This window comes from Schistocerca gregaria, chromosome 2 (assembly GCF_023897955.1).
Source record: "Schistocerca gregaria isolate iqSchGreg1 chromosome 2, iqSchGreg1.2, whole genome shotgun sequence".
In the NCBI taxonomy this organism is placed as follows: domain Eukaryota; kingdom Metazoa; phylum Arthropoda; class Insecta; order Orthoptera; family Acrididae; genus Schistocerca; species Schistocerca gregaria.
The window spans coordinates 79,723,195-80,876,627 of record NC_064921.1 but is presented as its reverse complement, the minus strand read 5'-3'; the positions used below and the strand labels follow the sequence as shown (position 1 = coordinate 80,876,627).

The following is a 1,153,433-nucleotide window of genomic DNA, read 5'->3' as shown; positions in this document are numbered from 1 at the left end:
TAAAAATCTAAATACACATCTCCGTCAACTACTTCCTTACCACTAATTACTCAGTTAGGCTCCTACACATGTTGTTTTGCGGTCTTCAGCCAACAGACTGGTTTGATACAGGTCTCCAAGCTACTCTATCTTGTGCAAGCTTCTTCATCTCCCAGTACCTACTGAAACCGACATCCTTCTGAATCTTCTTAGTGTATTGATCTCTTGGTCTCCCTCTACGACTTTTATCCTCCACGCTACCCTCCAATACTAAATTGGTGATCCCTTGATGCCGCAGAACATCTCCTACCAACCGATTCCTTCCGCTAGTCAAGTTGTGCCACAAATTTCTCTTCTCCCCGATTCTATTCAGTACCTCCTAATTAGTTATGTGATCTACCCATCTAATCTTCAGCATTCTGCTGTAGCACCACGTTTCGAAAGCTTCTATTCTCTTCTTGTCCAAACTATTTATCGTCCATGTTTGACTTCCATACATGGCTACACTCTATACGAATACTTTCAGAAACGACATCCTGACACTTAAATCTACACTCGATGTTAACAAATTTCGCTTCTTCAGAAACTCTTTCCTTGCCATTGCCAGTCTACATTTTATATCCTCTCTACTTCGACCGTCATCAGTTATTTTGCTCCCCAAATAGCAAAACTCCTTTACTACTTTAAGCGTCTCATTTCCTAATCTAATTCCCTCAGAATCATCCGATTTAATTCGACTACATTCCATTATCATCGTCTTGCTTTTGTTGATGTTCACCTTATATCCCTTTGAAGACACTGTCCATTCTGTTGAACTGCTCTTCCAAGTAGTTTGCTGTCTCTGACAGAATTGCAGCGTCATCAGCAAACCTCAAAGTTTTTATTTCTTCTCCATGGATTTTAATTCTTACTTCTTTCCTTTACTGCTTGCTCAATATACTGATTGAATAAGTTGTGGGGTAGGCTACAATCCTATCTCACTCCCTTCCCAACCACTGCTTCCCTTTGATGCCCCTCGACTTTTATAACTGCCATCTGATTTCTGTACAAATTGTAAATGGCCTTTCGCTCCCTGTATTTGACCCCAGCCACCTTCAGCATTTGAAAGAGAGTATTCCAGTCAACGTTGTCAAAAGCTTTCTTTAGTCTACAAATGCTAGTAATGTAGGTTTGCCTTTCATTAATCTATCTCCTAAGATAAGTCGTTGGGTCAGTATTGCCTCACGTGTTCCACATTTCTGCGGAATACAAACTGATCATCCCGGAGGTCGGCTTGTACCAGTTTTTCCATTCGTCTGTAGAGAATTCGTGTTAGTATTTTGTAGCCTTGACTTATTAAACTGATAGTTTTTTGCCTGCTCTTACACATAATGTTTAAAATAAGTGTCCCTTATTCTTCGAAGAGGTAGTATTGGTAAAAATTTGAAATAAACTTTGTATATAAACACAAGTCTCCGTAAATAAAGCTCCAGTTTCAAAACGCTGTAGAAAGAGAACCTTCGTGGAAAATGACGTCAAATTTGAACAGCATATCATTGGCGCAGGGGGAAAGGGCGTGAAGCATGAAAAAAATTAACTAATATGTGACCGACAGATGGCGCTGTAAGCGTCAAAGTAGTTACGCGAATAGAGGCGCGCCGCACGGCTGTTCCTCAGTTTCCGTCCGAGACGCCCAATACAATTGTTTGTATGAAGGAAGGCGCACTGCTGGTAAAGCTCTTCTGCGGGAACGGAGACCGGGCGCCAGTAGCCCTTCAGAAGTTCCGGACACTCAAGGGTATGAAAAACGACATTGGTCCGATGTTTGCTAAGGGTCTGGAGAAAATGGTTACAAAATTCGAGAAGACACGCTCTTTTGGGGTGAAATGTGTCAGAGGCAGGAAAGCTGTTGAGCCGACATCTATCAAAGAACTGACGACACCATTGCAAAAGAGGCCGTGGGGAGGTATGCAGACATGCAACGGGCGTGGAATTGTCTGAAAAACATGGTGCATAAATTCTACGAAACCTCGTGTGTTGGTATCCATACAAAATTACCTATGTTCAGGAGCTGCTTCCTGCCAGCAAGACAAGTGATCGCTCTGAAATTTCTTGCTCGCATAGAATGAGGTAATGAATGGCCATGGAACAATCTGTGGACAGATGAAACCCATGTCCTTCTCCAGGAGCATGTCAGTACGCAGAACTGCAGAATTTGGGCAACGGAAAATCCTCACGTCAACCGTTACCACATCATTCTGCAAAGGTGACTTTGTGGTGCGGGTTAACGGCATCGATTTTCGTAGCACCATTTTTTTACCTGTTACCTGCACGGTCACTGATAAACGTTATGAAAGTCTTTTGGGCGCATCAGTGTCATGCGAACTCTTCAACAGCTTAGATGTGTGGGCAGGATCATTTTCATTCAAAATGGCGCTACTCTGCACATGTCACAGCCAGTGAAGCGCTACCGCAGAAGCGTTTCGGAAATGTTAGAATTAATAGCTGCCATTTCCCTACAATCTGGCCGTCCAGATCACCTGATGTTAATCCGTGTGGCTTATGGCTGTGAAGTTAATTGAAAGATTTTGTGTTCAGAGCTCAAATTACGAACGCAGCTGAATTGAAGACACGCATTGCGCAAAGCATTCCGCACGTGACCCCCGAGACACTCTGATCTGCCATGGAACGTGCTCTTTCTCCATTTCACTAGAGGCAGGAAAGCGGTGGACAGGTCACTGAACATGTCTCACGTCAGTCTCACGAGTATCATTTTAGTTTTAAGAGGTTTTTGGCCCAAGGACTATTAAAAACCGAAGTAATTTTACTTTTCACGCGGTTTTTGGTCCCAGGACAATTAAAAGCCAATCTCATTTTGATTTTTCTGCGGCTTTTCGTTTCTCTTTCAAGAGATGGAGTCCCTCCACGCCCACACCGGCATGATACCCAACTCAAAAGGTATACTGCCATCTCTGCATAGGGTTAGTTGTCACTAAAGTGAGGTGTCGCAGGGTGTTGGTAATACGGTGTATGTGTAAGTCTGGTTAAGGTTAGCCATTAGTACGCGCTCATCTGGAGACAGAATGAGTCGAAAGTCGAACGAAGGTTAGCGGTTTGAAGGGCAGAGGAAAAAAAAGTGCCAAGGCGAGAGCTAAGGGAAAAAAACCTCTGCGATAGTTAGGTCGGGTAGTGAGAGCAGTAGCGGATGCCTTGCTGCCTGAAAGGGTAGGCTTTGTTAGTAGTGGGAATCATACATGTCGGTACCTTTGACGTTATGCGTTGCTGTTACTCGGCGGCTGCCGCTGGGTGCCGGTGTTGATCTCCGGTGAGCGTCAGCATACTTGCAACAGGATCATCATCGTTTTGTGTCCGATAGGTCATATATCAGATGCACAGTGTAGGGTGATGTTGGCGATTTGTTTGTGCGTCAGTGGGCGAGCTCGTCGGTTTGTCTGCTGTAGCCCGTTGGTCGAGTTTAGTAGCACCTGGTGTATCCAGTCAACGTTGCTGATATGCAGGGGCTTGCCGACGTTTTTCGCTTGTTGGTGTATGTTAGTTTACCATAGGTGGTTATGCCCTAGCTAGTAGTGTCTTTGGCCGCTTATACTTCCGCCTATGGTTGTGATCGTAGTTTCCCAGAGTAAGGATGAAAGGACTGTTCAAGCGTCTCGAGTTCCTGTATAGTCGTGTGGCGTGTTTGTTTAATACTTCCTTGAGGGCTTCAAGGCGGTATTCACTGTGAAGATCCACGGTGCGTGCGTTGAGCGTTGCTAATGACACGTAGAACTGTTCGGCAGGCGACGCAGGCGCGTAGGAGCTGCATATCCCCAGACGGGAGCTGCGTACGTCATCAGAGGTCTAATCAGTGTCACGAATGTGGACCTCGACACCCTCCTATTCAGTGTGGTTTCCCTGTTGAGCATTGGGCAGAGTTGTTTAGGCCTCGCGTGCGCTCTCTTTTTGGTCTCAGGACAATTAAAAATCGATTTTCCCCATCCTATGTGCAACGAACTTGCCGTGGGGGATGGAATTGCCTTACTAACAGCGCCGCAACGGTTGAATGTTCAAATGCGTGTGAAATCTTATGGGACTTAACTGCTAAGGTCATCAGTCCCTAAGCTTACACACTACTTAACCTAAATTATCCTAAGGACAGACACACACCCATGCCCGAGGGAGGACTCGAACCTCCGTGGGGACCAGCCGCACAGTCCATGACTGCAGCGCCTGAGACCGCTCGGCTAATCCCGCGCGGCGCAACAATTGACTACCGAACTTGTGCACTCATGCACACTGAACAGTGCAGATGGTGTAATGTGCAACTCAAACCATAGCCGTCTTATCGCCATTCATCTGTCTTTTGTAACCGACCCTATCTGCGGTAAGACGCCTGCAGCGCTATCTATTGTTTCTTTTTTTTTGTATGACTTTTTTTCTTGCGTCAGTAATACGCCGTATAAGTTTGACGACATTCTGAGGAGTCGTTCTCTTCCTACAACGTTTTAAAACTGTAACTTTTAACTACGTGCGCGCTGTTTATGACCAGAGACAAATACTTGTTGTCACGTGTGCCTTTCCGTCCTATGATGACGCTACAGGAGGCGCTCAGTGTGGTCACCACCTCCTGAAATGATCACGAACTCTTGCGGACACAACTGATTGTTCTCAGATTTGGTCACAAGCGCGAGACACAGGCTCCTGTGAAGTGTTCACGGTGTCGATGGGTGTGAGATACACCAGGGCCTTTAATCGTCTGCACGGTCAGAAGTTTAAGGTCAAGTGTTATGGCAGGTCACGCAGCAGGACCTCCTCGTCGCACCCGCCGCTTCATGAAATGTTCGTGTTAGACGAATGCTGCGTTGGCTAGTCGTTCTGCATATGTGCCCCAAAGTATAATGGATCCGCCGCCAGTTTGTCTCCGTCCCGCCGTACAGGTGTCAAGGGGCTGTTCCTTTGGAAGGTGACGGATTCGCACCCATCCATCGGCATGATGAAGAAGGTATCGGTGTTCATCAGACCATGCAAAGCAGGGACCGATGACCGTAGCAGTCTGGTCCCTTCAATCCCACAAACCGACCAACCAGCCATGCAACGCTCTGCCATTGCGCCAACGTCCACGGCCGATGGCCGATGTCGTGGTGTTAACAGAAGCATATGCATAGGACGTCGGCTGCGGAGGTCCGTCCTTAGGAGTGTTTGGTGCACTGTGTATTCAGGCACAACTGTACTCTGCTCAGCAGTTAAGTCTAATGATAGTTCCGATTAAGTTAGCCTCCTGTCCTGTTTACCAGACAGCCCAGCTTTCAGCGTCCGACATCTGCATTGAGGAGTGGCCGCCCAGACCCACGAAGGCTGGGCATCACCTTGGTATCGTCACCTGTTGAAGACACCACAGCACTCCTGGAAACGCGACAACTCGTGCAGTTCCAGAAATGCTCGTGCCGACCCTCCGGCTCATCACAATCTTCCTTCCCCATACTGCACACGGACAGCTCGTCCACTAATGCTTCAGTACTGGCCATTAAAATTGCTACACCAGGAAGAAATGCACATGATAAACGGATATTCATTGGACAAATATATTATACTAGAACTGACATGTGATTACATTTTCACGGAATTTGGGTGCATAGATCCTGAGAAATCAGTACCCAGAACAACCACCTCTGGCAGTAATAACGGCCTTGATACGCCTGGGCATTGAGTCAAACAGAGCTTGGATGGTGTGTACAGGTACAGCAGCCCATGCAGCTTCAACACGATACCACAGTTCATCAAGAGTAGTGACTGGCGTATTGTGAAGAGCCAATTGCTCGGCCACCATTGACCAGACGTTTTCAGTTGGTGAGAGGTCTGGAGAATGTGCTGGCCAGGGCAGCAGTCGAACATTTTCTGTATCCAGAAAGGCCCGTACAGGACCTGCAGCATGCAGTCGTCCATTATTCGGCTGAAATGTAGGGTTTTGCAGGGATCGAATGAAGGGTGGAGCCACGGGTCGTAACACATCTGAAATGTAACGTCCACTCTTGAAAGTGCCGTCAATGCGGACAAGAAGTGACCGAGACGTGTAACCAATGGCACCCCATACCATCACGCCGGTTGATAACGCCAGTATGGCGATGCCGAATACACGCTTCCAATGTGCGATCACCGAGATGTCGCCAAACACGGATGCGACCACCATGATGCTGTAAACAGAACCTGGATTCATCCGAAAAAATGACGTTTTGCCATTCGTGCATCCAGGTTCGTCGTTGAGTACACCATCGCAGACGCTCCTGTCTGTGATGCAGCGTCAAGGGTAACCGCAGCCACTGTCTCCGAGCCGATAGTCCATGCTGATGCAAACATCGTCGAACTGTTCGTGGAGATGGTTGTTGTCTTGCAAACGTCCCCATCTGTTGACTCAGGGATCGAGACGTGGCTGCACCAACCTTTACGGCCATGCGGATAAGATGCCTGTCATCTCGACTGCTAGTGATACGAAGCCGTTGGGATCCAGCACGGTGTTCCGTATTACCCTCCTGAATCCACCGATTCATATTCTGCTAAGACTCATTGGATCTCAACCAACGCAAGCAGCAATGTTGCGATACGATAAACCGCAATTGCGATGGGCTACAATGCGACCTTTATCAAAGTCAGCAACGTGGTGGTACGCATTTCTCCTCGTTACACGACGCATCACAACAAGGTTTCACCAGGCAACGCCAGTTTACTGCTGTTTCTGTATGAGAAATCGGTTGGAAACTTTGCTCATGTCAGCATGTTGAAGGTGTCGCCACCGGCGCCAACCTTGTGTGAATGCTCTGAAAAGCTAATCATTTGCATACCACAGCTTCTTCTTCCCGTCGGTTACGGTCTGTAGGACGTCATCTTCGTGATGTAGCAATTTTAATGGCCAGTAGTGTACATGCATCGTGCGTCTGTCTGACTAGCAGTCATTCCTCACCAGGTGACGCTGCTATCGCCTGGACGGAATTATATCGATATTAGGTCGGTGGTGACAATGTTCTGGCTAATCAGTGCAAATCTCACACTGTTCAACTTGATACCACATTTGTCAATTTCCCACTTTTCGTTTGAAAATTCGTGCAAAAATTCGTTGTGCAATTTCTAGGGTGTCTTGTTTTTGCTCCGCTCAGACATTTGACAAAAACCGCAGTCTCCCTCAGCTGTAAATATGTGCTGTAGCACGGGACTGCGGTGGCGTATCGCGGCACGCCCGGCACAAAAGCCGACTATCCGGGGTAGCGACGGGTTTCCAGGAACACTTCAGAGCGGAACGCGTTTCAGTGCTCGGTTACGAAATGAGCGGTCGGGCGATGAGCGACTGGCTTCAAAGCAACAAAGCGGAAGAGCGACGAGTGCCGCCGGCCACGGCAAAAGCGGCAGAGCGGTATTTTCCATCTCTTCACGTGAACTAGCTCTCCTCATTTTGAGTGAAACCAACTATTTTTGGAAACGTGAGTTATTGAAGGACAAGGGGAATCATGGAACTCATCCGATCAATAACTTTCGGAGTGTACCACCATTTGTTTCGTGATTTAAGAAATGACGAAATTATGTTTCTTGCTTATAGAAAAATGTCTACCGAACATTCGATTACACACTCCAGAAAGCAGCTCCTCGCTTTACGAAAAAAAGGACCGGACCTTGCACAGAAATGAAAGCAGAAGAAAGACACACTGAATGTGTAAAAAAAAAGCTTTTTAATAAATTACATTATTTAAAAATTGTGTAAAAATAAAAATTATAGAAATCGGTTACTTTCCAGTTTCAATTCAATATTTATTGTTTTTAAATTCGCCTTATTTTATAATATACATATACAGGGTGTTTCAAAACTCGACGGCAAAACTTCAGGAATGGATTCCTCATGTAACAAACAGCCTAGTATATATGAGCTCTAAAATGTAGCACTTAATCATCTTCGCTACTGTGAAACTCATCTCTCCTAGTCAACAAGTGCTCATAGTTATTGAGGTATGCATTTCGGAGCCCATGTTTACTATTTTTCTTCTTGTTATACAGGAAATCCATTCCTGAAGTTTTGCGGTCGAGTTTTGGAATACCCTGCATGATAGTTAACACGGAAAGTGCGGTGACCGAGCGGTTCCAGGCGCTTCAATCCGGAACTGCGCGACTGCTACGACCGCAGATTCGAAACCTGCCTCGGGCAAGGATGTGTGGTCCATAGATTGGTTCTAAGTTCTAGGGGACTGATGACCTCAGATGTTAAGTCTCATAGTACTAAGAGCCATTTGAACCATTTTGAACCAACATGGAAAGAAATCAATTTAATTTATTGAATCAGTGTACGAAATTTTCGTTTGATTCATGAATCTGATCGTTCCCGAAAGAGGTGTTTTCTGGTTCAGTATAACGACTGCCGGTTGACGATGACTCGCACCGTTAAAGATATTGCTCAAGTGCCTTCCTCGTTTCGTGTCAACTTAGCAGCCTCCAGTACGCAATTCTGAATTTTTAAGGGCGAAGCTGGAGCTTTTCTAGGTAGGGAGTAAACTTACAAAGAGATGATGGTCATATACTGTAGCATCAGTTGGTTTCCCCATATTTAAAATACCATTTTTTTCGCTCCAGTTTCATTATTCGCTTTTCCAGATTTTCATTTTTCCTTATGTTTTTCTTTGGAACAGTGGAAAACCTATCGCCATCTTCAGCGCAGGAAGGCATTGTGCGCTGCTAATCATTAAGTTCTATTATATTGGTCTCCGTGATTTCTCCATGCATGCAAGTGGCGTCTTCTTGTGGTTCTTCCACTGACGGAGGCGTAAGGCGTCCTGCCATCGGGCTCGAAGAACAACATACCGGGTGAACTCCATGGGAATAGCAAATTTCCACTTTTTGTGTGGGTGACTGGAGGCAGAACCAAATTTACATTGCGGTATTTGTGCATTCTCCCAGAACATATCATTCACGTTTTTCATTGATTTCTACATTCCACCCCCCCCCCTCCCCCTACCGAGAACAAAGAAAATTTATCTCTTAAAAACAAAAACAAAATTGTTAAAAAACTGTATCTAAGTGTACACTCAAGATAATACATTTCTGGTATTTTTAATTGATTATAAGGAAAAGACATAAACAAACAGAATTACGTATTTCCATTATAACTAACGTTATTTATGTCTGTTATTAATTTTAACTATATTAATTGCATTATTCCGTATGAGAACATTTTTTTTTCTTTTCTTTCAAGTTTTTGGCAACAGGGGCCGGTTTAGGCTATGGCATTTGAATTTAGACTTTGGAGATGTGCTGTTACCTTGATATTCATGATATGTGTTCAACTATTGTTTGGACCTTAAGGAAAGCCGCCACCCACAGAAGAACACCTTAAGAATTGAGCAGGAAACTGCTTTCTGTTATGGAAATTTCCGAACTGTATCGTATCTTCAGTCCGAAGACTTGTTCGATGCAGCATTCCACGCAACTCTATCCTGCATAAGGCTCTTCGTCTCGAAATAACTATTGCAACCAATATCCTTCTGAGTCTATTTACAGTATTCATCTCTTGGTGTCCGTCTATGATTTTTACTCCCTCCCCCCCTCCCCCACCCCCACCACACACACACACAAACACACTTCCTTCCAGTACTAAATTGGAGATCCCTTGACGTTTCAGCATGTGTCCTATGAACCAATCCCTTCTTCTAGTCAGGTTGTGCCACAACGTTCTTCCCCCCCCCCCAGCCCCCCCCCCCCTCATTAATTCCTAGACCTATCCATCTAATGTTCAGCATTCTACTGTATTACCACATTTCAAAAGCTTCTATTCTCTTTTTGTTTAAACTGTTTATTGTCCATGTTTAACTTCCATACATGGGGAAGATCAGTTTGGATTCCGTAGCAATATTGGAACACTTGAGGCAATACTGACCTTACAACTTATCTTAGAAGAAAGATTAAGGAAAGGCAAACCTACGTTCCCAGCATTTGTAGGCTTAGAGAAAGCTTTTGACAATGTTGACTGGAACACTCTGTTTCAAATTTAAAGGTGGCTGGGGTAAAATAAAATAAAAACTTTGAGGTTCGCCGATGACATTGTAATTCGGCCAGAGACAGCAAAGGACTTGGAAGAGCACTTCAACGGAATGGACAGTGTCATGAAAGGAGGATATAAGATGAACATCAACAAAAGCAAAACGAGGATAATGGAATGTAGTCGAATTAAGTCGGGTGATGCTGAGGGAATTAGATTAGGAAATGAGACACTTAAAGTAGTAAAGGAGTTTTGTAATTTGGGGAGCAAAATAACTGATGATCGTCGAAGTAGAGAGGATATAAAATGTAGACTGGAAATGGCAAGGAAAGAGTTTCTGAAGAAGCGAAATTTGTTAACATCGAGTGTAGATTTAAGTGTCAGGATGTCGTTTCTGAAAGTATTCGTATAGAGTGTAGCCATGTATGGAAGTCAAACATGGACGATAAATAGTTTGGACAAGAAGAGAATAGAAGCTTTCGAAATGTGGTGCTACAGAAGAATGCTGAAGATTAGATGGGTAGATCACATAACTAATGAGGACGTACTGAATAGAATTGGGGAGAAGAGGAGTTTGTGGCACAACTTGACTAGAAGAAGGGACCGGTTGCTAGGACATGTTCTGAGGCATCAAGGTATCACCAATTTAGTATTGGTGGGTAGCATCGAGGGTAAAAATCGTAGAGGGTGACCTTGAGATGAATACACTAAGCAGATTCAGAAGAATGTAGGTTGCAGTAGGTCCTGGGAGATGAAGACGTTGGCACAGGATAGAGTAGCATGGAAAACTGCATCATACCAGTCTCAGGACCGAAGACGACAACAACAACAACACACGGCTACATTCGGTACAAATGCTCTCACGAAAGACTTCCTAACACTTAAATCTATATTCGATGTTAACAAATTTCTCCTCTTCAGAAATGCTCTTCTTGCCATTTCCAGTCAACTTTTTAGATCCTATCTACTTCGTCCATCAGTTATTTTGCTGCCCAAATAGCAAAACTGATCTGCTACTTTGAGTGTGTTGTTTCCTAATGTAATTCTCTCAGCATCAACTAATTTAATTCGACTACACTCCATTTTCCTTGTTTTGCTTGTGCTGATGTTCATCTTATTTCCTCCTGTCAAGACACTGTCCATTCTGTTCAGCTGCACATCCAAGTCCTTTACTGCCTCTCACAGAATTACAGTGTCGTCGGAAAATCTCGCAGTTTTTATCTTTTTCTTTGGTTTCCTTACTGCTTGCTCAGTGTACCCTGTCTCAATCCCTTCTCTTTTATGCCCCTCGACTCTTATAAGTGCCGTCTGCTTCCTGTAAAAGCTGTTAATAGCCTTTCGCTTCCTATGTTTTAACCCTGCTACCTTCAGAAATTCAACGACTGCACTCTAGTCAACATTGTCAAAAGCTTTCTCTGAGTCTGCTAATGCTATAAACGTAGCTTCGTCTTTCCTTAACCGATATTCTAAGATAAGTCGAAGGGTCACTATTGCCTCTGCCGTGCCTATATTTCTCCAAAATCCATACTACTCTTCGCCGAGTTCGGCTTCTACCAAAGTTTTCCATTCTTCTGTGAAGAAGTCGTGTTAGTATTTTGCAAACAATTCTTATTAAACTGTTAGTTCTATGATAGTCACACCTGTCATCAATGGGCGCCATTATGAACTTAAATGTCCACCGCGTCATGGATCGACTTATTTCACCTATCTGAATCAGTTTTCTGTAGTTCTAACGGTGCTAAAAACGACGATAAAAAGTTTTTGGTTATTAATGTAGCGCTAGAAAAAAACCATGTGATGGGGAAATTTTTACGGCGAGCGAATTGTTTATACGGCTGGAGAACAACGAATGCAATGCACCTCCACACAAAATCTTACCATCTAGCAATATTGCAATACTAAACGTTCTTGTCAGAGATGAAGCTTTCTGTGGCCATTTCCAGAAAAGCGTATACCGGCACATAAAGAAAACTTCAATACTAAAATGTCAGAAGTAATGCAAACCATTGATTGTGCTTTCGGGATTTTTAGGACGACATGGCGATTTTTAGGAAGATGTGTAGATATACCGATGTGCCAAAAGTAAACAAGCTTTTAAAAACTGCGTATTCCACAACATTATCAGAGACAGGGATAGCGTTAACGATTTTAAAGTATCATTTCTCCGTACAGTGAGTGCGAATGAATTCAGGAGTCCACCGAATCCCGTTATCGATCATTAGTCAAGGCCAACTGGAGAAGGTTTAGAAATAGGGAATAAATTTCAAAATGGTTCAAATGGCTCTGAGCACTACGGCACTTAACTGCTGAGGTCATCTGTCCCCTAGAACTTAGAACTACTTAAACCTAACTAACCTAAGGACATCACACACATCCATGCCCGGGGCAGGATTCGAACCTGCGACCGTAGCAGTCGCACGGTTCCGGACTGCGCGCCTAGAACCGCGAGACCACCGCGGCCGGCTGGCGCACGAGGGATGGGACACAGTATCTCCGGGATAGCAATGAAGTGCGGATTTTGTCGTACGACCATTTCACGAATGTACCACTAATATTGGGAATCCGGTAAACCATCCAAGTCCCCAACATCGCTGCGGCCGCAAAAAGATCCTGCAAGACAGGGGCCATCGACGACTGAAAAGAATCGCTCAACGCGACAAAAGTGCACCCTTCCGCAGATTGCTGCAGATTTCAATGCTGAGCCATCAATAAATGTCAGTGTACGAACCATATATATGGGCTTTCGGAGCCGAAGGCCTGCTCGTGTGCCCTTGATGACCGCACTAGACAAAGCTCTACGCCTGATGACTGAAACATGTTACCTGCTCGGACGAGACTCGTTTCAAATTGTATCGAGCGGATAGACGTGTACCGGTATTGGAACAAGCTCAAGAACTCATGGACCGTGCATATCAGCAGGAGTATGTTTAACATGGTGGAGGCTCTGTAATGATGTGGGGCGCGTGTAGTTGGAGTGATACGGGATCCCTGATACGTCTAGGTATGACTCTGACAGGTGACACGTACGTAAGCATCCTATCTGATCACCTGCATCCATTCATGTCCGTTGTGGGCAATTTCAGCAGGACAATGCGACACCCCACACTTCTCGAATTGCTATAGAGTGCCTCCAGGAACACTCTTCTGAGTGCAAACACTTTCGCTGGCCACCAAACTCCCCCGACGTCAACATTATTGAGCATATCTCGGATGTCTTGCGACATGCTGTTCTGAAGAGATCTTCACCCCCTCGTACTCTTACAGATTGCAGGTTTCATGGTTCCCTCCAGCACGACTTCAGACATTAGTCGAGCGAATGCCACGTCGTGATGCGGCACTTTTGCCGTGTTCGCGGGGGCCTTACTTGATATTAGGCAAGCGTACCAGTTCCTCTGGCTCTTCAGTGTACGTATATACTGAACGTCCGATGGATTTTTCCCAATGCCTTTTGTCTAAGATAGGGGTGAGAAGTGAGGGGTTTGCTTACGTGTGTATGTGGGTAATAGTGCTGTGTTTTGTGTGAGATTCGGTGTGGTATTTTATGCACTGCAATGACGAGTGGTTTTTTTTTCCTTGTGTGTTTGTAACTGACATTAAGGGGATTGGTGAGTTTTCTGTTTTGTCGTAAAATGATTGCATACTGCGCTGTTTGGCGGTTATGATAGTTGGCCTGTTTGTGTCGTTGTGTATGTGTGTGTTTGGGACGACGTCTGTGATGATTCTTAAGGTTTGTTTCGCAGAACGTGTACTTTGTGGAGGTGAGTATCTGCTACCACACCCCAAGTATTACATCAATGAAGCACCGCTGGAAGTACCACCACTTCCAGATTAACAGTTTTTCTTTGGTGGTTAGGCCACTGCCCCTGAACAGAGGATGCAAGCGGTATAGTCTAGCTGAACCATGATTACAAAGGTCGATAATGTGCTATTTCAGGCCTAAATAATTTGCTGTGTGGCACCAGGGAGGGGGGGGGGGGGGGGAGGAACTGCCCGTCTGTAGGGAGTTGACGAGTAGGAGTTCTTCTTTTGATGGTGAACACAGCTACATTGCATTTGTCGGAGTTAATTCTGATTATCCATATGTTGCATCACTGAATAATTTCTTCAAGGTGCCTTTGAAGTCGAATGACTATGTAATTGGCTTTTGAATGACTGATGTAGACAGCAGTGTTGTCTGCAATGATGGCAAGATGAGTGTTGTTCGCTTTGATATGTCATTTGTGTATATGCTATAGATTACGGGCCCTGTTCTGAGCGGTGTGGGACCCCTGCCTCTATACGCTTAACGCTACTATCACTTTTATCTAACATAACAAAGAAATTCCTACTGTCTAAGAATGAAATATGCATTATCTTAACTATGTGGAGGGGATATTTATACTGATAGAGCGTGGATAGTATGCCGTCGTGGCAGACACGGTCGAAGGCCTTTCTGTAGCCAAGAAGACAGCACCCAATCTGTTCCCCTCTGCCCTGGCCTTGCACATCTGCTCAACCAGCTGGATGGTCAGGGTTGTGGTGCCAGCCTTGCGCGAAAGTCGAATTGAGCTGGGATGATAATTTGCTTATCAGCGAGGAAGTTATGCAGTGAGGTAAGGATTAAGCGTTCCAGGATCTAGCGTAGGAAGCTTAGCAGTCTATGGTTTTGAGGGAATAGGGGATTTTTGCTGGGCTTGGGGATGAGGATAACGTTGGCTGTTTTCCATGAAGTAGGGAAATAATTTTGTCCGAGACAGGAATTGTAGATGAAGAGCTCCAGAGGGCGCGCGGCCAACTTACACTATGTGATCAAAAATACCGGACACCTGGCTGAAAATGACTTACAAGTTTGTGGCTCCCGCCATTGGTAATGCTGGAATTCAGTATGGTGTTGGCTCCCCCTTAGCGTTGATGACAGCTTCCACTCGCAGACATGCGTTCAATCAAGTGCTGGAATGTTTCTTGGGGAATGGCAGCCCATTCTTCGCCTGCCCGAGGCAGGATTCGAACCTGCGACCGTGGCAGTCGCGCGTTTCCAGACTGAAGTGCCTAAAACCGCTTGGCCACGACAAATACCATCTCGCAACGTGTGATATCGAGAACACATCCGACAAGCAATTGTGCATTACTCTTTTGGTCTGGCACATTGTGACATACTTTGTTATTGATTGTAAATGAAGTCATTCGGGTAATTATTTATCGAGATTTGAGTTGGGATTTCGAAGCCAGTCCCTCGTCCTTGAAAATTTAACAACAAATAGTAAATAGTCAATAACTTTTTTTTTGTCATCAGTCTACTGACTGGTTTGATGCGGCCCGCCACGAATTCCTTTCCTGTGCTAACTTCTTCATCTCAGAGTAGCACTTGCAACCTACGTCCTCAATTATTTGCTCGAGGTATTCCAATCTCTGTTTTCCTCTGCAGTTTTTGCCCTCTACAGCTCCCTCTAGTACCATGGAAGTCATTCCCTCATGTCTTACCAGATGTCCTATCATCCTGTCCCTTCTCCTTATCAGTGTTTTCCACATATTCCTTTCCTCTCCGATTCTGCGTAGAACCTCCTCATTCCTTACCTTATCAGTCCACCTAATTTTCAACATTCGTCTATAGCACCACATCTCAAATGCTTCGATTCTCTTCTGTTCCGGTTTTCCCACAGTCCATGTTTCACTACCGTACAATGCTGTACTCCAGACGTACATCCTCAGAAACTTCTTCCTCAAATTAAGGCCGGTATTTGATATTAGTAGACTTCTCTTGGCCAGAAATGCCTGTTTTGCCGTAGCGAGTCTGCTTTTGATGTCCTCCTTGCTCCGTCCGTCATTGGTTATTTTACTGCCTAGGTAGTAGACCTCCCCCCATGAACCATGGACCTTGCCGTTGGTGGGGAGGCTTGCGTGCCTCAGCGATACAGATGGCCGTACCGTAGGTGCAACCACAACGGAGGGGTATCTGTTGAGAGGCCAGACAAACGTGTGGTTCCTGAAGAGGGGCAGCAGCCTTTTCAGTAGTTGCAGGGGCAACAGTCTGGATGATTGACTGATCTGGCCTTGCAACATTAACCAAAACGGCCTTGCTGTGCTGGTACTGCGAACGGCTGAAAGCAAGGGGAAACTACAGCCGTAATTTTTCCCGAGGACATGCAGCTTTACTGTATGATTAAATGATGATGGCATCCTCTTGGGTAAAATATTCCGGAGGTAAAATAGTCCCCCATTCGGATCTCCGAGCGGGGACTACTCAGGAGGATGTCGTTATCAGGAGAAAGAAAACTGGCGTTCTACGGATCGGAGCGTGGAATGTCAGATCCCTTAATCGGGCAGGTAGGTTAGAAAATTTAAAAAGGGAAATGGATAGGTTAAAGTTAGATATAGTGGGAATTAGTGAAGTTCGGTGGCAGGAGGAACAAGACTTCTGGTCAGGTGACTACAGGGTTATAAACACAACATCAAATAGGGGTAATGCAGGAGTAGGTTTAATAATGAATAGGAAAATAGGAATGCGGGTAAGCTACTACAAACAGCATAGTGAACGCATTATTGTGGCCAAGATAGATACGAAGCCCACACCTACTACAGTAGTACAAGTTTATATGCCAACTAGCTCTGCAGATGATGAAGAAATTGAAGAAATGTACGATGAAATAAAAGAAATTATTCAGATAGTGAAGGGAGACGAAAATTTAATAGTAATGGGTGACTGGAATTCGAGTGTAGGAAAAGGGAGAGAAGGAAACATAGTAGGTGAATATGGATTGGGGCTAAGAAATGAAAGAGGAAGCCGCCTAGTAGAATTTTGCACAGAGCACAACTTAATCATAGCTAACACTTGGTTTAAGAATCATGAAAGAAGGTTGTATACGTGGAAGAACCCTGGAGATACTAAAAGGTATCAGATAGATTATATAATGGTAAGACAGAGATTTAGGAACCAGGTTTTAAGTTGTAAGACATTTCCAGGGGCAGATGTGGACTCTGACCACAATCTATTGGTTATGACCTGTAGATTAAAACTGAAGAAACTTCAAAAATGTGGGAAATTAAGGAGATGGGACCTGGATAAACTGAAAGAACCAGAGGTTGTAGAGAGTTTCAGGGAGAGCATAAGGGAACAATTGACAGGAATGGAGGAAAGAAAAACAGTAGAAGAAGAATGGGGAGCTCTGAGGGATGTAGTAGTGAAGGCAGCAGAGGATAAAGTAGGTACAAAGACGAGGGCTGCTAGAAATCCGTGGGTAACAGAAGAAATATTGAATCTAATTGATGAAAGGAGAAAATATAAAAATGCAGTAAATGAAGCAGGCAAAAAGGAATACAAACGTCTCAAAAATGAGATCGACAGGAAGTGCAAAATGGCTAAACAGGGATGGCTAGAGGACAAATGTAAGGATGTAGAAGCTTATCTCACTAGGGGTAAGATAGATACTGCCTACAGGAAAATTAAAGAGACCTTTGGAGAGAAGAGAACCACGTGTATGAATATCAAGAGCTCAGATGGCAGCCCAGTTCTAAGCAAAGAAGGGAAGGCAGAAAGGTGGAAGGAGTATATAGAAGGTTTATACAAGGGCGATGTACTTGAGGACAATATTATGGAAATAGAAGAGGATGTAGATGAAGACGAAATGGGAGATACGATACTGCGTGAAGAGTTTGACAGAGCACTGAAAGACCTGAGTCGAAACAAGGCCCCCGGAGTAGACAACATTCCATTAGAACTACTGACGGCCTTGGGAGAGCCAGTCATGACAAAACTCTACCAGCTGGTGAACAAGATGTATGAGACAGGCGAAATACCCTCAGACTTCAAGAAGAATATAATAATTCCAATCCCAAAGAAAGCAGGTGCTGACAGATGTGAAAATTACCGAACTATCAGTTTAATAAGCCACGGCTGCAAAATACTAACGCGAATTCTTTACAGACGAATGGAAAAACTGGTAGATGCAGACCTCGGGGAGGATCAGTTTGGATTCCGTCGAAATGTTGGAACACGTGAGGCAATACTGACCTTACGACTTATCTTAGAAGAAAGATTAAGAAAAGGCAAACCTACGTTTCTAGCATTTGTAGACTTAGAGAAAGCTTTTGACAATGTTGACTGGAACACTCTTTTTCAAATTTTAAAGGTGGCAGGGGTAAAATACAGGGAGCGAAAGGCTATTTATAATTTGTACAGAAACCAGATGGCAGTAATAAGAGTCGAGGGGCATGAAAGGGAAGCAATGGTTGGGAAAGGAGTGAGACAGGGTTGTAGCCTCTCCCCGATGTTATTCAATCTGTATATTGAGCAAGCAGTAAAGGAAATAAAAGAAAAATTTGGAGTAGGTATTAAAATTCATGGAGACGAAGTAAAAACTTTGAGGTTCGCCGATGACATTGTAATTCTGTCAGAGACGGCAAAGGACTTGGAAGAGCAGTTGAACGGAATGGACAGTGTCTTGAAAGGAGGATATAAGATGAACATTAACAAAAGCAAAACGAGGATAATGGAATGTAGTCAAATTAAATCGGGTGATGCTGAGGGAATTAGATTAGGAAATGAGACACTTAAAGTAGTAAAGGAGTTTTGCTATTTAGGAAGTAAAATAACTGATGATGGTCGAAGTAGAGAGGATATAAAATGTAGACTGGCAATGGCAAGGAAAGCGTTTCTGAAGAAGAGAAATTTGTTAACATCGAATATAGATTTATGTATCAGGAAGTCGTTTCTGAAAGTATTTGTTTGGAGTGTAGCCATGTATGGAAGTCAAACATGGACGATAACTAGTTTGGACAAGAAGAGAATAGAAGCTTTCGAAATGTGGTGCTACAGAAGAATACTGAAGATAAGGTGGATAGATCACGTAACTAATGAGGAGGTATTGAATAGGATTGGGGAGAAGAGAAGTTTGTGGCACAACTTGACTAGAAGAAGGGATCGGTTGGTAGGACATGTTTTGAGGCATCAAGGGATCACAAATTTAGCATTGGAGGGCAGCGTGGAGGGTAAAAATCGTAGAGGGAGACCGAGAGATGAGTACACTAAGCAGATTCAGAAGGATGTAGGTTGCAGTAGGTACTGGGAGATGAAGCAGCTTGCACAGGATAGAGTAGCATGGAGAGCTGCATCAAACCAGTCTCAGGACTGAAGACAACAACAACAACATAGGTAGTAGAATTCCCTAACTTCATTGACTTCGTGACCATCAATCCTGATGTTAAGTTGGTCGCTGTTCTCATTTCTATTACTTCTCATTACCTTCGTCTTTCTCCGATTTACTCTCAAACCATACTGTGTACTCATTAGGCTGTTCATTCCTTCCAGCAGATCATTTAATTCTTCTTCACTTTCACTCAGGATAGCAATGTCGTCGGCGAATCGTGTCATTGACATCCTTTCACCTTGTATTTTAATTCCACTCCTGAACCTTTCTTTTTTTTCCATCATTGCTTCCTCGATGTACAGATTGAACAGTAGGGGCGAAAGGCTACAGCCTTGTCTTACTCCCTTCTTAATACAAGCACTTCGTTCTAGATCGTCCACTCTTATTATTGCCTCTTGGTTGTTGTACATATTGTATATGACCCGTCTCTCCCTATAGCTTACCCCTACTTGTTTCAGAATCTCGAACAGATTGCACCATTTTATATTGTCGAACGCTTTTTCCAGGTCGACAAATCCTATGAACGTGTCTTGATTTTTCTTTAGCCTTGCTTCCATTATTAGCCGAAACGTCAGAACTGCCTCTTTCGTGCCTTTACTTTTTCTAAAGCCAAACTGATCGTCACCTAGCGCATTCTCAATTTTGTTTTCCATTCTTCGTTGTATTATTTTTGTAAGCATCTTCGGTGCATGAGCTGTTAAGCTGATTGTGCGATAATTCTCGCACTTGTCAGCTCTTGCCGTCTTCGGAATTGTGTGGATGATGCTTTTCCGAAAGTCAGATGGTATGTCGCCAGACTCATATATTCTACACACCAACATGAATAGTCGTTTTGTTGCCACTTCCCCTAATGATTTTAGAAATTCTGATGGAATGTTATCTATCCCTTCTGCCTTATTTGACCGTAATTCCTCCAAAGCTCTTTTAATTTCCGATTCTAATACTGGATCCCCTATATCTTCTAAATCGACTCCTGTTTCTTCTTCTATCACATCAGACAAATCTTCACCCTCATAGAGGCTTTCAATGTATTCTTTCCACCTATCTGCTCTCTCCTCTGCATTTAACAGTGGAATTCCCGTTGCACTCTTAATGTTACCACCGTTGCTTTTAATGTCACCAAAGGTTATTTTGACTTTCCTGTATGCTGAGTCTGTCCTTCCGACAATCATATCTTTTTCGATGTCTTCACATTTTTCCTGCACCCATTTCGTCTTAGCTTCCCTGCACTTCCTATTTATTTCATTCCTCAGCGACTTGTATTTCTGTATTCTTGATTTTCCCGGAACATGTTTGTACTTCCTCCTTTCATTAATCAGCTGAAGTATTTCTTCTGTTACCCATGGTTTCTTCGCAGCTACCTTCTTTGTACCTACGTTTTCCTTCCCAACTTCTGTGATGGCCCTTTTTAGAGATGTCCATTCCTCTTCAACTGTACTGCCTACTGCGCTATTCCTTATAGCTGTATCTATAGCGTTAGAGAACGTCAAACGTATCTCGTCATTCCTTAGAACTTCCGTATCCCACTTCCTTGCGTGCTTGGTGTGACTGAGCGCTCGGCTTTTGCCGGCCCGGACAGCTGCCAAGGGACATTCACACTCCTCCAGTGCAGCCAGGCTACACTATTTCAGAAATTTTTTGGGCAAGGAAGAGTAGCCTTAGTCAAATTAGAAATCGGGGCTGATTTTGCCCCCACAATATCATTTCAACCATTTGTAGCAGCACAGTTATGTGTAAGACCTTTTTCGTTGGAATTTTTGTTCTGATTAATCTTACATAGGGCATAATTTTCTCTCACACCTCATACTTAACGACGTATTTTACAGAAACTATAGAAACCGAAAATGTTTTCCATCTTTCAACCCCTCACCCAAAATTTGATATGATAGGAGTGGCAATCTTTTACCGTATATTAAGAGGAGCCAAATAAAGAAATTGGTTCTCGGTAGAAACATTTTGTTTAATTATTTCGAAATAATCCTCATTTTTTCCGTACCACGCAGGGAAGTGTACTGAGGTCTAATGTGAGTCCTTCTAGCAATTAGCGTTAAGGAATGCAATTTTTATGTATTGAAACAAGATGTATTCATCGTCCACTCAAACAGATACTGTTTCTAAAATTCTCTACACAAAAATGCTGATTGTGATTGTTAGAAAAGCTATGACTTTTCAGACTTCATTAGTGAATCTTTTACAATTTTCAAGAGACATTTAGCCGATTTTGTGTCGTTTCCAGGGAACACCACGAGGTGGTAGTCTCTCTTCGTCCCGCATTATATTTATTTACAATATTTTACAATAGGGCTATCGGCGTGAACTGAACCCCCTTTCAATGTTTACAAGTGTTGCTGTAGCTTCAGCCATTTCCTTTTTATTGTAATTTCTGTGCATAAGGCACGCAAGTAAGAAATGATTTTATATTGCCGTCAACTTGGAGTCTTGTAAGGGTCTTAGAAACTATCTCATCTGTCTTAATTGTGGACTTCTTTCTTCTTTTCCCACCTAGATTTAAAACTAGTCGGTGCCCATGATATTCTGCGTCTTCTCTGAGAATTTTTACTAAGGAGTAAAAATTTGGATGAACCTTCGAAATTAATGTATTTATCCTTCGATTCCATCCTTCTCAAACATTGTTCGTGCAGTGACGCCTTCCTGCGGAGTTCCATATATCTCTTGGCATGTCTATCATCCAGCCATTGTTCAACAGAATAGTCGTAAAAATCCTGCAGTTTTTCATTATCTGGCGTGCTCTTCTGAATGCATAGCCACCCATCATCTAACATGTCCAGCGGTATGTGAGCCCTAGCGGAACACAATCTTATGTGAAAACGAATTTCTTCGTTTTCCTTGTAGACAGCAACAAGGTCGCAATTCTGCACTTGCCTCCACAAGCACTGATTGAAATGGTAGTTGCAACTATTAATCTTTACATCAGGAAACAAATGTGTTGCTGACTGGATGATTGCAGCTTCAAAATCCATCATGATAACTGGATCTGAGCACTATGGGACTTAACAGCTGAGGTCATCAGTCCCCTAGAACTTAGAACTACTTAAAGCTAACTAACCCATGGACATCACACACATCCATGCCCGAGGCAGGATTCGAACCTGCGACCGTAGCGATAGCGTGGTTCCAGACTAAGCGCCTAGAACAGCACGGCCACATCATGATAACTGTAGGATGCCATCCAGGTAAGTTGCTCTCAACAGTTGTGAGAAAGCCATCGTACGTGTCCCGCTTTTTAGTGGGCAGCAAGGCGTACACGGTTGGAACTTTGTTTGCTTTCTCCTCAGAACTAGAAATATCGGCATGAACAATAATTATCTGTCCAAACTGCTTGCTGGAGTTTTTGAACGTTCCATCTATAAAGAATGAATTGCAGTCTGTTAAACAGGATTTTCCCCTTTCGCTGGCGAACACCAATATCCTATCATTGGGTCTATCATTTGGGCATCTGCACTAAATATTTGCTCCCATCATTCATTAGTAAATGATGTTTTCGCAGAAATATTCCGGCAGCGTCGGTCGGATCTTGTGTAGATACCATGCTTTTTGCCTGATGCGTTGCAGCGATCATTTTGCACTCCTGCGTGACGGCAGTGATGTGACGATGCAGTACTGAACTGCGGTGTGCTACCTCTTTGGTGTCCCTGTATATCACCCGCTACCTGTTCGGCCGGGTCTTCTCACAAATGTCGCTCCTCACAACTGTCGCTCCTCACAAGTGTCGCAACCCCAGCTATATGGGGTGGAGCGCCATCCTGCAGAAGCATCGTACGTTCCAGCAGGTGTTTATCAGCCAGCCTGGGAATGATGCGATTCTGTAACATATCGGCGTATCTCTCACCCATCACGGTAGCAGCTACAAAACCAGAATCACGCATTTCCTAGAAGAAAAACGGCTCGATAACGGTAGATGTGGTAAATTCAACCCATACCGTGACTTTCTCGCCGTGCAATGGAGTTTCCACGACAGTTCTAGGATTTTCGGTAGCCCAAATTCTGCAGTTGTGGGTGTTGACAGACCCTCGGAGCGTGAAATGAGCTTCGCCGGTCCACAACACGTTACTCAACCAATCGTCATCTTCCGCCATGTTTTGAAAAGCCCACACCGCAAATGCCCTCCGCTTCACTAAACCGCCAGGTAACAGTTCATGATGCCGATGTATTTTGTACGGATAGCATCGGAGGGTACGCCTAAGTGCCAACCAAACAATAGTATATGGAATGCCGGTGCGACGTGCGAGTGCACAAGCGCTGACTTCCCCGTGCTTAGGCGAACCCGCTTGTCTCCATTTCTTCCTGAACTGTCTCAGCAGCATTACGCCTTGTGCTCGGTTGGCCACTACGGGGTCTATCGTCTAAACAACCCGTGACTTCAAACTTCGAAATCATTCTCGCCACAGCTGCATTTGTCAACGGACCTTTACCCGTTCGAGTCCCCTTCCTATGACGATAGGATCGTAACGCTGAACTAGCACATTCCCCATTCTGATAATACAGCTTCACTTAAAGCGCCTTTTCAGGTAACGTCAACATGCTGCGGCTGCTGGCGCATCTGATTCTCTCTCTTATTACAGCTCCTTTTATACACGAATGTCGTGCGCAGTCACTGACGTTTTGCTGTCCAGCGCCATCTGTCGGGCATTATGTGAACTTTGTTTTTTTTTGGGTTGTAATAAAACCCCATGTCATTCCAAGCATTTGTGTCAATTTTTACCTCTCTATCTACATTATTCCGTGGTTTATTAAGTTTTCAAATTTATACTGAATTTTTGATCACCCGGTATATAAATGACGTAGTAGATAGTGTCGGAAGTTCCATGCGGCTTTTCGCGGATGATGCTGTAGTACACAGAGAAGCTGCAGCATTAGAAAATTGCAGCGGAATGCAGGAAGATCTGTAGCGGATAGGCACTTGCTGCAGGGAGTGGCAACTGACCCTTAACATAGATAAATGTAATGTATTGCGAATACATAGAAAGAAGGATCCTTTATTGTATGATTATATGATAGCGAAACAAACACTGGTAGCAGTTACTTCTGTAAAATATCTGGGAGTATGCGTACGGAACGATTTGAAGTGGAATGATCATATAAAATTAATTGTTGGTGAGGCAGGTGCCAGGTTGAGATTCAGTGGGAGAGTCCTTAGAAAATGTAGTCCATCAACAAAGCAGGTGGCTTACAAAACACTCGTTCGACCTATACTTGAGTATTGCTCATCAGTGTGGGATCCGTACTAGGTCGGGTTGACAGAGGAGATAGAGAAGATCCAAACAAGAGCGGCGCGTTTCGTCACAGGGTTATTTGGTAAGCGTGATAGCGTTACGGAGATGTTTAGCAAACTCAAGTGGCAGACTCTGCAAGAGAGGAGCTCTGCATCGCGGTGTAGCTTGCTGTCCAGGTTTCGAGAGGGTGCGTTTCTGGATGAGGTATCGAATATATTGCTTCCCCCTACTTATACCTCTCGAGGAGATCACGAGTGTAAAATTAGAGAGATTCGAGCGCGCACGGAGGCTTTCCGGCGAACCATACGCGACTGGAACAGGAAAGGCAGGAAACGACAGTGAAACGTAAAGTGCCCTCCGCCACACACCGTTGGGTGGCTTGCGGAGGATAAATGTAGATGTAGATGCAGATCAGTTACATAATAGACGCGTAAAACTTCTCTTGCGATTTTCTAGGAATTGCCAGAGTAGTGCACCTTAATACCTGCACGTATGTTGTTTTTTTTAATGACGTACTAAAGGTGTGCAAAGTTTGAAGTAAATCCATGATCCCAAAGTCGTGAGTACACGCGCTTGTCTGTGTTGCGCACGTTGTTAGCTTGACGTCCCCAGTCGGTTCTACATGCCTCTCCCCAATTCCGCGAACCCACACCGCCCACAAGCCAGCTCTTCCATTGTCGGTAGTCAAACTGCACGGCGCGCAGACGTATGTACGAGGGTCGGTCAAAAAGTAATGCCTCCCATTTTTTTTCTACTTAAAAAAATTAAGTTAAGTGAAAAATTTGAATTTGGCGCCATTCCTCAAACCTTCTTCTGCAATCCACTGCAGTAGTAACTTTCTGTGTCAACAGGTGGCAGCACAGCAGAAGTTTGTAAGATGACCGACATCGATGTTCGTTTGAGACAGCGTTGTGTGATTGAATTCTTGAATGCAGAAGGTGAAACGCCCATACGCATTCATGAAAGACTGAAGAAGGTGTATGGTGTTGTGACAGTGGATGTCAGCACTGTTAGACGATGGGTTCGTCGTTGTAAGGAAGCTGAAGGGCAAACACCGTTGACTGACGAAAAGCGGAGCGGCAGGCCGGTGAGTGCAGTGACTCCACACAACATTCAGCAAGTTGATGACATCATTCGTGGTGACCGTCGGGTGACTGCAGATGAAGTGTGTCGCATTATTTCTCTTAGTAAAGGCAGTGTGATCACGATTATTAAACAATTGGGGTACTCAAAAGTTTGTGCACGGTGGGTTCCAAGAATGTTAACCGATCAGAATAAAGAGGCAAGGAAAACAATAGCCTCCCAACACTTTCAGCGCTTCCGTTTGGAGGGAGATGAGTTTCTGAAAAAAATTGTGACCGGGGACGAAACATGGGTGCATTTTTTTGAACCCGAATCAAAGAGGCAGTCAATGGAGTGGCGTCACACAAGCTCGCCGAGGAAGAAAAAATTCAAAACTGTGCGATCGGCAGGGAAAGTTATGGCAACAGTTTTCTGGGATACAGAGGGTGTGATTCTGGTTGATTTTTTGGAGCAGGGATGCACAATAAATTCTGTTCAATACGTCACAACCCTCAAAAAACTTAAACCACGTCTTCAGCGAGTTCGCCCAACAAAATCAATGGCAGATGTTCTTCTTTTGCATGACAATGCAAGACCACACACCAGTCGTCACACCTCTGACGAGATTGTCAAAATTGGATGGGAAGTTTTGCCTCATCCCCCATACAGCCCTGACTTGGCACCATCAGACTTCCATCTGTTCGGGCCACTAAAAGAAGCTCATCGTGGGATTCATTTTGAAGATGAGGAGGCCGTCAAAACATCCGTGCGTCAATGGCTTAGGAAGCAGAGCTGTGATTTTTACCGTGCTGGGATAGATGCCCTTGTTCAAAGATGGACCAAAACTGTAGAGATGGGCGGAGATTACATTGAAAAATGACAAAATGATCCTCAATGTTGTGGTTTTCAACCTATGTAATTGCATTTAAATTTCCTGACAATTAAACGTAGAAAAAAAATAGGAGGCATTACTTTTTGACTGACCCTCGTAGCTGTGACATGAAAGCACGCCGCGCGTCTCAGCTTGCGCTCGCTGTGACGTGAACGGAGCAGGGCAAGGCAGCGCCTGGAAAGAAGCTAGCGCTACACTGTTCGGGCGCGCACTGAAAAACAGTTTCTTAGCCAGTGCCGCCCTGAATTTCCATCTGAAGCAACGGCTGAAGATACTGAACTGAAAATTAGGCGTTGCGATCTGCCCTGCCCTATTCGTTTTTCTTCGTACTTACAAGACTTGGAGGTCACTAGCCCAGACGTAAGTTACTCGAAAAAAAAAAAGCATTTTACTAAGAAAAGATTTCCGAGCACTCATACAGTGAAGGCTTTCACGATCGGATGTTCCAGCTGCTCAGAATTCTTCCGCCGTGGTGGATCATGCTCTTCAGTCAGGTGATCATATAGTGAAATTTTCGGAAACACAAGTTTTATGTACTATGACGAACTATTATCCACGGCTATATAGAGAATCCATCGAAATATATAAACATCGGGATAATTTCAACAGAAAAGAAGAAGCCATGAAACTCAGCGACAGTGGCGCTACAGAATCGATGAGGATGTACTATGATCGGTAGTTATATTTTATCTCTGACAATGTTTATCTCTGCTATCACCTGAAATCCAGACCACGCCCACCTTCCACGGTATTTAGGCGACTCTTCGACGTCCGACTCGTCAGTCGGCAAGGCTCAGCACAACCAGGAGCACCTCCAATGATGTCCAATGTAGCTTTGGACGAAACGTCAGGGATAGAAGAGTTCCATGGACCACGGCCATACAACCCGGAAGAATTCTCGGCAGTTGATTTACGAGCACTGTTAATTAGAAAACATTTTGTAGTATATGAGACGAGTTTCTGGTCCTGCAGACATTCGATTATCTTTCATTCAATTAACAACTATATAACATAACTAATAATAAAGAATTTGAGTTTTAAGGTGATGAATGATTTCGTTCCAATTTCATTTAATTGAGCCGCGACAGATTAGCCGAGCAGTCTTGGGCGCAGCAGTCAAGGACTTTGCGGCTGGTGCCGGCGGAGGTTCGAGTCCTCCCTCGGGCATGGGTGTGTGTGTTTGTCCTTAGGATAATTTAGGTTAGGTAGTGTGTAATCTTAGGGAATGATGACCATAGCAGTTAAGTCCCATAAGATTTCACACACATTTGAAATTTTTTTTCATTTAATTGACAAATTTGAAAAAAGGTATACTTCTAAGAAGCTGGCTGAAAACGCCACAAAGTGCTGAGCGAATAGAGACGGGTAGAAGGCGAGGTTTGGAGGGAAAACGAATGCGCAGCAAAAAAGCTTTGTATTCATTTCTTCCCGATAGCGTTTTCTTTTTGCCTGTTTTATATATTCTGTATTTAGTAACAAGTAGAAATACCAGTTTACGAATATCGATCTGTAACATGTTAATAAAAGTTACATTTTAGTTTTTTAATCCATCATCACATGAAGATAGATTAAAATCTGATACAGCCACACGAAAGGCATTAATGTTAAATGAAAAAGTTACGCACATCAATAATACTGTTCAATCTATAGAAATAAAAAAAAATATTTTATATTTAATTATGTACATTTTGACACCCATTTTTTACATATATTCTCAATATTCATTTTTAATGCGGTTGGCAGTTACAAATAAAAAGATCCAGAATGAGATTTTCACTCTGCGGCGGAGTGTGCGCTGATATGAAACTTCCTGGCAGATTAAAACTGTGTGCCCGACCGAGACTCGAACTCGTTACCTTTGCCTTTCGAGGGCAAGTGCTCCACCATTTTTTTTCTTTTTATGATCTCATTTTGTTCGCGTTAGTTCGTTGCATCTGCTCGGGGCGGACGTCGTCAGACATTCGTTTAAGTTCGTTGTTGATCCATTAGCTCAGTATTTTTATTACAGAGGGCTACTAACCCTCTGACCGAACACACTGAGCTACCGTGCCGGCTGCCCATCTGAGCTACCCAAGCACGACTCACGTTCCGTTCTCACAGCTTTACTTCTACCAATACCTCGTCTCGTACCTTCCAAACTTTACAGAAGCTCTCCTGCGAACCTTACAGAACTAGCACTCCTGAAAGAAAGGATATTGCGAAGACATTGCTTAGCCACAACGTAGGGGATGTTTCGAGAGTGAGATTTTCACTCTCGCAGGAGAGCTTCTGTAAAGTTTGGAAGGTAGCAGACGAGGTACTGGCAGAAGTAAATCTGTGAGGACGGACCGTGAGTCGTGCTTGGGTAGCTGAGATGGTAGGGCACTTGCCCGCGAAAGGCAAAGGTCCCGAATTCGAGTCTCGGTCCGGCACACAGTTTTAATCTGCCAGGAAGTTTCAAATAAAAAGAAATTACTTTATTAAAAACTGTGTTTCAATATTTGCGGATTTCCATTTCCATTTGATAACAAGCATAGAATTTATAAACAAAAGTAAAACAAAACTATCTAGAAGAGAATTAAGGGCCTCGCGAATACAAGACTTATTCTGTACAGTAAGGTGAAAAAAGCCATGGGATAGGGATATACACATATACAGATGGTGATAGTAAGACGTACACAAGGTAGAAAAGTGCAGAAGTGCTGGCATTTGTTGGTTGGTTGAGTGGTTGGTTGATTTGGGGGAGGGGACGAAACAGCGAGATCATCGGTCCCATCGGATTACGGAAGGGTGGGGAATGAAGTCGCCCGAGCCCTTTGAAAGGAACCACCATGGCATTTGCCTGAAGCTATTTAGGGAAATCAAGAGGATGGCCGGACGAGGGTTTGAACAGTTGTCCTCCCGAATGCGAGTCCAGAGTGCTAACCAATGCGCCACCTCGCTCGGTCTGTCGTTTGTACCCAGGTGATTCATGTGAAAAGATTTTCGATGTGGTTATAGCTGAATGACTGGATTTTGAGTGCGGAATGGTAGTTTGAGCTAGAGCCATGGGACTTTCCATCGTTAGGGAATTCAGTATTCCGATATCTGCATTATCGAGACTGTGCCGAGAATGCCAAATTTCAGGCCGTTATCCCTCACCACGGACAACACAGTGGTCTACGACGTTCCCTTCACTACCGACAGTAGTAGCGTTTGCAAAGAGTTGTCAGTGCTGATAGGCAAGCAACAGTGCGTGAAATAATCGCTGAAATCACTGTTGGACGTACTACGAATGTATTTGTTAGGACAGTGTGGCGAATTTTGGTATTAATGGACTATGGCAGCAGACTACCGACGCGAATGCCATCTCCCACTTGACATCACGTGCAGTGCTCGTCACCGTGTCGCTTTGACCCTAGACAATTGGAAAACTGTGGATTTCCGGACGAGACCCGATTTCAGTTGATAAGAGCTGATGGAAGGGTTCGATTCTGGCGCAGACCTCACAGTCATGGACTCAGGTTGTCAACAAGGCATTATGCAAGCTGGTGGTGGCTCCACAAACGTATTTAAATGGATTGGTCTGGATCCTCTCGTTCAAATGAACCGACCATTGTCTGGAAATGGTAATGTTCGACTACTTGGACGTCATTTGCAGCCATTCATTGACTTCATCTTCCCAGACAATGATGTCATGCCACAATGGTTTGAAGATTGTTTGTGACCATTCAAGTGAATGATTTTGCCACCCATATAGTCCGACATCGAGAGGTCAGTTGGTGCACAAAATCCTGCATTGGCTACACTTTCGCAATTATGGACAGGTATAGAAGCAACATGGCTCAATATTTCTCTGCAGAGGACTTCCAACGACTTGTTGATTCTATGCCATGTCGAGTTACTGTTCTATGCCGAATGAAAGGGGGTGCGACACATTATTAAGAGGTATACCATGAGTTTTGTCACTTTGGTGTACATTCAGCTACCAGTGACCTTTTTACTGTGCTGTAAATGTTGTGTGTGTATCAGAGCTGAGGTATCTTCTAAACTTCAAACACGTTTTTTCAAGTTTTTTTAATAGCTTTTGGGAAACTGATGCCCAGACGATTAACCTTCAGATATATAAGTGTAGAGAAAATGAAAAAGGTGAGCGCAGTGAGCGAGGTCGTGTTAGTTCAGAGTCGGATTCTGATGAGAAGTCTTTGCTGGCATAAGCTGTCACCAGCACACCGGTCAGCAAAGACGAAGTGCGAAGATCGATTAGTAGGCGCTGGATCAAGCCCATCACGAGAGAGGCCAGAGACACACCCACAAGTAACAGGCCGCCAACGTCCTCTCACTAGCATGTATTTAGGCCGCCGCTGCTGTCGGAGGTCCTCAGTCACTCAGTTATCCAGTCTGGCGTCTGTCAGTTTACTTGCAGAGCAGGTACAATTCGTCACATTCTACGACAGTATATACCGACCAGATCAGTGACTGTGGCGGGACTAGTTTACCACAACCAGAATTGTACTTCGGATCAGTCTGTAGGAGGACTGTTAGTGATGAGCTTGTACCACGACACATGGACTCTATTCAAATTAAGGGAAGTTTTCAGTTCATGTAAATAAAGAACCATGTTAATCCACGTGTGCATTTGTATTGTAGAAATAGGATACCGGCCACCCATTACAACGTCCCCTCCCTTGCTTCCTTGCAGTACAAGACTCTACAAAAATAACTCATGTTGGTGTAGACACTACAAAACGGAAGAGATCTGAATGGAGGAACAAATACATGAACAAGAGGAAAAAACCATGCAAAATTCGCTTTGACCTCGGAGTTTTCTGATAAACTATTCAATAATTATTTACAGTCACTTACACTAGGTGCACGAGCTTCTAAGAGTCACAGTGATTGGTATCACACAAAATCACGTACAGATTAATTGCTTTAATAACCTGTTCCTCCATTTTCAATGCAAATTGCGTGACACTCAGGCAGCAAACTGTCTCTCGAACACTGCGCGTCGCAGGCGGAAGCAGGTGTTGCAATGTGCTGTCCTGCATCTCCGTTTGTGTTGTTTTATAGAAACAAAAAACTGTCACGAAAGTATGGAGTGCACTACCCTACTCTGCGCCTTCTGCACCTGGCGGTATGTCTGCAGAATTCATCAGACACACCAGGTCTACATCATGATGGCTCCCATCACGATTGTTCTAGCGCGAATCGGTAGAAACTAACGCTGCGTGACAGTCGTTTTTTATTAAAAGTTATCGCGCAGGCTCATAGTTTGCTACAGCATAATCATTTACTAATTTATATGTAATGGAGGACAGGCAAGGAAAGGAAAAGAATGGTAGGAAACTCGTGATTTCCGGCCACACAGGGCATTGTTGTAGAGCAATGGCGAAATTTGAAAATTTGTGTCGTACCAGAACTCGAGCCCGCACTCTCCGCTTCTCTAGAACGGTGCATCAGGACACGCTTTCCGTCCGAACGAAATGTTCAACTTATCACACGCAGCAGGAGTTCGGACATACCCGCACATGTACAAAGGTCTTGGCAACCGCTCTAGAGAAGGTCATGTCCGACGGAACAGACACAAGTGTATTCATTTATAATCACGCACAGGACGATCTACCATTGTCAGTGTAGTGGTAGGAATCAGTGGAGGGGGTAACACTACAGCAGATGGCCCGCGTGGGAATGTTGTTGCTGTCGTGGTCTTCAGTCCTGAGACTGGTTTGATGCAGCTCTCCATGCTACTCTATCCTGTGCAAGCCTCTTCATCTCCCAGTACCTACCGCAACCTACATCCTTCTGACTCTGTTTAGCGTAGTCATCTCTTGTTCTCCCTCTACGATTTTTACCCTAGACGCTGCCCTCCAATACTAAATTGGTGATCCCTTTATGCCTCAGAACGTGTCCTACTAGCCGATCCCTTCTTCTCGTCAAGTTGTGCCACTAACTCCTCTTCCCCCCAATCCTATTCAATACTTCCTCATTAGTTACGTGATCTACTCATATAATCCTCAGCATTCTTCTATAGCACCACATTTCAAAGGCTTCTATTCTCTTCTTGTCCAAACTATTTATCGTCCATGTTTCACTTCCATACATGGCTACACTCCTTACAAATACTTTCAGAAACGACTTCCTGACATTTAAACCTATACTCGATGTTAACAAATTTCTCTTCTTCATTGCCAGTCTACATTTTATATCCTCTCTACTTCGACCATCATCAGTTACTTGGCTCCCCAAATAGCAAAACTCCTTTACTACTTTAAGTGTCTCATTTCCTAATCTAATTCCCTCAGCATCGCCCGACTTAATTCGGTTACATTTCATTATCCTCGTTTTGCTTTTGTTGGTGTACGTTGAGAAAATCGAGCGCTGATCGTCGCGTATGCAATAGCTTCCGCCTCCGAACAGCTCACGCCACAAATATAATCATATTTAAAAACTGTGGTACCGATAGCAAAGATGCCACGGCGTATTATAGTTCTTAGGTTGATACTAGGACAGACACCGACGACACCGCCCTTAACCAGTGCTGTGGAGCTCTACGAGCTCCGCTCCAGATTCTTCCCATTTCATCAAGAGCAGACGGCCAGGACACTTCGCTTCAGCTTCGCACCTATACGTACAAAGTTATACATCCCCTGTACATATTCATGTACCAGTAAACCACTTTTACTTTCTTGCAGCATCGATGTGTATTACCTTTTCCTGCTCCTACTCACTTCCTTCGTCCGGCCCACATTTCAGTTTTCCGGAACAGATCCACGCGCCGCCTTCCAGACGGGATTAAAAAAAAAAAGTTCATAGTTTTGAAGACAAAGACTCGGGAAAAGTCTCAGACGCCACATTAGTATAGAAATAGATAATAAATACAGCTTATAGTAACAATAAGTACGAAACATATCGCGAACATCGATCACACACGAGAGTTTACGAAGATGCACAAAGTTCAGTGCAAAGTTATAATAACTCTGGTAAAGGACGTCTTGTCGTACAACATGAACTTCAAAGGTATTTGCATTGATAGGCCAAAGAAACTGGTTTACCTGCCTAATATCGTGCAGGGCCCCCGCTAGCGCGCAGAACTGCCTCAATACGACGCAGCATGCACTCGACTTATGTCTGAATTCACGCTGCAGGGAATTGACATCAGGAATCCTGCAGGGCTGTCTATAAACCCGTAAGAGTACGAAGGGGTGGGGATCTCTTCTAAACAGCACGTTGCAAGGCATTCCAGATATGCTCAATAATGTTCATATCTGGGGAGTTTCTTAGCCAGTGTTTAAACTCAGAAGAGCGTTCTTGGAGGCACTCTGTCGCAATTCTGGACGTGTGGAGTGTCGCATTGTCCTGGAATTGCCCAAGTCCGCCGGAATCATAATGGACGTGAATGGATGCAGGTGATGAGACAGGATTCTTACGTACGTGTCACCTGTCGGAGTCGTATCTAGACGTATCAGCGGTCCCACATCTCTCCAACTGCACACGCCCCACACCAATACAGAACCTCCATCAGCTTGAACAGTCCCCTGCTGATATGCCAGGGTTCATGGATCCATGAGGTGGTCTCCATACGCGTACACGTCCATCCGCTCGATACAATTTGAAACGAGACTCGTCCAACTGGGCAACTTGTTTCCAGTCATCAACAGTCCAATGTCGGTGCTGATGGACCCAGGTGAGGCGTAAAGCTTTGTCTCGTGCTGTTATAAGGGGTACACGTGTGGGCCTTCGGCTCCGAAAGCCCATATCGATGATGTTTCGTTGAATACTTCTCATGCTGACACTTGTTGATGGCCCAGCATTGAAATCTGCAGCAGTTTGCGGAAGGGCTGCACTTATGTCACGTTGAACGATTCTCTTCAGTCGTCGTTGATCTCGTTTTTGCAGGATCTTTTTCCGGCCGCAGCGATGTCGGAGATTTGATGTTTTACCGGATTACTCATATACAAGGTACACTCGTGAAATGGCCGTACGGGAAATTCCCCACTTCATCGCTACCTCAGTTATGCTGTGTCCCATCGCTCGTGGGCCGACTATAACACCACGTTGAAACTCACTTAAATCTTGATAACCTGCTGATATAGCAGTAGTAATCGATCTAACAACTGCGTCAGACACTTGTTGTCTTACAGAGACGTTGCCGGCGGAAGCGCCGTATTCCGCCTGTTTATATATGTCTGTATTTGAATACGCGTACTTATACCAGTTTCCAGAATAAGATTTTCACTCTGCAGTTTGTTTGGCAATTCAGTGTAGTTGGCAGACCGATAATCTGGCATCTGAGAAGAGGACAAACAACAAAAGTATGCATACCTATACGGATAATACAAGAACAGCTTGTGCACACTAACGCAAAAACGTAAGATTACGTACCACATGAAAGTTCGTCAGACGTTTTGCTACATGAAAAATCAAAATGTTGTCTAATACCGTGTTGTTAACACGAATAGTATCCAAGACTGGAGTCGTTTCTAGATTTTTGTCAGCGTCTGCTTGATAAAACGAAATAGCTCTCTCTAATATTGCAGCAATTTTAACACACCCCAAATAAGCGAGACTGTTTTGGCACAAATGGACATTTTTATGTACCTCATTTACAAAAATAACGTGACAGAATATAATTCACACTGTAGGAAATAGTTTCACATTTCATTCATACGATCTAGTTTCTCAAGTATCAGATCGAGAAGTGTAGTACGAAATTTGTATATAAATTTGGAATCGTCTTATTCTTGCATATAATTTGTGTAATATCCCAGTTCTCCTTCCTCGTTCTAAAGTCAAAACTTATTCTCAGGTTAACTTCGTTAACACTGCCAGAATCACCGCTTCAGTTATCCCGCATTTATTCTCTGGTTACGCGTTATTGCCTGTTCGTACAACGCGTTTTTCGCGCTATTCCAAGAACAGAATTTAAGCGGGTGCTAACCAGGTACTTTACAACTAGCAAAAATTGTGTAGTGTTCTGTCAAAATTTCATTTTCTTGGATGCACTGAGAAGATCATATGTAATCTTTCTTACCTGGTATACCTGTTAGTATCTTACTTCCACTCTGGTAGTCTGAATCTATGTATTTTTGTTATAACTATAACAATGCTTATCATTCACTTATTTAATCAACTTCGTAAACAGAGATTGGCATTCACCCGTTCGGGTTTATTTGGCTCAGCTCGTATAGCTCTATCCCTTTTTTTTGTGGAATAGCTTTTTATTTCTACGTCTGATGGGGATTCCCCTGGCAGAGACATCAAGTACAATGCGCACGTTTTCAAAAATCAATTTATGATTCGCTTAGAAACCAACTTAGAATGTGTTCAAAAATGTTCAAAAACTAACTGAGATGGGTTTCAAAATCATATGAATAATCGATAGACTAACGTGCGCTGGATGCTAGGCTGTTTGTGAAACAAGGCTTTTTTCTTCAAGAATTTGAATTTGGCGCCCCCTGAAATTGGCCCCCAGGGCAGATATCCCGATTTGCCCTCCCCCCCTCCCCTCCCCTAGATCCGGGCCTGGTCCGATCATACGGAAGAGGTTTCCATATAAGTCAGAGTCTTGAAACATCCTTAAGTAATAGAAACCAGTACGTCGTTTTCGACGGCGAGTGTTGATCAGAGACAAGAATATCGTCAGGAGTTCCCAAAGGAAGTGAGATAGGACTGCCTTTGTTTTCTATATACATAAATGATTTGACGGATAGGGTGCGCAGCAATCAGCGACTGTTTGCTGATGACGCTGTAGTATGCGAGAAAGTACGTCGTTGAGTGACGGCAGGATGATACAGGACGACTTCTACAGAATTTCTGTTTGGTGTCATGGACGGCAGCTTGTTCTAAATGAAGAAAAATATAAATGAAGAGGAGTAGAAACAACAATCTACCACAGTAACAGAGGTGTCTGCTTGACGAAGCCACGTCGAATAAATATCTAGGCGTAGCGTTGCAAGCAATATGAAATGGAACGAGCACCTAAAGGACGGTAGCAAGGAAAGCAATGGTAGACGTCGCTTTATTGGGAGAGTTTTGGGAAAGTGTAGCTGATCTACAAAGGAAACCACATATAGAACACTTGTGCGACAAGTTCTTGAGTGCTGCCCAAGTGATTGGGATCGCCACCAGGTCAGGTTGAAGTAAGATACAAAGCAATTCGGAAGCGTGCTGCTAGATTTGTTACCAATCACGCGAGTATTACGGGGATGCTTCGTGAACAGAAATGGGAATCCATGGATGGTAGACGACGCCCTTTTCGCGAAGCATTATTCAGGAAATTTAGAGTACAGGAACTTGCAGCTGAATGCAGGGCGATTCTACTGTATCCAACGTACATTTCGCCTAACAGGACCGCGAAGATAAGAGAAATTAGGACTCATATGGAGGATATAGACTGTCGTTTTCCGATCGCTCCGTTTACGAGTGGAGTAGCTGGGGAACTGACTAGTACAGGCACGTGTCATGTTCCGCCATACACCTTGTGGTTGCTTGCGGAGTCAGTGTGCAGCCCTACAAGGGGAGGAAACGATGTTGGGACCACAGACTTACTTAAAACGTTTCGCTCCTTTAGTAGGCCATTAAAACAACATAATGTGCACGTAGTAAGGTGCACTACTCTGGCAATTCCGAGAAAATAGCAAGAGAAGTTTTACACAGCTATTATGTGGCTTATGTATCTGTGCGTAGGTCCTGGACGTCAGAGATCATGGTTGTCAAGTGACTGGGAGACCTTCTCCCACCCAGCTTTAAGGTTGCTAAAATAGTCCTGATTCCCAAAAAGCCGGGACGTTTGCGTGTGGATCAGGTCAGCCCAATAACCCGCTTCAACTATGATAATAAAATAGTGGCGCGAGCGGTCAATAGCCGACTATCGGTATTGTTGAATACCATCATCGCGAGTCATAAAGTTGTCTTCTGGGTCGTACTCTCCTGACTCCCGTTGCTGAATGTCGAGACAATTTCGATTGCTTCCACCATTCCCGTGCCAAGCGCTTTGCTTTTCATTGATTTTCAGCAAGCGTTCGACAACGTCAGTCATGTATTCCTTATGCGAGTATTGACGACTGTTGGTTTTGACAATGCTGCCGACGGCTATTTAGCTCTCTAATCACTGGTATTCGGGCGTCCATTGACGTAAATGGCCGTCTTACTTCCCCCATCGCGGTGTGTCAGGGCGTCCTTCAAGGGAGTCCATAATCAATGTTGTTCTACGTGCTGCTTCTGGAACCATTATTGCGAACTATAGCTACTCGTTTGAGTATCAGGTCGCTGCTGGGAGAAAGGTTTACCATTCGTGCATATGCTGATGACGTTATGGTTCTTCTCCGTCCCCATGATGATATACCACTGTTGAAGGAAGTTTTGGATGCCTTTTGTCGTCTTACGGGAGCGCGGGTTAATTACCAGAAATGTCGTTTACTCAATTTATGAGGATTTGACGCTGTTGAAATCCCATGGGCTTCGAAGGTCACCCGATATCGATCGTTGGGTGTTATAATTGACAGACGTCTGCTAAAGATGGCTACGATAAACTGGAAGTCTGTCACGGATAACATTCAGGGTGCAATCTGAACACGAGCGTCGCTCCCTCTCACTTCTTCATAAGGTTCGGGCCATGGAAACGTATGTGTTAAGTAAGGCTTATTTTATTGCACAAGTCTTTCCCCTTCCTGCGATGATGTCCCGTAAGTTGCAAAGTTTAACTGGCAGGTTTATCTGGCGCCACTCTGCATTTCGCGTGAGTTATGGGGTCATGGCGCGGCCCCGTTTGCAGGGAGGTTTGGACCTCCCTGACATTCGGGCTAAGGCTTCCGCCTTATTCATCCGTCGCACCGTGTTAACGTGTCATCGCGCCCCCCACTCACTTACGGCTCGCCTTTATGACTGCATCCGACCGGCGAGGTCTAAGGTGTTGCAGTCATGGACTGTGCGGCTGGTCCCGGCGGAGGTTCGAGTCCTCCCTCGGGCATGGGTGTGTGTGTTTGTCCTTAGGATAATTTAGGTTAAGTAGTGTGTAAGCCTAGGGACTGATGACATTAGCAGTTAAGTCCCATAAGATTTTACACACATTTGAACTGACCGGCGAGTTTAACACCTCCAGTAGATATTGGTAGGATTAGTTATGGATTTTTTCTTGAGGTCAGTTATTTAGGAGTAAATATCTTTTCCCAAGTGAATCTCTCCCTAACAATGCTGATAAGCCGCTATGCAGCTCCTTATAGTCTTCCCTCTGTGGAAGCCCTGTCGCCAGAAACGAACTGGAAGATTGTTTGGTCTAATATCAGCCTCCCGATTTTCCCGATGGAAGTGGCGTCCTCGTGGTATCAAGTTGTTCATGATTTTATACCCACTAACGTGCGACTTTTTCGTATTGGCATCAGTGTAACGGATCGCTGCGATCGCTGCGATCGCTGCAATCGTTGCCATGAAACTGATACATTATCTCATCGGTTGATTTCCTGCTGTCATGACCATTAGAAATGGCTTCGCTCACAACTGGTGTTTCTCCTCAGGACGTCGGAGGCGGCTGTCTCGGGGGAGATTCTCGTGCGTGCCGATTCAACTTTCTTTCCTCGATCGAAGAACAATACCGTCATGTGGCTTGTTGGCTATTATGTCCACTACGTGATGGTGAGTGGATATGACGCAGATCCGAGTGCCTTTTTCCACTATATGGCCACCGCACATTGGACGTGGCTCCGGATGTCCCGTAATCGTGAGATTTTTTCTAATATGTTGTATCTTGTTTTTCATCGCAAAGGCGTTGGATGAGTTGCCATGCCCCTCTTTTTTCTTTTTGTGGACACTTCTATTGATTTAGATGTTCCACGATGTAGAAGTGGTGGAAGGAAGAATGTCTGTGCACGTTAAAATTGACGCCCCATTCCTTCCTATTTATTTTTCTGATTTCACCCTTTTGCTTTTGTCGAAATGACTTCTTTTATTTTAATTGATTGCCTTCAATAAATGTTTTGGAATAAACGAGAATATTTTCGTTTTTTGAAGGAATACACTGCCATTTGGGTGTATATTTCGGTGTGTTTCCCGTGTCAAAAAAAGTCGCGGAATCGGCAGCGTGATAGTTTGATGAATTATTGCATTTCATGGGTGACTGGTTGATAAAAAAATAAAAAAAACCTCCCTGGTGCCAATATTATTTCTCTTTATTTCACTTTATTAAAATTTTTGTCTCTGTCGTGGTATATATTTATAAAAAAAGAGGTAATAGTTGTGCATTCTGAACCTGTAGTCATGTGTCCACCTCTAACAATTTTTCTTTTTTTCACATTTCTGCTAAAAAACAAAAAAGAGTGGCTCAAATGGATAGAGCGTTAAAAAAAAAGTGGTCACGGTGCTGCAGTATAATCCGGACGAGTTGTGTTCGAAACTTCGTCCTGCCATTTTTTTTTAAACATTCTGAACTTCTCGTCCAGCCATTGAAATTTTTGTTCTCTCTCTAAAAATAAAAATAAGAGAAAAAAGTGATAGCGTTCGAGCTTCTGAAGTCGAACGTGTATGAGGCGACGGTTCGACTCCTTCACAGACTTAATTTTAAACAATTTTTTTCATCACTGGTCATGTTTATTTTATATGACACTCAAGAGGTAATATAATTTCAAAAAACACGTGTATTTACATGAAGTTCTACTGAATTTCATATTCTTTTACTACTTACTATTTTTAATTAAATTTAATTATTAGGACAAACATATTTATAACTGTCGTCATGTAAACGAAGAAACGCATCCTAATTTATACGATGACATCTTTACCGATAGCGCAGGGCTTCTAGCTTGCACAGTCAAACTCATACCCACAAAATGTACTCCGATTTGCTAACGATGCAACTTTTTTTTCTATATACAAGTAAAAAACTTCATCAAGCGCCTTCTGCAATGTGCATTTCTGATTGACAACAAACGAGAAATTGCTCCTCGTGAAGATGTTATTAAAATCTTTTCCATCGTACATCACCAATTGTCAGCACCTATATTTGCTAAAATGTTGCGTTACACATGGTTTGCGTCCACGCTGTCGGAAGGAAGTGATTTTTTTCAAAAAGTCGACAAGGTGTGGTTTCCTTAAGAAACTCTGAAAATTCCCTGCATTCATCCGATCTAGTAGATGCCGTTTCAATTTATGCTTTCCATTTTGATATGACAATGCCGTCCTGCAACGTGTGATGTCGAGAGCACATCTGACGAGTAACTGTACATTACTCTTTTGGTCTGGCACATTGTGACGTACTGGATTACTGATTGTGAATAACGTCATTTGCATCGTTATTTATTGAGATTTGACTTGGTCTTTCCAAGCCTGTCCCTCGTCCTTGAAAATTTAATTAAAAAAGTAAATAGTCAAATAACTACACTGCAATTTCATGAAAATCCATGTGGTTTTTTTCATTATATTACCTCTCATATGTCATAGAAATTAAATAATGTGACCAGTGATGAAAAAAATATAGAGTAAGAAAAATAAGTGCTAGCGGGATTCGAACCGTAGCCTCGTCCACGATTTCGTTATGCGGGAATGCTAATCACTTTTTTTTATCCTCACATTCCTGAAATTACCTAAAACTACAAAAAAAGGCAAGCTAATGCCACCGCACTGTTACCCTAAATTGTGAAGAGGAAGCCCCAAAAGGAAAGCTCCACCACTTCAGGCGTTGACACCTATCAAGAAAGACCCCAATAACTGCTGCAAGAAGAGAAAAAACAGGAAAGGAGCATACAAGGAAGGCCCTTTTTGTTTAATAATTTTTATTTGCTTTTTAGTTATTTATTGCCTTCGTTAACATGAATTAATCCACCTGCGTCGTACCAGTACGTCCTCGCAAAGACTGGCTATCGACTTCGACATCAGCGGGAAAGAAAGTCCCGCGTGGTTGCGAAACGTCAGTAGATCATCGATGCACGTCTCTTCGGAGGTGTGTATGAATAACTGATGAGGGGACAGAATCTGTGAAATAGGTCAGCTGCTCCTTGCAAGGATGATCCAAGAACGAGGTGGGCTGTGGAAAGCGCTCCGGAGAAATATTGTTGGTGCTTTGGGTTCTTGGCAACTGCACAATGTCGGTCGTTAAGGTACTGCCAGAAATCGAAGGCTGATACGTCACCATCACCAAACAGGTGGTGGACTGCGTGCCCACTAATCCAAGTCACTGAGAGGGCTTTGCACGCGGAAAGTAGTCCATGTCCGGAAAGAGAATCATTTGTGGGGTGATCCCGTCAGGAGTCGTGTGTGTAATAAATGCCAGCATCTGGCGGACCAAAAGACAAACATTACTTGACTCGCCACACACAAAGAGATGCACATTGTCATCTTGCACGCCGCATGTGGTACGTAATGGTGACGGCACTAGGTGGGCCACGTGCAGGCGTGAATGGCAGACCTGCTTCCCATTAACCGTCACCTACCAGGTGGATTGGACGTCCGGCGCAAGTGTAGGGGCGTGCACGTGGCATTCCACCGGTCGATGGAATGTTTCTCTTCAAGCACATTCGGCGGAAGCCGCGACTGCAGCGACGTATACTCAGTCTTGGCCGTCGGTAGACGCGAAGAGAGAAGCACATTTACATCTACGTGATTACTCTGCTATTCACAATAAAGTGCCTGGCAGAGATTCAATGAATCACCTTCAAGCTGTCTCTCTACCGTTCCACTCTCAAACGGCGCGCGGGAAAAACGAGCACTTAAATTTTTCTGTGCAAGCCCTGATTGCTCTTATTTTATCGTGATGATCATTTCTCCTTACGTAGGTGGGTGCCAGCAGAATGTTTTCGCAATCGGAGGAGAAAACTGGTGACTGAAATTTTATGAGAAGATCCCGTCGCAGCGAAAAATGCCTTTGTGTTAATGATTGCCACTCCAATTCACTTAACATGTCTGTGGCACTATCTCCCCTATTTCGCGATAGTACAAAACGAGCCGCTCTTCTTTGAACTTTTTCGATGTCATCCGTCAGTCCCAGCTGATGCGGATCCCCACACCGCGCAGCAATACTCCAGATTAGGGCAGACAAGCGCGGTGTAAGTAGTCTCTTTAGTAGACCTGTTGCACCTTGTAAGTGTTCTGCCAATGAATCGCAATTTTTTGTTTGCTCTACCCACAACATTAACTATGTGATTGTTCCAATTTAGAGTATCTGTAATTGCAATCCCTAAGAATTTAGTTGAATTTAAAGCCCTCAGATTTGTGTGACTTATCGCGTAATCGAAATTTATCTGATTTCCTTTAGTGCTCATGTGAATAACGTCACACTTTTCTTTATTCAGGGTCAACTGCCACTTTTCTCACCATACAGATATCTTATCTAAATCATTTTGCAAGTCGTTTTGATCATCTGATGACTTTACGAGACGGTAAATGACAGCATCATCTGCAAACAATCTAAGACGGCTACTTAGATTGTCTCCTATGTCGTTAATATACACTCCTGGAAATTGAAATAAGAACACCGTGAATTCATTGTCCCAGGAAGGGGAAACTTTATTGACACATTCCTGGGGTCAGATACATCACATGATCACACTGACAGAACCACAGGCACATAGACACAGGCAACAGAGCATGCACAATGTCGGCACTAGTACAGTGTATATCCACCTTTCGCAGCAATGCAGGCTGCTGTTCTCCCATGGAGACGATCGTAGAGATGCTGGATGTAGTCCTGTGGAACGGCTTGCCAAGCCATTTCCACCTGGCGCCTCAGTTGGACCAGCGTTCGTGCTGGACGTGCAGACCGCGTGAGACGACGCTTCATCCAGTCCCAAACATGCTCAATGGGGGACAGATCCGGAGATCTTGCTGGCCAGGGTAGTTGACTTACACCTTCTAGAGCACGTTGGGTGGCACGGGATACATGCGGACGTGCATTGTCCTGTTGGAACAGCAAGTTCCCTTGCCGGTCTAGGAATGGTAGAACGATGGGTTCGATGACGGTTTGGATGTACCGTGCACTATTCAGTGTCCCCTCGACGATCACCAGAGGTGTACGGCCAGTGTAGGAGATCGCTCCCCACACCATGATGCCGGGTGTTGGCCCTGTGTGCCTCGGTCATATGCAGTCCTGATTGTGGCGCTCACCTGCACGGCGCCAAACACGCATACGACCATCATTGGCACCAAGGCAGAAGCGACTCTCATCGCTGAAGACGACACGTCTCCATTCGTCCCTCCATTCACGCCTGTCGCGACACCACTGGAGGCGGGCTGCACGATTTTGGGGCGTGAGCGGAAGACGGCCTAACGGTGTGCGGGACCGTAGCCCAGCTTCATTGAGACGGTTGCGAATGGTCCTCGCCGATACCCCAGGAACAACAGTGTCCCTAATTTGCTGGGAAGTGGCGGTGCGGTCCCCTACGGCACTGCGTAGGATCCTACGGTCTTGGCGTGCATCCGTGCGTCGCTGCGGTCCGGTCCCAGGTCGACGGGCACGTGCACCTTCCGCCGACCACTGGCGACAACATCGATGTACTGTGGAGACCTCAAGCCCCACGTGTTGAGCAATTCGACGGTACGTCCACCCGGCCTCCCGCATGCCCACTATACGCCCTCGCTCAAAGTCCGTCAACTGCACATACGGTTCACGTCCACGCTGTCGCGGCATGCTACCAGTGTTAAAGACTGCGATGGAGCTCCGTATGCCACGGCAAACTGACTGACACTGACGGCGGCGGTGCACAAATGCTGCGCGCCTAGCGCCATTCGACGGCCAACACCGCGGTTCCTGGTGTGTCCGATGTGCCGTGCGTGTGATCATTGCTTGTACAGCCCTCTCGCAGTGTCCGGAGCAAGTATGGTGGGTCTGACACACCGGTGTCAATGTGTTCTTTTTTCCATTTCCAGGAGTGTAGATCAGGAACAATAGAGGGCCTATATCACTTCCTTGGGGAACGCCTCGATGACTTTCCGTCTATTACTACGAACTGTGATCTTTCTTACAGGAAATCACGGATCTAGTCGCACAACTGAGGCGATATTCCATAGGCACACAGTTTGGTTAGAAGACTCTTGTGAGGAACGGTGTCGAAAGCCTTCTGGAAATCTAAAACTATGGAATCAATTTGACATCCGCTGTCGATAGCACTCATTACTTGATGAGTATTAAGAATATATGTTTCGCAAGAACCATGTTTTCTGAATCTGTGCTGACTATGTGTTAATAAATCGTTTTCTTCGAGGTAATTCATAATGTTCGAACACAGTATGCGTTCCAAAACCCTTCTGCAAATCGACGTTAACGATATGGGCCTCTAATTCAGCGCGGATCACTCCCATTTCCCTTTTTGCGTATTAGTGTGACTTGAGCAATTTTCCAGTCTTTAGGTGTTGGACTTCCTGTGAGCGATCGGTTGTATATAACTGCTAAATAAGGAGCTATTGTATCAGCACACTCCGAAAGGAACCTGGCTGGTATACACTCTGGATCGGAGGCCTTGCCTTTATAAGTGATTTACGCTGTTTTGCTATACCGAAGATATCTTTGCAGTTGTTCTTGACTGGAATTCAGAAATATTTACTTCGCCTGCTTTGGTGAAGTAGTTTCGGAAAACCGTGTTTAATAACTCTGCTTTAGTGGCACTGTCATAAAGTGAAGGTATTGATTGCGTCTTGCCACTGGTGTGCTGTATGTATGACCAGAATCTCATTGGGTTTTCTGCCAGATAATGAGACAGAGTTTCGTTGTGGAATTTATTAAAAGCATTTCGCATTGAGGTACGCGCTATATTTCGAGAATCTGCAAAACTTTGCCAATGTTGGGGATTTTCCGTTCTTTTAAATTTGGCACGCTTTTTTCGTTGCTTTTGCAACAGCTATCTGACCCGTTTTATGTACCATATGGGATCAATGCCCCCACTTATTAATTTATGTGGTACATATCTCTGCCGGCCGAAGTGACCGAGCAGTTCTAGGCGCTACAGTCTGGAACAGCGCGACCGCTACGGTCGCAGGTTCGAATCCTGCCTCGGGCATGGATGTGTGTGATGTCCTTTAGTTAGTTAGGTTTAAGTAGTTCTAAGTTCTTGGGGGCTGAGGACCAAGCAGTTAAGTCCCATAGTGCTCAGAGCCATTTGAAGCATTTTGGTATATATCTCTCAATTGTCGTCGATACTATCCCTTTGAAATCATTCCACATCTTTTCTATGCTTACGTGATCATATCGGAAGGAGTGGAGACTGTCTCTTAAAAAGGCGTTCAAGAGCATTTTATCAGCTTTTTTAAATACGAAGGTCACTCCAAAAGAAATGCACACTATTTTTGTAAAAATAGTTTTCATTCTGCATGTGTGAAAGTTTTACAGTGTGTAGATACATCCTTCCCACTAGTTTTGAAACTTAGTTCAATCTGTTCCCGTGAGTGGCGCCATCACAGCATGTCTTCAAGATAGCTGATACACTTAACGTTCGTCAGAAGCAACGTGCTGTCATAGAATTCCTGTACTGTGAAAACGAGACAGTGGGAAACATTCACAAGAGGTTGAAAAAGGTGTATGGAGATGCTGCTGTCGATCGCAGTACAGTTAGTCGATGGGCAAGCAGGTTACATGATGAAAGCGGGCACGGCAATATTGAGGACTGTCCTCGCAGCGGCAGGCCTCGTACTGCACACACTCCAGACATTGTGCAGATAGTTAACGAATTGGTGACTGCTGACAGAAGCGTCACAGTGAACGAATTGTCACGCTAGTTTGGGATAGGGGAAGGAAGTGTTTGCAGACTGCTGAAAGTGTTAGCGTTAAAGAGATTTGTGTCAGGTGGGTTCCCAGGATGTTGACAGTGGCTCACAAAGAAACAAGAAAAACGGTATGCAGCGAACCTTTGGAACAGTATGAGAATGGTGGAGATGAATTTCTTGGAAGAATTGTGACAGGTGACGAAACATGGCTCCATCATTTTTCACCAGAGACGAAGAGGCAATCAATGGAGTGGCATCATGCAAATTCACAAAAAAAAAAAATCAAAACCACACTTTCTGCTGGAAAAGTTATGGCTACCATGTTTTTCGATTCCGAAGGACTCTTCCTTGTGGACATCATGCCAAGTGGAACCACCACAAATTCCGATGCGTATGTGACGACACTGAAGAAGCTTCAAGCTCGACAGAGTCGTGTTCGGCCACATCGGTAAAAGCAGGATGTTTTGCTGTTGCACGACAATGTACGGCCACATGTCAGTCAAAAAACCACGGAAGCGATCACAAAACTCGGATGGACATCACTGAAACACCTACCTTACAGTCTTGATCTGGCTCCATGTGACTATCATCTCTTTGGGAAACTGAAAGACTCTCTTTGTGGAACAAGGTTTGAAGATGACTCCCTTGTGCACACTGCCAAACAGTGGCTCCCACAGGTTGGTCCAGAATTTTACCGTGTGGATATACAGGCACTGGTTCCAAGATGGCGTAAGGCAGTTGAGAGGGATGGAAATTATGTGGAGAAATGAAAATATTGTTCCTAAAGTATGTATCTACACACTGTAAAACTTTCAAACATGTAGAATAAAAGATGGATTTAAAAAAAAGAAAGTAGTGCGCATTTCTTTTGGAGTGACCCTCGTAGATGTACTTCGCGTTTCTTTTTGATGATTGTAGGTGTTACTGTATTCAGCCTAACAGCAACTGCCCTGTGGTCGCTAATCCCTGTATTCGTCATGATACTCCCTATTTAGCAACAAATACTAAGAGGTCAAGTATGCTTTCGCAACCATTTAAGCTTCAATTGGTCCTGATGTAACTATATTCAAGAAAGAAATGGCTCAAGTAGATAAAGGGCGCTAGAACGTCTGCAGCGGTACTAGGCCAATGAGTCTTCTTGGGCTAGGTGCCCTCAGCAGTAGGTTGGTGAGGCAGGTAAGAGTGCGTCGCCACATCTTGACATACACGCTTACAAAGTAGGCTGTTGCTCATTGGTGGACGTGACAGAGACTGAGACCTCCTTTGTCTTTCGAGAGGGTGAGGGGCTCACAGCTGTCTTTAAATAACAGGCTTTGACTCACAAAGGAACCCATGCATCGAGCATGCGTTTGGCCACTGGCGGCAGGATGTGGAAAGTCTGGGTCATGTGCGGGATTTGCGACACGATGTAAATATTAGAAAAACAGATCCGTTACAGCATGTCCAGGGTTCGTAGTCGATGGTCACAGAGTTCTGATCTCATACGTCATAATAAGCGCCTACAGTTAAGGTTCAAAAGGCTCTGAGCACTATGCGACTTAACTTCTGAGGTCATCAGTCGCCTGGAGCTTAGAATAATTAAACCTAACTAACCTAAGGACATCACACACATCCATGCCCAACTCAGGATTCGAACCTGTGACCGTAGCGGTTGCTTGGCTCCAGACTGCAGTGCTTAGAACCGCACGGCCACTCCGTCCGGCTACAGTTAAGGGCCACTGATCTCCGCAAGTTGATCGTAATATCCTTACCCATACATCGTACCACGTCGCAGATCCGTAGAGGAGCGACACATTAACCAGACAGCACAGTGCCTACAGACAACGCGCGAGGTTTGCGAACATTAGGACTGCTGCCCGAAGCAGCGCCGTAGGACTCCACCTACTCCTGCACTGACTGAACATTGTTGCTGTTGCGCAGGATGAAGACCAAGTCTTCCGCATAGGCCTTGCAACAAAAAGTGTGTCCCCGAAGGATCTTGGATGTCATGCCCTGGAGTAGACGCATTATGACCTCCACAAAGCAACCTGGGACTCCCACATTCCGCATCACTGCTGTCAGATGGGAGTGGTCAACCCTATCAGAGGCCTGACCGAAATCAAGGGAGGCCAGGTCTGCTGTGATGCAATGCCGCACATGCGCGATCATGTCACAGTATCGACAAAGGGCAGCCCAGATGTTGAGACTGCCTCCTAAACAGGCCTGATTGTAGGACACTACATATCGGGCTACCCTCCTGAGATGTGCTGCCAGAAGCCAGGTAATGATCTTCATATCACATTTCAGGAATGATAGGGGACGATAGTCACTGACAGATCTCCCATCATTTAGCTTATGGACAGAAAGGAGAAATCCTTCGAGGAAGACACCAGGAAGCTGTACTTCAGTGGACATCAAGTCGCGGCATATGTCCACCCAGGCCGACGTCAGTAATAGGTGGTAGGTCCTGTAAAACTCTAATGGGAGTCCGTCAGGTCCTCGTGACTTGTTAGGTGCACCGACCAATATAGCTGCAGTGAACTCCTCAGTCACGTTATCAAGTAATATCTTTAACGAGTCCCAAGGTAGTGTGCCATACGTAAGGGAGAGATATCCTCAGTCGTGCCTGAGGGATGAGGATGTCCACATACAGCTGACTAAATGAGTATGGAGAGCATTTCCAACTGCACGTTGTGTTGTGACTGTCAGCTGAAGTTACAGCATGAATCAGCGCCCATGCCGACGCTGGCATTTCATGATACTGTGATATATCAAAAATCCTTTGTGGTCCATTCTATCCATGGTGCACACATGAACATTCATCTCTTTGGGGTGATGTCTTGTGACTGCTGTGACTTATGACGTCCATGTTGCTTCCACGAACTGTCAGCATTCAGGTGAATGTAGGTGTGGAACGTTCAATTTCCAGGGGCCTCGCCCATGCCATACCATCTGTCGGCCCAAGGTGACTGTGCATATATAGGCCTCATGGTCAGATAAAGCAATGGGCCATATTTTAGAGACCTGTGTAGCCTGAACAATGGTGCACAAGAGGTAGATGTGGTCTATATGACTGGAGGAGTGGCTAGTATATTGTGTGAAACCCGCACTATCGCCATGTACGTACTCCCATGTGTCAACGAGTTGAAGGTTGGCTATGATGGTGGAGTGCTCCGGACATAGAATGTACTGTGGCAGTTGGTCCTTCGGCACCTGAGTGGATTTACAATCCCCAGCAAAGATTACGGCATCCTGATGTACCATAAATAAGGGCATGACTGCATCTGCAAAGAAAGTGGACCATTCATGGCGTCATCCTGATCCGGAGGGTGCATAGATACTAAAAATTGTGACGTCATGCAGAGTGAGTGCCATGCCTCTTGCATCAGGGAGGAAAGCAACGTCTTCGGCAGTTAGGCCACCACAGAGAAGCATTACCACGCCACTGCCAGTGGCAGACACTTGTTAGACATGAGCAGTGTTCCCAAATGAAATCCTCAACATAGATCTCCTGCAAGAGGACAAAGTCTTGTAACATTGTCGGTTTATGATGCGTGCAGATGGTATTGATGTTGAGAGTCACCATTCAGTATTGTTTGGTCTCCACATCTGCCAGGAAGGTGGCGTCAATGTCGGCGGCGGCTGTTAGGGGCAAACCAGCTGCAGCATCCATCGCATTTTCAGTCACTGTGTCATAACTGTCCTGACACCTCCATCGGGACATGCCCTTCCGCAATACTGGCGAATAGCAGTGTCATCCTTGACATTAGCAGCCCAGGAGCTTGTCAGTACAGTTGTGGTGTCCCTCGACAGTTCGTCTGCTGTGCATGCAGGTGGAGTTGGCACAGCAGAAGTGGCAGCACCCAGAACACTTGCGGGAGGGTTCGGCGGCACCACATCACTGTGACATGAAGCTGTCATAGAGTGAGGTGATGGAACATTTTCGTCCAGCATCTACATGTCTGAGGACTTTACATCGTTGGACATGTCGTCGTCATCTTGTGGCCCCATTCTTTGAAGACAATTGTCTGATGATGCACGGGGCTACTTCCAACACTTCTGTGGGGCCTTTTGTTTACGTACATGCTGTTCTGTGGGAGTGGTTGTCCATCGCCTCCTTGCCATATGGAAGGAAGGCAGGAATTGGTACAACATCAGGCGTCAGACGTTAACTCTAGGGAGAAGGCCGTTCGCCGTTCGCAATACAGGATGATACAGCTAGTCATCAGTAGTGTAGCAGGGTATATATAAGCCAAAAATAATGATCTCATCTCAATGTGACTGATAAGAGAAGGGGGGTTACGCATCCAATCTCGGATTACATAAGTGGGCCACTTATATTGAAGGCCACACCCCTCCTCCCTGGGACACAACCAGGAACTGTCTAAGGTCACCCACTGAAACCTCAACCTCCTCCCATCCTTCCTCTCTACTCGAATTGGATTATTATTCATACATCAATTAGTGATCATTTAGATAATTTGGAACTGGTTGAGACTTGCTCATTTCAGTGTGGGTGACAGAGAAGTGCCTGGAGTCAGTGACCTGAGGAGAGAGGAATTATGGTATGAACGTAGAAATAGGGGAAGTGAGGACCTGAGAGTGTAGCTAACCATATGAGGATGTTAAAGGGAATACTGCACTGCCCTGTTGTCATAACACTGACACATCCGAATGAAGTGAGATAGGCCATAGCAGTTATTGAATCAAATTTAGCCAAACTAGCATTGGTAGAATCTTTTTTTTTTTTTTTTTTTTTTTTTTTTTTTTTTTTTTTTTTTTTGAGTAGTGGAAGCCGATTGTGTACAAGTGATGCATTTGAAGTCTCAAATAACGCTTTATTTGAGTAGGACGTGTGGTTTATATTGCATCAGAGAGAGTGAGCAGTTGGGTTAACAGATATACCAGTTACAGAATGAAGTCACTGCCATCTTGAAACCTACTGAGGAAATGCATGCTCCATATCAAGAAGAGAGTTTAGAAGCGAAGTGCTCAGAAACTACTGGAGAGGAAACTGAATATGGTAGTCTGGTTGGTAGCATAAATATTGATAGCCAAATGGACCCAAATGAGCAAATACTGAGGATGCAGTGATTTGTTTGTTAAGTTACCTAATCTTTTCCTTGGGTTTAGATTAGATTAGATTAGTACTTGTTCCATAGATCATGAATACCCCAGAATATGATGCCATACGAAAGCAGAAAATTAAAATAGGTGTGGTAAGCTAATTTACTAAGATGTATATCGCCAAAATTTGCAATGACCCTAATAGCATAAGTATCATCAGATTCTCAGTGTGTTTTTCCAGTTCAACCCCTCGTCAATGCATACATCTAGAAATTTGGAATATTCTACCTTAGCTACCGATTTCTGATCGAAGTCTATATTTATTAATGGTGTCATTCCATTTGCTGTGTGGAACTGTATATACTGTGTTTTGTCAAAGTTTAATGAGAGCCCATTTGCAAAGAACCACATAATGATTTTCTGAAAAACATCATTTGCAATTTCACTAGTTAATTGTTGTCTGTTGGGTGTGATAGCTATACTTGTATCATCAGCAAAAAGTACCAGCTTTGCATCTTCGTGAATATAGAATAGCAAGTCATTAATATACTGTATATTAAGAACAGCAGAGGACCCAAGACTGAACCTTGTGGCACCCCATTCTTGGTTGTTCCCCAGTTTGAGAAATCACCAGTTTTTTGCATATATTGGGTCACTACAAGAGAATAGAAAACTGTCAGTCAATACACTAGTGTAGGCTGAGTACCAACTATGGTTCCTAGTTGAGTTACAGGACCAAGGTGGAAATTATGGCTTGAGAGTTTTATAAATTGCTGAATCCAAAGTGTAAATGGTAGGTAATGGATTATGTTAATACAACTAGAGTGGCACAGTGTAGCATAACTGAATTTTGGGAGTATTTGTGTAGACATTGATACACCAGTAGGCATTATAAGAATTACTAGTGGGTACAACAAAATCGGGAGTTATGTTTGGGGGATCAGTTGCACAGTAGAGGTGTCACATTTACCAAGAGAGAAGCCGAGATTATCAACAATATTCTCAAAGCGTTAAGTCCAGAGGATAGGCGTAGGTTGCTGTTTATGGTAAGACCACAGTCATTTGCATATTTACCAGATGTACTATGGCAGATGAATGCTGTCTGTTATGCGGATATCTGTTATGTGGATATGAAGCGAACGGCAGAGACTGGTATACAGGATCTGAAGGCACCTGAGGGAAGTGGAAGGCCTTACAGATAATAGGACACTGTGTACATGTTTTAGATGTGGTAGACTTGACCATTTTAAACAAAACTGTCCAGGTATCCAGCCAAATAACAGGCAGAATTCTGATCAGGACAGGAATAAGGACAAGGTTAGAGTGAGTGGACCTATACTGTTTAATAGGATAGTGACTGCATCTATTCCTCCTGTTCCATCATTTGTATAAATGTGAACAGTCAAACAGTTGGTGCCCCACTTGACATGGGAAGCTTATGATTAGTTGATGAAGAGTGGTGTCACAAGTTCCATTAATCATGTCAATTTCCTCCATGGATTGCAGAAGCTGGTACCTGCAGGGTTTCCAACTCTGGTAAACTGTATGTGTTGGGGGAATTCACCATTAAACTGAAGATCCAGGTTTTCACTTGGAAGTTTAAGGCAAAGGTAACATCAGTGGCGGCTGTTGTGTAAGAGCACGTAAACACCCTAACTTTCGGCACCTTTCCAGTTTGTTGATTTTTTTTTTAATGCCATTCAACGTAATGTAGATGAGATGATCTTAAACACATGGGACTAAGTGTACTGTGGTATAATACATAGTTACTCTTCTAGACTCTGAGAATCTCAGCATCACAGTAGAAAGCACACCTTGGATTGCACACATTTTAAGGGGCTTTTGTGCATGCGCAACTGGCATGATGTAATAGCCTTATGGGTCAAATACTTACAGAATTGATCAACAACATCCACCGTTAATGGACTGCATTCATCTACAAGTTTATGTCAATGCCACCAGACTTATGTCTGCCTGGTATAAATCCCGCTATACGGCAATGCATTTCTCAAGTATGACAATTCTCTCACTATCTACTAAAATTAGTATATGTGATCTCCGCTATTGAGTTTTTCCCAAGTAAAACACAGATCGCTACTTCTGAGTTGTCAATATGAGAAAATTCAGTCCAAATTTGTATTTCCATTGCAAATGAGGGAAGAATTTGCAACATCATAGCAACTTCTATTTTTTGTTTCATATGATGTTGTACTCAGTATGTGTTATAGTTATACTGACAGAAAAACCTATTTTGTGGGGATTCTGAATGAGATATAGTATATTACGTTTTGGATTTTATCATACTGTAATCCATCTGAGGCACTGAGAACCTTAAAACACATCATTGTTGATTGTGAGACAGTAGCACTTATTTGTGCTTCTGGCATTAGTTGATCTTACGGTTGGTCAGATTTATCTGCGCTGTAGGCCAACATTGTGTATATGTACATTCGTGAAAAGCTGTCTCACTGGTTTCTCTGATATAACTTAAATGTTAGATCGATGACAGTGTGCTTTTAGCTCTTCTGGTTCTCAGTGCCTCATTTGTATTCTGGTCAAGTGACCATATTGCTAGATATTACTGTTTGAATTTAATCATTTCCACAAATGATACTTAGTGTTTGGAATTAGTTATTTACATTGCAGGAATCAACACTCGTGGGCAGTAGCAGCATGAATTGTGGTGAATGTGTTTTAAGTGCTAACATAAAAGAAAATTACTAGGAAGAGTTAGCCAAAAAGGAACTAGGGTCTCCAAGACAAGATCCACTGATTGAGAAAGTGACGAAATCAAATAACTGTGACTACAAGTGAACATTTAACAAACACATTTACAATAAATGGAAGTTACTGCATGAGTACAATGTCAAAATATCTGATTTTCAGCCTGGAAGTCAACTCTTTACCTAATACATGGGTTAGGCAACTTGCATACTTGTCCGAAAAAATAAAAAAGCATGAAAACTCCCACTTACACAAAAATATGAAACAGACAATAGTGAAGGCTTCAATATTATTTTGTTCTTGCCCTAAACTGTACTCATGTACAAAACAGTAGTTCCACAAAAACAATTCTTTCTTTCTTCAGACAAGTGATGCATATTATTACTATTACTGTTAGTATTATTATTGGCAGTGGCTGCAGATGTGTAAATGTGTTGATAAGCATAACTGTTATACAGAAAATGCTATTAATTTCACACTCTCATATTTATCTGAATCTAAAAATTTCTGAACAACCAGAAAGTATACTCATAAGCTGCCACTGGATAACATGTCTATTAGTTGTTCCTACAATTCTTGGTTCTGACTTTATGCCACATATCAGCCTTATTATTAATAGGAAAGAAGGGGAATTTTCATTCGGTTTTGCTATGGAGTGAACTTTTAAATTTTTTAACTTCTCTTATGAAACACTGGTGCCGGATGACACGGTCAGGAAACGCAGCAACAAGAGAGGGGTAATTTTAGTCATTTGCCATCCAAGGAGGTCAGGTAATTATGGCATACTAAGATGTACTTACCAGTACTTACTCAGCAGGAGTTGCTAGCACCTGAAACCGTGATATCACCTATTGAGAGGTTCTACATAGATTAGTAAGCCTATTCCGTGGTCGCGAGTTGGTTCTAGGTTCACACTGCTTTGTGTAGATGCCTTCACATGGATTTTGCTCACTATTCCTGATCAGTGATACAACCACTCAAAGGACAATTAATTGTTTACAGACCTTGTTTGGCACCTTTGGGAAACATGAATATTTAGTCTCTGATAAGCCCACAGCATTCATGTTGAGACTGTTTCAGGGTTTCAGTTTCGAAAGGGGGGATGATGCATACCGCACTTCCCTACTCTCTGAATGGGTCATCCACAGTTTGAATTCATCCCTCATTGCAGACCACCATCAAGATCATTCAAGTGGAACCAGTTGCTTTACTGGTTGGCTTTTACCCCTTCAGTTTGATTGACTGATTGATTGATTTCTTTATTAATCCATGTAACAATTTACATTTTGTAGATTTTGTCAGCAAAATCACATACAATACAATATACCTACAATTTATACACATAAAATTAATATTTACACAGATTTTTAAAGTATCTTAGATTAGTTTTATATCCTTATGTAATTTTCTTATAGTACTGTACAATTCTCGGTTTCATTTTATAATTATTTCCTCATGTATTACAATGCAGGCTACTGTAATTATGCTACATGTTTTAATTCAGATAGTCCATTACTACATAATAACTTTTATTTAATAAAAAAAATTTTTAGTTTTGTTTTGAACTGTACAATTGTGTCAATGTCTTTTATATTTTGGGGTTATTTAAGATATAATTTAACGGAATTGTACAACAAGCTCTGCTGAGTTTTAACTTTATTTTTCCTCTCTAGGTGCAGATTGTATTGGTTTCTAGTTTCTTAGCTGTGTACTAAAGAATTTTTAACGTAGCAGTCAATATTTTTTTTACATACATAATACTTTGAAAAATGTATTCACAGGGGACAGTTAGGATTTCCAGCTTTTCCAAATGTTCAAGGCAGTAAGCCCTGGTGCCACTCTTGGTTAGAATACAGATTGCCCTTTTCTGTAATTTGAAAACTATTTGAATATTTTTACTGTTGACTCCCCAAAATATTATTCCATAGGTAATAACAGAGTGGATATAAGAAAAATATACAGATCTGACACATGTAGTGTCACACAGTGCAGTCAGAATTCTAAGAGCATAGCATGCTGTAGCGATTCTGTTAGTAAGTATTTTAATATGTTCTTCCCACTTCAACTGACTGTCAACATGCATACAAAAAAATTTTGTGTAGTCTACACATTCTATAGTTTCATCGTTTAACTTAAAGTTGTTATAGTGTGGTTTTTTGCTGACATAGAAGTTAACAGCATTCTTTTTTAAATTTAGTGTTAGGTTATTACTGGATGCCCACTCACGTACACTGTTTAGTGTTTGTTCGGCTTTTTCTTTCAGTGCATCTGGTGATTTGTCACTGATTAGAACATTTGAGTCATCTGCAAACAATATTGTTTGTCCATGCTTGATGCTCTGTGGGAAGTCATTTCTGTAAATGAGGACTAGTATTGGGCCAAGGATTCTACCCTGTGGGACACCTATATTTACATAATTTAGGTCTGAAGTATACTTTACAATATAGTTTGAGCAACTTGAAATATGTGAGACTTCAGTTACTTGTCTTCTATTTTTTAGATATGACTGGAACCACTTTTTCACAAGTCCCCTTATTCCCAGTTCATCTAACTTGTTTAACAATATGTTGTGGTCTACTGTATCAAACACTTTAGTTAGATCAAGAAATATGCCTGTTGTGTAGTTCCCTTTATCTAATGCTTCTAGAATGAGTTTTGTGAGGTGTGCTGTTGCTGATTCTATGCTTTTCCCTGATCGAAATCCAAACTGGTATGGCATTGCATGCATCATACAGATTCTTGCTATGTTTGCATGAAAGCTCAACTTGCTACTAGCAAGTTTACAGTCATTCTATCAACTGTTACCTGAGGAAACTGATGCTTGGCATATCCAAGAAAACTGCAAGTGGGTGAGAACCAATATGAAACATAGTCATGACAGAGTAGACCTGATGTACAGCAAGGGAACATGTACTCACCTCAAACCAGGTGATTGGGTCTGGGTGCAGGACTTCAGGGCAGTCAGTAAAGCAAATGATAAAGTAATGAGTAAGCTGCTGCTAAAATTTATCAAGCCAGTACAAATTCCTCTGTGTGCGACTCTAGTCACTCTACTGGTCAAAAAACCAGAGAGAAGAAGAATTGCTCATGTTCATTTATCCCTTGTTAAACCTTATATTAATGATAAAAGTACTTTGAATTAGTTTAAGCCTATATAAACAAAAGGAATAGTTTCAGTAACCTGTTGTTAAAATTAGGGTGTCCAGTCGCCCTGATGCTATTGTGGACAAGTGTACTTGCCTTCTTATGTATATTAAATTTTCTGTTCTTAAGGAAGATACCCATAAGATATCTACACATGGTATCATTGAATTTAATTCTTAATTGGAGATAAAGACACGATAAAAGAAAGAGGACCTTCAGCAGTTTGTTGTAACTGTAGTTTTCCATGGAGTGGTGGCACCAATATTGTCTTGACTTCCCTAACCAGGAAGCTCCTACCACATGAAGATGTTTTGGGGGCATGAGGATGTACCACGGTGGACACAGCACCCTACTGCAGCTGCCAATAACACTCGAGGACAAGTGAAGACCACGCAGTGCAGAACAGTTAGCCATTCATGGACAGAATTACTTATGGTGCCAAACTCGTATGTTCAGTATTACATAGGCACTAATTGTTGCTGACAAAGCAACAGCCACCTCTGCAGATACTTACCAGATGTGGCAAGGTCCTTCCATGGAACATGTCAACGGGTTGTGGAGACAATTGTCAGCAGCAACCCAGGAGGAACTTGAAGAGGGCTACATTTTTCTAAAACAGGTGATGAAGGAAGCCTCTGTGTTTGTAAATGTAATAATTTAAATTCAAATTCTAAAAATTTTACTAATCGAAGAATAACCCTTGTGATCCTGCTCATGTTATAGTGTCATTTGGGCCTTTGTGGTTAAATTCAGTTTTACTCTTGGTAAATAAACTTTAACTAAATTGTTTTTATTCAACACACTGCAACTGAGAACTGTGTGGTTGTTGAGAATGAGTTGTTAACTTCACTTTTATTTCCGTAAATAAACTTAAGCTAAATTATTTTTGTTCAAAGCACTGGACCTGAAAATTATGTGGCCATTGGTAGTTAAATTCAGTTTATATTTTCATTAAATTTTAGTTCTATTTGTATTTTGTAAATCAACTTCAATTATTTTTATTTAAGGCACTGTACCTGAGAATTATTATTTGGTTTTTCAGTGTTAATAATAGTTTTTAAGAATAACCTAGACAATCAACCAGCCATTCACCTATCCCTACATGCTGACATACAATTTTAGGAGAATTTGTTTAGAGCAGTAGCTGTACGGTTTTAAATGATTTGCTCATCTCAACACTGTGGTAAGAGCACCTGTATAGTGAAGCATGTATCTACAATAGTAGTAAAACAAATGAAAAGCTACAAGAAAGTAAAGAAGTATCCAAATGAAAACCACCAATACAATGGGAGAAAAAAATGTGCTTTTTGGGCAAGTGTCGTTGACAGCTACCTACTACACTGCTGCCAGTTGATTAATTACTCTTTTTTGCCATACATGGTTATATATTCTGATAGATTCATTATAGTCCTGTTTTCAATTTAGCACATAAACAGAATTTCATTGTGTATTTGTGTAATGTATGTGTCCTTGTATCAGAAAATTTTATTCTAATGCTGCTTTACAACAAATATGTTTAGTCATAGTGGATTACATATTGTATATGTCATGCTCAGAACTCTAATACCATTAACAAGAGGACGTATTTCATTAAATCCTAGTAATATTTTACACCTGACAATTTCCTAACCTGCTTCAGCTAAAAGTCAAGAAGGTAGAAGCAACAGGTGTTAAAAATGGCAGTTACATGGTGATCAAATATTGAGAAGCCTTTACATTGGCAAATCTCACCGCTGTTATGTTTTGAAAAGATTTAACATGTAAAAGACCAATGAACACTAGAGAATATACACAGATGCAAATTACACCTCTAATACTGGAAATGGAAATGAGCATTTGGTGTCATTGGCCAGGAGGCCCTTATGGGGCAGGTCCGGCCACCTTCGTACAGGTATTATTACATTCGATACTACATCGGGTGACCTGCATGCCAGATGGGGATGAAATGATGATGAAGACAACACAACACCCAGTCCCTGAGCGGAGAAAATCCCCAACCCAGCCAGGAATCGAACCCGGGCCCCTTACAATGGCAGTCCGTCACGCTGACCATTCAACTATCACCGTTGCTACTCACCATATAGCGGAGATGCTGAGTCGCGATAGGCACAACAACTGTGGTTTCAGTTCTTTGAGACTGCATATGTGTGTGCAGGCTGAGTTTGCATGTGCGTGTGTATGCGTGTGTGTATGTGTGTCCACTGCTGACAAAGGCGTTAATGGTCGAAAGCTATAATGGTATGAATCTTTTTGTTGTGCCTATCGCGACTCAGCATCTCTGCTATATGGCGAGCAGCAACTTTCCTTCTCTGGTACTGTAAACATTGTGTTTGCGTGAAGAAAAACTTTGCTCATAATATTAACTGTAAGAATGTTTTTTCATACAATACCAGAGAAGGAAAGTTGCTACTCACCATATAGCAGAGATGCCGAGTCACGATAGGCACAACAAAAAGGTTAACACAATTATAGCTTTCAGCCATTAAGACCGTTGTCAGCAGTAGACACATATACACACATGCACACACACACTCATGCAAACGCAACTTGCACACACGTCTGCAGTCTCAGAGAACTGAAACCTTACTGCTAGCATCAGCACCAGCACATGATCGGAGTGGCGACTGGCTGGGGGTAAGGAGGAGGCTGGGGTGGGGAGGGGGAGGGATAGTATGGTGGGAGTGGCAGTCAGTGAAGTGTTTCAGTTTAAACAGAAGGCAGGGGAGCAGGTGCAGTGGGGGGGGGGGGGGGGGGGGGGTAAATATCGGAAAGGAGAGAAATAAAAAGAAATTAAAAGGTGGGAGTGGTGGTGAAATGACGGCTGTGTAGTGCTGGAATGGGAACAGGGAGGGGTCTGGATGGGTGAGGACAGTGACTAATGAAGGTTTGAAGGTTGAGGCCTGGAGGGTTATGGGAACGTATGATGTATTGCAGGGAAAGTTCACACCTGTGCAGTTCACAAAAGCTGGTGTTGTTGGGAAGGATCTATATGGCACAGGCTGTGCAGCAGTCATTGAGATGAGGAATATCATGTTTGGCAGCATGTTCAGCAGGATGGTCCACTTCTATTTTGGCCACAGTTTGTCAGTGACCATTCATACGGACAGACAGCTTGTTGGTTGTCATGCCTACATAGAATGCAGCACAGTGGTTGCAGCTTAGCTTGTAAATCACATGGCTGGTTTGACAGGTAGCCCTGCCTTTGATGGGATAGGTGATGTTAGTGACCAGACTGGAGTAGGTGGTGGTAGGTGGATCTATGGGACAGGTCTTGCACCTAGGTCTATTACAGGGGTATGAGCCATGAGGTAAGGGATTGGGAGCAGAGGTTGTGCAAGTATGGACATACTCCCACCTTCTACATGCTTCCTGAAGTCCATAAACCCAACCTCCCAGGACAATCCATTGTGGCCAATTACAGTGCCCCCTCTGAGAGAATATCTGCTCTTGTAGACCAACACCTTCAACCTATTACCCAGAACCTATCCTCCTATATAAAAGATACCAACCATTTCCTGTACCGACTCTCCACAGTTCCCGTCCCTTTACCACACAGTGCTGTGCTCTTCACTATTGATGCCTCCTCCATGTACACTACCATTCCTAATGCCCATGCCCTTACTGCTCTCTAACACTATCTTTCCAGATGCTCTATGGATTCCAGACCAACGACCTCCTTCCTAATCTCCATGACCATCTATACCCTCACCCACAATTACTTCTCCTTTGAAGGCATTACATACAAAAAAAATCTGTGGTACAGCTACGGGCACTCGCATGGCACCATCCTATGTTAACCTATTCGTGGGCTATCTAGGGGAATCCTTCTTAAACACCCAGAATCCTAAACCCCTCACCTGGTTCAGATTCATTGATGACATCTTTGCTATCTGTACGTGTTATTCACATTCCTCCAAAACCTCAACAACTTCTCCACCATTTGCTTCAGCTAGTCCTACTCAACCCAACAGGCCACCTTCCTAGATGTTGACCTCCACCTCGGAGATGGCTACATCAGTACCTCCATCCATATCAAAACTACTAACCACGAGCAATACTTCCACTTCGACAGATGCCACCCATTCCATACGAAGAAGTCCCTTCCATACAGCCTAGCCACCAGTGATTGTCACATCTGCAGTGATGAGCAGTCTCTCTCAAAATATACCAAGGGTCTCACTGAAGCCTTCACGTTTCCCACCACCTCCCAAAGTCCCACAGTCCAGCCACAAAGGAGCATTCCCCTCATAACTCAGTACCATCGGGACTGGAGCAACTGAATTACATTCTCTGCCAGGGTTTCAGTAGGCTCTCATCATGCCCTGAAATGAGAAATACCCTGCCCATTATCCTTCCCACCCCTCCTGCCTTCAGCCGTCCACCGAACCTACACAATATACTCGTCCATCCTTACACAATCCCTGCTCCTAGTCCCTTGCCTCATGGCTCATACCCCTGTAACAAGACATAGATGCAAGACCTGTCTCATACATCCTCCTACCACCACCTACTCCAGTCTGGTCACTAACATCACCTATCCTATCAAAGGTATGTTGATGTCCATGGTCAGCACATCAATCAGTACTTATAAGTGGACCCAGACAACCAACAGCAGGAGTCAGCAGTAATATGCGACATGGTCCTTTGCATGTAGTGGGAAAATGGTACATTTCTGGACATGAATTCTACCCTCTAAATACTTTCAAGAAATAAATAGCTTTGCTTAACAGTGAGTTTAGTATTCTTCAAACAACAGAACTGATACATTCTATGGTGGAATTTCGAGTATGTATTCTTATGCCTGACATATAGAAAAGCCCAACAAGAAATTTCTAGAAACTCAAATTTTCTAATTCAGAAGAAAAGTATATAGGTGTGGAAATGGAAGAATCAGGCTACAATACTAGGACAATGGATTTTTGAAAGGGTTACATTCTTATATATGAACATTCTGGTAACCAACAGTTTTGATTATTCATAACTTTTTAATTGCACACTTTTCAGAAAAAATATGTTCTTCAGAAAGAAGAAAATGGGGGCTTTCAGATAATGTAGGACAATTATAAAAAAAATCATTAACGGCATTCAATTTTCAAGTGCCTGTAGTTTTTTCAAATTGTAAATTTTAACTATTTCTTGAAATGAAATGTTTCCACACGTACTGTTTATACTCTTGTTACCTGCTACCTGAAAACTACACACTGAATAATAATAATAATAATAATAATAATAACAATAATAATAATGTTTTGAAAAATACAGCTTGAATAAGAAGTTGGATATTTCATACATGTTTACTACATATAAAACAGCTATGTTTGAAAGTAGACTTCATCAGGATATGTACTATTACAGGGACAATGTAACTTTGTCTTTAATAGTCCTTCTACACTCCTGCTTCTATAATCCCATAAAAGAAGCAAACATAAAGTTTCTCATCTGATGACACTGGTACAGGAAAGTACACAGCATACTGACATAGCCTAACTGCCTCCGGATACTGTGGTAGCAATATCACTTCACAAAAGCAGTTCCTTCCTGATTTGACAATCCAATTCAATGCAATTACATCTCAGACTAAAATTGATAAAGAACATTAGCTGCCTTCCTCTCAGCTGTCAACAGCCAATCAAACGGCAAATTTCACTTCTGCTCTTTTTATGGAGTCAAAGAGGCAGAAGCGAAGACAGTATACAAGAGTTGCAGTTGTGTTGCCCCAATTGTGTTACCTACTCTAATAGGCACCATTTGAACAGGGGCAAAAATGTTGGTTCATTATTTTACAACATGATACATTGAACAACTGAGAAGAATTTTATGGAAATGAGATTGAGTTATTTACCTCAATGTCTGCAGTGGCTAGAATTTCATATTTTACACCCAGGGAAAATGTATTACTTGTGACAGTTGCATGCCATTAGATTTTACAGTGACCATAAATACATACCATTGACCTTACCACTAATATATTTTATGCTTTGAAAAGAATAATTTCATTATTTTCCTTTAAGGACATTATCCAATTAACATAATTTGTTTGTAAATGGATTGCAATATCTTAAATCTGAAACACACCGCCCAAGAGAAGTTTTAGAAGATTTCACTCACATGTTGAAAGGACCATTGCTTTTTCTTTTGTGAATCCTTTTCATTGCAAAGGAAAGGAAAAGAGTTACTATATCTTCTATAATGAAGAAAACATGGACAAGTTGTATCATTTTATTCAAGCTATCAATTGCAGCAAAATAAAGGATATATTGGAAGAGGTCCCAGCCAGTAATGAATACAGCTTAGGAAAGGAGTATCTGAGTGGAAAAAAGACACACCACACACTTCTTTCTATACCTGTGTATGCAGTGGGCTGCATACAGTGTTGGAGCTGCTAATCTCCATTTGCCAGACATAGAGAATTGGAATGTGACAATGCTTTGTATATGAACTTATTTTATTGGAGAGAACTGGGCAAATGCCACATACTCTCTGACATACATGCTGGCACAGGTTTAAGCATGATGAAACACACTTCTCAGCATTGTACAGAATCTATATACGTATTCAAATTGAAGAAATGAATTATGAACGCTATAGAAGAAATACCCTCTCCTGGAATTTAAGTACAACATTTTATTCATTACAGAATTCTAACAAATTTCTAGAAATTATTGTCTGTGACTCTACTAAAATGCAGATTTAATACTGCCACATATGTAATCGATGTTTGCAATTCAAGTGTGGCCTCCACTGGCATAGAAAGGGGACAGAAGCTATGGCAGCTGAAATCCTAAGGACACTGAAATTGAGTACTGTTGCAGATGAGGTCAGGTCACATGCAGTTGAGGTCAGTTCTCCTATAGCAAATGTTGGATCTACCACAACAGAGGCCAGGTCAACATCTGATGAGGCTGGGACACATCCATCACATAACTTCACATTAGCTGTGAAGGATACCTCAGCGGCAGAGGGGAACACCTCTCCAGCGGTGGACGACACGTCACCAGTGGGGGGAGACACCTCACCAGTGGTGAGCCACAGCTCATCGGCAGTGAGCGACACCTCACTGGTGACATGCAACACCTATCTGGGGGCAGGGGACACTCCATCATCTGCTGTTAAGGATGCCAGTAGTGACTGTATGGTATCATGGAGCACTGGAGCAGGGATCTATAATGGGTTCTGATGATATTAACCATTTTAAGCTGGGTGGTCAGTTTTGTAGGAAGGGTGTCAAAAGTGGTGGAGTTTATATTTTCCTTAAATCTAAGGTGGAATATGAAAAAAGGTGTGAGGCACTATCTTCGAGAATTGAAAAATATTATGAAGCTGCTGCTGCACAACTGGGTGGGGAGCTAAGTAACATAATACTTATAGCAAACAATGGAAAATCAAGGATGAATTTTTGTGATACTTATAGCAGTTTACAGAGCATCTAGTAGGTATATAGAGACATTCACTAATAAATTGTAATCTCTGCTAGATATTATGTTTACTAAAAAAGTCACTATAATTGTCTGCAAACACTTCAATTAGACCTTGCACATGAGTCTGCATCTAGGAAGCTGTTTCTTAGTGTATTGTACAGCTTCTGCATGTTTCCTCTTATAAATATCCCCACTGGAATAACAAATAGAACAGGAAGTCTTATATACATCATACTTTCAAATAATAATACCACAGAGATATAAACGGCTAATACTGACTCCTCATCCTACAAATTCCAGCTATACCTGCAAAATAAAGGAATGTACTTCATCCCTAGAAAAGATTTTTTTCTGCAGAAAATTGTGCTAGATTTGTTGGTTGTCTAATTAATGAATCCTGGCCAGAATTGTTTTCACAGTCAAGTACTAACAATGATTATAATGTTTTCTCTTCAGCACTCAAGTCCAATTTTGAAATGTGTTTCCCTAATAAACTAGCTAGATTCCATTCATGTCAGATCCCTAAGTCTAGTTCCTGGATTAAGTCAGGCATTCAGATTCCCTGCAGAACTTAAAAAATGCCCAGTTCCAAATGATAACATCCACAGATTCCCTATTTATACAATATGTAAATGCTTATAGGAAAATATACTGAAGATAATTGCAAAGACAAAACTGCTTAGAAATGATAACATAATAAAATGCTGGGCAACATATCAAAATCTGTGTGGGATATTGTAAAAAGCAAACAAATAAAGATACATTAAGAGCAGGAATTTACTCTTACAAAACTGCTTAGAAATGATAACATAATAAAATGCTGGGCAACATATCAAAATCTGTGTAGGATATTGTAAAAAGCAAACAAATAAAGATACATTAAGAGCAGGAATTTACTCTTACAAATGCCATTGATATCAATATTGGCAAGAAGACCTGCTAAATTACATAAATGATTACTGTATAAATGCTTTCCAAAACTTACCTAATAATGTTTTGCACACCAGCATACAACAAGAAACTAGTTCCAACTTTTGAGCATGAAGTTGTAATGGCGATTAAAAGCCTCAAATGCAAAATGTTAGCTGGTGTAGATGATATGCAAGTGGCAGTTAGAACCCATATTGCTTTGTCCATTGCAAAGCCCTTAGCTCACATGGTAATTTAGAGGAAGTGGTACAAATATGGAATAGAGTAGTAATATGAAGTACTATGGTTTATCACCTTGTAAGTGCTGTTCTCCGCTGAGCTGCTTGAAACCAATGTACAGCATTTATAGGCTGCTTTGGGATGCATTTATATTGCAGTTGGCACCCATTGTGAGTGTTTAAAGCTGTTTTAACAAATTAACTAGGATGAATAATAATTGGAGGTTGGTGGTTTTCAGTTTCATTCTTGTGAAATACATTAATTATTAATATATTTTCTAAACAGACACTTATCTAATATCTTAAACTGTAAAATAGTGTGTTTGTTGCCTACTTAAATTTAATTTTAGAAGATGTCTATGTCCCTAATAAGGAATTCTAGTATTCCATATTTGTACCATGTTGTTGCTGTTGCTGTTGTTATCTTCAGTCCAAAGACTGTTTTAATGCAGCTCTCCATGTTACTCTATCGTGTGTGAGCCTCTTCATCCCTGAATAACTACTGCAACCTAGATCTTTCTGAATCTGCTTATTGTATTCATCTCTTGGCCTCCCTCTATGATTTTTACCCCCCCCCCCCCCCCCTCCCCACTCCCCTCCAGTCCTAAATTGGTGATCTGTTAATGTTGAGAACATGTCCTATTAACTTATCCCTTCTTTTGGTCAAGCCTTGCCACAAATTTCTTGTCTCTGCAACTCTATTCAGTACCTCCTCATTAGTTATGTGATCTACCTAACTAACCTCCAGCATTCTTCGATAGCACCACATTTCAAAAGCTTCTATTGTCCTCTTATCTAAATTGTTCATCATCCATGTTTCACTTGCATACATGGCTATACCTCATGCAAAGACTTTCAGAAAAATCTTCCTTGTACATAAATCTATACTTGATGTTAACAAATTTCTATTCTTCAGAAACAATTTTCTTGTCATTGCCAGTCTACATTTTATATCCCCTCCAACTCAGCCATCATGAGTTATTTTACTGACCAAATAGCAAAACTCATCTAATACTTTAAGTGCCTCATTTCCAAATGTAATTTCCTCAGCACCACCAGATTTAATTCGACTACATTCCATTACTCTTGTTTTGCTTTTGTTGATGTTCACCTCACATCCTCCTCTCAAGACACTGTCCATTCTGTTCAATTGCTCTTCCAAGTCCTTTGCTGTCTCTGACAAAATTACAATCTCATTGGCAAACCTTAAAGTTTTTATTTCATCTCCCTAGACTTTAATTCCTACTCCAAATTTTTCTTTTGTTTCCTTTATTGCTTGGTCAATGTACAGATTGAATGACATCAGAGATAGGCTTCAATCCTGTCTCACTCCCTTCTGAACTACTACTTCCTATTCATGCCCCCACACCTTACAAAGGCCATCTGCTTTCTGTACAAGCTGTAAATAGCATTTTGTTGCCTGTGTTTATGAAAATGTATTACAATTTAAAATCTGGTTCCAAAATCTCTGTTTGTCACTATATAATCAATCTGAAACCTGTGGGTGTCTCCAGGTCTCTTCCACATATACAATCTTCTTTGGTGATTCTTAAACCAAGTTTTAGTGATGATTTAATTATGCCCTGTGCAAAATTCTATCAGGCAGCTTCCTCTTTTGTTCCTTTTGCCCAGTACATGTTCACCTACAATTTTTACTTCTCTTGCTTTTCCTACTATCAAATTCCAGTCCCCTGTGACTATTAAATTTTCATCTTCCTTAACTATCTGAATAATTTCTTTTATGTGAGCATACATTTCTGTATCCTAGTATTCCATATTTGTATTGTACTTTCGCAACCTGTTTCATTTCTAGGTATTGCTTCAGAAATAACTTCAAGAGCTCAAAAGCAGTGGAGTAAGTCTGCTATGCAAACAGCAATTAAAAATGTTAGAGGAAAGAAGATTTAAGTTTCCAGAGCCACTCTATGTAGGCTAGTAAAATCAGAATTATTAACTGATTTAGCCACAAAGACCAATTTTGGCAGAAAACTACTTTTTCTCCCAAACAAGAACAACAGCTGATTGAATATAGCATGATAATGGAAAGTAAACTTTTTAGACTTATCCAAAAGCATCTCCAACAGATGGCATTTCAGTTTGCCAAAGCCAGTAATATGCAGAATTCATTTTTTGGGTGAACAGGCTGGAAGAGGGTGGTTACGCTTTTCCTGAAAGTGGCACAAGAAGGATATTTTGATTCAAAAACCACAGCAGCCTCATTTGACTGATCTCTGGGTTTCACAAGTGAAAATGCAGCAATATTTTTTTCTCTGCCTTCACAAGAGATGGAGGGTAACAGCTTTCCACTGGACAGAATATATGATGTCGATGAAACTGGTCTAAGCAATGTGCAGAGCAGAGTTCCCCATGTCGTTGCAAAAAAAGAGCATTATAGCCACTCCACACTCCAGATATCTGGATGTTATAAATCTCACATGCAAAAACTATTTCAGCATTATGTGTCTACCTCCTCATGCCTCGCACAAGATGCAACCACTGGGTAGAACTTCAAAAAGTGTTCAAATGTGTGTGAAATCTTATGGGACTTAACTGCTAAGGGCATCAGTCCATAAGCTTACACACTAAAGTATCCTAAGGACAAACACACACACCCATGCCCGAGGGAGGACTCGAACCTCCACCGCAACCAGCCACACAGGATAGAACTTTCATGAGTCATTCAAAATTGTATTACTCTGAGCAGGTAAATATATGGATGAGGGAAAATGTATATCCAATAACAAACACAGAGATCACTGAACTGTTTCAGAAGGACTACCTCAAGTGCCAGACAGAGGAGACAACAGTCAATGTGTAGTATGACAGGAATATACCATTAAACCCTCACATTTTCGTGGGCACAGATTTCATCAACAGCAATGAAGGGATAATTAAAGATTTACCCAATTATCCAGTCAATGAACAACCTGCAGGAGCTGTGGCTCATAAAAATAGCAAAGCTAATGTTGAAGTTGAGGCAGGAACATCTTATGCCACATCTGAAATTACACCTTGGCAAATCTTTCCACAAATAAAGAAGAGGCTAGTCACCAGGGGAAGAAAAGCAGTTTTTCAGCTGTCCTGACCTCATCTTCATACAAGAGATCTCGGCAGCAATAAATAAACTGTAGACAATGAAGCAAAGACTGCCAAAGCCAGTAAACAAGAATCATCTAATTCTGAGGACAATACTTTTAGTATGAGGTGATTTGTCCACCCTCAGAAGCATTCCGGACAACATTGTACCCACTAATGAAGATGCTGATTGACTCTTTTGCTCATATAAACTTTTGAAGGATGAGGCAGGGAAGAATGGGTAATGTGTCTAATGTGCAAAATGTGGGTACACACTGAATGTGCAGGTTACAATAAAGGACGATACATGGTTGACTTCTGCGAGTGGAATTGGTTAGAGTAAGGAATTTAATAACTGAAAATAGCATATTTCGTGTGATTTTCTATTGTGTTATTGTGTTGTCTGTGACAATGAATTATAGATTTGTTACTATTTGTTTTAACTTTAATAAACTTGAAGCAAATTGACTATTCTATATTTGTACCTCATAATCTGAAGAATCAAAAATGGCAAACTTTGTGTTAAGTCTATTTTAGAAACACATCTAATGTAGTGAGCATTCAAAAACATAGGAAGCATTGAAATATATTCCAAAGTATGTGCTACAGATATTTTGTTTGTTTAATGTGAAAAATTGAGGCATTTATGAACGAAAAACAGAATTGTATCCTACATTTGTACCACTTTCTCTATTGTTCACTGAGGGTGCGTCTTCTGAAAGATTAAAAATAAAAGTGATGCCTTTATTAAACTGTGGAAATAGGCATAAAATTGAAAATACCAACCCATGTTATTGCTCTCAGTATTCTCTAAAGTAAGTGAGAGATTAATGAATCAACAAATCACCAAGTACTCAGATGACCACAGGTTACTGAATAATAAGCAGCATGGCTTTTGAACTGGTAAAAGCACACCAACAGCGATAAATGACTACACTAATGAAATAGTCAATAATTTGGATAACAACAACAGTGTTGTCAGAGCTAATTTAGGTATTTCTAAAGCTTTTGATATATTTAGTCATGAGACCCTTTTAGATAAGATAGATGCAGTGGAGAGAGAACAAGTGGATTCATACTTGCAAAATAGATTACAGATTATTGTGCTCATGTCACCTTATGCTAATTGTAAAATAAGATTATTATTTGATGCAAGAAAAGACGAAACAGGTATACCTCATGGTAGTGTGTTAGGCCCCTTCTGTTCCTTATTTATATAAATTATATACACATCTCAGGCACTGTTGCCAAGGTCACGTTGTTTGCAGATACATGAGTGTGATAGTGAGTGATGTTAAGGAATCTCTGTCCACTACAACTGACAAAGTCCTTAAGTCCTTGCATTCACAGTTCAATGTCAGCAGGCTGACCTTAAATGAGAAGAAAACAAACTATATATAATTTGAGAAGACCAGTCAAAACCAACATCTCCATCCGGTGCTGGGCAGAAAAGAATTATAAAGGGTAAAATAAACAAACCTTTTAGGAATGCACATTGACCAAGACAAAAACTGGAAACCCATGTAACTACTCTCACTCAGAAGCCCAATTCTGCATGTTTTACTCTGAGAATTATTTCTAAAGTTTGCTCCCCAGATGTTGCTTACGGCCGCTTTTACCTTTTGGAATGCATTTATGGGGTAAAATTAGTAATTGATTAAATGAAATTTTTACATTACAGAAAAGTGCTATTCAAATCTTGCCATACAGCTAGGCTAGGGCTCACTACAAGCCCCTATTTAAAAAGTCATGTTTGCTTGCTTCTTTCTCCTTGTACATATACAAATTCATGTTGTTGAGAAGAGCTAGACTTGGAGATCTGCTAACCAATTCAGATTACCACAGTTATAATACTTGCAGCTGTGGGTCCCTCCATATAGAACAAATTAGAAAAACCTGTATTTAAAGACATGTGAGACATTTTGGTACCATTCTTTATAATGTGCTGTCAGTGTGCATAAAGAGGTTGGAGATCAGAGTTAAAATAATTTCTTCTTGAGAGGTCTTTGTACAATGTAAATGAATAGCTTATAGGATTACCACACCTTGATTCATTGAATTATTGTTGGGTTCTTCTGATTCTCTCAACTGATGTGTCATTGGTCCTGTGTTTGTCTTTGCAAAAAATGTGTCTGATGTTGGTCTTCTGTTTCCTTTGTTTTAGACATAGTGTGACACGCCGCTGTTGAGAAACGATCTGGTGATAGCCTAATTGTGATGGTTTTAATGTCAGCAGGTTTTCGTGTGCTCATGCTTCACACCTTTTAGCAGTGCGTCATAATGTGCTCTTGTGTTTTGTTTTTTGAAGGGCATTTTAAATAAAAGTTTCATGTTTTACCTACATCATGGTTTATGTATTGTGCATTTTGTACTTTTATATAGTGTTACATCATTTTTTCATGTGTTTTCACTTCATCAGCAGTGTTTTTATTTTCAAAATTTCTTTTCATTTGTTTATTTATTGTGTATGTTGCACTGATGAAGTAGACAATGTATTTTGTTATTTTTTGTTATTCCCCTTCCAATCATGTGTGGCGCAAGGTGGTTACTGGACTCGCAATAAGGTGGTGTGGGATTTAATCCCCATCCAGCCACCCTGGCTTGGGTTTTCCATCGTTTTCCCGTGTCACAAAGGTGAATGCTGAAATGGTTCCTTTGATTAGGCCATGGCTGATTTCCTGGCCTATACTCACCTACTCCTTCACTATTATGTAAATGTTTTCTGTGTATATATATTTCTGTTTGTTTCTGATATGCCTAATACTATTGTACCTAAGGGTCTATGGATGAAAATAAAATAAAATAAAGCTTGGGTGTTTTGGTTGTCACCCAATTCATGGGAAAGTATACTGATTCCTTAATGCAGTGGTGGTTTTGGCTCTGTTCTGCAAACAAGTGTAATCAAATCTTTACAAAACAGTATCGAAGTTATGATTTTAATCTCTTCTTTCCTGCTCCCTTATACTGTCCTTATCAAGATACAGAAAAGGACCAGTCCAGCACCATCGCCTTCAGGTAATGATACCAATTCCAAACACGTACTGAACTTGCCAGCATTATATATGCTGGACATGAGTCCCAAACTCCCATAAGGGTGCCCCCTCCCTTTGCTGCACTGTGTTTACTGTTTGTCTGTGGAAAAAGTAGACCTGTGGTCACTTGCTAATTCTACATTCATTGCTACATAGCAGAGCTATTGTAGTGAACTTTGTTAAATGCTGTCATGCTCTACTGTAGAGGCGTTTATCTATACTTAATTTATGGACTCCAATACATCAGCCAAATTAATAAAATTGCATTTTCTACCCTGAAAGAGGAGGAAAAATGATGAAATTCCAATATCTCAAGTCACTGTGGTATTTCCCACATTCACATTCAAATTTACACTGTCTTGTGAGCCCCTGCAAATCTGTCACCCATTGCCTGTATGTTTGACCTGGTTGTTTCTTGAGCCTAAAGAATTTAAATCTGGTAGCTGCCACATTGATCTTATTTCTCCAATGCTTGAATTAGCTCTGCATAAATAAGTACTTCTGACCCCGTAATAGGGAATAACTTTGCACGAATGCAGTAAATGACGACACTAATGGTGGACTGAAAAAAGACAGTATTTTTAATTTAGTGAGCGGTCAGGTTTGCTTCAAATTGTGGCAAATATTCTTAGCAGTCTTCCATTTTTTTTTTCAGATTCTCAAAACGGAGGCAGTAGGAAAGGGTGTGCTGGTTGTAGCAAAGTCTGATTCCAAATATCAGTTGCTGCCATCTGGGTTTCAATGAACCCTTCCCCTTCTACATCTACATCTATATACATACTCCGCAATCCACCATACAGTGTGTGGCGGAGGGTACCTCGTACCACAACTAGCATCTTCTCTCCCTGTTCCATTCCCAAACAGAACGAGGGAAAAATGACTGCCTATATGTCTCTGTACGAGCCCTAATTTCTCTTATCTTATCTTTGTGGTCTTTCCGCGAAATGTAAGTTGGCAGCAGTAAAATTGTACTGCAGTCAGCCTCAAATGCTGATTCTCTAAATTTACTCAGAAGCAATTCACGAAAAGAATGCCTCCTTTCCTCCAGAGGCTCCCACCCAAGTTCCTGAAGCATTTCCGTAAGACTCGTGTGATGATCAAACCTACCAGTAACAAATCTAGCAGCCTGCCTCTGAATTGCTTCTGTGTTCTCTCTCAATCCGACTTGATAGGGATCCCAAACGCTCGAGCAGTACTCAAGAATAGGTCGTATTAGCGTTTTATAAGTGGTCTCCTTTACAGATGAACTACATCTTCCCAAAATTCTATCAATTAACCGAAGACGACTATCTGCCTTCCCCACAACTGCCATTACATGCTTGTCCCACTTCATATCGCTCTGCAATGTTACGCCCAAATATTTAATCGATGTGACTGTGTCAAGCGCTACCCTACTAATGGAGACGTGACTGTGTCAAGCACTACCCTACTGATGGAGTATTCAAACATTACAGGATTCTTTTTCCTATTCATCTGCATTAATTTACATTTATCTATATTTAGAGTTAGCTGCCATTCTTTACATCAATCACAATTCCTGTCCATGTCATCTTGTATCCTCCTACAGTCACTCAACGATGACACTTTCCCGTACACCACAGCAGGATCAGCAAACAGCTCCGCATTGCTATTCACCCTATCCAAAACATCATTTATGTAGATAGAAAGCAACAGCAGACCTACCACACTTCCCTGGGGCACTCCAGATGACACCCTCACCTCCGATGAACACTCACGATCGAGGACACCATACTGGGTTCTATTACTTAAGAAGTCTTCGAGCCACTCACATACTTGGGAACCAATCCCATACGCTCGTACCTTAGTTAGGAGTCTGCAGTGGGGCACTGAGTCAAATGCTTTCCGGAAGTCAAGGAATATGGCATCCGTCTGACACCCTTCATCCATGGTTCACAAGATATCATGTGAAAAAAGGCTGAGTTGCATTTCGCAGGATCGATGCTTTCTACAGTCATGCTGATGCATGTACAGCAACTTCTCTGTCTCAAGGAAATTCATTATATTCAAACTGAGAATATGTTCGAGAATCCTGCAACAAACTGATGTTAAGGATATTCACAAAATATCTGTCCATCTACCCTTCTTATATACAGGCGTCACCTGTGCTTTTTTCCAGTTGCTCGGGACTTGACGTTGGGCAAGAGATTCGCAATAAATGCAAGCTAAGTAAGGAGCCAATGAAGTAGAGTACTCTCTGTAAAACCAAACTGGAATCCCATCAGGACCTGGCGATTCATTTATTTTCAATCCATTCTGCTGCTCCACAACCCCAGGGATGTCTATCACTATGTCCTCCATATGGGAATCTGTACGAGACTCAAACGGCGGTATGTTTCTAAGATCCTCCTGCGTGAAAGATTTCTCAAATGCTAAATTTAAACTTTCAGCTTTCGTTTTGCTGTCTTCCATTGCCAGGCCAGACTGATCAGTGAGTGACTGGATGGAAGCCTTCGACCCACTTACCAATTTTATGTAAGACCAGAATTTCCTTGGGTTTTCAGCAAGATCTTTTGCTAAGGTATGACGGTGGTAGTGGTTGAATGCTTCGTGCATCGCTCTTTTTACAGCAGCACGAGTCTCTACTAACTTTTGCCTGTCCTCATTCTCCTGATCTTCCTTGTACCATGAGTGCAACTGCCTTTGCTTCCTGAGCATTCTCCAAATTGCACTGTTAAACCACAGAGGGGCTTTTCCGTCCGTAACCCACATTTTCGGCTCATACTTGTCCAATGTGTTTAAAATTTGCCCATAATTCTTACACGTCCATCGTACCGGAAGTAAATAAAGTTGATTCATTTACTAAGTGGGATGTTAACAACTTCTTATCTGCTCTTTCTAGTAAGAATACCCTCCTAGCCTTCTTGACCAACTTTTTAACTTTTGTAACCATAGTCGTAATGTCAACATCATAATCACTAATCCCTGTCCCAACACTGACACCATCGATGCGGTCTGATCTGTTCATGGCTACCAGATCTAAAATATTTCCATTACGCATTGGCTGTCGATTTAGCTGCTCAAGACAGTTTTTGGATAATGTGTTCAAAAGTAATTCACACGATGGCTTGTCTGTACCACCTGTAATGAATCCATAGATATCCCAGTCTATACTAGGTAGGTTGAAGTCACCTCCGACTAATATAGCATGATCCAGGTACTTTTGTGATAGAGAATGTAGACTCCCTTTGAATGATTCTAAAACTGTCATGGTGGAACCTGATGGCTGGTAATAACACCCCACAATTAACTTTATTTCCCCTAGCCCTGTTAAACGTGTCCAGATAACTTCACAATCACACTCTACTTCAACCTCAGTAGACACAATATTTTTGTCAACTGCAATGAAGACACCACCTCCTACAGTGTCTAATCTGTCTTTCCAATACACATTCCAACCCACACTAAATATTTCAGAACTTCCTATCTCAGGGTTCAGCCAGGTCTCAGTCCTGAGAATAATTTGCAAGCCACACGCTTCCTGGAGGGCAGTAAATTCAGGAACTTTATTCCCAACACTCTGAAAATTTACTGCTAATATCTTGATACCTCAAGTGTCTTTACACTGAGCGCACCCTGATTTCCCTGCCTGCACATCGACTGGTGAGTGTTCATCAGGACACCTTGCACTACTGCCTAGCCTAAAAAGCCCCCATGTGCATGCCACAAGTACTCTGTTACCCGAGCAGCCGCTTCCTTTGTGTAGTGGACCCCTGACCTATATAGGGGCATCCTACAATTCCCCACCCAATAGCACAAGTCTATAAATCTGCAGCCAAGACCGTCACAGAGTCGATGAAGCCTCTGGTTGAGACTGTCCACTCGGCTCCAAACCAAAGGACCCCCATCCACTCTGGGAACGATGCTGCAAATAGAGAGCTCTGCTTGCACGTCGCGTGCGAGGCCAGCGGCCACCCCTTCATCAGTTCTGTAAGTTTGTTCATTGACTGCATCTGCAACTTAAGAAACTGATTTATATCAAGCAGTGGTGTCACAAGTTTTTGCATTTGTGGTGCCACTATCTGTGAAGCAGGCAAATTGAGGTGTATAGGGAAGGTGGGTCTGACACAGTAAACAAATTCTCATACAAACACATGAGAAATCCTAAAGCTAACATATGAACTATGACAGCACAGCAATTAAATAGCAAAAATGAAGAGCACCAACCTGTAATAGAAAATTTCCATAAGCACAAAAAGTTAAAAAAACAAGAAAGCAAGGAAAAGCAAGGTGACACAGGAAGTGATGCAGCACAATGAATTCACAGTTCTTGTCACCAGATGATGTGTACAGGTCATCTGGGTAGAACAGCTTGCATGCATCATGTTAGGTTTAAGTGCTCCAAATTGGACAGACGAACAGTGACAGTGCAAGCAAATTAGTGACACATAAATATACACTTTATTCTACTGCGATGCTTAAGTTGTACAGTAACTCGTTGTATGTGCTTGTGGACAGATACAGCTAAGCAGTGGCCTGTCAAGGCATGCGTTACCGAATACAATGTCAACAAGACTATGTCCATCCTGGGTGCCACACTGTCAATCATGTGGTACACACTTAGCCCTATGTGAAGGCTAAAGGTGACTCTACATGTAGATTAAGTCTCACAGGTTGCTCTCCACTACAACCTGTAGTTGTGAACTGCAACCCAGCAATTATGTACTAGAACTGTCATACGCCAGCGCCGAACATGAACTGTTTGTTGTGCCTGTTGCCACTGCTTATCACAACATGGAAGTCCATCTCACTGGCAGCAACACGAAGATTGCTGATTGGGCCATGCCTGTGGTTGACAGTGAACTTCAAAGCACCACCCCTGGGTACTGCCTCAGCGCACCAGCTCCGTTTGCATCCGCTGGTGAGGGCGCAACAAGCATGGTAACAATCCAGATGGGTTTACAGGTGCATAAAGAACATAGAAAACTCTAAGCTTTAGATGCCGCATCCTTTCTCTGAACAGTCTTCAGTACATGTTTCTTTGTCACAGAGCAATACTTGTAGAATTCAGGGGTGTCCACCCGGGCCTTGTCATAAGCTCTGCACAACACTTCAGAAAACAATCTTGTTGCCACCTTAAGATTGTTCCTAATGACTGCTCAATGTTCACTATCCCTGAAAGGTTCAGGTCTCCAAAACACACACAATTTTAAGCAGTTGGACATATTAGACCCTGCATACATTCCATATACATGATGGTTCCATTGTTAGCGGAAAATCTCATATAAAGATGTGAAACAATTACTAACAAAGAGATAGAGGGGCTGGCCAGTACTTACCTCAGCTCAGTACAGCCGATAGAAACACAAAAAAACAACCGAAAATTTAAGTTCCTAGCTTTCGGAATAAATGTTCCTTCATCAGGGAGGAGAGAGGGGAAAGAAAGGGAAGAAGGGAAAGTGGATTTAGTTACTCACAACCCAGGTTATGAAGCAAGCCCTGTTGCTTCATAACCTGGGTTGTGAGTAACTAAATCCACTTTCCCTTCTTCCCTTTCTTTCCCCTCTCTCCTCCCTGATGAAGGAACATTTATTCCGAAAGCTAGGAACTTAAATTTTCGGTTGTTTTTTTTTTTGTGTTTCTATCGGCTGTACTGAGCTGAGGTAAGTACTGGCCAGCCCCTCTATCTCTTTGTTAGTAATTGGTTCCATTGTTAGCTAATATACAGCACAGTAAAACAAACACCTGACTGTGAGATTTGAAAGATCACGAAGGAATCCATGTGAAGGCAGTGGCACGTAGCTCACATATGACAATGAGTAATATACAAACAAAATTAAATCTATAAAACAATGAAACAGTACTTTGCAATCCAAATGAACATTTTGTGAAGCCATCCTTGTTGCAATTAAGATTCTGTATGTGATGATATTACACCAAACAGGCTTTCTGGCTGATTTTAATATGACTTCTATTTGAACTTCAACAGCGTGGAAATGTGAAGAAGTTTACAAAGGACACAGTGTAGATGAGAAATTTAATTATTTCCCAAATATATTCTTAGAACGTTATGACTCCAATTTTTGTTTACAGTGGATCAGGGAAAAACACAGTGGATGCTGAGTAAAGTCATGGCATTACAAGCAGTATGTGTACCAAACAGAACATACATGCTCTGAGAGAAGTAAAGGTCGCTGAAGAACTAAAGACTCCTGAAGGAAGTTTTAAAAAAGAACTAGAACTCAAAACAACAAACTAAACATGGCCTAAACTGCAAATTGGCACTGTCTACTGACAGAATTGCAGCACTGAAGAGGCAGAAAGGATCAAATATGTGAACAATTTGTGGAAAAATGAGAGAATACTTCACAACTATGGTTTCAAATGCATACTGGTCTCTCCACCAAAATTAAAAAGCATACTTTGTCTTTTGAATGATAATCAATGACTTCAAAATCATATGCATATCACTTTTGTATGTGTCATGTCATATACTGTACAGACAAAAATAATTACTGAAAAAAGATTTAAAGAACGTAAACATTACATTTGACTTGAGCAGCCAATTAAATCAAATGTCACTGAAGACTGCCTCCTTTGAGAGCATAAAATGAAATACAATTAAATCAGCATTGTGGTGGATTATGGGTTAGGGTATTAAATGAAGCAACCAATGTTAGAATGGTGGATAATTTAATTAACACTGACAGAGGCTTTAGCTAAAGAAAAGCATAGGATCTGGAACTCAGTTTATTCAAATCCCATCAGAAAACATCTCAGCGCTCTTTCCTTATTCACAGATAATATCTGTCTAGTGGCATTTTAGTGAAGGGTTTCATCTTATGGCAGTTTCATTACTTAAACTTATTTACATTTTTGCATATCCCTTCTGATGGATTTGATGGACTCATTTATTGCTTAGTGGCCCCAGAAAACAATGGCTACACCAGTGCATAATGTGTATCATTTACAGTTTGATTGGAAACAATGAAACCTGAGGAAGACAACTTGAAAAGTTGAAGAGGAAGAGAAACTATGAGGATACTGAACAGGTAATTTCATAAAGCAACAGTATGGAATGGGACAGAAGAAAGAGTTATGGGAGAATATGGGATTGGTAGTAGGAATGAGAGAGGTGAAAGACTGAGTTCTGCAATAAATTTAAGCTAGTAATATGAAATACACTGTTCAAAAATCACAAGAAGAGGAAGTATACTCAGAAGTGACCTGGAGATACAAGAAGAGCTTCACTGGATTACATAATGGTTGGACACACAGTATGAAACCAGATATTTGATCATAAGGCACACTCTAGAGTAGTTATAGACTCAGACTACACTTTAGTAATGATCAAGAGTAGGTTGGAGTTTAAGAGACTCATCCAGAGGAATCAATGTGCAAATATGTGGGATACCAAAGCAATGAAAATGATGGGATAACATTTGAAGTTCTTTGAGAGTATAGATACTACAATAATGAATATCACAGTAGGCAGTTCAACTGAAGAGGAATGTACATCTCTGAAAAGGGCTATCACAGAAGGTTGACAGACAAAGATTGGTACTCGGAAGGCAATAGCAAAGGACCATGGACTAACATAGAAATACTTCAACTGATGGAAAGAAGAAGCAAGTACAAAAATGTTCTGGGAAATTCAGGAATACAGACATACAAGTCACAGGGATGAAATACATAGGAAGTGCAGGGAAGCCTAAATGAAATAGCTGCAGAAAAATGCGAAGCTGTTATACCTCATGTCAGAGTGTACCTACCAAACCCCAAACTGTAAATCACAAGCAGTGTAATTTACCAGGTATGCCTGCTACAGGTTTACACGAGACAATCTGGATTTCCACATATTCTGAAGGCTTCATGCTTATTGAGCAGATGACATTTTGAGAATTCTGCATGCAGCAAAATAGTTGTTCAGCATGATCTGCAATATTCTTGAAAACTAAATCTCAGCATGTATAAAAGTCAAACCACATTTCGTTAAATTAAAAGCAAGGGTGTTAACATTAACAGTGCAATAGGAATTCTGCTGTAAGGCACACTGGAGAGATCGGATACAAGGAAAGAGTACATTGAAAGCCCCTATAAGGGGAAGAACTGGTCTGATGATTTGATTAGGGAAGAAATGGAGGTTAATATGGAAGACAAAGGGGATCAAGTATTAAAATCTGAGTTTAATAGAGATTTGGAAGACTTTTGATTAAATAAGGTAGAAGGGATAGTTAAAATTTCTTTGGAATTTCTTAAGTCTTTGGGGGAAGTCACAATGAAATGACTATTCAAGTAGGTGTGTCGAATTTAGGAGTATGGAGACATTCTGCCAGAGTTTTAGAAAAGTATCATCTACATAATGCCAAAGATAGCAAGAGCAGATAAGTGGGAAAGCTGTCTCACAACCAACTTAACAGCCCATGCAGCAAAGCTGCTGACAAGAATACTATGTAGGAGAATGGAAACGTAAAGTGAGGCTCTGTTAGATGATGATCAGTTTGACTTTTCGAAAAGTAAGGACACCAAAAAGGCAGCTGTGGTGTTGCAACTGATAATGGAAGCTACACTTACAGAAAATTGACATATGGTCATAGGATTTATCCACCTGGGAAAAGTGTTCAGCGGTGTAAAATGGTGCAAGATGATTGAAATTCTGAGAAAAATAGGTGTAAGCTATAGGGGAAGACAGATAATACACCATATATACAAGAATTCAGAGAGTACAATGAGAATGAAAGACTACAATGAAGCGCTCAGATTAAAAAGGATGTAAGACATGGATGCTGTCTCTTTGTGCTAATGTTTAATATGCAAATTGAAGAATTAATGACATAAATTTAAAAAAAAAAGTTTCAAGGGTGTGATTAAAATTTAGGGTGAAAGGATATTGATCATCAGATTCATTTATGATGTTGATATTCTCAGTGAAAGTGAAAAAGAATTATATGACATGTTGAATGTAATGAACACTTTAATGAGTACAGAATATGAATTGAGAATCAATAAAAAAAGATGAAAGTAATGAAGGGTCATAGAAATGAATTTAGTGATACACGTAATATAAAAATGAGGACCATAAATTAAAGGAATTCCATTATGTTGGAAGTAATAAAAAACATGATGGATGAAGCAAGAGAACATAAACAGCAGATTAGTGTGATTAGTGCATACATTCCTGACCAAGAGAAGCCTGTTACCACCAACCATTGGCCATAGTCTGAGGAAAGAATTGCATGTTAGTGAATCATGGACTGTGAGAAAACTGGAAAAGAAGATAACGGAGATGGGGTGCTGTAGAAGGATACTGAAAATTAGGTGGATTGATAAGATAAGAAATGATGAGATTCTCCACAGAGTCGGCAAAGAGAGGAACATATGGTAAATACTGACAAGAAGAAGAGACAAGATGATGAGACATAGTGCTTGAGGGAGCTGTAAAAAGTAAAATCTCTACAGGAAGATACACATTGGAATACGTTCAACAAATAATTGAAGATGTAGGGTGCAAGTGGTACTCTGAAATGAACAGGCTGACACTAGAGACAATTCATTGTAGGAAGTGTTGAATCAGTCAGAAGACTGATGCCTCCAAAAGAAAAACCTTTTAATGCCTGCCAAAAAGCTAGAAATCTTTCTGGGCTTCAGGCAATATGCAAAAAAGATTACTGAAAGGAATAATTATTTCAATATGAATGTATTTTTAGTGGAGTATTTAACTGTAGTGACAGAAACCTACATAATTAGCATAATTTACTCAGTAACTCAAAGCATAGTTCTTCTGAGACTGAAATGTGCAGTAGCAAAACCCATTTATAAAAATATGCATCAGCAAACAGTGACTGATTATAAATTTATTAGCCACCTCTCACTTTGGCATCTGCAAGGGATTATCCACAAAGTAAGGTATATATAAGTAATTACCTGCAGGAGGCAGACTGTGTAGTACTGTCAGTCACGTCATACAAAAGTAAAAGTGACACAGTACCTAGCTTTAAGAGCTAACAGTTTCTTCATCAGGAAGGAGAGAAAATTAATTTGGGAAGGCTAAAAAGGAAGGATAGTCCGCTCAGACATGTGAAGAGACAGAAACACCTGTAGTGGTGACAAAGATAGAGGCTGTGATTCAGGCCCTTTGGGAAAATATTTTGCTAAGGGTCATGCAATAACAGTTGCAGCTGCAAGCAAAAATTTGGAATGCAACCTCAATATTACATCTATGGAAAACATCACGCACATTGCTGAGAATTCTCCCCAAACAAATTGGAAAATTGTACCATTCTCTGAGCAGTATGGAAACCTGTGGATAGCACAATCAATGGAACATATTAAAGCAGACCTCAGAGAATCACTCTTGAAAACTGGAGAATTCACACCTGACTATGTTGATTCCTTCACTACATATGCAGCACAGTGCTCATCTGAAAACTATGGATAAAAATTTACTTGCATGGCTAATTGTCAAAAGCAAAATGTCTGACAAAACAGAATCCATTCTATGCAAGAGGTTTCAGCATTGTAACTATGAGGTAAATGCTAGAGAAAGACAGAGCTACAGAGTATATACGGTTGCTCTTGAAACAACTACTAACATACAAAAATACTGCAGCCTGGATAAAACGGTGGAACAGAGAGGATATTTATTTAATGTCTTCCATCAAAGCATTAGCAGTCTAATAAATTAAAAACATTATGACCACTGCACACTGTGACATTAGATGCCACCTGGTGACACTGCGGGCACATAATGCGATATTTCCACCAAAAGAAAATCAATGACAGCTCTCTGCTTGGAACGCACCTCCATTAAAGACACTATTTTGAAGGCTATGTTTGGCAGCACAACCTATCACAATTTTATGTGCTTTGACAGAATGTGTAGTGAAACAGAATGTTGCAGGCAAGCACCAATATCCAAAGATGCCGTGACTCATGACTGGTGGCTTTCCAGGGCTATTTGTATATCCATGAAGAGCTGCTGCCTGGGGGATCCACCTAGTGAAGATATCAGTGGTAAGTGGGGAAATCCAGTAAGAAAAGCAAGTTTGACAAACGGCAGATTATTATTATGCAGAGCCTGTGAACAAGTATGTCAAAATCAGCAAAGCTGGTTGAATGTTCACGTACTACTGTCATGAGCATCTATGGAAAGAGTTAGGACAGTGAAACTACCACTAGATGCTAAATAATTGGACATCCATGACTCTTCACAGAATGTGGGGTTCAGAGGCTTGTCTGCTCTGTGGCATCTCTTCCAAAAGAGCACAATGCTCACGCATGCACAAGTGTTTTGGACCACATCATTCATCATAAAGTGTTGAACATGGAGCTCCATAGCAGAGCCGGCTGAAGTCGCCAAGCAGTTCTAGGCGCTATAGTCTGGAACCGCACGATCGCTACGGTCGCAGGTTCGAATCCTGCCTCGGGCATGGATGTGTGTGATGTCCTTAGGTTAGTTAGGTTTAAGTGGTTCTAAGTTCTAGGGGACTGATGACCTCAGAAGTTAAGTCTCATAGTGCTCAGAGCCATTTCAACCATATCAGACCACTCCTACACATTCACATGTTGACCCAGCATCAATTACAATTGCAGTGGGCATCAGACCACCAGGATTCAACCATTGATCAATTAAAATGTGTCAGCTCTTTTGATGAATCATATTTTTGGTACACTATGTTGATGGTTGTCTCCACAAGCACTGTCATCAAAGTGAACAGTGGCTCGAAACATGCAGTGTGCCATGAACACAAGTTGGTTGGAACAGTATTATGCCATGGGAGACATTCTCCTACACTTACATGACACCTGTGGTAATAATCAAAGATATGCTGATACCACCTGCACCCCCCCCCCCCCCCCCATACCTTATGTCTTCCCCAATGGCTATGTCATCTTTCAGCAGTACAATTGTCCATGTCTTGGAGCCAGAACCATGCTACAGTGGTTTGAGGAGCGTTATAGTGAACGCCACCCAATGTAAATCCTATGAAAACCATTTGGGTTGCTATCAGTGCCACCACCTCATACGCTAATCAGTGACTCATTATTTTCACAAATTAAATGACCTGTGCATAGGCATCTAGTGCCACATATCTCCACAAGCCTACCAAGAAACTGTTGTATCCCTGATGTGCAGAATCCCTGATATGCAGAATTGCTGATGTATTTCATTTCAATGATGGACAGACAAGCTATTAAGCAGGTAGCTATAATATTTTTGCTCATCAGTGCATGAATATGATTAAGCAAGTGGAATGCCAAAAGGTTTAGTATGTTTGCCAGAGCATCACTTGGAAATATCTGCAACGGGCTACAAAAATCTAGATGGATACAAACTGGGATCATATTAAATAGAGACAGAAAAAGCAAGAGAACAGTGTTAAAAGATGTATGTGATGATCAGAAGACCTGGAGAAAAAAGAGTAATATTACCTACTTTATAAGAATTTGCGATGATTTACTTCAGATAAATGGACAATTAAGTGGAGAGGAAGAAAAATTGAGCATGAGTATGACAAGACACTGAATAAGAAAGAAGAAATATGAAGGAGATGGAAAGAATATATGGAAGACTTATGTAGAGCAAAGGAGAAATCAGATCTAACCATTGAAATGGAAGACGAGATAGCATCAGAGGAAAAAAGAGCTTCAATTCTGATCTGTGAAGTATAAAAAGTGCTAAAGGAAATGAAGAGAGGTGAATCTGCTGGATTGAATGGCCTCCCTACAGAATTATTTCAATGTTTGGATGAAAGGGGAATGGCAAAAATGACAGCTTCATGCAATGTTCAAAAACAAAAGTGATACAGGATCTGAAGATTTCCTCAATATAGCAATGGTTCAAATCAACAAGAGAATTGTGTACCAAAAAATGTACAGAATACAGAACAAATAGTATGGCAGACTGGTTTGAACTAGTAAGAGGAGTTAGAGGGTTGTTATGTTTCACTGACTCTGTTTATCATATATATCAAAGATGTGATAATGAATATGCTAGAACTAGAAAAGGAAGGAGTAAGTTTAGGAGGCCAGAAGATCAATTGCATTGGATCTGCAAATGACGTAGTACTATATATCCCTCTTTCTACTGTTATTATTCACTAAGATTTCATAGGCAGTAATAGATGTGAGGCAGATATGATTTCTATTTATGTTTGAAGATAGTAAAATTCTCCATTCCACTGTTTACTTCACGGGATGGTTGATGATCAAAAATTTTCGTGGCCTCACACCTCACTCCTGTTTATGTCTTATTACAGCTGGATGAGGGATAGTGGAAGTCATTCCTCCTTCTAGTAATTTATTTATTAATGTTACTGTTGTTTTTGAATTTTCATTATTGTTGACAACAAATTTCATAAAGAAGTTAATGTTCTGTGAGGCTATTGTCAGCATGCTCAGCCAATTTTTAGATTTACCTGCAAGAGGTTCTCAGTTTATCTTACACTATTCACCTTCAAACATTTTTCCTGTTACTGGTATAAATATTTACCTATAAAGCTAAGAGACATGAGGTACCCAAAATTTAACGATGTTTACACCGGTGACACATTGTTACATACAATATGAAAACTATTCATGCCGGTACCTTTTAATCATCTAACAGTTACAAGTTAGTATGACAGTAATTAGTTAGAACTTTATGTTGCTTAAATCTGATTCCTCATACCCTTTTATCAAGTAGTATACTTTCTTCTTCAACCACTCTGCTAAAACAGTCTTAAATGTACTGTAGGGAACGAAATAGGCAGCATTTGGAAGTCTATTAAAAAATCTGGGGCCTAGATATTTGCAGTTGATGTGAACCTTATACAGCCCATTGTAGGGTACAGGTATATAACTTGATCATCCATTTCTTGTTCATGTACTAACATCCTAAGGTTAAAATCATTTATCTTTAACACTGAGAAGGCAACTATACATATAGAAGCTAGGGACTCTCATAAGATTGAGCTCTTTGAAGTGATCTTCACAAGAGTCTCTTGCAGTATGTTCTGGTATACATCTAATAGCTTTTTTTGCAATTTGAATACAATTTTTGAGCTGGGACATTTACCCCATAGAAGAGTTTCATAGGTAAGATGGGAGTGAAAAAATGCAAAATACCCGTACACTAGTTGTGATTTTGCTTATATTATTCCTCAGTTTTTATAATAGGTAAACCGCTCGAGACAGCACAGTTTTTCTGTGCGACTCATCCAGTTGAATTTCTGATCTGTATATAAACCTAACAGTTTAATTATGTGATCTTCATTGGAGACAGTTACATTGAAAACAGTGTCTTCAGTTTTTTTATTATTATTAATTATTAATAATTTGCCTGAAATCAACTGTGACTCAGTCCATTGCTATATTTACATTATGTCGCAGCTCCTCTAGATCATCAATTTGTGTGATTGGAGTCATATCGTCTGCATACAATACTGCCTTACACAGCAGGAACAATGGATCCAGTACCAAGCGCTGGGGAATGCCTTTTGTAAAAGGTAATGAGTCTGAACTTCGATTTTTTCTAGTTACTATGTGCTCTCTGTCCCTTAGATATGACTCAGTAAGGCAAAGAGCATGCTCTCCAACTGCATAGCATTGGGACCTTTTGTTAAATATACTATAAGAGACAGCAAAAAAGCTTTTCTCAAATCCAGAAGAGTTGCACATGTTTTCTTACTCCAAATGAATCATATTTTTGTGATGGTGGTCTCAACTGCTTCGACAGAATAAGGTCTGAAACCATACTATGAGGAACTAACTAGATTACTTTGCTCAAAGTGTTGATTCATACGTATTGCATGTGCAATATTCTATAATTTTTGATATGATTGGTGTGAGTGAGAGAGGATGATAATTATCATGGGATGTTTTATCATCTTTTTTATGTATAGGTATTACAATAGTAATTTTCATGCAATCTGGGTAGATTCCTTCATGTGGCAATCTGGGAACATTCCTTCATGTAGCATTTGGTTGATGATTTTTGTTAGTGCCAGTAGAATTCAATTCTATATATCTTTTAATATATGATTTGAAAGACCACAGAAATTTTCAGCTTCTCAGTTGCTAAGTTTGGCAGATGTTTTCATGTGGGTATTATCTAGAGCTGGGAGGAAAACTAGGTCTTTTTTTAATTTTCAGTGACACTTTTATTTGAACCATAACTGTTTAAGTGTGCATTTAAGGAGCTTGGTTAAACTGGAACGTTGTTGTACTTATTTTCAGAGCTTATCTCTGTTTCAATATCTTTCCATGCTGGTTTACACTTATTAGTCAAATTGTGTAAATAGTTGTCACTGGCTTTCCTCTTGGCTGCTCTAATTTCTGGTCTATATACCCTTCTTGTTGCCATATAAGATTTCTTTTCAGCTCAATTCTGTTGCATTCTGTCGTAGTGCACCATTAGTTTCTCCCTAAGTTTGCTCATATAGAGCATCTACCAGTTCCCCAGTTCTTGAGGTTTATTACACCAGTTCTGATTTGTGCATTTTTTTGTGATAATTGGGGCAACATGAGTCAAGATTTTCTACTAATAATTTAAAAATTTCTGTGTTGATTCATTGGCATACATATCATTAGTGAGTATTGTATTCTTCTTTATGTGGTGCAGATTGGTTTTTAACTAATTCCAGTTCACTGATTGGTCTGATAACCTTTCCTAGGTCAGTTGAAGGACTGTCTGTTTTGTTGTTTATAGGTTGCCCAAGCCACAGCCCTGCATGATCTGAAATCTTGAGGTTTACAGTGCCAAATTCAGTTTTATTATTACCCATAAATTGAATCTGGTGTGTTTGTCATTTGGATAGTTGAAGTTTACCATTCTTAATGTGTCTAATTGATGCTTCACATTTTTAGTCTTGTACCTACAATGTATATTAACATTGCCAGATACCAGAATTTTTATATTTTAAGAGCATTATTCTCAAATTTTCTGGATTTTTTAAAATAAATAGTTCTTCATTATTACTAGGGAAGTGATATACTGATACAGCTATTAGTTCTAGAGTGGATGCCACTTATTTATCTTTTCATGCTTTTGTGCAACCAACATTCTCTTCCTCCAAGACGAGTTAGCCCACAATATGATGCCATAAGACATATGTGGCTGAAGATAGAAAAAGTCAGTCAACTTTTTGACATTTTGATCTCTAAAATCTGTTAACATCCTCACACAAAAATTCCCCCATTTAGACATTTAGGATGTGTACCATATATAGGTGGACTGATAAGGTAAGAAATGAGGTTTTCAACAGAGTCGGCAAGGAAAGGAATATATGTAAAACAATGACAAAGAAGAAGGGACAGGATCACTGGACATCTGTTAAGGCACTAGGGAATAATTTCCATGGTACTAGAGGGAGCAGTAGGGGATAAAAACTGTTGAAGAAGACAGAGATTGGTATATTTCCAGTAAATAATTGAGGACGTTGGTTGAGATGAAAAGATTGGCACAGCAAGGGAATTCGAACTCCTAAGAATTTAGAATATTCACTTACATTTATTATATATTTTGTGTGGAGTGTGCTAATAAATATGAGACTTACCTGGTGGCCCCTTATTTTTGTTATTATTTCAGTCCTGAACAAGCTTGCCTATAGTTGCCTATTTCCAGCTTTGCATTAATTCTCGCTGTAACGTTTCTGGTATAAAGGTGTAAACTGAAGGTAGTACAACAAACTCTGACAAGCTGTTCTTAAACCAAAATACTTTCAGTGACTTGGATGCAAATTACATTAAACATCTTGGTCAGAAAATTTTACATAATAAAAATATTGTGTAATGGAACTGTAACTAGTAACAAGTAGTGGAGTTATGCAAAAGCAGTACCAGTAGGTGCAGTGGAAATGTAATTATGAAGCAAACTGCACTGTCGTTTGCTTTGTTGCTGAGCAGTGCTGTCATCATCTGTGTTTTATTGCACAATTTTCATTGTGATTTTTTCGAAAAAAAAAGAAGAAGAACATTCCGGGGTTATCTTCTACTTCAGTTTGGGAAAGAAAGCCAGGTACCATGACTTGTGGAAGCTCGAAACACAGGTTTTTATTGCCTGCACTGTGTTCTTATAGCACATTGAGGTGCAGCTTGTTGTCCCCCACCCCCTACAGCAAATCCTATGCACTCTCCCCTCTTCCCCACTACCAAGATGCCAAGTTACAGCTCATGAGTAATACTTGCTCAAGGTAGCAGTAAACATTGCACTTGCTAATAAACAAGCAAATAAAGAGGAATTAGATTAAAACGTCAGTGAAAGATTCTGTATATACGCATAAAGACGTAACAAAATTTTTACATCAATGACATGGGTAAACCTTCTGTCTGTGCATTAAAATGAAACCTCTGAGTTTTATAATTAGATGGTGACTCAACAAATCTATAAAAAACAGAGATTCTCAAATCAGCAAATTATAAATCCATTCCACTTGTTCCACTTCTGTTCAAAATATTTGGCAAAAGTTGTCTACAAGAGTATACTCACCCATTCTGTGAGACTCTGGTTAGCTGCTTCTCAATTTGGCTTTCATAATGGGTTCTCAACAGAGAAAAATATATGGCTTAACAAATTAAACATTGGCAGGCTTAAAACAACAAAAACTACCCAGCTAGTATGTTCCATTACCCCACCAAGCCCTATGATTAAGTGAAACAAAATCGTATTTGGTGCACAAAAACACACCATCCACTTTGCATGTATGTATAGAAGGTTACCACAAAACAGAATGCACAATGATAAAACTACAAGACAGAAATAAAACTTGTTTCAGAACAGGAGTGCATAAAATATAGAGTCCTATAAGATTCAGTGCTGAATCTGCTTGTGATCTAATCCTATACAAATTACCTAATAACTTCCAATGACCATTCAGAAATTTGTGATTGATAGCAAGCATGTTAATCAAGAGTCCAACTCAACCATACTGTACCCAGACCAGGCAATATATGAAGAGGCCTACATATGATTCACAGCAAACATTTAAAGCCCTAATCTCACAGAGACGCATACACAATTTTGAAACAATAAAAGCTAACCACCACTACCAAAAATAAAAAAAGACTGTTCGTTAAATGAAACACTTGGCTGATACTAAGCTGGAGTCACCACATAAATATGTTAATCAGCCACCTCAGTTCAGCATGTTTGCACTGACCAGTACATCTCACTGTATTTACTCAAAGACAAGAGTGTTGATGTATTTTAATTTTGCATACTTTCAGTCCTTGCAGTCTGGAGGTACAGCGTGTATTTGTAATGTATTCCAAACTGTATCTGTATCTGAAACATTTTTGTTATCTACTGCACAACATATTAGATTGCACTACTATATTAATGTATTGTATTTCAATGTACGATGTGTTTAAATTAATTATGTCATTGAATCAATGTTATTGTTACATAACATGTATTCCAAATTATGTACTAATGTGCAAGATAAATATAAATATGTTTTTTTAAGAATGGATGCTTAACAAATAAATAAATAAACAGACACAAAAACAAGCTACCAGAATCACTGGAAACATGAAAGTACAAGATTCATGTCATACTCTTTTCCCTACATAAAAAATACTGAACCTTCCATGTCCATACATACACAAAACAATAGTCTGAATCTCTAAACATTTACAGAACAGCTATGTGCATAATCGCAGAACAAGAAACTGCAGTAAAATTCATGTCCCCCGTGCCAGAACATCTTTCAGCAAAATGTCCTCCATAGTGGAACACAATCATATAATCACTTCCCTAAAACATCAGGTTGATGAAGAAAGCAAGCCTGTCCAAACAGGTTCTACTCTGTGAACCAATGCCTCACTACATGAAGTGGAATTGGTAACGTACAGTAATCAGTCATCCAGAAACCATAGATGATAACCTGTATTAATTACATAGTGTATAATATAATGTATTAACACAATCCTTTGTGTATACAGTCACACTTGTCCACAGCAATCACTTGTGGTTAATTGTATCAAAGTTATTATATACAATAAATCTTACCTCCTCTGTATTTGTTATTAACATGTCCTGTATATGAATGTCACAGGACCAAACTGAAATAAATAAGTGATGAAATTATATTCTGCGGTAAAAGCTACATTCGGCAACGCCAAGAAGTAACAGTATTGTTTGAAGCATATAACCATGTATCTTGATTAGGCCTCTTCAGAGACCTTGGAGTTCCTATACTTGCTTACCAGTATGTTTCCTATATAATGCTATGTTTATGCAATCACAATGCAAGATAAAAAGTTAATTTCCATGTAGACTTTACCCTGTTGTCACAATTTGGTATCGGTTCAATATTACAGTGCATGGGCCATCAACCTTGTGTTGTAAGTCATAATGGATGAATTCAGAATCCATACAAATTAAAATCCACCTCACTATGCACTCCTTCTACAATTTACCTCATCACTGAGCTTCATGTTTATTTATTTATGGTAGATATTCTGTATGTTTGAACATTACTGGGATGATACTTGCTTCTTTCAATTTCTTTTTATAAATGTGTTATAGATGTTGCAAGTGCAACAAAAACTGTTCCAAAGTTGTGTCTAGATTTTGTAAACATCAATAACTGCATGCAAACGTCAGATACAAATTCATTTTTCTATCGACTAACTCATGTTGCCATAAATTTTTTCTCACATGCACAGCATTAATTTCTAATTATTTAAAACATTTGATCTGTTAATTTGCTTTTGTGAAGTGAGATAAATCAGTTTGCACTGTTATGAAAAGGCAATAGCTACAGCTGAAGTCTACAATATTCTCATTTGGTACCAATTCTCCAAAGATCATAGAAACATAAAAGATAGCGTGGAAATTTTACAGCAATTCTTGAAAGACTTTATTCAATTATTACAAAAATGAGAATAATAAGATAAATATGGCTTATAAATGTCAATGACTGTGCAGCACCTCATACTCTTATTTGAATACACAGAATGTATTTTTATTATTTTCAAATAGATATTAAGCATGAAACTTTATAAAATTTGAAATGTCAACATTATGAACACATTTACCACAGTTAATGGAGGGAATAACTCTTGCTTTGGAATAACTCTTGCATTGTTCAGAAAATCACAAGGCTTGTGAGCATTCAAAGAAATAGCTAGCTTACAGAGTATTTTCACATTCTTTTAACATTAAGTTGAGAATGAACATAAAAATTACAGAAGTAAGAGACAGGGTTTTATCAGTTCCCCTGAGAAACCATTAAGAACATTTACACACAAGTATAGACTTTTGAACTTCTGAAATGCTTTACGTTAGGGGTTACTATTTATGCAAAACTCAATAACATTGGTTTTCAGTGACTCATCACTAGAATTAAGTAAAAGATAACATTTAAACAACTCAAATACACGTAGATTGTAATTACACTGTGATACAATTTTATCTTCAGTGAAAAAGTTATGATGAGTACTTTGCTGCTGATAACACTAAAATATCTTTTGTCACTGTAAAAAAAGTTCACAAAATTATTATAATGTTACATGAATTTTATCTACTTTTGTCAAACCATTCACTGAGCAATAACCAAGTACTCTACTACAAATCAGAAAACAATTTACATACAGCGTAAAATCGATTTTCTGAAGCTATATGTGTCAGAGTTTCTTTATTTACATTTTTGCAATTTTTTATGGCATGATATTCTGCACATTTTATGTTATTCAATTCACTCAGCTCTTTTAGCACTTTCTTGTCCTTTCTCCTGATTCTAGTAAACATACGTTCAATCAGTTTTAGAGTCTCTTGAACTTCTTTTCTTCCACTTTTTTGGGCGAAACGTAACGGCGTTTTTTTGCCAGTTTTGGTGCTTGCATTGTACACTGCACCATGTTGCAATAAGACGCATAATATTTCGTGATGCCCAAATTTTGCTGCATAATGTAGAGGAGTATTACCATTGCTGTTGCTCAAATTAATAGCCGCCCCATTTTTAAGCAAAACATTAACAACGCCTAAGTGTCCTTTCCAAGACGCATACGTAAGTGGTGTATCATACTTGACGCTTCTGCTGTTGACCGGTGCTCCTTCCTGAATACATCTTTCAACTTCAGCACACTTGGCTTTTCTCACAGCTTCGAACAGGTTTTCGATAGCAAGCAATAAAGCATTTACATCCTTGTTCCCTTTTATCGCGGCAATCTGCGAAACAGTCATGATACGAAAGTAGTATTTGGTTGTCACATCATAATATGCACCATTCTCTAATAAGCATCTAGCTACTACTGGATCGCCATACTTCACAGTTAGGTGCAGTGCGGTTTCACCTCTGCTACCCTTTGCATTTACATCTGCTCCGCTTTCAATGAGAACTTTCACGGTATTCAGTTTGGAATCCTGCGCACGAGCACACGAGTGTCCTGACAACGTAAAAGGGACGTCGTTGGAACCCTCATCTGCTGCAAAGTGAAGTGGCGTCCAGTTTTTGCGATCAGCTGCATTAACTTCGGATCCTTTTGCCAAAAGATATTTAACTACTTCGACACGCCAGTAATCTGCTGCGAAATGCAGGGGTGTAGCCCGTTTGCGTGTCCTCGCATCTACTTGAGCACCCCTGGCGGTAAGAATCTTTATGACGTCCACACTACCCACGTAAGCTGCGCTATGCAGTGGTGTCCACATTCGTAAGTCAGTGACATTAACGCCTGCTCTGTTTCTGATCAAGATGTTAACTACATCGGTGAAATTATTCTCTGCAGCAAGGTGCAAGGGTGTTCTTCCAGCTTTGTCCCTCGCATTCGTGTTAGCACCTTCCGCAATCAACAGCCTAGCGGTTTCAGCTGGGTATAAGCTGTATGCTGCGTTATGTAGAGGGGTCCATCTCTCAATATCTCTCACATTCACATCTGCTCCACTGTTTATCAGAATCCGACTTACTGCGGTTTGTCTGTTTTGTATGGACAAATGCAAAGGGGTGAAGCCTCCCACATGCTTTGCATTCATCGCGGCCTTGTTCTGGATCAACAGCTTTGTTACGTTAACATTTCCCTTTTCGGCTGCGAAATGCAACGGCGTATAACGGTACGAATTTTTCACATTTACAGCAGCTCCGTTTGCTACGAGAAATCTGGCCACGTCTTCAGAATTCTGCGCCACAGCAGAAAGTAAAGGGGTGACATTTTTGTCGTCCTCGGCATTCACGTCTGCACCAGCGGAAACTAACGCCTTCACTACGCACAGACGGCCGTTCTCTGCGGCAACATGCAGTGGAGCCACTCTCGAAGTAGTCTTGGCGTTCACGTTAGCGCCAGCAGTGATCAAACTGAACACGAGATTTGGGTCAGCGTGTTTGGCTGCTAAATGTAACGGCGTCATGCCCACCTCCCGTTTGCCCAACGGCGTAACGCAACACCCCTGTGCATCTACATTGCAGCCCCTTGCGATAAGCAAATTAAGAATGTCCAAATGGCCTTGTTCCGCAGCTATGTGGACCGGTCGTATCTTGAAATAATCTGCACCTTCGACGTCTGCTCCTTTTTCTAGCATTTCCGTCACACCTTGCAAATTGCCGGTTCTTACCGCAGCGTGGAGCGATCTTATGCTGTCGCTCGCGTACATGGTTCAGTGTCGCGAACACCAACGCGGAGAAAAACTGCACTCACACAGACGCGCACCTCTTACTGTACAACGCACCCACGACGAACTGCTACAAAACTGTACTGTTGCATCAACAACTGTTGAGACACAAACACCATACACAAGCGCATCCAGGTAATCCAACATGCGAGAAACTAATTCACGGTGCAATGAAGACAGAAAAAATTATCAGCATAAGTGGCTCCGCTGATACTACAGCAAAATAATGTCTTACTAAAATATTAACATTATTTGATAATAAAATCACGTTCTAATTCTTAGGCAGCCCTATTCAAAAGTGAACACTACTGCGTACCAGGTGAATCCCCTACGTGACGTCAACAGGCACGCCAAAAAGAAAAAAAAGTACTTTGTGCGATTAACAACCATGGTAAGTTCACTGTCGGTAAATGCGAGGAAACCATTATAACAAATCCGTAGGTGAACTGTTGAAATCCATACGAGCAAACTACCGGAAAGCTTTGCCAACTGTCGTGACGGAACTGTTTCCGGGCGTTCTCCACCAGATGTCACTCGCCGAACACGCTCCTTATCGCAGTGTACGATTTTAAGCAGAATTTTTAAGACCCGCGCCGGAGGCGACCAGATGTATAAGATAATTTTGTGATATTCTGGAGCCATGTGCTTACTGATAAATCGGAAAATGCGGAGACCCTCCATGAATACGATTGAAGTAGAAAATGGGGAGGCAATATCAGAGTGAACGGAATATGCCGAGTTAACAATTTCAGTAGATATATCTGCGTTTCCATGTCCATTCGCAAATAATTTCGTTTGATTATACTCTGCGGAATAAATCAATGTCTGAAAATTGCCGCCCTTAAAGGAAGCGCATACTTTGTTTGCATTTTGTGGAAGATTATTTGTGAACATTGACCACCGAAAAAATCTGTCAACTACGGATTACGATCCTGAACTGGAATCCTTTAGCGGGAGCGTAGCCTTTTGCGTTGAAATTCCGTTCCTTGACCGAGACTTGGCGACTCAGCAGTGGATTAAAATTGTGTTGTACGGTGTTTACCGCATTGCACAAAGACATTAGAGTACAGTACTAAAATTCGATTCACCCACTACGTGTGCTGCTCCAAAGTTTCGGTTGGTATGATCTGCTGGGTACATAAAAAAACAGTTCACGAAGAAATCTACTACGGCCGATTGACTTGTTAGTAATTGTACCTATAAACAGGTATACTCGGTTCACTTAAAAGCGCGTACCCATTATAGGGCAACGTAGGCTATCGATCGGCAGTTAACGGATTAGCGTTCGGCCTCTGATCCTCTCCAAGCCAAGTTGATGGAGCCAATGGATTCGGCCATGTGGTATCGCAGTTGGCCCTGATAACTCGTTCTGTTTACAGCATCATGATGGTTGCATTCGTCTTCGGCGACATCGCGGTGAGCGCACATTGGAAGCGTGTATTCTTCATCGCCATAATCACGTATCACCAGGGGTGATGCTACAGGGTGACATTGGTTACACGTCTCGGTCACCTCTTGTTCGCATTGCCGGCACTTTGAACAGTGGACGTTACATTTCAGATGTGTTACGACCCGTGGCTCTACCCATCATTTGATCCCTGCGAAACCCTACATTTCAGCAGGATAACGCACGACCGCATGTTGCAGGTCCTGTCCCGGCCTTTCTGGATACAGTAAATGTTTGACTGCTGCCCCGGCCAGCACATTCTCCAGATCTCTCACCAACTGAAAACGTCTGGTCTATGGTGGCCGAGCAACTGGCTCGTCACAAAACGCCTGTCACTATTCTTGATGAACTGTGGTATCGTGTTGAAGCTACATGGACAGCTGTTACCTGTACACGCCATCGAAGCTCTGCTTGTCTCAATGCCCAGGCGTATCAAGGCCGTTATTAAGGCCAGAGGTGGTTGTTCTGGGTACTGATTTCTCAGGATCTGTGCACCCAAATTGCGTGAAAATGTAATCACATGTCAGTTCTAGTATAATATATTTGTCCAATGAATACCTGTTTATCATCTGTATTACTTCTTGGTGTAGCAATTTTAATGGCCATTAGTGTAATAGAATTATTATAATACTTATTTACAATGAAAACATTACTGCACTGAAGTGGTGCAGAAGTTAGATTGTACTTACTTACACCCCCCCCCCCCCCCCCGCACACACACACACACACACACACACACAGATATATATATATATATATATATAAACACATTACTGCACTCAATTGTGCAGAAGTTATATTGTACACACACAAATCAAGGGAGTAGAAGGCGTTGACCACCAAAAAATCCTTTAGGCTTCTCTTAAAACTGAATTTGATTGGTTGTTCAGATTTTTATGGCTGCTGGCAAGTTATTGGAAATGTGTGTTACTGAATAATGCTCACCATTTTGTACAAGAGTAAGTGACTTTAAAGCCTCGTGAAGATTATTCTTATTTTTAGTATTGATTCCATGAATTGAACTTTTGGTTTGAAAAAGTGATATATTTTTAGTGACAAATTTCATTAAGGAATAAATATATTGGGAAGCAGTAGTTAGTATCCCTAGTTTCCTAAACAGGCTTCTGCAGGATGTTCTTGAGTTCAGACCACATATAACTCTTACTGCACATTTTTGTCCTCGGAAAACGTTAGCTTGGTTTGATAAAATACCCCAAAAAATAATCCCATATGACCATATGGAATGAAAGTAAGCTTAGTATGCCAGCTTTTTCATTTTTATATCCCCTACGTATGACGCAATTTGTATTCCAAATAGAGATTTGTTAAGACGCTTCAGGAGTTCTGTGGTGTGCTCCTCCCAGTTGAATACATTGTAAAGCTGTAATCCCAAGAATTTAACACGTTCCACTTCTTTTATCTGCTTGTCAACGTATGTTAAGCATATACTCGTGGGACACCCCTTACAAGTTCTGAACTGCATGTAGTGCATTTTTTCACAGTTTAGTGACAAAGAATTGGCTAGGAACTAGTGATTAATGTCCACAAATATTTTATTAGCCCATCTTTCTAATACTACACTTTATTTGCTATTTATTGCAATGTTTGTATCATCGGCAAACAAAACGAACTTGGCATCTGGTAATGTTACCGATGAAAGGTCATTGGTATACACAAGACAAAGTAAGGGCCCTAAAATGGAACCTTGTGGGATCCCACGTGTAATTAGTTCCCAGTTGGATGATGCCTGATAGCTTAATACATGTCTCTTTCCTAATAACACAGTTTGTTTCCTGCCAGAGATATAGGATTTGAACCATTTTGCAGCATTTCCTGTTACACCATAATATTCTAATTTACTTAAAAGGATATTGTGATTTACACAGTCAAATGCCTTTGACAGATCACAAAATATACCAGTTGCCTGCAATTTTTTGTTTAATGAATTAAGCACATTTTCACTGTAAGTGTAGATAGCCTTCTCAATATCAAAACCTTTTATACATCCGAACTGTGACTTTGACAGATAGTTATAAAGCCGATTGTACATTACTTTTTCTAAAAATATTGAGAATGGTGGCAAAAGTGAAATTGGATGGAAATTTGATGCTATTTCTTTATCTTCCTTCTTAAACAGTGGCATAACTTCAGCGTATTCAACAACTCAGGAAATATTCCATTGTTAAATGACTGGTTACACAAATAGCTTAATATTTTACTTAACTCAGAATCACATTCTTTAATTAACTTTGTTGATATTTCATCATACCCGTTAGATGTTTTTGATTTTAAAGATTTTATGATGGACATTATTTATGATGGGGTAGTAAGGGTCAAATTCATATTATGGAAGTTACTTGAAATGTCTGGTCTGAGGTATTCCATAGCAGCATCTACAGAACCTGACAACCCCATCTTTTCAGTAACAGTTATAAAATGTTTGTTAAAAAGTTCTGAAACACTATACACATCTGTCACCAATGTATCATTTACTCTTAATGCTGTTTGTCCCTTTCCATGTCTGCTTCTTTCTGTCTCCTCCTTCATTATATCCCATATTGTCTTTATTTTTTATCTGATGTGACTAACTTTTCCTTGTAATATATTTGCTTTGATGTCTGTATTACAGTCTTTAATATTTTGCAGTATTTCTTGTAATGTGCTATAGCATCAAAATCACTGTTTCGGATTGACAGATACAGTTTTCTTGTTGTTTTACAAGATACCCTTATTCCTTGCGTAATCCATGGCTTCTTTGTAGACTTTTCTCTAACCCTAGTTGGTTTACGGGGAAAACATAAAGTAAGCACTTTATTGGCAAATAAAGTAAGCACTTTATTAGCAAAAGTGTTACATTTTTCATTCATGCCATGAGCACTGTAAACATCAGTCCATTGAATGTTTCAGAGGAGTGCCCTGAAATAATCAATTTTTGGCTTATTGATTACCCTCTTGAGCCTAGATTTTACAGTTATATCTTGTTCGGTATTAACATTTCACAGAAGGAACTAAATGTCATGGTTTGAGAGGCCATTGACTATTGATTTTGTATTATAATTTTGTTCATTGGACTTTTCTATAAAGATTTTATCAATGGCTGTTTGTGAGCAATTGGCTACCCTAGTTGGGAACTTTGCAGTGGGAATTAAGTTGAATGATAGAGTTACTAACTCAAATAAGGTCTTATTGGGAGTGTCTTTAAGGAAATCTACATTGAAATCACCAGAAACCTGTATTTCTTTGTTCTGGTCGTTAAATGGGCCAGTACAGCGTCAAGGTGGTTTATGAACAGATTAAAGTTACCTGCAGGTGCTCGATATACACTTAATATTATGAAGGCTTTTTTGTGAAATTCTACTTGTGTTGCACATGCTTCCATATGCTGCTCTATGCAAAATTTATGAATGTCTATGTTCTTAAATTTATGACAGTTCATGATGAATGTGGCAACACTTCCTTTCTCTATTTCTGCTCTACAAAAGTGAGATGCTAACCTAAACCCTGTAATACTTAAAATCTTTATACCAGTGGTCACATGATGTTCAGCTGGGTTTATGTCAGCTGGGTTTGAAGGCTCTAACTCATCCATGCAGATAATTAATTCATTAATTTTATTTCTCAGTCCTCGAATATTTTGATGCAATAAAGATAGCAATAGCTGTTTATGGTGATGTAATAAGCTAGAATTATCTCCTTTGTGGACTGACTGCATTTTTCTAGTATCATACACTTCTGGCCATTAAAATTGCTACACCAAGAAGAAATTCAGATGATCAACGGCTATTCATTGGACAAATATATTATACTAGAACTGACATATGATTAAATTTTCACGCAATTTAGGTGCATAGATCCTGAGAAATCAGTACCCAGAACAACCACTTCTGACCGTAATAACGACCTTGATACGCCTGGGCACTGAGTCAGAGCTTGGATGGCGTGTACAGATACAGCTGCCATTGCAGCTTCAGGACGATACCATAGTTCATCAAGAGTAATGACTGACGTATTGTGACGAGCCAGTTGCTCGGCCACCATAGACCAGACGTTTTCAGTTGGTGAGAGATCTGGAGAATGTGCTGGCCAGGGCAGCAGTCGAACATTTTCTGTATCCAGAAAGGCCCGTACAGGACCTGCAACATACAGTCGTGCATTATCCTGCTGAAATGTAGTTTTTCACAGGGATCGAATGAAAGGTAGGGTCACATCTGAAATGTAATGTCCACTGTTTAAAGTGCCGGCAATGCGAACAAGAGGTGACCGAGACGTGTAACCAATGCCACCCCATACCATCACGCCGGGTGATACGCCAGAATGGCAATGACGAATACACGCTTCCAATGGGCGTTCACCGCGATGTCACCAAACGCAAATGTGACCATCATGATGCTGTAAGCAGAACCTGGATTCATCCGAAAAAATGTCGTTTTGCCATTCGTGCACCCTGGTTCGTCGTTGAGTGCACCATCGCAGGCGCTCCTGTCTGTGATGCAGCGTCAAGGGTAACCGGTTCCATGGTCTCCGAGCTGATAGTCGATGCTGCTGCAAACGTCGTCGAACTGTTCGTGCAGATGGTTGTTTTCTTGCAAACGTCCCCATCTGGTGACTCAGGGATAGAGACGTGGCTGCACGATCCGTTACAGCCATGCGGATAAGATGCCTGTCATCTCGACTCCTAGTGAGACGAGGCCGCTGGGATCCAGCAGGGCGTTCCGTATTACCCTCCTGAACCCACCTATTGATCTCGACCAACGCGAGCAGCAATGTCGCGATAAACCGCAATCGCGATAGGTTACAATCCGACCATTATCAAAGTCGGAAACGTGATTATACGCATTTCTCCTCTTTACACGAGGCATCACAACAACGTTTCACCAGGCAACGCCGGTCAACTGCTGTTCGTGTACGAGAAATCGGTTGGAAACTTTCCTCATGTCAGCTAGCTGTAGGTGTCGCCAACGGTGCCAACCTTGTGTGAATGCTCTGAAAAGCTAATCATTTGCATATCACAGCATCTTCTTCCTGTCGGTTAAGTTTCGCGTCTGTAGCTCGTCATCTTCGTGGTGTAGCAATTTTGATGGCTTGTAGTGTAATATAGTGTGTTGCTTCTCACCCTTGGACCTTTACCAGATAGGAATTGTCGGATAAGTAGAGACTATCCGTACAAATGCGCATTTCGCCAAGGGTCATTTATCAGCAATAATCACAGATACGTGTATCTGTCTCCTGGGACAGACGCTGCAAGAGAGGCATTGTGCATGGCGGTGCGGTTTTTCTGATAAATTCTTATTCGAGCTCATATGGAACCTTTCAACGGTCGTTCTTGTCGCGCTCCATTAGGGCCTGGAACAGAACAGAGATGAAATTACACCAACTACTGTCTACGATAAATTATAAAGTGGCTTGCGGGCCATAAATGTGGTTATGTTCCCCTACTTCTAGGTGCCAGTTTATCACTCTCACGTTTCAGTAGGATGTTTCGCGATACATTACATTTCTCCAGAATGGTAATGCTAACATGCTACATATCTGATAGATAGGTGGCAGAATAAGACCAAATAGTGTCAAGATGATAAAAGAATTTCCGTAAACGGGTACGATTTTACATCATCAGGGCCTTACTGATGTCATACTTCGTACATAGCAGAACTGGTAATCGCCCCCCCCCCTACCCCCCCCCCCCCACCCCCCACGGCCACCACCCCTCTCAATGAAACCACCTTGCCACAATTTTTCATAGGCAGTTGTAGCAAATTATGCAATTTTGCAAGTACCTTTAATAAAAGTTAGGCATTATTGACAAATACTGTTTAAATGTACTATTCTGGTGGAACGTTTGCTCATAACAAATTAAAGATATCATCGTAATAAATAAATTATAAATTCTATAAAATTTCTAAAGAAATTTAAAGTGAAACAAAATCTATATCTTATTGTTAATGGCTACCGTACATTTGTTTTAGTATGATGTACAATAAAGAAAATATTTGATTCTTGCCTCGTAAATTAATTACGATGCTTAAACTACTAATTTGAAATAAAGGTAAAACGTCTGCATCTAAGTGTTGTAAAATATCTATTTCCAAGAATTGTGTAGTTAATATAATTTCACTTTGCATGTACTTATTTTAACCTGAACAAACTCACAGATTATGTCATTCAAATCAATTCAGTTGCTGTGTTGCATTCTGTCACTCAGACGTCCTTTCGCTTATTTCGACTAAGTCGCGTACATACTAGGACGACGAAGACCAACGAGCAACAACCAACTGCTTCGTTGGCCGATATCTGCATACTTAGCACTCAAGTTGGCCAACTATCTCGTCGCTCACTCAGATCCAAGCAGCGCGCCACAGGCAATGTCGCCTAGCTTGTTCGGCGTTTGATGTCCTCAGAGGAAACGTAACTTTTGCTCACTTAATTTAAATTTATCACTTACGAAAATGGCACATTGTAACCGGCAACGAGCATTAGAACAAGTGGTAACTCGTAAACCCACACATGTCAGTGTATTACCGCATTTTAGCTTGAACGAAATGATTGGCTAACTTCAGGGCTAAGTAAGTCAGTAACGTTGCACGCATAGAATTTTTTTCTTAACAACGTTTCCCCTGCAGCACCCTTAACACCCTTACAATCTTTTCAGTCTGTTTCCGACCACCCTACAAGCATGTGCACGGTGACGTTTCTATAGGACTTTGTCAAAGGGAGGGGACGGGGGTGGAGGCAATTCGTTAAAGAACACCTTCAAAGGGCTCATGTTTTTCATTTTACGCTGAAAACTCACATATTTATTTATTAATTTTATGCAAACAATTTGCTTTCGGCAAGCCTTCATGTAAATAATGGTTGGTCTATAAAATTAAGTATGAAAAGGCTTTTTTTAAAAAAAACAAAAGTATTATATTTATTCTCACAAATGCGCTACTCTTTATCTGGAAAAGAATTAAAATTCTAATAAAAATTCTAATATACTGTATTGCCTCTTTGGTAACAAAATGCAGGTCACTCTTCCAACATGAGGTTGACCGTCACAGAGCAGAAGAACCATAACGTTGGGCTGAATAACTTATAAAGTTAAGGGAATCCAAATTTCTTTGATAATAGATACCTTTCTCCTACTACAATCTCACATTTAAATTTACGACGTATCTGATACCAACTCATAATTTCTCCAGCACATCAAAGCATACCAAGTTCCTCAATTCAGTCTCAAATTTTATTACACAAGCTTTCATTTTATTGCAATTTTTCAATTCCCTTAAGTGATTAAAACTTTTTAAAAAATTGTTAATTCAACAGCCAACCTCAACATAACAACCAAATTCATTTATAAAGCAAAACAGAATACGCAAATGCTGTGTGCTACAGTTTTGAGATCTCAACATTGACTCACACATTAATTGCAACTAGACTTCTAATGTATGCGACCTCATCTACATCTAAAATGGATACTCTGCAAAGTGTCCAGCAAAGGGTTCATCAAACCATCTCCACAATTCTCTGTTATTCCAACCTCGTAAAGTGCGCGGAAAGAACGAACACTTGTATCTTTCCGTACGAGCTCTGGTTTCCCTTATTTTATGGTGACGATCGGTTCTCCCTGTGTGGGTCAGCGTCAACAAAATATTTTCACATTCGGAGGAGAAAGTTGGTGATTGGAATTTCGTGAGAAGATTGTTTCGCTACAAAAAACGCCTTTGTTTAATGGTGTCCATCCCAAACCCTGTATCATTTCAGTGGCACTCTCTCCCCTATTCCGCGATAATACAAAACGTGCTGCTGCACTCCCTTGAATGTTTTCGATGTACTCCGTCAATCCTGTCTGGTAAGGATCCCACACCGCGCAGCAGTATTCTAAAAGAGGACGGACAAGCGTAGTGTAGCCAGTCTCCTTAGTAGATCTGTTACATTTACTAAGCGTCCTGCCAAAAAAACGCTGTCTTTGGTTAGCCTTCCCCACAACATTTTCTATGTTCCTTCCAATTTAAGTTGTTCGTAACTGTAATTCCTAGGTATTTAGTTGAATTTAGGGCTTTTTGATTTGACTGATTTATCATGCAATCGAAGTTTAGCGGATTCCTTTAAGCACTCATGTGGATGACCTCACACTTTTCGTTATTTTGGTCAATTGCCAATTTCCGCACCATACAGATATATTTTCTAAATCGTTTCGCAATTTGTTGTGATCTTCTGGTGACTTTACGAGTCGATAAACGACAGTGTCATCTGCAAACAACTTAAGATGGCTGCTCAAATTGTCTCCCAAATCGTTTGTATAGATAAGGAACAGGAAAGAGCCTATAACACTACCTTGGGGAACACCAGAAATCACTTCTGTTTTACTCGATCACTTTCCGTAAGTTACTACAAACTGTTACCTCTCTGACAGGAAATCACGAATCCATTCAGGTAAGGGATACGATGTTCCATAAGCACACATTTTCGGTACAAGCCATTTGTGTGGTACAGTGTCAAAAGCCTTCCGGAAATTCAGAAATACGGAATCAATTAGAGATCCCTTGTCAATGACACTCAACACTTCGTGCGAGTAAACAGGTAGCTGTGTTTCAAAAGAACAATGTTTTCTACTAAACCTGTGTTGACTGTGTCTCAATAGACCGTTTCCTTCGAGGTAATTCATAACGTTCGAACACAATACATGTGTCAAAAGCCTGCTGCACCTCGACGTTATTGATATGGGCCTGAAATGTAGTGGGTTACTCCTACTACCTTTCTTGAATATTGATGTGACCCGTGCATCTTTCCAGTATTTGGGTGTGGATCTTCCGTCGAGTGAACTTTTGTATATCATTGTTAAGTATGGAACTATTGCGTCAACACACTCTGAAATAAACCCAGTTGGGATATAGTCTGGACCAGAAGACTTGCTTTTATTAAGTGATTTAAAATGCTTCACTACTCCGAGGATATCTACTTCTACCTTACTCTTGTTGGCAGCTGTTCTTGTTTCGAAATCTGGAATATTTTCTTCGTCTTCTTTTGTCAAGGCATTTAGGACGGCTGTGTTTAGTAACTCTTCTTTGGCAGCACTGTCTTCGATAGTATCTCCATTCCGAGCGATCTAAGGCTCTGCAGTCATGGACTGTGCAGCTGGTCAAGGCAGAGGTTCGAGTCCTCCCTCGGGCATGAGTGAGTGTTTGTCCTAAGGATAATTTAGGTTAAGTAGTGTGTAAGCTTAGGGACTGATGACCTTAGCAGTTAAGTCCCATAAGATTTCACACACATTGAACATTTTTGAGTATCTCCATTGCAATCCCCGTAGAGAACGCATTGACTGTGTCTTGCCACTAACATACTTCACGTGCGGTCTAAATCTCTTTGGATTTTCTACCAAGTTTCGAGACAAAGTTTCGTTGTGAAAACATTGAAGTCCGCGCTAAATTTAGAGCTTCTGTAAAAGAAAGCCAATCTTGAAGATTTTGCGTCTGTTTAAATTTTACATTATTTTTCATTGTTTCTGCAATAGTGTTCTGATCCGTTTTGTGTACCCAGGAGGATCAGCTCCGTCGTTTGTTAATTTCTTTGGTATAAATCTGTCAATTGCTGCCAATACTATTTCTTTGAATTCAAGCCACATCTAGTCTTCTCTTAGACTGTTAATTTTGAAGGAGTGGAGATTGTCTCTCAGGAAGAGAACAAGTGAATTTTTATCTGCTTTTTTGAAAAGGTATATTTTTCTTTTACTTTAGTAGGATTTAGGGTTACAATATTCAATTTCGCTACGAAACCGTTTTGATGCTCGTTATTAACTCTGCATTATTGGTTGCTAAGAGGTCAAGTGTGTTTTCACAACCGTATACTATCCGCATGGGTTCGTGAATTAACTACTCGTAATAATTTTCAGAGAATGCGTTTAGCACCGTTTTGGATGTTGCTTCTTGCGTACCTCATAAATGAGTTCGTATTTATCCATGATAAAATGGTTATACAGCACCTGATGCCAATAAACTCCCCTATGATGTAGGCCTACAACATAAATTGTCACCTATGTGACGTTTATTTACAAATACAATAGAGTTGTGAAGGTTGGACTCTCTGTTCCAAGGATAGTACGAATAAGGAATTCCACAGTAGAACATCGTTCTTGTAATAAATCTTGAAGACATCATATATTTACATTCCACAAGTGAGCGATCTCTACGAGCAAAAATATAGTACTAAATGACGATCGCTAGCAGGTAAGCACAGAGGCTGCACCGTGAAATTAATTGGAACCTCTCAGGCATATGCCTGAATTGAAAGTAGGAAACCACATCTGTTATTAAATGAGCCGGTCGCGGTGGTCGAGCGGTTCCAGGCGCTTCAGTCTGGAACCGCGCGACCGCTACAGCCGCAGGTTCGAATCCTGCCTCTGGCATGGATGTGTGTCATGTCCTTAGGTTAGTTAGGTTTAAGAAATTCTAAGTTCTAGGGGACTGATACCACAGATGTTAAGTCCCCTAGTGCTCAAAGCTATTTGAACCATGAACTTATATGAAAAGAAAATAATATACAGTTTACTTGGAGAAATGGTCTCGTGTACCAGTCGACATCAGAAAACTATTACTGCATTGAAATAATCTGCGCCTAGTTTGTAAATGACTGAATATTTCAAGTTCTAGCGGAAGAATCTCTGACGCCGTGAACGAGACATCGTCGTGCAGAATACGCGGACGAGTGTACAAGTCTTCGACAATTTAAAGCAATAACGTTTTTATACAGATTCTTTACATATTTTCAGTGTAAAGGTAGTAGATAAAAAATAATCAACAGTTACAGAAAAACACACCATTTTTATCATGAGAAATTCAAAGACAAATGTACAAAATTTTCAGAGGTTCCTTCTGTCTGCAACAATTGGAAAAAGACAAGTTTAAACACAAGTGCAGAGCTTAAACTCAGTTGCAGATTCATTAGAGCTTTTCTCACAGTAATTTCCCCGATTGTTGCAGGTATCTAAAGCACAACATTTTAAGAGCAAATGACGGTGAAAAACATTCATACTTTTTCCCATTTCGCATTGTCAAAAATATATTAGACGGAAAACCATTTTCAAGGTTGCCGACGGATGGATTCGAACCACCTCTCTAGAATCCGGGTATTACTAGCTCAGCGCCTCAAATTTTAAGATTTAATTGTATGGGGAATTCATAGGTTCAGTTGTTGTATTGTTGTTGTTGTTGTTGTGGTCTTAAGTCCTGAGACTGGTTGGTGCAGCTCTCCAATCTACTCTATCCTGTGCAAGCCTCTTCATCTCCCAGTATCTACTGCAACCTACATCCTTCTGAATCTGCTTAGTGTATTCGTCTCTTGGTCTCCCCTACGATTTTTATCCTCCACACTGCCCTCCAATACTAAACTGGTGGTCCCTTGATGCCTCAGAACATGTCCTACCAACCGATCCCTTCTTCTAGTCAAGCTGTGCCATAAACTTCTCTTCTCCCCAATCCTATTCAACACTTCCTTATTAGTTATGTGATCTACCCATCTAATCTTCAGCATTCTTCTCTAGCACCACATTTCGAAAGAGTCTATTCTCTTCTTGTCCAAAATACTTATCGTCCATGTTTCACTTCGATATATGGCTACACTCGATACAAATACTTTCAGAAACGGCTTCCTGACATTTAAATCACACTCGATGTTAAAAAATTTCTCTTCTTCAGAAACGCTTTCCCTGTCATTGCCGTACATTTTATATCCTCTCTACTTCGACCATCATCAGTTAATTTGCTCTCCAAATAGCAAAACTCCTTTACTACTTTAAGTGTTTCATTTCCTAATCTAATTCCCTCAGCATCACCCGATTTAATTTGACTACATTCCATTATCCTCGTTTTGCTTTTGTTGATGTTCATCTTATATCCTCCTTTGAAGGCACTATCCATTCCGTTCAACTGCTCTTCCAAGGTCTTTGTGTGTCTCTGACAGAATTACAATGTCATCGGCGAACCTCAAAGTTTTTATTTCTTCTTCATGGATTTTAATACCTACTTCGAATTTTTCTTTTGTTTCCTTTACTGCTTGCTCAATATACAGATTGAATAATATCGGGGAGAGGCTACAACCCTGTCTCACTCCCTTCCCAACCACAGCTTCCCTTTCATGTCCCTCGACTCTTATAAATGGAATCTGGTTTCTGTACAAATTGTAAATAGCTTTTCGCTCCCTGTATTTTACTCCTGCCACCTTCAGAATTTGAAAGAGAGTATTCCAGTCACATTGTCAAAAGCTTTCTCTAAGTCTACAAATGCTAGAAACGTAGGTTTGCCTTTCCTTAATCTAGCTACTGAGACAAGTCGTAGGGTCAGTATTGCCTCACGTGTTCCGATATTTCTACGAAATCCAAACTGATCTTCCCCGAGGTCGGCTTCTACTAGTTTTTCCATTCGTCTGTAAAGAATTCGCGTTAGTATTTTGCAGCCGTGACTTGCATTACAAGAGCGTAAATAGAATCGGGCGAAAGGGGTGAGTTGGTGCAGGGCTCGGCCGAATACAAGCAGCTCTCTATTATGCAGCAATCACTGTTTTGGTGAAATTTTTGTTTCATGGCGATACAGACAAATCCAAGTGTGTTTTAATGCACTATCTTAATTATTCGTAGAGCTTCCGCTACGCTGCAGTGTGAAAAAAAATGAAATATCCCAATGTTCTTCCTATCTCCAAATAATGACTCCAGTGGTAATATTTAAACTGCTATAAATAAGCTACCGTAGTAGTACGTACTTATTTTCAAGTTGTCATGACGTTAGTGGACGAGTCAAAATCGATTTTCCTCCTTTCTTCAAAAATGGCTCTGAGAACTATAGTACTTAACATCTGAGGCCATCAGTCCCCTAGAACTTAAGAACTAGTTAAACCTAATTAACCTAAGGACATCAAACACATCCATGCCCGAGGCAGGATTCGAACCTGCGGCCGTAGCGGTCGCGCGCTTCCAAACTGCAGCGCCTAAAACCGCTCGGCCTCACCGGCCGGCCCTCCTCTTTCTTGTTACAAGCTTATCCATAATTAGAAAGTATTACACAGAACAAAAACAATACACGGGTGTCCTTAACATTAAATCCAACTACAAGTATGAGCTGAGCTGAATAACAAAACAACTGAACACACGTAATGTAGGTAAATGGTCTTGGTTAAAGTCGGGATAGGCGATACACGATACATACCGACATATCGGTAGTTTAAATGTATCGGTGGTCTTGTTGACTACCGACAGTAAGTGTCCCTTTCTCGTCATATGAAGGGAAATCAAAATACCTATCGGTTTCACTCCACGGCAAAGAGGTCGTGAGTAATTGTATTTAGGTGTTTTGAGAGGGGGGGGGGGGGGAGGGGGCGAGGGGTTCCGGACCACGCACCCTTTTGGCTGCGGTATATCTGAAGCTACTTTTACACGAGAAGATTTTTAAGAATTAAGAATGACATGTCGTGTTCCGTTTTATAGGAGATCTTCACTCAAACCACACAGCTGGTCTGATATTTTGTTCGCTCGTATTTAGTTCGTGAGGTAATAGAGCTAAGTTGTAAGGAACGCACAGTCGTCCGAAATGGTAATTTTTTGTTATGGATAATGTCAGAGTTTGAAGATGAAAACGTAAAAAAAAAAGTTGACTTACTTGCCCTATTTTCATTCAGTAATGTCTTACCGCACAATATTCTCAGCTAAATCGTCACTAAGGGAAAAGATTCTTTGTAGCACTGAAGCGTGTAATAAGGACAAACATGAAAATATTTGACCACCTACCAACTACTATAAAGAGTTTACTGTTTAATAAAATTAACTTCAAGCTCAAGCTGAAATCATATCTCGTTAACAACTATTCGACAGAAGAACCCATGATGAGTGGTAGCAAGGTTGTGAAACGAAGAAAGAGTTGTGGATTTTCTGTCAAATCGGTAAAAGGTATTTTGACTTTTGAATTCGTTGTACGCTTCACGTACTGCTCTCCGGCGCCACATCCACACTGGTCGTGCCGCTCAAAACGAAGGAAAAGGATGAGCGCGTCCTGCGTGGGCGGCAAAAGGCGTTAAGCTGCGTATTGCCGAGCAACAACAAAGTTCCGGTAGTGTCGGTATGTCAAAGGAAATGGGTTGGTTCGTGCGCGCTGCATTTGGACGCAGTGTTGCCGCATCAGCCTTTTAGAGCTTACTCTGGCTTCTGTTTAATATCATTTAGCTGGCAAATAAGTGATTTAGCCGGAATCCGTTAATATGGCCTTCTTTACAATCATTGGCTTCTCTTCTCGCTTTTTTTCTTGACCATATGAAACCATTAAATTGTTGATTAAAGGCAAATTATTTGCATTGAACTACGATTTCAAAACAAGCTTCAGTATTCTATAAAAACGATTCTTATACTGAATTAAAATGCAGAGCAAGGCAAACTGAAGATGAGATGTATTCCGGACCTTTCGGCGCACACACAACGCAAGACCAAAAACGTAACTACCAAATTTAAACAGTTGACAGCGTTACTGAGAACACTGTTGCAGCATAGCTGTGAAATATCGCAACTTCTCAATAAAGAAGGAAGTTCTTCTAAGCAAAGCAACTTTGATTTATGCAGGACAACTCAGAAGCCATACGCTTCACATTTTTTAATAGACAATGCGCCAGCGATTGAATTGAGGAGAGTGGCAGCGAGTTGCTATTCAGAGTAGTAGTTTGCTAAGTGTGAGAAATAATGTAACATTACAAAGCAGATATTGTCAAACTAGTCCTGTAATACATAACAGAAACATTATTTATATTTTTATTGTGAAAAAAGGAAGAAATAAATCGGCGTGAAGATGTCTGTTTAAAATACATTTTTAGAAAAGAGGCTGATATTTTATATGCACATTATAGAAATAAAATGTCAAATTGCTAAACCTGCATTCGAAGTACAAATGCATCTAGAAATCATTTCTCTAACGAGATTCACCAGTTATGCCTCCAAGTTTTTATTCTTTTGTACTTTCCGGAATCTTTACATTTTTGCATGTCTAGGCTATACATTCTTCTCTCCAGCTATTAAAGTCATTAAAATTAAACATCGTACACGCATTCAAAATCTGATTAAAAATCCTGAATAACATAGCAAAGCTGAGTAAATTACTTTCAGAAACTTGATTACAAAATTTTAAAAAAAACATTAGATAACATAAGCATTGATTACATTTTGGTTTGCGTGTGTATAAAATTTAATCAAATTGTTCTTCATATAGTTGAAGTTATCTGACAATACCTACCCTACTGCATTTTCATATACGCCCCTGTCTCCCTTAAATACCTTATAATTATTGCAAAAAATAAAATTGCAGAATAATACACCTTATTGTATTTCAGCTTTTTCTGGGTGTTTATGTACACACATTAACGTATTACTCTGCAATTCACATTTGAGTGCTTGGCAGAGGGCTCATCGAACCACAATCATACTATCTCTCTACCATTCCACTCCCGTACAGCGCGCGGGAAAAACGAACACCTAAACCTTTCTGTTCGAGCTCTGATTTCTCTTATTTTATATTGATGATCTTTGCTACCTATGTAGGTTGGGCTCAACAAAATATTTTCGCATTCGGAAGAGAAAGTTGGTGTCTGAAATTTCGTAAAAAGATCTCGCCGCGACGAAAAGCGTCTTTACTGTAATGACTTCCATCCCAATTCGCGTAACATATCTGCCACACTCTCTCCCCTATTACGTGATAATACAAAACGAGCTGCTCTTTTTAGCACCCTTTCGATGTCCTCCGTCAATCCCACCTGGTAAGGATCCCACACCGCGCAGCAAAATTCTAACAGAGGACGAACGAGTGTAGTGTAAGCTGTCTCTTTAATGGACTTGTTGCATCTTCTAAGTGTCCTGCCAATGAAACGCAACCTTTGGTTCGCCTTCCCCACAATATTATCTATGTGGTCTTTCCAACTGAAGTAGTTCGTAATTTTAACACCCAGGTACTTAGTTGAATTGACAGCCTTGAGAATTGTACTATTTATCGAGTAATCGAATTCCAACGGATTTCTTTTGAAAATCATGTGGCTCACTTCACACTTTTCGTTATTTAGCGTCAACTGCCACCTGCCACACCATACAGCAATCTTTTCTAAATCGCTTTGCAACTGATACTGGTCTTCCGATGACCTTACTAGACGGTAAATTACAGCATCATCTGTGAACAACCTAAGAGAACTGCTCTGATTGTCACCCAGGTCATTTATATAGATCAGGAACAGCAGAGGTCCCAGGACGCTTCCCTGGGGAACACCTGATAACACTTCAGTTTTACTCGATGATTTGCCGTCTATTACTACTAACTGCGACCTTCCCGACAGGAAATCACGAATCCAGTCGCACAACTGAGACGATACCCCATAGGCCCGCAGCTTGATTAGAAATCGCTTGTGACTAACCTAAGGACATCACATTCATCAATGCCCGAGGCAGGATTCGAACCTGCGAATGTAGCGGTCGCTCGGCTCCAGACTGTAGCGCCTAGAACCGCACGGCCACTACCGCTAGCCTCAGTTTGCTGTCAGTCCATATTCTCCGATCAGTAAACGGTTCATTCCATTCACTATGCCCTGTCAGTCATTCAGACTTTTGCCAAAACCAACAGTGTGTTGTGGCTGGATGGGTCTCGGCAGGTGGCCCTGAGCTGGAGACCGCTCTGCCGGAAGCGGCGTTATCTCTTTGCAGCGGCTGCACTTTCTGTAGCAGAAGCTCTTTGCAACAGCCAACCGGGGCTCACGAGCGCATTGGCGGTGTGTTCCCACAAAGGGGAACGGACTGTGGCGAGACTGTAAAAGAATCCTGTAACCCTGCGGAACGAAATGCGCACTTCAAATATCGAGTCATCTGCTGTGCCTCTGTCAACATCGTTTTATCGAAAAGAAGCAATGCGACAACCCTCTATGTAGTTAGCTGCTCATTAAAACTATTCGCGCAAAAAATTAATAAGTTCTGTTTTCGGATTGACGTATGTTCTGCGCTATGCAACCTTTCTCATTCTGTTGTGAGGAAACAATTAAAAAAAGTTATTTTTACGCACCTTATAGTCTAATATCACAGCTTGATAATCAACTGAGTTCCTTTTCGTTATTGCCAATACGTTTTGTGATTTTTCAAAGTAAAGTAAAAGACACCACTTATTTTGAAGAGTTTGCAGTAAAAAAGTCGCTGGGCACCTTACGTTTGGTGCACGCATAATTCTATGTACGAGATGTAGCTAACATATCGAAATTGCTTTCAGCGATGGAAGGAGATCGATACTTCTCTCCAGTCCCGAAGAAATAAGTGATGTGTATTATCCGCCGGTCGCTGTGACCGAGCGGCTCTAGGTATTTCAGTCCGGAACCCCGCTTTTCGAATCCTACTTCAGGCATGCATGTGTGCAATGTCCTTAGGTTAGCTAGGTTTAATTAGTTCTAAGTCTAGGAGACTGATGACCCCGGATGTTACGTCCTATAGTGCTTAGAACCATTTTTGTATTAGCCGCAACGGACTAAGAGGCATCACATTCTAGGGATGGCCGCTCCCTATGCGGGGTTTTGCCTCGAGTTTCACTTTCGATGTGGTTTATGTAGACAGGCACAGTCATAACTTTAATGTTAACAGTGCAATAGGAATTATTTTTGTTTTAAACCTTAGATATAGACACTCGCAGACTCAGGGGCAGAGTTATCTATACGCCGCATGCCTCACTTGTCTGCACCGTTTTATTCACGAACCATTTAGAAACTTTTATTGTTAACAAAGTCTAAAAAGAGAGAAGCAAAGCCGAGCTAATAACAGTTTATCTTGCGGCTAAGTCACAAAAGAAATTCAAGACACGAAAGAAAATAATAGACTTTTCAATTTAGTAGAGTGACAAACATCCTTAGAAAGAAGACGGTTCGCTTCGTAGCCACAATAAGTGCATGCAAGCAGATTGAGTTTTGTTTGTCCCTCCTTTTTTTCGGCTGGTACTCAACGATGAATGCTCGATAGGTTGCAATAGTGGCGCACGTACGGTTGACAGTTTTGAAATAGAGAAAAATACACCGAAAGTACTGGGTGCATCCAGTAGCGGGTAGTCTGTTACTACAAGTCAATGTTTTTGGGTAACGAACTATTACCGAGCGAGGTGGCGCAGTGGTTAGCACACTGGACTCGCGTTGAGACGACGATTCAATCCCGCGTCCGGCCAATGTGATTTAGGTTTTCCGTGATTTCCCTAAATCACTCCAGGCAAATTCCGGAATGGTTCCTCTGAAAGGGCACGGCCGACTTCCTTCCCCATCCTTCCCTAATCCGATGAGACCGATGACCACGCTGTCTGGTCTCCTTCCCCAAGCAACCAACCAACGAACTATTACAAGATGAATGGAAATTTTGAACTACTTCGAAATGTGTTTTTCAAGCTTCAATGTTTTACACTCCACGCTTCGAAACGCATTACAGAAAAAAAGACACGAACAGGAGAATAGCTATACCTTCAATGGAAATGTTGGCTGTGACTTAACGGGAAATTCTAGTACACAAATATTTCGCCACTTGTGTGAGCCACCTGGAAAAAAAAGAACGAAACGGGAAATTACCGTCAACTTCGAAATAGTTATCATCATTAAATAATGACTAAGTATTGATCATAAGTTTTATATGTTTATGTCTTTGATTTTCGTTATTTGGCTAGTAGTGGTTGTTGCTTACTAGTTGGTTGTGCTGCACTGTACGAATGGTGGTGGTTAGTGTTTAACGTCCCGTCGACAACGAGGTCATTAGAGACGGAGCGCAAGCTCGAGTTAGGGAAGGATTGGGAAGGAAATCGGCCGTGCCCTTTCAAAGGAACCATCCCGGCATTTGCCTGAAACGATTTAGGGAAATCACGGAAAACCTAAATCAGGATGGCCGGAGACGGGATTGAACCGTCGTCCTCCCGAATGCGAGTCCAGTGTGCTAACCACTGCGCCACCTCACTTGGTCTGTACGAAGGGAATTAGCCAGTGACATAGCGAAAACAGTGACTGCTATTTGGGGGGACAAGCGTCTTCTTCAGCCAACAGAGGAGGCTATTGAAGAATGTAGCAAATGAATTTCAGACCTGTGAGAATTTCCCAAACCGCACACATATGGTTGGTGAAGTCTAAAACGAGTGGGTCGGATCGTTGCTTTACAATTATATGAACTTATTTTTCATTGTTCTTCCAGCAGTGGCCTACTGAGGATACAGATTTGTTTTTGTCGACTTGGCTTGTTTGGAAAAACTTGATACGGCATATTTTTTTAAAAAATCACGTTGTGGGACCAAAAGACGTTTATACACCAGAGCCCTCAGGCTTAACAAATGCCGTTCAGATAGTTACGCCGTATGCAGTTGTTGGTGAGGAAGCATTTGAGTTCTAAGAACGCGTAACTACGGTCACATGGAGATAAAATGTTGCACTTGAGAAGAAAATTTTCAGCTGCCGTTTATACTGTCAAACAAATGACGCGTGCTCTAGGGCTCAGTGAACGTGAAATTCAGTTTCACAGTTGGCTTAACAAAGCGTGTTGTTTTCCGCATAATTATACATGTAGGAGAGATGGACACCAAATTAAAGACACATAAACTATGAAAAGATTTGAGTCAGCCACAAACCTGAATGAGCAATATGAAACAGACATGTAATGCCTAATTGTTTTGCAAGTGAGTCTGGGACAGCAAAATTTGAACTGCTACATAAACTGGATAAGGCCAGTCATCTGCATTTTTCTTTATACGGGCAATTTTATATTGATTGTTATTGTCGGTAATTGTATCTGTAAGTATGATGAAGATATACTACTGTTGGTTCTTTCTCACCTTTTCCAGAAAACCGTTTTAGACTAGTGTTTACTGAAAGTGGAATGTTTAATGCTCTGTTTTTAGCAATGTATCAGTCTCTCAATAAGGTAATTATCCAAAGCCGTCCTATAGCTTAATTCATCAGATGCAAAGGGATCGATATCATTACCGCAGAGTCTTCACGAATCGAGTGTTGGAACGGTATTCTTTGCCACACCTTGTAAGAAATTTTAATGCATACTGTCATCCATGTTTCAATGTTATCGGTCATTCATTGCATTTGTTGTGCATGTTACAATAAAATAATTTACAAATTACATATTTATCTTTATACCAACAATAAGTAAGTCATGTTGCTCTGCATCCAATCATCGATCAATACCTCAGAAATCACATCATAGTGATTTTCATAAATATTTCAATGTATTGTTTTAACCACGTAATTTGATTCCATCATAATTGCAGCTGAATTATCATTTTTGCTAGACTGTGCCAAAAGAAAAGAAATAAAACTTGGTAACAATAAGAAAAATGTACTTTCTCAAAACTTGCCTCTGTTCACGAATTTCTGAATAAATATGGGTTGCCCGTTTCGGGAAACTACACCGCTAACTCTGTTGTAATTCCGATGTCTAGTTAACCAGAGTATTTTTATAACAGTGAAGAGACGGAAAGAAAAACCAACAGATTCTATCTGTCAACTTGCTTCTGCGAAATCTAGCAGTCATAGACAGCAAATACCGTGCCATGCCATATCTTTTTTTGCTTGTATCCTTGCATTCATTGTTCTATATGTCCGAAATAAAGGCTTCTTCTAGTCTCTATTATTAAAATATCTGTGTCGATTTTCTCAATAGCTACAGGACACAGTGTGGAAGACATTTGTAGCTACACACACACGCCACGGAGAATACAGCTGGTCACTCCGATCCGTTCCGGGCACTGACTGCCTGTTATAACACTCTGTTCATCATAAGAATAAACCTGATGTAAACATTAGACCATGTATTCTTCCGCGTTTGCTTGAATATCAGTGGAATTAGTTTCAGGTTGAGCGGAAGCCAAGCTGTGACCAGTACAGTCAAGTACAATCATATGGATACGTGGTGGTAAGGTCCTGTGGGAGCTCATCGGTCCCTATTCATACACACCACTGCCGGGATGGTTCCTTTGAAAGGGCACGGCCGATTTCCTTTCCAATCCTTCCCTAACCCGAGCTTGCGCTCCATCTCTAATGACCTTGTTGTCGAAGGGACGTTAAACACTAACCACCACCACCACACACCACTACTTAATTTAACTTAACCCAGATAGTCCTGAATTATTTGTTTTTCAAAATTGATTTATATCTTATCTACAATGATTCACAAGGTTGTAAGGAAGAAAGTAAAAACAATTTTGAGTATTTATTTTTATTTAGTATTTCCAAAAATGGGCGTCCTTCCAGAAGCACGTCAGGACAATAAGGGGACGTGTTTTTAAAGTATATGACATTGAACAATTAACTTGTTTTGTTTTTTTACTTTCAAATAAACATAAATAAATTTGAATTATGGGCTAAAACTGCTAATAAATACAAAAAACAAAGAAAATAACCTATACACATAATTTATGCACTAGTATGATAAGACAAGAAGCAACAAACATGAAGTGGTTCGTCACATTTTACGCACATAGCAACAGGTTTTTTTTGTGGCAACTTCGACATTTCAACTGCTCTTTTTTGTTGTCTCGTCCGTTGGTAAATCAACAACCTAATGTTCTCTTCCATCCAATCTAGAATCTAGTTTTGCCCTCTTACTACGACGTCCTCTGCTGGTAGTGACTCTTCTGTTACTTTCCAGAATTGCAGTCACAATTCGACGACCAAATGTCAGGTGATCTATGGGTTCTTCGTTGTGCGTGTAAAGATCCCAGGCATTTTGCTCTGCAATAACTATAAAATGTGCAATGATCGGGAAATACCACTTTTTCCCTTTCACAGAGCATCTATAAAAGGATACATTTTGGTCCGCTTGATCTATGCCTCCCATATGAATATTGTAGGAGTGTAATAAATTAGGTTGAGGCACGCTAATCCTTTTCTTTTGTTCTCTGGAAAATCTTGCTACATAGTGGTTGCACTCTGTCAAAGTCGGTGGCTACAGTAACAACATTGTTGTCATTCCAACGTACAATGGAAATCCCGGATACCGAGTCAGAACGAACTTCATATGATCCTCTACTTTCTTTTATTATTTTATCTACAGATGATAGAGTACAATTCTTAGCTGTTTCCTCTTATTGTTCCTGTTGCTTCCACGCCCCTCTCTTTTAGGTCATGTAGTAGTTCAACGCTGCTGAAGAGGTTATCAAAGTATATTCGATATGGAACATGTGGAAGTAACTGGTCAACATAATTCATTGCCACACTGTACCCCATACCTTTTGTTTCATAATCCTTACTACACGTGCCAGCGTTAGGTATTTCCTCATCTTTTGATTCTAACATGTCCAAATGTTCCATCAGTGTACATCATTTTCTGTGAATAAAAATGACAACATATTAGCCTAACGTCCTTCTGGAAGGACGGTTGAAAACATTATTGAATTACAACTAACGAAAACTTTCAATCGTAATGTAAACCTGTAAATAATATAGGTTAATTCTTGAAGATATTATATGACAAGTTTCAGAATTATTGATGCAATATGAAAGAAAATATACATACACATCGATTAGTTCGTCCATGGTAAAATAGACCCTATTATCAAGACACAGTTTCTCACTCGCTATGAACGACAGCGTCAAACTGACTGTCGCAGCGCGCAGCTGACTCGGCCTACTTCATATAACAATGCGTAACAGTCCGTTGCCACAATGCGTTATTCGCAAAAATAAATAATTTCAATAGTGAGTGACGCCGTCCTTCCAGAAGGACGTCAGGGTTATCTGTACATTCCAACGTACAATGGAAAACCCGGATACCGAGTCAGAACAAATTTCATATGATCCTCTATTTTCTTTTATTATTTTATCTACAGATGATAGCTAAGGACAACACACACACACACACATGCCCGAGGGAGGACTCCAACCTCCGACGGGCAGAGCCGCGCGAACCTTGACAAGCCGCCCCAGACCGTACGGTTACACCACGCGGGTAAGGATACAATTTATGCTGCGTTACACGCACATAGACTGAGTGACAATGCGGGACAACAGGTTTATCAGAGCACTAGCTGACCGGGCGAACTCTGTCCCGCCTTAAGCCAATAAATAATCAGATTTTAGATGTTAAGTTCAATTTTTTATTTGGAAATACAAATAAAAAATTAAGTATTTTAATGATTCTTTATTCTTTATCTTTTTTGGTGCATAGCTTCCACTCTTCAATTAAGTACCTTGTGATACACGACATTTTTTTTGTTTTATTCTCAGGCGCAGGAACAAACAACGCAGATGGTCTTCCGACCCGTGAACATGCCACATATAATTGACCATATGAATAACATGGATATTCCAGATTTAAACCACAAACTTTCAAGTACTGGCCTTGTGATTTGTTAATGGTCATGGCGAATGCAAGACGGATCGGCATATCGGTTGAGATCATCGGGATCCTCGGAATGAGAACTTCCTCACCGTCGAATTTTCCTTTGAGTATCATCGCGTAAATAACATTGTTCGTCAATTTACTTACCACCAAACGCGTACCGTTGCACAGTTTTGGTTGGTTTATGTTTCGAAGCATGATTACTACGGAGCCAACTTTTAGGCATAAATTGTGCGGTGGTAAGCCAGGCACATCCAAGGAGTTTAAAAATTCAATTGGAAAGTTGGTGGTTTCATCATTTGTTACACAGTCAATAGATTTGAATGAATGCATTTTACCAATGATCTCATTCTGAACTATGTAGTTAGGCCGCTGAAATTGCTCGCTCACTCAACCATTAATTATTTTTGTAGTTAGTAATGATGTTTGGGAATACTTTGTTGATACGTTCATCTTTCGACGAGACAAAGTTACAGAAATTATGAGGAAATGAAATCAATCCGCTTGATTCTTCGACAGGTACTCGACCATTACCGATAGTCAGCAACTGCTCAGAGAAATCTTCAGCAGACGTATAATTAAGCAATGCAACTCTCATGTTTGAAGTTTCTTCACATAGTGCAATAGATTCGATGATTTGAGGCAAGCATTTATTTTGTCTGCAGCCGTTGATCTTGGAAGTACTGGCTGGCACTGGCGGAAATCGCCAGACAGTAAAATCATTGCTCCTCCAAAACATCTCGAGTCATTGCGTAGAATGTTCGGTTAAGTGCCTCTAATGCACGTTTATGCGCCATTGTGCATTCGTCCCAGATGATGATCTTGGATGCTGATAAAACTTTGGCCATTGCTGATTTTTTTGTAGTATTACATGTTCGTTCTTCAATAGCCTGAAGATTTAACGGTAATTTTAATGCTGAATGAGCCGTAAGGCATCCTTCTTGGCCGCGGCATTGTTAATGATGATTCAAAGAAAATACAAATTATTTCCTTAAATTTTTAATTAATGATATATACTGATTCTTAACCAAGAAGTTTATCTGTCATTTGCGTTTTGTTATTCCATGTCATGCGATTTTGTTATACCATATATATATATATATATATATATATATATATATATATATATATATATATATATATATTAAACTTACACAGCACTGGCCAGCCAGCTGTCCAACTAACCTGCAATGATGTGAGCAGTTGCAGTTCAACGTAAAGAAGAAAAGAGCAAAGAAACAATATAGGTTCGAATGGTGACCAGACGGCAAGCATAAAGTGTGGGGTGTCCCATTGTCCTGCTGGAATTGCCCGAGTCCGTCGGATTGCACAATGGACATGAATGGATGCAGGTAATCAGACGGGATGCTTACGTACGTGTCACCTGTCAGAGTCATATCTAGACGTATCAGGGGTCCCGTATCACTCCAACTGCACACGCACCACACTATTACAGAGCCTCCACCTGCTTGAACAGTCCCCTGATATGCAGGGTCCATAGATTCATGAGGTTGTCTGCATACCTGTACTCGTCCATCCGCTCGACACAATTTGAAACGAGACTCGTCGAAAAAGGCATCGTGTTTCCAGTCATCAATAGTCCGGTGTCGGCGTTGACGGGCCCAGGCGAGGCGTAAATCTTTGTGTCGTGGAGTCATCAAGGGTACACCAGTGGGCCTTCGGCTCCGAAATGTTGTGTTGAATGGTTCGCACGCTGACACTTGTCAATGGCTCAGCGTTGAAAACTGTAGCAACTTGCGGTAAGGTTACACTTCTATCATGGACTGTGCGGCTGGTTCCAGTGGAGGTTCGAACCCTCCATCGGGCATGGGAGTGTCTGTTTGTCCTTAGGATAATTTAGGTTAAGTAGTGTGTAAGCTTAGGGACTGATGACCTTAGCAGTTAAGTCCCATAAGATTTCACACACATTTGAACATTTTTTACACTTCCGTCACGTTGAACGGTTCTCTTCAGTCATCGTTGGTCCCGTTCTTGCAGGATTCATTCCGTGTCGCAGCGATGTCGGAGTTTTGATTTTTTTACCGGATTAGTAACATTCACGGTACACTCGTGAAATGGTCGTACGGGAAAATCCTCACTTCATCGTTATGTCGGAGATGCTGTGTCCCATCGCTCGTGCGCCGACTATAACACAAAGTTCAGACTCACTCAGATCTTGATAACCGGCCATTGTAGCAGCAGTAACCGATCAAACGACTGCACCGCCGCCGCGCACATTTCAAGGAGGATGACGTCCTCTTCTGAGAGCCAAGTACTAGCGCACAAGGCGCTTCTCCTTCTTGCATGATGGTTTGGACAGCAATTCATGACTTTATCGGGTTTGCTTGAATTTTTTTTTTTTTTTTTTTTTTTTTTTGCGCCATACTTTTGTTGTCTTATATAGGCACTGCCGATTGCAGCGCCGTGTCCTGCCTGTTTACGTATGTGTATATTTGAATACGCATGCGTAGTTTCTTTGGCGCTTCAGTATATAAATGTATTTTTTTTTTGGGTTATCTGTCTACTGACTTGTTTGATGCGGCCCGCCACGAATTCCTTTCCTGTGCTAACCTCTTCATCTCAGAGTAGCACTTGCAACCTACGTCCTCAATTATTTGCTTGAGGTATTCCAATCTCTGTCTTCCTCTACAGTTTTTGCCTCTACAGCTCCTTCTAGTACTATGGAAGTCATTCCCTCATGTCTTAGCAGATGTCCTATCATCCTGTCCCTTCTTCTTATCAGTGTTTTCCACATATTCCTTTCCTCTCCGATTCTGCGTACAACCCCCTCATTCCTTACCTTATCAGTCCACCTAATTTTCAACATTCGTCTATAGCACCACACCTCAAATGCTTCGATTCTCTTCTGTTCCGGTTTTCCCACAGTCCATGTTTCACTACCATACAATGCTGTAGTCCAGACGTACATACTCAGAAATTTCTTCCTCAAATTAAGGCCGGTATTTGATATTAGTAGACTTCTCTTGGCCAGAAATGCCTTTTTTGCCATAGCGAGTCTGCTTTTGATGTCCTCCTTGCTCCGTCCATCATTGGTTATTTTACTGCCTAGGTAGCAGAATTCCTTAACTTCACTGACTTCGTGACCATCAATCCTGATGTTAAGTTTCTCGCTGTTCTCATTTCTACTACTTCTCATTACCTTCGTCTTTCTCCGATTTACTCTTAAACCATACTGTGTACTCATTAGACTGTTCATTCCGTTCAGCAGATCATTTAATGCTTCTTCACTTTTACTCAGGATAGCAATATCATCAGCGAATGGTATCATTGGTATCCTTTCACCTTGTATTTTAATTCCACTCCTGAACCTTTCTTTTATTTCCATCATTGCTTCCTCGATGTACAGATTGAAGAGTAGGGGCGAAAGGCTACAGCCTTGTGTTACTCCCTTCTTAACACGAGCACTTCGTTCTTGATCGTCCACTCTTATTATTCCCTCTTGGTTGTTGTACATATTGTATATGACCTGTCTCTCCCTATAGCTTATACCTACATTTTTCAGAAACTTGAACAGCTTGCACCATTTTATATTGTCGAACGCGTTTTCCAGGTCGACAAATCCTATGAACGTGTCTTGATTTTTCTTTAGCCTTGCTTCCACTATTAGCCGTAACGTCAGAATTGCCTCTCTCGTGCCTTTACTTTTCCTAAAGCCACACTGATCGTCACCTAGGGCATTCTCAATACTCTTTTCCATTCTTATGTATATTATTCTTGTAAGCAGCTTCGATGCATGAGCTGTCAAGCTGATTGTGCGATAATTCTCGCACTTGTCAGCTCTTGCCGTCTTCGGAATTGTGTGGATGATGCTTTTCCGAACGTCAGATGGTATGTCGCCAGACACATATATTCTAAACACCAACGTGAATAGTCGTTTTGTTGCCACTTCCCCTAATGATTTTAGAAATTCTGATGGAATGTTATCTATTTCTTCTGCCTTATTTGACCGTAAGTCCTGCAAAGCTCTTTTAAATTCCGATTCTAATACTGGATCCTCTATCTCTTCTAAATCGACTCCTGTTTCTTCTTCTATCACATCAGACAAATCTTCACCCTCATAGAGGCTTTCAATGTATTCTTTCCACCTGTCTGCTCTCTCCTCTGCATTTAACAGTGGAATTCCCGTTGCACTCTTAATGTTACCACCGTTGCTTTTAATGTCACCAAAAGTTGTTTTGACTTTCCTGTATGCTGAGTCTGTCCTTCCGACGATCATATCTTTTTCGATGTCTTCACATTTTTCCTGCAGCCATTTCGTCTTAGCTTCCCTGCACTTCCTATTTATTCCATTCCTCAGTGACTTGTATTTCTGTATTCCTGATTTTCCCGGAACATGTTTGTACTTCCTCCTTTCATCAATCAACTGAAGTATTTCTTCTGTTACCCATGGTTTCTTCGCAGCTACCTTCTTTGTACCTATGCTTTCCTTCCCAACTTCTGTGATGGCCCTTTTTAGAGACGTCCATTCCTCTTCAACTGTGTTGCCTACTGCGCTATTCCTTATTGCTGTATCTATAGCGTTAGAGAACTTCAAACGTATCTCGTCATTCCTTAGAACTTCCGTATCCCACTTCTTAGCGTATTGATTCTTCCTGACTAATGTCTTGAACTTCAGCCTACTCTTCATCACTACTATATTGTGATCTGAGTCTATGTCTGCTCCTGGGTACGCCTTACAATCCAGTATCTGACTTCGGAATCTCTGTCTGACCATGATGTAATGTAATTGAAATCTTCCCGTATCTCCCGGCCTTTTCCAAGTATACCTCCTCCTCTTGTGATTCTTGAACAGGGTATTCGCTATTACTAGCTGAAACTTGTTACAGAACTCAATTAGTCTTTCTCCTCTTTCATTTCTTGTCCCAAGCCCATATTCTCCTGTAACCTTTTCTTCTACTCCTTCCCCTACAACTGCATTCCAGTCGCCCATGACTATTAGATTTTCGTCCCCCTTTACATATTGCATTACCATTTCAATATCCTCATACACTTTCTCTATCTGTTCATCTTCAGCCTGCGACGTCGTCATGTATACCTGAACTATCGTTGTCGGTGCTGGTCTGCTGTCGATTCTGATTAGAACAACCCGATCACTGAACTGTTCACAGTAACAGACCCTCTGCCCTACCTTCCTATTCATAACGAATCCTACACCTGTTATACCATTTTCTGCTGCTGTTGATATTACCCGATACTCATCTGACCAGAAATCCTTGTCTTCCTTCCACTTCACTTCACTGATCCCTACTATATCTAGATTGAGCCTTAGCATTTCCCTTTTCAGATTTTGTAGTTTTCCTACCACCCAATGCTGATTATTTATCAAAATTTAGGCAGAGGCGGGGATCGAACCCGGGACCGAACACATTTTGATTATGAATCAAAGACGCTAACCCTATACCACAGGTACACTATATGTACAGAAAACTTATTGTCATCGTAATGTCGAAATGTCAATGGAATTGAGTTGTAATTATTTACAAATAATCACTCTTCTGATGGTTCGTTATATCGTGTTGTTACTTGAATGTAAGTCGCTTCAGGTGAGGCATGTGAAGAACTGCAGAGAAATGAGTGAGAATACTAGGAAGAGAATACTTGTTCCTGCTGGTACAGCATTTCTTCTTCAGCCATGATTGGGGTTATTTTAATTTTAACGTTCGCCTGCCTCTTGGGTGAAAATTCTTTCAGAATCTGGGCGTAGTCCTGAAAAATAATAACGGTGGCGTCCATAGTTTGTGCAGTTCTTTTACTTTTTAGATACACTAGAACAACGTCAACCGAGGACTTTTGTTGTGGTACGAGCTTTTCTGCTTTTGCCTCTTGCTATTATTTTTTTGTGATATTTCTTCAAACTCAGTATTTTCACTCTGAGAATGCGAAGATATGTCTTCAGGTGATTGTTCTTCATGTTGTTCGTCTTAAGTAAAATGTGTATCCAGTGAGTTATCCTGCTTATTATGGTTACTGTCTTCATAATCAATATTCGATACGGAATCGACAAAACCAAGAAACGGCCAAAATGTTTTCATGAATGGGGCTAACTGCCAGTTTGTGTAGTTCTAAAAATGGTTCGAATGGCTCTGAGCACTATGGGACTTAACTTCTGAGGTCATCAGTCCCCTAGAACTTAGAACTACTTAAACCTAAGTAACCCAAGGACATCACACACATCCATGCCCGAGGCAGGATTCGAACCTGCGACCGTAGCGGTCGCACGATTCCATACTGTAGCGCCTAGAACCACTCGGCCACCCTGTAGGACTGTGTAGTTCTTTTTGGCACTTTGACCTATTCTGTTCATTTTACTCCTCAAATACTTGTCATATGTGTCTCTTATATTCCTTCATTTATTTAAGCTGTTCACCTAAAAATATTGTTTTACGTATTTGGCCACTGGTGATTCCTACACGAGAATTGGACACAGCATTCGCATCAGCTCTTCAAAAGCAGGACTAGTTGTTTCAGGCGTTTTTAAAGCAATATGTAAGAGAACGCAGGAAATACCTACACCAACAGAGAAAATTTGGAAGACGTCTGTTGAAGAATATGAAGCAATGTGGGGGTTTCCAAATTGCATCGAAAGTATTCACGTAAAACATTTAACTATCAAATGCCCAAGTAACACTCGATCTAATTACTATTGCTGCTCAAAAAGGTATTCTACATTTCTTTTGGCAATCGTTGGAGCAGATTACATATTTTTGCGCGTTGACATGGAGATTACCGAAAAACAGTGGCAGTGGTAGTTTTGAAAATTCAAACGTGGGAAAAAGATCTGAAAGTTTCAAAATGAATGTGCCAAAAAGTAAAGGCCTTCCTGGACAAGACGATTTATGTCCTTGTTTCCTTATAGGTGATAGAGATTTTGCACTATAAGAGTATTTAATAGACAAGACAGAAGGAAAGAATTTTTAAGAAAAAATTATGCAAATCGACGAGAGTTGTAGAAAATGCCTTTGTGATTTTAGTTCAAAAGTAGAGAACATTTTACAGACCAACTGAACTTCCTGTCAGCAATGTCAAGTTAATTGTACATCTGCTTGCAGTCTCAAAACTATTTAGGAACTAAAGTTATTGAACATGAATGTTTTCAATCATTGGAGCTAATAGAGCATTTAAGAAATGCATTTCAAAATTTGGAACACCATCCACACATTCGGCGTTTGACGTACGCCAAAAAATTGATACTTACTTCAATCAATAATTTTCATAATTTTGGTCAATATATTTTAAAAATTGAATTGTATAAAACAAATTATTACTCGTTTTTAAAAACAATTATTTGAAAGTATAAAATGTATAAAAGCTGAAACTGAAAGTAGTCATGTTCCGATCATTTTCATTACACGACACATTTAACTCCGCCCGAACGGGCCATAAAGGCCTAGCTGCACCGACCGGCCGCCGTGTCATCCTCATCCACTGGCGTCACTGGATGCCGTTACGGAGGGGCGTGTGGTCAGCACACCGCTCTCCTGGGCGTACTTCAGTTTACGAGACAGGGGCCACTACTTCTCAATCAAGTAGCTCCTCAGTTTGCCTCACAAGGACTGAGTGCACCCCGCTTGCCAACAGCGCTCGTCGGACCAGGTGGTCACCCATCCAAGTGCTAGCTCAACCCAACCGCGCGTATCTTCGCTGACCTACCGGGAACGGTGTCACACTGCGGCAAAGCCATTGGCTCATCTTGGTCAAGCTCCTTCCCAGTGTCATCCCATGTTATATCCTTCCTGTTGTTCCTGTCATCCCCGTGACTCTGGTCATACAGAAGCGCGTACTGCTTGACGAGGGTGACGAGCATCTCGGTTTGCGACATAGATTTCGCGGGAAATGCCGTGCACGATCCGAACTGCGACTGCTACGTAGTTGGTTGCGGGTAATCCCGTGCGTGTCTGAACAGGATCATATCCCGTCATGTAAATACAGTGGGGGCTCGTAGATAAACATTTTGGGTGTTCACAGATTTTTGAAGTCAGATAAATATCAGAGTGCAAAATTAATAGCATCTGCTGTGTAACAGTTATGCTCATCAACATAGTTGTGCAAATTCAGCCGCTGTGAATGAGAACGAAATAATGTTTAAGCTTTCGCTAGTCTCCGTTCCGCATTATTGTGCAAATGGAAGTTTTCGTGCTTTTTTATTCTTTCGGACAAATGTACAAGATATCTAATTCATATAATAGTTAACAAATTAACTTCTGGGCTGAAAAACTGGCATTCTTACGTTGCACCCACATAACGACTTAACGCTTAAACGCACTTCTTTGTTAAATGTCCGCTTGTCGTCACACTTATTTGATTTCGTCACTTTCTCGAACAACGAATCTGGTCTCGAATACTTTAGTTTCTTTGCGGCAAACTTTTCGTGGTAATTTTCTTATCTATTAGCGCTTAATACAGATTCCCTAGAATTCATGTTGACACTCCACAGGAAAGCCGATTCCTGCACAGCAGACAACCAACTCCAAACAAAAACTGCCGTTTTTGAAAATGATTAAATTCAAGTGGTACTATTTACCAACAACGTCACTTGACTAGATTACAGGTGAGGCGCCGAGAGTTACGAGGGCCGTAGGCACATCATCTGCGACCCCTCCCCCCCCCCCCCCCCCCGCCCCCTTCTCACTTTTTAAGTGAATATCGCCAACTTTAGTACCTAACTAAACTGCAGAACGAAAGACTTTTCGAGGAACACTTTTTGTTTTAAAATAAAGAAAAATGTATGAAATTTAGTTTGTGTGTGTGTGTGTGTGTGTGTGTGGGTTTGGATGTGTTTTAGATGAATGACGATGGAATTCGTGGCGCACCACACGTGCTATTCGTAAGTTCCTTTCAGATAAGAAAGCGAGCTGTCGAAAGTGCGGGTAGGAACTTGTCACAAAACATACTCCCCCTGCATTACTCCTCTCCACTGCGGTACTTGCTTGATCTGCAACCAAGTTAAAATATGTGCACTATACTTAACGTTCGTTAACCGCTTGATTGTGCACTCCTTACTTCTGAGCTGGCAGAAACTGAAAGGCTACAGGCTGTTAATGCTTTGTGTCTGACCACAGCCACTAATAGTAATAGTAATGACAATAATAATAATATTAATAATAACAATAACATCACAAGCGGATGTACAATACTAGCAAATACAGAATACCCCAGGAGACATGACAATGGAGCAAAAATAATACATCAACAGCTTGCTTTACAACATAAACTTGTAAAAGAACACGTTCCCACATACAAGTACGCACCACAAAATGTACTGGAGGATGATGAATACAAATTATACTGGAATAGAACCATTATAACAGATAAAACAACACTGAATAACAAACCTGACATCATACTCACCAATAAAAAGAAGAAATTAACACAACTAATCGAAATATCCATACCAAATACAACAAATATACAAAAGAAAACGAGAAAAAATTGAAAAATACATCCAACTGGCTGAGGAAGTCAAGGACATGTGGCATCAGGATAAAGTTGACATTATACCAATTATACTATCAACTACAGGAGTCATATCACACAATATCCACCGGTACATCAATGCAATATAGCTACATCCAAATTTATATATACAACCACAGAAATCTGTAATTAATGATAAATGTTCAATTACCCGAAAGTTCCTAAATGCAATATAACATATACCGTACAGTTAAAAGGAAGTCACGCTTGATCAAGGTCCGTATCACTTTCTACTTTTGACCAGACATAACGTCTGAGATAAGAAAGAAATAATAATAATAATGTGTGGAGCACTATGGCCACTTTCTAAAAAGGGAGACATTGATAATGTTGACAATTTTAGACCTATTTCTATGCCATCGGTGTTTGCTAAAGTTATCGAGAAGGTTGTATATACAAGGTACTGGAGCATTTAAATTCACACAATTTGCTGTCAAATGTTCAATTTGGTTTTAGAAATGGTTTAACAACTGAAAATGCTATATTCTCTTTTCTCTGTGAGGTTTTGGATGGATTAAATAAAAGGTTGCGAACGCTAGGTGTTTTCTTTGATTTAATGAAGGCTTTTGACTGTGTTGACCACAAACTGTTACTGCAGAAGTTGGACCATTATGGAGTAAGGGGAGTAGCTTACAATTCGTTCGCCTCTTACTTTAAGAACAGAAAGCAAAAGGTAATTCTCCGCAATATTGAGAGTGGTAGTGATGTTCAGTCACAATGGGGCACTGTTGAGTGGGGCGTTCCCCAAGGGTCGCTGCTGGGGCCACTGCTGTTTCTTATTGATATAAATGATATGCCTTCTAGTATTACAGGTGATTCAAAAATATTTCTGTTTGCTAATGACACCAGCTTTATAGTGAAGGATCTTGTGTGTAACAATGAAACAGTATCAAACAAAGTAGTTCATGAAATAAGTTCATGGCTTGTGGAAAATAATTTGATGCTAAATCACAGTAAGACTCAGTTTTTACAGTTTCTAACTCACAATTCAACAAGAACCGATATTTTGATCAGACAGGATGGGCATATTATAAGCGAGACGGAACAGTTCAAGTTCCTAGGCGTTCGGATAGATAGTAAGCTGTTGTGGAAAGCCCATGTCCAGGATCTTGTTCAGAAACTAAATGCTGCTTTACTTACCGTTAGAACAGTATCTGAAAAAAGTGACACTTCAACACGAAAAGTAGTCTACTTCGCATATTTTCATACGCTTATGTCGTACGGTATTATTTTTGGGGGTAATTCTTCTGATTCAAAAAGGGTATTTTTGGCTCAAAAACGGGCTGTTCGAGCTATGTGTGGTGTAAGTTCGAGAACCTCTTGTCGACCCCTATTCAATAGTCTGGGAATTATGCCATTGCCCTCGCAGTATATATTTTCTTTAATGTCGTTTGTTGTTAGCAATATTAGCCTATTCCCAAGAGTTAGCAGCTTTCACTCAGTTAATACTACGCAGAAATCCAATCTGCATGTGGAATGCACTTCCTTGACTCTTGTGCAGAAAGGAGTGCAGTATCCTGCTGCATCCATTTTCAATAAGCTACCACAGGAAATCAAAAATCTTAGCAGTAGCCCAAACTCTTTTAAGTCTAAAGTGAAGAGTTTCCTCATGGCTCGCTCTTTCTATTCTGTCGAGGAGCTCCTGGAAGAGCTAAAAAATTAAGCAAATTCCAGTGTTACATTGTTGATTTTCTTTATTTAAACTAACAACATGTCACCTGAATATGTTTTTTTTATATTTCATTTTATCTGTTTCTAATATCGTGTTATAATTTCATGTATTGACTCGTTCCATGACCATGGAGACTTCTCCTTAATTTGGTCCCACAGAACAACAAATAAATAAACAAATATAGTAGTCCTTATGTAGTTACTGTTGTATCGTACTGTCTAGTTAATTCATTTATCTGTTTCGAAGTGAGTAGTGAAGCAATATCTGGACTACTGCAGGTACTATCTAAAATCTGGGGAAGACATTTTCTTGAGATATTTAGCATTCGTTACGTACATGTTTCACTTTTTATCATCAGCGATGTACGGGACATAGTACAACATACGTGTGTAGTGGGTGGTCTCTGTGAAGAACCTGCAACCTCCACTGCATTTATGCTTCTAGCTGATAAAAAGTAATTATTGATAACTTATATAATCAGTATTAGTCTTACAAAATTGTGATGATAGTAATGATATTTTGAAAACAATCCAGTTTCGTGACTAAAACGGGATCGAATCGTTTAGTATTTATCCCTCAGAAAATTTCATTTTACTCGTCATGTGGTAACTGTCCCCAGGTTGGGAACCACTGCCTTACAAGCTTACATTTATTAATCCGCCAAGGGATTATAGACCTTAGTATGTTACATGAATTTCAACTTTACATTTTACAGACCAACTGTACTTTCTGTCAACAATGCCAAGTTAATTGTACATCTGCTTCCATTCTCGTAACTATTTAAGACCAAAAGTTAGTGAAGATGAATATTTGCAATTATTGGAGATAGCAGAACATTCAAGATATGCATTTCAAAATTTGGAGCACGATCCAAGACGACTTTCCTGAGAAAAAGAGATTTTAGCAGTCGGTCAGACAGACGGACAACAAAGCGATAGCATAACGGTTCCGTTTTTATCGATTGAGCCCATGGAACCCTACTGAAAGCATCATACTTGTTCAACCTGAAAGTTTGTGTAACCCTTTTACTTTTACATATTGCCTCGCATAGAAACATTGATTCAGTACGAGTCTCCTGCACAGGTTACGCCGTTCTCCAATTGTAACTACAGCGTTCGCGGTTGTTTCCCACGGTTGACAAGCCGTATGGTGCATCAGCTGCAGCTGTCGCTAAGCGTCAGGTGCACACCATGGGGAAGTCTGCAGCGCGCAGTTGACGCAAGAGAAGCTGCGCAAGGTGACTTCCGTATCGTCTATGCGCCAAATTAGTTTATCGCTGAAGTATCGCTTTGAAACTACTGTGTAATACACGCCGTTTCATCTACATCTATGTCTACATGGTTACTCTGTAATCTACATTTAAGGGTCTGGCAGAGGGTTCATCGTACCATGTTCATACTACTTCTCTACCATTCCTCTTTCGAATGGCGTGTGGGAAAAAGGAACACCTAAATTTCTCCGTTCGAGCTCTGACTTCTCTTATTTTATTATGGTGTTCATTTCTCCCTAGGTAGGTGCTTGCCTCCAAAATATTTTCGCACTCGGAAGAGAAACCTTGTGATTGAAATTTCGTAAATAGATCTCGCCGCAAAGAATACCGCCTTTATTTCAGTGACTGCCATCCCAACTCGCGTATATCAGTGACACTCTCGCCCCTATTGCGCGATAACACGAAACGAACTGCCCTTCTTTGCACTTTTTCGATGTCCTCCGTCAATCGTACCTGGCAAGGATCCCACACCGCGCAGCAATATTCCAGCAGAGGACGGACAAGTGTAATGTAGGCTGTCTCTTTAGTGGGTCTGTCGCATCTTCTAAGTGTTCTGCCAACAAAGAGCAGTCTTTGTTTCGCCTTCCCCACAATATGATCTATGTGGTGTTTTCAAATTAAGTAGCTCGTAATTGTAATTCCTAGGTATTTAGTCGAATTATTCTGCGATTTATCGTTTACCCAAAATTTATCGGCTTTCCTTTAGTACCTATATGGATGACCTCGCACTTCTCTTTGTTTAGTGCCAATTCCCACTTTTAGTACGATACAGAAACTCTCTCTAGATCATTTTGTATTTGGAATTGATCGTTTGATGATTTTACTAGACGGTAAATTACAGCTTCACCTGCAAACAATCTAAGGGGGCTGCTCAGATTATCACCTAGATCATTTATGTAAATCGGTAACAGCAGAGGGCCTATGACACTACCTTGCGGAATGCAAGATATCACTTCTGTCCTACTCGATGATTTACCGTCTATCACTACGAACTGTGACCTCTCTGAGACGAAATCAGCAATCCAGTCACACAACTGAGACGATACTCCATATGCACGCAATTTGATTAATAGTCGCTTGTGAGGAACAGTTTCAAAAGCCTTCTGGAAATCTAGGAATATGAAATCGATCTGAGATCCCTTGTCGACAGCACTCATTACTTCATGGGAATAAAGAGCTAGCTGTGTTGCACAAGAACGGTGTTTTCTGAATCCGTGTTGGTTATGTATCAATAAATGATTTTCTTCGAGGTGATTCCTAATATTCGAGTACAGTAAATGCTTCAAAATTCTACAGCAAATTGAGGTCAGTGGTACGGGTCTGTAATTCAATGGGTTACTTCTATTTCCTTTCTTAAATATTGGTGTAACCTGTGCAACTTTCCAGTCTTTAGGAATAGGTGAGGACAACTCAAAAGAACTACAAAGAGTATGGACTTTCGTAAATAACGCTTCAACGTGAATCGACCTAATACATGCTTATGCCCAAATGAAGAGTTACGAGTTACCCGGTGATTATTTTGTGCCGAAAGTTTGTCAGTTGGCGGTCATAGAATGCGTGCACAAAGACCGTTTATTATTGTGGCTTAGTTTGGCGCAGTACTCCCGTTAGTCTAACCACTGCGAGTCTCTTCATCTCATGCATAATTGTTGCAATCTACATCTACTTAACCTTAAACACTGAAGTCAACCCAAATTTAACAACTCTTCATGTCTGGTTGTATGTTTTATCAACGGATCTCTTCTTTTAGATCAGTTTGCCATAAATTGTTTTTCTTCTCAATTCAATCAGTACCCATTCGTTAATTAACCGTCTCTCCACCCATTTGTTCTGTAGCATCACATTTCAATTCCTATGTGAACTATTTATCTTCCACGTTGCACTCCAGTAAAAGTCTACACACAAAAAGCTCCAGTAAACACTTCCGAACATTTAAATTATATTCAATACAAATACAGCCGCGGATTAAGAGGGGGCTGCCCGCCGCTGGCCTTTGATCCTATGGGGCCTCCAAATTTCGAGGGCCATTGCAAAATATAAACATAGGTACCCACTTCATTATCAAGTCATGACAATTGTCAATGTGTGTGTTGATAAGTTTTGTATAACGTTGAATGAAATTTACAAACTGTAGAATGATAATCAGCTCTCAGCTAGACGCAATTATTCTACGCGAAACGTTTTTTGATACCTATGCCATCTACATTGGTGTACTATAAGAACAGTTTAAAAATACAAGCATAAGTGCAGTGAAGAACTTACAAGTGATTCATTAATTTTTTAACTCAAGTATTACGTTCCAAAAATTACTTTTCAAAGGTTATACACAAACATTATGCAGCTTATTGTATGAAAATCCAACTAGATGAACAAGAAGATTCGTCACAAATATTCATCAGTAGCTGGAAAAAGATGAGCTGCTTACTATGTTATACAGGACTCAAGATTATGATGCTGTGTAAATGTTAGGTGAACGTGCGTGGGTACAACGAAAATATTCGGCAAGTCGATCCAAAAGCTGATCCGTCCCTGCGCTAATCATTCTTTAAATCAATCTGGAGTTAATGCATTCTCGTATTTTTGAACTGTAGGGAAGTTAAATTCTTTCTTTTCATCTTCTACATATAGTTAGGAATTACTGGTGCAGGAAAACTATTGTATGTTACTCGCTGGAGTGTTCATCACAATTCATTTAAAGCCTTCAAAGAAAACGCGGAAACAATTCTGAGCTCTTTGGAAGATATACAAGATCCATCCAAGACAAACCTTGATACTAGATCTGCAACAAGTTTGCTTCTTCCAGCTACACGTTTTACCTTCGTGATCTACATCAGTTTGTGCATACAATACCGGAGGAAGTAAATTTAGTTCAAAATGTTCAAGTATGTGTGAATTCCTACAGGACCAAACTGCTGAAGTTATCGGTCCCTAGACTTAAATGCAACTGAAACTAACTTACGCTAAGAATAACACACACACCCATGCCCGAAGGAGGACTCGAACCTCCGGCGGGAGGGGCCGCAAAATCCGTGAAATGGCGCCTCAAACCACGCGGCCACTCTGCGCGACGTAAATTTAGTTGAACAATATCTACAGTCTCCAAAACTGACTTAGTATAGAAGACTGTCCAAATCAAAAACAATGAGTGAGGTTTTAGGTACGGAATGAACAATTACAGGTAGTGTCGTTGCTTTTGGCACTAAAAAATTCAATGATACGTACATTAATGTTGACCGAGGAAGAAGAAGGAAGGGTAAATAAAACAATGCCGGGTGAACTCGCTAATGACGCTGGATTATCGATTCAAGAAGTAGTTCGTCAATCATGTTCGACTGCAATTATCGATTGTCACGACGATACATGGCCATGAATCAACAATTTTCCAAATTGTTGAAACGAAATTTATACTGGAAGCTTCAGATGACGCTGTCTATAGCATTGGAGAATCGCAGAAATTTACGATTAGTGCGGTAAGGAGCGGGTGCTGCAAGCAATAAAAAGGTGTCATAGGCATCTACGTGCAACTGATATCCTTCAAGTTATAATGGGATTTAAGTAAATCAGTACCATGAACATCACTTATAATCCAATACTTCTTGACCATTTGTGTCCCAGTCACTTCACGGGAGATAAGTTTTCCTAAACTAAAATTTAATTATCTTCGCTCTATGAGGAATCAAGAACATCCAATATGTCCGTTTTATCATCTGAAAGATAAGTTCCAAATGACACAGATCTCAGCGACGTTACGGCACTGAAAATTTCAGAAAAATTAAGATGCGAAGACATGCACTGCATTATAATATTATCAGTAAAAACTACTACCTCTTACTAAGCTTACGAAACTAAATGATATTTAATAGTACAAATTTGGTTTCCAGGCGTGTAAGATGAAAGGTGATTGTCTTATTCAATTCTTTATTGTTTCCGTTCATTGTACATGATGGTTGCTGTCCTAAATTCTGATTCGTATTCTAAGTTTCTCAGTATGTGTATTACAGTTACCAGAGCATAATGTACACACTTCACAATATTTTTTTTATTTTATTTATTTATATTTTTTTATGATCCATTACATCTATATTTCTAAGCCGGGCCTTCGACGGGCTAATTCACCACTCATTCGATGTTAACAAAATTATCTTTTCCAAAAATACTTTTCTTGTTACTGAAAGTCTGAACTTTACAGTGTCTCTATCTCGACCATTTCAGTTATTATCCTACACAAAGAGTAAAACACATTTACTACTTCTGGCGTTTCAATTCCTAAGCTAATTCCTTCGGCATCATTATGAATTAATTCGTCTACATTCAGTTACGCTTGTTTTGGATTTGTTGATGTTCATCTCTTTTCAAGACGCTATCCATTCCGTTCAACTTACCTTCCAAGTCCTTTGCCGTCTCTGACAGAATTATATTGTCATCGACAAACTTCGAAGTTTTTATTTCTTCTCCTTGCGCTTGAATTCCTTTTATAAATATCTCCTTGGCTCTCTTTACAGCTTGCTCAATGCACAGACTGAATAACACTGTGATTAGGTTACAAGTTCTTATAACCTTCTCTCAATCCCTTTTCCATTATTGATTCCCTTTGATGTCCTTGGACTTTTTTATAATTGCAATCTGGTTTCTTTACATATTGCAGGTTGTCTTTCTCTCCCTGTATGTACCTTCAGAATTTCGAAGAGTGTATTCCACTCAACACTGTCAAACGTTTTCACTAAATATAAAACTGCTATAAACGTAATTTGTCTTTGTTTAACAAATCTATCTTCTAAGCAAGATGTAGGGCAATTCTGCCTCGAGTGTTCCCACATTATTACTAAAACTAAACATCTTCTCCAAGACCAGTTTCTACCAGTATTTCCATTTTTCTGTAAATAATTCAAATTAGTATTTTGCACAGATGGCTTGTTAAACTGATGGTTCTGTAATATTGACGCCTGTTTCGGAATTTACGCGCGAAATGAATCACTGTGTTAATAAGCAGACACACGTACGCTCCCTTCATATTCCGCTAAATGAAAGCCAGTTGAAAATACGAGTGCCTCAGAAGTGAACATTAGTGTCCGTCATATCACAAATGACAGCGAACCAAATACGAGTGCCTCAGAAGTGAACATTAGTGTCCGTCATATCACAAATGACAGCGAACCAAATACGGGTCCCTGAAGTGCAAGCAAAATATACGACGACACTAAAATTGAAAGAATCAAGGAACGCTTGCAAGCTGTAAATACAACTAAGGAACTAGCCACTATATATATATCACAACCTTTTAGAAGTAAATGCATTTTTTAGTAATTTAGTGTGTAGTATATTTTTTCGTTCTTCGAATACTTAATGACTAGAGATACAGAAAATTAGTTACGACTGTTTGGCACACAGTTATTTCCTTTTTTATTTTTAATTTTCTGCCTATCGCCTATATTCCAGTCTTTCACGCTTCAACCTTAAAATACCTGTGTCGCACTTAATCTTTGTAAGTCTCCAAACGAATTTGACCCAAGTTATGTGCACAGGCACAACTGAAAGGGAAAAAGATTAGCTTTCTGAATATTTTCTGTAAGTTTACGAATGCTACACGCAGAAAAGGGACACTATAGCATCTGAAATTTGCAGTGTACATAGTAAAGTGATTCTAGCCCCAAAGCCGAAATATTTTTAACTCACTGTGCTTGTTTTGAGCTACAATGCCTATTATTCATTGTAGCAGTCTTATCAAGAAATAGCAAACAATATACTCATACCTCCATGTCAACAAGTACCACAATGTTTCAACATGCGGAAGTCGGCATTCGACTAATTTACTGCTACGACCATTGTTCACATCCGGCACAATAAAGAGACGAAGGCTAATATCCTGTTAAAGCCAAATGATCTTTAAGGACATACATGTTTGTATCGGATGATAACAGAAAAGCAAAATTAAAAGTCACATGTTGTAGAAATTGCACAATATTTCTGCTGCCATTCTCTGCAATGAATTGACGTATTGCATAGTAACTATACGTCTCTACCCCACACTCTCGGAATTTGAAATACAATTTTTTTATATGTAGTGTGAATAACTATCAATATTCTGAGATATAATAATTTTTCTGAGTCATCTGTAAAATTTAGTTCTAATGGCATGACGTATCGAAATCAACCTTCTTGTTTATATCAGTAATGGCAGTTTTAGAGATTTGCCTCCCTCCCTCCCCACTCGCCTTCACCCGGCCACCAACCACCTGGAAAAACTTCTGCGGACTTTGATTTCAGTAAACCTTCAGTCAAGCCCTATGCCTTAACTCTTTCTCTATATTTTTCATGTCTCGGATTTTGTTTCACTTAAGACGCTGTCCAACAGCCGAAAACGGCTATGATCCCATTTATCATTTCTCAGCCATGACTGAAATAAATCATCAACTTTAACTAAACTAGAACACAATATGTCAGCCCTTACAAATCCCTCATTTGTTCCATTGTTGCCTAAGTTAGATTTATGCAACAATGGCGGAACTTAGGAACTGTCTTACGATAATGCCCAGCGGGCAGAAAATACTCTTAACTCGTATCTGTTGATAAATACATTTGTTCATAGTTTGTGTTCCACCTCTGAACTTAATAATTACGCTTATCTCATGAGCTCTTGTCAAAATTTGCTAACTGTTACAGATAACGAACATGGAAATTTTTTAATTTTACTCGTAGCTCGGTGCTCTACTTCTACAAATTTTACCCTCCACCCCCCCCCCCCTCCCCCACCCCTCATGCTGCCTCATAATGTGGCTGTTATATGTAGCTACAATTATTTATGCACTTAAATAGCTTCTATGATTTTGTTCAGTTATGAGTTATAACGAAAAGAAATACGTGGCTTACAACAGACTTGTTCTAGAGTCACGGTGGATGGTTTCCGCGGAAAACGAGTTACAGAGGAGTTTTGAGCAATGACTGAACGAAAACAGGCGTATAAGCACTCCCCCGTGGGTCTTTCTCTGAAATCCACCACCAACAATTGATAATATTTAAGAAATACATATATCTGTAGTATCTTGTTTCTGTGAGAGACGTGCCCTAGCTATGGCAGCCGGGCAAGTGCTCTGGGCTCGTTTCCTTTCCTTAAGGACGTAGTTTTGTGGTGGGCAAAAAAAAATGAGGAAGGGGAAAAGAAAAGTGGAAGACGGAGGGCGAAAGAATGAGAAGGAAAATAATAGGATAGTGGATTGGCAGGCACTATAACACTGTATAATGGGAAGGGAGCAGAAATGTGTGAAAGGGATCTTGGGGATATTCGGATCGGACTGTGCTAACACTGTTATTAACTATAATGTTTATATGATACCTGCCTCTCCCTCATACACAGACGACTGTTTCTTATTTTCGTTTATTAGATGACGATACTCTCGTCATGACAAGTCAAGCAACGCTACGGAAGTGTAAAAAGTAAATCTTGCGATTGTTGTTTTGTTAGATATTGCATCGATTGGCAAAGAAACAATGAGAAAGGAATTGCCTTATTGTTGCAAGCAATGCGACTTTGGACAGTGTGTTTGACTTCGGTGTTTTGAAGTATGCCCATTAGAAATGGGCAAATTGAAAGATTCAACTGTTTCGAAACAAATGAAACAGTACAATGTAATGTTTCGATACGCTGTTTCGAAACAGTGAAACAGTTTGTGTTTTGTAATCTAATAAACCTACACATTTTATCATCTTGACTGTCTACTGTAAAAGTATGTCCATATATACACAAATGAGGTGCGAGAGCGCTAATCATACCGCAGAAAGTGTGAAACTGTCACTTGGGGCCGGTCGGTGTGGCCGAGCGGTTCTAGGCGCTACAATCTGGAACCGCGCGACCGCTACGGCCGCAGGTTCGAATCCTGCCTCGGGCATGGATGTGTGTGATGTCCTTAGGTTAGTTAAGTTTTGGTAGTTCTAAGATCTAGGGGACTGATGACCACAGCAGTTAAGTTACATAGTGCTCAGAGTCATTTGAACCATTCTTTATCACTTGGGCGTCTTGGCAGTTTCGTATTTCCTGCAGCAAATACGCTGCTTTCGTGTTGTCTGACTTTAATACTTTTCAATTGGCTGTGGACAGCCATAGCTGAAGACAGAAGAACCACCACGAACGGAACTCGAGGTAGGAGCAAACTGCAGAAACAACGGATATGCTAATGGGATTCCCACATTCCGTTAGTATAGGTAATATATCCATCCAGCTAAGGGAATCATTGTGGATAATAGGCACAGTGACTATAGCCTCAGAAATAACGCCAAATAATTCGAATAAATAACAAAATATAACAGAAAAAATTTTGTCTTTCAAGTTGTTCCGAACCATTACTATAAATTCACCATGCTTCCCAGCCCTTCCCGTTCACCATTACACTATCGGTGATATGTCAAACAGATTGCTTGCAATTATACCTACATCAAATTTATGTATATGTCTAATATTTGTCACTCTACGCCTTTTTTTATTCAAAATGTTGTAGGCTTACTTGCGTTTCTTAATACGATTACTGTACATGAAAAGAGAAGCGTGTGTTATAAAAAAAAGTGTAATTTAATCGAATGATTTTCACATATTTATTATTTTGAATGTGAATAGTATGCGTTGTTTTATTGTTTGGTTAGTGTTTATAAAGCAGATGTTACCCATTTCGTAATTGGACAGTCAGCTAGAAACGAAGCTTTATTTTCGGATATCTTAAGCTTCATGCTATTGCTTGCCAAAAAGATTTCGACACTCTTGAAAGTGTTTCATGAAGTGTTACGTTGTGTTTCAGTACCTGTGCCGAGCCTGACTCTCGTACGACACTGAGCGGAATGAAACATCACTGTTTCGGTACTATTAGTTCGTTCCAAGTACAGGTGGACTGAAACAGCCTTATTTTGAAACAACGATACAGTTTCTGTGTCTGGCTCGAGATCGAATCTGGTGCGGTTATCCGAGACGCGCGGAATGAAACACCACTGTTTCGAAACAGTGAACCACAGGCGTTCGAAACACCGAAACAGTTCCACGTATCGATACAATGTATCGAAACATAGAACCAGTGGCCAAGTCTAATGCCCATACGAAAAAAAGTGTAGAAATGTGTAACTTGAGAGGCCCCACACGCTGAATATTTAATGCGCAATACTCATTAATGTGCAATGATATTGACCTTCTAAGACCGGTATTGGTGATTTGTGCAATACATAGAGAGAGATTGCAGTGCTTTAAAATATTGACGCCCGTTCAGTGTATTGCGCAATACTCTCTACCGCGTAAGGTTGACGTTGTGCAATACACGGCAGTTTCTCCGAGACTTTGTGATTTGCCGACATGGAAACAACTGATGAAGCGACGCCACATGAATATGAATACATCGAGAACGTCAGATGATAGGAATCATCTACTAAAATGCATTCTGGGGGGGGGGGGGGAGTTTGATTATTTATTCAGTAGTTAACTGTAGAAACAATCGAAAAAAGCGTTTGTGTTCCCGGAAAAAAACACTGCAACTGTTTATTTGTTTGTTTTGGAACCTTGAATTGTTTATTGCAGAAATAGATAAACTGGACTACCTACCAATCCTCTACAATAATGTATCATACTATTTAATCGCTTCTAACATTGTGGAAAGTGAAATCCGACCAGTAAATTTACACAATATCATTGTTCACTAAACAATAAGCTTGTGAGAACCGCTTGTGTTTCATGAAGTGTTACGTTGTGTTTCAGTACCTGTGCCGAGCCTGACTCTCGTACGACACTGAGCGGAATGAAACATCACTGTTTCGGTACTATTAGTTCGTTCCAAGTACAGGTGGACTGAAACAGCCTTATTTTGAAACAACGATACAGTTTCTGTGTCTGGCTCGAGATCGAATCTGGTGCGGTTATCCGAGACGCGCGGAATGAAACACCACTGTTTCGAAACAGTGAACCACAGGTGTTCGAAACACCGAAACAGTTCCACGTATCGATACAATGTATCGAAACATAGAACCAGTGGCCAAGTCTAATGCCCATACGAAAAAAAGTGTAGAAATGTGTAACTTGAGAGGCCCCACACGCTGAATATTTAATGCGCAATACTCAGTAATGTGCAATGATATTGACCTTCTAAGACCGGTATTGGTGATTTGTGCAATACATAGAGAGAGATTGCAGTGCTTTAAAATATTGACGCCCGTTCAGTGTATTGCGCAATACTCTCTACCGCGTAAGGTTGACGTTGTGCAATACACGGCAGTTTCTCCGAGACTTTGTGATTTGCCGACATGGAAACAACTGATGAAGCGACGCCACATGAATATGAATACATCGAGAACGTCAGATGATAGGAATCATCTACTAAAATGCATTCTGGGGGGGGGGGGGGAGTTTGATTATTTATTCAGTAGTTAACTGTAGAAACAATCGAAAAAAGCGTTTGTGTTCCCGGAAAAAAACACTGCAACTGTTTATTTGTTTGTTTTGGAACCTTGAATTGTTTATTGCAGAAATAGATAAACTGGACTACCTACCAATCCTCTACAATAATGTATCATACTATTTAATCGCTTCTAACATTGTGGAAAGTGAAATCCGACCAGTAAATTTACACAATATCATTGTTCACTAAACAATAAGCTTGTGAGAACCGCTTAAAACATCGTAAAATCATGTTGCTTTCAATAAAGCAATACACATGCTCATACCCTGTTGATCACATTATGTACACATTACACCATGTACTCTTCCGCGTTTCCTTGAATCTCATCGGATTTCGTTTCACATGGAGCGGAAGCCAAACCTTATCCAGTACAGTCAAGTACGGTCATAACGATACCTTTTATGCAGTGTAGCACATAAGACTGGGCGATAATGCGGACAACAGCTCAAGCGACGCATTAAACGTGGACAGTACAGGGCAGCCAGCTGGTCCAACTAACCTGCAATTACGAGAGCTGTTGCAGTTCAGACGTAAAAAGAGATGAGCAGAGAAACGATATAGCTCCGAATGTCATTCAATTTTTAAAGAGAATGATATAATATTTTACAAAACTCTAGCACTACCGCACGCATCTTAGGTGACCAGACGGAAACCATAAAATGCTCTCGTTCCCACCTAACATGGTATTATAATACAAACAAGTGACGAAAATTCCTAACTTGAACATATGGTAATTTTTCTGTGCGAGGCATGTGTGATGCAAAAAGCATACTGCAGGGATTTCACCGTATTGTTGAATACTGAAGCCACCGAAGGTATTAATTACAGTCAGTACTCTGCTAAACTCTTAGCTCCTTCTTTTACCCTCAACCGGGCGCGCCGTTTTTCATAACACGAGCGGTCGCGCGTCGCACTTTGTACACATGAAAAGAATAGGTTTCCTTATGTTACCAAGGTAAGTCATGTATGATCAAATTCACAGTTTAATCTTACTTTATTTCAACAAGGAGAAAATAAACTTACACAATACGAGCTAATCTACTGTTTTATTAAAGAATTATGAAATAAATTTTCACTATAACTCTCCGTTGCCAAGCACAGATGTTAAAGAGACAGTAATAACGCATTCTAAGCATTAAGCAGTGCAGTTGCATCTGATCTCGGTCAGCTGCTTATTGGATCACTAATTATCTCGCAGACAACTGCCTCAATGTGGGATTATGTTGAAAGTTCGTAATTGGGGTCATTTTTTTGAACTGACCGTAAATTTTGTCTCGCCATGCTCGCTTTGTGTTTTATATTACTGCTGCTCCCTTGGACGTACGACAACGCAATTTATCGCTTTAATCTGTATATTGAGCAAGCAGTAAAGGAAACGAAAGAAAAATTTGGAGTAGGTATTAAAATCCATGGAGAAGAAATAAAAACCTTGAGGCTCGTCGATGACATCGTAGTTCTGTCAGAGACAGCAAAGGACTTGGAAGAGCAGTTGAACGAAATGGATAGTGTCTTGAAAGGAGGATATAAGATGAACATCAACAAAAGCAAAACGAGGATAATGGAATGTAGTCGAATTACGCCTGGCGATGCTGAGGGAATTAGATTAGGAAATGAGACACTTAAAGTAAAAATGGAGTTTTGCTATTTGGGGAGCAAAATAACTGATGATGGTCGAAGTAGAGAGGATATAAAACGTAGACTGGCAATGGCAAGGAAAGCGTTTCTGAAGAAGAGAAATCTGTTAACACCGAGTATAGATTTAAGTGTCAGGAAGTCATTTCTGAAAGTATTTGTATGGAGTGTAGCCATGTATGGAAGTGAAACATGGACGATAAATAGTTTGGACAAGAAGAGAATAGAAGCTTTCGAAATGTGGTGCTACAGAAGAATGCTGAAGATTAGATGGGTAGATCACATAACTAATGAGGAAGTATTGAATAGGATTGGGGAGAAGAGAAGTTTGTGGCACAACTTGACCAGAAGAAGGGATCGGTTGGTAGGACATGTTCTGAGGCATCAAGGGATAACCAATTTAGTATTGGAGGGCAGCGTATTGGGTAAAAATCGTAGAGGGAGACCAAGAGATGACTACACTAAGCAGATTCAGAAGGATGTGGGTTGCAGTGGGTTCTGGGAGATGAAGAAGCTTGCACAGGATAGAGTAGCATGAAGAGCTGCATCAAACCAGTCTCAGGACTGAAGACCACAACAACAACCTGAAGCAATAATGAAGGAATAGGTATGCACTTGTGAAACAAAAATGGAACTGCACAAAATCATTTTATTTTTGGTTGGCGCACTTTATAAACAGGCGCGCCCGCTCCAGGGTTAACCGAATCCGAGAAATACATTTCAGTTCTGGAACTGTTGATAACGAGTCAAACAACAACAGATTCCACGAAGCAACCCCATTTTTCTCCTTTTCTTTTATGACGTGCCTTTCTATACCCCGCCAGCTTTCGGCAGTGATATGTGAAAAAGCTGCGTGCGTACGTCTGGCAACTTAACAGTCTTTGGTATTTCTCGCGACAAATCCCTTAAGTTGGCTCAATATCAGTTCTGTTGGATTCATATTGTAATGGTACAGTGGCAAATGTAAAAATGCAGCATTTGTATCGGTAAGACTACGTCTGTGGTATCGAACAATGTGCATTGTCAAACAAAGAGTATTTGAATTTTAATTTTTGTCCTCAAAATTAAAATGTTATGTTTTCTTAGTTTAAGCAAACTGTGTTAATAAAATATCGATAATTAAGAATTTATATTTGAAATGAAAACTGTAATTTCGCATGCAATATGTAAGTAGAAACAAGAAGACGTGCATTATTCATAAAACATGATGGTGAATTTTACAATTACGAGATGTAGGTATGCAAAGAAAAAAAAAGACGGACGTGAGACTTGATCCAGGGATCCACGAACTGCATCCATTTATGAATCTACTACGCTTACAATTCCGCTATATATCGAAAGTGTATTTTTATCTCATCTGCATTAAAATAATATAGTCTCTCGAAAAACTTCTAAGCCGTTTTTTTCTGCAAATTTATGAAAAACATTAAGAACAACCTATTTCGCGGCGCTTCTGAACCGTGTTCCTCATGCGTGTTTCACTACGGACCAAGAAGCAGCCTCAGCCATTTTTATACTGCGTACCATCAGCTCGACAATGAGAACACAACAGTACAGACACTGTGACTGCACACGATTTTTTAAATAAAAGCTATGCAGCTAAAGCGTGATTAAGAAAAACGTTGACGCTGCCAATACATTACATTCTAACGATTAAAATATCTCAAAATTTCGTTTAATGCAACTATGTAATAAAATTTTCAATACATAAGTAGGACCTACTTCCAAGAGAGTAACAACGCCACTGGACTTGTGCTTCGGCTTCTGGCCAATCGTCGCGTTTGTGTTTGTTTACACAGATTTATTCTTATGATGAACAGAGTATATCAATGATGAAGATCAAACAATGGTGTGATGGTGCCAAGGGCAAGGTAGAGCTGAAGTTCACCCTCGGCGCAATACCTTAACTATAAGTGAGAGAGTATTTGTAAATATTCTGCAAGCCAAACACAACAAAGATACGAGCTATGCATCTATTGCACGGGCTAGAATGGGTATCAAGTGTTCTAGAGATACGACACAAGCTGTTTGAATGATGACTAAGCCGCACGTGTCTCATACTAGTGACGGCTCAAGTGGGCGGTACCAGGAATGCTGACGTCACAGTTCTTGAGCCGAGCTTGGCCGAGCAGCTGGCGACGTGCGACGCAGCAGGCAAATTAGCCTTGATTTGGCTTTGTCAATTTCGTACTGGCAGACTACGAGTATAATCAATTCATAACCGCCAGTCTTATACTGAAGGCAACGATAGGATCACGATTTGTAGGCAGCGTGAAATCTTACAAAATCTCCACCTCTTACTGCTGTTGCAATCAGTACAACGAGGCGACACTGGCAATTTTTAGAAAATGAAGCAAGAAGTAGTTAAAAATTAAATGATTTTATTGTTTTTCGATATATTCCTATTTAACGTCAAAACATTTTTGCATTCGATGAAAGCGGTCCTTCAAACAATGATGCCACTCTTCCTGCGGCATTTCAGAAACCAGGTTTTTATAAAATCCCACTGCTTCATCTTATGATGAAAAAGTGATTCTATACATTTTATCTTTAATTTTTGGAACCAAAAATAAATCAAACGGTGCTTGTTCAGGGCTGACCTTCAGCTAATTCGCTAAACTTTGAGAAGACCCACTGTATGCAGTTCAGAACCGATAAGAGATTTACTTCCAGTATGTGTGTAACATATGAAGACATGCAGATCGAGGAGGTTGACATTGTTAAATTTCCGAAATTACAAAAAATGGTTCAAATGGCTCTGAGCACTATGGGACTCAACTTCTGAGGTCATTAGTCCCGTAGAACTTCTCGCGGTTCCAGACCGCAGCGCCTAGAACCCCGAGATTACAACTCGATAATAAATTCAGTTGGGAAGGGCATACCACAGAACTGCTTAAGCGACTAAACAAGTCTGTATTTGCAGTGAGAATGACGTCAGATGTAGAAGATATAAGTATAAAAAAAACCTGCATACTTTGCTTACTCTCCTTCTGTTATGCCATACGGAATCATATTCTGGGGTAACTCATCAAACCGAGCAAAAGTTTTTAGGGTGCAAGAGTGTGTGATAAGAATCATTTGTCGTGTAAATTCAAGAACACCATGTGGGAACCTGTTCAAGGAACTTTGTATTCTAGCCACTGCTTCTCAGTATATTTATTCCTTAATGAAATTTGTTCCAAGTAATATATCTCCATTTCCAACCAATAGCTCAATACATGGTATCAATGCTAGGAATAAGAACATAAAGACCTAAAACCACTTACCTTGGACCAAAAAGGGTTCAAATATTCGGGGAGACGCATTTTCAATAAATTGCCAGCAACCATTAAAAACTTGGTTTCGGATTAAGCACGGTTGGAACAGAGTTTGAAAGACTTTTTGATAGTCGACTCCTTCTACTCTATAGATGAATATCTTAACAGTAGATGAATATCTTAACAGAGACTTTTAAGCTAGCTTAAGTAAAATGTCTGTTAGATTTCAGTTTTGACAGAACTTGGTCACAACAGTTAAGATTAGGTATTTTGTGTATGATAGGTGTGTTAATTCTGTGAATATTAGCTATTCCAGTTTACCGCATTGTATTCACCTATTTCGACAATCTCCTGACAAATGATCAGGGTAGTAAGTATTATATTCAAATGTTTTATTACTTCCTGACATGCTCCCGACCCACGAGAATCATCTCATTTTTTTGAGACTATGGAACGAAAAATGAATCTATCTACCTATCTATCCATTGGTTTTGGTCTAGCGTTAATGCGTTGTCATGATAGAAATTTTTTATGAACTTTTCCAAAAATATGCAGTAAATAGACATTTGTGGAACAATCAGCAGCAAAGGCAGGTCTGTGGTCTAATGCTATTGTAACAATATGACCCGTTTTAGAAAAAAAAAAAAAAAAAAAAAAGAGCAACCATCTTCTTGCCAGCATTTTGAATCCGTTCGGACTTTTGTAGGCATCGGCTCTGTTCAGAAGACCCAGACAGCCAATTGCCTTTTATTTTCACGATCATAATAATGGATCCAATAATCATCACCAGCAGCGATATTGCACCCCGAATCTGAAATGCAGTTTTGGAAGTTTTCCAGAGTTTTTCTGCAACAATCAATGTTTCTGATGGAGTGTCAGTTTACGATGAGCCCATCGACAACAAAGTTTGCTCGCGTCCAGTGTTCAGCGTCGCCCGATTATATACGCAAGATGTCTGTCGATCTTCTTCAACCGTTACTCGAACAGCGGCAGCGCTGATAACAACCACAACATTTCGTGGGCGTCCTTCGTGAAATTCGTCATTAAGAAAACGCCTATCACTTCTGAATTCGCTTAAGCTAAATTGTTACTGTAGATGGTAATTCTTTGTCAAATGCTATTTTAAGCCGATCTTCAGTTGGTTTAGGCGGTCATGGCGATTTAAAATCGTAAAATATCGTAGCCCGGAAATGTTCTGAGGTCAAGTTCATTTTTCGGTGCACTTAAAATATTTAAATGTCGTTAATTAAGAAAATATTAGAGCAAATCGAATAACTTACACAGGAATAAACCCGCAAAACATTGGAAAGTAGCTGTCAAATATAAACAAATTTCGTTGATTTGTAAAACCATGGCATTCTAAAAAAATTTTAGTCTTTCCCGTACACTAACAGCGCAACGCAAAACACTTGCAGCATGTGCCTTTGGTGCTATTTTATTCTTTTTATCGTCATTTAGGTAACCTTTTGACTGATTTTATACATTCGTTAATGATTGTCTTCTCTTTTTATCTGTTGACAGTCTCAAGATGATCACTGGTTAGTCGAAACATGTAACGGCATTGTGAAACGTAAATGTGATTGTGTCGCAAAAAATATAAAAAAATAATAATTAACCAAGCACCCAATCTACATGGACAGAACGCTATCTTCTCTACTAACCAATATATGGAGAAGGGATGGTAACGGCTGTGTCAAACCTACTCGGCATTTGCCAAATTCGATTTAGGGGAACTACAACAAACGTGAAAATGGATACTTCGACAAGGATTCGTACACAATGCGTCTTCAGTCACTGCCTTACCTCTGCGCCATAATTTAACAATGTATGTAAGGGCTTCGTATGTAAAATATTGGCGAGCAGATGTTAGGTTGTGAATAGGTATTCGGAAAGCGCTTCTTTGGAAGCTTCACCTCTAGGGTAACTGCGCAGTTGTTCACCTAGAAAATGAAGAACTCGAATGTAAACAGTACTAACTGACAGTCGATGAGAATTGGAGCTTTGAGTGAAAAACGTCATAGGTGATGTCCTTTATTCACATTAGCTGCTAGAAATTCCAGCTCTGTCTGTAGTTCCAGCTTCTCGCTAACTGGCATTACATATTTACAGGGCGCTTGAATGTGAACAGCGGTAAGCGCCAGGATCACAGCTACTAGAAATAGTAACGTCTGCGGTGTTTGTAACAGGAAAACGATTTTCAGGCAGCGATTCTTACGATACGGAGGATGGTGTGTGTGGCAAAGTCACAGATAAAGATCGTGAATATATTCCTGAATGCAAATGCACTTCAAAAGTTGTTGCTAATCAGATAAATATGAATATTTACTTAAGCTAACAAAGGATGTTTTGTCCCTTAGCATAATTTACGTGAATTTACATGACAATGTGATGGTAGAAATGCTAAGGGTCATCTTTAACATTATTTATGTGCCGTGGTACGGTGTTTACTAAAATTAATTTTTTACTGTACCGAATTAATGTTTCCTTAATTCGTCCAGCTAGTGAACGGTGTTAAGTCACTGCTAAACCATGTTCAGCGCATTCAGATTGCAAATAAATAACGTTAAGTAACCAATGACGAACTGTTATAAAGTTTTGGGTACAATTTGCCATTTCAAAAATATGTCGCTACTGTAAATGTGTTTGAAAAGAATGGCTTATCTGGATAAAAATAACACATTACATGTACCTGAAATTTCCTATTTTTGAGATTTAGTTGACAACTTACTGCGCAATTTCTCAAAATAACCAACTTGTCACTTTCCATTGTTTACAGCCGAGGTTTACAATTAGGCTTATGCATAATCTACATCTACATCTACATTCATACTCCGCAAGCCACCCAACGGTGTGTGACGGAGGGCACTTTACCTGCCACTGTCATTACCTCCCTTTTCTGTTCCAGTCGCGTATCGTTCGCGGGAAGAACGACTGTCTGAAAGCCTCCGTGCGCGCTCGAATCTCTCTAATTTTACATTCGTGATTTCCACGGGAGGTATAAGTAGGGGGAAGCAGTATATTCGATACCTCATCCAGAAACGCACCCTCTCGAAACCTGGCGAGCAAGTTACACCGCGATGCAGAGCGCCTCTCTTGCAGAGTCTGCCACTTGATTTGCTAAACATCTCCGTAACGCCATCACGGTTACCAAATAACCCTGTGACGAAACGCGCGGCTCTTCTTTGGATCTTCTCTATCTCCTCCGTCAACCCGATCTGGTACGGATCCCACACTGATTAGCAATACTCAAGTATAGGTCGAACGAGTGTTTTGTAAGCCATCTTCTTTGTTGATGGACTACATTTTCTAAGGACTCTCCCAATGAATCTCAACCTGGTACCCGCCTTACCAACAATTAAATTTTATATGATCATTGCATTTCAAATCGTTCCACACGCATACTCCCAGATATTTAACAGAAGTAACTGCTACCAGTGTTTGTTCCGCTATCATATAATCATACAATAAAGGATCCTTCTTTCTATGTATTCGCAATAAATTACATTTGTCTATGTTAAGCGTCAGTTGTCACTCCCTACACCAAGTGCCTATCTGCTGCAGATCTTCCTGCATTTCGCTACAATTTTCTAATGCTGCAACTTCTCTGTATACTACAGCATCATCCGCGAAAAGCCGCATGGAACTTCCGACACTATCTACTAGGTCATTTATATATATTGTGAAAAGCAATGGTCCCATAACACTCCCCTTGGCACGCCAGAGGTTACTTTAACGTCTGTAGACGTCTCTCCATTGATAACAACATGCTGTGTTCTGTGTGATAAAAACTCTTCAATCCAGCCACACAGCTGATCTGATATTCCGTAAGCTCTTACTTTGTTTATCAGGCGACAGTGCGGAACTGTATCGAACGCCTTCCGGAAGTCTAGGAAAATAGCATCTACCTGGGAGCCTGTATCTAATAATTTCTGGGTCTCATGAACAAATAAAGCGAGTTGGGTCTCACACGATCGCTGTTTCCGGAATCCATGTTGATTCTTACAGAGTAGATTCTGGGTTTCCAAAAACGACATGATACTCGAGCAAAAAACATGTTCTAAAATTCTACAACAGATCGACGTCAGAGATATAGGTCTATAGTTTTGCGCATCTGCTCGACGACCCTTTTTGAAGACTGGGACTACCTGTGCTCTTTTCCTCTAGAGACTTGCGGTACACGGCTGTTAGAAGGGGGGCAAGTTCTTTCGCGTACTCTGTGTAGAATCGAATTGGTATTCCGTCAGGTCCAGTGGACTTTCCTCTGTTGAGTGATTTCAGTTGCTTTTCTATTCCTTGGACCCTTATTTCGATGTCAGCCATTTTTTCATTTGTGCGAGGATTTAGAGAAGGAACTGCAGTGCGGTCTTCCTCTGTGAAACAGCTTTGGAAAAAGGTGTTTAGTACTTCAGCTTTACGCGTGTCATCCTCTGTTTCAAAGCCATTATCATCCCGGAGTGTCTGGATATGCTGTTTCGAGCCACTTACTGATTTAACGTAAGACCAGAACTTCCTAGGATTTTCTGTCAAGTCGGTACATAGAATTTTACTTTCGAATTCACTGAACGCTTCACACATAGACCTCCTTACGCTAACTTTGACATCGTTTAGGTTCTGTTTGTCTGAGAGGTTTTGGCTGCGTTTAAACTTGGAGTGAAGCTCTCTTTGCTTCCGCAGTAGTTTCCTAACTTTGTTGTTGAACCACGGTGGGTTTTTCCCGTCCCTCACAGTTTTACTCGGCACGTACCTGTCTAAAATGCATTTTACAATTGCCTTAAACTTTTTCCATAAACACTCAACATTGTCAGTCTCGGAACAGAAATTTTCGTTTTGATCTGTTAGGTAGTCTGAAATCTGCCTTCTATTACTCTTGCTAAACAGATAAACCTTCCTCCCTTTTTTTATATTCCTATTAACTTCCATATTCAGGGATGCTGCAACGGCCTTATGATCACTGATTCCCTGTTCTGCACTTACAGAGTCGAAAAGTTCGGGTCTGTTTGTTATGAGTAGGCCCAAGATGTTATCTCCACGAGTCGGTTCTCTGTTTAATTGCTCGAGGTAATTTTCGGATAGTACACTCAGTATAATGTCACTCGATGCTCTGCCCCTACAACCCGTCCTAAACATCTGAGTACCCCAGTCTATATCTGGTAAATTGAAATCTCCACCTAAGACTATAATATGCTGAGAAAATTTATGTGAAATGTATTCCAAATTTTCTCGCAGCTGTTCTGCCACTAATGCTGCTGAGTCGGGAGGTCGGTAAAAGGAGCCAATTATTAACCTAGCTCGATTGTTGAGTGTAACCTCCACCCATAATATTTCGCAGGAACTATCCACTTCTACTTCACTACAGGATAATCTACTACTAACAGCGACAAACATGCCACCACCGTGCACGCAATCTATCCTTTCTAAACACCGTCTGTGCCTTTGTAAAAATTTCGGCTGAATTTATCTCTGGATTCAGCCAGCTTTCTGTGCCTATAACGATTTCAGCTTGGTGCTTTCTATCAGCGCTTGAAGATCCGGTACTTTACCAATGCAGCTTCGACAGTTTACAATTACAATACCGATTGCTGCTTGGTCCCCGCATGTCCTGACTTTGCCCCGCACCCTTTGAAGCTGTTGCCCTTTCTGTACTTGCCCGAGGCCATCTAACTTAAAAAACCGCCCAGTCCGCACCACACAGCCCCTGCTACCCGTGTAGCCGCTTGCTGCGTGTAGAGGACCTATCCAGGGGAACCCGAAACCCCACCACCCTATGGCGCAAGCCGAGGAATCTGCAGTCCACACGGTCGCAGAACCGTCTCAGCCTCTGATTCAGAATCTCCACTCGGCTCTGTACCAAAGGTCCGCACTCAGTCCTGTCGACGATGCTGCAGATGGTGAGCTCTGCTTTCATCCCGCTAGCGAGACTGGCAGTCTTCACCAAATCAGGTAGCCGCCGGAAGCCAGAGAGGATTTCCTCCGATCCATAGCGACACACATCATTGGTGCCGACATGAGCGACCACCTGCAGATGGGTGCACCCTGTACCATTCATGGCAACCGGAAAGACCCTTTCCACTTCTGGAATGACTCCCCCCGGTATGCACATGGAGTGCACATTGGTTTTCTTGCCCTCTCTTGCTGCCATATCCCTAAGGGGCCCCATTACGCGCCTGACATTGGAGCTCCCAACTACCAGTAAGCCCACCCTGTGCGACTGCCCGGATCTTGCAGACTGAGGGGCAACCTCTGGAACAGGACAAGCAGACATCTCCGGCCGAACATCAGTATCAGCCGGAGACAGAGCCTGAAACCGGTTCGTCAGACAGACTGGAGAGGCCTTCCGTTCAGCCCTCCGGAATGTCTTTCGCCCCCTGCCACACCTCGAGACGACCTCCCACTCTACCACAGGTGAGGGATCAGCCTCAATGTGGGCAGTATCCCGGGCAGCCACAGTCGTAGTCCGATCGGGGGATGCGTGGGACGAGCTGGCCGTCCCCGACAAACCCCCATCCGGACCCCCACAGTGATTCCCATTGGCAACAGCCTCAAGCTGTGTGACCGAAGCCAACACTGCCTGAAGCTGGGAACGAAGGGATGCCAACTCAGCCTGCATCCGAACACAGCAGTTGCAGTCTCTATCCATGCTAAAACTGTTGTGCAAAGAACGTCTGAATTAATCTACAGAGAGCACAAACAATTCGACACAAAATTTAAACGGTTATTAAAATACAAGAGTGCCTAGTAAATGCAGTAATGCTGCTACTTGCGCACTGGTGACACACTGCTTGACGGCGGAAGGAGGCTACGCGATTTTATACTATTCAGGTACTAAAAACGCGATGCTACAACTCTCAATTATTATAATACGCCAGAAATTTATGAATTAAACAATGCAAGTACCAAAAACACGAAAAGAAATTAAGAATTAAACTATGTAACAAATGAGTGAGCTACGAGTATACGACTTGCTGCTGCAGCTGCTTATCCAACGGCGGCAGGGAGACCATTTATGTTTTTGTCAGAGCTGGGTGCTTGCAGAATTTAAGGAAAAAACTTATTTTACTATTTATAATTTATTCAAAAATAATGATAGTAACGTATTAATTATAAATGCGAACATTTTAGGTTAGGCTTTACCGTTATAGTAAACTTGTTGTTTCATTTAGTATTAATTACATATTATTTCAATTAATCAACATTAGGTTGCATTTGCAGACTCATTCTTTTTATATTTGTCGATGGAGGAAATCATTTTCAAAATGATGGGTCTAGTTTTTAAGTAGGAATGGAGCTTATCACATGATTTGTTGATGAAAGTGGCTCTCAAAACTTCGACACGTAACTGTGTTGTCTCAGTTGTTCATATCTTATTCATGGAGAAAAAAAACGATCAAAAATGGTTCAAATGGCTCAGAGCACTATGGGACTTAACATCTGAGCTCATCAGTCCCCTAGACTTAGAACTACTTAAACCTAGCTAACCTAAGCACATCACACACATCCATGCCCGAGGCAGGATTCGAACCTGCGACCGTAGCAGCAGCTTGGTTCCGGACTTATGCGCCTAGAACCGCTCTGCTAAAAACCGATCGACAGGTGCGTTACTTTCAGAAAGACATAAAACGTATTCAATAATTATACGAAATTTCGCATAGTTCCGATTGTTGTCATGGAAATGTGTGAACAACTCCACGCAACGGTTTTCAGTAGCAACATTTTTAGCGTTCCAACTTGAAATACGTATCTTGGTCGCTTCTGAGAAATCCTTGTGTAATCAAAAAATCTGTGACATTCTGTATTTCTTCCCACGTAGATATTTTTGTCGGAATTGCCGATTCAAACAATGATCCAAGTATTCTTTGTTTGTCTTATAAAATTCAGCCGCCGCCGTTTCCCCATTTTGAACGACAGCGTCAGTTTCTTGTAATTTTGTTATTAGATACGGACGGTGAGAGGAAGAAAAAGCGAACTCTCTTTATCTGACAAGTAATCTCAAAGACACTTAATTTCCTTTGTAGATTCTACAGCAGACACGCATTGTGCTTCAATTTTTTAACAGCGTTTGATGGGAAGTCGCTGCCTGCGCATGCAAAAAAGTATACCCGCAATTCGGAGGTGAGATATTCGAAAATTGTTTTTAAAATATTTGGGCATTTATCGGTGCTCAGAAAATAGCTTTTTAAGGGCTGAAATATTTTTCGAATTCTTTCAAGCGCCGGCATTAACGCGAGCTATCTGGTTTTGCTGTATCCGAACAGTTTCTAATTCTCTGTGTGACTCGAATCGCCGAACTCTTTGGGTACCTCACTCGAACACTTAAGACGTAGAAAAATGAGTAAATTTTCACCATGATACATTCTAAGCCCACAGGGAGAGAATCAATCTGAAGCTCTTCTGATTGCGTTGTCAACTATATAGGCCCACATCCAATCCCAATGAGTTGCCTTCCGAGTGGTAGGTTCAATTTTGCATAAACGTTATTACTCCTGTGGCAGTGATATTTTTCATGTCTGGTGCAAAGTGATATCAAAAGTGTGCGAGAGTTTTTTTTTGTCATGTGTTGTTTTTTATCTTTGCCGTAAGACTATAGAATCTCCTAGTTTTTGTTACTTCTCTGTTGTTTTTTTTAGTTTCTTTTCATTGTGAGTTTTCACGAATAAATATTTTTTCGTTAACTCATTATACCGCACGTCTATGCAATTATTTGTTGTAGGCAAGTCGCCTACATAATTGGTTACCCCCGATATAGGAACTTTAAATCTTTCGTTAGCTACGTAACTGCAAAAGCAGTGAACGACGACGGCAAACGATACGGTTCGATAACGGAAGAAATTCATAGGCTTCAGAATGAGATAGAAACTTTACAGTTGCTTATTTCGAAAGATACGAATTTAAAGCATATACCGAACAAAAGGAATGACGTTGGTTTAACAACCATGGCAGTACAACCACAGCAAGTAATAGCAATGGAAGTACCCGCTGGTTTCAACGCTTCACCAACTCAACGGTTACAATTACGGGCGCCCCCATTCATGCCTTGTCAGCCACACACATGGTTCGCAGTAATGGAAAATATATTTCTACAACAAAGAATAGTCAGTGATCACGAGAAGTTCACCTTGGTGATAAGTAATTTGGACCATCAGACCTCGGTTTTAATATCTGACATTATAGTGAACCCGCCTACAGAAGGAGCATACTGTAGACTGAAAGAAGAATTAATTTCTCGGTGTGTGAAGTCAGTCGACATCAGAGTCAAACAAGTACTGTACCAAGAGAAACGGGGAGATAGGACCCCGTCAGAATATTGGCGTCATTTACGCAGCCTGGTACATAGATCGACAGTCTCTGATAGACTGTTACTCCACGTACTGTATGGTAACAACAGCTACCAAGTAAGAACTACACTAGCTATATACGACGAAAGATCAGTCGACAAATTGCTCGCTGCAGACAGAATCTACAAGACGCACGAGCCTACTGCAACAGTCGCAATGACGTCGACAGATGCCACATACAGTAACTACCATTACCAGCAAGACCAAACTGACGATATAACAGTAAACTGTGCCACGGTCGCGACAAACAACAAAAAGTTCAAACGAAATTAGAGATTTAAAAACTACAATAGAGGATTTGCGAGCGCAACTACGCACTACAGCGACCACAAGTTATCTTTAAGCGCAAGAGAGACCGGGCTGGGCGTGAAACACAAAGTCAACAAGAGGACGAGCGTAAGGTGTGTTGGTACCATAAACGTTTTGGGAGAGATGCTACAAGATGTACATCACCGTGCGCCTAGTCAGGCAACCAAGGTATGTACAAAAATAGTGCAGTGTTTTCATGTCAGCGACAGCAATCGTCAATACATATGCCTCCTGCTTCGAAAAGATTGTATGTATCAGACGTACTTACAGGTACAAGGTTTTTGGTGAATACCGGATCAGACATTAGTTCGCTTCCTGTCAGCCATGCGCCACACAACGAAAGACATACAGCCACGTTTGAAGGCAGTGAATTACTCTGTGATTAACACGTACGGATGTAAAGTGTGCAAGATTGATGTGGGTTTTTCCTAACAGTTTACCTGGTCTTTTGTGATAGCTGGTATATCAGAACCTATTTTGGGCGCTGATTTTCTGGCACATTTCGAGTTGGCGGTCGACATACAAGGAAAACGTTTGTTATATCTGACGGACAACAGTGCCATATCAAGCACTAAAGGGCACTGAACTTGTGAGAAGCTACAGGCGATTGGCAACTCTGTAGCCGAAGAGCTACATGACGAACAGAAGAATCGGAGATGTTTTGACGGACAGACAAAATAAGTTAAACATCGTACCGTTCACTATATTCGTACCACGCCAGGACAACCAGTTTCACAACGAGCACGTTGAATCGCACCAGAGAGATTGACAGAAACAAAGGCGATATTCGAGGAAATGTTACAGGCGGGAATAATTCGCCGGTCAGACAGTAACTTAGTACGTAAGAAAGATGTATCATGGAGACCGTGTGGGGATTACCGAGCATTAAACTCAAGAACCATTCCAGATAGATACCCAGTACCTAATATACAGGACTTCGCATGTGCTTTGGCCGGCGCGAAAATTTTTAGCGTCCTCGATTGCAAGAAAACATACAACCAGATACCGGTGGCTCCAAGAGATGTTCAGAAGACAGCAGTGATTACACCATTTGGATTATTCGAGTTTTTATTTATGCCTTTTGGCCTTAAGAACGCAGCACAGACTTGGCAGCGTTTTGTCGACGAGGTGATAAAGGGATTATCATTTTGCTTTGCTTACCTTGATGACATCTTGGTTTTCTCTCCGGATAGTCAAACACATGAACAGCATCTGTGTCAACTTCGCAAGCGTCTATCTGACTACGGAGTCGTTTTAAACGAAAATAAATGCGTCATCCACAAGAACCAAGTCACTTTCCTCGGCCATACTGTGTCATCAGAAGGGATATTGCCTCTGCCAGAGAAGATCGCGGCGATACAGGCCCTTCCGAAACCGACAAACTACCAAGAGCTACGACGATACATGGGCTTAATAAATTTTTGTAGAGATCACCTGCCAACAACGGCTGCGGTGCAAGCACCACTCAGTGATGCACTCAAGGGACACGACGCGAAAGGTCGACGAATAGTTAAGTGGACACAAGAAATGGACAAAGCGTTTAATGATCTTCAAGCAAGCCTCAGCCAGGCAGTGTTGCTCGCTTACGCAGTTCACTACGCACAGGTAGCTATTGTTGTAGACGCGAGCCAGTGAGCAACAGGGGCGGCGCTGCACCAGCGTGTAGAAGCGCAATGGCAACCACTACGGTTTTTCCCTAAAAAGTTACAGACTGCACAACAGAAGTGGAGCGCGTATGACAGAGAATTGTTCGCGATCTACGAAGCAATTCCATACTTCCGCCCACAAATAGAGGCTAGACCAGTGACTGTGTTTACAGACCACAAACCCATAACATCGGCTTTTAAAAACACTAGATAAATGCTCTCCAACACAGTTCCGTTATATTGAGTTCACAAGTCAGTTCACGACAGATATACGCCATTTAAGAGGCGCAGAAAATTTAGTTGCTGGCTATTTTTCACGTATTTGCGGGTTTTCAGAAATTATAGACTATGATAAACTTACAGTGGAACAGACCATGGATGCAGAGCTACGACAGCTGTTAAACGACCCGTCTACAGGTCTGAAGTTCGAGCAAATTCTGGTGCCTAACTCCAAGCGGAAGCTGTGGTGCGACTTTTCTCAAGACAGACCAAGACCATTCATTTCAGAAATATTGCGCAAGACGGCATTCGACAGTGTCCACACACTATCGCACCCAGGAACCAACGCTACAATCAAGCTGCTGACAGACCGCTATGTGTGGCCTTCTATGAAAAGAGACGCGCGCCTTTGAGTACGTTCCTGCTTTCCTTGTCAACAAAGCAAAGTAGGACGACATGTGCGTGCTGATATTGAAGATTTTCAAGGTACCTCTGCTAGATTCGCACACGTTCACGTGGACCTGGTTGGAGCTCTCCCACAGTCTGAGGGTTACAGATATTTGTTACGGCCATAGATAGGGGCACAAGATGGGCAGAAGCAACTCCAATAGTCAGTAGTTCAGCCGAAACTACTGCTAAGACGTTTCTGTGTACGTGGGTTGCCCGTTTTGGATGCCACAACTGACCAAGGACGTCAGTACGAATCTACGTTGTTCCTCGAGCTATCCAAAATGTGCGGTTTCCAACGCCAACACACGACTGCCTATCACCCTGCCAGTAATGGTATGGTATGGTATGGTATGGTCGAACGATGGCACAGAACACTCAAAGCAGCATTGATGTGTCATCAAGAGAAATGGACGGAAGCATTACCATTAGTGTTGTTAGGCATGCGGACTGCTCACAAACCCGATATTGGTGCATCAGTTGCCGAGATGGTTTACGGCGAGCCGCTACGTATTCCTGCAGATTATTTAGTACCAACCTACTACCTGGATCAGAGGGCCTCACACACTTGGTGCAGCAGCTAAAACGTCACTGCACAAATATACGTTGCCCGCCACCTCGCCATGGCAACCGTAAGGTGTTTGTACACAAAGACCTGTACAATTGCTCTCACGTAATGTTGCGAACAGACTCAATCAAATCGCCTTTACAACCACCATATACAGACCCATTTCAGGTGCTGAGTAGAAATAAGCATACCGTGGACATAATGTACAATGGTGTTCCGACAAAGGTATCGATTGAACGTGTCAAGCCAGCATGGGTTTTACCTTCTCCGACCTCTGACACCACGCATGTGCATCAACACATGATGGACGCAGAGCATACCGAAACACCACTCAGTACATCGTCCGAGACAGGTGAATCACCACCACAAACAACAACGACACCGCCCCCGAGACACCGGACGCACACCAGAGCTGGACGTCACGTCGAATAAAAATCAAGTATCAAGATATCCCTGAGGCTCCGCACTTTATGGGGGGGGGGGGGGGGGGGGGGGCTGTGTGGCAGTGATATTTTTCATGACAGGTGCAAAGTGATATCAAAATGGCTGAGAGTTTTTTTTGGTCATGTGTTGTTTTTTTATCTTTCCCGTAAGGCTATAGAATCTCCTAGTTTTTGTTACTTCTCTATTTTTTTAGTTTCTTCTCATTGTGAGTTTTCACGAATAAATATTTTTTCGTTAACTCATTATACTGGACGGCTATGCAATTATTTGTTGTAGGCAAGTCGCATACACTCCCTTTTCTATTCTTTCTTCCGAAATTATAGTTAAGATTATCACCACAAAATGCCACAATTTTCGTATTTAAATCATTGCTGGATAATACCTCCTTCAAATAATCGACAACAGGTGTTTCACCAGGCTGCTCTCAAAAGTCTAAGATCTTGACTTTCACACCTTAATAAGGTAAAAGATACAGAATCTAAACAGGGAATAATTATATTAAGCTTATCCATAACGGATATTTTAGAACCCATGACTGTTAATGGAATGTAAATAAGTTACATAAAACTGCAACCAGTCATTTTATTGAATAATTATGATTTATTCCATGAACCGGGTTTGGAACCTTTTCAGATTCATCTTCAGAAACAATCTGGAAATGTAGGTTCGAAAACCGGTTCATGGAATAAAACATAATTATTCAAAAAAGTGACGAGAATAACTTTACTGGGCCATGATTAGAAGCATCTGTCAGTAAAATTACGCAGTGGGCTTCGCAAAGTTACTCTTTCAGTTCCTCCAATCACCGTAGGTGCTAGCACATTTTCAACAATAGCCTTTGGATTTTGTAAGAGCACATCTAATTTTTTTCGCAATACATGTTTGAAATAAATTGGAGGTACAGCCATCTGTGCGAAAGCCGTGGTTTTGTTGAACTGTGTGGTACCCCCCCCCCCCCCCCCCCCAGCGGCCGCTTTGACCGAGCGGTTCTAGGCCTTCAGTCTGGAAGCGCGCGACCGCTAAGGCAGCAGGTTCGAATCCTGCCTCGGGCATGGATGTGTGTGATGTCCTTAGGTTAGTTAGGTTTAAGTAGCACATCTAAATTTCTAGGGGACTGATGACCTCAGATGTTAAGTCCCATAGTGCTCAGTGCGATTTGAACCATTTTTGTGTCCGTCCGTCCCACCCCCCCCCCCCCCTCCCTTAAACGTTCTGCTGCAGCTACATCCAAATTCTTCGAAGTCGGCTCATCGGTTCTTTTGAATAAAAGCAAGCACTGACGAGCTGGTTGTAGCAGTTTCATAGTAAAGTCTGTGTTTATCCGTTTTTCAATATTTCTACGAGGGTCGGTCAAAAAGTAATGCCTCCCATTTTTTTCTACTTAAAAAAATTAAGTTAAGTGAAAAATTTGAATTTGGCGCCATTCCTCAAACCTTCTTCTGCAATCCATTGCAGTAGTAACTTTGTGTGTCAACAGGTGGCAGCACAGCAGAAGTTTGTAAGATGGCCGACATCGATGTTCGTTTGAGACAGCGTTGTGTGATTGAATTCTTGAATGCAGAAGGTGAAACGCCCATACGCATTCATGAAAGACTGAAGAAGGTGTATGGTGTTGTGACAGTGGATGTCAGCACTGTTAGACGATGGGTTCGTCGTTGTAAGGAAGCTGAAGGGCAAACACCGTTGACTGACGAAAAGCGGAGCGGCAGGCCGGTGAGTGCAGTGACTCCACACAACATTCAGCAAGTTGATGACATCATTCGTGGTGACCGTCGGGTGACTGCAGATGAAGTGTGTCGCATTATTTCTCTTAGTAAAGGCAGTGTGATCACGATTATTAAACAATTGGGGTACTCAAAAGTTTGTGCACGGTGGGTTCCAAGAATGTTAACCGATCAGAATAAAGAGGCAAGGAAAACAATAGCCTCCCAACACCTGCAGCGCTTCCGTTTGGAGGGAGATGAGTTTCTGAAAAAAATTGTGACCGGGGACGAAACATGGGTGCATTTTTTTGAACCCGAATCAAAGAGGCAGTCAATGGAGTGGCGTCACACAAGCTCGCCGAGGAAGAAAAAATTCAAAACTGTGCGATCGGCAGGGAAAGTTATGGCAACAGTTTTCTGGGATACAGAGGGTGTGATTCTGGTTGATTTTTTGGAGCAGGGATGCACAATAAATTCTGTTCAATACGTCACAACCCTCAAAAAACTTAAAGCACGTCTTCAGCGAGTTCGCCCAACAAAATCAATGGCAGATGTTCTTCTTTTGCATGACAATGCAAGACCACACACCAGTCGTCACACCTCTGACGAGATTGTCAAAATTGGATGGGAAGTTTTGCCTCATCCCCCATACAGCCCTGACCTGGCACCATCAGACTTTCATCTGTTCGGGCCACTAAAAGAAGCTCATCGTGGGATTCATTTTGAAGATGAGGAGGCCGTCAAAACATCCGTGCGTCAATGGCTTAGGAAGCAGAGCTGTGACTTTTACCGTGCTGGGATACATGCCCTTGTTCAAAGATGGACCAAAACTGTAGAGATGGGCGGAGATTACATTGAAAAATGACAAAATGATCCTCAATGTTGTGGTTTTCAACCTATGTAATTGCATTTAAATTTCCTGACAATTAAACGTAGAAAAAAAAATAGGAGGCATTACTTTTTGACTGACCCTCGTAAATATCGCTGGCTCCACCATGACCAACACTAAAATCAGTACGACAGTTTCTACACGTAACTTGTGATGCACCTCTCCTTTGTTTTATAAATGGATACTTATTTTGGAAAGCAATATTTAAGGTACACTAGCTTCAGGCATTTTTCTAATGTGTAACACACAAACACAAAACGTTGAATGAGTTATTTGATCGTACACGTGCGCCTGAACGTTCCAATACAAAATAAAATAAACTATGTTGCCGCAAGTGAAGTTCCCATTTGCACGATGTGATCGTTGGCTTTGTTGAGCGGCAGCATCTGTCTCGCTCTCGATGTTGCTCGCTCTGTCTTCTCCACGCCGCCGGCCGCTGTGGCCGAGCGGTTGTAGGCGCTTCAGTCTGTAACCGCGACCGCTACGGTCCACAGGTTCGAGTCGTGCCTCGGGCATGGTGTGTATGATGTCCTTAGGTTAGTTATGTTTAAGTAGTTCTAATTTCTAGGGGACTGATGACCACAGATGTTAAGTCTCATAGTGCTCAGAGCCATTTGAACCACTCCGCCTCCGTCACCCGCGCGTTTCGAATGTAATGAATACAGGTAGGTAGCGTCTACGTCTAATCAATTATCGTTTGGTCTGTTTGCAAAAGCGGAACATTTCTTTTCTATGAACTGATCGTATGGCACTCTTCGCTGAGAGTCCCAATGCGCAGGAGTTTCGTCGCCGTATTTCAAGTCCTTTTTAGTTGATGCCACTTTGGCGAATTGCGGGTCAATGATGATGAGGGACACACAACACCCAGTCCCCTGCCGGGAATCGAACCCGGGCCCCTTGTGTGATAGGCGGAAACGTTACCGCTACGCTACGGAGGCGGCCTTCTTTTTACGTGTCGTTTGGTCACGTTACTGCAGACATCCGCTGTAGTATTTACTTTGCGGATAAAAGGCGGAACCAGTGCGGATAGCCTCAATAACAATTCGTCTGTTGTTAAAAGTAGAAAGCAAGTGTCAATATTACGATTACCTGAAAACTGTTCTGAGCCACTACATCTCTAAGGCTAAGGAACGCAACAGTTTTACAGAAGTTAATATACGGTTTTCTTATCTCCTAACTACAGTTGGGAGTCAGACTTACTCCACACTGTTACATACTCGACGTTAACCGCACCGTACCACCAACGTCTTCAGACTAAGCTTTACTCAGTCTGCATGTGCATCGTCGAGACCCAACATATGTGTATTATGTGCTTTACAAAGTGCGTTTGACTCTACATCTGCGATTACGCGAGAAAAAATTGTTGAGCTTCATGCCTTAATTTATCTACGTGGGAAAAGATTTTGAGTTTTAATCATAACATAAGCTCTATAAACCTTTAAACCCTGTATTCGCCAGGAAGTAAGAACATCAGTCAAGAAGGTTCTTGGTAAAGATGAAGAGCAAACAGTATCAGGTGGATATATGGTGGCAACCAGAAAATATTGCTCTATATGTCCCTAGAAAGTGAGAAGGAAAACCTCTACAATATGCAGATGTTGTAATCGTCTAATCTGTCGAAACTGCTCATCACCTATCTGTCGTAATTATATATGACATAACATTTTTTTTAAAAAAAGAGAGTGCTATTTTACATATTTATGTATGACATAGAAGAATATTTATTACTTTCTAAGGAATGAATAAGTCAGTACTTCAAATTTCTCTGTGAAACTACATAATTTTATAACTCAAGGAACAGTTTCTATGTTGTATACACTGAAGAGCCAAAGGAACTGGTACACCTGCCTAATTTCGTGTAGGGCCCCCGCTAGAACTTTAAAGTCCCGCAGCGCGACATGACATGGTCTCGAATAATGTCTGAAACATTGATGGTAGGAACTGACATCATGAATCCTGCAGGGCTGTCCATAAATCCGTAAGAGTACGATGGGGAGGAGATCTCCGAACAGCACGTTGCAATGGAATGCCCGATATGTTCAATAATGTTCATGTCTGGGGAGTTTGGTGGTCAGGGGAAGTGTATAAACTCAGAAGAGTATTCCTGGTGCCACTCTGTAGCAGTTCTGGACTTGTGGGGTGTCGCATTGTCCTACTGAAATTGCCCAAGTCCGTCGGAATGCACAGTTGACATGAATGGATGCAGGTGATCAGACGAGATACTTACGTAGGTGTCACCTGTAAGAATCGTATCTACACGTATCAGTGATCCCACAACATTCCAACTGCACACGCCTCACCCAACTACAGAGCCTCCACCAGCTTGAGTAGTCCCCTGCTGACGTGTTGGGTCCATGGATTAATGAGGCTGTCTCCATACCTGCACATGTCCGTCCATTCGATACAATTTCAAACGAGACTCGTTCGACGAGGCAATATGTGTCTAGTCATCAAGGGTACAAGGTCGATGTTGACGGGTTCAGGCGAGGCGTAAAGCTTAGTGTCGTGCAGTCATCAAAGGCACATATCGATGATGTTTCGTTGGATGGTTTGCACGCTGACACTTGTTGAGGGCCTAACACTGAAATCTGCAACAATTTGCGGAAGGTGAAAGGTCTCTGTTGGATTCCTTTCATGTTAATTTCTTAAATCTGTTGCCATTTACGGCATAAATTCCTCTTTTAAATTTGCTGTGGTGTTTCTGACTATCTGGGAGGAGACTGAGCAGTGAAACGTGTTACTTTTACACATAAACAGGAACGATCTGTCACACTACTACACTTTAAAACATAGTTTATATGTAATTCATGTCACACAGTCTCATACGGAACCTACATCCGCTTTCTTTTATATACTGTAAATGATAAGATACTGTCATCCCCCTTCCCATCTGTGTGAGAGGATGAATGAGCAAATGTATTTCTAGTTACATGCTTGATGGTACCAGACAAGCCTGTCTGCTAGAGAACACTAGGACCAACGTCAGAACAGGTAGGTACGCTTTCTAAAAGCAGAGAGGTTTCTATTCTTAGTATGGTCCTGTCCGTCCCTTGTCATGTTGGTACAGGAAGCTGCTTCTCTAGTCATTCCGTTTATATCTGTTAAGAACGCTCGGCAGGAGCCCAGGCAGTCTGTCCGCGGCGAGCGTCTGAAGTGGTAAGATCTCCGGCTAAGCGCGTGTCTGCTCAGTCTGTAGGACAATGTATTTCTTAAGTTCAGCCTAACTGAAAATTTAATCACCTTTATTTCAGGTTTAGATCTAAAATATCTAATGTTATCTTAAATTGCAACGCAGTGTAATTCGAGTGTCAAGTTCAGAATATCTTCCAGTAGTTGCTTTGTCACTACTTTGTGAGTAAAGTAGAACCACGTGTGGATGATTCGTAACTTTAAGATCATCAGTCTTAAATGCGAATGTGCGTGAGATTATAACGTCTCGTCTTGACAATATGTTTCAATATAGCAACTTTTCTTTATGTTCAACCCATGTGGGGTGTACTTTGTGAGACCAGTACCACGTGCTTATACAATTGTTTGACCCACCAGGTTAATAGTAAGACGATAGTAACCAGTTCGAGATTTTTCTTTTGTAATTTGTGTTTCGATGTACTTTATTTTAATTATCAAAATTATTGTGGAGTTACACTCTTTGTGTAAACCAAGTTGACCACGTGAAGCATGTAGTGTAATCATCAAAGTAGCCCTCAGCTATTGCTTTCGGGAAGATTTCACAGAGAGTTAGTATGAATTTAGTATACCAGTGTGTGGTAATTTCATGACGGACAGGATTGCGTTACGAACGTAACTTCTTTGGATGAAAATGGAATCGGTTGGTTGTGGTTAATTTCCTCTTGCATATGTTTCAACGTTCTTCATGTGTTATTTTATGAATGCAGTGTTGTATGCAGTCTCCCAATCTTGGTTCGATATTTGATGTGTTCCGTAAGATTACGAACTTACATTTTCACAATCCTAAATAAGGCACCATTTAGTTATGAAGCAAGTTTAATATGCTGAAATTTTAACGGAACAATGATCAATGTTAAAATAAATGACCAAATACATAAACTTATTTATTTCTTTTTATTTAAATTGTCTTTTTACGTATAGATCACTGGCTATCGTAAGATTATAAGTAATGTTAGTCTGGTTGGGAATTTGGTAAGCTAGACTGGATACCTGGTGAAACAGTTGCTCAGTAATGCAAGGTTAACTTCCCCAGAAAGCTCACAGCTTTTAACCCGCTTTTATTGTCTTGAATATCAGCACAGCAATCAGAACAAATTAATGCAACAACATTACAAAGGGTAGCACTTCTTTCACGTCGAACGATTTTCTTCAGTCGTCGTTGGTCCCGTTCTTGCAGGATCTTTTTCCGGTCGCAACGATGTCGAGGATTTGATGTTTTACCGGATTCCTGGTAGTCACGGTACACTTGTGAAATGCTCGTACGGGAAAATCTCCACTTCATCGCTACCTCGGAAATGCTGTGTCCCATAGCTCGGTGCGCCGACTATGACACCACGTTCAAACTCATTTAAATATTGTTAACTTGCCATTGTAGCAGCAGTAACCGAACTAACAACTGCGCCGGACACGTGTTGTCTTGTATAGGAGTTCCCGACCGTAGCACCATATTCTGCCTGTTTACATACCTCTGTAATTGAATACGCATGCCTATACCAGTTTCCTTGCCGCTTCAGTGTAGATTCTTTACAGGACAACAAGGGAGCCATATACCCTACACAGACTCAGATTAAGAAGGCTGTGAAGATACTATTTTACTGCCTTATACACCATTAGATGCGAAGCAACCGCAAGCTATGGAATACGGCACACAGTATCAGCCGCGCCGAACATCATTACAGAACGACAAAACATAGATATGTTAACAACCACAGTTCAACAGAGGACTTGTACGACAACGCAATTCGCAGAGGCGAGAATAGTTCCACTGAAGACCAGAGTCACGTGTCTAAGGCCAAAGACCACTAAAATTTCCCAACGAGGATACCAAGATCGTTACCCGGTTCATCAACGCACGTGTGGAAGCTGTCTTACCAAACGTACTGGGCCTTATAAAAATCAGCCGTTCGATGTCGAATGACGACATATTGGCTTGCTACCGAGGCCTAGTATATGACACTTGGAATATCCAGATACCCCAGCAGTAGTCTATCTCGACTCTGAGAAAGCACACGACAGGACTGAATGCGGTTATCAGATCGCATGGCTTTGTTGAAGGCGTAATAAATGTCATCCGAACTCTCTCTACCGAACGACGAAAGTCCAAGTCAACAACTGTACACAGAAGCGGAATGCAGCGCAATCACACATCGTTGCCCCTTGTCTTCTTCACTTTAGGCCACAGGGACGGAGCCATTATTACAATAATTACAAAATGAACTTAGTGACGTCTGCACGTTCTCAATTAAAGAAGTTGTCCAGGCATATGCAGTTGATATAAGCACTGTGTTAGGTAGCATCGAAGATGCGTGAACACCAGAGGAAATAGTCACGGATTACCAGGAAACTGCTAGGACCGTCCTCAACAAAACAAATCTGTCGTACTCACCTTGGGTCCCGAAAAAGCAATTACCAAAGGCTGGCTACCACAAGAGACCGTCAGACTCCAACTGGGAATGAACCATATTGGCCCGATGATAAGCCGCACTTTTATCCAAATTTCACTCTCGGAAATTTAGGGCTGGGCATATATTTGCTAACTTGTCTTTTTTACACACCCTTGATATAAAAAAATATGCTCATTCACAACAATACAATTAGCGCCAGTAACCGAAACTGTGCGGCAAGACACTATAATACGCAACAATGCAAACTTTTACCAATATTTTATTGGCGTTGACATATGTAGCTCTACCTATATTGTTGGACACCGGAGCTTCCTGCCGCCGCTGGCTAAGCAGCATTCAGCAGCAAGTCATACTCTGAGCCCACTTATTTGTTTCATAGTTTAATTCTTAGTTTCTTTGCGTGTTTTTGGGTACTTGCATAGTTTAATTCACAAATTTCGGGCGTATTATAGTATTTGAGAGTTGTAGCACCGCGTTTTAGTACCTGTAGAGTGTAAATTCGCGTAGTCGTCAGTCATTTGTTTGTTTTGAAAGGCTTGTGAGATAAAAGAGAGGAAAAAATTGTTAGGGATGGATAGGGACTGCACCTGTTGTGTACGGATTCACGGGGAATTGGCCACTGTCCGTAAAAAGCTGGAAGCTGTGTTGGCCGTTGTCGACAGGCTCCAGGCTGTTGCCCTGGTCCGCGGTGACATGGGACACCCGAGGCGAGCGCTTTGGAGCCTTTGGAACCTGAAGCATCGCCTGGGATCTCTGATGTCACTACGCCCTCGGTTTCGGACGTCCCTGCCGGTCGACACTTGCCTGACGGTGATTGGCGAACCGTGGCGGGGTCGTGAATCCCTGGGCGGAAGGCGGAAGGTGGTGCTGGCGGCAAGGCTCTACCCTTACGCCTCCGTAACAGGTTTGAGGTACTGCCCACTGCTGAGAGTACTTCTGAAACAGCAAGGGGGGCCTCGCCTGTTACGGCAGTGGCCGGTCTGGCCGGTCTTCCTGAGAGATCCGGACGAGCGCAGAGGGTGGGATTGCTTGTCATTGGGAGCTCCAACGTTAGGTGGGTGATGGAGTCCCTTAGGGATATGGCAGCTAAGGACGGGAAGGAAGCCAATATGCACTCCGTGTGCATACCGGAGGGAGTCATCCAAGATGTGGAAAGGGTCCTTCCGGATGCCATAAAGGGTACAGGGTGCAGCCAGCTGCAGGTGGTGGCTCATGTCGGCACTAGTGACGTGTGTCGCTATGGATCGGAAGAGATTCTCTGTGGTTTCCGGCGGCTATCTGAGTTGGTGAAAACTGCCAGTCTTATTAGCGAGATGCAGAGCTCACCATCTGCAGCATCGTCGACAGTACCGATTGCGGACCTTTGGTACAGAGCCGAGTGGAGAGTCTGAATCAGAGGCTCAGACGGTTCTGCGACCGTGTAGGATGCAAATTCCTCGACTTGCGCCATAGGATGGTGGGGTTTCGGGTTCCGCTAAATAGGTCAGGTGTCCACTCCGTGCAAGTTAGCAAGGAGGCGGCTACACGGGTAGCAGGGGCTGTGTGGCGTGGACTGGGCGGTTTTTTAGGTCAGACTAGGGTGACCAAATTATTTTCGGTGAAAACCGGGACACATTCACCTGGGTGCCAATGGGCACCTCATTCCACATGTACCCAGGTTTCTTAATTTTAAATATTAATGTTTTGTTGATACATTTTGTTAACCCGATTATTATAATTAATAAGAGTATGCAAAAGATTGATACAATCCAGATAATCTGTATAATATAATTAATTAATAATATAATTAATGAAATTTAATAAACGTATACAGTAATGAAGAAATTTATTACGATTTTACAAAATTTTACAGCCATTCAACTTTTAATCAATTAATATTAACATGAGCTTTAATATTACTGAGCACTTGTAGATTATTATCCACTGCCTCCAGCCTTCTTGATCATGTCTTTGTTCTTTGAGACACAGTGATAAAACTCGGCACAATCCATTTTGTAGTTGTACAGGATCTGCAGGATTGCTTCAAGAGAGTCCACCTCCATTCTGTTCCATTCATCAGTCCACTGGGTATTCATGAACGAAAATATTCTTTCCACATTGGCATTATGGGCTGGGATTGCAAATAAATACCTTGCAATTATTATCAATACAGAGTAATGCCGAAGACAGTCACAGCTTTTAAAAAACTCACACACTTCTCATGACATTCCAATGGTGTTTTTTTCATCATTCCACTTGTGAAGACTTTCTTCAACAAAATTTGTCAGTATGCTGAACTGATCAGAGAGAATGGAAGCATCGAATTCAATCTCTTTACTCTTCAAATAAGAAACTCTCTCTTCAACACTTTTCCATTTTGGCACTCTCTTCAGTAACATCCAATCAAACACCGGCGATATAAAAATATGAGGCGTTCCACTTGCTGAGATATTCTACACAAGTGTTGTAAAACTTGTTAACTTGTTCTCTAAAACTCCTTTCCACTGCTTCTGATACTTCTGCTCTTTTAAGGACAGATTTAACATCAAAAGAAATGAACTGCTATTCTCTCCTCTTAGTAACAGTTTCCAGAGTATTTTTCAAAACATCATTTACCTCTGTTACACTTTTCGTGCTTCCCTCAATTTCCTCCATCCCATGCTGCAAAGTGCTAAGCTGTCTGTGAATGAACCATAAGCATGTTTCACTTGAAGGGTTACTGAAAAACTGAACCAATATTTTGGGGGCTTTGTCTTCATTTAGGAAAAATTTTTTTTACGATACAAACAGGTGGATTACTCTTTCAACTGCTGGAAACGGTGATAACCAGCGAGTTTTCGAGTGACACATTACATTCATATATTCAGTTCCCACATAATCACAAGACTCCTTAAGCCTCTCTGTTGTAACAGTATATATGTAAAAGTGTGAGTATAGCTTCATGACGATAGTTTCAACATCACAGCTTAAACTGTCAACAGATGTCTGCACGCTATTGTGTACAACATGTGCAGGGCACCCTATGCCTTCAAAGTTTTCATGCAATGTTGCCTTTAATTTGGTAAATACGTTGCATTTGCCTTGTCTTTTTAAACCACCAAAGTTTGTGTTGGTGTTGTCTCCACAAAATGTCACACGTTTATTTTTCTCGGGATCAAACATTTCGATAGTATTCATACAAAATCTTGAAATTTCGTCAGCTATTTCATTAGGTAGGGAACTCACCTTCAAAAGTTTCGTCTGAATTCCCTGATTAATATCGAAAAACTGAAGAACAAACGGAAATATTTTAGTGGACTTATGATTGCTGGCATCAGTGGATATCCCGTAGAAAGAAGACTTTTTGATGTATTCAAGGCTTTCCTTTACACTCTGGGGAGCAATAACTCCTTTCACTAAGGCTGACACTTTAGTTCTTGCTGAACTAAACTTTTTTGCAATGGAAGAATCATCAAACATAATGCTGTTAAGCTTATTAATACAATCACTAGGTCTATAAGTCTGGTGATGTTTTACAGTGTGGTGGGCTATGCACTAGCTCGCTGCTCGAACTTTCGTCTCTTCACTTGACTGATGTTTCACAAAATAATTTTGTAGAGTTTTACTGCAGCTCGGTGCACTGTATCTGTTAATGTGTTTCTTTGACCTGATGTGATCAATTATGTCGGAACGTCCACCATGACTTATACTAATAAAACAGTTACATACGGAACACTCTGTTTCGTAATCAAAACGACCTTTCTTAATGAAATTCCATTCCTTGGAATAACAGTCACTGAACTTTCAGGCACGTTTCGGCATTGCGTTTCACAGTACTGCAGCAATAATACCACTAATATGAGAAAAAAAACTATTGCAGTTTGTCTGACAAAACATCAACTACTACACTGTTCCGACAAGGAGTGTGTGAGTAAGTGGCGCAACAATCGGACGGTTTCATAGCTCTGTTACAATAATACAACTTACTACTTGTTGGCCAAAGTACTGCTCCAAGTAAATTGTTGCTCGAGTGTACCAATACTGATACTGTGATTACTAGTATGGGACAATACAGGTTTTGGACAAATAAGCTAAAATATATTAATTTCTTGTGTTGTATTTCCTTTAATATAGCAAAATCCCAAAAATTTGAGAAAGTTTCACGAACTGTATTTAAAAACTGAATTCCGGGACTTTTGCGCGTCCCGAAACACATTTTCGGGACACCGGAACAGAGGGAATGAAAACCGGGACAATGCCGGTTTTCCGGGACGTTTGGTCACCCTAGGTTAGACAGTCTCGGGAAAGATCAATAAGGACTCCAGTCTCAAAGGGTACAGGGCAAAGAAACGACAAGAATCGACCAAGGAACAGTCGGTATTGTAGTTGTAAATTGGCGTAACTGTGTTGGAGAAGTACCAGAGCTTCAAGCGCTGATAGAAAGCACTGAAGCTGAAATAGTTATAGGAACAGAAAGCTGGAAAAAGCCGAAATTCTGCCGAAATTTTTACAGAGGGGCAAACTGGGTTCAGAAAGGCTAGATTAAATAAAGTAGGTGGTGATGTGTTTGTGTCTGCTGGTAGTAGTTTATCTTGTAGTGAAGCTGAAACAGATAGTTCCTGCGAATTACTAGAGGTAGAGTGCATCATGAAGCAGTTCAAGAAGTGCTACATATCGAATGTGCTGGTTGGAAGCGGTGATGACGTGGCGTAGGAAGAGACGGGAGAAAATGTTGAGATTTAGAATGTGTGTCTTGAACTGAATAATACTTAAGAAGTGAACGATAGTGATGAGGGTGCATGAGGCAAAATACGGTACAAGTACCATTAGGTGACAATGTGTTGTATCATATATTAGAACAAATGTTTGCGCTACATAGCTACGTCTTATATGTAAGTACAATTAAAGTTAGGTAATTTTTTTCCTCTCAATGTGCGGCTTATTTTCGTGCAAAAAATATTTTGTTTCTTTCTTGCTCGAAATGTAGGGGTGCGGCTTATATGTGGGAGGCGACTTATTGTCGGGACAATACAATACATTGTGGCTTGCACACAAAACATGTGTAATAACCTGCGTTTTTTAATCGAGTCTAATCATACGCTTATCATTAACACGTTTTCACTATGGAAAATGAGGGGAAACCCGAACTATGAAACCCACCTGCGCACAATATCATGATCTATTTCAGGCAAACACACAGGATTCTAGAGACTGAAGAAAATAACCAGTAACAGTCTTCTAGTAACCACCTGCAGACGCTCTTTCACATATAGACATTAAAGCCCAGAGAATTGCGCCGTATTGCATCGGCAAATACTATGAGTCGAGCTACGTCCATACAAAGATTCTCAAATCATCCACAGATTTTCTGTGACATGCCCTAATAATGAACACTCTCAGATACCCCGTACCCGTCAAACATCCATGGACATCGTGAACACAAGTCTGGAGAAACATTCATGGGTCGGGGTTGCCCACAAACATCAGAGCCGTTTGGTGTGACATAGTCTCAGAAATACTCCAACGCCTGAAAGGAAATTTAAACTAAAATTGCCGCCGAGTCCATTTTGTAATTCCTGGAACCAGGTAGCCGACATTGCCTACTACTTTTTGACGAACACATTCGCATTTGGAGTTGTTTGAGGAAGAAGTTGGAAATGATAACAAGAGCGTCTTTTCAACAGGTTTGTATCACGACCATGCTGCAACAAGACTGGAAGTTATTTCCAACTGCGAAACACTGTAGCTACATTCGGATGGTCAATTGGTTGAGCACTGCGTGTATTACACTGTGAAGACAACATACCCTTGTATACTGGATCACCAGGACTACCTCCGTCAGCAACACTGTATACCGAGGGGTCGGTTTCGTGAGAAATGTTGCTTTCCAAAATTTATATGAAAAAAACCCTGGCAGATGTTTGACAAAGACTGTATATGAAAAATTTCTCAGTCTAATTTCCTAACGTCCTGAATGGGAGAAGACCCATAAACAAGGATTATATTTATTTTCGTTCATTTAGCCTTCTTTTATTCAAATCTTGTGTATGGCAATTTATTAACTTTGGTGACTTACTCTCACATTTTCCAAGGGCGAGGATAACGTCCATTGAAACACGACAGTCCCGTGTTTTCCTTGAATAAAAGAAAAAATAACAAATATACCTGTAAGACAAATAAACGGCACACCACGAAACAACTATCCGAATGGTACAGAAACTGGTAGATGTGATGTACATTTTTATTTTTATTTTTCAGCCATCAGTCTTCTGACCGGTTCGATTATTACTATTATTATTATTATTATTATTATTATTATTATTATTATTATTATCGTATGCATCAGTCAAAGTAATACACATTTAGCAAAACAAAGGAATATATAAAAAATGAACATGTGAAATTGTACACAGTACACTAGTTTTAAAACAGCTCAGACTACACTCGGATGTTGATGGACGCGATCCAGCGGAGTGCCTCGTGGGATGCTTGATGTAGCTTCTCATGCCACCAGGGAAGCGTCTGATTGGGCATTCATTCACAATAAGGCTCATTGTTTGGGTGTCATCGCAATCACACACACTGTCACTTGAAAGGCCTCACTTGTGCATGTTGTATTTGCACCTACCTTCTTCAGTCCGATATCTGTTTGACTGCACCCACGCCTACCTTGGTTGGTGAAAGCCTGGATCTGGAACTATTGAATTGTCTACAAGTTCGTGATTTCGGGTGCTTGTCGTTTGCCACTCACGTTTCCACTCTGTGTCCTGGTCGGAGACTGTGGATAGCATTTGGACTCCCATTTCATATTCTAGTCTTCTAGATTTGAGGCGTTTCCTGGGCAGTGATAGCAAATCGTCATGAAGAGAGATCGAGTTGTTTTCAGAAACTTGCTGACAGAGGATGTAAAGAGCAGCCTTTCGACGGAGGTCTGGTGGACAGATGTTTGGAAGCGCTGGTAGCCAGCAGGTAGGTGTAGACCGGACTGTACCACTAATTACTCTCGTAACTGAGTTCAGCTGGACGTCTACTTTCACTACGTGGGTGCTTCGGAGCCAAACTGGTGGACAGTATTCTGCTGCAGAGTATACCAGTGCAAGGGATGCTCCTCGGAGGAGTGATGTGGTTACTGCCCATGTACTGTCTGTCAGCTTTCTCACAAGATTCACTCGTGTTTGTATCTTCTTGGCAAAGTTGGAAAGGTGTTTTTTGTATGTTAAAGTTCTGTCCAGAGTGACTCCCAGGTATTTTGGGCTTTCGTTGTATCTTACTGCGCCAAGAGGGCCGAACTGTGGACTGATCTTTGCTGATGAAAGGCGATTAGAGAGGTGGAACAGGTTTACCTCGGTCTTACAAACATTTGGTCTCAGTCGCCATGTCTGGTTCGATGCGACCCGCCGCGAATTCCTCTCCTGTGCCAACCTCTTCATCTCAGAGAAGCACTTGCAACCTACGTCCTCAGTTTTTTCTGGAGGTATTCCAATCACGGTCTTCCTCTACAGAGTTTACCCTCTACAGCTCCCTCTAGTACCATGGAAATTGTTGACTGATGCCTTAACAGATACCATCCTGCCCCTTCCTCCTGTCAGTGTTTTCCACGTATTCCTTTCCTTGCCGAATCTGTGGAGGATCTCACCTCATCAGTACACCTTATTTTCAACGTCCTTCTGTAGCACCACTCTCAAATGCTTCGAGTCTCTTCTGTTACGGTTTTCCCAAGGTCCATGTTTCACTACCATAGAGTGCTGTGCTCCAAACGTATATTCTTAAAAATTTCTTCCTCAAATTAAGGCCTATGTTTGATATCAATAGACTTCTCATGGCCAGGAGTGCCCTTTTTGCCAGTACTAGTCTTCTTTTGACACCATCCATGCTCAGGTCCGTGATTGGTTATTTTGCTGCCTAGGTAGTAGAATTCCTTAAACTTCATCTACATCGTGAGTATGAATCCCGATCTTAAGTTTCTCGCTGCTCCCATTTCTGCTCCTTTTCATTACTTTCGTGTTTCTTCTATTTTCTCTCATTCCGTATTCTTTACTCATTAGAATGTTCATTCCATTCAGCAGACCCTGTAATTCTTCTTCATTTTCATTGGGGATACCACTGTCATCAGCGAATCTTGTCATTGATATCCTTTCACCTTAAATTTTAATTCCGCTTTCGAACCTTTCTTTTATCTCCGTCACCGCTTCTTCGACCCGTCTTACTCTACAGCTTACCCTATTTATTTTTCTCAGAATTTCGAGCATCTTGCATCAATTAACAGTCAAGCGCTTTCTCCAGGTCGATAAATCTTATGAACGTGTCTTGAGTGTCCTTTAGTCTTGCTTCCATTATCAACTGCAGCGTCTGAACTGCCTCTCTGGCGTCTTTACCATTCCTAAAGTCAAATGATCGTCATCTAACACGTCCTCAACTTTCTTTCCATTCTTCTGTATATTATTATTATTGTCAGCAATTTGGATGCATGAGTTGTTAAGCTGATTCTCCGATCGCACTTGTCAGCTCTTGCAATCTTCGGAATTGTGTAGATGATGTATTTTTTTTTTTTCTAAAGTAAGATGGTGTAGACGGTATGTCACCAGACTCATACATTCTACACACAAACGTGAATAGTCATTTTTTTGCCAATTCTGCCAATAATTTTATAAACTCTGATGAAATGTTATCAACTTAGAAGGTGCAACAGGTCTACTAAAGAGACTGCTTACACCACTCTTGTCTGCCCTATTCTGGAGTATTGCTGTGCGGTGTGGGATCCGCATCAGGTGGGACTGACATGACATCGAAAAAGTACAAAGAAGGGCATCTCGTTTTGTATTATCACGAAATAGGAAAGACAGTGTCACAGACATGATACGTGAATTGGAGTGGCAATCATTAAAACAAAGGCGTTTTTCGTTACGACGGGATCTTCTCATGAAATTTCAGTCACCAGTTTTCTCCTCCGATTGCGAAAATATTCTGGTGTCACCCACCTACATAGGGAGAAAGGATCATCACGATGAAATAAGAGAAACCAAGGCTCTCACAGAAAAATTTAAGTGCTCGTTTTTCCCGCGTGCCGCTCGAGAGTGGAACAGTAGAGAGACATCTTGGAGGTGGTTCACTGAACCCTCTGCCAGGGACTTTATTGTGAATAGCAGAGTAACCACGTAGAGTAGACGAATCCTTCTACCTTGTTAGATCTTCCAAACCTCTATTAAATTCAGATTCTAATACTGGGCACCCCATCATTTCTGTAACGACTCCTGATTCTTCTTCTATCACGTGATCAGACATGTCTTCCACCTCACAGAGACCTTCAGTGCACTCTTTCCACCTATCTGCTCTCTCCTCTGCATTTAACAGAGGAATCCGCATTGCACTCTTAATGTCACCACCCTTGCTTTTAATTTCACGGAAGACTGCTGAGTCAGTCCTTCCAACAATTACTACTCTTTCGATTTATTTACATTTTTCATGCACTTATTTCTCCTGAGCTTCACTGTACTTCTGATTTATTTTATATCTAAATGTTTTCTATTTGAGTACTCCAGAATTTTCTGGACCATTTTTGTACTTCCATCTTTCATCGATCGAGTGACTGATCGATGTACAGATACAGATAAACAAATGATTGCAATTTTATAAAAACTGGATGATTAATTCGAGAAAACGAGTTTCACAAATTGAGCAAGTCAGTAAAGAGCTTGTCCACCTCTGTCCCTGATGCAAGCAGTTCTTAGGTCTGCCGTTGAGGTATTGGATGTCCTCCTGAGGGATATAGTGCCACATTATGTCCAGTTGGCGCGTTAGATAGTAAAAATCCCCGCCCATGATGCTCGAAACATTCTCAACTGGAGAGAGATCCGGTGATCTTGACGGTCAAGGTAGAGTCCGGAATGCACGAAGACAAGAAGTAGAGACTCTAGCCGTTTGCGGGCGGGTATTATCTTGCTGAAATCTAAGCGCAGGACGGCTTGCCATGGAGGGCAACAAAATGGGGCGTAGAATATCGTCGTCGTACTGCTGTGCTGTAAGTATGCCGCGGATTTCTGCTATAAAAGGAAGGGCTCCCAGTACCACCATTCCTGGTTGTCGGGCCCTTTGGCGTGAGATAATCACTTTGGTATCCCACAGCTGTCTGGGGCGTCTCCAGACCGTTGGTCATCAGGGCTCAGTTCGAAGCAGTACACATCACTGAAGACAATTGTACCGTCATTGAAATTCCAGGCCGAAGACATCTGTGGAGACGCCTCGGACAGCAGTGGGATATCGTCCTGACAGTCGCTCGTCATGCAGCCCGACAACCGGCCACGATGGTCTGGGGTGTCATTTCATTTCAAAGCAGGACCCCTTTGGATGACGTCCGTAGTTCCCTTGCAGCTCAGCGGTACGACGGCGATATTCTTCGTCGCATTTTGTTACCCTTCATGGCGGACCATCCTGGGGTTACATTTCAGCAAGATGATGCCCGTTCGCATGCCGCTTCGTGCTTGCAAAATCCTACCTTGCCCAGCAAGGTCGCCTGATCTCTTCAAAGCTGATAATGTTTGGAGCATTATGGGCAGGGCCCTCCAACTGGTTAGAGATTCTGACAACTAACGTGCCGGTTGGGCAGAATTTGGCGCGATATCCCTCAGGAAGACATCCAACAACTCTGCCAGTCAGTGCCAAACTGAATAACTGCCTGCCTAAGGCCAGAGGTGGACCAACTCGTTGTTGAAAAAAATGGTTCGAGGAGCTTAACATCTGAGGTCATCAGTCCTCTGGACTTAGAACTACTTAAACCTAACTAACCTATACCCGGGCCGCTGAAACATTGCACTTGACGTTTGCGTATGAAGTTGGCAGCGTAACAGAGTAACAAGTGAAGAACGATAGGCGCTAGGCAGTGAGCACTGCTGTTACTCACGTGCTGTGACGTCAAAGTTCCCGCGTTGCCGGCTTGTTTAGTGAATGTGTATACAATGTGAGTTGTATGTTGTTTACCGCGTGTTTTCGTTGTAGTGTGTGCTATATCGTTGTGACTTTAGTTACGTTGTGAGTTTACGTACTTGGAAAATGCCACCGAAAAGACTTCGTTCACCTAGTGACAATCCTTTGCGTCGAGGGGTGCCGCTAAACAGCCAGGCACTGGAGTTGCTACGCAGAACTCGTGAGTTTTACGAGCAGGAGAAAAACTACGTAAGCATTCATGGACAGCCATCAATTCCTGCCGACAAAGTGATGGAACGTACGTCGAAAATTCTTGGTATTAGTGCAAGAACGGTAGTAAGTAAGGGAGTATTACTACAAAACTTGGAAGATACTGAAGTGAGCCGTAATGATTCCGAGCTGTCTGGATCAAATAATACATTTTTATCAACCCCGGGAAAGAAGAAAAAGCGGCGTAGTCCTATCACAGATTTAGATTCTTTCCAGACTGATGCAGTTCGTAGGCATGTTTATGCTTACTACAGCAGAAAAATCCGACTGTAGCTAAGTTATTAATCTCTTTAAAAGAAAGTGAACTCTTCAGGGGTGGTAAAACATCACTAAAAATTGTGCTAAAAAATATGGGTTTCCGTTACAAAACGCTAGACGGACGCAAAGTACTGTTAGAGAGAGCACCTATTGTTACCGCTCGTAGCATTTTCTTGCACAAAATTGTGGGCAGAGACATTCATTCCACAATTTGGCTAGACGAAACGTGGGTTAATGCCGTATAAGCTGTCAGTAAATGTTGGACGGATAACACACCCAGCAGTAGCGGCCATCAGCCGACGGGAAGAGGAGCTAGATTAATTGTGGTCCATGCAGGCTCCTCCAGTGGTTTTGTCCCTGACGCACTTTTAGTTTTTAGATCACAAAAGACTGGTGATTACCATGAAGATATGGATCACACACGATTTGTTGAGTGGTTCAGGAACTTTTTAAAACAATTTCCTGTCCCTACAACAACTGTAATGGACAATGCTCCATATCATTCGGTGATACAGAACAAAGCCCCAACTACAAATGATCGGAAAGAAGTTATGGTGCAGTGGTTACAGGCTCGAAATATTGCAGCGGATATGGGTATGACGAAGGTTCTGTTATATTCTCTTGTTAAAGAAAATAAGCCTACGACACCTACATACGTAGTAGACGAAATTGCCAAGGAGCAGGGTCATACTGTAATAAGGCTGCCACCATATCACTGCCATTTCAACCCTATTGAGTTAGTATGGAGTGACGTAAAAATGTATGTAAGGAACAACAACAAGTCCTTTACAACAGAGGTGGAAAAGCTGTTGCGTGAAGCTCTTGTGACTGTGGATGCAGCCTCATGGAGAAAAAAAGTAGAGCACGTCGAGAAGCTTATACGAGCAGCACAGACAATAGAAGGCATAATCAGTGGCCATGAACAATTAATGATTTGTCTTGCCGATGACGACGATGAAGACGGTTTTAGCGATGAATCGGAAAACAGTGACGATGGCGAGCTGGATGGGATTGCGCTATTACCGCTGTAAATTTGTGAATGAAAAAATTCTAATATTGGTTATTTATTGCAATCTCGGTTATTATTTATTTTGTAAACTACGTACATTATTGATTTTAAAGTACCTGTCGTCAGATGCTTGTTTTTGTATTTCTTTGCTCGTTATCGAAAGGGTGCGCATTGTTATGCTTTTACATGCATTATTATACGGTTGTTTTCTTCCTGTCATTGTAGTACAACTAAAAACGAGTTTTTATATACATTGTAATTGCTCAATCGCTTGCATTTAAGACACGGGACGGAAAACTGTATAGTCTGCTGTGTGTATAGAGGCTGCTGTTGCAACATCGCTATTACAGTATAGCGAATCTAACTAGACAAAAAGCGAACTGTCAAGTGCAATGTTTCGCCGGCGGGGGTATAAGGACAGCACAAAATCCATGCCCGAGGCAGGATTCGAAACTGCGACCGTAGCAGCTGCGCGATTTCGGACTGCGGCTAGAACCGCTCGGTCATAACGGCCGGCTCTCGTTGTTGACCTGACGGCCGGCTCTCGTTGTTGACCTGCGCAGTTTGTGAAGCTGTTTCTCTCGTATAAATCATCCATTTTTCTGAAATTGTAATCAATTATTTGGCTATACATGTACATCACATCTAGCGATTTGTGTCGGATTAGCATAATTCCCTCGTGCTGCGTCCTTTTCTGCCTTAGAGTGTATAAATCAACTTTGCTGACGAAGACATACTTGGCGAGCGTAAGGTGGGGCTATGAGGGGTGGATGGAAGCCTCCCGAATGTGAAAAAGACAGTAAAAATTTAAAAAAAGTAGCTCCGTTGCCAGCAGGTGTGACTGTTATGCGGAAGATCCAGGTTCGATTGTCGATACTGGCAGGGATTTTTCCGTACTTAGAGATATGGAGTTTTGATTTATCGCTCATTTAGAGACCTGTTGCCCTACATTTTGTAACATTTTGTTCATTTTACAGCTTTTCATGTAGATTGAAACACATATTCCGCATTGAAAAAAGCAATTATTGTTTTAAACAATTACAATGTAAGTAATAATAAATTAAAAATACATTAGAAATTGAAACAAAACACAAAAAATACTCAATTTTAAGATTTGATAATGGATGGCAGGAAAGACTTGTATAGAAAGAGAGAGAGAGAGAAATCTTACCCTATCTGAGCCAGCCTGGCCTGAAATCCTCGGAACTACACTACTGGTCATTAAAATTGCTACACCACGAAGATGACGTGCTACAGACACGAAATTTATCCGACAGGAAGAACATGCTGTGATATGCAAATGATTAGCTTTTCAGACCATCCACACAAGGTTGGTGCCGGTGGCGACACCTACAACGTGCTGACTTGAGGAAAGTTTCTAAACGATATCTCATTCACAAACAGCGGTTGACTGCGCGTTGCCTGGTGAAACGTTGCTGTGATGCCTCGTGTAAGGAGGAGAAATGCGTACCACCACGTTTCCGACTTTGATAAAGGTCGGATTGTAGCCTATCGCGACGACGTTTGCAACAGCATGGACTATCAGCTCGGAGACCGTGGCTGCGGTTACCCTTGACGCTGCACCACACGCAGGACCGCCTGCGATGGTGTACTCAACGACGAACCTGGTTGCACGAATGGCAAAACGTCATTTTTTCGGATGAGTCCACGTTCTGTTTACAGCATCATGACGGTCGCATCCGTGTTTGGCGACATCGCGGTGAACGCACATTGGAAGCGTGTATTCGTCATCGCCATCGCCATAGTGGCGTATCACCCGGCGTGATGGTGTGGGGTGCCATTGGTTACACGTCTCGGTCACCTCTTACTCGCATTGACGGCACTTTGAACAGTGGACGTTACACTTCAGATGGGTTACGACCCGTGGCTCTACCCTTCATTCGATGCCTGCGAAACCCTACATTTCAGCAGGATAATGCACGCCCGCATGTTGCAGGTCTTTTACGGGCCTTTCTGGAAACAGAAAATGTTCGACTGCTGCCCTGGCCAGCACATTCTCCAGATCTCTCACCAATTGAAAACGTCTGATCAATGGTGGCCGAGCAACTGGCTCGTCACAATACGCCAGGCACTACTCTTGATGAACTGTGGTATCGTGTTGAAGCTGCATGGGCAGCTGTATCCGTACATGCCATCCGAGCTCTGTTTGACTCAATGGCCAGACGTATGAAGGCCGTTATTACGGCCAGAGGTGGTTGTTCTGGGTACTGATTCCTCAGGATCAATGCACCCAAACTGCGTGAAAATGTAATCACATATCAGTTCTAGTATAATATATTTGCCCAGTGAATACCCGTTTATCATCTGCATTTCTTCTTGGTGTAGCAACTTTACTGACCAGTAGTGTACATCACATCTTCCGATTTCCGTCCCACTACCAGGAAGTCACCTGCATATGCTACCACCCTGTTCACACTGTTACCCCCATCCAGTTGATGTAGCAATGGTTCAAAGGCGATACCCCAACAGACAGGGCCATAGATTGATCCTTGCAGGCAACCTTTGATGATTCTTTTAGTCACTTTGTGACTTCCGTGCCATTCAGTCATACTGTTTCTGCAGTAGCCCGAAAGGCTATCGTAGAGGGCTTTAGGTAGGGGATAGTCTGATAAAACAGGGTAGTCTGATGAAACAGAGTATCGTACTTTTCTCGTCTGATATGTGCTGCCATCTCCCGGTAAACATAGTAACCTTTTTACCACTCGATGACCTTCATTCTTAGAGTAGCTGCAATTTATTGAAAGCAACTGCGAGTTCTCTTGGTGGAAAAACATATTTTTAGTGTTGTGTTGTAATATTCGACTGTGAATTGTGAGTTTCTATTTGAAAGACACTATTTTGAAGACTGTAAAGTAAGTATGATATAAGTTAAAGCCGGCCGATGTGGTCGAGCGGTCTAGGCACTTCAGTCTGGAACCGCGCTGCTGCTATGGTCGCTGGTTCGAATCCTGCCTCGGGCATGGCTGTGTGTGATGTCCTTAGATTAGTTATGTTTAAGTAATTCTAAGTTCTAGGGGACTGATGACCTCAGCTGTTAAATCCCATAGTGCTCAGAGCCATTTGAACCAGTTTCATATAAGTTAAACGTTGACTGCACTACAGATCGTTGAGTGTTTCAAAATGCTTGTCCTGCCTCAGGGCCGTTGCAATCAAGTTGTTCTTAGCATGGCGTTGTCCAATAAAACGGTGTCACTAAGTTTGATAAAACAGGGAAGTACTCCGTTTTATCGAACTGATTTAAAAATCGCTGTTTGCGATTTTCAAAGGGTTTATTTAGCTTGTTCAGTTAGAAAATTTATTATTATTATTATTATTATTCCCAGGACCTAACTTAAATTATGCCATAATTATGGCGCCTTATAAAAGGAAAACTGACAGAGAGTCATAGAGTCAAGAGTGTGTGAAAGAAGCTATAGCGGCAGTTTTGGCCCAAACAACGGGCTATTTGAAAGCATCAAAGTACTTCGGGGTGCCTCAGAGTACTCAGGAAGCACGTGTTAAAAAAGCCTGAAGTAGAATGTGTTTAGAGGATGCTACAAAGAAAGGTAGGCCTATTTACTATTTTAGACGAAATTAATTAAATTGTTGCAGTTATTATGGTTGTTGTTGTGTTAGGTCTAGGCTGCTAGCAGCCTGTATTTAATGAGGGGCAGGAAAATGAACTGGCTGAGTATATCCTGTTAATGGAAAGCAGATTATTTGGATTGACCATCGATGAGGTGTGGAGTCTTGCTTTCGAACTGGCAGAGAAAAATTACTTGCCGCATGACTTCAACAAGACTAAGAAGATGGCAGGTAAATGCTGGTTCTATTCGTTTTTGAAGAGGAATTCGGAAACAAGCCTGCATTCTTCCGAGCCAACATCTCTTGCCAGAGCAATGGGTTTTAAATGTGCAGTGGTGAAGCAGTTCTTTGGTTTGCTGTTAGTACCCTAAGTACAACTTCACAGCCGGTAGAGTCTATAATGTGGATGGATAACAACAGTCCATAATAAGCAATCAATTGTGTTTGCCTTGAGAGGAAAACGTCAAGTTGGCGGTTTGGTTTCTGCGGAGAGAGACATTTTAGTAACTGCTGGAGCCTGTATGAGCGCTTCTGGAATTTATATGCCCACAGTGTTTCTGTTCCCTAGATAAAGAGCCAAGCCTGAGGTATTGGATAATGCTGCCAGGATCTATTGCGGAGTATCACCCTAGTGGATGGATGCAGAAAGAAATTTTCATGAATTGGTTTCAACGATTTGTTGAATTTTGTAAACAAACTACACTTGGATGGTCACTCAACACACACACTGAGTATTGAACTTATTGATACGGCTGGAGAAAATCATGTTCATCTCTTATGCTTTCCCCCGCACTGCAACCACAGATTGCAGCTCCTGGATGTTGCATTCATGGCCCTGCCGAGTAATTATTACTCTCAAAAGGTTCGAAAATGGCTTCAGTGTCGTCCTGGACGAGTGATAACCATCAATCAAGTTGCAGGGCTGTATGGGACAACATTCATGAAAGTTGCTTCTATTGAGGCTGCTGTAAATGCATTCCATAAAACTGGAATCTTCCTACCGGATGCAGATATTTTTCCTGATTGGATGTATCAGCCTGCTGCACCAACAGACACTGACCCACCGTTGGAGAAAGGTGATGTCCTACCTTCGGAACCTACTTCAGAGTCATTAAACAGGGAAACATCTTTTCCAACCACACCATGGTCTTCCCAGTCGGATAGGCCTAAGTCTCAAGCTTGTCTCCCCAGAAGACATAAAAGCAGTGCCGATAGCTGAAAGAAAGGAACAAAAATCTGATAGAAGAAAGGAAAGACAGCTGTTCTAACAAGTTCACCTAATAAGGGGAAGACTCCCAAAGGGAAACTTCAAATGGGGCCACATTCTAACAGTTCTAGGCCTACTGAAGTCAGAAATGTTGGACAGAAGAAAGCAAAGAAGGTTGGGAAAGTACGGGAGTATAGCACATCGTCCGAAGATGAAGGAGAAGATAATAATACAGCTTGCATTAATTGTAATGAACTTTTCTCCAATCCTAAGTCTGAAGAAATCTGGGTGAAGTGTTACAAGTGTAGTGAATGGGGTCATGAACAGTGCGCCAGTATTAATGATGATGATGAACCATATAAATGTGATTTTTGTACATGAAGTGATTTTCAGTTTTTTTTAAAAATTTTCATTTTAAAGTAGTACCCTGTTTTATCCAACTAGTCTGATAAGATGGGGTAGTTGACACAAGTGTAAGAAATTCTCTGATGAGGCATTTTTTTAAAATGTATGTTTTTCATGCTCAATTGAAAGTAGATTGATTGGACAATTAGTCATTAAAAACTCAACAGATTGGTACACATAGTTAATTACATACGCCACTTTGTTTATTAAGTACACTGTTTTAACCGAGTCTCCCCTACCTGCACCTCTATGTATCTTGCAGGCCACCAGAGATTATCAAAGGCGCCCGAAATGTCTATAAGAATAGCAATTGCATATTTGCTTTCTAAGTTGTTTACAGTGAATAGTACCTTATTTAGTGCGTCATCTATAGGTTTTCCCACCCTGAAACCTAGGAGCTCCCTGTGTGATTTGCAAGCGATCGCACAGAAGTCGTTCCTGGACCTTGGTCAAGGTGTTAGTTACGCATATAGGTCTGTACGTGTTTGGATCTGTGGGATCCTTGTCCTCTGATCTTTTTATTATGAGGGCATTTGCTGTTTTTCAGACCACAGGTACCCGTCTCAGCCGTAACGCTTCGGTGAGTATATAAGTCAGGTATGGAACAATCTGTGGAATGGCAATTTTCAGTGTCTCGGACTGGATATCATCAGGCCCAAGAGCTTTTTTGTTCTTTAGTGCCGGCCGCTGTGGCCGAGCGGTTCTAGGCACGTCAGTCCGGAACCGCGCTGCTGCTACGGTCGCAGGTTCGAATCCTGCCTCAGGCATGGGTGTGTACTGTCCTTGGGTTAGTTCGGTTTAAGTAGTTCTAAGTCGATTTGTGACAACGATCGCAGCCTTCGCATTGCATGTACCTCTTATCATGATTTGTCTATGCTCAAAACCTACTTGTTTGCCGTTCCTGGCGTAGGATTCCTGCAAGCAGACCACGTCCGCATGCACTTCATCTACTGGTTTAGGTACCTCCATACTAACTAGTGTCTGGTTATTTGCATTCAGTTGTAAGAGTTTCATGGACGTCGGCTATATGCAAAACATTTAGATCCCTCTTCATTTTAATCGAAGTACTCTCCTCTGTGAGCCCTCGCAAGGTCTTGGTACACATTTTCTAGAATGAATTTTTCGCCCCTTCTAGTGCAGACTTTGTGTAGTAGTGCAGTCAGCTCTTAAATGTCTGTCGGTGTTTTAGCTGACTTCAGCAAAAGTCTATCAGTCTGCTCGGTCGTCGGATAGCAGATTGTTGGACCTTTTGAGTTGCCAGTTCTAGTCATAAGTCGCAGGGCTGTTTGGAAGGTGTCTTTTTTGTGGTAAGTTCCTATGGCACCGAACTGCTAAGGTCATCGGTCCCTAGGCTTACACACTATTTAATCTAACACTAACTTACACGAAGGACAACACACACGCCCATGACCGAGGGAAGACTCGAACCTCCGACTGAGGTAGCCGCGCGAACCGTGGCAAGGTGCCCAAAGACCGCACGGCTATCCCGCGCGCCCGAAGGTGTGTCTGTTTTCTAGCCTCGAAAGGCGTTTATTTTCTTCCAGCTTTAAAATGTCGTATGTTTCTCAAGTTCTGTGTTCTTTGTCTGGATTTAATCGTTCTCTCGCTGTCTGCCCGGACTGCGAGAGATTTGTGGGTTTCTGTATGTTCTTTTTGTGAAGCGGGCTCCACTCAGCCTCGTTGTGCGAATTGAGGATCTACGTGAGTGAGAAGTAGCGGCATCAAGATCAAGAAAGCCGACGATGGCTTGGTGAGCGGTGTGCTAACATCATGCCGCATCAATATCGTATCCAATGATGCCATTGGCAGAAGATGACATGTCGGTGGGCAGAATTCGGAGTTTTACTTACCTTTTATGACTTACAGAGGTATTTATTCTGCTGAATTATCATTAATAATGACTAAGGATCCCGGGCCATGCATCAGAATCTGGCATTTCAACATTGAGGGCATAAGCAGAGCAAAATGTCAAGTATTGCAGAGAATTTTACACGATAACGACATTGACCTGGTAGCCATACAGGAAACTCATGCTGAAAATAGAGCCCAACTTGAAGCTAGAGGAAGGATACTGGGATATGATCTACTTGGAGCCACGTATGACACTATGGTGTTGCGACATATGTGCGTGGGGACATAGAGGACGCCTTTCTAGTTGAAGCCTCCATTGCAAATGATATCCATGAAGTTGTCATCAAAATAGGAGAAGTTGCAGTAACTAACATCTATAAACCTCCTGCTACTACATGGTCGGCTGAAGTGATAAAGATCCACCCACACTCAAGCGTATACGTTGGGGACTATAATAGTCACCACGAAATGTGGAAATACAGTACGAATGATAGCAATGGAGACATGCTGGTCGATTGGTCCGAGGAACAAAATACATATCTGGTCTTCGATGCCAAGGACCGAGGGAAATTCAGATTAGCCACATGGAACTGCGACTTTAACCCGGATCTGTGCTTTGTTTCGAGGGATACAAACGATAAACCACTGGCAGCCTCTAGAAGGGTCCTGACGGACTTCTCTCATAGCTAGCACCGCCCTGTGCTTATTAATATCGATATATCCATCCCAATAATAAGGTATTACCCTCGACCAAGGTGGAATTTTACAAAAGCTGACTGGACAAAATTCTCTGAACAACTTGATTATACCTTGAGCTGGATCCCTCCAACCAGCAAGAGCTATGAGAGGTTTGTGGGGGCGGTCATTAGCTTTGCGAAAACAGCGATCCCAAGAGGACACCGCAAAAAATACATTCCCAATTGGACTGGGATATGTGATGACCTGTACGCGGAGTTCCTCAAGAATGGGGACCGGGAAACAGCGGATGAACTGTTACATAACATCGACTTTGTTAGAAATGGCAGAATACTGTTGAAAATCTAGACTTTTCAAAGTCAGGCCCACAAGCCTGGTCCCTACCGCGTAAACTTGGAGGCAAAATCCACATGAACATAGAAAGGACGAAATATCTCCCAACAAGGTTTCGTCTAGAGCCCCACGAAATAGAAAGCGCACAACAAAAGTGAAGAAGGACTTAAAAACATTAAAAAGGACCCGTGCAATAGACTCAGAATATTCATCAGATATTCGTATCGAGGTGGTTACCAATGCCCTGAAGAAGGTTAAACCAGGAAAAGCTGCGGGTTTCGATGGTATCCACCCTGAGTTCCTCATACATGTAGGGTTACCCTGGATAGGACACTAACATTCAAAGAACACCTGACGAAAACTGCAGAGAAACTGAAAACACGCAACAACATATTGCAGAAGCTCTGTGGCACCACTTGGGGCTCCACAGCATCTACCTTAAGAACATCCGCACTTGGCTTGGTGTATACAGTGGCAGAATACTGTGCCCCAGTGTGGCACAACAGCAAACACACACACACGTGGTAGATAGCCAACTTAATGCAACAATGCGTATTATATCAGGCACAATCAGGCCAACTCCTACAGTGTGGCTGCCCGTTCTCAGTAACATAGCCCCTCCTAACCTGCGCCGAGAACATGCTCTGATTAGAGAATTTCAAAAAATCATGAACAACCCTCAATTACAAATCCATGAAGATACTCACGACATCCAAAGAAACCGACTCCGGTCTAGGCATCCTCCACTAAAGACCGCACAGGCTTTAAAATAGGAATGGGAGTTCTGAACAGCAGTAAACTGCCACAGTATGCCATGGATCTTTAATAAACCAAAAGGATTAGATTGCCCTCGCAAAGTTTGGTCAACTCTTAATCGCATCAGAACCAACTGTGGGAGATGCGCCGACTCCTTACACAGATGGGGTAAACTTTCTTCGGCCTCTTGCGACTGTGGCGCTGAGAGACAGACGATCAAACACATCGTGCAGGAATGCCCACTAAGGGCATGTGAGGGCGACACACAGGATTTCCTAATGGCGACCCAAGAGGCAATCGACTATATATTATCTAAGCTGGACGTTTGCTTGTGATTGCTCCTCTGTGAGTGTAAACTTACAATTGGTGGTGTCCTTATATACGAACTGTTATTTATTGTTCTGTTTATACATACGTCATTTTTTTAAAATCGTGCTGTTTCTGTAATTTTTACTGTGATGTTATGAGCCATACGCTAAAATAAATAAATCATTAATTTATTATCCGTATTTAAGAGGGTTTACAGTTGCTGTCGATGCTATGAGATCGTTTAACATCCCGTCGCTATTCCAGGACATAAAGTATGATTATATTGGTTTGGAGTGTCGGTCCGGGATGTTAAACAACCCCAAATACTTGTGACACATTCTTGTTCACGTCTGGCCCATGCTCCGGGTTTCTAATGACCTTATCGTTGACGGGGCGTAAAATCGAAATCAAGATCCGATTAGTACATACCCGTAGCTTGCAGTACGTGTTGAAGACGACTACGTCAGTAACTGGAACATTTAGCCCATAAATTGAATCCGCGTCTGAACTGGACACCCAGAGCATCGTCTCGTGACAATAAATTATTTAGTTCAGAAGTACAAATTTTACTGCAGCTGATGTATGATAAAGACCCAGTCGGCACAGTTGCTGCTTTCACGGCAGCTAAATCGTCAGATAGTATTACTTAATACTGGTGTTTTTGTTGCTCTCCCGAACTGCTTGGCGGCATTCGGATTTTACATATTCCTTTTTCAGTCGTTTCTAAATCATACATTAGAAAATTAAGTTCAAAAATCTGTACTGCGGGAGATTCTTGTCAGTCAATCACGACATGCGCTGTTCCTCATTTAGACTAGGCAACAAAGAATTATCATGAGTTCAAATTCCATACGAAAATGGTAACGGCCACGTAAACAATCAAACTTCTCTCTCGAAGCAGCTATCACACTGTGAGTATCGTGTTGCGAAGTATTTTCAAGGTGCAACGCAGGATATAAACTTTAAACCGTAGAAATCTGCTCCACTTTCCAGGTATCTGAAAGTTACAAATAGTAGCCAGATACTTCACACTAGTTGTGAATGTCTCTCACAACACATGTTTGACAAACACATCAAGCAAAGCAGGCACTGCCAAATAATTTGTCAAACATATGAAGTCTGACAAAATGTTTTATGGTACATGGGGGCCTGTAGTCTTGAGTATAGTGGGGATCCTACGTACGTATATTGCCACGGGGAACTGCGGTACAACATAAACCCCCCCCCCCCCCCCTCTACAGCTGACGTAAAAGTGTGGAGTTGTTTGAGCATCTCATCGCTAGCAGAGTGAGCGAGAGACACCACCACTGCAGTAGACGAGAATCGTCTGATCCACGTAGCTGAAATTTGCTCACAAATAAAGGAAAGAAACTTACAAGAAACTCGTAAATAAAGTGACGCAGATGACGGTTCCCGTCTAAGGCCACTTGAGCTCATGATCTACGCTATTCCTAAGAGAACACATGTTTACGTAGCTGTTGAATAAGTCTTGAGAGACGTTGTGATCGGTTGTCCAACTGCATTCAGAATTTAAAACTTTACTATTCCGCAGCCCTGCACAATGGGCACAACACTGACTAGGTAGTTATGCGGTTCTGTTCGTGCATCAGTCAAATTTGTACAAGTAGTACGTTCGAAAATATGGAACTCTGAAAACTGTGCAGTAGCCCTGCAGTCACCGTCGGCTTGTGCAGCGAGCTTTTGCTACCGAAAGTGCAACCTCTGCAGAGAGATAGCGCGGGTTCCGGCTGACTGATTACGCCAGAGCGGTCTCCCGGCCTGATTCAGCCAAGCACACATAAAGCTCTTTCCGCACATAACCTTTGACGAGACTCTACAGCCAGTACCCGCACCAATGTTGTTAGGAAATCACTGCAAAAAGACCATTCAGCCAACAACAAAAGTATCGTACCATCACTGAAAAAAGTCAAAAATGGTTCAAATGGCTCTGAGCACTATGGGACTTACCTTCTGAGGTCATCAGTCCCCTAGAACTTAGAACTACTTGAACCGAACTAACCGAAGGACATCACACACATCCATGCCCAAGGCAGGATTCGAACCTGCGACCGTAGCGGCCGCGCGGTTCCAGACTGCAGCGCCTAGACCGAGCGGTCACTACGGCCGGCGAAAAAATCATACTTTTTTTTTTCTTCAAACTCTGGCCCCGCCCCCTTCTACCATCTCGGCCTGCGCTAATATTATAAAGTGGCTTATGTCCGATTCTTACAAAAACATTAAAACGATTTAATAATATATTATCTTTTCATGAGGAAATGAAATAGCATTTCATATAATAACCTTGCTTTCCTTCCTTTTCATAAGATTTTGTGTTATCTTGCACTGAAGAGCCAAAGAAACTGGTACACCTTTCTCATATTGTGCATGGCCCCAGCAAGTACGCAGAAGCACCGCAACAAGACGTGTCGTGGACTCGCCCAATGTCTGAAGTAGTGCCGGAGGGAATTGACACCTTGAATGCTGTACGGCTGTCCATAAATCCGTAAGAGTACGAGGCGATGAAGATCTCTTCTGAACAGCACATTGCAACGCATCCCAGGTATGCTCCATAATGTTCATGTCTGGGGAGTTTGGTGGGCAGCGGAAATGTTTAAACTCAGAAGAGTATTCCTGGAGCTACTCTGTATGTGTGAGGTGTCGCATTGCCCTGTTGGAATTGCCCAAGCCCTTTGGAATGCACAATGGCCATGAATGGATGCAGGTGATCAGATAGGATGCTTAGTACGTGTCACCTATCAGAGTCGTATCTAAACGTATCAGGGGTCTCATATCACTCTAACTACACATGCCCCATACCATTACTAATACAATAAATATAAAGGTAAGCGAATTGAAACAAAGCTGTTTTTATATGAGACCTTTTTTTTATTATCATGTGAGCTCCTGTATACATTTTCGTATTTAAGATCTGACCGAATAAAAGTAAGCTGCAATTTCTTAACAGTGTTTCTCTCACATTTTGCGTTGGCCGCCTTGGTGCATTAGTCAGTGACGAAGGTGAAGATTGATTTTCCTGTAAGATACGGTGTATTGCACCTTCAGACATGTGTAAAGTTCTGCTTTTCTTTTAAAAAAAGTTGTGCAACACTACAAATGTGAGCGTTACAAGTGCTGCTTTTTCTGGTGTGAACACCATTGGTTTCTGAAAAACTCTGAAAACAGATGTCATTATACCAAATGTACATTCAATTACAACTCTGAACGTGATAACAGCTGATTGAATATCCTCTACTGACTACCACTGGATGGTGTTCCAGGATAAGGCTTCATAATTCTGTCTGTTAATGCAAAGGCAGCGTCTGCTACAAAAACATAAGGAACTGGCAGATTTCGACCAGGAGGAGAAGTTGGTTGAGGGAGTATATCACTGCCCTGAAATATGCGGTAAAGCAAACTGTCATGGAAAACTCCACCGTCACGCATGCGACCATGGGTACCGATATCCGGAAATAGAAAGTTGTAGTCACTGTCAGCTAGATGTAGTAGTATTATGCTGAAAATAGTTTTATAATTAAAAAACTCTGATTCACTATTGATAAGAGCCTGTATTTTGACATGTTTGCCATTCAAAGCCTCCAAGCAATGTGGGAATTGCCAAATGCTTTCAAATCTTTGTGCTATAAGAAGCCATTCTTCACTGCATGCAGGCAACTGAAGGAGCAATGAACAAAAACAAATTAGTACTTTCACTATAGTAGTATAAATGATATTAATTTTAGGATACAGTTTCCAGCAACTAATACTGTGTGCTTCTTTCAGACTTTTTCTAGAGAAACAGACTGCACAGATTCAGTGGCAAAGCAATCGACAGAAACACCTGTCAATACCAAACGCCATAGACAGCCAGAAACCGATCATGCTAAAAGACAAATGGTCCGGGCTGTCTCAATTTTGAAGGCATTATCGGAAAGAAAAGGAGCTTGATGAGATAAATTTATACTTCCAACTGCTGGCAAAGAAAATTTAAAAAAATGGTGAACGAGAAAGGGAGAACATTGTGCATGCAATAGACAACTTCTTATAAGAAAAACGAGCAGTGAAAAACCAATACGTAACACTGGACCAAAGTTCGGGTGACAGACAGTATGTGCAACTGCCACAGAGCTCTGGGCTGGGGAAGAAACAGGTGGTGACTGCCCCCAAAGGCACAATAGAAAGGCCTTTATTATAGTGCAACACCAGTCGATGATTTTTCTTTTTAATTTGGTTCTGTGATAAAGTGTCCTTTCTTCTTCTTCTTCTTTCGTTTCACCCTCTTTGGGGTACGTTGGATCAATCATTTCTTTGTGCGTTGTTCTTTTTTTAGGGCTCAGTATTTCTTCATTCTTTCTGATCTTCTTCTCCTTTCTTCTTCCGAGATGAAGGGTTTGGACTTTTGTGTGGATTTGTCTTGGAACCTTATGTTTTCATCTTTAGTAATTAATTTAGCAGTTCGATCAATAAGTGAATTTTCTGAAATCTTTAATTCCACTAGGTCTTTCTCATTTTCTTTAAACCAGTTGGGCTTCGTTTTCGGTTACGGAAGAAGTCAAAGATTTGTTTAGTTAATCTGTTGGAATTCATTCTGAGAAGATGAGCATAAAAATTTATTCTCCTTTTTCGCATAAAATCTGAAAGTTTTTCAATTTTCGTGTAGAGAGTTTCATTTTTTATGCATATAATCTTATTGTCTTGAAATTTTGGCCCAATGATTTTTCTTAAAATTTTTCTTTCCTTTACATCAAGTTTCTCCATTTGGCCTTTGAAATTCATGTTAAGTATTTCTGCTGCATACAGTGCTTCTGGCTTAATCACTATCTTGTAATGTGTAATTTTGGACCCCCATGAAAGGGATTTTTTGTTGTATGTATTTTTTGTTAGTTGGAAGGCCAATTCAAGTTTATTTTTTCTGGATTCCATTGCTTTGCTTTCCCCAGCATTCCAACTAATCCATTCTCCGAGATATTTGAATTCTTTTACTATTTCAATCTTCTGTTCTTGAACGTTGAGGTATTTACATGAGTGTTTGATGTTTGTCAGTATCTTAGTTTTTTCAGAGGAGATGTGAAGACCAATTTTAGCTGCTTGTTTCTTTAGTTCAAGGATTTGCTCCCGTGCTTCTTCCATTGTTTCAGCAAACAGGGCCATATCATCTGCAAAAGCAATACAATTTACTTTAAGGTTTTTCTTTTTGCAACCCAGTCTTATACCACTCTTAATATTTGTGTTCCATTCTCTGACTACTTTCTCAAGCGCACAATTGAACAGCAACGGCGAGAGCCCATCGCCCTGTCGCACTCCCGTTTTTATTTCAAAGGTTTCCGATAGATCGCCCATAAATTTAACTTTCGAAAATGTATTTGTAAGGGTCGCTTTTATAATATTAGTTGTTTTCTTATCCAAACCCATTTCTTCCAGGACTGACAACAGATATTCTCTATCAATCGAATCATATGCTTTTTTGAAATCAGTGAAGGAGATTACGTACGTCTTTGCCCTTGATTTTTGGTATGCCATAATGTTTTTGAGATTTAGTATTTGTTCCGAACATGATCTGCCCTTTCTAAAACCTCCCTGGTATTCCCCGATTTGCAGATCCAATTGCGGCTCTGCCCTGTTCAAAAGGACTTTAGAAAGAATCTTGTACGATATATCCAGCAGTGATATTCCTCTGTAATTGTTGGGGTCTGTCTTCAAACCTTTCTTGTGGATAGGGTGGATGAGAGCTGTTCTCCATTCTGTGGGGATCTCTTCTTCTTTCCAGATTTGATCGAAAACACACTTTAGGGATGTAACTGCATTTTTGTCAGCCTTTTTCCATATTTCGGCCACTATTTGATTTTCTCCGGACGCCTTGTTGTTTTTAAGTTCTGAAATGACCTTCTGTAGTTCTTCAGTCGTCGGTGGTTCCGAATCCGGTTTCTCACGGTTGTATGGGATGGATTCAAATTTTTCAAGGATGGGTTCACAATTCAAGAGTTTCTCAAATTAGCCTGCTAGTATTTTGCAGTTTTCCGTGTTGTTGTGAGCGATGGTCCCATTTACATCCCGAAATTGGAGGGTGGGTGCTTTGTATCTTGATAACCTTTGTTTGAAAGTTCTGTAAAAGCTTCTTGTGTTGTTTTTAGCAAATTCTTCATCAATTTGGAGGAGAGTTTTGTTTTCATGTGTCTTCTTAATCGTTTTTATATTTTTATCTACCAGTTTTCTAACTGTAATGAAATTCAGTCTACTTTCTTCTGTTTTCTGTGATTGCCAATTTTGCCATGCCTGTTTTCTTGTTTCAATGAGGGCATCACATTCCAGTGACCACGAGGCATGTTTTTTACTTTTTTTGTTAGGTGCTATCCGCTCAGCTGTAGTAATGAGGTTTTCCTTGATATCCCCCCAGCTTTGTGTCTGAATGGTTTCTGTTGCTTTTGTGAATTCACCTGATTTTAATATCTTTTCTGTGCTATACTTCCGACCCTTAATTTGTTTCATGCTGCGTTTCCTGTTTGGGATGACTTTGAAATTAATTTTAGAGAGGTAGTGGTCTGAATCCAAGTTTGCACCCCTGAGTACCCTAACATTCATGATTTCTTTGCGACGAATCTTCTTGATTGCCACATGATCAAGTTGAAATTCCCCAAGGCTAGGATTTGGAGATACCCATGTCTTTCGTCTTCGTGGTAGTTTCTTGAAAGCTGTGGATTTAAGAATTAAATTGTGTGCTTGGCAAAGTTCTATTAGTCTCACACCATTTCTGTTTGTTCTCTTGTGTGCAGGATAGTTTCCAACTATTTTCTTATCCAATGGACAAATGTTTTTTCACTTACGTAAAGTCTGTACTTTACATTTTGCTTAAATTGTGAGGTGAAATTTTATGGTGTTTGAAACACTGACTTTGGAAACTTAAGGCATTATCAGTAAAATCGCTTGAGTGGGTATTTGCAAAGGGTAGGTAGGCTTTTCAAACGTAATGGTGTCTTTGACATACACACCGCGACTGAATGTAATTTTAAAAGTAGTCATTACCTTAACATTGTCTGTCAAGGCCTCACATACTGCTTTTCAAACTTCAGGGCATTAACAGTGGTATTACTTGAGTGGATATTTTAAACAGGAAATGCAGGCTTCTGGAACTGTCTCCTGTACCAAGAAATCGAAATGTCACTGCCAAACGAACTTTAGCACATTTAGCTCCCCTCAAAAACGCATCTGCTTCTTTTTATTATTTTGGGTTCAATCATTTGAAGATGTAGTTTGTCGTTGACATACGACAAAAGTTACCAAAATGCCCTGAGGGTTTGTGCATCAAATTGCCTAATAACTGACATGCGTCATACCTGGAACAATAATTACAAATAAAATCAAGCTGGAAGAATTTTTATTATGGTTACTGGCAGCTTACATCTCATTTAAGACATACTGATTTCGATATGTGTGAAGTGATATAGACCACTATCTCTTTTACGTGGCTTCTTTCTTTTGTTTTGTAATGAGAAAATGTAATTATTCCCGCTCAAAACGGCAAATGCTTCGGCCGCGATCTGTGCGTCAGGCATGTTGACCTTGGCCCATTCGAATTCAACTGAATGTTGGTTCCAATGTGTGGGCGTTGTCGCATAAATATTGGCCAATGTTTGCGCCAGAATTGACCCCGACGTGTGGCGCTCGGCCTTACATTGCTGCAAAGACAAAGATGCAACTTAACAAGTTTCATTGGGAATTACTGGGTCATCCACTATACAGCCCTGACTTAGCACAACCAGACTTTCATATGTTTCCGAAACAGGTGGAATTGCTTGTTGGAAAGCGTTTGGAAAATGATGACATGTTGAAAGCAACTGTTACTAACTGATTTAAGAGTCAGGCAGCAGGGTTCTTTGGTGCTGGGAACCAAAAGCTGGTGCCAGGACTTGACAAATGTTTTAAATGTTCGTGGTGACTTGATGGAAAAGTGAAGAACACATGCATATTGTAGTCTGTGATAAAATTTACGTTCATAAACAAAGTTTCTCTTATTGCATTGCAAATAGGTTCTTACTTTGAAAACGACCCTCGTACAAGCGGTAGTAGGAAGAGTAATGATTGACGCCACATTCGGTAAAACGTTATATGGGGAACTTTCACAGCAGAAAGACTAAATTATAGTACGTCTAGAACGAAAGGATGTTTAGTGTGGAGGATGGTGATCAAAATATGACGCAAGATCGTAAAAGGTACAGGAACGAAAGTTATTATGAACCGATGGCTTCCCGAAGCGGAACAATTAACGTCCGGTTCCAGAGAGGGTAGTAGTTGTAGCTGAGGAACAAAAACCAAGCTACGTCAGGGGCGGATCCAAGGGGGGTGGGGGGTGGGGGGACAATGGAGGCGTGACCGATCTTTTTTTTCCCTGCTTTAGGGGCTGATTACGTCGGCGTTTTACTTGAAGTCGAAGATGTAAACAATGGCACGCAGTTTGATGTAACAGTTCAAAAAGAGACCTTGAAGCCTCTTCCATTTAGCGAATAGACCACAGAAGAAACAACTATGCTTACGAATAAAATTATAATATTCGCTGAGGCATAAGCGATCTGTGTCCCTTTTTTAGCTCTTTCCCTGCAGTGCGTATGTAAGATTTTGTTTCTAGTGGCAATTTGCAAAGAGATGGTGTTGATAATTAAACGATGAACACCGAAGGAATAATTGAAAATATTTTCATTAGTTGCAAATAGTGAGAACCTTACGACAGTCCCCTTTATTATGCAATTGCACGTTTTCGATCTGGATGAACGCTTCTCCCCCATTTTGGCTTTCTTCTCACTTTTGATGCGGAATGTGAACAAACATTAATTAGCCAAATGTAATAATGTACACGAAAATGTCTGTGGATTCATTCACAATCCATTCTCTCATACAGTAAGAATATAAATGTTACGGTCAGCAGATTCAAACACATACTGAAATCTAGAAAACTCAGATTCATTTCTCTTTCTCCAAAGTGCAGAGGGCAACTCTGCCAAAGACTGAGGAAGATGCGTTTTCCTCATCAACACAATTTATTCTGAGGTACTAAGCGTATGCTTCTATCGCAATATACTGACATATTGGCTAGATGTGATAAGGATGCACACCCTATAATACATAAGCTTTTATTGGTCCTGGCAACGCTTCCAGTGAGAACTGCATCTGCTGAAAGACTGTTTTCGTCGTTGAACGGCGCCTGAAAACTTATTTAAGAACATCGATGAATGAAAACCGCCTCCTTGGTCGTAGACGTACACTCCTGGAAATGGAAAAAAGAACACATTGACACCGGTGTGTCAGACCCACCATACTTGCTCCGGACACTGCGAGAGGGCTGTACAAGCAATGATCACACGCACGGCACAGCGGACACACCAGGAACCACGGTGTTGGCCGTCGAATAGTGCTAGCTGCGCAGCATTTGTGCACCGCCGCCGTCAGTGTCAGCCAGTTTGCCGTGGCATACGGAGCTCCATCGCAGTCTTCAACACTGGTAGCATGCCGCGACAGCGTGGACATGAACCGTATGTGCAGTTGACGGACTTTGAGCGAGGGCGTATAGTGGTCATGCGGGAGGCCGGGTGGACGTACCGCCGAATTGCTCAACACGTGGGGCGTGAGGTCTCCACAGTACATCGATGTTGTCGCCAGTGGTCGGCGGAAGGTGCACGTGCCCGTCGACCTGGGACCGGACCGCAGCGACGCACGGATGCACGCCAAGACCGTAGGATCCTACGCAGTGCCGTAGGGGACCGCACCGCCACTTCCCAGCAAATTAGGGACACTGTTGCTCCTGGGGTATCGGCGAGAACCATTCGCAACCGTCTCCATGAAGCTGGGCTACGGTCCCGCACACCGTTAGGCCGTCTTCCGCTCACACCCCAACATCGTGCAGCCCGCCTCCAGTGGTGTCGCGACAGGCGTGAATGGAGGAACGAATGGAGACGTGTCGTCTTCAGCGATGAGAGTCGCTTCTGCCTTGGTACCAATGATGGTCGTATGCGTGTTTGGCGCCGTGCAGGTGAGCGCCACAATCAGGACTGCATACGACCGAGGCACACTGGGCCAACACCCGGCATCATGGTGTGGGGAGCGATCTCCTACACTGGCCGTACACCTCTGGTGATCGTCTAGGGAACACTGAATAGTGCACGGTACATCCAAACCGTCATCGAACCCATCGTTCTACCATTCCTAGACCGGCAAGGGAACTTGCTGTTCCAGCAGGACAATGCACGTCCGCATGTATCCCGTGCCACCCAACGTGCTCTAGAAGGTGTAAGTCAACTACCCTGGCCAGCAAGATCTCCGGATCTGTCCCCCACTGAGCATGTTTGGGACTGGATGAAGCGTCGTCTCACGCGGTCTGCACGCCCAGCACGAACGCTGGACCAACTGAGGCGCCAGGTGGAAATGGCATGGCAAGTCGTTCCACAGGACTACATCCAGCATCTCTACGATCGTCTCCATGGGAGAATAGCAGCCTGCATTGCTGCGAAAGGTGGATATAGACTGTACTAGTGCCGACATTGTGCATGCTCTGTTGCCTGTGTCTATGTGCCTGTGGTTCTGTCAAAGTGATCATGTGATGTATCTGACCCCAGGAATGTGGCAATAAAGTTTCCCCTTCCTGGGACAATGAATTCACGGTGTTCTTATTTCAATTTCCAGGAGTGTAGAAAAAGCAATTACAAGATTTTCAAAAAGTGGGCGTAGAAGGGGATTAGAATTTAATATTTAAGAGCAGTAATTTGAATATACATATTTAATATTAAATTTCATTTTATTTATACTTTGGCATTTTTATTTTATTTCTTATTTTTTTACAAGAAGAAAGAAAAAAAATTCTTATTGTTAATATTTACATTCATGACGAAACACAGCTTATTATGAGCATAAAATGACATAATTAACAATATAAGATGATTTCCTGAACACAGTCAAATACCCTATTATAACTTTTCGCAGTCGTATCGTCATTGCTGCGTATAAACACATACGCGAATTCGATGGTAACGTTCTGTCAAATGAAAGCTATTGGTGAACTAATTTCGAAGATTTAAGAATGGAAACAAATGAACATTACCATTTTTATAGATTATTTTACATTAGCCGACAAACACAGTTTTTCAAGTGCACGTGTCTATTTGAAGAATATTTTTTAGGTAATGCAATAAGTTATTTCATTAAACACACTTAATACATAGCGATCCACAATTAAACTAAAAACAGAATGTGTGTGTGTGTGTGTGTGTGTGTATGTGTGTGTATGTGTGTGTGTGTGTGTGTGTGTGTGTGTGTGTGTGCGTGTGTTACGCAGATATCAAATTACAAGAATGCCTTCTAAAACATAGGCAATTTCACAAGGGGAGGTCACGACGGCGGGGTCACGGATTTACTTCAAACTTTGTGCACCTTTAGTGGGCCACTAAAGTAATATAATGTGAAAGTAGTAAGGTGCACTACTCTGGCAATTCCGAGAAAATCGCAAGAGAAGTTTCACGCTTCTGTTTTGTCACCGATTGTGCGGAAGTGCCAGGTGGTAGAAGTCAGTGCGGTCAAGCGCTTCTCAGTGAATGGATCAACAATGAACTTCACCGGTTGTCAGAGGACGTCCGCCCCAGACAAATGCAACGAACAATAATAAACAAAAGGAGATTTTTAAAAAACCAGTTAGCGTCCGAGTGTAGAGTCAGGTCGTGGACGTGGCGACGCTTCGAATGCGGCTGCCACTTACTTTTTAATCTATATGTTTTTATCATTATATTATGTAGTTTATATGACATTTGAGAGATAATATAATGAAAGAAAATACCCCACATGCATTTTCATGAAGTTGTAGTGGGTTTCATATGTTATTTAACTATTTACTATTTTTTATTCACAACAGTAATACAGTAAGTCACAATGTGCCAGACCACAAGAGTAATGAACAACTGCTTGTCGGATGTACTTTCCACATCCCACGTTGCAGGGTGGTATTTGTCATACAGACATGGGAAACATAAATCGAAACTTCATGCAAATACACATGGGTTTTTTCGTTACATTACCTCTCAGATGTCATATAAATTAAATAATATGACCAGTGATGAAAAAAGTAGATTAACATTTAAGTTCGAGCGGCAGCCGAATCGTCGCCTCATACACATTCGTCTTATGAAGCTCGAACGCTAATCATTTGACCACCATGAACTGACTCCTACGCACAGAGTCATAAATCACATAACAGACGCATAAAACGTCCCTTGCGATTTTCTCGGAATTGCTAGTGCACTTGACTACTTGCACGACGGCCGGAGTGGCCGAGCGGTTCTAGGCGTTACAGTCTGGAACCGCGCGATCGCTGCGGTCGCAGGTTCGAATCCTGTCTCGGGCATGCATGTGTGTGATGTCCTAAGGTTAGTTAGGTTTAAGTAGTTCTAAGTTCTAGGGGATTGATGACCTCAGCAGTTAAGTCCCGTAGTGCTCAGAGCCATTTGAACCATTTTGAACTACTTGTACATTATGTTGTATCAATGGCCTACTAAAGGCGTACAAAGTTTGAAGTAAATCTGTAATCCCACAGACATGGCCTCCCCTTGTCAGACCTTCTCAGCTGAGAAAAAGGCTATACAACCAGTTACTTTTCCCAAGAGTTTTAGACACGTTTTGCGCAAATTCTGGACAGAACACCAGAAGGTAACGTTTGTAACTTCGCACATTGCTGGTGAAGCAGCACTGTGGGCTAGAGAGACAGTAGATAGCTGTGAAGCTTTAGAACAATTTGAAAAGGTATCCGTAACCAAATATTGGAGCACGTGCAGTCAAGAGCGATTGAAACGGGAGGCCAACAATCACATAATGTACAGCTCAAAATTTGGTAGCGTGCGTAAATATATTGAAAACTACACCAGTAAAACTCGTTATTGGGATGAGAAGTATTACGTATCCTTAAACCGAAACTGCATATTCCAGTGAGGGAAGAGCTAGTAAACATCTCTGAAGACGATTTAGAAAAATTCCTAGCCCCTGCAGATTCTCTCGACCTCATACAGGAACATCGAAAGAAGAATAACACAACGATAGTTATTCTCTGCCATAAGGGAACGGATACGACCACAGTCAACAAGGTGGCAACAAGAAGAGACTCGGAGACGTTATAGGGAACAATAATCCGAACTTTCAACAGTCAAAACCAAGTAGATACAATTCCGTTAAGTGGCCAAACCAAAGGGCAGGTCAACCAAATCCGATTTGGGGTTCATTTGGTGGGCCAATCAGTACCGGAATAACCCTGAGCACAGTAACGTGCAGGGCAAGAACGGTCACATGATGCGACAGCATCGAGACGAAAGAGTAAGAATTGTGGAAGTGGTAGATAATAACCAACACACAGAAACTAAAGTTGACCACCTCGTGCCTTCCGTAGTGGTCATGGAGAAAAGTCAAGGAACCTCTGTGGATGACATAAACACGTTGCGACAGAACGATGGCCAGAACATATGCAATGAATTATGCGCTGTTCCGGAAGTCTGTAGTCAGGCAGGTAAATCCATGGTGCGAGCTGCAGCGCACGTTAAAATAGGCAGGGTACCGATTACTGTGATTTCAGACATTGGAGGAAAGACAAGTGTGATGAGCTTCGCTTTATATAAAGAGTTATGTCAGGTATGTAAGATACCAGTTTTTCCAGTACAAGGTTGTAGGGTAATCGGTCTATTAGCATCAAATCACAGGTATTGAAAACATAGGTGCAGGTCGAACTTTTAATGGGGAATGGAGCCTTTAAGTGCACTTTCCTGGTGATAAAAAAATTATCAGAGGCCTGTATCCCGAGTTGGGATTTTATGAGAGAGAGAAGTGCAACGATTGACCTGGTATTTGTACTGTGGGCAATTTAGGACAAAGAATAGTTCTGGAATTGATCGCTACGGAAGAGGTACATAGCAAGTATAGCCAGAGTATTATGTATACCCGCCCTCAGTTGTTATACATAAACAGTAACTTATCCACTCGGGGATATTGTAGCTCACGACTTAATCAAAGAAATGATAACTGGCACTAAAGAACTAATTCAACAAAAGATTGCCGAGTCAGAGTACTTAGATATGCAGCAGATACAATTAATGGGTTTACTAAGCAATTATACAGAAGGCTTTTCTGAGAAGCCAGGAACCATAAAACGTTACGTTTATAACATGTTGATGTATCCACATGGGCCATATTGCCGCGCAACTTATTCCGCCCCTTGGACGAGAAAGGAAGCGGTAACCAGAGAAATCGGAAAGGTATTAGAATTGAATATTGTAGAGCTTTCCTATTCTCCCTACAGCAGTCCATTATTGTCTACAGCAAAGGCAGATAGAAGTGTGATCGTGTTGGATGCAGAGATATTAAAAAGGATAATTGGTATGTAACAGGCCGGGAAATCTGGAGAACAACGAGTTTAACAGATTCATACGAATCTACGGCCCTAAACAACATACGCTATTGGCAGACTATGTGGGTTAATTTCACCAAATATACAATAATTTGTCCCAGTCTTCCACTGGGTGTACTCCAGCGGAGATTATGTTAGCTGCTCAGGAAGAAACTGAGTTGATAAGCCCGATACCTAAGCTAGTCTGATCAGAAGTAACTCGTGGAGCAAAGATTAGTATACTTTAATGAAATTAACTCAAGAAGCACAGAAACGCAAAAGGAAGTATGATAAACTTGTAAAGACAATAAGAGAGAAGAACAATGGAGAATTAGTGCTCCTACGAATTTATAGACTAACTTGCAAAAGAAGTGTGAGACTTCCCTATATAATATTTGTTTTCTTTGTGTATCTATTGTTTTCCGTCATGTAAATATTCCCAGTATGTGAGTAGTGAGTAGTAGATTTTTATCTTATGTAATATTTTCAATGTAATTGTTAATCGGATGCCCGGGCCCAACTAAAGCAGTAATCACTCTAGACAAATAACGTCTACCGCATTTAACAACTGACATGAAAAAGCGTTTCAAACGTGTTAATTACGTCTCATGTATAATATTCTGAACAGGGATAGAACACCATTAAATGCTATTTACTTGAAATTAGATTTGCCGATGGTTATTCTATCTTTTAATTCAGATTCTATTCCTTAAAAGTTTCAAGGAGAATAGTTATTTTTTTAAGTTTTGTAAACATAGAACATAAGAATGTTAGAAGAATGTTAGGATAAGTTTCATTTTGCACACTCAATTAAACAATGATTCATTATTTACTTAAATGTCCTTGGGTGCCTTGACAAACATTACAAGATGCAGATGGATTATCAGAGGTTGCATTGCTCTGAGATTAAATTTTTCTTACCGGATCTAATGGCAGTTTTGTCGATTACTTTTCGCGTTTCTGACGTCCTGGCGACAATATTATTCGCAATTAGGCACCGGTAGCCTGCATTTCTGAGTAAACAGGAACATGCACTGGTGTCCTCTACACATGCAATTGTACTCTTAAATATGAAAAATGACACACTGGCCATTACTTCGTAAAAGTCAAGCCATAGCATTGGGTGGCAGAATCCAGACAGTCAACGGAACGTGGAGTGAAGGGATACATATGTATGCTTATTTGAGCACATTGTGTACCCAGAAAAAGTTATTTACACGTCGGAAACAGCATAGTGAACGCGTTATTGTGGCCAAGATAGATACGAAGCCCACACCTACTACAGTAGTACAAGTTTATATGCCAACTAGCTCTGCAGATGACGAAGAAATTGAAAAAATGTATGATGAAATAAAATAAAATAATCAGATAGTGAAGGGAGACGAAAATTTAATAGTTATGGGTGACTGGAATTCGAGTGTAGGAAAAGGGAGAGAAGGAAACGTAGTAGGTGAATATGGATTGGGGCTAAGAAGTGATAGAAGGAGCCGCCTGGTAGAATTTTGCACAGAGCACAACTTAATCATAGCTAACACTTGGTTTAAGAATCATGAAAGAAGGTTGTATACATGGAAGAAACCTGGAGATACTAAAAGGTATCAGATAGATTATATAATGGTAAGACAGATATTTAGGAACCACGTTTTAAATTGTAAGACATTTCCAGGGGCAGATGTAGACTCTGACCACAATCTATTATGACCTGTAGATTAAAACTGAAGAAACTGCAAAAATGTGGAAATTTAAGGAGATGGTGCCTGGATAAACTGACTAAACCAGAGTTTGTACAGAGTTTCAGGGAGAGCATAATGGAACAATTGACAGGAATGGGGCAAAAAAATACAGTAGAAGAAGAATGGGTAGCTTTGAGGGATGAAGTAGTGAAGGCAGCAGAGGAACAAGTAGGTAAAAAGACGAGGGCTAGTAGAAATCCTTGGGTAACAGAAGAAATATTGAATTTAATTTATGAAAGGAGAAAATATAAAAATGCAGTAAATGAAGCAGGCAAAAAGGAATACAAACGTCTCAAAAATGAGATAGACAGGAAGTGCAAAATGGCTAAGCAGGGATGGCTAGCGGACAAATGTAAGGATGTAGAGGCTTATCTCACTAGGGGTAAGATAGATACTGCCTACAGGAAAATTAAAGAGACCTTTGGAGAAAAGAGAGCCACTTGTATGAACAACAAGAGCTCAGATGGAAACCCAGTTCTAAGCAAAGAAGGGACAGCAGAAAGGTGGAAGGAGTATATAGAGGGTCTATATAAGGGCGATGTACTTGAGGACAATATTATGGAAATGGAAGAGGATCTAGATGAAGATGAAATGGGAGATACGATATTGCGTGAAGAACTTGACAGAGCACTGAAAGACCTGAGTGGAAACAAGCCCCCGGAGTAGACAACATTCCATTGGAACTACTGGCGGCCTTGGGAGAAACAGTCATCTGGCGAGCAAGATGTATGAAACAGGCGAAATACCCTCAGACTTAAAGGAGAATGTAATAATTCCAATCCCAAAGAAAGCAGGTGTTGACAGATGTGAAAATTAACGAACCATCAGTTTAATAAGCCACAGCTGCAAAATACTAACACGAATTCTTTACAGACGAATGGAAAAACTAGTAGAGGCCGACCTCGGGGAAGATCAGTTTGGATTCCGTAGAAATACTGGAACACGTGAGGCACTACTGACCTTACGACTTATCTTAGAAGCTAGATTAAGGAAAGGCAAACCTACGTTTCTAGCATTTGCAGACTTAGAGAAAGCTTTTGACAATGTTGACTAGAATACTCTCTTTCAAATTCTAAAGGTGGCAGGGGTAAAATACAGTGAGCGAAAGGCTATTTACACTTCGTACAGAAACCAGATGGCAGTTATAAGAGTCGAGGGGCATGAAAGGGAGGCAGTGGTTGGGAAGGGAGTGAGACAGGGTTGTAGCCTCTCCCCGATGTTATTCAATCTGTATATTGAGCAAGCAGTAATGGAAACAAAAGAAAATTTCGGAGTAGGTATTAAAGTCCATGGAGAAGAAGTAAAAACTTTAAAGTTCGCCGATGACATTGTAATTCTGTCAGAGACAGCAAAGGACTTGGAAGAGCAGTTGAATGGAATGGACAGTGTCTTGAAAGGAGGATATCAGATGAACATCAGCAAAAGCAAAACGAGGATAATGGAATGTAGTCGAATTAAGTCTGGCGATGCCGAGGGAATTAGATTAGGAAATGAGACACTTAAAGTAGTAAAGGAGTTTTGCTGTGTGGGGAGCAAAATAACTGATGATGGTCGAAGTAGAGAGGATATAAAATGTAGACTGGCAATGGCAAGGAAAGCGTTTCTGAAGAAGAGAAATTTGTTAACATCAAGTATTGATTTAAGTGTGAGGAAGTCATTTCTGAAAGTATTTGTATCGAGTGTGAAGTGAAACATGGACGATAAATAGTCTGGAAAAGAAGAGAATAGAAGCTTTCGAAATGTGGTGCTACAGAAGAATGCTGAAGATTAGATGGGTAGATCACATAACTAATGAGGAAGTACTGAATAGGATTGGGGAGAAGAGGAGTTTGTGGGTCAACTTGACCAGAAGAAGGGATCGGTTGGCAGGACATGTTCTGACGCATCAAGGGATAACCAGTTTAGTATTGGAGGGCAACGTGGAGGGTAAAAATCGTAGAGGGAGACTAAGAGATGAATACACTAAGCAGATTCAGAAGGATGTAGGTTGCAGTAGGTACTGGGAGATGAAGAGGCTTGCACAGGATAGAGTAGCATGGAGAGCTGCATCAAACCAGTCTCAGGATTGAAGACCACAACAACAACAACAATGTATGATTATAATATGCGACAATAATGTCAGATGATTAATAGACGTACATCTTGTAACCACGAACCGTATGTGAAAGGATGTCATAAGTGACGTAAGAAAAACTGATATATAAAGAAGTAACAGTGTTAACGTCAGTAACCTGTGAACAAACACAAAAGGATGTGAAATTTCCCGGCGAATGTGACGCATTAAAAGCTGCAGTGCAGCGAATGTGTCGAGACTTACGGGACAGACTGTTACAGTGACAGTACAACGGCGCTTCTTAAATGGCGTCTGGCTTTACGTTTAAGTGAAAATAAACATTTGTGCAGCCGGTAAGACAATCCAGATACTTGCAGCCGCCATCGTGTAGTTATTATGTGACCAGTTTTCATAGACACAGTGAAAACTGTTAAACTAATGATCAATGTGTTCACAGCAATAACGAATTTTAAATATCTGAGCGAACTCCATGAACAGAAACCAACTGGTGCGATATTTCTACAAAGAAACAAACGGAGGTGACAAACATTTTTGTGTGACACAAACAGTGTACTAATGTGTGTGAGATCTTCCCACCGGACATTTTATCGTAAAGAAATTCTGATGCCGCTTTGTAAATTTCCATGTCCACGGTTGCAGGTGAGCTGTTGCCAAGGTCAGCAGGAAGCAGTGGTGAGCTTCAGCAGCCAGTCCGGATGTTGTGTTCTTGCCCTCACACTCACCACAAGCGCCTACCCACTGTGCGTTTGCTAGCCAGGCGGACTATGGACCAACCCACCGGCAGCGCCAGACCACTACTTCCAGATCATCGACGCCGGATGCCTACGACACACGCCGACTTCAAGATTTGAGAACTTGCTATTAATGTATAAATATTGTGTATCTTGAACTTAGAACAACAAATTCTACAGATTGAGTCACTAACTATTGCCACCAAGAGTAATTCCGAAAAAAAATGATAGGAGCTGAAAAGCGTATAGGACAAAAGTTGCATGGGGCTACGGGGGCCATGCACAGAGGAAATATCTCTGGAGTGAGCATTGCGTTCTGCGCATGTCGTCAACATTAAACCAGGATTGTCACGCGTTGTCAGGACTTCGCTATGCGTATGTGCTTTCCGCAGCGTTTGAAGTTTATAATACCAAGAGCTTTTGTTGTGTTTCACAGTTCGTTGATAATGTAATAGCGACAGTGAATTACTGTTGTTGCTACGGATGCAAAGAAAAATATGTGAAAGGAGGGATTGTAACTTTTCATGGGTACATACCATGTAGCTCTAATTATAGTTATCATATTAGTAAGAGACACTGTATATGTTAAAAATTTCGAGACACATTATAATTAAGGCTTGATTCTGTAGACCTATTTTTCTCCGATTTTATGACTATATAATAGATATTACGTCTCGTACAAAAGCTTACAAACAATCGCTTCCTGTCCTAACTTTGCTAGTGGAACAGTAAAGGAAATGGTTAGTTGTTTCAGCAAATACTATCCTCCATGCATTTATCAGTCACTTGTCGATTATGTATATAGATTACTCAGTCTACTATTTATTTAATAAACTGGGAGCAAGTACGTAAAATAAAAACTTCAAAGTGTCGCCAGTAAGAAAAATTGTGTTTTAGGTCGCATAAACGAGAAAATAAATACGCAGAAATAGCAGGAAAAAAAGAACGAATTATCAGGGATATAATCAATAATGTGTGGCAAATTCGGTGTTTTTCGGACACTTGCAAAAGTACTAGCGTACTGTCAAGTCGTTTTGCAAGACTATTGGTGCAAAAATGTTCGCTAAGCTCTGTAATACTATAAAGTGCCGTGTCATACCGAAAACTGCCAAAAATCAAGTGCATGTCAACTGTGACACCTATTTCAAAGAAGCAGAATGCCATATCACTTGCCTTTAAAAGTTACGTAGCTGGTTTATTCCCGGTATCAAATGGATACTGTTAAAATGTCTGCACAACATATATAAATAATCCACGACAAGTACGAAAAGAATCCGTCTGTACTAGGGATGTAGTGGCATTCCAAATACACAGGGCATTATACCGACAAACACACGTCGTCCCGCGAACAAGTGACCAGGCCGGCAATGTATGTTGACAACACAAAATTTGTTCTGCGCATGTGAGTGCTCGCTCCAGAGATATTTACTCTATGGGGCCACAATATGACTTTTTTGTTGCTAGATGGGGTCACTTTAGAGATGTGAAGGTCAGCTTTCGCTTTTTTAAATGGGGTGCTATAGTTTGGTACTTACTTTCTGATAGCGGCTATCGAGACCAATCCAGTGCTGTGCAACAGTAAAGGTCTTTGAAGGTAAAAAAGGTGGCATGAAGGTGTTCGAAGGGATGACTATTGGTATCAATGCAGTGCTGCAATCTTCTTATCATGGATTGAGTGGTATTCCTTATCACATCGGCACTTATCGAAGCACATGCTCTGACCTGACAATTCTCTCTCGTATATACTTTAATAAAGTAAAGCATGTCTTTTTGCTTATTGCTTTACGCCTGTGTTGTATTTGTGACCAGGAAATTGACGAAAGTAGTATTTTACCCTCAATTTCTTGATCCCTGTATCCCCACCGAACTCCCCTTCTCCCTGATGCCCTTTTGTACTGAACATGATGACAGAATGTGGAATGTTCCGTGCCGCTTGTATCTGCTCTCTACCTATGCATTTCTGAAAAGATTAATTTTTATTTGTTTCTTTGTGGCAATGTTCAGCCTCTATCGAATTGTATACGCTCAACCGCTTTTCTATCGCTTGCTGGTGTCATCTGAAGGTTTGTAACTGCCTTTAGTTTTTCGAACGAAGCTGGAACGGTACATTCACACTCATCAGTAAGTGGAAGACTAGGTACGAGCTGGACCCACAGGGAAAATATAAAAAACAAAATTTCACCCCTTGACGATCATAGGAAAACAACAATGCTGTTCCACTTCCTAATAATTACATGCAAAGAATTACGTGACGAGATGGCCCGTAACAACATTCGTACTAGCGTAATTGCTTTTGTTCGTGCCACAGTTATAATAAGCTAGCTGTCGTTATTGTTACATTCGATGGCTCTTTTGTGGAGAGTCCGCACAAAATACGGTGGCCGATGTGCAGCGCTAATTTTCGTCCAAAGCGTTGGGCGAGTGCATTCGTTTGTTCCGAAGGGGTGGCCGACAGCGTTTGCCACCTTTAGGCAGCTCAGCAATGTCAGAAACGAGGTGCACGACCTTCAGTCTGTCTCAAATGATTTTGCAGCAACTATTCGGTAAAAGAAATAGTTTTTGCCTTACTTATAAAGTTATATGTCAGCTTCATAATGACGAGCCCAGCATTTCGTTAATATGTGAATGTAGGCTTTCCTGGTGTATACTGCTGATGAAATCTTCTCGGGCTTCCATCCGGGTAGCTGCGTCCAAAATCTGCGACGCTTCGATGAGTGTCGTTCTCATCATCTTCTGGTGATTTCATCAGCATTTCGTTAATGGTCATAGTTATTGTGATATTTGCATTTAAGTAAGAGACTGTGAGAAATTTGAAAACGTCTGCAATGCAAAATAGCGGTCGCTATGATTTGGTGCATAGTACATAAAACATTGCTGCGTTTGAAGTTCAGTTAACATATGGAACTCTTCTTTGGACTGGGGTGAGGTCTCTATCTGTCACCAACCTCGAGAAAATTAATCTGATGTAGTACGCTCATTTGCGATCGCGCGCGCCAGCGATAAAAACAGAATTACATATCCACAACATTCCTCATATTTTATAAACGATTTGAGATACCAAAAGGAGATTTTGGGAAATCGTGGCACACAAAGAGGAGAATATTTTCCCATGTATTACTGTAAAAAACGTCATTATCTACCACGTTATCCCACTAACTATAGGCTTTTACGATGAAAGAATGTAATTTTGAAGGGCCATCGATAGATGGTTAAATGACAAATGATGTGGGTTTTGGAACAGCGTAAGTGAAGGCATTTTACGTTTATTTTTGTAGCGAATATGTGCTTTTTCAAAAGCTACTGACCTTACTTTTCCTCAGTTCTTGACTTAATAAACTGAATAAAATCTCTCGCAATTGCGTCTGCACAACATTTTAGTGAGGTGATATTGTGTAAACTCCTCTCTGGTTTGGCAACGGAAGCAAATTTTAAGATAACAAATAAATCGTTGCTTTTTTTGCAGGACTTCTTGCAGAATTTAAACAAAAACTTCCATCTATGTTTATAAGGTTACTTGTTAGTTTACTTTCAACCGCTTCCTAATACCACTATCCCAGTAGCTGGAAGTGCATGTCAGAATTCCATAGGATGACAAGTTCCAAGGACAATGTTCTGCAATAGTGAATTTGCTCGAGTGTTGTAAGCGTATGTGACGCTTATGTTCAGTATACCTGTCCTTCACAGTCTTGATAGTCTAATCAATCACAACTGTAAGCAGTAGGGTAGACACCGACTCTATGCAAAACGAGATCGTCGTTTATGGAACCTAAAAGGATCCTAATCTTACACAGTGGTCGAAAAATACATTTTACAAAATAAGACCAATCCTGATGGGGATGTCCCATGTATAAGGCGAAAACACCGTACACTTTGGTGCTACCTCGGCATTATCATCAGTCACCCAGTGCACATTTGGTCGATAGCGCATCACACATCGATCTTTCACTTAACCATCCTCACGTAAAGTTCGTTAATTCAGCACCAAACCTAACCTCAATCAATGGTAACGAATCGCACAGAGGAACGCGAGTAAGGAGAGAGACCACAGCAAAACTTGCAGGAATATCAGTCATTCATCCGCAGTCCCTCCAACCGACGTAAGAAATCCACCTTGTTCTTAATGTGTTGCTCACACTGACGTACTATTGGGCTCGGCAACTGTGTGTTCAGTAAACAGTGCTATGAGCAGACACATGGATTTGAGTTGCGAAGCCCGTTGTCACCTATTAATACCAATTTGTTTATGAAAGACTTTGAGGAACGTGCCTTGGCGTCGCCGGCTTTGAAACCTGTTTTTTTTTTTTTTTTTTTTTTTTTTTTTTACAGATACGTAACGATACTTTTGTTTCGCTTCATGGCATTGAGAATTTGAACGACTTTTTAGAACACCTGGTTTCATTTACCCGAATATTTGTTTCGAAGGAAGGTGGAAAACGATGGCTACCATCCCTTCTTTGATGTGTTGGTCGGGAGGAAGGTTGATGGGATTTTGGGTCTTGCTGTTTATAGGAAACGTACACACACTGACTTGTATCTACAGGCTGATAGTTGCCACCATCCAGCTCAACGTCGTCTCGGACCCTGGTAGTTTTGTCAGCAGAGTTAGCCCGTCTTTAGGTCACTTTTAGTCAGATTGAGTAAGTGACAGGTAGGACAGACGTGTGTTGTGCGATAGACTAACTGTGCAATGAGTGAGTGTAGATAATACATTACGCAGGAAAGAGCTCCAACAACATTGGTTGTATTTTTCGAAAATACGTTTTACAACCAAGGATTCTTTCAGGTTTCGCAAAAGGATGATCTTGCTTTGCAAAAGGCGGGTGTCTACGTATTCCTTGCAACCGTGGCATGTCATATATTGGTAAGGCAATAAGAGCTGTCGAGGTTTGTTATTCATGCACGCTTGGCCCAAATGTGGAACACCGTTACCTGTGTGTTGCGCACAAAGAGAAACACTAACTGCGTCAATTATCACCGAGGGAACAAAGACTTGTCGATCGCCATAGCAATAAAAATAGTAAAAATAGGTAAGATGATGATCATCATTGGCATGTACGGTACATAATAATTCAGAAACTATTCCTTAGCAGATCGGAAGTGTTATGATAATTACTACAGACTTATTCATTTGAATCGGAGGCGCGACAGTACCCACTTCTTTTTTCTTCGTTCTTTGCGTATATGCTGACGTCTCCTACATGTGATAGTTACGCCAGTTGCACTACGCTCGACACACGCGTTGTTTATCCCATCTATTCGCCAACGGCATGTACGACGTCACCTTTCTTCCTTGACTAATGAAAGTGTCAAAGAAAAAAATTTTAACGACCCTGCCAGGATTCGAACCTGGAATCTTCTGATCCGTAGTCAGACGCGTTATCCGTTGCGCCACAGGGCCCACGAACGCTCAACGTGTTACACACTCGCAATAGTTACGTTGTGATACTGAAAAAAAAACACTATTAGTCTAATGTTCCATTGACGATGAGCACAATCACGTGCCAATAACAACGTTCAGTCATTGTTACGTCTGTCAGCATGAAATATAAATCACAGATGAATCTTTGGTCTCGCGAATAAATCAATATTTTCGGGTCAGAGGATGTACGATATTTATCCGTCGTTATAAACATTTGATCACATCGGCCTATATTTTCATATAAAAATCAAAACTCACTTGACAATTTTCATTTCCGTCGCAATTACAGCACTCGTCACAAACATGCTTTCAAACTTCCCTCTCATAATTTAAAACTTTACGCTCAAACACCATTGCACACGAGATTAAAAATTGGCAAGAAAATAAATCACACAAATCTGTTAAATACGGAGTTTGACTAACTAAAAGGATTATTACTTAATACACTAGTGAAAAAATGTTATTCAATTGAAGAATTTATGCAACAGTTTGGCAAATTGAGAAGAAAAGAACCGATAAAGATTATGTAGTGTATAATAAATTGTTAATATATTGTATAAATTGTATTGCAAGCTGCAAATGCCCACAAATGTTATATATGTTCTTGTTAAAATGTTCACGTCTAAAAATTCAGAAACGCCAACTTAAATATGTTAATTATTACAACCTTTCTTTTAAAGTAATTTGACGTGTCTCCAGAAAAAAAAAAAATTGATTTGTAACTGTACGTTATGAGACGAAATAACTACATTCCACACATTGTCCCATGTGGTATTACTCACTACAATACAAGATTCAAAATACATTTACAATGCTGGTAGTCAGCTCTATAACTGGAACTACTTGTCAGTATCAAAAAACAATGAAAGAATGACTCAGTTCACAGGGTACATGAATAGTTTTCAGTTGAATTAAATTTGAATTGATATTCAATACAATGGAAAGATTGTTTACTTATTAATGAGTGAGAATATTTAGCAGCAGTTAACGAGGAGAAAACAGGCTGCTTTCACACGACACAGTTTTCGAGGTTGCAGCGAATTGCTACGTGCCGTGGTTACTGTCCGTTATTTACACTGGACACTGCTAGGAAGAAAAGGAAAAACCCGTTTCTCTCATTTCGTTTTCCAAGCCGAGCGATTTTTCATAATGCAACGTTTTCTTAGACCGAAAGTTTACCATACATTTTTCGGTTAAACGCAGCAAAAGTTTTTGAAATTACCCATAAGTCTTCATTGGTTTTTGGAACGTGAAACTTAATTTTTTCCAGTTTTGCTCCGTATATCTTTTTAACCAATTTAGGTGTTCGGGAAGAGGTTTCGGAACTGAGTTCGTATCTAGCAGCGTGGTATGAAAATGTAGCCTCTTTAGCAGCGCCCTCCAGATTTACTCTGAAGCAGTAGCATTAATAGCACTCCTGTATTTAGCTGTTTTCACGTAGACTTTAATACCATACTTACTTTTGTGTGCAACAAAAAATTGTCCTATATATGGTGTACAACGAACACATTGTTACTGTCATTTCAAAAATCTGTATTCGCGTTACAGGTTACTGTTGCCCACTGCTCAACGCTAAGATGAACAGATACAAAATGATCAAAAACGAGTACACGAGCTACTTCACGCCAGGAAACAACATACAGCTAACGCCAAGGTCGGCTGAGAGAGGCACGGCCATAGAGAATGTAGATGCGAACTCGAGCAGACTGAGAAAAAAAAAAAAAAAAATCCTCACCAGTGACAAAATTCTCGAATCCCGAGCATTTCTGTAACCCCGAGCACCACTAAAAAATCAGAGCAGTCCAGGCTAATCCTCGACGTATGGTAAGCCTAAGCCCATTTAGGTCCCTTGGTTGTACCAATGGTACAGGACCTATCATGGCAAAACTTTCTTATAGCTAAACTGCAGAAACAACCTTTTAGAACAATTCTGGAATCAAAAGTCTATAACACAGAATTTATTATTTAACTGTATAAAATTTTACGACACACCCTATGATTTAATAAACTGATAAGGTTAAAAGAAATGAAAAGCATTCACACCATTAACGTATTCAACACGATTTATTAATATCGCTATAAATAACTGCTTCTTCTTACTTTATTTTACTTTTTCAAAAGGACAAAAAGTTGAGATTCATATCCACAAAGGAATTTATGAGGTTGCTTAGGAGAGAAAGCATCCTCTCCTCGAAAGTTCAAGGGGAAAAAACCTTAAAAACTACTGTTTTAATTTTTTTGTACTTAAAAAATTCTTGTTCATAACAGTTGCTTCCGGAGAATCTTTACAACATGATGTCCATGCCAATCTCTTCTCTCATTCTAATGATTCACAGAACACTCACTGCACAATCGGTGGTATACCTTTGGGCATGGGTCTTTTAGTATTATTCACAATGTAAATTTTAGCATTTATAATTTTCTTCTGCACAATTGTACATCCAATGTTGACAATTAAATTACATTTTAGAACTATATCTTCAACTATTTGGTACCGTCCCTTAAGAAAAAAATCCATTGTTTCAACGTGCCAGCATACTGAAGTAAATGTGTAGCATGTCAATATTACAGCTTCCTTGAAAGTAGTGAAAAGTTCAGCACTGGAAGTGGTACTGAAAGATAAGTTAAAAGAAACACCATTAAAATTATTCTCATCAGTCCAAAATTATGTTTTAAGATATTTGAATTAGGAAAATGAAGAAGGAATAGATGTTAAAATATCGTAACTAAACCTTCTTCTCTTGGTGATGAAACTGGAGTGCTTATCTCTAGTACAGGCAAACTTCAGTGCGCATGGAACAACTTAAAGGAGCTAGTTCAATTAATTAGAAAAGACAGTTACAATAATGACTGCTTGGACAGCAAAACAAATAAACACCAGAGTGCCTGGACTTCTCTTGAGAAACTAAACAGAGTTCTCTGAACAAAGCTTCCGAAGTGTTTGTTATGGAATGTTTACATTACGTGTGTATTCTGTATTTCCGGTTTCGACTTGTAACTTTTTTTTCGGTATTATTCGTTGCGTTTGGTTTGGGCGGACGTTACATGACATCCGTTCAGTTTGATCGTTGTTTTCTTTACTCAGTTTTCTATTATAGTGGACAACGAACACGCTGAGCTACCGTGCTGGTAGACCATTTGGCTATCTGAGCATGACCCACGGTCAGACACACACATATTTCGTCAACCACATGTCCACAAACATGCACTCGTAAATCAATTACATATATTACCGTGCAGGGGAGACATTTTTACTTGAAAGCTTGCCCGGTGTTTGCGGTTAAATACGATATTGCAGTGGCCGTGTCGTACCGAATTACGATGCAAAGTTCGAAGGCACTTTGCATCGTAATTCGGAATAACACAGGTTCTACAATATCGTACATACGGAGAAGGACAGGTTGCTAATCAGCGTAAAGATGACACGTTGAGTTGCTGACAGGTAACACGAAAATACTGTTAACGACTTAGCAAGGACACCAGACTGCCATCTATGGCAGCTCGGCCTATGGATGATACCTAAATCTTAACGATCTTTTCGTTGTGCCTTGCTGCAACTCAAGGTGTCATCTTTACGGTGAGTAGTAATCTATCCCTTTTATTGTACTGTTACAACAAATACGAAAAGGACGGGGATGGAACTTGCGGCCCAGCGATTTTATTATATACAGCATTATTTATGCACAACTTAAAAAATACTGTATTAGGAATATTACTATCAAAATTTAACATTTAAAAGTATAACACACACATTTTGCCTTTTGCTGCTCAGCATTTAGTAGCATTTCAGTCTTAACCGAACACTGTTGCGGTTCCATTGACATACAGTCTCGGCGGCATTGGTGCGCCCAAAGACAAAAACAGGAGCTTTGTTCCTTTTTTTTTCCTTCCGATTAAACCGCTTTTGGCTTGGAATAGTAATTACTTTCCTCCCATTACAAAACAACTTCAAACTTCCGACTGCTTAATGAGTAACTTAACGTAATGACTTGACATTGCTGTAGTCATCAATGTAAAGAGACTTCCAAAATAAAAATTTTATCGCCATTGATACAAATCCCGATTACTAGTTTCAGCAAAGCTGAACACTGATTATCATAGCTCTAGGCTCTGTGCTTATGTCAACATGTGTGTGTGTGTGTGTGTGTGTGTGTGTGTGTGTGTGTGTGTGTGTGTGTGTGTAAAATATTTGTTCAGTTTCATCCATTTCGGTTGTTTGACACTAATTCTTATTTTACTTATCTTCAAAGTGATGCAAGGATTAAATAGGGGAAATTATCTTGGGTTTTTCTTTCAAACACAGTAAAGCAATTCTGCTTTTGCTTCGCTGTCCTCAGTTTCAGTTTCTCTTTCATCCATGAGTGACTGCACACTAACTTTTCTACCAGAAAGAGAACCTATCTTCGAACATTAGTATCTAGCATGAAAATGAGTCACCTGCCTTCGATTCGCTAAAACGTGAAATGCAACTTCCTGGCACTAGGGCCTAATCATTTACATATTTTATCTTCTGTGGATGCGTGCAGGTCTTTGTACGGGAGTTGCTGCTTTGTTTGGACTAAACCATTCCTTTCTTTTCCCTATGTTAGCTGGAAGCCATTATTTCTCGTCGCTAGTAAAGATACAGGACAGGAATGGTCGATGTAGTTAACGAGTTATCTGATGACCAGTAAGGAGAAGATGCACATATGGCCACCCACTGATTTTTGTGATTCTGGCTTAGAGCGTAACGGTACCCTTATCACCCGATTTTTGAACCTTTTCCATTGTATGCAAATGTCGCAAAATGGTGCAATAATCACAGTTCATCACATCTGCCAGTTCTCGAGTACTGCCGTGGATCATTGTGGATTAACGCGTTTAAACGGTCTTCATCAAAACCCGAAGGTCTTCCTGAACGTGGAGTGTCGCTAGTGTCAAAACCATCCTCCTTAAAACGAGAAAATCATTTTCTTGTTGTCCGATGCCATTATCACGGCGATATTGCAGTGCTTGTGTTATAAGACAGACACTACAATATCGTAATGAATATCTCTTGCGAACAGAAACCAGACTGTCGCCGTGTTTTTTTAAATTGTCTGTCTACTATTTTCCCTGTCTGCTTCCTGTTTTTATTAGCGTCGCCAACACAATGTTTTATGATTTAACTTCCAGAATTTTCCAATTTAAATGGTTCAAATGGTTCCGAGCACTATGGGACTTAACATCTGAGGTCATCAGTCCCCTAGAACTTAGAAATACTTTAACCTAACTAACCTAAGGACATCACAGACATCCATGCCCGAGGCAGGATTCGAACCTGCAAACGTAGCAGTCACGTGGATCCGGACTGACGTGCCTAGAACCGCATGGCTACCGCGGCCGGCTTTACAATTTAAGTCACAGTTTTTATCGCCTGCTTCTATTGTTTATTATCCTCTTCTTCTGTTTTAAAAATCTGTAGGATGAACAGCGGCGTACTACGCAGCTTCCAGCCACCCCTTTTTTTGGGGGGGGGGGGGGGGAGGAATCGGTATTCAATAAAGGAAAAAAAAATCCTAATGATCGGCCGACACCGGACAAGCGATTTTAAAATAAAATGTCTCACCTGTACGGGAATATAAATAATGGATGGACGGGTACATGTCGTAGCCGCATAGTTGATGACATACTATGGAAGTTTGTGTCAGGCTGTGAGTCATGTATGGGTATTCAAATGGGAAGGCGACTGCTCGCGAGTAGCGGGAACTCCGGGATCGAGTAACGGTCCGGCACAAATTGTCATTGTCTTCATTCCATTCTACAGCTGATGGTCGTCCATATTCGAAATTATGAATACATTTAATAAATGGCATTATTCTCATACACGGCGAAAATATTTCTAACTGACTCTGCTGCTGCCACCCCTCTACTGACCTCAACCAGAGGAATATGTTGGAGATGTTCTGATTTCTCCACTCGGTGTCCATTTTCTGGTGTAAACAGCTATGCTCATTGTCTCCAAATAACAAAATATGAATTCAAATAGCGGCAGTGAACTACAAATAAAAAATTACAATCGATAAAGAAAGCCATGTTGTTGTTGTTGTGGTCTTCAGTCCTGAGATTGGTTTGATGCAGCTCTCCATGCTACTCTATCCTATGCAAGCTTCTTCATCTCCCAGTACCTACTGCAACCTACATCCTTCTGAATCTGCTGGGTGTATTCATCTCTTGGTCTCCCGATACGATTTCTACCCTCCACGCTGCCCTCCAATGCTAAATTGGTGATCCCTTGTTGCCTCAGAACATGTCCTACCAATCGATCCCTTCTTCTAGTCAAGTTGTGCCACAAACTTCTCTTCTCCCCAATCCTATTCAAAACCTCCTCATTAGTTATGTGATCTACCCATCTAATCTTCAGTATTCTTCTATAGCACCACATTTCGAAAGCTTCTATTCTCTTCTTGTCCAAACTATTTATCGTCCTTGTTTCACTTCCATACATGGATACAGTCCATACAAATACTTTCAGAAATGACTTCCTGACACTTAAATCCATACTTGATGTTAACAGATTTCTCTTCTTCAGAAACGCTTTCCTTGCCATTGCCAGTCTACATTTTATGTCCTCTCTACTTCGACCATCATCAGTTATTTTGCTCCCCAAATAGCAAAACTTCTTTACTACTTTAAGTGTCTCATTTCCTAATCTAATACCCTCAACATCTCCCGACTTAATTCGACTACATTCCATTATCCTCATTTTGCTTTTGTATATGTTCATCTTATATCCTCCTTTCAAGACGCTATCCATTCCATTCAACTGTTCTTCCAAGTCCTTTGCTGTCTCTGACAGAATTACAATGTCATCGGCGAACCTCAAAGTTTTTATTTCTTCTCCATGGATTTTAATACCTACCCCGAATTTTTCTTTTGTTTTCTTCACTGCTTGCTCAATATACATATTGAATAACATCGGGGAGACGCTACAACCCTGTCTCACTCACTTCCCAACCACTGCTTCCCTTTCATGCCCCTCAACTCTTATAACTGCCATTTGGTTTCTGTACAAATTGTAAATAGCCTTTCGTTCCCTGTATTTTACCCCTGCCACCTTCAGAATCTGAAAGAGAGTTTTCCAGTCAACATTGTCAAAAGCTTTCTCTAAGTCTACAAATGCTAGAAACGTAGGTTTGCCTTTCCTTAGTCTAGCTTCCAAGATAAGTTGTAGGGTCAGTATTGCGTCACGTGTTCCAATATTTCTACGGAATCCAAACTGATCTTCCCCAAGGTCGGCTTCTACTAGTTTTTCCATTCGTCTGTAGAGAATTCGCGTTAGTATTTTGCAGCCGTGACTTATTAAACTGATAGTTCGGTAATTTTCACATCTGTCAGCACCTGCTTTCTTTGGGATTGGAATTATTATATTCTTCTTGAAATCTGAGGGTATTTCGCCTGCTCACCAGATGGTAGAGTTTTTCCAGGATTGGCTCTCCCAAGGCCATCAGTAGTTCTGATGGAATGTTGTCTACTCCCGGGGCCTTGTTTCGACTCAGGTCTTTCAGTGCTCTGTCAAACTCTTCACGTAGTATCGTATCTCCCATTTCATCTTCATCTACATCCTCTTCCATTTCCATAATATTGTCCTCAAATACATCGCTCTTGTATAGACCCTCTATATACTCCTTCCACCTTTCTGCTTTCCCTTCTTTGCTTAGAACTGGGTTTCGATCTGAGCTCTTGATATTCATACAAGTGGCTCTTTTTTCTCCAAAGGTCTCTTTAATTTTCCTGTAGGCAGTATCTATCTTACTCCTAGTGAGATAAGCCTCTACATCCTTACATTTGTCCTCTAGCCATCCCTACTTAGCCATTTTACAATTCCTGTCGATCTCATTTTTGAGACGTTTGTATTCCTTTTTGCCTGCTTCATTTATTGCATTTTTATATTTTCTCCTTTCATCAATTAAATTCAATATTTCTTCTGTTACCCAAAGATTTCTACTAGCCATCGTCTTTTTACATACTTGGTCCTCTGCTGCCTTCACTATTTAATCCCTCAAAGCTACCCATTCTTCTTCTACTGTATTTCTTTCCCCCATTCCTGTCAATTGTTCCCTTATGCTCTCCCTGAATCTCTGAGCAACCTCTGGTTTAGTCAGTTTATCCAGGTCCCATCTCCTTAAATTCTCGCCTTTTTGCAATTTCTTCAGTTTTAATCTACAGTTCATAACCAATAGATTTTGGTCAGAGTCCACATCTGCCCATGGAAATGTCTTACAGTTTAAAACCTGGTTCCTAAATCTCTGTCTTACCATTATATAATGTATCTGAAACCTGTCAGTATCTCCAGGCTTCTTCCATGTATACAACCTTGTCTTATGATTCTTGAACAAAGTGTTAGCTATGATTAAGTTGTGCTCTGTGCAAAATTGTACCAGGCGGCTTCCTCTTTCATTTCTTACCCCCAATCCATATTCACCTACTGCGTTTCCCTCTCTCCCTTTTCCTACTACCGAATTCCAGTCACCCATGACTATTAAATTTTCGTCTCCCTTCACTATCTGAATAATTTCTTTTATTTCATCATACATTTCTTCGTCATCTGCCGAGCTAGTTGGGATATAAACTTGTACTACTGTGGTAGGCGTGGGCTTCGTGTCTATCTTGGCCACAATAATGCGTTCAGTATGCTGTTTGTAGTAGCGTACCCGCATTTCCTATTTTTTTATTCATTATTAAACCTACTCCTGCATTACCCCTATTTGACTTAGTATTTATAACCCTGTATTGGCCTGACCAAAAGTCTTATTCCTCCTGCCACCGAACTTCACTAATTCCCACTATATCTAACTTTAAACTATGCATTTCCCTTTTTAAATTTTCTAGCCTACCTGCCCGATTAAGGGATCTGACATTCCACGCTCCGATCCGTAGAACGCCAGTTTTATTTCTCCTGATAACGACGTCCTCTTGAGTAGTCCCCGCCCGGAGATCCGAATGGGGGACTATTTTACCTCCGGAATATTTTACTCAAGAGGACGCCATCATCATTAACCATACAGTAGAGCTGCATGCTCTCGAGAAAAATTACGGCTGTAGTTTCCCCTTGCTTTCAACCGTTCGCAGTACCACCACAGCATGGCAGCCATAACAACCGGAATACCATCACACCGTGCAAAACAAAAACGCTACGAACGTATGGTTAACTAATTAAACTCCGTCCGAACAGCTCTCGGAGGACCCAAACGGTTATGACTGACCGCCGTATCATCCTTAGCCCAGAGGCGTCACAGGGTGCAGAAAGCGAGGAGCGTGTGGTCAGCACACTGCTCTCTCGGGCGTTTTCAGTTTCCATGTCCGGAGGCACTACTTTTCAATTAAGTAGCTTCTCAAATTGCCTCATAAGGGCTGAGTCCACCCCGCTTACCAACGGCGCTCGGCAGACCGAACGGTCAACCATCCAAGCACTAGGCAAGCCTGTCGGCGCTTAACTTCGGTTATGTAGCGGGAAGCCCGTTGGCACGAACTAATGCACCAACTTAAAAATCAGCTAGATTTACGAAAAGCCGTCCATTTTCGCAAAATTTTACAGTAAAATGGGGCAGCCGTTTTAAGAACCATACCTAAATCTCACAGATTTGATCACGAGTATATCAAGAAATATTATTGTTATTGTTGTTGTGGTCTTGAGTCCAGAGATTGGTTTGATGCAGCTCTCCATGCTACTCTATCCTGTGCAAGCATCTTCATCTCCCAAGTAACTACTGCAACTTACATCCTTCTGGATCTGCTTAGTGTATACATCTCTTGGTCTCCTTCTACGATTTTACCCTCCACGCTACCCTCCAGTACTAAATTGGTGATGGCTTGATGCCTCAGAACATGTCATATTAACCGATCCCTTCTGCTAGTCAAGTTGTGCCACAAATTCCACTTCTCCCCAATTCTGTTCAGTACTTCCTCATTCGTTTCGTGGTCTACCCATCTAATCTTCAGCATTCTTCTGTAGCACCACATTGCGAAAGCTTCTATTCTCTTCTTGTGTTCGACTATTCATCGTCCATGTTTCCCTTCCATATACGGCTACACTCCACACAAATACTTTCAGAAAAGACTTCCTGACACTTAAATCTAAGATTTCTCTACATCAGAAAAGCTTTCCTTGCCATAGCCAGTCTACATTTCATATCCTCTCTACTTTGACCATCATCAGTTATTTTGCTCCCCAAATAGCAAAACTCCTTTACTACTTTAAGTGTCTCATTTCCTAATCTAATTCCCTCGGAACCACCTGATTTAATTAGACTACATTCCATTATCTCCGCCTTGCTTTTGTTGATGTTCACCTTATATCCTCCTTTCAAGATACTGTCCATTCCGTTCAACTTATTTTCCAGGTCCTTTGCTGCTTCTGACAGAGGTACAATGTCGCCGGCGAACCTCAAAGTTTCTCCATGGGTTTTTCTTCCTACTCCATATTTTTCATTTGTTTCCTTTACTGCTTGCTCACTATACAGATTGAATAACATCGGGGATAAGCTACAACCCTGTCTCACTCACTTCCTAACCACTGCTCCCCATTCATGCCCCTAAACTCTTATAACTGCCATCTGATTTCTGTAAAAATTGTAATGAGCCTTTCGCTCCCTGTATTTGACCCCTTCTGTCTTCAGAATTTGAAAGGGAGTATTCCGGTCAACATTTTCAAAAGCTTTCTCTAACGTAAGTCTACAAATGCTAGAAACGTAGGTTTGCCTTACCTTAATCTATTTTCTAAGATAAGTCGCAGGCTCAGTATTGCCTCACGTGGTCTGACATTTCTGCGGAATACAAATAGATCTTCTCCGAGGTCGGTTTCTACCAGTTTTTCCTTTCGTCTGTAAAGATTTTGTGTTAATATTTTGCAGCCGTGACTTATTAAACTGATAGTCGGTAATTTTCGCACCTGTCAAAACCTGCTTTCTTTTGGATTGGAATTATTATATTCTTCTAGAAGTCTGAGTATATTTTACCTTTCTCATACGTCTTGCTCGCTAGATGGTAGAGTTTTGTCATGGCTGGCCCTCCCAAGGCTGTCAGTAATTCTAATGGAATGTCGTCTACTCCCGGGGCCTTGTTTCGACTCAGGTCTTTCAGTGCTCTGTCAAATTCTTCAGGCAGTATCATATCTCCTATTTCATCTTCGCCTACGTTCTCTTCCATTTCCATAATATTGCCCTCAAATACATTCCCCTTGTATAGACCTATATACTCCTTCCACCTTTCTGCTTTCCCTACTTTACGGTGTACGATTCCAACGTGTCGACGATCTCAATCTAGAAAATAGATACATCACGTTCGAAGAAAAGTAGACAGCGGGTAGCGTTCTCTGATGGGCGAGAAAACTGAAAATTTAATAATATGCTGTCTTTGCATGCTAAAACTGTATTGTACTAGATGGATCCTGCAACTGAAGCAGCTAAGAATATAATAAAACATACGTCATGTTTGTATTTCCGTATTAAATGGGCATTTAACTCAGAGTGATGTGAATATTGTAGTTAGAAGTGCAGTGCATCACAGTTCTCAATTTGTGCAGCGTTCGCAATGTATTTCAAGTACCTTTTTCTGGTGTAAATGCCACTGCCTTTTGGAAATAAGGCCCTTCGAGATTTTCCTTTCACTGTTATAGGCCAGTAGGTTTAGAATCCAAACCTTTGCTACAAAATGTTTTATTAATGGCTCATTTGTGGTCCAATATCACTATCCTAGCCCCCCCCCCCCTCCCAACGGAGCTGTGCGTAGGTGGTGTTGGGTAAAAATGTACCCCTAAAAGGGGTATTATTACGATTGTATTTCGTGAAGGACACACAATACCGAAAACATGATTCTGTTAAAAATTGTAGGGAATTAAATTCTGTATTGAAAGAGACCAGACGCAAATTTTTTGGGCCATTCGTTGCAATACTAGTGCTCATCACAGTTGGACAAATTTTACATATTTATGAAAAATTTTCGTTTTAACTTATGCTTTTTGGTAATATCATCGAAACTAATCTATCAATAAAGTGGTCCTAAACAAAAGTTATAGACGAATAAATTCTGCATTCGATGAGACCAAAGAGAATTTTTTGGACCTTCTTTCCGTACAATTCGCATTTTAAGAGTTTGGCCAACTCACATGGATTTCGTGGGTTGTGAGGAACAATAGGGATCTCTTTTTATGAGCCTGTTTCATATTGAAATTAGGTAAAGGGTGAAACATACCACTATAGCATAACATAATACTAGTACTGCACCTAGTAAATATTGTAATATGTTATTTAACTAAAATTTTATATTAACATGTAATTTTGAAGCAGGCTGCAAACAAGCATATGTGCAAATGACTCATGTGTGTCCTGTGTGTGAAAAGACAATAGAAGAGAGTGTGTGACAGTGACTATGAAAGCAAGAGTAATCAGAACTTTGTAGGAGTGCCGTAAGATGAGACATGATGGAAAGGATGCTCTTTTTGAGATATGTGATAACCGTAAAACTTCATGTCTGGTGTCATAAATCTTACGCTAGGAAGGAAAATGTAGCTACTGCAGCATTTCCAAACAGCTGAGACTGAATGTCCACAGGTGGGTTGCTGTTAGTACCACAACCTTTACTCTCCACCTGGTTGTGTGGAAGAATGTCAAAGCAAAAGACATACTATTCCTGAGGTCATCTTTGCCGACTTAATGGTCGTAACTATGACTCAGGAGCAATTTTTTCCCAACAACCAAAAAAAAGGGTGTCACATTAGCATGGTTATTGAGAGGGTTGAAGTTGATGGCTTCTTAGTAAAGCTAGCTGATGAAGATGCAGACCACTTGATTGTTGCCATGGTTCTTGAGGTATCACAGGAGCATGAGAAGGTTGTGGCAGTTGATGTGGATACAGACCTTATCATGCTCAATGCCCTAGCCACACCATCAGCAAACATATATTTCTCAAAACCTGGAAGAGTAACGACCCCATCAAAAGTGTTTGGTCCGAAACAGCTTCAAAATGGCAGACATCAAAAGGCTATTCATATTTCTCCACACCATAAGTGAATGTGACACAACTTCAGCATTCTTCACAAGCAGGGCAACAAGATGATCAAGTTTTTGGCCAAAAATATCTTCTAGAACAAATCAAATCTTTCTTCAAGCATCACACTCAAGCTGAAGCTATTTCTGAAGCTGGTCTACGATTTTTAACAACCCTTATGGAGGTAGGGCAGGAGATACTTCAGACAAATTGCAATTGTACCTGTTTTCCCAACAGATTGAAAACTCTAAATTCAACCTGGCACCCCAGCCACTATCATTTGAAGCAACCTGCCAATACTGAACTACCTACAAGTACAGGGTGCGGCAAATAAAAGTGGCCTGGATGGGTCAACATGATTGGATGTGAATTTGTGCCAGCATTAATGGAGGAGGAAAAGTCCTAGAGTTACTTCCAACAGGATGGAGCAACTGCCCATACAGCCATCCAAACCGTGGGGCATATTAACACAATCTTCATGCCTGACAGAGATGCTAGCAGGCTCAGTCTGATCGCACCCATAGATGGCCACCCAGGTCATCTGATCTATCAGTGTGTGATTCTTTTGTGTGGGGTGTTTTGCAACAACCCTCATAGTCTTCAAGAACTGCAGCAGAACATTTCAGATAAGGCTGCAGCAATTCCAGCAGTCCAGCTTCGATCTGCCCTCAGCACCTTGCTGACAAGGGCCTGAATGTGCCAACAGATGAATGGTGCTCTCCTTCAACATCTGCTATAGTCAGGCTATTACTGTATTTCCTATTCTTTGCTAGTTTCTTTGTACACTAGAACTCTGTTCTCTGGCCTAAGTTAGGTATTGCCCCCTTTCCTACCTCCATGTTACCAGCTCCACAATTTTGTGCAAAGCCAACATGGGGTGTTCAAGTTGTGTGTATCAGAAGACTAGGATCAAGTGGGCATTGATTTGTGAAAGGGGAACTCCTGCACTAACTGTCTCCGACTGGGTGAAATTGATGAATCAGATGATGGTGAAACATACAATGCATATATGGGGAGGAGCCGAGTGATGGATTTTGAATTGGAAATTACAGACTTTGAGGAGCCATGTGGTCCAATGACAGTCAAACATCGACCTCTGTGAAATATGAGTACCTACCTACTTTTTTTCTCTTTTCATATATTTGGCTACAATTGTGTGGCTATGAAATAAAATAATCACTAATGTGTTTCAAGAATTCTGTTCCTTATTCTGCCTCCATCTTCATATCACTAGAATAGAGTTCATTACGTTCTATATGAAACCATTTTTAATATAATCTTCTTACATATTCTATAATTTTAGTATTATATTGTATTATTGTACTGACTAAATACAAGACTACTACACTGGAGTGCTACTGTATTATGTTTAATAAAAGTTTAAATAACACTTACTGAAGAACTGTAGTTTAAACAGTCTTGCCTGGGCTTCGGTGAGCAATAGTATTGATGCAGGTAGTCCAAAAAAATATGAGTCTGGTCTCCTTCAATGCAGTATTTAATGCTCTACTGTTTTTAATAGGACCATATTTTCCATACTGTGAGTCCTTTATGGGATATAACCATAAAACCACAGAAGTACCTCTTCTGGGGTACATTTTTACCTCCCCCTACCACTTAAACTCATCTCTGATGGAGGGGTGGGGGACACCTAGGATAATCATATTGGGCCACAAGTGAAACCATTAAAACAATAAAACCTTTTACAGCATTTATTTCTGATTCATCTACTTTTTTGATATTACACTACTGGCCTGTTAGTTTTGATGCAAAAGCTGGAACTCAAAAATTCCTGCCAATAGTGAATCCCATTTCTCCCACTCCTATTAGTTCATTGGGATATAACTGGACAGAACACAAGCAGCTCTACAAAGAGTAAAATAAATAAAACAGCAACACATCTACCTGTTATGCATATATACAAGGTAATTGATCTGATTAGAGGTATAGCAACCAATTTGAGATGCAGCAATGAACTAGCAAATGGAAATGAAAATTTAATTTGCACATTAACATATAAAAACAAATTAACTCCACAGTAACTGTTCAAAGTTATTTCTGTGAAACTCAGTGCACATACTACAACTTCATCCATTGAGAGAACTGTGATATGGGTCTGATGTCTTGCTCTCCTTGCGTGCATAAATCCTGTTCCACTATCTTCCAAAGCAGTAATGCATGCTGAAAATACTTATGATAACTTTTCATGATGCCACAAATTTATCATGGAAAATAAGCAATAAACACCAGCAAAATTGAGAGTATAGTATTCTCACTAAAAGGCATGGCTGGTGACCATTATGGCCAGGACTCAGAGAAATTTCTGAAATCCATCTTGACATCAAACTGATCTGAAATACTCGCTCAGATAACTTATGCTACAAACTATTTAGTGTATAAAATGCATGTTTTGCCATCAGCTGCTTTAATTTTAAACCCACCAAAATATCAACCGGTTTCAGTCATGGACCATATTCATGAATAAGGGTTAAAATGGTTTAAGCCACAACATTACATTTTTCATCACTTAAATAATGTGGAGAGCATGTCATGAATATCAACATACAACACAGGACTTTTAGAATTAACATGCTAATTCTACACCTACATAGAGCAGTACTGAAGGGAAGAGCCTGATCTCTTCAGTACTGCTCTGTGTACACCTGATATTAGTATGTTTGCTTCTAAAAGTCCTACATATTGATATGCAAAGTTGTGGCTTAAACATTTTTAAACATTATCTGTGAAGATGGTCCATAACTGAAACTAGTCAATACTTGGGTTTAAAATAAAAGGAACTGATGGTCATAAACATGCATTTTATACATTACTTGACAGCTGTTAATAGTCACCTTCCAAAAATGCTTTAAACTATTTAGTGTGTTGCACCTCATTAGAAAATTAAAAACCAGTTTCAGTGAAAACAGCAACTTCCTGCATACAGTGCAATGCCTTTTTCCACATGCACCTAAGCTGTGATATAATAATGTGGGGTAATTTGCCAGGCCCAGAGCATTTTTCTTTGGCAGAAAGATACATTGAAGGTCCCATACTTTCACACCTTCTGCAGGCCAGGATCAACTGGAATGAACTTGATGCAAAATCACATAACCACTCTCATTAAATCAAGGGCATGTAGGAAAACGTTTCTTTAGTAAATTATCAATGAGATGCAGCAGTTGAAAATTAATAAACTCAGAAAAGCAGTGGAATCCTGGTTGAAACAAATAAATTTCTACACTGTAAAAGAAATGTGACTGATCTATTAATTTCAATGTAAACATAAAGTTTCTGTTCGTGTTGTTCTTAAGAGTATGTGTCCAGTACAACAAAATTTAGCCTATGTGTCATATGTTAATTGAAAAGTGTCTTTGCCTTTATAAATATGTTATTACGTACGTGACAATACAACCAGTATTGAAATAGGTGCAATGTAAAGTTATGTAACTATGGAGGATGTCTTATGGAGCTAGAAAACTGTTTACAATCTACTAAATAAATGTTTTCCACAGTGTACACCTATTCTTCAAAGTGGGTGTTTCAGTCAAGTTGATGGGTGTTTTATTGTGAATCACCTTACACTTGTTCTAATGCCACTGACAGAACTACACTCAGGGGATCAAAGTCATTGGGCTCCACTAATTGCATATTTTAGTTCATGATAGGGATGTAAACAGTTCCATTAGTACTCACCACACATTTTTCTGCAAAGTGTCTTTCATGGTTACTCTGCTGAGTGGCACAAATATTGATGCAGCAGGCAATAGTTACAAAACATAAGCAGTTTACATAGACATGATTAATATTTATTGCTTATTCAACAGTTCATACTGTCGGAAGTTCATTTCATTTCATTTGCAAAATACTCATGCCAGTTTAGAACCTTCTACCATCTGTATAACTTACGTTGATAGCAACAGCAAAAACCTGTTAAATGCTGTGGTAAAGCATTATATATAATCAGTAGCAACCACTGACATCAGTGAAGTGTTAGGCATTAAACAACATACACGTCAGTCTAAAATCTTAAAAATTTTCTCATTTGAGAATGAGTTAACTCTAAAGATGATTGATTTTCCAGTGGACTCCTCAAAGAAAGTGAAGGGACCACCTCACTGTTTGCTTAGAGTATTATGAAAGCAGCACATATCCCTTCTGGAAGTACTGGAAAACACTGTCACTGTTTCCCATGGCACCACTTAGTTCACTAAAGAACATCATTACTACAGTATGAAAAAATAATGAAAATTCATTGCAATACAGGCAATGATGGCAGTAATTCAGTAGATGTACAAAAAATATGTTTCCAGTTTAATTTTAAACGTTCATTGATGAGGGTATAGGACAACTTTCTAAAACATTCCCCATAAACAAAAAGCCTATAGTAGGTTTATTTGCAGTGCTCACAATATTAAGACTAACTTATATAGTTACTGCATGATCCCCCCCCCCCCCCCTTTATCATTGGATTTGAACCCAGACTGAACATTCACGTTGCCTTTTCATCACTCCAGACACTGTTCCAAAAGCCAAAATGATCTGCACATAGCCTGAAGTTATTTAGTATCTTAAACACTCTTTTAATGCACACATTTTACACGATCTGTCCCCACTTGTCTGTTTCTTTCTGCAGAAATTTCTCTGAGAAACATACTTACCTAGCAATATGACCTGACTGTAGACTGTTAGGAAAACACTGTACTTATTACAAATGAAACCACTGTGTTAGTTGAAGAAAACTGACAATAACTCTTACCATGGAATAAAAGTACACTTTCACATGATACAATAAGAAATATTCTCTTCTGCTCAATGTACAACAGTTGATACTGTGTGGAAATAATAAATCATTCATCTGTTGTGCTAGAGTTTCAATGTTCTGCACAAATTATTAATTCTTTTTTACTAAAATCTAAAGGCACTGAACTTGAAATTCTTTGTCTGTCTTCACTGGCAATGAAAGGTAATGGCATAACGATGACGGACAACTGTGTATTCTCCAGATGAAGTGAAGCTCTATGTTTATGCTTATGTACATGTCAGACTTGGCAAGAAGGGAAATATGTGTATTACCTAATAGGCCTATACATTTACTTATCAAATGAGAACTCAATTAACAGTAACCAAAACATTCTTTATGCATACTTATGTAATAGAGGGAAACATGCCACATGGGAAAAATATATCTAAAAACAAAGATGATGTGACTTACCAAACAAAAGCGCTGGCAGGTCGATATAGACACACAAACAAACACAAACATACACACAAAATTCAAGCTTTCGCAACCATTTGTAAAGGCATACATTTGTAAAGGCAAGGAGTTTTGTTGACTTTACAAATGTCTGCTTGTGTCTGTGTATGTGCGGATGGATATGTGTGTGTGTGTGTGTGTGTGAGTGTATACCTGTCCTTTTTTCCCCCTAAGGTAAGTCTTTCCGCTCCTGGGATTGGAATGACTCCTTACCCTCTCCCTTAAAACCTACATCCTTTCGTCTTTCCCTCTCCTTCCCTCTTTCCTGAAGAAGCAACCGTTGGTTGCGAAAGCTTGAATTTTATGTGTATGTTAGTGTTTGTTTGTGTGTCTATCGACCTGCCAGCGGCTTTTGTTTGGGAAGTCACATCATCTTTGTTTTTATGCATACTTAGGTACAGTATAGGTGCAGTACTGCTAAAGATTGTTCAACATAACATGCATTTCTATCTGAAAGAATTATGTAATGCAACATGATAACAATATTATCAAAAGAACATATTGCTACTCACCATATAGGAAGATACCAAGTTGCAGACAGGCACAACAAAAAGACTGCCAAAAATGTGATCTTTTGGCCAAAAGATGTTCCGCTGAAGTAGAAAACGACACACACATCTGCATAAGGACAGCTCACACAAACATGACCACTGTCTCTGGCCACTGAGACTGGACTCAAATGTGATGATAACATGATAAAAAGGAAAACTAGCAGAACCAAGTGTGAATACACTTGTACAGCACATTAAAAATATTTAAGAATAACTTTCTGTCCTTGATACAAATTTCATTGAAACAGGAATAGGGAATGTTTCTGAGGCAAATCTTTGCACTCACACAGTCTGACATCCTGTTGATCAGTAAGTGCTTCCCCCTTTCTTTTTACACATCTAGTTTCACAGGACCAAACTGAGCAACAAATTTCCATGGTCATGGAATCAGTCACTATATGAAATTAATATCAGAAAAGTAGCAATAATAAATCAAATAAAATGTATGTGAATCCTACACAGACAGCAAGCCAGAAGTTCATATTAGTGTATCAATATGGTACAGCAATTACCTTTATTATTTTTCCAGGAACTCCCCAGGATAATGAGTGAACCACGAGCAGATTAGAAAGTGTGAGGATTACTGTGAGATTTTTACACTCTTTTGGCCTCTTTTTGAAAATGTATGCAGCAAACTATTGCACGCCTTTCTACACAAGGGTCAAGATGGTGCAATCCACATGTATATTGGATTTCTTTCTAGTATTAAGTGAATGAGGACTATTAATTCTTGGGAATAAGCTCATACTGTTGACAATAAATGACATTAAAGAAAACGGAGTTTGACAGGAGGTTTGTGATCTTACACGACATACTGCTCATTCTGAGGTAAAAATATCCTCTGTGAATGGAAAGAGCTACTCCAGAATATAATACCATTTGTCATATGTCACAAGCGAGTAAAAATAAGCAAAGTAAGCTAACTTTTGTGGTGGACTACCACTTGCTTCACTGTCCTAATGTTGAATATAGCAGCATTAAGTTTCCAAACAACATCCAGAATGAGCGTTTCCTGTGATGGCTTGCTCTCTACCTGTAACATCTATGAATTTAAATTGTTCAGACTCACTAATCATATGCCTATTCTGTGTACTCAAAATGACAGTTTAGTGGAATTGTGTGCTACAAACTGTAAAAACTGAGTCTTACTCAATTTAATTACTTAGCATAAATTTAATTTCTGCAAGCCATGAACTTATGTTTTGAACTGCACTGGTTGATATATAGTATAAGTTGCACACAACATCCTTCACTGCTACCAGGTTAGTGTCAACAGAAAATGAATTATTTTGGAATCTCTTTTCACATTAGAAGGCATATAAGAATCAGTAATGGTCCCTGCACTGATCTCTCAGGCACCACCCCACTGAACCGTGTCCCAGATGGACTCCACATCACAGACACCCCCAATACTGTGAAGAACGACGTTTTGCTGTCTGACCTTAAAGTACGAGAAACCAATTCTGAGCTACTCTCCTTATTCCATAATGTTCCAACTTCTGCAGTAATATTTTATGATCAACACTCAAATACCTCAGTTAAATCACAGAATATGCCTAGAATTCACAACTCTTAGTTTAATCCACCCAGTGCCTCATAGAAAAACGAAAATATAGAATTTCCAATTGTTAAACCATTTCTAAAACAAAACTATTCATTTGACAGCAAATTATGTGAACTGAAATGATCAATTACCCTTTATGTGAAGTCTTTTCAATAACTTTAGCAAACACAATGGTGCAGAAACAGTTCTAAAATTGTCTACATTATCATTTTCTCCTTCTTTCTAAAGCAGCTTCACTACAGAGTACATTAATCATTCAGGAAACAGACCATTCCCACAGGAAAAATTACAAATATGGCTAAGTGCTGGGCTAACAAAGGCAGCACAGAACTACAATACTCTGCTAGATAATCATAACCATGAGTCTTTAATTATTGACTCAATCTCCCCCCTTGTCAACATTATATCAGATAACAGTCTCAGAAACCTATTTTCGAAGAGAGTTATACACGATGATTCAACAATATCTTACACACTTTGTGGGTGTAATGTACGCATCAAAATAAGAAGAAAATCCTAAATAATGTTTTGCCTCAAATTATTTTATTTCAGTGTTATGTAGTGGAGTAAGGATCACTAGTGCAACACAAAACTAAGACTTCTCAGAAAGTAATGACACAAAGGGACCTGAAAATCAAAACAACTACGTACTGTACATTTACTCCAGAACATATTTAAAATTATGTAGACGTGGACACTTACTGCTTTCTGAATGTTGCAGTCTTCATTCATCTTAGTGATTGTCCAGTATATCGCACTAAATGTTCACTGCTAAATCATGTTGATATCCTTGTCTGTAGTCATACGAGGATTCACATACACACATGCATGCATGTTATGAGCATTCACAATACCTACACATGCCAAGAGGCTCTCATCCGTAAGCAGTACCTGTCTACTGAACAGTGGATCGGCAGCATGGCACTCAACTCATCACTGGCAAAAATTCTGACGTCTATGATAGCATACAAGTGTCTGCTTTTGTACCTTCTGGAGATGAAATGCATGGAATTGCTGTCTCTGAAATAGGTGCCATAAAATTGATTGAAAACCCCCTACTGTGACACATGCATTGTGGGTACTTATCATCATATCTTCATCTACCATTTCAAGTATGTTATCAACATCCACTCCATCCATTGAAACCGACCTAACTGTTGGCGCACCACAAAGGCCATATTCCATTAAATGCCTGTCCACAGCTGTGAAATTCTGATGGTGTGGTACTCATCTGTTTTGAAACATTTTGATATATTGTTGTCCTGATGCTTGTGCATTGCCCTCTGGTGCAATGTGAAGGAGGTACATGTCCACAAGTTCGCCGTTTGAGTACGCCATTGTTCCACACACAATGACTGGAGTCTATGAACTACCAACAGAATGGTGCACACTGTATGTCTAGTGCCACTACACCACTACTAAGCAGCATCAGTCGATATGCAAGGGAAAAAAGGACATGCCAAAATCCTGTACTGTCCCATGATGTAATGCCTACCACAAATGAAATTAAGTATCATAACTCAGAAATAAAGCAGTTTCAGACAAAACTGTATTTAAAATTTTGATATTATGTTTATGCATACATTACACACACTAAGTGTGGACAGTTACTTTTGACTCGCCCTGTATGATTTCTTCTAGAAACTAGTTTGTTAAAATTCACCTGCTATATTCAGAAAGTGGTTATTAAATAGTGTACATATATCTGATTTATCAGTAACAGAAACATTTTTACTACATACTGACTTTATATCATCAAACTTCTGCTGCTGACCAAACACTTCTTTCATGACTGACAATATGGCTTTAATGTTATCCTACGAATTAGCTTTTATTTATTTACATACCATACGGTTTTTCTTGCTAATAATATTTTAAGCACCTTACAGTATTGTTTATGATGGGCTACTGCACCTTGATTGTGACTATTTTATGTTTACTGTCGACATAACCAGGATTATAAACATCTGCCATTCTTGTTTCTTACTGAGGCTTAAAGAAATCAAATTATATTTAAAATTAATATTACAATCACCACATTTTTGGTAATTTATACAAAGTAAACCAAAAGCTTTCTCTTGAATGAACAGAAATCAGTGTTACGGGATCAGAACTTTAATTAATTGTTTTGTTTCACTAAATCAAACTACTCCTACGCATTCAAAGTCCTGTTCAGTGAAGTGCTTTAATATGTCTGTAGACTCAAATGGAACACTGTTTTTCACATACAAGGTCACTTCTACACTCCACACATACATGGCCACTCCTAAACTCCACAGGGAAAAATAGGCAGCAAATCTGCATCCTGATAAAGGAAACCTCTGAATTGTCACATTATTTAAATGGTGTTGTAATATACCAATAATGTCAGAGTCAACATCCTTAAGCAGTTCACAAACTTTACCTCCAATACATCTTATATTTTGATGAAATATGCTGATCCCTTCACTACTTAAGATACCTGATTGAAGGTGGTTTCTTTGTTAGCTGCTCAAAGCAAGGATACCTATCAGCAGACTTTAGTCCAAAAAAGTGACATCCCCAACTACTACACTTCTGAACTTTGCCAACCAGCCTTTCTACATTACATCATGTCCAGCAAGCCACATAATGGTATATGGGAAAGGTAATTGTGATACCACTAACTGATCCCCCGTCCTTGTTCCACTCACAAATGGCAGATAAGAAGAACGATTGTTGGTTGGTAAGCCCCTCTGTATTAACTCTAATTTTTCAATGTCACTTTGCGAAAAGTGCATTCGGGGGTGGGGGGGGGGGGGTGGGGGGAAGTAATGAGCTGTCCAACTCCTCATGGAAAGTGGTCTCTTGAAATTTTAGTATAGTGATGCACAATGCCTCTCTTGTAATGTCTTCCACTGGAGTTTGTTGAGCATATCTGCAACACTCTCACACCGACTAAACGATCCTGTGATGAAACGTGCTCCTCTTTGTTGGATCTTTTCTATCTCTTCTATCAGTCCTACCTGCTAAGGATCCAAGACTGATGGACTACACTCAAGATTTGATCAAACAAGTGCACTCTAAGCCACTTCCTACATAGATGAGATTCATTTCTTAAGAATCTCAGTTACATTTCTTAGGAATCTCAAGTCTGGTCTCTGCTTTTCTTACTATTGTTTTAATGTGGTCAATCCACTTAAGGTCACTCTGGATACTTACTCATAGTTATTTTACAGTAGATACTGTTTCCAGCAGTTTATCATCAATAGTGTAGTTATACAATGGTGGATTTAATTTCCTATGTATGCACAATATGTTACACTAATTTATGATCACCTGCACCTTTCCTGTGGGTCATTATGAAAATTGACACTGTCCTCTGGAGTTGCTCCTTTGTCATACAAAAAACATCTAGTCACCAACAGTTTGCAGGCGAACATACATATATGTAAGCAGGTTTTTGGAGCCAGTGGCTCCTTCTTCTGGCAGAGGAGTTGAATGGAAAAGAAGAAGGGTGAAGGAAAAGGACTGGTGAAATTAAAAACAGAACCCACACCAGGATTTTGAAATTGAAGAATAATAATAGGCTCTCTAAAGCATATTTCGTAACTGTAGTCTCTGCTGTTATTTTGTGTGGATGAAAGACAGTTGTGTGTAGGTACAACAGATAATGCAACACAGAAAATAAAGCCTTTTCATATATTTTCTAGCCCTTGATCACCTGTAATATGATACAATTCAGGAGTCCTAAGAAGCCAAGTAATCACAATATTGTTAACTTGGTTTTTCTATTACTCATGTCATAAATTTCCGACAAATGGAAGCTACAAAGGCCGTGCATAGATGATGAGCAAGTGTTATATACAGATCTACAAGAAACTACGAATATTTCTATTTATCGAATACTTACATGGTTTATACTTTTTCCTGATTTCTGGGTTCAGAAATGTATTGGAGTTTTAACATAACACTGTAATGCTATTTTATTTATATTTCCTCCAGACAACTCTGAAGAAAGTTTGTTACAAGGACTGCTGTAATATGCACCACGACTCGAAGGTTCTTATATCAGTTGTAAGATATAATTTTTTGGGGTGTTGGTAAAGCAAACCACCTCAGAGTGTTCAAGCTACAGACAAAAATCATCAGTGCTATGATGGAAACACATAATAGCCATGCAAACTTTTATCTGTAAGCCTTGCTCAATACGTTAATCATTTCGAATGAAATTGTTTTACACATATGAAGCCAGCCATAGATCAAACATGTTACCCTGTCATAGACTTACCTTGTTTGAAAATACCCCGTATTACATGGTTGTGAAGCGTAGCAAATAAAGTAAGGTCAAAGTTCAAGGACTGCAAACCACAGAACATTGAAAAAGTTAATGTTATTCCAGTGTGGAAGATTTTATAAATTAGGAAGACAACTAGCAGATATTAACTTTTTGTTTCTTTCTTTGTTTTTCTGCATAATAATCTCTGTCTTTGCTCTCTTTTAAATGGAGGCATGTGTTACTTTTTATATATAGACTAAAAACATAATCGAAAAGAAACAGTGTCGAAATATTTAAGAAAGAGGAAGAAATGTAACACACATTTAGTTTTTATATAGTAATATGCTTACATGTGCTTGTACTTACTGTCTTTAAACATATGTTGTTTTTATATACCACTACGTTGGCACACAACTGTATTTACTGATGAGGCACCAAAGTTTCAATGAAATATTTGTATATAACATCTCGTGTGATAATGAAGATATTACCGCTACCTCAGCAAAACTTAATCTTCCATCTAACATGCCAAGATGCCCTGTTGTTTGTACTCTGCGACGATCAGCCAAGGACAATGGAAATTACTTAAATAATTTGAGTGGGAGTACAGGAATACCAGTTTCATCAGAACTATATCTAGTACATCAGCATAGTGCTTCTGGTCAACGAGTATGAACTCTTGTACAAGGCTGTAGGAGACTCTCAGTATATTAGTGTATTTAAAAAGTTGTATTTTTGCACTTTCTTCTAATTTCTTCCTTGTAACAGCAGTGTATGATGATAATTTCAATTCATTAATGCAAAACTGGAAGCACTTCATATTTATCTGTTAATGAATTAACCCTACACCTCACAAAGGCCATATTTGCAATAAACATTGTGATGCGAAATTATTAACTGAACAAAGGATGGTACAAACTATGGAAGTTTTTCAGCTAATTATGGTATGTAAAAATGTTTCATTATGAACCTTCAGCTTTATTACAGAAAGGTTTGTACAAATCCTGATTCTATCACCAATTTCATATTAAGAAATGGAATTTGTATTGCATCACAAGATGAGTGACTACTATGAAATAATCCATGAATCAGATTTTCTTACATCTTTACACACTGTAGTATTCTTTTTACATGTAATTATAAATATCAACAGTAACTCAACAGTAAATACAAAATATTATCAGACCTGAGTCTCTGTGAACTATGGACAAAACTCTATAAAACATACAAATTTTTCCTGATATGCAATATAAAAGCAAAGTTTTACAAAATATGGGCAAGAATAACAAATACTGCAACAAACACACCTATCATATAGTTTTGAAAACATAAACACCGTGTGAAAAAATCAGTGCCAAACAACCAGAACAAAAATTATGTACACCCTAATGATGTAGAAGACAAGAGAACATACTATTAAAAATGCTAATTAATTTTACTTTATGAGCACAATATCAGTTGACCTTTAAAACACAAGCAAACTCAGTTATACATGTTCACACTTGAAAATAGATCCTGTATACCTCTGGGTACAACTTTTTAAATGATTGACTGTAGAGAAATTACAAAGGAAATATTTTGCTAAATATCTGTGGATGTAAATATAAAAATACAGCCAGCAGTATCAAAAACTAATTATGAATTAAATGTCATAATAACGGTTTGAATTATATCAACTCTGTAAATGGGAAAACTACCAATGAATTGAATAATATTACATAACATATATTGCAGTGACTATTTTGGTCAAACAAGACCCACTTTGAAAAAAAATAGCAAATAAAGTGATGTGGTATAACAATAAAAAGGAAAACATAATTATCTTCCATAGCTATGATCTCACTGCCCTTACTGCAGCTCTTACAGTAGTACAAAACCTACTGAAATATATTTTCTTCATACCTCAATTCTGAGAAGGAAATGTGTCTGTTTGGAATGTTATTACATCCACAGTTTAACGTAAATGCCCTAACTAACAACAAGCTGTAGGTGGTAATTGTGGCTCATCATATTGCTTTGAGAAAGAAGCTTTCACTTGCTGAGGCAGCAAAGTGTACTGAAATTCTGTATTCAGTTTGTAGATGCCAACAGGGGCAACAGAAGTTTATAGAAACTTTCACAAATCTTTTTACTTTAGTAAAAAGCTGCTGCAAGTATTTGTGACCCATAACAATATGCCAATGTATAAGCAATGCTTAGGAAATATGATAAGCATCCAAAATGTAAGGGAGAGTATTCAGTAGAAAATTTAATCCTGATGTACTGAAGTCATATATTACCATTGGAAAAAAAAAAAATTACAAGAAATATTAAAATGATGTACCAAGTACCCATTTAATTTGCCATTTACTAGTTATGTCTGCCCTGCTGTTCACACATGAAAAAATCAATAAACATTACGATATGTTAAACACTTTATACAGCCATATAACTTCAATTAGTCCCTGACTTTCTACTGTTAACACTCATACAGTACTGGAAGTATTCACCTTAAATCACTTTTGAAAACATCTGTATTAACACACAAAAATATTTATCATATTGACAATTAGGGTATGTCACACAAAACAATTCAAAACTTTGTGAAAATATTGGTCTTAGTTTTTCTTAAGCAATCTGACAACTTCAGTTGCTATTTCCTTATGTTGATTTTTAATTGCTACTTGCACCAGGGTGTCTCCTTCTTCATTGCGGCAGTTGGTAATTGCTGCAAATTCTGTACTCTTCTTTTCTTTCAAAGATTGCAATTCTTTCAAGTGTCCATTTTTACCTTTCTTGAATGCTTGAAAGAAATCAGTAACAGATTGCAATAGCTTGACGGTGTTACGATGAGCTCCATTGTCAGCAAAAGACAAGGGAGTTTCTTTGCTCTCACTTTTGATGTCATATGATGCTCCGTGTGAAAGCAGGGCACATACAATTTTGTAATAGCCCAATTTCGCTGCGTAATGCAACGGTGCCAGCAGAGTTTTTCCATGAATCATATTTACAGCAGCTCCATTATCAAGAAGAAAATTGACGATACGAATATGTCCTTCACAGATAGCGTGGATAAGTGGTGTTCCAAACTTGACACTTCTACAGTTTAGGACTGCCCCATTGTCCACACAGCTTTTCACATGGTCAACACTCCCTGCTTTGATAGCAGGAAATAATTTCTCCGTTACGTTTAAGACAACGATGAGAGGCAAGTTGAGCCGTATGGTGGTATAATCTTTCAGCGATAGGCTCTTACCGGATCCGAATGGAATGTTGACGTCTATGTATGCTCCACTGTCAAGCAGACGTTTTGTAATGGTAACATTGCCTGACCTGACTGCTATATGTACTGGCAACTCATCCTTTTCATTTCGAGCATTTACTAGTGCTCCGCTAGCTACAAGAGATTTCACTACGTCCACTCTGGAATGTATGTCGTTATCTTCGGAGTCGGTCAGCGGAACTCCAGTTTCGGCTACGAAATGTATAGGTGTCCACTTGGCTTCGTCAGCAGCATTTGTGTTTGCCCCTTTTTTCGTGAGGAACTCAACAACAGCAACATGTCCACATGCAGCGGCAAAATGAAGTGGGGTGCTGTTCCTAGCATCGGTGCAGTTCACAAGTGCTCCGTGAGAGACCAGTAACTTCACTATCTCCAAATCACCGTTTACAGCAGCCGTATGCAGAGGCGTTCTCCCGTTTTTGTCACACACATTAACATCAGGCTTGCCCAAAAGCAGGGCTCGAACTATATCTGGAGAACGGTTTTCGACAGCGGAATGCATGGGACTACTTCCGTCTGTCGCTATCTCATTCACACCCGCCCCATCTTTAATAAGCTGTTTAATCACATTGACTGATCGGTCGCATTTTATTGCCAAATGTAGTGCACTGTAACCGTCGTTAGTCTTGATGTTAACGTCTGCGCCGCGTTTTACCAAGATGTGTGTCACTAGGAAATGATTTCTGATAAGCGACACATGCAGCGGCGTTTGGCCAGTGAAAGACTTTGCATTAATTTTCGCTCCTCTATCTAGCAGATTCGTCACTACTACAACATTCCCACGTCCGCAAGCCATGTGCAGTGGCGTCAAACAGTTTGGACCTGCAACGTCGAACTGCGCTCCTGACCGGAGCAACAACAATGCACTGTCTGTCTGATCAGATTTTATAGCAAGGAACAGTGGCGTCATTTTCTGTGCGTCACAGGCATCTATATCTGCGCCAGCTCTTAGAAGTCTACTGACTACACTCGCTCCGCCGTCTACAGCAGCTACGTGAAGCGGTGTGACACCTAGAGATGTCGCATTATTAACTTTAGCTCCCGCATCAATCAGTGCACATATGATTACGAGATGATTTGTCTCGGCCGCGATGTGCAAAGGTGTCACATTAAATTCTATCTGAGAATGGTATGTCACACCTATCGATCCAGCATTTACATCGCATCCATATTTGACAAGTTCTTTGACAATATGAACATGGCCCCAGAAAACCGCGACGTGTAGCGGCCTTACCTTATGATCGTCTTCGACATCAATATTTCCACCTTTTCGAATCAAATGCACAAGCTTCTCCAACTCACCACTACCTGCAGCGAAATGAAGGGCACTGACGCTTTTGGCAGACATAGCGCAACACTTCACTCGTAACACCACTCACATACAGTTTACTAACGTCTTACTCCGCAACACGCGCACCAATAACTACCACAAAACCAGTGTTACAGTACCGGTAAAGTACAAGTTAACAGATCTCTATTGTGTCAGTACCTAACAGGCTAAGCAACACTGCGGCATGTAGAGAATTGGAATGTACTTGGCTGTAATTTAATATCTAAAATTGCAAAGCAACTAACTATTTGTCCTACAGCAAACTCATAATATACCACTCGAAAGAAAGTAATTGTTTTCAATGCCACTAATAAACGGCTATTACCTTATTGCAGAATTTCATGCATGTGAAATTTCGCGGTTCACATTACAGTGTTGGTACTCTGCAGACTTTCGTCGAAAACTTCAAGCTAGCTACGACGCGCAAGAACCCAAGATCGACTATGGGGAAACCCCGATACGAGAAACGACTGCAAGGCTTACACAGTATCGATATAGGATGCCTCTATCGCAAACTCGATAGGTTGCTGCCACAAACTGTAGCTGTGGTCGACGTTATGACACGCGAGAAATTTATGAAACGTACCAAGTATTTCGAACGTTGTTACTTGGTAAATGTCGGCCAAGGAAAAAGAAATACTATGTTTAGCAGCTGTGGGATTTGTTTTCCAATGCTTTTATTGGGAGATGTTGGCTGTTTACAGAGGAAGTGCGCGGACCTAAACTATCTGCTAATTTCTGAAATAGTAGGCTATGTAATTTTAGAACTATCTTTGACCAGCTAAATAATTAAGTAGTTTTCTGCATCTACAACAATCCTCTGCGAACTATTACGAAGTGCTGAGCAATTGCCATTCCATTCGCTGTGCTGGAAGACTGCTTTAATGCCTTGCGATGTAATTAATATAATCCTGTATGTTCAATATTATGGACATACCGTAAATGTTCATCAACTAATAATAATAATAATAATAATAATAATAATAATAATAATAATAATAATAATAATAATAATAATGATAATAATAATTTTTTATACCAGTGATAACTACATCGCTTTAGCAAAACTACAAAAAATTGCAATCGAGAGAAATAATGGTACATCATTTGATAAACACTTGTCCGAAAAATTGAGAAATACATTTGTTAAGCAATTGATTTACGAACTGCAACAGCAATAAACTCTCCAAGCATGCCATAATGTACACGATATAACATCAAAGTGTCCTCTTAACATATCAATTTTTCACGTATTAACACTATGGTTGGGAACACAGATCCTCAAACATATTACGGAAGTTTCCGATTCTACCCGTCTGCTTGTTACCCATAACGTCATCAATATGGCGGAAATGGCTATTCTAAGCGTCTCCAATATGGCGCCTATGATGTCACTACATACACACTGCAGCAAACACGAAAATACATATACATAAGACAATAGCATCTCCTTCCAAAAATACAATCAAACTAACGGGACAACTGCGGGAAATTGGGGACTTTTGGGTGGGGAAATGCTAAATATAAGAGTAAAATAACACACGACGATCCCAAAACACACAAAATTAAAACAGAACAAAAATCTACAGGAATCGTACAGTTCCCTTGACCTATAAAGGTCAACCACAGCTGACATTACTAAAACACCAAAACCTACAGAAAAATCTACGAAAATTGGAATTGGACATTTCCCTTGACCTAAATAGCTGAACCACAGCTGACAGTACCACAACACCAATACCTACAACTTAAACTACGAAAATTGGAATTGGTCATTTCTCTTGACCTATATAGGTCAACCATAAATATTGATACCAAAACGAAAATTCCTTCAACTATGAGATGAAAACCGAAACCACAACACCCCAAAAATTTATTAATTAAAACACATTCAATGCACAATAAATACACAAGGCATTACAACTCGAGAAAACTACACCCAGAAAAACGATTATTTACCACCAAGAAATTCTGGTGCTGAAGAGTAGGTTGGCCATACCAAACACACACACACACACACACACACACACACACACACACACACACACACACACACAAGGGTGCGTGCTGACACCGCCACAGGTACCCGAGATGATGGAACTCTTGGTCAACCTCATGTTCTCACGACAAATATTACACTTCACAATCTCAACGATTAGCCCAAGTAACTAGAGCTATTTAATAACGGACATCAAGTCCTCTTCCATCTCCAACCACAACATAGCACTGTTATATTTCATTGCCCTATCCATACCTAACAACAGAAGCCACACAATAAATTAAACATCTTACCGCACCACAGACACAAACCAATAATACCTAACGATTACACTGAACACATAAACAAAAAAAAAATAATTGTTAACCTCTGAAAACCTTACATTCTGAACAACAAACACTGCCGACGACTTCACACATCCAACACCAAGGCTCAAATAAACTCAATACAAAAGTTACATTCAGCACATACACACACACCACCAGAGGGCCTGGGTGGAATCGGATACTTCCATTGACCTGTAGCTGCAGGATGCCAACAGATAAGACGGCGGGGACAGAACCTCAAGCAAGCTATTGAAACATACCCTGTGCTGAACACAACTAGGTAGTAATTTCTAGAATTCCTTGCCATTTTCAAGATAATTAATTTTGGTTTTAGTTTATCCTTAGAAAGTTAAAACGAGAGATTTAGAAACGGATGGGTATCTAACTTGAGGACAATATTATGGAAATGGAAGAGATGCGATACTGCGTGAAGAGTTTGACAGAGCACTGAAAGACCTGAGTCGAAACAAGGCCCCGGGAGTAGACAACACTCTACCATCTGGTGAGCAAGATGTATGAGACAGGCGAAATACCCGCAGACTTCAAGAAGAATATAATAATTCCAATCCCAAAGAAAGCAGGTGTTGACAGATGTGAAAATTGCCGAACTATCAGTTTAATAAGTCACAGCTGCAAAATACTAACGCGAGTTCTTTACAGACGAATGGAAAAACTAGTAGAAGCCGACCTCGGGGAAGATCAGTTTGGATTCCGTAGAAATGGTGGAACACGTGAGGCAATACTGACCCTACGACTTATCTTAGAAGCTAGATTAAGGAAGGGCAAACCTACGTTTCTAGCATTTGTAGACTTAGAGAAAGCTTTTGACAATGTGACTGGAATACTCTCTTTCAAATTCTGAAGATGGCAGGGGTAAAATACAGGGAGCAATAGGCTATTTACAATTTGTACAGAAACCAGATGGCAGTTATAAGAGTCGAGGGACATGAAAGGGAAGCAGTGTTTGGGAAGGGAGTGAGACAGGGCTGTAGTCTATCCCCCATGTTATTCAATCTGTATATTGAGCAAGCAGTGAAGGAAACAAAAGAAAAATTCGAAGTAGGTATTAAAGTCCATGGAGAAGAAATAAAAACTTTGAGGTTCGCCAATGACATCGTAATTCTGTCAGAGACAGCAAAGGACTTGGAAGAGCAGTTGAACAGAATGGATAGTGCCTTGAAAGGAGGATATAAGATGACCATCAACAAAAGCAAAATGAGGATACTGGAATGTAGTCGAATTAAGTCGGATGATGCTGAGGGAATTAGATTAGGAAGTGAGACACTTAAAGTAGTAAAGGAGTTTTGCTATTTGGGGAGCAAAATAACTGATGATGGTCGAAGTAGAGAGGATATAAAATCTAGACTGGCAATGGCAAGGAAAGCGTTACTGAAGAAGAGAAGTTTGTTAACATTGAGTATAGATTTAAGTGTCAGGAAGTCATTTCTGAAAGTATTTGTATGGAGTGTAGCCATGTATGGAAGTGAATCATGGACGATAAATAGTTTGGACAAGAAGAGAATAGAAGCTTTCGAAATGTGGTGCTACAGAAGAGTATAGATTTAAGTGTCAGGAAGTCATTTCTGAAAGTATTTGTATGGAGTGTAGCCATGTATGGAAGTGAATCATGGACGATAAATAGTTTGCACAAGAAGAGAATAGAAGCTTTCGAAATGTGGTGCTACAGAAGAATGCTGAAGATTAGATGGGTAGATCACATAACTAATGAGGAAGTATTGAATCGGATTGGGGAGAAGAGAAGTTTTTGGCACAACTTGACCAGAAGAACGGATCGGTTGGTAGGACATGTTCTGAGGCATCAAGGGATCACCAATTTAGTATTGGAGGGCAGCGTGGAGGGTAAATATCGTAGAGGGAGACCAAGAGATGACTACACTAAGCAGATTCAAAAGGATGTAGGTTGCAGTAGGTACTGGGAGATGAAGAAGCTTGCACAGGATAGAGTAGCATGGAGAGCTGCATCAAACCAGTTTCAGGACTGAAGACCACAACAACAACGACAACGTGTATCAATCTATAAATAATTTTATTAAAATGTTCTGTAGAAGTGGGAGGAGGGTGTTCATGTTCCACATGACTCCACCCCCCTGACGCCTCCCCCCCCCCCCCCCCCCCCCCCCTACATATTGGATCCTCACCTACATGTTCCATTCATACTGCCAATTACTTCTATTTGGTAAGTGACCCAGAAAGTTTGCTACCCAGTGACAGTATATTCTTGGATGAGTCATACAAGGGTTTTGTGGGTAATCTTTGTAGACAGATTGCACTTACACAGCAGCTTTACATGTTTTACACACTACTGAGCCTATGTGGCCATTCCATTTCATATCACAAATTGTTAAACCCAGGTATTGATATGAGATGTCTGATTCCTTTTGTGACTCCCTGCCCAATAATGTAGTCACAGGTTACTGTGTTTTTGCATTTTGTTAAGTGCACAATTTTAGATTTTTAAACCTTCAAGCTACCAACATTTATACCTCTGTGATATTTTATCAACATCTGACTGAATATTTGCACATTTCTCTTTTAAAAAGCAGTACCTATTATTTCAGTAGAGGTAACTCCACCACCTGGAAAAACTCTGAATGTACTATTAATACTTTCTACCAGTTTTAATTAACATACAACTTGCACAACAAAGATATCAACACACTTTCCTGCAACAATCCAGGAGCTATTGCCACATCTGTCACTGATGCTCCACCCAAGATAACTTACTGTGGTGTCCCCACCAGTCACAAATTTAACTTGATATTCCATTTGATTCTTAAAGATTGCTGTTTCCTGTACTGGGTACCCAATAACTGTCAAATTATTTGACTACTGTTAGCAGAAGCAACCATGGAACTAGATTAATGCTATGCATCTGCCCTGCAACAAACCATATGATTTGGCTTTCATTAATAGGTGTTGTCATGGACCAAGTCAAATGCTCTTCTGGCGTTGGAAATTGTGCATCCACCTGATTCCTTTGACCTACAGCTTTCATGATGTGAGAGGAGGGCAAGCTGAGTTTTGCATAGTTTATATTTCCAGATCCATACTGAGTGGCATGAAAGTGATCATTATATTAGAACTGTATCATTACATTTATGCTGAATATATGTTCATTTATCCACCCAACTGTCATTTCACAATGATATAGAATTTGTCATCATAAAACAATGAAACTAAATAACTCAAATGTATGTACACATTAAATACTATACATTTTTACAAGAACAGGACAGGTGGTTAGCCATGGCCTTGCTGCAGAAATCATCATGGCATTTGCCTGAAATAACTTAGGAGAGCCACAGAAAATCTAAATCAAGATGATCTGGGAAAACAAACTCCATCCTCCCAAACAAGATATCAGTGTCTTAGCAACTTCACTGCCTTATCCAAATGGCCACTAGTGCACAATGTTTTATGGTTGTACACAACTTGCAGCACTACACACACTGTGGACACTTGTTGGTGCCTTCAGGTCCACATATGGACTGTTATGCCTCCTGCACTCTCTTTGGTCTGTTTGGAAAATATATTCCAGGTTTGCAAACATGCTACTATGCACTTTGCTTCTTTCTATGTCTTCCCTTCAGTCTGTCTGGAAAACAGAGTCAGCATCCACTCTACAATCAGTGAGATGGTGAGCTCAGTAAAAGCAGAGGGCATTGCTATCATCACTACAGATCCTGGCACATGATTTTCTTGTAAAAGCATTGCAGTGTGATCACCTATAATAATGTGACAGATTGATCTAGTTATCCCCTTTTGTATTTAATTCATACTTTGAGTCCTCTAAGCAATCTTTAATTGTGCAGTGTGAATTACTTATGAAGTTTGTTTTAGATGACTTTGTAAATAGATGCATTTTAGTAATCTACACCTACATCCACATTGTGCAAACTACTGTGAGGTGCATGGCAAGGGATACTTCGCACATTACCAGTTATTAAGGCTTATTCCTGTTCCATTTACGTATGGAGCAGGGGGAGAATAACAGTTTAAATGCCTCTCTGCACTTAGTTCTAAATCTAATCTTATCCTCAAATCCCTATGGCAGTATGTATGGGGCTGTAGTGCATTCCTAGCAGATTCGTAATTTAAAGCTGATTCTTGGAACTTTTTAAGCAGGCGTTTGTGGGGTAGTTTACATACAAGTCTCTGTCAGTTCATTTTCTTCAGCACCTGTGTGACACTCTTCCACATGTCAAACAAACCTCTGGTTTCTGTCCTTTTCTTTATACATTAAATAGCCCTTTTTAGCCCTGTATGGTACAGGTCCCACACATTTGGCCAATATTGTAGGATGGAACACACAAGTTTTTGTAAGCAATCTCCCTTGTAAACTGATTTCATTTGCCTAGTATTCTACCAATAAAATGAAGCCTGCCACCTGACTTACCCACGACTGAGTCTTTGTGATAATTCCATTTCATAACCCTACAAAGTGTCATGGGTATATGCAATTGCAAAAGCCATCATTACGATGGCTCCACGCAAAGAAAATGTAAATAAATAAATAAAAAGTTGACTGTGACTCATTACTATTATGGTCATAGAATACTACAATTTTTCATTTTATGAAGTGCACAGCATTAGATTTCTGAACATTTGAATCAGGTTGCCAGTCTTCGCACCATTTCGAAATCTTATCAAGGTGTGTGTGTGTGTGTGTGTGTGTGTGTGTGTGTGTGTGTGTGTGTCTTTGAGGTTTACGGGCGCTAAACAGCGTGGTCATCGGCGCCCAACGAAATCTTATCAAGATCCATCTGAATATCTGTGCAGCTTTTTCCAAGCAGTACTTCAGTATATACAGTCTGTGAACAGTCAGAGGTTATTAATATTAATATAGACTGCAGGTCATTAACATACAACATGAAAAGCAAGGGTCTCACTGTACTTCCTTGGGGCACACCTAAAGTTACTTCTACACCCATCTCTGACTCTCCATTGTAGATAACATGCTGCAGCCTTCCTATCAAGGAATCTTCAGTTCAGTCACATATTTCACTTGATACTCCATATGATCATACTTTTGATAACAAGTGTAGGTGAGATACTGAGTCAAATGCTTTTTGGAATTCATGAAATACCTCATATACCTGTGTGTTGATGCATGGCTTTCAGGATGTCATGTGGGAAAAATGAGAGCTAGGTTTCACGAGATTGATGTTTTTGGAATCCATGCTGGTTGGCATGGAGAAGATCAGTTTGTTGGAGACACCTCATTACATTGGAGCTTTGTTCAGTTTAGTGACTTCAGTTGTTTTTCAACACCATTGAAGCAACTGTTAATGCTACTTATCTTTTCAATGAACTGAGAATTAAATTACAGCAATACCCTTGGACTTTCCTTCTTAAAGGAACATTTGAAACAAGAATTCAGCATTTCTGCACCTAATTTGCAACCATCAATTTCAATCCCTGTTTCATTCTTAAGTGTCTGGACACTAGCTTTCATGCCATTACCATCTGTTACGTATGACCACAAATTCTTTGGGTTTCATGAAAGGTCTTTTGGTAACATTTTGCTATGGTAGTCATTGAAGGCTCCACACATTGCCCTCTTGACAGTCTACCACATTGTATTTAACACCCCCCTATCTGTAGACCTATGCTTTGTTTTACATATATAATACAGTAGTCTTTGTTTCTGTGTAAGTTTCTTTACAGTGTCTGTTTACCATGAAGCATTCCTCTTATCATCAAATTGTTCTGCTAGGTACATGGGTGTCAAGTGCAGCTATTCTTTTGTAACTGAGCCACAGTTCTTCTGCATTCTCCTCTCCAGAGCAAACGTTTCCTATTTTTTTTAGATACGACTGTATTGGATCTTTATCTAGTTTGGTGAACACATAAATCCATCTACTTGTTTTAGTGGCCCTTTGTACTTTGGTAGTCATATTTTCTACATGATCACTGATACTAGTCTCTATGTGGACATCCTCAAAGAGGTTAAATGTATTTGTTGCTGTTAGATCAAGTATGTTTCCACCATGACGAAGTTTCTGCACAATCTGTTCTACAAAGTTATCAGAGAATTCATTAAGTAATGTTTCACAGGAGTCTTGTCACATCTAGCAATTACAAAACTATAATTTTTACAGTTGACTGTAGGATGATTATTAAAGTGTCCTCCAGTGATGTCAGTATGATTGGGAACTTTCATTTCAGTAAACTTGTTTTCTCTAAAGTTTCTGGTTACATCTAGAGGTGAGTCTGCTGGTCGATAGGAGGGCCTGATTATCCATTTATGCCCATCCTTGATACTAACTCTTGCCTTGACAATCTCACATGCAGTTTCCTCAGTGGATTTGAGTTTCTTTTTTACTGTGAGAATGCACCAGTTCTACTTACCAAGGACTTCTTCTTTGGTATAAATGCAAAATTCCCCAAAAATCTCACTAGTATTAATTTAGAGTTTAGCCAGCTTTCTGCACCTAGTATTATCTGAGCTCCTTTATTTTTTAGGATCACTTCAAACTGTCACACTTTGTTGCTAATGATTTGGCAGTTAATCACTTTAATTTTAATACTCTCCCTTGTAGGAGGCATTTCTTTGGCTCTTATACAGCAGTTTAATGTCTCCTACAGCTACCATTTTCTGAACTGAATGGAGAGTTACATAATCTGAAAAGAAAGTGTGTACCCAACACACAGTCAGCTACCGGGGTAGCAGCCTCTGATGTGTAGTGTAGACCTGACCTTACAGTTCTCATCCCTATGGCACAAGTCTAGGAAGTCACAGCCTAGCTTGTCACAGAAACTCCAAAGTCTTTGGTTGTCTCCCAGAACTAGGTGGCCATGATCGCTTCTTAGTATAATGCTGCAAATTGTGAGGTTCACCGAAACTATGAGCTAGATTGGTCTTCTCAACTTTCTCTGCCAGTCTCTGGAATGATCCAAGTATGTCATCAGAGCCCAGATGACAGTCATCACTTGTTCCAATGCATGCCACTGGTCACATCTGGTTCCCTCAATTGCTGTGAGGACAGCCTTTACAACATGTTGAATGAGGCATCCAAGCATACACACTGAATGCACCTGCTATTCCTTCCTGTCCCTTGCTAACAGTTTCTAAGGGGTATTATTATTTGCCATATGTTTGAACGTTTCACCTACCCAGCATTTTCTTATTCATTCCCTGTTAGAAAATTCTGTTTTGAGTTTCTTTGTGTATGTATTGTGTGCTGAACCAGGGACCTAGAAAAGACAGAGAGGTTTCATCCTGCTGTAGCCCTCAGTGGTTCACAACCCCACAACAGGCCACAGCAGTTCACTCACCTCACTGCCATCCCATACCAAACCCAGTAAACTTGTGGTTTGGCTCCCAGTCCCCCCCCCCCCCCCTCCCTGCCCTCAACCCCCTAGAATGCTTCATTCCAGACAAGCATAGCCTCAATGTTTGCGTTGTGTACGCGAAAGTGGAGACAGTGTTTGTGCAGCAATCTCCAACATGGTGTAACTGAGGTGGAATAGGGAGAACCAATCTGCATTTGCCAAGCCAAATGGAGTATCATCTTAAAAACCATCCACAGGCTGGCTGGCACACTGAGCCTCGACACTAATCTGCCGGGCAGATTTGTAATGTGGACCAGCATGCCTTCTGTTCGGGAAAAAGTGTGTTAGACTGTGTGGCTAGCCGGGTGGGCTAAGTTTTTTGTTGGTTTTACCATGCTAAATGGAAGTCCATACTTGTTATTGCTCCATGAATATGCATAGCACTGTTAGTGAAATTTTCTAAGGTTTACAACAAATAGATATGAAAGATACTGGATGATGGGTTTGTGGATCACTTCTGCTTCCCTTCTTGTAGATGGGTTTCTGATTACTTTTTACTGTGTGTATTCCAAATAGTTCTTATTTTGTTGCTGGAGTAATTTAACTTTTATTGAAAAGTCTTATATTTTTTCTTGTAATATATTTTATTAGGCTTTTTTAATGCAATTTCTGATGTGATTGTGTTTTCTAATGTGAAATAAAGCATTCTCTTAGGGTGCTTGCTATTGTGTTTCTATTTGTAACCCAGGTTTAGGAACATTAATGTAGGGCTGCTTACAGTTTTAGGACTACTAATGTCAAAGCAGACTATGACCAAGTTCTTAGCACATAACATTTTTCATTAATCCTAGGTTTGTGTTATGCATCTTTACAGTTTATATTTTAGAAATATACCTGAAGGTTCTCACTTACATTGTTCTTTTTTTTCCCACATCCTGCCATCAGGGGTCCTCTTATACTCAGTGTGAATGGTCTCTCCCTCCTTCTCAACTTTCCAAAACCTATCCCTGTTTCCGCACTGATGAAGGAATGACAGTTCTGAAAGCTAAAAATATATCTTTTTATACTTCAAATGTGTCTCAGGCATTACTGGAATTTTGCTTGTTGGAGGTAAATACTGACCAGGCTTGAGCCTCCTCATGATTTTATGATTTATGAGTCTTTTAGCTTAATTAGAATTATTTACTCAATGGCTTTGCAGTCTTAGTGTGTCTACAAATATATGTTGTTGGGTCACGTAAATCTTTTTGAAAATTTTGCAAGAAGACTTACATGAAATGGCAAAGGACATAAGTGTAGCTGTAGCATAAACGTGATCCAAAAACATTAAATTAAAATCTTGTTCTAATATTCTGTTTACAAGGTAAAGTGTTTAGTAACATATCAAGTTCCATGACTAATTTAAAACCACCTGCTGGAGCCCTGTATTTCTACTTCTACTTCTACAGCAGAAGCTCCAAAATGATGATGACTGCAAAATCTCACAGTGTCGATGTTTTTCTATATGACTCCCTTATTGCTGTAAGTGGCAACACCTCCTTTTAGATACATAAAGACACAAAGATAATTTTTCTGGAATTCATGTTGCTAGTACATTGTACTAGAAAATTTTACTTTTTCACTGATAAGCGTCATCATGATATGGGCGACAAAGAAGTGCATTTGGATAAGAGATATGTGCAATCAAACACATATTAGGTTGTGTGGCAGGTATTGGGAACTGATGCTCACCTCTTCAGTAGGAACTCTTCAGTGACTTCATCATTCACCTACAAAAGCTGGTTGACCCTGCCTCCAAGAATGCTAGTCCAGCAAGTATGCAGGATAACTCCTGTAAAGTTGGTAAAAAGAAAAGGAGGGTGGCTATAAATGCAAAAATTGGAGTTAATTCCCAGGCCTCCAATGCACAGGTGTGGCGACAACTGTAGTACTGACTGTACTGCAGGAAGAATCGTAAGCTTTGTAAAGCAACTAGAAACCATTTTACTAAGTTTATGCAGACTTAACTGGTGAATCACTGTTTGCAGGGACTTAAGTGTTTCTTTTCTGTCTGATAGCAGTGATTAAGGCATATAGAGTTGTTAATGTTCAGCTTAGGATTATTTTCAAGAGTAAAATACCCAGTGACGATTGAAGGACATGGGAAACTCAGCTGCCCTTTTTTCATGTGATGTCCTGCGAACCACAGATGAAGAGCAACAGGCAGATACCATATTCCTAGATTTCCACGAAGTATTTGACACAGTGCTACACTGCCAACTTAATGAAGGTACAAGCATGCGGAATAGGTTCCCAGATATGTGAGTAGCTTGAAGATTTTGTAAGTAACGGAATCCAGTATATTGTCCTCAACTGTGAGTGTTCATCATAGACGAGGTTGTCGTCAGGAGTGCCCCAGGGAAGTGTGATAGGACCACCATTATTTTCTATGTACATAAATGGTCTGGCAGACAAGGTAAGCAGCAATCTGCAGCTGTTTTCTGATGATGCTGTGGTGTATGGGAGGGTGTCATTGTTGAGTGTCTTTAGGAGGATACGAGATGACTTACACAAACTTTCTAGTTGGTGTGATGAATGGCAGTTAGTGCCAAATGTAGAAAAATATAAGTTAATGCAGGTGAGCAGGAAAAGCAAATCTATAATGTTGAGTACAGTAGTAGCAGTGTGCTGCTTGACACAGTCAAAGCAATTAAATTCTAGTTGTAGCAATACGAAATGGAATAAACATGTACAGATTGTAGTAGGGGAGATGACTGGTCGACTCTGATTTACTGGGGGAATTTTAGGAAAATGTGTTTCATCTGTAAAGAATACTTTATATAGGACACTAATGTGACCCATTATTGAGTACTGTCAAATGTTTCTGATTTGCACCATGTCAGGTTAAAGGTAGGCTTTGAAGCAGTTCAGAGGCGGGCTGCTAGATTTGCTACTCGTAGGTTCGAACAACACAAGTATTACAGAGGTGTTTTGGGAACTCAAATGGGAACCATTGAAGGGAAGGTGACATTCTTTTTGAGGAGCACTATTGCAGAAATTTAGGTAATCTACATTTGAGGCTGACTGCAGAAAGATTCCGCTGCGGCCAACATAAATTCTGCATAATGACCATGAAGATAAGATTAGAGGGATTAGGCATATAGACAGTTGTTTTTCCGTCGCTCCATTTGTGAGTGGAACAGAGAAGGATATGACTAGTAGTGGTACAGGGTACTCTCTGACATGCACTATATGATGGCCCATGAAGTACGTATGTAGATGTAGAAGGACGTACTGAAACAGCTATTGACAGTTCGTGCAAAGAAAGCTTCCACGACCGGTTGTCTTACTTGCCAGTGAATCTTACGGGTTGTATGGTCATTATGCATGAAACTGTAGATGACACATCAGGAACAAAAAATTTCGTGGAAGTATGATCACACAATCCAGAAGATTTACTTACAACTATTGGCACTTTGTTTTCAGACCCAACAATTTGGAGGGATTTAGCTGTAAAACCAATAGTTGGAGGGTGTTTCTGGGCATGATAATCAAACGTTAATGATAAAATATCCTGACCAGTTAGGTACAGATACAGAATTAAAGTATTGCATTGCAGAATAATAATGGCTCAATCATAGTCTGTAGAGAAAAATTGTACGAAGAAAACTGGAGAGATATTTACAAAGCAGACAGTCTTGATGGAAAATTTAGCTTCATCTTCCCATGAAAATGGGGCAAAATCGATTAGAAACAATGATAAGGGATTGATAACTCATGGCAATGGTGCTCCATATAAACTGGGGGACAAAAGGGGTTGGGCATTGTTGTCATTGGGGGCACGGAACCCTTCATTTCAACGAGTGAGCAGGTAAGACCACCCCTCTCACCAAATCAACTTAGAGATGTACATGACCTACAGGCAGAGTCAGTACTAAAATTTTTGCTGCATGTCAGAAGATATGCTATTAGTATTTTGATTAACAATAATTTTTGTTTGCGACTGAAGGCAACTGTCACGTCTGTGGGCTACTATCTGCCAGACAGCATTAAAAATCTTATAACTCTAACTACATTCTGTGTTGCCCTTTTCCTTCTCTCTCCCTTCACCCCACTTCTCAGTGCACACCTCTTAATTCCCATAAAGTAAAGTGCTAATTGGAGCCAAGCTCTGTCAGCCTGGGATATATGAAACAACGAATGTGAAAAGAGGGGGAATTCAGGTTGCAGGAATGTAGCACTGTGAGAAAATGGAATATTGGTGAGTGACAGACAAAGACATAATGTGAGGACTTCAGTAACTCAGGCATGCAGAAAAGAAACTGATGAATCAATACAAGAAATAAAATCACTTAAGACGAGTAATTAAATTTCCTAAGGCGTGTGGCAGAATGCGAGGCAATGAAAATAATCTCAAGACTCAAAATAAAAACATCTAGTGGCTTGGATGTCATATCATCTACATTACTTAAAGAATGCACGAATGGATTAATAAAACCCTTAACACATCGAATAAACAATTCAATTGGCCAGGGGAACTTTTTTGACTTCTACAAAAATCACATAGTTATGGCTAGTGTATAAAAAGGGAGTAAGCACTGGCATAAATAATTAGATGTCAGTTTTGTTGACTTCAGTGCTTGGCCAGCTTCATGAAGAAGTATTTTTAGATCAAATGAAATCTTTTTTCTGTAAATACAACAACTACTAAATAAACTCACAGTATGGTTTACGAAGGCGAAACACAATAACAGCAGTAGCTACTTTTTTTTCAAATGGCTCTGAGCACATCTGAGGTCATCAGTCCCCTAGAACTTAGAACTACTTAAACCTAACTAACCTAAGGACATCACACATATCCATGCCCAAGGCAGGATTCGAACCTGTGACCGTAGCAGTTGAGCGGTTCCAGACTGAAGTGCCTACAACCGCTCGGCCACACTGGCTGGCTGCTACTTTTTTTCCCCATGAAATGGTAAACATACTGGATACAACAAATGAAACCAATGGAACATTTCTAGCTTTATCTAAAGCCATTGTTTTTTGAATCATTCACTACTTTCATCCAAACTAGAAATTTACTGTATAAGAGGCATGACACTAATTTTCTAAAGTAGCTATCTCCAAGACACAGGGAAATATTCTTGGGCCATTTTTGTTTCTTGTGTATGTCAATGACATAACACAGCAACAGATCTCAAAGCTAATAAACTATGCTGATGAAACATCATTTATTAGCTGGGAATGTACTTAATAGCTAGTAGTGCAAAACAGTAAAGACAACTTTTTCTGATCACAGAATATCTAATCATGAATAATCTTACATTCAATAAGGACAAGACAGTTATGATGAAGTTATTGTGGAATTATAACTAATCTCTTCTGGACATAATTATTGAATTGTTATCTATTGCTGAAAAAACTGGCAAACATAAATTTTTAGGCATTATGCTAATGAATGTCTTTCTTGGAAAGAGCACATGAGGTACATCTGTAAAGCAGTTAGCTGTAGCACATACTTATCAAAATGCATCACAAATACAATAATACCTCTTGTCATAAAACAACTATTTTATGGCTTGGTCCAGCTGCATGTAGATGTAGGTATGGGGATGAAATTTGGGGGGAGGGGGGAGGGGTATGGACACACCCATAGTCTACATGGATAGAATATTCAGGCTTCAGAAGAGAACAGTTAGAATAACTGTTAATTTAAGCAAATGCCAGTCCTGTAGTTATTATGTTTTCAAGTATAATTTACTTACTGTGTACTCATTGTATGTTCTTAAGTCAATTATGTATGTAGAAAGGAACAAAGGACTAAGTCTACTGAACAAATACATATATCATTACATTACATGAACCAAATGTAATTACCATAGGGTACTGAATAATAAAAGAATTACAGATGAGAGCCCACTTGCTGCTGGAAGACTTTTCTACAATAGGTAGCCAAATAGTATGGACTAACTTAGTGGAAATCTTTTTAAGGACAAGCTGAAACAGTTGTTAATTAAAAAAATGTTTGTACTCACTCAGAGATTTCTGAAATCCATTGTTGATATTGCTGTTTTTGTACATTGCAGTATGTTAATGATGATAAATATTTATGTAATTGTATCTAATGTGCTACTTGTATGTATTCGTATATTCATGGCATATCATTGTTGTTAATGTAAAAACAAAATGATGTTCAAGACTGTAAAGTTTTTATGAACAATTAAAGAAATCTATTGTTAATGTGTAAACATATGAACAGTAAATTGAATTTCCTTCTGCATTAGAATGATTGAGCTTCGACTAAAATTATCTAAAGCAATGATTACATTTTGAAGAGATACCAGTACTTGTTATATCCTTCATCTACATGATGCTTGGCAGGATCGGTTGGAGTACACACAGTAGACTTAAACAGGGACTGGTTTCATGCACAGTTCGAAATGCTGCAAACCTTTATGACTGGTGTACAGCCATGTAATTTATGTTCTATCGGATGACAAATTATTGATAAATGTAATAGGGATAATGAGTTAATGAACTACTTCAGGAAGTTATTTACCTCATCATTCTGATTACGACAGTTCCAGTAATGCCAGCATAGTCTGAGAGGTTATTCAGCACCTTGTGATGATTTAAAACTTGCCTCAGATCGATAATGACACATATGCACTTCTGACACCATCAACGTGTGTTGGATTTTTAGTATTATGAACACTGAATAAATTTTCTCAACTGCTGAGATCGCTACAATCATTTATTCATACAAGTGACTGGTTTCGGCAGTTCTCTGTTGCCACCTTTGGATCTGTAAAAGATGTGAGTAAAAATGCTAGGATACACCAACCAACATAACAGCACACACAATTATATCTGAAATATGCAGTACATGGAATAGCAAGAAATCTATCTTTATTTATTTATTTTATTTATTTACGTCCTGAATCTTTGTGGTACATATACCATACCTTAGATGTTGGACAAAATGACTTACATCATTACATAACCTTTGTGGTGTCACCACCAGACACCACACTTGCTAGGTGGTAGCCTTTAAATTGGCCGCGGTCCGGTAGTATACCTTCTTCTTCACTGCAGTAAGGGGTGCTATACAATATATGTAAATCTTGGTATCGTGAGCTACACTAGAAGGAAGCATGTTAGTTTTTAAATAACAGACATGTACATACATATTATTGTGTCAATCAAACCACTTTACAGCTGACAGATGCCAGCATAAACATTCTTAGTGATACATAAGTACATCAGATGGTGCAGAGGTAGTACAGATTGATATTATCATCTCACGTTAGATTAAGACATGGATCTACTATTCCATATAATTACATATGTTGAAATTATTATCATAACATATAAACCAAGTCAGTATTCTACATATTTAAAAAATGTCTGTAAAGCACATTCATAAAATGTAATTTATACATAAGTATTTTATATAATTTTAGAAAATCATTAAAAACATTTTATAAACATTCTTAATAATTCCTTACCAAATTTTCCCTTTACAAAATCACAACCAATACGACAACCTATAACATTAAAAGCTCTTTAAAGTACAGCCAATGGTCTCATATGTAGGTGGATTTCAGTATATGCAGGAATAAATATGATATTTCATCAAGAATACATTCAGGTACCAACAGTGGAACTGTTTAATGTTTGTGCTTTTTTGTCATTTAGAGTGTGTACATGAGTTTATCCAAGACAACATGTCACTTGAGGTCTAGGTGGAATATTGTCACCAGACGTCTATGTGCAATTTGATCACATGATATTTAGGTAAACATCTTCCACTGCTTAATATTACCAATGTAAAATTATTACACATTCTGGGTTGTAAACACTCATAAACTGAGTCCATGATCTAGCATTGCCAATTCACTCATACATATGCCTGTGCCAGACCAAATATGTTCACATTAAATTCATCTTAGGTGACTAATATCAAATTGCTATCATGTAATAGAATGTGGCCAGTGCCTATATCATCATACTTTTAAAAAAGATTTTCATTAATGTAGCATTTTTGTCTGTCTAATAATATCATCTTGATTAATTTTATTCCATCCAGAATTACTTGGAATAAAAGGCAAAAATCGCACAAAAAACACAACGTGGGCTATAAATAATATTTTACAATTTTTTTAACAAATACACAGTTTATGAGAGCTCATTTATGACAATCCATCATTTGACACCTAGGTGAGATCTCAACAACTAACATCTGATGTAATCATGTCACCGATGTCTAGGTGAATTCTCTTCCATTGTTTGACGTGAGATGTACTATTCTTTCATGTGAAATCACAATAGCTCTTATTGAGCCTGTGATCTATTTATTTTACTTATTTACCTTTTTAATGTGATGCATTCTTACTTATGACAATGCGTTGTATGACATCTAGGTGAGATCTTGGCACCCGACACCCATACACATTATCATATTCCGATGTCCAAGTAATTTAATTCCATTAGTTGATATAAACATGCAATTACAAATGCATCTAGTATTGTAACTGCTCTTAAACAAACAGAGGAAGGTGGCGCAGTGGTTTCCACACCGGACTCACATTCAGAAGGACGACAGTTCAAACCTGTATCTGGCCATCAGGATTTAGGTTTTCCAAGATTCACCTACAAGTACATCACTCCAGGGTAATGCCAGGATGTTTCCTTTGAAAAGGCACAGCTGATTTCCTTCCCAATCCTTGACACAGTCTGAGCTTGTGCTCCATCTCTAATGGCCTCAACACTGACGGGACATTAAACCCAGTCATCTTTCCTTCTTGCTGTTTGCTCTTAAACTAATCCATGACTTCATATTACTAAGCCTTCATGCATACACCATTACTGAACACGTGATACTCTGTTAGATGACTAACATCAAATGTGCTATTATGAAGTGCAGTATGGCTGATGGTTTGGTTGTTCTATCTCTGCTTTATGACACATTAAAAGGTCTAAGTAGATTGACAAGTATTTCTCTTAACCAGTGACACTTATAATTGAAAAAAAATCCAAGAATCCGCTGACATGATGCCTAAGTATGCATAGTTAAAATAAGACTTGCTGATACTGAGTAATTTGACACTACCATCATTTAATATTACAAACTTGTATATGAATATATCGATCAGGAATGTCTTGAAATTATTAAAAAAAAAAAAAAAAAAAAGCTCTTAACCCACCTAAAGTTATGTCAAGGAGAGATTGTGGAGCTCATGGAAAGGTTCTTATCTTATAATTATTTTCAGTTTAACAGTAAATACTATCATCAATTTGGAAGGCTAGCCATGGGCAATAGCTTGGTGAAAACAATGGCAGATATTTTTATAAACAATCTAGAAAATAATTTTTCCCAGTTGAATAGTGATTTGAAAGAAAAAGCAGTATCTTTTAGGCATTGTGTTGATGGCATCATTTCTATGATAAAAGGTGATGAAACCATAGTTGATTTACTATCAAGTATAAAAATACTCTATGTCATGATCTTGTTCTTAACATGTATTTGATCTACTGTGTAATTGGCAAAGGAACATTTCTCAGAAAGAAATTTGTTATGTTTGTATTATTTGAATGGTTCCATCTGTGGAACATGGAGAAAGTGGAATTTTATGTTGGAGATAGTTATTGGGACAGAAGTGTTTCTGATTCCCAAGAGTTGAAATTCACACAGTGTTATTTCCACATTATTTCTACTGCTTCAATGACCATTATGATCAACCATTGGTAGTCTTATTTAATTATTCTTTTGCCATCTTAGTACTATAAGATAAGGAAGATGTTTGGTACATGTCTGGTATCTGTGCATTCATGCTATCTCCTTAGTGTAGATATGAGGTGTTCTTTGTCACAATGTCTACACAAATCTGAAAGAAAACAGCTCAGCTATCAACTTCATGTGATACAAAATGTTTGAGTTAGGTACTGTTCAATACTGCTGTATGTTACAGCAAGTCAATGTTTTTCAATATGTATATGTAAATCGACAGGTTTTTAAGCATTGTAACTTGAGATTTCTATAGACAAATGTTAGCTTACAATCTAGTTCTTAGTGAAAACTGGTTAAATTTCTCCATTATCTTGTTGAAAATACTCTGATGACCACTAATGATTTAGATGTAATGAGTAGCAAAGGAAAAACTAAAGACTGAGGATTTGTATTCATGGTATAGTTGTGGTCCTTGCAGACATCTACTTTCATCTGAAGTCTAGTTGATTCATTAATACATAACTGATGAGGAAATATGTATTTATCATATCTTTAGAATGGCTGAACTAACCATTTATTCCTAATTTTGACCCATTCATATGTAACCAGTGGTACTTTACCCTTTTCCTTAACCTATGTTGCAATTTCCCTTACCTATGCCCAGTTTTCCGATCTGTCGAATCTGATGATCCTGCATTATGTCAAATGTGGTGATGATCAATGAGAAATCTATCAACTAGTTGTTGAGCAGTATATGTTCTGGAAGTAACCTGCTGATACTCAATTTACCAATATAAATTGAACTCTACAGTTACATGTGATCATGTTGACTCACAGTTACCACTGAAAAAGGGAGAAAATTTGGAACAACTGTATCAAAGCTATGAGAACACGATGCCTTTGACAGTTGTTGTGGGCAAATCCTTCTATTCATCCTTGTGGTTTCCTGACCTGAAATGATCATGTCAATTCGGTTACTCTGAAGTCTTAGTTCGACTTATAAATAAGTAATGATGTATTGTAACAGTTGAAAATTGACTTAATTTTTCCATGAAACTAGGTGTCTGAAAGACTAACAATTACTGTTTCTTGTAAGTTGCTTGACAACCACATTCATTTGATACGATGCATGCTATAGTCATTTTGTTTAATCTGATCTATCTAGACCTAATACAATGATATACTGTTACATGCAATACAATTCTTTTTAATCACCCATTGTCAATGTATTCTCAAGCTTACGAGAGTTTATCCTCACACACTGTTGCTTGTAATATCTTTCGCCTATTCTTAATACATTGATATACTGTTACATGCAACATGGGTCTCAGTAACCACTCATTATCAATGCTCTTATCCTTTTGAAAGAAGAATATTTGCATTAATTAGATCTATAACTTATGAGAACAAAGTTAGAACTAGCAATGTATTGACATATATTATACCATAATTTGCTGTCACATGCAACCTAATTCTCCGTACTCATTCATTGTCCAAGAGGTAAACTGCTTTCTTGTGGCATACAGCCCACCCCAGCTATTATTAACAGCAATATCATGATTATAATTAATTTATCACTCTGCTAATGACTGTTTATTCATACATACTACCACTTGAAGAACATACACTCCTGGAAATTGAAATAAGAACACTGTGAATTCATTGTCCCAGGAAGAGGAAACTTTATTGACACATTCCTGGGGTCAGATACATCACATGATCACACTGACAGAACCACAGGCACATAGACACAGGCAACAGAGCATGCACAATGTCGGCACTAGTACAGTGTATATCCACCTTTCGCAGCAATTCAGGCTGCTATTCTCCTATGGAGATGATCGTGGAGATGCTGGATGTAGTCCTGTGGAATGGCTTGCCATGCCATTTCCACGTGGCGCCTCAGTTGGACCAGCGTTCGTGCTGGACGTGCAGACCGCGTGAGACGACGCTTCATCCAGTCCCAAACATGCTCAATGGGGGACAGATCTGGAGATCTTGCTGGCCAGGGTAGTTGACTTACACCTTCTAGAGCACGTTGGGTGGCACGGGATACATGCGGACGTGCATTGTCCTGTTGGAACAGAAAGTTCCCTTGCCGGTCTAGAAATGGTAGAACCATGGGTTCGATGATGGTTTGGATGTACCATGCACTATTCAGTGTCCCCTCGACGATCACCAGAGGTGTACGGCTAGTGTAGGAGATCGCTCCCCACACCATGATGCCGGGTGTTGGCCCTGTGTGCCTCGGTCGTATGCAGTCCTGATTGTGGCGCTCACCTGCACGGCGCCAAACACACATACGACCATCATTGGCACCAAGGCAGAAGCGACTCTCATCGCTGAAGACGACACGTCTCCATTCGTCCCTCCATTCACGCCTGTCGCGACACCACTGGAGGCGGGCTGCACGATGTTGGGGCATGAGTGGAAGATGGCCTAACAGTGTGCGGGACCGTAGCCCAGCTTCATGGAGACGGTTGCGAATGGTCTTCGCTGATACCCCAGGAGCAACAGTGTCCCTAATTTGCTGGGAAGTGGCGGTGCGGTCCCCTACGGCACTGCGTAGGATCCTACGGTCTTGGCGTGCATCCGTGCATCGCTGCGGTCCGGTCCCAGGTCGACGGGCACGTGCACCTTCCGCCGACCACTGGCGACAACATCGATGTACTGTGGAGACCTCACACCCCACGTGTTGAGCAATTCAGTGGTATGTCCACCCGGCATCCCGCATGCCCACTATACGCCCTCGCTCAAAGTCCGTCAACTGCACATACGGTTCACGTCCACGCTGTCGCGGCATGCTACCAGTGTTAAAGACTGCGATGGAGCTCCGTATGCCACGGCAAACTGGCTGACACTGACGGTGGCAGTGCACAAATGCTGCGCAGCTAGCGCCATTCGACGGCCAACACCGCGGTTCCTGGTGTGTCCGCTGTGCCGTGTGTGTGATCATTGCTTGTACAGCCCTCTCGCAGTGTCCGGAGAAAGTATGGTGGGTCTGACACACCGGTGTTAATGTGTTCTTTTTTCCATTTCCAGGAGTGTATATATCTTTTAGCTTTGCTTTATATAAAATTTTGTAACATTATAAACACATGAAATATGTCCTTGAACTTAAAATAAGACTTATATATGCCTTGTCAATTGGAAAGGGAACTTATATATCACTTGGCTGAGATTCCAGTAACTTTAATTTTATATCTCAGAACTGCCTCGTGCTTAATTTTGAAAGTGTAACAAAAGTTTCTTTTGTCATTATCACACTTTACTTTGCAGTGTTAAGCAAATATATTGATGCATAAGAAAGTACTTCACATAATGTGAACATTGTAACACTTGGAGGATCTGCCCAATGAGGCAGTTGACTTTGTTTATTTATTGATATGCTGTAATTTGATGCATTTGGCTACTTTATTTCTGTATTTTCATGTTTATGTACTAGTTTATGTTTGAGCAGCAACAGATATCATTGGAACACAGTAATTCTGTACCTCACTTTAGTATTTTCATGTTTATCTCTCAGGTATGTCACAAGTTTCAATATTTTATGTTGATGTAACTGATTATGTTTGATCAAACCCAAATACTAGAGGGATTGCTTGTACGTCAGCTGGTAATATCTAGCATTTGTTACTTGAATTAACCAATACAGCATTATGTATGTAATTTACTCTGTTCTGCAGAATGCTAATTGTTCATCCTTCGTTGATCAGTCAATAGGAAGTGTTGGGGTTAATTTTTGGGGACTGGGAAGGTGAAGCTGTGGAAAGTCCATTCTGCAGGGAATGCCGAACACTCTTCTCCCTCCGGTGCCACATTGAAGTACTGGAACAGTTGGGGTCTTGGGTAGGGGGATTTGCTGTCTTTGGGGTCTGTCATCTTTTCTTCTTCAACTCCAACACTCCGAATCTTTTATTTCATTACTTCTCATTAGAGTACCAAGCTATTCTTCCCTCTGTCCACATGCATATGTCTCTATTGCTGAGACCCTTCTAATGTACTGTGTCAGCTTTATTAAGTGACTGAAGACTATTTTATAGGAGGATCCGAGGAACAAGCTAGCATTTCTGTGTTATTAGATGTAACTATGCTCTGCCATACTATATTATTTATCTATGTCTGACTTCATCGTGTATTGTCACCCAAATGTAATTTGTTTGCTTTTTAATTTTTGCTATATACTAGCACTCAAGGTTGTGAACATTTACTTATATGCAAATATGTTCTGTTATATAACAATATTATCATGAGGAATGGCTCACTTACACTACTCTCTATATTTATCTATGTCTAATTTTGTAGTGTGTATTTTTTTTCTTTTTCCTATTTTACTATATACCATCACTTGAATTTGTGAACACTTTCTTATATATAAAAACAAGAGGTGGAGCCCCTTCACACTCATACCATCATGATGGCCAACACAATAGGTCTACTGCCATCTCTGCATAAGGGTTAGTATTCACTAAAGTGGGGTGTTGCAGGATGTGGGTACTGCGATGTTTGCGTACGTCTGGGTAGGGTTAACCATTAATATGCACTTATCTGGAGATAGATTGGGTCAAAATAGAACGAAGGGTAGCGGTTTGAAGGGCAGAGGAAAAAAAGTGCCAAGGCAAGAGCCAAGGGAAAAAAAGCCTCTGTGATAGTTAGGTCAGGTGGTAAGAGCAGTAGCAGTTGTCTTGCTGCCTGCGATACGTTGTGCAAGGATAGGCTTTGTTAGTAGTGGGTATCATGCATGTCGATACCTTGACGTTGTGCGGGTGTGCTGCTAGGCGGATGGCGCTGGGTGCTGGTGCAGAGTCCTTGTTCAGCGTCAGCAACCTGCAACATTGTCGATCTTGTGTCCGATAGGTCATATACCAGAAGCACAGTGTGTCGGAATGTTGGCGGATTGTTTGTGTGTCTGTGGGCGAGCTCGTCGGTGTCCCTGCTGTGGCCTGTTGGACGGCTCTAATAGCAGCTGGTAGTTACCAGTCAGTGTTGCTGATATGCAGGGGCTTACTGACGTTTGTCGCTTGTTTGCGTATGTTAGTTTCCATAGGTGGCTATGCCCTAGCTAGCAGTGTCTTTCACCGCTTGTGCTTCCACCTGTGGTTGTGATCGTAGTTCCCCAGAGTGAGGATGGAAGGATTGTTCGAGTGTCTCAAGTTTCTGTACAGTCATGTGGCATGTTTTTTGAATACTTCCTTGAGGGTATCAAGGCGGTATTCATGGTGAAGATCCACGGTGCGTGTGTAGTGTGGAGCATTGCTAATGATTCATAGCACCTTGTTCTGTATGATCTTCAGGCAGCGCAGTCATGTAGGAGCTGCGTATCCCCAGAGGGGAGCTGCATATGTCATCAGAGGTCTAATCAGTGTCATGTATATGGACCTCGACACCCTCCTATTCAGTGTGCTTTCCCTGTTGAGCATTGGGTACAGCTGTTTGAGCCTCGCGTACGCTCTGTTGGCAACGTATTCGATGTGGTACCCCCAGCCAGACACGAAGGTATCTGACTTACTCTCTGAAACGTATTGGGCCTGTATGTAGTGTTATTAGTCTACAGTGTTGATGTTTGCGCAGTAGTTTCAGTCTGCGTGTGAACAGAACTGCTTCGCACTTGTCAACATTTACTTTAATACACCATCACTCCAACCAAAGCTCAGCTCTTCTGAGTGCTGTCTGTATTCGTGAATTGATGTTCGACGGTTTCCAGTCTTGCGCAAGGATGGCGGTGTCATCCGCGTAGATGGCTAACGTCGTATTTTGTGTTACTGGGAAGTCATTAATGTACAGGTTAAACAAGATGGGCCCTAGGATGCTTCCTTGGGGTACTCCAGCTTGGATACCGTGTTGTGTTGATTGTTTATCCTGCACGTTAGTGTTGAAACATCTGTTCATGAGATATGAGTGTATGAGACGTACAAGTCCGTCCGGGGAACCAGCTTCGCTTAGTTTGCATGTGAGTCCACTGTAGACGGTCGAAAGCCTTTTTGATGTCCAGGAACATGGCCCTTGTGGCTTTGTTCATGTTGTAGCCATGTCTTATGTGTTCGACTACACGGAGGAGTTGTTGTGTTGTCGAGTGGTGATTCCTAAAGCTGAATTGCTCCGGTCTTAAGGTGTCATTGGCGATGCAATGCCTAGTGATACGTTTTGATATTACCTTCTCAACAATCTTGCTGAGCAAACACAGCAGTCTGATGGGTCGGTAATTTTGTTGGAGGGAGTGGTCTTTCCCTGGCTTTCAGAACATCAGGACCTTGGCCGCCTTCCAAAAGTCAGGGAAGTGTTGGTGTTTCAGGATGGCATTCGTTAAGTGTGTCAGGTATTCTACGGCTTTATCCTTGAACTGGAATGGTTCGAATGGCTCTGAGCACTATGGGACTTAACATCTTAGGTCATTAGTCCCCTAGAACTTAGAACTACTTAAACCTAACTAACCTAAGGACATCACACACATCCATGCCCGAGGCAGGATTCGAACCTGCGACCGTAGCAGCCGCGCGGTTCCTGACTGAGCGCCTAGAACCGCTAGACCACCGCGGCCGGCCTTGAACTGGAGGACACGGTTTTGAATGCCATCAGGCCCAGGGGCTTTTCTACCGTTGGTGTGCTTGATAGCCCATGTGATTTCAGTTGTGCTAGTACGTCTGATTTCGTTGCGCAAGGGCTGGGCTACAAGTCGTGTAACCTCCTGGTCCGTTTCAAGTGTGAATACTGGGTCTGAGGGAACCAGATTCGGCATGAAAGACGCTGCAAGTGTTGAGGCCAGAAGCTCTGCCTTCTCCGTCGCGGAGTAGGCTGGGCCGTCTGGTCCTTGTAATGTGGAAATGTAATGTTTCTCCCTGGTGAAGTGTCTGGGCAGCTGCCACACGCCAGGACGTGTGGTATCCAGCCCAGCGAGTTTCTGTCCCCATGGCCCGCTACTTAATGTTTGTATTTTATGCCGTATTATGCCCTGGAGTATGTTGACGTGCAGTTTATAGAATGGGCGCCTGGTACCCTGCCAGTATCTCCTGAGGGGGTTCCTCATTGAGATAAGGCCCAGGATCTCCTGGGACAAGGTCGTCGAGTGTTGTCTTGGTGTTGTAAATGGAATGGCGTCAGTCATTGCGTCTTGGACGGCAGTTGTGAGAGCCTCCACAGCCTCATCGATTTGCTGTGTGTTGTTAATTTCGTGGGTGTCAGGAATGTGACTATCAAGCGTTTCCTTGAACAGTGTCCAGTTCGCGCCCTTGTACTTAAGCATCCTGCGTGGTTCGATGTTCTGCAGTGTTTCTTACATGTGCAGTATTACAGGCATGTTGTCTGAGTCCAGACCGTTTTCAACTGTAAGGTTGAGTGTGCATGTGATGCCCTTTATGAGGGCTATGTCTAACACGTCTGGCCTATGTTGAGCCTGTGTAGGCACGAACGTCAGGCCCAAGTATGGTGTAGTTTCGGCCTAGTGCGTGTTCGTACAGTTTCTTGCCATTGGAGGTTCGTATTCGTGAGTTCCAATCGACGTGTTTTGCGTTTAGGTCTCCAGCGGCGATTACTCGCGGTGCTATGTTGTGTACTGTGCTGATATCGCGTGTTACTGTGTTTTTAGGAGGATTGTATATCGATAGCAATGTGGTGTTGGCTCCGTTGAACTTGACCCTGACAGCCGTGGCCTCTAGTCTTTCAAGCGCAGGGAGCTCTATGTTTGTATGTTCTGTGTCTCTGTGTATGAGGATTGCCGTGCCGCCTCCCCTCCTGCCATCCGCTCGGTTGGTGCGATAGACGCAATACACTGGGTTAATTAGTTGTTTGCGAGGCATAAGCAGTGTTTCGTTCACAAGCGCTCCATGAACGCGGCCATTTCAGCTTTTTTTGCTTGTGATCCCGTTAGCATTCCAAAAAAGGATCCGTGAGTTTGTGTTAGCATCTGCGTTTCGGGGCTGGTGTGGCGTATTATCCATGTAGTAGTGTAACAAGCGGTGTGATGGTCTCTTGGAAGCTAGTCCAGTTGAGCGTGCTCGACATGAACTGCATGAAGAGTTGTGAGACACACCCCATAATCTTCGTGACTATTTCGGTGGTCGTGCGTCCGGGGAATAATGTTCCATTATTCTCTGGAATGTTGACATAATCTTGGTCATGTCAGCCTGTGTGTTGTTAGTCGTGTTAGCGGCCGTTTGTTCCTGTGTTGGCGTCTGGTGAGGGCTGGCCTGTGTGTCGGCTGTTCGTGTGACAGTTGTGAGCCCCTGTGTATTCTCTGTGATGAGTGGGGGTGTTGTGTGTGTTGTCGGTTGGTGTCCGGTATGTGTTCGTGAGTATTGGTGTCCTGTTGCCTGTGTACTTGTGGTGTGGTCGTGTTCCTCGTGCTGCGGCTGTTTCTCCTTCTCCTCCTCTGGCGCTGTGGTCGTCCCTGTGTAGGGGCGTTTTCTGTAGCCTGTGGTGGGCTGCAGTCCGCGATCTCAGGGGGTAGGGTGTTGTTGTTGCTGGTGTCATGTGGTGTGCCTGGTGCTGGTGTGGTTTTAGGTGTTTGTCTGTAGTGTGTCTGTTGCTGGGGGTGTTTGTTGTGCGTGTCCTGAGCTCTGGGGCTCCTCTGACCGTCCCGCACTGCTCGGGCTGCCAGCGACCACTCCAGCGAAGGATACTCCACTTCTTACTGGGTGCGGGGGCGGTTTCGGAACTGTGATGGCGGTAGGTTTAGCGTGTTTGGCTATTTTGCGCCTCAGAGCTGCTTTGTATACTGTGCACCCCTTGTAGTTTGTCGGATGGGCAGCACCACAGTTGGCGCACTTGCGAGGTGCTGTATGAGGGAGTTTGCAGTGTTGGGTCGTGTGACCGCCAGCACAAATGCGGCAGCAGGGTGCGAGACCACATCGGATACCCGCGTGCACAAAGCGCCGGCAGTTGTGGCATTGTTGGGGGTGCGCGGCGTGTTGTAGATCTCTACATTGACGACCATGTGAAGAAACAGCTTTAACTTCAACAGGTCGAGGGACTTGGCCATGTCGGCCAATTCCGCCATGTAGTTGTGAGACAGTTTTGCTATGCCGAACTCTGACATCCTATTTACCCGAATGCACTCCCACCTGAGAGCAGAGAGTTCTTCGTGTACTGTGTTGGTCCGGGTTCGTGAATCTATCCCCTTTATCACGTACTGCTTTGTCTTTTCAAGGACTGTTCTGTACGTGAAGTGCTCTACCTTCCTTTCTTTAAGAAAGTCCAGTGGATTCGAGTAATCCGATTTGTTCGCCACGTACAGTGCGGCGTGTTCCCCAGTGAGCTTAGAGTAGCATGTTGTGGGGTTGTGTTTCTTATTAAATTCCTTGTTTAGGAGACTGAGGTCTCCGTAGTTGTGTATGATGACTGGTGGGAAGCCAGTCGTGGTATTTTTTGGGTTCTGCATAGCTGCTTGTGTGTTTGTGGATGCTGCAGTCGCAGGGTTGTTCATGTTGGTCCCTGTGTTGCCGTTGTTGTTAATTTGTGATGTTGGAGTTGGCAACAGCACTCGGCCGTTGCCTCGTGAGTTTGTGGGCTCACTTGTTTGTGTATTTGGCGGCTCTGGCTCTGGTTCCGTCGGTGCCTGGGCCTCCAGAGGTGAAATAGAGGGCACGTCCTTCGATTTTTCAGCAGATGCCTGTTTGTGTGGTGTGGGTGTTGCTGTCTACATGTGTTCACTGCCCATCAGCTCTGTGATCAGCTCTCACTGTTCCTTAATCTGCTTGTCCTTCAAGGCAAGCTGCTCTTGGAAGGTGGACAGTGGGGCAGAAATTCTGGCGGGAGTAGCCGGCATTCCCGTCTCTTGGGCTGCAGCTTTGCTGCAGGTGAGTGGTGGGAAAGCACAGGAAAGATCAGACATCTTTGCTGCTTAGGGGAATTTTATTTGGATAGGGAAGGATGTGCGACAATTCTGCTCCTTTTACGAAACGACAAAATTTTCTTTTTCAGCGAAAGTGCAGAGTATCATGTCCCTACGGAAGAGGGGTTCCCTACGACCTATCTGCGCAGAGTGCAATGCACGGCGCAAGAGAGCGCGGGTAGAAGAGAGCGGCCTTACAGTGCTACAGTGCGCAGTGCTATCCGGCGTGAATGGGTCCCTGACACTGAGATTACCCTAGCAAGGAACGGAAGAGTCCCGCTGGGGAGATGTGCAACCGAAGTTGTGGGAAGTTGAGCCGAAACTCTTGCTGCTTAGCGCCTGGAAGTGTTAAGCGGCTTGCGCTGGTTTGTGTCGCTCAGAAGAGCATCACCGGCAGCTACACCAGTTGCAGCTTATTTGTGACCACTATCAGATGGGAAGCTACGCCAGGTGTAGAGAGCAGCATTCCACTCAGGTCGGCTGACTGCGAGTTGTGCCTATATATAAGTATGCTCTGTAATGTTTGTTAATTATCGTGAGGAATGAGTCACTTACTATATTCTGTACTACCGTGCAAAATGTTTATTAATTATCATTTGGAATGGCTCACTTACTATACTCTGTATTACCATACATAATGTTTTTAATTACTATGAGGATAGGTCACTTATACTGCTCTTATCACATAAATATATTTCATGACTGTTGGGGGGTATGATACCACTATATGTTAACACTTACTGTGAAGGAAGAGGCAATGATTGCAATTGCATAAATATCCATAACGATAATCATTATATGTTTTGTAACAATGGAAATGAACCATCAGAAGTGTCTTGATAAATGAAAAATGGGAAGATTGGACATTGGTCAGACATTTCATTCTATGCATGTAGGGTGAATTATGCTAACTGTTGAGGAGCTATACTCCAAGAATTTAATTGTACTATATGATTATAAGATATTTGATATTCAGTACTATATGTAAATTTCAATATAAATTGCTGAGAATAGTGCCATAGCACTTTAAAATTTTGCGCTAGTATGATTTTAGTGATATGTTATCAAAGAACAAGTTAAAATTGTAATATGAGAGTTAAGACAGGAAATGTTTCTTGGAATTTTGGTGAATTAAACTATTCTATTCAAAACAATCTATTACACAATATACGATTGTCATGAGGAGTGGAGTATGAACCACATTTCAGGTTTTTCCAATGAAGAACTTCCGACGAGCAGAGATCTACAGAGTACTTCAGTTCAGTGCTCTTCATTGCACATAGAGGACACTGAACACTTTGTTGGTCTAACACTAGGTGTACTTGCCAGCAATAGGAGGTGGCTAAATACAAACTAATATGGATTTTGAGTATTGTAGTATCAAATACTGGGGTGTACTCGCCCCTTGTGAGGCAAACTGAGGAGCTACTTGATTGAGAAATAGGTGGCTACGGTCTCGGAAACTGACATATGGCTGGGAGAGTGGTGTGCTAACCACATGCCCCTCCATATTCCCATCCAGTGACGCCTACAAGCTGAGGATGACATGGCGGCCGCTCATTTCCATTGGGCCTTCATGGCCTGTTTGGGAGGAGTTTTAGTTTAGTATGTGATACTAACGCTTGTTCCACAATGCATCACCAATATTGAGAAAGAGTTATGCACACCATTGTCTCTATTGCACTCAGCAGAACCTGGAGGCTCTAATAACAGACATAAATGCACAGAAACAAGGCCAATTCATCTAACTTCCAATAGATAACTTTTCCGACTGAAATAGATTTACCTCATATTCATGTTGTAATACAAGCTGCAGACAAATTCTGTGAATTAATTTGTTCTTTCTTTGTGCTGTTAATTAATATTTTGTTTAATCTAGTTGAATCTGATAAAAAGTAATTTATGATAATTTTACATATTTGGTTGCTCATATCTTTTGCATATTATTTATTCATCCAATTGATTGTAAAATTACTACTGTTACGTAGATCTGTCAGAAAAGGTGTTGTACAACATTCAGTTGCACAAATCCTTTTGGAGGTTGTTGAAATGTAACAGTCTAATTGAAACCCATTTAAACATGTAAATTTTAACCATAAACAGTAAATTCTGACATAGAGGTGTATGGAAATATGTACTTGTGGAAAAGTTACGAAGAAAATAATTGTGGAATCTTAATTATGCTAATGTGTAGAAGCTCTGTAAATGAAGGGAACATTTTCCATGAAGGAACCTCTAGTAATTAATAAAATATGAAAATGAATTCTTGTAATTTTGTATTCGAGAAGTTATACTCGAATAAAATAATGGACACAAACTAATATAGAATTGTATTTGCTATTCTGGAGCAAACATAAGTTTATATATGTATTTTAATTTTTATAAGTTAATTAAAAATCATTTTAAACAATTGCAAGGGTTGTTTGGGATTGTTAAGAAAGTATAAATAGTTACTGCCATATTGACATAGGAAGTCAGTATGGTTTTGGTTTTTGAGCAGTGAGCATGTAGCTGCTCCTTTTGTGTTGTAAGTATTGTTTGTCTTTGTAATAATACTTTAATTTTGTTTTGAAAGTATAATAAATATACTGAAACATAATACAAAATTGATTTTTAATTTTAATTTTTTCTGAAGTTAAATTTTTTGCAGTTTCTGAGAACTTAGGACTTTAGCTGCCACAGATCTTTAGAAAGTGTAAGTACAAATACACCCCAATATAAATCTTTAACCTAAGAATAGTTACATTTTAGTGTACATAAAATCCGAAAACACTTTCAATTACTTATTGCACAAGAACCAAACATTGTACAGATATCATACATATGTCATTTTGAAGAGAAACCTTTAAAGTTTTTTTTCATGTATACCGCCACAGCCTAGTTTGGTAATTTGCTGACAGTTAGTAATAGTCACAGACATGGAAGTTCAGGTGCCGAGTGAGCTTTCTGTGTGTTGGAGTTTGACAAAAACAAGTGTGCTACAGCTGTTCAACTGATGTTTAGAACCAAGTATGGTAAGAAGCCACCAACAAGGAAGGTCATTTACCACTGTCACAATAAGTTCGTTATGATAGGTTGCTTGCCCAGCAAAGAGAAGCAGATGTCCCAGTGTGAGTGAAGTGAATGTGGAGCGCATACAAGAGGCATTAATAAGGAGTCTAAAGAAATTAGTGCCTCGTGCATACCATGAACTTGAAATGGCTTCAACGATAGTATGTAAAGTCCTGCAACAGAAGCTGTCCATGAAACCATTCAGATTGGAGCTAGTGCAGAAGCTCAATGACAATGACAAAGACAGTCCTCCCCAATCACCATATCTCACTCCGTGTGACTTATTTCCGGGGGGGGGGGGGGGGGGGCACATTAAGATCTGGTGTATGTACCACCTCTACCACGTGATGTAGCATAGTTCTGGGAGCTGGGAGAGAATTTGGGAAGCGACTGCCACAGTCGACGATGCCATGCTGGGACGGGTACGGCAAGAATTCGATTACCATTTTGACATCTGCCGGGTCCACATATTGGGGAGGAGGGGGGGGGGGGGTAAATTTCAGAGTTACTCTTTAAAATGCAATATGTATGACAATATGTATCTGTACAACGTTTAGTTCTTGTGCAATAAGTAATTGAATTGGTGTCAGTGTCGTCGTAACTGCTGTCTGCTTCACATCTGCTGTACAGCGAGCTACCTTAATTTAAGTATTAACTGTATTTTTCTTACTTGTCACTTCTTCTTCCATGTGTTTTTGCTTTTAGGAAGCTTTAATTGTCTAGTGCTAGTAATAGTGTTCCATAGATTTTGTATTTGTTTTGAATACAGTCAGAGAGAGACCCTTTAGTCAACCATAGTGCCAGTAGTGCTAATGTTTGTTCTCAATACAGTCCAGAGACAGGTAATGCTATTTTCATTGTTTTCTACAAGAAGTGGCTAGCAACCACAGTTTAGTCAGCTGCCTTTAGTGAATTAGCAGTCTAGTTAAAAGTTGATTAACTCTCTACAGTAAATTGATTTCTTAGGATGGATAGGATGTGTGACTGCTGTGTATGGATGGAAGAGGAGCTGGCCACTGTTCGCAAACAGCTGAACGTGTTGATGGCCACAGTCAGCCATCTTCCGGCTGCTGCCTCGGAGTGTAGCGGCAGTGGGGAGTCCGGTGCGTCGCATGGTACACCCCAGGTGTTACATGCTTCACCCAGTGTCCCTGCTGTCGAGACATCTTCGCAGGTACCAGGTGCGGTTGGGCCACCCTGCCCAAAGGGGAGTGGCGGGTTCAGCGGCGTTCGCGGCGCATGAGGCGGAGGGTCAATGTGGAGGCTGGCCGTGTGGCATCGCCCGCTCTGCCTGTGAGTGGACATGTGGCCGCTCCTTCAGAAAGGTCTGAGCAGGCACATGGGGGGAGGGATTTATTACTTATTGGGAGCTCCAACGTTAGGCGGGTGATGGAGCCCCTTACGGAAATAGTGGAAAGGTCGGGCAAGAAGGCCAGTGTTCACTCTGTCTCCTTGCTGGGGGGTGTCATCCGAGATGTGAAGGGGCCCTGCCGGCGGCGATAGAGAGCACTGGGTGCACCTAACTGCAAATTGTTGCTCATGTCGGCGCCAATGACTCCTGCCATCTGGGTTCAGAGGTCATCTTCCGTTCGTACAGGCGGTTGGTAGAATTGGTGAAGGCGGAAAGCTTCGGTCGCGGGATGAATCAGAGCTTACTATTTGTAGTATTGCTCCCAGAACCAATTGCGGTCCTCTGGTTTGGAGCTGAGTGGAAGACTTAAACCAGAGGCTCAGATGATTCTGTGGAGATCTGGGGTCCAAATTTCTCGACCTCCGCTATCGGGTGGAGAAGTGTATGGTCCCCCTGAATAGATCAGGTGTGCACTACACGCTGGAAGCAGCTACAAGGGTAGCGGAGTACGTGTGGAGTGCACATGTGGGTTTTTTAGGTTAGAGAATTCCCTCCCTAGGCCCGACAAGACGCCTCCTGAGACGCGGCAAGGTAGGAGTAGGCAAAATGCAACAGGGAATAACAATATTAATTTGCTAATAGTAAACTGCAGGAGTGTCTATAGAAAGGTCCCAGAACTGCTCTCATTAATAAATGGTCACAATGCCCATATAGTACTAGGGACAGAAAATTGGCTGAAACCAGACGTAAACAGTAATGAAATCCTAAACTCAGATTGGAATGTATACTGCAGAGACAGGTTGGACAGTGAAGGGGGAGACGTGTTTATAGCGATAAGAAGAGCAATACTATTGAAGGAAATTGATGGAGATTCGAAATGTGAAATAATTTGGGTGAAGGTCACGGTTAAAGCAGGCCTAGACATGGTAATTGGATGCCTTTATAGGTCGCCTGGCTCAGCACCTGAAGGATAATTTGTATAATATTTCGAGTAGATTTCCCCACCAGGTTATAGTTCTGGGTGGAGATTTTAATTTGCCGGATACAGACTTGGAGACTCAAATGTTCACAACTGGTGGCAGGGACAAAGAATCCAGTGAAATTTTTTAAAGTGCTTTATCTGAAAACTACCTTGAGCAGTTAAACAGAGAACTGACTCATGGCAATAACATATTAGACCTTCTGGTGACAAACACACCCGAACTATTTGAAACAGTTAATGCAGAACAGGGAATCAGTGATCATAAAGCGGTTACTGTATCGATGATTTCAGCTGTAAATAGAAATATTAAAAAAGATAGGAAGATTTTTCTGTTTAGCAAAAGTGACAAAAGGCAGATTACAGTGTACCTAATGGCTCAACACAAAAGTTTGTCTCAAGTACAGATAGTGTTGAGGATCAGTGGACAAAGTTCAAAACCATTGTACAATGTGCGTTAGATGAGTATGTGCCAAGCAAGATCGTAAGAGATGGAAAAGAGCCACCATTCTACAACAACCGAGTTAGGAAACTGCTGCGGAAGCAAACATAAACATAGCCATAGCCTTGCAGACAAACAAAAATCACGCGAAGCGAAATGTAGTGTGAGGAGGGCTATGCGAGAGGCGTTCAATGAATTCAAAAGTAAAGTTCTATGTACTGACTTGGCAGAAAATCCTAAGAAATTTTGGTCCTATGTCAAAGTGATAGGTGGATCAAAACAAAATGTCCAGACACTCTGTGACCAAAATGATACTGAAACAGAGGATGACAGACTAAAGGCTGAAATACTAAATGTCTTCTTCCAAAGCTGTTTCACAGAGAAAGACTGCACTGTAGTTCCTTCTCTAGATTGTCGCACAGATGACAAAATGGTAGATATCGAAATAGACGACAGAGGGGTAGAGAAACAATTAAAATTCCTCAAAAGAGGAAAGGCCGTTGGACCTGATGGGATACCAGTTCGATTTTACACAGAGTACGCGAAGGAACTTGCCCCTCTTCTTGCAGCGGTGTACCGTAGGTCTCCAGAAGAGCGTAGCATTCCAAAGGATTGGAAAAGGGCACAGGTCATCCCCGTTTTCAAGAAGGGACGTTGAACAGATGTGCAGAACTATAGACCTATATCTCTAACGTCGATCAGTTGTAGAACTTTGGAACACATATTATGTTCGAGTATAATAACTTTTCTGGAGACTAAAAATCTACTCTGTATGAATCAGCATAGGTTTCAAAAAAGACGGTCGTGTGAAACCCAGCTCGCGCTATTCGTCCAAGAGACTCAGAGAGCCATAGACATGGCTTCACAGGTTGATGCCGTGTTTCTTGACTTCCGCAAGGCGTTCAATACGGTTCCCCACAGTCGTTTAATGAACAAAGTAAGAGCATATGGACTATCAGACCAATTGTGTGATTGGATTGAAGAGTTCCTAGACAACAGAACACAGCATGTCATTCTCAATGGAGAGAAGTCTTCCGAAGTAAGAGTGATTTCAGGTGTGCCGCAGGGGAGTGTTGTAGGACCGTTGCTACTCACAATATACATAAATTACCTTGTCGATGACTTTGGAAGTTCACTGGGGCTTTATGCGGATGATGCTGTGGTATATCAAGAGGTTGTAGCAATGGAAAATTGTGCTGAAATTCATTGGAAGAATCCTAAGGAAATGCAATCCGAAAATAAAGGAAGTTGGTTACAGTACGCTTGTTCGCCCACTGCTTGAGTACTGCCGAACAGTGTGGGATCTGTACTAGATAGGGTTGATAGAAGAGATAGAGAAGATCCAACGGAGAGCAGCGCACTTCATTACAGGATCGTTTAGTAATCGCGAAAGCGTTACGGAAATGATAGATAAGCTCCAGTGGAAGACGCTGCAGGAAAGACACTCAGTAGCTCAGTACAGGCTTTTGTTAAAGTTTCGAGAACATACCTTCACCGAAGAGCCAAGCAGTATATTGCTCCCTCCTACGTATATCTCGCGAAGAGACCATGAGGATAAAATCAGAGAGATTAGAGCCCACACAGAAGCATACCGACAATCCTCCTTTCCACGAACAATACGAGACTGGAATAGAAGGAAGAACCAATAGAGGTACTCAGGGTGCCCTACGCCACACACCGTCAGGTGGCTTGCGGAGTATGGACGTAGATGTAGATGTAGATGAAAGAGTTTCCGGACTTTATGTACACCCTGTACATGTTAACATTAACAGACAATACAGCAGGAAAAAAATCTTAAGATTTATTTGTGTGTTTGTGAGTGAGGGGCGCTCAGAGATTCTCTTAGTTGCTAAAACATTTACTCCTTCTTGATGTTTGCAGTTAATAACAATAGTCAGTTTGGAATGCACTGTGAAATTACAACCACAATGTTAATAGAGGAAAAATAACTTCCATATAGACTATGAGTCACTGTCTGGGATTCAAAAGGGGGTTTTATATTACAAAGTCTGTAATACATTTCCTATACACATCAGATAACACATGAATAAGAAATCCCCAGATATTGAAAACTAAAGTAAAAGAGTGTATTATTAATTACTCTTTCTGCAATCACCCTTTCTGTAGTTTGTCAGAATATTTTGACTGCCGTGTAAATACTGGGTCACACTAATTGTCATATTAAACAGGTTTTAACTATACCAGTATATATACAGCTAACAGTGTTCTTTGTTAAATTAGATAAATACTTAGCATAGAAGGTCAGATAAAATCAGCAGCTGAGTGTAGCTCAGTGGGTAGGTGTCAAAGTATCACTTTAAAGGTAAGGCTTTCAAACCTCCGTCAACCCTAGGAATATTTTTACTGATCACTTTGTTTACCCCTGGCAATGATTTGAATAAGTGAAAAATACTGAGGTGCATAGCAGTTCAGGCCCAGTAGGTCCCACTATAACTGACTGTGTAAGTTAGTTGAAAGGTTGGAGGAAAGCAACAGTGTACCATGTCTAATAGAACTGTGCCCAGTTAAGCACTGTGGTGTTCAAACAAACCTTCAGGCTTATGACAGCTTTATATCAGTAGGTGGGAAAGCAAGTAAAGCTTTTTCCCAGCTGCCTCCATGTTATAGAGACACAAGCAGTCACTGTCTGCTGTCAATGCCCAGGGCAATTTGGTGACATCAGAGCCTTTTGCGGAATCTCTTTAGAGTTGCTAAAGAAACCAGGTGCACTAAACGTACTATAGCATTGCATGTAGGGATGTGTGGTTTAGGTGCAGTGTAAAGTTAACGCTGAAGTTGAAATGAAGGTTTTTATGATTCTTGTCAGAGTATGCAGCCAACACAGACACATCTTTAAAAAAAATCCTGTGGCTTTTTGCAGACTGAGGTGATACTTTTTACTGATATTCACTCAGGAAAAGATCATTGAATGATAAAACACTATCCAACCATAACAGAGACTCCAATGGGAATGTTATGAGTGACTAATTTGGTTGGATGGACTGCATTTTTTCAGGGTGAAAGCAGGCACAGACACATTGAAGGCAGATATCCCACGTGCCCTCCATTCTACCAGATGAAAACTGTGTCCCTCAGCAAATAGAGTGAGTATTGGTGGTACAATGATGCTGTGTTACTCTGCATTCTACATTGGGGCCCAAATGTTATGTTTAGAATAAGAAAATTCTTGCTCATCCTAGATGGTGATCTTTGATATTGGCAGAACCTGCTGAAATTTGGAATACTGTCAAGCAGCTCAGATACATTAGACATTTTTGATTGTGATGGTGGTGATACCTGCATTATTTTCTGTATTTAGGAACTAAAGAATCCACTTAAGGGTGAGCTGACAAAATGAATTTTGCTGATGGAACTGTGATCTTAAATTCTCCATCACATTTTAATTCTGCGGAGAGTGTGGGCTCTGAAAGTCAACGATGAGGCAAGAACTTTTGATGTATTACTCCTTAGACAGTTTCTGTAAAGAATCTGATCACTTTCTATGTAAATGAATCATTTTGTTTAGAATATATTTAGTGGTCTAGAGAGCATGATTCCTTCTATTTTGCCAGCTGTCACACACGTTAAATGTATTTCAGGCACAGAGCTGTAATGGAAGAGTTGTTTCATGGGGTAAATATCCAGAGGAGCCTGCAGGTAAGAAGATGGTTAAAGTCACTGCTCTTTTCCATTCATTTTCAAGTCAAGTGATAGTACCAAGCATCTGAGCTGCCTCTGTAGAATGGGACACACCAGAGAGTTCCCACTGACATAACTTATGCCTATGAAATAGAATTGTGCATATCCCTGCAAGTAGCTGAAGAGCAATGGATACTTTGAAAATAACTGCTTTTCTGCTAATATACATTGCACACAGATGAGGAGGAGGAAACAAAATTAAACTTCACGGGTTGAGAGGGTTTGTGACGCTATTTCACTGATTACACAGTTGAATGAGATTTACAAGCCGTGATTGGAAGTTATGGCATGTAAAGTCAAATGGCTCCCCACACAACAACTCAAGGAGTAGCACCATTAAGCCCCTCCTTAACATTGGAAGTATGGCCCCTGTCCCAAAGTCACCACTATACTCGCTGACAAAAGTCTTTCAGCGAACTGCAGAACTGTGACTTATCACTCTACACCCCTCGTTGTGGCACCAGTCCAAAGGCAGCTGTTTGCATTGTGATGTTAACAGTGGCTTATGCATGGGGCGGTAATTCCATAGTATGGCTGCTGCTAGTCTCTGACCAGTGGTGCAGAATGACACAGATAGGTGCAAGGAGTCAGTTATTTGTTCTTGGATCACAGCTGGAGAAGTTAGGATGTGTATTGTGCAAAACAGAGTGATCCTCCCTTGTGGCGGTTAGGCATGCCCGACTGGAACCTTAACTGCTTTTGTGTATGCCCTCACATTCCCATTCAGTCCAACATTGTGCCACTGTCACATTGGAATGCCCCTAGAGTCTAAACACAGCATGATTCAACCTGTTGGACAAATGTAGAACAACAATGAGACTCCTTTCAACTTTCAGGTGCTGATAACACTGTCTCACATGAGTATGCAACATCTCTGCGTCCCTCACAGTAAACACTCACGTTCTGACACTGTTCTTGCCCCTTATATATATCTTATCAGGTCTTGTAATAACACTAAAATGGGCAGTACTAACAGACTCTGTTCACCATTATACTTGTCTCAAAAATTTGTAACTTTACATACCAACCAATAGTGTGTACACTAGTGGCCATTAAAATTGCTGCACCATGAAGATGATGTGCTACAGATGTGAAATTTAACCAACAGGAAGAAGATGCGGTGATATGCAAATATTAGCTTTTCAGAGTATTCACACAAGGTTGGCACCGGTGGCGACACCTACAATGTGCTGACATAAGGAAAGTTTCCGGCTGATTTCTCATACACAAACAGCAGTTGACAGTCATTGCCTGGTGAAACGCTTTTGTGATGTCTCTTGTAGGGAGGAGAAATGCGTACCATCACATTTGCAACTTTGATAAACATCGGATTATAGCCCATCGGGATTGCGGTTTATTGTAACGCGAGATTGCTGCTCGCATTGGTTGAGATCCAATGGCTGTTAGCAGAATATGGAACCAGTGGGTTCAGGAGTGTACTACGGAATGCTGTGCTGGATCCCAATGGCCTTGTATCACTAGCTCTCGAGATGACAAGCATCTTATCCGCATGGCTATAATGGATCATGCAGCCACATCTCGATCCCTGAGTCAACAGATGGGGACGTTTGCTAGACAACAAGCATCAACACGAACAGTTTGATGATGGTTACAGCAGCATGGACTATCAGCTCGGAGACCGTGGCTGTGGTTACCCATGACGCTGCATCACAGACAGGAGCGACTGCGATGGTGCACTCAATGTCGAACCTGGGTGCACGAATGTATTTCTTTCCCCCATTTCTGTCAATTGTTCCCTTATGTTCTCCTTGGTTCTTTCAGTTTATCCAGGTCCCACATCCTTAAATTCCCGCTTTTTTGCAGTTTCTTCAGTTTTAATCTACAGTTCATAACCAATAGATTGTGGTCACAGTCCACATCTGCCCCTGGAAATGTCTTACAATTTAGAACCCTTGTTCCTAAATCTCAGTCATACCATTATATGATCTATGTGAAACATGTCAGTATCTCCAGGCTTCTTCCATCTGTACAACCTTCTTTTATGATTCTTGAACCAAGAGTTAGCTATGATTAAGTTGTGCTCTGTGCAAAATTCTACCAGGCATCTTCCTCTTTCAGTTCTTAGCCCCAATCCATATTAACCTACTACATTTCCTTCTCTCCCTTTTCCTACTACCGAATTCCAGTCACCCATGACTATTAAATTTTCGTCTCCCTTCACTATCTGAATAATTTCTTTTATTTCATCATACATTTCTTCAATTTCTTCATCATCTGCAGAGCTAGTTGGCATATAAACTTGTACTACTGTGGTAGGCATGGGCTTCGTGTCTATCTTGGCCACAGTAATGCGTTCACTATGCTGTTTGTAGTAGCTTACCTGCACTCCTATTTTTTTTATTCATTATTAAACCTACTCCTGCCTTATCCCTATGTGATTTTGTATTTATGACCCTGTAGTCACCTGACCAAAAGTCTTGTTCCTCCTGCCACCAAACTTCACTAATTCCCACTATATCTAACTTTAACCTATCTATTTCCCTTTTTAAATTTTCTAACCTACCTGCCCGATTAAGGGATCTGACATTCCATGCTCTGATCCGTAGAACGCCAGTTTTCTTTCTCCTGATAACGATGTCCTCCTGAGTAGTCCCCACCCGGAGATCCGAATGGGGGACTATTTTACCTCCGGAATATTTTACCCAAGAGGACGTCATCATCATTTAGCCATACAGTAAAGCTGCATGCCCTCGGGAAAAATTACGGCCGTAGTTTCCCCTTGCTTTCAGCAGTTCGCAGTACCAGCACAGCAAGGCCGTTTTGGATAGTGTTACAAGGCCAGATCAGTCAATCATCCAGACTGTTGCCCCAGCAACTACTGAAAAGGCTGCTGCCCCTCTTCAGGAACCACACATTTGTCTGGCCTCTCAACAGATACACCTCCATTGTGGTTGCACCTACGGTAATGCTATCTGTATTGCTGAGGCACGCAAGCCTCCCCACCAATGGCAAGGTCCATGGTTCATGGGGGAGGGGGGGGGGGGGGGGGGGGAGGTCTCAGGATCTACGCACCCAAATTGTGTGAAAATGTAATCACATGTCAGTTCTAGCATAATATATTTGTGCAATGAATGCCCGTTTATCATCTGCATTTCTTCTTGGTGTGACAATTTTAATGGCCGGTAGTGTACTTGTACAAAATTACATTGACATCTGCCCACATCTACTGGATGCTTCACCTTTTTTGTGAGGCAATGTGTATCGTAGTGAAGTTATCTATCTGTTGTTCCAATGGTTATCAATATGAACGGAGTGAGTCGTTTCACAGTAACATATCTTTTTGATTGTCTGATGTATTATATCATTATGTTACAGAAGGTAAATTATATCCACAACAATTTTTTTAGTTAATTACCATTTGTGTCACAGATTTTATGGGCACTTACATTTACAATGCTAGTCCAGTTTTGTTTAATTTACCACGTCATTAATCATTTGTTAGTTGTTCATTTCTCTTACTACATAAAACTGTGGTTTGTAACAGACTTAGAAATTAATGTTATTTGTATTTTTTGTTATATAGAAGTTTATTTGTGCTGATTTTAACATGTTTTATCTCAATGCATGTTCCTTGTTATACACTCTGATGTTTGTGTAATGCATATTTTGCCTAAGAAACAAACAGTATCAAGGATATAATGAACTTTGATGTGGATGATAAATGCATGCATGATTCAGCATAGTCATGTGACAGTCAGATTAGTGCAAGTAATGATAAAACAATGTTGACTTCAGTACATCTAAAAGTGTATGATGAAATGACTGGATATTATATTTCGAGTCATTTAATTCATAAACAATAAGCCATAAGGCCATAATAGAGGACAGTAATAATCAGTTAGAACTAACAGGTCCAGCTCCCTCACTCATCTCCATCCAGGGAAAGTGTCTTGACAACACTAAAACATGCATCTGTCCTAATAATCAGCAATTTTCTGCCAGGTGGCAAACAACCAGAGTGCTCACACTCAATGTGCTAGTGGCCTTCTAGCTTAAAATCATAGCTACAAAACACTTATGTGACAAGGATAGGGCAGATGAACCCAGCAGAACTGAATTTTGACAATAGCAAATTACCTTTCAAACACAGAGAACTACTGAGATTCGGAATATATGAGATCTCACTTCTCAGAGCTGCTCAGTGCTCATAGCAGATTGGAATGACCACTGACCTAGTCTCTGGCACCCCATTATGCGCGATTCATTGCTCAACGCAATTCCACACCATTTACCAGCAGTCCATGCTTCCCAATCATGGAAGCACTACAAATGTGGCCATTTGTGTTGTGGTGTATCCCATGCATAGGTTGCTATGGGATAGTAAATTGCAAACAGCAACAGTCTTGGATGCAGATGAATGAGAGAGCTGTATTATCAATTCTAATTAATTATTGTACTGTTCTCTATTATGGTCCTTTGGCTTGTCTCTTAAAAATTTGTGTGAGAGGCCCTGGAGTCAGCTACTGGGGATGGTCCAGTGTATTAGCATGTTACATTGTAATCTTTGAGTTTGAGATACTTGCTAATTAGTACAAAGTGCTCCATTTTCAAGCCCAAATACCATGTTCTAACACTGTACAAATACATAGTTGCACAATGGAACTACTCTGTGGAACATTTTAGAGACTTGCAAAGATCTACAAAGTTGGCACCTTGTTCCAAGCAATACAGCAATGAATGGACAGGAATAAGAAGAGACAGGAAACCCAGTAAGAGCTCATATTATGGTGGGGAAAAGTGGAACTTCATCCAGAAATGTGACAAAATGTCTTCTTGTTTCTGCAGAGTATCTGCAGAGGTGAACCCAGATCTTAAGAGTGCATTCAGTAGAACAGATTTTTACTGCTGATTTTATTGCAAGTATTACTAATCTAGTACTCCTTTTACCGCAGTTGATGTTATTGCTATTACTGCTTCTGATCGTAGTCACTATTACTGTATACTCAGATTTTAGCAGAAGCAGGCAGTCAGAACATTTGAACTTCATGCTATACATTGGACCAGTCTGATAATCACAGGCAGATTTCACATGGTGTCCAGCCAGCTGGAACTCCTCTGTACTTGGTGGCCATCTAGAGTCAGCCACTGAGGATAGTCCAGTACACAATCATGTCACAATGTTATCTTTTTTAGGGTTGCAATATGCGCTAATTAGTCCAAATTGGTCCACTTTCAAGCCCAAATATCATATTCCAACACTGTATGAATATGTATTGTAATTTTAATGAGCCTTTGGGAGGGATTTAACAGATGAAGTTTGTATTTTAACATGAAAACTACTGTAAATATTATTTTCTATTACTGAATGTATCGTCAGGCATCTCTTGGATGGAGAATTTGTCGAGGCCATAGTATATGCTAAAATGTCAGGAGTAGGCTATCTTGCAGACCTGCTCTGGAAGAATATAGTACCAATACATGATGTCCATAGTTAAAGTTCTAGTTTCAAAATGCTGTAGAATGAGAACCACTGCTCAGAATGACATCAGATTTGAACAGTGTATTATTGAAGTAGGGGGAAAAATCACATCAGCAGACACATGTTGCTCCTCAGTTGCATCCAAGACATCCAACATGACTGTCTCCATGAAGGATCATGGGCTGTTTGTGAAGCTCTTTTACAATAATAGTGACAGGCCAGAAGCCCTGCAGAAGTTCTGGACACTGGAAGTGCTAGAATTATCAACCATCATTTTCCCACAGCCTGGCTGTTCAGATCACCTGATCTTAATCCATATGACTTCTGGCTGTGATGTCATTTGAAAGACACTGTGTTCACTGCTCCAATTATAAATGTAGCTGAATTGAAGACAGACATTGCACAACACGTCCTGAATGTGAACCCTGAGCCCCCGCCATATTGTGGAACATGCTGTTTTGTGATTTCAACTTGTGGCAGTAAACGACATACAGCATATTAAACATATCTTGTGCCAGTCTTGCAACAATCAGAAACTGGTACCATTTTGCTTTTTATGTGGTTTTCGGTCCCAGTACAATTAAAACCATTATCATTTTGCTTTTTATGTAGTTTTTGGCCTCAGGACAATTAAAACTGATGTTTCCCATCCAATGATGTGTGACATTGCTGTGGTGAATGGGCTTACCTAACTAACAATGCCACAGCTGTTGACCATTGATCTTGTGCAGCCATGCACATTGATTAGTATGGGTATTGCAATGAGCAACTCAAACTACAGCCGTTGTATTGCAATTCATCTGTCACTTGTAGCTGACCCCATTAATGTTAAGACCATTACAGCACCATCTGTTGTTAAAATTTTGATTAATTTTTTTTGTTTCATGATGTTTCCCCATGTGTCAAAAATGCTGTCAGATCTGATGTAACCCTGTGCAGTGATTCTCTTTCTGCACTGTTTTTAAAATATTAAAAACAAAGATTCCAAGACTTACCAAGCGGGAAAGTGCCGGCAGACAGGCACAATGAACAAAACACACAAACACACACACAGAATTACTAGCTTTCGCAACCGATGGTTGCTTCTTCAGGAAAGAGGGAAGGAGAGGGAAAGACGAAAGGATGTTGGTTTTAAGGGAGAGGGTAAGGAGTCATTCCAATCCCGGGAGTGGAAAGACTTACCTTAGGGGGAAAAAAGGACAGGTGTACACTCGCACACACACAAACATATACATCCGCACATACACAGACACAAGCAGACATTTGTAAAGGCAAAGAGTTCAGGCAGAGATGTCACCACCAAGAGTGTCTTTCCTCCGTCCACATAACCTTCGTAACCTCTTGGTTCATCCCTATGAAATCCCCAAACCACCTTCCTTACCCTCTGGCTCCTACCCTTGTAACCGCCCCCGGTGTCAAACCTGTCCTATGCACCCTCCCACCACCACCTACTCCAGTCCTGTAACCCGGAAGGTGTACACGATCAAAGGAAGAGCCACGTGTGCACCCACGAGATTTACCAACTGACCTGCCTACACTGTGATGCTTTCTATGTGGGAAAGACCAGCAACAAACTGTCCATTCGCATGAATGGACACAGGCAGACAGTGTTTGTTGGTAATGAGGATCACCCTGTGGCTAAACATGCCTTGGTGCACGGCCAGCACATCTTGGCACAGTGTTACACCGTCCGGGTTATCTGGATACTTCCCACCAACACAAACCTATCCGAACTCCAGAGATGGGAACTCACCCTTCAGTATATCCTCTCTTCTCGATATCCGCCAGGCCTCAACCTGCGCTAATTTCAAGTTGCCGCCGCTCATACCTCACCTGTCTTTCAACAACTTCTTTGCCTCTGTACTTCCGCCTCAACTGACATCTCTGCCCGAAATCTTTACCTTTACAAATGTCTGCTTGTGTCTGTGTATGTGCGGATGGATGTGTGTGTGTGCGAGTGTACACCTGTCCTTTTTTCCCCCTAAGGTAACTCTTTCCGCTCCCGGGATTGGAATGACTCCTTACCCTCTCCCTTAAAACCCACATCCTTTCGTCTTTCCCTCTCCTTCCCTCTTTCCTGAAGAAGCAACCGTTGCGAAAGCTAGAAATTTTGTGTGTGTTTGTGTGTTATTTTATTGTGCCTGTCTACCGGCGCTTTCCTGCTTGGTAAGTCTTGGATTCTTTGTTTTTAATATATGATCTGGATTCTGGGACAAGACACCCTATTGTCTTTCATTCCCAACCACAACACCTTCTCTCCCATCTGCTTCACATCATCTCCCTCAACCCAGCATGCCACCTTCCTAAATGTTGCCCTCCTCCTCTCTGATGACTCCATTCACCCCTCTGTCCACATTAAACCCACCTACCACCAACAGTACCTGCATTTTGACAATTGTCATCCCTTTCACACCAAGAAAGCTTTCACATATATCCTGGCTACCTGGGGATGGCGAATCTTCAGTACCAAACCTCCCTTGCTCAGTATGCTGAGCATATCATCAAGCCCTTCACATGCAGGCACTATCCCCCAGACCCAGTTCTCCTGTTCCATTTCCTGTCACACCCCTCACACACTTCCTATTCCAGTCCTGTCACAGGTTTATCCTATTGCATCAGGGGCTGGGCCACCTGTGAAAGCAGACATGTAATTTACCAACTCTGCTGAAATCATTGCAGAGCTTTTTATATTGGAATGACTACCAACCAGCTATCTACCAGGATGAATGGCCAGTGCCAAACTGTGGCCAAGAGCAAGGTAGATCACCCTGTGGCACAGCTTGCAGTGGAACAAAACACACTTGATTTCAGTGGCTGCTTCATTACCCAAGCCATCTGGATCCTTCCCTCCACCACCAGCTTTTCTTAACTGTGCAGATGGGAGTTACCCTTACAACACATTCTCTGCTCCCTTAATGATTCTGGCCTCAACCTACCATAACAAACTGTCCCCATACCCTATACCCAACGCTTTTCACTTCCTCTATTCTATCATTTTCTTCCCATTCTTATCTCCCACACTGTTTATTTTCAGCCCTCTGCCAATGCATCTGCCTATCTTTCCCCACTCCTCTCCTTTTTGCTTCTTTTCTTCCCCACCTCCCTGCCCCACAACCTCCTGATGCTGTGTCTGTTGGCAGTGTAGTCCGTGCACACTCCACCAGACACAACCATCCCTCTCCCTACCCATACACTACTATTCCTTCCCCTGCCCTTCCCCCTACCATTTCCAATTCCCTCGAGATTGCTGCTTGCATTCCAGATGAAATTGCATTCTGGCTCATGATTCTGCAGCTGGCAGCCATGTATGCATGAGGTGTGCTGGTATATATGTGTGAATGATGCATGTGTGTGTCTCTTACTGATGAAGGCTGTGGCTGACAGCTATGTGTGAGTGTCTTTTAATAGTGTCTGTCTACAACTTGACATGCCTTCTTTACAGTAAGTAGCAATCTGTCTTTTCCTACATTGTTGAATGATGGGAAACAAATTTTTACACCCTTTTAGAGGTTTCCAGTTCACTCAAGATTTATTGTTGCAACAATGCATATGGAGTACATGAAATGATTACAGTTACAGATCAATAGAAGATGCGGTTCTAGGGTACCAGGTATCGACCCAAGCTGAAGCACCCATATTAGTATGTGGTGTAGCCTCCACATGCAGCAGTGCAGATGCTGGCTCTGGCATCCAGTTGATTGTACAGTTGGTGAATACTTTTCTGTGATACATTGTGCCACACCTGTTCGATGTGTTCGTGAAGTTCTGTAAAAGTTGCTGGTTGACGAGTCGCACGAGACACTTCTCATCGTATCATATCTTACAATATCTTACAAATGATCACTGGGGACAAGTCTGGAGATTGTGGTGGCTGGGGAAGTTTCTACATGTCTTGCAGGGCAAGTTGTGTTTCATGGGCTTTGTGTGGACAAGCATTATCCTGTTGGAACAATACATCACCTTCCTTGCAAGAATGGCAAGGAACGGGTCTGTGTGGCAGTTCTCGGAAAGGACCATCCTGCATCTCGGAAGGCCACAGTTTTAACCTTCCAAACTCACTCTGTTGGCTGTAGGATGCGTGATAGTGTCTCCATGCCAGGGTCATCTGCCTGCTTCATATGTTTGCACAACACTGAGCTTCTGGCTGTGAGCACTCCTTATTAAAGGACAGACAAAGATAGTGTTCTGATAGCTATGCTACTAAGCTGTCTGTTGGCAGACAGTACTGAAACCATTATTAGTACATCTACTGTCTCGCAGGTGGCATTGCTGTCACCGGATCAAAATCAGTGTCGTATTTCCAGGTCTACTACTTTTTTTCTGGAGTGCAAAAGAGCTAGGGATGGTACGCTGCAGTCATAAATTATCTTGCACTACTGTAACATATTAATTTTGATCATTCAATTAAGTTTTATGCAGAAATATCTTTGATTTCAATGTAATGAGATCAATGAATTAATTTTGTTTTTCTTTTATGTGCAACAAATGATGTTCTTTAGACTTGCATTTTGTCATCTGTAATGTTACATGAAAGATTTCCATGGTGTTATGAAGCTAAATGTTAATAATAAACTTATTTTGCAATGCAGTGACTTACAAGGGTTGCTCATAAAGTAATGCACCACATTTATTTCTTCAACAATTCTTTATTGAACATAATGAGAGTTGCAAACATGAAAGAATTGTGTTTTATCTACACACCCTATTTTTCCACATAATCTCCATCCCATTCTATGGCTTTCCTCCAGTGCAAAACAAGGGTGTGTATGTCCTGTCAGTACCAATACTTCAGCACTTCACTGTTTGAATCCGAGACAAGAAGGCCTCCCCCTTAGCTTCAAAACATTGCAACAAATCAAGACAAATGTTTTTTCTGTGCGACTTGTGCTCCACAGTTAGACACTGGGGGACCCATCTCGCACACACTTTTGAATATGAAAGAGTGCAGATAATTGCCCCACACTTCCTTCACTGATTGCAGTTGCAGTGCCAATGGCCAGGTCATAATGCATATGTGCTCGTGAATGACATCAGCTCGCTGAAACATGTTAGGTGTGACAGCCATGGACGGTCTTCCTGACTGCTGCAAATCGGGGAGCCCCACCAAACTGCCATCTGATGACCTCATCCTCCATGACCAGCGACTCCCTGTACTTCTGTCAACAGCAGATACTCCACAGACTTTGCACGAGCGTTTGTGAATATTCCTCACTTTCTCTGCAGTGAGAAATTCAATGACAGCACATTGCTTGTGACGTACATCATCTACAGACACCATTTTGAAACTATCCTGCAGCTACGCTATCTGTCAGAAGTGATAGAAACTTGGCGCACTCACTCAGAAGACTTCAAATAATGCATACATAATGTTTCACATTTGTAGCATTGTTCTCGGCTGAGAAAAAAAATACCAGTGTGCTGCATTAATTTGTGGAGAAACCTTGTAATGTACATTGAATATTCCCATCGTATATCACTAATTGTCTGTTTAATTGTATTATATGTTTCAACAGCATAATTCCACTTGGAAGTATAAGTTCAGTGATGTCCTGGTAATGTACAATTCCTGTTCTATCATATGCATATTTTCATCATCGCTCATAGGACCTGCAGTCTAAATTGTTTGTTATTCAAAGTCTGACCATTCCTGTTGCTTAATATGACTTATTTAACTCATGGTACTACATTTTAACATGATCAAGCATCACCCAACTTATCACTTTACTACATTGATCTCTGTGTCTGACTTCAACACAATGAGAAAAATAATGTTAATACAAGCAGAGTCAGCTAAAATGGGAGTTTACTCAAATCATCTCATAATTCAAAGCTAAGTAGTGATTTCCACTCCTGTGCTCTTGCAATACATCCCAATTCCAAAAGGTTAACCGGCTACCTTATCTACCAGAACGATTACTAAGACTTAAGAAGGATGTATTACAACTGGCTACTAATAAGGACTGTCATAAATATTTTATATGTTCTGTGTGCCATTACATATTTTTGTAATCTGTCTATCATCATTGCATGCAAGAGTGATTAAGGCATAATGTTGTAGGAAAATGGTAATCGAAAGAACAACTGAGTATAAAAAGGAAAAATAATTGAATGGTAACCCACAACCATATTGGAACCACAAGGAAAATTATAGTATTGAAAGAAAAGGAATTGCTGACTGTGTTCAATGTAACAAATCAGGTAAGAACAATATTGTCTATTACAATGGAGTATGTATAGAGTGGTGCAGTTACAGTCAGTAGTCATTCAAAGATTTTGCTTGTCACAATTGAAACAAAGCAGCTAGGGCTTTCTGTAAAGTTTATTACCTGGGTTTCTCACTCAAGTTAATTAACTGAACAACTAATAGCATGTCAACAGCAATCTTAAGTATAGCCAAATATGGGAAATATTAATAATACTATACTTTGGGAACTGTGATCATTAAATAAATCTACACAATGTATTCCTTATACTTCAAGTAGACACTGTAATTGGTAGGCACGTTTAAAACCTTAACCTTCTCTTGATATTGCTAAAAATCTGCCACCATCATTGTTGATAATACATTTAAAATAGAAGCGATTTGAAAGTAATTAAGATCAGTACAATTCAGTTATAATCATTATTGATGATACATAGTTTAAAACTGATGTAATTCAAAGAAACAAAGAACAGAATCCAATTATATACAACTGTAACTATGTAATTACAAAATGTTATCCTGTCTGTCAGACTCAGTTTTGAAAAGACTGTTTTACTGAAATAGGGCATGTTTTTATTAATGCAAGGAAACATGCTAGGAAGAATTTCTATTCTATGTTTTATGAATAATCCCTTAAAATGTGATATGTATTATTATATTTATGTACCTGACTATTTTCATTGTGAATGAGAATGCTCTGTAACAAAATTCATATATCATGTAATGTTATTTCATTTTAAAATTTAATCATTATTATTCAGTGAACTGTTATCTGCCAAAAACCATAATTTTTTCATTTTTTGTTTTTAACAATCATGCCATGGTAGAAAAATGTGTATAAGACTCATGTGCAACCACTGTTGTATGTTGAGTTTAGCTTGAAGTATCAACCTGGCACCTGTACCAATCAGTTTAGTAAACATGTAATCGATTCTAGATGAAACACACTGTATCAACTTGGTACAGTTGTACTTTGAAATAAACAAGATATAAACTCAACACTATGTGTGGCATGAATTAATGTGGTCATCACTATCCACTTGGTCAATGTTTGTAACTCTAGAAGTTCTTGTTTTGTACAGTAATATCAGTGAGATCAACTCTTCAAAGCAGGGTTAAGCATTTGATCCCAGGTGAAGAATCTTTTATGGGAAACTTATCATCTGGTGGAGGAGATGGGATCAATGTAAACATCAAACTGGAGTACTAACACAGTTTTGAAGTTGCAGGTACATTTCAATGACATGTTTTGGACAGTCAAGATTTGAAATAGAATTTGGACAAAGAAGAGTATAAACACAGTTGAACAACTCTTCAGACAAAAATACGATGCAAAATTCAACTGCGAGTACAGTAAACTACATCATTCAATTGAGCCAGCACCAACATCATCATGTGCAATGAAGTATTTCCATAAAACTTTTTACTTCTTGTCAGAGTGATTGTGAGTGTAGGTTGTGAAGAACTTTTTGCTTAGGAATTAAGTTTTATTGTTGTTGTTGTTGGAGGAGGAGGAGGAGGATGAGGAGGAAGTAGAGCAAAATAATGATGAGGAGAGTCACAGTGGTGTAGAGTCCAAGGAGAGGGCAATAGGTCATGAAGTGAGTAGTGTATGTATGCTTTAACTTGGCTTTGGTAAGAGAGAAGGCATGAACAGTAGTAGTAGCAGGAATAGTCTGTTTGACAGATTATCGAGTTTAATAAATGAATAAAAAAACACAGAGTAAATAAGTCAGTGAAAGGTTTGATAAGCTAGAACGTAAGTTAAGAAGCAAGGAGAAGCTTTGAAGGTAGTGAAAAAAAGACTTAACTAAAACCACAGTAAGGTGAACAGTACAAAAAACAGAGGAGCATTAGAATAATATGGTTGGTTTAAAAGAAGTTTTCAGAAATTAACATCACAAAATGAGTAGCAGGATTGAGGGAGTGGAGGCTAGAACACAAAAGTTACTAACAATTCTATTTCATTAAACTGAAGTAATGATAAAAATTTCAAGACACCACATTCATTTATCAAAAATGAAATATAAATTGTAAATATGAAAGTAGATGAAGCAACTAAAAATTTTAATGGCAATGTTTCTGAAATGATAAGTGACGTTGATGCATGTATTGCCAATATTTCAAATGTAAAATCGAAAGTAGATGAACTTGAAGAGGGCACTGAAGCTAGAAATTTTTACAGCAATAATAATATTTAGAGTAATATTAACATCAAAAATTTCCCTGGTGATAATAGAATCCATACTGGAAATGTCATTTGTCAAGGCAAAGGCAATTTTTCCATGTCCAATAATTTTAGATGGCAAGGCAAACCAGATTATTAATCCAGATAGGACTTTTGTAGAATTTGAAAGATGTTTCGTGAACAAATTTTGGCCAGAAACTAAGCAATCTAAGTCAGGCTTTTAAAATGGACCTTTTAAGAATGGTAGTGGCAGAATGAAAATGTTTTGTGAAGAACAGATTAAAACATTAGTACACCTTTAAGAACCATTAGATGAAACAATTCAAACTGATGTATCTCCTCCATGTCCGAACAACATCGCTTTGGTTCAGTCTGAGACGCCTGGACATGTCCCTTGTTGATAGCCCTTCGTGGCACAAAGTAACAGTGTGGACACGATCAAACTGTGGTATTGACTGTCTGGGTATGGTTGAACTAGAGACAACACGAGCCATGTAGCTCCTTCCTTGTGGAATGACTGCAACTGATCAGCTGTTGGACCCCCTCTGTGTAATAGGCACTACTCATACATGGTTGTTTACATCTTTGTGTGGGTTTAGTGACATCAGGAGTTTTGGGAACCGGGGTGATGCAAAACTTTTTATGATTTGTGTAATTTGCTTTCACATATAAAACACACACACACACACACACACACACACACACACACACACACACACACACACACACACACTGAAGCATCAAAGAAACAGATATATGTAAACAGACAGAATATGGCACTGCAGCTGGTAATGCCCATATAAGACAACAAATGTGTGGCATGGTTGCTACAATGGCAAGTTATCAAAATTTTATGTGAGTCTGAACATGGTGCTATAGGTGGTGCATGAGCGATTGGACACAGCATCTCTGAGGTAGTGATAAAATGGGGTTTTCCTGTACAACCATTTCACGGGTGTACCGTGAATATCAGAAATCTGGTAAAACATCAAATCTTTGACATCGCTGCAGCTGGGAAAAGATTCTGCAAGAACAGGACCAACAACAACTGAAGAAACCATTCAGTGTGACAGAAGGGCAACCCTTCCGCAACCTGCTGCAGTCATCAACAAGTGTCAGTGTGCGAACCATTCAACAAAACATCATCAATATGGGCTTTTGGAGCCGAAGGCACACTCATGTACCCTTGATGACTGCATGACACAAAGCTTTATGCCTGTCCTGCTCCCATGTACACCGACACTGGACTGTTGATGGCTGTAAAAATGTTCCATGTGTGGATGAGTCTTGTTTCAAATTGAATCGAATGATGGATGTGTTCGGGTATGAAGACAACCTCATGAATCCATGGACGCTGCATGTCAGCAGTGGACTGTTCAAGCCGGTGGAGGCTCTGTAATGTTGTGGGGCATGTCAATTTGGATTGATACAGGACCCCTTATAGATCTAGATCTGACTCTGATAGGTGACACGTAAGTAAGCATCCTGTCTGATCACTTGCATCCATTCACGTTCGTTGCACATTCCAACGGACTTGGGCAATGCCAACAGGACAATGCAACATTCTGCACATCCCGAACTGTTACAGAGTGGCTCCAGGAACACTCTTCTGAGTTTAAACACTTACACTGGCCCAGACATGAGCATTATTGAGCATATCTTGGATGCCTTGTAACATGCTGTTCAGAAGAGAACTCCACCTCTTCATACTGTTATGGATTAGCACTACTCAGACATTAGTCAAGCCAAGCCACATCATGTTGCAGCACTTCTGCATACTCATGGGGGGCCTACACAATATTGGGCAGGTGTACCTGTTTCTTTGGCTCTTCAGTGTGTGATATATATACTGAAATGTTATGCTTTACACATTTTGTTGACCTAACATCTAAACAGCTGTCAATAGATGAAATATAATCTGACATGATGTACTTTTTTCTTGCTATGATCAGCTACAACTACAAAGTTTGGATAATACTGAAGTTAAAAGCAACAATATCCTTCCATGATTTTACTTACACTACATTATACATATTGTAACTTTGAAGAAACAATTACTTGTCAGGAAGAAGAAATGTTTTACTAATTATTATGTGGTGTGATAGGTGGAATCATGCATTTATTTATTTATACTATGATTATTATTATAGTCTGAGATATTTTTACTGCTGTGAGAGATAGCAGAATTATTAGTTTTTTTTTTTAATTGATGAATTTGGCCAGCTACGGACCGCATACAACTTAAGACTTATGGTGTTTCTTTTTCTTCCCAGTACTACTTCATTTTCTCGCCAACTGCTCACCTCCGCTCATCTGTCCATACTCTCTTGGGTCAAGGTCTTGGCTCATCTTCATAGTTTGCGTTTTCTATCAGTAGCCTGAAGTGATTCCTGTTACGTATTATTTATTCTGTAACACCTATTTTGTTGGCGTCTTTCTTTACTGCTTCTATCCATCCTACAGTTTTTTTCAGCTTACTAACACAATAAAAAATTTGCTTTGTAATCCGTGTTTCTTCCATTCTTTTTAAATGTCCATAAAATTTTAGCTGTCTCTTCCTCAATGTATCTGTGATATTTTCTGTATTTTTGTATAAGTCTTCATTTCTCCTTTTAATCCACCTATTTTCCTTGTTTTTCTCAGGACATAGAATTTTTCTCTCTATTTTTTTAGTTCTCTTAATTTGCTTTCTTATTCAATGTTAGGCACTCTGATCCATATGTTACTTTTGTCCTAATAACTGAATTATAATGTCTAATCTTAGCTTGTATGGATATTGATTTCTTATTGTAGTGGTTTTGTGTTAATTTATATGCAAATTCTAACTTTTTTTATTCAGACCATTGGCTTGGATCCACTCCCCCATGATTTGAATCTATCAACTCTTAATTTTTCCATACTTTGTTTTCATAAACTTTTCTGTATTGTTTGTGTTCTACATACTCAGTTTTTTCATAGGATATTTTTAGCCCAGTCTTTTCAACAATCTCACGTAACAGATCAAACATAACTGTTGCATCTGTTTGGTTCTCAGTTATCATTGCCATATCATCTGTGAAGGGTAAACATTTAACTTCAGATTTGTTTTTTCCTTGGCCCATGCTTATACCCTTTGTGCCTCTGTTTTTTAATGTGCTTTCCCATGTTTTTACTATTTTATCTAAAACCAAGTTAAAGAGAATTAGGGACAGTCTATCTCCTTGTCAAAAGCCTGTTATGATTTTGAATGTTTCAGAAATTTTGCCTTGAAACTTAATTCTTGATGTTGTATCTGTAAGTGTTTGTTCAACAAGTCTCCTGGTGGTTTCATCCATCCCTGATTCATAAAGTATCTGGAATAGTGTTTGTCCGTCCACTGAGTCATAAGTCTTCTTGAAGTCTACGAAAGTAACTACTGTATTTTTATTTTGTATAGCTCTGACTCTTAATATTGTTTTTAAATTAAGGTTCTGTTCTGCACATGGTCTACCTTTTCTAAATGCTGCTTGATAATCTCCTATGTTAGGTCCTGCTTATTCCTCTATTCTATTTAAAAGTGCTATAGAAAGTATTTGTATGTTCATGATTTGCTATGCAGACATAAAATTTGATAAGAAATGATTTCCCATGTTGCACTTAAAAATTTGATATGATACATGGAGAGAAGATTCATATATAGTAACTTTACATAACTGTGAGTGAAGACTGAAAATATTACATAGAGGAAAGTGTAACACAATTTGCATACACACTTTTAAAAACTTTACATTTACTCATGGAAATTGAATTACTTTGAGATTAATATTTCTTGTCTAAGCTGCAGATACACTCTGAAGCATAATTTTGATGATTTTTCTTAGCTAATACAAACTTGACTAAAACATGTCATGCACTTCTACATTTGTCATTACACCAGGAGAGCATAGATATATCAAAAGGAAAAGGTGAAACTTTTAGTGTTTTGCGTCTGTGCTGATTGAAATAGAGGATGATGTAAGTACAATGAAAGAACTTAAGTTTTATTTGACTTGAGCTATGTCTGACCAAAAATAATGATCATAATACAGAAGTTGGGACAGGTTTGAATTTTGCCAATGACAGGAAAAGTTTGCTTTATCTTTTTGTAAAAGATTTGAGTATGCAACAGCATCATTTTTGAAATAAGGATATATTAGAATCTAATGAGAGAAACTTCCCTGTTAAAGGATGTACATATTTACACTCTAGGAAAAGACAGATTATTACTTACTATAAAGAAGACATATTGAGTTGTAGATAGGCATAATTAAGTCACTTACATAAAGCTTTCAGCCACAGACTTCATCAGTAAAAGAGAAACACACACACCATTCACACATACAAGCAAGCACACATCATGCACACATGAACACCAACTCCTGCATCTCGGGCTAGAATGCAACTATCATGTGGGATGCAAGCAGCTGTTTGGAGGGAGTGGAGAAGGGGAATGAATATTCATGTACAGGTGGGGAGAGAGGCAAACACTGTCTGATAAAGTGTGCAGGGACTACACTGCCAACAGACACAGCATTGGGAGGTTGTGGGGCAAGGAGGTGGGAACAAAAGACGAGAGGAGTGGGGAAAGATGGGTAGGTGTGTTAGTGGAGGACTGCAAATAAACAGGGAGGGAAATGAGAATGTGGAAGAGAAGATAGGACAGAGGAGGTTGAAGCTGTTGAATGGAGAGTGTGGGGACAGTACCTTACCATAGATTGAGGTCAGGATAATTACAGAAGTGGAGAATGTGTTGTGAGGATAACTCCTATCTGTGCAGTTCAGAAAAGCTAGTGGTGGAGGGAGGTATCAAGACGGCTTGGATAATGAAGCATTTATTGAAATCAAGTGTGTTGTGTTCAGCTGAAAGCTGTGCCACAGGATGGTCTACTTGCCACAGTTGCTAGTGGCTGTTAATCATGATAGAAAGCTGGTTGGTAGACCAGTATAAAAAGCTCTGCAATGATTGCAGAATAACTGGTAAATGACATGGCTGCTTTTACAGGTGACCCAACCCCTGATGGGGTTGTGACAGGACTAGGAGGATTCCTCCCATCAACCCCAAGAACCAGCCACAAAGGAGTGTCCAATTCAGCACCCAGTACCACCCCAGAGTGGAACAACTGAACCACATTTTTTGTCAGGGCTTTGTTTACTTATCATCATGCCCTGAAATAAGGGACATCCTACCTGAGTACTTCCCATCCCTCCAAAAGTGGTGTTCTGTCACCCACCCAACCTCCACAACATCCTGGTCCATCCCTATGCCACACCCAGTCCCAATCCCTTGCCATAAGAATCATATCCCTTTGGAAGACCCAGGTGCAAAACCTGCCCAGTCCACCTACCCAGCACTTTCTATTCCAGTCCTCTCATAGGTTTATCCTACCCCACCAGGGACCCAGCCACTTGTGAAAGCAGCTATGCTGTAGTCATTGCACAGCTTTTTATATTGATACGACTACCAACCAGCTGTCCACCAGGATGAATGGTCACCGCCAAACTGTGGTCAAGAGCAAAGTAGACCACCCTGTGGCACAACAGGCAGGTGAACATATGCTTTACTACCTGAGCTATCTGGATCCTTCCCTCCATTACCAATTTTTCTGAACTATGCAGATGGAATTTATCCTTACAACACATTCTCCATTTCCGTAATTATCCTGGCCTCAACCTATGGTAACATATTGTCCCCACACCCTCCACCCAACAATTTCCCCTCCCCCCTTCCTATCTTCTCTTTCCCATTCTCATCTCCCACCCTGTTTATTTGGAGCCCTCTGTCAACACTTTTTTTCATCTTTCCCTGCTCCTCTCCTCATTTGCTCCCACTCCCTTCCCACAACCTCCTGAAGCAGCATCTGTTGGTGGTGTAGTCCCTGCACACTCAATCAGGCAGCGTTCGTTTCTCTCCCCCCTGTACATGACTATCCCTTTCCCTACCCTGCTCCCTCCAGAGTGCTGTTTTCAACCCATGTGACAGTGACAGTTGCATTCTGGCCTGAAGTGCTCGAGTTGGTGGTCATGCATGCATGAGGTGTGCTTGCTTGTGTGTGTGTGTGTGTGTGTGTGTGTGTGTGTGTGTGTGTGTGTGTGTGTGTCTTTTGCTGATGAAGGCAGTGGCCAAAAGCTTCTTGCAAGTGTCTTTTAATTATGCCTGTCTGCAACTTGACATATCTTCTTTACGGTAAGTAGCAATCTGAGTTTTCCTACACTGCTGATATTCCTACTTGGAATTTCCATTGTTTGATGTGTACATATTTAGTTTAATAACTGGACTTAAGAATATTGGTGTATGTTTCTTTTGTTTATGAGCCATATTTTGTAAATGAGAAATATACATCATAAATGTGTAAGCTAATGGTTTAGACACTTCATGAGTGAGAGACTTGATATTGTGATATAAAAATATAAATGGTTTTTGAAGTTGAGTTTTGCTTGGGATAGTCAAGTAGAGCCACTCTACCTGCCTCTCGAGCAAACAAAAATACATAATGAAAAATGAAAGAAAGAAAAAAAACTGCAGATAAAACAGTTGTGTATCTACATCTACATGACTACTCTGCAATTCACATTTAAGTGCGTGGCAGAGGGTTCATCGAATCACAATCATACTATATCTCTACCATTCCACTCCCGAACAGCGCGCGGGAAAAACTAACACCTGAACCTTTCAGTTCGAGCTCTGATTTCTCTTATTTTATTTTGATGATCATTCCTACCTATGTAGGTTGGGCTCAACAAAATATTTTCGCATTCAGAAGAGAAAGTTAGTGACTGAAATTTTGTAAATAGATCTCGCCGCGACGAAAAACATCTTTGCTTTAATGACTTCCATCCCAACTCGCGTATCATATCTGCCACACTCTCTCCTCTATTACACGATAATACAAAATGAACTGCCCTTTTTGCACCCTTTTGATGTCCTCAAGTAGTGTACGTTGTCTCTTTAGTGGACATGTTGCATCTTCTAAGTGTCCTGCCAATGAAACACAACGTTTGGCTCACCTTCCCCACAATATTATCTATGTGGTCTTTCCAACTGAAGTTGTTCGTAATTTTAACACACAGGTACTTAGTTGAATTGACAGCCTTGAGAATTGTACTATTTATCGAGTAAATGAATTCCAACAGATTTCTTTTGGAACTCATGTGGATCACCTCACACTTTTCGTTATTTAGTGTCAACTGCCACATGCCACACCATACAGCAATCTTTTCTAAATCGCTTTGCAACTGATACTGGTCTTCGGATGACCTTACTAGACGGTAAATTACAGCATCATCTACGAACAGCCTAAGAGAACTGCTCAGATTGTCACTCAGGTCATTTACATAGATCAGGAACAGCAGAGGTCCCAGGACGCTTCCCTGGGGAGCACCTGATATCACTTCAATTTTACTCAATGATTTGCCATCTATTACTACGAACTGCGACCTTCCTGACAGGAAATCACGAATCCAGTCACACAACTGAGATGATACCCCATAGGCCAGCAGCTTGATTAGAAGTTGCTTGTGAGGACTTGATTAGAAGTAGCTTGTGAGGAACGGTGTCAAAAGCTAGAAATCTAGAAAATCTAGAAATAGGGAATCAACTTGCGATCCCCTGTCGATAGTGGCCATTACTTCGTGCGAATAAAGACCTAGCTGCGTTGCACAAGAACGATGTTTTCTGAAACCATGCTGATTACATATCAATAGATTGTTCTCTTTGAGGTGATTCATAATGTTTGAATACAATATATGCTCCAAAACACTACTGCAAACCGACGTCAATAATATAGGTCTGTAGTTCAATGGATTACTCCTACTACCCTTCTTAAACAGTGGTGCAACCTGCATAATTTTCCAATCTGTAGGTACAGATCTATCAGTGAGCGAGTGCTTGTATATGATTGCTAAGTAGGGAGCTATTGTATCAGCGTAATCTGAAAGGAACCTAATCGGTATACAATCTGGACCTCAAGACTTGCCCGGACCAAGCGATTTGAGTTGCTTCGCAACCCATAAGGTATCTACTTCTAAGAAACTCATGCTAGCAGCTGTTCGTGTTTCAAATTCTGGAATATTCCATTTGTCTTCCCTGGTGAAAGAATTTTGGAAAACTGTGTTCAATAACTCCGCTTTAGCGGCACTGCGCAGCGAAGGTATTGACTGCATCTTGCCGCTTGTGTACTTTACATACGACCAGAATTTCTTCGGATTTTCTACCAAATTTCGAAACAGCATTCGGACCTGTTTTGTGTACCATGGGGTATCAGTTCCATCTCTTACCAATTTATGAGGTATGAATCTCTCAATTGCTATTACTACTGTATCTTTGAATTTGAGCCACATCTCGTCTACATTTGCATACTCAGTTCGGAAGGAATGGAAATTGTTTCTTAGGAAGGCTTCTAGTGACACTTTATCCGCTTTTTTAAATAAAATTATTTTGCGTTTGTTTCTGGTGGATTTGGAAGAAACAGTATTGAGCCTAGCTACAACGACCTTGTGATCACTAATCCCTGTATCAGTCACGATGCTCTCTATTAGCTCTCGATTGTTTGTGTCTATGAGGTCAAGTGTGTTTTTGCAACCATTTACAATTCGCGTGGGTTCGTGGACTAACTGCTCAAAATAATTTTTGGAGAAAGCGTTTAGGACAATCTCGGAAGATGTTTTCTGCCTACCACCTGTTTTGAACAAGTATTTTTGCCACAATATCGAGGGAAGGTTGAAGTCCCCACCAACTATAACCATATGAGTGGGATAGTTATTTGTTATGAGACTCAAATTTTCTCTGAATTGTTCAGCAACTATATCATCGGAGTCTGGGGGTTGGTAGACGGAGCCAATTATTAACTTAGTTCGGGTGTTAAGTATAACCTCCACCCATACCAATTTGCACGGAGTTTCTACTTCGACTTCACTACAAGATAAACCACTACTGACAGATACAAACACTCCACCACCAATTCTGCCTATTCTATCTTTCCTGAACACCGTCTGAGACTTCGTCAAAATTTCTACAGAACTTATTTCAGGCTGAAATATGTTACAAATGATCAGAGACTAAAGTCAAATTTAGAATTTCGCATCCTCCCTCCACAGACTCCAAAGATAAGGAGAAAAGAGAAATGACATTCCTTAGCTGCAGAAATTGAACTGTATCTGACATCTATATGTAAATAATATTAATTACTTGTGTTACAATATGTAAAGTACATTACTATAAATAATTCCAGGTTTCCATACTTTGTAATTAAAAGTCTAAGAGGCTGACCTTGCCTAGGGTATTGGATAGGTCACAGGTGGCAGACAGTGAACTTTTCATCAGATATGGTCAACAGGTGCGAATACAGAATAAGCAGTCCCCCCAGATCAATGCAAAACAAAATCAAATCCACTTTGGGTCTGTCTTGCAGCAAGCGGCAAAGTGATCAGCGTCTGTTCACCAGTGGTGCAGTTGAAATTTATATTCTGAAACTAACCCTTCCAGTCTTAACACACTGAGTTCACTCAATGAGTCTACTAAACCCCAACTGATTCCACGTACAGTCATCATAGAGCATTTTGATAATCACAATATTACCCCAAGTGGTCAATTCACTACCAGTATAACTGGCACAACTGGGCTTTCGGATTCTGGGAGGGGTGCGGTGGGGGGAGTCAGGTTAAAATGCAATGTGATTCAACTTAAAACCAAAACAAATACATTTTTTTGCAACACTTAACATGCAAACACATTTGCAGCGCAGTAAACTCCATAAATTGGGAAATATGTTAAAAGAACAGAACATTCAAATTTTGGCACTTCAAGGAAAACAAATGATGAACAATAACACTATTGATTTTGGCTCTTATCGTCTTTTAAAAAAGTAAAACTGATACAAGAATTCTTAATAATACACCACATCAGGGAGATGCTTTTGCAGTCACCAAAAATATTAGAAATTAGAAATATAATAGAATACAATAGAATATTATAAATTATAAAGATAGAAACTCAAAACTATGTGCTTTATGAATTAATGTGCGCATTGCTACTCATTTGGTGTGTTTGTAATACTAGGGCATCTGCTTATTCTTGTTTTTTAGCAGAAAGGTCATCTCTTTAAAGCAGATATCAAAGGTTAAGTATTTGATCCAGCTAAAGAATTTTTTGTGGGAAAACTTATCACAACAGACGAGAGAATTTCATTATCACATGGTTCAACAATAGTAAATGAAGTTCCATACTAGGTGACTAAATTCATGTTGTGGGAGCACACAGTGGCACAGTGATGTTCCACTCTCTTAGCTTAGCCATGCTCTGTTGCAAGAGCATTTTTTCTCAGTATGGTTACCTTTTTGGATCCTAAGTTAATCTGATTATGTAATATATGAGTGAATTCTGTCATATTGTATGTTATAGTAAAGATAGGAAAACTGAACACAATGGCATCAGCAACACAACAGGATGCTGAATCTATTGCTGATGAGGATGAGTTTGATCATGTAATTGCAGACACTATGAAGCTTCAGCGCACGAAGATGAATCACGAGCTGAAAGGGAAGCAGTTAATTCTACAGGTAATCTTTTGATTAATATTATGGCTAGCGCAACAACCAGCAATCAACAAATTCAAAGTAACATTAAACTTCACAATTTGGTCACTATATTAAAGCAAATGAATAATGAATTCTCAGTGGAAATGTGGAATGAAATATCCATTCTTAATAATAATAATAATGCGTCTTCCTTACATAGTGCAGTGTGCACTAAAAATGAATTATCCATATTCTGTAATCAAGTATGCACTTTATGTAAAGAGATACTAGCACAGAAAAATGAATTGTCCACTGGCTTTTCCAGTAAACTATCACCAAATGTGTCATCCAAATCTGATAAATTTTCTGCTAAGTCTTCAAATGAAATTTCTACCAAACATAATGACTTCACAAATCATGAGTCTGTCTGTGAACATCAAAATTAACATTACAGTGTGATACGCTCCCAGCTGATGTATCAAATTTGTCTCTGCAATGCACTACCATAAATTCTGAGATATCTGAATTAAAAGAGGCAAACAAAAATTTGCCTAACAAAATGAAACAATTATCTGAGGAGCATACACCTATAACAATATCTGTACATAAATTGTACTTGAAGTAGATAATTTCACTGGAGAACAACTGGATAATATTGAAACTTCCTGGCAGATTAAAATTGTGTCCCGGACTGAGACTCGAACTCGGGACCTTTGTCTTTCGCAGGCAAGTGCTCTACCAATTGAGCTACCCAAGCACGACTCACACCCTGTCCTCACAGCTTTGTTTCTGTCAGTACCTCGTCTCCTACCTCCCAAACTTTACAAAAGCTCTTCTGTGAACCTTGCAGAACTAGCACTCCTGAAAGAAAGGATATTGCGGAGACAGGCTCGCAGAAGAGCTTCTGTAAAGTTTGGAAGGTAGGAGACGAGGTACTGGCAGAAGCAAAGCTGTGAGGATGGGGTGTGAGTCATGCTTGAGTAGCTTAGTTGGCAGAGCACTTGCCCGCGAAAGGCAAAGGTCCCGAGTTCGAGTCTCGGTCTGGCACACAGTTATAATCTGCCAGGAAGTTTCATATCAGCGCACACTCTGCTGCAAAGTCAAAATATCATTCTGGAAACTGGATAATATTAAACTACAATTAGATTCACATCTAGGGAACTTCGGGAGTTGTTATTCTGAGTGGCATTCTAGTAAATATAAGTTTGTAAATGAATGTTTTGATTCTGTACATGGTTCAGAAATCTGTTAATGAGATATTATCAGAAGGAGATTGTCTAAGAGAATTTGTTAATACAGAATTTAAACAGAGACAACAGTGAACAAGGAATGTGACAGTACCAAGAGAATGTAGTGTCACAGGTCAAAGAGATTCAGCAACATTTAGTGAAGGGTAAGTGATGTGTCAGTGGCTCGTCACCCACTACTCTTAGAGCAGACTGATATATTAGTCCTAAGGGAATTAAAATGAATTGAATCACACTGGTATATTGCCTGATCATTTTTTGTATAGTATGGGGGAAGTGCTACAGTTGTAATCCATCTTACTGGACAAAAGCTTACTTAAACATAGGCAGTTTCAAGTATTCATTCCTGAAGAAAAAATATACATGCTGTCACATTCATTAAGGCTTTTTAAAATGTAATACCCATTCCATTGACTGACAAACAAAGAATTCAGTGCATCACAGTTTTTATCCAAGGAGAAGCCACCCTTTGGGCCACTGGGACAGCCCTTTAACAGCAAACAGGTTGGCCTCCTCAAGTATTTTGAAAAATATTAGGTTGGTGCATAAGTTTGTAGCGTTTTTCCATAAGTTAAATACATACAACACATGCACATAACAGAGACTTTAGTCATCAGTAATACATTCTCCTTCACTATTTACAACAGGCTGCCAATGTTGGGGTGACTTTTCAATTATGGGACGTTAGAAATCATATCATTTTGAGATGAAGAACTCACTGAGCCCTGTTCAGAGAGCATTTTTATCTAGGGAGCGCTAGTTCTGCAAGGTTCGCAGAAGAGCTTTTGTAAAGTTTGGAAGGTATGAGACGAGGAAGATCATTGAAGATATTTTGATACAGGATGAAAAATGTGAAAATCTGAGGGCACATGATTGGGTGAAGAAGGTGCATGTGGAATGATTTCCCAATCCTGCTCCTGTATGATGTTTTTAGTCAGTCTAGAGAATAGGGGTTGATGTTATTGTGGAGTGGCATCACTTCATGCAGTATTCTTGGTTGTGGTTCTTGGATTGTATCTGTAAGACATCTCTGTTACTAACAATAAATGTCAGTAGTGATGGTTACTCCTCAGGAAGAAATTCATATTACACTGTGCTGCCACTGTTCTACCAGATGCATAACATTACCTCTTGTGGGATGCACATAGGTCTTGTTGTGGGGGAATTGCTGCTTTGGTGGGGCCCAAACATTCCTTTTTTTTTCCTTATGCTAGTATAAAGGCACCATTTCTCATAACCAGTTATTAATCCAAGGTAGGAATGAGCTGATCGATGACGAGCAAGCAGAGATGCACATATGGCCACCTGCTGATTTTTGTGATTTTGGCTTTGAGAATGCGGTACCCATACACCCAATTTTTTAACATTCCCCATGCCAAGAAAATGTCACACAATGGTGGAATGATTAGATTCAATTAGATTTACTTTCATTCCAATTGATTCGTAGTGAGGATGTCCTCTAGGATGTAGAAAATGTCAGAAAAACAATACATGACAAATATTTACAACTAAAACAAATAAGCTAATGTACCATTCCACAGGTCCCAAATGGAATGATCATCATTTTTTAATGAACACTATATGAAAGATACATTTTACAAATACTAATGCACTGAATCTAAAATAAAAAGTTTATTTATTTATTTATAAGGTAATAAACATGCAATACAACTACTATAATACTTATTTACAATGAACACAATACTGCGCTGAAATGGTGCAAAGTTATAATATCACACACAAATTAGTTAGTTATACTGAGAAATTCATCACTGGAGTAGAAGGCGTTGGCCACCAATAAATCCTTTAGGCTTCTCTTAAACTGAATTTCATTGGTTGTTAAGCTTTTTATGGCTGCTGGCCAGTTATCGAAAATGTGCGTTCCTGAATAATGCACACCTTTTTGTACAAGACTAAGTGACTTTAAATCCTTGTGATCACAGTGCATCACATTTGCCAGTACTCGAGTACACTGATGTGGACCAATGTGAATTAATGCATCTAAACAATATTCATGAAACTCACAAAGGTCTTCCTGGAGGTGGAGAGTCACAAGTATCAAAATGATCCTCCTTAAAATGAGAAAACCATTTTCTTGCCATTCTCTGTCCAGTGGCATTGTCCCCATACACAGTGCAAGTGTTTCTGGCTGCCTCTGCTATCGGCCCCTCTATTGAACTAAAACAGAAGAATATGTTGGAAATGTTCTGATTTCTCCTCTTGGCACTCCATTGTCTAGTATCCACAGCTCCATTCAATATCTCCAAATGACAAAATAACTGTTGTTGTTGTTGTTGTCTTCAGTCCTGAGACTGCTTTGATGCAGCTCTCCATGCTACTCTATCCTGTGCAAGCTTCTTCATGTCCCAGTACTTACTGCAACCTACATCCTTCTAAATCTGCTTAGTGTATTCATCTCTTGGCCTCCCTCTACGATTTTTACCCTCCATGCTGCCCTCCAACACTAAATTTGTGATCCCTTGATACCTCAGAACATGTCCTACGAACCGGTCCCTTCTTCTTGTCAAGTTGTGCCACAAACTTCTCTTCTCCCCAATTCTATTCAATACCTACTCATTAGTTGTGATCTACCCATCTAATCCTCAACATTCTTCTGTAGCACCACATTTCAAAAGCTTCTATTCTCTTCTTGTCCAAACTATTTATCATCCATGTTTCACTTCCATACATGGCTACACTGTGTACAAATACTTTTAGAAACGACTTCCTGACACTTAAATCAATACTCGATGTTACAAAAATTTTTCTTCTTCAGAAACGCTTTCCTTGCCATTGCCAATCTACATTTTATATCCTCTCTACTTCGACCATCATCAGTTATTTGGCTCCCCAAATAGCAAAACCCCTTTACTACTTTAAGTGTCTCATTTCCTAATCTAATTCCCTCAGCATCACCCGACTTAATTCGACCACATTCCATTATCCTTGTTTTGCTTTTGTTGATGTTCATCTTATATCCTCCTTTGATGACACTGTCCATTCCATTCAACTGCTCTTCCACGTCCTTTGCTGTCTCTGACAGAATTACAATGTTATTTGCGAACCTCAAAGTTTTTATTTCTTCTCCATGGATTTTAATACCTTCTCCGAATTTTTATTTTGTTTCCTATCCTTTACTGCTTGCTCAATATACAGATTGAATAACATCGGGGACAGGCTACAACCCTGTCTCACTCCCTTCCCAACTACTGCTTCCCTTTCATGCCCCTTGACTCTTATAGCTGCCATCTGGTTTCTGTACAAATTGTAAATAGCCTTTTGCTCCCTGTATTTTACCCCTGCCACCTTTAGAATTTGAAAGAGAGTATTCCAGTCAGCATTGTCAAAAGCTTTCTCTAAGTCTATAAATGCTAGAAATGTAGGTTTGCCTTTCCTTAATCTATTTTCCAAGATAAGCTGAAGGGACAGTATTACCTCACGTGTTCCAAAATTTCTGCGGAATCCAAACTGATCCTTGCCGAGGTCAGCTTCTACCAGTTTTTCCATTCGTCTGTAAAAAATTCATTTTAGTATTTTGCAGCTCTGACTTAATAAACTGATGGTTTGGTAATTTTCACATCTGTCAGCACGTGCTTTCTTTGGAATTGGAATTATTATAGTCTTCTTGAAGTCTGAGGGTATTTCACCTCTCTCATACATCTTGCTCACCAGATGGTAGAGTTTTGTCAGGAATGACTCTCCCAAGGCTGTCAGTAGTTCCAATGGAATGTTGTCTACTCCCGGGGCCTTGTTTCGACTCAGGTCTTTCAGTGCTCTGTCAAACTCTTCACGCAGTATCATATCTCCCATTTCATCTTCATCTACATTCTCTTCGATTTGCATAATATTGTCCTCAATTACATTGCCCTTGTATAGGCCCTCTATATACTCCTTCCACCTTTCTGCTTACCCTTCTTTGCTTAGAACTGGGTTTCCATCAACACTCTTTTCTCCAAAGGTCTCTTTAATTTTCCTGTACGCAGTATCTATCATACCCCCAGTGAGATAAGCCTCTACATCCTTACATTTGTCCTCTAGCCATCCCTGCTCAGCCATTTTGCATTTCCTGTCGATCTCATTTTTGTGACATTTGCATTCCTTTTTGCCTGTTTCATTTACCACGTTTTTATATTTTCTCCATTCATCAATTAAATTCAATATTTCTTCTGTTACCCAAGGATTTCTACTAGCCCTCGTCTTTTTACCTACTTGATCCTCTGCTGCCTTCACTACTTCATCCCTCAGAGCTACCCATTCTTCTTCTACTGTATTTCTTTCCCCCATTCCTGTCAATTGTCCCCTTATGCTCTCCCTGAAACTCTGTAGAACCTCTGGTTTAGTCAGTTTATCCCATCTCCTTAAATTCCCACCTTTTTGCAGTTTCTTCTGTTTTAATCTACAGTTCATAACCAATAGATTGTGGTCAGAGTCCACATCTGCCCCTGGAAATGTCTTACAATTTAAATCTCTGTCTTACCATTATATAATCTATCTTATACCTTCTAGTATCTCCAGGATTCTTCCATGTATAAAACCTTCTTTTATGATTCTTGAACCAAGTGTTAGCTATGATTAAGTTATGCTCTGTGCAAAATTTTACCAAACGGCTTCCTCTTTCATTTCTCTCCCCCAATCCATATCGCCCACTATGTTTCCTTCTCTTCCTTTTCCTACCCCCAAATTCCAGTTACCCATGACTATTAAATTTTCATCTCCCTTCACTACCTGAATAATATCTTTTATCTCATCATACATTTCATCAATTTCTTCATCATCTGCAGAGCTAGTTGGCATATAAACTTGTACTACTGTAGTAGGCATGGGCTTCGTGTCTATCTTGGCCACAATAATGCGTTCACTATGCTGTCGGTAGTAGCTTACCCGCACTCCTATTTTTTTATTCATTATTAAACCTACTCCTGCATTACCCCTATTTGATTTTGTATTTATAAACCTGTATTCACCTGACCAAAAGTCTTGTTCCTCCTGCCACCGAACTTCACTAATTCCCACATGTAGACTACAATAGCAACAGTGAACTACAAATAAAACATGACAATCAATAAATAAACCCATAGCAAACCAGCAATGTTATGAACTTTTGCTCCAACCTAATATACAAACAAGAGCAAATACTGGAATGAGCCTCTTTCTAACTGTGACCTATTCAGAATTTTGATGGAAAAATTGCCAATGGCTCTATGGAATAAATTAATAAAAGTACTAAAAGAGGACTTGATCACTTCATGTCGGAGGGTATGACCAACATCAAACACACGATCATAATATTAGCAATAATAAGCATTAGGCGCCAGTACATAATTGTACTATTACAGGTGATTGGAAAACTCAACACTTAACAGTGAATATAAATGAAGTGGCAGATGAGCCATGCCCTTACAATACACGGTCAACAAACTAGATGTGGTCACATTAAGCTCTCAAATGTTCACCACGAGATCATGCGAGTGCAACGTAGAAAATTCTATAAGGGTACTATGTTACAATAGTGATAGCAACATCAGGGAACAGTTAGCCACAGGTCAGTTAAATGGAATGGGAAGGCCGAAGAAATTGTACCGTCTACCATGCAAGCAACAGTAGTAGGTGTACCAACTGATGTGATTGATATAGGCACTATGGTAAGTGTTATGTCAGTTAGTTTATACAACAAAATATGTTAGGTTCTGAAGATACCTGTGTGTCCTGGGCACTATTGACGTTAAATCGTGTAATGTTAGGATGTGAGCACAGGTAGATGTCAGGTTAGGAAATGGAGTGATAAGATGACCACTTTTAATCACAAATGGATTGATAGTGGCATGTATTTTGGCCCTAGATATTTTACAACAGAAGGACAAGAGATCTAGTAACTGCAAAAGAAAAGTAAGTTTAATGCACAACAACTTATTTCAAGTAATCACTACAGACAAAAATGGACTTGTAAATTAAGTTGGAGATGAAAATTTATTGTCATCGTCAAGAGCGAATGTGCTAAATACCAACGAGCCAACCCAGATCTGTGCCGAAGTGATAAGTGAATCGCTACAAAATGACTAACACAACGAATATTTGATTAACAACAAGCTGCTTGTGTTTTCAGACAGCCATGGCTGTGGACTTGCAACCAAATTAAAAGAAATAACTAATATTCACTCATGTGGTATAGTGAAATTGGGAGCTCAACTTGCTGAAGTTAAGAAGGTAATTACATCCACAGAAATAAAAAATCTAAGTGATTAAGACTTTGTTGTACTCGTGAGAGGCTCAAACGCTATCTACAAAAATGAAATGGTGAGCACTACGCGCGAACTTAAACAGTGTTTGGAAAACCTCACACATACGAATGTTGTATTTGTGTGTTCCACACTGTTACGATCTTATTAGTCAGTCATGTGTAAATACAGAAATACAAAGTGTCTATCAACTATTTCCTAAAATTTCTACCACACCTACAAAAGAATATATAGAAAAGCGCTTCTAACAGCAAAGAAGTCTCATAATGATAAAATTACAGATAAAACAGAAAACAAGACAAAAGCAGGCTGGAATGTCACCAAACAGGAGACAAATAGAAAATAGCCAAACAGGAAAACATCCTCTTACATCACAATGATATTATCAACCAAACCACAACAAAAATTTGACAAAAAAACAGCATGTACAATTACTAAATTATGTTCCAAACACAATGATGCTGCAACCCACCGCACAGAAGAAATAACCAACAGTGTTTGGAACCTAAAAAATAAAATCGCAACAGGTATAAATGAAGTGTGCCTATGTGTCTGCTTAAGGACTGTATAGAAAGTCACACAGAGCCTTTAGCACACCGCATAAATGAATCATTCATCACAGGTAACATCCCAGAGGCACTAAAATATGCAAAGATTTTTCCCATACTTAAGATAGGCAACCCAGAAAAGATAGAAAACTACAGACCTATATCTTTAGTGTCATCCTTTTCAAAAGTAATAGAAACCATAATGAAAAACAGACTAATGGGATATCTAACGAAGTACAATCTTCTGTGCAAAGAGCAGTTTGGTTTCAGGCCTACCAGAAGTACACACACTGCTATAGCTCAATTTACAAACATTGTTCATGAAGAACTAGATAAAGGAAACCAGGTAACAGGCATCTTCCTAGACTTCACCAAAGCTTTTGATACAATCATTCACACAATCCTGCTAAACAAACTGGATGCACTTGGCATAAAAGGAGTAGCAAACAGATGGTTTCATTCATACCTGAAAAACAGGGTGCAATGGGTAGAAATCTCTGAAACTAACAACAATCACACTATAAAATACCTCTCCAATCCAGAGTATATTAACATTGGAGTCCCTCAAGGAAGTGTGCTTGGTCCGATACTCTTTCTGATATATATCAACAATTTACCAAAGAGTATTAAACTTGGTGAAATGGTACTGTTTGCTGATGACACTAACATGCTACTCACTGATGCATCACAAAACATACTAAACAATAAATCTGAAGAAATACTTAAGCAAGTGTGCAACTAGATAGATAATAACAAACTTACTTTAAATGTAAACAAAACCAATAGTATCAGCTTCTACGCTAATAAAAAATCCAATAGTAACTCTATAAAAGTGAAAGATGAAAACATAGAATGTGTCTCAAAAACAAAATTTCTAGGGATGCATATTGACGCTCAACTAAAATGGACTGAACATATTAATGCTCTTGGAGAGTGAATAGCATCAGTGTGCTATGCCCTTGGAATAATAAAATTGGTGTGTTGTAACTCATCCACCAGAGCAACTTACTTTTCATATGAGCACTCAGTCATCTGTTACGGAATAATCTTTTGAGGAGCAAATACTTAGAATATGCAAACAATCTTCAAAATACAAAAAAGAGCCATCTGAATTATGACAAATATTAACAAGAGAATGCACTGCACTGAGTTGTTTAAATCTAAGGAAATCTTGACCGTTCTCTGTGAATACATTTTTCAAACAGTGATTAACATCAATCAGTAACTGAAGAACAGTTCCCTACATGAACATGAAACCAGATCCATTCACCACCTACATCTGAGCAGAAAAAACAAAATGAAAACACAGAGTAGTGTACTATATAATGGATGTAAACTATTCAACAAACTTCCACAGAATATAAAAGATAGTAGCAAAATACTTGCCTTCTGACATAGCCTAAAAAGTTATTTGTCAGAAAAGTGTTTGTATTCTGTCAAAGATTACCTGGAAAGTAGGTAAAAGTTTGTCGACAATGTGACTGAGTAAGTACTGTAACTAGGGGCTTCCTTTGGTATGTTCAATAACAGAGTGGTACATCATGTATAATCATGAAACACAGTAAGACAAATAATTGTAGCTTTTATTTAGAAAATGCAATTGTACTTTTATACACCCTTGTGTCTGTATCATATATATGTATTTGTTGACAACATCCATACAATCTATATTGTCTATGGATGGATAGAAAAAATAAAAATAAATACAATGATCGACTTTGCGATACTGGCCGCACATTCAAATACACGTGCTGCCAGTTATGATTCAGTGTTTCCTACAGCCACCACCATGGCATGAGGTCACTGCCACAAATGATTCTGTCACTGCCAAAGATATGCAAACATCCCTTCCCCGGAGCTCCAGTGCCAGGTGTACTTAAGTTCAAAAATTCACAAACTGAGCCCTTTTTGTGTGTTTGCCAGTTGAATAACATTTACAGACTTTCATAATGGTAATGGCTCAACATCTTCTGAATAGATATTGTATTGAAGGGTGACACATTGCTAAACCTTCTGTATCTACATAGACATATCTACATTCAAATCTATTGTTAGCAACTGATGCTGCAAATACAGCAATAAATCATGTATTAGTTTTACTATTTGATACTAGATGTAGACTAAATTAATATCTGAATTCTCTGTTCATGAACAGTATCTGTTCCTTGCTATTGTATCCGCTAATGAACCATGCAGCATACAAAGGAAGTCATAACAGACTGGCGATGAGGAAGAGGAAATGGAACAAAGAGCTTTGGGCACCAGGGCAGGACAATTTTTTTCTTTCTATTGAATTCGTTTTGTGTGTGTGTGTGTGTGTGTGTGTGTGTGTGTGTGTGTGTGTGTGCATGCATATATTAAGTAGAAATACATAAGTTGAAATATTCAAGTTGAGATATTTAAGGAATCATGAAAAACCAGGGAGAGCAACATCTAAGTGCTGAGCTGCTTCTAACATCCTTGTTCAGTTTCAGAGTCAACAGATAACAGAACTGGTGTCAGCGGTTTCTTGCCTTGTACAAGCACAAGCAGCCCAAAAACAAAAAACACCAGAAGCTAAATAAGGAATTTAGCTGCTGCCCCCCCCCCCAATCCTTCTGACAGTTTGATAAGAGGAAGGCAACATGAGAAGAATGCATAACACAGCTGCAACAACATTTCGACACCTACAGAACCACAGATGAAGTGCATTTTTCTTTTCATGTGCAGGAGTGTACACCTACTGCCTCCTAGTGAAATTCTTTTTTATTGATTCAAGGCAGATCACACAATCCATAGAGCATGACCAGTCGCTATGATTGCTAAAAATTTCACAAAGGTTGGTGGCACTCTCACAAATGCATTCCTTATGCCTTAGTGTGGAGATGCTTTGTGTACCACAATAGTTTTTCCCTTCTGATTGATGTGATTCTGCCTCACATGCCTAACGATCAGACGAGTGTGTTAATTCGTACCTTGCTACAACAACAGGTATTAAGTCTTGTACATAGAGGTCATTGGGGAACAGTTTACACAAAGCATCAGGCATGCCAACATTGTATGTGGCTTGATTTTAAAAGCAAGTAGAATGTGTGACAGTGCGAACATCTTTATGTAGACAATCAGGCTGCTCCGCACCAGTAATTTTTCTCCTGGCCACATTCTGATGCTCTATGGCAATGCCTCCATAAAGACTTTTCTCGCCCCTTTTGGCAAACACATTCGTTTATTATCACTCATGCCCACAGAAAATGCCCATTTGTTACGCCAGTCCGTTTTACAAGTGCTGCCAGCACTATCATGGTGCTCACTTCCATACTTACTGTCCAAGGCTTGCCACAAACAATTGTTTCTGACAATGGACCTCCTTTTTCTTCCAAGGAATTTCTACTATTTTGAAAACACAATGGACTACAGCATGTTAGGACTACACCATTCTTGCCACAGTCTAATGGCAAGGATGAAGGTTTCTTTCAAATGTTCAAGATGCAGATGTTAAAACTTCAAGTTTCAAATTCATTTGGAGATACCTTAATGCAGTTTCTGAGGTCTTTTTGTACTTTACCTCCTCCTGACATTTGGCTGGCAGGACATTTGCATGGGAGACGCCAGCAGACATTGCTTCATTTGCTTTGTCTTTACCGATTTGCTCCAGACTTCACCACGTAATTGCACCCAAATGACAGAGTTCAGTATCAAGCGTGTAAAGAGCCACATTTATGGGAATATGGCATTGTTCTCAGATCACCTGGCAGACCGCAGTATACTATTTGCAGCAATGTAGGCATGCATCATTGCTAGCAAAATCAGCTATGGCGCCTTGAATTCAGTGATCCTGCCATGGATCAGTCTGTTTAAAATTTCTTGAATGCCTGATGTACACCTGCCATGATACAGCCACATCCATCCACTACAGCACAACCTTTTATGCAGCTTACAAAGCAGGTGTCGCCAGCCATGGCTGTCTCACTGTTACAGTCCCTGCCTGCTCATCTGTGGTGCCTTTGCCACCAATGCCAGAGATTGCCACCCGTATGGACACTGATGCCAGCTAGTCCCTGGCACCCTCTGCACCACCCTCCATGCTTCTAGTGCTCAGGAGAGCCAATGTCGTGACATGGGTTGGTCTGCTCTGCCCCCAGCCAACAAACTACTCTCATCACTATCTATGGTACAGGCCTCCACATGTACCTTCCAAGCTGGGCGTGGAGGGGTGGGGTAATGGCCACTATCCAGTCAACCATGCTTTCAATTACACCCACCACCAGTTAACGCCACCATCTTTCCTACAGTTGCCACTGTGATGCTACCATGAAATGAATAATTTCGCTGCTGCCAATGAGAAACAAGCATCACCTCTCGAGAACTCCAGCAGCAGGTGTACTGAAGTTCAAACATTCATGTGCTGAGTCCTTATTATGTGTTTGCCAGTTGAATAACATTTACAGACTTTCATAGTGGTCAGGGATCAACATCTTGTGAATAAGCACTGTGTTGAAAAGTGACAGATTTATCAATCTTTTGTATCTGTTTATATTTCTACATTCAAATCTACTGTTAGCAACTGACACAGCAAATGCAGCAACAAAGTTATATATTACATTTCCTATCTGATATGATATTAAGACTAAATTAATATCTCAATTCTTTGTTCTGATCCTCCCTCCTATTTCTGCAAAAGAACCACACAGCATGCAAAGGAAGTCTTAACAGACTTCTCTAAGTGTAAATGTTATTTGAATGTCGATAGCCAAATCACCATAATAGGTTTGGTAAAGATGAGAGTAAACTATGACAATTACTGCCAAGGGCTATAAGTAAAGTTATTTAAAACCAAGGCAGCACTCACCAGTAACACATCTACAAAAATTAATGAAGCTGAAGATATCAAGAACCAGATAATGATTAAAGATGCAGGATACTTTTCTGGCTCAATATTATGTACAAATCAACACTTATTGCTTTCAAGCACTGTTTATAATGTATATGCTTTACAGATTTTTTTTATATTGGGTAGTGCAGCACACTTTCTAAACAAATTAGAAGTATTTTGAATATTTTTCAATGTGCTTAGGTTTATTAAAACAATTTACAAAGATATTGATGGAATTTTTTTTCCAAAATACTTCTTCAAATTCAGGTACCATTTACTCCAATGTTATACATTTGAAGGAGACCACATTTTTACCAGTTATGCATGACATGACGACTGAGGTACTAGAGGTGTTTAATTCTACCGATTATGTATATTAAATAAAATAGAAAGAAACTTCCACATGGGAAAAATATATTAAAAACAAAGATTCCAAAACTTACCAAGCAGGAAAGTACCGGTAGACAGGCACAATAAAATAACACACAAACACACACACAAAATTTTGTTTGTGTGTTATTTTATTGTGCCTGTCTACCAGCGCTTTCCCGCTTGGTAAGTCTTGGAATCTTTGTTTTTAATATATTATGTATATTATGAAGATAAAAAATCACATCTTACATTTTAATTTTTACAGTTTTTTTCCTAGTAAAAATGTTATTTTTTCTATAATTTAGTTGATTTTGCAATAAAGCTAAGGTCTAATACATTAGTATTGACTATTTCAAGTTATAGAAAAAAACAGAGCAATGCTTCATAAACTTCAGGAAATATTTGTATCTGAATTCTGAAAAATACAACTTGCAGGAAATTGCGAATGACGATATAAGTCCAATTAAACTGAGCCTCAGAACATCCCTGAAGCATAGTCTTCATCCTGCAGCATTTCTTCACCTTCAAGCTTCCTCTTGGCGTTCCTTTAAGCACTTCTTGCTACTTTCGTAACTTCAAGAGCAAATCTTTCAGCTTCATGCACCCGTTGTCTGTCACACGCAAGCAACTGATCTTCCATATTAAAGCCACATTTTATGCGTAAATTTCTCAGGACTTCCAACCTTCCTATCACTGCATCTATTACACCAACTTTTAATGTAGTTAGTGCTACAAAAACGTTCTTGGGTAACCTTTCCCATATGCAATGGTTGAAACTTTCATTTGAATTCTGAGTGCCTCCATGAAGACATTTACTAAGCAAAACAGGGTCACTCAAGTCTCTAAAAATTTGTTTTATTTCATTCATAACAGGCTCAGGAAGAGAATGCGTATGACGGTATTTTTGACCACTTTCTTTTGCTTTTTGGTAACCACACTAAGAATCTGCTCATTTCTACGTCTACATGGATACTCTGCAAATCACATTTAAGTGCCTGGCAGTGGATTCATTGAACCACCTTACAATTCTCTATTACTCCAATCTAGTATAGTGTGCAGAAAGAACGAACACCATATCTTTCTTTACGAGCTGTGATTTCCCTTATTTTATCATGGTGATCATTTCTCCCTATGTAGGTCGGTGTCACCAAAATATTTTCGCATTCGGAGGAGAAAGTTGGTGATTGGAATTTTGTGAGAAGAGTCCGTCACAACGAAAAACGCCTTTCTTTTAATGATGTCCAGCCCAAATCCTGTATCATTTTAATGATACTCTCTCCCATATTTGATAATAATACAAAAAGTGTTGCCCTTCTCTGAAACTTTTCGATATACTCCATCAGTCCTACCTGGTAAGGATCCCACACCATGCAGCAGTATTCTAAGAGGGGATGGACAAGCATAGTGTAGGCAGTCTCCTTAGTGGATTTGTTATACTTTCTAAGTGTCCTGCCAATAAAACGCAATATTTAGTTAGCCTTCCCCCACAACATTTTCTATGTGTTCCTTCCAATTTAAGTTGTTTGTAATTGTAATTCCTAGGTATTTAATTGAATTTACAGCCTTTTTATTTGACTGATTTATTGTGTAACTGAAGTTTAATGGATTCCTTTTAGCACTCATGTGGATGACCTCACACTTTTTGTTATTTAGTGTCAACTGCCAATTTTCACACCATTCTCATATCTTTTCTAAATTGTTTTTCAGTTTGTTTTGATCTACTGATGACTTTATTAGTTGACAAATGACAGTGTCATCCGCAAAGAATCTAAGACGGCTGCTCAGATTGTCTCCCAAATTGTTTATATACATAAGGAATAACAAAGGGCCTTTAACACTACCTGTGGGAATGCCAGAAATCACTTCTTTTTCACTTGACTTTCTCTCAATTACTACAAACTGTGACCTCTTTGGCAGGAAGTCACAAATCCAGTTACATAACTGAGATGATATTCCATTAGCACACAATTTCACTATAAGCCGCTTGTGTGGTACAGTGTCAAAGGACTTCTGAAAATCCAGAAATATGGATTCAGTCTGAAATCTCTTGTCGATAGCGCTCAACACTTCATGCAAATAAAGAGATAGTTGTGTTTCACAAGAACAATGTTTTCTAAACCCATGTTGCATGTGTGTCAATAGACAGTTTTCTTCAAGGTAATTCATCTTCTTTCCAGTCTTTGGGTGCAGCTCTTTGGTTGAGCAAATGGTTGTATACGATTGTTAAGTATGGGGCTATTGCATCAGCATACTCTGAAAGGAACCTAATTGGTATATTGTCTGGACCAGAAAACTCGCTTTTATTAAGTGATTTAAGTTGCTTCACTACTCCAAGATTATTTACTTCTATGTTACTCATGTTGGCAGCTGTTCTTGATTTGAATTCTGGAATATTTACTTCATCTTCTTTTGTGAAGGCATTTTGGAAGGCTGTGTTTAGTAACTCTGTGTTGGCAACACTGTCTTCAATAGTATCTCCATTGTTATCGCACGGAGAAGGCACTGATTGTTTCTTGCCACCAGAATTTCTTTGGATTTTCTGCCAGGTTTCAAGACAAAGCTTCATTGTGGAAACTGTTATAAGGATCTCACATTGAAGTCTATTCTAAATTTTGAGCTTGTGTAAAAGATCGCCAATCTTGGGGATTTTGCGTCTGTTTTAAATTTGGCATTTTTTTGTTATTTCTGCAACAGTGTTCTGACCCATTTCATGTAACAAGAAGGATCAACTCTGTTTGTTAATTTATTTGGTATAAATCTCTCAATTGCTCCCTGTAGTAACACGGTTCACGTTTTCCGTCGCACTTCAGAGTAGACCGGGAACTGTCTCATAGGCCTGCCTGATGGGAACTGATTGGGCACAGTCCGTGCTGCCTGAGTTGTTTTTGTTGTTGTTGTTGTTGTTGTTGTTGCTGGCAGAGGTCGCTGCTGAATTCTCGCGTGCCCTCGGGTGGACGGGACTCAATCTGCGGCAACTACCGTCCGTGACGTGCCGTGCCAATGTGCGCCTCCCGCGATCTTTCTGGTGGCTATTGCACTCCTCCTCCTTCAGGGGGTGTAGCCACTGTGATCCACTGTGTCGGAAGCTGGAGCGTCGTGCAGGAGTGATGACCTCCACGTCCATCGGAAGGCTGGAGTCGAGGGGATCTGCCAACCCTCGAGCCGGAACTTTCGAATATGGCTGGAAGTGACCCAGACGAAGAGGCCCCTCGTCGTCCCACTACCTGAGCCCGGGACAGAACAGGAGACAGGCCGTCGAACTCTGGATCCTGGTCCACTTCGGGAGGGGCAAGACCCAGTGGCAGGGACGATGGTGAAGGGATAATCACAGGTGAACCAGCCTCCTGAGAAACAGGGCCTGCGAGGGGGGCCTGCTCTCGCTGGGGCATCGCTAATGATGGCGATGCTGGTGCTGGTGCTGAAGCTACTGGAGGCTCCCAATGCTGAGAGCCATCGCAGTGCGGCAGAATCACAGGGGGGAAGGGTGTTAGCGTCCCCTGAGAAACCAACACAGGTGCCGGCAATGGGGAAGCCAGTGCCCGAGGGCTCGGAGGGTGGGTGCCCAAATGTGGATGTAGCCGGCAGCCATTTTGGCGCACGACCACGGCCAGTATCCATTGTGGATTGCGACCAAACCCACATGCCCAGGCTGACATACCCGGTGGAAAGTCAGGTACTCCATTTTGTGAAGACTGGCGAGGACTGGGCCGGAGGAGGTGCAGCGGAGTCCTAGGTTGGCACCCGTGGAGGGGCTCTGTGGGGCTGCATTTTCCCATAGGTGCGGTCTGGTATGCCGTCAGGAAAAACGTCAACGCCTCCTCCACAAGAAATTCGTGCACATACTTTTTCCCCATCTGCATCTTAAATGTGTGCACCATGCGCTTGGCTTCCCCATTCGATTGTGGATGAAAGGGGGGAGAGCAAACGTGCCGAATACCGAAGCGCCTACAAAAATCCTGGAAGGTCTGCGACAGAAACTGAGGTCCTTTGTCCGAGACCAGGGTGACTGGCAGACCTTCCACAGAGAAGATTTTTGCTAGTGCCTGGATTACAACTTCTGAAGTGGTTGAGGAGCAGCGAACCACACATGGAAATGGGGAATAAGCATCAATGACAATGAGCCAAAAGCCATTGAGAAACGGGCCAGCAAAATCGATGTGCACACATTCCCATGCTTGGGTTGCAGGTGGCCATGAAGAGAATGCTGACCTGGGAGATACCTGTTGGCGTGCACACTGGGAACAGGCAGCCACCAAGTGCTCAATTTCTCTGTCAGTACCGGGCCAGTACACATGTCGGCGAGCCAAGGTTTTAGTATGGGAAACACCCCAGTGCCCCTCATGTAATAACGTGTGGACTTCCCTTCGCAAACTTGCAGGAACAAACACGTGAGGAGCTGTATCAGCGGTAGCCAGAAGGAGAACTCCTTCCAAGATGGAGAGGCGGTCTCGTAGAACAAAATAATTACGAAGAGGGTCCGAGGCCTGGCCTGTAGGACAGGATGACCAAACCTGCTGAATGAGGTGAACTACTTGCCAGAGAACCGGGTCAGCTGCCGTTTCCCTGGCGACTCTAGAACTAGTGATTGGGAAGCCATCAACCACTTGGTGGACGCCACATCCAAATGAAAACACATAATCTCCTCTTGATCGAACTTAGGATCCGGGCCCACCAGAAGACGGGAAAGAGCGTCTGCGTTGGCATGCTATCTGGTAGGGCAAAAATGAATGTCATAATGGTACATAGAGAGGAACAAGGCCCAGTGCCGTAGTCTGTGGGCCGCCCTATCCGGAATCTGAGAGGCGGGGCCAAATAATGATATTAACCGCTTATGGTCAGTGATTAACTGAAACTTCATGCCATACAAGAAAGAGTGAAACTTCGTAACAGCGTAGACAATGGCCAAAGCCTCTTTTTCTACCTGGGAGTAATGGGCCTGTGCGGGACTAAGAGTTTTAGACGCAAATGCCAGTGGCTGCTCGGAACCATCTGCATTGCGATGGGCCAGGACTGCCCCCACCCCATACTGCGAAGCATCCATAACAAGGACCAATGGCTTATGGGGGTCAAAAGTAGTCAAACACAGCGCTGAAGTGAGGAGGCCTTTCAATGAGGTGAACGCTCGCTCGCATGCAGGCGACCAATCAGAAGGAACACCCTTGCGCAGAAGGCAGTACAGGGGGGAGAGCGATGGTGGAAGCCCTGGGAATGAACCGGTGGTAATAGGCAATCTTGACTAAAAAAGCTTGTAACTCCTTCAGCCAAGCGGGCCGCGGAAGGTCGATGATACCTTGGACCAAACTTCCTAGCGGCTGGACGCTGTGCTGAGAGATTGTGTAGCCCACATACTCAGTGGACGGTTGGAAGAAGTTTGACTTACGCAGGTTGCAACACAAGCTGACGGACCTGAATTTGAGAAAGAGGGTGCGAAGGTTTTGCAAGTGTTCCTTCATGCTGCAGCTGCAGCTGTCGTCCAGGTAATTAATACAATGAGGGATTGTCGACGTGACGTGCTCAAAATAACGCTGGAATATCGCCGGGGCACTGGATATTCCGAAGGCCAACCGCTGGTATTGGTAAAGGCCAAACCGCCAACCGTTTGGAGCCCTCATCAAGAGGTATCTGATCATAAGCCTCTGAAAGATCGATTTTCGAAAAATATTGGCCTCCCGCCACAGCGGAGAACAATTCATCAGCACGAGGCAAAAGATAGGTGTCCACCACCAACTGGGAATTAATGGTGGCCTTGAAATCGCCACAAAGACGTAATTTTCCCGAGGGTTTCCTGACAATAACGAGGGGCGAAGCCCACTCACTAGAAAAAATGGGAAGAACGACCCCTAGGGCTGTCAGCCGGTCTAGCTCTTCTTTTACCTGAGGGCGGAGAGCCAAGGGGATCTGCCTCGCGCGTAGAAAACACGGGTAAGCCAACGCTTTCAATGTTAAGTGAGCTTCAAAGTATGAAACACGCCCCAGTTGCTCCTCAAAGATATCCGGAAAGTCAGAGATCAAAGATTCTAATGATTGATAGGGAACATCTTCGGAGACCAACTGCATGGTGTCAGAGATAGAAAAACCGAAAGCTTGAAAGGCATCCAAGCCAAAAAGGTTAGTGGAGCTCGCATCACTGACAACAATAAAAGTAATAGGCCGAGTGACTGCTTTGTAAGTCACGTCGGTAGTGAATTGACGTAGTAGGGGAATGAACTGTTTACCATAACCACGTAGACGCCGGTAAACTGGCGCCAACGGGGGTCGGAGTGAGTTTGTGGATTCAACAAAGAAACTGCCGCGCCCGTATCTACTTGCACTTGTAATAGGCACGACCGAATCGACAGAGGTTGCTGCCAAATTCTCGCGTGCCCTCTTGTGGACGGGACTCTATTTGCGACAACTACCGTCCGTGATGCGGCGTGCCGATGTGAGGCTCCCGCGATCTTTTTGGTGGCTACTGCACTATTTCTTTGAATTCAAGCCACATCCGGTCAACACTTACATTGTTAATTTGGCGGGAGTGGTAATTGTCTCTTAGGAAAGCGTCAAGTGAATTTTGATCTGCTTTTTTGAATAGGTATATTTTTTGTTTATTTTTGGAGGATTTGGGTGTTAGAATATTCAGTCTTGCTATGACAACTCTATGTTCATTAACCCCTGTATCCATTTTTATGCTCATTTTTAACTCAGGATTATTTGTTCCTAACAGGTCAAGAGTGTTTTCACAGCAGTTTACTATTCGCGTGGGCTCATGAACTAACTGCTCAAAATAATTTTCAGAGAATGTATTTAGCACAATTTTAGATGATGTTTTATGCATACCTCCAGAATTTTACATGTATTTTTGAAACATATCGAGTGGAAATAAAGTCACCACCAACTATAATCGTATGAGTCGGGTATGTGTTTGAAATCAGACTCAAGTTTTCTTTGAACCTTAACTGCATCATTTGAATTGGGAGGTCAGTAAAAGGATCCAATTATTATTTTATTCTGGTTGCCAACAACGACATCTGCCCATACTAAGTCACAGGATTTATCTACTTCGATTTTGCAACAGGATAAACTACTTCTCACAGCAACAAACGCGCCACCACCAACCATGTTTAGTTATCCTTTCGGAACATCGTTTTGTTCTTCGCAAAAATTTCAGCTGAGTTTATCTCCAGCTTTAGCCAGCTTTCAGTGCCTACAACGATTTGAGCATAAGTGCTTTTTATTACTGCTTGGAGCGCTGGTACTTTCTCAACAAACCTACAACAATTTACAACTGTTATACTGATGGTCCCTGTATCTACGTTATTCCTGTGTTCGACCTGCACCCTTTGTTGTGAAGCCCTTCTTGTGTTTTCCTGAGACCATCTAACCTAAAAAAAACCACCTAGTCCATGTCAGGCAGCCCCTGCTACCCATGTAGCCACCTCCTGCGTATAGTGAACACCTGTTCTATTCAGCAGAACCCAAAACCCAACCACCCTTTGGCACAAGTTGAGGAATCTGCAACCTACAGAGTCGGAGAACCATATGAGCCTCTGATTCAGACCCTCCACTCCGCTCTGTACCAGATGTCCATAATTGGTCCTGTCTACTATGCTGCAAATGGTCAGCTCTACTTTCATCTTACAAGCAAGACTGGCAGCCTTTACCACTTCTGTTAGCTGCTTGAAACCAGAGAGAATCTCTTCTGATCCAAAGTGACACACATCACTGGTACCAATGTGAGCCACCACTTGCAGTTGGCTGCAGTCTTTCCTCTTCATCATGTCTGGGAGGGTCTGTTCCACATCTGGAATGACTCCACCCAGAATGCACATGGAGTGCACATTGATTTTCTTTCCCTTCTCGGCAGCCATGTCCCTAAGGGGCCCCATAACGTGCATAAGTTGGGGCTTCCAACTATCAATAATGCCACCCTCTGTGATTGTCTGGATCTTGCAGGCTGAGAGGTTTCCTCTGAAACAGGACAGGCGACAGCATCAGCCACAGGCAGCACCTGGAACCTGTTTGTCAGACAAACCAGGGAGGCCTTAAGTGTGGCCGCCTGGGAAGTCTTTCGCTGCCTGCTATGCCGCGGGGTGACCTCCCACTCAACCACAGGTGAGAGATCAACCTCTGTGTGAGCAGTAACTGGGCTGTCCATCGGTGAGGGCTGATTGGAAGACTCGGCCATGCTTGACATCCATTGGTTCCCACGGCCAACCCACAACAGTGGTGCCCATCCACTGCAGCCTCAAGCTGTGTAACCGAAGCCATCACAGCCTGAAGCTGAGAATGAAGTGTAACCAACTCAGCTTGCATCTGCACACAACAATCGCAGTCCCTGTCCATACGAAAGACAATGGAAAACCAAACTATGCAGATAAACGAACTATCAGCACGTGCTGTACAACTCTACTGTAGACCCTACGCAACTCTACTGTAGACCCTGATGAAAATTCAGGAACTGCATCTAATAAATTAGGTTAACATGCAGATATTCAAAAACCTAACTATTGAAGCACTCAGGTCAAACTAAATAATTTGTCCGATAAGGAACCTGTAATATGTCACAAAATCGATTTACTTTCCGAAGCAAATGAAAACACAAGTACTGTGGCTATTAGATATTAAATATACATGCAGACACACAAGAAACTAAACTGTTAAGGCACAATATTATAAAATTTTCTCCTGGTTAGGAACTTGTCACAGAATTAGTTACTTCCCTGTTTCCGCTAGTGTTGCGGTGGGCTACTGCTGCCTGACAAGTAGGGCAAAGTTCTTGAACAGGGTAATCACCTGTGGACAACTTATGAAAGTAGGTGGCCCATACAGCTTCTCTCATTGCTGTAACATCATTCAGAGGTGCAGTTCATCTAATGGCCAGTCCACAATAACTCTGAAGAAAGTCCATTTCAGTTTCTGTCAATCTTCTCGGCCAGACAGAGATTTTCCATCAGATAGCAAAGATAATCATTTACAGACACTAGAAATGTGCACTGTTACCAACATATACAATGTATCATATGTATAATTTTTGGAAACAGAAAGTTCACAGTTCTTTTCGAAATAATACTGGTTTCTGTAACAGAAATGAAGGGGGCACGGTGGCAAACTTGACCGTAACTTTAAAATTTGGTATATATAGGTCATTTTCCATTTGAAACCCTATAATGTATATATAAATGTAAGCAGGAAAGTCTACAGAAATTATTAAAGCCATAAAAAGTTTCGATTTTTCCACAATATATAAGTACCCTGTATCCTTACAGTAATGGAGTCTATCACTAATGATTCATCACAATGAAAAAATCTACAAAATATATTATTAAAGTACATACAAATATTTAGTTAAAACATCTGGTATCATAAACACTTATCTGTGTTATATGAAAGTCTGCCCCATGAGATTTATTGCTACAATATCTATTCCATCCCATGGTCTAAGAAAGCAGCAGTTAATAAGTAAATGAATCAAATGTTTGAATGGCATACAAGCCCACTGTTAGCTGTTAAAAATATGGTGGTGATGTTCACTTGGTTGTGGATGTGAGGTTTATGAACAAGATTATTGTCCTGTATGAACTCATCCAGATAATTCTGAAGAATGATTACAGAAATTTGTTGGGGTTAAATTTCTCACTTGTATTGAATTACAAAGTTCATACTAAGTAGTAAAACTTAATGAAGAACATAAGAAATACACAGCCCTTATTTTCAGTGGAAGAAGCTCTCAGTTCTGTGTACACCAATTGGCTTATGTATGATTTCAGAAGCATTTATCACTTCCCTGGATGCTGTCCCTGGACCTGGACTGCTTGACCAAGTTACACTGTATGTTGATGATGTACTAATAGCTACACAAATGGGAAGGACTCACAGAAGTATTAGAAAAAACACTGCACAAATTTGTCGAGATGGGAATACCAAAAAATTTGCAAAATTAAATTTAGCAGAGAGAGGTTTAAGTTTTTTGGACACATCATCACCACTACTGCAATAACACCTGACCCTGATAACATTAGTGCCATCAAAATTTTTCCATGCCCATATACTAAGACACAATGTAAAGCATTCTTGGGCTTATGCTTATTTTTTCCTTGATTTGTACCAACCACCTTTTAAACAGTTAACACTTGCTAAGTCTTTTGAAGAAAAATGCCCCACAGAAACAGAAAAATTGAGTGTGAAAATGACTTTAATACAATAAGAGAAGCTTTGGCGAAGTCCAACATTCTGCATCATCCTGATATGAGTGAAGATATCTGTTTAATTATTGATGCATCATTTTCTGGATCAGGATCTTGCTCATTTCAGATACATGAGTGTTGTATTGGCCGCCGCACAGCAGCCAAAACTCGGCATGGCGTGCTACAGCACGCGCGGCACACAGCGAGTACTGCTGGCGCCACCCATGACATCAGCAACTGGCGCAAGTGAATGCATCGTCGCGGGGTTAGCGGCAGCGTACACACCACTATCGATACCGATTACCCTGGCGGCGCTGCCCTTGCCACCAGAGTGAGCAACCGTATAAGGGCGCCATCTACCAACACTCTGATTGGCCGGACCTGCGGATTTAAGCGAGCTCCCTGAGCCCGTTTAACCAGTTCAATCTTCGCCGATGAGTGTGTTACTACCAGGCTGCTGGATTCACGACAACCGAACCGTACTGTGGCCTCCCTGGCTGGAAACTTGCGACGCGTCAGTATCGACTGGTTGGCAGTGGTTTGGACTTGAATTCTCTACTAGCGACTCTGATTTCTCATTGGTGCTACAGCCAGCGAAGTGTTGTTTAGTCGAACTTAAGTTTTGTTTTGAGTGACAGAAGGTCAAATAAATTTGGTTATCACAGAATATTTGTTGTGTTATAGTGCAGACATAACACAACAGAAATGGCGACGAAGGAGGTCTAACCAACAACGTTGGAAGCGCTTATTGTGCAACTGATAAATCAACAAGCCATAAATCAGTGCCACCTGATGAGCAAGTTGGAACCAATACTTACCAGTATTGCCCTCAACCAGCAGAAGCAGCAGATCCCTGCTTTTCCATCTTTCGACGAGTCGCTGGAAGAATGGGACTCCTACAAAACCAGACTGCGGGAACATTTCCAAGCGTTTCTGGTAAGCAACGCCAAGTTAATGAAATCTCTTTTCCTGTCTTGGTCCAAACCTGCAGTATACTGACTCTTGTGCAAGTTAGCTCCACTCATGACTCCTTCGAAACTCTCCTTCAAGAACATGTGTGACTTGCTAACGCAGTTTTATCAACGTCATTCTCATGTCATTACGTCCCGTGTTCAGTTTTACCAATGCAGGAAACAGCCCAATCAGTCTTATAGGGAGTGGGCAGTGGAACTACAGGGCCTCAGTCAGAAATGTCGTTTCGTTACCCCCCAGAACAAGGAGTCCTATGCCGAGGAAATGATTTGAGACATGATTATATGTGGTGCCTCTGATAAGGAATTCTGAAACAATGCTTTACAACTGGAAAACCTGACACTCGATAAGGTCCTAGAATTAGCCCAAACGTTTGAAGTGTCCAGTGCCGCAGGAAAACGGTTAGAAACTTGGGCCGATACCGCTGCAGTACATACTCCCATTTGCAGCCGCAAGACCGAGGAACTGCAATGCCATTTCTGCACAGAAGACGCAATAGATGTTGATGCTCTTCAGAAAGGCCGACCTCCTCCACGATCATGTCGCATGGTACAAAAAACTTTCTATAAGCGGCCGCCCCAGAAACTGCTTTCCTGCCCTGACTGTTTCAAACGACATGAGAGAGAGGACTGCCCTGACAGGTGGGCCTACTGTACAAACTGTTCACAAAATGGCCATCTTGCCACCGTCTGTCGGGCAGCAAATAAGCAGGAAAACCGATATATGGCGGAACAACCGATGGACGTAAACGTGGTAGCTTCCACTGAATTCCAAGGTCCAGCGAACAAACTGTACATATACATCAGCATTAGTAATCATCCGATAAAATTACAAGTGGATGTGAGGGCTGCCATTAGTCTGTTGAATTCAAAAATGTATGCTCGCCTCTGTGCCCCACCTCTCCAGGAACCCAACAGGTGGCTGGTAGCTTATAATAAGATGAACATTCCACTTCGAGGCCAAGTCGACCTGCAAACTACTTATCGTGGTGTGACACCCACCCTAACTTTTCTCATTGTACACAGTGATTCCACTGCCAACCTGATTTTCCATCAAAGACTCGGTTAACTTGATCTCCGATGAAGTACCTTACGCAGAATTGAACGACCTATGCACAGAATTTCAGGAATTATTCAAGCCAGAATGGGGAACAGCGAATAACTTTGAAGCTCACATCACCTTGAAAACTAATATGCAGCCCCGATTTTTTCGCGCTCGCCCAGTGCCTTTGGCACTATGCACTGAAGTGCAGGAAGAATTCGACCGTCTCACTTCCATGGGGGTTTTAGAAGCAATTTCATACAGTTCCTGGGCGACGCCCTTAGTCGTCATCAAGAAGCCTTCTGGGAAAATCAGATTGTGTGGTGATTTCAAAGTGACCATAAATGTTCATACAGAGATCGACACGTATCCACTGCCTCGCCCAGAAGAATTACTAAACAAACTCCAGCTTGGTAAATATTTTTCCAAAATTGACTTGGCAGAAGCATATCTACAATTGCCTTTGAATTCAGCATCACATAATTTTATGGTCATTAACAGGTCTCATGGCCTGTATCGACTTAAACGCCTCATGTACGGTATTGTCAGCACCCCAGCTATTTACCAGCGGTTCCTCAAACAACTGGTCACTGGCATTGACGGCTGTGTCAACTATCTGGACGATATCATTGTCACGGGATGCACACCTGCAGACCACCTACGCAACCTCCGCCACATGTTTCAAGTATTATATGATGCTGTTCTTCACTGCCATAAAGAGAAATGCTGTTGTTTCCAGCGGGAAATTGAATACCTCGGACACCGTATCTCCCAGGGCGGTGTCCAACCTTTGGACAAACACATCAAGGCTATCATTCAGCTTCCAAGATCGTCAACGCTCACTCAACTCCGCTCATTTTTAGGAAAAATTGCGTACTACAGGAAGTTTATACCGGATGCAGCTAGCAAAACTGCACCACTCTCTCATATATGCCAAAAGAATGTCCCATTTGTCTGGTCACCCACTTGTGAGCAGGCCTTCCAGTCCCCAAAAAGTCACCTTCTCATGGCGCCTTGTCTGGCACGGTTTGAGCCGGGCAGACAGGTAGTGTTAGCAACAGATGCATCGGACTTCAGCATTGATGCTGTCTTGGCTCAAAAATATCCTGATGGTTCCGAGCATCCTGTCACCTATGCTTTGAAAACTCTCACAGACGCTCAACACAGATATTCCACAAATTGAAAAAGAGGCATTGGTGATTATTCTCGCCCTCAAGAAGTTTCACGTTTTCTTGTATGGAATCAAGGTCCACTTAATTACTGACCACAAACCCTTAATAACCCTTTTCAATCTGGCGTCTAAAGTTCCGAACAGGACTGCGCATCACCTGCAACGGTGGGCGCTATTTCTAGCTCGCTACAATTATTAAATCCACTACCGTGAAACCTCAGAACATGCCACTGCTGATGCCCTGTCGCGACTTCCTTGTGGCCCAGATCAGGATTTCGACTCTGAAAAATTACTTTGCTTTCAGATCGATGAGGAGGTGCAGGCTGCTGTGGATGTTTTTCCTATCACCAGTTCCATTGTTGCAACGGCCACGGGCACCGATGAGGACCTTCAACTAGTCCGCAGGTTGTTTATCAGAGGTTGGCCAGAGTGGCCACCTCCACACTCTTCGCCTGCTTTCTGCCAATTTTTCTCTGTGAAACATCAGCTGCTCTTAACTGATGGAGTGGTTTTTCTGGCATCGGACAATGGTCATCCGCATGTTGTGGTTCCCAAATCCTTCCACCTGCAGGTGTTGAAATTACTTCATGTTGGCCACTGGGGCATAACAAGAACCAAACTCCTTGCTTGTCGTTTTGTCTACTGGCCGGGACTAACTACCGCCATCAAAGATTTGGTAAGCACCTGCCCCGCCTGCCAGGACCAGCACCCGGCGCCACAGCAGACATTTACCTCTTGGCCACCCTGCTCCCGGCCTTGGGAACGCGTGCACGCCGATTGTGCGGGACCTTTTTCCAACGGAATGTTTTTGGTACTTGTTGATGCTTACTCCAAGTTTCCGTTCATGGTCCGATGCAGCTCCACATCCACCTCTGCCGCTCTCGCGGCAATGGAGAAGATTTTTGCCATTGAAGGCTTGTTGGAAATACTTGTGACAGACAATGGCCCACAATTCCGCAGCTATGAGTTCTCTGACTTTTGCCTCCATCATGGCATCCGCCATGTCCCGACACCACTGTTTCACCGTCAATCTAATGGGGAGGCAGAATGCATGGTGCGAACCTTTAAGCAACAGATGAAGAAGTACGTGATGGAGAATAATACCGCTAATGCACTAACGCTGTTTCTTAGTTCTTATAGATCCATTCCCATGGGCGACAAGAGCCCAGTGGAGATGCTCCACAGCCGGCAGCCTCGGACACTGGTGAATCATCTGCTGCTGCCAGCCCCAAAGCCTGCGCCACCACCGCAGATGCCACGCTTCCACCCCGGCACACCTGTCTGGGCCTGGGGGTTCGGCAACCAATCTAACTAGGTGCCGGGCCACATCTTACAACAACATCAAAAGAAAGTGTACAAGGTTCAGCTCCAGGACCAGGAGGTGATGCGGCACTCTAATCAACTCCACCTCTGGTCCATGCACTCACAGACCACGGACGTCAAACAGTGGGAACTCCACACAGCTGTGTCCCAGCCACCTCACCTGCCTCCACCTATATCTGATCTCTTAGTTCCATCGGGTGGCCTTCAGACAACCTCAGAGAGTGAATTGCTGTCGCGGACATCCATTGCGCAGCCCTCAACCACTCCGCCAGTCTGCACATCTCCACAGTAAACACCCACCACCATTGACAGGCTCGTTTTGGCAGCGCTCAGGTGGCCTCGACCGCATCCAACACAGCCTCACGGTGACGGGAGAAGCCGAGGCCAGCCAGCTACCACTTCCCCCTGCAGTCGACCCGGCTCTTACACCGCCCCTCGCCGGACCTGCCCGCGTACAGCAGGAAGATCCTCCACATACATCTCTTCCATCCTCTGATGAGGAAATGCCATTACACTCACCTTGTTCCTTCATTCCTCCCCGACAACCACGAGCCCTCGGCACAAAAAAGGTCATTTCCGACCCTATTCCACAACCCACCCACATAGCTCCGATGAGGAACCAATGGATGTGTCATTCATACATTCTTGCTGTTTTACAGCTTCTAAAGGGGGGAGGAGTGTCATATCAGCCACCGCAAAGCAGCCGTGAACTCGGCGTGGCGTGCTACAACATGCGTGGCACACAGCGAGTACTGCTGGTGCCGCACACGATGTCAACAACTGGCGCAAGTGATGGCGTCGTCGCGGTGTTAGCGGCAGCGTACACACCACTATCGATATGGATTACCCTAGCGGCGCTGCCCTTGCCACCAGAGTGAGCAACCGTATAAGGGCGCCATCTACAAACACTCTGATTTGCCGGACCTGCGGATTTAAGTGAGCTCCTTGAGCCAGTTCAATCTTCACCGATGACTGTGTTACTACCCGGGTGCTGGATTCACGATGACCGAACCGTACTGTGGCCTCCCTGGCTGGAAACTTGTGACACGTTGGTATCAAATGGTTGGCAGTGGTTTGGACTTGTATTCTCTACTAGTGACTCTGATTTCTCTTTGGTGCTACAGCCAGCGAAGTGTTGTGTAGTCGAACTTAAGTTTTGTTTTGAGTGACAGAAGGTCAAATAAATTTGGTTATCATGGAATATTTGTTGTGTTATAGTGCAGACATAACAATGAGGAAGGTGGAAAATGAGAAATTAGAGTTTGCTAGCTGCTCCTTATCTGAATGTGAATACTCATACTCCACTGTTAAATTAGAAACTTTAGCAGTGGTTTGAGGATTTAGAAAATTCAATTATTACATTTATGGAAAGGAAATTAAAATTTTTTGTTGACCATCAGGCATTTGCCTACCTCATGTGATGTAAATTACTGCTGCCCCACTTAGCAGGCTGATTTTTGTTTCTTCAGGAACACATTTTTTAGGTCACATGCATATCTGACCCTTTACATATCCCAACATTATAGCAGATGTACCTGTCATGATCACCTCAACGCTTGTCCGAATACACTAAAATGATTGAAGAAACCACTGTAAATCAAGTACTGTTTATACAAGATTGTTTTTATTGACAGTATTACTTAAACATGTGTAGGAACATGGCTGATTGCAGATAATCATTGGCAGAAGATAAAAACATTACTTACACAAAATCTATTAGACAAACTGAACCAGCACTACATGATACAGAATGACATCCTATTCTATAGACAAAATCTTAAGTTATATGCTACAGAGTCAATAGCAGGAGCTTCAGTCATCAGGAGAATTATGATCCATTACAGCCCAACAATTAGCAAACCTGCCGTGCTGCAATCTGATAATGCTTGTCAAACTTGGAAAACATTTATGCATGACTGTGATATTAAACATATATTAATATCTTTTTTTTACCCAAAAGGAAATCCATGTGAATGTGACTCTAAGAGTTCAGTAGATTCATTAGGACATATGCACACACTCATCATACCAAATGGGTCAAGTATTTGCACTTCTTTGAACAGATGGTAAACAATCTAGTACATACAATTCACTCCAGTTAAAATGATAAGTAAATCCGAAAGTAGAAATAAATGGATGAATCCATTGCCGAGAGTATATAGAGAAGAGTGTTCCTGGGAGGAAAAGGTCAGGTAATTATTACACTCACGTGACAGGCACACTTATGTAAACTGTACTATGATAGGAAGCTATGACAAGTACAAAAATATGAGGTAGGAGATTACATTCTTTTAAGAACCCACCCAAAGTCATCACTTTTGTATAAGAAAAATTGTAAGTGATAAATTTAATATACTGTCCTTAAAGGCTTGTATAAACATCCCATCTCGGAAGTTATCTTCTGGCTGATCCTAAAAGTGATAAAATAAAGGGATTATAGTCCTGTCAGATTAAAAACGTATTTTCTATGTCATTTGAGAAGTGTCCTAGAATGGGAGAGCACAGTGGCCAGAAAAGGCATTTGCAGTGCAAACACTGCCAAGCAGGCGTCGTGGTTGGATACCATAAGGTAGGTCTGTGCTACGAGACTAAAGCTTTAGTTCCCCCTGAACCAACTTACCACTAGATGCAGGTTCACCTATGAATGCTGTTTATGGAAATACGATGCAGGCTAGAATGTTGTGTATCACAAAGGACTTAGAAAAACTATTTCACATTTATGTATGCTCTTGTGTCTACTTTTTTTGTGGTGACTTTGGATGTCTGCGCCAGATGTTGTTGGTGTGGTGCTAATGCTTGAATCTTTCTTATTCATTTGCAGGTGGTTCTGTTGTTCAGCGGTAATTGGCGCCAGCAGAGGAGTGTTCCAAAATGGAGTCTGATATGGAGATGCATATAAAACAGTGATGTGTGATTTAATTCTTTAGTGCTGAAGACTTGTTAAAAGTGCATGGAGATAATAAAATAGACTTGAGTGATGTGAGGTGATGGGTACAGCATTTTCAAGGTGTTGAAAAGGGTATGCATGACAAGTCATAGCCTGCTTGACCCTGCACAGCTTTCATCACTCACAATGAAGAGCATCCTGATCAACTCACCCATGCTGATTGGCAGATAACAACTAGAGAATTGTGTACAGAGCTGAATGTTGGCTGTAATGCCTTGGAAAAAATATTGGAACACTTTGGTTGTCACAAAGTCTGTGTGAGATGGGTTCCGAGGGTGCTTACAGAAGATTAAAAAATTCATCAAAAGGAAGTTTGTCAGTACCTGCTGGACCAATATGAAGATGAAGGAGACAATTTTCTGAATAGCATCATCAATGGAAATGAGATGTGTGTCACTTCTAAAATCAAGATTCCAAATGACAGTCCATGGAATCACGACGTACGAATTCTCCATCAAGGGAAAAGAGACAGTCATCCGCAGGCAAAGTGATGCGCAGACTTCTGGGATAGCCAGTGTGTGGTTCTTTTGGATACTCTGGAGCCTGGAGAAACTGTCAGTTCAACATGCTACAAGATGACACTGACTAAGCTGAAAGTCTCAGTTTCCAGGTAAGGCCAGAGAAGAAGACCAACTTTCACCTAATGCAAGACCCCACACTAGTTTTGCGACCACCCAACTCACTGCAGAATTCGGCTAGACTGTCTTACCACATCCACTGTACAGTCCAGATTTAGCATCTTCAGATTTCCATCTCTTTTGGCCTCTGAAAGATAGACTCTGTGGTGAACATCGCCAAGACTTGTATGTTGCTGTCAATGTTAGCTTCTGCTAACTAAAGTGGTTAGCCTCAGTTGGATCTGATTTTGACAAGTGTGGCATGCAGGCTCTGGTTCATCGTTGACAAAGAGCATAACAAATGGTGGTGACTATGTGGAAAAATGACAAGTCTGTTGCTGAAATACTGCTCTATTTAGCTGTTCTGTTGTGATTTGTGTATCTCCTGTAGTTTCCATGAATAAAAATAGCAGGCATTACTTTCAGAATGACCTTTGTAGATCTATATGAGCTGAAACAGAACAGATGTAAGTACAGTGGATGATATGGTAGAGCACACACTGGCCAATTGGGGACCCATTTCATCTGGTGTAGTGGAGACTTTGTCATAGACTGCATTCTTGAGCACTCCCCAGAGAAAAAAATAGAGTCAAATTGGGAGACCTTGCAGGCCATTTGACAACACAATATTGTCCTGTCCAGCATCCATGATAATTCTCATTCAGTATTTGCACTGCAGCACAGGTGGGTGAGCTGGACAATGGTTGTATTGTGGCCACATCCACTCTGTTGGATATCCTGTGGTACCTTTTCTAGAGGAGCCAGAAGAAAGTTTGTCAAAAAGTGTGTGTAAGTATATCCATTTAGAATGCCTGAGATGGAGTAATGTCTCACAATCTAATTTCCTATGTGGCTGCACCATATGTGTATGCTCCATGGCTATTGATGTTGCAACTCATGAAGCCAATGTAGAGTTTCAGCTGTCCAGTAGTGCATGTTATGCAAATTTATGTTGGCATGGTTAGTAAATGTTGCCTCACTGATAAAGAGCACTCCTTGGAAAAATGTCAGAACATCCCTCACTCAGTTGCTGAAGGGCTAACCAACAATATTCTATACAACATTCAAAATCAAGGCCTCCAAGAGCCTGATGTAGTGACAATGATAGAGATGGAAATTCTGTTGATGCAGAATGCAAATGACACACGTCTGGCTGAGTCCACATTCCTTGGCAATATAACTAGTACTATTGTGCAATTCATTAGTGTCATAGCCAGAACAGCTTCTTCATGTTCTCTGCCAGTTGCAGTCTTCTTTCTTGTCCTCTTTTTGATGTTCAAGCAGCCTGTCTAAACTAGCATCTTAATAATTTGTACAATATATCTAAAAACAAAGATGATGTGACTTACCAAACAAAAGTGCTGGCAGGTTAATAGACACACAAACAAACACAAACATACACACAAAATTCAAGCTTTCGCAACAAATGGTTGCTTCATCAGGAAAGAGGGAAGGAGAGGGAAAGATGAAAGGATGTGGGTTTTAAGGGAGAGGGTAAGGAGTCATTCCAATCGCGGGAGCGGAAAGACTTACCTTAGGCGGAAAAATGAACAGGTATACACTCGCATACACACACACATCCATCCGCACGTACACAGACATGAGCACACATTTGTAAAGGCTAGTGTGTGTATGCGAGTGTATACTTGTCCTTTTTTCCCCCTAAGTAAGTCTTTCCGCTCCCAGAATTGGAATGACTCCTTACCCTCTCCCTTAAAACCCACATCCTTTTGTCTTTCCCTCTTTCCTGATGAAGCAACTGTTGGTTGCAAAAGCTTGAACTTTGTGTGTATGTTTGTGTGTCTATCAACCTGCCAGCACTTTCGTTTGGTAAGTCACATCATCTTTGTTTTTAGATATTATAATCATTTCTTAAATATAGTAGAAAGTTAGGAATACAAAAAATTCAAGAGAAAAAAATCATAGCATTATGTTGAAAAAGTAACTCTCACAGAATTGAACCATATGAATGTATCACTAACTTCTCCGTCCCATATTAAGAAAATTGTATGTTCCCTCATTTGGGCTGTCGGTGTTCCCAGTAGAATACTAAAGGTTTGTTCCCACATACTAAGCCCAGTCTTATCTGTAATATGAAACTCATCACAACTCAAGGCACCTTTCCAGAGAGACTGAAATATGCTGTTGTCAAATCCCTATTTTTAAAAAAGTGGTACGAGAGATGTCAATAACTACCAATTTGTTTCACTGCTGACACAATTTTCCAAAATTTTTGAAAAGATGATGTAGAATAGTATCTTAATTAAGCAACAATAATATCCTCAGCAAACACTGTTTGGGTTTCAGAAGAGTTGCTCCACTGAGAATGCCATTTACTTGTTCACTTACCAAATTTTACAATTGTTGAATAATAAAAATAATGCCTGCTCGTATTTTTTGTGCCCCATCTAAGAAATTTGACTGCGTGAATAGTCACAGTATTCGCCTACATAAATTGAAATTTTACAGGACTGATGGTATAGCCAACCAATGGATAATGTCATGTCTAACAAAAAAATGTAGGAAGTTGTACTTAGTAACTCAACCAATATGATCTGAGGATGTGAATATGACTAGAGAGAAATCCCTATGGGGTTTCTCCAACTCAGGCTTATTTTTGTTCCTTATCTATGTAAATAATCATCTGTAAAACTACAAGAAGCTGAATTAGTTCATTTTGCAGATGACACCAGAATTGTAATCAATCCAAGTCTGCATAAATAAGTAGAAGAAATATCAGCAATGTAGGAAAAGACAGATTGCTACTTACAGTAAAGAAGACATGTCAAGTGGAAGATAGACAAAATTAAAAGACACTTACATACAATTTCTGGCCATAGCCTTCATCAGTAAGAGAGAGATTCACACACACAAGCAAGCACATGTCACACACACACGACTGCCAACTCCTGTAACTATCAAGTGGGATGCAAGCAGCAATCTGGAGGGGGTGGTGAAGGGGAAGGGATAGTAGTGTGTGGGTAGTGGAAGAGATGAATGCTGTCTGGTGAAGTGTGCAGGAACTAGAATGCCAACAGGAACAGCATCAGTAGTTTATGGGGCAGGGAGTTGTGGGAAAGAGGAGCAATACTGGAGAGGAGTGGGCAAAGACGGGCAGATGCATTGGCAGAGGGCTGCAGGTAAACAGGGTGGGTGATGAGTGGGAAGGAGATGATAGTACAGAGGGGGGTGGAAACCATTGAGTGGAGAGTGTGGAGACAGCACATTACTGTAGGTTGAGGCCAGGATAATTATGGGAGTGGAGAATGTGTTGTAAGGATAAATCTTATTTTATTTTTTTATTTACACATCAAGTTCCATAGGGCCACACTGAGGAGCAAATCTCCAAGGTCATGGAACGTGTCAGGACATGAAATTACAACATTAAAGTAATAAAAGATAAAAATTAATGTTTATGAACTCGAAAAAAGTCAGTCCATAAGATTTAGTAAATGCAGTCAACAATACAATAAGAATCAGCTTAAATTTTCAAGGAACTCGTCGACAGAATAGAAGGAGTGACCCATGAGGAAACTCTTCAGTTTTGATTTGAAAGCATTTGGATTACTGCTAAGATATCACAAATGGAGTGGTAGCTTAACGAAAATGGATGCAGCAGTACACTGCACACCTTTCTGCAAAAGAGTTAAGGAAGTCCGATCCAAATACAGGTTTGAATTCTGCTGAGTATTAACTGACTGAAAGCTGCTTATTCTTGGGCATAAGCTAATATTCTTAACAAGAAATGACAGTATATATATCTTTCCTGACGAAGCAACTGCCAGTTGCGAAAGCTCGTAATTCTGTGTGTGTGTTTGTGTGTTTTGTTCATGTGCCTGTCTGCCGGCGCTTTCCCGCTTGGTAAGTCTTGGAATCTTTGTTTTTAATATATTTTTCCCATGTGGAAGTTTCTTTCTGTTTTATTTACATCGTCATTAATTTGAACCCAACAATTACGTTTGTTATTGTCTCTGTTGCATTTCGAAATCTTCTCTATCGTCTTACTTTCTCTTTTCGTTTGTACAAGAAGTTTCACTTTGTATTCATCTTCCATTTTTCCGTAATCTACCATACATTTTATCCTGCCTAATTATACTCAATAATACGTAATTTACTTCCAAACCATAACCTAAAATTTTCAATGCTTTCAACATAACCGCTGCTATAAAATCCATTGTTCCAAGTTTACAAACATTTCGTGTAAACTCGTGAATACTATTTCACAGCTTCAGTTCCTTTCACCCATTACACAACCATCTCAGTTTTTTTCCAACAACTTTCGTTTTATTTCCATTCCCATTTTTCCCACAAAACCGATCATTTTTTAGCAGCTTCCCACAGGTTTACACGTTATTATTTCTTCATCAAACAATTGTTAGCCTCATTATCATAACCTGCCAGTACATAACCAGTCCTTTGAATACATTTACACACATATTCTTCGAGATTTTATTCGAAAATTTTTTTCGAATTTTATTTTTTCGCAAATTATTTTTTTGAAACTTTTTTCGAAAAAATTTTTTTGTCGAAATTTTCTTGAATTTCTCGAAATTTTCTTGAATTTCCCCACCCTTTAACGTGATCTGGAGACAACATAACTACCCAACCTTTGCACCCATTGTTGTTCACCAACCTAAGTTCAGCACATGATCAACATAGCTCATCTCAACCAACACTTTTTCGACTTTTTTCACACCTTTATCTCTCCCTATATAAATCTCTCTTTACTTTCACTTTAACCTCATATTACCCTTTCCACCTACCAATACCATGTCAACCTCACAACATCCCTACAACGACCCCATTAAATTTTATTTACATTCCCTCCGCAAACATGCCTTCACCCTAGCCAGATTACGCTCCCATATTTTATTTACTCAGGCTTGTCTGACATTTGGCATTACTCCCAAAGGCCTCACTCTTAAAGTTCCCATCTCTGGCTGCAATCCTTCTTTCCATCAGTCCTTATACCAGTTCCAAACAGCACAATCCATAGCCCTCACCCGCCTAATCCTTCACCTATACATCGACTCGGCCAATGAACACACCCGTCAACTCCTATCCCAAATCAAAGTCCTCAATCTTTCCTCTCCCACATCCACACCGGCTGTACATAGCATCCTCCTACAGGCCAACCGCAAATTAGAACAACATGCCACCCTCCACCTCAAAAAACTATCCAATCTCCTGGTTTCCCACCTCCGGAAAGGCAACTCACTCACCCTCCACAACCTTTCCAACAAACCTCAACCTCCTCTCATTGCACACAGACCCAGTCTCTCCCATCTACTCAATCTCCCACTTCCAGCTCCACTCCCCCCAACACCTCAAAATTCCAGTCAACACAATCTGGAACCACAACACCCCAATTCAGTAGTTAACCTTTCCTCCAAACCCCTCTCCCAATCTGAAACCTCTGTCCTATCCAAAGGCCTCACCTTCAGCCCCACTCCCAGGTTCAACCAAACTGCCCTTGTCAAGGATTTACTGTCCTACACTCGTAGTCTCTGCTGGAAATATCACTTTGCCACGAAGAAAAACAATCCTGATCCCACTCCTAATGATCCAACTCCCCAAGACACTATCCAAATTGAACCCTGCCTGCAACAGTTCCGTCCTCCATCACAGCGGGACCCACCTCCTCTTCCTCAAAATCACCCTCTCCAAACCTTCCAGGAATTTCTCACTTCCAGCCTTGCCTCTCAATCTTTCTTGAAAAACCTTAATCCTACTCCCAACATCACCACAGCCGAATCCCAGGCTATCCGTGATCTGAAAGCTGACCGATCCATCATCATTCTTCCGGCTGACAAGGGTTCCACGACTGTGGTACTTGATCGTCGGGAGTATGTGGCTGAGGGACTGCGTCAGCTTTCAGACAACTCTACATACAAAGTTTGCCGAAGTAATCCCATTCCTGATGTCCAGGCGGAGCTTCAAGGAATCCTCAGAACCTTAGGCCCCCTACAAAACCTTTCACCTGACTCCATCAAACTCCTCACCCCACCGTCACCTCGCACTCCTACCTTCTACCTACTTCCTAAAATTCACAAACCCAAACATCCTGGCCGCCCCATTGTAGCTGGTTACCAAGCCCCCACAGAACGTATCTCTGCCTACGTAGATCAACACCTTCAACCCATTACATGCAGTCTCCCATCCTTCATCAAAGACACCAACCACTTTCTCGAACGCCTGGAATCCGTACCCAGTCTGTTACCCCCAGAAACCATCCTGGTAACCATTGATGCCACTTCCCTATACACAAATATCCCGCACGTCCAGGGCCTCGCTGCAATGGAGCACTTCCTTTCACGCCGATCACCTGCCACCCTACCTAAAACCTCTTTCCTCGTCACCTTAGCCAGCTTCATCCTGACCCACAACTTCTTCACTTTTGAAGGCCAGACATACCAACAATTAAAGGGAACAGCCATGGGTACCAGGATGGCCCCCTCGTATGCCAACCTATTTATGGGTCGCTTAGAGGAAGCCTTTTTGGTTACCCAAGCCTGCCAACCCAAAGTTTGGTACAGATTTATTGATGACATCTTCATGATCTGGACTCACAGTGAAGAACAACTCCAGAATTTCCTCTCCAACCTCAACTCCTTTGGTTCCATCAGATTCACCTGGTCCTACTCCAAATCCCATGCCACTTTCCTAGATGTTGACCTCCATCTGTCCAATGGCCAGCTGCACACATCCGTCCACATCAAACCCACCAACAAGCAACAGTACCTCCATTATGACAGCTGCCACCCATTCCATATCAAACGGTCCCTTCCCTACAGCCTAGGCCTTCGTGGCAAACGAATCTGCTCCAGTCCTGAATCCCTCGACCATTACACCAAAAACCTGAAAACAGCTTTCGCATCCCGCAACTACCCTCCCAACCTGGTACAGAAGCAGATAACCAGAGCCACTTCCTCATCCCCTCAAACCCAGAACCTCTCACAGAAGAACCCCAAAAGTGCCCCACTTGTAACAGAATACTTCCCGGGACTGGATCAGACCTTGAATGTGGCTCTCCAGCAGGGATACGACTTCCTAAAATCCTGCCCCGAAATGAGATCCATCCTTCATGAAATCCTCCCCACTCCACCAAGAGTGTCTTTCCGCCGTCCACCTAACCTTCGTAACCTCTTGGTTCATCCCTATGAAATCCCCAAACCACCTCCCCTACCCTCTGGCTCCTACCCTTGCAACCGCCCCCGGTGTAAAACCTGTCCTATGCACCCTCCCACCACCACCTACTCCAGTCCTGTAACCCGGAAGGTGTACACAATCAAAGGGAGAGCCACATGTGAAAGCACCCACGTGATTTACCAACTGACCTGCCTGCACTGTGATGCTTTCTATGTGGGAATGACCAGCAACAAACTGTCCATTCACATGAATGGACACAGGCAGACAGTGTTTGTTGGTAATGAGGATCACCCTGTGGCTAAACATGCCTTGATGCACGGCCAGCACATCTTGGCACAGTGTTACACCGTCCGAGTTATCTGGATACTTCCCACCAACACCAACCTATCCGAACTCCGGAGATGGGAACTCGCCCTTCAGTATATCCTCTCTTCTCGATATCCGCCAGGCCTCAACCTCCGCTAATTTCAAGTTGCCGCCGCTCATACCTCACCTGTCTTTCAACACCTTCTTTGCCTCTGTACTTCCGCCTCGACTGACATCTCTGCCCTTAACTCTTTGCCTTTAAATATGTCTGCTTGTGTCTGTGTATGTGCGGATGGATATGTGTGTGTGTGTGTGCGAGTGTACACCTGTCCTTTTTTCCCCTAAGGGAAGTCTTTCCGCTCCCGGGATTGGAATGACTCCTTACCCTCTCCAAAAACCCACATCCTTTCATTTTTCCCTCTCCTTCCCTCTTTCCTGACGAAGCAACTGCCAGTTGCGAAAGCTCGTAATTCTGTGTGTGTGTTTGTGTGTTTTGTTCATGTGCCTGTCTGCCGGCGCTTTCCCGCTTGGTAAGTCTTGGAATCTATATATATATATATATATATATATATATATATATATATATACCAAGCGGGAAAGCGCCGGCAGACAGGCACATGAACAAAACACACAAACACAAACACAGAATTACGAGCTTTCGCAACTGGCAGTTGCTTCATCAGGAAAGAGGGAAGGAGAGGGAAAAATGAAAGGATGTGGGTTTTAAGGGAGAGGGTAAGGAGTCATTCCAATCCCGGGAGCGGAAAGACTTCCCTTAGGGGAAAAAAAGGACAGGTGTACACTCGCGCGCACACACACACACACACACATATCCATCCGCACATACACAGACAGTAGCGCAAAGACTTACCTTAGGGGGAAAAAAGGGTAGGTATATACTCGCACACGCACGCACGCACGCACGCACGCACGCACGCATGCACACAAAAATCCATCCATATATATATATATATATATATATATATATATATATATATATATATATATATATATTAAAAACAAAGATTCCAAGACTTACCAAGCGGGAAAGCGCCGGCAGACAGGCACATGAACAAAAACACACAAACACACACACAGAATTACTAGCTTTCGCAACCGATGGTTGCTTCTTCAGGAAGGAGAGGGAAAGACGAAAGGATGTGGGTTTTAAGGGAGAGGGTAAGGAGTCATTCCAATTCCGGGAGTGGAAAGACTTCCCTTAGGGGAAAAAAAGGACAGATGTACACTCGCACACACACACACACACACACACACACACACACACATATGTGTGCGGATGCATTAAGTCTTTGAACAAGATCCTGAATGTGGGCTTTCCACGGTAGCTTCCTATCTGTCTGAACACCTAGAAATTTGAACTCTTCAGTTTCACTAATCATATGCCCATTCAGTGAAATTAAAATGTCAAGTTTTGTTAAATTGTATGTTAGAAACTGAGTCTTACAGTCATTTAGCATTAGTTTATTTTCTGCAAGCCATGAACTTAGGTCATGTACAGCACTATTTGAAACCGAGCCAATGTTACACACAATATCCTTTATTACCAAGCTAGTGTCATCAACAAATAGAAATATTTTAGAGTTGCCCATAATACTAGAGGGCATATCATTTATATAAATAAGGAAGAGGGGTGGCCCCAACACTGATCCCTATGGCACCCCTCACTTGACAGTACCCCACTCACACTCCACATCACAGCCGCTATCAACATTGTGAATAATGACCTTTTGCTACCTTGCCTGTTGCTAAAGCAAGAGGTGAACCAATTGTGGGCTACTTCCCGTATTCCGTAATGGTCCAACTTCTGGAGCAATATTTTGTGATAAACACAGTCAAATGCATTAGTTAAATCAAAATATGCCACATATTTGAAACCTTTTGTTTAACCCATCCAATACCTCACAGAGAAAAGAGAATATAACATTTTCAGTTGTTAAATGACTTCTAAAGCCGAACTGTACATTTGATAGCAAATCTTATCTGTACAGTTTAGATAATCTGGTGGTGGGGAGATGGATCCAGATGGCTTCAGTAGTGAAGCAGCCATTGAAATCAAGTGTGTTATGTTCAGCTGTATGTTATGCCACAGAGGAGTCTACTTTGCTCTTGGCCACAATTTGGCGATGGCCATTCATCCTGGTGGAGAGCTGGTTGGTAGTCATACCAATGTAAAAAGCTGTGAAATGATTGCAGCAGAGCTGGTAAATGACATGGCTGCTTTCGCAGGTGGCCCAGGCCCTAATGGGGTTGGATAAAACTGAAACAGGACTGGAATAGGAAGTGCTGAGTGGGTGGATTGGGCAGATTTTGTACCTGGGGCTTCCACAGGTATATGATCCTTGTGCCAAAGGGTTGGGATTGGGAGTGGCATTTGGATGGACTAGGATGTTGTTGAGTTTGGATGCATGAAGGAACATCAGTTTAGGAAGTAGAAGAAATGATAGGCAATGTTCTTAAAAGTACCATTTCTGCAAATGGTTTCACTTTTGATTTTAAAAAGTTGCAACACATTTAGTTCTACACATCTAGGGGCACTACACCAATGATAAGTGTAATATACAATGAGGAAATAATAAATAGGGTTGAGGCTTCCAAATTCTTAGGCATCCATATTGATGAGAATTCAAAAGGGAAAAAGCACATTTTGGATCTCCTAAAACTACTTAATTAAGCTACATTTGCACTTAGAATCTTGGGGAGAAACAAATCAGTAAGTTGGCATATTTTGTTTATTTTCATTCAGTAATGTCATAATATGGAAAAACGTTCTGGGGTAGCTCATCTTTAAGAAAGACCCTCCTACCAGCTCTAAATCAACCGCACCTTTCCACCTCATTAGGGCTCCCTGTCCTTCCCCTCCATACAGGGTGTACATAAAACCCAGGAACACTTTCAAATTATTTACTGCACAAGAACAAAACATTGTACAGATGTCATACATATTACAATTTGAAGAGAAACTCTGAAAGTTTTTTTAGAAACATTCGATATGCCCCTTCTGTAGCAAGGCTCCATATTCAGGTGCCAGCGAACTTCAAGATGAAAATGGGGAGGACTTTCCACACTGTCATTGGAGCCATTTCGAGTTCACGGGATGCACGACGCACCAGTTTATTTGGACTCTATATGAATGCCTCTTGTACGTGCTCCACATTTACTTCACTCACACTGTGACGTCCGCTTTTCTTTGCCAGGCACAAACAACCCATTGTAACAAATTTGTTGTGCCAGTGGTAAATGGTCTTCCTTGTTGGTGGCTTTTTACTGTACTTAGTTCTAAACATCCATTGAACAGCTGTAGCACACTTGTTTTTGTCGAACTCCAACACACAGAGAGCTCTCTCCGCACCTGAACTCACCGTGTTCGCGACTAGTGCTGACTACCAGCAAATTACCAGACTATGTGTGGCATATGAAATAAGTTGTATCATACGTATGCAAATAAACATGGTTAAGACTAAAGAGATTAGGATGAACAGTAAGAACAAGAATGCGCTAGCCATGAAAGAAGAGGAGATCGAGCAGGTGGAGAGCTTTTGTTACCTGGGAAGAATTGTTTCCAAAAATAGAGGGGTGACAGAAAATGTCAGAAGTAGGATCAAAAGGGCAAAAGGGGCCTTTGCCCAGCTACGAGCAGTTTTGACATCTTGTGAAATACTGTTTAAGGTAAAGCTTAAGATCTTTGACTCAAATGTAAAATCTGTTCTCTTTCACGGGCATGAGATGTGGAAGGTGACAGCACAAATTAAAATAAGAGTACAAACCTTCACCAATAAATGTTATGCTGGCCAAATGTTATCTCAAACCAAGAATTATGGGAATGCACCCAACAATGGAAAGCTGAGATATCCGTAAAAGAAAGGAATGGAGATGGACTGGACACACCCTAAGAAGAGGCCCACAACATATTCCAAGGTAAGCTTTAGAACGGAACCCACAACGAGCAAGGAGGAGAAGCAGACCAAGGTTGACCTGGCACAGGACTGTTGAAGTTGAGGTGGCAGCCATTGGCCACTCCTGGAGTAACATCAAGAAGATGGCAACAAACAGGATCAGATGCAGAGCTCTAATATGTGTGCTATGCTCCACATCGAAGTAAAAGGAATTAAGTAAGTAATGATATCTGTACAACGTTGGGTTCTTGTGCAATAAATAACTGAAAGTGTTCCCGGACTTAATGTACACCCTATATATTTCCTTGCCACCCTGGTTTTCCACATGTCTTTTTTTCCCTGCCTCTTTCCCCATAAAATTATAGCCTCGCCAATAATCCCCTCTACTCCACCCACTCTTTTGTAGTGAAGGACACTCCTGCCCCATCAATAATATGCACCAGCCCTCAATCCTTATAGCATCACATTCTTACCCTCCTCATGACCACACTTTTCCTCTTGAACAGTAGACTTCCTATAACAGGGCAGTTCCTTCCAGTTTTAGTGCCAGGAAAGTGCTTCTTTTAAATATCAGTGTTTTGGCATTGTGTTTCAACTGTGTTTTTATTCCATTTCATTTTCCCTTCTCTTATTGCTGTTTTTAACCAAAATAAAAACTTTCGCTTTATTGTCATCTTCAAAAAGTTTTGAACTCATTGTAAATATCTAGGTTTTGTTATCAGTTGGCTGAAGAGTGATTTGACTGTACCATTGAAAGCTATGCCTCCACCCATATGGGGTGTGGGGGAGGGGGAAGGGGGGAGGAGAGAGAGAGAGAGAGAGAGAGAGAGAGAGAGAGAGAGAGAGAGAGAGAGAGAGAGAGCACTAAAGCCCACCAGTAAACCCAGAAGATGGCCACCATAACCATGGCCTAAATGTTTCTCCCGTAAACTTTTACGTCAATTTGTACTCCTCCGGACTTGCTGCATTGTACACATCATATAAGAACAATATGTAGTAACCTAAGAGACCAAGACACTGCTGTGCTCGATTATATAATTTATTACAATAGAACTTTATAGGCAGGAAGTATTTAGTTTGGTCTCATAGTATAATATATAACATTTGGCTCATATTATTTACTGTATTTCCAGTAACAAATAAATAGAATCACACAACGAAATATCCCATTAACTTTCAAAAATGGTTATGGAAATGCCAGAAAATGAAATACTTTGAAATAAAGTTCTGATGATAATAACGACATTGTTTACCCACTTTGAAAATGTTCCATTTTTTGAACAAAAGTTTGTAATAATTCTGTTCACATGGATTTTGGTAAGTTTTGTCACACTGCTGGCCTGCTACATGCTCTTTTCTTTTGCACAAAACTACCAATAGTGCTGTGAGCATCTGCATAGCAACATTGTCGGTGCAGTAGTAATTGCTGTTTACAGAAAAATGACTAAAGGGAAAGTGTAGGTAAGTTTTACTATATTTGACATTGGATAACAATATTATAGCTTCTAAGGGACGTATAAATACAATAATGATTGTGTGTGTGTGTGTGTGTGTGTGTGTGTGAGAGAGAGAGAGAGAGAGAGAGAGAGAGAGAGAGAGAGAGAGAGAGAGATTGTTCGTAACTCTTCTCAACAATGGGTTACAATGCATTATAACTGTGTTCCATTTTTGGAACAGTGGGATTGAATGGGTGCATGGAAATAACAGTAAAGCACTTCCGTTTTAGGTTGACTGTCGATGAAATTGTAGCACTATTGGAAGGGAATATTGATTTTTCTGATGCTGATTTATACATAAATTCCCCTGATGACCCATGGCGGTCAGATGAAGATTCAGGTGCCGAGTGTGAAAGTGGTATAAATCATCTAAGTGGCAACTAGCTAAGATCTGTTGTAGAAGCAGCAGTTACAAAATACTGTCAAGTGGGGATTGTTACCCAAGAGGTAAATATTAGACAATACTATGAATTGAAGATTTTTGTTAGGAAATATGCTTATTACAATTTTCTAAGTTATTTATCTGTAACTATATAAAATTATTTATGGTTTCTAGAAAGTTGATGTTTTATATTACAGACAGGTCCTAGGGAGTCTAATGAGCCATCATGTTCAACTTCTGGTGCTGCCCATATTGATAGCGTTCTCAGTCTGGAATGTTCTACATCAAATACTATTCCTGTTACCAACAGAATAAAGAGGGCTGATAGGAATTGGGCTCAGAATGATATAAATGAAGTGCAGATGAAGATATGGGCCCTTCCAGAATTTTTGACAGAAGAAATATCACCAGTACAGCTATTTGAACTGTTTTATGATGACATTATTGTGGAAATGCTAAACAATTACACAAGTATTTGCGCTCATCAGCAGGGAGATACAACATTCAATGTACAAATGTAGAAATAAGAGTATTATTGGCCATATTTCTTCTGACAGGCCACAACCCTTTACCAAGATATAGAATGCACTGGTAAATGAGGGAGGGTTGCCAGCTGTGCCAAAAGCAATGTCAAGAAGAAGATTTGAAAAAAATTATGAAATATATACATGCCTGTGATAACAACAGTTTATCCAAAGATGACAGATTTTCAAAAGTGAGACCCCTTTGGAAACTCTTGGATGATAGGTGGCTAAGAGCTTTTAATAACGAAAGACTGCTATGTATTGATGAAGCCATGATTCCATATTATGGCAGGCATGGAACAAAGCAACATATGGCAGGTAAACTGATTAGGTTTGATTATAAAGTCTGGTGTCTTTGCACAAGACTAGGGCACCTATTCCAAGCTAAAGCATACAATGGTGCTGCAAAAGGAAACACAAGACCTGAGATTGATGTAGGTGGTTCAGTTGTGTTAGACCTAGTATCAACACTCCCATTTGAGAATGAACAAACATGATTTCTTTTTTGATAACTTTTTACTTCATTGCCACTTTTGGATGCACTAAAAGAAAAGGGCTGCACTGGAACAGGAACAATTTGCTCAATTAGATCAGAGGGTGCTCCTCTGCTCTTCAAAAAATGATAAAAGTTCCAAGAGGAACATATGACCAAGTGACTGATAACAAATCTGGATTGACTCTGATTCGCCACCATAACAACAGCATTGTTACCATCACCTGAAATAGAAGTAGAGTTCAACCAACTGGACAATCCAAATGATACAGTAAGAGTGAGAGAAAGTTTACTGATATAATTACTCCTGCTGCAGTTCTTAGCTACAACACTTACATGGGAGGGGTGGGCAGACTTGATGAAAATATTGGGAAATATAGGATTAATTTCAGAACGAACAAATAGCACTACCAACTTCTTGCTTTTCCACTAGCTGCATCAATAAAGAATGCTTGGTTCATGTATAGACAAAGAATACTGTATAAGGGCAATCCACTCTATCTTCTTGGCTTCACAAGGTATGTGGTCAACTGCTAATTTCAAAAGTACAGCTCACGCCAGTCACCTACCCATCCAGTGCGAAATCCAAAAGCCTTATATAAAAGGGTGCTCAATTATGTAAGCTATGATGGACAAGATCATCTGATTGTACCATTAGGCAAACAACTAAGATGTGGCCAGTGCAAGAACACAACAAAACAATGGAAGAAGTATAAAATTCCTTTGCATGCAAATTGTTTTGCACTAGCTAAACACAGTGTAATCTGTTTATTCCTTTTTGGTTATATGTTCACATTTTTTAAAGTTCTGTAAATAAGCTATATAAAATGTGTAGTGAGAAAAACAAACGTAAACATGAAAAACTTACATTCGTACACTCCCGTTCCCACAGTTGCATTTTTTTGTACGAAATATATATTTATACAATCATGAATGTGGTATTTATCTATCTACTTTCCAAACATAAAATTTAAACAGGAATTCGTACAAGATTTGAATAGCAGACCTTCTGGATACAGCAGGTTAAGGATGCCAATGCCGTGTTGATCGCTAAGATGTGAATAAATGCCTTCAGACTACTGCGTAAAAGTGGATGCCTTTCACATCGTACGAAAGCCAATCTCATTCCTTATGAAACATAATGAGTTAATACTAAATGCGGCTATGAAACTATTATTTCCAGGTATTTGATGCCGCACATATTCCCTTTAAGAATTTTGTTTGATAAATTGAAGTTTGTAGTAATGCCAGAACCAAACACCATAATTATTTCATATGTTTTGTAACAGAATGGTAAATTCTGCTGTGAAAAGGAATTTGCAAATGCTGACATCATATGGTTTTATGTGTAACTGACGCCGTTACGTGGTAATACAACCTTACACACTCCCTAATACCAAACCATATTCAGTGTGGATTTGCTGTCTAAGATTAAAGGACCGAAAAATTACGGCCTTAACTGTCTTCATTACAAATGAGACCAAGTTTCGCGACAGTCGACACCACAACTGCAACGCTTCCAAGCGGAGATCGCTTCAACTCGTTGTTCTAGCGATACAAATGGAAATGTGCAATACAGCGGGAAATACGTATTGCCGCATGTCCACGACTTAGAGACGCGGCAGTGTGTTTTTAGTTACAAACTAGAAGAATAGACAGCCAAGGGCGGAAGCGCTTCCATTAGTCTGTAGTTTTGACACCAGCAAACGGACCATGCAACATAGAACCAAAAGACATCTGACGAGGAGTCACAGACAAGAAATAGCGAGCACCCAGTGAATACAATAAATGAAGAATGGAAAATGGAAGTTACATGCTCTTTACGTACTAGAGGTTACATGATCGATACCTGAGTGGGTAACGAATTTCATATATAGCGTTGCTGAGTACATCCTTTGTGTGGATCAGAGTGGCAGAATCAACAAACGTCAGATTTAAATTCGAAGTGTTATTAGTACGTCAAAATAAATTCCGATGCAATAATACACAACATGTGATGCGTAATTTCGCAATGACGATCAGATTCAAATGTTTGTTTGGATCTACATTCAGCATATCTGTGGAAGGCTTGGAGAAATTTAACCGGACTATATACGGATCTGAAGAATTGCATTGAGGGAGGGTCAATAGGAAGAGGATTCCATGTATCGAAAACGACTGATGCTACTATCAATACCAAAATTTCTGGGTCGCTAGCTCGAGTGTAAAAGCGTGATGACATTTATTTCAAATTTTAATCGATTAGTGTAAATATTTAGAATCGAATAATCCAAAGGAATTAACTTTAATTTACTGCGAATGTTTTCTGTAAATTAGCTGTCGTTTATTGACAGCACTCTTCACAACTTTGACGCTGAAGCAAGAGTACACATATTTTTGAATGTGAAAGATGCATAGCCCTTGACAATATATAGCTTTAATTTTAAGACATACTGAAAACGATGGCAACCCGTTACAACAGCAATGATACTGAAAAATTGTGATTTATATTTAGGTAACCACTCGTTGCAGTGTAGTAAGGTTTCACCCTAGTTTTACTACAGCTATAGCACTGCACAATCTGGGACGATATGCATCCTTCTTTTAACTACATACAGGGGCGCCAATATGTAAGTTGAGTTCGTCATGGAAGTCTCGATTCTCCGATGTCTATTCGATTCCATTAAAAGTTCTCGAGAAGAACAGACGATTAGCCAATGTCGAGAACAGAGTTATCGATTAGTCGAAGGTCTCGTTTTCGACTATATCTAATGTAAATTTCTATGTATGTTATCTAATACAGTGACTAAGTTAGTTTTTCATGTAACTTAATAACTCAGCTGCGTCTGGAAATGCCATATAAATTAATAAATAAAAATGGTTGTAAATAAAATACTCTGTGTTTCATATTAAAAGCACGGAAATTTATTTCGCATGCGGTTGGCTAGACTGATACCGTATGGCAGTTGTTATTGTTGTAGTTTGAAATGGCGGATGAAGGAGAAGCAATTGACAGAAGTGATGGTGACACTCAGAAACCGGATAAAATGTTTACGTTGAAAAAGTGGAATGCTGTTGCTATGTGGAGTTGGGATGTAGAATGTGATACTTGCGCAATTTGCCGCGTTCAAGTTATGGGTAAGTTCGGGGAATTATTGAAAATAATTCCATTGCATTGTGTATTCTCAAATAATTAAGATATCTTATAGTAATAGTATATTGTGTTTGTTTATCATTATCTTGTAACTTCGGATGTACATCAGATAAGGGTGTCGTCTTGCTGTTCATGTTGTATAGTAATCGTACTGACAATAATAACCACAAACTTACCGTAAAGATTCGCTTCACTAAACCTAAATACTGTCTGAAATAAGGTGCACAGACGCTCTGTTTCATTTGATAAGATTTCTGAATAGCCCCAATATTGACAACTGGATTTGAAGTTCAGAAATGTAAAACGCTGCATGTCACAAAACTTAGTTATATTAACCGCACGATCATTTCACTAGTAAGTCGCAGTTGGTATCAGATAACTCCTGCAAATACTCGGGTGTAACAACTTGTAGGTATGTGAAATGGAACGATAACAATGCTCAGTCGTAGGTAAAGCAGGTGGCAGACTTAGCTTCATTGGTAAAATGCTAGGGAAATGTAATCAGTCTACCAAAGAGATTGCATACAAACCATCGTGCAACCCATCATAGAATATTCCTCAAATGTTCCTGTTGACCCAATGTGAGTATTCAAGAGTGTAGGACCGCACCAAATAGCTGGAACAGGTGGTATGAATGGTCACATGTTTGTGTACCCTCTAGTGAGAGCATCACGCAATGGGAGAACTGAACTGGCAAACGCTTAAGACAGATACGAACTATTCCGTGAAACATACTTTCAAAAGTTCAATAACCAGCTCTAAGGCAGGAATCATACATAGTAATCAGAAATTCAGAATTCAGTAGTTTGTATATTGAAACTTAAATCCACAAGAACAGTTTCTTTTCTTCTGTTTGTTTATTAAGTGTTGTATTTCTTAGGTACTTATTGTCTCTGATATAACTAATTACTGTAGCCTCAAGCTGCTGTACCCTGTAAATACAAAATAAAATATGTTTTCATGAAATTAGTGTTCACTTTGAAGTAACAACTTCGGAATTAGAATCTTTATTGTTTATGCAAGGTCCTTCCTTGTGATGTGAGCACTCCAGAAAAGTGTTAACTGTGAATTACATTGATTTATTTTGCTTAGGGCTATGCTTTAATGATGAAGTAACTCCACATGTTCAACATACCATAAAAGATTTTCAAAAAGTGAACCCGTTTTATTATGTTTAGTTGCCAAGAGTAAGTACTGTAGCTGCCAGGATATGTTAGATTACGCCGTAAAACATTTTTTTTAGCTATCAGTTGTCATTGAGCATCAGTGCGCAAATCTAAAGATTTATTATACCCTTGTAAGTAAAAGGGTAAGCAGTTTCATTGGTTGGGAAAAGGTGGGAGTTTGCAACTCCCAGCAGAGCAGTGCCTAATAAAACTTTGTCAACAGTAGGTACGGGCTGCTTATTGGTATCTAAAGTGAAGTAAGCTTCAGCTTGAGAATTTTCTGTAGTGTGACTCAAAATCAACATGATTGTTGATCCAGTATTTTCTTCCTTCTAATTGTACTTTTTTGTAACACCTTGAGGCTGCATAAGGAAACCATATCATAATTGTATGTTGAACAGTAGTCACTGAGTACTGATGAGATGAGAAATTTACTTGTCTGCTGGTAGGACTAATATAGCCTAATCAGCCAATTTCTGCATTGCAAGTAACCACCGGTATAAATGTACATCTAGTTGAATTCTTCAGAAAATAATACTGAAACCAAAGGAATGTGCGTTCAGTTTGAGCATCCATACTGTGCAGAATCCGCAAATTCTGCAGAAATAAATTTAGTTTCATTTGGGGCTTGTTTGCAGATAATCTATTCTAAGCATCTCAAACATTTTTAATTAATCATGTGATTCTTGAATTTCTCCCGGCATATTTGATAGATAAAATATCCACGGTTGTACTGCCGGTCTACAGTGTCAAATGGGCACTGTAGACCAGCAGTACACCCGTTAATTAATTAATTAATCAATTTATGTAACAAACATTGGTAATATGTTATGAGTTGGGTAGAAAGCCACAACATGTTATGAAATTCTTCAAAAACAGTGATGGCTTTAAGAAAAACTGTTAGTTTTTATTACTTTCTGGTCAATAGAAATTTTATTTTTATGATAATTTTTCTGGGAGGGCACATCAAAACATTTTATTTATGGACCTAGTGGGTAAGAGCCTGAGGTTTGATCCTTAGTCAGTCATAGGACCTCTGGCAATGGTTTGTGCAAGTGAAAATGCAAATTTACTGTGGTACAGGATCCATTTTAAACTGTAGGTCCTCTTATGTCTGGTTGGGTCGGTCACTTCAAAGCTCACAGGCTGACAAAGGCATACCACCTCAAATAGGGCCATGCCTGGAAAAGCACTGCAATTCTCAAACTGACATTTGTTTGAAACTGCATGTTTTTCTAGTTCTTTACAACTTACAACCCTTGAATCTCTATATTTTTCCCCAGTTTATGTAGAAAATTTGGGTAGTGTTTCACCTCACTTTTATTGTTTGCTGTTGTGTTACTGCAGTGGACAAATTATTTGCTTTTATTAACGCACCTTCTCCCACTTTTTCGTGATGGAAGAGTAAGTGGTGGAGTTTTATTGGAAGACCAGTGTTAAAGGCCTGTTATCATCATCTTGATTTTGATTTATTTTTCTGTCTGAAGTAAATACATTGGCTAAATATTTCAGCCAGGTGCATTGGCGTTAGTCTGTGCAGCATTTTTATGTATTTATTTATTGATTTATTCATTTATCCAGGGATCACTTCACAATGATTTAATGAGATGAAAGTAAATGACTCAAAATGTATGTACAAACAGAATGTAGTGTGTGTATGTGGGGGTGGGAGGGGTTTCTGAAGCTAAGAGTTCAGCAGTCTTTTCATTGTCTGTCTGTGACTCAAAGCAATTCTGTGCATTGATTAATAGTCCATCCTTTTCATATTATTATTATTGCATACCAGGACCATCTATTGTTAAGATTTTTAAATAGTTCTTTACAACGAGCCTGATACACACTGCTTCTAGTTATTATTCTTATGACCCTTATCTACAGTTTAAAAATTATGTCCATGTTTTGTGCCTTTGGTCCCATGAAAAGAATCCCACACCTAAAAATTGAGTGTATGTAGGAATAGTATATCATTCCAAGACATTAACTGTTACATACTGATGATAGAAACCTAAAAGTATAACATTTTGATGACATTCATTCTTTTGCCAGTAGATTTTTGTGTTCATTCCATGTTAATTGAGTCATTATTAATCCCTAAAAGCTGTATTTCACATACTCTTTAGATTTAACATTTATGCTTAATAGTTGGTATGCTTGAAGGCCTGCAGGCCAATACGTAAGTAGAGAAATCCAAATCTCTGCATCTCTGCTATGTTTTTCCTTGATTTGTGATAGGCATATTTAGGCTACAGTGCCATTTTCTAGTTGCCTGCAAGTTATACATAGCTTCATTAACCTTAACCTCTATTTTTATGCATGACTATTAACAACATTCGGTGATTTTGCTATAGTATTTCCATCTAGCTGTTTTTCACAGCCATAAAACATTGATTTGTGCTGTCACTGTCTAATGATGTGGCTGGCTGGAGTGGCAGAGCGGTTCTAGGTGTTTCAGTCTGGAACCGTGCGACAGCTATGGTTGCAGGTTCAAATCCTGCTTCGGGCATTGATGTGTGTGACATATGTAGGTCAGTTAGGTTTAAGTAGTTCTAAGTTCTAGGAGACTGATGACCTCAGATGTTAAGTCCCATAGTGCTCAGAGCCGTCTAATGATTTGATTATACTGTTTTATAAGTGATGTGATTACATGATTGTGTCAGCAATTCTGACGTATCTCGAGTGTTCATGTTGTAGATGAGGGTGGTTGTTGTTTTTTCCCTACAGCCTTTTTGTTTTGTCTATTCTATTAGTTTTTGTATTTTTGACAGGTTTATTTGAGAGGACACCGGTGATGTTATATGGTTACACTTTTGTTTTAATTTATTACTCCATGATTTTCTATTTATTAGTGATTTGATATTTGCTGTTAATTTTATCTTTGCGTGTAAAATTTTTTGGCTGCGTATGCTTATCTATATTTGGGAGACAACAAAATTTTCCGATGTGTTCATTCACTATGCCCCGTGGGTAGTTAAATGCATGCATATAAATTTCTGTATCTTCCAAGATTTTCGTGGTTAGTCCCTTTGGTATTGTGTGTTATATTTAAATTGTGTGTTCTATCTGGCCTACTTGTGGTTTTCTACTTCCAAATGACTGAAGATAGTGGATAGATTTGTATCACTATTCCTGGTGTCTTCTCGATATCTAATTCAAAAATGGCTTCAAGTTTGCCCTGTATAAAATTTTGTTGCAATCTTGATACTTGATTTTTCATATGGCTGAATTTGTGTGGACTGGTAATTTCACTTATTGTATATGGGATACTGTAGATTATCTTTGTTCGATAGACTAATCTTAGTCTTTCATTTTTCAGTACTGCATTTAATTTGTCAGTTGTATTTCCTATGTATGTTGTAGGTACGTACAAGATTTTCTGTCTCACTGGTGATTCTTTCAGTAGCTTTATGCCCTTATGGATGCCACTGTGTGCTGATGTGGTGTTTTTTTTATAGAGTTAAGTGAATATGTTTCTTTTGTACTCATTTTGTTGTGCTACACGTTATAGAATTGCTAGTTCGTTTTGCATCACAGTTTATTCTAGTGGTAGGTTGGCTAGTCTGTTGATTATTCTATGGGAATGTGCGTTTTTATGTTCTTCAGAGTGACATTATATTGAATTTACAATGTTGTCCGTCATTGTGGGCTTTCTGAAAATTTTGAAGTTGTTTGTTGTTAATATTTTTGATTGTCAGTTCTAGAAAGTTTGTTTTATAAGTCTCAGGCTGCACTGTAAACTTCATTTCTGGATGTAATGCATTCAGTGCTTTGTATATTTCTTGACAGTGTGTGTTGCTTTTGTCTGTTAAGAGCAAAGTATCGTCAACACATCCAAACTAGTGTAAAAATTTATTTATTTATTTTTTCACTGGTGGGTTTTGTGGGTCTGAAAAACTTTAGAAGAAAAGTGTTTAAAAAGATGTGTGCCTGCAATGCAGCAACCCATGGCCACTCCTTCCTCATGAGTATAGATTTTGCTATTGAACTTGGAGTAATTTTGTGTCAGTGTTCATTTTAGCAGTTCCGTTGTCACATATACGCGTCATAGATGTAGTACTGTATTGGAGTATGTAGTGCCTTATTGTTCTTATGGTTTCCTGGACTATGGTATATTTGTGTAGAGGTTGATGATATCGAATGATCCAAATTTCCTGTTTGCTAAAATTTTTATATCCTTTATTTTCTTTGCCAGTGTTCATGAATTATTTAGTTTTTGTTATATGTATGATACTTCATAAAGAGGTTGTTCAATTTTTTTCCTTAATTATGTAGGTGTGGATCTCTATGCAGTTGTCTACTGGATTTATAGGAATAAATTCTTTGCGGGTCTTGGGTTGGCCATGTAGTTTTGTCGCTTTGGGTTCATAACCATATTTGTTCTTTTTTCATAATTTGTAAGTAATGTGTTGCAATTTCATTCTGTGCTGCAAGTCAAGTAGAGATTTAGAAATAGCTGCTAACCAAATTTTCACTGACATTAACAAATGGTTTAAAGCTAATGCGCTACTATTAAACTTTGAAGACCCACTATATGCAGTTCAGAACCTGTAAAAGATTTCCTTCGAGCATGTGTATAACATATGAAGACGTGCAGATCGAAGATGTTGGTGTTAAATTTCTGGGATTACAAATTGATAATAAATTCAGTTGGGAAGGGCATACTACGGAATTGCTGAAGCGTCTAAACAAGTCTGTATTTGCAGTGAGAATGTCAGTTATAAGAGATGTAAATATTAAAAAAAAAAAAAAAACTTGCATACTTTGCTTACTTTCATTCTATTGTCTTTCTGAGCTAACTCATCAAATCGAGCAAAAGTTTTAATGGGGCAAAAGTGTTTGATAAGAATAATTTGTGAGGTAAATTCAAGAACATCATGTAGAAACCTGTTAAGGGAACTTTGTATTTTAACGACTGCTTCTCAGTATATGTTTTTCCTGAATGAAATTCGTTGCAAGTAATACATCTCAATTTCTAATCAGTACCTCAATACATATTATCAATACTAGGAATAAGAACAATCTACATAAAGACTTAAAATAACTTACCTTGTTCCAAAAGGGGGTCTAATATTCAGGAACACACATCTTCAATAAATCCTGACAAATGGTCAGTGTAGTAAGGATTGTATTCAAATGTTTTATGTTTTTATGTTATGTTTTGTGACATGTTCCACACCCATGAGATTCTTTCTTTCTTTTCTTCTTCTTCTTCTTCTTTTTAATACAAAAGCTGAATCTAATCTAGTCTGTTAGTAGGCTCCCTGTTGATTTTTGTGGTACTATCATTTACATAACCAGAGTAATCTGTTTTGGTTAATTATAGTCAGACTGTTACTTTATCTGCCATTGTGGCCCTTGCACCATTTATGATGAGATTATGGTTTATTTAATTTAGTATAGTGTGGACTGTTTTCTTTTGTTGACTGTATGTCTGTTTATAGATTGTCTTTTTGCATTGTGCGTATAATACCCAGAGAGCATATTGAATGAACAAACTTATCTTGAACACCTTGGAAAATTTTACTGACATTCTAAATATAGATAAAAGATAAACATGCACACGCAAAACATTTTACAAGTAAAGATAAAATTAATAGCAATGATCAAATCACTAATACATAGAAAATTATCAATTAACAAATTAAAACAAAACTGTAATCATGTAACATTGCTGGTGTCCTGTCAAATAAATCTGTCAAAAGTACAAAAACTAGTAGACAGAAACAAAAGGCTGCAACAAAAAAAAGTTGTGTACAACACCAACACTCGAGCTATGGCAGTACAGCTGCTGTAATCACACAATCACACCACTTAAGTCATAATAATAAGATTGTTAGACATTGACACCACCAGTCTGTTTTATGAATGTCAAAAACAGCTAGACGTAATAAGTACTATTGTATACCCACCTAATATTGTCAATAGTATTACATAAGAACAGAAGTAAAGGTTAACGAAACCGTGTATAACTCGCAGGCAGCCAGAAAATGGCACTGTATCCCTAATAAACATATCACAAACCAAAAAATATAGCACTAAATACATCAAACATAGCAACAATTTTGAACTTATAATTGATGTTTTATATGACTGAGATGTTTTCTCTCTTTATGTTGAAGTGCGTACCATTTGTTTTCTTTAAGTTCAGTTTTAATTTGTTATATACTGCCCAATCGTAAACATCCTTAAGGGTTTCATTTGCTTTCTGTAATTGGAGTTCTGGTGCATGGTCATTGACTATAGCGTTAGTATTTTTATCTTTTAGTCACTTTCATGTATTCTGATGTTACTGAATAGCATTGTGTGTGTGTGTGTGTGTGTGTGTGTGTGTGTGTGTGTGTGAGGGAGAGAGAGAGAGAGAGAGAGAGAGAGAGAGAGAGAGAGAGAGAGAGAGAGAGAGAGGGAGGGAGAGAGAGAGGGAGATTGGTTTACAGGAAATGTGTTTGTCCAAATTTGTGTTTAGTAATCTTTGCAAGAGAAAATATTAAAACATCCCAGTGTCTCATGAGAATGTGATCAGACTTCCTGCTTGCATCTTGCCTGCAATATCCTACTGCATTGGCACATAACCCCAGGGACAGTGGGCAGATGTTCTGTGGGGTGTGACTGGTTCTTCAAGGAGGATGAAGTGGGATAATAGTTTAGATTATTCAGCTGCTTGTCAAGGCTTTTGTGATCTTCTGTAGTGTTCCACAAGGTCTCACTTTGAGTAGAACTACATTCCAATACATCCTAACCGAAGCCTTGAACCTTATTTTGAAAAGCAGCTGCTGAATGACACTGATAATGTTAATTATTCACTGTGGTTAGCTATTGCTCAGCAGTTTGGAATAAAATTGTGAGCCACATTTATGAACATTTTACATTGGTAAAGCAATGTGAGAATATTGTTGGTGAACTTAAAAGTGCATTAGATTTAGCAAACCTGTATTTGCATAACAGTTAACGTTTGGGAGTGATGGACCAAATGCTAATAAGAAATTAGTGAGACTGCTAAATGCCAAAGCTTATCTTGTAAGAAAAGGGAAGCTTATTGATGTAAGCTTCTGTAATATTCACCTCTTGCATAACGCTTCCTTAATAACTTCATCGGCTAAGAGAGGATGCTAATTAGCTAATCATGTCTTAAGACAACTTTTTCAGTGATTGGCTATCAAGAATGGAAGGGTTTTCAGACAGCATTCATTGGGATCAGGTAGGCTTCATTTCATAAAACAGTCCATCCATGTGGTTAACTGTGGAAACAACTGCAGAGAATGCTACAGCAGTGGTATGGTGTTAAAAAAATACTTCTTACATTTGATTCTAACAGAAGTGTCTGCTCTGGCATCTAACAGTGGATACGGACACATTGTCCTTTTTAAGAAAACATTGTGAGGGAGGTGAATATTACAGAAACCCACAATGAAATCTGCACAAATTTTTGACCAATTCACCGCAACATTCCAGAAAGAGGAGCTGTTGATACCTTCATGTCACAGTGAAATAAATACACAGGTGTTGCTAGGAGGAATTTGTAAACCATTAGTACTGAAGCCATATGAACTGTTAGAAGACATTTTACAGGGTCCCAATTTACTGCTTGCAGAAGACATGTTTTGTAGTAAGGATATTAGAGCGGGTACCCAAAAAGGACCACCTTTAATCCTTAGTGTGCATTTAGAAATATTTTACTGATACCTGTAAAAGATTGAACTTAAAGCCAATCTGTTGCAGCTTTTCTTCTCTCCTGGCTGCATACCCATCTGACTGAGCCCCCCTGACAAACATGGGTCACACTTTTGATACCTGAGTTGTCACTGCCTCGTGTATGCCTGGTGGGTGAGGTTTATTGTTGTTTTTTTTTGGGGGGGGGGGGGGAGGGAGATTAATGGATCTCCCAGCAATGACTATTGTACAAGGCAGCTCTTGCAGGGCAGCTGGTTGATGACAACAGTGTGATCCCCTGATCAGAGTGTGTGATATCAGGGTGGACATTTTCATCGTTTGCTGAATTGCCCAATCTATAAAAAGAAAAGCAAGATTCAGGAATTCGAAGCTCTAGACCCTCTATCCTTCTCTGAGGCTGGACAGAAATTCAATCATCTCCACCTGGTATCTTTAACATCCTCCTTTGTTTCTGTTGCATCCTTTCCCTCTCCTCCTTCCTCCTTACCTCTGTCCTGTCCCCTATCACTTTCCTTCTTTCTGGCAGTATGTATTCCCTCCCCTCATGGAACCACTCTTTTTTCTTGGCTGGAGAAGGAGCCTTCTTCTCAGGCAACCCCCGTCAATGGGACTGCCTTGACGAGCTCTTTTCCCGGTGTCTCCAGGACAGGGAGCATGTTACTTAGAGTTGGATGTGGGGCGCGTGCTCTGTGGACCTAAAGGTCGCTCGTTCTCTTTTGGAACCTCATATTGCTGTGACTTGTGCACTTCTTGAACTTTCCTCCTCTCACCTGCCAAGGAGAAAAGGAGGTGGGGTAAGTCTGGAGACAAGCCCCCCTCTGACATTGCAGGGGGGGTATCGCCCCCTATCTGAGAGTCCGATCTTACGTTCATGTATGTCACTCTGCACTCTGTCCTTACTGGTAATGGACACTGTTCGGCACAATGAATGATTCTGGCCTGTTCAACATCCATCTGATCTCTTACTCTCTCCCAATGAAACTGTAATTGTTATTTTTGTTACCTTCAAGAATTGCAGTCTCTTCTTTCTGTCTACTCTGTAGCTTGTTTTATTGGGAATCTCATTTTGTGGCAACTCGTTCACCAACTTTTCACTGTTTCCAAGCCTTCTGCTGGAACCATGTTGGCCCTTTGTGAGTGCCTGGTGGTGTCTATACATTGATCTGCAGATAGATCATTAGTTCTTTGGTTCCTCTTCTTATTGTGCTGTTAGTGGTGGCCATGTGGATCCATTTAGATTCTGTGGTAACAAAGGTAACAATATGCAATCTTTCTCTCCCCCCCCAGACTAGCCTCCTACACTTTCCGTGCATACCTGCTGACAAGTACTTAAGTTCTACCTCCTCAACCCTGGACCTCCCCCATACACACATACACTTTAATGTGGCACATGTCACATGGTACTTCTATTGGCCCTTGATCTTTCTGTCAGTAGCCATGGATTCCTTCCCTCCATTCAGTGCAGAGTTCATGCCGATTGGTGCGACAGCAGTCATTTTCTGATTGGTTTACCTTTCCTCCATCACTTGCCTGGGTGATCTCCTAAGTGGCCCTTAACTAATGTTCATAGGGTTATCTTTTCCTTGGTTACTATCCCAACCGTTCCACCACACAATGGCATTGATGAGTCTGTATGGAGTTTCACCAATGCCATACTCTTGACAGCTGCTTGGCGATTCCTTCTTTCTTAGGTTCTCCCCAGTGGAAGCCTGTCTCTTGGTGAACCCCTGAAATTGCTACGGCTATTAAAGACTGTTGTCATGCCCTCCAACACTACAAACAGCATTCTTCCCTTGGCCTTTAAACGACCCATTATCCTGTTGAATGCCAAAAACAGATTTGTTGGGAACAATGTGTTGCTCCCATAGGGCCACATATTCCCTCTTAACAGGTTTGAGCCCACGTCACGTTGGGATCCTGGGGAATGGAATCACTGATAGGCGGCGAAATCGGCTACCAGTAAGTCGGCTCTTGACATTGGTGTTATGGCACCAGACATCTGATCGGTATTATGGCATCAACTGCTAAGAATTTGGGATATGGAGTGGCATACTCTGACTTCACCAAACAAATCGCAGGCAATAAAGGAGACGACAAATTTGTGGATGTCTTCCATTGTCCTTTGCTCGCTCGACATCGTCCATACTTGCCTGACTCGAGGTCATTTCCTCTGCCGCGAGGATCCACCCCATTGTTGTGGTGGTGCCTGTTTGACAGTGGTCCTCATTTTGATGCACTGCCCTTGCATAATCACCTTGCGACATACCCTTAATATTCTTGAGTCGCTAACTCTGGTGTTAGCATACAATGCCTCAGCGGATGATCTGGTTTTGTGGTTTATTCGTGAAGAAAATTTTTATCAGCCTTTCTAAGGAAGAGCCTTGTCGGCTCTTTGAGGGGTTGGCAGGATGCCCTGTTGTCTCCTTTGCTCTGAAAAGGTAACGGCTGTCTATGCTTGGTGGTCTGCCCCCAGCTCTCAATCTACCTGTTCCTTTGTTCTTCTTCCTCCTCCTGATGTGTTATGTTTGACCTGGTGTTCTTCCTCTGTGATTCTCTCATCCTGTCCATGTCGCTAGTCTTATCTGGGTATATTTTGGTGGGCTGCTTTTGGGCTCTTCGGCTGCTCTCTGGATGGAGCAACTCGCCTGCCTTTTTTTTCCTTTCCTCACTTTTCTTTATTCTTCTTCCTTTCTCTAGGCTTTGTTGATGTTCACTTGACCTTGTGGTTTTCCTTCCTTGAGTTTCATGCTCTAGCACCTTCTTTGGTGTGTAGTTTTGTTGCCCTGCATGTTTCAGATAGGAGGGACTTACGACCCTGTAGTTTGGTCCCTGTAATCATTAAACCAGCCAACCATTGAAATTTGATATTCCCCTTATACAATGAAGAAAGAGGTGAAATAAGTATGAAGCAAGTTGCTTTCGACAGGTATTAGAATAAAGGTTAAACAAATTATTTCTTCATAATTGCCCTTTACAGTAGCGGATATTTTTCTATTCAAATCAATAATGTTATTTTTTAAATACATGTTACCACATCTTAAATGAAGTCACTTTTTTGCTAAATTTTTTGACTGTATGGCTTCCGTCACATCTTAAAAACATTGGCAGCCCTTCTTGTAGTGGCCGGAATGATGTTGATGTGTTTTAAGAATAGAATTGGAGCTAATACACTATGATGCCCTTAAAAAGGCATATGTTTGTGTGTTTTATGTTTGACAATTGTTTTACTAAAATTTATCATCAGGAGATGTGTGCATTATCCTACTTTGCACCCTGATGAGACTGGACTCACTTGTTTGTTATTGCTCTGACACTTTGTGCTTCCAACTTTTATATTTCACAGCCAGTAGTATAACAGCCATATACAAGTGTAAAATTATGCTAGTAATATGGTTATCAATGTCAAGAGCTTCAAATAACACTGTTCTGAACTCTGTAAATGGCCAATATTGTACTTCTCCCACTTTGGAAATCTGTATGTGCTTCATTAAAAAGATTTTGTTTATTCATGTAACTCATTAGTCTTTTGTGAATGATTAATTTATTTTTGAGAATCCAGGTAACAGTGAAACTGGCTTATAGTTTTCAATACTTACCCACATTATCTTTCTTTGGTAAGGAACATCATGTGTGCTTAAGGTACTCAGGAAAAATACACGAACTGGAGGACTCGCTTATTGTATTTGTTAGTAGGGCTTGTATACTGTTTATGGATGCCTTTAGAACAGAAACAGAAATCTCATTTACACCTGCTGTCTTCTGATTTTTTAATGTTGTATTGCCTTCTTGCCTTCAAGCTCTGTTGTAGAAATCATCATTATTGTTTGTGCTGTGTAAGTCATCGTTGACGCAACATGTCTTTTAGAAATATTTTGTTGCAACTTCTTTGCTATACCAGAGAAATATTGATTTATAAAGGTTGGCAGTTCATGAGGAGGATTTTTTAAATTATTATTATACCTCATCTGTTGTTTTTATGTTGTTATTTTTGCCTGTATTTTCCATGTTTTATTACTTCCCATACCACTTTGCTTACATTTTCTGCATTGTATGTTATTTTATCATTGAACGACTTTTTTGCAGTAAGCAGTACACTCCTGTATATTTATTATACCTATGATAGTAATCTAGGAACTGTGGGTTAGTAAAGAACTGAGAAATTTGTCTATTAGGGCTTTCTAATACTCGCAGTTACCCATCCTTTTTCCGGAGCCACTTCTTTCGATGTGGCTGTGTGTGGAAATGTCCCTTCAAAAATTAATTTAAACAATGTGTAAAATTTAGAGAACGTAGCATCAACATTGTTTTCAGTATAAACTTCATCCCAGGTTTGATTTACCATTGCCCTTGAAAATATGTAATTTGTTTAGAGTGTATTCTGTGGTAGACCTACAGTTTTTACCAAGTCTTTGACTTTGTTATTTGATTGTAATGATAAGCAAGACCAAGGTCCTTATATACTTTAACATTTTTCCTATGGATATCTGTAAGGATATGGTCTAAGACTGATAGTGAACTTTTCAGTGCCGTGGTAATTATGTTTACAATTTGTGCCTCCCAAGAAGTGTTACATATGTTTAGGAAGTTACTACAATAATATGAAAAGGGTGCTACTCAGCGGAGATGCCGCGTCACAGAAAGGCACAACAAAAAGTGTCATAAAATGAGCTTTCAGCCAACAAGGCCTTTCTCGAAAATAGGTAACCGCCCCCCCCCCCCCCCCCCATACACTCTCTCTCTCTCTCTCTCTCTCTCTCTCTCTCTCTCTCTCTCTCTCTCTCTCTCTCTCTCTCTCTCTCTCTCTCTGGCAGCTGAAACCAGACTATAAGCAGCAGAGCATGGTGGGAAAGGCAACTGGGTGGGGGTAAGGAGGAGGCTGGGGCGGGCAGGGATAGCAGGTTAGGGGTGGGGGACGATACGGTGCTGCTAGTGGAAGCATGCAGGGATGAGGTGGAGAGAGGGTAGGGTAGCTAGGTGCAGTCGGGAGGTAAGATGAAGGCCAGAGGAGAGAGGGGAGGTCAGTAGAAAAAGAGAGAAGTAAAAAGACTGGGTGTGTTGTTGGAACTGCTTGTTCACCAATAGATCTGTACCTACAAATTGGAAAATTGCACAGGTCACACCAGTGTTTGAGAAGGGTAGTAGGAGTAATTGATCGAACTACAGACCTTTATCATTGATGTCAGTTTGCAGTAGGGTTTTGGAGCATATACTGTATTCATACATTATGAATCACCTCAAAGGGAACGATCCATTGATACGTAATCAGCATTGTTTCAGAAAATGTCGTTCTTGTGCAACACAGCTAGCTCTTCATTCGCACGAAGTAATGGCCGCTATAGACAGGGGATCTCAGGTTGATTCTGTATTTCTGGATTTCCGGAAAGCTTTTTACATCGTTCCTCACAAGCGACTTCTAATCAAGCTGCGGGACTATAGGGTATGGTCTCAGTTGTGCGACTGGATTCGTGATTTCCTGTCAGGAAGGACGCAGTTCATAGTAATAGACGGCAAATCGAGTAAAACTGAAGTGATATCAGGTGTTCCCCAGGGAAGTGTCCTGGGACCTCTGCTGTTCCTGATCTATATAAATGATCTGGGTGGCAATCAGAGCAGTTCTCTTAGGTTGTTCGCAGATGATGCTGTAATTTACCGTCTAGTAAGGTGATCCGAAGACCGGTATCAGTTGCAAAGCGATTTAGAAAAGAATGCTGTGTGATGTGGCAGGTGACAGTTGACGCTAAATAACGAAAAGTATAAGGTGACCCATATGAGTTCCAAAAGAAATCGATTGGAATTCGATTACTCGATAAATAGTACAATTCTCAAGGCTGTCAATTCAACTAAGTACCTGGGTGTTAAAATTACGAACAACTTCAGTTGGAAAGACCACATAGATAATATTGTGGGAAAGGCGAGCCAAAGGTTGTGTTTCATTGGCAGGACACTTAGAAGATGCAACAAGTCCACTAAAGAGACAGCTTACACTACACTCGTTCATCCTCTGTTAGATTATTGCTGCGTGGTGTGGGATTGACGGAGGACATCAAATGAGTACAAAAAAAAGGGCAGCTCATTTTTTATTATCACGTGATAGGGGAGAGAGTGTGGCAGATATGATACGCCAGTTGTGATGGAAGTCATTAAAGCAAAGACGTTTTTTGTCGTGCCGAGATCTATTTACGAAATTTCAGCCACCAACTTTCTCTTCCGAATGCGAAAATATTTTGTTGAGCCCAACCTACAAGGTAGGAATGATCATCAAAATAAAGTAAGAGAAATCAGAGCTCGAACAGAAAGGTTTATGTGTTCGTTTTTCCTGCGCGCTGTTCGGGAGTATAATGGTAGAGAGATAGTATGATTGTGGTTTGATGAAGCCTCTGCCAAGCACTTAAATGTGAATTGCAGAGTAGTCATGTAGATGTAGAATACAGGGTTGTGTAGTGCTGGAATGGAAGCATGAAAGGAGCTAGATGGCTAAGGACAGTGGTTAAGGAAGTTATTACTAGTTTCACCCTCAGCATCTGTGTTAATGTTCAGGTCTCACCATATTAATATGTTACTTTATGGGACTGAGACTCTTTCTAGAACTTAAGTTAATTTGTTGAAGAAACTGTCCACATGATCTCCATATGAGAAGTACAAGCATAAAAGGACTATTTGTGGGTGTTTAACTTTGTTAGTTCAGCATCTGCTACTTCAAAATGTTTATGTACACTAATTGTGATCAAATCATCACTAGCTTTAAAATGTGCACCACCTTTCTGATCTAGATATGATCCCCAACCCTTCAAGGTAGTTCTCCAGTAGCAAACTGCACATTCATATGGTAGTAGCACTGTATGCTGTACTTGATTGACACTACACCATTGCTTTGTAATGCAGATCACCAATCTGCTCAAGTCTGTAGTCCAACTTCAAGTCGGAGAAGTTTTAAAAAACTTCACATTTTGATGATGGATGGATAATTCTGAACAAATTTATATTGTGTTAGTGCACTCGAGGTGGTACAGTCTGTCTTTCGTGTACATGTTGAAGACGTCTGTAAACTGTTTGAGACACTTTCATGGGAAGGTTCACCATGTATGGCCGCACGATGGCCACTATTGTCTCACTCATTAACTTCACCAACTTCCCGTTCCCAGTCCTTTCCTGATAGTCCCCAGGAGCTCCAGTCAGTCAGTCAGTGCCATCTCCAACTCCACATTGAGTCACCATACAGCACTGTCAAGATGAGGCTGATCATTCTGCTGGAACAGCTCAGCTGTGCTCACAGTGGTTTGACCAGTTAGGAAAGCTATCTTACTCGGGTCACAGGCTATGTTGTTTGCCCTGTTCCTGTCCATGCTCTACCTTGCCCCACTTACTGTAACTATCTGATTTCCTTCATAGCCAAGTGTCAGCAAATCTGTGTATGAGCCGATTCCAAGGGGAAATGTGGCAGTGCATGTCACTGTAAAGATCTGTCATAAAAAAGTGCTACATAGTATGCATTTGGTGAACTTGGGTGGCAATTTTCTACAGTTTTATACCATTACTGTGCATATATAGAAGCACCATGATTTTCAGTTTTGTATTCTGTTGTTGTTTTTTGCTACTTTCACATACCTCACAATATTATTGTTCGGGAATGCTGTGTCCCAGGTGTAAACTACCCAATGGAAAGTAGGAATTAATTACATCTTAGAAGATTTATTCAGAAAACAATGTGAAACATAACTCAGCGTAATCACTCGTGTCCATGTTTGTAGCCAAAGTACGTCTCCTGTATACACTATCACAGTAATAGTGTCATGACTGAGAGGAGATCTGCTCCGTACTCCAGGAGGCCCACCAGATGACTCTACTACCGGGCCGCGATGCTGCAACTTAATCCCGTGGGGCTGCAGCTTGATTGGCTCTGCTGATTCCAGCGATATGACTGGTGCATCTGTTGTGGCGTCCCAGTGGTGGCCGCCTCTTATGTGCGGTGACCACGCTGTACAAACACACGGCACATCAGAGTTACTGCTTGGCAATAATAAACATATATTTACATACCATCTACTTCAAGAATGGCATTCAGTGTGGCTGCTGGCCAAGTAATTTATTATTAGCAAGCAAACATACTCGGAGCTAGTTAAGCAACTATTGGCCCATTTTAAAACGCGAACACACAGACATTTTCAGAATGGTTCACTGATTTGCATGGTGTTGTAAGGGATTGCAATTTTATATGTGATCATGATGAGCAAGAGATTGCTTATACTAACAGATTGATCAGACGTCATTATACAGGATGTATACCATCCTGGGACATCCGGGAGTTTTTTCATCTGGGAGAAAACCGGAAAAAAACAAGAATTATTAGTAATTCCAGGAATTTTTCATGGTTTTAACTTTCAGTTAATTTTTTTTAAATTTTGGCTGATAAGAACCGATACTCTAACAAAGAATATTACTGTATCCCAATACCGCAGAATAATACTGCAGCAATAAAACATAAATGAGAGAAAAATACCAAAATAAGACTGTAGCTGCAAAGGAAATGCGCCATTGACAACAGCAAAACACCATGCACACACAACCGTCTGCCGAAAGCAAAATGTGTCAAAGGTGTAGGAAAGACTATGCAGTGCTTCATAACAACAAACTGCTGATGAGTGTGATATCACAACTGCTTAAGTTTGTTTGAGCAGTTGCCAGAGGGCTCATGCACGTGCACAGTTCTGTCGCATATAAACAGTACCTTCTCCCGCTTTTCTGGTTACTTGAAGCCCCATGCTAACCGGGAAAAAAAACATTTCTGGAGTGCCAGATTCGTGCATGCACAGAACAGTCTTGAGTTGTTATGGGGAGGGGGGTAATCTCCACATGATCCATGTTTATGTATAGCGATGTTGTTGTTTCCTCTTCATGTACAGCTCCCACATCAAATGAAAACAAAATGGATTTCTGTGATTGGGAGCTATCAAATGAATTAAAATACAGTCACATAATTACAGAAGGCTGAAATATATTATTAGTTTCAGTCTTCTGTTTTTATTTCATCTCCACGTTTTTGGCAGTCAAGCAATAATCACCTGGCAGAACAATGAAGTTATTTTTCCTGATATGCTAAAGAAGTTTGGTTTTTATTAATTTTTTGCTCCGAGTCAGTCAATTTATTCGAAATGAAGCATTTGATTCTACAGTATAGGCTAGTTCCTACTGTTCACTGAATTTCAAGTGCACATTTTCATCTTCTGACATGTATGGAATTGTGCCATAATGAAGAACCAAACATGAGATAGTACAGTACTGATACTCCAAGAAGATTTACAGCCCAAAAACCACACTGAAATCTTAATATCAGATTGGAGCCTACTTCATTGTGAATCTTGACACACAAATGTGTACTTCAAGCAGAATCATACAATTTAGTGTGGTTTATGAACTTCCAATCTTCTTGGCGTATCCTCTGACGTCTTTGTTTCTTTTATGATGTAACGTAAGATACCTTAATGATTTATATTTACAAATATACAGATTTCCTATGCAATCGTAGCTGTGCGAGTGCAGTAACACCTGTTTTCTGGCACACTCTGGCAACTGCTGAAACAAAGCTATTTCTAAGAGGTCTTGGAAAAAAATTGCAAGGAAAAAAATTGCAAATGGTGATTTGATAAGCATTAATTTCAAAGTAAATTTCCTTTTACATCATGTATGAGAATGTGCAATTAATTTCTTAAATCACAGAGCTGTTTGACTCTCATTTACAGCTTAACATTTTGAGGACCGGAGACCAGACATTTATTTCGTTATTTTAAATTTTACTGGAACATTTTTGTGATGATATTACATATGAAAGCTTAGCTTCTCTTGTAGCTTATTATTCTTCCAGATCAATATTATAAGTGAAAGCTTAGCTATTCTTGTAGCTACACTATGTATATTAATTGAAATCATTAAATTCTCTTATTTTTGTGTTCGCACTACTTAACAGCTGTTAGCTGAGTACACCACATGTCTTATGCCCTGAATATCTGCTGTCATCAGCTGTGGAGATCACGTGACATGAGCTTTGATTGACTTTACAAAAGGGCATCCCAATCTCGGTTTGAATGCTTAGAAAGCTAACGTGTTGTGTTTGGTGGAATTCGAATTTACACTTTTGTAATTACGAAAATATGCAGTGTATCGTAGTATGAAAAAATGCAGTGTAAATGTTGCTGCACATCATCAAAGATCTTTCCATCATCAAAGATCTTTCCAAAACTCTTATTTTTCTTTCTTTCTAAAGTGATAGCGGAAATTTTACGCTGGTGATCTATAAAACGTCAACTATTCAAAGGAATAGTAAGTTTTACAGTGCTGTGGGAAAGTACACTGTCACTTAACATGGAAAAAGTGTATGTTCACCTGGGAAAAGGATATTTTTTAAACCGGGAAATGTGGGAGTATTTTTCCTTGTCCACATATACACCCTGTTATAATGCACACTACTCATTTGTACTGTGTGGAATTTGGCTCTAAAATGTGGAGACAATGAAGTTTTAAAGATAGCTGAAGTGGGGAAGCTATGCAGTGAACTATGAAAACAATCAAGGGTGAAAGTATAGAAGATTCACATGAAATTTTTCACATGACTGGCCACTACAAATATAAAAGGCCACATATCATGGACCAGGAAAAAAACAGTGTGTTGCAAGTGGAGTCACATCAGCTGAAGAAATCTGGAGTAATGAAATTATCAACAGTGAAGATGCAGGAAGAATCTATATACCACAGGAAATCAGTGGCTGCACAATGACCTTGCTGCTGGATACAGGTGCCACTTCTTCACAAATAGACCTGGATGCTTAAGAATGGCTGGGATCACCAGAATACTTCTCTTCAAGTCTGATATTGAAAACAATCAATGGAGCCCCGATTAAGTTAAAGCAAAAAAATGATGGGAATGGTAAAATACAATGGAACAACCAAAAAGCCTCCATTAATGACTGTCAATTCATGAAAAGCAGCAAATCTCTGTGTCATGAACTGGTTCAATGCCATAAGTTTAAATATTAGTGAAAATAAGTAACTGATTGCAAACATTGTCAATCAAAATAGCTTTAAAGAAGCCGAGAAGAAAATACGCTGGGAGCATGAATCTATGTTCCCACATGGCTTAAGCACTGCAGATCAATTCTGAAATGGAAGTCAGGAGCAACCCAAAATTTTTCTAGTGCAGACCAGTGCCATTTGCTATGATGGATAAAGTTAGAGAAGAAATTGAAAGACTGACCAAAGAAAGATTCTGGAAGCCTTTCAGTGGGCTGACCCAATTGTGGCTGTACCAACTATAAATCCACAGCTGTAAATAGATTAGTATCTGATTCCAAGACTTGCAGAAAATCAGAAATTGCAAAACAGATTTATCAGACACAAATCTCCAGTTGAAACTGGATGAAGAATCCAAGGTGATGACAATTGTAAATACTCCACTTGGACTGTGAAAAGTGCTTTTCTTGTATATTGAAATATTTCAGTGAAAACTTTCTCTGTGAGCAATGACAAAAAGCATTCGAAATAATTTGAGACTTAACATAAATTAATAATGGTGACAAGAATGCAAATTCCAGTGGTGATACCCAACAATCTCTCTTGCAGATGCACTACATGGTGCAGGTAGGTAGATAATATGGAAATTAGAATTCATTAACATTTTGATATGCCATCGTCAGTGAAGCTGAAAATGAGATTGTATCAGGGCAGTTTTTGATGATGCATGACTGTTCATTTTGGAACAACTCTTATTCACGATAAAAAGATAGACAATTTTTTTGGGAGGGAGGGGGGGGGGTGAAAGTCTATTCTTTGCTGCTGTCCTTTATAGACATATTAGGAGCTTAGTTGTGGAAACTGTTTGGTTTACCAACTGTGGTTTTTAACCCTCTCTTTCTTTCATTTGGAACCCATTTATTCTTCTTTTGTCCTAAATATGAACTTCATTGTTCACTACTACTAATTCTCTTTTTATACCTTAGCAGTATTTTTCTTTAGTCTAATTGTAATTGATTTACAGTCCTAGAATAACTGTTAAATTTTTTAATTGGTCATGGAAATTATTTTTCTCTAGAGGCAGATAGTACAGTATAACCAGTAATAAAACACTGGTTCAGCGATATTTCATTCTGTGGTTTCCTTATTTGGGAAAGAGAAAGCTTCCTGTAGGACTGCTACAAATAATTTTGGTGATACAAAATCTTCTATTCTGACTTCTTTCGAGTTTGAATTTTTGAGTATCCTTCTGAAGCCTAATGGAAGTTGTCGAATTTGCCAATATGTTCTTCATTGTATGAACATAAAGTATACCTTGGTAGTTACATGGTGACCAGGCTACTGATATAAACAATCGGGATGATATTGTAAGTGGTACTTTACTGGGATTTATTAGTACTGTGTACATGACTTGTTCCCAGTCTGTCTCTTGATTCCTTTAATAGATATTCTTTTCTAGAACACAAAACTTGTTGCTGTACCTCTCTAAAGCACAGTTATTGCTGTATCTGAAGTAAAACTAAATATTTTCCATAGTAAAAGTAGTTCATAGTAAAGCTAACATGCAAAGAGAGATCAGTAACAAAGTGTCCAGCTTGTATCTGTTGTAATCTATTAAAACATGTACAATAATTTTTACTGTTTGCAAAAGTAGTACAAGCACATTTCTCTAAATTTTACAGTGCAATCCAATGTTTATATGTGATCACGGAACCTTAATGTAAACAACAGCTCTTGTATTGGAAGAGTGCTGTGTTAAGAGATAATTTTCAGATAACAGAATGTACAAATTTTAGTAAAAAAATTGATTGGCCATTAGATATAAGTTTCCATAACATTTTTATGTTAAGATGAAGTAATTGTATTCTCCTTTACGGTATGAAACTGTAAGCATTTGTTTTGGCGATAATGAGTTTCACATCCATACTTAGTGTACCAACTATCCCTTATCTCAGTGGAAGAGGATGGAACAGCAAACGTATTCAGTGGTTGTTGGCAGTGAGGGGGTGGGGTTGATGCAAACCTTAAGTAATCGTTGGGGAGCCGGGCAAGCAAACCTATTCATTGATTTTTGTCTATCATGAAGTAAATGTACATATTTCAGTATAACTGTTAAGAAAATGAGTGTCAATATTGCGGAAAGGTGTGTTAGGGAGGCTGTGTTGTGTTGTTGCTGTTGCTGCTGCTATCACTATTTGAGAAACACTGTGAATCCCATCTTGATGGAAAAAAGTCATCATTTCTTTGAAAAAGGAGTTATTTCTTTTGTTTCTTTTTGGACTTTAAAATTTTCATTATTTCCAAATGTACTTTTCCTTTCCACAATTTGGAAAACAGATTCATCTATGACATGAGTGAGATTAATTTATTCAGCCTTGTCACGCTAAACATGAAGGAACGGTAGATGTAAGAATCATGACTCTATCACTGTTGATCTGAGGCAAGTTTCAAGGTGTTTCCCGGTACTGAATGACCTCTCACAGGATGCTGGAACTGGGATCACCATAATTTGTGTTCTTTGTTGCCATGAGATAGTTGGGTCTTTGGAATAAGATTTGGCTGTCTCTAACAGCAATGGATCACAGTTTCTTGACCTTGCAGAGGGCTTGCAACTCTTTTGACAATTTGGGCTTAGCAACCACAGGACCCCAGCCTTTGCACCACTACTTCCTTTCTCTGCTGAAAGCCTATAATTCCACTTTCCTTTCCCCCTCTGCCTTTCCATGGGGGGGGGGGGGTCTTCCTGGTACAGACCCCGCTTGGATGTGATACATGATTTAAAATACATGCTCTCCATTATTGGGTTTGATCTGCTAACACTTTTTCAAATTTCCTGGAGGTATGGCTCATGCAGGGAAGGTCAACTGGTATGGTGAATGTTACACTTCGTGCCATTCCATTTTAGCAGCCTTCCTTTCCTGTAAGGTAGTATGCCCTAAATCCAGTATGGTAGCCATCCCTTTGTGTGGGTATGAGAGGGTCATCAACCACCTGCACAGTGGTAGCCCCCTGACCACACAGGGATCCCACTGTTTGTTTCTCAAGCTGAAAACTCTCCGTGTATGCTGAGAAGTATGTGCCTGTTACAACTAGGACATGGGGATTCTGAGCAATGGCTTGATGTCCAGTTAGCTCTTGCTGAGATTGTGTAGCTCTCTTGGGGAGAGTGCTCATTTGGAGTGGGTGTGCAGCTGAAAGGGACAAAGCTTTCTCCTGCTGTTGGTCATATGACCCCAGCAGGCTCTTCACAAGGAAAGAACTTGTTCAACACAGAGTGGTAGCAACCCCAAAAGTTTCCTTTCCTGGCTACACCATTGAAGGAATGTAGGACTAAGTGGCAAGCAGGGGAATATTCCCCCTAATGCCTGGTTTGTAAAAGGACAGATCTGGATTCATTTTTAGTCACAAAGACTTTGCAGGAAAATTTTGGGGAAGTTGCAACCATCTCCAAAATGAAGAGTTATTTTGATTAGAACAGCATCCCCTGCACAGTCATGAGCGTTACTAGCTTGTGACAAGCTGGGTGACATTTTGGTGACTATCACTCCCCATAATAATTCAAATATAGTTCAATGCATCATTTTCCATCGTGACCTCCCCTTGCAGTCTGACGATGAGCTATGTGCCAACTTGAACCGATGGAGTGTATGCTTTCTGTCATGTCTGTAGGGGGCCGGAGGACAATAGGGTTGCTACTGGGGTCTTAATCTTTGCCTTTGAGAACAAAGGGGATGTGAAACTAAGGCCACCTACCATCCCATTGACCTCGCATGAGGTGCACCAAATGTATGGGATTGTGGATGATTTTTGCATGCGAATGTCCCATGTGCCCCTCTCTCATTGTCTGCATAAACTATGGAGAGCACCATGAATCCTGCTCACCAGACTGCACTGTCTTTCAGAGAGAGGAAAAATACAGGGATGTAAGACTCTGGCTAGATTAATGTACAAAGAGTCCAAGAGAAAGTACGAATATGTACTTCTTGCATGTGTGACAGTGTCATATGCCACAGCTACGACAATATCACCCTCTCTGACGTTGATATTCTTGCCTTTTATGCCTCCTAAGGGCAATTAAACTGTGTGTGCCCCCTGCCCCATTGGTTAGGGGTTTCCTCCTACTGCTTCCCCAATACCCACTTTGGGAGCAATGGCTCACCACTTGAGGGGGGGCACCGATCCCCACACCCCAGCTGGAGACGCATCATCTCTGTTTGGCTTCTCACACCACTTTGACACTCCCCTCCCTGGTTTCTGCCAGACTGCAGCCAGATACCAGCCAGTGGATGAAGGAGCGATAGGCTGCTGGCCATAGGGCTTTGCAGTCTTCCTCTGTCCCTGGAATTAATTCAGGGAAGCTCTCGCAGTGATCTGAACCACCTAAGGAGAACAAAGAAATAAAAGGTCTTCAAAGATAAAGGAGATACCTATGGTCCTCATGCCACTGGATCCCACCTGTACCACTTCTGTGACTTGGCTGAAGTGCCGATCTCAGTGGCCCCTGAGGCTCCAGTTCACACCATACAACGTGTCTCAGAACCTGTGTGTGTTGATACCATAAACTGTCAACCAGTGGCATCAGTCGATCTCTTGGGCATAACCACCTTGGTTCCTTTATGCCATCACAGTATACTGTTAGCATGAATCTCCAGTAGCATTGTAGTGATTTTTTCCATCTGGCAGAGCTATGACAACTCTTAAGCTCCTCCCTGCTTTCTGCATTGCCATTGAAGAAACGTAGTTTCCAGCAAGGTGGATCCCTGCCCTGCGTGGCTGCTGGGAATATATTAAGAATTTTGGTATGATAGGGTGTTGGGTGGCATTTGGGTGTGCCTCTTGGTAAAGCTTTAGAGGCTGTGGCTGTTCGGGTAAGGGCATTTTAGGATTTTTCCATCTGCAATTTTTTATATCCCTCCCAATGGTGAAGTGCTTCAGAAAGTATTTTCTGCATTGATTTCACAGCCTCCTCCCCTTCCTAATCTTGGGTGACTTCAATGCCCAAAATCATTTGTGGGTTGGTACCACAGTCAATGGCCACGGTAAATATATCGAAAACTTACTGACAGATCTTGACCTCTGTCTTTTGAATACTAGTGCACCCATACAGTTCAGTGTGCCATACTGAAATTACTCGGTCATCAATTTCTGTATTTTCAGCCCTTGTCTTCTTCCACCCATCCATTGGAGAATCCATAATGACCTATATGGTAGTGACCACTTCACGATCTGCCTATCTCTTCCTCAGTGTCACTCCCCTGGGTGTCTGGCCAGATGGGCAGTCAGCATGGATGCTTTCACCTCCACTATCATTCTTAGTTCCCTACTGCAGAGAGGTAGTGACACAGCTGTCCAGAATGTAACTGAAGCCATTCTGCTGGTAGCAAACTTAGTGATCTCCTATTCTTCAGGATCTGCTTGTCGGAAGATACGACTTTGATGGACCTCAGAAAACGCCGAGGCTCTTAGAGATCCCAGGCCGGCTTTCCAGTGCCATAAGTGGCATCCGTCGATGGAGCACCTCATTCAAACTACTACTTGCTCAAGTCTGCCACCTAATAAAGCAATGGAAGCAAGAATATTTGGAATGGTACCCTTCAACCATTGGGCCATGTAAGCCTCCTTCACTGGTTTGGTTGGGGATCGGATACTTCTATGGATGCCAGTCCACTGCAGGTTTACCTGCTATTTCATTTAATGGTGCTGTCTTCACTGTTCCAGACACTGTTGTCAAACATTTTGCTCTGCATGTTGCTCAAGCCTCTGTGTCTGAGAACTATCAACTTGCCTTTCATATCCATAAACAGCAGGTGGAGTGAATGCACTTACCTTCCACTACATGCCACCTGGAGTCTTATAATACTTCATTCATTGAGTAGGAATTCTTCACTGCCCTAGCACTTTGCCCTGATACAACCCCAGGGCTGATACAGACCACATCCACAACTAAATGCTCAGATACGTAACAGTGGATTGTCAGCATCATCTTACTATCTTCAACCGTGTCTGGAGTAAGGGCGAGTTCCCATCTGAGTCGCGAGAAAGCATTATCATCTTGGTACTGAAACTGGGCAAGCGTCCACTAGAAATGGACAGCTATTTTCCAGTTAGTCTCATCAATGTTATCTGTAAGTTGCTCGAATGCATGGTGATCCATCTGCTGTGTTGGCTTGTTGAGTCTCAGGGCTTTCTGACTCTATTCCATGGCAGTTTTCGCCAGTGCCATTCCACTGCTGATAATTTAGTTGTTTCAGTATGCCAATGTTCTTGTATGCCAATGATTTTTGCTTTTTCTGTTGCTCCTCTGGCATAGATATTGCAGAACATTGACTACAGGGTGGCATTTGAAAGGTGTAGTCATGGGCCCTTATCCACATCTTTGTTTTCAGCCTCAAAGACTCACATCATGCACTTCTGTTGACATTGCACTGATCAGCTGCAACCAGAACCTTATCTTGATGAACAATTACTCAATGTGGTGGAGATTTATCACTTTTCGACGTGGCTTCCTCATCTTTACCAGTTTAAGCAGAAGTGCTGGCTACACCTTAGTACACTCGCTACCTCAGTAACACCAACAGAGGTGCAGACTGCACTACCAGTCTGCAGCTTTACAAATCCATGATGCTGTCCTATCATGATTATGGGAGTCTGGCATATTGTTTGGCATTGCGACCTTGCGATGCGATACACCACTGTAGGGTCCGTCTTACAAACTAACCCTGTGAACAGCCTACTCGCTGAGGCTAGGTTACCTCCAGTGTGGACCAGGAACCAACAGTGATTATACAATACATTTTCATGACTCCCCTAAGCACTGGAACTACTTTGTCCTTTTTCCTTGTAGGTAGATCCACTTCTCTCAATAGAGGCACAGAACTGGGATTGCAATTGCAGTTAGATTAGTGTCTTTGCTCCGAACTCCAACTGCCCCCACATGACCTGTTGTTTGGGAGCAATTGTGTGCACCCCCATGGCATGCACCCCAACCTCAGATTTGTCTCAATTTATCTTCTAGACCAAAGGATTCAGCTGATCCCGTGATTTTTGTCACCTGTTCCTGGCTGTTGTCAATACATTTGTTGGTTACAAAGTGGTATAAACTGAGGGCTCAACAATTGATAGACAAGGCATTTTTGCATCCTACATGAAAGGTCACAGTGAACTATGCTTCCCGCCAAATGGATGCAGTGTCTTCACTGTCAAATTGATGGCTGTCAAGTGAGCACTTAGGCATGCTCATTGCTTCTAACCTGCAGTGACTCCAAACAATCTTTGGGCTATAGATCAATGCTACCGTCGTCACTCATCCATCAACATCTACATAAACACTCCAAAAGCCGCCTAAGGTGAATGGCAGGCGGCACTCTGTACCACTATTTGTCATTTCCCCTTGTATTCCACTCACAAGTAGAGTGAGGGAAAAACTATTGTCTGTACGCCTCCGTATGAGCCCTAATTTCTCTTATCTTTGTGGTCCTTATATTTGATGTATGTTGGTGGCAGCAGGATCCTTCAGCAATCAGTTTCAAATTATGGTTCTTTAAATTTTGTCAGTAGTGTTTCCCAAAAGGAATGCCATCTTGCTTCCAGGAATTTCCATCTCAGTTCCCGAAGCATCTCCGTAGCACTTACATTTTGTTCAAATCTAACTGTAACAAATCTAGCAGCGTTCCTCTGAATTTCTTTGATGTCTTCCTTCAATCTGACCAGGTATAGATTTGAAACACTCGAGCAGTACTCAAGAATAGTTCGCACCAGTCTCCTTTACAGGTGAGTCACTCGTTTCTAAAATTCTTCCAGTAAACTGAAGTCAACCATTTGCCTTCCCTACCACAGTTTTCACATGCTCGTTCCAGCTCATAGCGCTTTGCAGTGTTATGACCAGATATTTAAACGACTTCACTGTGTCAAGCTGGATACTGGTAATACTGTATCCGAATATTACAGATTTGTCAAAGCTATCCAGGATCTTCTTTCGGAGCATCAAGCTGGACAGCTAGTTGTCTTTGTTTGGATTGCTGGACATATTGCGATCTTAGGGAATGAACAAACAGACTGGTTGGCAGAGTTGGCTGCCAGGATGCCTAATTTGGAAATGGGGGCCCAGAACAGGACCTTCACAAAGTAACTGAGGGAAATAGAGACCACTTCCATGTGGCAGTCTTCCCTTCACACTTTTCTCTTGCTCTCCTTTGTCGCCTACGCATTGGCGACATCTGGCTGAACCCCGGCCACAATTGCTGATGTGAGGACCAACCTTACTGCTGATGTGGTACCCATCTGATGGTGGCCCACGTCCTAAAAGACTGCTCAAATTGTTTGCTTTGCAGTGATATCTTCAAACTTTCTGACATGCTACCTCTGCTGCTAGCAGACATTGCCGAAGAGACTGACCTAGTTTTACATTTCACCTGTGAAGGTGGTTTCTATTCGTCACTGCGAAGTGAGGCACTATGGTCTCATTGACTGCCAGAGGAGCTGGAAGGCACCCTTAACCTGCTCCGGCCCAGGGAACTCATAGCGGCCCGCGTTTGGTGGCTATTACCCTTTGAACTTTTTTATTTTTCTTTCCTACTTATCCTTGCTTTTATTTCTGTCTTATTGTATCTTTTTTACAGTTGGGCTTCCCTGGATTTGCCTTTTGTATCCTTCCTCCATGGAATTATTCCTGGTTTTATGCATATAGGATGAAGAGACTGATGACATCACAGTTTGGTCCCTTTTACTCCAAAAAACCAACCAACAGCTTCTTGAAACATCTGAGCTCCAAACAGGGGTGACTGCAGTGGTTGTAACAGTTCTGTGGCTGGTCTTGAAAAAGATGCACCATTGAAACAGTGGGCATTTAGAGAAACTCAATTCCTAGTGATAGTATTAGTAGGCTGTATGTGATGGTGGTTGCCAGTGTTTATGCCCTACACAGTGGCAGACTGTATAAACCCTTGCAGCATGAGCCTGGATGAGCAATGGACACCATCGTCAAAAACCATTCATTTGCGGGAAACCGGTGAGATTTGCATTCAAACAGTGGAGCATGTACTAGTCCTAACAACTACTGCCTTTCGAATGAAAATATTCTAATTCCCCAGTTTGTAAGGATAATGGCAAGGGCATATTGTGCTCAGTCATCTACTGCTTCTTACCCAAAAATTTCTGGACATCCATCGTACCTGAAGACAACCATTTCACATGTTCCAGATGAGCCCAGGACTTCTTTAACAAGACAGGTGATAAAATACATGACATGAAAGAAAAAAAAGTGAAACTTGTAAGAAAAATGCAAGGAAGCAGTGCTCTGTGTGCATTGTAGGACTCCATAATGAATGCTTTGTTGTCTGGCACAAGAAGTAAAAGTAAATGTAAAAAGTGTGTGGCATGTGCCATGATCTTCATTTGGGTAGACTAAAATGTAACATTTATTTCAAGGTTATTTAATTTTTTCCCCGTTTCTTTTCCTAGTCTGTGTCAATCAGGCAACCGATAAATAAATGTAGATAGAAGAAAACTAACTTGGCAGTTAGCAGGTGAACTGACAAATTTGTCTTGGTAATGATGTGGCTGTTCACAAGGAATGTCATATTCAATTTTTCCAGGTTCCAGACCCTAACTTAAAAAAAAAAAGTGTGAGTAAAAGCCGACAATAATTAACGAAATTTCTGTTTTCTAAATGGTCACAAAATGCCCCCTGTTCCACCTCCTGGTAGTACTTGTTGCTGGAAGAGCATTGGTAATTATGCTAAGAATGTGCTAAATGATGTTTCCAAGTTCTGTACCCTACTTGCATATCAGTACTGCCTTAAAAATTATCCAGATCATGCAGCAGCTATTGCTGAAATAAGTTATATATTTGTCATATGTTTGATCTGGCAAAAATTTTTAACTTTCGCCATTGCATTACCACAATGCCTTGTGCAACGGGATGTCATGAATTCGCACCCTTCCCTTCCCTTCCCTTCCCTTTCTTTCTCCATTTTCTATTTCATATATTTGTATCTTTATTTCATATAAATATGAGTTAGATAAATAAATGTGTTCATGAATGTGGTTGCATGTGATTTTAGTTGAATTTCCATAGAAAATAGGGGTGGTGGTGGTGGTGGTGGTGGTGGTGGTGGTGGTGGTGGTGGACCTTTCTCTCCTGCGCTCCCATAAATAATTTTACCTCTTCATACCTCCCCCCCTCCCCACCCCCCCTCTCCCCTTAGAAGGAATAGTAAATTTATGGATGCATGTTTTTATGTGAGTGTTCACGAAGACTGGACTTTCCAATTTATTTGTACTGTTTACTGCAGTTCACTTCTTGTTTCATGTTGTAAGTAACAATTTCCTTACAGATTTTTCTTTTTCAGAGCCGCCTCTGCTATAACAGAATTTACAACAATGAAGAACTTCCTATATGTTTGTCAATTTTTTGCATAGATAATGTAATGTAAACAGAAAGTAAAGAAACTTTTTAGAGTAGTTCATGGCATGAGGTGTCACACGAAATTGACAAATAACTGTAAGGAAGGAACAACTACAGGCTTGTCATTGATAAGAAGGGGGATGCTTCAAGAAAATACTAAAATACATGGATATTTACTTTGTCACTCACAGTTTATCTCAATAATATTTATCCGTTCTGATTTTCATAGGAAAATTTTAAACTACACTTCTTAAGTCGACGCATCTGCATCACTGTGTAGAGTTCAAAAATTGTAAAAGCTTGTTATTGTACTGTGTTCAGAGTTGGAACTTGTTATGCATGTGAATATCATAGACTTTCTTGTAGTTGTTCCTGTGATTTTCAGTGTGTCAAGTTAAAGCTAAATCGCGAGGGAAGAAAAATGTTCACATTAAATGTTACTTTAATGAGTAATGAAAACCACCTCAGCTGTGTTACTGCACATTTATTGTACTACAACAGATTTAGTTCTTAAAATATCTTCAGGTTGCCATTCTTAAGTCTTTTCACTTGAACTGCGAGGGTTACTTGGTTTGCCTGGTGAAGAAGATAGGGAATAACATTCATCATGTTGAGTACCCTAACTGACACTAATTTTAATGATGGATTGAATTGAGCTGTGAAACTCAACATGAGTCAGATTTATTTCTTGTCTGCCTGACCAAGCGAAACGAGCAGCCCCTACAGTTCAATGAACAAGATTAAAACCGGCAACCTAATGATATTCTCAAACAAAGCGATTGTAGCACAGTAAATGTGTAATAATATAGCTGAGCTGGTTTTCATTAATCTTTAAAATTAGTGTCAGCTATGGTGCTCAACAATCGACATTATAATGTGTTTAGAAAAAATTAATGAAAGTGTACAGAAAGATAAAAGTTTAGAATTGTCATTGATGCACTGACATACCGCAAATAATACTGTTGCACAGAAGAGCATGGGGAGCCTGTTGTCATCCAGTTTCTTAGTCAAGGAATGTGTGAACAGATTTGTAACTTTCAGAAATTAGAGGTTCCGTCCTCAGGGAGAAAAGAGAGATTAGTCTGGAAATATTGGAAACCAGAGCAGGTTGCTCAGATCACAGGTTAATGGGGATTCATTTTCTGTGAAGACAAGGATCTTAGTTTTTATTAAGCCTTAATGTAAGGCAACATAAAGAAAATTAACGAGATTAAATGTTACAATCCTTTTTAGTCATAGGACTGGTAGTCTCAACAGCTACTGAGATGTAGCATGTAGTTAAGAAGACTCAAACTCCAATAAAGATCATAGTCACAGATGTGATGATGAAATTATTATTGAGTTATTGACACATCAAACAGCTAACAAAGTATGAACTAATAGCTACATGGAGTGAGACAAACATTGTCACTGGGCACTAGTGTCACAATTTCTCATCCTCGTGCTGTGCTGATGTTTCCCTTGAGAGTTCTGGATTGTGTTGCAACATTCTAGAGTAAGTCATGGGAATGATAAGTATTTTTTCACAGAGGTTGTGAAGACAAGAAAATGAAGATTGATTTGATGCACTACTTTATCTTTTCATAAGCACTGCAAGATACAGTTATTCGAACTTGGGCATACTGCAGTCAAACCTTGGTTTTCCTCTTACCTTCATTTAACATATTGATGGTGCCTCAGGATATAGTCTATCAGTCAGTCTCTTCTTTTAGTAAAGTTGTGCTATCATCATCGTCATTGGTGCAGTAACCCTAGGTGAGTATTGGCCTTCTGTAGAAGATTAATCTATTCTACCAGATCTAGTGCCAAACTCCTCCAATTCTAAATTCCAATTTTCCTTATATCTTCTCTGACACCTTCGTCCCACCTGAGCTTTGGTTTTCCAACTGTGTTTCTTGTTGGCACTGTGCTGAGTATCTTCTTAATCATTCTGTCATTAGCTCTCGGTACGTGTAGTAACAATATCTAGTTCACAATGTAGATTATATAATTCATAATTGAATCTCCCCCTCTGTACACCATTTTCTTCCTTTGACCTAAGGATTTGTCTCAAGATCTGTCTTCCAAATATGCCCCATTGCTTTTAATTAAATTTTATTAATGTCCAACTTCCAGCACCTTATGTTAGTGCCAGCCCTACTAAAACTTTATATGTTATGACTTTAGTTTTCCTGAATAGCAGTTTAGATTTCAGATGTTTTCTGTGTCCATGGTAGCACTTGTTGGTGGACAATATTTGTTTCTGGATTTCAGAGCTGACGTAGTTCTTACATTTTACTTCTGTGCAGCTACACACATCAAACTTAACTGAACCAATTTGTATGATTTGGGGGGCACATTTGGATAGTCTCCCTTAGTAACAGACATATATGTAATTTTCCCTTCATTTATCTGTAGGTTCATTTTTCTAGCGGCTCTTTCAAGACTTGTAAAGGTTTCTTTCATATGCCTGTACCTTAACAGATGACAATAGCAAGACTGCCAAAAGCAATGAAAGAAACCTGTACAAGTCTTGAAAGAGCTACTAGAAAGATGAACCTACAGATAAATGAAGGGAAAAGTTGTACTGCCCACAGCAATATTTCCTGAAGAAGCAAAGTGTAAAAGTTTGACCCCATTGTTAGCTATCATGTAGACTGTATTTTCCAATACAAATTGATATTCATATTCTTTTCCTCTTTTGGCATTAATGTTTCCAAAAATTGTCGTACAGTCTCCTCTCGGACATTCACATTCTGTGTATATTTCATCTTACTCATCATAAATAGCATCCTTCTCTTCTTCACTCTTCTCTTCAGTTGAGCTTGAGCACATATAAAACTATAGTTGAGTCTACACAATCCGTGTGGTTTCATGTGGGAGTGCATAATTAGATGCTTCTGCTTCTCTTCCACATTTCACTTCTGTGAGAGCTTACATTCCATACAGCTATCTTCGGAAAATGGTGTATAGCAGTTAAATTAGTATTCAGTGTCAGCAAGTTTCTCTTTGTGAGAAACACTTTTCATGGTATTGCAGATTTGCATTTTATGTCCTCTTTAATTCACACATTGCCAGTTATTTTACTGCCTGTATGGTAAAAATCATTTAGTACTTCGTGTCTTATTTCTGACTCCATTCCCTCAGCATTGCCTCATCTAATTAAATTGATATTGATCTGATAACCTCTTTTCAAAGACATCCTTCCCATGCAACTATCTTTTAAGTCCGTGCGACAAAGTACAGTGTCATCAGTAAACCTCAAAGCTTTGTCTTCTGAACTTCCATTCCCTTTCCAAATTTCTCTTTGATTTCCTGTATGACTTGCTCAGTGTACCTTTTCAGTAGCATTATTGGTAGGCTACAATCATGTGTCACTCCCTTCTCACCTGAAGTGGGGTTTGAACTGCTTGTTATGTTACTAGGCGTGGTCATATTGAATGTGATATGCCCTTGCCTCCTATGAACATTTGAAATAATTTACCAGTCCATTTACAAGGGGACCTGGAATTCAACTAGGGCTCTAAATCATGATGTAGGTGTACTAAAACATATTAAACTTTCCCTACTGCACAATTATTTAGTGGGTTTAAGATGGTGATAGGACAGTTACTGGTGGACATATGTGAAACAAAAGGAGAATGTGAAGCTTAGCAACATCTTTGTGCTGTTAGCTTTTTGTGTGTCTCATACTACCATATTCAGTTAAGAGTGCTTTGTTGCTGTTTCCCAATTTTTCAGTGTAGGCTAGTTGAGTTTCTTATAGCACTTACACTGCAAATTAAACAAGTGTTGGATATTTAACATGTTTCCTATGGTTATATAAACTTGGTTTCATTTTCATTCCTACTAACAAATTTTAGGTACACAGCAGCTTGCACTTAAAATTATGGATTGTAACTATAATTTAAAATACATGGAGGATGGATATTATTCATTTTGAGTGGAATTTGCATTTCTCTTTTGATGCACTTGTACTAAAAACAGCATCCCATAAAAAATTATAGTGTACTCTGTGTCTTCTAACAATCTGTTTGTAGTCTTAAGCTTACTCTAGTCCCTTCCACCTCTACCATTCATCTATCCCTGTTGATATTGTCATAGGAGCCTACATCCTTGGCATCCAATACAATTGTTAGTTGACATAAGGCTTATGCAATAACTGTCTACTGAGTTTGATATTTGAGTGGCTGAAACTTCCTGTCAAATGGAACCTGTGTCATATTAACATGTAATCCCTGGTGATTGCTTTCATAGGCAGTGCTGTTGGTGACTGAGGCACCGAGGCCTAACTGAAAGCTTTAATGTCCCAGCATCTTTCTTCTAATGGTGGATTTTTTTCCCCCATGTTCAAAGGATTGTATTTTTATTCAGATGCCTGTTTGTTTGCAGGGTGTGATTTGACAGATTTTGTGCATTAGCATTTAAGATCATGAATTGCACAGTGTAGTGTCTATAAGGTCTCACCTTTTTACAAAATTCTTTGCACTCTTTGAGTTAATGGGCATTACAATAAAACGAAGACTAGTTGACAGTGGTGATGATTTTCTGTTAATCATCCCCTTCATCTTGGGTGTACTGTTCACGTAGGTTGCAAACATTACCTTAGCTCTATTTTTGAGTCAGGCGATTTGGAATTCACTTCTCAATCTTGTCTCGTGCCATTTTATAAGGTTTTGGATGGCTGAATAAATGTGTACTTTCTAGTCTTCCTTTCAAGGCATTATGTCAGCAGGCTCATTCAGCATAGGATTGTATGAATTGGCAGATAAGTGCTGATAATCTGATTCTGGATGTTGGAAGAAAGTCTTATCTGCAATGAATAATCCTTGTCTCATTAAAGGTACTGACAAATACTGGGCAAGTGTCACTACTTATTCATACCTGGGGACGTTGTTGCTGTGTGTTAATGATAACTTCATAGCCCTTACAAATGCCCATTATATATCTTGTAATAGAAGCCAATGATGTACCTTGTTGTTGTTGTTGTGGTGGTGGTGGTGGTGGTGGTCAATCCGAAGACTGGTTTGATGCAGCTCTCCGTGCTAGTCTATTCTGTGTGAGCCTCTTCATCTTGTGAATCTGCTTACATTATTCTTCGCTTGGTCTCTCTCTCATTTTTACTGCCCACACTTCCCTCATATGCTAAATTTGTGATTGATGTCTCAAAATGGGTCCTATATACCGATTCCTTCTTTTGATCAAATTGTGCAACAAATTTATTGGCTCCCCAATTCTGTTCAGTGCCTCTTTATTGGTTACATGATCTACCCATCTAATCTTCAACGTTCTTCTGTAGCACCACATTTAGAAAACTTCTGTTCTCTTTTTCTGTCCAAACTGTTTTATCATCTGTGTTTCACTTCCATACATGGCTGCACTCCAGGCAAATACCTCCAAAAGGCTTACTAACATTTAAATCTATATTTGACGTTAACAAATTTCTCTTCTTCAGAAATGTTTTTCTTGCAATTAGCAGTCTACATTTTATATCATCTCTGCTTCAGCCATCATCAGTTATTTTGCTGTGCATATAACAGAACTTATCTACTACTTTAAGTGTCTTTTTCCTTATCTAATTCCCTGATCATCATGTGATGTAATTGAACTACAGTCCATTGTCCTTGTTTTGCATTTGTTCAAGACACTGTCCATTCCATTCACCTGCTCTTGCAAGTCCTTTGCTGTCTCTGACAGAATTACGTGTCATCGGCAAACTTCAAATTTTTGTTTGGTTTCTTTTATTCCTTGTTCAATGTACATATCGAATAACATTGGGAATAGGATACAACACTCTATCATTCCCTTCTGAACCACAGCTTCTCTTTCATGCCCCTTGACTCTTACGACAGTTGTTTCATTTCTGTACAAGTTGCAAACAGACTTTTGCTCCTTGTGTTCTGCTCAGCTGCTACCTTCAGAAATTCAAAGAGTATGTTCCAGTCAACATAGTAAAAAGCTTTCTGTAAATCTAAAATTGCTATAAGTATAGGTTTGCCTTTCCTTTACCTATCTTCTGAAAGAAATTATAAGGTCAGCATTGCCTTGCATATTCTTACATTTCTCCAGAACCCAAACTGATCTTCCCTCATGGTCGGCTTCTACCAGTTTTCCCATTCTTCTGTAAAGAATTTATTTTAGTATTTTTGCAACTATGACTTAGTAAACTGACAGTTCAGTAATTTTACATCTGCAGCAATTGCTTTTTTTGGGATTGGTGTTACTACATTCTTCGTGAAGTCTGAGTGTAATTTTGCCGGTCTCGTAAATCTTGCACATCAGATAGAAGAGTTTTGTCATGGCTAGCTGTCCCAAGGCCATCAGTAGTTCTGAAGGAATACTGTCTACTCACAGGGCCTTGTTTAGACTAGGATCTTTCAGAGCTCTGTACATTTCAGCCCTTATCACAGTATCACATCACCCAGCTCATAGTCATCTACATCCACTTCCCATTCTCTAATATTGCATTGGGTTGGGTTGTGTGGGGGAAGAGACCAAACAGCGAGGTCATTGGTCTCATCAGAAGGGTGGAGGAAGTCAGCAGTGCCCTTTCAAAGGGGCCATCCCGGCATTTGCCTGGAGCAATTTAGGGAAATCGCGGAAAACGTAAATCAGGATGGCCAGACGCGGGATTGAACCGTCGTCGTCCTGAATGCAAGTCCAGTGTGCTAAACACTGTGCCGCTTCGCTTGGTATATAATATTGCATTCAGGTTTGTATCTCTTCTATGGACCCAACTTTCAGCTTTTCCTACTTTGCTTACGACTGGTTTCCCATTAAAGCTTTTGATATTCATATAGCTGCTTCTCTTTCCCCAAAGTCCTCTTTAATTTTCCAATAGGTGCTGTCTGTCTTTCCTCTACTGAAATATGCTTCTAAATCCTCAAATTTGTCATGTAGCCATTCCTGCTTCCCCATTGTGCATTTCATGTCAATCTGATTTTTTAAATGTGTGTATTCCCTTTTGCCTGCTTCCGTTTCTGCATTTTTATATTTTCTCCTTTCATCAGTTAAATTCAATATATCCTGTATTATCCAAGGATTTCTACTAGGTCTGGTCGTTTTACCTATTTGATTCTCTGCTGCCTGCACTATTTCATTTTTTAGAGCTACGCATTTGTCTTCTGCTGTATTCCTTTCTTCTGTTCTAGTCAACCATTGCATAATGGTTTCTCTGAAACTCTCAACCACCTCTGGTTCTTTCAAGTTATCCAGGTCCCCTAACCTTACTTTCCTACCTTTTTCCAGTTTATTCAGTGCTAATCTACAGTTCAGAACCCATAAATTGAGGTCAGTCCACATCTGCACCAGGAAATGTCTTAAAATTTAGTGGTCTTACCATTATATAACCAATCTGAAGCCTTCTGGTGTCTTCAGATCTCTTCCATGTACACAACCTTTGCTCATAAATTTTAAGTCAAGTGTTAGTGATAATTAAATTACAATCTGTGCAGAATTCTACCAAGTGGCTTCCTCTTTTAGCCTCTCTCTGACTCCATATTCACTTACTGTTTTCCCTTCTCTTCCATTTAATACTATAGAATTCCATCTGCATCATAATTAAATTTTCATCTGCTTTATCCGAATAATTTATTTTATACCATCACACATTTCTACAATCTTTAATCTGCAGTGCTAGTTAGCATATAATCTTGTACTGCTGTGGTAGGCATTGACTTCATGTTTATCTTGGCTGTTGATAGTAGTGTTGTGGTTGGCAGGAGAGCCAACACCGTGTTACTAGAGGAGGCCAAAATGCACGCATTTTAGCTCACTGCAGGCTGGTGTGAGGCCTGGAACAGGACAAGGAAATTAGAATTTAGAAAAATGGACATAGCTGGTGGAATACTTAACTTTAATCCATTAATGGTGAACGTTGGTTTTGACGGTACATGATTCACAATATCAATAGTAACTGAATAAGGCGCCTTGCTAGGTCGTACCAAATGACGTAGCTGAAAGCTATGCCAAACTGTCGTCTCGGCAAATGAGAGCGTATTTTGTCAGTGAACCATCGCTAGCAAAGTCGGTTGTACAACTGGGCGAGTGCTAGGAAGTCTCTCTAGGCCTGCCGTGTGGCGACGCTCGGTCTGCAATCACTGATAGTGGCGACACATGGGTCCGACATATACTAAAGGACCGCGGCCGATTTAAAGGCTACCACCTCGCAAGTGTGGTGTCTGGCGGTGACACCGCAAGTAGCTTACCTGCATTACTATTTTCTGATTCATTATTAAACCCACTCCTGCATTACCCCTATTTGATATTGGATTTATTCACCTGACCAGAAGTCCTGCTCCTTCGGCCACTGAACTTAATTCTCACTGTATCTGACTTCAACCTACGCATTTCCCTTTTTAAATTTTGTAACTGAGCTGGCAGATTAAGGGATCTAATGTTTCACACTCCAATCTGTAGAATGTCGGTTTCGTTTCTCTTGACGACGACACACTCCCGAATGGGCCCTGCCCGTAGATCAGAATGTGACTGTATTTTACCTCACATCATTTAACCATTCAGTGGAGCTGCATGCCCTTGGCAAAAATTACAGCTGTAGTTCCCCCTTGCTTTCAGCTAATTTACTACCAGCACAGCAAGGCCGTTTTGGTTGATGTTACAAGGCCAGATCTGTCAATCATCCAGACTCTTGCTTCTGCAACTACTGAATAGGCTGGTGCCCCTCCTCTGGAACCACACTTTTGTTTGCCCTCTCAACAGATATCCCAACTGAGTGGTTGCATCTATGGTATGGCTGTTTGTGCCATTGAGGCATAAAAAAGCCACACCACTGATGGTGAGGTCCATGGTTCATTTGGGGGGGGGGGCAGTGATACAGGGTACAAAAAAGCTACTTCATCTAGACAGGGCATTCATCTCGACAGGGCAGACTATATTTTTGATCTTCATCTTATGCGCTCTTTTCAAGACATTGTCCATTGTGTCAAACTCATCTTCTAGGTCTTTTGCTGTAGAATTACAATGTCTTCTGCAAAGATCAAAGAAAATTATTATTTATGTTCCTTGGACTTTGGACTTCATTATACCCTAAAATTTCTCCTTGGTTTCCTTCATAGCTTGTTTAATTTGCAGATTTGGTAGCCTTAGGGATAGGCTGCAACCCTCTCTCACACCCTTCTCAACTATTGCTTCCCTTCATGTCCATTGACTGTTTGTAACAGCAGTCTGGTATCTCAGCAAGTTGTAACTAACTTTCCGCTCTCTGTGTTTTATCCTTGCCACCTCATAATTCTGTAGAGTATATTCCATTCAGTGTTGTCTAAAGCTATCTCTATATCTACAAATGCTTGTATATGGTTTGTAGTATCATTATTGCCTTGCTTGTTCCTATTTTTCCCAGAATCCAAATTGATCTTCCTACAGGTCAGTTTCTTCAGAGTTTCTCATAATAATAATTCATGTAAGTGTTTTGTAGCTATGACTTATTAGATTGACAGTTCAATAATATTGATGCCACCTGCCTTGTTTTGAATAGGACAGTATTTTATGTCTCTTGTATATCTTGAATATGTGACCACCTTCCCGTTCCCTGTGTGCCACTTCCCATATTAACTAGAGATGTTAGTTAAAATTCCCCTGCTATATTCCTCTTGATAGAAATAACCACTGTAATAATTAATCATGTATATTCATATACCAAAAGTACAGGATCGTATATGCATAGAAATGCTTTACTGTAAGCATGTGATTTTAGTGAATAATTAATTTGATGTGCTATCACACTACATTAGTGTTCTCTTACATCTGTGGTTAGAGACATGATATTCAAGCAGTCATGTATGTCCTTACTTTCAGATGATTCATAATTCACATGCTATCATTAATCTTTCCTCTTGAAATGTTGTTTTAAAACCTTTCATTAAAAAAATCATCTGGCAGTTTATGTATGTCTCTCTTTTGTTCCTACACACACCAGTGAGATAAAGATGTGATCATTGCAAGAGTCAGAGGTATTACTTCTTAGCTTACAGTTACTTACTTTGCTTGACATTTATTAGACGTACAATAACATTTCTCTCTAAACCTCTTGTTTAATGTATCCTTTTTAAAGTTTTATGTCCTTATTAGTCCATCTTCCTATGTAAAATCCTTTTATTTATGTGTTTATTTATCTGACTTTAACTATTATTTCCATTCCTCTCTCTCTCTCTCTCTCTCTCTCTCTCTCTCTCTCTCTCTCTCTCTCTCACACACACACACACACACACACACACACACACACACAGTGAAAATTGGGAATTTATTCTCAAATACTTTTGTACAGGTTTTTAATTCCTTTTATATGTACATTTTTGTCATTTTTTTCTCTTACCACTATCTTATCAGTGGAATGAAAATTTACTGCACTATGACTTGTTTAGCTACGGTAAAAATAAGAACAGTCTTTTAAATTTTCTGTGATAATAATGAACAGCATAAAATTTGTTAGTCAAAACATTCACTGTAACTGTGTTCCACTTTGTAACCCAAATCCTATGACTTAGCCTAGCTTACAGAAAAAATATTTTATGACTGCCACTTTTGTCCTGTTTGTTGTTTTGGCTATTGTGGTAGTCAGCACCGACACAAATGAGGGAGGAGAGAAGTTGCGATGGCCAGTAGCAGGAATCCCAAATGATGTGTACATACAATTGCAGATTAATAGAACTTCTTGCTTCCTGTGCCTCCTGCATACAATTACTTTACTCTCCCTATTACTACTCACAGAACACAGGCTAGGTATTGTCTTCCTATTACTCATTACTGATGCTGTGTCGATGACTGAACTGGGACGACCGGCGATGGGTTGCTGATTAAGTCAGCGTTGACAGGGAGTGCTGAACTCTGCCTGGAGATGTGGTGCTGCCCACTCTTTCCACTGGGGTTTGAGTCAGTGCCATTTCTGCAGCACTGCACTGGTCAGTGTTTTAGAAATGCACACTGTTCATTATTAAATTTAGCAAACTTGATTTCTTGAGACATCATCGAATATCTACGGAATTTATTCCAAAGTTTTGATTCCATACATTCACAGAAAAGATGACTAATTTTACTAAAAGAGTTCCTTGGAAAGGAATCCAATCATCAGTCTGAAACTCAGCCTGTCTGGCACTAAAGAGTATCCCTTATTACTTCCGTGGTAAATCACTTGAAATTGTACCTAACTCTCAGGGCAAAAATTATCCAATTCCACAAGGAGACGCCATTCTTTATGAAGGGGGCTCTGCAATGCAAAGTGCCAAATACTAGATAACAATTGAACATTCCTCAGATTTCAGCTACTCTTCTTCTGAGTCACTCTGAAATCCAGTAATGATTGGTCCAAAAATTACACTGCTCACATGGTAGTTAAAGTTTAGATTGAACTGTATTCCTTCCTTAGCCTCAGTCAAACTAGGTTACATTTTTCATGCTTTAAGTTACCCAAATTTCCCCATGATCCGAATATCATGCTATATATGTGTTGCTTGTTCTTTTGGGCAAGTCTGAAAGAACAGAAACCATATATAATTAAGACGAGGACAGCCAGTGATCCATTCATTGCAGATGCTCACCAGGCTTGAACCCTTACAGGAATAACTGGATACTGAGGATAATGGTCAAGGGGTACTAAATTAGTAGTGTGTGGATAAGTTGAGAATCTGGGTCTGATGGGAGGCATGTTAGGGTAGTCTGTGCTGTTGCAATGATGACCGTGACCAGATAATGCACTGGTCAACACATCTGCTTCGTAAGCAAAAGACTCAGGTTCAGATTCTGGTACGGAACAGATTTTCAACTTTCCCCATTGATTTAAAGCAGTGCTCGCTAGCAACTAATGCCTGTAATTTCTGTGAGTCTGAAGGAGTAATTGAAAGTAATGCCTAGCAACTGAGGTTATTGCTTCTGTAGCACAATTTTAAAGAGCACTGTGAAGTCAACTCATCCTTTAGGTGTTCATTGCTTCAATCAGTTTTAGACTGAAAGCTCAACTTTTCGTATGCTATGCTCGTATCTAAACACTGTGGTTCCATTTACAAGTGACAAAAGAATCAAATTTTCAGCACTTCTAACAAAAGTTCAGTTTTAGTGGATTTCTTTCATTGCATCTGTTGATGGCCAGTTTCATTACTGCATATGATGGCTGATGTCAAGGAACTTCTGTTCTGCTGTTGCATCTCAGTGTCTGCATTTTTGCAGCATCACATGTCTACTACACTTTTTTTCAAAATTTTGCAATTAAAACAAAAGTACATAAGCACAGGATCACACTAGCCAAAATAAATCACTTACCCCTGGTCTGTAATTGAGGTTGTGTGATGATCTTTTGTTGTGACAATGCTCTCTCTTCTTTGGAGTGCCACACCTGCCAGGTAGAGCAATTGAGTCATGACTGGCTCCCCCAAGGACCTCAATAATTCTGACATAACGTTATCTCCTCCAGGAGTCTTTGTTTGACTTCACTCTTTCAGTGCTCTCTCAAATTCTTCTCGCAGTATCCTATTGTTCGTCTCATTTTAATCTACTTCTATTTCTCTTTTTATAATCTTGTCTTCAATTTCATTTCCTTTGTGAAGGGAGATTGCTCTGCCTTTCATCTTTCCCTTTGTTACCCAGTAGAGGGTTGCCCTCTGAGATTTTAATATTCATTTGGATCCTCCTCTTTCCTCAATGTTCTCCATTGGTCATGGATGCTTCTGCAGCCTTGCATTTCTCATCTAGTTCCTCTAGTTTTGTCATTTTGGAGATTGCGTCAAATTCATTTTTTAACTGTATTCCCTCTGGCCTGCTTAATTTGCTGTGTTTTTATATATTCACCTTTCATCAGTACCTTATCAGTACCTCTTTTGTTATAAAAGGTTTTCTACTAGTTCTTGCTGTGTGACCTATTTGATCACTTTTCATCTCTCAAAGTTCCCCATTTGCCATTTACTATATTCATTTCGCTTGTTTCAGTCAATAGTTGCCTAATGCTCCCTTTGAAACATACAAAAACCTCTCATTGTTTCAGTTTATCTGGGTCCCATCTGCTTAGTGTCATATCTTTCTGCAGTTTCTTTAGCTTTAATTATCATTTCTTAAGCAGTAAATTATGGTCAATGTCACATCTGCCCCTTGAAACATATTACAGTTCAAAATCTGCTTCCAAAGTCTCCATCTTACCTTTATATAATCAGTCTGAAAATGAGTGTGTACAGGTCTCTTCCACATACATGACCTTCTTATGTGATTCTTAAACCAAATGTTAGCAATGATAAAGTCATGCTCTGTGCAAAATTCTACCAGGTGGCTTTCCACTTCTTTCCTCTCCACAGTCCATGCATTGCTATTTTTCCTTCTCAGGCTTTTCCTATTGTCAAATTCCAATTCCCTATTAACTACCTGAGAAATTCCTTTTATCTCACAACACATTTTTTCAGTCCCTTCATCTGCAGAGCTAGTTGGTATGTAAACGCATGCTACTGTGATTAGTGCTGGCCTCGTCTCTATCTTGGCTACGATAATCTGTTCATTATGCTGTGCCTAGTAGCTTACCCACATTCCTATTTTCTTATTCGCTATTACCTACTCCTGTATTAGCAGCCTCTCTTTGGCTTTGTTTTTGTAACCCTATACTCACCTGACAAGTAGTCTTGTTCATCATGCCACTGCACTTCAGTAATTCCTACTATATCTGACTTAAATTTATACATTTCCTTTTTTAACAGTCTAATCAACCTACTTGATTAAAGGATATAACATTCACACCCTGACCTGTACAATTTGCAGGGGTCCCACATGTGGATAAGTGTGTGGCACACAAGGGGTTCCAAGCTACTGCAGCTTCTCATCCTTCCGGGCTCCATTCCCTTCCCCATATCCACTCCTTCCCATACTAACTGCTCTCCCTCCTGCCCCCATCTGACTCCCTCAATATTTCCCTATTTCTATGACGTGGCTATCCCTTTGTTCTGATATTCTTTTAGGGTCTTGGCTCACATTTGCACTCCTCTCTCCCCTTTTCTTTTATCCAGCTTTTTCTGGTCCCCCTTGGGTCTGACCTCCCTTTGCGAATTATTTCTACAGTGTGAACCATGTGGAAAATAGCTCCAGCATGGCTTCCTCTTCCCTTCTCCTTCCTGGCTGTTGCCTCACTCCTGCCCCTTCCCACTAGGTCACCAGAATGGTAACCAGTCCATGTTTTGTGTGTTCCTTGGGGTTGTTGCTTACCCTTTTAGGACCTCAAAACTCCCAACAGTGACAGCTGTGCAAGGCAACCCTTTATGTGATTAGGTGGCACCCTTGGAGTGAGGCCCTGATCAGAGTGGGTAGTACCAGAGCAGACACTCTGCACATGCTGCGTGCTAAGCTCCACACTTCCAGCCATTCTTCTGTGGTCATCCCTTCAGATAAGAAAGTTCATCTCTCTGCTCCTCCTCCTGCTTCCTCAACCTTCCTATCCTCGGCCACTCCCTTGGAGGTCAGGTCTGCTGGCTTGTGATGAAATCCTTTCCCCATTCCTTGGTTTGTTCCAGGATTGATGGGGAAATTTTCACTGCCACCAGATAATTCTTTTGTTGCAGAACATACAGAAGATAGGTTTGGTGTAGTTCACTCCACATTTTGCCGGGCTGTCCTGACCTGACCACCCTGTGGCAGGCTTTTTAATGTTCCTGACTCGCTACCCTTGGTGTTAGCAGACAATGCCTCAGTGGGTGTCCTAGTTTTACGGTTTGTCCATGAAAGGGCTTTTTATCATTCTCTCCAAGGAAGGGTGCCTCACAGTTGTCGGCTCATTTGAGGGTTGGTAGAGCACAATGTTGACTCACTCTGCTCCAAACGGGCATGGCTGTCTGGGCTTGGTTGTCTGCTCCCAGCCCTTGCCTTACCTGTTCATTTGCTTTTTTCTCCCCTTCATGCCTGTAATTTTTGACTTGGTGTTCTTCCTCTGTTTCCCTATGGTTCTCTCGCCCTGTCCACGTCATTAGTCTTTTCTAGGTGATCTTGGGTGGGGCATGTCTGGTAAGTGGTGTGAGGTATGTCCTCCATTGTGGTTTCTGTCTTTGAGATCCCCACTGCTGCTCCCTGGATAGGGCACCTTGCCTGCCTTTCTACCTTTTCCTCATTTTTCTTTCTTGTTTCTTCCTCTATGTGCTGTTGAGCTTCAGTAGACCTTGGGGTTTTTTTTTTTTTTTCTCCTGGGTATTGTGCACCAAGCCCTTCTTTGGTGTGTGGTTTTGTTGCCTTGCCTGTTCCAGATAGGAGGGACTGACGACCTTGTAGTTTGGTTCCTTTAATCCTTAAACTAACCAGCAAACAATGCTAATTACATTCTTCCAGGTGACTTCATTTTACTGAGCAGTCCCCGCACAGAGATTGAAGTGGGAGACTATTGTATTTCGGGAATATTTGACCCGAGAAGATGCCTTTGTAATTAAATCATGAGGGAGAGCAAAATGCCATCTGGAAAAAATAAAAAGAAAATGGTAGTTTTCTCTTGCTGTTAGCCATTTGCATTACCAACATATCAAGGCCATGCTGGTTAATGTTAAAAACACTAGATTGGTCAGTCATCTTTTCCCTCTGCTACTAGTAAAATGGCTCTATCCCTTCTCAGGAACCTAATGTTTGTTTGCCCTCTGCACAGGTACCACTCTGACATGGTTGCACATATGATACAGCTGTATAAAAGTATGTTGTAGAGGTGTGCAACTCACCTCACCTTTTGACAAAGCCCAAGTTTTGTGTTTGTTTGTGTGTGTGTGCGTGTGGGGGGGGGGGGGGGGGGAGGGGGGGGGAAACAGAGTAATGTGCATTTCATCTGAAGAGATTTAGGCTATTGTTGCACAATGGGTCAGCATGTGAGGACCGCTACACGTCCACTAGCATTACAATGCTTTACTTAACCAGTCACTCTTGATTTGCAACTCTTACCTTTGCAAACTTAGTGTTTGAAGCTTGCACTCCTATCTCTTGTTCAGTTTGTGCTCTACACAGTATTTGTTTGTTTTTGCCCAACCAGTTGTTCACACATTTGAAGAAACCAGTTCTTAGATGAAGTTGTTCTGCTGAGAGAGATTCTGCTGGAGATAGGCTTTTATATTGTAGCTTTTTAATACCTTTCGGCTGTTTTGCTTGTCAGTGCCTCAGTGACATTGTTTATTACAAATCTACAGATGATGATACTGGTTTACCTTTGTTGCAGTATCCTTAATAACTTTTATAAATGACAGCAGTATTTATGTTTTTCTGTATTTGTAATATAGAGTTAAACATGTTATATAAATTATATTAAAAATTGTATTTTTGTATTCTATGGTTCTAATAAAAGGAATCGGAAACTGTCAATCTATGAATACTTTTGTTCAGTTTTTATCCTCCATCTTAGTCTGTGATTATACTAGCCATCCTGAGTGAACACTCTTAATAGAGCAAGACTTCAGTGAATAATCATTGCCCTTTAATTCCCTGTGTAGTTATAACTCCTAAATTATTTTTATTAAGTGATTAATGTGGAAAACTGACATTTATCAGGTATTAAACATTACCACATTGTATGGACTATAAGAAGCTACAGACTATAAGACACACCTTAATTTTTAAGCAATTTAAACAAATAACATTTTTACCAGTTTTCTTATTAGATTGCAAAGCCAGACTAAAAAAATAAAAAAAAATAAAAAACGGTTTTTAGTACCGAGCTGACCTTTAAAATCCCTGAAAATCATCATCTGAATCTTCTTCTTCTTCTTCTTCTTCTTCTTCCTCCTCCTCCTCCTCCTCCTCCTCCTCCTCCTCCTCGTCATCATCTTTATATACAAGACAGTCTTCACTGCCACTGAAAGCATTACTTACGCCACACCTCTGGAAATATTTAACAGTAACGTCTTCTCTCACTCTAAGATTTTTATCCACTGACACATGTGTTTGATTGTAGGCCGTTCTAATGCTCCCTTTGGCATGAATTCATGTTGGGTTTCAACCATCACGTGTTTGTTCCACTCCTCTCTCATATGCACTTTAAATGGTTTGTTTATTAAGACATAAATAGGTTTCAATTGTGAAGAAAGTCGTCCTAGAACAACAGCAAGCTCTGTATTTCCCTGTCTTAGATTCTCTTAACAGAATTTTTCAACTGACTACTAAACTGATCTAGTGCAAGAAGAGAACTCTCCTTCGGTAAAGCATCTTTCCTTCTATCTCACCCTCTGTTACTCCATAATTTCATACCAGCCTCATACCAACCCTTGCCATGTACACGAACAACGAACACTTGGCAGTATTTCAGAAGGTTTAGGCATTGTGAGACCTTAACTTTGCCCGGTGATTTGGACGTTCAAATAACTTACAGGTTTGCTGCCGAGTGACGTCGTCGAACAACCCAGCATTTCGACAGGAGCACACCCTGCGATTCTCAAGGGCGTGCTCCTGTCAAAATATCGGCAGTGGTAGACGACGTCACCCGGCAGCAAACCTGTAAGTTATTTGAACAGTTTAGGCATTGTTTTGTACTTGAAAATGATCATTGGATTATGTTTAGTACTGTTAGCACAACATGGAAGGACAACACTGTTGTGCATTTTCTGATGTCCACTTGTTTGTATAGTTATAGTTTAAGCACCTATCATGGCAACAGTTCTGTTACTCGGATCATCAGATGTCAGAGGAGTTCTGTCCATATTCGATATTTGGCTTAGTTCCACATTGGTTTTCTTTTGAGGTTGAGTAATAAAGTGGTGGAAAGATAAAATTTTCTCTTCATTCTCTTGTCACACATTCTGAGATATTTTTGTTTTTGTTCGCATGCTACGTCCATGATGATTCATAAACCTCAAGCACCAACCAACTCCACCCTTAAAAGTTTGTTAAGTTTAAGTTCCACAGTAGCACTAGCATGTGAGCATGTATTTGAATCATTTTTGTATTAATTCCAGTGCCATTTTGATGGTGTCCTCGAATCCATTTCTATAATTCGCCTTCTAGTTTTGGCTATTTTGTGGTCAGTGCTCTATTTGCTCGTTTAGTCTTCCCTCATTTTTTTTTTTTTTTTCAGTTGTTCTTTGCTAGGTCACAAATCGGGAATTGTTTTTTTTGTTGGTAGAGGGCTGAAATGCTGTTCAGCTGCTCTTTTTACATGTTCCTCAGCACATGCCATTACTTTCAATTTATAGCCCACATCATATGAATATCTTGTATTTTTATCCTTTATGAAACTAGCTACTAACAAAAATAATGTACTGTTACTAATAACACAATCACTTTCAATTCATATAATGGAAAATCCAGGAGGGAATGAAACAATACCAGAGAAGGAACGTTGCTATTTACCATATAGCGGGAATGCTGAGTTGCAATAGGCACAAAAAAAGATTCACACACTCATAGCTTTTGGCCATTAAACCTTTGTCACACACACACACACACACACACACACACACACACACACACACACACACACACACACACCTTTTTTTTGTGCCTATTGCAACTCAGCATTCCCGCTATATGGTAAGTAGCAACGTTCCTTCGAAAGCTATGAGTGTGTGAATCTTTTTATTGTGCCTATCGCAACTCAGCATCTCCGTTATATGGTGAGTAGCAACTTTCCTTTTCTGGTATTGTCACTTTCAATTCAAGTTCACTGGCACCGTAGTCAGCAATGTCGCATCAAAGAGTAGACGGTGTTCTGGGTTTGTGATGGCGGGGTGGGAGGTAGGCCGTGTTAGCAAACTTGTGAAACCCCGCAACTCATGTTCATCACATTGGTACACTGCTGCTGCTGCTAATTGAGTCTAATGTTGCCAGATAGAGGTAGGTTTAGTTATGATGATGATGATGATGACAATAATTTCTATTATTATTATTATTATTATTATTATTATTATTATTATTATTATTAGTAGTAGTAGTAGTAGTAGTAGTAGTAGTACTAATTGTTTGTTTCATTATTGTTTTGTGTACCTTTGCATTTACTGCCCTTTCACTGAAAGAAGAAAAAAGTGATTGTAACATATGGAATTGTTGAAAGCTTGAGATTTCATCGAAACATTGAGGTTATGTCCAAGGAGGCTGCTGCTATCAACACCGTATCATTGTCATTTATAGTCATCAGTTTGGTTGCGGAACTAGTATTGGATGTGGTTTTGTTGTGAGATTCCAGCAGTGCATTGCACCACACTTGTATAAGATATGTTCTCATCTAATCGGTTGCACGTCATTACTGGAGAGTGTTTGACATGTTTAAGAAGAATCATAACTTGTGTTTTGTTCTTAAATGTCGTTTTATTGGCTATGAAGATAATTTTACATTTGTTTATGACAGTGAAATTTCACCATTTTTTAACACATTTTGTACCAACACACAAAATTACAGTTGGTGTCAAAACTTATGTAACCAGGTGTTTTGGAATTGAGATTCCTAATTCTAGATCCAGGGGAAGGTCAATAAAATAGACACATTCCAAAGCTCAATGCATAGAGACTAAAAAGGAATTTGGAACCGGCTTCAGTAGCATTTGCCTGGGATAGAAAATTTAATTTATGCCTGCAGGTGGACTTAGCAGTAAAGTGATTCAGTAATATCAAAGAAATGTCCCAGAAATAGAGGCAGTTTACAGCAACAGCAGTGATAAATGTGTAGGTATGGCATTTTATTCACTATTCCAGCTGTAATTAATTATATATTCAGTATGTAAGTTTTGAATTGGTTAATACATCCATAAAGAATCATTTTTTAAGCATACAGTATCTTAAAAAATCAGGACAAGTTCATATAAATCATGGAGTACTCTTTTCTTACATTGTAAACTGAAATGGTAGTTTTCCTTCTAACTTAGAAGATAAACGCAAACTGTAATAAGGCATTAACAGCAGGGAGACAAGCTGGGTTCTCAAATGGTATGTGTGAAATTTGTTTGTTTATTTTTAAAGCACAGTGCAAAAGAGTGAGATGGTTAAAATCATTAGAAATGTTCCACAGTACCTAGCATCATGCTACAGAAATAAATATGTAATTTCCATGTTCCCTATATGAAGGCTTGAAAGCTAGTTTATGGGAATTAAAAAATTTCAAAAAGTGGCTGCTTTCAGTTTTCTGTATTTATATTTTGTGATAATACAGAGTTTGTAGTGTTCGAGAGGATGGGGTTGCAAAGTAATTGTGAAGGAAAATATGGCATTGTGAATAGTAAAGGTTGGATACCACTGTGCACCAGTAGTTCTCGTATGTTACATTGCATCTTGAGCTAATAAGTAAAGGATCTACTTTTTTACTGGGGAACTGGAAACACTTTTGAGCTATTTATGAATTAGATTAATACTTGTTCCATAGATCATGAATGCGGCACTTCGTAATGATGTGGAACATGTCAGGTGACTGAAAAGACCAAATGCAACGCATGCAGAAGCTTCCAAGGAATGTTTCTGTCTCTCTGTACTCTATTTAGGAATGCAGTGGTGGAAAAACAAAACTTGTATTGACTTATTGAGATTGTCATTGTTTTAATTCGGGAAGTTTTATACAGTAATTTAGCACTAATTTAATAAGAATGATCTTCACTATGGTCTTACTGGTGGCAGTGTCTTCCTGGAGTTTTAGTGATATAGAAGCAGTAGAATTGAAGTATCTGAGTATAGCCAAATCATTTCCCTGTCAATTACATGTCAACATATTAGGATGTCACGTTGCTGCACCCACACCTTACATACCTCATAAGATTTCAATTAGTAGACAGGATAGAGGGACAAATTCAAATAAACTAGGAGTTTTATATAAACCAAATTGTACCACATACACATGTGCATTCATTTCATTTTAATACTGTACAAAATAACACGTGTAGTACATACTTACACATACAGTGTACAATAAACGCACCAATGAAAATTTTACACTTCGTTTTGAAAAATAGTGAGCGATTTTATTTTGAGAGAGCGACTACGATCTAGTATAGTGTAGTGAATTCTGGATGATGATAAGAACCAAGAAGAAATCAAAGGGCAAAGGAGCATAGGTTATGGGTAGACAGCCTTGCCTCGCTCAGTGTGATGAGTTTGTGGTTATTCTAGTTACAATCCTCATCCTGAGAGGCAAACAATTCAGCTTTGGTTAGAACACCATGGACACCAGTGTCATTTTCAGCATGAACGAAATCCCCAAAAGGTTGGAAGTTCCCACCCTGTGTCTGGCAGGACTGAATTCATTAATTCACATGACTCCGATGGCTGTTCCGCATTTTGTTTTTGCATTACAAACCTGCACTTTCTGAATCAGTTATAGAATGTGGTATGGCTGACATTTTGCCAGGCGGTTGGAGCGGTTATATTATGTTCACCTTCTGATGTTTTTCAATGCTGTGTAGCAAAAGTAAAACAGTTTCACTGCTGTAAGGTGTTTTAGAATTTTGTTTTAAGCCCTGCTTCAGTGGCTGCAATTGTAGTGACATATTGAGTGGCAAAAAGGTTTCACGTGATCTAATGGTGCAGGTTGGGTATATACGATGCAGTTGGCCAAAACCAGTAAAATTTAGTATTTTCTCCATAATGTTGTTGACTGAGGTCAGCCATTCATTAAACAATTTTGGTGTCATTCATGATTTTTTTGTTTGAGTTATATGTTGTGGGAAGCGATTTTATTTTCTAGATGGAACATGATTTCCCAGATTTCTCTACTATGAGTGGTTTCAGCTTTTGAAATCTGTCCATGTTACTGGCTAGAAAGACAATTATTCTGTCCTTGATTGGTTTCCTCTGTGTCACTTTCCATTTAAAGTGATAGTTTGGGATGGAAAAGCCATTTCTAGAAAAAAAGTCAGTTTAGTCTGTGTTTAATATGTTACGTGGAGTGTAGCCATTCAAAAGTTGTTTTATTTCATCAATCAACTCAATACAAATGGAATTGCCCACACTGGCACTGTCACCAGAGATTTTCTAATGTGCTGTCATGATGTTTTCTTAAAATTTGAGCCATCCCTCACTTGTCGCAAATTCTTCATTCCCAGGAGGCTGAGCAAAAGACTTGGCTTTTTCCTTCAAAATGAAACCACCCAAGAGAATGTTTTGTTCTCTACACTGATTTATTCATTTGAGCAAGCACTCCTCAAGATAGGGTAATTTGACCTGACATAACCTTTTTTTGACCTGTGCTTGGTACACTTATGGTGACACAGTAATTATTTTTCAAACATCATTGATAATGTAGGTAGTAAAATAGTGAATTGTTATGCAACACCTGTTTTGTGACATTCCGCACTCTGCAGCTGTAATGACAAGCTTTTTGTCATTAACTCAAAGACATTTGTTCCCTCTATAGGTCAGTAGACTTAAAATCAAAATTGAAAAGAACTGCAAGAAAAGCTTTTGTTGCTTCAGTGGTTTCATGTACCCCCAAAAGTAATATCGTTGCAGTTTTACGTTATATCTCATAAAAGACTCAAAATATTGCAAACATGGTGCTATTAAAAGTTGTAGGGCATTAAATTCTGCAGTGAGACCCCATACACATTTTTTGGACAACACTTTCCCATGTTTGTGCTCATCAAAGTTGGACAGATTTTACATATCTATGAAAAATTTTAGTTTTAATTCCTGCTTTTTGATAATATCATCTAAACTAACTGAAAGTGACTTTTTTGGACCACCTGGAAACAATGCAGCTTCATCTTAAAGTTGAACAACTCACATTCATTGTGTAGGTTGTGGGAAAAGTAAGGGATTTTTGATTGCAGCTTAAAAAATTCTTCCTTTACGAGCAGACAGCATATCCCCTCTTTGATTGATGTGCCTGTGTCAGTGCTACATGACTTGTTCACACTGCCGAATGAGGTAAACTTGGAAGGAACAACATTTGTCATCAATGGTGGATTTGTTCTCCACCAGATTTTGGGAAAGAATGTGGAAACATTCCAATTAATCCTAACCAAATACATTGACTACCTAAAAAGACACTACAGTTCCAGTGCGACAAGTGTGGTGTTTGATGGCCACCCAGAAGACTTGTCCGCCAAAAGCATAAAATATGCTAAGGACCTCTGCCAAAGCAAAAGGCGCAGTACTCCTGACATGTTCTTTAGCGAGTTAATAGTGGTGGCCATAACTCTGGAGCAGTTCCTTTCGAGCGACAGAAACAAAGCATGTCTCATTAGGTTTCGTACTGAGAGGCTCGAAGGTGAAGGTTCCTCCTTAAAGCCAGTAAATGAAGACAAAGGTCAACTGATTGTTGCCACAGCCCTTGAGGTTTCACAGGAGCATGTGAAGGTTGTGGTAGTTGGTGAGGATGCAGACCTTCTCATCTTGCTCAATGATTTGTCTGCTTTTTTTTGGTTTCATAGTACTGGCCTGCTAGCCCTTAAGGTGTTTCAGAGTTCCATGAAACACAAATTGATTACAACACAGTATGAAAACAGACTCCAAAGTGAATAAGATATAAGTCGGAGAAACAAATTACAGGTGATCTGAGCGTGTATTGGGAATCAAAGAAATAGAGAAACTTCAATAATAATCACAGAAGTAGGGGATGCCAAATTGTAGGGAGCCCTGGCTTCAAATTTAAAGTGTTGTGATGAGGTGCCCTCACCACTTCAGCTTCAAATTACCTGGAGGAGAAAAACACATTGATTCTTTTTTCAATATTTTAAAGTATTTTTCATGGGAAAAATTTTGACCTGTCGGTAGTTTCAGCCTCATCGGCAGTTAGTTCTAGGCTTGTTGGTAGTTTCAACTGTATCTATTGTAAAAGCACTTAAAGTGCACTAATTCCTTAAACATCTCATATTTTAGGATGAGAACTGTAGGATTACAGTGCATGAATTCTTCAGACTTATTTTATTCTTAAAATTGATAAGTGATGTAGCACAAATTTTAAAGTAAAGTTCAGTACCAAGGACTGCTGTTGTGTCAAAAATACTAGAGCATAAATCTACATCTACGTATATACTTGGCAGGCCATCTGACAGGGTGGTACACCACCCGTTCCCCACTTTCTTGAATTTTCTTGTTGTGGACATTTTGCAGGACGTATGTTGGAGGAACTAATATCCAGGAACATACTCATTTGGAATTTCAATAGTAAACTTCCATAATACACAAAGTCCATCTTTAGGCATCTGCCACAGTACTTTGTTGAGCATCTTCACAATGCTCTTGCACTGACTCAATGATCCTTTGATGAAACATGTCACTCTTCATTGTGTCTTGTCTGTCTCTTCTATTAATCCTATCTAGTAAGGGTCTCAGACTGATAAGCAATACACAAGAACTAATCGCTCTTTCCTTCCAATTCTTAATATGAATCTGTCTGGCATCTGCCTTTCTGCTGAATTGTGCATTGTGTTTTATTCATCTCATTATTTATATTTGCAATCCATTTGGTTTGCGTACAGGAGACATGTCAAAAATTTATAAAACAATTACAATGATTTTTACATTAATAAATAATAGCACTATAATAAATAACAACACTATAAGGATAACACATTGTACCCAGCTCAGATTTCCAGTTTGTCCCGCATGAATTCATCCACTGAGTAATAACACTTCAGTGTCAGTACCTCATATAGCTTTATTTAAGTGAACCGAAATTCATCTGCATCAACTTGTTCCCTTTTAATTTATTACAAATTTTCATTCCCATGTATTGAGGTCCCTGGGCATACTGTCTGAGGCGGTGGGTGAGGAGCATAAAATTTTCTTTGTTTCTCGTATCATGTGTATGAACAAAATGGTTTCCCTCAAATAATTCATGTCTGATGTACAAAAATATAATAATCTCATATATGTATAAGGATGGCAGAGTTAATATTTTAAGTTTTTTAAATAATGGTCGACATGGTTCTCGGTGATTTGCAGTGCACATATGTTGTATGATTTTTTTCTGTATTTTTAGTACCCGCACTATGTTTGTCGAGTTACCCCAAAAAACAATACTATACCTAATAATGGATTCAAAGTAGCTTGTATATGCTACTTTTCGTGTGTCCATGTCAGTTGCAGTTGACAATATTTGCATTGCAGATGCAAAGGTGCTCAGTTTGTTTTAAAGTTATTCAATGTGTGCCTGCCAGCTCAAATTTTTATCTACATGTAAACCTAAGAATTTGACTGAGTCAACTTCTTCTATACCTTGGCTGTTGTGTACAATCTTAATCTGCTCACATTTGGTTCTGAACTGCATCACGTGAGTCTTAGATATGTTTAGATTCAACGCATTTAGCTGAAACCATGTTTCTAAGGTACTGATCACAGATTTGGGAATTTTTTCCGAGTCCTGATCTTCAACGAAGACAGAAATATCATCTGCAAACGGAACTGATGGGGAGCTGATATTTAATGATAAGTCATTAACATAAAAGAGAAATAGGACTGGGCCTAATATGGAGCCTTGTGGAACATCTAGTCAGAAAAATAATATGTGCCATTTGAAGAAATGCTAACACTTTGCTTTCTGTTGGATAAGTACGATTTAAGCCATGTAGGGCACTGTTGTTAATGCTATACTTTTCAAGTTTGTTAACAAGCAATGCATGGTTTATGGAATCGAACACCTTTGTGAGGTCGCAGAAAATTCCTGCCACCTTATTTCTCTTGTCTAATGATGTGCTATTTTCTCAATGGAACTGTTTATTGCATTGGTGGTGTTTTTACCCTGCAGAAAACCAAATTGATTGTTTAGAATAACAGTATATTTTGCAATGAAGTTTTGAATTTGTGCAACAGCAAGTTTTTCAAATATTTTAGATAGGACTGGGAGAATGGAGATAGGATGATAATTTCCCATGATCTCTCTTGATCTGTTCTTGAAGAGTGGTTTGTCTTCAGCATATTTCAGTACCTCTGGGAAACAGCCCTCTTCAAAACATTAATTTATTGGGGTTTGCAATTATATTGTGTACCACGTTAATAACGTTGGTGGGTATTCCATCCCAACCCGCATATTTTTTGTTTCTTAATGTTAGAATAGCATTTTCTACATCCTCCACCGAAACTTTTGAGAATTTTGTAAAGTTTTCAGAGTTTTCGCCTAGGCCAAAGGGATTTACTTTGCTGTGATAATCTGTTACATCTACATCAGACATTGCAACATTTATAAAGAATTAAAGTACTCTGGTATTTTGAGTTGGATTTACAATAGTATTTCCTTCAATGTCAACTTTTGAAATTTCTTGATTACACGCTTTAACACCTAACTCAGATTTAATGACAGACCACACAACCTTTGTCTTATTTTTATGATTTAAAATTAGTTTATTTGCCAGTTGTTTTGCTACCTTGACAACTCTTTTAAATGTGTTTTTATAGAGTCTAACATATTTCATGAAAACAATCTTTATATTTTAGTTCTCTGTGCAGTTGCCTTTTCATTACACTGGAAAACTATTCATTTTATGTGATTATTCCACTTGAGGTCACTCTGGGTTGTTACTTCTGGATATTTTAGAGCAGTTACTGTTTCCAGCAATTTATTACCAGTAGTGTAATTGTACAGTAGTGGAGTTCTCCTCCTGTGTGTACACAGTAGGTTACATTTATTTTAAGTTCAGGGTCTTATGTGTCAGTCCCAGCAGCATTCAACAGTCCTCTGTAGGTCTTCCTGCAGTTCCCTCCAATCTTCTAGCATCACTACCTTCTTGTAAAAAAAAAAAAAAACTGCATCATCTGCAAACAGCGGCATTTAGCTCCCAATATCCTGTAGATCGTTAGTGGATACCGTATTCAGCAGTGGTCTTATCATACTCCTTTGTGGTGCTCCTCAAATTACTTTTACATCTGTTGATTTTGTTCCGCTAAGTGCAATGTGTTAACTTATGTCCACAAGGAATCAATCATGCATCTGGTCTGATACTTGGAAAGTTAATATTTTATTTTCACTAAATGATAGTACAGGGTGATCAAAAAGTCAGTATAAATTCGAAAACTGAATAAATCACGGAATAATGTAGATAGAGAGGTACAAATTGACACACATGCTTGGTATGACATGGGGTTTTATTAGAACCAAAAAAATACAAAAGTTCAAAAAATGTACAACAGATGGCGCTTCATCTGATCAGAATAGCAATATTAGCATAACAAAGTAAGACAAAGGAAAGATGATGTCCTTTACAGGAAATGCTCAATATGTCCACCATCATTCCTCAACAATAGCTGTAGTCGAGGAATAATGTTGTTAACAGCACTGTAAAGCATGTCCGGAGTTGTGGTGAGGCATTGGCATCGGACATTGTCTTTCATCATCCCTAGAGATGTCGGTCGATCATGATACACTTGCGACTTCAGGTAACCCCAAAGCAAATAATCGCACAGACTGAGGTCTGGGGACCTGGGAGGCGAAGCACGACGAAAGTGGTGGCTGAGCACACGATCATCACCAAACGACGCGCGCAAGAGATCTTTCACGGGTCTAGCAATATGTTTTATAAAACCCCATGTCATTCCAAGCATGTGTGTCAAATTTTTACCCCTCTATCTACATTATTCCGTGGTTCATCAGGTTTTCAAATTTATACTGACTTTTTGATCACCCGGTATATGACCGTTTCAAATGCTTTTCTGAAGTCAACTAACATGCCATTGACCTGAGCATTGATATCTACAACATTACAGATCTTGTGAAAGAATTCAGAAACTTAGTTTTGCAAGATATCTGTTTGTGGAATCCATGTTTATTTTTATAGAGGAGATTTTCATTCTCCAAAACCGTCATTTGTGAGCATGTAATAGATTCCATATTCTAGAACAGATTAATGTCAGTGATTTTGACCTATAATTATGTTCGTCTGTCCTATGATCCATTTTGAAAATGGGAATGACCTGTACTTTCCAGCAGCTAGGTAGCCTTTGTTGCTCCTGTGACTGGTGCTAAACTGGTGCTAGAAGGGGAGCGATTTATTTTGTCCAATATCTGAAAAATCATACAGGTATCCTATCTGTTCCAGATGTCTTTCCTCTATGAAGGGAATGTAGTCCTTTCGGTTCTGTGGTAATTTACCTCAATACCTGCCATTTCAACACTCATTTGATAGTTGAAAGAAGGGACTGCATTATGATCTCCTGCAGTGAAACATTTCTGGAAGTCCACATTTCGTAATTTGGGCCTCTCTCTCATCTTCAGTTTCAGTGTCACTGTGGTCATTGAATGACTGAATAGATGATAATCCATTTGCTGATTTTATGCAAGACCAGACTTCATCATGGTTTTTAGTCAGATCAGTTGGCAAAATTTTACTTTTGAAGTCACTGAACATTTGTCTCATTGGACACAATTTTGCTTCATTCCACTTTTGTTATGTCAGCTAGGTCTTGTCTCCTCTTAAATCGGTGATGAAGTACTCTTTGTTTTCATAGCAGCTTTGTAATGTGGATGTCAAACAACAGTGTCTTTCCCACCACTTTAAACCTCAACACTTATATATGATATTGATTACTAAGGTGCTCTATAATTAGAATTCTTCACTCAAGTTAAGAAATAATTCCTAGCTTTCTTAAAATTCCTTGTAATATTGGTAGTTATAGTTGCTGTCATAGCCTTGTAATCACAGATATTTCCTTCTACCCTACCTGAGAGTTCAGGTCTGTCAGGTGCTAGGAGATATGTTACCTGCAAGAGCTGGTCCTCTAATTATCTATACAATGTAATTTTTGGACAAGAAATTCAGAATAATGACACACAAATCCCTGTCTTCTCACCATTTTTCATCACAGAACTCTCCCATTATGTAGCTGGGGAGTTGAAGTCTGCGCCCTATTACAATAGTGATCGTGAAACTTACTCATAAAATTCTGCAAGTTCTCTCTGAAGTGCCCTGCCACTCCACTTCCTCGCACAGGTGGTCTACAAAAGGATCTGATCAGAATTTTTGACCCACCTTGACACTTTACTACACCCAAATTATTTCACATCCGGAATCCGTAATAACATAACTAAATATCATTGAATTATTTATTAGAATAAATATTCCACTACCATTGGCGACTTACTTACCCTCACAATAATTATTCCAGTCTGTATTTAGTTTTCCAGTTTCCAGCAACTTTCTGTTCCTCGTACTACACTGCGGTGACAAGTCATGGTATAGTGATCTGCACATACACAGATGGCAGCAGTATCACTTACACTAGGTATAAAACAGCAATGCATTCATGGTGCTGTCATTTGCACTCAAGTGATGCATGCATGTGAGGTGGTTTCCAACATGATTATTTCCACACAATGGGAATCAAGAGTTGGAACATGGAATGGTAGTTGGAGCTAGACACATGGGACATTCTGTTTCGGAAATTTTTAGGGGATTCAGTATTCAGGGATCCACAGTGTCAAGAGCGTGCCGAGAATAATGAATTTGCGGTATTACCTATCACCACAGATAACTCAGTGGCCGACAGCCTTCACAATGACAGAGAGCAGCGGTGTTCGTGTAGAGTTGCCAGGGCTAACAGACAAGCAGCACTATGTGAAATAACTGCAGACATCAGTGTGGGACATATGATGAATGTACCTGTTAAGGCAGTGTGTCAAAATTTGACGTTAATGGTAGCAGACCACTGATGCAAGTGCCTTTGCTAATATGTCGATAGTGCCTGTTCTGGGCTCAAGACCATTTTGGTTGGACCCTAGACGACTCTAAAACTATGGCCTGGTCAGATGAGTGCGGATTTCAGTTGGTAAGAACTGATTGTAGGGTTAGTGTGTGCACAGATATCACAAATCCATGGACAAAAGTTGTCAACAGGGGTCTGTGCCAGACAGAGACTCAAACTCGGGACCTTTACCTTTCGCAGGAAAGTGCTCTACTGACTGAGCTACCCAAGCACAACTCATGACCCATTGCTACAGCTTTAATCCCACAATTACTTCGTCTCCTACCTTCCAAACTTCACAGAAGCTCTCTTGCAAACCTTGTGGAACTACCACTCCTGAAAGAAAGGATATTTCAGAGACATGGCTTAGCTTGAGTAGCTCAGTTGACACCAATTGGAGATTAGTTTTGAAGTATGATACATCACAGCAGGAGTGTAACTGTAATTAGAGCATACAAATATTTGGTATAAGGATCCGTGGCATTTGAAATGACATGTTAGTAAGGTAAGTATCTGGTTTCAGATTATTGGCTTGATAACTGAAAATATAACTTGACCTGGAAGATACTGCTTGCAAACTGCAAGCCCTACTTACTTTGAATTTTGTGTATATATGTAGGATCCACACCTGTTTTGACTAATAATCATTATAGAACGTACACCTTTCAGGTTAATGCACATTGTAATTGGCATCTAAAGATCTGACCCAAGAAAGGAAGGTATTGCCTTCCACTATCTTAAAACTGGACCTATTAAAATAACACAAATTTCTACCACAATGAAAACCATCATGGAGTGCAGCTGTAGGGAGACGTTACAGATTCACCACGTCTTTGGAGACTGTCCTGCCACCAAAGACCTGGGATGTAAAATGGAGCTACGACACCATAAATCAGAGATTCTAGCAGATGATGAAACAGCTATAAGCCTTGTGCGACGTCCTACGAAGGAGTGGATGTTACAAGATTTAAAGGCAACACTGTTATATGGGACTAAGGGGGTGGTGGTGGGAAAGTGGGCTTCTGGCCGTTCATTTAGCCCTGAGGTACCATGCAATTCATTGTTCGTACTGAACCCACCTTGGGTGGAAAAAATAGAGTATTTTAGTATCTGAATATAAGGTACTAACTACGTCTATCAGGCTGCCAATTTAACTTTTACACAATGATCTTAGTTTTATTTTTACAATAATATGAAAGGGTCAGGTTGTTACTCAGCACATAGACGAGGTGTTGAGATGTAGACACGTGTGTGCAACCCCCCCCCCCCCCCCCCAATTAGTGTGTTGTGTGTGTGTGTGTGTGTGTGTGTGGGGGGGGGGGGGTTATCTGTTTGGGAAGGTCTTTTTTGTCCGAAAGCTTAAATATTTGGCAGTCTGAACAATGTGTCTGTTTGCAGCTGGTGAGTAGCAACTTACCCGTTTCATATTGTTGTTGTTCTACCTCAGAATTTCCATTGCTTTATTTTAATTTTTGACAGATGAACCTTAGTAGGCTAGTTGCCCATTCATTTACCTAGTGAAAAACGTGTATTAGTTTCATTACTGTTAAACGAGAGAGTAAAAGAACCTTATACCTACATCTTCGGATACCAAGAGAGGATCAGGAGGCTACTAACCATGTAGTTGTGTTTCTTTATATTTACAGTCATTATAATCATGTTAGTATAGGTCAGGTCAGTCTATGTCGCAGGAATGTGGAACAATTGACGATAATATTGTGAGAATTTACCTATTCAAGTTTAATAACATAGGTAATCATTAAATACTTTTGATTAACTTTGCAATTTTCAACATGCAGTTAGTGCTGATTTTTTTACATTACCACAGTCATCATGATGAAAAAATTAGAAAAAATATGTAGCCACAACCGGTCATTTTCTGTTGTTGTTTTCGTGTATGGAAAGAAAGGTCACTTAACAGTACCATACAAGGAAAATTTCATCCATCGTGAACATAAATGATTTTCAGTATTCAGTCTAAATTTTATTTCCAGCTGCTTGTTATTTTGCTTGCATTGCTTTGAGTTACCTGCATTTTTTCACACTGCCATCATTCATTTGTATTCTGTAGGGCCAGTGGCTGCTGCTATACAAGTACTTCAGATTCTGAAGATATTTTGGATGTTCTGTCTGCCCGAGCATTTGCTTCATGTTCCACCATTTTTGTTTTTGTGTGTCTGATCTCTAATAGTCTTCATTTAAATGATATAGTTGTCAAACTTTACTGCAAAATTGTATGTTCACTATGGATCTATTCTTTCCTTTTTTCCTTCGTAAAATTGCTTGTGCTGTGGGCAGTAGTTAAATGGGTAATGTGAAAAAGTAACACCATTTGTGCTGACAGGGGTGTTGCCCGTGGTGACTTCAAATTTACTTTGATAATATACCTGTCACAGCATCAGTGTGTGTGGTTATAGCAATTTGCTTCCTATTTGTACAGCGTGCGATTATGATGAGAAACTTTTGACAGCTCAGTACTAATTTAATCGGTTTCCCTATTTCTGAAATTGACATGAGTGATGATCAGAGAAGCATGAAGGACAGGTCAAGTTATCCGTGCATTTGACATGTTCCCACGTTTTGCCGTTTTTCATTCTTATGGTACTGCCTGTAATGTTATGAAGTCTGATACTTCAGTAGGGACATGCATGTTTGTCATTAAGCAATAATGTTTGCCCAGTGATGGAATTTTAGAGGTGTAGGCTATTTGGTTGTAGAATTAAATCTTTTTTTTTGTTGTTGTTGTTGTTTGCTCTGTATGACTTCTAACAAATTATTTGTGTCTGGGCCTCCCTTTAAGACTGTGGATCCACCATTGCCCACTTGTTAAGTCTGAATACTATTATATCCTGTCTTGACTGAACAACACAATGGTATTTGTACAGCATGACAAATGAGTGTCAGAGGAAGAGGAACAGACAAAATATATATGGTATACATGTTTAACAGTCAGTAAATGTCACGAAATAATATCTGCCAGCTGACATTGCTTGAAGATATTGTAATAGCCATAGAATTTTATCCAGAGGGATCGTATGGAGACTTTAGGTTTTTTGATGTTCTGCAACCTGAAGAATGGGGATATTGATGTGCTTCATATTGCCAAGTGGTGTATGCAAGTACACAAGCATGGGATAACATTTCATTTTTCAGTACAAAGATAGGAGCATCTAGATAAATTAGTGCAGATGCAACAATCAAGGGAAAAAATTGTTCCATGCTAAAGTTAAGGAGTTTGCCATCTTCCAAAACAAATCCAGTTGTTTCAAAGAAGATAAAGCTCCAATCCAGGCTCCGCAGCTCGTGGTTTCGCAGTTGTGTTCTCGCTTCCCAAGCACGGGGTCCCGGGTTCGATTCTCGCCGGGGTCAGGGATTTTCACCAGCCTCAAGATGACTGGGTGGTGTTGTCGTCTTCATCACCATCATTCATCCCCATTACGGTCGGAGGAAGGCAATGGCAAACCACCTCCACTAGGACCTTGCCTAGTACGGCGGTGTGGGTCTCCCGCATCGTCCCCTACGCTCTGTTACGGAGTATGGGACTTCATCATCATCAAAGCTCCAGACTAGGTGTAGAAGTAAACCATTTTTAGTTTAAAGTTATGACATGTTCAGTTTGCTTATAATTTACCCTTTCTGTATAACTGTATTAACTGTTTCAGAGGGAGAAATTACTTTTTGAGTATTGTGAAATAAAATAAATGCTTTCTTGTGAAAAGGAAATATTCAGATATTGGTAGCCTCCCGACTTGTACAGCCAAAGAATTGTCATTTTGACTTTACTGAATAAGAACAGTTACAGATCTGCAGCCTTAAAATCTATGCCTAATGGAAAATATCCAGGTGCAGATGCAGTGAATGCAGAAATGATGAAAGGCAGGTGGCATCAAACACCTACACTGGCTTCATTGTGGTATGGAAAGACAGCAAGATGCCTGTAGACTGAAGTAGGGGTGTGAAATTCACTGTTCATGAAAGCAGCAGACATAATCCAACCAATTATCCTATTGTCACATGGATTGAAAATTCTAGAGAAGAACATAGAGTGAAGGTTGAGAATGAGCACAGAACTGCAACCGGAAAAGGAGCAGTATGGCTTCACAAGTAACAGATCTCAGTGGACCTAAGAAATATACTGTGAAAATGTGTTAATTGTATTCCTAGGTGTAAAAAAGGTGTATGTCGCTGTTGCAAGACTGATGATGCGGAATGTCCTAAGGAAAATGAATGGCTTTTGGACTGGTAACAAAAATCGCCTTTCTGTGAAAGGACTGTACTAGGCATGTGCAGGTTGGATAGGGACAACCTTCGTACCTTCAGATCATGAGTGGAGTTATGAAGGCAGTACACTGTCCCCACTGCTATTCGTAACTGATGCAGATGATTTAATAAAGAACATCAAGAAAAAGTGTTGGTGAACTTAACACAGTTGCCTTTTTTCTAAATGCTTGATGTAGGGTGAAACAGAAGGGGAAGTTCAGACATGACTCAGTGTATGGAATTCCCAGTTCCAGGAATACAGCACCCACGGTAGTAAGATAAAGATAGTTAAGATGGTAGTTAACAGAAATAGGTATCCTGCAAGTGTGGAACTAGGAGACCACCAGGTGGAGTGTGTAGACCGTTTTTAGTAGCTCGAAAGTGTAAATATCTGGGGATAACTTGATTAGATAGGAGACAATCAATAGAGTCCAAAAGTGTTCTGAATTCTACCAACAGGTGAGAACTTAACTGTGGGACCATGTGATTCCAGTACGAGCAAAACTACAAAGATTCATTTTCTTACATGCTTATATCCTCGCATTCTGTTAATGATAACAGCACATAAATTGACAATTACTTTCAGATTCTCTGTTAAAAATTAATGCCATTGACATCTCTCTTACAATTTCTGCACTTCCTGAAGTGAACGAGTAAAAACTATTTCATCCTGGGACCATATTTGACAGTTGGGTTGTACTTACCATGTATTTGTGTCTGTTAAACAGCATTGCACTCCATATCTCCAACAATTATTTGGCTTAGTTGCAGGGATGTGCTATTCACGGGTGCACTGGCTTGTTTTTCTTGCTCAGGAATAACTGTTGTTTCACGAAGATCTCCAGGGTATGGTGCTATGTTGCTAATGTTGTCCTGATTTTCGGGCCAACGAACTTCAGCAGACGTCATCAGTGGGAGTAAGTAGCTCTAGGTGGCTACACTTGATTTACATCTGAAGACCCCAGCCTAATTCGGTTGATTATCATCCATTTAGCGTAGGCCAGGCTAAAACCAGCTGCTGGTTTCATAGTAAGATGCAGCACTGCTGTTGCCATAATGTGAGATTCTGTGAACCTGGTGTAACATATTTCCTGCCCGTGCCTCTGTGCTAATGGTGTGGCTGCTGTGTATACCAGAGCTAGTTTCCATTCTCCAGGGAAGGGTCCTTTCAACAGTCTGAAGATGATACTTTGGTCTTTCCTAAATCCTCTTAAATGAGTGGTGAGGGAGACATAAGAGGCTAAGAGTGATTTTCTATTTGGGAGAAGTGTTTCCCAACACCTCTTGAAATCTATTTTTGGAAGGCCTCAGGAAACTACGTCTTGCAGTGTGAAAGGTAAATTACCAATGAAACTGCCTGCATGCGACTACTAAATCTGATTGCCTGGAAGGCCTGAATGTTAAAATAATTTCGTGAAGCGTTTTTGGAGCTCTGTAAATGGAGAGGTTGATCGGCAGTCAACCTGGGTGTCTGAGCTGGGTCTCTCTTGAGTGGAGGTGTTGACTAAAAGGTATTACTGGTCTCTGTTTTCGAAGATTTGGTGATCAATGAAGTATTTCTTCCAGACCACGATGTAATTTTTAAGGATAACAATGCGCCATGTTACTGGGCCGGAACTGTTCATGACTGGTCTGAAGAACATTGTGGACGATTCAAACTAAGTATTTGGCCACCCACTTGACGAGCGTTTCTCGTGCGTGCATCTGGAGTGCTCAACGAGTTTTTCATTAATGTAGGTTCGAGTTGACGTTTAGGGAGTGCACACGCTCAATAGGCCTCAAACTAATTTGGTTGTGGAGGCAAGTAGCTATCTGGACTAGACTCTACTTTTGTGACTCAGTGAGATTTAATAAAGTCAATAAATTAAATTTGTTTCCATGGAACTTTGAATGTGGAGTTTTATGTGACTTTTTCCCTATTAATTTCTAACTGTATTCCTGTTTTGTTGTAGTGATTTAACGGCGGTAGTATCTGGTAGCTAGTTGGTGGCTGTGTATGAACTGTTTAGGTGCTGTACAGTTTCCAGTACAGCGACCGAATCTCTGAATCTGCCTGAGAGTAGTTAGCTGTTGGACATTTAATTACTGGCTGGCTTCGTAGTAGTGGGAATATTAACCATGTATCGCAAGCCGAATTGAGGACGACGACGACTCGTACTTCGACCTACAAGTTAGCAGTGCAGAAAAGTAAACCTGGTCCGACAATAAATATTTTCGATTAAATGTATGGAGCAGAACGTCGCGTGATTTGTCCAGCGCGCAGCACATCGCTACGAGTGCGTGGATTCTGGAAGCGATAGCCAGCCACCCAATCGCTGAAGGATATGCTGCTTCTGTCTGAATGGGGCGCACGGGAAATACGGATCCCGCAACGAACTTGTAACGTCACACTAGTTGCTTTTCCCAGCATATATCGCGAACGCTCGACTTCATCCGAGACCAGGCAGGAAATCAGTATGCCAGTGGAAAGGTACCCATAAAGGCTTTAACTTTGTCGTATGGAGTGCATGTGTATATTTAAACGATCAGCTACGAAGTATTAAAGTGCTCTCAAATAGTAACTCGCACTGGAGACGGCCGCTATAACACGCAAGTCCTGTACTGTCACGTGCTGTGATGTACGTGGCAGGTCACTTACACTACGTGATCAAAAGTATTCGGACACATGACTGAAAATCACTTACAAGTTCGTGGCGACCTCCATCGGTAATGTTGGATTTCAGTATGGTTTTGGCCCACCCTTTGCCTTGATGACAGCTTCCACTCTCGCAGGTATACTTTCAATCATGTGCCGGAAGGTTTTTTTGGGGAATGGCAGCTCATTCTTCACGGTCGGTGAGGTCTGGCACGAAGTCGTGGTTCCAAAACATCCCAAAAGTGTTCTATAGGATTCAGGTCAGGACTCTGTGCTCGCCAGTCCATTACAGGGATGTTATTGTTGTGCAACCACTCCGCCACAGGCCGTGCAGTAGTAACAGGTGCTCGATCCTGTTGAAAGATGAAATCGCCATCCCCGAATTGTTCTTCACCAGTGGGAAGCAAAAAGGTGCTTAAAACATCAATCTAGGCCTGTGCTCTGACAGTGCCATGCAAAACATGGGGTGCAGACCCACTCCTTGAAAAACACGACCACACCGTAACACCACTGCCTCCGAATTTTACTTTTGGCGCTACACACGCTGGCAGATGGCGTTCATTGGGCATTCGCCATACCCACACCCTTCCATTGGATCGCCACATTGTGTACGGTGATTCGCCACTCTACACAACGTTTTTCCACTGTTCATTCGTCCAATGTTTACGCTCCTTATACCAAGCGAGGCGTCGTTTGGCATTTGCCGGAGTGATGTGTGGCTTATGAGCAGCCGCTCGGCCATGAAATCCAAATTTTCTCGCCTCCGGCCTGTCATACTACTTGCAGTGGATCCTGGCCCAGTTTGGAATTCCTGTGTGATGTTCTGGATAGATGACTGCCTATTACACATTAAGACCCTCTTCAACTGTCGGCGTTCTGTCAGTCAACATACTAGGTCGGCCTGTAGGCTTTTGTGCTGTACGTGTCCCTTCACGTTTCCATTTCACTATCACATCGGAAACAGTGGCCTATGGATGTTTAGGAGTGTAAAAATCTCGCGTACACCTGACCACGTTCGAAGTACGTGAGTTCTGCGGAGCGCCCCATTCTGCTATCTCACGATGTCTGACGACTACGAGGTCGCTGTAATAGAGTACCCGGCAGAAGGTGGCACCACAATGCACCTAATATGAGAATGTATGTTTTTGGGGGTGTCCGGATACTTCTGATCACATAGTGTAAATGCTGAGGCATTTATGCATATTATAGATCAATTGTAAGTGGCACTTAAACAAAATTAGCTGATATTTGGTGCTGAAAAAGGTGTTTTGCAACACTGATTGAAAAAGGTGGTTGAGAGTTAGTGAAGAGAGATGAGGGGAAACATAATTTATTGCATCTTTAATGAGGTAAATTCTTGGCGTAGTACATAGCAAAAAAAAAAAAAATCTCAAGTTTAAAAGTAATTTTTGAAATAAAGTATGTTCGTATGAAGTAGCTAGACCGTAGGTAGTATTTTTACTTATAGTACGCTACCGTAAAAAAAAAAATTAAAAAGTTGTTCTCAACCAGTTTCTTGATCTTCATAAGTTGAAGAATCATGAAGTTCCAATTCTTCCTCAGATTCTCCTGAATCTGATTCCTCCCTGATTAGGCTACCCAGCCCCTTTCCATTTTGTCTTTGCTTGGACTGCACTGTATGGATTTTTCCTTGGGATCAACAGGCTTAGGTCTTGTTCCTGCTCCTTTCATCAATTTGCAGTTGTAGCAGAGGTAGGTTAGTTTTTCAGTTGCCTCTGAGTATTTTTCTTTTTTTACTGTGGATAGATTCAAAAGTGCTGAAGGAATGCTCTTTAGAAACAAATGTAACTGGCGCGCCCAGAATTTTTATGACAGTTTCTGCCAATTCAGAAATTACTCCTAAACCTCAGCATCATAATAAAGTTTTTATACGATGATTATCTTCCTGAGGGAGATGATTCACTCCTTCCCACGTAAAATATTTGGACCAAAATCGTTGTTTGTCCCTATATCCAGTCAAGCTCTTTCTAACCTGAATAAAGTATAGCCCAGTGTTCTTTACTGTGCCACAAATGAAACTTACTGCTTCAAGCCTCTCGATAGGCTTCAGGTTATTATCTTGTACTGCTTGATCAAGAGGATTAGCTTCGATGAGACCTTCTTCCAACTTAATGAACATTCTGACTCTTTTTTTTTTTTTTTTTCCTTGGAACTCATTTAACTCTAAATCTGTAATCAAATGAACGATTGGGTTCATTAGCTCTATCATTTTCTCAGCTCTCATCCTGGAAATATGATCATCAAGAACTCTTTTCTGTATTTCTGGCTGCAGGTATGGCAGTGGCTTTTCGTTTACAACTAAGGTTTGTAAGACAACTTCGTTTGACTGCAGACTTTTAAGACAAAAAAGTACGGCTCCCCCATCTTGTCTTTCCTGGAAACATCAGCTAAATACTGTCTTTGAATTTTTTTCAGTTGCTATTTCATTGAACACTGCTCTAAAATGTGGTTGTGTTTTCTTGTTTTGACAACCTCTACCGCGTTTGTCTTGAAAGTTTCGATTGTTTAACAGCCTAAAATATCTGAGCACAAGTGTAGCAGGCCAGCTCGGCACCCAAATGGAACAATGTGAGGGAACTTATCGTTTACCATATTCAATGCATCTTTCATGTTTGCAGCATTGTCATCTGTCGCTATCAGAAACTTTTCCGGTCCATACTTCGGCGAAACATTTGTGATAAGCCGAGCAAGATACTAGACATTGTGGCTGTTGTTTTTATCATTGCAGACTCGACAAAAAGTGGTCCAGGCTTTGAAACGATGAAGTTAGTAAAGAATTCATTTTTGAGATTGCTCCAGCTGTCAAACTGCAGATGAAGATTTCTTGCCTTCTTTAGTTGTTTGTTTATATGACCTTGCATTTCTGTTTACTATGCATATAAGTAGAGGATAGCCCATATCGTGAAGGTAACTGGAAGCAAGGTCTGATCTTTTTGAAAAAAAATCTGTCAAAAGTGAATGTTCTGCCATGGGCAAGACAGATCCACTGAAGGAAAAAAATGCTATAAGACTGAATAAGTGTGTCAAGCTAAAACTAAAAAATACATAGCTAAAAATCATACAGTTCGCTAAAAATCTTGCCTTTACACCATCCCAAAAATAAAACTAAAATGTTACAGCTATCTGGAAATGAAGGTAAAAATTTCGGATTAAAAAAATGGCTAATTATTGTCTATTTAAAGAAAACTTCATGTTTTGCTTTAAACTCAAAAAAGCCTTTGGATGGGTAATAACAGCGGCCTCGTTTGTTTTTTTAAAGCCTCTACCCTAGCTTACCCAATTTTTGGTATTTTAAATATTTCTACTTACATTGCTTTTGGTACCCTTGAGGTCAACCTAGGACAAGATTCTGTCTGGAGTTGAGGGCGAAACAGGTTGTGGAAGCAGCTCAGTAGAGGAACTTGATTTAAATGATCCTGCTAAGCTCTGTCCATCCTGTTTCTGACTTGCTGAAATCTTCCATTTCACAGTACAAGGGTTTATAACGGCTTTTCCTTTGAATAGATTTCTTAAGCACTGTACCTAACTCTAACACTTTTTTCGAATTCTGAGGGCACCCGAAGCATTTTCTTATGCTTTTCATTTTGTTGGAATATGCCTGTTTACATTCCTTAAAACAATATTTACAGGTTAAGCCTTTTTCTTTTAAATTAAAAAAGTTCCAAACAGGTACTTTTTTCTAAACTATCTTACAACTTTTCAATATCCTATTGTCTATAACACTGTAAATAACACACGGACAAGGTTATGTTGCTTCTTACTCAATCACATATAAAAGGATGACTGTCAGATGGCCAGACAAGTGCTGCCAATTCCAATTAACAAAATAAGCCTCAGAATTGCATGAATTACCTGAAATTACCACCACTCACTCAAAATTTCATCTTCTAATTGCAGTAATACCAATAGTACTAATATTTTCTTAGAATAACTGGAATTAGAGTAAAAAAAGTTTATGCATAATGACTGTAGTTAGGGATGTGTTATGTACAGATTCCACAATGCCAAGAATAGCGGATTCCCTAGGAATAGACAAGTATCGAAATTAAATTCCAGCGTCTAGGGAATCGATCCTTTGTTGTTGAATTTATTTTTTTGGTTAGTGTTCCCATTTTATCTTCACAGCGCTGCAGTCATAGGAAAGTAGATAAAGAAAGGAGCTGGATAGAAAAGTATAGTCTGTTTCAAATTTCGCTACATCTAACAAAGCTGTTTTTTTTCACTGAAAACAGTTTAACATTTAAAAATACATTTATGATAAAGAAATACATGCGAGCTTTTTAATACATTCAGTAATAATTTTGTTATCAATAATCACTCTTGAATGATACCAGAGATTTGACATGGATTGTAAAGCGCGTTACATTACGAATGGTTCAAAGCACTATGGGACTTAACATCTGAGGTCATCAGCCCCCTAGAACTTAGAACTACTTACACCCAACTAACCTAAGGACATCACACACATCCATGCCCAAGGCAGGATTCGAACCTACGACCGTAGCGCCCGCGCGGTTCCAGACTGAAGCGCTCGGTCACAGCAGTCGGCGTTACATTACAAGTGATGACATAAGGACACTTTTTTATACCAGCTTATCACTACACAACTGTTCAACGCGGAGAATAGTAGAACTCGTAAAAATATAAAAAAAAAGAATAGAAATGATAAGCAGCTGTCAGCACCACGCGCCTTGCTTTGTTTCAGCAAGTTGGAATGGTAGTTAAATAAATAAATGCTCCTTTCTTCTTTCCTTTCATTCTTACCAAGAAAAGCAAGTGTAAACGTTTACTAACTTTTAATATCGGGAGTATCACCCCATCCCTTATTTTAATTTGTGAATTACTCATTCTAGTAATAAAAATTAAAAAAGTACTTTGTTATAAATGATATTTTGGGTATTTAGAACTGCTCTGGGCAAATTCAAAGTCAAATGCCTGTTTATAAATGTCCTGCTCACTGGGCACGTGCCCGGCCCACATGGCTACGTTCAGTATCCTCATACACTTTTGCTCTCTCTTCTCATCTTCTGTCTGCGACGTCGGCTTGTATGCCTGAACTATTGTTGTTGGTTTGCTGTCAATTCCGATGACAACAATCCTATGACTGAACTGTTCACAGTAACTCACTCTGTGTACTACCTTCCTATTCATAACAAATCCTTCTCCCATTATTCCGTTCTCCACAGCTGTTGATATTATCCTTTGCATATCAAACCAGAAATCTTTTTCTTCTTTCCATTTCACTTCACTGAGTGAGCGAGCCTTAGCATTTCCCTTTTCAGGTTTTCTAGCTTCCCACCCACGTTCAGACTTCTGACATTGCACATCCCGATTGGTAGAAACGTTACACTTTCGTTGGTTATTCAATCTCTTTCTCATGGCCACCTCCCCCTTGGCAGTCCCCTCTCCGAGATCTGAATGGGGGATCTATTCCGGAATCTTTTGCGAATGGAGAGATCATCATGACACTTTGCAATTACAGGCCACATGTCCTGTGGATACACGTTACGTGTCTTTAATGCAGTGGTTTCCATTGCCTTCTGCACCCTCATGCCGTTGATCATTGCTGATTCTTCCGCCATTAGGGGCCGTTTCCCACCGCTAGGACAAGAGTGTGTCCTGAACCTTTGTCCGCTCCTCCGCCCTCTTTGACACGGCCGTTGGCAGAATGAGGGTGACTTCTTTTGCCGGAAGTCGTCGGGCGCCAATGCTGATTATTAATCAAAATTTAAGCAGCGGCGGGATTGGAACCGGATCGAAGACGTTTAGATTATGAATCTAAGACGCTGTCCGTAGATCACGGGATGTTATTGTCGTGTAACCACTACGCCACAGGCCGTGCATTAGGAACAAGTGTTGGATCGTGTTGAAAGAGGCAATAGCCGTTCCCGAATTGCTCTTCAACAGTGGGAAGCAAGAAGGTGCTTAAAACATCAATGTAGGCCTGTGTTGTGATAGTACCACGAATACAACAGTACCACGAATACAACAAGGGGGTGGAAGCCCCCTTCGCCTACCGTTGTGGCCGAGCGGTTCTAGGCGCTTCAGTCCGGAACTGAACTGCTGCTGCTACGGTAGCAGGTTCGAATCCTGCCTTGGACATGGATGTATGTGATGTCCTTAGGTTAGTTAGGTTTAAGTAGTTGTAAGTCTAGGGGACTGATGACCTCAGGTGTTAAATCCCATAGTGCTTAGAGCCATTTGAACCATTTTCGAAAACCTTTTCACATGAATCTCCTGTGTACAAATGACTGCTACACGAATGCCGTACCTTTTTATAATTTGTGCACGCGATACTGCCGCCATCTGCGCATGTGCACATCGCTATCCCATGACTTTTGCCACCTCAATGTAGACCGCAAACATCATTTTTCCCCAACGAAGTTCATGCATGTCTTAATGTTCTGGAAGTTATTCATGCCACTACACTGATCATCCAAAGCATAATGACCATTGCCCACAGCGACGTTGGATCCCGCCTGAAGGTGTTGTGGGCACGGTAACGAAACTATGAAAGCACAGCAGACACGGACGGGAGATCATGCTGAAGCGGACTGCAAATAGGGAAATCCATTGAGATAAGCAACTTTCCAAAGGGCAAATTATTGTTAGGCAGAGCCTGTGATCGAGCTTCAAAACAGCGAAGTTGGTCGAATGTTTACGTGCTATTGTCGTGAGCGTCCACGAAAAGAGGTAGGACAGCGAAACTACCACTTGGCGCAAAATGGTTGGACGTCCATGACTCTTCACAGAATGTGGGGTTCAAAGGCTTGTTCGCTCTCTAAAGTAGGATAGGTGGTGATCTGTGCACCTCTGCCGAAAGAACGCAATGCTGGTGCACGCACAAGTGTTTCGGAGCACACCCTTCGTCCGTATATTGTTGAACATGGAGCTCCACAGTGGACCATACCTACGTGCTCACATATTCACGTATCGACATTGTCAATTCCGATTGCAGTGGGTATAGGACCATCGGGGTTCGTCCATCGATCAGTGGAAACGTGTTGGCTCTTAAGAGTGAGTCACATTTTTACTACACTGACCATATGCCCCTCCATATCCGCATCCAGTGACGCCTGTTGGTGAGGATGACACGGCGGCAGGTCGGTACCGTTTGGCTTTCATGGCCTGTTCGGGCGGAGTTCAGTTTGGTTAAGGTCGATGGTATTCTCCGTAAACGCCGTCATCGATATGAACGACTGCTCGAAACGTGCAGTGCGCCACGGATGCAGGCTGGTGGGAGCTATACCTTATGCTGTGGCAGACATTTTCCTGCGCTTGCATGGGATCTGTGGTAGTAACCGAAGACAGGCTGACAGCTACGAACCACCAGCATGATGTCTTCCCTGATGCTAATGTCATCTTTCAGCACTGTAATTGTCCGTGTCTCGGAGCCAGAACGGTGATACTGTGGTTTGAGAAGCATTACATGGAACTCATATTGATGTCTCGGCGACGAAATTCGGCTGATGTAAATCCTATGGAACCCATGTGTGCCACGCCATCACCGCATACGGAAATCAGCGGCCCGTTTTTTACGCGAATTCCGCGACCTTTGCGTAGACGTGTAATGGCCACATACCTCCACAAACCTACCAACAGACTGTCGGATCCCGGATACGCAGAATTAGTAATGTATTTCGTTACAAAGATGGACAAACAAGTTATTAAGCAGTTGGTCATATTGTTTTGGCTCATCAGTGTTGTTCCCTTGTTTTCACGACTGATTTCAATCGTAATGCTTATGTCTCAATTCAGAGCGTTTGTTTCTGTTGGGTATAATTTTACAAATCATCTTTTGTGCCTAGTGGTTGTAGTCAACGAAATTTTCTTGACAGTATTTTAAATTTAACTTACCTCATTGTTGTCCCGTCCCTGTTCGACGTACTGTTACTGCTACTAGCAGCTGCAGTGGTAATAGCAGTAATAGTGCCATAGATGTTGCACAACTGGCACCGTGCGCCCATGAGCTTTCATCGCGGACATTGTCGTGGCAGTAAAGTATATGTGCTTGTCAGTTGTGTATATTCAGCGCATTAAGTTGAGTTGATGTGTCTAAAGAGCAGAAAGGAGCTATACTGTTTGAACGTCCCATGACTTCTCCACGAATGACTATTTGTTATATCAATGTGGACTGTCCAAAGTGTCTACAAGGAACTGCGTGCTACTTGCAGCTATGTAACACGACATAAGAACAGTGGTCGCAAAAATGTCCCAACTGAGTGGCCAGAGATAAGGATCACGCCTTGTCAATGGCAGTTGACATCGAAGCTGACAAGAAATGCTGCTGTCACTGAATGGCGGTGTGTCTTAAACAGTTTCTGTGCAAAAGCTGTGAAGGAAACTGCATGCAGCGTGCATATGAGTGTGGAAATTGGCAAAAGCGGTTGCTGACAGGCTGCAAGTCTTTACTTTGCCAAACTAAAAAACTGGACATCAGCTGTTGCAAGACGTTTAGTGGACTGCAAAGAATCACAGATTCTGCCTCTTTTCAAAATTGTGCAAGGCGTTGACTGTATCGATTGTCTTTAAGATGTAGTGTGCAGAGGGTGCAATAGGCACTGGAGCACACTGGCTGGCCTGCTAAGTCACCCGATGGTTTTAACCCTCACAGAAAATGTCTGGGGCTATTTGGAACAGCAGACAAAATGTTATTATTCAACATAGTCACCGTTTAGCTGTAAGTGGATGTAGATTATGTGACGAAACTTGTGAACTCGCTCCCTCTCCCCACTGAAGCCAATATCAAGGCTAGAGGGTGTGTTGCAAGGTGTTAGCGTGATGTCACTTTGAGGTGCGTTATTTTTGTCCAGTGTGCTTACTGACAGTAATCTGCTACTGGATGGATTTGTTTTACCCCTTTCACACTTCAATGTTGATGAGATGTTAATCTGAATATTCCTTGCTTTTCCTTTTTATTGCATACCTCTGTGTGCATTCACTGTATGGGAGCCATCAAATTTAGACTTTTTTTGTACCTCTGTAGTCGAACTAACTGTTACTGTGGCTGCGTTCACATGCCAGTAGTTTTGTTATGATGAATGATGGTTAGTAAGTAAGCTATTGCATCTGCAATAACGTCAGCTGCCCTCACGTGTATTCCTGATTGGGTAAGCATAGCCATCCCCCACCCCCTTCCTCCCCCTAAGGCCTCAAAAGCATGACAGCGGCTCGCGCAATGTCGCAGCCGATCTGGGCATGCAAAGGGGCGTTGGAGGAACGTGCGTCTGTATGCATTGTACTGCTGAAGTAGCTACACGTTATGTAACAAAATAATTTTTTTCTGTATTCACTGATGTGAAAAAGGATGTTACATTCCTTACTTCACCCAGTTGGGCGTCAGATTCTGTTCTTTGTGTTGTAATTTGAACTCTCCTTACAAATACTGTACTGCAACGATAACCTTGTGAGAAAGTGACGCAAGTGGTTCTCAATGTTTGGTAGATATTACAGTTTTAATCATTTACGTAGTTCTCTTGGACATGTATATCAAGCTGGTGACGTTGTTCCTTGTCATGGAACAAATATTTCTTTTGATTACATTTCTCATGTCTTAAGTCTCCAATCTTTCTCAATCTGCAATCTGCATTCAACACTTCGTTTCTGCTTTCTGGATGAGCTTAAATATATCTCTAGAACAGCAGATACTGAAAAAGACTTTCACCAGTATCTGTGAAAGGCAGAGACTCACAAAAGTAAAACCTATAAGACCTTGTAAAATGTAAGCAAATATATGTTCCAACACATATTTACATTTCTTTTAATGGACGCCCCAGATTATTTCTTATGCAGTCAATAACATGAAAAATCACAAAAAGGATGGCCTTGGTTGCATCGCAATACATTAATACATCCCGAGAATTTGACGCATGAAATAAACAACATGCGCCGAGATGCAAACGTGATCCTCCACACACCTTTGTTTGTGGCAGGAAATCCTGTTATCACTTTAGGCCCTCGTGACACCACTGAAAGTAAGATTAAGTACGTCAATCGCGTCGCGGTTATGAGCAACGTGGGGTTCACCCTTACATCTCGAGATGTGCAATAACGGCGTGTCACAAGCTGTGGGCTTTCGGTTTTCTAAAGTTGCTACAGAAATTATTTAATAATTTACTTAAAAGAGTTAATAGTAAAGTCAGTCTTCTTTAGCGTTGCCTTCAATGCTAGTTATTTCAAGTCAGAATTTACAGAGATTTCTCACCTACTTAATGTAACTTCAATTCATTTAAAGAGTGGTGACAAAACACGAAAGCGTTACACGTTCCATAAGCCGTTTGTCCCTTTTCTCCGTACTGATCTTTCTCTTTCATAGCTTCCGAAATAACAGCTCTAGGCAGAATAGGTATCTTATTAGCTAATTTACTTAACTTGGCCATGTCCAGATAATACGCTGCGTTCTCAAACTACTGATTCAGGGCTGTGCGAAAGCTGCATTGAGGTTGGAAGGTGTAAATGCGAATTGAATACTACAGAGTGATGTGCAGACGATGGTCGCGAACAAGGTCTGTGCGGACGAACAGCGTGTATAGTGCCCTGTACTACTCACATCTGACGCTTGTGGCCTGGCGGGAAATTTGCATAACTTTGCGTGCGGTAGTGAACATGTTAAACGTGTCTCACTGCAGAATGTTTGCCTTTTCTATGGTCGACTGACCTCATTTTTTGCAAGTTAATGTTTTATTTTCTCTGTACGTTTTAGGTGGATTTCGTTGTCATTATGTTTAAATATATTTAATTTTTTCGTACATTATATGAAATATGATACAGTGTAGTGGTAATAATTTTTATAACGTTTTCTTCGTGGCGTGCATCCTTACACAGTTCAATGTAAAATTGTATGTGCCTAAAGTAAGTAATCCTAACTACTACTGAGAACAAAATAGTTTCCTTTCACGGCTTACGCGACAAAATTTCACTGATTGATTATTCTGTGGATTCGAACGTAACATTTGTACAGTTGACATTCAAGTATTAACATCAAAATAAAAAGAAAAGACCTGATTATGAAAAATATACAGCGAAGGTTTGACGATGCGAGCTGTGTCGACTTGTCACTAAACAAATGAACAGTAGGTGTTACACACGTAACAGTCTTCACTTTTTATGGAATGACCCTGACTTTATCTTCACTGTTTGAATTTTGTTGTCATTTTTCTTTTTAATGTCTCGGCATAACTTTCTATGCACCGCACATTTTCAGATTTTGTTTATCATTTGTTGTCTTTAAAAGCCATTAACTCTCAGAACACAACGTTTTCTTAGCAAACTGAACTCGTCTTTTCGTTATTCATTCGATGAATCTGTATTACCAGCAATCATTGCTGTTATTTTTTTGAATGTTTTACTGTGTAACGTTGGAAGGGAAGGTAATAACAGAAAACGTTAGCTTTTGAACCTGATTTGAATGGCGAAATGGCTTAGAGATTTCACGACAAATAGTTTGGGTACATTTGCTATTAGCCAGTATCTGCAATGTGGTCCACCTTTCTTCAAACTGATACTGAACTGATGCTTGTCTGTGTGGTGCGAAAAGACGAGAATTCATTTTGTGAAGATTATTTTTTCGATGGTGGTATGATGCTGTTTTCCTCCTGGGTACACCTGTGTGTGTGTGTGTGTGTGTGTGTGTGTGTGTGTGTGTGTGTGTGTGTGTGTGGCCTCGTTACACTATGTTTAATTCAGTTAATTGTCGAGAATTTGCAGCAGAATATCGACTAAAATTTATAGTGAGAATATTGAGTTTTTGTTTAGTACTGTAGGCAAGGGGACTCGGGGATATTTTGTAAAAGGAAACGCTTTTGTAAAAAAATAATATCTTTAATGATCTCAATCGCAGTAGGTCCTACTGGAATGCTTACAACTAAAATATCACATGGTAGTATCAATAATTAAAAAAAGACTGTGATACAATGTGTATCTTTTACATTGGAAGTCAAAGATTATACCATGGAAGTTACAGGTCATACCATAATTCCATAATATTGCTGCCTTCACGAAATAATGCGCAACAGAATGTTGCATATATCATAGAGTGGAATGTACTAGCACGCTGTGGAGTAAATTACTACCACAACAATTTAGAGGAACTAAATGCACTGGAAAACTTAAACTTCATCTTCAACTCCCAATAATATTTCAAGAATTTATAGTTACTCTGTACAATATTTACATTTCAATGACTATAGTGTGATGTTGTCTAATAAATATTTAACATTTTATTTTAGGTAACAGAAATGCCATGGTAATTTTACAAAAACCTTCCATTGACAATGCTGTCTGTCCATTTTTCTGTTAGCTTTGCAGGTACAAATGTGTAACATTACACTGTGTACATTTGGAATTAATACTTTTCGTATCATGATACACAGAAGCCTTCGATTTTGCCCTTGGGCTTACACAAAATTCTGATCCGTTTGTTTACAAAGCAGCATCACGGACACTTACGAAATTCAGTAATTTCGTTCTGGAAAAGAATACTTGGTCTGATTGTTAGGGGCGATTACCTAAATTCTGAATTTGATGTTGTTTTAATTTGATCTGAATTCCATAAACTCAAGCAGTTAAAATTTGGAGATCTAGAACGAAACAGGTGCGCTAGAGTTTCATCCCGTGCTGTGCACTCTGCTTGCAAGATGGCGATTTTACTACTTTTAAAGAGCGTGTATATAAGTTTGTCTTTCCAGACTGCGTGGCACAATACGAAACAGTAAAAGAAAAAAATAAATTTGATTTCTTGATGAATTATTTGTACAAAAATATCAAAACATTACTTCTACAAGTCAAAGATAGGTTTGCATATTTGGTTTGATTCTCATTTGGCTTCAGTATTTTGTGGCCCCATAATACATATATTTACAATGCATTGGCGCGGTGCAAGGGCTAAGGGGCGCCCTCTTGCTGCGCCAAACCTATGGTGATGACGTCGACGTTGCTCGTGATGGAAGATCGATGTTCGATGACCAACATGAAGTGAGTGGATGGCGATGACATTGATCATAAATACTCTTGGGGGGGTTTTCTTAACCCGAGATTCACCAAAGTCAACGGAAGTTTGATTTCAGTTCCTTTATTCCACGCCGGACTCGCGCGGCGAGCAGTCGTCGGCTCGCGACGGCTTGGAGAACATCATATACAGAGCCTTACAATTTCGTCAGACGGCCATCGGCATAGGCTTCAGGTTGGCGATCGAGCTCATTCGCCTGACAGGTCCGTTGAACTTCCTCTCGATGTCCTCGAGGCTCTTGCCCTGCGTCTCGGGAACGCAGAATTTCACGAAGATCAGCGAGAAGAAGCAGATGGTGGCGAAAATCCAGAACGCTCCGTACGGACCTACTGCTTCCTTGAGATCGCTGAAAGTCTTGGTGACGATGAAGGTGCACGCCCAGTTGAAAGCCGTGGCGACGGACGCTGCCGGCCCTCTAATCTTGGCTGTGGAAAGAGAGAAAATGGCGCTTTCAGTCGGGCTCTAGAGTATTGGAATCAGAGCATAGATTACTGACGTGGTTACTTATGAAATAAATCTCAGCGTCTTCTGTGGCTATATTACTGCGTGTGAACTGTTCTAAACTGGTTTCATACAGTGCCACGCCAGTGAAACAAAAGTAATGAATATCGTCTCGTATGCTGTGATTTCATGTTGAGACATTAAGCTAAAGCCAGATGACAGAAAGAATTTCGTAAACTTCGTGCTTCCTCCACTACAACAGGATCATACGGTCTTCATAACATCTACACGACCTCCGCAACTTGAGCAAAACTGCTCTTAACGCCAGTACAAGAAATCCCCAGCAAGCAGCACATGTGTATTTTTCTCTTGGCCACTCCCCGAAACACGTCAGTACGCCATATTGTAAGAGTGTGACAGTATTAGCTAAAGAGTGCCGTTACATTTTTATTGCTAAAAGTTAAAAAAAAAGGCAAATAGTTATATTAAATACCGTACGTGGAGGAAGGTAGACCAAAATTGTGTTAAAAAGAAAAAAAGGAGCTTCAGATAATAGTAATTTCTTGAATGATACTTGCTAAACTAGCGATTTTGAGTGTCAATTTTTTAATCTTCTCGTGCTGCGGAAACGTTTGGATCAGCCGATTGAAGCAAAGAGTTCAAACGCGATTGAAAACTGTCGCACGTATGTGTTGGTCTCTAAACTGCAGAGGACTCGTCTGGCTCTTAAAGCTGAAGGGCAAGTTGCGGAATTCGGTCGGCTTCGGCATTAGTGGATTCAACCTTGACTTTTTCGAAATTACGGAGTTTGTTTCCCCCACCCCGGCACACTCTTACTTCTCTCCTCATTGTCTCCAGCCCATTTGCAATAATAGGCACTACGGCTTTTGATACTATGTTAATGATACTACTACGACAAAAATGTTGATCCATCAGCTTACCTGGTAGGATCTCCCCCATCATGAGCCACGGGATGGGCCCGAATCCTAGCGAGAAGCCGATGACGAAGATGACGAAACTGGCCAGCGGCAGCCAGCCGTAGTCTTTCACGTCGTATCCCGTGTCTTTGAGGAAGAAGAACGCTCCCAGAGCGAGGAGGGACAGATTCATCGAGATGGCAGAGATGTACAGCAACACCTTGCGGCCGAGGCGGTCGATAAGCGCAGTCGCGATGAAAGTGGAGCCGAGGTTGACAATGCCCACGATGATGGTGCTGAGGTTTCCGTCGATCGTGCTGCCAGCATCCTGCGAGAATGAAGAATTGGTTTCCAACTTTAGACATCAGACGTAATGTGCGATTATCGGCAGGGAGTCTTCACTTCAGCTCAGTAAGAGAACAGTTAGCGAACTAGAGGCAATATTTACCCTGAAGATGTCGACGGTGTAAAAGATGACCGCGTTGATACCGCTAAGCTGCTGGAAGAACATGAGGCCTATGCTGACCATTATGGGCTTGATGTTGTTCCTGTTGAAGAGGTCGAGGGCAGACGCGGGCGCGTTCTTGATCGAGTCCAGGTGGTTCTTCTCGATCTCGTACAGCTCTGCCGTGACGTCTGCGTCCTTGCCTCTCAGCCACTGCAGTGCCTTGTGCGCTCTCTTGTTTTTGTCTGCAACAGAAAGGTAAAGGGCGACGTCAGATTGGTGCATCTCCGTACAAATGTGTTTGCAATATCGATGACAGTCTCATTATAACAACACAGTCTGGAGAACAGAAGCACTGTGGAGAGATATAGACCAATGCGGCTGCAAAATCGGAATTAGTGTCGACTTTATTCTAGTAATACCATTCTAGTGTGTGGCGTTGTGTAAAGAGATCTTCTCTGCTCGATGAATCCCTGTACTGTTTCTTTTTTCCTCGTTTTTATATTTATTGGGTAGTTTTATTGTATTATGCAACCTCTGCTCTCTCCTGTGACACTTAGTCAAATTTTTGCTGTGTGTTCCGCCTCTGACATTCCCCCCCCCCCCCCCCCCCTTCCTTGAAACCTATTTCGTAACTGTGCAACATCTTACTTTCCCATCGACCTGCGTGTATAGTTCAGGCTTTTGGTAAGACATACGTAACTGTGGTTCTGAGCGCACTCATTTCGGGAGCGAAGTATTATCTACACCTTTGCAGAAACTAGACTGCAGCTGTATGGTCGACGGACATGCAAAGGGGGCGATGGTTTAGAAGGTAGTGAGAGAGTGTAGCCTATCCCTCCCATGTTGTTTGGAGTCAGTGATTTATTAAACATTTGTTTGTTAACATTTTAATTTGATTGCAAATTTAGAATTCAGATAAAAGTAAAAAAACTTGGAATGCGAACGTTTTATTTAGACTTTATCATGATTTATGACTATGAACTGAACCTACAAATTACTATAACGCGTCACAGTTGGTGTCACTCGTGCTGAGTGAACCAGAACTCCACCGACAAAATTTCAGAATTTATTCAGGTTCATTTCCTCATTATTTTGGAGCTTTCTTTGTACGTAGAAAGTGAATTTCATTTGGTTTCTTACCCCCTTGTATCGGTATTGCACTGAAAATATCTAAACTGAGCAGACGACGGTACGCGTTTTTTGCCTTATTTGGAAACAGTTGTTCCAGACACTACTCACGCAACAGTTTTGGTCCTCAAGCATGCATTCAGCTATGTTGTGTTTTATCTCGGATTTGTTGTTCCGGCAGTGTTAGTTGTACGTTAACAGTGATATGCAGCAGTATGGTTAGATTTACTGTTAAAGAATCAGCCGATATGCATGTCGTCTGTGGGTTCACTGAACGCAATAAAAAAGCGGTACGACTACGTTACACGCAGCTGTTCCCCATTGCGACGGCAATCGTATCCCAGTAGTTTTGCATCTGAGCATAGGCGTCCCGAATAACCGGATACTTTCGTGTTACTACGTTTTGGTTATTGCGTTGTTGTCAAAAAATTTTCACAGAGCTAGATAATTCTGACGACAACGCCGAATATATCATAATTACGCTGTTAATCTGTAACGAGCCACAGTAAAGCACGGGCTCCTTGCAACAAAATACCCAAAAATACCCCTGAACAGTCTCCGCAGTTTTGTCGGCGTAGTTTTGATTAAACTTTTACAAATACAACTTCATCATATGGTGGATTTACAGACAGGTATTTTATGTGTGGCTTTTGGGGAGCTTGTGACATTGTGTGGTAGCATAAGACAGAACACTATTTTAGTCAAAGGCTTAAAGTTATGCTGAACGTCTGTGTGACTAGTTGGAGTAACTTGTAGATTGAATTGATCAGTTAAAAAAAAAGGCAACGGCTGCTTTGTTATGTAATTAAGATATTTTGTTATTCAGTGTCGATTTTTTTTTTTTCGAGTATTTGTGGGAAACACGTCTGGGCATCGACCTTCAAATTCTGCAGGATGTCTCAGAGGGGAATGGTCAGTATTCAGGGATATGACAGGAACGATCATTCGAAGTAAAAAAAATCCAGTTAACGTGAGCCATATAAATTGCGAACCCTAAGAGCAATGAGCATTTCATCGTCTTCGATACTGTGCAACAAGTCTGTTCTATTGCAAGCTCTTTGCTTTCCATATTTTGAGAGGTGGTAGTATGGACCAAAACAAGGAAAAAATATCCAGTAAACATGGGCTGCTAGAGTGCACACTTCAGAGATATGAGCACTTTCTCGTTTCCGCTACTGTGAAAACACATCTCTTCTACTGAACCAGTGCTCATAGCTCTTACGGTATGTGTTTGAGAGCCCGTGTTTACTAGACAATTTTGTTGTTGTTTTGGTCCGTACTACCACCTCCCAAAATACGGAGAGCAAAGAGGTTATAACACAAGGGATTTGTTTCACAGTATCGAAGATGAAGAAGTGCTCATAGCCATTGAGGTGTGCATTTTAGAGCCCATGTTTACTGGACTCTTTTGGTTCGAATGATCGTTTCTGTCATAAACTTGAATGTTGACCATTCGTTGTGGGACAGCGTGTGTAAGTATGGAGAAAGTCAGAGCGCCAACTGGTAAGGTGTGCGTATAAAATGTTGGATTTTGCGGAAGTGAGGTCAGAGAGACGATGAAATCAGTATATCCTGGGAGAGCTGTTGTGCAATGACATACTGGAGAAACTGGTAAACAAGATACTTTTTTTAAACAGTGTCTCAAATCTACGAAACAGTTAAAGGTTTTTTGTATGAGTAATGCTAGGGAGTGCAGTGCTGAGGATACTCACTCTTGGAGATGTACCATCTCGGCGTCTCCGGCACGAAGCACGTGCAGACGAGGAAGGGCACGGGCAGGCAGGCGCCGAAGAGCGCCAGCTTCCACCAGTTGAGGCAGTTGCCGATGGCGTAGCACAGCAGGATGCCCAGGTTGCCGAACGTGGTCGAGATGAGGCCGAGCATGCCGCGCACTTCGGCCTGCACCGTCTCGCCCATGTACACGGGCAGGCAGAGCGACGCGATGCCCACGCAGAAGCCGGCGATGGAGCGGCCCGCCAGGATCATGGGCACGTTCACGGCCAGCCCGATCAGCAGGAACGCTGCACGGCACACGGGCGAGAGGTGGCAGTTAGACACGGGCCGGAGGGGGGACAGCGCGGCGCGCCGTGACTGGCAGCAGGCAGCGGATACTTACAGATGATGAACGGAATGGCCGTGGCCAGGATCGTCGTCTTCCTGCCGATGGCTTCGATCAGAGGGCCGCCTGCGACGCCTCCCAGCAAGGCCGCCAGCGGCATCAGGCTGCCTATCCAGGATTCCTGCACACCGGCAGACAAACGCACTGGTCAGTCGACAGTTGGCGGACGTCGCAGTCTAATATTGTGTGTGTTCACTATGTGGCCCATTGGGTCCGCCAGTTTTGCTTATCTTTCGTACGACTGTATCGTGTACTTTAAATGGGCGAGGCTCTGTGCTTAAATACTACAAAGCCAAACGTCTGCTGTTACAGCCCCATTGAGTCTGAGAACTTTTATGCTATTGACATTGCTTTCTCCTCCGGCAGTATTGTCGAAATTGCCGAATTGCGCCGTGGTTTGAATCCACGTTTAACTGTAGGTCCTCCAATAAATGGTTGGATAGGTCAGTTTAAAGGTCCATGGCAGGAAGGCCATACGCCTACAATGGGACCACGTAGTAAACCACTGTTATGACGAATCGAACGGTTGATGACTGCTTTACCTACTCATATGTAACAGATGCAGCTCTTTTTTCTCATATTAAACCAAACCTATCGCTACAATAGTACTGATGTTCCGCAAGAAAAGAACAATAATAGTAATGGTAATAATTTTGGTAACATTCATAGCAAGGTAAAAAAGATATCGCGATGAAACCAACGTTTATTTATCGGTACATACATACGCGTATCGGCTACACCGGCTTCGAGTAATGTACACTTTTTGAGAGTGTCAATAGGGAAAAAGCTGTGTCCCGTATTAGTGGAGTGAACCAGTGTTGCCAGCTTTCGTACTCGATGTGTTGCAGAGCGCTTCATTTCCATAGTAGTAGTTGATAGTGGTAAGACAACAGCTCATACTGGTAACAAAACAAGTGTTCGGCATATTAGAAAGAAAAAAATTCGATACTAGCAGACTTCGTTTGTCACCTTAGCCGTTAGTGCTAACCCCTGCTCGAAAGCTGCCGCTGTGTAACGTGTTCAACTGGCTCCTAAAACTCTGAATACTATTTCCCGAAAAAGCTTGAGGAGCGCATTGTACCAGAGCAGCACCTTTTACGTCCAGGCATGTACTACAATCGTGTGAAAGATGAGCAAAATTGGTGACCGATAGCGTCAGTAATTACGTGCCAGACTATGGATACGAAGGCCTGGAGATCGATCTCCGGTGAGTCATAGGATCTTTGTGTCACTTTTCATCTCTGGGAATGTTTAACAATTGTGAAAAACGCAGAGTTGCACCGTGGTTTGGATTCTATGCTAAACTGAAGGTCCCCCTACAACTGGTTGGATAAATCGGTACAAAAGTCGGAGGGAGGCAAGGGCATACCACGCCCAATCGCCCTGTAAAGCACTGTACCGTCCAACCAACCTTTGAGCACAGTTGATGTCAGATTTAACCACTGTGCGGTCGCTCGATTACGCCCTACACACCAACCGCGTTTATCCCATGAGAACCAGCAAGGCGAAGGCTTTCTCATCGTTCCGTCTGTTCGAAGAAAACAGCCTTGCGAGCGACCGCCTTACATTGAAAAGGGCGGGTCGCCTGTTCGTCTAACCAGGCAACGCCTTTGCCGCGTTCCACCAGGCGGAGATGAGGTTTTCTGGGCCACGGTCGTTCACCACCTATCGCGTTGCAATGCTAATACAGGCACGGCGGCGCCGCACCACATTGTTTTTACGGCGACAGCGGGACGCAACTGGTGTGAGGCTGCTCCTGGAAAATCCCGCAGGAGTCTTCTGCCTTTAATGAGGAGCCCTTCATTTCCTTCTTGTGATGGCCCTTAATTTTCATAAATGCAGGAAACTTGTTTACATTACTCAGAGCATATAAATTATCTGAATACCAGTCCATAACAGTGTACTAACAATGTGTCCAGTGGAGTGTCACTTGGATTGATACATCTGAGGACGCATTTGATTAAACAAGAACTCCGCATTGTGGGACATAACTATTGCAACTTTGTTCACAAAAACGAAATTTTCATCTCTGGTTGTGTAAACTGCAAAAATTTTCCGTAGCGCCTTACTTCCTTAGGTCGGTTTATAGCTGTAAGTTTCTTGTAACTTTTATGACTTTTGTAGAATACACCTAGTGCGTACACCTAGCTGCAAAGTGAAATTCATTTTAGTAGGTGTCTTCGTTACAAATCCTGGTGTTCTGACAGTTGCCTTACTTCCGAGAACACCGTATCTTAATTATTACCAGGAACTGCGTGCAGTGGTTGGTTTCACATAAGACGGCACGGTTCTTACGATCCAGCGAAATACCGTAACAAACGTGGTATCGGCTCACTCTTGAATGTAGGTGCGATAAAGTAGACTCTTTGCTGGAAATCTTACCTGTTGTTTATCGACGGTGATCGTGCTGTTGGTGTCGGCTTTCATGGATGCAAGTGCTGGTGATGTGTAGGCGGACGAAAATCCAACCACGAGAGATCCTATGGACACGGACACAGATGCCAGCACCTGAAAACAGAAAACGCATATGCTTTTACCATTTGCTAACGTAACAGAAATTACTAAGCTATATGGCCGGCTCCTATGAAGAGCAATTCATCTGAAGAAACTTTCACGTTAACACTTGCGATGTAAGTCAAAATGTAATGGCCATTGTAGTGATTACGGAAGATTATAATATCTAGGTTTGGTTATTACTTTGACAATCGATTCGTGATCGTGATAATAATAACTGTGGCATCATCTGTCGTTGACGGAGTGCGTATCACCTTCCGGACTATTAGATCACCACCGTAATAAAGAGTATTCCCAATGGTGGTCACGTTAGCATAATAAGTCAGCGATTACGTGCCGTTGTTAGCACCTTTACCTATAGGGCTCGTTTTCTCAGTTGACGTCAAGCCGGATTACCGTTCACTCAAGAGTTCGTCGCCCGGTCGTTAAGATGGGCGTGGAGTTGGCCACTCGGCCGTATTTGGGCTCTGTATCCGCGGTTGTAATTGATGTCCTTACGGATTAGGCGCCTGTCGCCGGTCACGTAGGTTCCTAGTAAGGAGCAGCGGCCAGGATCTGCGTCGAACAAAGCGTGGTAAAGGGGAAGGGGGGGGGGGGGGGTCGCTTCGATAGTATGCTGTGACAGTATACCGGAAATCACATTGTGGTTGAGAATACAATAGCAGGGTATCTGCGCTGACATTTGAACCACCGTCGCCATATGTTGCCGTGGAAACAATATTGTTGGTGCAAATGACACAACAGACAATTTAGAAGGCTGCAATGCTGAAAGTTCTTAAACTATTTGTTCAGTTTGTAGCAGAATGATTTATCCCTATACAGCTGATTTCGAGCTGTGTTCCTGCTTCTCGACGAAGCGACAAGCGCACGGGCTGTGTCACTAACGAGTTGCCGGTGGTCTCAGTGTGATGATTGGGAAAGTTCCACCCGGAGTAATTTTTTTTTAACGAAACCGTGCTTTCCTAGAGTGTTTGCTTCATCTGTAATGGCCCGACTGCCGTATCGAGGCTGTACAGTCTCAGCCACAAAACAAGGCGCGCTCGTTAAGAGCGCAGCCGAATGAATTTCTAATCATCCAAGGGAGCTCTCCATTGTCGCTAGGCGCCGACAGCCGCTGGTTCTCTTCCCGTCACAGGAGTGTCTATTCCGTTGACAAAGTTTTTCTTTTCTTTTTCCCTTATTACCACCACTTCTCACACAGAATTCTAAAGGAACGCGAACTCGGCAAACATGAGCTACAATATTCTGATGACAGGTGCCTCATTTGGCCACCGAAGAAAGGGTCTCTTGTTAAAGTTCACTAAAAAAAAGTTGGCTGTATTTCGTGCATTGAAATCCGGAAATCTTGCGTAAAGGTGGGCATTTCGGTAATTATTAATACCCTACAGTTTTGTGACGAGTCAAATAAGATAAAAAGCACAGAACATACAGCGTTTGAAAGATATTACTCGTAAATTATTCAGTGCCACTAAAGTCCATGCGTTTTCCTAGACGTCACAAGGTACGTCCCAAAATTCCAGTCAGCGACACCGAGAATTTAAAGAAGGGGCAGAGCATTTTGATAAGTTATAAAACCCGTTTCCGTTGTGCGCAGTTAACTGCCTGTTTGGTTCGAAAGCTTTTTCGACTTATGGACAGGTACGTGCCACTTAGAATTGACGTTTGGTGGCATTTCTGTCACCTAGATAGGCTCGAAGCCATGCAGCTAATGCGGTAGGATACCAAGTGTACAGGCCCCAGGATAAAATTTCGCATCGCCATCAGGACTTCAAAAGAGTAACGCCTGGGCAATATTAAACTACTTAATTGAGTAAACACTATTATTAATAAACAAGCCAGCTAAGTAGCGAATCCCCACAAGTAGCCAAGAATTAGCACCTGAGATTCATACTATTTTGTTTCGAACATTATTTTGGCCGGTACGGACAAAATACTGCACGAAAATCTATGCATTTGCTAGGACAGCGCGTGGAATCGCGCCGTTCTGCTGTCAGAACAGTAAGATCTGATTTCAATAATCGATAATGCCTACGTGTTTCCAGGTGCACTGCAAGTGTCGAACAATTCACTGACGATTTACACCTTCTTATACCGGGTGGTTATAATTATAGTGCAGCTTATGGAGAACCAGTGTGGGTTGTAATTATCGTGTGGCAGTGAAACTAGGTACATATGCTAATGCGTTAATGCTGAACCTATTCTTTGACAAATTTAGTTCCAATTACCGTCAACAGTTGCAAATCTGGCGCTGTGGAGCATCTCTTCGTCGTTTCCAGTGCTGATATTGAACAAATTGTGTAAGCGGCGGATAATAATACAATCAACATTATGACTTTCTCACTTCTTTGACGTTTTCTTCCTACTTCCCGTTCCTAATACGTTACGTGTGGTAACATTTCTCTACGTCCTCCTTGCATTCACAGCGCCTGATTTGCACTACCTTTTTCCAGCGTAAATCAGTTCCGAGTTAAGGTATCAGAATATCTACAGACTTCGCTGACATACGATAATTACAAGTCCACACTGGACCTCTGTGAGTTGCTGCACTTTAATTATAACCATCTGGAGAGGAACCCAGCAATTAGTCGCAATCCCATTGCTTTTTATCATTCTTGCATATCTAGGTTTCGGCTGTCGATAGCCATCTTCAGTGCATTTGAGCTACAATCCGACAAACCCGCGGTGGTGCATGCCTCCATTAGATTTTACTGGTGTATAGGCAGAAGGAAAAACTGCCTATACGCCAGTAAGATCCTATGGTGACATCTACCACCGCGAGTTTGTTGGATTGTAACTCAAATGCACTGCAGATGGCTATTTATAGCGGAAATATAGACATGCAAGAGTAAAAAAAAAAATATGGATTCGTGACTGATTGCTGTGTCTCTTTCCTTATTGTCTACGATCACTGTGCACGACAGTTCCTTATGGAATCAAAGATGACCCAGTACTTACACATCCACTAAGCTTCCTTACTGGGTCTCTGTAACGTATAGTCCCACAGTTAAATTGAAAATAGTCATCATGACATCCGTTTCTAACCAAGGTTTTCGGGGGGTTTCCCACGATTTTAAGGCAATTCCCTTCTAATTATTCCCAGTTGGGAACCAGCTGGTATAAGGCTGGGCAGTGAGTGAGAGTATAGCATGAGATATTAGTCCAGAATACCTAGAGAAATCAGGTGTTACCTCAAATTATCGGACACTTAACTTCATATCCCCAATGCACTAGTCCTGAACATTTAAAAGCGAATTTTACGCCAGTGTCTTGAGTGATCTATTCCAAAGTCTACCGTAGATCGGTGTATAATCGCACATACTGAGGGTGGATTCATGCAGAGTAAACGGGTGGCGGCGTCTACCTGTGACCAGGTGCACTTCGGTTTCGGGCCGGTCTGCGGCACATTAATGTTAATGTGCGTGTCGGCCCGCATCAGCATCTTGACCATCTTGGCGCGTCGTTCGTTGTCGGCTGTTCCCCGGAGACGATAGGGCCGCTCGCCGGCTCCCGAGGAGCACACGCACTGTCCCAGGCGGGGTCGTCGGACGCGTTCCCGCAGCACTCGCGCAAGTGAGTTCGCAGCAACGGGCGGTGAGCGGCTGAGTCGCGAGACGCACTGAGGGTCGGCCGCCGCCCGGGCCACACTTATATTACCGCCGTCCCCGCTTAACTCGGCTCACCTTGCGTGCCGCCGCTTTTGTTTCAGACGCACGCATCGCATCGTATCGCTCCTCGCGTCCTGTCCTTCCTCCCTCCCTCCTTTCTTCCTTCCTGACCCGTGCGCTCCCCCTCCCCTCTTTCCCCTCCAATCATTGCCGACGTCGACTTCGACGTCGCCGCGACGTGCCCACAGCCAGGCTACTTTGCTGTCCAATTGTGACGCCCTTTTGTCCGAGCGCGTTTATTTCAATTGCCCCGTTGCGTCGTCTCGTGACTACGTCACCGCCCCCCCCCCCTTCGCCCCACCCCCTATCAATCAGAACGGGAGCTTCTCCTCCTCCCTCCCATCTACAGTTCCTCTTGTGTCCCCTCCTAGTCTCTCTCTGCTTTTTCATCATTTCTCGAAATTTTGTAATGATAGCTGTGACGCCTCAGGCTACCATGCCCTTTTGTCGTTCCACTGAGGTGACAAAAATCATGGGGTACCTCCTAATAACGTGTCGGACCTCCATTTACACGGCATAGTGCAGCAACTAGATGTCGCATGGACTCGACAAGTCGTTGGAAGACCCCCTGCAAAAATACTGAGCCACGCTGCCACTGTAACAGTCCACAATTGCAAAAATGTTACCGGTGCAGGATGATGTGCCCAAAGTGACCTCCCGACTATGCCCCTCGTGTCGGGCGACCTTGGTGGCCAAATCATCCGCTCAAATTGTCCAGAATGTTCTTCCAGGCAGTCGCCAACAATTTTGGCTCGGCGACATGGCACATTGCCGTCCATAAAAATTGTTTGGCTGCAAATGGTCTCGAAGTAGCAAAACATGACCATTTCCAGTCAATGGTCGGTTCAGCTGGGCGAGAGGACCCAGTCCATTTCATGTAAACACAGTCCACACCATGGTGGAACGGCCAGAAGCTTGCAAACTGCCTTGTTGACAGCTTGGGTCCATGGCTTCGTGGGGCCCGCGCCACACTCGAACCGAAGCATCAGCTCTTACCAACTGTAATCGGGTCTCGTCTGACTAGGCCACGGTTTCCCAGATGCCTAGTGTCCAATCGATAAGGCTAGGAGCCCAGGAAGGGTGCTGCAGGCGATGTCGTGATGTTAGAAAAAATCTCTTGCATCGGTCGGTTGCTGCCGCAGCCCATTAACTCCTAATTTCGCTGCAATCCTAACGGAAAAGGGTACGGCCGCGCGGAATTAGCCGAGCGGTCTCAGGCGCTGCAGTCATGGACTATGCGGCTGGTCCTGGTGGAGGTTCGAGTGCTCCCTCGGGGATGAGAATTATCCTTAGGATAATTTAGGTTAAGTAGTGTGTAAGCTTAGGGACTGATGACCATAGCAGTTAAGTCCCATAAGAATTCACACACATTTGAACACATTTTTGTAAACGGATACCTTCGTCGCATGCCCCACATTGTTTTCTGAGGTTGTTTCACGCAGTGTTGCTTGTCTGTCAGCACTGGCAACTACGCAAACGTTGCTGCTCTCGTTCCTAGATGAGAGTTAATGCGTGAAATTTGATATTCTCTGCACACTCTTGAGACTGTGGAACTCGGAATATTGAGTTCCGTGACGATTTCTGAAATGGAATGTCCCATGCGTCTAGCTCCAACTACCACACCGCAGTTAAAGTTGTTAATCCCGCCGTGCGGCCATATCAACTCGGAAAATGTTTCACGTGAATCTCGTGAGTACAAACAATGGCACCTTGTGTACGTGATACTACCGCCATTTGTATATATGCCTATCGGTATCCTATTACTTTTGTCACCTCAGCCTATACAGAATACAGTCGATAAAAGCATTGCATTGACGAAAATATGGATTTTATTGTGCCAGTTGAAGATAAAGTGCGAAATGCGGCCGGACACATGGGTGAAGTAAGGGATATGACTGAATTGCGCTTGAGCAGCAGCGCTGCAACACCTTATCTTGGCTAAAAACCCGCGCCCTTCGTTCAATGCGCCCCGCAGTACGGGAAGTTGAGGGTGTTCTACGAACGGTGACCACCAAAGGGCCTCGAGTAGCGCTTTGCTATTCGCCGCGTGACAGGCGCGACCACCTTGGCGGCGAAGGGTCGCCTGCATCGCACATGCGCGCTGCCACGCACGGAAGGCCGTGTACCGGTATATCACAGGGTCCGGTCACCAGAGAGAGAGAGAGAGAGAGAGAGAGGGGGAGGGGGGGTTAGAGCCTGCTTTTCTGCCCAGACCTTCCTACTTCTAGTGCCGTTCGGCCGAAAAAACTGCATTAGCATTTTTAACGGTTACGGCGGCGCGTTCACCTCTACCCACGCCAGTCGCCACACCGGAAGACGGCCCAGGAAGGACTCGTGTGCCACGTTCGACGAGCCTTTCGCCTTCCGCTCTTGTGTTGCCGAACGGCAGTTCGGTCGTGATAGAGACGGCGCATCAGCCAAAGTAGGCCGTGTGAGCCTGTTCCAGGTACTATATAGTGTCTTCCTCCGCTCCGTCCCGGAAGATTTCCACAGAGAGAGAGAGAGAGACACTAACCCAGTTGGATAACGAATCTGGAGTGACGTCAGAGGAACAGCTTCTGTCTTCACTTGAGATGGCTGAGAGATCCCGATCGTGCAATTTTTCCCCTAGTTAAAAGTATGTGAAGTTTCGAAATTGTGTGTGCTGTGGCCAGTGCACACGATCTCAAAGAAAAGCAAAAAGTTTAGAATTGGGATACCGGAGTGGTATGTTGTTTTTCGAATGTGGTCAATAATCACACATCAGAACAGAACCAGTTGTATATACTTTGTTAAGGGGTTATAAAACTCCCTCTCACAAAACTATTAATTGTCTGATGTGATTATTCAAAAAGTGAAGCAAATTTCTTGTTTCTGATGGGAAAGTGCTGATGCTAGATACGATGAGATGTAGTAGAGGGAACCGTGTAGTATGAGAGATGGCAGTCTCTCTGGCGATGGGGGATTTGACATCTGGAGGTTCAACAGCGAATTTAGTGCACGAGGCATAGAAGACACCGAATTCAGTAACCGGCTATGCCTAAGCGAACAGCGTGTGTGGGAGGGAGAGGAGAGGTGGGGGGAGACGCTAGTTCCGGCGATTGCAACAGACAGGTGTTAGTCAGGAGCACAACGACGGGCTGCCAGAGGAGCAGACCTGTCGCGCAGCTGGCCATTGTCACGCCAATCGTTGTTGACGCACTGCGCTCTAAGCTTCCTGCTGCCTGTCGCCATTCAGAGGCGAGCTCATCCATTGTCGCGCAGTCTTCCGGTCCCCATTGTGGTCGCCGCTCGCGTGCCCCGGGTCGAGATACCCCTACGTCAACACCAGACGCCGTGCGGGTTCCTGTATAGCGCTCTAAAAGCTGCCCGACTCCCCTGTTTCTTTGCGGGCGTCACAACATTTCGCCGAAAATGTTGACAAAAGAGGCGTTCCACTGAATTCTACCTGCTGTTCTGTTCTCCACTACGCTGACACCTGCTGGAGAGATAGAAAGCCGTAAAACGACAGTGGCGACGAAAGACACGGAGCGACAGGTTTCATTTGCGGGCAGTTGATACATACGCCGTTGATAGCAATGCGGCATATTCCTCCGCAAACCGGGCAATTCTGGTACGCCCCTGACACCCCTAAGCATCGGGTACTGCTACAATGTCCTAACCACTCCTATCACCCGAACTAACACGGAACGATCTGCTGGTAGCACCAGTGTAGTCTAGTCTGCCTAGATCTACTAAAATAGACATAACGGTATACTCTGGAATGAAAAAGTAAAAGAATACCTAGTATCACGAATAAAACTAGGACGAAAGGATGTGTCGAAGTAAACTGTCTGACATTTGTAGACGACTTTTCTGAACTCTCTGAAAATCTATCAGAAATGCAAATCGATCTGTTGGAACAGATTTCCAGTCGGGCACATTTAAGAATCTCTGCAGAAAGAGCCAAATTTATTACTAACATAAAAATCGTCAGAATTTTTATACACGCAGCCACTGATTCAACAGGAAAGGTCAAAAAGCTTAAGCAACAAGGAGAGGTCATTCAAAGAAATGGTTTAGGGACATTTGCCCATAAATGAACTGGTAGTACTGGTGCTAGGGAAGTCTTACTTCTTTTCGTTCGCTGTCAGGCTCCCGGTATCACACTAGTCGAATGTTTGGTGCGCGAGTTGGCTGGCACAAGATGCTCCGCTACTGGACAAGAGGGGACAGTTAAATTGCTAGGGGTAACTGTCCCGTTGCGACAGCGGTCTGCGGCGCAGTTGAATTCTCCTCCAATCAGTGCCTCCCGCCTCTTAAGTGGGCGTGGCTCCGAAGGCGCGGCCAACGATTGACCCCCAAGGCGGTCGCGAAATCTGCGACCGTGTCAGTCTTCGTCACGGAGCATCGGCGACTGCTTACGACGCCTGTTTACAGCGACTGGCAACGTGACTTCGAGCAGACAGCGCGTGTTTACCGCTTTTCTCTTGGTCCACCGCCCATAAAGCACTGTGTGTGTGTGTGTGTGTGTGTGTGTGTGTGTGTGTGTGAGAGAGAGAGAGAGAGAGAGAGAGAGAGAGAGAGAGAGAGAGAGAGAGAGAGAGAGAGAGAGAGATATTTGCCTCACTGATCGTTTGTGACAGAACGGAACTTTTAATGTAGTTTAATTCGAGAAGCATACTTTTCTTTGGATACCCCAGCAGGCTGTGATGGAGGCAAAGACACTGCATTCCAGTTGCTGAACCGTTTTGGCTAGAGGTGGTAGTACATTAGTGCTGTCGTGAAAGTAACCCAGTGGGGGCGATAAGTGTTAAGAGATCGGGAATTTGAGGCACCATCATTCCAACTGCACAGTTTCAGTTCGCAAAGTGAGCTGTAGTGTCTGCTGTAGTGGAATGAAGACAGCAAGCGCGAATATTTTACTTCGGATTAGCGACACAGTTATGTGTTGCATATTTTTAGTGCTCAAGATCTCTGCAACTAGACTTGTTATCGTATTATTGGAGCTAATTACACTGACGGAAATGGAAAGTGTTATACCATGAACACCAAACTTACTCCAGCAATTCCATGCCTGTGGGATATGGTGATTAAAATTTCATCCTTACGCGAGCGCTTTTTCAGTACTGAAGAATTCATAACTCCGGATGAAACATGGTGTGAGCATATGATGGCTAGAATTTTTCATGCCCAAAGAACATGCAGCTTATTGCTATCTTTCTGACTTCGAAAAAGGTCGAGTCATTGACTTGAGAGACACGGGAGTATCGTACCGACACATCAACTGCTGCAGTACAATTACTGTAGAACCGGTTGTATGAGATGGACCCATGGCAACAGTGGGGCAGAGCTGAATACAGGGGTCCCCCTATAAGAAGTGCACCACTACAAGACCGTCATTCTGTACGACTGGATCTGGCGAATAGGCGGATGGGAACATTGCGACTCAAAGCAGTAATTTGACATTTTTCTTACACATGGTACCTGTTTTTGACAGCCACACCTCCGCAGCGCTTCAGTCATGGTGTAGAAATGTACTGGATATGACAACATACGTGATTAGGAAAACCCTCGTTGACAAACCCTTCTTGGCCAATGAACTAAATGATGTATTTCAGCAGCTCACGCCACAAACGCCTTGAGTAATACACGTCCCTTTGTTTGACCTTCCCTATGCTTTGGTTTTAAAATGTCAGCAACGGGAAGGTAAGGATGTGTCCACTGGCAATTCATGAACTTACACAGCACGTGGTGCAGGAGTGGCATCCTGAAGACGACACTCGGAGGATGTCGGCTACAACTAGTGCAAGAGTGTATTCGTGTCTTTAGGATAACACCTGATGTTGATTACGGACATCGGTTCCGAAGTAACGCGACGAACTTCTCGACAGAGTTCGACAAATATCGGACTGATGCTTGACGGTGTAACACTTCGCACTTCCGTCGGTGTAAGTAAGGCGCAAAATGAGAATTTTACCCTACGGTGGGCAAGTCAACGACGCGCGTGCCGTCCGGTGAGGTGCGGAAGAGGCCGGAGAGCGCGGATGGTGAGGACCGGGGTGTGACCCTCAAGTCCGGCCACGGCGGCGGACCCTCAGCCGGCGGGGTCGGAGCTTCCGTCATGGCCGGGGGCGGCGGGGCGTCCGGCGGCGGTCGTCATTCGCGTCGTCCTCCGTCGACCGTCCACCTCCAGCCGATCGCCGTCGCCGAGCAACGACCCGAGGCCATTGTCACGGCCGCACGCTGTCTCGGCCGTACCTCTGAACACATGATCCCCCACTGCCCTATCGCTCGCATTTTAGGGCGAGAGCTTTTCTAGGTCAAGGCGTTCAAATAAGCCTCTCAGCTTCTCCACGATCTTCTCCATCATTTTACGAATATTTTCTGTGCGCATCCTAAATGGTCGGTCCTGGCAGTCTAGGGGAGAAATGCGTGTGTGGAAACCGAAAGGTCGCGTGATCGAATCCCGGTGGAAACACTCTGTCTTGAACGTAGTCTTCACCTCCACCACTCAGCTTTTTTCGATTTGGGCCTGTCGAATGTGCCGTGCACGCTTTTCTTCATACGGAGCATAAAGGCAAAGCCGAATGTCCGACAATAAAGTTGTAATCCCAACCACTTTGAGATATGCAATTTCTCACACACATTGGTCAGAAGCAAAAGTCACATGAAGCGATGACATAAAAGTGGAAAACAACCTGTCCGCTCTTGGAGGAGTTATCTGATAGTTTACCAACCATATCAGTCTCTGATAATTATCTGAACCTTATGTCACGAAACAGTCTTCGTGCTCAGGGGAGGGGGCGGTAATATTGGTGTAACCGCACGCTGATGCCACAGCAGTCAACCCTTAAAACTTGTCATATTGTGTTGCTATTGCAGTGAAACTATTAGAAATAATCATAGAAGCTGGGGTCGTTCACTTCTGCCTGGGGTCGTTCACTTATGAAAACACACACACACACACACACACACACACACACACACACACACACCACGGTATGGTACATAACCTGCTGCATGTAATCGAACGACACGCTGGTCTGTCTTAAATTGGTAAAGTCCACTGGAGTTACTTCGGTAACAAGGTTGTTATTTCTGATGAAGTCTCCTTAGAATCGTAACCAGTTAACTGTAAAATATTTGCCTAATGCAATCAAGAGATTATTTAAATTAAACTTTTTTTTACATTGCCACGTCGTGATAGCAGGGCAGCTGTTGTAGGACATGGTAGCGAATCGAGCAGCGCCATAGGGGCATCGTCAAAAGATAAATACACAGTCAGCTCAATTATATTAGGACGTGAATTTAAAACAGATCTGAAGATAGTCATTGCTGACCGAAACCAGTTGTCTGAGGACGTAACATTTTGTGATCATAGACGGAAATAAAGAAATTTATTCGTCCTTTTTATCCAAATGTCCTATCTAGCTGGGATTGAGGCAGATGGAATCCCAACTGGGAATGTTTGGGAGAGCATTTCCGGTCCCGGCATTCGCCTGATGACCAACGGAAACTTTCCTGAAAAGATTGGTCGAACTGTGGGGTTGCGACCATTTTGTTTCTGGGACATTGGTGTCTCAGACAAACTGAGAGCATAGATCATCGGTCACCAGTGGAACAGTACGCTCAACCTAGAGACTGACCAGCGTGTGGCGACTGGTGGGGAAGGCTGCGCCTCGCCTACCTGTGTCCAGAGGCGCCCGCGGCCCACCCTCGCGGGGACGTCACCATCCTCGACCGTGTCGATCTGCTTGGTGTCGACCAGCCCCGAAAGGCCAGACAGTCGGCTGCACGCGATCACGTGCGCCTCCTGCGACGCCGCCAGCTTCTTGTCCTCCTGCGACGCCACTGGCGCCAGTTCGGCCGCCAGCAGCAGGTTCAGTTCCCTCTGGGTCGCCATGCTCTCGTCCTTGTACTGTTGCCGTTTGCGTTCCTGTTGCTGCTGGAGCTCCAGCTGCTGCTGTTCTTGCTCTTGCTGCTGCTGCTGCTGCTGCTGTAGCTGATCTTGCTGCTGCTGCTGCTGCTGTTGTTGCGTCAGCTGCTGCAGTTCGTGCTGGTTGGGGCGCTGGTTCTTCTTCTGGCGCTGGTCGAGCGACACGATGCTGATGCCAGAGTTGGTAAGTACGGTCAGCCGCGATGAAGCCGCCGTCGATGGTGGGCTGCCGCCGCGCTTCAGGAGCGCCTCGGATGAGCTCTGAAACAAGACGGGACCCGTTAGTGGCGAGGCGATTCAGCAAACGTTTACGACACTTTGGCTCCCACCGGCTGCGTCACTGGAGGCGTCGTACCTGTAGACACCTTTGCGCGACAATCAATCACTTTCTTCCTGCCACGGCAGACAAACTGCATATCATACAATGAAGGCTTTCACTACCGGATGGTACTGTGGTTGATAATTCTTCCGGGTTATATGGCTGTGGTCCATGGAATACTTCTATTCTTGACGTTTCGTCCAATACTAGTTGGACATCCTTAGAGGTATGGCTGGTCCTGTTGAGTCGCTTCCAACGACTTGCTCCGTCTTCATCGCTGGGAATAACCTGGACTCCGTATTGTGTTTTATTTACTTAGCCGCATTTTGTCATCGAAGTTCTGTGGCTCCGCGACGTCTCCAGGACAAAAATCAGACCAACTAAATAAAGTACCACACAGCCTGCAGATTACTCCTAAGGATGAAGACGGAAGAAATCTTCGAAAGCTTAGAATCTCATAAAAATGTGATGAGGCAAGTTACTTGATATCCGTGAAGTATTTATCTAAGTCGCTGCGAAGATCTACGTTCACAAAGCGAATATCTACAAGACGGTATCACTACAGTATTTCTGTACTTGTAAGAAACAGCACAGTTGTCAAGACGAAGTGAAGATTATTAGGTAAGGTATCCGAATCATCTGATGACTTGCTAATACAGGGGGACCGGTAATTATCGTGTGTGACCGCTTGTGTGAACTGTAGCCGAAATGTACGAGTAATGTTTTCATCACGCTGACGGAATTGTTCGTCGTGCCTTATCTGTCGATATTCAACCCCGACCGTTCTAGAAGACCTTGTTTGTGCGCTAGTCCGCTGCTTATATCGCCATCACGGACGTAATGGTGTCATAAGGTCGTCGCGTGGCCAGCGGGCAGACAAGGGTTTGAAGTTTGTGACGCAAGTTCTTGTTGATTAATTGCCTATTTTTATCTGCGATAGTTTCCAGCCTCGTATTGACGTCATGTATGCTACTTTCAACATGCTTCATTTTTCTGTACTGCACGGTTTGCAAAGAACGAAATGTGTGCGTAGGTAAGCGTACCAACCTCCATTTTAAACAGAATGGCATAGCAGAATAGCGAAACGTATTCGCTAGTTACAAAAGCAGGAATCCTAATTAACAGCATTCTTGCTCTGCAAGCCGATGCCCCCTGTTATGGTTGCCTCAAATGGCTCTGAGCACTATGCGACTTAACTTGTGAGGTCATCAGTCGCCTAGAACTTAGAACTACTTAAACCTAACTAACCTAAGGACATCACACACGTCCATGCCCGAGGCAGGATTCGAACCTGCGACCGTAGCGGTCGCTCGGTTCCAGACTGCAGCGCCTAGACCCGCCCGTACGGCCATTCATTGCTGTACCGTACGTTTCGCCAGCTTACAACACACACACACACACACACACACACACACACACACACACACACACACACACACACACACAAAATAGTGTGTTTGCTTTCTGTGAATCTAAATGCATCTAAATAGTGTGTGTGTGTGTGTGTGTGTGTGTGTGTGTGTGTGTGTGTGAGCTGGCAAAGTGTGCAGTACTGGAATCAGGTTGTTATGGATATCCCCAGGCAGTGCAATCAGCACGATCTTAGTCCTTAGCCGCACATGGTTCGAGAATTAATGTTGCTGTAACACCTCAATCTGAGGGCCTGCAATGTCTCGGAAATTAGTTAAGGCTGCAATAAATCGTATAAAACTCAAAAGCCACAGGTAGCATTTCACATCTTCATTACTGGTCAATTTAATTCACAGTTGCAATTCGTCTACAGTGAACATAACTTGTCGTACTGTGCCTAGAAATCTGGCTTCGCGCTTCACGTTTCCGAATCAAAGAGATGGCGAAACAGAGAAAGAGATGCACAGAGGGACGTTACCTGCAATCAATGTTGCTAGAGGGCGGTTGCGGGCGCGACTAGACGCTCGCCGCGGCGCTGTAGTGGTAGCGTGGCGTGGTGTGCGGTGCGTTCGCTGTCTCAGCTGCTAGTGCAGACCCGGGCGCCTCGGGGCCCTTCTTGTACCCGCTGGCTTATCGCCTAACCCCGGAGACCTCCTACCGGCCTCCTCAGATGTGCGTAAACACTTGGCACTTGTTCTTTTTTTTTTGGTGTTCTCTAGGCTTTCCCTTGCAGTTATCGACTGTCGTGAGTAACTTTGTCTTCGAGATTTGTAAACGGCGCGAAATTTGAGGAGGGGGGAGGAGAGGGAGGCGCGTTTGCGTTATTGCAACCTGTTGGCGTGTGTGAGGACGTCAGGCGGGGGGCGTGATTTCAGGGATACATTTCCGCGGACGGCCGTAATCTTTGCTCGCCTACTGGAATGGCCGAGGCCGCCGCATGGAGGGTGCGTGATCGCAGTGACGCTTGTTTACCCCTGCAGCACTGTTGCTGCCAGTTTCGACAGGTTCTAGATGACGCACAAGGCAACTACGAGAGGAGCACGTGGCCGGAAAGTGACAGATGTCATCCTGTGGCGGTCCGAAAAAAAATGTGATAGACACACCTCAGGTGACTTAAGGCCAAGTATCCAGCCAACAAGTTGACTGGTCTTTTGATCGATTTTATTAAACTGTTCATTTGCTCGGTCTGTTTGCTGTCGCGTTGATTCGACATCGGTATATTTGTATACAGCATCTCTGGAAAGCCCACTCCCGAGGTATACTGGGTGATCAAAAAGTCAGTATAAATTTGAAAACTGAATAAATCACGGAATAATGTAGATAGAGAGGTACAAATTGACACACGTGCTTGGAATGACAGGGGGTTTTATTAGAACCAAAAATATACAAAAGTTCAAAAAATGTCTGACAGATGACGCATCATCTGATCAAAAAAGCAATAATTAGCATAACAGAGTAAGACAAAGCAAAGATGATGATCTTTACAGGAAATGCTCAGTATGTCCACCATCATTCCTCAACTATAGCTGTAGTCGAGGAATAATGTTGTGAAAGCACTGTAAAGCATGTTCGGAGTCATGGTGAGGCATTGGCGTCGGATGTTGTCTTATAGCACTCCTAGAGAGGTTAGTCGATCTCGATACACTTGCGACTTCAGGTAACACCAAAGCCAATAACCGCACGGACTGAGGTCTGGGGAACTGATAGGCCAAGCTTTACGTAAGTGGCGTTTGAGCACACGATCATGACCAAACGACGCGCGCAAGAGATCATTCACGCGTCTAGCAATATGGGATTTTTTTGTTCTAATAAAACTCCATGTCATTCCAAGCATGTGTGTCAATTTTTACCCCTCTATCTACATTATTAAGTTTTCAAATTTATACTGACTTTTTGATCACCCAGTACTTATCACTGTGACAACTTTCATCACCGTGTGCCTATACGGCAGGTGTGCTAATAATCGACTGCTTCGCCCTTCAGTACAAATAAACCAGTGAAAGTATTATGATAAAAGGATACCTTGAAACTAAACAGCTAATGAGTAAATCTGGAGTTTGAGTTCATAAAAAATGTCTCTATGTCGATTAGAAAGTCCATAAAGAAAATACTGATTTGTTTGGGCCATATTAACCATAAACAAACTTCCACCCCTATTCGCGCCACCTGGTGACAGCGCCCAGACACTACCATATGCCGATTTCGGAGACTTAACTACCCGCCTTTTCTGCAGCACCGAAAGCTCACACCATTCCCTAGCTGAATGAGTATTACCACGTCACCTAAGACCTTGGGTTCAGCCTCGACGGACAATGGTAAGATTCGATACCTCGTAGCGGTATCGATATCTGTGCTCTTACGAGCCCTGGTAATCGCTTCGATTCGGTCAGGAACAGTATCGACTTTCTTCAGGTATGCCATGTTCAGCACAAGCCAGTCATTGATCATTACATCCCACAGAACTACCAAATTGCGGACATGTTTACAGTTAAGTTTCACCCTTTGCTGGAGTATGACATTTTCTGTGGTATTAAGATCTGGTGATTTAGTGGACCACGTGTTGTCTTGGAAAACGGCAGTGCCCACAGTGGACACGTCATGAAGATGTATAAGAAAGAGCAACACTTGAGGTATACACCCTGTTTCATTTTCACGTTTACCTGAATGAGTGGAACAAAGTCGTATTACTGCAAAAACACCCTCGGCACGTCACAGAACCACCTCCAGCTTGAACTACAGCCTCTACGCAATGAGGGTTCAATCGCTCTTTGTAGCTTTCCTGTAGTGGGTGCTATCCTCAGTAAAAGCTATGAAGAGTATTGCTTCAAAAGCTGTGAAGGGCTTCATGCTGGCATCGTTGAAATACACATGTTAACAGCCTGAGTGTGCATGTAAATTATATTGTGCGTTTCGTGATGTGTGTCACGTGTAGTAACTTAACAGTTTATTGTTTGAAAGATCTCTGGAAGACGTTTGGGGAAGAAAATGTAATTAGAAAAGGGCATTACGTGGAAGGTAACACTGTATAACACTGCTGCTTGCAGTTAAGTATTATAAAATTGTCCTTCCTGTGAAAAACTCAAATCTCTGTAGAATTAGTACTTCAGAGACTGTTCACTAAAAATATGTTCATTGTACATCTTGTTATTAATTCTAGGGAACGTATGTAGAGTAACTGAAGTTTTTCCCACGGAGAAGGTTCGCCGAATCGAGACAAGTTATATTTGTTCAGTGGCAGGGAGACAGACACGGTCAAAGGGTTGTTTGGTTGTGTCCTGCTGGCGAGGCTCATGGCGTTGATCAGAAGTCCTTATCTAATGACAGGGGGGCGGTTTCCTTAGGAAACAGATATAACGTGTTTAGTTCAAAGCTTCTCCGCTTTATAACGTCGAATGTGTCTTCCCCTTCATCACTCTGTAAAATTACGGAATATTACGGCATTTTTCGTTCATTTTCATAATGCGGTTTACAATGGAAGGCGACTGTGGACAAATTGTACAAAAGCAGGCGTGCACAGAGGATAAATAAAGCGTTGATGATAAATGCGCCTCCTTATATTGCCGACCGTGCATGTGGAAGTAGAACTGTGGTTGATTGCCGCAGATCATAGAACCTTTAGAGGAGGTGCTCTTACGCATGTAGGCGAGTCCGTATTGGTTGGTCCAACTGAGTGTTGTTTTTCTGGAGAAGCCTCCCCCGTTCCTCAGTGTTGACCTTGCGGTGCGTGCGTAGCCGCCCGTCTATTTACGGTGGATAGCGGTGTGGCCACTGATTACCCTATAAATACCTGGCAGCCTTACCGTGACCTGCTGACTCACAGCTGATCAAAATATTCGATTTGTGTGCGAGGAGACAGTTCGCAAGCCGCTCGTGCGTAAATCATGACGTTTCACCCTGTGTCGCACAGTTCTCGATCGATAAAAGCCCGTTGTATGCATATTTTAAATTTTTTATGGTCGAAGGTTGACTTGATACGAATTTTTGTAAGTCAGTGTAGCTACGTGGCATAAAACTGTTTCGTGTGAGAAATCTGGAAAATATAGGCCCGCTTCTCCTACCGTATTGTACAAAAAAGTGCATCCGTCGTATACAAGAAGTGCATGCGTAAACTAGTAAAGTTGACTAGGGCTATAGTCGCTAAGTTCGTATGCAGGAAGAGCGAAATTAAAATATCCACCGAGGCGGCGATTATGATTTGGGTTGTTTACTGAGCTTGAGTATACCAAGTGAGTCCTCTGCCTACAATCTCAGTGTCAGCGAAACGTTAAACAATACCGTCTTTTTCTACACCTCTTTGCCTCACAATATTAAAACAACACATCCATGGGATTGGTGAAGGAGTGTCTGGCCGTATGAAAACCTGAACGACTTGTAAATCCATTCCCGTACCAGATGGCAGAGTTTTGTCGTAAACTTTTTTTTTGTAATTATTTAGTTTTACATGTACTCGGGGAGCTTTTACAGTATGTAGACTGACTAGACAGCGTATTTGAAGTTGTTTCAAGGGCGTCATTTTCGGCTGATAGCTGTAGAACTTTTTCTTTCCTTTTTTGAGAGCTAAACCATTGTCATGAATACATTAATGATACCTTCCAAGAAGAATACAATTACTTCTAATTCCAGATGTCCGGCGGTATACCGAAAATTTGCCGTGCGGGATTAGCCGAGCGGTCTCAGGCGCTCAGTCATGGACTGTGCGACTGGTCCTGGCGGAGGTTAGAGTCCTCCCTCGGGCGTGGGCGTGGGTGTGTGTGTGTTTTAGGTTAAGTAGTGTGTAAGTTTATGGACTGATGACCTTAGCAGTTAAGTCCCATAAGACTACACACACACACACACACACACACACACACACACACACACACACACCGAAAATGTATGCTTGGCAAGGGCGCAACTCGGAAACTGCAACAGTAGCGTGGCAACTTCTATAGACACAAGGGGAAAGTGATGAACTTTAAAAAAAATTCATGCTGGCTGCAGACTCGAGGTGCAAGCAGCATTTGGGGTTCTTGTTAAATGTGACTCTGGAAATGATCGTTTTCTGTCTTGTAGGAATGAGTTAATTCGCCATTCGTAGAGCGTATTTGATGGGGAAAACATTACCCTATCCACCCTTTCTCGTCAAGAGGTGCAAGCAATCAGTTATTGTAGAGTTTGTGATCGTTCGTTCTGCCGCGCGGTATCCGGGATGACGCGAGCGCGCGCGCATCTGCTGTTTTTCCCAAAAATCCCTGACGTCCGTCGGTATCGGCGTCGGGGTCAGCGGGTCATCTCTCGTGCACGGCGGAGCTGCGTGGTTGTGACGTCACACGCCAGCCGGCCAGTCTGCCCGGCGTCGTGCCGCCCGCTGACCTGCCTTACGTCACACGACACTGCTGCCACCTACCCGCGCGCGCCTTCACTTACTCGTGCCAAGGGGCGCGGGTGCAAAATACTGGACACCCCGCGTGAAATGTGAGCGAATGCTCCGTGTCGGAGGTAACTTGTACTGCTGCGAAGTAAGGCAAGTCATCTTTGCCCCTGCAGCACGGGAAACATTTTCCTTGTAGTCGTATTTAAATTTTAACGTTTTGAAAACTAGAGGGTTTCAGCAGCTCTTGTTTAAAAAAAAAAAAAAAAAAAAAAAAAAAAAAAAAAAAAAAAAAGCGATGCCGCCTGTAGATCACGGAGTCCAGGGTTCGATTTCCGGCCGGTTAGCTGATTTTCTTCGCTCGGGGACTGGGTGTTCCTGTTGTTCGAATGATTTCCTCGACGCGCAGGTCGCCGAGGTGGTATCAAATAGAAAGACTTGTTCTAAGCGACCGAACAACAACGACGCAGCCAACTCGCTCATTTCTCTTCAGCTAGTCGGTGGGATTGCTGCCGCCACTAGTCCACCAGTGTATTGCCACTGCAGCTGCGCAAAGCATTATGCCTGCCAATTATCAGCGAGTCGTTGCAGTAGGACGTTCGAAAAACGTTTGGTTTCGCGCTATAATGCGATTAAACTGGCCGAAAGTGGTGCGTCGGGGAGACACTATGCACGTCTACACCGTACGTGAATTTGAGAATTTTTGCGTAATTTTTGTAGGAGACGAAAACTTGAAATGTCTTACCTGTCAAGTCTTAAATGTTGACAAAAAAAGCCATCTTCCGAAGCTTATACATAAAGAACACAATTCGACACTTAACCTTGGAAAAGTCCTTCATTGACCGAATTGTTTTGATAATCAAAGAAGAAAAAGTGTTTTAGTGAGTTACGTAGTTGACGAGGCATGACTGCTTGCCGGATGGGGAAATTTCAACCGTTTAGCGAAGAAAATAACTTACTCAGACCCACACACTAAGGTGGTGTGTATTATACATTGATTTAAGGTTTTTACGTTACTTTTGTAGGAGATACTGACTTCAAAGCGACTTTATGTCGCCGCGGAGAGTTCTAGCGGCATCCCACACAGAATACTTGTAGCGACGATGACGCAACTTTGGACTTCAAACTATAGATGTCAAAAATCGGAATACAGGTTGTGTGGCTGCTACTCGTCCCGTGGCTGTTTCTCTATACAACCCCTCAAATTTTTCTTCTGGAAAGGAGTGATTACGGGCAGGACTGATCAACCTCATTAATTAGACGTTCGCCGTTAGTCTTTGTTCATGTTCATTTTATGACTTCTTTTTCAAGACACTATCCACGCGATGAAACTGCTCTTCCAAATCTTTCGTGCCTCTGACAGAATTACAATGACGTCGGCAAATGCAAAATATATTTCTTCCCTCTGAAATCTTTTTCCTGTCTTACATTTCCTTTTCTTTCCCTTACTGCTTGCTCAGTGTACAGACTGAGTAACGTCGGGAATAGGCAGAAAAGAAAGCTAACTGCTCGTCCAGTGCAAACGGCCCGATCTTGCCCCTGGGCGGTAGGCGACCCGGCAAGCAGACGCCGGCAGGGGTTGACGTGTCTGTCTAGTGGCAGCGGGTACTTTTCCTCTGTTGTCTCGCGCAGATGCTCCGTGATTAGCGTCAAGACTAATTTGGCCAGTATCGATTCTCCTCCTCTTCTGTGGATTCCCCGCATGCGAGGAGCCAGCTGACGAGCTTAACGGGGAGAGGACGACGACGATCGGCGAGCGCAGCTAATTAAAGCAGAAAGACGCCGGCACGCCATGTTGCTTATCTTCCTTTCCGGGGGTGGCCTGTCTGAACTGTGCGACCCGATGTAAGGAATCCTGTGCAGCTGGTTCCTTCGACTATCAAGGTTCTGTATTTCTAAGGCTGTTACCATACTGTCAACGAATGACAAGTAGTTTGTGTTTCTGGCAGTATGGCAACTCTTGACAAAATTAAACATCAGCTACCAAGCAGTAAAGCTATTTTCTTTTTTTGTTTACATCGCTGTGGCGTTTTCCAAACTGAAGCATTAAACTAAAGGCCGGGTGTAGTTCAAACAGGAACAACATATGTTAACGTCACGGGCATTGAATGTAAAGTATTCAGTCCAGTCGAACCATTCATCGATAAAAATCTTTAGTTGCGGATAGATGACGCTCAAATTTTATTATTTAGTCATGTTATTTTTAATTTCACCATACATTTTGCCAGGTCAAAGTCACTTTCTTTGAACTACCCCCACTACTACTATTACTACTACTACTACTACTACTACTACTACTACTACTATTGTAGTAGTAGCAGCAGCAGCAGCTATAGTCAATAACTTTTTTCTGGGTTTGTGAACGCACATTCAGTATGTAAAACTACCGACATTTCAGTAACTGCTGCAAGTGGAAAAGATCACCTGCAACAGTGACCGAAACGTCGGTAGTTTTACATATTCGCAACGCGGACAAAAACCCAAAAAATTATTTACTATGACAATGGCTGCGGAAGCCTACGCTTATAAATAATAGCTCTCATCAATAATCATATAAAGTAATTCGTCATTATAAACGTTAAATTTTCTGAACTCTTGCGTACATATGTTTCGTCGAGGAAACCACCTGGAAGATGTAGTATTGCTCATGAACTTTCTTGATTCAGTACCTTTTCCATGGCGTGTCAAGAACACCTCTTAATACATAGGTATTTCGTAGATAATATTCTTCCACATCTTTCTTTACTGTATTTTCATCTCTCTCTCTCTCTCTCTCTCTCTCTCTCTCTCTCTCTCTCTCTCTCTCTCTCTCTCTCTCCCCTCGTTATTTAATACCTCCCTAATATTCTAAAAACAGAAGTGGTATTTACGAAATGCGACATTTCGTATTACTTCTTGATTCATCACTTTTTCAAAGAGTATTGCGTTTGGCTGATTGCGTTCGTGGAAAGAGTAATCCACGTGGGACTCACCACTAAGTTCTAACTAGGATAACAGTGCAAGAATGTTCAGGATGCCGACTTACGGAAACTGCTGAAAGTGTTTCTATGAATTATACATTGAATTTCAGAGTGACTTCTTGCAGTCACTGCAAGTGCATTTTCATAACTACTTCAGATGCTCAAAAAGTTGAGTTTTCTCTTTAATATTAAGAAGAGTATTTTTGTGGCTTTTCCACGCAGAGCAGCAAAGTGTTTGTGCTAAAGTTTGGAACTGATGAGAAAGTAAACTGAAGCAGAAACAACTTTGTGTTTGACATCACAAGTTTGTGCTGATCTACAGTGTTGGAAAATTTCACTTTCGTTAAAGACATTAGTGTAAGCAATGATAATACATTGTTGCTCTAAAATTATATAAAATTAGACATGGCTTTCGTACTGCAGGTAAGTACGAAAGACTTAAGTTTTGCGGGGTACTGGAACACTAATGAATATGCTATTATTTGCTTTATTCTTCAAGAGGGCTGCAGGAATATGCTACCGTAATTATATGGGCTCTTCTTTTCAGATTCATTCCAGCGCATTCGAGATAATTGCACCGCCACGGAAACGACGTTCCGATCCAGTACCGTCCACAAGTGAGGCATTGCCCGGTAGATGGCTCTGGCGCTTGCGTTGCTGGTCCAGTTGACGTAACCGTTACTAGATAGCGCTGCTACCGCCCTCCCAGCAGCCGTCGCTCAGCGCCTCCGTTCAAACTCTCGGAACCGGCGAACAAATATTGCGCCGATATCAGTACGTAACTGAGTTTTCATTGGGAAAGAAAAGAATCTTAACTGCATTCTACAATTAGTTTTTAACCATGCTGATCGCGGTGGCGATCTTGCTATGGCGGTAGTTGATAAAGACGCTGTAGAATTCGGAAAGTGTGTTGCCTAACATATTGCTCTTACGAATCACTACTCTACCTGTGTATTCACAAGTCAACTGTGTTAGAGGTGGGCGTTAGAATGGGAGGGAAAAGATAATGCTGATACATTGATGTGTATTGTCGTAGTTTATCGCCATGGCAACTCTCTCAGCTGTAGCGCGAGCAGCACTTTGGCTGACAGCTGCGTGGAATTTTCTAGAGCGAGCACGCAGGGCGATAGATGCTCCTCCCATGGCTGCTGAGTATTCAGCGCATAACCGCACACACCTCTCATCTAGTGTGTACACACCCATTTACTTGTGTGTAACCTCGTAAGACATTCGTGTTTTCAGAAGGCAAACACACTTACGGTCTGCTGTCTTAGGAACCCGATGCCTCCGAGCCTCTCGCAGTGTTTGAGCTTTTAGCGATACGTGACAGGTATTCTGTATTTTGAAAACCGGAAAAAGATTTTTTTTAACTAATCCATCTACATGGCTGTCGTTAGCAGGACGCAGTGAGTTTGACAAGTTTGATATTTCTGGACAGTTCACAATACTGCCAGAAGGCATTTCGTTACGTGACAGTCAACCCTCGGAACTTGGGCCCATTGTGTCCTGGCCCTCGTGTTCCACAACCGCTTTGTAACTAAATTTCTTCCTGCTTCTTGAATAGTATTGCAAAGCATTGATACGAGTGTGGCAATTACATCCCTCGCTGCAATCGACGTAATGTCTTAACGTTCCATATGTTTCACTTTGCAAATCAGTTACAACTGCTATAATAGCTTGCAACCATTTACGAGATGCGAGAAAGTTATTTCATGCTAATGAACAGAACCAGCTTACGGAGAATGTGTGCATCAGTAGTTTTAGAATTTTCGGAACGCCTTATTCTTACTTTGCGCCCACAGGACTTCGTGTCTGTTTGCGTAACAGATTGTGATTGTGGCCAGACATGACAATGAGGACACTGCACAGGAATAAAAAAAATATTTACACGAAATATTTTTAAGACAGCCTGTCACAGTGCCATAATAAATTATTATTTTAATGCTGATAGATGACGACTGAGATTAAAGAGGAGTTAGACTGCTGTCGTTACTGTTTCTAATAATACCGTAGCAGACATTGAGGGGTGAGAGTACAGGGGAACAGCCTTGACTCTATCGGTACTATTAAGTACAGTAAAAAAAAAGCCTGAAATCTTAATATTTACGTAAGGACACAATGTAGACTAACTCACCGTATACGTCGTGAACCTCTGCTTCCGGGGCGAGGTGAATAGGCGCTGATAAAGGCTCTCCATGATGATTGTTGATGAAGTCCCAGACACAAGTAAAGTTCAAAAAAACAAGGTCCAATATCAAAAGAGGACAGAATAATCACACAGATGCCGATACGTCAACAACAGTAGTCCCCTGTTGTCTGCCACGGTAAACACATTGAATCAATGGCCCAATGACGAAAACCGTTTTATTTGGCGATCTTCTATGACTCTTCACTGACAGCTGCTAAGAATGCACTGCTGGTGGTAGTAACACTCTTTCGCGCAAAGATACTCCGCCAAGTACGAACTTGCGTCGGGTAGTAAGGTTGTGTTTATATATAGTACTCCTTTCGGTGCAACTCTTTCTCCTCGTTTTTTAGCCGCGGTCCCCCACCTCTCCCCGCCTCCCCGCCTCCTCGCCTCCCTCTCTCTCTCCCCCTCCCCTTTCCTTCTCCTTCTCTCTCTCTCCCTCTCCCCCCTCCCCCACCCCCACTCGCTTCTTCCGCCGCTTCCGACTGCGGGCGTCTACGAGCCGGCGTCGCCGATTGGACAATTAGCGACGTGCCAGCATTTTTTTTTCTTTTTCTTTGCGTCCCCTTTCTGTCCATTGTCTCGCTGCGTCCGAGAGGCGCGTCCCAGGACCCACGATTCAGCGATGGTTTCGCGAGGGCAAGAGCCACCGAGGCACACAATTGACCCCCGTAAGGGTTTGCTTATGTGACTGACCGCGCAGAAGCCGATCCGGGGTGCTCCCGCCCGCGAAGCCGTGTGACGTCGATTGGTCTCTGCCAATCGCGAGCCCGCTACCCCCTCCACGGGCGCACCGCCGCGTGCCCGTACCTGTGGTCATTCAGGTGAGAACCGTGCCAGGGAGCGGATGTGTTTCGTAGTACTCTCCCGCAGTCAACGGACTGGCCGTTGCACGCAATCCGCAGTTTTTCCCGGTCACTTCCCGACTCTCGTATTGTACACAGCAAACTTTGTGGCGTCTATTCCTGACGTTTACTGTCGGTTGCGTTGTTTCTCCTATGTAGCAAAGTTTTATATGGCGCGTGTAGGATGTGGCCAACAGTGAGTATTCCAAGTACTGGATTTATATACCACTTAATGATTTCTCCCCTCAGTATTCAGCAATTAACGGTTACGTTTCGCGTGGTTTTGGTGCCACATAACGCCAGTGTGTCACTGTTTTGACTGCATAAAGTTTTGTGTGTGTGTGTGTGTGTGTGTGTGTGTGTGTGTGTGTGTGTGAGAGAGAGAGAGAGAGAGAGAGAGAGAGAGAGAGAGATTTCCATGGTGTAGAACAACAAATTCTTTCGCGGCCTCTTTTACACCGAAATATGAGATGAAACAATCTTCAGTATTCTTTCCGCGACTTCTGTCGTTGAAGCAGTACAACTTGTTAATCCTCATCAGGAATGTAGCCGCTGTTACGCCGTGACAAGTATTACGAAAATGTGTGTGTGTGTGTGTGTGTGTGTGTGTGTGTGTGTGTGTGTGTGTGTGTGTGTGTTTCAACGTATATGAGAATGTATTTGTCAAATGATCTATTACCCCATTATTTAATAATCCCATATTGTCTTGCATCACACTCTGGGGAACGAATATCCATTGCCGAAGATGACTCTCTCTGCATTTATGTTGCAGTATATTATCCGTCTGCTTATTGGTATTGCAACGTTAAAACATTTTCAGTGCGTCTTTCTCCGATAATTCTCGATCCTGTAAGCCATCAGTGTACATGCTCCAAACTCGTCAGTAAATATTTTCATGTACTGGCAAGTTTTAAGAAATATATGCGCACGTTATTTTGTGAGTGTGTGTGTGTTGGGGGGGGGGGGGGGTGTTTAGATATAACTGCTTATTGATCCCATGTATCGGAGTGAAACCCACCAGCCGTGGCCGAGACCGGCGTCTAGAACCTTCCATGCCGCAGACTGCTGCCCCCCTCTCTTTAGAAACCAGTTTCTTGCCACGTACGTGCGTGCGATGCCTGGCAGGTCTCGCCAAATATTCGTTCGTAAATTACCCCTCTTTGCAGTTAAACTTACAGGTCAGGCTGTGTATCACACTAAAGTGCGACACACATTTTTCTCGTTGAATACCTTACAGGTTTGTAGCAGTAACCCATTGCTAAAAGGAAAAAGAAAACTGTGTCGTACTTTCAGTAGTAAGTGGCATTTCTTTTCTTTCTCTCCGTTTTTTCCATCGCGATCTCCCTAAAAGAGTAATGTTAACGGTGTTGACAGGTGGCAGTCGTTAGAAAAACAAAACTTCCTGAGGGTGTTTTAATTTTGCTTAAGGCCATGCTAATTCTGTATCTGCATATTTTTTTCGCAAATAATGAAGCCGAATCGAACTTAATAAGTTTTATCCGTGGCAGTCTATTGGGCAGATTTTCACACTGCGTGTTCGTGTCGACAGAGACGCCATGTCAGTCTTGGTAAAAGGTTTAGCTTTTGAGAACAGTCGATACTTAATCATGTTTTATGTTGTAGGGATCACTTTTTTTTTTAGCTGACACTTCAAAGATGTACGTACACCTCGCGCTTTATACCTTATCGAACAACTTGTCTATCGTTATAACACATTAACCAACTATGTAGAATGTGCTGACGGAACCTGTAGGAGTCCCTATGATGTCATACTCGATTGTCAAGGTAACTGTCACAAAATTACAAACGCTTCTGACAATGTTAAAATTTCGCTGTACTTCGTAAAAAGGTCCCCTTTTCCGCAGCACTTTTTAAAAATCTGAATTGGCTTTAAGTAATCACTCAATTTACACTTTAAGTATTGGCGAAATAGTAAGGTTACGTAGCAACTCCACTGGCCAAACTTTCTAGCGGTCCTGTTCTAGACTGTGTGGTTGCAAACGGGTCTTCCTTCTCCACGAATAACTTATTTGCTCCAGGGGTGCTGAAGTGGCTAAGATATCGCGTTGGAATCCTTAACCAGCCATTCTAATTTAGTTCCTTCCTATATTTCTTTTAACGAAACAGCGAATGTCAAAAAAGTTTGCTTAAGAGTGGCGTGATGTATTGCTTCGTCTATCCATCAACAAAGAGCCTAATCTTCTGTGTGTAGTATAATAGCTGTCACTTCGACGTTAATCAGAAACAACAGTTGAAATAAATAGGTTACTTGTTGCTTCGTATTACTTTGAAAGCAAGCCTATAATTTCTTATGGTGCTATTACTTTTGTCTGTGATGTTTGATTTCTTAATGTGAAAATACTAGTGTAGCGTCAATTGAGTCGGAAGCAGTTTGAGTCAAAAATTGTTCAGACATTCGGAGTGAATGAATACAGTTCGTGGAATTGTATGCGGTATATCTTTGGAGCGGGAAACAAATTTGAATGTGTTCCTGCAACGCATCTTAATGTAATAGTAACATCCCGTTCTTCTATTCTGAGTATTGCTGTCTATAGTGTGCAATGAGTTCATGAAAGCTTTAAAGTGTTGTCGGACCATAAGTAGAATCCATACGACGCAGCTGTGGTCAAGCCATTAGAGATTTACTCGCAAATATTGTAGCCCTGCGAAGGTTAGTTGCTGGCCCTACGAATGTCCTTTGGGGTTTTGTATGGTACCTGTATAGCCCATTTGGTGAGACAGTTATCCTCGAAATGAAGGAACTGGGTTGAAGTGCCGGTCTGGGAAATTAATCTGTTAACCTAAAAACGTTTTATTCCAATTTACTTTTCAACTAACGGGCACACTTCACTACTAAGATAGAATGCAGGCGTGAGTTACGTCGTTGGGTGTGTCTAGGCCAAGGCTGCTCGGCCTTTAGGCTTGAGATACTACGACACACAGCTTAGTCGATTTGGAGATCTACCGAATTAATTTTTAACAGTTGTTTAAACACGAAACACCACCGTAGCCAAAATTAACCATTTTAATTAAACCAAATACATAAAAGGTAATTTTCTGCCCACTAAACGTTGTTTGCGTTCTACTCGATTTTCAAGGTTCTTCACAAGTGAAAAAATTGAAAGATACACCATCGTAAATGTTGAAAAATTTTAGTGAGATAGTTGGCTTTACATGCCATAGGTAAGTTTGTTATATCTGGTGACTAATTTGTGAGAGCCAAACTTAACAGAGTCTGAACGATGAGCATCAGTCAGATTTTTTCGACACTTAGATTTCACAATTTTCATTGTTGAAAAGGGTGTCTCACGTAAATTGATCAAAAAAAAAAAAAAAAAAAAAAAGAAGATAACACAATGCCATCTGTATACAACGTAAGGGTAGGTTTTTACACTCACTAATTTCCAAAAGCTGTCTTCATTGTTTCCTGACTTCACGAAGATGTCATTCTCAAATCGATCTACTTCCTCCGTCGTGCACTTTATTGCTTCGTGGAAGCTCGAAAACGGAGGACTGTGTTGCCTACTGGGGCGGATCCCGCAGCACAACCTGAGAGCTCTACCCACAACTCTCGCTCTCAACGCGAATAGTAACCTCACCATGCAGGTGGAAAGACTGTTGCTTGGCGCGAGCGTTAAAGGTGGTGAAATGCAGATGGAGACAAAAGAGGCGGAGGCAGTGTTGTCAGATGTACCGCCTACAAACACCATGCGGAACACTCAGTCAACAAACTCGTATCTTACAGAAAAACTTATTTAAACAGATATCTGACAAAGATTTCGAAAGGTCGACTCTTAAAGCCATGACGATCGACGGGTTGAGCACACTTGATCAAGGACAAATCCATTGGTGATTGTCCGTCATCAGGATCATAAAAAAAGCCTTTTCATTTGTAGCGTATTCTACTCTGGAATTGGTAATTTTGCAGAACGGACATGGTCGAGATAAATGCTACCTTCTGACACGGGCTTTGTGGGGCTACTCCTTGTTTAGTGGTGACGGGCTTCGAACCTTGGCCTCATTTGAGTGCTGCAGTTCAAAGTATACTTCCCGGTCCTGCACATCACTGCGAAAGCTGTGTGGAAGCAATTTTATTTAATTTGTCTTCGCCAACTTGGCATTGCCTGTACACTTTCACTTGGTAGTTCAGTTTATTATATAATTACGTTCAATAAACGACGTAAAAAAATTCATTATAGAGGGTCGCCCATGTCGTTTCCCTGCCGGCCCTGGCACACATTCCGCCCTACTACATCAGTCCGTGGTTAGATAATTAACCGCGGGAATTACTCTGTTAAAAAATAAGAGGGGAAAGTATCATACGTGCCTATAAAGTGCTCCTATGTTCCATTCCATCTCGTACTGTTGGATTCCAGTGTCATAAATCGTTCCTATTTTGCCTTCTTAGACTAGCAAGAAGCCGCTCCTCCAGCCATACTTACAAATGCACATTGAGGGATTTTTCTGTAAAAATGTAAACGTGCGATATTTTGTGGTTAAATTTGTGTGATGACTATCGTTCCTGTTGTGTTCAGTAGTAGTTGACAGCGGGCGAGATCGATGAAGTTATGAGCCTTTTACCGCTTGGAGCATTACGGTAATGCAGCTGCGATTGCTGTGAATATCATGGGGTGCTGCTAGCACGTTTAGTCGCTTCAGTCATTTGTAGTCCGCAGCCGAGGGGGTAGAGTGCGGCGTAGCGATGGGATGAAATTTGATGTTGACCCTTTTGGTAAGTCAAGACATAAATGAAATAAAGACATTAGGTGCCAGAGGGCATTGATTTAAATCAGTGGGGCATGTTGAAAATTTGTGGCGGCCCGGGATTGAAACCAGAGTCTCCCGTCTACTAGGCAGATGCGCTGACTACTAAACCTTCCGGTTATCACAAGTGCACGGATCACCCTAGCACGCCTCTCGTCAGACGCAAATTCTCGTCTTAATCACACACTGCTGACGTAGTTCTCCTTGCCCATTATCCTCATTACTCCCGGCGTTTGGCCGATTCTCGTAAGAGTTAGAGCTTGGTGTACATCTGCTCTGGAGGGGTAATTAGCCGCCCTCACCTTTTGATAAGTGTTTTGCATGGCTTTCATAAACGCCACGTTGCTGCTACACGGCTTAGCAACTCCTTTTGATACTAATGGGAATGCTACGTATCTGAAAATCTGTCAAGATAATTTAATTGTTCACACTTTCTATCAACTTTTGAATTTAAAGTTGCATTTTGACGAGAAATTGATGGAGTCTTATTCCCGTGGTGTCGACAGTAATTGTCATTATGTGTGTAATAATGCTTAGTGCTGAGGACAAGTGATTAGTTCTCTGAAAGATAGAAAAAATTAAAAAACAACGTCTGGAGGATAGTGTTATAACTACGCCGCAGTTCACACTTTGCGCCTGACACACATTGCGTTAATTTGTGCGTAAATATCACGCTCGTTGGTTCTCCTCATAATGCAGGTAAATAATGGTGGCAGCGTTGTCAGGAGAAAAAGTGGTGATGTTTTCTTAGTGTTTCAACAGAATACCAAACTTAGAATGCTGCTTCAACTAGCTCCTGAATGACAGACACTATGCTTTGTGTTATCGAGAAGTTTTACAATTGTCTGCAGTGGTGAAGCTGGCTGTTGCCGAACGTTCACATTCAGCTCGAAGGTTCAGTTCCGTTGTCCATGCTGTTGTAAATTCTTGCGTCTATACTGTCCAGTAATATTGTGACAACCTGTCAAAAGCCTGGATAAGCATCTTTTGCCGCAAGGGCCGCTTTGAGACGTGCAGTAAGAGTGTCGACTCGTGTGCTGTGGCTAGCTGCGTTAGGTTTCCCCGCTGAGAATCCATAGCATGAACAGCCCCGATCGAGGTGGTCCAACAGATTCTCGATTGGATTTACATCCGGGGCGTTGGGAGGCCATGGGAGCATGGTAAACTCATGCTGGTGCTTTTCGAAACCAGGCACGCACCTAGTGAGCTGTGTGACACATTACATTGTCCTGCTGGTACCATCGTGCCGAGGAAAATTAAACTGCATATTGGGGTGGACATGGTCTCCAAGGATAGATGCATACTTGTGTTCTTCCATTGTGCCTAATAAATTGACAAAATCACCCAGAAAATGCCAAGAAAACAATTCCTAAACCATAAGGTTCCTTCCTTCGAGCCTGGACCCCTCCGACAGTTATTGCTGGGTGTTTGCCAATGGAACCTAAAACGTGATTTATCTGAAAAAACCACATGTGGCCACGCTGTGTACGTCCACTCGCGGTATTGGCGTGCAATTTCCAGCCTTCACTGCCAGTGGACAGCAGTTAGCATGGGTGTATGAAAGAAGCATCTGCAGTGGAGGCCCATATGCAGCAACGTTCGCTGAACGCTCGTGAACGTTCGCTGAACGCTCGTTGAACGTTCGCTGAACGCTCGTTGAACGTTCGCTGAACGCTCGTTGAACGTTCGCTGAACGCTCGTTGAACGTTCGCTGAACGCTCGTTGAACGTTCGCTGAACGCTCGTTGAACGTTCGCTGAACGCTCGTTGAACGTTCGCTGAACGCTCGTTGAACGTTCGCTGAACGCTCGTTGAACGTTCGCTGAACGCTCGTTGAACGTTCGCTGAACGCTCGTTGAACGTTCGCTGAACGCTCGTGAACGTTCGGTGATGAGACACTGTCGGCAGCCCATTGGCTCATTTGGATGGTCAGTTGCTCAACAGTTGCACGTCTGTGCACCCACATCTGTGCAACCTGCGCGGCTCTCCGACAATTCCACGGCTGCCTCCCGTGGTGAATCGCGCCGGAGACGCCGCTCACCCCGGCTTCCAATCGCGCCTGATGTTCCGCCCACCTCGCAGCGGCCGAAGGATCGTTCGAATCGCGCCAAGCGCCACAAATCGCCGTTGGATACCAGCCACACTGAGACAAAGTCTGTGGTGTGCCAAAGTTGCCTCCGCGTCGATTTTGGGTAGCGCCATTTTGCCTCTCGTGGTACACTTCATCCACAGCGGCATGCGACAGTTTACAAACTTAGCCGTTTCGGAAATGCTTCCACCCTTGGTCCGAAAGCCAATGAGCATGTCCGTTTGGTCGTCAGATAAATCGCCCCACACGATTTATACACCATCCACTGCTAATGCTGCCACTTACTGTCTGTGAGTAGATATTGCGGCTGACATGGAACATCACAGGAGGTCGTGTTAATGTGACTGGACCGTGTGTTATACGTATACACTTGGATTTTCATATATACGCTGTACGGGTTGTGATACTTCATATTGAGCCTAGCCCGACGAGCAAATGAGCGAACCACAAGTACACGTCACATTTTACGAGGAGATGGAGAAGTCTGCTGCGATGAACGCGAGCCTCTGGTGGCAAATTTCCAATTTCTCCCTTGACGCTTCTTATGCCTACTCGGTACGTGCCACTCCGAACGACCACGGCTGTCCTCGAAACAACTTTCGTATATTCATCTCAACTCCACCGCACTTTCTTCCTAGTCTGTTGGGGAAGTGAAAGTACTTGTGTGTTGATGTTTGCTTTTGTACACCCATTAGGGAAGAGACCTCACGACGTCAGATTCTTCAGACTCTGTTGTGACTTATACATTTTTCGCGACATTTGTAGTACAGTACAGTAACAGGTCCTTCAGGCGCAAAGGTACACCCAAACATGGAACGGCTTTCACTTCGTTATGTACCATTTCTTGCTCCGGGAAAAAAGTATAGTTATTTTCGTTATTCATGACGGGCTCCTCGTACCTAAAGCAGAGATTTGTGCGATGTCAAACGATGTCTTAAACTGCTGTTACTTGGCTGCAAGTTACCGACCTTTCCTTTATAATCATCATGTTTTTATCTTTTAATTTGTTCTATATTGCATACACATTCCTGTAATAAATAAGCTATTATTTCGTTTCTATTTTCACTGCCTGAACTGACTAATAAAGGTTTATAGCTGACGTAGGTCGTGAACATTAAGGTTTTCAGATTCATCGCTTCCTCCCAAGAGGCCGTGGTTTTATTAAATATTACTGCCACTGCCTTGCTCATTATTGGCACACTGGCCATACAGTTTGCGTGAGATCAGAGTTCCGTTACACTTTAGATAGACCTTACTGAGCTCGGCACTCTAGTGACGCAGCTTTTTGAACTTATCTGGTGGCTTATCTCGCCGCGGCTAATACCTGCCCTATCGTGCGATTCAACACATCTGTGCTTAATCTCCTTCCCCTTACACCCCCTCCCTCCCAACCTCCACCCCACCACCTTCCTCATCTATAGACACCCACACACGTAGTCCTGACAAACACGGTGATTTCGTGTGTTCGAGACATGCGTGGAGATACTACTTCGGAAACGGGAAGTGGTCGCCGTCTGACTTCAAGAGAAGTATCACCGGACAAGGTGACCGGGAGCAAATGTACTCATTAATAAACAGAGTTCGAATTTGAGTGGTGATCCATACGCGGCACCGGATAGTCGCCCAGACTTCGGCGGCTTGAAAACTTCTGCAATCTATGTGGTGTTTGCCACAGTGTGAAGCAAAGCATTATACAGGCAGATTCTTATTAATATTTAAAGAGCCCCGAAGCGACGTATATGAGGCTGAGGCAACTAATTTAACATAAGACACATGGGACCGCAAATTTTGGGGAAGTGCCCCAAAAGTGGCTGACAGATGTTGAAAGAGTGACGTCACCAGATGACGTAGCTCGCCTTACGTGCAACGATTGAGCTTGTCGATCCTACCCTCACCGCCAGGGGGCAGTAGCTACACATCGCTCCACTAGGCTACTGTTTTCGAACACCTTTCGTAAATGTGATCTGTTATAACGAAAAAGTTACAAAATTGCCCTCGCTGTAACCAAGCGATAATCTGTTATAATTTTGTGTTTCTTTCATTTTGTCCCCTTATTTTACAAACTTTATTTGGTAAAGCACACGTAGGTCATTTACTGATACCGATGCAATTCCGAAGCTTATACTTAACTGTGAGGCAGTACGTAAGGTTTCTGCAGTACTGTACTCTGCAATTAACCAGCGGAGATTGTTAGACCGATAAATAAAATAATTATTACCTCAGTGGAAACACTCAACTGTCAAACGCGATGCAAAAGAAAACACTGCCTGTCACACGCAAGGCTCGAACCTTGAGCCCCCATGCGCTGACGTCACGCACATAGGCACGGAGCCACACCTACGTGAATACTTGAGCTGGGTTGGGATGATCAGGTGCGATACACAGACAGGCTCCACAGCTGCACGTGCGTTTTTATGAAAGGCTACACAATTATAGACCTATATCGTTGACGTCAATGGAACATGTTTTATGCTCAAGAATTATGAATTTTTTGGAAAATCGACATTTCCTCCACAAAAATCAACATGGATTTCATAATTTGAGATCCTGCGAAACTCGTTTCGCAGCGCAGTGGACAACGGCGCTCAGATTGCTGCCGTGTTCCTTGATTTCAGTAAGGCATGTGACACCGTCCCGCGCTGCCGTTTAATGAAAAAAAAAAAAAACGAGCTTAAATAGTATCGGGGCTGACTTGCGATTGGATTCAAGACTTTCTTGCAGTTAGAGGTCGACACATCGCTCTTAACGGACCAAAATCGACAGATGTAAAGGCAATATCCAGAGTACCACAGGGATATGTGGTAGGACCGTCGCTATTTACAATTTGTGTAAATGATCAAGTAGAAAGCGTCGGATGCTCTTTAAGGCTATTCGCAGACGATGCAGTTGTCTATACCAAAGTAGCAACGCCAGAAGATGGTAAGAACTTGCATAACGACCTGCAGAGAATTAATGAATGGTACAGACTCTGGCGGTTGACCCTGAACGTACATAAGGGTAACATATTGCACATACACAGGAAAAGAAATCCACTACTGTACAGCTACACTATTGACGACAAACAGCTGGAGTCGGCGTCTGCCGTAAAATATCTAGGCGCAACATCCAGAGCGACCTTAAGTGGAATGACCACATAAAACAAGTAGTGGGAAAAGCAGATACCAGACTCAGATTCCTCGGAAGAATCTTAAGAAAATGTAACTCGCCCAGGAAAGAAGTGGCTTATAAGGCGCTTGTTCGCCCGATTCTTGAGTATTGTTCATCTATCTGGGATCCCCATCAGATCTGATACAGGAGGTAGAGAAGATCCAACGAAGAGCTGCGCGTTTTTTCACGGGATCGTTTAGCGGGCGAGAGAGCGTTACGGCGATGCTAAACACTCCACTGGCAGACGTTACAAGAGAGGCATTGTGCATTACGGAGAGATTTACTATTGAAATTTCGGAACAGCACTTTGCAGGAGTCGGACAACATATTACTTTCCCCCACACATATCTCGCGTGTTGACTGCGAGGAGAAAATTCGAGAAATTAGAGCCAGTACAGAGGCTTACCGACAATCATTCTTTTACCCAAGCACTATATGCGAGTGGAACAGGGTTGGAGGGTTCAGTTAGTGGTACCGAAAGTACCCTCCGCCACACACCATTACGGAGAATGATGCAGATGTAGTTGAGGCGAGGTACGCCATCTGGTGACGTCACATGTTTAACATTTGTCATCCAATTTGGAGGTATTTCCCGACATTTGCGGTCCCATGTGTCTTACATTAAATTACTTGTCTCAGCGTCATGCACGTCGCTTCGAGGTTTTTTAAACGTCACCAAGAATCACCCTGTATAACAGACAACTCTTAATTCATTGCTGCATCTTCCTAGTAAATATTTCCAGATTTGAGCCGCAGTTCTTACACTCGCTTAGATGCCACTCACAGAAACCGTCCTAATGTGGCAGGTTGTTCGACGGGGCGCCTCAGTAGACAAGTAGTTAGCTTTCTAGAAACACAGATCCTAGGTACAATTCCCACGGAGTACAATTTTCCGAAATAAGTTGCTCTACAGTGCGATCACGTGTTCCCATAAGGCATGCTGTGCAACAATTACCATCATCCGTCTTACGCCCTTCGCAGGCAATTCGCCGAAAGGGCTTCAGGTCGAAAGATTCGTACGTACCATGGCCTAGTTAAAGAAAGTACGATCCTGTTAAAACAACGGGCTGAGTGTGCCTTAGGTTCAAAAGAACAGAAAGACTCTATGATATCCATGGGCACGCCGTAGTTTCGTGATAGGTCGGGGTCGATAGGAGAGAATGGAAGGATTTTTTTTTTTACAGGTATAGGGAGATGCCCGCACACAGACATTTCCGAGTGTGGATGAGGTCACGATTCTTGATTAATAATTTTTTTTTTCTCAGTGAAACGGGGTTGGGTTTTCCCTCTCTTGCGGCGCCGAGGCGATCAAGTCTGCTGCAGCCTTTACTCGCGCGTAAGAATTTCCGGAGATGTATCAGCTGCGTGAATAATGCTTGATCAGGTGAAATCCACTCATCAGGTTTTCTCGGTGAGATTGGTTAATGTTGTGCTTGCAGTTGTTCAGCGGAACTGTTCATTCCAGTCCGTGCACAATAGTTCGACGACCGATCCAGTCACTTCTAGTGCTGTGGTGGTGTTATGCTCTACCGCGCTTTGTTGGAGTTTGGTTGGATTCCAGGCAACTAGTACGTATAACAACACATTTCACATCATTGGAAAAAGTAGACTGGAGTACCGTGCATAAAATGGAAACAACGCGGGAGGAGGGCGTCATGCACGTGTTTAAACACTTACCAACATTAGTGCTCAGAGCTGCCTGAAGGTAATTGTCTGTCTGTAGAAATACCACCCGTTTTGCTTCTGTTGCCTTTACGTCGAAATCGCGAGATTTCCGGTCGTTTTACGTGTAAACTTTTAAGCTTCTGCAGCTTGCAATAGATACAGAAAAAGGATTTTATAATCCGAGGATGAAGTTTCGGTGCTAAGATCTGCGTAACCTGTTGAGTCACTTTGTTTCCTATTCCTCAGCATATGGCACGCTCATTAACCGTGTTGCACTTTCGTCAATGAAGCGACCCGGCAGAATGGCGGCTGTTCTTATATGTAACTGAGATCGTAGGAAACCGCAGTTTGTCGTCATGTCGATCACCCCAAGTTTGGATTTTGTACAACTGTCTACATATATTCAAGAGGAACCCCGTTGGCCCAAATATTACCCTTACACAGCTCTAATCGTATAAACGCTTATTTACATTTTGGCAAAGTAGGTAATTTCAGATTCAGATTTGTAATTATTATCTACTCCCGTATTATGTAAGAAGACATCTATGTACCACTACCTTCTTGTCCCCACCCCCTCCTCCCTCCCTTCGTCCTCTTCTGTTCTATTCGCGAATGGTACGCAGAAAGAACGACTGTTGATCAGCTTTCATACGAACCCTATTTTTTCCTAATTTACTATCGTAACCATTTCGAAAGATGTATGTGGGAGGAAATACAACTCTTCTTGAAGCGCAAGCTCTCGGAGTTTTGTGGTGCACAACACTCTGATGTTTCTGTTCAGCGTCCAAAATTAGCAAATACAATCCACTCGGTAGGTAGAATTTTATTGTCGAATTCACCGAGCGCGCTACTCATTGTTCTCTGTCGGAGCATTCTGACTTTCTTTAGTTTGTTTGTCAACAAAGCTCTGTTGTTTTTCAACTGCTTCAGCGGTCGTTCATTACAATCCATTTCATCCGCCAAATATGTAGTATTCACCGTGCAGGGCAGTTTAATTTGAAACCTCTACGTACGTCTAACTGCCTGACGAGCTTACTCCACGAGTCTAATGCGAAGTTACAATGTTTTCAGACCGCATGTAACAGTCCCCGAAGCTGAGAGCACCAACCCGGCACAGACACTGTAATCTCGTTAAAATGAGATAAAGCCGCTTTATCGCATTTTCGGCGATCCCAGAGTTTGTTCTAGACCTGTAATAACCGGTACTTTTCCTTTCGGCTAGGGCCTCTTGAAAACTTATCTCGTTTTTTGTAGTTTTCCACTGTCGAAGTATAATCGGTCGCCGCTCTTCACCGCACGCGCTGTCGTACAAGACCTTGTTGGAGAGCGGATGACGCAATATTTATTTTAGAGCAGCTCTCCATTAACAACTGGCACCAGCCAGTTCATTTACAGAATAAATAAGCTGATGGAACGTTGAAAATTGAGGGCTGTCAAAAGGAGGACTAAGAATTTCGATCTCCTCTTAAGAAACCGTGACACAATTACCTTACCTGAACCATTTTGATCACTTCAGTCACTTCCCTGTCAGTATGCATCTCAGTTTTATCATCAGAGATGTTCAGGAATTGAGTAACGTGTGTAATGGATTGACTATGTGAGGAATCTGTAACCTCCATCGCATTAATGTTGCTGCTTGAGAAAAAGTAAATATTGCCAACATTTAATCTGTATTAGAGACTTAAAAATTGTGATAAAAGTAATGATCTTCTAAAAATAATTTAGTTTCGTGACCGAAACACAACCGAATCGTTTAGTTTTTACCCATCAGAAAATTTCATGTTACCCCTCTGGGGGTAATTACCCCAGGTTGGGAACTAATATCTTAAAGAATGCCAAAAACCTTTCTGATTAGACCGGCACACCTCTGACCTGTTTTGCCACCCGTTGTACCTTATTGACTGCTTTGTGATTGATTGTACTGCAGGATCCAAGACTACATAAGTTTTCGTACGTCGTGGAAATATTCTACAGTAAAGAGGATACTTCTCAGGTCTCTTTCGGAACCCCTTTCCCGAAACCTTCACAGACGTACGACGCAGAAGTTGCGAAAATCACTCTTTTTGTCTTGTAGCAGGTAACCACGCTGTACTCCAACGCGCCGTCGTTTATCTCGATACCTTGAGGGGTACGTACACAATAGCCGCCAGCTGCATGTTCCCAGACCTGACGTCTTTGACCTGTCCGTCATGTACCCTACCTGGCCGTGAGGCGGTGTGCAGTCAGTCCACGATTAGAACCGGTTTCCGCGCGTACAGAGAAGCGAGGTACTCGTGAGCGTTGTTTCGAAAACGCCTACGCTGTCATTTATTATTGTCGCAATCAAGTGCACGGTAATAAAAAAAAAATACATCCACCGATTTCACAAGACTATATCTTGTACATGAATGAAGACACAAAACTGCAGGTAAATGTGGGACTACACGTGTTTATTTCGAAAAGAACCATCCGATTTTACAAGGATATTTCTTTTACATGCATGTACGTACAACCTTGGGGTACTTTTTAGAATTACGTTTTTTTATTTACCTTCTACAAATGTACAGTGTCGCTCTATCGGACGTACGCCAACTATTCAGGCCTTTATGTTACTACTATTATGGCCTTCAGTCCAAAGACTGGTTTGATGTATGTCTCCATGCTACTTTACCCTGCACAAGCCTCTTGATTTCCGAATAACTATTGCAACCTACATCCTTCCAAAGCTGCTTACTGTACTACTCTCAACAATTTTTACCCCCTCCCCTACTTCCCTCCAACACTAAATTAGTGATCCGATCAGGCATCATAACGTGTCCTACCCACCGATTCCTTATTGTACTCTACATCTACATTTATACTTCGCAAGCCACCCAACGGTGTGTGGCGGAGGACACTTTACGTGCCACTGTCATTACCTCCCTTTTCTGTTCCAGTCGCGTATGGTTCGCGGGAAGAAAGACTGCCGGAAAGCCTCCGTGCGCGCTCGAATCTCTCTAATTTTACATTTGTGATCTCCTCTGGAGGTATAAGTAGGGGGAAGCAATACATTCGATACCTCACCCAGAAACGCACCCTCTCGAAACCTGGACAGCAAGCTACACCGCGATGCAGAGCGCCTCTCTTGCAGAGTCTGCCACTTGAGTTTGCTAAACATCTCCGTAACGCTGTCACGGTTACCAAATAACCCTGTGACGAAACGCGCCGCTCTTCTTTGGATCTTCCCTATCTCCTCCGTTAACCCGATCTGGTACGGATCCCACACTGATGAGCAATACTCAAGTATAGGTCGAACGAGTGTTTTGTAAGCTACCTCCTTTGTTGATGGACTACATTTTCTAAGGACTCTCCCAATGAATCTCAACCTGGTACCCGCCTTACCAACAATTAATTTTATATGATCATTCCACTTCAAATCGTTTCGCACGTATACTCCCAGATATTTTACAGAAGTAACTGCTACCAGTTCTTGTTCCGCTATCATATAATCATACAATAAAGGATACTTCTTTCTATGTATTCGCAATACATTACATTTGTCTATGTTAAGGGTCAGTTGCGACACTCTGCCCCAAGTGCCTATCCGTTGCAGATCTTCCTGCATTTCGCTACAATTTTCTAATGCTGCAACTTCTCTGTATACTACAGAATCATCCACGAAAAGCCGCATGGAACTTCGGACACTATCTACTAGGTCATTTATATATATTGTGAAAAGCAATGGTCCCATAACACTCCCCTGTGCCACGCCAGAGGTTACTTTAACGTCTGTAGACGTCTCTCCATTGATAACAACATGCTGTGTTCTGTTTGCTAAAAACTCTTCAATCCAGCCACACGGCTGGTCTGATATTCCGTAGGCTCTTACTTTGTTTATCAGGCGACAGTGCGGAAACTGTATCGAACGCCTTCAGGAAGTCTAGGAAAATAGCATCTACCTGGGAGCCTGTATCTAATAATTTCTGGGTCTCATGAACAAATAAAGCGAGTTGGGTCTCACACGATCGCTGTTTCCGGAATCCATGTTGATTCCTACAGAGTAGATTCTGGGTTTCCAAAAACGACATGATACGCGAACAAAAAACATGTTCTAAAATTCTACAACAGATCGACGTCAGAGATATAGGTCTATAGTTTTGCGCATCTGCTCGGCGACCCTTTCTGAAGACTGGGACTACCTGTGCTCTTTTCCAATCATTTGGAACCTTCCGTTCCTCTAGAGACTTGCGGTACACGGCTGTTAGAAGGGGGGCAAGTTCTTTCGCGTACTCTGTGTAGAATCGAATTGGTATCTCGTCAGGTCCAGTGGACTTTCCTCTCTTGAGTGATTTCAGTCGCTTTTCTATCTCAAGTTGTACCGCACATTTTCGCCTGTGTTTTTTCAGAATGAATATAAAAAAGAGCTCAGGGACGCTCAACCGCGTGGTTATCAGCGCCCATGCAAATACTGTAGGAAACGAATATGGATAAAAGGGCTAAAAATCTTGTCACACCATAGAAGTAAACTCACAAAATTAGTCCCACACTCCGGTTCTCTTCAGTACTTCCTCATTAATTACGGGATCTACCTATTTGATCTTCAGCATACTTCTGCAGCTCCATATTTCAAAAGTTTGTATTCTCATACAAGGCTACGCCTCAGGCGTTCAGACAAGACTTCTTACACTTAAATCTAGACTGAGGCGACTAGAGTCACAGAATATCTTCATTCATATAGAAGACTCTCTTGTGAGGGAGGATGTATCTTTCTGAAACACCGTGTAAAACTAAAGCACTATGAAATGGCTAAAGCAAATAACTACGCTGTATGAAAATTCCTTCAGCAGTGAAGGCTGCCACGAAATCTGATTGGCTTCTGGTTTCCCGCCTTACTCAGAGTACAGTGTTGTCATGCTGGAAGCAAGGAGAAGTACTGCATCTTCAACTGAATTTCAGGTTGCTCGAAAGACAATTAGAAACTGTTCAGCCGCTTTCAGTCGGTTCATGCCCAGGTGCGTGGCCATTTTTACCAGGAACAAAAGAAAAAAAGAAACAAAACAAAACAAAAAATAAAAACAACAAAAAAGAAAAAATACACCGGTTATCGCCCGAGCACCGAAGTTAAGCAAAAAAAAGAAATGGTTAGCGTTCAAGGCTCGTAATCGCAGGATCGAGTCCCGTTCGTCAGTTTTTTTTATATATTCCAAACACTGTCATTTTCTTTACTATTTATATTACAATTGATCTGATGGGAAAAATACGTGTAATCAGATGAACTTTTATTAAATTTACAATATCATTTGGCAGTCTGCAAATTTTTATTATCACAGTATAATATTCATAACTATCGACTAGTAAACGACCAGACGCATAAAGTGATACTAAGAATGTATGCTTTTTCGCGATTTGAGAAATCCCGTGTACCTGGAAGCAGCCCGAAACGACTTCTTACCTCCAAGTTTTGGCCGGCACAGAGGGTTTTCGAAAGATGTACAATTAATCGTCGCTTTCGACATTACAAGTTACAGGATGGTATTTTTCGTAAAAGCATGGAAAACATAAAAGTTATACGGCATAAATGCTATGTTTCCACATACGCAAGGTCTTTTGAGGTTTTCCGTGGAAAAAGAAACCTCGTTATTAACATTTTCAAAAACCTCTCTTTCAGCCGATAATTTGGAAGCAAACCATGCATAACACAGCATTTCCTTATATATCGGTGATGATAACTGGTCGTGCAGTATCGTGTGTATTCTAATAGCGTCTTCACGAGAAGCAATTTCTCGTTCTCTTTAGATTCAGTACGAACAATTTTGAAGACACGGAGAAGCACACATTTTCAGTATCGCTTTATGTGTTTGGTCGTTTACTAGTTATAGTTATGAATATTATATTATTTGTGATAATAAAAATTTGTAGACTGCCAAATAACATTGTAAATTTAATAAAAGTTTATCCGATTCATTAGATCAATTGTAATATAAATCGTAAAGAGACTGACGAACGGGACTCGATCCTGCGATCCAGCGATTACGGGGCTTGAACGCTAACCAGTTGGCTGCCGCCGCTTCGTGATAATAACGGCCACGCCCAGGTATATATTTGACGACCGAAATTCTTTTGCGATTTTGTCAGTAACGCTTGAAAAGTACGCGCTATTGCTTACACATTTCGTTGTCCTCGTGGAGTTCTACGAGTGTATGAAGTTTGCAGTAAATCCGCGTTCCAAACGTCGTGGCTTCCCATTGTTAGTCTAAGACTGCGTCTTGGGTATATCATGGCGTGAACTGATTCGTGACGAATGAATGTGACCTAATGTTAACACACACAACAGATTTCGCTGGCTGATAATGTTGGTAGCACAGTGTAGCAGTGGACGCATTGTTGTTATTGACATCTATCGTTTCTGGCCTCCCCCCCCCCCCCCCATATACCGTCGTCTCTCTCTCTCTCTCTCTCTCTCTCTCTCTCTCTCTCTCTCTCTCTCTCTAGTTTTCAGTGAGTTGTAGCCGTTTCCTCCTCCCCAAGGAGCCCCTCCGCTGTGCGCTGCGACCTTCACCGAAGACTTATGCGTCGCGAGGCCAGCCAGGCGTCGACAGGAGCAGCGAAGCGCCCCGAAAACACGTGTCACTTTGTCGTCGCTGCTCACGTAGCTCGTCTGATGAAGAGTCGCGGTTTCGGTTTTTAGCTGTACTGACATGGAAGGCACCGCTGGGCACTAAAAATTACAGCATTAGGAAGGATAGAAAATACCAGTATTTTACTTACTGTGTGTACGCGGTGTAGTAGGAAGAATACATGATTAAATTTGTAGGTAATGAGGGGCGTTCAGTACGTAAGGCAAGAAACACATTTTTCCTCGGCCAATCTCTGCTGACGGTTAAATGTTGAGCGAGGCGTCTGTCACCGTCCCAACAAGGTCGCGCAAACTTGACAGGTATTTCGCGTGCCGGCCGGCTGGACACAGGTGTGACTCTTTGTGTGTTGGAACGTGCGGACACTCTCATTCGTGGTGATCGATGGATGACACACACACACACACACACACACACACACACACACACACACACACACACACACACATCGACGCCCAAGTGCACATCTCTATTGGTAATGCTGACACAGTAGTCCACCAGTTGGGGTATGCAAATGGGTATGCCTGCTGGTTTGTTAGCCAGTCACCGCCTAACAAAGATCATGAAGAGCAACGAAGGGCCATCTGGACGGAATTGCTGGCGCGTTAAGCGGCTGATCCTAACAATTTTTCGTCGAACGTGACAGGCGACGAAACATGGCTTCATTGCTTCGAACCGGAAACAAAACGGCATTCCATGAGGTGGCGTCCCATCAGAATGTTTCAAATGGCTCTGAGCATTATGAGACTTAACTTCTAAGGTCATCAGTCGCCTAGAACTTAGAACTAATTGAACCTAACTAACCTAAGGGCGTCACACACATCCATGCCCGAGGCAGGATTCGAACCTCGGCTCCAGACTGTAGCGCCTAGAACCGCATGGCCACTCCGACCGGCTGGCGTCACATCACATCTCCTCCGAACAAAAAGTTCAAAGCCACACCCTCAGCCAGTAGCCATGGCGACGGACTGCCGGGACTCTGAAGGAGTTATTATTCTGTTTGCTGTCCTCCCTCATGGTGAGACGATCAACTCTGAAGTTGGAAAAGTGTCGAACTGAACTTGAATGGCCTGTGTGGGTACGCCATTCCATGCTGCTTCAACGCTTTACCAGAATTTATCAGTCGTAGTACTTGGCGAGTGGTGGTGTGGCAGTTGCTCAGCAGAACGTTGTAGCCAAGGCTACAGTTGAACATCGTCTGTGTAGAGTAAGGTCAGCACGGGTAACTTGAGGTCTTGCGTTATCTTGTTGACAGCCAACATTATGGTGACCTCGAGGACAGACGACAGACACTGGCCATAACACATCAGAAATGTAATGCCTGCTGTCCAAATTACAGGCTATGCCAGTCACAGGTGATAGTGCCATGGACCCAGTGTTACTCCATACCGTCAGGCCAGGTGTTGCTCCCGTCTGAGGACGACGAATACAGTCTGGCAATATTTGCTCATCTAGGTGCCTCAGTAAAGGGATACGTCGGTTTTGATACTATATCCAGGATCAGGTCTCGTCTGAACTGATATGTAATCGTTAGGCGCATTACTCTCTGCTACGTTGTCAAGGGAAGCTGCAACCGTGGGCATCGTGCTGACTGTCCATGGTGCTCCGGACGTCCTCAGACTGCTTGTGTGCATACGTATTTGTCTTACTGCACACAGACCTATTTAACTGAAGATACGTGGCGAGGCTGCACGGTCCTGCAAGGTCAAACAAATGGTGTGGTAATCCTCTCGGGTGCTAGTCGCGTGGGCCATTGAAATCCTGCATGAATTGAGTACGATCGTCGTGAGTGCATCAATTCATTTCCGTGTAACATTCCTCTGATCCCAACCAATATGAGCAGCAATTTTGTGGAACAGTAAACCACGACTCGATAGGCTACGATATTGGTATTGTTTAATTCGGATGCTGTTCGACATTTTTTCCTTCTTACACGAGGCATAACATGATCTTCTCAGAAACAAACAATATTCATGGGTGATTTCTGAATGGGAAACCTACTGCGTAATTTTTTCTTGTGCGGAGTATACAGAACTAGCGACATGCCCCAGCTTCGCACAGGTAGCACCAAGTGTCTACAGATGGACCACTTGTGTGCCATACTTACTCCTTGGCGCTACAGCCCATGCAGGGCCTCGGTCTCTCTCATGATCACAGTCCAATCCTGACCATTTTCTGCTCGTTTCCTTCACCTCCTGACTCCAATCGTTCTCAAATAATTTTCCACATCCTCAAGCCGTCGTTTCCGGGGTCTCCCTTTCTACATCTACATTTATATTCTGCAAACCACCCAATGGTGTGTAGCGGACGGCGCTTTATGTACCACTGTCACTACCTCCCTTTCCTGTTCCAGCCGCGTATGGTTCGCGGAAAGCCTCCGTCCACGCTCGAATCTCTCTAATTTTACATTTGTGATCTTCTCGGGATGTATAAGTAGGGGGAAGCAATAAATTCGATACCTCATCCAGAAACGCACCCTCTCGAAACCTGGACAGCAAGCAACACCACGATGCAGAGCGCCTCTCTTGCAGAGTCTCCCTTTGCTCCTTTTGCCACCTGGATTTCCTTTGTAAACCTTTTTGACAGCTCTATTGTCCGACATTCGCTCTACACGGCCCAGCCATCTCAATCTGTTACACTTAATTTCAGTTATCAAGTCAGTATATCTATAGTTATTCCAATTCCTTGTTTCTCCTTACCCTCGATTGCCCCGTCTCATACTTCTGTGCCATAGCGCTAGTAAATTATATACAAAAACTTTCCTCGTGTATCAGTCTGCCTGTTTATGAAACCAGAGGATCGGCTTCACATACAGGCATAAAAACTCGACGGTGGACTTAAATTCATAAAATGTGGGGTTGCACCGAAATTCTGTTTATTTGTATACCCAAGTATGTAGTTAACTTCATGAGATGCTTCCGTCCAAACTCGCGGAAGATTCAGTGGAAGTAGAGAGATTTTCAAGGAAGGCATTTACTAATTTTTCCGATTTTCAGACACATTTTTAAAATGTTATTGCCCGAAGAGTTGTATTTTTCGTGTGGTAACTAAAATAATAATAAACACAAGTACCAGTACTGGAATTATCTCTGTGTGGAATACGCAAACAGTCTTTAAGTAGCACTCTTGGGGGAGGAAGTAAAAACTAATATATTTACACTTCATATTTTTGGCGGGTCAGATTATTAACGATACTCTTTCACGTACAACATTAAAACTGATGAGTGTGAAGAGGTTCTTTTCTTAAAATGTGCTTGCTCCAGTTTGTCTGATCGCTTGAACGAAGGAGTAGCATATTACGTTAAATTTCCGATGGTTCAGTAACAAAAGACTGCTTTGATGAAGACGATATCAGCTTTGTTGCACAACCGACAGGTACGGTCAGCTGACAAAAATTGGTTTTCTTTGGGCAGTTGCGCTGTTTAGGCTTTTCACGAACAAACATTCCTCTCAAGACTGTGATGCTGCGATGCACGTCGCTATCCAGAGATTTGACTATACAGCTTAGCGAGAGTCCAGTCTTGTCGTTTCCGTGCTTCCTTGTAACGCGATGGCACTCCTGTGCGTGTAACCTAGCAGGAAATTTCCCCGAGGAGAACTTTCCAGTACCGAACGGGAGAAGGGGCGTTTTATGGAAGTGCCCTTGTTTCGCCACACACGACGCTAGAACTACGGGCTGAACGCGGAAACCACAGAGACTTCCGCAGCAGCATTTCGAGTGTCACGTCGACACTTGTTTTCTTCCGCAGTCTGATATCCGCGTCCGCGACAGCATTTCGGCAAAGATTTCGTGGCAGGTGGCATGTACGAAGTGCTACCCGAAACTTCCGAGAATTTGGATACTGCGCCCACACAATCAGCAGCACAAACTTCCGTCGCTAGGAGACTCGAGTTGTGTATTTCAGCTGTCAGTGAGCCACGTAGATTCAATTTGAGTGCCTCGTTGTAAAAGCTGATGCTGATTCCTGTTATACAGTGTTCTATTGCGTCTCCGAATTTCGAAATGGCTGAATCTGAAGGGGCAAAGGATGTGCGTTAAGTTTTAAGCTCCGCAAAACTGCAGCTGAAATGTACCACGTGCGAACGGTCGCGGTGGTAAGCAAGCTCTGAACAAAGCAAGAATATTTTAGTAGTTTAACCTATTTAAAGATGACCGAGAGTCCGTGAAATAAGACACACACGCTGGACGACCATCATCATATGCAGCTGCGGGAACCATCACGGAAGTGCGTGAAATGATCCGTAAGAACAGAATGCAAACAATTCATGATAGTGAAATCGTTAGAATTTCGTACGGGACATGTCAACGCAGTCTAGCTGATGAACTGGACATAAGATGAATGGCAGTGAAGTTGGTACCCCGTCGGATACAGATTTGCGCTAAAATGCAAACAACAGTTCGAGATGGTTCAGATTTTCTGCCTACTATCATAACTGCTGATGAATCGCGGTTATACGGTGATAACTCTGAAACAAAACAGCTGCCTTCGCAGTGGAAGAACCCCTGCGACCGAAAAGGCACCCCAAGTTCGCAGCATTAGCAAGCTAGTGCTAATGTGTTTATTTTTGACGTTAATGGAACTGTCCATAGATAATTTCTTCCAAGTGGTCAGCGGTCACAGGGAAGTTCTACTGCGATGTTTTGGGAAGACTGACGGAACATATTTGACTCAAAAGGCCTCAGTGATGGGAGAACAATGACTGCGTTGTGCATCATGACATTACACCCGCCCACATCTCGCTTATTGTGATGGAATTCCTGGCAATAAATAACATAAAGACAACTGTGACCTACTCACCCTGTTCGCGTGATGTAGCCCATTGCGATTTTTCTGCTTCTCAAAAATTAAACTGAAGTTAAAAGAGCGGGGATTCAAATGGAATCGCATCCAGTTTTGAACGAGATTCAGCTATCAGACTTCAACTACTGCTTGTAAGAACGAGAAAATTGCTGAAAGCGTTGCATGCGAGCACGAGGGAAGTATTTTACTTCTTCCTACATATGTCTCGCGGAAAGACAATGAAGATAAAAGATAGAGAGACTCTAGCCACATGGAGGCTTACCAGCAATCGTTCTTCCTGCGAACCCATTCACGACTGGAACAAGAAGAGGGCGAACCGACTTTGGTACACAAAACACCCTCCGCCACACACCGTGAGGTGGCTTGTTAAGTATAGATGTAGACGATGGAAAGTAAGATTAAGGCAAGTTTCTTGACGTCTGTTACGTGTGTATTCTCCGAAATTTTTGATTGCACCTCGTATCACATGGTTCAGATGCGTTAGAGGAACGAAATGGATGAGGGTTTTCTTGACGTCAGGGTTAACCAAAGGCGTACTCAGTGACGATCAGGGGAAGACAGCTACTCCACCATTAAAAAAAAAAGTATGATAGTGATCATGATATTAGTAATGAAGATGATTATTTTAAAGCCGAACTCGCATCCTGCCCAACCGTTGGTTGAACGTGTCAGTTCAATATCAGTTTGGATGGTGTTTGACAGCATGATGTTCATCCGAGTATTATGATGCAATATACGAACGCTGCCTTACACAATACTTCTTCTTTTACCGTCAAAGTTTATCAGCCACGGAGATGCGAAGCGTTTACATTCGGGTCGAGTGGTACCTAATCACCATGCGATAGTATCGTCTCTGGCAGAAAATAGAGAACGTAACCGGGAGATGAAGATACTGCGTCTGTGGGAAAGGTACGCAGAACAGAGGCGCTCTTGCTAATTCGAGTACCGAGCGACGTTACTTGAGATAAAGGAATTACTTCTACTCGGAAAGAACGATATTTGAAGGCCTGTCCGATCATCCTAACTGGACGGGTATCGGTTCAGGCAAAGCCTCAGCAATTGCTTTTACCATCCTCGTCCAATTTAGCGCGCTCACTAATTGTTCCGATGACGGTAGGCCGTGCACCCAAACGCAAGCAGTAGAACTATAGCACAGCATTACAGAAATGCTACAACAAAGAAAGTGAAGTGCCAGAGCAACCCCTAACAATGTGCCGTTAGGTGGCTGCGTTGTTTATACAACTAGTGCGCTGGCTACTCTTACCTATAGACATGAAAGTGTGTAACGTCGGGCTGAGGAGAAGTCTCGCTACTTGTTGCTGTATTCCGATGCCGAAGACTCAGTGGAGAGATTGCTGTCGCGAACCAAGAAGCACACTGTCCCTTTGGATGTTTGTTGTACCTGGTTATATAGCAGACGCTTCTCCCACAGACGCTGCGTAGTTGGACTACTGCAAGCTACGAAACCGGTAGTGAGGACACGTGGTACGCTCGCACTTCGTTCTGTTTACCAGCGACATGTGGCTGTTGGCGTGTACAGTGTTTTGCTCCGGGCGGAGTCTAGGATGCATTCGTGGCCTTGGCATTCACGTGCTACGGCACGCAGAAATGCAACGTCCGGTAAATAACGAGAGGATGGCTACTGCTGATTGGTGCGACTGAGCTCAGATCTATTGGTTTATTTGTTTTCACCTGTTTGTCAAGAATTCTTCTGGTGGATAAACAAGAGTTTCCGTACTGGACCTTTGTTTGTAAACACTGTACGGAAGCCAGAAGTACTTGTCTGAAGACGTACAGTCACTGTTACCTTGATTACGTCATGAAAACATGCCTTGCGACAAAGTGCAAAGGACACTGACAAGTCGTCAATACAACATCTTGTTCTTGTAGTTCTCGGGGGTTTAGTTTGTCATGTGAGAGCAGCAACCTTGTACAGACACTTGTTTCTTTTGGTCATCTCGTGACATTACGAATAAAATTTCGATTTCTTTTCTTGCTTCCCGTTTGTTATAGGACATTCTGGGTTAGACTGTGCGGCCGAATGAGTTGTCAACATCTCAATATCAAAATAATTTTACTGAGGTAAATTCGATTCTTATGGGTGAACTGATTGAGCGGAGTGAAAACAGGACTCCCTATAAATTACATAATGGAATTCTGTCCTGAATTTCATAGACGAACGAGAGGTGGGAAACGGACAAATGGGGTATCAAATTGACTAGTGTCATTTCTAGTTTGGTGAAAAAGATGTTTATTTGCTTAAGAGTAATCAGGATAGTTAGGAAAAAACTAAATAGTGATTTGAGGCAAAACTGAACTATTTCAAGTCAACTGGAAAGCAAATGAGGTTTCAATATCATCTTGTTTTCTGAACAAAACTTGAAAAATAAAGAAAAATAAACTGGAAAAAATGTTTAACGGAATGAGTGGTCTAAAAGTAAGAAGTTATATAGGTGGGACAAACATTTAACGCGTCCTTGGTGGTGCCCGAAATAATGTAAAGCAAATGAGGTGCTTCAAATGTTTCTCTAATATATTCCATTTCGTTCTCCTAGATACTTCTAGACGAAAAATTTGACATTTTTAAAATTTTTATAAGCGTATGTATACACTGTCCGTTCAACCACACAGGCACGCTTTACGAACTGAATTAAAGCCTCAACTTTGTGCTAAGTATTGCTCTGAAATACCAGAGAGATGGCATCCCCTCATCCTTTCGTGTTAGAACCCCCTCTACCCGAGATGAGACTGGTAAGAACTACCTAACAAAGCCAAGTGTCTGTAACTTCTCACAAATGTTCTAAATAAAGCCATTGGAGAACTGAAGTACTTTATTAAGAGAAACCCAAATTTCATTGGTTCAGTAGAAAATGAAAATTTAACTTCTGATTGGCTAACAGTTACTTGGTAATCAGCGTCTTTATAACTTTCGTTCTACAATTGCTTAGCACTTTTTAAATGCTGAAACTACGATTCTGTATTAGCTCTATATCTGTGGTCAAAAATTACAATTCGTTGTTCCAACAGAGACAAGAACTGCCTCCAGATTTCTAAGATTATAACATCTGACGTATTTGGAAACTTGTTGGGGGCACTTGGAAGCTACCTCTATAGACGAATCTGGTCTTCGCGAAATAGAAATAAAACTTAATCTTTGACAAAAGTTTATAGGCCTTTTTAACCACAGATTTAAATCTTTAACAAGAATCTGTGCGGAACTAGTTGGCATGGTAGTCCTCGAAGCTATGTTGACGAACAGCCGCTAGATAAAATAACAGGTATAGTTCGAGAACCACATGTCGTGCAACAGTCGAGAATCGGTTAAGTCACCTTCTTGGAAAGGGGGAAAGGATATATGGTTTTCTGTTGCAACAATGAAAATATGCATCCTTGCAAATATTTACTTCGGAGAAATGGGATGAAAAGTAGAGCTGTTCGTAACGTCTTACTACGTTTGACACTAAGTGTAGTGTATAAACGCCTCAGTTACAACATTTTTAATTTGGTTATCACCAAATTTTTAACGTCGGGAATGTAAACTTTACTAGCTGCATTATTTGTTGATTTATAGCCTGCGTATGAATTTCGCTTATGGAGACGAACCTCTCTACGCTGTTCCATATCTGACTCTAACCTCAAGACTAAGTTTCTCATTGGCATGAACGTACAGTGGACTGCGTTTGACAAGCCACTGAGCGGAAAGATACAGCCTCCTCGCTCGAGGACTCTTCTCCGGTTCTTTCTTGCTGTCAGTTATGCCTCAATTGGAACCCACTTGACTCTGCCGAGGGCACAACTGGACTGAATTGCACAAAGACATCGTGCTTCATCTTTGTTGCGCGCCAATTCGTCCACAGTTTTCACTCTCCACTGACGACTAGAAACCGCTGCACAATACTATGAAAACGTTCTTTCTATGATAAAATTGGCTTGTTAGTTACTGCTTGCACTTCGCGAGCTTGTTTCGTGCTTTGACATGGAAAGGTCTCTTTAAACAGTGATTGAGACATACGGTAAATTGCTGACATAAACCAGGCGGTGCTGGTGGCATGAGCTGGAGCAAAGGCTTTGATCAGTTTATAAGCTAATATTCAGAGATGTCCTGTTACTGCTCATTTGGCTCCCATAGACAACTGTGGGAACGTTAAATCATTCTTTTCTCCAGTAATACCCAGTCAGAAAAAAATGGAACATACTCAAGGACAAGGTGATTTTAAGCAGAAGTGAGGCGACAGGAAGTTCCTCATTGTAGGAGTGTACGATAAGTGCAGAAAAAATGCAACACACATGAGGGAGTAAAGGGTGCTCAAAGAAACACATCAATACGCAGTGTGACGCAGTTCGGGCTGCAGCTGATCAACGAGCGTAAGAACTCTACGGTGAGCCATGGTTGTATCCTAGAATGAAACGCTGTTCACTTCTCTACTCAGCTCAGTTACTGCCTGCAGAATCAAAACAGAGAGCTCACATATAGGCCTCCTGAGAGCCATCCGATCGCCGACGACCGTGACAGATGACTCACAAACACTACGACCACTCAGTTTGCTCACATTATGCCCTGGTGCCACTGAGCACAGACGTTGAGGGTGTTGCGTTTTTTTTATATTTTTTCCAGCAGAGTATACCGACTCAACATAATGCGGTTTTCCCTCGCTGCTCAACTGAAATCTGGAAGTGTCTTGGGATTTCAAATATTGTGTTTTTCAACCGCTACGGTTAACTGACCCGCAGTAACAAAATTGGCGAACGGTGCCCTTCCCTTGCAGCGGTTAACAATGACGTCGACAGGACAAATATAGCACAATTCTTATCCATCATCTATGAGAGATAATTGGAACAGCGGAAAGTTCCACGGGACTGGAAGGAGGTCCAGGTCATAGCAATCTATAAAAAGGGGAGAAAATCGGATGCACATAATTACCGGCCAATTTCACTGACATCGATTTGTTGTAGAATCATGGAACATATTTTTTGTTCAGACATAATGACCTTTCTAGACTCTGAGAAGCTCATCTGCCTAAACCAGCACGGTTTTAGGAAACAGCAGTCACGTGAGACACAGCTGGCCCTCTTTGTGCATGATATACAACGGCTCTAGATACCATATTTCTCGTCTTTCGAAAGGCGTTCGACTGAGTTCCGTACTGTCGCTTGCTCCAAAAAGTGCGAGCTTACGGTCTATCCGATGACATATGCGGGTGGGTAGAAAGTTTTCTAACAGACAGGGAGCAGTATGTCGTCCTGAACGGGGTAACTTCAACAGAAACAAGCGTAACTGCAGGTGTGCCCCAGGACAGCGTAATACGTCTTCTGCTTTTTACGATTTACATAAACAATCTGGTTGATGGTATTGACAGCTGCCTTAGACTGTTTGCTGATGATGCTGTGGTCTACAGGAAAGTAGTATCACACGAAAGTTGTGAACAAAGCAATGAGGATTTGCAGAAAATTGTGTGGTGGTGTAATGACTGACAGTTATCTCCCAATATTAGTAAGTGTAACCTACTGCGTATAACAAGGCGAAAATCCCCATTAGTGTACGAGTACAAACTAAATGCCCAGTCTTTGGAAGCGGTAACATCCGTCAAGTATCTGGGTGTGACTATTCGAAATGATCTCAAATAAAATGATCATATTTCACAAGTAAGGGGTAAGGCGAACTCTAGATTGCGATTTATTGGTAGGATCCTGAAGCGATGCTGTCCTTCAACAAAGGAAATAGCGTACAATACGTTAGTTAGTCCATTCTTGGAGTATTGTTGATCTGTATGGGGCACTAACCAGTTACTTGGGTCTGAATCAAGCGATTGAGAAGGTCCAAAGAAGAGCGGCAAGATTAGTGACGCGTACATTTAGCCACCGCGAGAGCGTTACATATCTCATAGAAAGTTTGAAGTGGGACGTACTTGCAGATAAGACGGCGCCCTAAACAGAAGGGGCTGCTCACTAAATTCCGAAATCCGATCTTTACCGAGGATGTAGAGCGTATATTATTACCACCAACTTTCAGATCGCGCAGTGATCACCATTCAGAGATAAGGGAAATCAGAGCTCGTACTGAGGCGTTCAGACAGTCGTCTTTCTCTCGCGCGATCCGCGAGTGGAACAGCGGGGGAGGAAATACAATTTTGGCGCGAATTATGCTCTCCGCCACACACCGCTTGGTGACCAGCGGAGTATATATGTAGATATGGACAGTTCCTGCTCCATTAGAGCAAGCGCCCGCGACCGTCCCTTCGAGAAGCAGTTTGAGCTGCGACTAGGAGAAGCATTTACCTGTAGCATTGTTGCCTTATTTGAGTATCAGGTTACAAATCCGAAAGTTCCAGACTCTGTCCCCGTTTGATCTCGCATTCGAGAGGAGGGAGATCAAATACTCACGTGACCGATCAGATTTAGGCTTCCCGTTTTTTGTCTGAAAAGGTTAGTGCAAATGCAGAAGTTATTCGTTTGAAAAGGACGTTGATTATTTCCTTTCGAATTCCCGCCCAGACGAAGCTTCTGCTTCATCCATGACGACATAGTTGGTGGGAGGTTGAACTCTTAATCTTTTTTTCATTCTCGATTGATCGTAGAATTTGTTCTTGATTTACCGGACATCAGCCACTTACGTAGACTCGTGTGAAGGGAAAAGTGCGAAATTGCAGTGTGTTTTGCTTTTCGCGTTAAAAAGTAGACAGTAAACTAGCTGACAGATGGGTGGAAGGCGAGTGCATGCCATTTGCACAAGAGAGATTTATATCTGACTACTCAATTTTACCTATGAGTGTTAATATCGACAGGTTATCGCTTCTGATTTAGGACGCATCTTGGCAGTAGTAAAAAATTAGCGAAGCTTCCGGAAGGTACGTTTTCATCTTCAGGGACGAGCACGTTGTTATGTCATTGATGGTCAGGTAAGAACTGGCCATTGCTTGCGTTTCGTAGGGAATATGATGTATACAAGGACACCTGTAGCGTTCGTGAAATAAATTTCCTTTCAGACTGATGGTCGGAGATATGCTATGAGGCGTATCTTTGTAACTGACTCGGATGAAGCATTGGTTGCGGATTGTGAGGATCCGGGACGCAGTTTAATCTGTCAGCTTGTCTCTTACATAAATCTGTCCTCAAACTAGGGTTTAACTTCACACCGCAAGGATTTACCAGACACGGTTATATTATATACCTGGTGATCAAAAGTCAGTATAAATTTGAATACTTAAGAAACCACGGAATACTAGAGATAGAGAGGTAAAAATTGACACACACGCTTGGAATGACATGGGGTATTAATAGAACAAAAAAAAGTGTTGCTAGACGCCTGTAAGATCCCTTGCGCGCGTCGTTTGGTCGTTTGCTGATAATCGTGTGCTCAGCCGCCAAGGTCCCCCAGACCTCAGTCCGTGGGGTTATTGGCTTTGGGGTTACCTGAAGTCGCAAGTGTATCGTGATCGACCGACATCTCTAGGGATGCTGAAAGACAACATCCTACGCCAAAGCCTCACCATAACTCCGGACATGCTTTACATTGCTGTTCACAACATTATTCCTCGACTACAGCTATTGTTGAGGAATGATGGTGGACATATTGAGCATTTCCTGTAAAGAACATCATCTTTGCTTTGTCTTACTTTGTTATGCTAATTATTGCTATTCTGGTCAGATGAAGCGCCATCTGTCGGACAATTTTTGAACGTTTGTATTTTATTTGGTTCTAATAAAACCCCATGTCATTTCAAGCATGTGTGTCAATTTGTACCTCTCTATCTACATTATTCCGTGATTTATTCAATTTTCAAATTTATACTGACTTCTTGATCAAGCGGTATATTGTGTGCCCTTCCTGTCATCTGGCCAGAGAACCAGCTCACCCAGTCGTTTAGATGGGGACCGACAGTTTAACGTGAAGTCCTAACCGCAGTCCAAATTGGCAAAGTGAAAATCATGAGATGCAACTGAGTCTCTGATTCGTCGTCTGATAATTACCAAGTCCATTGTACGAGATAGCACTGAAAAGTAACGCCTCCGAATTCTTTATTCCGTTCTCAATATTAGCTCAGGTAGTACATTTCGGTCGACTTGCCCGCTTCACAGGCGCAACTTGCAACAGTCTGCCGGTACAAGGCTGGGAATTATAGCGCGTAACATGGCAGTATGTAACCTAAGTATGTCAGCGCGTGAGAAAAGGAAAGTACGAATTCGAAGAGTCTGTGTACGTATGGAGCAGCCTCTCCTTGAGCATGACAATGCTAGACTACACACAAGCGTTGCGACACCCGCAACAATACGACCCCTTGGTTTGAACGTCATCGGTCATCTTCCATACAGTTCCGTCTTGGCCCAATCCGATTTTCATCTGTTTCCAATACATAAAGAACACTTTCGAGGACTTCATTTTGATAGTAATGAAGCGGTGCAGGCAGAGGTGAGTTTGGGGATTCGTGGGGAAAAAGAACCCACTAATCTGCAGTGATGGTATCAAAACACTCGTTTCTTTAAACTTCCTGGCAGATTAAAACTGTGTGCCGGACCGAGACTCGAACTCGGGAGCTTTGCCTTTCGCGGGCAAGTGCTCTACCAACTGAGCTACCCAAGCACGACTCACGTCCCGTCCTCGCAGCTTTACTTCCGCCAGTACATCGTGTCCTACCTTCCAAACTTTACAGAAGCTCTCCTGCGAACAATGCAGGACTAGCATTCCTGAAAGAAAGGTAGGGGGCGAGGTACTGGCAGAAGTAAAGCTGTGAGGACGGGGTGTGAGTCGTGCTTGGGTAGCTCGCTTGGTAGAGCACTTGCCCGCGAAAGGCAAAGGTCATGAGTTCCGGCACACAGTTTTAATGTGCCAGGGCGTTTCATATCAGCGCACACTTCGCTGCTGAGTGAATGAAAATCTCATTCTGGAAACTCGTCTCTTGTTGGGAGAAACGTGTTCGTTGCCAGGGAGAAGGTGAAACCCGGTGCCGACATACGGGATACTCGTCTCGAGTAACACCGTGAGGATCGCCAGATTAAACGTCCTCAACTCGACGGTGTCACACGACATTGGGGGTAATACTCAGGTTAGCTAGGCCGCAGCCGAACGTGTCTGTGTGAAGCGTCAGGCATCTCGGAGCGTGCTTTGTGCAAGTAGAGGCAGCCCGCAGCTGTGGGGGACCCTTCCCCCGGAGTTGGGTCAACAGTGATGAAGCCGACAGCGGCCAGACGGAGTGTCTGGTTCACGGCAGACGGCCCAACCGGTAGATTCCGGTTCGGCGGCACAGATGCAGGCGGCGGGGCCGTGCGCGCAGGTGCCTAGTCCAGGGGCGTAACCGGTCGGCCAGGAAGTGTTCAATGAGCACCGCCAGCGGCAGCGGGGGCGGAGGAGGCGGAGCCGGGAAAACTACCTGCTGCGGCGCACAGGTCAGGGTTGGCCCGCCTGGGTCACGGCGCAGACCAGTGCCCCCTGCCTCGGTTCTGTCGGTATGTGTGTCTGCCGCCTTCCGGCTCTTTAACTCTAAGGCTTCGAACATAGATACATACAGGCCGCGCACGCCCCCCGTCTCTGCCGCGTTGAGGTTTGAAAGCGACGTACAGGTCACGAGACGGAGAGCAAACAGCCCAGTTTTTGTCATTACACACTACATGAAATGGAGCTGACAGTTACAGTGCTCCAAATTCGTAGCTGAAATCAAATATTGATTATAGCAATTGAACTACTTGTTGCACACTTCCCAGTCACATTACGACAAACTGTAAAAAACCTGAATAATCACCTTTTGCAGGGCGGACTGCTTCGAGACGTGCAGCAAGGGAGTCAGTCAGGTTCTGCAAGGTACCGGCAGGGATGGAGAAATATGCCGACTCAAGTGCGTTGGTCAGCTGCACTAGCTTTATCATTTGAGGATCTACGGCGCGAACAGCCAGATCGAAATGGTGGAAATCGGGGGAGTCTGGTGGCCAGGGGAGTATGATTAATCCATTTTCGTGCTCTTCGAACCACGCACGTACACTGCAGAGTTGTATGACATGTTGCCCTGTTCTGCTGAAAGACACCACCGTGCCGAGGTTCCCAAGGTTCAAATGGCTCTGAGCACTATGGGACTTAACACATGAGGTCATCAGTCCCGTAGAACTTAGAACCACTTAAACCTAACTAACCTAAGGACATCACACACGTCCATGCCCGAGGCAGGATTCAAACCTGCGACCGTAGCGGTCGCTGGGTTCCAGAATGAAGCGCCTAGAACCGCTCGGCCACACACGGCCGGCTCGTGCCGAGAAAAAACGAATTGCATGTAGGGTGGAGATGGCCCTCAAGGACAGATGGATACTTCGGGTCTTCCTTTGTGCCTTCCATAATGACGAGATCATCGGGGGAACGTGAAGAAAACATTCCACGGGTCATAATACTCCGGTGGTTGTTGCAGGGTGTTTGTTTTTCGGAAGCTCCATGCCGTACGCGGAAACGGCCGTCTGTCCAGTGCAGCTTAAAATGTGATTTATCTTAAAAGGCCACCTGCCACCACTCGATGGCCATCCACTTGCGGTATTGGCAATCAAATTCCAGCCTTCGTCGCCGATAAACAGCAGTCGGATTGGGTGCACGGACCAGGCGCCTGCTGCAGAGGCTCATGCGCCGCTACGTTCGCCGAACAGGCCTTGAGGAAACACTGTGCGCAGGCCTTAGGTTCAACTGAGCGGTTAGTTGCTCAACAATTGTACGTCTATTCGCTGGTAGACTGTCCCCTATGGCCCGTGGTGGAACAGATTCGACTCGGCGCCGGGTTTGGATAATGGCATTTTGCCGTGTAAGATATACTTTAACTGTATCGGCACGCGAACAGTTTACAAACTTAGCCATTTCAGAATTGCTTCCACCCATGGTCTGAAAGCGAGTGATAATGGCCTTTTGACGTCATACGAATCTCACTGTTTCTCCATTACGACGACTGCTCTCTTTTCTACGTCTCCCCGACACGCTTTATGTCCCCTCCACTGCTAGTGCTACACCTGCCGTGTGACAGTTGTTATTCACGGTGACGTCGAACATGGGCGGTGATCTCATTAATGTGTGAATGTACCTTGTATTACAGTAGTATTGCAGTAGTATTACATACTGCGAAATTTTGCAGAAACAGATATTATGTCTGATAGGATAGCAGCAATCAATCATTTTACAATGTTACTTATAATCCGTCTAGATTGCAAAATGTTTATTCATATGACCGGTTTCGGTTCATCTAGAACCATCTTCAGATCTGATATTTCGGTCACAAGAGTAACCCGTCCCGTTACAGGAATAACCCAGCATGTGAAAGTTGCTGATTTGGACCGGTTACTCCTGTAACCGAAATATCAGATCTGAAGATGGTTCTAGATGAACCGAAACTGGTCATATGAATAAACATTTTGCAGTCTTGGCGGATTATAAGTAACATTGTAAAATACTGCGAAATTCCTGATATTAGGATGATGGTACTCGTTTTTACATTTGCCCAGGGGAAATGATAAGTAATAATTTAAAATATAAAACTGCCGGGTGTTAGTTTCTGAAAACGACTGAATTACAGTTATTGAGTGAAATTCTTTTATTTATGCGCCGAGTTTTTGTTGACAGCTTATGCAGTACTAGAACACCAAATACCAGTTTCGTAGGAAGCTTTATGTTTTCTGACGGCTCCTTAACAATACGTGTGCAATGTTTTACTGTGCTTTTATAAGACATGACATTAATTTCTGTCCTTAATGTCAGATTTTTACACAAAAATGTGATCCCCCCCAGGTGCTTCATTTGCACATATCTGGTAGTCGCGTTGAGAAGCATAGGACAGTAATGAACGACAGTTGCATGAGTCTTCACGTACATGGTCTGATGCTTCTTTGTGTGTATTTACATCACCTTGTGCCAATATGATATTTCGACCATTAACTTCAACTTTGTTAAAAATAGCAGCGTGGTTTCCGCAAGGGGAACTAACATTGTTTTAAGGATTAAGGACTCATTGGTGGTAGCATACAGATTCAGGGATGACAAATACTAGTCCTGCACTCCATTATCATAATATCACCATTGTCATCATTTGACTGTCGTCAGCTAGCTCCTCAGTTGAGTCTCCACAGCTGTGCCGGCTTCTGAACTCGAATCCGTCAACGGGCAGTCACATAAACTAACCACTTAGCCAAGGGGACGGATTAATAGAATTGCTGGTTACCCACAAGTGGACGTGACGAATATATTCGTCGGCGGCCATCTCTGTTTCAGTGTGTTCGACCAATATTAACGTCTAAAGCTCTCTGTTGCTTGTTGCCACTGGGAATGACGTATTGCAGGTCGGCAGTTGTATAATATTAACTAAGGCTTGCTACGTTAGCTGATACCTTACATTAGTCAAGATAATTTATCTGCAGCCAATTACAACAATTTTCAGTATGGCAGTCTTTATCCTAAAGAGAAAATAACTTCTCGGATTGTTTTAGAGCTTTACTCACGATTTTGACGGAAAGGTTTATTGTATTTATTTTTACAATTGGAAACTAGTCCAGATTTGCTGGACAAACCAACGTGGAAGAACACCGACGTTGTCGGTATAGAGTGGCAAGACAGAAAAATGAAGAACTGGAGAAGGGCAAATATGTAAAGATGTGCACGAACAAACAGAAATAGGACAAGAGAGACGTCTTGATTGTCAGAACGTTACATGACGGTACATTTCGAGAAGTGGATTCATCTGGCGCTGTTCATGCCTCTTATATACCCTACGCTGCCTGGTATCAGCACTGAACACGAACAACAGTAATGGACTCTGGTGACTCCACTGTATGTCACCAAGAGTACTACCGATCCTCTCATTTACATACCCGCCGTTGGTGTGTGCATGTACGAAGTTGCATTGACATAAGACCATGTCCTCTGGTTGCTACCTTACTTTCGTCAGGCACTGTAAATAACTAACTGGGCAGGAGATTAACACAGCACGCAAATAACCTATTATAAAAATGAGTGCACGCGGTTCCTTCTTCTTGCTGGTGGGCATGTACTGCGCGGCTGCTGTGGCTAAGCTTCTCGGAATTTGTAGTCATAGATTTCTGGCTGTCCGGTAAACTTGTTGAGACTTGCTGGTTGGGGGATTCCCAATTTGACAGTCGTATAAAGTTTTGCCTGTTGATTGGCGTAATGGAAGCAACCGATTAGTAGGTGGGGTAGATCTGCTACTGCTCGTGGGTGATGTTCCAAGACGGAGAGGTCGAAACTTTGACTCTGCAGTGATTTGCACTAAAGCACCCGTGGTCTATTTCGCATTCTTATGATAATGTATATCGTCATGAAAGTTATATCTGTAAATAGCCTAAACAGTAGTATCAGAAAATTGAGTCCACCTTGATGCAAAACACCTTGTTATTCGTTTTTTTTTTCTCCCAAACTAGTTTCGGCGACAAATATCACCATCATCAATGGGGTTTTTTAATCTCATTGCCGCGTGGGATTAGCCGAGCGGTCGGGGGCGCTGCAGTCATGCTTTGTACGGCTGGTCCCGGCGGAGGTTCGAGTCCTCCCTCGGGCATGTGTGTGTGTGTGTGTGTGTGTGTGTGTGTGTGTGTGTGTGTGTGTGTGTTTGTCCTTAGGATAATTTAGGTTAATTAGTGTGTAAGCTTAGGGACTGATGACCTTAGCAGTTAAGCCCCTTAAGATTTCACAACATTTGAACATTTTAAATCTTATTTATTGTATGTTACAGCATATTTTAAGCAATTATGTCGTTGTTTGCGACATATTTTCTGTGCGCTTTTTTCTGTTTCCGTTGTTTGCTAAATAAACATCCAACGAACATGACGTGGTGTTTGCCAAGTAAAAAACGGAAACAGAAAAAAAGCGCACAGAAAATATGTCGCAAACAGCGACAATAATTGCTTAAAACATGCTGTAACATACAATAAATAAGATTTTAAAAAAACCACTGATAGTGATATTTGTCGCCGAAACTAGTTTGGGAGAATAAAGAAATAAACGAATAACAAGGTGTTTCGCACCAAGGTGGACTGAATTTTCTGATATTACTGTTTTTCTAGGCAAACACGGACCAAATGGAAGACTTCCAAGATGAAAAAATTGTGTAAATAGCCTGTTTGACTGGATGATCGAATCCTCTGGGATGACGAAAGGGTAAAATTTGTCAAGGTCTCCCAGAATGTAACCATTCATGGAAAAGAAAGAATTACCGAGGTCTAATTGATTCAGATAGGTTGTTTCCGTGGAAATTTGAAACGACCGTGTTTTTTGTGTGACTTTTGACATATTTACTTCGAACTGCTGTCATGTTTACTTTTCTTTTTGGTGGAGATACTCCGTTGAAGTGGCTGGAAACCAGCTAAAGGCAGATGTATGAAAGAGGGAAAAATTACCAGTCAGCTATTTAATTGGGGTCATTCAAAAGTAAGGCACGAAAGAGAGAGAGAGAGAGAGAGAGAGAGAGAGAGAGAGAGAGACACTTGCTGCCAGCGACGACAGTAAATGAACCGGCGGTGCAGTCCTCAGTAGGTCGCTTGTCGCCGCCAGACGGTGGGAAAGTGTACAGAGAAGAGGCGGCGCGGTGGCCGGCGAGTCTGTATTTGGGAGGAACCCGGAGCCGGCGGCTCATGTTTGCCCATGGCGGACCCACAAGGCTGCGCCCGTGCCAGCGTCTGGCTCGGGTGTCTCCTAAGTAGATTACCTACGCGCTGCCGCCCACCGCGCCGCCACGTATAGCGTTTCGCCGCGATTCCCCACACGCCCGTGGGAGCCCGTAAGTGAAGCGCGTTTCACGGCGTACGCAGCCCTCGCGAAACGCTTACTATCTGATCAGAATAAGTTTGAGATCCCCCGTGGACAACACTCGCTGCTTCGTGTCAGTAAGGCGCCAGTTGTGTTTCACTAGAACGAGATTTTCTGCAACCGTACTGATTGTGTCTCAGTAGATCGTTTCCTTACAAGTATTTCGTAACGTTCGAATTTCGAAAAACCGCCTCCTGTCTTTCAGGTATGTTTGAACATCTTCAAGCGACCGAAAATTCACCAACATTCTTCGTAACTGACAATCGAGAAGTTGCAGAAACAAGCGGATGTCACGATTGAAAACTAATTGCCACCCCGAGCACTAAAAGGTACTTATGTAAGGGCGATCAGACGTTCTTGAATCAGGACAGCGAGACATTTCTGCCGTTTTGCGAGAATTACTTTTCTGAAGGCGCCGGAGCAGATGAATCGTGTTAGAGGCAATCGATTTCTCCTCTGCTCCGATTCTCTTAGTGCGTTACAATCATTGCAGAATCTGTACCCAACTGAGGAGATGGTCCAGCTGATATATGACCAACTGTACTGGCTCCAACGGCGGGGTAAGGAGGTGTCCTTCTGCTGGGTGCCTGGTCATGTAGGAATATGGGGCAATGGACAGGCCGATCGGGCTGCCAAGGAGGCCTGCAGAGAGCAGGATGTGGTCCAGTGTCCTATTCCCTTGCAGTCTGTCACTTCTGCACTCCACAAGAAGTGCATGGAGTTGTGGGAGGAAGAATGGCTGGCGGTGATGGCCAATAAATTGCGTTTGGTAAAGTCAACCACTAAACCGTGGCGTTCCTCCTGCCGGTCGCTCAAGCGGGAAGAAGTGACCCTCACGCGTCTTCGGATCGGGCACTGTCCTCTCACACATAGCTTTCTATTACGGCGGGAGGATCCCTCCTTTTGTGATGCTTGTGGTGTGCACATCAATGTCCGCAACATTTTAACAGACTACATTTTATACCGTGATGCAAGGGCAGAAGCACAAGTTGATGGGGATCTGCCCTGTGTTTTAGCTAATGATGAGACGTGTGTGTCTAGGGTTTTAAAGTTGTCTGGACTCTGGCCTAAACTTGTAGGCTGGAGGTTTTAGTGTATTGCAAATTGGCTGGCTCCTCCCTTTTTTCCTTGCGGTCAGTCGGCCACTTCCATCTGCTATATTGATTTAGCTCCTTCTACCACTTTCTTCCTGTGTTGTCCATGTTTTACTGCCGACGGCATGTACCACGTTTCGGTGTGGGTAGGCACCTATTTTTCCAAACTTGTTACCTGTTTTTTACGCTCTGTTTTATCTTACTTTTCTGAGTATTTTCTTGACACCCATCTCAATCTGTTACTGAGCGGGCGCGCATACAACCCCATCCATCCATCCATCCATCCATCCATCATCGTGGTAACTGCTGGTGAACTAGACAATGCATTGGCTGTGGAATATTTCCCAGGAACTTAATTACTTCTGGATCACGGAGTCCCGGGTTCGATTCCCGGCCGAGTTGGGGATTTTCTCTGCCCGGGGACTGGGTGTTTGTTTTGTCCTCATCATTCGTGAAAGTGGCTAGATTGGACTGTGCACAGATTGGGAATTTGTACGGACGCTGATGGCCGCGCAGTTGAGCGTCCCACAAACCAATCATCATCATCAGGAATTTTGTGTGAATTGCACTGTGACCAGTAGGTACTTTTTTTTCATTGTTATATCCCACTGTTTTCCAGATATGGTTTATCTTTCACGATAGAAACAATAGATCGAAGTTTGATTGCTCTAAAACTCAGTTAAGGCAACCTACATTTCTTCGCAGATTGATACGTTTTCGAATGAGCACAGACGCCACTTAAAAGGGCAAGTGGTACTAAGTTTCGCCGAGGTACTGGGAGACAGTAGTAAGTGTCGTGAAAACAGACCGAATGGTAACGGTGCTAACTGCAAAACGTTTCACTTACACAGTGCTCTGTATTTTCTTGTTCATTTTGGAAGCAGTTTTTGGTGTAAAATTTACCATAATTTGCGACGGTACCACAGTGTACGATTTGCACTCGATCGTTAGCAGTAAAGACACACGATGAGGATCGTTAGTCAGCGACAGTTCTTAGACAGGACACTGCCAGAAATTTGGCCCCATCCGCCAGCTGCGAAGAGCTATTCCGGCTAATCCCATGCGTCTAGGAAGTAGGAAGCCCTAGTGGAGAGAGCTGTAAGTGCTCAGAGGAGAATAGAGGAAATCATGTGCAACGCGCACAGATGTAGAGAGCTAATGTTCCCGCTGGGATTAGCGGAGCGTACCGTATAGCCGCAGCGAATCCTCGAGCACACCGAGAGCGCGTAATCCTGGAACGCGCAGCTGTGCCTCTCGGCTGGAGCAGCTGCCAACTGGCCCGCTTGCTCAGACGTCCTTCCTGATCGTTGTCGAGTTCTCATCCTTGGCCGCGGCGCCGTTTGCGCCCTTGCGGTAAGCAACTTACTGGCGACCCAGCGCTGCATGCGTCTGCATCACGGTCATGTCAGCGCGAAGAGGAGGCTGTCAATGTAAGACTCCCCTCTAGCTTGGCGGGCACAGAGGGCCATCTTAAGACTCCGTGTGTATATTGTCTAGTTAACACGCAAGGTCAATACACAACTGTGGTCTACACCTGTACTCCGCAAGCTGGTGTATGGTTGAGTACCCGTCGTGTTGTGCTTGTGCTCTGTCTTCAATGACCTTAAACGCCAGTCGTCCTTACTTCTACCTTCAATCCTTCCTCCCTGTGCTGAAAATCGGTATGTAGCGTGGCAACTTCACACGGTACATGCCGATTTTTAGCACAGGTACCTTGCGGTGCAAACGTAACGGCAGCACAGAAGCAACTATCGTAGTTGAGGCATGCTTCATAATTCTAGTCATCAAGAGCAGCTCGAGGATGGGTAACGGAAGGCTGCTACCAAGACAGCACTTGCCACAAATGGCGGTAACTGCTGCACGATGAATTTCGCGATGCCGACACCTTTAGTAACTGCAACGTAACGGGCTGAAGAGCTGCTCTCGGGACTAGTGAATCCTCGGTCGACGAACTACAGTGCCCTTGTAACCAACCTAACAAAAGTTGCTGTTCTGCCCAACTGGAGCGGCCAAGTTCTTGCCTTCAAGTTGGGGAACCCGAACTGACGCGGACTGCCAGACGCGGGAGACTTCGTACATCTCTGCTACCTCGTGGCTTAAAGGGCGATTCGAAATAACGTCGGGAAAACTAAGCTAGATTTCGCCATCTTGAGCGGGAACTGCCAATACTATCGTGCCCTCTCCAGCCGATGATCCTCTACGAAGGCATTACTCGGGCACTGTCTGCCGATTTGGCAAAATTAGTTTAGTAGCATTAAACGAGTAACTAAGACTGACGAGTTGTGTAGCAATTAACCAACCAGTCTGAGTATGATAACAATTTACTCGGAATTTTATTGGGGTTTTGATTTGCGGTAAAAATTAAAGGATTAATTTTATTACTTTCTCTTCCTTTGTGGCGGGGACTTGACGCGGTGGCCTCGGCACGTGGGTTATATGATTGACAAAGTTACTGCATTGCAGACTGCCAAAGAGAGACACATTTTGGTTGGTTTTTAGTTCATTAATTTTTGTATTTCCTGTAGTCCTTCTGTTTTAAAGGACTCTGAGCTCTCAGTCTTCCCCAGGAATAGCAACTACGGAAGTTCTCTCTTCACTAGTTTATAAATTTTGATCGTGTTGTTCTCGTGTGGGAAAATGTGGAAATCTAAGTTGTGTGAGAACTATTATCCCTAGGATCAAATGCAGTATTTTTTACCAGTAACGCTACATTTTTCTTCATTCCAAATTTGGAGGCACTACTGAACACGAACAAGATGTAAGGTAAGGTATCTGTGTAAAGTGCGTCAGCTAGGATATCAGTTTTATTTATATATGAGAAAAAGTACCACCACAGCTGTATCTTGAGAATGTCTTCATTGTATCACACGATTAGTTCCGGCGGCATGTTACCGCCATCCTCAGGTCCCATCACTGCCAAAAGAGTATTTGGTTTCCTTGGCACATTTATTGTGGGATCTTTGTTACTAGCACACGTGGGCTAGCTTTGATCATGAGGTGTCCCCATGTGACGCCGAAACTAGTCGTGTGACAGAATGAAGATATTCTCAAGATAACAGCTGTGGTGGTACTTTCTCTCATATATATCATCAGCTGAGGATTCTCGTCCGTGTAATAGGATGGATATCCATAAATATCGGTTTCGTTTCCGAATGGTTTACTTCTTCGTCGACAATTGTGAATTTAAATGGCAATTAATTATTAAAAACAGTTACTTAGTTACAATAAATTTTTCATTAGCTGTGCTAACGTGTTCAGGAAGTCTTAGAACAAAGAAAAGTGCAGTCATCAGCTAATACAATCAGGAGTTGGCTTTTTCATGTTAGCTTGCGCATGTTATTGATTGTTAGTAAATTTATTTTCAGACAATTATCTACTGTTACAGCGTACGTTTCGCCTATCAATTATGAATTTTCTTTCAGCGTTCGTATTTGTGCCCTTCGGTTAACTGTGTATCGGTTTGCCAGCGAAAGAGAAACTCGATATTGTTTGTTACTGTTGAACCTTCTCGAATAATATTAGTCGTCACCGCCTGTGTTTTAGGTTGAGATCTATTCAATGATTCTAATAAATAATACTCTGTAGGTCTCTCCATTCAGTGTGATGCATTAAATGTACCTGAGTCGTCCTGGACTTGGGTAGCGTCTCTCATGTACTACGGATACTTACTCGCGCCGCGAAAACTGCCACCTGAACGAGAGAGCGCATTTCGTAACTGGTCTTATCAGGTCCAGCTACAGATATCAGTATCTCAATTCATACAGGTGTAAGAGACACTCACTTTTGCATCAGACGGCATGATACGGATTAATATTAAGAAATATCTGGAACACTTTGTGATACGGACTGAATAAATTTGGCTGTGTTATACAACGAAGATTAGGAACGACATTCAGAAGCTGATAACAAGAAAGTAGCAGCAGTGTAATCAGCAGGCAAAAACACAATGACGATTGGAAATAAACATGACGGCTACAAGTGTTTGAGTGCAGACTCTTACCGTCTTAGTGAGTGGACCACTGTAACATTACCACGGCGTAGAGTTACTTGGCAATTGCCAAATTACTGCGACGTAGGATTTCCCGTTCTCTTCTACTCTTTCCACTCCCCGTTCCCCACCCCTTTGCCATTCTCTTTCGAGCGTCACGTTAAGTAGCGAGTAGTTAGTTGTTGTGGTCTGTCCGGCAGAAGTGTCTTCTGCTTAACGCTTACAATGTCGATGAACTTACAAAGCAGTTTTACGCCACAAATACAGGGTGTTTCAAAAATGACCGGTATATTTAAAACGGCAATACAAACTAAACGAGCAGCGATAGAAATACACCGTTTGTTGCAATATGCTTGGGACAACAGTACATTTTCAGGCAGACAAACTTTCGAAATTACAGTAGTTACAATTGTCAACAACAGATGGCGCTGCGGTCTGGGAAACTCTATAGTACTATATTTTCCACGTATCCACCATGCGTAGCAATAATATGGCGTATTCTCTGAATGAAATTACCCGAAACCTTTGACAACGTGTCTGGCGGAATGGCTTCACATGCAGATGAGATGTACTGCTTCAGCTGTTCAATTGATTCTGGATTCTGGCGGTACACCTGGTCTTCCAAGTGTCCCCACAGAAAGAAGTCACAGGGGTTTATGTCTGGCGAATAGGGAGGCCAATCCACGCTGCCTCCTGTATGTTTCGGATAGCCCAAAGCAATCACACGATCATCGAAATATTCATTCAGGAAATTAAAGACGTCGGCCGTGCGATGTGGCCGGGCACAATCTTGCCTAAACCACGAGGTCTTCGCAGTGTCGTCTAAGGCAGTTTCTACCGCCACAAATTCACGAAGAATGTCCAGATAGCGTGATGCAGTAATCGTTTCGGATCTGAAAAATGGGCCAATGATTCCTTTGGAAGAAATGGCGGCCCAGACCAGTACTTTTTGAGGATGCAGGGACGATGGGACTGCAACATGGGGCTCTTCGGTTCCCCATATGCGCCAGTTCTGTTTATTGACGAAGCCATCCAGGTAAAAATAAGCTTCGTCACTAAACCAAATGCTGCCCACGTGCATATCGCCGTCATCAATCCTGTGCACTATATCGTTAGCGAATGTCTCTCGTGCAGCAATGGTAGCGGCGCTGAGGGGTTGCCACGTTTGAATTTTGTATGGATAGAGGTGTAAACTCTGGCGCATGAGACGATACGTGGACGTTGGCGTCATTTGGACCGCAGCTGCAACACGGCGAACGGAAACCCGAGGCCGCTGTTGGATCACCTGCTGCACTAGGTGCGCGTTGCCCTCTGTGGTTGCCGTACGCGGTCGCCCTACCTTTCCAGCACGTTCATCCGTCACGTCCCCAGTCCGTTGAAATTTTTCAAACAGATCCTTTATTGTATCGCTTTTCGGTTCTTTGGTTACATTCAACCTCCGCTGAAAACTTCGTCTTGTTGCAACAACACTGTGTTCTAGGCGGTGGAATTCCAACACCAGAAAAATCCTCTGTTCTAAGGAATAAACCATGTTGTCCACAGCACACTTGTACGTTGTGAACAGCACACGCTTACAGCAGAAAGTTGACGTACAGAATGGCGCACCCACAGACTGCGTTGTCTTCTATATTTTTCACATAACTTGCAGCGCCATCTGTTGTTGAAAATTGTAACTACTGTAATTTCGAAAGTTTGTCCGCCTGAAAATGTACTGTTGTCCCAAGCATATTGCAACAAACGGTGTATTTCTATCGCTGCTCGTTTAGTTTTTATTGCCGTTTCAAATATACCGGTCATTTTTGAAACATCCTGTCGGTAAATTAGCACAATAGAGAGTTTTACTTAAATTGAAGGCAGAGGAAGGAGAGAAGCAGTCTCTCACCACGAATAGGCAAATTAGTGCAATATAGTGCTTTATGTAAATTGAAGGCAGAAGAAGGAGAGATGAAAGGAAAGTAACTGATAGCATCCGCTGCATTGGGACTTCACGCGGAATCAGCAGCGACGAGCGACAGTGCGTGCTGGACCGGGACTCGAACCCGGGCTCTCCTACTTAATAGGCACGTGTGTTAACAACTACGCCATCCGGACACACTGTTAATCGCCAATGTGACAGCTATTTCGGCATGCTCCTCCGGCGACTCATACTCTCACCTAGCGCCACCATTTATCTGCAGTCCCCAAACAAGTCCTCCGTACTCACAATTAACACAGTGTGCAGGTGTCGCTGTGGTTAACGCTACTGCGTAGTAAGCAGGAGATCCTGTGTTCGAGTCCCGACCAGGCACACATTTTCACTCGTCACCACTGCTTCCGCATGAACTCCCGTTGCAGCTGGTATCATCAGTTCTGTTTCCTTTTTCTCCGTTACCTTTCCTTTTTCTCCGTTACCTTTCCTTTTTCTCCGTTACCTTTCCTTTTTCTCCGTTACCTTTCCTTTTTCTCCGTTACCTTTCCTTTTTCTCCGTTACCTTTCCTTTTTCTTCGTTACCTTTCCTTTTTCTCCGTTTCCTATCCTTTTTCTCCGTTTCCTTTCCTTTTTCTTTTTCTCCGTTTCCTCTTTTCGTTTATTCCTTGTCCTTTCCCTTTCCCATCCCCCCCTCCACTTTCAATTTACATAATATACATCACAGAAGCGTATTCCGTGTAGTGTCTTTTCTTTCGCACATGTCATATGTGCAATACAGAGTCATGTAGCCTGTGGGCTGAAAGTCGTCCAAACATTTTGTTACTGCTACCAGTGTTTTCATCTAAACATCAATTTTTCAACACAGTGATATCGTCTATTCCAATTTTCTATCTGATTTCGTGTAGCTGTTCTTCACCGTTACTTTTAACCAGTGACGTAATCAGCGTACTTGGCGTCCAGAGCAATTTTTGACACTGAGCCACTCTCCTCTGGCAACATCACCCCTTTTTTTTGTTTAATCGTCATAACCGCTTTGTTGTGCACAACACGATTTTACAATGAAGTAAAAGATACCGACTGCAATACTCTTTTTTTTCGTATGTTTCAGTTCAAACGGCGGAACAACATGCGCTTACACGTCGTATTGCGATAGTATCGCAATTCGTTGTTTATTGTCTCACTGCTGTTCAGTGTAAAGATATAAAAAACTCACCAACGAACGCAAAATCTACTCTGTAAACTTTCTTTGAGTTCGCTCCCTTGCCATAGCGTGAGTAGCTTCCCGGTAGGAGACGAAAACGAAACAAACGGCTCCGTACCTGGGAGAGTTCGGTTTCATGGAACTGCCGTTCAGCACATTGAAGTCCGAACCTTCTAGTGATTTCCTTTCACACAATTCAGCTTCCTTCTCAGTTCGGTACTCTCCATTCAGTTCCCTCATTCGTTCCGCTTGTCGATGTTTAGTACGTATCCATGAAACACAATGGGTCGCGGATTGGGATGAGTCTGGAAAGGGTGGGGGCTGTGGTTTCCACGGTCTGATGGGCACGGCGGCGCCACAGGAAAAAGCGAATAGTGGGAGACAGCGAGAGTAGGCGATAAAGAGGGCGGAGGGAGGCTGGCGTGTGAACAACCTCGTCGCGCCTTGCCGGAAACGAACGTGGGCCAAGAAGCGCCGCTGCTTTCTTGTCAAGAATGTGTCTGCCGTCTTGGCCGGAAGAGGCCACGCCTGCTGGCGCGTCAGGGGCCTACACCGCTCGACCAGGCGAACGGAGTGCTCGGGGGAGTACAACGGAGCGTTTTCGGAATAAATGAGAACCAGAAAACCCAGCGGGTCATTTTTCTTTCACATCCTTCTCCGAACAAGAGTGTCATTTGGACTGAATAGCGTCATAGTTTCCTCAGCATTAATGACGTTCTTGGAATAACCTACCGCGACAAAACTATCCCACCTCCTCCTCCTCCTCCTCCTCCTCCTCCTCCTCCATGTTTGTGGCGTTTGCCTGTTACGTCCTTTCTTTCAGTGCTTCTGTTGTCTTTGATCAGATTTGTCCACCTCGTTCTTGGTCTGCCTACTGACCCATTGGCCGATAATTCATTATTGTTTACTTTTCATTCGTTTTTGTTATGTGATCCCTCTGTTTTTCTGTACTCTTTGCTGTTTTCATTTAGGCTTTTAGGTCCTAGGTTTGTCCGATTGTTATATTCCTTATATCACATAATACATAGTCAGCTTCTCTTCTTAAGAATCATAGCAGCTTGTATTCTTCGTTCATTTCCAGCTGTTATTGTCCAAGTCTCACTCCTATAAAATATGGATGGTATTCCGATTGTTTCGTGGAAATTTATTACGGTTTCTTTCCTCACCGTATTATTCCGTATTCTGTACAAGTTCTATTAATGTAATTCAATCTTTGTTTTTTTTATATCTTTTTCCTTTAAGAGATATATTATTCGTATAAGCGGCACTCGAGTGAAACCGAGAAAGATGAAAGAAACTGTTTATCGTTTCACAAATAATCGCCATGACTTTCAACACATTTACCTGTCTTTAAGACAAGACGGACAGTGCTTTCATGGAAAAATGTTTGCGGTTGCCTATGGAACCATGTTTGTAGCCAGCCGTGCACCTCTTCAACCGCAGCAAATCGACGGACACTAATGTCTTTCGTACATCCATATTTAAATTGGATAAAGGTGGGACACGGCTGGTATAATTTTTTTTATTAAAAATGAAACTCCTCCAGCTGTACTTAAGATTTTATATTTACTTGGCCACTAGTTCCGACGTTGCATCAGCGCCATCTTCAGGCCCATACACTTTGATGAAATCAATTGTGTGTGGCTCAGTACCGGAAGTCCGCGGTGAGACCAACACGTGCTACACATGGACGGCTGGCAGTAACTAGTTACTTCTGGTACTCAGCCACACACAATTGATTTCATCAAAGTGTACGTGCCTGAAGATGGCGTTGATGCAACGTCGAAACCAAGTAAATATAAAATCTTAAGTACAGCTGGACGAGTTTAGTTTTTTTATTAAAAATGAATGTCTTTCTTCTGGGCTCGTAAATTATGGAAATCGTATGTGGAGGGATCGGTACTACATGGAAGACATGTAAGGGCTTCTCAGCGAAACTTCTGCAGCATAGTCCAAACAAAATTCCCGGCCCCTTATTACCAAGGTTTTTTCGAGGACGCTGCAGAGGTTTTGCTGTGGAGACCTAACATGTATCCCCCACACAGTCCCTTTCACCCCCCATGCGATTCCCATATTTTTGGAGCCCTGAAGAAAGGCATTCGAGGGCGTCAATTTGTTTCGGACGAAGAGATACAGGTACACGCCTGGGTACAGCCCTGGTTCCGTAGGTAGGCGCTAACATTTTTTTTCCATGAAGGCATTGCCGATTACTTTTGAAACAAACATTTTATTTACTTCTCTCTCAACTGTCTCTTTTTCATTCGAAAAGTCCCTATATTTTGTTCTATTCGCTCAGTACAATTTAACATTTAAAAACCATTATTTTTTATGGTTAGGCGAGACATTTGAAATATGCCAGGGGTTCCCAACAATTTTCTCGAGGACCCCCCACCCCCCTCATCGAGCATTATTGGTACGTTGTCATATCACAGTATCAAGAACGTAAAAAAGCCAAATTAAGAGTCTTTTTATACGTTTTTTTATGTTTCAGTTGGCTCTAGGAAAACGCTAGACGCAGAAGTTAGCGTTCGCTATAGCTCTGCTCATGCAGGAAGCGGCCAAAACAAAAAAATCTGTTATCCTAAGAAATATATTTAAAATATATTTTTTCCTAATAGCATCTTGTTGACCCCTCTGGCATAGCTCGCGGATCCCTGGGGATCCGCAGACCACCTGTTGAGAAACACTGAAATAGGCGAAATACCCACAAACTTAAAGAATAATGCAAAAATTCCAATTCCAAAGAAGTCACGTAGTGACAGGTGTGAACATTACGGAACCGTCAGTTTAATAAGTCATGGCTGCAAAAAAACTAACATGAATTATTTTTAGGAGAACTGAAAAACTGGTACATGAACATCTCGGGGAAGAGCAGTTGAGTTCTGGATAAAAGTAGGAACATGCATGGCAATACTGACACTGCGAATTTTACATTCACCATCAGCAGCTGATGACTCTGCAAAACGTGTTTCAGATCTGTTCTAGGATTACGTTAATCACAAGCTGGGACAAGAGATACCTACCGTGCCGTATTATGAGATTGGTCTTTTAACGGACCTACTTACGTCCTATATAAAGACCTCATACTCTTCTTTAGTACAAACCGTACACGTTTACACTATAAAACTGGTCACTCGACGTTTGTATTCCGCATAGCTCTGATGTAGCACTATAAGCATTTTGTAACTGTCATGCCGACTCACATTTAGACTATGATTTTTTTGGAACCATCGCCTCGCCTTGTCTTCCCTCTTTAATTGCCGAAGTGTCAGCTTTACGTCCGCAGCGCCAAGCAGTTGAGCAAGCATAAAGACTTCTAAATATGTAGCCAGACGGTCCTTTTACGGTCTGCCGCTTCCATATACGAACTTCTCCCTTCCCACCCAAATTGTGACTGACCGGGACGATTTGAATTTTAGATTGCGAGTAATGTGTGGCGAGTTACTCTTTGCGTCTGCATATATCATAGAAGATGCCCACGGTTTCCCGAAGAAAAAGCAATGGACCTAGTGGCTTTAACCACTCGCGACAGTGTGGAAAGATAATTTCGATTAGAACCGAAACTTTATTAATAAGTAGCAATAGCAGACAGTAGATTTGTAAATGTTAACAAATAGACGGCTAACGGTTTAGCGAACCGTAATAGGTTAATAGATACCAAATTAACACATTACACACCTGGTATAAAATTTGGCGCTGTTCAGTTGCATGTTCTTAGTCAATAAAGAGTTTCTTATTCATAATATATGACCCAGTCATATTAATGTGAACTCCTTGTGGCGGTTCTACCTGCTTTTATCTATTCGTTGATTGATGATTGTTGTCCTTGGTGTCTACGTACTGCGTTGCTAGATTGGCTGAAAAAATATTGGTTGTGGATTCCGACACAGACTACTGTAAATAACGTAGCCGACAGGTGCAGAGTTGTGTGTAACAGTACTTTAATTTCACTATTCACAACCCCCTATAAAAAGCACTCCGTCTTCAGGTCACAAGTGGGCCATCGGAACCATCCGACCGCCGTGTCATCCTCAAAGAGGATGCAGATAGGAGGGGCGTGTGGTCAGCACACCGCTCTCCCGGTCGTTACGATGGTTTTCTTTGACCGGAGCCGCTACTATTCGGTCGATTAGCTTCTCAATTGGCATCACGAGGCTGAGTGCACCCTGAAAAATGGCAACAGTGCATGGCTGCCCGGATGGTCACCCATCCAAGTGCCGGCCACTCCCGACAGCGCTTAACTTCGGTGATCTGACGGGAACGGGTGTATCCACTGCAGCAAGGCCGGTGCCACAACCCCTCAATAAGACACAGTTATATGGCCAGTGCGCTATTGCTTAACTTGCGATAAGCCTCATTAATAGTTTGCAGGTGTAACTCCACATACTGCTACAATAGTTTACTGTTTAACATCTACGTGCAGTAAAAGCTAACCACAAAGTTCACAGTTATTGAAGAATAAACAGGTACGTATGGAACAGACACTGCCACTGTTTTTACACACGGCCTCATTGTTTAACACTTGTTCCACAGTTAGTTTGAAACATTGTTGTTGCTCTACCCAGCAGAGGTTACTCGTCTGGAACTCTGCCGTGGACTGACTGTCCCATTACCAAAAATCGGGCCCTTCTATATCCTCACAATAATAGGTGCTGAAACTACACACTGGTCGAAGTTTAATTTACAGAAATTACAATTAAAACTTAAGTCATTATATTAACTGAATATATCGGAAAATTAGTTCCTTTTTAGAGTTTCTTGTACTGCAAGAGTTAGGCTGAATTATTTGTTGAAGTGACGAAATTAACATACATGGTTATGTAAACAATAAGTTTGGCAAAACTGTTAATCACTTTGGAATTATTTCAGTGCTGGTTTTGCTAACATGTTTTCGGATAGAGCCAAATAGATACTTTAAGATTACTAGTATTTCGTCTTCCAAATGTTCACAATTAGTACCGAATTTATATTTGGTTATACGTCAACAATAGAATTTAAGTTTACGAAAAAATACTGATTTTGCCCCATAATCAAAGCTACTAAGTAGTAATAGTCAAAATAAATTAGAAAATCAATTACATACATAGATCTAAGCACAAAATTAGGTCTGGTGGTATTTACTTTAAAACTGAGGGCCAATCTTTCTTTTTTATGTAAATGCAGATTAAATTCACGTATGTTTATGATGATTAGTTAAAAGTAACAGAACGAGTTTAAGGAGACAGATGGCAAAACAAGAGAGGAATTAAAATCATCCCAGCTTGCTTCGTCACAGCCTGTCAGAAGCCTTTTGCAGCGAGAACTGCAGCCAGAGGTGCCGGAAGAGAGTAAATGAGGTTCTGCAAGGTACAGACAGGGATGTGGAACCACGCCTACTCTAGTGCCGATGCCAGCTACGCTTGATTTCTCGGTTGAGGATCCATAGCGTCAACATCGCGAGCGAGGTGATCTCACAGATTTTACACTGGTGAAAAATCCGGGGAGTGTGGTGACCAGAGGGGTACGGTAAACTTAGAACCGCGCAGTTACACCGCGAGCTGTGTGACATGTTGCATTGTCCTGCTGGTAGATGCCATCTTGCCGAGGAAAGAACATGGTGGGGTGGACGTGGTCCCCAAGGGTAGATGCCTATTGCTATTGATTCAGCCTTCCAGAATGACGAGGTCCTCCAGGGAATGCCACGAAAACATTCTCCATGCCAGAGTGCTCCCTCCTCCGACCTGGCCCCTTCTGATGATTGTTGGAGGGCCGCACAGGCCAATCGCCATCTGTCCGATAAAGCAAAAAACACGCATCATCTGGAAAGGACACCTGTAGCCACTCAGTGAATGTCCACTCGCGGTCTTCGCGCGCATGTTCCAGCAATCGTCTCCGATGAACGAATCAGCGTGGGTGCATAAATCAGACGCCTGCTGTGGAAGCCCATTCGCTGAACGGTAATCGAGGAGACACTGTTTGTTGTCCCTTGGTTATCTGGACGGTGAGTTGCTCAACAGTTGGACGTCTATAGGGCCGTCGTTCACCCGTCATCTATGATCCGGGGTGCATCACAGTTCTCTCGACGCCGCTTTTGGAGAGCGCCATATACTTGAACCACGGCGGCATGCGAACAGTTTATAACCTTGCCCGTTTCGGAAATGCTTCCACTCCTGGCTCTCTTGGACGTCAGTTAAATCGGTCCCTTTCCACATTACGACAACGACTGTACTGTTTTCCCCATCCTCCTTCCCCGCCCTCCCTGGCCCCATAGACACGCTCTATATACCCTCCAATGTTAGAGCTTCCACCTTCCACCTTCCACCTGCCATCAGTGAGCGGTTATTGAAGGATGACGTCGAACGTAGACAGTGGCCACATTAATGTGAGTGGACTGTGTATCATAGAAATCTGTTATGAAATGGACCTGAAGTAATTAATCTACTCGAATTTTAAGCAACGTTTATTGATACGTGGTAGAATCCAAAAATTTCGGGACTGGTGCTGCCATCTGGAAAGTAGTAGTAGTAGTAGTAGTAGTAGTAGTAGTAGTATATGTAGATCTTTCCACCGGTAGAGTATATGTAGATCTTTCCACCATTAGCGGCGAGAGCTGCATATCTGATGAGTCAGTGTGCGTAGTGGCATTCAGCTGGGAGGATGTGATGCTTGTCCACAGTGATTTCCGTAATACTCTGTTTGGTGTGTGACGATTTTACGATGGAGCCGCGAACTGAACAGCGCTTGTGTGTGAAATTCTGTGCGAATCTCGGGAAAAGTGCTACGGAGACTCTTGCGATTATTCAACATGTGTTTGGGGGACAGAGCATGAGCTGTAGGCGTGTGTTTGAGTGCCATGCTCGGTTCAGGGCTGGCGTACAGACGTCGAAGATGATGCTCACACTGGAAGGCCCGTCAGCTGCACAACGCCAGACATTGTTGTCAAACTTCAACAACTGGTTTGTGCGGATCGACGTCGAACCATTCGAGACGTTGCGGATGAAGTGTGTATTGGTTATGGGACATTCAATGGATGTTGGCTGATGAAGTGGGTTTGCATCGTGGCGCCGCAAAATTTGTGCCAAGGATCTTGACTGCCGATCAGAAGGCACAGCGTGTTGTGGTGTGCAAGGACCTTCGTCAGACCGCATCTGATGATCCAAAATTTTTGTCACGGTTATCACCAGCGACGAGAGGTGGATTTACAGTTAGGACCCAGAGACAAAGCAAGTATCGTCCCAGTGGAAGAGCCCGAACTGCCCAAGACCCAAAAAAGTGAGACAGGTGAAGAGCAAAGTGACGAGTATGGTCATCGTTTTCTTTGATACCAAGGGAATTGTGCCCAAAGAATTCACCCCACCCAGCCAAACAGTGAATTCCGCGTACTACTGTGACGTTTTGCGACGGCTCCGTGAAAACGTGCGGCGACGACGGCCCGAACTTTGGCGTCAAGGGAACTGGCTGCTGCATCACGACAACGCGCCCTGTCACACGTCCTTGCGCACCAGGAACTTTTAGGCAAAAAACATGGTTATATTAGAAAAGTTAGACGAATAGTGACGGAGGCCTTTGCTAGTGAAAATAAGTCTTTCTGCTCCCTTAATCTTCCGAGAAATTCAGTATCCCTTTTTCGAACCACGAAAGTGAAAACAAAAAAGAAGTACTCCGACCAAAACGAGGTTCAGATGTAGAAATGTGGGAGACACTCTAAACGAGGCAAGTACTCGATGACAGTCGCACTTGATGGGTGCGTGTCGCATTGTCATGAACGGAAAAATTGATAAGCCACCAAACGTATTTTCTGTGGGAAGGGACTGTGAACATTAACACACCCAACGGACATGGTACAAGTGTAGTTGTTCCAGCTTTGTACAAAAGCAGGAACAGGGCAATAATATTTACCAGTGAAACTATAGGGTATAATTTCAAACTCCTGATCCTTTGGTATATTTACCACTAGATGACTTAAAAACGTATACCGATAATAAATTAATACACTAATTTAGATTCCCAAAGAGTACATATAACCTCGAGTTTCGTTGTCAAGCTTTCACCCACCCACCTACGCGCGCACACACAAGATACTTTGTCACAGTTATGCCAGCTGTCCAATAGAATGGTGGCGGATGTCTGTTCGCACCGGAGAGATATCTTTGAAATAAACAAGCTATTCCCTTGTGTATGATAATGAGGGCTGACGAGCGCTCCGGTTGCCTTGCCGCCGCAATTTACGCGCTCGCTGAGGCCGAGGGGTGCGAAAGAGCAATGAACCGCCGCAGGCGGTAGCACGGGCGAGAACACACCTACATCTACATACATATTCCGGCAGCCAGTGGCGGAGGATAACACAGTGGCAAAAGCACGCACAGCTTCTCGTCCTCAAGGTCCATTAGTCTCTCTTCTTTTTTTTCGTCGGCCAATAACAGGGCAAAAAGAAAGAAAGAAGGCAGAGTGCAGTAACAGAGTAAACCGCGTCGACGGGACCCATTACGTGAGTCATTGGGAAATACGTACAGGTGTGGCGCCCGTGGCTGTTTGAGCAGGGAAAGCCCCTTTTCGAGATGACGAGTGGGAGATGTTGCCGGTACCATACGGGAACGAGTCCGTTTTGTCTATCTGAGGATTTGACTGCCATCAGCTGGACCACAAATGTGGTTCGTTCTCTCCCTTTCTGCAGACTTCACTGTGCCCACTGCCCCCCTCCCCTCCCCTCCCCTCCTATTCAACTGTCTCTGTCCGTGTGCGTGTGCTCATGCTCCCGTTATACCGCTGATTTATTATAAACAAGAGCTAGCTTCGAACACGCCCGTAGGTATTAAATGCGACCATGCTATGTGCTGATGTGACGTGGCTCAGAGCACTATGCGACTTAACATCTGAGGTCATAAGTCCCCTAGAACTACTTAAACCTAACTAACCTAAAGACATCACACAGATCCATGCCCGAGGCAGGATTCGACCCAGCGATCTCGCGGTTCCAGACTGAAGTGCCTAGAACCTGCTCGGTCACGCTGACCGGCGAGGTGATATAGAATAGTGATATGCACGTATACATATGGCGTTAGGATCGCGTGCACAGGTTTTTAAAAGGCAGTAAATTGTCGTAGCTGACGTTCGTACCCAGGCGATTCATGTGAAAAGTTGCCCGATTTGATTATGGCCGCACGACGGGAATTAAGAAACTTCCAACGGGAAATGGTAGTTGGAACTAGACGCATTTTGGAAATCGTTAGGGAATTCAGTACTTCGAGAACCACAGTGTCGAGAGTGTGCCGAGAATACCAAATTACAGACATTGACTCTCATCACGGACGACGTATTCGCGACGGTCTTCACTTGTCACCGGGAGCAGTGGCATTTGCGTTGACTTGTCAGTGCTAGCAGACAGCAACTGCGCATGAAACAATCGCAGAAATCAATGTGGAACGTTTCGAACAGGAACGACACCGCCTACAGCGCGTCTACTGGGCTCGTGACAATTTCAGTTGGACCCTAGACGGCTGGTAAACCGTGGTCCGATCAGATGAGTCGCGATTTCATTTAGTAAGAGCGGATGAGATAGTGTGGCGCAGACCCCACGAAGCCATGGATTCCAGTTGTCAGCAAGGCACTGTGCAGGCTGATGATGGCTTGATAATGGTGTAGGCTATGTTTACAAGGAACGGACTGAGCCCTCTGTTGCAACTGAACCAATCATCGGCTGGAAATTGGTATGTTCGGCTACATGTGGAGCATCTACAGTCGTTCATGGACTCCGTGTTTCCAAACAAGATTTTTATGGATGACACTGCGCCGTGTCACCAGGCCACAAGTGTTCGCGATTGGTTTGGATAACATTCTGGACAGTTGGGGTGAATGACTTGTCTATTCACATTACCGGACGTGAATCCCGTCGAACATTTATGGGACTTAGTCTAGAGGTCCGTTCGTGCACAAAGTCCTGCACCAGCAACACTTCCGCAGTTATGGTCGGCTGTAGAAGTAGCGTAGCTTAATGTTTCTGCTGGGGACTTCCAACGACTCGTTGAGTCCATGCCACGTCCAGTTGCTGCCCTACGTCGGCGAAAAGAAGGCCCGACACGATATCAGGTGGTATCCCACGACTTTCGTCACCTTAGTGCACGTTTCTTTCTTTCTTTCTTTCTTTTTTTTCCCTCTCCATACTCTGCAAGCCACCTGACTGTGTGTGGCGGAGGGTACCCTGAGTACCTCTATCGGTTCTCCCTTCTATTCCAGTCTCGTATTGTACGTGGAAAGAAGGATTGTCGGTATGCGTCTGTGTGCACTCTAATCTCTCTGATTTTATCCTCATGGTCTTTTCGCGAGATGTACGTAGGAGGGAGCAATATACTGCTTGACTCCTCGGTGAAGGTATTTTCTCGAAACTTTAACAAAAAGCCCGCACCGAGGTACTGAGCGTCTCTCCTGCAGAGTCTTCCACTGGAGTTTATCTGTCATCTCCGTAACGCTTTCGCGATTACTAAATGATCCTGTAACGAAGCGCGCTGCTCTCCGTTGGATCTTCTCTCTCTCTCTTCTATCAACACTATCTGGTACGGATCCCACACTGCTGAGCAGTATTCAAGCAGTGCGCGAATAAGCATAAAGTAACCTACTTTCTTTGTTTACGGATTGCATTTCCTTAGGATTCTTTCAATGAACCTCACTCTGGCATCTGCTTTACCGACGATTAATTTTATATGATCGTTCCGTTTTAAATCACTCCTAATGCCTACTCCCAGATAATTTATGGAATTAACTGCTTCCAGTTGCTGACCTGCTATATTGCAGCTAAATGATAAGGGATCTTTCTTTCTGTATATTCGCAGCACATTACACTTATCTAAATTGAGATTCAATTGCCATTCCCTGCACCATCCGTCAATTCGCTGCAGATCCCCCTGCATTTCAGTACAATTTTCCATTGTTACAGCCTCTCGATATACCACAGCATCATCCGCAAAAAGACTCAGTGAACTTCCGATGTTATCCACAAGATAATTCATGTATATTGTGAATAGCAACGGTCCTAAACGAGTGTGGGGACTGTATCAAACGCCTTGCGAAAGAAACACGGCATCTACCTGGGAACCCGTGTCTTTGGCCCTCTGAGTGTCGTGGACGAATAGTGCGAGCTGGGTTTCAGACGACCGTCTTTTTCGAAACCCATGCTGATTCCTACAGAGTAGATTTCTAGTCTCCAGAAAAGACATTATACTCGAACATAATACGTGTTCCAAAATTCTACAACTGATCGACGTTAGAGATATAGGTCTATAGTTTTGCACATCTGTTCGACGTCCCTGGGATGATCTGTGCCCTTTTCCAATCCTTTGGAACGCTACGCTCTTCTAGAGACATACAGTACACCGCTGCAAGAAGGTGGGGCATGTTCCTTCGCGTACTCTGTGTAAAATCGAACTGATATCCCATCAGGTCCAGCGGCCTTTCCTCTTTTGAGCGATTTTAATTGGTTTTCTATCCCTCTGTCGTCTATTTCGATATCTACCATCTAGGGAGAGAACTACAGTGCACTCTGTGAAACAGCTTAGCAAAAAGATATTTAGTATTTCGGCCTTTAGTCTGTCATCCTCTGTTTCAGTATCATTTTGGTCGCAGAGTGTCTGGATATTTTGTTTTGATCCACCTACCGCTTTGACGTAAGACCATGGTGGTGCTATGCGGGTGACTCTAGATCGGCCGTAGGGTGATCTTGAATGAGGAGATGGTCCGTCAAAACAAATTACTTGGATCCCGCGCTGGGCGCGGTGTACACAATGCATCGTACACCTCGACAGACTTCGACGACTGTCGGCCTGCGCCATACTTTTGCTAACGAGTCTAGCGAGGACAAGACCGGCCGTAAAGCTGCTACTGCGGAGGTGAGGCAACCTGCCGGCGTACGGCGCCGTCATTCAAAGCGTATACGGAGCAGGCGTGCCAGCCTTTTTGCTTTCGGGAGCAAAAGGAGAAGCGCGCCGGTGAGATCAGCGCGTGTTGTGCTGCAGCGCGGCCTTTGCTCGGCAGCCTGCATGTCTAATGGCGACAGCCACCGGCGAGGTGAGGCGTAATAGACGCCCGGCGCGCCGGCTAGGCTGGCCTTGGACCGTGCGTGGCCAGCAGGTGGGCGAGGAACGGTTCCGGCACTCTCCGGCCTCTGGTCTGTATCGCTCCTTGAGTTCCACCTGTACGCAGGAGGTCCCTCTTTCTCAGGGCGGGACGTGTGACAGCACCACGTGTCTGATGCACGGCTCGCCGGTGGCCACAGGCGAGCATCCGTGTCTCTTTTCGACGTACGATTCCTACCGACTCTGAACATGATCACTGCATTTGTAAAACTCACGTTGCCGGACCGGAAATGTGGTTTACATTTAATAAAATATTCCGGACTATTACGCCGCGGTATAATCAGTTTCTTGAAGAAACCGAACGTTTCGTCCCCGTCGGCGTAGGACATCAGCTATGGTGATTATAGCTTATTTCAAGGTCCGATGCACACCGTGTGTCGCTTCTGACTGAAGTAAAATTTTGTTTTCGCGGCCCCCGCTAGAGAGACGTGACATCGCAAATTTCTTCATAGTAAATCAGAATGAATTCAGATTGTTAAGGCCTGCCTGCGTTTGTATGTGTGAAATATACTCACCTAAAAAAGGACATAGTGATAACACTACGTATCAACCTTCCACAGGAAGGAATGTATATGAAGGCCTTCGTATATCAGCTTGTGACCCATTTCATTTCTCGTGAGTACTACATCTATTTACGAACAAACGTAATGTGTTGGATGTGATATCTTAGAAAAGAGATTAAGGAAAGGCAAACCTAAGTTTATAGCATTTGTAGACTTAGAGAAAGCTTTTGACAATGTTGGCTGGAATACTCTTTCAAATTCTGAAGGTGGCAGGGGTCAAATACAGGGAGCGAAAGGCTATTTACAATCTGTACAGAAGCCAGATGGCAGTCATAAGAGTCGAGGGGCATGAAAGGGAAGCAGTGGTTGGGAAAGGAGTGAGACAGGGTTGTAGCCTCTCCACGATGTTATTCAATCTGTATGTTGTGCAAGCAGTAAAGGAAACAAAAGAAAAATTTGGAGTTGGAACTGAAATCCATGGAGAAGAAATAAGAATTTTGAGGTTCGCCGATGACATTGTAATTCTGTTAGACACAGCAAAGGACCTGGAAGAGCAGCTGAACGGAATGGACATGACCTTGAAAGGATGATATAAGATGAACATCAACAACAGAAAAACGAGGATAATGGAATGTAGTCGAATTAAGTCGGGTGCCGCTGAGGAAATTAGATTAGGAAATAAGACACTTACAGTAGTAAATGGGTATTGCTATTTGGGGAGCAAAACAGCTGATGATGGTGGAAGTAGAGAGGATATAAAATGTAGACTGGCAATGGCAAGGAAAGTATTTCTGAAGAAGAAAAATTTGTTAAAATTGAGTATAGATTTAAGTGTCAGGAAGTCGTTTCTGAAAGTATTTGTTTGGAGTTTAGCCTTGTATGGAAGTGAAACATGGATGATAAGTAGTTTGGACAAGAAGAGAATAGAAGCTTTCGAAATGTGGTGCTACAGAAGAATGCTGAAGATTAGATGGGTAGATCACATAACGAATGAGGAGGTATTGAATAGAATTGGGGAGAAGAGGAGCTTGTGGCACAACTTGGCTAGAAGAAGGGATCGGTTGGTAGGACATGTTCTGAGGCATCAAGGGATCACCAATTTAGTGTTGAAGGGCAGCGTGGAGGGTTATAAATCGCAGAGGGAGACCAAGCGGGGAACACACTAAGCAGATTCAGAAGGATGTAGGGTGCAGTAAGTGCTGGGAAATGAAGAACCTTGCACAGGATAGAATAGCATGGAGAGCTGCATCAAACCAGTGTCCGGACTGAAGACCACCACAACAACATATATATAATATCATTGTTCCAGAAGCAATGTGTTCAACCAAGGAAGACATTTTTTCCACGTCAGACGTGACTAACGTCTGGCTGTCTCCTAAAGCGATCACATCCTACGCACATAGTCACATCTTTTAGACGATCTCTCCGTCAGTAACGACCATGATACAGACTCAATTTCAAACATACAGATTTGTTTTTGATAGTCTTGCCGTTCTTTTTTTCTTCCTTGGATATTTTGGTTCGTCACTTTGGCCGTACAACTCTGTGATGAAAGACATTAATATGGGCTGGCGGGGGGAGGGGAATTTTTCAATCCTTCACCTTTAGAATGGCTTTAACTCTGCTGGACACACATTCAGTGAAGTGGTGAAATGCCTGTGGAAGCACGTCAGCCCACTGCTCCACAAGAGCCGAAACCAGTGAAAGTAGGGAAGACTACAATGTCTCTGATGGATTTGCTGCTTAGGTGTCATCAATTAGGGCTATTAGTGCACTTTCGAAGTCACAGGGCTCTCCTAACCGACCCACTGTGTTGTTACTGCTTCTTTACTGTCCGGCATGGACATCTAGTGGTCAATTCCGTAGGGGTATCTGGGGGTACTTTTCGTTAGGCTGTGTACCTGCACCGTGAAGTTACATCGTACTATCCTCCTCAAAAAATTCCTTATCCCATACGTTGATTGGCTATTTGATTAAAGGGCTTTGTGAAATGCAGAAAATGAGTCGTCGTAACGCTGATTTTTTTTTGTGCTTACCATCACTTTCAAGCGCCCCATCGTGTATCTACATATTTTCCGTTGGACAGAAATTAGCAACAATGCCGCCTCTCTTTTTCCGTGAGCAAAATTACGCTTAAATTGGCACACATTCGCTACTGATAAGAAGCCGCGCTGTTAGTTTGAAGCGAGTAGCTACGAAAGTTAATGCTGACGCACTTCTACATCTACATCTGCGTGATTACTCTGCTATTCACAATAAAGTACCTTGCAGAGGGTTCAGTGAACCACCATCTCTACCGCTGCACACTCGAACGGCATGCGGGAAACACGAGCACTTAAATTTTTCTGTGCGAGCTCTGATTTCTCTTATTTTATCGTGATGATCTTTTCTCCCCATGTAGGTGGGTGCCAACAGAATGTTTTCGCAATCGGAGGAGAAACTGGTGTTTGAAATTTCGTGAGAAGATCCCGTCGCAACGAAAATCGCCTTTATTTTCATGATTGCCACTCCAATTGACGTATCATGTCTGTAGCACTATCTTCCCTACTTCACGATAATACGAAACGAGCTGCCCTTCTTTCTACTTTTTCCACGTCGTCCGTCAGTGCCACCCGATGCGGATCCCCCACCGTACATCAATACTCCAGAATACGGCGGACAAACGTAGTGTAAGCAGTCTCTCTAGTAGACCTGTTGCATCTGCTAAGTGTTGTGACAGTGAATCACAGTCTTCGGTTTGCTCTACCCACGATATTATCTTTGTGATCGTTCCAATTTAGGTTATTGGTATTTGTAATCCCTAAGTATTTGGTTGAAATTCAGCCTTCAGATTTGTGTGACTTATCGCGCAATCGAAATTTAGAAGACTTATTTTAGTACTCGTGTGAATAACTTCACATTTTTCTGTATTTAGGGCCAATTGCCACTTTTCGCATTTCGTGAAGTGCAGCTGAAATTTCACGCAAGTACTGCAGAAACAGAAGCCTTTTGTTGCCAGACGACTCAGGTAGATACGTACGAACTAAAGACGCAGAACAAATTGGTCACGGTACTTGTAATAAGTATAGAGTATCCAATTTTTTATTACTAAGGTTGTTTGTGGCAGGAAGTTGCATTTATTTGCAAAAAGGAATCTATATTGGGGTTTAACGTCCAGGCGACAACGAGGTCATTAGAAACAGAGCGGGAGTTCAAAATGGGGAAGGGTGGGGAAGGCAATCGATCGTACACTTTCAAAAGAACTGACTCAACATTTAGATTTAGCGATTTTAGGAAAAGTGCAGAAAACCTCAGTTTGGATGGCCGAAAGGGGATTTTAACCGTCGTCCTCGCGAAAACGAGCCCAGTTTGCTAACCTCTTCACCACCTAGATAGGATAGCAATATCTTGCAACCCACATTTCGTGCGTTGTTTACGCGAGGATGTGGACGTGGGAATATTTCGCGCAGAGTACGCTTCCAGACGCGTCGCTGTTAGTGCTACCGCAGTGGTGGCAGGCCATATAAAGTGGTCTGCCATCTTCGCCGAGGCCGGCCCTTGATATACGCTCGCGGTGCCTACTTCCGGATCCTGGTGCTCCAATGCTCGCTCTGTTCCGGCAGGTGGGAATTAGGCAGCGCCGCACAATGAGTCGCGTAGGGCGAGGTCGCCGGAACGAGTAACTGCAACAAAGCGATTATGACTGCAAAACCGTGCAAAAACTTGAGGTTTCCGACAACGCAGCGCGCGCGCGGGTGTGTGTGTGTGTGTGTGGGTGTGTGTGTGTGTGTGTGTGTGTGTGTGTGTGTGTGTGTGTGTGTGTGTGTGTGTGTGTGTGTGTGTGTGTGTGCGCGCGCGCGTGCAAATTTATATTCATGCTTGCCATGCCACTGGCAGGGAACTACAGCGAGCACATTTTCTTCTCACAGTAAATTTCCTTGTTGTCCAGTACTCGCATAAAAGCATTTGAATGGTTAAAGTGGTTAGTGGTTGCAGGTTCAAAGTAGTTTCAATAACCCCTGAATTATTCTTCGCCAAAAGCTGCGTCAAAATACGTACAGGGTCGCCATTTGTGTGAGGCCTGCTCCCCTTACACGATTAGTTATTATGGGCCATTGAAAGTTTCTGATAAGCGGAGACCGTTTCAACTACTGAAATATTGTGTGGGAGTGTCAGAGATTGCAGTAATTTTTATTTTAAAAAATCGTTGCATATTTGCTGATTAGAAACTTGCTGGGAGCAACTTTCTTTTGTACTTTTATTTAAATACTCTGTTAACGAATGCAAACGTTGCTTCACAAAACTGAGTTAACATATTTAACAAAAATGATATCGTTTTATTTTTAATTCTCAATCAATTGAAAATACAGGTATTTACAATAAATTTTAATTTGGCACAAGCACACGAGCCCTTAATCCTAGATTACTAAACCCTCGCAAAATTTGCAATCGAAGTTAGTACCAATCCGCAGTTCCCGCCAGTTTGACAATGCCAGTATAGGGTGTAAAACAAGACATCTTTCTACTTGCTTTGTATCTGACTCATCACTGGAGATTCTACAATTGTAATTAACTAGTGCATAGACTATAAATTATGACTTCCATTGAGAAACAGGGCATAGTAAAATTTACGATGGTTTAATAAGAATGTAACATTTTCCCCCATTTAGTCTTCTAGGGTTAAACAAAAAATAGAATACTGTTTTTCTTTCTTTTGACTGGACAGTATTACCTTCTACATATAGGTCTATATGCACCAGGAACTGAAGTCTCCAGCCGCTTTTTTGTATGTGAAGACTAATCTCAGCGGCTGCTTTAGGGATTTTCATAGGGTTTCCACTAAAAGACTCATTCACGTAGGAGGTTTTTGTACATCACTACGTACTAAGTAAGTCGTCCAGCCATAGAGACGTACTGCTGTCCGTTCAAAACCAGGCCGGATCGCTGGTTGATCTATAATTTTATTTAACAATTAGGCATCAATGTCTCTATCAAATATTAATTTTGATACGGCCACTAATTAATAATAAAAATGTTTTTTTAATGAAAACTTGTGATTCAATATTTGTTCATTAGTATTTCCATATCTTCATAAATTTGGAAATCAAAAGTAAAAGAAATTAGTACTAGCTAGATTGGAAACAGAGGCTTTTCATTTAAAAGACCTTTAGACATTCAGCTACTGGCGATTTCATTGATAAGGACGTACGCTTTATAGTTGACAGCGCTTTTCAATCTTCCAACCTTCAAAGTCGATGTTGTAGAGGTATTTTTTTTTTAAATTGTCTTACTGATTTACGCTATGTGTGTCCTGGCGGTGACCTACGAACACTTTAAGCACGAAAAAAATCGAAGTGAGCTCGTCGGTAGGGTTCCCTTGCTATGGTGACCTCGTGACGAATAAAGTTGTATTTAATATAATTGACTGGATTTTAGAAAAGCTGAGCAATCGCAAACAAACAGGTGCTAGTTGTTTTCCGGTACATTTATTCTATACGACATGTTTCGGACTCTACCAATCATCAAATTTCCATTTCATAGCATTAGCACCGAAACCACTATAACTGTACTATCTTTTTTTCAGTTTCTACAATGCGTGCAACAGACCGAAATGCACTGTAAACGCAGTGGAAAAGATAGACGTACGATGCACTGTGGCACCGGTCAACAGCTTTGGAGAAATCTATAAAATTCCTTTAAGCTTAGACCGTACGTCAGCAACAGGTTTCTAGCGTACTGCTGTAACACACTAGCGAAACATGTAAATCACCAGTCTGTGGTTGTCGACAGGTAGTATAAGTTTCCTTCCGACTCGCTCCCGACGTACGAGGGTCACTCCAAAAGAAATGCACACTTTTTTTTCAAATCCATCTTTTATTCTACATGTTTGAAAGTTTTACAGCGCGTAGATACATCCTTTAGGAACAATATTTTTATTTCTCCACATAATTTCCATCCCTCTCAACTGCCTTACGCCATCTTGGAACCAGCGCCTTTATACCCGGACGGCAAAATTCTGGACCAACCTGTTGGGGCCATTGTTTGGCAGTATGCACAAGGGTGTCATCATCTTCAAATTTTGTTTCACAAAGTGAGTCTTTCCCATAGAGATGATAGTCACATGGAGCCAGGTCGGGACTGTAAAACGGGTGTTTCAGTGTTGTCTATCCGAGTTTTGTGATCGCTTACATGGTTTTTTGACTGACATGTGGCCCTGCATTGTCGTGCAACAGCGGAACACCCTGCTTTTGCCGATGTAGTCGCACACGACTCAGTCGAGCTTGAAATTTCTTCGGTGTCGTCACATATGCATCAGAATTTATGGTGGTTCCACTTGGCATGATGTCCACAAGCAAGAGTCCTTCGGGATCGAAAAACTTCGTAGCCATAACTTTTCCAGCAGAAGGTGTGGTTTTGTATTTTTTTCCTTGGCTGAATTTGCATGATACCACTCCATTGATTGCCTCTTCGTCTGTTGTGGAAAATGATGGAGCCATGTGTCATCACCTGTCACAATTCTTCCAAGAAATTCATCTCCACCATTCTCGTACTGTTCCAAAAGTTCGCTGCAAACCGTTTTTCTTGTTTCTTTGTGAGCCACTGTCTAACATTCTGGGAACCCACCTGGCACAAACCTTTTTTAACGTTAACACTTTCAGTATTCTGCATACTCTTCCTTCGCCTATCCCAACGTAACGTGACAATTCGTTTGCTGTGTTGCGTCTGTCAACAGTCACCAATTCGATAACACTCTGCACATTGTCTGGAGTGTGTGCAGTACGAGGCCTGCCGCTGCGAGGACAATCCTCAATATTGCCGTGCCCGCTTTCATCAGGTAAACTGCTAGCCCACCGACTAACTGTACTGCGATCGACAGCAGCATCTATATACACCTTTTCCAACCTCTTATGGATGTTTCCCACTGTCTCGTTTTCACAGCGCAGGAATTCGATGCTTCTTGACGAACGTCAAGTGTAGCAGCCATCTTGAAGACATGCGGTGACGGCGCCACTCACGGGAGCAGGCTGAACTAAGTTTGAAAACAAGCGAGAAGGATGTATCTACACACTGTAAAACTTTCACACATGCAGACTGAAAACTGTATTTTTACAATAATAGTGTGCATATCTTTCGGAATGACCCTCGTAGTTATCGTGGAACAGGCCAGTGCCGATCACACTGACAGAGTCTGCGTGGCTCTGTCGGCCGTTGTTGGCGTGCACTTCGCTTCAGGCTGTTTGCGGTGCCCACCGCGCTCATTCTATCCGGCCGTGCGGCGAACGAGGCCGCGGGCCTGCGTGCTGTAATGAGCTCCGCTCAATGGGCTGTAAATTATTCGCATAGCTGGCGGCTGCCGGGGGTGGGGAGGTCCGGAGGCTGCCCTCCGTCTCACCAGCAGCCGACACCGTCGTCCTCGCCAGACCCTCATCCATCTTGCAGCCCCAAAGCCACTTCCGCGAGACCTGTGCCTCCATGTTCATCATCCTTGTCGTAACATCTGTTAGGCAGAGCCTAGACCCATTTGCGCTGCTTTCTCGACGTCCCTCTCTTTTTCTTCTCGACCCCTTCGTCGCTGTCCGCCATCTCTCTTTGTCCTTTGTAGTAGCCCTCCCCTCCCTCGTCGCTGCTACCGCCAATGCCGGATGGACTAGTCTGGGATCCCTGTTCTGTTGGCCTCCCTTCAACTGGCAACCATTCTCCCATACTCTTCTTTCTAACAAGGGAACCTCCCCATCGCACCCCCCTCAGATTTAGTTACAAGTTGGCACATTGTATAGGCCTCGACAAACTGAACGCAGATCAATCGAGAAAACAGGAAGAAGTTGTGTGGAACTTTGAAAAAATTAGCAAAATATACAAACTGAGTAGTCCATGCGAAAGATAGGCAACATTAAGGAGAATATGAGCTCAGGAGCGCCGTGGTTCCGTGGTTAGCGTGAGCAGCTGCGGAACGACAGGTCCTTGGTTCAAGTCTTCCCTCCAGTGAAAAATTTAACTTCTTTATCTTCTCAAAGTTATGATCTATCCGTTCGTTCGTTGACGTCTGTGCTCACTGTAATAAGTTTAGTGTCTGTGTTTTGCGACCGCACCGCGAAACCGTGCAATTAGTAGACGAAAGGACGTGCCTCTCCAATGGGAACCGAAAACATTTGATCGCAAGGTCATAGGTCAACCGATTCCTCCACAGGAAAACACGTCTGATATATTCTATACCACACTGGTGACGGCATGTGCGTCACAGGACAGGAATATGTTGTCGACCCACCTAACTTGTACACTTGGCGAAAGGGTAAAAAGATTCATCTACCGTGTCCCATTTAGGTTTTCTTGTGGATGTGATAATCACTCCGAAAAAGTGATGACGGACAGATAATAATCGTCTGAAAATAAAAATTAAATTTTTCAAAGAGTGATGACGGACAGATAATAATTGTCTGAAACTAAAAAGTTAAATTTTCACATGAGGGAAGACGTGAACCGAGGACCTTTCGTTCCACAGCTGCTCGCGCTAACCACGGGACCACAGCGCTTCTGAGCTCACATCAGCTTTGATATTGTATATCTTGCGCATAGACTACTCAGTTCGTATATTTTGTTTATTTTTTTTTCATAGTTCCACACAACTTCTTCCTGTTTTCTCGATTGACCTGTGTTCAGTTTTTCGAGGCCTATACACTGTGCCAACTTATAACTAAATCTGAAGAGGATGTGATGGGGACGTTCCCTTGTAAGTGGCTGTAGGAGGGTACAGGACGACTGGGACAGAATTTCCGTTCGGTTTGATGAACGACAACTTGCTCTGAATATCAGAAGAAAACTTTACATTAACGCAGATGAGTAGCAAAAACAATTCTGTAATGTTCAAATGCAGTGTCGGTAGTGTGTTGCATGATCAATAAATATAGTGTGGCTGTTATTCAACTATATGAAATAAAATCGACATTACTTCTGAACAGTTTTCGTTAGGACGTTCTAACTTCACGGTTGACCGCTGGGTATGATGGAAATTAGTGCGCGCACACGTGGTTTGGTTAGCGACGAAGCCCACTTTTAATTGGATGGGTTCGTCAGTGAGAAAAATTGGCGCATTTTGGGGCTGAAAATTCGCATTTCGCGATGGAGAAGTCTCTTCACCCTCCACGGGTGATTGTGTGGTTTGCAATGTCCAGTCACGGAATAATGGGTGCGATATTCCCTGATGGCACGGTGACCGCGGAATGGTACGCGAAGGTTTTGGGAGAAGATTTCATCCCCGTTATCCAAAGTGATCCTGATTTCGACAAGATGTGGTTAATGCAAGGCGGAGCTCGACCCCATCGAGGCAGGAGAGTGTTCGATGTCCTGGAAGGGCAATTTGGGGACCGCATTCTGGCTCTGGGGTACTTAACTTCTGAGGTCATCAGTCCCCTAGAACTTAGAACTACTTAAACCTAACTAACCTAAGGACATCACACACATCCATGTCCGAGGCAGGATTCGAACCTGCGACCGTAGCGGTCGTGCGGTTCCAGACTGTAGTGCCTAGAACCACTCGGCCACCCCCGCCGGCAGAAGCCACTGGTATGCGCCTCTATTGGCCGCCATATTCTTCGGCTCTGAACACATGCGAACCGTTTTTGCGAGGCTGTATTAAAGACACGTTGTACAGCAATAACCCCAAAACCATTGCTGAGCGGAAAATAGCCATCAGCATCGATGTTACGACACTTCGCGTCGTACAGAGTTTCTCTATTCGTTTGCGCCACATCGTCGCTAATGATGGCAGGCATATCGAACATGTCATAACCTAATTCTGATCATTTGTATTGAAGTTTGCATGTTGAATAAAGTGTGAGCACGTCGTAGTTTGTAACTAATTTACGTTTTTTTCCATATAGTTCGTTAATTATCATCCTGTATCTAGCCGTGACGTAGTCGACACACGGACCATGCTTTCGAATGTCAGAGCTGAGCGTGCTGAGTCCATGCTGCTGAACACTCAGAAACGATGCGACTAGTGTATACGATACGTGTGCCTGGCGTGATATAACTTAAGCGATCGCAGCGCGCTCCAGCGGCAGTTATCGGCTTTATTGGCTCGCAAATAACACTATTTACGAAATGGACGGGCGTAAAATTCCTACGTTAGCTATCTTAAAACGCACATTTTCTCCTGTGTCTGTGATATTCGTAAATGGAAATTTCAATATCCATGAACATGTTATACGGCAAAAAGGGAAGTAACATGTCGAGTAAATAAGGACACCGGCCTGTAAAAGTTGCATTACAAATACGAGGGTAATCCCAAAAGTAATGTCTCCTATTTCTTAAGAGTACATAGACCTGTTAATTTCTACAGTGGTTTACATCAGTTTACAGCTTGAACATTTAGCTATTTTCGATATAATCACCATTTCTGTCGATGTATTTTTGTAGACGCTGTGGCAGTTTTAGTATGCCCATTTCATACCAGCTCGCCGCCCTGTTTTTTAGAAAGTTATGAACCTCTTCTTTCACCTCGTCGTCAGAGCTGAACCGCTGGGACCACAATTAACGCTGACAGGTACTTTGAGACTCTGAAAAATCTCAAACGGGCAATTCAGAACCGGAGGAGAGGAATGTTGAGCAAGGGCGTACACATTCCCCATGACAACGCTCGCCCACACTTCGCTCGGCAAACCGTTGCTCTCCTGCAACAGTTTCAGTGGAACATAATCACCCCTACTCTAAAGTCCTGACTTGGCGCCCAGTGACTATTACCTGTTCCCTAGCTGAAAAGAACATTTGGCCGGAAAGCGATCAGCTCCGATGACGACGAAGTGAAAGAAGAGGTTCATAACTTTCTGAACAGCAGGGCGGCGAGCTGGTATGACATGGGCTTGCAGAAACTGCCACGGCGTCTACAAAAATGCATTGACGGAAATGGTGATTACGACGAAAACTAGCTAAATGTTCAAGCTGTAAACTGATGTAAACCATTGTAGAAATAAACAGATCTATATACTTATAAAAATAGACCTTACTTTTGGGATTACCCTCGTAGTATGACACAGTTCTCCACATAAGATAATAATTATTTACTCATTCTCACTTTTTACTAGTACCTGAATGTCATTCTTACTTGACCACTGTTTGCGTTCAGTACCAGAATATTTACAACTTGTGAAATAGAGAACTCGAAACGAGAAAGTACAAAATATCTTAACTTCAAGAAGTGCAAACTTTCGTGTAGATAAAGTCAATTGAACAAACTCAAACTCACTTCTCAGAAAGAGCGCACTTCGTCCAATATTATAGAATATTATTCTATTAAATTATCAGAACCGATTATAAAACGCGAAGTTTAGGAGAAAAAAAGGTCTTTGTATCTACTGAGATGTTACTCAGCAACACATCAAGTGTCAGGTCCCAATTCTGCTACGCTACTAATGACCATAAACGATTTCTGACCATCCTTTCCATCTTACAAATCTCCTGAAAGCTTTCATCGTAGATATAGTGTTAACTGATATTTAATTGCAGCAAACTGTACCAAGAAAAGCGCATTTTTATTGGTACAAATCATGCTATTAACGACGGGTTGTCGAGAGATCCTCAATCTGCAGGTGCTCAGAAACGACGTATATTTATATACATTTGCGCTTCTACTGTAAGCCAGTATAGTGCCTCGCGACTCTGTACTGAAGAGAGATGACGTCATGTCACGCACGTTCAGAATATCTACCATGATGGATATAGCTCTCTACGTTCGCAAAAACTGCCCAACCTCCTTTTGCCATGCATGACGTCAGGAACTCACCAGGCGGGCGAAGAACCGCATTTGTGATCTCCCGGCCAGTAATGCCATAAGATTATCTTTTTTTTTTTTTAACTTAGTCAAGACAGCAAGAAAGCGACAAGTTCTTTACATAAGTTCAAACAGAAAAAAATGGCTCAAATGGCTCTGAGCACTATGGGACTTAACATCTGAGGTCATCAGTCTCCTAGAACTTAGAACTACTTAAATCTAACTAACCTAAGGACATCACACATATCCATGACCGAGGCAGGATTCGAACCTGCTACGGTAGCGGTCGCGCGGGTTCCAGACTGAAGCGCCTAGAACCGCTCGGCCACAGGGGCTGGCTTCAAACTGAACTTTTATTCTTCTTACTGGTGGGGACGACTGCAAATTTTTCCAGTTAAATTATTCAGTTTTTGGCAGGCATCTCACGGCTTTGTCTGTGTTTACTGTGTAGTCAAAAGTTCGACGATTGACGCAAACAGGCAGCTGTCATTTGACGTGAGCACTGAAGTGCTTGGAAAGTTTTCCTTTTGCGTAACACAGGCGTGTCTCTTAGGTTAACTGTCGTAACCGGACTTTGCTTGGGGACTGCAGCTTGGAGGATCGATTGCCTGTTGACGTCTCTTGTTATAAATCATTGGGGGGCGTTGTCTCGCAGACCCCGTCGTCTGAGTACACACAGCTTTTATGTAACTGTCTCCGACTGTATGACTTCATCCCACCCCATTCGCCAACATTCGACTTAACAACATTATAAATCTAACAACAAAATCTTCTCGTAGGTGAAGAAACAAATAAAATGTTCGACTCTGCTATAAAACCTTTCTTTTTCTTGAATTTCAAGTGTTTGCTCATGGAAATATATTCATCATTTATATCTTGGAAAAAATAGTTTTTTTATATGCATGAAGTTTCGTGTAGAAGTATACGTATATAAAGTTGAATATCGGAATCTGACACGTGTGATCACGTGTCTTGGACTTACTCCTGGTATCCGTACCCAACTCGTGTGCGTCCACGTGCTTACAGGCAACGGGTGTAAACAAGTTTTGTTTCATCTTTATTTCACGTTTATTGCGGCCTTTCTACTTGTTTTTATTCACTCTTCTACAGAATGAGGAAGATTGTGAACATGAACTTCCGCAGGCGTGATAGTGAATTTGGCTTAGCGTACAACCAGTAAGCCACATACTATGCCTCAGTCTCTCCTGTGGAATGCTTTAATAAAAAATTGGGTCTTCGTGACACAATTTGCAATAAACTACGGTGGGACCACTCTGAAGCGCGTAATATACTATGAGATGCAAGACGAGACCGCTTTCTGTACCTGCAATAGTCTATGTGAGAGGGGCTTCAGTATACTGGATCTGACTCCGTGTTGTGTGCATTTTTCGTACAGTATCAGAGACAAGGATTAGCAGGATGTTACAGCGACACATCTAAATGAGTGGGAATCGCCTTGGCGGTATCCGGTTGGAAGCCTGAATCGTAGATACTCGGGCAGTAAGGAAAGATAATGACGTACACCACCTCATAATGAACTGATGCAGCCATGTGGTGGTTTATGTCCTATTCTTCGTGTGGTAATAGCTGTGACAGTCACAGTCATAACACTCTGAAGGATTATTATTTGATCTCAATGTTGTTGAACTCGGAACTGAGGGCGCTTCGATTGGCTTATCGTGATATTTCATGATGACACACTGGAACACTCGATTAGTAGATGTACGACTGTCTTGAAATTGTTCACAGTGCGATACGTTTTTGTTAGTCACCGCTGTTGATGTGTACTGTGTTTCCGATAAAGGCCACCCCAGGCGATGTGCAGTAAAGTCGTGGTCGGGTAGTAAGCTACGTACACGTACATCGGTTTCTTCCTCTGCCCTCGTGTGCCAATATTAAGTAGAATAATCGGCACAGTACGATTAAATACGGCCGGCTGCAGTGGCCGAGGGGTTATAGGCGCTACAGTCTGGAACCGCGCGACCGCTAAGGTCGCAGCTTCGAACTGCCTCGGGCATTTATGTGTGTGATGTTTTTAGGTTAGTTAGGATTAAGTAGTTCTAAGTGCTAGGAGATGATGACCTTAGAAGTCAAGTCGCATAGTGCTCAGAGCTATTTGAACAATTTTAATTTAATACGTGGCAAATAATCAGCAGGTGATGTATGACCGCTGTCGCTAACACCTTGTCAAGAGAACCTGTGAGACGTTAAGCTGTCACTACGTTTAATAATGAGAACAAGGATTCGATAAATTTCACCAAAGGTCTTTCCAGTTGCGAATTTTGGTGACATCGACAGCGCGATCTGGATCGTTATGGCTAGTTCTTTTTGAGAGATAGCTGATGATTTTTCTTTAAGTCGTGGTGTCATTTCGAGTTAAATACTGACTTAGTCATGATCGCAACCTAATTGGTGTGCATGCAACTGCAGATCACAGACATTCAGCAAACACGCACACTCATTATATCGTTTATTGTTCGTCGCCTCTTCACAGCGAGTTCCTTATAAATATTCAACGAAGATGGCCAATTTGGTTTAAGCACTGAACTCACATTCCTGAGGATGAGGTTTCTTAACTTCTTCGTCTGGCCATCCAGCTTTTCCCTGCTTGCCTAAGTGAATTTCAAGCGGATGCTGGAACAACTCTTTCGATCGGCCGCATCAATTTCCTGCTCATTGAGCGAGTCCGCCCTCTCGTGGTAACCTAGTCGTGTACATGAAGCTGAGCGTTAATATTCACTTTCTAGGGCTGCCCAACGTCTTCCATAAGAAAGAACTGCCGATGGTCTGCTGAAACTCCGACGAGTGTCCAGCACACATTGGGAGCGACGACATTTACACATACAGCGTGACAATTAGTGAAGTATATGAAACAAAATCGTCATAACTTCTGAACGGTTTGCGTTAGGAAGTTAAAACTGCACGGTTGGCCGAGGGGCATGATGGGAATTTGTATGCGCATGCACTGTTTAGTTTAGCGATGAAGCTTACTTTTATTTGGATGGTTTCGTCAATAAGCAAAATTGATGCATTTGGGGAACTGAGAATCCGCATTTCGCGATCGGGGGAAGTCTCTTCACCCTCAACGGGTGACTGTGTGGTGTGAAATGTCCAGTCACGGAATAATTGGTGCGATAGTCATTGATGCCACGGTGACTACCGAACGGTACGTGAATGTTTTGGAAGATGATTTCATCCCTGTTATCCGAAGTGACCCGGACTTCGACAAGATGTGGTTCATGCACCACATCGAAGCAAGAGAGTGTTGATGTCCTGGAGGACGACGATGGGGTCCGCATTCTGGCTCTGGAGTACCAGAGGCAACTGGCATGGGCCTTGACTGGCAGCCATATTCTCAGGATCTGAACACATGTGACTCCTTTTTGTGGGGTTATATTAAAGACAAGTTGTAGCCCGCCAGGGTACCCGAGAGCGCTAACGCGCTGCTTCCTGGACTCGGGTAGGCGCGCCGGCCCCGGATCGAATCCATCTGGCGGATTAACGACGACGGCCGGTGTGCCTGCCGGCCTGGATGTGGTTTTTAGGCAGTTTTCCACATCCCGTTAGGTGAATACCGGGCTGGTCCCCACGTTCCGCCTCAGTTACACGACTCGCAGATATCCTAACACGTTCGCACTATTCCATGACTTACACTAGACGCAGACAGCACGGGGGCTACGGGGTGGTAGCAGGAAGGACATCCGATCACCCTTTTCCACTAACCTTGCCATATCCGTTCCTAACAATGCCGACCCTGCGTCAGCGCGGGACATGGCACCAGTGAAAGAAAGAAAGAAAGAAATATTAAAGACAAATTGTACAGCAATAACCCCAAAACCATTGCTTAGCTGAAAATAATCATTCAGGAGGTCATCGACAGCATCGCTCTTCCGACACTTCAGCGGGTCATGCATAATTTCGCTATTCGTCTGCGCCACGTCATCGCCAATGATGGCAGGCATACCGAACATGTCATGACCTAAATTGGACTATCTGTAGTTGCGTTTACATGTTGACTAAAGTGTGTGCTCGCCGTAGTTTGTAACTAACAGAGATTTTTTTTTCCATATAGCTCAATAATTGTGACCGTGTATTGTCAGCTACCTGGACACTGTGGTAAGCAGACTGCTACAGTTTGCGACACTCGACGTGTCGCCAGCTTTTCGCCTTCACTCCTTTCCGAGGCGCGCAAAAGCTGTGCAGCACTTAGCGTCCGGGCCACAACAGGGCGGACAACGGCTGTCTTTTTCCCGCCGTGCTACGAGCCCAGCGTCACGTCGGCCACGTCCTCAGAGCAGGACGTCGCCTGCGCGGCGGAACGGGGTCGCAGCCCTCCGAGGCCCTCTCCGGCTTACGTAACTTCTCTCGTTTGTTGCTCCTCCTCTGCAGGTCCTCCCACGTTTTTCTATTCCCGTTTCCCTGCTTTACGTGTGCTATACGTGCGATCAGGCAACTGAGTTGCCTGCAGTGTCGGAGTTTACAAAGACACACACAGGACAAAACATTTAGTGGGCTTGGAGTTTTTGTGTAGAATTTTGCATTCCCAGCCACTTAACGTGGAGGTGACTACAGGAAATGTGTCGTTTAACGTGCCACGAAGTTACCTTTAGTGTCACAGGGTGATGACATGCCCACCAAACTAGCCTGTCTTGCAGATGTATAATGTGACTGCGCTTTCCGCTCGGTTGCTTCAGCGTAAAGTGCTTCCGTCTGTACCCGGACAAGCCTCTGTGGCTCGTAGCGGCGGCCACGGTCGACACATTCTAAACACACTTCCCATGCGTATCTCATCGCCAGACATGTCGCCTAGACGACCCTTCGCGTAGTGGCCACCGTATAACTCGGGCTTGCGCAAGCACAAATCTCTCGTGCAAACGAGAGTGCCATTTGGGAGATTCCGCTGTACAGCACACAGTGATGGTGCAGAAAAAGAACCAATATTTACACGAGCTGTCTCGGATCTCTTCTGCGTCGCGTCCCACACACCAGACGCCTGCTCGCAGGTAGTGTCCGCGCAGACGGCCCACAATATTGAAGACTAACTAAATGAATTATTTTCTACGATATTTTTTGCTACTCTGATTACCAATGAGTAATTCAGAAGTTATACGGGAGGTCCAGGTGAAGTAGCACGTCCTGTAATAAAAAAAAAAAATACTCGGAAGGACTCCGCAGTGTGCAATGCGACCCGAGTAGTGAAGCTGGGTGGTGCTGTAACGGTGTGAAATAAACGGAAGAGCTAAAGAAACTGGCGCATCTGCCTAATCTCGTGTAGGGCCCCGGGAGCATGCAGAAGTTTCGCAACACGACAACAGAACGTACCATGGACTCGACTAATATCTGAAGTAGTGCTCCAGAGAATTGACGTCATGAATCCTGCAGGACTGTCCATAAATCCGTAAGAGTACGAGGGGGTGGAGATCTCTTCCGAACAGCACGTTGCAAGGCATCCCAGAGCCTTCGGCTCCGAAGGCCCATATCGATGATATTTCGTTGAATAGTTCACACGCTGATTCTTGTTGATGGCCCAGCATTGAAATCTGCAGCAATTTGCGGAAGGGTTGCACTTCTGTCACGTTGAACAATTGTCTTCAGTCGTCGTTGGTCCCATTTTTGCAGGACCTTTTTTCGGCCGCAGCAATGGCGGGGCTTTGGTGTCTTATCGGACTCCTGACATTGACGGTAAACTCGTGAAATGGTCGTACGGGAAAATCCCCACTTCATTGTTACTTCGGAGATGCTGTGTCCCATCGCTCGTGCGCCGACTGTAACACCACATTCAAAATCACTTAATTCTAGATAACCCGCCATTGTGACGGCAGCAAACGATCTAGCAATTCCGCCAGACACTTATTGTCGTATATAGTCACTGGCGACCGCGGAGCCGTATTCTGGCTCTTTGCATATCTCTGTTATCTGAACACTCATGCCTGTACCAGTTTCTTTGGCGCTTCAGTGTAGTGTAGCACGCTCGTTCGCAGCATCCAACATTCCTATTAAGCCCGTATCGTCACAACTGAGACTTGATGACTGAATAATAAAATAAGTAGCGGATGTAATTTGATTTGAGTCTTTCCAGCGAACTTTTGACTCGTTCCTCTTGACAATTGATTTCTATGTATTTAACATGTAATGGCAAAATACTATCCGTACCAAGAATATAAAAAATCCACCGCTCTTATTCCGTGCATGGATACGTCACAATACTTGGTACCAAAGAATAACCAGTGCACTGAGCACATATTACAGTAACGGTGTGATACTAATATAATCTCTGGCTAATATCTCTGATCAGCCAGTGGCATTGCCAACATGTGTAATTATCACGGTTAATAGTTTGACGTAGACATACTGAAATTTAAGATCAAACAAGAAAAGGTGATACTATATAACCATTCGACAGAGATGAGATACTAAATCTACTGTCGAGCTTACGGTAGCGTTCCTTTGTAAAGAAGTTGTGTCCAGGGCAATATCCTACAGTGCATGAATGCTAGAAATGAAATTCATTTAGAGAATAAACCAGATGGTAAATAAAGAACGCGAACTTTGTATTCGGGGGAGTAATGTTCGCCTTGAACAGTCTCGAGACGAGAAGCTTAACGACGATAGAGATAAGTTCTTCACCTATTCCAATTCTGCATTTGTTTCCTGAACAGCCGAAGTTTCTAACAAGAGCTAGTGCGGAGGTGCTCCAGTCTTAGGTAACCACCTTGCATCCTGGTCGTACACCAACAACGGTTATGACCGATTCAAAACGGACGCTACCGAACGGAATGACAAATTGAACCTGTTTTCAAATGGCAGGACGTGACGCAATGGAACGTCAACTTCATATATTTTGGCCAGGAAGGTTTTGGATTTTATGTTGCGTAGCATCTGACAACATAGGCAGGTACGCGTACCTCCGGCGTTTCAGAAGACTCCAGCGCTAAAATTAAAAGATGTATGAGACAGGCGAAATACCCTCAGACTTCAAGAAGAATATAATAATTCCAGTCCCAAAGAAATCCGGTGTTGACAGATGTGAAAATTACCGAACTATCAGTTTAATAAGTCACATCTGCAAAATACTAACGCGAATTCTTTACAGACGAATGGAAAAACTGGTAGAAGCCGACCTCGGGGAAGATCAGTTTGGATGCGACAGCAGCCCGCTCTGCAAATCTGTTAATTGGGTTGCCTATCTGCGGGCGCCAATCGGTTCGATGTGGCAATACAAAGCGGATGATTTGTTTACGTGATCTGATGTCCGTGCTCCAACTGGAAGTACGCCACGGCGCGTATTACGAATCGAAACTTGAAGAGATGCTCTATCATATGTGTCATTTTTCTGAAAGTCTTCCATTTTTGCGCAATCGTCATATGAAACTCCAGAGATACCTGCGAATAAAGCTGTATTCTCGGCGTGCTCACTGCTACAGTAGTGTATTTACAGATGTTGTGTCTTTACTTTGTTTCCGTGATAAATTATGAGGCTTGGAAATTTTTTGTGTTCTTGCACAAAAGATGTGAGTAAGTTAAAGCGAAAAATGATTTAGGTTTTGCAGTATCTGGACGAAGGAGAAGCCTACACTGTGCTTTACTTAGAACATAAGTAGATTTCTGGTTTTAGACGTGGGAAAAATTTACCATACACACATCGTCAAGAATGTTGGTTATAAATTTTTCTTTGGTCATGAATAACTCTTGAGTACTTCATATTAGTGTTGATTTCTCATATCACTTTTACCATTCAGTACTGGCCTAAAGGGAATGGCATAGAGTTGGCGATTCGTTTAGTGTGAACACACCTCCATTTTGACATTGACGGGGCGTTGCGTTGTCGTTCAGAGTGAATTGAGCTTTCAGCGCGCAAGGGGAGGAAACGCCGTGGCGCATGAACAGACTATGCGGCAGTGTTGCAGGTCTCTCTGTAGGATCCCGTAGATTGAGGGCATGTAACATCGTCGATGCTGATGTCTCCTCCGTCGGTACTCCAAGCTAGATGACCCCTCGTTAAATTAGGAAGAGTGGGCTGTCTGATGGTACATGGTTGCGGCGTCAGCTTTCTCTCAATACTACGAACGCAACAAATCCAGAATCTAATCAATCATATGTACTAAATAGGCTAAAATTATGAAAATCTCTCACATCCAGAAGGTAAGTCTTAGCGTTCACCATCGAACAAAGCCTTTCCACTCAGACAACTAAACAGCTCTGCCAATAGCGCCTTCTGATTCCTTTTTGTGGAGAGTGCTGCACCCTAGCGCACCTGCGCCATTTGCGGTTTCATGGATTCTAAATAGTAATAATATCGTGTGGCCTACTATCCTGGAGGAATTCTTTGGTGTTCTGCGTTCCGCTGACCTACCCACTTACCCACCAGCGGAAAGGGGACCCACAGTTAAACGTGGAATCCGAACCACAGTGGGTTTTTTTTTGGGGGGGGGGGGGGGGAGGGGGGAAGACTCCTCACATCGTCGAGACGTGAAGGTTAGATTACAACGCAGACTGAAAAATTGACCGTCTTACGGGATTCGATCCCGTGACCTGTCAGTTTGATCAACCTCAAAAAAGCAAACCTCGAATTTTTTTTATCGTTCATTTTGAGGGTTCCAAAATGGGTTATCACGGCAAGGAGCTTAATAACATGTTATCAGTTTTCTGATTTCGGCTTCCCTGATTCCTGAGACCGGCACTGGCTGAAAGTTACGCACTGCCATTTGTATTTCTGCAGAGTTCGCCGATCTAACACGCCCGAGTATAATTTTTAATTTGAGGAAGAAATTTAATAGCGTAAATTTGCAGGACAGCAACGTATGGTAATGCAACAAGGACTGTGGGGAAACCCGGAACAGAAGAGAATCGGAACATTGAAGATTATTGAACATTGAAGATTGTTGAAAATTCTGTGGGCTGATGGCGAATGACTACGTTGTCCGCAGAATTCGTAACGAAAGGCCACATGAAAAGCAGTGGCATATAGAAGGGACGGCGTAATAGGAGATGCTACAGCAGGGAATAACTTGGTACCAGAGAGAGTAGGAAATAAAAGGGAAGACGTACTGGAATATATGCAACAAACCGTTGATAGGCGCAAGTGTTACGCTGGCATGAAGAGTTTGGTACCGAAAAGGCCGCATCAAACCAGTTTGATTACTCAGAAAAAAGGGGGAAAAAAACCAGTTACTTGAGCACTGCGCTATCGCTTTGCGAATCATTCCCAGACTGCTTTGTGAGAAGTACTGTGAGAGCGAAACGTAAGCAGGATTCTTAAGCGTACTTAAAGTGCAGACTGAAACGGTGCCAGGTGTTGCGCCAATGGGAAGGGAGAGGGGGTCTCCGCAGATGTACTTCGACCCCCCTGCGGTGGACAGGGCAATGGGCGGACACAATTGCGACAACGACGAACGAGTTGACTCCGATCGCGGCAGGGGTCAATCGGGAGTGGATCAAGCGGCGTTGCGGATAGCCGGGAGTGGAGAGGGATGAAGGAAACGACAGGCAAGAGAAGAGAAGACAGGGGAAGAGGAGAGAAGGGAAGGGGAACTGGCCTTGACCGCAGCCCACGCCTCACTTCCACTGGCTGGGCTGGTCTGGTCTGGCCGGGTGCGGGTCTGTGTGTACCTTGCGTACACTGAGCGAGCCGTGCTGTCGCGCACGTACCGGCGGTGCCTAAGCGCACCATGAAATTAGCCGCGTAACCGGCAGGTGTGCGGTCACCGAATTTGTACCAGCCGCCCGAGCTACTTTGGACGATGTTACCTTTAAGTTCGGAGTAGGAATTAAAATCCATGGAGAAGAAATAAAAACTTTGAGGTTCGCCGATGACATTGTAATTCTGTCAGAGACAGCAAAGGACTTGGAAGAGCAGTTGAACGGAATGGACAGTGTCTTGAAAGGAGGGTATAAGATGAACATCAACAAAAGCAAAACGAGGATAATGGAATGTAGTCGAATTAAGTCGGGTGATGCTGAGGGAATTAGATGAGGAAGTGAGACGCTTAAAGTAGTAAATGAGTATTGCTATTTGCGGAGCAAAATAACTGATGATGGTCGAAGTAGAGAGGATATAAAATGTAGATTGGCAATGGCAAGGAAAGCGTTTATGAAGAAGAAAAATTGGTTAACATCGAATATAGACTTAAGTGTTAGGAAGTCGTTTCGGAAAGTATTTGTATGGAGTGTAACCATGTATGGAAGTAAAACATGGACGATAAATAGTTGAGACAAGAAGAGAATAGAAGCTTTCGAAATGTGGTGCTACAGAAGAATGCTGAAGATTAGATGGGTAGATCACATAACTAATGAGGAGGTATTGAATAGAATTGGGGAGAAGAGGAGCTTGTGGCACAACTTGGCTAGAAGAAGGGATCGGTTGGTACAACATGTTATGAGACATCGAGGGATCACCAATTTAGTATTGTGGGGCAGCGTGGAAGGTAAAAATCGTAGAGGGAGACCAAGAGGTGAATACACTAAGCAGATTCAGAAGGATGTAGGTTGCAGTAGGTACTGGGAGATGATGAAGCTTGCACAGGATAGAGTAGCATGGAGAGCTGCATCAAACCAGTCTCAGGACTGAAGACCACAACAACAACAACCACCACCTTGAAGGCGTAAACGCAGAGCAACGGCTACATAATCATGTCTAGTGCTTTTCCCAAACAATCTGCGGCAATCTACAAATGAGTCTGTCATTTTTCACAGTCTCGCTCGCCCATCTTTCCTTTGCTCTACAATCTTTTTTCGCTTTTTTCTAATCTGTTGCATAAGCTTGGCTTCAGATGTGCCACACGAGTGCTGCGCAAACTTTCTAACAGCAGTCAGCATTTTTGGAATGCTGGAAAGTTTAATTCGTCCTTGAAACTATTAATTACTTGATGCAGATAGATCGGCGATTTAGTGCTACACCCCACTGCTGGTTTGCAGCTATATAGGGAAGCAAGTCTATTAATATCAAGAGGTCAGACGGCAAGTCAGTATTAAGTGAGAAAGGTATAGACAGAGGCCGGCCGCGGTGGCAGAGCGGTTCTAGACGCTTCAGTCCGCAACCGCGCGACTGCTGCGGTCGCAGGTTCGAATCCTGTCCCGGGCATGGATGTGTGTGATGCCCTGAAGTTAATTAGGTTTAAGTAGTTCTAAGTGACTGATGACTTCAGATGTTGAGTCCCATAGTGCTCAGAGCCATTTGAACCATTTTTCAACATCATAGAAAGGGAACTGGATGTAGAAAAACATGACACGGAAGATACGTCAGTCAACGCCCTGTCGAATTCTTCTCGCTGAATTATGAGGCCCGTGGAGTGGACGATATTCCCTCCGGATTATTGAAACCCGTAAGAGAGCTAGCATATACCACCGAACTATCAGTTTAAGTGATGCTTGCAAAATAATGACATAATGACATGAATTATTTGCCGAGGATTGGAAAACACATCTTAGGAGCCATCTGAAAGAAAGGCAAATATGTATTTATACACTGACTTGGAAAACTTACGGACGAAAGTAATTATCGCACTTGGAGCATACATAGAAAGAACGGCTACAGTATAGTGCAAAAGATAAATGAAAGTACGCAATGAGCCGAACAAAAATGACACGTTTATTCAAAGACAGAAAGTACAAGGAGTCACCGCGATTTGTGATGTTCCCTTGGACATTACGAAAGGCGTGACATAGTTAAGCACCACGGACCACAGAACATGCTCTGGAACGTGCTCTCATCTGGTTACCACGTTGATAAGTTCTTGTGGGGGGGGGGGGGGGGATGTTCCATTCCTCCAAGAGGGCGGTTGACCATTTGCTATGTGGTCGTTGGCGCATGTGTACGTGACGCAGTACTTCTCCCACAACGCGTTCCTCACGTGTTCGATGGCTCTGAATTCGAGGGAACGGCCAGGCCAGTCTATTTGCCAAATATCCTCTCGTCAGTTTGACGCGATCGCGCATTTTTATCTATAAAACTGGTAAGTCACTCAGGGGGAAGGAATACATTGACCAGGGAGAAGGCGTTAAAAAATCAGGAATTCATTACTTCCTTGCAACATGATGCCTCCCCAGACCATATAACCTGGACCACCGAAACGACCCTCTACGACTATTTCCTGGGTGCTTTACGTGTTCCCGCCTCTAGCCTTATGAAGGAACAGAGTTTTACTGCTTCAGCAGCAGTAAACATCACAATGGCGAAAGTACAGAGGATATAAAAGATAGACAGGTAGTAGGAAGAAAAATGGTCCGAGGAGAGAAATTTATTAACATTTAATATGAATTAAAGTGTTAGGAAGACTGTTGTGGCAGTATTTGTATGGAGTATAGCGTAATGTGGAAATGACCTATGGACGATTAACAGTTCAGGCAAGAAGAGAATAGTCGCGCTTGCAAAGTGGTGCTAGAGGAGAATGTCGGAGATTAGATGGGCAGATCGAATAACTAATGAGGGGGGGGGGGGGGGAGAGAAGAGAGATTTAAGATATAACGTTACAAAAAGAAGAGATCTGTGGATAGGACACATGCTGAGGCATCGAGGAATCGTCACTTTGGTAATGGAGGGAAGAGTGTGGGGGGGGGGGGGGGGATAAAAATTGTAGAGGGAGAGTAATGGATGAACATACACTCCTGGAAATGGAAAAAAGAACACATTGACACCGGTGTGTCAGACCCACCATACTTGCTCCGGACACTGCGAGAGGGCTGTACAACCAATGATCACACGCACGGCACAGCGGACACACCAGGAACCGCGGTGTTGGCCGTCGAATGGCGCTAGCTGCGCAGCATTTGTGCACTGCCGCCGTCAGTGTCAGCCAGTTTGCCGTGGCATACGGAGCTCCATCGCAGTCTTTAACACTGGTAGCATGCCGCGACAGCGTGGACGTGAACCGTATATGCAGTTGACGGACTTTGAGCGAGGGCGTATAGTGGGCATGCGGGAGGCCGGGTGGGCCCGTCGACCTGGAACCGGACCGCAGCGACGCACGGATGCACGCCAAGACCGTAGGATCCTACGCAGTGCCGTAGGGGACCGCACAGCCACTTCCAGCAAATTAGAGACACTGTTGCTCCTGGGGTATCGGCGAGGACCATTCGCAACCGTCTCCATGAAGCTGGGCTACGGTCCCGCACACCGTTAGGCCGTCTTCCGCTCACGCCCCAACATCGTGCAGCCCGCCTCCAGTGGTGTCGCGACAGGCGTGAATGGAGAGACGAATGGAGACGTGTCGTCTTCAGCGATGAGAGTCGCTTCTGCCTTGGTGCCAATGATGGTCGTATGCGAGTTTGGCGCCGTGCAGGTGAGCGCCACAATCAGGACTGCATACGACCGAGGCACACAGGGCCAACACCCGGCATCATGGTGTGGGGAGCGATCTCCTACACTGGCCGTACACCTCTGGTGATCGTCGAGGGGACACTGAATAGTGCACGGTACATCCAAACCGTCATCGAACCCATCGTTCTACCATTCCTAGACCGGCAAGGGAACTTGCTGTTCCAACAGGACAATGCACGTCCGCATGTATCCCGTGCCACCCAACGTGCTCTAGAAGGTGTAAGTCAACTGCCCTGGCCAGCAAGATCTCCGGATCTGTCCCCCATTGAGCATGTTTGGGACTGGATGAAGCGTCGTCTCACGCGGTCTGCACGTCCAGCACGAACGCTGGTCCAACTGAGGCGCCAGGTGGAAATGGCATGGCAAGCCGTTCCACAGGACTACATCCAGCATCTCTACGATCGTCTCCATGGGAGAATAGCAGCCTGCATTGCTGCGAAAGGTGGATATACACTGTACTAGTGCCGACATTGTGCTTGGTCTGTTGCCTGTGTCTATGTGCCTGTGGTTCTGTCAGTGTGAGCATGTGATGTATCGGACCCCAGGAATGTGTCAATAAAGTTTCCCCTTCCTGGGGCAATGAATTCACGGTGTTCTTATTTCAATTTCCAGGAGTGTAGTAAGTAGGTTCAAACGGATGTAGTTTGATGCAATCATCGAGAGCAGAGACGGAGTAGCTTCATCAGTAGACACCAGCGGCTTTGAACTGAACAAAAGAGTAATAATAATAATAATAATAATAATAATATAGATAAATCCTGACGTTTCGTTTCATATGCGGTTATGACCGCGTTTGAAAATAGTCTTGTTGAAGCTCAATGACAGGTGATAACACATGCAGCAAATTTTTTAAAAATATGTTCTCGATATAAAACGTAACGTTGATGTCAGATGCGTCATAAATATGTAACTTGCGATTCATTACACCAGATACTGTGCACGCAGGCGTGAAATCCTAGTGTGTTCGTTCTAATGTCACGCGCTTTTACCTGCCACAGTCGAGACCTTCACTTGCTCCGCAGAGCCAGCAACGCACTATGCAGCTTGCAGACGCCGTTACAGGTGAAAGCCGAGATGGGATGTTTCTAGCCTAGCCGCGTCCTCCTTTTCTTGCGGTTGACAGGCGGGGTGATCGAAAGCGACCTACGAGACTTTTCTACGATTGAGACTGTGCGGTCTGCGCCCACTTCTAAACAATTGGTTGCATGTCAGCATGGCAATGCTCGTCGCCAAACGGAAAGCTACAGTGCAAATTGCGGTAATTACCCACTGTGAAATGTGTTGTATAATTGATCGTGAATTTCAACGGGGTCACAAAGGTAAAACTCGTTGAATAATCGTAGCCTACTGCTTTCTTGAAATACTGAGTACTGGCGTAAACTTTCTTAGTAGTAGTCCATATGCCAGAAAGATGATATAGTATTCATTCACCGTAAGACAGTGCGCAGTGTTATACAATCTGCTGGTGGCGTACGTACACACACACACACACACACACACACACACACACACACACACACACACACACACACAATAATCAGCTTCTGCTCTTGAATGTCGCTAATTTCCACCCCTGGGATTCGAACCACCTACCTTCAAATCTAGCGCCTTCGTTGCGTAATGACCTCGACTGAGGAGTTGTGGCGACCGTAAGTTAAGACCGATGTTGATGACGTACGACAGAAAGATAATTTCCCCAGCTATGTTTTACGATCTTAAGGGCTGCATTTACCATAGGAGCTTCAGTGTTTGTGCTGGAGATATTAGCATTTCATAAATGTGGCTGCTGCCTCCTCTTTCAAGGTACCGTGTAGCATGCCTGGAACGATCATGATAGCAAAGACCCTGACACAGTGATGTGTCTGCTGGAGGACAGCGTTCGTGAAAGCGTTGAAGGATTAACTGCTGACCTAATTGTCTCCAGGTGAGCAGTCTGTAGCGTGAAGTAAAACCTGTTCCCACTCAAGTATTCGTTTTAGATATTCACAAGTAGACTGAGGTGAGAGCAACAGTTCGCGGAATACCTTGATATAACATTCATCTCAGAAATTCTACGAATTCATCACTTGGTGTGACGAAGAGCTCTGTGAGAGCGATTTAAGGAGTGTCCGTTTATCAGATCAGGGCTAAATAAATGTCTGACGTAAGCTCTTGTCTTCTCTCTCGGTAAGCCACACTATTTGTAGTCGTCAGACGTCGTAGTTCCATTCGGCAAGAAATTTGCGACTACGATTTCGTGTCTACTCACTGAGCTTGTCTAAAAGTTGTTTAGTGGCACAGAGATCATTCCTATAGCTAGAGACTGAGATTGCAGTTGCCTCTGCATTTCTTTGTTAATACCGTTGGGCTGGCAGGTGTGGCCGAGCGGTTCTAGGCGCTTCGGTCTGGAATCGCGTGACCGCCAAGGTCTCAGGTTCTAATCGTGCCTCGGGCGTGGATGTGTGTGATTTCCTTAGGTTAGTTAGGTTTAAGTAGTTCTAAGTTCTAGGGGACTGATGACCACCGATGTTAAGTCCCATAAGGCTCAGAACCATTTGAACTTCACTGATCAGTTCTTTTTCATCAACACTACAACCTGTATGTCGTACCTTCAGACTTCCTTCTGTTTGGCTCAATGAGGAATGCACCCCACGGGGTTATTCCTGCGGCGAAACGTTGACTCAGACGCCGAGCAGTAGAGGCGTACCATGCGTGCATACAGGGTCCTCCCAGTAAGGCGGCTTAAGGCCGTCGCATCGAACGAGGATTTTGTAGTTATATATATATATATATATATATATATATATATATATAACCTAGTAGATAGTGTCGGAAGTTCCATGCGGCTTTCCACGGATGATGCTGTAGTATACAGAGAAGTTGCAGCATTAGAAAATTGGAGCGAGATGCAGGGGGATCTGGAGCGGATAGGCACTTGGTGCAGGGAGTGGCAACTGACCCTCAACATAGACAAATGTAATGTATTGCGAATACATGGAAAGAAGAATCATTTATTGTATGATTATATGATAACGGAACAAACACTGGTAGCAGTTACTTCTGTAAAATATCTGGGAGTATGCGTACGGAATTATTTGAAGTGGAATGATCATATAAAATTAATTGTTGGTAAGGTGGGTGCCAGGTTGAGATTCATTGGGAGAGTCCTTAGAAAATGTAGTCCATCAACAAAGGAGGTGGCTTACAAAACCACTCGTTCGACCTATACTTGATTATTGCTGATCAGTGTGGGATCCGTACCAGGTCGAGTTGACCGAGGAGATAGAGAAGATTCAAAGAAGAGCGGCGCGTTTCGTCACAGGGTTATTTGGTAAACGTGATAGCGTTACGGAGAGGCTGAGCAAACTCAAGTGGCACAGACTGCAAGAGAGGCGCTCTGCATCGCGGTGTAGCTTGCTGTCCAGGTTTCGAGAGGGTGCGTTTCTGGATGAGGTATCGAATATATTGCTTCCCCCTACTTATACCTCCCGAGGAGATCACGAATGTAAAATTAGAGATATTCGAGCGCGCACGGAGGCTTGCAGACATTCTTCCCGCGAACCATACGACTGGAACAAAAAAGGGAGGTAATGACAGTGGCACTTAAAGTGCCCTCCGCCACACACTGTTGTTGGCTTGCGGTGTATAAATGTAGATGTGAGACTAATATGGTGTATTGGAATCCTGAATAAAGACAACCGGCTTACAAGAAAAAAAAATGCATTACTTATTGAATTCGTTCGTACCAGGTGCATCCGAAGATGAGGCTGGTAACCCCAAAATCGTTCATAAGACAATTTTGATCAGAAAAATCGACTCCCAGTCTCAACGAATGATACCTAAAGTCGACTCCCAGATTCAACGAATGATACCTAGACGTCTCTCTCTCTCTCTCTCTCTCTCTCTCTCTCTCTCTCTCTCTCTCTCTCTCTCTCTCTCTCTCTCTCTACGGTGGATCGTAGCGTTAACTGTTGCTTCGAAACGGTACGAAGGCAGTGGCCGAGCGGCGTTTGCCCATTGCGAAACTGGACGAGAAGGAGCGGAAGCCGGGCAGACGTCGCATATTCGCACCGGCGGGCAGTGGTCCGGTGGCCGCTGAAGGCTTGTCTGTCCGAGGCGAGGCCAGGCTGGGCGAGGGCTCCACACGTACAGGCGTTGACGCGAGGCGTCGTTGAGTACACGTGCGGGCACTCTGCCGGAACGGCGGCGGCCACCGCGTCTGCCTGCGTCTGATGCCGCCGCCACAGGTTCGTTCGCCCCGACCTCTCTTCTGCTGTGTCTGTCTTCCTTCCTTTTGTCTCTCTCACTCGTGTGTGTCTGTGTGTCTGTGTGTGTGTGTGTGTGTGTGTGTGTGTGTGTCTGTGTGTGTGTGTGTGTGTGTGTGTGTGTGTGTGTGTGTGTGTGTGTGTGTGTGTGTGTGTGTGTGTGTGTGCGTGTGTCTGTCTGTGTGTGTGTGTGCGCGCGCGCGCGTTCACGCGCACTCGTGGACACGTGGCAGTGTGGCAGTGTGGCACAGACATCCCCCGTGTTCTCCAGCTCTGGCCTTTCTGGCACGCACTCGAGACGTCTCATGTTGCACGTGCAATCTTTAGCAACGCGCCGGCAGAAAGACACAGTGTCTGCCGGGACACGTGACACTTCTCCGCGCGTCGTGCTCGGAACCGCCTGTGATTCAGGGCGGCGCATCACATTGCGGAAACTGCATTGAGAAAATACTGCCGGGGGGGGGGGGGGAATTCACGTGGCGATGCGTCTGACTACATGTTAAGTTAGACAGCGAGCTTCTAGAAGATTAGGCAGAGGAGGCTGACAAGACAAGCATACATTCAACTGGACACAGATTTTTCTTAGCATTTGCACGGTTCCACTGGGCAACATGCTAAGACCACCAGCTTAGGGCAAGCGCATTTTATATACTGGGTGATCAAAAAAGTCCGTATAAATTTGAAAACTGAATAAACCACGGCGTAATGTAGACAGACAATTTGACACACGTGCTTGGAATGACATAGGATTTTATTAGAACAAAAAAACTACAAAAGTTCAAAAAATGTCCGACAGACGGCGCTTCAGCTGATCAGAATAGCAATAATTAGCATAACAAAGTAAGCCAAAGCAAATATGATGTTCCTTACAGGAAATGCTCAATATATCCACCAACATTCCTCAACAATAGCTGCAATCGAGGAATAATGTTGAGAACAGCACTGTAAAGCATGTCCGGAGTTATGGTGAGGCATTGGCGTCGGTTGTTGTCTTTCAGCATCCCTAGAGATGTCGGTCGATCACGATACACTTGCGACTTCAGGTAACCCCAAGCAAATAATCGCACGGACTGAGGTCTGGGGACCTGGGAGGCCAAGCATGACGAAAGTGGCGGCTGAGCACACGATCATCACCTAAGACGCGCGCAAGAGATCTTTCACGCGTCTAGCAATATGGGGTGGTTCTAACAAAACCCCATGTCATTCCAAGCATGTGTGTCGTTTTTTACCTCTCCATCTACATTATTCCGTGGTTTATTAAGTTTTCAAATTTATACTGACTTTTTGATCACCCGGTATAAACAGGGCATTTCAGAAATGATGATCAGTTTACAGAGATGTGACGGGAATGATCATTCGAAACAAAAAAGTCAAGGTAACGTGGACTCTAAAGCGCATACCTTAACAGCTATGAGCAATTCTTGAAATTCGATAAAATGTAAATGTCGTGTGACTAGGGCCTCCCGTCGGGTAGACCGATCGCCGGGCGCAAGTCTTTCGATTTCACGCCACTTCGGCGACTTGCGCGACGATAGGGATGAACTGATGATAATTAGGACAACACAACACGCAGTCCCTGAGCGGAGAAAATCTCCGACCCAGCCGGGAACCAAACCCGACCCTTTAGGATTGACACACTGTCGCGCTGACCACTCAGCTACCGGGGGCGGACATGATATTCGACACTGTGAAAAAAGTCTTCTACTACAACCTCTTTGCTTTCCATATTTTGGACGGTTGTAAGAGGACCAAAACAATAAAAAAGACTAGTAAACATGAGACTCAAATGTATACCTTAAGAGTTATGAGCACTTGTTTACCTCCGCTACTTCGAAACACAAGTCTTCTAATGAGCAAGTGCTTATAACGTTTAGGTACACATTTCAGAGTACATGCTTACTAGAAATTTTTTCTTGTTTTGATCATAATACCACTACCCAAAATGTGGAAAGGAAAGAGCTTGCAGAGTGAAGACATTTATTTCACAGTATCGAATATCAACAATTGCTCATGGCTCTTACGCTGTGGGTTTTAGAGCCCATGTTTACTCGACTTTTTTGTTCCGAATGATCACTCCTGCCATATCCCTGAATATTGACCATCACTTGTGAAACACACTGTATGTTTGTCGTACGTGAAGTTCAGAATACGAATATCAACCAACAACACTCAAAAAAATTTCGAGACAATAGACTTCCTAATTTTCCAAGCGTCCTGAACGCCTTGCCAAACCTTTTAGTTCGACGAAATCCGTGCCCAAACGACACGAGCCGACGCTTGCGAAACGGCCCAGCGTGATGCAAGAAACAGTCGCCTTACAAGTCGACATGCGAGTACTTGTTACGTAGCTACACTTTTATTTATTTCACGTGCTGCTGCTGCTCTCTTGGACGTTGAGACTATTAATTCTTGTTCTTTTACTATTTAATACAACAAACATTTCGAAATGTGAACATAAACTTTTACAGTAAGCAATACTTTTATAGAAGATACAGTCTTCGTGGGCACCATCAGGCATGACTTCTTCGTGAGGAATGTAATTAGAAGACGAAATGCTCTCCTTGAACGAATTTCTAATGAAAATGCCTACAATTTTAAAAATAAATTAGTAGTTCTGCACGACATGGTAGTTATTTTTTAACCCGTCGGGTCGAGATGTTTTCGCAAATGAGCACAGTATTGCGATTGGAGTGAAAGAGATGTTTCACCTAGTGTGTTTTTCCCATCTTTTCGTCGTCTGGCAATTGGAAATTTTCTAATACCACTTCGTCTGCCATATTTACTCGTTAATCAACATTTGTTTCTCTTTTGTAATCGTGTGTTGTTTTTTTTGGATAATGTATATCTTCAATAGAGCCAAATCCGACACACACAAATGTTTGGCGCGACTTCGTTCTCTCGAGTGTGACTCGCGAGGTGTACGTTCGGGCCGGCCAGAGTGGCCGTGCGGTTCTACAGTCTGGAGCCGAGCGACCGCTACGGTTGCAGGCTCGAATCCTTCCTCGGACGTGGATGTGTGTGATGTCCTTAGGTTAGTTAGGTTTAATTCTAGGCGACTGATGACCTCAGAAGTTAAGTCGCATAGTGCTCACAGCCATTTGAACCATTTGTACGTTCGGTTCGCATTTGTTCCCATAAACCGTATTCGACAAGATATGGCTAGAGGTTAAAACACTAAAGCAAAGACGTCAACTAGACGGACTGTGTACCTCAGTGGTACAACGTTTGCCTGACACATGAGCGGACTAGGTTACATTCCCGACTGCCGTAAATTTTTGAACAAATGTGTTTGATCTACAAGCATTTCCATGGAGCGTGAGAGACAAGTAGATGACAAAAATTAATTTGTATTTTAATTCAGACAATTTATTAATATTTGCAGAAAGATTAGTAATTAAGAATTTATATTTTCAATGAAATGTAAATTATCTGCGATATGTAATTGGAAATAAGACTGCGTGCAGTTTTAATAAAATGATGACCAGATATGTGTTTATTAGCGTATGTTAGGGAATTTAAATGACGTAGTTATTTGAATGGAACGGAAAAAGAAACAAAACAAATGACCGAAACGAGGCTCGAACCAGTGATAGTCTCGAGCGCTACTGATTTTCATTCCATCTTCGTGTATTCTACATATAAGGAAGTGCTCGTAGAACGTTCACCTTCGTTTAAAAATTTGCATCGACCGGCGAATCGAACCTAGGCCACGCCACATGGCAGGTGAGCATTTTACCACAGACTCAATCTGCTTCTTGACAGAGAGAGAGAGAGAGAGAGAGAGAGAGAGAGAGAGAGAGAGAGAGAGAGAGGGGGGGGGGATGTAGAGAGGGAGGGACGGGCGGGGGGGGGGGGGGGGGGCGGGCTTGTTGTGGTGTATCAATACGCTCGGAACACTTCAAAGTCGATTTTCTCGAGCATTTTCGAGAGTTCTCTCTATCTCCTTTGAGTGATTGATGTTTGAGTTCTGAAATTCACGCACAATAAATAAAAAAAATTACAAAAAATCCAATTTTCGTGTGGCGCCCTCGTTAGATGTATCGATTACTGCTCCAGTACGATGAGCTTATCAAGCATATTCCTACTAAACGTTTTACGAGTCTGCTAAATATCATTTCATTTCATGAGATATACACTCCTGGAAATGGAAAAAAGAACACATTGACACCGGTGAGTCAGACCCATCATACTTGCTCCGGACACTGCGAGAGGGCTGTACAAGCAATGATCACACGCACGGCACAGCGGACACACCAGGAACCGCGGTGTTGGCCGTCGAATGGCGCTAGCTGCGCAGCATTTGTGCACCGCCGCCGTCAGTGTCAGCCAGTTTGCCGTGGCATACGGAGCTCCATCGCTGCCGCGACAGCGTGGACGTGAACCGTATGTGCAGTTGACGGACTTTGAGCGAGGGCGTATAGTGGGCATGCGGGAGGCCGGGTGGACGTACCGCCGAATTGCTCAACACGTGGGGCGTGAGGTCTCCACATTACATCGATGTTGTCGCCAGTGGTCGGCGGAAGGTGCACGTGCCCGTCGACCTGGGACCGGACCGCAGCGACGCACGGATGCATGCCAAGACCGTACGATCCTACGCAGTGCCGTAGGGGACCGCACCGCCACTTCCCAGCAAATTAGGGACATTGTTGCTCCTGGGGTATCGGCGAGGACCATTCGCAACCGTCTCCATGAAGCTAGGCTACGGTCCCGCACACCGTTAGGCCGTCTTTCGCTCACGCTTCTGCCTTAGTGCCAATGATGGTCGTATGCGTGTTTGGCGCCGTGCAGGTGAGCGCCACAATCAGGACTGCATACGACCGAGGCACACAGGGCCAACACCCGGCATCATGGTGTGGGGAGCGATCTCCTACACTGGCCGTACACCTCTGGTGATCGTCGAGGGGACACTGAATAGTGCACGGTGCATCCAAACCGTCATCGAGCCCATAGTTCTACCATTCCTAGACCGGCAAGGGAACTTGCTGTTCCAACAGGACAATGCACGTCCGCATGTATCCCGTGCCACCCAACGTGCTCTAGAAGGTGTAAGTCAACTACCCTGGCCAGCAAGATCTCCGGATCTGTCCCCCATTGAGCATGTTTGGAACTGGATGAAGCGTCGTCTCGCGCGGTCTGCACGTCCAGCACGAACGCTGGTCCAACTGAGGCGCCAGGTGGAAATGGCATGGCAAGCCGTTCCACAGGACTACATCCAGTATCTCTACGATCGTCTCCATGGGAGAATAGCAGCCAGCATTGCTGCGAAAGGTGGATATACACTGTACTAGTGTCGACATTGTGCATGCTCTGTTGCCTGTGTCTATGTGCCTGTGGTTCTGTCAGTGTGATCATGCGATGTATCTGACCCCAGGAATGTGTCAATAAAGTTTCCCCTTCCTGGGACAATGAATTCACGGTGTTCTTATTTCAATTTCCAGGAGTGTATTTGACACAATTCCACATCTCGAGACTTCCATGAATTCAGAATGTCTAAAACAAATTATAGTCCTAAATAACAAGCAAAAATGAGCCTAAAATTTATTAAAGTTATATAACGTTTCTTTTGAAACTACTCGTGAAAGCAGTAGTAAAAACTCAAATTTACGATGCAATAAATTGAGATATAATTGCTTTCAATCTCAGTGATCTTTTCAGTATGACCACTATGAAAACACATTTCACAGTTCCCTAGAATCACGTAGCAGAATCTCGCAGCTGACTGTTTCTTTGAACGCTGCGAGTGACTCCAGCAATGTACTTCCTACATTCGTAGACGTACCTTCGTGTACCACACCTTGTCTCTGTCTTGTAGTATCATCGGTGGTTTCATGCTAATAATAAAATGATGGTTTGAGGGAAAAACCGCTGGCACTCAAAGGGTTAAGAACCGGCCCCTGCGTGCCAAAATTTGTACTTAGGATGTACAAGGATTAATGGGGAAACAACCCTTATCCACGCTCACTAGATTTAAATTGGCTTTCAAAGGAGTAGCATTAATGTGTGATGGAGGGACGGAAGGAGGAAAGGGGAGAAAATAAATATGTCGTTTTTGTGGACCAGCGTGCTCCTTTCAAAGCTTCCCAGTTAAGTTCACTGAGTAGGTACCTCCTTAAGAACCACATGTTTTCAAAACATTACAACTGCGGTTTTTTCATTAATACATCGTTACCGTTAAACCGACTCTCGGCGGGGCGTGGCCATCATTCGGCACTGAACAATGGACCCCACGATAAGACTAAGTGCGTATTGTTTCTAGGGACGTCACGAAGCTTGGTTCATTAAGAATCCTCGCCCCCCCCCCCCCCCCTCACACACACACACACACACACACACACACACACACATACTCGCGTGTGCTGCCAACACAAACAGGCATTTTGAACGATATTTCCCACTTATTTAAACGTATGATTCATTTTTATCCTAATTACAACTTCTATTTCAACAATAATACATACGTGTAATATTGAAGGGAAGTATATATCTTCCCTGTAGTTAGCCAAGCCCGATATTACTTCATTTATTCACTAGCACTGAACATTTTTTAGGATAAAATTCAGTCATTAGGGACAACTAAATTTTTATCATGCTCTACCGGTTTCGACAAATTTGTCATCTTCAGAAGCGTACAAAATTAGGGATGATATAAATCTTTTGATCTTGGCTGTATTTATCTGAAGTATAACAAGTATTTTACAGAAACTTACATGTCATTTTTTTTTTAAATGACCACTTTGCCCTTTACCCCTTGGACCGCCGCAAATTTGCTCTTTATACATAATGAGAAACGTCCAACCGACAAATTTCTGAAATCTATACAGAATACAATGATGTCCGAATTTTTTCATTGGACATACAGGAAGGGCATTTAAGACCCGCTTTCTTGAGCACATGCTCAACAAAGGACTGAGAATTCATGTAAGTCAACTTTTGCAGAACATCTCAAAACACAGAAACACACACTTCCTCCTCCGTCTTTCCTTAACTTGGAAGTTTTACATATGGTTGACAAGTTCTATAAAATGAAACTTTTAGAAGAATTTGAAATTTATAAATACTCCCACCTAAATCCGAAAAGAGTTGTTGCATGGTCAACTTCCATGGTCAACTTTGATTGCGTATCATCTCCTATAAAATGTGAAAATTAGCTCTTTTATGTATTATAACTGTGCCATGTTTTTTCCAGATGTATTATATACAACTTCTTTATATACCTTGGTTATTTTTATACATGCTTTTATATATGTTCCTTGCTGCTAGCACAACAGATACATAGATATGATTCAGTTACTGTAATTGTCAATCAGTGTTCAATCACATACAATAGATACATTTCTGGACATAACAGCACGTTATGCTTCCATAAAAATATTGACACCTTCTAAACAAGTACTACGTACGTTTCTGTAATATATTTCTTAGACTGCACATGAATGTACAGCCGATGTCTAAATTAGATTTATAATATCCCTAGTTTTGTAGGCTTCTGAGGATGACAAATTAATTTTCGTAACCGGTGAAGCACAAAAAAATGTTAGCAACCGATGACGGAATTTCGTCGTAAAAAAAGTACTACAGTTGCTGAAAAATTACACTCATGAATGAAAAAGATGAACATTTTGTTATGGCAACGTCAACAGGCAACACGCACGGTGTGTTAAGATAGATCAAGTGCGTACTGTAATCAGAATAATTGCCCTACATGTCAAAGCTTCCTTCAGCTTTATCGCGAAGGAACGTTAACAAATAGTCTTCCTTTTTGCGTTAAACAGTCTTGCATGTCTCCTGTGTTTGTTTATGTTGATTAGCCAAAGTAAAACTTAACCTGAAAAGTATTTTCCCCATTCTTAATAACGTAATCCAAACAGTAAATAGAAAACTATCCGAAACCGGTCCGAACACACAGTTGTCTCATGTAACAGAAAGGCTGCGGAAATTTTAGACAAAATAGCGTCTGTTGTCTCTTCAAAGGCGGAATCGCAGAATCGATGTGTTGTAACGTTATTGTTATGGACCTATACCTTTGCCATTATAGATTTTCTATTGGACACGAGTAGAAGCTTTTAATCCAGTCGCCGCAAGTTCCAGTTTTTCCGATGGTTTCTTACTGAAGCAGTATAGGGAGATCTACATCCTCATTTTTGATTTGTAATGATGAGATACGGTTAAACCCTTATAAACCCCGCCTTTATGTGTCAGAAAATGCTCCTCAGTACGGAAAAGACTCGTTACTTAATGCTACGGCTAATTTCTATTTTGGTAACCTTATGTATGGAAGAAAGAGATTTATTTCGTCTTTACAGACAGTTTGATAAGGGCGGAGATGTTGTGCTTTGCTTTAGGTAGGCGTCGTCTGTGACCTTTCGCAGTGCTGTATATCACTGAAGGCATTCGTTACAGAGTGATTACAACAACGTAAGTTGAAGTGGTAACGTTTGAGAACGAAACGCAATGTAAGATTTTTTTATTCTTAAATTTTAGATACCTCAAAGTCATCACGATAAATGATGACCGCCAAAACAGTTTCAAGATACATATTTATTAAAATTATTGACCAAGGTTTCGTATATATAAATTTACCTTCATCAGAAGTAAAATATCCTAAACAAGAAGACACTTTCATTAGCAAAAACTTAGCATCGAAAATAATAAAGAAAAAACACTATAGCTTTAGTAACCGTAAAATTACCAGAGTATTACAGGCACAAAACTTTTAGTGACTTACTAAAATTACATCCTCCAATGGAGATTAATAAAATAATTATGCCAAAGGCGTCGTCAGTAGTTACGACATCATCTCCATTTATACAACACGATTGTGGACACAGGGTCGATGCGAACACAGTTTAGCATCAGTACTTTGCCTACGAACTATCGTGACGAGAGTGTGAAAGCTCTAGGGCAAATAGTTTCGCCGAGAGGGGGCACTTGTCGTATGTGCCAGACACTCACGTACATTAAAATCCATCGATACATACACATGCGCAACAAAATTATTAAAAAGTTGTGCTAATTCAAATCTTCTGTCATTAATAAATAAAACATATCAAAACTATATTAAAAACATCTATGTAAAATAGAAAATGTGCAACCAATTTACCTGTGTCCTAGTGTCAAGTAGATGAAGCTTGCCCTATGGAACGTATATAACAAGAGAGGGTACTTGTGTTATGCGCGAGAAACTCCCGTAACTTAAAAGATAAAATACATACTAGCTAAAACAGCCAAAATGATTTTAGTAAATCTTAGTCCTGCAACTGTTTTGGCTGTCATCATTTATCGTGAAGAATTTCAACAGTTGCTGTTTGAACCATGTTTATAATCTTGAAATACCTCAAAGTGTTATTACTATCTTCGTTCGTTAAATTCAGTATCTTGTTACTGGAAGCATTCACTTCTTTTGCCTGCTATTATCTTGAAATAGTCTTTCGTTTGGCAACAACTTTGTGCATCATCCAGTCTATAATGATGTTTCCCAGTTTTCCTGCTTTGTTTCTTCTCTAGAATCTTGTGCTCTAAAATGTTCTGAAGATAGTCTTTTGCCTTGAAATCTGTCGTATGAAAGATTATAATCGCCTTTCGGATGTTTTGCGGTGACGTACGTGTGCAAATGTTCGTTTCGGTACTGCTTCTGTACTATTTTTTTATGTGCAACTGGTTTACGTAATTATTCTCTATAATATCTCTTGTTGGTTCGAGGTGTTATGCACCCTCTTGTTAAACTGCTTTAAAGGTACTTCTAATAGTTCAGATGGGCAGTGGAAGATAACGGTGGCAACGCTATTGCCTCTCCAACGGGACTGACGATGATGGCACAAGAGGAGCTACTACCGTAGAGCAAATCAAAGTACATGATACAGTTAAGCGCTTTCCGTTACTTCTCGAGCACACCGCTAGCAAATTAGCACCTAACGTGCGCTCACTTGCGTGCGCACCACACACACACACACACACACACACACACACACACACACACACACACACACACACTCACACTTGCTGCCCAGGCGAGCAATGTGGAACATCCGCGAACACTTGACAGATCAAAGTACTTCGTCATCCGTCAGGGATGAAGCAGTAAAATGGGCGATGACCAGAGGCGAATGACGAAAACTGAGATGGTTCGGGTAATTCACGAAGATCCCCTAGCAAAATGAAACTGCTTGTAGTCTTTTTGCTGGACTGGACCACTAACTAACTAGAAAAGGCGTGAGTTGGTGTGTCGGTATGCTTGCAGGTGTGTGTCACCGTGAATCGTGACGTTGCTGTCAGAAAATGCTGGCCCTAAGACGGCTGCGTGTGACGCAGTAGAGATCCAATATCGTTCGTCTCGGCAGCTTGCTGTCCTCTGAGTAATGCCCGCACTGCGATGGAGGAGACTCTCGTCCTCGGGACGCTGATATTTTCTTGCTTGGCTGGCGTCTGGCGACCCAGACAGGGACGCTGTTGTCTTTATGATTCATAGAGTACGTGATACGCGGTTGAGTTTTTTTGTTTTGTTTAAGGTGATGAAATGCTTCCCGGTCCACCTAATTAACTGCAAACTCCAAAGGTCTAAGTAAACTCTGGACCCTTTAACCCTTTACTACCAGTCCTTTGTGGAACTTCTAAAATGGTATGTTCCAAATCTAAAATGACTGTTTTTTATACTCAGGCTACTATGTTTCCAATTTAAAAATCAAATTAACTGAATGATGATACTAATGGACGTCCGTAGAAGTTTACCTTGGGGAGTCAAGGCTCCAAAATAACCGTTTTTGATAGCAGTGACTTCGTAAATTTCGTGTCGGGTCGTGCCACTAGGACACTAGGTGACACGAAACGTATTACATACAGAGAATTGATGCTACCTCACTCATTGTTTATTATGGATACAATTCTTTGATACTTCAAAGATAAGCGCGACCGCTACAGTCGCAGGTTCGAATCCTGCCTCGGGCATGGATGTGTGTGATTTCCTTAGGTTAGTTAGGTTTAAGTAGTTAAAGGTTCTAGGGGACTTATGACCTCAGAAGTTAAGTCCCATAGTGCTCAGAGCCATTTTGAACCTTCCTTAATGCGATGAGACCGATGACCTCACTGTCTGGTCTCCTCCCCCAAACAAACAAACCGGTTATGGATGTGACACATTTTTAAGCGGATTATGTGGTGGAATGGGGGAGAGAATAAATTTTTGACACAACCTGACTAAAATAAGGGAACAGTTGACAGAGCACATTCTGAACCATCAAGGGATCACGAATTTAGTACTGGACGGAATTTTAGGGAGGCGGGGGGAATCGTAAACGGAGACCGGGAGATGAATATTGTAAGCAGATTGAGAGGCAGTAGTTACTCGGAGATGAAGCAGCTCGCACAGGATAGAGTAGCACGGACTGAAGACAACAACAACAGTCTGAATAAATATCCTTATGCGATCGAAACGGACATTTATCCAAAAGAAATAATAAGTTAAATAAAGCAATAAAATATTTTCGATGAACATTGTGACAGTCAAACACACACATGGCTCTGAGAACTATGAGACTTAACAGCTGTGGTCATCAGTCCCCTAGAACTTAGAACTATTTAAACCTAACTAACCTAAGGACATCACACACATCCATGCCCGAGGCAGGATTCGAACCTGCGACCGTAGCAGTCGCACGGTTCCGGACTGCGCGCCTAGAACCGCGAGACCACCGCGGCCGGCCACAGTCAAACAAACATAAGCTATACAGCAATTGCAGAAGCCAAAGTATTGTCGCATAGCCATCAGTAACGTAATGCTACAATTGCCTAAACTAGAGGTGTAATGGAATGACGGCAAATCACTTTTAGAAGTGAGTTAGAATTCTGTAATGAATGAAAACTACGTATTCCACATTTCAGGGAGAGGAGGCGTCAAATGCCCTTTCTTGCCGCCGCCCACTGATCTCCGACGACTTTGATGATACTTAAAACACATCTAAAACAATTTTCCTCTGGATCTTGGATAATTTGTGAAAAAACAAGTCATAAATTATATTATTTTAGATGACGCAGTACTAGAGCGAGTATCATGAATCAGAATTTTAGGTTGCCGAACTGGATATGATACAAATAAAAACAAATCTTGATTCAGAGCAGAGCAGATTCGAACGTGTATATTTCGTAAAGCTAGGACCGTTCCATTTCGTATTTATGGCGGCGATGTCTGAGCAGGGTAAAAAAATCAAACGCTGAGTATCGAACGAAATTTCTAAAAACTAAACTCTAGAACGAAACGTACACGAAATGGAAACAATGCAACAAATACTGCAACAACTGGTATGAAAACCAACGATGTGTGTCAGAAACATGCCAAGAGAAAATGGCCATAGTCGTATTCTTCTGCAAGAACAGCATCTACGAGTTGTCGACAATACATTTGGGCATACACCAATTGTTCCCGGGTAGCAACAGCAGTGGTAGAGCTGATGAGGTGCGTTATCGTTAAACTTTGGGTTTATTTTAAAACGTATTCTCGACAATGCAGGTGTGGGCGATGTAAATTAACTTTCTCTTTACGTAGATGTTCTCCTGACCATCTCCCCACCCCCCTTCTGGTTAGCTCCGAAAGATCATCAATAATCGGCATGAAGTATAGTCGGTAGATAAATCAGCTTGGTGTTACGTTACCTAAGGACCAAAAAATAGTCACAAGTGAGAAATCGAGCTCACAGAATAGTAATCTAGCTTCATAATATACTTCAGTAATGAGTAGTGGGTTCTATTAACAGTTCTAAATTAGTGCCTCTGTGGCGAATCATCAATGATGATTCATTCGCAAACATCTAACAGGCTGACTACAGGGTACAAGCTTCAACTTAATGACACCACTCAAATTAAAATGTTAAATATTATTTCAGAACTAATAATGTGCTACAAAATTAAAGGTTGAATGACAAGTACGCCACTTTTGTTCTAATTGGTTTTATGTCAAACTAGTTTTCGGCGTATTAGGCGATCCTCAAGAAGAGTTGTTTCCTTAAGATGTCGAAACTAGTTTTAAACAAACAAAAATCAGTTGAACATGAACAGTGTACTTGTTATTCAACCTTAAATATGGAAGTATTCGACGAAGCAGTGACGGAACAATCCATAAATAAGTACAATAGAATAGTAATCGTAATTCATATGTTTTAAGGACAAATGAGAGGCGGCTAAGCCGGCCTTTGTTGCCGAGCGGTTCTAGGCGCTTCAGTCTGGAGCCGCGACACCGCTACGGTCGCAGGTTCGAATCCTGCCTCGGACATGGATGTGTGTAATGCCCTTAGGTTAGTTAGGTTTAAGTAGTTGTAAGTTCCAGGAGACTGATGACCTCAGACGTTAAGTCCCATATTGCTCAGAGCCATTTGAACAATTTTTTGAGGCGGCTAAGCCACATTAGAGATAACGGATGTGCACTCTATGCACGTCTTGTGATAATGAAATAGTTGTATTTGCATTGAACTTTGAAAAGTCCCAGAAGAGTAAAATACCGTTCTATGAGGCATCACTACAAATCTTACTCCGTTGAGCCATTCGTATGTACGGAGACCACATATCAAATCTAAAATTTCTTATTTCTGACCTGATCGCTTAAGCTGAATGTAAATAAGTTGCTAGAATTCCAGCGACGTTTAAATATGGGTACAGCAGTGAAATTGTCTAAGATGTAAACGGGGGGAGGGGGCGTGGTTGCATGCGTTATGTCGTAAACGTCGGTGACCGAATTTTTTTTATCTGCCCTTTGCCATTGAATAACAGCGGTATCTCCAGGTAAGGCACTCGCATTCAAAGTCCACGACATTCCGTAATCTGCACCTTGCATCAGCCGCAGGCGTCGTGAGATCACACTCGCTTTTAGTTGGCTCAGGCGCCGTACGGAGCCGACGAAATCCCTCGAGCCGGGCTGTCATTGGTGTAATCTGTGACACGCCTCCGTCATGCGGCGTTAACGTCACTTCCCTGAATCCGCAAATCGCTTGTTTTTCTCGTGCTGATAGTGACTAATGCGTGCAAACTCATCGTTACGTTTCCCTGTCTTACGTTCTTTTTCGGTCGCTCTCCCCCCTCTACGTGTTACGCTAATTTTTCTACCCCCTACTCTCTGCCCAGTGCTCGTTCAATCTACTAGTCACACTTCCCCGTATTGGCTACGCTGCTTCGCACACCCACCAAGTAATGCCTAGCCAACCTTTCAAATTGCTCGATGTTATGTGGCTATTAAACTCAAATAAAGTTTTTAATGATTGCGCGACAAGAAAGTAAACAAAGAGCCGTTCACAGAATGTACGTCCCAGTCAATACGTTTCTCTGTAGGCTTCTCAAATGTTCTTTTGAGAACTGAAATCTTGCATTTCATTCACCGAGCTGTTTCAAGTCAAGTGACGTTATTTGATGAAAAGGTGTTGTTCGTGGTAGTCGTGCAGAAAAGTAGGTAAGGGCGTGAATGTAACAAAACTGTTGCGACTGTTCAGAACACGTAGGTGACTCACAGCTCAACACAACACGCCGATACAAGGCGAAAATTTCTGTTCTAATGGCACATCTTCGTGCACATTACATTACATGATTCAGCGTCTGCGACTGATTGTCAAATACACATCACAGTTTGCATCTTCTATGGTATCGCCTGGCTGTAACTTCCACCGCGCTTTCAAGTTTATCGAGGTTTCCCAACAGTCCCATGTTCACCAACATCCGTCCATTCTCATGAAAAACATACACGTTGTGTTGTGAGTTCAATGAAGATTCCCACTCATAATATGCAAACTGGTTACAGATTTTCCATAGTTATTCAAATGGTTCAAATGGCTCTGAGCACTAGGGGACTTGACATGTGAGGTCATCAGTTCCCTAGAACTTAGAACTACTTAAACCTAACTAACCTAAGGACATCACACACATCGATGCCCGAGGCAGGATTCGAACCTTCGACCGTAGCGGTCGCGCGCTTCCAGACTGAAGCGCCAAGAACCGCTCGGCCACATCGGGCGGCTCCATAGTTATTCTGATGCCGTAAATGTAAGACGATTTTCCTGGCAAGGCATCGCACCCCGCTGTAAACTCGCTTATTGAACTCAGAAGTTTAGTCCCGGGAGGATATTAAAAGTGAGGTGTTACTCAAAACTGAGATTTTCAGCAAACATACGAGGATTAATATATCTCGTCTGTGAATTTGGTATTCCGTACTATGACTCAAGTATACGATTTTCTAATTGCCTTTCCTCGCCTTGTTTTGTCTATTTTCGATCCTTCAACAGTACTAGAGGCAACATTGCTTAAAGGTTACTCTTTCTAAAATGTTTGCATCATTTTTGGTGGATAGGTAAGTATGTGTTAGCAACGATTTCTGTATCTTTCACGTCTTTAAATTAGGAACCTATTTTGCTAGTAGTTACAAAGTAGACCGTTACAAACATTCTAATGGTTATAAACGCAATACCGAACCCTTGAAAAATATGAACACGGTAGGAAGCAATTGTTTTGTGCTTATCGACATCTTTTGTATTATCAAGTCTTGAGAAACGTCAGGCTGAAAATTTCCCGTTTGTCGGATCAGGTCATTACCAACAGTTAAACCCAAGACACAAGCGCACTGAGCGAGGTGGTCCAGTGTTTAGCACACTGACTCGCATTCGGGAGGACGACGGTTCAGATCCGCTTCCGGCCATCCTGATTTAGGTTTTCCGTGATTTGCCTAAAATCGATTCAGGCAAATGCCGGGATGGTTCCCTTAAAAGGGCACGGCCGAATTCCTCCCCCATCCTTCCCTAATCCGATGGGACCGAGGACCTCGCTGTTTGGGTTCTGCGGAAATCAGCGGTTCTGTTCAGAGCATTTTTGCAGCATTTTCCCCGGCTATTTTGAGAGACCATGGATAAGCCGGGCCTATAAGTAAACGCTGTTGTCACAAATGGCAATGGAGCAACACCTGTAAATCAAATGACGAAGACACTCTCCAGAATGTTCTGAACAAGAGAATACTGTGTGCAAAGTTTGTCCCTCGCACCATGACTCCCGTCGGACAAAATGACACATCTGGTAAAAAGGCAGAACGCGGACAATTTTTTTCTGGAAGAAAATCATCAAGGATGACGACACTTGGTATTATCAGTGCGAGTCTGCTAGAGCCTGCTACCAAATAAACAAAGTGCAGAAATTCACCTAAGTGGTCAACACGTTGATGGCATAACCGACATTAAAGCCAATGTGTTGCGCGAGTTGAACGAATCCCAAAGAAAGGCTTTTCTGACAGATTCACGGTTGTATGAATATTTTGTGCGTTGCATTCATATGGTGGAGGGGACGAGGTGAAGGAGAGAGACATTGTAGCATAATAATAACCATCTTAAAGTTTCTCTGTTTCTTAATCTGGTGTGGAAACTTGCTGGACTCACGGGGCAATACTTATTTGCCAGATTCCGGAGTTCTGGACATGTAGGCATAACTGAGGAACGCAAGGAACATTATCAGCCAAATTTGGTGCGTATTTGACGCACTATCTGAAAAAGAAGTACCATTGGGATAAGACACTCCTGGCTCCAGTACAGGTGGGGTGCAGGTGTGCGAAGGGGCGACATGTAATAAGAGACGAAAATTATTGGTATTAGTTTCGAATCCATTAGCTTCTGGGTAGCTACGCTGATTGATTACAGTTCTGATGACATTTAATCTGCACTAGTAGGTATGAATGACAGGTATAGCGCAACAACAGCAATTTTAAGCATACTTGGTAAACACAGTGTTACTTTGTTAAAGCACAGATTAAGTACTACAAAAAAACATAAAAACAGCAAACAGCCACGGGTAACAATGCCAGTTATTAGAAACAAGTAGATCCGTTACCAGTGTAGGAATGATGCTGTAAATTATATTACGTTAGAGAGTAGGTAAAAGAACGACTGTAAAATAACCAAGACAAAAGTTTAGCTCTTCGCCAATGCAAGCTGTTTGAGAAATTTATTTACCCTCTTTATTGATGTATTTATGTTATTAACCCTTCTATTCCCGAAAATTTCGATACTGAGAGCAATATATATTAAAAATTTGGAGAATCTGTGTTATTAAGCGATTATCCTTGAACTCGTTTTCAGTTGCCTACCTAATTGCTCCAAGGGACAACACAAATTTGATTTTCAATATTGCGCGTAATTATTGGCTGACGTGGAAAATTTTAAAAAAGGAGACTTAATTTACTTGCTAACAGGTAAAATCTTGATGAGATTTTCACTCTACAGCGGAGTGTGCAGTGATATGAAACTTGCTGGCAGATTAAAACTGTGTGCCGCACCGAAACTCGAACTCGGGTCTCGGTCAGGAATAATCTTGTAACTCATGGCACGGGGATACCCGGACTTTGAGAATGAGAGCACTCAGCAAATTCCATCATACTTCACACAGTATTTCGAACTTCACTGACACCCACTACAAAATTGTGAAAGGTATAAAGTTTATCACCGCATTTTCACTGTTCCTGCAATCAGATTCCAGTATACGTCTGTAGTACTAACTCTATATGCAGCACGGTTTCCAGACAATAACTGAACGGAAATGCAAAATTATATTGTTGTACGACTCACAGTTCAGGAGATATTACATCATAAACATTGAGAAGGGTGAAAAACTTGCTTATGCTTGAATGGAACTTTCGTGATGAGAGAACTTACCGACTTCTACAAATTTTAAGCGTAATTTCGAACATTTTCTAAACTTTTTCTGGTTGAAATGCGTAATGTCAAATATGTAATACTTTAACCTATTTAGTCAACAGATATTTGAAGCTGTTTTATATACGGGAGGTAGATTCTTTGAAGAATGGGTGCTTTACTGGTGCATGAAATAATCGATCCATTGCTCCCCAAGCAGTTGCTTGGCCGTTAGCCTCTTTCGTTGAAGGGTGTTAACATTACGTGCACATGAGCAGCGACCGTAAATTTTCTTTTCACGATTTCTTGAAAAATAAGTGTTTGCGGCCTCCATAGATGATGATAAAAATTAGTCAGTTTTCAGTTAGAGTCGATTTCTTCGTATAAACTGTAGGAGTGCTTTTCTCAAAAATGGGAGGCAATGGGTTTGTTGTTGTTCTTGTTGTTGTCGTTGTTGTCTTCAGTCCTGAGACTGGTTTGATGCAGCTCTCCATGCTACTCTATCCTGTGCATACTTCTTCATCTCCCAGTACCTACTGCAACCTACATCCTTCTGAATCTGCTTAGTGTATTCATCTCTTGGTCTCCCTCTACGATTTTTACCCTCCACGCTGCCCTCCAGTACTAAATTGGTGATCCCTGGATGCCTCAGAACATGTCCTACCAACCGATCCCTTCTTCTAGTCAAGATGTGCCACAAACGTCTCTGCTCCCCAATCCTATTCAATACCTTCTCAGTAGTTATATGATCTAACCATCGAATCTTCAGCATTGTTCTGTAGCACCACATTTCGAAAGTTTCTATTCTCTTCTTGTCCAAACTAGTTATCGTCCATGTTTCACTTCCTTACATGGCTACGCCCAATACAAATACTTTCAGAAACGACTTCCTGACACTTAAATCTATACTCGATGTTAACAAGTTTCTCTTCTTCAGAATCGCTTTCCTTGCCATTGCCAGTCTATATTTTATATTCTCTCTACTTCGACCATCATCAGTTATTTTACTCCCCAAATAGCAAAACTCCTTTACTACTTTAAGTGTCGCATTTCCTAATCTAATTCCCTCAGCATCACCCGACTTAATTCAACTACATTCCATTACCCTTGTTTTGCTTTTGTTGATGTTCATCTTATATCCTCCTTTCAAGACACTATCCATTTCTTTCAATTGCTCTTCCATGTCCTTTGCTGTCTCTGACAGAATTACAGTGTCATCGGCGAACCGCAAAGTTTTTATTTCTTCTCCATGGATTTTAATACCTACTGCGAATTTTTATTTTGTTTCCTTTCCTTTACTGCTTGCTCAATATACAGATTAAATAACATTGGGGAGAGGCTAGAACCCTGTCTCACTCCCCTCCCAACCACTGCTTCCCTTCGTGCCCTTGACTCTTATAACTGCTATCTGGTTTCTGTACAAATTGTAAATAGCCTTTCGCTCCCTGTATTTTATCCCAGCCACCTTCAGAATTTGAAAGAGGGTATTCCAGTCAACAAAGTCAAAAGCTTTCTCTAAGTCTACAAATGCTACAAACGTAGGTTTGCCTTTCCTTAATCTTTCTTCTAAGATAAGTCGTAGGGTCAGTATTGCCTCACGTGTTCCAATATTTCTACGGAATCCAAACTGATCTTCCCCGAGGCCGGCTTCTACCAGTTTTTCCATTCGTCTGTAAAGAATTCACGTTAGTATTTTGCATCCGTGACTTATTATATTAAACTGATTGTTCGGTAATTTTCACATGGGTAGCGAGCTAAAATATCCTGTAGGCCTTAATTTCTAGGTGGTAAACTAACGATCTGCGAAACATGAACCGAATCGGTTGACCGTGTGTACGGTCTTTCCCTCGTGAGCTCAATACGTAGTCGATCTATTCGCTTCGGGAACTGATCTACATCTCCCTGGATACGAAAGCGTGACGCGTGCTGCGGTGCGTGTCAGGGCCGCAGCGGAGAGCAGGGAGCAGTGTGTGTGTGTGTGTGTGTGTGTGTGTGTGTGTGAGTTTGCCGCTGCGTGCGGCGAACGTGCGTGTCGGCACGGCGCTCTCCCTGGCGTTGCCCTCTGACGCACACGCAGTCCAGACGCCGGCGGGCCCGCCTTTGCACGGGCGGCGCCTCCAGGATTGCATCAGAAACGCGCGCCCGCCGCTATCTGCGCGACGTCGCCGCGGACCGCTTCCTTCCTCTCACAACAGCTGGCCGCCGGCTCTGTGTAGTGTCTACTGCACGCTTACGGCAGTAGGCACACGTTTTGCGATAAGCGAACGGCTGGGCGATAGTAACTCAGGAGATGGCGAACAGGCATGCAGTCCCTTTGGGGAGAGTAGTCATAAAGCCTCAGTTACACCTCGGAAAAAAAAGTTGAGAATTTTTTTAATTTTTTTTTTCCGGCGTACATTTCGCACTCCGGGTACTCAATGAAAAGCCTTCCGCACAGTATCGCAGCACGCTGCTAGACGATACGAAACAAAACGGCACAGACAGTTGATAGAGCTGCTACCTAAACGAATCATTGCTCTATCCACTTTATCAAAAGGCTATGCCACATTACTGACCAACAAAAAAAGTCAGTTGCGTAACTATATTTCGTGAACACAAAGCTTGGGGACTAATCTTCGTCCAAGGATTTCCAAGCCTCACGATAAGTTTGCTTCTCAGCTTTATTTCGTTCTTGTGGTCTTAAGCTATTATTTTGTCGTTCTTCCTCCTTGTGTTGCTAAAAATTCAAAATGGTCCACAGTAGAATGTTTTCGCCATGAAACAGAAATTAGGTCCGATTTAATGGGTGGAATGCTCTTTTGCAACGGTGATAGGATCCGTACCAGATCGGGTTGACAGAGGAGATAGAGAATATCCAAAGAAGAGCGGCGCTTTTCGTCACAGGGTTATTTGGTAAGCGTGATAGCGTTACGGAGATGTTTAGCAAACTCAAGTGGCAGACTCTGCAAGAGAGGTGCTCTGCATCGCGGTGTAGCTTGCTCGCCAGGTTTCGAGAGGGTGCGTTTCTGGGTGAGGTATCGAATGTACTGCTTCCCCCTACTTATACCTCCCGAGGAGATCACGAATGTAAAATTAGAGAGATTCGAGCGCCCACGGAGGCTTTCCGGCAGTCGTTCTTCCCGCGAACCATAGGCGACTGGAACAGGAGAGGGAGGTAATGACAGTGGCACGTAAAGTGCCCTCCGCCACACACCGTTGGGTGGCTTGCGGAGTATAAATGGAGATGTGGATGTAGGACCAGTGTAAATTCTGCGGTGCCAAATACAATTTTTGTCGTAAGCGACTATCAGTCAGAAGATTGTTTACAACACCACAACGTTGCAGGACCTATCCCCGTTACCTTCCTCCGACCTTTGAACTGACTTACGTAAACAGTTTTAGGGAGACGTACAGATTAACGCGGATTCGACAACTTCTCATTCCCCATCAGTAAACATTGCCGAAGGTGAATGAAGTGATAATTGAGATAAAATTGTTAGGGTTAACAGGGGATCGAACACAAGATCTTTGGATTTTTAGTTTAACATTCTACCACTGAGACACTGAACCACTAAACAAAAACTTGCTATTGTTTTTGGAAAAACATTTTGTCTATGGAGTGTGTGATCGATACTTTTGTAATTTTTTTGTTTATTTATAGACGCAATCACATGTTTGTGACACGGTCGTAACCGGTTTCGGCCGTACAATGATCATGTTCAGATGCTAAAGGCGGCATACACTGAACACAGGTTCATGTTTGACAACGCATGAATCTGTTTCCAGTGTGTGCCGCCTTTAGCATCTGAAGATCATCATTGTACGGCCGAAACCGGTTATGACTGTGTCATAAACATGTGATTGTGTCTATAAATAAACAAAACAAATTTACAAAAATTTGGTAATTCCAGTGAGCACTCAAAAAGAAACGGTTTTTAATACGACTTTTGTTCTAAATGTGGCGCTTTAGCGAGCGGTAGATGACACCTTTTTGGGAAAAAAAATAACACCCCTTCACATAATATGCTCCCTTTTCGACAGCCATGGACCAGGTAAATATAAAACTCGGAACTGGTGCACCCAGGGGCCCAGACTTGTTATGGACAAGTGCACAACATCAGGTTTATTAGTCCTCTGTGCGCTCTCATCATGTTGAAGCTAATCTCATTTTGTCCTGACTAATTGAATACCCTGAGTAGAAGACTGGTATTAGCTGTGATCACATGGCGGTAGCAGCTCCACCCATTTTAGATAAATACATTCGGTTTCAGTCACCGAGGCCACTTTCCAGTGGTTAGTGGCTATCGGCTTGTGTGGGTACACAGACGGAGCGTTAGGACGGGCCAGCAACCATCCGCCGACAGTGTGGTAACTTCCCGCGATCGGTTGCGGGCGGTCTGGGGTTAAACGGCGCCTGATTGCTCCTGATGGCGACATTTCTTCTCGCAGTCACATGATTGTCGCTCAGGTGCACACTACAAGGTATATTAATCCTCTGTACGCTGTCATGATGAAGAAGTAAACCTTATTTTTTCTTGCCCAATGTAGAAGACTGCTATTAGCTGTGATCACGTGGCAGTACCGCCTCCACTTTTGTTCTGGATAACTACATTCCGTTTCAGCCACCGAGGCCATTTTGCAGTGGTGTCTATCGTCTTGGGGGGTACACAGACGGAGTGTTAGGACGGGCCAACAACCATCCGGCAGCAGTGTGGTAACTTTCCGCGATCGGTTGCGGGCGGTCGGGGGTTAAACGGCGCCAGATTGGTCCTGATGGCGGCGTCACGTGACACGGGCAGCAGCTGCCGCGCTTGCGCAAGGCGACGCCTCTCGCGTTGCATCTCGCGCAGAGCCACGCCACCCGCCGCGTGACGTCACAGGCGGGCGACGGGAGGTGTGTCGCCCGCCGTCACGGCCGTGATCCGCCGCTGCCGCTGTTGGCGGAATAGGTCAAGGTGGCCGCGGGCTCGTGGGTCCACAGTGCACACGACCACACCTCATTACCACGTAGGCAGCGTGGTCCGTGTAGCTCACAGGGCAGCCTCCCCATCGCACCCCCCACAGACTTAGTTATAAGTTGGCACAGTATATAAACCTTGAAAAACTCAACACAGATCAATCGAGAAAACAGGAAGAAGTTGTGTGGAACTATGAAAAAAATAAACAAAATATACAAACTGAGTAGTCGATGCGCATGATAGGCAACATCGCCTCGTGATGACTGGATGTTGTGTGATGTCCTTACGTTAGTTAGTTTTAAGTAGTTCTAAGTTCTAGGGGACGGATGACCTCAGCTGTTAAGTCCCATAGTGCTCAGAGCCATTTCAACCATAGGCAACATCAAGGATAGCGTCAGTTCCGGAGCGCCGTGGCTCCGTGGTTAGCGTGGGCAGCTGCGGAACGATAGGTCCTTGATTCAAGTCTTCCCTCGAGTGAAAAGTTAAATTTTGTATTTTCAGACAATTATCAAAGTTCAGGCACTCACACATAATCAACTTCGCTCTCCAAAATTCCAGGACATGTTCAAATTTGCTTGGACATATGCAGGACTTGAAAACGTTTTAAACATATGTTTTGACAGAGCACAGGGAAAATTGAGCGACTGTGAAACTTTTACATTCATTTGTTGCAGTTTATGTGACAAACTCTTATGTTTTCGTCACTTTTTTGGGAGTGATTATCACATCCGCAAGAAAACCTAAAACGGGCAAGGTAGAAGAATCTTTCTACCCATTCGCCAAGTCAGTGCCTCAACATAACTCCGGACATGCTTTATTCAGCTTTATTCCTCGACTACAGCTATTGTTGAGGAATGATGGTGGACGTATTGAGCATTTCCTGCAAAGACCATCATCTTTGCTATGTCTTACTTTGTTATGCTAATTATTGCTATTCTTATCAGATGAAGTGCCATCTGTAGGACATTTTTTGAACTTTTGTATTTTTTTGGTTCTAATAAAACCCCGTGTCATTCCAAGCATGTGTGTCAATTTGTACCTCTCTATCTACATTATTCCGTGATTTATTCAGTTTTCAAATTTATACTGACTTTTTGATCACCCGGTACTTAAACCACGGTGACACTCGAACGGTTTACAAAAAATTTCAGTGTTTTGTAATAAACTTTCTTTTTGACTTAACCATTTTAGTAATCGGTACAATAATATTCAAAATTAACCACAAAGAACTGAGAGAGCTGACGCAGTGGTTAGCACACTGGACTCGCATTCGACAGGATGACCGTTCAATCCCGCGTCCTGCCGTCCTTATTTAGGTTTTCCGTGGTTTCCCTAAAGCGTTTGAGCTAAATGCCGGGATGGTTCCTTTGAAAGGGCACAGCCGACTTCCTTCCCTAATCCGATGAGACCGATGACCTCGCAGTTAGGTCTCTTCCCCCCAAATCAACCCAACCCAACCCCACACCTAACCACATAAAACACTTAGAAAACGTTGCTACAGTAATGCGGACTATTTCGCTGGTTTCAACGTACTATACGACCTACATGTAGCCTGTTAATTATAATCATCAGGTTTTGGAACTTTATCTGTTTGGGACTGGGACGTCGGAACTTCTTCACAATCAACAGTGTATCCCATCCCTTCTCGATGCCATCTTTTGGATACATCGACCGCTTCTGCTAGCGCCAATGGCTTTCACACAACAAAGGTAAAGTTAATAAAAACATGGACTACCTTACTCTTCATGTAGAACCACTCCCACGATTGCCTCGACGTTTTTTGTTATCCGTACAGGTAGCTGTGAGAAAAAAAGTTTTTCCCTGGGTACTTAAAATCTGGGGATATTTGCGGGCGTTTAACTAATAACGCCAATATTTTTCATTGTTTTGGATGTGTACGTTGCACCCTGCTTCCAAGTATTGGTGTGCCGCAGGGGAGTGTCATAGGATCGTTGCTATGCACAATATACATAAATGACCTTGTGGGTAACATGGGAAGTTCACTGACGCTTTTTGCGGATGGTGCTGTAGTATATCGAGAGATTGTAACAATGGAAAATTGTACTGAAATGCAGGGGGATCTGCAACGTATTGACGCACGGTGCAGGGAATGGCAATTGAATCACAATGTAGACAAGTGTAATGTGCTGCGAATACACAGAAAGAAAGATCCCTTATCATTTAGCTACAATATAGCAGGTCAGCAACTGGAAGCAGTTAATTCCATAAATTATCTGGGAGTAGGCATTAGGAGTGATTTAAAATGGAATGACCGTATAAAATTAATCGTCGGTAAAGCAGATGCCAGACTGAGATTCGTTGGAAGAATTCTAAGGAAATGCAGTCCGAAAACGAAAAAGTTACAGTTCACTTGTTCGACCACTGCTTGAGTACTGCTTACCGGTGTGAGATCCGTACCAGATAGGGTTGATAGAAGAGAGAGAGAAGATCCAACGGAGAGCAGCGCGCTTCGTTACAGGATCATTTAGTAATCGCGAAAGCGTTACGGACATAATACATAAACCCCAGTGGAAGGCTGCAAGAGAGGCGCTCAGTAGCTCGGTACGGGCTTTAGTTGAAGTTTCGAGTACATACCTTCACCGAGGAGTCAAGCAGTATATTGCTCCCTCCTACGTATATCTCGTTAAGTGACCATGAGGATAAAATCAGAGAGATTAGAGCCCACACAGAGGCATACCGACAATCTTTCTTTGCAAGAACAATACGAGACTGGAATAGAAGGGAGAATCGATAGAGGTACTCAAGGTAACCTCCGCCACACACCGTCAGGTAGCTTGCGGAGTATGGATTTAGATGTATAGAGAAGAAATGTAGCTGCGGTAAGGTGAAAACCGAAGTGAACTTTGCTATTGGGATAATTGGTCTTCTCTTCTCTGGGCACATTGGTACGCAGTACGCAAGCGAAAGAAGTCAGTTACACGCGGATGATCGCTTGGTAGTTAGTGGGAGAGATTTCTCTTTCAATAGCTTGCAGAAAATGTGTGTGTAAGTTTAATTAAAAGTGATTCTGAAGATACGGGTCACGAACATACAGTTAATTTTGCCACATCTGACAAATAACAAAAACTGTACAGTTTTCTCCTAATTAACTGATTAAAGAAGCATACGGTAGAAGTGCTGTCCTGGAAGCTGTTTATACAAAAAAAGAGTAGCCAAGATTAGTGTGTCCGGATGGTAATCCATTGGTTCAGCATTCGATCGCCCCAATTGGTCCGAAGATATTTTCTATTGCCGTGACTTTCACTTGTGATATTGTGCTATCTGGGTAAAAATGGCGGAGTCGCATCATGGCTCGACTTTACCACAAATCCGTAGATGGAAGCAAGGATAGTTAAGACTTGGTTATCTGGAAGTCAGTATACTCGTAGATGGCAAACACAGATAGGAATGTTTGGCTTACCGGTGTACGTTTTGTCAGATGTTACGCACGCTGCCGTCAAGGTAAATAATAACGAAGTGGTCAGGTCACTCCGAAACTGGAAGTAAAAGCCGCTTAAGGCGTCATCTCACTCTAAATCCACGTAAAGTCTAAAAGCTATGCAACTTACATCTCAAGACAGTTACAACCTGCGTTCAGCGATCGGCTGGAATAACCATGCTATCCTAAATAACGCCGCAAAATCGACCGCGATATATAATCTCAAATGTCAGTACTACGGTTGATGAGTCAGATGGTGAAGTAGATATGTCAGGCTCTGTCTGACACTTGTCATTCTAATAACGACTTGTAACAAAACTTAGAGAAGATTGATTGAAGTTTTCAGTTTGAAATTGTAGATAAAAATGCCAAAGCCTTGAATTCACCTGAATATATAGTTAATCATAATATTTGATGCGTTTGCTTTCCTCTTAACTAATGAGACAGCGCTACAGCTCATCTGTGACTATGGTAACGGCCACTAGATCTTCACCTGGTTGTTAAGATATTTTATAACAAAATATTTTCTATTTGTAATTATTTCTGTTTCAATCGTTGCACAACTGTTTATGACACAATTGTATTTACAGTTCACGAGGTACGTACAATTTTAGCTACTAGTTTGCAAAATCAAAAACTGTCGTACTTAAACAAAAACAGATCTCTTATTTTACTGTTATTACTGTTTATTTACCAGTAGTTGATAATCACAGTAGTAGTACACCGCCATGGCAAGGTAATGACAGGTTACACATTTGGGAATGAATGGCTGAGGCTAACATTTGTCTGCCGATACGGACTTGGCAGAGCATTCATTTTAAAGCTCTTCGTCATATTTTGGAAATTGATTTTAGGTGTGAACTTCAGCAGGATAGACAATGAAAAAGAGTATAAATCCTGTTCTTTGCTGTGGCGTGGCGTTCCTAGCGCTGTGATTTTCTAGCGGTCCTGTGGTTTTTAGTAGTAAGAAACAGTTTCCCAGTGAGGCATCGTTACGATGTTTGAGAAACCTCGAAGCCCTCACCTTAAGTTACAATGACCGTGTAACTACTTGTTACGTCTCAGTGTTGTAGGTAATATTGAAGTATGTTGGACTAAAGGTATTTCTCCAGTGTTTTCTCTCCGTTTCTTTTAGAATTTTTGATTTCTCTTTTTAATACCTTTTGCTAGTTCGACCACGTTTGGTTCCTTTTTTGACACTCGCTAGCCGCTGCAGTAAGAGGTGTACGATCCCCTTTTTTTGAATGAAAGTGTTGCATGCAACAGCTTTCACCATCAGTGTTTTACAATTTAGAATATTTCATTTACAAAGGGACCCCACAATATAAATAAATCTTAACTTGGATTAAAATATTATTTTAGTTTACCTAATTCATTACTGCAGAGTTTCCGCTTTGTAGCTATTTTCATATTTGAGGTACTTTAAGAACTTGACGGTACACTTGACCATACATTCTGAAAGTGCAGTTGGGTGGCTGTACTTTTCGTCGAATTTACTAAAGTCAGTGTGACCGATTTTTGTCTTTGAATACTATCTAGAGTTATTCCATTAGGCGTTAGGTAAACCGCTAACTGTACGCCGTACATCTCTTTCTTTCAGACATAGTAGTTCAACAAATTCTTCAGTTAAGTGGCAAAGCTGAAAAATACGTTACGTGAACTGAAGTTTTCTATCGTTTTGCGTCTGGAGGGCGGGGGGGGGGGGGGGACGTCTAGAACATTTAAAAATCCCTTCCGTCCGTACTTCAGAGCTACCGTAGCGTTGCTGGAGTTTATTTGTTAAAAGAAATAAGTTAAAATGAATAGTCGAGATCGCAATAATATTTCTTTATTGACAGGTTTCGGATTTTATACAAGCCGTCTCCGGAATTTTTTGGCCCCTATGGCTGCTGCTGGCGGCACATCCTATTTCTCGTTGTACCTCGAGAAATACGAGGAGCGTCCAGCACGAGCCAGAGGGAGCCAAAAAATTCTGAAGACGGGTTGTATAAAAGCCGAAACTGGTGAATAAAGAAATACTACTGCGTTCTCGACTGTTCATTTTAACTTAAATATAACATCAGGTCGCTGCTCTCTGTAGACTATTTTGCGAAAATTTATGTTTATATAAAACCTGCCAGTTTCCGCCTCTTTCACTAAAACACCACCGTCCTGCTAGGTACTTGCCTCCGCACCCTGAGTTAACGCACCTCTTTTCACAGTGCACTTGGATGCTCACTCAAAGAGAGCCGTCGCCTAGAAAGCCCGTAAATGGTTCGAGCTGAAGTCCGCGCCCGCGTACGGATTGTCTCTGCTTTGCGTACGCAAAGTACCAGCTCGGTTGATGCCGAAGAGTCACCCACTGTCAGCTTTTGCAGTACACTACGGAACCGGTGCGTCCGGCTCAGAGAGCGCAATACTTTTACAGATAAAGAGGTGTGCCGGTAGACTCCTTGATTTCGCTAACTCCAAACAGCACCACAAGTATATTTAACATGGGCCTCCCAGGGAGTCCGGATCAGGGGCAGAAAGTAGCACATTTTCTGCTCGTGGTAATACATCTTCTGTGGTATGTTGAATCGTGGCAGTACTTTCAGAAGTATCTCTGTCGGAACATAATCCCCATAATGGGAAATAATAAACATTTAAGCCAGCCGTGTGTGCTCCGCCCGCAACCAATGTACGAGAATTAGGAAAAGACCGGCCCACCATCTTCAGGCTGATAAAATCCTTCTTCCCCCAAAATCCAACACTGTAGTTAGCAATGACCACCTGAAGAGCATACCGCTGTCGGAAGGTAATGAAATGTTACACATTTGGGAGTGAATGGTTAAGGCTAAGATTCGTCTACCGATACGGACTAGCAAGAACAGGCATTTTTAAGCTCTCCTTCGTATTTCGGAAATTGACTTTAGGTTTGGTTCGCAGTTTGAGACAAAGCGCTGTGAACTTGAGCATGATTAATACACAGTCCAGCCGGCCCCTGTGGCCCAGCGGTTCTAGACGCTTCAGTCCGAAACCCCGCTGCTGCTACTGTCGCAGGTTCGAATTCTGCCTCGGGCATGGGTGTATGTGATGTCCTAAGTCTAGGGGACTGATGACTTCAGATGTTAATTACCATAGTGCTCAGAGCCATTTGAACCTTTTTTTAATATATATATACTGTCCAGTCACAGTGTGTCCATCTGTCAGGGCCACAAGGATAGATGCATACTTCTGTTGATCGATTATGCCTTCCAGAATGACGAGACCACACAGGAAATGCCAGCAGAACATTCCCCATACCTTAACGCTCCCTTCTGCGGCTTGGACCCTTCCGGCGATTGTTACAGAGCCAATGGGCGTATGTCCTACGGAGCGTAAAACGTTGACTCATCTGAAAAGGCCACCTGTCACCATTCAATGGACGTGCAGTTCCGGTTTTTGAGTCGTAATTGGAGTTACTGGCGTGTAAATTTCAGCCTTCGTCGCCGATGAACAGTGGTCAGCACAGGCGCAAGAACCAGGCGCCTAAACGGTCGTTGAGAAGACACTTTTGGCAGCTCCTTTGTTCGTCTGGGTGGTCAACTGCTAAACTGTTGCACCACAGTTGCCTCGGCACCGGTTTTGGACAGCGCCATTTTGCCGTGCACTGTCTACTCTAATAACCACAGCGACACGTGAGCAGTTTACAAACTTAGCCGTTTAGGAAATGCTTCAAACTTTGCTCCAAAAGTAAATCATCATGCCCTTTTGGGTGACGGACAAATCGCTCCATTTCCGCATTACGACAACGACTACACTATTATCGCGTCCCCCCGACACTGTTATACAGGGTGGTCCATTAAACGTGACCGGGCCAAATATCTCACGAAATAGGCATCAACCGAAAAAACTACGAAGAACGAAGCTCGTCTAGCTTGAAGGGGAAAACCAGATGGCGCTATGGTTGGCCCGCTAGATGGCGCTGCCCTAGGTCAAACGGATGTCAACTGCGTTTTTTTAAAAAATAGAAACCCCCATTTTTATTACATATTCGTGTAGTACGTAAAGAAATATGAATGTTTTAGTTGGACCACTTTTTTCGCTTTGTGGTAGATGGCGCTGTAATAGTCATAAACGTATAAGTACGTGGTGTCACGTAACACTCCGCCAGTGCGGACGGTATTTGCTTCGCGATACATTACCTGTGTTAAAATGGACCGTTTACCAATTGCGGAAAAGGTCGATATCGTGTTGATGTATGGCTATTGTGATCAAAATGCCCAACGAGCGTGTGTTATGTGTGCTCCTCGGTATCCTCGACGACATCATCCCCAGTGCCCGGACCTTTCGCCGGATAGTTAAGTTATTTAAGGAAACAGGAAGTGTTCAGCCTCATGTGAATCGTCAACCACGACCTGCAACAAATGATGATGCCCAAGTAGGTGTCTTAGATGTTGTTGCGGCTAATCTGCACATCAGTAGCAGACAAATTGCGCGAGAATCGAGAATCGGGAATCTCAAGAACGTCAGTGTTGAGAATGCTACATCAAAATCGATTGCACCCGTACCATATTTCTATGCACCAGGAATTGCATGGCGACGACTTTGAACGTCGTGTACAGTTCTGCCACTGGGCACAAGAGAAATTACGGGACGATGACAGATTTTTGGCACGCGTTCTATTTAGCGAAGAAGCGTCATTCGCCAACAGCGGTAACGGAAACCGGGATAATATGCACTATTGGGTAACGGACGTGGAGCATCAGCGACCTTGGCCGGTTAATGTATGGTGCGGCGTTATGGGAGGAAGGATAATTGGCTCCCATTTTATCGATGGCAATCTAACTGGTGCAATGTATGCTGATTTCGTACATAATTTTCTACCGATGTTACTACAAGATGTTTCACTGCATAACAGAATGGCGATGTACTTCCAACAAGATGGATGTGCAGCACATAGCTCGCTTGCGGTTGAAGCGGTATTGAATAGCATATTTCATGACAGGTGGAATGGTCGTCGAAGCACCATACCATGGCCCGCACGTTCACCGGATCTGACGTCCCCGGATTTCTTTCTGTGGGAAAAATTGAAAGATATTTGCTATTGTGATCCACCGACAATGCCTGACAACATGCCTCAGCGCATTGTCAATGCATGTGCGAACATTACGGAAGGCGAACTATCCGCTGTTGAGGGGAATGTCGTTACACGTATTGCCAAATGCATTGAGGTTGACGGACATCATTTTGAGCATTTAGTGCATTAATGTGGTATTTACAGGTAATCACGTTGTAACAGAATGCGTTCTCAGAAATGATAAGTTCACAAAGGTACATGTATCACATTGGAACAACTGAAATAAAAAGTTCAAACGTACCTACGTCCTGTATTTTAATTTTAAAAACCTTTCTATTACAAACTTTTCTTCCCGGGTTCGATTCCCGTCGGGGTCAGGGATTTTCTCTGCCTCGTGATGGCTGGGTGTTGTGTGTGTTGTCGTTAGGTTTAAGTAGTTCTACGTTCCAGGGGACTGATGGCCATAGATGTTAAGTCCCATAGTGCTCAGAGCCATTTGATGCCATTTGACTAACTTTTCGTCTAAAATTGTGAGCCATATGTTTGTGACAATTACCACGCCACCTTTTACATAGCGAAAAATGTGGCCCAAGTAAAACATTCATATTTCTTTACGTACTAGACGAATATGGTATAAAAATGGGGTTTCCTATTTTTAAAAAAACGCAGTTAATATCCGTTTGACCTATCGCAGCGCCATCTAACGCGTCAACCATAGCTCCATCTGGTTTCCCCCTTCAAGCTAGAGAAGTTTCGTTCTTTGTAGTTTTTTCGTTTGACGCTTATTTTGTGAGATATTTGGGTTGGTCACGATCAGTGGACCACCCTGTATACCCTTCACTGCCAGTGGTGGCACCTGGCGACTGTGAGTGGTTACTGCACTTAGATATCCAACGTAGGCGGCGTTCACATTGTGGTGAGTGGACTGTGGAGAACCTTAGCTCTGCCTAACTTTGATGAATGTTTTCCGAAGCTTAAAAAAAAACATAGCTCCAATTTGGTAAGACCATTCTTTCAGTGCCGAGGCGAAAACACGGCAATCTGGAACTGGTTGCGTGATTGACTGTTCGTGGAAACAGATGCGGCATGGTGGGTCCGTTGATAGCAGGCGCAATTCTGTTTCGCAACTGCGTCGCCGGCGCCGAAAAGTCAAATCGCGGATGGCTTCTGGGGGCGGGGCGGAGTCGAGCTTGCGTAACGCCCAGTACGGACGTCATCTGCCAACACTCGCGGCGGACAAATAAATTGGCAGCAATCAACGGCAGCATTTCGCGACGTCCTCGGACAAGTCGTTAAGAGTCGCGTGTGTCGTCTGCGTGAGAGCCTTGAACTGTCGTTGCCATTGAATTTCGCGAGTCCCCTTTGTGCTGTCGGCTTGTGTGAGCGGTTGGAGCTTCACGTCACAGACATCCCCCCCCCCCCCCACCTCTCTCCCTCCACCCCTACCAGCCACTCACAGCTCGTTATTTCTCTCTTCCTTTGTCCTCTGTCCAAACGGAACAATGGAGAAAAACGGAGAAAAAGAACGGTATCGTTTTAGATACATGGCCTCGCGAAAAGTTGTCCGGCGTGCAAGCGCCGCCGGGTAACGTTACGTAAGCTGCAGGTAAGCTAGTTACCGCCAGTGGAGGCAAAAACGATCAACGGGGTGGGCCGTAGCCTGCAGGTCCCCCCAAACACGGGCATAGTGTTTACAAGTGACTGGCGAAACGTTGAGCAAGAAGGCTCTGGTTTTTTTGGCAATGTCCAGTGTGAGAGGAACAGAAAAAAAGTTAACACTCGCTGTTGGCCGTTTCATTGGAGTTAATCTGCTTTTACGAATATAACTAAACTGAAATAAGTACGCCTGATCTACCGAGACAGAAAATTTGCCACGAAGTATTCTCGGGAACGCGGTGAAATTACTGAAGCGTTAAAACATCTTGAAGGAACTTTTCCAAAAAACCATAGGCGTAGGCTCGTCATTGCTGGTGCTACGTCTAGGTCTTCAGTATGCCCACAAAAGTACTTTCTGAAATGATGTAGTCGTTAACCAGTGCTGCAAAATTACACAACTGCGAGACTTCCCCTCCAGTGTCCTTTGGAGGCGAGATAAGAGTTTCAAAACTAGAGCTTCAGTTTGATTTTGTAGCGATACATTTAGACAGATCATCACGTGTTATTGAGGAATACCGCGTGATCTTAACAAGGGTTGCAAAATCAAAATGTATTTAATGACAACTTTGGGACTCTTAGTACCTTTGTTTTGTAACATCATGTAACTGATATAGTTAATCTGACATGGCTCGAGGTATTTCATCAGTCCACACGCCAAATATTCGGCATGTTAAAAACTGAAATGTACAGGATTATGTTTCGCAGTAATTGCATTACATTTCTTTGTGAACCTGCTTTTAGGCGTCTTGGCCTAGAGAGTCTAAAACAGGTTCACAACGAAATATAAATTAAACTTTATGGAACCTAAATACTGTGAAACAATTTCCATTGATTCGGTCAGTTTGTACTAATACTTGCTGGCCGCAAAGCGTCGTGCTAATATATATTAGTTAAATTGACAGACGCAGTGGAAATTATTTTGTAAATTTAGAACAGAGTTGTAGACCTGAACCAAATATGTATAATATAGAGAAATTTAATGTTATTTCTGTGTGTTCCTGTTTTTAATACGCCGACGAAATATTCTGTGAAATGTTAGACGATTTTCATCGAGGAGGAGGCTAATCTGAAGTTATGTCGTTATTCAACACTGCCGGGGAAATGGTCTGTTTGGAGATGATGTCAATCCACAGACACTTAAGACACTTTATATATAGTTCATTAATAAGTCAGCTTTGTATTGGAGCTCCTCATGAAGACGCACGAAGCGACATGACAGAAAGAGGTGCGCTATTAAACCAAAACAAGTCAGATGAGCAAATAGGTGGATGGAGTGATGGTGGTGGTGGTGGTATGATGTGGGGATGTGATTATGATAATAAGCAGTATCGTCAGCTCTAAAATACAGCCTAACGCTACAAAAAAAACGAAAGAAGGCGTCATAATTAAATACTTCTGTTAGTTTGTTTTTCAATTACTTGGCATCATCAATGCAGTCTGCACAATTACTATTTCTGGTGGCCAAGAGTAATTTTGACTACATCGTTGTAGAGACAGGTCGGTGTTCCTGTCTTGTGTGAGCCTAAATGAATATAAACGTTGTTCAATGTACAAGAGAGAACAACATGAAACGATCTAGACAAACAGCTAAAAAGATCCATGTCGTGTATAATTATACAGACTGATTTCGCAGTTATGTGCTGATCACTGAATTAGTAGAACTAGCGATGAAAATGTAATATTTCTATTATGTTTATCTCATAGGTTAGAATACGTGTTATCCGTTTTTTGGAACTGAATGTTTGTTTTGCACCAAACATGTTTCACTTATTGATATTAGGCAGCATCATTGTTTTTCCCCTCACTTTTTTAGCGTGTCTAGTGTTAATTGTGGAGGCACTAGGCGAACACACTAATTTTCCAGTTGAAGTAACATTTCTGATTACAGTGGCATGTTACTAGAGAGTGTAGCGTCTTTTAGCTAGTATCTCTCAGCGAAGATGACATTGGTTGTACTGTAGTCAGTTCAATAGGAAAAGTTTGCTGAAGGATTCCACCTAACGCGAAAATTAGTCTATATGCGGAAATGTAATACGCTGTTTTGTACGGCGATATCAAGACCATCAAGAGGAGAAAGAGAAAGTGGGTGCTGAGTCGCATTACCTACTGCCGCTGCTTTTTCCTCGGTTAATGTTCGACTGGGATGAAGTTTCTCTCTCGTTGTTTGGCCTCGCTCTCCAGTAGCCTCTCCCAAGTCGTGGCAAACTGCATCATTAGAACGGTCTGCGATTGCGCACTTCCTGCGATCAGATAAGCGTACAATGGCTGACGATGAAAGTTTGTCTGTCTGTTACGACCCCTCCCCCTCTCTTTTTTTTTCTTGATCGGAGTGGCATCAAGTTCAAATTTGAATCGCATACAAAGGTATATGGTCCCTTGGCAGAGTAAAAATATTCAGCTTCTAAGACAGTGAACTCGAAAGATACGGCCATTTACGTCACGTAAAGGGTGAAAATTATTGAACTGTATGGAAAAAAACTAAATTAGTTAAAAACTGCGGTGTGCACACACTTTATGCAACATGTAAACGTCACTACAGATATTCGGATTTAGGTTATGACATGTTCGATATGTCTGCTATCATTGGCGACGATGTGGCGCAGACGAATAGCGAAACTCTGCATGATCCGCTGAAGTGTTGGATCATCGACGCTGTCGATGACCTCTTGAGTGGCTCTTTTCAGCTCAGCAATGGTTTTGGGGTTATTGCTGTACACCTTGTCTTTAATATACCCCACAAAAATTAGTCGCATGTATTCAGATCCAGAGAATATGGCGGCCTATCGAGGCCTATGCCAGTGGCCTCTGGATGCCACAGAGCCAGAACGCGGTCCCCTAAGTGTTCGTCCAGTACAGCACTCTCCTGCTTCGTTGGGGTCGAGCTCACTCTTGCATCAATCATATCTTATTCGAAATCAGGGTCACTTTGGATAGTGGGGATGAAATCATTTTCCAAAACCTTCACGTACCATTCTGTAGTCACCCTGCCATCAAGGAATGTCGCACCGATTGTTCTGTGAATGGACATTTCACACCACACGGTCGCCCATTGAGGGTGAAGAGACTTCTCGATCGCGAAATGCGGATTCTCACTCCCTCAAATGTGCCAGTTTTACTTGTAGACGACCCCAGTCAAATGAAACTGGGCTTCGTCGCTAAACTAAACATACTAATTCCCATGATGCCTCGCGACCAACCGTGTAGTTCGAACGTCCTAACGCAATCCGTTCAGAAGTTACGACGATCTTATTTCACATAGTTCAATGATTGTCACCCCGTATTTTAATACTGAGTAATTCATTCATTAAAACCTAGACGGTACTTCCCCTTGGAGGTTTCACCGTACAAATAAGGAAAAGAATCAGAAAAATGTCGATTTTTAATTATAAAGGACGAAAACTACTTCTTTTGTCATTTGTTATCCGCCTTCAGACTTGAAATTAAAGCATCGAATTGCTCTGAGCAATATGGAACTAAACTTCTGAGGTCATCAGTCCCCTAGAACTTAGAACTACTTAAACCTAACTAACCTAAGGGCGCCACACACATCCATGCCCGAGGCTGGATTCGAACCTGCGACCGTAGCGGTCGCGCGGTTCCAGACTGCAGCGCCTAGAACCGCTCGGCCACAAGGGCCGACAATTAAAGCATCCTCGGAACTCTTAGACTCCTTGCCAGTATCATTGTCGATAACAGGCAGAAATCGAGATTCTTGAGTCTCGGAAAGGATGAACCTACCAGTATACATCATTAAGCGTGTACAGAATCTTCAGTGCCCTACTCGCTCCTGCCGAGTTTTTGCTTCTGTATTCACCAGAATAGTTCTGGTTTTGCTTCTGGGTTCAGACGTTTAAAAACTCGCAGGATTATCAGACTAATACTTGAACATACGTCTTGCCAAAAGAAAATTTAAATGTCTCGTGAAATGTGGAGAAAACGTAACTTAGATTGTATGTCGTTTTTTTCTGCCTTTCGTTGCCTTGTTTTTGACTCCTTTTTTCTTAAACGATCTTCTTTTTCTTGTGTTTCAGGTAAGTGGCCTAAACGACAAATCGGTCATCGGCTCCCGGGACTCCTTCTTTCGTGAAGGGCTTCGTGTCGTGGAAGAGTTTCGCAGAAATTCACCTGCCTTTGCTGACATTATTAGAGGACACGCTGGGCTCGGATGGAAGCGGCCAGTGAGCCTCGCGTTTCTGGTTATCGCGCCTTGTTCTTTCTTTCCTTAATAGCTGCAGATAAGAGCACAGTAAAGGCGCAAAGGTCACATCCATAAAGCGGCCCGTTAAGAAGTGGGTTTCTGCAGCAATGACGCAGGTGAGGATACAAGGACGTGGAATAAGTGTGGTGCGTGCATCAACCCTTACGGAACACCGTTATTACCATTTCCCTTCGTGTTGGCTACTTCATAGGCAGACAGTGAGAGTTGGAGGAACTGACGGGAACAAAGTGAGTCGGCGGGCACATACGTTCGTACCGAGTGATTTCGTCAGACTGCTGTTGTGCAACGGGAGAGGCAGTCGTACTCGTATCGGCGGCATAGTTTCGTTTTTGGAGCGGCGGCTGCGGTGGCGCCAGGGCGCCGACCAATGGGAGGCGCCGGCCGGCTCACGCCCTCGGCGCGGCGGCACGTCATTGGCTGGCGGCGGAGGCTCGCCTCGCCGCGCCGTTGCCGCCGGCGGCGTGGCGACTCCGTACCTGTCGGCGCCAGCCGCGCCGCTCCCCTTCCAAGGCCGGCGGGGCAGGGTAGGCTGTGTCTGGACTGGAGGGCCTTCACCTTTCCTCTCCCCCAGGCGTCTCCGTGTTGCTCCTCTCGCACACGGTCTGCTCTACAGCAGTCAGACCACTAGCTCTCACCGTATTTTGCTGTAGATACGGTCAAGGGACACAAGTGAACTACGCTGACGGAATGAAAATGGCAACACTTTGTAGTTGTGCGATACGAACGAAAGTTGGTACGCGTGTTTCTGTCCCTGAAACATAATCACTGTTCCGATTACGGGCCAGTCGCATCACCATGATAATAAGGATCGGGTTTGCTGTAAATGCACGCTGTATGCTCATGAGCGTACTTACAGTACTGGCCATTAAAATTGCTAAGCCTCGAAGATGAATTTAACCGACAGGAAGAAGATGCTGTGATATGCAATTGATTAACTTTTCAGAGCATTCACACAAGTTAGGCGCCGGTGGCGACACATACAACGTGCTGACATGACGGAAGTTTCCAACCGATTTCTCATACACAAACAGCAGTTGACCGGCGTTACCTGGTGAAAAGTTGTTGTGATGCCTCGTGTAATGAGCAGGAATGCGTACCATCACGTTTCCGACTTTGATAAACGTCGGATTGTAGCCTATCGCGATTGCGATTTATCGTATCGCGACATTGCTGCTGGTGTTGATCGCGATCCAATGACGATTAGTAGAATATGGAATCGGTGAGTTCAGGAGGGTAATACGGAACGCCGTGCTGGATCCCAACGGCCTCTTATCACTAGCAGTCGAGATGAAAGGCATCTTATCGGCATGGCTATAACGGATCGTGCAGCCACGTCTCTATCCCTGAGTCAGCAGATCGGGACGTTTGCAAGACAACAACCATCTGCACGAACAGTTCGACGACGTTTGCAGCAGCATGAGCTATCAGCTCGGAGACGGTGGCTGCGGTTACCCTTGACGCTGCATCACGGACAGAAGCGCCTGCGATGGTATACTCAACGAAGAACCTGGGTGCACGAATGGCAAAACGTTATTTTTTAAGATGAATCCAGGTTCTGTTTACAGCAGCATGATGATCGCATACGCGTTTGGCGACATCGGGGTGAACGCACATTGGAAGAGTGTATTCGTCATCGCCATACTGGGGTATCACCCGGCGTGATGGTATGGGGTGCCATTGGTTACACGTCTCGGTCACCTCTTGTTCGCATTGACGGCACTTTGAACAGTGGACGTTACATTTCAGATGTGTTAGGACCCATGGCTCTGCCCTTCATTCGATCCCTGCGAAACCCTACATTTCAGCAGGATAATGCACGACCGCATGTTGCAGGTGCTGTTCGGGTCGTTCTCGATACAGAAAATGTTCGACTACCCTGGCCAGCACATTCTCCAGATCTCTCACCAACTGAAAACGTCTGGTCAATGATTTCCGAACAACTGGCTCGTCACAATACGCCAGTCACTATTCTTAATGAACTGTGGTATCGTGTTGAAGCTGCATGGGCAGCTGTACCTGTAGACTCCATTCAAGCTCTGTTTGACTCAATGCTCAGGCGTATCAAGGCCGTTATTACTGCCAGAGGTGGTTGTTCTGGGTACTGATTTCTCAGGATCTATGCACCCAAATTGCGTGAAAATGTAATCACATGTCAGTTCTAGTATATTATATTAGTCCAATGAATACCCGTTTATCACATGCATTCCTTCTCGGTGTAGCAATTTTAATGGCCAATAGTGTACGTTTCAGACTGGTCGTGGGGAGTTGATGTTACTGAAGAATGACTTCAAGACGATAAAGACGCCATTGTCAGCATCTCACTGAGTTTCAACGAGGTCGTGTACTATGGCTACGAGAAGCTGGTTGTTTCTTCTGCGATATTGCAGAGGTCTTGGCAGGAATGTAGCCACTCTACAGGATAGCTGGCAGCGGTAGTCACGAGAATGTATGGTCGCAAGAAGACGGGGCTTCGGACAGTGCTGAAGCACTACCGACAGAGAAAACAGTCGTGTTCGACATACGGCTCTAGTGCATCGTACTGTATCTGCAGCGACCTGTTACAGATACGTTAGTTCAAGGACAACTCTGCGCCAGACGCCCTGTAGCGTGCATTCCACTGACCCCAAATCACCGCCATTTGCAACTTCAGTGGTGTCAAGCGAGAGCTCATTGAAGGGCAGATTGGAGGTCAGTTGTGTTTTCTGACTAAATTTGGTTCAGTCTCGTGCCAGTGATGATCGTGTGTTGGTCAGGGGGCGGCCGAATGAGGGCGTGCAGCTAGACTGCCCGCGTGCTGGACACACTGGAAGCACCACACCTGGAGTTAAGGTTTGGGGCTCGATTTTGTATCACAGCAGGAGCACTCTCGTGGTTATCCCACGCACCCTGTCTGCAAATTTGGAAATCAGTTTGGTGGTTCTAACTGTTTTGCTGCCATTCATGAACAGCATTCCAGGGGGTGCTTTCCTACAGGATAACGCTCGCCCACATACCGCTCTTGTAACCCAACACGATCTACAAAGTGTCGACATATTGCTTTGGTCTGCTCGATCACCAGATCTGACTCCAGTCGGGCACACCGATGGGACGTGATGGGACGACAGTTCCAGCATCATTCACAAATAGCGTTAACAGTCCGTGTATTGAGCGACCAAGTGCAACAGCCTTGGAACTCCATCCCACAGACTGACATACAGCACCTGTGTAACGCAGTTCCTGCACTTGTGCTTGTTTGCTTTCAACATTCGGGTAGTTACACGGGTACCAGCCTTTCACTTTTGCAATGGATTTTCTCGCGCTTACATTAACTTGTGATTTTGCAGTGTTAATCACTCAAATATGTTACCTAGACAGATGTATTCCCGAAATTTCATTAGTCTATATTAATTATTTTTTGCTGTTGTGTTTTTTTCCGCCAATGTACATTTAAACACTACAGCCTTCATTCGTAGCTAACAGCCGGCCGTCCTACGCAGGATGCGGCTTCGATCCCCGGTACAGTACCAGACCGAAAAAAATAGGCAATCTATGATCATGAAACTTCGTATTACTTAAAGGGGGTAGGACGTCAAACGGGCCGACTTGGAGCAGGAGAGGCACCACAGGACAGTTAATTTTCTACTGTCTATAGTTTTACAAATAAATTCATAAAACTTTGTTAGCTTGACCAGGAAGGATTCAGGATTCACACTCATAGCAGTGGGAGTGCAAAACCATAACAATTTTTTTTTCACTTAGTGTTTGCTGCATTTGTTGCTACAGCTACATTTTTCTTCACAAGTAAGAGAGAGTCTTTAATGAATTTTTCACAGCATGCAAACCATACTTAAAGGTGTGTGAAACTCTAGAATTTTCCAAATCTATAAAAAACTGTGGTAAAATTGAGTTAACTACAAAATTGTTTTTTTTCTAAACTTAAAGTTTAAAAAGTAACTGCTCATTCATTTTTTCATAAATTAAATAGATTCTAGAGTTTCAGAGACCTGTAATTATGGTTTGTACGCTTTGCAAAATTCATCGAACAGTCTCTCTTACTTATGAAGAAAAGTGTACCTATAGCAAGAAATGCAGCCAATAGTAATTGAAAAAATGATGAAATTTCACATGTAAAAAAAAATTATTTTGTTATGTTTTTTAACTTCCGCTGCTACCAGTGTTGAATCCTGAATCCTTTCTGGTCATTCTGACAAATTTTTATGAATGTACTTGTAGAAGTATAGACAGTGGAAATTAAAATGTACTGTGGTGCCTCTCCTGCTCCAAGCCGGCCCGTTTGACGTCCTACCCCCGCTTAAGGGAACGCAGCTGCGTGACGTTCACAACTGCCGATATTTCGACAGGTGCACACCCTGTCATTTTTCAAGGCAAAACTAACATACTGCACTGATGGTGTTAGTGCTTCTCAATGTGACACATTTTTTATAAACGGTGATTTGTTTTCGAGGAGATTTTAGTAGAACTCTGCATTTTGGTTGTTCAGCCAACATCGAAAATATCAGCTCTTTATCCTTATGGAAATGCTATGGATTCTTTTCGTTATCCTTCATCCACGGAAAGTGGACGACAGTCACGGGGTACCATTGTCACCCCAGGAGAACACCGGGTAGGGGGAGCGATCAGTTCAGTAGCCCAAAGAATAAGCATGTGGGGCTGAAACACACGAAAGGGGTGAAATGTCCACCTACACCCTTGAATTATTTACGAAGTAAGTTTGTAGCTGTTACCACAAGGAGTCTTTGAAGCTGTAGCGCAGTGTGGCCTGGTTTGAAACTTTCATGGCACCACAACAGTGTGCTAGACAGGATCTCGAAGTCGTAACTTTGCCTATCGTGGCAATGAGATGTTGAGGCCCTCACAAGTTCAGTTCAGTTTCTGATTTTATAACGCACGAAACGCCTTTTGCGTTTCTCACTGTACACCCTTTTTGCTCCAGACACATATCGCCTTTTATTTTAAAAAGCGTCTTCAGTTGACTTTCTAAGATACCAAATGGTAACTGGAAACAGTTCGCACTGTAAAGCTTCAGATGTCCATCTCGTCCAGAAAACTTGGAATGTTACTACGCGGTTGCTGTTCTGTAGTTAGTATTTTGTAAGAAATTGTAGCCATTTACGCATGTCATTTTGTGGCATCTTGCACCCGTGCCGGGCAGAACAACATCAGGAATGCTGTACTTACGCTTCACATTCAAATATTTTCACCATATTTGTAGAAAAACTGTTCATTTTTTCGATCCACTATTCTGTTTCTGTACTCTTTGATAATTTACGTTTTGTATTCCAAAAAAAGTACATTTTTTGAATAACCATTAGAGACCGTATTAAAATAGATCATCACAAGCAGTTTTGTTCTTAAATAAATCTACTTTTCAACACACACTAGACGTTCAGCTTACTGTGAACAAGCACGATATGTCAGATCCTGCGATAAATGGTCAATCCAAAAAACAAATTTAGAAGTATTAAAATTTGTTGTTGTTTATTGGCGGCTCCATGAAGTGCTGTGTGCACAACGACCATATACGTGAAATTAGAAGGAAGGTCAGCGTTGGCCGTAATACCGATGGTTTATTGACAGAAAAATCGATTTTCAATCGCATAGTGATGATCTTCAGTGCTGTGGTGTACAAATTGAACTCAGAGGCAATGGTGTGAAGTTATTATCAGTAACCAAAGCTTTGTTTACTGATAATAACTTGACACCATTGCCTATGAGTTCAATTTGTACACCACAGCACTGAAGATCATCACTATGCGATTGAAAATCGATTTTTCTGTCAATAAACCATCAATATTACGGCCAACGCTGACCTTCCTTCTAATTTCGTAGTTGTTGACGAACGGTTAACAAACACGTGCAACGGCTGTACTGTAGGAACTAGATAGATCCATATTAAAGAGATTCGGTGAGGAAATCAATGACTTTCTGACAAGACATCCTACGCCACGTTCATGATGTAGTGATGCAAGACTGCATATTTAAAAATAAACGTGATCCTTTCTGTTGTGATTTTGTGCCGTATAAACACTGTAAACGTCATTAGCTAAAAAGTAACACATTTTGAGTAATTTTAAATTCCTCTATAGAAGTTCGTCATTATAGTCGAATTGTGCAATTCTGCTCAAGGAAAGATAGGACTAGTGAAACAATGAGTTTGCTTCGAATTCCGGCTGTCGTGCTGTGATGCACATTACTAGTTGTTTCGCTAAGTCAGATTACGGAAAAGTTGGGGCAACCAAAACTGAGTCAGTTGCCCTCAGTGTGTTTCCCTGACTGTATGAGTCTTGTCCTTCAGAATTATACTCTGCTTACAGTAATTAGGAAAAAAACTCAAAAGAAAATTTTAACTCATTTCCAGGATATTGCAATACATAGTTTCGAGCGTTTAATTGAACATTCTTAGCGCTAACTGTGAATAAAATTCTAGGCGTTATAAACTACTAGTGTGTGAGTGGAAATGGTGGCCTGCCAGTGCGTTAAGCAGTTGCGAACTCTTTATATGTCGCTGGACGTGACAGGTGGCGCGTTGAGCAGGCGACTGCTACATTTTAAACAGTTAATCAGTATTCCGTTGCATAACGACAACGCTGTTGCCAAACTGACGTCTCGCTGACTTGACGCGCCAAGTGTGTGGGCTAAAGTCAAGTAATTTGCAAATGCACGTACCCGATGGCATATGCCCGAACCGAATTCGATTTCTATACTGAAGTAACGTTACTCTTTGAAGTAGTCTCATTTAGGTATCAGTCACGCCCAAATGGGAGACAAAGTAGGCGGTTCGGGTGTGGTCGTGCGTTTATGACGCTGGCTACCATTTAGTTTAAATTAACGCTGTATTGGTACTGTTGCTCGGCCTTCCAACATAGTTGACTTCTTTCCTTTGTTTACTTTAGTTCCAGTGGATAAAAAAAAGAAAGAAACTGAATAGTTATGGGTTGTATACAGACCGCGGGGTAATTCAGGCGACCCTACCTGTTTATTAAGCACAGCGAAAAAAAGAATGGTTCCTCTGATTTGTACTGCGAAAATTACCACTCTGTTGTACAGGCTATTTGCATATGTTTTATTACATTCCTTTCGCTACATTTTAGAATCGCTTATTTTGTCTCCATTTTCTGCTTCAAATGGAATACGGTCCCCCATTGCCGTTATGGCCGAAGAACGTGGACAATTGTAAGACTCACAAGTTGCGACATGGTCGCGAGTAGAACCATGATCCAGAAAATATGGAATTAATGTCTTTTATTTCCGTGTATGATCACAAAGTCGTTAGGTCCTTAGACTACCGGTTTCGGCCAGCGATGATCATCTTCAGATATATTTTAAAACGTGCCCTAATGGAATGAAGACAATGTCACTATGGCTTCACTATATTCGGATATGAAGATGATGATCGCTGGCTGAAATTGGTGTCTAAGGACCTAACAATTTTATGATCATAAACGGAAAGAAAAGAATTTTGTTCTGATGTTAAGACTGATTCAGCACGAGCCGGTGCCTTAACTGAAATGAAATGTCATTTTAGCTTACGGAAGGATGGCCAAGTTTAGCGTCTCATCGACATCGGCGTAGGTAACGATAGTTCACTAGGACGTCATTCGGAAAGAAATACTTCCACACTTTTGTTCAAGGAAGCACGCCGTCCATTCATAAAACTGACGTAAAAATTATACAACACTGATATCACGATGTGTGGTCGGGGATTCGAACCCCGCCTCTCCAGAAGACGAATCCTTCGTCAGCCGCCGCGCCTCTTCATTCGACACCATGACAGTGTCGGGATGACTCTGCAACCATTTAAAGAAAGAAAAAGGGCGGAAGATCATGAATTTATCTGATAGTTTATAAAATATATGAGGCCTAGTTGTCGCATCAAATATGAATCGTCCTCCATCCTCTTCGTCAGGAAAGTCGTGGCTGTTGTTGTGATCACATATTCAGGAATGTATGGAGCATCACCAGCAATCAATCTAAGAGGGCTGCCCAGATTGTCTCCTACGTCGTTTACCTAGATTACGAACAGCAGAGAGCATCTAACGCCCTTGGGGAACATCAGATATCACTTCTGTTTTACATGATGACTTTCCATCTGTTGCTACAAACCGTGACCTTCCTCATAGGAAATTGCGAAATGAGACGGTACTCCATGGGCACGTAATTTTATTAGCAGCCGCTTTTGAGAAACGGCATCGAAATATTTCTGAAAATCTGGAAATATGAAATCAGTTTGAAATCACCTATCGAATGAACTGATTATTCTCGCGAGTAAAGAGCTAGTTGTGTGGCAAAGAAAGACATTGTCTGAATCCGTACTGACTGTGTTCAAAATGTGTGTGAAATCTTATGGGACTTAACTGCTAAGGTCATCAGTCCCTAAGCTTACACACTACTTAACCTTAATTATCCTAAGAACAAACACACACACCAATGCCCGAGGGAGGACTCGAACCTCCGCCGGGATCAGCCGCAGAGACTGACTGCGTGTCAATAGCTAATCCATAATGTTCGATGATCCCAAAATCCCACTGCAACTCGACATCAGTGACACAGGCCTGTAATTCAGATGATTACTTTCAATTCCTTTTGAGTCTTGGTGTGAGCTATGCAATACGGATCTTTCTTCTCACGAGTGGCTGTATATGATTGGTAAGTGTGCTGCTGTTACGTCAGCATACTCTGAATCTAATTGGTATACAATATGGACGCGACGGCATCCCTTTATTCAGTGATCTGAGTTGCTTCGCTGCACCGAGGATATCAGGTTGCCGGCAGTTGTTGATACGGATTCTGGAATATTTACTTCGGCGTTTTTGGTGAATGAATTTCGGAAAACTGTGTTTAGTACCTACGCTTTAGGGGCGCTGTCATTAAAATCATCACCACTGTTATCGCGCAGTGAAGGTATTGTTGTGTCTTAACGCTGGTGCACTTTACATACGACCAGAATCTCTCTGGATTTTTTGCCAGGTTTTCTGTTACGGTCGCACTTGCTGATAGTGGGCGCACAGCACATGATGGAGTACTCCGCATGATAATAGAGGAAGGCTAGGTCTCAGGTGTCAGGTGATTGTCTATTGAAAGGTAGGTGTGTGTGTGTGTGTGTGTGTGTGTGTGTGTGTGAGAGAGAGAGAGAGAGAGAGCGTGAACCTGTCAGTGGAAAAGTACAAGAGTGGAGGACTGCAGTGTTCGTTGAGAACCGTGTGTCGAGGCCGAGCGAATTCCTGCGTTCTCAGCGACTGCCTGTTGCAAAACATGGCAGGAATCTAAAACACGGCATACTTCTTCTGTGGCGGCGACGGGCACGTTCGTACAGCGAAGCTTCGCGAACACACACACACACACACACACACACACACACACACACACACACACACACACCTCTGTTGCATCCTGGAAGTTGGTTCACGGTAAGGTAATAATGTTTTGTCGTAAACTTCATCTCCTTGTAAGCAGTCGTAACCTTCAACAGTTTCGTCGCGACGTGAAGTGGGTTGCTTTGTTCGAGAAAAGAATAGTACGAAGCCGTTGCGTAGCAGTGTGTTGTCGTAGGAGCAGCACTGTAGAGTACAGTTACCAGCGGTAGACACTTCCCTTTCCTGTTGCGATAAATGAGTTAAATCAGCTGTGTAATATTCAGGATGTCAGCGTTATCTCTTTAGGTCCCTTCCACGATTCTAGAACATTCGTCTGCAGATGGTGCTTGCGAAATATTCCACGCAGTAAACTGAACTACGGGATCCATCATATCCAGAGGTTAGCTCGTACACAAAATCCTACACCGGCAACACTTCGGCAGCTATAGACGGCTACAGTGACAAATGTCTGCAGGGGACTTCCAACGACTTCTTGAGATCCAGCCGCGTCGAGTTTCTGCACTACGCCCGGGCAAAAGAATGTCAGACCTGACATTGTATCCCATTACTTTCGTCACTTCATGGTAATACTACGCATTCACTTTAACTGATTTCTCAGGTCCTCTGCCGTCTTGGACAGAATTACAATGTCTGGGGTAAACCTCAAAGTTTTCATTTCTTCTCCTTGATTCTCTTTCGAAATTTCTCCTTTATTTACTTCATTAGTCGCTCAACGTAAATCTAGGAGTAAGATACAAACAGCTGCCGTGGAAACTGTGTATTAAATTAAGGGAGGTAGGACGTCAAACGAGCTGACTTCGAGAAGGAGAGGCACCACAGGACATTTTAATTTGCACTGTCTATACTTTTACAAATAAATACATAAAACTTTGTCAATGTGACCAGGAAGGATTCAGGATTCACACTGATATCAGTGGAAGTTCAAAAACATGAAGAAATAATATTTTTTTAAATGTGAAATTTCATGACTTTTTCTCTTACTGTTGGCTGTATTTGTTGCTATAGGTAGACTTTTCTTCGTAAGTAAGAGAGGTTCTTTGATGCATTTTGCACAGTTACAAACCAAACTTACAGGTGTATGAAACTCTAGAATTTATTTAATCTGTGGAAAAATGAATTGGTTGTTACGTTTTAAACTTAGTGTTTAGAGAAAACTCGAGTTTTATAGATAATTATCTCAATTTTTACCACAGTTTTTAATAGATTTGGGAAATTCTAGAGTTTCATACACCTGTAAGTATGGTTTGTATGATGTGCAAAATTCATCGAAGAATCTCTCTTACTTACGATGAAAAGTGTACCTACAGCAACAAATGCTGCCATTAGTACGTGAAAAAAATGATGAAATTTCACATGTAAAAAAAATTGTTTTGTGATGTTTTTGAACTTCCTCTGCTATGAATGTGAATCCTGAATCCTTCCTGGTCATGCTGACAAAGTTTTATGAATTTATTTGCAAAAGTATAGACAGCGCAAATTAAAATTTCCTGTTGTGCCTCTCCTGCTCCAAGTCGGCCCGTTTGGCGTGCTACCCGCCCTTGGGAAAACTCTGTCGATAGCTTGGAAGCGTAAGAGTAGGGATTGTGTTGCTGGGGCGCGTCGACCTGTGGAAGCGGTTTCGCGTTAGGCGAAGCCCTGGGAGCTGACGGAGTAGGCAGACAAGGTGAACGCTCTGCGGCCGTACCTGCCAAGCAAGGTGCGTGACGCAAGATTCGTCTCCAAAGGCAGCCACCGTCTGCCCGGCTCTCCACATATGCTTTCTCCTTCGTTCCTGTTTTACCTGCAACAGCTGCAAAAGGTTCGCGGAGTGCCGACTGTTCAGAAGCAGTTCATAGAGACTCTGAGTGTTGCACCACGGGACGAAAGACGTGTTCGTGGGCACGCTGTCACGTGCTGCGACGTGAGGATGCTGTTTCTGGCAACGTCTACATCTACATTTATACTCCGCAAACCACCCAACGGTGTGTGGCAGAGGGCACTTTACGTGCCACTGTCATTACCTCCCTTTCCTGTTCCAGTCGCGTATGGTTCGCGGGAAGAAAGACTGCCGGAAAGCCTCCGTGCGCGCTCGAATCTCTCTAATTTTACATTCGTGATCTCCTCTGGAGGTATAAGTAGGGGGAAGCAGTATATTCGATACCTCACCCAGAAACGCACCCTCTCGAAACCTGGCGAGCAAGCTACACCGCGATGCAGAGCACCTCTCTTGCAGAGTCTGCCACTTGAGTTTGCTAAACATCTCCGTAACGCTGTCACGGTTACCAAATAACCCTGTGACGAAACGCGCCGCTCTTCTTTGAATCTTCTCTATCTCCTCCGTTAACCCGATCTGGTACGGATCCCACACTGATGAGCAATACTCAAGTATAGGTCGAACGAGTGTTTTGTAAGCCACCTCCTTTGTTGATGGACTACATTTTCTAAGGACTGTCCCAATGAATCTCAACCTGGCACCCACCTTACCAACAATTATTTTATATGATAATTCCACTTCAAATCGTTCCGCACGCATACTCCCAGATATTTTACAGAAGTAACTACTACCAGTTCTTGTTCCGCTATCATATAATCATACAATAAAGGATCCTTCTTTTTATGTATTCGCAATACATTACATTTGTCTATGTTAAGGGTCAGTTGCGACACACTGCCCCAAGTGCCTATCCGTTGCAGATCTTCCTGCATTTCGCTACAATTTTCTAATGCTGCAACTTCTCTGTATACTACAGCGTCATCCGCGAAAACCCGCATTGATCTTCCGACACTATCTACTAGGTCGTTTATATATATTGTGAAAAGCAATGGTCCCATAACACTCCCCTGTGCCACGCCAGAGGTTACTTTAACGTCTGTAGACGTCTCTCCATTGATAACAACATGCTGTGTTGTGTTTGCTAAAAACTCTTCAATCCAGCCACACAGCTGGTCTGATGTTCCGTAGGCTCTTACATTATCAGGCGACAGTGCGGAACTGTATCGAACGCCTTCCGGAAGTCAAGGAAAATAGCATCTACCTCGGAGACAGTATCCAATATTTTCTGGGTCTCATGAACAAATAAATCGAGTTGGGTCTCACACGATCGCTGTTAACGGAATCCATGTTGCTGTCGAAATCTTCTGTCGATTTTCAAGTCACACTTCGCAGAATCCGCTAATCACAACCGACAAGAATAGAACTTCTTTCGAACCTACCCAGATTACGAAATTTCTCTTTGCTCGGGGCTGTTATTTCACCTTTTCCAACCAGTAACTACAAAGTAATTCCAAAAATGTTGCTAGCTCCATCCGCGGTTTCTCAGTACGACTAGCGAGACGTCCGTTGTTACATCCTACGCTTGGCGCCCTGCGTGTATGCCTCTCTTGGAGCACTCAACCAGGCGAACTGTACGTGGACCACGACGCCGCACTTTTTGCGATTATGGCATCAAGAAGCTGCCAATACGCTGGGTCAAGTGCGTTTCTGAATCATGCGATCACGCAGCAAAGTTATGTATACTTGGTTATACCGGGTGATCAAAAAGTCAGTATAAATATGAAAACTTAATTAACCACGGAATAATGTAGATATAGAGGTAAAAATTGACACACATGCTCGGAATGACATTGGGTTTAATTAGAACCAAAAAAAATCCCATATTGCTAGACGCGTGAAAGATCTCTCGCGCGCGATGCTTGGTGTTGATCGTGTGCTCAGCCGCCATTCGTCATGCTTGGCCTCCCAGGTCCCCAGACCTCAGTCCGTGCGATAATTGGCTTTGGGGTTACCTCAAGTCGCAAGCGTATCGTGATCGACCGACATCTCTAGGGATGCTGAAACACAACATCCGACGCCAATGCCTCACCATAACTCCGGACATGCTTGACAGTGCTGTTCACAACATTATTCCTGAACGACAGCTATTGTTGAAGAATGATGGTGGACATTGAGCATTTCCTGTCTTACTTTATTATGCTAATTATTGCTTTTCTGATCAGATGAAGCGCTATCTGTCGGACATTTTTGAACTTTTGTCTTTTTTTTGTTCTAATAAAACCCCATGTCATTCCAAGCATGTGTGTCAATTTGTACCTCTCTGTCTACACTATTCCGTGATTTATTCAGTTTTCAAATTTATAATGACTTTTTGATCATCCGCTGTATTACAGACGTTCTGATCGGGGGCCGTTCTGCAGATTCTGATACCTGAAGAAATACTCCAGAGCAATGATCGCTTATATATTATACGTTTATTTTGAATTGTAGAGAGGTGTGAACAGTACTTAGCTGTCATCTTTGAAAGAAGATGTAGATGAAAGCACAGTACTGTTGAAACCGGTCATCGATTTAAAACTCTCTTACATGCCGTCCACTCTGGTATGAACGTGAAATGTGATTTATCTCATGAGGTCGCTGTACTGAATGGAAAATAATCTGTGCCAAATGCTTCTTGCGTTGATCTTCGGTTTCTTGTGACTGTTTGAAGGGCAAAGCATTGAGTCGTTCACTAATATAAAGTGTTCAGAAGTAATTGTTTACCAGCAAGCAAAAGAACATTTTTTATTACAGTCACATGACCACGCAAGGTCTACATAATAACTACTCACAGCTATGCTTTTCCTCTATTCCGTAGTTCTGGTGTTACATTTAATTACCGGTTATATATATGTTGTAATGGACGACAGCACACACCACGAACTAAATCGGTGCCGCCCGCAGTGGCAGAGCGGTTCTAGGCGCTTCAGCCCGGAATCGAGCGACTGCTACTGTCGCAGGTTCGAAGCCTGCCTCGGGCGTGGATGTGTTCAAATCAAATGGCTCTGAGCACTATGGGACTTAACATCTGAGGTCATCAGGCCCCTTGAACTTAGAACTACTTAAACCTAAGGACATCACACACATCCATGCCCGAGGCAGGATTCGAACCTGCGACCGTAGCAGTCGCGCGGTTCCAGACTGAAGCGCCTAGAACCGCTCGGCCACCAGCGGCCGGCGTGGATGTGTGTGTGACGTCCTTAGGTTAGTTAGGTTTAAGTAGTTGTAAGTTCTGATGACCTCAGATGTGAAGCCCAATTGTGCTCAGAGCCATTGGAACATTTTTTTTAATAACTAAATCGGTGATTTGGTTCACACTCTGTCGCCATACAACTTTTGGCCCGATCTGAGTGTCTGACAGCAGGAGGTTTGGGTGGCGAGACGTGGGTACCAGCCCAGTATTCACATAGTGGGATGTGGGAATTGCCTAAAAACCACATATATACTGGGCGGCACATAGCCCTCGTCCTTACTCCACCGGGTGTCTTCCATCCGAGGCCTGCCCTCCTCCCCGAATCCCGGAAGGAGCGTGCTAACGCGCGCGGGTACCCAGGCGTGTCCCGATAAAGCCTGAGAGATCCGGAGCAAAATTTCATCATCACTGGGTCACGAGTCTCCGTCCGAATTTTGGCAACGCAACTTGCGAAGATAAAAGATTTGCTTGCCAATATACAGTGCATTGCGGGGGTCGGTGCCGGTCGAAAAGACAATTCGGGCAGTTTCACATGCTGCGCAGAACAGCCCGCGACCTGCGGCCACAGAGCAATTGTTCGCTAATCGCGTGGTGACGCAAATGCCAATAAAGGAGCGGACATTGGAACGCCGTGCCCCTTTTCTCGTGTTATCGGCCGTCGCTCTTGCATCAGATCGGCGACTGTCTGGGGCGAGCCCCGAGCCGCCGGCAGCTGATTGGCTGCGCGGCGCACACACCCCTGCCGCTTCCCCCCCCCCCCCCCCCACCCCCCGCCACTCGTGACGTAGCGTGCCGGCTTTCACAACAGGTCGGCCGGCGCGCTTACGTCCGCAGACTGGGGGCTCGTCCCTGCCCACCCACGGGTTTCCACGAAAAGGCGCCAGCCTGCGGTGATGAAAATAGCGGTTCGCGCCGGGGATTTCCGCCTGCAATAAGGCCGCTCCTCCGTTACTCCAGAACGCGGCGTTCCAGTGAAACCTGACGAGTCAACACACTGGCTGTGCGAACGTACACTTCAATATCTGCTTGCGCTGCGCACGGAGGTAGCGTTTCAAAAGAAGTTTCCACAAATTGCTTTTCAAAAGAAACCAACGAACTCTAACTTACCACAAACTGAACTTTAGTTTATTATATCTCGTCACAAGCTAAAATCAACTCATAAAATCCTTTGCGAACAAACTGATTCAACACCGAACTTTCTCTTTCAGAATTTTCAAAACATCCTGGCCCCAAAAGATATATCTATCCTCCTGCACATCTCTAAACAACAGCAATTTCACTCGTTTCAGACACATTTTGTTTCCTAAATTTCCATCATTTCCGACAGCATCATAACCCTAGCGTCTAGCTGCACGCAGTCCAGAAAATAAGCCGGCCGGGGCGGCAGAGCGGTTCTAGGCGCTACAGTCTGGAACCGCGCGACCGCGACGGTCGCAGGTTCGAATCCTGCCTCGGGCATGGGTGTGTGTGATGTCCTTAGGTTAGTTAGGTTTAAGTAGGGGACTGATGACCTCAGAAGTTAAGTCCCACAGTGAACCGGAAAATAATGTTCTTCGACGCTTCCATCCTATGATGAATCTGCAACAACTAAAAATTGTAAGGGGCTGTCGAATGAAACCGAGACAGGCGGGAAAAAGAATGACTGAACAATTATTGTATCCAGGCGGCCATCTCTTCGTCCGAAGGAATCCGTCGGCCACGAATGTCTTTCTTCAGGGCTCCAGAAACATGAAAATTGCAGACATGGGCGAGAGATCGGGGCTCTGTGGAGGCTGTGTATGGACTTCCGAGCGAAACTTCTGCCCCCTACAGAAGGTGTCTGGCCTCGTTATGGAGAGTTCAGCCGTGGTACACTGTTTGCTGCAGCAAAGGGCAACGCAAACAAGCTTGTGGGCCCGCCCACATGTTGCCAATATTATTTGGACTACGGTGCGTAAGTTTCGCCGGGAATCCCTCACACAAGTCTCCATACAGTCTCAATCTCTCCCCCATGAGATTTCCATATTTTTGGAGGCGTGAAGAACGACATTCGTGGCCGTCGATTTACTTCGTACGAAGACGAAGCGATGAGCGTTTCGTCAGTTCGCTTCTATCCTCGGGTATCTTACAGCATTACTGTCATATACTTGCGTTTCATATTGGCATAATAAAATGCGACCTGAATTATTTTCAAACTATCAGATCGCCACAGTGAAATGTAAGTAATGTGGATAAAATTAGGAAAATACCGTTTGACATTAAATTATTTTTAAATAGTAATTACTTTTTTCGTTTTTGGACCCATCTTGTCCTCAGTTGCTCTATTATTCAATATACTTTCAATAAGTAAATACTTTACATACCAATGAAATCAGGAGATGTTCAAGAAATTATCTTAGGAAATTAAACACTTAAAGTAGCACATGAGTTCTATTGTTTCGGCATAAAGTAGAGAGGATACATAATGCAGACGGGGAATAGCAAGAAAAGAGTTTCTAAAGAAAGGAAATTTGATGACTTCGAAACAAATTTAAAGGATAAGTAACTCTTTTCTTAAGGTATTTGCCTGTACTGTAGTATTGTACGAAGAGAAGCACAGGCAGTAAACATTTCAGACATCAAAAGTTTAGAAGATTTTGAAATGTGGAGCCGCAGAAGAATGCTGATCGTAAAATAGTAGATCATAAAACTATGTATTGAATCGAACTGGGGAGTAATGTATGCCACAACCTGAATAAAGGAAGGGAACATTTGAGAGGATAAATCTGTAGGCATCAAGCAGCCGTCAGTTCGGTAATTGATGGAAGTATGGATGATAAATTTTTTTAAGTGTTCCAAAATTTGTTTTTTTTTTTCAGTTTAAATTGTCATCACGGATGACACCCAACAATTTGTTTCCATCCTATTTATTATATCCTCACCGTGTGTTACACTTACTATTGGTGTAGTACCTCTAGAAGTGCAGAAATGAATGTGTTGTGTCTTTTTAAATTTGAGGGTGAGTCCATTTACCTTTAGGCTTTATTTGATCAAAATCGGACCACGAAAAAAAACCGTAATTTAAAGTTTTAAACCTACTGCAAGCACGTCCCGACTGAGCTTAGCAGTTCAGATGTTTACCTTAGTGATGGCGTAGCACACCAGATAATCAATAGATGGCGTCATTATTTCTTTATCTCAGTGCCAGAAGTATTTTCGGAAGTTTACGTCAGTCACAGAATTGAGCGACGCAATCTTATCTTTACGAATACAAGCAAGCTTGGCTAGCTTATACGGATTTACTGATTTCGCTCTGTGTATTAAAAAGTTAGCGAAACCGCCTTACTTCTTTCGATTGCCTTTATTTGTATTTGAGAGCTTGTCTAGGGAAAACGAAATTATTGATAAAGTGATCCTTACAAGGTTTCCGTTTTTACCGTCTGAGGTACGGAACCCTAAAAAGCGACGGTTCTTTATATTCTGTCGCGAAGCACGGGCGAATTGGTAGTTATCAATAAATTTAATAACTTCGACGCCATGTTTTCCGCGAAGACATTGCCACATTCCCGTCCGCGGTGAGACGCCAGTGGAAGTAGTAGAGAACGCAGGCCTCTCGACGTAAGACGTTGCTTAATCTGCAAAGGCAAGACCGTTGCAAACGTGACACGCAAATCAGCTGAGTGTCAGGCAAGCAAGACTGTTGCCGGAAAACAAAACTCTTGTGCCCAAGCAGTCTGCGCTCCAAGGCCAACAGCCCAGCCCAGTGCTGAATACCATATGATTGGGCAATGGCTATTTAAGTCTGATTTCCTTACAGATGAGTTAATGTGTTAAATGTTTGGCGTTAACGATGTAAAAAATGTTGTGGTTGAGGACGCAAAACGCCAGTTACGTTGGTTTTGTTAGATTCAGATTATAGAGCCATTGCGTAATGAAGAAGTCAAGCGAAAACTGGTAAACCAAAAAAGTGGTGACGCCCTTTGTTGTTCATGTGATACCTTTTTGGTAAATGGCGCGTAGTCGCAGGACTGTAGTACTCTCAGTCGTACTTGCTAGGTCGCAGTGTTGGCCAACTACAACGAAGCATGAGCAGGCCCTCCGCGTGACGGAAATGCATATGCTCCGATGGTCCCTTGGACTTCCTCAATTCGACCACGCAACAGATGTCGACGTTCGACGGCGGTACACGCATCTCAGACAAACTACGGAAAAGCAGGTTAAGATCGTACTGACACGTCATGTTCAGCAAAGCAGACTCGGTGGCAAGAGCAGCTATGCACCTGCACTTATATGGCCGACGAACTCGTGGCAGACCCAAGACACCATGGATGGATCTTCTTCGGTCCGGATGCACACGCATTGCCCGAACTCTTACGGGACTCGGTAAGATTGTCTGCCGCGAGTAACGAGTGTAGTGGGCGGGGGCACTACGAATGTAGTGTGTGGACATTAAGTTGGGAATGTGGGTCTCACGGGGAGAGTGCAAGCGATAAAGCCCTGCAGTCGCACTATCCTCTGTGCCCTCGGTGGCTCATATCAAGGAACCTGTAATTAATTTTTGTTTGTTTTATTAGTTTTAAACGTCAGTTGAAAATTATTTACTACTGTAGAATGTTATGATCAATAAATTGGAAAAAAAGATGGATAGAGCGTCTGCCATGTAAGCAGGAGATCCCCGGTTCGAATCCCGGGCGGAGCACACATTTTCAACTGTCCGCGCTGTATATCAACGCCTGTCGGCAGCTTAGCGTCTTGATTTAATTATCATTCCACGTCGGTCTGTATTTCGTAAATATTACATTTATTTTACTCCGCTAAGAAGCCAGAACTATTTGTGAGAGGAATAGGTGACTCAAACAATGTTGGTATCACATTAATACACATTACAATTTAGTGTGATATACAGAGGACAAGCTGTTTTATGTAAAACCTAATATAAATTAAGATAGTGCTACTCACGAGGCAGCTTACTTTTACTATGAAGTATATATTTATATTTCGTTTTTGTGACCTTACATCATCTAAAGCGGTAAGGAGAGGCAAGTATGTACGTAGAGACGGCATCAGCAACAGATCGTGTTAGTTTGGTGGTAAATGTCGAAATAGTTTTAAGTATTATTGATTAACGGCTCTGGGTACATCTGCTACTATCCCGCCGGAGGTTCGAGTCCTCCCTCGGCCATGGGGGTGTGTATCGTTCTTAGCATAACGTTTAAGTGATAAGTTCAAGGACCGATGACCTCAGCAGTTTCGTCCCTTAGGAATTTACACACATTTGTACATCTGCTACCAGTTAGAATCAATCAGTTTTAGCTCTGCTGAAACTTGATACAGAATTGATATGTCTGTCTGTTAGGCCGGGTGGGAAGCGAATTCGGTTGCTGAAGATATGTTTTTAGGGGAGGGGAGCATCTGCTCTGCTCTGCTCTGCTCTGCTGTGCCCTGCCCGTTATTATGTTTGCGTTTGGTTACCATAAGCACATCAAACAATTATTTTCGTTTCCACAAAATAGCAGAATAGTACGCTCACAGTTGCGACGATAATGTCAAACTATAACTTTAGAGTTAGATGGGGGAAGCGAGACCCCGTGAATTGCCTTTATTTTGGATTGTAGTGAGACCAGTGTGTGGTAGGGCATGCACAGCACTTGAAATTACGTAACAGCAGCAGTAACCAGGATTCCCAGCTGCCCAAATAAACAGCAGCCCGACCATATGAAGTCGCATCACCAGGGAGCGCTTGAAGCACTCGGATATTATCTCCTAGCGTTGCCAGTGCTGATGCCTGGCGGCTGGTAAGAGAACAGACGTGCCTCTTCGTCTTATCAGTGTCGCTTCCTGGTGGCAAGTTGGCGAAGCTGTTGTCGGTGTGTTCGTTATGGACCAAATGGTCGTACGTGAGTGTTTACGGATCCAAAAGCTTGGAGTTGCATCGCTATAGTCCCAGGCTTGCTTTCTGACTCTCAGTGCGCAACTGCTTTTGACAGTGCTTTATGTACTTTAAATAGTTGCACAGAAACTGATATACTATGTTGAATTGTAAGACCATTCATAACTCTTTAACATCTAGGTGGTCTACTTTATAGGTCCCACGAAGGTGGAACATAAAGTAGCCAGTAGGACCTTGCTTAATCAATCATTGTAATGTTCCAACATATCTTCCAGTTACGATTAGTCTCGTTTCTTGTTGGTGGTCTTGTTGTGGTTGTGGTCTTCAGTCCTGAGACTAGTTTGGTGCAACTCTCCTGTGCAAGCTCCTTCATCTCCCAGTACCTACTGCAACCTACATCCTTCTGAATCTGTTTAGTGTATTCATCTCTTGGTCTCCCTCTACGATTTTTACCCTCCACCCTGCCCTCCAATACTAAATTGGTGATCCCTTTATGCCTCAGAACATGTCCTACCAACCGATCCCTTCTTCTAGTCAAGTTGTGCCACAAACTCCTCGTCTCCACAATTCTGTTCAATACCTCCTCATTATTTATGTAATCTACCCATCTAATCTTCAGCATTGTTCTGTAGCACCACATTTCGAAAGCTTCTATTGTCTTCCTGTCCAAACTATTCATCGTCCATGTTTCACTTCCATACATGGCTACACTCCATACAAATACTTTCAGAAACGACTTCCTGACACTTAAATTTATACTCCATGTTAACAAATTTCTCTTCTTCAGAAACGCTTTCCTTTCCATTGCCAGTCTACATTTTATATCCTCACTACTTCGACCATCATCAGTAATTTTGATCCCCAAATAGCAAAACTCATTTACTACTTTAAATGTCTCATTTCGTAATCTGATTTCCTCAGCATAACCCGACTTAATTCGACTACATTCCATTATCCTCGTTTTGCTTTTGTTGAAGTTATATCCTCTTTTCAAGACACTGTCCATTCCGTTCAACTGCTCTCCCAGGTCCTTTGCTGTCTCCGACAGCCGGCCGCAGTGGCCGAGCGGTTCTAGACGCTATAGTCTGGAACCGCGAGACCCCTACGGTCGCAGGTTCGAATCCTGCCTCGGGCATGGATGTGTGTGATGTCCTTAGGTTAGTTATGTTTAAGTAGTTCTAAGTTCTAGGGGACTGATGACCTCAGAAGTTAAGTCCCATAGGCCTCAGAGCCATTTGAACCATTTTTGTCTCTGACAGAATTACAATGTCATCGGCGAACCTCAAAGTTTTTATTTCTACTCCATGGTTTTTAATACTTATGCCGGATTTTTCTTTTGCTTCCTTATTTCCCTGCTCAATATACAGATTGAAAACATCGGGGATAGGTCACAACCCTGTCTCACTCCCTTCTCAACCACTGCTTCTCTTTCAGGTCCCTCGGCTCTTGTAATTGCCATCTGGTTTCTGTACAAATTGTAAATAGCCTTTCATTCCCTGTATTTTATCCCTGCCACCTTCCGAATTTGAAAGAGAGTATTCTAGTCAACATTGTCAAAAGCTTTCTCTAAATCTACAAATGGTAGAAACGTAGGTTTGCCCTTCCTTAATCTAGCTTCTAAGATAAGTCGTAGGGTTAGTATTGCCTTACGTGTTCCAACATTTCTACGGAATTCTAACTGATCTTCCCCGAGGTCGGCTTCTACCAGTTTTTCCATTCGTCTGTAAAGAATTCGCATTAGTATTTTGCAGCTGTGACTTATTAAACTGCTTACTGTGGACTTGGAATTATTATATTCTTCTTGAAGTCTGACCGCATTTCTCCTGTCTCATACATCTTGCTCACCATCTTGTCATTTCATAATTCACCTAATGATTGAGAAGATGGGCTTACGTTGTGTGGCTATATTTATATACGTACGGTACTGACGATGTGAACAAATCTTGGGTCTGTGTAGTTATTTGAAATTCATGTTATCAGACGGGCGTAATGTGTCTCGTTGAAACACTGAATGTCGGCAAGGAATCCTTCTGAGAAGTGTGAATTGTGTACTGCTCTGGAATTCGTCGTGACACAATAGCATTGGTAGTTCGTGTGAAGTTACATTCACACAGAGCCACTAGGTGCAAAATTTCCCTGGTAGTATTAGCTTTGATGCGTTGGAAGCCACCTTTGACTTGTGTTGTTGGACTGACTGCACTGGTACTTGCATCCAGATAACACGTGGGGACTTTACACAATGTAATCATTTACTGTGCTTTACAGTTTTGGCTTTGAGAAGATAACCATTATCAAGTACCAGAAAAAAATGAGAAAAATAAGAGTAGAGATGGTAATAACTGATATGTAGGACCTGAGTGAAGACGTTATAACAGGATGGATAAATCATTCTACAGTAGCTTTGGGGACAATTCTGGTCATGGAAGTCTAGAAACAGAAATACCTTTATTTTAGAGTCTAGAAGGGATACTGGTCCTGTAGACAGGGCATTAATGCTATTGCAGAGAAAAACTTATATCTCCTGGCAATGATGATTATATAGACGCTCGTGGAAATACGACGGTGTCTTTACGCTGCCACTGGCTGGAAACCCGAGAGCTTTCATTAGTAGTATATGGCATGAAAGTCTACATTCCGACAATATTGCGCGTGCCTTCAAACGTATAAATAATTGAAATTAGCCTATCTAACGAAAGTGTCCTTGCCATAGCGCGTAAGTGTTTTGCCAGCTTCATCCTCACCTTTATTAGCCATCATGATGTCAGGCCTTCACTTTTCGACCTCAATCTGTCTTATATGCGAGCATTAGTGCGGTATTCATCAGCTGTATCAGTGAATTAAAGAAGCGGTCGAACGGCGAAAATACGCTACCGTCAATGGAAATTGCAACACCAAGAAGGAAACGCATGAATTAAATTAATTTAATACCACAGGTTAGGTACATGACAATTAACAAGTGATTACCTTTACAAATCTGTACATGTCCTTTGAGCCCTACTATTCAGTACGTCGTGTGGTCACCACGCACTGCAATTAGAGCTGCTATACGCCGTGGCATTGAATCAGTAAAGTTCTGAATACGTTTCCGAGGGATTTCCCTCCACGCAGTTAGTATCCGAGCCCACAAATCCGTCACACCAGTTACTGGAGGACCGTGACGCAGCAGGTGTCAACCAACCATATCCCAGACGTGTTCGATGGGCGACATGTCTGGCGTACTTGCAGGTCAAGGAAGCAATGGTGCTCCTCGAAGGAGGCCTGTACATTACTCGCAATATGTGGCCGGGAATTGTCCTGTTGAAATGTGGCCTGTGGAGATGCCTGATACAGGGGGAGTACCTCTGCCTCCACAACCTCCGTTAGGTACCGATTACTGTTCAAAGTGCCCGCAATACGTCCGAGGCGAGATCGGTTGTTGTAACCAATGGTGCCCTAAACCATAGCCCCTGGTGTTTGTCCGCTATGCCGCTCCACAGTGCAGCCCTCCACGTTGCGCTCACCACGGTACCGCCGGACACGTATACGGCCATCACTGTAGGACACGTTGAAGCGGGACTCATCCGAAAAGATTCCATGTTGCCGCTCAGCACCCCAGCGACGATGTTCACGTGCCCATCGCAGTCGGAGGAGATTGTGGTTTCTGGACAATGGAAGCCGACGTAATGGCATGCGTGCAACCAGTCCACCCTGCAGCAGACGGCGGCGAACCGTCGATGCAGACCACACCTGTCTCAATGCTCCAGCGACGAACCAACACTGTGGATGACGCCGTAAGGCCCGTAATGGCCATGCGGAAAATATGAGGCCGGCCGCGGTGGCCGAGCGGTTCTAGGCGCTTCAGTCCGGAACCGCGCGGCTGCTACGGTCGCAAGTTCGAATCCTGCCTCGGGCATGGATGTGTGTGATGTCCTTAGGTTAGTTAGGTTTAAGTAGTTCTAAATTCTAGGGGACTGATGACGTCAGATGTGACGTCCCATAGTGCTCAGACCCAAGATGAGGGTCATTCCGTGCTGTGGTCATGTTCTCCACTTTTCGCTCGTCGCTGCATACTGTCCTCTATCCACTGCTTGCACGTACGCATCAACGCCGTTTCCCGGAGACCGACCATTCTGTCCCGTTCGAACTCGCTCACATGGCGATATGCCTCCCTTTGACGCCGACGAGGCATACTGGCACTCAGTGTATTGTTTCCACCCTGTGTGACAGCTCTGCACCGACTACACTAGGCGCAACAACGACCCTGTCGGACCGACACGAGAGGGCTCTGCTCGGCCCACGTGTACCGTATCTTCCTGCAGAACGTAACACGTACTGCTTGCACACCCTTCGCCTCTTCCACCAAGTGTGGCGCTATTCGGGCAGTTCCTTCTCGGTGTTGCACTTTTCACAAACGGCATTGTCGTAGGGTGTAGTCTTAGCCAAAATGATGGAAAATCAGTGTGTAGATAACTTGAACGCGAATTAATCCGCACTCCAGCATTTTAAAAGGAGCAAGTTGCCACAGTAATGAACGGACTGCAGCAAGGTTATCGATATGTGGCAGTGATCAACATCCGCTCCATTCAGTGACTCCCAGCTGGATGACCTGTGCGTTCTCCGATCGGACTACGAAAGCAGATCCTTAAATTGGCACCACAGATGTATTGTAGGGGCGTATGTAGCAACAGCCGTCGCGTCGGCCAGAAGAGGGGCGTTGCGCGACGCCGCACTTGCCGTATGAGACAGCGCCGACGAGAGGCGAGTGAAGGAGCATGCGCGAGCTGCTACTCTGGGCACTGCGTGTTGCACCACGGCCGCAGTGCAACTGGCTGCCGCTGATTTAGGGAGCCCGTGGGCGACCTAAATCTGGTCACGTCCCGAGCTGCTGCCAACTGTCAGCTGACCGCCGCTTATGAAACGCTGTATCCCCATCGTGTTCCTGTCGGGGCTTCGTTCAGAGAGAAACAACGGCCTTGTTTACTTCCCGGGCTCTGACGTCTGACGTAACTGCTTTAGCTTAAAGCAGATGCTGCAACCAAAGGCATGCGCGGTCCTCAGTAGGTGCTTGGTCATATGTGGACTTATTCTTGCTTCAGCTGAAATTTCAAGAAATTAAGTTTCTCTTTTAAACCTATACAGAGGTGCAAATGGCTTCAGCATCGCGTACACGGAGTATAAAAGACCAATGCAGTGGCCGAGCTGTCGATTGTAAGCATGCGATTCATGTGAAAAGATTTCGCCGTAAGACGGAATTAACAGACTTTGGACGCGGAATGATAGAGCTACACGCATGGGACATTAATTTGCGAAATCGTTAAGAAATTCAATACTCAGAGATCCACAGTGTCAAGAATGTACCAGGCATTGCGTCTCGACACGGACAACGCAGTGGCCGACGGCGTCACTTAACGACCGAGAGCAGCGGCGTTTGCACAGAGTTGTCAGTGCTTACAGACAAGCAACACTGCGTGAAATAACCACATACTAGGGGCGTTTGAAAAGTCCGTGCTAAAATAAAAACTACTTACGTGTTTGGGGTAAACCTTTTTCATTTTTCGACGTAGTCTCCTAATACACTTCGTCCAGTGCTGTTCTAATCTTCGGAATAATAGGAAATATAGCTATTAGTTGCCGCAATCACTTCCTTGTTTGAATACATTTTCTGTCCCGCTAGCCATTTCTTCAAATCAGGGAACAAACAGTAGTCCGAGGGAGCCAAGTCTGGAGAACAGGCGGGATGCGAAAGGAGTTAGAATCCTATTTCCATTAATTTTGCGGCCACAACTGCTGAGATGTGCGCTGGTGCATTGTCGTGATGGAAAAGGACTTTTTTGCGGCCCAATCTCCGGCGTTTTTCTTGCAGCTCAGTTTTCAAAGGGCCCAATAACGTTGAATAATATGCACCTGTATTAGTTTTACCCTTTTCGAGATAGTCGATGAGCCGGCCGGAGTGGCCGAGCCGTTCTAGGCACTTCAGTCGGAAACCGCACGACCGCTACGGTCGCAGGTTCGAATCGTGCCTCGAACATGGATGTGTTTGATGTCCTTAGGTTAGTTAGGTTTAAGTAGTTCTAAGTTCCAGGGGACTGATGACCTCAGATGTTAAATCCCATAGTGCTTGGAGCCATTTCAATCATTTTGAACTCGAGCGGTGTCATTGAACTGCTGCAAATACGCACGTTTGATAACTTTAAAATTTGGTTCGAAAGCAGTGCAAATCACGGATAACGGTGGCAGGGAAACTATTAGAAGCAAAACACTTACATTAGACGGGCTAGGGACGACGATGATGATGAAATGAGAGCCTAATGCAAGCTGTTGTCTCATTGGGACCTCTTTGGCGGCTTAAATAACAAAAATTCACTTTTGATGAACACTTCATTGGCACGTTTCGCGCTTGGTTGTAGCCTACGAGATACATACACAGCCTGAAACGACTGGCAGATAGTCCACATGACGTCACGAAGTCGGTTCCCTGCCAGAGCGAGGTCTATGCGAAATTCCGTAGGGTACGGCCAAATCATAATCCCATAGGCTACGGTTGTGGGCTGAATACTTTCAGTAATTGTTCAACATTTGACCGAGGACCATCGACTGCGTCTGAGCTTTCTTACAGATGAACTTGTTTCTAGATTTGCTGTGAAAGGTATATTATACTTTTTTTTTGTTATAGATTTCTTGTATAATGGCGTGAGCTTCTTTATCTTGCTTTCGGAAAGCATATATCTATCTGTTATTTGGGCAAGGTAAATGACACGGGGACTACCTATAGTGTAGGACGTTGCACTGTACATTAGACTGCGTACAAGGAATGTACATGTAAAATAGAAACCTCTCAGAATGACGCAATTGTACTTCTGTGTATAAGAGGTTTCTTATCGCATTCTGTATTAATATTAATGGGTGTGATAAGTGTAAAACACTTATGGCCGATAGTGATGAGTTCATTAAATGTGGGATACTCAGTGACCTGAACTCACATTTTCTCAGCAGTGTCGTTGAAGGGTACCAACTGCTCGAAACACTTATGTCTGATTTTTTAGAATTTGGTTCGCAAGCAGCGCGATCACGAAGAACTGGTTAGACGTCTTCAGGGAATGACAGCTATGACTATACTTGCTCTTCTGAGCGATTTAAATCACTTGTGGAAAAGTTGTGAACGAAATCACTTCAAAAACGTTATATATTGAGGAATATTTTCGTATAAAATTGTAAATATACAACCGTTGTGTAATACACAGTGGATGGAAGTTAAATAAATTTATAGTAAAAATGCAGATTTCTATGTAGTCGTGAGTCTTTTCCTTACTAGTTTTCCGTACTGAATGTTACTTGTTCTGTACGACGAGATATAAAAGCTGTATTTTTGACATTAGAGCGAGATCTAAAGCTGCATATTTCACAAAAGATCGAAAATGGAGCCAGTAATCGCCTTGAAGGTAAGTTGTATTTAAAGTAATATTGAGGAAGTAGTTCATTTCCCCAGTTCAGTTGTGCTACAGTGTAATGTAATTTAAGTGAAACGCACAATGTATGACGAATCACACGCTTGCACCAATACTGGAAATCATAACGTGAACTGCTAGCGTAATCGGTCTTGTTCTTACGCTTCGGCATGGCCCGGTATCAGAATATCAGAAACAAACTCGATGCGATATTACAAGTGTCTTGGTGAGTAGTCGACGAAGATGTACAGCGCCGAACGCATTACGGAAATGTAGGATGATAGAAACAAGCTTATGGAGAACACTGACGTAATGACATATTGTGTATAGCTCTACAGTGATGCTTATTGATATTTCAGATGATGTGATCTGAGAAAATGGGTCAACAGTTGGATTTGATCATACAAGTTGGTTGTTGATGTTTACAGTTCGAAGTGTGATTTGAGTCAGCTGTCCAAGCTAGTTTAAATCATTAGCGCAAGCTGCATCCATTTGAATCTGCTTACTTTGTTCAAGCCGTGGAGTCCCTCCACAGTTTTTACCCTCCACACTTCCTTCCATTACCAATAAGATCTTGATACCTCAAGAAGTGTCCTATCAACCAGTCCCTTCTTTCAGTGAAGTTGTGCCATAAATTTCTTTTTTCTCCTGTTAGTTTCAGTACGTACTCATCTGTTGTTCTATCTGCACCTCTTAACCATCAGCGTTCATCTGTAGCAGCACGTTACAAAGGCCCTCCTCTTCTTCTTGTTTGAATTGTCTATCGTCCACGTTTCGCTTCCGTAAAAGGCTGCGCTCTACAGAGATACCTTCAGAAAAGACGTCTACAAATTGCTCTTTTTCACACAGTCTTTTTTTGCTGTTGTCAGTTGCATTTTATATACCTTCTCTACTTCGCCCACCGTCACTTACTTTACTGCCCCAAATAGCGGAACTCATCTACAAGTTTTAGTGTGTCATTCCCTTATCTAATTCCCTCAGATTACCCTGGTTTGATTCAATTGCATTCCATTACCCTTCTTCTGCTTTTGTTCATGTCATAAACTCTGTTCAAAAAATATCCATTCCGCTCAGCCGTTCTTCCAAATCCCTTGCAAAGAATGACGTAACCACAACGTCATCAGCAAACTTTAAAGTTTTCATTTCTTCTTCCTGAACTTGAATTCGCTTTCCTGATTTCTTTCACTTCCAGCTTAAAGTTCAGACAAATGACGCTGGGGATAGACTACAACCCCGGCTAATTCCATTCTCAAATGGCTCTGAGCACTACGGGACTTAACATCTGAGGTCATCAGTCCCCTGGAACTTAGAGCTACTTAAACCTAACCTAACCTGAGGACATCATACGCATCCATACCCGAGGCAGGATTCGAATCTGCGACCGTAGTAGTCGCGCGGTTCCGGACTGAAGCGCCTAGAACTGCTCGGCCACCGCGGCCGGCTTTTTCCATCCTCAGCTCGTTTATTGTCTTACAGTTGCAGTATACTTTATGTACGAGCTGTAATTAACCTTCCACTTCTTGTCTTTCATCCTTGCTCCCTGCTGAACCTCAAAGAGTGCAGTCGAGCTAACATTGTCAAAAGGTTTCTTTAAATCTACAATTGCTATAAAAGTGTGTTTGCCTTTGTTGGACCTGCGTTCTATGATAAATCGTAGGAACAGTATTTCTCGCATGTGCCTCAAACTGCTCTTCCCCCAGGTTGGCCTCTATCAGTTGTTCGATTCTACTGTAACCAACTCGTGTCAATATGTCGGAGCTGTGACTTACAAACTGATAGTTCGGTAATATTTACTCCTGTTAGCGCCTGAAATGAAATGATCGTACGGCATTGTTGGCCGGGAGACCCCATGCAGTGTGTTCGGCCGCCGAAATTGCAAGTCCATTTTAGCTGACGCCACTGCGGCGATTTGCGAGTCAATTATGATGAAAGACACCGACCATCCAGTCATCTCGAGGCAGAGAAAATGCCTGACCCCGCCGGGAATCGAACCCGGGACCCCGTGCGCGGGAAGCGAGAACGCTACCGCAAGACCACCAGCTGCGGACATGTTAGCGCCTGCCTTCGTACGATGAGAAATTAAAAACGAGGGGAAAGGCAGGAAATGATTAAGACAGATAGCGAAAAACAGATCTCGTAATGCATCATCCAGCAAGTGGCAAGATGCAGGAAACTGTCGGTCGGTTAGTCACCGGGTACAGTGTAGCGGCGGCGAGAACGGCAGAAGGAACGTAAACAAAACAAGCGGCGCTAGGTGAATGGAGCGCGGCGGTTTGAGGAAACGCCAGCAGGTGGGCCGTTCTTGCCTGTCTGTGGCGGGTGCAGCGGCACTGCCCACGGCCACTGAATCACGCCACCCAGGCAGGCGCGCGGCTGCTCTCGCCAAGAGCGCCCACAGCTAAAGCCCTGGCGCTTCACCAGGACACGGCAGGCACTGACGTGGGCGGCAGCTGGCGGCTCTGCCAGGGCCGGTGCGTCCGTCAGGCGGGCAATGGCTCGCCGGTGCACCGTCTCTGTCAGGGATTCCCTTCCCTACCGCCTCTGTGGTTTACTTGTAAGCGGTAGTGGCAAGCCGGCCGGGGTGGCCGAGCGGTTCTAGGCGCTACAGCCTGCAACCGCTCGACCGCTACGTTTGCAGGTTCGAATCCTGGCTCGGGCTGGGTGTGTGTGATGTCCTTAGGTTAGTTAGGTTTAAGTAGTTCGAAGTTCTAGGGGACTGGTGACCTCAGAAGTTAAGTCCCATAGTGCTCAGAGCCATTTGAACCATTTTGGTAGTAGCAACTGAGGTTGGAGGTCCTGGATTTGAACCCTAATAATAATAATCATACTTCGTCCTGAGAGCCGATGTGGAGTCGCTTGAAGTCCCATTCGCGGCCGCGTACAGAAACCCCGCACAGTGTGTGGCGAGTGGGGGTAAATTATGCAACGCACTAATACAAAATGCACACCGGTAATAGGGAGAAACCGTTTCTCAGAGACAGATTAATTCATTGGTTTAACTGAAACTTCATGGTAGATTAAAACTGTGCCGGACCGAGACTCGAACTCGGGACCTTTGCCTTTCCGCGGGCAAGTGATCGCGAAAGGCAAAGGTCCCGAGTTCGTGTCTCAGTCCGGCACACAGTTTTAATCTGCCAGGAAGTTTCATATCGGCGCACACTCCGCTGCAAAGTGAAAATCTCATTCCGGATAAATTTAACTGTTTGGATATTTTTTTAAGGTATTTGTCTAGAGTGCAGCCTTGTACAGAAGCAGTTCATACCAGAGACAAGAGAAGCTTTTTGGCATGAATTCTGAGGATCAGGTGTGTTGATCGAAAAACTAATCGAATTGGGGCGAAAAAGAAATTCTTGAGACAGGTGTACTGAAAGAAGGGATTAGTTGGTAGGACACATGAGGCATCAAGGAATAGTCAGTTAGGTAGTAGGGAGAAGTGTTTGAGGGGGAGGGGGCGACGGGGGCAAAAAAATAAAATAAAAGGAGGGTAGCCATAACTGTAATATGCAGGGTCGAAAGGAAATACGTTTCAGTACTTCCTCAAAGGATATACCAGTGAGGAGAATGGCAGCAATCGAGACTTTGTAATGAAGATACCAGCAACAGCAACTGCTATCTACTTACCTCACTACTTTCAGAAAGAGTACGAGATTCGACCTATGGACTGGGAACTGCTCGCCGCTAACAATTTATTCACCGCCTCGAACTCTATCCTAGCGAGGTCCACCAATAATCTCGCAAAAAAAAAAAAAAAAAAAAAAAAAAAAAAAAAAAAAAAAAAAAACAGGAAAACAGTTTAAAATCAATTAGGAGAAGTCACACAAAAACACCATGGTCAAATTTCTACGGATGCATATGGAATGGACTTCCGGATTTAAGTTAACTACTTTGTCCGGGATCACAAAACCACATTACATTCCTAGATGACCAGAAACCACTTCTGCGCTCTTGTGAGGGCTTCCGTGCTGACAGAACGACTTTACTGATCGTTGCGGGCGACTCATTCTGACTTTCGCACTCGAAATACTTAAAAACTCCATCTTCCCCCCACAGGGGCCACAGCTCCCTGCTCATAAAAGCCCTAGAGTTACCGGCGGAGTCCACGTGATTTCTGGCGCTCCAAACCCATCGACCAAATTATTTCATATTTCGACCTTTCAGCCAGTCCGAATCAGGAACAGACTCTTCGCATTTTCATTGTTCATCCCCTGCTCCCGCTAATGGCGTCCCTGAAAATGTCTGTGCCCGCCAGCACCTTACGGAATTCCTCCACCTCCACCGACCGTCACGGGGAAAATACTCGCCCGTTAAAATCACTGGTTTAGGAGGATTGGGGAAGGGCCGGTACATCATCTTCACGCCCTTCACTACAGGCCGAAAAAAAAAGAAAAAAGAAAACTCTTCCTTTATGACACGAGGTCGAGTATTGTCGTCCTTCAAAAATCAACTTTTCAATGCTCTCGCCGTATTGTGGCTGTTCGTCTATTAGTGTTCTGCTCAAAGCCCCCCCCCCCCCCCCCATCGCTTTCAATAACGAGGTCCAGTTATTGTTTCTGTCGATTTCAGACTCTTCTTGCGCCATGCCGGTCTTCGAAGTTAAAACCACCGTTCTTCGACGTTAAAATCACCTTTCTTGATGCGTTTGAACCATTCTCTCACTAATAGGTGTCGTGCCATAGGTCTTAGCGAGCATTTTGTGTGCTTTTCATGTTAAAGCAGAAAATCAAAACTTCCCAGAAATGAAAAGAATCGAGTATAACTTTATGATGCAATGGCAAATCGACAAATATTATGATGGCGTTGTGTCTGCAGATGCCTAAGCCTATTGTGTGACACGACCTACCACCTACACCGCGATTTGTCGCTACTGCCATCTATTGCAAAACGGCAGAAGCAAAGTTGTAGACCTAATATGTTACACCAAGAGTTCTAGTCCTCTGAATCATGCAGGACAGCTGCACGTTCAAAATAAGTGTCCAATGTCAGATCATTGCGTCACCTACCTCGCTCGTTGCTCAAGAAATAACACTTAACATGCAAGTTAGTCATTCTCGGTAGAGAAAGCTCGTCGGAAACGAACGGGACTGAAGAAATATATGCTTTATTTTTCTTTCTAAATTAACAATTCTACTTTTGTAATTACACGGTACGTAAGAGATTAAGACCTCACAGGAGGTATCTGTGCAGATCTCCACGTTCGCTGATGTTTTGGGAGAAACATGGGGCAGGTATTAATAGCAGATCACAGAATGTGCGGGGCAACTATGTTGTTTGTATCTAACGATAACTGTGTATTATATGTGGCCAAAATCTTAAAAAAATACAATAAAATCATTTTCTTTGCCAATGGGTTGTGGAAATCCACTTTGTTACTGAGCGTTTAGTATGTTGACTGCCATACGAAGGACTAGATTTCAAACCCCGGTTCTGCCGTTTTTTTTTTTTTTGTTTTTTTTTTGGGGGGGGGGGGTGGAAGAATTCGCAGAAGATACGAATTCCGGGTTGATTCTGGTCAGGCGGATATTTCGTTCAAAATTAATTTTCTGCTCAGTAGGTCAAAGTTTTGCTTGCTTTGGGAAGCGTCAAGCGGTGAGCCTGTGAAGCGAAATTGAGTTTCAAATCACTCTCTTCGAAAGAGGCTGTTTCTTTGCACTTTCTTTCAGTCTTGTTTCTTCTTAAGTGAACTACCATTTTTTTCTGCAGAGCCGATATCAATAGTGTTCGTAAACACAACTAGATGTAACCGAGCACGACTCGACAGAGTGCATCTCGCGTGGCCACCAGTATGAACTTACGTAACGCATTTGCTTGAAAACACAAATATTTGCGCTTGTGCCCTGCACGTTTTATGGCACGCGAACTGCGTTGAACGCAAGCAAATGGGAGTTGGAAATTCGCTCGGATTAGTGAATACTGACACACGCAAAATATGAGAGGGACAAACAATGATCATTTTTGGAAAGAAATTAATATTAACGTCTGAACACACATTTCCTCACTTGTGGTAAAGTAGTTACTTGCGTTAATATCATGTTAGTAAATTTGGCTGTTCTGTACTTCGCTGTTGGAAAAACTACGGTTGTTTGTGACGTTCGGAGTTCTGTTTTGGGTATGCCAACTGTATCTAAACTATGACATTATTTGTGTCAAATACCAAGCGGGAGTGTTTGAACGCTCAGGATTGGTAACACGTTCTCTTCAACCATTGAGTGTTGCGCATGCCTTCAACCAGATAATCGTCGGAGACGTGTTTGAAGGCAACCCGATCAGGCTGAACGCCTTAGGCACACTGTCTAGCGAGTGCACCAAGGTGGAGGTTCCCTGCTGTTTTGGGGTGGCATTATGTGGGGCCGACGTACGCCGCTGGTGGTCATGGAAGGCGCCGCAACGGCTGTAGGATACGTGAATGCTATCCTCCGAATGATAGTGCAACCATATCGGGAGCATATTGGCGAGGCATTCGTCTTCATGGACTTCAGTGCGCGCCCCCATCGTGCACATCTTGTGAATGCCTTCCTTCAGGATAACGGCATAGCTCGACTACAGTGGCTAGCATTTTCTCCGGACACGAATGCTATCGAGCATGCCTGGGATAGATTGAGAAGGGCTATTTATGGACGACGTGCCCCACCAACGACTCTGAGGGATCTGCGCCAAATCACCGTTGAGGAGAGGGACAATCTGGCCTGACAGTGCCTTAATGAATTTGTCGATAATATGCCACGACGAATACAGGCATGCATCAGTGAAAGAGGACGTGCTACTGGGTATTAGAGATACCGGTATGTACAGCAATCTGGACCACCACCTGTGAAGGTCTCGCTGTATGGTAGTACAACATGCAATGCGCGTTTTTCATGAGCAATAAAAAGGGCGGGAATGATGTGTATGTTGACCTCTCTTCCAATTTTCTATACAGGTTCCGGAACACTCGGTACCGAGGTGATACAAAACTTTTTTTGATGTGTGTATTTGGTTAGTTTTAACGTCCGTACTGTTACTGTAGAAGCTAAATATCTTAATACGCCTTTTCTTAAGAATTTATTATTTCTGGAATGATCATGGATCCAGGCTAGTATGCATCTTGCATTCCGTTGCAATGACCCGAAATATTTGTGCAGTCTCTGAATTAGTTATTTGAGGAAAACTTCCTATTTCCGTAAGTAGAGTATCGCCGATGCTGAATCCCTCGACTCCAAAGTCACCCAGATAAATTGTTACAACTTCTTGGAAATAGACACCAACTGCTACTTAACGTTAGCAATCTTTTATGTGTGTAACTGGACGAAATCTACATGTACATGCACACCTCACGGTGGATGGCTGAGGGTACCGCATACCACTGTTCTACTGTCAAATAGAACGATGGGAAAAACGTAAGCCGTATCAAGTCTGTAGATGGAAAATGTATGCCGGCAAAAAAGTCTATTTGCATAATGCCGCCATAAATTATCTGTAGTGCCTTGTTTATCGCTTGAAATTTATCTTCTAACGGTGTACTCAGCAGAAAAATTGTCTCTAATCCGCAGATAACTTGCCAACATTATATCGCTCTTCGCTAAATTACTCTTGGAGTGTTCGATATTAAGACTCAGTTTTGTTTTGCACTTACGCCTGTAAATTTTGTATGTTCGTTCGTACAGTTCTTCATTTTAATTTATTCACCTATATATAATACTTAGGATCAGTGTTAATAAAACGTCTACTACGGGCAATGACAGCACCTCTCGGACGGATCACTATGTAGTCCCGAAGGCCTTTCTGTTTGGATGCAACAGGAAGAAGGGAAGCTACTCTTGTGCTAGTGCAAAATAGCCAATAAAGTGCTACGGGTATGAGAAAGCAATTGGGACTGCAATCACGAAAGCAAAGTTGTTCCTCTTTGGGGCGATATCTTTTTCACGAAGATTCAATTACCAACTGTCTTCTCCGAATTCGAAAATTTTTTGTTGTTGTCCATACACGTACGGAGATGAAGTCTCTGCCGGACACTTAATTGTGAACTGGTGAGCAGCCATACAAATATACATCCTGCAAATAAATTACAGGATACGTATTTCCACAGCCGGCCGTTGTGGCCGAGTGGTTCTAAGCGCTTCAGTCCGGAACCGCGCTGCTGCTACGGTCGCAGGTTCAAATCTTGCTTCGGGCATGGATGTGTGTGATGTCCCTAGGTAGGTTTAAGTAGTTCTAAGTTCTAGGGGACTGATGACCTCAGATGTTAAGTCCCATAGTGCTCAGAGCCATTTTTGAACGTATTTCCACATTTTTTGTCATTCAGTGCTTGACAAGTAAATTTCAAAACCATAACCAGGTCAATATCCTGAATATAAAAACCAGTAATTGTATTCTCGACAGATATTAGGAAAATACTGATCTGTTTTACAAGAAGCAAAGATCCCAGTACTGGAACAATTCGTTCTACCTCGTGATATGCTATGGAGTCATCAGGGAGCAGGGCCTTGTCGGAATTCAGGACTTCTCAGTTTCAAATGTGGGTGCACTTAATTGATCAGATTCCCTTGGTCCCAATTTTTCGAACTAAATGTTTTAAACCACTGGGACGTTACTGTGTGGGCAGTCTTAGAATTATGTTAAGTGATACATATTACAGAATAATATGCGAACAAAAGTATTCTGCTTGCAGTGAAAATATGTGGGGAATCAAAGAAATCATGAAAACGTGTGGAACTAGTATAACACACGTGATTGCTGTTGGGTGTAACAAGCAGTTCTGAATTTTAATCTTTTCCTGAATATGTTGCCACATTATGCCCCTATAGAAATGGACGAAAGAGAAAAAACGTAAGTGTATTGCTTAGCTTGAGGCATGTTCTAGGTAACTTTCTTCGGGTATGAAGTGGATGTCCTTTGTTCGTGATAACAGAATAATGGAAGTTAATTTCACAGTACAAGATAACTCATGCCTTCTGCGCACCACTTAAGCGTACTGAGAAATTTCCAGGATCGGATAACTTGCAAGGGTTACTTGCGTTATCGTTATTCTTTTGGATGGTGGTTTGAAAACGGCAGTGCGGTTTTTCCAGACCTGGTGCGGTTTTTCCAGACCTGAACTTGTGCATATGGCCAGCGTACCAGGAAATCGAAACAAATAAACTTTTGTCGTCATTTATAGGTAAATGTATTAAACCCGAAACAACGTTAGACAAGTGAAAGACACTTTTTTTTTTCTAAATGAGAAATGGCTTCTTCGTCAAAAGGAAGCTGCTAGTGTAACAGGTTGTTTCGAATCTTTGTAAAGTCATTGTATTTTTGTAAGAGTGTGTTCTAGGTGCGTAAAAAATACGTATGGACAGATGTGGCTTTCTGACTTTTCTTCCGTTCTTAAAATGTCATTTTGTTGAGGTTTAGTAAATACACACATATTAACATAATCTTGGCTGAAACTTCCTGGCAGATTAAAACTGTGTGCCGGACGGGGACTTTGCCTTTCGGGGGCAAGTGCTCAACCACTGCCCTACCCAAGCACGACTCACACCCCGTCCTCACAGCTTTACTTCTGCCACTACCTCGCCTCCTATCTTGCCCGCGAAAGGCAAAGGTCCCGAGTTCGAGTCTCGGTCCGGCCCACAGTTTTGGTCTGCCACGAAGTTTCATATCAGGCACACTCCGCTTCAGAGTGAAAATCTCAGTCTGGATAATCCTGGCTGTTATGCTGTTGTCGGATGAATCTCTTGAAACCCAACGTTTCGTCTCCGTTTGCGGAAGGCGCGTTACAGCTTTTAGAAGCTTCGATGCACACCCTGGCTCGCTACTGAATGATACCAGGACGTACATCGGGCCTTCACAAAAGCTATAGTATAACCTGCTCTTGAAGATGCGTTCTACAGGCAGGGACAAAACGCTGGAAATCAGGAAGAAATTCATTCGACCACTACATAGTAGCCCAGAATATTTTAATAAACGTAAAATTTTGTACCGTGAATGTTTACCTTTTACAATTTGTAAACACAGCCATTAGTCCTGCTACAATTATTTTCTCATAATTGTGACGAGGGTAACGACAGCGTATGTATACTGAATTATATTCTACACAATCTCACATCAAGCTCAGGAGAGGTTTCCTCTGAATGACTTCAAGTGCGAAGGTAAGATCTTTTGATAAGTGTTAATGCAGGAAGACTGTTGAGTGAAGAAACGATTGAGTTACGTCTTATCCACTAACTACTATACAATGCTGCCTCTCAACAACTGAGAAAATGAACAAAAAAAAAAAAAAAAAAAAACTGCCATTCTCGAAGCAAGGGGGACAGAAAATACGTTTCAAAATACGCCTAGTTTTCACTTGCAAGATACTGCATATATACATAAGTAAGTACATACATTCATACAAAATATTTATTCGGCTAAACACGACAGTCTATAGGGTCACCCAAGCCTTAAGGACGAGCATGCGTGGCTGACGTGGTAACAACGTTCCTCGTTCCAGAGCACATTACTGGCCATTAGGAAAACAGGCGTTTCTTCTGCCTTATCCTTTCCAACCTGCCGTTGGGCAGAGTTATGACACGTTACCTCGTATCAAAGGAAATAACGCCAGCGTATGCAGGAAATATCGTAGTACCGGAACTGCTGGTGACCGATAACGGCGTGTCGCCGTTTACTTCCCGCTCAGGAACTCCATTGTCGAATTTCTGACTAGAACCCTCTGAGGTGCATACATTGTTAATAAAATAATGAAAGTATTAGGTAAGATGTTGATGTAACATGCAACTTCAGGCAACAATGTGATAAATGTAAAGAAGTGTTGTTAACTGATTTTTTTCCTTTCGATAGTTTGTGGCTACAATAACGTACCTGTCTGAGTGTGCTGTACATTTACGTGCATTGTAACAAGTTTGTTATTACCTTATGTATAAAAATATGTTGACTGTTTGACTTTTCCAATAGCTATGAAGACCATTTCACTCGGAATTGTCGAGAGATACATTAGAAAAAAAAAAAAGAATGTAATGTCTATCCGTGATTTATGTCTTGTTCTACATCATTGAGTATGTCCTCACTTGATCTATGGAATAGATCAGGCCATCTGCACTAAGGTGCATAAATGTTCAATAAAAATTGTCAATATGCCATGGTTTGATAACGCTCTCTGGAACATGCCTCTGCATTCTTGGCAGTATTCTATTTTTGGATTTTATGTGTGGTCCACAAACAGTAGAGCTATGATTAGCAAGTATAAGTAGTACGTGCACAGCCAAAGCGGAAACGTGTATTCATTTAACCAGCGTTTGGTGGCTGTGGACTCGTTTATTAAGAAAATAATTGAAGAGTGGAAATGTCTAACCTTCCAAGTGCCAATTTTCGCAACACATGTTTTCAGTGCTGATGTGTTGTCGGTACTCTGTTGCATTTCGCTGGACTTGTTCTAAATGCCCAATCGAGCAGAAAATGTTAGAAACATTCATTAGTAGATGGCGCCTTGTCTTTGTGCCGAATAGTGCGTAACTCGGGAGCTCCACGTTTTTGGTGAGTGGGTGCAGCTTTTTGAGCTGCGACAGATATTTTGAAATTATAGAGAAACGGAGAAAGTTAAGCAAGGCCTTTACTCCGCAAGATTTAGACAGGATTGTTGAATAGAGCCGTGACGTCATTCCACGTAATTCCAATACATGCGACTGACATCTCTGAGTTTAAACATGCTGCTTAAACATTGTAGTCAGTGGAGGCATGTAAGATCTCCTAATGCAATACGATCAATCTCATACTCATCGAACTGAAATCGCTATTAAAAATTTTTACTCTCAGACAGAAGACTTGAAAAATGTCAACGTATTTAAAAGAGGAAATACCATGGCATGATTTATATGACGCCGTACTTCATTTGAAATACTAGACGTCTTTATCAGTTAGAAAACAAAAAGACTTGTCGCCAATGTTCTCTTTTCTTCATCAACAGCGCAGTAAACTTCGCAGCATCTGCACGCAAGAAGGGAGTTGTGTAAGGAACTGAAGTCAATATTGAGAGATTATTTTCTTGAATTTAATTTTGTCAAAAATATAAAAGATACGAGGACTGGTTTTAGATCTTCACAGTTCGACTAGTTACAACATTACTGGTGTGTTTCTCTGCTTGAATTCTGACAAATAAAACGTAGTGCCTCAGTACTAGGACACTTGAAATAAAACCTGTCTTATTGGACCTTAGTACCATTTCCGGTATGGCACTTACAACCTTCTCAATAAATTATTTCTTTTCTAATTTTGTCGTTAGTTTTGACACTGATCTGGTGAGCAACATAATTCTGTGGTATCAGAATACTTACCTTCTTTTAATTAACTGGCTTTCGAGAACCACCCACATAACCGTCTCCGTAGTGGAATGTCAATTATGACGATAGGAACTTAATCACAGCACAATACCCATTCCGCGAACATAGAAAATCTCCGATCCGGCCGGGGATCGAACCTGAGCCGCTTCGGTTAGCAATCCGGCTGTGTTCATACAGCTCTCTTAATACATTTTTCCTTATCCTCCATTCCATGTTATTTTGATAATTTTTCTTTTCGTTTTTCTTTCCAATAGTAACAGTTTTTCATCATCTTTCTTTCTAAATAGTAACGCTTGACATCTGTATAATGGTACCGGCATCGTAGTCAGCTGATAAAAAGCGTATTTTGAAGTTAGTACTAAGGTATCTTTTTTGAGATTTTGATAAAACTAAAGGCTGTTTTGTTCGCTGTCGCTAGACGGGCATTTATTTCTATATCCTTCCTGTTGTTCGTACTAGAAAGACTCCCTAAGTACTTGAAGCAGTTGAAAGTGAATCCTTCTACAGCCAAAGGTGCATTACTGTAAATTTTCTTACCTATGACCAGATATTCCGTCTTTTCTTAACAGCTCATACTGTTTTCTATGCGATTTTGCAGTCATTTCACATCATTTCAACTGATAGTTAATGGCTGCAGAGAAGACATCACAGTTACAAAAAGTGCGCTTAAAGCAGTTAAGTTGGCCACTGACGCTCCGTATACATGGATCTTTATAACCGCTTCAGCATCAACTAAGGCCTGAAGATGGCACATTGAAGCGCTGAAACTGGTAGCTACACTATAAGTTAGATTATAAGGACGGATGTAGGCGCCTAATTTTCTCACACACACATAAGTTGTGTGCAAAGAGATACGTCAGTTTCTGATTCTACACTTAGAACATTTGACACTCTTCAGTCAGCTTGATAAACTACCACATTTGAAGAGAAGATCCTGTAGTCGCGACAGTAGTCGTCAGAGCAGTCCCTGTATGTCTATCTTTTCAGAGGTGGTTGCGGGACTCGGCTGTCAAATTAAACACCTTTCAGCCGTCTAGTTTCCAGACTTATTTTATTTGGCTACCAGTGTCGGCGCTAACGGCCTTGCCGCAGTGGCAACACCAGTTCCCGTCAGATCACCGAAGCACTTGGATGGGTGACCACCCGGTCTGCCGGGCGCTGTTGGCAAGCGGGGTGCACTCAGCCCTTGTGAGGCAAACTAAGGAGCTACTTAATTGAGAAGTAGCGGATCCGGTCTCGGAAACTGACATACGGCCTGGAGAACGGTGTGCTCCCCTTCATATCAGCATCCAGTGACGCCTATGGGCTAAGGATGACACGGCGGCCGGTCGGTACCGTTGGGAAATTATGGTCTGTTCGGGAGGAGTTTTTTTTAGCATTTTCGGCGATTTACTACGCCAACTTCAGATCCCTGAGCGACATGTAGGAAGATCCAGAACCGAAGTGAATCTTCTAGACGTCGGGGCCTGAAGATGGCGTAGTAAATCGCCGAACTGGCTCTTCCTATACGTCCGTGAGGGGCCTGAAGATGGCGCAGTATATTCTTGGAACACGTATTAGGTTCGAGTATAATGACTTTTCTGGAGACTAGAAATCTACTCTGTAGGAAGCAGCATGGGTTTCGAAAAAGACGATCGTGTGAAACCCAGCTCGCGCTATTCGTCCACGAGACACAGAGGGCCATAGACACGGGTTCACAGGTAGATGCAGTGTTTCTTGACTTCCGCAAGGCGTTTGACACAGTTCCCCACAGTCGTTTAATGAACAATGTAAGAGCATATGGACTATCAGACTAATTGTGTGATTGGATTGAAGAGTTCCTAGACAACAGAAAGCAGGATGTCATTCTCAATGGAGAGAAGTCTTCTGAAGTAAGAGTGATTTCAGGTGTGCCGCAGGGGAGTGTCATAGGACCGTTACTATTCACAATATATATAAATGACCTGGTGGATGACATCGGAAGTTCACTGAGGCTTTTTGCGGATGATGCTGTGGTATATCGAGAGGTTGTAACAATGGAAAACTGTACTGAAATGCAGGAGGATCTGCAGCGAATTGACGGAAGGTGCAGCGAATGGCAATTGAATCTCAGTGTAGACAAGTGTAATGTGCTGCGAATACATAGAAAGAAAGATCCCTTATCATTTAGCTACAATATAGCAAGTCAACAAGTGGAAGCAGTTAATCCCATAAATTATCCAGGAGTACGCATTAGGAGTGATTTAAAATGGAAAGATCATATAAAGTTGATCGTCGGTAAATCAGATGCCAGACTGAGATTCATTGGAAGAATCCTAAGGAAATGCAATCCGAAAACAAAGGAAGTAGGTTACAGTACGCTTGTTCGCCCACTGCTTGAATACTGCTCAGCAGTGTGGGATCCGTACCAGATAGGGTTGATAGAAGAGATAGAGAAGATCCAACGGAGAGCAGCGCGCTTCGTTACAGGATCATTTAGTAATCGCGAAAGCGTTACGGAGATGATAGATAAACTCCAGTGGAAGACTGCAGGAGAGACGCTCAGTAGCTCGGTACGGGCTTTTGTTGAAATTTCGAGAACATACCTTCACCGAGGATTCAAGCAGTATATTGCTCCCTTCTACATATATCTCTCGAAGAGACCATGAGGATGAAATCAGAGAGATTACGTCCCACACAGAGCCATACCGACAATCCTTCTTTCCACGAACAATACGAGACTAGAATAGAAGGGAGAACCGAGAGAGGTACTCAAGGTACCCTCCGCAACACATTCAGGTGGCTTGGGGAGTATGGATGTAGATGTAGATAAGGCCGGGAGATCTGTGTGCTACCCTCCATATCCGTATCCAGTGACGCCTATGGGCTGGGGATGAGATGGTAGTCGGTCGGTACCGTTGGCCTTCATGGCCTGTTCGGGAGGAGTTTTTTTTTAGCATTTTCGGCGATTTTCTGCGCCGACTTCAGGTCCCTAACCGACATGTATGAAGTTCCAGAACCGAAGTGAATCTTCTACACGTCGGTTAGGGGCCTGAAGGTGGCGCATTACATCGCTGAAACTGGTAGCGAAATAAAGCAAGTTTGGAAACTAGACGGCTGAAAGGTGTTTGACATCCTCATCCGAGAAGTGTCGGTATAACGAGCATTTCGCCGGTCTCGGCTGAGAGCAGAATGCGACGAAGAGCCAGAGAGAGGGACGGGCGTTGAGGTTTGCTTACCGGTGGTAGCTTGGTGGTGGTGCGTCCGCCTCCGACGAGGTGCTGCAGCAGGAGTGCCTGCTGCTCCTCCAGGTTGGCGGTGGCGGGCAGTGGCTCGGGCCTGGGTGCCATCTCGAGCGCTGCTGGTGCTGTCGTTGCTGGGTCGACTCGAGGTGTTGGGGTCCTGCTGAGCTCAGTCTGCGCGGCGCGGAGACTGCTTGGCTCTCAAAGGGGCAGGCTCGACCTGGGGTGCTCGCTGGCAGCTACGCGCTCGGGGTTCGCCGTGGTCCTACATGTGCCCGCGAGCCGGCGCCGCCGCCTTTTATCCCGCCGACCGCCCACCCGTCCACCTGTTCTCGTGACGCTCACGTGTCGCACGGGACCCTGCCGTCACGCGCGCACCAGCTGCTCGTCATCGCACTACACCCCCCACCCCACCCCCCTCCACTCTACCGCGGGCCCGCTTGCTAATTACAGGTAGTTAGAACGGTAGCAATGTACACAGAGTCATGTTGCCCCCCCCCCTCTCCCTTTTGTTCTCCCGGCCGCATCCGAGAGCTGTTTACATTTTTTCCGCATCGGGCCCCGTTGACGTAACTTATTTTCTCGCACGGTAGCGTTCGTGACCGGCACGATCACTTCTCGTGATAAGGCGCTCCTGCACGGAGCACCTCTCCGGTGCAAACTGTGGGTGCAGCTTGCGAAATTTACGCACTTGCAGAGGCGTGCCGTGTAATGGGCACCAAACTGGCGACGTTACGCTGTTGTCGAATGGGCCATTCTACAGGGAAAAGCGTCATTACAGGGGCTATTAAAGTGAGTTGGCGGAGACATCAACCAGGCACAATTGCTACTGTGAAAAGCCTTTACAGGTTTGTGTCTTCTTATTTGCACCGCCGTCCATACCCCGGAGTACAGCTTAGACTGCGTAGCGGATGCAACTCCTATTACGGCTAACATGTCGTCTGAATTCGCATTTACAGACATATATAGAAGAAAGTAATAGTTGCTCGACTTCTTTTCGTATGTGCGCACTCGGAATTCCAACGCAGATATCTTCGTGGCACATAACATGTATTTTGTACATCTACATCGATACTTTGCAAATCACATTTATCTGCCTGACAGAGGGTTCATCGAACCACCTTCACAATTCTCTATTACCCCAATCTCGTATAGCGTGCGGAAACAATGAACAGCTGAATCTTTCCGTACGAGCTCTGATTTCCCTTATTTCATCGTGGTGATCCTTCCGCCCTATGTAGGTCGGTGTCAACAAAATATTTTCGCATCGGGAGGAGAAGGTTGGTGATTGAAATTTCGTTAGAAGATTCCGTCGCAACGAAAAACGCCTTTCTTTTAATTATGTCCAGCCGAAATCATGTATCATTTCAGTGACACACTCTCCCCTATTTCGCGATAACATAAAACGTGCTGCCCTTCTTTGAACTTTTTCGATGATCTCCGTCAGTCCTATCCGGTGAGGATCCCACACTGCGCAGCAGTATTCTAAAAGAGGACGGACAAGCATAGTGTAGGCAGTCTTCTTAGTAGGTCTGTTACATTTTCTAAGTGTCCTGCCAGTGAAACACACCCTTTGGTTAGCCTTCCCCCACAACATTTTCTATGTGTTCTTTTCAATTTAAGTTGTTCGTGATTTTAATACCTAGGTATTTAGTTGAATTTACGGCTTTTAGATTACACTGATTTATCCTGTAACCGAAGTTTACCCAGTTACTTTTAGCACTCATGTGGATGACCTCACACTTTTCGTTATTTAGGGTCAACTGCCACTTTTTGCACCATACAAATATCTTTTCTAAATCGTTTTGCAGTTTGTTTTGATCTTCTGATGACTTTATTAGTCGATAAACGATAGCGTCATCTGCAAACAACCGAATCTGTTAAGCATAAATTTGTAGTTTTAATTACCCCCAGATAAATTTCACAAGGGTATTGGACATAATAGGTATTATAATTCATGAATAGCAAACATAATGTAATTCATTCAATAAAATTCTTCTGGGTTTGAGGCCGCATTTAGCAGTTAGCAATAAACTCTGAGGAAGACGCCTTGCAACAGCCGCCGAAACGTCGGAATTTTATGGTTGACAATGCGGCCTCAAACCCAGAAGACTTTATTGACTGTGACAACGGCCGCGGAAGCCTACGTTTACAGTGTAATTCATGTTTACAGCCACACACATACTAACAGATCTAGTTTGACAAGGCTGGGACAGGTACTCGGTTGTGGAATTGCAGTAGGAACCATCCAGACTTTTGCCTCAAGTAATTTCGAGAAACGACTGAGGTACGAAATCACGATGGCCGATGAAGATGGGAGCCATCACCTTCCCCAATATGTACCGAGCGAGGTGGCGAAGTGGCTAGCACACTGGACTCGCATTCGGGAGGACGACGGTTCAATCCCGCGTCTGGCCATACTGATTTAGGTTTTCCGTGATTTCCCTAAATCGCTCCAGGCAAATGCCGGGATGGTTCCTTTGAAAGGGCACGGCCGACTTCCTTCCCCGTCTTTCCCTAATCCGATGACCTCGCTGTCTGGTCGTCCCCAAACAACCCAACCCAACCTCCCCAATATAAGTTAAATTTTTCCCTAATACTCTCGCGCGGCCGGCCGATGTGACCGAGTGGTTCTAGGCGCTTCAGTCTGGAACCGCGCCACCGCTACGGTCGCAGGTTCGAATCCTGCCTCGGGCATGGATGTGAGTGATGTCCTTATGTCCCATAGTGCTCAGAGACTTTCTTTTTAGCATCCAGCCCTTACAACAGAACAACAACAAAGTTGACAGAACAATTAGAGGAGCTAAAGAAAGGTCACCTTTGTGTTTTCGGGAATAAAATCAAAAAAACATTCAAAAATCCAGTGTAGTTTGCAGTTGCGCAACTGGTGACAGCATGAACTCAACTCATTGATAACGATACTATGGTAAGTCTAAAAATTATGAGTGGATTGGTATCGTTAAACAATTTTACTGGCTTCCTTCCGTACGTCCAACAAAATTGTAGAAGGCGGTTTTTCATCCGCATGGTAACAGGTAACGCAAAGCAAGCGGCCACTTGCTGTCCCGTGTGATACTCCAGCTGACGTCACGAGGCTGTCAGCGGAGTTGCTCGTGATCTGTAGCTGCGCTACGCCCCACCCTGCTATCTGCCGGAGGTCTTCCGCAGTCACTCTGCAGCTCTGCTTCGTGCATCTTACATCCTCACCATTCAGAGTTCATAGTGGTGTACTGGAGGGTCTTTAAGGAGATAGGAGACTATGCGAAGACATGCTGTGCTCTTCTATAATATTTTCACGGGATGCGTTATGTACATAACATCCAGTCGCCTTTCAGAATGATACCGTCGGTTTCGTAATTGCATCAGTGTTGTTACAATGCTGACCAACGAAGATAAAAAGAAAGTATTGTCCTACGGCCTCCTTGGCCCGTCCAAAAATCTAAACGCAGGTAGCGACGATTCGCTTTTTCACACTTCGCAGTAAGCGCTGTTTCTCAGTGGCAGTACACAGAGAGACTATAAGTGCATGAAACACAGCTGATTGGCGCATGTGTTACTTGTTGTAATAAAAAAATAATAGTGAATTTTATTACGTTCACCAGTGATCTTAATAAACCTTCCTTTTTTGTTTTTATGAGTGCACGAAATTATTTTGTACAATCAGGACACAGATATCGCCTGAAACTGAACAAGATGTGCTAAACTTCAATTTTTATTATCTGTGTTTATAATCGTTAGTCGCGAAACTCAGAGCTTCGTAATTTGCCGTTGAGTAACATTGTGCAATTGTAGAAGCAAAGAATATTTCGTATTATACAAAGTATTTTCAGTTTTCTCGAGCTTATGTGCGTATTAGGTTTCAGATAATGCAGTTCTAACAATTATTCCTACGTCTACAAACACACCTATAATCCGCAAGTTAATTTGTGGTGCGTGCGGAGGGTACTTTATTTATCGGTAACGTTAACCCTCTTTGTGTTCTGTTCGCGAATGTCTGAAAAACTTAGATTTTTCGTCCTGAGCTGAAGTAAATTGGGGATGGGACCATAGATGAAAAACCACGGCCACAGACTTTGTCGCGAGACGACTTCGTCATATTAACTTTTCGTTATTGTAAGACAAGTGAAATTCATAAACGAATTTAATTTTTGGGCTGCGTGCGAATGTGAGAGAGAGCACTATTAAGCCATCATTTTTGCTGCGCACTTACTAAGATACCTTCGAAATAGAAAATTAGTGCTAAGTTAATTACCTGATAGTAATATACCGCTGAGGACCCAACAGTAATATTAAACAGTACTTCTAGCCCGAGAATGACGTGTGTTGTGTAAGTTCATGATGACTCGCTGTTAGCGTTTCGTCCGAGATTGACTCATAATAGAAAGAAACTGGTACGCTACAACCACTTTTACCTTCCGGTAAAGAGTTGTACCTTCTTGAATGTTAGAAGTTAAACTAGTCCTTTTTTGACTGGACAGATTTGTTCGGTCGCCGAATTATTGATTTTTCTCTCATTTGCAGCTTTGGCACTTCCTTACGTGTGTGATTTGTTTGAGTTGAGATTATTCTGTACAGCAGAGGAAATAGGTGGCTTTGCTCTTGGTGAAGTTGTAATGTGTATCTGAATACCTCGATGTGCTTCCGCAAGTTATGTATCCTGGCATCTCATTGTCTGCAACTTAGATGTACTATGTTGAAGTTATTTTTCGCGCTATTCTGGTAAAACAGTTCTGTGTCACTTTTAATAAGAATCTCTGGTCTTTTGAAGTATCAGTTAATGTTAACTTTCGAAAGGAATTGGCTTTCGCAGGACATATAATCAGCCAAATGGATCGTGAATGAACAAAGACAGTTGTTTGCTGGTTTTCCGTAGATAAAAAACAAAAGACAGGCGATAACAGAATGGACGGTGGGTAGATGGCACTGAGAAACCTCTTAGATCATTAGTAAGAGTGTCTTTGATTTCTAATTATGCATGCGAAGTATTCAGTAACGCTACATGTGTTGTTGTATACGGATGTATCTTTCTTGGAGAAATGTAGACCGTACACGCGATTGATTGCTGCCGTGACACTACTAAGTTCACGGACTGCGTACGCCAATTTATTTTATTTTGCTAACTGGATGAATTATGTTGAAGCACATTTTAGAAAGTCTTGGTTACAAGGGAAGGCGCCACGGAGTTTTTTTGTATCTTTATTTATATTTATAAGATTATTGTTGAGTAATTTTGATGACAGAGCTGCTCCTTCGAAAGGTGTCAGTTTTGGACTGTAAAAGATGTTTGAGCGTAAGTTTTAAAGCTGTTTAACGACCACGATCTCGCAACAATCACGAATAAATTCAAAGAGGGTTTGAATACCTGTTCTCTTACGTCAGTGTACGAGGGTCAGTCAAAAAGTAATGCCTCCTATTTTTTTTCTACGTTTAATTGTCAGGAAATTTAAATGCAATTACATAGGTTGAAAACCACAACATTGAGGATCATTTTGTCATTTTTCAATGTAATCTCCGCCCATCTCTACAGTTTTGGTCCATCTTTGAACAAGGGCATGTATCCCAGCACGGTAAAAATCACAGCTCTGCTTCCTAAGCCATTGACGCACGGATGTTTTGACGGCCTCCTCATCTTCAAAATGAATCCCACGATGAGCTTCTTTTAGTGGCCCGAACAGATGGAAGTCTGATGGTGCCAGGTCAGGGCTGTATGGGGGATGAGGCAAAACTACCCATCCAATTTTGACAATCTCGTCAGAGGTGTGACGACTGGTGTGTGGTCTTGCATTGTCATGCAAAAGAAGAACATCTGCCATTGATTTTGTTGGGCGAACTCGCTGAAGACGTGCTTTAAGTTTTTTGAGGGTTGTGACGTATTGAACAGAATTTATTGTGCATCCCTGCTCCAAAAAATCAACCAGAATCACACCCTCTGTATCCCAGAAAACTGTTGCCATAACTTTCCCTGCCGATCGCACAGTTTTGAATTTTTTCTTCCTCGGCGAGCTTGTGTGACGCCACTCCATTGACTGCCTCTTTGATTCGGGTTCAAAAAAATGCACCCATGTTTCGTCCCCGGTTACAATTTTTTTCAGAAACTCATCTCCCTCCAAACGGAAGCGCTGCAAGTGTTGGGAGCCTATTGTTTTCCTTGCCTCTTTATTCTGATCGGTTAACATTCTTGGAACCCACCGTGCACAAACTTTTGAGTACCCCAATTGTTTAATAATCGTGATCACACTGCCTTTACTAAGAGAAATAATGCGACACACTTCATCTGCAGTCACCCGACGGTCACCACGAATGATGTCATCAACTTGCTGAATGTTGTGTGGAGTCACTGCACTCACCGGCCTGCCGCTCCGCTTTTCGTCAGTCAACGGTGTTTGCCCTTCAGCTTCCTTACAACGACGAACCCATCGTCTAACAGTGCACACATCCACTGTCACAACACCATACACCTTCTTCAGTCTTTCATGAATGCGTATGGGCGTTTCACCTTCTGCATTCAAGAATTCAATCACACAACGCTGTCTCAAACGAACATCGATGTCGGCCATCTTACAAACTTCTGCTGTGCTGCCACCTGTTGACACAGAAAGTTACTACTGCAGTGGATTGCAGAAGAAGGTTTGAGGAATGGCGCCAAATTCAAATTTTTCACTTAACTTAATTTTTTTGAGTAGAAAAAAATGGGAGGCATTACTTTTTCACCGACCCTCGTAGAAGCTTCGTAAAGACTTTCACTGAACAGCTCGTCGTTTATTTACTACCAGCCAGGTGAGCCGTTTTTACATCTCGATACGTTCACTGCACTGTATCGTCAGTAAGAACAGACGCCGAACGATCGGTGACTCGGCGTATTCTTCCACGAAGCAACACCGGAACGCAATACGAATTTTTCCGCTCACAATAGCACTTGCAACAAGCGCCCTAAATTATTTGCTGAATGTACTCTAACATCTGGATTTGCCTACAGTTCCTACCCCTCTACAGCTCCCTCTAGTAGCATGGAAGTTATTCTCTCATGTCTTAACAGATGTACCATCATTCCGTCCCTTTTTGTTGTCAGCGTTGTCAGTACATTCCTTTCGTCGCCGATTCTGCGTATAATCTCCTCATTTCTTATTTTTTCAGTCTACCTAATCCTCAGCATTCTTCTGTCAGCATCACATCTCAAATGCTTCGATTCTCTTCTGTCCCGGTTTTCCCCACAGTCCATGATTCACTACCGTGCAGTTCTGTGCTCCAAACGCACATTCTCAGAAATTTCTTCTTCAAATTAAGGAGCGTGTTTAATACTAGTAGACATCTTTTAGCGAGTGTTGGTTGGCTTCTTATGTCCCTCTTGCTCCGTCCATCATGGATTATTTCGCTGCCTAAGTAGCAGAGTTCCTTAACTTCGTCTACATCGTGATATCCAACTCTGACATCAAGTTTCTCGTTGGTCTCATTTCTGCTACTTCTCATTATTTTCGTGTTTCTTCGGTTTATTCTCAGTGTTCATTAGACAATTCATTGAACGGACCCCTGTAATTCTTCTTCACTTTCACTGAGGATAGCAATCTCATAAGGGAATCTTATCATCGATATCCTTTCACCTCGAATTTTAATCCGGTTCTTGAGATACTTACTGGTGGAACTTATTCGTTAATTGTTGTATTTACAACTCATTTTCGGTTTTAAATTGAATACGGTTAAAGTATAATATCTAATATAAGTTCGGGAATGCATAGTATCCATATTCTTGATGTTGCATTGACTACCTTCACTCCGTAGTATCGTACTTCGACGCATTGATTTCAACATCGAGATTCGTTTGTGAATTTAATGAGAATGGAAGAGGAGATTTTTTTCTAAGCTGCTCACCACATGTTTACCAGCAAGACGCAAACATGAGACAATCCATAAAACCTAGAGGTACATAAGTTTATTTTGTACGAATTTGCATAATAACAAAAAATTGCGTAGTGTGTCTTGTGTTTGCTTTCTGATACTGACTGGCAGTCAGGTTAATATTTGCAGAAAGAACATTATTCACAATAAGTAATACTTCTATTAAATTAATAAGAAAGACCAAGAGTCTTTTAGAAAACAGGAGGTGGAAAAAAATGGAGGGAGCTGGACATGAGCCTTGTAACCTTTCTCTTTACTGCCCACGAGCCATCAAGTACGTCACGTCTTCGACGCAGTAGCTGCGTCTCAGTACCGATATATTACATCTATTGTGTGAAGACTGCCTCCACAAACCATTTTATTTTGTATTTAAGTTTGACGAAATATACCAAAACGATGCGGTTTCGAGTGGTCCTCAATTTCCCGATGCTTTCAAACAGCTTACATTCGTACAATGTGCGCTATAATTAAAAACAAATAAATCAATAAAAACGCATCAAATACGGAGTTAAATTCCATATGATATGGCGTTTCCTAACTTGCACTTGTGACGCGAAAACGATGTCGCAAATCACTGGCCATGTTCCTCTCCTCGAGGCAAAAACCTGACACGCCACATTATTCATTTCACACTTCTCAGTGCAGTCGAACGAAGAATTACACGACGTGACGTCACCAGCACCTCGTCTATGTGCTTTACACGCCCCGTAAGAGGACGGCCTCAACAACATGCGGGAAACCGTAGCACGATTTTTTCTGAAACCAGCCGCCGAAGAAAGGCCAACGGTTTCCGTGATAGTAAAACAGCAATGACGCGGTGTATCGAATTCACGTTGCGACTGAAGACGGTGATCGGAGCATTCAACGTGGTATCGGTGAGAGGTGGCATTAAATGAAAAAAAAACCTCATGTACTTGCTGTACAATTGTACTGTGGATTTCAGTTCGTAAAGGACCATATCTCGAGTGCAAAACTCGTATTCAAGCGACAATGCGACAGACGCTTCGTTTTTGCTATATGAATTGGTTTTTCTCCGAGGCACCTTATGCTGGTCACTGCAAAAATACTGTTGCTGACAAAAACATAAAAGATCAGTTTGTCAAATGAAAAAATACCGCTGGCCGGGACATAACTGTTATTACAAACATAAAAATGGTTCAAATGGCTCTGAGCACTATGGGACTTAACATCTGAGGTCATCAGTCCCCTAGACTTAGAACTGCTTAAACCTAACTAAAGTAAGGACATAACAAACACCCATGCCCGAGGCAGGATTCCAACCTGCGACCGTAGCAGCAGCGCGGTTCCGGACTGAAGCGCCTAGAACCGCTCGACCACAGCGGTCGTCTTCAAACATAAAGAAAATGATGGTTTTTTGCGAATCAATAAAGTGTATAAGTTCTTCGACAGGTAAGACATACTCTTACTAATAGCTTCTCAATCTTTTAATAAACAAAAAAGGGAAAGTCAATACATAAATTGTAACACAGGAACGCTTTAATTATCCTACATACAAGGAACCAAACCGTGATCGGTAGTACATGATTCATGTCGCTACGTGAATACTTACAGCATAGCATGGTCTATAATATGCTGAAACGTGAAGTATTGGAAGAATTAATCTCCGTTTCCGACGCCGGGTCAGTGCAGCGCAGTGATCAACTGTCATTCCAGCAAGCCACAGTGCATGAACACAGGTAAACTTACCGCGTGCAGCAGAACACTGGCGCAATTGTTCCTCCGATTTCTCCCACGCTCAATAGAATCTGAGTTTCCCTCGTCGTAGCTGGCGCATCGAAAGTTATTGAGAGTATGTGGATGTTTTACCAGGTTTCCAGTGCTGCTTTCGTGTAATAGATCGTATGCTGCTATCCCCACCTACTTTGGAGCTCTGTGATCAATCCACAGTGACAATATTGCTGTGCAACCCTGTATGTAGGAACAAACCAACAGCCTTTGATGCAAAGCATTTCCCTAATTACAATTTTGATTACTGTGAGCTGTTACTCCTTCGGGCGGATCGTCCAACAACTTTAAATTGGCGACTACCTTTATTCGTTTACTCCTGAACAGAAACAGTCAAGTAATAAATGAGCTATGACAAGCGACACGAGATATTTATTTTATTTCATGGACAAATTCGGCGTCGCTTTTTGTCACATTCATTATCGCTTTTTGCCACCTTCCGTGTCATTTTCTGTTAAAGTCGACGTTGTTTTAGCCAGATCTGGCGTTACTTATTAGCCCAGATCTGGCGTTTCTTTTTAGCCAAATCTGGCTTTTTCTTTTTAGCCAAATCTGGCTTTTTCTTTTTAGCCAAATTCGGTGTCACCTTTTAGTAAAATTCGATGGGTTTTTTGCCAGCTTGGGTGGTTAAGCCAGCTTGGGTGGTTTTTTTGCCAGCTTGGGTGTTTTTTTTTTGCCAGCTTGGGTGTTTTTTTTGCCAGCTTGGGTGTTTTTTGCCAGCTTGGGTGTTTTTTGCCAGCTTGGGTGTTTTTTGCCAGCTTGGGTGTTTTTCTTGCCAGCTTGGGTGTTTTTTTGCTACCTTGGGTGTTTTTTTGCCAGCTTGGGTGGTTTTTGCCAGCTTGGGTGGTTTTTGCCAGCTTGGGTGGTTTTTTGCCAGCTTGGGTGGTTTTTTGCCAGCTTGGGTGGTTTTTTGCCAGCTTGGGTGGTTTTTTTGCCAGCTTGGGTGGTTTTTTGCCAGCTTGGGTGGTTTTTTGCCAGATTGGGTGGTTTTTTTTGCCAGATTGGGTGGTTTTTTTGCCAGATTGGGTGGTTTTTTTTTGCCAGATTGGGTGGGTTTTTTTGCCAGATTGGGTGGTTTTTTTTGCCAGATTGGGTGGTTTTTTTTGCCAGATTGGGTGGTTTTTTTTGCCAGATTGGGTGGTTTTTTTTTGCCAGATTGGGTGGTTTTTTTTGCCAGATTGGGTGGTTTTTTTTGCCAGATTGGGTGGTTTTTTTTGCCAGATTGGGTGGTTTTTTTGCCAGATTGGGTGTTTTTTTTTGCCAGATTGGGTGGTTTTTTTTTGCCAGATTGGGTGGTTTTTTTTGCCAGATTGGGTGGTTTTTTTTGCCAGATTGGGTGGTTTTTTTTGCCAGATTGGGTGGTTTTTTTGCCAGAGTGGGTGTTTTTATTTTGCCAGAGTGGGTGTTTTTATTTTGCCAGAGTGGGTGTTTTTATTTTGCCAGAGTGGGTGTTTTTATTTTGCCAGAGTGGGTGTTTTTATTTTGCCAGAGTGGGTGTTTTTATTTTGCCAGAGTGGGTGTTTTTATTTTGCCAGAGTGGGTGTTTTTATTTTGCCAGAGTGGGTGTTTTTATTTTGCCAGAGTGGGTGTTTTTATTTTGCCAGAGTGGGTGTTTTTATTTTGCCAGAGTGGGTGTTTTTATTTTGCCAGAGTGGGTGTTTTTATTTTGCCAGAGTGGGTGTTTTTATTTTGCCAGAGTGGGTGTTTTTATTTTGCCAGATTGGGTGTTTTTATTTTGCCAGATTGGGTGGTTTTTTTGCCAGCTTGGGTGTTTTTTTTTGCCAGCTTGGGTGTTTTTTTTGCCAGCTTGGGTGTTTTTTTTGCCAGTTCAGGTATCAGTTTTTTGCAAATTGGGTGCTATTTTCGTCACGTCAAGTTCATACCCGTGAGATGATCTGTCAGTTTAAGATTATACACGGACTCCGACCTTGAGGAGACTAGAAGTCAAAATGCTGTTTTAACATTCCACAAATGTCACGTACGAATATTAGTAAACTACCGTCCTCAGATTCATAGCATCTTCATGCGTCAAAAATACAAATTTTGTGATAGCTCGTAAAAAAAATCCCATTTCCCGTTGTTTCCCTTAAAAGCGCTAATTTCACGTTAACATTTGAGAGAAATTTTAATTTTCCAACCATGGCTGTTAATTAACCGATTGTGACTGTTATAAAAACGATACAAGCTGCCTTTCAGGAACGGGCGAGGAGACTGTAGGAGCGGCCGTTGGAAGCTTCCCGAAGGCTCGCGCCGCCGACCACGCCCAGCAACGATCAGCTGTTGGCCGCCGCCGTCTATTTCTGCGGCGCCGCGAATGTTTATTTACAGCGTCTCGGCGCCGACGCCTGCACAGCCGCACCTACCCTGCACAGCACTGCACGGAATGGCCCCTGGTCCGGGAGAAGTCCAGCGCTCCGGCAAGACTCGGAGAACCAGTCGCCAACTCGCCGACAATTTACTGAGCCATCTAGAGCCCATATTACTGGCTGACGGAAAAGACGCATTTCGCACAACTTTATGCCCTCTTGTACGCGGAGACATGTGCTGTAACTAACCATGTGACACAATGGTAAAGAGAAGAGAAAGTAAAGTAGTTACAGTTGAAAAATAGTTCCTTTTTCCTCCTTGGCCGTATTATGATCATGGTCATCTATTTAGCGGTGCCCATTTTCGAGTGCTCACTAGTGTCGTCCTAATTTTACATTCATACTGTATGTTTCTATCAAATGTAACACTGTCAATTAAATATACGGAAAGACTGGTTCAGAAAATATTTCTAAGACTGACACGCAACTGACCCTTATTAATGCACAGGCGAACTGCCTATCACAGAAAATGCTGGAACCTGTGATTTCGATGCTCACACTTCTTTGTGCACGCGCACCTTCCTCATGCTCTGTCCTGAATACTTCCCTGTGCCACACGCGTGAGTGAGTAAGAGAGGAGCAGACGTGTTTAGTGAGCAGCTCAAAGAAACACAAAATAACTCTCACGATAAAACCGTGCGTGTTCGTTGTCGAGTGTGACGCGAAGTACAATTCCTGGATGCGGAACTTTTTGCGCAAGCGTTTAAGATTGGGAGAATTTCGGCTAAATCTCTAGCGAAGACTGGAAAGCGAAACGTGGTGGCAAAATGGTGAGAGGCGGGGTCTGTAGCGAATAAAACTATCCAAAAAGAATGTTAAGAACTGCCTTACATTACATAGCTGTAACGGTATATTGTATTATAGATGGTCGAGTTCGGTCTAGGATCAGACCATTATCCGGCGGAAAAACTATATCAGCAGATGCATCTGCCGAGATGGTTTTTGAGCCCGCTGATGGTGTGACCGTAGATCGAAAGGGATCGTCTGTAATAAAACATATCGCTTGCACCTGCGTATTACGTAGTGCAGTTCTTAAGATTCGTTAAAGCTGTACACCACCACGACCATAAAATATATCCGAAAAGATTTCGAAAATAATTGCAGATACACTCCTGGAAATGGAAAAAAGAACACATTGACACCGGTGTGTCAGACCCACCATACTTGCTCCAGACACTGCGAGAGGGCTGTACAAGCAATGATCACACGCACGGCACAGCTGACACATCAGGAACCGCGGTGTTGGCCGTCGAATGGCGCTAGCTGTGCAGCATTTGTGCACCGCCGCCGTCAGTGTCAGCCAGTTTTTCGTGGCATACGGAGCTCCATCGCAGTCTTTAACACTGGTAGCATGCCGCGACAGCGTGGACGTGAACCGTATGTGCAGTTGACGGACTTTGAGCGAGGGCGTATAGTTGGCATGCGGGAGGCCGGGTGGACGTACCGTCGAATTGCTCAACACGTGGGGCGTGAGGTCTCCACAGTACATCGATGTTGTCGCCAGTGGTCGGCGGAAGGTGCACGTGCCCGTCGACCCGGGAACGGACCGCAGCGACGCACGGATGCACGCCAAGACCGTAGGATCCTACGCAGTGCCGTAGGGGACCGCACCGCCACTTCCCAGCAAATTAGGGATACTGTTGCTCCCGGGGTATCGGCGAGGACCATTCGCAACCGTCTCCATGAAGCTGGGCTACGGTCCCGCACACCGTTAGGCCGTCTTCCGCTCACGCCCCAACATCGTGCAGCCCGCCTCCAGTGGTGTCGCGACAGGCGTGAATGGAGGGACGAATGGAGACGTGTCGTCTTCAGCGATGAGAGTCGCTTCTGCCTTGGTGTCAATGATGGTCGTATGAGTGTTTGGCGCCATGCAGGTGAGCGCCACAATCAGGACTGCATACGACCGAGGCACACAGGGCCAACACCCAGCATCATGGTGTGGGGAGCGATCTCCTACACTGGCCGTACACCTATGGTGATCGTCGAGGGGACACTGAATAGTGCACGGTACATTCAAACCGTCATCGAACCCATCGTTCTACCATTCCTAGACAGGCAAGGGAACTTGCTGTTCCAACAGGACAATGCACGTCCGCATGTATCCCGTGACACCCAACGTGCTCTAGAAGGTGTAAGTCAACTACCCTGGCCAGCAAGATCTCCGGATCTGTCCCCCATTGAGCATGTTTGGGACTGGATGAAGCGTCGTCTCACGCGGTCTGCACGTCCAGCACGAACGCTGGTCCAACTGAGGCGCCAGGTGGAAATGACATGGAAAGTCGTTCCACAGGAAAGTCGTTCCAGCATCTCTACGATCGTCTCCATGGGAGAATAGCAGCCTGCATTGCTGCGAAAGGTGGATATACACTGTACTAGTGCCGACATTGTGCATGCTCTGTTGCCTGTGTCTATGTGCCTGTGGTTCTGTCAGTGTGATCATGTGATGTATCTGACCCCAGGAATGTGTCAATAAAATTTCCCCTTCCTGGGACAATGAATTCACGGTGTTCTTATTTCAATTTCCAGGAGTGTATTTTCCGAGCCAGTTTTATCTTGCTCACCCTGTGTAACTGCTGACTTACAGACTCCAACGAGAACAACGTTTTATTTCTTTCTTTTTTTATTCTCCACTCCAAGGAGCAGAACGGGCTGTTAGAGACGCTGCCCATTTATGGGACGTGGTTCCCTTCAGCCTAAGATTCCAGCAGGCTGGAAATGGGGCAGGGAGGATGCGAAATGGGATTGGGGATTGTCCCCCTCCCAAACCCCAAAAGCGTGGTCAGACTGGGAGGTTCGCAACTATTTTATTACTGGGACAATGTTAACCATTCTTCCAAACAAAAATTAAAACTTTGTATGCGTCTACGTTTGAGTGTGTTGCAGGGTAGGTTTTTCCGAGAAATACTTGTTAAGAAAGAAATTCGATACGTTCCGCCATTTCCGCATTAATTGAAATTAGCCGACCAGGACGTAGCGCGTGCAAATTCAAACGGTATTTTAGATATGATTTCGCCAAATGTGAACTTCGTTCGGTTTTCCGAAAACGAACAAGAGAGCGATATAAAAATAAGACATGGGACGGTACTAAAGATCGAAACCGACTAAAAGGCTGAGCAGTCTCGTGCGCTATCCTCTAAGCTGTGGCAACAACTGACGCTAATTATATTTGGCGTGCAGCTTGTATTTACACGTGCAAGGGGCTGATTGGCTAAGTTTAGTCCTGTTTATATATGTTTGACTTGAGTCAACTGTTGGGAGCGATGCGAATTGTTATATTAATCTTAATGAATGGGTTTGCCAAGATCGCTTGTAAATCTTTTTATTGATTACGGGTTTCGAGAGATCTGTGCAGTTTGTAAAGACCATGAACCTCTGTTAATATGTTACAAGATCCAATAATGACGTCAGAGATCCGTCGAAGCTGGTAATCAATAAAAGATTTGTAACCTGTCTTCGTGAACCTTGTTTTCAAGAATAATATATCATTTCTACTTATTTCGGAAAAGGCGCAACGTACAGAATTTTTTTTTCTTAACGGATATTTCTCACCACAACCTACCCTACGATTCCCTTCCAAGTTTATCAAATTTTTTTAGACCACTCTGTATGTGTTTGTGAATGAATATTCGTGTACGACAACGTATGTACAGTATATAGTGTCGATGAACGCTTCACACACATCAAGTTTAATAACACTAAATCGTTCACGAGTTTAGAGTGCTGTCCTCTTTCGAGTGTAATGCTCCATCAGTCACTTATGCAAATGATAGACGTTCAATGTATACACCCACAGAGACGGTGAATCTGTAAAATTAAGAGGTTGTGAGTAAGCCCTTGTAAATGGCTGCATCACGATCACAGTCATTTATTTCACAGGATCAGCTGATTTCGGCGATGTGCCAAAGTGGAAATGGAAGGGTCTTTTAATAAATTTGTGGCTGTAGCATCCGATATGAAAAGACTTACGATCATAACTTATCATCTTTTTCTCCTGTGCTCCTAAGTCACAAGCTTTTCACGGCTTGAGTTAAGACGTCCATCTCAGAAGACAGGGACAAATGCAGGTGTGCAGTATTTTTGTAAAATAGGTTTGCTGTGCGGCTGCAGTCGTAATGTGCATTTACTCAGTATGCAACTCGGTCTCCGATGCTGTGATTTCCTCACGGAGCCGCGTTTCGGAATGGTGATGTGTAGAATGTGCAGTCACAGGGAATCCGGCGCTGATTCACCAGGTGTGACCGCCACTGCTAAACGCGCACAGCATCTGGTCTCAGTCAGTATCTGGTACCACCCCGCGCCGTCTCCGAGGTAGATACCACAGTGGCATTCACCAGACGGAGAACTAAAGTCCGAATTTGACCTCGGTTATATTCTGCCTACTTTCCCAGTGATTGTCTAAACTACCGGAGGTCGGTTATTTGTTTAGTAAATGAAATAGTAGTGAAAGAAAAGACTGCTTTTCTTCTCCATCCATCTCTAAACCTAGGTGCGAATATTAGTCTTATCTCTGAAACAACTCTGGGTAATAATTTACTGATTTAGTGTGGTACAGACCTTGAAATGGAAGGGATAAAAATCGGCGACGCGTAAGTAGTTGGGTTACGTTTAGTTAATGTCCCATTGCTACAGAGCACCCCACATAATTTTTTCTCCAGAAGAAAAAAAAAGCCAAGCGAATGTTCTTTATCCACCAGGAGCACATTAACCATCATATTAAATAAAAAAATTTTAAAGTAAACTTTTAATTCCTAGACCGTATTTTTCCTACCGCAGTTAAAGACCGGCACCCAGTTGCTATCTGCAGCCATATTCAGCTCATTCAAAATGTGAAAAATTGATGAATATGAATTGGAATGCATCATTAGCTGTAGTCATGCAATACCATACATTCGTAAATACCAGGATCATAACAGTACGTAGTTTAAAAACATCGCTGCAAGACAGGTTGTAGACGGCAATCTCGTGGGATGAGGATCATACAACAAAACGTCCAGTTGCATGAGTAAATGTTGCAAATAATGAGCTTTTGATGCAACTTTAACCCTTCCAGCTGGATATTTTCCCATATTACCGTCGTCCTGTATGATGACGGTCTACAAAAAAATGGTTCAGATGGCTCTGAGCACTATGGGACTGAACATTTGAGGTCATCAGTCCCCTAGAACTTGGAACTAGTTAAACCTAACTAACCTAAGGACATCACACACATCCATGCCCGAGGCACGATTCGAAACTGCGACCTTACCGGTCGCGCGGTTTCAGACTGAAGCGTCTAGAACCGCTCGACCACACCGGCCGGTACGGTCTACAACCTGGCTTGCTCACGGTGATGTTTTTAGATTTACGTACTGATATTACCTTGGTATTTAAGAGTGCATGTTATTGCATGACTACAGCTAATGATCTTTTCCAATGCATATTCACCACTTTTTCACATTTTGAACGGTCTGATATAGTTACAGATAGAAACCGAAACTAGTTATCGTACTGTAGTTGTGATAGGAAAATTGCTGCCTAGGCCTCAGTTTTTTTTTTTTTTACTTTAAAAGATTCTTATTTGGTAAACTATATGAAGACCGCCGTCTCCTCCCTGACAATGTCAGGCTTCACTGATTAACCAGCATGTTAGCCTTTCTTGTAAATTCGCTCGTTTCTCAAATATGAACAGCTGTATGTCCTTTTTCAAATAGCACCCTATATTTTTTATCCGTTAATGCACTTCCTCTCGTCCAAGCTTTTTTAAAACGTATCAGTGTACCACTATTAAAAAACCTAACACAAAACTGATTTTGACTATATATAGTTAAGGCGCACCGGCCCTTTGACCATCTTCTTCTGTGTGGATGCACAAACAGTGCCAGAACTCTTACGGGAATCGACAGCAAAGCCGCGAGTAATGAGTATGACGGGCAGGGGAGCTATGAATATAGTGCGGGACAATAAGTTGCGAATGTCGGTCTCACGGGAGGTGTGCCAGAGATAAGACCCTGCAGTCGCAGTATCCTATGTGCCCTCGGTGGTTCAGATGGAATAGCCGGCACGGTAGCTCAACGTGTTCAGTCAGAGAGTTGGTTGGCCTCCGTAATAAAAGATAGTGGAAGGATCAACAAACGAACTTGAACGGATGTCATGTGACGTCCACAACGACCAAAACACAACGGTCAACAACGAACAAAATGCAAAAAAAAAGTGGTTAGAGCGTCTGCCATGTAAACAGGAGATCCCGGGTTCGAGTCTCGGTCGGGGCACACATTTTTCAACTGTCCCCGTTGACTTATATCAACGCCTATTAGCAACTAAGGGTATTCATTTCATTGCGATTTTGCCTTTCCTGTAACAACACGCAGTGCACGTAGCCGGGGTGACGTAACTCGTCCACTTGCTGGAATTGACAGTAAACAAATGGAAACACAAGCAAAAAGTGCACCGGTCATTCGGCCTACCGTAATAAAAACTACTGATGATGTAGTCTTCAATTAAAGACTGTGCTGCGGTCGTAGGTTCGAATCCTGCGTCGGGCACGGATGTGTGTGATGTCCTTAGGTTAGTTAGGTTTAAGTGGTTCTAAGTTCTAGGGGACTGATAACCTCAGATGTTAAGTCCCATAGTGCTTAGAGCCATTTGAACCAATTAAGGACTGCCTTTACTGTGCATAACAACAGTACATACTATTTTTACGTATTTGAACACTCCTTTTGGAGGATACAATAAATCAACTTTGGTTTTGATTCTTTGTATTTACTTTCGTTTCTCCCAGACTTCCTTCATCCTTCGAAAGCGTAGTTCCTTGTCTTCCTACACCCAGTTTCTTCCTACTGAAAACCTATTTTTTTCTAAAATCCTGCCCTCTGTGTTGCTTCTTCAGAAAGTATTATCGTATCTATTATGTCTATTCTAATTAATGTGTTTTTGACATCTTTGTCAATTTCGGTGAATTACGTGGGATTTTTAGTTGTTTAGTAAATGGGAGATCTGCTTGTTTAGTCTGTTACTATCCATTCGGTATATAAGACAGTAAAATTGTAGTCTTCTTTTCCTCATTACACCAGTTAGCTTTTCAATTTTCGAATAGAGCTCTCTGTTTGATCTTAATTTGTATTCAACATTACTATTATTTCTAGACTTCTAGGTCCCAGTATTTTCCTTAGAATTGTTCTTTCAACTTTTTCGAGTTTTCCAGGATTCCCAAATCTTGTTATTTTATGCGTTCCTCCTACATACAGTGTGTCAGCCCTTACCACTGGTCGATAGTGTCGTAGTTTTGCGCACGAGAACAAAGTTGTTGTTGTTGTTGTTGTGTATGTTTAATGTCATTTGGAATGCCATTTCCATTTTATATATTTATAAGTTAAAAGTCCCCCTTCGTTATTGTTTTTTTTTCTGTCCGTGTGTGAAGGCTAATCTCAGGAACTACTGTAGGGATTTTGATAACATTTTTGCTAAAACTGATTCACGCGGTAGGTTTGTGTGTATAATTTCTAAAAATCGTGCAAATTTGCTGAAGTTTGGTGAAGTTTCTCGATTAGGTTGTGCGCGCTGAGAACTTTCCTGGCGTGTTCTTCTTAGATCGCTTAAGTTACACTAAAATTTGGAGTAATCTCCCTCGCACTGTTCTCAGAATTTTTAGTCATAACACTATGCAGTGGTCGGTAAACAGGACTAGAGAGGTACGTTAGATCAGTCGTCCGGCCGTACCTATTTAGCACTGTGGTGTGAAGAGCCAGGGTAGGTCGCTAGTGACGTTATCAGTGCAATACTATACTTTCTCTTCGTTGGTGTACATTGTACTCTTACAAACCTTCAAATGAAGACGGTTGACTGAAAGACCTACGTGCATTATCTGTGTTTCCTTTAGTTTACTCTCAACTCCAGCAAGTGGACGACTTCCGTTATGTAGGGTGTGACAGTACCGGAGACTCAGAGTTAATTTTTATGTTAAGTTTTTAATATCATCTTACTTACGTAAATGGTGCACAGTCAAACGTTTTTGAACAGTTTTTGAGAACAGTAAATCGACTACCAAATAAAAATTACTGTATCCTGTTTAAAAACACAATACTGTTGTTTACCTCTCCGTAGCACACAGAGCTACAGGGTAGCCAATCATGATGGTTGATGTCTGCTCCCGGTGGTTAAACATTATTTGCCTGATACATTTTTTTTTGTTGCTTCAGAACAAAAGAGGTTTTGGGATATCTAGATAAATGGGAGAACAGCCCCTCCCCCCCCCCCCCCCCCCGACCCCTCTCTATAACGGATGTCGTTGAATCAAGTGGAGCGCATTTAGTTGTCTAGAATAAACAATTGAAGAACTGGATTCACGGAAGGGAAACATACGTTTGACGTATTTTGAGGTACTGACACGTTTGTCAGTGAAAGGATACCAACGGCGCTAGTTTATCAGGAACAATGTAAGCGCAGGCCAACTTCTTTAGTTCACACCGCTGATAATGCGAGGTTCTTTACTGTAGCTCGAATGCGTTTTCATGTAGGCAGTAGAGAGCTGTAATATACTGAGGACAGTCAGATTTTTGGAAAACTGCGTTATGTGGAATATTAATGAATATAAAATGTGATGATAATGTTGACAAGCGCGGCAGAGAAAAATAATGAAATGAAGAATCTTAACTAATAATGCAGATGAAAAGCTGGTAATAAGGAATTATTAAAGAAGTCGTTTTAAAGTGGCCCAATTTGTTAAACAGTTGCGTGGGAATGGCACTAAATAGACAATTTAGTATACAATTTTAGATCCTAATTGCTGTAGTTTTCGTGAGAAACAATACAGACTGACAGTGACCGCTGTGGAAATGATATTCTATCAATAGTGATGAGGAAAATTTGAACTGGAACTGTTACGGCTGAAATGTCAAGGGTAGTAGGAACGTCGTCACATCTCGTAAATGTTCCGTGTTTAATTCTATGAGAATTCTCTCTCTCTCTCTCCTTCTCCATCTCCCTCTCAACTAAATAGATTTCTATTGCCTTAATTAAATTTTGCGTAGCTAATATCCACTGAAATGTTGGTAAGGTTTGGGGGTGAAAGCTTACAACAGGTGAGTGTCGTAATGGTTCTGTCGTTAACTAGAACCGATGTACGTATAAAAATAGATTCCACTCTTCAGACTTCAGTGAGTCCGTCCAGTTAACATCGATGCACTGTGTCGGCTGATGCCTCAACTTGTGGGAGCCTGACTTTCCGTTGCCATTGTACAATAACGCTCCTCGTTAGGTAGTACCAAGCATGGAAAAGCAGGAGTGCATTTTTCGTTCGATGTTCCGCCACTACTGAGTCGTGCTTGCGTTAGACTTTTTACAGGATGGAATCGTTAACATACTTTGATGTCACAATATGAGCTAGAATCCAGAATTTGTTTCACTCAGTTGATTATGCTGAATGTGCAATATCACAAGAGGGTTGCCACTTCTTGTTATAAAGTACGTGGTGAATAGTCGTGGCTCAAATTTTCCAGACCTAAGTATAACTCTTCCACATTCTATTTTGTCGTATATTTAACATATTGTGCTGAAAATAGATTGCTTTTGAGTGCTTACAAGTCTCAGACTCTGTGAGTTTAACTGATGCGAAATTGTGTGCTTGCCTACAGTAGATTACTACAACACACGACATGGCCTCCTATCTTGATTGTTTGTGCAGCGTAATTGACGGACCACGCCGGAGATTTACGACGCTTAAGTGGGAATGGCGCCGTAATTAATTCAGCATGGAACAGTCGGGAAACACCGAGACCGTGAGGAATGGAATACACGTAACACAATTTCTTTACCTTTTTTAAAAAAAAATCTATGCTGTGGAGAATAAAATTTCTACAGCCATAATTTACTTCGGCTTGCATGTTAAGAGCCTTCAACACTATCTTACATCCAAAGAGTTGTCCCTTTAGAAGTGACATTTACAAAAAGACATAGTGACAGTAGTGTTAGTAAAAAAAGAACCTACAATAATGAATGTAAGTTTACAGTACTGGCAGTTGCATTTAACACAGCTATAACAACATTTCTTGTATCATTGCGGTTTAGTCTCCCGCCCAAGACGTAAGCCAGTTTCAGTATTGTTCTCAGTGTTTTTAGAATCGAATATTTTGTCTAAATTTCCATTATCACTTAAGAAATAAGCTCTTGCAGCCTGTATTCAATACTTGCGAACAATGCAGTCACCTATTATAGCCTTATCAGTTATAACGTTTTATTACTGCGTACTGACATATTTATAATCCAGGTTGCGCATCCGTATGCAACGTGTGGCATGTGCGCATGAGAGAAAAAGTGGGAGAGTTGTGGAGGAAGGGGATGGGTGGGAGGGGGGGGGGGGGGGGAGGAAGGAAGGATAGGATCACACTATACAAGAATCCTACGGAGTAGGAAGAACGTAGAAGAATGACGCAGGGCCATAACTCTGTAGATAGAAAACAACAGCGGACCTACGACACTTCCCTGGGACACTCCAGATGATACCCTCACCTCCGATGAACACTCACCGTCGAGGACAACGTACTGGGTGCTCTATATTAGCTTTCAAGAAATGGCCAAGCTAGCATTCAGTACTACTATTTCCTGAGTATTATTGGTTGCGATCTTGTGACTGACTGCTACAGTTCTCGTATCCCAGGCGGCCTAAACAAATAGAGCCTGCCCTAGTTACCGGGCTAGAAAAATACTGATAGGACGTCCGGATCTCATGTTGTTGTTATACCCAGTAACAGACCGTTTAAAATGGTTCAAATGGCTCTGAGCACTATGGGACTTAACTGCTGAGGTCATCAGTCCCCTAGAACTTCGAACTACTTAAACCTAACTAGCCTAAGGACATCACACACATCCATGCCCGAGGCAGGATTCGAACCTGCGACCGTAGACGTCGTGCTGTTCCAGACTGTAGCGCCTAGAACCGCTCGGCCACTCTGGCCGGCTAACAGACCGTGACAAGGCATGGGCTACGATCCTACTTGAGGGGAGCCTGTGATTTAAACGGATAGTGGGGGAAATATTGTAGAAATCTCATGACAAATGGAAGATTTAAGAACCAACACAAAGATATTCCGAAATTACCACACAAAAACGTACTCTTAAATCAAGGCAGCCTCCACTGGCACACACATCTTCACAGGAGGACATACAGAAATAGGATTCACCTATAACTACAGAATTTTAACTGAGAACATTTGGGAGAGGGACTACTGAAACACGAGAAATACGTTTCAGCAACATGAAAAGGGTGGCGGTGGGAGGGTTGGGGGGGGGGATGTGGGGAAGCGGGGGGGGGGGGGGTGGATCGCAATGTATGACTGTTTCGTGATGATGCTTTGGTGTACGCGAAGGTGTCGTCGTTGAGTGACTGTAGGAGGATACAAGATGACTTGGACAGGATTTGTGATTGGTGTAAAGAATGGCAGCTAACTCTAAATATAGATTAATGTAGATTAATGTAAATTAATGCAGATGAATAGGAGAAAGAATCCCGTAATGTTTGAATACTCCATTAGTAGTGTAGCGCTTGACACAGTCACGTCTATTAAATATTTGGGCGTAACATTGCAGAGCGATATGAAGTGGGACAAGCATGTAATGGCAGTTGTGGGGAAGGCGGATAGTCGTCTACTGTTCATTGGTGGAATTTTGGGAAGGTGTGGTTCATCTGTAAAGGAGACCGCTTATAAAACACTAATACGATCTATTCTTGAGTACTGCTCGAGCGTTTGGGATCCCTATCAGGTCGGATTGAGGGAGGACATAGAAGCAATTCAGAGGCGGACTGCTAGATTTATTGCTGGTAGGTTTGATCATCACGCGAGTGTTACAGAAATGCTTAAGGATCTCGGGTGGGAGTCTCTGGGGGAAAGGAGACGGGCTCGTACAGAGGCATATAGGCAGTCATTTTTCCCTCCTTCTGTTTGGGAGTGGAACAGGGAGAGAAGATGCTAGTTGTGGTACGAGGTACCCTCCGCCACGCACCATATGGTGGATTGCGGAGTATGTATGTAGATGTAGATGTAGCACTCCCTCCCACGCCTAATTACGAGACATTTCAGTAAATTAGTAGTCAGACTGGAATTACAGATCAGACTGATAGCCGTAGCAAGGTTTACGTACCGACGAGATGACAAGTAGTCTGAGTTTTCTTTTATTTATTTATTTTGTGATTATTTTTATTAAAAAAATTCTGTCAGTCGCCTCAGTTGGAAAATTAGACAGAAGATAGCTGAGATGGAATCTGAAGCCTCGTTCTCCGACTTTCAAGTGCAGCCTTATAGCCACTGTGCCATCCAACTCCGTGACGGCGCTGTGTGGCAGCAGATACTGACGAGGACGGCAACGCAGCCACTTGCTGTCCGCGTTTAGCAGTAGCGCTCGCACCTGGTGACGCAGCTCTGGATTCCCTGTGACTACAGATTCTACACATTCGTATTCTGAAACGCGACTCCGTGAAGTGTCAGAGCATCACAGGAAGAGGTGCATACTGAGTAAATCTGAGTAAATACACGTTACGACCGCAGCGTCACAACAAATACGTTTCACAAAAATATTGCACCCTCTCATTGGGCTGTATCTTCTGCGATAGACATATTTACTCAAGGCGTGGCAGCTTGGGGTGTAGAAGCACAGCCGAAAAATAAAATAAAATTATAATTATTTGGAACACTGTTCCAGGAAAAACAGCTGTCTATTAATATTATAACTTATTAAAGTACACACACTCGTGATCGCATTTCAACAACTTCAATGCGATTACGACTACTTGTTTTGAAATACGTTAATTAACTATTTGCAGTAAGTTTTTGATGCCTGTGACTCTATCATGCCAATACATAATACGGAAATGATGGGTTTTGAATGACGTACTCATCACCAGGTGGGATATCAGCACCACGAGAGGACAGATATTCTTTTTTTTTTTCTGCTCGGTCCTGCAGGATCGCACAGCCATGCCGGGGAGCGGATCGAACCGTCCTACTTCGCTTATATCGGTCGATCGTCCGCTCCCAGCTGGATTATGGGAGCTTTGTATACTCCTCTGCACGGCCGTCCATCTTACGCCGCCTCAACTCCATGCAACATCGGGGTTTACGGCTTGCGATCGGAGCGTTTTATACTAGTCCCGTCGAGAGTCTTCATGCTGAAGCTGGTGAATTGCCACTCACCTACCGGCGCGATGTACTGCTTTGTCGGTATGCCTGTCGGATACTGTCAATGCCCGACGTATCGTTCCTTTTTTGACGACTCTCTCGACCGTCAATACGAGTTGTATGTCTCTGCCCTGCTACCCCCTGGAGTTCGCTTTCGTCGCCTCCTTCAACACCTTGATTTTTCACTCCCTGCAACCTTTAGAGCGGGCGAGAGACACACGCCACCTTGGCTCCAGGCTCAGGTTCGCGTTCACCTTGACCTCAGCTCGCTCCCAAAGGAGGTTACCCCCGGTTCGGTATACCACTCCCGTTTTGTCGAACTTCGTTCGAAGTTCATTAATATGACCTTCATTTATACAGATGGCTCTAAGACCAATGACGGGGTCGGGTGTTCTTTTATTGTCGGGGCACAAAGTTCCAAATACCGGCTCCATGGCCATTGTTCAGTCTTCACAGCTGAGCTATTTGCCTTCTACCAGGCTGTTCTTTACGTCTGCCGCCACCGACATTCTGCTTATGTCATCTGCTCCGATTCCCTGAGCGCCATCCAGAACCTCAGTGATCCTCATCCGGTTCACCCTCTCGTGCACCGGATCCAACGCTCTCTTCAGCAGCTGGTGGACGACGGTTCTCCAGTTAGCTTTATGTGGGTTCCTGGCCATGTCGGTATCCCTGGGAACGAAGCTGCAGATGCCGCGGCCAAGGCTGCGGTCCTCCAGCCTCGGACGGCTTCTTGTTGTGTCCCTTCATCAGATTGTAGCAGGATCATTTGTCGGCGCATTTTATCGCTGTGGCATGCCGATTGGGCTGCACTTAGGGACAACAAGCTTCGGGCCTTGAAACCTCTTCCCGCAGCTTGGACGTCCTCCTCACGTCCTTCTCGGCGGGAGGAGGTCGTTTTGGCTCGGTTACGAATTGGACACAGCCAGGTCAGCCATCGCCATCTGCTGACGGCAGCGCAGGCGCCGTTCTGTCCATGTGGGCAATTGCTGACGGTCCGCCACATTTTAACGTCCTGTCCGGATTTTACTACACTGCGTCGTGATCTTGGCCTGCCATGTACTCTGGATGCCATTTTAGAGGATGACCCAGGAGCTGCTGCTCGCGTTCTTCGTTTTATCAACTTGACACACCTGTCTAAGGACGTTTGATTATGCTGCTGTTTTTTAATCCTATGCATGTTAATACGTCTTTTATAGTGTTGACCCTTTTAGTTGCTGTTTTAACCTTGTGCCTCGCGGTGCATTCCTAACCTAGTCAGGGTGCTAATGACCATTGTAGTTGTGCGCCCTGAAACCACAACAAAAAAAAAAAAATACAGCCATGCCATGTACCATTAGGCAGGAATTGAGCTTGGTTGCAGAAAGGCAACTATGCACGCGGACGATCCGCCGTCGTCCGGAGCAACACATACTGTCAGGACGTTGACTACTGGTGCGGCTTTCCTTGAAGCGGCAGGAGAGGCTGCGCGTCCAACGACATCACTGTACAGAGCAGCGGCACCGCGGCGGCTCTTGAGAAGGGTGCTAGATCTGCGTACGGTAGACGTCTCCGGGTCTCGTAGCTCACAAGAGAACGAACACTGCCAGATTTTATTCTTCATCGTCAATTTGAATCTTGGCTTTGATCATATATGATTGGGAGGTGGATGATGTGCACCTTGTTCAACACAGTCCTCCACCGACCACAACTGATCATATGTGGACTCGCATATGAACCGCCTTGAAGGCAGTTCCTCAGGGTCACAGGATCACATCTAGGTCATCTTCACAGGGGCTTCACATCCTACAGCGAACAACGAAAGTTCCCACCATGAGTCCTCGATGTTGATCACTTCATAGTTTTCTCTACTAGCTGCAGCTCATGTTTGGGTAAACCTAGGACAGACCCATGCCATCGCTGACGGTTGGTTGGTTGCTATAGTTCAAGGGATATGACGTCATAAACACTGAGATAAGTGAAAAAATTCGCATCATAGGTGACATTTTAATACGTTTATTCCTTACTTCTAAGACACCATATACAATCGAGTCAAGAAAATGGGTGACACCTGAGAACACTTTTGGCAGCTTTGAACTCTGAAGCACCAAACCGCTATAGGTGAAAACGGCAGTTGTCTGTAGAACTATGAAGAGGCGTTACCAATGAGATATTTACAAAATCGCATTGCAGGCACGGGAAGCAGATGCTTCCAGCGTACAGAAACAGAGATCATGTTTATTAATTTGTGTGCCATACGTATTGCAACATCCCCTTAGTAAAAATTGTACATGACTGTGCTTAAACTGACATACATTTTTTTTTTGCGCAACGCAATCTGACTTTCAGTAATCCCTACAAGAGAATGGCCCTGACTAAATTAACCTCTACGTTTCACAAATCACTTACCTCATAAAAATCGTCGTTACTCAAACTACTGCAATACAGCGAGCGCCACTACTGCCAGCTAAATAAAAGATTCAAACTACGGAAGGCACTAACTACTGACAGGCATAGTTAGCAAATGAAAGATTTTGATCGAGAACAAACAATGTATTTACCTCAATAGTGTTCAAAAATCATAATGTATATAGCAGTTCGTGACATCCAGTCTTAAAAATTTCAAAACTCCGCCATCTCTCTCTCCACATCCACCACTGCTGGCGGCTCACCTCCAAATGTGCAACGCTACGCGCTGTTCACATCCATCTGCCCAACACTACAATGGAAGACAACAATGCAAACTACCCACAGACTGCGCACAGCACAGCCAGTGATTTTTCATACAGAGCGCTACATGGCGTTACCAATAAGAAAACCTAAACAGCCTACTTACATTATGCATATTTCTTTGTACGATTGTTCCATGATTTCAAAGGTGTTTTCACGAATACATGCAAATGTAAGATTTCGATATGTCACTACTAACACCTTTCATTTTCTGCTTTCGTTTCTAATATGTAATTGGCCACATGAATACCTAGGAAATGTCGGGTTTGTCAGCTAGTTATATAATAATGTACGATCAAGACGGAGATTATGATTAAAATCTCGTTTGTGTGTGTATTTCCAAACTATCACATTTCCAAGCAACCAATATTCGGTGTGTTGTCGAGCTGTGACACTTTGTTGTTGACAGTAATCAGGCCAGTACTGACTTGTTGAGTTTTGTGAAAATTTCTAGGATTGTACGTAATAGCGCTACATTCGTCGAGGAAATACAGAAACTATCGACATACGAGAAACAGTCAACGTAATCAATCAATCAGAACAGCAGAAGAATAAAGTCCCTGTGTCACTTCCTAAGACGCAGGATTTTCTCTCGTCTTCGTATTTAAAAGTATAGCCATGTGCCAAACAATACGCTTCAGGAATGAAAATTAAGTGATATTGCAGTCCGAATTGCATCGTAATTCGGAATAATACGGACAATGCAATATCGTATTTACCCCCTGAACCGGGCATTTGGCTTTCAAGCAAAATGTCTCCTATACGGGAATATACATCAATGGATGTACAAGTTGTAGACACATGGCTGACGACATAGGGAAGTTTGGACCTAACCATGAGTCGTGCACGGATAGTCAAATGGTAAGGCGACCTTTCGCTGTCCGGCACAAATTTTCACTGTCGCCAATCCATTATACAGCTGATGATTGTCCATATTCGCAAATGCGAATATATTTCTTGATAATTAAACAGTATTTCCTGAAAATATTCATTTGTTGGAGACACGTCACATTAAAAGTACGCAACTTAACTATATCGTAATCAGTGGCCTCTTCAATGTCTGTGCACCTTCCGTAGGGCCAGAATCGCTGTTGCAGGAGCTCTGGTGGCGTGCTATTCACGTCGCGGTGATGGATGCGCTGCCCACGTTTTGACGCCACGTCAGCCCTGAGTGGACCACGTGACGTCAGCTGCCTAAATGCACGAGCTGCCGCCTCGTAATACGCAATGTTGCTACTGGCAGCCGGCAAGTATCCGGATATTTCTGGATTCGGGAAGCTGCACTGGGATCACAGCCAAATCCGAGGCTGCTTGTCTGGAGATTAGCACCACGCTTTACAAACCGAGCGTAGATACACCCATCAGGGGAGTCTCGTACACACGCTTCCTGATGACACCGCCCTTACAGCGTGTGCAGTGTCGACTGTAGTTGAATGGATCACCATCTTACTCCGAACACAGAACAGGGTCAGGTGACAGACTGGGCCATTCTGGGCTGGAACCCCTCCTGAGAACTAAAGTCTTGCCACTGGTTAGTTAATGTCGCCAGTAGCATATCGTCCGGCAAATGACACAGATCGGTGTAGTTGATGGGCAGATTGGGGACGACAAAAAAATTATCAGAAGCATCCAAACTAAATGAAACTCACCAGCTAAGGAAGTTGTTCACAAGAATCCCTCTTCCGACCATTACCTGCGTACTACTGATTCGTGTGAGATCTTTACAAAGACAGCTGCGAGAAGCCTCATGAGTTTGTTCAGTCATTAACGGGAAAGGCAAGTAACTGGTCAACAGTGTCACGTGACAGCCGCGACAAACATGTTCTTACCTAAGAACGTCTCTCGAAACGCGTGACATCCGAGAATTGAGTAGAAAGGGGGTGGGGGGTGGGGGGAGAAATGAGTCTCGCAGGAGAGCTCCTGTAAAGTTTGGAAGGTAGGAGACGAGGTACTGGCAGAAGTAAAGCTGTGAGGACGGGGCGTGAGTCGTGCTTGGGTAGCTCAGTGCTTGGGTAGGGCAGTGGTAGAGCATTTGCCCGCGAAAGACAAAGTTCCCGAGTTTGAGTCTCGGTCCGGCACACAGTTTTAATCTGTCAGGAAGTTTCATATGAGCACACACTGCGCTGCAGAGTGAAAGTGTCATTCCAGTCTGATACCCCTTGAACCCACTATCACCCATCGCGTGGTGGGGCCGCGCGGAGTGGAAGCAAGGTTTAGGGCGCTATGTCACGGATTGCACCGCCGCTCCCGCCGGAGGTTCGAGTCATCCCTCGGGCATGGGTCTGTGTATATGTTGTTCTTAGTATAAGTTAGTTTAAGTGGCCTAAAGTCTATTGAACCATGACCTCTGCAGTTTGCTCTCTTAGGAATTGACGCACACGCGTAGTGGGTTGAGGAATACAAATCAGAATAACAAACCGACCGACACCTAATTCTTCTAAGCCAGCGAACATCACAATAACCAGCCAGAGAACGAGTATAGTCGCACTTTCGTTAGATCGCTCTGCGAACCAGGGCCGCTCAAGTGCTTCTTGTTAATCGTGTTCTTCGTGTGCTTCGTTTCTTGGTGGCGACTCTTTTTTATAATATGCAAAAGAACGTTTGTACTTAACAACTAAAGTGAGCTGGGAAATGATAAGGCTAATACGATCCTACAAGCCGATCTCAGTATTCCTCGTCGATGAAAACGTACGAAAGAATTCAATGCTGACTAAACAGCCGTAATGGGTATGCTACTAAAAACTGTCCTTTTCTGTGTCCCTTTCTTAAGCATTGCTAAGGATAATTCTGTTGGATGTATTATGGAGTGGTCTTACATGAGTCTGCAGACTAACTCACGAATACTGTTTCGTGGTACCACAATTTCACACGTTTCCAAAAGCAATGCCAAACTTACATACTGTTCAAAAAGTGCTTTTTGAGACAGTTTATTCAAAATACCTACACTACTGGCCATTAAAATTGCTACACCAACAAGTTGACGTCCTACAGACGCGAAATTTAACCGACAAGATGCAGATGCTGTGATGTGTAAAAAAAGAATAGCTTCTCAGAGCATTCACACAAGGTTGGCGCCGGTGGCGACACCTACAGCGTGCTGTCATGAGGAAAGTTTCCAACCGACTTCTCATATACAAACAGCAGTTGACCGGCGTTGTGTGGTGAAACGTTGTTGTGATGCCTCGCGTAAGGAGGAGAAATGCGTACCATCACGTTTCCGACTTTGATAAACGTCGGGTTGTAGCCTATCGCGATTGTGGTTTATCGTATCGCGACATTGCTGCTCGCGTTGCTTGAGATCCAATGACTGTTAGTAGAATATGGAATCGGTGAGTTCAGGAGGGTAATACGGAACGCCGTGCTGCATCCCAACGGCCTCGTATCACTAGCAGTCGAGATGACAGGCATCTTATTCGCATGGCTGTAACGGATCGTAGAGCCACGTCTCGATCCCCGAGTCAACAGATGGGGACGTTTGCAAGACAACAACCATCTGCACGAACAGTTCGACGTCGTTTGCAGCAGCATGGACTATCAGCTCGGGAGACCGCCACTGCGGTTACCCTTGACGCTGCATCACAGGCAGGAGTGCCTGCGGTGGTGTACTCAACGACGAACCTAGGTGCATGCATGGCAAAACGTCATTTTTCCGGATGAATCCAGGTTCTGTTTACAGCATCATGATGGTCGCATCTGTGTTTGGCGACATTGCGGTGAACGCACTTTGGAAGCGTGTATTCGTCATCGCCCGGCGTGATGGTAGGGGGTGCCATTGGTTACACGTCTCGGTCACCTCTTGTTCGTATTGACGGCACTTTGAACAGTGAACGCTACAGTTCAGATGTGTAACGACCCGTGGCTCTACCCTTCATTCGATCCCTGCGAAACGCTACATTTCAGCAGGATAATGCACGACCGCATGTTACAGGTGCTGTTCGGGTCGTTTTCGATACAGAAAATGTTCGACTGCTGTCCTGGCCACCACATTCTGCAGATCTCTCACTATATGAAAACGTCTGGTCAGTGGTGGCCTAGCAACTGGCTCGTCACAATACGCCAGTCACTACTCTTGATGAACTGTGGTGTCGTATTGAAGCTGCATGGGCAGCTGTACCTGTACACGCCATCCAAGCTCTGTTTGACTCAGTGCCCAGGCGTATCAAGGCCATTATTACGGCCAGAGGTGGTTGTTCTGGGTACTGATTTCTCAGGATCTATGCACCCAAACTGCGTGAAAATGTAATCTGATGTCAGTTCTAGTATAATATGTTTGTCCAATGAATAACCGTTTATCATCTGCATTTCTTCTTGGTGTACGAGTTTTAATGGCCAGTAGTGTATAATAAGCAAATAGTTTGCTTTGAGAATTGCCAGAACGTACGGAGAACACTGGCAAGAAGAAGGGACGGGATTGCAGAACACCTGTTAAAACACCAGAGAATAAATTCCTGGTTCTAGAGGGAGCTGTAGAGAGTAAAAACGATAGAGTATGACAGGTTGGAATACATCGAACAGTTAACTGAGGAGTGTTAGCTGCATATTTATCTATCATATACAAGCGTTTCGCTCTACGAAAGATCCGTTCTCAAAGACTGGATAGTTGCACAAGTCACGCCAATATTCAAGAAAGATAGTATGAGTAATCCTTTTAATTACAAACCCATATCGTTAACGTCGATATGCAGCAGGATTTTGGAACATATATTGTGTTCGAACATTATGAATTACCTCGAAGAAAAGGTCTATTGACACAGCCAACACGGGTTTAGAAAACATCGTTCTTGTGAAACACAACTAGCTCTTTATTCGCATGGAGTGTTGAGTGCTATTGACAAGGGATTTCACATCGATTCCTTATTTCTGGATTTCCGGAAGGCTTTTGACATTCTACCACACAAGCGGCCTGTAGTGAAATTGCGCGCTTATGAAAATATCGTCTCAGTTATGTGACTGGATTTGTGATTTCCTGTCACAGAGGTCACAGTTCGTCGTAACTGACGGAAAGTCATCGCGTAAAACAGAAGTGATTTCTGGCGTTCGTGAAGGTAGTGTTGTAGGCCTTTGCTGTTCCTTGTCTATATAAACGATTTTGGAGACAATCTGAGCAGCCGTCTTAGGTTGTTAGAAGACGCTGTCGTTTATCGACTAATAACGTCATCAGAAGATCAAAACAAATTGCAAAACGATTTAGAAAAGATATCTGAGTGGTGCGAAAGTTGGCAGTTGACCCTAAATAGCGAAAAGTGTGAGGTTATCCACGTGAGGACTTCGTTACACAACAAATCAGTCTAATCTAAACGCCGTAAATTCAAGTAAATTCCTAGGAATTACAATTAAGAGCAACTGAAATTGGAAGGAAGACGCAGAAAATGTTGTGGGGAAGTCTAACCAAAGTCTGCGTTTCACTGGCAGGACACTTACAAAATGTAGACCTACTAAGGAGACTGCTTACACTACGCTTGTCCGTCCTCGTTTAGAATACCGCTGCGCGGTGTGGGATCCTTACCAGGTAGGACTGACGGAGTACATCGAAAAAGTTCATAGAAGGGCAGCACGTTTTGTATGGGAGAGATTGTCACTGAAATGATGCAGGATTTGGGCTGGACATCATTAAAACAAAGGCGTTATTCGTTGCGACGGAATCTTCTCACGAAATTCCAGGCACCAACTTTCTCCTCCGAATGCGAAAATTTTTGTTGACACCGACCTACGTAGGGAGAAACGATCAGCACGGAAAAAAAGGGAAATCAGAGATCGTACGGTAAGATATAGGTGTTCATTCTTTCCGTGCTCTATACGAGTTTTGGAATAATGGTGAATCATCGTATAGTGGGTGCTTCCGTAACCAAGGTAGCAGAATGTATACCGCATACAGGGAGAGCGGAAAAACATCATCAGCAAAGTCGCAACGTGGATGAAAGTGTGTGTTGAGTGATCGAAAAGACTTGAACGTCACAGTCTGTCGGTACCAGAACAGCGCGAAGGGAGCTCTAGAATTGCAGGGCGGGCCGGAATTCCAAAACCAGCCATCAGTGATGCAGATGCCCGAAAAAGAAAACGTGGTGCCGAAGCCATAAAAGCTGGACTATCGAGTAATTGAAGAAAGTAATTGGGTCGGATGAGTCTTGTTTCGCACAGTTTGTGACTTCTGGTCCAGTTTACGTCCGAAGAGTGAAACAGGGGTGTGTTCGGTTACGATTTGAGCAGCCATATCGTGGTATTCCACAGACCCATGGTTACCCTGCTAAGTCGCATTAGTTCCAAGGATTATGTGACAAATTCGGCTCATCAGCTCCATCTTTTGGTTCAGTATTTGTTGACCGGTGTTGATGCTATGTTCCAACACGGCCGGGTCCGTGTTTACATAGCTCTCATCGTCCTGAAGTGGTTTTGTGAGGAAGAAGAGATGCATTTGAGCGACCGTCTCGTGTACCATTTATAACACGGCCGTTCGTCTAATGAACTTTATTGTAGAAAACCAACAACACTAAAGAAGCGAAGCTATGAATCACAATGCTGAGCAATCGTTGTGAACTTTCACCTGCCAACTCTGTTCAAGCTGCTGTACATCACAGAGTGTGTCAGGACTGATAGAGTCGAAGGTGACAGGTATTAATATTCTTACCGAAGTGTCGCTGTACTGTTATCACTGAATTTAAATACACAAAACTAAGTCAGGCACTTTTGAAAAAAATATCTGTTTATTGCTATAAACTAGTTTTAGATTCTTATCAGGCTATTTTGATTAGGGGCATGCAGAAGTTACATCTTTATTTTCGTCTCTTAGTGCTGAGTACTGCCTTCGAGCAGTGTGAGTAGGTTTGTTGGTAGATCCTCCTGGCAGCTTCTGTTTTAATAACCTACTGATTACAGGTTAATCACTTTTCACTATGAATATTGATTGTCACCACGAACCAGCCAGCTTCCAGCACGTGCTTTACAATTGGTGGACGCTAACTACAATGCCACTCATACTGCGGCAAGCCAGTATCCAGTGTTACGGGTTCGAATCCTGCCTCGGACATGGATGTGAGTGACGTCCTTAGGTTGGTGAGGTTTAAGTAGTTCTAATGTAGGGGACTGATGACCACAGAAGTTGTCCCATAGTACTCAGAGCCATTTGAACCATTTTGAACCAGTGTTACGAAATTAAGCAGGTAACTGATGCATTCCCCATCTGAAGATGAGCCTGGAAAAGCTCGAAAACGAGTTTCAGTGTATTTATACTGAATTAATACATCCAACTGTTGTAGAATAAACAAAATGGATACGCTTAATCTGTATCATTAATTTGTACGTATATTTGTGTACATTGTGTACTTACAGAACAGTTCTTTGTTTCCATCTTCGTTACCCTTTGTGATAAGGTGATGTGATCGACATCTCTCTTGTTTAACATTTGGACTTTAAATTAGCATATGGCCTGTTGGGAAACTGGTTCAGTCAAGTTAATGACATCCAGTCGCTGTTTTCATAGCCCGCGAGTTTCTTTTATCGGTGTATTCTGCGTGAACTGGTTATAAGCAGAAAAATAATGGACATCTAAGTACATTGACGTATCACAGAGTATTGATAGCATTCTCACCATGAGACAATTAACGTGTCAGAATAATCTACAGAACAACTGTCATGCTCTATTATAGACTGAAGAGAATGCGAATATACCGTCATGCTTGTGTTATCACTTTTCATTTTTTTCTGAATGTTGTTGTTGTTGTGGTCTTCAGTCCTGAGACTGGTTTGATGCAGCTCTCCATTCTACTCTATCCTGTGCAAGCTTCTTCATCTCCCAGTACCTACGGCAACCTACATACTTCTGAATCTGCTTAGTGTATTCATCTCTTGGCTTCCCTCTACGATTTTTACCCTCCGCGCTGCCCTCCAATGCAAAATTGTTGATCCCTTGATGCCTCAGAACATGTCCTACCAACCGATCCCTTCTTCTGGTCAAGTTGTGCCACAAACTTCTCTTCTCCCCAATCCTATTCAATACTTCCTCATTAGTTATGTGATCCACCCATCTAATCTTTCTGAATATGTTTCGAAAATACAGTATCATAATATTGATTCTTGCCATGTGAAGTGTTCTTATGACACCAGGTAGAGAGATCTCAGCAGTAGGTTCATCAACACACACTCAGATTTTTCAACCTAGGAACGCGAAGCGCATCAGGCTTGTGTCGACAAGGAGTTGGAAATGAATTCGCCGCTATATAGCTTATAACAGAATGTAAGGATCCACAGCCGCTGTGAATTTTTGAGGGAAGACATTTTTCTGCGTAGGCTGTTTTATTTTGAAATAACCCCGTTATTTCGTACAGCACTACATTTCATGTGTGGTACACAATGAGGAAGGAAATGAAAGATTTGCTCATGGCTTCTGGAAGTTATGGTAGAACAGCTTCTGCGGAATTGTTGGCTATTTGTGACAACAGACTACCCATAGACTACAGGTACAACAGCAAGAAGGTTTAATGCTCATGAAAGTGTTTCATTTATGCTTTGCAATTCCGCAGACATCGCCGTTTCTAACTTCCGCCCGCTGTGAACAAACGTTCCAGTTTCTCCTCGATAGAGATTTCACTGAACATTTTATCATAATCAGTAATTTCTCAGTAGTTAGTAGCTCTGCATCGAGATATTAGTATTATGTGGATTTCGTCGTCCTCTTAATGCAGTTTGTTTTAAGGAGATTTATATGATTTCGCAAGAGTGGATGAAGATAGTGACTGTGGGTACAATTTTAGCACAAGCATTGAAACTAAGCTTTTATTTTGGCATCCGACTCGTGTTGTTGCTGATACGACTCCCACGCTAGCTAGCTCGTTTGTTCATAACTTGTGTTGCTATGTACCAAAACTACAGTTCGATAGTTGGTCATTGACTATTTCATATCCTTGCAGAATATAAATTGCATTTATAAGTAAATAAAATGTCGTATGACTAGGGCCTCCCGCCGGTTAGACCGTTCGCCGGGTGCAAGTCTTTCGATTTGACGCCACTTCGGCGACTTGCGCATTGATGGGGATGAAATAATGATGATTAGGACAACACAACAGCCAGTCCCTGAGCGGAGAAAATCTCTGACCCAGCCGCGAATCGAACGCGGGCCCTTAAGATCGATATTCTGTCGCGCTGACCTCTCAGCTACTGCGGGCGGAAATTTAGAAGTAATGAAAATTATTTTATCGTGTAACTGTGCTTTCTTGCGTCTAAAGCAATTGCTTTGATGCAAGTGCAGTTTATAGGCACAAGCATAAAATATATAGCTACAAATTATTATTGTGTTCTCAATATAACGCACTTCGTCATGGTCAAAGGCAAGAGGTTCCCGTTATTATTGATAAATGCGGAAGTTGGAATTTGGTATTCTTCGCGCACTTTGACACTGTGCATTCCCAAACGATTTCCGAAATCGCGCATACGTCTAGTACCAACTACCATTCCCCGTTCAAAGTCTGTTAATTCCCGTCGCGGAACCATAATAACGTAGGAAATGTTTTTAACATGAATCACCTGAAAACAAATGACCGCTTCTCCTATGCAACGCACTTCTATACATTGTGTACGCCTTACTACCACCGTCCGTATATGTGCATATCATCTGAGTCAATAGTTTTGTAAAACAGCAGTGTTCTTTTAGAAATAAACTCTTCTAACCCTGTGCTTAAATTAAAATTATCTAGTTTCTACCTTCGTTCTTGGTGAAGGAAATGCAGCGTGATGGGGTATGTATTAGGACTTACCTTCTGGTGCATCGTGCTTCAAATCTTCGTCCGCTCAACCTGATATATGTTTCACGCGGTTTCCTCAAGTAGGTTGACGCGTCTCTAGACTTACACGTTCGTGAAATGTAATGCAGGCGCAATGGCACGTATGTTTTATATATTCGTGTACTACACGTGGAACCCAAGTGGTGAATCAAAAGTCACTTACAATCTCAATCATAAATTTTTCGAAGTCGCTTGTCAGTAAAGGAATAGCGACGAGTGATTAACTGGTTAAGTAAAGGATCTCACGGTCGCAATAAACAGATAAGTAATAAAAAAATGTGAAGAATTGGAAGAGTAACTTCGTCACCTGTCGCCCGCCGTCACTTCTCCTGAGGCGCATTTGCAGCGTTGCGCAAAAAGCGGCTGTAAATACGTAAACTAACTGCCATATTTTCACGCGCTTGTCATGTGCTCCAGGTGCAAATCCAGATCAAAAGTCATGGGCGATCGGTCTTGGGCACTGGAAATAGCGCTTCCGCAGGTCAGTTTTTTAGCACAATGGGCTGTTATTTAGAACTGTAAAATAAAGGTGGTCTTCAGACGTCTCTCTCTCTCTCTCTCTCTCTCTCTCTCTCTCTCTCTCTCTCTCTCTCTCTCTCACTCTCTCTCTCTCACACACACACACACACACACACACACACACACACACACAGAGAGAGAGAGAGAGAGAGAGAGAGAGAGAGAGAGAGAGAGAGAGAGAGATAATGTATGCATCTGGCATCATTGAGCAGAACAGTGTAACAGGGTATGATGATTCACGTATGTGTCTTAGACTTCAGAACCGAAATGTTTGAGATGTGCTGCTCTCAGCAGCACCGGCTAGGAAAGCAGCAGGTGGATAACGTTGACGAGAAGAAAGCACAGGATAATAGGACATGTCCCAAGACATCATGGAATACATCAACTCTCCCTCCCCCCTACCCCTCCCCCTCCCCCTCCCCACTACCCCTCCCCCCTCCCCTCCGTCCCCCATTAAAAAGAATATGTAAAACGGGCAGCCGGAAGAGAACACTTTTGTACAGAATATTTTCAGGACACATTCCTTATACCCAGAACAACAAAATATATAAAGCCTTGGGTCAGAAACGCTTTATTTCAATGTTAGAATTTTTTTTTTTTTTACAACTCTTCGCGGAACTTTAACTATGCGAAACACTCACATTTGAATTAGAGCAATGTTCAATTTTTGACCTATAAATCGAGCCATCAATCAGCAGTTTCTCAAGTTCAAAACTGCCCAAGATAGTTACCTTGTCCAGAGTCACAGGTCCTCGCGTTTTCTTTTCTTGTCTTTTGATGTTTCGTGTGATATTGAAGATTTAAAACCAAACCGTTAGTAGTGTGTAGTTGTTACTATTGTTATTAGCCGGCGTCACAAATGAGAACATGAGTCTGTTCCACATCAGTGTTCGTAGAATGTGTGTCCTGACATTTCTCCTGGAATTTTCGTACTTCGTTCGACGTCTCTGCAGACTACCTAAGGGTATAAATCTCCCTATAAGTTCTTATAACAATGTACATATTTTATCAATAATTTCTCTTTGTTCCTAAGTCTTTCTAAGAAAATATTTTTCACATGTCATAGACACGCAACGGTGTGTTCATAATCGTGAAGATTCAAACCGCTTACCCTTAAAATATATTTTAAAAATTATTTTTGCGGTCAACACCGCTTTTTCTTATAATTTCAGCCTAGTTCGCTGTGTTTCAAATAACGTTATCAATACCATTAACGTTATTCAGCTATCTAGACGCTCAAGAGGGAAAAGCGGTAAACTAGCCAATCTGAGGAACACTAAAATACTCTTTCTAGTGCAGTAGTAGCAGCAGCAGCAGCTTAAGAACCGTTGGAAAATCGGAGTAATAATAGAAAATAACATTTTTTGGAAAAAAGTGTACTGATTAAGATGCCCAGGAGCTAACTTTAGTTGGCTGGAAGTGGAAAACAGTGCTTGAAACTAGTATCACTGCAGCCATCGTGCTCAGCGACGCAAACTGTGGTAACTCATTGCCGCTGCGACGTTCTCTGGCGCCGCCCACTCGAACAATGGCGTTGGCGACTTTCATTATCCTGCAGTAAATTTCCAACTATCAGCCGCCTACTCCGCTGGATTAAAGTCCAGAAAGCCTGCTCAAGGTCAGTTTTGTTGTTTTCCTCCTGTCGCAACCCACGTGCTAAACGCGTAGCTAACTGACATTCTCCACTTTCTGAACATTCCTGTCTACGCAAGAATCACACGAAGTTGCTGACGAGAGCGGGTTAGTAGCTCCTGCCTACAGTTTGCTTTCGTCAGAGATTGCCGTTTCTCTCCAAATCTAGTTTTACACGCCCATTCTAATGTCACTCCAATTCCTTTTGGGTACGAAATTGGATTCGCATTCGAGAGGAATGTGACCGCTGTTCATATCTGACGACCTTGATTCGGTCTTTTCGTAATTTGTGTAGAAAAATGTCAGTTGCTGATCGCTTGAATCTCATTCCTCTCCCTCCCACCGAGAGGTTTGTATGTACGTATCGAAAGTCAACCATGACTAGTGACGTAATGGTATGGGTTGGGGCGTCATACCCGCATAAACGGAGAGAGCGGACTGAAACTTGACAATATACAGAGGGGTCCAAAAAAATGTATCCACTGTTTAAAAGTCCATAACTTGCAAACTAATTGACAGAATTGTCTCACTTTTGGTGGTGTAGCTGTAGGTGTTCCAAATGGTCACCACTAACATCCATACACAAACGATGCCGCCGAACTGCAGCACGAACTACTGACTGCAACGTCTTCAGTTGGATATTTGCATATGAATGTATGATGGATTCTCGAAGTTCATCCAGTGTGCATGGCTTTTGTCGATAAACGGCGTCCTTTAGTGTTCCCCACAGGTAAAAGTCCAGAGGAGTGAAGTCTGGGGAACGTGGTGGACACTCCACAGCACCTCTACGGCCTATCCATCTTCCTGGTAGATTTTCGTCGAGATACGCCCGAACAGAATTTCGGTAGTGGGCTGGGGCACCATCTTGTTGAAAGTAAACACTTCCGTCTCCATACAAGTCTCGAATGGCAGGTAAAATGGCTGTCTGAAGCTTCTGAAGGTACACCTCACTGGTAACTGTGCCGTCAAAGAAGAATGGCCCAATCAAGCCCCGGTAAGACAACCCACACCACACATGTACTCCTGACAAATTCACGGCTTTGTCTACGTGGACGTTCGGATTTTCGGCGGTCCAGTAGATGCAATTGTGGCGATTTACTGTGCCATTGAGTTTGAACTGTGTCTCATCAGACGACACAATCGTCTCTGGAAACTCTGCGCACTATGTTAGTAAACCACTCGCAGTACTCCATTCTACGATCTGGGTCATCCTCGTTCATTGCGTGTAGCAATCGTGGGGTGTAGCACTTCCACTTCGCTGTCTTCAAAATTCGCCGAACACTTCAGCGACTCACTTCAGTTTCACGGGCACACTGTCTCAGAGACTTCTGTGGTGAACGAGTGAATTGTTGCAACACACGACGGGAGTTAGCTGGACTTGTTACTGTTACATGTCGTTCAGACCGTTGTTTGTGTACATCTTTAACACAACCTTCGCCTTCAAAATTATCTCGAATGCGACGAATCGTTAAACGTTTCGGTGTCTCTGTTTGATACTCATTTCGCCATTGCCGCTGGACCTCATTAATGTTTTCGTACTTAAAATACCACTTCAAAACTGTCTTCCTTTCATCGAATGTAAGCCTTGCGCCAGCCATGTTTACTCGAGTAACTAGGTGCAACTAAGAACAAAACACGGCGACTATCATCTGACAAAACAAAACAACGCAATACAATGCTTGTGTGGCAATTGCCGGAACTACAAACTATTACACTACCAAAGATGAGACAACTCCTTCAGTTTGCCAGTTGTGGACTTTTAAACAGTGGACAATTTTTTTGACCCCTCTCTGTATACTGAACTTCTGTATTACTTTTTGGAATGAAGTTTGTGATGACAGTCAAATCTGTAATGTAGCGCACTTTCACGAAGCCAGCATATGTGATGCTCTCAGAACTTCTGTAATTCATAGTGGATAAACGTTTATGCCCGTCGTTTTCATTTCTCGTGGGTCAAAACCGACGGGTGGGACTCCCAGTTTCACCTCAGAAACAACTGAAACATGCAGAAGGGGATTTACGTCATTAGCTCGCGCAGACACCGGGCGCAACAACATGTTTACAGATTGCTGCCATGGGGAAAGATAACATAAAACGGGAGCAAACACTGTATGATCCTTTTATGGAGCAGTGATTTTACAGACAGTAACACAAGAAGCATTTAAACAAAAGAAAGTTAGATTTACTGTTCAAACGATTTGCTGGTCGTTTCGTGTGTGTGTGTGTGTGTGTGTGTGTGTGTGTGTGTGTGTGTGTGTGTGTGTGTGTGTGTGTGTGTGAGGAATGGGGGGTAGAGAGAGAGAGAGAGAGAGAGAGAGAGAGAGAGAGAGAGAGAGAGAGAGAGAGAGAGGGGGGGGGGGGGCGGTTGTCATCAGGCCTTCGATTTAATGCTGCCAACCACCTCTCCCTGACTTTTTATCTAATCAGTCCACTTATTTTTCAGCAGCCTTCTATAGTACCACATCTGAAACGCTTTGGTTTTCTTGTTTTCGGCTTTTCTCACTGTCCATGATTACTTCTATACATTGCTCTGCTCGAGACACATTTCTTTCTGAAATTAAGGCAGATGGAAGATGTGTGATACAAGTTGACTCCTTTTGGCCAGGAATGCGCATGTCGGTCGAGCTACTTTCCTTTTCATTTTGTTCTCCATAACTTATTTTGCTTCCAAGGGAGCAGAATTGCAGCAGTTCATCTTCTTCATTGTCACCAACTTTAGGGTATGTTAACACTTGCCTCATTTCTACTGCTCCTCATTACTTTCGTCTTTCTTCGATTTGCTCTCAGTCCATATTCTGTACTGATTAGACTGTTCATTCCGTTCAACAAATTTCTTAATTCTTCTTCACTTTCTCTGAGGATAGCTATGTTATCCGCGAATCTTATCACTGATATCCTTTCACCCTGAAATTAAATCCCACTCTTCAACCGTATTTGTATTTCCGTCCTTGCTTCATCAATGTGCAGATTGAATAGTAGAGGAAAAAGAGTGCATCCCTGTGTTACACCCTTTTTAATCCGGACACTTCGCTCTCTGTCTTCCATTGTTACTGTTTCTTTTTTATTCTTCTACATATTCTATATTGTGCGCGTTTCCTGTAGCTTACCCCTATTTTTCTGAGAATTTCAAACATCATCCATCATTTTATTTTATCGAACGCTTTTGTTTTAGGCTGATACGTCCCATGTGTGTCTTGATTTTTAAGTCTTGCTAACATTATCAAGCGCAACGTCAGAACTCTTTTTGGTGTTTCGCCTTTCCTAAAGCAAACCTGATATCTATCATCATCTCTATTTTATTCTGCGTTCATCTGTATATTACTTCTTTTTTCAGCAACTTGGATGCATGAGCTGTTACGTTGATTGTGCGATAATTCTCCCGCTTGTCAGCTGTTGCAATCTTCGGAGTCATGTGGGTGACACTTTCTGAAAGTCTGATGGTGTGTCTACAATCTAAAGTATCCTACAAACCAGTCTGAATATTCGTTAATAATTGGCAACCAATGCTGTACAATGCAATAAAGGCATGAGATGTTCAGGTGACTGACCAACCACGGCTGTTGGTCAGGAAGGAGTTGAAGTTTGTGATGTCTGAAGATGGGTGTAATCCCGAAACGCGTAACATGTTCTAATCAAAGAGTCAATTGAACATCTCATGACTTCATTGCGATTGTACAGCATTGGTTGCCAATTATTAACATAAAAATGATCGCAGGCCTCAGACAGGATTTTATGTCCTGTATATCCTGAATATTCGTTTCGTTGGCACTTCCTCCAGTGATTTTACAAATTCCGAAGGAATATTAGACATGTTCTCGGCCTTATTCGATCACAGATCTTCGAAACCTCTTTTAAAAGCTCTCATACTGGATGCTCTGTTTCTTCCATACCGACTCTTACCAGTTCCTCCGCCTTGTGAAGCGGTTTGGTGTTTACGAGATATCGGGGTCGGCCGGCAGCTCTCTTTACGCTGGAGTGGCAACTCATGGACACTCTGGGGCGGAAATCGTGTTGTAATGTGGTTATCATTTGGGGGGGAGTCGGGAGTCAGTCATCCTTCGTGATGAACGAGGTTACATTTGCGGCACAGAAAGATCATAAAACATTCGAAAATGCGTACGCGTGCACTGGCGTCGATTTCTGGTTAAACTTTTATGGTGCCCGCTGTGCCTTGGTAAGCGTGAACGTATTGGGTAGAAAGAGGCCTCAGGGCAGGGAGCGAGGAGTCAGTAGCTGGAGCCGATGTTTGGTGAAAGTGACGGCCTTGGGTGGGGTTAATTGGCATCAGTAAATTTGAAGAGGTCTCTTACATGATACCAGTTTGGCTTTAGGAAAGGTAAGGGCACCAGAGAGGCAGTTCTGACAATCCCCTTGATAATGGAAGCAAGACGGAAGAAAACTGGGACACGGTCATAGGAATTGCCGATATACGAGGGTGAGTCAAATGAAAACTTTAAATATTTTTTTAAATCTTATTTATTGTACGTAAGTGGTATAGAGCTGAATCTGTTTTCAACATAATCTCCCGCACGCTCAATGCAAGTTCTCCAGCTCTTACAAACTCCATAAATTCCTTTAGGAAAAAATTCTTTTGGTAGTCCGCGTGGCGTATCTCTTCATCAGAACGGAGCTTCTTTCCTCCCATTGCGTCTTTGGGCGGTCTAAACATATGGAAATCACTTGAGGCAAGGTCTGGTGAGTATGGTGGATGAGAAAGATACTCAAAATGCAGGTCTGTGATAGTTGCAGCTGTTGTACGGGGAGTGTGGGGCCTTGCATTGTCATGTTGCGAAAGGACACCTGCTGACAGCAATCCAGGTGGCTTTGATTTGATTGCAGGCCGCAGATGATTTTTTAGGAGATCTGTGTATGATGCACTGGTGACAGTGGTCCCTCTAGGCATGTAGTGCTCCAAAATGACGCCTTTTTTGTCCCAAAAGAGACTCGGCATAAGCTTCCCTGCTGATGGTTCTGTTCTAAACGTCTTTGGTTTTGCTGATGAGGAATGGCGCCATTCCTTGCTCGCTCTCTTCGTTTCCGGATGGTGGAAGTGAACCCAGGTTTCGTCCCCGGTAACGATTCTTGCAAGGAAGCTATCACTTTCGCGTTCAAAGCGCCGAAGTTCTTCACAAGCATCAACACCTTGTTCTCTCCTTTCAGGAGTCAGCTGCCGTGGCACCCATCTTGCAGACACTTTGTGAAACTGGAGCACATCACCCACAATGTGGTGTGCTGACCCATGACTAATCTGTAAACATGCTGCAATGTCATGCAGTGTCCCTCGGCGCTTTTCCTTCGCTATGGCTTCAACTGCTGCAATGTTCTGTGGAGTCACAACTCGTTGTGCGTGACCTGGGCGAGGAGCATCTTCCACTGAAGACACACCATTTGCGAACTTCGTACTCCATACGTAGACTTGATACTGTGACAAACATGCATCACTGTACTGAATTTCAATATGTTTCACACCTTCACTACACAAAAACCGAATAACAGAACGCTGTTTTTCCCTGATGCAAGCCGCAAATGGTGCGGCCATCTTATACTGATACTGCGACAGTGTGTGTCCATCTGCACTATGCTGTCTCCTACAGGCCATTCCGCACGCTGTTTGTAGCACGCTCACCAACTTGCAGGATAACGGCGCGAAATTTCGATTTGTTATTACAAATTTACGGTTTTCATTTGACTCACACTCGTAGAAAAAGCGTTTGGTAGTGTAAAATAGTGCAAGATGTTGAAAATTGCGAGATAGTTAGGAGTAACGAGCAGGAAAAGATGGATGAATCAGAATATGTACAAGAATCAAGACGAAACAGTAATATGGGAAGACCAAGATGGAAGTGCTCGGATTGAAAAGGATGTAAGGTAGAGATGCACAGCAAATATTGCGGAAAAGGATAGTACTGTTGATCTGTGGGTTTTCACATAACGGATTGCTCGTAATGTCAGCCAATCGACAAATTGTAATATAACTTGGAAAGTGTATCTTTTGTGCAGTATACACTTTTCTTTAAATGGGACAATGTGTATTGACATTAACAAACTAAACGTAGGGTAAAAAAGAATGTGAGTGAAGTTTGTTGCAGGATTCTAGTGTGAGTCGTTTACGGGATACAGTATTTCGAAAAGTTCCCACGCCGACACATGGGCAATACCTATGATAACACGCAGTAAAGAACAACAAAAGTGCATACACTAGTTATGTGGATTCTGATCAGTAATGAGACGACTGAGGATCACAGGTTGTGTTCAAAATGACCACCGGCAGCGCAACACACAATTCCAGACTTCTATTGAACTACTGCTGCACTCATGTTAGCATCTCAGAGGAGATATCAGAGCAGGCAGCGGTAATACATTGTTGCGTATCTACATCTACATATATACTCCACTAGCCACCAAGCGGCGTGTGGCGGAGGGCACAATTTGCGCCAAGGTCATATTCTCCCCCCCCCCCCCCCCCCCCCCGCCCCTCCCATCTGTTCCAGTCGCGGATCGCGCGAGGGAAAAACGATTGTCTGAACGCCTCGGTACGAGCTCTAATTTCCCTTATCTTTTAATGGAGATCATTGCGCAATTTGAAGGTTGGTGGTAATAATATATGCTCTACATCCTCGGTGAAGATCGGATTTCGGAATTTAGTGAGCAGCCCCTTCCGTTTAGCGCGCCGTCTGTCTGCGTGTCCCACAGCAAACTTTCTATGAGAATTGAAACGCTCTGCCGATGGATAAATGTACCAGTCACGATCTTGCCGCTCTTCTTCTGACATTCTCAATCTCTTGAATCAGACCCAACTGGTAAGGGTCCCATACACACGAACAATACTCCAAGACTGGACGAACTAACGTATTGTAAGCTATTTCCTTTGTTGAAGTACTGCATCGCTTCAGGATTCTACTAGTAAACCGCAATCTAGAGGTTTGCCTTGCCCGTTACTTGTGTAATTTGATCATTCAATTTGAGATCACTTCGAACAGGCACACCCAGATACTTGACGGACACTACCGCTTCCAAAGACAGGGCATTTATTTTGTACTCGAACATGAATGGGGATTTTCGCCTTGTTATACGCAGTAGGTTACTGCCAGTCACTGCACCACGAATTTATTTTCTGCAAATTTTCATTCATTCGTTCACAACTTTCGTGTGATACTACCTTCCTGAAGACTACAGTACCATCGGCAAACAGTCTAATGGCGCTGCCAATACCATCAACCAGATCGTTTATGTAAATCGAAGCAGTGGACTTATTAGCTGCCCTGGGGCACGTCTGAAGTTACGTTTGTTTCTGTTGAAGTCACCCCATTCAGGACGACATACTACTCTCTGTCTGTTAGAAAACTTCCTATCCGACCGCATATGTCATCGGATAGACCGTAAGCGCGCACTTTTTGGAGCAAGAGACAGTGCGGAACTGAGTCGAATGCCTTTCGAAAGTCGAGAAATATGGCACCAATTTGGCAGCCGGTATCTAGAGCCTGTTGTATATCATGCACATAGAGGGCCAGATGTGTCTCGCGTGGCTGCTGTTTCTTAAAACCGTGCTGGTTTTTGCAGATGAGCTTCTCAGAGTCTAGGAAGCTCATTATGTCTGAACACAAAATATGTTCCATGATTCTACAGCGAATCGATGTCAGTGAAATTGCGTATCATGTGTAGTCAGTATGTACTTGCAGATAGTGTCTTCCAACTTTCCCCACAGGAAAATGTCTACAGGTGTCGAATACGAGGGCCAGCCAAATCCTCTGCCTCAAATCCAACGATTTGGAAGCAAAACGTGAAGGCATGGTGTAGTACTTCGTGCACTATGGCCTAGACAGCCATTATGTTGGTACCACAGGTTCCTCCTAGACTGTAGAGGAACGTCTTCTAGCATCCATGGAAGGTTGTCTGTTAGGAGGCTGCCATACTAGTGCGTGTCTATGAAAACAGGCCTATGCGCTGACGGTTCACTATCCCACACCACACGCTTATACTCCACGGACGCTGACGTTCTACCTGACGAAGCCAATGGGGACTGTTAGCAGACGGATAGTGCATGTTTCGGCGCTTTACCTGGCCACGATTGGTAAATGGGGCTTCATCAGTAAACAAGACACACGGTACGTCTGGAGTAACCTGTCTTACAGCCCATGTGCAGAAGTTAATGCGATTCTGACAATCTTTGCGGAGGGAGATGTGCTAGGCGTGGAACAGCGATGGAAACTATGTCGCTGGAGAATGCGTAGGATACTTGCCTGAGTCATGCTGCTTCCCCAGTACACTGGAAACAAGCGAAAATAGTAATGCTCCCCAAACCATGGAAACCACCCAATAACCCAAGATCTTATCGGCCCATCACCCTGCTTCCGGCAATAGGAAAAGTTTTCGAAACAATAATCAAGAACAGACTAATCACCTTTGCGGATACAAACCACCTAATACCTGACTGCCAATCAGGTTTCAGAAAGAATCACGCCACCATAGTCCCAATAGTACAACTATGTAGCGGCGTCACAAGAAGCCTAAACCTCCTGGACTGCTCCGCTGCCATATTTCTAGACATTGAAAGGGCGTTCGACAACGTGTGGCACAATGGCCTATATTACAAATGGGAGTACAGGCGAAGATCACCACACTATTGTCGAACATCCTCGAAAATCGCCCATCCAAGGTCGTCGTCAACGATGCAGAATCAGACCCTTTTATGCCAAAAGCAGGAGTCCTACAGGAAGCCATCATACCTGTATCTCCCCTGCTATATACATTGTACACGGCAGACATCCCACTACCCAAGTGGACACTGTACGCTGACGACACAGCGTACTGGTGGCATACACCAACAACACAAGAAACCAACAGACAAACTCAAGGCTACCTGTCCCTCCTAGAAAGCTGGCTTAGCCAATGGAAAATCAAGCCTAACGCTACCAAGACACAACAGATTCTGTTAAAACACAAACGAGCCCGCACGCGCAAACAGAACCAAGAAGACTGCAGGTTACAACTATGGGGACAAACCATAAAAGCGAAAGACACGGCAAGATACCTGGGCATTACACTCGACAAATATATGTCATGGGAGGCACACTCAAGAGACATCACGATAAAAGCCAAAACAAGACTAAACCTACTCCGCCTACTCAGAGGCAGGACAAACGGTGCCAAAAGGGATACAACGATATACAGCTACAAAGCCTTTGTCCGCCTCATACTGGAATATACCGCTCCGGTTTGGATGGCGTGCAAAACAGTGACTCGGAGGATAATGGCAACAGAAAGGAAAATACTAAGGATAACAAGCCAGATGAACCCCAGGACACAAAATGAAGTAGTATATAGGAACGCACAAGTGCACCCCCTAAGGATAAGATGGCTTGAATTAACCGCTAAAATCGGCACCAACACATTGCGCAATAGAACAGCCACAACAGACATTCTACTAAGAAATTACACCGTACTGAGATACCCACAAACAAAATACCCCTATCCGCCTATAGTAATCAAAAGAAGTATAAAGGCAATAGATTCGAACTCAGCAACGAACTTCACTGACGATTGCATACAACAAGACATGATAAAACACCTACAGGACGAAGCATCGAAAGAGGAGACGACACATAAAACAAAAATGAAAATCACGACCACACACTAACAAGACAACAAAGAAGAGAAAACAACAAAACACAAGAAAGAGACGCTTCAACAAATCCTTGCTGAGGTTTTAGGGAGGTTTCCCTCAGCACTCGAGCGAATGCCAGGATCTCAATACCCTCCCACGTGACAGAAAGCGATAACTTATGAGACGAGAGTCAGAACAAGATTAGGAAACCCAAACCCCACTTCTCAAAATAAAAAGTGCCATCACAGCATACCTTAAGTTAATATAAGGCACCAAAGAGCAATAGGCTCTCCATGTGCCCGCCTCACTCCCTCAGGGTGAGGAATGGAAAAAAAAAAAAAAATGAAAAAAAGAAACCACTCGTGCGATTTCGTGCGGATCAATCATTTCCACTTCCTTTGTCACTTGTTTCTTTCTGTTACGTTGTTTAGGTGTTACACTACCACTTTCACGTAATGGGCTGAAGAGGGTGACAATTGCCGATATGGTTGACGTCTGTTGAGATTTTGGTCGCATACACAGGCCAAGAACGAACTCCATTCTTCCTACACTCTCCATACAACATGAGTATGTCGGCTTTTTCTGCATTGGTAAATATGATCGTCCACTCACTATTTACTGCTCGAACTGTCTCACACAGTGACTAGCGAGTCGCAGTGCACTCAAGGAACACACAATCTCACTGTTAGCAAACATAAAAACACCGTACGTAGCAACTGCGTAGGTTGAAAGGTACAAACAAGTGTCGGTGTGGAAACCTTGCACAATACTACTTCTCATAAACGGCTCCCGCTAGACTCCTGCAACAAACACATCTGACATTCTAATCTATCCTATTTTTAGTTTGTTAACGTCAATAGGCATTGTTCCATTTTTTAAAAAATGTGTGCTGCACAACATATATACTTACATTCTTAATATTACTTTTCAAGTACTGTTGGCTAACAGTACGAGCCCCTCCTGACAACAAATCCATTCAGCAAAAGCCGCACGTCAGTAGCACTTTCCATTTCCGCAATATTTGTGGTGAAAGTTTTAGGTGATTCATTCACTCTGTATACGACGAATTCGCGGATAATATGTAGAAGAACGACTGTCGGGATGCTTTCACGTAAGCCGAAATATTTGTATTTCCGCCCAAATATAGGCTGAATCCGAACACCGACAAAATTTCGGAGGCTATTCAGGGATATTTTCTTAGTATTTTCATATAAGGTGCATCGTATAAGGTGTCTGTTCTTTCAGATACGCCCGAGAACAGACATGTCCCACATAGACAAAACTCATGTCACGACTTTTTAAATAAGCCTTCGTTTGGTCACCAGCACCTTTTCTAACAAATAACGCAGCTTTCTTCTAATATTCTACGCTTTCTGCGAACATTTATGAGCGACCTCTTACGTGTATGAACAATAAGAACCAAAGGAGTCACCCACCCGCAAAGCAGAGTACTTTGATGCGAGTCTGCTCCTCATTAAAGACGATTGGCGGATTAACGACCAGGGCTTCAGTGCCGGCCTGCCTGGACGTAGTTTTTAGCCGTTTTCCAACATTTTGCTGAATTAAATACCGGACAGGTACCCACAACCCCGCCTCCGAAACACCTTTCGCAAACATTTAGAAAAAAAACTTTGACACCCTTGCAGAGGGCATTAATTCTAGACGCAGACAGATGGCGTACACAGTTGCCATCGTGGGAAGTGAATAAGTGATTGATGATATTAAGCCGGCCGAAGTGGCCGAGCGGTTCTAGGCGCTACAGTCTGGAACCACATGACTGATACGGTCGCAGGTTCGAATCCTGCTTCGGGCATGAATGTGTGTGATGTCCTTAGGTTAGCTAGGTTTAAGTAGTTCTAATTTTTAGGGAGCTGACCACCTCAGATGTTAAGTCCCATAGTGCTCAGAGCCATTTGGACCATTTTGATCAAACAGTTAGTATAAATTTGAAAGCTTAATAAACTACGGAATAAAGTAGATACAGAGGTAAAAATTGACACACATGCTTGGAATGACATGGAGTTTTACTATAACAAAAAAACACCCCATTTTGCTACTCGCGTGAAAGATCTCTTGCGCGCGTCGTTTTGTGATGATCGTGTGCTCAGCCGCCACTTTCGTCATGCTTGGCCTCCCAGGTCCCCAGACCTCAGTCCGTGCGATTATTGGCTTTGGGGTAACCTGAAGTCACAAGTGTATCGTGATCGACCGACATCTCTAGGGATGCTGAAAGACAGCATCCGACGGCAATGCCTCACCATAACTCCGGACATGCTTGACAGTGCTGTTCACAACATTATTCCTCGACTACAGCTATTGTTAAGGAATGATGGTGGACATATTGAGCATTTCCTATAAAGAACATCATCTTTGCTTTGTCTTACCATGTTATGCTAATTGTTGCTGTTCTGATCAGATGAAGCGCCATCTATCGGAAATTTTTTGAACGTTTGTATTTTTTTGGTTTTAATAAAACCCCATGTCATTCCAAGCATGTTTGTCAATTTATACCTCTCTATCTACATCATTCCGTGATTTATTCAGTTTTCAAATTTACACTGACTTTTTGATCACCCGGTAGTTCTAAGTTCTAGGGGACTGGTGACCTCAAAAGTTAAGTCCCATACTGCTCACAGCCATTTGTTCCAATTTTTCATGATATTAAATGTTTTCTTCCTTCAATCTCTTAATAAGCAACAACCGACGTAGGAGTGTTTATGGAATCTATGAACATTTGTCCTCCGCCGTCTTAAATTACGGCGAATAGGCGCTTCCAAGTATCAGATGATTTTAACCGAATTCAATGGTTAATCATCCACGGCGTGGTCGGATAATGTATGCTACTTTTCGGCTATTTACGCTCGTTATAGAGGAAATCAGTTCCAAATAACTCTGAAGTTAGCCGAATTGGGGGTCTGAAGGCAACGAATATGCTGGGGGAGGGGGGTGGGACAGAATAACAGGTGTGGATTACGTCTTAGCTGGAAGTTAGGAAGGGCAACAGTTCTGTGATGCTGCACTTGTAGTTGGGTGCCATTGGAGGGCGTGCGAATCTGGCGTCTCCCCTGAATTGAGCGGACGATGACCAGAGAGTCGAATGCCCGTTCTGAATGGACCGGTCTCTGATTACGGCAACACGCTAGACAGCAGTGTAGCTAGTCGGCTGAAGCGACGCCCAGACAACAAAGATGCAAACTGCTTCGTCACAGGTTTGACTTGTTGCGCCAATAGTCACGCACCCGCCGGCTAATAACCTCATCTTTGCAGTTGGTGTACCATTGTCAGCAATAGAGGTAACGCCCCCCCCCCCCCCCCCCCCCCTCACCACCAAGGGCTGTAGCGTGCCGATCGGCATGCCTCCTGTTTTTCTCGTACATTGCAAGCTGGGAAGCAAATGAGAACGCACACGTGCTGCTTGGTTCAAAAGGCCATTCACTTTGTGCACCACGCGCATGTGATCGTTTGGTGAAATGTTTTACCGTCATTTTTATGTTTTATGTCGTTTCTGAGTTGCTACTGTATTTCATTATTATTATTACCACCGCCTTGGAGATGTGGTCCGCTTTTGCAACTAAATAAAAGGCTGTTTATATGTCATCGTATTACTCCTCCTCATAATTATGAAGCAGCTCACTGGCCTGCAGTACATGATTGTTGTATGCGTATAAAAATTATGTTCTATAGTGTTTCCCGATGCAGAATGAATTTTTCGCTACACAGCGGATTGTGCGCTCATATGAAGCTTCCTGGTAGATTAAAACTGTGCGCTGGACCGACATTCGAACTGCCCATCTTTGCCTTTCGCAGAAATAAAGCTAGGTCGTGAGTCGTGGTCTGTGTCTCGCGGGTGAATATTCCTAGGTCCACTATAGGTTTGGGCAGCAGTATAACAGTCTCTATTTCTGTTAGAGTTCGTCGTGGATGCAAACGGTCGTCACATTCAGGAACGTTTGAACCTTGGTCGCAAACATGGCTCGAAATTAAGTAACGTTACTATCTCATGTAGAAATTAAAATGTCTTTCTTTCCTTGGTTTATTCTTTTCTTCTCTTACGCATGTCCTTACAAATGTTTCTACAAAGTTTTATTGCTCTACGATCACCAATTTTTCGTTGGTGCCCTCTCAAATAAGGAAACTTTCATTATAACGACCCTGTATATACTTCGGCTCATTCGCGAACGGCCCCTTGAAGCTTCCAACATTATCTGTGTCGTAATTTTATAAAATACCGTGAACAATAAAGGCCCGAAAAATGTGTCGATACTTCTTGGTGAAGAATACACTCATTTATGTACCTACGCTGACTTGCCCTATACCTCTCGTCTGATAGTGCACTCATATCTCATGGAAGAAATCACATCAAATGATCATAGTAATGATTTATTATACATTTATTGTTTCCGCAAAGTGTTCGTTGCATGGTTCAAATGGCTCTGAGCACTATGGGACTTAACATCTATGGTCATCAGTCCCCTAGAACTTAGAACTACTTAAACCTAACTAACCTAAGGACAGCACACAACAGCCAGTTCGCTGCATGACTCAGTTTCAAACAAAGAGATGCAGCGGCTGCACAAAAGCATGGAAACAATGCATTAACATGCCTAATACAGTGTACGAAAACATTTGGCACTCAAAATAGTTTCCAGTCGTCTAGGAATGGATAAATACAGGTCTTGGTTGGATTTCAAGGGAATCGTACAACATTCTTCCTGCAAAATGTTAGCAAGTTCGGGTAAGGCCGATGAGGATGGATAGCGATCACGGCACTCTTCTCTTCGAAGCAGACCACTAACGCCCAATGACATCGCCATCTGGTGGCTGTGGTGGACAGGGGAGATGCGATAATTCATCTTCGAGCTCGCAAAGCTGGTATTGGACGATGCGACCTATGTGAACAGAGGCCATCTCTTCTTGGAACACATCAGCACTATTGAGCAGCAAACATTGTACCATGGGACGCATCTGATCAACTAAAATGGTCACAATCTTTGGCAGTAATGCGGCCCTGTGGAGCATCTGCGGAGCCATGGAACGCCACAAAGTGGCTTCCCGTATCATCACTAAACCCACACCATGTTTCACTCTTGGGGAGAGTAAACTCGGCCAGAAGTTGGAAACTGTGAGACAAGACTGATCCGATCTAATCGCTTTCTTACATTGCTCCACAGTTCAGGTTTTGCTACTTCAGTGCCCAACTTTCTTGATACACGCATGTGCATCACTGATGAGAGGTCTTGGAATTTCAGTTCGCCCTGGAATTCCGCGCTTCAGGAGCTCCATCCGTGCTGTTTTTGTGCTGACAGAGCTGGCGAGTGAGACGTTCAGCTCTGCAGTGACCCCTGCAGCAGTCTTCCTCTTGTTTTTCGTCACAGTCCTCGCCACTGACCGTCCGTCACGATCACTCAACTCACACTTTCGCCCACGTTGTGACTTCGCGGATGATGCTTTTCCTCTTACCCTGTATGCGATATACACGGCTGATAATGTCAACATATTGAAGACATTGTTCAGGTGCTGTTTGTATACTCAACAAAATAAACTGAACTCCGTCCGAATAGGCCTTAGAATCCCGCTATGTCATCCTCAGCCCACAGGCGTCACTGGATGGGGATATGGGGTGGCATGTGGTCAGCACACCGCTCTCCCGGCCGTATGTCAGTTTACGAGACCGGAGCCGCTACTTCTCAACCAAGTAGCTCCTCAGTTTGTCTCACAAGGGCTGAGTGCACCCCTCAAGCCAACAGCGCTCGGCAGACCGAATGGTCACCCATCCAAGTGCAAGCCCAGCGCGACAGTGCTTAACTTCGGTGATCTGATGGGAGCCGGTGTTACCACTGCGGCAACGGCATTGGCGCTGATGCTGTTTTGTGGCCCAATATAATATCGCAAACTCGGGACGTACCTAGCATATGCATTAACATTCAAGCGTGCACATCACACGGTCTTAGCATGTGTTTGTCCATCTCCCTCAGAATAACATATTGGGCAACACAGTCAAGACAGTGAAGCAGATTAAACAACCGTCTGCCATGATTTGTTAAGTCAAAACAGCCCGCCCGGTTGGCTGTGCGGTCTAACGCACGGCTTTCCGGGCGGGAAGGAGCGCCTGGTCCCCGGGACGAATCCGCCCGGCGGATTTGTGTCGAGGTCCGGTGAACCGGCCAGTCTGTGCATGGTTTTTAGGCGGTTTTCCATCTGCCTCGGCGAATGCGGGCTGGTTCCCCTTGTTCCGCCTCAGCTACACTATGTCGGCGATTGCTGCGCAAACTAGTTCTCCACGTACACGTACATCACCATTACTCTACCACGCAAACATAATGGTTACACTCGTCTGGTGTGAGACGTTTCCTGGGGTGGAGGGGGGTGGGGGGGGGGGATCCACCGGGGGCCGAACCGCACAATAACCCTCGGTTCGGTGTGGGGCGGCGGAGGGGTGACGTAGACTGCGGTAGCCATCGTGGGGTTGTGGCGGGGGGGGGGGGGGGGGGGGACGGAGCCTCTCCGTCCTTTCTAGGCCCAGGGTTAACATACAATACAATACAATACAAGTCAAAACAAATAGCTATGGTATAGGATAGTGGTAGATAAAATGACGAGTACCTACGAAATAACATCAAACTGTTAATGTACAGAAATAAGAACAACAAACGAGATTACCCTTGATTATAGGTGACGAATACGTGATATAATACGCCTTCTTTCTCCAGTGACCTATACATAGATGATCGATTGTGTGAGATGCACAATGAGAAAACATTATTTGAATTGTTTAGGGCCACAGTTCTGGTGGTTCAGTACACCCTTTACTGTACATAAGATATATCCAGCACGGAAAAATACCAAAATCATCAGGAAATACGTGTTACCCACAGTTTCGCAGAACAGACTCTATAGCGAGAACAATTATAGATAAAGTTAGCTTTTATATAAGTTGTATGTAGCATTTGATTAAGTTTGTATTTCTATTTGAATTAAAATTGACTGGAAGAAATTCAGTGTTACTTGATCAAATACGAAAAGACCGTGTCATCAATACGACCGAATCCATCGAGACAGTCGAGTATGGGACGAAGTTGTTGGCTGGTTGTAAGTTTATGAAATTCATACGTAAGCCACAATTTAGCTAAACTGTCTCTGTCCTGAATCAGTTCATGATCTGCTTATTATACAGATGCAAATTTTGCAAAATGACTAGAAATGTTAAAAAGGATTCGAAGTTTGTTTCATACAATAAATAACATTTTTTTATTTGTATACATGGGGCACCCATTATAATTTAAATTTTTATTTTAATATTGATAACTATCCTCTCACAGGAAATTACAGGCCTTTCTCTCTGTAATTGTCAAGAAACTGAAACAGTTACATCATAATGCCCGCACAATAAGACATAATGCATCAGATCAGACCTTCCATCCAACAGCTGCGTTTTCAAAAAAAAAAAAAAAAAAAACCCTATGGCGTAATCATCCCGAAGTTTCGCAAATGTTACAAAGTATATACAAAATCCCAACAGCTGCGTTTTCAAAATTTTTTTTAAAAAACTTATGTTTTAATGGTCCTGAAGTTTCATAAATGTTACAAAAGTATATACGCAAGCCTTTTGTCAAGGTTCTACATCGCCACAAAACTCTGGAAATGGGACACACACTGAAATTGTGACGTAACACAAATAAACATTGACAGGCACTAGACATTTTACCATAAACTACATGCTCTGTTAGTTTCCTAGTTAGCACTGACTCAAGAGATAATCAGATTTCTTGGACACCCTGTACATTCTGTACCCGAATAGCTGTGCCCGTTTCTCTTTGAAACACAACGTCCCATACTGCCGCCCCCATTCGCGGTCACAAAAACGTCGGCTCGCCAGAGCTACAGCTACTGTATCTTGTGTCCTTGCTGCAGCCCCTCCGTCATTAAACTGCAGCGCAACGTGCTGTGTAGTTGATAAGGTGCTTTCAGGAGCGTCGCTTCTCCGTCCTTAACATTGCACAAGGCGCCCTTAGAGGTTAGCCCGTGCCTGCTATCAGCTGGTCTTGGCAGATTAGCTTATCAGGAGCCTGCTGCCTGCCTCCTTTCAGTTGTTATCACTATATAATTAAGTCTTACATCGTCCACAGTCGGCGGCGTAGCCGTGTCAGGGTCTTGTATGAATTTGTTAACAAGTGACTTTCTGTGGCACTGTGAATCGAAAGTGTATAGCCCCTCGTCATGATGTCTCACATTAACTCTGTTTTTACCCTCACGCAGACCACCAATTGATGGGTGGACCTACGTTTTGTGTGCCGGAACAACTTTCTCGGCAAGCGATTGTACAGAAATGACGGGTAATATTCGTGTCCTCTTTTTTTTTCAACCGTGGTATTTAAATATTTCGGTACTGGAGAGAGTGTAGAATATATTAGAAATAAGACTGGGCAAGGGTAGCGTACTGTTCGACAATTATACCCAGTCCTTGGGAGTAATAAGAGCGTACATAAAAAGGTTAAATACAAAAGAAAAGCAGAACGTGTGTTTGAATATATCGCTGCAGGCTGAGGAATAACAAACACAGAAAAATATAACTTCTTCGTCGTGGACGATGTCCTGAAGATTCAACATCGGACATCGAACATGAAGTCATCTGAAAAATTATGGAAATGCGAAAGAACATAAAGGAAGATTGAGAATTTACTGTTTTATGCTCATTTAGGACAAACCAGCAAATTTACGATTCTGTAAAGAATAAACCAGCTTCAAACGCCAAATTACTTTACAAATGAGTTAATGTTTTAAATACAGTCACATTAATATAACTATCGCGTCTGTTCGAAGTCAACGTACTATAACCACTCACAGACGAAATTTCTCAGCAGCTTCAATGGAGGGTATAAAAAGCGTGTTGGCGGGACGGAGGAAACAGTCCAGTCTTCGTCATAATGCGGGAACGCAGCGATTTATCTGACGTCGAAAAGGTCACCATCACTGCCTTTCAGGCCAAGGATGGGAGCTTTTCGACAGCTGCTATGTACTCTGAAGGAAGAAACCACAAGACCAAAAAATAATTAATCTAGAGCTATGAAATTTCGGAAATACATTTGTCTAAGTATCAAACTTCAGTGATTAACACTGCAAGATCGGAGGTTAATGTAAGTCCGAGGTAAGTCATTTGAAACGTGGGGCCGCGCGGGGTTAGCCGAGGCGCTGCAGTCATGGACTGTGCGGCTGGTCGCGGCTGAGGTTCGAGTCCTCCCTCGGGCATGGGTGTGTGTGTTTGTCCTTAGGATAATTTAGGTTAAGTAGTGTGTAAGCTTAGGGGCTGATGACCTTAGCAGTTACGTCCCATAAGATTTCACACACATTTGAACATATTTTTGAAACGTGGGGCTTAGGGAAAGCAGGTAAAGGTGTGAACTGGGCCTAATCAGTTACCGTTGGTTGCATAGTAAACACATTCACTTTACTTAAGGAAATATTTTTTTTAAACAATCATTTTTAAAAAATGCAGTCAATACACAAGCTACATTGACGGCTGAAGGCCTTATTAAGAATAATTCAAATTATTTGTCGGCTGAAGGCCACAGGCAATAGGAATAATTTAAACAAAATATTATTTTTAAACAATTGACGCAATCAGACCAAATAAAGAAAGGGGTGATCCACAGACAGTGCTCCAAGGATTGACCTGAGAAAAGCCCCTACAGCGAGACAGACAGCCAAGAGTTATGCTCACTTCACAGGATGACAGCTCAAACTACAGACAGCGTAAACGCCGATCAGCACACTCGCAAACTCCACATTAGATGCAATAACCAACACCACGATAACATCGTCCAATGACAAGCTTTTAATAACACAAGTTATCTCCACCACATCGTAGTACGCAGACAGGTTTAAGACGAACCTGACTGGAAGCACATTAAACCGCAAAAGACAATTCCACAGCCAAACAATGCTAAAACAGTCACTATACAGCAACAAGACAAATTGCACGTAGACATGAACGGTAAGAACACAGAAACGGTCGAAAGACCAGATACACGTCGCGCAATGAGACGACCGACCGAACAACCAACCATATGTCGATGCCAATCAAGTCAGGCAAGGGAAACGCCGGAGTATAAAACCGCCAACTGACAGCTTGATGGCATGAGGTCACTTCGATGCACGGACACACACACACACACACACACACACACACGTGAAAGTTGCACTACTCGAATATAACGATCCATTCAACTTAAACTCGCTGAATCCGGTCCTTGACGCGGTCGTGTGCTCTCACGACCACATCCTTCCGTCGGGCAGTGCATGTATGGCGCCAGCGGTCGGGCGACTATTGGCTGTGCGGACTTAAGTGCTCTCCGTCCCCGCCCCTAACTGAACCCCGACACACGACGACCCGGAAATACTGGAGGTCGCTCCAAAGATAATACCACAGTACTCGCTATCGATAACCGCCGCTGCAGCCACTCACGGACAGACAAAACGAGTAAAGGTAGTGGCGCCAGTAACGCACTAAGAAAACGAGGTCACACTCCGAATACACGACACCAACCTGTCAACGCCACAAACGCGAGTCGGAGCACGGCTCACCATTGCAAATTTGAAACGCTGGTACATCAATAGCCGATGTAACCGTCAGAATGTTGAATGCAGCATGCAATCTGGCATGCATTGTGCTGTACAGGTGCCGGGTGTCTACATGCCCGGTCAGTCCTTACAGGAACTGCTAATCCTGGTTGTGGATGACGCTAGAGTTATTGCCCGTTGATGTCTCACATGTGTTCGATTGGAGACACATCTGGTGATTGAGAAGGCCAAGGCCACATGTCAACACTCAGTAGAGCACGTTGGGTTAACACAACGGTATGTGGGCGAGCGTTATCCTCTTGGAAAACGCCGTCCGGAATGCTGTTCGTGAATGGCAGCACAGCAGGTCGAATCACCAGCTTTGAGTACAGATTTGCAGCCACGGTGCGTGGGATACCCACGGGAGTGCTCCTGCTCTCATACGAAATCGCATAACAGACCATAACTCCACTTGTAAGTTCGATTTGTTTATCACGCAGACAGGTTGATTGCAGCCACTCGACTGCCCACCTAACAAAAACACGGCCATCACTGCCACCGATACAGGACCAGTTGTTATCAGAAAACACGACAGACCTCCGCCTTGCCTTCCAATGACCTCTCGCTTCACACCACTGAAGTCGCAAATGACGGTGGTTTGGGATTAGTGGAATTGACGCTACAGCGTGTCTGTCTCTCGATTACCGATTTGTAACCGTTTTGTCACTGTGGTGCCAAATGCACCTCAAATTATAGCTGCAGATGCAGTACAATGCACCAGAGCCATAGACCGAACACGATGGTCTTCAATAACAATTTGTCCTGTTGAGCTCCGTGGCCTTGCATAATGATATTTCACTGTAAAAATACAGCAACCAGCCACTTTTTAATGCGTTTTATTTATGCCAATATGCATTTCGGGATTGCACCCATCTTCAGCTGGCAAATTACATGGATCTTCAGTTACTACAGTAGTACAATCCCGACAGCAGTATGGATGCTGCAGCAAGCATTCTCCTCTCCTTGTTTTTATAACATTTTGTCCATTTTATTTGGACTGTTGATCTCTGTGGCCGTGGATAATGATATTTCACTGTAAAAATACAGCAACCAGCCACAAGGAGAGGAGAATGCCTGTTGCAGCATCCAAACTGCTGTCGAGATTGTACTACTGTAGTAACTGAAGATCCATGTAATTTGCCAGCTGAAGATGGGTGCAAACCCGGAATGCATATTGGCATAAATAAAACGCATTAAAAAGTGGCTGGTTGCTGTATTTTTACAGTGAAATATCACGATGGTCTTCGCTCTCGGTAGTGCCACGTGATCGCCCGAAGTCAGGTCTTCTTGCGACCGTGTATTCTCGTGGCCACAGCTGCCAGGAATCATGTGCAACGATTACATTCCTGCCAAATCTCTCTCCAACACCGCAGAAGGAACAACCAAATTCTCGTAGCTCTGGTTACACTACCTGGTTCAAACTCGGTCAGGTGTTGATAATGACGTCTTTTTCCGCCTTAAAGGCATTCTCAACTAGCATCAGCTCACCACGTCCAATCTCAAAGATAGCTAACGTTGACGAGCGTTACAGAGTTAACGACATAGGAGACAATCTGAGTAGCCGTCTTAGACTGTTTGCAGATGATGCTGTTATTTGCCATCTTGTACAGTCATCAGATGATCAAAACGACTTGTAAGATAATTTAGATAAGGTATCTGTATGGTGCGAAAAGTGGCAATTGACCCTGGATAAGGAAAAGTGTAAAGTTATTCAAATGAGTACCAAAAAAAAAAAAAACAGCTAAGTTTCGATTACGCGATAAGTCACACAAATCTAAGGGCTGTAAATTCAACTAAATACTTAGGGATTCAATTACAAGTAACCTAAATTGGAACGATCACATAGAATATATTGGGGGGAGAGCAAAACAAAGACTGCGATTCATTGGCAGACAACTTAGACGGTGCAACAGATCTACAAAGAGACTGCTTACGCCACGCTTGTCCCCCCCCCCCCCCCCCCCCCCTCTTCTGGAGTATTGCTGTGCGGTGTGGGTTCCGCATTAGGTAGGACTGACGGATGACATCGAAAAAGTACAAAGAAGGCCAGCTCGTTTTGTATTATCGCGAAATAGGGGGGAGAGTGTCACATACATGATACGTGAATTGGAGTGGCAATCATTAAAACAAAGACGTTTTTCATTGCGACTGGATCTCCTCATGAAATTTCAATCGCCAGTTTTCTCCTCCAATTGAGAAAACATTCTGTTGGCACCCACCTACATAGGGAGAAGTGATCATCAGGATGAAATAAGAGAAATCAGGGCTTGCACAGAAAAATTTAAGTTCTCGTTTTTCCCGTGCGCCGTTCGAGAGTGGAACGGTAGAGAGACAGCTTGAAGGTAGTTCATTGTACCTTCTGCCAGGCACTTTATTGTGAATAGCAGAGTAATCACGTAGATGTAGATGTATTTAAAGCAAACCTGATTTTCATCCTCATAGTGTCGGTACTAACACTCTTAGGCGACTGAAGCGACATTCTGATGGACATCATCTTTCAGAGATAGGAACACATCTACCAGTTTTCTAATTATGTCGTACAACTCCTCCTCGGTGTTGCTGTTTTTTGTCCCTCACTGTATTAATTGATTGGGCAAGAGTAGCGTATTATTTGACAATTAAACGCAATGCTGTGGAGGAATAAGATCACAAAAAAAACAAAAAAGCAGTAAATATTGTGTGTATACGTCTCAGAAGTTTCAGAAATAAGAAAGAGAGAAAAAGATAAATTATTTCACGTGGACGAAGTTTCAGCTTTAGATATCAGAAAAATGATGGACGTGCAAGAGAATGTACTGGAAGCTACTGTGAGGAAGAAGTTAACCGTTTAGAACGAACCAGTATATTTCAGAGTCTTTAAAAAAAAAAACAGCTTCATACGTCTGATTACTTTACGAATGAGTTAATGGGTTGAATACATGGTCCAGTCACATTTATTAATAATTAAATTTATTGTACCAGATCTACGGATCACCGACGCCTGAGGTACAGGCAAGACTTCACCAGCACATCCAACACTGGTGTGCTATTCCAGTACAGGAGAACCTCCCAAATAGTGACTATCTGAGAAGTGGAAAATAAGCCGAAGATGTAAATTGAACTTCGTGTTAGGGAGGGCACTGGATTAGAGTAGTGTGTGCAGTTACATCAGCTGTAGCGCTGTGGTGGTTTAATACTTAACAACCTGCTTGATAAGCAAGGAAATCTGGGTTTAAGTCCTGGCAGTGGCACAAATTTTAATTAATTTCATCACCTTCCATCATTATTGTAGATGAAGATGAGACTCAAATGTCTCAAGGAAAATTTAATTATGTTATACAAACATTTACCAAGATCACTTACTTACAATTGAAATTATATCAGTTTTTAAAAAGATTCAAAAAATTTATTAATCGTTATCAGTGCAGGCCAAGTAACTTTTATTGAATTCTGCGTTGAACTTCAACGGCTGCTGTAGTACGGCTGCTATGGTATACGGGGCAGAGACATGGCCAGTCACTGTAGCCCAGGAAAGGAAGATGGAAGTGACGGAAATGAAGATGCTGAGGTGGATGTGTGGGGTAACAAGGAAGAACAGGATTAGAAATGAATTTGTTAGAGGAGCTGTGAAAGTGGGACCCATGGGGAAAAAGATACAAGAGAGCACACTAAGGTGGTACGGACACTTACAGAGGAGGAGTATATCGGAAACAGAGTTGAAGATATAAAGATTGAAGGAGCGAGAAGGAGAGGAACACCGAAGATGAGGTGGAAGGATAAGATATCCGGCTACCGAAGGTAGAAAGGATGGAAGAAGGAAGAGGCAATGGATAGAGTAGTATGGGGGAGAAGGATCTAGAAGAGCAACGCCGACCGTACATGACGTGGACAAGGCGACGATAAAGAAGAAGAAAGTGTAGTATGCCGACCAATGAACTGTAGCAGAGGTGAACATCATCGCAAAGAGTCGGTTGTGGCGACGCTCGGTTCAACGCCACAAGTATCGAGCGTCAAGGTAAGCAGTAAAACTTGAAGGGAAAGCGTGACGGCAAGTGTGCGTTACGCACTAGCAGTGGAAGAACAGAGGCGCACAATGTTTCTTCAGCGCGAGCGAGCCCTTTTGCGGCCGGCGATTTGTGAAATTGGTAGCAGTTCGCCGTTCTGCGAACGAGGTCAACGACGCGTCCTCAGCAAATGGCACGGGAGGCGCCGCGGAAGCGTCCGTGGCCCGGTTGCGGTTCGGCCAGCAGCCAGCGGGCTCAGCCGGGGGGCGGCGTGGCGCGCTCGCAGGGTCACCGGACCCGTCCGACGAGTCTGGCGCGGCGCGGCGGCCCGCTAGCCGCCGGCCAATAGCTGCCGCCGCCTCCGCCGCCGGTGCGTGTGGCTATTATTAGGTTCCCACCGCCGGCGGCGTCCGGGTTGCGTCACGCAGCGAGCGGCTGCTGCCGCCGCCGCTGCTGTAACCGCACGCTCTCCACGCCGACTTTCGCCTTCGCGAGGCGATCCTCTGTAGCTGTGGGACATGCCTTCACGTCCTCTGTTGGAACGGAAAATCATCTGCTGCCATCTACATGTGGGGTGAAACGTCCTGGCAGATTAAAACTGTGTACCGGACCGAGACTCGAACGCGGGACCTCTGCCTTTCGCGGGCAAGTGCTCTACCAACTGAGCTACCCAAGCACGGCTCACGCCCCGTCCTCACAGCTTTACTGCTCGCGAAAGCTTTACTTGAAGTAAAGCTGTGAGGACGGGGCGTGAGTCGTGCTTGGGTAGCTCAGTTGGTAGAGCACTTGCCCGCGAAAGGCAGAGGTCCCGCGTTCGATTCTCAGTCCGGTACACAGTTTTAATCTGCCAAGAAGTTTCATATCAGCGCACATTCCGCTGCAGAGTGAAAATCTCGTTCTGGAAACATCCCCCAGGCTGTGGCTAAGCCATGTCTCCGCAATATCCTTTCTTTCAGGAGTGCTAGTTCTGCAAGGTTCGCAGGAGAGTTTCTGTAAAGTTTGGAAGGAAGGAGGCGAGGTACTGGCGGAAGTAAAGCTGTGAGGACGGGGCGTGAGTCGTGCCTGGGTGGCTCAGTTGGTAGAGCACTTGCCCGCGAAAGGCAGAGGTCCCGCGTTCGATTCTCGGTCCGGTACACAGTTTTAATCTGCCAAGAAGTTTCATATCAGCGCACATTCCGCTGCAGAGTGAAAATCTCATTCTGGAAACATCCCCCAGGCTGTGGCTAAGTCATGTCTCCGCAATATCCTTTCTTTCAGGAGTGCTAGTTCTGCAAGGTTCGCAGGAGAGTTTCTGTAAAGTTTGGAAGGAAGGAGGCGAGGTACTGGCGGAAGTAAAGCTGTGAGGACGGGGCGTGAGTCGTGCCTGGGTGGCTCAGTTGGTAGAGCACTTGCCCGCGAAAGGCAAAGGTCCCGAGTTCGAGTCTCGGTCCGGCACACAGTTTTAATCTGCCAGGCAGTTTCATGTCAGCGCACACTCCACTGGAGAGTGAAAATCTCATTCTACATGAGGGGTGTTTACTGCGGAATTGATAGCAATTTCCCAGGCTCTTCTTACCTTTATTAAACAGCCCCAACACAACCGCGTTTTCTTATGTACGGACTCAATCAGTGGCCTTCTGGCTATTGAGCTGTGTTTTTCGCGCCATCCCTTGGTTTCTGCCATCCATGACCTTCTCGCTCACTGTGCTGCTTGTACCGTTGACTTCCTTTTGGTCCCTGGCCACGTGGGTATCGCAGGTCATGAGCTTGCTAATCGTTAAGCTGGGGGAGCAGTCACCCCCCCCCCCCCCCCCGTTTTCTATAACCCCTCCTGCAGCGGATTTACGGCTTCACATCAAATCCCACTTTGCACAAACATGGGCCAACTCTTAGGAGACTACCTCCCTGTCTAATAAACTTCGTGTGATTACGGTGACACTAGGCCTTTGGCGTTCCTGCTTTCGCCTCTCCCGAAAGGACTCGACCACCTTGTGTCGTCTCCGCATCGGCCAAACCAGGCTGAACCACGGTTTTCTTTTGCGTTATGAGCCACCCCCACTTTGTTGTTGTGGAGCCTTCCAGTCAGTAGCCCACATTTTGGTTGAATGCCCCCTTCTTGTGGCTCTGCGTGCTAAGTACAGACTCCCCTGCACTTTACCTTTGATGTTGGCTGACGATTCCCGGATGGTCGAACTGGTTCTTGGTTTCCTCCGGGAAAGTGGTTTTTATTCTCAGTTTTAAGGTTTTTAATCTCACTCTGGTGGGGGGGGGGGGGTCAGGGCGGTGAGCGTTGGGGTATCCCCCACTGTAAGCTGTGTTCGGAGATTCCCGACTCCCCTCCCTGGCCGAGATCCTCTTTTTTCCCCGTTTACTCTGTTTTTATCACTTCTTAGGATTGGTTAGTCTCCTTTTCCCATACGCACTTCTATGTTCTAGTGGTTGCACGCTTTTAAGTCGCAGGTGGTCTTGCCTCTGCTGCTTCAGATGTACGATATTTCCTGCCTCTAGCGTAGCGTTGGGGTCGCTCTCTTGCTGACTTACCTCATTTTGGTTTCACCATTTACGACATGACTGTACTTTTACGTTTTTTTAGCCTTTTTCCCTTTTATCGTTCTGTCTTTTCTGAGATGTCACTCTTTTAAAAAAATGTTACACATAAATACTCGGCTGAAGCCCACACACAAGAATTTGAGATAGAACAAACTTTCAAAATTTAGTTTTTAACAAATCAGTCTTCAAATTTTAATTTTAATCAGCTGAAGGTTTTATTTTAAAATTAAAACAAACCAAATTAATAGAAGGCTGAAGGCCTCGCACAGTAAGTCAGACTAAAATGAAAATCACAATCTGAAACCAACAGCACAGTGGTGCACAGAAGTGTTCCAAGGGTCGGCCACAGGTGGTAGCTATAATGTAAGGCCAGGTGAGACAGGCAGCCAAGAGTAAGGTTAAATAATCGGATGGAAACTGAATTACGTAACCATTGCAGCACCTCACCTCAGCCTCTCGGTACCAGCAATATTCTACTGTGTTTCTGTAAAATAGTTAACATATTTCTGTGACAACATTCAGATTTGATTTCATTAATGTAGAGGTGCTTTGATACATCAATATGTTTATATTGCAATGATATTATTCTTAAGTGTATTCTTTCTTTTGTCACTATGATCTTTGATGTACTTGTAACTCTGATTTTTGGGCGCGTAAGCGGTTATTAGAGAGTCAAGTTTTGATCATCATATTGAAAAGACGCAGATTCTAGTCAGTTTATCGTACTCCCCTAGCCAGCAAACTCCACGGATTTAGACCTAATCGGTAATCTGGGGGACTACCTTGATCGGACTGTTTGCGCCATGGATCCTCAACCGTGAAACCCAGGATGCTGTCCACAGCACCAGAGTCGGTATGGCTCCACATCCCTGTTGGTATATTCCAGAACCTCATCGACTCTCTTCCGCACATCTCGTAGTGGTCCGCAAAGCAAAATGTGGTTTACCCAGGCTTTTTACAGGTGACCGCATTAAAGTGATTGGACAGTGTAGCAGAGCAACGGTACAGTACTGATAGTAAGTTAATGCCAAGACATTGCACAATGCATTTCATATGGCGACATTCACACTGACTGCCAAGTGATGGAACGGGGCAACACGTCAGTGGGAGGTCTCCCGGGAAGAGGGAAGAATTTTTTACGTTTGTGTATGTGTGTGTGTGTGGGGGGGGGGGGGGGGGGAGGGTGAGGAGGATGTGCTAACGACAACTGACGAACTAACCTATTCTCGCCATGTTCGCTGATGGTACAGTGCTGGATTTCGTGCTTTTGTATTTTCTTAAAATCTGCTTTATCAGTCTTCGTTTGGTTTTGAAGTTTTAGCAGAAACTGTGTTTGCAGTTTAAGTTATGAGAACTCATTTCCGCCTGTTGTGCAGACAATTGTTGTTCAGAAATGTACAAACATATTGCAGCACATCTGCACCATCGTCAGTGGATACTTTCGTTCAGTTCTGTAAAGTACAAACTTGTTTTCGTTTTAATTACTCTTAACGATATTAGGCCTACAATCTTGTTTTCCGTTTTGTCGCGTTATGTAGGACCTTTACACTGTAACATACCAGTTGCTTGTGATCTGCAACTCAGTGGTGCTATTGTGACAAGCTTCACTATGCAACAACGTAAAGATGGTCCTACGAACCCAAAAGAAGTAGAAAATAAAGTAGCTAGAACAGAAGCAAACTATTTTAATGCGTAATTTCGTTAATTAACAGCAATAGCCATTGGTCGTAGAGGAGGCGTCTTTTGACCCAGGTTTCGGCACTGCTACAAGTGCCTTCATCAGAAATAAAGTTCTCAGATTGGCATGTCACATATTAAAGAAAAATTAAGCGATAAAGCTTTATTCACAAAATTTGTCAAACAGAAGACAAAAAATGCAGCCACTGTGGCCTGCTGACATGCGTCGAGCTACGGCAGCACCAGTGTCTTCTTTATCGCTTAATTTTTAGTTTAATACGTGACACGACAATTTGGGAGTTTTATTCCTGACGAAGGCACTCATAGCAATGTCGAAACCTGGGTCAAAAGACTACATTATTGCGACCGATGACTGCTATTGCTGTTAATTTTACTTTGTAAACGGTCGCTGACGACGCAGCCACCTTCAAAACTTTATAATTTCGTTAATAAAATGAGAATAAGCTGTCTCTTCCTAAGGGGCAAGTTCTCTATCTGGCTTACCCGTGGGTAGCCGTTTCGGTCTTTGCTACCTTGATGTTGCTTGCTCGTCCATTGGGACAACTGAAACGTCCCTTTCGTCTCCTAGTCGGACCAAACATGATCCCAGCCGGAATACACACACTTCTAGAGTAAGTTTACAATGAAGCTGGCTGCTATAAACGAGAAGACAGGCGACGCTAGGGTAGCGCCGAACAGTTGTAAACAGCGTTGCCATAGCGGTCATTATATTGGACCTTCGTAACTGAGCGGTGATACGAGATAAGTTCAAGAAGTAACGCAACACACTTGTTTCTCAGCCAATATCGATTGAAAAAATGCGGAATTTGTAATGGGACATCGTACAACACTCCCGCGTAAGTCCTCTATAGTTTCAAAAGCTGTGATAGGTGGCGGCGCTATGCGTAACCTTCAAAATGATGTCTGTAACGAAGGTGCGTTCCGAGCAGAGAGCTGTTATTCAGTTTCTTTTGACGAAAAACCCGAGCGTCGCAGATATCCATAGGCGCTAGCAGAATGTCTACGGAGTCCTGGCAATGAACAAAAGCACGACGACTCGTTGGGCGAGGTGTTTTTCATCATCGTAACAAGTTCGCGCAAACCTGTCACATCTCCCCCGTGGCGGCCGGTCGCGCACGGCTGTGACTCCTGCGACGTTGGGACGTGCGGACATTTCTCATTCGAGGTGATGCACGGATCAGAATCAAACACATCGTTAGTCAACTGGACGTCGCCATTGGTAGTACTGATACACTAGTCTACCAGATGAGGCATTCAAAAGGCGTGTGCCAGCTGGGAGCAACGAATGACCATCTGTGCGGAATTGCTTGCGCGCTATGAGGCTGATCGTGACAGTTTTTTTGTCGAGTATCGTCACAGGAGTTGAAACGTGGGTTCATCATGTCGAACCAGCCCTTGTACCACCTCTCCCCCGAAGAGCAGCACCCTCCGCCGGCAAAGTCACAGCGACAGTATTGCGGGGCTCTCAAGGTATTATTCTGTTTGCTGTCCTCCCTCACGGTGCAACGATCAACTCGGAAGTATATTGTGATAACCTCGGAAAGCTGAAAAAGTGACTTCAGCGTATCCGTCGCCACAAAAATGCGAACGAACTTCTTCCCTATGACAACGCAAGGTCTCACAGAAGCCTGCGCATCCGAGAAGAACTCTCAAAACTACACTGGACTGTTGTTCCTCATCCACGCTCCAGCTGGGATCTTGCACGTTCCATCAGTTTGGCCCAGTGAAAGATGCACTCCGCAGGAAGCAGTACGTGGATGATGGGGATGTTATCGATGCTTCAGAACTTTGGCTCCGGCGTCGACCAGTGGGGTGGTACCACGTGGGCATACAGGCCCTCAAAGTAAGGTCGCGCAAGGCGTTCGCATTGAACGGAAATTATATTCAAAAATAGGACTATGTATCCAAAACAGCGGGGAATAATATTGTGTATTGTGATCCTGAAAAAAACAACCTGCTTTCAGAAAAACAGTGTGTTGCATTACTTACTGAATGCCCCCCGTAATTCTGTTCGACAGCATCGGGCAGTAGCTGGTATACAGAGATCGGAAATTTTAATGACGAAGTGCTAGGCAGGCCTACTTTGCCCAAACATAAAGCCAAATACTATCATAATTATGAAATTAAATGATAGTTAAATTATAAACAATACGAATGTGAACGATGTTATTTTTACAGTACTGCAGGCGTATTCAACAGTTTCCTAAACTCGTGAAAGCCAGTTGTTTAAGTATTTTTGTCAGTATCTAATCTATGACTTCCATCAGGTTCTAAAAATCTGCGAAGCAGCTTCACAGCACTGAATAAAAAATCTTAGTTATATAACATTTTGACAAAATACTGGTCTGAGAAATTTGACAAATGAAGAAAGCCCAGGACTTAAATATTCCAACGTTGCTTTGTCTTCAGTAACCACTGACACTAAAATCTGTGAAGATGCAATTAGCACGAACGAGCACTTCTACCACTATGGGACGTTAGTTTAGCTGCTCTTGAGTACAGAGCCAGAATGAGCAAGGCAAATAATTCGGATAGGTTTCCATGCCCACTTTTTAAAGGTACGAAAATTCCAGCTATGTAAAACTGTGATATAATCTGATGTCACGTGCTATTTTTCTGAAATCTTCTACCTTGTACTCCCACTATCAGTGTTCATCAGCAAAGTGAAACTTCCTGCCTGGAAAACACGTGGTATCATTGGAAAGCGCTTTAGCCAACGTAGGATAGCCAGATGAGGGGCCGGCCGCTGTGGTGGAGCGGTTCTAGCCGCTTCAGTCCGGAACCACGCGGTTGCTGCCTCGGACATGGATGTGTGTGATGTCCTTAGGTTAGTTAGGTTTAAGTAGTTCCAAGTGTAGAGGACTGATGACCTTAGATAATAAGTCCCATAGTGCTTAGACCCATTTGGACCAGATGAGAACCCATATATCCATGTAGAAGGATTACGGTAACACCATGACCCCCCCCCCCCCCCCCCCCGAGAGAGATACCAGAAAGCAGCTCTAGCTAAAGATTAAACCCTTAAACCCTCAAGAGCGCGATCAGGAATGATACGTTACACTGTGTTTATCCGACCAGCTGCTCAATCGACCAATTTCATGACGGACGAAGACGTTAGTAAACGTTTATAACGTACGAGTAACGAGGCTGAATCTGGCCAACTGATACGTGGAACTCAGTAAAATTGATCGGACGTAGACGGTCCAAGTGGGCGACTGTTGCTGCTGGCAGCCGACTGTCTTTCGTATCTGATTAGCTGTCACAGACGCTGAATAACTTTAATACCTTCCAATACAAACGGGAGAAAAAAATCGCATCAAAATAATGCTCATATGCATAAGCGCGCGCGACACACACACACACACACACACACACACACACACGAGGCCATAGTGGCTACTCACAAAAAAGGGAAACGTATTTTCGTGTTTTTGTGTATCTGATGATGATGTCCCATACTCTGAGGAACGTAGGGAAAGATGCGAGAGACGCCGCGCCGCTTCTAGGCAAGGTCGTAGCGAAGGTGGTTTGCCATTGTCTTCCTCCGACCGTAATGGGGATGAATGATGATCGTAGCGGAGGTGGTTTGCCATGGTCTTCCTCCGATCGTAATGAGGATGAATGATGATGACGACGACGTCGACGACGACGACACAACAACACCCAGTCATCTCGAGGCAGGGAAAAATCTATGACCCCTCCGGGAATCGAACCCGGGACCCCGTGCGCGGGAAGCGAGGACGCTACCGCAAGACCACGAGCTCCGGACAAAAAAGTATTCTTTATTCATCAACGATAGTAATGTTGAAGTTAAATGGATGTGTTGCTTGACGAACAAGTCGCCTTCGTTTCCAATTCCAACCGGTTCCGCAAAGGGTTTACTGACTTTTTGTTATCGCTTTACACAATGACGCTACAATGCCAATTGGAAAACGGAGAACAAAGAAAATTATGTATATTTGCTATCGCTATACTCAGGGCGGATAAGTTTTTGCTGACACTGTCGAAAATGCAAGGGCATCTAAGGGTATCTTAATTTTAAACTCTCGCGAGCGTTCCTGCACCGATATTTGTATGCAAGGTTTCACACTGTTAGAATCAATGATTACTTGTTGTGAAATAATATCATTCAGTCGATTCTGATGGTATCGACTGATTTATTTGGTAATACACTGACGAGACAAAAATCGTGGGACAGCGATGGGCACATACACATGGCCGTAGATTTGCGTGCACAAGGTATAAAAGGGCAGTGCATTGGCGGAGCTGTCATTTCTACTCAGATGATTCACGTAAAAAGGTTTCCGACGTGATAATTTTATCTTGGAACTCTTCCATTTGGTCCGTGTTCGCATAGAAAAACAACAATATCAGAAACTGAGTCCGCCTTGGTGGAAAACACCTCGTTATTCGTTCATTTCTGTAACTAGTTTCTGCGACAAATATCACCATCATCAATTATTGTCGCTGTTTGCGAGATATTTTCTGTGCGCTTTTTTTTCTGTTGCCGTCTTTACTCAGCGAACATCATGTCATCTGCAATTTCTCTGGATGGTTTGTAGCTGATTCTATACACAGAAAAACAAAACTTTCGCACTTTGTATATGATCAACAATATTACCCCATCAGCAAGATGTTTTTCTGTGTATAGCATTATTTACATACCATTCAACGAACTTGCAGATGACATGATGTTCGCTGAGTAAAGACGGCAACAGAAAAAAAAAGCGCACAGAAAATATGTCGCAAACAGCGACAATAATTCTCAAATACATGCTGTAACATACAATAAATAAGATTTAAAAACCCACGGATGATGGTGATATTTGTCGCCGAAACTAGTTATGGAAATAAACTAATAACAAGGTGTTTTGCATCAAGACGGACTCAATTTATGATATTGTTGTTTCCGCCGTGATTATGGCCCCACGACGGGAATTAACAGACTTTGAATGCGGAATGCTAGTTGGCGCCAGACGCTTGGGATATTCCATTTCGGAAATCGTTAGGAAATTCGGTATTCCGATATCTACAGTGTCAAGAGTTTGCCGAGAGTACCAAGTTCAGGAATTATTTCTCACCACGAACAATGCAGTAACCGACGGCCTTCACTTAACGAGGTAGAGTTGTCAGTGCTAGAAGACAAGCAAAACCGCATGAAATAACCGCAGAAATCAGTGTAGGACGTACGACGAACCTATCCCTTAGGACAGTGCGGCGAAATTTGGCGTTAATGCGCTATGGCAACAGACGACCGACGCGAGTGCCTTTGCTAACAGCTCGACATCGCCTGCAGCGTCCCTAATGGGCTCCTAACTGTATCCATTGGACCTAGGGCGCCTGGAAAACCGTGGCGTGGTCAGATGAGTCCCTATTTCAGCTGGCAAGAGCTGATGAACTGGGTCATCTGGTCCAGCAGAACCGATCATTAGCTGGAAATGGTTATTTTCGGCTACTTGGAGACCGTTTGCAACCATTCATGGAATTCGTGTTAGCAAACAACAATGGAAGTTTCATGGTTGACAATACGCCATGTCACCCGGCCACAATTGTCCGCGATTGGCATAAAGAAGATTCTGGGGAATTCGAGAATGATTTGGACATTCAGATCGTCCGACATGAATACCATCATACATTTATGGGACATAATCGAGAGATTAGTTCGTGCACAAAATCCTGCACCATCAATACTTTCGCAATTATGGACGGCTATAGAGACAGCATAGCATGGACTTCCGATGTCGAATCCAAATCCCCTGGAGCTGCTACACTACGCCGGGCAAAATAAGGTTCGACACAATATTTAGAGATATCTTCATCTGCACCACTTCAGTCACGAGATCTGATTCGAATTCTGCTACGGAAGTACCCCTTGCCGTCTCATGTTCTGCGAGGTGTCTCATTTCACACTATCGAATTACAAAACACACGAATGTATCCGTGAACTTCGAGGTAGATGAAATCCATTCGATAGTCATATTTACTAGCGTCCACCGTTCTTCGTCGCTGATGTCCTTCGCCCCATTGCCAAGTGATAAAGTCATCAAAATGAATCGTGTCCTTGTATTGATTCCTACGGTCACAGGTTCGAATCCTGCCTCGGGCATGGATGTGTGTGATGTCCTTAGCTTAGTTAGGTTTCAGTATTTCTAAGTCTATGGGAATGATGTTAAGTCCCATAGTGCTTAGAGCCATTTGAACCTTCCCTTGATGAGACAATATCGCAGCGGACCTGTGCTCGCCATTGTATCGTTCTGGATATCTAACAAAGTCTGATGACCTTAAAATCTGCTAAGTTCAACGCCTTTACCTGCCCTCATCTCGAATACACACTTGTGGCCATTCTAGATCTGTAACGTCTGGACTTTCTCCTGTCAACATCAACCAGATGTGGATGACAGTTCCGCGAGCAGTGTCATCTTCGGCGATGAGGCGCATTTGCAACTGGGAGGCTACGTCAAGAAGCATGAGCGTGAGATTTAGGGCGACGGCAACCGTCTAATAGTACTTCCATAGTCGGTGCACGCATAAAGCGCCGTTACGAGGTATTGGTTTTGGACGGTTGCAGTAATTAGGCCTTTCTTTTTCGAGAATGCAGCAGTTGATAAATGCATTGGTCGTAAATCTAAATGTCGATATATCGGACGCTATTTTAATTGGTCTGTCCATCGATATCTAGGTAGCATAGATATTATATGGCGATATTATATGATATTATTATTCTCGTCATCTGATTAATAATAGAGAAAAAACTACTGTCCTTTCAGTATGGCAATATTTAAAACATAAGAACGGCATCTATAGTATCTTATTTCAAGTTTTAGAGATGTTTTAACTATTGTAAGCTGTGTTTTTCGTAACCTCCTCCAACTCGAAAGTAATGTTGGCAGAAGTAATGGAAATATGAGAGCTATAAAGAAAATAACTTTCGACATTGAAGACCCTTCTCCAGAATTAAGAGTATATTTACGAGTACCTCCCCTGGACCGTTAGGTGTAACTCATTCACATTCTGGAGGGGAATATTTCAACCGAGTTTCACTCTGTATCAAATCGCTACGAATTATTTACGTGATGACCTCAGTTCCAGCAGAAACGCTATTTTCAAAGGCTGCTGAAGTGATTTCTGCTTCAGAGTAGAACATGCCAACGATCTTTCGTCACCGCAGTGAAAGAACATTCAGTGTTGCTTGACGAAAAGTGCAATAATAGAGTTCTTGTTACCAGCACTAAACGCACTCACGAAGACAAATATCCTCGCGAATTTTCTGGGCAGTGCTAGCGCTGTGTAGTACATACAGAAAATTAATACATTTTATTTTCCATTATCTTTTGATGTCAGTTTGTTTCCACTTGGTATGACTAGGTCCTGTATATTAAACACGGAATTTGTTTGTTTGAAAGAGTGCACACGCAATTGAACTGCGCACACTCCCGGAGCACTGTACTCGCACCATGAAACTCACGGCAACAAGCAGAACGTGAAAAAATGCGCTTACGGTTCCGGTCATGACCCGTATAAACCTTCATTGTCCGCAGGCACGCGCCCGCACGAGGCAGCCTCGTATTGCACACGACTCGCCTAAACCGCACTCCACTCCAGTTGTTATGAGCGAGCGAAGTTTTGCCGTTTCGTTGTACGACTTTACACTGGAATCCAGTTGCTTGCAGAACAGTCCAGGGCCTCAGTTAAAGGAAAATGAAATGAAAAATGATTCCCAATAAGAACGCACAATTTAATTTTTGAATAAAACAAATTAGCTATTGAAAAAGTTGAATCATTTTTTAACTCGTCGGTATATAAATGCGGTACTGTATGGAACAGAATATCGGACCGCCAAAACTTTGATAACATACTTATCTTTTTGACACACATTTTCACACAATTCCAATTCGAATGCCGAAATGACGCACTCTAGTCTTTCAACTCAGGTATCGTTCTGTGTTCGCGTAAACACGTAACTTCACGTAACACCAAAGGAAGCTTTTCCAGGCGGCGTCATGCCGCAAGATCGTGGCTCCCGGATCTGCTCTCCTTGGCGTCAGATGACGCGAGTCGGAAAATTGTCTTGCAATAATGCGCGTGATTTGCGCACAGTGTGACTGTGGAAGGGGACAACGAAAGATGAAAATGGATATCCGATATAGCGAACACTGCCTACTGAATACTGTTCAAAATGTTCAAATGTGTGTGAAATCTTACGGGACTTAACTGCTAAGATCATCAGTCCCTAAGCTTACACACTAGTTAACCTAAATTATCCTAAGGACAAACACACACACCCATGCCCGAGGAAGGACCCGAACCTCCGCCGGGACCAGCCGCACAGTCCATGACTGCAACGCCCCAGACCGCTCGGCTAATCCCGCGCGGCTACTGAATACTGACATCAACGGTTAATGTAATGAAAGTAAGGACATTTAGATTTATCGGTGCCAAAAATTTTATTTTAAAATTCAGATTCATTATATTGCACGGACTATTAAAAGAAATGAGGAGTGGATTGTATGAATTAATAAAAACTTAAGCAAAACAAAATTTTAATTACACATTATTTCACATGTAAACATAGTTGTTCTACAGCATATGGAAAAATAGTCAGAAAAAATAAATCGAAGTGTAGATAATATAAATATAAAAAATATCCTTTCCAGAACATCTTTTCTAAAGAATTAAAAAAAAATAGTTTGTCGGAATGTTCTTCTTTCAGCCAGAAATTACTTCACCAGCTTCTGAAAATAGTTTTTTTGCTGGAAATGAAGTCCCTACAACAGGTAAATAATTCCCACAGAGCGAGACTAGATTGAGATATTTCCCTCCAGACTGTGAATGAGTTGCCTCCTAACTGGCCAGGGGAGTTATACGTAAGTATATCGATAATTCTTGAGAAGTGTCTTTTGTGTCGAGAGTTACTTTCTTTATAGCTTCCACATTTCCAATATTTCTGCCAAAATTAGTTTCGCGTGGGAGGAGGCTACGAGTATACGCAGCTGACAATAGTCAAAATGTCTCTAAGACTTCGAAGTATGAAACTGTAGGTTACGTTCTTATGTTGTAAGTATTTCAGTTTTGAAAAGAAAGTAGTTTTTTCTCTATTATGAATTAGATGACATAATAATTCTCTCTATTATGAATTTGATGACATAATAATAATAATAGTAATAGCTGTTGATACGGTCACGTGCGGCGCGGGGTAGACGCGCGGTCTGAGGCACCTTGCCACGCTTCGCGCGGCTACCCACGTGGAGGTTCGAGTCCTCCCTCGGGCATATGTGTGTGTGTGTGTGTGTGTGTGTGTGTGTGTGTGTGTGTGTGTGTTGTCCTTAGCGTAAGTTAGATTAAGTGTGTAAGCCTAGGGACCGATGACGTCAGCACTTTGATCCCATAGGAACTTACCAGAAATTTCCAAATGTGACCACATGGTATCGATGCTACCTAGCTATAGCTGAGCAGATCGATTAAAAATACCGCCTAATAGCGTCCGATGTATCGGCATTCCATACACTGCTGTCCGATGTACGAACCTTAGTGTGATTCTTGTTGGAAACATTTGTTTTTGAGGGCCATACCGTCCAATCGAAGTAATTGATAGATCTCGATGCCTTAACTATGGAAGTACTATTAGAACATTGTCGTCGCTCGTGCTTCTTGGCGTAGCCTTCCACTTGCAAATGCGGCTTATCGCCGAAGTTGATATTCCTCGCAAAACTGTCCTCCACATTTGCTGGTGGTGGTGTTTTGTTTTTGGGTCGCTCAACGGCGCGGTTATGAACGCCCGTACGAATTCCCAATCTTTCCACAGTCCTGTCTCACCATTCTCCGAATGACGATGGAATGATGAGGACAGTACAAACACCCAGTCCGTGATCGGGGAAAATCCCCGACCCGGGCAGGAATCGAAGCCGGGACCCCGTGATCCAGAGGCAGCAACGCTAGCCACTAGATCAGAATCTGCGGGCTGCACATTTGGTCGATGTTGGCAGGAGAAAGTTAAGACGTTGCAGATCCAGAATCGAGACAGTGTATATTCCAGACTAGGTCAGCTAAAGGCGGTAAACTTAGCAGGTTTTAAGGCCATCACACATTTGTTACATAACCAGAACGATTAAATAGCGAGCACGGGTCGGCTGCGATATTGTTTCATCGAGACAAGGACACGACCATTCCGAAGACTTTGTGCTACTCGCTTAATACTTGGCAGTCGGGCGAGGATAACAGTGACGAAAGATGTTTGACGCCAGCCGATATGAGTATCGAATCGATTTCATCTACCTCGGATTTCACGAATACGTTCTGGAGTGTCGCAATTCGATACGGTAAAATGAGACACCTCGTAGAACATGAGACGTGGCAAAGGTTACTTCCGTAGCAGCCTTCGAATCAGATCTCGTTAGTGAAGTGGCGCAGTTGAGGTAAATAGCTCGAAACAAGTAATCCATATTCCACGGCATGATGTTTACGCGTACAATTTAAGTGATACTGCTGGATAATTTTGCCGAGCTTGCTTCCTGTGCCAGATGTATCATTATTCTGTTCTGCGGTTGTAGGCAGTTCCTGTAGTCATATTGTTACTTTAAACAGAGACTGGAAGGAAAGTCTCTTACGCCCTCTATTTCGAGATCGTATGAAATCTTAAAATCTTACTTGTGTGTGTTCCCATGTTAACGCTTTTTTGTGTGTGTTGTGTTTATGGGGCCCATTCGCTTAGACGGATGTGACGTGAACAGCTAAAAAGTACATCTATGCTGCCCGTGTATTAGACTAGCAGTTTGGCTAACGTGTGCAACGCCTGCTTCACTCGTCGCTCGCTATAAATTTGACGTCCTGTGTAAAATGCTCTTGGTGATTAGACTGCCGTTTTTTTTCTCCCTTTTACAGACTCCGTATCGATCCACCCGTTGGGAAATTTTTGGGAAGTCAGTGTTTCAGATGGGCTAAAGGCCTACATTTTGTGCCCCGTTAGGACGATTGTCGACGGGGAAACTACAAATGAGATATTTCGGAGGCTTCGATTCAGGTTTAGCTTGCGGGGACTGAGGGTAGGGGACGTGCCACTGCGTTTCTTACTCTCTCGCCCTCCAAACCCCCACCCGTCATCCAATGTATAACTTGTCTATACCCTTACTTTTAACGGGCAACAGGTGCCTACAAATTGAATAATAATGATAAAATATTTGCAGTGTTTTACAGGGTGTAACAAAAAGCATCATACTATTTTTTTAATCATAACTATTATGTTTTTTGACACGTGCGTGAACAACGTACTGTTGGAGAGAAAACTCTAGAGTTTTTCATGGTTCCCGCGAGGTAGCAGCAGTGTGAGCCCACTTCAGTTCTAGTAGTGTCGGGACAAGAAAAAGCGTTTTGTGTTCTTCGTTTGGCGCAGTGCAGTCAGTAATAACTGCTCAGCGTGACTTTCGTACTAGGTAGCCTCTTACAGCACAGAGCATAAGGCGATGGCATGGACAATTCCGAGAAACGGCTTGTTTGTGTAAAGGCAAATCGCTAGGCCGTCCCCGAGTATCTGACACAGACGTCGAACGCCTCCGCCATAGTTTCACAAGGAGTCCGCAAACAATCCGTTCGCCGTACAGCTCGACAGCTCAACATGCCCCCAATGTCCGTCTGGCGTGTGTTGCGTCGACGTTTACACATGAACCCATACAAAATTCAGGCACTGCAAGCTCTTCGTGAAGACGATAAACAACTGCGAGTGGGAGTTAAGAATATTCGTTCTTGGCAAGATGGAGGATGGCAGTTTTCTTCCACGTTTAGTGTTTAGTGACGAGACAACATTCCATTTAAATGAACCGTCATGATATGAGAATATAGGGTATGGAACAACCACATGAAGCTGTACAGCATGAGAGAGAATCTCCAAAATTTAATGTTTTTTTGTGCAGTTTCGCGGGAAAAGGTGTATGGTCCATTTATCTTTGCCGAGAACTCTGTTGCAGGAAGTACATATCTCGATATGCTTGAGAACTTTCTTTTCCCACAGTTGGAGACTGATTCGAACGACTTCATTTGCCAACAGGATGGGACCCCGCCACACGGCATCTGGAATGTGGGAATTTTTAAATCAAAGGACCACTGAACGATGGATTGGTCGCTCTGAACCAAATGAGCCAGCCTTACATTACTGGCCTCCAAGATCATCGGCCCTTACTGTATGTGGTTATTTCTTGTGAGGGTTTATAAGAGACTCTGTCTATGTGCCACCGTTACCAACAACAATGAATGAACTGAGACGTCGCATAAGAACAGTTCGCAGTTTATTTAATAAGTGCAGTAGCAACAAACCCTCGCAACTTTTGAGAGCGTCAAAATTTACACGACGTAAAAAGGACGTGTGCACTCGCCAATGCAAGTATTTCAGTAAGCACTACGAATTTGAACATGTACAACCCTACAGATTATGGCTACACCAGCTTGCAAATAAGGGGAGAGCTGCGTAAGACTTTTTGCCCGACATTCAGGTTATTTATGTTTTTTATTCCTTAGTGGAGGATATTTCCCTTTCCGTCTTTCCTGACTCAGTTTCCTGCGGTTTTCCGTTTCTACCTGTGGACTTAGAATCCGTGTCGCATTCGTTGACAGCAGGTACAGTGAGCCTGTGGATGTGCAGCTGGTATACTACTGGTGAGGCCACAAGCCTATCAACTAGGGCAAGCACTAGCGCAAGCGAAGGAAGAGGATGTGTGTTAAACGCAGCTCATGATTTCTATAATTCCTCGTTGTTGTATTCACCAACCACTCTTAGCATTAAACATAAATGCGACAGGAAGACAACCTGCTATCGTCGAAAGTAGTTGCTGTTATGGAGGTGCACCGTTTGCCCGCAGCAACTATAGTCTCGTCTTAGGGCGAAATAGGTTTAGGCAAACTGTGACAGAAAGTAAGATACATATTGGCAACAGCTGACAGTAAGTTATGAGAAGAATTTATGAATTACCTATCCTGAGTGTGGAGAGGATGCCTGGCAATGCAGTTGAAAGTCGCCTGCAGTTGTCTGCCTTCGAAGTCTAGTGCTCAATCCAGTGAACGATGACTAACATAACTAATATAATGTCCAAATGGTTCAAATAGCTCCGAGCACTATGGTACTTAACATCTGAGGTCATCAGCCCCCTAAACTTACATCTACTTAGACCTAACTAACCTAAGGACATCACACACATCCATGCCCGAGGCAGGATTCGAACCTGCGACCGTAGCAGCAGCGCGGTTCCGGACTGAAGCGCCCAGGGTCACTTTCCAAGTATTTTGGACTGAAGCGCCTAGAATGTCTAGTTGGGCTTTTACGGGCAGCGACTATTGGTAGGTCCTGGTACTGTCTTGAGGTACGATGTTGAAACTGCCGATCTAATTTTTCACTGTCTGAATGGAACTGTACGTTCTTTTATATCTGCGTTTTACGGATTGACATTCTTTGGGTACTAACTGTTTGACGTAAGGCGGGAGCATAGTATAGTCCGCGTGGTGTGACCCCTTATTGTATCGAAGGCTCGTCTTGCCGGGTCTCTTGTCTCTGTTTCATATCGTCTGTCGCATGCATTATTCGAATCTATTAATTTTTATACCACTTTATTATCCGAAAGTTAATTGTGGAGACTAGTCGACATAATTGTCTTGAGAGATTCAGCATATATATATATATATATATATATATATATATATATATATATATATATATAAGGTAATTATAATGTACTGTTCCGTCTCAGCTGCGTATTTTTAATTGATTACGTGGTATTCATATGTAACTACACTCCTGGAAATGGAAAAAAGAACACATTGACACCGGTGTGTCAGACCCACCATACTTGCTCCGGACACTGCGAGAGGGCTGTACAAGCAATGATCACACGCACGGCACAGCGGACACACCAGGAACCGCGGTGTTGGCCGTCGAATGGCGCTATCTGCGCAGCATTTGTGCACCGCCGCCGTCAGTGTCAGCCAGTTTGCCGTGGCATACGGAGCTCCATCGCAATCTTTAACGCTGGTAGCATGCCGCGACAGCGTGGACGTGAACCGTATGTGCAGTTGACGGACTTTGAGCGAGGGCGTATAGTGGGCATGCGGGAGGCCGGGTGGACGTACCGCCGAATTGCTCAACACGTGGGGCGTGAGGTCTCCACAGTACATCGATGTTGTCGCCAGTGGTCGGCGGAAGGTGCACGTGCCCGTCGACCTGGGACCGGACCGCAGCGACGCACGGATGCACGCCAAGACTGTAGGATCCTACGCAGTGCCGTAGGGGACCGCACCGCCACTTCCCAGCAAATTAGGGACACTGTTGCTCCTGGGGTATCGGCGAGGACCAATCGCAACCGTCTCAATGAAGCTGGGCTACGGTCCCGCACACCGTTAGGCCGTCTTCCGCTCACGCCCCAACATCGTGCAGCCCGCCTCCAGTGGTGTCGCGACAGGCGTGAATGGAGGGACGAATGGAGACGTGTCGTCTTCAGCGATGAGAGTTGCTTCTGCCTTGGTGCCAATGATCGTCGTATGCGTGTTTGGCGCCGTGCAGGTGAGCGCCACAATCAGGACTGCATACGACCGAGGCACACAGGGCCAACACCCGGCATCATGGTGTGGGGAGCGATCTCCTACACTGGCCGTACACCTCTGGTGATCGTCGAGGGGACACTGAATAGTGCACGGTACATCCAAACCGTCATCGAACCCATCGTTCTACCATTCCTAGACCGGCAAGGGAACTTGCTGTTCCAACAGGACAATGCACGTCCGCATGTATCCCGTGCCAGCCAACGTGCTCTAGAAGGTGTAAGCCAACTACCCTGGCCAGCAAGATCTCCGGATCTGTCCCCCATTGAGCATGTTTGGGACTGGATGAAGCGTCGTCTCACGCGGTCTGCACGTCCAGCACGAACGCTGGTCCATCTGAGGCGCCAGGTGGAAATGGCATGGCAAGCCGTTCCACAGGACTACATCCAACATCTCTACGATCGTCTCCATGGGAGAATAGCAGCCTGCATTGCTGCGAAAGGTGGATATACACTGTACTAGTGCCGACATTGTGCATGCTTTGTTGCCTGTGTCTATGTGCCTGTGGTTCTGTCAGTGTGATCATGTGATGTATCTGACCCCAGGAATGTGTCAATCAAGTTTCCCCTTCCTGGGACAATGAATTCACGGTGTTCTTATTTCAATTTCCAGGAGTGTAGTTGCGTCACCGACCCGTCTTGTCTGCTCATAACCACATATCGGATGGAAATGTATTATGAGGTTGAATTACAAAGCACAGCAAACTAGAGCTGTGTTGGTATTAGTTCTGGGCTCGTCACCATACTCATACACAAGAATAGAAACATAATTGTGAATAATAAACAATTGCAACGCTGTTGTAGCATGACTGCCATCAGTAAAGTATTGCAACCTCACAATAACGAAGGATCTAACAATACATTTCGGTGCGTGATATGTGGTTCTGAGTAGATAAGATGGCTTGCTGAGGCGACTACGTATATCTGTAGATAATACGGATTTACCGAAATCTGTCATCTAATTTAAAAATGTGCAACTGAGACGGAACAGTAAATAAGAATTGTGAAATTCAGATTTTTTCTCTTTTTTGGGGTGGGAGGAGGGGGGCTGTTAGGGCAAACGTGGCCACGCTCCCCCCCTCCCAGTGGATCAGCGCCCAGACTATTTCGGTGTGTGGAACACGACTGTAGAATAATAGCAGTTTGGTTAAGTTTCCACTGACGCTATTGCAACATCGTCTTGGAAGATTACTATACAGGGTGGTCCATTGATCGTGGCACGGCCAAATATCTCACGAAATAAGTGTCAAACTAAAAAACTACAAAGATCGAAACCTGTCTAGCTTGATGGGGGAAGCCAGTTGGCGCTGTGGTTGGCCCGATAGATGGCGCTGCCGTAGGTCAAACGGATATAAACTGCGTTTTTTAAAATAGGTCCCCCAGTTTTCATTACATATTCGTGTAGTGCGTACAGAAATATGAATGTGTTAGGTGGGCCACTTTTTTCTCTTTGTGATAGATGGCGCTATAATAGTCACAAACATATGGCTCACAATTTTAAACGAAAAGTTGGTAACAGGTAGGTTTTTTTAAATTAAAATACAGAACGTAGGTACGTTTGAACATTTTATTTCGGTTGTTCCAATGTGATAAATGTACCTTTGTGAACTTATCATTTCTGAGAACACTTTCTGTTACAGCGTGATTACTTGTAAATACCACATTAATGCAATAAACGCTCAAAATGATGTCCGTCAACCTCAGTGCATTTGGAAATATGTGTAACGACATTCCTCTCAACAGCGAGTAGTTCGTCTTCCGTAATGTTCGCATAAGCATTGACAATGCGCTGACGCTTGTTGTCAAGTGTTGTCGGTGTTTCACGACAGCAAATATCCTTCAACATTCCCCACAGAATGAAATCCGGGGACGTCAGATCTGGTGAACGTGCGGGCCCTGGTATGGTACTTCGACGACCAATCCACCTGTCCTGAAATATGCTTTACAATACCGCTTCAACCGCGTGCAAGCTATGTGCCGGACATCCATCATGTTGGAAGTACATCGTCATTCTGTCATGCAGTGAAACATCTTGTAGTAACATAGGTAGAACATTACGTAGGAAATTAGCATACATTTAACGATTTAGATTGCCATCGATAAAATGGGGACCAATTACCCTTCCTCCCATAATGCAGCACCATGCATTAACCCGCCAAGGTCGCTGATGTTCCATTTGTCGCAGCCGTCGTGGATTTTCCGTTGCCCAGTAGTGCATATAATGCCGGTTTACGTTACAGATGTTGGTGAATGACTCTTCGTCGCTAAATAGAACACGTGCAAAAAATCTGTCATCGTCCCGTAATTTCTCTTGTGCCCAGTGGCAGAACTGTACACGACGTTCAAAGTCGTCGCCATGCAATTCCTGGTGCAAAGAAATAGGGTACGGGTGCAATCGATGTTGATGTAGCATTCTCAACACCGACGATTTTGAGATTCCCGATTCTCGTGCAATTTGTCTGCTACTGATGTGAGGATTAGCCGCGACAGCAGCTAAAACACCTACTTGGGCATCATAATTTGTTGCAGGTCGTGGTTGACGTTTCACATGTGGCTGAACACTTCTTGTTTCCTTAAATAACGTAGCTATCTGGTGAAAGTTTAAAGAACCTGGTAGCTACATATGGGCTAAATCTAAATTCTGATCAATGCACAAGAATTACAGCAACCTCTTCAACTTGTATAGATAATGTTGTTAGCAGTTATAATTACAGTGTAAAAGAAAAATTTATTCTAGATCTAGGAGTCTCAGACCATTCAGCACTATTTGTATCACTATCAAAACTAAACCCAGCCTGCCCAACAAAAAGATGTAGGAGCTTTAGTGATGGAAATGTAGAGGAATTTATTAAAAAACTAAACTCCACTGTGTGGTCAGTCAGCAAAGACACTTCCACAAATGAAAACTACAATAACTTTTTAACTGAATTCATGAGTGTATTCAATGAATGTTTCCCTGTTATAACAGTACAGACTAGGACTCTTAAAAATAGATCATGGATAACAAAAGGAATAAAAGTGTCTAGTGCTACAAAGAGGAAACTGCATATGGAGGCAAAAGTAAATCGAAGTCCTGAATTTCTCAAATACGTAAGCACATACAAAAAAATATTTGACAAAGTAGTTAAATTAGCAAAGCGTATTGCAAATAATAGCTATATCTCAAATGCTAAAAACAAATCAAAAGCTGTTTGGTCTGTTATAAGAAGTGAGGTCGGCAATGAAATGGAGAAAAAATGCCCCTCAAAACTAATGATAAATGGTAGAGCTGTTACAGATCCCAGTACCATTTGTGAATCCTTCAATGACTTCTTCATAAATTGTAATAAAACTAGTGATTATCCACCACCAAGTACAAAGGGTAGTGCTGCAGAGCAAAATTGCACGGGTTTTAAATTTTCCCATGTTTCCAGCTCTGATGTTATAAAAATCATAATGTCCCTAAAAAATTTAAACTCTGTGGGTTGGGATGAGGTCCCCACTAAAATAATAAAAATAGCCTGTCATAGTATTGCGCATCCACTCTCCCTCTTAATCAACCAGTCTTTTGATGAAGGATGTTTCCCAGACCGATTAAAATATGCAGAAGTAAGGCCAATTCATAAAAAAGGCAAACAAGATGAAATGGGAAACTATAGGCCTATCTCACTATTACCAATTTTTTCAAAAATATTTGAAAGAGCAGCATGTGATCAGATGCAAAATTACAATTCATCCCACAGCATTATTTTACACAATCAGTATGGTTTCAGGAAAGGCTGCAGCACAACTCGGGCAATAAACGAACTGGTCACAAAAGTTAGCAGATGTCTTGACGATAGACTGTGTGTATCGGGCATCTTCTGTGATCTAACCAAAGCTTTTGATACGGTAAATCATGACCTGCTTCTCCAAAAACTGACAAACTATGGTTTTCAAGGAAAATCTCTTAATTGGATGTCGTCATATTTGGCAAACAGGAAACAAAGAGTACTTGTAAACAACAGTAACAAAAAATTAGTCTCTGGCTGGAAACACACTCAGTTAGGCGTACCGCAAGGTTCTATATTAGGGCCTCTACTATTTTTGTATTATATTAATGATATGCCATGCCAGGTTCAGTCCGATACCATCCTCTACGCAGATGACTCAACAGCAATAGTATGCTGCAAAACTGATAAAGACTTAATCCATCGTATTGAGCAAACACTTGGGGAAGTGGAGAAATGGGTCAAAAATAACAGCTTGAAATTAAATCTTACAAAAACAGAAATTGTTCATTTCACCACAAAACAATCGGCTCAATGTATAAATGAAATAACATACAAAGACAAAAAATTGGACACTGCAAACTGTGTCAAATTCCTTGGGGTACTAGTGAATAAGGATATGCTGTGGGGTTACCATGTAGACAGCATACTAAGTCGACTGAACAGTCTCGTATATGCCATGAATGTCCTATATAGCATTACTGATTTAGCTGTAAAGAAAACTGTATATTATGCATATTTTGTATCAGTCATAAGGTATAGTATAATTTTTTGGGGGTCTGAGAAAACAAATCTGCTCAAAGCCTTTAGGCTACAAAAAAAGATAATCCGAGCCATGGTAGGAGCAAAAAGGAGACAACACTGCAAACCTATATTTGAGAAACTAGATCTAATGTCCATACCTAGCTTATATATATATGAGCTTCTCATATTCACAAAAAGGAACCCACAACTTTTTGAAGGCAACTGCTTCTTGCATCAGTATGAGACCAGGCATAGAGCAAGTTACATGTTACCTACCCATAGACTAACACTATATGAAAAAACTCCACATTATATGGGCATGAAATTTACAAATACTATCTGGAAGGGGAAATGTGACCCACCTCTAAAATATACTGAAGGAGACTTGGAAACATATCTAAAAAATAAATGCTACTATACGGTAGAAGAATGCTTGAATGATAACCATGTAAAAATAATTGTATAGATCACCACAATATGTATTATAACAAATGTGTAAAATACTTTATTATGACAAATGTGTAAAATACCTGTATAGCAACACATGTATTATAACCTAAAATTAAGTTTATTAGTCTGTATGTAGTATAAAAACTGACAAGTCACCTATGTCGCAATCCTTGATTGTATAAGGCATGTTACGTGATAATAAAATTTGATTGATTGATTGATTGATTGAACGGTCCGGACACTTGGAAGATGGCGTCCAGGATACCGAGCAGCATACATAGCACACGCCCGTTGGGCATTTCGATCATAATAGCCACACATCAACACTATATCGACCTTTTCCGCAATTGGTAAACGGTCCATTTTAACACGGGTAATGTATCACGAAGCAAATACCGTCCACACTGGTGGAATGTTCCGTGTTCCACGTACTTATACGTTTGTGACTATCACAGCGCCATCTATCACAAAGCGAAAAAAGTGGTCCAACTAAATCATCCATATTTCTTTACGTACTACACGAATATGTAATAAAAAATGGGGGCTCCTATTTAAAAAAACGCAGTTGATATCCGTTTGACCTATGGCAGCGCCATCTAGCGGGCCAACCATAGCGCCATCTGGTTTCCCCCTTCAAGCGAGACGAGTTTCGTTCTTTATAGTTTTTTCGTTTGATGCTTTTTTCGTGAGATATTTGGCCCGGTCCCTATCAATGGACCACCCTGTATAGAAGACTAACGATGAGATCGAAGAAATTTGTGTGTGCTGATCGAGAAGTTTGCTATCGATTGCTGGCCACATTCCGAATATTACGAAAATAAAAACTATTTCTGCCATCAAGAACGGAAAGCGGTGTACAATGCTGTGGCATTACTCCATTTAGCAACCTCGGAGGCGCGTGTCATTGTGTGTCAGTTTACGGAAATATTCGTCACATCTCGCTAACCAATTTCGTTACTGCGCTGTGACTGTACAGCAGGACACCAGCGGAAACAGTAGTCACTTGTGTCAGCGTGGGTCCTGCTGCGGTTTCCCCGCAGACCACAAGTCGTAGCTGCAATGGCGTGAACGCCGCGGCGACACCTTAGAAGTCGCAACCCGTTGGAGCGCAGAGTGGGAAAAGGTCGCTGAATCGCGTGTCACACCGTCGCGTCCGGCGATAAGCGAACCGATGTCGTCAGCCGTCTGGGACTACACTGTATGCACTTCGTGGACAAAGTGCAGAGCCGGTCACTGCCTTCCCCTCACCTCCCTTGCTTCAGCTACGTGCGTACGAGACTGATAAAAAAAAATGTACTTCTCAAACCATTTTACACCCTGTGGCCTCGGATACCAGTACTGTTTCCTTACTTTTTTGTTCTAATGGCGAATGATATGCAGTATGAACCACTGTCGTTAAATTCTCCATGTGAGCTCGAGTTGGTCTTATTTTAGCGGAATGGTCATTTTCTGAGATGCCCTGCTCTTACAGCTTAACGCGCTGACGTATGGGACGGAACGAGAGTCAGACCCGGATGGAATATGATTAAGGAGCATTGCTCTGGTACACTGTGTAGCGTAAACGACTAATTTGCCGCCCGCCATGAATTCCTCTCCATTGTCAACCTTGTCATCAATTATTTGCTGGATGTATTTACTCTCTACAGCTCCCTCTAGTACCAAGGAAGCTATTCTCTGATGTCCTATCATCCTGTCCCTTCTTCCTGCCAGCGTTTTCCATACGTTCCGTTCCTCACCCGCTCTGCGGAGAACTCCTCATTGCCTACCTTATCACCCCACCTAATTTTCAACGTTATTCTGTAGTACCACATCTCAAAGGCCTCGATTGTCTTCTGATCTAGTTTTCCTACAGTCCGTGCCTCACTGTCCTACAGTTCTCAGACATTTCTTTCTCAAATTAAGGCCTGTGTTTGATAATAGTATACATCTCTTGGCCAGGAATGCCCTTATTGCCGGTGTCTGCTTTTTATGTCCTCCTTGCTCCATCTGTCATAGGTTATTACGCTGATTAGGTTGCAGAAGTCCTAAACTTTATTTACTTCGTGATCAACAGTCCTGATGTTGAGTCTCTTGCTGTTCTCGTGTCTGCTACTTCTCATTACTTTCGTCTTTCTACACTTTACTGTCAGTCTACATTCTGTACTCATTAGACTTTTCATTCCATTCATCAGATTCTGTAATTATTCTCCATTTTGACTGAGGATATCAATGTCATCAGCGAATCTTAACATTGATATCCTTTCACCTTGAATTGCACTCCCACTCTTGAACCTCTCTTCTGTTTTTGTCATTGCCTCTTCGACGCATGGACTGAACAGCAGGTGCGAAGGCTTACATCCCTGTCCTATAACATTTTTAATCCGTCAGTCATTCCGGCAAAAATTTCTTTTTCTATTTCTTCACATTTGTCAGTGTTGCCATTTCGCCTTAGCTTCCCTGCACTTTCTATTTATTTCATTCGTAAGTGACTTTTATTTCTGTAGTCTTGAAATTCCCTGAATATTTTTACACCTCCTGTTTACGTCTATCAACTGAAGTTTTTTCTGCGTTGCCCATGGTTTCTTCGCAGTTACCTTCTTTGTACCTACGTTTTTCTCTCCTACTTCTGCCACTGCCCTTTTTAGCGATGCCCATACCTCTTCAATTGGACTGCCTGCTGGGATACTCATTATCGCAGTATAGGTAGCTTCAGAGAACTTCAAGCGTATCTCTTCATCCCTGAGTATTTTGGTATCCCACTTCTTTCCCCATTGATTTTTCTTGACCTGTCTGCTAAACTTCAGCGTACATCCCATCATTATGTCCATCTATTTGTGCCCCTGGGTACGCCTTGCGATCCAGTATCTGATTTCGGAATCTCTGTCTGACCATGATGTAATCTAACTGAAATCTTCCTGTATATCCCGCCGTTTTCCAAATGTACCACCTTCTCTTGTGATTCTTGAACAGAGCATTCGCTGTTACCATCTGAAATTTATTGCAGAACTCGGTTAGTTTTTCTCCTCTCTCATTCCTACAACAAAGCCCATATTCTCCGTTAACACTTTTTTCTACTACTTCCTCTATGACTGCATTCCAGTCCACATGATTATTAGATTGTCGTCTCCATATACGTACAGAATTACCCGTTTAATGTCCTCATATGCTCTCCATCTTCTGTTTTCGACGTTGGCGTGTATACCTGAATTATTGTTATCTTCCTATCAGCAGAATCGCGCGCGCGTGTGTGTGTGTGTGTGTGTGTGTGTGTGTGTGTGTGTGTGTGTTGTTTTCGACGTTGGCGTGTATACCTGAACTATTGTTATCTTCCTATCAGCAGAATCGTGTGTGTGTGTGTGTGTGTGTGTGTGTGTGTGTGTGTGTGTGTGTGTGTGTGTGTGTGTGTGTGTGTGTCGGGGGGAGCAGTCAAGCATAAACACTCAAATTTCTTGAACAATGGGAACCATTTGTGTTTCCGTTTCCGTTCAGTGGATGCTTACTTTATCTTCAGTGGCACGTAGTGATCAAGGTGATGACGTCTGTAGAAATGGAAAATCGGAAAGTCTCAGAGAATGTAAGTTTACTGCCACGGAAATTTTACGCATTTCTGTAAGACAGTGGATTGCCCGTGGGTTCTCCAGATTCGTCCGTTATTGCGACTGAGTGTAACTTGTTCATGAGAATTCATCACGTATCTGTGAATTCGTCATTTTAACAATGTCCATTGTTTGAACTGCGTCGTTGCTATCAGAGTATATTGAAGTTACATTCCAGCGACAACACTCCGAAATGTATTATTCCGAAGATTTCTAATACAGTGCAGGTCATCGCACACTGACATAGTATCGCATAGAATGCACCAAGAGGTTACAACTGTTGATAAAGCTGTAAATAAACTATTTCGACGTCTAGTTAATAATTTGGCCACAAACCTGCTCAGAAAATATAAGGTTTTCTGCTATGTTTTTAGGGTGTCATTAGGTTTGTCAGTCAGACTGAGAAAGGTCTGGAGCCGAATTAGGAGCAGTATCTACGTTACTCTCGTAAATTTGCCTCGTGTGGCTTTATTTATCACTGTGGCTGTATGTTTCCATGTGCTTATATCAACTTAATTTTGAAAATTGTTTATGCTTTCCGTTTGCCTCTGTTCCAACATTGAGTGTTGGCTGTGTCAATTTTCTTGGTTTTCTTCTGCTGTAAAACTAGCAGATTTATTCGCCGATAAATTTGCTGTCGGCAGCTTTACCTTTGCTTCATTTGGTATTGAAACATAACAAATTTACAGTATTCAGAACTGGTTAGGCACTCCTTGTGAGCTACACAAGCTCAAACTGCTGGTGCCTGTGTGGTAAAACAATGTTTTCTCAGTGTAAAAGAAGTTTATAATAAAATGTTGCGAAATATTACAACTGAACATCACTTCGTGGACAGCAATAAAGTGGTTAGTTTCGTAGGTTTTCAATCCTAGCTGCACTTGAAGTAATCATTAATAAGCGAAGTGGCACATAAAAAAAGAATTAATGCGGCTGTCACAGCTAGGAAGTAAAACTTGCTGTCACTTACAATAAAAAATTTCTGTAGGGAAATCTGACGCCATCGGATACCCTTTCCTCTTGCGACATCGTAATACACCGAACAGGTTCCTTTTCCAACAGTTTTGTGCCGTATTGTGCTTGTTTTAGTACTCATGGGAAACTTTTACGAGCGGAGTTGCTCTTGAATGATAATGTTCATACTGCTGAGTCGCTTAACATTACTGCACTGTCCTAAATCACGCCGTCAATATTATGGCACACGTTATCATCGTTGGTGGACGTGCTTCGGCGACCACATCGTTGCTTATCAGCCACATCTGCTGTGCCGCTATCGAACGATGTTCGCCATATTACAAGCGCACGTCGAAAACAGCCGTCTTGGTATCCTTGCAGACGAAGAAACCTAGTCACGTTACACACTTTCACGTTTTCCGCATTGTCGATAAACCACTTTTTTCTTATTTTTCACTGCCGTCTAATTATTTTGGGAATATGTGTGTGTGTGGGGGGGGGGGGGGGGGGGTGAAGGTGTGTGTTATCTGAAGCATCATACGTAGCACTACGAATCTGTGCTGAACCTGTGATCGTTTACTGATGCATCAGCGAGAATTCATAGAACTGAAGACCGCAGTCGTTCTTGTTGCGTAACTGTTTGAGTCACCATTGAATACCCTACCTGTCGCATTACGTTCATTACCGTACAGTTTTTTATCAGTATATTCTGCTGTTTATTCTATCTTCGAAATCTTCCACCGCAGTTCTGTGTATCCTTCGCTGCACATCCTACGGAGTCATACAACCCTCATTTGCCACCTAGACGTTACTGCTCTACTCTTTTTCGCCGTAGCTGTGAGAAAAACGGTTTTAATGCTATATAAGCAGCCATCGCTTTTACACCTGCACACCGCCAACAGATGATCATACTGATCAACTGCAAAGGTAGTGCATCAAATTCAGCTGTCTACAACAGCGTCGCACATCATTCCAATCCCGCCCGGGCCCCGGCTCCCTGAGATTTGCCGAAAGAGTCCTGCGAAAGTGTGAACCACACAAGTGACCGCGTACCGAACGATATGCCGCCCAGTTCTTTGGGACTGTTCTCAAATGGTTCAAATGTCTCTGAGCACTATGGGACTTTACATCTATGGTCATCAGTCCCCTAGAACTTAGAACAACTTAAACCTAACTAACCTAAGGACATCACACAACACCCAGCCATCACGAGGCAGAGAAAATCCCTGACCCCGCCGGGAATCGAACCCGGAAACCCGGGCGTGGGAAGCGAGAACGCTACCGCACGACCACGAGATGCGGGCGGACTGTTCTCAGGTCTGCGTTTATTAATGGTAGAGGTGGACATGATTTTAAAAAAAAGTGCTGCACGAATCAACACTGGTTTCTCCAGTCAGAATGAAGGCCTCTCGGAGTCCCTCAAGGAACTCCATTCGGGAAAAAGACCAGAAGAATAGCACTGTACTTTTGCATCGCGAAGAACCTTCTTGATAATTCCAACTTTCCGTGTGTCAATAAGAGTTGAGAAACATTGCTCTACGCTGTGCCAATTTGTGATAACTACAAATGTGATTTAATTAGATCCCTATAATTTACACCCGTTTTCCTGAGAAATTCAAACATTTGAGATAATTCTCTTTTATCATTTCATCTCAAGAGCATTTTGTAAAAAGCTTTACATGTTTCGATCTCTGTGGTCCATCTTCAGATCTGAACTTTATCTTAATGATGACCCAGTCACTGTAGTGGAGACGTATTGATTCTTACGACTGGTTTTTGATGCCCGATTGACTTGGCTACCTCACCTTTGTCAGCTTAAGCGGGAGTGCTGGTAGCAACTCAATGCTCTTTGCTGCCTGAGCAGCACCAACTGCGGTGCAGATCGTTCTATGCTGCTGCAGCCCTATAAATCCCTTGTTCAATCCGGCCTTGACTATGGGAGTCTGGTTTACGAATCGGCGGCGCGCTCAGCGTTGCGTTTATTCGACCCAGTGCACCACTGTGGCGTTCGCCTAGAGGCAGGAGCTTTTAGGACAAGTCCGGTGACCAGCGTCCTGGTGTAGGCCGGGTCCCTCCATTGCAGGTTAGGCGTGCACAACTGCTCGCCAGTTACGTTGCACACGTTCGTAGTTCTGCGCATCCGACTTACCGTCTCCTTTTCCCACCCGCGGCAGTCCATCTCCCGCATCGGCGGCCCAGTTCACGGCCCACGATTGCGGTTCGCGTGCGATCCTTTCTCTCCGAACTGGAGGCCTTCCCTTTACCACCTCTACTTCAGGTCCATTCACGTACACCTCCACGGTGTACGCGTCGGCCGAAGCTTCGTCTGGGCCTTTTTCATTTCCCTAAGGACTCCGTTAACCACGCCGCTCTCCGCTGTCACTTCCTCTCGATTCTTGACGTGTTCCAGGACTCTGAAGTTGTTTACACCGACGGCTCGATAGCTGATGGTAATGATGGCTTCGCCTATGTCCACAGAGGCCATATTGAGCAGCATTCCTTGCCCGCTGGCTGCAGTGTATTCACTGCAGAGCCTGTGGTCATGTCTCATGCCTTCAGTACATCCGTTCCTGTTCTGGTGAGTGGTTTCTTCTCTGTTCTGAGCGGCTTACAAGCTTTTGGTAGCGACCATCCAGGAATCCATATCTGCCCTGGAACGGTCCAGTCGTTCAGTGGTGTTTGTGTGGACGCCCGGACACGTCAGAATCCCAGGCAACGAACTTGCTGACATGCTGGCCAAACAGGCTACGCGGAAACCGCTCCTGGAGAAATTCTGAAACTGACCTGCGTTCTGTCTTACGCCGCAAGGTTTTTTGGCTTTGGGAGACGGAGTGGCATAACGCTATGCCCAAAACTGCGTGTCATTAATCAGAGTGGAAATGTGTGGGAGTCTTCCCTGCGGGCTTCTCGCAGGGAATCAGTTGCCCTTTGTCGGCTTCTCATTGGCCATACGTAGCCAACGCATGGTTACCTCCTCCGTCGCGAGGACCCACCTCAGTGTCGCTGTGGCTCGCAAACGACAGTCGTCCACCTCTTGCTGGGCTGCCCACTTTTAGCCGCTCCGCGACGGACTTTTAACTTTCCCTGCACCATACCTTCGATGTTAGCTTTAGTTTTACGTTTTATTCGTGAGGATGGGTTTTATAATTTTATCTGAGTTTTCCTGCCTGTCCCTCTGTGTCGTCCACCCAAGGGCTTTTAGGATGGAGGTTTTAATGTGTTGCAGAGTGACTGGCTTTTCCTTTTTTACTCTCATGGTCAGCCAGCCATGGTAATCTGTTTTCTTGTTTTTAATCTCTTCTCCCTGTTTCTTCGGTCTCTCTGTGGTCTTCTTGCCCTGTTTTGTCCATTTTAGTTTTTGTTGTCCATCTGTCGCTCAAAAAAAAAAAAAGGTTGAATAGGCTGTGAGCACTATGGGACTTATCTTCTAAGGTCATCAGTCCCCTAGAACTTAGAACCACTTAAACCTAACTAAGCTAAGGACATCACACACATCCATGCCCGGGGCAGGATTCTAACCTGCGACCGTAGCGGTTGCGCGGTTCCAGACTGAAGCGCCTAGAACCGTTCGGCCACACCGGCCGGCGAACTGTTGGTGACTGGAAACATGCTGCCTGGTCGGATAAGACTCGTTCTAAATTGTATGAAGCGGATGGACGTGTACGGGTATGGAGACAACCTCATGAATCCATTTACCCTGTGTGTCAGAAGGGGAACGTTCAAGCTGGTGGAGGCTCTGTAATGGTGTGGGCGTGTGCAGCTGGAGTGATATGAGTCTTTGATACATCTAGATACGACTCTGACAGGTGACACGTACGTAAGCATCCTGTCTGATAGAACACATCAAAACTGTCATTTTGATGTCTTTTCCGAAGGTCAAACTCATTTGCCATCTAACAGATCCTCAATTTTCTGTTCCATTCTTCTGTATACTCGTATTATTCTTGAAAGCTGGATCCATTAGGTATTAAGCTGACTCCGCGCATACATGCCCTTGTTTTATTTTGGATTTTGTGGATTATACTGTTCCGAAAGTCTGATGGTTTATCTCCAGACACACAGATTCTACACCATCCGATATGCAGAGATGTGACAACAACCATGGGATAGCGGTATGAACGTATACAGATGGCGGTAGTGCCGCGCACACAAAGTGTTAAGGGCAGTGCACTGGCGGAGTCATTTCGGAATGTCAGTTGAGTCTAAAAGGAGTGTTCTCAAGACTTTCAAGTAACTCTGAGCACCGGCAGGTTCACTTCCTCAAATCACTGTGTACAGCTCTGTAATACTAACTGAGGTCATTAGATAGTCAGATGGGTTTCACGTTTGTATTTTTAATTGAATAAATTGTGTTCATGTAAAACTTGTTTCTGTTAACACCTTCAATGAACATCTTTTCAATTATTATGCAATTCTCCTTTTTAGGATCCACAGCGAGGGCCATAAATTCTTCGCGTTAGTTAATCCGTTTGTACACATTAATTCAGCTTGGGTCTTAAAGGTGTGTCCAGCTCTTAATTAATTTTGTGAGTCATGGTAATCATCTGAAACACACGCAGAGTTTTTCGAGTTGGAGCAGTCGTCCTTCTGAAACCCCAAATGTAATTTTGAGTAATCTTCCTCCTTGGACTGGGAAACGAAACAGCGGAAAATAGAGCCTAAGAGGAAAAAAAGAGTCACAAATGAATTTTCCAAATGGGACGGAAATCGGTAGATCGGACGTAAGTGTATAGAGAAACAAATGATTGCAGTTTAAGAAAAATGGAATGATTTAATCAAGAGAAACACGACACAAACTCAGCAAGTGAGTAACGTGTTGGTTCACCTCTGGCCCTGATTGATGGGTTTGTTGTATCTCGTTCTGAGCGATATCGTGCCAAATTCTGTCCAGTTGGCGCGTTAGATCGCCAAAATACTCTGCTAGTTGGACCCTGCACATAAGCTCCGAACTCTCTCGTTTGGGGAGAGACCTTGTCATCTCACTGGCCAGGGCAGGCCTTTCACCAAGGCAAGCAGTAGAGACTCTCGCCGTGTGCTAGCGGGCGTTATCTTGCTGAAATACAAGCCCACGATGGCTTACCATGAAGGGCAACAAAACAGGGTGTAGAACGTTGTTGACGTGCCGCTCTACTGTAAGGATGCCATGTATGTCAACCAGGGGAGTCCTGATAATGAAATCAAATGGCACCTATTGGTGCTGTTAAAAGTCAGGTTGGTATCCCACTGCTGTCGGAGCATCTCCAGACGTGTCTCCGCTGCCCATTGAAATTCAATTCGAAGCAGGACTCACCACTGAAGACAATTCTACTCCTCAGTAGGATTCCAGGCCGAAGAGGTGTCTGGAGATGACCCGATCAGCAGTGAGAGACCAACCTGACTGTCATCTGTCATGCTGTCCGACAACCAGGAGTGATGGTCTGGGATGCCATTTCATTTATACCTGGAGCCCTTTGGTTGACATCTGCGGCACCCTTTGAGCAAAACGGTACGTTGGCGACGTTCTACGCCCCGTTTTCTTGTCCTTCATGGCCAGGTTTATACACTGGACAGCCCAAGAGACTGGTACACCTGGCTAATATAGTGTAGGGCTCCCGCGCAGAAGTGGCATGGGCTCGGTGATGTCTGAAGTAATGCTGGAGGGAACTGACACCATGAATCCTGCAGGGCTGTCCATAAATCCGTTAGAGTACGCGGGGGTGGAGATCTTTCCTGAACAGTACTTCTCAAGGCATCTCAGACACGATCAATATGTTCATGTCTGGGGAGTTTGGTGGCCAGCGGAAGTGTAGTTCCTGTGGCCCGTCTGTAGCAATTCTGGGCGTGTGGGGTGTCGCTTTATCCTACTGGAATTGCCAAAGTCCGTCGGAATACACAGTGGACCGAGAGGTTCTAGGCGCTTCAGTCCGGAACCGCGCTGCTGCTACGGTCGCAGGTTAGAACCCTGCCTTGGACATGGATGTGTGTGATGTCTTTAGGTGTACGTAGTTCTGAGTTCTAGGGGACTGATGACCTCAGATGTGAACTCCCATAGTGCTTAGAACCATTTGAACCATAAGCACAGTGGACCTGCATTCATGCAGGCGATGCTTAGGTACGTATCACCTATCAGAACCGTATCTAGACGTATCAGGGGACCCATATCACTGCAACTGCACACGCCCCACACCATTACAGAGCCTCCACCAGCTTGAACAGTTCCCTGCTGACATGCCGTACAATTTCAAACTCGTCCGACCAGGCAAGATGTTTCCAGTCATCAACAGTCCAATGTCGGTGTTGACCAGCCCTGGCGAGGCGTAAAGATTCGTGTTGTGCAGTTATAAAGGGTACACGACTGGGTCTTCGGCCCAAATCGATGATGTTTCGTTGAAAGATTCGCACGCTGAGACTTGTTGACGGCCTAGCATTGATATTTGCGGCCATATCCTGAAGGGTTACCGACTGCTTGTATTCACGGTACTCTTGTGAAATCATCGTACGGGAAAATCCCCACTTCATCTTTGCCTCGGAGATGCTGTGTCCCATCACTCGTCCGCCGACCGTAGCACCACGTTCGAACTCACTTAAATCTGAATAACCTGCCGTTGTAGCAGCTGTAACCGATCTAATAACTGCGCCAGACACTTTTAGGCGTTTCCGACGGCAACGCCGTCGTCTGGCTTTTTATATATCTCTGTATTTGAATACGCATTGCTATTCCAGCGTCTTCGGCGCCTCAGTATATTTCAGCAAGATAATGCCCGCTCGCACACAGCGAGAGTTCCTACTGCTTGTCTTCGTGCTCGGCAAACCCTACTAGGGCCAACAATGTCTTCGGATCTCTCCTAAAGTGAGAACGTACGGACCATTAGGGGCAGGTCCCTCCAACCAGCTCGAGATTTTAACGATGTGTCGCGCCAGCTGGACAGAATTTGGCACGATATCCCTCAAGAGCAGATACAAACGCTCGATCAATCAATGCAGAGCCAAATGACTGCTTGCATATGGGTCACACGTGAAACTAACGCCTTGTTGACTTGCTAAACTCGTGAAACTGTTTCTCTTGAACAAATCATCGATTTTTTCTAAAACTGTAATCGTTGTTTGTCCGGCAATGTACGTCATATCTACCATTTTCCGCCCCATTTGCGGGGCACGTCGTCTTTTTGTTTTTTCCTTTTTTTGTTAGAGTGTATTTCTTTTATTTTGTTACTTCTAAGAAATTTAATTACAATAACTATACATTAATGTCTTTCATTGAAGTCAGTGAAAGTGGCAACTTGGACGGGCCCTTCCTCCATCCTTCCGGCCCTCTTCTTCTACCCCTCCTTGGTCCCTCCCTCGCTTGTACCTTTGCTTGGAATTGTCCTGCGACTCCAAGTCGTGCGTGCCACCTGCCAGTCTTCGTCAACAATTCATGGCTCTTCTTGCCTCGTTTCGCGATGCAGATGTAGCCTGCACCGATGGTTCTGTGGTCGATGGACGCACTGGGTTTGCTTTCATCCACGGCGACTACGTTGGGCAGCGTCCCCTGCCTTGTGGGAGCAGTGTTTCCACTGCGGAGCTGGTTGCTCTTTATCGTGCACTCGCTCACCTTTCCTCCTGCCCTGGGGAGTCATTTGACATATGCAATGTCTCCCTGAGTGGATTGCAAGCACTCGACCAGTGTTTTTCTCGGGACCCTTTGGTGCGCGGTATTCAGGATGCTGTTTTTGCTCTCATCCAGTGTGGTCGTTCGGCGACGTTTGTGTGGACCCCGGGCCACATCGGCATTCCAGGAAACGAACGTGTCGATCGGTTGTCCAAGCAGGCCACCACTTCGCCACCCGTGGAGCTTGGTCTCGTAGAAAGAGACCTCCGGTCAGCCCTAAATCGCAAGGTCCGCGATGTCTGAATGGTCCGTATTGAACACGCCAAATAAGCTCCGCACGGTACAGTCGTCCACGACCGTGTGGAACTCATCCTTGGGGAGCATGCGTAGGGACTCAGTTGTTCTCTGCCGTCTCCGAATTGGACATACCCGGTTGACCCAGAGTTGTCTCCTTTCCGTGAGAACGCACCCAAGTGTCGTTGTGGTGCAGTGCTGACAGTGGTCCACCTTCTGATGGACTGCCCCCTTTTAGCCCCCTTGCGGCAGTCCTTTAATTTACCAGCTGCACTTCCTTTAATTCTCGGTGACGATGCGTCTCTAGCTGACTCAGTTTTACGTTTTATCGGTGCAGCTGGGTTTTATCACTCGCTCTAGTGTGTGCGCTTTCGCATGATTTCTCAGGCTACACCCACTCCAGCGACTTTTAATTGTGACGTGGATACCAAAATAGTGTCTTTTTATGGTAACAAGTTGTGTTGGTACCTCTATCAACGCTTTCCAGCCAGAGGTTCTTCGTTTGTCGTTGAGTGGTTGACCTTTTACCTGATGCATCAACCACTGTAGTCTGTTTTACTCTAGTCAACTATTTGCTCTGCTCCTTTTAAGTTTCCTCTATTTTGTGTTACTGCGGTGTTCATTTTAGCTCTCAACCCCTTGGTGTTCCCTCCCTCTGGGTGCAGAGGTTACGCTTTTAATGTATAGGCCTTTTACGAGTATGTTTGAAACTGGGGACTGATGACCTCGATGTTTAGCCCCCAACAAACCCTAAAACCAACCAACCACCCAACTCGGACGGGACGTGAAAGTCACTCCAAAAATCATTGAAGATCTCGCTTTCGTCGGGAAGTTAAGAGTTGTCGTTGGTGGAAAAGGATGGAAGACGTGCGGAGTGTCGGTGGCGACCGTTAGGTGTTCGCATTCCTACAGGAGCGCCCCCAGCCGCACGGAAGGCCGACGCCTGCGCCAAGGTCGGCGGACTCCGTGCCGTGCCGTGCCGTGCCGTGCCGCGTGGCGTCCTACCGTGGCTGGCTTACACGGCATTTGGCGCGCTCCGCCTGTAGCCCACTGTGAGCACTGACCCGGTCTGCTGCTGTTTTCACTACTGCGTCCGAATAATGCAGCCCAATTGGAAGGGGCGTGGTCGGCCCTGAGCGTGGCCTCCTGATCGCCCCCTTCAATACCACCACCACCACCACCACCACCACCACCACCACCATCACCACCATCATCATCATCATCTTGTTCTTCAACTTCTTCCCAAGGATTATGTGTTGTAATCACCTGTTACGGTCTCTATTATCCTTCTATCCATCCATATCTTACTAATGGGCCGATAATTTGGTACTCTTACCGTAGGTCATTTAAGAGCCAAGCTTCACCCAGTAAACGTCACAGAAAATTCGCGTCTGTTGTAACCGCGTAGGAACTTTACAGTTTCAGAAGAAAAGTCAAAGCAAGACAAACATTTTTTTTTTATGTTAAGAACTTATACTCCAGTGTTTCGGTTAAGGAAACTATAGAAATCATTAAGAGAAATTTCCTTAAATACGGTAAAATTTCAACACAAGAGACAATTGAATTTATTGAACTCCTACAGCTCGTTACAAGTTTTAATTTTTTACGTTTAATAACAAACTTTATATTCAGGGCGATGGGTTAGCCATGGGGTCCAGTATTTCAGGAACTATGGCGGACATTTTTATCAATGACCTTGAAGATAAAGTTCTAAATTCTGACGATAACATTATGGATAAAATTGTTTGTTACAAACTTTATGTAGACGACACTCTGTTACTTGTCGATGGTTCCCTTGAGGACATTGAGGAAATGGTAAAAAAGTTCAACGACGCACATAATAAAATAGAATTTACCGTGGAGTATGAAACTGACAATTGTTTACAGTTCCTGGTCCTGAATATAAAAAAGCAGGGCAACAAACATGCGTTCTCCGTTTATAGAAAACAAACTACGACTGATGCCGTGATCCCGAATGATTCATGCCATCCGCAGGCTTATAAAGAAGCTGCTTTCCGTAGTCTCGTGCATAGCGCAGTCAATATACCTACGAGAGAAAAAGATAGGGAGACTGAAATTAATACCGTTAAGAGAATTGCGATGAGAAACGGTTACAGAATAGATATGGTTAAAAAACTGTTACGGAAAAGTAATAAGCGCAAAAAGAATAAACCTGATGGAGAGAAAGTGAAAATTATCACGATGCCATACTACGGAATAGTCTCACAAAAGATAGCAAATATTTTTAAGCCATACGATGTCAAAATAGCTTTTCAGACTAATAACCTAGTTAGGTATAGCCTTAAGCACGATATTGGAGAGAAGAGAAATAAGTTTGAAAGATCGGGAGTTTATAAGATTCAGTGGAGAACTTGTGATGCAAAATATATAGGGCAGACAGGAACATCATTCGCGATCGGGTATAAAGAACATAAAGATGCGTTCAGGTTAGGAAATTATGACAAATCAGCTGTTGCGAACCATATATATGAAACAGGCCATCCCCTTAATAGCATAGAAGACAACGTAGAATTATTACATGTAGAAAAGAAAGGGAGGAAACATGATTTACTAGAGGAATTCGAGATAGCTATCCATGAAAAGAAACAAAGCAATATTCTAAATGCACAAGATAATTTTAAAGAAATTAGATTTTTTAGCGGGTTTTTAGAATTATCTTAGGACAAGTATGCGACTTTAAACTCGTACCATGTCACTGACGGAGTTGCGAGAGGCTAACGATGGCAGACCAATGCAATAAGGAAATCAGGCGCCCAATAGCATAGCATTACCGTCAAGCATACGGCTGTAACCACGCCACAACACCTAGGTACGTCAGTCCACAACAGCTCCCGAGCCAGCGCAGTGCGACAGCATATTTGGTAGCTATGGTACGGCCATCGACTTGTGTCAACAACTTCAATGTAAGACGAGGACCCACAGTCCAATATACTTTTAATTCTGTTTTACTCTATAGACTTCCCAACTATTCGTGATGGTATTTTGTCTTTTTAGTCCGTTTAATTTTATGACATAGACTTTGCAACCTGATGATGAGAGCATTGTCTCTTGAAATGCGTTGTTAAAATACATGTATAAGAATCGCGGTTGAATGCTAACAGTGATAACCAAGACAAACATTACCGTGAGCTTCTTTAATTATTATCAGCGCCTTTTGATATACAAATCAAAAAAAGTTTTGCATAACCTCGGTTCTGAGAGTCCCGGAATCTGTACAGAAAATTGGAATAGAGATCAACATAAACATCGTTTCCGCCCTTTTTATTGCTCATGAAAACCACACATTGCATGTTGTACAACCGTATAGCGAGACCTTCAGAGGTGGTGGTCCAGACTGCTGTACACACCGGTACCTCTAATACCCAGTAGCACGTCCTCTTGCATTGATGCATGCCTGTATTCGTCGTAGCATACTATCCACAAGTTCATCAAGGCGCTGTTGGTCCAGATTGTCCCACTCCTCGACGGCGATTCCGCGTAGACCCGTCAGAGTGGTTTGTGGCTCACGTCGTCCATAAAAATTCACTTTTCAGTCTATCCCATACATGTTCGATAGGATTAATGTATGGGGAATATGCTGGCCACTCCAGCCTCTCTGAGTAGCACTGTAGTGTAGTGGTTCTGACACAACTGTTGCATGGAGGGTCGTTAGTTCAAAACTCACCTGTACTGTACAATTTTAATTTCTATATTCGGTTTGAGTACATTCTAAAAGTATCCACAGATGTCGAGAATCATTGCGCCGGAATGTTCTGTAACTGCATATAAACTGTATGTGTTCTGGCCTTAGGCAGTTCGCTCCGCGTTCTTGTATGTTCTCCTCCGAATTACTAAAATATGTTGTTGACACCGACCTACATAGGGAGAAACGATTAACACGATAAAAGGGGAAATCAGAGCTCGTACGGAAAGATATAGGCCTTCTTTCCGCGCGTTATACAAGATTGGAATAATAGAGAATTGTGGAGGTGGTTCGATGAACCTTCTGCAAGGCACTTAAACGTGATTTGCAGAGTATCGATGTAGATGTAACCGAGCGATCTCGTTATTCTGGAGGAAGTCATTCACAAGATATGCACGACGGGGGCGCGAATCGTTTTCCATGAAGACGAATGCCTCGCCAATAGCTACCGATATGGTTGCACTATCGGTCGGAGGATGGCATTCACAATCGTACAGCCGTTACAGTTACGGCGCCTTCCGTGACCACCAGCGGCGTACGTCGGCCCCACATAATGCCACCCCAAAACATGAGGGATTCTCCGCCTTGCTGCACTCGCTGGACAGTGTGTCTAGGACGTTAAGCCTGACCGGATTGCCTCCAAAGACGTCTCCGCCGATCGTTTGGCTGAAGGCATACACGATAATCATCGGTGAAGACAACGTGATGCCAGTTCTGAGCGGACTGTTCGGCATGTTGTTGGGCCCATCTGTACGGCGCTGCATGGACCTCTCCATTGACGTCAGCAGTGAAGCTGCGCATCAGGCAGCCTATTGCGCACAGTTTGAGTCCTAACACGGCATCCTGTGGCTGCATGGAAAGCATTGTTCAACATGGTGGCGTTGATGTCAGTGTTCCTCCGAGAAATAATTCGCAGGTAGCGGTCATCCACTGTAAACCTCTGGCGGCCTGAGCAATGCATGTGATCGACAGTTCCTGTCTCTCTTTATCTCCTCCATCTCCGAACAACATCGCTTTGGTTCACTCCGAGACGCCTGGACACTTCCCTTGTTTAGAGCCCTTCCTGGCACAGAGTAACAATGTGGAAGCGATCGAACCGCGGTATTGACTGTCCAGGCACGATTTTAACTACTGACAACACGAGCCGTGTACCTCCTTCCTAGTGGAATGACTGGAACTGATCGGCCGTTGGAACGCCTCCGTCTAATAGCCGCCGGTCATGCATCGTTGTTTACATCTTTGGACGGGTTTAGTGACATCTCTGAACTGTCAGACGGACTGTGTCTGTGATACAACATCCACAGTCAACGTCTATCTCCAGCAGAACTGGGAACCGGTGTGATGCAAAAATTTGTTTTGAAGTGGTGATATTGGGTTAAAATGCTCACAATTCCGCGCCCTCATTGCTGATTGGGTAACATTTGTTGCCCATTTCTGTCCAGTGGTTATCAGCAAACCTTTGCTCGATTCAGGATCCCCTACCCTGACAACGTTATCGGATTGTTTTCCTTCACGTTATTACTCCACACCTATAAAGTAGAGTGTGCGGTCAAAGATACCTCGTTCACCTCACAGCTTGTGGGACAGCGGGTAGCGATATGTTTTGTTAATTGATGCCTTAGTCACTAGTTGCTTTAGTATCACTCTTCTCATATCAAATACCCATCGTCGTCGTCATTTTAGTGTAATAAAATATGCGGTACGTGCAGCATATTGGATGTATCTATGCTTTACAAATATTTTTCCACATCATCCTCCGTTTTAGACATACGTCTCTGGAACAAACCACCCTGTAATCAGCATCTAATGGGAAAAAAATTACACGCTGATTTCAATGGCAGATTAAACTTATCTGTTATCATCAGAGTAGCTTTTTTTTCGCGATATGTCTCCAACAGGCTTCCGTCCAACAGAGAACTAGTATCTCTGTCACGATGTCAGCATTGACGGTGACGGACGGGATATGGACGTTTTGAGCTGCGTAGCACTGAGAGCGCAGTGGTGGGAGAAGATAGTGTGTTCTCCACACAAGACGCCATTTCAGTTGCAGTGGAGCAGTAGAACTTGCGTCAACGTTTGTTGGCCTACGAATGTTTCGTTAGACGCGGTGAGTCTGTTACAGCTACTCAGCGAATGTTTCGTGAGCAATTCAATCTCGTCCGACACGGAGTTGTTCCGAGTTGTAACAAAATCCAGAGATGGGTGGAACACTACGTATAAAGTGGGACAATGATGGATAAGAAGCTTGTAGGCACGAGACGCAGTGTAACGGTGCCAGAAAATGTTCCAAGCGTAAGAGAATCGAAGCCCAGGACGGTTAGCTAGATGTCATGGTAGTGAGCTAGCAATCAATCGTTAAGCGTCTAGACCAATATCGTATACATTAAACCTTTCAGACCTGAATTTTTTCTTTATGTGTTAATGCTCTTAGGTGAATTTTTAATTATTTTAGGTGCAAGATTTATACAGAAATACATGTACCCCTTTTCAGAACACACTTTGTACTCTTGGCTTCATTTTATGTACTAAATAAAAAATAGTCTTTATTGTAATAAATGGTAATTACCAAGCAAAACAATAGAAACAATATTCAACTGCACAGTGGAATGTAGCGCACCAACCACATCTGTGTAATCCGGTGGTCACGAGCTGCTGCATACTGCTATACTGACTTGCCGATACTCTCCTAGTGATGCCCAACAGTTGGCAGCATTTTCGCGTGGTGAAAACGTTGCACATTCACAGATGTGCACCTCATGTTTTCATGGGAAAAAATACTTTTGTTGCAGCTAAGACATGGTATGAATGGGTTGAAATTGCATTCATACCAACTTCTTATTGTGCGACAACTGAAGTGAACTGATGTTGCCGTACACAAAGATTCCGAATGATACCGATTGATTTTATGACTTTACTGATTAGCGATGAAGCGCATTTATTTAAACGGGACTGTTAACAAACAAAACCTATGTTACTGGGATCCTGAGCAACCACATCTAAGTCACTATCGTCCTTCACAATCTAAAAAAGTCAGTCTAGTCTGCTGTTGGCTCTTTCGACATTATTGGACCGTATTTTTTCGAAGAAAGTGGGGCCACAGTCACTGTTCATTCGGCTCGATACATTCGCATGTTTGAAACATCCTTGAAACTAGAATTGAGAAGACGAAGGATCCATTTCAAATATGTCATGTCCGTGGATTCATGCGATTGTCTGCATATCCGTACACGTCCATCCGCTCGGTGCAATTTGAAACGAGACTCGTCCGACCAGGCAGCTTGTTTCTACTCATAAACAGTCCAATGTCGGTTTTGACGGGCCCTGGCGAGGCGCAAAGCTTTGTGTCGCGCAGTCGTCAGTAGTAGACTAAGGGCCTGTCGTCTCCGAAAGCCCGAATCGATGATGTTTGGGTGAATGGTTCGCTCGCTGGCACTTGTTGATGCCCAGCATTGAAATCTGCAGCAATTTGCGGAAGGGTTGCACTTCAATCACGTTGAACGATTCCCGTCAGCCGTCGTTGGTCCCGTTCTTGCAGGATGCTTTTCCGACCGTAGCAATGTCGGAGATCTGATGTTTTACGCGATTCCTGTTATTCACGGTGATTCGGGAAATAGTCGTACGGGAAAATCCCCACTTCATCGCATTGTAGGAGCAGTAACCGATCTAACAACTGCGCCAGACATTTGTCTTATATAGGCGTTGCCGACCGCAGTGACGTATTCTGTCTGTTTGCATATCTCTCTACTTGAATACACATGCCTATACCAGTTTCTTTGGCGTTTCAGTGTAGTAATAGATGTATGCGATGTACACTACAAAGAACCGGCTATGGCTTTGCTGAAGAGGAAGTGCTGCTCTGGTGCGATAAAAAGAAAAAAATCGAAAATTTCGTAATCATGAGATTCGAACAACGTTTTATTCCCTTCTCTTTACGAATACAGTATTTTGAATGTGACACGTACCATTCTGACGTGTGTGGGATCAGTGGTTAGAACTGTTGCTGTCGCCGCAGCAAGAAAAGGTATTTCTGAATTTATTGATTATTGCAAATTCGGAATAAAACAAGTGTATGAAAATTCATGTGAAGTGATTGAACAACAAGGCATTATTTGATAGTTTCCGTTATCAATATATTTCCTTGCTCAGTCAGTCATTTTATTGGAAAATATGAATGTAATTATCTTGTTAGCGAATGAACTAATGTGTGTGCAATGTTAAAGTGAAAACAGTATTATTTAGCAAACAGGTTATCAGTTCATGAAAAACCTTGTCACGAACAAAATTAATTTTATTATTCAGTGGTCATATGGTTGCTGAGGCGAAGAAATATTCATGGCTTCCCTCCTGTACGTGCGTTGAAGTCTCCGCATTGACGTGACTTCATTAGCATGCTTTTGGTAGAACTGCACTCATGATGAATGTGGCACATTCACAACAGGGACACGAAGTAGATGTTACTAGTTTTAAATATAGAGTACATAAATATTACGTATTTTTTCTTTATATTATTGTCACAGCGACGCGGAAACGCCACTATACCTATATGCTGCTGCAAACGTTTCAAAAAAAATTGTCATTCCAGGGGTATCCTTAAAGAAATGGCTCCAAGACAAAAATTCGTGAATTTTTCAGCGAACGGGACGCATCCTTGCGGTTGACTTCCCGTCACCAAATATCAAATATTACAGAATGCAGCACAGCTCACTAACATACCAACTGAAATAACGAGATAAAAGAGTAAAAAGACGGTCGCTCCTGCAAAAAATATTTATAAATACGGCAGTGAGTATTACCGGAGAGGGTAAATACGAAATTTCATGGACGATCAGACTTTATTTCGAGAGCATTTTACCAAAATTAGAAGACACATGAAAACACGCTTTCTACTAAGTCTTTCGAAACAACACAGACTGCCAGTGGTGAATTGAAATTGACGTTTTCTTTACAATAACAGCACTCAAGAACTATTGATTAATGTGTGAGTCGAAATTAATTTTATAAAATCATTAACAGTTGCAGAGATTTCCTTTACAAATTTCTGATATTCATATGTTCTAGCGTTTGTAATATTACAGATGTGGATCACGCTTTGATTGCAATAAACGATCGAGCCTACTAACTAAGGATTTTCAGAGTAACTGTTAAACTACGCTGTGGCGACTGCCTCATAGCAGTTTACTAGAGTTTAATTTACTGCATGGGCTGTTATATTCCAGTGCAGCTCGCATACATAACTGAATCGATCGTGTCAAATCGTCGCACAAACTCGATGACCGCATTGCATCAGTTGGAACTCTGAGAATCAGCTATAGACCACTATATTATAAAAGAAAACGTTCATTCTATACATGGAATTTCATGGACGAGAATGTCAGCAGTGATAACTACGCGGTCAAATGTTCAAATGGCTCTGAGCACTATGGGACTTAACATCTGAGGTCATCAGTCCCCTAGAACTTAGAACTACTTAAACCTAACTAACCTAAGGACATCACATACATCCATGCCCGAGTCAGGATTCGAACCTGCCACCGTACCGGTCGCACGGTTCCATAGTTCAGCGCCTAGAACCGCTCGGCCATTACGGCCGGGGCTTATCGGTGTCCCATGACGTCTGTTACCTCAGTGCATAGCACAGGACAGAAATACACTACTGGACATTAAAATTGCTACACCAAAAAGAAATGCAGATGATGAACGGGTATTCATTGGACAAATATATTGTACTAAAACTGACATGTGATTACATTTTCACGCAATATGGGTGCATAGATCCTGAGAAATCGGTGCCTAGAACAACCACTTCTGGCCCTAATAACGGCCTTGATAAGCCTGGGCATTGAGTCAGAGCTTGGATGGCGTGTACAGGTACAGCTGTCCATGCAGTTTCAACACAATACCACAGTTCAAGAGTAGTGACTGGCGTATTGTGACAAGCCAGTTGCTCGGCCATCATTGACCAGACGTTTTCAATTGGTGAGGGATCTGGAGAATGTGCTGCCCAGGGCAGCAGTCGAACTGTATCCAGAAAGGCCTGTACAGGACATACAACATGCGGTCGTGTGGGATTTCGCAGGGATCGAATGAAGGGTAGAGCCACGGATCGTAACACATCTGAAATGTAACGTTCACCGTTTAAAGTGCCGTCAATGCGAAGAAGAGGTGACCGAGACGTGTAACCAACGGCACTTCATACCATCACGCCGGGTGATACGCCAGTATGGCGATGACGAATAAACGCTTCCAATGTGTAGTCACCGCGATGTCGCCAAACACGGATGCGACCATTATGATGCTGTAAACAGAACCTGGATTCATCCGAAAAAATGCCATTCGTGGACCCAGGTATGTCGTTGAGTAAACCATCGCAGGCGCTCCTGTCTGTGATGCAGCGTCAAGGGTAACCGCAGCCACGGTCTCCGAGCTGATAGTCAATGCTGCTGCGAACGTCGTCGAACTGTTCGTGCAGGTGGTTATTGTCTTACAAACGTCCCTATCTCTTGACTCAGGATAGAGACGTGGCTGCACGATCCGTTACAGCCACGCGGATAAGATGCCTGTCATCTCGACTGCTAGTGATACGAGGCCGTTGGGATCCAGCACGGCGTTCAGTATTACCCTTCTGAACCCACCGATTACATATCCTGCTTACAGTCACTGGATCTCGACCAACGCTAGCAGCAGTGTCGCGATACGATAAACCGCAATCGCGATAGGCTACAATCCGACCTTTATCAAAGTCGGAAACGTGATGATACGCAATTCTCCTCCTTACACGAGGCATCAGAACAACGTTTCACCAGGCAACGCCTGTCAACTGCTGTTCGTGTATGAGAAATCGATTGGAAACTTTCTTCGTGTCAGCACGTTGTAGGTGTCGCCACCGGCGCCAACCTTGTGTGAATGCTCTGAAAAGCTAATAATTTGCATATCACAGCATGTCCGTCCTGTCGGTTAAATTTGGTGTCTGTAGCAAGTTATCTTCGTGGCGTAGAAACTTTAATGGCCAGTAGTGTATAACATGTTACGTGCGAGATCAAGTCCTTGATGGAAGAGGTGGTCAGTACCACGGTGACAGCATCGGCTTCGCCAGTCCTAAAGCTTTCTGTCACGTCCGGCGTGCCACATTTTTCTCCTTCTCCTCCACCTGCTGCTCCTCGCACGCCCGCTCCTTTTCCTCTTCCCACTCTGTCCGGCTATCCTTGCCAAGTCGCACGTACCCGGCCGCCACTGCGCACTCCCCGCCAGGGCGTCGATGCCCTCTCCCCCCCCCCCCCTACTCCACCCCACGCGTGGCCCCTCAGCCCTCCCCACCCTTGCCTCCACGGGCCAGAGTGACTTGCTGCGACGCAGAATGGCTGCCCCGCGGCCCGAGCTGGAGCCAGCGAATCTTGCGGCGGTGTCGCAAGCTGCCCGCCCGCCTGGCGCCGGCGACCTAGCGCCGTTTTCTCCCTCGCCGTGGCCCTTAGCGGCCCCATACTGCGCGACCGGTCGCCAACTCCCTGACAGACGGCCGTTCCAGTTGCGGATCGCCCAGCTTTCCACCTTTCCGCGACAGACTACTCTGCATCTCATCAACCGGCCTACACTTCCTAACGGAAGATTCGACTGGCACCGTGCAGGCTGTTTCGTTGACGACTCAGAAGTTCAGCACGAGAGCTTAGAGGTGGGGCAGGTGTATATTACCCCTAAAGAGGGTCTCGTAGTAGACTCTTCTCTACATGCTCGTTTCACAACCGATGGGGAGGCTACGGCAAGAGCCATCATCCAATTTCCCAGGAACTTCGATCAGTAGAAGAGGAATCAAAAGAAGCGAACCGGAGTCTCGGCTTTTCCGTTTCTGAAAAACAAAAGTAGTTTCGACTTCATTGTGTGCTCAGACGAATTCGTGGCTCAGTGTTCAGCGTCGTCGCTTGTTAATTTTGCACCCCGTGTTTTATTGCTTTCACTTATCTTCTCATGTCCACAAATCTTATGAAAATTGAAGATACAAGGTCTTTATATTAATTGTTAAATTACAACTGGATTTCGCAATCAGTATCACACATTTATTATTCGCTCAGGTGGGAAAGAAACTGGTATACCTGCCTAATATCATGTAGGTCCACCGCGAGCTTGCAGAAGTGGCGCAACACGACGTGGCACTGACGTCGGCTAATATCTGAAGTAGTGCTGGAAGGAACTGGCTGGCTCCATGAATTCCATAAATCAGTAAGAGTACAAGGGGGGGTGAAGATTTCTTCCGAACAGCGCATTGCGAAGCATCCCAGATATGCTCAATAATGTTCGAGTCTGGGGAGTTCGGTGGCCAACGGAAGTGTTTGAATTCAGAAGTGTGTTCCTCGAGCCACTCAGTAGCTATTCTGGACACGTGAGGTGCCGCAAGCTTCCTGCTGGAATTGCCCAAAACCGTCGGAATGCACAATGGACATGAATGGATGCAGGTGGTGAAGCATAATGCTTACGTACGTGTCACCTGTCAGAGTCGTATATATATACACCTATCAGTGGTCCCTTATCACGCCAGCTGCACACGCCCCAGACTATTACAGAGCCTCCACCAGCTCGAACAGTCCCCTACTGACTCGCAGGGTCCATGGATTCATAAGGTTGTCTCCATACCCGTACACGCCCATCCGCTCGATGCAATTTGGAACGAGATTCAACTGCCCAGGCAACACGTTTCCAGCCACAACCAGTCCAATGTTGGTGTTGACGGGCCCAGCCGAGGCGTAAAGCTTTGTGTCGTGCAGTCATCAAGGGGTACACAAGCGGGCCTTCGTTCCCGAAACCCCATTTCGATTATCTTCCGTTGAATAGTTCTCACGCTGACACTTTTTGATGGCTCAGCATTGAAATCTGCTACAATTTGCGGAAGGGTTGCACTTGTCACGTTGAACGAATCCCTTCAGTCGCCGTTGGTCCCGTTATTGCAGGATCATTTTCCGGCCGCACCGATGTCGGAGATTTGATGTTTTACCGGATTCGTGGTATTCGCGGTACACTCGCGATATGGTCGTACGGGAAAACACCCACTTCATCGCTACCTCGGAGATACTGCGTCCCATTGCTCGAGCGACGACTATGACACCACGTTCAAACTCACTCAAATCTTGATAACAAGGCATTGCAGCAGCAGTAACCGATCTAACAACTGCACCAGACGCTTAAATGGCGTTGCCGACCACACCGCCGTCACCTGCCTGCCTGCTTACATATCTGTATTTTAACACGCATGTCTGTACTAGTTTCTTTGGTGTTAAGGTGTATAATATATGTTTGTATGGTATGCTGAAGTTTAACAATATTTTTAAATTATCATTTTCTGATTTTTATAATGAAATGACAACCAACCAATTACATAAACGAAATTTAAATTCTTTACTATTTTCGGGCATTTACTGCCCTTCTTCGGAAGATTATGCTTATTGCGTTATTTGCGAGTGTCAACAATAAAGTGCATACAGCCAATTTCCATACAGCAAATTATACTGGAGCAATAAGTAATACAACACTGAATCCATTATTGTATTACGCATTGCCCCTGAATATTTTTAGGACCATGGCACTTTGTTGTATGCACTCATCGTTGACGCTCGCAAATAATATGATAAGCGTAACCTTCTGAAGAAGGGCACTAAGTGCCCGAAACCTGTAAAGAAATTAAATTTGTTTTATGCAACTGGTTGCTTATTATTTCATTATATACGACTACAGTTGCTGAGGATGTTAAAAATACTACAATTCTGATATTTAAATCTTATATCGATTCTTGTATTTTATTCTTCAGGAAGATTTGGTGCTTTGCCGTGGATGATACCGATCGTAGAAACATTCGAAACCCAGATATTCCGAACACCGCAAGAATCGCGCTAAGGCAGGTTTGCCACAGTGACGTTTCTTCATATGCATCTCACTACGGAAAGAAACGTCGTTGTATTGGTGAACATTTCGCGCGTCGGCAATAATTTCGTCGTAAAAATGCATACGGATCACTTTTTTTAAAACTGCCGCTTGTCGTTGATTACGATTCAAGACATCGGTATATAAATGAAAAACAAAAATACAAGTAATAATCGGGTTTTGAGCAGAGGGCGCAAAATTAAGGAGCCGCAACCACTTTACCATCATTTCGTCTAAGAATGCCCGCCGTAAAAGGCACTTAAAATACCTTGAAAATGCTTCGAAAACTTTGAACGTCGTTTCTTCTAAAACGGTCAGGTATCTACAGATCAACTGAGACAAGTGTTCGCTTATTTTGACACGTCTTCCACTGAGCCAAGTTCCGGGGAAATCGTGTTCTGGCACTTGCCATGTTCTGCTCCTAAGCTGCCGAGCCAGGCGGCGTCGTGGAACTGAATGCCGTCGTTGAAGCGTTTCCTCCATCTGTTGCGGTCTTCAGCTAGTTCCTTCCATATGTTGCCGTCAGTATTAAACACATTCATATTACGTTTTTCGCAGGTGATGCAATACCGTCTTCTGTAGTTGTTACTTTGTTGTATACAACCGCATCATCTACGAACAGTCTTAAAGACTTTCCAACACTTTCTACTAGATCATTTATATACATTATAAACTGTAATGTTCCTGTCGCACTTCCTCGAAGTACTCCGGAAATTACCTTTACATTTGTATATTCTTTTTCCGTTAAGATCGACATGTTAAATTCTATCTGCAAGGAAGTCCTGAGTCCAGTTGCAAATCCTGTTCGATGCTTGATAAGCTCGTATTTTTTTTTTTTCACTAACAGGCAGCGCGGGACGGCGTCCAAAATCCTCCAGAAGTAAAGGAATACGGCATCAGCCAGAGCGCCGTTGTCTACAGAGCTATGATCTCGTGAACGAACACAGCGAGCAAAGTTTGGCAAGAACGCTGTTTGCGGAATCCACACTCATTTTCATAGAGGAAATTTTTGTTCTCCAGAAACGTAATAATTCTTGAGTATCAACATGTCCCACAATTCTACAACAGATTGACGTCAACGATATGGGGCTATAATAATGTGCGTTCCTTGGTGGATGGGTTACAGTTCCTTAATATTCTTCCTACGGATCTGTCTGGCATCTGCTGCGATCCATCTTGGAAACGGGATTGACTGGCGCTTTATTTCAATCGCTAGGTACCTTCCGTTGCTCCAGCGATCTACGACAAACTTTCGCTCGATGGGGAGCAAGTTCTTTCGCAAAATCTTTGTAGTATCTTGTTGGTATCTCACCCGATGCCTTTCCACTACTAAGCGATTGTAGCTGCTTTTCTATTCCGAGTTCAGTTATCTCAATATCTGCGATTTCGACGGAAATACACTCCTGGAAATGGAAAAAAGAACACATTGACACCGGTGTGTCAGACCCACCATACTTGCTCCGGACACTGCAAGAGGGCTGTACAAGCAATGAAAACACGCACGGCACAGCGGACACACCAGGAACCGCGGTGTTGGCCGTCGAATGGCGCTAGCTGCGCAGCATTTGTGCACCACCGCCGTCAGTGTCAGCCAGTTTGCCGTGGCATACGGAGCTCCATCGCAGTCTTTAACACTGGTAGCATGCCGCGACAGCGTGGACGTGAACCGTATGTGCAGTTGACGGACTTTGAGCGAGGGCGTATAGTGGGCATGCGGGAGGCCGGGTGGACGTACCGCCGAATTGCTCAACACGTGGGGCGTGAGGTCTCCACAGTACATCGATGTTGTCGCCAGTGGTCGGCGGAAGGTGCACGTGCCCGTCGACCTGGGATTGGACCGCAGCGACGCACGGATGCACGCCAAGACCGTAGGATCCTACGCAGTGCCGTAGGGGACCACACTGCTACTTCCCAGCAAATTAGGGACACTGTTGCTCCTGGGGTATCGGCGAGGACCATTCACAACCGTCTCCATGAAGCTGGGCTACGGTCCCGCACACCGTTAGGCCGTCTTCCGCTCACGCCCCAACATCGTGCAGCCCGCCTCCAGTGGTGTCGCGACAGGCGTGAATGGAGGGACGAATGGAGACGTGTCGTCTTCAGCGATGAGAGTCGCTTCTGCCTTGGTGCCAATGATGGTCGTATGCGTGTTTGGCGCCGTGCAGGTGAGCGCCACAATCAGGACTGCATACGACCGAGGCACACAGGGCCAACACCCGGCATCATGGTGTGGGGAGCGATCTCCTACACTGGCCGTACACCTCTGGTGATCGTCGAGGGGACACTGAATAGTGCATGGTACATCCAAACCGCCATCGAACCCATCGTTCTACCATTCCTAGACCGGCAAGGGAACTTGCTGTTCCAACAGGACAATGCACGTCTGCATGTATCCCGTGCCACCCAACGTGCTCTAGAAGGTGTAAGTCAACTACCCTGGCGAGCAAGATCTCCGGATCTGTCCCCCATTGAGCATGTTTGGGACTGGATGAAGCGTCGTCTCACGCGGTCTGCACGTCCAGCACGAACGCTGGTCCAACTGAGGCGTCAGGTGGAAATGGCATGGCAAGCCGTTCCACAGGACTACATCCAGCATCTCTACGATCGTCTCCATGGGAGAATAGCAGCCTGCATTGCTGCGAAAGGTGGATATACACTGTACTAGTGCCGACATTGTGCATGCTCTGTTGCCTGTGTCTATGTGCCTGTGGTTCTGTCAGTGTGATCGTGTGATGTATCTGACCCCAGGAATGTGTCAATAAAGTTTCCCCTTCCTGGGACAATGAATTCACGGTGTTCTTATTTCAATTTCCAGGAGTGTATGATGATACAATGGAGAAACCGTAGTACGATTTTCCGCGGTGAAACAATTTGGAAAGACCGAACTGAATATTTCGGCCTTTTCTCTGTTCCGTTTCGCTGCCTTTATGGTCACTGAGTAGTCGACTTCGACCCACTTACTGATTTTACATAATGCCAAATCCTCTTTGGTTTTTTAGCCACATCAGTTGAGAAAAATTTGCTTTCAAAGTCATCGAACACTTGTCTTATTGATATCCTTACGCTCATTTTCGCTTCGTTCAGCTTCTACGTGTCTGCTTGGTTTGGACTTCCCTTGAATCTGTAATGCTCTGTTTGTTGACATAGCAGTTTCCTATCACGGCTGTTAAGCCATCGCGGTCTTTCTCGTCTCTTAAAGCCTTGCTCAGAGTACACTAGTCTAAGGCATGTTGAAAGGTGCTTTTAAATTTTTCCCATTTGTGTTCCACCTCAGTAGTTGCCGGCCGCTGTGGCCGAACGGTTCTAGGCACTTCAGTCTGGAACCGCGCTGCTGAAACGGTCGCAGATTCGAATCCTGCCTCGGGCATGGATGTGTGTAATGTCCTTAGGTTAGGTTACGTTTAAGTAGTTCAAGTCTAGGAGACTGATGACCTCAGATGTTAAGTTCCATAGTGCTCTGAGCCACTTGAACCATTTTGAACCTTCAGTAGTTAATATTTGTTGTTGACTACTCAGATACATTGCAATGTGTATCCTGTCACTGTTGCTAACCAAAAGTATTTTCCTACGTTTCGCAACATTCCTTGTAATAGGACGGGTTCGCGAGTGGAAAAAAAAAACTGTTACACGAAGGTAATCGTTTGATTGGACTGATTGCGGTTATGACTCGTAGATATTGTAGTCATAAAGAACTACGTTTTGGGCGTCTTGTGAAATGCATAATTTTACGTTTCCGATCATTTAAAACTAGTTGTCAGTTTTTGCACCACATTGAAATCTTATCAAGATCATTTTGCATAATTTTACGTTTCCGATCACTTAAAACTAGGTGCCAGTTTTTGCACCACATTGAAATCTTTTCAAGAGCTGAGTATTTGTGCGGCTGTTTACCGCAAACAATATTTCATGATAGGTAACTGCGACATCTGTAAAAAGCCTAATGTTTACTGCCAACGTTGTCTGCCACGACTTCAATACAAGATGAGCAGCAACGGTCCCTCAAAGCAACTGGTTTCCACAACACTACCACAACCCCAAGTATATATTGCTGATATACGAAGTTCACCTTATAGTATTTTGTCTGCTAACAGCCGCTCACATGGTTGCAGATGACATGATGTTCGCTAAGTAAAATACGGCAACAGAAAAAAGCGCACAGAAAATATGTCGAAGACAGCGACAGTAATTGCTTAAAACATGCTGTAACATATAATAAATAAGGTAATATAAAAGTGTCAATAGAAAACTATATTTCAAAAAACGAATAGTAAAAATGTAATAATGTGCTACTGTGTTTTTATAACCATGCTATTTCATGCGTATTTTAGATTTTAATAAAAGCCCACTGATGATGGTGATATCTGTCGCCGAAAACGAATAACAAGATGTTCTGCACCAAGGCGGACTCAATTTTCTGGTATTACTGTATTTATACGCCTTCCCGTATCAAGAAGGGTGTAAGACAAGGCTGTAGCCTTTCGCCCCTCCTCTTCAATCTGTACATCGAGGAAGCAATGATGGAAATAAAAGAAAGGTTCAGGAGTGGAATTAAAATACAAGGTGAAAGGATATCAATGATACGATCCGCTGATGACATTGCTATCCTAAGTGAAAGTGAAGAAGAGTTAAATGATCTGCTGAACGGAATGAACAGTCTAATGAGTGCACAGTATGGTTTGAGAGTAAATCTGAGAAAGACGAAGGTAATGAGAAGTAGTAGAAATGAGAACAGCGAGAAACTTAACATCAGGATTGATGGTCACGAAGTCAATGAAGTTAAGGAATTCTGCTACCTAGGCAGTAAAATAACCAATGACGGACGGAGCAAGGAGGACATCAAAAGCAGACTCGCTATGGCAAAAAGGCAAGATAAGTCTACTAATATCAAATACAGGCCTTAATTTGAGGAGGAAATTTCTGAGGATGTACGTCTGGAGTACAGCATTGTATGGTAGTGAAACATTGACTGTGGGAAAACTGGAACAGAAGAGAATCGAAGCATTTGAGATGTGGTGCTATAGACGAATGTTGAAAATTAGGTGGACTGATAAGGTAAGGAATGAGGAGGTTCTATGCAGAATCGGAGAGGAAAGGAATAAGTGGAAAACACTGATAAGGAGAAGGGACAGGATGATACGACATCTGCTAAGACATGAGGGAATGACTTCCATGGTACTAGAGGGAGCTGTAGAGGGCAAAAACTGTAGAGGAAGACAGAGATTGGAATACGTCAACCAAATAATTGAGGACGTAGGTTGCAAGTGCTACTCTGAGATGAAGAGGTTAGCACAGGAAAGGAATTCGTGGCGGGCCGCATCAAACCAGTCAGTAGACTGATGACAAAAAAAAAGGTCTTCCGATTCAGAATAGCATGCTGCGTTCCTCCCCACCAACAAATCCTCAATCCAATAACAGTATGGTTGTCGTATCTGCATTCTTGTTTAACAAGAAGTCTTCAATCACGATATTCTTGTGACAACTGTTGATGAATATACAGTAATCGCTTGGAACCAGCTGACGTCATCCTGTGGCTACGTGGGAATGCTTTCCCACGAGTTAGTATGCGTCTGCCGAGTCCCCTGCCTCATTGCAGACTACAATTTATTCTCCCTCAGCGCCCCCTATATGTGCATAGACAATATTTCCTCCTGCAGGAGCGCTATTGTTAGAACAATGGGGGTGTTGTAAATATTAATAGAAGCTTGCTGGCGCATAGTTCTCGAAAGCCATATAGTTGGCATCCATGGAACAAACCGATACTGTCCTGATTTAAAATTCAAATGGAAAACTTGTGTTCGGAATAGAGATACACCACCACTTAGAAAGCATAGCTACTACTGCTGCCGTGTTATTGTTCTTTTGTTGTTTTTATCGTTAGTTTCATTTAAATTCACAGATGTACTGAGGTGTATCTGACAGAATCGTGGGTTTAATGTCATTCAGCATCATACGTATGTCATCGTAAAATTGTTAGTAGATCAATGGCTGCTGTACTGTTCTCATTAGCAGAGTGACTTGCACATGCGCAGTCACTTTCAGGGACACCAGAAGACGATCGAAGGCAGTTATCTCGATCATGGTATCATGATTAGCTTTCCTTCGTCAGTTTTATATGCATCGATTATAGTGATCTTGTTTTCGCCTGATGTGGCGACCAGTTATTAATAGCTCGTTAACGGTTGCAGATGTGGAATGCAGATACATATTTCTTTTTCTTTTTTAATCGAATGATCGAGAGGGACACGTGTATTCAGGGGATTCTTTGATGACACTGATCATTATTTAATTTGCAGTGGAATTGGGATTGTGAGGCCGAAAGTGCAGGAGGGCAGGTCCATATGTAGGAGGATAAGAGTAGAGAAACTTCAGGATAAGGAAATCAGGTACAAGTACATAACATCGATCTCAGAAAGGTACCAGTTAGTTGAATGTAGTCAATTACAGTCATTGGAAAAGGAATGGACAAGGTACAGGGACACAGTACTAGAAGTGGCTAAAGAATGTCTTGGAACAGTAGTGTGTAAAAGTAGGATGAAGCAAACAGCTTGGTAGAATGACACAGTCAAGGCAGCCTGTAAAAGGAAAAAGAAGGCGTATCAAAAATGGCTACATACTAGAACTCAGGTAGACAGAGAAAGTTATGTTGAAGAAAGAAACAAAGCCAAACAGATAATTGCAGCATCCAAGAAGAAATCTTGGGAAGACTTTGGAAACAGGTTGGAGACTGTGGGTCAAGCTGCTGGAAAACCATTCTGGAGTGTAATTAGCAGTCTTCAAAAGGGAGGTAAGAATGAAATGACAAGTATTTTGGACAGGTCAGGAAAACTGTTGGTGAATCCTGTGGATGCCTTGGGCAGATGGAGGGAATATTTTGAAGAGTTGCTCAATGTAGGTGAAAATACGATCAGCAATGTTTCAGATTTCGAGGTAGAATGGGATAGGAATGATTATGGAAATAGGATCACATTTGAGGAAGTGGAGAAAATTGTCAATAGATTGCAGTGCAATAAAGTAGCTAGGATGGATGAAATTAAGTCAGAACTCATCAAATACAGTGGAACGTCAGGTCTTAAATGGCTACACAGGCTAATTGAAATGGCCTGGGAGTCAGGACATGTCCCATCAGACTGGACAAAAGCAGTAATCACACCAATCTTTAAACATGGAAACAGAAAAGATTGCAACAACTACAGAGGTATCTCTTTAATCAGCGTTGTGGGTAAAATCTTCTCAGGAAAGTGCGAGTATTAGTTGAGGACCAATTGGATGAAAATCAGTGTGGGTTTAGGCCTCTTAGAGGTTGTCAGGACCAGATCTTTAGCTTACGGCAAATAATGGAGAAGTGTTATGAGTGGAACAGGGAATTGTATCTATGCTTTATAGATCTAGAAAAGGCATATGACCGGGTTCTTAGGAGGAAGTTACTGTCTGTCCTACGAGATTATGGAATAGAAGGCAAACTTTTGCAAGAAATTAAAGGTCTTTACATGGATAGTGAGGCAGCAGTTACAGTTGACGGTAAATTGAGTTCATGGTTCAGAGTAGTTTCAGGGGTAAGACAAGGCTGCAACCTGTCGCCACTGTTGTTCATATTATTTATGGATCATATGTTGAAAACAATAGACTGGCTGGGTGAGATCAAGGTATGTGAACACAAAATAAGCAGTCTTGCATATGCGGATGACTTAGTTGTGATGGAAGATTCTATTGAAAGTTTGCAAAGTAGTATTTCAAAGCTAGATCAGAAATGTAAGGACTATGGTATGAATATTAGCATCTCCAAAACGAAAGTAATGTCAGTGGAAAAGAAATATAAACGGATTGAGTGTCAAATAGGAGGAACAAAGTTAGAACAGGTGGATGGTTTCAAGTACTTAATATGCATATTCTCACAGGATGGCAACATAGTGAAAGAACTGGATGCGAGGTGTAGCAAAGCTAATGCAGTGAGCGCTCAGCTACGATCTACTCTCTTCTGCAAGAAGGAAGTCAGTAGCAAGACTAAGTTACCTGTGCATCGTTCAGTCTTTCGACCAACTTTGTTGTATGGGAGCGGAAGCTGGGTGGATTCAGCTTACCTTATCAACAAGGTTGGGGTTACGGATATGAAAGTAACTAGGATGATTGTAGGTACTAGTAGATGGGAACAATGGCAGGAGGGTGTCCACAATGAGGAAATCAAAGGAAAACTGGGAATGAACTCTATAGATGTAGCAGTCAGGGCGAACAGGCTTAGATGGTGGGGTCATGTTACACGCATGGCAGAAGCAAGGTTACCCAAGAGACTCACGGGTTCAGCAGTAGAGGGTAGGAGGAGTTGGGGCAGACCAAGGAGAAGGTACCTGGATTCGGTTAAGAATGATTTTGAAGTAATAGGTTTAACGTCAGAAGCGACTCCAATGTTAGCACTGAATGGGGGATCATGGAGGAATTTTATAAGGGGGGCTATGCTCCAGACTGAACGCTGAAAGGCATAATCAGTCTTAAATGATGATGATGATGATGATGATGAATCGAATGACGAATTTTTTAACTTTCTTCATTCACGGATTCCTACAAATTGAAATGGACTGATGTAATGGATGTCAATCGTAATAGAAAAAAAGTCAGAGGTAATAGAAAAAAAGTGTAGGAAATTTTCTAAATGTAGGGCGGAAGGCGCACACACACACACACACACACACACACACACACACACACACACACCAAGAAAAAGTATTTCGTTTAATTAGTCGTCAAGTAAATCAGTAAAAGGTGTGAACCATGCAGAAAAACACCCCATTCCTTCATTGTCACTTCCCGAAACCATTTTCCCCAATTTCCTAACATCAGGATGCGTCAACTTTGTATGCAAAATACAGTATTTCGTTTGTTGCGCCGTGTGTATCTAAATATAACTTCTGTTATGTCTATGAATATGCAGTAGCCATTTATTTGAGATCTGCTCACTTGACTTCTTGTGGAGATCAAAGGCATCAACTTGTAAATTGTGTACTATTTCACGTTAATTCCCCCTCCCCCCCCCTCTCTCTCTCTCTCTCTCTCTCTCTCTCTCTCTCTCTCTCTCTCTCTCTCTCTCTGTGTCTGTCTCTCCGTTACACACACACACACACACACACACACACACACACACTTACTCACTCACTCACGCGTTGACTGCCACGTGGGATGAGATATCTAGTTCGTGTGTGGAGGACAACTCAGCCTAAGCGTCTAAGCCATTCCGGACGGCCTTGCAAGGTCGACAGTAGCTCGGTCAGCGAGCTTGCGCGGTCGTCAGAGGTCATTCGCACATCCCTGGCTGGCTGCCGCTACGTGGGGAATTTTCACGACCAGGAAAGACTTTTTCCTCATCGGTGTATAACACATTTTTAAGGAACGTAACACCGTTTTCAGGTCGCAACAGTGACGAAACTTTGAACTGCGTACCTATTTCAAGTACACTTCACGATAAATCACGATCTTAAATCTAAGCGCGGTCTTGACGAGCGTCTTTTTGGGCAAAATGGATTCCTCATGTAGAGTGTTCGCCAGTTACCGACCAAGTAACGAGTGGATCGGTGTCGTTAATCATCCGTTGATCGTGCCGAGTGCAGAGTTCTAAAATTTTACACAGAAGACTGCGCGTACGTCTGCGGCGACGTCAGCAAACATCGGAAATAAACTTAGTTTAGGCGTGCTCACTTACAATAATGTAGAAACCAAATTTTTGAGGGTAAAAAGTTATTTCTGTTATGAAGTACCTGCAAAAAGAAAGCATACATCAGTGAATAACGTTCTTTAATGCAAATTGCTTTAACAGTGATAAATATTGAAAAGGAGGAAGTTTTGGACGTTATTTGTCACTAAAAGAGAAAACAACACATTGAGCATAAAGTAAAAGGACGATATGTACTAACTTTTAAGTTGTGTTTCATGTGTTTGTATGTATTCTCTTTCTCGAGTATTTGGATGTTAATGTTTTGAAATGTGTAGACGATACTTTTCCTACTTTTTTTCAGTTCACAACAATATAGAGAATTTACGACAAGTTGTCAGGAACATCTCATCTGAATCTTTCTTTGGCCATTTGTAAACACTCTCATCATTGCTAGCTCTTTCTCTGTTATTACATTTCGACTTTTTGTGCGAAGGACCGCTACAACTGTTCAGATTCCTAGCAGTACAGCAGACAGCTCTCAAAATACCAGCAAATTTGGCGCCGACGTTTATACAAAGACGTCCGCACGTGACAGGCGAGGCTAAGTAAGTAAATAATAGCCGACCGCTGTAGCCGAGCGGTTCTAGGCGCTTTAGTCCGGAACCGCGCTGCTGCTACGGTCGCAGGTTCGAATCGTGCCTCGGGCATGGATGTGTGTGATGTCCTTAGGTTAGTTAGGTTTAAGTAGTTCTAAGTCTAGGGGACTGATAACCTCAGATGTTAAGTCTCGTGGTGCTGAGAGCCACATTTTTTTTGGCACGTTGAATATACCTTACATTTGAAACATTCACATCTACAATCCACAAGGCATCCTATGGTGTGTGAGGGAGGGACTTTGAGCAGCAAATTGAGAAAAGGCCATGGAGGCCCAATGGTACCGACCGGCCGCTGCGTCATCCTCGGCCCATAGCCGTCACTGGATGCGGATATGGAGGGACACGTGGTCAGTACACCGCTCTACCGGCTGTATGTCAGTTTCCGAGACCGGAGCCGCCACTTCTCTATCAAGTACATCTACATCTACATGACTACTCTGCAATTCACATTTAAGTGCTTCGCAGAGGGTTCATCGAACCACAATCATACCATCTCTCTACTATTCCACTCCCGAACAGCGAGCGGGAAAAACGAACACCTAAACCTTTCTGTTCGAGCTCTGATTTCTCTTATTTTATTTTGATGATCATTCCTACCTATGTATGTTGGGCTCAACAAAATATTTTCGCATTCGGAAGAGAAAGTTGGTGACTGAAATTTCGTAAGAAGGTCTCGCCGCGACGAATAACGTCTATGCTGTAATGACTTCCATCCCAACTCGTGTATCATATCTGCCACACTCTCTCCCCTATAACGCGATAATACAAAACGAGCTGCCCTTCTTTGCACCCTCTCGATGTCCTCCGTCAATCCCACCTGGTAAGGACCCCACACCGCGCAGCAATATTCTAACAGAGGACGAACGAGTGTAGTGTAAGCTGTCTCTTTAGTGGACTTGTTGCATCTGCTAAGTGTCCTGCCAATGAAACGCAACCTTTGGCTCGCCTTCCCGACAATATTATCTATGTGGTCCTTCCAACTGAAGTTGTTCGTAATTTTAACACCCAGGTACTTAGTTGAATTGGCAGCCTTGACAATTGTACTATTTATCGAGTAATCGAATTCCAACGGATTTCTTTTGGAACTCATGTGGATCATCTCACACTTTTCGTTATTTAGCGTCAACTGCCACCTGACACACCATAAAGCAATCTTTTCTAAATCGCTTTGCAGCTGATACTGGTCTTCGGATGACCTTACTAGACGGTAAATTACAGCATCATCTGCGAACAGTCTAAGAGAACTGCTCAGATTGTCACCCAGGTCATTTATATAGATCAGGAACAGCAGAGGTCCCAGGACGCTTCCCTGGGGAACACCTGATATCACTTCAGTTTTACTCGATGATTTGCCGTCTATTACTACGAACTGCGACCTTCCTGACAGGAAATCACGAATCCAGTCGCACAACTGAGACGATACCCCATAGCTCCGCAGCTTGATTAGAAGTCGCTTGTGAGGAACGGTGTCAAAAGCTTTCCGGAAATCTAGAAATACGGAATCAACTTGAGATCCCCTGTCGATAGCGGCCATTACTTCGTGCGAATAAAGAGCTAGCTCCGTTGCACAAGAGCGATGTTTTCTGAAGCCATGCTGATTACGTGTCAATAGATCGTTCCCTTCGAGGTGGTTCATAATGTTTGAATACAGTATATGCTCCAAAACCCTACTGCAAACCGACGTCAATGATATAGGTCTGTAGTTAAATGGATTACTCCTACTACCCTTCTTGAACACTGGTGCGACCTGCGCAATTTTCCAATCTGTAGGTACAGATCTATCAGTGAGCGAGCGGTTGTATATGAGTGCTAAGTAGGGAGCTATAGTATCAGCGTAATCTGAAAGGAACCTAATCGGTATACAATCTGAACCTGAAGACTTGCCCGTATTAAGCGATTTGAGTTGCTTCGCAACCCCTAAGGTATCTACTTCTAAGAAACTCATGCTAGCAGATGTTCGTGTTTCAAATTCTGGAATATTCCATTCGTCTTCCCTGGTGAAGGAATTTGCCTCACTAGGGCTGAGTGCACCCCGTTTGCCAACAGCGCTCGGCGGACCGGATGATCAGCCATCCAAGTGCTGGCCCAGCCCGTCAGCGCTTAACTTCGGTGATCTGACGTGAACCGGTGTTACCACTGCGGCAAGGCCATTGTCACTGCGGCGACTACACCGATTATGAAATCCATTAAATGTATTTGCAGTTGCGAATATGGACTACCATCAGCTGTGTAATGGAATGACGACATTGAAAATTTGTGCCGGAGCGGTTCTCGGACCCGGATTTCCAGCTTATAGCGAGCGGTCGCATTAACCGCTTCGGCTATCCGTGCACGATTCACGGCCAGACTCAGAACTTCCATATGTCGTCAACCATGTGTCGTCAACCATGTGTTTACAACCTGCACTTGTACATCTATTATGTATATTCCCGTACGGGAGAGACATTTTACTTGGAAGTCGCTTACCCGGTGTCGGCGGCTAAATACGATGTTGCACTGCCTGTGTTATTCCGAATTACGATGCAAAGTTCCCTCGGACATCGTTATTCGGAATAACACAGGCCTGCAACATCGTATTTATCCGCCGACACCGGACAAGTGACATTTCAGGTTAAATGTCTCCCCTGTATGGGAATATACATGAAGGATGTACGAGTAATGAGTCTGGCCGTGAATCGTGCATGGATAGCCAAATGGTAAGGTTTGCCATAAGCGGGAAATCCGGGTTCGAATTACGGTCCGACATAGATTTTCACTGTCGTCTTTTCATTCTACAGCTGATGGTAATCCATACTCGCAACTGTGAATACATTTAATGTATTTAGACGAAGGTGATAACAAAACAACAACGTTAGTAATACGAGGAACGGGGAAAAAAGTTCGCAAGGTTTTCCAGGGTAGCGAACTCGCAAGCTTTCAGTCCCTGACTGGCATGTGCAACCTGCCACGATCTGCTTCAGATGCTGCTCACCTTCGCGGAAGGTCGCTGGAAAAACCAAACCGGGCAAACATGCTCCGGCGCGCTTACACACACACACACACACACACACACACACACACACACTGCTCAGCACCGAAAAATGGCAGAGGCCCGCTAATAACAACAGCAAGCCGAAAAGTCTGTCACAAACTACTGATTTCACTTATACAGATAGTCATCAGCTACGTAAAATATTAAGATAATTTACTCAACACTTATGGAATATGATGTCGATTGTAAAATGCATTGTTACAAGGGAAGCTCCCCATCGGAACCCCCGAAGATTTAGTGGTGAGAGGACCCAGTGGACAGCCCATCAAAAACTGTACCCAGTTCCAGCATGAAAACAGGAAGAAAGTGTACGGAACTGTCGAAAAAGAAGCAAAATACAAACAGTGAACGGTCCGAGCTCACGGCCTCCTGGTTGTTATGTGGTCACGGTGTTGGATAATCTTCCTCGTGCTCTCTCTCTCTCTCTCTCTCTCTCTCTCTCTCTCTCTCTCTCTCTATATATATATATATATTCTTTAATTCCTTAGTTGTAACATTGCTCACACCCGTTTATTTGTTTTCATTTCTGTGAGAGGTGTATGCGGTATCTTGCCTGCTCTCACTATTCGTCACATTCACTTGCGACGGTACTATGTTCTTAAGACGTGACTCATATTTTATAACCAACGTACAGTATGACAACTGCCAAGAGTACAGAAGGAAAACAGACACGTCAATGACAGGACGGAAACTTGGTAATATCGTGAAAAAAAGGTCACAAGAGAGATTTGAACAAAGGTGTACCACTTGGCATACCGTCCACGCGATCACGATGCAGTGTTTGCTCCAACGCGTTCGATCTTCCACATTGTGAGCTTGTGGACCGTTCACTTTCCTATTTGGCTTCTTTTTTCACAGTTCAGTTCACCTTCTTCCTGTTTTCGTGCTTGATCTGTGTTCAGTTAATGAAGATCTATCGACTGGGCCATTTTACCACTATACCGGGTGCCCAGAAAGTCTAGCCTCGGCGTGCATAACGTAATCTGAGTGCTTGTTTTGGTAATCATATCCACTGATGGAAAATTATGTGGCATCGAAACTATAACGGTAAACACTGGTTATGGCTAAAAAAAAAAAGGCACTATCAAGAGAAGCTATCCAACGCGCTTCCTTCAAATACCGGTTGATCAAAAAGTCAGTATAAATTTGAAAACTGAATAAATTAATAGAATAATGTAGATAGAGAGGTACAAATTGACACACCTGCTTGGAATGACATGGGGTTTATTAGAACCAAAAAATACAAGCGTTCAAAAAATGTCCGACAGATGGCGCTTTATCTGATCAGAATAGCAACAATTAGCATAACATGGTAAGACAAAGCAAAGATGATGATCTTTACAGGAAATGCTCAATACGTCCACCATCATTCCTCAACAATAGCTGTATTCGAGGAATAATGTTGTGAGCAGCACTGTAAAGCATGTCCGGAGTTATGGTGAGGCATTGGCGTCGGATGTTGTCTTTCAGCATGCCTATAGATGTCGGTCGATCACGATACACTTGCGACTTCAGGTAACCCCAAAGCCAATAGTCACACGGACTGAGGTTTGGGGACCTGGGAGGCCTAGCATGACGAAAGTGGCGGCTGAGCACACGATTATCACCAAACGACGCGCGAGAGATCTTTCACGCCTCTAGCAATACTTTGTTTTTATTTTATTTTTTATTTTTTGTTCTAATAAAACTCCATGTCATCTCAAGCATGTGTGTCAAGTTTTACCTCTCTATCTACATTACTCCGTGGTTTATTAAGTTTTCAAATTTATACTGACTTTTTGATCACCCGGTATTTGAAGGCGGCGCGATGGATAGTTTCTCTTGATAGTGTTTTTGTAGCCATAACCAGTGTTTACCGTTATAGTTTCGATGCCACATAATTTTCCATCAGTGGATATGATTACCAAAACAAGTACTCAGATTACGTTACGCACGCCGAGGCTGGACTTCGACAAAATTTCGAATGTTGTTCATAGATATTTTTTGGTTATTTGGCTAAGGTTCCCTTGGCCTCCGATCGCTCGCTACAGAGTAATAATGTAATCATGTTATTTTCGGCTTGTTATATTGTCATATTATTCCCTCTTAACTTCTCTTTTTTGCCTAAATCGTTAATCTTTTCCATAGCGTTTAACCCCTCAGGTACTGGGTCTGTTATTTCAGGATTTGGCAAATTTTATTTTCGTATTTAAATTTGTATCTTGGCGCCCTTCCTGAGAACACAGTAATCAAGGTAATCCATGGGATGCAAGTCGTGTATGATATCTGCCTGTGGATCAAGTGAATTTCGTTATGTGTGTTACCGTACAGTATCTGTGTATAGTATTCTCTGAGGACGAATTTGGGGACGAGCCCAACATTCGCCTAAACGACAGTGGGAAACCGCCTAAAACTCACGCGGTCTGGCTGGTTACCGGCCTCGGTCGTTTACCTCCCTCAGTCTGGCTCACCTCCTACTCTGCCAATGTAGCGCACTGCGCATTACGCTAAACAAGCATGTCTGTGTAAGTAATTAATACTTTCTGTAATTCTTCTTCGCGCTTCTATAGCAGATAAAACCTTCCAAAATTCTTTTACTTTAAAAAGTTTTCGATCGCGTCAAGCCACAGTCATGCAATACTTTTTAAAAGAGTACACCACTGTTTGACTATTGTAATGGTACTTGAATTACGCAACCATTACGGCACCTCACCTGAACCTCTCCATACCAGTAATATTCTACTGTATTTCTGTTAACTACTTAACATATTTCTCAGACAACATTCAGATTTGATTTCATTTGTGATACATCGATATGTTTATATTGCAATGATATTAGTCTTATGAGTATTCTTTCTTTTTTCACTATGATCTTTGACGTACTTGTAACTCTGATTTTTGGGCGCGTAAGCGATAGTTAGTTAGTTGTTGACTTGTTAGAGAGTTAGACCTTGAGAAAGTCAAGTGTTGGACGTCATGTTGGAAAGATGCATAACGTAGTCCGCTTATAAAATGTGAACTTGAACAGTGACTGTGAGGAAGAAGTTTTCAACAAAAGTGTAATCTCCAAGAATGGTCTGTGAAGCGCATATACAAAACTTATGAATATAGTAGAATAAAACCGAGGCCTCTTTGCATCCGAGCTTGGAATCATAACCACCTAGATTTTCAACGATTGAGCCATGACTTTACGAGGAGACCAGCGCGGGAAACACAAAAAGATGGGTACCTAGTTTCTTTTCATTATTACATGAAATTACTATTAACTGTGCTCTAATGACACCTGCCACATAATATAACTGTTGTTGCCCGAAAACGCAGTATTTAGCAGCGTGAGCAACACCACAATCGTTATAAAATTTTGACCTTTGCTGTGGTAGGGTTGTTAGACTGTGTATATTATATTTGTCTTTGGTAATATCCAGATTTCGGCTTTTGTGCCACTATCAAGTATAATGCTCAGATTGTTAGACCATTACTAAGTCATATTTGTTAATGCTGTGCAAACGTGGTAAACAAGGCAAACATATGCCTTTATAGATGTAACTGTCATAACATACAGTTACATCTGAAAGACACGGGTCGGCCTTGTTTACCTGCTTTGGACTGCCTTAACAAATATGACTTAGTAAAGGTCTAACAACATTTAGCACTGTACTTGATATTGGCATAATGGCCGAAATATGCATAGTACAAAAGATAAAATACAATGATACAATCAAATAGCGATTTACTCATTTACTTTAGTTCAGTTGTGGGATGTAATCGTAGTTGTATCGTTTACACAAAGGATGCGTCAAAATTTGCCTTCGCTCATAACATCGCTGTTACATCGCGTAACACGATACATTCAGGCTTTCTGAGTCAATGTGCTGAAGTAATTTAATTTACAAAGCTTCCTTTGGTCTTGGGCGATTTGAAATCGCTGCGTTATTCAGGTGCCATTGAGATTTCTTATTTTCCTCATATACAGAAACTGACATATTTTACCCATCACTTTTACAGTTGATAGTCCACAGTACACATTAGAAAAAAGAAACACGATGTTACTCTGATGTGGCAGCTGACTTTGGAAGCATCACGCCTAAAGTCCCATGACACAGGAAAACACACTTGAGAATCGTTTCCCGAAACGCGTCGTGCGGAACATAAAGGATAATCGTGACTTGCTGCAGCACATGTGATTGTATGACAAATAAAATCGCTGTTTTATAGTCACACGCATTGACATACCATTCCTAATTTATCAATAAATTAACATTCCGGTTACCACCAGGACCCCAAAGCAACGTGTTTCTTTCTGAAAGCAGTTTGATGGAATTCAGGATTTCCTCCCCAATATTTTGGCTACAAAACCCTATTTTTCAATATAATCTGCGTTCAATGCGACGGCCTTACGCCACCTTACAAATATGGTCTGGGTACAACTATATGTCTTGCTGCATCAATAACCCCCCCCCCCCATCTTCCACGTACCGTTTCCCGGCGAGTACCTCCATCATTGGGCCAAACAGACGGAAGTACGAAGTTGGCGAGATCCAGGCTGTAGGGTAAATGAAGAAGAACAGTCCAATGGTTTTTTGAGCTACTCTCAGATGCTTATACTTGCGTGAGGTATTCGTCTTTTGGATGTGCAGCTCTTGTCCTTCCTTCTGTGTTTGCAGTTAAATTGTAGGATATAGGCTCCTCCTTTTCGGAAACACAGTTTTTTTTTCTTTTTATCCAAACATGTTTCAGCATCTTAGTGCCATCATCAGTGGCACTGAAAACGTGATTTTGCTTTGTATGGGTTTGCAGGACCAACTGTACGGTGTCCTCCACTGATAGCTTGTCATGTTTTGTTGTTACTGTTCGTTCTTTTGTGTTCTGAGAACACTGTGTCAGCAGCTCGTGGTCTTGCGGTAGCGTTTTCGCTTCCCGCGCACGGGGTCGCGTGTTCGATTCCCAGCGGGGTCAGGGATTTTCTCTGTCTCGTGATGACTGGGTGTTGTGTGTCCATCATCATTGGCTCGCAAGTCGCCGAAGTGGCGTCAGCTAAAAAGGACTAGCAATACGGCGGCCTCCCGGCCAACAATGCCATACGATCATCATCATGAGCACACTGTACACGCATATTAATGTACTTTATGTAATTTGGATTTATATAGATGCCTTTTTACTTCCCAAAACACTGTGAGTACTATGTTGTTGTCTTTCCTAACCCGGTCGGCGTTCATGCGTTTTCGTGGAAAAGGTCAAGTTCGTTATTTTTGTTGCAACGAACAAGATGATGTCATTTCTTCAATTTTCTGAGGGTAGCACAGTGCACTTCATAGAGTTGATCGTCTCTCCACGAGGAGGGGGGGGGGGGGGGAAACGCTTAGCGCAACGACTGTCTGTGGTTTTCTTCGCTGCCAGATCACCGTAGACATCCTGCAAGCGCCTAGGAAGATCAGCGATGTTGTGGTTCTCCGCCAAAAGAAACTCAGTGACAGCTTTCTGACGCACCACCGTTACAAACGCCAGTAGCTCCGCCACCTGTCGGGACTTTAGGAAACTATAGGGGCTGAAGCGGGAATCTTCATCATGTTCCACAACAAATTCCGCACTTTTTTCAAACAAAATTGGCCTAGGAATAAGAGTTGTATTTTTTGTTGAACGCCCTTGTATTTCAGGAGAGTGATTCGTGCAAGTTTCCTAGCGACGGCTAGTGTGGGTATGTTGTTGGCTGCTGTAGCAGTAATAGGGATGCCGAATGCAAACGTATGAACAAGAGGAAAAAAAAAGTAGAAAGGTCGAAGGTTGGCGCTGATTGTTTCGTAGCAGAATTGTGTGAAGAGGTAGGTGTGTACTATGACTGAGCCGCGTCATCCCATTCTGTGAACGGTCTTGCGGGGTCCTCGGGACGGCGCGGTGGGAAGACTCCTGCTCAGCAGGCGGTGTCCGTCCGGTCATCCTGGCGCGCCAGTTCGCGTTCCCTAATGCAATATTCATGCGGGGTCACCGAGTCCCACCGCTAGAAGACGAGGAGCCTTTTCTCCCGTCTTGGAAAACTCCCGCCAGTCTCCGGGGCTGTCGTTTTGTTCGCGCTGGAACGGTGCGAGGCAGAACGCCCGATGGGGCGCGGCCGTCCGTTAACTGGAGGAGACGAACGGGTGGAGCGGCGGAAAACGTGGGGATTTTCCATCGGCCGTCGCCTCACACGACCAGTTCTCCACTTCTCCCCTCTGACCGCGCTCTCCCTTCCCCCCCCCCCCCCTCCGACGACATTTCTCCTCCGAACAGCTCTCCCTCTCTCTCTCACCCTTCCCCGTTTGTGGTACCTGTTCCCTCCCCTCTACAACTTCGGTCAACCGAGCCACCTGTTGCGAGTGGGGTCGCTCCGCGAGCGGAACCCAACGGCCACTGGAAGCGCGAGTACCTGTCAGGCGAGGGCAACTACTGAAGCAGTCGCACTCGGGTCGGATGACTTAACGAGGTTGTTTTCACTTACCATTGTGACGTCTTCTGTGAACGCTCGCGAACAGGCCGCGACCGATGAGTAGGCTCGTGTTCGATCTCTCAGCACAGCAACTGCACGACGTTCCCGAAGAGAGACAGATCGCGTGGGTTCACTTGTCGGCCTTGCGGTGATGGAGCGCGAGACACGCCATCGCGGGTCTTTTATACGCGAATTCATGTCATCACTACATGACGAAATACCTATTTCCACGATTGGTGCTCTGCAGGAGAGGGGAAATGGAGCGGAGGGGGCAGGCAGAATGAAAACAAAGTATAAATAGTTGCGTCCACGGCCGCTGCAGTGATCGTTCGTCGCCGACTTTGTTTCCTTTTTTAGTTAGTGGTGGCTCGCAGGCGAGGAGGGGTAATGGTTCTGAACGGAGGAGAGGAAACAGGCCGGTGCAGAAGGGGCAGTGTGTGATTTCTGGAGAGCAGGAAGAACTGCGGTTTTCCGTTTTCATTAGAAGTGGCTATCGCTGTGACAATACAACCCTGAAGCGTGACTGGCGCATCAGCAGCGCGGCTGTTTGTGCTTTCCTATTTTCCGTACCGGTGTTCTCGGGTAGTTATATCGTGGCCTTGTGCGTTGTATCATACGACCATCAACAAGTGACATCACATTACCACGCGCTGTGTCAACAGTCGCGTGCAGGGATGCCGCGATTCTACAGCTGTCGCGAAATTACTGGACAATTTAAGTTGAGAGTGCATCTGTCTTAAGGATCGTAAGTTTTGAAGCCCTAACCATTTCCCGTTTGTGAGAAGAGGGCCTCGAGTGCAACTTCTGATGAATATCTACCCAAACCGTGTGTGAATCGAGACTGACTCTGTAATAGGCTACACCATAAACAGCTCTGTGTGTAGATGTCTTTTGCAGCTGGTCGTGAAGAGGTGATGCAATTCGACGATCATGCTGTACGCAATTAGGCACGGCACGCAGTTTTTGTACGACCAGACGACGACGACGACGACGACGACGACGACGGTGTATCCACACCCGTTATAGAATAATCTCTTGAAACTAGTAATGCTGAATAAACTACAGTTTTAAAATACAGCCCGGTAGAATGATCCCTTTCTTCAAAATTATTAACCATTTCAAATCTCATACCGTCGGCCCCTGTGGCCGAGCGGTTCTAGGCGCTTCAGTCTGGAACCGCGCGATCGCTACGCTCGCATGTCCGAATCCTGACTCGGGTATCGATGTGTGTGATGTCCTTAGGATGGTTAGGTTTGAGTAGCTCTGAGTTCTAGGGGACTGATGACCTCAGACGTTGAGTCCCATAGTGCTCAGAGCCGTTTGAACCATTTTGAAATCTCATACCAAAATGTTTAATTGTACGAAAGAAGAGAGAAATAATCTGGTTCTGTATAGAAAACTATTTTTTAATGCCAGAGAGTTGAAATCGAAGCGACGAGCAATTCGCCTATAGTATAAGTTTGTGTTTCCACTCTGAGCTGCTAAACGCTACGTTCTGATTCGAGACGAGGAGAGCTTTCTCAGCCACAACACGTTCGTGTCAAAGTGCAGACTACAATTCTTTCATTATATGTATTGTAAACCAGAACGCCGTTATATGCAAAGACTTTTTTATGATATTTTCTGATGCTATAAGCTTATTTCGGCTCCCTGGCCATTATGACGCTAACTGCAAACCTATGGAGCTGTTACTGCATGTAACTGTGTCTGTTCGTAACTAATAACGATGTTGTATATATGGTGTTCGTTTTAACTGAAGACATTGAAATACCTCGAAAACTACACACTGGATCAAAAAAGTTATAATTCCAATTTGTTTGTCTCTACTCAATAGCCCTTGAATATCCAATGGCACGTGGGATCCCGCCTCCATGCTGCAAATGTAGGACAGGACAGTTTTTCATAACTTCAAATTGAAATTCCATTCGGAACGTTAAATGTAAATGTCGTGTGGTTAGGGCCTCTCGTCGGGTATACCGTTCGCCGGGTGCAAGTATTTCGATTTGACGCCACTTCGGCGACTTGTGCGTCGATGGAGATGAAATGATGATGATTAGGACAACAAAAAAATGGTTCAAATGGCTCTGAGCACTATGCGACTTAACTTCTGAGGTCATCAGTCGCTTAGAACTTAGAACTAATTAAACTTAACTAACCTAAGGACATCACACACATCCATGCCCGAGGCAGGATTCGAACCTGCGACCGTAGCGGTCTCTCGGTTCCAGACTGTAGCGTTAGGACAACACCCAGTCCCTGAGCGGAGAAAATCTCCGTCCTAGCCGGGAATCGAACCCGGACCCTTAGGATTGAAATTCTGCCACGCTGACCACTTTTTTTCTCTCTTTCATTTTGTTCGATATAGTTCGTTGAATTTGGTCTGAGCGGACGTCACAAGACATCCGTTCAAGTCAATCGTTGATTCCTTGAATCAGTTTTTTTTTTATTATTAGAGAGCACACAGCCCTCTGACCGAACACGCTGAGCTACCGTGCCAGCTGACCACTCAGCTACTGGGGACGGACATTCGCAACGTGAGTCCCCACGATATATCGAAGAGGCGCCACCGTGGCCGTGAAGCGAACTACGGCGTATCATAACAAGCAGTACACTCTTACTGGAGCTAACGCATCGTACAGACGTAGAAGAGACATTACAAAACAAACATTACAATACTTGCGCAGTTTTTGCTCTCTACAGATCTACCTATGATTTGGAGAACAGAAGTGCAAGTGGACGATTAATATTGCAACCACAGAAGAAAAAACTTAAATGCTCCTGATTTACGGAGAACTCAGGAGAAACGTTGAGGCTGCTGTTGCTTTGTCTGCCGAGCGTTTTCAAGAGAACGCTCGCTCTCGTTCGGTGTTTTGCAAGGTTGTAAACGCCTTTATCTCTGGCGGCAGGGTACAGATCGGCAAAAGGAGACGAATCAAACTTGTTACAGGAGAAGCTAATGAAATAGCTGCACTAGTGGCGGTACACCACAACCCACGGATAAAAGCGCCCGCCAATTTTTCCACGATTCAGATATGTTAGTAGGTAGTATTCCACAATACCGCATCGTCATTAGTATCATCTATACCACGTGTCACTGCATCAAGAACTTCATGGAGCAGCTTTCCATAACCGAGTAGTGTTTTGTGAATGGGTATGTCAACAAATGCAAAGGACGTCCACGCTCTTTGCCGAGGTATTATTTTCCGATGAGGCTACGTTCACGAACCATGGTAGCGTTGAACGGCATAACACGCATTACTGGAGTGTAGACAATCCGTACACGTTACGCCAACTTGACCATCAACGTCCTTGGTCGGTTAACGTATGGTGTGGCATCTTGGGGAGCAAACTCATTGGTCCTGATTTTATCGACGGCACGATGAATGGACGCAAATGTCTAACTACTGCAGAATGTTGCCCTGGACTTTTAACAGCGTATGTTGCCCAGCGCATTACGCAGTGGTCGGTGGATCGGCGGAGGTGGCCCTATTAATTGGCCTGCTGTATTGCCGGATTTCTTTCTGCGGTTTTTTTTTTTTTTTTTTTTAAGGTAAGGTGTACCAGCAAATGCGAACAGGTAGTGTAGACATGGTCGACCGCATTAGAAGAGCCTGGGCTGACATTCCCGCAGGTATGCTTCTGCCCTGTGGACTGAAATTTGAAAAGCGGAGGTACTACCTCTGAACGTTTACCCTAATTGGAAAAGCAGAATAGCGTTCGTCTCGAGCCACACCCACAGTGCTCGAGTAGTCCCGTGTTCGATATGTCGGAGCAGTACAACGTTGCAAATGGGGTTTCCAATTAGAAGTTACGAAGAACTGGCCTGTCCTAACCTCGACGCATGGAGGTGGGGTTTCTTGTGCCATTGGATGTTCAAGGGCCATTGAGTAGCATGTCATCATTTACGGTTGTGTACCCATCTGTGGCGAAACGAAAAAAATGCTTCAGACCAAATATATGTAGAATAGTCTGCAATAAAAATGGCGTTTCCCATTGATGATTTCAAAGTTGCCCTCCGCCACCCACGCACGGAGTGGGGTGGGGTATGGAGTGTGTTCTCCTCCGAGACAAACAAATTGGAATTCTAATTATTTTTGGTCCGATATTTTTGATGATATATAAAATCTTTCCGGAAATAACATCACAATGAAGAAGACGACTTCAGCTGTATTTATTTACGATCCAACTAGTTTCGCGGCACTGAACAGGGACACACATTTATTTCATAATTTAGTTCAAGCAATAACCATTGGATGGTCAAACCTATTTTGTCCAGTTGCGATAACCGACGAGAGGTCGGGAGGGGAAAAAAAGACACTGATTTCCTGTATAGAGTCGGCAGGAGGAGGTAACATAACACTCATTTGCAATCTCGCGTAGAAGAAACTGTCTGGAGACGTGATAGAAGAAGAAATAGGAATCGCTATGTGGATGACATACGGGATCCAGTATTACAGTCTAACAGAGGTCTGGGAGATTCGCAATTAAATAAGGAGGAAGGTTTGTAGAACGTACGAAACCAGATACATACAACCAGGCTATAAGAATTATATTATTTACACTATCTAAAAAGATAGGAAGGGCAGATAAGTACGAGGACAACTACACAATCAGTTGAACACATCTTCATAGATTCTTGTTGCTGACAAAAATAATGGAAAATAAAACTGAAGATGTGTTAGATGATCATTTTGGCTGTAGGAAAGGTAAAAATTGTTCTGAGGTAGCGCTAGATAATAGAAAAAAGGCTTAATACAAATCAAAACATGTTCATGGAAATTTTAGATCTAGAGAAAGCTTTTAATAATCATGTTCAAAATTCTAAGAAAAGTTACAAGACATAGGAAAAGTTGGGCAAAATGCACAGAGTGCAAGAATCAAGAAGGAGGAGTAGAAGGCGAAGAACGAAGTGCTGGCATTAAAAATGTTACAAGACGGGTTTGTACCTGTACTGTTTGATCTGTACATCGAAGAAGAATGATGAAAATTAAAGGAAGTTTCAGGAATGGGATTAAAAGTCAGTGTAAGTCGGTAGCTATCGGATCCCTGTCCTCAGTGAAAGTGGGAAAGAACTGCAGCCCATGCGAAATGGAATGAACAATGTAATGAGTTATGGACTCGGAGGATTGTACCGACGGTGGGAGGTGGCGCAAAGGGTTAGCTCAGTGGACTACTAGTCGGGAGGACGTAGGTTCAAATGCCCGCCTACCCATCCAGGTTAATGTTTCCCGTGATTTCCCTGAATCGCTGAAAGTAAATGGTTAGCGGGCACGCAGTCCACTACCCGTTTGGTGGTGGTGACAAATCACCGCTCGATTTCTGGCAGTACCTTAACGACCGACATTGTCCAGTCGTCAAGAACCCAAAGTACCAACTGAATTTCTGGAACTTTCTCCCGAGCGCTTTCCACAACACCCCCTCGCAGCTGGATCATGCATACCAGGAGCAGCAGACATATGTCCCTTCCTCCATTTTACGGTTCTTCATACACACTTCCGAAAAGACCTCTTAGTGACGCGCGTGCTGTAAATGCGGGGACGTGAACTGTGGCGACGCTATGACCAAATGTGTCCAAACAGGACCAACGATTCGGGAGGACGACGGTTCAATCCTGCGTCCGGCCATCCTGATTAAAGTTTTCCGTGATTTCCCTAAATCACTGCAGGCAAATGCCGGGATAGTTCCTCTGAAAGGGCACGGCCGACTTCCTTCCCTAATCCGATGAGACCGATGACCAAGCTGTCTGGTCTCCTTCCCCAAACCAACCAACCAGCCAGGACCAACGTCCTGTTAGTCTTTTCTCGGCTACCCCGCTCGGCCTAACAGTTGGTCCTAAATGTAGAAAAATGTACGTTAATGCTAATGAGTAGGGAAAACAAACCGGTAATGTTAGAATATAACATTAATGGTGTGTTGTTAGACACAGTCAGCTCGATTAAGTATCTAGGCGTAACGTTGCAAAGCGATATGAAGTGGAACGAGCGCGTAAAGTCGCCAGTAGGAAAGGCGAATGTTCAGCTTACTGAGAGAATCTTATTGAAGTCAACCATTTACGAAGAAGACGGTGTGAAGAACTGCTAGACTACTACCCACCGGGTCGTATTAAAGGGAAATGAGCGTATGGCGTCATTGGCTGGGAGGCTTCTTTCGGGGCAGGTTCGGCTGCCTTGGTGCAGGTCTTATTACATTCGACGCCACACTGGGCGACCTGCGCGCCTGATGGGGATGGAATGATGATGAAGACAACACCACACCCAGTCCCTTAGTGGAGAAAGTCCCCGACCCAGCAGGGAATCAAACCCGGGTTCCTTAGCACGGCAGTCCGTCACGCTGACCATTCAGCTATCCGGGCGGACGGATTAAAGGAAGACATCGAAGCAATTCAGAGGCGTCTTGCAAGATTTGTTACCGTTAACTTCGATCAACACGCGAGCGGTACAGAAAACGCTTCTTGAACTCTAATGGGATTCCCTGGAGGGAAGACAACGTCCTTCTCGCGGAACACTATTGAGAAACTAAGAGAACCGGTATCTGCGGTTGACTGCAGAGTGGTTCTGCTGACTGCAAAACACTTTTCGCGTGAGAACGGTGCAGACGAGCTGACAAAGATTAATGTTCCTTTTGCAAGAGGATCAGAAAGGGGAAAGTCTACTGTGAGTAGAAATACTTGAAGGCACCCACCTCTACGCACCGTGTGGCTGCTTGCGGGTTATGTATGTACAGTGCGATGGATATAAACCTGAAATACTTTACTGAGTCGTTACATCTGAACTATTGATGGGACACTTTTGCAATTTTGGGAGATGATAATACACAATTGGAAGATAACTTTACATACATACATACGTACATACAAATTCCCCACAGCACGTGTCGGAAGCGCCCTCCACCAGAATCTATACAAAACTGTAGTCGTTTCACCACATTTTCACAGTATTTCGCGACGTACTATGAAGTATAGCTTCTCCAGCCTTGCTTATTTCGTTTGTAATGGTCTCACCGAGCTCTGTAGTTGTCCGTGATCTATTCTTCCAAGACACCCCCACAAGAAAAACCCGGGGTGTTGTAAGTCAGGTAATCGTGTGTGTGTATGGGGTGGGTGGGTGAGGGGAGCACAATATTTTTGACACTATTCGGTCACGAAAGAGGGGCGCATAATATTTTTTAGACTATTCGATCACGAAAGAAAATGTATTCAAGTTGCATAGAAGCGTTAGACATGTGACACGTTGCTCCATCTTGTTGGAAATACGAAGGTAATCCCAAAAGTAAGGTCTCCTATTTTTTTTATAAGTACGGAACTCTGTTTGTGTGGTAGTTGGTGATACTGTTTTTAAGAGTGCTTCACGCGCTGTGTGAAAACATGTGCAAGCCACGCTGAGGCGCTGTCTTGGCTTGGCAGCTGTTGAGAATGGAACTGCCGTTGGATGTTACCAGTAAGTGCGAATTGCGCGCAGTTATTCGGTTTTTGAACGCAAAGGGCACTGCGCCGATTGAAATCCATCGCCGGTTGACGGAAGTGTATCGTGAGTCGTGCACGGATGTCAAAAATGTTCGTAAGTGGTGTAGAGAGTTTGCAGCTGGTCGGACTGAAATTCACGACGAACAAAGGAGCGGGAGACTATCAATTTCTGAGGAGACAGTGTTGAAGGTTGAGCAAAGCATGCGTGAAGATCGGCGGATCACTCTGGATGATCTCTGCACGCTGGTTCCTGAGGCTTCCCGAAGCACCGCTCACAGAATTTTAACGGAAACATTGAACTACCGGAATGTGTGCGCAAGATGGGTGCCACGCATGCTGACTGAGGACCACATGCGGCAACGAGTTGATGCTTCCCGCGCATTTCTTACCGCCTTCCAGCCGAACGGGACAACTTTCTGGACTCAGTTGTCACGGGTGACAAAACCTGCGCATACCACTTTACACCTGAGACCAAGCAAGAATCACGCCAGTGACGGCATCCTTCTGCGTCAAAGCTTCGGAAATTCACACAAACACAGTCTGCCGGTAAAGTCACGACAACCGTTTTTAGGATCGGAAAGGGGTATTGTTGGTCGACTTCATTCCCACTGGGACCACAATTAACGCTGACAGGTGCTGTGAGACTCTGACAAAACTCAAACGGGCAATTCAGAACCGGAGAAGAGGAATGGTGAGCAAGAGCATACACATTCTCCATGACAACGTTCGCCCACACATCGCTCGGCAAACCGTTGCTCTGTTGCAACAGTTTCAGTGGAACATAATCACCCACCCATCCTATAGTCCTGAATTGGCGCCCAGTGAGTATCACCTGTTCCCTAGGTTAAGGGAACTTTTGGCCGGAAAGCGGTTCAGCTCCGACGACGAGGGGAAAGATGAGGTTCATAACTTTCTGAACAGCATGGCGGCGAGATGGTATGACATGGGCATACAAAAACTGCCGCATCGTCTACAAAACTGCATCGACAGAAATGGTGATTATGTCGAAAAATAGCTAAATGCTCAAGCTGTAAACTGATGTAAACCATTGTAGAAATTAATAGGTCTATTTACTTATTTTTAAAAAATAGGAGACCTTATTTTTGGGATTACCCTCGTAATATTTTGTAGTTCGACGTCATCCAGCTGCATCACAAATGTATTGAAGATGGCCGTTTGCACTGTAGTGTATATGGTCGTATCAAAGAAAACGGGACCAACAATTCTGGAAGCTGACATCGCGCACCACACTCCAACTTTCTCGTCATGCGATGATTTTCCGTAGACTACACGGAGATTAATACCAACCCAATATCTGTTGTTTTGTGTGTCTATGCAATCCGACAGATGGGATAATCCCTCGTCTATGAACTAAGTTGTGGAGAGAATTCCTGGACGTTGAATAAGAAACCCGCGAAACCGTCGACGGTAACGCATGATTTGTTGATTGGCGACTCCATAGAATGCTGTGTGCACAACGACCATATAAGTAAAATTAGAAGGCACATCAGCGTTGGCCGTAATTTTGATGGATTATTAACAACAAAATCGATTTTCGATCACATAATTATCATCTTCAGAGCTGGCAGTTGAAATTTTTCACATACCGATCAGTGAATAAGAAACAAAAGATCACAAATACACCTGAGTATAAACCAACTGTTGGCAAGAACATACCTTTAGCGTATAAATTAAAGCTCGTAGGCACTGCTGTCAAGCTGTCAGTAACAAAAGCTATGAAACGATCACAATAAGTGAAGCCACTGTTTACATTCAACTATACCGCAGACCTCGGTGAGACAGGGGCTTAGATTTGTTTCTTGCAATTCTTGAACCATGTGCACTCTGAATGGTCGCAATGCCGATTTCATCGCAGCTCTCTGACGTGTGCCACATGAAATGTCTGTCACCAAGCGTCTTACAACATTATCCGTGTCCTCTGCACTCAGTGATGGTCTACGTTTACCACTGTCACTGTTCCGTAGACCAGTTGTCTCCAGCTTCCTTAACTATCGATAAAACTGTTGCCTTTCTTGGAACGTCGCACACATTGAATTCTCTCCGGAATGTCAGTTGTACTGTAACCACTTAGTCTGCCGTCCAATATGTCTCCACAGTAAGAAACTTCTCTCGAGGTGTGTACTGGATGTTTCTGCTAGCGAAAGACTGCGAACTAATCGCTAATTTTCTCGTTGCTGTCACGCAACCCGAACTGAACACATACAGACTTCACAAACCGCTACCGTCGAGCGTACCAACGAACTAACACGAGCCGAGTATAAGTGCGGCATTGTACCGAACGAAGGACGTCATGCGCAGAAACAACAAAATGGTTCAAATGGCTCTGAGCATTATGGGACTCAACAGCTGAGGTCATCAGTCCCCTAGGACTTCGAACTACTTAAACCTAACTAACCTAAGGACATCACACACATCCATGCCCGAGGCAGGACTCGAACCTGCGACCGTAGCAGTCGCGCGGTTCCAGACTGAAGCGCCTAGAACCGCTCGCCTGCACCGCAGAAACAACAATGAGCTCCAACAGCGGGCAGTACTTCTGCTTCTCCCAGAGCTGTTGAGATCATTGTAACAATTTCCCCGTTTCTACCAGGTTTCGGAGGGAAATTGCGACCCACAGAAGTACACTGGTTTCCAAAATTAAAGCAATAAACGGAAATTTTGCAAGGTTGTGTTTATTTTGCCGCTAAACATTACAAACAGGTGATAGTAAAACAGAAACAATGTAAAGAATACATAACTAAAACAGCTGAAATATGCATAACGGTTGACAAAAATGTTCTTCTTTTCCCAACTTTACGGATTTGCACACACATTCCGACAACTGGTTGAAGTGCTCAGTATCGTGTGTGACCACCTCTGGCACCTAAAGAGCACCCCCAGACATGCTCTATGGGATTCAAGTCGGGAGAGCGACGCCATGCATGCAACATCTTCCGTTTCCAAGAAAACATCAACCACCCGTGCTCTATGAGGTCGATCATTATCGTCCATCAGTACAAAGTCTGGGACCGCACCACCTCGCAACAATCACACATGAGGATCCAAGATACCGTCACGATACCTGACAGCAGTTAAACCTCACCGATTCACCCGTACGATTTTATGAAGAGCTGTTCATGTGGTCAAAGTAATCGCTGCCCACAACATTAGGTATCCTCCTCCCTATCAGTTTCTTTCCATAACATTTGAGTCCCGAAATCGTGTTTCGCGTTCCCTGCAGATGCGAATGCGTCGAGAATCGCTCTCCAGACCAAATCAGGACTCATCTGTGGAAAGAACATTGGCCCACTGTTCGACCGCCCATGTGGCATGTTGACGACTGCAATCTAGACGTTTCCTTCTGTGAAGACGCATCAGTGGTAGACATACGGCAGGTCTGCAACAATAAAGGCCACTGTGCCGAAGCCTTTAGTACTCCTGTCCGCAGCTCATGGTCTCGCAGTCGCGTTCTCGCTTCACGAGCACGGGGTCCCGGGTTCGATTCCCGGTGGGATCAGGGATTTTCACCTGCCTCGAGATGACTTCGTGCTTGTGTTTTCCTTATCATTTCGTCATCATTCATGAAGGTGGCGAGATTGGGCTGAGCAAAGGTTGGGAATCTGTATGGGCGCTGATAACCGCGGAGTTGAGCACCCCACAAACCAAATATTATCATCGTCATCATTATCATCATCATCATTCTTCTGTATATCGTTTGTCTCCATTCAATACGTCCAGTTGATGCTGTGAGGTCAGATGCCATGGGCTGTGCAGTACTAAGGCGGTACTGTCTTGTCCTTACATCCAAATAAAGGTCTTTGGGGTACTGTTTCGCTCTCTATAAATACTACACCGTCGGAATACACAGCGACTGTGGATGTGGGACTAATGGGCAAACACTGTCCCGGTCGATAGGTGCCCGGACTGCTGGCGTGGTTGCCCGTTGACCGGACTGCCATTTTCCCGTGCAGAACTCGATTGTACGAACATCTGTTGACACTTTGCATGATCATACGGTGAATTACACACAAGGCGGTTCGTTACTTTAATTTTGGGCACAGAAGTAATATCCAGCGTTCCCCAAGGAAGAGTTACAGGCCCTCTATTGTTCGTGATCTATATTGACGACATAGGAGACAATCTGAGTAGCCCTGTCAGATTGTTTGCAGATAATGCTGTCATTTACCGTCTTGTAAAGTCATCAGATGATCAAAACGACTTGCAAAATGATTTAGATAAGATATCTGTATGGTGAAGTTATTCACATGAGTACTAAAAGAAATCAGCTGAATTTCGATTACGCGGTAAGTCACACAGATCTGAAGGCTGTAAATTCAGCTAGGGATTGCAGTTACGAATAGCCTAGATTAGAGCGATCACATAGCTAAAATTGCGGGTAGAACGAACCAAAGACTGCGATTCATTGGCAGAATACTTAGAAGGCACAACAGGTCTAGTAAAGAGATTGCTTACACCACGCTTGTCCGGCCTATTCTGGAGTATTGCTGTGCGGTGTGGGAACCGCATCAGGCGGGACTGACGGATGACATCGACAAAGTACAAAGAAGGGCAGCTCGCGGATGACATCGACAAAGTACAAAGAAGGGCAGCTCGTTTAGTACACTACTGGCCATTAAAATTACTACACCAGGAAGATGACGTGATACAGACGCGAAATTCAGAAGATGCTGTGATAAGCAAATGATTAGCTTTTCAGAGCATTCACACAATATTGGCTTCGGTGGAGACACCTACAACGTGCTGACATGAGGAATGTTTCCTACCGATTTATCATACACAAACAGTAGTTGACCAGCGTTGCCCGGTGAAACGTTGTTGTGATGCCTCGTATAAGGAGGAGAAATGCGTACCATCACGTTTCCGACTTTGATAAAGGTCGGATTGTAGCCTATCGCGATTGCGGTTTATCGTATCGCAACATTGCTGCTTGCGTTGATCGAGATCCAATGACTGTTAGCAGAATATGGAATCGGTGGGTTCAGGAGGGTAATACGGAACGCCGTGCTGGGTCCCAACGGCCTCGTATGACTAGCAGTCGAGATGACAGGCATCTTATCCGAATGGCTGTAACGGATCGTGCAGCCACGTCTCGATGGGGAAGTTTGCAAGACAACAATCATCTGCACGAACAGTTCGACGACGTTTGCAGCAGCATGGACTGTCAGCTCGGAGACCATGGCTGCGGTTAACCTCGACGCTGCACCACAGACAGGAGCGCCTGCGACGGTGTACTCAATGACGAACCTGGGTGCACGAATGGCAAAACGTCATTTTTTCGGATGAATCCAGGTTCTGTTTACAGCATCATGATCGTCGCATCCGTGTTTGGCGACATCGCGGTGAACGCACATTGGAAGCGTGTTTTGGTCTTCGCCATACTGGCGTATCACCCGGCGTGATGCTATGGGGTGCCATTGGTTAAACGTCTCGATCACCTCTTGTTCGCATTGACGGCACTTCGAACAATGGATGTTATATTTCAGATGTGATACGTCGCGTGGCTCTACCTTTCATTTGATCCCTGCGAAACCCTACATTTCAGCAGGATAATGCACGACAGCATGTGCAGGTCCTGTACGGGCCTTTCTGGATATATAAATTGTTCGTCTGCTGCTCTGGCCAGCGCATTCTCCAGATTCTCACCAGTTGTAAACGTCTGGTCAGTGGTGGCCGAGCAACTGGCTCATCACAATACGCCAGTCAGTACTCTCGATGAACTGTGGTATCGTGTTGATGCTGTACGGGCAGCTGTACCTGTACACGCCATCGAAGCTCTGTTTGACTCAATGCCCAGGCGTATCAAGGCCGTTATTACGGCCAGAGGTGGTTGTTCTCGGTACTGATTTCTCAGTATCTATGCACCCAAATTGCAAGAAAATGTAGTCACATGTCAGTCCTAGTATAATACATTTGTCCAATGGATACTCGTTTATCATCTGTATTTCTTCTTGGTGTAACAATTTTAATGGCCAGTAGTGTATTATCGCGAAGTAATGGATACAGTGCCACTGACAATTATACTTGAATTGGAGTGGCAATCATTAAAACAAAGGCGTTTTTCGTAGCGACGGGATCTCCTCATGAAATTTGTGCTCCGATTGCGAAAACATTCTGTTGTCACCGACTTACATAGGGAGAAATGATCATCACGATAAAATAAATCAGGCCTCGCACAGATAGATTTAAGTGCTCGTTTTGCCCGAGTGCCGTTCGAGAATGAAACGGTAGAGAGAGACAGCTTGAAGGTGGTTCATTGATCCCTCTGCCAGGCGCTTTGTTGTGAATAGCAGAGTAATCACGTAGATGCAGAATGTAGTTCGTGTTTATGCGGATCTCCTTGTACAATAAAACGGAAGTCTTTCTCGTAAGCCGGCCGGAGTGGCCGTGTAGTTCTAGGCGCTACAGTCTGGAGCCGAGCGACCGCTACGTCGCAGGTTGGAATCCTGCCTCGGGCATGGATGTGTGTGATGCCCCTAGTTCTAAGTTCTAGGCGACTGATGACCTCAGAAGTAAAGTCGCATAGTGCTGAGAGCCATTTGAACCATTTTTGATCGATCTTTCTCGTAAGGAGAGCGTAAGGTGTTTGACCGAATACGCGCCGGGCTTGCATCGTAGCGAGTGCAGTGGGAGAGCGCTGACGGGGGCGGTGGGGGGCGGAGTCGTATCAGCAGACGGCCGCGCGACACCCGACACACCCCTCGGTGGCTTGCTTCCGATCGGCCGTAGCTAGGTCAGCGGATCGGCCGGCGTCGTCTTGCGGCCGCCCGGCGCACAGGAAATGATCTTAGCACGACCGCCGCAGCCCTCGTCTGTCTGTCTGTCTGTCTGCTGTCGTCACACAGCGCTGGCGCGTGGCCGGCGCTCACCGCGGCTGACGTAGCAGCCGACACCTGACGCCGATGGAGGTAACAGTGGCGTCAGCCTAGGTATTTCCTTTCACCTCCGCCACACGTGAATCAGTCGCAACTTTGTGGACGCATACGTAATTTGCGTGTTGGTCCTAGGTGGTTTGGGAAAATGTCTTGTGTGTGTGCGTGGGGGGTGGGGGGGGGTGGGAGGGGGGGGAGGGGGGGAGGGGGGGGGGGAAGAAGACCTGTTGTGCTTGTTCACGGCTCCTGACTAAACAAGAAACCACAATCTCATTTTTACAGATGAAATGACACAGTTTCAGAGACTTAACTGGTTTCGTACGGATATGAATCAATACTCAAAGAAGTGGGATGCTGAAGTTTAGTAGTCTGTGTAGTTGACCACTGCCCTATTTGTTTCCTGTGCATGGGCAGACATACGCTTTTTCTATTAAGTTGTAGGGTACTACATTGCCTCCAGCAATGGGTACAGTCCTGCAATAATAGGGAAAGTAATCCAGACAGCAAAATTAAATCAATCAGCTACTGAACAACCACCCACGAACAATAAGACCACATTTATATGCCTGCATTTCCTAGGAAAGATTTCTCACCAAACTGCCAACCTCTTCAGGACATACAACATAAAAATAAGTTTCTTCGCCGGCCGCTGTGGTCGAGCGGTTCTAGGCGCTTCAGTGCAGAACCGCGCGCCTGCTACGGTCGCAGGTTCGAATCCTGCCTCGGGCATGGATGTGTGTGATGTCCTTAGGTTAGTTAGGTTTAAGTAGTTCTAAGTGTGGGGGACTGATGACCTCAGAAGTTAAGTCCCATAGTGCTCAGAACGATTTGAACCAAACTGGTAGAAGATTCACAACAAGATGTAAAGAACGCATAGATGCACTCAGTCTTTACAACCTGAATAAGTCCAGCTTTGCCTCAGATCTTGTCCAACACAATCACTGTGCAAACAAAATAGAGCAGAATTGGCAGATACTCCGTTTTGCCAACAAAGGCACAATATTTGACCTTCTTGAAGAAATTGAAATATTTATCTACACAAATACAGCACCTGACCACCGAATCAATGATCAGATTGAACTGAGAAACAAATCTTTCCTTCAGAACTTTGAGGCCTACTAGTTCAAAACAAGTAAATACTCAACGAACCCTACACCGCCGCCTCCTCCCCCCCCCCCCCCTCAACGACCTCTCCCCTCCAACGACCTCCCCCCTCCCTCTTCTTGCATCCGAACTACACTGGTGTCAATGCAATATCCTACCACAGAATACAAACTGTACTATATTTCTGAATGTTAAATCCCTCTACTGCTGACATAAATACATACTACTTCCAGCTGGAACAAACAGAAGCTGCCTTTACCAATATTCCAGATCACTTTAATGTAAGACTAAAAATAAATCAACAGTTATAAATATAAAGTGTACAGCCATACAAATAGCTTTAGTCCATTACAATCACTACAGCTTTTATACATATACCTTTACCTAAAATAAACAGAATCTACTCTTGCTAATACCCCACATCATGTTGACGTAACAGAAATAAGTTAACAGTTCATTTGAAGGTTTGTTATTAGCTTAAATGTAGAGGTCCTAGTCATACAGACAGCTGCATCTCACTGCAGATACAATATCTCTGTATCATTGATTCCTTGGTATTCACGTTACTGCCAATCATGATTAAAAAAAAACTGCTTGTATTATACCTAATATACAAATAGAAATAAGATATCAGATCACCTGAAGTTTGTTCTTGTAGTAATTTATTTTATTTTGTGCTCTCATGTTATTGCCAGTCTGATTTAAAATATTTGCCCTTATATCGACTTTAATACATGTAGAGAAGAGCAAATTACATCTATGTGCAAAGTAGGCCTACGCCATATCTTTCTGTCAAGATCTTTGTTACAAGCAACAGTTGTAAAGCACTTGCTGATGCTGGAAAAGTCTCGCTGTCAGAGTGATATAACAATGGACATCAAAATGGAGGCATACAGGTGGATACTAACCAAAAAAAGCCGCCTACACTGTCGCAGTAAGTAAAAAATTAAATTTACATCCATATCGACAGATAAGCTATAGTCATGGCGATACATTAAAGTGTGGTCCATCTTTTTGTCATAGAACCAGCACCCAGCGTTATACTTGCAATAATGATGTAACTTCCTGAAACCATCTGAAGATGAACCTGAAAATGTTCCAAAAACCGGTTCATGGAATAAAACATAATTATTCAAAAAAAGTGACTGGTTGCAGTTTTTTATATAACTTATTTAGAGTACCTTTTGTGATCGGACCTGATGCAATTTAACATCGCACTTTTACAGCAAATTCGGTAATATAATATGATGGCAGCATAAGACTGTTAAAATCGGTCATCTCGGTACAAGTTTCTATAGTGCGATGGCGGCGTACGAAGAGTGTTCTTCATTTCTATAAACATGTTCATCACAACTTTCCATTCTATGTATAGAAACCCATCTCTCTCATCGGATTTCCTCCACTGCGCTGACATGCAAGAACTTCGCCCGTGAAATTCACTGTGACTGCCGACAAGAATCCATTTGCGTTTCACCAGTAACACGTCAATCTCGTCCTTTAACTCGCCGATGTTTCGTTGGAGAACCGCTCATGGAGTAACTCAACTGTTTCGCCGGAATGGAACCTGGTGGCACCATCCTACTGAACCCCCCCCCCCCCCAGACACACACACACACACACACACACACACACACACACACACACACACACACACACACACTCACTGTAAAAAATCGTCGCTTGTTAGCAATGCATTCCTCTCTATTGAACCGTGCGCAAGGATTTCATGACGCGCAGATACTGCAGTTTTGTTTGGTGACAAATCTGTCTAATTGCAAGTGCGCCTCGCCACTAACAAAAGTCATCTTTTCTGATGATAGGCTTCTTTCATCTGCTTCGTCAACTAAATTCTCTAAGGGTGATGTCCACAACACGTGGTCTAGTGGTTAGCGCTATTGCCTGTAGATCGTGGGATCCCGTATTCGATTTATGACAGAGTCGGAGATACCTTCGCTTGCGGATTGGGTATTTGGGTTGTCCTAATCATTTTATCTCATCTTCGTCAACGCGCAAGTCGCCTAAGTGGCGTCAGAATCGACTTGGCCGGACTGACAGTCACACTGTCACGAACCACCGCAACGTTTTCCACTGATCAGCCAGAACAGGAGCGCCAAAAACGCTTTAATGTTCACTGTTGAACCCGTTTCATTTAACTAGGCAATAACTCTCCGAGCTGTTGATTCATTCCGTGCTTCATTGCGCTCTGGACTCGGGCGAAGGCGTCTCACAGTTGCTGCATAAGTTTCTGCATTCTGAAAAAATGTTTTCGTTATTTGGACATGAGATAATACAGATATTGATTACAGTGTCAGTTACCAAGTTTTAAAGGCACAGCAACATAGTTTTATGACCCCCGTTCTACTTGATTGGTTGCGAACGATGTAACGTTAGTTTACCTATACGTTCTGTACGGATGTCGTCATTTAAAAATGATTTTAGCGATGAAATAACCCATTGTGGCATTTACACTAATAAATTACGTTTTTTATGGTCTGAAGATAGCTCCTGTGTAGCTGAAACTAGTAATCAAAATAAAAATTTCTTTTCGATCTTGACATAGACAGTTTTTAAATTCTTAACTGTCGTGGTGGTGTAAGCAAATTTTCGCTAATATTGAATCCTTAATTAAAACATCATGGATACTATATTGGTTGACCTCATGGCGACAGAAAAACAGAATGGCCCGGCTCATTCTTGTTCTAAGAGCTTTCTCCGTATATGACTTTACATCCGCGTACTACCGAGTGTGCAATTACTACCCAACTGCAGCTTAAAACATATCTACGACTAAATTGGTACTTTAGCTACTGATTATGTCTAAGTAGAAGCAGCGCGTCGTATTGCGACATGCTCGTCTTTCTATACCTAGACGAACAGGTCAGCACTAATCTGCAGTTGTTAGCTGATGACTCTGTGATGTACGGGAAGGTGTCGTCGTTTAGAGACTCTTGGAGGATACGGGATGACGTAGACAAAATTTCTAATTGCTGTGATGGATGGCAGTTAGGTCTAAATGAAGTAATGTTCGGATTATATCATTTGTAGTATGCACTCAGCCCTTGTGAGGCAAATGGAGGCGCCACTTGATTGAGAAGCAGCGGCTCCGGTCTCGCAAATTGACATAACGGCCGGGAGAGCGGTGTGCTGACCACATGCCCCTCCATTTCCCCATCCATTGACGCCTGTGGGCTGAGGATGACACGGCGGCCGGTCGGTACCGTTTGGCCTTCCTAGGCCTGTTCGGACGGAGCTGTTTTAGTTTAGTGAGCTGCTTTACACAGGCACGTCATGTAAATATGTGGGCGTAATGAAGGGAACGAGCATGTAAGGGCGGTAGGAGCTAATGCGAATGATAGACTTCGGCTTACTGGGAGATATTTAGGAAAGTGTAGCTCATCTATAAAGGAACCCGAGTACAGAACGCCAATGGGACTCATCCTCAGCCCCGGTAGGATTGAAGGGAAACATCGAAGCTCTTAAGAGGTGGGCTGCTAGATTTGTTAACCGTAGGTTCGATCTCCATGTGAATAACACGGAGGTGCTTCTTGGCCTCAATGGTAAATACTGTTGGCAAACTTTTGAGAACTGACACTTCAAGCCGACTTGCAGAGCGATTCTACTGCCACCAACGTACATTTCGCGGAAGAACCGCGAAGATAAGAGAAGTTAGGGCTCATACCTAGGCACATAGACAGTAGTTTTTCCTCCGCTTCATTTACGAGAAGAACAGAAACGGAAATTGGTAGTAGTTGTACAAGGTAGCCTCCGCCACGCACCATACGGTGGCTTGCGGAGTATGTACGTAGACGTAGATCTCTAACAGGACAAGCACTTCACAACGCTAAAGCTGGCTTCTGCTCTAGACTAACGAGTGGAGACCACGACGTTGCCATCACAGATTAACTTCAAACTTTGTGCACCTTTAGTAGGCCGTTACAACACCATAATGTGAAAGCAATAAGGTGAACTACTCCAGCAATTCCGAGAAAATAAAAGGTGTACAACTTTGCTTCCGCCGTTTGCCGACAGGTGGCGACAATGGTAAGAAGCGGACGAAAGAAACAGATCGCAGACGTCAGGCAGTTGTCTTGGACCACGGTCAACATAACCTCATTAAAACAGTAGTCGATTTGTGTCCGCATCATAAAGTTGTTCTTGATTGAAAATGTCTGTTTACGAGTCTAACTCTCGTCATTTGCGGGAGGTGTTACTGTTTTGTTTCAATATGAAGAAAACAGCGGCTGAGTCTCATCGAATGCTCTCAAGTACATATAGTAAGGACGCTATTAGTGGAAGAACGTGTCGTGATTGGTTTCAACACCTCAAGAACGGTGGTTTTAACGTCGTAGACCGGCATAGTGGTGGAAGAGAGAATGTTCTCGAAGATGCAGAATTGGAGACATCGCTGAGTGAAGACTCGCGTCCAACTCGAGAAGAATTGGCGCGATTAGTGGGAGCGACACAGCAAGCCATTTGAAAACGTCTCAAGACTATGGGCATGATTCAGAAAGAAGGAACTTGGGTCCCGTGTGAGCGGAAACCAAGGGACGTGGAACGGCGTTTGTGTGTTGTGAACAGTTGCTTCAGAGGCAAAAACGGAAGGGATTTCTGCATTGCATTGTGATCGGGGACGAAAAGTGGTTTTACTACGATAACCCTAAATGCAAAAAACCATGGGGATGTCCCGCCCATGCTTCCACGTTGACGGCCAAACGGAGTATTCACGGCTCCAAGAACATACTCTGCATTTGGTGGGACTAGCTCGGAGTCCTGTACTATGACGTGTGAAAACCAAGTGAAACGATCACAGGTGCTCGTTATCGAATGCAATTAATGCGTTTGAGCAGAGCATTAAAAGACAAACTGCCACAATACAGCGAGAGGCACGATATTTTCCAGCACGACAATGCTCGACCCCACATTGCAAAAAGAGGTCAAAATGGTTCAAATGGCTCTGAGCACTATGGCGCTTAATTGCTGAGGTCTTCAGTCCTCTAGAACTTAGAACTACTTAAACCTATCGAACCTAAGGACATCATACACATCCATGCCCAAGGCAGGATTCGAACCTGCGACCGTAGCGCCTAGAACCGCTCGCCCACTCCGGACGGCGCAAAAGAGGTCAAAACGTACTGGGAAACGTTAAAATGAGAAGTCCTACTCCACCCGCCGTATTCTCCAGACATTGCTCCCTCTGACTATCACGTGTTTAGGTCAATGGTGCATGGCCTGGCTGACCAACACTTCCGATCTCATGATGTCACAAACGGGATCGATTCGTGGATCGTTTCAAATGATGAACAATTTTTTCGACGCGGGATTCGTACACTGCCCGAAAGATGGGAGAAAGTAGTGGCCAGCGATGGAAAATACTTTTGACTGATACATGTGTAACCAGTTTGTCTCATTAAAGCCTCAAATATTGGGGAAAGAACGGCGGAAGCAAAGTTGTACACCTTGTAGCAAGACAAGTTTTACGCTTCTGTTAAGTAATGGGTGTGTCTTGACTAGGTATTGGCTGTTAGAGTTCATGGCGGTCAAGGTCGCTCAGCGTGTTCGGTCAGAGCGTGAGCTGCCCTCAGTAATAAAAAAACTGAGTGAACGGATCAACGATGAACTTGAACAGGTGTCATAAGCGTTCGAGCTACGCAGAACGAACGTGTATAAGGCGACGGTTAGACTCCCAATCAAACTTAATTTTTAATCTATTTTTTTCGTCACTTGTCATATTATTTAGTTTATATGACATGTGAGAGGTAATGTAATTAAAAAAATACGTATATTTTCATGAAATGTTAGTGAATTTAGTGTTATTCGACTTCTTACTACATTGAATTAAATTTAATTAATAGAGCAAACATATTTATATCGAAAAATAACTGAAGAAACGCATAGAGTTTTCCTGAAAATGTATGCCTGTCGTGATTTGCAAAATCCCTTATACATGCAATGTGGTAGGTACCCAGAGACTACTTTGCACCTCGACGCTTCGAGCTGCAAACACAGAGGCAGGCCCCATTTGGCAGTTAACTTGCATAGCTATGAGACGTTGCTAATGTAGTAAGAACGAATAGTGTAGGTGCAAATTTTTTTGAATATCACGGAATTTACGCTTTTACTACAAAAATGAGGGTTTGGGCTGGAGTCAGAACGTCGCCTCATACACGTTCGCCTTTACGAAGATCGAACGGTAACTACTTTTGACCACATAGAGCTCAACCGTACGGCACCTACACACAGATACATCAGTTACGAGCTCAAACGTACGGCACCTACACACAGATACATCAGTTACATGATAGACGCGTAAAACTTATCTCGCTATTTTCTCGGAACTGCCAGCGTAGTGCACTTTACTGATTGCACAGTATGTTGTTTTAATGGCCTGCTAAAGAAGTACAAAGTGTGAAGTAAATCTTAGATCCCAATGTCGTGTCCTCCACTTGTAACATACGGCTCATCTCGCAACAACTGATTCGAAAAGGCGCAAAGTAAAAAGCGACTTCCGCATTGCGGCAGGAGTCACAGCCAGCTGTGAAGTGTCGCATTCCTTTCCCACGCGCACTGGGCAGATTTAGCGATACGGCCATGTTGCTGCTCGTACACGCCCAGTACTCACGGACACGCTTCTGGCGTACGTCCCGCCAATACTACGTCTGTCTGGAAAATCGTACGAGGTCATTTGATCGTGTCAACAAGCACAGCAGTTACAAAGAAAAGTAGCAAAATGATAGCAAAAATTCATTGAATGAATGCTTTGACTATCGGACGACATTTCTGCTGGTAAACCTTTCGCGGTATAAGGTCGTGGTCCATGAAGTTCTTTTGTTGCTAGCGTTTCTTCCAGAACTGCGCTGGACATCTTCAGAGGCGTTTCTCCTCCGTAGAGTCTCAATGAATGACTATATTCTGGCTTTTTGATTTCACTTGCGGTAAGTATCGGAAATAAAATCTAAACACACAAATACGGAAGATCGAGGGTCTTTCATTTTCTCGATGTGTCGCGCGAAACTATTATGGATTCGCTATAAAGAAATGAAACACATGCTTCATTTCTTGCATCTGTATTGCTACAAACCTCGCAGAAACGTGTGCAGTCTTCAGATTTCACCAGAAACTCTGTCTTTGATGTTTCATCCGCCTCACACCGTGTCATGTGCAGTGTGAGTCAAAAAGGGCTTTACAACTGTGGAATGGGTCAAAAAACGATTCAAATGGCTCTGAGCTGGGACTTAACATCTGAGGTCACCAGGCCCCTAGAGCTTAGAACTACTTAAACCTAACTAACCTAAGGACATCACACACATCCATGTCCGAGGCAGGACTCGAAGCTGCCACCGTAGCAGTCGCGCGATTCCAGACTGGCCAGCTGTAGTAAACAAACCTCAAGTTTCACATAAAAGTGTGTGTCATTTTTGTTCGATATGACTACCATTTACGATGCGGGGAACATCCCAGCGATTTGAATCTTGATGTTTTCCCGATGCACTGAATATTATGTAAGGTTTCGGGAAGACCATACACACATTCTTTAATGAAACCCTAGAGAAAGAAATCCAATGGTGTTAAGTCTGGGGAGCTACATGGCCATGCTATTGACCTCCATGACCGTTTCAACTGTGTACTACACTGGCGCTCCCAGTGGCGGAATGGGGTACTGATGCACTACGTAAATTAAACTTGACGTTGTTCGGTACAAAATGACAAATCTACCGATTCTGTAATTGTCTCAATACTTTTCGTTTTTTACTCACCCTGTAAATAAGAACTGCATTTAATGCCTGCACACAATAGAGAAAGACAAACTTTCGTCGCAATATTGGCACGACAGCACTACAGACAGCACAGTTCGTTCGGTGAAGAGGTAGGCCGGGGGGGGGGGGGGGGGGGGGGGACGTCTATCGGGTGGTCCTACCCGCCCGACATCTCGACAGGAGATGTTAATCACTTGGTCGGTCAAAACGCCTAACGTCCAATTTGTCGGTTGGTTTGTCGGTCGGTCGGTCGGTTGGTGCGTGTGGCCGTGGCTGCCGTCTCTAGAGTAGAGCTGCTGCCCGCAGACAGGATTTGCGGCATCCGTGCAATCTCCGATAGTGTCGTCCACGTGTTAAATGGCTGACGTTCCACTCCTACCACTGGCCGGACGGCACGTTCTTGCTAGCTGCAGCAGAGAACGCTTCCACACCATCCTTCCCAGGCACTTCCGCTTCCCGCTATCCTTCGTCACGACCAGTAGTTCTGTTTGGTGTGACAGCTTGACAAGATAGCCTTATTATGATTTTTCCAAGGAAACTATACAGGGTAGACCATTGATCGTGACCGGGCCAAATATCTCACGAAATAAGCGTCAAACGAAGAAACTGCAAAGAACGAAACTTGTCTAGCTTGAAAGGGATAACCAGATGCAGCTGTGGTTGGCCCGCTAGATGGTGCTTCAATAGGTCAAACAGATATCAACTGCGTTTTTTTAAATAGTAAGCCTCAATTTTTTATTACATATTCGTGTAGTACGTAAAGAAATATGAATGTTTAAGTTGGATCACTTCTTTCGCTTTGTGATAGATGGCGCTGTAATAGTCACAAACACATGAATCACAATTTTAGACGAACAGTACGTACGTTTGTACATTTTATTTCGGTTGCTCCAATGTGATATATGTACCTTTGTGAACTTATCAGTTCTGAGAACGCTTGCTGTTACAGCGTGATTACCTGTAAATACCACATTAATGCAATAAATGCTCAAAATGATGTCCGTCAACCTCAGTGCATTTGGCAATATGTGTAACGACATTCCTCTCAACAGTGAGTAGTTCGCCTTTCGTAATGTTCGCACATGCATTGACAGTGCGCTGACGCATGTTGTCAGGCGTTGTCGGTGGATCACAATGGCAAATATCCTTCAACTTTCCCCACAGAAAGAAATCCGGGGACGTCAGATCCGGCGAATGTGCGGGCCATGGTATGGTGCTTCGACGAGCAATCCACCTGTCACGAAATATGCTATTCAATGCCGCTTCAACCGCACGCGAGCTATGTGCCGTACATCCATCATGTTGAAAGTACATGGCCATTCTGTCATGCAGTGATATATCTTGTAGTAACATCGGTAGAACATTACGTTGGAAATCAGCATACATTGCACCATGTAGATTGCCATCGATAAAATAGGGACCAATTATCCTTCCTCCCACAATGCCGCACCATACATTAACCCGCCATGTTCGCTGATGTCCCACTTGTCGCAGCCATCGTGGATTTTGCGTTCATATTATGCCGGTTTACGTTACCGCTGTTGGTGAATTACACTTCGTCGCTAAATAGAACGTGTCCAAAAAGGTGTCATCGTCCAGTAATTTCTCTTGTGCCCAGTGGCAGAACTGTACACGTCGTTCAGAGTCGTCGCCATGCAATTCCTGGTGCATAGAATTAGATTACGGGTGCAATCGATTTTGATGTAGCATTCTCAACACCAACGTTTTTGAGATTCCCGATTGTCGCGCAATTTGTCTGCTATTGATGTGCGGATTAGCCGCGACAGCAGCTAAAACATCTACTTGGGCATCATCATTTTTTGCAGGTTGTGGTTGACGTTTCACATGTGGCTGAACACTTCCTATTTCCTTAAATAACGTAACTATGCGTCGAACGGTCCGGACACTTGGATGATGTCGTCCTGGATATCGAGCAGCATACATAGCACACGCCCGTTGCACATTTTGATCACAATAGCCATACATCAAAACGATATCGACCTTTTCCGCTATTGCTAAACGGTCCATTTTAACACTGGTAATGTATCACGAAGCAAATACCGTCTGCACTGGCGGAATGTTACATGATACCACGTACTTATACGTTTGTGACTATTACAGCGCCATCTATCACAAAGCGAAAAAAATGGTCCAACTAAAACATTCATATTTCTTTGCGTACTGCACGAATATGTAATAAAAAATGGGGCTCATATTTTTTAAAAAGCAGTTGATATCCGTCTGACCTATGGTAGCTCCATCCAGCGGGCGAACCATAACGCCACCTGGTTTCCCCTTTCAAGCTAGAAGGGTTTCGTTCTTTGTAGTTTTTTTCTTTTGACGCTTATTTCGTCAGATATTTGGCCCGGTTACGATCAATGCACTACCTGTACAAGGAGCTCATTGCGAGGATTGCTCAAACTATAATCAGTAGTAGTCAGTAAATGTACAGAGATTCATTTATGATAAAATACACTAAATCTCTACAGTCGCTAACCCCGTTAAAAAAATGAGTATGTCAGATCATTGGGGATGTGATGACAGTGCCGCACGGGCTGCATGGTTTATAAATTTCGTAGAAGATTAAAAGTGTGTGCTGGATCGGGACTCGATCCAGGAACCTTCGCCTTTCGTGGGCAGCTGCTCTGCCGACCAAACGACCCGAGCACGACTCACGACCTGCCCTCACAGCTACACTTCCGCCAGTATCTTTCTCCTACGCTCCTGACCTCTGCAGCGAGAACTCCGCTGCAGAGTTAAAATTAACTGTGGATCCTGAGTTAGGTTTTATGTAGTTTTGTTAAGTAGATGGAGGCAAATACGTGGATGCTTGCACGGACGAATTCCTCCCCTATCTTCGTCCTATACGAACTTAAGCCTGTAGAGATGTAATCGATTACGGGTCTTTCTTTCAGAAACAGTGTCGCATTACCGCCTTGAGGTGCTGATAAAATACATTATTTTCGTAATTCCTCATCAGTGTGGGATCCGTCCCAGGTCGGGTTGACAGAGGAGATAGAGAAGATTCAAAGAAGAGCGGCGCGTTTCGTCACAGCGTTATTTGGTAAGCGTGATAGCGCTACGGAGATGTTTAACAAACTCAAGTGGCAGACTCTGCAAGAGAGGCGCTCTTCATCGCGGTGTAGCCTGCTGTCCAGGTTTCGAGAGGGTGCGTTTCTGGATGAGGTATCGAATATATTGCTTCTCCCTACTTATACTTCCCGGGGAGGTCACGAATGTAAAATTAGAGAGATTGGGGCGCGCACGGAGGCTTTCCGGCAGTCGTTCTTCTAGCGAGCCATACGCCACTGGAAAAGGAAAGGGAGGTAATGACAGTAAAGTGCCCTCCGCCACCGTTGGGTGGCTTGCGGAGTATAAATGTAGATGTAGATGTAGATGCAACAGTTTCAAACGTTTGGCTATCATCAGGTTCATAAAAGTATTCCTATCGTCATGCAAGGCCAAATATAAAATCATTATCATTCGTAGATAAAACCGTGAATAATAAGCTGTTATATCGTAACATAATTTACATCGTCAGTCTATGAAGACTGTGCTTGCTAATGTTCTCATTCACGCTAAAACTGATCGGTGTTAACTTTGTGAAAAGATTTATATCACATAGAGGCCTAACGTGATGCTTTGAATACTTTCCTGTACGTGACTGAAACAGGTAGTGTAAATGAAGTACGTTACCAGCAACTCAAGGGAAAATACGAAATTTTTCAAATATGTATAACACAACTTGAAGATATATTTTCAAATTTTTGAGTCGTTAGTCTTCGGACTGTCTTAATGCGGCCCGCAAACGCATCTTCAGCAGTGTCAGTCTTCATTTCAGAGTAGCACTCCTCATCGTAGTCAGTATTCCAATCTCTGCCTTCTCCTGCAGTTTTTACCCTCTACAGTTCCTTCAGGTACCTTGGAAGTGATTCCTAGATGTCTTAACACAAGCCTTATGATGCTGCCTCTTTTTCTTATCAATTTTTTCCCATATTGAAACTCCCCATTCCTTGCCATAAAAGTTGACCTAATTTTCATATGGTTCTACAATATCACATCTTAAACGCTTTGGTTCTCTTCTTGTTCCGGTTTTCGCACAATCCATGATTAACTACCATACAATGCTGATGTGCAGACACGCATCTTCGGAAATTTCTTCCTTAGATTAAGGCCGAAGTTTGATAATAGCTGGCTTCTCTTGGCCAGGAATGCCTTCTTTCCCTGTATTTGTCCACTTTTTGTGTCGTCCTCGCCCTGTCCGTCGTGGGTTATTTCGCTGCCTAAGTAACAGAATTCCTTAACTTCATCAACTTCGAGACCACCAATTACAGTGTTAAGTTCCCCGCTGATCTCATTTCTACTACTTCTTATTACTTTTGTCGTTCGTTTTTCTCCCATTCCATATTCTGTACTCATTAGATTGTTCATTCCATTCAGTAGATGATGTAATTCTTCTTCATCTCATTCAGGATAGCAGTGTCATCAGCGATTCGTATCTTTGATATCCTTTCTTTTATTTCCATCATTGCTTCTTCGATGTACAGATTGAACAGTAGGTTCGAAAGACTACACTCCTATATTACATCCTTTTTAATACGAGCACTTAGTTCTTGGTCTTCCATTCGTATTTCTCCCTTTTGGTTCTTGTGCGTATTGTATATTAATCTGCCACCTAGCTGATTAGTCTGCCATGTGGAGTTGCCGAGTTCGATTTCCGGTACTGCCAAGGAATTTTCCGTGGTGGGAAGATTGATTATACGTGTTTGAATTCCTAAGGAACCAAACTGCTGAGGTCATCTGTGCCTAGACTTATACACAACTTAAACTAATTTATGCTAAGAACAACAGAAACACACATCCCCGAAGGTGGTTTTGAACCTCCGGCGGGAGGGGCTGCGCAATCTATGACATGGCGCCTCAAACCTGTGGATTCTTCTCAAAAGAGGACTGTTCAGTTTGGTAAGTTTGGAGTAGTATCTTTCTTTCCTAAGGTATTTTTAGGCATGATGTGATGCTCTTGTGAATATTGCAGAAACAAATCTTTATAACATGGTTGCTATAAGCGATTCATAAATATTGATGACATTCGCGGTCACTGCTCACTGTTGAATTCGAAGAGGACGCTCAAGTCACTTCGCAGAACTGCGCGTATTTCCTGCTGGTCATTCACACTGTGTGAGGTATTTGTTTTCATTTTTTTGGTTTTTTTTGTTTTTTTTTGTTTTTCCGAAGCTCACCCTTGGCATTACTAGTTGGTTTCTTTGCAACGCTGCTTTCAGGTAACACTCATCTTGCGTGACTTGTGTCTTTCAGTTGTCGTTTTATTTGACAGATTGTGTAACATGTACTGCGAAAAGCTGCCACGAAAAGACAGCCATTCGAAAGGCATAATTGGTCTTAGTGTGTGGTCATTCTGATTACGTGACTCAGTACCTTGGGAGAATACAAATTCACCGTGCAACAGAGTTCGTACATCATGTCATGGCTGACAGTATCGGTCTTGGGATACTCTTTTCACACAAGCGGCGTACTACGATACTACTACTGGTGGTGGTGGTGGTAGTAGTAATTGTAGTAGTAGTAGTAGTGGTAGTAGTGGTAGTAGTATAGAGACTTGGGGAACAAGGTTAATGTAAGGGCGATACGAAAGGCTGCAGAAGGGCGCGGTGCAGTTTTAGTGTAAAATGAGACTAGCGTGGGCATCTGCTCGATTAGCAGTACATATGGGCAGACAACGTATACTCAGATGCTGCCTTTCCCTATTATTTCGCCAGAACTTTCCTAGCGATTGGAAGGCTAATAACAGCACATTGTGAAAAGCACAATGTTTTACTGTGCGTTATCTTCACTGGGTATCGTTTCATTTATAGGAAATACCATACAAAAATTACGGTCGGTTTTCTGTTTGAAGTTTAAAATCTATATCACGCGTACAGATTTACATAAATGGGCCCTATTTGCAGAGGGCCGGTTTTTCAGCCTTACGAAAGTTGTATTTGTCTCCAAAATAACGTTCATTACCGAAAAGAGGTAGATGACTGTGCTGTCAGTTTTTGCTTTGCTGACGCCGAGTCAAATTTGTCCAACTTAGTATCGAATTTTTGAATCGAGGGTTTCCGGTATGAATTTACACCCTACAGTGGAGTTTGCACTGATTTGAAACTTCGTGGCATATTAATACTCTATGGCGGACTGCGACTCGAACTCAGGACCTTTGCCTGTCGTGGGCTAGTGCTCTGCCAACTGAGCTACCCAGGCGCGATCACAGTCCGTCCTCACAGCTTCACTTGCGCCAATTCCTCTCGCCTAACAAACACCACAGAAGTTCTCCTACATGTCGTGATGTGATGGTGGACCGTCAGACGTGGTGAGGTAGTTCGGTTGGCAGAGCACTTGCCCGCAAAAGGCAAAAGCCCCAGGTTCGAAACCCAGTTCGGCACACACATTTGATTTGTCAGAATTTTTCAAAGAAAATTCTAGCTGTAGAAAGAGAATCTTGTAGAATTTGAAGAGGATTATGCAGTCAACATAAAAGAATATATTATTCCCAGTGCTTCAGTAGAAGACAAGTGATGTTGCAACTTGGAAAGTGGCAGAACACCGTGTGCTGGCGTAAGCTGTCGCCAGCACACAAGGCGAAAAAGACGTTGCGAGAATATCGGCGGTAGGTGCAAGCAATGCGCCTGTCAGGAGAGAGACCAAAAACAAACTCGCAGGCAACTATTCGCCAACGCTCTCTCGACCGCCAGTATTTAGACTCATGCTCAAAAATTAAGGATAATGCTTACACATGGTGAAACAACGCTCTGGTGGGCGGTTTGCGAGTTAAAATCATCTCGGGGTACGACCATGTGGTGCATTTGACCTGCGGTCGTCGCACGGTGGCGCTGGCAGCAGTCCTCAAACGCAAAGGTGTGTCGGTCCATATCACAGTACGGTGCAGCGAGTAAGTGTGCAGACGTTTTCAGACGTGCTACTGGTGACTGTGTGTTGAAAATGTCTCAAAGAATACATATTGATGACGTTATGAGGGGTAGAATACTACCCCGCAGGCGGCCACAGAATACTGCAGGTAGCCTTGCTCGGGACCTTACCGCAGCCTTTGAAACAGTTGTCTCAAGGCACACAGTCTACAGACGACTGAACAGATATGGTTTATTCGCCTGGAGACCTGCAAGGTGCATTCTACTGACCCCTGACCACAGGAGAGCCCGTAAAGCGTGGTGCCAAGAACACAGTACATGGTCATTGGAACAGTTGTCCCAGGTTATGTTGACGGAAGAGTACAGGTGTAGTCTGAGCAGTGATTCTCGCCGGGTTTTCATCTGGCGTGAACCAGGAACCAGATACCAACCACTTAATGTCCTTGATAGGGACTTGTATGGAGGTCGTGGTTTGATGGTGTGGTGTGGGATTATGATTGGTGCACGTACACCCCTGCATGTCTTTGACAGAGGAACATTATCTGGTCAGGTGTATCGGGACGTCATTTTGCAGTAGTATGTCGGCCTTTTCAGGGGTGCAGTGGGTCCCATTGTCCTCCTGATGGATGATAACGCACGGCCCCACCGAGCTGCCATCGTCGAGGAGTATCTTGAAACAGAAGGTATGAGATGAATGGGGTGGCCTGCCTGTTCTCCAGACCTAAACTGCATCGAGTACGTCTGGAATTGCTCTCGGTGGACGTATCGCTGCACGTCTTCAAACCCCTAATACACTTCAGGAGCTCCGACAGGCACAGGTGAGAGAATGAGTGGCTATACCCCAGCACCTGTTCGATCACCTGAGCCAGAGTATGCCAAACAGTTGTGCGGGCTGTGTACGTGTTCATGGTGATCATATCACATACTGATGTCCGGGTACATGCGCAGGAAACAGTGGCGTTTTGTAGCACATGTGTTTCGGGACGGTTTTCTCAACTTATCACCAATACTGTGGACTTACAGATCTGTGTCGTGTGTGTTACCTATGTGCCTGTGCTGTTAGCCCCAGTTTTGTGTAGTGCCACGTTGTGTGGCAGCACATTCTGCAATTATCCTTAATTTATGAGCATGAGTGTAGATCACCGCTGCGGACCGGAGGGCCCAGTCAGTCAGTCATGAAGTGAGTCACCGAGTCGAGTCATCAGTCGCAGCCCAGTGGGAGTCGGAGTCGCAGTTAGCTCGGCCTCTAGCTCAAGAGTCAGTCAGTAGCTAGCGAACGGAGCAGTGTACATAGCGGGACTTGTACTTCACCAGAAGTGAAGCTAACGTGGACTATTATGGAAGAGCTTGTACCACAACAACTAAAGTGTCTTAAGTAACTTCTTGTTCTTCCGAATAAAGAACCCTGTTAATACCTGCGTATAGTTTGTGTTATAGAAGAGTATACTGGCCACCAAACAACATCCTCGCATTGCTTACTGTGGTAAAAACCTACAGCGCTTACTGTGGTAAAAACCTACAGCGACAGCGAGACGACAAAAAGGGCAGCATACAGAAAAAATGTGAAATCCGTAAGTGCGGTAGCGATAGAAGACTTGTAATTGTGTACCTGGCAGCACTGCATAATTTTTTCCACGAAATTTCCGTTAAGGGCATGGCGTTAAGCAAATGACAGTTTCTGTTCAAGCTAGCTCACTGCTATTTGTTTCTAGAGTTGACAGCTAGTGGTAAGAGATTTCGAAAACAATTTCGCATCTCCGGGGCAATAACTCGATAGTGAGACTGAAATTATTTATGTATTATGTAGCTGAACACAGAAGATTACAAAACAGGCATGAGCGATTTAAACGTGAGGCTGTTACATTTCAGCTGTTGCTTGCCAACCACCTGCTGGTGACACAGTAGTGTCGAGTTTGATACTTTCTTCAAAGTGGATATTGTCAAAGAATGTATGAAGTAAAGCGAGATGATTATTTTCCTGTTGCAGTCAGCAAATTTGAGACCTTACAGTAGTTTTGGGTAATACGATTGACCCGTGTCAGTGCGCTGGCGACGTGCACATTATTTATACGCAGACACACAGAGACCTTTTTTCTCCTGGCACTTGATATACTGTCGGCCAACTTAGACCCACTCTGGCGTCCCACTATTTTAGGTAAGATACACTTTTCATTCTATAAATCCATAGTGAGCAAATTCAATGCAAATCTTTGGAATACGTAGTGTCAATACGCTTTCACAACAGGTGAGCATTGGTTTTGATGTGGGACTTTTGATCGCAGTGGCAAGAGGTAATTATCTGAACCGGAAGGGCAAATTATCTACACAATTCTTACTTTATTTACTTTTATTTTCTCAGAAAAATGTAACTAAATTAAATAATCTGAACTAGTATATTCAACTTGAGCTTTGGGACGCCAGAGAAAACCTGCTGTCACAGATTAAGAGCGAGTTACGAGTAGTCTTTGAATTGGATACGTATGTCTCTGAGCTGAGCTCTTCTTGTGGTTGTCGACTGCAGACAGACATCAAGAACTGTCCGTCGTGAGTCGGCAGTTAGCGGCTCATTTTGCAGACGGGAGGCAATGTTACCTCGTATCATATGTAATTGCAATTGCGCCTTCTGTTCCGAAGTTAATGTTAAAAGTGTATGCTTTCATGAAGTGAAATTATAAGTGAGTTACAGAAGACGAAAATGCGTATCAGAAATCATTTGAAGTGGTGCCGCGAAAGAGACTTAGAGAAAAAGAACTCTGCAACAAGGAAACGAAGTGCATTTAACTTGCACGGCTACCGAACTTCTTCACAGGATCCGACGGACAATTCATACGTCGTCGCAACTTAAAATAACAAATGGTTCAAGTGGCTCTGAGCGCTATGGGACTTAACATCTGAGGTCATCAGTCCCCTAGACTTGGAACTACTTAAACCTAACTAACCTATGGACATCACACACATCCATGCCCGATGAAGCATTCGAACCTGCGACCGTAGCAGCACCGCTGTTCCAGACTGAAACCCCTAGAACCACTTGGCCACAGCTGCCGAATCAAAATAAGATAAAGGTACAGTCGTAAGTGATTAGCAATACTTATAACAACTGAGAACAATTCTGTATTTAAAAAATACCCTGTAGGATCCCGCTTTAATTATAATAGGATTGGGAAATAAATGATGGTATCGTAGGACTGTATCCACAGGTATTGTGGTGTCAACGCCAGACACCACACTTGCTAGGTGGGAGCCTTTAAATCGGCCGCGGTCCGTTAGTATACGTCGGACCCGCGTGTCGCCACTGTCAGTGATTGCAGACAGAGAGCCGCCACACGGCAGGTCTAGAGACACTTCCTAGCACTCGCCCCAGTTGTACAGCCGACTTTGCTAGCGATGGTTCACTGACAAAATACGCTCTCATTTGCAGAGACGACAGTTTAGGATAGCCTCCAGCTACATCATTTGCTACGACCTAGCAAGGCGCCATATTCAGTAATTAGAATGAATTCTGAACAGACAATATTGTGAATCATGTACCGTCATGAGCGACGTTCATCATTAAAGTATAAAACCAATTTTGTCCGCTTTCTGAATTCTCATTCCTTGTCATGTTCCAGACCTCACGTCAGTATAGTTCTTCCCTCCTCACGCCAGCCTGCGTGAGCTAAGACGCGTGCATTTCGGCCTCCAGTAGTAACAAGGTGTTTGCTCTTCTGCCAACACAACAAGTATCACAACTTCCGGTTCAACACACTTACGGATAGACTTACAGTCTCGTTTATAAAATTAAATAACATCTCTTTATTACTCATTCTTTTATAATGTAATTTTTTATTAGATCCTGCTACAGTTTCCTACATAGAAACGTCACTCAGATAAGATAAAGCAGTAAAGATTGATTTCTGGGAGATGAGAAGAGATGGAACCGTAGTTAGGATACGGTTGCGTAATAAAACACACACACACGCACACGCACAGAGAGAGAGAGAGAGAGAGAGAGAGAGAGAGAGAGAGAGAGAGAGAGAGAGAGAGAGAGATGATGATGATGATGGATCACGTCATGTGGACCAACTTTTGTTACAGACAAAATGTTCGCTGACTCTTATTGGCGATATTATTGGTTATGTTATGCCCCGGAGAGGTGGGCAGGGCGTAGGCACTGTTCTGCCTGCGTGTGTAACGCGTGTCGCCTTAAACCAACCGTCTCCTCTATGTGACAGGAAAACATTATGTACCTGCGTCGTTGCTAAAATATCTTGCTCCCTCTGGACACACTCGTTCTGAAATTTTTCTTGTCGAAAATCACACTATCGATTTACTGCGACACGCAGTGTACAGATGCAGCACACCTAGTTAGCAGATCCTGCTAGCTCGGTGAAACGACGCCTAGCTTCGCCGGGAAGCGTCAGCAAACGTGTGTCTAACAAAAGTTGTTCCCGAAGACGTGATTTATCGTTTCTAGACGTTTGACGCCGAGACTTCGAAACACCCTGTGTGTGGGAGGGGGGGGGGGGGGGGGGGGGGGCGGCGGCATATCGCTCATTACCTGAGAATCTCTGCAGTTTCAAACAATACCGATACCGCAGAAACTAGATTTCAACAACCTTATTTCTTCAAAGGGAGGTCGGAAGCAACTGTGAAATTCGTATCTGCAACCAATACGTAAGTCCGTTGTCTGACGACTGTCTCCTTACAACTAGGAGCGTGCAACAAAGGTGAGATTTACGCCGACAATTCTCTCGTAAAATCTTGATATTTACAATGTTTTTCCCTACAAAATTAAATTCATGTTAATCGTGGACATTGTCAATGGGTAGAGGAGTCCTGTAGTGTAGAAAAGAACCTGCGGATTGAGAAAAGCTTTAAATTAAGTCGTAACGACCACAGATTTTTTTGTCATCACTTACGTTGAGCTCTCCTTTCCGGTACCAGCCTCTTCATTTCAGAGCAGCGCTCACACCCGACGTCTCCATTATTTGTTGGACCCAATATGGAATATCGTCTCAGTTACGCGACTGGATATGTGACTTCCCGTCAGAGAGGTCACAGTTCGTAGTAAATGGCGGAAAATCATCGAGTAAAAAGCGTTCCCCAAGGTAGTGCTGTAGGCCCTTTGCTGTTCATGATCCATATAAACGATTTGGGAGCAGCCATCTTGTTGTTTTCAGATGACGTTGCCGTTTATCAACTAATAAAGTCATCAGAAGATCAAAACAAACTGCAAAACGATTTAGAAAAGATATCTGAATGGTGCGAAAATTAGCAGTTGACCCTAAATAGCGAAAAGTGTAATGTCGTCCACATGAGTGCTAAAAGGAATCCGTTGAACTTCGGTTACGCGATAAATCAGTCAAATATAAAGGCCGTAAATTTAACTAAATACCTAGGAATTACAATTACGAACTACTTGAATTGGAAGGAACACAGAGAAAATATTGTGTGGAAGGCTAAAAGTTCAAAGAAGGGCAGCACGTTTTGTGTTATCGCGAAATATGGGAGAGGGTGTCAGGATTTGGGCTGGACATTATTAAAAGAAAGGCGTTTTTCGTTGCGACGGAATCTTCTTACGAAATTCCAAGTGCCAACTTTCTCCTCCGAAAGCGAAAATATTTTGTTAACACCAACCTACATAGGGAGAAACTATCAACATGATAAAATAAGGGAAATCAGAGCTCGTACAGAAAGATACAGGTGTTCGTTCTTTCCTCGCGCTATACGAGATTAGAATAATAGAGAACTGTGAAGGTAGTTCGATGAACCCTCTGCCAGGCACTTAAATGTAGCATATAATCGCTGTCTTCTGCCTGTAGTTTTTGCTGTTTGCGGCTCCCTCTAGTACCAACGGAGTTACTCCCTTAACACATCCCATCATCATTATAATCATGTCCCTTTGTCTAATCCAGTCTTCTCCTCTGTGGAGAACCTCATTTAGTATTATATCAGCTTACATAATCTCATTAATTTTCAATATCCTTCAGTATTACAAGTTTGCCGACCGTGATGGCCACGGGGTTCTAGGCGCTGCAGTCCGGAACCGCGCGAGCGCTACGGTCGCAGGTTCGAATCCTGCCTCGGGCATGGATGTGTGTGACGTCCTTACGTTACTTAGGTTTAAGTAGTTCTATGTTCTAGGGGACTGATGACCTCAGATGTTAAGTCCCATAGTGCTCAGAGCCATTTGAACCATATTACAAGTTTAATACTATATATTTTAACCATTTACTGTGTTCAGTTTGCCCATTGCATAAAAACTTTATTTACAATGTAAAACACGCTTGTTTCTCGGTATAAGTTGCTAGTGCCCAGTTATGGCATCGTAACCATATATTCTATAATAATGTAAGATCACATATTCTAATCATTGTGTATAATGCTGTCAATTGCCTAGAGATTAGTTTACAACGTAAAAAACACGTTTGTTGCACAACATAAATGAAAAGTACTCGGTTTAATATTATTTCGTAAAAAATCCATTTAACCTATATTTCTCTGGAGTTTAATTATTTATTGCGCATAACATTGTTCGTTGTGTGAAGTGTAATCTCAATATTAAGAAACAAGTTTGATGCACAACACTCTACGAAGTGATAGTATATTCGCATATAATGTTTGCTTACCCAACAACCAGTGTTCCTTCCTGTCAGTTGTTTCCTGAAGATGGCCCAATAAGACGAAAACTAGTTCCAAATAAACAAAAATCACTAGAATAAAAACAGTTTACTTAATATTCTACCTTAATTAAGGAATTTTTCTACCAAGAAGTTTCGGAAGAATCCATAAATAAGATATCTTTTAATCGTAGAAGCAATATTAACCAACTGTTAAATCTTTATGCTGAACTAGGACTCTATCTCAGGTCCTACCTTCTGCATGCAGCACACTAGCAATTAAGTGGAGTTTCCTTTCTTTCCAAAATATGAAGCCTCTTCCACGGTGACTTGAGTCTGGCATCCCCTTCAGTTAGGGAGTCTGACGTACCCATAGCGTCGGTGTTGTTGGTGAGATGATTGTAAGAGTTAAGTTGAACCACTTTATAACATATGAATGGGAATACTGAAAAATCCTGCATGTCCAAAAAACTAAACTTTTCAGGACATACAAAAAACATCTCAGATGTTGATATTATGCTGAAATTCCGTTTTTTGTTCTCATGTTTTGTTAAAAATGAATGCCGAAGGGAGAAAACCAGTGGACTATATGCAATGGTCATACTTTTTCTTGACTTTAAGTTAAAATTTATTGTCCATATTTTGTAATACATTAGTGTATATCAGTACTTAACTCATACTTTATTGCTAATGCAGACAAAAATCAAACAAATTTTGTCTACTTTCCATTCTGTTTGGCATTATACCCCACACACGATTCACTTTGACACAAATTGGCCAATTGTGTATGTCAGAGTAGATGTTCTGGACAATTTCTTTTTTTTTTGGTAGGAATGGTAGAAATAGTCTGAGGCCCTGCATTTTCTTCTCATACTTACGCACATATAAGCCTGGCTTAGAGACCCTGATGGAATTACAGATGGGCCAGCCAGTTGGAATGTGTGCTCTTCTGCTCTGTCAATGAATGGCCTCACTTTGACAACACTAAGTCTTTCATGTGAACAGCAGAACTGCATGAATTGCATTACATGAAAGCGCTGTTTATTTCTTTCTGAAACCCGTCTGTCAGTTTCAACAGAAATAGCTTTCTTTCGTTAGAAGTTATGTCGCCATTCCTTAAAATTTAGCACCGACTCAATTTTTGGTATTTTCGTTTCAAAATTCATCTTTGTGCTGGACTCAGTTATTAATTCTGCATATTCTTTCAGCAATTGCATCATATCGGCCTCTCAGAGATTTCATCGTGATTAAACGAAAATCAATCACATGGAAAGTATGAGTGGCCTGATATGGGACAGTAATGAGTGATGAACTGAAGTCTTCCCTGTGCCACAAACATGAAACAAAATCTCACAGGTGCATGGTTCTTATTTTGGCCTTCACAAGAGTCGGAGAAGAAGCGAAGGCGTTTAACATGTTGCCCATTTTCATATGTATATTCAAAAAGAAATTAACGGACGTCATCGGGACTTTTTCGTTGTGTTCCTTCATGATAGACGTAAAACCTGTCTCTTTCAATCCATATTATGCACATTAAAGACATTTACTCAAAGCTGACGGAAGTAAAACGTGTCCTGTGTTGGTATCTGAGGCATCTGCACGTTCTGCATAAAATCAAACGAGAGGCCAGTTACGGTAAAATCTGTGTCAGTTTCTAGTTAACTGCAATGTAATTTCTTGAGGAATTTATAAGCACACACCTAGTTTAACTGTACTATTAACTTAGATGTCACTACCCTTTTAGCGGCATCATTCGTAGATGGACTTCCGATTTTTAAATCGTACTCTTCACATGTACAACACGTGTCCACTTGTCGTTGCTCAAATTTTAAATTCAAGTGTCCACGGAAAATGTTCAATTGATAGTCAACTTGAATAATCGGTTTAATGCTTTTGGACATCTGAGACACACTCTTCACTTTTAGTTTAGGCTCTGTTCAATTTAATTCTTCATTGGTAAAATTTTCTTTCTTCACAGAAAATCATGTTACGCGATTTTTTTTTTTTATTTCCGCTATCAAATACACTGGTTTTACATTTGTAGATGAGCATTTTCCCTTCTTCTCTTACCTTCTTTCAGCAAACTGCACAGGTGCCTTATTCGGTCACTGATGACACCCAAAACACTATGCAGTGCAGTTTTAAAAACCTGAAGCTTACGTGCAGTCCCAGACAACCAATAAATGGACGACCGCCCTTTGGATTTCCCGCTCCATACTTCATCACAACGCTTCTTTCCTGACACTGGTTCCGTGAGGCTTTGAAGTGATCTATTCTGTTAATTTTTTGTTTGGATGTCAATAAATTTAACGTATAATTCTATCGTTCTTTACCTTACTGGTCATGCATTGCATCCAGCAATTGGAAATATAATTATATACTCAATTGATTTTAATGTTGTCGTACATTCACTGTCGTAAATAAATCTTACTTTTGAAGCAGTGCTAATTTTCAGCTTTGAATGTACCTGCAGTCCTACCCATGATACTTTAGTTGAACTCTTCCACCTTTCAAATATGCTTCATTTTTCACTCTTGCTCGCTTTTATGGCTGTATGTTTCGGAAATTCTATTGTATTCTTTCTATTTTTCATTATTTCCTGACATTTGTCACTGTATGGCATTTTACCGTCCGTACCAATAGAAATCGATTAAACCGAAAAGTAAGAGAGAATATCGATTCTTCTCTTTTTCGTAACAGTGCTGACAATTTAATATTTTGAGAAAGCCGATATATTTCGCACATTAGGGATTTCTCTTCAGTTTAGGTGGTAAAATGGCTGCGTAACAGCGAAGAAAATGTCAGAACATAAGGGTTTTCTGTATATGATGGTCGGCCTGCATGTTCAAAGCACAAAATCATAGATAACACAATTTTGTCACAAAACCAACATGTGTGGTTTCTCGTTATTCCCATTCATATGTAATCATCGCAGCAAATTCTCTGCTTAGAGTGAGAGAAACTAATTCCCATCTTCGCTATAGTATGGTCATCTTCATCGGCAGCGGATTTAAACCATGTGACTACTATCCAAGGAGACAGTAATCTTGACATCTTGTTTGCTATCGCGTTAGCCGTTGCTAACAGTTCTGTGCCGCGGTGTGCACATGGAAACACGGCACTGTGTCGTGGGCATGCTTCGTGAAGAGCGTGCATTTCACGTGAGAACGTGCGTGGTACAGTCCTCGCCAAGTGTGTACCTTGCCGATGTGGAAGGGGACAAGTTTCACTAGTATACTTTTTCTTTTTTATTCTCTTTGGTTACTGTTACAGACCCTTTGGACTCCGTGTGCTTTAGTTTCCACCCCATTTTGCTTATCTTTACTCATACATCTTTCATTTTCTTGGTGTATTTTCTCTTTGCTCCGTCTGCAAATGTTTCGCTTTATCGCCCCGTTCCCTACAGTCCATGATTATTTCTATTTCAAATGTTTCTCTCCTGTGCAGCTTATCATCAGTCTCAACCCAATTACTTTTATCATTGAAGTTCTCAGCTCTTGTCAGGATATTCTTCCTTAGTCCGCTGAGTACGAGACCGAAGAATGTCTGTCGTTTCCCAGTTCGTTACGTGCTTCATCTTTCCTCCTGAGGCTTTCAATAAATCGTCAAATCCTCCTCCAGCCCTTCACGTTCACTGTTCGAAGTCACTGAACTCAAACCGAACGTTTCCGTTCTGTAGAGATCCTTTGTTCTTAAAAGTATCCAATAGTGTTGTAGCTTAACTCACCTTGATGATCCTGTTTCATTGGCCATATCCAACAGAAGTCTCCGTCTTGACTGACATTTATGTTAGTTATTCTCTGTAGATCAGAGCCTTGTTTCTTAAAGCGTAGCTACTCTTCCAAGTGTTGGAAAGTGTAAGATGTTTGAATATCTCCTGCAGTTCTTATCCTCATTGTGACACGCATAATGTTGTGTATGTACTTCACCTCTCCTTGCGTTGTTGTGGTCTTCAGTCCTGAGACTGGTTTGATGCAACTCTCCACGCTACTGTATACTGTGCAAGCCTGTTCATCTCCCAGTAGCTACTGCTACCTACATCCTTCTGGATCTGCTTAGTGTATTCATCTCTTGGTCTCCCTCTACGATTTTCACCCTCCACGCTGCCCTCAAATCCTAAATTGATGATCCATTGATGCAACAGAACATGTCCTACCAACCGATCCCTCCTTCTGGTCAAGTTGTGCCACAAATTCCTCTTCTCCCCAATTCTGTTCAGTACCTCCTCATTAGTTATGTGATCTACCCATCTAATCTTCAGCATTCTTCTATAACACTACATTTCAAAAGCTTCTCTTCTTGCCTAAGATATTTATCGTGCATGCTTCACTTCCATACTTGGGTACTCTCCCTACAAATACCTTCAGAAACGACTTCCTGACACTTAAATCTGTACTTGATGTTAGCAAATTTCTCTTATACAGAAACGCTTTTCTCGTCATTGCCAGTCTACATTTTATATTCTCTTTACTTGGACCATCATATTTGCTCTCAAAATAGCAAACCTCATCTACTAGTTGAAGTGTCTCATTTCCTAATCTGATTCCTTCAGCTTCACCCGATTTAATTCAACTACATCCCATTATCATCGTTTTGCTTTAGTTGTGGTTCATCTTATATCCTACTTTCAAGACACTGTCCATTCTGTTCTACTGCTCTTCCTTGTCCTTTGCTGTCCCTGACAGAATTACAGTGTCATCGGCAAACCTCAGAGTTTTTATTTCTTCTTCATGGATTTTAGTTTCAACTCCGAATTTTTCTTTTGTTTCCTTTACTGTTTGTTCAATATGCAGATTGAATAACATCACGGATAGGCTACAGCCCTATAACTGCCATCTGGTTTCTGTACAAATTGTAAATAGCCTTTCGCTTCCTGTCTTTTATCCCTGCCACCTTCAGAACTTGAAAGAGAGTATTCCAGTCAACACTGTCAAAAGCTTTCTCTAAGTCTATAACTGCTAGAATGTAAGTTTGCCTTTCCTTAATCTATCTTCTAAGATAAGTCGTAGGGTCAGTATTGCCTCACATGTTCCAACATTTCTACGGAATCCAAACTGATTTTCCCCGAAATCGGCTTCTACCAGTTTTTCCATTCGTCTGTAAAGAACTCGTATTAGTATTTTGCAGCCGTAGCTTATTAGACTGATAGTTCGGTAATTTTCACACCTGTCAACACTTGCTTTCTTTGGGATTTGAGTTATTATATTTTTCTTGAAGTCTGAGAGTATTTCGCCTGTCTCATACATTTTGCTCACCAGATGGTAGAGTTTTGTCACGGCTGCCTCTCTCAAGGCTATCAGTAGTGCTAATGGAGTGTTGTCTACTCTCGGGGCCTTTTTTCGACTTAGCTCTTTCAGTGATCTGTCAAACTCTTACGCAGTATCATATCTCCCATTTCACCTTCACCTACGTCATCTTCCATTTCCATAACATTATACTCAAGTACATCGCCCTTTTATAGACCCTCTCCATACTCTTTCCACCTTTCTGCTTTCCCTTCTTTGCTTATAACTGGGTTTCCATCTGAGCTCTTGATGTTCATACAAGTGGTTCTCGTTTCTCCAACGGCCTTTTCCCGTAGGAAGTATCTATTATAAATGCAAAAGTAACACGATTTCACGAGTAAACAGCCGAACCGATTTTGTTCAAATTTGGTATGGACGTAGCTTGAAGACTGAGGTAGAACATAGGCTGCTATAAAGGAAGTGTGTAGTATAAGATATTTAGTGATTTGAAGAATAAAATACGAAATGTGGAACATCATTGCTTGAAAAATCTATTTCCTCTTTGACTTTCGAACTTCATCATATTTGAGAATATGGCATTATTGTTTGATACGTCCTATATAATACGATTAAGCGTTATGAATAAAGTACTTACACCTGCCTCAACGTGTTCAATCGATGCTTGTAATATGTCACAAGCCCCTCGCATTTCAGTCACCGAGAGTCACGCGCCTGTTGTAGCTCCCGAGATGCTTGAAGACTCATAAAAGCGACGTCCTTTAAATGCTGTAGGACGAAAAAGGCATTTCTGGACAAGAGAAGTCTACTAATATCAAATACCGGCCATAATTTGAGGGAGAAATTTCTGAGGATGTACGTCTGGAGTACAGCATTGTATGGTAGTGAAACATGGACTGTGGGAAAACCGAAACAGAAGAGAATCGAATCATTTGAGATGTGGTGCTATAGACGAATGTTGAAAATTAGGTGGACTGATAAGGTAAGGAATGAGGAGGTTCTACGCAGAATCGGAGAGGAAAGGAGTATGTAGAAAACACTGATAAGGAGAATGGACAGGATGATAGGACATCTGCTAAGACATGAGGGAATGACTTCCATGGGACTAGAGGGAGCTGTAGAGGGCAAAAACTGTAGAGGAAGACAAGAGATTGGAATACGTCAAGCAAATAATTGAGGACGTAGGTTGCAAGTGCTGTTCTGAGATGAAGAGGTTAGCACAGGAAAGGAATTCGTGGCGGGCCGCATCAAATCAGTCAGTAGACTGATGACCAAAAAAAAAAGAAAAGGACAAACAGAGAGACGTCGTGCTTCCATATGCAGAAAGTGGGGGGGGGGGTCTTTGTTGAGGCTGCATTTGATGACGACATGCAAGCGCAGCCGCGGCAACAGGCACAAACGTGAGGGCACCAGATGTTACTGCACGTACGAATGTTATGAAATTCGCGCTACACCAGACTACAAACCATTTTCATTTTTCGTTAGTTTAACGGTATTTAATAATTTTAAGAAGGCCACGTTTTACTTTAGTACTGTGTCCATGTTTCATCGCAACAAAACTGGTTGTCTTTTCGCTTGCATTGCCAACCGTTGATCACGGGGTCCCATATGCATATGGATGCCAGTTGCTGCATTCAACAGTCTGATATACTATCCACATGTGATTAAATCCAGAGTATCCAGTGCATTATGAAATGAAGCTTAAAACATTAAAAAAATAATTTATTCATGCATCTACAATATTACTGGGGTTAAATAACAATCTAGATGGCAACAATATTTTATTAATCACAGGTTTAGACTTCTGCATGATATATTGAGAGAATAAGCACCGTAAGAACAAGAATAGCAGAGTTACAGAGAAAGTTTGATGAGTATGGCGTCAAAGAAAAGTATTTTTAGAATTTACCCACCTGTCTTGTGCCACCGTTATCATGACTACAGTCTGCGTCCCTGTATTTCTCTGATTTCTTAGTTGCGATCTTGGTCTGAGTGTTACCTTGACAACGGCGTCATTGGACTAAATACTATAGGGAATTGCTTATCCTTCATACGGCGATATCTACAGGGTGGACCATTGATACTGACCTGGCCAAATATCTCACGAAATAAGCATCAAACGAAAAAACTACAAAGAAAGAAACTCGTCTAGCTTGAAGGGGGAAACCAGATGGCGCTACTGTTGGCCCGCTAGATGGCGCTGCCATAGGTCAAACGGATATCAACTGCGTTTTTTTTTTTAAATAGAAACCCCAATTTTATATTACATATTCGTGTAGTACGTAAAGAAATATGAATGTTTTAGTAGGACCACTTTTTTCGCTATATGATAGATGGCGCTGTAATAGTCACAAACGTATAAGTACGTGGTATCACTTAACATTCCGCCAGTGCGGACGGTATTTGCTTCGTGATATATTACCCGTGTTAAAATGGACCGTTTACCAATAGCGGAAAAGGTCGATATCGTGTTGATGTATGGCTATCGTGATTGAAATGCCCAACGGCCGTGTGCAATGTATACTGATTTCCTACGTAATATTCTACCGATGTTACTACAACATGTTTCAAAAAAAAAAAAAAATGTGTGAAATCTTATGGGACTTAAATGCTAAGGTCATCATTCCCCAAGCTTACTCACTACTTAACCTAAAACACAAACACAAACACAATGCCCGAGGGAGGACTCGAACCTCCGCCGGGACCAGTCGAACAATCCATGACTGCAGCGCCTGAGACCGCTCGACTAATCCGGCGCGGAACAACATGTTTCACTGCATGACAGAATGGCGACGTACTTCCAACATGTTGGATGCCCGGCACATAGCTCGCGTGCAGTTGAATAGCGGTATTGAATAGCATATTTCATGACAGGTGAATTGGTCGTCGAAGCACCATACTACCATGGCCCGCACGTTCACCGGATCTGACGTCACCGCATTTCTTTCTGTGGGGAAAGTTGAAGGATATTTGCTATCGTGATCCACCGACAACGCCTGACAACATACGTGAGCTCATTGTCAATGCATGTACGAACATTGCGGAAGGCGAACTACTCGGTGTTGAGAGGAATGTCGTTACACATATTGCCAAATGCACTGAGGTTGACGGACATCATTTTGAGCATTTATTGCATTAATGTGGTATTTACAGGTAATCACGCTATAACAGCAAGCGTTCTCAGAACTGATAAGTTCACAAAGGTACATGTATCACATTGGAACAAGTGAAATAAAATGTTCAAACGCACCTACGTGCTGTAATTTAATTGAAAAAACCTACCTGTTACCAACTGTTCGTCTAAAATTGTGAGACATGTGTTAGTGACTATTACAGTGCCATCTATCACAAACCGAAAAAAGTGGTCCAACTGAAACATTCATATTTCTTTACGTACTACACGAATATGTAATAAAAAAGGGGGTTCCTATTATTTTTAAAACGCAGTTGATATCCGTTTGACCTATAGCAGCGCCATCTAGCGGGCCAACCATAGCGCCATCTGGTTTCCGCCTTCAAGCTAGACACCTTTCCTTCTTTGTAGTTTTTTCGTTTGATGCTTATTTCGTGAGATATTTGGCCCGTTTACGATCACTGGACCACCCTGTATATGTTTTAATATTTTCATCATTCAATGTAATTGGTTCAAATGGCTCTGAGCGCTATGGGACTTAACATCTGTGGTCATCAGTCCCCTAGAACTTAGAACTACTTAAACCTAACTAGCCTAAAGACATCACACACATCCATACCCGAGGCAGGATTCGAACCTGCAACCGTAGCGGTCACGCGGTTCCAGACTGAAGCGCATAGAACCGCACGGCCACACTGGCCTGCTTCAATGCCATTAATTGCTAGTTGCATGTGGAGTTATGCCAACACATATACAAAAAAAAATCTTAAAATGTTTTGTTCTTTCGCTTATATGCTGGAAACTATTAAGAACGACATATTTGTAACTCGGAGCAGTACGACTAGCTGGCACTTCGCGTTCTCTCTGTCTGTAAGCTCACTTATTTTAACGTAAATCAGGTTATTTGTCTGACGATCTGTAACTGTTACGTCTTTATATATTCGTTCATGGTTTACAATAACTTATTTTACAAATTCCACATAGCATCAGCATCTCATATTTTGTGAAGCGTTTACCATAGGCTGGGGCTGTCGTAAGCCGTTTTCGGCGCGAAGTTCGCACTCGGTTTAACTCGCGTCTCCTCAGCCATGAGTCAGCAGGTTACGGTATTGTTGCCATGTGAGCACCCGAGTAGCCGCCAGCAACAGCTTCACTAAACTTTCCTCTGACTTTCTGTAATTCTTCTTACAGTGCACTTTTTTTAAAGATGCCTTCTCCGTGAAGTCGAAACTTGCCATTGGTAAAACAATATTGCGATCTAGACTTGTTTTATCCAGTTTTCAGCACCGGATCGCTGTTCCTCCTCAGTACCATGTTATCCAAACACATTTACAACATTTGGTTGAAAACTAAAAATGAAAAATCAGAATTGGGGAAAAAATCAAAGTGATTGAGGAAATCGCGTCTGTAAGTGACAAAATGCCACATCAATACCCAGTAAAATGGAGAACCAGGAAATAAACTTTAAAAAAGGTTATTCAACTTTGATGACATCTGTGTGTCTTTGTTTATATTTTTTGTTAATGAATTTATTCTATTTTTTTAATGAGGTCTATTATAGTGTCGACTTTCACAACTAACGGTAAACAAAATGTGTTTTTTGGTTTGTTAGGTAAATTGTAGCCTAGGGCAAATATACGGCCAGACTAATGAGGGGAAACCTCCCAAAACGACACTCCAGTCGAATCAACTTTTAGTAGCCTCGCACTGCACCATGTCACTCATCATCTCTACAGTTTGTCACATCGCTGTGGCCGCATGTGGCGCTGGGTTGCACTCACAGACTTTGAGGTCCCAATCCTGGAGAGCGCATTTCTTTGCCTTAAAATTTCAAACTCTCTCTCTCTCTCTCTCTCTCTCTCTCTCTCTCTCTCTCTCACGTCTTGTTGTTGTTGTTGTTGTTGTTCTTCTTCTTCTTCTTCTTTTTCCTGCGAATTTTCTACGCCATGCGGGGTCTCTCGCATCCAGGTTTTCGTCTCCTTCTGTCTGCCAGTCCTCTCTGTGCATGACGCGGTCCTGCATCGCACGCCTCACTCCATCATTCCAGTGCAGCCGGAATCTCCCTGTTTTTCTGTGTCTTGGAAGTCTCCAGTGCCCTATTTTAGAGCGCCATCTTTTCATTGGAATTGTTCTAAGATATACCATGTTAGCCGTTTATTTTCAATTGTGCCTACAGTACCTTTGTAACTCCCATCTGTTCTTGTGACATTTCACGTCTTACCTTTTCTTTTCCTGTTACTTCGCAACTTCGTCTCCAAAACTCCATTTTCACTGCCTTTAATTTCTTCTCATTGACAGTGGAGATCTCCCACAGTTCAGCACCAGGCTGTCAGCTATAGTTTCGTATATGCTCCTTTTCAAATTTTGTACGTCATTTTATTCCGAATAACGGAGTGTAAATACTTAATTGACACATTTGCCATTCCTATTCCCTCTCCTCTAGTGCAAAAACTGGTATTTTCTCTTTCGAGTGATATGTGAAACTGCAGAACGAGGAAGCGACAGAAAACCATTGAAGATATTACTTAGGCGCGGTTCTGTATACATTCGTATCCATATTGACTGCTGATAAGCGCCGAAACCGCAGTAAGTACAAATTCTTCTAAATTTCGCCACTAACCTCACCAAAACAATCGATACCCAACTAAAAAGTCGCGTGTCTGTTATTGCAGTAAAAGTCAACGAAATGAAGCAACTCTCACACATTGACAACATCAATAGGAATGGCTTAATACTCACAAAAAATGCAATTGAAAATGCGAATCATTTCCTTAAGCGCGTCGTGCGAAAAGTAAAATAAAGCAAAATCGCAACTGCTGGCAGAAAAATTATTATTAAACAAACCTGTTGTTTTCACAGTAGCAGGCTGACAAAATCCGTTTATAATGGATCAAATGAGATAACGTTTTGCATCATCAACCGCAAATGTAATACATGCTTCACCCATTAAGTCATTCGTAAAGTAATCAGGCGTTTGAAGCTGTCACATCTGACAATTGGATTCCTTACAGAGTTGGGATTGAGGGATGCTTCATAGTGCATTGTTGAGTAATGTGTACAATAATTCTCCATAAATAGTTCCGTGACTGCTAAGCTGATACACTGGACACAGACTGCTGCAATACGTGAAATAATATTAACGCGCATTTCTGGCCTTATTTATGCATATTATTATTAATGTACTGAGCGTAAAGATACACTAAACGGTACACGCAGCTTCAATGCCAAGATCCTTTCGCAGATGGTTTGCAGTTACCTTCACAATCCGGTGACTATAAATTATACTGTACTTTTACATCTCTGCAAAGTGTGACGACAGAAATTTCACGCACGCTAGAATTCCAAGCAGCTACCTCCCAGTCGAGATGTGGACGCCGTCCGCTATGCAGAGTTGTGCGACACGCAGATCAAAACAGTTTCACTTCTGGGGTAAAGAAGGGCGGCACTTACTAACGCATTAAATCAAACCAAATCAGGTCACATTCTGACAAATATCGTAAACTGGCGGGCCAGAAAATAACTGCAAGGCATAGGATGAGTTTTCAGCTTTCCTTTTATGTCTTCTTTCTTCTCATTTTTCTGTTTTCATTTAACGTCGAACCGAAACGAGACCGGTAAATATGCAGTTCTAACTGAGTCGTAGAAGCATCTGTGAAGGAATGGCACTTGTTCTTACTGGAGAAACAATCCTAACGACGACCTGACGTGTTTACTACCCCTGCCGAGAGTGAAAATGAAGCTGTCTATGTGAGAATTTGTTTCTGCAATGTAATCTTCTAGTCCTGGATCTACATTTCTTTAGAAATTAAAAACCTATTTTTTTTCTCGACGATTGATTTGATGCGGCCCGCCACGAATTCCTCTCTTCTGCCAACTTTTTCATCTCTTCTGCCAACTTTTTCATCTCTGAGCAGCAATTGCAATCTACGTGCTCAGCTGTTTGCTGGATATATTCCAATCTCTGTCTTCCTCTACAGTTTTTACCCTCTACAGCTCCCTCCAGTACCTTAGAAGTCATTCCGCGATGTCTTAACAGATGTCCTGCCATCTTGTCCCTTCTGCTTGTCTGTCATCTTGTCCCTTCTTCTTGTCTGTGTCTTCCAATGTTCCTTTCCTCGCCGATTCTGCGGAGAACCTCCTCAATGCTTACCTTATCAGTCCACCTTATGTACAACATTATTCTGTAACACCGCGGCTCAGATGACTCGATTCTCTTCTGTAGCGGTTTTCCCACAGTCCACGTCTCACTGTCATACAATGCTGTGCTCTAGAAGTACATTCTCTGAAATTTCTTCCCCAAATTACGACCTACGTTGGATACTATCAGATGTCTCTGGACCAACAATGCCCCATTTGCTAATGCTACTCTGCCGTATATGGCCTCCTTTCCCCGTCCATCATGGTTATTTTGCTTCCAGGATAGCAGAATTCCTTAACTTTTGTCTACTTGTTAGCCCCAGTCCTAATGTTACATTTCTCGTTGTTCTCATTTATGCTAATACTCATTACTTTTGTCTTTCTTTGATTTTCTCTCAGTCCATATTTTGTGCTCATTAGACTGTTCATTCTACTCTGCAGGTCCTGTAATTCTTCTTCACTTTCACTAAGCCCAGCAATGGCATGATTAAATCTCCTCAGTGATACCCTTTTACCCTGTGTGTTAATCCCACTCTTAAAACAGTCCTTTATTTTAGTCATTGCTTCTTCCATGTGTAGCTTATACAGTAGGGGGCGAAAAACTACATCGTTATTTTACACCTCTTTAAAATCCGAGCACTTTGTTCTTGATCAGTTACTGTTCGTTCTTAGTTCCTTTACATATTGTACATAACCTTTCCTTCCCTATAGCTTACTGCTATTTTGCTCAAAATTTCCATGTCAGTAGTACTCAAGTTCAAATAAATAAAAAGGTAGAAGGAAAGGAGCACTCAGTTGCATTACCTATCATTTAACTAAATACGACGATGAGCTATTCGACAGTGTATCTAGACCGTCTTCCCTCACTCAGATGTTACCATCCTTCGTATAGAACCTGCAAAACAATTACAAATTATGAGAGATTATGGCAACGAGCGTCTCAATAGAGTTGCCAGAGGTTTCGGCAAGGCGCAATAAGCTCTCGAGTCCCTGAGCTTTCTAGGTTTCTCCAGTGACGTCTGAAGTAAAAAAGCGGTACTCAGAAGCTTCAGCTATAGATTCATTCTTTACGACTGCACATGAAAACTGAAAAAGAAAACGTCTAACGTAAAGGTCACCTACAGACGATTTAATATGCGTGACCAATGAGTGAGAAATTACTTTAAAAGGTCAGCGGTCAGGTTACACACAGGTTACAGTGGTCGTTTCCTCTTTCGATTATTCGCTTACTGCAGGGGATTTTTCCAGAAATAATTTCAGGGAGAGGAACTGTTGAATATGGACGGTGCTTTTGTATAGGCTATGGAACTATTTTTTTTCTTCTTTTTTGCACTTGCACCCTACGTCCTCAATTATTTGCTTCCCCTACAGTTTTTACCCTCTACAGATCCCTCTAGCACCATGGAAGCTACTTCCTGGTGTCTTAACAGCTGCTTCTTGTCAGTATTTTCCATATATTCCTTTCCTCGCCGATTCTGCAGAGACCCTCCCCATTCCCTACCGTATCAGTCCAACTAATTTTCAACATTCGTCTGTACTACCACATCTCACAAGCTTCGATTCTCTCCCGTTTCGATTTTCCCAAAGTCATTGTTTCACTGCGATACAGTGTTGTGCTCCGCACGTATGTTCTCATAAGTTTATTTCTCAAATTAAGGCAGACGCTTGATACTTTGTACTAACAGACTACTCTAAGACAGAAACGCTCTTTACGCCTGTGCTAGGATCCTGTGTGTCCTTGCTCCGTCCGTCGTGAGTTATTTTGCTGCCTAGGTAGCAAAATTCCTTAACTTCATCTACTTCGTGACTATCAATCCTAACGTTAAGTTTCTCTCTGTTCCCATTTCTGTTACTTCTCATTACTTCCCTCTACTCTAAATCCATTTTCTGTACTCATAGACTGTTCATTCCATTCAGCAGATCATGTAATTCTTTTTCACTTTCACTCAGAATAGCAATGTCATCACCGAATATTTATCGTTGATACCGACCACCTTGAATTTTAATGCCACTCGTCAATCTCCATTTTATTTTCACATTTGCTCCTAGGTTGAACAGTAGGGACGAAAGACTATGTCCCTCTCTTACACCTTTTTAATCCAAGCACTTCGTTCGTAGTGTTCCAGTCTTATTGTACCATCCTGGTTCTTGTACATATTGTATACACCTCGTCTTTCCCTATAGCTTACCCCTGTTTTTCTCAGAATTCCGAACATCTTGCACCGCTTGACATTATCGAACGATTTTTCTCCAGGTCTACAGGTCATATGAATGTGTCCTGATTTTTCTTCAGTCTTACCTCCACGATCAACAGCAAGTTCAGAACTGCCTCTCTGGTGCCTTTACCTTTCCTGAAGCGAACTGTTCTTCATTAAACAGATAAAAAAAATATTCAAATGGCTCTGAGCACTATGGGACTAAACATCTGAGGTCATCAGTCCCCTAGAACTTAGAACTACTTAAACCTAACCAACCTAAGGGCATCACACACATCCGTGCCCGAGGCAGGATTCGAACCTGCGACCGATCCAGACTGTAGCGCCTAGAACCGCTCGGCCACTCAAGCCGGCTCATTTAAAAGATCCTCAATTTTCTTTTTCATTTTTCTGTTTATTATTCTTGGCACCAGCTTAGACGTATGAGCTGTTAAGCTGGCTGGCTCTGAGCACTATGGGACTTAACATCTATGGTCAACAGTCCCCTAGAGCTTAGAACTACTTAAACCTAACTAACCTAAGGACAGCACACAACACCCAGTCATTACGAGGCAAAGAAAATCTCTGACCCCGCGGGAATCGAACCCGCGAACCCGGGCGCGGGAAGCGAGAACGCTACCGCACGACCACGAGCTGCGGACAAATCGCATGTTAAGCTGATTAAGAGGACTGTACACTTGTGGGCTCTTGCTGTCTTCTGTACTGTGTGGATGATGTTTGTCCGAAAGGCTGATGGTATATCGCTAGTCTCATACATTTTACACACCAACGCGTTCTGTGGCCATTTCCCCAATGATTTTCGAAATTCCGATGGAATGTTATATTCCTTCTGCCTTATTCGATGTTAAGTCGTCCGAAGCTCTTTTGTTCTGATCCTAATAGGGGATTCTCTCTCTCTCTCTCTCTCTCTCTCTCTCTCTCTCTCTCTCTCTCTCTCTCTCTCTATCTTCCCCATTCTGTATGCACACTGTCTTTAACAGTGTCGCTCTTTTGGGGTCTCTAATGGTTTCAGCTGCGTAGTGTATGGCTGAAACCGCACATCGCGTGTGGTGAGGACAATACAACGTCAACAAGTGGATTTTAACAAGGTTGCGTGTCGTAGCAGGAGGCTCAAGGGCAGCGGAATATCGGAGACGCGCCTGAGAAAGCCGTTCCGCTACGCAGTTTGGCGCGAAATTTGAATTCGTGGCGACTGCTGGAGCCCTTTAGCTCTTGCAAAATCATTTATGAAGTCAGATGATTCCATACCCCCACCTCCCTCTCCCTTTAACATCTTGAATGGAAGGTGGTGCGAGTCCTGTACTCCGCCTCTATCTGTTGGCCACACAATCTCTGTCCTCTGTGTTTCTGTATTTGAAGTGAGTGCATATTAGTTGATTATTATGACTGCCTTGAGTAGTCCGTTACGACTTCGTCTGCTTTGCCAGCCTCTTCATTCCCGTGTAGCACTTGCACCTTACGACGTAGGTATTGTACTTTCTCTAGTGTCTATCTCCTACAGTTTTGACCCTCTACGGCACTGTGATATTTTAAATAATGTCCTGTCATCGTGTCTGTTCATTGTTTTCCTCACGTTCTTTTCTTTGCCGGTTCTACGAAAAAAACTCCTCATTCTCTGCCACTCTCTTCTATCCCGATGTCAGCAGTATTACGAGAGCCGTTCCATAATAATTCAAGACACTCTTCTTTCTGAGACCAAGTTGGTTTTATTCAGCATTCTAATGAACCACATTATTCGCCACCCTATTGGCTACAAAACGCTAATTTTGAATATAAGCCATGACTCTGCAGTATCCTTTCTTCCAGTAGTGCTAGTTGCTGCAAGGTTCGCAGGAGAGCTTCTGTAAAGTTTGGAATGTAGGAGACGAGGTACTGGCAGAAGTAAAATTGTGAGGACGGGGCGTGAGTCGTGCTTGGGTAGCTCAGTTGGTAGAGCACTTGCCCGCGAAAGGCAAAGGTCCCGAGTTCGAGTCTCGGTCCGGCACACAGTTTTAATCTGCCAGGAAGTTTCAGTATAAGCTATGTGCAATGCGATGGCCATACGCCGCCTCACTGAGAGAGCCTTTGTGCCCACGCGGTGCCACTCCACTGCTCGACGTCAAAGCCATCGTCTTGCTGCATCCGTCACCTCACCCACGTACTGATTCCAGCGGAGTGTGTTCTCTTCATTGAGCCAGGCAGATGGAAGCGGGAAGATAGATCCGGTTTGCAGGGTGGATGTGGAAGAACAGTCCAAAAAAGTGTTACGAGCTACTCTCCGGTTAAAAAATAGTTTTGCCCTTAACGTGAATAAAACTGACACTTTCAGTCGACACTGGGTGTTGCAGTGAAGAAATGGTGGCTGCACACTGACTGTTTTGGTTTGTGAACATTATTCCTAATTATGATCTGTTTACATTGCGTGTACATGTCTGAGGATGATCTCTTGTTCGACCGAGACTGGTAGCTTTAGTGAAGAAGTTAGATACTGCTTGTAGCGGATCAGATCATTAAATGCAGGCCACAGACACTCATAATAATAGCTAACTGTATAAAGTAGCTAGCTAATCAGAACGCTGTAGATTGACAAGTGCGTCGCTGCCCTGCAGTATACTAAGTTTTCGACAAGCAAATGACGGTAACAGCTCCTGATATTTCTGTTACACGCTGTTAGTGTGACATTTACAAAGCCATTGTTTCAGAAGCTGCACAGAATAGTTTTGTACTATGTAAAGTTACTTAAGGAGGTGTTCCGCTACAAGCTAGTCTGTCACGTTTCTCATAACTGCAGCACCCAGGCACTACCAACTCTAGAACTCATTGGTGGCTTTCAAGCAACTGAGACAAGATTTGTGGGACTATTCCTGGGAGAGACAGATCACAAATGAGACCATTTGGAAGATTGTAGAAATTTCCGACTTAAAGGCAAAGATTAAGGAGTACTGAAAAGAATGGGAAAAACATACGAAATGAATGGGCAATGGACATATTTTAAAACAAATGCAACAGTATATCCTTGAAGGAGCCGGCCTGTGTGGCCGAGCGGTTCTACGCGCTTCAGTCTGGAACCGCGCTACCGCTACGGTCGCAGGTTCGAATCCTGCCTCGGGCATGGATGTTTGTGATGTCCTTAGGTTAGTTTGGTTTAAGTAGTCCTAAGTTCTAGGGGACTGATGACCTCAGATGTTAAGTCCCATAGTGTTCAGAGCCATCCTTAAAGGGAAAAGGAAAATAGATAGATCCAAGAGAAGACGGATGGACCAAAATTCGCAGTGACCCAACAGTAATTTACTGTTTCAGGGTGAAGAAGAGGAAGAAGTAGAAGAACAGTAGTACTAGTTTCCAGGAGTACTTCATGTTCGTGTTCACTGATTCAAGTGTAAAGACTCTCTCTCTCTCTTATCGACTCTTCAGGCGTTACAAGCATTACATTGTTACTTGACTGACGAATTTGTAATACGTGTCGAGTGAATTCGTGAAGCTCTTGCTGACCTTGAAGTGAACAAACACGTACTATCGGTAGCAACCTCGAGCGCCACGCAGTTTTGCCACTATCCACTGGGCGCTTTCGAAGTTGTCACCTGTCGCAGCAAAGTTTGCACAAAGTAGAAGATAAGTGAATTGCTGAGTTTACGCTAGCGCTCACCACTGACAGGACCTACAGTATCGCGTAAACGCAATATTATATTTCACACGTTTGTCAGTGCAGTGCCACACTGTGCCATGCCAAGTCTCTCTCTCTCCCTCTCTCCCCCTCTCGCGCTCCCTCCAAGATGTCCTTCACTTCAGACCCACTCTCTGAAGAGCAAGCAGTGTCGAAGCCAAATTCCCGTGACGGTTAGTGCGTATTAATATGCCAAGAGTCCCGCGTTGACACATCCATCTTTCATGTCACACTCCTTCGACAATCTCCTCTGACGTGACGGCTTTGACGATGCTCGTCGACAAATACTTTTGAACCTTTACAGGGCGTGCTGTGACTTTTTATTGGCGCGTTACTGTGATCTTCGGTGATGTTCTACACTCAAGTGCCAAAGAAATTTGTATAAAATGGCTCTGAGCACTATGGGACTAAACAGCTGTGGTTATCAGTCCCCTAGAACTTAGAACTACTTAAACCTAACTAACCTAAGGACATCACACACATCCATGCCCGAGGCAGGATTCGAACCTGCGACCGTAGTAGTCGCTCGGTGAATTGGTATAGACATACGTATTCAAATACAGAGATATGTAAACAGGCAGAATACGGCGCTGCGGTCGGTAACGTCTATATGACAACACGTGTCTGGTGCAGTTGTTACATCGGTTACTGATGACACAACGGCAGGTTATCGAGAGTTAATTGAGTTTGAACGTGGTGTTATAGAAGGCACACGAGCGATGTGGGATGCAACATGACCGAGGTAGCGATGAAGGGATTTTGTCGTACGACCATTTCACGAGTGTACCGTGGATATCAAAAAATCCGGTAAAACATCAAATCTCCGACACCGCAGCTCCCAGAAAAGGTACCTGCAAGAACGGGACGAAGAGAATTGTTCAGCGTGACTCCATACCCGTACACGTCCATCCGCTCGACACAATTTGAAACGAGGCTCCTCCGACCAGAAAACATGTTTCCAGTTGTCAACAGTCCAATGTTGATGTTGACGGGCACAGGCGAGGCGCAAAGCTTCGTGACGTGCAGTCATCAAGGGTACACAAGTGGACCTTCGGCTCCGAAGGCCCATATCGATAATTTTTGGTGGAATGGTTCGCACGCTGACACTTGTTGATGGCACAAAATTGAAATCTGCAGCAATTTGCGGAAGTGTTGCACTTCTGTCACGTTGAACGATTCTCTTCAGTCGTCGTTGGTCCCGTTCTTGCTGGATCTTTTTCCGGCCGGAGCAATTTGGTGTTCTACCGGATTGGTGATATTCACGGTAAATTGGTGAAATGGTCGTACAGGAAAATCGCGACTTCAACGCTACCTTGGAGATGCTGTGTCCTGCGCCGACTATAACACCACGTTCAAACTCACATCTTGATAACCTGCCATAGTAGCAGCAGTAACCGATCTAACAACTGCGCCAGACACGTGTTGTCTTATATAGGCGTTGCCGACCGCAGCGCCGTATTCTGCCTGTTTACGTATTTGAATAAGCATGCCTATACCAGTTTGTTTGTAGCTTCAGTCTATTATTGTTTACTGGCAGCTCAAGAGATACGTGCCTAGTCATCAGAATGGCTTGCGAGTTTGTGACACTCACTCACTTATCAGAACAAGGTGGTGGCCAAGCAGCGTGGTACAAACACGTGACCAAAATACAAAGAAATGACAAACTTTGTCTTCAGATGGAACTGAGAGAAGTGCGTCAAGAAGTAGTATATTGTCAGTAAATACAAACACACAACTTTCCAACCCTATGGGGATATTTCAGCCTGCAGTTCCTAGATTTGAATGTACAACCAGAACAAAATTGTCTTTGTACCATATAATTCTAAGTGATCGATAACAATACGGAAACACCGCAAGAAAGGCATGCTTGAACATAAATGCAAATGCTAGCCAGCCTGCAGCTTGCGTTTTTGTGTTTGACCACGATCGGCATTTGTGCAGTAACCTCAATAAGTTGCAAGTGTCAGAACAGGATAGTTGTGACTGCATTACATCGGATCTAATGACACGAACAAATTTTTGGTGCTCATATGGTGGGTGGTTCTGTAACCAAGATGCCCGAAGTGTTGGACAACCTTATACATTGATTTGCGTCTCTTAATTACTGGCGGTAACAAATTAACGCCACAAGTATCTTTGATATGGTCTGCAATTTGGCTTGACTGATTTTATTTATTCCAAAGCTAAGAGCACTTAGCCGTGGAGTCTCTTGAAACTTTATTGAAATTTATGTTTTCAGGTGCATGTTCAGAAACTTGCACAGCAATCAAATTTAATATATGACTTTCACATTCCGCAGCTCGTGGTCGTGCGGTAGCGTTCTCGCTTCCCGCGCCCGGGTTCCCGGGTTCGATTCCCGGCGGGGTCAGGGATTTTCTCTGCCTCGTGATGGCTGGGTGTTGTGTGATGTCCTTAGGTTAGTTAGGTTTAAGTAGTTCTAAGTCCTAGCGGACTGATGACCATAGTTGTTAAGTCTCATAGTGCTCAAAGCCATTTGAACCATATTTTGACTTTCACAGCCAATAACATGTTTTGTTCAGCAGTTTGAGTCCCATTTACTGATTTCAACTTGCTGATGCATTTATAAATTTTAAATCATCATACTCAGCACCATTTGACTAGTGGCTTCATGTACTCCAGTAATATGTTGGATCGGGAACAATGTAAAAGCCTTGCAAAAGTTTGTGCCATCGTCCACTGTAGTGCTTCATGCTTTTTGTGTATGTGATGATGTAACACCATCTTACTTATGTCCTTGGCCAGGGCATCGTATGTATGCCTTCCTTTTATCCGTTTACACGCCAATACTGCCAGTTTGGTTTTGAGTGTGAGTAGAGCAAGACAGTGACCAGCTGTTTCAATGGCGCTGCAAAACGCGATGACGTAATTTAATGCAAAATCAGTGAATGTGACCTTGAATACACAAGGAAAGCAACTGAGCACCTTATTTTAACCTCCACATTAATATATAAAATACAGTGAGTAAAAAAATAATAATGTAATTTAAAATAAGCGTTTATACATCGTTGGTAGTTGCCTCCACATCCGCCTCCTCAAGTTTACTTTACATTTGATTTTTCATTCTCTCAAATGCCTAACTTAAACTTTCGTATGATAATCTCATTACTGCTTTGTCAGCCATTCTTCGTGTTATATGTTGTGAAGTTGAAGGGTTCCTCCGAGAATTAAGTGTTGCTGGTCTTTAGGTTGGTGGTGTAATGGTACTGCTGTACATTCTTTTGTGCCTTGAGCTTTGTTTTCCTCAGTTTATGTAGGGGAACGTGGATGGTTGCTCTAAACGAAAGTGAAAATTGAGTATATTAGCGTTCTCTTATAGTTGTAAATTCTGAGTATATGACATGAGCCACACTTCCAGTTAAACACCTAACGCCAACGGTTCGTAGACATGTACACGTTTTCTTAAACTCACTGTGGAGCTTCTACTGCTTTAAATTCTTTTCTCACCCGCGCGCAGTTTGCAGCAAAAGGCATTAGTTAGCCCGTCCAGAGTCAGAAATTCAGACAGTTCATGGGCCAAGGCTTGCTTGTCTTTGTTTCCGTCTCCAAGTGCGAAACATGTGGAACATCGGAGTTTGCATGCTATTCACGTATGATTTGACACGTGACTGCAATATACTCATCGTGGCGTATATAACTGTCAAATAAAACAGTATTATGCACAAGTGATAGTACCTAATAAATAGGAGACAGGTTTTTGACACGCAACGTCAGGAAATAAAATATGGAGAAACACTTGCAGAAATAAAACGCTGACAAGGCGCGGCGGTGAGCTGGGCTGCGGGGATATCACCGGCGCCCTGGCGTACTCAAATGTTTACAGCAAGTATCAAACATTCTTGTTGAATAGACTTAATTTCGAAACAAATACCGGATTTCTTTCCTAAATAAAGGCCAATATTGTGCTGTTTTGAGATTCTCACAACTAAACGTGTTGCTGTGGTCTTCAGTGCAGAAACTGGTTTGATGCAGCTCTCCATGCTACTTTATCCTGTACGAGCCCCTTCATTTCCGAGTAACTATAGCAACTAATATGCCCCTTAATGAGCTTACTGTATTCATCTCTTGTCATATCTTGGTCCACCTCTCCGGTTTTTAACCCCTCCCCCCCTCCCCCCGCTTCCGGTACTAAATTTGTGATCCCTTGATGTCTCAGAACGTGTCCTACCAATCGATCCCTTTTTCTAGTCAAGTTGTGCCACAAATTCCTCTTCTCTCCAGTTCTACTCAGCACCTCCTCATTAGTTACGTCATCTACCCATCTAATCTTCAACATTCTTCTGTAGCTTTCTTTCGAAAGTTTCTATTCTCTTTTTGTCTAGATTGTTCATCTTTCATGTTTCACTTCCATACGTGGCTACAGCCCATACAAATACCTTCGGAAAGGACGTCATGGCACTTAAATCTATACTTCATCTTAACAAATTTCTCTTCTTCAGAATCGCTTTTCCCGCCATTGTCAGTCTATATTTTATGTCCTCCCTACTTCTACCATCATTAGTCATTTTGCTTCTCAAATAGTAAAACTCAACTACTACCTTAAGTGTCTCGTTTCCTAATCTAATTCCCTCAGCATCATCTGATTTAACTCGACTACGTTCCATTACCCTCGTTTTGCTTTTGTTGATGTTCATCTTATATCCTCCTTTCAAGACACACATGTTACGAACGATAAAAAAAGTAACAACTGTTGAAAGTAACGTAGTTATAGTTAAGGTTGCATCGTGGAAATTAATAACAACACCGTTACCGACCCTTACCTATGAAAAGTGACTGTTAATGGTAACGGCGTTAATAGCAACGGGCTACTCCCCAACTCTGCATTTGACCATGACTTCTGTGTTACCATCTCCTGAAGGTGACGCTTCCCGTCACTTTGTTACAACAAATCAAGCACTAACGGCAGATTTTCGAGAAATCATCACTTTGCTGATGTTTTGAAACTGCATAGCTTTTTGGAAGGGTAAACTGTAATATAAAACCCACCAAATACACTACTGGCTATTAAAATTGCTACACCACGAAGGTAAAAGCTACAGACTCGAAATTTAACCGACAGCAAGAAAATGCTGTGATATGCAAATGATTAGCTTTTCAGAGCATTCACACAAGGTTGGCGCCTGTGGCGACACCTACAATGTGTTGACATGAGGAAAGTTTTCAACCGATTTCTCATACGCAAATAGCAGTTGACCGGCGTTGCCTGGTGAAACGTTGGGTCGGATTGTAGCCTATCGCATCGCGACACTGCTGCTCGCATTGGTCGAGATGCAATGACTGTTAGCAGAATATGGAATCGGTGGGTTCAGGATGGTAATACGGAACGTCATGCTGGATCCCAACGGCCTCATATCACTAGCAGTCGAGATGACACGCATCTTATCCGCATGGCTGCAACGGATCGTGGAGCCACGTCTCGATCCCTGAGTCAACAGATAGGGACTTTTGCAAGACAACAACCACCTGCACGAACAGTTCGACGACGTTTGCAGCAGCATAGGCTATCAGCTCGGAAACCATGGCTGCGGTTACCGTTGACGCTGCATCACAGACAGGACCGCCTGCGATGGTGTACACAACGACGACCCTGGGTGTACGAACGGCAAAACGACATTTTTTCGGATGAATCCAGGTTCTGTTTACAGCATCATGATGGTCGTATCCATGTTTGGCGACATCGCGGTGAATGCAAATTGGAAGCGTGTATTCGTCATCGCCACACTTGCTTATCACCCGGCGTGATGGTATGGGGTGCCATTGGTTACACGTCTCGGTCACCTCTCGTTCGCATTGACGGCACTTTGAACAGTGGACGTTACATTTCAGATGTTACGACACGTGGGTCTACCCTTCATTCGATCCCTGCGAAACCCTACATTTCTTCAGGCTAATGCACGACCGCATGTAGCAGGTTCTGTACGAGCCTTTCTGGAGACAGGAAATGCTTGACTGCTGCCTTGGCCAGCACATTCTCCAGATCTCTCACCAATTGTAAACGTCTGGTCAGTGGTGGCCGAACAACTGGCTCGTCACAATACACCAGTCACTACTCCTGAAGAACTGTGGTATCGTGTTGAAGCTGCATGGGCAGCTGTACTTGTACACGCCATCCAAGCTCTGTTTGACCCAATGCCCAGGCGTATCAAGGCCCTTATTACGGCCAGCGCTGGTTGTTCTGTGTACTAATTTCTCAGGATCTATGCACCCAAATTTGATGAAAGCGTAATCACATGTCAGTTCTAGTATAATATATTTGTCCAATGAATACCCATTTGTCATCTGCATTTTTTGTTGGTGTAGCAATTTTAATGGTCAGTAGTGTATGTGCTCCACCTGAAAGCCAATTAGGCTTCTCCCGGCTCTGTACTGATGAGAGTGACCTGCGTGTGAAGTACGTAACGTTCTTTTTGATTCAGATGTCACCGTAAGGAAACGCATCAGTACTGCGTTCGTGCCACAAGCGTCTGCCGGGTGTAACCACATCTTGTGTGTAGTCTCCCCGCAGAGACACGGTAATGGCAAAGTGCCCTACTGGTGCCGTACCGCCTTTCCTGGAAGCTCTATTCGAGAGCTTCTGCCGTTGGCCATCCAAGGTCGCGTGTACTTATCTCTCTCACTGCCACTTCGTGTGACGTCATAGCGGCACGTGGACCGAGCAGCAGCAGCAGCTCATAACCTGCCACGTGAGAAACGTAGACAAGTACAGTTTTACTTCGTGGCTACGTCCCACATCTACCTTACTTTACGGACGATAAGACGACAACATTTTCTTCGAAAAGTTGCCTTTAAAATTCCCGCCAGTTTTAAATGGTTCAGATGGCTCCGAGCACTATGAGACTTAACTGCTGAGGTCGTCAGTCCTCTAGAACTTAGAACTAGTTAAACCTAACTAACCTAAGGACATCACAGACATCCATGCCTGAGGCAGGATTCGAACCTGCGACCGTAGTGGCCACGCGGTTCCAGACTTAAGCGTCCAACAGTTTTAAACATAGCCGTATATTCGATGCGCGGAAAGCATGTCTCCTTTTGGAAACATTGGTTTCAACTGCAGGAGCAGTGCACCCATTCGACGAATATGAGTTCGTTTGGTGTTGATCGTGTGCTCAGCCGCCGCTTTCGTCATGCTTGGCCTCCCCGGTCCCCAGACCTAAGTCCGTGCGGTTATTGGCTTTGGGGTTACCTGAAGTCGCAAGTGTATTGTGATCGACCGACATCTCTAGGGATGCTGAAAGACAACATTCGACGCCAGTGCCTCACCACAACTCCGGACATGCTTTACAGTGCTGTTCAGAACATTATTCCTCGACTACAGCTATTGTTGACGAATGATGGTGGACATATTGAGCATTTCCTGTAAAGAACATCATCTTTACTTTGTCTTACGTTGTTATGCTAATTATTGCTATTCTGATCAGATGAAGCGCCATCTGTCGGACATTTTTTGAACTTTTGTATTTTTTGGTTCTAATAAAACCCCATGTCATTCCAAGCATGTGTATCAACTTGTACCTCTGTATCTACATTATTCCGTAATTTATTCAGTTTTCAAATTTATACTGACTTTTTGATCACCCGGTATCTCTCCCTGCCGCCCGGCCGTCACAAACCCAAACAATCTCTAGCCTATACTGCGTCATTCCAGTCTACGGTGCCAGGGAACTTGAAATGCAAGTGATTTATGTTACTCGTACCAGTAAAATATTTTTGTTATTAGCTAGTATCGTAATGGACAAAAATATAAGGTATTCAGTAAGATGCGGGCTATAAATTGAGAGTAATAGCAGATGCAGAACAAAACTGAAACAGAGCAATTGAGCGATATTTCGGCCCCCCACCTACATGATGCAGTCATGGACTGTGCGGCTGGTCCCGGCGGAGGTTCGAGTCCTCCCTCGGGCATGGGTATGTGTGTTTTGTCCTTGTGATAATTTTGCTTAAGTAGTGTGTAAACTTAGGGACTCATGACCTTAGCAGGTAAGTCCCATAAGATTACACACACACACACACACACACACACACACACACACACACACACACACACACACACACACACATGGAAAAAAACCATTCGCTATTGGAGGGCTAGTAAACGAGACCCGAAAAATGTGGGGAAGATTAAATGTGCAAACAGAGGACTGAATGCAAAATTGACATAACTACATGATGATTTTCAGAGATTTTAAAGGTCAGTTTGGTTTTATAAACTAAGAATTTTTTTGTATGGTTCTAAAATCTAACGTAGTGGTGACAATGTTATTTAAAATAACAGCTTAAAATTAATGTGCGTCTTATAGTACGTAGCGCCTTACAGTCCGTAAAATACGGTATGTATTCACTGCGGAGAGTGTGACAGAGAATGCGTGTTATTCTACCATATATTGAGATTTCATTCAATTTCATTCGCGGATGGAACGTGGGAACAATGTAACAGACCTCCGTGTGAGTTGAGTTGCTGCTTGCCTAATTTCATCTGCGCGATCTCTATGGTGTCGTCACATAGAAGGACTGAAGAGCACTCGCATTTTCTGCCCTGAAATATGCATTAAAACGGCTACGTTTTGCTTATGAAACAACGCTAAAGAATATAATGTTACGACCGGGTGCTATCGTGTCACTAACACAACATCGACTGATACTGGATACAGTTTGGCTGTATACCGTTAATTTCGTGGCTACGTAAAGGTTCGCCTCATTGGAGGAAGGGCATGGTGAAGAAAGGAAAATTCTTTTCTATGGTCACATTCAGATACTGTCGTCAATAGAGTTACGTTATTTTCTCCGTCAAGGAAACAGATAATCAACAAAACCAGTGAAGGTAACACTCATTTCATAAGACTTTATGCAAATGTGGCGTAGTTATGACGTCAGGCACAATATTGACAACCGCAGGAACTGTTATCGACGTTCTTTAGCATTCAGTACTAGCCTCTCACAAGACTGCTCGCGTATGGTAGATACATAAAAACACGCGGTTCCTTGTACGGTTTGTTATAATTGTTAAACGTCACGTAATGATTCATCTCGGTTAATGCCTCCATATAAGAGTGCTCTTTCAGGAGAGGTTTGTTATCGTCAGTAATTAATGAATTAAGTATGAAACGCGCTTGTATTATAACTTGTAGTATGCCGTTTCTAGGTAACGGCTCATTGAAAATTTTTGACAAACGCGTCATTACCATCATCATTATTAAATGTCAGTTAATAACGCATCAACGATTTAAGCTTTCAAGAGACAGTATGAAAACCAAGACAGAAGACTAATACCAAATAACGTGCTACCGTAATGAATAACGTCGTGATTTTTAGATTTGAGGCACGTAGGTTCGTATCCTGCTACGTGCAAATATTTTCTTTTTCATCTTAGCTTTGTTAAAATATTTTGGGACTTTATTATGAATATAATACAAGTAAATTCTGCAATATTAGATGGTTTTTAAATTTTCGTCTGATTAGAGAACGAATAATGAAATAAATATTTGGTGATTTCCGAGAGTGTGGTAGGTAGGAACCTACGAGGACAACTAGAGTTGCTGCGAGTGAAACGAGAAACAGCGACACTCATATTCTTCCTTGTTACAAAGTGGAAAGCACTTCCTGCAGTTGTCGATATTGCATTTCACGTCACGTTTTCAGAAAGTCTTGTGAAATGAGTGTTACCTATACGGTGAAACATTTCTACACTAGCAGCTACACCAGAAATTAACATTTTCCAACCGTAGAATCGTTTCCTAGGTAATCCGAATGTAATATTTTCATCAACAAACTATTTGTATCCCTTTTCTGTCCTTAAAACGAAAACTACTCTTTTTCTAAATATTCGTTTCCGAAGCAGTATAAAAGGCAAAGATATACTTCTGACTTCTGTCCATTCTCAACGTAAACAACTTTTTTCATATGTGTCTAACCAGTTGGTTGAATGCATATTCAAAGGAACTTCTCATCGTTAAATCAGGCTAATACAGGCAATGCAATATCGTGTTTAACCGACGATGCCATGCAAGCGACTTCCAAGTAAAATGTCCCTCCCGTACGGGAACATAGCAGAGGATGTAAGAGTACAGGTTGTAGACACATGGTTGACGACATATGGAAGTTTGGCTCTGACCGTGAGTCGTGCTCGGATAGCCAAATGCTGATACGACCTCTCGCGATAAGCGGGAAATCTGAGTTCGAGTCCCGGCCCGGCACAAACTTTCACTGTCGAATTGCATTCTACAGCTGATGGTTGTTTGTATTCGCAACCGCGAATACATTTACTGTAATTGGTTAAAATTACGTAGTAAACGCAACGGAAATAATCATCTTCTTGCATTTATCAAGTAGTATAGATCAGTCAGGGACTATTGATTATTTTTCGTAAACACTTTAACTGCGTTTATTTTCACCAACGACATACAACGGTAGGCCACATAGTAAAGTCTTGACTGATTCCATAACAATGAACTTGATTCGGGAGTGTACAAGAGGAGGCTGAATACATAAAAAAAGATGTACGCAACATGGAATACTGATTCATCTGTGTAACTGGAAGATCATAGCCTCACCAGGAGATTATTCCTCCAGTGGTCGTCCGTCGACCAGCTAGCTATTGCATGCGGCAATGTGCTGACTCATACCGCGCAAACGGTCGCATTCTCGCTTCCCGAGCACGGGGTCCCGGGTTTGAATCCCGGCGGGTTCTGGGATTTTTCACCTGCCTCGAGATGACTGGGTGTTTGTGTTGTCCTCATCATTTCATCATCATTCATGGAAGTGGCGAGATTTGATTGAGCAACGGTTGGGAATTTGTAGGGGCGCTGATAACCGGGCAGTTGAGCACCCCATAAAACCAATCATCATCATTATAATGTAGGCGGTAAAGTCGTCTGTGATATTACGCTACTTCTGTCTTCTGTATCACTATAAATAAGGTGCTCAGGATTTTTTTAGTAGGCGCTTGCGAGGTGCACTTACAGAGCTTTGTATTTTAATGCCTATTAGTTAGGAGTTTTAAACATTTCTGCTACACGATTGTGCCACTCAGATGCGAACATGACCATTTTCACCGCCTTCGTTTGTAAACGTTCGATGTCCCCTTTTGGTTCGACATGATATGGAACCAATAGTTTGAATAATTGCTCAAGTGTGGACCATGTAGTATGTAGATGCAACAGATTCCCATTATCCTACCATTAGAAGTACTCGCAACTATGTGGTGATTGCACTTCTATACCTCTTTACACTGTTATGCCTAGAATTTTTTTGATCTGACTAGCTCTAGCTGTGACTCGCTAATCTTGTAGACAACGAGACAGCGATACCACGTTCAGTTTTAACTTGTTTTCATGAAATTAGCAATTAAAAAACACAAACATATTCTTTTTATCAAAAATTATGGTTCAGTATTTGTTAAGTTACATTTAGTAATAAATATGGGGTTTAACTAGAAGTTTCTGTCAATGATATTCGAACGAAGGACTTCACGATTATTAACCTTTCATGCAATACATTCAGTTAGCTGAAACTAGGTTAATAAGTTCGAAATGTTAAAATTTTTTTTGTAGTTAACAGCGGTCGGAAGTCTACTAGAGGCGATATTTCGACCCGTCCTCAGAGCTCCACTACTGTGAGATCTAGCCACGACACACGACCCGTTCACACACCTTCACTATGCCTCTTTGGTGAGGTTCAGGTACACCACCACCTGCCCTCACACCTTCACTACTGCCACTATTGTGAGTTCCATGCACAACGCAAGACCTGTCTTCACAGCTTCACTATTGCCACTACCATGAGGTCCAGGTACACCATCATGTGTCCTCACAGCTTCACTGTTACCCATTACTATGGACTAGGCACAACACAAGACCTGTCCTCAGAGCTTCACTACTGTCAGGTCCATTCCTGTGTTGTGCCTGGGCAGATCAATAGGTGTAAGCATTGCACGCAAATTGCAAGGTTTTGGGTTCGAGCCCTCGTTTAGCATACAATTTTCATCAGACACAAATTTTCTGAACTACAGGGTGATTCAAAAAGAATACCACAACTTTGAAAATGTTTATTTAATGAAAGAAACATAATACCTTCTGTTATACATCATTACAAAGAGTATTTACAAAGGTTTTTTTTCACTCAAAAACAAGTTCAGAGCTGTTCAATATGGCCCCCTCCAGACACTCGAACAATATCAACCCGATACTCCAACTCGTTCCACACTCTCTGTAGCATATCAGGCGTAACAGTTTGGATAGCTGCTGTTATTTCTCGTTTCAAATCATCAATGGTGGCTGGGAGAGGTGGCCGAAACGCCATATCCTTAACATACCCCCATAAGAAAAAATCGCAGGGGGTAAGATCAGGGCTTCTTGGAGGCCAGTGATGAAGTGCTCTGTCACGGGCTGCCTGGAGGCCGACCCATCGCCTTGGGTAGTTGACGTTCGGGTAGTTACGGACAGAAAAGTGCCAATGTGGTGGCGCTCCATCCTGCTGAAATATGAATTGTTGTGCTTCTTGTTCGAGCTGAGGGAACAGCCAATTCTCTAACATCTCCAGATACTGTAGTCCAGTTAGAGTAGCACCTTCGAAGAAAAAGGGACCAAAAACTTTATTGGCTGAAATGGCACAGTAAACGTTCACCTTAGGCGAGTCACGTTCATACTGAGTTGTTTCCCGCGGATTCTCAGTGCTCCATATACGGACATTGTGATGGTTGGCTTTCCCATTAGCGTGGAAAGTTGCTTAATCACTAAACACAATCTTTGAAACGAAAGATTCATCTGTTTCCATTTGAGCAAGGATAAAATCACAGAAATCGAATCTGTTAATCTTATCAGCTGCAGACAGTGCTTGAACCAATTTCAGACGATAAGGTTTCATAACTAACCTTTTTCGTAGGACTCTCCATACAGTCGATTGTGGAATTTGCAGCTCTCTGCTAGCTCTGCGAGTCGATTTTCCTGGGCTGCGAACAAATGCTTGCTGGATGCGTGCCACATTTTCATCACTCGTTCTCGGCCGTCCAGAACTTTTCCCTTTGCACAAACACCCATTCTCTGTAAACTGTTTATACCAACGTTTAATACACCACCTATCAGGAAGTTTAACACCATACTTCGTTCGAAATGCACGCTGGACAACTGTCGTCGATTCACTTCTGCCGTACTCAATAACACAAAAAGCTTTCTGTTGAGCGGTCGCCATCGTAGCATCAACTGACGCTGACGCCTAGTCAACAGCGTCTCAAGCGAACAAATGTACATCTAAATGAAACTTCATAGCTCCCTTAATTCGCCGACAGATAGTGCTTAGCTCTGCCTTTTGTCGTTGCAGAGTTTTAAATTCCTAAAGTTGTGGTATTCTTTTTGAATCACCCTGTATAATGGTCCCGTTAAACGTAGTTGGCACACACAATATTCTACTTTGGGTCTCTAGACGACTGTCCACTCAGGATAAGGTGATGCATCTCGTCTTTTGAGAAATTTTCAAGTCAGCTGCAGGTGTGGTTTATATACCGCAGCAGTATACACCAGTAGTCACAACGTCAAGATTTCAAAATAGTATCTAGGTGGATGACAGGCAGAAATTTAAAAACCAGATACTAAGGAACACATAAGAAACTGGAAATGAACGAAGATAGCTATCCTTTTTTTTTTTTTTTTTTTTTGCTGAATGCCGAATAATGCATGCGCGTGAATCAATTAACATGGAACGAGATATGAAAATGAACAATTACAATAGAAAAGTCCTAACACTGCAGGAGAAATGTCACGTAAAAAGAGCCCTTGGAATAAAAAAGTATTAAATGGCGATATCAGTGCAAGTAACAATTCACTGATAGTGTTAGCAACGCAAACAATAAGAAACTGAGATGTACGGCATAACCAGAGTAAATTAATAGCTTCACCTCCCACTGAAGACAGGCAATAAAAAAAATAATAATGAAAAAATCGTATTTGCAATTACCTCCACAGAGCAGCCTCACCAAATACAATAAAACAACGACACGCACAACAAATAACAAAATTAGAAATATCAAAGTGCCTGCAGTCACCACAACGCAAACCAAAGAAAAACGGGAAACGCTTAGCGACAGTTACAATACTGTATAGAGTAAAAACACACACAGTAAAAGTGTAGTGTTCAACTGAAATGTCTTCGAAAACGCCAAAAATTGGACGTCCTGGTGCGTGCACAGCTAAGTACGAATCTAGGACGATAAACATAGAATAATAAGATCACAAAATCGTAAGTAGGACAAAATAGTAATTCAAGCTTACGAAACCTGTCCTCCAAAAAGTTGTTACTACTTAAAAATGAGAGGGTAATAGAATACTGAATACAACAACTTACATAGAATCTCTTTTACTACACGTCTATGGTCACAAACTACCGGTTTCGGTCTATAATGACTATCTTCAGATCTGTTTTATAAAAACATGTCCTAATATACTGGAGACATAGTGGCAGATCTGAAGATGGTCATTGTAGACCGAAACTGGTAGTCCAATGACAAAAAATTTATGACCATAGACATGAAGTAAAGGAAACTTATTCTGTTTCGTGTCACTGTTCAATTCACGACCATGTCGCAGCTTGCTACGTAGAATCAATACATAACGCAGTTATTATGTGTATAAAACAAACATGTGTTACAGGTCGCCGAAGATGCTTCATAAATAAAGGAAATCGAACCTCATACGAGGCGAAACAAGCAGCCTGCTATTTAGTAGCATGGACACACTACGTCTCCAAGAATACAGCAGCGACTACGGAACAACGAAAAACAGAAAATGACGATTTATACTATTTTTCATCTCGATGGGATGTTAAGATTCTTGTAGCTTTTCTTTTGGGTTGTTCCGAGTAATAACTGGTGTACTGTCTTGTAGAATACATGGCGTATTACATAAAAAACTGTGTTTACCATTACAGTCCTATGTCATTATGTTAATCCAATTTTTAGTGCCGGCGTGGAAATTTTTGCTAGATGTAGTGTTGTACCATTTCTTCCTGTGCTCGTGGAAGTTAGCCATTATACGTCGCACGCCTGTGGGGAGTGGAAAATGAACTGACAAGAGGAGACCACGACGTACGGATCACGGATTTACTTCAAACTATGAACACCTGCTGGAAATCTAGAAAAACGGACTCAATTTGAAACCCCTTGTCACTAGCACTCACTCAACACTTCGTGTGAGTAAAGAGCTAGTTGTGTTTCACGAGAAAGGTATGTTCTAAATCCGTGCTGACTTTGTGTCAATGGAATGTTCTCTTCGAGGTAATTCGTAATGCTCGGACACAAATCATGTTCCAAAATCTTGCTGCACATCGACGTTAATGATATGAGCCGTGTGATTTAATGGATTACTCTTACCGCCTTTCTTGAACATTGGTGTGACCTGTCCAGCTTTCCAGTATTTGTGTAAGGATCTTCCGTCCAGCGAGTGGTTGTGTAAGATCAGTTGCATCAGCAACTTCTGAAAGCAACCTTACTGGTATACAGTACGGACTGGAAGACTTGGATATATTGAGTGAGTTACATTTTTTCACCACTCCGAGGATATCTACTTCTAAGTCACTCATGTTGGCAGCTGTTCTTGATTCGAATTCTGGAATATTTACTTTGTCTTTTTTAGTGAAGGAATTTCGGAAGAATGTGTTTAGTAACTCTGCTTTGCCAGCACTGTCATCTATAGTATTTACATTGCTATCGCTCAGAGACAGCATTGATTGTGTCTTGCGGTTATCTGGGACAAGGAGAGACGAGATTGGAAGCTCTGACTTATGACTGCTGGCTCAAGCTGCTTTCCTTCGTATGCGGTACGCTATGGCCTGCAGGTAACGAATGCCTCGTGAGTTACAGCTGACGGGGCTGATCCAGCGTTACCTTCTACTGTCCCTGGATGACTTGCAACGAATAGACTTAATACGCGCAGTTCCTTAAAGCACGTCGGAAATGCCTTTACCTCGCTCGCGCCTTCGACAGATACGTCATCTCTCGGAGGAGAATTACGCCCTTGACTAGCGCACAAAGCCCTCCTGTGTTTCAAAACAATGCCCTTTTATGTCGTATGCCCTATCACGCACTCAGTATTTCCTAACAAGGCGTTTCTTGTCTCTTGAGTCTTTGGCGACCTTTCCATGCACTTCCTGCGCGTGTGAGCTCTGTTCCATTACCAGGCGCCGTCTCAGTCATAACTCTCGACCCCGATGCCAACATGTTAATATCGAGGATGCGTTCAGGCATGTTTCTGCGCCACTATCGGATCAGCAACTTCAGTCTGTAATATATCAAAACAGCATGACGGCGGAGGTTACCTAAGAGCTACGCACTGGCAAAGACTGCCTTTAAGCTTCCCGAAACTGTAGGATCGAAAAGTTGTAGGGGACTCAAGGGTACAATACTTACGACCTTTGACTCTTAGCTGCGATTTTGTCCCTGTACTACTTGTAAACTTTCGCTCCCAGCTACCTTCGGAAAATCAAAGACTGTATTCCACTCAACCTTTCTCTAAATCTGCAAGTGCTACAAACGTGGTGCTGAAGTGCATTTTTGATATTTATAACACATGTTTATTGTCTCGCAGGGGGAGGCTACGACACAGAGATCACAGATTTACTTCAAACGTTGTACACTTTTAGTAGACCATTAAAACAACAAAGTCCAAGTAGTAAGATGCACCACTCTGGCAATTCCGAGAAAATCGCAAAAGACGTTGTACGCAGTTATTATGGGGCTTATTGAGACTACTGTCCATTAAAATTGCTACACCACGAAGATGACGTGCTACAGACACGAAATTTAACCGACAGGAAGAAGATGCTGTGATATGCAAATGATTAGCTTTTCAGAGAATTCACACAAGGTTGGCGCGGGTGACGACACCTACAACGTGTTGACACGAGGAAAGTTTCCAACCGATTTCTCATACACAAACAGCAGTTTCCCGTCGTTGCCTGGTCAAACGTTGTTGTGATGCCTCGTGTAAGGAAGAGAAGTGTGTACCATCACGTTTCCGACTTTGATAAAGGTCGAATTGTAACGTATCGCGACATTGCAGCTCGCGTTGGTCGAGATCCAATGACTGTTAGCAGAATACGGAAGCGGTGGGTTCAGGAGGGTAATACGGAACGCCGTGCTGGATCCCAACGGCCTCGTATCACTAGCAGTCGAGATGACAGGCATCTTATCCGCATGGCTGTAACGGATCGTGCAGCCACGTCTCGATCCCTGAGTCAACAGATGGGGACGTTTGCAAGACAACAACCATCTGCACGAACAGTTCGACGAGGTTTGCAGCAGCATACACTATCAGCTTGGAGACCATGGTTGCGGTTACCCTTGACGCTGCATCACAGACAGGAGCGCCTGCGATGGTGTACTCGACGACGAACCTGAGTGCACGAATGGCAAAACGTCATTTTTTCGGATGAACCCAGGTTCTGTTTACAGCATCATGATGGTCGCATCCGTGTTTGGCGACATCGCGGTGAACGCACATTAGAAGCGTGTATTCGTCATCGCCATGCTGGCGTATCACCCGGCGTGATGGTATGGGGTGCCATTGGTTACACGTCTCGGTCACCTCTTGATCACATTGACGGCACTTGCACTTTGAACAGTGGACGTTAAATTTCAGCTGTGTTACGACCCGTGGCTCTACCCTTCATTCGATCTATGCGAAACCCTACATTTCTGCAAGGTAATGCATGACCGCATGTTGCAGGTCCTGTACAGACCTTTCTGGATACAGAAAATCTTCGACTGCTGCCCTGGCCAACACATTCTCCAGATCTCTCACCAATTGAAAACGTCTTGTCAACGATGGCCGAGCAACTGGCTCGTCAGAATACTCCAGTCAGTACTCTTGATGAACTGTGGTATCGTGTTGAAGCTGCATGGGCAGCTGTACCTGTACACGCCATCCAAGCTCTCTTTGATTCAATGCCCAGGCGTATGAAGGCCGTTATTACGGCCAGAAGTGGTTGTTCTGGGTATTGATTTCTCAGGATCTATGCACCCAAATTGCGTGAAAATGTAATCACATGTCAGTCCTAGTATAATATATTTGTCCAATGAATACCCGTTTATCATCTGCATTTCTTCTTGGTGTAGCAATTTTAATGGCCAGTAGTGTATCTGTGCGTTGGTACCGGATGTCAGAATTGATGGTGGCCGGCACCGTAGCTCAGCGTGTTCGGTCAGAGGGTTAGCTGCCCTCTGCAATAGAAAACTGAGTCAACGGCTCAACACTGACTTGAACGGGTGTGATGGGATTTCCGCACCGAACAATATTGAAAACCCCTGCCCTCCTTACCGTGACAGACGGACGTAACCCTCGTGTCGCTCCCCGAAACGACCCTCCCCCGAACTACGTCCACAAATACACCCGCGCCGACGGGAATATCTACCGGGTCACCGTCAATACCCAGGTCGAAAGCCACCCTCTCACCTACCACTACCCTGATGACATCACCCATGAGAAGCCGGCACGATAGCTCAGCGTGTTCGATCGGAAGGTTAGCTACCCTCCGTAGTAAAAATAAATAAATAAATAAATAAATAAATAAAAAATAAATAAAAAACCTCAGTGAACGGATCAGCGAACAACCTGAACGGGTGTAATCGGACGTCCGTCCCGAACAAATTCAATGGAAAAAAAAGAAAAAAAAAGGTGGCTAGCATTCGAGCTTCGTAAGACAAACATGTATGAGGCGACAGTTCGACTCCTTCTCAAACTTAATTATTAATTTACTTTCTCCATCACTGGTCATATTATATAATTTATATGATATTTAGAGGTAAAACAATTAGAAAACCACAAGTGTTTACATAAAGTTTACATTTTTAATTAATTTAATTATTAGTACATACATATTTATAAGTATCGACAAGTAAACGAAGAAACGCATAAAGATTTTTCTGAAAACGTATGTCTCTCGTAATTTGCGGAATCCCAAATACATGCAATGTGTTAAGGTGCCCTGAACTACTTTGCATCTCGACGCGACGTAGAGAGAATTTTTTCTAATGTCAGCGAGGTGTGCATTCATTCTATGTAGTAGATGTCGTTCTGATTTATGTTTTCCATGTCTGTGTGACAAATACCATCTTACAACCTATGATGTCTAGAGCACATCCGACGAGTAATTGCATATTACTCTTGCTGACTAGCACACTGAGACTTACTGATTGGGAATAACGTTTTTGGCATCATTATTTATCAACGTTCGACTTAGGCTTTCCAAGCCTGTCCCTCGTCCTTGAAAATTTAATTAAAAATAATAAATAGTCAAATAACATGGAATTCACTTCAACTTCATGAAAATGCACGTGAGCGTTTCCCATTATATTACCCCTCAAATGTCATAAATAATGTGACCGGTGACGGAAAAAGAATATAGATTAAGAAATAAGTGTTAGCGGCCGTCCGCGACCCTCTTGCAAAGCGCAGACGCTTGACCACAATGACTTCTTGCGGCCGGCACATTCGCCAGATACTATACTTCGGTTACATGATGGACGCGTAAAACTTCTCTTACGATATTCTCGGCTTGTAGTCAAATTTCTTGCTTATGGAATGTCAAGTCATCAGAAGACAAAAAGAAATTGTAAAACGATTTAGAAAAGAAATTTATATGGTTCGAATATTGACAGTTGGCCGGAAATAATCAAAAGTGTGAGGTTATCCACATCAGTTCTAAAAGGAATCCGTTAGACTTCGATTATACAATAAATCAAACCCAAAGGACGTAAATTCAACTACATACCTAGGAATTACAACTACGAACAACTTAAATTGGAACACACAGAAAATGTTTTTGGGAAGGCTAACGAAAGACTGCGTTTTATTGGCAGGACACTTAGAAAATGTAAGACGTACTAAGGAGACCGCCTACACTACGCTTGTCCGTCCTCTTTTGGAGTACTGCTGCGCGATGTGGGATCCTTACCAGAAAGGAATAACGGAATATACCGAGAAAGTTCAAAGAATATCAGCACGTATTGTACTCGTATTATCGCGAAATAGCGGAGAAAGTGTTATTAACATGATCCATGACTTTCAGGTGTTCTTCGTTGCAGAGGGATCTACTCATGAAATTCCAGTCACCAACTGTCTCCTCCAAATGAGAAAATCCTTTGTTGACGCCAACCTACATAGGGAGAAACGGTCATAACAAAATAAGGGAAATGAGAGCTCGAATGGAAAGATGTATAGTGTAGTCGTTCGTTGATTTTTTTTTTTTTTTTTTTTTTTTCGCGCGCTGCGAGGCGAGTTACTTAAATATGATTTGCAGAGTATCCATATAAATGTAGATAGATTTAGAACTGCAAGTACTACATAAACGAGTTTTTTCACAGCTGATATTTCTAAATAACCGATTTAAGTCTTTACATAAAATTTTAATCTACAGGAGACTTTTCTTGGAAATACAACTCAGGTATATCACCATATGACATGGTGGAATCACGATTATTGCTAATAGTAAATCCACGTATAACTCCGTCAGAGTAGGTCAATGAGAGAGTGTTATTCTGCCTGCCAGTGCTATGAAGTTATACGAAACGTAGATGAATGATACGTAATCTCGCTTGAGAGGAATTCTAGGCGCTTCAGTCCGGAACTGCGCTGCTGCTACGGTAGCAGGTTCGAGTCCTACCTCGGGCAGGGATGTGTGTGATGTCCTTGGGTTAGTTGAGTTTAAATAGTTCTAAGTCTAGGGTACTGATGACCTCAGATTTTAAGTCCCATAGTGCTCAGAGCCATTTTTGAAGTACCAGTCTGTGAAATCACGTCGGGAACCCCAGTATGGCCGTGCGGCCATGGACACCTACATTCCCTGGGGTTAAATCGAAAGCGGACGATCGACCAGCCTATCCAAGCGATTTCGCACACAATGCTTGTCCGTAAAGATTACCGGATTCACTCTGGTCCGAATTACAGCTCTTTCTATCAGTTTTCTGCAAGGAAGCGCCCAGCTGGAAGACTGTCAGACGTATATATCTGACGCCCCATGAGAAAACCGGCTGCCCCCAAAACATAGAATTTTTTCACCTTTAGCCACGTTGAAAGTAAATCAGAATCCAGTTTTTTTTTTTTTCACTTGAAATACAGGCTGTCCATTCGAGTAGTGAGCGATGAAGATAGGAGGAGATGGAAAATCGGGAGGAAAGCAAATGCTAGGATCTGAAACTAACCCCGCCCTTCATTGCGCCGATCATTGCGCATTGTTATCATCTATAAATTCTCTAAATCGTTCTACGTTAATTGCTTTTCATTCCTCAAAGGAGGCTCCTTTTTGTCTGTAATTTCGGACCGAGTAATTGTCTATCGAGAGTACAGAATTTCTGTACCATTAGCGTCGTCAAAGCGTTACTGGGCATCAGAAGAGCGGTGAAAAAATCTGCCTCATTTCTGTTATGGTACCTTCCGCAGTTATTTCGCGAAGTATCTACTGGAGGCATAATTAATTTCCACGAATTTGAATTCCTGTCTGGTACTAAGCTGTTACTTTGTCTCAGAATGTTACAGCAACTGCAGCAATTCTTTAGTTTCGTAAATGTCTTACATTACTAAACTGCTCCGACGAACAAGAATTACACTTCGCCCCCCGCTAAACCAGTAATTGAACGACGCTGCGACGGGAGCGTTACACAAAAAATGGCTCTGAGCACTATGGGACTTAACATCTTAGGTCATCAGTCCCCTTGAACTTAGAACTACTTAAACCTAACTAACCTAAGGACATCAGACACATCCATTACCGAGGCAGGATTCGAACCTGTGACCGTAGCGGTTGCGCAGATCCAGACGGTAGCCCCTAGAACCGCTCGGCCATCCCGGCTGGTTCCTAATTTTAGTTGCGTTAAAATATAAAACGTTTGCAATGTAAAAGAATGCAGAGTATACAGAGAAACGCATAACACGCTAATATTAATCTGATCTACCTCAAAAAGTAATGACCTTTCCGTCAGATTTAGTCACGTTAGATGACAACCTCAGAGGATCTTACCGATGGAGGTTATGTCGTGATTACGGCCAGGTTCTCATTCAAATGACCAAAAAGAGGCAACGTTTGGATTTTTTTTTTTTTTGAGACAGTGGAAAGACTTACAAAGGATCTGTTTGGGTATTATGATTGATTATGCTTTGTATCTTATGTTAGATTTCCATCATACAGATAAATGACGCCCGTTATTATGGTTTGATGAAGACCTTAGAGATCGAGGTACACAGACGGCGTGCAGTTAGGCCCTCAGGGGTTATCTGGACCAAAAATGGATAACATCAGTCGATACTAAATTAAATTTATGGAAGCTTATGCCTAACAACAATGAAATAACCTTAACGATATCTTGCTAACTCGAACTTTGATGTTTGAGCGTTTGTTTCACTCTTCATGGCTGTACAAAAAAATAGTATTAACAAATTTCGTATGTTATTGGTATAAGCCCTCAGGGAAGTCTTTACTTTTCGGGGGGGGGGGGGGGGGGGGGGGTCAAAAGTGGAAGTTAATAGGTTGAGCTCTTTTTTATTTTATGTTGCACGCACTTTTGAAAAATAAGTTCTCGAGAAAAACCTGTTTAACGCTTAGGGAAGACTTTTATATGTATTATTAGTTTAATTTGCATAAAAGCTACATGTTATTATATATTTTTGATGTCGCTGAACACACATCTGACGTTAGATTTTCAAAATTCAAAATACTAATTGAATATGGTGGAGAAAAAATTATGTTTGGACAAATTTTGACCGAATTAAATGTTTTCGTTACTTACGTTTAGTCTGCAATTCGAGGTCCATTTATCAACGCTTCCTCTGACTCGGACTGTTCCTGGAGAGCAATTCCCCCGCTGTTCTTGGCGAGAAAAGTCGCTCTGGCTGAGCCGAATACGCTGCGTTCGGCAGCATTCACACGTTGTTTGTCAGCTTTTTCTGCGAATATGTTTGCATGCATACAGTAATATAAACGATTTTGTGACCGTGCGTCACCGCGCGAAAAGTTCCCTACCTGAGCTGGGTTTCTCCGGCTGAGAGCGCCACACCGCGGCCGTGACACTGCTTCGAACAATGGGCTGTAAAACTTTTGTAACGGACGTATTAAGAAACCTTCTCGTCCCAACATTCTAGACACATATACGTTTCAAAAAATGCACTTAAAAAAATTAAATTTTTCGTCCCTTTTGGATGAGAACCTGACCTTACGACACTAGACTTGTCCGCTTGAATTCAGCTTTAACAGAGATGGTAATCTGGTCATGTCGAATTGGTACATAGGAAAGAAAAAATAAACACGGTCGATTCTTCTCGGTTCCGTTGTAGCCTTCAGTCCGTAGACTTGTTTGATGCAGCTCTCCATATACTAGTCTATCCTTTTCATCTCTGCATAACTATCGCAACCTACATCCGTTTGAATCTTCTTCTTCTTCTTGCGTTACGGCCTCTGTAGGACCATGGGTAGCCCCTTCGTGCACTGCATTTTCCTCTTCTTCTCCCAGAACCTCTTCATTCTTTCTCTTCTCCTCTCCCGCTCTTCTTCCGAGATCTTCAGTTTCCGTTTCTCCCGGCGGCTCCACTGGTGACATTCTAATCTTTTCCTGTGTTCTTCTCTGTCATTGATCTCTGGCATATTTGTCGGTGTATATTTGTTCTTCCAGTTTTCCTTTCCTTCTACCTTGATCCCCAATTCCAACCAGTCCTTCCGAAGTTCAACAACCCACTTGGTTCCTGTGTTTCCCCTTGTCCTCCCTGTTGTTTCCCACACTCTCTTCGTCATTCTGTCCATACTCATCCTAACTACATGCCCAGCAGACCTTGCCCTTTTGAGTGTGATTTCCCCGGGTATTGTTCTCATGTTCCGGTACAATTCTTCCCTAGGTCTTCGCATCCACCTCTTTTGGAACCTCTACCTAGCTCTCCCTCTGCAGTTTTTACCTCCCAAAGTGTACTTCATTACCAAACAGGAAATAGCTTGCTGCCTCAGGATGTGTCAGCCAAGCCCTCCTTTTACCCAAGCTGTGCCATAAATTTATTCTCCCCCCAGAGGACTTCCTCATTTGTTATTTGATCTACTCCTCTAATCTTCAGCATTCTTCTATTGCAATACATTTCAAAACCTTGTATTCTCATCTTGTATGAACTGCTTATCGATCACGTTTCACTTCCGCTACAGAGAAATATCTCCGCAGAAAACTCCCCAACACTTTAATTGGTATGAGATGTTTACAACTTCCACTTTTTCAGAAATTCATTTCTTCATATAGCCAGTCTATTCCTTTCCACTTCGGCCATCATGAGTTATATTGCTGCCTAACTAGCAAAAGTCGTTTAATACTTTCGGAGTCTGATTTCCCAATCTCATTCCTTCTCCATCGACTGAAAAATTCGAGTACATTCCATTTCCCTGTTGTAATTTTGTTCATATTAATCTTATTACCTCTTCCCATCACAGCTACTCTTCCAAGTCCTTAGCTGTTTCTGAGAGAATTACAATGTCACTGGTAAATCTCAAATTTTTAATTTGCTCTCCCTGAACTTTAATTCTCGTTCCACGTTTCTCCTTGCTTTCCTCTATTGCTTGCTCATTGCACATAGTGAACAACATCGAGGATAGGCTGCAGCCGTGTCTCACTCCCTTCTCAACCCCTGTTTGCCTTTCGTGTCCTTCAACTCTTATAACTGCTTTCTGGTTTCTGTACCAGGTGTAAATAGCCTTTCGCTCCCTCTATTTTATCTCTGCTACCTTCAAAGTTTCGAAGAGTATAGTCCAGTCAACGTTATCAGCAGCTTTCTCCAAACCTGAAAATGCTATAAATGTTGGTTTGCCCTTCTTTAACTGTCTTCTAACATAAATCGTAATGTCAGTATTAGCTCGCGTGTCGCTGTATTGCTCCGGAACCCAAACTGATCTTCATAGAGTTCGGCGTCTTCAAGTTTCTCCGTTCTTTTGTAAATAGTTGGAGTTAATTTTGGCAGTGGCTTACTAAACTGATTGTTCAGCAGTATTCACACTTGTCAACACCTGCATTCTTGGAATTCAAGACGTCAGCATTTCGCTTGTCTCATCTCGTATGTTGTAAATATCAGGTGGAATAATTTTGTCATGGCAGGCTGTTCCAAGGGTGTCAATAATTCTGAGGATACGTCGCTTACTCCAGCGACCTTCTTCCCACTCAGCTCTATAAGTGCTCTGTCAAATTATGCTTGTAGTATCATCTGATCTTCACCAAATACCTTCTCGCTTTCTTTATTATTGTCCTCACGTTTGTTTCCACTATGTAGGTCCTATACATATTCCTTCTACTTCTTAGCGTTCCCATCTTCGCTTAGAACTGGTTTGCCATCTGAGCTCTTGATATCCAACAACTGCTTCTCTTTCTTTCCCAAAGGTCTCCTTAATTTTCCCATAGGCGGCATCTGTCTTTTCCTTACTTTTGCACGCTTGCATACCAACTTAGTTATTTTGCACTCTCTATCAGTACATTATTTTATTATTATTATTATTTTTTAAGACGTTCGTGTTTCCTTTAACCTGCTTCATTTGCTGTATTTTTATAGTTTCTCTTTTTGTCAACTAAACGACATATCTCCTGTGTAAATCAGAGATTTCTAGTAGGACTTTTATTTTTTCCTATGAGATCCTTTGCTGCGTTTACTATTTCGTCTCTCAGAGTTACCCATCCTCTGTTGTATTCCTTTCATCTGTTTGAGTCAAATGTTGCCTAATACTTCTAGTGCAATTTTGAATTATCCATATCCTATTTCCTTCGTTTTGCAATTTATTTTATTTTAATCTGGAGTTAATAATCAAGTTAGTCCACATCTGACCCTGAAACTATCTTCCATTTCAAGCTCTGGTTTCTAAATCGCTGTCCTACTGTTATACAATAATCAGTCAGGAACCTTTCAATGGCGGCCTCTTCCACGTTAACAATGTTATTCCACTACTCTTAAAACAAGTTTTTACAATAACTAAATTGTGCTCTGTTTAAAGTTGTACCAAGCTGTTTCGCCTTGCACTCCTTTACCTCAAACCATGTTCTACTATTATTTTTCCTTCTCTTCCTGCGCATACTATCGAATTCTAGTCCCCCATCAGAATTACATTTTATTCTCCTTTAACTGTCTGAATAATTTCCTTTATCTCATCATACATCCATTCAGTCTCTTCACAATCTACGATGTGCTAGTTGACGTATGAACTTAATCTAGTGTGGTGGCTGTTATCTTTGTTTCTGACTTGGTTACGATAATGCGTTCACTGTGTTCTGTTTTCTTACTCATTGTTGGACCTACTCCTGCATTACCCCTAATTCATTCTTTGTTGTTAACGCTGCACTGACCTATCCAGAAGCCCTTGTCTTCCTGCAACCGTACTTCACTAAGTGACATTATATCTGACTTCATCTTATTCTGTAGCGTACCTACTCGATTAAGGGATCTAAAATTCCATACTCTGAACCGGAGAGTGCTAGTTCAGGTTTCCCTGATTACACTATTCCGGGTTGTTATTGCCCGGATACACAAGAGACGGGTAGTGGTGAAATCTGTGGGGCGCAAAATTCTGGATAACACTGCCCCTCACCACCCCCCACCCCCCCACCCCCGCCGCTCCCGCTTTCTCTCTCTCTCTCTCTCTCTCTCTCTCTCTCTCTCTCTCTCTCTCTCTCTCTCTCCCCCCCTCTCTCTCTCTCTCTCTCCCCCCCCCCTCTCTCTCTCCCCCCCCCCCCTCTCTCTCTCTCTCTCTCTCTCTCTCTCTCTCTCTCTCACACTCACACACACACACACACACACACACACACACACACACACACACACACACACACTTTTTTAATTCCCTTTTTGCACGTTTCTCTCAGACGTGTAGGGGAAGCGCAGGCCATGTTATTTGTGCCCATGGTGGCCGACGCCGTGACCTCGGTTGTAGCGTTTAGCTAATTAAGTGGATTTGACCGTTGTACGTATCAGCGTGCGTAAATGAACCAGCGGAAAGTTATTTATCGCTGTAAAGTCTCCGCCGCTGTCTAATTCGCAGTGCCTGTGGCCGTAATTGAGAGAGGTGCTTGTTAAGGAATCGAGATTAGTGTTCGCGTGCCGCATCGAGCGTGGTCTCTGAGACGTGGGAAGGTTTGCGTCCTCTCTAGCAGCATGGCCTCAGTGTGGAAACCTGTGCGCCAAAGTTCAAAGCAACTTGGGCAACGGACGCTTCCTGGTATCGTACCACTGGCGAAAACCGGCCTGTGGTACCTCGTTTCAGTCGAAGTACGACCGCTGTGACGACAAATGTCGACGTGAGTGACTGCGGGATAGAAAATCATCTAAAATCTGGAAGGTGGCTGGATCCGATGGGATACCTACACGATTCTACATAGAGCGCCGAAAGAATTTCCTTCTCTTCCAGTGACATTGCAGGTCGCTAGAGGACTCAAGCGTTACAGGCAACTAAAAAAAAAAAGTATGGCGGAGGTCGTTCCAGTTTTTATGCATTTAGTGTTTCCTTAAGTACAATAAGGAGGCCACGTCCTAAACACGAAAAACACCCACATACGATAACACCACATCCTCCATAGCTCACTGTGAGCACTACAAGTGATAGCAAGTAGTGCCGTCCGGGCATTCGCTGGATCTGAATCGCTTCATTGGATTGCGAACGGCTACAACATCTACATCTACGTGATTATTCCGCTATTCACAATAAAGTGCCTGACAGCGGGTTCAATGAACCCCCTTCATGCTGTCTCTCTCTGCCGTTCCACTCTCGAACGGCACGCGGGAAAAACGAGCACTTAAATTTTTCTGTGCGAGCCCTGATTTCTCTTCTTTTATCCTCATGATCATTTCTCCCTATGTAGGTGGGTGCCAACATAATGTTTTCGCAATCGGAGGAGAAAACTGGTGATTCGAATTTCATGAGAAGATCCCGTCGCAACGAAAAAAGTCTTTGTTTTAATGATTGCCACTCCAATTCCCGTATCGAGTATATGGCACTATCTCCCATATTTCGCGACAACACAAAACGAGCTGTCCTTCTTTGTACTTTTTCGATATCATCCGTCAGTTCCACCCGATGCGGATCCCCCACCTCACAGCAATACTCCAGAATAGGGCGGACAAGCGTGGTGTAAGCAGTCTCTTTGGTAGACCTGTTGCACCTTCTAAGTTTTCTGCCAGTCAATCGCAGTCTTTGGTTTGCTCTACCCACAGTATTATCTATGTGATCGTTCCAGTTTAGGTTATTTGTAATTTTAATCCCTAAGTATTTAGTGAAAGTTACAGCCCTCAGATTTGTGTGACTTATCGCGAATCGAAATTTAGCTGTTATTTTTAGTAGTCATGTGAATAAATTCATACTTTTTTTTATTCAGGTTCTATTGCCACTTATCGCACCATACATATATCTTATCTAAATCATTTCGCAAGTCGTTTTGATCATCTGATGACTTTACAAGACGGTAAATGACAGCATCATCTGCAAGCAATGTAAGGCGGCTGCTCAGATTGCCTCCTATGTCGTTAATATAGATCAGGAACAATAGGGGGCCTATAACACACTTCCTTGGGGAACTCCGGATATTACTTCTGTTTTACTCGATGACTTTCCATCTATTACTACGAACTGTGATCTCTCTGACAGGAAATCACGAATCCAGTCGCACAACTGAGGCGATACTCCGTAGGCACGCAGTTTGGTTAGAAGATGCTTGTGAGGAACGGTGTCGACAGCATTCTGGAACTCTAAAAATATGGAATCAATTTGACATCCCCTGTCGATAGCACTTATTACTTCATGAGTATAAAGAGCTAGTTGTGTATCACAAGAACGATATTTTCTTAATCCGTGCTGACTATGTGTCAATAAAACGTTTTCTTCGGGGTACTTCATAATGTTCGAATACAGTACATGTTCCCAAACCTTACTGCAAATCGACGTTAGTGACATAGGCCTGTAATTCAGCGGATTACTCCTACTTCACTTTTTGGGTATTGGTGTGACTTCAGCAATTTTCCAGTCTTTAGGTACGGATCCTTCTGTGAGCGAGCGGTTGTACATAATTGCTAAATATAGAGCTATTTTATCGGCATACTCTGAGAGGAACCTGACTGGTATACAGTCTGGACCGGAGGCCTCGCCCATATTAAGTGATTTAAAGTGCTTTGTTACACCGATGATATCTACTACTATGTTTGTCATCTTGGCACACGTTCTTGATTGGAATTCAGGGATGTTTACTTCGTCTCCTTTGGTGAAGGAGTTTCGGAAAACCGTGTTTAATAACTCTGCTTTAGTGGCACTGTCATCAGTGACTTCACCGTTGTTATCGCGCATTGAAGGTATTGATTGCGTCTTGGCACAGGTGTGCTTTATGTATGACCAGAATCTCTTCGGGTTTTCTACCAGAACTTGATTCATCACTCTATATCACACGTTTCCAGTCATCAGTGTCCAGGGGCGTTGGTCTTTCCACCGTCTCAAGTGTCGCTTACCATTAACTAGAGAAGTATGTGGATTATATGCACAGTCACTGAGATAGCTGGATTGCTGAGAGCACTGGGCAACTCTTTCCGCTGTTTTCAGGTAATTTTTTTTTTTTACAACCACCCTCCACAATGTTCGACATTCCGTATCCGTCAGTACATAAGGTGTACCTGGCCTGGGTTTATCTCTGGCTGTTCCTTCGCATTTTCGCTTCACAATTACACCCTCAGCAGTCTGCATGGCACCCTTAGAAAGGTTCAGATGTCCCTGACGGATCGGTTACTCAGGTGACACCCAATGGCGCGTCCACGTTCGAAGTCGCTGAGCTCTCTTGACAGACCCATCCCGCTTCTTCTATACTGACAACACAATATTCCCCACCTCATTTAATACTGAAGGATTCTCAGGACATCTGTATATCTTGCGAAATTCGGCTTGCCTTTCTCTTACGTGTTAGCCTGCCAACTATGGATGAAGGGGCTACAGGCACAGTCCAGTTTCCTATATTCCCCGAAAACCACTTGTCACCGTGCTCCACTGCAGAATGTTAACGTAGCTACGTGGAAACGGAATAGATTCTCAGGTGTATGAGTGGTTCAAGGACTTGTTAAGTAATAGAACCCAGTGTGTTGTCCTCGACGGCTAGTGTTCATCGGAGGCAAAGCTATGGTCAGAAGTGTCTCAGGGAACTGATAGAACCGCTGTTATTTTCCATGTAAATTTATGATCTGGCAGGTAGGGTGTGCAGCAATGTGTTGCTGACGATCCTTTAGAGTACGGAAGGTACCGTTATTGAGTGACTGCAGGAAGAGACAAAATTTCTACTTGACGTGCTGAATGGCAAGTACCTCTGAATATGGAAAAATGGAAGTTAATGTGGACGAGTAGGAAGAACAAACCAGTAATGTTCCGATATAACATTAGTAGTGTCCTGATTGATGCCGTCAGGTGGTTTAAATGTCTGGGCGAAGCGTCGCAAAGCGATATGAAATGGAACGGGCATGTAAGGATCATAGTAGGGAAGGCGAATGGTCGACTTCGAGTTATTGGGACAATTTTGGGAAAGTGTGATTCACCCGTAAAAGAGACCGCATGTACGACGTACTGTTAAAGCCATATTGGGCTTCCATTTCAATAAGATAAAGCCCAGAGAAAGATTCTAATGTAAGGTCGCCAGATGTCTTCCCAATTGAGAACGAAAGGAGCATTACGGGCATCGCCCTCCAACCATCTCGGGAGTTTGACCAACTAACATGACAGTTGGACAGAACATGGCACGATATCCCTGGGAAGGGCCGGGCGCAGTGGCCGAGCGGTTCTAGGCGCTTCATTATGGAACCGCGCTATCGATACGGTCGCAGGTTCGAATCCTGCCTCGGGGATGGATGTGTGTGATGTCCTTAGGTTAGTTAGGTTTAAGTAGTTCTGAGTTCTAGGGGACTGATGACCTCAGATGTTAACTTCCATAGTTCTCAGAGCCATTTCATTTGAACCATTTGAACCCGCGGCAGGACATCCAACAACTGTACCAATGAATGCCAAGCCGAATAACTGCTTGCATAACGGCCAAAGTTGTGACGCTATTTCTTTTGAATAAACATCGAATTTTTCTGAAACTGTAATCATTTGTTTATCTCTACATCCATGCTCCGACTTCCGTCACATTCGGATAATTCCTTCGTTGTGCGTCTCTTTTTTTCTTTTTTTTACTTTTAGGTTGTATAATGTTCATTCACGATTATGACCAGTTTTGCCATTTCAGACTTTTCTGACATGACAATATCAAGGGTTGTCTAAGAGAACTGCTCTCACTAAGAATATCATCATTTTTTTGTTTTATATCCAAATTATATTAATCTACTATAACTGCCTTACACTCAATGTCGGCATAACTGCAAGGACACCCTTGTAACTCTTATTTTTGCTGTGTTGTTTTCTGCAGTATTGTTTGTTAAGCAAGGAACGCTTCGTATTTTCGTGTTCTTATGTTGTTTGTTACATCCACAGGTTTCGAGCATCAGTAATTGGTTCCGTGAAACTTGATTCCAGTCCTGGAGAGTCGCAATGAAGAGCTGTTGCTTGGCGCTCTAAGACGCGGTTATTATTTCCGTTTCAAATGTACTGAAGTCTCCGCAGTACTTAGAAGTACCCTCGGTAAAACCCGTTCTCCAGGTTCTTTACGGCGAGAGAAATGGCCGTTGCGGTATTTGTTACGTTGTAAAAGGTTGTCGCTTATGAAAATGTCTAACCTTTTTTGCTGGGTTCTATGTGTAAGCCCGTTGCCTCCCTTCCTTAGTTCCTTCCCCCTCCCCACTGAATCCTTCTGACAGATACACCGCACACTGGAGTACATTGCAAAACTATCCTTCATTGCGAATTTCACGATCTCCTTCTAAGGAACCGAAACTTGTAAGTTGTGTTATTCTCAGTGAGAGAAAGTGTTACACAGTATGTACCTACGCACTAGTGATTCCGAGTATTTGTGTAACTCCAACCGACACATCGTTCCCGTCCATTTTGTGACGATTTATCTTCTCTGAAGGTTTTTCATCACGTACAACTTGCTTTTGACCTGCTATTTCCTGTTTGTCAGTCGTTGAGTAATTTCAGTTTTTTCTTATAGTCTACATCGTGTTTCAAAAGGCTTCGTCCTATTCCACAATTCTATCTACTGGAGTGATTAGGAGTACAAGTTTTTAGCCTCAAAAGAACCGTCCGACGGTAGAAATCTTGTATATGCACACACAACAATCTTGGGTTAGGTTTCAGAATAACGTTTTCAACGCAACGACTCGGTGCCTCATAGTTTTTTGGTTAATTAATTCTTTAATTTTAAAGTAATTTCTTGTGTATGTATGTACTTTGTTAATTTGTCAGTATTCGCTATTAAAAAGTCTAAAGTAATTATGAAAAAAAGCTATTGGAAAAATAACATTGTGAAAACGTTTGTGGTAGAAACGCCGCCATAGTCAGGGACTCCAAAGAATTTGTTTAATAGTTCACAATAATATCGCTGGGCGCAACCGCGTGCTTAGCATCAGAGAGTGAGTTCCAAGGGTTCGCTGGTGAAGTGTAGACGCAAAGTGGCAGTGCTCAAGTACACTCCTGGAAATTGAAATAAAAACACCGTGAATTCATTGTCCCAGGAAGGGGAAACTTTATTGACACATTCGTGGGGTCTGATACATCACATGATCACACTGACAGAACCACAGGCACATAGACACAGGCAACAGAGCATGCACAATGTCGGCACTAGTACAGTGTATATCCACCTTTCGCAGCAATGCAGGCTGCTATTCTCCCATGGAGACGATCGTAGAGATGCGGGGTGTAGTCCTGTGTAACGGCTTGCCATGCCATTTCCACCTGGCGCCTCAGTTGGACCAGCGTTCGTGCCGGACGTGCAGACCGCGTGAGACGACGCTTCATCCAGTCCCAAACATGCTCAATGGGGGACAGATCCGGAGATCTTGCTGGCCAGGGTAGTTGACTCACACCTTCTAGAGCACGTTGGGTGGCACGGGATACATGCGGACGTGCATTGTCCTGTTGGAACAGCAAGTTCCCTTGCCGGTCTAGGAATGGTAGAACGATGGGTTCGATGACGGTTTGGATGTACCGTGCACTATTCAGTGTCCCCTCGACGATCACCAGAGGTGTACGGCCAGTGTAGAAGATCGCTCCCCACACAATGATGCCGGGTGTTGGCCCAGTGTGCCTCGGTCGTATGCAGTCCTGATTGTCGCTCTCACCTGCACGGCGCCAAACACGCATACGACCATCATTGGCACCAAGGCAGAAGCGACTCTCATCGCTGAAGACGACACGTCTCCATTCGTCCCTCCATTCACGCCTGTCGCGACACCACTGGAGGCGGGCTGCACGATGTTGGGGCGTGAGCGGAAGACGGCCTAACGCTGTGCGGGACCGTAGCCCAGATTCATGGAGACGGTTGCGAATGGTCCTCGCCGATACCCCAGGAGCAACAGTGTCCCTAATTTGCTGGGAAGTGGCGGTGCGGTCCCCTACGGCAGTGCGTAGGATCCTACGATCTTGGCGTGCATCCGTGCGTCGCTGCGGTCCGGTCCCAGGTCGACGGGCACGTGCACCTTCCGCCGACCACTGGCGACAACATCGATGTACTGTGGAGACCTCACGCCCCACGTGTTGAGCAATTCGGCGGTACGTCCACCCGGCCTCCCGCAGGCCCACTATACGCCCTCGCTCAAAGTCCGTCAACTGCACATACGGTTCACGTCCACGCTGTCGCGGCATGCTACCAGTGTTAAAGACTGCGATGGAGCTCCGTATGCCACGGCAAACTGGCTGACACTGACGGCGGCGGTGCACAAATGCTGCGCAGCTAGCGTCATTCGACGGCCAACACCGCGGTTCCTGGTGTGTCCGCTGTGCCGTGCGTGTGATCATTGCTTGTACAGCCCTCTCGCAGTGTCCGGAGGAAGTATGGTGGGTCTGACACACCGGTGTCAATGTGTTCTTTTTTCCATTTCCAGGAGTGTATATTACGGAGAGCGTTTTCGTGGTATTATTTTAAACATGGCAACGCATTGTGAATTGGTGGGCAACAAAGAGTGCAGCAGAATGCAAAATATCTTGTACTCTAGACATTTTTATAAATCCGTTTACTTCAGTTTTATGACTGAACCAATATTTTATCGTTAGACACTTAGGTGACATCACGGGATACCTTCGAGCCCAGGGTAGTGCTCCAGCTCGACGTAGCCTGAACTCAACAACTCTTTTGAGGACCCCTGCCGAAATATCGAACCATGCTGCTTCTATATCTGTCGATAATTGCAAAAGTGTTGTCGGTGTAGGATTTCGTGCACGAACTGACCTCGCATTTATTTCCCATAAATGTTCGATGGGATTCATGTCGGACAATTCTGGTAGCCAGTTCATTCGCTCGAATCGTTCAGAATGTTCTTCAAATCAGACGTGAAAAATTGTGATTCAGTGACATAGCGCATTGTCATCCATAACAATTTCATCGTTGTCTGAAAACAAGAAGTCCATGAATGGTTGCAAATAGTCTCCAGTTACCCAAACATAACCATTTTCGGCCAGAATCGGTTCATTTGGACAAGAGGGTCCAATCCATTCCATGTAAACACAGCCCACATCATTATGGAGTCACCACCAGCTTGCACAGTGCCTTGTTGACAGTTTGGGTCCATGGCTTCGTGAGGTCAGCGCTACACTCGTACCCTATCATCACCTCTTACCAACTGAAATCGGGACTCACTTGACCAGGACACGGTTTCCCATTCGTCTAGAGTCCAACACACATGGTCACGAGCCCAAGAGAGGCGCTACAGGCGTTGTCGTGCTGTTACTAAAGGCAGTCGCGTCGGTCGTCTGCTGCCGTAGACGTCAAATTCTTCCGCGCTTTTCTAACGGATACGTTCGTTTCACATCCCTCACTGATTTCTGCGGTTATTTCACGCAGTGTTGCTTGTCTTTCAGCACTGACAACTCGAAGCAAACTCGGCTGCTGTCGATTGTTAAGGGTACGCCGTCGGCCAATGCGTTGCTCGTGGTTAGAGGTAAAGCATGGAATGTGGCATTCTCGACACACTCATTGGTATGGTGGCTCGAGTCTCGCAATTTACTAACTTGCACAGTGTGGATTTCGAGGGCGCCGTTCTGCAGTTGACCCTCTCGTCACTTTGTCGTGAATGGTTTTCTGCGCAAATATCTTACTGTGGTCGTGTTTTTTGACTTGGAGAAAGCGTACGACACCTGCTGGAGAACTGGTATCTTCCGTACACTCTACTCGTGTGTTCTACTCGAATATTCTCTTCTAAATTTTAAAGGTAGTACGGGTAAAATGCAGGGAGCGAAAGGCTACTTACAACTTGGTCAGTAACCAGACGGCAGTTAGAAGAATCTTGGAGCATGAATGGAAAGCAGTGATAAGAAGGGAGTGAGAATGGTTTTTAACCTATCGCTAGTGTTACTCAATCTGCAGTTGAACAAGCTGTAAAGAAAACCAAAGAAAAATTTGGAGTTGCCATTAAAGATCAAGGGAAAGAAACGAAAATGTTGAGACAGCATGGTACTTGGAAGAGCAGTTGAATCGAATGGCCAGTGTCTGGATATTGAACAGCCGTAGTCACATACTCCAGACAGAAAATGGAGTTACATTCAGTATCTTGAAAAGATTATGTAAGATGAACAACAAAAAGAAAACAAGGATAATAGAATGTAGGTTAGTTAAATCAGGTGAAGCTGAGGGAATTAGATTAGGAAACGAGACACTTAAAATAGTAAATGAGTTTTGTTATTCGGGTAGCAGCACTCGTTCAAATGGTTCAAATGGCTCTGAGCACTATGGGACTTAACATCTATGGTCATCAGTCCCCTAGAACTTAGAACTACTTAAACCTAACTAACCTAAGGACATCACACAACACCCAGTCATCACGAGGCAGAGAAAATCCCTGACCCCGCCTGGAATCGAACCCGGGAACCCGGGCGCGAGCAGCACTCGTGATGGCCGAAGTAGAAAGAACAATAAATGTAGACTGGCAATGGCAAGTAAAACGTTTCTGAAGAAGAGGAATATGTTAAGATCGAATATATGTTTAATTTTTAGGAAGTGTTTTCCTGAAGGTATTTATATGAGAGTGAAAAATGGATGATAAACAGTTTGGACAAAAAGAGTTCGATGAGTGACATGTTAGGCGTACGTGCAGGACAGCGAAGCAGTGATACCCTTTGTTGTTCCACTGCTATTTCTCGTCACATATGACTGAGCATTGTCCTGCTGAAGTATGGTATGTGGCGCAGTGTCACGGGCTCTAAAGCGTCCAGATTGCTTTCTGCATGTAAAAGGGAGGTCAGATGTTACAACCAATTTCCGCACAGTTGTGTTCACCACGATGGCGACTAACACGTAGAAGGCCACCACGGTAGGACAACTTTCAGCGGGACTCCTTCGACAGTGCTACACTTTGCCAATCAGGACGCTACTGACATCGTTCGCATGCATACTGTAGCCCGAGACATAGGTGGTTTTTGGTAAACGGAAACGGACGCGATGGTATGCGTGCCAGCAGTTCAGCAAACGGCTTCAAACCATCAACGTAGTCGTGTCCACACACGCTGCAGTGCTGCAATATCGAGCCAACACTGTGGATGAAGTTGTTCTGTCGTTTGCTGCTATGCCTGTGTGCTGATCTAATTTCAGCTCGTGGCTATGTACGACGACCTTCTATCCACTGGCTGCACAAATGTGACAGCGTGCCTTTGCAAGCCTATTGTACGATATGACAAATCTGTTTCCGGGAGACCAGTCATTTTGCACTTGCTGATATTGCGTCCTTTGATATCGACGAGGCCTACAGGCAGCTGCACGTTTCCAGTTGGTTCAAGTGCTCTACACCGACTGAGCTTGGGGAAACGCTGATTTCAGGCCACAAAAAAAGAGGCTATTGTTATATCTACGTGCACGCCATATCTCTGCAGTCTTAATCACTTGTCATAGTTTAACTGCTGAACACACATACTCTGATTTTGGAGTGACTGAGGCCATTATTTTTCACAAAAAGCAGTGTAGTAAGCTGGATGTTGTACTGTCCAGCAACAGCTCTACAGTACAAGCACGAAGCTGTTGGCGTTCTGCGTTGCGTAAGTTGCTCTCACAGGGAGCTGACGAGAGCTCGGCCTATACAGAACAGAGTCCGCCGGTTGAGTGCGACTGTTGACAGCCGGTTTAACGACGGCGCGGAACGACTCTGACGCAGGTCGGCAGAAACTGCGCTTTCAGCCTGCGGGTCAGCACTCACTCACCTCCCAAGACGCCTGCGTACTTCGTGCACAGCCTGTCACGGGGATTATGCGTGTGCAAAATACACTACTGGCCATTAAAATCGCTACACCACGAAGACGACGTGCTACAGACGCGAAATGTAACCGACAGGGAGAAGATGCTGTGATGTGCAAATGACTAGCTTTTCAGAGCATTCACACAAGGTTGGCGCCGGTGGTGACACTTACAACGTGCTGACATGAGGAAAGTTTGCAACCGATTTCTCATACACAAACAGCAGTTGACCGGCGTTGCCTGGTGAAACGTTGTGATCCTCGTGTAAGGAGCAGAAATGCGTAGCATCACGTTTCCGACTTTGATGAAGGTCGCATTGTAGCCTATCGCGATTGCGGTTTATCGTATCGCGACGTTGCTGCTCGCGTTGGTCGAGATACAATGACTGTTAGCAGAATATGGAAGCGGTGGGTTCAGGAGGGTAATACGGAACGCCGTGCTGGATCCAAACGACCTCGTATCACTACCAGTCGAGATGACAGGCATCTTATCCGCATGGCTGTAACGGATCGTACAGCCACGTCTCGATCCCTGAGTCAACAGATGGGAACGTTATCAAGGCAACAACCATATGCACGAACAGTTCGACGACGTTTGCAGCAGCATGGACCAGCAGCTCGGAGACCATGGCTGCGGTGGTTACCCTTGACGCTGCATCCCAGACAGGGGCGCCTGCGATGGTGTACTCAGCGACGAACCTGGGTGCACGAATGGCAAACGTCATTTTTTCGGATGAATCCAGATTCTGTTTACAGCATCATGATGGTCGCGTCCGTGTTTGGCGACATCGCTGTGAACGCACATTGGAAGCGTGTATTCGTCATCGCCATACTGGCGTATCACCTGGTTACGCGTCGCGGTCACTTCTTGTTGGCATTGACGGCACTTTGAACAGTGGACGTTACATTTCAGATGTGTTACGACCATCACTGCGAAATCCTACATTTGAGCAGGATAATGCACGATTTGATGTTGGCAGGTCCTGTACGGGCCTTTCTGGATACAGAAAATGTTTGACTGCTGCCCTGGCCAGCACATTCTCCAGATCTCTCACTAACTGAAAACGTCTGGTCAATGGTGGCCGAACAACTGGCTCGTCACATAACGTCCGTCACTACTCTTGATAAACTGTGGTATCGTGTTGAAGCTGCATGGGCAGCTGTACCCGTCACGCCATCCAAGCTCTGTTTGACTCAATGCCCAGGAGTATCAAGATCGTTATTACAGCCAGAGGTTGTCGTTCTGGGTACTGATTTCTCAGGATCTATGCACCCAAGCTGCGTGAAAATGTAATCACATGTTAGTTCATAGATAATATATTTGTCCAATGAATACCCGTTTATCATGTGAATTTCTTCTTGGTGTAGCAATTTTAATGGCCAGCAGTGTATATGTTGAATTATGATACCTTTAAGTCGCGCTGTACACTGTAATGCGGATGGTCCGTGATTTGAGACATGAATGCTTCTGGACTGCAGACAAAACATGTTTTGTCACATGTCGACTAGGAAATGTTTGACGCAGTAACCTCAAGAGAAATTGCAGGCGCGTTTTCCAGTGGTTTGGATAATCGATGAGGGTGCAACATTCATCCTTCCAGATACATTAGTGCCCTCAGATGTTGACCGTAAGTTGGACGTTCAGTTCAATCGCACGAGAAACATTTATGAAGTTAATAGGCGAACTCTTCCTTAAAGGATACGTCAGCAAAAGCTTCCCTGTCAATCCTTGAAAAAGTGCGTAGCAAATACTGACATTTTAGGCCAAGTTTTGTATAAAAACTTGCCTCGGCTCGTTAGTAAACACAGAATAATTTTACATACGGTCATTTTTGTGGGAATGACAAGCTCACAGGTTATTGTAAGCGCGAGATAACCCATTGCCAATATGAAATAGATTAATAACCGGTGTAACCAACAGACTGTTGAATGCACGCACGCAAACGTGCATGCATTGTGTTGTAGAGGTTCGGGATGTCAGTTGGTGGGATGGAGTTGCATGTCTGTTGCCCTTGGGCGGTCATTACACTGGCGGTTAATGATGTTTGTGGAAGACGCTGGAGTTCCCTTCTTATGGTGTCCCATATATGCTCGATTGGAGACAAATCTCGTGGTCGAGGCAACATGTTGACACTGTAGAGCATATTGGGTTACAACTGGATATGTGGGTGAGCGTAATCCTGTTGGAAGACACCTCCTGGAATAATGTTCAGAATGGCAGTACAACAGGTCGAATCACCAGATTAATTCACAAAAGTGCAGTCAGGGTGAGTGCAATAACCAGGAGAGTGCGCCTGCTGTCATAAGAACTCGGTCCCCAGACGATAACAGCAGGTGTGCGTCCAGTGTGTCTAGCAAGCAGGTAGGTTGGTTACTGGTCTCAACCGGCCTCCATCTAACCAACACATGGCCATCACTGGCAGAAGCATCTTTCATCAGAAAACACAACAGACCTCCACTTTGCCCTCCGGTGAGCTCTCACTTGACACCACTGAAGTCGCAAACGGTGGTGGTTTGGGGTCAGAGGAAAGAACGCCACAGGGCGTCTAGGTAGGAACTGTCCTTGAAGTAATCAATTTGCAACAGGTCGTTGTGTCACTGTGGTGGCGACTGCTGCTCACATTGCTTCTGCAGATGCAGTGCGGTGCGCCAGAGCCACATGCCGAACACCATCGTCCACGCTCTCAGTAGTGACATTTTGCCGCCCAGGGCCCGGTCTTCTTGTGGCAACGGTGAGATCACCGAAGTTAAGCGCTGTCGGGTGTGGTCGTCACTTGGATGGGTGACCATACAGGCCGCCATGCGCTGTTGCCATTTTTCGGGGTGCACTCAGCCTCGTGATGTCAATTGAGGAGCTACTCGACCGAATAGTAGCGGCTTCGGTCAAGAATACCATCATAACGACCGGGAGAGCGGTGTGCTGACCCCACGTCCCTCCTATCCGCATCCTCGACTGAGGATGACACGGCGGTCGGATGGTCCCGGTAGGCCACTCGTGGCCTGGAGACAGAGAGAGAGAGAGAGAGAGAGAGAGAGAGAGAGAACTCGGTCTTCTTGCGACCGTACATTCCCGAACCGCTGCTGCTAGAAATCATGTACGGTGGATACATTCTTACCAAGTCGTACTGCAGTATCGCAGAAGGATCATCCAGCTTTCGTGGCCCTCTTGCATGACCTCGTTCAAACTCAGTGAGGTCTTGATAAGGGCGTCTTTGTCGCCTTAAAGGCATCAGCTCGCGACTTCCAAAGATAAACTAATGGTCACAAATGTTACAGCGTGTATTTAAAGTGTGGCCACTCTTATGAGACTAGTGCGAAATCTAAATAGACATCATCTTCCACATGTGGAAACACGCCCGCCGACTCTAGCTTATGTTGCACAACTCTTTGGTGTTGCGATTTTTTTCGCGTAGGAATGTTATGTTAGAACATGAATTTTATGACAGTCAGCGTTGGCGGTTGCAGCAGGGAACACCCTTGTCAACTATCTGGTTCTCTTTGGCCGTGTCCTCAAGCTTCGCTTTCCCAATATATCAATCGTGGACAATCCAAAACTGCATGTAATTATGAGAAACTGCTATACAAAACAGTGGTATCCGATGGCTCATTACAAGTTAGTAATGTAAACACAATACATTCGGTTCGTTACACCAGTTACGTCTGTTGCTGTGAACATACTTTCAGACTAGATAAAAATCCTTTAACGAGCAATCACCACGAAAGCGAGGGATTCGGTTTCCTGTTCACATACAAATATCACTGCAGGAAAAAAAAAAGAGTCCCGACACAGAACCACTCATTAGTGAATGAAAGGTTGATGGCGAAATGTAAAATAGACGTTACTGTTACCAACAGTAAGATAATGGGTCAAGTTTGTTGCCAAACAAGACACAAAGTGCATACCGTCGACTCTCGCACTGTGGTGCGTATATTTTCAGTGCATTACGGATTCAAAGATAAATGAGAGTAAGAAATCTAACCACGTTCATCAAAAAAAGTTTTGCATCACCTCGGTTCCGAGAGTTCCGGAACCTGTACAGAAAACTTGAATGGTGATCAGCGTAAACGTCATCACCGCCCTTTTTATTGCTCCTGAAAACCACACACTGCATGTTATACTACCATATAGCGAGACCTTCAGAATGTGGTGGCCCAGATTGCTGTACACACCGGTACCTCTAATGACCAGCACATCGTCTTGCACTGATGCATGCTTGCATTCGTCGTGACATACTATCCACAAGTTCAACAAGGCACTGTTGGTCCACATTGTCCCTATCCTCAACGGCGATTCGGCGTAGATCTCTCAGAGTGTTTGGTGGGTCATGTCGTCCATAAACAGCCCTTTTCAATCTATCCCAGGCATGTTCGATAGGGTTCGTGTCTAGAAAACATGCTGGCCACTCTAGTCGAGCGATGTCGTTATCCTGAGGGAAGTCAGTCACAAGATGTGCACGGTGGGAGGGCGAATTGTCGCCAATTTGCTGTCGATATGGTTGCACTATCGGTCGGACGATGACATTCACATATCGTACAGCCTTTACGGCGCCTTCCGTGACCACCAGCGGCGTTTGTCGGCCCCACATAACACCACCCCAATACAGCAGAGACAGGGTGTCTAAGGCGTTCAGCCTGAATGTGTTGCCTCCAAACACGTCTCCGATGATTGTCTGGTTGAAGGCATAAGCGACACTCATCGGTGAAGAGAACGTGATGCCAATCCTGAGCGGTCCATTCGGCATGTTTTTTGGGCCCATCTGTACTGTGCTGCATGGTGTCGTGGTTGCAAAGATGGACGTCGGGAGTTAAGTTGCGCATCATGCAGCCTATTTCGCACTGTTTCAGTCGTAACACGTTGTCCTGTGGCTGCACGAAAAGCATTATTCAACATGATGGCGTTGCTGTCAGGGTTCCTCCCAGCCATAATCCGTAATTAGTGGTTATCCACTGCAGTAGTGGCCCTTGAGTGGCCTGAGAGAGGCATGTCATCGACAGTTGGTGTCTCTCTCTATCTCCTCTATGTCCGAACAACATTACTTCGGTTGACTCCGAGGTGCCTGGACACTTCCCTTGTTGAGAGCCCTTCTCGGCAGAAAGTAACAATGCGGACGCGATGGAACCGCAGTATTGACCGTCTAGTCATGATTGAACTACAGACAACAGGAGCCGTGTATCTCCTTCCTGGTGTAATGACTGGATCTGATCTGTCGGACCCCATCCGTATAATAGGCGCTGGTCGTGCATGGTTGTTTACATCTTTAGGCGGGTTTAGTGACATCTCTGAAGAATCAAAGGGACTGTGTCTGTGAATCAATGTCCGCAGTCAACGTCTATCTTCAGGAGCTCTGGCAACCGGCGTGATGCAGAACTTTTTTTGATGTGTGTAAATGCAATTTGTAAGGGGCCTCTTCAGAAAATATGTCCCTTATATCAAAATAATAGGACAATATTCCTGAACAACCTCCGAAATTTTGTCGCAGTTGGTGTTCACTATGTATTTGTCTTCTTTTTCCGGAATTTTAATGAGTAGTGTTGAATGTAGTCATCCTACTTATACCTAGTAAAATATCGAAGACGGTATTTCATAAAATAGGTTGCCACTTTCAAGCATGGTGGGATGTCAAACTCCAATTTCTAACACTGAGTCGTGACATACTGGTATATAGTTCCCGATAGTTGCAATGCAAATACGTATGGTACTCTCCCGCTTCCACACACACCATGTGACCACGAGACATGGGGCTTACAACATGAAACCGTAGGGAAAGAAATCCAGTGTTGTCAGGACTGGGGATTGAGGTGGCCATGCGATTCGCCTTCGTGGTCATTTTGTGTACTACGCTAGCGCTCCTGGTGGCGGGATCGGGTACTGATGCACTACGTAAATCAAACTTGAGGTTGTTTGCTACAAAATGACGCATCGGCAGATTCTGTTAGGTTTTTTTGGGTCAACAGCCTTCTGACTGGTATGATGCGGCCCCGCCACGAATTCCTCTCCTGTGCTAACGTCTTCATTTCAGAGTAACTCCTACAACCTACGTCGTGAATTAGTTGCTGGACGTATTCCCGTCTCTGTCTTCCACTACAGTTTTTGCCCTCTACAGCTCCATCCAGTACCATAGAAGTTATTCCCTGACGTCTTAACAGATGTCCTATCATCCTGTCCCTTTTTCTTGTCAATGTTTTCCATGTTTTCCATGTGTTCCTTTCCTCCCCTGTTCTGCGCAGAACCACTTCGATCCTTACATTATCTGTCACCTAATTTTCTATGTTCTCTCTGTGCCTCCACATCTCAAATGCTTCGATTCTCTTCCGTTCCGGTTTTCCCACTGTCCGTTTGTCACTGCCATGCAGTGCTGTGCTCAAACATACATCCTCGGAAATGTCTCCCTCAAATTAAAACCTGTGTTTGATATCAGCTGACTACTCTTGGCCAGGAATGCTCTTTTGGCCAGTGCCTGTCCGCTTCTTATGTTCCCCTTGCTCTGTCTGTTATGGATTATTTTGCTTCCTAGGTAGGAGAACTCCGTCAATTCGTCTACTTCGTGATCCCCAATTCTGATATTTTCTCGTTGTTCTCATTTATGCTTCTTCTCATTTCTCAATTCATACTCTATACTCATTAGGCTGTTGATTCCATTCAACAGATCATGTAATACTAGCAGTGTCAACAGCGAATCGTAGCATTCATATGCTTGCACCATTAATTTTCATCTCAGTCTTGAACTCGTGCTTTTATATCCTTCATTGCTTCCTCGATGTATTGATTGAATAGTAGAGGCGAAAGACGATATCCTCTTTCTACTACGGACCACTTCGTTCTTGGTCTTCTTTTCTCGGTTCTTGAACATATTGTAAATATATGGGGGATCAGTGATCAGTTAAGAATGCAAAGCGTATTCCCAATGGTGTGCGGACATTTGCCACGCCGGACATTTGCCCCGGTTTTACCTGCTCCGAAGGGTTGGGTCCCTTGTCTCCTCCTCCTCCTCCTCCTCCTCCTCGCCGCTTACTGAGCCTTTCCGCTGGTTTACCTAACATAGAACCAGAATCTCTTTGAATTTTCCGCCACATTTCTAGAGAGAGTTTCGTTGTGGAAACTATTAAATGCATCTCGCATTGAAATCTGCACCAAATTTCGGGCCTCAGTAAAACTTCGCCAATCTGGGAGATTTTGCGTTCGTCTAAATTGTACTTGCCTTTTTCGGTGCTCCAGCAGCAGCTTTCTGTCGTGTTTTGTGTACCATGGGGGATCAGTTCCGTTTCTTATTAATTTATCTGGTATGAATCTCTCGAGTGCTGTTGATACTATTTCTTTGAACTTAAGCCACATATGGTCTTCACTTGCATAGTTTGGGAGGATTGGAGACTGTCTCTTACAAAGACGTCAACCGAATTTTTAGCTGCTTTTATAAATAGATATATTTCGCGTTTAGTTTTGGTGAATTTCTTTGTTACGGAATTGAGCCTCGCAACGACTGTGTTGTCACTAATCCCTGTATCCGTCGTGATGTTCAGGGTTATTTGTGGCTCAGAGGTCAAGTGTGTTTTCGTAAACATTTACAATCTGAATGGCCCCGTGAACTAATTCTTCAAAATAATTTTAGAAAAAGCATTTATAACAATTACGGAAGTTGTTTTCTATCTACAATATGGTCTGAAAATGTATTTTTGTCAAGATACGGAAGGTAGATTGAAGTCACTGCCAACTATAATTGTATGAGTAGGCTACATATTTGTGATGAGACTCAAGTTTTCTTCAAAATGTTCAGCAACTGTTTCATCTGAGACCAGGGGTCGGTAAAAGGAGCCAGTTATTTATTCCGGTTGTCGAATAAAACCTCTGCCCATACTAAGTCACAGGAACTATCTGCTTCAATGTCGCTTGTGAGCTGAAACACACATTACATTATTTTTCCTTAAGTTCTTGTTTCTGTTGTAGAGCAGATCATTAAAATTACGGCTTTCCCTCCAAAACCTAGGATGCTTTCTGTGTGACTCTGTAAATACCAGAGCTAAACAATGTAGAACAACAACGTACGTTACAAGCATAGCGTTCCTTATTACTTCATTTCCTTATTTCTAACATTTTAAAAATGTACGTCGACTTTAGATGACATTTCAGTCACAGATATTCTTATCTCTATTCAGCGAACGTATTTTCAGTCATGTTTTTAACATTGTCCCCCTACACTTTATTAACTAATGTTTCACCGCAGGGAATATCGCATTTTAGAGATTAAATTAATATGGAGTATGTCGTTCTTCTTTTCATTCACATACCGATTTCTACTTTCCTTATTGTCTTTTGGGCATGCAGTTTGAGTAATTAAAGTAGGCACAAATGCAGTGATCGAAAAGAAATGATTAGCGTACATTCTTTTTACATCGTTCCTTTCTTGTTGCTCCCATGGCGATGGACTGTTTCTATTGCAATCAGTAAGCATTAAAGGAAGGTACCGTGCAGACAGAGGAATCTATATTTATATTTGTCAGAACGCATTACATACTGATACAATCGTCGGTATTGCTTTCGTTTCCCAAAATTTATAAATATTTCGATTTCGGAAAAGAAGCGCTGTATTTGGCCGAGATGTCGAAGAAGAAGGTCCTTTACGTACTGGTTGTATCGAGTAAGATGTGGAGGCGGTTTGAAAGCGGACAGAAGTAGAACGAGGAAGGGCATCTCTTAAGCCATCGGCACACGGACCGTGCTGTCGAACGTTAACGCTGAGCGTGCAGAGTTCAACGTGCTCCTGAACGCTCAGGAAGGATGCGACTTGTGCATACGGTGCGTGGGCCCCAACGTGGTATACGCCATCGCAACGCACTCCAGCGGCAGTTGTGGGATGTTTCTAGTTCGTAAATCACACTGTTTACTCAACGGGATGCGTAAAATTCGCACGTTAGCTCTATTACAGCGCACATTTCCTCCATTGTTCATATCCTAGTCACGTTGTTCTATATGCAATATACACAAATTAAAACTTCAATAACGATGTACATGTTTTAACACAAAAAGGACAGTACCATCTCCAATCAATGTGGACACAAGCTCATAAAAGTTCCGTTACAAACAGTGGGACACAAATTTGCAATATTTCTCCACATAAGATAAACACTATTTTATCTTCCTCACATTTTAGTAAAACCCTATAGGCATTCTTAGTTGATCATTGTTTCTACCCAGTAGCGCAAATTTTACAACATGTAAATCACGAAACTCAAAAGAAAATGGAACAAAATATCTTTATACAAGTAGCGCAAGCTGTCCTGTAGATTAACCAATCGAACGAACTTACTCCTCAAAAAAAGGTGAAATTATATTTACATAACATCAATAATTGTAGAATATACCTACATTAAACTAACAATAAAGCATCAGAACCTACTATATACGCGGATATTATGAAAAAAAATATTAAGATTTAGCGAGATGCGCGCAATCGTCAGACCATGTATCTGCTCTTGGTTCATCAACGCTACTCACCATGCTACAGTGAGAACAATTCCTTTAGTCCCCTATTATGAGATCTTACTACTTGCTAAAAGCTTTAATCGTAGCTATGTTACTAACTGAAATTTAATTATAATAAATTGTACCAAGAACAATGTGTTTTTCGTGGATCCTCAGTGTGTCGCTACCTTCAAATGATATACTCTCATAATACGCAAGTTACAATAATTATTTTGCCACGAATATAATGTCTCTCATTATTTTATTGCAACGAATCACGCAGTTACCAACAGGTTTTCGAATGATTCTCCATTTTGCTGGTGCTCAGAAACGACATATATACGTCTAGGCTTGAACTGAATGCCAAAATGGCGCCTTACAGTTCTGTGCTGAAGGGAGAAGGTGTGCGTGTGACGTAGGTGGCGTTGTGCCATCTGATTGGTCAACGGTCAGACGCACGCTCGGGATATCTGACATGCTAGATATTGGTCTGCACGTTCGGAAAGGCTCCCGAACGTGCCATTCCACGCAATGACGTCAGAAACTCGCCACGCTCAACGCTCAACGTTCGGGTGCACGGTCCGTGTGCCGGCGGCTTTACCTGAGGGATCGATCGCTACCTGGCGAAGGGGCAAGTGTGGCAAATGTCCGGCATTCTTTCCAACTGGAGGCAATGTCTGCTGCTGCAGAATGAGGTCCGGGGAGAGGTTTGCGGCTGCACTCGGAAGGGCGGTGTAAGGCGGCTGGCAGTACGCACAGCGTTTAAGTCGTGACCGGCACCTCCTCCCCGACAGCTGGTCTTATCGCTGGTGTGATCTCTGGTCCAGAGCGTCGCGGTGCAGCAGTCCGCAGCCAGACGCGCCGACCGTTTTCTCAGATCGTGATCCGGCGCGCGCCGCGATACGTGATCGCCACTTCCTGGTAGGAGAGAGCTGGCTGGAAGGGGCTACCATCCTCTCTCTCACTCCGTCTGTACTCCCTGCCCCCTCACGCCCCCCCCCCCCCCCGCCGCCCCGCTCATCATCCCCCACTTTCCAATCTCCAGCGGACCGCGACTGCCCGACGCCGCTAGCACCTGCGTAGTTGCAATTGCGTCACGAGACCCGGTTTTCGAGGTGGTCGGGGATCCACTGTGTTCCAACGACTTTGCTGAGAGTTCGCGCAATCAGTGCAGCTGATGACGTGCGAGGCTCTTGGTTGTGTGCAGTACCAACTTTATTGGCTAATATTTTGACGTCATGTTGTTGTTGTTGTTGTTGTTGTTGTTGTGGTTGTGGTCTTCAGTCCAAAGACTGGTTTGATGCAGCTCTCCAAGCTACTCTATCCTGTGCAAGCTTTTTCATCTCCCAGTACCTACTAGAACCTACATCCTTCTGAATCTGTTTAGTGTATTCATCTCATGGTCTCCCTCTACAATTTTTACCCTCCACGCTGCCCTCCAATACTAAATTGGTGATTCCTTGATGCCAACCGATCCCTTCTCCTAGTCAAGTTGTGCCACAAATTTCTCTTCTCTCCAATTCCATTCAATACCTCCTCATTAGTTATGTGATCTACCCAACTAATCTTCAGCATTCTTCTGTAGCACCACATTTCGGAATATTCTGTTCTCTTCTTCTCTAAACTATTTATCGCCCACGTTTCATTTCCATACATCGCTACACTTCATACAAATACTTTCAGAAGCGACTTCCTGCACTTAAATCTGTACTCGATGTTAACCAATTTTTCTTCTTCAGAAATGCTTTCCTTGCCATTGCCAGAGTACATTTTATATCCTCCCTACTTCGACCATCGTCAGTTATTTTGCTCCCCAAATAACAAAACTCATTTACTACTGTAAGCGTCTCATTTCCTAATCTAATTCCCGCAGCATCGCCCGGTGTTGCCGAGCGGTTCTAGGCGCTACAGTCTCTAACCACACGACCGCTACGGTCGCAGGTTCGAATCCTGCCTCGGGCATGGATCTGTGTGATGTTCTTAGGTTAGTTAGGTTTAAATAGTTCTAAGTTCTAGGGGACCGATGACCACAGCAGTTAAGTCCCATAGTGCTCAGAGCCATTTGAACCATTTGAACAGCCCCATCAAATGCAGAAACAGAGCTCCATGATCAGCCACACTCGTTGGACATCATTGCCTCATCCACCCTACAGTCCACACCTGTCACTCTCAGACTTCCACCCGTTCGGGCCGCTTAAAGATTCTCTACGGAGAACACACTTTGAAGTTGACGAGAGTGTCAGTCATGCAATGAAAACTTGGCTACGCCTACAGGTCAAGAGCTTTTAATGGCAGGGAGTACATGCTCTCCTACAACGTTGGCTTATGGCCAAAGAACGTGATGGGGACTACGTAGAAAAATAGGACATGGACAAGACAGGTTGATATATATTGTCACCAAATTCTGACTCTTAAAAATAAATATTTTCTGAGAAAAAAATGTGGGGCATTACTTATTGAACGACTCTCGACAATAACGGGGATATCCATCCAGTTTGTTTCATTTGACCTTACGTCCTTCATGTTCGACAGTGATTTGAAAAGTGCGTCTGTTCATGACATTTGTTTATGCTTATCGTCAAAAGGCAGCCTGTGAACCAAAAGAAGACCTGCAGGTCTTCCAGCATTTCCTTACAATTTTCTACTTTTCAGTATACAACAGCACCCTCTGCGAACACTCCCGTGGGGCTTCCAACATTATTCGCTAGGTCAGTGATAAATACTTTATTATAGATCCAGTCACGGACCATACATGCTTACTAATGAGTTCATTAATTTCGGTCACCGACGACCATCTTCAGACCTAACCAAATGCAGTATATTACACAAACTGTGTCATTGCTTATGTTGATGTACATTCGCATTAATTAACCGACAAAATACGCTAGGACAATAATTGTGTACTGCACTGCATTCATTCAGATCTGGAGATGGTCATCGTTGAACGAAATTAATAACCTGATTAATATGTTGTCCTTGACTACATTTATAATAAAATTAGTAATTCCTCAAACAGTGGAGAACCTTACTGCGACTATGTCGCAACTCGTGAAATAAGATTCTGTGGATATAGTGAACCTTCACATCCACAGTTTCATCGGAGTTGTTTTCTTGGGAGTATAGTGCAAGGAATCGAAGGTCTCCAGCAGTTTCTTAATGAGATCTTCTTTTTCACAAGAGATTTTTCTACAGAGGTTGGACCAAGGCCTGTACTGCGAAACATCGCTTGCCCTCGCACACTTCCCGAGAGAAGTTCTTTTAATAATTCAAAGGTTCATGTGGTTGCGGTACGGTAGATTCCTTACGCTCCGCAGACTCGTCTGGAAAGTGCATCATGGAAACGATACCTCGCTCTGTGACTGAGCCATTTTTCTGCAGTATCCATTCTTCCAGGAGTGCTAGTTTCGCAAGACGTGCAGAACTTCAGAGAAGTTCGCAAGGTTCGGGAGAGGACCTTGCAGAAGTAAAGCTGTGAGGCGAGTCGTGTGTGGTGCGTGAATAGCTCAGCCTGTAGAGCATTTGTCTGTCAAAGTCAAAAGCGCCGGGTTCGAATGTCAGTTCAGCGCACAGCTTTAGCCAGCCGGAGGTTTCAGGTTCATTATATTTCGGCACTAATGAGTTTAAACGTGACCTATAAGGACAGGAATTCAAAGTTCTCTGGCTGTGATATTTGAGACCACCAAGCGCGAATCCTGTGAATAATTTGTGGTGTTCGACGATCGTAAAGTGAACGTGCACGAGGTACCTGGTGTCGGAGTCACCTAAAATAGCGTTCTTCACAAAAGCGTGGCATTTGAAAAACCCTGTGTGGAAGCATGGCGCGATTTCTGCGTTTTGACCGAAATTGGTTACGAATAAAATTTGACTACCGAATCTGGAAGTGATTTCGAGCCGACAGCATTCCATTTTGCACAGATTCGTGACCATGTACTTGGTCTATCATCACACTCCTGAGTGCAACCAACAAGAAGAAACATGAACATTGCTTTATGTGGCCTCGCAGTGGCGAAAGTGTATCATTTTTTGTGTTTCGAATTGGTTCCCTACTACAATACTCTCCTTTAATCCCAACTTATTTCAAATGGCTCTGAGCACTATGCGACTTAACTTCTGAGGTTATCAGTCGCCTAGAACTTAGAACTACTTAAACCTACCTAACCTAAGGACATCACACACGTCGATGACCGAGTCAGGATTCGAACCTGCGACCGTAGCGGCCGCGCAGTTCCAGACTGTAGCGCCTAGAACCGCAAGGCCACTCCGGCCGGCCCAACTTATTTAGTTCTATATAAACGTAGGCTTCAGCGGACATTGTCACGATCATTAAAATTTTTTATGGGTTTGTGACCGCATTGTCAATATGCAAAAGTACCGACGTTTCGGTTGCTGTTGCGAATGATCGAAACGTCCTTAGTTTTACATATCGACAATGCGGTCACGAACACAAAAAAATTATTTATTTCTATTCCCTTACGTAAAAGGAAGAAATATTCGCTGATAGGTGACGTTGCCGTTTCCATAATGAATTATTTTACACTTTTTTTTGTCAAGTGCTCCCTTCAACTAGATTAAAAAGCTGGTGCAACTCTTGAATTAAGGGACTGGTTTTCAATTAAACTGTCGAGGAATAACTGAGAGAGGAGTCTTTTATGCATTTCTTTTGTCTGACAGTGTACTGCTATAAGGCGCAAAGTGCTGAGAGAGTTCACCCGCATTGTGAGGGGCCGCTTTGGTGAACAGTTTGGTTCAGTATGAATTGGTACTCTATTGTTCTGTGGACGGAGTGATCATTAAATATTTCACGTATGGAATACTACTTCTTGGGTCAGGTGAGGACTAGACCCTGCATTGCTCTTGCTGTCCTGTACGGGCCTTTCTGGATACAGAAAATGTTCGACTGCTGCCCTGGCCAGCACATTCTCCAGATCTCTCACCAACTGAAAACGTCTAGTCAATGGTGGCCGAGCAACTGGCTCGTGACAATACGCCAGTCACTACTCTTGATGAACTGTGGTATCGTGTTGAAGCTGCATGGGCAGCTGTACCAGTACACGCCATCCAATCTCTGTTTGACTCATGGCCCAGGCGCATCAAGGCCATTATTAGGTGGTTGTTCTGGGTACTGATTTCTCAGGATCTATACACCCAAATTGCATGTGAGTTCTAGTATAATATATTTGTCCAATGAATACCCGTTTATCATGTGCATTTCTTCTTGCTGTAGCAATTTTAATGGCCAGTAGGGTAGAAGAATAGCCTGGCTTGGACATGTCGCCATAATGGATACTGGAAGAACAACTAAAAATATTTTTGAATGGAGGCCAACCGCCAGAGAGGAAGGCCGTGAAAACGGTGGATAGATTATGTTGAAGAAGATATAAATTTTCCGAGGATGGCAGAGAACAGCGCTGGAGAGGGCACAGTGGAGGAAAGTTGTTGATGAGGCTAAAACCCACAAAGGGTTGTAACGGCGTGAGAAGACGACGTTGTGGAGCAGTGCTGCCACCTCTGGAAACGGCAGCCACCTTGTGTGGAAGACGGCCGGTCGCTGCCGGCGCTACTTGGGTGTGTGCGGCTGCGGGCTGGCGACCCGCGGCGTGCAAAAAGAAGCAGAGAAGCCGGCGTCCTTGGCTCGGCTGCCTGCTGCTGGCTGTTGCCGGCTGATGCAACGGCTGGCTGGGAGCTGGTCGCTGGGGGCTGGCCGGAGGTGTGTCTTGACGTCAGGGCGGCCTTCCCCAGCCGCCGCTTCCACGAACCTGCCTGTCACTCACAGCGTCTCCTCCACCTTTGGACTCTGTGCCTAGGTGTGTTGCGGGACAGCCTGAGGCGCCAGTAGACGCATCATGTAGAATAACTGCGTCTAGCAGCCAATTGGTTATCATTCTACAGTTTTTACGTTCCACCCAACGTTTCACAAAAGTTCTAAATATTGTGAACAGACCCACTGACAACCGTCATGGCCTGACAGTAGGTAAATAGGTATCTATACTTCACAACTTTGGTATGATACAGAAATTTATTGAGATAACTCACAGACTGGGTAAATGTGTCATTTTGTAGCAAACAACCTCAAATTTGATGCACGTAGTGCATCGGTACCCCAATCCACCATCAAGACCGCCAGCGTAATGCACAGTTAAAGATGGCTGCGGCGTGTGCTCGCTGTGCAAGTTGGTCTCTGATAGTGTGAAGTGTGTACTTACTTCTCGTGAGTTGTGTTAGGGCACTGACGGATTAAGAGGGAGGGGGTAGGGGAGGGGCGGAGGCGGCAGCCCGTCTCAGCGTGCTATTCCTGGATGGGTGTCCAAACCTAGCCGGCCCGCAGTACCAAACTATTTTTGGTCAAATCCCAAACAAGACCAAAATGTGTTCAATAAATTAGGGGCAGTTGAGAGTTCGAGGCACTATACGTCTGAAAAATACGGCGAGAGTCAAAAAGTACTTTACAACTATGCAATGATATACTAGGTGATCATAAGTCAGTATAAATTTGAAAACTGAAAAAATCACGGAATAATGTAGGTAGAGAGGTACAAATTGACACACATGCTTGAAATGACACGGATTTTATTAGAACCAAAAAAATACAAAACATTCAGAAAATGTCCGACAGATGGCGCTTCATCTGATCAGAATAGCAATAATTAGGATAACAAAGTAAGACAAAGCAATGATGATGTTCTTTACAGGAAATGCTCAATATGTCCACCATCATTCCTGAACAATAGCTGTAGTCCAGGAATAATGTTGTGAACAGCACTGTAAAGCATGTCCGGAGTTATGGTGAGGCATTGGCGTCGGATGTTGTCTTTCAGCATGCCTAGAGATGTCGGTCGATCACGATACACTTGCGACTTCAGGTAACCCCAAAACCAATAGTCGCACGGACTGAGGTCTGGGGACCTGGGAGGCCAAGCATGATGAAAGTGGCGGCTGAGCACACGATCATCACCAAACGATGCGCGCAAGAGATCTTTCACGCGTCTAGCAATACTTCAAATACGTACAATACACTGAAGAACCAAAGAAACTGTTACACCTGCCTAATATCGTGTAGGGCCCCCACGAGCACGCAGAAGTGTCTCAACACGACGTGACATGGACTCGACTAATGTCTGAAGTAGTGCTGGAGGGAACTGATACCATGAATCCTGCAGGGCTGTTCATAAATGCGTAAGAGTACAAGGGGGGTTGAGATCCCTTCTTAACAGCACGTAGCAAGGCATTCCAGATATGCTCAATAATGTTCATGTCTGGGGACTTTTGTGGACAGCGGAAGTGTTTAAACGCAGAAGTGTTTTCCTGGAGCCAATCTGCAGCAGTTCTGGACGTGTGGGGTGTCGCATTGTCCTGCTGGAATTGCCCAAGTCCGCCGGAATGATCAATGGACATGAATGAATGCAGGATATCGGATAGGACGCTTACGTACGTGTCACCTGTCAGAGTCGTATTCAGACGTATCAGGGGTCCCAGATCACTCCAGCTGCACACGTCCCACACCATTGCAGAGCCTCCATCACCTTCAACAGTCCCCTGCAGAGTCCATGGATTCATGAGGTTGTTTCCATACGCGTACACGTCCATCCGCTCGATACAATTTGAAGCGAAAGTCGTCCAACCAGGCAGCATGTTTCCAGGTATCAACAGTGCACTGTCGGTGTTGACAGGCCCAGGTGAGGGGTAAAGCTCTGTGTTGTGCAGCCATCAAAGGGATACGAATGGGCCTTTGGCTCCGAAAGGCCATATCGATGATGTTTCGTTGAATGGTTCCCATGTTGACACTCTTCAACAGCATTGAAATCTGCAGCAATTTGTGGAGGGGTTGCACTTCTGTCACGCTGAACGATTCTCTTCAGTCGTCGTTGGTCCCGTTCGTGCAGGATGTTGTGTCCCAGTATTCTGCTCAGAACTCTTCTTCCAACTGTTTACTGATTTTCAGGATAATCAAATCTTGTTACATTTAGTGTTTCTGCCGCATACAGTTTTTGTTAAACATTTTTTCCCCATTTCTTTTTCCTGCTGCCTTAAAATCCTTCTAAATTTTGTGCTTTATTCTTAAAAAGGTTTCTTTCTGTTATTTCTTATTAAATGGTCCTCCTTTCTAGCTTTTTCTTATTTCTGTAACCATGCTGCTGTTGATTTCTTGTTCTAGCCATACAGGAATGTTTGTGTCGTTGACTTGTTTTAATTACTTCCATACAAGCGATCAAAGAATACTAATCATCGATATACCATTACGTTTCGTTTTTCCACTACATATCCGTAATATCCTCGTTATCTATTTTCCAGCCGTCTGTAATTCGTATTGCACCCTTTATGTTTCTCGTAATCCATTTTTCGACTACCTCTATTCTATCATACATACTGTTCATCATTGAGCACTTACATCCATATATACAATTCTAGTCTTATTGATGCAATGATTAGTTTTGTATTTCTATGTACGCATTTCTTGTTATAGTTTTTTTGTGAAACATGTGGTCTTCTTATTTCGTTAATTCTTACATCTGTTACAAACTTTACTGATCGCTTCTGCTGTATTGTTTCTCTAAGAAATTGCGGAAATCCTGAGGTGAAGGCAGGTGTTCCGATCTAAAGAGAGTCTTGAGTTTGTGAGGTTACAAGGGATACTGTAATAGTGTAAGTAATTTGCTGGATGTGGTAATGTTTACTGTGAAAGAACAGTTGGGGTGTAGCAAGCACAAGTCAATATATTTATGGAGTCACCTTCTTGATAAAGAGAGGAGGCAGCATATAACAGTTTCACATTGAATTACTTAGTTACATAATTTCCTATGCCTCAGTGCAGAACTTGGTACATATGTTAATAATGTAAGGTGTGTTTGCCTTGCTAATCGTTGGATTTGCTGGGTATCTAATCACTGAAACAGGAGTACTCCATAAATAAAAGAGGCCTTCAAAATAGTTCAAAACTCAAATTTAAAGCATAGTAGCATTAAAGAACATGTTTTACACAAAAATTAAGTTGTAAGGATATCTGAGAACCTCTGCATAATAAATTATTGTCTTTTATTGTAAAAGTAGTGTTCAGTTTTCGATCCATGTAGAGCAAAATGAGTATTTCGTATGCCACATCTTTTAGGCAAAGCTGTGATTAAACAAAAGAAGAGGGCTGAAACTGCCAAAAAGTGGAGTGCCCTTGAATATGTAAATAATCTGATGATTGTCTACAACCCACAAATAATATAAGGTATTTAGTTCTACGTATTTTAATATTGTAACATAGTAAATGCATGATGTCCATGTTTACAAATAATATATTTGACTAATGTAGTGTCATGTGACCGGACACAGGACAGAGGATAGGGTACAAAGGTCGTGGTCTTTTGATCGTGGTCCGTCGGTGCGGCTAAGAGCCGCCGACATAGTATCACGTGGCCACCAGTTTGTTTTGTGCATATGATTTAGTAAAATAAAAACGTTTTCATTCTAAACTGTTGTCGGTATAAATCATTTGTGAACGATTGTGATTTAGACAAATACTTGAATTCATTCACTGCTGTACTTAGGCTGGCTATTTACTCAATGTAAGGCACGAATGCAACTGTGCACAACCGAACCCATTTTGCAGACGGGTCAAGATAAAAGGTTGTGTACAAGCCCGAATGAAGTTGCAAGTTAACAGTTCCTGTTGCATACGAGTAACCATTTTATACTTGTTGTTGTTGTTTTTGTTGTTGTTGTTGTCTTCAGTCCTCAGACTGGTTTGATGCAGCTCTCCATGCTACTCTATCCTGTGCAAGCTTCTTCATCTCCCAGTACCTACTGCAACCTACCTCCTTCTGAATCTGCTTAGTGTATTCATCTCTTGGTCTCCCTCTACGATTTTTACCCTCCACGCTGCCCCCCAATACTAAATTAGTGATCCCTCGATGTCTCACAACATGTCCTAACAACCGGTCCCTTCTTCTAGTCAAGTTGTTCCACAAGCTCCTCTTCTCCCCAATTCTATTCAATACCTCCTCATTAGTTCTGTGATCTACCCATCTAATCTTCAGCATTCTTCTGTAGCACCACATTTCGATAGCTTCTATTCTCTTCTTGTCCAAACTATTTATCGTCCACGTTTCACTTCCATACATGGCTAAACTCCATACCAATACTTTCAGAAACGGCTTCCTGACATTTAAATCTATATTCGATGTTAACCAATTTTTCTTCTTCAGAAACGATTTCCTTGCCATTGCCAGTCTACATTTTATATCCTCTCTACTTCGACCATCATCAGTTATTTTGTTCCCCAAATAGCAAAACTCCTTTACTACTTTAAGTGTCTCATTTCCTAATCTAATTCCCTGAGCATCACCAGACTTAATTCGACTACATTCCATTATCCTCGTTTTGCTTTTGTTGATGTTCATCTTATACCCTCCTTTCAAGACGCTGTCCATTCCGTTCAACTGCTCTTCCAAGTCCTTTGCTGTCTCTGACAGAATTACAATGTCATTCGCGAGCTCAATGTTTTTATTCCTTACCCATGGGTTTTAATTCCAACTCCAAATTTTTCTTTTGTTTCCTTTACTGCTTGCTCAATGTACAGATTGAATAACATCGGGGATAGGCTACAACCCTGTCTCACTCCCTTCCCAACCACTGCTTCCCTTTCATGCCCCTCGAATCCTGTAACTGCCATCTGGTTTCTGTACAAATTGTAAATAGCCTTTCTCTCCCTGTATTTTACCCCTGCCATCTTCAGAATTTGAAAGAGAGTATTCCAGTCAACATTGTCAAAAGCTTTCTCTAAGTCTACAAATGCTAGAAACGTAGGTTTGCATTTCCTTAATCTTTCTTGTAAGATAAGTTGTAGAGTCAGTATTGCCTCATGTGTCCCAACATTCCTACGGAATCCAAACTGATCTTTCCCGATGTCGTCTCCTACCAGTTTTTGCATTCGTCTGTAAAGAATTCGTGTTAATGTTTTGTAGCTGTGACTTATTAAACTAATAGTTAGGTAATTTTCACATCTGTCAACACCTGCTTTCTTTGGAATTGGAATTATTATATTCTTCTTGAAGTCTGAGGGTATTTCGCCTCTGTTACATCTTGCTCACCAGATGGTAGAGTTTTGTCAGGACTGGGTCACCCAAGGCTGTCAGTAGTTCTAATGGAATGTTATCTACTCCGGGAGCCTTGCTTCGACTCACGTCTTTCAGTGCTCTGTGAAACTCTTGACGCAGTATCTTATTTCCCATTTCGTCTTCATCTACATCCTCTTCCATTTCCATAATATTGTCCTCAAGTACACCGCCCTTGTGTAGACATATTCTGTACAAATTAATATTTTGGAATCACTGATTTGTATATATGAAGTATTATGCAAGTGTAATTTTGCAAGAGTTGGATACGCTGCTGGAAGACAAAGGTGGCGGTCTTCCGCGGCTGTCACGTGGCGGATAGGCACAGACAGGACAAGTGGCTCAGCAGGTGCGGCCGTGGTGTGACGTAGCGCGCGCGCACAGCGGCCCGCCCGGCGCCGGGTCTTTCTTACCTGCGGCGCGGCTGGCGTGGCCGGGGGTGCGGCGCGCAGCGCGCTCTCCTATTGGCCGAGCCGAGGCGCTCGCGCGGACTTTGCACCGCGGCGCCTCGAGGCCGCCTGGAACGTGACCCAACAGGTGGCAGGTGGCGTCAGCAACAGGCTGCCGTCTCTGCACGTGCGTGCTGCCAACTGGCTACACAAAGTCCACTCTGTGTGTGTGTGAGGGGGGGGGGGGGGGGGGGGACAATATATTTAGGAGGTGGGCGTGTCTCGATGCGAGTAGAAAAAGAGGAAGGGACGCGGCTGAGGGAAGCTGAGGAAGGTCACACGAGCAGTTACGGAGAATTGCGGTGAAAGGAACTGTTTCGCAAGCTCTTTGTGTACTCGTGCACGTACGTGCAAGTCGGAAACAAATAATGTTAACGACCGCAAAAAAATCAGCGGGAGAACAAGGTTACGCCGGACTTCACATTCGCTACTACACCACAGTCGCGATTCTAAATCTCTCGTTCTTGTTCTACAACGCGTCAGCAGCGCACCAAACGGTCGAGAAGCTATACTGTTGAATACGATATCCGATGAATGCGAATTGTATCTTTCATATTGATTCCCGACATGCTTTGTAGAAAACAGAGCGTACATGGCATAATACTTTATCCCAGTAAGGAAAAGAAGACATCAAATTTCTTAAGGACAACAAGTGGTTCAGATGGTTCAGAGCGCTATGGGACTTGACATCTGCGGTCATCAGTCCCCTAGAACTTACAAGGGAACCTCCCCATCGCCCCCCCCCCCCTCTCAGATTTAGTTATACGTTGGCACAGTGGATAGGCCTTGAAAAACTGAACACAGATCAATCGAGAAAACAGGAAGAAGTTGTGTGGAACTATGAAAAAAAAGCAAAATATTCAAACTGAGTAGTCCATGGGCAAGATAGGCAACATCAAGGATAGTGTGAGCTCAGGAGCGCCGTGGTCCCGTGGTTAGCGTGAGCAGCTGCCGAACGAGAGGTCCTTGGTTCAAGTCTTCCCTCCAGTGAGAAGTTTAATTATTTTATTTTCAGACAATTATTTCCTGTGCGTTCGTCCGTCCGATGCGAGGTAACTGCGACGTAGAATGGGGACGCAACACACAAACAAACATCGAAACACACGACATGAGTCGACTACAGCGCACGGAAGAGAGTGTTGCTGCTAACGAGGCTCCCTGGCTGGCAGTTGACTGTTCGCTGCTTTGGACGAGAGTGCATTAAATACGTGAGATTTATTCCGTGGGCAATATGAATCCAGCAAATAAAGCTCGCGACTTCAATAACAATGTCAATGAATATTTTCCGAACTGTAAGGTTTTGCGGTGCGGTCGTAAAACACAGACACTAAACTTATTACAGTGAACAGAGACGTCAATAAACGAACGGACAGATCATAACTTTGCGAAAATAAAAAAAGTAAACTTTTCACTCGAGGGAAAACTTGAACCAAGGACCTCTCGTTCCGCAGCTGCTCACGCTAACCACGGGACCACGGCAATCCTAAACTCACACTATCCTTGATGTTGCATATCTTCCTCATGGACTACTCGGTTTGTATATTTTGCTTATTTTTTCGTAGTTCCACACAACTTCTTCCTGTTTTCTCCATTGATCTGTGTTCAGTTTTTCAAGGCCTATCCACTGTGTCAATCTATAACTAAATCTGAGGGGGGTGCGATGGGGAGGTTTCCTTGTTAGAACTACTTAAACCTAACTAACCTAAGGACATCACACACATCCATCCCCGAGGCAGGATTCGAACCTGCTACCGTAGCGGTCGCGCGGTGCCAGACTGAAGGGCCTAGAACCGCTCGAACACCATGGCCGGCACAAGTGGTATGAAGCAACACATAAGTGGAAACATCCCCCAGGCTGTCACTTATCAATGTCTCCGCAATATCCTTTCTTTCAAGAGTTGCTAGTTCTGCAAGTTTCGCAGAAGAGCTTCTGTAAAGTTTGGAAGGTAGGAGACGAGATACTGGCAGAAGTAAAGCTGCGAGGACGGAGCGTGAGTCGTGCTTGGGTGCTCAGATGGTAGAGCACTTGCCCGCGAAAGGCACAGGTCCCGCGTTCGAGTCTCGGTCCGGCACACAGTTTCCATCTGCCAGGAAGTTTCACATAAGAGGACCGTTACTACACCGTAGCCACAAAGGTAACAGTTTTTCAACACAGTCGTCTTTTGAAGAAGAAGAAGAAGAAGAAGAAGAAGAAAAAGAAGAAGAAGTAATTACATAGGGGAACACGTATATCAATGTCTCGTATGTCACATATATTTTGATACAGGCGTAAACTACGGTCTTTTTGCATGGAATGAGATGTTCGGTTCCAGTGTGTTCCATCTATCGGCTGGGTTGTGCAGTACGGTGTCAGGTGGCTCCTTACAAGGAAGTGAATACTTCTATCCCAGTGTTTTTTGTGAGGAACGCAGTAGCACTTGTGGACGTTGTATTCAATCAGGCACATGCAACGCGAAATCTTAATGCACTGCGAGTTGCAAATGCGGTCTCTTTGATCCAAAACGGATGAACTTCCGGTCGTGTTGCTGCAAATGCCGACTTCTCACCATCTCTCATCAATGCATTGTGGACATGCTGAGAGGAAAAGGTCAGCACACAAGAAGTGTATTTTGTCGCGAAATTGAAGTAGGTACTTCCTGTGAGTTAATGTGGGCAGAGGTCATTGTTGGCAACTGGAATAAAATAATAATTGGATCCTTTTACCGACTTCCCAATTCAGGTGATACAGTTGCTAAAAGGTTCAAGAAAACTTGAGTTCGATTTGAAACACGTACCCGACTCATACGATAATAGTTGGTGGTGACTTTAATTTACCCTCGATATGTTGGCAAAAATACATGTTCAGTTGCGGAGGTACGCATAAAATATCATCCTAAATTGTGCTAAACGAATTCTCTGAAAATTTTTTCGAGCAGTTAGTTCACTAGCCCACGCGAATAGTAAACGGTTGTGAAAACACACTTCACCTCTTAGCAACAAATAATCCTGAGTTAATAACGAGCATCAAAACCTATTCAGGGATAGTGAACATACGGTTGTCGTAGCGAGATTGAATACTGTAATCCCCAAATGCTCGAAAAATAAGCGAAAAATATATCTATTCTAAAAAGCAGATAAAAATTCACTTATCGCCTTCCTGATAGACAATCTCCACTCATTCCATATTATTAATTTATGTGTAGACCACATGTGGCTTAAATTCAAAGAAATTGTAACGGCAGCAGTTGAGAGATTTATACCAAATAAATTAACAAACGATGGAGCTGATCCACATTGGTACACAAAACGGATTAGAACACTGTTGTAGAAACAGCGAAACAAACATGCCATATTAAACAAACGCAAAATCCCCAACATTGGCGATCGTTTCCAAAAGCTCTAAATTTAGCGCGGACTTCAATGCAAGATACTTATAACAGCTCCCACAACGAAACTTTGTCTCGAAACCTGGTAGAAAATTCAGAGAGATTCTGGTCGTATGTAAAGTATGTTAGCGGCAAGAAACAATCAGTGCCTTCTCTGCGCGATAGCAGTGGAGGTACTATCGAAGACAGTGCTGCCAAAGCAGTTACTAAACACAACCTTCCGAAATGCCTTCACAAAAGAAGACGAAGTAAATATTCCAGAATTTGAATCGAGAACAGTTGCCAACATGAGTAACGCAGAAGTAAATATCCTCGGAGCAATGAAGCAACTTAAATCACTTAATGAAAGCAAGTCTTCTGGTCCAGACTGTATACCAGTTAGGTTGCTTTCGGAGTACACTGATGCATTAGCTCCATACTTAACATTGATGTACAACGGTTCGCTCGACGAAAGATCCATACCCAAAGACTGGAAAGTTGCACAGGTCACACCAATATTCAAGAAAGGTAGTAGGAGTAATCCATTAAATTACAGACCCATGTCGTTAACGTCGATATACAGCAGGAGTTTGGAACATATATCGTGTTCGAACATCGTGAATTTCCGCGAAGAAAACGGTCTATTTCATTCCTGTGAAACACAACTAGCTCTTTATTCACACGAAGTGTTGAGTGCTATTGACAAAGGATTTCAGATCGACTCTGTATTTCTGGATTTCCGGAAGGCTTTTGACACGGTACCACACAAGTGGCTCACAACGAAACTGAGTGCTTATGGAATATCGTCTCAGTTATGTTAATGGATTTGTGACTTCCTGTCAGAGAAATCACAGTTCGTAGTAACTGACGGAAAGTCATCGAGTAAAATAGAAGTGATTTCTGGCGCTCTCTAAGGTAGTTTTATTGGCCCATTTCTGTTCATGTATATAAACCATTTGCCGACAATCTGGGCAGCCATCTTATGTTGTTTCCAGATGACGCTGTCGTTTGTCGACTAATAAAGTCACCAGATCATCATAACAAACTGCAAACGATTTATAAAAGAAATGTTAATGGTGCGAACAGTGGCAGTTGACCCTAAACAACGAAAAGTGTGAGGTCATCCACATGAGTGCTAAAAGGAACTCGTTAAACTTCGGTTACACGATAAATCAGTTTAATCTAAAAGCCGTAAATTCAACTATATACCTAGGTATTACAATTACGAACAACTTAAATTGTAAGGAACACACAGAAAATGTTGTGGGGAAGGCTAACCAAAGACCGCGTTTTATTGGTTCAAAAAAAAAATGGTTCAAATGGCTCTGAGCACTATGGGACTCAACTGCTGTGGTCATCAGTCCCCTAGAACTTAGAACTAATTAAACCTAACTAACCTACGGACATCACACACATCCATGCCCGAGGCAGGACTCGAACCTGCGACCGCAGCAGCAGCGCGGCTCCGGACTGGAGCGCCTAGAACCGCATGACCACCGCGGCCGGCGCGTTTTATTGGCAGGACACTTAAAAAATGTAACAGATCTACTAAGGAGACTGCCTACACTACACTTGTCCGTCCTCTTTTAGAATACTGCTGCGCGGTGTGGGTTCCTTACCAGATAGGACTGACATAGTACATCGAAAAAGGTCAAAGAAAGGCCGTATGTTTTGTATTATTGCGAAATATGGGAGAGAGTGTCACAGAAATGATAGAGGATTTGAGCTGGACATCACTGAAAGAATGGCGTTTTTGGAATCTTCTCACGAAATTCCATTCACCAACTTTCTCCTCAGAATGCGAAAATGTTTTGTTGGCACCGACCTACATAGGTAGGAACGATCACCATTATAAAATAAGGGAAATCAGAGCTCTTACGGAAAGATATAGGTGTTCATTCTTTCCGCGCGCTATACGGGATTGGAATAGTAGAGAATTGTGAAGGTGGTTCGATGAACCCTCTGCCAGGCGCTTAAAAGTGATTTGCATTGTATCCATGTAGATGTAGATGTAGATGTGAGTTCCAGCGTTCTGCCACACTACTTTCAGAGTGACTGCATCCTTTCGCGAGAGAGAGATAAAGTGAGGGACAATATGGCCCAAAACACTTACAGGCGTGTCCGCTGTTAATTCATGGACTTATTGAGATGATGTATTTCTCGTACTTTGTATTGCTTCGTGTGGTTAGTATCAGATTTGAGACTGATTTGGCAAACTGTAAGACCAGCTGCACGGACACGGTGGAATACCTTACGGTTACTCTTGTGTTCCGAAATAGTTTTTGCTTAGCTCATGAATCAATTTCAGACTTTTTCTGCCAACAGTGAAAAAACAACTTTCCTTCCTATGTTTGTTTCATCTACAATTATTAGAGTCACAATTTTATTCATTGTGACATTCACACACAATTTCATATAAATTTTTACGCAGAAAAAGATCTGATCCTAGCGCTGGAGCGTGAAAAATCTTGATTGCTATGAACATAAGATAAAATGTAACCGTATTTTTTTAAATCTGAAAGCTGATCTTACGATCGAATTTCTATGAGCAAATTTAGTATTTTTACGTTATACCGTATGGTCCCGGCGGAGATTCGAGTCCTCCCTCGGGCGTGTGTGTGTGTGTGTGTGTGTGTGTGTGTGTGTGTGTGTGTGTGTGTGTGTGTGTGTGTGTGTGTGTGTGTGTCATTAAGATACTTTAGGTTAAGTAGTGTGTAAGCTTAAGGACTGATGACCTTAGCAGTTACGTCCCATAAGATTTGACACACATTTGAAAATTTTTGAACGTTATATCGTATCTCTACACTACGCTGATTTTATATGCGGTTGCAACAGTACGTGATAACACGATGGCCAAAGGAGTTGAAACTTGTCGGTAAAGAGATGAAAACAATGTTAACAAGCACCGCTGGAAACTTCAGTACGGGACATTGTGATATGTTTTTTGTTTAATCGCAGATGCCGCATTTATGAAACGCTATAGAGCATGTCCAGGACCTCAAAGCACGGAGGCCTGCAACAGACCGCCGAGGCTGTGGAATCATTGGCAGATCCGTGTTCCAAATAAGCTGCGAAAGCAGGAAAGCTCGACGAGGGCGAAAGAACTCGCTAACCACTTCTGCGACAAGTGAAAGCAGTCGACGTCATTTGGCGTCGCCCGCGTCACAGCGTACGTCTGCTGTCAGCGGTACTTCAGGCAGAAGTACCCATTAGCGGTTTACAGCCACGAGCCATTCCGTAGAGCGGCTCGAAATTGCTCCCCTCGTGCCACAGCCATGAACCTTTCCCGAGTCTCTCGTAGGGGACATGTTATACCGGACTGACAAGTTTTTAAGAAAATCTGTTGTCAGTGTGGCGTTTACCACTAATGATGCCACTAAGCTACTTTTTATGCATAAAGAAAGGACTATAAGCGACGAATACTCATATATGGGATATACAAAATTCAGTGCAATGTGTGCCACAGCTTTTACAGTGAAGAGCCAAAGAAACTCGTACACCTGCCTAATATGGTGTAGGGACCACGGGAGCACGCAGAAGTACCGCAACACGTCGTGGCATGGACTCGATTAATGTCTGAAGTAGTGCTGGAGGTAATTGACGAAGCCTGCAGGGCTCTCCCTAAACCAGTAAGAGTACGAGGGTGTGGGACAGCACGTTGCAAGACACCCCAGATATGCTCAATAATCCAGAATGAGATTATCACTGTGCAGCGGAGTGTGCGCTGATATGAAACTTTCTGGAAGATTAAAACTGTGTGCTGGACCTAGGCCTTTCGCGGGCAAGTAGAGCACTTGCCCGCGAAGGGCAAATGTCCCTAGTCCGAGTCTCGGTCCGGCACACAGTTTTATCTTACAGGAAGTTTCATGCTCAATGATGGTGATGCCTAGAGAGTTTGGTGCCCATTGGAAGTGTTAAAACTTACATGAGTGTTCCCAGAGCGACTATGTAACAATTCTGGACGAGTGGCGTGTGGCATTGTCCTGCTGGAATTGCCCAAGTCGGTCGGATTGCTCAATGGACATGAATGAATGCAGGTGATCAGACAGGATGCTTATGTACGTGTCACCTGTCGGAGTCGTATTTAGACGTATCAGGGGTCCCAAATCACTCCAACTGCAGATGCCCCACACCATTACAGAGCCTCCACCAACTAGAACCGTCACCAGCTGACATGCCGGGTCCATGGACTCATGATGTCTCCATACCCGCACATGCCCCGAATGAGACCTAAATTCTCGAATCTTATCTTCGCAGTCCTTACGCCCAATGTATTTTGGTGGTGGTAGAATCGCGTGCCCGTCAGCTTCCACTGCCATTTGAGTTCCCGAAGCATCTCCATAACATTTACATGTTACCTACCGGTAACAAATCTAGCAGCCCGCCTCTGCATTGCTTCGATGTCTTCCTTCAATCCGACCTAGTATGGGTCCCAAACACTCGAGCAGTACTCAAGAATAGGTCGCACCAGTGTCCTATATGGGGTCTCCTTTACAGGTGAACCACTCTTTCCGAAAATTCTCCCAATAAACCGAAGCCGACCATGCGACTTCGCTGCGAGGGTCTTCACATGCTCGTTCCAGCTGACTGTACGCATGAATCTTCCGGTATTGATGACTTGTTTGTATCAAGGGAAAGGTAAGCTCTTAGGTCTTTCTGCTCACCTTTGAGAAAAGGTCCTGAGTTTCCACGAAATTTTATCTTCTTCCTCCGTCATTCTATACTCATCGATACTGACACAGTTGCCGGCCGGAGTGGCCGAGTGGTTCTAGGCGCTACGGTCTGGAACCACGCGACCGCTACGGTCGCAGGTTCGAATCCTGCCTCGGGCATGGATGTGCGTGATGTCCTTAGGTTAGATAGGTTTAAGTAGTTCTAAGTTCTAGGCGACTGATGACCTCGGCAGTTAAGTCCCATAGTGCTCAGAGCCATTTGAACTGACACAGTTACAAGAGTTCACAATACCCCGCCTTACCCCCCCCCCCCCCTTCCCCTCGCCGCCCTCCCCACACCTACAAACAGAGAGAGAGAGAGAGAGAGAGAGAGAGAGAGAGAGAGAGAGAGAGAGAGAGGAGATGATTATTATGATGATGATGGAAGGTAGTTAACAGCAGAAACGTGTATACCGCAACAGTGCTTGGGTGATGATAGCTATACGTATACAACAACACGCGAAAGAAATTGTATTAGGGGTTTATCTTTCGCGACAGCAAATCCAGTAAAGACCGAGGACTTGATATTAAAGGTTTTGGATGTAAGAGTCAGAGCTACAGATCATAAAGCCATCATAAGATTCATTACAGTGTGGAAAATCTAAACCATTGCGATTTAGCTGAGATTCCGAGTATAGATCTACAGACGACGTGAAATGCGTTTTTGGTTGTTGTAGAAGAAAAGGGACGCTCTTTTCAGTTGATACTATCAATTTATACTATCAAAATTGTATTCTAAATTGCGAATACGATCAGACACCAGCTGCACAATGTGCTGGTGACAGTGAAAATTTGTGCAGACCGAGACTCGAACCAAATTTCCACGCGAGTGGTCGCCTTACCTGCCATTCGAATACGCCTCCAAGAAGGAAGGAAGATTGCGTTTAACGTCCCGTCGACATCGAGAGCATCAGACACGGAAATCGGCCGTGCCCTTTGAAAGGAACCGTCCCGGCATTTCCCTGGAGCGATTTAGGAAAATAACGGAAAACCTAAGTCTGGATGGACGAACACGGGTTTGAACCGTTGTCCTCCAGAATGCGAGTGCAGTGTGCTAATCATTGCGCCACCTAGCTCAGTCGCCTACAAGACCAACCCAAACTCCCGTATGTCACCGCGTGTCTACCTCCTCTACTCGCACAATTGCTGTGATTCCGGCAAAGAGAGAGACTTGCGATTACTCTCGCAGCCTTGTCTTGGGATGAAATGCTACGTTGAAGCACCTGTTTTTTTTCACGATATCCTGTGCACTGTCCTTCAGACATGCAAACATGTCTGAAGGACACAGGCAGAGTACATCGTAAAAACACAAGCACTGCAACGGAGTTAATTTGCAGTGTCCATTGTAACATGTTCCTTAACTTGTATCCATTACAAATGTTGCTGAGAGTCTATGTCAACACAGATTCAAAGGAATAAACTGTATGTACTGTTCCGCATTTTATCGCAACTGGCGCTCACATTCGCGACGTTGTACGACTCCTTCCGTACGCAGAAGTTCAACCACCTGACAGCCTCAATTAGTGGTAAAGCGACGTGAACGGTGCGTTGCGTGTGTCGTGTTTCTGCTTAAGGAAGAAGCCGTAACAACTTGCCAATACGAAGACCGCATTCCCCTAAAATACAGAGCAGCACATTACGCAGACATCATCTTCGAGAACTTATGATTCTGTAAGAACTTCAAAGTGGCAATACGGTATACTCTAAAGCACCGAAATGACTGTGGAGTAAAAATATGTAGTTTGGGACTGCGTAGCGTCATCTGATAGGCTCCGATATTTGAGAATTTTGAGCGTTTCCCTGTCTGTTCAAAAGGTTCAAATGGCTCTGAGCACTATGGGACTTAACATCTGATGTCATCAGTCCCCTAGAACTTAGAACTACTTAAACCTAACTAACCTAAGGACATCACACACATCCATGTCCGAGGCAGGATTCAAACCTGCGACCGTAGCGGGCGCGCGGTTCCAGACTGTAGCGCCTAGAACCGCTCAGTTCGTAGCAGGCGTCAGTACAGCAGTACGTTCCAGATGGAAGTACTAGGCTGCAGATGAACACGATAAGACTCGACACGCAGTGCTAGTATCACAGTCTAACATAATGACAGTCGAGGCAGTACTCTGAAAGTTGTTACCGTCTGACGGTGGAAAAAACATTGACGTTCACAGAGCCAAGGAAGCCATTCTTCGGATGTCCCGCAAGATTAAAGTTTGTTTTTAACTCGTTTTCTACCACATTTAGAACAGATATTATATTTATTGCGTCCCAAGTAAAATATCGAGAGACTTGAATACTCGTGAAATAAATGTACACAGAGCCAAATCTCACGATAGATACCACATAACCTACAATATAAACATGGGAAAAATACTCTCGAAATTTTACATAATTGCGAGTTATCCCACTGAAACTCAGAAAAACGCAGTATTTCATCCATAAGAGGCATGCATAATTTCTGTTGCTGACTGTTCTTATTACTGGTGTGTTCTTTTACACCCAATAATTTTGCACTATGTCCATTTGCTCGTTGTTGTACTTCAGTTTACCAATATTTGTTTAATACACTGCTCATTAGAATTAGGAGAACAGGCCTTTGGGCGTCTACCATACTCCACTGAGCAATAATTGAGGACTGGATATGTTATTAAATTATACCTTTATCTTTTAAAAATTAAGTACGCAACAAAGCATCATTAAATCGTTTACACAAAAATAAGTGAAATGTGCGACGCGTGTCGAAAACCAAGTGGAAACAACCGTTCGTTCTGTCATCCTGGGTGCTATTCACTGGACTTCGAGAGGTTCAGTAACGTGTATGGCCTCCGTGAGCGTTTCATCACTGCCTGACACCTACTTGGCTTTCTCTGAGTAAATCTAAGGACATTACCATGTGGTATGCCATGCCATTCTTCAACTCTCTCTTGGAGAGTTTGTACTGGAACAGGAAGACCATGAAAACGTCTGCCAGGCATGTCCCACACAGGACTGTTTATATTTTTAAAATGTCGGGAATGCGGTACATCGATATAAAAAAAAGTATCATTACACGCTCCCTATAAATAGAAGACACGTATCGATATATCGGCAGGAGAAAATACTGATGCACCAACCTATAACATATCAGCTGCACATTGCAAATATATTGCCGGTTTTAGAGCTGTTTATTTAAGTATTGACTTCTACATCTACATGGATACTCTGCAAACCACATTCAAGTGCCTGGCAGAGCGCTCATCGAACAACCTTCACAATTCTCTATTATCCCACTCTCATATAGCGCGCGGAAAGAACGAACACCCATATCTTTCCGTACAAGCTCTAGTTTCCCTTATTTTATCGTGGTAATCGTTCCTCCCCATGTAGGTCGGTGTCAACAAAATATTTTCGCATTCGGAGGAGAAAGTTGGTGATTGGAATTTCGTGAGAAGATTCCGTCGCAACAAAAAACGCCTTTCTTTAAATGATTTCCAGCCCAAATCCTATATCATTTCTGTGACACTCTCCCCCACGTTTCGCGATAGTACAAAACGTGCTGCCCTTTTTGGAACTTTATCGATATACTCGGTCAGTCCTATCTGGTAAGGATCCCACACCGCACAGCAGTATTCTAAAAAAGAGGACGGACAAGCGTAGTGTAAGCAGTCTCCTTAGTAGGCCAGTTACATTCTCCAAGTGTCCTGCCAAAAAAACGCATTTTTTGGTTAACCTTCCCTAGAACATTTTCTATGTGTTCCTTCCAATTTAAGTTGTTCGTAATTGTAATTCCTAGGTATTTAGTTGAATTTACGGCTTTTAGATTAGACTGATTTATCGTGTAACCGAAGTTTAACGAGTTCCTTTTAGCACTCACGTGGATGGTCTCACACTTCTCGTTATTTAGGGTCAACTGCCACCATTTAGATATCTTTTCTAAATCGTTTTGCAGTTTATTTTGATCTTCTGACGACTTAATTAGTCGATAAACAACACCATCATCTACAAACAACCGAAGACGGCTGCTCAGATTGTCTCCAAAATCGTTTATATAGATAATGAACAGCAGAGGGCCTGTAACACTACCTCGGGGAACGCCACAAATCACTTCTGTTTTACTCAATGACTTTCCGTCAATTACTACGAACTGTGACCTCTCTGGCATGAAATCAAAAATTCAGTCACATAACTGAGACGACATTCCATAAGCACGCAATTTCACTACGAGCCGCTTGTGTGGTACAGCGTCAAAACCCTTCCGAAAATCCAGAAATACATTATCGACCCTTGTCAGTAGCACTCAACAAATGGTTCAAATGGCTCCCCTAGAACTTAAACCTAACTAACCTAAGGACAGCAAACACCTCCATCCCCGTGGCAGGATTCGAACCTGCGACCATAGCAGTCGCTCGGTTCCGGACTGAAGCGCCTAGAACCGCTCGGCTACCACGCCGGCAGCACTCAACACTTCATGTGAATAAAGAGCTACTTGTGTTTCACAGGAACGATGTTTTCTAAACCGATGCTGACTGTGTGTCAATACATCGTTTTCTTCGAGGTAATTCATAATGTTCGAACACAATATATGTTCTAAAATCCTGCTGCATATCGACGTTAACGATATGGGCCTGTAATTTAATGGATTACTCCTACTAACTTTCTTGAATATTGATGTGACCTGTGCAACTTTCCAGTTTTTGGGTACGGATCTTTCACGAGCGAATGGTTGTATATGATTGTTAAGCATGGAGATAATGCATCAGCATACTCCGAAAGGAATCTAATTGGTATATTGTCTGGAGCAAAAGACTTGCTCTGTATTCCATAAGCCACCTTACAGCGTGTAACAAAGGATAGATAATCTTTTTTGTCTTCAGTCTAATAACAGTTTTGATGCGGCCCCCACGACTTCATTTGCTGTACGAACCTCTCCGTCTCAGAGTAGCACCTACATTCAGGATCCCCTCAGTTATTCCAGTCTTTTCTCCTCCTACAGTTTTTACCGTTTAGTACACATGCAAGTTATTCCCTGATGTGCTAACATGTGTCCTATAATTCTGTTCCTTCTTCTTGCCAGTGTATTTCACACATTTCTTTACTCGCCGATTCTGAAGGACACTACCATTTACGTCGTTTCCTGTTGCGTTCGCGAATAGTGCGTCAGAAGTACGACTATCGACAGACAGTTGCACGAATTTTTCTTTCCTGTTCTGGTTCTTTTATTAGATGTATGTTGGAGAAGGTGACCTCTTTCGAAATATTAACACGAAAGGTTTCTGTGGCTCTTTCAGCAGCGTCTTCCACGATGTGCATTATCGTGACGCTCTCGCGTTTACTAAACTAACCTGCTACGGAAGGCTCTTGCACTCAGTTGGATCCTTACCTTCTACCTGTAAGTAGAACTTTGAACAGTGGACGTTACATTTCGTATGTGTTGCGACCCGTGGCTCTACCCTTCATTCGATCCCTGCGAAACCCTACATTCCAAGAGGATAATGCACGACCGCATGTTGCGGGTCCTGTACCGGCCTTTCTGGATACAGGAAATGTTCGACTATTGCCCTGGCAAGCACATTCTCCAGATCTCTCCAATGAAAACGTCTGAGGGACGGTGCTCAATAGTGTGTCAAACGAGGATTTTGTGGACTGCCTTCTTCATGAATTACATTTCATTACTATTCGCCTAATCAAACATCATTCAGTATCGGCTTGTCTTACAGTATAATATTATGTCATCGTTTCACTTCCAGTCGCCCTGAACGCATGCTGTCGGGTTATTTAACGTTGTGACTGCATTCAGTGCTTGATTGCTAATTATGAAATTGAAGAGTAATGGGTATTTCTGCGCCTATTTAAGCCCAATGCCTTACATGTTGCATGCCTCCTACTCCTTTTTAAATTTAGTGCATATAGAGTACATAACTGGCATGACATCATTCTTAATGCCCTGAAAATATTTCCTGTAGTGAGCACCATAAATGAATGATAACGTGATTTGACTTTCAATCATGATGTATTCGAAGGTTGGAATGGCTTCCATAGTGCAACGATGACTATAGGGGAGGATATTGAACATTCTTTTAAGTAATGCTGTGCTGTTGCAGAGAGAATAAGTGTAGTAGAGATGTAGTCTTCAAATTGCATTCGTTATTGTCAGCATTTTTCAGGAGTACCGTGTCTCTCGAAGTTCTCAGCACATCAGACCCATCTTACACTTTCTCTAATATGCATGCAAAGAAGCAAATATATATGATCTGCTTGTGGCAGTGTATCTGAATAATGATTCCACTGAAGGTAGAACGTATTCAGTGCATTCAGCTCGCCTCAGCTACAACTTTATGAGGGGATAAGTAAGGATATGAGAACTGATCATGGAAGCATGGTAAATTGTAACTGGGTTAGGGATGAAAAAGAATTAAAGAGAATTCGAAAAGCGAAAAAAGGGGTCCAACTAAAAAATTCATATTTCTTTACGTGCTACAAGAATATGTAATAAAAATGGGGTTTCCTATTTAAAAAGACGCAGTTGATATCCGATTCACCTATGGCAGCGCCATCTAGCGGGCCAACCATAGCGCCATCTGGCTTCCCCCTTCAAGCTAGACAAGTTTCGTTCTTTGTAGTTTTTTCGTTTGACGCTTATTTCATGAGATATTTGGCCCAGTCACGATCAATGGATCACCTTTTATAAATAATAGCAGTGAGAGGGGAGTACTCAGTATGGGGGCTTCATTACAAAAAGAGATATGGGGAAAACTATTTAGTATGAACATTCTGTGTTAAAAAAGCACGAGTATGTTCACATGCCAAAATATTTTGCGAGGATTAATGAGAATTGAGGCACTCCTTTACAGAGGAGCTCCGACAGTAACAATTTTAATCTGTCTTTTAAGATATTTGATGCTGTCCACCATTCAGGCATCGGAACGGCCGTAGCAGCGTACAGCTATTCCTAGCCTCCGTGCAGCAACTGATAAGCCATGTGTAGAGGTCTGCGCGGATAAGAAAAGTGCAATCCGCACCGCATCATCATAATCCACAACCGCATGGATTTAAGTTTTAAATGAGTAATTAATAGTAATAGACAGCTGTACTTAGAATTATCGTATGTAATGACATAGTTATTGTCAGGGTGCCATTTCTGCGACAACTTAACTACTTTTGACTTCTTAAATCACAGGAAATGCTTTATACCTACTCTAAAGCAGGCGATTTCAAACAGGAAAGCATTGGCGCTCCGGAGCACACACAGTAGCGGCTCGGATCTCGTGTGATTGGAAACGCTACTTAAAAAAAATTAAATTCAATGTAATAGTATTAAATGATGACAGTACGTGTATAGAAACTATTATCTTTCGCTGCTCTAGTGCCAAGGCCGCGGTGGCCATGCGGTTCTAGGCGCATCAGTCCGGAACCGCGCGGCCGCTACGGTCGCAGGTTCGAATCCTGCCTCGGGCATGGACGTGTGTGTTCTCCTTAGGTTAGTTAGGTTTAAGTAGTTCCACGTTCTAGGGGACTGATGACCTCAGATGTTAAGTCCCATAGTGCTCAGAGCCATTTGAACCAAGCCATTCTTGTGCCAAGGCAGCTGAAAATGACGATGGTTTTAAACTGTTACTAGCATTTTGCATCATTTACCGACAGTTTTTTTGCACGTTGTCACTCGGTCACTACAAAGCGCTAACTGAAGGCAGCGGAAAATTGCAACGGGCACCTGTCTGGAAGACAGTGGGCAGGTTTGCCACCCAGAGAGCACTTCACAGGCCCCACAAGAGACATGGTCGCGGAAACGGATTAGGCGCAGGTCTCTTGGGTACAGCTACGTCGGTCGTAGCCAGGGGCTGAGGACAACAGACATCCGCTCTACCCGGGCGCTGCAAGATTCCAAGAATGTCAACACACTTGCAGTTTTCAACTAACATTGCAACATACGTACTGGGCAGATGCCCTGCCCATTATCCGCAGATGAGCCGCGGCTATCCGCGCCGGTCGCGATTTTATCCGCCAAGTAACAAATACCGCGGATATATCCGCATCCGCGCAGACCTCTAGCCATGTGAAACGTCCCCTTAGAAAAATTATACATGACTGTGTTTAAACTGACACACAATATTTTTAGCACAACGCAATCTGACTTTAAAAAATCCGTACAAAAGAATGGCCCTGACTAACAATAACCTATACGTTTCACAAATCACTTACCTCACAGAAATCTTGGTTACTCGAACTACTGCAATACAGCGAGCGCGGCCGGCCGCGGTGGCCGTGCGGTTCTACGCGCTTCAGCCTAGAACCGCGCGACCGCTACGGTCGCAGGTTCGAATCCTACCTCGGGCATGGATGTGTGTGATGTTAGGTTTACAAACTACGGAAGGCACTAACTGCTGATAGGCATAGTTAGCAAATGAAAGATTTTAATAGAGAACAAACAATGTATTTACCTTAATAGTCATAAAAAGTCATAATATATATAGCAGTTCATCACATCCAGTCTTACAAATTTCAAAACTCCGCCATTTCTCTCCCCACATCCACCACTGCTGGCGGCTCGCCTCCAACTGCGCAACGCTACGCACTGTTAACAGCCAACTGCCCAACACTACAAGGGCCAACAACAATGCAAACCAGCCACAGACTGCACACAGCACAGCCAGAGCGCTACGTGGCGTTACCAATATAAAAACCTAAACAGCCTACTTACACATGTTCTACTTCTCCGCGATTGCTGTCCATTGTGAGATATTTATACAAAGTGAATTCCTTCTCGGGCTATAACGTTGTGGGTATTCGAACTTTAAAATCTGTAGAACGAAGTGTTACTGGTCGTCTGGCTACTAAGTCTTGTTCTGTCTGTCGAAGAACTATCTCGACCAACTTTCTGTAGCAGATGTACCAACTCTAAACAACGATGGAGCAAACACCCTCCCTGAATGATTGACGCGCCCACTCTCGGGCATGTTATCAAGCTCACCACTCTGCCTATAGCTTTAAAAAAAGAGTTCTTAACGACATTTTATAGGAGTACAGCGAGCACAGGGTGGTTTTAACCGATGGATCAAAGCAAGGAAACAATGTCGGGTGTTGCGTTATCTTCTCTACGTACTATGCAGAGTTCTCTGGATGGCCAAGACGGCGCTGGAGCACATGACTTCTCGGTGGTGGAGAATTTCTTGTCTGCACGGACTCCCTTAGTGCTCTGGAGGCTTCCCAGCGAATGTTCCCAGCAGTTAGAATTGTTGAGTCGGACCCACTTCCTGCAGAGGCAGGACAGGTGTCCTTCTGCAGGATGCCTGTTCTTTCAGTGTTTATAGTTATGGCTCATTTGTCTGGTCTGAGCCGATGACGAAGTTTAGTTTATTAGTACATAATTTTGCTAATGAAGATGTTTTCGTCTTTGGTTTAGTTTACATGCGCTTGCTCAATGCAGGTGGAAACAGAGCCACTGGAGAGCTTAAAATCAAGATACGTTAAATTGTACAATTTTAGACTGAAATAATTTATCTGTCTAAATGTATATTTTGAGCTCTCATATTGGCTAAAGGGCGTTTAAAGAATAAAGAACACGTACACTGATGAGCCAAACATTTATGACCACCTGCTTAATAGCTTGTTTGTCCATCCTTGGACCGAAATGCATCACTGCTTCTGCGTATCAGGAACCCGATAGTTTGTTGGTAGGATTGTGAACGGTATGTGGCATTACATGTCTACGCACAGGTCAAGTAATTCGCGTACGCGGTGATGACATCCGAACCCAGGTGGGTTCCATAGGATTTACATAAGGCAATTAGGTTGCCGAGACATCGTGAATTCCCTGTAATGCTCTTCAAAGAACTGTAACACGGTTCTGGCTCCGAGACGCGGAAAACTATACTGCTGAAACATGCTGTCGGGGAAGACATCAAGCATGAAGGGATACATATGGTTCGTAGCTGTCAGCGCGTCTTGGATTACTATCACATGTCCCATGTAAGAGCCTCCCATAGCATAATACTGCACGTTTGAGCTGCTGCGCCGTTCACAACGATGACGGTGTTTGTGAAAACGACCAGCGACCTAGTGTAGCAAAAATGTGATTCACCCCAAGAGCCGACAGGTTTCCATTGATCGACGGTCGAATCCCGATGGTCCTGTGCCCACCGCTGTCGTAATCGACGATGACCTTGGGTTGACATGTGAACACGTAGGGACGGTCTGCTGTGGAGCTCCATGCTCAACAATGTACGATGAACGGTGTCGTCCGAAGCACTTATGCGTGCACCAGCATAGTGCTGTTTCGGCAAAGATACCACAGATCATCATCTGTGCTACTCCACAGAGCAGACAAACCTCAGAACCCCACGTTCTGTGAAGAGTCGTGGACGTCTAAACACATTAGCGCCTAATGGTAGGCCCGCATCTCGTGGTCGTGCGGTAGCGTTCTCGCTTCCCACGCCCGGGTGCCCGGGTTAGATTCCCGGCGGGGTCAGGGATTTTCTCTGCCTCGTGATTGCTGGCTGTTGTGTGATGTCCTTAGGTTAGTTAGGTTTAAGTAGTTCTTAGTTCTAGGGGACTGATGACCATAGATGTTAAGTCCTATAGTGCTCAGAGCCTAATGGTAGTTTCAGGGTCCCACTACCTCTTCCCGTATATGCTCACAACAAAAACACTCCAGCAACCGCGTCGTTTTGTAGATACCTGTTCACAGTCTCTTCGTAATGATAATCTGCCCTTTTGTCAAAGTCACTTATCTCAATGAATTTCCCCATTTGCAGCCCATATCTTTGTTTGGGTGATTCCACGTCCGTGTCTGCTTGCTTACGTACACTCATGCTCATAAATTAAGGATAATTGCAGAATGTGGTGCCACACGACGTGGCACTACACAAAACTGGCGCTAATAGCATATGCACATAGGGAACACACACGTCACAGACATGTAAGTCCACGGTATTGGTGCTAAGTTGAGAAAACCATCCCGAAACACTTGTACTACATAACGTCACTGTTTCCTGCGCATGTACCCGACATCAATATGGGATATGATCACCGTGCACAGGTACACAGGCCACACAACGGGTTGGCATTCTCTGAATCAGAGGGTCGAGCAGCTGCTGGGGTATAGCCTCCCATTCTTGCACCATTGCCTGTCGGACCTCCTGAAGTGTCCTAGGGGTGTGAAGATGTGCAGCGATACGTCGACCGAGAGCATCCCAGACGCGCTCGATGGGGTTTAGGTATGGAGAACAGACAGGCCACTCCGTTTTCCTGATATATTCTGTTTGAAGGTACTCCTCCACGATGGCAGCTAGGTGGGGCCGTGCGTTATCATCCATCGGGAGGAAGGTCAGACTCACTCCACCCCTCAAAAGGGGTCAAAGACATGCTGGTGTGTACGTGCACCAATCATAATCCCACCCCACACCATAAAACCACGACCTCCATACAGGTCACTTACAAGGACATTAAGGGGTTGGTGTCTGGTTCTTGGTTCACGTGAGACGAAAACCGGGCGAGAATCAATGTTCAGACTCGTCCGTGAACATAACCTGGGACCGCTGTTTCAATGACCAAGTACTGTGTTCTTGAAACCAGGCTTTACAGGCTCTCCTGTGGCCAGGAGCCAGTGGAATGCACCTTGCAGGTCTCCAGGCGAATAAACCATTTCTGTTCAGACGTCTGTAGACTGTGTGTCTGGAGAAAACTGTTCCAGGAGTTGCGAACAAAGTTACCTGCAGTACTCCGTGGCCGTCTGCGGCCACTGATGGCGAGATATCGGTCTCCTTGTGGTGTTGTACACTGTGGACGCCCCTTACTGTAGCGCCTGGACACGTTTCATGTCTGCTGGAATCGTTGCTACGTGCTACGACGTGCTGTGTTTGACCAACCTCCAGTCGCTCTAGTATTCTACCCCTCATAACGTCATAAATATGTGTTCTTTGAGCCATTTTCAACACACAGTCACAATCAGAATGTCTGAAAACATCTGCACACTTAATCGCTGCACCGTAGTCTGACTTGCACCAACACACCTCTGCGTATGTGGACTGCTGCCAGTGTTACCGTGCGATCACTGTAGGTCCAATGCACCTCATGGTCATACCCCGAGGTGATTTAAACCTACAAACCGCCCACCAGAGCGTTATAATAATAATAAAATAATAATAATAATAATGTTGTGTGACGAGGGCCTCCCGTCGGGTAGACCGCTCGCCTGGTGCAACTCTTTCGATTTGACGCCACCTCGGCGACTTGCGCGTCGATGGGGATGAAATGATGATGATTAGGAGAGCACAACACCCAGTCTCTGAGCGGAGAAAATTTCCGACCCTGCCGGGTATCGAATCGGGGCCCTTAGGATTGACAGTCTGTCGCGCTGATCACTCAGCCACCGGGGGCGGACACCAGAGCGTTGATTCACCGTGTATCAGCATTATCCTTAATTTATGAGCATGAGTGTAGTTTTGTTGCCGCGTTACGTGCTTGCAACGCCACCAGACAGTATCCAATGTCGGGGTGGGCAGGTGGTCATACTGTTTTGACTTATGAGCGTATGGTATTTATCAGCAAATGTCTTTTCCTGTACAGATGTCATTTGATTATAGTACGCAGCGCCTTCCCGTTCCCAGCTCCTCGCTAGCTACACTGTTTCAAAACCAGTCAGCCGGCTTCGGAAAAAGAAAGAAAAAGAAGAGAGAGAGAGAGAGAGAGAGAGAGAGAGAGAGAGAGAGAGAGAGAGAGAGAGACTTGGTATAATAAATGACTGTTTACCCTGGTAGCGACAGTAGCAGTTTGGTGAGAGCGGAGTGTAGTACATATCGGCGAGCTGGCCGTGGGAACGGCGGCGACCGAGAGAGGCAGGTCGCGGACCACCTGAGCCGGCCAACCACGCGCTGCGGTCAAGGCCGGCCTGCCACTAGGCGCGTTGCCACGGCAACTCCTGGAGGAGCGTCGCCCCAGCCCGACGCCCTGCTACCGCCTCCGGCTGGCAATGGCCGTGGAGCTGCGCCACCCAACGGAACCGCCGCTGACGCATTGATTGGCACCGATCTCACATTCCGACGTCTCTCTCTCTCTCTCTCTCTCTCTCTCTCTCTCTCTCTCTCTCTCACTACGTTCAGTATGTACCAAAAAAAAATGGCTCTGAGCATTATGGGACTCAACTGCTGTGGTGATCAGTCCCCTAGAACTTAGAACTACTTAAACCTAACTAACCTAAGGCCATCACACACATCCATGCCCGAGGCAGGATTCGAACCTGCGACCGTAGCAGCCGAACGGTTCCGGTCTGCGCGCCTAGAACCGCGAGACCACCGCGGCCGGCTCAGTATGTAGCAGTGTTTTTACTGCCCCGTAAAACATACTGGATGGCGCAGATAAAAGAAGCCCGTGTAAGTACAAAAGAAATGCAGTGAAATTACAGAAACGAAGAGCTGAACTGGACTTACCATTTACTTATAGTGAAAAATACAGTGAAAAAGAAGACCCACCTCAGTGGGTGCGGCGCCCGGTTGACAGTGGCCCATATTCTTCTGCAATGTCCTCCTTTGGCTGCCCTGCGACTTCATCTTCGGGTGCCGGACTCCTGATCATTGATTTTAACAGACAGCGCCTCATCCGCTGATTTGGTTTTACGTTTCATCCATGAGTGTGGGTTTTATTATTCGATCTGAGTTTTAGCGCCTGTCCTTTGTCCGTCTGTGTACTCCACCGTAGCGCTTTTCGGGTGAAGGTTTTAATGTGTTGCAGGGTGGCTGGCTTTTCCTTTTTATTTTCGTGGTCGGGCAGCCACTGTAATCTGCTACCTTGTTTTACTCTCTTCTGTTTCTTGTATCTCTCTGTTGTTCTCTTGTCCTCTTTTGTTTCTTACAGTGTTCGTTGCCTTTTCTTCGTTCTTGTGGTCTTTCCTTGCTTTCCGTTTTGTGTTATATGTCTCGTCTATTTTATTCTCACACTTGTGTCATTGTTGTATCAGGGACAAGGGACCAATGACCTCGTAGTTTAGTCACGTTCCCCCTCTTTGAAACCAACCAACCAACAATGAAAAATACTGCGCAAGGCACCGTACGGTGCGAGTTGAAGGGTACCGTGTTCCACTACTAGTCACTCCCTCCCCTGTTACACTCGCCGAATACACCGAGGGGAAAAACGACAACCCCTCCGAAATAGCCCTAATTTCTCGTATCTTATCTTCGTGGCCCTTACGCGCAGTGTATGTTGGCGGCAGTAGAATCGTTCGGCAGTCAGCTTCAAATGCCGGTTCTCTAAATTTTCTCAATAGTCTTTCTCGAAAAGAACGTCGTCTTCTCTCCAGGGATTCCCATTTGAGTTCCCGAAGCATCCCCGTAACACCTATGTGTTGTTCGAAGCCGGCCCGGGTGGCCGAGCGGTTCTAGGCGCTAGAGTTTGGAACCGCGCGACCGCTACGGTCGCAGGTTCGATTCCTGCCTCGGGCATGGGTGTGTCTGATGTCCTTAGGTTAGCTAGGTTTAATCAGTTCTGAGTTCTAGGGGACTGATGACCTTAGTGCTCAGAGCCATTTTTTTGTTGTTCGAACCAGCCGGTGAGAAACCTAGCAGTCCGACTCGGAATTGCTTCAATTCGACCTAGTACCGATCAGTGCTCAAGAATAGGTCGCACCAGGTCCTATAATTATAGCTGAAACACTGTCTCCTAAAATTCTCCCAGTAAACGGAAATCGGACACTCGCCTTTTCCACCACAGTCGTCACATTTCATATCGCTTTCCTACGTTACGCCCAGATATTTAAAAGACTTGACTGTCAAGCAGGACGCTAGTAATGCTGTAACCGTCCTTTAGAAGTATGCTCTTCCTTCTCATCCGCATTAACTTAAGTTTTTCAACGTTTAGAGCTAGCTGCCTTTCATCATACCAACTAGAAATTGTGCCTACATCGTCTTGTATCTTCCTACAGCTACCCAACTTCGCCGCCTTACCATACAGTACACTGCGAGGGGCGTTTGAAAAGTCCGTGCGAAGTCCGAGAGATGGCACCACTGGTGTGTATCGAGCTCATGTTTAGTTAGTAGCATCTTTGGAAAGAACGAACACAAAGTTTTAGCCATATTGGTCTATTTCTTTGTGTTTTTGGAATTCGTGTGAATCAAGGAAGTCGAGTGACTGTCAAAAACTGGACGAAAAAGCATTTCGTGTGGCGATTAAACATTCCTTTCGAAAGGCAAAACGTCTCAGGAGACTAAAGAGAAGCTTGATAAACATTACTGTGACTCTGCACCTTCGGTTAGAACAGTTTATAAGCGCTTTCAAAATTTTCGCAGTGGCCATATGGGAACAAATGGTGCTGAACGTTCTGGACGCCCTGAGGAGGTTACGACACCAGATATTATTGATAAAATACATGACATGGTGATGGATGACAGAAGAGTTAAGGTGCATGCGATTGCTAGTGCTGTGGGAATCTCTAATGAACGGGTACATAATAACCGCGCGGGATTAGCCGAGCGGTCTTAGGCGCTGCAGTCATGGACTATGCGGCTGGTCCCGGCGGAGGTTCGAGTCCTCCCTCGGGCATGGGTGTATGTGTTCGTCCTTAGGATAATTTAGGTTAAGTAGTGTGTAAGCTTTTGAAAGCTATCAGCAAGATGCGATTGCTCACACTTGGCCAAAAACTGAATGGTGTGAGGTGTTGCAAGGATGGTTTGCAACTGTTCAGGAAGAATCCACAGGACTTGGATGAAACGTGGATACATTACTATACTCCTGAGACCATTCCTTCGGCCGAAAAGGTTATTGCGACTGTCTTTTGGGATTGACAAGTGATAATACTCGTCCACTATCTGGAAAAGGGTAAACCTATTACAGGTGCATACTATTCATCGTTATTGGACCGTTTGAAAACCGAGCTGCTAGAAAAACGCCGGCGATTGTACCGCAAAAAAGTCCTTTTGCATCACGACAATGCAGCAGCACATATCTCAGCAGCTGTGGTCGCAAAATTAATGGGAATAGAATTCCAACTCGTTTCACATCCCCCCTATTCTCCAGACTTTGATCTCTCGAACTACTATTTGTTCCCCAATTTGAAGAAATGGCTGGGATAAAGATTTTATTGAAATGAGGTGGTGATTGCAGCAACTAATAGCTATTTTTCAGACTCGGACAATTCCTGTTATTCGGAAGGGATCAACATATTAGAACAGCGTTAGACGAAGTGTGTAAGTCTAAAAGGAGACTATGTCGAAAAATAAAAAAGGTTTGCCACAATTACGTAAGAAGTTTTTATTTTTGCACGGACTTTTCGAACGCCCCCCGTATACATTTATAGATGTTGAAAGTGACACTCTGTAATACGCCACACGCGAAGTTCGGATATCGATGGCGACAACTTCACGGCTGATTTTGTCTTTCAGTGCCTGTATTGTGTGTGGATTTGTTTCATAAACGTTGTTCTCCAAGTTTCCCCATGGAAAAAAGTCTTATAAGATCTGGCGAACGTGATGGCCATAAATGTTTGCTGACAGATCATTTTTCAGCCAAGACATATGGACTCGTTACCAGCGATATCTTAAACGTGTGCCATGTTGCCCCATATTGCTGGAAGGAGTAGTATTGTCTTTCATATTCAGGGAGTTGAGCACAAAATTTATCAAACATTTTCATATGTTGAACCGTTTGAGGGTAGTGTCAAAAATATCGGTCCTGTGATGCGCGTTCGTGTTACACCGCACCAGACGCCGATTTTTTCGCCATGGAGTGGTTGCTGACAAACAATGTTAAGAGTTCTCTGTTGCCCGGTACCTCGTGTTCTGTAAATTCACATGACCGGGAAGATAAAACCATGTTTCATAACTGGTGATGTAATGGAAAGGATCAAACAAACTATCGTTGATGTTACTCAAACGCCACGTGCAGTAAAGTACACGTTTACGACTGTCATTCTCCCGGAATTGATGCACGGCCGTCACACGATATGGCTTCAGATAAAGACTTTTCGAAATGCGCTTGCAACTCCCACTTCCATGCGCTTGTTGGTCTAGTTTATGCGTAGACTTCTTTGGGCTCTGAACAGTTCTTCGGCGAATGTCTGCAATAACTTATGGTGTGCTAACTGAAGGACTTCTTTGTCGTATTATATTCTGAATTGATGCGTAGGTGCGCCAGTTTTTATACAGTCTCTGAATTGCTCCATTACCTGAATACTTGATCTCAAAAATTTCGCGAGTTTCCTTAACCAACCTGTTCACACATATGCTTCCATAATTTCAGTTCTTTCTTGTATCAAGAAAGTCATTTTGCAGACCTCCAAAAGAACGTCTAATTTCACTGATGAATAAACTAAAATGTTGACGGAAGAATACTAACCATCGATTATTGCATAAAACTGCCCATTGTTGCAGTTGTTTACTCTGTTTCAAATGGTTCAAAACACTATGGGACTTAACATCTGAGGTCATGAGTCCCCTAGACTTAGAACTACTTAAACCTAACTAACCTAAGGACATCGCACACATCCATGCCCAAGGCCGGATTCGAACCTGCGACCGTAGCAGCAGCGCGGTTCCGGACTGAAGCGCCTAGAACCGCTCTGTCCCAGCGGCCGGCTTACTCTATTTCAGAAGTCGAAAAGTTGCATTCATATTCAAATGGGGGAGGACTACTTTTAACTGTGCCACTCTGTCATTCGAAATGTAAAGGTAGAATAATGAATTTCAGGCGCTTGATGAGTGAGGGAAGAAGGGCAGTAAGTGAGAAGAAAATCTTTTTCTGAATAAAATTTTGGGTGTCTCTCGGACTTACTCAGGTGCCCCATCAATTTATTAGAGAATTTCGTACGTCGATGTTCATTACATTTTATTTGGGTGACAAACGTGTTCTAACTTTTCCTATTTGTAACTTTCCATATGTGCATATCTATTGTTTTAGCATGTTTCGTTGTCGTTTTGATTCTTCCGAGCCACTTTTGCATATAATTGAAGTTCCAGATTGCAATACTGTAAAAACTGATGATACTCGTGTTATAACGATAGAAGACTTGGAAAACGTGTTAATGAAAACAAAAACAGAATGGCTGCTAATTCAGAAGAATGCTACTGAGATGTCGCATTCTGCATTTCATAAATGTTGTTTTCTTGGAAACAGGATACTGGAGAAATGGAGGCTAGGAAATATAATATCAATCTCCAGGAAATAAGATAGAAACAGCACAAAAAATTACAGACTCGTAAGTATTTTGAACACAGGAGACGAAATATACAGTACCAACCAGGAAAATTGTAAGGTATGTGCTAATTATCTTGATAGACTATTAAACTGTCCAGAATCCGCGATTAAATTCCAACCACAGCAAACTAATAAATCCAGCCCTAACTCTGTAGAACTAGATGAAATCGAAATAATTAAAAAAATTAAGTGACTTAAAAACAAAAAAGCATCCGGAGAAGACGGTATAATTGCAGAACTACTAAAATCAGCTGGCCCTAACACTATAAAAGAGATCACTGAGTAATAGGACATAACTGGCAAACTAAGAAAATACCTGAGGACTGAAAAACTGCCCTAATTCATCCATTGCATAAAAAAGGGGATAGAACCGACCTTAGTAATTACCGAGGAATCTCTCTTCTCACGGTCACATACAAAATTCTCTCGCAGGGTTTACTTGATCAAGCCAAAGAACAGTTAGATCCTAAAACTGCTGAATACCAAGCAGGCTTTAGACCAAACAGATCCTATCTGGAGCAAAGTATTAATATAAAACTAATCCTTAGGCACGAAAGTATTTCTGGTATCAATGTTGTATGTACATTTGTGTATTTTACAAAGGCCCACGACTCAGTTGATCGTGACTCTCTTTTCCAAGTTTTAAAGGAACAAGGGCTAGATAATAAAACTGACACTGATTAAGGAAACGTTAACCAACACTAGCTCTAAAGTTAAATTCATGGGAGAAATTTCTGAACCATTTGATGTAAAGGGAGATGAACCCGCCCTGTTACTGTTTAACTATGTTTTGGAAAAGGTAATTACAGAATGGTGAGAGCAAAAGTCGAATCACAATATAGATGAATCAATCAAGTTAGGTAGAAGTACTATTAGAGTAGATTGCCTCGCCTTTGCAAATGATCTGGCAGTTTTAACAAGGGATATTACCATAGCTCAAAAGCAGCTTTAAATTCTTAAACAAGTTACGGAAAAAGTAGGACTACAAATATCATTCGAAAAAACGGAATATATGACAAGCAACAAACAAGCACCAGAGTTTTTGAACACGAAATATGGAAAAGTAAGAAGGGTTTCTCATTTTAAATAGTTGGGGAAATCATACAAGAAAACAGTCTGGAAAAAACTGCAAACGAAGTTCGCTGTCAAACAATGGCAGTTGACATTCCGATTAACGCATAATATATATAATAAAAGAACACTTTCCAAATTAAATAAACTTAGATATTACAGCACTGTAATAAAACCTGACTGTCTTTGTGGGCTGCGCGGGATTAGCCGAGCGGTCTGAGGCGCTGCAGTCATGGACTGTGCGGATGGTCCCGGCGGAGGTTCGAGTCCTCCCTCGGGCATGGGTGTGTGTGTTTGTCCTTAGGGTAATTTAGGTTAAGTAGTGTGTAAGCTTAGGGACTGATGACCTTAGCAGTGAAGTCCCATAAGATTTCACACACATTTGAACTTTTTTTGTCTTTATGGAGCAGAAACTTTAATTTTAAGCAGAAAGAGGGATACTTAAGAAATTCGAAAGAAAGAAAGAAAGATTATAAGGGAATATTTGGCCCCAAAATTACTGGTGGAGGAACTTACGGGCTGGGTAGTAATAAGTAAATAGAAGAATACACATGGTGACATGAGAAAACGAAGACTTAAATTTTGAGACATTAAAAGAATGGCACCCACTAGGTTGACAAAACAAATAGCAAAATTCTACGAAAACATAAGTAAGGCCAAAACTGAGCCAATTAAATGGATCGATGCAATTAAGGAAAATCTTAAAGTAGCCGGTATAAATCAGGCAGACTTTACAGATAGAAAAACATTCAGACAATACGTATTTGATTGGAAATTTGGTCAGAGGGAAATCAGAAAACGGACTGGAACACCGTGATCTGATGAAAGAAAAGAGACTTCATTCTGAAAGGATGAAAGAAATTTGCATACAAAGGAAGGTCAACCGTCAAAAGTGACATTGATGGAATGTACCTCGCGTGGTCCTATTGGTCCCATAGATGAATAATAATAAATCTGTCACAGTTGCGTTCATAAATTTTGGCGACTAGTTTCGAACTGACTGGTTCATTCTCAAGACTGAGCTACTGAGGCTGCACTGAAAGTGCCTGATCTTACTGATAACCATCTGAAATTGGCAAGACATGCATTACACAGTGACGGTAGATAAATGTCACAATCGATTCCGACTAGTATAATGAGCATATGTAGGTTGCGACATTTATCTACCGTCACACAATTGTGAAAGGTTACTGCCTTAAGCTAATGGGCCACTCATTGCAAATTGGAGTAATTACCTAAGAGTGTCTTTGAATACGCTCAGCGCCGCTTAAGATATTTTTGTAAAGTGCCACTATTTTAGGACATGTTATAAAACAGATCTTAAGATCGTTGTTGCTGACCGAAACTGATAGTCTAAGGAACAAAAGTTTTGTGATCAAATCGTTGGCGGAAATAAAAGGAATAAATTCCATCAAAATTTAAACTGTCCACCTGTCGGTCTGTGTAGTCTCCTTAAGACTCCGGTGCCCCACACCCGCCACCTCGCGACGAGCGATACATCATGGGAAGATGGAACCGACTACAGACAGTCTCAGCTACTCAGAAGGCTTCACGATAACTATAGGGGTCATATCGTCTGGGGGCGTTAACAGTATCTTTTAACGATGATAGTTGTGAGTTATCCACCCCTAGTGTTCCCTGTGCAGGTTGGATTGTGCAGTATGAAACCTCCAGTAGTGGTGTTAATAATTGAAATAATAATAATAATAAAGAGTGGTGGAGGTGGTGAATTTAATGGCGTATCGAAACGAAAGTGGAGAGGGGACAGGAATCGGAAGCAGGCAATTTCAAGGAATTATTCTGCAGAGCACGGTGGCGCAGGTAAAGTAGCCCGTGCACGTATAAAGGAACTGCAGTGAAATTACAGAAACTAAGAGTTGAAACGGATTTGCCATTTTTTGCAATGAAAAATACATTTACAGAAGATGTTGAAATTGACCCCTAAAACATCAATAGACAGCTGTGTACGTCAAAGTACATTCAGGTACACGCGGCTTGAAGCTCGGATATCGGGTAGTGTTGTCTTTCGAATGGTTCAAATGGCTCTGAGCACTATGGGACTAAACATCTGTGGTCATCAGTCCCCTAGAACTTCTTAAACCTAACTAACCTAAGGACATCACACACATCCATGCCCGAGGCAGGATTCGAACCTGCGACCGTAGCAGTCGCGGTTGTCTTTCAGTTCCTGTTTTATTGTGCGTGGAGTTGGTTCGTAGATCTTGTTCCTTTAGTGTCCCCACAGGAGAAAATCACGTTGTTTGATCTGGCGAACGTGGTGGCCACAACTGTTTGCTGACAGTTCCTGCGGGATGTTGTCCCTCTCTTGCGAGAACGAGCATTGTTGTCTTTTATATTCAGTCAGTTGGGCACAAAATGTATCAAAAATTTCCATATACTCTCCCGTGTTGAGGGTAGAGTGAAAAAAATATCGATCCAATGATGCGCGTCCCTGTTACATCACACCAAGCGCCGATATATTTCATCATGGAGTGCTTACGGACACACAATGTTAATGGTTCTCCGTTGTCCAGTCTCGTTTTCTGTGATTTCACATGACCGGAAAGATGAAACCATGCTTCATCACATCATACATGGAAAGGGTCGAACAAGTCACCGTTGATGTTACTCAAAATCCGGGTATAGTAATCTACACGTTTCTGACCGTCACCCTCCCATAATTGCTGCACATTCGTCACCAATATGGCTTCAAACTGAGACTGTTTCAATATCCGCTTCCAACTCCTCCTACTTACATGTGTAGACTTCTTTGGGCGCTGAATAATTCTTCGTCGAATGTTTGCTATAACTTTTAGTGTGCGAACTGAAGGAATTCTTTGTTCTTTTACATTTTGCACAGGTCCGTAGGTGGGCCAAGTTTTATACAGACAGTGGTAGTCCTCTCTCCGGATACTTGACCCTGAAAATTTCGCGAGTTTCCTTAAATCGACTTGTTTTTACGTGTGCTTTCACAATTTCAATTCGTTCATTTTGCAGATCGCGAAAAGAAACGTCTATCTTCACTGATGAAATACACTGAAATGCTGACAGAACTACAGAGGAACAATCGATTGTTGCATAAAACTGTCCATTCTTGTAGCTGTTTAATTTCGGAAGTCGAAATACTGTTTTGCATTCGCATTCACGGGGGAGGCGGGATACTTTTAACTGCGCCATCGTATAGTTTAAATGAAATCCGCGAAATGCTGTTAGCTGAATCATTAGTCAAAGATGTGAAACGCCCCGGTGTAACTCTAACACGAGTCTGATGTTCAGACTAAAGTACCCGGACTGCTACTTTGTGTGTGTGTGTGTGTGTGTGTGTGTGTGTGTGTGTGTGAGAGAGAGAGAGAGAGAGAGAGAGAGAGAGAGAGAAGCACTACATTATGAGGCAGATAACAAGGCGTATTGTTAAATACGGAACATGGCCGCCTCCTCTTCCTAGTCCCAGAAGCCATCTCATCGCTGTTTGCACAGCTGTTTTATTCCCTAGTTGCCAGGCGAACTGTAGAGTGAACTTTGTGTCGTGTTTTCGTGGGTGGAGATAACGCAATTCGCTTTCTTTGCCTAGCTAACACAGCCTCGACATCTGAGGTTAGTTGTGAAGGTCACTTTAAGGAACAGATGAGGTTACTATTCTTACTTAGATATAATGTGATAATATTATATTTTTTTGCGACGATTCACGAAGATGATTTTGGAAAAATGGTTCGCGTACTCGAATGCTCGAAAGGCACTAATATGACTGCTGACACAAAGGATATTTCTTTCAAATAAGACCAACGTCAGAAATGGTACTATTTTTATATTTGGCCACTTCTACCTCAGTTTATAGAGTTACGGATACCACAGCATTTTAAGAAAGATTATTCGCTAAACCAATGTTGCACTCGATGCATTCTTATATTAAGTTGATTGGCGGCATACATTTTTCACTTTACAATTGTAAATAAGTAAATATTGTGTGGATCATGCGCTACAGCAAAGCCATTCCATCTGTTGCCACCAAGGCTATGTGCGGGTCCATTCGTTCTTATTCATTCACAACTCCCGAGTGGACAGCCTTACAAAGCTACCCACAAAATAGAAATTAAAAAATATATTGTCGTGGTCCCCAGAAATGGAACCAGGGACGTTGGCATTAGTAAAAACCATCGACGAACTAGGTCAAGATAAGATACTTTATTTACTTACCCAGCGGTCACCGGTCATGGAGACCGTTCGCTGCGTCAACTATGAGTCTCCACTACATCCTGTCTGTTGCTGTTTCCACCCAATAGCCTACATCGAAAACTTCAGCATCTTTCATTACCTTGCCTCCCTCCGGGCCTTTTTGTTTTAATGTGAGCAATGAATGTTTGGCGTATCAATGTGGGCAATGAAAGTTTGATTAGGATGTCGGGTCTGTAACATAGCGATTACGTGACCTGCACAGTAGAGAGGTCTGCTCTTTTGGTGTTTCTCTCCTAGTATCTCAGTCTCTAAACGGGCCTCAGATTATTTTCACCGCGTTTTTTTTAAATGTTACAAGCTTTTGCATCACCTTTTCAATTAGTGCCCAGCTTTCTGAACCACGGAGGAAGGTGGTAGATCTTCATTTTTGCAGCATGCGATATGGCCTTACACTTGAATTTAAAAAAAATAGTGTACCGTTTATAATTCCGATCACAAAGGTATCTCGGCAATAGAGTTCAGTAGGAGCGGACGTTTATTATCGGGACTGCGCGCGAAAGCTGGCCAGGTAAATGTACAGTTCTAGGCTGGCTTACCCATTCTCTGAAACAAAACTCACATTCAAAATGTAAATGTCTTAACCTAATAGCTACGTGAGAACAGTTAGGAATAGTTGCCTATAGCTCACTGCAGACTGGACTTGTGTCCACCATTTGCTTCTACACTCCTGGAAATGGAAGAAAGAACACATTGACACCGGTGTGTCAGAGCCACCATACTTGCTCCGGACACTGCGAGAGGGCTGTACAAGCAATGATCACACACACGGCACAGCGGACACACCAAGAACTGCGGTGTTGGCCGTCGAATGGCGCTAGCTGTGCAGCATTTGTGCACCGCCGCCGTCAGTGTCAGCCAGTTTGCCGTGGCATACGGAGCTCCATCGCAGTCTTTAACACTGGTAGCATGCCGCGACAGCGTGGACGTGAACCGTATGTGCAGTTGACGGACTTTGAGCGAGGGCGTATAGTGGGCATGCGGGAGGCCGGGTGGACGTACCGCCGAATTGCTCAACACGTGGGGCGTGAGGTCTCCACAGTACATCGATGTTGTCGCCAGTGGTCGGCGGAAGGTGCACGTGCCCGTCGACCTGGGACCGGACCGTAGCGACGCACGGATGCACGCCAAGACCGTAGGATCTTACGCAGTGCCGTACGGGACCGCACCGCCACTTCCCAGCAAATTAGGGACACTGTTGCTCCTGGGGTATCGGCGAGGACCATTCGCAACCGTCTCCATGAAGCTGGGCTATGGTCCCGCACACCGTTAGGCCGTCTTCCGCTCACGCCCCAACATCGTGCAGCCCGCCTCCAGTGGTGTCGCGACAGGCGTGAATGGAGGGACGAATGGAGACGTGTCGTCTTCAGCGATGAGAGTCGCTTCTGCCTTGGTGCCAATGATGGTCGTATGCGTGTTTAGCGCCGTGCAGGTGAGCGCCACAATCAGGACTGCATATGACCGAGGCACACAGGGCCAACACCCGGCATCATGGTGTGGGGAGCGATCTCCTACACTGGCCGTACACCTCTGGTGATCGTCGAGGGAACAGTGAATAGTGCACGGTACATCCAAACCGTCATCGAACCTATCGTTCTACCATTCCTAGACCGGCAAGGGAACTTGCTGTTCCAACAGGACAATGCACGTCCGCATGTATCCCGTGCCACCTAACGTGCTCTAGAAGGTGTAAGTCAACTACCCTGGCCAGCAAGATCTCCAGATCTGTCCCTCCCATTGAGCATGTTTGGGACTGGATGAAGCGTCGTCTCACGCAGTCTGCACGTCCAGCACGAACGCTGGTCCAACTGAGGCGCCAGGTGGAAATGGCATGCCAAGCCGTTCCACAGGACTACATCCAGCATCTCTACGATCGTCTCCATGGGAGAATAGCAGCCTGCATTGCTGCCAAAGGTGGATATACATTGTACTAGTGCCGACATTGTGTATGCTCTGTTGCCTGTGTCTATGTGCCTGTGGTTCTGTCAGTGTGATCATGTGATGTATCTGACCCCAGGAATGTGTCAATAAAGTTTCCCCTTCCTGGGACAATGAATTCACGGTGTTCGTATTTCAATTTCCAGGAGTGTATATCAATACTCCACAAGCTGACGGTGTGCGGCGGAGGGTATTTGTGGCACTAGTAACGGATCCCCCCTTTCCCTGTTCCGCCAGCCTTCGACATACTCCCAGGATTGAAATAATCCGTCCGCGGACGCGGCTTCCCTTCTCAAGAGTAGCTGTTTGCTGCAAATAATACCCCATTCGTTCAGCGGATGAACGGACATAATGACTGGAGAGCAAAGATTCAATAACCATGTCATTGAAAGACAGGGAGAGACCGTACTAAAATACGAAGCGTTTCTAAAATGTTCACCTGATTTCAAAGACTGTATCTTCTCCATGATTGAAGGTAGCAACTGAGGATTTATATTAACTTACTGCATGAAAACCAGAAAAAATTACAGCAACAAAATGCATTTTCAATGAAAAAAGCATTCTCAGCGTCCAGATCACTTAGTAAGGAAAGGGAAAAGAAGCTGTGAAGATAATGGAGTGCTGGCTGTGAAAGATGAACACTGTCATGGTAGACATGAAGCTCGTAGAAGCGAAGAAAATTTGGGTCTGGAGAAGGCTAACGATGATCACCACGAACAGAAATAACGTAGGAGTTAAACAAATATCGAATTTCTCAAGGAATGAAGAGGACAGCAGAAACCAGAGAAGGCGACTTGCAGCGCCATCGTTTCTTCTACCCTTTTGGGCATCGCACACTGATTACACTTCTCAGTTCTAATACCCAGCAATGTCTAAAGCTTTTAGAATTTGAGTGGTGCCAGAGCCGAGTATTGAAATCGGTGTGTCATGTCTGAAAGGGTGGAAGAAACCACGTAGAAACAATACCCAAGCTGGGTTGTGAACTATACTAATGTCAAAAAGGAACTGGGGTTCAGTGAGGTCTTGTCTCACTGGGCGTATTGCGAGATAAGTTCATTTTGTCGAGCTAAACTAACTATTTATCCAGACAAGTGGATGAACTTAAACCGGTAATTATGCCAATGGATGTAGTATGTAATCTGAGTTTATCGCATGCTATTCTGTGTTTGAATTGAATGATCCGCTTTTTCTCTGCTCATTACATCCCGTTATCTTATCAGACTACTCTCTTGTTTTTGACTCTTAACCGAAAGATATACTGCCTGTTGTTATTTTGTCGCGGTTCTTTTTTTCTGCGACGCTGTTTGCAAGGAAGCTGCTAATTCAGGCTGAAGAGATTACTGTGACGCTACGTTTGTATTTACCGTGTAAAATTGGGCTGTTGATCAGTTGATGCGCCGTTTTCTCTGCTTTCGCAAACGATGATTCCGGAGACGAGCACTGAAAGCATTTACCAACTTAAGATGTGTAAATGGCGCATTAGTATTCTTTAACGTCGGTATAGCAAAAGTGTTTACATGAACTGTGACACGATTGTGCAACGTGATCTCCAGGCCAACATCGATGCAAACCCACGATTAAAGTGGAAAAAGGATGAAGATAGCAAAGTAGTCATAAAATAAAACACACACACGAACCATTCAAATGAGTCAGTGATCAGACGTGATGTTAACTGTAACGAAACAGACATAGAGCTAAGCAGGACAGTTACCAGGTCAATAGACGATGAGTGGACCAAAGAAGTTCTTTGATGGATTCCAAGGGATAAGAAAATTCCAAGACGATGACGTCAGGGAAGGTTGGCAGATGACGTTAGAAGACCTGGAGGATCAAGATGAATGTGTGCAGTGGTAATGCATGCAAACGTGAAGAGGAGGGCTTTATCCAATAAAGGACGTCAAATGCTGATGGTGGTGATATGGATATGGTGGTAATGATGAAGACGAGACAATGGTGGCGATGAGATAATGGTGATTGTGATGATGATGATAGGGATGATTTAGTGACGATGATATAGTGATGGCAGTGATTAACTGGTGGTGGTGGTGATTTGTCATTATTTTGTGATGGTGTTGATAACAAGATGGTGGTTGTGGTGGTGGTGGTTGTGGTTGTGGTGGTGGTGGTGGTCGTCGTCGTCGTCGTCGTCGTCGTCGTCGTCGTCGTCGTCGTGGTGGATCACATAAGGACTTACATGAGGTAACATAACATTTAAAAGGGAAAAGAAATAGTATATCAAACTGATAATACGAAAGTTCTTGCCGAAACCGATTTGGGTGTAACACACGAAACGTTTGCTTGAAGGTGAAATCACCGTTATCATATTGGCAGTATTTACTTATCTTGGAGATAATACCTACTTGTATCAACCAGTCGAAGCAGCAAATTGTTTGCGTCGTGTATCCACCCACATGTTTTTGTTTCGAGATAGTGAACAAGATGACGTAGCGATTAGCAAAGTGGACTCGCATTTGAGGGGAGCTGGGTACCGTTTCCCGATTTTCCATCCGGATTTATATGTCCCATGGTTTCCCCAAATGAGATACGGCGACAGCTGGTATGGATCCACTGAAACGGCCACAGCCATTTCTGCATATGAAACGAGTGCCTCTCGTAGCGAAATGCGCGCTTCGTTGAAGAAAAGCAGCAAATTGAAACTTCATTCCAAACCGAGCCTCGAACGATGATAGGTGCTTCCCTACGTCGCCGTCGTCTTCCAATAGAGTCATACAGACAAGCTACTGTGATCGAATCGACTCTGAGTCAGCCTATCGCTATGGTGAGAAAAGAGAGGAAATACTTGAAACTGTGGGCCGTAACTGCGTGCCACAATTGTAACGCTACTACATGCGAAATTGTATATAGTGTCTTCAGCTCAGCTCTGGTTTGAGGAATCCAATCGCAAAAAAGGTTCACTTTCGTAAGTAATTGTTGCTTCAAGTTTTACTTACAAATCTCATGTTTCGAGTGCTACAACCTTAAAATTAAATTAAATTAAAGCAATGGCAGCCCTCGGTCGCAAAAAAGTGCCGAAACTTAGGTCAAAAGACTTCTTTTTTGCGACCGAGGGCTGCCATTGCTTTAATTTGACTTTGTAAACGTTCGCTGACAGCGCTGCCATGTTCAAAACTTTAAAAAAAGCTACAATTTTATTAGATCTATTGTCAGAAGCGTTGCAACCAGTAACAAGGACAACAGCAGCAAAGAAATTACAATAATCATCAAGTACAAAAGTATGTTTTTGTTTTAATTTGTGCGGCGGTCATTTTTTCTATGTACAATTGTGCTATTTGCAGATTTTTGCCTCTGCAAATAGCCGCGAGAGAGACCGTTTGTGGGTGCCTCCAAAGTTGCCCATTCCTAGCAACGTGGACGCTGATCAATATTTTCGAGAGCTGTTTGCTGCTAGGAGATAACTATATTTTACAAAAAGGAGAAAAAGGCGCCATATCAAAACAGTACGAGCCCTCATACTAGTGTTTAGCTGTTCTTCAACTGCAAAAGAATCGAAAGTTGCATATAATTATAATTGTGCTCGTAACTTTGCACGTATTTAATATTACTGTAATTTGATGTAATTTTTCACCTCAAAATGTAAATTTTGAGAATTATAATGTTACAAGAGATACTCCGAGGAGCCGAATACTTGTATTCGTAATTCATGGTCTTTGATTCTCCGCCATTTATTTACGTAACACAACCGTCGGCAGTAAGACAGGAACTGCGTGCCACAATCAGAGAATACCTGGAATTCCCAACAGTTTGGTTACGTAACCAAACAGCCATGAGAATGAATGAAAAATGGCAAATGTGGGACAATCGTGAACGATCAAATATTCCAAGTCATAACCGCAACAAGGCACGCGGGTGTTGTTGCAATTCTAAACACACGTGGAATTTTATAGGTGTATTATGAGAGAGAGAGAGAGAGAGAGAGAGAGCTAGCGCGCGCACACACACACACACGCACACACACACACACACGCACGCAAGCAAGCGCAACCGAGATACACCTCTCGACCTTGTTGACTACAATCGGGCGACTCTCTCGACAAATGCGAAGAGAGTCACAGTACGACTATCGGTCTCTTTACTCAATTTCTCAGTAAAGCTTTTACTTCTTGCATAAACAACTGAAAAACACGGTTTTCAGTTTCGGACGTGTTCTCTACTATGCAGTCTTTCTCATTCGATGCTAAGGAAATTATTTGGCAAAAAGCTGTTTTTTACACCTTAAGAGTCCCACATCGCAGCCTCATAATGAAATGGTTTTCTTTTCACTATTACTCATAGCTACTTTTTAAAATCTATTTTGCAAGTAAGCGATAGGGCGTTTTATAAAAATTTTGCTATGAGGAATGTAGTCGCTGGCGAGGTTCGTTTCTTGCGTTTTAGGTTATACATTGCTGTGTACGAAATGTAGCTAACATATCGGAATTGTTTTTACCCGTAAAAAGAGAGCCGTACATGTATCCATTCTCGATAAAATACGAGAAATACAGGGTGAGCACAAAGTCTTGCCCTGATTATAAAAATTTATACCAGAATAACCGTTTGGCATAATAAGTTACATTTGATGTTATTACATAGGTTAGTGTCTCAAGTTTAAGACCACTTCCGTCAGTAAACCTCAAAGTGTGCTTCCTTGGTAGCTCGGAGAAGGTCGAGGCGGTATTCCAGTTCCCAGCAGGTGTTTCGTAACATGTGTTCTGTCACAGTACCCTTGTATCCAAGCCTTCAGTTCGTCGACGTCAGCAACTGGTGGGACGAAGACTCTGTCCTTGATATAGCTCCAGAAAAAAAGGCAAGCGGCGTAATGTCTGGATACCGTTGTGGACAGGGTGTTGGACACTTCCTTCCAATCCACCGATCCGGACGTTACTCCCCTCTCCAGACATTACGTCTCTTGACTTTTTTTTCTGGGACTATATCAAGAACAGTGTCTTCGTCCCACCAGTTGCTGACGTCGACGAACCGAAGGCTTGGATACAAGGTGCTGTGGGTAGTGTGACAGAACACATGTTACGAAACCCGCGGCAGGAACAGGAATACCGCCTCGACATTCTCCAAGCTACCAAGGGAGTACACGTTGAGGTTTACTAACGTGAGTGGTCTTTAAAAAAATCTAGTAACACTAACCTGTGTAACGGCGTCAAATGTAACTTATTACTATGTCAAACGGCTATTCTGTAATAAATTGTTATAATAAGGGCAAGACTTTGTGCTCACCCTGTATATTGGTGGTTGTCTTCAGTGACTTTGGCAAGTGGGCTATTGCTGCCTGCAATGCGGGGCGCAGAGCTGCCTCGTGTTTCTCTTTTTCGTATCCTGCCGATGTAATCCGAAGCTTTAAAATTACAAAAATGAAAATATGACTAAAATCATCAGATGCTGATGCTAATTAGATGTATTTTCAATCTGGTACCTCAGCCGCGTGTGATTAGCCGAGCGGTCTGAGGCGCTGCAGTCATGGACTGTGCGACTGGTCCCAGCGGAGGTTCGAGTCCTCCCTTGGGCATGGGTGTATGTGTTTGTCTTTAGGATAATTTAAGTTAAGTAGTGTGTAAGCTTAGGGACTTACGACCTTAACAGTTAAGTTCCATAAGATTTCACACACTTTTTTTGAGTCTGGTACGTCACTCGGGAAACTTCGCACTTGGGTACAAGAGACCGAAAGCTAATTACCTGTCATCTCTGAAAGAGCAGCTGAACGAACCCAAGATTCATGAGCTTCTTCCATTTCTTCAAACACACTGTCTACCCCCACGCAGAGTTGACCTTCTGCTGCTGCACTATGAGTGGTGACTGATCTCACTTCTAATCCAGAAACGTTTCTACTGAATAATCCTAAAGTTGAATAATATAGGGGTTGCTTTGGTAAGTCTGGTAAATTTCTTTGGAAGAATCGGAACATTGTTGTTGCACCTTCGGGGTTGGTAATCTTCATCATTCCAAGGGTCGTATTAAGTACTTCAACAATGTACAGCATACGGTTCATTGTTCACAGCCGTCTGCATTGATCAGTGTGCTGTCTGCAATTGGAAATAGATAAAAACTGACTTTCGCGCTGTTATCAAACATTTTCATTTGAACGGTTGGACTACCGCACAAATCAAAACAAAATTTGATGAAGCTCACGCGGACTTTGCACCATCATTGAAAACTATATACTTTTGGATTAAGGACTTTAGAAGTGGTCGGACAAGCGCCGAATCTAAACGCGCTCCGGCCGTCCAGTTGAAATGAAGCCATTGATAAAAACCATGATATGGTAATGCAGGACTGATGAATGAAATTCGTGAGATCGCTGTAACAGTAGGCATCTAAGGCGAGCGAGTGCGTAATATCCTGCTCGAAGAATTGGCTGTGAAGAAGCCGTGTGCTATGTGGGTGCCGCGTTTGCCCACAGTTGACCAAAAGAGAATCCGGAACAACATTTTAACACAATGTCTGGCAGATTTTAATCTCAGTCTGCAAACCTTTTTGCGCCGATTTGTGACTGTTGATGAAACGTGGATCCATTATTATACATAAGACTGAAAATGATAATATCAGCAATGGACAAAGGCTACTGAAAGTACACTAAAGAATGCAAAGATCATTTTGTCAGCTGGTAAGGTGACGACCAGTGTTTTTTTATTCTCAAGGAATGATCCTCATAGATTACTTAGAAGAAGGTAGAACCATAACTAGACCCTATTATGCTTCATTAATGGGTGGTTTGAATTTTGGGTTGGTTAAAGAAAGACCAAGGTTCGCTTATAAAGTGCTTTCTCATCAGGATAATGCACCATCCCACACATCAGCGTTAATAAAGGTAAAAGTGTGTGAATTGGTTCGTCATTCACCCTACCAGACGTATGCCCAAGTGACTTCGTTCTTTTCCCTAACTTGAAACTTGATCTTGCTGGGAATAAATTTTCATCAAATGAGGACAGTTGTAGTGAGTGACCATTTGGCAGAGTTTAATAGAATTTGTTTTTCCGGTGAGATAAAAATGTTAGAGGATCGCGGGACCAAGTGTATTTCCTCAAAGGAGACTATGTCCAGAAGTAAGGTGAGTTGTTTACGGAACAAACATTTTTCCTTGTTTTTGCCAGGCTATCAAACCACTCTTGTACTACTTCGCGAAATTCAACTATTTTAGAAATACTATCGTAGCTTCATTCATTTGTAACCAATTTTATATATGCACCACATTGAATGAAGTACCATCCTCTGTGGTCTTACAATAAACTTTTCATAGTGTCACTTTTCATCATAGACTTGGCTGAAAGACGTTGTAAAGACAAGCGACTATTATAATCACCAGAATAGAAATGGCTTTAAAATGGCTGGTTGATAGCGCAATAATTTTCATAGGATATATCTCGACATTTATTTTTTCATTACGCGTTTCGGACACTGCCCGCCTTCAGATGACCTGGTATTATACAGGAAGGTGACCGGGCCAAGCGAAAAAACTACAAAGAACGAAACTTGTCTGGCTTGAAGGGGGAAACCAGATGACGCTATGGTTGGCTCGCTAGGTGGCGCTGCCTTAGGTGAAACGGATAACAACTGCGTTTTTTTAAAAAATAGGAACCCCCATTTTTTATTAAATATTCGTGTAGTACGTAAAGAAATATGAATGTGTTCGTTGGACCACTTTTTTCGCTTTGAGATAGATGGTGCTGTAATAGTCACAAACATATGGCTCACAATTTGAGACGAACAGTTGGTAACAGGTAGGTTTTTTAAAATTAAAATACAGAACTTAGGTACATATGAACATTTTATTTCTGTTGTTCGAATGTGATACATGTACCTTTGTCAATTTATCACTTGTGAGAATGCATGCTGTTACAGCGTGATTACCTGTAAATACCCCATTAATGCAATAAACGCTCAAAATGATGTCCGTCAACCTGAATGCATTTGGCAATACTTCTAACGACATTCCTCTCAACAGCGAGTAGTTCGCATACATTGCACCATTTAGATTGCCATCGATAAAATGGGGGCCAATTATACCTCCTCCCACAATGCCGCACCATACATTAACCCGCCCAAGTCGCTGATGTTCCACTTGCCGCAGCCATCGTGGATTTTCCGTTGCCGAATCGTGCATATTATGCTGGTTTACGTTACCGCTGTTGGTGAATGACGCTTCGTCGCTAAGTAGAACGCGTGCAAAAAATCAGTCATCGTCCCGTAATTTCTCTTGTGCTCGGTAGCAGAACCGTACACGACGTTCAAAGTCGTCGCCATGCAATTCCTGGTGCATAGAAATATGGTACGGGTGCAATCGATTTTGATGTAGCATTCTCAACACCGACGTTTTTTAGATTCCCGATTCTCGCGCAATTAGTCTACTACTGATGTGCGGATTAGCCGCGAAAGCAGCTAAAACACCTACTTGGGCATCATTATTTATTGCAGGTCGTGGTTGACGTTTCACATGTGGCTAAACACTTCCTGTTTCCTTAAATAACGTAACTATCCGGCGAACGGTCCGGACACTTGGATGATGTCCAGAATACCGTGCAGCATACATAGCACACGCCCGTTGGGAATTTTGATCACAATAGCCATACTTCAACACGATATCGACCCTTTTCCGCAATTGGTAAACGGTCCATTTTAACACGGGTAATGTATCACGGCGCAAATACCGTCCGCACTGGCGGAATGTTATGTGATACCACGTACTTACACGTTTGTGATTATTACAGCACCACCTATCACAAAGCGATAAAGTGGTCCAAATGAAACATTCACATTTCTTTACGTACTACACGAATATATAATAAAAATGGGGTTCCTATTTTAAAATAAGCGCAGTTGATATCCGTTTGACCTATGGCAGCGCCATCTAGTGGGCCAACCATAGCGCCATCTGGTCTCCCCCTACAAGCTAGACGAGTTTCGTTCTTTGTAGTTTCTTCGTTTGATGCTTATTTCGTGCGGTGTTTGGCCCGGTCACTGTCATTGGACCACCCTGTATAGTGGTTTAATATAGGTGCTCCATCTATACATGTGTGTAATTTTGCGTGATTTAAAATTATATATACGAAGAAATCACAAAGAAAATTAACTGAGTTTTATCTCCATTCTTACCGCTTAACGATACCGAGAAGACAACTGCTAATTAAATGAATATTAAATGAGTTGCAAAATCGAGCGAAGAGTAACTCTGAACAATTGTGTCAGAAAAACTACAGGGTGTTTAAAAAATGACCGGTATATTTGAAACGGCAATACAAACTAAACGAGCAGCGATAGAAATACACCGTTTGTTGCAATATGCTTGGGACAACAGTACATTTTCAGGCAGACAAACTTTCGAAATTACAGTTGTTACAATTGTCAACAACAGATGGCGCTGCGGTCTGGGAAACTATAGTACGATATTTTCCACATATCCACCATGCGTAGCAATAATATGGCGTAGTCTCTGAATGAAATTACCCGAAACCTTTGACAATGTGTCTGGCGGAATGGCTTCACATGGAGAAGAGATGTACTGCTTCAGCTGTTCAATTGTTTCTGGATTCTGGCGGTACACCTGGTCTTCCAAGTGTCCCCACAGCAATAAGTCACAGGGCTTCATGTCTGGCGAAGAGGGAGGCCAATCCATGCCACCTCCTGTATGTTTCGGATAGCCCAAAGCAATCACACGATCATCGAAATATTCATTCAGGAAATTAAAGACGTCGGCCGTGCGATGTGGCCGGGCACCATCTTGCCTAAACCACGAGGTGTTCGCAGTGTCGTCTAAGGCAGTTTGTACCGCCACAAATTCACGGAGAATGTCCAGATAGCGTGATGCAGTAATCGTTTCGGATCTGAAAAATGGGCCAATGATTCCTTTGGAAGAAATGGCGGTCCAGACCAGTACTTTTTGAGGATGCAGGGACGATGGGACTGCAACATGGGGCTCTTCGGTTCCCCATATGCGCCAGTTCTGTTTATTGACGAAGCCATCCAGGTAAAAATAAGCTTCGTCAGTAAACCAAATGCTGCCCACATGCATATCGCCGTCATCAATCCTCTGCACTATATCGTTAGCGAATGTCTCTCGTGCAGCAATGGTAGCGGCGCTGAGGGGTTGCCGCGTTTGAATTTTGTATGGATAGAGGTGTAAACTATGGCGCATGAGACGATACGTGGACGTTGGCGTCATTTGGACCGCAGCTGCAACACGGCGAACGGAAACCCGAGGCCGCTGTTGGATCACCTGCTGCACTAGCTGCGCTTTGCCCTCTGTGGTTGCCGTACGCGGTCGCCCTACCTTTCCAGCACGTTCATCCGTCACGTTTCCAGTCCGTTGAAATTTTTCAAACAGATCCTTTATTGTATCGCTTTTCGGTCCTTTGTTTAAATTATCCTCCGTTGAAAACTTCGTCTTGTTGCAACAACACTGTGTTCTAGGCGGTGGAATTCCAACACCAGAAAAATCCTCTGTTCTAAGGAATAAGCCATGTTGTCCACAGCACACTTGCACGTTGTGAACAGCACACGCTTACAGCAGAAAGACGACGTACAGAATGGCGCACCTACAGACTGCGTTGTCTTCTATATCTTTCACATCACTTGCAGCGCCATCTGTTGTTGAAAATTGTAACTACTGTAATTTCGAAAGTTTGTCCGCCTGAAAATGTACTGTTGTCCCAAGCATATTGCAACAAACGGTGTATTTCTATGGCTGCTCGTTTAGTTTTTATTGCCGTTTCAAATATACCGGTCATTTTTGAAACACCCTGTATCAACGTAAATTGAAATACGCGTAACTAATTAATATCGTGTTGTGCCACGTTATCTGTGTACCGATGAACCGTCAATCAATTGGCTCTGAGCACCATGGGGCTTAACATCTGAGGTCTTCAGTCCCCTAGAACTCAGAATTACTTAAACCTAACTATACTAAAGACATCACCCACGTCCATGCCCGAGGCAGGATTCGAACCTGCGACCATACCGGTCGCGCGGTTCCAGAATGCAGCGCCTAGAACCGCTCGGTCACAACAGCCAGCTGTACCGTCGTCAATCACGGATGTGTGTCCACTACGTTGTTCATGAGCTCTGTGCCACAGCTACGCCAGAAATATACTCAAACGTTTCCCCAACCGCCAGGAGAGCTACGAATTTGTCAAATTTCAGCACTTTTTTCATAGTTGCAGTGCTCCTTAGCATCTAAAATTTGGCCATTATGTTTCTTTCGGTGCATTCTTGCTGTATAAAAAATTTCAGGGCAGGTTTCGACATATCGATTGGACAGTTTCCTTGTCAGGTTTTGTCATCATCTTCATACTGAACAAAGTGAATGTGTACATGATAGATTAAAGCGCCCCACTAGTAAAGAAACGATTAATTCACATTCGGGAGGGCTACAATCAAGTCCCAATCCCGCCATTCGAATAAATTTTCACCTTGAATACCCAAACCAGTCCAGGAAAACAGGGTATTCAACAAAGGCACAGTTACTTTAATCCTCCACTGAGATTCATCTGATGTACTATCCCTTCTTCTACTGCAAATCTCGGTGCCACCGCTAATGTAAAACATAAATAAATAGAAAGTTCTCAACCATCATATTTTTTTGTTACTACCACCTTACCGACTGGCTACCACGTTACTCATTTCGTATGCTTTCCCTTCCTGCGTGATGCTCTTAACGACAGTGTGACATTGCCTGTACTGAAGAACTTCCACGGAAACAGCCGAAGCAAGGGACACGTGACGGAGGTCGTTTGAGTAGAGAGCACCGCGACCCACTGCGGATTGAGGTTACTAATTTGTGCCCCTTATGAAGCGATTCAGCCCGGCGCTTGCGGGGACCTTTGAGCAATTAAGACTGAATTTGTTTGGCCGTAGGTTAGCCTAACCTGACTGCTGTAACACGTAGCGTCTCTTACAAACGGTCTTGATTCGATATTGAAAGCCACGCCTCGAATTGATTTTGTTGAATAGTGATCGATCGCTTTGTGATCTAGTGGCATGACTCACCTAACAGAGTTCGAAACCTAAATAAAAGCAATAAGAAATTTTCAGGAAAAAAAATCAGTTGTGTCAGTATACTTCGTTGAGTATTAATAAGTTATTGTATTTTGTGAAGTTGGTGCCCCCAAGGTTCAAAAGAATATGAGAAACTTCATATTCCTACCGAAGTTTTAACATTGCCTTGTAAGCTGTTACAGGTTAAGATACTTCATGATGATCAAAGATCGAAATTGGTTGTGAATACGACGTTCCTATGTTACTGCCTTTGTTCCTGTGTTCAGTTAAGAATTTTTGTTAATTTTTACCTTTGCGCCCAGATAGTTGCATTATTCTTTGAAGGCGTTCAGGGTCTTCGCTTCCCTTATTTCGTTTATTATTTTGCTATATTGTATTCGTCACTCTGTCTTCGACGGCTAATGTCTTGGAAGTGTGTTAACAAAAGCTTATGAGATAAATATTAACAAATATAAAACAAGGAGTCTTCATTTGTGTGGCCATATTGTTCGTAGTTGCTTTAAAATTCCTGAGAGTATTTTCGTTCTGTCGTTGCAACTACAAGAAAATGTGTGTGTTTTTTTTCCACAGACACATTTCGCTTTGTTGAGGTGAAGCATCATCAGTGGTCTGTAATTACAGTTATTAACAATTTGATATGTTTTTAAAATCGAAAAATGGCTCTGAGTACTGTGGGACGTAACGTCTGAGGTCTTCAGTCCCCTAGAACATCGAGCTACGTAAACCTAACTAACCTACGAACATCACACACATCCATGCCCGAGGCAGGATTCGAACCTGCGACCGTAGCGGTCGCGCTGTTCCAGTCTGAAGCGCCTAGAACCGCTCGGCCACCTCGCCCGGCAGTTCGTTAACAATATGTTGCTTTTCACATATAGTGATTTAAAATCGTCTTAAGTAAAAAGCAACGTATTGTTAACGGACTGTTTTCCGATCTTAAAAACATCAAATTGTAAATATCTGCAATTAAAGACCACTGATGATGCTTTACCTCAATAAACCGAAACGTACACTTTCTTGTAGTTGCAACGACAGAACGAAAATAAACTCAGTAAAACAAGGATATCCGAATGTTGCCGACTTGTTGTTGTTGTTGTTGTTGTTGTTGTTGTTGTGGTCTTCAGTCCAGAGACTGATTTGATGACTTAAGACGAATAAATCAGGTTACGCTAGAGGAATTAATTAGAAAATGGGTCAGGAAAAAGTAGTAGAAGACTTCGTTGTTTCTTTTTTTGAGTCATCAGGCTTCTAACTGGTCTGATGCGGTCCGCCAAGAATTCCTCTTCTGTACCAACCTGTTCATCTCAGAGTAGCATTTGCACACTACGTCCTTAATTATTTGCCGGATGTATTCTATTCTCCGTCTTCCTCTACGGTTTTTGCCTTCTACAGCCCCTTATAGTACCACGGAAGTGGAAGATGTCCAGTCATCCTGTCCCTTCTCCTTGTCAGTGTTTTCCACATATTCCTTTCCTCTGCGATTCTGCGCAGAAGCTACTCATTCCTTTCCTTACATAATGAGTTTAAATGCTGAGAAAACTTTTCTGAAGGTGTGATTCTTCAACTTCTCACGGCGTATTTCTTGCTCGAATATTCCATCTGTGTACTGCCGGTCCATAGTGTCCAACGGGCACAATATTTCAGCGATCAGACATGTCGCCATCGTCAGGTGCGCTGGCGAACTGAGCTCCTGAGGGCGGGCGGCCATCCTGATTCCCCTTCCCCCGCGAGAAAACGAACGAGCGACCAGGGCGGGCGAGGCAGTTATACCGACGCCACCACAGGCGCCGACGCCAGCGTCTCAGCGACCGCCGACGCGCGGCGGGCGCGGACCGCTGAGAGAACGCCTCGGGGGGGGGGGGGGGGGGGGGGGGGAGGGGATTTAGGACGGCCGCCCGCACTCAGGAGCTCAGTTCGTCAGCGCACCTGACGATGGCGACATGTCTGATCGCCGAAATATTGTGCCCGTTGAACTATATGGACCGGCAGTACACCCATGGATTGGTCGAGCATTTTCTGGTGGTATTTCTATGGAGTGTAGCCACGTATGGAAATGAAACTTGGACGTAACGCACATCGTACACTGTCCAGTCACGTTAATGTATCTCTCAAAAGCCTCAGTAACCACCTTTTGCAGCTGGGACCACTGAGAGGAGAACAGGAAGAGTGTCAACGATGTTCTGGAAGGTACTGAGCCATGCCGACTCGACTACCATTGCCACTGCTCTTCGAACAACGCGCGTACGCTGCGAGCTGTGTGACACGTTGCATTGTCCTGCTGGTAGTTGCGACCACGGTCTTATCACGTTATCGACGAGCATGACGAGGATACCGTTTCACAGCTTTACGTGGCGCTGTGTGGGTTTTGCCGAGTTTGAAAGTGGCAACACTGAGACATTAAGATAATGCAGTGCATCACGTTTGTATTACTGCTTTTAAACTGAAAGATAATAGAAAACAGTGCTGAAGTTTTTGTTTGTAATTATATATATATATATCCGTGGACGTGAAATCCCGGACAGGCGACGACAACAAGATGAAAATATCCTTGAGAATTGTGGATTTAACAATCTGCTGATGAGTGTTCCCTTTTCGTAAACTAAACAACAAATAATAGTTCTCAAAGTCATAGCCGAACTCCCGTGGCCACGAAGCCAGTTCGAACGAAACGGTTCTTTTTCCTTCAATTCACTTACTTTATTTCTAAAAATTGGCATCAAAATTCTTCTTACCGCATCATCCCATGATTCTACGCTTCAGTAATACATTGCTGCGTCCAGAATCCCGACAAAAATTGATTTTATAGGAGAAAGGTTATTGTGAAGTTTTCAAACTCATTAAATATGGAAGCAACTGCGCTCGTTGGACTTGTAATTTCTCCTTATCTACGGATATGTGAAGAGTTTTTACGAGGGTTGGAACGTACATAGTGGCAACTATTTATTCACAACCGATACAAAAGAGTTACATGTTTGCACCTGTTACTGTCCTTCAGGGTAGTCAACAGCGTGTTGTGTAGAACCCGTTGCCAGCGATGTGGAAGACGTAGTATACCGTTAGTAGATCCTGTTCTGTTGATGACCTCACGATGTCGTGCTCAATGCATGGTATGTTGTTATTGAATGTGGATGTAGTTGTGATATGTAACACTAGCATGTTCTTTTCTTTATCCTACGTACTTGGGTTTACCGGGCCACATATTCGGACACTGATAAGTAATCATAGTTTTCTTTACAAAATTATACCCCTGGTATTCACCATAAAAATTTTAAAAAGTAAATTCTTAATGGGTTTAATAATTGTGACACTGCATTGTGTTTTTTCTTTCCTCTTAGTGAAAAATTGTACGTTATTTTTTGTCATGTGGAGTTTCTGCTAGAAAATGGGACATTGGTTGCAACTTTTCTTTGAGTATTTTTTTACTTTTATTTTTTATTTGCAAGCAAATGTTTTAAAACAAGCTGTGCCACACAACGTTAAGAGGATTTTACTCCGCCTATAAAACAGATTTGTACGCCACGTCAACTCCGCCTCTTACTGACGAAAAAAAAAGGCTATAAAAGTTTGTAAAGCCACTACAGACGTCTGAGCTAGAACAACTACTGCCTCAAATCATTTTTTAAATGTTTTTCTTTCGCTCGTTTGCGTATGCATGTGAGCTGTAACGCGTAGTAGTATTTATTAGTGAAAGAAAGATAATACTAATGTAAGTGTGAAGAAACCAGTACCAACATTAATTTATCGATGATCAAAAATGTGAACTGCAACGAAAGCAGAGAGTAGTGGAATCATTCAGCTATTATCAGTCTTCCTCTGAGACATTCTGTGTGGTGGGTAATGACCAATTAAAAATAACAATTCTTTGTGTTGTAAAGGTGTAATAAATGGCAGTGCAGATAGACTAAGAGTAATATTATGGGTGTAAAATTTATTTGTTACTGCAGAAGAGAAGCTAGTAGGAAATTTGCCATCACGAATTCGAACTGATACGTCGCAGTTTGCAGGAATAAGAATGGTTTTAAAAATTGGTGAGTAAGCAAACAAGACATCGTTTAGACGCTTTGGAAGGTTCACCTCCATAGCAGAGTGGTCGGTGCCCCTGACTGAGGCAGAGGAGCCCTGTCAAATTCCCGGCAGTGCTAGGGACGTTCCCTTGGCGGGAGGACTGGAACGGGACGCCCTCTGACTTGTGAGGCCAATACATGAGATACTAGCCTGAGATGGAGTGGCTCCAAAGTCTGGGGAACCTGACTATGGCCGGGAGAATATAGCGCATCCGAATAGTGTCTTTCGTATGGGATGACATGGCGGTCCGTCGGCGGGGCCGGGTCACCAAGTTCTTAAATGACTTCAAATGTTCTACTCATTCTTCACGTAATTTGGTGGGAAGAATAACCAAAATTTTATTAGGATACTTTAAAAACTGTGGTATTAAAATGACTGATAATTCTGTACGTAAATATTAGCGAAGTTAAACAATATTTTTATCCAATAACATGCTCCCTTTCTGCTGTCGCCTCCTTTCTCCAGAAGTAGTAAGGCAGAAAACAATACGATGCTATTTCCGACTATTATGCTGTCATTAGGCCACCGAGAGAGAGAGAGAGAGAGAGAGAGAGAGAGAGAGAGAGACAGAGACAGATTAGTGGTAAGAATGGGACGTGAATTCGAGACGTTCGGCAGTCCTTATCGCCATCTGGCCTCACAGCCAGGTTTCCTGGGGTTTCTCTAAATCATATCATGTAAATGGAAGATGGATGGGGGAAAACGAAAGAAAAGGGAAGACTAATGATATCAGCTGAATCAGAACTTTATGCGGAATCAGCGGTGACGAGTAAAAATGTATGCCGGGCTGGGATTTGAACCCGGGCAGCTGTTAACCCGGATATAGTGTTTATCGCAAATGCACGGACACTCATAGCATACTTCCCAGCAAACTCACATTCCCGCCCGGCGCCATCTATCTGCAGTCCTCATCCATGTTCTCCGTGCTCGCTAATTTTAGATTCCTGCTGGAGGCCGAACGATATTGTGCATCTGCACAATAGGTTTAGATTCATTTCCCATGTCCTAAAGAACACACACCATGCATAGATATAATAGGTTTGCCTCGATGAGCAATGAATCCACAACCTCCAGTGTCGGTGCACAAATCGTTCGGCCTCCAGTGGGAATCTAAAATTAACGAGTCTGGAGGCCATGACGGGGATTGCGGATAGGTGGTGCTGGATGGAAATACGAGTTGGCGGGGAATCGTGTCGAGATAGTCAGCGCGTTTGTGATAACACTGTGTCCACATGGCGCAGTGGTTGATGCAATTGCCTAGTAAGTAGGAGATCCTGGGTTCGAGTCCCAGTCTGGCACACATTTTCACTCTTCGCTGCTGATTCTGCATAAAGTTCCCATGCAGCTGATATCATCAGTTCCTCCCCTCCCCTCCCCTTTCCTTTCCTTTCCTTTCCTTTCCTTTCCTTTCCTTTCCTTTCCTTTCCCCCACTCCACTTTCCAATTACATAACGTGCATCCGTTCGAGGTGTTTGGAAGAACAGACACCAGACATTCATATAATTCTCTTAATCACTTGAGGTAAATGTCGTAATGATTTCTTTCAGAAGAACACAGCCTATTTGATTTCCTAATCCGAGTTTCTACTTCATTCCAAAATCTCTCGACGTGCAAAAAAATGCCTCTGAGCACTATGGGACTTAACTTCTGAGGTCATCAGTCCCCTAGAACTTAGAACTAGTTAAACCTAACTAACCTAAGGACATCACACACATCCTTGCTCGAGGCAGGATTCGAACCTACGACCGTAGCGGCCGCGCGGTTCCAAACTGTAGCACGTAGAACCGCTCGGCCACTCCGGCCGTCCTCGAAGTGCACAGGTCATTGATCTTCCTTCCTTCCTTCCTTCGTCCCTCTTGGCGCTATCAATAGCGATCATCATAACGCTGTCTTCTTATGCTGGTCTGCTAAAAGTGAAATTATACCTGATAGTCACGAATTTACTTTTCTAAGCGACATCTCTTAATTGAATACGCACAAATATGAAATAGACTTTCACTCTAACAAATGCTAGTCACTGAAACTTTTCTCGCAGGTCAATTTTGAGTAACAGAGTATAATTACCATATTAACATTGTTTGCGTCATATACTTTTTTACAATTTCGTATTACTGTTTCAATGTCAAGTTTCGAAAGAACCAGTTGGCTTTAAAGATTATTGATTAACATTCCATTCGTACCAATTAGTTGGCTGTATTTGATACTATAATCTAACACATCTAACATATACAGTCGTGACACCCAGTGCTGTGAAAATTGTTTTCATGTGATAGTTGGTGCGATGCTAGCGCCCCAAGCGGCGAGAATGCAGCTGTAAAATTGGAGTTCGTTATTCGTCCTTTTTCTAGTTAATTAGCGAAATAGTTACTTAATTTTTGCCTTCCGAAGATTAGATTATCGAGAGACATGAATTATCATGAAATACATGTACCGGGTGATCAAAAAGTCAGTATAAATTTGAAAAATTAATAAACCACGGAATAACGTAGATAGAGAGGTAAAAATTGACACACATGCTTGGAATGACATAGAGTTTTATTAGAACAAAAAAAAAAGTTCGCAAAATGTCCGACAGATGCGCGTCGTTTGGTGATGATCGTGTGCTTAGCCGCCACTTTCGTCATTCTTGGTTTCCCAAGTCCCTAGACCTCAGTCTGTGCGATTATTGGCTTTGGGGTTACCTGAAGTCGCAAGTGTATCGTGATCGACCGACATCTCTAGGGATGCTGAAAGACATCCGACGCCAATGCTTCACCATAACGCCGGACATGCTTTACAGTGCTGTTCGCAACATTATTCCTGGACTACAGCTATTATTAAGGAATGATGGTGGACATATTGAGCATTTCCTGTAAAGAACATCATCTTTGCTTTGTCTTACTTTGTTATCCTAATTATTGCTATTCTGATCAGATGAAGCGCCATCTGTGACATTTTTTGAACTTTTGTAATTTTTTGGTTCTAATAAAAACCCCATGTCATTCCAATCATGTGTGGCAATTTGTACCTCTCTATCTACATTATTCCGTGATTTATTCAGTTTTCCAATTTATACTGCTTTTTTGATTACCCGGTATAAACAGCCGGATGTCCTTGATTCAGCAACAAACTACTGCTTAATGATAACGAAATACTTTTGAATATGCATACAATTGCAGCTTACTCCACGAAAATGAGAGAGTATAAACGCGAATTTCGTGCATGAAAAAATATATTTCTTTTGTTGTTTGTTCTTATTATGACAGACACTTTCCTTTACATCTAACAACGTTTTAGAGAGCACAGTCTTACACTTCACAACACTTCCCAAGACACAAATATTTTTGTAAATGTAAATACTTCTGTTTCAAAAGCGAATGCGTTGAAGATTCTTGCCGTTTGTGGCTCAGGTGCAGGAACAATTGTGGAATTGGTTTCTTCTGTGTTGGGAAACAGTTTTATTGCTTGTGTTCTTTTATTATAATGTCCGTGTGGTTTTTCTTTAGCTGCAGTTATGGTAGCTTGTGTGCTACGTTCAATAATGTAGCTACTGCATTCCATAACGTTAGCTATGTTCCACATTCTCTGATATGACTAGAAGAGCGAATGACGCTTTACGTTTTTGATTAGATATATTAGCCTTTCAGCAAAAGGTCAGATCTTCTGCTGTTAACTAGCAATATTTTTCATTCTTAAAGAACGCGACAGTCTCCAGTAAATATCTGTAGATTATAAGAACATTGTAAGTAACCTCTTCTGTATGTAGTGGTTCACACCGCAAAAGGTCGTTAGGAAAAAAAAAAACCTGCAAATGTAGTGTCTTCTTCTTGTTTTTGGTGCAGTTAATTGCGCTACAAACGCTCCCGTTTGTAAAAACCATTTTTCTGACCAGTATAAACTATTACTATTCGCTTCGCTGTCACAAGATCTCGCAAAACTCAACGGTATAACTTCCTGGCCGCTTGGAGCGCTGCAATCACAGTGTGTAACAAAAAAGGAACGGAGTGTGGCGACTGTTATGTTAGGCTATGGGTGAAACCGTAGAATCACGGGGATAAATCTCATATAGGGATTCCCGGTGGCACTCCATGGAGCACAGCAAGTTAATCAGTCAACCATCTCACTTTCTTATTGGCTGATTTTTAGTCTTTCATGTTTGTTTCGTTTCAAAGTTAACAAAGACTGGTTCGGTAACAGTGTGCTGCTTGCTTCTGATTACTTCTCGTGTCTATTGCACTCTTTGGATTACGTTTTAAATGTGTTTCGTATTTTGATTGCGTTCTTCTTGCATCCGTAAGACTGGCTGGGGTAAATGATTCCAAATTGGTTTTGTTTCATATAAAGCAGAAGCTGCTTTCGTTGCATAGTGTTCTGTGGACTTAATGTTCCTCCGTTGTTGCTTGCAAATCTGACTGTGAACTGGTCGATTTAAATGCGTTGTGAGTATATTCCGTGCACTCTACGTTATTTCTGTTTGCATCCGTTTTCTGCACCTTCTCGCATTTAATGGAGAACTCAATGTTAGCAGGTTTTGACAGCTTTGGCATTCAACTTTGTGTCTAGCCATTCTGCCTGGAATGGGGTTGCATTTCGCAGTGTTTTGCAAGGTATTGATGTGGCTGCAGATGAACAGGCCCTATGATTCGTAGTGTTCGTGACGAGCATTCATCCTTACAAATGATGATATACGACAGTAGTTGGGCAAACATTTTCACACGTTGTTAACAGATAACACAAACTACATTTCACCTTAAGTCTGTGACAATTTCGGTGCCTCCATTTAATCCGTGAGTACGGATAAGGGATTGTAACAAAAATAACATTGACTGTGAGCAGTATACTTACGGTGAATTTAAATTGAGCAATTCACACACTAATTCGTACGCAGTAACAGGTAGACGAGTCCACAGAATAACATGTTACGAAATAGCTGTCATTTCCCTTGATACAAAAACAAATATGTAATCATTTTCTCCACCCAGTATTACGGATAAGAGCAAAAATTTTATATATATATTGTTGTGGTTTTCAGTCCTGAGACAGGTTTGATGCAGCTCTCCATGCTACTCTATCCTGTGCAAGCTTCTTCATCTCCCAGTACCTACTGCAACCTGCATCCTTCTGAATCTGCTTACTGTATTCATCTCTTGGTCTCCCTCTACGATTTTTATCCTCCACGGTGCCCTCCAATACTAAATTGGTGATCCCTTGATGCCTCAAAACATGTCCTACCAACCGATCCCTCCTTCTGGTCAAGTTGTGCCACAAACTTCTCCCCAATCCGATTCAGTACTTCCTCATTAGTTATGTGATCTACCCATCTAATCTTCAGCATTCTTCTGTAGCACCACATTTCGAAAGCTTCTATTCCCTTCTTGTCCAAACTATTTATCGTCCATGTTTCACTTCCATACATGGCTACACTCCATACAAATACTTTCAGAAACGACTTCCTGACACTTAAATCTATACTCGGTGTTAACAAATTTCTCTTTTTCAGAAACGCTTTCCTTGCCATTGCCAGTCTACATTTTATATCCTCTCTACTTCGACCATCATCAGTTATTTTGCTCCCCAAATAGCAAAACTCCTTTACTACTTTAAGTGTCGCATTTCCTAATCTAATACCCTCAACATCACCCGCCTTCATTCGACTACATTCCATTATCCTCGTTTTGCTTTTGTTGATGTTCATTTTATATCCTCCTTTCAAGACATTATCCATTCCGTTCAACTGCTCTTCCAAGTCCTTTGCTGTCTCTGACAGAATTACGATGTCATCGGCGAACCTCAAAGTTTTTATTTCTTCTCCATGGATTTTAATACCTACTCCAAATTTTTCTTTTGTTTCCTTTACGGCTTGCTCAATATACAGATTGAATAACATCGGGGAGAGACTACAACCCTGTCTCACTCCCTTCCCAACCACTGCTTCCCTTTCATGTCCCTCGACTCTCATAACTGCCATCTGGTTTCTGTACAAATTGTAAATAGCCTTTCGCTCCCTGTATTTTACCCCTGCCACCTTCAGAATTTGAAGGAGAGTATTCCAGTCAACATTGTCAAAAGCTTTCTCTAAGTCTACAAATGCTAGAAACGTAGGTTTATATATATATATATATATATTGCAATTTAAGTTAAACTTTCAAAACGCTGTAGAAATGACACGACTGGTCAAAATGACGTCAAATTGCAATGGAATATTGTCGGAGAGGGGGGAAAACGTATGGCAGAAGGAAAAAAATAGTGTGAAAATTAACCCATAGGTGGTGCTGTATGTGTCAAAACATGTAAATGAAAACACCCGTCATGCGCACGGCGCATTGAAGTTGTATAAACACGCCGGGTACGCGACGTTCGCCATGACTGTCTCAATGCGGGATCGCGCTTTGCTTGTAAAGCTGTACTACAAGAATGATGACTGTGCACACGTCACTCTGCAGAAGTTCCGGACAGTGCAGGGTTTGACAAAATGCGTGGCTGTGGAGAAAGTAATTCGGAAATTCGAAGAGACGGGTGCTTTTGGTGTGCAACCTTGTAGAGGGAGAAAACGAATTGATTTAACGTCAGTGGAAGCAGTGGCCGCAGCAGTGCAGGAGGAGACGAGGCCTTTGCTTTAGAATTTCTTGCTCGCATGTAAGTGGACAATGATGGGCCGTGGAAGATTTTGTGGACAGACGAAGCCCACTTCCATCTGACAGGATATGTCAGTACATAGAATTGTTGAATTTCGGCAACGGCAAATTCACACGCAAACCAACCAGTACCACTTCATCCTGAAAAGATCACTGTGTGATGCGGGTTTACGGCATCATTTATCATAGTGGCCATATTTTTTCGAAGAGGCATGTGCCACGGTCCTGTTACCTGTAGCGTCACTGGTAAGCGCTACGAGTGTCTTTTGCGCAACCATGTCATTCCAGCTCTCCCAACAGCGTGGATGTGTGGATGGGATAATTTTTATGCAAGTGGCGCACCTCCGTACGTTTAAAAATACATTTAAGCATCTGCTGAAGCGCCATTTCGGAAATGCTTGAATTATCAGCGGTCATTTCCCTACAGCCTGGCCATCCCGATCACCTAATCTTAATTCGAGTGGCCGCGCGGGATTCGCCGAGCGGTCTAAGACGCTGCAGTCATGGGCTGTGTAGCAGGTCGCGGCGGAGGTTCGAGTCCTCCCTCGGGCATGGTTGTGTGTGTTTGTCCTTAGGATAATTTAGGTTAAGTAGTGTGTAAGCTTAGGGACTGATAACCTTAACAGTTGAGTCCCATAAGATTTCACCCACATTTGGACATTTTAATTCGAGTGACGTCAAGCTGTGGGGCTGTCTGAAAGATGTTGTGTTCAGTGTTTCGATTGCAGACTTTGCTGCATTGAAGGCACGCATTGCGCAACACATTCTGAACGTGAACCCGGAAATACATCGATCAGTTGTGGAACATGATGTTCTCGATTTCAACTTGTTGCAGAAAACGGTGGAGAGCATATTGAACATGTTTTGCGCTAGTCACACTTAAATTAATAATGCAATTTGATTTTGATTGATGCTTTCTATGCGGTTTTTTCCCATCGGATGTGATGTGACTTCACCGTCGTGTATGGGCTCACGTAACTAACAGTATCAGAGCTGTACATGCATGCATACTGAGTAGTACAGTTTAACAGTTTGTTTGACGTCAGACGTAGACCTTAGGCATTGTTGTACGATTCACTTGTCATTTGTAGTGGACCACTGTTAAATTATGATGCTTGCAGAGCCATCTATTGCTACATTTTGTAACTATTTATCTTTCGTCTGGCATACATTCCCCCTTCTCCGATAGTATCCCGTTGCAATTTGGCGTCATTCTGACCAGTGGTGTTGTTCCTACAGCGGTTTGAAAGTTTAATTATTTCACTACTGTTTGCCGTAGACTGTGGTTACAGTCTCGTGAAATACAGGGAGTCTTTTTGAAACGCACGGTATCTCGTACGCAAAGGCGCGGTGCACGGTGGCAGGTGTTGAGGCTGTGACGTGCAGGGGCGAGAGCAGAGGCCATCAGGAAGTGCTGCCTGGAGGCCACCCACGCCACAGACGTAATCCGATGAATGGGCGCCGCGCGGGGACACGTAACGGGGTCGCGGGCGTGGGTGCGGTACTTAGGCCGGCGCTGCGTCACCCGGCCCGGCGCTCCCCCACTGTAATCGCAGCATCCAGCTGCCTGACAATCAATCACTGCTTCACGGAAGCTGCTGTGGCCGCACGTATGCTGTGCCAGAGTACTATAACAATGGCTCTACATCCGAAGAAATAATTTTGTGTTTGCTCAAGAGGCAACCATATTTCCACAAATGAGTCGTATACTTTTAAAAGAGAATCACGTGTCTGTCTGTCCGGCTGTTAAAAAGCCATTTTTCTCAGGAATGGGTAGAAGTATCAAGTTGAAATTCAGGTGCCTTACTGACGTCTATGGTCCCTTGACGGTGGAAAACATTGAAGATTGTCTGTCACGGCACTCAAAAGATACGGCCATTTGTGTCACATATTTTATTACTGGCAAAGTCACTCATAATACCTACAGGATACCTCTCTTTGGCCTAGGATGGTGAAATTTGGCAGAAAGGAAGGATTCACAGTACAACCAAAAGGTAAATCCGAAAACTGTAAATTTGAATTGTTTCACATGAAATTTTTTTTTTTTCATTTTTATCTGACTCTATCTGTTCGTCCGTCTAGTAAGACCCCTTTTCTTGGGAATGGGTAGAGGTATCAAGTTGAAATTTATATCACATACTAAAGCCCACAGTCCCTTGGCGGTGCAAAAATTGAAACTTCTAAGTGAGTATACGCAAACGATAAAGCCATTTGCATCACATGTTTTGATACTCGCAAACTCATTAATCACGACCTACAGGAAACTTCCCGTTGGACTACAGGGTGATAGATTGATAGTGACCGGGCCAAATATCTCACGAAATAAGCGTAAAACGAAAAAACTACAAAGAACGAAACTTGTCTAGCTTGAAGGGGGAAGCCAGATGGCGCTATGGTTGGCGCACTAGATGCCGCTGCCATAGGTCAAACGGATGTCACCTGCGTTTTTTTTTTTTTTTTTTTTTTTTTTTAATACGAACCCACATTCTTATTACATATTCGTGTAGTACGTAAAGAAATATTAATGTTTCATTTGGACCACTATTTTCGCTTTGTGATAGATGGCTCTGTAATAGTCACAAACGTGTAACCACGTGGTATCACGTAACATTCCGCCAGTGCGGACGGTATTTGCTTCGTGATACATCACCCGCGTTAAAATGGTCCGTTTACCAATTGCGGAAAAGGTCGATATCGTGTTAATGTATGGCTATTGTGATCAAAATGTCCGACGGGCGTGTGCTATGCATGCTGCTCGGTATCCTGGACGACATCATCCAAGTGTCCGGACCGTTCGCCGGATAATTAACGTTATTTAAGGAAACCGGAAGTGTTCAGCCACATGTGAAACGTCAACCACGACGTGTAACTAATGATGATGCCCAAGTAGGTGTTTCAGCTGCTGTCGCTGCTAATCCGCACATCAGTAGCACACAAATTCCGCGACAATAGGGAATCTAAAAAACTTCGGTGTTGAGAATGCTACATCAACATCGATTGCACCCGTACCATATTTCTATGCACCTGGAATTGGATGCCGACGGCTTTGAACGTCGTGTACAGTTCTGCTACTGGACACAAGAGAAATTACTGGACGGTGACATATTTTTTGCACGCGTTCTATTTAGCGACGAAGCGTCATTCACCAACATCGGTAACCTTAACCGGCCTAATATGCACTATTGGGCAACGGAAAATCCACAATGGCTGCGACAAGTGGAACATCAGCGACCTTGGCGGGTTAATGTATGGTGCGGCATTATGGAAGAAAGGATAATTTATCGATGGCAATCTAAATGGTGCAAAGTATGCTGATTTCCTACGTAATGTTCTACCAATGTTACTACAAGATGTTTCACTGTATGACAGAATGGCGATTACTTCCAACATGATGAATGTCCGGTACACAGCTCGCGTGCGGTTGAAGCGGTATTGAATAGCATATTTCATGACAGGTGGATTGGTCGTCAAAGCATCATACCATGGCACGCACGTTCGCCGGATCTGACGTCCCCGGATTTCTTTCTGTGGGGAAAGTTGACGGATATTTGCTATCGTGATCCACCAACAACGCCTGACAACATGCGTCAGCGCATTGTCAATGCATGTGCGAACATTACGGAAGGCGAACTACCTGCTGTTTGAGAGGAATGTCGTTACACGTATTGCCAAATGCGTTGAAGTTGACGGACGTCACTTTGAGCATTTATTGCATTAACGTGGTATTTACAGGTAATCACGCTGTAACAGCATGCGTTCTCAGAAATGATAAGCTCACAAAGGTACATGTACCACATTGGAACAAGTGAAATAAAATGTTCAAACGCACCTACGTTCTGTATTTTAATTTCAAAACCTACCTGTTACCAACTGTTCGTCTAAAATTGTGAGCCATATCTTTGTGACTTTTACAGCGCCATCTGTCACAAAACGAAAAAAATGGCCCAACTAAAATATTCATATTTCTTTACGTTCTACATGAATATGTAATAAAAATTGGGGTTTCCTATTTTTAAAAAAACGCAGTTGATATCCTTTTGACCTATGGCGGCGCCATCTAGCGGACCAACCATAGCGCCATCTGGTTTCCCCCTTGAAGCAAGACAAGTTCCGTTCTGTGTAGTTTTTCCGTTTTACGCTTATTTCTTGAGATATTTGGCCTGGTCACGATCCACGGACCACCCTGAATAATCACAAAATTAGGTCAGAAACACGGTTTCACAGTACAAGTAAAGGAAAATATTCGAAAATTGTTAACTGTTAATAATGCGCAGGAAAACATATTTGTTGTGTCATTTGTTATCCTGTGTCAAACTTGTAATTAAAACAATGAGCTGTCCTGTACTCAGGCTGACTGCGTCTCATCCGTTTCGGAATGTATCCATCACCACATATTCAGGAGCGATTACTGCATTTAGATATGATGTTTCAAGACAAGTCTGCGAATGTTTGTTTCATATACAAGTTGAAACTCCGTATCTACGTGCACTGACAGTTCCTGGATATCAGACGGTGGATAAATTCCCAAAAGCGTCATATGAACAAAGAAGTCGCTTCTTGCCTTAGAAGATGCAACAAGTCCACTAAAGAGACAGCTTACACTACACTCGTTCGTCCTCTGTTAGAATATTGCTGCGCGGTGTGGGATCCTTACCAGGTGGGATTGACGGAGGACATCGAGAGGGTGCAAAGAAGGGCAGCTCGTTTTGTATTATCGCGTTATAGGGGAGAGAGTGTGGCAGATATGATACACGAGTTGGGATGGAAGTCATTACAGCATAGACGTTTTTCGTCGCGGCGAGACCTTTTTACGAAATTTCAGTCACCAACTTTCTCTTCCGAATGCGAAAATATTTTGTTGAGCCCAACCTACATAGGTAGGAATGATCATCAAAATAAAATAAGAGAAATCAGAGCTCGAACAGAAAGGTTTAGGTGTTCGTTTTTCCCGCTCGCTGTTCGGGAGTGGAATAGTAGAGAGATAGTATGATTGTGGTTCGATGAACCCTCTGCCAAGCACTTAAATGTGAATTGCAGAGTAGTCATGTAGATGTAGATGTAGATGTAGATGTAGATGTTGCCTGATGTTTGACTTCCACCATTGCGAGCCAGTCGGCCTGAATGCAGAACTACTGATTATTACAAGGCCGCCACTTTCCTGCATGACTTTGTCACATTTGTGTGATTGAAATCAACACATTCTCGAAAATCTGAGAATCCCAGGGAGCGCTATCTTGCCAAGTTTAAATGTCGATAACAGGAAAAAGTGATAGAGATTCTAGATTCCCGGAATGGATGAACCCTCTAGTCACATACATTATGTGACCAAAAGTATCCGGACACCTGGTCGAAAATAATTTACTAGTTCGTGGCGCCCTCCATCGATAATGCTGGAATTCAATATGGTGTTGGCCCACCCTTAGCCTTGATGACAGCTTCCACTCTCGCGGGCACACATTCAATCAGATGCTGGAAGGTTTCTTGGGAATGGTCAGCCCACTCTTCACGGAGTGCTGCACTGAGGAGAGGTATCGATGTCGGTCGGTGATGCCCGGTTCGAAGTCGTCGTTCCAAAACGTCCCAGAGGTGTTCTATAGGATTTAGGTCAGGACTCTGTGCAGGCCAGTACATCACAGGGATGTTATTGTCGTGTAACCACTCCACCACATGCCGTGCATTATGAACAGGTGCTCGATCGTGTTGAAAGATGCAACCGCCATTCCTGAATTGTTTTTCAGAGGGAAGCAAGAACTTGCTTCAAATATCAGTGTAGACCTCTGCTGTGATAGTGCCACGCAAAACAAGGGGTGCAAGCCCCCTCCGTGAAAAACACGACCACACCATAACACCGCTGCGCTTCCGAATTTTACTATTCTTTATTTACATCTACATCTATCCTCCGCAAGTCACTTGACGGTGTGTGGCGGAGGGTACCCTCAGTACCTCTACCGGTTCTCCCTTCTATTCCAGTCTCTTATTGTTCGTGGAAAGAAAGATTGCCTCTGTGTGGGCTCTAATCTCTCTGATTTTATTCTCATGGTCTCTTCGCGAGATATACGCAGGAGGGAGCAAGATACTGCTTGACTCCTCGGTGAAGGTATGTTCTCGAAACTTTAACAAAAGCCCGTACCGAGCTACTGAGCATCTGACTTCTGAAATTTTCCCGGCGTATTTGTTCTTCTAATAATTTCCGGGTATGCAGCCGGATCCCGTCGACATTCTGCCACGATATTTCGGCCCAGAGACGTCCGGCCATCATCAGGTGAGTACACAACTACTGAAGAGCCCAGGTGCAGTCGCGGTATTTATGCCGAATCTCGCGCAAGCGAAATGTACTGGCATCCTACAGCGCATGCGCCAGGTGGCCAATTTTTATCCTGTTATTAAAATTATACAATCACAGCGGAATCGACAGCGTCATTCGATACTCAATGACTAGATGATATTTTTTTTTTTTTTTTTCACCACCGAGGGCAGCACGTACAACTCGGCTAAGCCGCGCATGTCAACACCTGGCGCATGTCAACACCTGGCGCATGTCAACACCTGGCGCATGCGCTGTAGTATGCCAGTATTGAGTATCGAATGACGCTGTCGATTCCGCTGTGATTGTATAATTTTAATAACAGGATAAAAACTGGCCACCTGGCGCATGCGCTGTAGGATGCCAGTACATTTCGCTTGCGCGAGATTCGGCATAAATACCGCGACTGCACCTGGGCTCTTCAGTAGTTGTGTACTCACCTGATGATGGCCGGACGTCTCTGGGCCGAAATATCGTGGCAGAATGTCGACGGGATCCGGCTGCATACCCGGAAATTATTAGAAGTACTGAGCACATGTCCTGCAGAGTCTTCCACTGGAGTTTGTCTATCGCGATTGCTAGATGATCCTGTAACGAAGCGCGCTGCTCTCCGTTGGATCCTGTCTATCTTTTTTATCAACCCTGTCTGGCACGGATCCCACACTGGTGAGCAATATTCAAGCAGTGGGCGAACAAGTGTACTGTAACCTTCACACGCTGGCAGATGACGTTCACCGGGCATTCGCCATACCCACACCCTGCCATCGGATCGCCACGTTCTGTTTCCGTTATTCATCACTCCGCACAACGTTTTTCCACTGTTCAATCGTCCAATATTTACGCTCCTTACACCAAGCGAGGCATCGTTTGGCATTTACCGGCATGATGTTTGGCTGAAGAGCAGCCGCTCGACCATGAAATCAAAGTTCTCTCACCTCCCGCCTAACTGTCATAGTACTTGCAGTGGATCCTGATGCAGTTCGGAATTCCTGTGTGATGTTCTGGATAGATGTCTGCCTATCAGGACCCTCTTCAAGTGCGGTGGTCTCTGTCAGTCAATAGATGAGGTCGGCATGTACAGTTTTGTGCTGTACGTGTCCCTTCACGTTTCCACTTCACTTTCACATCGGAAATAGTGGACCTAGGGATACTTACGAGTGTTGAAATTTCGTGTTTAGACGTATGATGGAAGTGACACCCAATCAGCTGACCACGGTCGAAGTCCGTGAGTTCCGCAGAGTGCCCCATTGTGCCCTCTCACGCTGTCTAATGACTGCTGAGGTCGCTGATATGGAGTACCTGGCAGTAGGTGGCAGTACAATGCACCTAATATGAAAATGTTTGTTTTTGGGGGTGTCCGGATACTTTGTAATTAAGTTTGTAAACAATTCTCAGTGCGAGAGTCGTCCTCACACCTCGTCAATTTGTCAGTTTAGTATTGCTTCATATGCGTCATTTTTTTAGGGGCATCAGTCAATGACTGCCGTTTCAAAAGTAAAGAAGCAGCAGACGTGACGCTTGGTCCTGTAAAAATAAAGCTGAGACAGCAGCACTGACGAATTTGCAGATTGTTTAATATTTTCTACCCGCAGTCCCCCTAGTCAATGTATTTTACATACGCACTACAAAGACTGATGAAAGCACGGTATATGTCTAGCATGAGTGGCAAAGCGAGAAGACACCAAATCTGATGCGCTCATTTACTGGTTTAAATGATCGTATGAGTGGCGTTCAGCAAGTAATGCAACACTTTTTCCTCGGTATTTGCGGTTGAAAAAAAATGCGGAATTTTTTTTTGAGACATTGTGAAATATTCCCGATTCAGCCCCTATAGTTTGATGAAGTTCCGATAGGCGGCGGCGCTGTACGTAGCCTTCAAAATGGCGTCGATGGCGGAGGAGTGGTCCAAGCAGAGCGCTGTCATTAAGTTTCTTTTGACGGCAAACCAAAGCATCGCAGATATACATAGGTGCTTGCATAGTGTCCTAGACACACGGAAGTTAACAAATGCACGGTGAGTCGTTGAGCGAGGCGTCTTGTCATCATCGCAACTAGGTCGCGCAAACCTGTCCCATCTCCCGCGTGCCGGCCGACCGCACACTATAGTGTTGGAATGTGCGGACAGTTTCACCTCGCTGCACACCTGGACTTCTGTGTCGTTTGTTCTAACACACTCCCTCATCAATTGGGGTACTCAAAGGTGTGTGCCCGCCGGGTTACTCGCCGCCTAACAGAAGTCCGTAAACACCAACGAAGGACAATGTATGCGGAATGCTTGCGAGTGACGAGACTGTTGCTGACATTGTTTTGTGAACATTGTCACAGGCGACGACACATAGGCTCATTACTTCGGACGGGAAGCAAAGCGGTAGTCCATGCAGCCTCACGCTAGCTCACCTGCAGACAAAAAGTTCAAATCCGCCTGTAAATCATGGCGATGGTCCTCTTGGACTTTGAAGGGGCTATTATGTTTGATGTCCTCGCTCGTGGTGCAACGATCAACTCTGAAATGTATTGTGCTTCCACCAGGAAATGGAAGAAACGGCTTCAGCGTGTTCGTCGCCACAAAATTACAAACGAACTACTACTTCTCATGACAACGCAAGGCCTTACACACATGTGCATTCTCGGTAGGAGCTCACAGAACGTCATTGGACTGTTTTTCCTCAACCACACTACAGCCCCGGTCGCGCACCTTCCGACTTCCGTCTGTCTGGCCCGATGAAGGGTGCTCTCAGAAGGAAACGGTACGTAGGTGACAGGTTCAAATGGATCCAAGCACTATGGGACTTAACATCTGAGGTCATCGGTCCCCTAGAACTACTTAAACCTAACTAACCTAAGGACATCACACACATCCATGCCCGAGGCAGGATTCGATCCTGCGACCGTAGCGGTCTCGCGGTTCCAGACTGAAGCGCCTAGAACCGCTCGGCCACACTAGCCGGCCAGTGGTTAACAACTTGACGTAGTGTATGGAAGTCAGTTATGCCGAGGAAACAAAAAGACGGTGTATTATTCGAGGTCGGTAGTAACGCAGGAGATTCCAAAGAAGCTTAATAACTATAGACGTAAACGTGTACGAACTGTTATGCATAACTTCATTGTATGGAAGGTATCGAACCGTGGATATCATACGGTACGCTTGGGAAAAAATCACAGTGAGTCGTTGAGTGAGGTGTCTGTAACCATCACAGTAAGGTCGCGCAAACCTGTCTGATCTCCCACGCGCCGGCCGGGCGCACACAGTTGTGACTCCTGCGGTGTCGGAACGTGCGGACACACTCGTTCGAGGTGATCGACGTAACACAATCAGACGCTTTACTGCACCACTGGACGTCCCTGTTGGTAGTGCTGACACACTCCTCCATCAGTAGGAGGTACACACAGGTGTGTGCCCGCAGGGCTCCACACCGCCTAACAGAATAAAATTTCTCAATAGATTTTAAACATATGATGAGATTATATATTTTTTATTTGAATAGTTATTTATACATATGCATTACCTTTGTAACCAAAACTTTCTTACTTTAATAGGCCTTTTGCTTCTTTATGTTTCAGGTGAGTTACGCGTTGTCATAGCACCTAGCCGTGATACCTGTAGCTGGCGCACTGTTTCCTGGCAACCCTGCAGTGGCAACTTATACCACCAAAACCCCAAAGAGACAATCCAAGATTCTGCTTAATAGGTCAGTAGAGGTTGCTTTCTTGTTTCAAACCGTTGCATAATGAGTTTCGTGCAGAGCTCGTAGGTTAATGGTCACACACCAATTGCATAACATGCGTGGTTTCTTTTATTAACCCATTTCTACTAGGTTTTTTTCATCTCTGTCTGTCTGTTAGGTACAAATTTTGCAATTGATTTTAAACAAATTACCCAGTGAGTTAGAGACTCGCAATTTTAAACATAGATCAGAACTGGATGACAAAGGACTATTAATTGGTCGTCTTGTTGATCTGTTCCGTGGGAAGTAGGAGAGGGGATGAAAGCGTTTGGCAACACTTGACATCTTTGTGCCTTGTAGTATTGATATGTTGTGCAGGCAGTATCGGAATGTGTTCTAGGCGGTTTGCGAGCGGACGTGCATGGCTGAGGAGAGGGGAAGGGGAGAATAAAACAGAGTAAAGGGGGGAGAAGATGTGTGACATAGTGTAGGTGGGCAAAGCTTTGGTTAAAAAGGTACTGTATATGTATAAACAATGATTTAAATAAAAAATATAATCTCATCAAATGATTAAAATCTGTTGAAGTTTTATTGTGGTAGACGGCATGGAACCCTGTGGGCACACACCTTTGTGTACCTCCAACTTAGGGAGGAGATTGTCAGCACCACCAACAGAGACGTCCAGTTGTGCAGTAAAGTGTTTGACTGTGTTACGTCGATCGCCTCGAATGAGAGTGTCCGCACGTTTCCTACACTGCAGGAGTCACAGCTGTGTGCGCCCGGCCGGCGCGTGGGAAATCAGACTGGTTTGCACGACCTTATTGCAATGGTGACAGACGTCTCTCCCAACGACTCGCCGTGCTTTTGTTCACTGTCAGGTCTCTGTAGACATTTTGCAAGCTCCTATGAATATCTGAGATGTTCTGGCTTTCTGGCAAAAGAAATTCAGTGTAATCCGCCAAAAGAAACTCAGTGACAGTTCTCTGCTTGGAATGCCCCTCCGTTACAGGCACCGTTTTGCAGGTTATGTCTAGCGCCGCTATCTATTGGAATTTAATGAAACTATAGGGGCTGAAGCGGAAATTCCACGATCTACCACAACAACTTCGGCATTTCTTCAGTCGCAATCGGCAGAGAAATGTATTGCTTTACTTACTGAACGCCCCTCGTATAAAATTATTTCTCATAGCCCCAGACACATTCCTTAACCGCGTATTGATAGTCCTGAAAATTTGTGCTAGTGCGTTTATAAGATTTATAACGCAAAACGATGGGAGGATGCAGTATATAATAGTTGCGAGGTGAAAAATTCATGTATGAACTATGTACTGCGCGCCCGCCCGGTTGGGCTCAAATGGCTCTGAGCACTATGGGACTTAACATCTGTGGTCATCAGTCCCCTAGATCTTAGAACTAATTAAACCTAACTAACCTAAGGACATCACACACATCCATGCCCGAGGCAGGATTCGAACCTGCGACCGTAGCAGTCGCGCGGTTCCGGACTGCGCGCCTCAACCGCTAGCCCGCCCAGTTGGCCGTGCGGTCTAACACACGGCTTTCCCGGCGGATTAGTGTCGAGGTCCGGTGAGCCGGCCTATCTGTGGATGGTTTTTAGGCGGTTTCCCATCTGCCTTGGCGAATGCGGGTTGGTTCCCCTTATTCCGCCTCAGCTACACTATGTCGGCGATTGCTGCGCAAACAAGTTCTCCACGTACGCGTACACCACCATTACTCTACCACGCAAACATAGGGGTTACACTTCTGCTCCTCCTCATCCGAGCTTTTGCTCCTCCTCAGGATGGAAATTAACAGATATTACCTGTCTGTCAATCTACCTATTGTGCTTAACGTTACGCCGTATTGAGCGCATACTTATGGGCTCAGAATAGTTTTACAGACTATATCATGTGCCGAAGATGTTCAGATTAACGTGTCACCTCAAATGCCTTGTATGTGTTCTGTGGTGTTGTGGTATTGAGTCCAAATACTAGATTCCATATTTCTAGATTTCCAGGGAGAATTTGACACGGTGCCCCATTGCAGGCTGTTAGGTTGCGAGCATATGGAGTAAGTTCTTAGATGTGTGAACGGCGCGAAGGCTTCTTAAGTAATAGAACCCAGTATGCTGCCGTCTATGACGAGGGTTTGCTGTTGATAATGCAACATTAAATCCATTTTTTTACGTTCCATTTTGTATTACCATTTATTATTGCTGCTATAGCAGCAATTCATTTATTCTTTCTTCACCAAACAGGGTCTAATAACCCTTTAGGTCTAAATGGAGATATTGAAAAAATCGATACTTTACTTTCAAGGATTCTATTACATTTGTATTAATAACATCATTATTATATTATGCTTAATTAATCCTTACCTACTAGGAGATCCAGACAATTTTGTATCTGCTAACCCACTAGTAACACCAGTCCATATTCAACCAGAATGATATTTCTTATTTGCATATGCAATTCTACGGTCAATTCCTAATAAGTTAAGAGGTGTTATATCATTATTCTTATCAATTAGAGTGTTAATAATTTTACCATTTTATAATAAAACCCCATTCCGAGATATCCAATTCTATCCTATTAATCAGATTTTATTCTGAATTATAGTAGTTGTTGTATGCTTATTAACATAATTGGTAAACGACTTGTTGAAGAACCTTATATCATAACAGGACAAATCTTAACAATTATCTACTTTACGTACTTCTTAATTAATGTCCATGTTGCAAACGCATGAGATCAGCTAATTAAGGAATAATAAGTTAATTAGCTTAGGAAAAGCTATGTTTTGAAAACATAAAATTAGAAGTTTAACTCTTCTATTAACTTTTCTTAAAAAATTTCACTAAATAAATGAGATAAATAAAATCTTTAAACCAACAAAGGAAATAAAAAAAATCAAAGATAAAGGTAAAAAACTTTTTCAAGCTAAGTATATTAACTTATCATAACGGAACCGTGGTAATGTACCCTGAACTCAATTAAAGCCAAAGGATATAATAGCAAGCTTAATAAAAAATATAAAAGAATAAAAATCACCACCTAAAAAATTAAAGCTAATAATATTCTTATAAAACAATTCTAGTATACTCAGCTGAAAAAATTAAAGTAAAACCACCTGCACCATATTCAATATTAAACCCTGAAACTAACTCAGACTCAGCCTCGGCAAAGTCAAAAGGAGTACGATTAGTTTCAGCTAAACAAGAAGCAAAACAAGCTAAAGCTAAAGGAAAAGAAATAATAATAAATCAACAAAAAGCTGATAATTTATAAAATCAAACGTGTTAAAACTGCCAATTAAAATAATTAAAGATAACAAAATTAAAGCCAAACTAACTTCATACGAAATTGTTTGAGCAACAGAACGAAGAGAACCTAATAAAGAATAATTTGAATTAGAAGATCAACCAGCAATCATAACGGTATAAACACCTAATCTAGTGCAGTATCGTCAGGAGTGCCCTCAGGGAAGTGTGATAGCTGTTGCTCTCTATATACATAAATGATTTGGCGGACGGGGTGGGCAGCAGTTTGCAGATAATGCTGTGGTGTACGGTAAGGCGTCAAAGTTGAGTGACTGCAGGAAGATGCAAAACAAAATTTCCAGTTGGTGTGACGGATCGAAGTTAGCTGTGAATGTGGAAAAATGTAAGTTAATGCGTATTAGTAGGACGAGCAAACCTGTGATGTTCGGATACACTATTACTAGTGTCCTGCTTCAACCAGTCAAGTCGTTTAAATATCTGGGCGTAACGTTGCAAAGCGATATGGGGTGGAACGGGCATGTGAGGACTGTGGTAGAGAAGGTGAATGGTCGACTTCGATTTACTGGGAGAATTTTAGGAGAGAGTGGTTCGCCTGTAAAGGAGACCGCACATAGGACGCTGGTGCGACCTATTCTCGAGTACTGCTTGAGTGTTTGGGATCCGTTTCAGGTCGGATTGAAGGAGCGCATCAAACCAATTCAGGAGCGGGCTGGTAGATTTTTTTTACCGGTAGGTTCGAATAACACGTAAGTGTTACGGAATATGCTTTGGGAACACAAGTGGGAATCTGTGGAGGGAACGCGACATCCTTTTCGATTAACACTATTGAGAAAATGTAGAGAACCGGCGACACTTGAAGGTGATCGCGAAACGATTCTACTGCCGCCAACTTACATTGCGCGTTATGACCATGAAGATAAGATACGAGAAATTATGGCTCATACGAGAAATTAGGGCTCATACGGACGCATATGGGCAGTCGTTTTTTCTTCGCTCTATTTTTCGAGTGGAACAGGAAAGGAATAGTGGTTCATGGTACACTCTGGCATGCACCGTGCTGTGGCTTGCGGAGTGTCTATGTAGAAAAAAATGGTTCAAATGGCTCTGAGCACTATGGGACTTAACATATGTGGTCATCAGTCCCCTAGAACTTAGAACTACTTAAACCTAACCAACCTAAGGACATCACACACATCCATGCCCGAGGCAGGATTCGAACCTGCGACCGTAGCAGTCGCACGGTTCCGGACTGCGCGCCTAGAACTGCGAGACCACTGCGGCCGGCGTCTATGTATATGTAGATGTAGATGTACAGTAGATGTAGATGTTGCATCCGAGTTGTTGATATTTTTGTGGGAGTACTGCTGCCAACTGAGGATATTTATCGTCTCTTGTGTTGCCTAGAAATCCAAGAATAACTCCCTTGAAGGCTTTCCAAGCTTCCTTCACTTTCCCCTCCGAAACTCGATCAAACATAGGATCCTTAAAAAGTACGGGAATTTGTGGCCCAGCAGAACTACCTTCCTTAACTTTTGCTTTGCTAAATGTATGAAATTTCCCTCTTGGGTTCTTCTTGGTACATCGCTTTGACAAAATTTCTCATCAGCCCCAGCTTTACGTGTAGAGCTGGGAAAAATAACATCTCGTGTCTCCACGAGGGGCTCGGCAATTTTGTACCCGATTACTTGCAGGCCAGTGTGATGGAATATAATGCGATTTTCTTTTCCTACACTGCGACATAACATAAAAAACAACAGCACGCAAGGTAGACTATCTGCACTCGTAAGAGAATAGCGATGACTTTGACATTGTCACACATTTCCCATTTGTGTTAAGCATGGTTGATTAAGTGGGCGAGGGCTTTCATGTTTGCATAAGTCTCCATGTGAACTGCGTGACCGACAGAAACAGAAGGAAGACGGTTGCCGCCGCTAAGCTTGGAAGAGTCTGTGAATAGCCTCGTTGCATAGGATCATTGTTCAGATTCAGAGATTTCATCAAACCATTAATATCACGGCACATGAGAAGATCGTTTTTCCCCTCAAAATAATGAATCAGATTCCTCTGATGCTGTCTGTAATGTGAGAACCTGACATGATGTTGGAGAAAATACCATTGCTGTAATCTTTACCCTACAAGCTCTGCTTTCTCCTTTGACAAACCAAGGTCTCGAATGAGATCGCTTAGTTCCGACTGACTCTGTAGGTACGGTTTATTATCTTTTTTCTCACAATCAGGGGCATGGGATGCGTAAAGCTTCTAGGGTTCTTCTTACACAGTGTTATCATCTTTTACGAGGTGTTCAAAAAGTATTTCCACAGTCTCGTATGATTGTTAGCCGCGCGTACCGTATGATTGTTCGCCTGCCTGGGTTACTTCCCCTCAAGTGGACTCCCCCAACGTTCCACTGTTTCGTTTATCTTAGCCACCATCAGTAGTGTCGTTGGTGTGTGTCTTTACGTGTTGACGTGAACGTTTTAGTTCCTTTGTTTGTCTGTTTCGTTTTTGTCACTGTTAAAATGCTAACCATTGAAGAACGTGTGTTTTTAGTTGAACAAGTGTTCAAAGCTGGCGGTAAATACACAGTATCAGTTCGTCAAACAATTAATTCAGTTTTCCCGGAGACAACACTCCCACATCATGATACTGTGCGAGATTTGATTAACAAATTTCGAAGTACGGGTTCAGTGACAGATGCGCCGAGAAGTGGTCGTCCTCGCTTTTTGTCTGAGGATAAACTACTCGACATTTCCGATAAAATGTCCATGAGCCAAAACAAGTCTGGAAGTAAACTCGCCCAGGAAATCGACGTTAGTGTCGGAACGGCCCACACAGCTGTAAGGAAAAAGTTAGAAATTTTTCCCCTACAAAGTGACATTTGTGCAAGTACTGAAAAATTCTGATCATGGCAAGAGACTGCATTATTGTCAATGGTTCAAAAATTTCGTTAACAAAATGGAAGGGATGTTTTTTATTAAACATTTTTCACTGTTGAGGTGGTTTCATTTGTCCGGGTACATGAACCCGAAAAATTCTCGTATGTAGAGTTCTGCAAATCCATTGTGTATTCATGAGGAATCACTTGATTCTGTGAAAATAGGAGTTCGTATTGAAATTTCTAGACATCCGATTGTGGGTCCCATATTTTTCAACGAAACAGTAAATGCACAACGATACTGCAGTGATATTCTGTACCCATTCATAGGAGAACTTGTGTTAAGTGAAATACTGAACGGTTATTTTCAACAAGATGGTGCAACAGCGCATACAGCTCGCGTTTCAATGTCAATGTTTGCTGATGTTTTTGGCGATCGCATAATTTCACAGGGACTTTGGCCTCCACGATCGCCTGACATACCACCACCTGATTTTTTCTTCTGGGCGAAAGCAACTGTCTATAAAAACCGTCCAAAATCCATCCATGAATTGAAAACTGCAATATCGCGTCTGTTACACAAGAAATGTTACAGCTTGTGTTTGGAAACATGATTACACGAATAGCATTGTGTATTCAACAACAGAGGGGCCACTTTCAACATGTAATGTGAAAATTTGTAAGTAAAAACGAATATTCAATAAATTAATAACTTGTATTTCACTGAGTTTAATTTCGGTATATTCACTGCGCCATACGGCACGCGCAGCTAACAATCATACGGCATGCGGAGAGACTTTTTGAACACGTCTAATTTCCACCTCAAAGTTCGGAGGTGGAGTAGAAACTGGTAAAATATCTGACGTGGAATAGGTCGAATAGCTATTATCGTAGTATAACAGAACAAAAGTCACAACATGCGTGTGGAGCCCATGTCTTGTCCCCCACCTTCACACCAAAATAATGCGAACAGGCAGCCTTCACAAGAGGTGCGATGAAAATGCTACTTCACCACAAATTTAACGAAAGCTACTCATTTAATTTACACGCTGTCGTGGCATTGTAATAAAAAACACTCAAAACACCAGATATACTGCACTAATTACACAACAGAAGCAATAATAAACTAACACTCACACCAACACTGTAGACCGCGTTTCTATACCACGTTGTTATCAAATGTTCAAATGTGTGTCAAATCTTGTGGGACTTAACTGCTAAGGTCATCAGTCCGTAAGCTTACACATTACTTAACCTAAATTATCCTAAGGACAAACACACCTCCGCCAGGACCAGCCACTCACACCAACAATAGACCTACGAACACCTGAAGAACATTGTTCTTTTGTCAGTTAACCGACGCGCAAATTTCAAAAATAAAATTTAGCCCAAAAGGGAAATGTAGATAAAAAAGGACTTGTTACTTGATCGCCAAAATAAGAACTAAGCGATCATTTTTATGGTTATTTATGAATTCAGCAGGTGGAAAGACATAAAAATATGCTATTTTTGAGCCCAAAATACTTTCATAATTGACCAGCGTTCCCTTTATTTCACAAAATACAGTGGTCAAAAGCAAACTCCCTTTGTGTGCTGTACATTAATTTATCTTGTGCATCCAGACGCGTTTCGCCGTAATTACAAAGTATCTTCATGGGTGTCCTGAAATATCACATGATTTTTGCTTTGCGCCTACAGGTTATCTTTTGTTCTTATAGCTTATAGATTTAAAATAGTTCGTTAAGATTTTTTCAAATACTCACAGATAATATAATTCATCATTCGTTATCCAAACAGCTTTCTCTCTGGTGGCAAACTGGCTGAAAGTTTGCGCGTTTTTGTCACTGTTTTCAACGTATAAAAATTTAACTGCCATTTTTGTGTGTATACTGCCATTTGTTTCGGTAAGTGATGCCAACTTTCTCAGGGTTTGGTTTCAACAGTTATTTTTTTCTGTGGCTCTATGTGTGCTGCCGGCCGCGGTGGTCTCGCGGTTCTAGGCGCGTAGTCCGGAACCGCGCGACTGCTACGGTCGCAGGTTCGAATCCTGCCTCGGGCATGGATGTGTGTGTTGTCCTTAGGTTATTTCAGTGTAAGTAGTTCTAAGTCTAGGGGACTAATGACCACAGCTGTTAAGTCCCATAGTGCTCAGAGCCATTTGAACCATCTATGTGTGCTGATGTAACTTCCGTTTACATATACACTCGTGTTTAGACACACAGATCACCTTGAACGACCAGAGATAGGACATTCATATTCACAGGACACGTACGCTAGTATGTTATGCAGAAATAATTAGCATTTGAACCATGTCGGTTCGCGGTTCGAGGTCAACATCTATATCGCAACGAGCACCACCTACCGGTAGAACGTGTAGAATGCTGGCGCAACAGTGGAGCAGTGTACAACATCGTACATCTACGTCTACATTTATACTCCGCACGCCACCCAACGGTGTGTGGCGAAGGGCACTTTACGTGCCACTGTCATTACCTCCCTTTTCTGTTCCAGTCGCGTATGGTTCGCGGGAAGAACCACTGTCTGAAAGACTCCGTGCGCGCTCGAATCTCTCTAATTTTACATTCGTGATCTTCACGAGAGGTATAAGTAGGGGGAAGAAGTATATTCGATTCCTCATCCAGAAACGCACCCTCTCGAAATCTGGCGAGCAAGCTACACCGCGATGCAGAGCGCCTCTCTTGCAGAGTCTGCCACTTGAGTTTGCTAAACATCTCCGTAACGCTGTCACGGTTACCAAATAACCCTGTGACGAAACGCGCCGCTCTTCTTTGGATCTTCTCTATCTCCTCCGTCAACCCGAACTGGTGAGCAATACTCAAGTATAGGTCGAACGAGTGTTTTGTAAGCCACCTCATTTGTTGATGGACTACATTTTCTAAGGACTCTCCCAATGAATCTCAACCTGGTACCCGCCTTACCAACAATTAATTTTATATGATCATTCCATTTCAAATCGTTCCGCACGCATACTCCCAGATATTTAACAGAAGTAACTGCTACCAGTGTTTGTTCTGCTATTATGTAATCATACAATAAAGGATCCTTCTTTCTATGTATTCGCAATACATTACATTTGTCTATGTTAAGGGTCAGTTGCCACTCCCTACACCTATCCGCTGTAGATCTTCCTGCATTTCGCTACAATTTTCTAATGCTGCAACTTCTCTGTATACTACAGCATCATCCGCGAAAAGCCGCATGGAACTTCCGACACTATCTACTAGGTCATTTATATATGTTGTGAAAAGCAATGGTCCCATAACACTCCCCTGTGGCACGCCAGAGGTTACTTTAACGTCTGTAGACGTCTCTCCGTTGATAACAACATGCTGTGTTCTGTTTGCTAAAAACTCTTCTATCCAGCCACACAGCTGGTCTGATATTCCGTATGCTCTTACTTTGTTTATCAGGCGACAGTGCGGAACTGTATCGAACGCCTTCCGGAAGTCTAGGAAAATAGCATCTACCTGGTAGCCTGTATCTAATAATTTCTGGGTCTCATGAACAAATAAAGCGAGTTGGGTCTCACACGATCGCTGTTTCCGGAATCCATGTTGATTCTTACAGAGTAGATTCTGGGTTTCCAAAAACGACATGATACTCGAGCAAAAAACATGTTCTAAAATTCTACAACAGATCAACGTCAGAGATATAGGTCTATAGTTTTGCGCATCTGCTCGACGACCCTTTTTGAAGACTGGGACTACCTGTGCTCTTTTCCAATCATTTGGAACCTTCCGTTCCTCTAGAGACTTGCAGTACACGGCTGTTAGAAGGGGGGCAAGTTCTTTCGCGTACTCTGTGTAGAATCGAATTGGTATTCCGTCAGGTCCAGTGGACTTTCCTCTGTTGAGTGATTTCAGTTGCTTTTCTATTCCTTGGACACTTATTTCGATGTCAGCCATTTTTTCGTTTGTGCGAGGATTTAGAGAAGGAACTGCAGTGCGGTCTTCCTCTGTGAAACAGCTTTGGAAAAAGGTGTCTAGTATTTCAGCTTTACGCATGTGATCCTCTGTTTCAAAACCATCATCATCCCGGAGTGTCTGGATATGCTGCTTCGAGCCACTTACTGATTTAACGTAAGACCAGAACTTCCTAGGATTTTCTGTCAAGTCGGTACATGGAATTTTACTTTCGAATTCATTGAACGCTTCACGCATAGCCCTCCTTACGCTAACTTTGACATCGTTTAGGTTCTGTTTGTCTGAGAGGTTTTGGTTGCGTTGAAACTTGCAGTGAAGCTCTCTTTGCTTCCGCAGTAGTTTCCTAACTTTGTTGTTGAACCACGGTGGGTTTTTCCCGTCTCTCACAGTTTTAATCGGCACGTACCTGTCTAAAACGCATTTTACAATTGCCTTAAACTTATTCCATAAACATTCGACATTGTCAGTGTCGGAGCAGAAATTTTCGTTTTGATCTGTTAGGTAGTCTGAAATCTGCCTTCTATTACTCTTGCTAAACAGATAAACCTTTCTCCCTTTTTTTATATTCCTATTAACTTCCATATTCAGGGATGCTGCAACGGCCTTATGATCACTGATTCCCTGTTCTGCACTTACAGAGTCGAAAAGTTCTTGTCTGTTTGTTATCAGTAGGTCCAAGATGTTATCTCCACGAGTCGGTTCTCTGTTTAATTGCTCGAGGTAATTTTCGGATAGTACACTCAGTATAATGTCACTCGATGCTCTGTCCCTACCACCCGTCCTAAACATCTGAGTGTCCCAGTCTATATCTGGTAAATTGAAATCTCCACCTAAGACTATAATATGCTGAGAAAATTTATGTGAAATGTATTCCAAATTTTCTCGCAGCTGTTCTGCCACTAATGTTGCTGAGTCGGGAGGTCGGTAAAAGGAGCCAATTATTAACCTAGCTCGGTTGTTGAGTGTAACCTCCACCCATAATATTTCACAGGAACTATCCACTTCTACTTCACTACAGGATAATCTACTACTAACAGCGACTAACACGCCACCACCGGTTGCATGCAATCTATCCCTTCGAAACACCGTCTATGCCTTTGTAAAAATTTCAGCTTTCTGCACCTATAACGATTTCAGCTTCGGTGCTTTCTATCAGCGCTTGATGTTCCGGTACTTTACCAATGCAGCTTCGACAGTTTACAATTACAATACCGATTGCTGCTTGGTCCCCGCATGTCCTGACTTTGCCCCGCACCCTTTGAGGCTATTGCCCTGTCTGTACTTCCCCGAGGCCATCTAACCTAAAAAACTATCAGGTGTGACAGTCTGTTGCCGTTTATTAGGCATGGGTTATGTGCACCTCGTCCACTTCTCAGCCTGACATTGACGAATATGCAGAAACATGCTAGGCGGCAATAATGTATGTAAAGACGTCACTGGGGGCAAGAAAGTTACAGATAGTGTTTTCGTATGAATCCAGGTTCTGTTTGTTTGAAAATGATGGCCCCATTTTCGTTCGCCGCAGACAGGGGGAGCGGCATTCCGATAAAACATACAGCGCCAACTGAAGCCCGTATAGTGTGGGATACTATTGGATACAACCACAAATCACAGTGGGTGCTTGTCCAGAGCGCAGTGCCAGTGTGACCGATGTGAATGACATACTGCGACACGTAGCCATACCCTTTCTCCACAACAACCCAAACGCCAATTTTCAGCAAGACAATGCACGACCACATGTTGCTGCACAGACGCTTACCTTCATGTTGTCGCCAATCGAAAATGTGTGGGGTACGGTGAGAAGAGAGGTGCAGCGCTGTGACCCATTGCAAACCACTAAAGATGAGCTTAGGAACCAGGTGAATGCGACATGGCTGGTTGTACCACAGGACGCTGTGGCCACTAGCCAACAAGAAACTCTCTCTCTCTCTCTCTCTCTCTCTCTCTCTCTCTCTCTCTCTCTGTCTCTCTCTCTCTGTGTGTGTGTGTGTGTGTGTGTGTGTGTGTGTGTGTGTGTGAACTTATTTTATTTTTCATTTATTTATTTCTTATACATGATAAATGTATGGAAATATAAATAAATGAAAAGAAAGAAGAAAAAGAAAGAAAGATATAAAAAGTCCACACACACACACACACACACACACACACACACACACACACACACACACACCAACATACATAGAACTTACGTCAGCATACATAAAGTCACAGAAAAAAAACAGCTGAAAGCAAAACCTGACAAAGTTGGCTGCACTTAGCGAAACGCACTATACAAACAAAAATGGAAGTTAAGTTGTTACACGTTGAAAATAATGACAAAAAGGAAAAGTGCAAACTCTCAGCCAGTTAGAAAACTGTTTGGCTTAGGAATAATGAATTGCACGCTTACCTGTACGTACTTTCCCATTTCATTGTAAAAATCTCAACAAACTGCTTTAAATTTATAACCTATAAGTGCAAACTATAACCCGTCTGTGCAAACAATTTAAAATAGTGTGATATTTCAGAACACCCACTGACGAAGCTTTGTAATTATAACAAAACGCGTCGGAGTGCAAAAGATAAATTAAAAAACTTAACGTGCGGCATGCATAAGGCGTTTCCTTTTGAACCACCGTAATTTATATACAGCTGCTGCGAAAATGGCCAGCACAAAGAATCTGTATTTTATCCCTTCTACCTTCAGTATTTCCAAGAGTGTATTCCAGTCAACATTGTCAAGAACATGTACAGATGCTATAAACGTAGGTTTGCCTTTATTTGATGTTTCTTGTTGGGTCAGCGTTGTCTCGCGTGTTTTTATTCTTCTCCCGAACTCAAAACATCTCTCGCGAGATCGGCTTCAATCACGTTTTGCGTTCTCCTGTAAATAATTCGTGTCAGTATTTTGCAACTATTACATATTGCCCTGTCTCATACAAGAAGAGTGTCTGCGTGGTAGAGTAATTATGGTGCATGCGTTCGCGGAGAAAGTGTTTGCGCAGCAATCGCCGACATAGTGTAACTGAGGCGGAATAAGGGGAACCAGCCCACATTCGCCGAGTCAGATGGAAAACCGCCTTAAAACCATCCACAGGCTGGCCGTCACACCGGACCTCGACATTAATCCGCCTGGCGGATTCGTGCCGGGAACCGGCATGCCTTCCCTCAGCGCGTTTAGACCGCTGGGCGAGCTTACAGTAATTATTACTTAAAACATCTTTATATTTTACGGTAATGAATAATCGATACCGACTAACGACGACTAACAGGTCCTGAAACATGTTTAGATTTGAATGAAAAAACAGCTGTTCGCCGGACCGAATATCCAGATTTTTGTGCGTTTGGCGTTTGAACAGTGAACAAAGATAAGTTGTGCTCTTACTTGCTAACGAATGTTTACTTACTGAATCTGATTTACGTGCACTTGGGATGTTTCACCAGCAACTGTTCACAGAAAATGGTAAATAAATACTCCCCAAATATGCGATTGATAGTAAAAAAGAGCTAGGCTCTTTAACACATTTATGAGCAGCAAGAAAATCATGACCACCAACCTACTATCGCTAAAAACCCATCCAAGTGATAACAGCGTCACCAGGCGAGGAATGGCGCTAGTCAGACACACGCACGGTGTATCTACATTGTGTCTGTGAGTGTGCTGTCCTTATGTAGAATGGGGAAGACGCGCGATCTATCTGAGTTGACATAGGGCAGATGGAGACTCGGGATCTGCCCGTCTTTCAGAGTTTTCGAGGAGTGCTGTGATGAGTGTCTGCAACACATGGCGAAACCAAGGCGAAGCCACGTCCAGACGTCGTGGGATTGGGCGGCCACCATTCATTACAGGTATTGGACGTCGTAGGCGCCGGCCGAGGTGGCCGAGCGGTTCTAGGCGCTACAGTCTGGAAACGCACGACTGCTACGGTCGCAGGTTCGAATCCTGCTTCGGGCATGGATGTGTGTGATGTCCTTAGGTTAGTTAGGTTTAAGTAGTTCTGAGTTAAGTCTCGTAGTGCTCAGAGCCATTTTTGAACGTCGTAGGTCGGGCAGACAGGTAGAATAGGTCAGGCGGAGAACTGTGGCGGGACCAAAATGACGCCTTAATGCTGTGCAGAGTACAAATGTGTCGGAACATACACTGCACCGAATATTCCTACAGATGAGCCTCCACAGCCGACGACACATGGATGAGCCAATGCCACGACATCGGCAACTACTACTGAAATGGGAACGTGTCCATCGGCACTGGACATTAGCGCAGCGGCAGAGCGTTGCATGGTCTGATAAACCCCGATACCTTCTTCATCACGTCGATGGGAGAGCGCGAATCCGTAGTCCTCCAGGTGAACAGTTCTTTGACATTTCTACTACGGGACGGAGACAAGCTGCCGGCGCCTCTATTATGATCAGGGAAAGATTGCCGTCGGCGTCCTTGGGTTCAGTGGAGCTCGTGCAAGGCACTATGAAAGCCAACAAGCACCACACTCGTTGGAGACCATGTACACCCCTTCATGACGATCATGCTTGCCGACGTCAGTGGCATTTTTCCGCACGATAATGCGCCATGTCGCAAGAACAGGAGTGTGATGGAGTGGACCGAGGAACCGAGGTGGCGAGTTCCAGTTGACGTGCTGGACCCTAACTCGCCACATCTGAACCCGATCGAACACATCTGTTACGTGCTTGAACGTGGCGTCAGAGCTCATCGGCCCTCTCCTCGGACTTCACAGGAGTTAGGTGACGTGTTTGTGCAGATATGGTGCCAACTCCCTCCAGCGACATTGCTGCTTCCATGCCACGACGCGTTGTCGCTGTTACCCGTGCCAAAGATGGCTGTTATGTGGGTGGTCATAATGTTCTGGTTGGTCAGTGTGTGTTGCAAGGTGGTCTCAAAGCAATTAGTCTTCAGTGTATATGGTCCGCAGCTCGTGGTCTTGCGGTAGCGTTCTCGCTTCCTGCGCACGGGGTCCCGGGTTCGATTCCCGGCGGGGTCAGGGATTTTCTCTACCTCGTGATGACTGGGTGTTGTGTGTTCATCATCATCATTGACGCCGAAGTGGCGTCAACTAAAAAGGACTTGCAATACGGCGGCCGAACTTCCCCGCATGGGGCCTCCCAGCCAACAGTGCCATACGATCATTTCATTCATTTCAGTCTTCAGTATAAAAATGTCGTGCTCATTTATGTCTCAGTCCAAAAACTGGAAGACGCTACTAAATATTTCTGCGTTACTAATTTTATGTTTTTGATGCGGGGCTAGATTGTTTACATATCGTGAACGACAATATAGTATAACACACTGGAAGTTACACAACGATTAAAAGCATATGTGCGAAATCTGTTCATAAGATACTGATGTATTATGATACCGCAATATTTTTCGTTGTTGTTGTTGTCTTCAGTCCTGAGACTGGTTTGATGCAGCTCTCCATGCTACTCTATCCTGCGCAAGCTGCTTCATCTCCCAGTACCTACTGCAGCCTACATCCTTCTGAATCTGCTTAGTGTACTCATCTCTCGGTCTCCCTCTACGATTTTTACCCTCCACGCTGCCCTCCAATGCTAAATTTGTGATCCCTTGATGCCTCAAAACATGTCCTACCAACCGATCCCTTCTTCTAGTCAAGTTGTGCCACAAACTTCTCTTCTCCCCAATCCTATTCAATACCTCCTCATTAGTTACGTGATCTATCCACCTTATCTTCAGTATTCTTCTGTAGCACCACATTTCGAAAGCTTCTATTCTCTTTTTGTCCAAACTAGTTATCGTCCATGTTTCACTTCCATACATGGCTACACTCCAAACAAATACTTTCAGAAACGACTTCCTGATACATAAATCTATATTCGATGTTAACAAATTTCTCTTCTTCAGAAACGCTTTCCTTGCCATTGCCCGTCTACATTTTATATCCTCTCTACTTCGACCATCATCAGTTATTTTACTTCCTAAATAGCAAAACTCCTTTACTACTTTAAGTGTCTCATTTCCTAATCTAATTCCCTCAGCATCACCCGATTTAATTTGACTACATTCCATTATCCTCGTTTTGCTTTTGTTAATGTTCATCTTATATCCTCCTTTCAAGACACTGTCCATTCCGTTCAACTACTCTTCCAAGTCCTTTGCCGTCTCTGACAGAATTACAATGTCATCGGCGAACCTCAAAGTTTTTACTTCGTCTCCATGAATTTTAATACCTACTCCAAATTTTTCTTTTGTTTCCTTTATTGCTTGCTCAATATACATATTGAATAACATCGGGGAGAGGCTACAAACCTCTCTCACTCCTTTCCCAACCACTGCTTCCCTTTCATGCCCCTCGACTCTTATTACTGCCATCTGGTTTCTGTACAAATTGTAAATAGCCTTTCGCTCCCTGTATTTTACCCCTGCCACCTTCAGAATTTGAAGGAGAGTATTCCAGTCAACATTGTCAAAAGCTTTCTCTAAGTCTACAAATGCTAGAAACGTAGGTTTGCCTTTTCTTAATCTTTCTTCTAAGATAAGTCGCAAGGTCAGTATTGCCTCACGTGTTCCAACATTTCGACGGAATCCAAACTGATCCTCCCCGAGGTCCGCATCTACCAGTTTTTCCATTCGTCTGTAAAGAATTCGCGTTAGTATTTTGCAGCCGTGGCTTATTAAACTGATAGTTCGGTAATTTTCACATCTGTCAGCACCTGCTTTCTTTGGGATTGGAATTATTATATTCTTCTTGAAGTCTGAGGGTATTTCGCCTGTCTCATACATCTTGCTCACCAGCTGGTAGAGTTTTGTCATGACTGGCTCTCCCAAGGCCGTCAGTAGTTCTAATGGAATGTTGTCTACTCCGGGGGCCTTGTTTGGACTCAGGTCTTTCAGTGCTCTGTCAAACTCTTCACGCAGTATCGTATCTCCCATTTCGTCTTCATCTACATCCTCTTCCATTTCCATAATATTGTCCTCAAGTACATCGCCCTTGTATAAACCTTCTATATACTCCTTCCACCTTTCTGCCTTCCCTTCTTTGCTTAGAACTGGGCTGCCATCTGAGCTCTTGATATTCATACACGTGGTTCTCTTCTCTCCAAAGGTCTCTTTAATTTTCCTGTAGGCAGTATCTATCTTACCCCTAGTGAGATAAGCTTCTACATCCTTACATTTGTCCTCTAGCCATCCCTGTTTAGCCATTTTGCACTTCCTGTCGATCTCATTTTTGAGACGTTTGTATTCCTTTTTGCCTGCTTCATTTACTGCATTTTTATATTTTCTCCTTTCATCAATTAAATTCAATATTTCTTCTGTTACCCAAGGATTTCTAGCAGCCCTCGTCTTTGTACCTACTTTATCCTCTGCTGCCTTCACTACTACATCCCTCAGAGCTACCCATTCTTCTTCTACTGTATTTCTTTCCGCTATTCCTGTCAATTGTTTCCTTATGCTCTCTCTGAAACTCTGTACAACCTCTAGTTCTTTCAGTTTATCCAGGTCCCATCTCCTTAATTTCCCACATTTTTGCAGTTTCTTCAGTTTTAATCTACAGGTCATAACCAATAGATTGTGGTCAGAGTCCACGTCTGCCCCTGGAAATGTCTTACAACTTAAAACCTGGTTCCTAAATCTCTGTCTTACCATTATATAATCTATCTGATACCTTTTAGTATCTCCAGGGTTCTTCCACGTATACAACCTTCTTTCATGATTCTTAAACCAAGTGTTAGCTATGATTAAGTTGTGCTCTGTGCAAAATTCTACTAGGCGGCTTCCTCTTTCATTTCTTAGCCCCAATCCATATTCACCTACTATGTTTCCTTCTCTCCCTTTTCCTACACTCGAATTCCAGTCACCCATTACTATTAAATTTTCGTCTCCCTTCACTATCTGAATAATTTCTTTTATTTCATCGTACATTTCTTCAATTTCTTCATCATCTGCAGAGCTAGTTGGCATATAAACTTGTACTACTGTAGTAGGTGTGGGCTTCGTATCTATCTTGGCCACAATAATGCGTTCACTATGCTGTTTGTAGTAGCTTACCCGCATTCTTATTTTCCTATTCATTATTAAACCTACTCCTGCATTACCCCTATTTGATTTTGTGTTTATAACCCTGTAGTCACCTGACCAGAAGTCTTGTTCCTCCTGCCACCGAACTTCACTAATTCCCACTATATCTAACTTTAACCTATCCATTTCCCTTTTTAAATTTTCTAACCTACCTGCCCGATTAAGGGATCTGACATTCCACGCTCCGATCCGTAGGACGCCAGTTTTCTTTCTCCTGATAACGACATCCTCCTGAGTAGTCCCCGCCCGGAGATCCGAATGGGGGACTATTTTACCTCCGGAATATTTTACCCAAGAGGATGCCATCATCATTTAATCATACAGTAAAGCTGCATGTCCTCGGGAAAAATTACGGCTGTAGTTTCCCCTTGCTTTCAGCCGTTATATATTTTTTTTTCGTAGCACGAAGAAAAGTAATAAATCGTACCTAGTTCGGAAACAAAGTGTCTTTATTATTGTGAGTAATTATTGTAGCAATATCCTACTAGACTTGTGAACAGAATGAGCATTACGTTCTTTAGCATAGTTACTATATACGTGACGCTCGGTTGTCGGACAGCGTGCGGCTGCATCAGAGACCCAGTATGACAATAGCTGCGCAATGCACTCGGCAGCACATGGGTAGCCAGGTTGCGAGTGATGATATAGGGAGGAGGGGCACAAGCCACTCTTTTCTCACCCAAAGCTGGCACTACACTTGAGCTTATTGCTTTGGCAAGCAAGGCACTGCACGACGCTGACTTTCGCCATGGTTTCGTACTGTATTGTCAGATCTCGAATGTTGGCAGCGGCCCGACACAAAACATTGGGGCACCGAAGGGCGACTTCTGCCGATCCAGAACTAGGGAGCCGTGGTTAATGATGTTTTGAGCAAGTAATAGTATCCTTATTCAAATAATTGTTTAAATTTAACTAACCAACGAAATCAGAGGCGCGTACTACCTTATGTATGTCGACCTAACTCTGAATTAAACTTTATTTATGGTACCTACGATCACGGGGGCGTTGTAAGTCATTTCGTATTGTTCATTTAGTTTTAACTCCTTCAGTCGGAGGCTTGTCGCTCTTTGTGTTTTACGTGATATTTTGAGAACTTGTGTAGGCACTTTAGAACGGACGTTGCTATTAGGTAACTTTCACTTCTCGTATTCACAAAAATAGCCTCCTCGCCCTTCGCCCGCCTCATAGCGGAACTCCACTACTGGCCTTTAAAATAGCTACACCACGAAGATGACATGCTACAGACGCGAAATTTAACCGACAGGAAGAAGACGCTGTGATATGCAAATGATTAGCTTTTCAGAGCATTCACATAAGGTTTGCGCCGGTGGCGACACCTACAACGAGCTGACATGAGGAAAGTTTCCAACCGATTTCTCATACACAATCATCGGTTGACCGGCGTTACCTGGTTAAACGTTGTTGTGATGCCTCGTGTAAGGAGGAGAAATGCGTACCACTGTAGCCTATCGCGACTGCGGTTTATCGTATCGCGACATTGCTGCTTGCGTTTATCGAGATCCAAGGACTGTCAGCAGAAAATGGCATCGGTGGGTTCAGGAGGGTAATACAGAACGCCGTGCTGGATACCAACGGCCTCGTATGACTAGCAGTCGAGCCTCGTATGACTAGCAGTCGAGATGACAGCCATCTTATCCGCATGGCTGTAACGGTTGTGCAGCCACGTCTCGATCCCTGAGTCAACACATGGGGGCGTTTGCAAGACAACAACCATCTGCACGAACAGTTGGACGACGTTTGCAGCAGCATGGAGTATCAGCTCGGAGACCGTACTGCGGTTACCCTTCACGCTGCATCACAGACAGAAGCGCCTGCGATGGTGTATTCAACGACGAACCTGGGTGCACGAACGGCAAAACGTCATTTTTTCGGATGAATCCAGGTTCGGTTCACAGCATCATGATGGTCACATCCGTGTTTGGCGACATCGCGGTGAAAGCACATTGGAAGCGTGTATTCGTCATCGCCATACTGGCGTATCACCCGGCATGATGGTATGGGGTGTCATTGGTTACACGTCTCGGTCACCTCTTGTTCACATTGATGGCACTTTGAACAGTGGACGTTACATTTCAGATTTGTTACGACCCGTGGCTCTACTCTTCAATAGATCCCTGCGAAACCCTACATTTCAGCAGGATAATGCACGACCGCATGTTTCAGGTCCTGTACGAGCCTTTCTGAGTACAGAAAATGTTCAACTGCTGTCCTGACCAGCACATTCTCCAGATCCCTCACCAACTGAAAACGTCTGGTCAATGGTGGCTGAGCAACTGCCTCGTCACAACAAGCCAGTGACTATTCTTGATGAACTGTGGTGTCGTGTTGAAGCTGCATGGGCAGCTGTACCTGTACACGCCATCCGAGCTCTGCTTGACTCAATGCCCAGGCGTATCAAAGCCGTTATTGCGGCCAGAGGTGGTTGTTCTGGGTACTGATTTCTCAGGATCTATGCACCCAAATTGCGTGAAAATGTAATCACATGTCAGTTGTAGTATAATACATTTGTCCAATGAATACTCGTTTATCATCTACATTTCGTTTTGGTGTAGCAATTTTAATGGCCAGTAATGTATATTTGATCTTCATTGTTGTTACAGGAAATCTGTAGACATATCTCTGTTAGTTGTTCTCAAGGAACGTAATTTATTTACAGAGAAACTGTAAACTACAATACAGGTCTTTCGGCCAGTCTGAACGTTATTGATTTTAAGATAGTCCTTTGAAATATTAGCTGAGATTAAGATTCACTCAAAATTAAAACATAGACTGATACTCTGTGCATGATGTAGAAGCGCTCTCTCTCTCTCTCTCTCTCTCTCTCTCTCTCTCTCTCTCTCTCTCTCTCTCTCTCTCTCTCCCCCTCTCCCCCCCCCCTCCCCCTCCCTTCCTTCCTCCCTCCTCTTCTCTCGCAACAGACAATTACTGAATTATCAGCGCTTGGAAAATTTGGCAACCTATTGGCAGCCGAGGTGATCATATATAGAGTGAGTTCATAAGCATCGCCTATCTTTAAAGTTTAAGTTTACATAAAGTTTAATCTCGTCATTAATAAATTGCGTTGTTGATAAGATTAGTATTGTCAGAGGTTGTACGCTCTAGCCGACCTCCGTCAGCTATACTAGTTCCCGGTGTGTGCCTTCGCAGACCACGTCATGAATAGAAAGGGAAGTAAGGCCTTCGGAAGTAGACTAAACATTTGCAACCTTAACGAAGAAAGTATAATAAAACATGAAGAAATAGAAGGATCATGTTACAAGAATGGATATGGAGCCAGAATGCAAAGGACTAGTTAAACTAAAAGCCGAACTCGAACGAATGACGTCCGAGGAAGAAAAGGTTGTACTTCCGGAGATGGAACAAACCATGGAGGCTTTAGTTCTCCGTTAAAGCGAAAACAAGAATAATGAGAGAGATTACAGCTTCAGATGAAGAAATCATCTCTTTTATGAAAAGAGAAAAATCAGGGCAAATATCAAATACATTTGTGGTTTCTAAGTGAAGGAAAAGGAATGTAGGAAAATATTCATGTTTCAGAACGAAAAAAAATTACGGGGAAGAAAGGAAAGAGAGAACCTCCACGAAAATTGAGTTTTGAATAACTGTTTCACCTCGTCCAGAGTTGACCAGATTCGAATGAATAAAACTTCTTGAATGAGATTTTCACTCTGCAGCGGAGTGTGCGCTGATATGAAACTTCCTGGCAGATTAAAACTGTGTGCCCGACCGAGACTCGAACTCGGGACCTTTGCCTTTCGCGGGCAAGTGCTCTACCATCTGAGCTACCGAAGCACGACTCACGCCCGGTACTCACAGCTTTACTTCTGCCAGTACCTCGTCTCCTACCTTCCAAACTTTACGGAAGCTCTCCTGCTCTCCTGCGAAGGTTCGCAGGAGAGCTTCTGTAAAGTTTGGAAGGTAGGAGACGAGGTACTGGCAGAAGTAAAGCTGTGAGTACCGGGCGTGAGTCGTGCTTCGGTAGCTCAGATGGTAGAGCACTTGCCCGCGAAAGGCAAAGGTCCCGAGTTCGAGTCTCGGTCGGGCACACAGTTTTAATCTGCCAGGAAGTTTCAATAAAACTTCTTGTTATTAAGATAATGAAATACTTTGTAGTATGTTGAAAACTAATAGTGTTTAGAAATGAGCAATGTATGTTTTTCAGCAATGCTGGAAGAAATATTGAAAAATGACGATGTACGGACATCACCTGCTTATATGTGAAATGACCATAAGATCACGTTGTTGGTTGATAAAGGCACACAGGAAAGTGACAGAGTTTACAGTGATATGCACGACACAACTCGTTGCTAGGTGATGCGGTAGACGAGGCAGACCAGTTGTAGCCGACAGGATTCCATTGCATAAGCGCTACCGTAATTATTCCGCTAACCATAACGGACAGCGGGTAAATTATCGATGATGCACTGGCTGTTGCATCGGTCGGGGCTCCGGCGGGTTCCGTGGCCAGGGGGAGCATAGCTGTCTTATCGTGTGGCACGGGTTCGTGCGTGGGCGCGCACACAGACTATATATATATATATATATATATATATATATATATATATATATATATATATATATATACCAGCCAGGTGAGTCATTTGGTGATGTGGCTTCCTTGATTCGGCGTGCACCATAAGGTTTCAGCTGGTTCTTCCGGCTTACCTTGGTAAATTGGGGCTCCAATCTATAGCATTTGTTTTGATCATCTGCTGTCCTTTCTTCCTGACCAGCCTACTGCCATTTCAAGGTATTTACTCATTACATTATGTCACTCACCTGTACATCTGATATCTGCTGCTTCAAAAATGGTTCAAATGGATCTGAGCACTATGGGACTTAACATATGAGGTCATCAGTCCGCTAGAACTTAGAACTACCTAAACCTAACTAACCTAAGGACATCACGCACATCCATGCCCGAGGCAGGATTCGAACCTGCGACCGTAGCGGTCGCGCAGTTCCAGACTGTAGCGCCTAGAACCGCTCGGTCACTCCTACCGGCTCTGCTGCTTCCTTTCTGTATTTCTTTGATTAGCCCAGCATTGATCTTTCCATTCCTTTGAGCTACTATGAGTTTTTTAAAATAATGAACTCATTAAATGTATGTCTCATCGCCATGATTTTTATTGGTATTATACATTGTTCAAAAACGGTTTTTTAGCTCACGCAACATCTTAGACTTGGAAAACTGAAAAGTATCTTCCATATGCTTGGCAGCACGATTTGATGCATCGAAATATTTCAGGTTTTAAGTCTCCTTTCATAGTTAAAAATTGTCTCAGAGATATTCAGTAATCCAACGCATCCGGTGTCCATTAATTCACCATGATTTTTGTTTCTTCATAGTTCATTTTTAGACCAACTTCAGAGCAGACTAGCACAAGTTCGCAAAAGTTATTTAAGTGCATCTTTACTGTTCGCAAATAGAACTGTATCAGTACCAAACCTCCGGTAATTCAGTTTCTTCCCCAGAACTTGTATTCTTTGCTTTTCATTTCATATTCTTTGCAGAAGTCGCTTTTTCCAGTCCTGCTGATAATAAATTCTGAGATACATACGATACGAGTCAGTGGGTCAGCGGCTTCGACGACCACGTCGCTGCCGCGTGTTGATCAGGTTGCGGGTTCGGTTCCCTTTTATTTATCTTTGTATTTTCATTCCTAATTTCGTTTTTCTTTTATTGACAATTTCATGCTGTAGCTGAAATTTCCATACGTGAAATTTTTTATCTTTACGAGTTTCTGTCTACGACATTCGAGAAATATCTCAGGAAGCCTTTTAAGTCTCTTTATACTTACCGGCAAAATTTTAACATCCACGGAATGGCTGAAAATTTGTTGGTTGGCAAGCATTTTCGCTGGGACTTTGCACAAGTAAATAAAATTTTGATATTCTCTTTCGCTCGTCTGTGGCGAGTCTGGATAATTTTCCTGTGTTTCTTTTTCTGCGAGTTGTTCTTCAGCCATCTTAATTTATGTTTTGTCCGAAAATTATTCTCATAATCTGGCACTTCTCTTTCACGACGTTTTCCATGTCGCCACCGAGCGAGGTTAACACACTGGTCTCGCGTTCGGAAGGACGGCGGTTCAATGCCGCGGCCGGCCATCCTGATTTAGGTTTTCCGTGATTTCCCTAAATCGCTTCAGGCAAACGCCGGGATGGTTCCTTTGTCTAGGCGCGGCCGACTTCCTTTCCCATCCTTCTCTAAACCGATGAGACCGGTGACCTCGCTGTTTTGTCTCTCCCCCAAATCAACTCAACCCATAATCAGGTGCGTAACTCCAATCCATATCGCCATTTATATGACGTGAGAGAGCTTCGCTGGCATACAGAGCTTTTGCTTCGGTAACTCTGTACAGGGGCCGAATTTTATTTGTAGGGAGAGACATTTTTGTGGTATATTGCTATTATTTTCTCCCCCAGTTGGATACATACGCACGATAATACAGGGTGGCCATAAAGTAAGTATCCATCTCCATTTTTCAGATGTGCTACAACAAAATAAACATATTTACTGAGAGTAGCTAATACTGGTCAACATGTCCACCTTCATTGGCAACATACTGTACCCTTCGCCTTGTGGTTCGTGGAACACGCGCTGTAACATTTGAGGGGTTATTAGCAAGCATGCCTCTCGTATTCGCCGTTTCAGTTCATTCAAATGTGGCACCCTGGTAGAATAAACTCAGCTCTTGATGAAACCCCATGCAAACAAGTCGAGGGGAGTGAGGTAAGGGTAGCGAGCAGCCCACATGCGACCTGCAGCTCTTCGCATCCACCTGTTAGTGAAGGTCTCGTTCAGGTAGTCCTGGACAATTTTTGCATAGTGGGGTGGTGCCCCATCTCATTGATACATGACAGAGGCAAGGATAACATCCTGTTGCAGCCGTGGCTTCAAGAACAACTGCAGCATGTCCAGGTAGGTTGCTCTAGTAATTGTCTTTCCAGCAAACATAAAGGGCACATAGATCCTACCTTTCATGAAACCAAGCCACATATTGACTTTGGGAGAGTCCCTTTGCCACTCAGTGCATTCGTGGGGTTGCTCCTCTGCTCACATCCAAGAACAACTGCAGCATGTCCACGTAGGTTGCTCTAGTAATTGTCTTTCCAGCAAACATAAAGGGCACGTAGATCCTACCTTTCATGAAACCAAGCCACCCATTGACTTTGGGAGTGTCCTTTTGCAACTCAGTGCATTCGTGGGCTTGCTCCTCAGTCTAGATCAGGCAGTAGTGCTTGTTGACGACGCCGCAGACATGAAATGTCGCCTCCACACTGAACATAACATGATTCATCAGGTCCTCCTCGGCTACAGCCTGCAACAGATCACGACACACGGCTGCTCGTGCCGCATGGTCTTCATCCTATGGCTGGTGAAGCACCTGCATATGATGTGCCTTATTTTTAAGGGTGTAATGAAGCACTTTCCACTGTGGATTTTGGCATGCATAGTTCACGACGCAGCCGACGGGTAGATGCCGTTGGACTTCTTTCGATAGCTTCCCTCACACGCTGTACAGAATGGGAGCTGACTAGTGATCGCCCAGCGCCTCTCTCATCAGCTACAGATCCTGTACGCCGGAATCTGTTGACGAGCATCCGAATGGCAAGTCTTGTAGGGGCATCCTTCCGATACTTTCTCTCAAACAGCCCCTGGACCTCAGCATAGGTTTCGCCACGTAACGTTTCGCCAAACGATGTTCTAGAATTGTGATTCTTTCGGCAATTGTTAACATTGTGACGTCACTTCACGGTACCTGTAACAGAAATAATCCACATAAATGATACTTTATGGGCACCCTGTACAGCGGGTGTTCCAGAGCTCGCATAGCACCCCATTCTTCTCGGAAACAATGAGTCCGATCTTTCCCATCGAAAATACCTTTGAAGGAATCATTTAAGGGCTGTTATTAGTTTCACCACGTTTGGAATGAACCGCTGCTCCATAACTGTGTCTGGATTAATGAGTAATTGCTCCGGTCGCTTTTTTCCCCCGCGACTGCTCCTGGCTTTTATATTGGAGACATCAATATGTATATAAAAGGCGATGTCCTGACTTACTCTCTCATCTTCGCCCAACCCAAATCGCTAAGGATACAAACTTGAAATTTGGAGAAGGTGCCGTTTAAGAAGGGATTTTTCAAAATTCCAACCCTAAGGAAGACAAATGGGGAATGAAGGTTTTTTTTCCTACGAAAATTGGTATTTGGCTTCTCGGCGTGTTTCATCATTTTCGGGAATTTAACTTCATGGCGGTGAAATGGTGGGTGAAAGCTTTTATTGAAAATATACCATTATTAAAGAAAAACTAAAGCATTTTAAAGCTACACCAATGAACTTTCGTATTTGGCTTCTCGGTTACAAATAAAAAAAACAACGTTTTTCAGCATTTTTGGTGAGGGAAGCGATCGAAAGAAGTCCAACGGCATCTACCCGCCGGCTGAGTCGTGAACTATCCATGCTGAAATCCACAGAGTGGAAAATGCTTCACTACACTCTTAAAAAGGTGTTTCGCCAACTAGAGGATGAAGACCAAGTAGCACGAGCAGGCTTGAAACAGGGAATGAGATTTTTATAAAAATATTTTATTATGCAAACATTTTTAAAAGCTAAACCTATAAAAATTTTAATATGGCATCTCAGCTATAAATAAATAAATACATGTTTCACTGTTTTTGGAAATTAAACTCCTATGGGGGTGAAATGGGGGATGAAAGTTTTTAAGGAAATATTTCAATGTGCAAGCATTTTTGTAGCCAAATCTATGAAATTTTGTTTTTGGCTTCTCTGTTAGAAATAAGACACGCACATGTCCCTGTTCTTGGATATTCAACCCCTAACGGGGTGGAATAGAGGGTGAAATGTTTTATGAAAGTATTTCATTGCAAAAGCATTTTTAAAGTTAAATCTTTGTAAAATTGGTGTTTGACTTTGAGATTACGGATGAATAAATACGTGTTTCAGTTTTTCTGGGAATTCAACCCCTATTTTTAATTGTTATTTCACTTCACAGTTAGATATAAAGAAATGTTCGTTAGGGGATTAAAAATTGCTACGGAAATACCTCCATAAGAACGCGAAAGGCATGATTAACAAAAACTGTGGACTCTAGTTACCAAAAAAATCGTTCAATGGCTCTGAGCACTATGGGACGTAACTTTTGAGGTCATCAGTCTCCTAGAACTTAGAACTACTTAAACCTAACTAACCTAAGGACATCACACACATCTATGCCCGAGGCAGGATTCGAACCTGCGACCGTAGCGGTCGCGCGGTTCCAGACTGAAGAGCCTAGAACCACTTGGCCACTTCGGCCGGCTCTAGGTACCAGAATCGCTTTTTAGTTAGAAGTTCATTCAGAAAAGACTGTGCTTATATGGTCTTAATTTGCAGGAAATGTTACAAGGCGTCGCAGTTTGTGAACAACATAAAAATTCCATTAAACAAAAACAAAACAAAAAATCTCTGCAGGCCATACAATCTACGCGAGCGAAGCAGTGGGCACTAAGCTAGTTTTCCATAATTGTGCTCTGGTGAACAGAAGTCAAATGATCAAACATCTTACTTTGCTTCAATAGAGCACAATTTTAAAATTCCGTTGGAAAAGACTGAAGTATAAAGCCGAAACCGCTCGTTGTTTAAAACAATAAATAAATTTAGGAAATGGAGAAGTTAATCATCAGATGAAATATGATTTGAACGTTGAACAGTAGATTGCCTGCAGTCTCATGGAATCTGAAGGGGGAAACTCAGCTCCGCAGTAAATTTCTTTAGTAGGGCACTGCCCATATGCGGGGGAGACACGAGTCGGTTTCTGAGAAGCGGCGAGTGGCCATAAAGAACAAGTGGTCGACAGCAAAAACTACACAAATCCGAAAGGGCAAACTAAGAATATCTCAAAACGTCAACAGCGTACAAACAAGGCCACAGTAGCAAACAGACAGAAAAACCAAGAGCAAGCGTGTGTGAGAGAACGACGTAACGTCGGCGATCGGAAAGCTTCGGAAACAACACAGCTGAACGAGGAAAGCGCCCACTTTCATCCTAGCATCCGCCGCCAGAGAGTCTTGCCAACGACGGCGAAGTCCACGCCGCCCGCAGTACGGACGGGAAATCAAACAACTGGTGCGATGAGCCGCTAAAATGAACACGATACATCTGGAGTTCGGCTGAAATCTGTCGATATGATTGTGTTGACAGACTGATCTGTAGCGTAGCCTGAAGTCTAGGTTATGTTGAAAGTTGATAATTTGGCAGTGAGTTGGCGAAGCCGGCTAATGTGAATACTAAATAACTGTTATGGTAACTGACTGACCTGTAGCATAGCATAATGTTTACGACGGTACCATATTTACTCCGTCATTTCAGACGTAAGCCAGTTGTACTGTACTGAGTTTAGTCACTCGTACTATCGATGACCAACGGTGCTGCGCACATCTCGATCTCGTTGTGAGAGTCCCGCGAGGATACTACAATTTGTAGTGAGAACGTTGCAAAATTAGATTCGTTAAATACAGCAGAAAAAAGAATTCAAACTGAGATAGGGAATAATGAATGAGAACTGAATTCAGAAAGCTACGATATAGCAGCTGCCAACACTTTCTTGTACGTGGAAGGCTCGCCTTCCACGACCACCGGGTTTCTTTATTGAGATGTGATACCGTATTGTATGAAACTGCCTCGAAACGACGGAGAGGCTTCGCCCCGCCGTAGTCCTCAGTGGTACACAACCCCACCGCTGCCCCAAACCGAACCCAGTGGACTCGAGAGTAAACCCAATGTTTGCGTGGTAGAGTAATTATGGTGTACGCGTACGCTGAGAAAGTGTTTGGGCAGCAGTCGTTGACATAGTGTAAGTGAGGGGGAATAAGGGAAACCAGCCCGCATTCGCCGAGGCAGATGGAAAACCGCCTAAAAACCATCCACAGACCGGCCTGCACACCGGACCTCGACACTAATATGCAGGGCAGATTCGTACCGGGGACCGGCATGCTTTCCCGCCCGGAAAACAGTGCGTTAGACCGCACGGCTAACCGGGCGGTCAGATGTGATACTACTATTGTATTAATACAGTAGTTGTCGTTTGTTAACGTTAAAATACTGACGGCTAATTTGTTCACAGCGAGCGCTTAAATAAAGGAGGCGAAATTTTCAAATGGACATTTTCGTTGGCTGTCGAAAGGCGTAACTCAACAACACATTATCTTCATTCAACGTTTGGGATAAGCCACCTTCAGAAATTACTGTTTGCAGCTGATTTGCGGAATTTCTTTGATCTCGTGAATAGGCCGGCAATGACTTTCCTGAGGGTCGACCAAAACGGTTGTTGCTGCAGCGGACAGCATAATTGAAGAGGAACGGCGTTTTGAATTGCCGTGAGATACAGCCGTTCTGAGACATATCGAAGACTGGCTTCATTTTAAATTACAAGAACATTTAGCTGTGAATATCGGTTCGCTATAGATTTCACACAGTTTCCCCAAGATTCCAAAGGTGGCCCCTATCAATAGGTGGAAAAAGGAGATGACAAGTACTCGACCGAGGAAATGCTAAAACGGTTTGTAATATCGTAACAGGAGACTATAACGTTCCAGTAACATCTTGAACTCCTAGCAGACAGCATCCCGCAAAACTCTGAATATTTCGGAGATAATAGCTCCAGGCATTAGTTGTGTCTGTCGGAAAGTCGAGTTCTTGAGCATAACTGTCAAGAGCCTCGTGATATTGTGAGCATGTTTGTATCCATGCGGTGTGAAGAATATTCTGCATTCAGTTTAAGTTCAAATGGCTCTGAGCACTATGGGACTTAACTTCTGAGGTCAGCAGTCCCTTAGAACTTGGAACCACTTAAATCTAACAAACCTAAGGACTTCACACACATCCAAGCCCGAGGCAGGATTCGAAACTGCGACTGTAGCGGTCGTGCGGTTCCAGACTGTAGCGCCTAGAACCGCTCGGCCACCCCGGCCGACTCAGTTTAAGTAGAATAATTATGATGGATTGTGTCCATGCTGGCTGAGTTTCTTCAGCAACCTTAACCTAGTTCTAATACTGTCAACATCGCGTATATCGCAAGAAGGAAGCGATAATCGGTGCCTATGCAAACGTAGCAAGGCAACCATATTGTATTTAAGGCACACTGTTTACGTCGATGGAGAACCGTTTGTGCAGTGAAAGTACACCAAAAACAGTGTTGGAGTAAGTGTGCAATAATGTGACATTAAACCACAGCTCCGACTCCGACTGTGTGCCAACGGTGCAGATTAAGCTTTGGTACGCCAGAATCGTTGAGTGATTAAGAGTGTATCACACGATCACCACACCCTAACAACTGATGCAAAACCATCTGCATCTCGCACAAGCTGTGGTGCCTACAACAACCCGAGGAACAGCTTCGCAGCAGCAGAAAACGACACTGGACACTGATTTCTGGTCACGTACTACCCGTCCGGTCCCTGCAAATACGCCAACAGCGACACTATCAGCAAAACAATGAATGAAACAGTTTTTGGTTAATTTAGACTAGGGAATTTTACCTTTAAGTATCATCTGTGTGCATAAACTCTGATGAGGAGCAAAATACGGTTGAAACACGTTGCATTATGTTTCGTTAAATAACAAGTAATTAAAAGAGACAAAGAAATGGTTCAAATGGCTCTAAGCACTATGGGACTTAACATCTGAAGTCATCAGTCACCTAGACATACAACTAATTAAACCTAACTAACCTAAGCACATCACACACATCCATGCCCGAGGCAGGATTCGAACCCGTGACCGTAGCAGCAGCGCGGTTCCGGACTGAAGCGCGTTTAGAACCGCTCGGTCACAGCGGCCTGTGTAAATGAGACATGTAGGAGAAAAATTTAAATAATTAGAATAATTATATTTTATCAAGAACAAAGTAACATTTAAAACCATAGTAATTCATTTGGTACTGCGAGAAAGTGTGAAATGTGGAAAACTTGTGACTTGGAGCGCGCTGCTTTGTGTGTTGGTACTGCGGCACAAGCAGGACAAGTTAAGAGGGGTACAGGCACATGTTTGGTGCTTCCCGTTGGAACAGTGCTGGCGTGCAGTCACGAGCGAAATGAAGTAGATCTTTATATAGATTTTTCTTTGTCAATCCAACTGCATACATTTTAATAAATCACGATTTAACAAAACTGGTGCAGAACTCATCGATTACATTAGCCTCTAGACAGCCAAAAGTAAACAGGAATTTTTACGTGAAGATTTTGAAGCCAGTACACTGGGTTAATATTAAAAGGCGAAACTTGAATATATTCGTAAGAACCGCATACTAAGCAGGAATCGACAGTTTGGGTGTTTCGAAATGAAAAATTTTTTAGCTCCCAAACGTCTTCTAAGAAACCAAGTGCTTGTTTCTTTGATCAGAACACTGTACACGTCACAACCATTGCTTTATGGACCGGATGTTATACAACAATTTTTTCCCAGAAGCCATCGATCACTTAAGAAAAGGAAACACAACGTAAAAATCCTATCACGACAGTGTCAACTGTGACACGGCACATCAAGCAGTTGATGTTTTGACGGATGAAATATCGTTCTCCGTATTCGCTGCATTTGTCGCCCATTGTCTTCTTTTGTTCCCTGATGTCAAAAAAAAAAATCGTCGGCAGCGATTTTCAGTAACAAGGTGTTATCTTACCGAGACCGATGTTTGCTGCAGCGTTGAATTTAACTCTACAAGTAGCTTCCTCACTGTGCTTTCTTTGTTAATACCACAGTGTTACTCACTCATGCATGGAAAAAACACAAAATTTGAATTAATTAGGAAAACTCATGTCATTACCGGAGATAACGAAATGGTTCCAGTAACATGTACGCTATATGATGAGATACACCTACAGGGTGACAAATATTGAACTATATGAAATAAAATCGTCATAACTTCTGAGCGGTTTGCGCTAAGACGTTCAAACAGCACGGTTGTCCGCGCGGCATGATTGGTATTAGTATGCGGATGCATTGTTTGGTTTAGCGACGTCCTGCTTTCATTTGGATAGGTTACTCAATACGTAAAATTGGCGTACTTGGGGACAGAGATTCGACATTTCGCGATCGAGAAGCCTATTCACCCTCAGGGGATGACTGTGAGGTTTGCAATGTCGAGTCATGGAATCATCGGTGCGATATTCCTTAATGGCACGGTGACCACCAAATGATACGTGAAAGTTTTGAAAGTTGATTTCATCCCCATTATCTAAAGTGACCCTGATTTCGACAAGATACAGTTCTTGCAAGACTGAGCTTGACCACACTGAAGCAGGAGAGTGAGTGTTTGATGTCCTGGAGGAGCACTTTCGGGACTGCATTCTGCCTCTTGGGGTTCCCAGAGGCCACTGGCATGGGCCTCAATTGACAAGTATTGGGACAAATCCGTTTCTGCCCCACTCTCCATCGTTGCCAGATGTATCCATGATGGCGTCATTTACGATGGCGACATGTAGACTTGGCAACAGCGCATGAAGGCAACCAAGATGGGCCATGACGTCATTCGAGATGGCGGATTTTGGCGCAAAGTTTGAATTTTGGAGGGAAGATAGGCCAAGTGGCCGACTTCCACTAACCTAACTCCCTCCCTCAGATTTGTGCCAATACTGCCATATTCTCCAGATCTGAACACATGCGACTCATTTTGAACACATGCAAAACATTTTTGTGCAGCTATATTAAAGACAAGGTGTACAACAATATCACCAAAACCATTGCTGAGCTGAAAAACTAGCCATTCAGAACGTCATCGATAGCAATGATGTTCTGACACTTCACTGGGTCATGCAGAATTTCGCTATTCGTCTGCGCCACATCATCGCCAATGATGGCAGGCATATCGTACATGTCATAACCTAAATCCGAATATCTGCAGTGATGTTTACATGTTGAATAAAGTGTGTGCACGCCGTAGTTTGTAACAGATTTACGTTTTTCATATAGCTCAATAATTATCACTTTTTACGTAATGCGGAACTGATCACTAGATGCCATGAAAGGCAGACCGCCAGTATAGATGGAGGCGGGGGGGGGGGGGGGGGGGTATTCTGTTGTCAGTAGCGAAGCAGTAAAAGCAGAATGGGTAAGTCAGTGGCGCTCATTGACTTCCAGCTTGGGCTTATCATTGGATGTCACCTGAGTAACATTTCAACACTTCTAAGGCTGCCCCAGTCGACTGTTGATGCAATGCAAAGCAACAACCACAACTAAACCAAGACCGGGTAGACCTTGTGTACTGAAGGATGGGCACTGTCGAACATTGTGGAGAGTGGTTGTGAAAAAAATCGTATGAAATTAGTGGAATGAATCACTCTTGAATTCCAAGGTGTTAAGAACAGAGCAGCTAGAACGATGACTGTATGTTATGAGCTAAAAAGAATGAGGTACAATGGCCGAGCACATTTCTGTTGCCAGTGCTAAGCGGCGTTTAAAGTGGTGTATAGAGCGATGTCACTGGTCGGTGCATGACTGAAAACGAGTGATTTGGTTCTATGAATCACGCTACAGGCCGTGGCAATCCAGTGGATGGGTTTGGCGAATACCTGGGAAACATTACCTGCCATCGTTTGATAGTGTCAAAGTGAGGTACAGAGAAGGTGCTTTTACAGTATGGTCTTCTTGGTGCTTAGGATGTGATCTCCCATTATTGCGCTTAAGAAAATACTAAGGAAGGATACGAATACATTTTACAGCAATTACTGCTGCATACAGTTGAGGAACAGTTTGGAGACGATGATTATGTCAGTATGACAATGCATCATGTCATAAAGCCGCTCTGTGAGGCAATCATTTGTGCGGACAACAATATTCCTAAAATGGACTGACGTGCCAGAGTCCCGTCGTGAACCCAGTGGAACAGCTTTTGGATGAGTTAGAACAAAAAATCGCTCGAGGCCCCAGTGTCCCACATTACCCCTTTTCCGGTTCGACTCTAGACGAACAATCGGCTATTCCTCCACATCTCGCTGAGAATGAATTCAGCAGAGTTCAAGTCGTCACAAAGGCGAAAGGTGGACACACCCCTTATTAATGTCCTATTAATAGATGTCCAGATGCGTGTGATCAGGTAGTGTATGTAAATAAATCACAGCTCTTAAAACGTGTGTCGTCGTGGACAAGCACCTCATAGTCAGAACCTGAACTATTTGCTTTTGTTCTACTTGATTTCAGCGACGGCAGGAGAAATATTTTTCATTGTTCTTTCACTTGTTAATGTAATATCATTAATTCAGTGTGGCGTTGATTGTTCCTTTTTGACGCTTCCGTCCTACTTCTAAAATGATCTGTCGGGCATTGTGCAGTTCGTAAGGTGAAGAAGTGGAAATCGAAAGGTCTGCAGTTCATCAGTCCGCCGTTTATTGCGCGACTTTTATTTCTGCCATTAAACGTAATTTCCCTCCGTGGTTGGGTTTTGCGTCTGTGCATAATGATAAGAACCATTGTGTTTCGAGGTATACTTTTAAAGTGCAGGTCCTTCATGGCCAGCAGATTGAAAGGTCGGAAGTACGTCAGGGACGCGAATATAGACTGGAACAGCAGAGAGACTGGTATAGGCATGCGTATTCAAATACAAAGATTTGTAAACAGGCGGAATACGGCGCTGCGGTCGGCAACGACTATTTAAGACAAGAGTTGGCGCAGTTGTTAAACTTGTTACTGCTCCTAACCTGGCAGATTATCAAGATTTAAGAGAGTTTGAACGTGGTGTTATAGTCGGCGCACAAGCAATGGGACTAACATGTCCAAGGAAGCGATGAAGTGGAATTTTCCTGTACGACCTGCCGGGCTCTGTGACCGAGCGGTTCTAGGCGCTTCACTCCGGAACCACGCTGCTGCTACGGTCGCTGGTTCGAATCCTGCCTCTGGCATGGCTGTGTGTGATGTTCATAGGTTAGTGAGGTTTAAGAGTTCTAAGTTCTAGGGGACTGATGACCTCAGATGTTAAATCCTATAGTGCTTAGAGCCATTTGAACCATTTGATTCTGTATGACCATTTCACGAGTGTTACCGTGAATATCAGGAATCCATTAAAACATTATATCTCCGACACGCTGCGGCCGGAAGAAAGATCCTGCGAGAACGGGACCAGCAATGACTGAAGAGAATCGTTCAACGTGACAGAAGTTCAACCCTTCCGAAAATTGCTGCAGATTTCAATGATGGGCCGTCAACAAGTGTCAGCGTCTGAACAATTCAACGAAACCCTTCGATGTGGGCTTTTGGAGCCGATGGCCCACTCATATATCCTTGATGGCTGCACGACACAAAGCTTTAGGCCTCGCCTGGGCCCGTCAACAGCGTCATTGGGCTGTTGATTTTTTTTTTCTTTTGTTGTTGTTGAAAGATGTTATGGGACCAAACTGCTGAGGTCATCGCTACCTAAGCTTACACACTATTTAATCTAAGTTAAACTATTTTACGATAAAGACAACACACACACACCCGTGCCCGAGGGAGGACTCGAACCTCCGACGACGGGAGCCGTGCGAACCACGGCAAGGTGCCTGAGACCACGCAGCTACCCAGCGCGGCGGACTGATGACTGAAAACATGTTGCCTGGTCAGACGAGTCTCGTTTAAAATTGTATCGAGCAGATGGACGCGTACAGGTATAGAGACAATCTCATGAATCCATAGACCGTACATGTTAGCGTGGGACTGTTCAAGCTGGTGGAGGCGCTCTAATGGTGTGGGGCTCGTGCAGCTGGAGTGCCATGATATGTCTACATACGACTCTGACAGGTGACACGTAAGCATCCTGTCTGATGATCTGGATCATTCATGTCCATTGTGCACCCTGACGGACTTGGGCTATTCCAGCAGGACAATGCAATATGGTACACGTCCAGAATTGTTGCAGAGTGGCTCCTGGAACACTCTTCTGAGTTTAAGCATTTCCGCTGACCACCAAACTCCTCAGACATGAACATTATTGAGTATATCTGGGATGCCTTGCAACGTGCTGTTCAGATGAGATCTCCAGCCCCTTGCGATCTTACGGATTTATGGGCAGCCCTTGCAGGATTCATCGTGTAAATTTCCTCCAGCACTACTTCAGACATTAGTAGTCTCCATGTCACGTCGTGTTGCGGCACTTCTGCGTGCTCGTGAGGGCCCAACATGATATTAGGTAGGCGTATCAGTTTCTTTGGTTCTTCAGTGTATTTGTGTAACACAGCTTCACCATTGAAGAATTCGCATGAGAAAGCACTTAAGTCAAGTTAAGAAGCAACCAAATGTTAAAACGAAGTTTTATTTGTGTACAGGGTGGTTATAATTAAGTTTTCGCTACTTGAGTCATTGTAGACTGAAAACTATTTACTGTATGGGTACCCAACTTTGTAGAAGTAACATTCAGACTGTGCGCTGGAGGATATGTGTCGTTACACTGCTCAAAATAAATGTTGCATATTTCCAAAACTTTAATATCCTACGCTGTGATCTAAAAATACGTTATTTTCCCAATGCATTGGTTTGTTTGTAACGTAATTATGTGAAAGGCTTCAAGTTTCTACGGTGAGATGAGAGTATGAGCAGTCTATAGCAACTGTTCACCTGTAAACATTGCAGTGTGTGTGTGTGTGTGTGTGTGTGTCATTACAGGAGTTGAGTTGCTTCAGCACGGTTCGGATAACAATGAAGTACGACCAGAAACTGTATAGTCACTCCAGTGGAGCAGACAGTGAGACAGGTGGACTCCTCAGCGAATGTCGCTGTGAGTCAAAGTGACCTCTCTAGGATCTGGAACAAGTTACTTGCGACAGGATCGGTTGGGAATCGCCACAGAAGTGACCACTGAGGGTGGGCAGGACCAATATCTTGGCATAAAACTGCAAGTGGAAACTCTCAACACAATGTTACACGTCTCCGGCGGCAGTCCCAACCAGCTATAGGAGTGCATTCGAAATAGACTCCATGAGCAGGTATTACGTGCCAGAAGACCTCTCAAGGTTCTTCCTCTAAATGGGGTTTGGAGAGGGGCTCTTGCCCCGTTGAGACGAAACCACTCTTTGTGGACTAGACAGCAGTGGGACACAACGCTCGTTTCTGGTGCGATCCGTATCAGTCTGCACATTGACGATATGGATATTTGTGTGTGGAAGCAATGAGGATTACGTCTACACCCTGACTGTACAGTATCCCGTCACCCTTATCAAGGCGGTTAAGTCTTGTTTTGGGGTTAAATCGTGTATTGCCACAGGACATTACTTGTGCCAATAAATGGATGTCGGGTGTGAAGTATCGGGTTGACATCCTGGCACACATTGTTGCCCCATTTGAATTTATTCGAGTGGAATTCACACTGATGAACGATAATACACAACTCCATCGTCAGAATCTTGTGAATATCTTCCTAGTGGGGAATAAAAGCAGTTGGATAGAACGACCTCCATATTCTCCAGATATCAACTGCATTGAGAATGCGTGGTCAGTTCTGAAACGAGCTGTCTGCAATCGTCCAGCCCACCAGAGACCTTTCAAGGCATCATACAGGCATGGGAAAGTATTCCATAGGCTTATCTCGGCAATTTCGTAAAGAGTATGCCTAATTGCATTCAGAAGTGTCTCCAAGTACAAGGAGGGCCAGTTGGTTAGTAAACAATGTGTTATGCAAGGTGGCAGTGAGTGAGAAGAAACTGTAGTGTCTGCAGTGGAATTTTTGTAAGGTTTTGTTTTTGGGTTTTTGTTTGTGTTTATCAAATGGAAATTTGTTTTTCTTATTTTCGTTTCCTTATAACTGTGCCTGACAGGACAAAATCACTTTTGTTTCCTATCATGTCCAGTATTGAGAATAAAGCAATTGCAATATTTGTTTTGACCACTGTAGTGGTGGTGGTAGTGTCACGACTTGCCGTTAGGCGCCTGCAGTAGTACAGCGACGCAGAGCTGAAACATGAGTGATCATTACCATTGCAGACAGTCAGCATGAGTCTGCACGAGGTGGGCACGTGCTGCCGCTCCTCGCGAGTATCCATACATTAAAGGAATTTTTCTTTGAGGCGCTCGGACCCCAGGGACAAAGGACACGCAGCGAGGATGGCACACGTTACTGTGATCTGCTTCGCCAACATGTGATCCCTGCTCTACAGTAATGAGGTGACTGGACTCTACTGTTTCGATGCACGATGAAGCTCCACCACACATTGCTTGTGAGGTTACTCACTTACTCTCTGACATTTGGGGAAAACCGTCATTAGCTATACCTAAAGGCTGGAAAGTTGCAAGGTCACACTAATATTCAAGAAAGGTACTAGCAGTAATCCTCTAAATTGAATGTCTGTATCATTATCGTCGATACGCAGCACGATTTTGGAACATATATTGTGTTTGAATATTTTGAATCACTTCGAAGAGAACCGTCTGTTGCCACATAGTCAACATGGGTTTAGAAAAACATCGTTTCTGTGAAACACAACTAGCTCTTTACACACAGGAAATGTTGGATGCTATTGACAACGGATTTCAAATTGATTCCGTTTTTTTTTTTTAGATTTCCAAAATGGCTTTCGGCTCTGCACCACACAAGAGACTTGTAGTGAAATTGCGAGCTTACGGAATATCGTCTCAGTTCTAAGACTGGATTCGTGATTTCCTGCTAGAGGGACCATATTTTGTAGTAATTGACGGAAAGTCATGGAATAAAACAGAAGTGATTTCTGACGTTCCCCAAGGTAGTGTTAGAGGCCCATTGCTGTTCCTTAACTATGTACACGATTTAGGAGATAATCAGAGTATCTGTCTTTGGTTGTTTGCAAATGATTCTGGCGTTTATCGTCTAGTAAACTAATCAGAAGATCAAAACAAATTGCAAAAAGATTTAGAAATAACATCTGTACGGTGCGAAAATTGGCAGTTGACCCTAAATAATGGAAAGTGAGGTTATCCACATGAGTGCTAAAAGAAATCCGTTGAACTTAGGTTATACGATAAATCAGTCAAATCTAAAGGCCATAAATTCAACTAAATACCTATTAATTACAATTAAGAACAACTTAAATTGGTAACAACACATAGAAAATGTAACAGGTCTACTATGGGACTGCTTACACTATGTCTGTCTGTCCTCTCTTGGAGTACTGCTGTGCGCTGTGGGATCCTTACCAGATAACCGAGTACATCGAGAAAGTTCAAAGAATAACAAAACGTTTTCTATTATCGCAAAATAGGGGACAGTGTATCAGAAATGCAACAGCATTTTAACTGTTGGGCAGTCGTATTAATAAGTATATGGTCCTTCAGTTGCAATTGTAGCCTTGTTGTTAATATTTTATCGTAGATATCAACTAGTTTCGCGATAAACGGTGCATTGTAGCTCAATATGGGGAGCGCCACTTATGGCGCACAGAAAGTAGCACATTTGACGACCGCGCGTCTAGTATAACAGATGTAATGGCGGGGGACATACAGTGCCATATGTAGTTTTACTTATGATCGAAACAGGCTTATGTCTGTTGAAGTTATTTTATTTTATTGATCTTGACGCAGCAGCTGGGCTAAGATGTTATTCATTTTTAAAAGCTCGTGTAAGTAATATGTTATCACATACGTAATTTTAGAAGTTTCTGTATAGATTGTATTAATGGTCTAGATGTGGTTTTGATCACTTTTTCGGACTTCTGAAGAAGGCTATATTATTACAGTAGAAACCATGGTCAAGGTTTAGAATAACATAATTAGTGCAACTGTGGGCAGTTTTTCATTCGAGACAATTTCGTAACGGTTGCTGCCATGATGAAAATAATGAAATAATAATAAAGCACTTTTAGCTACTTTAATGTTAATAAATAATATTTTTAACATGATACCCATGCTCTTCAATGGATAATTTGATGCGCTTTGCAAGATTAAGGTGAATTCCATGGAACAGGTCAAAATTGCAGTCGGTTTTAGTAGCATACCGACTGGTAATGCGTTCTGCCAGGTGATTTAAATTTGACATCTTCATCTAGTAAACTTACCCTTCCAGCATACTCGAGAAAAAGAAATCAGGGGGAGAAAGGTCTGAAGAACGAGGGAACAACTCCACGTGACCTCCCAATTCAGTGAGAAAAGTTGTCATTCAGCCAATCTCTTAACAGCTGCAGCAAAATGGGTAGGGCTCCCAGCTTGCTGAAACCAGTCTGTGGCGTCAATTTGTCTCAGCGTATTCAGATAAGTCTCACCTGTCACATGTCGGTCAAAGAAGAACGATCCTAGCACATGAGCTTTCCACAAACTACACCACACCGTATGATCATCGTTTGGCAGCCCCACTGTTTAGCTGGCCTCATTCAGTGTGGATTGCCTTTAGACCAGTATCGAAAATTTTGTCTGTTCACTCCTCCATTGATATAAAATACAGCTTTATCACTGAACAAGACACGGTGTTTAGCAGAATTGATGTTTTCAACCAATTTGTCTGCAAACCGTTCACACATCTGCATGCATCTATTGGGATCATCTTCATTTAAATAATGCAATATCTGTAACTTGTACGGATGAAACCTCTCCTCTGCCAGGATTTTGTGGATGGTTGACCTGGCAACTCAACTCTGTGAACGTCTGACGAAGCGATTTCTTTGGTCTAGCAAAAACTTTGGCCAAAAAAAGGTCTTTCGTTTCGTCTTAAGTCTTTGGTCGCCTGGCAAGGGGTTTGTCCAACACACTGCCTGTTTCTTTAAATTTGGTGACTATTTTCCCGACGGTAGTAAAATGTGTTGAAGACGAGGGTGTCGAAGGTCCAATCCTTCTGCAACTTTGCAATACAACCATCCTTCTCACCCACGTAAGAGTACCAGCTCCACTCGTTCTTCTTTAGACAGAGCATTCATTCAGCCTGTAAGAAAGAGAATTTATTTTACTATTACGTATTTATTTAGTTACTTATTAATATTCACTGAATATAGAATATTTATTAGAATTCCCTATGTACCCACACATAATGGACACCATGTACTTTATGACAACGGAATGCAGAGTGCTGGCAGCTATCAAACGCTACTGGTTTGCAAAGGTAACATACAGGTAGCACATTGTAGAATATCGTTAATTGTCGTCTTGAGGTTGGTTGAGTCTGGGGAGGGGACCAAGCAGTTAGGTCACCGGTCCCATCGGATTAGGACAGGATGGGGAAGGAAGTCGGTCGTGCCCTTTCTAGGGAACCATCCCGGCATTTGCCGGACGCGATTTAGGGAAATCACGGAAAACCTAAATCAGGATGGCCCAACGCGGGTTTGAACCTTCATCCTTCCTAATGCGAGTCCAGTGTGCAACCGCTGCACCACCTCGGTTGGTTCGTCTTAAGGGATATGAACACTGTTTTGTACGACACAGCAACACAAGTGGCGGCGGTGCTGACAACTGAATGTAGAGATGTAGCGCTAGAACAGCATCCCCAGATCGAGTTTTCGAAATTCCCCAACCACAGACAAAAAAAAAAAAAAACTACCCAACATGATACCATATTGGCTACTTTTACCCAAATGTCTTAAACCTACCTACTCCTTTGAACTATTATTTATTATCAGTGTTCGCAGCTTGAAGAGGTGGATTTGTGCATTGAGGGCCATAAAAAGAACATACATACCAAAAGATTGTAGTACGAGGGGCGTTTGAAAAGTCGTACAAAAATAAAAACTACTTAAGTGTTTGGTGTAAACCTTTTTTATTTTTCGACATAGTCTCCTTTTAGACTTATACACTTTGTCCAACGCTGTTCTAATTTGTTGATCCCTTCCGAATAATAGGAATTGTCCAAGTCTGCAAAATAGCTCTATTTGCTGCAATCACCTCCTCGTTTGAATAAAATCTTTGTCGTGCCAGCCATTTCTTCAAATTGGAGAACAAATAGTAGTGCGAGGGAGCCAAGTCTGGAGAATAGGGGGGTTGTGAAACCAGTTGGAATCGCATTTCCAACAATTTTGCGACCACAACTACTGAGGTGTGTGTTGGTGCATTGTCGTGATGGAAAAGGACTTCTTTGCGGTCCAGTCAATGGCGTTTTTCTTGCAGCTCGGTGGTCAAACGGTCCAATAAAAACGAATAATATGCACCTGTAATAGTTTTACCCTTTTCCAGATAGTCGATGGGGATTATATTATCCCTTGCGAATCCCAAAAGACAGTCACCATAACCTTTATGGCCGATGGAATGGTCTTCGTCTTTTTTGATGCAGATTCTTCGTTGGCAACCCATTGTTTAGAGTGTTGTTTGATCTCAGGAGTATAGTAATGCATCCGTTTCATCCACACTGACGCAACGACGGTTAAAGTGGTGAGGATTTTTCCTGAACAGCTGCAAACCATCCACACTTCACACGATTCCGGTTTTTGTCAAGCGTGAGCAATCGCGGAACCCATCTTGCGGACAGCTTTCTGATGTCCAAATGTTTATGCAAAATGTTATGTACCCGTTCATTCGAGATGCCCACAGCACTAGAAATCTTACACACCTTAACTCTTCTGTCATCCATCACCATATAATGGATTTTACCAATGATTTCTGGAGCCATAAGCTTCACAGGGCGTCCAGAACGTTCAGCATTACTTGTACCCGTAAGGCTACTCCGAAAATTTTGAAACCACTTATAAACTGTTCTAATTGAAGGTGCGAAGTCACCATAATGTTTATCAAGCTTCTCTTTAGTCTCCTGAGGCATTTTGCCTTTCATAAAGTAATGTTTAATCACCACACGAAATCCTTCTTCGTCCTTTTTTGACAATCACTCGACTTCCTTGATTCACACGAATGCCAAACACAAAGAAATAGACCAATGTGGCTGAAACTTGGTGTGCGTTCTTTCCAAAGATGCTACTATCTAAACATGACCTCGATACGCGCCGGTGGTGCCATCTCTCGGACTTTGCACGCACTTTTCAAACGCCTCTCGTAGGACATTCAGAACTCATCAATCACGAAAGTCGATAGCCATCCAAACGATTGAAAATGGGCGTATACACGTCATAGTGACTCACCGCAGTGAGCCAAACGTCACCTACAAAAGAAAAGACGTAACGATTGAAGAGAGTGTGACAGCTAGTGAATATCCAGAAAACTAAGTATGTGTTGTTTGTACTAAGCTATCAGAGGGCATTATTAGTATGGCTAGGCAGAAAAAATAATTTCCCTTACTATAGAAATTTTCTTCACTAAGAATTTCCCTATGGTTTCTGTTTCCCCCAAAAATATTTTTCCTCAGAGTTGCGAAAGGAAAAAAAATTCCAATCTGCCCCAGATACTTTTTACTTCGTAGTGACTGCAACGTAGTATCTGGAGTCGACGTTCTACTGTTTCAGGAATATCATTGAAATGCTGCAAAAAGGCGATAACGGTTTTCTAAAAAAACACTGGTGTCCAAAATTAAAGCAACAAACAGACATTTTGCAAGGTTGCGTTTATTTTCTAAAACAGTATAAACAGGTGACAGTAAGATAGAAACAATGCAAATAATACAGAACGTAAGCAACTGCAACATGCATAACGATAGACACAAATGTTCTCCGTCCCTCCCTCCTCCCCCAAACGTAACGAATTGGCACACACACACATATTGCGACAACTGATTAATGTGCTCAGTATGGGGTGTGACCACGTCTTGCAGCAATAAAGGCATGACAACGACGGAGCATGCAGTGTATGATATCAAATCTCATGCTGAGGCAATAACGCCCATTATTCCTGCAGAGCTGCTAGTAAGCCCTGAGGAGTGGTCGGTGGATATTGATGTGACTCGATTTTAAAGGGTTCCCTTCTGTGTGGGCGCTTCAGAGGTGCACATGCAATAAAGACCACTCAACCGAAGCCTTCTGTAACTGTCTGCCTCTTGATATAACACGTCCAGTAGATGCTGCGAGCGTCAGATACAGTTGCTGTGCAGTACTAAGGTGGTACCGTTGTACCCTTACAGTCAAATAACGGTCTTCTCTCTCTAGCGTCACACATGGTCGGCTCTGCTCTGGTCTTTGACATACAGTTTCGGTCTCTAAAACTGTTGCCACATCCAAGAAACAGAACTATTCACTTGAACTCATCGGGCCATATCAGTTTTGCGACTGTCCTGCTTACATTCCTCTTATGCCTCCCTACTGCAGAGTGTGTGGCAGGCGTGTTCTCTGTGCCATATTGCACCATCTGTGACTGTGTAAACAGCGATTGTGGATGTGGGACTACCCGAGAAATACTACCCCGTTTGATGGGTGCCCCAACGTCATCGCTGGCGTGGTTGTCCATTGACCGGATTGCCATCTTTCGTACAGAACACGATCATACGAACATCTGTCGACAGTTGGTATGGTCATATCGTGACTTACGACACAGGATGGGGAAATAGCGGTTTGTTGCTTTAATTGTGGACACCATTGCGTTTAACTAACTAAAAATAAAATATAATTGTGGCTCTGTCGTGCTGTTTGGTAGCAGAACAAGTTTAAATCGAGCTTCAACCTGTTTCGAAAGTTACAGGCGGGGTTAATTTGATAAATGTTGTGAACACCACATTTTCATATTCAACAATGGACGACTGCTTGAGTGTCTAACTACACACCTATAGCAAGTCGTCCCTTTATTACTGCTACCCAGTATTAATGATCGGAAGTTGGACCTCCACACACAAATAAAGCACAGTTTGAGACAAAACTGTTCACAGTTCAGTACATAAAACGTAATAATTTCTATCTTTCGGCTCATGATGATCAGATAAATTGTTTGTTTTGCTGTATGAATTATATATGCTGGGATAGTGCTCTCGTAACATGACTGCTGTAGATTCTGTAAAGTTCGACGCCACTTACTTTATTTATCCAGTCAATTCTAGAATCTTCTAAAATATCCTCGCGTGACGTTGACCTTTCTTCTTCTGTTTGCTCCCAGTCTTGCACAACCTCCTCTGCGTTGGCAATTCTTCCTGTTGGAATACATCAAATAGTAGTAATAGTAATGCAAGAGTCGGCTTCTACAACTTCCCACTTTCGATTCGCCTTTCCTCGTAAACAATGACGTTCTCAGTGTCGAGATTATGGCTTCTGTCTCCTTGCGAACTCTTCCTGTATACGACATTGACGAAAATGTTCTCCTCTTCACAGTTAGATGAAACGTTGTCCGATTTACACGCGACCGAGCGTCTACAGTCGTCCGAACCCCGCCTCCAGAACTGCTCGTTTCCCCTACTTCGTCGAGGTACCAAAGGGACAAAGAGAGAACACAGAAATGACAACAATCAATTTACACGCAAGTGACAACAATCAATTTACACAATTATTCGTTTCATTTTCATATATACGATCACGATATGACTCACTGACATTTCAAAGAAATAAAGGACAGAAGATATGTACAGTTTTGTGTTGATTAGTATGAGAAACTGTCGTAATAAAAAAAACACTGTCACAAAGATGCGGATAGGGGTTTCAATTAATCGTTGCCTGATACTCACTTTCTCCGCCAGTTGTACGACGCGATTTTTTTTTTTTTTTTTTTTTTTTTTTTTTGTAAATAGATGCCAAAAACTTCAGTTGATTGTTCATATGGCACAAATGTAGGTCAGTTTTGTATATACTGGCGTCCACAGGGAAATTAGTACTGAATTAGTACTGTCTTCTCCAAGCTGACTCCTCTCTCGGTGCTCAATCATATCGTTTGGGAAGATGGCGTCGATGTCTGCTGTGGCAACGAACACTCAAAGATATTTTGCGTACTCGCAGCAGATAGCCTGCAAGTGGTGGCCAGTTTCTGAAACAGAATTTAAGGCAATGGTGCAAAGCACCATAGATTCATAATTTTTGATATGTTGTCAGTAAAGCCTTATAATTATCTTATTATATTATTGATAGATGCACATTACAGTTACCATTTTTTGTGAAAAATTAGATGTACTAAATCTTTAAAGAACAGGTCTCTCAATGAACCAGCTAGAACGCTCGACAAACATCTACAGTTACTAATCAATAAATTATATGAAACATAAAGCAATGCAGAATAGCATTTCCCAAGGGATTATAGTTACAAATTAATTCACACTAAAATTTAAATACTGATGTTAGTTATCGATACGAATTCAGTGATTGCTCCAAGAATTTGTACATGTTTTTCACTGAAAACCGAAATTGTGTTCTGTATGAACTTGATACATAGTGAACTCAAATTCTGTATACATTTATCACGCAAATTCATAGTTGGAACAAGAGAATAACAGGTGGTTTAGATCTCCGGCTGCCATATTCAGAATGGCGCTGAACTGATGTTCATCCCATGCACATGATACAGAAAAAAATTCATGTACAAATCTGATTTTGACAAATTACGGTCTGCACACAACAGTGTGTCGGGATAGTAGGTTGTGCCCCCGAATGATTAATGACGTAGTCCATTGTTCTTGCCACTTGGTCGCAAATCTCTGTGCCACGCAAATGCCAGCTGGTCGAGCTTTTCATTATGGTATGTTCCTTTGTGGCTTTTAAATCCACCTCTGTAGTGTGTCCGCATTTTCTACATAGATAGCGTGTAGTTTTTTCTCACTGAAAGTTTTATCCGTGATCCAGAGTTGGATAAAACTTTGTGTTTGTGCCAATAAACTCAGAGCCAAAAACAGATTCCACAGTGATCTTCTTGTCGTACTGTATTTGTCGTTTACTTTGTCAAAGCCCTTGGTGAAACTGTCGCAGTGGATTGCAAGCGGTTTGCGTGTCTTGTAAGCTGTCTCTGTGAGTGAGTACGGAGTTGTTTGTTCTGCCAGGGACCATCGTAGTTTTGAGACACACAGTAATACAGCATTTAGCCACTTACTCGAGAATACTGGCATCGTTTGCAGTGCCCACTTCTCGGAGTAGATTTGTTAAAATACGTGTGCGCTTAATTTAAAATGTCTGCATGTGTAGTGCATTTTACTCGTACACAATTTTTCTTCCGTGCGTAACTGTTGTCTTACTTTCCTGCTTATGGTGGGATGCTTGGCTGTTATGTCAGATTGGTTGACTTCTTGTAATGGCACCCCGTACTTCCGCTATGGTCACGTTTAGCTAATTTAATTGCAGCAGGAGCGCAAATGTTTGCCTGACCGGGACGGAACTGCTTCTAAGCAACGAATTAAAAATCGGTGGTGTTCGCTCTCTGGAATGTTTTCTCTGCGCTGTATTATTGGCGAATCTTCCCTGAAGGCGTATGCGCAGTGCTGTGCTACGCATATGCATTTCACCGACTTCTCTTCCGAAAAACCGCGTCCTGTTTTGTTACTGGTTCCCGGTGGCCACTGATTTGCAGATATGCTGCACACGTACCAGTTCAGCATTATTACAACTAACTCAGATGCGAAAACATTTCGTAAAGTTAGCATCCAATGACTTGTCATACTATAAAAATAATCGACCCTGCCAGGATTCGAACCTGGAATCTTCTGATCCGTAGTCAGACGCGTTATCCGTTGCGCCACAGGGCCAGACGATATACACCTCTCGTGCTAGTCTTACTACCACCATTTGTAATTGTCCTGGTGACGTTTTCTTTTTCATATATGGTAAATTTTTAGTTGCGAGTCCATTACATATTTACACCAGTTAATTATGTCCATGGACCGGTGTTTCCTCCATGCCGTAAACATATTCCTACAGGATGAGGCGGTAAAGTTCACGATATCGTCCAGGCTGTTTACTTCGACGCTATATTTCAGTTAACTGCACGTAATTGTTTGAAATGTATTCTGCTAGAAAACGATATATGTCTTTCATCTTTTTCACTATGCGATGACTGATCGCATTTCAGCCTTTTTCAAGAATTTTAACACTTGGTTGTAAGTAGGCTTTCGTGATTTCTGACATGGTAAATCCTTGCCTGACAAGCTATAACGTCTTTTAGCTACCTTATGAGAGATGGTTAGTTTAATAAATAGCTTCTCTTCCGTTGTAATTTTTTCAAATACGGAAAACACCTGCATTCTATTGAATTTCAGCACTGCGTAAGAACAGAATGGCTATTGTTTCCAAATTTTGTACTGCAGGCATTTGGCTGAAAATTAAGACAGCATCATGAAAAATGCACTTTCTGAACTTAGACAACAGAAAATTCAATTAGTAAAAATATTTGACCCCGACGTGATTTGAACACGCAACCTTCTGATCTGGAGTCAGACGCGCTACCGTTGCGCCACGAGGTCTGCGGAGAAAGCACTGCCTTGCTGAATGTATGCACCAGCATTTCGCGTGCATCTTAAGAGTTTTAGTTGAATAATATCATTCAAAGGTTCTCAAAACAGACAACTGTAATAAAATGGGTGTAAAATGTATTACTTACTATTAAGCTTCTGTGTTTACCAGTATTATTGAATGAGTTTCTGTCCTTCCTGTGCGTCTGGTCAAACTTTGTTTTTGTGTAAATGAATTAAAACAGAGTCTATTTCTATATGTCAGTTACATATTTTCGGAACTGCATTGGTTGTAATCAGCGCGTTTCAGTACTGCCGTACAGTGACACTGTCGGAACTTGAAGCTAACGCTATGATAGACCGTCTTATTTCAGTGTTTATATTTACCTGAATTCAGGATATTTTCATAAAAGACAAATAAAATAACCAATCTCTCTGCAGTGGAAATTATTTTTGCAGCAATATTCGAACGCGAAATAGGAATTCCCACAGTTGCAACTAGTATCCAGTTCAGTAGAAAAAGAACTGCAATATTATTCACATGACAGTGGATACAAATTATTATCTGAGAAAATCAGGGACGGATTAATGAAGATTTGTGGGTGGGGGAAGTTCCATACAAGAGAAAGAAGACCAAAGCTTCCTTCTCGTGAAAGTTAAGGAAAACAACCTTCAAAAACTATCTTTTAACCTGTTTTGATGCTGAAAAATACCAAACAATTGCAAGAAGAGTTTTATTTTAGACAAAAAATTTTAATTTTCTTGAAATGTGCAGCATTCAAAACCTTTGTCTCAGTTACTTTTTTTACATGATCGTTAATACACAGCAACAAGCTCGTACGCCTTTTGTTAACACAGAGTTGATAAGCAAATTAAAAGCAAATAAACTGAAATGAGAATAAAATACTTTGAAAACTGTAGTTCTTAATTTGTTGACAGTTATATTTTTCCCATTTACTTCATAAATATGTGTACAGCTGTATACTTACATTCTGAAAATAATAATGGGGAAGTCTTGAACAGATGCTCAAATCTAATTTTTATTTTCAATACAATTTACAATGATACTAGTTTCTGAACAAACGAAGTGGGAATAAGGTTGCAAAATCCATATTAATTATGTTATCAAAATAATGTATCTGAGACTAATACCTCCAAAGAAGTACAATGTAAATAGTGACAACGATACTATATCGTTATAATAGCTCAAAGGTACATAATGCCATAGTTCTGAATGTAATATTGTTTCTCTGATGAGTGGTTAAAATCTGGCAAAGACCACGTTTTTACAAAAAACAATCGTGTTTATATTTGTCATTTTAGTTCTCTACAAATACAGTGTATACTTTGTGTGTTTCATGCGTATTAGCATCTGATTCGCACTTTTTTCAGTTTTTACACAAAATTGTAATCTAAGTGTGCGAGTGATAGTTACTCAATCTTTTTACATCGCAGAAGAACAACTGCCATGATATTAAATATTACCTGCACTGAAGAAAACATATCTTTTCTGTTCTTTCCGCCCTTCTCAATACATCTGTCTATAATTACTTCTTTTTTAATAGTGATGACTCTATTGACGTACAACGTTAAGCGATTTTGCCTGCACCCGTTTCTCAACCGATTCTTAAGGAGTTTGAATGTCGAGAATAATGTTTCTGCAGTTGACACAAGAATAGAAGAAAGGATCAGCCTCAAAGACCGAATTATAGGAAAAATTTCTGGAGTGCTAAACTGCATAGCCTGGCAGAAGTGTTTTGTTTGCGTCTTCCCTTCTCCATGTTGCCACCCACTGCTTGAGTTCTACCTTCAGATTAGAAATGCACTCACTTTCATCCTATCCAGTTACTTCACAGCCAGAGTTTCGGCATGACTAATAACTGACTGAAGAGCAGATGTTTGGTAGAAGTGTGTTGAGATTAGAGCGACTCAGAACGTAGAGAATCTGTTTTCTAGGTCAATGTTAATTGTGTCAAGAATAGGGATAAAAACTCACTCGATGACAGCTTTCCGCACTTGATGGAGCAACGTCGGGCCAGTTAACTTGTCAAGATGGGAGTCTGGGTGTTTGAATGGTGCTTCCTGTATCATCTGCCAGTGTTTTTGTTTGGTCATACAGCAGGCTGAATTCTGCAAGCAATGACACTTTCTTGGTTTCTTTCAAAATTGAGAAAGTATCGCTCAAGATATACAAGATTGGAATAATAGAGATAGTGAAGGTGGTTCGATGAACCCTCTGCCAGGCACTTAAATGTGATTTGTAGAGTATCCATGTAGATGTAGATGATCTCAGTTGCTTTGCTAAACATAAGTAGTCTCATTTTGGAAAAACCCAGTAAGAGGTAATGTCTGGCTGAGCATATACGCAGGGCACAGGAGAATAATGATGAATTCTCCATTGCTGATTGAACATAAAAGGGTCCTAACTGTTACGCTGGAGGTATCGCTTGAAAATGTGACCGTTGGGAAATTTCCTCAAGACTTCACAAGATTTTTCAGTCTCTTTTTAATCTTTTTTTAATTTTTTTAAAGAAAATACGTAGATAGATGCCTTCCTACCCATCTTGTTCCACATAAAGAGGCTAGCTCGTACCCTTCATGCTTTATGAGCACGGTATTTCTTTTTGGCGAAGTTGTAAAAAAAAAGACAACACTCTAATGACACCAATTGAGTTTCGCACTAATTGCACATTAGAGCACTTCGAAGTAAAGAAGTTCAAAGAATGGTTAAAGCAAGGGACTATTTCAACATTATTACATGCTTCTTTTATTGTAGTGACTGCTCCCACAATCTCGGAACTCATGACAGAGCATCCATCTCACGGTGTTTAACACAGTTTTACCTAATTTTGCTCCAGTCATTCGGGGATCTTTATTCTATTCATCCACTTCATCTTTGTCCCAAATATTATCTTTGTCATCTTCAAGACTCCTGTTGATCACTGTCGCTTCCAGAAATTGAAGAGAAATCTTCGTTTAATTTACGTTGGGTGTGCACTTTCAGTGCTTCCACATATTTTTTTCTGACTGTACCAGATTGATAAGACCTATGAAATCTTCTCTGATACCTTGGTATGCATATATCAGAAAAATTGTCAGCAGAGATTTGTGACGTAGTCTCATCATACCCAATACTGGATTGTGTGTAATATTTGCGAAATAATTTCTTCGCCACAGTATTCAATCAAATCATTTTGTAGTTATAATACTAAGGCACGTACCTCTTTTGCTGCCAGAGCCATATTGTATCGCTAATTTAGTATCTCCACATTCTTCGAGATGAAATTTCATTAGTTCTTTAAAGTTACCTTTATTTGATATTCTGGGATCTTTTGATAAAAGAGAGCCATCATCGCGATGCCCTCTAAAAGGTATGTTCTGCCTCCCAAGAAATGTAACGTTTTGCAAAGAAAATGATTATTTTTTTCGGTTTCGTTTTGCTGTATTCAATATGTTGGGGTTCACTTGATTTTTGAAAGACTTCTCGGCGTTTTCGCAAGAAATCAGAAAGTCGTTAGTACGTTCTAAAACTTGCTGATGATACAGCGTTTTGCTGTGCCATTCCAAGATACCGTTTTTTTCCTAGCAACTTAGAGAATTTTGTCAGGAGTATGGTCACTAGCGTATTCAGCTTCGTTCCTCTATGGTGACAACCCTAAGAGCAGGCGCAAACAAAAGGACATACTTTGCAAAATAGGCCTTGTTTTGATGGTGACAAAGGTAACCATGATTTGTATTTATCTAAGTGCTCTTTTTTTTCAAATATCATTTTCAACCCTCCCTCCCTTGTTGTGTTTAACTCATTCGCAAAGTAATCAGCTGTTTTATACGAGGGATCCAGATTCATTAAAGAATTTGGCATTTCCTGGTTTCATACTTATGTGAATTTGATAGGATACTTAATCCGTTGCACAGTGACATGGGCATAACATTCCTAGGTGCAGATACAGGTAATCGGAAAAGGGGGCCAGAAAATTTGCATTCAGATATGGAAGAAAAGGAAATTACTAAAAGAAGGGGAAAATTCAAGGATGATACCTCTGTTTTACGGAAGTACGTGCACCGTTATAAAGGGTGTTACAAAAAGGTACGGCCAAAATTTCAGGAAACATTCCTCACACGCAAATAAAGAAAAGATGTTATGTGGACATGTGTCCGGAAATGCTTACTTTCCATGTTAGAGCTCATTTTAGTTTCGTCAGTATGTACTGTACTTCCTCGATTCACCGCCAGTTGGCCCATTTGAACGAAGGTAATGTTGACTTCGGTGCTTGCGTTGACATGCGACTCATTGCTCTACAGTACTAGCATCAAGCACATCAGTACGTAGCATCAACAGGCTAGTGTTAATCACGAACGTGGTTTTGCAGTCAGTGCAATGTTTACAAATGCGGAGTTGGCAGATGCCCATTTGATGTATGGATTAGCACGGGGCAATAGCCTTGGCGCGGTACGTTTGCATCGAGACGAAGGTACCCCGACAGGAAGACGTTCGAAGCAATTGATCGACGTCTTAGGCAGCACGGAACATTCCTGCCTATGACTCGCGACTGGGGAAGACCTAGAACGACGAGGACACCTGCAATGGCAATTCTTCGTGTAGTGGACGATAACCCTAATGTCAGCGTCAGAGAAATTGCTGCTGTACAAGGTAACGTTGACCACGTCACTGTATGAAGAGTACTACGGGAGAACCAAGTTGTTTCCGTACCATGTACAGCGTGTGCACGCACTATCGGCAGCTGATTGGCCTCCACGGGTTCACTTCTGCGAATGGTTCATCCAACAATGTGTCAATCCTCATTTCAGTGCAAATGTTCTCTTTACGGATGAGGCTTCATTCCAACGTGATCAAATTGTAAATTTTCATAATCAACATGTGTGGGCTGACGAGAAGCCGCAATTGTGCAATCACGTCATCAACACAGATTTTCTGTGCACGTTTGGGCAAGCATTGTTTGTGATGTCTTCATTGGGCCCTATGTTCTTCCACCTACACTCAATGGAGCACGTTATCATGATTTCATACGGGATACTCTACCCGTGCTGCTAGAACATGTGCCTTTACAAGTGCGACACAACATGTGGTTCATACACGATGGAGCTCCTGCACATTTAAGTCGAAGTGTTCGTACCCTTCTCAACAACATATTCGGTGACCGATTAATTGGTAGAGGGGGCCCAATTCCATGGCCTCCACGCTCTCCTGACCTCAACCCTCTTGATTTTCATTTATGGGGGCATTTGAAAGCTCTTGCCTACGCAACCTCGGTACCAAATGTAGAGACTCTTCGTGCCCGTATTGTGAACGGCTGTGATACAATACGCCATTCTCCAGGGCTGCATCAGCGCATCAGGGATTCCATGCGACGGAGGGTGGATGCATGTATCCTCGCTAACGGAGGACATTTTGAACATTTCCAGTAACAAAGTGTTTGAAGTCACGCTGGTACGTTCTGCTGCTGTGTATTGCCATTATGATTAATGTGATTTGAAGATAAGTAATAAAATGAGCTCCAACATGGAAAGTAAGCGTTTCAGGACACATGTCCACATAACATATTTTCTTTCTTTGTGTGTGAGGAATGTTTCCTGAAAGTTTGGCAGTACCTTTTTGTAACACCCTGTATATGACGGTTATGTAAAAAAAAAAAATATCACGTACGCAGGACAAACCAAACGATGCATGGTCATATATACCCGGATCAGAATAACAAAGTGATGGACGTCTAGCTGTTAGCAGGTAGGGGCTACTGTTACCAGTTGCAGGCACCGCTCGCGGCCGGTATCACACGTAAACAGTTGCAGTCCGTTGTATTGCGTGCTTTGTTTCTCTGAGCGGCGAGGTGGCCAAAGTTTGTGCGGAAAAATACAGAAGGGGAAAAGCCAGGTTCCCCCAAACTGCGGACGCCCAGAAATAAGGGGAGAGGACATCACCACGAGTATGGATATTACGAAAGAAAAGAACATACAGCTACTAAAAAAACTGTGCGTTACTCATCGCAGCGCAGAGGTATTCAATGGCAGCAAGACTTCTTTCGTAATGGTTGTCAGAGACATCGGTTTTCGGTACAAAGAAATTAATGGACGTAAAATTATAATGGAGAGAGATGACATCATAGCGTGGCACTGTTGATTTTTCAGAAATATCGTTAAAGTGACGTTTCAAGGCATGCGGCTCGATGAAACGTGAACAAACGCCGGTCATTCTGTCAGAAAAGACTGGGCAGATGGCAGCCTGTGTGGAAGTTCTGCTATTCCCGTGGGAAAAAGTCTTGCATGCTGTAAACTGCATCTTGTTTCGTACCTACTGTCCCCTCGTTTACAAATCCAGGAAAACAAGTGACTACAACGAGGAAATGAACCACTGCAGTTTTCTGAAGTGGTTCAAAGAGTAATTATTGGTTAAATCAGCCGCCTGTCATTGTAATGGATAATCCTTCACACCATTCTGTCATTAAAGATAAAGCTCCGACGATGATAACAAAGAAAGGTGACATTGCTGAATAGTTGATAATGTGAAAATCAGAACTATTTACGTAAGGCGGAGCTAATGGAAATAGTGGGGAAGAAAGACAACAACTTGAACAGCACGTTGTGGACAAGGTAGCTAAAAAATATGGCCACAGGGTCCTTGGGCGTCCACCAAACCACTGCCACTTCAACGCCATCGAAATGATTTGGGCACGGATTGAACATCACGTCGCAAAAAATAACAAAAGCTGACGCAGAAATTCAGACTGTTAGAGAAAGCAGTGCCACAAATAACGCCCGAGAAGTGGAGTATTGTTGTTCGTTAGAAAGAAACTGTTATGACGGAACCATGGGAAAAATGATGTGAATGTAGAAACTAACACTGAACATGTAATTATATCCTTGGACAATTCCAGTGACTCTTCCACGGGCCAGAGCTCAGCTAATGGCAGTGTCGTGGAAGACAGTACATCTGATCTAAGTGGCATCTATCCTTTGCCATAATTATCTTTCTATTTGTGTTGGTGTTTCATATTTTTGATTGCACGGTGTGTACGACATTTGCACAATAATTCTCATCTCACTAATAAGGGACACAATACTGCACAAGTATGACGATCTACCGTGCACACTACAGTGGTTGGTAAGTGCTCAAGAAGTTTATATTGTTTTAATGTTGTTAATTACTGTGTTTACTTCAACGACTCAGATCCATTTTCGTTGCCCTTTCGTATCCTGTACGGCAGCTGAACGAGATTTATTCTTATTATTGTAAACGACAATGCGCTTCCCGTTGCGTTTGTTGAGCCATAGAAATAACAGGAACACGGTATCATTTTATACGCAGGAGAGCTTCTATTAAGACAAAAGTATGTTACGATCCCGTAAAGCAACTCAATACCGCACGTTAAAAAGCGGCGTGAGAATGTAGTCCAATTAGAAACCACACAGCTGTCACGCTACAGCCATTCTGTTAGCACACGCATCCGCGAGCCGAAGACATCACCCCTACCATGATCAACTGTGCTTCACTTTGTTGTTCTGTTCCGGTTATAGACGTTCGGAAAAATTCAAGGCAATATACACCATCATTCGCTCAAGAGGACTTACTACATCAACAAGTACTCCTATCCGCGAAAGCTCACTTTTCAGCTGCCTAAGTAAATACAGTTTCATCAATTAGTTTGATCCATTTAACACCTCAAGATGATTTGTGAACATAAAAATACTTCGTGCTTATCAAGTAAACCGACTGATATCGAAAATTCTGCGGATTTTCTAATTCAGCTTTAAAGTGGCAGCATCAAGAGCAGTTCAGTATGGACGAGAACGTGTAAAAAAATTTGTGAGTATTCTCAAATAATGTTACTTCACTAACATTAATTCCAAAATTAAGTAATATAGGAACACAGAGCTCTCTTCAACATCATACACAAGAAGCCACTTACATGTTGTCCTCTGAATTTTAGAGAGGGCAGATGTTATTCTTCAAGCTCGTTTCATGTCGCACAAAATTAAAAAACTTTACACTGCCACGACGAAGGTTCCCTTCACACTGAGCTACCGGTGGCGTAACTTTCTTTCCAGTAGCGGCCTTCACGTGACACTACTCGTGGCGCATTTGACCAGCCAAGCCTTGGATCGCCGCATATGGATCGCCGCATATGAAAAGTCGCACGTGACGTCAGCGTTGCAGTGGCACCAACGGCACTAACAAGGCTGCTCGCAGTAGCATCAAAAGCTGACCGCAGCAACAGCGGCGACTGTTCTCAATGGCCGCGTATGGCGCCGCGCTGTGGGCAAAGCAGGAAGCGCCCTTTAAGGGCAGCGCGTGCCGTTGTGGAAGATCAGGAAGCCCTGCTATTGCCTGGAGCCCACAACTCGAACAGGAGGCGGAGCACAAGTCACTGGTACAGGTAGTACATTCTCTCGGACACACATAGTAAGGTGCCTCGGGGAATACTGAACTGAATGACTAAATCCAATGGTAAGGCTGTAAATTCGTCTCCTTAACATTGGCGTAACTGCAAAAATTAGCATTTGATTTTCATTTAGCTTAAAGTCTCGGGGAGGCGTGAGGGATCGCCCCTCCGCCAAAAACTTCAGTTAGCTTTTGGAGAATAGGTATTTTGCTATATAGTCCGGGAAGCTGTCAGTTTTAGAAAGCAAATTTTTGAACGTACGTACTTTTATGCCACTTAAATGCTGCTTATCCACGACTTATCAGGGATTATCTGACTCATCTGTTTACACCGTAACTTTCGTACACATAGTGGTTTTCTGTAATGTAAAAATAGATAGAAAGTAATGAAGCGTATTTTTTTTTCAGTGCCAACAGTACTACATGAATAACATTCCGGGGCTGTAGATTTCAGAGGAGAAATTTGATCGCACGCTTGTCTTTCCGAAACGATTACTGCCTTCATAAAGTTGCAGCAGTATAACGTTGTCAAAAAGTCGTTTAAGGATAACAGTTAACTCATATTTGGTTGCTTTTGGATGTTAAACTATGGTTAGATTCTCAAATTGTATCACAATAAATTGCTACAAGTTTGTCGTAATAAAATAACAGCTTCGATGTTTAGTGTAAATACTGAAGAGTAGACGTGTGCATTTTCTTTCGTTTTCCCGCTCTGTCTGGAATTTTCTATTTATTACATCTTTACTTAACGACACGTAATATAAATATACATTATAAATATATAATTGCGTAGGCTTCCGCGACCAGTCAGTCGACATATAAGTTTTCTGGGTATGCTTCCGCGTCATAATGTACACTATGTGATCAAAAGTATCCGGACACCTGGCTGAAAATGACTTACAGGTTCGTGGAGCCCTCCATCGGTAATGCTCGAATTCAATATGATGAAACCTTCCACTCTCGCAGACATACGTTCAGTCAGGTGCTGGAAGGTTTCTTGGGGAATGGCAGCCCATTATTCACGGAGTGCTGCACTGAGGAGAGGTATCGATGCCTGTCGGTGAGGCCTGGCACGAAGTCGGTGTTCTAAACATCCCAAAGGTGTTCTATAGGATTCAGGTCAGGACTCTGTGAATGCCAGTCCATTACAGGGATGTTATTGTCGTGCAACCACTCCGCCATAGGCCACGCATTATGAACAGGTGCTCGATCGTGTTGAAAGATGCAATCGCCATTCCCGAATTGCTCTTCAACAGCGGGAAGCAAGAAACTGCTTAAAACATTAATGTAGGCCATTGTGCTGTGATAGTGCGACGCAAAACAACAAGGGGGCAAGACTCCTCCATGAAAAACACGACCACACCGTAACACCACCTTCTAATTTTACTATTGGCACTATACACGCCGGCAAATGACGTTCACCGGGCATTCGCCATACCCACACCGTGCCATCGGATCGCCACATTGTGTACCGTGATTCGTCACTCCACACAACGTTTTTCCACTGTTCAATCGTCCAATGTCTACGCTCCTTACACCAAGCGAGGCGTCGTTTGGCATTTACCGACGTGATGTGTGGCTAACCATGAAATAAAAGGTTTCTCATTTCCCACCAAATTGGCATAGTACTTGCAGTGGATCCTGATGCAGTTTGGAATTCTTATGTGATGGTGTGGATCGATATCTGCCTTTTACACATTACGACTCACTGTAGGCTGTCTCCGTCAGTCAACAGACGAGGTCGGCCTGTCCGGTTTTGTGCTGTACTTGTCCCTTCACGTTTCCACTTCACTATCACATCGGAAACAGTGGACCTATGGATGTTCAGGAGTGTGGAAATCTCGCGTACATACGTATAACACAACTGACATCTAGCCACCTGACCACGTTCGAAGTCCATGAGTTCCGCGAAGCGCCCCATTCTGCTCTCTCACGATTTCTAATGATTGCTGGTGTCTCTGATATGGAGTAACCTGGCAGTAGGTGGCAGCACAGTCCACCTAATATGAAAAACTTATGCTTTGGGGGTGTACGGATACATTTGATCACATAGTGTATAAACTTACAGCAGCAGTGTTTTTGATACATTATGACGTGCTGCCATACCCAGAATATTTTGATATCGTTTATAAATACAGACTGAAAAGAAAACTAAATTCGTTCGTCTCACATGTGTAATATCTGATTACTGTAGTGCAAAAGTGACAACATTCTAGAGTGTGCAAAAACAGCTACAAGATAAGGTTTCACTCTACGATTAATTTCTATAATCGGGAAATACTCCAAGGCAACTATACTTCCAATTTTTCCAGTAGACGAATTGAATCTTTCCTCTCATTTTCATATTTGGAGTAAGTGACAAGAAACAAGCAAGACAGTACACGTTTCTTCAATCCTTACGTCCTAGCATTTTTATCCTCTCTACTCTTGTTATTGATTTACACGTTGTCCTTTCCTTCTCGCGAAAGAATCTGTTACCTCTCAAAGCTTGTCAAACGTTTTCCTACGTGAGAAATCAAAATGTCATTTTCTAATTCTGAAAAAGCTGTTAATACCAATAGTACCCAAGGCTGGTGTGGTTTTTCGATTTGATTACGTCTATTTTGTCACTGTCTTCTAGATAAAACGAAACAGATCTTTATAGTATTGTAGCATTTGTAACACACGCCAAATAAGCGAGACTGTTTTCTTACAAATGGTCATTTTTATGTACCTCATTTACATAGGTAACACAACAGAATATAATTCACGAAGTACCAATGTCAAAGTTCTATTAGACCTACTGCAAGTAAAAAGAAATATGTTAGGAAATAGCTTCATACACTACAGTTTCTCAAGCATTAAATCGAAAAGTAGTAGTACGAAACTTTTATATAAAATTTGGAATCGTCATATTCTTACATATAATATGTGCGATGTCCCCGTTTCTTCTCCTTCCTTGTTCTAACAAACAATCTTGTCGTCAATAATTCTGTAACTATTCCCGCCATTGTCAAAAGGTATTCTCCGATTAACTTCATTAATCCTGCCAGAATCAACAATTTGGTTATCCCACAATTTGGTTATCCTACGTTTGTTCCCGAGATAAGCATTATTACCTGTTCCTACAATGCGTTTTCTGCGTCGTTCCGAGAATAGAACTTAAGCTACTGGTAACCGGGGACTGTGCAACTGGCCTTTAGTAGTGTAGTGATCTGACAAACGTTCTCCGTCAGAATTTTATTTTCTTGGATACACCTAGAAGATTACATATTAATCTTTCTTACCTGTTATTCCGGTTGCTCGTTTATTTCCACTGTGGTAGTCTGAATCTATGGATTTCGCTAGTAATTATTACAACATTGATCTTTCGCACACCCAATTAACCTCATAAACAAACAATGATTGGCTTTCACCCGTACAGGTATATTCGGCTGAGCCCGTATAGCCCCGTCCCCTTTAGTTTGCGGGAAAGCTCCTTATTTCTAGATGCGACGAGGACTCCCTTGCCAGTGACATCACGTAAGCCTACACAGTGCACGCATTCAAAAATAGAAATCAATTTAAAATGTGTTCCAAAATGATCAAAGACCAACAGAGTGGCGATTCGAAATCATATGAATAATCGATAGACCAACGTGCGCTGGATGCTACGCGCTTTGTGAAAGAAGTTTTTTTTCCGCATTTGAATTTGGCGCCCTCTGAAATTGCCGTTCGGGGCAGATACCCCGGTTTGCGACTAACCAGCACTACTTCAGACATTAGACGAGTCCATGCCAATTCGTGTTGCGGAGTTTCAGCGTGCTCGCAGGGGGCCTACGATATTAGGCAGGAGTACATTTCTTTGGCTCTTTAGTGTAAGAGAATTCCTACACTAAATTTGTTCGCCCTTGTCTGCAGTGGGAGATGAAATTCCCGGAGGACATGGAAAATGTTTAAAGAAAGCACTCCACCTATTTATGTCCACTAACTATGGCAGAGACTGTCAGGCGGCAATCAATGAAACAAACATGTTTCTAGTTGCGGCGGCGAGATCTTTTCACGGCATTTTAGTCACGAACTTTCTCTTCCGAAATCGAAAATGTTTCGTTGACTGTGTGACGGAACACAAGACGACCTCCCTCGCATATTAATCTGCTTGGAAATGACAGTGTTCATCTATTGAATCTTCTCAATACGCACCATTTAAACTGTAACGAAGAATATTTAACTTTTCTCGTGATTAACTGAATATTACACTCAACCAACCATCAAGGCTCATAAAAATGTAAGAAGATGAGTATTCACACATCTGCCGAAATAAAAAATTCCCCCTTGACAAAAAAGTATTCCACCAAACATGCTACACAAATCGTGGTGAGCTACTGAATGCTACCGTAATGGCGGACACTGCATAGAGCGCGTATTTGATCAACGAAGAACAATAATCCACTCACAAAACGAGACTACATCCAAATGCAGATACACAAATAAAGTAATAAAGAATATATGTATAAAAAATGAACGAGAAATAGCGAATGTGGGCCTCGGTATCTCTGCTGATAATTGCAACAATGAGAACACTACAGGAAGTCACTAATCTTGCAAAGACATGACAGCTTTAAAACCATTTGATTTACTGAACAAGTGCAACTTCACATATTCGAAAGACAGCGACCAGGTAAAAAGGAACATAACTTTAACATAATTAACAAGCTGAATATTAAGTTATTTTCAGTAATAGTTCGCGTGCGCTGAGCTTTCGTCGACTTTCACCTACTGGTGTTGTCTGCGAGTCGTCGACGTTGTTCATCTGTAATGCTTGAGTGAGTAGTCCAGCAGTTATTGGTGTCTTGTACGAGGTGCATTCAAGTTCTAAGGCCTCCGATTTTTTTTCTCCGGACTGGAAAGAGATAGAAACATGCGCATTGTTTTAAAATGAGGCCGCATTCATTGTCGATACGTCCCAGAGATGGCAGCACCGTACGGAAGATGGAATTTTACCGCCAGCGGCGAGAATGAGAACTGTTTTAAATAAAATGGCGACGTTTTCCTTACTTGAAAAGCGTGCAATCATTCGTTTTCTGAATTTGCGTGTTGTGAAACCAATTGAAATTCATCAATCGTTGAAGGAGACATGTGGTGATGGAGATATGGATGTGTCGAAAGTGCGTTAGTGGGTGCGACAGTTTAATGAAGGCACAACATTGTGTGACAACAAACCGAAACAACCTCGGGCTCGCACAAGCCGGTCTGACGACATGATCGAGAAAGTGGAGAGAATTGTTTTGGGGGATCGCCGAATGACTGTTGAACAGATCGCCTCCAGAGTTGGCATTTCTGTGGGTTCTGTGCATACAATCCTGCATGACGACCTGAAAATGCGAAAAGTGTCATCCAGGTGGGTGCCACGAATGCTGACGGACGACCACATGGCTGCCCGTGTGACATGTTGCCAAGCAATGTTGACGCGCAACGACAGCATGAATGGGACTCCCTTTTCGTCGGTTGTGACAATGGGTGAGACGTGGATGCCATTTTTCAATCCAGAAACAAAGCGCCAGTCAGCTCAATGGAAGCACACAGATTCACCGCCAGCAAAAAAATTTCGGGTAGCCGCCAGTGCTGAAATAATGATGGTGTCCATGTTCTGGGACAGCGAGGACGTAATCCTTACCCATTGCGTTCCAAAGGGCACTAAGGTAACAGGTGCATCCTACGAAAATGTTTTGAAGAACAAATACCTTCCTGCACTGCAACAAAAACGTCCGGGAAGGGCTGCGCGTGTGCTGTTTCACCAAGACAACACACCCGCACATCGAGCTAACGTTACGCAACAGTTTCTTCGTGATAACAACTTTGAAGTGATTCCTCATGCTCCCTACTCACCTGACCTGGCTCCTAGTGACTTTTGGATTTTTCTAACAATGAAAGACACTCTCCGTGGCCGCACATTCACCAGCCGTGCTGCTATTGCGTCAGCGATTTTCCAGTGTTCAAAACAGACTCCTAAAGAAGCCTTCGCCTCTGCCATGGAATCATGGCGTCGGCGTTGTGAAAAATGTGTACGTCTGCAGGGCGATTACGTCGAGGCGTAACGTCATTTTCATCGATTTCGGCTGAGTAGTTAATTAGAAAAATAATCGGAGGCCTTAGAACTTGAATGCACCTCGTATATCCTCTTGATCGTTGTGAATTGCAACAGGAAAGCACGGCGTTTGTATAATTATTGTTATTTAGCGCACGTATACTTAGCGACGAAAGCAAGACACTGTTCATTCAACTAAAACGTGAAGTATGACGTTGCCAATAAAAAAATTATAAATTCGTAATTTGAGTTAAACACTATATGTGCAATCAATCAGCGACACGTACAATAGTCACCATGCATTGACATTAAACGCGTGGCGATTGGTACACCGTACTTCAAAGATTAAGTTCAAGGCAAGAAAATTCTTTACCATTCCAGTTTAATTTAACAGTTCGCGGTGTGCTCTAAACTGTTTGTGCTGTTTACAATAAAAAAACGCGCATTTAACACCATTCACGCAGCTTAACGGTCTATACAAGTTTTTAAGATTAAGGCACCGAGTAGCAGTTCCCACTAACACCTAACGCAGTACTTACCGCTATTACACTCCTGGAAATTGAAATAAGAACACCGTGAATTCATTGTCCCAGCAAGGGGAAACTTTATTGACACATTCCTGGTGTCAGATACATCACATGATCACACTGACAGAACCACAGGCACATAGACACAGGCAACAGAGCATGCACAATGTCGGCACTAGTGCAGTGTATATCCACCTTTCGCAGCAATGCAGGCTGCTATTCTCCCATGGAGACGATCGTAGAGATGCTGGATGTAGTACTGTGGAACGGCTTGCCATGCCATTTCCACCTGGCGCCTCAGTTGGACCAACGTTCGTGCTGGATGTGCAGACCGCGTGAGACGACGCTTCATCCAGTCCCAAACATGCTCAATGGGGGACAGATCCGGAGATCTTGCTGGCCAGGGTAGTTGACTTACACCTTCTAGAGCACGTTGGGTGGCACGGGATACATGCGGACGTGCATAGTCCTGTTGGAACAGCAAGTTCCCTTGCCCGTCTAGGAATGGTAGAACGATGGGTTCGATGACGGTTTGGATGTACCGTGCACTATTCAGTGTCCCCTCGACGATCACCAGAGGTGTACGGCCAGTGTAGGATATCGTTCCCCACTCCATGATGCCGGGTGTTGGCCCTGTGTGCCTCGGTCGTATGCAGTCCTGACTGTGGCGCTCACCTGCACGGCGCCAAACACGCATACTACCATTATTGGCGCCAAGGCAGAAGCGACTCTCATCGCTGAAGACGACACGTCTCCATTCGCCCCTCCATTCACGCCTGTCGCGACACCACTGGAGGCGGGCTGCACGATGTTGGGGCGTGAGCGGAAGACGGCCTAACGGCGTGCGGGACCGTAGCCCAGCTTCATGGAGACGGTTGCGAATGGTCCTCGCCGATACCCCAGGAGCAACAGTGTCCCTAATTTGCTGGGAAGTGGCGGTGCGGTCCCCTACGGCACTGCGTAGAATCCTACGGTCTTGGCGTGCATCCGTGCGTCGCTGCGGTCCGGTCCCAGGTCGACGGGCACGTGCACCTTCCGCCGACCACTGGCGACAACATCGATGTACTGTGGAGACCTCACGCCCCACGTGTTGAGCAATTCGGCGGTACGTCCACCCGGCGTCCCGCATGCCCACGATACGCCCTCGCTCAAAGTCCATCAACTGCACATACGGTTCACGTCCACGCTGTCGCGGCATGCTACCAGTGTTAAAGACTGCGATGGAGCTCCGTATGCCACGGCAAACTGGCTGACACTGACGGCGGCGGTGCACAAATGCTGCGCAGCTAGCGCCATTCGACGGCCAACACCGCGGTTCCTGGTGTGTCCGCTGTGCCGTGCGTGTGATCATTGCTTGTACAGCCCTCTCGCAGTGTCCGGAGCAAGTATGGTGGGTCTGACACACCGGTGTCAATGTGTTCTTTTTTCTATTTCCAGGAGTGTAGTACTGTAAACAGGGTAAACACCCAAATCACGCAAGAATATCAAAATAGTTATTTACATCGGCCACGACAGACACTACACACTAGACCACACGCGCCACGGCAATCACCTTGTTGTCCTCGCTCCAGACTGTTTGTTGACGGTTGTCCCTGTCGACCTATCGATATCTTTCTACAACGCTCAACACATCTATCTCAGCAGTAAGCGGAGTATGACGAATTACAGCTTCATACAGAGTTACAACACATTATTCTACCCGTGGAAAATAAAATGTCAATGAACGTAAGAACACAGCATGATAAAAAATGAAAACAGCAATCACACTCATAACAACTGCATGACGAAAACAAAAACAGTTGTACAAAGAAATAAATTTACAAAAATCGGATCAGCTGAAGAAGGGGATACAACCAGACGGTTTTTAGCAATGATGTCATAGTTTACTCGTAGACTTTAAAGTCTTTATTTTCGAGCCTTAGATAATAAATCGGTTATCTTCTGTGACGAAGCGTTATAATTGTAAATTGAGATAAATTTGAAATAAACATTCTCAAAAGACAGTGCTAGACGTTGTGTACGATTTTTGTCGCTTGTATTAATTGATTTGTTCGTTCCAGTTCTTTCGGTACTCATTCTTAGTGATTTTGGAAAAAAAAAATTATTTTCGGCAATTTTTACTTTTTGATTTTTGTTTGTAGGTATTGATTTGTCTATTCCTATGAATATGGAAGACTTGATGCAGGGTTCGTCAACTGCAGTACGGAATACAAATTTTACAGTTGTCGCTTTTTTTCGCCTTCGCTAGTACTAGTGTTACTATGATATTTTTCAGTCGATACTAGTTCTATCGAAGGCGAAAAGACCGACACACGAAAAATTTGTATCCTGTCATTCAGTTGACCTATATAGATCATACGTAACATTTGCATCCTGTAACTCAGTTGGACTACGAAGGTAGTGTCTTGTCCTTCAGTTGACCTATATAGGTCAACTGAACCTATGTAGGTCAACTGAAGTAGGGTGTACAAATTTTATGTATGTTGCTATTTTTCGCCTTCGCTAACACTAGTATCATGGACTTCAGTTGGCCTGCATAAATTTTTTCGCCGTCGCTAGTGCTACTATGACAGTTTCCAGTCGATACTATTAGTATCGAAGGCTTTATTTCGATTTGGGGAATTTAACTAAGGTACAAGATGCCAATGTTACGTATGTCGAGTCTTTTCGTCTTCGCTAGCATTGGTATCCTATCCTTCAGTTGACGTATATAGATCAACTGAAGTACGGAATACAAATTTTACGTATGACGGTCTTTTCGCCTTCTCTAGTACTAGTACCGACTGAAGAATAGAATGCTAGTTGCAGCGGAGAGGAAAAAAACAACAACTATAAAAAAAATTGTACCCCATGCTTCAGTTGACCAACGTAGGTCAAGAATAGGATACTATAGTTCAATTCCTTTATCTTGGCGGTTCGCGCATGCCCGCCCAGACGCGGGAGATTGCTGCGTTGCCAGTTGTACACGCCAAGAGAAGCAGCGCCATAGTATAGTATAATTCGCAAACTTACGTATAGGGGAGAGCGCGCAGTTATGAAGTAAAGCCACCACGGCCGCATCAACCCTTTCGCTGCTATAGAGACGTGCTCCCCGCATTCGGCGCTGTGCGCGATTTTGTCACCATTGCACTGCTCGCCTGTGCAGACAAAGGTGTTTCGACTGCTTTGACACACTTTATCATTCGATTTCAGAAAAACTATTTGGCCCAAAAATGTGATTTTTACACATCTTCTTGACTGAGACCTTCCCCCCCCCCCCCCCCCCCCCCGTAAATGACTTTATTTTGTTTCGATGTTCAACGCAGTTATTGTGGAGCATCAAATGTAGTAAACCATTGCACGAAATTTTGAAGAGTTTTTGCAGAGGTAAAAGTCCACAGTGTATACTTTCCGTATGGTCGATTTTAGTTACCACTAGAAATTTCAAAAAAATTACATTCAAACGAATAAAATTCATGAAATAAGACACTTCGATATTGCTTTTAAATAAAGAAAATATTAAGCAACGACCAAGGTTTGAACTCGGAACCTTTCGCTCGGCAGCCATACACTTTAACCATTACACTTACGCAACTCGTTATTCGATAGCTCTCCCGGCAGAGGACTTTAAAATGTCACACAAAATACTGACAAACACTGTTGGTATGACTAAGAATTACTCACGTTTCGTCTAAGTACAATAGGAAATAAACAATTACTGCTGTTCTTTATTGCGAAAAAGCAGTTAGTGAGAATGATACAAACAGCTTTCCTTGCTATCGCCTGAATCAGGAGGCTTATTGCTTGTTTGGTTCAATTAATTAACAGAATATGAAGCGATTGGTATAAAGAATGCTTTTTCCAAACTTTCTATAAAAGAATGTCTGCTATCAAGACATTGCTTTTGTTCAGTTACTTTACTTATGACTAAACGTTTCTCAAACTGAAGACACTCGTCCGTGCTCTGCACTGCAGTCGAGCTCTGGCAATGTCGTTCTCTGTTCATTGGCTGACTGTGTTTTGTGACGTCAGATGCGCAGAACGAACCTGAACGTCAGATGCGCAGAACGAACCTGAACTCGGCATCCGTCGTAAATGACACGCACTTTAGTGCTAGCGAAGGCGAAAACGTTGACATACTTTAAATTTGTATCCCAGTTCCAATTAATGTATACAGATTAAATGAAGTTCGGGATGCAACTCATATATGTCAGCCAAGATATTCTGTGCTAAAATTACTACGTCATATTTTTCTTTCCATTTTTTTTATTTTGCCCTAGTATCCCATTCTTTAGTTGAGCTACAAAAGCCAACTGAAAAACTGGATACTAGGTCTCAAAGAAATGATATACTGTAACATTATGTTTGAAAGATGAATGTACGTGCTATATGTCTACTATCTGTTTTCTCTGTCCTGCATTTCTTTGTTTCTCAACATTCGTCTTTGCTGTTCATTCTGTGCAATACATCATCTACGGTAACTTCTGACGTCATTGGTCAAAGCCGACGGGTTGTATTCCATTCTTCAGTAATCCCCAAAAATCATTCTAAAATAAAATCTTCCAATGTATCAAGAAAATAAGACACAAAACAAGGGAAAAAGTATGTACAGGCAAAGGAAAAAGCTTTATATCGCGTGGTAGTGTTCTCTTCACAACTACCACCTACATGAGAAGGAATGACCATCGTAATAAAATTGGCCAGGTGCGAGTAGAACTCACGCATAGGGGATTCCGTACAAACTTAATCAAATATATAGACATTTCATTCATTCCGGGAGTATATAATGTCGACCATTTTTACCTATTATCGCCAATGATATTGACAAGATATCGTTCCTAGAGATTCCCAGATTTTCGAATATGTTTTAATTTGAATAATGTAAATGCTACACAGAGTCATGCAGGGGGCAGGCGACCATTATTAAAGTGATCAGTAGTTCGTACAGGCTGACCAGGTCGCAGTGGTAAAAGTCAGACATGAGTCAAGGAATGACTTTATTGCTCATATGACTCGTTTCGGAATTTACTGCACGTAAATACGGCGGTTCAAGTTGTATATACACATACAATTTCAAACTCCATATCTAAGTGAAGTAATCGTTTCTGGATATATGATTGTGGATAAATTCCTCGTCATATGAGCGATAGGGACATTCCATCCCTCATGTTTGAGTTTTTCCATTGATACCCAGCCAGCCTTAATTCAGAACTACTGGTTGTTTTAATTTTGACATTGACAGCGGATAACAAATAATAAAAGAATTTTTTCGTGTGATGTAAGTTCAGATCAACAATTTTCGGATATTTTATGTTACTATTACTGTGAAACATCACTTTTAGTCAAATTTCATCATTGTAGATCTGTAGGAAGTACGCTATAGGTTCTGATCAGTGAATTTGCGATTGTGCAATAATTAACGTTAATAGACTATCTTTTGACTACATTTACTTTGACACTTAAAATTTTAAACTGCCAGGTAGATGATGTAAATTTCAACTTGATACGTCTACCCCTTCCTGAGAAAACGGATGTCCAACAGTCTGACAACAAAGCGATCGTGTAAGGGTTCCGCTTTCACCGATGGAGGCCCCCCTTAGACTAAATCAGAGATCTCACGGAAAGATTTCGCTGCTCCTTTTCCCCACATGCTTTTCGAGGGTGGAGCGGTCGTGGAATTGTCTGAAAGTGGTTTTGTAAACCTTCTGCCAAATGAATGTGAACTTCAGAGTAGTCATGTAATGTAGATGTAGTGCAGATAGGAAAAATAATTTCCCAAGATACACGAGCTGGGGTAGTTCCATCAAACGAGTCTTTGAGCTGATGGCTGCAGCAACACGACAAAATTGTATCGTCTTTTTATCAGCAGCTTTTGCTGCAGCACATCGGCATTGAACGAAATCTGGAGCTTTGGTCCGAACAATTGGTACCCGGAGAGACATCCCACACCTTGCATGCTGCCGTGACACGCAAGAACTCTCAACACAATAGCCTGCCATGCCGTGTAATGGCCCATTCTTCACGCAACCTCCATGTTGTTGCATCAGCCTGTAACTAAATGTGTCGGTGATTCTGGTGGCTTTGTACGTCGCGTGATATGGTTGCTATTCCTGGCGCGCTGAAAACGCCGTCAGTGAAACTACGCGTCCTTTTTTTCGAAGATTGGTGCTTGAGTGACCATGCAATGCGAAACGAGAGACTCGAGTTGAATTGCGTTATCTTGTCAGAGAACAAGTACCAACTTTTTTCAAGCGATGCTGTGGTAATGGACGAGCCCCAAACAGAAAATATCTTGATTAGATGCAGTTCATTAACCCCATGATTAGTAAGATTAGTCGAAGAACTAATCATGACCACTCCAATCCACCTGGTCTGCAAAATTTATGAGACAGGTGAAGCAGCTCTGAACTTAAACAGGAATTTAGTCACCCTAATACCAAAGAAGTCATGAAATTACTCACAGATGCTAATATGGCCAGTCATCAACTGTACGCCGAGGGGACATAAGTCCTGAGATAGCGAAATACACGTAGCCCTATACAGACGGCGGTAGCATCGCGTACACAAGGTATAAAAGGGCAGTGCATTGGCGAAGCCAAACAAGGACCTACTATTTCCACAAAATTACAGGCCAATTTCGCTGTTACACTTTTTAGTAATGATCCCAGAAAAACTCATTCAAGCTGAACTTAAAAAATTCCTCAAGGACAATAGCATAATCATTCCAGAACAATTCGGATTCCGGGAAGAACACAGCACAATCCACCAGGTGACCAGACTCGTCGAACACATATGATACATAAGACACAGTATTGGATCTGTCCTGTTTGACATTGAAAAAGCATTCGATAGGGTGTGGCATTATGGCCTCATCTTCAAGCTCCATCAGTACAACTACCCGAATCATCTCACTCATACCATAGCATCATTTCTCCGCAACAGGAGGTTTTGTGTTCATGTCCCAGGAGCGACTAGCAACACCAGATCAAAGGAGGCTGGAGCCCCACAAGGATCAGTGCTGGGACCTATTCTGTATTCGATTTACACAAATGACATCCCCAAACAACTAGGAGGTCACTTGTCCCTATTTGCTGATGACACTGCGGTGTACCGCAGTAGTTCAAACCTGCAGTTCATAGAAAAATAGAACACCTTCAGACCATCCAGCAATGGGCAAACCAATGGAAAATTACCATTAATGCGGAGAAGACACAGGCCATACGGCTGACACGAATCCCATCAAACATTTACAGGGCATAATCGAGATGCCGGTTCGTTCGCCAGCAATACTTTGGCAATTCCGGACGACTATTGAGGCAGCATTGCTGAATATTTCTGCAGGCGACTTTCAGCAATTTGTTGAGTCCATGACACGTCGAGTTGTTGCACTACGCTGGGCAAAAGGAGGTCCGACCCGATATTAGGAGGTATCCCATGACTTTTTTCACCTCAGTGTACAGTAAGTCCCAAAAAGAATGACCCGATTTTAACTTGTAATAACATTGAGGCAAATATCACTAGGTAACTAAAACAGCGCTAGATGTAATCAGTATGGTCTAGAGTTCCAGAAAAAAATCCGCTAGATGTCACTACGAGCGCTGACCTAGAGCGTGCAACCGGTCTCGCGCAATATGGCGTCCGCGCAACAGAAGGTGTATTGTGTTATTGAATTTAGTCGTACTCAATCAGTGATAGCAGTTCAGCGGGCGTTTCATATTCGATTTCGTGCTAAATCACCATCACCAAAGAACATTCGACGGTAGTTATAGCAGTGTGAAGAAACAGTGTGTCTCTGTATAGGCGAAAGTCCTCGCCGGCCACTCGTTTCTGAACAAACAGTGGAACAAATCCGACGAGCATTTGAGCGGAGTCCCCGCAAGTCAACGCGTAGTGCTAGTCGAGAACTTGCGTTACCACGCATGACAGTGTGGCGTGTGTTACAGCGTCGTTTAGCCCTCAAACTATACCGATTACAACAGGTACAAGCTCTTCGAGATACTGACAATGTGAATCGAGTGGACTTCAGCAAAGTTATTCTAGAGGACATGGATTATGTCACGGTTGATACTCAGCGATGAGGCAACTTTCCATATTAGCGGTAAGGTTCACCGTCATAATGTGCGTATATGGGGGCTCGAAAATCCTCATGAAACAATTGAACATGAACGTGATTCACCAAAAGTGAATGTTTTTGTGCTGTTTTGCAAAGCAAGGTTTATGGACCCTACTTTTTCGAGGAAGAAACCGTAACAGGACAATCCTATCTTGCAATGCTACGGAACTGGTTATTCCCACAATTTGACTCTGACAGTTTCATCTATCAGCAAGATGGAACACCACCACACTGGCACAACAACGTGTGCAGTTTGCTCAATTCAACGCGCCTCAGCGTTGGATAGGGCGTAGAGGACCGCGAGACCAGGCTTTTCACTCTTGGCCACCTAGATCCCCTGACAACACCATGTGATTTCTTCCTGTGGAGAGATGTTAAACAATGTGTTTACGTTCCTCCCTTACCTTGTGACATTGATGAACTACAAACCAGAATATCAGCTGCTGTAGTTTCAGTGACAGAAGACACCTTACGCTCAGTTTGTGATGAATTCGGCTGTCGGCTAGATGTTGTCCGTGCTGCCAATGGAGTACATATTGAACATTTATGATGGATTTTTATAAATTTTGGTCTTTTATGAGTAATTTAGTATGCAATTTGTTGGTGTTAAGCCATTCTTCCTAATAAATAATTATATTTAAAATCGGGTCATTCTTTTTGCGATACACTGCATAATGGAATTATGATAATGACCAGACCAAACCGTGACTCTAATTCGGATGTCTCGCTTATCGCGAGCACTCTTTTACATTTGACAATGGAGCACGACTCACGGTCAGAGGGGATTTGTTGTTCCGAACTGCAATGCAGTATTTCTTCCAACACGCATGCATCGTTCTTCGGAACAACAGAGGCAGGTGCTGCCAGGTGTGAATACTACCGAAGCATCAGTAAATGAGTCATGATTCGCTGAGAAGAATGGAACGTCTAATGGAAACAGACATCTGGGAACACCTGCTTGTGTTCTCGAGGAACTTGGGAACAGGCGAGGTAATATAACTTTCCTCAGAAGATGAACTGAAAAAAATGCAAACTTACACGTATGACATTTGTAGATGTAGAGAAAGCTATTGCCGACGTTGACTGGAATACTATCTTCGAAATTCTCAAGGTAGCAGGGGATAAAATACAGGGAGCGACGGTTACCTGCATTTGTAAAGAAATAAACTGCTCTTGCAAAAAACGAAGGGCATGAAAGGGAAGGAGTAATTGAAAAGAGAGTGACATAAAATTATGGCGCATCGCCAATGTTATTCAATCTGCACATTGAGCAGACACTAAAGGAAACAAGGAGAAATTTTGAAAGGAAATTGTAGTTCAGGGAAAATAAATAACTGTTATGTTTATCGATGACATGGTGATTCATACAGAGAGAGCAAAGAACTTGAAAAGCAGTTGAACGGAATCGATAGTCTCAACAGAAATATTAGGCTAGTGTGTAAGTTCGTAGCGTCTTTGTTTTGCATGTTGGTAACAGGTTGCTATGGGCTTATACTCGATTGTCATTTTTTATTTGTAGTTCACTGTTGCTATTGAGTTTACAGATCGTCATTTTTTCGTTTGGAGGTTGTGAGTAGAGCTGTGAACGCTAGAAAATAGAGTACCAAATGGAGAAATCGAAATATTACGGTCATAGTCTTCTGTTCGAGTTCTTGGAGCGGCGACAGCAGCGGAGGCAGCCAGAAACTTTTGCGCCGAGTGTGGGTGCAATGCTACTGGACAGAGCGCACCAAGAAAATGGTTTTCTCGTTTTAAGGATGGTCGGTTTGACATTAGCGCCTCTCCACGTTCAGGAAGATCTTCGGGGCTTGATGGAGATCGTTTAAACGCACATCCACAATAATACACATCTGGGTATTCGAGAACCGGCAAATGTAATGAACTGTGATCATTCCACCATTGTGCGACACTTACATGCAATGAGGAAGGTTCAAAAATCTGGTCGATGGGTACAGCATGCTCTAAGTCAAAATCACTAAAATTAGTGGGTGGCCGAATGTGCATCTCTGCTCGCTGGTTATTAGTTGGCTCATGAACACCGACCTTTCCTGTCCTGTATCGTTGCTGGTGACGAAAAATTGTATCTTTGTGTTAAAATAAGGAAAAGAAATGAACGACTGAACCCAAACTCCCTGTACAAATACCTGAGCGCATCTAAATATGTTATACGTCTGGTGGAACAACGTACTATGAATTGCTGTCCCGAGGAGTAACCATCATTGCTGACATTTGTCAACAACTGAGGCGTCTTGCAAGAGCAGTCCAAGAAAAACGACCAGGAAGACAACGTGAAGTGATGCTACTTCGCAATAACGCCCGCTCGTATTCTGCTAGACCTACAAAAACTCTGCACAGGAGTTTGTTTTTCACCTGAATTTGCGCCCTAAGAGTTTCTCCTTTACCGCTCTATATCGAACAGCCTTGAAGGAACTTCTTTTCCTGATAGAAATCAAATGATCGTGTGGCAAGTCAAGGTATCCAGATGCTATATTCGTTTCGATAAACAACGCTAAGCGCTGTTTATGCTTGTAGCTCTTCGATGTTTCTCTGTAGCATCTTAGCATTTATAGCGAACGAGCAAGTGGTAATTATTTCAAACTACCCCAGCGCTGGGTGTTAAGGAGAGGCACTTGGTACCAATTCGCTACGTGTTAGAGCGTGCCGGCTGACACGTAACTGCCGCTAAGCTGAGGATGTTCGCATAACCGAGGTGGCACTTGCGTCGCCGTCTTCGTGCCAGCAGCGCGAACGCAAAGGACGGTGATCTGAGCCTGTGTTTGCGTTCGTTCAGCACGACACTTCCTGCAGTTTGACGGCGGGTGTAGAAGCTGCGCTTAATCCTCCAGGCCAAGCTGCATGAATCCGTCGTGAAGACCGAGATTTAGTCCGAGACAAGTTTTCGAACCCGAATCTCGGACATGTTTCGGAGCCTAGAGCACTGAGAAACCATGGCAGGTCTGCTAGCCACCCTCAGATCTGGCAGTACGATACGCCAGCAGAAGCGCCAGAGGAATTCTTTCAGTCTGGACTCAGTAGTAGAAGAGCTAATACGTCTCTCCAAATGTGTGTGAACTCCTGAGGGACCAAACTGCTAAGGTCATCGGTCCCTAGACTGGTTGTTGTTGTGGTCTTCAGTCCAGAGACTGGTTTGATGGAGCTCTCCAAGCTACTCTATCCTGTGCAACCTTCTTCATTTCCCAGTACCTACTGCAACTTAGCTCCATCTGAATCTGCATAGTGTATTCATCTCTCGGTCTCCCTCTACGAGTTTTACCCTCCACGCTGCCCTCGAATACTAAATTGGCGATGCGCTGATGCCTCAGAACATGTCCTACCAACCGATCCCTTATTCTAATCAAGTTGTCACAAATTCCTCTTCTCCCCAATTTTGTTCAGCACCTCCTCATTAGTTACATGATTTACCCATCTGATCTTCAGCATTCTTCTGTAGCACCACATTTCTAAAACTTCTATTCTCGTTTTGTCTAAACTGTTTATCATCCACGTTTCACTTCCATACATGGCTACACTCCATACAAATACTTTCAGAAACGACTTCCTGACACTTAAATCTATATTTGTTGTTAACAGATTTCTCTTCTTCAGAAACGCTTTCCTTGCCGTTGCCAGTCTACATTTTATATCGTCTCTACTTCGACCATCATCAGTTATTTTGCTCCCCAAATAGCAAAACTCCTTTACTACTTTAAGTGTCGCATTCCCTAATCTAATTCCCTCAGCATCACCCGATTTAATTCGACTACATTCCATTATCCTCGTTTTGCTTTTTTTGATGGTCATCTTATATCCTCCTTTCAAGACACTGTCCATTCCGTTCAACTGCTCTTCCAGGTCCTTTCCTGTCTCTGATAGAATTACAATGTCATCGGCGAACCTCAAAGCTTTTTATTTTATCTTCTCATGGTTGGGATTCACAGTCATATAATATTTCTTAATAGAGATCATAGTCGTGTGTAAAGAATTCATATTTTGCCTCCGTGACCTTTTAAACTGATAGTTCGCTATTCTTCACATCTTTCAACATTTGCTTTCTTTGGGATTTGAATTATTATATTCTTCTTGAAGTCTGAGAGTATTTCGCCTGACTCATATATCTTGCACAACAGATAGTTTTATCATGGAGTGTGGTTTACTCCCGGGGTGTTTTTCGACTGAGGTCCAACTCTTCACGCTGTATCATGTCTCCCATTTCATATTTATCGAGGCCTTGTTCGATTTCGATAATATTGTCCTCAAGTACGTCGCCCTTGTATAGACCCTCTGTATACTCCTTCCACCTTTCTGCTGTCCCTTCTTTGCTTAGAACTGGATTTCCATCTGAGCTCTTGATATTCATCCAAGTGGTTCTCTTTTCTCCAAAAGTCTCTTTAATTTTCTTGTAGGTAGTATCTATGTTACCCCTAGTGATATATCACCTAGACTTACACACTACTTAAACTAACATATGCTAAGAATTCCCCATGCTCGGGGGAGAGGCCGAATAGCTCTGTGTGCTTGTTGAAAATAAAAAGGAAAAGACATTCTGAGTACATCTCTTCATTGCTGCTGGTGGCATAAGTGGGTTATGTCACACACTGTATAATGATTTAAGAAATTACAGTGCTAAATTTTCCTGTTTCGCGAGAATGTCAGCACGTTCCTTTGATGAGTTAGAGGAGATCTCCCGAAATTAACTAACGAAAAAGGACACTGTTTTACGAAAGTAATCTCACCAGAGGAAAGATTTTCGTGGCCTGTCTAATCGGTAGGTAATTATTTGTTATCTTCAATGATACTTATCGTTTTTAGTTGTAACTATAATGTATACGAGATCTGTTCAAGAAAATCCGCATCATTCGTAATTTCGCGCCAGTGGTGTGTAGAAGCGAGATGTGCTTCTCATCCATGCACTCGCCTGTGCTTAATGTGTAACTACCGGAAGCTTCATTTTTGTGTGTCTGTTAGTTACTGTTCAGTGCTGTATTGAGTAGAACGTTGTGTCGCACAGTTCGCGTATTTCGAGATGGCAGAGCTAGAAGAGCAACGCGTCTGCATTAAATTTTGGGTGAAACTGAAGGAAATCTTTAAAGAGACACGTCAAATGATGCAGTAAGCCTACGGTGATGAGTGCTTAAGCCGTATCGATGTTACGAATGATTTACGTAGCTTAAAAATGGCCGGGCGGGTGTTAAAAACGACCGTCGTTCAGGAAACCCTTTGACGTCTACCAGCGACGCTTATGTCTGGAACGTCGACGAAATTGTGTGTGCCTATAGAAGACTGACTGTCCGAGAGGTTGCAGAAGAACGCAAAGTTCCAGTCGGATCAAGTCATGAAATCCTGACAAACCATCGTGTTGCCGCCAATTTCGTCCCACGGCTCATGAGTCAAGACCAGAAAGACCTTCACCTCGCAATGTGTGAAGAGCTTTTGGATCGCGCAGATGAGAGTACGATGTTCCTTAAGATAATCATAACTGGTGATGAGACTTGAATCTACGGTTATGAAGCTGAGACCAAAGTTCAGTATTCACAATGGGTAGAGAAAGGTTCTCCAAGGCCAAAGAAAGCTCGTCAGGTCAGTTTAAATGTTAAGGCCCATGCTGATAGTTTTGTTCGAATTTGAAGGAATAGTTCATCATGAATATGTACCACCGGGACGAAATGTTAAGCGATGGTACTATAGGGATGTGTTGCGACGCCTGTGAAAAAAAAAAAAAAAATGAGACAACGGCCTGAATTGTGGTGACAGTTCATCACGGTAATGCTACCCCCGCACACTCAACTTTGTTAGTGCGTGTCTATTGCACAAGAAACGAAATCACTGTGATGCCTCGCCCTCCGTACTCTCCAGGCGTGCACACTGCGGCCTTTTTTTTTTTTTAATTTGCAAAGTTGAAAACCTCATTGAGAAGACAAAGATTTGCAACGACAGACGAGATAAAGAAAGTTCGTAAAAGGCGCTTCGCACGATCCTGCAAGAGACGTACCAAGACTGCTACCGGAAGCAGAAACTGCTTTGGGGAAGGTGAATCAACTGTGGAGGATGTATTTAGAAGGAGACCGTGCACAATAAGTGAAAGATAAGCACAGGAAGAAGTTGTGGACCAAGTTCCGGAATTTTTCGGACAGACCTCGTGCATAGAAGTGATTTTGGAGTTTTTATTTGAAAAGTACAGTATTATAGACTGAGATTCACTTTACAAATGTTTTAGACAAAAAGTAGGAAACATGCCTCATTTGTTTACGTACATTACTTCTTAAAATAATACTAGCGTGCCTGATGTATCGGAGCCGTTAGCATCACTTTCTGCAGCAGCAGATGTGGCTGTGCTGTTTCGGTCCGGAAGTAGGTTTTGAGAAAAGCTTCCGTAGACCGTATAGTAAAATGTTCTTTGTCTGTGGTTTAAGGTTCTTGTAACTGGAGTGGAGCATCAGGAACAGGCTGTGAGGAAAGAGTCCATTTCCACGATTTCCAGTCGGACAGACTCCACTTGGTGCGTTATTATAAGTAGTTTGAACGTGATTGTGACGTGGAGAGGCTTATTCTTTGAACTTTGCTTCATTTATGACGCTCTTAGTTCCCAACACTTTTTTTCAAGTTGACGTTTTGAGTAGTCCAGTGGCAGAATGTGCCTAGTTGCTGATCTCATGTGAATCTTGCAGAGGAAAGATTCAGTGCGCAAACTATTCACAACGTTCGAGTGAAAATAACTAGGGAAGGGCGAGCTGCAGGTAGCGCTCGGCAGGTTTGCCAACGTCCTGCTGTGTAAGGCACCTGTGTTCCGATGACACGCCGCCAGGTTGGCAGGCCTGCCGGCAGAACCTCGCGGCGGCCGTTCTGCCTGCAGAGCCGCCACACTCTCAGGTGCGGCGGGCTTCTTATCTCCACGCAGGCCTTTTGTATCCCGCCTAGGAGGCGGCGCGCGGGTCTGCTCCTGAAAACTGAAAGGTTGGCCGAATGTAGGGAGTAAGTATGAGCAGGAAAAGATAAGTCACGTCGGTACTGCGTTTCAACTTACAAATGTTTACCATATGCAAAAAACAAGTCAATACATGGTTACATAACTTTGCAATGAGGTGCGAAGTCTTAGACCCGTCGTATGTAGAGCAAAGCTGAAGCGAAGTGTTCCGGCCGTCTGCTATTGATAAAATGGGCAGAATCTGTAGGGGAGCTCGTAGACCTGGACAGCGCTTACTAGAACGAAAAAAAAAGGTTCAAATGGCTCTGAGCACTATGGGACTTAACATCTGTGGTCATCAGTCCCCTAGAACTTGGGACTACTTAAACCTAACTAACCTGAGGACATCACACACATCCATGCCCGAGGCAGGATTCGAACCTGCGACCGTAGCAGTCCCGCGGTTCCGGACTGGGCGCCTGAACCGCTAGACCACCGCGGCCGGCTGCTAGAACGCCCTGTCGTCGGTGTCGTAGTGCCAACCTACGCCGTGGAATCGTAGCTATCGATACCACAGGGCCCTTAGCTATCAGCGCACGCCCCCACTACTACCGATCCCAACAAGTGTTTCCAATGATTCCCTCGCATTCCATCCGAACACCAGAACCACACTTTCGTTATGCTCTGTGGCACTGCCAGAAGAAACCCGCTGGTTGTAAAGAAGGTAACTGCTCGATCTGGCACTGCGGCTCGCACGATGCTATCCGCCAATGTGTCATTCCCTGCCATGTGGCGTCTTGCGGATACAGTATGGATGGAGACTGGGGCAGCGCACTGCCCTCCGGCTCGTTGTGGGCTTTCCAAACCTTGTAGCCGCTGCCTGTCATGCTCAATTGGCATTACGAGGTTGAATGATTGTATTGATTATTTATATGAATGCATAGTGTCTGTTCGTTTGAAAGAGCAGACGGCACGCAGATAACGCATTTGTGAAACACTATACGTACATTGAAGGGGGAACACTGATGTCAGCTCCAGGGGGACATACATCTGACCGCCGGTGGGAATCTCCGCAGCGAACAGGAGTATAAAGGAGTGCTGCGACAACGCTGTGTCTCGGATGGCGCAGTGGTTACCGCACGTACCTAGTAAGCAGGAGATCCCGAGATCGAATCCCGGTCCAATAGACATTTTCGCTTGTCGTCTCTCATTCCGCTTCAAGTAGCACTGCAGCTGATAGCAGTGTTCCCCCCATCAATTAACATTTATTGATTATTATTGCTAGATTATACTACTGGCCATGAATTTGGAACTCAGGAAGGAGAGCATATAACGATATTTTACCTGCGTATACAGTACTGTATGGTTAAATGATGATGACGTACTCTTGGGTAAAATATTTCGGAGGTAAAATAGTCCCCCATTCGGATCTCCTGGCGGGAAATACTCAAGAGGATGTCGTTATCAGGAGAAAGAAAACTGGCGTTCTACGGATCGGAGCGTGGAATGTCAGATCCCTTAATCGTGCGGGTAGGTTAGAAAATTTAAAAAGGGAAATGGATAGGTTAAAGTTAGATATAGAGGAAATTAGTGAACTTCGGTGGCAGGATGAACAAGACTTCTGGTCAGGTGACTACAGGGTTATAAACACAAAATCAAATAGGGGTAATGCAGGAGTAGGTTTAATAATGAATAGGAAAATAGGAATGCGGGGAAGCTACTACAAACAGCATAGTGAACGCATTATTGTGGCCAAGATAGATACAAAGCCCACACCTACCACAGTAGTACAAGTTTATATGCCAAGTAGCTCTGCAGATGACGAAGAAATTGAAGAAATGTATGATAAAATAAACGAAATTATTCAGATAGTGAAGGGAGACGAAAATGTAATAGTCATGGGTGACTGGAAATCGTCAGTAGGAAAAGGGAGAGAAGGAAACGTAGTAGGTGAATATGGATTGGGGGTAAGAAATGAAAGAGGAAGCCGCCTGGTATAATGTTGCACGGAGCACAACTTAATCATAGCTAACACTTGGTTCAAGAATCATAAAAGAAGGTTGTATACAAGGAAGAAGCCTGGAGATACTGACAGGTTTCATATAGATTATATAATGGTAAGACAGAGATTTTGGAACCAAGTTTTAAATTGTAAGACATTTCCAGGGGCAGATGTGGACTCTGACCACAATCTATTGGTTATGAACTGTAGATTAAAACTGAAGAAATTGCAAAAAGGTGGTAATTTAAAGAGATGGGACCTGGATAAACAGACTAAACCCGAGGTTGTACAGAGTTTCAGGGAGAGCATAAGGGAACAATTGACAGGAATGGGGGAAAGAAATACAGTGGAAGAAGAATGGGTAGCTTTGAGAGATGAAGTAGTGAAGGCAGCAGAGGATCAAGTAGGTAAAAAGACGAGGACCAGTAGAAATAGTTGGGTAACAGAAGAAATATTGAATTTAACTGATGAAAGGAGAAAACATAAAATGCAGTAAATGACGCAGGCAAAAAGGAATACGAACGTCTCGAAGATGAGATCGACAGGAAGTGCAGAATGGCTAAGCAGGGATGGCTAGAGGACAAATGTAAGGATGTAGAGGCTTATTTCACTAGGGGTAAGATAGATACTGCCTACAGTAAAATTAAAGAGACCGTTGGAGTAAAGAGAACCACTTGTATGAATATCAAGAGCTCTGATGGAAACCCAGTTGTAACCCAGTTGTAAGGAAAGAAGGGAAAGCAGAAAGGTGGAAGGAGTATATAGAGGATCTATACACGGGCGATGTACTTGAGGACAATATTATAGAAATGGAAGAGGATGTAGATGAAGATGAAATGGGAGGTATGATACTGCGTGAAGAGTTTGACAGAGCTCTGAATGACCTGAGTCGAAACAATGCCCCGGGAGTGGACAACATTCCATCAGAAATACTGACAGCCTTGGGAGAGCCAGTCCTGACAAAATCTACCATCTGGTGAGCAAGATGTATGAGATAGGCGAAATACTCTCAGACTTACAGCAGAATATAATAATTCCAATCCCAAAGAAAGCAGGCGTTGACAGATGTTAAAATTACCGAACTGTCAGATTAATAAGTCACGGCTGCAAAATACTAACGCGAATTCTTTACAGACGAATGGAAAAACTAGAAGAAGCCTACCTCGGGGAAGATCAGTTTGGATTCCGTAGAAATATTGGAACACGTGAGGCAATACTGACCCTACGTCTTATCTTAGAAGAAAGATTAAGGAAAGGCAAAACTACATTTCTAGCATTCGTAGACTTAAAGAAAGCTTTTGACAATGTTGACTGGAATACTCTTTCAAATTCTGAAGGTGGCAGGGGTAAAATACAGGGAGCGAAAGGCTGTTTACAATTTGTACAGAAACCAGATGGCAGTTATGAGAGTCGAGGGACATGAAAGGGAAGCAGGGAGTGAGACAGGGTTGTAGCCTCTCCCCGATGTTATTCAATCTGTGAATTGGGCAAGCAGTGAAGGAAACTAGAGAAAAATTCTCCATGGAGAAGAAATAAAAACTTTGAGGTTCGCCGATAACATTGTATTTCTGTCAGAGACTGCAAAGGACTTGGAAGAGCAGCTGAACGGAATGGATAGTGTCTTGAAAGGAGGATATAAGATGAACATCAACAAAAGCAAAACGAGGATAATGGAATGTAGTCTAATTAAGTTGGGTGATGCTGAGGGAATTAGATTAGGAAATGCGACCGTTAAAGGAGTAAAGGAATTTTGCTATTTGGGGAGCAAAATAACTGATGATAGTCGAAGTAGAGAGGATATAAAATGTAGACTGGCAATGGCAAGGAAAGCGTATCTGACAAAGAGAAATTTGTTAAGATCGAGTGTAGATTTAAGTGTCAGGAAGTAGTTTCTGAAAGTATTTGTATGGAGTGTAGCCATGTATGGAAGTGTAACATGGACGATAAATAGTTTGGACAAGAATAGAACAGAAGGTTTCGAAATGTGGTGGTACAGAAGAATGTTGAAGATTAGATGGGTAGATCACATAACTAATGAGGAGGTATTAAATAGAATTGGGGAGAAGAGAAGTTTGTGGCACAAGTTGACAAGAAGAAGGGATCGGTTGGTAGGACATGTTCTGAGGCATCAAGGGATCACCAATTTAGTATTGGAGGGCAAATCGCAGAGGGAGACCAAGAGATGAAGACACTAAACAGATTCAGAAGGATGTAGGCTGCAATAGGTACTGGGAGATGAAGAAGCTTGCACAGGACAGATGGAGAGCTGCATCAATCCAGTCTCAGGACTGAAGACCACAACAAAAACAATGCAGTATAGTAGGTGACTTGGGAGAATTCGGGTTTGCGGGATTTGGTACAGAGAGCTGCCAACTCCGGCAGGAACAGTGACTCCATCCCGGACATGAGCTTAAAGCTTGCGCAGTTCTGGAGGGTAGCCTCGGAAGTGACGTCAGAATTTCGTGTACGTGTCGAGCAGCGCATTTCGAGTGAGCTGAGGTTGAAAATGACATCGCCTCCCATGGCTCAACGGACGTTCGGAAACCGCGGGAAACAACAGCTAAATATTTCATTCGCAACAATTTAAGCTGTTCTTTCACGTTCCTTTCTGACCACAGCCGCGGAAATCGCGACATATTCGGGAATATACAGCCAAATATATGTGGCAACCAAGCAATAGAAATATCATTGCTTCTCATTTTACTCGCAGCAATTTCACCCTTCGTTTTCTAACCACACAGAAGCCACGAAACGGGATAGATGTGCGGCTTACAATCAGCTGCTCGACCATTGCACCCCATCCTTTTCAACTCCATACAACAGCCATCGTACTAGTTGGTACCACTCTGGAACTCATGAGTGGTTTCTTCCGCTGATTACTTGCAATTTTTTTACTGTAATCCTCGGCAAGTTCGACGGTCCCTGTTCGTCAGTATGAGATTTTTCTGTTAGTTATGGTTGTTCCTTCGCGTTTCCACTTCACAATCCCATCGCCAGCAGTTAACAGTCAGTTTGTTGGTTGGTCTGTTCTTTTCCCAGTTCGTGTCCTGAAGATTGGGTTGTATTTGACGCCGAACTGTCTACGATCTTGAAGTATTAAGACCTGTGGAATAGAGTGATTCAGTGGATCAAATTCAGTGGGTTGGGAGTGAGTGAAAGACTGTAGATTCTCTTCTCATTGTGTGACACAATGTTTAGGCTTTCGATCCTCTTTCGTTTCTTTTAATATATGTAATGGCGCTAATAACCTTGGCACACACACACACACACACACACACACACACACTCTTAACAGCTCCCTCTAGTTATTCCCTAATGATGTTATCAGTGTTGTATCGTCCTGCCCCCCCTCCTTGTTAGTGTTTTCCATTTCCATACATTCCTTTCCTCGCCGATTCTGTGGAGAACCTTCTCACTTCCTACCTCATCAGTCCATCTAATTTTCGACATCTTTTTGTAGCAGTTCATCTCAAATGCTTCTCTTCATTTCCTATTTTTCCACAGTCTATATCTGCCTGTCATACAATGCCGGGCTCCAAACGTACATTCTCAGAAATTTCTCCCTCAAATGAAGACCTATATTTGATACGCTCCCGATAGTTTCTCGTAGTTCTGGAACCCTGAAGAAAGATTTTTGTGGCCGTCTATTTGTTTCGGATGGGGATGTGCATACTTAGGTACAGTCATGGTTCTACAGGCAAACGCAGGCATTTTTCCATTAAGGCACTATCTGCCTCGTCTCACAGTGCATTGTAGCTGTTTAAATAGCAGCTGGAGGACGTGGATCCCTAATACCAAAATACTTGGAAAGTGACCCTGGGCGCTTCAGTCCGGAACCGCGCTGCTGCTACGGTCGCAGGTTCGAATCCTACCTCGGGCATGGATGTGTGTGATGTCCTTAGGTTAGTTAGGTTTAAGTTGGTCTAAGTCTTGGGGACTGATGACCTCAGATGTTAAGTCCCATAGCGCTTAGAGCCATTTGAACCATTTGAAAGTGATCCTAAACAGTTGCGAAAAAGTCTGTGGAATTCCGGTTCACGCCATAGTTTCTGAAATTGGAGATTTTTACAGCTTTTGTTTAACCACAAAATTTCCTCCCATCTGGTTATCTTACTCCCAAGTACCTCGCGACTGACAGTCTTCGTTTGCTCTTTCCCTCCGTGTTTCCAATCAAAATTGGACTATTTGTATACACTTATTTCGCTTCTGTCACATTTCTTTAATGTGTCTGTTAATGTTATCCTTCCGTCTCTTGGGCACTTGCATGTAGTGGTACATTAATTAGTTCCCCTGTCCAGGTGAGTGTTCTCTGTTTTATTTAATTGGCAGTATTAGGTCCCATAAACTGATCGACTTAAGATTTTTTTTTTGAAATACATAATCTCCATTATAAGTTTTAGCGCCATTACTGGGCCGCGCTAGGTAGCCGCGCGGTCTGAAACGCCTTGTCACGTTCCGTGCGGCTGACGCCGGTGGAGGTTCGAGTCCTCCCTCAGGCATGTGTGTGTGTGTTGTCCACAGTGTAAGTTAGTTTAAGTTACATTAAACAGTGTGTAGGCTTAGGGACCGATAACCTCAGTAGTTAGGTCCCATAATCCCTTACCACAAATTTCCGTTTCAGTTTGATATTACTGGGATAAAAATATTTCTTAAACCTTTCTGTTGAAACATAATTTATAGATTTGATACAGTTAAATTTTCCTTGAGACATTTGAGTGTCAACTTTATCTACAACAGAAGGTGCAGCAATGAATTAAAATCTGTGGCACACCCAGGACTTGAACTCGGGTCTCCTACCGTACGTGTCGAAGTTATCAAGGCGGCCCAGGTTCAAGTCCTGGGTGTGGTGCAAATTGTAATTAATTTTTCAGCTTTATCATTATCGTAGACTGTTAATTTTTGTTCATCTCTCTTCCTGGCGATTGCTGTATGGTGTGCGTAACGGATTATTGATTGAATACAAATGTACACATTGCAAAAGTGTGTAATAAAAGAAGTTGTATTACCATTTATAGATCTTCCGTCGGTAATTAGACACAAAATTGATTACTAGTTTTTTTAGTGTATAAGGCGCATATCTATGACTGATTAAAAGCATGTTAATTAGATTGCCAGACGCGTTCTGCAACTTTTATTTTCGAAGGTTGTTCAGTGGCGATTTCGTTTTCTCGTTTCTTCACGCATATTCCGCCTGTATTTGGTTGTCTCGTAGACTCAAGCAATTCCTGTTCTTGAGATAGTATGCACATTCTGCTTGATTCACTTATCGTTTCCACAAGTGTGTTTTTGTTTTTTAAAACGTGCTTGTAGAGACGAATCTTATATGCTGAGAAGATATTAACTGTTAGCTCACATTGTTATAAGGTACATATTGTCAATATCAATAGCAGCTGTTTTGAGTCCTAATGCTGGTTTGAGGCAACTGTCGACGCTATTCTACCCTGTGCAGATCTCTTCATCTCTGCATAACTACTATACCCTACGTTCATATTATTCTGTTTACCGTATTCAAGGCCCAATATCCCTCTGTAGTTTCACCTCCCACACACTTCCTTTCATTGCCAAATTGACAATTCCTTGATGTCTCAGTATGTTCTATGTCAAATATTTTTGTGTTTTAGTCACATTATGCCATTAATTTTTCAGTTTAGTACTATCTCGTCATTAAATATGCTACCTACCCATCTAATCTTCAATATTTTTCTGTATTACCACATTTCAAAAGCATTCACGTTCACTTCCGTACAAATGCTGCACTACTGAGTCTAAACGTTTCAGTGGATTTTGAGCAGAAGCACTGGAGTAGAACCACGCTAACTTCTGTTAGAATTATTCAATTTATTGAATATCTGCAGGGAGACAAAACTTGACAAATACGAACTGCCGGCCTAGGTGGCCGAGCGGTTCTAGGTGCTACAGTCTGGAACCGCGCGACCGCTACGGTCGCAGGCTAGAATCCTGCTTCGGGCATGGATGTGTGTGATGTCCTTAGGTTAGTTAGGTTTAAGTAGTTCTGAGTTCTAGGAGACTGATGACCTCAGTAGTCAAGTCCCATAGTGCTCAGAGCTTTGAACCAATACGACCTGTAACAAACCCTTACTCTTCTGGTCTTACGTTAAAAGTATTAAGGCGGCAACATATATTGCGCTTGCACAGCATTTATTATCAGACTTGCAGACGAATGAAAACTGTTGTAGACGAGCTCGAATCCGAAACCTTGCCTTTAGCGTTCGTAACAGCGTACAGTCTGCTACAGAGTGAATGACACATTCAGGCAGCAATCACTGTAATTGGGATCCTTCACCATTCCAAAAGCATGACATATGTATTAGAAACTGTGTGGCGTGTGGAAGTTTGTGTGACCTGTGAAACAAGACTCGGATCCAGGGTTCTGCTCTGGAGGGAGGCACAGTTTTATTCTCTCTCCCCAACTACTTCACCCACCTCGTGCCGCAAGTACGTGTAAGACACCGCCACACCCACATTTAACGTGGGACATAATAATAAAAATATTGTTGCCTTCTATTAGGAAAGTGTGTGCACTGAGCGACTGTTATGTAATTTGTAAATGATAGAGCGCAGCAATCAGTCTTTTTGTTGTCGCAAATCCAGATTTCGATAGTGCGTAGCCATTATCAATGCACTATTTTTTAATCTCTATGCATGTTAGTTCCCTACAACATTGATAACGGCTAGGCTCTAGCCGAAATCTGTATTTGCGTAATAAAACATGCAAAAAAAGACAACTGATTGTTGCACTCTGTCATTTATAAAATGAATAATAATAGTCTTTTATTTTATTTTGGGGATCATTACCTACAAGACCTACCCATCCCTTGGATCGCACTTGTGAGAGATTATTTCGTAGGAAAAGAGCTGGTTCTCAAGCTTTATGTCGTCTGAATGATAGAAAATACTGCGTGTCAATGCCATGTCAATCAATTCAGAGTGCACATTCAGAATTCCGAGCAACCAGACATTGCATGCCACAGGATTCTATTTTAGGTCCTCTGTTGTTTTTTATATACATAAAGTGGTCTTCCGCTTGCAGTTTTTTTCTGGCCAGATAAAAAAGGAATAAATAGTATTACCAGTCGCCCCTTACTAAAAAAGCAGCCACTAAAATATTCTAAAACATTAACAGGTGGCTCAAGACAAATAGATTATCACTGAATTTCGACAAGACCCAGCACACATTCTTCAGTACTTCTCATGTAACTCCCCCCAGATAAAAAAAAATCTTTTACAAATGACGTAAGACAACAAATAGAAAGCTTAAAGTCTGAGACTGCAGATAGATCACAACCTTAACCGGAAAACCCGCTGTCTACAGTTAGTTCACTTACATTTCCAGTTCGCTTGATTACAGATATAGATGATGTAAAAGTGAAGACGTTACGTTATTCTTCGTTTTTCCATTCGATAATGAGTTAAGAAAACATTTTCTGGACAAAATAAACTTATAGGAACTGTATATCCTTCTGAGAACAGTTCAATAAACTTCGTATTTGGACAACTACTTTACGGAGTATACACCAGTAATTCATTAATGTCCTTTGTCATTGCGAGTATTTCTCTTTTCTCGAAAAATTGTGATAAGGATATTTATAGCACTAAGATCAAAAACAGTCCTGCAGAGAATTCACGTGGCCAACATTACTATAGAAAGTAGTCAGATACTTTCGTACACACATATTCGACAACCTATAAGGGCACGTTATATGTACCGTAGATAATGTGGGTGTAGTTTACGACTCAACTGAAGAAATGTCTGTTGAGCAACTGCTCCCACTCCACTGAAGAACGTTTTCACAGGAACCCTTAAATGAAATGATTTCTGATTGACAATAAGAATTTGCAGTGTAATAGTCTTTAGTAATTTTAAGTCACGTCACTGTATTGCACTTAAATTAAATGTACACATTTGACTTCTTTTCACATCCTGGAGACCACTCGCCATGGAATCCACTGAATATGACTAATGAGCAGGATGTCCACATGGAACCTCATTCATTTCCAAATGCAATTAAAAGAAATATAACACATAGATCCTTGCGGTTTCAGACATCATGTAAAATACCTCAGAAAATTTTTACGCAAATATTAATGTTCCAACTATGCTGTCTTCCATTAGCGGCCACCACACATTGACTTTTTCGCTGTGTATGAAATATTCACTAAAACTGTGGGGGGTTCCCCGAACCCCAGATGCGAGCGTTGCGTGCCGATTATCATTTCCACATGTGTCGGGTATGTTTCTTCGTCGGAGAAAACGACATTTCGTAGCTAGTCAGTGGTGTTTTGCCCGATCCGGTCCAACATCTTAAAAGCGAATTCCTGGCGAGGCTGGATGTTGTCTCGCTTCAGTGTTTGGACTATTTGAACTTTGTAAGCGGCCAAACGAAGTGTTTATGCAGCACCTTGCGATCTATTGGCGTCGTGATGTCAATTGAGGAGCTACTCGACCGAATAGTAGCGGCTGCCGTCAAAGAAAACCATCATAACGACCGGGAGTGCTGACCACACGTCCCTCCTATCCGCATCCTCAACTGAGGATGACACGGTGGTCGAATGGCCCGATGGGCCACGTCATCCTCGGCGAACTGACTTTGTTGGGCTGCTTTGGAAGATCTCTCCGGAATCTACATCAGATGTGTGTTTTATGCCATAACGTGACTGTCTCTTTACACTCCCAGTGAAAAGGTGGTTACCGTATCACGCCTTAATCATCTTAGCATCTGTTAGCTCCCTGTGAAATTCACGTCGGCAAATTCTCTGTACAGAAGCGGGTCATTCCTTTATCGCACATCACACCACACATCGAACTCTGTCTTCAGAAGCAGCCATTTCTGATATTTATTTAGCACCTGAAACAAACAAAAAACTCTTTATGAGGGGAGATTGAAATGCAACCTGTCAATTGCAGAAATGATAGTTTTATTCAAACCCCTCGACCTCGGTTTCAACATCTTTAAAAACGGCATCTTCAAAATGATGAATGGTTAGACCTACAATAGTTAACATTGTATACCTGTTAAAGTATAGGTATATAGAACAAGTGGAAAAATAATTCACAACCATACAATATATTATTAACACTTACTGGTTACGTAATGTTGTAGGCGTACGTTAAAATTGTAGCCATAAGGCACCATGATAATAAAACCAAACAAATCATGCTGATTGTCATTGGGCGGTACCTCACAAAAGTAACTATCGAAGTCTCTTGGGTTAAGGAAAGTTTTGTGCCAGAGAGAGCAGTACTTTTATGCGAGGAATGTGTGAATGTGAATGTGAATAATAACACTAAAATGACTTCAATGAAAATTTGGAACTGTAACCTATAAACAAGGGATTTAGTGACCATGCGATAATAGGAGGTCCATAATAGGGCCTTTCTTTTAGGTTAGCGCCCATAACTTCTTTTTTAAAAAAGTCAATGAATTACATAAACTGTAAAATAACTTCAGTACACCAGTTTTGAGTGAGGGAAAACTATCCTCTCCTATACGATGACCACCCTTCCCCGGACGATACCAGCAAGGCCAATCATTTTGCCTCCCATCTGTCTGATGTCCTTTCCATCCCTGACGATCCCCGATTTGATTACTCCCTCTTCCCTGACATCCAGGACCTCACGGACTCCTCTCGCCCCCCACTTGCTCTTAGCTTCCAGTACTTCAGGGCCACACCACGATCCGATCTCAACACCCCATCGTCACACAAGACATCGTCACCACACTACGCACCAAACGCAACACAGCTCCCGGTCACGATCGTATTACATACCGCCACCTCAAAGACCCCCCCCCCCCCTTCTCCCTTACAGACCTTGCCACCCTCTATAATGTTATCCTCTCCACCGGCTTCTACCCCGACCTGTGGAAGACTTCCCAGATCCTTATGTTTCCCAAACCTGCCAAACCCCCTTCCGGCACCTCCTATCACCCTATCAGTCTCATGTTGGTCTTCAACAAGGTCTGGAGTCCATCCTTACCTGCCGCATTCACCACCACCTCCAGCAGCACTGCCTCCTTCCCTTGACCCAATGTGGCTTCCGACCTTTCTTCTCTGCCAATGATCTCCTCCTCCACTTGACACGCCTCCTTTCCACTCACCTCAATTCCCGTTGCTCCGCCATCTTTGTGTCCCTTGACCATGAATGTCTATGGCATTCCGGCCTCCTCTTCAAACTCCAGACTTATGCCATCCCCGTCAACTAGGTTCTCCTGATAGCCTCCTTCCTCTCTCACCGCCCCTCGTATGCTACCATCCACAACTCCAACTCTTACTCCTTCTACCCCAGGCGTGCCCCAAGTCTCCGTCCTTTCCCCTCTCCTCTAGCTCTTATACAGGGCAGACATGCTGGAACCCCCACCACCCGTCCATCTGCTGCAATACGCCAATGACACCGTCTTCCTTGTTCTTGCCCCCTCCCTCCAACATTCCTAGCGCCTCTTCCAGTCCCGCCTTGACCTATTCATCACATTGTGCAACCAATGGCTCCTTATCTTCACTTGTCACATCCGTATCCCCACACCCCCATTCTTTGATTTCCCCCATCCTCTCTCGCCCTAGCCCACTGCCGAACCTGTATCACAGTGTCCCACCTGGTCTCCAACTCCACGTGCTCCATACCCTTGCCCATGGTGTCTTCGTACCTTCCATCTACCCCTCCTACCAGATCTAATCCCTCCTTCTTCCCCACCCCCTCCCTCCTCAGGGCTCCTTCACTCCCTCCCTCTCCCCCTTCCCTTCTTCCTCCTTTTCCCTTGCCAAACACCTTCTTTTTCCTTTTATCCCCCTCCAGGCTTCGCAGCTCCTTTCCTTCTCCTCTCCACAGCCCCCCTTCTACCCCCCTCCTAGTTTCCCCCTACCATCTCTCCCCTCATTTCCTTCCCCCATCCTCCCCCTTTGGGCAGTGATTTTTAACGATTTCGTTGTGGTGTCAGTGTTACTAGTGTCACTCCAGTGCCATGTGCAGTGCTACGTTCCACCATCGCCAGCAGTGTCGCCAGCATCATTCGCGTTCCCACTGTGGTGTTTCTTTGTTTTCGTGGCGACTTAGTGTTCATCCTCTGCATGTGTGTGTGTGTGGCTCTCGTCTATGTTGTTTTTAAATCTACCGTTTATACTTATCTATTTTTGTTCTTGTTTATTCTCACTTTATACCCTTCTATGTTATGTGTTATTTCTCACTTGACTATGTTTTTTCTGTACCTCTATTGGCTGAAGAGCGGCGTATTGTGCCGCTGCCAGTCTGCCCTGTTTTGGGGAGTGAAGTAACAATAAAGAAAAAAAAGAGTGAGCGTGAGGGGGAGGGGGGTCTTGGTAGAAGGCTGTAGAAAAGGGAGGAAGTAAAATGTTTGGGACAATTATTATAAAATACAGCAAAAATATGTGGAACAAAAGAAAAGTGCACAAATTTTTTTTTGAATTGCTGTATGTGATGCCACAAAAACCCAAGTATCTGTGTCTCGTAGTTTTTTTTTTATTGGTTTTAAAAGTCAGGTACTTTCAAAGTGGCCTCTGTGTGCTCTAAGGGTAAAGTAAACTGCAGCCTTGCTGCGCCTTTGCAGTAAGTTCGTCTGCGCATTAAAGCTTGGGTTCATCCATTATCCTCTTGACAGCGGAGGGGCAGCCGAGTATTGGCCCTGGTGGGTGGACGGCAGATAGGCACGTCCCCATTCCGTGCCACGCTCCCAAAACAGGCGCTGCTGTCGCCGCCGTCCAGAACACCGCTCCGTCGTGTTTTCGCTTTATCGCTCGCTTCGCCGACCTTGGCGAGTTCTCTGCTTTACACGAGCCATTGCACGGACACGCCACTTTGCCTACAGTTAAAGGCTCAGTCAAATTGTTGACTCACCGGACCGCTTTTCAGCATCCTTTCCTTAGGAGATAATTCATTTTAACGTGGGTGTAACAACCATTGCTGATGTTTGAATGAGGTTTGTTCGCCAACTGGGGAAAAAGGACAAAAGCCCAGTAGAAGTCCTTGGCTAACGCACGACGTACACACTGATGAGCGAAAACTATATGACCGATGCCCACCGCGAGGTGGTGTTGGCGGGCACATGAGCCAGTAACGAAAGAATGTAAGCGGAAGGGAGACGACTGGGCAGTTATTATAGGAAAGATATGTGTCACAAATTCGGGAATCCACTGATATAAGTGGTTTTGAAATAGTTCAAATGTGTGTGAATTCCTATGGGACCAAACTGATGAGGTCATCGGTACCTAGACTTACACGCTACATAAACTAACTATACTAAGAACAAACACACGCGCACACACACACACACACACACACACACACACACACACACACAAACCTTGCCCGAGGGAGGACTCGAACCCCCGGCGGGAGGAGCCGCGCAATCCGTGACATGACGCCTCAAACCGCGTGGCAAGCGGTTTTTACAAGGGGCACATTGCTGTGGCGCTGCAGCTGAAACGAGGATCTCTGAGAAGGCGAAGTTGGCCGGTTGATTGCGTACTACTCTTACGGAAAGTAGTAGAAAAATGGCGAAATAAGTAGTAGGCAGTATGGTATTGGTCGTCCACTTCTCATCAGCAAACCTAGCAGTCGGAGGATTCCCCGCTGTGTAATCAGGTTTCGTGTCTCATTGTTGATGACAATGCCAATGGCTTATTTGCAAGTAGAGCGTGTATGGTTGGCATGTGTGTGTGTGTGTGTGTGTTTGTTTGTGTGTGTGTGTGTTATTTTACTGCTTTTTGCTCTCTCATTGCTTCGCTGTGATGGGCGGGACCTGATGCCATTTGAAACTTGTGGTTTCTAATCGTCCTCCTTTGATTTCGTTGCTCCTTGTTCCGGTGTTAACGCAGCTACATCGTCAGTTATGATTGCAGTGGGCACAGCATCACTGCGTTTTCACCGTGGATCAATAGAAACGTCTCTCCTGTCAGAATGAATCGCATTTCGTATTACACCAGGCCTGTGGTTTGGTCCTTACATGTCTTCATCCAGGCGAGTCGCTGCTTGAGACGTGCACCGCGCCAGGGATTAGGCCGGCAAGAGCAGACTCATGCTATGGGGATATTGAGTTCGGCTTGTAGGGGACCTGCGGCAGTACTCCAAGGCACCGTGACAGCAATGAACTTCGTGTACATTATTGCGGACCACCTGCATCCCTTCATAGTTGAAGTCATCTCTGATGGCGATGCCATCTTCCGGCAAGATAACTCACAGCGACACAAGGCCAGAATCGTGCTGCAGTCGTTAGAGGAGCATGGTTATGAACTCACAATGGTGTCTTAGCCAGCAAATGCCCCAGATATGTACTCACTGGAACACATGTGGGGCGTCAGCTGCTTGCCCACGAACCACCGTGCCGTAATTTGTGGGAATTGCTTGACCTCTGAGTAGACACTTGTTGCCATGTGCTTCTGTAAATCTTGTAGAATTCATGCCAAATGGAATGGCTGCTGTACTGTGTTTCAAAAGTGAACGAGCACGTTGTTAAACAGAGGTCATAATGTTTTGGCTCATCGGTGCAGATTCCAAAAAAACGGGGTAAAGTCTGTGCGCAACCTCGTGACTCACATGTTGAACGAAAAACTAAACTCCTCCCGAACAGGCCATGAGGGGCCAACGGTACCGACCGGTCGCCGTGCCATCCTCAGCCTACAGGCGTCACTGGACGCGGATATGGAGGGGCATGTGGTCAGCACACCGCTCTCCCTGCCGTATGTCAGTTCACGAGACCGGACCCGCTACTTCTACATCTACATCTACATCTACATCTACATCCATACTCCGCAAGCCACCTGACGGTGTGTGGCGGAGGGTACCCTGAGTACCTCTATCGGTTCTCCCTTCTATTCCAGTCTCGGATTGTTCGTGGAAAGAAGGATTGTCGGTATGCTTCTGTGTGGTCTCTAATCTCTCTGATTTTATCCTCATGGTCTCTTCGCGAGATATACGTAGGAGGGAGCAATATACTGCTTGACTCTTCGGTGAGGGTATGTTCTCGAAACTTTAACAAAAGCCCGTACCGAGCTACTGAGCGTCTCTCCTGCAGAGTCTTCCACTGGAGTTTATCTATCATCTTCGTAACGCTTTCGCGATTACTAAATGATCCTGTAATGAAGCGCGCTGCTCTCCGTTGGATCTTCTCTCTCTCTTCTATCAACCCTATCTGGTACGGATCCCACACTGTTGAGCAGTATTCAAGCAGTGGGCGAACAATCGTACTGTAACCTACTTCCTTTGTTTTCGGATTGCATTTCCTTAGGATTCTTCCAATGAATCTCAGTCTGGCATCTGCTTTACCAACGATCAGCTTTATATGATCATTCCATTTTAAATCACTCCTAATGCGTACTCCCAGATAATTTATGGAAGTAACTGCTTCCAGTTGCTGACGTGCTATTTTGTAGCTAAATGATAAGGGATCTATCTTTCTATGTATACGCAGAACATTACACTTGTCTACATTGAGATTCAATTGCCATTCCCTGCACCATGCGTCAGTTCGCTGCAGATCCTCCTGCATTTCAGTACAATTTTTCATTGTTGCAACCTCTTGATACACCACAGCATCATCCGCAAAAAGCCTCAGTGAACTTCCGATGTCATCCACCAGGTCATTTATGTATATTGTGAATAGCAACGGTCCTATGACATTCCCCTGCGGCACACCTGAAATCACTCTTACTTCGGAAGACTTCTCTCCATTGAGAATGACATGCTGCGTTCTGTTATCTAGGAACTCCTCAATCCAATCACACAATTGGTCTGATATTCCGTATGCTGTTACTTTGTTCATTAAACGACTGTGGGGAACTGTATCTAACGTCTTGCGGAAGTCAAGAAACACGGCATCTACCTGTGAACCCGTGTCTATGGCCCTCTGAGTCTCGTGGACGAATAGCGCGAGCTGGGTTTCACACGACCGTCTTTTTCGAAACCCGTGCTGATTCATACAGAGTAGATTTCTAGTCTCCAGAAAAGTCATTATACTTCTCAATCAAGTAGCTCGGGCGCGGACGGCAGTCGGAACATCCGCGACTGGAGGGGTCCGTCGAAGCCGAGTCTGGCGGGCGCGAACCACAGATGGAACACTCGACGCGGCGCGGACCGATTAGGGAACGCCCAGCTCCTCCCAGGCATAAATACTGGACTCGATCGACCCAAGGACCAGTCTCAGGTAGCACCTGAAGAAGACAGCGAGACACGCTGTTGAAATATAGTGCGAGAATGATGCAAACATCCGGCTGGCTTCCCGAATATCCAAGACGTCCACAGATCGCCGGGAGGGCATGAAGAATTACAAGTAGCTCCAATGTTTGCTGAGTGCAGCCCGCTTGCCAACAGCGTTCGGCAGAGCGGATGGTCACCCATCCAAGTGCTAGCCCAGCCCGACAGCGCTTAATTTGGGTGATCTGACGGGAACCGGTGTTACCACTGCGAAAAGGCTGTTGGCGACTCACATGTTGGTCTGATTATAAACAGAGTACTGTCGTGTGCTGAGAGAGAGAGAGAGAGAGAGAGAGAGAGAGAGAGAGAGAGAGAGAGAGAGAGAGAGAGAGAGAGAGTGAGGAGGACAGCTCGATGCATGACAAGGGACCTTACCTCATATGGTGGAGTTCTATGAGGTTAACTGGTGGTAAGCCGCCTGCTGATTCCCTGCCCGCAGCTGAGAAGCAAGCTTCGGGTGGTGCAGAGCACGTAACTCGATACGATTACTTAGGAAACCAGGTGGAGTTATTTGAGTACAGAAGTGAATGCATTTCATGGAGGTACTCTTGTCACTCCTTTTTACGAGTGCCCATCTAACTGACTCTTCATTCTCTAAGCCTGCTAAGTGTCCTACATTGGCCGAGGCCGGTGAAAATTACTAAGTCCCGATCCTATGGACGAGCGTCGTGGACACGGCTTCATCCGCTCACTGCTGGCACTTCACTCCTCTTCAGTCTCACAAGATGGTGGGATGTTACTATCTCAGGGTGGGTCACATCACAATCTCTTAATAAATATAATAGGGATCAGAAGCTTAAAGACTCTTCTGGCCGAGCGTATCTGACGTAACACGTAGTCGAAGTAAGTTCCACTACCTTCTTCTAGAGAGAGCGTCTAACCACAGCTCAGTATCAGTCTCTGTTGATCCATTGTGGACGTGGGACAGCGGTAGTCAAATTCTCCTAACAGCCGTGCAGCTTGAGAACTTACTTTAATTTGTTTTCTCCACCACTTTCGGCAAATCAGTACGCCATCTTCAAGCCAAGAAGTATATGGTCATATACTTCAGGTCCACTTCAGACAGAAATCACCTCTGTGATAAGGAGTATATGGTCATATACGCCTTGGCGCTGACATGATTTCATTTTGAAGTGGGCCTAATGATGGCATACGTTGCCGAATCTGGAAGTGAAAACAGAATAACTTCCCTAATTGCACAGCTGTCTGGCGAGTTTCTTTGTTATTTTGGCAGGTTCACTCCGCTCTAGCTATCGAACCTCTGTATAACGTAAATGCTTCCACTCCGTCTGCAGGCCGCAAGTGTCCGTCGGGACCATCCGACCGCCGTGCCATCCTCAGCGGATAGGACCGCTCTCCCGGTCGTTATGATGGTATTCTTGACCGAAGCCGCTACTATTCGGTCGAGTAGCTCCTTATTTGGCATCACGAGGCTGAGTGCACCCCGAAAAATGGCAACAGCGCATGGCGGCCCGGATGGTCACCCATCCAAGTGCCGACCACGCTCGACAGCGCTTAACTTCGGTGATGTCAGAGGAACCGGTGTATCTACGGCGGCAAGGCCGTTGCCATAGTATAAATGCTTCCGAAAAATAAGTGATTTGAAACCAAAGGTCTTCATTCGTCTATCCTTTACTATGCGAACCAAGGAATATGAATATACTGTGGGACAATAAGTTGGGACTGTGGGTCTCACGAGGGAGGTGGCTCAGATGGACAGAGCGTCTGCCTTGACTTATATCAACGCCTGTATGCAGCTAGGGGTATTCATTTCGTTGTACACAATATGTACAAGTACCAAGAAGGAACAATAAGTGTAGGAGACCAAGAACGAAGTGCACGGATTAGAAGGTTGTAAGGCAGGGTCGTAGTCTTTGCCCCTTCTGTTGAACGTACACGTCGAAGAAGCAATGACGGAAATAAAAGAATGGTGGAAGAGTGGGATTATGATTCAAGGCGAAAGGGTACCAATGATAAGATTTGCTGATAACATTGCTGTCCTCAGTGAAAGTGAAGAAATCTTAGAGGATCTGCTGAATGGAAGGAACCGTGTAATGAGTACAGAATATGGATTGAGAGTAAATCGAAGAAAGACGAAAGTAATGAGAAGTAGCAGAAGTGATAACGGCGAGAAACTTAAGATCATAATTGTTGATCACGAAGTAGATGAAATAAGGAATTCTGTTACCTTTGCAGCAAAATATCCCATGACGGATGGAGTGAGGAGGACATCAAAAGCAGACCACCACTGACAGGTGTTCCTGGTCGAGAGAAGTCTACTAGCGTCAACCATAGATCATAATTTGAAAAAGCCACGCCGGATTAGCCGAGCGGTCTAAGGCGTTGCAGCCATGGACTGTGCGGCTGGTCCCGGCGGAGGTTCGAGTCCTCCCTCGGACATGTGTGTGTGTGTGTGTGTGTGTGTGTGTGTGTGTGTTTGTTCGTTTGTCCTTAGGATAATTTAGGTTAAGTAGTGCTTAAGCTTAGGGACTGATACCTTAGCAGTTAACTCCCATAAGATTTCACACACACACACACACACACACACACACACACACACACACACACACACACAATTTTGAAAAAGAAATTTCTGAGAATTTACGTTTGGAGCACAGCGCTCTATGGCAGTGCGACGTGGTCTGTGAGAGAACCAGAACAGAAGAGAATCGTAGCATTTGAGTTGTGGTGCTACAGAAGGATGTTGAAAATAAAATGGAAATGAAATGAGCGTTTGGAGTCATTGGCCGGGAGGCCACTTGCGGGGCAGGTCCGGCCGCCTTGGTGCAGGCCTTATTACAGTCGACGTCACATAGGGCGACCTGCACGCCGGATGGGGATGAAATGATGATGAAGACAGGAGAGCACGCAGTCCCTGAGCGGAGAAAATCCCCGACCCAGCCGGGAATCGAAGCCGGGCCCGTAGGACGGCAGTCCGTCACGCTGACCACTCAGCTATCGGGGCGGACATGTTGAAATTTAGGTGGGATGATAAGGAGAGGAATGAGGAGGTTCGCTGCACAATAGGCGGGGAAATGAATTTATGAGAAACAGGATGATAGGACACGGTACTGCAGGGAGTTGTAGAGGGCAAAAACTGTAGAGTCTAACAACCCTACCACAACAAAGGTTTGTATTTGATAACTATTGTGGTGTTGCTCACGCTGCTAAGTACTGCATTTTCGGGCAACAACAGTTATATTATGTGGCAGGTGTCATTAGAGCACAGTTAATAGTAATTTCATGTAATAATGAAAAAAAACTGGGTACCCATCTTTTTGTGTTTCCCGCGCTGGTCTCGTCGTAAAGTCATGGCTCAATCGTTGAAAATCTAGGTGGTTATGATTCCAAGCTCGGATGCAAAGAGACATAGGTTTTATCCTGCTATATTCAAAAGTTTTGTACATGCGCTTCACAAACCATCCTTGAAGATTACACTTTTGCTAGACAATGGTGACGTAAAAAAAAAAATCAGCACTCCGAAATTAAATTACACTTCCTTTTAATTGCTTTTATTGCAATATCACGTAAACACAAAACATAAAAAAATGGTTCAAATAGCTCTGAGCACTATGGGACTTAACATCTATGGTCATCAGTCCCCTAGAACTTAGAACTACTGAAACCTAACTAACCTAAGGACGTCACACTACACCCAGCCATCACGAGGCAGAGAAAATCCCTGACCCCGCCGGGAATCGATCCCGGGAACCCGGGCGTGGGAGGCGAGAACGCTACCGCACGACCACGAGATGCGCGCACAAAACATGACTTCACAATACAAAACATACTTGAAAAACATCTCTCTCACAGTCACTGTTAAAGTTCACATTTTATAATCGGACTACGTTATGCGTCTTTCCAACATGACGTCCAACACTTGACTTTCTTAAGGTCCGACTCTCTAACAACTCAACAACTAACTATTAATCGCTTACGCGCCCAAAAATCAGAGTTAAAAGTACGTCAAAGATCATAGTGACAAAAGAAAGAATACACATAAGAATAATATCATTGCAGTATAAACATATCGATGTATCAAAAGTAAAATCAGATCTGAATGTTGTCTCAGAAATATGTTAAGTAGTTAACAGAAATACAGTAGAATATTACTGGTATCGAGAGGTTCAGGTGAGGTGCCGTAATGGTTGCGTAATTCAAGTACCATTAGAAGAGGAACACAGTACATCCAGCAAATAATTCAGGATGTAGGTTGCAAGTTCCGCACTGAGGTGGTTGGCACGGGAGAGAGACTCGTGGCGAGCCTCGTCAAACAAGTCAGAACACTGATGACTCAAAAAAAATCACTTGGGTCTTGTATCACCGAAGCCCGTCACCTGTAACCAGCAGGAAATGGGAGCAGGTGTGTCGTGTGGTGTGGCCTGGCTTGTTGTGTTGTGTTGTGTTGTGTTGAGGTGGTCGTGCAAGGTGTTTGCCGCCGGCGAGGGCGCGGCAGATCCGTGACACGACCCGCCCCGGCCGGTCCTCAGCGCCGGAAAACAACAGACGACCGACAGGTAGTGGGCGATGCGGGCAGCGGGCAGCGCGCAGCGCTCCAAGGCCTTTCCTTATTGCCCGCCGCGCTGTCTCGCTGTCTCGCTGTCTGCTCGCATCCGTTCCGCCAGGGGAGCCGGCCAGCCGCCGCTAATGGCCAGATAGCGCCCTGGCACGTCCTTTTCACCACTCCCCTCCTCTGACAGCTCAGGGCCGACACACTATATCGCAGATTCTAGGCCGAGCGGTTCTAGGCGCTTCAGTATGGAACCGTGCTGCTGCTACGGCCGCGGGTTCGAATCCTGTCTCGGGCATGGATGCGTGTGATGTCCTTAGTTTAGTTAGGTTTAAGTAGTTCTAAGTCTACGGGACTGATGACCACAGATGTTAAGTCCCATGGTACTTAGAGCCGTGTGTTTTACCTCTGCCACCTTCAGAATTTGACAGAGTATTCCAGTTAACATTGTCAAAATCTTTCTCTAAGTCTACAAACGCTAGAACCGTAGCTTTGCCTTTCCTTGATCTATCTTCTAAGACAATTCGTAGGGTCAGTATTGTCTCACGTGTTCCAACATTTCAAAGGAATCCATCCTGATCTTCCCCGAGGTCAGCTTCTACCAATTGTTCCATTCGTCTGTAAAGAATTCGTCTTAGTGTTTTGCAGCCGTTACTTACGAAACTGATAGTTCGGTAGTTTTCACATCTGAAACTTCCTGCCAGATTAAAACTGTGTGCCGGACCGAGACTCGAACTCGGGACCTTTTGCCTTTCGCGGGCAAGTGCTCTACCAACTGAGCTATGCAAGCACGACTCACGCCCCGTCCTCACAGCTTCAGTACCTCGTCTCCCGAGTTCGAGTCTCGGTCCGGCACACAATTTTAATCTGTCAGTAAGTTTCGTATCAGCGCACACTCCGCTGTAGAGTGAAAATTTCATTCTAGTGTTTTCACATCTGTCAATACCTGATTTCTTTCGGAGTGTGTCGCGTTCCACTGACGAGCCCTGAGAGGAGTAGGAAGGACTGCACGAATGCGCGTCATGGAACTCACCGACAAGGTATGTCGAGAACAACTTCTGCCAGTGGGCCGCCTGCTCTTCGCTTGCTAGGCTGAAAAGTAGGCTATTGAGTGGGTTAGAGTACGGAACTCGGCAAAAATCTCGGGGATCCGAGGAGGATATCATAAAACGTGAGATAGGATTACTGTTACTGAAAGCAACCCGTAGCACATTCCCTATGTACAAGTGTATCTACAAAGTTTCTTCACTTGTTTATAAGACTTCATATTCTTCCCTGAGCCTAACTCTCGTGGTGCAGAGGCGAGCGTGCCGGCCTAACTGTCAACTACATCGGATTCTTTTAAGTCCAGCCCCTGTCACATAGTGACCTCCTCCCGACGACTGTACAGCAACGACCCTTCCGTAGGGTGGGTAGCCCTGTTATAGGCGTCCTTGCGCAGGGCACCACCATTCTGGAAGTTTCTACCCTTACGTACACTGGTGAATCTGAGCACGAAGGAGCACGTGACACCCACATGGCGTACACGCATGATATTTCCACACTGGCTGCGTTCAAAGGTCACTTTTCCTCTTTTATAGTGGATGCGTCCTCTCACTTTCGCGCCTCTGTTGCTCTGACTAAGAAATTCATCTACATCTACATGGCTGCTCGCAATTCACACTTAAGTGCCTACTGTACTATTGAATTTAGCTTGTTTCTCTGCTACTCGCGCCAATTGGAATTATTGTACTATTGTTGGGGTCTGAGGGTATTTCGCCTGTCTCATACATCTTGTACATCAGGTAGAAGAGTTTTGTCATGGCTGGCTCTCCCAAGATAGTCAGTAGTTCTGTTGAAATGTTGTCTACTCCCGAGGCCTTGTTTCGACTTAAGTCTTTCAGTGCTCTGTCAAATTCTTCATTCAGTATCATATCTCCCATTTCATCTTCATCTACGTCCTCTGCCATTCCCATAATATTGCCGTCAAGTACATCGCCCTTGCACCTTTGCTTAGGACTGGTTTTCCATCTGAGGTGGTTCTCCTTTCCCAAAGATCTCTTTACTTTTCCTATGGGCAGTATCTATCTTATCCCTAGTGGTATATGCTTCTTCACCCTTACATGTGTCCTCTAGTCATCCCTGCTTAGCCATTTTGCACTTCCTGTCGATCTTATATTTGAGACGTTTGTATTCCTTTTAGCCTGCTTCATTTACGCTCCTAAAAATTGTACTAACAATAATAAATTAAAACCGTAACAGCAGTTCATTCATACTAGACAATAAAAATCGGAAGTTGTTGATCTGCTACCTGTGGCTAAATAATGTGCCTTTATATGCTTGTCGCCCTTGAAAACGGCCAAATTAATATAAAAAGAACGAAGTTCTCCAGCCCACGTTTTCACGATTTATCGCTATCTATTCGTAATGCCCAAATAGTGCACAATTTCAAAAAATTTGAGATCAGTAGAACATTGACCACTTTTTGTAGTATTCGCCCACTTGCCATTTTTCTACAAAAGCAGCGAAAGGTGGGCACGCAAAGTTTTCATTTATTTGCCTACTTAATTTAATATTTTGATTGCGTGCATCTTGAAACGGAGTAAAAAATTTTCATTTTTTTTTGATATCTTCGTTTATTACAGAAAATAACAGGAGTGAAAACCCGAAAATCGGTTATTTCATAGACAGATTATTTTGAGGGCTTTTAAGTCTGGTTAAACTTGCGTGAAAAAAAAAAATGAAACCGGAAACCGGTTCTTCCAGCGATAACTGCCACTATCTCTGACGTATTCTTCGTATTGATAGTCGATGTAGGCGGGGAATACGCGTCACCGTCGGACACTGAAGATTGTTTCAACGCTGTTTCCCTTCAAACGTCGGAAACGAATTACTTCTCGATACTCCTCCTAATGACTGGGGTGCGCCATTTTGTTTTATGCATTATGCGGGCTTGCTACGGTACTCGGGTGCCGAAATTCCATTGTGTACCAGGGCTGATGACATGTACTTGAAAATGAGCCAAAATTTATCAGATAATTTTTGTTTTTTCGTGTCCCGTCGTGCGTGCGTAGGTTTACGTGTGTGTGTTAGATAACGCTGCTAATGGTTCTGTTGCTTTTGTGAGTTCCAGCAATATGAAATTTCAGGCAACTAATCTGCTGGTTAACCCACAGGCACGTACACTTCTTTAATGCATTAGCAAAACATATGCTTCATATTCTAGAAGTTTCGGCGAGTCTGCGTGAAAATAATGGGAATGGTGTTATTTGAGGTAATACAACTTAACGCATGTGTGGTAAAGAGGAAAAATCACTCAGAGTGTGATATAATGTCAGAAGTAAATAATCGAAAGCGTTCTGGGAAGCAGACATCAGGACATACAGCTGGTGATGGAGATTTTCTGGAACTGCGAGACCTTAATTTGATTAACTGGCTGTTACTTACAGCCGCCTTCGGAATGTCGAATGGAGGTCAGCAAGTACCGTAAAACCTGCTGCTCGTAATACTGGTCTACTGTACTGATATATCTTCTGGTGGTTGGTACAAGAATGGACAGGAAATGAATTGACACGGAGCCAAATCAACTAGTACTCGCCCAATACCGGACATACCGTTTTAAATGAAGCTAAAATGTTTGATATCAACTCTCCCTATTTCGTACGCGCTGAAGCAATGTAAATAACATTGAATTGAAAGATGTTTAATTCTTCGTAATCCCTCCCCCCCTCTCTCTCTGTTGAATTCTTCGTAATCCCTCCCTTCCCTCCTCCCCCTCTCTCTCTGTTGAATTCTTCGTAATCCCTCCCTCCCCCTCTCTCCCCCCTCTGTCTCCCCCTCTCCCTCCCTCCCTCTCCCCCTCCCTCCCTCCCTCTCTCTCTCTCTCTCTCTCTCTCTCTCTCTCTCTCTGCTCTGTGTGTGTGTGTGTGTGTGTGTGTGTGTGTGTGTGTGTGATTCCAGATGATAAGGCACGGACGATTATTATTTGTATGTTGGAGGCGGAAATTGGTTGGAAGAAGACCATATTTGATCTCAATGTAATTTGAATTGCTCTTAACACTTACTAATATGCTCAAGTGCCTGAGAAAACGGCTTTTTGCTTTACTTGGCTGTCAACAAAATGTTAGACTTCAGACAAAGTTTTCAGCCGTGACTAAAAAAGTGAAAATAAAAATTATTCAAAAAAGCTAATATAATTTAAGCTTTTATTTTAAAATCAACAGTCTGTTTCCTTTCTGAGCCTTATCAGGCAATATAAAAAAACGTTATGCCTCAGCTGCATCACTATTTCAAAATAAATGAACGGCTACGCAGGAAAAAAGACTTCTTTTAAGAAATTTACAACGGCTGTGGAGCTATACACAAAATAAATGCAGTTCATGCAATTCGTTGCGAAGTACTGGATGAGATTATCATCTACCAAAGAACGCAACAAAAAGTCATGTATCTGGTGCGTAACAACTATTGTGGTGATGTAACTTAATAATTGGCAAGGGGATAAAGTTAACTAACTGTTTAATAGTAAAATAAAGATGGTGACACCAATCGAACCGTCGCGTAATACCTACGCAACCCCGGGGATGGAAGCCCGAGAGATTTTATCTCAAAATACACTGAGGTAATAAAAGTCATGGGATAGCGATATGCAGACAGCAGCAGTGTCACGTACACGAGGTATAAAAGGGCAGTGCACTGGCGGAGTCGTCGTTTGCACTCAGGCGATTTCTGCGAAGAGTTGTCCGAAGTTCTCAAGACTGGAACTAACAGACTTTGAACGCGGAATGGTAGAGCTAGACGCATAGGACATTGCATTTCGGAAATCTTTAGGGAATTCAATATTCCGAGATTCATAGTCTCAAGAGTCTGCCGAGAATACCAAATTTCAGGCGTTACCTCTCACCACGGACGACGCAGTGGCCGACAACCTTCACTTAAACGACCGAGAGCAACGGTGTTTATCTGGAGTTGTCATCGCTAACAGACGAGCAGTGCTGTGTGATATAACCGCAGAAATCAATGTGCGACGTACGACGAACGTATCCCTTTGCTCAGTGCGGCGTAATTTGACGTTAATGGGCGGTGGCAGCAGATGACCTACGCAAGCGCCTTTGCTAACAGCACTACATCGCCTGCAGCGGCTCTCCTGGGCTCTTGATGATACCTGTCAGACCCTAGACGACTGGAAAACCTTAGCTTGGAAAGGGAGGCCAGTCCCGATTTCAGTTGGCAAGAGCTGTGGTAGAGTTCGAGTGTGGCGCAGACCTCACAAAGTCACGGACCCAAGTTGTCAACAATGCACAATACACTCGTGGTGTCTTCATAATGGTGTGGGCTGTGTTTACATGGGATGAGCCGATCATTGACTGGAACTGATTGTGTTCGACTACTTGGAGACCGTTTGCAGCCATTCATGAACATCATGTTCCCAAATGGCGATGAAATTTTTGCGGCCATATCGCCGGGCCACAAGTATTCACGACTGGTGTGAGGAACATTGAGGACAATTTGAGCAAATGCTTGGGACTCCCTGATCGCTGGACATGACTCCGTCGAACATTTATGGGACATGACCAAGAGGCCAGTTCGTGCACAAAATTCTGCACCTGGAACACTTTGGTAATTATGGACGGCTGTAGAGGTAGCACGGGCCATTGTTTCTGTAGGGGACTCCTAACAACTTATTGAAAATGTTCAAATGTGTGAAATCTTATGGGACTTAACTGCTAAGGTCATCAGTCCCTAAGCTTACACACTACTTGACCTAAATGATCCTCAAACACACACACACACACACACACACACACACACACACACACACACACACAAACACACGTGCCCGAGGGAGTTCGACTTATTGAGTCCGTTCCATGTCGATTTGCTGTACTACGCCGGGCAAAAGGTGGTCCAAGACGGTATTAGGAGGCATCCCAAGACTTCCATCAACTCAGTGTAAACGAATAATCAACACAGTAAAATAGCATCTTCTAAGTAAGTAGTGTGATTGTCCATTTCTTTCAGTGCTGTATCGCTCTCTTCAGCTCTATCCTGCATGCTATTCCTAGGAACCTAGCCCGATGTCACCCCTTTATTGTGCGACAGGAAGCTGGAACTTTTGAAAGGGTGGAGCAGCGATTGATTGCGCTCGGATGCCGGTTTAAACACAACATATTTGTTGTAAACAGATAGATATAAAATCTTCAAAATAACTAATAAAAGAAATACTTATTCCAGAATCATAACTGGATGTGAACTCTGAATATTAGTCAACGTTCACAGTTCGAAAGCCGTAAACGGTGGCAATCATAATTCCCTATTATTCGACATGTGTTGCGGAGTCATATCGCCTAAGCAAATTTCTGTAACACATAGATTTACATGAGCACACAGTGTTGAGCATGATTACAAGTCACATTCAGGACTCAATTTCACAACTCACAATCACATTTATTCAGTTCTCCACCTGGGCACATACATTTCAAATGAAAATGATCCCGTAAATGAAGCAAAATTTTTTTTCTAATCCCCAGATGAGCTTTACTTTAGCACAGTCCCATAAATTTACCTTAAGAGATAGAAAACAAAAAGAATGGGTAGCTTAGCAATCAACTAAGGCAATTAGATCTTGCCTAAGAGTCAAGTTGTAACAGCTCACTAGTTTCAACTGTTAAAGGTGATAGATGCCCATATGTACAATAACGTCAACACCGCTAAAATATACAACTTTAGCGATTCACAAGTTTAGAAGGCTTAGATGAAGCTTATCAGGACAGTACCCTTAGTTATTCTCTTCTCGAATGTCGTCGCAGATAGATTGACCTATTTAGTTAAACGTTACCATATCACATTACTTCGCTTCTAACAAGGCATAATCTTTTGATACATGTCCAAACGACAGTGAAATATGTGAGTTGAAATAAAATAAAATTCAGCGCGTTATGGAGAGCCCATTGCTCCCATCTTTACTGGAGTTTGGCACTTCCAGAAAAATAGTTTTCCATCACCTCAGAGCACAATCCTCTACGCAATAGCTTCTACTTTACGCTTATTCCACAAGCTGTAAAATAGTATTACCACAGAGCACCACCGGAGCACAGCCACTTCCACAGTATATCCAGAGGTCTTCCGCCAGGAATCTTGTTGATATCGTGGTCGCCTTAGCATACAACAGGCCAGACAGCGCTCCAAAGCCACACATCGGATCGGGTGCGGATCGCACACTGACGCGATAGCCACAACACGTCCGCCGACTCCAGTGCGTAACTGCCACTCCACACTTCCTGCTTTGCTCTTGCTAGATAAACATCTGGCTCGCCTCGCCAGCTCTTTGCCATCACAGGCAGGAGGAAATAATCTCAAGTGCCGTGCCAACCATGGCACAATAGTCAAATGTACGTATTCCCTTATGTTTGGTACGAGGTCCACCCAACTCGTACCCTCCTGTCCCCTAAAGACTGTTCTGTGGACTTCTACCTACTTATGCTCAAACACATCTTGTTTGCGTGCTGTATCTTACTGTCTCTTAATCTCTGTCTACAGCAGCAGATTGCAGATACTCTCTCTTCTAGTCTTCTTTCCCCTCTGCTCTCGCAGGCAGCGCGTAGTAACTCAGTGCCTAATTGCGGCCTCCTTATTATGAAGGAGCGGGATTCAAATCGTCATTCGGTCATCCTAGTTTACGTCTCCAAAACGTTCATCAAGGCAAGTGCTATAATGGTTCCTACTAAAAGACAGCGTTAGATCTCCTCCTCCATCGCTATTTAATCCTTTGTGTCTCAACAATATGAAAAAGAATATAATATTACAATTTTCACATAATTGGTCTTTATTATTATAGTAAGTAACGAATACAAGAAGAAATTAGGAAAAGTAAACAATTAATTGTTTTAAGAAAATTTTGCACTTTGGAATATCAATGTAAAATTCTTCACAAAATTAATCTTTATTATCACAGTAAGCAGAGAAGAGAAGAAATTGGCAAACGGTAACAATCTGTTGTTTTAAGGAGGTGGTTTCAAAAAAGGTCAATTGTGTGTGAAGTCCTATGGGACCAAACTGCTGAGGTCATCGGTCCCTACTCTTACACACTATTTAAACTAACCTATGCTAAGAACAACACATACTCCCATACCCGAGGGAGGACTCGAACCTCCGGACGGAGAGGCTGCGCAGTATGTGACATGACGCCTAAGACCGCTCAGCCACTATGCGCGGCCGAGGTGGTTTCACTTTTGAATCATTGGGACGAACAATTTTCAGTCAACCGTCATTTCATGTTGTATATCTCAAACCAATTCCGAATTTGTTCGAGACAAAATCCCACATCTTGGAACTTCCATGTACTTACAACGATTATAATCCTAAATAACAAAAATCGAGCTAAAATTTCATAAATTTGGTATCACAACTACATAGTGCCCCAGTGGTTTCAATTCGATAATAATCGTAAAAGCTGTAGTACAAACCCAGATTAACTTTACAATAATTTAGATATACTACTTTCACTGTCAGTAAACCCCTCTATAGAGCCAGTGCAAAAGAAAAACCGCATGTCACAGTCTCCTACAACCAGGTAGCAAAATAGCGCCGGCTGTTGATTTGAACGCTGTACGCGACTGCAACAATGCATTCCTTCGTAGAAGTACCTCACTGCACCACAAGATGTCTCTGTCGTGCAATAGCACCAGTGGTTTCCTTCGAAAGGCACTGATACTCGAAAACGTTCATCCATCGTTGGAATCGAGAATCTCGACGATTTTTGCCTGGCGTCGGCATTGATACTGGCAAGATACAGATCCCGGGAATTCCATGACATTCGACAATGTTTTAAGTGTGAAGTAGGATAACAAATGACAAAAAAATTCTTGTATATGATTACAGATTCAAATTTTTTTTTGCTTTAGTTGTACTGTAAAACCCTGCTTGTTGCCAAGTTTCTTGATTCTAGGCCAGTGGGAGGTACTTCATAATTTTTGATGAGTGAGTTTGCGAGTATCAAAATAAATGACATAAATGGCCGTATCCTTCGATTGCATTGACTTAGAATCTTACATATATTACACCGCCAAGGGGCCACAGGCCTTAGTATGCGACAATAATCTTAACTTGAGACGTCTAGCCGTTCCTGAACCGAACAGGCAACAGACAGACAGAGGATAACAAAGAAAACCTGTAGAATTCTACCGTTTGAGGTAATTAATAAAATGGTGATGTCAGGCGGAAACCACCGTCTCTAACGATTTCGATATTGAAGCTTATATTCATCATGGAAATCGGAGGGCGATAACCATGGATATATACATTTTTATCTCCATAGCGATAACACACGCAGACAGAATCTTCTTTCTTGCGACTGCCTACTCCTGGTGAACAATACCGATCAGCTTTGTTCTGTGTTAATACACTCTCCCTCGACATGAAATAGATTAAAAACTCGTTTCAATATCTACGCAATTCAAGCTGTATAACAACGCCAATGACATTAGCAAAAGTACTACGAAATATTTAACGTCAAAGACAGTGAAGAACCAAAGAAACTGGTACACCTGCCTAATATCGTGTAGGGCCCAAGCGAGCACGCAGAAGTGCCGCAGAACGACGTGACCAGGACACTTCTAATGTCTGAAGTAGTTCTGGAGGGAATGGACAGCATTAATCCTGCAGGGCTGTCGATAAATTCGTAAGAGTACGAGGGAGTGGAGACCTCTCCTGAACAGTACGTTGCAAGGAATCCCAGATAGGCTCAATAATGTTAGTGTCTGGAAAATCTGATGGCCACCGGAAGTGTTTAAACTCAGAAGTGTGTTCCTGGAGCCACTCTGTAACAATTCTGGACGTGTAGGTTGTCGCATTGTCGTGCTGGAATTGCCCTAGTCCGTCGCAATGCACAATAGACATGAATGGATGCAGGTGATCACACAGGATGCTTATGTACGTGTTCCCTGTCAGAATCGTATCTAAAAGTATCAGGCGTCCCATATCACTCCAACTGCACGCGTCCCACACCATTACAGTCTCCACTTGGTTGAACACTCTCCATGCAGGGTCCATAGATTCATGAGGTGTTCTCCATACCCATACACGTCCATCCACTCGATACAATTTGGAACGAGACTCGTCCGACCAGGCAACATGTTTCGAATCAAAAACAATCCAACGTCAGTGTTGACTGGCCCAGGCGATGCATAAAGCTTTGTGTCGTGCAATCATCAAGGGTGCACGAGTTGGATTTCGGCTCCGAAAGCCTATATCGATGATGTTTCGTTGAATGGTTCGCACGCTGACAATTGTTGATGGGCCAGCATTGAAGTCTGCAGAAATTTGCTAAAGGGTTGCATTTCTGTCACGTTGAACGAGTCTCTCCAGCCGTCGTTGGTGCCGTTCTTCCAGGATCTTTTTCCGGCCGGAGTGATGTCGCAGATTTGTTGTTTGACCGGATTCTTGTTGTTCACGGTTCACTCGTGAAATGGTCGAAAGGGAAGATCCCCACTTCATCGATACGTCGGAAATGGTGTGTCCCATCGCTCGTGCGCCGACTATAACACCACCTTCTAACTCACATAAATCTTGATAACCTACTGTTGTAGCAACAGTAAGCGATCTAACAACTGCCCCAGACACTTGGCTTATATAGGCGTTGCCGACCAGAGCACCGTATTCAGCCCGTTTAGGTATATTTGTGTTTGAATACGCATGCCTGTAACAGTTTTTTGGCGCTTCTGTGTATATCTAATATATAACTGCCTGCAAACTGAGCTGTTTGATACGCGGTGTAACTGCCTCACTGTTCGGTTACACGACGATGCCGCCGCCCCCGTGACATAGCGCCTAAAACCAAGCGGCCACTCCGCGCGGCTGTTCTTGTTTCGGTTTTTCTTTATGCTGGCAAGTGCAAGAGAACGACGTTCAGCTGTGAAATCTTGTTTCGTACTCCGTAAAAATGAGGCTGAAACTGTTTTAATGTTCAAAACAGCTTACCGAGATGACGCTATGGGAAAAACTCAAGTGTGCGAGTGGTTTGCTCGGTTTAAAACAGGCGACAAGTCGATTGATGACAAACCTCTTTCTGGACGCTTTAACAACTGCCCGGATCGACGAAAAATTCTAGACTTTGTGCTCACAGACCGTCAACAGACAACTGTCAGAGATTAGGTAAAAATTGTGCTTGCAAAAAAAAGACCCGATTTGTAGCAGGCAGGAGACGGCTTCTTCCACCTGACAACTCACCTGCACACACTGCCGTATCTGTTACACCTTTTGGCCAAAAATGGCTTGGAAATGACTTGGTTCCGCTGCCCCACGCATCTTGTTCACCCGACCTGGCTCCGTGCGACTTATTCTTATTTTCACGCGTGAAAAGGGGCACAAAAGGACACCGATTTGACTACATTAAAGAAGTCAAGAAAAAAGAAAAACGAAGGAGAACCTGTCAGCCATTTCTAAAGATGACTACAAAAAATGTTTCTAACGGTGGAAGCATTGGTGGGACAAATGTATTAGTTGCAATGGAGAGTGTTTTGAAGGGGATAAGGTTGTTCTGTAAACAATTTGAAAATATATATCTTTTAAAAGAAGTTCCGTTTTTTGAGGGTGCCCCTCGTGCAACATGGCTTACCAACAATCATTCCTCGCGTCCGGGCCTGGGAAGGAGGGATGTGACAGTGGTACACAAAGTACCCTCTGCCACACACTGCATGGTGGCTTGCGGCTACAAATCTACACGTAGAAGACACTCGAAGCCTTTAAGATATGGTGCTGCAGACGGTTGTTAAAAAGAGGGTGGACTGGTAGGATAAAATATGCGTAGCTTCTGTGCAAAATCAGCGAAGAAAGAGACCGGAAAACAGTGACAAGAAGAAGGGACAGGATACAGCAAAAGTTTTAAGACACCAGAGAATAACTACGACGGTACTAAAGGGAGCTGTATAGGGTAAAAACCACAGGAGAATACATAGATAGGAATACTTCCGAGAAATAATCCAGGACGCTGTGTGCTAGTGATAATATGAGATGGTGACCTCAGGGAGGTGAACTCGTAGCAATCCGCATGAAAACGCTCGGATAACACATGACAAAAAGAAGAAAGCACCGTATAGCTGTGGCGGTACCTAATCAACAGACAACCTGCCTTTTTATAACTCAAGGGTAAAGCGGATTCTTTGAGATCTGGCCCAACCTTGGCGCTATATCCAGCAAAACACCTGGCTGGCTAGCTGCTAATGGGGTTGACAATATCCCAATTGGAGATAAACTGGAAGGTATTGTAGGGTTATGTTTATGTTCATAACCTACAGTTCTGTAAATAATTGTTCTTTGTGTTAACTTTATTTTTCTTTTCAAAACATTTGACATTTTGAAATGAACGGAGTAAGAGATCTAGAGTTCAGTTGTTTTGTTGGTGGACTGTGATGTTGGTCCTCTAATAAAAAGGAAGTTTTCAAACAATAATTTCGAATCCAAAATAGTGTTTTTTGTGATTAATTGTACAGGAAGACCAACAAGGATTGCCAGTTCTGACATTTACGTTACAATCAACGGAAACTTTCCGAAGCCGCGACGAGTGGTCGTGCGGTGTGAGGCGCCATGTCACAGATTGTGCGGCCCCTCCCGCCGGAGGTTCGAGTCCTCCCTCGGGCGTGTGTGTGTGTGTGTGTGTGTGTGTGTGTGTGTGTGTATACACCCACGCACGCGCGCCTCATCTACTAGCCCACTGGACAGATTTCAGGCAAACTTGGTACACTTACCAATTACTGTCTGGCAACAATCGCTGTCGGGGTAAGAACCTACTTGTCATAGTTAAAGAGGTACGACGACATAAACAGTGAGATGCGTGAAAAACTGCCTCATTATTCATGCCGTTTAAATTTATTACTTCTGTGTTACTGAACTTACTCTCACTAATTTTCGCAGACATTATCCATATATGCCGCTGAATGTACCTACACGAATATGTCATTGTACTACATATAGTTCAAGAGTTTTCTTTTGTTTTGTCATCAGTCTTCTGACGCGGCCTCCTACAAATACTTCTGCAGTACCAAAGTCTTCATCCCAAAGCAACGCTTGCGCCTATCAACAATTTTGTCTTTCCATACAGTTCTTATATTCTTCAGCTCCATCTAGTTCCATGGAAGTCACTTCCTGTTGTCTTAGCGTACGTTCTATCATCCTGTCTGAAACTGTTAAAGAGATACGGCGTCGTAAACAAAGATATGCGTGAAGAAATGCCGCATCACGCATGAACTTTTCATACATTTATTCTTTACTACTAAGACACACCTTAAGTCGAGTGAATTTAAATAAAGCGCAAACAGCTGTTGGAGAAAACTATTGCGTAGAGATATGAAGAGGCGTTGCCGAGAGACGTTTACAAAATCGCGTTGTAGACACGCGAAGCAACTACGCCCAGCGTACTTAAACTGTCAGAGATATTACTCTACAAACACACCATTTTTGCCGTGACGAAGGCCGCTGTAATACGGTCAAAACGTTGGTTTTAAGTTTATAACTAAAGTATTTTATACAGTGTCGCGGAACAACACCCAGGAGAATTTTAATCGTTGGTTCGTTTCTTATTTTTGTTTCTAAAGCAAAATTGCCAGAATGTATACCTGGACAATGTTGGGTTTGTCATATACACTGGAGGGCCAAAGAAACACGTATAGGCGTGTGTTTTCAAATAAATACAGAGATATGTCAACGGGAAGGATAAGGCGCTGTGGTCGACAACGCCTATATAAGAGGACAAGTGTCTGGCGCATTTGTTGATCGGTCACTGGTACTAAAATGGCGGATTATCCAGATTTATGAGAGTCTGAACAGTCTGAATACGGCGCTGCGGTGGGCAACGCGTATATAAGCCAAGTGTCTGGGGCAGTTGTTAGATCGCTTACTGTTGCTACAACGGTAGGTTATCAAGATTTATGCGAGTTTGAAGGTGGTGCTACAGTCGGCGCACGAGCGATGGGACACTGCGTCTCGGAGGTAGCGATGAAGTCGGGATTTCCTCGTACGTCCATTGCGCGAGTGTACCGTTAATATCAGGAATCCGGTAAGCATGAAATCACCGACATCACAGCGGCCGGAAAAAGATCCTGCAAGAACGGAACCGACGACGTCTGAAGACAATCTTTCAACGTGACAGAAGTGCAACCCCTCCTTGCTGCAGATTTCAATGTTGAGCCGTCAACAAGTGTCAGCGTGGGAACCATTCAACGAAACATTATCGATGTACTCTTAATGATTGCACGACACAACGCTGTACGCCTCTCCTGGGTCCGTCAACACCGACATTGGACTGTTAATGACTCTAGACATGTTGTCTGGTCGGACGAGTCTCGTTTCAAACTGTATCGGTCGGTTGGACGTGTACGGGTATGGAGACATCATGGACCCTGCATTTCAGTAAGAGACTGTTGAAGATGGTGGACGCTCTGTGGTGGTGTGGGGCGTGTGCAGTTGGTGTGATATGGGACCCCTGATACGTCTAGATACGACTCTCACAGGTGACACGTAAGTAAACATGCTGTCTGATCACCTGCATCCATTAATGTCCAATGTGCATTCCGATTGCCTTGGGCAATTCCAGTAGGACAATGCGATACCCCACACGTCCAGAATTGCTACAGAGTGGCTCCAGGAAAACCCTTCTAAGCTTAAACACTTCCGCTGGCCACCAAACTCGCCAGACATGAATATTATTGAGCATATCTGGGATGCCTTGCAACATGCTGTTCAGAAGAGATCTCCGCTCCCTCGTACTCTTACGGATTTTTGGGCTGCCCTGCAGGATTTTTGGTGTCAGTTCAGTGCAGCACTAGTTCAGACATTATAGTAGTCCATGCCACGTCGTGTTGCGGCACTTCTACGTGCTCACGGGGGCCCTACACAATATTATGCAGCTGTACCAGTTTGTTTGGCTCTTCAGTGTATATTTATTCATTTTTTTTATTTTATCGTATGCCTAGGGTCCCCGTCGGGCAGACCCTTCACCGGGTGCCGGTCATTCAATTTGACGCCACTTCGGCGACCTGCAGTCTATGAGGATGAAAGGATGATGATGAAGAAGAAGAAAAAGATGATGATGATGATGATGATCACAGCACTACACCCAGGCCCTGGGCGGAGAAAATTCTCCGACCCAGCCCGGAATTGAACCCGGGCCCAGAGGACTGATAATCCGTCACGTTGACCGTTCAGGTACCGGGGCGAACTTCGGTTCAGTGCATATGAGACGTCATGCTTATTAAGTGAAATTTTTCCTGGGGAAGGGTTGGCGTTTTGTTTTACGTAATGCAGTTTATTAACGACTCGACAGGATAGGCTAAATACTGTTTCAAGTTTTGGTCGGAGATCGCTGCGAGACGAACGTTCCCGCGGCAGCGTCATCTGGCAGACGGAGGACGCTCGCTCGCTAATCGGCCCCGCCGCAGCACCTGATTCGCCAAGGCGCAGATAACGCCGGCTGTCGTGCGTTAACTGCGCGCGCAGTGGTCAGGTGGCGCAATTCCGTGGCTCCTGCCGCCATCTGCACGATGGCGCGCGCTTCCGGCTTCGCGCGACTCCTTTTGCCGCCGTACCAGGCGATCGGTTTCCGTGTCCTCCTTTGTTCTCTCTTCACAAGTTCGAGCAAGACATACTTTGCACCCTAAGAGCTTCAGTTCCTTCTGGTACGTGCATCGTCAGATCAGATTTCTGCTCAGCGGTAGTTGCGAAGGACTGATTACACGACGTCGGAAGACGGCGGCGTAAGCGACTTAATGTTTTTATTTTGTTGTGGGGCCACAGTCATATAAAACTTTTTTAAAAGCTGCAATCAAAGTAAAATCATTAATTGTTTACTTAGTCAGCGAGACATATGGAGATGTGATTCGTTTTCGACGAACAAAAATAAAATCAAGCAAAGCAACAGAATTTATCAAGTTCCACTAAGGGTGTAGGGCAAATAAAGTTATTCCCAATTACATTCACTGAGGCAAAAACAACTGTCTATGTGACTCCATATGAGCCCTAATTTCTCGACTCTTACCTTCCTGGTCCTTACGCACAGTGTATGTTGACAGCAGCAGAATCGTTCGGCAGTCAGCTTCAAATGTCGTTTCTCTAAATGTTCTCAACAGTATTTCTCGAAAAGAACGTCTCCTTCCCTCCAGGGATTACCATTTGAGTTGCCGAAGCATCTCCGTAACACTTACATGTTGTTCGAACCAACAGGTAACAAACCTAGCAGCCCGCTCCTGAATTGCTTCGATGTCTCCTTTCAATCCGACCAGCTACGGATCCCACATACTCGAGCAGTACTCAAGAATAGGTCGCATCAGCGTTCTATATCAGTTCTCCTATAGTGATGAACCACGCTTTCCTAAAATTCTGCCGGCCGGAGTGGCCGTGCGGTTCTAGGTGCTACAGTCTGGAACCGAGCGACCGCTGCGGTCGCAGGTTCGAATCCTGCCTCGGGCATGGATGTGTGTGATGTCCTTAGTTTAGTTCAGTTTAATTAGTTCTAAGTTCTAGGCCACTGATGACCTCAGAAGTTAAGTCGTATAGTGCTCAGAGCCATTTGAACCAACCTAAAATTCTCCCAATAAATCGTAGTCGACCATTCGCCTTCCATACCGCAGTTCTCACCTGCTCGTTCCATCTCCACTGGACTCGCATTTGGGAGGACGACGGTTCAAACCCGCGTCCGGCCATCCTGATTTAGGTTTTCCGTGATTTACTTCAATCGGTTCAGGTAAATGCTGGAATAGTTCCTCTGAAAGGGCACGGCCGATTTCCTTTCCCATCCTTCCCTAATTCGAGCTTGTGCTCCGTCTCTAAAAAAAATGGTTCAAATGGCTCTGAGCACTCTGGGACTTAACATCTGAGGTCATCAGTCCCCTACAACCTACTAACCTACTAACGTAAGGACATCACACACATCCATGCCCGAGGCATGATTCGAACCTGCGACCGTAGCGGTCGCGCCGTTCCAGACTGTAGCGCCTAGAACCGCTCGGCCACTCTGGCCGGTGCTCCGTCTCTAATGACCTTGTTGTCGACAGGACGTTAAACGCTAATCTCCTCCTCCTCCGTTCCATCTCACATCGCTTTTCAACGTTACGCCCAGATATTTAAACGACACTATTAATACAGGGTGATTCAAAAAGAATACAAATTTTAAAATGTGTATTTAATGAAAGAAACATAATATAACCTTCTGTTATACATCATTACAAAGAGTATTTAAAAAGGTTTTTTTTCACTCAAAAACAAGTTCAGAGATGTTCAATATGGCCCCCTCCAGACACTGGAGCAATATCAACCCGATACTCCAACTCGTTCCACACTCTCTGTAGCATATCAGGCGTAACAGTTTGGATAGCTGCTGTTATTTCTCGTTTCAAATCATCAATGGTGGCTGGGAGAGGTTGCCGAAACACCATATCATTAACATACCCCCATAAGAAAAAATCGCATGGGGTAAGATCAGGGATTCTTGGAGGCCAGTGATGAAGTGCTCTGTCACGGGCTGCCTGGCGGCCGATCCATCGCCTCGGGTAGTTGACGTTCAGGTAGTTACGGACAGAAAAGTGCCAATGTGGTGGCGCTCCATCCTGCTGAAATATGAATTGTTGTGCTTCTTGTTCGACCTGAGGGAACAGCCAATTCTCTAACGTCTCCAGATACTGTAGTCCAGTTACAGTAGCACCTTCGAAGAAAAAGGGACCAAAAACTTTATTGGCTGAAATGGCACAGCGCCTCAAGCGAACAAATGTACAACTAAATGAAACTTTATAGTTCCCTTAATTCGCCGACAGATAGTGCTTAGTTCTGCCTTTTGTCGTTGCAGAGTTTTAAATTCCTAAAGTTGTGGTATTCTTTTTGAATCACCCTGTACTTTCAGAATGAAACGGCAGGGGTCCTGAATTCGAGTCTCGGCCCGGCACATAGTTTTAATCTGCCAGAAAGTTTCATATCAGCGCATACTCCGCTGAAGAGTGAGAAATTCATTCTGTAAACATTCTCCAGGGTGTGGCTAAGCCATGTCTCCGCAATATCCTTCCTTCCAGGAGTGCTGGTTCTGTGAGGTTCGCAGAAGAACTTCTGTGAAGTTTGGAAGGTAGGATACGAGGTACGGACAGAATTGAAGCTGTGAGGGCGGGTCGTGAGTCGTGTTTGCGTAGCTCAGTCGGTAGAGCAATTGTCTGCGATAGGCAAAGGTCCCGAGCTCGAGTCTCTCGGCACATAGTTTTAATCTGACAGGAAGTTTCACTAGTAATATTGTATCCGAACATTACAATTTTGTTTTCATACTGATCTGCATTTTTACAGATTTAGTGCAGCTACCATTCACCACACCAACTGGAAATTTTGTCTAAGTCCTCCTGTATCTTCCCACAGTCACTCAACTTCGAAACGTTACCGTACACAACGGCATCATCAGTAAACAACCGCCTACTGCTGCCCACGCTGCTCGCCAAATCTTTTATGTATGTAGAGAACAACAGCGGTCCTATCACACTCCCCTGCGGCACTCCTGACGATACCCTTGTTTCTGATGAACACTCGCATTCGGGGTCAACATACTTGATTGTATTACTTAAGAAGTCTTCGAGCCACTCACATTTCTGTGAACTTATTCCATTTCGTTAACAGCCTGCAATGGGGGGCCCTGTCAAATGCTATACGGAATCTGCTTGATGCCTTTCATCCATAATGTGGAATCTGCCTGTTGCGGTTCATCCATAGTTCGTAATATATCACTTGAGAAAAGGGCAATCTGAGTTTCGCACGAGCGATGCTTTCTACAAACACGCTGATTCGTGGACATAAGGTTTACAGAGCGAGCAAGCCTCCGAGCTCCATGTTCTGTGATGCGGCGTGGACTTCCGATACTCTGGTTTCATTGTCCTGCAACCACTTTCCATAGATGACTAAGAAAGTAGCACGCGAACAACCAGTGGGCTTCACCGATTCAGAGAACCAAGCTCCCAGGGTACCGGGCAATAACCTTCTGCGGTTTGACAAAAGGCCGTTATGTCTGACGATTTCCCCAGTGTTTTAAAATCTTTTACAGTGATATCTTTAGACTCTAAACCATTCAGTACATCATTACAAAATGTTCCTCGTTTTGTTATATCAAATTGAAGCACTGCAATTTTTGTTTCTTTCGTGCGGATGCGTTGCGGCGAGCTAAAGAGATGGGGAGAGATACGTAAAGAGGGATTTACGCATGTATGATAAATCCCTTCCCTCGAGAATTTCTCCCTCTCATACCTTATATGTTACAACAGTTGACGTGTCACTGATGTCATTTATACTAAGACTGCAGTACACGCGCAGTGCCTAATTGCTTCCACAGACGTGCGCAGAATGCGTAAGTGCTGAATAACGTTCATCTGCCTGTTATCTTCAATAGTTGTTGTCCCTTGCGCAGAAAACAGCACGTAGCTCGTGAATCCGTTACCTTGAGGCTGTAATAAACTCTTAGCGAAGAACTGGTAGTGTATAAATATTAAAATTTCACTTAGTTTGTTTGTATGAGATGCCATTCGCTTTTTGTTAGCAGAATACGAGAAAATGCACAATTATATTCCACTTCGAATCACTGATAATTTCCATTCTTCACACTTTCACAGAGAATAAACAAAATAATGAATTGTCTGTTTGCGTAGCTACTACCAAACTGCTTCTCAGTTAAGTTTCTTAAAAAACATTAGAAGTTACTAATTAAGCTTTAACTTAATCAACCGCAGCAGACGCCATATCTGTCCTATGAGAATGCCGAACCACTTCGCCCGCAATCCACACTAGGCTTGATCCGATGACCTCCGAATTGCTTCGTGTGTCTTTTCTTTAAGCTGTTGTTCATCATTCTGCTCGTAATTAACACTTTTGAAATGTTGTTGTTGTTGTTGTTATGGTCTTGAGTCCAGAGACTGGTTTGATGCAGCTCTCCATGCTACTCTGTCCTGTGCAAGCTTCTTCGTCTCGCAATACCTACTAAATCCTTCTAAATCTGTTTAATGTATTCATCTCTTGGTCTCCCTCTACGATTTTTACCCTCCACGCTGCCCTCCATTACCAAATTGGTGATCCCTTGATGCCTCAGGATATGTCCTACCAACTGATCCCTTCTTCTGGTCAAGTTGTGCCACAAATTTCTCTTCTCCACAATCCTATTCAATACCTCCTCGTTAGTTATGTGATCTACCCATCTAATCTTCAGCATTCTTCTGTAGCACCACATTTCGAAAGCGTCTATTCTCTTCTTGTCCAAACTAGTGACCGTCAATGCTTCTCTTCCATAAATGGCTACACTCCACACAAATACTTTCAGAAACGCCTTCCTGACACTTAAATCTATACTCGGTGTTAACAAATTTCTCTTCTTCAGAACTGCTTTCATTGCCATTGCCAGTCTACATTTTATATCCTCTCTACTTCGACCGTCACTAGTTATTTTGCTCCCCAAATAGCAAAACTCATTTACTACGTTAAGCGACTCATTTCCTAATCTACTTCCCTCAGCATCACCCGATTTAATTCGACTGCATTCCATTAACCTCGTTTTGCTTTTGTTGATGTTCATCTTCAAATAATGGAATGGCATTCTGCTACTGAGAGATTTTTTCTATGAAATGCTAGGAATATCGCTGTTAAGTTTTTCTGATGTTAATAACAAAAGTTAATCATTTTGGCTTGCTACTTCCGAACGCCGCAGCCAATGAAGGAGGAACACAGTTTAGGCGGTCTTTCTCACGACACACGCGCCGGATAAACCACCTGTCATCGGTACCTCACAGGTCATCTTCTCACTACTGCTTCCTCAGCTGCTCTAAGAAAAGCTTCTTGAAGCTGAATATAATGGCTGTAAAGCCAGTATTATTCCATGTCTTTGTACGTCCAAACAGAAGTCACCGCGACTTATGATGGCTGGCCGCTGTGCCCGAGCGGTTCTAGGTGCTGCAGTCCGGAACCGCGCGCCTGCTACGGTCTCAGGTTCTAATCTTGCCTCGGGCATGGAAGTGTGTGGTTTCCTTAGGTTAGTTAGGTTTAAGTAATTCTAAGTTCTAGGGGACTGATGGCCTCAGATGTTAAGTCCCATAGTGCTAAGAGTCATTTGAACCATTATATGCATTTCAGAAGCCATGTTTACTAGACTTTATTGTTTCGAACGATCATTCCTGTCATATCACCGAATATCGACCTTTACTTGTGAAACATCCTGCACATAAAAGGCAATGTGGTGAGTGACTGATTTACTCATCATCGCCCAGCCCAAATCGGCAAGGATGGAAACATGGAATTTGGAAAATGTGTGAATGTCATATTGTAGGCGTTATTTACGAGATTTTTTGAAATTCCAACCCTAACGCGGTGAAATAAGGTATTAAGGCAATTTTGAAGCTAGACGTACAAAAATTGGTATTTGGGTTCTAAATCAGAAATGAAGAAATACGTGTTCCAGCATTTTTGGACATGTAACACTACTGGTGTGAAATAATGGGAAAAATCATTTTTTGGAAATATGTTTTTGAAGAACTACTAAAGTATTTGTAAAGCTACATCGATGAACATCGGTATTTGACTTCTCGGTTACAAAGAAAAAAAAATACGTCGTTCCATATTTTTGGAAACTGAACCCCTAAAGGGTTGGAACGAGGGATAAAAGTTTTTACGGAAATATTTCAAATGGTTCAAATGGCTCTGAGCACTATGGGACTTAACTTCTGAGGTCATCAGTCCCCTAGAACTTAGAGCTACTTGAATTTAACTAACATAAGGACATCACACCCACCCATGCCCCCGAGGCAGGATTCGAACGTGCGTCCATAACGGTCGCGTGGTTCCAGACTGTAGCGCTTAGAACCATTTGGCCACTCTGGCCTGCGGAAATATTTCATTGTGCAACCTTTTTTGAAGCTAAATGTATGAAAATTTGTATCCAGATTCTAAACATACTCATGCCATTGTTTTTTGGGAAATCAACCCCTGAGAGGTTGATACAAGGGGTGAAACGCTTTATGAAAATATTTCATTGCGAAAGCGTTTTTAAAGCTAAATCTTTGAAAATTAGTTTTTCGCTACTCTGTTGGAAATTAAAAGAATACGTGTTTCACTGTTTTTGCAAATTTAACCCCTATGGGGGCGAAATACGGTCAGACTGATGCACTGACTTATCACTGACAGTATAGAGATAAATCAGGTAACAAGAAGCACGTAGCTTACAGCTAGCCACCGCCCATCTCTTGTCTCCTTTTTTTTTGTTGTGATTTCATTCCCCTGCCCCATATGGGCAGGGGAGGGCTGTCAGCGGCACAATCCGCCGCTCTTCAGCCGAGTGACACTACAACTAAAACAAGAATAAAACGATACATACATAAGGAGATAAAAAAGGGAAACATAAGACAGAATAAGGGGAGAAAATGGAGGTAAAATATACCCTTAGACGTTACACACTTAAAACCCACTTGGAGCACACACGACGAACAATAAAACTGCCAGGTGGGACCTGCCGAGGGAAAAGGTCAGAGAGTATGGAAAAGGAGGGGAGAGCAAGGGGCAGCTGAGGAAGTGGCGGGATGAAGAGAGGAGGGGCATCAGTGGGTTCACGAAGAGGCGGGAGACATGTGGGGCAGCAAGGAAGATGGAAGAGAGGGCAGGAGGGAGCGCAGAGACACTGGAAGGAGGCACAAGAGATAGAGGGGGAGTAGGAGGGGGAAGCCGCTCAGGAGGAGGGAGGGGGAGGAAAGGGAGCCCAGAGGAGGAGGCAGGGAGAAGGGGTGAGAGTTGGTAGGAAGGGTAGATGTCAGGGCAAAGCTCATCATCTGGGAGGGGTAGACGGTGGAAGTTGTATTGGGAAAGGAGATGGAGGGTGTGGAGATGGAGAGAGGGTGGGACACAACGGTAAAGGTGCGGCAACTGATTTGGGGTTGAGAGGATGAGAGAAATCAGGGGATGAGGGGGATCAAGGCGGCGGACAATATAGAGTGTACGGATGTGTTGAAGGAAAAGGAGAAGGTGGGGGAAGGGGATGAGGTCGTAGAGGATGCGCGTCGGGGACGGAAGGTGGATGTGGAAGGCGAGGCGGAGCGCATGGCGTTCGAGGATTTGGAGGGCTCGATAGAACCGGGGAGGGGCGGAAATCCAAACGACGCTGGCATAACAGAGGATGGGGCGGATCAAGGATTTGTAGGTGTGAAGGCTGGTGGAAGGATGCAGACCCCATGTCCGGCCGGACTTGTCTCCTTTGCTTCACACTCCTATATGTACCTGAACAGCAGAAGACCAGACGCCTGGACTGACGCGCCGTGTTGTTGTTGTGTTGCAGACGCGTGCCTGCGCTGCCAGGCGGAGAGCAAGCAGGACAGCCGTCAGGGGCGCGCGGGCCAGCAGGACTGCGTGGTGGTGTGGGGCGAGTGCAACCACTCCTTCCACTACTGCTGCATGTCGCTCTGGGTCAAGCAGAACAACCGCTGCCCGCTGTGCCAGCAGGAGTGGTCCATCCAGCGCATGGGCAAGTAGAGGCGGCGGCGGGACTGCACTGGCCGTCGCACACTACAGCATCATACTATGTAATGGTTGTGGAATAAAGTAATCACCTGGGAATGCATCAGCGACGAGTTGTTGTTCTTCTGATATCCGTACCTGCACATTCCTGTTCCTCTTACCTTCTCTATCGTTTGCAAATGTGTCGCCAGTGATTTTCCAGAATCAAAGGTAAGACGAAGAAGCATCAGTGTTCGCAGAGAAGAAGCCAGTAAGATACGATCTAGAAAGTTTGCAGGGAAAAAAAATAAAATGCAAATCTGATGAAAGGCGTCTGCTTCGAACGAGTGAGTTTCCCTTGTCCTTGGATTTTATAAAAAAAAAGTCTGATTGTTGCCAGCATCATATTTATGGTACCAGGGAAGCAGGTTGCTAGCCTTACTTGGCTCGGGTACCATTGAGTTTTACCCCTAACGGTTGAGGGACTGACCGGTGGATTTGGTAGTCTTTGCCGTATGAGTACAAAGGTGGCCACGACTCAGAATATGTCCGAGATGCCCTGCCTTATTCCAAAGTAACTGGTGTCCAGACTGTCAGGACCACTTACTTGGCCACTCATACGTTGCCCGTGGTTCATGAACTAGGACATGACAACAGGAACCCACACCATGTTAATAAACAAAATATACTGAGCATCATTTCGGTTTGCAGTGTAACGTAAGACTGAAAATGAAAGAAGATTCTGCATACCGACTCGACCGACACTGCTGTTTAAGTACTGGCGCTGTCTGCCCCGATAACAGCCCGCACCGTAGCTCAGCGTGTTCGGTCAGAGAGCTGGTTAGCCTTTGCAATAATAATAATAATAATAATAATAATAATAATAATAATAATGAAACATGAGTGGAATGATCAACATACGAACTTGAACGGATGTCATTGTCATGTGACGTCCGCAACGACCCAAAAAAAAAAAAGGTTGCTCAATGGTCAGCGTGACGGACCGCCGTTCTAAGGGGCCCGATTCGCGCGGACTGGGTGTTGTGTCGTCTTCATCATCATCTCACCCCCATCCGGCTCGCAGGTCGTCCAATGCGAATGTAGCAAGGCCTGCACCAACGCAGCCGGACCTGCCCCCTAAGGGGCCTCCCGGTCAATGACGCCAAACGCTCACTTCCATTTCCGTTTCAGTACTGGCGCTGAAAGAAAGTGCGAATAATGTGGGTCATTTCGACGCCTGTGGCTGGCGCATACTTTCACCAGCAGCAATTCACACGTTTAAGTTCGCCCCTCCACATTCTCTCGCTACAATTACCCCTATAACAGACTAAATTGGTTGATATATTCATTGGCGATTCTAGAAGTCGGCTAAGGGGGAGGGGGGGGGGGGGCGGCTTGGGGGAATGGAATATCGCTTAACAAAAGGAGAGTTGGGGGTCCTCCACCGAAAAATTGTTAAAATTAGGTGTTGCTTAATGTAATTTTTGTAACTGTTTTGGAATTCAGGCTAAAAAATGTCTATAAATAAATAATAAGACTCCCATTTTAAGTTAAATCATACTTATTGCTTTAGATAGTAAGCTATCTGCCGCTCTTATTCTTTTGTTGAAATGCGTTTGAAACACATTGCACCTATATTGCGACATAATTGTAAAAAAAAAAAGATTGAATCTGTTGGAGTAATATATTCGCTGATTTCTGAAGTCATTTTATCCGGTTAATATGATACTTCATTTTTTTTTGGGGGGGGGGGGGGGGGGAGGGGTGGCGGCGGCCCCTACCCCGTAGCCCCATAGCCTCTCCCTTGCCACAGCCCCTGGATATATTAACAGACTGATATTTACCTCTTCTTTCTTGAAGAAAAACGTGTACCGCCCAGCTCCTTGCTAAAGAATGCAGTATCATACAAACATAAATAATGTCGAAAATGAAACAAATGAGCCCTCGGTCACAATTTTTAGTCTTATTAACCAGGTTTCAACACTTCTAAGAGTGCCTTCGTCAGAATTTAGACATCGAAAGTGGGTTATAACATAATTACAAATTTATGGAAGAAATTATTTTATATATAAAAACAGTGTAAGCACTAGAATAAGATTTTCACTTTGCAGCGGAGTGTGCGCTGACATGAAACTTCCTGGCAGGTTAAAACTGTGTGTCGGACCGAGACTCCAACTCGGGACCAAATAGAAGACGAGGTACTGGCGGAAGTAAAGCTGTGAGGACGGGGCGTGAGCCGTGCCTGGATAGCTCAGATGGTAGAGCACTTACCCGCGAAAGGCAAAGGTCCCGAGTTCGAGTCTCGGTCCGGTACACAATTTTAATCTTTCAGAAAGTTTCAGTGTAAGTACTAACAATACCAGACACAGTACTCACATGTCAAGTATAAAATAAATAACAGGCCAGGAGGGCTTTAGTCACAAAAATTCAAAAGGAATGTATGAACGCGAGCCTCTAAGGTCTGCTCATACATGTACAGCCACAGGCTGGAACGGACTGAGGGGCCCGCGTTAACAAGTCGCCGTTTTTCCGAAGTTTGCAGGTTAAGGTGTATCAGGTATCATTTTCAGGAACAAGCAATTTAGAAATGAAACAAATATGTATATTGTTGTATCAGATGTTGTGTAGGCTACTGTGGGAGTATGCAGCGACACAAACAAGGAATGAGAGAAGTTGCGATTGCCGGCGGCAGGAATACAAAATAATCCGTACATAACACTTGCAGATTAATAGAACGATTTGTTTTCAGGAAGGAAAGAAACATAACTTCTCGTTATGAGGTGGCGTGATGTGCTTCCTGTGCCATTTCCGTTACACCCTGTTACTACTCGCACAACGCAAGCCAGTTATCGTCTTCCTATTACTCAGTACTGATTCTCAGAAGGCTACGACAGACCTAGCACCGACCAGCTATGGGCAGCTGGTTAAATCAGAGTTGACAGGGGGCTCTGAACTCTGTCTTCCTGGAGGTGTGGCGCTGCCCGCTCTTTCCATTGGTGCACGGGGCATCTCCTCCTTGAAGCCGTCCCGCGGCGCTACGCTGGTCGGTGTACAGTCGATGCTTCAGGACTGCACGTGCCATACACGCACCACCCAGAATCACGGACGGGAAGAAACAGATTCACATCCTTCCCTAATCCAATGGGACCGATGACCTCGCTATTTGGTCCCCTCCCCCAAATCAAGCAAGGTTCAAAATGGCTCTGTGCGCTATGGGACTCAACAGCTGAAGTCATAAGTCCCCTAGAACTTAGAACTACTTAAACCTAACTAACCTAAGGACATCACACACACCCATGCCCAAGGCAGGATTCGAACCTGCGACCGTAGCGGACGCGCGGTTCCGGACTGAAGCGCCTAGAACCGCTTGGCCACCGTGGCCGGCATCAAGCAAGGGGAGAGCCAGATAGGGCAAGAGTAAAAAATTTGACACCTGCTTCAGGAAACATTAAAATACAGATTTATGTTCATCTTTCTTTTCGTGCATGTCTATATTCGGCGCGGGCATGTTAATATTACATCTTTGCCCGGCACGGTGTTCCGATACTTATTAAATGATATACACTTCATGCCTAAACCGAAATAAGCTCTATCACAGACCCTACAACCGTCAGAGTACCGTTCTGTACTCTTTCCACAACGCCATGAACTACCTGGGAACTGCGCTAACACACACTACTGGCCATTAAAATTGCTACACCACTAAGATGACGTGCTACATACGCGAAATTTAACCGACAAAAAGAAGATAATGTGATATGCAAATGACTAGCTTTTCAGAGCATTCACACAAAGTTGGCGCCGCTGTCGACACATAGAACGTGCTGACATGAGGAACGTTTCCGACCGATTTCTCATACACAAACAGCAGTTGACTGGCGTTGCCTGGTGAAACGTTGTTGTGATGCCTCGTGTAAGGAGGAGAAATGCGAACCATCACGTTTCCGACTTTGATAAAGGTCAGATTGTAGCCTATCGCGATTGCGGTTTATCGTATCGCGACATTGCTGCTCCCGTTGGTCGAGATCCAATGATTGTTAGCAGAATATGGAATCGCTGGGTTCAGGAGGGTAATACGGAACGCCGTGCTGGATCCCAACGGCCTCGTATCACTAGCAGTCGAGATGACAGGCATCTTATAGGCATGGTTGTCACGGATCGAGCAGCCACGTCTCGATCCCTGAGTCAACAGAAGGGGACGTTTGCATGACAACAACCATCTGCACGAACAGCTCGACGATGTTTGCAGCATCATGGGCTGTTAGCTCGGAGACCATCTCTGCGGGTACCCTTGACGCTACATCACAGATAGGAGCGCCTGCGATAGTGTACTCAACGACGAACCGGGGTCACGAATGGCAAAACGTCATTTTTTCGGATGAATCCAGGTTCTGTTTGGCGACATCGCGGTGAACGCATATTGGAAGCGCCTATTCGTCATCACGATACTGGCGTATCACCCGGCGTGATGGTATGGGGTGCCATTGGTTACACGTCTCGGACACCTCTTGTTCGCATTGACGGCATTTTGAACAGTGGACGTTACATTTCAGATGTGTTACGACCCGTGGCTCTACCCTTCATTAGATCCCTGCGAAACCCTACATTTCAGCAGGATAATGCACGACCGCATGTTGCAGGTCCTGTACGGGACTTTCTGGATACAGAAAATGTTCGACTACTGCCCTGGCCAGCACATTCTCCTGATCTCTCACCAATTGAAAATGTCTTGTCAATGGTGGCCGAGCAACTGGCTCATCACAATACGCCAGTCACTACTCTTGATGAACTGTGGTATCGTGTTGAAGCTGCATGGGCAGCTGTACCTGTACACGCCATCCAAGCTCTGTTTGACTCAATGCCCAGGCGTATCAAGGCCGTTGTTACGGCCAGAGGAGGTTGTTCTGGGTACTGATTTCTCAGGATCTATGCACCCAAATTGCATGAAAATGTAATCACATGTCAATTCTAGTATAATGTATTTGCCCAATGTATACCCGTTTATCATCTGCATTTCTTCTTGGTTTAGCAGTTTTAATGGCCAGTAGTGCAGATACCTCTCGCTTCCCCAGACCTGCGTCAAAACTATTTCTTCTAAACGCCATCTGGAACTCCCACTTCCGTCACTTTCGTGTCTGCCCAAGATTTGTCCATTCCATGAGTTGGGAGGAAATCGGTATTGACGCGTAAACGCGGTCCCCCCGTTAGAGCGATCTAAGGACTTTGACCTGCTTCAGCCAAAGAGAATACAACGCGGCCAAATACGATTCTGTTTCCACCATGTTTCGCGAGGCAAAGCTCGCTTCTTCTTCCGACTTCTCCTGTGCTCGTTGACCGAGGCATAGGTTATCCCATCTTGTACGTCGGTCTAACCAGATAGTCTACCAGACATTTTGTCTAACGTGAATATGAGATCATTTAACCAGCAAGCACTGGAACTTCGAGAAAATTGCAGCGTTCCGCAAACCTCGCATTTGCCTTCAGTCAATTTGAAGCTATGTTGTGTCGTTCTCGTCGACCATTGTGTTAGTATTCTGTCAGATCCGGAATACACAGTGATCAGAATCCTTGTTCGGATAAGGGAACAGTAAGTTTTAATGACTTGAGAATGGATTTTCACACTCATTTTCAAATTTTCAAGTGATTTACAATATTATAACTTATTTAATCAACACAGTCGTGATCGCATTCAAGTTGTTAATTTCTATTTCACCGGTTTCGATCTTCTAAGAAATTATCATGAGATCTGCATTCTGTGAACAGGACTAAAACATAATGTTTCTGTTGAACTCGAAATGGACATCAATATATAATAATGTAGCAAAAAAGCGCAGCATGATGTACCTTTGATGACAGTAGGAATCGCTGCCGTGCAGAACACAGCTGAATACGGCTCGGCGCCGGTAGCTAAATAGCGGAATCCCGCTCATTCATAGGCGTCATTGGTAGCCAATGGCTGTGACACTTCATCACATTCTGCGAAAAACGTATATTAGAATGATGTATAATTATTAGGAGCTTCGTCCTTGAGAAAGTAACGAAGGATATTTTGATGTTATAAAGAAGAACATATCTTATAAAAAGCTACGGAATGGAAAACCAGTCACTACCCAATGACACTGCTCATTTAAACGTGGGTTGCCCTCGGAAGGGACCTCTGGTAAACGTGAATGTAGCAAAGAGGGTCGGTAGGACAATAGCTTCGTAACCAAGGAGACGATGTAAGTTCCACCTTTAATCAAAGATGTTATGGATTTACACTGGCAAGAAAGAAGCTAATTAGTAATCACGGAAAGGATGTGTGATCTTTAATACCGTCATCTTCCAACAGATGTACGTAACCATCTGCTGCTGGTGTAATGCACTTATGTAGTGCGTATTTTATATAAAATAACAGCTTGTTATGTCGTTACGTTTGGCTGCTTGCAAGGAATACAGAACTAAAGCATGGATTACAAGATGGTTCAAATGGCTGTAAGCAGTATGGAACTTAACAGCTGAGGTCATCAGTCCCCTGGACTTAGAACTACTTAAACCTAACCTACCTAACGATGCCCCAGGCAGGATTCGAACATGCGACCGTGGCAGCCGCGTGGTGATTAGAAGACATACAGGCAGTTTGTAATAGTGTGGTACATGTATGTATCAAAAATGCACCAGTGCCCGCATCGAAATAAGTTTTAGTCGAAAGAGCCATAAAATTAGTAACAGGGCTAAGGTGGTACGGTAAGAGTTGTCCTGTATGGACATTTGGTAAGTATTTACATATGTACGTATGGGTTGCAGTTCTTTATAGCATTATCTATGCCTAGAGATAATATTTATCATTAAGTAGCCACGTCACTATTAAAAAAAATTAGTAATACCGTCTTACAGTACGGGTGACAAAACACACATGTAACTTCTGTACAAATGTAAAATACACGCATACATCAAGAATCCGAATGACGTTAGATTGCCGTTAAGTCTTAGTCGCAAAGAACGATAAATTTAAGAACAGTGACGAGGATGTATAGTAAACGTGGTTCTGCTTAACATAAAATGTACGTAAATTATTACAGGCTGAAATGGTGTAATGGCGAATCACAAAATGTAGTAATATTTTTTAAATATTCGATGTATGTAACGTACATATTGTCATGACAGTAAAACATTTAAAATAATAACATAATCAGTAGGCCGGCCGGGGTGTCCGAGCGGTTCTAGGCGCTACAGTCTGGAACCGCGCGTCCGCAACGGTCGCAGGTTCGAATCCTGCCTCGGGCATGGGTGTGTGTGATGTCCTTAGGTTAGTTAGATTTAAGTAGTTTTAAGTTCTAGGCGACTGATGACCTCCGAAGTTAACTCCCATAGTGCTCAGAACCTTTTGAACCATAATCAGTAGCAGAGAAATCGAAAAACTGGTCGCCCATGTGTAAACTGAATTTTGAAAACACATATATGAATGGCATAGGGTAACATCTACAACTCATGAATGTTTTTAAGATAGGAGAAAAAAAAGTTTTCTGCAACTGCCTGATCAGGACTGCAGTTGACGTTAGGTCATACATCACGATTAGTCGCCTAGGAATGAAAAGTTAGTGATGTCACAGTGCAGTAAACGAATTGCAAATTATTCATCCATCTGTAAATTAATACCAAATGCCCACACAAGATAGCTCTTACTGTATCACATTAGCACTGTTATTAATTTTATCGCTCTTTGCGATTTCGAATCGGAATCTGGTGCATACTTCATATATACTTATACCTTACACTAGTACAAAGTGCCTGTTTGCCTTAGGTCTGTATTCCTTGTACGCAGTGACTCGGCCATTTAACCAAAGACCAATTAACAACATTTTTAGGCCAATTAAAATATCTGGGCAAACGTAACGACATAAAAATCAGTCAATTTACGGAAAACATTCGTTACATAAGGGTGCTACACCTAGCTGCATGTGGTTACTTACGTCTGTTAGCAAAGGACTGTACTTACTGATTATAACGTTTCCATGGTTACTGGCTAGCTTCCTTCTCGCCAGTGGAAATCCGTAACATCTTCGATTAATGGTGGAACGTATATCTCCTACTTGGTTACCGATCTGGCGTCCTACCAACCATCTTTGCAATGATTACGTTTACCAGAAGGCCCTGCAGAGGGCAGCTCGCGTTTAAATGAGCTGTGTCGTTTAATAGTGATTGTTATTCTTTTCCGTCGCTTTTTGTAACTATGTTCTTCTTTGATGTTGTTGTTGTTGTTGTTGTGGTGGTGGTGGTGGTGGTGGTGGTGGTGTTCTTCAGTCCAGAGACTGGTTTGATGCAGCTCTCCATGCTACTCTATCCTGTGCAAGGTTCTTCATCTCCCAGTACCTACTGCAACCTACATCCTTCTGAATCTGCTTAGTGTATTCATCTCTTGGTTTCTCTCTACGATTTTTACCCTCCACGCTGCCATCCATTACTAAACTGGTGATCCCTTGATGCCCCAGAACATGTCCTACCAACCCATCCCTTCTTCTAGTCAAGTTGTGCCACAAATTTCTCCCCATTTCTGTTCAGTACCTCCTCATTAGTTATGTGATCTACCCATCTAATCTTCATCCTTCTTCTGTAGCACCACATTGCGAAAGCTTCTATTCTGTTCTTACGTTGACTATTCATTGTCCATGTTTCACTTCCATACAAGGCTACACTCCATACAAATACTTCCAGAAAATACTTCCTTTCATTTAGATCCATACTCGATGTTAACAAATTGCTCTTCTTCAGAAACGCTTTCCTTGTAATTACCAGTCTACATTTTATATCCTCTCTACTTCGACCATCACCAGTTATTTTGCTCCCCAAATAGCAAAACTCATTTAATACTTTAAGCGTCTCATTTCCTAATCTAATTTCCTCAGCATCACCGGATTTAATCCGACTAGATTCCATTATCCTCGTTTTGCTTTTGTTGATTTTCATCTTATATCTTCCTTTCAAGACACTGTCCATTCCGTTCAACTGCCCTTCCAGGTCCTTTGCTGTCTCTGACAGAATTGCAATGTCAACGACAAACCTCAAAGTTCTCATTTCTTCTCCGTGGATTTTAATTCCTTCTCCGAATTTTTCTTTTGTTTCTTTTTCTGCTTGCTCACTATATAGATTGAATAACATCGGAGATAGTCTACAACCCTGTCCCACTCCCAAGGTGAGTGTCGCGGATGCTGCTACTTCAAGATCTTCGGGTGCTGAGGCTACGTGCCTGGATTACTACATGCACCACGCAGGCTGAATGGTGTAGGTTATAACGCAGAACAGGTGACACTGAAACGTCCCCTTAGAAAAATTATACACGACTGTGCTTAAACTGACAGACGCTATTTTTTTAGCGCAACGCAATCTGACTTCCAAAAATCCCTACGAAAGAATGGCCCTGACTAACATTAACCTATACGTTTCACAAATCACTTACCGCACAAAAATCTTCGTTACTCAAGCTACTGCAATACAGCGAGCGCCACTACTGCCAGCTAAATAAAAGATTCAAACTACTGAAGGCACTAACTACTGATAGGCATAGTTAGCAAATGAAAGATTTTAATACAGAACAAACAATGTATTTACCTTAATAGTCATAATATATATATCAGTTCGTGACACCAATTCTTACAAATTTCAAAACTCCGCCATCTCTCTCCCTACGTCCACCACTGCTGGCGGCTCACCTCCAACTGCGCAACGCTACGCACTGTTCACATCCAGCTGCCGCTGCCCAACACTACAATGGCGAGTATTACAACAATGCCAACCAGCCACTGACTGCACACGGTACAGCCAGTGATTTTCATACAGAGCGCTACGTGGCGGCGGCGTTACCAATAAAAAAAAACCTGAACAGCTTACTTACAACAGTTGTCAAAGCCATTTTCCCATGCACGAATCAGACCCATGAGGGCGATTCAGACACACACCGGTCATGCCGCACGTAAATAATAAATGTATGCAGGTGTTCCTTGCTAAGCTGCCTTACTTCCGAGTAACTTCCACCTCTTGTTGCGCTTTCTGTGAGCTCGGTTCCACTTGTCGCTAATAAGGAGGTCATATCGCGTTATGCATGGGTCAAAATGACTTTCTGCGGGTCAACACGCGTGGTCGAGGGGTAGCGTCTTTGACTAGTAACCAAAACATTGTACTTAAAGTTTGAATAATAGTAATCACTAGCCGTGGCGACCGAAGACTTGTGGCATAAGAGGGCATCCTCGTTCCGCCAGCGGCCTCGTCAAAGCGGGCGGAGGAGCGGAAAGAGGTTCAGGGCACTTTTCGCCCTTGGGCTGGGAAACTGACTCTAGAAGGTGGAAAAATCAGCATTGATCAATGGCATGAGGATCAGAAGGCAACGGAAACCACTGCATTAAAAACACACAATATGTATCCGCACGACACGTGGCCTGTAATTCAAAAAGTGTCACGATTATCTCTCCATTGGCAAAAGATTCCTGTCTAGTCCCCGATTCCGATCTCCGGAAGAGGATTGTCTGGGGAGAGGTGCCCATGAGAAAAAGATGGAATGGCCAACGAGGGAATAAAATTCTGTAAATCGCAGCATGAAATGTCAAACGTTTGAACTTGGTAGGGAAGCTAGAAAATCTGGAAAGTGAGTTGTCAAAGCTCAGTCTAGATATAGTGGGTGTTATTCTAGTGAAACGGAAAGAAGACTAAGATTTCTGGTCAGAGGAGTATAGGATAATATTAAGAGGAAGGTGGGACGGACAGTTCGGTGATAGGAACGTTCTCATCAGAATAGACCGCAAACCATGTCTGACAACAATAATTGAGGTATACATGCCGACTAAGCTGAAGAAATAGGGAAGGTATATCAGGATATTGAATGGATAATTCAGTTTCTAAAGGGAGATGAGAAAGTAATAACCTAGGGGAACTGAAACGCGCTTGTAGGGGTAGGAGTAGAAGAAAGGGTTACGGGAGAACATGTGCTTGGTACTAGGAATGAGATAGGAGAAAGACTAATTGAGTTATACAGTAAATTTCAGATAGTAACAGCGAATGATCTGTTCGAGAATCACGAGAGGAGAAGATATGCTTGGAAAAGGCTGGGATATAGGGAAGATTCCACTTAGATTACATCACGGCCAGGCAGAGATTCCGAAACTAGATATTGGGTTGTAGTTCGTTTCCGGGAGCAGATATAGACTCAGATCACAATTTAGTAATGTTGAAGAGTAGACAGAGAATCGAACGGGACAATCAGTGTGGAAGGAAGTGGTATGCGGAAGCATTGAGGAAAGATGAGACGCGCTTGGAGTTCGCTAACGTTGTGATTACTGCGACAAGGAATACCACAGTAGGCAGTTCGGGAGTGAATATCCCTAAAAAGAGCAAACATATACGTTAGAAAAACGAACACTGGTACTAGGAAAGCAACTGCGAGGAAACCTTGGATAAAATATTCAGGGAAGCAAGACCAAACAACTGCAGGAAAAATGTGAACAAAGCGAAACTAACCTCGGAAGGACTCGGTATATATAAAATCAATTCCACAATTAAATGCAAATGAGAGAGCAGATAGGTGGAAAGACTGCACTGAAGATCTTTATAAGGGGGAAGACCTGCCTGATGACGTGATGGAAGAACAAACAGAAGATAGGGAACAGGTAGTAGATCCAGTATTACAAAGAGTATTTAAAAGAGCTTTGGTACACTGCAGATCAAATAAGGTAGAAGGGATAGATAACATTCCGCGGAATCTCTAAAGCATTGGGGGAAGTAGAAACTAGACGACTATTAATGTTGGTAGGTAAAATGGATGATACACGATCAGACCTTCGAAAATCATCATCCACACAGTCCCAAGATTGCAAGAGCCGACAAGTGCGAGATTTATCGCACAATCAGCTTAACAGCTCATCCATCCAAGTTGCTGACAAGAAGATATACAAAAGATTGAAAAATAAAATTGAGAATCTGTTAGATTACGAACTATTTGTCTTTAAGATAGATAAGGACACCAGAGATGCAGTACTGACGTTGCTTTTGATGGCGAAAGCAAGACTGAAAGAAAATCAAGACTTGTCGATCTGTAAAGCGTTCGACAGTGTGAAATGGTGAAAAATGTTCGAAATTCTGAGAAAAATAGAAATAAGGTACCGGGAAAGATAGGTAGTATGCGGTATGTACTAGAATCAAGAGGGAGGAGGCCAAGATCGAAGTGCTCGGATTAAAAAGAGTGTAAGACAAGGATGCAGTCCTTGGCCTCTAATGTTCAATCTATGTATCGAAGAATCGATGACGGAAATAAAAGAAAAATTAAAGAGTGGGATAACAATTAAAAGTGAAAAGATATCAATGGTAAGATTCGCTGATGATATTGCTAAGTGGCGGTGAAGAATTATTACAGGAGCTTGAATGGCATAAATACACTCCTGGAAATGGAAAAAAGAACACATTGACACCGGTGTGTCAGACCCACCATACTTGCTCCGGACACTGCGAGAGGGCTGTACAAGCATTGCTCACACGCACAGCGGACACACCAGGAACCGCGGTGTTGGCCGTCGAATGGCGTTAGCTCTGTAGCATTTGTGCACCGCCGCCGTCAGTGTCAGCCAGTTTGCCGTGGCATACGGAGCTCCATCGCAGTCTTTAACACTGGTCGCATGCCGCGACAGCGTGGACGTGAACCGTATGTGCAGTTGACGGACTTTGAGCGAGGGCGTATAGTGGGCATGCGGGAGGCCGGGTGGACGTACTGCCGAATTGCTCAACACGTGGGGCGTGAGGTCTCCACAGTACATCGATGTTGTCGCCAGTGGTCGGCGGAAGGTGCACGTGCCCGTCGACCTGGGACCGGACCGCAGCGACGCACGGATGCACGCCAAGACCGTAGGATCCTACGCAGTGTCGTAGGGGACCGCACCGCCACTTCCCAGCAAATTAGGGACACTGTTGCTCCTGCGGTATCGGCGAGGACCATTCGCAACCGTCTCTATGAAGCTGGGCTACGGTCCCGCACACCGTTAGGCCGTCTTCCGCTCACGCCCCAACATCGTGCAGCCCGCCTCCAGTGGTGTCGCGACAGGCGTGAATGGAGGGACGAATGGAGACGTGTCGTCTTCAGCGATGAGAGTCGCTTCTGCCTTGGTGCCAATGATGGTCGTATGCGTGTTTGGCGCCGTGCAGGTGAGCGCCACAATCAGGACTGCATACGACCCAGGCACACAGGGCCAACACCCGGCATCATGGTGTGGGGAGCGATCTCCTACACTGGCCTCTGGTGATCGTCGAGGGGACACTGAATAGTGCACGGTACATCCAAACCGTCATCGAACCCATCGTTCTACCATTCCTAGACCGGCAAGGGAACTTGCTGTTCCAATAGGACAATGCACGTCCGCATGTATCCCGTGCCACCCAACGTGCTCTAGAAGGTGTAAGTCAACTACCCTGGCCAGCAAGATCTCCGGATCTGTCCCCCATTGAGCATGTTTGGGACTGGATGAAGCGTCGTCTCACGCGGTCTGCACGTCCAGCACGAACGCTGGTCCAACTGAAGTGCCAGGTGGAAATGGCATGGCAAGCCGTTCCACAGGACTACAGCCAGCATCTCTACGATCGTCTCCATGGGAGAATAGCAGCCTGCATTGCTGCGAAAGGTGGATATACACTGCACTAGTGCCGACATTGTGAATGCTCTGTTGCCTGTGTCTATGTGCCTGTGGTTCTGTCAGTGTGATCATGTGATGTATCTGACCCCAGGAATGTGTCAATAAAGTTTCCCCTTCCTGGGACAATGAATTCACGGTGTTCTTATTTCAATTTCCATTAGTGTAGTATAATGAGTACAGAATAGTGATTAAGAGTAAAGCGAAGAAAGACGAAAGTAATAAGAGACAAGAGTGGCACAAAAATTTGTCTAGCACAGGCAAAAAGGGCATTCCTGGCCGAGAAAAGGCAGCTGATCAGTTCCAGTCATTTCACCAGGAGGGAGGTACATGGCTCGCGTTGTCTGTAGTTCAACCAAGCCTAGACGGTCTGTTCCGCGGCTCGATCCCGTCCACATTGTTACTCTGTGCCAGGAAGGGCTCTCAACAAGGGAAGTGTCCAGGCGTATCGGAGTGAACCAAAGCGACGTTATCGGACATGGAGGAGATACAGAGCGACAGGAACTTTGGATGACATGCCTCGCTCAGGCCGCCCTGGGGATTACTACTGCAGTAGATGATAGCTACCTAAGGATTACGGTTCGGAGGAACCCTGACAGCAGTGCGACCATGTTAAATAATGCTTTTCGTGCAGCCACAGGAAGTCGTGTTAAGACTCAAACTGTGCGCAATAGGCTGCATGATGCGCAACTTCACTCCAGACGTCCATGACGAGGTCCACCACTGCAACCACAACATCATGCAGCGCGGTACAGATGGGTGCAATAACATGCCGAATGGACCGCTCAGGATTGGTATTACGTTCTCTTCACCGATGAGTGTCGCATATGCCTTCAACCAGACACTCGGAGGCGTGTTTCACAGCGAGTGCGGCAGGGTGGAGGGTCCCTGCTGTATTTGGGGTGGCATTATGTGGGGCCGACGTACGCCGCTGGAGGTCATGGGAGGCGCCGTAACGGCAGTACGATACATGAATGCCACCCTCCGACCGATAGAGCAACCATATCCGCAGCATATTGGCGATCATTCATCTTCATAGACGACAATTCGCGCCCCCATCGTGCACATATTGTGACTGACTTTCTTCAGCATAATCACATCCACAGACTAGAGTGGCCAGCATGTTTTTTAGAAATGAACCGTATCGAACATGCCTGGGATAGATTGAAAAGGGTGGTTTATGGACGACGTGACCCACCAACCACTCGGAGGGATCTACGCCGAATCGCTGTTGAGGATTGGGACAATCTGGACCAACAGTGCCTTGATGAATTTGTGGATAGTATGCCTCGACGAATACAGGCATGCATCAGCGCAAAAGGACGTACTCCTGGGAATTAGAGGTACCAGTGTGTACAGAAATCTGGACCACCACCTCTGCAGGTCTCGCTGTGTGGTGGTACAACATGCAGTGTGAGCTTTTCATAAACAATAAAAAGGGCGGAAATGATGTTTATGTTGCTCTCTATTCCAGTTTTCTGTACATGTTCCTAAACTCTCGGATCCGAGGTGATGCAAAACATTTTTTGATCTGTGTATATACCATGAAGAAGCCCTTATTATGAACAACGATCACAAACCAAAAACAATCATCGTATATCTATAAAACATCTGCTTACCAAAAAATGACATTAGTTACAGTGCATACGGACAATCATAACAATTTGTATCTGGATTAGGGGTTCTCGATCATGGTCAGTATTTATAAAATATCGATGTAGGGAGTCCAAACGTGGAAGTTCCAATATTGATTATGGTGTCTATGAACAACATTGTAAAACCTTTAGGGTTTTCCTATTCCTTTGTGGCAGGCTGTTACAGCAACCTGTTTAAAAATGTTTCAGAAATTATTTAATGACTTTAAATAATTTCGCCGCTGTGTCTGTTTTTGTTCCAAAACATTTAGTGTTTGTCGGAAGTTAAAACAGGGAGGGGTGAGGGAGAAATATTTTAGTCAAAGGAATCAGATAAAGATACTATTTCGGATTTATGTCTAAAAACGCATCAACCAAAACTGAGTTTACGTTTCCGAAATATACTGGAATGTATTTCGGAAATTGGAGAGAAGGGAGTACGCCTGCTTAAACCTATTTTGTTCTTGATTAGTAAAGATGCAGAATGTCAGATGGTTGCAAATGAAGGCTTAATAAGTCTGCTGATAATCATTGCCCTCTGTACAAAATACCACCGAGGCCTTTATGCACGAGGATTCAGGAAAAATCAGTTTGAAGCTACTCAGGCCAGATTAAATCACTATAGATTCTTGCACGGACAGAATGCAGTGTAGAATTTCTCTGGGAATTACCTTTCATTACTGCGATTACTGCCGTTAAAATAACTAATGTGTTTCAATCTAAGGGTATTAACAAGAAAAGAAGCAGATTTTACACTAGTTCAAGAAGTAGGCACTAGATAGATTCAGCGGTTTATATGACTTTCGTAACTACATCCAGTGAATAATATCATTAATTACCTTGCTAACGCACCGCCAAAGCTTAGAGCCAATTATGTTGCCGATTGTGCTCGTACATATGTGTGACATTGTGGAGCTTGTGGGAGTGGCTAGGCTACTTGTAAAATTTATATCGAAAAATACACTTCAAACAGCCAAGTTGTGTCAGTAACTAGTCTGTTGACTATCTCAGTACCTGACATGCAACCAATTCAGATAATTTGAGAGACAATCTGAAAAGTAACAGCATAACATTGCTTGATCCTAGGTTAAAGAACATCGATTTTCAAGATGCTTTGGCATATTCGAAGGCAATGAACACCATCAAGGGGCTCATTTCAGTAGTTGAAACGACTGTCCGTGAGGAACAACACGTTGATACTTTACAGCAGAACAGAGAAACCATATTTGTTATATGGAGTGAACATTTTAAAACAGCGCAAGAAGAGAATAATTTACGAACAGGAACAGAGGCAGAAACTGACTTACCATCTGACATTATCTGAAAGATCGCCTTCTAGATGTTAGACAAGATCCATTAGAAATATGAAATCACATCACCAGTATTATTCAGAGCTACAGAAAAGCTGTACTTAATTATTTGAGCTGTATACCCTCATCGTACGCTACAGTTCTCAAAAGAAAGTTATGCTCGCTGTCAACAACGCAAAAATGTTATTGATACAATCTGTAGACATAGCATTGTAGGAAGTTTAATATAAATTATTGCTCTACTGATTGTTTAATACATACGGTATCAGATGTATTTGTATGTTGCTTTATACGCCTGTCTTACCCATGTTGAAAACATGGATGTTTTGGTATCGATTATAATCGGTAACCGATGTTTTGCCAACATCGCACATCTTTGATCTGGATCAACATTATATATTAACTGGATCAAAAGTACGGCATCTCATTTCACACAGATACTCTGTTGTCATTTTTAACTGTTTTCCGTCTTGTCCTTTAATTGCTTTAAATTCGTGGACGTATGTGCCGTCTATGCAACTAACACACATATACGTGTTAGCAGCGCTGGAAATCGTAAGTAAAACGAAAGATACATCATTTTATGGAACTTGTGCTACAAAAGTTGCTTCTAACCTAAAAAACCCGACAAAATGTAATATATCAACAGATTATATCTAGCAGATAATACGCTTATTGTATATATAAAAAGAAACATGTATTTCAGGCCACCGATGATGCTTCCCAAATAAATGAAGCGAAACGCGTATGGCAACAAACAAACTGCCTTCATTTAGTTGCATAGACGGCACATACCTCCACGGAGATTCTCTGTTGTTTGACGAAGCTGAAGTGACACATAAGTACTGTGACGAACTACGATATCTCAAAACCATTACTTTTCGGATTGATATTGTTAAATGGGGTAGTTATTTATGAGACATTATACAAGAATTTGCTCGTAATCATCTATTGTGGCGGTCTGTTGGTAAATTACATCATCTTAAATATAAGTTTCTTTTTCATCGATGTTTTCAAATAACGAAGTACACGAATATGTACAGCTTCACCAAATTTTATTATTGTAATTTTGATCTGAAATTAATTGTAAAAATAAAGTAATAGGATTGTCTACGACATAGAACAAAGAAGACGCAAGATGGGCGCCGTACTGCACATCTCCTCGGAGTAAATTGGTACTTCTAGTTGCTAACAGCGACCATGTTCTTTCAAATGCACAGTTCCTGTGTCAGAAGTTGATAAATCTTAAAAATTTGAAAGAGACAGAACTTGTATCCGTGCATATCGTGCTCTAAAGTATTTCTGATTTTATATGAATGTAAGTGTAGTGCTAATAAATATTTACATTTGAGTTGATGTGAAGGCTTCTAGATACACAATGGAAAAAAATAGCTAACTACATATTAGGGATTTGACATCAATGCTGGCATTCACTGCAGCAGGAAAACTGCTAACGTGCCTTGAATTCCAGATAATAAAATTGCATGTAATGGTTCAAAACCCATAAAAGCAATGATTACATGTCAGAAGAAATCTGCTATACAGAGCTGAATTTTTGACAGAAAGTACAGAAAAGGAACGAAATGATACGAAAATTTGTTGCTGTAGTACTGAAGACAGAGAAAACAGTTAAGGAGGTTGCATAGTGAAATGCATAAGAAGTAATTTTTAATACACATGAGACGTAGATCATGAAGGTTAATGGTACCTCTATGTTAAGGCAGTAGTGAAAAGCTTTATTGTATGGATGGAGGCAGGAATTCGGAGGGACATTCTGTCTGATCGTTCGTCTACAGAAAGATGCCAAATTATTCGTGCATTAACGTCAGTAAAGAAAAGGAGCCCTAACAAAGAAAGTAAAGTACCATAGAGGACGTTCTGTCCATCCGTATATGATAATTTTACAGAGGAAATTACATTATAAGAACTAGATTATAAGAATGTCGCCATAGCTTCAGTCTTTATTGTAAGCAGCTCTGGTGTATTACGCGAGCAATTTGTGAGAGAATATCCAGGAAACTGAATAAAACGCTGCCACCATCGCTATGACAACGCGAAAAAAATCAGATATACTGAAGCTCGGCAGGATAAGACCGCATCGCCCCTACACTCCATCTATTGTGACTTCAGAGTGTCGTGGTTTCCGTTGTCAGTGCAACAGGATTTTAAGGACATCTGCGTGACTAAACTACTATTCAGGCTAGGGTTAATGGCTTCAAAGACGCCAGAAAAAGATAATTTCGTCATATTAGGAATCGAGAAACTATCACAGCGTTGGCAGACTCTGCTGTAATACATTAAGGAATATTACTGATTAATTTGTTCATGTGTGCCATTTTAGGCAGAGAGCAGTGGCGAAACATAACTTACTTTCATTTGTTTTTCTTGATTCGAGTCGTGCCAACTACGGTCAGCGTCAGCGATTACTTTGAATTTAGTCCTTGTGCTGGTATTCTTTTCTTCCCAATAGTCTTTTTTTTAAATTTTCGCCTCATTACTGTTGTCAACCCTTTTGCTCAGTGGAGATTGTTCTATAAATTCGTTTCCCATTCTCTTGAACCCTGGAATCGTTTGATTTTTGTTCCGAAATATTCTCTGTTTTAAACGAATTAATGAGCGATTGATTCATTTATTTTTTTCTATAAATGCTTGTTTAATTATTCTATGTTCTCCGATTCTTTTTACATAAATAAAAATACAGATGTATTATCTGTTGTGAATATGAGAGTTTTTGGGTATTTGCTTGAAGCTGTTTGTTGGTTTCTTAATATTTAATTGCCGTCTTCACGCTTTCTTTGGCCATACAATGTTGCTAAAGATTCTCATTTTTCCCGTTCTTTCCATTAAAGTTACTCCTAATGTCACAATACATTCAACTGCACAGATTACTATGGTTTAATTGTACGTGTCCTTCGAGAGTTGGAACGTCATCTCAGACTTCCCAGTTTTATCCTAATTTCCATCTTCAGTAAATCCGTTTGTCTGAATTACTTCTCTGACGTATTTAAATTGTTGGACGTTAATAAGTTTCAACAATTACTGAACAGCCGAAATGGTGGTCATGTAAGCTTTGTATGCCTGATTTCCTAGCAGATCTCCCTGAAGATTTGTTTGAATACTGACACCATTTGTGTTAAGCAAAAATAAGTAGATCGTTCTCTACAGGAACACATTTAACATGGACGACTGTGTTGTTGACTCTCTATTGACGCAAACAGCAGTGAGGTTAAACCAATGCGCCGCTGCAAAGGCATTGGGAACTGCAATAACGAGACAGCCCGGCGTCATAAGACGAGGTTGGGTGGCCGTAACACACAACCTTGGTCGCACAAGTTCCGAGTAGCTGGCCTTTCGCCAGTTGGCACTTCATGCCACATGTCACGGGTGTCCAACTCGCTCCCACCTTACGCAAGCATGTGACTCGAGGTGTGATTGTTCTCCGACGATGCCATTGTCTACGGAGAAGTTGTCTGTTAAAACTAGACTTCACTTTGTAAAGAACAAATTGTGCAGGATAACCGACCAAATTATTGCACAGAGTTCCAGGACTTAGTATCTCATCTTCAGGTACATTCTTCCACAGCATAGGGTTTGCTGTTTAAGTCATTAACGTTACTGCGGTAATTCTTCCACGAACAAGTAAATTACGAAACGCAAGTTAAACAATCGCCGTGAGTAAGTTACCATTTCAGTCATAGTTTAGTGTCAGTATTTATTTCCTACTGGAAGCCGATGGCAGACACAAAGTTAACGTCGTCCGACATTTGAAGTTTGAGATGAAATTATTATTCTGTGAAAGTAGTTACTTACAGAGAGCAATAACAATGATGACTTTTAAGCGTGAAATGCAAACAGCTTGTGTTTCGTTCCACGCCGCGCGGGATTAGCCGAGCGGTTTAAGGCGATGCAGTCATGGACTGTGCCGCTGGTCCCGGCGGAGGTTCGAGACCTCCTTAGGGCATGGGTGTGAGTGTTTGTCATTAGGATAATTTAGGTTAAATAGTGTGTAAGCTTAGGGACTGATGACCTTAGCAGTTAAGTCCCATAAAATTTCACACACATTTGAACATATTTTTTTTTTCGTTCCACTAATATTTACTGCTAACCAGATTACATAGTGAATCTACCCAAAACAGTACAAATTAATACACACTACAAGTTATTTTTTGTTTTAGAGCTTCTTTTTCCCGCAGTTGCAGTTACACAAGCTACTAAATATCTTCATGAACAAAATAGAAGAAAGAACATTCCAGAAAACAATAACAGAAAATAGAATATGCTTTACTGCTGTAGGCATATGGGTCATATCATCTGCTTGGTAGACGATGTAGGAAACAAGGTAGTACAGCTACACACTACATAAAAACATGAAGTTCACTTTAGAGGAAGAACAAGCAGGCTAAATAAACTTCGTAGGTATGTACATTACAAAGAAAAATAACCAGCACTCATTCAGCATTTCTAGTATATATGACACACTAATACCCCAATCATCTAACTACCACAAGTCCCAGAAATAAGCAGCTCCCAGCTATATGTTCCAGCGAATAAACACAATACTACTTGACAAAACACATCTATAGTAAGGAGCTGGACATAGTAATTCAGAAAGCAACAAATAATGGATACAAATAATCTCTGCTTACGAAACCGAAGGAAAAAATCCAGAAAAAAAACAACATAAAAACAAAGGAAAAAAATAAATGAAGCCTTACACAGATTCAGAGACCGACAACATCCACCACACACACACACACACACACACACACACACACACACACAAATAATTATGATGTAAAGATATCGGAAGTGAAAGTCAGAATTACGTAAATATTTAAACAGTAACAAACACTATTTTACCTATCTACACTGTTCGAAGAATAAGGAAAACGGTCGCCAGCCTAATTATTGTTCATGAAAGTAGGTATGAGTGACTTTAACGGAAAAACACAACCTATGCTTTGTCACACGCGAGTGCAATGAACTCTGACACCTGCGTATATTCACGGTAAGATTGGAGCTGACAGATCAGAACAAACTACACTCCTGGAAATTGAAATAAGAACACCGTGAATTCATTGTCCCAGGAAGGGGAAACTTTATTGACAGATTCCTGGGGTCAGATACATCACATGATCACACTGACAGAACCACACGCACATAGACACAGGCAACAGAGCATGCACAATTTCGGCACTAGTACAGTGTATATCCACCTTTCGCAGCAATGCAGGCTGCTATTCTCCCATGGAGACGATCGTAGAGATGCTGGATGTAGTCCTGTGGAACGGCTTGCCATGCCATTTCCACCTGGCGCCTCAGTTGGACCAGCGTTCGTGCTGGACGTGCAGACCGCGTGAGACGACGCTTCATCCAGTCCCAAACATGCTCAATGGGGGACAGATCCGGAGATCTTGCTGGCCAGGGTAGTTGACTTACACCTTCTAGAGCACGTTGGGTGGCACGGGATACATGCGGACGTGCATTGTCCTGTTGGAACAGCAAGTTCCCTTGCCGGTCTAGGAATGGTAGAACGATGGATTCGATGACGGTTTGGATGTACCGTGCACTATTCAATGTCCCCTCAACGATCACCAGAGGTGTACGGCCAGTGTAGGAGATCGCTCCCCACACCATGATGCCGGGTGTTGGCCCTGTGTGCCTTGGTCGTATGCAGTCCTGATTGTGGCGCTCACCTGCACGGCGCCAAACACGCATACGACCGTCATTGGCACCAAGGCAGAAGCGACTCTCATCGCTGAAGACGACACGTTTCCATTCGTCCCTCCATTCACGCCTGTCGCGACACCACTGGAGGCGGGCTGCACGATGTTGGGGCGTGAGCGGAAGACGGCCTAACGGTGTGCGGGACCGTAGCCCAGCTTCATGGAGACGGTTGCGAATGGTCCTCGCCGATACCCCAGGAGCAACAGTGTCCCTAATTTGCTGGGAAGTGGCGGTGCGGTCCCCTACGGCACTGCGTAGGATCCTACGGTCTTGGCGTGCATCCGTGCGTCGCTGCGGTCCGGTCCCAGGTCGACGGGCACGTGCACCTTCCGCCGACCACTGGCGACAACATCGATGTACTGTGGAGACCTCACGCCCCACGTGTTGAGCAATTCGGCGGTACGTCCACCCGGCCTCGCGCATGCCCACTATACGCCCTCGCTCAAAGTCCGTCAACTGCACATACGGTTCACGTCCACGCTGTCGCGGCATGCTACCAGTGTTAAGGACTGCGATGGAGCTCCGTATGCCACGGCAAACTGGCTGACACTAACGGCGGCGGTGCACAAATGCTGCGCAGCTAGCGCCATTCGACGGCCAACACCGCGGTTCCTGGTGTGTCCGCTGTGCCGTGCGTGTGATCATTGCTTGTACAGCCCTCTCGCAGTGTCCGGAGCAAGTATGGTGGGTCTGACACACCGGTGTCAATGTGTTCTTTTTTCCATTTCCAGGAGCGTATTTGCATAAATGTAACAGATAACAATACACAATACTACTTTCAGGGCTTATTCAAACTGAATGGTCATTATAACATTACTATTAATATTCACTGTAGAATCATGAATTGGAGCTAGGTTCAGTATTACTTTTCACACATTTTTCTAGTTGACATAAAATTGTAAATGTAGTTCGCTGCAAAATTATGAACTGATCACAGGTTAAGTCTCTCTCAACTAAATACTATTTTATTTAGAATGAAAGTTAATTGGGATTCACTAATATGTTATTTCTCACTGTCTTTTGAATAAAGACATTATTGTTTTCATAAATAGTGGTCTTTCTATTAATTGTTATTTATCATGAGCATAAAGGATAACCTGTGGATCCTACACTATTAATATGCACTTTCAATACCCAAAAGAAACAAATGCTTAGCAAGCATGAGTATATAACTTTCCACTATTGCAGTTTTCCACTTTTACTGCAGTGAGACACAAAATTAACATATTTGAAACATACTGACTCACCTTTTGCGGTATACAACAGACAACAGTGTGATCATTTACTAAGCAAAGCTTTATAAGCCTCAGTCTTAAGAACTTTTAATTTTGAAGTTGGCAACAACATATTAATAAGCAGTTTACTTTAGTTTACCCTTTTGCCACATTAACTTCAACTTTCTTTTTACTATGTTCAAGAGGCAGTAATTAGTTAAAACACTAGGCTTTAATATTCTTTCAATAAGGACACTCGGTAATCACTTTAGTTCAAACGGAGAGGAACCTGAGAGGTGTTAAGATAAGGGGAAAAAATCGAGGTAGGTACATAAATTCAGTTATAAACACACTAACACATCCAATAAGCTGATCCTTCACTGTATATTACTATAGTGTTCCATCACAGTGATTGCGCAATGTGGTGGCGATTGCATCTTCGTAGGTGGATTTGCAGGTAGAATTGCCGGACTCTGTCATTTCTTGGTGGCGATGATAGACATCAATTCCAGAATAATTCCAGCTCTTTATCCATCCATCCGAGGCATTGGAAATCGCCAGGAAAAGCCCCTCTCGGGACCAGCACAATATACAACTTTTACATGGGCAGTTCACAGTTTGGTAGCTCGTCCCCGACTGACTCTTGTTTCACCTTTTCTACCTAGGCCAACCACAATTTGCGCGCGCTACTCAGTTCCGTTCCCGAGGGGAACAACACCTTTTGCATACGAAATAATTAAGAACCCTAAGTGAGGATCAGCAATTACATAACAACAGCCAAACATTTTACATAAAGCAGAACCTTTGGAGATATTGACATTTCTATTAAAAAACTATTTAAACAAGTTCCAAATACATACAGTAAGTTTTGTCTCCCTCCAATTAGGACGAAGAATTTAAATGACAGATACACTACATTGCCAAGAATCAAATCATGACATCAAAGTTTTAACAAAGAAAGGAGTATACAATTTTGTGTTATCTATTCAATCAAAGACATTTACAGAAGCTCAACGATGTAACATTAAATAAAACATAAGGCAAAATAAATCAGTATAGTATTAGAGCTAAGGTGTTACAAAACCAACAGCAGACGCGCCCACTGTAACTGAATGAAAGTACGTATGAAACGACGAGATGGCAGAGGACCTTCACAATACGCTCGGTCCAATACACCACTCAATGAAACCCAATGCCGAAGCAATTGTGGTGGACCATGGACCATAAATGACGCGACCGTTCAGCGAACGTTACTGCGTATAGGCCTCAACAGTAGGTGCCTAGTTCATACATCCAATCTGACTGCTGTTCACCGGCTAAGAAGGGTGAAATTTACACACTAATACCGCAAACTGGACGTTCGTTGAGTGGTGACGAATGGCAATTTCAAATGTACAACATTGTATACTCCATCAGACAGATGGCCCTTGATGTGTACAGCACAAAATTTGTGAAAGAAAAGAACCAGCAACAATCGTCAGAAGAGTCTAGGCCGGAGAAGGGAACGTTGTTTTCGTGGCACAATGGATCACCACAAGAATGCATCCATCCTTGGGGACCATATCCATTCTGATATGCAGTTTGTTTTTCCTCAGCATGATGGCATCTACCAGCAGGCGAAGGCAAAGTGTCACACACGTAACCGAGTACGTACATGTGGTTCGTAGAGTACAAAAATGACTTTACCGTACTCCCACGGCCACCAAGCTTCCCGGAAGTATGCCCAGTCGGGAACCTGTGGGACCACCTGGATCGGGCTGTTTGCGCCATGGTTCGTCAACCAAGAAACCTAGTGCAGGTAGCCAACGCACTGGAGTCAGCATTGCTCTACAACTTTGTCAGTACCTTCCAGAAACTCATTGACTCTCTTCCTGCACATCTTGAACTGGTCAAGTGGTCCGCACTACGAAAGATGGTTATTCACGGTTTTGACAGATGATCTCGTTACAGTGGAGAAACGTGAATATATTTAGTGTTAGTGAAAGTGATGTCTGCTGAAATCTATCACAAGTGTGTAGAACAACATGAAAAACGATGTAAGAAACAAAAAACTGTGGCTAACGATAACTGAATGTTTTTAGTAGCAAGTGAAAGGATGAGAACTATTTATGATCCTAGCATGTCGAGTCGAACCTCGTCTACCCTGCTCTCAAATTGGTGCTAATGCAGATATTGGCAAAATGAAACATGCATCTGTATAAAAAAGCGTAACTAAAACACTATACCACAGTTGTCAGATCAGAAAGTTTGTATGGATCTGAATACTTAATGGTGAACTATACACTGTCGTGGGGTAGCTCCTAATATCGTGTCGGTCCTGATTTTGCCCGGTTTTGTGCAGCAACTCCACTTAGCATGGCCTGAACAAGTCGTTCGAAGTTCTCTGCAGAAATATTGAGCCATGTTGTCTCTATAGCCGTTCATAACTGCGAAAGCATCGGCGGTGCAAGATTTTGTGTACGAACTGACCTCTCGATTATGTCCCATAAATTTTCGAGGAGATTCATGTCGGGCCATCTGGGTGGCCAAATCATTCGCTCAAATTGTCCACAGTGTTCTTCAAACCAATCGCCAACAGTTGTGGCCCAGTACATTTTCATCTACGAGGGTTGGAATTTAAATACTGGCAACTATTTAGTCACAACCGACACAAAAGAGTTGCATGTTTGCATCTGTTACTGCCCTTCAAAGCAGTCACCAGCGTTGTGTAGAGCCCGTTGCCAGCGATGTGGAAGGCGTAGTATACCGCTAGCAGAGCCTGTTCTGTTTTGATCCCTAGTACTTTTAATTAGTACGCTATGTAATAACAAGCCTATCCTTTCCTCTTATCATAATGAACCAGAGCCTTGTAAGCAGACTTATTCATGTACTCTGCAGATAACTAGGTTGTAGTTCCAATCAATCTGCCCCTTCTTTAAATTGTTTCAATAAATTCACAATTTTTCGTGCAAGTTGACTGTCATACTCCTCTGATCTGTAAGAGGAATTATTTTCCATCACTTGAGCAGCAACTTCGTGTACTTAAGGGTATTCAGCAATGCTGGGAGCAATCCAAATCACAAACGCAAATCAGGCAACGAGGAGACCTATGAAAATATCAGAAGTAAAGGCAAAGCAAAGATTAATCTTCCTCGGACACTTCTACTGAATGAGAACAGGGTAACGTAACAAATGTTACTGTGTTTCTGGAAAAAAAATCGACAGTGGCATGGTTTAGAGAATTAAGGAAAGGGCTAGATATAAACATTAAAGAATCAGAAATAACAGCAACCTCATTAGGGATAAAATAGTAAAGTTACGAGATGTTCAAGACAGAGCGAATAAAAGAAGTGTAACAACGTGGAGAGAAGAAACAGAAAGGCAACAGGGCGAAAGGGTATTGGAAAAATGGGGAGCTACAAAGAAAGTGGAGGAACTTAAGTTGTTACATGATACATGATGCTAGCTGGTCAGTTCGAAGAATGTAAATGAAAGAGGGGGGGGGGGGGGGAGGGCGGGAGCAAGCTAATAACGACACGTATATATTTAATTATAAATAAAGTTGTTTAATTGCTACCTACGTTACATGGGTTAGAAACGCGCCTCAGCTGTTAGCTCTAATTTAGACACTACAGGGTATCTATGAAATATTAAGAATTTACCAGAAACCACAGTACACAACATTAGCGAATTAAGTTTCGATTTGCTAGGGTCGGTATGTACAGTGAGCAATGGAAACAAATGGCGGAGAAAACAAACGACTAGCCACAAGAGGAAGGGTATCCTCCTTAGCTAAAGACTGCGCAGAGAAAATTACGAGGCGAAGGAAGGCTGGTAACGGGCGGAACTTTTACCACATGGAGGTCCCATTAGTAGAGGTTTTGAAGTCGTGGCCAAAGCCTGGCGTGTACCCTCTGGAGCAGCGCCCAGTGCAACACGTGCGTGATTAATCCGAACTCGATCTTATTTCATCTGGACAATAGCATCTACAGGGTAGGCAAATAAAACTGGCCAGCGAAATACAGCGTGTTTATAACTACACATTTGCTACTTTTGTGTTGTTACCGGTATTAGTGTCATGACCTGCCGTTAGGCGCCGGTACTGGTTCGATGACGTAGGACTGAAACACAAGTACACTACTGGCCATTAAAATTGCTACACAACGAAGATGACGAGCTACAGACGCGAACCGACAGGAAGAAGATGCTGTGATATGCTAATGATTACCTTTTCAGAGCATTCACACAAGGTTGGCGCCGGTGGCGACACCTACAACGTGCTGACTTGAGGAAAGTTTCCAAACGATTTCTCATACACAAACAGCAATTGACTGGCGTTGCCTGGTAAAACGATGTTGTGTAGCCTCGTGTAAGGAGGAGAAATGCGTACCATCATATTTCCGACCTTGATAAAGGTCTGATTGTAGCCTATCGCGATTGCAGTTTATCGTATCGCGACATCGCTGCTCGCGTTGGTCGAGATCCAATGACTGTTAGCAGAATATGGAATCGGTGGGTTCAGGAGGGTAATACGGAACGCCGTGCTGGATCCCAACGGCCTCGTATCACTAGCAGTCGAGATGACACGCATCTTATCAGCATGGCTGTAACGGATCGTGCAGCGACGTCTCGATTCCCGAGTCAACAGATGGGGACGTTTGCAAGACAACAACCATCTGCACGAACAGTTCGACGACGTTTTGCAGCAACATGGACTATCAGCTCGGAGGCCATGGCTGCGGTTACACTTGACACTGCATCACAGACAGGAGCGCCTGCGATGGTGTACTCAACGACGTACCTGGGTGCACGAATGGCAAAACGTCATTTTTTGGGATGAATCCAGATTCTCTTACAGCATCATGGTGGTCGCATCCGTGTTTGGCGACATCGCGGTGAACGCACATTGGAAGGGTGTATTCGTCATCGCCATACTGGGGTATCACCCGATGTGATGGTATGGGGTGTCATTGGTTACAGGTCTCGGTCACCACTTGTTCGCATTGATGGTACTTTGAACAGTGGGCGTTACCTTTCAGATGTGTTACGACGCGTGGCTCTACCCTTCATTCGATCCCTGCGAATCCCTACATTTCAGCAGGATAATGCACGACCGCATGTTGTAGGTCCTGTGCGGACCTTTCTGGATAAAGAAAATGTTCGACTGCTGCCCTGGGCAGCACATTCTCCAGATGTCTCACCAACTGAAAACGTCTGGTCAATGGTGTCCGAGCAACTGGCTCGTCACAATACGCCAGTCACTACTCTTGGTGAACTGTGGTATCGTGTTGAAGCTGCATGGACAGCTGTACCTGTATACGCCATCTCTGTTAGCCTCAATGCCCAGGCATATCAAGGCCAATATTACAGCCAGAGGTGGTTGTTCTGGGTACTGACTTCTCAGGATCTATGCACCAAAGCCGCGCGAGATTATCCGAGCGGTCTAAGGCGCTGCAGTCATGGACTGCGCGGATGATCCCGGCGGAGGTTCGAGTCTTCCCTCGGGCATGGGTGTGTGTGTTTGTCCTTAGGATAATTTAGGTTAAGTAGTGTGTAAGCTTAGGGACTGATGACCTTAGCAGTTAAGTCCCATAAGATTTCACACACATTTGAACATTTTTATGCACCCAAATTGCTTGAAAATGTAATCACATGTCAGTTGTAGTATAATATTTTTGGCCAATGAATACCCGTTTATCATCTGCATTTGTTCTTGGTGTAGCAAATTTAATGGCCAGTAGTGTACTAGTCTTCATTACAGGTGTAGAGAGTCAACATGGGTCTGGAAAACGTGAGCAGAGCTTTACCCGTAAAGCTGTTTTACCCAAACGACAGCAAGAGTGCTGTTGCTCTTCGTGAATATCGACGCATTAAAGGAGTACCGAGAGGTTCTCTTTCCGCACTAGGGTTATAGAGTGGAGAACATAATCGGAGGTTCGAATTAGGTGGTGATTTGGGAATTGCTCCTGGATATTGAGTCATAAGTTGTTGAAGAAGTTACTGTTGCCAGGGCTGACAGTGCCATACGTAATGTGCAATCTTCATGCAGCGCACGCGCTGTGTCACGGCAGGTGAACATTTCGTGGTCCACATCACACCCGAGATGTTTCGGTCGGCAGTAGAGCAATGTCTAGTGCGGTTCCAGACTGTCGTAGCCTGGAACGTAAAAATGGCACGCAATTAAATACTATCCCCTCGTGTGGAAATTAAAATGCGTTTCTTTCAATGGTTTATTCGTTATTTCCGTTCTGAATGTCTTTTCAAATGTGTCCACAAAGTTTCATTGTCCTACGATCATCCGTTTTTCATCGGGGCCCTCGCAAGTAGCGAAAGTTTAACTACAACCACCCAGTATATCTGCTCCTTGTAGAGGATGATGATGATAAGTTAGGTTGCCTATCTTCAGATGCACGATGCGTTTTCGGGCAGAGTTTTATTTTACCGACCCGGTACATCTCTTAGCTCTGGACATGAAGAGCTTGTTTCCAGTTCTGTGTTAGCCTGAAATCACCTCGGCGGAACGTACGTTATCGGCACCGCGAGAGACTCGTGAGGAATCTGAGCTCAATGAGGACAAGAATCATATAAGATTCGTCGTTTTATTGCCTCGTTTGTGAATGAGTGACGTAAGCAGTCCTTCCCTCCATCGTGGCCGATGCAAACACGGTGCTTTGTTTCTTGCTACAAGAGTAGCGGGCGCCGTGGAGGCCTCAGCCACTTTTTTTTAAACGGAAGGTACCAGGAGCTCCTTCCGTGTAACAGTCTTTTTGGGTGTGCTGTGGCGTGCCTAAGAAGGACAATTTTTTGGAATCAGTTGTCCGGCCTATTAGTTAATTTCTTAAATAATTAAAAGTGGGATGATAAATGTATAGAAATCAGCAAGATACTTCTCCCGTTCCTCCAATTTATAATGGTATGGCTGATCGAATTCTAATAAATTGAGCTTTTTGTGAAATTAGCCCATCAGTTTACGAGTTCTTGATTAATTAATCATAATTTAACAGCTAGTGATCTGTTTCACACCCATTCCTCAATCACTTACTGTGTCATTTGTCTTTCCTACCACATTCTCCACATCTGTCTAAGAAAAAAAGCTTAACATGATGTGATCTATAACGTGTCGATTTCAACGAAATCTCTCTATCTCTTGTTGAGTCGGATATCAGATTACAGTGTCATTACAAAGTAGTGAAGTGGTGACAGTGATTGACTGTGATGTACTGCAAGTACAATAATTTGATGCACCTGTTGCATGATGTATTTATTGTCACTGATTGCCAGAAACCATCGCACGTGTATTTGCACGCGTTTTGATGTAACGTGGAAACTTCAGCCACTACTCACCACCATTTTGTTTAATGTAGCCATGCAGTGGCCAACGTTATGAAATTAAAAATGTAGCAGGACGCCGTCCCTTACATCGCGTAATTTTCCTTGTAGCCGGCTGCTGTGGCCAAGCGGTTCTAGGCGCTTCAGTCCGGAACCGCGCTGCTGCTACGGTCGCAGGTTCGAATCCTGCCTCGGGCATGGATGTGTGTGATGTCCTTAGGTTAGTTAGGTTTAAGTAGTTCTAAGTCTAGGGGACTGATGACCTCAGATGTTAAGTTCCATAGTGCTTAGAGCCATTTTTTTCCTTGGAGGGACGTGGATAGCGAAATGTTGCACACATGTAACCGCTAACGATTTCCAGACGGAGATGACACAGGAATCTCTCTCTGTCCCTTATCGATGAAATACCAGTTGCTGGCATATATACACGGCAGACCATGTAAATTAAGAGACCATGAAGGCGTCATGAAACAAAAGTCTAATTGTCACGAATTGTATTACCTGCTTGTGTATGCAAATGATTATCATTTCAGTGCAGTCGCATAAAGCAGTTGAGAATATGACATCTGCATTCTGTATACAGCGTGATTTTTTCCAGGATACAGGACAAAAAAGGTCTAACGAATTTGTGTCCGGAAATGCAAGGTTTCCATGCTAGAGACCATTTATGCAATCATACATTTTTACGAAGAGTGCGCTCTAATGCAGCCACAGTTACTGTATGTATGGTTTCCTCCTAGAAGGTGGTACTGTTGCTCATACGTCACGTTCAGAGCCCTCTCTTGCCATAGTCATTGATAATGCTGTGTCCGATTCACGTCTCTTGCTGACTCACCTTGTAGTGGATGTGACACACCGTTGTACACAATGCTTCCGTTTACGAATCGAGAGCTTGCAGACATGTTTTTTTTTTTTTTTTTTTTTTTTGCTAAGGGAAAGCTAAATGGCAACGGCTGGCGGGCAGTAAGGTTGTATCAGGAGACCTATCTCCGCCGACAACAATCACAGCATTCAATGTTTACAACAGTGTTTCACCGTTTGTCTGAGACAGGGTCGTTTCAGGAAGCAGGAAATCATGAAGGACGTACCCGAAATGGTTGGACGCCAGACTTGGAGCAAAATACGATTAACACTGTGGAAGGCGACCGCCGGTTAGTACCAGGCAGCTGGCCCGCCAGTACAGGGAAAGTCAAACGACCGTGTGGAACATTCTCCACGAGAACAGTTGCTATCCTTATCGCTTACAGCGTGCGCAGGGCTTACTGCCGACCGACTTTCCACATCGGGAGCCGTTTTGTCACTGGTTTCTTCACCAGGCAACCACGATTCCGGGATTGTGTCCACCGTCCTATTCACAGATGAGGCCACCTTTACATGGAGTGGCACCTTCAACTTTCGTAAGAGTCATCTGTGGTATAGTATGCAGAACCCCCTGGATGTGGTGACTGCGAATCATCAGCATCGGTACAGCCGGAATGTGTGGGCGGGGATAATTGACGACTGTATTTTGGGACTAGTCTTCCTTCCACGTCGCCTAACAGCCCGCAACTATCGTCGTTTCTTGCGGGTGACTTTGCCTCTCCTGTTGGAGGAAGTGCCATAGATGATGTGTGGCTGCTACATGATGGTGCTCCAGCCCACTTCACCGCTAACGTCTGGACGCACCTCAGTCGCGTCTTCCCTGGTCGATGGATCGGACGAGGGGGTCCAGTTGCATGGTCTGCTCGTTCACCGGCCCCCAACCCCTGCGATTTCTGGTTCTGTGGCCATCTCAAAAGTATCATGTGTGGAGAGCCCATTCCAGATGTGGAGACACTGGAGCAGCATATTCATGCTGCCTGTATTACTGTTCGGAAACAGCAGGCATGTGTTAAAGCACATGGAAACCATTTTCAACACATGCCGTATCTGTGGGTGCATGGTACAGCGCGTATTAGACGCAGTCTCTGTAACAACGTCTCATTGAATAAATGGTCTCTATCATGGAAACCATGCATTTCTGGACATAAGTTCATTAGACCTCTTTTATTCCTTATCCTCTCATCGATCAATCCCTAGAGTTTGTACACGGTGGAAAAAATCACCCTGCAAAAATATCATTCATACAGTTACAAACACAGGATGTGTCGACAAGTGCGAGAAGTAACGCACAATTTACAGTCCATGCATCCAAGCCACTGACAAGAATAATATACAGAAGTACAGAGACTTAAGGATCTGTTAGATGACGATCAGTTTGACTTTAGGAAAGGTAAAGGCAGCAGAGAGGCAGTTACGACTGGGCACTTGGTAATTGAAGGAAGAATAAAGAAAATCAAGGTACACTCATAGCACCTGTCGACCTGGAAAAAGCAATGTGTTAACGCCACCGTGTAATGAATTAACTAATGTTCAAAGTAGTAATTTGGTAGTTGTGTACAGGGAAATGGAGTGGGCTCCAAATAATTGTGTAGGCAGTGAAACAATTAGTGAACGGGGAAGTATTATCGATCGATAAGTCGGCAACAGCTTGCCTCAGGAATCCGAAATGAAAGGACACAATCTTGCAAATACTGTAGATTCAGGTTTTGCGTCCTCGCCGTTTTCTCAAATAAGTCAAAACACATTTTCTGCTTTTCAAAATGCGAATATTTCCGGTTCAAATGCATTGCCGAATAGCACTCAGGAACATGTTTCATACTCCAGTGCATTGTTATTACAATTAATGCAACAAATGGGATAAAAGCTTCAAAAGTTAGACACAATGGAACAAAATCTTCAAAAGTTAGACACAATGGAACAACACCAGAGACAAACACAGCAACAGTTAGACACAATGGAACAAAATCAGAGACAAACACAGCAAAAGCTTCAAAAGTTATACACCACACTTGAACAAACACGTGAAGATTTAACTACTGAGTTACATAACATTGAATCGAAATGTCAAAAAGTCTGTAATGACGTAAAAACACAAATTTGTGAGCATTTTCAACCTATTTTTTCGCGGCATGAAAATGCATTACAGAATCATGAAGCAGCCATAAAACAACTGCAAACCATTGTTCATGAAAATCATGAGACCTTGCAAGCTAAAATTTACTCAGTTGCATCTACCGGTTCGGTTACGCAACTTGCAAAAACTCAGGAAAACTTAAAGGACACAGTAGATACGATTTCAACATAAATGGACACTTTGAAACTTGGTTCAGAAAAACGCAATGAGGAAATAAGTACACTATCGGAGAAAGTAGCCGAACTCTCGGATCAGTTCACTAACTTATCAGCAAAGGTAGATGATGATCTGAATGACACAAGAACCGTAGCCATCACTGACACAGAAGAGTATGAACAAATTAAGAAATTCAAACAAAATCAGAATCAAATGAATACGCAACACAAAAGAGAAATCTGGGAAGTACAAGATCAGTTGGCACAAGTAATACAAAAATTGCATGTTTCAGAGGACACTCGCGCTCCAACACGGGAAGAGGGACTTAGAAATATGGAAAAGCCACAAAAGAATAACACAGGGCACTTCGGAAATTATAAAAGAAATTGGCAAGGTGCACCGAATTTTGAGATGGAACCGCCGAAACAATGACCAACATGCGATTCGCCGACAAGATGATTTTGACTATAAGCTGTTTATTACTACACGTAAATTCAAAACATTTAAGAATTCCGGCAACGACATTCATCCACAAGCGTGGCTTCATCAATTCTCTGATTGTTTTCCTCCCAACTGGTCATTAGAGCACAGATTAGAATTTATGTGTGGCTACTTAGAGAATGAACCAGCTGAAAGAATGCGACCGGTCACTCACGATTGTCACAGTAAAGGAGAAGTTTGTCATGCCTTCCTCTTAGCATATTGGTCCCAAGCTACTCAAGACCGAGTAAAACATAGCATCATAATGATGAAACATTTCGAACAATCTGAATTTTCCAGTCGTGTGAAATATTTTGAAGACATGTTGCACAAGAATCAGTGCCTGTCAATCGCTTACAGCCACTCAGAACTCATCCGCATTTGCTTAATCAAATTGCCTAAACGTTTACGACATACTATTTTGGCAGGACGTTGCAAAGACAACATTGAAGCTTTTCAGGGACTCTTACAAGAATTGGAAATTGACACTGAAAATCGCGGGACGCGAAAACAGGAACACAACAATTACAGGTCACATCCGTCACAATTCCCTCACGACAGAAACAATAACTGGACACGACAAGGCTATTCTCACAACACAAATCGTGACCAAAACAGACACCACCCGTATGACAACCAATGGCACAGTGGTAAGAGTTACAGAGAAAGATCGCATTTCCGTAGTAATGAATATAACAGATACAATCATAGAAACAGACAATATGGCAACCAGAACTATTATTATCACGGGACACAGAATAACTTCAGACGCAACGGTACACCGTGCAGTGATAATTCAGGGATAAATTCTCCACCATTTAACCGACAAGAAAGAAACTACAGGAACTACCGACATGACCACAGACGATATAGTCGTAACGACAAACTTGAATTGCATCAGAACTGGCGAGATTCAAACAAAGGAGGGCACTCTTGACAAGGTGAGTTTGTAGAAGTTACGTCTCCTAACCACAATAACGACGAGCGCCAACAAAGAGACCGACAATGACTCGCACCGCAGGCAGCCACGTGCGCCGGCTGGCTCAGAGAAAAATAACATAGACGCTAACCTTGAGAAAAATTCCAGTATTCTTTACCGACATATACGGCATGATAATTACGTTCAAGTTGAAACTCTGAGTACTGTGAAGAGTAAAGGATTGCATCACATGTAAAACCGTTTATTGAAAGATAATCTGCTTTTTAACTTAGTCTTTGCCATAAAACTTTTCACTTCACGCTACTAGCACAATTTGTCACACTTATAAACCATTAACATGCAACTACGTTTAAAAATTAACTATCCAGTCTAGAACCGAGGGATCATATTTAGACAGTAATTATGAATGCAGTGTTATAGTGAACAGACGACACAGTGTTACAGTGTGTGTACATTCTTGCTTGTTAGTTGTACGATTACGTAACGGCTATAAGACTTACATACTTAGAACACATACTGGTACTGGTAATAAGATTTTAATGCAACATTTTGGTTTACTTGAAAATACATTCTTGATCTAAAGTACTTTCTGTGAGATACCAGACGACACAGTGGTTAGTTTATGTGACAGCTACACGATTTTATCACGACGCTACTAATGAGTGACAATTTACAATGTTGTTTTTGCGGTGTTTCTGTTTTATATCTGCACAGCTTTTCTGAATTATTCTGGAAAGTAAAACATGTTTTAGTAGTAACTTTTGTGGTATAGCTACAATGAGACAGCCTTTTCCGTAGCACAACAATACGTTACAGTACAGTACTTACTTCATCACAGCAATAAGCGTAGTAACTACGATATCTATACGCAAAGCATTTCACTTATGTTTATCATGAGGTGAGTACATTGATTTCTGCAGAACTTAGCTTTCGAAGGACGATAACTACGACACTTCTACAGAGATTATCTTACAACAAGACGCACAGTTTAGCGCTACAGTACACGTATTTGAGTGATTAATTTTGTACTTAAAACATTTATTTTTAAAGATATTTGAAGTACAATGATATAAAGGTTTTCCGTGATACATTTCATTCCATTGCTGTAATATGTAACACCTGAGGATATAATTACATTAATCCTCAGGGGGTACACTCCAACTTTGTGTACCATGTGTCTGGCAAGCACAAGGAGCCCTAGCTAAGATGGTATTTGCTTATACAACTTTACACATCGGTACTATATTTCTCTAACACATAAATTACACAGAAATCTGATTATTTAACTGAGAGAGACAAACATTATTTCTACTACGTCAGTGACAGATGTTTACGCAATTACACAGCTGGATAACTTCACACTTATGAAATTGTATTTTGTCTGTACTTTGTGAACTGTTCATATTTTTTCGGAACCATTGTGATACTATGAGAACTTTGAATGACATATTTGGTATGAGATCACGATTTTTAAAGTACGTTTGAGGTAGATGATACTTTTGACATGAGCAGAGAGTTTTTTTAGGTTTTGAAATTATTGGAGGAAGCTACGACGATTTTGAGATTAGGCTGAGGTTTTATGATGTTATGATGATTTCAGGTGTGCCGCAGTGGAGTGTCATAGGACCGTTGCTATTCACAATATACATAAATCACCTGGTGGATGACATCGGAAGTTCACTGAGGCTTTTTGCAGATGATGCTGTGGTGTATCGAGAGGTTGCAACAATGGAAAATTGTACTGAAATGCAGGAGGATCTGCAGCGAATTGACGCATGGTGCACGGAATGGCAATTGAATCTCAATGTAGACAAGTGTAATGTGATGCGAATACATAGAAAGATAGGTCCCTTATCGTTTAGCTACAAAATAGCAGGTCAGCAACTGGAAGCAGTTAATTCCATAAATTATCTGGGAGTACTCATCAGGAGTGATTTAAAATGGAATGATCATATACAGTTGATCGTCGGTAAAGCAGATGCCAGACTGAGATTCATTGGAAGAATCCTAAGGAAATGCAATCCGACAACAAAGGAAGTAGGTTACAGTACGCTTGTTCGCCCAATGCTTGAACACTGCTCAGCAGTGTGGGATCCGCGCCAGGTAGGGTTGATAGAAGAGATAGAGAAGATCCAACGGAGAGCAGCGCGCTTCGTTACAGGATCATTTAGTAATTGCGAAAGCGTTACGGAGATGATAGATAAACTCCAGTGGAAGACTCTGCAGGAGAGACGCTCAGTAGCTCGGTACGGGCTTTTGTTAAAGTTTCGAGAACATACCTTCACCGAAGAGTCAAGCAGTATATTGCTCCCTCCTACGTATGTCTCGCGAAGAGACCATGAGGATAAAATCAGAGAGATTAGAGCCCACGCAGAAGCATACCGACAATCGTTCTTTCCACGTACAATACGAGACTGGAATAGAAGGGAGAACCGATAGAGGTACTCAGGGTACCCTCCGCCACACACCGTCAGGTGGCTTGCGGAGTATGGATGTAGATGTAGAGAGATGTAGATGTGTATTACGCTGTTGCGGTATGTTTATGATCAATAAGCTGATGCTATATGAGTTATTTGATTATGCTATGCATCTGTTATGATGAAATATTGAGGACGTGTCAACGAATAAGGTAAGGAATAATAAGTAGTGGTTAGGGACTCTGGTTTCTTGAAAAGGTTGTTGGAAACCAAGAATCGTACTTTAAGAGTTATGAAATGTATGTAAATGCGTGAATGTATTACGACGCCGACGAAAATTTTTTGGACACTGTTATATTAATAGGATTTTGTTTTAACACATTTGTAACGCAAATTATTGACCTGTGAAATTTTTTATGTGAGACTGTCACTGTAGTGCAAACTGCTGTCGTAAATATTTCGGTAAGAAAGGCAAGTGACCTTGACGTAATGCGCTGTGGGCTCAAAGCTATGCGACAGTTGCCTCGAAAAAAAAAAGAAAGGCCGTGTCTTTCAGAGGCACAACAAAAAAAGGAGAGGCCATTAACCTCGCTATTAACATTCCTTTCTAGAAAACGTTGCAAATACGACACGCTCATTACTTGGAAAAATTCTTAAATCTGCACACCTGATGACAAGTGTCTTTCTATGAGAATTTCTACTAACTTATGAAATGCCACATGACTATTGAATGATATTTTTATGCTTTGCTGTGTACATGGTTGCTTATATCATTTAATATCTGTTTTCCAGCTGTGTTGCATCATTGGTTTTATAAAATAAAATTACATGCATTTGCTAATGTGAAATCTTTCTGTCAACAGATCTAGTAAATAATACTTTTATGATCCACATTCTTCGAAAAAGGATCACTTGGAAAGGAAAGAACAATAAGAAGGGACAAATAACAGTAACTGCATACATAATTTTCTTTTCAAGTACTTGCTAATGTTTTGTAGAATAAGTTTTTTTGGTGCACCACTTTAATTACATAGACATTAAGATGTGAATAGACATTTCCCTTATCTGCATTGTTGTCTTTAGTGTACTTTTTTTTTTGCTTGTGGGTTTGTCATGATTAGATATAAGTTATTGCATTTACTGCTGCTGTTTGCCAGGCATAGTGTTACTGAATTAACGCTTTGTATTACGATGTTAAGCCAGTTTTACTACTGATTTATTTTTCTTGTTGCTGCACATTGGCTCATATTAGTTGTAATTATGCAATTGCTTTGCTAATTTATATTTACTGCTGCCTCCCCCCATGAACCATGGACCTTGCCGTTGGTGGGGAGGCTTGTGTGCCTGAGCGATACATATAGCCGTACCGTAGGTGCAACCACAATGGAGGGGTATCTGTTGAGAGGCCAGACAAACGTGTGGTTCCTGAAGGGGGGCAGCAGCCTTTTCAGTAGTTGCAAGGGCAACAGTCTGGATGACTGACTGACCTGGCTTGTGACAATAACCAAAATGGCCTTGCTGTGCTGGTACTGCGAACGGCTGAAAGCAAGGTGAAACTACAGCCGTAATTTTTCCCGAGGCCATGCAGCTTTACTGTATGATTAAATGATGATGGCGTCCTCTTGGGTAAAATATTCCGGAGGTAAAATAGTCCCCCATTCGGACTCCGGGCGGGGACTACTCAAGAGGATGACGTTATCAGGAGAAAGAAAACTGGCGTTCTACGGATCGGAGCGTGGAATGTCAGATCCCTTAATCGGGCAGGTAGGTTGGAAAATATAAAAAGGGAAATGGATAGGTTAAAGTTAGATATAGTGGGAATTAGTGAAGTTCGGTGGCAGGAGGAACAAGACTTCTGGTCAGGTGAATACAGAGTTATAAACACAAAATCAAATAGGGGTAATACAGGAGTAAGTTTAATAATGAATAGGAAAATAGGAATGCGGGTAAGCTACTACATATGGCATAGTGAACACATTATTGTGACCAAGATAGATACGAAGCCCACACCTACTACAGTAGTACAAGTTTATATGCCAACTAGCTCTGCAGATGACAAAGAAATTGAAGAAATGTATGATCAAATAAAAGAAATTATTCAGATAGTGAAGGGTGACGAAAATTTAATAGTCATGGGTGACTGGAATTCGGTAGTAGGAAAAGGGAGAGAAGGAAACGTCGTAGGTGAATATGGATTGGGGGAGAGAAATGAACGAGGAAGCCGCCTGGTAGAATTTTGCACAGAGCATAACTTAATCATAGCTAACACTTGGTTTAAGAATCATGAAAGAAGGTTGTATACATGGAAGAACCCTGGAGATACTAAAAGGTATCAGATAGATTATATAATGGTAAGACAGAGATTTAGGAACCAGGTTTTAAATTGTAAGACACTTCCAGAGGCAGATGTGGAATCTGACCACAATCTATTGGTTATGACCTGTAGATTAAAACTGAAGAAACTGCAAAAAGGTGGGAATTTAAGGACATGGGACCTGGATAAACTGAAAGAACAAGAGGTTGTACAGAGTTTCAGGGAGAGCATAAGGGAACAATTGACAGTAATGGGGGAAAGAAATACAGTAGAAGAAGAATGGGTAGCTTTGAGGGATGAAGTAGTGAAGGCAGCGGAGGATCAACTAGGTAAAGAGATGAGGGCTAGTAGAAATCCTTGGGTAACAGAAGAAATATTAAATTTAATTGATGAAAGGAGAAAATATAAAAATGCAGTAAATGACGCAGGCAAAAAGGAATACAAACGTCTCAAAAATGAGATCGACAGGAACTGCAAAATGGCTAAGCAGGGATGGCTAGAGGACAAATGTAAGGATGTAGAGGCTTATCTCTCTAGGGGTAAGATAGATACTGCCTACAGGAAAATTAAAGAGACCTTTGGAGATAAGAGAACCACTTGAATGAACATCAAGAGTTCAGATGGAAACCCAGTTCTAAGCAAAGAAGGGAAAGCAGAAAGGTGGAAGGAGTATATCGAGGGTCTATACAAGTGCGATGTACTTGAGGACAATATTATGGAAATGGAAGAGGATTTAATTGAAGACGAAATGGGATATAAGATACTGCGTGAAAAGTCTGACAGAGCATTGGAAGAGCTGAGTCGAAACAAGGCCCCCGGAGCAGACAACATTCCATTGGAACTACTGACAGCCTTGGGAGAGCCAGTCCTGACAAAACTCTACCATCTGGTGAGCAAGATGTATGAAACAGGCGAAATACCCCCAGACTTCAAGAAGTACATAATAATTCCAATCCCAAAGAAAGCATGTGTTGACAGATGTGAAAATTACCAAACTATCAGTCTAATAAGCTACAGCTGCAAAATATTAACACGAATTCTTTACAGACGAATGGAAAAACTGGTAGATGCGGGCCTCGGGGAGGATCAGTTTGGATTCAGTAGAAATGTTGGAACACGTGAGGCAATACTGGCCCTACGACTTATCTTAGAAGAAAGATTAAGAAAAGGCAAACCTACGTTTCTAGCATTTGTAGACTTAGAGAAAGCTTTTGACAATGTATATTGTAATACTCTCTTTCAAATTCTAAAGGTGTCAGGCGTAAAATACAGGGAGAGAAAGGCTATTTACAATTTGTACAGAAACCAGATGGCAGTTATGAGAGTCGAGGGACATGAAAGAGAAGCAGTGGTTGGGAAGGGAGTAGGACAGGGTTGTAGCCCCTCCCCGATGTTACTCAATCTGTACATTGAGCAAGCAGTAGAGGAAACAAAAGAAAAATTTGGAGTAGGTATTAAAATCCAGGGAGAAGAAATAAAAACTTTGAGGTTCGCCGATGACATTGTAATTCTGTCAGAGACAGCAAAGGACTTGGAAGATCAGTTGAATGGAATGGACTGTGTCTTGAAAGGAGGATATAAGATGAACATCAACAAAAGCAAAACAAGGATAATGGAATGTAGTCGAATTAAGTCGGCTGACGCTGAGGGAATTAGATTAGGAAATGAGACACTTAAAGTAGTAAAGGTGTTTGGTATTTGGGGAGCAAAATAACTGATAATAGTCGAAGTAGAGAGGATATAAAATGTAGACTGGCAATGGCAAGGAAAGCATTTCTGAAGAAGAGAAATTTGTTAACATCGAGTGTAGATTTAAATGTCAGGAAGTCATTTTTGAAAGTATTTGTATGGAGTGTAGTCATGTATTGAAGTGAAACATGGACAATAAATAGTTTGGACAAGAAGAGAATAGAAGCTTTTGAAATGTGGTGCTACAGAAGAATGCTGAAGATTAGATGGGTAGATCACATAACTAACGAGGAGGTATTGAATAGGATTGGGGAGAAGAGAAATTTGTGGCACAACTTGACCAGAAGAAGGGATCGGTTGGTAGGACATGTTCTGAGGCATCAATCACCAATTTAGTATTGGAGGACAGCGTGGAGGGTAAAAATCGTAGACGGAGACCAAGAGATGAATACACGAAGCAGATTCAGGAGGATGTAAGTTGCAGTAGGTACTGGGAGATGAAGAGGCTTGCACAGGATAGAGTGGCATGGAGAGCTGCATCAAACCAGTCTCAGGACTGAAGACCACAACAACAACATATACTGCTGCTTGCTTTGACAATTTCCATTTTTTTGTTACTCCTGTTTGTGTTAATTGTTTTGTGCTGCTGCATTGCCTCGTCCCTTAGTTTAGCTTTTGAGCTCAGTGGATTTACGTTGGCTTAAGATGGGATAAGCTATATAAGAGAATGAGTTATGATGAATTGGAAGAAATGCATTGAGAAGCTATAAGAAAGTGGTTTGGCCAAAAAAGGATTTTGAAAGAGGATAAATAGAATACAGAAAGCAGGCTTAGATAGGCCTTTTTGGGTATAATGATGAACGAAGGGAGATTTCCATGCAAAATTCTGCAGTAAAACAAACCCTGCCCTTTCCTGTTGTGTTATCCCTCTATGTATTTGTGTACCCTAGGGTATTTGTGTTCTTCCTGTATTTATGTGTTTATCTGATGAGAGTTACGTTGTAGAATTTTTCTGATAATACGTTATTTATTTTGTAAAGATGTTTAGACATTATTTATCTGTTCTGTTTTGTTTCTCATATGTGAAGTTGATGTTTCAAAAGTTATTCTGATCTTTATGTATGTACTTATGTCATAATTTTTGTAACACGGATGTGCATGTTTATTTCGATTCTTTTGTAAAGCCTGTATTACTGCAAATGTTATCTGTACTATTATGTTCTTTAATGATATATTTTGGACCTTTGTTATTGTATTCTCATGTTATAAAATTGTAATTGACACCAGTTCATCAAATTAAGTAGCTTGTAAATTACATTTCACTGCACACGTTTCTGTTGGTCATAGTATATGGACAATATGTGAGAAGTAGGGACTGATAGTGTTTGCACGTGTGTTAATAATTCAGCAAGAGACTGGATAACAGCATTGCTGGTTCTAAGGACATTTCAAAGAAATTCTTTGTGGGTGGACAAGTGGTGGTTTATGGAATTGCTATATTCTCTGCAAGACTCTTCGATGGTGATTGTGCACCTGCACAGTTGCAACAGATGGCTGCTGGCCGTCTCTACAAGAACAACAGTGGGTCTGCAGCTTTGATGACCCACCAATACCATCATCTCTACAAGGAGTACAGTGGGTCAGCACCTTTGATGACCCACCAATACCATTATTTCTAAAAGGACTGCAGTGGGTCTGCACCTCTGGTCGCCCACCAATACCGTAATCTCTACCAGGACTACAATGGGTCTGCTCTGTGATGACCTACCTGCCAATATTCTTCAAAACTTCGACTCACTCTGCTGTGGGTTTGCTCTGTTGTGACCTATTATCTGTCTGCATGTCAAGAGTCAGCACTGCCTTTCCGTTGGAAGGACAACACTACTTCTTCAAGACTGCATGGAAATCCCCTACTTCCGTGTGCATTCTCTTTTACTGCTCAGACTTTGAAAAAAACACTGCAGTTATACTGTGATGAATAATCAGGACTCTCTTGATGGATTATGAGAAAAGTTTCGCTTTTGACCAACATGGTATCAATAAGTGTGTGCATTTGGTTTCTTTGTTATTGTTACTGTGAAAATTCTTTAACAAATATGTATTGGCCAGTGCCCAAAACAATTTGTAGAATTTTTTGTGGGGAGCATGGGGGCAATGTAAGTAGGCTGTTTAGATTTTCTTATTGGTTACTCCACTTAGCGCTCTGTATGAAAATCACTGGCTGTGCTGTGTGCAATCTGTGGCTACTTTGCATTGTTGTCTGGCATTGTAGTGCTGGGCTGTTGGCTGTTAACAGCGCGTAGCGCTGCGCAGTTGGAGGTGAGCCGCCAGCAGTGGTGAATGTGGGAAAGTGAGATGGCGGATTTTTGAGAGCGAATGATCTGGACAGAGACAGTAAATTTGTAATACTGGATGTCATGAACTGATATATAATGACTTCTGAACACTATTAAGGTAAATACATTGTTTGTTCTCTATCAAAATCTTTCATTTGCTAACTATACCTATCAGTAGTTAGCGCCTTCAGTAGTTTGAATCTTTTATTTAGTTGGCAGTAGTGGCGCTCGCTGTATTGCAGTAGTTCGAGTAACAAAGATTTTTGGTAAGTGATTTGTGAAAGGTATAGGTTAATGTTAGTCAGGGCCATTCTTTTGTAGGGATTTTTGAAAGTCAGACTGCGTTGCGGTAAAAATATTGTGTATCAGTTTAAGCACAGTCATTGATAATTTTTCTAAGGGAACGTTTCAATATGAGTCCTACTTGTGCATAGCCTTTGTGGAGGCTCCAAGGCAAAGGAACGTTGCCAGATTGTATTAGCCACTTCCTCACGCGCAAAGCACTTGGCGGAATACGAAGAGTAGTCAGACTAAAACAAGATACATGGGAAAAAGCAAGTAAACAGTTTAGTACTTCAAAAGTGAGTTATATAATTCTTAATACATGTATCTCAGTGTGAGACATGACAGTCAATGCCTTCATGGAAAAATTCAATTGCTTATGGAAACACCATTGTACCCAGGCAAGCATGTCTTCATCCGAAGCAAATAGACGATCACGAACGTCTGAGTAAAGGCTCCAAAAATATGGAATTCCCATGGGAAGAGATCATCACGGTGTGGAGGATGTTAAAGATTTTCCAGTGAAACTTCTGCCGCATAGTCGACACAGTTTTGGCAACACGTGGGAAGGCATTATCGTGCAAAAGAATGATGCCGTCTGTCAACATTCCTTGGCGAATTGACTTGATGGCGTGCTTCAATTTTTTTACGAAGTGCCCCCATACTGCTGTACGTTAATTGCGGCACAGTGTTCCAGAAAGTCAATGAGCAGCAGGCCCTTAAAGTCAAAGAAAAATATCATGACTTTCCCGGAGTCGGCGTGCCTGTTCTTTTGGCTAAGCTGTAGAAGTTTCGCTGGTAAGTCCTTACCCCCCGCCCCATACAGTCGCGATCTTTCCTCGGGGAATTTCCATTTATTTGGAGGGTTGAAGAAAGTAATTCCTGGCCGTCTGACAAAGACGTGCATGCCTGAATACAATCATGGTTCTGAAGGCAATGGGACAGTTTTATCTCACAATGGGATAAAAGTGTTAACAGTTATGGCAGACAGTTTTGAAATAATAATCAGTTTACTTACTTTTTTCCACCTCTCGCATTTTCATTTGACTGGCCCTTATAGTACGGGATGCCATCGGATACACATCTGTATTTCGCGCAGCCTATAAATTGAGCAGAATCTGTATCACTTCTGACGTTTAAGACCCGTGGCAGTGCCCTATATTCGTGGTTTCCGTGATATCTTTCGACAGGATAACGCAAGACCATGTGTTGCCCTCACATATCTCGATACAGAGGGTGTTCAGCTACTGGTGTGGCCATTACGATCTCCATGTCTCTTAGCTGCTGAAAAGATCTGGTCATGGATTGTCGACAGACTAGCTCACCACCGCTTGCCAGCCCTTGTCGTTGATGAACTATGTCACAGAGCTAACACCATGGAGTAACGTACCTATGGGTTCATACGAGTGATTTTCGACTCAGTGCATAGCAGTGTTAGCTCCGTTATCGCTGCCAGAGGCGGCAGATCTGTGTACTAAATTTTAAACCCTTTATATCCCGAAATCACCTCCAAGTTTAGCATTTGTTTTGCGTACGCAGAAGGAGTAAAATTGCATTACTTACTATCCTTCCTAGTGTTGCAGTTTGAAGGCCAGCAGTGTTTTAAACAGCGTGACGGCAGACCGGCCGTTATTGGATGTTGGGGGTAATGCGGAGCCGTGTGAGTAGGAGGCAGAGAGGTGGGGGGACCAGAGCAACATTCCAGCCGGCAACAGCACGCGGAAGTGGTCCGTATGTGTGTGTGTAGGGCGGCCGCCTTCAAGGAGAGGAGAGGAGAGGAGAGGCCGGCTGCCGCAGGTGCCCTGCTGCCTGTGGCCGCCGTGAGCCGCTGCTGCCACCTCCCTCACTCTGCGTGACGCTCACAGGGGAAGCATGCAGCCAACAGGCCACGCATACTCTGCCCATCTTTCGCGCGTTAGTAAAGTATTATACGTAAATGTAATAAATGCCTCTCCAGTACAGCGCGCTTCTCGAGCCTTGAGAATTCGAGATTCCACGTTTTGTTGACACCAACCTACATAGGGTGGAACGATCACCACGAAAAAACGAGGGAAATGAGAGCTCATACGGAAAGGTATAGGTGTTCATTCTTTCCGTGTGCTATAAGAGATTGGAATAATGGAGAATTGTGAAGGTTTTGTGCATGCGCGACTCGCGTTAGGTATTTGCCTTATGGGACAAATACATGCGAATTTGCCGGCCGGGGCGGCCGAGCGGTTCTAGCCGCTACAATCTGGAACCGCGCCACCGCTACGGTCGCAGGTTCGAATCCTGTCTCGGGCATGGCTGTGTGTGATGTCCTTAGGTTAGGTTAGGTTTAAGTAGTTCCAAGTTCTAGGGGACTGATGACCTCAGAAGTTAAGTCGCATAGTGCTCAGAGCCATTTGAGCCAAAACTTAAATGAACCTTTAGCTCCGATATTAAAAAATCTTTATATTTTCCCTGATGGCTGTCCTGGGTTTGTTTGCTTTAACTAACAGCAAGTGTTTCAGGAAGATAATGTATTACTTTCCTATTAAAGACTATTTTTTCTAATTTTCGAGATTTTGGTGCAATAAAGAAATGACCACATGTGTGTTCCAGAACAGTAATGAAACCGTAAGTAATCAATCATTTCTTGTTTTTCAAGCGGTGACATTTGGATGCCCACGTTTTGGTTTTTATCACTGGTAGGAAAAATATTACAAGAAAAAGCTCTTTATCTGTATAATCGTATGTCGCAGTGTCAATATTGCCTCGTCTGTTCTAACAATTCTCTGGAACCTAAAATGACCTTCCCACTAGAGGTCAGATTCTACGTATTTCCATTCTTCTGTAAATAATTCGTGTTGGTATTTTGTAAGCACAGCTGTCAGCCACGTACCTTCTTCGAAAAGATGTACTTATATTTTCCTTAGTATGCTCAGTTATGAAAGTAAGGCACAAAAGAAGGTGATCGTGCTGTACAAACTTTCATTACAACAGTATTCTATTGAATTCAGTGTGCTACTGATTTCTGGATCATCTTCATGCACCTGCTAGAGAATCATGGTTTATACCTTTTTTGCAAATTATGTTATTCGACTTTTAAACAATTTTTTGAGGGAGCTTATTCACTATGTTCAGTCAGCATTCCAAATAGTCCTCGTTTTTGTTGTCTGCTGGACGCAGACCTTGTAAAAGGCGGAGGACGCAGCCGTCTACATTTACATACGAGGGTTGGAACTTTAATAGGGGCAACTATTTATTTACAGCTCGTACAAAATAGATACGTGTTTCAAAGTTTTGCTGACCTTCAAAGTAGTCACCAGCGTTGTGTATAACCCTGTTGCCAGCGATATGGAAGTCGTAGGATACTCTTAGCAGTGCCAGTTGTGTTGACAATTCGAGCGGCCCGGTCTGTTGGCTGACGAATATGTAGCAATTCTGAAGCGAATACCGTGAAGTGTTTCCTTCAGTTTAGAAATCAAGTTGAATTCACGAGGGCTTAAGTCAGGGGAGTGCAGTAGGTGGTATAGCACATAGCAGCCCCATGAGTCAAACAAATCAGTAAGAGCTTGCACCGTACGTGGTTGAGCATTGTCCTTCAAAATGATGGTCAAGTCCTGCAGAAAGTGTCATCACTTCTGTGTCTAAGCTGGTCGTAGGCTGTGTTCCAAAAATGACCAACATAGAGACAGAAGCGATAACACTTTCCGAGGACTTGACCATCATTTTGCAGGACAATGCCCAAGCACGTACAGTGCAAGCTGGTAGTGATTTGTTTGACTCATGGGGCTGCTAAGTGCTATATCACCTACTGCACTCCTCTGACTTAAGCCCTCGTGAGCTCAACTCGATTTCTAAACTGAAGGAAACACTTCACGGCATTCGCTTCAGAATTGCTACAAATTCGTCAGCCAATAGACCGGGCCGCTCGAATTGTCAACACAACTGGCACTGCTCAGATTATACTGCGACTTCCATATCGCTGGCAACAGGGTTATACACAACGCAGGTGACTACTTTGAAGGTCAGCAAAACTTTGAAACACGTATCTATTTTGTACGAGCTGTAAATAAATAATTGCCACTATTATAGTTCCAACGCTCATACAAACTCCGCAAGCCATCATGCGGTGCTTGGCAGAGGGTGCCCGGTACCGTTACTAGTCTTTTCCTTTTCTGTTGCATTTGCAAAAAGAGCGAGGAAGAAAGGACTGTCTGAATGTCTCCATATGAACCCTAATTTCTCGCATCTTATCTTCGTGGCCCCTATGCAAAGTGTATGTTGGCCGCAGTAGAACCGTTCTGCAGTCAGCTTCAAATACCACATTCCTAAATTTTCTCAGAGAACGTCGCCTTCCCTCCAGGGATCACCATTTGAGTTCCCGAAGCACCTGCATAATGCCTGCAGGTCGTTCGAACCAAACGGTAACAAGTCTAGCAGCCCGCCTCTGAATTGCTTCAATGTCTTCCTTTAATCCGGCCTTGTGCAGATCCCAAAGACTCTAGCACTACCGAAGAATAGTTCACATTAGCGTTCTATAACCCGTGTCTTTTACCGATTGACCACACTTTCCTATTTTTTCCCAAAAAACAGAAGTCGACCCAGTACAATCCTCAGATGCCCGTTCCATTACATATCGCTTAGATATTAACCGCCTATATATTTAAACCACGTGACTGTGCCAATTGGACACTAGTCATGCTGTATCCTAATATAACAGGTTTTCATTTTCCTACTAATGCGAATTAACTTACATTTCCTACATTTAGAGCAAGCTGGCATACACCACACCAATTAGAAATTTCGTCTAAGTCATCTTGTATCTTCCTTCAGCCACTCAACTTCACCACCTTCCCGTACACCACATCATCATGAGCAAATAATTGCAGATTTCAGCTCTGTCTCTCTCGGTCATATCATTTATTTATATTGAGAATAATAGCCGCCCTATCACACGTCCCTGGGGCACTCCTGACGATATGCTTGTCTCTTATGAACGCTCGCTGTAGAGGATAACTTACTGGGTTCTATAATTCGAGAACTCTTCGAGCTACTCATGTATCAGGAAACGTATTCCGTATACTCTTATCTTTGTTACCAGCCTGCAGTGGGCAACGTGTCAAATGCTTTTCGGAAGTCTAGAAATATGGAATCTGCCTGTTGTCCTTGATCCATAGTTTGCAGCCACCTGCCTCTTAATCCCAAATGTCTGCTCACGTCATCCGCTGAAGTTACTGCAGAACTAATCAACTTCTTTCGTAATACTGAACAATGGATCATTACCGACTGCCATGCTCTCGTGGGACTGCAACCGTTAATATGGTTTAGTACACTCCCGTTTAGAAGCCATAAAGGTTTCGCGTGAGTAACTGCATACAGCTGCTAATGCCATGCAGCCGCTTGCACCGCGGTCTTCGCCTTTGTGTAAAGAGAGACACACACTGATAAGTACATGTGCCTGCAACAGCGCTAAAATTTGACATCAGATCTGCCACAAATATATACCTGCACTGAAGAGCCAAAGAAACTGGTACACCTGCCTAATATCTTGTAAGGCCCCCATGAGCACGCAAAAGTCCCACAAAACAAGTGGCATGGACTCGTCTACTGTCTGACACTACGAATCCCGTAGGGCTGTCCGTAAATCCGTAACAGCACGAGGAGGTGGAGATCTCTTCTGAACAGCACGTTGCAAGCATCCCAGTTATGCTTAACAATCTTCATGTCTGGCGAGTATCGTGCCCAGCGGAAGTGTGTAAACTCAGAAGAGTTTTGCTGGAGCCACTCTGTGGCAATCCTGGACGTGTGAGGCGTCGCATTGTCCTGCTGGAATTGAGCAAGTCCGTCGGAGTGCCAATTGACATGAATGAATGCAGGTGATCCGACAGGATGCTTACGTACATGTCACCTGTCAGAGTGGTGATTAGACGTATCAGGGGTCCCAAATCACTCCAACTGCACACGCCCCACGCCATTACAGAGCCTCCACCAGTTTGACAAGTCCCCTGCTGACGTGCAGGGTCCATCTATTCATGAAGCTGTCTCCATACCCGTACACGTCCATCCGCTCGATACAATTTGAAACGAGACTCGTCCGACCAGGCAACGTGTTTCCAGCCATCAACAGTCCAGTGGCGGTAATGACAGACCCAGGTGAGGCGTAAAGTTTTGTGTCGTGCAGTCATCAAGGGTACACAAGTCGACCTTCGCCCCGAAAGCCCATATCGATGAGTTTTGTTGAATGGTTCGCACGCTGACGCTTGTTGATAGCCCAGCATTGAAATCTGCAGCAAGTTTCACTTGTGTCACGTAGAACGATTGTCTTCAGTCGTCGTTGGTCCCGTTCGAGCAGGATCTTTTTCCGGTTGCAGCGATATCGGAGATTTGATGTTTTACCGGCTTCCCGATATTCACGGTACCCTCGTGAAATGGTCGTTCGGGAAAATCCCCACTTCATCGCTATCTCGCAGATGCTGTGTGCTATCACTCCCGCGCCGACAATAACACTAAGTTCAAACTCACTTAAATTTTGATAGCCTGCCATTGTAGCAGCAGTAACCGATCTAACAACACTTGTTGTCTTATATGAGCATTGCCCATCTCGGCGCCGTATTTTGCCTGTTTACATGTCTCTGTGTTTGAATACCCGCGCCTGTACCAGTGTACTACGCTCTACTGATGTAGTAGCCCTGATTATTAGTCGCATCACTCGCTGCATCTCGGCGATTGCCGTAAGAGTTCGAGCATGGTGTGCTTTTGCCGCAAAGCGATCATTGGCTCGAAATCTTACGGGAACTGGCTGCATGTTGCGAGTGACGAGGCTAATGAGCACGGATACTACATCAGCAGTGTGTGGTGTAAGTTGAGGATTTGGGTCTGGCGGGAGGCACGCAAGGGTAAAAAATGGTTCAAATGGCTCTGAGCACTATGGAACTTAACGTCTGAGGTCATCAGTCCCCTAGAACTTAGAACTACTTAAACCTAACTAACCTAAGGACATCACACACACCCATGAACGAGGCAGGATTCGAAACTGCGACCGTAGCAGCAGAGCGGTTCCGGACTGAAGCGCCTAGAACCACTCGGCCACAACGGCCGGTCATGCAAGTGTAGTGCGTGCTGTTGTGGTGATTATTGTGTCTGGATGGCATAGTGGTCAGCACACCTACCTAGCAGACAGGAGACATGGGTTCGAATCCCGGTCTGCAAGAAATTTTCAGCTTGCCCTGTTGATATAAATCAGTGCCCACTGGCAGATAGTATCTTCAGTTCCCTTATGTGTTAAGTTATAGTGGCTGCAAGATCAAACTGATGTCTGTTTCTTCGGACATGTCCGAAAGAACAGACACCACACAAATATAATGGTCATAACGTTTGTACTCATCAGTTTGTATAAGGGACAGACAAATAAACATGGAGAAGAAGTAAGTAAACTGTTTATTAGAAGTGGTTTTTGCAGGCGATGCTGAACAGCCTTTAGGAAGGTTAAAAACGGCAATATGAAACACGCTGCAGGGACTGGATGAAGTATGTGTGAGAGCTTCCCAGTGAAACTTCTACAGCGTATTCGAAACAACCGTGACAACATGTGAGCCCTTGCAATTTCTATATTTTTGGAGGCCAGAAGAAAGACACTCCTGACGCCGATTTGCTTCGGACGAAGAGGTGCACGGCTGGGTACAATCAATCTTCCGCAGGCAACTGGAAACATTTTTCCATGTAGGTATTGACCGTCTTGCCTCACAGAGGGATAATATATTTACAGTGACAGCGATTACATTGGAAATTATTAACAACTTTCTTTTTTCATCTGTCTAGTTTTCATTTCATTATTCCCTACGTGACGTTACGAATTCAAGTTGTGTAATGTCAGTCTCCTATTTCAGTTCCCGAGCTTTTAATTAATGAAAATGTTCAACAATTAGTGACATTTCAGTTTAATTTGTTCCTATTAACTAAATTGAATCACTGTAATTCGAGTTCTTTCGGATTCCAATTAAACTGGTGAAGATGCCTGTGTCTGTATGTTGAAGAACAACATACGGGTCATTTTACAGTGAGCGGACCAATTTTAGGTATCATCTCCTCCTCACCATCTCCAATTGAAATGAAATTTTGCACATAAGTGATCTCCAAAAATGAAACGCTAAATTTTTCAGGCTGTCACGTACATAAATTGCGACCTAGATGATTTCAAAATTGGGGAAATATTGTGACGCCTTTTCAACGGTTACGTGACAGCAATAGTTTTTTGACAAACAAATGATGCCGAGCGCCTTTTATTAGTGCCGCAGAGAGGTTTCTTATTATCAGTTGTAACAAACTGATGCAGCTATTTGTGAGTGCTGTACAAATTAATATGTTAACATGCCATCAAAATATTCTCATCGAACTTGTGCGTACTTTGATATATTTTTGCTAAATATTTTTACCTTTTGTTTCCTTTGTTCTTGTTTGATTAGGAGGAGCAGGCGTCTTGTATCTTGAGTTCAAATTTTGCACAGCTTATTTCTGCTGCATTGTATGTAAACATGAGACGGAAGGAAAGGGTAAGGATGGGTGAGGAACAACAACGGCTAACAGCGTTGTGGTAATGCAACGGCGAAAGTTGAAAATTTGTACCGGATCGGGACTCTAACGCGGATTTACCACTTTTCATGAGCGGTTGCCTTAAGCCCTTTTTTCTATTTTGTTCGTGATTATTCGTTGCATTTTGACTAGACGGACTTCACTTGACACCCTTTCAAGTTCACTAAGTTTACTAAGTTTTTTAATTATATTACAGAGGGCAGACAGCCCTCTGACCGACCAGGCAAAACCGCTTCGGCCATCTGGACACGGTCCCTGACCGACACATATTTCCAATTTATCGCACGCTGCAATGCAGTGTCCCTCGTCAATTAAACTTTCTGCTCGCAAATCCTGATTCCCGCAGGAGTTCGTATGATATTTGTGCGCCGGCCGGGGTGACCGGGCGGTTCTAGGCACTACAGTCTGGAACCGCGCGACCTCTACGGTCGTAGGTTCGAATCCTGCCTCGGGCATGGATGTGTGTGGTGTCCTTAGGTTAGTTAGGATTAAGTAGTTCTAAGTTCTAGGGGACTGATGACCTCAGAAGCTGAGTCCCATAGTGCTCAGACCCATTTGAACCATTTGATATTTGTGCATACGCACTAAACAAGCGTGGAGAAGCCGTTACCCTCTTTTCCAGAAATTTTTATATCTGAGTGGTGTCTGTTGTGTCGAACACGTTAGGCAGAACAGACACCACACGTTTCTATTGTTTGAGTAACAACAGTGCGAAATTTAATTCAGCTTTGCGGTGACTAAGTGACGAACAATGTTTCACTTGGGTATGGGAGACTCATATCACCAGTTTAAACTGTCTTTCGTTATTCACTGTTGTTTATTCTCCTCCTGATACAATCGCCGAGCTGTTTCATTAAGGGTACTGTCTGAAATGACAAACTGTACCTGCCATTAGCAGTCGCAGGCAATTTCCTTATTCCATTTCCATATTCATAATTTATAGTGACTTAGCCGGACTCACACGTATGAAACATATATAGCGATAGTATCAGATAAGATATCACATCACGGTGACATCACCAGATAGCAGCTGCAGGCGACCCGTTGTTGTTCATTAACAGCTCCAGAGATGTCGGTGCATTCGAGACACTACAATTCGTCCTCCGCGTCTACAGAGCTGCTCGTACCTGAAGTGAACGTTGTAGGCAGCAGAATCGAGAAGCAGTCTGTCGCAAATGCTTGGTCTCTAAAAATTCGCAATAGCGTTTCGTGTAATAAAAAAGCGTAGTCAATAAGAAACTTCATTGGCTCCTTTCCGTGATTCCACTATATGATAAAAAAGAACTCCGACTTATGATGCCAACTACTGACTCGACCAAACACAATATGAGTCTCCGGCTTAGGTCGTTTCCTCAGTCATCGCAGTTTTGTATTTTGGAGTCGAGCATCTGATAAGCACATGCTGTAGACTGACAGCAAACGGAAGGAAGAAGACAGAAGTGCGGAGCAGCAGAAATGTGCTTAGCGATAAACTTTAGGTTAAAAATTGGGTCCATGGAGGAAACGAAGGAACTCTTCTATCTTGGTAGCAAAATAGCACATGAAGGGTGAATGAAGCAAGGAGGATTAAAAAGTAGGTTAGAAGACGCAAAGGGGATACTCCTGGCCAGGTGAAGTCTACTAGTATCAAACGTATCTCTTAATTTCAGGAAGAAATGTCTAGGAATGTTGGTTTGCCGCATTGTATGGTAGTGTATCTTGGATTGCGTAGAAACCGGAAAAGTAGAAAACCGTAGCGTTTCAGATGTGGTGCTATAGAAAATTGTTGAAAATGAAGTGGACTGATAAGATAAGGAATTATGAGTTTCCGTGTATAATCGGCGAAGAAAGGAACATGTAAAAAACACTGACAAGAACGGACAAGATGATAGTACATGTGTTACGACATCAGTGAATGACTTCCATGCTTGTAGAGGGAGCTGTAGAGGGTAAGAACTGTGGAGGAATGCAGAGATGACTGTAAGGTTTTCAGGACAGAACAACAACAGTGTAAGCTACAAATATTTTTGGCTTAATGTTGCAATCTTATCACTTAAATATACATGTTTACACAGTTCACAATGTGACAATATTACGACAGTTGTAAAACGAATCCATCTCGTCCTCAGAAAGTGAAGTAATCCTAAACACAACAATGGTAAATTTTAACTAGAAATTTCATTACAAAATTATTCTTACAACTACGTCATGATGTTGGCCAGTACTACGATAAATCATCTGATTCCTGTTAAAAGTTCGGTACTATACAGGATGACAATCAAGTCTACAGAGGATGGTTAGTTTTGTGACAAGTTGAGCAAAAGATTACCCACGGTCGCTCAAGTTTACAGTGGACCTAAGCTAGTTAGCCAATAAGTTTATACCTCTGCTTGTGGTATTTACCTTACAAGGGAACCTCCCCATCGCACCCCCCTCAGATTTAGTTATAAGTTGGCACAGTGGGTAGGCCTCGAAAAACTGAACACAGATCAATGGAGAAAACAGGAAGAAGTTATGTGGAACTACGAAAAAAATAAGCAAAATATACAAACTGAGTAGTCGATGTGCAAGATAAGCTACATCAAAGAAAGTGTGAACTCAGGAGCGCCGTGGTCCCGTGGTTAGCGTGAGCAGCTGCGGAACAAGAGGTCCTTGGTTCAAGTCTTCCCTTGAGGGAGAGATTTAATTTTTTATTTTCAGACAATTATTATCTGTCCGTCCGTCCGATGCGAGGTAACTGCACCGTAGTATGGGGACGCTACACCTAAACAAACATTGAAACAAAACATATGTTTTGACAGAGCACAGGGAAAACTGTGCGACTGTGAAACTGTTCCATTCATTTGTTGCACTTCATGTGACAAACTCTTATGTTTACATCACTTTTTTGGGAGTGATTATCACATCCACAAGAAAACCTAAATCGGGCTAGGTAGAAGAATCTTTTTACCCATTCGCCAAGCGTACAAGTTAGGTGGGTCGACAACATATTCCTGTCTTGTGACGCACATGCCGTCACCAGTGTCGTATAGAATATATCAGACGCGTTTTCTTGTGGAGGAATCGGTTGACCTATGACCTTGCGATCAAATGTTTTCGGTTCCCATTGGAGAGGCACGTCCTTTCGTCTACTAATCGCGCGGTTTTGCAGTGCGGTCGCAAAACACAGACACTAAACTAATTACAGTGAACAGAGACGTCAATGAAGGAACGGACAGATCATAACTTTGCGAAAATATAGAAATAAACTTTTAACTCGAGAGAAAACTTGAACCAAGGACCTCGCGTACCGCAGCTACTCACGCTAACCACGGGACCACGGCGCTTCTGAGCTCTTACAATCCTTGATGTTGCCTATCTTTCACATGGACTACTCAGTTTGAATATTTTGCTTATTTTTTTCATAGTTCCACACAACTTCTTCCTGTTTTCTCGATTGATCTGTGTTCAGTTTTTCAAGGCCTATCCACTGTGCCAACTTATAGCTAAATCTGAGGGGGGGGGGGGGGGGGGGTGCGATGGGGAGGTTCCCTTGTTAACTGCGATGAGCTGTCGTCTGCATGGCTGCCGCCATCCTCTGAAATTCCTCTAAAAACTAATTAAGCCTTTGCTGATTTTTCCTGCAGAAACTCTTCCTATGTTTCTCATTTTGCGATAAAACTCATCCCTAGTCTTGAAATATGGTGATATGCACGCACGTGGCTGGACTAGAGTGCATATTGAAATGCCCTCTTGGTCCTCGCAAGAACAATTAACTAACTGGCTAGTTCGTTTTCCCACAGTTGGAGCTCAACGACGCTACAGCTAATATCTAGCTGAATGTTAACAGAAGTGAACGCAGTGTTCACACAAATTTCTATTCTGCGTTATGCACCCTGTTCTGCACTTGACCCGTAGCGGTCGCGCGGTTACAGACTGAAGCGCCTAGAACCGCTCGGCCACCAGCGGCCGGCCCCATTTTTCACCATGGTACACAAAGCTGTGTGTCTTCAATGTATCAAATAGAAATAGCACAGACACTGTGGTGTCGCTGGCTGGAAGTGAGTCTGTTTGGGCTGACAAGTTGTCGGTTTGCTTAATTTCGAGTGTTTTGAGTCATCGAGACCACAGTTGGTACAATGCCACGTCTAACTCGCAGTACGCGGAGGGTGTAGTTGAGGCCGGAGGGAGTTCTGTGCTGCTTTGCGAATGTTTTTAGTACTATGGTACGGGCACACTCATGAAACTGGACGTTTATTTCAAGATCACCGGTGAACAGTTGTTGCCTTTGTTCTACAATTTCTTTATGATTATGCTGTGGACACTCATGCGTTCCAGAATGACAGCGCCCTTGATCACAGAGTTTTACGCACGTGCTCTTGTTTTCACAAACACTGAGGCACCCCATCGCTCTTCGACCGGCTGTCTAGATCACACACTCTTAACGCCATAGGACTATTCGAAAGAATGGGTGAAATACAGCAATCAGCATCTCCGCAGTTTGGTAATTCTACAGCATCTAGTCATCAATAAGTGACTTCTGTTGAATATGGCATACCTCAATAAACCTGTGGACACTCTTTCTCACTGAATTGAGCTCATAATCAAGACAATGCCAAGTGTTACACAATATTGTGTTGTTTCATGGGATCTTTTAAAATTTTAATATGGTGTGGGTATGCTCGCTGGGTAGGGAAGAGCACTATTAAACAGCTAAATAATTTAAGAAGACTCTTGTCTCTTTTCCTGCATGCAAGTAACATGTGCAGAATTTGAGGCAGTCAAGATGTGTGCGCCGTTTATAGTGTCAGATGGTACGGTTTGTCAGCGAACATATACCGGATCCATAAGACTGTAGACTCGTATTATGGAATTACGGAGACCTCTCAAACAGTTTGCATCCTGCTGTAATTTTTATGTATTTCTCTGACTGCGTATCATTCATCAGACGAATAGAGTACATCTGCAATGCGCAGACTCCACGGCTACAAATCGCCGACCCGTAACTTAACGGGAATTGCGTCCCCTGGATGCTGACACCTGATGCCAAGTACCTCCGGAATTTGAGACAGTTTGTTTTAACATGTGTGCACATTACTTGATTTACAAAAAACCTTACATTTATGTCACTGACGCATGACACATACAATTTTTGTAGTTATTCAAATCGCGAATAGCGTTTCATGAGGAAAAAAAAAAATGGCACCCGCTGTACAACAACGGAAAAATCCAGAGAGTATAAGAGGACTGTCTGAAAAACCATTTGTGTGGTGACATATCCAAAGTAACTTTACATAATGTCAGTTAAAAAAGGTAAATAGCCACTACAACAGAGCAGAGGTTATCTAGGGCATAGCCTACATCGCTACTGAGTAATCTCATCACTAGATAAGACGATCCCGGAACTTGTTAAGGTCACAATACAGGCTTCTTTCAGTGAAGACACTGTCAGTTAAGAACTGTCATTTACATTGCTAGCAGCAGTCTTCTGGGAAGTACTACATTCTTATATTCATATCAGATAACGCCTATACTGATTACTCTGTCAAAAAAAAAGAAAAAAATCAAATCGATGAGATATGCTTAGAATCATGTCAAACAGTACCTATATTGATTATACCGTACTAAGAACACTTTCCATGCTGGTTAATGTATACGAGCTGGCAGCTATTTCTCCCTCATTAAGGTAGGGAGCCCAAATTTTGTCACCTTAGTATGTTAGGGTCTGTATAATTCCTGAAAGGTTCCGGAAAAAGCTACACACTGTTATAAAAATTCCTGAATTTATGCTCCACTTGACAGCAAGTTACAATTAAATTGTTGTAACATACGAAAGCCACTATTTGACTTAAACGTTAACACTGTAGAAACAGAAATACAAAAAGTGTTCGTAATTTCATCCCCCCTAAAAATTCTCTAAAGTACAGTTAGTTTAAATGTATTTTTCCTTTCGAACATTGAGAGACAGTTTCACTACTATTAATCACTTGAATGTTATGAAAGAGTAATCTTTTCACGCTTTTTCAGCCTCCCAAAGAATGTGTAACAGGAAAATTTGAATGTCTGTCCATATAAACAGCATGTTTCATGATAACAAACAAAGCATTTCGTGCAACGAACCATTTGTCTCCACATGCGTTTTCCCAAATCAATAAATTAAAGTACTCTTTATAAATAGAAAATAAAAATCAGTGTTTAATAACAGTTTCACATTTCGTACCCGGGACGAAAATAGGAACTGCAAGGGCGACGAAATTACGAACATCCCCAGATTTATTATATTGGCTACTACAACAACATAGATCAAATCCCTGTCTGTGCACTAACTCATCTCAGCATAAAAAAATGAATTCCTTCGTACACGCAAGCTACACGTTTCGTACACAATAAACCCTCTCAATAATACAATGGACAGAGGTCACGGATGTACGCGCAGCTAAACATTTGCTACCGAAAATTCCTATGGGGACGAAATTAGTAGTCTTACCCTGATAGTGTGATTCTAGAAGATTAATTCGAAATTCATTTATGTCATCAGAATGATTAGAAATTTTAAATTCGTACACAGAGATGTTTCAAATACAAACACTGACTAAATTTAATTCCAGTCTTTCATTTCAGAAGTTTCCCACTCCACAAAAAGAAAAAAAAAAAGAAAAAAAAAACACGCGATCTTCGACCATGAACAGACTTTGCGAGTGGTCTTTCTAGCAAACTGTTGACTTGTTGCCGGCCACGGTGGCCGAGCGGTTCTAGGCGCTTCAGACCGGAACCGCGCGACTGCTACGGTCGCAGGTTCGAATCCTGCCTCGGGCATGGATGTGTGTGATGTCTTTAGGTTAGTTGGGTCTAAGTAATTCTACGTTCTAGGGGACTGATGACCTCAGATGTTAAGTCCCATAGTGCTCAGAGCCATTTGAACCTTTTTTTTGTTTGTTGACTTGTTGAACGTGAAGCCTGGGAATCATGCTGTCTTGGTATGGGAGATACAGCCTCTAATATCGATGTCCATTAATTGAATTCTGTGGAGACGTGCATTGTTGCCCATGTAGATGGAAATATCTGCAATGGCATCAGAAGCTGTAGAATATCAACGGTCTAGCTTTCAGCAGTCAAATAACGAGTCTATATGTGGTGGTTGTTTGAACTTCCATCAGTGCTTATTCCTTTCCACATCATCGAACCTCCACAGTGATGTTGGCATATTAAGCGCAAAAATGTGTATTTCTTTCGTATTCCAAGTCCTTTTCTAGATGGAAGAAGGTAGCCTAGAGACTGAAGAACTACCAGGACTGTTCATCCAACTCCATGGCATGAGTTGAAAGATTGACGTCCAACAGCACGGAAAGGTTAACTGTTAAGAGTTTGAGAGTAAGCAAAACTTTAGATCTCTATTTTTTGGGAAGGTATGAGGCGATGGTGAAGTTTTCAGAGTAGCATTCCATGGTTCTTAACACATGTCCTGGAATCCTATACCTTCAGTATTTGCCACAAATTCCTTTCCTCGGCGGCCCTGCGGGGAACCACTTCGACTCTTAACATATCAGGCCATTTAATTTTCAGTATTCTTCTGTAGCTTAGTTTCTCTTCATTTCCCGTTTGTCCGCAATGCATTTCCGTATAATAGTACTCTGCCCCAGACGTACATTATCGAATTTTTTCCTCAAATCAGGACACTGTTACTAGCGTAATTTTTCTAGACGGGAATGCTCTCTTTACTTATATAATTTCGCTTCTGAAATAATGTATCCTTCAACCTTCATCCGTTTACTTCCGTGGGAGGAAAAATTGTTACACTGCTTCTGCTACATGGTCGTCAGTTTCGACGTTAATTTTATCGCTAATCGCATTTCTGCAGCTGGTCATTACTTTCCTCTTTGAATTAAAAACAGGCAGTTCATTCTTTTGTTAATAATGTGTTTCGAATTCGTGGGGAGTCTTCAGATTATCTATAGGGATAGGAAAATAAGCGAAAATTGGGGTATGATCCTATCATGCGTGATTCTAAATCTCAGTAAGGAATTATTGCTAACCTTAAAATGTTCCTTTTACAACACTGTAAAAACCATGAAACGGCTCTGCTCTAGACTGAAGCGCGCATCAAATCAGATAAAACCACAGGGAGCTAGTCAGAAATAACGAACGTAATACTGTGTAACGGCTGTATAGAATGTTATATATAAATAGTAAAAAAAATGGTTCAAATGGCTCTGAGCACTATGGGACTTAACATCTGAGGTCATCAGTCCCCTAGAACTTAGAACTACTTAAACCTAACTAACCTAAGGACATCACACACGTCCATGCCAGAGGCAGGATTCGAACCTGCAGCGCGGTTCCAGACACAATCGCCTAGAACCGCTCGGCCACAGCGGCCGGCCTAAATAGTCAAATTGAAAGAAACATACTTTATTAAAGTCGTCATAGAAAGCCAGAATGGTACAATGGTGGAACCACACTCACATGGTTACAATTCATGAAAACATAGTCCCATGTAAATTACTCCGAATATATAAAGTAGTAACACCAGCATAACTAAATGGAAAATTTAAGACAACCATCAAAGATGGGCGTCATCCAGATAACCGGGAATAAAACAAAAACTTGGAAGTAGCAAGTCCCGACTCGAAAAGTAAAAGTATACAATGAGGTGACAAAAGTCAAGGGATAGAGATATGCACATATTCAGATGATGACACTATCGTGTATACAAAGCAAAAAAGAGCAGTGGATTGGCGGAGCTGTTATTTGTACTCAGGTGATTCATGTGTGATTGTGGCCGCACGATGGGAATTAACAGACTATAAACCCGGCATGGTAGTTGGACCGAGATGCACGGGACTTTCTATTTCGAAAATTGTTTGGAAATTCAATATTCCCAGATCCACAGTGTCAAAAATGTGCCGAGATAACTAAATATTAGGTATTACACTGAAGATCCAAAGAAACTGGTAGACCTACCTAATATCGTGCAGGGCACCCGCGAGCACACAGAAGTGCCGCAACACGACGTGGCATGGTCTCGGCTGATGTCTGAAGTAGTGCTGGAGGGAATTCACACCACGATTCCTGCAGGTTTCGTAAGAGTACGAGGGTGTGGATATGTCTTCTGAACAGCAAACGTTGCAAGGCATCACAGATACGGCCATTAATCTTCATGGCTGGCGAGTTTGGTGCTCGGGGAATGTGTTTAAACTCAGAAGAGTGCTCCTGGAGCCACTCTGTAGCAATTTTGGACATATGGGGTGTCGAGTGTTCTGCTGGAATTGCCCAAGTCCATCGAAATGCGCAATGGACATGAATGGATGCAGGTGATCCTACAGGATGCTTAAGTACGTGTCCCTGTCAGTGCGTATCTAGACGCATCAGGGGTCCCATATCACTCCAGCTGCACAAGCCCCACACCATAACAGAGCCTCCACGAGCCTGAACAATCAACTGCTGACATGCAGGGTTGGTGGAGTCATGAGGTTGTCTCCATATCTTTACACGTCCATCCGCTCGATACAATTTGAAACAAGACTTGTCCGACCAAGCGAGCACACAGAAGTGCCGCAACAAGACGTGCCATGGTCTCGGCTGATGTCTGAAGTAGTGCTGGAGGGAATTCACACCACGATTCCTGCAGGTTTCGTAAGAGTACGAGGGTGTCGATATCTCTTCTGAACGGCAAACGTTGCAAGGCATCACAGATACGGCCATTAATCTTCATGGCTGGCGAGTTTGGTGCTCGGGGAATGTGTTTAAACTCAGAAGAGTGCTCCTGGAGCCACTCTGTAGCAATTTTGGACATATGGGGTGTCGAGTGTTCTGCTGGAATTGCCCAAGTCCATCGAAATGCGCAATGGACATGAATGGATGCAGGTGATCCTACAGGATGCTTAAGTACGTGTCCCTGTCAGTGCCGTGTCTAGACGCATCAGGGGTCCCATATCACTCCAGCTGCACAAGCCCCACACCATAACAGAGCCTCCACGAGCCTGAACAATCAACTGCTGACATGCAGGGTTGGTGGAGTCATGAGGTTGTCTCCATATCTTTACACGTCCATCCGCTCGATACAATTTGAAACAAGACTTGTCCGACCAAGCGAGCACACAGAAGTGCCGCAACACGACGTGGCATGGTCTTGGCTGATGTCTGAAGTAGTGCTGGAGGGAACTGACACCACGATTCCTGCAGGTTTCGTAAGAGTACGAGGGTATGGATATCTCTTCTGAACGGCAAACGTTGCAAGGCATCACAGATACGGTCATTAATCTTCATGGCTGGCGAGTTTGCTGCTCGGGGAATGTGTTTAAACTCAGAAGAGTGTTCCTGGAGCCACTCTGTAGCAATTTTGGACATATGGGGTGTCGAGTGTTCTGCTGGAATTGTCCAAGTCCATCGGAATGCGCAATGGACATGAATGGATGCAGGTGATCCTACAGGATGCTTACGTACGTGTCCCTGTCAGTGCGTATCTAGACGCATCAGGGGTCCCATATCACTTCAGCTGCACAAGCCCCACACCATAACAGAGCCTCCACGAGCCTGAACAGTCCGCTGCTGACATGCAGGGTTGGTGGAGTCATGAGGTTGTCTCCATATCTGTACACGTCCATCCGCTCGATACAATTTGAAACAAGACTTGTCCGACCAAGCGACATGTTTCCAGTCATCAACAGTCCAATGTCGGGGTTTGCGAGCCAAGGCGAGGCGGAAAGCTTTGTGTCGTGTACTCATCAACAGTTCACAAATGGACCTTCGGCTACGAAACCCATAGCGATGATTTTCGTTGAATAGTACCTGCACTGATACTTGTTGATGGCTCAGCATTGAAACCTGCAGCAATGAGTTGCACTTCTGTCACGCTGAACGATCCTTGGCCGGCCGGTGTGACCGAGCGGTTCTAGGCGCTTCAGTCTGGAACTGCGCGACCGATACGGTCGCAGGTTCGATTCCTGCCTCGGGCATGAATGTGTGTGATGTCCTTAGTTAGGTTTAAGTAGATCTAAGTTCTAGGGGACTGCTGACCTCGGATGTTAAGTCCCATAGTGCTGAGAGCCATTTGAACCATTTTTTTTTGAACGACCCTCTTCAGTCGTCGTTGGTACCGTTCTCGCAGGATCTTCCTCCGATGTCGGAGATTTGATGTTTCGCTAGATTCCTGATATTTACGGTACACCCGTGAAATGGTCGTACGGGAAAACCCCACTTCTTCGCAACATCGGGGATGCTGTGTCCCATCGCTCGTGCGTCGACTATAACACCACTTAAATCTTGATGACCTGCCATTGTAGCAGCAGTAACCGATCTAACAACTGCACTAGACACTTGTCTTATAAAGGCGTTGCCCAACACAGCGTCGTATTCTGCCTGTTTAGATATCTCTGTATTTGAATACGTATGCCTATACCAGTTACCTTGGCGCTTAAGTTTACCTCTCATCACGGACTCCGCAGAGGGTGACAACTTCACTTAACGACTGAGAGCAGTTGCGTTTGCCTAGAATTGTTAGTGCTAACAGACAAGCAACACTACTTGAAATAACCCATAAAGCCAGTGAGGGGCGTACACCTAACGTATGCGTTAGCAGGGTGAGGCGAAATTTGGCGTTAATGGGCTATGGGAGCGGACGACCCATCGTGTGCCTTTGCTAGCAGCATGACATCGCCTCCAACGCCTCTACCGGACAAACCAGTATCCTCATCAGATGAGTTCCGATTTCAGCTGGTAAGAGCGCGTGGTAGCATTCTAGTGTAGCGCAGACCCCACGAAGCCATGGACCCAGGTTGCCAACAGACCACTGTGCAAGCTGGTGGTGGCTCCATAATGATGTGGGCTGCATTTCCCTGGAATGGGACTATGTCCTCTGGTGCAAGTGAACCGATAAATGTCTGATAATGGTTATGTTCAACTACTTGGAGAACATTTGCAGGCATTCACAGACTTCATATTCCCAAACAATGATGGAACGTTGAAGAACATTCCGGAAAATTCGAGCGAATGATTTGACACCACATCGCACGACGTGAATCCCATCGAACAGGTATTACACATAATTGAAAGGTCAGTTCGTGTTCAGTACTTCTGTAAGGAAGTTCCAACTAGTTCAGCCGATGCCATGGCGAGTTGATGCAGTTCGCTGGGCAAAAGAAGGTCCGGCACGATATTGAGAGGTATTCCATGGTTTTTGTCACCTCAGTGTAAGTTATTACTATAAGTTATTCATTGTGACGCTGCAGCTCGAGCCAGTTTCGTCACGAGCTGAGATCCTTACACAAGCGCTGGCGTAATGTCAAATAAGAAAGAAAGATATTCCAGTTAACTAAATTCTGGTTTATATTCCTAGGGAATATTGAACGCCGCACAATTAAGCCACGATCCTCCTTTAAGAAATGCTTTAGTATACCGTACACAGATGGTCAAATAATAATCGAAGCAAAAGGAGATAATCTCGAAAGAGCTGTTTATCACCTTTAGTTTTCGACTTCTAAACGTAACCGGAATATCTTCAGTAATAATACAAAAGTTATAGTACTCAAAGGAAAATAGCTTGACAGATCTGTAATAAATAATGTAATACTCGAACAGGTAAACCATTTTCAGTATTTGGATGAATTTGGAAGCAATGAGGGGAGCAATTAAAATAACACACACACACACACACACACACACACACACACACACACACACAGAGAGAGAGAGAGAGAGAGAGAGAGAGAGAGAGAGAGAGAGAGAGAGAGAGAGAAAACTCTAAATAGTGAAAGAGACCCAGATGAAGTTTCACAAAGTCGTAGCAATACCTCCTGTGGGTCTCAAACCTGGGTTCTCACGCAGAAGGCTGCGAAAATGAGATTTCTCCTTAGTGGTACAGGGCTCAACCAGAGAAGATCGCTTGAGAAATGAAGATGTTATAAATGAATTACAAGTTGGTTCATTGCTTAATAAAAATAGATATAAATAGAAACTGATGGTGGGTCACGTAGATAGAACCAGCGGAAAAAACGCTAATGTGCTCCTGTTTCAAAAGTCTCTGACTGAAAAGTGGGGCGCCAGACGCCTCTGACTACCTCTCTCAGCACCTTTAAAATTTTTCCCGCATGTTTTGGCACACGAACATACTCGCACTCTTTTTAACGTGCAACTCACATCTCATTCCTACAAGCTGCCTCAAAGCCGTCGACACACGGCACGTGCTTGTAGACGTGATTCTGAACTTTGCAGTGGCGATTGTCGGCCTTATTTGCATCGCAAAACAAACAGTTCGTTCACAAAAATGGATGCGTGTAGAATTCCTACGGTAGCTCTATTAAAAGGAACATTTCCATTACTGACCACATGCTCTAGTCACTCTAGTCATGTTATGTCCGTAGTGTACATAAATAAAAACTTTAATATCCGTGTAATAAGACAAAAATGAAAGATACATGTCCACTCAGGAAAGACATCAGCTAATAAAAATGCACAGAATCAAATATACTCAGAGAGCGCACTTATATTTACATAACATCAAATATTATAGAAATTATTTCTGTTAACCGCGTACGAAATTCCCACAATCTTCCAGTAAACACAAAGGTTGAGCCGGCCTTGTGACCGAGCGGTTCTAGGCGCTTCAATCCGGAACCACGCGGCTGCTGCGGTCGCAGGTTCGAACCCTGTCTGGTGCATGCATGTGTGTGATGTCCCTAGGTTAGTTAGATTTAAGTGGTTCTAAGTCTAGGGGACTGATGACCTCAGATGTTAAGTCCCATAGTGCTCAGAGCCATTTGAACCACTTTGAACAAAGGTGGAAAAGACGTTCCGATACAACGGGACGCTAACCATCCGATTTGTTTTCGGTTCCGTATCACGATGACTCAGCCAACCACACTACGTTGAAACGCGGTGTAAATGAATATGGTTTTCTATATCTTAGTCTCTTAAATGTATTTGACATTTTATTTAATCATAAAAAATCCAAACTAGAACGACACTTCATGAATCTTATATGGGTCGTTGCCTTGAAACGGCCTATTCTCATAACCCACGAGTTATAACGCGAAAATTGTAGTATCCTACCCACTCGTCTAATATAGGGCGCCTAGAAAGCTGTTCTCTCGGATCGCTAGACAACAATTCAACCAAACAGTATTAATGGAGTGGGCCGTGCGTGGATCGTGTTCGTGCCATATCTCATTTGACATCCTGTTTTTACTGTACTACCACCTCGTTATGTTAATTTCAATTAGTGGTGTCACTGAGTTGCCGCCTTGCCGGCCCGTGAGCGGCAGCAGCGGCAAGCCCTGGCCGTATTACCTTTGCTGACTGATATTACTTCCAGATTGTCGTGTGTTCGGAGTTAGTTCGGATCTGCCAGTGAGTTGGGAGGCGCTAGCAGGGCAGTTCGGACCTGCCAGTGTTTGACTTAGGACGAAGCAGAAGTTCAGTCGGGACGCGGCGGCAGTGAGGGCCGGACAGCCATCCATGACTCGCCCGACGGTTGCCAATACAAATCATTTGAGTGCGGACCACCTTGGTTGGTATTCGGTCGGTCGTCTTGTCAAGACGACTTGTATGTTGGCCGGCGTTCGCTTATGGGTTGCCCGCGTGTGCCGACTCGTTATTCGTTCTTGTTATTGCACAGTCGCTGCCGTTAGTATTGTCTAGTCCTTCGTGCAAGTGTTCATGAAACTTGTGTGCAGCTTGTGATGTCGACTGCTGAGTTATTTTAGCGCTGTCTCCGTGCTGAGGTGTGGCAGTCGGTCGGTTGGTGTGGATCAGCGAGGAAATCTCCGCGCGGCGCCCGCTGGCGGTCTCTACTCAGTGTCGGAGTGTGTGAGAGCTCTTCCGATAGCTACGAGGTTCGTGGCTTACCGGCCCAGGACATCAAAGTTGAGTGGTGATTTAATAACCGGAGCCAGTCAGCTCACTTTGTGCCGTTTGTTTTCATGGTTGGGTGTTGGGAGTATTCCCGCGAGCAACAGCGAGTGTTCGAGTTGGCGAAAGTTTGGTCACCACCCGGTGGAGTTTAACTGTATTCTGTTTAATTGAAGTCCAAGTGCACCAGCGGTCTTTTCTACTTTCTGGTCGTTAGCGTTCCGGTTACCTGCCCCGGCCGCTGACGTAAAATTCAGGTAGTGTCCTTTCCTCACCGTATTGTCGCTGTCCAACACGTGTGTGTGGTTTTGACAGCTTATTCATACTTGGTTGTGGACGGCTACGCCTCTTACGTCTTGGCTTTGGAGTTCCTTCTGTACTGGTCGGGTGGAAAGCAAGTCGTCTTATCGGTGGATCCGTTGACTGTCTCTTGGTTGGGTTGCCGGCGGATCGGATATAGTTGGGCCGATTACCTGTCTCCCCTTAGCGAACATTAATATTTGAAGTGCAGACTGATCCCCAGATACCTATGACCGCAGCTGGCTGTACTGCCTTTTCTTATTGGTGTTATTGTGTATTTTAATGGCTCATAGCCGATGGTTTGAATTTGTACGCTTTTAGTTGGGTTTTAAATAATGGGCCTTCAGCCGTTTTAAAATTAAAATTCCTTACTTGCTAAGTCTTAGATTGTTTGGGCCTTCGGCCTCATTTGAGATAATATTTAAGGATAAAACCTTGCGCTTTCTGCTTTTGAAAATTTATTGTAGTTGTGTTTTAAACCATAGGCCTTCAGCCGTTTTAAAAATTAAAGAGGTTGTGTGCCCTTAAGCCATAAGATTGCGTGACATATTCAGTCGATATTTAAGCTCGGAAATTTGCGCTGTAATGTTTGGGCAACTATATGAAGCTATTGAAACGTCCCCAGAAACAAATGAACAGTCATGCCAGTGAAAGACGTCACCGTCACCCCGAAAAAAAATATTCATCAAGTCAAATCGAACGGCAAAACAATACTGATTTGCATTTCTGATGCCAAGGGTGTAGTTAATTCAAAGTTTGGTCAAAACCTATTATTTGGAAGTTTTAAGAAAAATTGTTCAAATGGCTCTGAGCACTATGGGACTTAACATCTCAGGCCATCAGTCCCCTAGAACTTAGAACTACTTAGACCTAACTAACCTAAGGACATCACACACATCCATGTCCGAGGCAGGATTCGAACCTGCAACCGTAGCAGTCGCGCGGTTCCAGACTGAAGCGCCTAGAACCGCTCGACCACCGCGGCCGGCAGTTTTAAGAAGATTGTGCTACAGTACTCGCTGAAAGAGACCAGGTTTCTGGCATACTGGTACTTCCATAACAACAACGCACCTGCCCACACAGAAATCTTTGTTAAGACAGTTTTGGCTAAAAATGGCATGGTCCTGCTGCCCCACGTACCTTGCTTTCCGTGCGACTGTTTCTTATTTTCACATATGAAGAGGGGCATGAAATGACACCGATTTGACAATACTGAAAAAGTCAAGGAAAAAGAACAAAAACAAAAAAATGAGGGAGGATCTGTCAGCCATTTCTAAAGATGACGACAAAAATGTATCGAAAACTGGAAGCACTTGTGGGATTAATGTGTTAGTCGTAATGGAGAGTATTTTGAAGGTGACAAGGTTGCTTTGCAAACAATTTGAAAATATTTTTTAAAAATAATTCCGTTTTTTTTGGGTACCGTTTCGTATACGATATGCTGTAATCAAAAACCCGGTGTCATCAGTTGTAAATCATGCGAAGTCTATCTATGCAGTCGACTGTTCAAGTAATTCTGTTATTGACTCACAATAAAAACAATACAAATACACGTGTTGGAGTAATGGAAGAAACCTAGAAGAGAAACGCACCGTAACGAAGAGAAATGGTATAAACACATTCTCAAGAATGCAATGTGTCTCCAACATATAACGAACACAGTGGGCGCAAGTGGGGCTTTATACACGCCTAGTATACATCAGGAGATGACGCCATATGTTAATAACAATATCTGCTACTTTACATACGTAATCACGAAATACCTTGAGTATTCAACACCATATCACCCAAACAATATATGAACTAAGGCTCCATGCTGTGTTTACTTACGTTCAAGATATGGTATACAAAAGCAGCAATGTAGTAACATTGGAAGTTCATAGACTAAATGTATTGTACACAATGTAGACAACAAAATGCTTGTCCTATTAGGTCCACTTGCACCCATAATGAATTTTATTAGTGTTGGAGATACACGTGGTTCATACCGTCTTGGTCTGTAAAGTACAGGGTGGTTGTAACTACACTTTTCGCTACTTCAGGAGGCCCCCGTGACAAATGATTGATCGTAGAACATTGAAGCTTTGTAGAAGCATACATAGGTACATTTTTTTCTGGGACTATATCAAGGACAGAGGCGATAGACGAGGAGCTCGGAATTCCGTAGGAGAAATTTTATTCGGGATTAGACTTTTTCGCTCATAAAAGTTTCAAAGCATCTTTTAAGCCTATAAAAATGATTTTTTGAAAGTTCTACATTGCTGTCACCCCTTAACGCGACTCGAACGACTGTTTTAGAATTGGAGGTTTGTAGTAGCCTGCTGGATAATGTCAGCCACCTTCGTCATCGCCATGTGCAAAGAAGAAATCGCAGCCACCCGATTTCTTCGTGAGTGCCATCATGTCTCTGATCTCTTTGCCTTACAAAGGAACCTTCTCCCCTACAGTTTCGCCAGTGTGGAGGTTAAATTTAGATTGTGGCAGGGACTTTATTGGTCTCATGCAGATATGGTGTTCTGTATACAGACTGAAGGGGCGAGTTAAAAATTGTACCAAGATCGGGAATCGAACCCGGGTCGCCTGTTTACTAGGCAGGCGTGTCACTCACTAGGCCACTAAGCGCACCTTCGTAGTAAGCAAAGAGACCTTGGTTCGATTCACGACCAGTTTTTCACTCGCCACTTCAGTCTGTATGCAGAACATCATATCTTTATGGGGCCAGTAAAGTCTCTGCAACTGTGGCATTTCGTTTGTATATGTACTTGCTCCTGAATTGCACGCTGGATCCCCCATTTACGTTCGATGTTGACAAGGGAACCTCCCCATCGCTTCCCACTCACACTTAGTTGTAAAATAGCCCAGTGGATAGCCCGTAAAAAACTGAACACAGATCAAGCACGAGAACAGGAAGAAGGTGTACTGAATGATGAAAATAAGATAAAACAAAAGCAGTGAACCGTTCGAGATTAACAAGTTCTACGTAAATTAACTGTATTAGCCATGGTTAGCCATGGCGTCGTGGTCACTGTGTTGCTCTGCGAAGGGGACAAGCCGGGTTGTAAACTACAACTTTTTTCACAACTTTATGAACTGTCCATCGGGTCACTGAAATTTTTTTCCCTCTTTCTGTAGCCTGGGAAGTTGTGATACTCTGCATTGGCTATAGAATATGAGTCATGTGGTAATTCATTACCGTCGCATGTAAATGTGATGAACAATGGCAGCAGGCGAGATACCACATAGACGTCTCACACAAATGAAAACAACAAATGAACGTGTGTGAACTAAGTTATGATAAAGGAACTCAAGAATCAAAACTTCCAAAATGGAAAGGAACTTAAAAAACATTAAAAATATACGTTTTGACAGAGCACAAAGAAACGTGTGATGTGAAACTTGTTTTCGTTCGTTCGTTGCAGCTTCTGTGACGAACTGTTATGTTTTCATTATTTCCTTGATCGTGATCACATTGACATTTATACGAACTCCTAAGTAGGGCAAGGAGTCGTATGTCACTCACTCACCAGGCGTAGAAGTCAGGAGCGTCGATAAGAGATTCCTATCATATGACACTCGTACTATCACCAATGTCATGTATGCCACACCAGACGTGGTTTCCGGTGGAAGATTCTGTTTACTTACCGCCTTGTCATCAAACGTTTGCGGTTCGTATTCGAAAGCCACTTCCTTTCGGCTGCTATCAGAGTAGGTGTGCAGAATCATCTTTCATTATAGGTCCCTTCCTTATACATCGATGTTACAAATGGACGTAACACTACGACGCAGGTATGAATTTGAATAAAGCGAACAGCGAAAAAAATAACAATAATAAAGAAAGGCACGAGGGAGCTTTTGCAGCGCATCACCGTGACCACTTTTTTAATTATTTTTTATTAAATTTTTATGGGTCAGGTGATGGGCTGGCGGAGGCAGGATGGCAGGGATCACAATCCGAGGCCTGGCTACTGTGTTTCCTCCCCCCTTTTCTGGGGTGTGGCCAAAGGTATGAAACTTTTTTTGTTTTTGATTTTTTTAGATTTTTGGTTTTCATTTGAGGTTTTTTGTAGCTATTGACTTTTTTGCCTTTTATAGATGCGAAACAGAACAGACAGAAACTAAAGGTGCCACTCCACCCATCTAAACGTAAAAATGGCTCCAACGCCGTCTAGATTTAGAGAGTTCAGTAACAAAAGAAAAAAAGAAAGAAACGGGACCTTGCAGCGGTACTATTGGCATGTATCCAGGTCGGCTTCTGGCTAACTTAAAAACGATATCTATACCCCTGAGTACATCAGGCAGCTATCTTCTCATTTCACTTCTCACATCCAGAACACCCCAGCTAGACGGAGGGTTAGTGAATAAAGAACAACGGACAAACATTCTGTATATCTCAAGTGTCTCCGCAAGATCACATATTGCTCTTGTTATATGTACCAGAAGTCTATGATGTTCTCGTCATCGGTGCCATACAGATAATATGTCGCCATCCCCTTTATCCAATTGGTCCAATGTGTGTGAATTTCTAAGAGACCAAACTGCTTAGGTCATTTGTCCCTAGACTTACACACTACTTAAACTAACTTATGCTCAGAACAACACACACAGCCATGCCCGAGGGAGGATTCGAACCTCCGGCGGGAGGGGCCGCGCAGTCCGTGACATGACGCCTCAAACCCCCCTTTGTCCAGTTTACAGCGTTTGTCCTGACGGTGGGAAAGTATACTTTGAGAACAGTAGGTCGTCAGCTTTGATCGCCGGGTGTGCCGTACGCATTAAAACGGCCAGTATTTTCCTCTTTAGTAGCCAACAGTCGGCTGTAGTGCAACAAACCAAATGGTGCTCGTCGGAGTCGCGGACCGCACAGTGGGGGATATCGGCGTGTCGACCGGGTGAATTTCCTTTTTTTTTTTTTAATCGTATGCCCACCCCCCCTCCCCCCTTCGGGCAGACCGTTCGCCGGGTGCCGGTCTTTCAGTTTGACGCCACTTCGGTGACGTGCAGTCGATGAGGATGATAGGATGATGATGAGGACAGCACAACACACAATCCGTGGGCGGAGAAAATTCCCCGACCCAGCCGCGAATCGAACCCGGGCCAAGAGGACTGACAATCCGTCACGCTGACCATTCAGCTATCGGGGGCGGGCACTAGGTGAATAGAGTACAGTCGTGGATTGTTCGGGAATTTGGCGTTCACCACTACATATCACAATGCACGTGCCTCTGTAGAGAGAGGGAAGATGAACAGCTCTCCATATTCTCTGCCACTTCTGTGCGACCAGATTGCGAGATTGTTGCTGGGGCAGCTTCGTAGTATGTCTTTCGTTGTGGGAAGCATGGTCTCCGGCAAACTGCCCTGAACGTAACTGTAATCGACGAAGAAGTCCAGAAAGTGTGCGAGCGGTGCCGTGACGTGGCCAACACTGACTGGTGGACAGAGCGAATGGGGAGCCACTTCGTTGATCACACCGCTCTCTAAGGTGACGTGCTCGGTTCTCCAATAGCGTTGCATCGCACTAGGAAATAACACACGCGCCCTGCTCCTCATGTTTACGAGTCCGATGCCTCCTCCTCTCAAGGTATGGTAGCGAATTTTGAAGAGGTGGTCAGCACTTACAAAATGTGCCAAGACCGACTGTAATCTTGACGCGATCGTGGTTGGTATTAGCCACGACATCGGCGGTTCTTTTCTTAGTTCAATGTTGCAATTGTGAGCTTGGACCGTTCGCTGTTTCTTTTCCGCTTTTATTCTACAGTTCAGTACGCCTCCTTCCTGTTTTTATGCTTGATCTGTGTCCAGTTTTGACAGGCTGTCCACTGGTTACTTTAGCACTAAATCTGAAGGGGCTGGGATGGGGAGTTTTCCCTGTGTGAACCGCTATGCCACGAACAAATGCACCGAACAATAATGAACAAAATGAGATCAACACAAAAAAAGATTGCTTAGTTGTTAACGCAACTGCTTTGTAATCGGGAGACCTGTGTTCGATTCCCGATCTTGGTACAAAATTTCATTCGCCGCTTCAGCCTATATACAAAAAATGTGTTTTCTGTTCATTGTCATTATTTGCTTACAGCAGTGTACAGTGAATTATTGATTACATCTGTGCTTTAGTGCAGAGTATGGAACTGTTTTGTTTGATTGAAATTTGTTTGTTATTGTTCCATATGTGAACTGGTTTCCTGTTCTTATCCTTCGTGTGTGTCTGTGTTATAGCGTGAATGGGAACAATGGAAGTTGTGTGCTTAGGTAAGCGCTATCTGATAAAAAGAGTCGCAAAATCCATTTGAAACTGTATAACTGTATTGCAATGAACATTTGCCAGAAATAAATCGAAAACGTAAAACCGTATACTAAATAAGCTATCTTTCGAAATTCTATATTGTGAAGTGCAGAAAACAGTGCTACATTGTGTGACGTTACAATGCTTGTCTTACAATTATAAAACACAAAGAGTCAATGTCCACAATGCTTTGTATTAAGACGCCCTGTGACTTTACGTACGAACACTGGCTAAATTTATTTCCGAACATTAAATGATGCACACGGGAACATGTAACAACGCACTGTAGGAATAAGACTGCTTAGAAATCAATGAAATCTGAATTTTGCCTAAACTGGTCATGATGATAATGTTGAAAGACAACGCGTAACTGTAAATGAACTTATTGTGGCCTGACTGCAATGTCGAAGTGGCCGTAACAAATTTTAATCACTTATCTCGTGGCAACAGAAACTCGGTAGTGATCGAAAGTGGTGAAAATGGAAACGCAGCTTAGCAACAAAGAAGCTAAAGAAAAACCTTGCCAAGTGCATCGCAAGGAAAAGCAACTATGCTATGCACATTGTGCTTTATTTTGAGGGACTCTTTTTCATTCGGTAATATACGGCGAAACACAATTACCAAACAAAATTTTAGTGAGGAGACGGTGGGAGAAACTAAACATATTGAATGACTGAAAAGAGTGTAGCATTCAAAAACTGGCTTATGAACCTCGTCCCTAAACAACAACAACCATCTTTACAAAAATCGCTTCTTACAAAAAATGACTCTGACAAGAAATTAGTTAATGAAATGCTAAAGGAGTGGTGAATCTACGGAAGGGTAAAGAAAAGTGTAGACACTTTTCGACAGTTAACATCGTTGGGACAAAATGACATAGCTGCAATTTTGCGCGGCAGCATAGTCCATTTGTTTTCTCAACACATGTTGGCGAGCGCTTTTCAGCTGATGACAGTACAGCAATGAATGAAGTAAGAATGTAGTTTGAGCAACGCAAAACCAGATTGAAGTGGTCCTAGAAGTACGAAAACATGATGGAGGTACAACGGCAATGGCGTAATGAGTATTGAGTTCGGCCACCAACACGTACAACAATTTATTGTAGTCGGGATAAACTTGGAGCCGACGGTAATGTTCAGAATGCACATTAGGGAAGGTCTGCCCGACCAAAAACATTAAACGTCCAGCTTCCAGCGCTGCTGTGTTGCAACATTTTGTTAGGTCACCTCAAAAATCTGTGAAGCAGGGTGCACGTGAAAGAGGGCATTAACGTGTGACAGTGTGGTCTGTCTTCGCTCGGTTTGATTGTCTCATTCTCCTTGGAAGGTGACGTAACTGGCGAGATGTGTCTTCACATGCTGCAAACATCGATTTTACCCGTCATCCGAGAGGTGTTTGGAAATGGAAGATTTTACCTACAACAACATGGCGTTCCACCTCACTAACTCAGAGATGTCAGAGCCTACTTGGATCTGGAGGACGGATAGGTCGAAGGCGAGGTGTTGAATTCTCACCACGGTCTCCAAAACTTACACCTCTTGACAAATGAAATTTATCAGCAGAAGCCAGCTACACTGAATGGCTACGAGAAACCATCGAGGCATCCTGTGCGGCTATCACACCAGCAACACTGACAGCCAAAGTTTGGTCAACAGCTCATCCGCAGCGACGTTCTTTAGTTGTTAATGGTGGTCACTTTCAACATTTAAAATAACCTTCCTCCGTGCAAGAATTGTAACAGTATGTCACTTTGTTCCATTAATATTGATTGTCAAAGAGTGGTTACAATTGTCTGAACCCCTCTGTGTATCCCGAGTCCAAGAAGCTACGTGAGCAGCTAGCTTTGTTTAATCGCGCCTCAACAATCAAACTGACCCTAACCAATAACGAAAAAATCGTACTAAATATGTGCCTTTCTCAAACTCATGATAAATGAAGTGCGAGCAAGCAATTGAGCGAATATATTATCTCAATATCTTCACATCTCTTTAGTCTTTACAAAATCATATTTACAAGAAAGCAATACACTTTGGGTTTGCATCTCTGTGTTCTGCTAGTTATTTCGAGACCGCTCAGCAGCCTGACCAACACCACAAATTCTCACTGAATGCCACACTGGCAACGACAATTTTGTTGACAACCAAATATCCCATTGTTTGTACTCAGTCCGCCCCCGGTAGCTGAGTGGTCTGCCGGCACGGTAGCTCAGCGTGTTCGGTCAGAGGGTTAGTAGCCCTCTGTAATAAACAAACTGAGTTAATCGATCAACAACTAACTTAAACGGATGTCTTTCGACGTCCGCCCCGAGCAGATGCAACGAACGAAAGCGAACAAAATGAGATTAAAAAAAAAAAAAATAGGAAAAAGTGGTCAGCGTGACAGAATGTCAATCCTAAGGGCCTGGGTTCGATTCCCGGCTGCGTAGGAGATTTTCTCCGCTCAGGGACTGTGTGTTGTGTTGTCCTAATCATCATCATTTCATCCCCATCGACGTGAAAGTCGCCGAAGTGGCGTCAAATCGAAAGATTTGCACCAGGCGAACGGTCTGTCTGACGGGAGGACCTAGTCACACGACATTTGTTTGTTTGCACTCCGAACCTCGGTGGCGTAACTCATCACCTGTTGAAGACTCCTGCTTGAAAAATATCCAGTATGGTGTACGTCACATCGAATAAAAAGAGACCTCATATCACTTTCACTGAATACCAAAAATAAGTTCGTAACCTTACAAGTGATCTCGTCAAAGCGAAAATTATTCGTTTTAAAATTTGCATATTTTATTCGTAACTTTTCTCATTCTGTGTCTACCTCCACAGTTCCTTATTTAATCACTTCGGTATATCCTGCAAGTAGGGACGAATTCGATTATCTTATACTGTCAAGACTGAAACAGAAACTTAATTTTCCCACAGACTGGACACAACGTGGAGATCTCCCCTCTCCACATTCAAACGGAGTGACTTACCGTCAAGTCCGGTTACATTATGCCAGTTTAAAACTAAATATTCGTTCCCGGCCATTACATAATTACCTCCATGTCGTCAGTTAGGTATCTCTAGAATTTGGGTAATTTTGACACTAAAAGTTTGGGACACCGTGTAGATGTCCACAAGAGAGGAGGAAAACGATGCATTTGCATTTTCTGCATCAATCTGAACCTGATCAGCTGCTATCCTACCAGCTGCTTGCAATTCCGAAGATTACGGTAAATACGTCTGCTGTAAAATTACTACATTGTTGTTGTTGTTGTTGTTGTTTTGGTCTTCAGTCCAAGAGACTGGTTTGATGCAGCTCTCCATGCTGCTCTATCCTGTGCAAGCTTCTTCATCTCCCAGTACCTACTGCAACCTACATCCTTCTGAATCTGCTTAGTGTATTCATCTCTTGGTCTCCCTCTACGATTTTTACCCTCTACACTGCCCTCCAGTACTAAATTGGTGATCCCTTGATGCCTCAGAACATGTCCTACCAACCGATCCCTTCTTCTAGTCAAGTTATGCCAAAAATTTCTCTTCTCCACAATTCTATTCAATACCTCCTCATTAGATATGTGGTCTACCCATCTAATCTTAAGCATTCTTAAAAATTACGACATATTAAAAATGTGGACATATTAGCTTTAAGATCTGGCTGTAATTTAGCAACTGTACGTCAGTAAACTTGGAAAGTTGAAAATGTCATCCAACCAGATGCAAATAAAGTTTTATCTAAACCCTTGATCTAGCCTTCGTAATTATAAAATTATCTTCTTCAGAAGGTTTAATGGCCCTAAAAATTACGTTAGTGGTTACAAAATACTTTGAACACGAAGAAGTAACAATTGTGATAAGCGCACACATTCGTTTGTTAGGTTAGTAAATGCCACGGGAAATCGATGTTTAATAAAGTTACAATTTGGCAGTTATATGAGTCACGGTTCCGGTTGGCGTGTGTAAGAGATAATGAGTGATTATACTGTGTCCCTAGCTGTCCCGCGCGCAACATTCTCTCCAGGAAAAAAATCCTTGACATCTCGATTGATCGTTTCATTGTGTTGCCCAGTACCATATCGGAACGTCCAAAAGATATATCTCTAGCTATAGACACAACAAAAACAATCCACTGTTCCAGAAAGCAGCCTATACGTAGGGCGTCCGAAATGATGTACGGGGCACTGCTATCGCCCACTGCTAGTACACGAGAAATACACCCTATAATTAGTGTGGCGATCGAATCTTTTGCACGGAATATCCTAAACCAGTTTCATACTATCTGTCTCCGTTCTAGGGGCGTCCTTTGGTCAGAGAAAGGATAACAGGTTTTACTGTCTGGCGGCTGCGGAAAGTAGCTTGATTATAAATTCTACGTGAAAAGTAGTTTGTCCTTTGCATTGTCTCTGTACCTGTACAGCTGATTTAACAGAGATAAAGTGCATTCGACTGCAATTTTGATGTCTGTATTATTTTCCGCTTCTTCCTGTTTGAAATTTTGAGGCCAGTAGGGAACATAAACAGAGGTGTCCCTGTAATTTGCAGTAGCTACATAAAAAAGAAGCTACAACACTTGAAGTGAAATGTAGAGGAAGATAACAGCTTTAGAAAGAGATTGAAAAATTACTGTTATCTGTAGAAATAACTCTGAAGGAAACGGGTATCATATCACAAGTGTTGTTACGGCTTCCACCGTTTCTCGCTTCCCACTTTCCATTTCTTTCTATTCAGCCGGTCTCTTTCTTGGAGGTCTCTGGCCACCATTGCCTCACAGCCACCTTCGTTCCATGTTCTTGGTGGGCCTTCTAGTGAACGGGATCTGTTTTGGCCATCTGTCCTCACCCATATTTTCTAGAAGGCTGAGACGCAACAGCAATTTTGTTTCTGTTTCATGTGTTATCGTCTAGCTGGCTCCTATAATCACTGAGTTTTACTTTGAGTCTATAATTTTGCTTTCACCGTTTTCTCTCGACGTTAGAGGATTTATTGGGAAAAACTTACGATTCCAAATACAGTCCATCGCTGGCCACTACCTTCTCACATCTTTCGGGTAACATCCCGCGGCGGAAGAACTGGGCTTCTTTTGAGAAAATCCATGAATCGACCTAATTTTGCCCTTGTTGAAATGAACGGAAGTTCTGGTCAGCCAGGCCGTGGGCCACTGAAAGGTGGTGGTCTGGAGGATAATGCCGGTGGGGTAGGACTTAGATTTCTACGTATCCAAGGCTTTTGCGCAACGGGGTAGAGTACTGTCACGCTGCTAAATCAGTGCTCTGTTCAAACGCAGCAGTTTCCAATTGCTTTTGATAACAATCTCGTGTGACTGTTTTTGTGGGTTTCAGTAGCCTCGGAAACCTACTCTCTTCCAGCGCCATGCTGGTTTTCGGCGTCAGAACAATCGTTCTTCAAGTTTTGAAACCATGCTCTGCACGTTCTTTCACTAATATGTGCCTCACCATAGATCTTATCAGGCATTTTATGATCCTCGGCAGCAGATGTCTTCAGGAAGAATGTAATATCCACTGATATATTTATTCAGTAAATTATTTACATCATCGTGTGTGGAATCTGAATGAACATTCTGGTGATATTAATAATAAAGCATTTATTCGTTACTAAAATAACAAATAATTATTGTAAGTGACATAATTGAATATTCTGTAAAAACCTGTACTCAGACAATGCCTACGGAAAAAGATAATGAAAAGCCTCCATCTTTTCTTATCTATAATTCTTCTAGAATAATCGTTCTTCTTGTTCCAACAGTTGGACTGATCGGATATGATTGATGTCTTGTAGCACTGGGGTCTGTAAAAACTGTATTACGTTGCTAAGTATTATTTGAAAAATAGTTTATGTCATTGAAATCAATATATGTGTGTTTGAATTTTTATTTTAATATGATTCCCGTCCTATGTAAATGTTAAGTTTTCTATTCAGCTACAATGGAGCGCAGCGATTAGCGCTATTGATCTATAGCGCGGCTTATTGGTAAAATGCTGAATAATAAGTGATTAATATTGAGAAATGCTTTTAAATGTTGGTGCATATAGTAAAGGTACAGAAAAGAATCAATATATATTATTTGTTAATAGTAAAACAATGCCTCAACCAGAGTCGAATAAGTGATTGTTTTATGTTAGCCACCATCTTAGTGAAAAATTGCAGCGGCAATTTTAAATCGAATTTTTTAACAGACATAAATCTTGATGGTCAATTATTGCGATAATAATTGTGTATTGGTGGCCCAGAACCCACTCAGAGGTAATAATACCACTTAGATCGTGAATAATCATTAAATATAAACAGCATCTTTCGCGATAAAAATTGTACTCTGCTAATGTATGAAGCCTGAGTATTTCGTAAGAACGTTTATGAAATATTCCTGACAGGAAAGAATTCATTAGTGTTGCGCGCATATGGTACTGTCTGTAAAAACTGTTCATTTTGCTTAAAGAAAAGTGTTGCCACCTCGAATAACAATAGCGGTAAATTGTATGAGATCACTTTTGTCCATGAACTTAGTGCCATTCACTCTGCTTGACAGACAACATTACTACACGTTCACCGGTGGAGATTTATTTAACAAAATAAGGGCTGTTAGCCGGGAGAGGCAGTGATTAAATAAAACTTCATGTTACGCTAATGGTAAGTAATTGGTTTTGTTGTAGTCCTGTCCAAAAAATATCAAGTCATCGCACGCCAAGGGCAGAAAATCAAAACTTCCCGCAAATGGCGAGAACTGGGCTCGTAAGTGACGTATTCAGTCGAGAATAACTTTATAATGCAACCACAAAACGACTAACATTTTGATGGCGTTATATTTACAAATGCCCATACCACTCACCGCTACTGCCATGTACTGCAAAAGGGCGAAATCAAAGTTGTAGACCTAACACACCCTCGGGACACCACAACTTCTCCTGCTCAAGTCTATTTCCAGCGCCAGAAGTTTCTTTCTCTGTCAGTTATGCAACTGCAGTGTCTCTGCATTACATGCGGTAGTACCCTGAACAATGGTTGTAAATATGAAGGAAAGGATATGAAATTCAAATAAGCTATAAAGCAGCACTGAGTCCAAGAACCAAGATTAAATGCTTCACACAATATGCCCTCCTAGATAAAAGATAAAAATACGTGGGAGAACAATTAATGGACTGCTTTAGAACAATACGTAGCTTGGAAATAAATAAAAACACGGGGAAAAGAAAGGACATCAGTATCTAACTATATTCTTAAATTCGTGAAGGGATATCAGAAAAAGCGAATACATTTTACTCTTTCTTCAAAGTAAGACACTTGGAAGAGGCTTCCATTGAAAGAATCTCCAGGTGTTAAATGATGACCTACAATCATACGACACTTCATGTATGAAAGACAGCGCTTATATGCAAGCTAAACATGGACTGCGGGAAAACCAGCAACGAAGTTATTTGAAACGTCACTGTGAGAAAGGGAGCAAAATATGAAATAATTGTGCCGCAAACGACTGCAAAATGAAATATTATAGCAGTTAGTGACATGTATTCTAAATTAAAAGCTTTCCAGCCCTTCAAGCTACTCTGTATTTGAAAGCCTGTCCATCTCTACATAGCGACTGAAGCTGACACCAACTTAAAGCTGATACTGTAGTCATGCCTATACAATATTTAATCTCATTCCCTTTCACTTCTATCCAGAAGGGCCTTATCACTCTATCCCATCGTGTAGTCGCTTTGAGCGATGAATTTCTTTTTTTTTCTAATTTCCTCTTCCGAGCTAATCTTTTCTTCTTGTGTCAATTTTCAACCACCGTACAAGGCTACACTCCAAGCAAATACATTCAGAAAAGACTTCCTAACACTTAAATTTATATTTTGTGTTAACAAATTTATCTTTGTCACTGATACTTTTCTTGTTATTGCTAGTCTGCATTTTATATCCTCTCTACTTCCGACATCCTTCAGTTATTTTGCTGCCCAAATAGGAAAACTGGTGTACTACTTTTAGACTTTCCTAGTCTATCTTCGTTAACCGGATTTAATACGACTACATCTTGTTACCCCCGTTTTACTTTTGTT

The 1,153,433-nt window shown here is 42.8% G+C and overlaps 4 protein-coding genes and 5 non-coding genes across 15 annotated transcripts; 3 read left to right on the top strand and 6 right to left on the bottom strand.

Annotated features, from left to right (window-relative positions):
- Positions 1 to 91,279: 91,279 nt before the first annotated feature.
- On the bottom strand, positions 91,280 to 93,691 carry LOC126336354 (ankyrin-3-like). Its single transcript, XM_049999942.1, has one exon. The coding sequence runs from the start codon at positions 93,410 to 93,412 to the stop codon at positions 92,009 to 92,011; it is 1,404 nt and encodes a 467-aa protein (XP_049855899.1). The 5' UTR covers positions 93,413 to 93,691; the 3' UTR covers positions 91,280 to 92,008.
- Positions 93,692 to 213,534: 119,843 nt separating this feature from the next.
- On the bottom strand, positions 213,535 to 213,607 carry Trnar-acg (transfer RNA arginine (anticodon ACG)). Its single transcript has one exon. It is a non-coding gene; the product is annotated as a tRNA-Arg (tRNA).
- A 25,589-nt stretch (positions 213,608 to 239,196) lies between these two features.
- LOC126336353 (ankyrin-1-like) lies at positions 239,197 to 243,296 on the bottom strand. Its single transcript, XM_049999941.1, has one exon. It carries the CDS (start codon positions 242,847 to 242,849, stop codon positions 240,837 to 240,839), a length of 2,013 nt encoding a protein of 670 aa, XP_049855898.1. The 5' UTR covers positions 242,850 to 243,296; the 3' UTR covers positions 239,197 to 240,836.
- A 111,242-nt stretch (positions 243,297 to 354,538) lies between these two features.
- On the top strand, positions 354,539 to 1,071,142 carry LOC126336352 (RING-box protein 2). Of its 6 annotated transcripts, none has more exons than XR_007564954.1 (3): positions 354,664 to 354,718; positions 947,483 to 947,610; positions 1,070,861 to 1,070,946. XR_007564954.1 is itself a non-coding variant. In XM_049999939.1 (2 exons), the coding sequence occupies exons 1-2, from the start codon at positions 354,568 to 354,570 to the stop codon at positions 1,071,052 to 1,071,054; spliced, it is 345 nt and encodes a 114-aa protein (XP_049855896.1). In that variant the 5' UTR covers positions 354,539 to 354,567; the 3' UTR covers positions 1,071,055 to 1,071,142. The 6 variants fall into 6 exon arrangements, 1 of the variants encoding a protein (XP_049855896.1); XR_007564951.1 differs by lacking the exon at positions 354,664 to 354,718 and adding an exon at positions 466,259 to 466,798; XR_007564950.1 differs by lacking the exons at positions 354,664 to 354,718; positions 947,483 to 947,610 and adding exons at positions 466,259 to 466,798; positions 591,252 to 591,534 and having other exon boundaries at positions 1,070,861 to 1,070,944.
- LOC126336351 (facilitated trehalose transporter Tret1-like) lies at positions 433,591 to 634,922 on the bottom strand. Of its 2 annotated transcripts, none has more exons than XM_049999937.1 (8): positions 634,558 to 634,922; positions 453,282 to 453,791; positions 441,837 to 441,962; positions 439,452 to 439,575; positions 439,048 to 439,356; positions 436,208 to 436,449; positions 435,784 to 436,087; positions 433,591 to 434,826 (listed from the first exon to the last, which is right to left on the bottom strand). In XM_049999937.1, the coding sequence occupies exons 1-8, from the start codon at positions 634,666 to 634,668 to the stop codon at positions 434,549 to 434,551; spliced, it is 2,004 nt and encodes a 667-aa protein (XP_049855894.1). In that variant the 5' UTR covers positions 634,669 to 634,922; the 3' UTR covers positions 433,591 to 434,548. The 2 variants fall into 2 exon arrangements, with proteins under 2 accessions (XP_049855894.1, XP_049855895.1); XM_049999938.1 differs by lacking the exon at positions 634,558 to 634,922 and adding an exon at positions 465,704 to 466,151.
- Trnas-cga (transfer RNA serine (anticodon CGA)) lies at positions 699,909 to 699,983 on the top strand. The gene has a single exon. It is a non-coding gene; the product is annotated as a tRNA-Ser (tRNA).
- Positions 903,874 to 903,957, top strand: Trnap-ugg (transfer RNA proline (anticodon UGG)). Its single transcript has one exon. It is a non-coding gene; the product is annotated as a tRNA-Pro (tRNA).
- On the bottom strand, positions 995,103 to 995,175 carry Trnar-acg (transfer RNA arginine (anticodon ACG)). The gene has a single exon. It is a non-coding gene; the product is annotated as a tRNA-Arg (tRNA).
- Trnaw-cca (transfer RNA tryptophan (anticodon CCA)) lies at positions 995,818 to 995,889 on the bottom strand. Its single transcript has one exon. It is a non-coding gene; the product is annotated as a tRNA-Trp (tRNA).
- Positions 1,071,143 to 1,153,433: the final 82,291 nt, after the last annotated feature.

What these genes read in the sequence shown, in the direction of transcription:
- LOC126336353 (XM_049999941.1), bottom strand. Translation starts at nt 242,849, where the DNA reads ATGTCTGCCAAAAGCGTCAGTGCCCTTCATTTCGCTGCAGGTAGTGGT.
- LOC126336354 (XM_049999942.1), bottom strand. Translation starts at nt 93,412, where the DNA reads ATGAATGCAAAGCATGTGGGAGGCTTCACCCCTTTGCATTTGTCCATA.
- LOC126336352 (XM_049999939.1), top strand. Translation starts at nt 354,568, where the DNA reads ATGGCGGATGAAGGAGAAGCAATTGACAGAAGTGATGGTGACACTCAG. An exon ending in TTGCCGCGTTCAAGTTATGG is followed by an intron (nt 354,719 to 1,070,860) that starts GTAAGTTCGGGG and finishes GTTGTGTTGCAG; the next exon opens with ACGCGTGCCTGCGCTGCCAG.
- LOC126336351 (XM_049999937.1), bottom strand. Translation starts at nt 634,668, where the DNA reads ATGGCACCCAGGCCCGAGCCACTGCCCGCCACCGCCAACCTGGAGGAG. An exon ending in GGCCATTCCGTTCATCATCT is followed by an intron (nt 439,357 to 439,451) that starts GTAAGTATCCGC and finishes TGTGCCGTGCAG; the next exon opens with CGTTCCTGCTGATCGGGCTG. An exon ending in GATGGGGGAGATCCTACCAG is followed by an intron (nt 434,827 to 435,783) that starts GTAAGCTGATGG and finishes CTCTTTCCACAG; the next exon opens with CCAAGATTAGAGGGCCGGCA.